The sequence below is a fragment of the Strix aluco genome, chromosome 1, assembly GCF_031877795.1.
Source record: "Strix aluco isolate bStrAlu1 chromosome 1, bStrAlu1.hap1, whole genome shotgun sequence".
Taxonomy (NCBI): Eukaryota; Metazoa; Chordata; class Aves; order Strigiformes; family Strigidae; genus Strix; species Strix aluco.
This window is the reverse complement of record NC_133931.1, coordinates 67,987,968-69,141,400: the sequence shown is the minus strand read 5'-3', so window position 1 is coordinate 69,141,400 and position 1,153,433 is coordinate 67,987,968. Positions and strand designations below refer to the sequence as shown.

Here is a 1,153,433-nt window from a genome sequence, read left to right as displayed (position 1 = left end):
GTCTTTCTTTAATAGTATCAACCTTATGGAGCACAACACACAAACTGTATATGTTTTTCAGATGCTAACACATGCTGGACAAAGTTCAACAGCTGCTTTCACAAGTGTGTGTTGAAAATGTGACTGAACCACTGGCATAGTGATTCAAGTGTCTTGAAAACAACTGCAGTATAGTTTTAACTGCCATCTTCTGCTTCCTCTCCATATTCTTCCTTCTGGCTCACAGAAGGTTGTCAGACACACAAAATTCTCTGGACTTTAACTAACAGAATAAAATATCTAATATAAATTACCTTTGACTGCTGAAAGACTTTATTTACAGCTGCTCAGAGCTGCATCTGGAGAGTTTAGGTAGAGGCTATGACTGCCAGATGGTAGCCAGACTGACCCAATTAGCAATCTCTCTCATCCTGTGCCTGGGTTTGCAGTGTTACTCCTCACATCACGGTTGTCTGACTCAAGACAGTACCTCTATGGTCTGAAATAATAAATACTAAAATAGTAGTAATGTTGTCAGGTGAGCCAACACAGAGCTCTGTAGGCTTGGCTCAGTCAGAAGATGCTCTTTGCTACAGTTTTTCTAGCTGTTGAAATCAATGGTGTAGCTCTTGATCAGTTGAATTGTTGACAGTTAAGGCCTAATTCTGGACTGCTTTTCAAGGCAGTGGTATGTTTAGAAGAGTAATGAGGGCTGGCCTGAGTGGACAGAAAAGTGACAATGCAGGGAGAATGGGGAAAAAAAGTTTAACTTTCTCAAGAATATATTTATGTTTCAAAAAAAAGAAGATCAACTGGTGAGGCTCATGATATCAGGAGATCAAAGCATACTCAAGTACAAAAGGGTTATCTGCTGAAATCTGTTATTTATCAAATGATCAAAAATTATCATTTATAGTTGTAGCTGTGCTAAAGAACATCATCTAGACTGATCTGTGCTACTTGTAGTATTGGTACTACTACTCCGAGACTATTCTGTGTTACCTGTAGTTGATCTATTGCTACTTGTAGTTAGAAAAACAAATAACAACCCCAGTCTTTTCCAGCGCACAGTTTAGGAAAGGCAGAGACATACAGACTGAGTAAAAGTACAGATCCTTATGGGACTTACGGAAAACATTCCCTGTCTCACCTGAAGAAAGGACTAGTGTCATCCAAAATGTCTAATTAAAATAGCCATGTTACTCTGGTTATGCTTCTCTGGGTGATTAGGAAGACAGGCTCTTGTATTACAGCATGAAGGTGGAAAGAGGCTGATGTTTGCATTTTGTTAGATAGAGTTTCTTTTGCCTTTCTGACCTGCCCTTGGCATAGACCAGTGGCTGGGGGAATGTTGGCTTTAAGCCACTTCGCTATACTCAGGTCTCTGAGGCCACCTGAGAATCACTAAAACCTTGTCTACATCACAATGCCAACTCCTCTCAGGTGGAGATAGGAGAGGATAGGGAAGGGCTGTTTGGGCTTTTTTGTAAATATATATATAACCTGGGAAAAGGCAAAGTGCAGAGCTTTGGTACAAGTACAGCAAATCCCATGAGAGATACCCAGCATGCTGTAGAAGTCAGGTTTCCAACAGTTTTGTGCGGCAAGAGTAATTAAAAAATGACTACTGATGAAGATTGAAGATATCTGACCTTCTCTGAAAAGCTTGTCACATACCAGCTTGTTATTATGCTCACATGAAAACCATATTCCTTCATCCACACCACCTTTATGGCTGCTTTGTTTACAGTTTTAGGGACACAGGTCCCATAAGTTTGCTCTGACCCTGGAGGACAAATAAATGCAAAATAAATCAATGTGAAATTCAGAGCATGCCAGCAAGTTCCATCACACCAATTTGGGAAACTCACCAAGTTTCAGCAGGTGTAATATATCAATATACAATTGTACTGGTTCTATTATAAACTTACAACTAGTCACAACGTTATCTTTGATTTCTGATACATTCGTATGTAAAGTATTTTAAGGATTTAATGAGAGAATTCAAATGGGTCAGCCAAAGAAACAGTGCAACTCTGACACAGCAGAAAGACTGAATGAGTGCTTCATTTAGTCCTTAGTTTTATTCTATTTCTAGCTGCTTTCCATCCTTTTCCTGGAGACTGGGTATTGCCATCCTCATTTCTTCTGCTCCTCTCTTACTTGTCATTTGTTAGACATTAGATTTATTATTTTTCTTCCTTTGTGTGTAGAACCACTTTAGTAGCAGTTATTGCTTTTTAACATAAATTATATTTTTAGAAATTGTGACCCAGAAAGACAAATTTAGAAGTGGAGGGATCGTTTCAGAAAACATAAACACCTATAATATTTGATCTGAACCTGATTCAAATATAAACATTTGGGGAGGTTTAAAAACTACTTCTGAGCCAAGGTTTTAATCTCTGTAACACATTTGGCTATAACAACATGAAATTTCTTGCTAAGAGTTGTTCACTGACATCATATTATTGATCTCTAATGCAGGGAAGTTAAACCCAAGGAAGAGGTGGGAATCTGATATACTTCTGAGGTCTAGCTCTTTTCCTGCTTCTGTTCTGTTTTGAAGAGTAACTTTTTGCTGTAGCCCAAATTTGCTGCTCCTGATAATGTCTTGGTGTGCATGTTATGTGTTGTCACTTGCCCAAATTGTTCTCTGCCTCTCATTTCTTATTGTTCTCCATTTCCCTGGCCTGTGGGTAAGGGAATTACAACTTACTCTTATGACCTGCAACCTGAGATTCAAGTATTATGGATGGTGATATAAAAGAGGGTCTCATTTGCTTTTATTCCTCCCAGCATATGACCCCAATTTCTATTCCTTAGATAGCTGATTATCCAGATCCTCTGACTCTCTTCTTATAATCCCTTCTTCATTACACTGAGACTGCTCGTGGAGTAAAACAGGATTTTCCTTAAGTGGGGTGGAATTATCTAGCTTTCTCAAATCACCAATCTGTATTTAGCAAGACACTGGGTTGATGAAAACATCACTGTTATAAGCTGTGCTAAGGGTTCTGAATCTAGAGGTTTATTTATCATATTGCATTCTTAATAAAACCTGTTTTTTTCTTTTTTTAGTTAGAGATATTTGAGGCTACTTACATACGGTCCTAAAAAGACACTGGAAAAATTAGCAAGGGACTTATTCTGAGTAAGTAGATCAAGGCCTGGATTTGTTCTTCATGGAGGAAAGAAATAACACAGCTTCAGGAAATTGATCAATGCCTTCAGAGCCATATTGTGAATTTCTCTGCTTTCATCTTTACACATGGAAATAAAAGGACCTATCTGTTTCAATTGGAGTTTTATAGGTATGTTTTACAGCACTGACTGAGTTATATGTCCCTTTGTTGGTAAGGTGCTTGATAATTTCCTATCTGAAGGTGTTTGTATTTTTGTGATCAGCTTTTTGGGGCAAACATCAGAAGTGACCACAATCTCAAAACACAAGGAAGAACATAAATTGGTAGAAAAACACAGCATAATAGACCTTCTTATATTGTGCTCAAGGGGACTCCAGGGACCAGCCAATCCATACAAGAAGAATAGTGTGAGCTAGATGGGACCCAGTATGATTAATCACCAGAGCAATGCAGATTTAGCGCATTAGGTGAAAAGATAAATGTGTAAAACGCTGTGTCAGAACCCATGGAGTGGCCCACACGGTAATTCAGGGTCAGTAATTGAACTTCACTCTAATTATCCTGGGGAGATAATATTAACTTATAGTTGAGTGTGAAAGAGAGAGTCCATAATTCATCACTCGATGGGGCTGCTCATTGCATTGTGTTATTGAAATATGATGGCTCCATTTTTATCCTGTCATAATGACAACTGATGTGCTTATTTTCTTTCTCTGTGCCTCCAGGGGATGATGAAATAGTAAGCAAACATTCTTTCTGGTGAAAGAACAGCACTTTATCACACTGGCTTCAGCTCTAAAAAAGCATTTGCAAACTCAGAAACAATTTCTAGAACCAAGGCCGGGCATTTCCCCTGCATTCTGGTTGTAGACAGCTAACCTAAATAAAAGCCACTGTTTTTTCCCTTTATGAGATGCAATTTTCCTTTCCCCAGCTATCAATTTTTTCAGTTTCTGAAATTCTTTGAGAAGTCCCCTTTCCCTACCTACTTTTTCTGGGATACGAACTTGCAGATGAAGTTATTTGTAGCAGAGAGGTCACTGCACAGCGATGATGGCTTCTAGAAACTGGAACATGTCCATTTTCCATTTCACACCTACATAGCTTTCATTCAGTTCCTTTCAAAAATGTTGAGTTTTCACTATCAACAATTTTAAAATCAACCCCTTTTTGAGTTTGGCTATATTCAGCATTTTAAAAGTATTCAAACTATATCAGTGTCAGGAACTTTCTAGTTTTTGCAAACTTCTCCAAGTAACCTATCAGACTACAAAATCTATCAGATTTTAGGTCAGAGAAGATTTCAACTACAGATTTACTTCAGTGGCATAGAGCATATTACAAAACAAATCACTGGATGTTTCTTTCATATCACTGTGTGGCTTCTCCTATCCTGTTTGAGCAGAAAAGTCAAGATTACTCCACAGGAACCAAATCTGTTTCATACCCCTGACTACACACTTATGCATGATTACATTAGATCCTGACTTAATAGTGTGATAAGACATTAAGAAGACACAAGCTGGACTGGACAAAGAGAAAGAAAATATTTAGGAACTCTAATAAAAATGCCAGAAAAAGAAAAAGGAGGTGATATTCTAGAAATATGGAATGACAAGTGCTGTGAACACTGCTCAGGTGACTTGCAGTGCACTGATGATGTTGACAAGAGATTGCATTTATTGGACTATATATAGACTTATGTCATACTTTCACTACAGTTACATTGTTTGTAATTGATGACAAATGGGAGATGCCTGACATAAACAAGGTTCAGATGGAATTCATAAGGCAAATTGCAGTTTAATACATAGATATAGAAACATCAGTAGATTTTAATGAAGTTGTCTTTTTTTTTTTTTTTCCTTGCCTCTCAATGAAATAATCTATGTCTTTGGTTCACACTACAGTTGTGAAGGTGACTATTTTTTCCTGACAAATTTTTAGTGCAGGTTTATACTCCCCATGGAAGGCACTGAAGTTCTTCATATTGCTTTGGCTGGCAAAAGTTACAAAGCCAATAAAAAAATCTCAAGAATTCTCAACAGCAGTGCTCTGACTTAGCATTTCTGGACAAAGACTGAAGTATGAGGAAAGATGGCTTGAGCAACTGATTGCCACTCACTCTCATAATAGGGTAGAAGGAGAAAACTGATTTTCCTTTGGTACCATGCAGCTGACCCCTGAAAAAACTGCACTGTGGCAAGAGTCACTTGAAATGTATGTTGGTGGAAATAAAGTTGACAATGTTGGGAGATGGTCAAATGTAGATAGAAAGTAGACAAACAAAGCTGAATAGTATAAGACTTTGGAAAAAAACTAACTTGCATTACTGGAAGATAAAAAAGTAAAAGGAAGAAAGGGGTAATGTATCTATACATTGGCAGCTGCATTCACATTAATAAATCAAACTGGGCAAAGGTATGGGCTTGAACATTATCTTGAAGCAGTCTAAGTATTTGATTGTCAGCATGTTTCTTGCTATGGTTTTGACACAGGTCAGATAGATTTCTCTCAGAAAATGCTCAGGTACCCTTCCAGGATGAGCCAGGGTTGGTAGTGCCTCCACAGTTAGCATGGACAACTCAAAGATTTTATTGGGGGTAGCAGAGTGGGTGTGAGGCAATAAGGGACTTCAGCTTCATGGATGTGAGCTGCAGAGAATTTCTGAATATTTTTTGCTACTTTGGAGTACAGTCTTTAACAAAAATGAAAAGGAAATGAGTAAAAGTTCTTTTCAAATTAAAAAAATAAAAAAACCCTGACATTTGTCATTCCCACTCCAGATGCCTTAGTAGTGCCAATTTCAAATGTGTAAAGTAGAGGATGAGACAGGATGAAATTTAACTCTGGCTTTTGTTGCTGTGGATGAATAAATGGTTCTAGAGTTCAGGGTTTGGGATTCATTCCAGTCATTTGGTTTCTGTCTGACTGTGGCAAATCGACAACACGGTGTTTGCTGTGCAATCTTCAGTAACCAACTGAAATTTTAACACACAAAATGCACAGCAGTTTTCACTTCAGAAATGTGACAAAAGGATATTAGGATGAATAACATTATTTAGGACGTTGTCTTTTATACCAGGTACTAATTTATTTCACATGTAACCCTTTTATTGTTGGTATTGTATTGTCTTATATTAATTGTCACCTGTTCTTTAACTTTAGTTTATTGCCTTAAATAGGCCTTGAGCAGTTGTTCCTTTAATGACACCTTTCAATATAAACACTGATCTATGATCATAAAATGAATACTACACAAACACAGTAGAAAGGACAGTCACTGTGAAACACATGAAGACAGAACTGGCCCATACTTATCAAAAATGTTAGTGCTGTGTCCTAGTGGCAGAAAACATAACTGTTACAGTAAAGGTGAAGATTTAGAAAATGACTTTTCAATATTTAATACACGACGTGAACTCAGATTGCACTTAATATTTGTTATGCATAAAACCAGAGAAAAAATAATGAATTTGGTGACCAAGGAAATTATTTTCTCTAGATCAGATTTTATTCTGAAATGCACGCATTTTTCTTGTAATATTCAAAAATAAATATATCATACCTGATTATCCAAGTGTGACTTTTTTGCACTTTTGTTGTATTTCTTATAGTTGTTTTTAAACAGAAAAGTATCTTGTACATAAACCATGCCTTTTTCATTGCTCAGATATTTCAATATCAAATTATTTTGAAAAAAGCTTTCTGACACTTTTCTGATATGTAATGTTTTACTATGCACATAGAATTCAGTATTTTATAGGTGTGCAAAATTTAAACCTGTACAGTGAGGACGTAAAAAGCTACAAGTATATGTAAAAGAACATCTTAGCTCCCATAACCCATCCTTTCCTACTGTTGGACTATCTGATTTTATATGAGATGCTTTAAAGAAAAAACACTAAATTTCCTTAAAGCTTTCCTAAGAATCATACTAAGTTACATATCCAGATATAATGGAACATTTCTGAAGCATGAAATAATTGCATGTAGCCTTATGTCAAATAAAAATGGTTAGAGTATTGAGTTAATTAAGCCACTGATCTGTACCAGCGGCTATGTTCATCATCTTAGGTTCCTGCTGTCTTTCAGAATAAGTGGGTTTCTGTGTATATCATCCATCTCTTGTATTTCAGAAGTCCTACAGTCAACATAAAAAAGTGAAAATAACACATATAGCAGTATTTTCCACTAGTCTCACAACCTAATCTGTTTTATCTTTTTTAAAAAAATGGCTACATTTACATTTACTGACCCTTGTGTACAAGTCATAATGTCAAGAAATCCATTTGCTCTTTAATAAAACTTATCATAATGTCTGAAGGCTTGATTTATGGACAGGTCTGTTGTCACCTTGACTGCCTGAACCCTTTCATTTACTGCAACAGTTCCAAGACAGGTCATGATATTTACACTAGGTCAGAATAATAATGTCACCAGGATCATGGTCCCTGACAATAGCCTATTTGTCTCATTTAAATAATGAACATCACTGGTGAAAATTGCAGACTGAAACCATAACACACAAAGGACAGTAGAACATGACTGTGCAGGATATGAAGAATGAATATTGACCCAAATCATGACCTATTTGCTCTGACTTGCTATCCAACTATTTTTTGTCTTTCTTTTCAAAACAGTCTCCAAGAGTATCCAGCTGATCCTGAGAAATAAAATAAAAATATTTTTCTTGTACCAATTCTGACAAATGAATATTACTTCCAATAAGTATGAAGGAGTATGTGGTGCTGCTTTTCTCATGCCATGGTAAATATGTACATGTTATACTTTTCAGATATATCAGAAATCATTTATAAGAACTAGTTTTCTCCTTGCTGTCTAAAAAACCAAAAAAGTATTTTCAATTCCTTAAGAAGTACTTCCTGAACTACTTCAGGTATTCAGATCCAAGGTATTTCAGATCACTGTGAAATTTAAAAGTGTGTAAATATAACCAGATAACCTTGTGTACAATTTAAGGATTGGAATATAAGGTCACCATGCCAAAACTCATTTTGGGCAAAGGACACAAAGGACATCTACCTGTTCAATGTCCAATAATGAAATTCAACAACCCAAGCTAGAAGCCTGTTTTCCATCTACAATAAATGAGAAGACGTGAGCACCTAGGACTAAAGTTTCTAATGTTGCATGGTAAGTAGACAGGAGATAAAGCCAGCTAATAAGAAGCACAGACTTGATGCATCCAACATACTGAGGTCAAAAGTCTTATTTTTGACACTTGCCTTGTGTACATCCATGTGTAGTTGCCTCCGTGCCCCTACCACTCACACAGTAGTGATCTGCTGACCAGCTGCTGTGAGCCTAGGGCTCCTGCAGCAGGGTTTAGAGTTGCAGCCCTTTCACAGTATGTCATTGAACTGATGCATTCTGCCCAAGATCACTAGTGGTCCTCCATTAAGCATTGTGCAGCACCTCTGGAAAGCCTGTGATACAGTGCTGTGCATACACACAGTGCTGCATGACCAGAAATACTTGTGGTGTGACCTTTCCACATGTGGTCATCTCTTCATTTCCCCCACAACATGCTACGTGTGTCTCAAGCCTTAAGATGCCACATAACAAGGTGATCTGGAAACAATGATGAGAGGAATGCTGCCCAGAGCTAGGCAATTACACATGGTCCTGAGCTGCATGCCTCTAGAAATGGATTTATAGCTCAGAGTCTCTGCTTGACATAAGCATCTACATCTTTCCTTGAGTGCAGATAATTGTGTCCGTATTTTCTTACTGAACATAAGAGGATGAGCAACTGGTGATAGTTTGAGAGGGCTCAAACTCTCATTTCTCAAAACGGAGTGTTTTAACCTATCATGGTTAAGGAGTGAACTTTTCCAAAGCAGAATTGGGGTAAAAAGTGTCCTTTCAGAAGCAGTAAACATTACTAAATGCTCTAAATATCCCATTTAAGCTGGGCATCAGGAACACAGCGAGCATGATACCAGCAATAATATGTCACATTATGCCTATAATACGAAGCATTATAATATTTTCCAGTAAACAACTTAAACTGATGAAGAATAAGAATAGTAACATGGAGGCAACAAGTCGTCTGATAATTAATGTAATATTTCAATATTGTAATAAGATTATAGTTCCTATTACAGATATGACACTACCTGTTAAGGCAGCCACTTTTCCATTCAGCATTTACATGTTGCATCATGGAATAAATAGGTAATCTGAGATTTTGGATAGAAGGTCATACTACCACATAAAATGAGACATAAGGTAAGAAGACTAACATCAACTTCAAAGTAATAAATTTGTCTGCAGATTTTCTCCAGAGATGTATGCCTTCCCAGAGAAAAAAAGGACCTTCCCCAACCCACACACCTAAAGATGTACATCAAGCAAATTGCACATTTACTATCTAGAGGGCAAGTTTTATCCTTATTCTTACCTCACTCTCTGACTGAATTTGCACTATAGAGACTGAAAGATAAAGTTTTTGCCAAATCTACTTTTCTTAAAATACTCTGTTTAATCAATACTTTTTTGCATTAATACATTCCAGTGGGGTGGTTTCTGTCTTCCAGAGCTGTCTGGTGATAGCAAAGGAAGGAGAGAAATCTAAGCCAAGAAATACTGTTGGTTTTGCTCCTAAGACCACTGTTTTATCACAGTTCTGTCTTGGGAGAGCATGGGGTAGTTTGCTCCAATATGGACAAAACATAAATTTTGAAGCCTCAGATAGAGCTGTAAAATAGAAGTCTGTGCATGGACAGTTCCAAGAGTAAGCAATCACAAAAAGGTATGTGGTTCATGGGGAACCTTGCATCCACCTTACATCTGTGTAGCTCAAGATAACACATGCATGACATGATACTTCTCATTTTCCTTGCTTTTTTTTTGAATAAAAGAGTAATTTTCACAACATTTATTGAAACAGTGGATGTTTCAAACCTGCATTTCATTTTTAAACAGTTATAAGGAGGTTGCTTTAGATAATAAGTCAATAATTCCTTCAGAAATCAGTGGAAAATGCTCAGAGCTATTATTATCTTGACAGTATATTGCAAGATTAGTAGAACAATTTCATTATGTTTATAACTACCTCATGCTGGCATTTGATTCCCATTTGTCCTTAAAATGAAAACAAAGAAAAGTAGTTGCTCAATCACTCTTAATTTCTGTCTCTCAAGCACAAATCATTCTATCAACTACGCTGTTATTTTCTTCAAAGTAATAAAAAAGTTCCTATTAAAGAAATTTAAAAGTTCCAATGGATTTTAGGCAAATGGTGTGAAAAAAAAATATGTGAAAAAGTGATTCAGTTAACACCAGACTTACAAAAAAGCACATGTGGATTAACTATATACACCTGTGTTGTAATCCATTTTTAATGGCTAAATTCCTAACCATCATATACCTAATTTTGGGTGAAATTACACATTTATTTGGGATAATTAATTTTAGTTATAGATCTCATTAGAAATGTGGGGACATGGAAACACTGACAGGGGGCCTAAATCATCTAATGTGATTTTCCATTATTATTGCAAATCTTTTGATATATAAGGAAACAAGTGAGTGTGGATTTCTCTTTGCATTAGAGAAACACAATAAAGAGTCCTTGAAGGCACCTCAGGAAGTCATCATATCCATTCACCTTGTCAAAGACAGGTTTAGCTACTCTTATATCACTCTTAAGAAATATTTGTCAAACTTCTTAATAAAATTTCCTCTACTGATGGATTGTTCAGAGGGGCCCAAACTTTGCAGATGCTTCACTTGATGCTTCACAAGATGCTCACTTGTCACAGTGAGCTTTCTTATCCCTGAATCTTGTCGCTGCAACTTAAGCTCATTCTCTCCACACTAACCATCTTGCACAAAGTTAACAGTTCTTTGCATCAGCTTTTCGAAAGGATGCAGACTGCTTTCATGCCATCCCTTCAATATTGTCTATTTTATAACTCTCTCTTCAGTTTACTTTTTTCATATTTCTGATTAGTCCTGTCCCTCTCCTTTAGAATCCCCCTAATTTATGCACAATTTTTTGAAAGTGGGATGCTTAAATTGAAAACTACTCAGGATGAGGCTTCACTATTAGCAAGTACACCAGAATTCAGTGGTGTCAATTCTTTGGCTAGCTGCATTCCTATTAATGAATCCCAAAAGGGATTTGCCTTTTTTTTGCACCATCATAATATCATTGATTCATTTCCAGCATGTGACCACTATAATACCTAGATTTTTTCTGTGAAACTTATCCCACACCACCATGCTGTATTTAAATAATTGCACTTCATCTTAAAGCTCAGTTCTTTGAAGAAATCTTTATTGCTTTCTATTATTTCAAGAATTTTTCTCTAATTTATCAAGAGTATTTTGAATTCTAATTCTGTTCTTCAAAATACTTTGTCCCTCCAGGTGGTATTAACTGTAAGTATAGTTAAGTATACAGTATTCCACCATACAGGTCATTAATAAAAATACTGAATTGTACTGAATTCAGAACAGATACCTGCAGAACTTCCCTGCAGATGATGAAACATAGAATCTCTCTGAGTACAATTTCCAACTGATTTGCAATTATGCTATAGTAGTTTTCATTAAGTCCCATTTCTCCTAGTTCAGTTTATGACTATGTCAGAAAATACAGTGCAAAAATCCTCCAAAAGGCCAAAAAACACACTGAATTCCTGACCTACAAGTCTGTCATCCTTTCATTAAAAATACATACATACATATATATATTTTATATATATACATATATATAAGGTTAGAAAGCTTTCTTTTTACAAGTCCATGTTGGCTGCTATTTATCTTCTTACTGTCTTTCAGATGATTACAGATAGTTTGATTATTTGTTTATGTGCTTTTTTTGCCACAAGAATTAGATGTAGGTAACTAATGTGTACCTCCTGCTCTCTGTTTCTTCTTTTTAAAATAAATGAATCTTTCCTGCATTTTCCAGTCTCAAAAATATCTGCTTATTTTTTTGTGATTTCATTTAAAGATTATCAGACCCTAATGAGTTGAAAACATCTGTCTTAGATAAGTACTCTCATTTATTCTTCCTTTGTTCTGGATTGACTACTTCTTTTTCTTTTTTTCACAACAATTTTGTTAATAGCAAATGGTGGCTTATTATTTTAATGCCTTATGAAGACCCATTAAAATATTTGGCCTTCTAAGCATCATTTGTCAATACCTTTCCCTCTCCATGAAGAAGCTGACCAATGACATTCTTAGTTTTCCTTTTACTATAAATATACTTTTTCCTCATTACTAATGCCATTTCTTGTAAGTTGCACCTCATTTTGTCTTGACATTTGGGATTTTGTCCCTGTGTGTTTTATGTGTGCTTTAAAAATTATTCTTAGTAAGCTAACCTAGTTTTTGCTTCCTGTGCACTTTCTCCATACATCTGAAATCAATGAAAAATTCACAATTTAGAGAAGTTTCCTATCCATTTGTCTTTCCTTTGGTTAGTTTGTGTTTGTACTCATAAGAAAAGGCCAGCTATACTTTATATATTCTTTTCTTACACTCACCTCCAATAGTTGCCAACCCTCTGAGTAGATATGTCTTCCTGACAGCCTGATTTTTAAAAATGTATTGATTTTTCCATACCATTTTACCTCTTTCTCCTATCAGGTCTTGAATACTGTTGGTTTATGGTTATTCACATTAAGACGGCCTTTCACTTTTACGTTCTTATCCAATGTCTCCATGTTGACTGAAATTAGTTCTAACATGGTGTATCATTTCTTCAGTTCTACAATTCATTTGAAAGCAAATTCTGTGCTCTGAATATTTTGCCATCTCTTCACAAAAAGCCTTATCCACCTGGACTTCTTTACATTTTGGACTGTTGTAGATCCTAATCAGATAGCTCCATTATTCTCTTCCCCATTCATCTCTACTCAGAGATTTCCGGCAAGGTTCTCCTTTTATTTTCTGTCTTGGCAAGCACATGGACTCTTGATCTTCAAAGCAATACTACTCCTTCTTTTCATTACCTGCCTTTCTTGTACAAGCTATTCCTCTTTTATATTAACATTCCAGTCATAGAAATTATCCTACCATGTCTTTATTATACCAGTTAAGTCATAAACTTGACCATCTAGTAAGAATCTCAGCCCTTCTTTCTTCCCCATATTTCTTGCATTAATATACCTATAGCAGGATGTTTTTCAGACTGCCATACTACTTCTGATGTCCTTATATTATCATAATAAGAAGAGTTCTATTCTCTTTCCCCAGTTATACGGTTTTGTCTGCATTACTGTTTCTTATTGTCACTTGACTAGTGCCCTTCTAGCTCTGTTAATCCTCATTTAAAGCCCTTTTCATGACATGGTTTCAAAGCTAGGTTTGGAAGACAATAGGGTTTTATGGAAAACAAATTATCAAAGTAATCCATTATTCCAGATATCATAACTGGATTGGGGGTGGGGGTGGTGGTTATATATTTATTGTGCTTTGAGGTGAATACTCCCAAAGTTCTCTCATCCTGCTTTGTACCAGTTTTTAGAAGGAAATTTTACACTTTTTCTAAGTGTTCAACACTTCAATTTCATACTGAAGTGCCTCCAGACTGCTTGGACTTTCACTCTGTAGTTACCCCTCACTTCTTGCTTTTTAATTACTGAGTTAAGAGCCTCTTTTGACTCCCAACTCTCCACAAGTACCTCAGCATTATTATTAAAGAAGACTGTGTCGAAGTGAGAAACTTCTCTTTTCAAAGCTATACAATGGAAACCAAGTTCTTGGTGAAACAGCTGCATATGCATATTTAAAGAGAGAATTCTTATGGATGTGTTATACCAACTAGATTTCAATTATTTTATATTCATTAAATTATTTATCTAATGCATAATGTCATGTCCATAAAAATATACATCGAGATAGGCTGTTTTATCATACATTTATGCTATAAATCAGTATTGCAGCTAACAAGTATTTTTAAAATTCTGTTTTCACTGTTGTTCCTTTGATACCACATTTCCTTCACATAACCATATAAACAGAAAATTGTCAATTATTTTGCAAAATAAATAATAATTTACTTGTAAAAATGTCTCTCTACTGTATTAACTTGTCACTTACCTAAAATAATGTATCAGCAATAGTGTATCAATAAACAGCTAACTAAAAATGCTGTGAAAGATAATTTTAAAAGTAAAATGGATCACCTTGTTTTAGATTTCTAATAAACTTATCTTTGTTTCCAGACATAAATTTAAAACAGCTTTCTAAGTAGAGGTCTTTGCAGAGATCAACAATGATAAAAGATTCTTTATACAGGCACTAGCCATACAATCATCAGTTGAAAAAATGGAAGAGGAAAACACAGAGTGCAAATAGCAGTGTGTAACTGTGAAACACCTGTTTTGGTTTTGTTTATTCTTTTTGCCTTTGAGTCCAATCAAATAGCTTCTTTTGGGGTTTTTTGTGTTTAAGATATTAAAGAACTAAATTAAACTTATGGGAAGCTATCATAAACCTTCATGATGAAATACACTGCAGCTACATAATGCTGTATGTTTCATAGGACTTATAAAATTAGTGACCTTTTTGGTAAAGTTAGTGAGAGACACAGCTTGAAAACCAAAATTCTGCAGGAAAAACAGAAGTGACATTACAAAGGGCTGACATAATGGCCAAGATAATGTCTTTATTGTATTTGATTTCTGTCCAGACATGTTTGACATGTCTGTTTTCACATCTTTTCTCCTCTAATAGCAGCTGTGCTCTGATGAGATATAACACCTTCAATTTCTGGTCTTTTTTTATTCTTCTTCTCACCAAAGTGAAAAAAATTCTAACAATATAAAAGTAGCCATCCCATCCGCTTGAACTAAGAGTGCAAATTTCAGAGTTTTGATGGAAAATTCTGACAAAGTAATTAATGCTAAAGTAAACAGTTATCAAGAATGTCTGTCTGTATTAGGAATGCTCCCGATTGAGGCTCTTATTTACTTTACACTCTTATCTACTTAACCTTCTTTAACCTACCCATCTATCAAGAAACTATACAGCTATGCATACTGACTAGGATTTCATCTAATAGAAATTGTGAACCTCAGGAAAAATGAGATTTATGTAACTTGCATTATGTCCTCATAAAGTTTATAACTCCGTGAATGATGACACAGGTTTAACTGATGAACTAATTTAAGAATCTGTTGTCACTTAGGAGTGTTAGTGCTTAAGTAAAATATCCAGTAATATTGTCAGAACTTTTTAAATTGCTTACTTGAACCAGTTTAATCTTTTTGTACATAACCCTGCTATGCAAACTTCTTTGTATACAGAAATTAAAATGGACTTCCTAGTGTTATACAGGAAAAAAGGCCACAGTAAAGGGAAGAATTTAACAAAATTTAATGAAGTCTTGAAAGTCTTGGGTATTTTCCTTCAAGCTGTATGATATTTAGGAAAGTTTTGGTTGGCTGGTTGGTTGGTGTGAGAGACTGCCCGCTAAGGATTAAACACTGTCAAAATGCAAAATAAAGCCAGTTTACTTCATTTTGCATGGAGCTTTTAAAGCTGTGGTCTAGGGAATGTGTTTTATTAGCTTATAACCACCTGTCACTTCAAACTATATAAACCATTTGCTAGAGAGAGCAATTAAACTGAAAATTCTCAGAGGATCATTTGAAGAAATGAATTATAAACAACAAGGGAAAGGAAGTTGATATAGACAAATATGATTTATATTGCAAATTACACCCACCTTATTTACAACTCTTAACACTGAAATTCTCTCAAATTTTACAGTTGTGGTCAGGTGCAGACATTATTTTGATTCTGAAATTATTTTACTCAGTGCATAAGTTCATTTATGGACATGCATTTGTGACTTGAAAGAAAATGGTTATATATATCCAGTTGTTTTTCTTATCCATTTCTGTTGGCTTTTTACTTTGAAACAAGACAGGTCAAACAGGAAAATGAGGAATAATTCAAAACACTGAAATCAGAAGACAGTGAAAAGCCTAGAAAGGTCTGTTCAGACAATTCAGGTTATTAGCTGTATCCTCTCATTTGGTAATTTGCATTTTTTTTTCCCTGGGAAGAGGCAGGAGCTTATGTCCCTTCCCATTCTAGGATGACAGTTACAGAAGTGTGACTTGAAAAAAAAATACCGCGAAGATATTTATGCTGAAGTTTTCCTATCGAGATTAACAGACAAAGACAAAGAACATTCTACATTAATACAGTAATGTGGTGACATTTCTTCTAATATCTAACAAAATTGTTTTACATTGTTGTTTTGAGTTTACAAAAATAATTTTATTGTTAGATGATTTTGTTAGTGGGTTTGCTGATATGCTTAGGTCTTACAGCAAAACAACTATTTCTAAGTAAATTTAAGACAACACCTTAATAATTTTATTTAAGTAGAAGACTTCCTTAGCTTCTTAGAATGTCATACAGGTTTGTTGAATAGACATATGAAAAGAAGTAAATCAGTTATCAATAAAACAGTCTTCTCAGGACCATCATGGATATACACATTTAAGCTGACTGCTTAATGTTGTCTACATGTTTAGTTCCTTACATTTATAAAGGTGAGGCAGGCTTCACATTACACTTAAATGCTCTCCTACTCTTCAGATCCAAAGTCAGATTTGGTTTGTTCCCTTCAACTGTGAAAATGTCTAATAAAATCGTCATCTTCATTATTTTCAAGCTACATCATTTCAGTTAATACTTTTTTTCAGTGAACATAGCGGTGATAGGTCATGCCATAGTTTAAACAAATTTCTTCCCTTATTTAGGATTTGCAGTCTAGCCTTAGCTGTTAGGTATACATGTGGCACTTGTAAACAGAGTCAGAGCCACTCAGTGAATATCAATCGGTCTTGCCAGCTTGGATTTCCTCTCTCCAATCTGTAAGTTTAGTCCTTCAGGCACAACAAGTCACATCAAGGGATTTTGTGTAGTGCTTAAGCTCTTTGGGTCATTTAGATGTTCTTTCTACTACATTATCTTTTGACATGCACCTAGGCATAGATTCTTTCCCTCACATCCCTATATTCAAGTGAATATGGCTCACATTCAACTTCTCCGCATACTGTTGTTAGAGGGATACTGGGTTGCATGTTGGTAGAGGCCCAATTTCTAACATGTCTCTAAAAATGTTGGAGATGACAGACAAATACCTCTTTATGGCCCCTGTGGCAAACTGGTCAACCTTTTATTGACAAAATATGCTGGACTTCTATAATTACAGAATTCTTTGCCTCATTAAAAACCATGTCACCGTTAGCTCAGTAAGATAAGATGTACAAGATAAGCAGACATCCCAGGCTGAAAGTTTGAAAAACGCCCATCTAAGCACTTGAGGATGAGGCAAAATGAGCAAAGGTGAGAAATTGTTACATTGCAGGACAGAACACAAGGGATGGAAGTAGATGTCACAGAAATTGCAATTCCAAAATGAAGATGAAAACATTACTCTATCCATGGTTCCACCCATGATTCTATCCAATTTTTTTTTACTGAAATGGTGGGTTTTATCAAATTGCATTGTATGTAAGTCAACAGTCATTTTATCACACAGCATGCCTGAACAAAATGAAACAGTGGTGTATCAGTGAAACTCCAATCTTTCTCCTGTGCTCCATGAAGTTCTGTAAACCCTCCATGGCCAAACTCTTAATGTTCACCGTGCTTCTGTGGATAGGAAATTTGGAGGAGTGTAACAAGAAAAACTGCAAAGCTATCATCTATGTGCTTTCAGCTTCCCCAAAAATAGAGTATATATGTTTAGCAATCTGTAGCCAAAAAAAAAAAAAAAAAAAAAAAAGAAAAAAGAGTAACTATGAAGGATCACAAAAAACTTGATCTAATGTTTATCATTGTATTAAACTTGTAACTTCTTACTATCCAAGCACTATGTTGTGGTAACAAAACAGATGTTATAATCCTTGTTTAATCATTTGATATTAGATACTCATTAATCTAGTCAATAATAATAATAAAAATTAAGTGTTCAGAGTTCACTGACAATAAAGTTTTGTTTCTGACTGAATAAGAAAGTAAGATGTTAAATGTAGAACTTCCAGTAGTACCACATTCCCTTCAAGGCAAAAGATAAATTAGAAAAAAAAATATAATGTCAACTGCATGACATTTTTATAGATTTATAATTTTAAAAGACCTCTTATGGAGTCAAGTAGACAGAAGAATCATAAGGTTTCCAAAGCTGCATGATAACTTCACTTCTTAGCAATATCCCGCTTTGGCTGCATACTGGATGGTGGACAGCATGAAAAATATAGACAAGTATCCTTTAATCTATTGTCAGTATTAATAATCTCTGGGAATAAGATGATTCAAAATACATGGGACTGAGCAATGACCATTAGACCAGCAGCAGTATTGTAAGACATTCTCTATGGAAGGGCAAGGTAACTTGTGCGAACTGCCTGGCAATGTAACTTTAACTATAATTTCAATAATTTCCATGTTACAATTACTCTGTGTGCATATAAGTGTAGCCAGTTATGTCTGACAGTAAAAACAGAAATTAAGCTCTTTAGGTTCTATCTAGTCTATGTATAGGACACTGTCAGAAATTTTGCAAATAGAATTTTTGTGAAGTATTTTGCAAACAGAATTTTCTAATCTGAGTAATGTTATAGCACATACCTTGATCCCTTGCTGTAATGGTAGAGACAAAAAAAAAAAAAAAAAGAAAAAAGAAAAACCATCAGCATATCATTTTGCCATAGTTTTCTGACTAAAAAAATGCATATTTTTATATTCTCTTAACCAACCAAAATAATTTAAAGTGGGTTTATTTAATGATGATTAGATCCTTAGAATGCACATGTGTAGATAGGTGTCCTTCTGCATCTACATGCATATGTACATATATGTATGTGTGTGTGTGAATATATTTGCAAAAGAGGAAAACTTTTTCTAATATAATAGGTTTTCTTAATTACCATTTAGAACAGAAGTGAAGGCATATGACAGGATTTTTGATCTGTACTGGATTAATCTGGAAGTCAAATTCTTATCAGTATCTGTGTACAGGAAACTCTGCTTTTGCACTGTGAGCTAAAAAAAAAAAAAATAAAAAAATAAAAAGACAACTGCTAGCTCTGATCAGCACTGCCATATTTTCCGAAAGCCCATGAACCAGAACAGTGGGTTAAAAGGAAGTTGACCTGACACATGCAGGTAGACTGATAAACTGAGCTGAAAACATTTCATCTTGCAGCTGATGCTAGGTGAAGCATATATGACAAATTGTAATGGCTGCAGGGTAATGGATCACCTGTAAGGGCTCAGCATTCACTCTCTAACTTGCTCGCGCTCTCTCTCCTGCTCTCTCCCACACACAGCAGGTAACTTTCCCTTCACGAGTCTTAGGGCTGCTGGGGAAAATCATGACTTTGGCAGCACCCTCTACAAAGTAAGAGCACTATGTCTTTGTGCATATGCCTTTACAGCAGGACGGGATGTGCACTCAGAGACACAGCTGGTCTCCCATAAATTCTCACTTTGGGACAATGCATGTCTGGCTGGCACTGCTCACCACGCCTCTAAAGAAAGCAGTACTTGCAGAATTGTTGGGACCAAGAAACCATTTCTATTGGTACACCATCATCAGCTTTCACTAGTTATCACAGAAGAAGATGCATTCCCTAGAAATGAGGGAGTCCTAAAAAAACTACGTATTCCTAAAATGGTTTGATTACCCTTTGCTACCAGAGCTATACTCAGCTAGGGTTCCAGATCAAGGCTGAGCAACTTATACACTTTAACATATAAACAGATAAGCCAGACAGCAATATAAATAACACACTAGCTTGTCTCTGGCTCACTATCTCTCAAACTGTCTGCCTCGCAACCAGCTCCCTTCTGCGAGAGGAATGTCTGACACAGGGCACCAGGCACAGAAAAGAAGAACATCATATATATGCAACCCAGAAATACTGGATAGGGTTTGCTTAGAGTCCCTGGAACTCTCTGTCATACCCACTTTAAGTTTAGTGCTAGCCTCCATCTCATATTATATCTAAGAAGATAAGTGCTGCAGTTTGCTGCATTTTCCTGTAATGGAAAGTGCAGGTTTTCTGGACCCAAACTTATAAAATGTAACTCTCAGTTTATAGCAACTTAGTTAAACTGGGGTACCTTAATATGTAGACATGCTAAAAAAACTTATCTGGCTTGTCCTACACAAACAATTTCATATGGTACTATTTTGCAATAATGGATGCATGTGAAATCAAGGCAAGCTAATTTTAAGCTCAGTAACAGTAACCACACACAAAAGTTTCCCCAGTTTTTCTGTGTTAAGAAAGTAAAAATATGTAGGAAAAAATTCAGTTTTAACAGATTCACATGGGTTCTTCTAAATGAGCGATCTTCAACATTATAAATGTTTTCTGGTTTCCATTCATGAAAGGCAGGTCCTGCTTGACAAACCTGATCTCCTTCTACGACAGGGCGACCCGCTTATTGGATGAGGGAAAGGCTGTGGATGTTGTTTACCTTGACTTCAGTAAGGCCTTTGACACCATTTCTCACAGCATTCTCCTGGTGAAACTGGCTGCTCGTGGCTTGGATGAGCACATGTTTTGCTGGGTAAAAAACTGGCTGGATGGCCGGGCCCAAAGAGTTATGGTGAACGGAGTTAAATCCGGTTGACAGCCAGTCACGAGTGGTGTCCCCATCCCTGGAGGGGTTTAAGAGTAGGGTCAACATAGCGCTGAGGGATATGGTGTAGTTGAACTGTCAATGTTAGGTTAAGGGTTGGACTAGGTGATCTTCAAGGTCTTTTCCAACCTAGATGATTCTGTGATTCTTTTAACAACCTGGCTCCAGACTTGTATGGAAGTTGTCCATGGAAACATTTCTTGGACAAAATGAGTTACAAACTAAGCATTTTCTTTCATCTATAACAGTGGTTCCCTAACATATAATCAAAAGATCTGTGAGTATCTCACATAGATGTGCAAACACATTCCAGGAATTGTCTCCATTTTTCCTCTTCTTCACTTATTCTCTAGATCTTGATTCTAAATGGCTATTGTGTGGATTATATTTTATCTTTTATTTCATCTAAGCAAGGGTCCAACAAATATATTTTCTATCCACAAAACATCACAGCCTAAATTTATTTTTTTGTAAATTGTAAATGAGGCTGTTGATATGGAGTTGATAAGTTGAATGTAATGTTAGTCACCATGAAACTAAATGACATGGGAGACATCCTCTGTTGACTTTCCCTACCTTGAAGCTTTTAATTTGACACAGCACATGCCTTGCCTCTCATGTCCACCAATCCAGAAAATCCATCAAAATTAGTGGCATTAATTCGTTATAAAAGTGGTTTCAGTGAAACAAAATTATTTCCAGAATTTACATTGAATGGTATGAAGAAAATTATTTTTCCAACAAAATTATTTTGTAACAGCTGAAAATGAATGCACAAGTAACAACTGGAGATTCAGAAGAGAAGAAATAAAATTTCAGGTTATCACTCATTGCTACTATCCTCTTTATCATCTCATATAGCCAAGTTGGAAAAATATCTACTTTTCCACTTTTGATGGAATACTTTCGGTATTTTCACATTATATATTGCAGATTTCCACATTATTTACATCTGTAAAGAAAGCAAGCAGCAAAACCCATCCAAGACAGAGTCAGTGACAAGACTTATTTTCAATATTTAGATTTATCTCACTTTGGACAATAATTGGACTTCAACTGATAATGAACCTTTAGCCTAGGTAGTGAAATCTGGCATAAGTAAGACACAAAATAGGAGAAAAAGACATTGATATTGGGATAATTAGAACGAGCATAGCTGAAAGAAGCCAAAAGAAATAGGTCAAGTTTTGGTAACCAGAAGACTAACAAGAAAATCAACAATTATTGTCTGTGGTTTAAGATTAAGTTTATGTTGATTCACTAGGGCTGGCACTAGAACAACTATTTTACTTTATATTGGTTCTTAGTAGCATATAGACAGTTCATATCAACTTCTGCAGGATCTGAAATGACAGCGAAGAGATGAAAATACTTATCTTGGCTAAATGCTAACCACTGACAGTGTCATCACTATCATCTATGTGTACCAATCTGACTCAAAGTGTTGCATTGTGTTCCGTGTTTTCCCATCCCTTGATTTTGAGAAAGAGAATAGCCACCCTTATTTATACATTATGCTGTTCTCTGAGTGCGTAAGGTATTTATACTCCTGCCAGACAATAGGCAGGAGAACAGAAAGGGAGAAGGCAACAGTAGGCTTGTGACATTCTGTAGGGTAGTACTCCAGACTCCAGGAAGACTGGCAGTGCAGCTTCGTTTTGCGATAAGAAAGCTATCGCTGTGAAAAACAGTATAAGGATGTGCTAATCAATTCCTATGTCAAATTATTAGTGCTTGGTGGAAACACAAGGTTGTAGCTGAAATATTTTGTCAAAATGCTTATATGTTTTGACTCTATACAGAACTTCTGATGTCTGACATAGGTGTTTGCTTCTTATTCTGTCTTCTTTATATCCTTTCTTTCTTGTCCTAACTTATTTTTCTTCTCAAGTCATCTTCTCCATCATTTTTCACTGAATCAGTTTCTCCTTCCTATTAACTGGTCAATAATTTTTTTTTAGATGGTGATCAAAGGTAGAGTAATGTAATTTCTATAATTCCAGTTTGCTGGTGGGTTGACCTTGGCTGGCTGCCAGGTGCCCATCAAGCAGCTCCCTCACTCCCTCTCCTCATCAGGACAGGAGGATAAAATATGATGAAAAACTCATGCGTTGAGATAAGGACAGGGATATCACTCACCAGTTCCTATCATGAGCAAAACAGACTCAAATTGGGGAAGAATAATTTCATTTATTGTCAATTAATAAAGAGCAGGATAGTGAGAAATAAGAACAAAACTAAAAACCCCTTTACCACATTCCTAACTGTTCTGCTTCCCTCCATCCCTGCCCCAGGCAGTGCAAAGTGGATGCGGAACTGGGGTTGTGGTCAGTTCATAACACTTCATCTCTACTGCTCCTTCCTCCTCCTGCTGTTCCCCTGCTCCAGCGTCGAGTATCTCCCACGGGATACAGTCCTTCACAGACTGTGGGTCTTTCCCACAGGCTGAAGTTCTTCAAGGGTCATTTCCATGGGTTATAGTCCTTCAGGAACAGACTGCTTCTGTGTGGGCTCCTCTCCATAGGCTGCATCTCCTGCCAGGAGCCTGCTCCTACATGGGCTTTCCACAGGCTGCAGCTTTCTTCAGGGCTTATTGACCTGCTCTGGTATGGGGTCCTCCATGGGTAGCAGTGTTGATAACTGCTCTGGCATGGTCCTTTCCATAGGTGGCAGGGTGGCAACCTCTCTGGCTTTAGACCTGTTTGGCTTTAGAGTTACCCTATTCTATCCAACTTTTTTGTACCCTAAAGAACCTAGCTTTGGATATTGTGAGTTTTTGGTGCTTTTGGTTCACTTACTTTTAGGAAAGTTGTGGGTTCCATAAGGAAGATTAAGGTAGACTGAGGTCACGGAATAACATGCTGCAATGCTGCAAAAACAGTCTTCATTTTATATTCGATTGCATTTTACTGAATCTCTTAGGATGTATTTACAGCAGGATAAAAATAGATTCCTTAAACTAAGAAACATAACAGTAGACTTTAAAGTGAGTTTCCCAATTTTCTGTTGTCAAACTATGAGAAATCCCAGGCCATATGATCACTCAGATTTAGTAGTTGAAATAATTGACTATAGAGTAAAATGTAAGTGTTGTCAGGGGATTTTAAACATTACTTTATTAAAGAGAACATTACAGCTGATGTAATGATAAAAGTAAACAAAACAACCCTTTGATAATTCTTACGTTTCATGTGGGGTAGAACTATTATCCATATAATGCTTTATTCCTCAGAAAGGTAAAACAGTACTGAAGGCAAACGATATTGAACACTTTTTCATTATGCTACCTACTGACCATCTCCTTAGCATGTTTCTTGCTCTCTCTTTTAGGAATTTATGCACTTGAGTGTTCCAGCCAAGACACCTAAATTCTTTGAAACATGTATCTGTCACAATGATTTTGAGTCTGTGCTCTGGCTGAGTAATGAGGTGCTCAGAATCATTCAAGCAGACTTCGGTCATGTCCACACTATATTAACACATCCCACAGAGCATCCCAGAGACCTTCAGTACAGCTTACAAGTGGATATCCTGAACTTCAGAAAGCAAAACATGTTCCTGAGTATAAAACTCTTCTAGAATAACATAAGTTCTAGATGTGATCTCAGAAAAAATATCTACATATATCTGCAAGTGAAACCAAATAATAACAAGGACAATTGTTCATCTAGCTTGGACATGTTACCAAGGTTACGTTGGTCTACACCTTGCATCAAAACTGCTTCCATAAAGAAAAGATGAGTCATTGTCATAGGAGACTCTCTCCTGAGGGAAAGAGAAGCCCCAGTATGCAGACAGGACCCACTTAGCAAAATCTGCTGCCTTCCTGACACCCAGGTTAAAGATGTGAAGAGAAAGCTTCCTACACTGGTATGGCCCTCAGATTACTATCCATTCTTGATTTTTCAGGTAGGGAGTGATGAAGTTGCAACTAGAAGTCCGAGGGCAATCAAGAGAGACTTCAGGGCCTTGGGACCACTGATTAAGGGATCAGGAGCAGGGAATGATGAGGGAAGAAACAGGAACAGCCATCAGATCAATACCTGGCTCCGAGCCTGGTGTCACCAGCAGAATTTTGGGTTTTTTGATCATGGGTTGGTTTACATGACACCAAGTCTTCTTGTGACGGTACACCTGTCTCGAAAGAGGAAGAGTATCTTTGCACAGGAGTTAGCAGGGCTCATTGAAAGAGCTTTAAATTAGATTTGAAGAGGGGAAAGGATAAAACCAGGCTCGTTAGAGATAAGCCTGGGGGCAGCACACCAATGTTTGAGGGACAGTATGCTAGTGAGGTACTTTGGTCTGCCATCTCAGTGGAGGCAGGGGATTGAGAGCTGTGTGAAAGCAAAGACACAATGGCTATTGATGTGTTAGAAACCATGGAAGTACCTGAGACTGGTCATGTAGGAATTAGGGCTTCTCTCTCCAGAAAGGTGGCGGGATCAATAGCCCAACTGAAGTGCACCTACACCAATGCATGCAGCATAGACAATGAACAGGAGGAGCTGGATGACATTGTGCAGTGGGAAAACTATGACATAGCTGCCATCATGAAAATGTGGTAGGATGACTCGCACAACGAGTGCTGAAATGGATGGTTATAAACTCTTCAGAATGGATAGGTGAAGAAGTAGAGGTGGTGAGGTAGCCCTGTATGTTTGGGAGTGTTTCAGCTGTCTAGAACTTGATGATGCTAATGATAGGGTTGTGTGTTTATGGGTAAGAATCAGGGGGAAGGCCAAGGCAGATATCATGAGTCTGTATAGACCACCCAACCAGGATGAAGAAGCAGAAAAAAATATTCCATAAGCAGCTGGAAGAAGTCTCACAATTGCTAGCCCTTATTCTCATGGGGGACTTCAACTTATCAGATGTCTGCTGGAAATACAATACAGCAGAGAGGAAACAGCCCAGGAGGTTCCTGGAGTGTGTGGAAGATTAATTCCTGACACATCTGGTGTGTGAGCCAAAGAGGAAAGGTGCCCTGCTGGACCTCTTGTTTGTGAAGAGAGAGGGACTTGTGGTTGATGTGACAGTTGGAGGCTGTCTTGGGCACAGCTATCATGAAATGATAGTGTTCAGTTCTCAGAGAAGTAAGGAGGGGGCTCAGCAGAACTGCCACTTTGGACTTCCAGAGGACAGACTTTTGCCTATTTGGGAGACTGGTTGACAGTCCCTTGTGAGGCCATCCTGAAGGGCAAAGGAGTCCAGAAAGTCTGGACATTCTTCAAGAAGGAAGTCTTAAAGGCGCAGGAGCAGGCTGTCCCCATACGAGCCAGCAGGGAAGACAGGCCTGTTGAACAGAGAGCATTGTCCAGACCTCAGAAAAAAAACCCGAGAGTTTATGAGCTTTGGAAAAAGGGGCAGACAACTCAGGAGGACTACAAGGATGTCATTATGTTATCCAGGAAGGAAATTAAAAGGACCAAAGCCCAGCTAAAACTTAATCTGGCTGCTGCCGTAAAAGACAAGAAAAAATGTTTCTATAAATACATTAGCAACAAAAGGAGGGCTAAGGAGAATCTCCACCCTTTATTGGATGTAGGGGGAAACATAGTGACAAAGGATGAGGAAAAAGCTGAGGTACTTAATGCCTTGTTTGCCTCAGTCTTTAACAGTAAAACCAGTTGCTGTCCAGGTACCCAGCCTCCTGAGCTGGAAGACGGGGACGGGGAGCAGAATGAAGGCCCAATAATCCAAGAGGAAATGGATAGCAACATGCTACGGCACTTAGACACACATAAGTCTATGGGGCTGGATGGGATCCACCCAACGGTGCTGAGGGAACTGGCAGAAGTGCTCATAAAGCCACTTTCCATCATTTATCAGCTGTCCTGGTTAACCAGGGAGGTCCCAGTTGACTGGAGGTTAACAAATGTGACACCCATCTACAAGAAGGGCTGGAAGGAGGATTCAGGGAACTACAGGCCTATCAGTCTGACCTTGGGGCCGGGGAAGGTTATGAACAGATCATCTTGTGTGCCATCATGCGGCACGTACAGCGGAACCAGATGATCAGGACTAGCCAGCATGGATGTATGAAAGGCAGGTCCTGCTTGACTAACCTGATCTCCTTCTATGACAAGGTGACCCACTCAGTGGATGAGGGAAAAGCTGTGGATGTTGTCTACCTAGACTTTAGTAAAGCCTTTGCCACCGTTACCTACAGCATTCTCCTGGAGAAACTGACTGCTCATGACTTAGGTGTACTCTTCACTGGGTAAAAAAAATGGCTGAATGGTCAAGCCCAAAGAGTGGTGGTGAATGGAGTTAAATCCAGTTGGTGGCCAGTCACAAGTGGTGTTCCCCAGGGCTCAGTATTAGGGCCAGTGTGTTTAACATCTTTATCAATGATCGGGACAAAGGGATAGAGTGCACCCTTAGTAAACTTGCAGATGACACCAAATTGGGCTGAAGTGTTAATCTGCTTGAGAGCAGGAAGGCTCTACAGAGGGATCTGGACAAGCTGGATCAATGGGATGAGGCCAACTGTGTGAGATTCAACAAGGCTAAGTGCTGGGTCCTGCACTTGGGGCACAACAACCCCATGCAATGCTACAGGCCTGGGGAAGAGTGGCTGAAAAGCTGTCTGGTGGAAAAGGACCTGGGGGTGTTGGTCGACAGTCAGCTGAATATAAGCTGTCAGTGTGTCCAGGTGGCCAAGGAGACCAACATCATCCTGGCTTGTGTCAGAAGTAGAGTGGCCAGCAGGACTAGGGAAGTGGTCATCCCACTGTACATAGCACTGGTGAGGCTGCACCTCGAATACTCTGTTCAGTTTTGGGCCCCTCACTACAAAAAGGACATTGAATTACTCGAGCGTGTCCAGAGAAGGGCAACGAAGCTGGTGAAGGCTCTAGAGAACAAGTCCTGTGAGGAGCAGCTGAGGGAACTGGGGTTGTTTAGCCTGGAGAAAACAAGGCTGAAAGACGTGTAGATGTGGCACTTTCTTAGGGACATGGTATAGTGGTGGACTTGGCAGTGTTAGGTTAATGGCTGGCCTTGATGACCTTAAAGGTCCCTTTCAGCTGAAATGATTCTATGATTCTAGATAATTGAGATTTATATGAGTAGGGTTGAAGATCAAAGTTCATCAGCTTTAGTTAGAAAAAGACAGAAGATGTAAAAGATGAATTATTGCAAATAAAAATCTGCTTCTGTTACACATATAAACTATGTTTAGTATCAAAATCATGGTATTCACTATTTTACAAAGAAGTTAAAAAGAAGGCATAAATAGTAATAACCTCTGAAATTTATCTCAGCATGACAAGGATTTCTATAAATGAAACTAATAGCATTGCCCATTAAAAATATGTTTGCAATCACTATATGTGTTAAAATCAAATGCAAATAGAAGGCAGTGGCAGAACTCAAAAGTCACTTAATGACAAGCCTTAGCTTACTGTGTTAAATGAGCTGACTAAACACAGTACTTGTTTGTTTCAATGAAATAGCAAAACATAGTGACCCTGTGAGAACGCCAAAGGAATTTACTTGTTTTGCAACAGTACAGGTAGTAGTTTTGCCTAAGTGGACAAGTTGGTCTGAAGACACAGAATGGTTTTCCAGAAAGAAGCACAATTTTGTAAGGAAGACCATGCAATGAAATGAAACATTTCCTCCTTGTCTTCACTAAGAGTTCTGTGCTGATGTTTCCAACAGAAATGCAATTGTATCAATGTCAACCACAATAGAAAACATAGTGATAGTTAATTTTATGGAACTGCTTGGCATTTCAGCACCTTTGGCAACTAGAACTGCTAAGAGTTAGTCACATTGGTAACATGACTAGAAAGAAGAAAGATTAAACAATATCCTTAAGTAGAAAAGAGGCAGATAAGCTGAAAATTTGGACCTCAGAGCCTAAACTTTTTCACACTGAAGGTATCATTAAAAATTCTTTGTCTTTCACAGTAGCTAAGTGAGGCTTACATTTTCTGGCCAATCAAAGGACTTGTTCATCCAAGAAAGTGCTAAAGAAGTGGCAAAGTACTAATTTCTCATTGAAATACTACTGGGAAGAAGTTTCAAGGACGAGGGGTGAAATGAACAGTATTTATTGCAAAAGTTGTCCCAGTTGACTAGGGCCATTCTTACTGCATTTTTCAAGTAAATAATTTAGAGAGAATCTAAAGTGAAAATGTGGTTTATTACACATAATTTCTAGAAAGAAATATTAAAGCAGGAGCAAGAAATGGGCAGGTAAGTTGTAGTGGGTATGGTGAAAGCAGGAGCAATCAGCACACTACTATCAGAGGGTTATTTGAAATCAGGATTAACACTCTACATATCACAGTCACACCACATGGACATGACATTTAATATGTACTGTTGGCAGTTAGATAACCTCACAAGTGGTGGTTGAAGAGTCCATCTATGTTTAGGCTTTCTCTCATAGTATGTATTTAAATCAAGATTCCTGCAATATGTGATTACTCAGTCTCTCACTTTCTCAGAGAAAAACTGGACAGCCAATGTTTCAGAATATGACTATTCTGTCAGATACACTTCATATACTTTCATTTGCCCCCAAAATGAAAACTAAAAATCATCAATTATGTCTTCAGCACTAGTAGGCAGCTGATTCAATAGTCCCGAAGTCCAACTAAACACGTGTCCCTCATTAATGGAATAAATCTATGGAGGCCTATAAAAATGGTGTTGAAGACCTAGCTCTTCTCACACATCCAACATATGCTTCCTGTAGAAAGGTCAGCTGACTAAAGATGGAAATTCTTGTTTGTGTCATAGCATTTTCCATGGCACTCATCCTAGAAAATGGCATTTTATTCAGGTTGATATTTTTTTCTTAAACATAGGAAAAGTATATTCTGTAGCAGCTCTACAGTCTAGTCATTATTTAAAAAACCTTGAAGTGTTTTCAAAAGCATGATCATCAGACACCAGTAGCTCAGCAATATTCTTCCCAAAATTTTAAAAATCTTTTTGTTCCTGTAGTTCATAGAGAGTGACCCATCCAGAAATGTTGATTATAAGCATCTTTGATTGTGGCAAAAAAATTAACTAGAAACAAATCTGCAGGACAGAATTATTCTTGTTTCACAGCCTAACATAATGAGAGTTGTTTCATGTTGCTTTGTGTGGCTTTGTGGGCGTTTTTTTTTTTTTCTTTTTAATTCATGGCCTTTGATTTTTTTTCTTTTTTTTCAAATGCCTCTTTCCTTTTTTCTGGACATGAAGGAGGAAATAGCAAAATACCAGGAAAAACATCTCATGTCATTGTTAGGCCAAAAATGCTGGGAGGTCTGTGCATGGGTCTGTGTGAGAAAAGTAAATTGGATACTAAGTAGTAACTAATGTTGTGCCATAGCTAAAAATATTTTTCATTTAATTTTAAAAAAAAAATCACCATGACAAAAATATTACTATAGTTATGGACACGGGTAAAAAGTGTGGTGACCATACTGCCAGTCTGACCACAGAGAACTGAAAAAAAAACCCCAAACCAGAAGTATTTGAAATTGGTCTCTAGATCATGGATAACTTAATTAACATTTTCTGTTGTTTTAGATTGGTTAAATCTTTGAGTTCTGTCTTAATTTCAGCATGAGATTGCTACCAATTTCCTAACAGTGAACTTAAAACACATACATATGTTTGTGTATATATATATATATACGTATACTTTCAGCTTTTATTTATCAGGGAACACCTTAGTTGTTTTATTTACTGGTTAAACCATGTCATTAATTGTTTTACTAAAACCTTAACCTAATGTTTGAATTTTCTCCTGATTTCTTGTTGTAGAATGATGACAAACATTCCTGATGCCATTTGTCTAAAGCATCACTTTAGATTATAAACAGTAATATATTTTGCTATACTGATCATATAATGATTTGTTCCTGTGAACAAAGCACTACTGTTCAAGATTCACAGAACTGTAGATGCAATTTTCCTTAACTGGCCAAGAAAATCCCCCTGGTTGCCTGAATGAGTCTTTTCCAGCATAATGTGGAGTAAATTACCAACCACACCTGGGCAAATGGATAGTCAAGTCAGGCTGTCCATGTAAAATGGTATGGGTATGCAATATTAAAGGAGCTAGGTATGCCATAGGTCAGGTTCTTCTACCCAACTAAATGCTGTCAACCAAATAATAAATTTCAGTAACAGAATTTCTATTTTTTCCACATACAATGAGTTCTAAGTGATTTCTAAGGCTGTAGAGAAAATTAAAAAAAAAAAAAAGAAGAAAAAAAAAGAAGAAAAAGAAAAAGATCTCTTTTTACTGGAAGAGCAACAAAAAATAATGATAGAGGAATAGCAGCGTGGATTTAAATTTATTACTTGGAGTATTAATCCTCACTACTTAATTACTGCTGGAAAAAAATTGTCTATGGGGTGATGGAAAATGAACCCTACTGCTGTCAGAATGACTTCTTTCAATGCATATGTACTGTGTATCTTCTAGTGGAATTGTTTAGAAGGCATAAATGTGACAAGAAGTTTGGATGAAATGCACATACATGTATATGAACACAAGAGATAATATAAATGGTTTTCGAATATTAAAAATCTGAAATTTGAACAATACTGCAATTACGGTAAATGGAATAGAACTCCATGTGCCTATTTATTTATGCACAAGCCTATTTGCAGATATTTGGCCTTACTCTGAGAAGTAATATAACATGTTCTCATTTTCTCTATTATTTACCCTATTAAGTAGGAAATTGCATACATATATGCTAAGATGTAATATATATATTGGTAATTTTTTTAAAATTAAATTGTAATTGTTCAACAAGCTTAAATCATTGTGCAAATTTTGATATACTGTTGTGGTTTAACCCTGGCCAGCAACTAAGCACCATACAGCCGTTCACTCACTCCCCTCACAGTGGGATGGGAAGAGAATCAGAAGGGTAAAGCAAAAGCCACGCATGCAAGCTAAGCAAAACAAAGGATTCATTCACCACTTCCCATTGGCAGACAGATGCTCAGCCATCTCCAGGACAGCAGGGCTCCGTCACACATAACGGTGATTTGAGAAGACAAACACCATAACTCTGAACATCCCCCCTTTCCTTCTTCTTCCCCCAGCTTTATATGCTGATCATGACATCATATGGTCTGGGATAACCCTTTGGTCAGTTGGGGTCAGCTGTCCCAGTTGTGTCCCCTCCCAACTTGTTGTGTACCCCCAGCCTGCTCGCTGGTGGGGTGGGGTAAGAAGCAGAAAAGGCCTTGATGCTGTGTAAGCTCTGCTCAGCAGTAACTAAAACATCCCTGTGTTATCAACACCATTTTCAGCACAAATCCAAAACAAGCCCCATACTAGCTACTACGAAGAAAATTAACTCTACCCCAGCCAAAACCAGCACATAGACATAGAAGAAAGATTCTTAAATCTAAGAAATTTACACAGTCTGTTTATTTTATTCCTCATTAACCGTGTGTTAGAAGAAAACGGTTGCAGCATTGGCATGGAAAAGAACTGTATGTTTAAAAATATGAAAAATATCTCTTTCAGTTTTATTTCTACTCTCTGAGTAATTTGATGTTAAATGTTTTGAAATGCTAAAACAAATGTCCATTTGCAGACTTTCTGATCTGAAATACAGTACTTTTTATACTTCTTTGGGCAGAAGTATTGAAAGTGATAAGTACAGAGTAATAATACAAGAGTAAGGAGGGGAAAAAAAAGCAAGCTATAAACAGCCCCAGAGGGAAATATGAGCAAAAACTGTTGGACATTCTTGAGGGCTTTCCAAATACATGGTACAAGTTATATTTTGTGGGTTTTTTCAAAATTCTCTTATAATTGTAGTCACCTTTCTTATTTCCTTCTTACCTAAAGAGAGATTTTATAAACTAGATTATTGTTATTTCAGTTTGTGCTTGGTTTTTAAATGTACAGCATTTTCAGGTCTACAGAGGAGGCATTCGAACTATGGAAAGAGTACATGTTTTCTGTATGCTATGTCAGAAATATCCACATACAGTGCAATCTTGGGATTATTAAAGTTAGTTGAAATTTTATTTTGTTTTAGATGACAGCAACACTCATTCTTGTGTATAAAATTAAAAAAAAGACAAATTAAGACACTTCAAGGTTATTGGGCCATTCAGAAACATATAGGGAGGTGCAATGAATTCCTTTTATGCTTTCTGCGTAAACATGCACTCCAGAGTCATTAACAATGTGAGTGATAGGCTGAAGATTGCCACAGTCACTGTGCAGCCAGCATCTTCATTTACAAAAAGAATTTGCTTCCCATGAGTTATTTCAGTGTGGTTGAGTGCATCTGGATGTAAACTGAGTACATTTTAATTAATGCATCTACACGATAGCAAGCAAATCTCAAAAGATGTGAATCAGAGATCCAATTTGAATAAGTGTCTGGTTTCTCGTAGTGTTGAAATAATCAGTGTGCAAAAGAACAGCAGAAGCAAAAGGAAGTTACAAGGATTAACAAGGAAGTTACATACTTGACCTTCATTTAAATAGCTGAACTTGGTATACCCATGTAAGCATCCCTGGCCAGGTTACCAGCTGGCGTAAATCAAATTGACTCCATTGATTTCAAATGTGGTACATCTGTTTACATTATCTGTCAACCTCATTGACATAATCCAAAATTGCAGAGTGAGTAAATCTGACACAAAATGTAGTATCAGAAATCAGAGGCTTAGCATGATGCTATGTTGCCTTTAAAATCTGTGGCCAAACTCCCATTGAAATTAGTAAGTATAGGCTTTCAATCTCAATCTTTAATTGAATCGCTATCATGAGAACTGTCAAGGCCAAACCTGTAGACTGTTTCTATAGTGTTACAATTTAGACTTTCCAACATATCATTAGACCTGCTTATACAGACACAGACACCCACATAAAAGTTTCAGATGCCCAAATAGAGGTGTACTGAGTAATTTTTCCCTTGTTAAAAAAAAAAAAAAAAAAAAAAAGCCTTGGTAAAAAAACAAAGTGGCTTTGTTTTGCTGACAAAATGAAAATCAGTATTTTCTGCTTTTTTTCCTGTTCTCCCGTGTAAGCCTGGTTTTGCAGATGAGCCTTATCCTCCCATCAGTTGCTTTTCTTGCTATTTCTTTCATTCTCTGAATCAGAGTGACTTAGATTCATGTTAAAATGGCTTGAAACCTTTCCTATATTCAAATAAAACTAGGCACACTAAAAACTGGATTTTAAGAAATTAATTAATTAATTCAGCATGAACTGGACTCCATTCATCTTAATCTGACTCTGCATTAAGTTAGGCTAAAGTGTCATGAAATGGGTCTGCCATATAGACAAATTGGCATCACACCATTTTAACTGAAGTCTGTTTTAAAACTCACTGGAACTGATGCAACTCTGAAAAGTCTGAATTGATCAGTCCCAAAGAATTGCATAAAGGCACCTATGTCGGCTAAGCACTGTAAAATCACCATGAGTGAGATGTATCTGTTAACTTTAGATGACTACTGTATAGACTTTCACATCTCAGCTAGTTATCTAGACTCTCTTTGTAGTCAGTAAAGAGAGAGGCCCATTGAGGCCATGACTCATTTGGCTTATTTTAGATGCCTGCCATAGGAGAGGAACTGTGCCCTAGAAGCCTTTCTTTCCTGCCGTGGGTTTCAAAGACAATCCATGTAAATAGCTCAAATACAGATGCATGCTTAGTAGGTATCTAAATGTGAGGAGATGAAGATCACCCTCTGAGTATAAATTAGGGTGTGATTTTTCTGTCTTTATTATTTTGATCTGTGCTTTACAGTATTTATTGCAGACATTTCTTTCTAGGTAATACTTAGTTTGACTGAGATTAACAAAACTAGGCCATATAAATTCAGGTGGATATATCCAATGCTATCTCAAGATAGACTCTGTTTAGGTGTACCTAAGTAATTTAGAGAACAGAAAGCATGTATTTATGCAAATGCAGCTGGATAAAAGATGCTGTTTTCTTTGGTTTCTGACATATTTAAATTGAACTTTCTCCTTTATATGTATATATAAATACTTGTATAAATATTTTATTGCAATATCCACATAACTGTGATTGACAACCACCTTAAAAGTTATTATAGGGGATGAACAGAAGTGCAAAGTATTTTAGAACAATTACTAAATTGTACTCTGGTCTTATATCTTACCCCTGCAAAATGAAACAGGTAAAATAATCTCTAATACACAGTCAACTGAAAAAAATAATAATTGTGTGTAACCTTTGTTGTCCTTTATCTTTAGTGATTCACATCACAAAACTGCTGCTATCAGGCTTCTGAGTGAAAAAAAAATCTTCAGAGTTATTTCTACAAATTTTAACCATTAATGTAAAGACAATAAAAGCAATTCAGAGCCTGGAAATGCCATGCTTTATCCTGTAGTACCCCAGCAGCTCAATTAAGACTATATCAGATCAGTTGCTTGCCTACTACTCTACTCAGGTTTATGATCATCTAAGTGTCTGATCTTAATCAAACTGGCAATATTTAAGGGTAGAAATGAAACAGTCTTTTTTTGTTTGTTTGTTTTAGTTTTTGGTGTGTATCACACTTTTTGTCATCTGATTCAAATACCATTTGGAAAACTTTTTATCTGTTGCTGAAAAGCTCATAAGTGAGATCAAGAAAGAACAAACTCAAGCAATTGTGAGCATGAATATGGAATTGAGAAGACCATGGTACTAGATTCACTGTGACCCTGGATAATTATAGAAGAGATGGAAACATTAACCTATATTCCTCTGAAGAGGTAGTTTTCTCCTGGTTTTGAGGCTAAAACTTACTCCTGTATTTAAAATCAGATTACATGTTCTGTGTCAAATTCTACATCATGTAGGCAGGCTTATTTGTGGTATGTTAGATAACAGTGAAGAATTTCTCTTGAGAATGTAGACATTCTTGAAGAGGAACGTCACCATAGAGGCACTGGAGACAGTGCTGGATGGCTTGAATTTGGTTCAAATTGTATAATTAAGCCTGAAGCTCCAAGTGATTTTGTGTCTCTTTTACTCTTCACCTCAACAAAATACAAATAGTTTGGTTTTATTTTAATCTTTCAACAAAGACTTTGAAAATGTGCAAGGCTAATATTAATGCCATTCATACTTCTGTAAATGAGATTATCTACACATTTGCATGATATAAACATTAAATGAAAGGTATTTTATCTGTTCTTAACTTTTCAAATGCTTTGCTTTCAATTTTCAATGTCAACAACAGTTAAGTGATGGTGTAGGCCCTCTGGAACTGCCAGATATTAAAGTATAAGTTATATTTATTTATTATTTTTTGTGAATTTCTTCAGATCATGTGCAATACATAAAAGTGAACCAACAGTCACTCCTTGGTAAAGAATGACACAAATTATGGAAGATTTTCTATAGAAAATAACAACAACAACAAAATCAGCAAATGATAGATTTAGCTCAATGACTTTACCTGCCTCATTCTAGAAAGATATGTGTACAATACTCCACTATTCACACTAGAAGAAAAGGCAAGAAGCATTCTCTTTGTAAATATTACATTGAGAAGGCACATTTAGTTTTAATTTTGAATGACAAGTCAAGAATGTTGTTTAATGCAAATCCTTTCCAAAAGAGAACATACAACAAGACACCATTTATTATTCATCATTCACTTTCTGTACTTCATTATATATATCTGCTATAGGGATTTTACACCATTGTTCGGTCTAAAAAAATGAGAAATATAAATGTACTTTCAGGGATGAACCCAATCTGTATTAACGCAATGTTATTAATTTGGTTATAGTGTTTTATATTTCTAAAGTCACTCTTCATTCTATAACCATAGAAACCTTCTATTTTACTATACCAGAATGCTTAAAATATTTTACACAGAATTTATGAAAGCACAGATTGAAACCAGTAACTTAACACCAGTAAGATACTGAAAGAGCAAAAATTGGTTTTCCTCCTGTTTTGTGGGAATTTCTTTGTTTTATGTTCAATGTTTGGGCAGCTCTTAGCATGAAGTGGTCCTGACTTAGGATTAGCACCCTAGAATTTTCCAGTAATACAAATAAATTGTCGTTGCATCATCACTTGTTAGGAAATTATTTTTACTTCTCAGTAAAGTAGTAAAGCTTGCTACCTAGTAGCAAAAGAGAAAGAAGGATGTCATTCTCAGCATTGCTTTGTGTCGGAGTCACCATTAGCCGGGGTCCTTATTTCTCCGTGCGGGAACAGAAATGACGCAACACCAATGTGATGATCAGGTCGTCCATCTTTTTTATTATATATATTATTTTCTATTCCTTTTCTGGTTACATTTATACTCTACTAAGTTCCGTACACGCACTCATCTATCTTCTAATAGGCTACAGGTCATCTACACGCGCTGTTCATGCGCCTCTACAAGCATTTGCATTGGTTAATTGCAATTAGCACGTAAAGCCCAAAACTTGCCAAAACTCCCTTATCTCATACCCTGTTTTGCTCAGACTTGTGTGCTTTTGCTGACCACAGGTGTTTCTCACTTATCTGCTATCTTGTGTGTTTTTGCCAGCCTTATTTTGCTGGCCTTGTCTTCGTCCTTGCATTCTTCTGTCTGCACTAACTTTCTCCCAGCGCGGCCCAGACTCCTACAGCTTTGTGCCCTCAGAATTTCTGGTATCAAGGCTCATCATGCATATGAGATCACAGCAATAGCTCGCACAGGATAAATTCTGCTTAAAAAAAAAAAAGCCATCTAGAGGTAATTCTAATTATAGCATTCTGTATTGGAAATGCCAATGTTACTACAATTCCCAGAATTCTTCAGAGGCTGAAATGTGTCTGTGTTTGTTCAATAAACAGAAAACATTAGATTTTTATGGGCAAATACTAAGGCTACTGTTTTTACATAAAACATATTTGTGGTGCCATATACCATACTCCATTTGACAGATATCAAAGGAAAAGCAAAATATTATGAATACACACAACAAAATAAAAGAAGACAGAGAACAGTCAAAACAGTCCCCTATTCTACCTGTATCAGAAATTAGTACAGGAAAACGTGATTATGATAAATGAATCAGTTTTAATTCATCACTCTTTAGTTATATGGGTAGTCTGAAAAATTGAATTAGTATTTCATGTTATCCTTTGAAACATTTTTGCATCAGTAAGGTAATAGAAATGCAGTTCTGAAACAGAGTGCATTTATGTGCACCTAATTTTATTTTTGTTAGATAAACATTTGAATATTAATTTTAATATATGTGCAGTCTAAGTGGCTGCAGCTCTTTGATAAAGAACTTTTTCCTTTCCTATGCAAGTCTCTTCTTTTTTGTTATCTAGTTATTATTACATCAAAATTTAGAAGGGACTACAAAGCTCACTTCTGTATGACAACATTGCTTCTACCAACAATGACTGAAGATTGGAGCAAAATTTTAGTCTATGAAAGGCAGAAATGTGACTCTCCAAAGAAAGAATCTTCTTTTTCCATCAAAATCCACTCATTAATAAAATGGAGGGTTGAACAAGGGTTTTTTAATTAGTATTATTTATCATCTTTTTTGTCAAGAGATGATGATGTATTCTTTACTGAGGAATTTTGTCAGTACCAAACAAAATACTAGTTTATATAAAAATCCTTCATAAGTTTTTCTGAAACTACACAAATATTTATTTTCTTACTTTATACAGCAGAAAAATGAAAGCAGTAAAACTTTCTGTTTTGCTTTTTTATCAAGTGCTTGTATCTGAAGCCAAAATTAGTTAGTAGCTCCAACTGAATTTTTTTAGTAATTTTGTATTTCATCCATTTAATCTAATATGAGTAAATGTGGCAGAATCTTGTATGAATGATTTACTCTTTCCATTTTGACACTTTCCATAACTACTAGAAAACATTAAAGATTAACTAGGAGTTAATAACAAGACCAACAAACCATTTTGAAAATACGACTAGAAGTTCATTAAGAAAAATGTCTATGGGCTATCAAATATGATGGGCCAAACATTTAGCAATGCTGCAGAGTATGACAGAAGCACATCCTTACTTTCCTGGAAAAATTTTGGGCTTCAGCTTCTCAGAGTATTTTGGACCAGTGCACTTGTTTTTTACCTCACAAGTTCTACCATGGGACAAATTATCCTTAAAAAACCACTCACCTGAGTGCCAGAGAGATCTTCAGTCTTGAATCCAGCTCACCTTTCTGTAATATAAAAAATGAAATTTAACTTCACACAGTTATAATTTAATGTTCCAATTAATTATTTAACTAAGCTGGAAAAAAAAAATGGAAATAAAGAAGGTATCAGCAAATTCAAGGTTTGTATGTTACACTGAATTTCAAGACTCACCAGATTTTTGTGGTAGCAGGTGGTTTAGTTATAAGGCTATTGATATTTTAAAAGTTCATTTTATAGATTATTTATGTGTATTTTCTGCTTTTAAAATAAAACATATTTTATTTGTGTTGTAGGGTTGGTCAGCTTTGAGTTCCCATTTTTTCCACACACTGATTTATATTTGCCATTTAGTTTTGTGTGTTTATACTAGGTACACTGAAATTCCATTTTTATACAAATTTTGTTTAAATTGTTCTATGTCTTCACCTATTGGATTGAAAAGCTTTCATAGAAATGACAAAATCTCCTTTCACTATCATACTAGGCAAATGTGTTTTTTAAAGAAATCTTTCTTCAACAGGTCTTGCTACCTGTTTTCTTTTAACTAGACAGAATACTAGTAATAAAAAATGATCTCTTTTTCCTTAAAAATTCTCAAAATCTAAAATTTTGACTTAATGACAAAATCACTGATGGAATGCTAAAGTAATTGTGGTCACAAACACATCCTTTATCAGAATTCACTCTACTTAGGGGAGGTTTAGATTGGATATTAGAAAAAATTTCTTCACCGAGAGGGTTGTCAAACACTGGAACAGGCTGCCCAGGGAAGTGGTTGAGTCACCATCCCTGGAGGCATTTAAAAGATATGTGGACATGGTGCTTAGGGACATGGTTTAGTGGTGGACTTGGCAGTGTGAGGTTTACGGTTGAACTCAATGATCTTAAGGGTCTTTTCCAACCTAAATGATTCTATGATTCATCACAGTGCATGTTGACTAAAGCCATGTATTTCTATAATGATGTAACCTACAAGCCCAATGTCAGAATGGATTTGGATGCAATATAAAATGGCTTATGCTATGAAGTTTCTTGTGATACACAGGAAGGACAGTGCAACAGTGATTGATGATTGACCTTCCGTGCTGGACTGCTTTATATGTTTATGACGTAACACTTTTGAAGGCCAGCATTTCATTCCTGAAATTCTGGCCTTTCAAATGTCTCATGGGGAAGCAGGGAAGCTATATTGTGCCTTACTAACCAGGTATATTCAGCAGTCTACAGCAACAAAGACATTTACACTGTATTAATTCATGCAATATAAAATCATAAAGTAAAATCTGTACTTAAACCACATGCCTTATTAATTAGTTTCTACTTTACTGTTTAATCAGTCACAAAGACTTTAGCCCACTAAGATACAGTCCTGGTTCTGGGGGAAATGCAGTGCTTTCAGAGAGCATAGCAAAGAATTCTGCCCACAGCTTCCCTTTCTTTCCCTCTTTTCTTGTCCTTCCTTTGTATTACTGTAAAATGTTAATGTGATAATTTCACCAGCACCATTTCCTAATCAGTAAAGAGTATCCTGAGACAGAGCTGCAGAATTTGTCTGGTCTAAACAGTTTGCATAGCCTGAACTCTGCAGTCACACTGGGACTTTGCAATGTTGAGTTTGTTGGTTTATTTTGGCTCTGAGTTGATCATCACTGAATTCTGCCTTCTTATATTTTACAGTGGTGGGTTTCTGAATAGGACTCACTGTGACCCCACTGGAATTTTATATCCTTGCAGTCAAAGAAAAACCTCTGGCTTAAATAGACGAGCTGTGACTGGTAGAGGGATGAAGATAGAGTTTTAGATCCCTCAGGTCCTTCAGGTCCTACAAATAGGAGCTTTTTTATTAATCCTCTTTCCTGAGTAAGAGACCATGTCATGCTGCCTGTTTTGTTTCAGGAATAGATGGGACGCTCAGGCCCTTCTGTATGAATGGGGAATATGAGAAGAGGAAAAAAGTGCCTGGATTAGATTTGGGCTGAGTAAATGTTGATCTTTCCTCACCTGCTCTGCACAAGTCTTCACCTCACTGAAACATTTTTATTAAATTTTAATCAAAAGCACAGAAAAGATTATTGATTGTAGAAATGTCTAACCCTGCTCTAAGCTTCCCTGTTAGGCCAGTTTATAGATGTTAACAGTGGCACACTGACATTGAGTTTAATATTGTTTTATAGGCTAGGTGTCCTACGAATTGTCACAGAATCCAAAAGGATCAAAAAATTCTATGACTACATAAGTGTGACAGAGCAAAGAGACCAAGCTTTACGAGATGCTAAAGATTAACTTGTGTTCAGAAGGTTCTCTCTGCATTTGTTGTTCCTGATGCCAGTCTCCTGTGAGATCACAATTTGGTTATGGGAGGAGGGGGGAACTTGTGCTGAGACCCCAATTTAAGAGTCTGTCAAGTATATATTTGGGGAAGTGTAAGCTTGCATCTCATTCATGAGATCTTTGATCACAAATAGATGGCCTGCCTCTTTTTTGGAAGTCATACACGATCAAAGACATCCTTTATTTAGAGATGCAAATGCTGCTGTCAAGCCCATAAAATACATACAAATGACAATTTTTTACAGATCTGCATTGTACTTCAAAAGAACGCTTTTTACTTAAAAGGTCATGACCATTTTGATATCAGATACTGTTATTTGTGAGCGGAAGGTTCAGCAATCTTTTCGTCTTCTGACTTAAACATCATATGAATATGTGTATTAAAGCAAAGCTGAATCTCTCAGAATGAGGAAATGAATTTTTTAACAGATGTTAAAAGGCTAATAAGTTCACAACTCTTAGCACCCAGTCAGAATACCAGATTTTTATACTACAATAAAAATTTACCAGATTTCTGAAGGTATGTGATCTCTTGAAAAGAAAAATCATAAGAAACTTGGATCAGATGTCTATTATTTGAAAAACTTTACAGTCCACTAAAGAGTGCTTTTGGCAGGGAAGTAGGAAATGAGTTGGAAAGCATTAATAAACTTTCAGGATACTTGAAAACACCAGCTTATGGTACTTGATCTTTAAGTGAACTCTAGATTACTTCCATTTTTTTGAAACCATAAGTAGCACTTAGAAAGAAAGATAGTTTATCTAAGTAAAAAAACAGAAGGAGAGGAAAGAAAGTTTAGCTTGGACAAAACCTAGAAAAGACAGAAAAAGCAGTACTTGGAAATTATTATTTTTTGGCATTGAGTTTGATTAATACTTTAAGTGTTCCACAGAAAGAAACATAAAATTTCACTAGGATTTCATTTTAATTTCACTTACATGTTACTGAAGTCCATTTTACAATGAGTTCTTAACAAAACGTCATTAGTCTGGCACAGCAGCACAAGAAAGGTATGTCAACTAGTTGATAACAAGAAAAAGAGGGTACATAAACTTTGGGGATCAAAGAATTTATTCCAGAACAGCAGTTTGTTCCACTGGCTTGACAGGCACTGATTTGTTCAGGTATTAAGCCAGATCTACTTTGCTCCATAAAAATGTTAAGTGGTTCAAATTCAGTACAAGGCTATGTATAGCCAGGAAACCCGGTGAAAATACTAGCATCTGAAAAGGGCAGTTTCTGAAAACGGTAGCAAATTTTGGAGATCAGACAGAGACTTAGAAATTGGGCATTTCCAGAGTTCTTGCTTCTTTTTGCAAAAGGCCTGAAAGCTGTTTATATACATACTTTTTTTTTCTTTTTTCCCCCAAAAAATGACCCAAACAAAAACGAACTCCTAAGAGTCTCTCTCCTTTTATTTAACATAAATTTGTCAAGACTCGACTGGTTTTCCTAAAAGCTTTTTCTGAGGATTGGAAAGCATGCTTTATGTGAACTCAAGCACCTTAATTGAAAGGTGTCTATGAGTGTAGTGAAGTCTTAATAATGCTGCATTTTATCCGGAATGTTAATTAGGTGTTGTGCTAGATGGGTATTAATGAGAAATAAAAGCAAAGCAGTTTTAAAGTGTATGTTTATAAATCCCTTACCTTTCAACTTTCCTTCCTATGATCTTTTTATCAGTTCTTCAGTCACATTAGAATTTTATAGGATTGAGACATCATTAAAAACAAAACAAAAATCATTTTCTGGAGAAAAATATTTCTGGTTGACTGTGTATGTCAATAATAAGCAAGAATGAGATCAGGACAGCAGCTTTATTTCCTTTTGCTAAGTGTCCTTAACATAATGCAAATAAGACCATTCTTTGTGACTATATCAAAGCGGCAGCCAAAGCAGATTTGAATAGATAAACTCTGCAGTAGAAGTACTTAGGTATAAATCTTTAAAAGGCTAAAATAAACCACTTTTGTGTGTATGCTGATGCAATAGATATCAGCCTGCCTAGATAATTAGATGCATATGACTGTTTTCTGCACAGGGTAGAAGTTGCTTTAGGTGAACTCAGAAACAACATTTCTAAAGGATTTAAAAAACTTTCAGACAATACGGTATCGGGGCTTCTCTGTTTTAAATGAGATGGGTATCCATTCTACTAGAAGGAATTATATGCTGAACTAGTAATTTGCAATATTTGCAACATAGGAAGAGAAAGAAAATCTGATTTTAAAAGCCTTTAAGAAACAACATAAAATGAAGAGATGGAGGTGATCACCATTCAATGACCACCTAGAGACCATTGTTTCTCACTGTGAGGCTAAGGGGAATCAGAGCAAATACTGAACATTTTTTTCTACTACTCTTCAGATTTGTCCTGATAAGAAGTTTACAGTCACCAGCGAGATATTTTGGTTAGCATGTTTCTTTTAAATTTCAAGTTGCTTACTATGGCTTTGAAATTTTGGTTTTAAACTGATATAAGGAAAAGAGGAGAGTTTTAACCCAAAAGCAAATTTGTTATGATATATCTGAAAACACAACTGTAGAGTGCAGAGCATGCAGTTCTGTGTATGTTCTGTGTGATTATTTATACTGTTATGGCAAACCACTATCACAAAATTCTCAAGAGCTAGCAGTAGTGCGGGATTATGAACCTAATCATGACTGCCTCGTTTCTGCCAGAGCAAGGCCCTGCATGTTTAGTACCACTGAAGTCAATGGAGAAGCAGACTCCTAATGGACAAGTTGACAGTCACATATATCATTAGATGAAATGGTGTAGAAAATCTTTGGGACAGACAGGGCAGTCAGACAGACAATAGGGAGGGAGAGAGAGACTGATTTGAGAGCCACTGTTATTGGTAAAAATACCAGTGGTTTAATTTGGATAATAATTATACCTAACATCTCTGCTTGCCATCTTAATAGCATTAGTGTAACTTTTCCTGTGCCACTTTGTGAAAACCTGACTTTCCAAGGCCATGCATTCCTTGGGCATCACTTAGCAGAACGCCAAAAATGTATGATTTTTTTTAAAAAGCCTCCATTTTTTCTTCAGAATGATAACTGAGCCCAGAGGTGACCCTTATACACAATTGCAGTTATTCAGGTCTAAAAAGCCAGCAAATTCACATGTAACTATATCTTCCAGCTTCAACAGTAGGGCAGACTGTCAGCTCCCTCATCTGTCAGCACTTGTTCAGGCTAGTAAATGAAGACTGGTGCATACTAGCAATATCTATTTGCTACAGGATATGCACTCAAGAAAGTCACGAAAAGGAGTTTCAAGCAAGGGCCAAAACCAATCACTCATTTTCTCCTGTCAGTGATAAGAAAAGCCACATAGAGAGAGGTGCTTGTCCCAGAGGTGGTATCAGTAGCAAACTGTCACCAAATAAAAATAGTTAAAGTCCTAATGGCTGTACTAATTCAATACAAATAAGCCAGGTTCTAGTTAGCATTTCCTCTTGCTAGGCCTCAGGAAGGAAAAACAGATGTCTTATTGTTCAGAGGACACATTATGTGCAACTTGCTTCGGATCACAAAAGAAATGCCCAAATGGTGGGACACTCAGAGCCATCTTATCTCCTTGGAGCTTGAGTCCTTGAGAAGCATGCTGTATCTCATTGAATTAGTAGAAATCTTCCTGCCTTTTTCTCCCCCATGTTGTGAAAGACTCAGTCACACTACAGTCCTCCCCAAGATCAGTGTATATTTAATTTTTCACCAGTTTACCTTGAGGCAATGGAGAGCTATGACATCACCCAGGGAGACTGGAGGACAGCAAAGTAGAAAGGGTGCAATGCAGAAGAGCTCTGTTCAGTATACAGTCTCTTCCAGCAGTGAAACTGGCTGCTCATTGAAAGCACGCCTTTCTATTCCCCAGCACCAGAAGTTGAATCCCTTCATAGGGAATTAAAAAGTAACAGTAAAAACCTACTACTCTGACCTGATATGATTTTATAACAGACTTTATGATTCAAAAAGACCACAGAAGGTCCAAGACAGTTGAAAATGAGGTTAAAATTCTTCAAATCAGGAGTGGATTTGTAGGGAATGACTAACTAATGCTCCATTGATGCTGCCCCACCTGACATGCATGATCCAAATCACATTATGTGGTGCTGTTTATCTCTTCACATCTAGACTGAAGCTGTACCTGGTTCTGTAAATTGACTGTGCTTTTCTAGTACCACATACAATGCTTGACTCAACTTAATTACACATCTGAAAAGGAAAGATGCTTTGATAGTTCCTTCCAAGCCTTTATACATACAGTGTTATCTTCTAATATTTTAGAAATATTTCACATACATAAAATATAAAAAGGAGGGTATTGTTTCTATGAGTTTTATTTACATATTTGCAACCTAAATATTAAATCAACCCACATTATTTGTGGTGATGTTTCCATCCGGTGATATCACATGGAAGATGTCAAAACAACTATACATGAACTACCAAGGTAATGAAAAAGTGTAGAGCTAGATTAGTGCAGCTCACTGCTCATTTAAATATATCTCGCATATCTCTTGGACAAGTTGCCTAAGGAACAGCACTGTGATACCATGACCCCAGAGCTCTTGCCATGGGGGTAGGTCACACTGTCTTTTAGTTGAGCGCATTCAGAGCTCTTCCCACAAGACTTACTCATCAGCAGAAGATTAAAAATGAAACTTCTGTCTTTCTACATACAAATATCCATAACCATTTTTTAAAAAGTGTAGAAAATATACCACCCAGAAATTGAAACAATTTTAAATATTTGAGTATTCCCCCCCAGTTCCAAAATAATTATAGCTTTCTATGATAATTTTTAATTAGAAATCAGTGAGTGTTCTCATATGTCTATTATGTTAGACATATCATAAAGGTGTTGTCTGCATTGGTAATCTGTATCTGGAAACATGGTTTGATAAAATATATATGGGGAAAGGGTTCTGTAGCTGACATTAAAACAAAAGATAAAAATGCTTCCTATATATTCAAACTCCCCTTCTCATCCTTTTTGTTACACTGTCTTTGGAACATTGAAAAAAAAAAAAAAAAAGCACCACCAAAAACATTCAAGTGATTCTTTTAGTAGTGGGTGCTCTATTGAACTTCCATTCCTCTTTCATTTTTCCCTGTCAGCTTCTTGCACTGATGTCAGCAATTTACCTTAGATTTGACTAGCTTCTCACCCCGTCTTTCTGAACCTGTATACAAAAGATGTTCAGAAAGAGACTGTGGTATAGTGATTTCATTCAACCTAAATGTTTGATTTCCACAGCTCCTTCGGATCCAGCTTCTAAAACTTCCCCTCTTCAGACAGCTCAGCGAAAGGATGCTTTTACTTTACAGCCTGCTGCCACTGCCATCCTGAATATAGATGCTTCCTGTTGTTTCCCTTTCAACCTACAGCATTCAGATGGCTCATAATCTATAGGCCTTTTTGTTTCCCCCAGGCTTTTCCTTCTCAGGCAACTTTGTGGTTGACTTGTTGCCCTGCTCTGAGATGCTGACCACCTGAGTATGGTAAGTAGTCCTAAAGAGGGGACAAAGGTTGCTGTATAACTGTATTTCTCAGAACATAGATCCCCTGGTGACAGAAAAAAGCATCATCGTGAACATGATGTGCCACAGGTATTATGCCTCCACGTTCTTCTGTGGTATCACTTCTTTCAAGATAAGCTATAATATATCTGGGGCACTCCAGGTATAGTCTAGAAGAACCACATCAGCAAACAAGACCTGAGGTAGAGTTTTTAAGGACCTTTTCCCCCCCTCATTTTCTTTCTGCGAGACAGAAACGGATGGGCAGCCATTTATCACACTGTCAAACCAGCAGATGTCTTCAAGATCTGCACTGCTCTCTGGTGAAGCCATGGCAGATAAACACTTTCAAGGTGTTAAATTCTTCAAGGTATTAGAGATTTACCAATCACTTCACAGAGTAGGCAATTGCCCTTTTAGGGGTTTGTGAGCAAGTGAAGTGAAAATCCAGACATTGTGATCGATTAGTCTTATAATTTGCATAGTACAGCCAGACAACTACCTTGAATGAATTTTTGAAGAACTTTAGAAAAACATCCCCTTGAATCTACTACAAAACTGAGAAGTTACTCCAGTAGTAACAGTTCCTACCTAATTTCAAGTCTGATTCTGTCTTCTTTTACTACCAAGAAATAGATCTTATTCTTTCTGTGCTGGAATGAAGATCAATCTACTATGTGTTTATACATCTCATGTGGATGAGTTCAGGCTTAGCTCAGGTTATCTCTTAAATTTTGTCTTTGATAAGCTAAACAGACTGCTGGAGTCTTTCAGTAGGAAGAATATTTTCCAGTCTTTAAATTATTTTCATGGCATGACTCAACTGTCTCTGAAGGTTCTCCAGTTTATCAATATCCTTCTTCTGTTGTGGATGTAAGCAGCAGGTACAGGGTTGCAGTAGTCAAACTATCAAAATGAAATACTGAGGTAAACTCACCTGACCACAATTGTTTTAAATTCACTGTTTACACATCAAAGAATCACGTGGATGTGTTTTAGCCACTATGACATGTAAATGATCAGCCTATTATTATCCACCATGACACCTAATTTCTTTTTTGAGATGTTACTCCTGGAACAGACATTGCCATCCAGTATGATTTCTTCCTAGATATTTGAGTATGTATTTCACCACACCAGAACATACTACAGAAGTTGTGCTCAAGTTACCAGCAGGTCAGAGCACTCTGCCTAAGTAACCTATCCTCTTCATTATTATCAAAACCTCAGTTTTTATATTTGCATTCAATACCAGCCATAACACTTCCTCTTCTATGCATTTAATGTAACTCCTAAATGGGATAGCACAAGCACTAGTCCCTGTAGTACTCCTCCAAAGACACACACAGTTATTGATGAAAGCTGGCCAAAAGTTTCTTAATGAAAATGCCCTGCATTACCAGGTAAGTGCAAAGACCACATACACATAACAGATTGTATTATCTTTATAAATTTAAAAAAGTATGTACTACCAAGACATTATGAACAACTCTGAAAAAAAGGTAGTGTGTCCCTGAAAGAAAATCATACAGAGAGGAGAATCCACCAAAACCAACAACAATAGCAAATTGTTTCATAATTTGAGTGGTTCTGTTAATAATGCATAAAATGTTCTTGACCAGTACATGTCTAGAGATGTACTGGGGGTTATAAAGACCAAGGTAGAATATTAAGAAAAGATGTACCATCTGCAGTGGGGCCAAAAGCATGAAAAAAGAGTGTTCAGTCACCTATGAACCAACCAAGGATAGCTCATAGACCTTTACTCATCAGTGTCCATATCAGCACTCAGTATGTTGATTTTTTTCATATCAAGTTTATAAATATCTCAGGGTAAAAAAAGATTAATTTTATAAACATATTTGTGCCTTTTTTTTCCCAATTAATTTTTTTACTGATAAAGTTGATTTAATTAATATTAATTGCTCTCATTTATTTGTTTCTTTTCATAACTTGTTCATTGTTTGCCACATTTTTATAGCTGCCACATTCATTGTTTCATAACTTATTCATTGTTTGCCACATTTTTATAGCTGCTTTCACTTACTCTCTAAGCTAGCTTGCTGTTTGCTTTGAGTTTTGACCACGTTGAATTTTTGCTGATAGCATTTTAGCCATCTAGTTAAAAATTATTAAATAGTTTGCAATAATCATTTAGACTTTTCCAATTGAGTTCTGGCTCCCAGTTGATTTGTCTCATAATTGTTTTCAGCTTTGTTAAACTGAGCCTTTCAAGCACCAAGTGTATATCTCATTGGTATGTCTTTTATTCTGTTTGCATACAGTAGTGAAATCAAGTCGTAATCATTTTCACTTAAGAAACCACTAATTTTTAATTCTGTGATCAGGTCCTCTTTATCTGTCAAGATGAGGTATGAGACAGAATTCCTCTGTGTAGGATGAAAAACTCTCTAAATAAGAAATAATCTATAATTTTTAGAAATCCCTATGACATTTCAGCACTAGCAGCCTGAGAAACCCCAGCATGTCTAGCAAATTGAACTTGTCCCTACTCTCTTTCCCTTTCTCTGATAAAACAGTTTTAATTCCTACACATTATAGCAAGGTGCTTGAGGGCAACCCATAGCATGGAAGAGAAAGAATGTAAGGGGAAAAGAGGAAAGTAGATAGGTAGATTAATTATCCTGATAAATACTGAATCAGGGAAAGGGATGCTAGAGATGGTGATCATCTCTGGTCCTAGATTTTTTGTCTTGGTGATCTTCCTTTGGTTCCTACTGAACATCCATGGAATTAGAGCACCCCCATTTCAGCAGATGTAGTGCACACATTTTTTATTTTTTACCTCACAAAGGTGGGAGGCACAACAGACAGTGTACCAACACAGAAGCTATTCCAAATCATCAAAGTATCTGTTTCTAAAAAGCACATAAATAATATGTTCTGAACGTATTTATGTGATACTTTATTATATTGTCACAATGATTCATGATTCAAAATTATTTGCCTTAAGATGATATAATTTAAATTGGAGCTGGATGTTTTTCCTTCCCAACAGTGAAATTATCAGTAATGAGATGAAGATGAAGTTTAACTGAATTTTGGAAACTTGGGGCTGAGATCTCTTTCCAAACATGTCCTTTTTTTTATTCACAACATCCTTCCATTTCACTCTCTTTGTTGTCTGTATCATTACTTTTACCTTTCTCTCCGATATCACTCTACCTTCAAAACTGGATTTCTGAGTATACTAACAACTTAGAGTTCTGGGGGTTTTGGTATAGGGTTTGTTTGTTTGTTTGTTTTGTTCACTTGGCTAAAGAAGTATAAAAATAAAATAGGAAAGACTAGTCCAAAATAAAGAGAATAAAGGTATTAAACACCTAAGGAATTTAAGTTGTCTGGGCCTGATAAACTACATCTGTGCCTATTTAAAGATGTATAGGTGAAGCAGTGGTAATTACATTAATGAGATCCTGAAAATTTCTGAAGGATTAAAGTGATGAAGTATTGAAAGACTGGAAAACTGAAAATAAGTCTTGACATTGAATAAGTAGATGAAGAAAATTAAGCAGTGACAATTCCATTCATGGAAATGGGATTCATGGGATATCTGCCAGCTTGCTAGCACCTAGGAAAGGAATCAGCTAACATGGAGCTGTCAGGAGCAAATTCATTCAAGCCAACTTAATCTCCTTCTGCAAAAGCAGAACAGACCTCTCAGTCAGAAGAGAGAGTGGACAGCTCATATTTGAGCTTCAATGAGGTTCTTACATTATGTCTCGTGTTGTTCTCATAAATGACCTTGAAAAATGTGGTAACAGTATAGCTTCAACTTTACTAGGATAAGTAGATTGATGGCTGGAAAAGCCAGCTCAGCATTGTTATTGATAGTTCACTATCAAAGTAAATGGTAGTAGGCCTATATAGTGGGTTATCTTGTGCCTGCTAACAGTGAATCCTTTCTTTAGCAATGCTGATGATGGAATAGACATCATCTTCTGATAATATCAAACTCAGAGGGACTAGGAATATGTTGGACAAAGAAGTTTGTAAGGAAATAAAAAATAACGTATATTTCAGTAAGACAAAGCTGTATACCACTGAAACCAAAAACCACTAACTGATCTCTGGGTGACAGCACACATCTGCATTGCACACAGTGACTGAAACAGTCCTTTCTTACCTCTGCTTGCTACTTTTTTGTGACTTAGTCTCATGGCATGATACTGACCTGTGTAGAGGATTAACAAGGAATTTGTTTCTTCATGTTTCCTCCTAACTCGTTTATAATTCTATTTGTGTCATTGGGATCCATTTTGGTGATTTATATTCATCTCTAGAAGTCGGAGTGATTGTTGTCACAATTCTGTGTCCATTTAGTGATTTAGGAACACTAAAATAAAATAAAAAATACAATCACAAATACAAAACTATATTGGTCAAGTTTGCACAAAAAGCTTTATTTTGAAGTAAGCCATTTCCTTCTAAATGTTCAATGAGTGTGGCTGCAAGATGATGCCTATTTGGAGGTACATACAGAATATACCAAATATATATTATGAGAGTAATATAGCTGTAGATAGTTTATCAAACCCATTAATTAGAAGTAGAAACAGAGAAACTGGGAGATAGGATTTTTCCTAATAATGAGAATCAACATTTGGGATTTATGAATGAATTGTAAGAGTAAAATGATGAAAATGATAGCTGTATTTAAAAATTAAACAGTTCTACAATAATATCTACATAATTTTTTAAATATCAGGAAACCTGTGCCCTGTTGACATATTCCAAGAAAAAACAATATTAATTTCCCTTGGTTTTTATTAAATTTTTAGTTCTTGAACTGCGGACACATATCATTTTACTGTTTATCAAAGGTCACATGATATTGTATATGAAACTAAATGCATTGTACTGGCTTTAACTTTGCAATTAGAATGGTATGTTTAAATTGAAAAATAATATCTGAGGCATAAGATTAAGTGGAGAAATGATAAACAGGTGAAAACTTGCTAAGAAACTTATTAAATTAGTATCAAATTGTATACTCCTTGACTATTGCAAAGGACTGTAAGTAAAGTAATTGGTAGGGTTTGAATAAGTCCTCCCTTATGTATATCAATTTGGCATATAGGGAGGGAAATTTTTAAGAAATGAGAAAAATACAAAGAAAGCAGAAATGAAAAAATTCCATAAAAACTAAGATTGTGCAAATTTTACTCCAAGTGAAAGTGTGAGAAGGTATTTAAATAAGTAATTAAAAAATAATAAATTTTCATGACTACTATCTTACTGCTTCATCAATGTGTAGAAAAGGCCACGAAAGTACTGTAGTTCTGGAAATATAATTCTGAATAGAGAAAATCCTCTAAGACTTCAATCACAAATATATTGCACGAGTCTCTGAGACTTGAGACATAACCTGCACAGGATGCTTACTGTTATATCTGAGAGATACATCCTGACCACCAAGCCCTTTTTTTGAGGAACTCCATGACAACTCTGACAGCAGACCTGTGTTCCACTCAAAAGCAGGAAGTCTCACTAGGAAGGTTTATTGGAAGCAGACTTGACTACAAACACAACAAATAATGTTACTGTTCAACATTTTGATTTCAGCTCATCCAAAACAGTTGAGTGTCTCCCACTGTTAGTGGTATTTGGAGTAATAAGCATTGCTGAAGAAGGAATGATGCATAAACTTACAAAGAAAACTGGTATCAGAGCTTTGTAGTATTATCAGTCTCCCACAGTAGCACTTCACGGTAGTTTTATTCCATATCTGCAGTAGCCTAACCTCTACATCATAACTGATTTTAGTAGCCTTATGATTCAAATGAAAAATTAAAAAAAGGGAAGAGTTTTGTGCTGTGATTGACAATGAAGACACTGTGGAAAAGAAAGAGCTGGATCTTACTTGTTCTACTATTGCTATTTGCCTCAAATCCCTCAGATTTCAGTGTTACCAATTTGTTTCTTCTCTAAACTGTGAGAGATCACTATAACAGCAGTGTGCATTTTCTAGAGAACTCTTTCTTTCAAGACCTTTTCAGACTGCCCATCTTTCTCTTACACCTTTCCCTTGCATGTTCAATTCCAAATATTTTTCTTAACCTTTTGACCTGCAGCTTCTTGCCACAAACTTTGCAGAGAAAACCTAGAGCTCTGGCTCCTGTTAACCATAGACATGATGTAACCCTGCCTACATTACCCCACTATTTTTTGCAGTATATGCATGTATATACATATTCTGCTTAACTAGTCATCTGGGGAAGGATGTGAGATCATTTTGTAAGATTGGACCAGAACGGAATTTAAGGGTCATTTTTATAAGGGAATGGGCGGCTGCAGTTAACTCTGTATGAGGAAGCAGTCCCCACACATTTGTCTGAATTTCAAATCCTTGGGGTAGAGTTTTAAATATCGATGCATATGTATATTTATAATATTTAAAAGGATAAAACAACAAAATTAAGTGAAAACTAAGATGGTACAGAAGTACCCAGTGACTGCAAACACTTTTGGGATTCTAAATACATCCATCAAGCCCATGGGCACTACACATCTGCAGGGGACAGAATTTTTGGATATTATTAACATAATCATTCATTCCAGAAACTAGTCTTGGCTGTTATAAAATCAAGCAACAGGGTTAAACTTTCAGAAGTCTTTTAAATTTGTGAATTTCAAAGAGAAATCCTGGAGTTTTAAATGACATTCATTTTAATGTTCCAAACAGGTGATAAGCCATAGTAGCAGCTTAATTAGCCAGTTTTTATAGCTATGCTCTTTATTGCACTTTTGTTACTCACACAGTTGCAGTACATGAAGAAGGCAATAGGTTTCATCTTATTTCTCAAGTGATGGAAAGGAATGTTGAGAAGCCATCATGCAATACAGTTAATATGGCCCTTCTCTGCTTCTAATCCCAATGATGCATGTGCTGAGAGCATTCATTTGGATAAGCAGTTTAGGCATTTGTCTAATGCCTGGACAAGTAATATTGTAAGGATCCAAGTAATGTGCATGTGATATATCTGATAGATATTCGTTGGTTGCCAAGACATTGATCTCATACCTTTACATTTAGTCAAGACTCATCCAGACAAAAATAATATAATTTCATTAAACACATAGACATTTCTTCTGGTTTTTGTGTATCCAGTTGGATTTTTGTTAGTGATAGTAATACAGCAGTTTCTTTCTCCTTCTTCAGTACCTCCTTTGCAGTCCAAGGTTCTATCAGGAAGACAATGTTCCCTTCGGAGACTTTTTGCCCTCTAGCAAGCCTTTCTGATATTTGTAGTGGAGCTATGAGATGCTTTAAATAAGGAGCTCTATAAGCTTATTATAAAACAATTTTGACTTAAACAAAAACTACTTATGAGGAAATAAATACATTTTTAACCCCTACACATATATTTATATATTATGACTGTTGTTGAAATTTCCAGTTGTTGCCAGTAAAAATATCTACACTTGAGTATGGAATTCACTTTTTTTCAAACCTTCATATTAATTATAAACTCTGTATAGGAAGTCCTAGGAGCCCTCATTCTTTTATTTAAATTTTCTCACAGACATATTTTCTTTATGATAATTCTCAAGAATTTTAGTGAGGATATTACATTTTACAAAAGCTATTTTAACATAAGCCTAGGCAGAAATGATACACTTTATTCAAGCAAATTAAAAGAAGAAAGCAGAAATTTGCAAGTAGTGTTAATTTCACTGCACTTTTAAGTATGAACCTCAGGAGTAAACAAGTTTTTTCAGTAGAGCTGGCCTAAATTGAAAAGGCTCCATATGCTAATTTTAGAGGTGCTCAAAGTAACCAGACATAATTTCAACAAGTCTATCATTAGCCCTGATTTGTTTCTCTTGGTTTCAACTACTGCTATTAATTTCTCAGCCTGTCAACTTTTATATAAAACAAGTTTTGTCATAACAAAATATATTTTCACCCTCCTTTTTCTCCACATACATGGGGTTGTGGCTGTAAGGAGATTTTTTTTTTCCTTAAGTCTTCTGAATTCTGTTCTAGCATTCATTCAGGGAAATGCCAGCTTCTCTTCTGGAGGCACATGATAGTTACAGAGTTGGAGCATATTATTTTTAGTATAAACACCTTGGTTCTATATCTCTTAGTCAACAGTGTTTTAAAAGAAAATGTACAGAGAAATGTGTACAGCAATCCTGTCCCCATGTCCTTTCTCATAAGACTGAAATAAACCTTTTATACTTTTTTCCGATCCACTCCACTTTCTCTATTTCCTCAGCTTTCCCTCATTTGTACATATTCTTCATACACATATGGACATATGTATAAATTATTAATATGCTTCTCTCTCAGCAAGGGTCAAGGAGCTCGAATTCTTTTTTATTGTTTAACCTACGTTCCTCATACTATGTTCTCTCCGTTCTAATTGTAATTCGCCTATATATTGAATAGATAACATGCAACATTACTCCTGAGATTCCTGACAAGGATAAAAACCTTGTGCAAACCCCTCCCCCCCCCCCCCCCGCCCCCCAAACTCCAGGAAGTAACACATCCCTGGAAGCTTGCAAAGAATGGACTGTGCTTTGAGAGCACAATTCAGGTAAGTTCTTTTGCTGCTGCTCTTTTGAGCTTTTTAGCTTCCTGCGTTGTTTCATGAGATCATCTGTGAAGACACTGGTGTGCTGTACTTTACTTCTGTTTAAACATGTACAAATCATTTTTTCATATTTACTTTAAATTCTGTAAAATTCATCTTAACCTATCAGAAAAAAAGAGCTATAAGGGAAGATGAGAAATTCCGAACCACATGCTTAAAAGGAAAAACAAAAATACAAGGTAAGATTGTTAAATGTGTTCACCTGTTGTCTGAGAAAGCCTGTTCATCCAATGGAAAAAATATGGCAAGAAGTATAATATTATCCAAAGAAATCTGTGATTACAAAATTTAAATAATCAGCATAGCATATTCACTTTACAACCTCTTCCATCTGTACCACCAATATATAAACTCAAGATTAGACTCCTTTGTAATACCTCCGTTCACTAAAAGATAAGCACTTCTTAATATCAAAAGTAAATCTATGTATGCATTTTAACATATTTGGATGTAACACAAAATAATATTCAAGCAACTGCAGTTATAAGTATCATATAAAACTATATAAACAACAGTTGATGTAAATTGTATATTTGACATTTAAACTCTTTAAAAAGAGGAATTTTGAAAGACAAAGTCTAATGATGAATTCATGAAATTAAATAATCCCATCTTTAAAATATGTCAGTTATTGATCTCAAAATATTCACATCATCTTTATTTCTATACAATAATCTTAAGAAAAAAATAAGTCAAAGAAATAACTTCTGTATCTTTAGTCTCCATATGGAATCAATGTTTAGCTCTCATATTTAAAATTTGATTTGAAATCTTTTTTTAATTGAGGATTTCTTTGGCTCCTAGAAAGAGAAAGGCAAGGGATTAAAATTTGGTGGATCCCATGTGTGTAATTTGTAATTTGTAAGCCTTAAACCAATGCATAAAACATTCAAAAAAGTTTTGTAGATAGCTTGACCTTCACTATATTGATTTCTATCATAGCATTCTAAAACTTTTAAAGTATGACCTTTTCTTATTCAAAGATAGAAATATTTTCAAAACTGTCAATGTTAGACATTGCAAAATAACATTAGACATTGGAAAATAAGGTACTTATAATAAAAGTGGTACTGGAGAAGTGTGTGAGGATGATGTTAATTTAATGTTATGTAAAGCATATGCTGGGAATGTGGAAGAAGCATACATTTCTCATTGTTAGTTCCTGAAACATGGAAATAGTATATCTGCATACAAGTTAAAATAATGATTTTCTGGCTTGTGCCCTGTTGGGAAAATGGTTAGAGACATTCTTGAATGTTACTTGATGATCTAATCAAAGTGTAAATCTGTTCCTTTTAGAGTCTGAATTTTCTTTGACTTTCCTGACTACCTATCCACACGTTTTCAAACGACAAAGGCATTCATAAATAAGGTTATTTTTCTTCCATGAGGTTTACAAGTGACTGAAGTATTACATATGAAGATAAACTTTCACAATTTAACCCAGGATCTTCCAAATATCCACGTGCCTTCTCACATAGACATTACCTCCACTTCATGATCTCTATTTGTGGGTGTTTTTTTAAAAATCAGAGCAATAATGTAATCTTAATAACTATAATTTGCAGGGTATCTGTGGGCTAGAACTACAGGTTCAGCCCTTTAAGCTTGCTAAGAGAAACTATTTTTTCTGAGGCTTCCTAGTGCAACGTGATTTCTCTGCGCTGGAGACTTCTGTTACTGCGTGGTCCTAGAGTAGCACTTCTCAGAGGTTACATTGTGTAGTTCTCCCATCATGGAAGGACTCAAAGAAGTGAGATATTAGAAAAAGAAGTTAGCAGCAGCTCATTTTTTCCATGACATGGTGTTTTGCTATAGCAGGGTGCAATCAAATGTCTTTGATTGTTTTAATGGCTGGAAGCAGCTTCCAGTTCATCCATGAGCAAAGAACAAATATTTACATTTATATTTGTGATTAACAACTAGACTCTTCTCACTTTTACTCATTTGACACTGATTAAGAACATGTGAGTACAGGGGATCTAAAAGTTCATCTCAAAGAGGTTGGGTACGACTGTCGTAAAACACAAGGCTCTTTCCTTCCTACAGTTCTTTCTGCCTGTGATTGGACAGGCAAAGACAACCGTGAAGAAATCTTGGAACAGTGAAATGAGTAACCATAACTGCACCTATCATTTAATGGGAGGGAAGTATATAATATGTATAAAAAGATTGAGAAGTACAGGTGAAACTGTCAAGGTGTGAATGTGTGCACAGGTGCTAAAGAAGTTGAATTTGTTTTCTGAAGCTTTGTAACACTCTAAAGATTACCTTTTCATCAAGAGACCTTTACACTTGGGGTTGAGGAAAGTAATGCTCAGACCAGCTGTTAGGAAGCCCATGTTACAAGGCTCTAGTATTTCACACTGCCTATGCAAATACTTGTAAAATTATGAATGCATTTAAAAGATTTAATCTCTAGATAAAAACAGAGGACTATGAAATAAAGCTTACACAGACAACCTGAATGTTTACACAGACACTCTGAATATTCAGATTCAGGCCCATAGCCTTTGATTTTGATCTCAGGTAAATGCTTCCAAGATGGTGTGAAAGAGGAGCTTTACCCAGCACCATAAGTAAAATAGCTTAATGTCCTATTGTACTAGTTTGGAGTGGGCAGTATGCACCCTGGAGAAGACAGAATGTCTTGGAGAGAGATTGGGCATGTATGCATCTGAGTAGAGAGAGCAATGGAGATAAAGAAGAAACAGACTTTCTCTGACGTGAGAAAACAATAAAAGTTTTAAACTCTAAGGTTCAGGCTGACAAAATACTAAAAGGATCAGTTTGCCTTAGAATGAAAGGCAGTATTCCAAAGCTACTCTAAAAGGCAGTACTTCAAAGCAACAGTAGCAGAGGACAGCCAATCATGAGAATGGAGAAGGTATCCTTCCAAATAAGATCCATTGGTCGGACCCAATAGGTCATTTCTTATGTACTTTGGTCTTTAAGAACAGACAAAAATGATAGAAGGAAATGCCCATCTTGTAATTCTGATTGTAGTTGCTAAGGAACTGGGTAGTAATCTTCCCTGAGGACTGAAGAACCAGACATTTTCTTTCTGTTTTTTGTGAGGAACAGCTTGAAAAAGCTTCCTTGGTCATTACCTGGTCTTATATATGATACTCATTAGAGAAGAGGTAAAAGGGCAATGCACATGAAAGAGTAACAGAGCTGAAGTGAGATCACAAAAATTAAATGGGAGGCTAACTTGAAGAACTGACTAATTGATGATATATGTGTCTTTAAGGGTCATAATGGCCACAGTGGGGATTAAAGTCTATGTTGTTAAAACCAAACCATATACTGCGCAACTCCAGCTCCAAAAACATCAACACTAAGCAAGGACTAAAAGATACTAAATGGCATGAGATACCAACCTGTACTGAACCTGTAAGGAGCAGCAGGTTGCAGGAATTGAGTTTGGAAAAGGAATCAGTCTGTCTCCATATGCATGGCTGGAAGGCAAAATACAGTTGCTCTACTTCTGTAAACAATTAATTTAACAAAGAGATGGGTTAGTTTTATGAACCATGGAATCCTCTCACCACTCATTCATTAACCAGTGTGTATTAAAAACCAGTTTCCACAAAACAGAACTTTGCCTACATTTTGAAAGTCAAAACAATATTTCATTCCTAAGATTGGAATAATTTGATTTGTAGTGACAAAGATTTTATGTCACTTTAGATTTGTAAGTGAAACCAGCTGAATTAAATGAAATAAATTTGCAAGCAGAGCAACTCGAAGTAATTACTTCAGTGTGACTCGGCATGGCCGCAGTAGTTCTGTGTGTTGAGTCTTATCAGATCCATGGGGATGGACCCCTGAACAAAGACCTTTCAAAGTCAAAGGGGCTCTAGAGTCCACCCAAGCTGCTGATTTCTGGCCTAAAAGCCAAATCTTACACATAACAAAAATGAGCTAAATGTGAGAAAATATATCTGCGTGTGCCTTAAAAGACAAAGGAGAGGGTATTTACATTAGGAAACTGGTAACAAGGGCTGATGAGCACAAATCAGTAGAGCAGATAGATAAACAGCACTTACAAATCTCAATAAATTATGGAAGAGGCAAAGAAGTTTTTGGACAATTCAGATAAGGCATTCAAGCTCTAGATGGCTATAAATAAGAGCAAACTACAGTTATGATCAATATGGTTTCTCTAAGAAGTTTCAAATGGCAGTTTGACAGTCTGTTTATCAAAAAAAGGGATTGATTACCACTATCCCATAAATCATTTATATTATGCATCTTTTTGCTATTACAGTATTGTTTACATTTAGTAATACATTGAAATTTAGGTTTAGTTTAGATATTTAAAGGACAAATCACATGTTAAGTTTAATATTAACAAATATTTCACAAATGGGATGTTGTATATACAAATCTATTTTAGTCATTTCATGCAACTCTTAGCCTCTCTTAAAAATATATGTCCTATTACTGAAAAAACACAAAATTTAGAAAATCAGGTTTCTAAAGCATATTTAGTTACATCAGTTGGAAACATCAAATATAGGTTTTAAAAGACATGCTGAAAAACCACTACCATAAAGATTTGAGTCTGTCTAACTGGTAGGTCTAGACTCATTAAATGTCAAAATACTAACTGTCTCTTATTTTCAGAACACAGAAATGTATATTTTTCATGTCACAGATGCCAGAGGTGAAAAGCAATTCAATTCCAAGCTGGCATGATATTAAAAGAACTGCTGCAGAAATTTCAGGAACAACAAACCCGCTTCAGGCCTAAGGGAAAGCCTGCAGAGAAGTGTCCTTACTAAATTTAAAAAGAGAAGCTTTGAACTACAACATGGAAACAAATGCGTGCATTTTCTGTGAGCTCAAAAAAAAGAAAAGAAAGAGAATAGATTATTCCAAAACGGAAATAAGGTCCTGGCACCTCAGCAATAAAAAGCTCACAGGACCAAATATGTTTAGTCTCTTCCCTTCATGTTTAGCTTCAGTTTTGCCTAAGAAAATGTTATCCTTTCAGATCAATAAATCTTGGTAATGGCCTCTGCAGAAGTCAATTTCCACTTTATTCTATACAGTAGGGAACACAGTATGAGAAACTCAAAGATTTATAAAGCATATTGTGGGGTTGGGAAGAACCGCAGGTTAAGCGCAGATCTTGTCTCCTGAAACTTCAAAAAGCAGTGAAAGAGAAATGAGGGAAAATGAGGGCCAAAAGGAGATGCTGATCGAAAAGAGTAATTTCGGGTCTTCCTTCATAAACTGAAGGTCAAAACAGTCTAACAGTGGTTCATTAGGAAAAGAGCCCTGAAGTGGGTTTGAAGATGTAATAATAATCTTCTATTTTATTTTTTTATTTTTATTTTTTAATAGGAGTCTTTAAACACTGGGCAGTACTCCCGAGGCTCAGCAGTTACAAATAGGTTGAAGACCAACAACCAGCTATCTAATGACTTACCAACATGAAATAAGGGCTTCACAACCTGGTTTAAACTTAAAAGGCACATGCCTACCCCCTGTGGTTTATCAAGGAGTATCTAAGTAAATGAACAGCCTTGCTAACATCAGCAGAGAAATTCACAATACTGCCAATATAACTGCCAAAATACAATTTAAAACCAACCATCAGATTCAACCAACAGCACAGGACTAGCTGGGTGATATGAGTTCTGACATATAAATCAAGCTCTAATATTATCCACCTCACCCTATATGATGTTTTCATGCAAGATGGAAAATGACACCACAGAACCACAGGGAAGTGTAGTCTTGGGGCCCCCTACATATGGGGAGAATGGTCTTGTTGAGAGAGGATTAGCTGAAAATAAAATGCTTTGTGGTTACACTTGGATGAGCAAGCGTCCATACAATTTCATTGCAGCCTGCCTGACACAGTTCTGGCACAGTTGCACAGTCTGCAAATGGCACCCTCTTAGACATATTTGGAGCCTACTTCTGCGGCAGACCAGGGACAGTAAGGCAGACCTTACTGTCCCTGCCTTACTGACCTTATATATGAGGTCACATGATTTGGAATCAGAAGAGAGTTTAACCGTGTGTCCTGGTGTCAGCTGGGATAGAGTTAATTTTCTTCCTAGTAGCTGGTATAGTGCTGTGTTTTGGATTTAGGATGAGGATAATTGATGTGTCAGTTGTTGCTGAGCAGCGTTTACACTAAGTTTCTCACCCCACCCCACCAGCAAGTTGGCTGGGGCACACAAGAAGCTGGGAGGGAACACAGTCAGGACAGTTGACCCAAACTGGCCAAAGGGGTATTCTATGCTATATGACGTTATGCTCAGTATATAAACTAGGGGGAAATCTGGCCAGGGACTGCTGCTTGGGAACTGGCTGAGCACAGGTTGGCGGATGGTGAGCAACTGCAATGTGCATCACCTGTTTTGTATATTCTAATTCTTTTATCATTTTTCCAACCTTCCTTTTCTGTTCTATTAAACTGTCTTTATCTCAAACCATGAATTTTACTTTTTTTTTTTTTTCCAATTCTCTCCCTCATCCCACTGAGTAGGGGAGAGTAAGTAAGCACTGTGTGGTGTTTAGCTGCCTGCCGGGTTAAACCATGACACCGTGTAAATGGACGGTGTGCCACCCACAATCTTGGTCAGAGAAAAGGCACTGAACATCTTATTTGCAAATATAGGTGAGCTGTATGGCCAAAGGAGTGAGGATGACATCAGATGGGTCAGCCAGAGTAGAGGCCTGCAGGCTTTAAACTGTATGTATTCTGAAGGAGACCACCTCTCTCCAGAAGACTGCACGGAGAGTACCCTACTAAAATTGGCACCTTGGGTATCTGAAGGTAGTTTTGTGGAGGTTTACTGAAAAGGCAGTAAGTCAGAAGTACACAGCTGAAGGCAGAGGCTTAGGTTTGTAGCTGGGCTGTTACAGATTAAAACTAAAATGACATTAGATAAAATAAATGCTACCTAGGCCCACCTGAATGTTAGCTCCTGTACTACGTCTGAGGGTTAGTAAGGAGGAGTAGTGGCAGGCTCTTTATTTATGTTTCTGTTGACCATAATTTCCCACAAGCAGCAACAGAGCTTCTGAAAGGATAGTGATCTTCACAGCCTGCTGGGGTCCTACATCTCCTCCCTCCCAGCAGAACCTCACATGAACCAGCTCAGAGCTAACAATGCAGGTAGCCTACAGGGTAGTAGAAGGCCAAATAGGAAAGGACAGGGAAGGTTTTGTTGCTTTTCCAGATAGTACCTGCTCTTGATTGTTCTGACATGCTGAAGAGAAATCATTAATTTATTTCATTAAATGTGCTCTAAGACTTTAGGACTCACTGTGCAGTCTTGTTCATGTGAAGGAACAGTTGCGCACATGAATAGTCCTGTTAAATTACCAGTGAGTATGTTCGCATCTGTGCAAGCTTTATTCATATTATCAGGCTCTTTTAAGCTATATTTGCATAGAGTATTATGAAGAATGTCTTTGCCATTCCCTAAAGGGAATACACTCACTTTCATTTCTGGTTTGCAGACACAAAAAAGGGAGTGAAAGAAACAGTTTGCTGTGGGAGAAATTATTATTTTATTTTATTTTTAATCTAAGAGCACTTATCTTATTACTTCTTGCTAATCCTAAATGCTTATTTCCAAGAAAAATTTTAATTGACATCAGAATATATCATTGTAATAAAATATGTATTACCGTAAAGGCACCATGAACCAATATTCCACAGAGCTGTTAACAAGGCTTCCTGATGGCTCTCCAGAATAGTTTTGTGGACTATGTTTTATGCAAGCAGATTTTTAAGGAAAAACTCCAAGTATCCTGATGAGCTATGCAAGGCAGAGGACAGCAAAGAACTTAGGAAAGAGAAAATGTTGTCTTACTGTTAAGAAAGTAAACAGACACTCAGGTCTGGTTTAATTTCTCTCTGTTACATGTAACTTAATAACCATGATCAACTGACTAAATACCACTGGCAAATTACAGCAATTATTTTAATAATTCACAGAGTGTTTGTGATAGGATTGTGTAAAAGATGTTAACTAGAATGTGGAGAGAAGAAGGTGTTTTAGAAACAATACCTCAAGGATTGCCCAACCAATTTTACTCAAAAAGCAAAAGTTTTTCCAACGTTTTTACTAGAAGAGAAGCTTGGAAGACTGCTAGTACCTTTCAGAAAGTTATGAGCATTTGGAAATAAGAAGACAAAATTTAAAAAAAAAATGTCTAGAGTGTAGTATGAATTCAACTCTTAAATGAAAAAGGTAGTTATAATAACAATTTTCACCACTCATAAGATATAACAACTTGCTTAACACTGAGCAGTGGTAGGATATAAGGAAAAACAGTCAGTTAGTTTTGGAAATACTGTCTTACTGTTATTGATGTGCCACCATTATAGAGAGTAGACAAAGCAAGAGAAAGTATTCAGTATAGAAGGAAATATAGAAGGAAAAGAATAGAGAAAACAAAAGCTGTAGAAACCAATAAAATAGTTGAGAGAGATATATGGACACTAAGTGATGAAAACTAATTAATCTTGTATTAGCTTACACATTTAGAAAAATAATAAAATTTTCTAAATATGTAGATCATGTATGCTCACTTTTACATTCACAGTCGGAAGTGGGACTGCATGTCAATTTAATTGATGTTGTTATGAAAGGAATATGTACGTTTATAATTATGTTTGGAACCATACTGAAGTACACATTTATTTCTATACTGCATATAAACCAACAAGAGCTGAGACCCCTTCTGTGGTATGAACTGAACTGTGCATTACAGTCAGAGCTGAAGGCAGTCTCTTTTTTTGAAAGCTTGCAAGCTATACAAAGACAGATGAAGAATGATAAAGCATACAAAGTAGAATGATCAATATGATGGTGACTCATGTCAGCTAGCTAGCATATTTTTGGTGGAAGGAAGAGGTATAATGAAAAGAGAACTAGTTAAATGAAACGGATTTAGACAGAAGTGAGAAATGTAAAGAGGAAGATATGGAGGTGACGTGAGGAAATTGTCAGACACTGTCTGAATAAGGAAGAAGGCAAACAAACAGTGCAAGAGAAGTTCTAGTCCAAACTGTGGTACACAATTGGAGTACTTAGGAAATCGATAAAATTCTTAGAGTTTCTGGTTGGCTTTTCCTTGACTTTTTTGCCCCTGAACATTACAGGGGTGGGGAAGATATGTCATATGGATCCAATCACCTCCAGTGATATCTTCCCTGTGCAGTGTAACATAGGAGAAAGCATAAGGAACAAGTCTCAGCTGGTCCTGTTTTATCCTCTGTGTTCAGTGCCATACTGATAATTTTTAGGCCTTTTCACATTCTATATAGAAGTAAGAGGATTAAGGAGTCTGCTTTTCCCTTTCGTAGAACCATTTCTAGGAAGAATGCAGGGATGATGATGTGGTCCCCTGCAGAGCATTAGATCAAAAACTCATAAAGGGCATTGTTAGAAAAATACCTTGTAACAGGGAAAGAACAGAGTTGGGGTAAGGAGGAGAAGTAGGTTTCTGGCTTTTGTCTACTTAATACCACAAAGAGTAAGCAGGAGTATGCTTCACCTTTAAAAGAACTATAGCAAATTATACTCCCCACTCTACGTGAAGGGTTTCCCCAAGAAGGCATCGTATTTGGTTGTGATTCCCCAAACGGAGTAACACAGGACCCCGTGTGCCTTCTCCATTATGAGGTTGGCCACAGCTGCACCAGCTTAATTTATATTTTTCTGTTCTGTTATATTGCTCCATTATGTGAACTGTCTAACCTCATCTGTGCTCCATCCCAATTTTGTACTACAAAAGAGCACTAAAAATATAAATTAATTGTTCTGTAAATTGTATTTCTAAAGAGTCTGAATTTTACTGAATGCAGAGATATTTAAACCATGCAGTACTTTATCTACCCTTTTCACTCACTTCTACTCCTCCAGAAAATGACAGAAGCAAGCAGTAGTTTTATTTGACTTTAAAAAGCACTTAGTTTCTAGAAAGTCAAAACAACGGAAACAAAGTCCGCAAGTAATGAAAAGTATACATAAAATGTGTTTCAAAAAGTATCTACTGCTCACTATTGTGCTTCCAGAAATAACACAGAAGCCTGAACTGTCCCATTTCCCCACAGTTTTAACTCATTAATCATGTCATTTCCCTTCAACTTTGAAAATTATTTCCTTTCCCACTGTATTATGATGTCATACCGCGAACTAGCTATGACAGAACATCAAAGAAATGAACAGATCACCTAATTCTGGGATCTTGACAGCAGTGTGAAGAATATTTTCATGAATCCTCTTTCTACTTAATATGCAAAAGGGATTGTCCGACATTTTGTAAATTCTATCATCTTGGTTTCCAGAATTCTGTTCAGTGGTAGTAAATCTGTCTCCAAACAATCAACAACACAGCTTTTTTTCCATTTGAATGCATATTTAAATGAACATGTTTGATCTAGATGGTTTTGTAATCACTTTGCAGGGGAGGGAGGGAGTTGTTGGTCTGGTTTTGCTTTTTTTTCCCCAAAGATGCATGGCCAGAGAAAATGAGGCAAGTAACTTAAATCTTTTGACAGTGTTTGTGCAAAGCAACTGTTTTTCTTTTGTTGGGCTATTTGAACACTGTCTGACACACTGATCATCACATGCTCATTCTTCCTTGCTCTAACTTTGCAAACCACAGTCTGCTTGAAACAGAAAAGAATTATTAAGGACCCCCATATTTAGTCTTGTAATATGGTATATCAGCAGGAGCAGTTCCAATCACTCAGCTGGAACTCTGCCATTTCCTCAGTTGACATTAGCTAGAGAATATCTTTTCTTGAGAGGTGTTGAATCTGAAAATGACTCTTTAAATATGACCCTGATGTCATAAGACTTCACTGAGGTGAAGTCACCATTGGTTAATTATAAAACATGGACTGAAAAACAAATTGACTTTAGAGATCACACACAGAAATATCCTCCAAGTTTGGAGCATATGTTTCCTCATCTCCAAAGAGTTTCAACAAAACTTTCATTTTATTTCTATTTTCAGCTTACTTAAAAAATGATAAAGCCACACACATATTTTCTTTCTTCTCTGGAAAAATTATTCCACTTCCAGAAGCAGGATTTGTAATATCTACTCTCCCAGGAAAATCATGTTTAGGAAAGTATGATTTCGCTTGGTTTCACAGTCTATTGTTGATTGCCAGCACCTGCAATAAACACTGGACAATACGCTTATCTGCTCAATTTGATGAAACCAAATCAATAGAAAATCCAAATTTAGGTGCCATAGTGTCTTAAGTAGAAGTATGCTGCTACCCACATGTGGCTCCCCATTCTGACTGATGCTTTGGGAATGTGAAGCAGGCAAGCTCACAGGTCGATGCTGAAAGGTATGACCCTGCTGGCCCCATATTTTGAAACATGCCAGAAGCCTGTGTACAAATAGCGCTCTTTTTCTCACTTCACAAATTTCAGCAGTTTAACAAGTCCCTGAAGTAAGGCAGAATGCAAAGCCTCATCCAAAGCATCACAACAAGAAGCTGGAAGCCCTCTGGAGATCTGCAGTCCGCCAGTGCCTCCACTCTGCTGATCTTGTCTAAGCTGCGCTGAATGAAGGTCAATCTTTCAATTAATGCCTATTCCATGGTAGAAAATTGAGGTTTTTTCCTCAGTTGATATGATATAGGAGATTTTTTTTTATTATTAATAATGTAAAGGTTCCATCTTTATTCCCGTATCCAATGGCCTGCTTTAAAGCATTAGTGGAGAATACTAATAGGGCTACTTTCGCATGGGAGAGACTGGTGTAAGAAAGAGAACCTATAATAAGGTTCAGCATGAGGCATAGGTAATCCCTAGGTACTTTGTGATATTTGATTTGATTTGTGGTCCTTTGCAAAAGAGGCAAAACATGCTTGAACCTGATAAATGTCCTGTAAGAGAAACAAAAATGTCTATTGGCTGGAGAACAAAATTACTCCCAAAGGGATATGTTGCTTTAAGAAGGAATATTTTCCATATCCAACTTATTTCTAATAATAGGACGAGCTAGAGGAAGAGACAGAGAAAGGTCAGATTTAGATGACTCTTCAAGCTTCTTCTATTTAGTCTCTAATAATGCACTAATAAAGTCTTATAAAGAACAATATCCCCACAGTAAGTATCTCATTAACTATCGGCAGGTTTGGAGTGGTTTAGTTAAGACACTGCTACCTTTATGTTTATCAAACATTCCAATAGACTTCAGAACTTTTTTAAAATTTCTTTTTTCATTATAAATTTTTCTGGGGAGAGTCTATATTTTCATTTAAATGTTGATAGCACCTAAAATTTTGGAATCCTGAACTTGCTTGTCTACAGTTAAATTATTGCTATGAACAGTACTGCAGCTAATGCAGCATGTCTTATGATTGTATTCTTCAAGGCTTGCACTAATATTGGCAGGGGATATCTTTAATAAAGACAGGAGGTAAAGTTTTCCATTTCTATTTGTCAAACAAAATGGATACTTCTCATCAGCACAAACTTCAGTTAGTATCCAAATTCTTGCAATGTGCTGATCTTATGAAAGAAAAAAGGGGGCCAACAACTTGAAAATTCTTAGCATTGCTCCATGGGACCTTTTTGTTCTCCATCCTTTCCCATTTGGCTTCAAGTACGTTGTAGTTGTGGATATTAAAACACTACATTTCTGGAGAATAAATACTGATACATCTAATAGTGTAAAAATTTTTTTCTTTCTAAGACAAGCCTTCTTGTCCACAAGCACAAAAAATTCTGATTTTTTAATGTCTTTGCTGATACGGTCTTCAGTGCACTCATAAAATAAGGATTCTAAGTTCTGCCTAAATCAGTTTCTCAATTATTCAGACTTCCATTATGAAAGCCATTGGCTGTATTCTTCACACGTAAAGGACCTCCGCACTATTTGCAGAAGTTTAAATTCATTGAACAAAGATGGAACTAGCTGAGTATCAGTGAAACTGATACAGTACAACAGAGACATCTCACATAGCATGTGAAGAGGATCCTGAAAGTAAGAAAACCTTCTGGAGATGACAAATGAAGGAAAAGTCTTGAAAGGCATCTTTATGATTTGCATAACTGGGCTATTTCAGCTACCCATTATTCGAAGTTTAAAGTGGGGAAACATCTAGATGTTTTAAGTGCATGCATGTCATAAAACAACTGGTGATGAGACAGCATATGCTAAAAGAATATAGGACTGAAGAAGCCATGTACCTCAGAAGTAAGATGTCTAGTGTCCAGTAGAATGCCAGTCTCACCACCCCTAGGGTAAACCAGTATATTTTCACCTTTTCATAGGCTAAATCAGTAACAATATATACCATTAATTATTTTAACTAATTAATGTGTGTCTGTAGGAAAAGGGTAAAAAAAGGGAAGAAGTGCTTGACAAATGACAACATAAAGACATCTTTCATATCTTGGTGTTATGGCTTGAAGTCTTAAATCACGATGGGAAATGAAATGACACGGCTTGTCCTATCTTCCTGGTGAAAGTGGCTGACAGAAGGACTTCATCACACACATACACCACACACACACTTATATAAATGCACAGAGAATACTTGCACTAATCTTTCTTGTTATCGCCAGCACTGAAAACACTACTCTTCCTTTTATTCTCTTCAATATATACTGCAAGCAGCTCCGAGCTTTTCTCATTAACCTCTCTTTTCTATACTTATCAGCATCTTTTCCACATTGTTGGGGCCATTTTCCAAACAATTGTTTGAGGGGAGGGGAAAAGCCAAAGCAATAATGGGCTCAGGGTCACAATTGAAACTGCTCCATATAATAAGCAAACCTGAAACAGTAAACTGAGAAAGAGAGAGGGAAGGAGAAGGAGAGAAAAGAAAATGCTGACTTGGGTCAGGGGTCAGCTCTCTGATCTCATTGTCAGCGCCTCTGCCTTTTGCGTTATGGAATTTGTCTTTCATTACCCTGTCTGCCACTCCTGTCAATACACTCTGAAAAGACTCCTCAATAGGAAATTGTAAAGTTCTGGTTGAGGTAACAGGGGGAACTGCTGGCTTGCGACTCACCGCCGTTTCCTGGGCCTCCGGTCTGGTGCCGATCTTTCCTCAGGATTGCCCAACAGAGGATCGACAGCGACTGTGAGGGAAGAGGGGTTATGCAGCCCCCCCTGGCAAAACAACACAGGCAGGGCATCCCTGCTGCTTGAGGTAATGTGTAACTTTAATATGTGAGCCCCTCGGGTGCTACAAAGGTAAACAACGCGGGAATGCCTATTAATAAATTTGAATATAAAAAATTCATTTGTTTCACCAAGAGAAGGAACATAATACTCCTCTGAACTGGAGAATAGGGTAAAATGAAAGCTCTGAGTGTGTTAATGGGAACTTTTTGCGTCATATACCATGAAGGTATCTAATACTGGTTTATTCCCTCTAACTTCCTTCCTTTAACTAACTGGGGATTTCCACCACAGCTAAGAGAGTTATAATCTCCCTGACATTTGTACTATATCAACCTATACTGAAGGTCCAATTGAGTAGTCAATTATCATTAGCACTGCTGAATATCCTAAGGAGGATTTTTGTTGGATACAAATCCATGAATACTTCCAGTGTCCAAACCAAAATATTTGGCCATTACTACCCCATTTGAAATGTCAGATTGTTTTCAGTTTATCCGTCAATTTTAGCTACACTGTACTTAAATACCTTTGTTAAAAAAAAATAAAATTGAGGTCTTTTCTTCCAAACTGGTGTAATCTACTCAAATTTGTCATGCAAAACCTAGAATTAGTTATATGACTGGTGAAATTATAATATCCTTCACTAGAAACATTCTTTTGAAAAAAGGATCACACATCCACTCTGTTTCTGAAGTTCTGGCAAACTGTAATTAAAGTGGTTTTTTTTAAAAAAAAAAAAATATTCAGAGACAATCTTTAGACAACACAGAATTTCAAGATTTCAGTGTCCATGCAGGCAAATACAGATCTCTGAAGCCAAGCTTTGGTCTGTTCATAGTTCTACTCATAAATGTACTAGGATATGTCTCCTAGCTGCAAAATTTAGAAGCAACTGTTGTCTGAGTTTACCAAAAAAAAGCTGCGGTGTGGCTCATTGAATCCAACCTAATGCAACTTCCTATAGAAGTGAAAGCTTACTAAGGAGGATACTATCACTCCCATAACTCTTTCTGCAAAAATCCAAAAGTCCAAAGCAGTCTGAATATTGTTTTCTTAAATGATTTAGTCTTATCAGCTTCAGAAAGTATTCTGATATCATCCTCTGTAGGATAATTAATTTCTCTACAGTTCCTGAATCTAGAGGAGGAAAAGACAGCATTAATAGATTGGTCTACATAAAAATTTGACATCACTGTGGGCAGGAGTTGGAATGGGGAAGGGAAGGGAAGGGAAGGGAAGGGAAGGGAAGGGAAGGGAAGGGAAGGGAAGGGAAGGGAAGGGAAGGGAAGGGAAGGGAAGGGAAGGGAAGGGAAGGGAAGGGAAGGGAAGGGAAGGGAAGGGAAGGGAAGGGAAGGGAAGGGAAGGGAAGGGAAGGGAAGGGAAGGGAAGGGAAGGGAAGGGAAGGGAAGGGAAGGGAAGGGAAGGGAAGGGAAGGCTCTCAATTCTTATTTGGATCCATGAAGTTCTTCTCATTGCTCCCCATCACAGATCCATCCAATATGGACAACCAATTGTATTTCAGAAATTAAGCTTCATAAAATAGTCATCAACTACTATCTACTGTACTTACTAAAGTGCAGTTACAGGAGACTGCGCATCAGTAGGATAGACTGTCCCACTTTCATAGTCAGGTGTATTTGGTGAAGATCAGTATCTGAGGAGACTTACAGAATAAAGCCCTTCAGGGGCACTGATGTAGAAAAATGCCACTGAATTTCTGAGTTCATTTGGAGAAAAAGTAAGTGGTACAATGAACACACAAGTCTGCCCCAGACCAAAGCAAACTAGATTATCTATTACAAAGTAGTAGTAAACTCTGATACAAAGGTGAGCTTTGGAATGTGGAGAGTTGGCTTTTTCTTTTCCTGAGATCCTCTTACATGCTCATATTGATGTAGGAAAGTGTAGTATTGTATCTTACAAAAAAGCACTTGAGCCATTTATTTGTATCCTACTGGTAGGTAAAAAGTCTAACTCAACTCAACAGCCTAACTGTGTCATTTCAGTATACAAAAGTGAATTTCACCCGCAGCAATCCCACTAGCCAATTTACCAACAGATGTTGTTTTACAGGGAGATCTATTAAATGAATTTGTCCTTCATTAAGAGACACTATGTTATAAAGTTTCCCCCAATAGCTTTCCAAAGCACACTTGCTCCCAATTTGGTTGAAGTCCAGTCTTTGCTATAAAGTGCAAAATACTTGGCTGCTAACTAAAAATATATAGCAAGCAAGAAACACTTTTTAATTAATATAAAAGAAGTAGTTGTATTATTAACAGTGGTACTGGGAAAAAGTCAGTTTTATTTTTCCTCCTAAATTATTATTATATGTCTCCCACTGCTGGCATTTTCTTTGAAATAATCGTCCTTTTTCCAAAAGGTAATGGATACTTTTACCTTCCATACTTTCCCTTTATGAGCATTTATAAGCCTCACTGCACATACTTTATCCAACAGGTAAGGCTCTACCTTATAAAAAAGCAATTTAGCTTTATAGATTTGGCAATACTGAACACTTGGTTAAATGAAGGGTGCCTCATTTAAGAAATGGCATATCTGAAAGGGCCTGTTATCACAGTTTTAAGTCAGTGTAAAAACACCATCCAGTACACTGCTTTGATATGGATGGAAACTATTGCTTCTGGCATAGTCTCACATTGGTGGGTGCCTGGAAATCTTTGAGTATATGCTTCAATTTAGCTGGAGAAAAGTTGGTGTATATCTTCAGGATGAATTTTTTTATTTGAAAATGTGTTCTTTTGTATAGGAAAACATTTGTACAGAAATTTGATACATTATTTGCTCAAGTTTTTAAGATACATTGCTTTCCAAAACAAGGGACTTCAAAGGAAGCATTTCTAAAACAATATTGAATTATAATGAAATTTTACCATATTAAATGTTACGCTTTCTGTATTCCAATTTTAATAAATTTAAAATTCAGACATCCCAAATTTTTTTTCATCTGAAAGAAAAACAAGACAGAAATGGCAGAAAGTGGTAATTAGATATTATGTTTTATAATGTTAATGAAATTAACATTTTATAATAACCCTAGGTTATTTTATATTATTTTTAAGTTGGCAGAAAATAAAACATGCAAATTTGAGGGCATTTGAGGGTCACTTTGTCAGCTATGTCTATGGTCTTTTTTTATTAGACTGTTAACTGATTGACTTTAAAAGATAGTCTGTTAAACAGAATAAGAGTACTTTTGCACAATTTTAACCTGGATATAAGACTCCTTTATTTTCATTCAGCACACAGTAGTTTGAGGTATCTTGTAAAACTCTGCAATTTTCTTATTTTTTGGCAGGGGGTAATTTAAAATTAATATCACTTTATTTTATTTCTGAGGTTGGGTTTTTTTTTCAGAATTAGGGGATGGTTTTCTGGTGTGTTTGTTGCTTTGGGCTGGGACTTCTTTGTCTCTTAGTGATAACTGAATTTGAAAAGGAACAGATGATCTTAGATCTTAGTCTTCAAGGTTACAATCCTCCCTACTTCTGAAATGTTCCCCAGGATATCCAAATACCTTTCAGCTTATTCATCCTGGTGATTCTTTAGCAGTAACAAAGTTGGGGAAGTTTCTTACAACTGTCTATTATTGTATTTTGTAAACAATTTATCTACCATTTCTTTAGAGCTGTTGTCACCCACAATCCTCTCTTGTGTACCATTGATAAAGTGACCTTCATACTCACTGGCTCATCCATCATACAATGAACTTTTCACTCTACACCATGCTCATCCCTTCCTAGTAAGGAAAAGCTTTGTCCATATCCCACTTTGCCATTCACTAGAGATTCTGTACTTGTGTAAATGTGTATCAGAAATGAAAAAGGAGGAAGTGGAAAAAGATCACTAGTTCAGCACCTTTGAAAGTTAGTACACATGGTTACCTTTAAGGCACATCTATCATTCACATTTGCAATGCTTTAGTCAATAAGCTGCCCTCATTTGTGGCCCCCATTTGACAGAAGCTACCTAGTGAATCAGTAACAGTGAAAAACTAATTGCCACTTGAGAAATGCACTTCCCCTCTATTGCAGGTTGCTCTGCAAGTTTGCCTCATATGCCTAAATTTAAGTATCTCAATGAAAAGAGTTTCCTTTTTAAATCATAAATGAACTCTTTAACCTATTAAAGAATGCAGATAAAAATTATACTTCCTATCTTTTGTAATTGGCAAAGTTTGTTTTCAAAGTTACTGCACAAAACATTATTAAGGACAGGGTCTTGTGTACTCTGGCTCTAAATTCTATTTGCATTTAATTCTTATTTTTCTCTGCTTTTATTGATATGACACTTGACTAAAACCTAATCTTGGGTTTTTAAAATCACCTCTTCAACTGCTTATTCTATATGGATATAGAACCAACACCATTTTGAGAGTATCAATGACTACGTGGTGCCCCTGGAAAAAAAACACTAAGAAGAGTTTGCTCTTAATTTGGCACAATGACATAGAATAGGGAGTGGGTTATTGGATTCTTATCACTTGTTATTGTTTTACCATTAGGGTTTTTTATTTTATTTTTCCAGAGATTTTCAGAAAAGGTTTAAAATAACATATGCTTATTCATTTTTTTTTAAATTATATATGAGAGAATAAACTATGAAAAGACCTCAAGCTTAGAAAAGGGGAAGAGAATTATTGAGCTGTATTTAACTGTAGGAAGATATACAGTAAGATGTATGGACGATGTGGTAAACTAAGGATTGGCAGTGGTGTGTCTTTGACATTGACAGATAATGAATGTAAGTAGACTTTGTTATGGTTAAAGTTTTGTTTCATTTGTTTCATGAAGATAGAGTCAGACTTCAAACATTTTCTATTTGTCTTTATCACAAGTATATGCCAACAAGTTTGCACTAAAAGTCTTGTTTATAAAATGCTACAAATTAGCTACTTACTAAGAATTTACCTGCTTTTATAAAACAAAACAACAAAATTTTTAGACTAAAATCCATTATTGGAAATATAATTAGGTTATAAACGGCCTTTGAATATGTCTCTTTTTTCATTGCAGTTGAAAGACTTTTTCTATTTTATATTGTAGAATTTTGTTGTTTTGCTAATCCCAGAATCATGGACTTGAACTCTCTCTCAGAGATGTTGACATAACTCAAAAATACAGACTGGTGCAATTTGAGTAATCTGCACCAGAGAAAGTGAGTCATAACAACACAGGAGAAAGAAGTATCTAACTCAAAAATAATTCACTTGCCAAGGTTTGGTCAAACCTTACACTCATTCTCTGGTATTTTTTCCAGATTTGCCCCACAGGTGCTAATCTGTGAAACTTCCAAACTTTTATTTCTTGGTTGCATAAATTTCATCACCAGAAAGATTTTTAATTTAAAATTTGTGTCTTTTAGGTGTGTCTAAGTAGAAGAAAAATATAAGGAAGTAAAATATTTTTAATGTAAACCCTAAGTAGCAAGAGTAGTACTAATAAAAATAAGTTGAATTTGAGTGTGCATGTCTGTCAGAGGCTGGCTTTTTATATATATTTTTTTAAAATGACACTCCTTCCTCTTTGGTTGATATAGGCTTGGGGACAGCTCCTCATCCCTCCTTTTACAGGTAAATTATATAACTAGTTTTGCTACATGTTCATAATAAACAATGGCAGAGATTTGCAGAGTGATGTCCACTCGGTTAAGGAAAATTACTTCAGGTAAAAACTACAAATGCCTTTGAATCATCTTTAGATTGTAGTTTTTTAGGACTAACTTCCACTTCTGTGGGATAAAGCCTTTGCTCTCCACAGAACAGAAGTACCTCTTAGTTACAGTGGACCTCAATGCAGAAGATATTACTCATTTCTACTTATTAGCAAAACCAGGTGCTGTCAAAGTGGGCATGATCTGCCAGGCATCAGGCAACTAAGAGGAGGTACACATTACCTGTAAAGGGAGTAGACTTGTTGCTTCTCTTCAAGATGACAACCACTTGTACTCTGTTCACTTAAACTTTTGGGACCCTCCTGCCCGGCTCAAGAAATCAATTTGCGCCTCATCAATGTAGCTGTGAGGCTAAAGGCCAGGATTTCCTTCCTAGTATGTTAATGCCACAATAAGAAATTACATAAGTATTCTGTATCACCTAAAGACAAAATCTCCTCTACAATGTCAACAAAACCATCAGCTACTGAGAATTTTAGCTTAACTGTTGAAATTAATTTCTTTATAACTAATAGAATTCAGAGAGGACTTTATCATTGGATTTCCATTCACTTATACTACCTGCATGCAGGGTGAAAAACAGACAAAAATAAAATATTGTAACAATATCTAAAGGGAATGACTGCAACAGGAGACCAGATTTAAGCATGAAGGAAAACCTTTTGCAAGTAGAAAGCACAGTACCAAACAGATTGAGTTAATACTGGTTTTGCTGTTTTTCTGCGTTGTCTCTCAATCTTAAATCAGCTGAGCAGCAGCTTTCTTAGTGGGAAAAAACAGGAGGAGGTCAGGCGGAATGACCTCCCTATTTTGTCTCCCAGTGGCCTGCCTCCCATTTACTACACCTTTTGACATCCTTAAGTAGATATCTCTTTAAGTGTTCAGTCAGTAAAACAAACTGAAATGCAGGCAAAGGAAAGGGGGATGGGGAAAGAAGTATACACTGTAGGGCTCAGATTGAACACAAGACACACACAATCCATAAACGCTGTATCTTCTTCAGCCACAGATCAAAAATAGTCTATTATCCCATATATTCAAAAAATACTAATTTACAGTTTACTACTAAACTCTAGCAGTTTTCAGACTGTGTCATTGTCACTCGGGAGAAATAGGCCATATTTTAAAATAAACTCTGGAGTTACATTTCACAGAATCTATTCAGATTTGCTAATTCAGCAGCAGTATTTTGGAAGTTATTAAAATTAACTTGACTAATGAACGAAGAGTGAGGAATGGTGGTGTGTACTGCACTTAATGAATCCATGCAATGCATATATGAGAAATCGATTCATTGAGTAGTTGTGGTGGAACATATGTGTGATGTGTGATAATGGGATCTATGGCTTGGAGAATATTATTTCAACACTGTGGTGAAAAAGTTCCAGATGTTCTGCAAAACTTTTAAGAGCCTTTTTCAATTTGTAAATTACACATTTGTCATCTCTTGCCATTATCCATTAATTAACCAGTTTAAATATTATGATATGAAAAGAAATTCTTAAATAAATATCAGATACAACCCATGCACTTTAAATAATCAGAACCATAAATTTCAACATCCTTTACTGGTTGGATGTACCTGATCTCATCTGAAATCCCTAAAAAAGAAAGCTGAAAGATGTGGTAGGGATTTAAGATGCATTCGTTGGTAAAGCACTTTACAAGAAAATGGATTTAAAGGATTCAAATAGGACGATGAGTCATACTCAACATATCAAAAAGCTGGTGAGTTTTTAGTTTTTCAGAATTCTTAATAATTTCTTCTCTGATTGTCACAGTGTTAAAGCTGATCTAAAATTCTTATGCTAACCGGTTCATTTCAACATCCATAAAAACTCTAAGTTTCAAGTACACAGAATTTTTCATGAAAGTAAGAATTTTAGGAAGATCAGACTCATATAGCTGTAATTGGGTACACATCTTTCTTTCAAGTTTAATTCATTTGACTGTAATTTCTTTTTTAAAATTTGAAAAATGAAATTGTCTTTTGCTATCTTTTTCTGAATCTCACTGTGCAGCTCCCCACCCTGCATATTGTAAAGCAACTTTCCAAGTAGAAAAACTAATTTTTTCCAGTAATTTGTTTTGCACTTTAATAGAAATCAATCCCTACTCAGAAAATATCTCTTGGTAAACAAACTATTAAGCTATTGTTTTATCAGTGAAATGTGTTATTTTCTATTGCTGCACATACCACCTGGTTTGCGAAAGTTGAACTAAGTATCAGTTCTGGGTCAGATGAAAGAGAAAGGAAAGTATGAAGAAATCAATTTTTGTCAGTAAGGTGAGCAAATATGTATGAAATACAGAGATATCTGGCTTCAGATGTGCTAACAGAAAGAGAATTCAGAAAAACTCAACAACATCAGTGATATATTTAAAGAAGTAACTAATTCACATCCCAGAGATCTGCTAAAACATGTGTTAGCACATGGCACTGGCACTGGGAGAAGGCAAAGCATATTGTAGACCTGAAGACTCTGTTTCCTTTAAAATTAAATCTCTGGATAACAATAAAGGGGACAAAAGATCCTACCTGGATCTGGTCAAAACATTTTAACAAACTTTTTTTTTTTTTTTCAGAAATATGCTGCTTTGGCAAAGTCAAGCATTTCTACAATGACACATTTATTTATAAAGATTTGATAGGAGGATTGCTGAGTTTCATGGCTCTGTAGGTAATCTGGATGTTCTAAAATGGTCTTTAGGGAAAATACAGGGTTTTTGTTTGCTCCATAAAACCAAATGACTGCATCAGTGTAACGCTGATTGCCTCTTAAGCCCTTCCAAAGGGAAAGGTATTTTAGCTCGGAATCGACACTGTAATGACATGGCTTCCAAAGTGCAGTTATTCAGGATCCCGCATGCAGGCAGAGGTAGCCCACTACAGCCCCTCAATATGCAAACATTCCTCTAGAAGCAAAGACATTGCATTCTCGTGGTTAGGCAGCCTGACAGCAGACTCTGTCTATACTTTATTCACCAGAAGATTTTTTCTCTTTGATATATCCTTTCTGGAGAAAGGCAGAAGAATGGAGGAATCAGCCCCTGTATCCCTAAAAACTGTGTATGACATTCTGAAATTCTAGAGCACACTATTGAAAATATGATGACAGTACATATAGTCTAGACACTGCAGATAAAACCATCCACAAAGTATTTAGGTCTTTCACTGCAGTTGTGTTAAAAGAGTGGATTTACGTTTTGTTCACTTTTTAAACTTTTGATGATGATCTGATCATAAAAATTTTTATTTTCTTTGTCCACATTTGACAAATGAAATTTCTTTGCATATTTAGACAATTCTGTGGCACAGTTTAAAAAATGTTCAATTTTCTTTTATGATTATTTAAGATCGGTTTGCGTAAAGGAGGTGCTAGTAACATATTTTTCTCTTCAGTACTTAACACATTTCTTAAACTGGCCTTCTGAACGTGGCATTTTCTCTTCAAAGTGTCCCATTAATTCCTATTAGGGAGCTACTAGTAAAGAAAATTGCATGTTAACTTTTATCAATCTGTATGAATAAATGTTAACCATTCTCAGTTAAAAGCTCTCCTTTTAGCTCCACTCAAGTGAAAACACCTAAAGCAGCGCACACATTGGCGAATCATTCAGAAGATTAATGCACTTAGGCCTGTACAAAGAGTCAGAGATGTGTATTAGCATTATAGATTTTAATTTGAAATGATGTCAGTCTTTTCTCAGCTGCATTGTAGTGCAAGGACTGCCATCTGCTTATAATAATGAATCTGACAATCCACGTAAATGTGATTTGCTGCTCCTTTTGCAAACATAATGGCCTGGATATTGATCCTAATGGTGGAGCAGTTGCTGCCATTTCATTCAATAGAAGTGGGAGGACAGGGTGCAAGAGTGAAATTTCCACGACTACTGCTGGAATGACAGCTAAGAACAGAGCTGTGGGTTTTTCACTATGTGAGGGGATGTGGTTATTCCTCATTCTCCTGGAACGAACCATAGAAGTCATGACTCCAAAAATGAAACAAACAAAAGTAAAAGTGAATATCTGTAAGGAAAAGTAGCTTATAAAAAGAAAGAGATAAAATAAAAAATTCCTACCACCACCACCCCAAAGAGCTGTTCTTTTTTGCTCCTGTTGTTGATGACATTCGAGATGGTAATGTGGGAAGGGGAAAGTGTTGTAATAGTCTCCTTTTTGTAAGGTAAGTTTGGAGCCTGGCAGTGACTTTTCTTTGCACTGTGAAAAATGAGATGTCTGAGGTGCAGTGTTTTCTATCTGTTTAATTTCTTCATGAGCACTTACACCCTTGAAGAAAGACATTCGAAGGCAAAAGCTAAGTGCCATTCAGAAGTCACAGGTCTCTGAGGGAAACTTCTCTCCAGCTAATAGTAAATGCAAGGATTTCATGCCTGCTGTTTTTATCACTGCAGTGCAGAATTGTTGGTGTCCCTCAGGATAGCTTTCCTCCAGGAAATGGAACCCGGTTTCCCGGGAAGTGCTCAGACTCGGAGCTGTCTAGAAGAGAGAAGAGGGGCTATTTCCCTAAGCTACAACAATTACTATGTCTAAGTTGATTCTAACTCCTCTGTTAATGTGATTTGTGCGGGGCCCAACAGTATTACAGTACCTTTATAACAGGGTGCACGGCTGTTTCCATGACAGCCAGAAGAGGTAGGGATGGAAAATGCCATTTGAGATAGCTCAGAAGTATTTGATTGGTACAAGACATAAGGTCAGCAGCTTTAAGGAGTAAACTCCTGTAACACTCAGGCCAATTTTCTTTAAAAAGTGGAGTTCACAATTATTGGCATGTTAATTGTTAATAGATGTTAACCAAAACAGTTAAAAGATAAAGATGCTGTTAATTTTATCTCAACCAGTTCCTGGACCAGTTCTCAGTGACTGAAATACTAATCCCCATGGCTATCTGAAGTGGTTGCTCACACATACACTCAAATTTTACAGCATACCAAAGAGTGATATATGAAGCAGCTTATATATAAATCCATACCATAACTGTTCCTTTACTTCAAACAGATTTAACTACTGATTTTTCAACTTTCATTTCTAACCTTGTAGATTGTTATATTTATAAATGGAACAGACACTGCTCATTTCAAGATATCCCCAACAATCCATCATCTTCTTGTCATTTGATCTCCAAGGACTGGAATTTTGAAAAAGTGTTCTCGAAGTGTAAAACTACGAAGTAAGAGCTGCAGCGTACATGTAAAATTTCTGTATTATCCTATCAACACTAACCACACAGCCTCTTGATTTAATACAGTACATCCTATAATACCTTGCATCCTCTGCCTTGCTTGAAGGAATAGGTGTTTATTGTTTATTTCCCACAGATCAGTGCAGCAGTGAGCAAAAGCCCAGTAAGAGGCAGAGAACCTATACAAAAAGGGAGGGTATGAAAGAAATGGTATGAAAGAGGTATGAAAAATAAAAAATGTATGAAAGAAATAGAATAAAAGAAAAAAAAATCCCAAACCCATATCCAACAAGCTTACATAAACAGCATAAAAATTTACAAATCAGCACAAAAGTTATTCTCCTATCTTTTATCTGATGATTGGTGATAATGAAAAACACCAGTGATACTCAGTTGACAGTCAGAAAAACCTAACTGCCCTGAGGCAAGTTGGCAAACAGAATTTGGTTTAACCATAGAAAGACATTATTTTCAGATCCGTATATAAAACTGAGGTGACTTAGTATTAATGACAGGCTCTTGTGTGACTGACACCGTACATCTCAAACTGAAAAACATCTAGGAATGGGGAGAAAACTGTTCTCTCATCTTCCCCCTTATTATTCCGCTCCAACGTTTATGCTCAGGTAGCAGCAGAAAATCACCTTTAACACAGGCCGTTAGGTCTGACGCCCAGTCACCTCACATAGCAAACCTTCATTTTTCTGTGCTGAAGACCTGCTTTCCCATAGCTGTTCCCCAGTGGTATCTTCTTAGAGCTGCATTTCCACTAGTTTTCTTTTTCTTAGAGGAAAGGTCAGGTTTTAAAAAAAAAGTTAAAATTAATAGCACTCCAGAATTTCCATGTGTGGAAATCATCAGGTAAAACCTGTTTGAAATCAGAGTAGATGCCTTCAGTGGATGTAGATTGGATCTGGATGCCTTCTACCCTCTTTTATTAGTATCTGTTAGCCATATTTCACTACTGTTTAAGCTACCATCAGCTGTCCAGTCCAGCTATCCAGATGCATATCTTTTGTTTTGATTCATCCTTCTAACTCGTTTGTCATAGGAAGAAGAGCAACCGTTTTGGTTAGGTACAAAACAGTAAGAAGAAAACATGTATTCCAGTCCTGGTTTATGAGGCTGTAGGTGTGTATGCTGCAGAACCTCATTACTAGCTTGTTTGTATCTCAGTAAAACTTCTTTAGTAGATACACTTTTCTGGGAAAGAGGAAGAACATTAAAACTGAAATAAATATCTTTACATCTGATGAAATACATATATTACTTCGGATATCTATATCAGTCTTTCAGATTACCCCAATAATGTTTGCACATGCATGTATATAAATAAATAAATACTCAATATACATAGCTTACCCATATAGGAGATTTATAGCTTGTGTTTATACCTCAAACTAGATAATCCACCTCCAGGAAAGAGCACTGTGAAAACTGTTAGCATGGTGACAAACACACAATACTTCTTCCCATATTGCCAAATCTTCATTTCAGTCCAAAAGGAAATATTATTAGAGAAAGAATGAATGTTCAGCTGGGATTGGAACAAGTACATCTGTGCAAATAGAAGTGATGTGCAACTCTTAATATGAAGGTACCCTACCAAATCTCTCCCAGGTGACCAGTGAATGTAGATCCACAGCAGCACATTGCTCACACTGAGGCAATACCCATAAGCATCCACATATCTCAAACTTACTGTTTTGGGCAGCATCAGCATCATGCCCTTTTGAATTTTTTTCTGAGAAGTGGAAGAACACCAAAAGACCTAAAATATTATCCTGCAAGTTAAAGCAGAAACACAGATTTTCTACCTTACATGGAGCAGAAGGGGGTCTGGACTTGTATCAGCTCTGAACTCTGCCAGCAGTCCCCTGAGGAGCCACAACTGAATAGACTTAATTTGTCTGTCAAGAAAGGACTTCGTTTTGGAAAGACCTTTCAAGGTTTATGTCCAGGAGAGTTGTGGAAAAAAATTAGTATATTTTTCAATTGTAATTGGCATTTTTTGTGATACATCAGTAAATATGTGGTATATGTTTATACCTCCCAGAGTATCCTGTCCAAACCTTGCCTCTCTTCTTCAATTTAACAATACCTCCTTTCTAGTAATCACAGTTAAAAACACTGAGTGGGAAGAACCCATTTTTGAGTTTACAAGTATAAGCAGCCAAGAAAGTCCTTCTGCAGAAAAAAGAAAATGTTTGTCAGTGTTTCTTAATCAGCAGAAAGGGAGCAGCTGTCAGCCTGCCGGAATTTAGAATTTAGATGAGCTGTGAGGCCACACTTCTGCTACCCCGCATCTGGTTTGGAAACAAAGAACAACCTGTCTTTGGTTGCTCTCATCTTGTAAGTACAACTACCGCATAGGTAATTAACACTCCATGATAAGGGTTTAGTTTTGCATATCTTCATTTCTACTGACTCTTCCACAGTGTAAGTTTTCTTCCCACTTGCAATTAAAACAAAAGCTATGCAGAGAAGAGGAAACCTGAAGTTTTCTGATGTTGAGGTGAAGTAAGGTAAATTTATTTTTCAGTTCATTTCCTGGAGAACACACCATGGTATATAATACTTTAAATGTATATTTTAATTTTATCCTTAAAAGATCAATAGTGTTCATTCCTTTCCTCTCTAAAATGTTTAGAGATTAACTTTGTTGGTGAAGTACATGATAACTAATAGCAGCATTTTTAAGGCATCCTTCAAAAACAAGAGGTCTTGGAATGTATTGGTGCTGTATAGTGAGAGCAGTGTTATTCGTTTGATGTTGTATAAGAGTTCAGTTGTGCTGTCTATAAACTGATGAATAAAGATTCACCTTCAAAGGGGAATGAGCCTTCTCTTGCTCTCTGCTCCCCATTCCATCTACAACAAAGTCCACATATGGAAGTCTTTCAGCACCACTGTCTACAGGCCCTGAGGTGAATCCTGGTCTTCATGGGTGGCAAACAGATGGAGGGGACAGACTCTCATCATCCTCCTTAGCTTGAATAACACATAGGGTCAAGACAACCCGATCCTCTATGATTTCAGCCCATGAACTTGTTCTGTGGACCATGGATTTCTGAAAGCTTGTGAAATCCAAAATTGCAGGAGGAAGGATGTATTAAGGTAACACTGTCCATAAGATAAAGAAAAAAAAAAAAATCTTCAAACTGGGATTGTTCTTTGTTTTAACATTCCTGATTGATTAATTTTTTTCCTCTGTGATTTTGGGAACTGAACCCAAGTACACAAACATCTTACAAACTTGTAAAGTGCTTCTTAACTCCTAGTAAGGAGACTTTGTTTATACATTTTCCCATAAAAATGCTTAGAAAAAGGAAAAAAAATTCCTAGTGAGTCAGCTAACCAAAGTCTCCCAATTGTGTCTTTGTTTTATTTCAGTTTTAGTTTTTCACAGTTCTTTTCTGCTTAACTGTCAAGTGAAAGATAAGGCTGTCATACAGTCTGAATAACAAAAGAAATACAATTTTCCTATACTAAAGTGTACTGGCCTTGTGCCACTGTTAAAATTAAATTTGTCCAATACCAGTTAGCTGCAGCAAACATTTTTATGGTGATAGTTGGCAAAGAGAAGAGAGCTTTCTGGGTTTTTCTGTTGCTCCATTTCTCTGAAACAATGGCAAGAATTGACATTGACTATTCAGTGCAGAAGATAGGCTGTCAAGTAAAGCAAGACAAATGTGATGTCCTGACTGATTATTTCCTTAGATACTAAATCAATGAGCTTATTATCACAGCAATTACATTACTAATGTAAACAGATGCTATGTGTAGACAACTGGTTAACAATAAGGTAGGCAGAGTGTACTATTTTTTTCTCTTACACAAAAAATTATTTGGAGCATGTTATATTATGAATAACATTTGATCTTCAGTTCATATGTATCACTTAACTGAATATATGCTGTATCATGATTTTACATGTAGGAGAGATGTACTGTAAAGGAGTCATCATTTTTCACATAATTAAAGTTGAAAATATGTAATCTTTATTATTCCCAGCATTAATGTTCTTATCTTTATCAATCTGTAATAAAATTCAGGGATTCTGAACTAAAAAAGCAACACTACAGTTCTGCCCACAAATTGACTCTTTCAATTTAGTCTCAACGCAACTTGTTATGTAGTTTATAATGAAATCAAAGAAAAAAAGCAACATCCCGTACAATGGCTGAAATTATTTTCACATAGCCCAACTTGAACTTCCAGTCTATTCTTCTATTTCATAGTTATCTCTAAATTTCTAAACCCTTCTCAGTTCTAGTAATTTTATATGTGTTTTAGAGAAATCTGGAACGCATAAAATAAATCATTATAAATATAGCAACATTTATCATGCTATGCCTTTATAGTAGAAGGTAGTTTCTTCCTATAAAACAATTCAATCATCTCTTAAGCTTCCCGAATACAGCTGCATATTCAGGATATGTACACTATTCAGCCAAAAAAGTAATGGGGATTCAGAGTAAATTGGTATGTGAGTTCTGTACGAAAGGACCGTTAACCAGTATTTGACCTGATGGCAGAATACTTCTAAACTATACTGTGGTCTTTTAATTCAAAGGAGTTTAGCAAGTACTAATAATGAAGAAAGGGAGCTAGTCTAGATATAACAGAGATCATGTCAGAAAACAATTTGTCAGAAAACACTGTTTCACCAAGTGAAAAACTTTTCATGGGAACACTGATCACAGAGTCCTCATCACAGAGAGTTTTGACTCCACTGAATTCAGACGGTGAGAAACTTCAGAAATATTTGTTTCCCCCAATTGGATTAAAAACAAATGGCAGATAAAAAAGTCCTGCAATTTCTCTTTGCATTACTGTTATTAAATGTATAACAGTGAAAGAAGCAGTCATATTTCTCTCTACTCTCCTATAGAAAGAATTTACATGGAAAGGTTCCTGGTCATCATCATGTTAAATTAAAAAACTCAGTTATTTTCTAAGGCATTTTTGAAGCAGCAAGATCTTTTCTGAGCCATTTGGGAAGGCTCTTCAGGAAAACTGCACTATTTTTATGTTCTCTGTGTTCTATAAAAATCTGAGTACTAATTGAAAATAACCAAAAAATAAACATTTCCTCAAAGGTCTAGGTTAAGTAAACTATGAGTCTGAGCAGCAAAGAATGAGCCAAAAGCTCCTACTCCCAGTTTTAGTCACAGGACATTTTTCTCTGTGAGCATTGCAAGAGTTTATTTTCTTGAGATCTTATAAAGTTCTAATATGTTTGGAAGTAGACCACTTAAGGTATTTGCATTCTACAAATCCATTATATATATGCACATGTGTATTAACAACCTCAGAGTGCATTTTGCTGGTCTGGAACCTGATTCTGTACCACTGGAGAGAGAAGTACTGTCACTACTTCATCACTGAAAAGATTGGGTGCAGGATTAACCTCTTAGCAACAACATGCAAAAAAACCATTCACAAGCAGCATATGATTTTTAGTCTTGTCACCAAATTGTCAAAACATATTTTCACTGGAAAACAATCAAACCCATTTTTTCTTTTTGGAGCTTGATTTCCATGACAGATATCAGTCCTAGCTGTTTATAGCCATATGTATATTTTGTTCTAAGTGTATCATCTGGCATTATTCATTCAGAAATAGACTATCTATTAAAGTTTAAAAAAACTTTCTGTAATAAAACATAGAGATCAGGTGGAAAAAGTTGATGTATGAAAGAAAGCGAGGGTAATTCACAGTCCTATGGAATATCCAATACGAAAAAAGGCTTACCTTGAGAAATGTAAGTATGTTTAAAAATAAGTATTTTTAGTAGTAAAAAATCCCAACATCTTGGTATGCCTTTGAAAACATCAGGGAAGTTTCAGGTAAAACACTATCAAATCTTGCTCAGAGACCACACACAATTAAAGGAAAAATAATTTGCAGAACTTCAGAATTCATGAAGACTTCTCTATGCAATAAATAATTCTTCTACAATATAATTTGCATTTATTACATGTGGCAGATACATTGCAGTTATATCTATTTTAATATCTGTTAGCTTTGGGACAAAGTATTCGTCTCTGTCTTCAGAGAATTTCCCTCTCTCCTGCAAAATTTAATTCTGTTGTTTTTGAAATACTAGAACAAAACATCTCCTTTTTAAAGATAATTTTTGATGAAAAATAATACATCTTTGTTTAAAAACCACAAGCTAGGCATATTGTTAGTTATGGTTTCTGCTCTTTTTGACTGAATACCTCATTGACTTTCCATATACTGGTTTCTACTGCTGGGATGCACTGCTGATCCAAAACACATATGAGGAAGATGAGAAAGATAGAGATTTCAGTTCCCCAGTTTACTCAGAAAAGAATTATAAGTTTGTCTCAGATTACCAAGGAAATATTGTTGCAATATTTAGCTGTCACCTTGTTTTCAAGTTAAGTATAATTTGAAAAGAAAATCTTGGTGATGTGTGTCAAACTCATGTTCTCTCTTTTCTTGTTTTTGAAGTCTTTAGAAAAATGTTCTGGACATGAGTCTTCCATTTAAGGTAAAGAACCATGGTTTTCAAGAAGAAATGTTTATAACCACTGGTAGTCATTATTCCAGTTTTTCTCATGCATATTTCAGGGTCCATTAATTTCTGATATTATTATATAGGATACTATATGCTGTAGCTTCATAACTTCAATATTATTACAAGAGGGATAAATTATTCTCTAAGAACAAACTGAGGCCAAAGAGTTCTGACATATTCTAGCACATGTGGAATCTCTGTTGCTATGTTTTCTTAATATATATTAATTTTGCTAATTGTACACAGTAGCATCTTTATAGTAAAAATATTAAAACAAAAAGAATCCAAATAATTTTAAAAACTCATCACTTTTATACCTCTCAAGAAAAGATATCACATTTTAAAGGCACATCTGACTGATATTTTTAAAGAAATGGCAGTATTTATTTATTACTTCTATCAGTGGTTAATAAATAAGATAAAGGTTTTTAGTTTTGTGGGTTTAATTTCTTTTAAAATCTTGTATTATTACATTGGATGTAATAAATCAAATGGTTTGATATCTCATCCACTATCCAAGCAGTTCTATTGATCAGTGATGAATGAGTCCCCAAATTGCCTACTGTGTGCTCTATTCATGCACACTGGAATGCTTGTTTTAGCTACGCTTGTTGTGAGACTGGCAAAAAAAAAGACAGGAAAGCTGCAGGTGTGGGAAAATTAAAAAGCTTTGCCAAGGAAGGTCAGAACCTTGGATGTGCTGAACAGCTCTAAAATACTCTCAGAGATTGACTTAAGGTGTGAGACATCTGCCTTTCATTTTCTTACTGTATCTTAACTCAGACAATTGCGAATCAAAAACTAAAGGTCTTTTTAAAGTTGGATCACATACTGAAGAACAAAAGGAAATCTTATAGTTGGCTCTAAACATATAGAAAGGGGATATTCTTTCCTTTCTCTCCTTTCATTATATATGTATTTATAAAAATAAGTAGAAGTCCATTTCCTCATGGCTGGTTTTCTACTTAGTTCTTTCACACTCTTCCAAAGGCTTTTAGCTCACCACAGCCCATGGCATTGTAACATCAGTGCAGAACTGAACACTCTTTGTGCTCAGAGATGCCACACCAGGTCCTATAAATGACGGAGAGTGGAGTAGTGTTTAAATCACATTTCCTTAAGTGTGTGCAAGAGTAGACAAATGGCAGAGAAGCTGATTTTGAAGCATGGCTTCAAGAGAGCTAAAATATGTCTCACTTTACCCTAAAGTTCATTTCAACTTTTTAAAAGGATAGTGTTCAGAAAATAAAAACGATCAAATAATATTCTACCTTTCTTTTTCTGTGGTCTGCAAAAACAGGCTTCTCCTTTATGCTCACAGACAGGAAAAACAACAGTTGTTTCCATCAATACATATACAGGCAGAATAAAATAAAATAAAATAAAAAAAAAAAAGGTAGTGTGTGCTGTCTTTTTTCTAGGATGTATTTCTTACAGTTGTTGGAAAAGACAGGTATTCAGAGCCAAATGCTTGAATTTTAGAGCCTGACTGTAGGAATCCTTGTTGAAAAATATTGATTCTAAAATAAATTTCAAAATGCTAGTGTTTAGAAACTACATTCAGTGATCTATGTGTAACACGAATCAGTTTTCACATCACATATACAGTAACAAAAGAATAATTCTAATATCAAGCATCATGTTTAACAAAATACAGAATGGAATTCAGAACGCCCTGAATTTTACATTTGCCACTGCAGTTCTAGCTTTTACATTTGAACATCTCACCCACTGTCCTTGACAGCTTCAGGAGATTTGACTCCTATGCCTGCCCTCCATCTTTGCTCTGGCAAATGACAAACACAGACAAATAATCAGTAGGTGCTCATGGAGCCACAGTCACAATGAAAGCCCCTTAAAAAGACAGTATTTCCTACTGTATTTCAGAACCCAGGTAACACATAACTCCTAGCTCAGGAAATAGTGTTGCCTGACTTTCAAAGTCCAAACTTTGATTTGTCCAAGACTAGATTACTAGCAAAGCCTCCATGCACTTCCTACAGGAATCAAAAGACATTCACAGTCAATCTACTGACCCTCTGATGACTATTAGTCCTAAAGGCAGGACTGACAACATGGAATTTTTTACCAGGTTGGACAGTATTATGATCCTTTCTTTACACAACCTGCTTGACTCACTGGTTTGACAAGGTGAAATAGTTTTTGTATTACAGAATCATCAAGGTTGGAAAAGACCTTGAAGATCATCCAGTCCAACCATCAACCCAACATTAACAGTTCCAAACTACACCATATCCCTAAGTGCTATGTCGACCCTACTCTTAAACACCTCCAGGGATGGGGACTCCACCACCTCCCTGGGCAGCCCATTCCAATGCCTAACAACCCGTTCTGTAAAGAAATACTTCCTAATATCCAGCCTAAACCTTCCCTGGTGCAACTTGAGGCCATTACCTCTTGTCCTATCGCTTATTACTTGGTTAAAGAGACTCATCCCCAGTTCTCTGCAATCTCCTTTCAGGTAGCTGTAGAGGTTGATGAGGTCTCCCCTCAGCCTCCTCTTCTCCAGACTAAACAACCCCAGTTCCCTCAGCCGCTCCTCGTACAACATGTGCTCCAGACCCTTCACCAGCTTCGTTGCCCTTCTCTGGACATGCTCGAGTAATTCAATGTCCTTTTTGTAGTGAGGGGCCCAAAACTGAACACAGTAATCGAGGTGCGGCCTCACCAGTGCTGAGTACAGGGGTAAGATCACTTTCCTGTCCCTGCTGGCCACGCTATTTCTGATGCAAGCCAGGATACCATTATCTAAGATTCTTAAAAACATAGGTCTGACTTTCTACAGATCAGGTATTTTGGACAACTGCTTTGTGAAGGAGACATTGAATCAGAATCAGCTAAAATTCTTATATTTTTATGTTATTGAAAAAGTAATTCCACTATGTAACCTTTAACAGTTAAGTATAACCATGCACAGATGCAGCTGCTACTAAAACAAGGAGCAGAATTAATTCCAGATAATCATTATGCTAGATCTTTGAAGGCTATGGAGGAAATGAGCGTAGAGCTTCTAATAAAGCGTTTACAAGCCAATTATGAATTTTGTGCATTTCTAGACTGGAAAGACTGGCTACTATACTAAGACATTCAAAATAACTAAACATTATTATGCGTACATAAAAGTAACATGAAATTGCAGTTTTCACCACAATACCATACATTAGTATTTGATATTTAACATGGTAAAGTTGTACATGAAAAGGCATATTCTGCTGTATTTACCAGGAAGGAATTCTTTTGCCACTCAGAGATGCATTATTTATTTATTGATCAGAAGAGATACCTGAAACTGTGACTTTCTCAAATTATCCATCTTTTTTACCACTGAGTAAGCACAGGACAAATGATACTGGTCTCTCTGAAATCAGCACATAGGATAATTTACTGATAATTCTAAGAGATCTGTGGAAATGATCTTAAATTAACATCTTTGCTCAATGCTCAGAGCTCTGCAGAGGATTAACTGAAACCTGAAGCAGTGACTGTCAGTCGCAATATCACGTGCATTCTGTGTATTCATTTCTGTCCCAGACTGCTGAAACACAGAATATTAAGGGCAACAAAAAAAGTCATTACCAAAATGATTTTAGATTTCCATAGCCTTTGTCTCCAGTCAGAACCAGTGAACCTTTGAGCAGGTAATAGCAACACCGGTAAGTAGTCTTGCCTATAATAACAATGAATTTGCTTTACAGTTTGAGACATCCACATTTTGATTCATATTCACACCATTTCACACTTTTTATGAAGGCAATGGAACAAAGGGTCCTAACCTGAGACACAATTTTTTGCCACTTTGCCAGCCTGGCCAAGAAACTTGTTCTGTGTTAATTAATCTTATATCTAGAGTTGAAAGGAATAAATGGATACAAGGAGTTCTTTTTTTCCATATGATGTTCTTCAGGTATGCTTAAACAAGACACAATAGATCGCACATTTCAATTACTAAAAAATGCACAAGGATGGAGTCACATGCTTTATAACCCTGATAAACCCATAAACAACACATAAGTATTAAACAATTTCCTTGGCCTGAAACCCTTTGTTGCCTTGATTCTTCTTCCTCTATTTTTTAAAGCCAAAATCAAAATGTTTTGTTGTGTTGATCTTACTTTCATTGTAATTTATTTTCAAGCTGATTTTGAAAGCTGTTTTAAAGTTCTAACTTTAGTGAAAAAACAGCTACCACACAATAAAATCCTTGGGAAGAAATGTGATTTATGCAGATGAGTTTGTTAACAAAATTTACACATAAATGAGAACATTTTTTTCCATTCCGGTTGCTATTACAAAGAAACACTGGGAAGTAAATTATCTGTAGAAGAGTACAAGATAAAAAATGTATTAAAAGCTGTAAGAACGAAATTGAAATGTCAAACATAGTTACTTATAAAAAACAGGTGATAGGCTTCTCGTAAGCTACCTATTAAAAAGAGTAATCAAAGTGAACTAAAATTACTTTAGTTCTCCCACCAAACTTGTGGCTAAAATTCTCGCAGGTTTATTGCCTGTCTGCAGAGTTTCATTCACTACTAGGCAGTGCGGGCTTTCAGAAGTTAAGGCTATATATGATAAGACTCTTTATAACCCACATACATAACACTTGAATTCTGCTACAGGTTTTTGGAAAATCCACATAAAAGCTTCCCAGCACTAAGATTTTATGCATGCCATAACCACGATGTCCTGTAGCCTGCAGAAGAGAGAGATGTGGTGCAAATACAGGTTTTAAAGCCACAAAAGGCCAGGAAGCCAAAACTGGGATAGGAGGTCGTTGTGACCAAGGTTGCTCCTGGCTGCAGGATGCTTTTTCCTCAGGACCCCCCCTCCCACACCCCCAGCCCATTTCCAACCCCCGGTCCCACCACCCCTGGTCGCCTTCTAGTAGGGTGGTGACGCCTCCCACCCGGGACCTGCAGCCCCAGGACAATAGGGCCGGGAGCATAAAGCATAGCGCTGTGACCAAAGCCTCCTCACCGGCAGGCCTTTTCAAGCCGATGGGAAGTAGGGCCACTTGAGCTGGACATGGCTGGCTTGTCAGTTCCTGACAACAAACTGTGTTTGGTACGCGGTGCATTCATGGGCAGTGTCATGCTTTTGTCCAGAGCCATGCTGTCTTTCCCCAGGCCAGCTTCTGGCTTTTGCGGCTGGGCAACTGTGTTGGGAAATCCACCCAAGCAGAAAGGGTCCCCCTGGCTGGTGATTTCTCACATTTAATTACTCGATTTTCCTTTCCTGCAGTCAGGAAGAAAATGGAATTACATCACGCGCCATGTAGCCTTGGAAAAGGACCAATTGTTTCTAATAGAGCCGCTGGCGACAGGCACAATACATGCGCTCCTTGTTTCACATCGAATATTAGATCCTCCAAACAAGTCTGAGTGCTCCTGCTCGGAGGATTCTCAATAGGGAACAAAGGGGACCAGGCTTCTCCTGTGTCACTCCCAGCACCCCACAAAAAAGAAATCTTCATTTAGGCACACTTCACCCTTTTTCATTCTTTCCAAGCATCTTCTGAGACTCAGCAAATGGTTCTGAGAGTACCGGTTTGCTATATGGAATTTGTGAGCTGTTATTTTAATCTGCCCATCAATGATTAGTTAAATGCATACCTCTACCACTTCACTTAATTGCAGACATGTCTGCTTGTAAATTTACGGTCACTAAGAAGGATGCGATGGGCCTGTGATACTTGGGTCTCAGACTGTACTGCAATGACAGTTTATTAAATTTGGTACATTTCCCACAGGCAGACAGATTATGTTATAGATCTCGTGCAGATGTTCCAGCACTGTTAATATTTAAAAAAACCATACGAATCAAACAAAAAACCCACAAGAATTACCATAATTGATCAGACCAGTGATGCATCTCACTCAGTACCAAGTCTCTAATGGCAGAGTATGGAGGAATATCAGTACATAGAGTAATACCTCTCCACAATGCATCATACATGTCAAAAAATGCATAGTAGTATTTCCCTGGAATAACCTCCCCACTTGCAGTGATTTCTGGCTTAATGATTTTGTGACCCAGAGTATTTAAAGGTTTGAATGGACCTCTCTCCTACCAATCTTGGCATTACTGGCACACTCAGGACTTTTTGCACTAAACATCTAAAAACACTTTCCCCACACACCTCCTAGTCTCAGGCAAGATGCGTGCCTGAGGATCACCTGGGTACACCTTTTTTCCCAGGACATGTTCATTCTCATCACTGTCTGAAGTTCAGTGTTTGTGCTTCCAAACAGGTTTTCAAGGTCTGAGAAGAGGTTATTTCTTCCAGATGTTAAACGAACATACAGTAGTACTAAAACAAGGCTTTCCTCAGCAATCAGTTTTAAACTAATCCACCTATGGGAAAAAAGTAGGCAAAGCCCATTTCTGTTAACTGATGGAGAAGGTCACTATTTTGAGTACCCATGTTAAAACATCTCTTCTATCAATATCAATGTCTGTGTATGAATTCCATGAGATAAGAGTTGTCATTTCATGCCATATGTGGACAGGAGGCCACAACGTCACCCTACATCAAAAAGCAAGACCAGAATTCAGTCACATCCGACAGCAGGGTATGGAGGAACACTTGTGGCAAGCAGACTTCAGACAGGGAGCATCATCATAATAAGGTACAAGGAAGAGTAGATGGTATCAGCTGATAATACAGCTGAAATAAAAATTACTGGACCACCGCTGCTTCCCAGATGATCCTGTAGATGAATTTATAAGAGAACTTCTTATTACTGCTAATGACATTAATGCATAAATGTCATATTTTCCCAGTTATTTATTCCAAAAAACAGGCCTCTAGGACTGACAACGTCTGATCTAGATACTCTGTGTCCCTGTACCAAAAGAGGCAGAAGTCTCTAAGCTTTCACTGAGAACTTTTGGATTCAGTATTAATGAACAACACATTATGAGTCCATATGGCTGGTGAAGCCTGAGATGGAATTCATAGGACATCAGCTAGTGTACAGCAGGAATCAGGTCTTATATATATTTTAAAATAGACTTTGTTTTAATGGTATATTAGGCACTAATGTCAATAATGAAGCAGAAGGGACAGATGTGCCTGAGAAGATCTACTAAGCTTTTTAATGTTTTTAAATTATTTGTTCTGTTGTAGACCTACATCACCTAACAAAAGAAAAATAGATTTGACTGGTATACATTCTAATTACTTTTATCTCTTTCCTACCACCTAAAAAGTACTAAAAGTCAAAATTAGGAGTTCCTCTTTCATACATGTCTTTTGATATGTTTTTTTAATGTTTTCATTCTGAACTGGAATGAAACAAGTAATTTTGACATTTCCAAACCAGTGGCTGCCTTCATCACAATAAAATATCCAATTTACAAATGAGATTTCAAATTTTCAAAATAATAATTCTCTAGAAGAACAGAAAGCAGTAGAAAAGGCACATTAAAAGAGGTTTTATAGGAATTTATGATAAAGTAGGCTTAACACAAAAAGTACATTTGCCAAAACCATCTGTTTTGCCTAAAAAAAAAAAAAAAAGAAAACAAAAAATTTATTTCCTGGTCGGCTTGTCAGTCAGGAAAAGAAATGCCAATATGTGAAACATACAGGGTTGAACACAGAAGATAGAAATCACTGCACTTCAGATTGGGCCTCCACTCTGGGCTACCCAAAATGCAGTCTTTTTTTAGATCCATCCATCAAAAATGTACAAAAAACCTGATCAGTGACTGATTAATGGAGTTGGATGATTGCAGTGTTAATACACAGTCACTCTTGGCAGCTGAGGCAAAGTTGGCCTGTAGGTATCTGTGTTACAAAACTGCGCCACATGCTCTGTCTAAAATGACGACACAGATAAGGAACCTGGATTAATATAATGCACAAGTTGTAAGTCTAAATCACATGTTTAAACTATGAGTGGGCAACAGCCTCTCCTGGTGCAAATGAACATTCAGTGGAATGTGTAATGACTTGATAACCCAACAGTTTAGAAGATGGCACTTCACCATATCTTAAAGAAGGGAAAGTCTGGGGAAATCCTGTAAAAAGGAATAATGACTGCCCAGCAAAAGTGATTAAACCACACTAACTGCCTAGGGGAAAGGCTGAAGGTGGATAACTCCTTCACAGTGTGGCAGAGCAAAGACTGAAGATCATGTTCTCCCAGAAAGGAGACAATCGGTGCTGGATGAGCTGAAGAGTTCCTTGATGTATGAACTCATTAAAACTTGCCATAGCTGCTCTCTCTACAAGCCCATGAAACTCTAGTTACAACTAAGATACAATTGTATTTAACTTGTGGATGGGCTGTCTGTATCAAGTCATAATCAGTTACTGGTATCTCCTGAAAATCCATGATTTTGACAACTCCTTCAGCTCAAACACTCCCAAACAACCTTCCAGTCATCATATCAAACGCAAGACTAAGTTCATTCCTTAATTACATTTACTCTGTTTAATTTAAATTGATTTTTGCAACAGTAGTACGTAATGTGTTGAAATACTCATTAATATCCAAAAGTTGTACTCAATTCAGTGTTGAGATTGTAACAGACCTGGCAGGATCACCTGAGCCTCAGAAATACAAAACCAGTTGGCTTTACATGTGAAAATCTCCCACTATGACCTTAAACACCCCTGAATTATTTTAACAACCATATTGCTAAGTCATGGTTTATACAACTTTCTCTGCCCCCCTCAAGTAAGTGTTATTTTCACCATAATGCATGACTTTGAAACAACATCAAAGGGCACAGTATTTTCCTGGCATTTACTGTAAAGGTGAAATTGATATGTTTGAAATGCCACAAGTAAACACAGATACTGGGCTCAACACCTAATGAAGCCCACACATCCCAAACTAACAAAGGTAGCATCGCCTTGGTGTTTGAGCTAAATAGAAACTCAAACTATGTTTCCTGACTGCTTGCTTTAGGCAACCCTGCTTTCCCATGATCACAGAAGAACTCTGACTGTATTCACATGTAAAGAACATTTGTTATTTGCCCATTTTAACACACAGTGAAATGTGTGAGCTCAGCCTAACTGAAGACTTAAAGCTGGTTTGACACGTATCAAGTGGGTGCATTGAAAAGGCAACTTCAAAATTGAGGGATTGTTTTAAGTGGTTTAAACCTATCCTCTAAGCCAACTTTGTCACTAAAAAGATACAGAGGTTTAAAATAAAAATAACACATTCTTAGCCAGTTTGCATTTCCTATTCAAAGAGCTTGTTCATCTTTAATCTTAACGCTTTATCTCCAGAACCTTGAATGGGGGGAAAGGACAGAGACTATACCAGAATCCTTTGCTCTATCAACAGATACACGGGAATTAGAAAATAACCCTCTGCTCATTTGCCAACAGCCTTTGCAAGTCACCTAATTAGATGATTAAGTCATTAAAGGGATATGCGCATCTGAAAAGCCTCTAGTCAGCCTCTGAAATCAGAGGAGATAAAGACAAGACTCTTATTTCTTTTTTCTCTTACACTGAAAAGGTAATTAATCCATTTAACTCTGCCTAGCAGTGCTTTTCTATAGTAAAAAGGAGAGACTGAAGCAGGATAGCTTTTCAGAAACACTCTTTGAAACACCAGAATGACAAATGCCTCTTTCTTTTGCATGCCACATGAAGAGGTTAAGCTTAGCCCCCAGTGGTCAAAATTATTTAGACAAGAGATCAGCAGCAGTGTGTGTAATGCTGACTTTGGTATTTGGGATGTTACCACTACCTGCTAATTTGACTTTTTTGTAGCTCAGTACAAAGTATCTCCAGAACACCATCTAAGGCTGGTAAATAAAATTCTGGAGAGACAATTATTTAGCATCATTCTCCTCCTGCTATACAGGCTTCACAGATTCAGTCTTGGCTACATGTCACCTGCAGGACGGGACAATTTCCAAACAGTAACGATGTGCTGTGACTTCCAGGCCTCTACTGTAAAACTGGAAGTAGTGTGTTGGAAATGATAGACACAAACATGTGTGTTGCCCTAGGAACTAAAGAAAGCTAAACATTTCAAGCTACCAACTACACTGTGGATAAACCAGTGCTCCCATGCTCAGAATTGGTAAATTCTCCATCTGTGTAAGGTTTGAGGCTTAATTTCTGTTAATACATTTTGATATTTGCAATATAACACAACCATAAGAAAGTAAGTCAAAATGACACTGCTAGGTCAGCAGCAAGAAACAGAGTTCAAAAATAACCTTAATCCACAACGCTGTTGTAGGGTCTTGTCAGATCAGAGAGCACAACCTATCTTGCCATAGCTCAGTATCATCACTACAACGGCGTGAGAGGAACTGAACACAAGTGACAGTGGACAGACGTCTTATGCTCTGCTTTGCAATTCACCTCTCTAGAACTGAAATTGGTGAATGAGGTAAAGAAAGAAAGAATATTCCTATGACCTTAAAGTAAGACACTTTGTCTCTCTACTTCACTACTCTAGAATTTTTCCTGGGTCTGGCTACAGAAATCGCAGCAACACTATACAGGAAAAGGCAATGTCAAACATGGAAAGAATATTGTCATAAATAATTGCCATTATCATTCTAAAATCTGACATCTCTATGTCAAGACAATTTCTGATTTTAAGCCACATTTGGAGTAAAATCTTATGGTCTCACACAGTTTTGTACTTACAGTGCTGTAAGTTAAATTAGAATTGGAATTCACTGCATGAATTCCACAATAATTTTTTGAGAGAGATCAGCATTGATCTATTCCCTGTTATTCTACTCTGTGTAACCCTGGTAGTGAATGAGTACAGTATCAAGTGCAAGGAAACACAGAGAAATCATTCCGAAAGGTTTAGTAAACATTTTAGCTTACATTTTAGTAGTACATTTTGATTGAAATTTTCAATGATGTGCAAGAGAGACAAATCTCCTGATGTATGGACAGACAAGACTTTCCGGGTTTGGTGACCAGACTATTGTATGCATATATGCATACTTTCTTGGGAGGGAGGGTGCAAAAAATGAATAAAAATCTTCATGAAATACTATAGATCCTTAAAAATCCATGAATTGTCAAAGAAGCCCAAATATTTCATTAAAGAGTCAATTGGCACCTTGATATCAAATAGATATACTGACAGGATGTGTTCCTTTAGGCAAAATGATTATCAATCATCCTTAGTTGACAGCAATTTAATAATAATACCATCATGAATTATTAATTTCTAACAATACTACAAATACATTGAAAATTTCTTGTCATCCCTTGCCTAGAAGGCAATAAATGAAACTTCCCCAGATAAACTGAAATATAGGTCTTAAGCCATTACTTTTCTCTGAAAAATGCAAATGGATGAAACACCATTCACTTAGCCAATATTCTTTATTTTATTCATTTTTCAGTAGTTTGTACTCACAATCTTATAGTAGCGTTGTTTTTTCCTTGTTTTTTATAGTCTCCGTATCTGGTATGCACAAAAGAAAATACCTACTTCTCACCTCTTATTATTAGACGAGAGTTTTTTCTGTCCTACACTAATTAATGGGAATCACTGTATTTTAAAAGAATTTTAATTTCAAATATAAAAAAGGAAGTGGTCAAATGGCAAGGAAATATGTGTCTCGAGAATGCCCTGGCCTAATAATTTTCCAGTTTCTTATAAACCTAACTTGTACAGAAATGGCCAGATCATGAATAGATCAAAAGGCATTTCATGTTATTTTAATGGTAAGGCCCTTAACAGACAAACATTAATCTGTATGCAAGTTCACAACAGTATGAGAAACCTGAAAAAATAGCAACAGAATCAGTTTTTTAACTATCTAAGCTATTCTTCTGAATTCTGATCTATCAAAATTATTTTCCCTCAATATAGAAAAAGAAAACATATTGTTTCAGATCTCAGTGTACCTTAGATTTGCAAGGAAGGGGAGCAATGCTGAAAAACCTAAGGCTACAATCTCAGCCTTAAGCAAAAAATCTCTGCCAGTGTCTTGCTTGAGTGGCCCTTGAGAAATCTGTGAGTAAACATTTTTTGCTCTTATTATACACAATATTTTCTTTCTTCCCTATCGCAATTTGCATTACATACTTTTGACTGAAGGCAATAGCAGGAAAATACCAGGAAAAGAAACATGTTTCAAAGGACATCTAGATAGTAACCTCTCAGTGGTTGAAATCCTTTTAAAAAGTGTAGATTGCAAACATAACTAGTACCATACCGTAAGGTAAAGTAACTCAAGCTATCAGTTGAAGCAAAGATATCTGGTATCTTGCTGAAAATTTCTAGTGGTTAGCATTCCATCTGTACTGAAGAATTATTTTTTCAGGATACCACAGCATATTTAGTTATTCTACTGCTGAATCTTTCCTAGTTGCAAACATTTAATGAAATAGTGTTAGGTGCTAAATATGTACTTTTTCCATAAAGTAAATTAGTCATTAATTGCTAAACAAGATGTAAGAATACGTGATAGAATGAAAGAAAGGAAGGTAATGTAAATACAGGAAAAGTTGTAACAACAGTTGTTGTAAAACAGTTACATAGGAAAGAGAAGATACACTTTCAGTAATTAACTAGTAGGAATTAGGTCAAGATTAGAAAAACAAGATGACCAGCAGGGCAGGAGAATTCTGGGTGGAAGATAATTCACCAATGATGACTTCAGGAAGTAACTAACATATCTGTATAAAAGAGACAATTAAAATCCTCTTTTAGGGCTCAGGTAAAGACTTAATAAACTATAGTGCATGTATACATTCAGTGTAAGGAATAAGGATTACAGAGTTAGCATTGAAAATCTCTGTCATCATAAATTCCCGTCTTCCTTTTATATCTTAGGTCAGCCTACTGTTTCCAAAAGCTTCTTAAAGCAATAGCAAGTTTCTATTTCCTTTTTTTCCCACTTATTTTCTTTCTTTTTTTGCCAGCTGCTTCATTCATACTTCCTATACACTAAGGGCTCCCTCTGTATACAAATTCCCATAATGCAGTCCGGTAAAGAAAAGCATGAGCTGAAAGAGGATTTTTTCAGTCAGCCTTATGTTGGGTCTTTAATGTTTGTTGTCTAAAGTTCTTTTGCCAGTGCAAAAACATCAAAATAGTGTCAAAACTATAATCTTCCTGGTTGGCATAGGTCACGAGAGCAAGTTTGATGGAAGTAAGCTTTAAGCATCACAGTCAGAGCTAAACAGCAAAGCTTAACAGCACTTTCCAATCCAAAAATTATTTATTGCATTTTGTTCCCACATGACCTTTTCCAGACTCAATACTAGACAAGCTCCAGGTCATGCTGTGCAGAAGCTTAAGATGTTAGTACCCCACCAGTCTGTCCTTCCCCAACAACAAAGTCAGCAAAAGGGCAAGGCTGACCAAGTAAGAAGTTTGGCTGCTTAGCATCAGCCCACCGCCACTGGTGATGTAAGCCCTGAGATTTCCTGCTGATGCAGCTGAGGTGCAGACATGTTCCCATTTTGTAGCAGGAGCAGTAATGCCTCAGTTGGAGAAGTCAGCTAGGGGCTCAAAATTGCTGCCTACAAATTGTTTACAGGTCTACTTCCAATGCCATAACAGAAATCCTCAAGTTAACAAAACAGTCTTGCAAAGAAATTTTCAGACTGCATAGCATCCTACTAAAAAGCATATCCTTTGACTTTCAGTATTATATCATCACTTTGAAGTCAGTTGGATGATTCTCCCAATAGGCCAAATGCACAAATGTGAGACTTGCCAGGATTTATTTTAGGTATTTATGCGCTGTGAAACACAATTACCAATACCTGCTTTCCAAGACATCATTTTTCTCTTTGAATTGCACAGGATATAATAGTGATAATGAATGGAAAAATACAGGTTGTTTCTATCCCAGGGTTTATCCCTGCTCAGTTCAACCTTGTTTTGCTCTTCAGACAAAGTGATAACTTGAAGAGAAATGACCAGAGCTTTTTGGAGCACAGTAATGCCACCTCAAACAATCCTCTATCAGACCTTGGCATGCCCCCTCTCCCGTATTCTCTCCTGAATTCAGCAGGAGGCTTCCAATATGACAACTGATCTACTAGACTTCCTACTGAACAAGCCAGAGCTTTATATTGGATAAGCCACTTTAAAGGTAGCTGTGAGGAGCCTGCCAGCCATGAGCTGCATGCAGATGAAAGTGAATAATGCAACATGCAGCATGCAGCAATATTCTGCCAGTACTGATTCCATCTACACAACAAATACTCATCATGTGCACATAGATGGCAACTGAATCAATTATAATCTTTCAAGAAGGATAAAAACAAAGACCTACGTTTTCAAAGCAAATGTCACCAAAGCAGCTAAAAAAGACAAAAGCCAGATAAAAATATGAATAGAAAAGATCTCTTGATTACTTTTCTTATTGTAAACTGCATGGTGAGGTTTTTTTCCTTCCTGTTTGAAGGGTCACAAAAAAAAGTCTCAAGTAAAAACTGTGTTTAAGTTTTCATCTTTGAAAGGATCTACTCTTGGTAAGAAAAGAGCTGATAATATTTTAACACATGGGGATCAAACTAGCAGTGCCACTCACTATCAGAGAGTAAAATACATTTGAAGCATGCTATTTTCAAACTTTCTTGCCCTAAAGAATAACGAGCTTTCTAGTGAAGCTAGGGAAAGTAAATACTTACTAATAAAACCACAGAAATGTCAGATGACTCCTTCCTGGTGGAGAAAAATAATGCACTAGCCCACATTTACTGCTTTTCCCTTATTTCTGAAAGACAAGTTCCTTTGACATATAGTGGCAGTACAGCTTCTGCCACTTAAATACATTTGATAATTGAGACACAGAATACACATACAAAGTATATGTTTAATCTACATTCTCAGGGGAAGAAAGCATAGATAGAGAATGCACAATAAAACATCTAAGACCTGCCAAATTAAAACAATGCGATACATGTTGAGTCTCGCAATCTTTATGTAGTATACTAAGCGGTGCTACAAACTGCTTATGCTGAAGAAAAAAATCTACGTTTTATCTTCAAGCTTCCATTCTCACTTACTTACATAGATTAAAACAAGCAAGCAGACATATATACCATAACAGAATTAAATAATTAACGCAGTTCACACCTTCTACTAATTCCCTGATCCCAAAGCAGTTTCTGTGGCAGCCGATAGCACCGCCTTGGGCTCGTGGAATGAATTAAGAAGGTGTTCCTTCAGGGGGAACCAAGACAACATCCAGGTTAGTGGCTATTTGAAGGTCTTGTGCCCCACAGTGGTCATGTCCATCTTAGACCAAAAGTTTGTCTTAGCTTTCAGGAAAATATATTGTACTCATGTTTAAATACTGTTACTTGCTAATTTTATTCAGTGTGGAACTGAAGTAGTCAAGTTGATGCTTGAATGTACTATTTATAGGCTGTCAATCAACCTTTCTGCAAGCCTAATCTAAATAAAATACACTAAAAATATATGTAATGTTTAGTTATTAACATAATCATTATGCATCAAGTTTATTAATGAGACAGGGAAAGTAAGAATGTCCTTTTCACAGTTTAAGACAAAGCTGTACAAATTCAATTTTTAACAATACACTTAGTTATTGATGAAATATTGCATTGCTGTGAGAGAAAAACAGAAGTCAGGCAAGTTTGAACTATTTTCCACCAAACACCACCTCCCTTTGCAAAGACAATTTTAATATGTCCAGATACGTCTGAAAAATCATCAATTGAAATAGTTTTCTCAGTTTCAGTGAGATTTCTGGAGCCCATCAGGCAGGATATGGCTGTGAATCATAGTCTTACAACATAAAAAATAACAAGTAAGTCACAAAGAAGACTAGAGCAGACATGCATTTTGAAAAATGCCTTTCATTATGCCATTTTCCTCTGATCTTTATTATATTTGCCTACACCTTAACAAAAACCACAGAAATATGTGAAGTAATATGAATTCATGATGAAGGAAGTGGAGATGAGTGAATTTAGCTGTTGCTGTTCACAACTGCAAAGAACAGCAGTCTTTCCTCCCTATTCAGTGCCTCTCTGGAATGGAAAAATCTGTCTCTAATTTTCCATTTACCTTCAGTGGTAGATTAGAACACATTCCCAAGTGGAATTGTAAATCTTTGACCGCACTCCTTTAGAAAGCTAAGATTTTTGGTTTCTTTAAAAAATTAGTTACCCAAGTTTATAGTGCAGAGAATTGATTTTGTCATATTCTAGTATGTGCCTAATTTGAGGTATTTACAGATTGTGTAACAGGAATTAGCAAATTTCAAAATAATGATGAGCATGAGTTCCTAAATGAATCAAATGCTGAGCTTTGTGAAATTAATTTGTAGGCTAGAGCTTGCTAGCACTGCCAAAGGCTGCTTCTTTTCTCAAAGGCATCACACACTCTCACACACTCCCTTTCCAGCAGAAAATTATAAGATTTGCTTGCACATAAGGAAGGGTCACTGTGCAATTTCCTTTTACTATAATTTGGAATCCCGCAAATATAATTTCTCATCATACTCTAGGGAACATAACAGTTCTGGCAAAGTCCAAAGAAAAGGTAGAGAGGAAAAAAAAAAAAAAGCCCTTAATTTCTGCAAAGCGGTTTTCTGTGTTTTCTCCTAAAAAGGCAGTAACTACCACCAGGTTAGTTTGAGATGTTTGTTTTTTAATGAAAGAAACAAACTTGTACAAATAAATACCCTAAGAATATTTTGGGTCAGAGTGGTGGTTTGACATTCTTCCCAAACCCACATATTTAATTTTGGAATCACATCTCCTATACATTAAATTTTCTCTGCTTGTGTACTGAAGCATAAGAATTACATAGTCATTCTAAAGCTCAAGTCATCACTATGCATAAGAAGCTTTAGCTTACATTTGTAAACTTACAAGGAAGCCTGTTATCTATTTTTGAATGTCTGTCCTGAAGGACCTTAATACTGTATTTCAACAACACTTTACAAACAATCAGAAGTTGTTCATTCTAAATGAATTCCAAATAATTACTCAACAGCCAGCTAGTTATTCTAGGATAGGATGCTGTAACTCACTATTTTTAGTGAATATATCACTGTAGTGACTATAATAGAACTCTCCTGGGCAAGAGGATTAAGTTGGTTTGGTTATCTAACAGAAACTGCATTTTCAGAAGGTTAAAACTGAGAGAGAAGGTACAACACAGCAAATATGGCCAAGTATCAAACTGGAGGACAGGGTGTCCTGTTCAGATTTCTTGTTCTTAAAGAAATGAGGGAGATCACGTAACAAAGTCAAAAGATATTTGTGGATATATACATGGTGGGCATCTGATGTCTTTTGAACACATAGGAACATACATGCTTTGGAAAATGCTGGTGCAGCTCATCCTGTTTAAGGCACGTGTATGCTGTTGTCTGTTATTTTGGCATCCAAAGGCTCTGAATGACTTTTCTCAGAAGCCATGTTTATTGGAATAACTTGTCCAACAATCATGCTGTTGGGCAGGAGGTATTTTCCATGTGTTTACTGTTTCTGGAAAAATCATCTTGCATTTTTCCCTGATGTATACTACATACAACACAGAAAAACGTCCAGTCAGTGGCGGGGGCGGGGGTGGGGGTGGGGGGGTGGGGTTGCGGGGGGTCTGTGATATTGCCTCCCGTCCTGGCCTCTTCAGCAGTTAAAGTGGGAACACACTGCAACTCCATTCCTACTTGTGTGTGTGTTTCCTCCTAAAAGAATTGGAACATCCAAGAGGATTTCTGTATGGTTAGGTTTCAATCCAAAGAAATGCACCAAGATAAAACCAAAAGCATGTCACAGAACAGACTGCTCTAAGATGATAATCATGAGTACCAGGTGAGCACCTGGTGAGCTTGCTCACTTTAGGATCCTCTGAATCCATGCTTATTTTGCACGCAAAATGGGAATAAAGTGGGAATGATGTTGGTTATATGTATCTTTTTGCTTTGTAATGGTGCTGGAGTCATGTGCAATAATTAAATTGTCGTTTATATCTGCCGACAGCTGCTTAAAATAGGAGATGAAGTAGACTTCTGGAACGTAGGCTAAGTAATAATGTTGCCTGTACATTTGTGAGACCTTTCAGGCAGCACAAGTTTTTCTGCAGGTGCTTTGCATCATTGATTCTTATATGTAGTATGCAAGAAAATCAGCTAGATTTCCAACTATTCCATCCAGAATGCTCTCCAGAAACCTCTATCTTTGAAGGAAGACTTTAACTCATGCTTCCTCTAACTCTTCCGATTTGCTTTGTTGCATTTCCTGCAAGGAATACTAGTTCAGATGACCTCAAGGTTCTCCTTGCTCAATAATTTGTATAGCAGTTTGAGCTGTTTTGTAGACCTTTAAACCTTGTTTACAATATTCAAGTAGAACCGAAAACTTTGTAAAAACATGCTTCAGAGCTGTAGCTTAGGAGAACATAAAACTACCATAAGCCCGTATGTGAGAACTGAGAGTGAAGCCAACAATAATGACAAACAGCTTCACAGTAGTATGATGCCAATATTTTTCTTGATGCAAGCACACATAACCTCTGGATCCCAGAATTATGTTCCATTTCCGTTACTCCTGCTTTATGTCTTTGTATGGGACAGTTAGTCAATGGTCTATAAACCATTAAAATGAGGGATAGTCAAACATTCGGGAAATGGATGGCATCTCATGCTACAGTGAAGACAACTGATCTTTCTGCAGGGTTTCAGGAGTTTCCAAGTCTTTTTGGACCTAATTTGGACTCTTTCATTGGTGGAGGTACGTTATTAAAATTTTAAACATCTGCTTCCTTTGTGCACCCCTTCTTGTTTCAGATGAATGTGGGGCAGGAGGAGCATTGCCTACAATATTGAAGATGTATTTTCCCCCCACCTCAATCAACAGTCCTCTGCTTTGTTCTCTTTCTTTCCTAAAAATTCCTGAGATTCTGTGTGCTTTTTTTGGCTGTGGCTGAGCTCTGAACAGATCTTTTTGCACAAAATATTTTGTCCTGTTGTGATTCAGAGCCCATTTCTCTCTGCCCACGAGTGCATTGTACAGAGCACTGCAAAACAGGAGAGTGGGGAAGGGCAATATATACCTCAGGATGGGCAGCTGTTTCATCTCCATGAAGAAGAAGAATAATCAGTGTTTCAAAAACCTTCCCTGAAGGGAGAAACCCTGTCTTTGTTCTCCTGGCTATAGGGAAGAAAACTGCTAGTGTACAAGCCATGCCTCACTTGGAGGCCATTCTTCCCTCCAAAGACTCCCTCTGCAATGTGATGTTTCTGACCACAGTCAAAATCTCTCCTCACCCACTCCAGTGAAAATGTGGACCCACTCCACTGTTTACTTATGGGATGTTGTGGTGTTACATGACACAGTCGGTTTTAGAAATACAGGATAAAATACTCAGAGCTTCCTTTTCATGTCTCCTTCTTTTGCAACATGTTTCCTTTAGGAGCAAGCAGGGTACAGAAGGATAGCAGATCAGATACAAGAGCCAGGTGATCCCCTGGCTGATAAGGGGGTTTGCGTTGTCATTGCAGGCACTGGTGAGTGACTGAATGCCTGGCATTTCAGAAAGAAGCCTGACTCTTCTTTTCTTTCTTTGCATTTGAAGGAACTTCACAGTATTTGACAGCTCTTAAAATTGTGCATATCTGCTGCCATGTAAGAAGCTTGCCTCTAATTTAGATAGATATAGTAGATAAATATTCCCTCAGTAGGGTTTACTAAAAGTCTTTCTTAAATCAACAACTATGCAGTGTAGTTAGAACTATATGCATGCAGAGCAATTTTAGGCTTTTTGACATCTTCACAAAGCCAGTGGTGGATACCCATTTTCAGACTCTGAGAATGATTACATGATATCTTGGCAGGCCAAGATGACAGTATGCAGCTGGTAAGCTGTTTCTAGCTGTCATAATAGGTAGTGTTTGAAAAGGGAAAAACAAAAGCTTGCTTTAATGAGGCCTACAGCAGCAGCAAACTGAAGTTACAAACACATTTGCTGCTATTTTGAAATTTTCAGTGAACTTTTTTCTTACTTCACATTCCTTTTTTAAGCACATTTTGCTGTCTGCCTTTATAACTTCAGCCACTGCTTTGTGCTGTCTTGTGTAAAACTTGCTGGGAGAGATTTAAGGGTTATTTTTTGTTTGTTTGTTTTTGGGGTGTTCTTTTTTATCTTTATCCCATGTCTCCTTTGAATTTTTCCTTGAAGAAAGAAACTGTTTCCTCTAAATACAACCATTTGGTTGAGTGTAAAAGTGTTAATTGGGGCATTTATTTACTCTGCCGAATTAAATTCCACAGTGATTCTACACAGAGCTTCAGCAAATCCAGTATTTTTTCTTCTGAAAGCCTATGCAGGTGGCGTCAGTACTGGATATTCTGTTTACAAATCATTAATGAAGTGATTGTGGCTTTTTTCATTTGCTCACACTTTTGAACTGCTCAGAGCGACACATTCCTAAATAGGGAACACAAGAGTAGAGAGAAGCACACAATAGCCTTATTATGGGGGCCACACAAACACTGGTAGTGCTGAGGGTTTATATTAACCCAATCAATTAAAGATGTACGGAAAGAGTTCAGCTAGTAGGGGACTGGGAAAAAATGGTACACAGCAATGAGTTGCTAGGCATGCTAATCTGGACTCTGAAATTTTCGCTTAGTGCTATATCTGAGCTTTCTTCCTGCACAATAAAAGGTCCCTTTCAAAGCTGAGAGTCCTTAGCAGTGCAACCATTGGAAGTCACTGCATTCTCTGAATGAAATAAATGCCTTGCTTTAATTTCTATAAGGCTTGTGTAAATTTCCTTCAGTACTAAACCATTAGAATTCTGAAGGAAAAATGCATATATTAGGCTATACTGTATCCCTATTGTGCACTAAACATCAACTCATGCTACTGATATGGAGTTTAAAAGCTTAAATAAAGTGCGGCGCTCCTGCTGGGCAAACAAGCTGAACTGGCCCAATGAAGTAACCTTTTTGTTAAGAATTCTCATTTGAATAAACAGCATGGTAGAACTGCTGAATGCAGATGGCTTAAGTGTTCGGGTTCTTCTGGAAGAAAAAATAAGTCTTAGTAGTTTTACTCTTTCAGGAACTAAATCATATTTTACAAAGGACAAGTTCCCCAATTTCTCACAGATTGTATGGCAGACATGAAAAGAGTTAGGAGCTAACTGGTTCATTTTGAAGGCTGAATCGAGGCAAAACAAATACACAGATTTTACTCTGTAATTCTCCTGTTGTATGCTTGTCTATGCAAACACACATACACACATGCACACAGAAAGGCATGGCTCTAAAAGCTATGTAAGGTCTCCAAGGAGTAAATGAAAGCTCTTTGCTTAGGTTTTGCATTATTTTTGTGTTCTGCACTCTTCTGTGATACATTTTGAATGGAATGCAATATCACAAGCCTATCAAGAGCTATGGAAGACTTAGCACAGCACATAGGCTGTCTTATAATAGATGCTTTGCTTCAACATTTATTGTATTCCCTATCATTTGCTAGATAGATATTTTCCCTCCTGTAAGCAGAATGCTGGTCCTGTTTGCCTCCTTCATCTCTGAAAGTGAGCAGGTGGTGGGAAACTCTACTGATCATGCAAAGAGCTCATAGTGCCATCTAAGATGGAATATAACAACTGAGAGATACAAACATTAATTTGGGATACCATTTAATGGGATGCCATTGTGCAAATGAAATTGAGAGTTGACTGTGCTCAGCTGTCCAATAGATACCCCATTCTCTGCACCTTTTATAGGAAGTGAAAAAGATGTTAACTGTTGTGTGAAGCATCAATCAGCTATTTCTACAGGCTTTTTCCCCCTATACTGTAAGAACAGCATTGGTTTTAATTGTTACTGTTGGATATCTATTTTTCTTGAAGAGCTATTTCTCTGATCTGAGGTAATCTGAACAGAAGTTCATGCAAGAAAGCGTTAAAGATGTTGAGATGATTTTTTAGCTCCACAAAATGACTAATGGGCAAATACAAAAGATAGGGGATGGGGGAAACAATAAAAAGATCCATCAAAAACCTATCTTTGAAAGGATCTGTCTTGTACTGAAAAAAAAAAAAAAAAAAAAAAAGATGGGGAATTGTCAAAAGTTGTGGAGAAGAAAGAGAAAACTATAAAGAGTCAATCAGGTAATCTGATTACATTTATATCCAGAAAGACTTTCTAATAATCAACATCTGTAAAACCAGTCATTTGTATGTTGGACAAGAACGGGCACTGTGCACCAAAACTCTTAAGACAGAACTCTTCTCTAGCTGTTTTGTTGCTGTTTGGTCCCATAAAGGTGAGTTAAATTTCTACCATGTTGGAAATAGCACTAGTCTTTATTTATTTGTTATTTTTCTGCTGATCTCATAGCACTTTAAATAGTTCTGTAGTAATAAAAGTTCTATGTATTTGAACTATATACAAAGTATTTTTTCCTCTGACCTTTCTACAGAAAAAAAAGATACATAAGCAATAATTGCAATTGTTGGACTGCATATACAGAGAAGTGGACTTATGTCCCTAAGCACATGGAATAGTCTTCAAGCAGGGAAACACCTCTGAGGCCAGAAAAACTTCTGATGAAAAATCTGCCTTGATTTTTCTCATGAGAGTGTCTGATTTCCTTCCCAAATCTTTTTTATGGTGAATTCTTGGTGATATTTTTCAGTTGAGGCTACTATTGAAATCCACTGTGCTCAGAGAGCAGAACGATGAATTCCTAACAGTCATCATTAAAAGTATATTTTCAAAGCCAAATGTCATGATATAAATATTCACATACTATTTATTTTTAAGAAAAGATATTATTCATTTCTATTGTAAACTTGGAAGAATAAGCGCATTCAATACGCAATTTTGTTGGACCTTGTTCTACTTAGAAATAGCAAACCTAACAGGTTATTTATGGAGTTTTATTTGTATTGAGATGTTAATATATCTTGCTATGTAGCTTGTCGCAAGTTCCTAATGTAAAAATCATCCAAAAACTAAAAAATAAGAAAAAAAAAATGAAAGAAGGCTGAATAGTTTAATCTAGTAAGATAGCTAGCGTTAATTAGTTGGAACTCTTCTGCAACATGTCTAAGTGGAAACTTGCTGATTATCAAAGGTAGAACTGTTATAGTTCAAATAAATACAAGTTTACCATCATTAAGCAGTAAAGTAGCTATTCAAGATATCAAAATGGATCGTATTACTGCATTCTATTTACATTTTTTCTAAGAAAACTACATGGGCATGGAGTATTTGAAAAAGTGAGTTTCAGGAAAAACTCTTGGCTTTTTCTTTTAGTTTTCCTTTTTTCATCTCAGGGTTATGGTTTCTTGACTTTTAAAAAATATTGTTCTAGTATGAAAAATGAAAAAGCAAAAACCCCAAATTAATGGTCCAAACACTTTTCTAAGCTAAGAAATACTTCAAGTTCTGAGTGTGTCATATATGGTACTTTAAACTCTATTACAGTCAGAGTTGCTCTGATTTACACCTAAATTTATCCCAGTTTTTTGTACAGGGAAAAACACCAAACCACAATTTGAAGAAACCTTACAGTGATCACAGAATGAATCATAGAATATCAAGTTGGAAGGGACCTCAAAGATCATCTGGTCCAACCCTTCTTGGCAAAAGCACAGTCTAGACAACATGGCCTAGCATCCTGTCCAGCTTAAATCTTAAAAGTGTCTGATGTTGGGGAATGCACCATTTCCCTGGGGAGATTATTCCAATGGATGGTTGTTCTCACTGTGAAAAATATTCCTCCTGTCCAATTGGAATTACATTTGTCTTTGTTGAACTTCATAAGGTTCTTGTTAGCTCACTGTTACAGCCTATCCAGGTCTTCCTTCAGGGTGGCTCTCCCTTCCAAAGTATCCAATTCCTCACTCAGTTTGGTATCATCAACAAACTTTGTCAGGGTACGCTAGATCCCATAATCTAGATCACTTATGAAGATAATAAACAGCATTAGGCCCAATATCAATCCCTGGAGGGACTCCACTTATGACAGGTTGCCAGTTTGAAAAAGATCTATTTACCACCACCCTCTGGGTGCAAGCCTGTCAGCCAGTTCCCACCCATGCACAGACCACTTGTCTAGACCGTGACACATCAGTTTCTCTGGGAGGAGGCTGTGGGGAACTGTCTCGAAAACCTTGGAGAAATCCAGGTAGACAATGTCCACCACTTGCCCCACATCAACTGAGCAGGTTACTTTGTTGTAGAAGGTGATCAGGTTTGTCAAGCACAATTTGCCCTTGGTGAATCTGTGTTGGCTTTTCCCAGTCATGTGCTTCACTTGACTTCTGATAGCCCCTAGGAGGATTCCTTCCATAACTTTCCCAGGGACTGAAGTAAGACTGATGGGCCTATAATTTTCTGGATCTTCCTTTAAGCCCTTTTTGTAGATGGGGGTGACATTAGCCTTCTTCCAGTCTTCTGGGATGTCCCCACAACTTCTCAAAGATTATTGAGAGTGGCCTTGCAACGATGTCAGCCAGCTCTCTTAACACCTTCGGGAGAATGTTATCAGGGCCCATTGATTTGTAGGGGTCAAGCTCCTGTAACAGTTCACATAACAACTCTTCCTCCATTGACAGTGGGTCTGTGTTTGCATCAACCTGGATCTTTGTTCCCAAGGCCTGGGGCCCAACAGTGCTGGTAAAGACAGAGGTGAAGAAAGTGTTGAGAACTTCTGCCTTTTCAGCATTCACCTCTCCTGTTCAACAGTGGGACAATATTTTCCTTCTGTTTCTGCTTGTTGTTTACATACCTGAAGAACCCTTTCTTTTAGTTTTTGACATCTCTGGCCAATTTCAATTTGAACTGAACTTTTGCTTTTCTAACTGCATCTCTGCATGCCCTGGCAATGCCCTTGTAGTCCTCAACAGCTATTTGTCTGCTTTTCCATCTCTGGTATGCTTCTCTTGGTTTTGAGAAAACTCAGAAGCTCACAGATAAGCCAGGGAGTGTCTGTTGCTTCACCTACTTCCCGTACCTTTAGAGGGAATCAACTGGTTTTTTGTTTCTAGGAGACCATTCTTGAAAAACTCCCAGCACTCGCTAGCTCCTTTATCCTCCATGGAAGCTTCTCATGGAATCCCTCCCAGCTGAGCTCTGAGAGCGCTGAAGTTTGCTCTTCTAAAATCTAAAACCTTTGTCTTAGTACCAGCCTTCAGCATGCTCAGCAGGATCCCAATCTCCACAATATTGTGATCGCTGCAGCCAAGGCTGTCACTAATCAAAATCCTACAAAGCAGGTTTTCTTGCTTGGCGAGTAGCAAGTCCAACAGTACCTTATTCCTGGTTGGCACATCTAACATTTGTATGAGGAAGCAGTCCTCTATGCATTCCAGGAACTTGAAAGATGACATGTGAGCTGCTGTATTGTTCTTCCAACAAATGTCTGGGTGGTTGAAGTCACCCATAAGAACCAGGTTCTGTTGACTTGAAGCTTCCTTAAGTGATCCAAATATTGCTTCATTGTCCTTATCGTCTTGGTTTGGAGGTCAGTAGCAGATACCTATGTTAAGATCCCTCTTAGAGATGACCCCTCTGATCTTGGCCCAGAGGCATTCAGTAGGGCTTCCACAATTGCCACAGTTGAATTCTATACAGTCAAGGTTGTCCTTAACATAGAGCACAATTCCTCCTTCTCTTCTTCCCTGCCTGTCTTTACAAAACAGCCTATAGTTATACATCACGATCCTCCAGTCATATGAGTTGTCCCACCATGTTTGTTATTCCTATATCATAACTTTCTGAATGAGCATGGAGCTTCAGTTCCTCCTGTTTTTCCCAGGCTGTGTGCCTAGGTATACATACACTTCTCATCTTGGGAGGCAGCTAGGAACATTTGTTGCTGCTCTGGTTGGCCTGGTTCATTCCCCAGTTGGTTGCAATGGCATGAGCATTGACACTTTGGACCCCGCTCCCCAAGTCCTTCAGTTTAAAGCCCACCTCACCAAGTTGGCTGGCCTGCTGCGAAAGATTCCCTTGCCTTTGGCTACTCAGTTTACTGCAAAAGTCCTTCTAGATGTTGTCCTGCCTGTGTTCTCTCCTGAACTGAAGGCAGCTCCAAGCTCCTTCAAGTCCCAACCTACCTTCATACTGGTATGGCACACTGTAATTTTACTGGCATACTTCATCCAAAAATCTTTGCTCCCTACCCCTTAGTATGATTATACTTTCCAGTTAAACAGCACAAACAGGTCTTAGACCTCCCGTGTTTTCACCTGTGCCTAGTAGGGGAGCAGAGGTTTACAATTGTTTTCTTCCTCCAAGTTCAGAACATACATTTTTTGAAATTTTGGCTCAGTTTACATTTGCTTTAAAAGCCAGCAGTGACAAAGGTCTACAAAAGGACTGAGGTATTCAGACATTTAAGTGTTGTAGGGCAGAACATAGACTTTTGAGAGTCAGCTTCCTGCTAGCTCTGGAAGCATGTATACCTGAAACATTTGAATTATGGGAACATGTACTGGAGGAGGGTTCGAAGCTCAAGTCTTTACCCTCTCAGGTGAAAGTCCTAATCAGTTGGCAGCAGCCTTTCTCACGAATGTTCCCTTACCTGGTGGCCAAGGCACTTGCTTTGGAAGATGCAAACTGAAATTCTTGCAGACAAAACCTAGATCTCCCAAATAGAAAATACTCTAATCCTCAAGTTACTGTATGTAGGTTGGTATATGTCTACTTCCATTATAAGACTAAGAGCATTAGATTTAAGATACAATGCATCCTCTTTGACATTTTCCTGGGAACATGTTGGTGACTCTGCTAATGAGGCTTAATGTCTGAATACCATATTTAGATATTTCATTGGCCTAACACTGATGTCAAATTCAGAGCCTAATAAAAGCAAGGCACCATGATACCTAATAAGATTTTTTGGATCTATTTTCCCCACCTCAAGTCTGAATCTGTTTAAACTAAGAAGCATAATGACTTAGCTCTAATAACATCTTAAGACATTTCAAGTCATTCAAAGAAATCTGAGAAATGGCTTAACTAAGGTGAAAGTTTCTGATACTAAGACTAATTGGGGGGGGAAGAGCAGCTATTCAGTACATCACTCATTTTCATAGTCTTTGGTTAAAAAAAAACTAGTGAGAAGGAAGCAGAGTTTGATTTTGAGGCTCAAGATAGGGGTGCTGGCATATTTCTTGTCCTAAGAGATGCTTTGATTAGACTGAGCCCTCCAGAAGGTCCTGCATGGCATGTCCTGGAGCTTTAAAATGCTAGACATCTCCTTTCATGTGAAAATTATGATTCTGCTGTCATCTTTTCCCTTATATCTTTTTCCTACTTTTCTTCCTAACCTCTACTTTTTCTTTCTGCTCTTTAAATATATCCGCCTCTTGTGATACTACCATGACCAAAAGGACACTGAAGTAAGTAGTCTGGCCATGCAAACAGAGAAGGAGGCTTTCAGATGTCGGTGTCTCAAGAAATGAGATACAAAATGCCACTTGGGAGACAGAAGTAATCTTTTGAAAGATTTCCCATACTGATATATACAGCCAGAGAACTGTGTGACAGCAGGATTCTTAGGCAGGGCAAGCATTTCTTCTCTCTGGTAAGAATTATTCACTGTTTGCTGCATGTGTCTACAGGGATATTAATTCCTTGTTGTTGTATTTCTAACCACTCATCAACACCTCATGTTTCTAATTCTTTCCCTGTTGCTCTCTCAAACATGGCTGGTAACCCTTTCCAACAGGCTGATACATACTGATAGAACATTTGATCTAACAGGAACGGTACTCAAAGCAGAATAAATTTAGACAACTCCTTCAGTAATAACAGATTTTACATAGCCCCTTGGTATAAAAGTAAACTGTATTAATGTGCTACAGAACTTGGGAAAAGTCAAGTATTATTACAACTTTATTATTATTGAAGAGAAAGAAAAAAATTAATCTTAAATATATTAACATGCATAAAATGGAAAACTTTCTGAAAATGCTTTATCAGTTATTAATTACTACATATCAAACCATTCTGCAGTAAAGGTTCACTCACAGACTTCCATGACAGCTTAACCTGGAATAAATTTTTGAAAGTGACACCAAAATAATTGTTAATCAAAGTCATCTGACAAGTGGCCAGGACTGTTATGAGCAGGGTCAGATATCAAAGCAAAAAATGAAACACTTCACAAATCCGGTACTTTTGCAATTACATCTACAAGAAGACTCTCCAGAATAACTGCCCTCTTTCAATCCAGAAGGAGTTTTAACAGAAGAAGGAATGGAGTATCTGATCTTTCCACAGTCATTACTGAGAAGCCATTTTGCCGTATGATTTGCATTGAGAGGCAGGTAGGGCTCACTACAAATATTTAAACAAAGCAAGACGTGGGTTCTATTATAGATTGAATACTCTGAACTTGCTCTTAAGACTGTGGACAATTTGGGGAGATCCATATAATAAAGAAAGAGGATATCATCCTTTAACCTATGAATGAAATGAAACACCTCCTTCAGTACCAATGTCAGTCTGTCATCAGGATAACAGAGAATTTGTTGACAAATTAAAGGCTGTTTGGAGATAAGCATGAAAATGTGCAGAGACAAAAAAGACTTACACCTAATAAAAGTTTTGGTATCGTGGAAATTCAGGTCAAAATGGTAAGTTAAGACTTCCTTGTTTAGATTTCACATTGACAAAGAAATATTCAAATCAGTGCAGCAGAGAAATTATGTCTGGGAAACTTCAAAAGTAACTTTCCTTTCTCTGTTTGGTTTCATGATGTGAGGCAGGAGGCTCACTGAACTTTCCCTTGGGAGGAAGAGACCAAAAAAGTTAACAGGTACAGATGGAAAGAAGACATTTAGGAATGCGATAGTGATATGGAAAATGACAATTTATCTGGACACACATTTTTTTTCCTGAATCCTGGAAAAAATATGCATTAATAACGAAATACCAAAGGACTCTAAGGGAGGATTAAGCCAATTAGGTAAATAACACAGACCAAATCCTAAATTATTTTTCATAAGAAACTATGTTTTCCTCTAACAGTCATGTTAATTCATGTGCTGTGAAGAAGAGGAAACTCAAGAGGCCTTTGGAATTATTCATCTGACAAGAAAACAGAAAAAGAGACATGAAGTTGGATGAGAAGCAGTTCACTAAGTATTAAAACCTAAGCCAGTCTCCCAACCAACTTGACAGAAGCCCCATTACTTGACATACGTACAGCTCAGTTTCACCAAGTTCTCAGACCTGAGAAGAAATGCTATCAGACTTTCTGATGTATCTCCCTGCCAGCACAGGGGTTTACCTTTAGAAGTTACTTTATACATTTGGCCTTGAAACTTGTCAGCCAAAAATGAGGTGACCTTTAATCTGTAACTTGCTCTTGCTGACATGTGTTGCCTGGCATGAAATTAAGGAGTTCACTTTCCACCACCTCTTTTCTATTTCTGAAAACTCTATCACTTGTTACCAAGCATCCCATAACTGTGTTTCTAACAAAGATTACACTGATATTTCTGTCCAGCTACATGTCCTGCAGGGCTGTTCTGCGGTCTTCCGATCAGTAAAAATGTAATAACATTTTCACATAGTCAATATTTAATTCTGTAAATGCAACTGGTAGTTGTAATCTAGGTTATTAACCACACAGTGATTTATGATGGAGGGCAGACAGTGGAGGGGTGCAGAGCACTAGGAAGGTCCTCTGGTGACAATAAAAAAGTTATAAATTTCATAGCTCTGCCTGAGAAATGTATTTATATCCTATATTAAGAATAGCTTTTTATAAATTTTAATGATCCATGTTATTAATGGTGCTGTCATCATTACTGCCTGTGCAAGACTGCAGTCTTTTTTTCCCTCTTATACTTTTCCATCAGATGAAGGTCTTATATTTTTTAAAAAGCTCTTATTAGCAGTTTGCCAAAAAATCTTTAAGAGTTATAAGTCTATCTTTGTTTCATTGGACTGCAAAGACTGCAAGGAATATTTTGCATAAAGTTTTATGGCCAATGCAAAGGTTGGGCTAATTGGACAGAAAACAATTGGTTCTCTATCATGTTTATAAAGCCTAAGTCAATACATGGGAATAAAAGTAGCACCATATCAAAAAGAGGAATTTATACATGAAAATTGTTTTTAAATAGTGTAGTATACAGTGTTGAGTAACTAGAAGATAGACAGTTATATATCAGAGTTCCAAGATATATGTATGTTACCACAGACTCCATGTACAGTGACAGAGGCAGCAGTGGTATTTACAAAAACCCACATTTTTACTTGTTTTACATTATTTTAGAATGCTCTGTCACACTTGGCCAAGTTTGCCATGGGAAGGTAGTCTATGGCACTGCCTGATATTTAAACAACTTTCCCATTTATGTGATCTTCATACAAGAATATTAGAAATACAAAAAGACAAAAGGAAAAATAAAATAGAGCAGAAGTAGCACCATATCAGCTCTGAGCATTTCTTATTAGTCATCTCTAAAAGCAGAAGCAGACTCCTACAGCAGCCACCTGCTTTACCTCTCTCAGGGATGGAGGCAGGTTTTCTAATACTGTCAGAAGTCAGACGGTAGCCAGCATACCTCCCACCATAGCAAGCCAACCAAATAAAAATGGTACACAAACATCTGATCTGTGGACAATGAAAGAAGGGATGGAGTTCTGGCACATGCATTCAGTAAGGAAGAAACACAGTCATATATGATTGTGTATGTAAGCCACATAGTCCTCTGACTTACAAGCATAGGTATTTTTAATCATAAAATTGTAAAAATAAACCATAGTCTTATGGGCTATCAGGCACTCTGATGCTTTGGTGATAGCAGCTGTATAGTTCAGGTAGACATATTAAAGAAGATATGTAAATTGGAGCAAGGTCCTCTGGTATCATATGTTTAGTTTTAAAATATTAACCAAAAAAGGAACAATGAACACTATCATTGTAATCTCCAGGCAAATGTAAGTACCTGTTATTTTACAGGTATTAGTATCAATTGTGATTTTTTTCAAGCATGAAAACAAATTTGCAACACTGAGCCACTATTTTCCACAATTATTGTTCTTTGAAAAGAGCTTATTTATCAGTTTTTGTCTGCTTTAATTTGATACCAACTCTGTTTCAAGTTGATACAGTAAGTTATTTTTCCCCCTTTCTTTGAGCTACTTATCTTATTTCTGGGATAGGAAACAGGAATATTGCTAGTTAGTAAAGCCAGCATTCCACTGCAAATGCTGCATTTCACATTTCCAACTCAACCTGAATTGTTTTCTCACCTCAGTACCTATGTGTTATAGCCTAAATACTATTCTCTTCCTATTGTATTTCTGTCTCACATTGGCTTCAAGTGTTAGACGCTCAGCCTAATTCAAGATAAGCCCTGAGCAGAAAATGTAAATGCCAATCAATCCAAATTCAGAGAATGTGTAAGGAGTAAGACACTAGACAAAGTGATTTCAATGAAGATAGAAAAGAAACTTTAAAGACCACAATGGTAAAGCATCAGTTCATGGATCTAAATGTGAAACAAAGTTCCATTATCCAGAATCCTAGGAGAGTATTAGAGGCTTACTCTAAATTAGCTTTCATTAGAGAGGAATTTCCATGCCATTCCTAATATGAGAAAATACATCCTCTCTAGTGCTAAAAGACAATTCAGTCTTCCTTCAGCCTAGTTCTCTTCCTTTCTTAAGCAAACTCTGCTAACTATATCATACTATAGTCCTGTAAACTCATAAGGAAATTATTTGAAATACAAATCAATTTTCATTTGCTAGAAACTTCACTTAATGAAATCAGCTATTAAGCCAAAAGAACAAAAACTGTGATTCATTTTTAACACAAATTTTTATAGGATTATTTTTTTGACAAATTGGACCTGCACAATACTTAATATGTGTTAATGCTTATCTCAATTTCTGATGATTATTCATAGTAATGTAATAGGGATGTTGAGTACTATTTTTGGGAGATTGAATAACACTGATAGTTAATGACTGCTATGTCACATGCAGGATGTTTCAGCTCATAGATTCTGTCTCATCAAGATTAAGTAGGAGAAAGACTATGAATTACTAGGGAATAAATCTGTTGGAATGCTTTTTTGAATTAAACTTTTTACAAAAATGTTTGCCTAAAACTCCAGTAGGAAATTCATTGGTTCTTAGGCAATGCTAACAGAATTTGGCATCAGTCTGGCTTAGAAAAAACCCTATTTTGTTCTTCACGATAAGTTGCTTTCAGAACATAACACTATGCAGTGTAAGAATGCTAAATAGTGCTTTTCTGATTCATGAATGAAAAAAGCTTTTATTCAAGGTGATTACAGAGTACTCTATTGATTTAAGTAGTGGGTATTTACTCTAACTTTCCCTTAAATGACTACAAAACAGGAGGTTTTCCCTCCAGCTAACAGCACGATCTCAAAATGTAAATGTACAGTTCCAGGACATCTGCACTTACTCATAGAGGCTACTATCTTATTTTATGGAGTAAGCAGGAAAAAGAAGCAATATCATAGATGAAAAGGTAATGTGCTACTGTCACTGATTCTGAAGTCAGATAAAGCAAAGCAAGGCAGGAGTAATGATTCAGCAAAGGAAACAGGAATGCATCTTGGGAACAGTTTGTTGCATGTGAGTTTTGTGTTTTAGTTAAAATATAACAGAAAATGTGATACTGACTGATACACATTTGAAAGCAAAGGGGGAAAGAAGCAAAGTGCTTTCTCAGTTGTAACATCATATGAAAATATTCTAGAAAGAAAGCACCAAACTGTGAAAAAAACCTTGAAATGTCAGGGAACCTCATTGCAATTCTAGAAGGTCTCTTTGAAAGCTTCCAGTAGCATTTTTAGAAGTAAGCCTAGACATACTCACCATCTCAAGCAGAGGCAGGAGGCCTCCTATTCAGCAGACAAAGTGAAGAAGCAAAAAATGTGATCAGCAAAAGCTGGCTTGCTTACTGGGAAGCTGCTAAAAGTGCACAGTGGGAAGCATCAAGGAGAATGTGACTTGAGCCCATTTAAGGAGTTTTCTGGGAAACAGGTGAATCTCTGATACAAAGCCAGAACCTTTTTTCCAGCCAGACATTTCTCACAAAGCATAGGTGTCAAAGGAGGTTGGCAACCCGTTCTTTCATCACTGCATCTTGGTTACAACACTGGTTCCTAAACACACTGCTCTGCTGTAAACGATGTTTCTTGCTGATCATTGCATTCCTTATCAAACTTGAGTTTCAAACACTTCTACAGCCCTGATGCAGAGCCATACTATGGCCTTCTAGTTGGCCAGTAACCAAAGGAACACATCTGGAGGGGCCTCTGGCATAGGATCCACCCAGACTTTAAAAGACTTCCACTACATAAGAGAATTGGAATCTGCATCTTCCCTCTCCCTAGGCATTATTATAACCACCAGGTTATATATACATACTGTGTTCCTGGACAGGGATGCTCTGTGTTCCAGCTCACACTGATTCTCCTTTTTCCAAAGAACATAAGATTTCCCGTCTCTTCTACTGTTTCCTCAAAACTACTTTTCATTTGCTTATTCATTTACTTTTCCCTTCTACTAACAAAGTCTGAAACAGTGGGGAATGTGACTACTTGTTCTCTACCCTTGCAGAGGAATGCTGTCTAGCAGATGTTTTAGGAGGATTACAGCAAAACAATCTATTCAAATAGGGCTCTGGAGGTCTCACTGAAATCTTGCCTTAGCTCTCAGCCTTGCAGCCTTCCATGTCCTAATCTGTCCTGCCCTCCTGTATCTTTTAAACTCACTTCCCTTCAGTCTCATTTTCTTTTTTTTTCTTCTTTTATTCTTCCTACTGTTTCACTATACACCGTAACTATCCTAACAGAAATGGAAACAACAAGGCTCTTCACGTTTGTCAAATGACTTGTCTGCTGTGATCTTCTGTATAATTCTCTTCCATTTTATCTGCTTTGTCATTCCAGATAACAACCATTTGTCTGCAAGGAATATGTCTATATTTGTTAAGAAAGCAGTTACACTATTTTGGGTACTGCCACAACCTAAATCTTTATCATCAACATATACATATATTTTCAAGCCCCAAAGGCCCTTCCTTTATTTATGAGAATGAAAATCTGGGGTGATTTCCAGCAGCTACACAAGAAATAGATGAAGAGTGCCAGATCCCACATTGGCAAGTGAAAAAGGACAACCACAAATCCTCATCCTCCCATTAGAATGATGGAGGAATTTCAAGACAAAGAAAGAACAACTGGACTGGACTAACTCATACACGCTGAGGGGTGGGGTGAATGAGTACTTTTTATTGTTAATGTAATGGTTTGGAGATTTTGTTTTCTTTTAAATATGTAACTGGAAAGAACAGTGAAAATGACAAATACGAGAAAGAACTGACTGTATTAATGAAAGAAGAAAGATCTGGAAAAGAAAAAGTCAGTCTGACCACAAAAACCTTGTGATGGTCCAGAAAGACCTAGTAAAATCTGTGATGAATCTCCCTTTGACTTCAGTGGGACACTCACAATATACCAAGCAACAAGAAATGCAAAAGCTTTAAAAACAACCAGTGGACAAACACACACATCAGCTGTGTGCTCTGCCTACCATCATCTATTTCTTTCTCTGCACTTCTTGACAAAATACATTTAAGTCCCAATTTGCAACTACGTGGTTAACATTATGCAGCTACTGAGATCTACTGGAGTCTGAAATGCTGTATTTTCAGATAAACTAAATTACTCATACTAAAAGCAAGATCAGGACCTGCAGCTCTAAGCTCTTTACAGCAGAAATCTTAAATAGCACCCAGCCTTTAAAAATCTGTATTTGAGAGTGGGACTAGGACAACTCATTCAAATTTCATTCCTAGCATTTGTAAGTCCTACTTCATCCTAAGATGCATTTTATAAACAAAATAACAATGATAAAAAATGGCTTTTGTGAGGTGTTTAGCATCTCTTCTGTAATACCACTCTGACTAGCTTCCAAGTGAAGACTTACTGAGAATTTATCTACTGCTTTCACTTTGATGGTAATATACGTGTGACAGCCTACTTACCATCCAAGAAGTAGAGTTTGAGAAGTAGAGTCACAGACTCAGAAAAATAAGAAAGTAATAGAGCTCACTGATTAGTGTCATTTCATTCATCTTCAATATTCTGTCAGTATTAACCAGTTGCTGTATAGATCTGTGTAGGAATTGATCAACACATTGGCAGTCCTGCAGTCTATCATCCAATTGAAAATGTTATCGTTCAAGTGAAAGGTGTTCCAGGAATTCCTGAGTTTAAATTTAATGGGAGAACAGGAAAAGGTAAAATGCACCATTAAAAGTAAAAATTTCTGTGAAATTTTAGTTTCTCAGATGTAAAGTATTTTACAAATGAGAAATACAAGGGAATGTTATTTTCTTGTATTTCAAAATTTTTCATTCCACAAGGTGTTTTTTTCTTATTATTTTACTTACAGAATATAGAGATTTACAATATGGTTGTGTATCAAATTATATTTAAAAAAATTGAAACTAGTCAATCCATCAATCCCAAACATGGCAGTGACCTCATTCTAATCACATCAGACACTGAGAATACACCTGAATTCCAGGACAGATACGTCTGAATTATCTACTGCTTCTTCATGTCTTTTTCTACTGAAGAGACCTCATTTTGACTTATTTCAAATAAGAATGAACACTTAGCTTTGTTATAATCATAAAACAAGAACCTTTCATCTTTACATAATCTGAATGTTCCAGGAAACATAACAGATGTGCAAAAAGAGATCTTAAAAATTGAGTTGTTTTTGTCTTGACTAATTTTTCTCTCTTTATGATATAAATATACTCTCTTATCATTGAAAAGACATATGCTGACTTTTTAAAGTCTAATTAACTTTTTTTTTAATTAATTAGACAACCTAAAGCCCCACAGAATATGCTTGTTCTTTGGATGTTTCAGTAGGAAAAGAACTGGAGCTTGATTCTGCAAATTTGTATCCAATGTTACTAGGGCAAGAGCATTCCACAGTTCTGCAACCCTAATCATCCAAAGTGAAGAAGCCACATTGGTTCAGCAAGGTAATGGTGGCTACCTGCTTCTCAGCTGACATGCATTCAGACCTAGCCACATTTCAAGCCATGGACAATGACAGTGAGAAAACACTGAGATAAGAAACAATTCTAAACTAGCTATTACTAGCAATCAGTTTAGACTCAAGTCAACCTTGCACCTATCTTAAAGAAATGTTGCAGTAAATAAATGTGGAATCTGATTCAGCTGTCACAGCAGAGTAAAGTAGGATATAATCTCTCAAATCAAGGGATTTATATAAGTGAAATGAAGTGTAAAGGCAAAAAAAATCAGTCATGCAGTGTCTAAAAATATATAAATTTTTGAGAAATTTTTGAGATGGGCTCAAAAGATACATTCTTTTGGCTACACTAAGTACATTAAAAGAATAAGCATATACACATACTGTAACATCATTCATTAAAACTTGACACCCTTAGAGTTTGTAGCAAAGCCTGGCATTTGGTGGTACTATTGCAGGTTTACTTTTTGCTCTACCTAGAAATGTCCACCCAAACATGATCTCCGGAAACTTCAGTTTGCGTAGATGTAAAAATGCTCATGCCCTGAGCAGCCTATTTCCTCTGAGCATCCTTCAGCTCCTCACAATGTCTACATTGGAAGAAGCCTGAACACATATTGTGCTTACAGAGCAATTATCCACATTTCATTTCAGACTGTGGGAGCAGAGTTTAGGAGGCATGCCCATCTGGAGAAAGTGGCCCATCTGGAGAAAGGGACTATCAGAACCCTGGCATGTGAAAAGAGCAAAAGAAAAGGGAGAGGCATTGGTTTGGGACTCTTGGCCTGCAGTTTCTTCACTGGGTAAGGGCTCAGATCTCAGGACAAGGTCAGGCTGTAAACTAGTATTTATCAGCAGCCAGTGCCAAAAAAAACCTGCTTTTTGAAAAAAAAAAAAAAAAAATTCTTTGCTTTCACCTTTTTGTTGCCATTGTTATTGAAAACAGGTTTTTTTAATCCTCATCTGTGGGCAAACCACCCCTAGTTATGTAATTCATATTTACTGCAAAATGAGTCAAACATGGACACATTACTTTTTCCCACATGCTTTAGCTTCTGCAGATTTTCAGATCTCAGAGGCAGGTCTACAGTCCCTCCAATGCCAACAGAGAAGTTATGTTAAAAGTAGAATCCATTTCTCTAGCTTGGCGTCTCAGTTTTTTTCCTGCAATGGGACTTCTCCTGTAGAGTAACTCTTATTACCATGGGAACATAACAACTTCAGAAAGCCTTGTGCTGGATCAGCTACAACAGGGAAGCTACTGACTGCAAAAGCAGCTCTACTTCAGAGTAGAATAATCTGAATAAAATGTAACTGTGATTTTTTTTCTTTGCACAGACTCTTTTAGACTGCTTGTTTCTGCAACAGTTCTATTACAGCAATTGCAGAAGTGCCTGAATGACAACTAGAGTATGAGCAGCAGGACAACCCATTATAACTGGCCAAAGTAGAGCCCCTGGGTGACTATCTGAATGCTTTATAATATCCACAAAACAAATGAGGCATTATTACTATTATTTGCACCTATAATCAAACCAACAGCAAATATGACCAGATCAAATCTACATAATGGGTCCTGCCTACTAATCATGAGATAATTAGAATACTAAATATATGTGTGAGAACATCTTGTCTCGATAATTATGAAACTTGCTCCCTGGTATTAGATAATATAAAGAAACAAAAATATTTGGGAACCACTGCCTTCCATGTGCTCTGTAGGTGTGTATAATGCTGAGAAAATAATTTAACAGATCTCCAGTATTGCAGGTACAATTCTTTACCTGCCTTTCCAGTACCATAACAATGATGTAGTTCATCAAAATATATGAGTAAACAAAGGAGCTCTTACAACACCATTGGTAGGCTACATGTCAGAAATCATCTTTATTGATCAGAAACACTGGGATAACAGAGAAATTCAGAAAGAGGTGTAATTTTAAAGATATGTTTAAGCCTTGTAAATATCTCTCAAGAACACCAGTGATTGATTCTGATACTCATACCACGTTCTTATTCCTATGTGAAGTGTCTGGCAATTCTCATAAGAATTTAACAAAAGAATATAAAAACTGGTGTACTGGGTCAGACCAGAGACTCAAATTATATCTCATCTCATGTGGGAATGAGAAATGGATGCCTAAACACAACACAATAGTGATTGCACAGTGGTACTTCCCACAAATTCCATTCCAGCTTTGAACAATTTGCAACATGAGCCTTCTGAGCCAAAGGTACTTAACTATCTTTTTCATTTTCATTCTCCTTTTCACTCTTTTTTGTTCACTCAACTGTTCACCTCTTGATTTCTTGTAAATATTTTAGCACTAATCGCATCCTCAGGTTGAAGTTCCTCAGACTAGATATATGTTGTGGCAATAACATGGACATTTGCACCATTGTTTTGAAGAAGCCCCAGCCTGTTTCACACTGAAAGCCCCTAGATCTTGTATTGGAAGAATAAGAAAATAACCAAACCTTCTCCAGCGTTTCACAGACGTCCATTGTACCTTCTTTCAAAGCTCCTCCTTTTCTCTGAGCTGAAGAGTCCCACCCAGTTAAGTAGCTCCTTATGTATTTAATCTTTTTTGAAATAAGGAGGGGTGACAGAAAGAATCTGACTGTTCACAATGTTCAGGATGTAGGGCATCAACATGTGTATTTACACAATGGTGCAATGTTTTGTGCTTTACCTTCTGTTCTCTTTCTGATAAACCCTAACATTTGATTAGGATTCACTGCACTACTGAGCACTAAACAGACTTTTCACAGAACTAGTTCTTAAATTCAAAATCTCCTTCTAGATTGGTAATGGTCATCCCAGAGCCGAGTACCTCAGTGCATGTAACACTGTGACTTTTCACACTAAATTTTCCATGAGAAATGAGAAAGAGCAAAAACATTATTGCAAGCTATTCTTTCTATATCACTTGGATTATTCTGATGGCTTCTGGAGGCTATCCACATTTTTAATTCATTCATATTATAAGGCATAACTCATCTTCAGAAATCTGCACCTGTTATCCTTAATGCATTTTGGAACAGGTTTTGGTTTGTAGGGGTGGTGAGGTGGATAGCACATTAATTTAGTATTCCAGTCAAGGGGAAAAAAAGTGAATATAGGAGGATGAGACATAAGTCTCATTCAGAAGAGAGAAGAGTGTGGTAGCATGTGTCATGAGAAGTCAGAGTGTCTTTTTCTGAGTATTCACTCAGTTGCTACCATCAGTTATGGAGCATTTAGGAACAAGATCTGCTTTTCACATAAATAGAGAAGAACACATGAAAAAAGCATTATGGGCAAATACAGACTGTATGTTGAATCTTAGCCTGAGTTTTTTTCTACTAAAAATTAATAAGTCCAAACAAACCCTACACCACTTGGAAATAACTTCTCTGCATTAGCCACTTTTAAGAAGAGTAATACTTGCAGGAGAACATCCAACTGGTAAATAAATCACATTAGTTCTCTGCCAACGTTATTGTTTAAAAATTCTGGATTTGACAAAAATACTTTGAAATTTTATAATCCTTATGTGCCTCACACACATGAGGTGACATGTATGTGCTGTCTTGTTAAAACACAGGGCAGAAACTATTTGCCTGTGTTAAAAGTATCATTTAACTTTACCAACCTGCACAAGGTAAGATAAAATGGCAAGATCTACTCCTTGGTCAGCAATGGGTTAATATACCATTTTGCACAGGAGGAGAAGAACTTCTGAACAGTTCATTGTAAACACTCAAAAACATTTCCAAAACAACATCACTGTAATACATAGGGCAGAGTACACAATTGTGTCCAGCTTCATTCACTGCTCAAGAACGAGAGAGGAATGCACTACAGATATGACTGCATTTTTCCTGGTCCTATAATAATTATTATAGCTGATAATAACTCTTTATTGTAATTGCACCTGAGAAATTATTGAGGTCACAGACACATTGAGCGAGGCATTGTATGAACACAGAAAAGCTGCCCCTGTTTTAAACAGCTTACAACTAAATTAAACAAGATATATGAAAATGACAGGAGGAATAAAATCCGCAAACTGAACAGCATGATCACAGCAAATGTCAACCCATGACTGCTTTTCTTGGGGGGAATGGGAAGCTATTAAGCACATGCATAGTGTATGGAAAGAAAAGAACTGAAGCAGCAGAAAAGGTAGGACCAATAGTGACTGAACGAAGCTGAGATAAAGGACATCATATAGTTAGAAATAAATTCAGCAAAGGACAGGGACACCCAAATGAGAACTGTAAAAGGTTTGCTGTGGCTATGTCCACACACATATGTTAGGACACCATAAAGCTGTCCCCCTGTGAAAATGTCCCAAGACAAACTGTTCTCATATTTTCACATCACGGCTGTTTGGGCATGCCCAGCCTGGCACAGGCACACTGCCCTACACTCAGATGGCATCTACAGGCTCCTTGGGCTACTCCATATATGAAAGTCAGTCATGCCTTCTAGCAGAAACAGAAAGGAAGGGGAAACACGAGCAAGGAACTGGGATCCATGGGTAGCCTGTATCCCTACCCTCTGAGCCTGCCATATCCTGCACTCACTAGACTGCACGCTGCCTGCTCCCACTCCCATACCCATCTCCTTTCTCAAAGGCCAGGCATGCCCCAAAGGAACAAACAGTGTCAGTGAGCAAAGAAGAGGCTGGGGCAAGTGCTCCATGAGTATTTTTTTCAGTTATGTCCATTCAAGGTCAGAAAGGTACTAAGCAACCTGAGACACACTGTTTCAGTAATGCCACCCTGTCAAGGCTGTCCTTGAGAAAGTCAGCAAAAAGGGCCCAGCTGGCCCCATCTCCAGCATGCAGTGATGTTTATGGCACGGACAGAGACATTTTTAGTGAGAGCCAAATGCCAAGTCTGCTTCTGTGTCTTGGCCAGCTTCCTGAAAGACAATTTCTCAGACCAAACTTCTGACCTTGAAAAGCCAAGCCCATAGCAAAAGCACCAGCTTGAACCTAATCCTTCCACAGCTGTAGACTTTGCAATGTCTGAGACATACAGCCTTCACATTGCAGGAGTTTGAATCTTGTATATTGCAAGGATAGATGTGGAACCTAAAAAGTCCCACTGCTGTTTAGTTTCTATCTGGTTTGTGACTGTTCTTACGCAGACTGGATGCTGAGATACACAGATCCTGTCAGGCCAGCATCTATTGACAGTGAAACAGGAGAACTGTACATCTAAGCAGGCACCTGAAAACACCCTGTAGTGTAACTAGCAGCAGGTATGACAGGTTCATGTAAGCATGCACCAGAAATGTGGATTGGGCCCCAAGCAAGTGAACATTACCTACCTTCACAGACTAAGCAAATTTTAATTGCCTGGCAACATTAGTCACAATGATCAGCTGTTGGTATTGGAGCAGGAAATTCAGCGGTGCAATTACTTTGCATACGAAATGCAATGAGCTTAGGTTGGGAGGAAGCAGACAGTGATGTAGAAGGACCGTTCCTTCCAGCAGCGTTTCATTTCTCATGATATGTGGCTGCAGTCCACTTCTGCTTCAACCAGGTGCATACATCTTTCCAAGAAAGATTGTCCTGGGTCCTTCTTGTGATATATCTACTTTGCTGCAGTTGAACCCATCAAGTGATGTCCAAGAAAACACTCTTCTGGATCTGGGGGAGTGCCGTGAAAAACATAACCCCAGATGAATCCAATGTAACTATTTGTCCTGGTTTAGCCAGGATAGGGTTAAGTTTCCCCAGCAGTGGGGGGGAACCTCTAGCCGGGTTATTCATATATCATGCTGACCTCACATCTTGGCTCGAGTGCGGGAAGAATCAGTGATCGCGTGGGTTGGCGCAGCTGGTTCTCTCACTGCTGTATCGGTATATACTTTGTTCATTGTTATCACTGTTATTCTTATTGTTATTGTTTGTTGTGTTGCTGTTGCACTGTTGTATTAAACCTCTCCTTATCTCAGTCTCGGGGCTTTGTATTTCACTCCCTTTGTGGGGGAGGGGCAGCGGCCGCGTGGTCTCAGACCCCGGCAGGGGTCACACTATTTCTAAGTCTCTCAGAAGGCCTCCTTCAGAATGGGTAATAAAGGACACAAAATTATTCTGATCATGTTTCTGCTCCATGAAAAAACACATATTGCCTGCAGGAATTTAAATAAGATGAGCTTCACACACAAGGGGTAAAACCACAGCCTCCTGAAAATCTACAGTTGTTTTAACAAGCAATCCAAAATTTAATTTTATATCTCTGTAGTGTTCTGTCAAGTGGAAAACAAACTCCACTGAAATTCAGGCTTTAGAAAAGAATGTGGAGGTAACAGTAGATGAGAGGATAGCACAGTGTTCTTCATTAGCAAAGGGAAGCTTCTTAACCATTTATGCACTACTCCAGCCAATGTTTGGATCTTCTTGAGGGAAAGAAATGAACTTGAGTGAGAATTAAATATCTCTTGAACGCATTTAGTCTGATAGAAGCTTGTACATCAGACTTTCTCAAGCTGTACACCACGGAGCAGAAAACCATTCACCATTCAGCAGGAAACATCTCATGGTGGATGGAGAGGTAGTTCACCACCGACTGCTGCCTCTGTTTTATAACTGCTAAGGTGGACTGGGAAGAAGCTGAGAATTAATGGAAAGTTTGTCTTAATATAAGAAAGAACTGTGAAAGAAATCCCTGAAAATGCTACAGAGAAGTCTATAAGACTAATGCTTGAGCAGCTGAAGTGCTCTACGAAAAGACATAAGAATTCTTGTAGGAAAAAGATTTTCAAAATGTAATACCTCTAAATGGCTTATTTAATTACAATAATGTCAAGGAGTCTTTTACATATCTTGATTACCACACAGTTAAGCCTTAAGAAAAATAAAACCATAGGTTGTGCTACAATGTATGTTGGGGCTTTTTTTATTTACTTCACAAATTAAAACACATTTTGGGCTTTTTGTCCCATTAAATAAACAATGTATTTTTTTCTCCAGACAAAAAACATTGCTCTGAATTGTAAAAATTGGTTTTGTTCAATAATAAAGATTGAAATTACATTATTTTGCCATATCCCTTAATAGAATATAAATGCCAAACAATAACAATAATATTAATATTATCACTGTCTTCAGATGTCTTCTTAGTTTTAAAAAAATTCCATTATTCAGTCAAGATGGAGAATATGGTTTCTTTGGGTTTGGGGATTTTTTTTTCTTTTTTCTTTGATGTGTTTAGTCTTAAGTAGCACTGAATTTAGCATTACATATTCAACAAACATTTATTTTCGTGAAAACTGCAATTCTTGGCATATTTTCTTCAATTATATCAACCATAAACACATGTTATGTGGGTGTGCAGTTATTTGGTTCATTTGTAAACATGGGTAATAAAATATCTGTATTGCAATACCTCTTTGTGTGCAGAGTATTCATGTTATTTCTTCCACTGGAGTTTGCTCGTTAATCATGGTGACAGCTGATACTTTTTGCACTGACATGAGATATACAGTTGTTAAAAAATTTGTTATAGAGCTTAATATTGTCATTTATGATATGCGCAAAAAAGAACCTTTATGGAAAAACTAATACGACAAGTATTGAAACCAATGGTAGATATTTTTTCTCTCACAAGTGGAGACCTCTTTGAAAGGCACTAAGGTGTTAAATGCAAAGACCACAGGCTTTTTTAAATGCATAATGCACATGTACTCAAGAAATTCTTCTCATGTAAACTGAAAATCATTTAAATTACATTACATATCTTAAAGGGTGTGAAAAAGCAAAATTTCTATTCTAAATAGGATAATATATGCATACAGAAGTGGAATAATTAATTGAATCAAATATGCTATGCCTTAGAAAAAAATAATTGCAATCAAAGTACCACCTGACATCTGAAGAAAGGGGTGAGGCTGTAAACTGTGAACTGGTAAGGACATGCCATCCTTGTGGAACAGGAGTAAAAGCCAATAGATAAACAGATCTGAATCTGATAACAGATAAACTTCAGAGCTCCCTAACTGGACAGAAAGAAACAACCATAAAGGATAAACCCTAAGATTAACCCAGTTTAGATTTCACTAATTTAGATTTTCCATATTTTAGATTTTCCATATTAAATGTATTATATAATAGTGTTACAAGAAGAATGATAAAACATTTGGAGGCAGTCACCTCCTCCAGGGACCTGAAGTGGATGAAAAACAAGAAAAGTTTAAGAAAAAAGCTCAATTAGTTTAAAAGAGCGAAAGTAAACTGTCAAAGGAAGCCTCAGGGTCAAATTGGGAAAAACCTTAGCTTCTGTATGAGAAAGGGAGAAAGCAAAACAAAAGTAGCCTCTTTTCTATTTGAGTCAAGCTCTTGTCACAGATATACTTGGCCACCACAGAAAGAATTCAGCCTTCCCAGGCTCCTTCTGTGCTAGTGCAACAATGCATCTTGGGTCAGAATCAATTTCCTTGGACACTCATAACTGAATTCAACTCTCCAGTTTGTATGTTCTTTATTTTTACACACATCTTGGGGTGTTTCTCTATGAGAACTATTAGGGATGCCTAGGAAATTTAGTACCAGTTTATTCTGTACATTCTGTCTTTGAAAGTGTCACTGGAAAGTTTCACCTGTTGGAGAAAAGACTATTTTAATGCATCATGACCAAAGGAGGAGAGAAAGTGTCTGTTAAAGGAGCCAAGAACTCCACAATATGCAGAAAGCCTCAGAGAAATTATGTGAATGTGAGCTTTAGTGGTCTGGCAGGTGAATTGTTTAATCATTATCAATTCCCTGTAGTTAAGACAATAGAAAGTTATTTGACCTTTGTGGATACCACCTTCTTTTTTTGGTGAAGGAGATTCATAAGTATAAAGAGTTTTGACATGAGGCTCAGGAGAGACACATATCTCCTGTATGTAAAATATATGTTACTGAAGTTGCTAAAAGACTCAGAGTATAATTTTGTCGTTGAATATATATGTCACTGCTGTTTACTTTAATGGGAGGTATGTCCCATATTCCAGTGATCAACCCTGGCGTTTTCAGAGAACTCCAGCTAGAAAACCAAATGCTTATTTCATAGATATGATGCAGTTATTATTGTTGGAGGGATGTAGACAACAGCAGACCATAGACATTCTTTCCATTTTGTTTATTTTTAGAAGCATAACTGGTCTATGACATGCTTGAAGAACCCCTCTTCATTCTTCCTAGCCCATCTCCTGTATTAAACTCTCATAGCACCAACTCTTCCACCAAACCCTCTGTGAACATCCCATCATCTTTTTTTCTTCTGGGATGATACAGTGGCTTTCAGAACACACTCTTAAATTTCTAGGACAAAATTCAGAAGCACCTTGTTCCTCAAACATGAAAAAACAGGGAGAAGAATCAAATGTAAGGTTTTTGAAAGTCTCTGAATTTTAGTTCTGGATTAATCTTGGATTTTTTTTGTGAAAGTCCAAGGTATTTTTCTATTACTCTAGCCTATTTATTTTGCCATAAAAATTTCTGACTGCATTTGTCTCTCTTTATTTCATATTGGTTTAAAACACCTAAAATCAAAGGGGTTTTTTGTTTTTATCAAATTCCACGGTCCATCGAGTTAATATATTAATTTGTCATAGGACACAGAATATGAACAGTCACGTGGGAAGAGACTGGAGACTAGGTACAAGAAATTCATTTTTGAAGGAGAAATGTTTAATTCCCTGGAGATAGCATAGCAGGTATTTTGCAAGTGGAGGCATACTATCACTTAAATCCTCAAATACTTTTGTCTATTGTCTTCAAAAGTAGAACATGCATTAGCCCATATTAATTCAACCTCGCTGTGACCCACAGCGACATATCACTGTCCTTAATCTTTATAAATGGCTTTTGCACTCTGCACCATCAAAAACTTTCTTTTTGCTGATCAATACAAAGTGTATTTGAAAAGAGCATTATCTGCCTTTGAAAGGGCCTTCTGGACAATCAATGGTCTTCAGAAGCAGATGCTGATCAAGCAAGCAGAGGCAACATTGTAGAAAGCTAGTAAATATTGATCTCAATTCAGAAAAGGAAATTGCCTTGTAGTTGCAGTGTCTGACTTCATTTAGCCTATAAGTTTACCAAACATCTGATTGGCTGATCTGGTAAACATTATGGTGCATCATCACTGATTAGTGAGCTTGTATGAACAACATGCCTTAAAAGTTTTATGTGGTCACAGCATGAGATTAGTTTTAAACTAGAGTTAAAACAAACTTGAAAAATGTTGATTTCTGTTGTAAAAAAATACAAGTAATACTCCACATAATTTCACAGTGGATTGAAACAAGCAAAAACAAAAGCTCTGGCACGGGCATGTTTTATAAATGTGTACTACTTAATTTAAAAAATAATAATATCCAAAATAATCTGTTTAATCATTTTTATATATCAGGGAACCTCCTGAACTCAGTTGGTTTGACAGAGTTACAGACTCAACTAATTTCTTTGTTTCCTAGGATTTTATTGGTAGAATTCAGCATTTCTGACAGCAGAAACATTTTACGGTAGGCCTAGATCCAGCCAGTACAACTCCACTAGTGCGGAGAAAAGGAAAAATGCAAAGGAACCTCAGCAGATGATCTAAACTTCCATGTAATGCATTACAATAAAACTTGAATTATTCTAGATTTATGATGTTGTTTATGACAGAAATCTTGTTTAGTACTTCCAAATTGTGAGAGTCACATAATTAGCTGTCAGAAAACTGCACTGATCGTCATTCTGTAAAAGATATTTTAGCTTACAGCACCATATAAATCACAGAAGGTGTATGGTCATATCCTGTGTCACTGAAGTCAATAGGACTTGATATTCAGTGGTTTATCCGATCATTCCTTCAGATTATTGTAGGAAAGGTTGTTCCTCACAAATGTAGGGCAAAAATACACTAATTTCAGGTCTAAAATTCACTGGCAGAAGTGCCACAGATATGTGATCAGCTCTCCTCACCTGTTCAGTCAGCCTGTTCGCTCTGGAATAAGAACTAATCCCACAATCTCAGCAGTGACAGGATGGACCACTTATCTTTAAGCCCGCCACTGTGCTAGGCAATAAGTAACAGGACAATACCATGACACCATAAGCGTTTTGTGCCAAAGAGCTATTCTTCATCATGGCTTCTTGCTTGAAGAACAGCATTGGACTGAGGGAGTCTATGAACAACACAAATACACTTACTCAGAAATTTACTCAGCAAAGTAGTGATGCAAAAGACAATGGCCATTCCTCTAGCCCAGCCTGAGGCTAGGGGAATTCACTGGCCTTCAGTTCTCTGCAAATCATCTTTATCAAAAAGGCCCAAATGGACTTTTCACAGAACACGTGTCTTCTATTTAACAGGAAAAATAAATTTGAAATGCAAAGACTACTTCCTGTAGCACCAAAGTTTATGATAAAATATTTTACTCTTTTAATTACTTTTTAACAGATTTACAGAGATTAGTTTCTAAATAACTGCAAACGACCTTCATTTGGACTTCCAAATGAATAAAGATGTATGTCACTACATGGATGAAACTAACTTTAAGACTTTAAATATTTTCTTAGAACATGAGAAAGTTTAAGTAAAATTCATTACATCAAAAATGACTTTGACCCCAGAGTTTAGACCTATCTGAGTTGAAAAATAATAATAATAAAAAAGGCAAACCCATACTCTTCAAACCAAGTTCTGAAACAACTGAGCCAAATTTTCTAGACTGAGCCTCTAATTTTGCACACACAAATACAGTAATTAGGCATGAAACTGACCATGTATCATAAAGTTCTTATAGTGTGGTATTTGGTCTATATCAGGAGGTAAATCAGGGAGCTGTTGTGTGCTTTTACAGTCACTATTTACTTTGGAAATTGGGAAGAGTGGCTTGAGCTGTCCAGATTGTAGCTGAACAATGGATTTGAAATAGGGTTGTTTCTAGAATGTATGTAGAGAATAAAATATGACAGAACAATATTTCTCACTGTCAGTTTGTGGGCAGTTAAGAAGAGTGCTTGGTTTGGGTTGACAAGCCGTATGTGATAAATGATGCATAGTTTTGTAGGACTGTATTTTCTCAGCAAGAGGTGAAGACTTTGTCTTATTTTGGAAATGGAGTGGAATGACTTTGTTTTTGCAGAATGGTGGTCGGATGCCAAGGACTATGGGAAGAGTTGTTTGTGAAACTTCACATACACATCGCCACCATAATAATGTCAACCACTTTCTAGCATTATTAGCATTATTTTGCAATAATACTCAGAACCCCCATTGGAATGTAGACCACACTGCGGTCTACATTTGTTCCTGTACTGAGCAAACACATAATGAAATTGGGTTCTTTACCTAGTGGGAAAGGCTATTGTTGTATCTTTGCTGCTGACTCAATATATTAAAAATATATTACCAGAGAAAGGGCCATATAACTGCATTTGCCAACTACATGCTAACATACATGGCTTAATTTATGTCTCCTTTGGCGCCGATACTCATGACTTGCACAATACATGTGAAAGAGGCCCATCAGAGGGCTTCTAAACTATTTTAGAATACTAATCAGTCCCTACACACTACAGCTTTTATGCTGTTTACAGTAGGTTACGAAGGCAGAAGCAAGCTGCAAGTGCAAACCTCAGCCAGGGCAGCAGCCCTTAGTGCTGTACTGTTACCGGCACCCAGCAAACACAATTCTAAGGGAATTATGTGCTTGCTAATCATCAACTATATGACTACACAAATCCTTAAAATAATAGCTGTTAATCAAAAATAGAATAATCCTATTGCACGTCAACTACTGCTTCTCCTTAAGAGACTCAATCTTTCTAACTAAACAGCACTATTCAGAAAACCTTTAGTGACCTCAGCATATTCAGAAGACCTTGCGCTGCACAGGTCAGAGAGAACCTCCACCACATCCCAGGCCCAGGCTGTGCTGGGGTGGGGGCACAGGGCCAGGATGGTAACCCCTCAGTCCTCTGAAACTAAAAGGAACATGTAACAGCAAAGCACACTGCTGTATAAGAACAACTGAGAGAAAGACTGCATCAAATCCATGCATTGGGGTGGCGTTTAAATGATCAATCCCCAACAACGTACTCCAAATAATGAGTAGCAAGACAGAGCAATGAAAAACTGCCGGACAAAAAAAGCCATTTACAAAGAAAGGCCATTTTTGTTTTATGCAATGTAATATGCCCATTTTAAGGGTAATCTCATGTCTGCGAGCTCCTAATAAAGAGTCCTATTTCTTTGGACCTAGACAAAGTAAAAAGTGAAGTTCAGCACATTAACTTTTTGCTTTAAACTGAGCAATGCGAGCTTGATCCCCTGACATAACCGACAAAATCCTCTAGGCTTTTGCAGCTTGGTGGAAACAGCCAAATCTGCATTCAACTTGTTTTTCACATTTCCATCATTGTGCAGAATGAAGCCTTGCAGAGCCCAAGGGACATGTGTTTAGCTGCTATTCTGCAGCGCTTGTAGCATTTTAACTTCAAGCCTCTGGGAAAAAGCCACATACCTATTACTATGGCTTTGGAGTTTAAATTGTTAGTTGATGTGTCCTGTTTATCAAATCCAAAAAGCAGTTTGTGCCTGAAAAATAGACCTGGCCCTGCAAGCAGAGAGGGGTTTTGGCTGGTGGTTTGTTTTTTAAATAAAAGCCTAAAGAAGTGGCAGTCACCAGTAAGTAATCAAGTATTTGTCCCTCTTGTGTGCCCCTGAGTTATTTTACACTTAAATTGACTCATTGCTGACACTGTAAATTTTGCAAGGTACAGTGCTCACCTATCTGACCTTCTGTATGAAAAATGCTTATGAGAGTAAAAAGGAGACGGGCTGACCCATTCTTCATTCAGTGGGGTTTTTGTTTGCATGTTTGGTTAATGTAAAAAAAACCCCAAACCAAACCAACAAAAACCCAATCCCAGAACCCCTTTCCACACTCTCATATAAATCTTATTATACATAATCAAACAGAAGCAGCGTTTTGCAAGTAGGAAATCATTTCACTCTCCTCAACAGCTGTTAACAAGGAAATATATATAAATTTTATATACAAAAATGTATTTAATTTGATATATTTTTGCAGGCAAGTGGGTTTCTGTAGGTTAGGACAGGTGTGTTGCTGATTTTCATTAATATATATAATCTGCCATCCATTTATTGCATATAATGTTAAAGAAATAGTACCTGACTTACAGTGCAAAGACAGTCAATATTACTTTTCAAATCTAAAGGCAGGCTTTCATAACTGAAAGGATTAACTTTTTTCAGTTTGTTTAAAACACCTCTTCTTAAAAAGAAGTCTATTGTTATGAACGAGTTTATGTTGGCCAGCTAGACTATTATCCAGGGAACAAATGCTTCCTTGTGAGCATGAGACAACTTGCAACTTTTATTATGGCATTTCAAATAATGGAAAGTAATAGTAAAATTGCTGCAATAAACTCAAAGAAAATCTTGATAGGCAAGTCTGTTATGCAATATGTATTCTCCTCACTGTTCCTTCACTGGTGCCAAAAGCATGTCACTCAGGTAATTTGTTTTAGACCCTTAACAAGACTTAGAAGCAATTATTATGAAACACTGACACAACAGATCTCACCAACAATTGAAGTTTGACAGCTTGTGAGAAAAGTCTCATGTTTATGTCATTGGAGAGGTGATCCTTGTATGACCTCCTTTTTCACTGCTGTGAATGATAAACTATCGTTTTCCAGTGGTAGTTCACTATAGCTGAAGGCCCAAATGTACTGTACTTGTAAAGGAAATATTCAGCTGGCCCTCTGAATCAAATAAAGCTGGAAACTCCTTTGGTTCCTCCGACTGATCTAGTTTAGGCTTTATGATATGCTCTAACTGGGTAGGGAGCTAAAAGCCTGACAGATAACCACACTGCACTTTGTAAAGGACTGTAGAACAAACATAAATAGAGATATAGGTGCAGACTTAATGCACATATACTTTCTGATTTAAAACAGCTTCACTTTAGCTTTTCTAAGCAAACTGAAATAACTTGCATGTGAGAGAGGGAGAGAAAACATATTAATATCTATTGCAATATATTTATTTGACTTGTTTCAGAGTAGAGCTTGGAGGGATAACTTACTGCTTTACGATCATTCCAGCACCCAAATCAAATACTCTTAACCCACATTTCAGAGACAAGTGGAAGATGATGTGGTAGGTATCTCATGAGTTCTGCAAGAGTTCCTCAAAACCAGCCTGAATCAGTCAGAACTGCCATGGAGCAGTGGAAAAGAGATAATCTTCAGGCACTGTATTTAAAGCTCCCTGCACTCCTGCACTTAGTTTGAACAGCACCAAAGATTGCACTTCTTTCGTTGCTGTTAGGTAGCTTTCTTGCTGAAGATTTTTTTTTTTTAAAAAACTACACCAAAACTGCAAATCACACACACACCCCACACCCCCCACCCCCGAAAAAACCCAAACCACCCACAAACTTTCTGACAGTTTTATTTATCTGTGTTCACATCCTTGTTTCCTGATGAAGATGGAAGCCGCACAGAAGCTGTATCCGTTACCTGGTGTACAGCTTGGCTCCATGTTATACTTCATGCTGTGCCCAACGTAAGTGTTATAAGAAATTCTCTTCTACCTACTACTAGGTTACACATTGGCCAACCAAGTTTTCCCAGAAGAATACTTTATCTTAAGGTTTTGATCACTTCTATTTGCATATGTGTCCTGGTTTCAGCTGGGATAGAGTTAATTTTTCTTCTTAGTAGCTAGAATAGTGCTGTGCTTTGCATTCAGTATGGGATTTGAGATTAGAAGAATACTGATGATACACTGATGTTTTCAGTTGTTTCTAAGAGATCAAGGACTCCAACTCCCCACATCCTGTCAGTGTGCAGGCGTACAAGAAGCTGGGAGGGGGCACAGCCGGAGCACCAGAGCCAAACTGGCCAATGAAATATTCCATATCATGTAACATCATGCTCAGTATATGAAGGAGAGGTGGCTGGGAAGGAGTGGGGAGGTTCTCTGTCTCTTCCAGGACTGTGGTTTTGGGATTTTGGCTCTTCCAGGATCACTAGTTGGGAACAGGCTGGGTATAGGTCCATGGGTGGTGAGCGATTGCATTGTATATTACCTGTCTGTACTTTCAATTATTGTTATTATTGTTTTATTTTATTTCAATTATTAAACTGTTTTTATCTCAATTTATAAGTCTCCCTACTTCACCCCTCCAATTCTCTCCCCCATCCTGCGAACAGGGGAGGGTAAACCAGCAGCTGCGTGGTGTTTGGCTGCCAGCCACGTTTAAACCACAACAATACGCTTAAGATACCAAGTGTACTTTTTTGCTTAATGATTCTAAAAAGAGTAAGACGAGCTACACATTTGCTGCAGGTTACAAACTGACTTACAGGACTTCAGACTAAAATATCTTTCTTTTTATTTGTGTATTCTGACCCTCCATTTGCATTGCTTGCACAATAGCAGGAAAGCACTAGCCTAAAAAAACGTTCTGCTTCTATTAGTATATTATGCAGCTGATAATTTATCATGGGTGTTACTTCACTGGTGCTTTCACAACAATATCAATCTAACCCATGTTCAGCAGTTTTAATAATGGCTTCTAATCTCAAACAAAAGGATTTTTGTTTACATCCAGATTTTTCTCCGTATTACTGAAAAAAGAACATGGCAGAAACTTTTTTCTTCCTTTCTATTTCCAGAAAGGAGCAAAATTGAGGTCATCATTAAGAGGAGATTACATCTAAGATGCTCCAAGCAGCACTTTGGTCTCTCATTCCTGCATGCCCTTGTAGTGAACAATGACAATCACATTTAACTACTACCATAGGAAATCAAAATATGACCAGGGCCAGTTGGCAGCAGGGCACCAGTTATAACATGATAAAACCCTTTTTTATCTAATATTTAAACTTTTTTTAGTCTTCCTCTTGTCTAGGATTGCAGATTAGCAGAGAGTTTAATTGCAATCTACAGAGAAACCAGCTGTGGTCACATGTAGGACTTTTCAGCAGTACTGTAAAAGCATAAATAAATAATGAATTACCATATTTTTGTTCTAAATATTTGCTGCAGCTAGTTGCAGAAGGCAGAACCTTAACTTGGACATACAGAATCAGAACATATTATTATATACTAATTGTATAAAAGTTGCATCTGTTAAATAAGTTTAAGAATCCTGTGATTTCAGCATGCATTGACTGCATTTCACCACATCCTTAAAACGTGCTTAGCATGAGTAAGATTGCATGTCAGCTGAGAGGCAACCTAACCCATACACCACACTCAGGTCCTTCTCTGCTGGACCTGTAGGAAAGCCTGACTTGCAGGTCAGCCAACTCCAGCCTGAATGGATTCTAGGAGGTGGGATGGAGGAGGGAAGTGAAGGACTTCACGCATGTTCCAGAAATGTGTTGGCATCCTCTGGTCTTGCTGTGACACCTGGACATTCCGTCATGGAGCTGGCTTTATATCAAATTGTAATTCTGTGATTCTCATCTCTTGGAACAATATGGTTACAGCGAGCTTAATGTAACCATTCTTGTTCACCCTGGAAAACTAAACACGCATGATATCTATACACCCTGCACTCCAACACAAGTCTCACTAGACTTTGGGCCATCTGCTAACCAGAGAGGCCTGAACTTTTGGAGTTGTTTTCTGTTTTTCCTTTTATTTCTATTTATATGTATGCAAAGCACTGCTAATCGTATCAGAAAAGAATGGATAAAAGCAACAAACTCAGCTTGAATTAAGGTTATCTAATAATCTGGGAAGTAAGGGTATGTGCCTGTTGCATCATGAATCTTCCAAGACAGAGTTGAAAAAATACGTTTGACAGAACAGCAAATTGCTGCAAAATACTGTAAAGTAATTTTCACACAAATACATACTGTGGTACTTTAGTGACAGCCTGGCACACTTCAGTGGCATGTTGAAAAAATAAAACCAGTGTCAGGAATCTGAATACATGGTCCTGCGATTATTTTAGACATTTAAGTTATTAACACAATTTGACCAGTGAATTTCTTGTTGAGTACGTAGCCTTCTGCTAACTTGGGGTCTTGGGTCTCTTGCTATTATAGTTTATCATCTCAAAGATCTTTAACAGAGGTCCTTCTTCAGTCTCTGAAAAAAGGTACAAAGTTTCAAAGACAGCTGTTGGGATGCCCCTGACAATAATGGAATACAGATCCATAACTGTGTTGTTAAATATGACTGAACATAACAATTCTTTTGGTGCAATTAAGATGCAACACACCAGTAACTAGGAAGTTAAAGCTCTACAAGTTCATACAGGCATGATCCTTCTACATTACTGCTTACGCTCCATGACGAATCTTTGATCAGTGCCCCTCCATACATCTGCCTCCCCCCACCCATTATGATTTATCTTTATTTATTGCCGTTGAAACAGACTGGATATCTCAAGGACAGGAGGAGTTTAATGTCTTGCTCATTACTGCAACACAAATGCACGTTTGTGTGAATCACTGTCATTAACAGAAATGAGAGCACTCCTAATTGCAATCGATTACTCAACAAGTGTTGCTCTTCCCTAAGAAACCTATGAAGTGCTCACAGTGGGGCACTGGGCAGCCCTCCCAGACCTCAGTTTGCCATGCTAATGGGGACTTTGCCATGGGATTTGGTGACTTTTATCCAGTTGTTTTAGATGGGTTAGTACATACTCATCCAAGTCCCTAGTAAGAATGCCCACAAACGGCACAACCTGTCAGACTTACGAGCATTCTTATCACACTGATTGCAGGGTCCAAGTGTTTTGTTTTTTAAAAAACTTAACAGAAAACCAAATTGCCTTCTGGATCCAAAGATCTCTCTCCAGAAGCAATACATATTGATACATCTTAGCCATGCTGCCCTATGGACAAAGAGAACATCTTGGTCTTTCAGGCACATTAGCAGTCACATCTTCTTATCACTAATTGAACTTTAATCAGTTTAGGTTTCTGAGCCACTTGCAATTGCCTCCTTGATCCAAGGTACTTCTTCACAGCTGAAAAACTGCATCACAGTATCATACCTGAAAAACAGAAAGTTGTGTTTTCTATTTTCCTTCCCCCTAAGGATACAAGTCATAACTGCAGACTCTCAACCTCAAGGTTAGAGCAAGAGTTTATTCTTTTTGTGCACCACCTAAATCAGGTGTTGGACACAGCAAAACTTCTGACATTTAGGAGTTAATATAGCTAGTGTGTGTGCATGTGCGTGTACATGCACTAATTATGGATCACAGCATGCACTAGGATGCTAAGGAAGTTCAAAGAGAATATTAGATCCCTGACTCCAGCAGATGCACAGCTCTGGGGTATAAGAAAAAAATGTGTGAGCAAATCACACAAGCTTCCTGAGCAGCTAGAAACAAACCTGGAACCCTGCAGGCTATTGTTGGATTTGTAAAACTGACAATAGCCTCTGCAAGTTGTAATTTAGTCTTGTTTTTCCTCACTATTAAGATTATTGTTTCAGTTTACTGAGCTCATGAAAATGTAAGTAGAGGAGAATGTGGGGATTCTCTGCCAGTATTTTATGCTCCAAAATATTAACCTGTTGACACCTTGCATTAAAATGGATTCATTTTTAGATAGAGCATAATAGTTCTATCCTCTTTATGTAAGCGTTATACACTACTCTAATTAAAGTGCCTTGAAAATGCTCCTTCAGTTCTGTGTATCTAAACTCAATTATACAATATTTAGAATACGTTTAACACACACAACCCTTGCTGCTTTAAGACAACCAGATCGGGCCACAGAGCTGGTGGCTGTGATGTTGCCTTACAGCTGTTTGGGCAGAGCAGGGCAGGATAGTTAAGATTAGAAATACATGGTAAAGAGCTCTTTCACTCCTCTAATGCAAACCATAGATTTTAAGGCCAAAAGCAATTATTTTGGTGTACCATCCAGTTTATCTTAAAAGAACTTCACATAGTCAGTAACAGGGCAAAGAGCTTCATTCCCCAGTTGCAGTAGCATAGAGCCCATTTTTAGGGCATCCATTATCAGTCGAGCAAAACTGACCTCTTGACTAATAATAAGCCTGCCTTTCATCTTGTTTTCACTGTATGCAGCACAATAGCTTGAAGTTACACGTCTTCCAGAAAGACATCCAGTGCTGTGCTGAAGACACCATGAGAAGGAAAAGCCACCACTTTAACCCAGTAATCTGTTTCAAGGGCTTCTCAGACCTACTGTAAAATTGTACACTTGATTTCTCAGATGACCCTGCCTTGCCTCAGCCTCCAGCCATTGGTTCTAATTATGTCTCCCTCTGCTAGATTAAGGAGCCTTTAGTATCCTGCACTATCTTTCCTGACATTACTTTTACAGTGAGATCAAATCACCTTTGACATTCTTAATGCAATAAGCAGAATCATCTTTATGTTTCTTGCAGTAAAATGCCTCCTCTTGGGCCTGAAATAGTCACTGTGGGTCTTCTCTCCAATTTTGGGCTTCCTTTAAAATGTGGACATTAAAATTGAGTGCATGGATACACCTATGTATTTGTTCATTACTTCCCTGTTATCATATTCAAGGAGCATATTCTCCTCTTTGCCTCAACTTTGCCATTCAAACACTCCACTGTCAGGATCAGTTGCTTCTCAGGATGCAACTCTCCATACTGTAGCTATACACAGTGCTCCCTGACATGTAATTTTGTATGTCCCTCCACCCCTCCCACCCCCCATGCATCCATCTTTTTCACTAATGCATCAAGACTTGACCACCTAGCCCCAGCACTGTTAATCTCTGTTAATCCCCACAGATTTTTTCAACTGCAGTTCTGTATATACTTCCAGATCAAAATCTGAAATATTACTAGACCTGGATTCTTGTCTAGATACAGCCCACTCAACAACAACCATCCTCTGACATTCTGGCATTTTGAAATCTGTGTAAACTATACGCATATAACACAAACCAGGGAGGAGCAACTGCCAACACACGACATGTTGATACAGTACAGTGCAGCACCAAGCAGAAACCTGGTTACTGTAGATGTCCTTCTGTGGCTCCCGGTCACCACTGCCATGTACAATACTCTAGTGAATAGCACACACACCCTCTTAGTTAGTCCACACAGCACTTCACTGATGCTACCTCTCAAGTGGGTGTTGCTGGCTATTCTCACAGAATCACAGAACCATTTAGACTGGAAAGGACCTCTGGAGATCATCTAGTTCAACCCACTGCTCAAAGCAGAGTCAACTACAACAGGCTGCTCAGGATACTGTCCAGCTACATTTTTTAGTATCTCCAAGGATGGAGACTCCAAGGCCTCTCTGGGCAACCAGTGAACAATCACCCTTACAGCATTTTTTTTTCTTATGTTTAAATAGAATTTCCTGTGTTTCAGACTGTGTCCATTGCCTCTCAAACTTTTAGTGGTTATCACTGAAAAGAGTCTGGCTCCATTTTCTTTATTCCTATCTATCACACATTGGTACAATTTTCCCCTAAGCCTTCTCTTCTCTAGCCTAAGTGATCCCAGCTCTCTCAGCCTCTCGTATGTCAGTTACAATCCCTTCAGCATCTCTGCAGCCCTTCACTGGCCTTGCACCTCTATTTCCAAGTCTCTCTTGCACTAAGCAGCCCAGACCCAGACACACCACTCCAGATGCGCTCTCAGAATGGCTGAGGAGAATTACCACCCTCAACCTGCTGCTGAAGCTCTCTCTAATGCAACATGGCTGCTGCTGGCTGCCTTTGCCGCAAGGGCACTTTGCTGCCTCACATTCCACTTGGTGTCCACCAGGAGCCCTGGGGCCTTTTCTGCAAAGCTACTTTCCAGTCAGTCATCCTGTAGCCTGTTTGGGTGGGTACCTGGGGTTTCTTCTCCCCAGGGCTCGGCATTTCCCTTTGTTCAAATCTGGAGATTCCCACTGGCCCACTTCAACAACCCCTCAAAATCCCACTTAATGGCAGTGCAGCCACCTGATGTATCAGCCACTCCTCATCTGCAAATCTGCTGAGGGCGCACTCTGTCCCATTATCCTTGTCATTAATGAAGATGTTGAACAGTACCGGCCCTAGTATCAACCCCTGGATTACAGAACAAGTGATGAGACTCCAGCTGGACTTCACCCCTGTGACCCCAACCCTTCAAGCACATCAGTTCAGACTCTTTTTGACCCACTTCGTTGTCCTTTTATCTAACTGTGATTCATCATTTTGTCAATGAGGAAGTCACAGGTGAGAGCATTGAGACTTACTAAAAATCAAGATAACAGTCACTGCTGTCTGCTCACCCACCAAGTCAGTCATCTAATCATAGAAGACTATCAGGTTGGTCAAGTATGCTTTTCCCTTCCTAAAGCCATCCTGACTACTCCCAATCACCTCTTGTCCCCTGTACGTCTAGAAATACATTCCAGTATTATTTCTGCATCATGCTGCACTCAATCAGTGACGCTGAATGGTCTTTAATTCTCTGGATCCTCTTTCTTGCCATTCTTGAAGATAGGGATGGCATTTGCTATCTTCCAGTTGCCAGGAAACTCCCCCAATCACTATGACCTTTCAAATATAATCAAGAGCAGCCTCACGATGACATCAGACAGCTCTCTCAGCATTTGTGGGTGCATCGTATTGGGTCCCATAGACTTGTATATGTCCAGTTTATTTAGTGTACACTAAGCTGATCCTCCACCAAGAGTGTCCAGACTTTCCCCAATGGCCTCAGGAACCTGGGATTCCTGAAGGTTAATTTCACCAGCCAAGGAGTGAGGCAAAAAAGGTACTGAGTACCTCAATCTTCTCCATGTCCTTTATTACAAAGATCACTGGAAGGTACAGTATTCAAGCATCACAACGGGAAAAAGTTTGTTGTCTCCTCTTCCTCCTTGATTCGCCAATCAACCAAACAGAAGGCTTGACTTTAGTAAGCCAGATTGTCTAACATGCTAGAAATTATGGTGTAATGAAGAAAAGAAATTGTAATTTAAAATGCTAAGTATTAATTCTGCCGATAGTCTGGAATGTTCTTAAAATGTAAGGAAAATGAAAATGGGGAATAACAGAAGAAAAAAATAGAGTGGCATTAGGTAAATGAATTACAGTATTTGGGATGCAATGTTCTGCATTAGAAAACATCACAAAGCTGTGAGGATCAGAGGTGGAGTAGCAGGATGGTTATGAGAACATAAACAATTAAATATATGAAGATAAAATAGTGTTGTGTATTCCTTATCTTGAACTATTAACACAAGTAGACCTTCACAAGAAAGCATGATGGATTTGAGTCTTAGAAATGGAAACACTTTTGAGTAACCTGTACTGAAACTGCTGAAATCACAATAGGAATGTCAGAACCACCATATTGATCAGCCAGTTGGTAGAGAATTTTGTCTCCAACCAAGAGCAGTAGTGGGCGCATGGTAGAGAATTAAGAAAGGCATGAAAGGCTGGACAGTTTCTAGCATGACTGGACTAATCTTCCTTGAATGCATTCACTCCTTAAGTTCTCTTGCTTGAGTCTGTACCATCCTTTTTTGTGCATATGGTTTAAATCTGCTTTCTGATTTGCCCTGCAAACCTTGTACTGAAATACTGAAAGTTGCTTGCTATTCAACCTTCCCCAAATTACTCACATTTTTATCTATACCTACCATATTCCCTTTTAGTTGCTTCTTTCTGAAGCTGAAGGGAATAGTGCCTTTAATCACACGGAAGTTGCTCCATTCCTCTGACCACCCTTATTCCCCTTCTCTGCTACAGAGACCAAGAATACAGCAAAATTTAAAAGGAAGGAAGAAATACACATGGACAAGAAGCACATCCTGATTTGTATTATGTAATCTAAACAGAATGAAGCAAAACATCACATTTTTAGCATGGGTTCAGGTGTATTCCACTTTTTCCATTTTGCCTTCTGTCTTTTTGTATTTATGAATTTTTCAAATAAATGGGTCCATTTGACTGCACTCCCCAATATCCTGGCATGCGCATATAGTTGCTGGGAGAAGGGCATTGTTTTCTAAGTCCACCTAAAAGTGTAGCGTCTGGCTCTAATTCACTATTCTCCCATGAAGGCCATAGGGAGGATTACATTTCTTTCTTCCCTATTCCCTCTTTCCTAGCTAATGCCTGCTGCTGTCACACACTGCTGATAGCAGCAGAGCGAGATGGGTAAACCAGATCAAAGAGAAATGTCAGCTCCAATTTTTGTCCATAGCATTGTAAAGTAACAAGGAGTTAAACAGAGTCATGCCATTTTTCATCATTTACATTTCATAGCTGGTACTTCTTTGCCATACACCTTGCATTAAACAGCTTCATAGAAAGTAAAAACCAAATTCCTTACCCTCTATAGCCTCATCGAGTTCAAAAAGGTCTGAAAGGAGGTAGCACAAGGCTGAATTTGGCTCTTCTGCTTCAGAACTGCCATCCTGGTGAAGCAGCCTGCAGCAGCAGCAGCATACATAGGAAGAGTTTCCTTTCCGCTGTGGATTGCTCTTGCATTTCTTGACTCAGCCTTTGCGCAGATTTACTCTGGAAAACAAATGGGAATTTATTGCACAGAACAAATGCAGAATATGCAGCAGCAATTTTCAGGTTAGATAACTGAATATAATCAGAGTAGGGAGTTTTGCCTTTCCCTGCAGCCAAATCAGCATTCAGCGACAGAAAGGCTGTCCTAGTTGCAAAATACTCTGTTAAAAGCAGAATCTATCACCACAGCATTAAAAATGTTACTTGATATTCACACAGTAAATAACTTCAAAAGGAACAGTAAAGGAAAACGAAAACAACCTCAGCACCTACAGCATTTAATGGCAGTGGTACTCAACCTATGGAATTCATTGTTCAGAGGCCTGTATAGAGCTTTTATCATGGGTCTGAGTGAGAAATCGTGTGACATGCTGGCTCAGTTCTGTTTCTTTTCAGCTATTCTGAAAACTTGTTGGATGATATCTTTCACCATTTCCTTCCATTTACGTATGTAAAGTTTCTTTTTTCCTTCTTGTAAAAACATACAATCTACCCAATCAATTACTTAGCCCTAAGACACAAATTGCAGAGCGCCTTTGGATTTTCTTAACTGTTTTTGATGAATGCATTCATTCATAATTTTTTAATAAAATTGTCACATGCATTTTTGCATTTTTGACTTGTGTGCCTCTTTGTGATTTTAAATGGCTCTTCAGTTCTTAAAGGTCGAGTGCCATTGCTCTAAGGGGCGTATTTTCATTTCGGTGCACGAAGAGTTATGCACGTCAATCTTTAATCAAGATGAAAAGTCCTCCTAATGCTTTCTGCTCACAACCTCAATGCCTAGCAAAAGAAACATAAAAGCTGCGAGTTTTAAAAAAAACCTATTTTGATATGTTTTCATCCACCAATCATTAGTAACTTCATGATTCATTCTGAATGATTTTATTGTCTGAAACCAACTTCATTGTTAACATGAGTAGTTCCTATAGAAAAGCCTGTGTTGCCTTGTCAAAAAATAGTTTTATCATAAGAGGCAACTGTTTTTAATAAATAAGATTAGAATGTACTTTATGGCAGCTTCTGATGAAAAATTACAAATTAAATTATGCACATGGGAAACAATTCTAACTTCCAGGAAAAAAATAACAACAGATGAAATTCTGGGATGTAATAGAAAAAAACACATTTGAAAGCAGCATTTCTCCCATGCAAAAACAATAAGGAAACAGTATCTTGATCAAACTGAGACTATAGCTATACGTGCTAATGCAGAACGCCCCATACAACTGTCATAGGTAACATATACATATAAAAGTCACTGTAGCAGTCCTGTTGATTTAAATAGACCTGAAAACTCCATTCTTTTTTTCATGTTTTGCCTTATGCTCACATCTATAAATGGATGCAACTTCTTATTACCTAGGAATGAAAAATATTTTCTGTAATGGATTCATAATCAAGAAAACAAAACAAACCATTTGAAATTCCAGTGGTGTTGCTTAGTTTTGAAAATCCAAGGAAATGCAGTATGTAACGATATCTTCTTGCTTCTTACTTGACTGATTCGATATCTGTTCTTTATACAAATGACCACAGAAAACACATTTAAAATTTGCTTTCTAGTGTACAAAAGTATGCTAGATTAAAATGCATGGGGTTTTTGCAAGTATAAGAAGAGAACATAGGAAGTTTCTGAAAAAGAAAAATAAGAGAAAAATTGTGTTGAAGTACAGGGGAATATTTATTTGGACTATTCACCTAGGTTTTGGTCAAATCAGTTTTGTGCAATTCCACTTTCGGTGACAAAAATAACAGAACAATTAATGCAAACGTTTCTCAGACCTCTTATAATGTTACAGCAAGATCCCCCTTGTTTTGATAGCAAAATCTGTTTTATTCTTTGGAAATCATTTTTCAGTTTCTAGGTATCTTGGGAAAACTGAAGGCAGCACAGATTTACGGAGATGACTCTTCCAGCACTGTCTACCTACAGAAAACTAACTTCTAGCAGGTTTTCTGAATTTATAATTTTGTTCTGGAATAAAGTTACTAGTAACAGTGAGGAGAAATTGACTGAGGTTTTTTCTACCCAGGTAGAGTGGATTGATACACATTACGAAATTCACTTACTTCAGAGAAGAAATTACACTTTATAGCATCGCAAATATTAAAGCTAGTACAGTGCAAACAATCTTTCTTAGACTGAAAAATATTTAAGAAAATTACTATATATTCCCTCATAAGAGTATCAGTTTTGTTAAATATGTTTAATTGGTGACATCTTCCTTATATGTTTCTTAACATTCTACCTAAATATTTGCTATCATATCATCAAATGCAAGTACTGAATTAATTTTCTTCCCTGATGTTTTTGCACTTCTGTGGGAACAAAATGATTTTTTCAAGTGCCTCACACAGCTTCCGTTGGCTTTAGTTCCCTCTAACTGCTGCCAACTCAGGCTGCACAGATTTGGATCCTTCCTTTTGTACCTGTTATTTTCAGGCTTAACTCTAATTTCAGTGTTACAAAATTCAGAGCTATAAATAATCAGTTCATACTTTAACTGCAGAGGAGCTCTGTTAATCCTTCGAGAGCCACATCTTTACATGCCTGAACATTTCTTCAATACCTTATTTCCTGTTGTCAAGCTGTGATGCCCAACACACAAAACATGCATGCAAGAACAAGCAATAAATACCAGTTTGCTAAAACTCTCCCTCTCTCTCTGGTGGGAAATGCATGCGTCCGGACTGGATGTACATGTGTTTTCCCATGTGAGACTCCCCTCTCTAACAACAAACAATGCGTGTTTGTCACTGCCATTGAACTGCCTAATCCGGGCAGTATAGAAGCCGACTTATATATCACAAAACAATAGGGCTAATTTGAGTGACAATCACTTAAGCGGAGCAGTCTCTTAAGTGGCATATGGAAACACTGAGTTCAGAAGTGAAATGTACTACTGCTTAAAAATAAATGAATAGTAATGATAATACATGCCACACACACACACCAAAAAAAAAAAAAAAAAAAGTCATTCGTAGGATCCCCCAGATAAAATACTAGCCAGAATTATAATTACAAAGCAAATCCTCATCAACAGGGCTTTCTTATTCTAATTTTTTTTTTTTTTTTCTTTTTCGTGTACGGCTAACACACTGCGTTAGTGCCTTGATTATGTATTCTTGGGGATAGAAAGCAGTTTTGCACTCCTGTCCAGGGCAGATACCCCTTTCCCGCAATCGACCAAAGCAACCCTCCCGTACTCCTGGGCAGAGACATACACACACACACGACTCGCAGGATGACTACAAGCTTGCTCCCTGTTGTGAGATCTCCCTCGCACCGCAGCTCCCACTGCCGCAACCCGCGCTGGTTTGATCCCCGCGGGCAGGGCCGGATTCGGGGGGACGCTGGGCCCCGCGGTGCCGACAGAGGCCTGTGCAACGCGGGGTCTGACCTGCGGAGCCAGACGGGCCTCGGCCGTCAGTGGAGCTCTTGCACCCCCTACAGCCCAACTGCGCGCAGTTCACTGGGGAAGGGGGGGAGTAACATCCCAACACAGTACAAAAGAGGGAAGGAAAGAAAAAAACCGCAACAACCACCCACCCTTTAATGGCATTTCCTCAGATGATTCCTTGTCATCCGGATCGAGTATTATGAGCTTATACTCTTGTTCTAAATAAACTGCCCAGTAGAGGAGTATTCTTGATGAAGAGGAGATCGGGGGAGGAAAAAAACTTCTCCCGCGCTTTTCCCCGAGGGCCGCCACCCGCCGGGGCCGCGCTCCCCCGCCGCGGGGCTGAGGAGGCGGCGGCGCTGCGGCCTGGGCCCGCCGTCCCGCTCCCGCCCGCCGCCTCGCCGGGCAGCGCCCGCCGCCAGGACGCTGTCCCGGGCAGCCTTCGCCGGGAGGCTCGCCGCTAACCTCGTGCTGACCGGAGCCAGGCAATAAATAGGAGAAGGCCGATAGGAGATCAGTTAATTAATAAATTAACAAAAATGTCTAGCTTCTAAGCCGATGTAAGAAACCCAACCCCCCCCTCCCCAAGAAAAAAACAAAAACAAAAAAACAACAAAACACCAACCAAACCACAAACTTGTCAGCCTAATGCAGGGCCTGTGTGGAAAAAATAATGGCTGGGAGAGACCTGATCTTTAAATGGGTGTTTTAGTGCAGCACTGGTGACACAAAGGACAGAGAAGCTGGTAAAAGCAACTCCCCTCCTGGTGAATCTAAAATAAGGGCATGGGGTATCTTGTCTACAGACGTGGCACATTTTCAAAGAAACTGTGAGACCTGTCTCAGGCTAAACTTTATGTAAACTGACAGCCTGTGAGGTATCTCCTTCACAAACACACACGGAGCTCTATGGCCATTCACCTCTGCTGGGTAACGATGGGGTTTGCAATAAGCACTAATGCTAACTGGGGAGCAGGATGCACTCACTGGTTCTAACTCCAATTTAGCAGCCTCTTTTCAGGCATCTTAAAGCCTGTACTTGTATATAAAAACTCTTTTTGAACCTTTTTGTAGTCTCAGTTGCACCACATAAATCCCGTTTAACTCAATTAGCTGCAGTCAAGTTACTGGAGACTGACACGGATTAAAGTGGAGAGTATTGTACAGAGATAACAGTAAAGTGAAGGAGGCAAAGGGAAGGCCTCTGAATGGAAAGTTCAGTGTGAGGGCCAGCTGCCATTTTTTAGGCAACTTAAATCATAGGTGTTTAGTATGGTCTTCCTGTTTGCTCTGGTCACTTCCCATCCCTCACCTGAACAGTATAGTCTTTCTACTATTTTCATTATATGTATATCCATTTATATATGGGGATACAATTCTGACCAGAATCCTAATTTTATACAGTCAATCAACAAAATTAGTATCTCTTTTGCAAGCTCAGAACATATGATTACTCCTGTCTTCTCAAATCCGTGGGTTTCCCAACTGCCTAGGAAAAGTCAGGTTTTACAGAACATGAAAGGAAACAGAGAAATTGTCTCCCTCATACTTACATGGCTTCTCCAATGGAGTAGCTTTTTGCTTCATGATGATGTTGGGAGACTGAAAACTACCAGAACACATTTCCTGGTGAGACAGCTGTAGGTGAGATCCACCACGCTCACAAATTGGGTTTGAGTGCTATTGACAAACGCAAACCAAACAGTGAGCAGAAACCATCAGAGTACTCTACCTTCTCCTTACAGGCACAAAGGCTGAACTTCACATAATAATAGGTGAGTTTTTTCTGCAGCTAAATGACTCTGTATACTAGGGCCTTAGTTAAAAAAATAAATTAATCTTCTCATTTAAAAAATCTAGAAGTGAAAACATTGCCATCTCTTATCCTTGGCTTACTGGTATACAAAAATGTATGAAAGATTCTCTCCCTCAAGCAAGCCTCCTCAAGATAAAATTTCTTAATTAACACCTTAATTAGCACTGAGAGGGTATGGCCTGTAGTTTATTGGATCTATTTAGCTCTCCAAGCAGCTGCATTGCTTTTAATCAGCAGCAATGTTTCTCAGAAAGCAGAAACAACACTCCTGTTCTGAATATGCTGCAATATGTTTAATCATTTATCTCCCCGTCCAGCAAGGGGAATCCTGTGTAAAGGCCTGCTTTATACCTAGGCTTTTTCTATTCTGTGAATACCTGGAGCTCATGGTTTTCATGACTGACAGTAAGAAATTAATCTCAACAGTGAAGGCCTGGGAAAGTGAACAGTCTTGCCTCAGTTTCCGTGCCTATCCAAGGGTTATAAGGACTTCAAGTAATGCTGACATAGTGATGGGTTCTTTACATGCCCTGATGGAGACAAGGTCTTTTCAATAACCTGATTAAAAAATTATTGAAATGGCACATAAATTAATAGCACAACACAGCTTGTGTTTTAACTTATCTCCAAATTAAATAAAGATGCAGCAATAATGTTTTGTTGTTGCCTATAAGGAGCAATTTTGTGTTACAATTTGGGCTGACCACCACAGAGAGCAGAGGGCTGCTACTCTCAGGTAAGTGACTTTTGCTCTACCTTTGCAAAAGCAGGATTTACCTCCTTGCTGCTAGCTTTGAAAGGCTATGCTAGTTCTTAAATTACAAGTGAAGTAGGATGCTCTTGGTGGGGTGGCCATTTTCAGCAGGACAAATTACAATCTAAGTCTGAAACAGCTCTTCTGAAATCAACCAATTTCAATGGGAACAGAACTGAACTGTATTCCTGCTGATAATTCAATGTAATGATAGTCCCTAATTTTCCCAACCACTAGAGCAGTAAGCATGTGCCCTAGTAATTGTCTACTTTTGCAGTGAAAAAATCCCACAAAGTCAGCACAAGATGTGCATATACAGTATGCAAGACAGTAGCAAACAGAGGAATGTGAGAAGTGCTGAAAAGAAGAGGCTAAAAACACTAAATGAATTTTAAAAATGCTCAACATATTATCCTTTCTCAGACAAAGTGGCTACTACCTCACCGGAGATAGAGCTCTGACAAGCATTAAAATCTATCCAGTCATTTATGAAAAAGGTTTGATTTATATTTTTGTGTTATGTTTGAGTATCATTCTTCTTTCACTTTGGCTTATGCCACTTTCATTCAGTTAGCAACTGTCCTGACCAAATCAGGGTAAATGACAGAAACCAGGTAACGATTTATAAGGTTGGGTTACTAATCCCATAGGAGTCTTACTTCAGCTGCCGTGCTGAGAAATTACCTCTCAATAGACCCACATCAGAAATACTGAAAATGTGACAGAAAACACCAAGTAAGAGGGCAGAAAAGAACATTTGAAAGGAACGTGTACTGCTAGGATTTCTGGAACTTTAATAGCTTTCCACCTCAATTTTGGCCATCGTGAACTCAAGCTAAGAGAAAAAAATATATCTTTTTAATGAGTTTTACAACATGCAAGTTGCTTTATAACATATTACATAATGATGTAAGTGCCATAAAGAAGGTTGTGTGCTGCTCTGTAAAACGTATTAGATCATCAATATTTCTGGTTTCGTACTGAGGAATTAGAAATAATGATGAAGATTAGGGTTACAAGAATTAAAAAAATCCTTTGAATTGAACCATTCAGCCATCCCCAGGGAAATACTAAGGAATTTGTAGGCTGAGAAAATAGGTAAGTTTATAGGTTCTCCTTAGGTGAAAGAAGTCATGTTAACATCATAAGTTTTATACAAACTTTCCATATGCTGTAGTACCCTCTCTGCTTACCCCCAGCTTTCTTTCCCTCGCACCCTTATTGTGTAGCCCAGTTGGAAACAGATTTATTAAAAATGATCCATCAACTTTTACACAGAAGGAGGTCAAACATCTTTCAATAGCATGATTCAAAACAGGAATATCCATTTAATCCTCTTGCAAATGACAGGCCGGGAGAGTTTGCATCAGTAAGCATAGAGGTTTGCAGAAGAGCAATCCTTTTGCTTAATGCTATGTTTCCTCAGAGTCACCCACGCTCTGTCCTACAGCCCGCTTCTGCAAATGTTCTGTATTCCTGGAGAGGAATTCAGACACCTTGGGACTCCTTGCTTCCAAAACTACTTTTTTTTTTTTTTTTTTTCCTTGTACAGACATGTACTTTCAACTTTTGAAGTAACTGTGGGACTGCTATGTACATTAGGCAATCAAAAAGCCATAGAAGAATCTCTACTGAATGGGTCTAGGAAAGAGTCTTGTAGAGGTTTTTGTCTGATTAGAGGAGTTAAGTATTTAGCTGCTTCTGAAAGGCCAACTCAGCACCTAACTGCCCAAATGCAGCTTCAAATCTGGCACTAAGGAAGTTAAATCATGCTGGCTGTCAATAAGACATAGATTTCTATGTTATTTTTTTAAAAGGGACTTAGGTTTTAATGATACTGTGCCAGAATAAGCCTGAGGAATTCTAATATTATTAGAATTGAGAAGAGGGATGAAGTAACTGGCTAAATGTAAAGATTTTCATCATCTAAAACTCAGTGTGTACTGACCACCAATTACCATTGTACGTGCACAAAAGAAATGCTGTCTCTATCTATGGTCCAAAGTCAGGAACCATTGCAAAGCTATATTAGAAACTATGTTTACCTTTATAGTTAGAAAGCAGACTATACTGCAAAGATATATGTTCATTATGATACAATGAAAGCAGTTTATGAAAGCATGTGAGGTATAACAGCCTGATGAAACTATGTTTCAGTCTCCATTGTTTTAATTTAAAATAACTATGATTTCCAAATTCCTAAACTTTGTTTTGTGTGAGAAAGTAAATCAACATTAATTTTTTTGTAATTGCTGATTCATGTGGAAACATTGGGAAAAGAGGTCTAAAGCTCTCAGTGTCTATCAATGAACAAGTGACTTGATTAGGTCTGGTAAGTCTTCCTGTTCTGATAACGGGCAAAAGAGGCTTTTTGCCATATTTGAAGCACTTTATATTGTGAGTCTCTAATTTTTTGTGATGAAAGATGCAAAGAAACTGCAGTAGGTAGAGCAGTCTGACTGGTGTGGCAGAAGCCTAGGTATCTAAAATCATCAAGTTAAAGAAGACCTAAGAGGTACAGAGAAGAAATAAACATTAGGTTAGGAATCACAGAAATAAATCTCTTTGCTTTCAGCAGGGAGTGCAGTCTCCAGGCTGGTATTAGGCTCAGGAAGATAAGGCTGCTATGGATATATTCCTCATACATAAAAATTAAAGGAAGTAGGAGAGTATTGAAATGGCTCTTTAATGTGTAGTGTGATTATAAACTTTGCACCTGGCCTCACAAATTTTCCTTCCATAAGTATTTTGCCTAAATTAAATTCAATATAAAAGCTAGATACTATACAAGGTTTAAGTGTCTCATTTGGAAAGAGTGAAAAATGATTGTTATTTGGAGTTTATTAAGAAGAGTGAAAACCAACTGGGTCATTAGACACCTTGAGTGATTCTCCAAACAGTAGCTGTTCCATACCTGTCTTGCTGTTCGTTCAAGTCTCAACAAAGTGAAAATATGAATAGGTTCTTAGATCTGGAATGATGCTGACATTCAGGTACTAAGCTTGATGCTGACTTCATTTAACATTATCTTAGACTTGTTCATTTTGTTTTCTAATGAAATCAAGATCCTGTAACACACTAATATTTTTGTCTTGCTACCAAGTAACTGATAAGCAATGTAGGTCAAGAGCAATGCATTATTAAAGTTGGCTGACATGTCATTTCTCACCTCGTGGTTATAACCACTTTTATGGATGTACTCTCAACCACTGAAATCCCAAGGGTATTTATTGATGGTGGTGTGTTTACCATAGAGCTACACTGAAACTTTTGTCAAATTGAGCAAGAGGTTGAGCCAGTTTGTAAGTGAGCTGTCAAGCTCTTGCTCATGTGAGCGTATCGATAAGATAGTATTAAAACAGTTCCAAGTCTTCCCTGTCATTTTTCAGTGAGTTTCAGAAATGCCTCATTGTCTTCAAATATCTCAAGATTTAATTTTTTAATATACTCCACTAACTATGCAGTACTAGGAAGAGACAAGGATTCTTTAGGGTGAGATGAATTGCTTTCTTGGGCTCCATTGGCTGTGCTGACTAGACATGGATTCACTAGGATAGGAGGTTCAGACACCTGAAGCTTCTTGTGGATTTAGGAATCTTAACCCAGAGCCAAGTCTCACTAGCAGAGTCCCAGATTAAACTCAACATCTCAAGTTATACACTCATCTTCTCAGTACGGAAATGACAGAAAAGCCTCTGAGAACCCAGTCTGACAAATGATATTCATATAGTTCAGACATGATTCATGAAATGGTCCTCATTAGGGATTCTTTCCTTAAAAGACTGCAGCGTGCATGGGACATGTTACACGAAAATAGATTTGGCTCTGTCTTGGGAGAGCCAAGAGATGAAATGTGACTCTGAGATTAACAAATCCTGTAGGTTAGACGGTCACTGTTCTAGACAAGACACCTCCCAGTTTGCCAGATCCTAATGGTACTAAAGTAAGTGCTGAAAGAGGAGAACATTTTCATCAGAAAATATATCCTGTTACTAAAGGAGAAAGGAAATGCAAAACAGAAAATTCTGACAGCAACAAATTTCCAGCAATAGCTTTAATAGCTAATCAATTAAGTAGTACATGAAAAAGGTTTTCTTTTTTAGAAAATTGCTTCACTGTCTGTGACGAGATATCATGCTGCAGAGTTTGGATGGTTTCCATCTCAGTAGAAGGGGAACCAATGTTCTTGGAGACAGACTGACTGGACTAGTCAGGAGGGCATCCAAAATGCAATCTACGTACTGGATGCTTTTAAAGGACCATTTCACAAAGCTGAAAATAATTGCAAGACATACCAGGCCAGAGGAAGAAATCAGAGAATAACGTAAATGGCAGTTTGGAACTGTTTAAGAATGTTTTACTAGATGTCCAAAAAGCCATGATTCCATATGTGACAGAAAAGGCTATGTGGATTTAAAAAACAGCCTGGTTTAGTGGGGAAGTGAAGGCAGCTATAAAGAAAGGGAATAAAAAAATTATATAGAAGCAAGATGAAAGTAAAGAGGAGGAGAAGTAGAGACCGATGAATATAAACTAGGAACTGTACAAAGCTGAGAGAGAAGCAAAGAATAAAGGAAAAAAAAAAAATCAGTGACCAAAAGATCTAAGGACAAGACAGAAGAGCTTGTTTGAAAGTAGTTTAGGAATAAAAGGAATCCTGGTAATGGAACAGAGCCATTATCAGATGGTAACGGGAGGTGTGTAAATATTAATACAGCGATGGTCTGTATTGTGAGGAGAAGCAGAATTCATGAGATTAATCATCTCATGATCATGACATATTTTCCATCCCCATATTAATACAAGAGAATACTAAAAGGCCCCTAAAGTTGGCTGTTTTGAGATCAGTAGCTCTAAATAATTTGCTTCCAGTAATTTGAAAGCATTAACTTCCTGGATTATTGTTGTTGCTTTTCAGTAATTCTTAAAACACTGAGGTTTTCCTGAAGGCTAGAAGAAAGCCAGTGAGGTACTGATATTTGAAAAAAAGGGAAAATGGGGTGATGTCAGTAACTGGAGGCCTGCTGTCATAATAACACTGGAAAAAGATGATGGGATGGCTGATAGGAGACTTCATGTATAAAGAATCAAAAGAGAGTAAAAAAACCTACTCTCAGTCAATATGGGTATACCAGAAATAGATCTTATCAAGCTAACTTAATATATTTTTAATAAGATTACAGATTTGGTTGCTAAAGATAATCAAGTTGATATAGAGTACTGAGATTTCAGTGAGGCTTTCCACTTATTACCACACGACACTTTGATTAAGAAATGAGAGCAATACAAAATCAACATGTAATATATTAAATGGATTAAAAACTGGCTAACCAATAAGTCTCAAAAAGTACTTCTAAGCAGAAATCATCATCAAATGCCTGTGCTTCTAAATGGGGCCTGAAAAATATACTCTTACACTTTATTCTAGTTATATTTTTATCAAGAAAACAACTTCAAATAGTAACTGATAAAGTTTGCAAATGGGACAGAAGCAGCAGGTACAGGAGATAATAAAGAAGTTACTGCCACAGAACTATCTGGATTGCTTGGCAATATGGGGTCATTTTAATGTAGCCAGTTGTAAAAACCTACATGTGCTCACAAAGAGTGAAGGACAAATTTATGGGATGGGGGACTGTACTGTGTAAAGTAGTGATGATGAAAAGGACTCCTGGAGCGAAAGCAAGGTCAATGGGAGATAATCAGCTGAACAAGAGTTCCCAGTATGATGCTGTACCAAGGCGAACAGAAATTTGATAACAGAGCGCCCTTTGATCTACCAGACAAACATATAGTAAGATCAAATGTCTACAAGCTAAACTTTCGTAAAATCAGAGTGAAAAATAAAACACATTTTCAGTAGTGAAAGTATATATATCTATTGGAACAACTTGCTGACTGATTCTCTAACATATGAGGTTTTAAATTTTGTTTGGTGACTTGCTTTTTATTTTATTAGAATTTTTTTTTTTTCCCCAAAAAAGAGAAGAGTCAAATAGGGGTGATTCAGGGGTGGCTTATGTTGGACAAAAGACCATACAAAATCATCTCACTCTGTTAGTAGTATTTCTGAATTCTACATGCACTTGGCTAATGCCTTCATTCACACTTTTAGCAATGGTGAAGCTAGTATCATGCAAGTTTAATTTACCTGTATGAGAAGGCTTTTGTTCTTGTCGGGTAACTGCAATTAATGCAGCTCTGAATAACCACCATTGTTAATCACAAATATTTTCAAACCTAGGTGGGGATTTGAAGTGTTGTAAGCAGTGCTTCAGGTGGCATTGTTCTAGCAATTCATTGCAGTATAATTTGAAAATGGACAAATACTGTAGTTCATCAAAAACCTTATGGCCTCTTCTATTTTAAAAGCTTAGCACTAGGACTGGGGTGCTTAGTTCGCTTCTTTGGTCTGTTTCTTGGGTTTAGGTCTCTCCCCAAGTTTTTGAAAAAATGTGTAGGTCCTAAGCACATGGCTCACTGCAGACTTTGTCTGTTTAAAGTGCTTTGCTCAGCTTGCAATTCACAAGCTTGTGCTATTTGACAGCAGGAGACAACTCACTATCTTCCCCTCCAGCCAGGAGATCCTGGAGAGGTTTGGCCATGAACAGTTTTTCCCAGAAAGGGTAGGATCTTTCCATGCTCTCTCCAAGAGTAACCGAGTCCCCGCTCCTCCTTAGTTCCTGGGAAATACAGTGCCAGCCCTATGTAAAAGGCAGCAGCTCAAAATCTTTTAGCAAGGCTTCATCTAAGAATCTGAATCAAGATCCAAATTAAGTTTTTTAAATAAAGTTTTAATCAGCTACAAATACTTTAAGTGTTATTAAAAATCATGACCTATTTCCCTTATTAAAAACAAGAGGCTGAAAGCATTTCAAAGTCATATTTAAGCCTCCTGCTGACATTGCTATACTGAAATATGATGGGGGCTTTATTATGTTACTTGGCTGTGTGTTAAGGGACATTACTGACGTTCTTCATAGTATATAAAATTGAGGAAACAACTAAAAAAATGTTTTGGTTACCTCTCAGACTTGCAAAGAGAAAGTATTAAAAGTGAACAATTTAAAAAGTATTTTCTTATTAGAAACAAAATTAAAGTTGTGTTCAATCAGCTATTTCGGCCTGCTATCTCAATATAGGGTGAGGGGGAAATTAATTCTGTTTCTGATATCTGGAATCAATTTAAGTAGAAAAAAAATCTAGAAGGAGTGAAGATAAACAATCCTGAAATGTCAGTTAGCAATCAGATGTGATGTAAACGCCAAACAAGATTCTGGGGGTCTAGCCATACAGTGCCTTCCTCTGATACAAATGAAAGGTAATCCACAATTATGGGCTCTAATTATTTAATAAAATGTTTATTTGTATTTCTAACTCTCTGGGTGAAATTCAATCCCCTGCACTTGCATGAAGCCAGAGTAATTGGGGGTCTATGCAATGGCTGTGTAAAGGGACTGGTGAGGTGAAATTCATCCTTTCCAATCTGAGGCTCATGACTACTCCGCGCTGCTCCAGTTCCCCAGCCAGCTGCTCTCATCTGTGCCTTCGCAATGCTTGGTTGGGAATGGCAGTTGCAATCTCTCCATGCAGTTTATAAGGCTTTGGAGCTGGCGTTGGTGTCCTGTGAGTGCTATTTGTAACTTCTCTTGCACTTCCTTGACTGAATATCCATCCAGAGGAAAAGGTGCTCCATACTGCACAAGGGAGTTAAAAAATAGTGAAAAGGGAGGACATTTTCCCATTTTCCTGATTGCACCACGGTAGATGACACTGGTGTGGTAATGGCTTGGAACATCTCTGATTTTCAGGTGTCAGACATAAGAGCAGAGACTTTTTTCATTCACTCACAAATGGAAAGGAAGAAAGACATCTAAACAAAAAGCGCCAGTGATATTTTTAATGTGAATTCCTTCTCTATATATGTGAAGGACAGAGAATCTTTATTTTAGTATATGTATGTGTAAGTCAGCATTTGTTTTTTATAAATATTTGTGAGAGAGGAGAAAGAGAGAACAAATTATATGGACCTCTGGTTTTGTGTGCATGTGTGTGTATTAAAATTGCCAAAGCAAAGAACAACTGTGGAGGTGGCCTGAATGATGAAGCTGACAATTTCCATTCAAACTCTCATATAAGAGGAGATTTGAATGGAAATCACACCTTTTTACAAGTAAGGTTTTGGTCCATTTTGCTGTAAAATGTGAAAGCATTAATGCAAGATTTTGGAGGCTTTGATGAAAGTACTGGCCTAAGAAGTGAATCATGTGTTATCAAGTCTACAACTTATAGGGCATTCTTGTTATCTTGCAAGAGTGAGACTTCCAGGCCAGATATTATTTCCAGAGTCACTGAGCATTTCCTCCCTGACTTCAAAAACCTGTACAACAGCACGTGAACAATGCTATAGGACTGAACAATACTTTGTTTCAGCCCATGTGGAAGAGTTCTAAATACACGCTATCAGTGCTCTTGCAAATCTCTGACAATGATCTATACATATATATTCTGCAACAAATAAAACACTTCTGTCAGCCCATCAGAAGAAAACATTCAATTAGACCATTTCTTTTAAAGGAGACTTAAATTTAAAGCTCTTAACACGGATTCCCAAATCTTAAAAAAATCCTTCTCCTTTCTCTATTAGAAAGAGTGAGAGGAAAAAAAAAGTAACTGAGTACTTTGAATGAAGACTTTGAGCAGGCCCTTCTTAGGGAAAGTTGTTTCTTACTGAAAGCCTTGGTGAGTGTCTAATTACTTCCTTTAGAGCCACTTTGAATTGAACCATAAGATTCCAATGTGTATTGAATTTAAATTCTACTTATGGGCTCTGCTTCCTTTGATTCTACATTTCTAGCAAGGGGAGCTCCTTACACCACATTAATCATAATATATGGAAGGGCTTCTGTGTTTGCTTCTTCAGTGCACTAAGTTGTCCCTGAAGATAAAAAAAATCCCCCTTGGAAGAAAAATCTCATTCTAAATGAAGATTTAAATTGAAATTATTGGAGAAGTTAAGAGGAAAAGATATGCCCAGTAAAATTAGAACAAGCATTTAAATGGAAGAGGGTATCTTTAATTATTTTCTTCCTTGGCATAGCAGAAAATCCCATGATATGATAACTAAGGATACTTTGGGGGGTTAAGAGCCCAACAGCAGAAAAGCTAATGGGATTTTTTTTTTCAGATAGAGGTTAAAGTGATGGTACTGTAAGTAGGCTGTCAAACTATCTCAGCTCACCATCTGCTACATATTAATTTACAATAGAGAGATAGGTGAAGTGGGTGTTACTCTTCAGGAGCTATATAAATGTGTAACTTTCTCAATTAGTATTCACTTCAAATGAAGAATAAAATCCCAGGAATCTCAGACCACAAGCCAGGCAGTATTATGTTTAAATGGTAATAGTATATCTATAATATGCAGCTAGAGCTGCAGTGTATTGCCAAGAACAGAGTCCAAAAGGCTAGGCTAAGCCGTTTATGATTAACCTCCTGAGATCTCTTTGTTTTGGATAGGTATGCAAAATGGAATAGAAAGATGTGTGTTTCCAAAAGGATTTTTCTTTCTTCTTTTTTGTTCTTTTTTTTCCTTTTTTTTTTTTTTTTAATGGAAATAAATGTTGCATTTTTAGTTTGTGGGAAACTATATTTTCTTTAAAATCATTAATTCCCAGTTTCACCAAAATCAGATCAAGAAAAGGAAACAGCTACTTAAGAAAAACAATCTCTACATTCTCCCATTCCTGTGAGAATCACATACTAGTTGAAGAAAAATAGAGGAGAACTCTTAATTTTTGTGCACAGGGAGTCAGTAGCCTCTGCTAAAGGTGGGAACAGTGTTATCTTTCTCACTGTAATGGCAACATGGAGCCCTATCCCATCTCCTGGATATGTGTGGGACTTGCTTCCTTCAGACTAATTCCCTGCCTCTGAATGAGACTGAAAATCCTCTTCTTGATCTCAAAGGAAACTTCAAATGCTGATACAGGTACACTGAGTGTGGAAATGTGGGCTGTGTATGGTTTATAACTCTGTTGGAGATACCTGTTCAAATGTGGTGAGGTTCATCTTTGGTAATTAAAAAGTTTGGCTGTATTATGACGTAAAAAATAATGTCTCCCTTTAAATTCATAGATATTATTTTCCCTGGTCTCTTCAGCATTTACAGTAGCATGAAATATTGGTTAACAATTAGCAGTGCTTTAGTGAAAATGCTAATTAGACTTAGGCTAATCATAGCAGACCTGCCCTTGTTTTATGTAGAAAAATCTCTTAAATCTGAAAGAACACTTTATCCCAAGTTAGAAGCATATTTATTTTCCTCATTCGTTCATTGCCCAAAGAATATGAGATATCCCACCATACCAGTCTTTTTTGTCCCACAGCCAGAAGTTTCCCCAGACTTCCTTCTCCCCCCTCCCTCCTTGAAGGAAAAATACTAAATTCAGGGAAAAGTAGAGCTGTGCTCTACCTTCCACTATGCTATATCTCCTGTGAAAATCCAAGGTGGTAGCAGCGTGTGAGCACCAGAAGGCATGGGACACAGCTGCGACACTGTCTGAAGCGGGGAATGTGGGGGTACAGCTCTTCTGGAGGCAGCAGCTGTAATGGTTCGGTCCACCTCGGAGGCAAGTTTCTTTATAACATACAGCCATCTCCTGCTAAACGTCCAGAGCAAAGGTGGTATGCTCAGCCATAATTTAAAGGACCATGACATGAAGAAAGGGTTATGATGTTTAACTTATAGGCCATCCAAATGTTATAGGCCCAAGCAAGTTCCTATTAGCAATAACTCAAGTCCACCGAGGAGATTTGACATTCAAAACTGATGAGCACTAATCCCTCGAGCCCACTCCGACCCAGCCACGCTCAGGCCACTTGGTAACCCGAGTGACCCGGGAGTCAAACCATGATAACCCTCTTCAATTTAAAGAGCGGCTTCTCCCCATCTGTCTGAGTTCTGACTCTGCACAATAAATTTCCCAAAGAGCATAAAGAGCCATCTAGTGTATATCAAATCAATATCATTGTGGCTTGCAGCGATATCTGAGGCTACAGTTCACAAAATAAACTAGGCCAGGGGCTGGATTTCTGCCCTTGGCAATCAATCAGACTCACTGGGTCATAGATTTTAGTGTAAATTAACACAGCAGAAACAATCACGCTCCCCAGATGATGATATAATACAGTATTTGCTTTTCTTTTTCCCCCCATTTCATTGCTCATGCTCGGCGGCTAAGCTGTACTGAACAAGAATAATAAAAAGCAATGATTAGAAAGGTGGTGGTAATCATAAAGCAGAACATTAATATTCTCCTGACAAATGTATATAAAATGCACATAAAATATATACACAATATTAAAGTGAAAAAGGCGAGGGGAAATGGTATTAAGTCACTGATGTTTCAGATACATTATTTTTGCTTAAGAATTTTCGAAGTGATCTTGTAAATCATTGCAAGTGGTTATGATTTTCTTTCATTACTGGATTTGAATCCAAAGATGCTAAATGCTCTGTTATTGTCTTTATATACCACCGCCCATACACCGTGTGGAGCAGACAGCTCCTTTCTCCACTTGTGAGACGGGCTTTCCCGATGTTTACCTGAGCATTGCCAATACTTTTCCCCAGAGGAGCTTTAATTTTTTCTCTTTAGTATGTCATTGTTATAGGAGAAGAGGCACCTAGTATTTCATGACCCCCACCTTTACGCAAATCTCATCTTTTGAAATTTTCTCAGAATGTGCCACATATGAAAGCTTTGCAGGAATTACTATAATCTCTAATTATTCAATTGATGTAAGACAGTGTATGGTATTTTCTGTCAGAACCTCAGGAAGAAATGTCAATATTTTCAGCATTGGCAGGAAATTTTTTGAATTATAAACACCCATCTTGTAATGTTATTTTATCTCATGCATCTTTTCAAAATATTTTACAGAAAGGAAATGCAATATACCTAAAGGAGACTAAGCAGAGGTTTTAATTTTTGCAAAGCCAGCTGGATGTTTAATTAATGCAACAGAAATTTCTGGTAAGCAATGATTTTATTCTTTAAGCATTCAAACCTTTACATTACTGTTCAGATAGTGTAACTCCGGTCAAAATGTATTTATTTGCAAAATATCTAATTAGATTATACAAACAATATTTAGCTTAAATATAATAAAATACTAATCTGTGTACAAAAGCTACATGGTATGGATTAGAACTGTGTGAGAATAATAACTGCCATGCAGGAGTGGTTTCTGTTGAATAGTCAGAATAATAAGATTTCTCAAATAACAGTTATAAGCAGGAATTCATTTATTAGATTAAATTTATCCACTATTTTCTGCCAGAGGCATAAAGAAACAGAAGCTTCAAAGGTAACTCTCTTCTGAGATGATTGAAGGCAAACCATACCTCCTTTAGTGACAAATCTACTCTTCTGTTCTCTGACTAAAGGAAGAAGCTGGATTAAGAGGCTGTGGAAGGGGAGCATCCCTTGTGTGCTCTGGTGTGTCCAACTCAGGCAAGCTCCTAAGTAGTTGCTACAAAGCCAAGATACAGTGTAGAACTGGGGGATCTGCCACCACAACGATGTGACAGATATTCCCTTTCCTGTGCAGTGGGGATGCCAGCTGGACTAGCAAAATGTAGTCATTGCAGGGCTGCACAGTGACTCTCCATGATAACTGTGAAGAAACCCCCTTTCTCACTGTCTCAGTTCTCATTTTATTTGGTGGGTACTTCCTATGTGGCTGAGGACTTGTCCATGGAGAGAATAAAGTCTCTGAGAAAGAATTAGTGGCATTTACAGTATTACTGACAGGCAGCTGAATAGTTTGTGTAAGGTAAAGCAACCTCCTCCCCCCCAAAAAACCTCAAAAGCGAAAAAAAATCCTAACCCAGCCTATAGGCTGAAGAAGTAGATTTCCCATGTTAATGATAGTCCACCCATGAACAGCTGAATTACAAACTCTTGCAAGTTATTATTTTGGTTTTTAAGTTTAAATTCCTCAGGAAAATTCTGGTTGTGTGCCACTATATCAGCTGGTGTGTTCTGACAGCTACTAAATTGCCCATTTTTCTAAAAGCTGGTGTAGGCAGGATTACCTTGAGACAGCAACAACCTTCTGTGTTTGTTCACAGTAATTCTATGTTTAGCTTTAAGTAGTTAAAAATATCTATTAACAATTAATAAAAATATATTTTTATATCTAAAATGTAGCAATTCTGTTGGTGCTACATGGAAGTTACATATAAACTGCTGATTTTTACCTCTCTTTAAAAAACTTAAGTACTCATACGTAGCGAAATTTAGCTTAAAAGATTCATAGGGCTCCACATGCCATCTCAGAAGAACATAGAAAATGTCTCAGCAAATTTTATTTGACCATTTGTGAATCTGTATTACTGCTGCAGACCTTAATTATGTAGTGACAGGGTATTTTCTCATCAGACTGCTTCACTCAGAGCACAGGCTGGATGCGCACAGAAGCAGAATTAAGATCTCACAGGGTACCATAAATCTGACCTCGCCCAACTTGCTCTTTCTGAAGTTTGCGACCTAATTTCAAGCACTTTAAAATAATAATTTTCTTGCCTCCATATCCTTTCCTGCATTTTGTCAACATAAAGCGGGTCTTCATTTAATGATGTCTACATGAAACAGCTCTGCATCTTCGGAGTGCTGCAATGATAGTAATCCCTAAAGAGGAAGCAAATGCTATCTGTCAATATGCTGTGCTGTGCAACACAGTAGGCCATACAAGAGGTCTGCATTACATCATTCATGGACTTTCCAGGCTTGTAATGTCCTTTCAGTGAACCTGAACTGAGTGTTGAGCTTATAACGAAAACTGAAACCCAGGGAGTTACTTGTGGTTTAGGATTTTTGCACAGCTTCAATATACACATACTGGGAGTCGTTGCAATAGGCCAGAGATGTGTTTCAGCCACTTGTGAGGTAGCAATGGTAATAGGTAAAAAATTTGCTTCCTAACGTAAAAATTCTTCATTCCTCCATTTCAGAGTTTTTGTGGGTGTTTTTTTTTCTTTAAATGAACACAGTACGCTTGTGCCAGGCATCTGTAATATTTTTTGCAGTTTTCCAGTTGTAGAAAGCAGGCATGTATTGCTATGACTATAATTATAACTATTATTCCATAGATGTGTGAATGTATGATTTCTGTGTGTTTGTCTGTATGCCTGTGTATAAAAATAATGAACTATTCACTGGACTAGAAGAAAGAGGGGAAAATGACAAACAAATCCGACAGTCCAATGGTCAAGGTACTCCCCTAGGATGTGGGAGAATCCAGACGCAGTCCCTGCTGAGATGAATGTTAATTACATACTGGAAGTAGAGCACTTCCAGAGGGAGAGATTAAGAGGTACCTATTCACTAGCTCATGGATTAGGTCACCTTTGTGGGAGATTTGTGTTCAGAGACAATGGGATTTGATCCTAATTCACTCAAAAGGTGAGCATTCCTAGGCAGTAAAGAGCTCATCTCTACGATGTGAGAGAGAAACTACTCCTGGCCACTAGATAAGTGTTGACCTTGCAAGTGAGATGGGCAGAAGCTTTTTAAGCTTGTGAGGTCTTTAGCATGAGACTAGCATTACAGCTCAGTTCTAGCAAGACAGTGACAGGCCTTTCTATGAAATTCTGGGGTCTTGGGAGTTTCTTGGTGGGATAGCATGGAGGAAGGAAGAAAGAGAATGGGAATCTGAACATTATATTTGAGTCTCCTAAAGAAGTAGATGTTTTGTTCTGTATTTCCCCATGAATTTATGGCAACAGAGTGTTATTTTCTCCCTTTCATTTCCAGTATATACTTCTGGCCCTGTCTTCTCCGTTTTCCTTGCCACAAGCATTCCATGCCTGACCTTGGAAGTCAGTTACTTTAAGGGACATTTTCATGGGACTCCCTTTGTGATAATGCTGCCTCAAAAGTTGTCTTGGTATAAGGCTATTCTTAGGTTTCAGTAGGCCTAAGATTTTGCCTTTGCTTTCCCCCTCATGAGGGGTCCCAACATCATGAGTCAAATGACAAGTTGGGGGAAAGAGTGTGCCAGGAAGCAATTATTCTTTCTCCTGCATGGATGAACGGCAGCTGCCATGTGTCAAGGTTTCTTTTTACACTCAGAAAACATTCTCTGTTCTAAACTGCTTCTGTACTTTGTGCTCCGCAAGCAATTGTTGAGATCTCTCTCCAAGCCCTTCCTACCTGACTTCCAAATACAGCTGTAGAGAAGCTATAATTACATCTAATGAAACACCTTGATAAATATGTACAAATGGCAATCTTTAAAAACAAAAAGGGCATTCATCTTTTTTCTTAGATTTGGCATGCAGGGGAAAATCTCATAAACCCAGACTGAAGACCAGAATGGGAAACACGATGGAAGTCCTCATATTTCTACCAAACTACTCAGATATCTTTATTCTGTGTAACTGCACTTTTGCATTTAAAATACTCAACTGATCAATGGGAAATAGTTTATCCAAATTATATCTTTTTTTTCCTTCTAATCAGGAAAAGTACTACTTAAATTACAAGAGAAAACAGTTGCCACACTTATTAAAGCCTGGTAGATCTTTAAATCTTGAGAGAAAACTTGGTGCTATCAGGTTTTAATCTTATTTTCCAAAATTTATTTATATTCAGATAACTCGGATAATCCTTAGGAAGAAAAACAAATGCTATGTTTCTTACAAGACCCAAACTTCCAATAAATCATTTGGGACTGAGGCAGTGAAAGCAGTGCCAAACTGTGTTAATTTGGGGGTTGGCCCCCATGGCTAATTTGACAAACAGCACTGAAATTTAACTTGTTTTTTTTTTTTCTATGCATGCCATTTTTGTTTGGTGGCTGTAAGGATTATTAGCATGGCTTGTTTCCTTCATGTTACTGCTTTTCATAAAGTTAACTAGTAGAAATGGTGCCAAGAAAGAAGAAAAATCCCAACAATTGGTTCATGATTTAAAGTAATAAAATGATACAGTATTAAAATGGCAACAATCCTGGCCTTACAAAATTGGATGGTGCAAAACTAGACTAGTTGGTTACAAACTGTATGCAAAACACAAAGCAATAAAGAGAAAGGCATATTTGCCCGTTGTTTTACTGAATATCATAAACAACGACAACTAAAATTCTGGAAAGTAAGGCTCTGCTTATTTTTCTAAGTAACATTAAAAAGCAACTTAAATGGTATACCATGAAAAAATAATTTCTAATTATTTTAAGTAATATTTAGATCAATTCATAGTAATCTTATTATCTTTCATGTTTATGTCAGTATTAGATTACTTTCATGTTTGTTTAAGCTCTCTTGCTTTTTAGAATGTCGGTTTCAAAGGCAAATTGAGCATAGTTAAAATAATCAATGTCCTTTGTGGTTTCAGCATATGCAAATAACAACAACAGTTGAAAGGAATCTAGTGCTTTCTTATACAAACTAATAAGCTTTTACTGAAGAAAAACAGAATTATCTAGCTAATTATACCATTCATTATTGCTACCTGCATATAGTCAGTAACTTAGTCTATTAAAGAAAACTATAGTGAAAGAGATACACTGTGAGAAAGAATAACAGCTGGGCAGACTCAATCCCTGTACAGCATTGCTCAAAAAATGTTCTTTCTTTACTCATGTGAATGACTAGGAGTAAACAACAGTCTGGTGCTGAAGTGAGTGGATTTCAGCTGGGAAGATCTGCATTCACTGTTCTTGCTCTGCCACAGACTTTCTATATGACCTTCGGCTGATTATTTCATTTTCTCTGAGCTCTGGCCCGGAGCTAAACAGAGCTGAGGTGCTTCCTTCCTCTTCTTATTTGCCTGCAGCTAGACTGTAAGAAACTTGTGGGGGTTATTCTGGTGTGGTGAGATGTTCTGGTGTAGTGTGTAGCCTGGTAGGGCACCCGTCTAGGCTGCAGCCGCTCTCTCAGCTTGTACAGTGAGTAATGATACTAATCCAACAGGCCGTCTGTACATGAAAGCACTCATTAGCTTCTCTAAGATTTCCACCGGAGCCATAATTGCAGTGGTGAATTGCTGACAATTTCTCAGCATGGGTCACCTTCCAAAATGTTTAATGGGAGTGAAAAATACCTGAACTAATTGCTAGTGTCTTATTCTTTGTTGTTTTCACTTCCTCCTCTTGAGCTTTGTGCCTGACTGTCATGAAAGGAAAATAAGCATTTTGTTAGGACTCTAGGGGCTTCATTGCAACAGAAGTAGCAATGGGTGTACAGGGGTGACAGCAATCAACAGGGCACTCTCTGCTCCCAGTCTTCTCTTTACTCAGAGAGGAGCATGGGCTATGCTACGGTTCCTGCCAGTTTATGAATCTAGGATTTTTACTGGCAAAAGAAACCAAAGCATGGCAGGAGAGTGATGAAATGCATGTCCAAGGCACAGCTGAGCTTTTCCCAGATCCAGGAATACAAAACCACTATTGGGACTAATCTAAAATTTTTTAAAAGTCAACCTACAGGTTTTTGCTGCTTCTCCATCTCAAATGTAAGTAATGTATGTCCATTACAAGATACTATACTGTCATAACGTCACATTGCTGTGCACAGAGAGCAGCCATGAGATGTTTGATAAAAAAAACCCCAACTGATCAGATTGATTTTAAAATTATTTTAATTGTTTTTTGAAGGAAGAAGACACTTCAAATTACAGTCTCCAAAACAGTAGTAGATTGTGTTTTGTTTCCATAGTAGCCATATTTTTAAACTGCCTTAAAGTTTCAGCTGCCTTTTCGTAAATCAGTCAGAAAATTTTTCTACTCTGATAAAAGCATAGAGCCACCTTCTCAAGATCTGCCAAAAAAAGCAGATACCAGTTCATATTATTGGAATACAAACATAATGTTGGTAATATGGCAAATTTTATTGGTTACGTTCAGTGGTAATACTGATGTAGCATTGTGTTAGCAGACTAATGCATCTTTATTTTAGCAAGTTTCTCTCTTGCAGTTTTAAATAACAGGCAGTAGCTCAGACCTCCAAACCATTTGGTAGCTGAAGGTAAACACAAGGAGAATATTAATCTCAGTGGTTTCAGTATGTTTCAAAGAAGAAGATAACTTTTGGGTTTGTATTGCATGTACATCATTTTGATGAGCCCAGCTGTAAATTGATTTATAGCGTTCAATATTTTCAGAAGTACACTACATGTTGAAAGCTACCAATACAAGTAGGAGTCATTTAACAAATCTTTATAGCCTTCTGTTTCTGCTTCTTTCTCTGCTCAAGGGGACTTCTGATTCTTTAGCTCCAGGCTGGCCAGGTGAATGTGACACTTCCCATCACTATGTAAGAACACAAAGGGTGTTCATGTGTGTAAGAAAAATGTTTGGTAACTGTACTTGTGTTTAGCCAAAATGTCCAGGTGTACATCAATATCAGGCTCTTTCAATATTCATGTCTATTCAGATCTAAGGTTTCAGGTCACATACCACTGAAAAAAAAAAAAGAAGGTTCCTACATGTGCAGAAGATCCCTCCTTCTGAGAAGGGCTGTGCAGTAACAGTACAGAAACTAGAATATGACTATTCCAGATGAAGCTCCAGAAGGATTTCCTTCTCACAAAATTGGAAATGAGTGAATCTGTTCCTTTAATTTCTCACCCACATCAATATCCCACCCAGTTTGCAGCAGCAATGTCTGTGGGACTTCAAATTCACAGGCCTCCAAAAATTCTCTTTGCTGGATAACAATGGGATAAAGAGGCCCAAAGAAAAACATGATGATGTAGGCAAATATCAAAACAAATGAAAATTTGAAACACTTTAGCAGAAATAAATTCCATGTAGGAATCAACAGGTCCACTTAACTATGAAAATGCAGACTAGAATATCAAAAAGGAGATATTTAGAAATTTTAAGTTCATCTGTAATGCTGTAATGAATTGCAGGAAAATAATAGATACCATGAAATATTCTTGAAAGATCATGAGGTGAAACAGAGGTGAAGAAAGTATGTGAAACAACCTGAAGAGGAGATTTTTCAATAGTCAGGCTAGAAACAGGTGGTTGTTACTACAGGATTCAAGATATGTAAGTCAAAACTTTTTATTGTAAAATATTTGAAATATGCCAGCAAAGCAATCTGAAAATCAGAAAATAATTATTATTTTGTAATATCCTTAATGCAATTTGAACTTCTTTAGGAAAAAAAATGCAGTCATACTTAACCTGATATAGATGTTCTAAGAAAAAGAAAACCTAGAGGGGAAAATATATATGTACAGGAGTCAAAAGGGAAACTATTCTTATAACAAATATCATTTAACTGCAGACTTCAAGGCATACCAGAAGGCAATTATGAAGCAGGAATCAAAGAAAATAAATATTCTGCAATCTGATTGTTCTATATGATACAAAGAGTTGTTCTTAAGAGGTGCAATGTTAGCAAGCCCAAATACTCAGAAAACTTGAATTTCTCTTTAAAACTACAGACTGCAACAATGCGTTTGAGTGATTGAGCTTCAGTGGGACCGAGAATTTATTTCATATCCTAAGGAACACCAACCAGCAGTGAGATTTCTTAAAGAAAATTATCAGCAGAAGAACAAAAGTTTTGAGTGTTGCAAATTCTCATTATTTTGTTGCAAGTATTGAAGTATTTGTTGTCCCTTTCAAAGTTTATATTCCTGGAGTCATACTTTTTCCTCAGAATCATATCTGACAATTAAAAAAAACCAAAAAAAAACCTAAAAACCAAACCAATTACACCTCGAAAATATTTTTCATTCTTTAGAATTTTTTTTTTTACTTCAGTCTCTTGAATTTTGAATGCTTGCATTTGGCAATGAGGGATGACTAAGAATTCTATAAAAGATTGTTTGAAAAGCAAGACTAAGAAGCTGGTTAATGGTTAGCATATAATTTAATAATCAGCCTTCATTCCAGACAAGACTAACTAAATGTTATATAATAAAAGAATAAGGAAACACTTGATTTCTTTGAAACACAAATTTAAAACAAGTACAAGGAAATAATTTTAAAATTAAATTGTGGGATTCACTGTTGCAGTATATTTTGTCCTAAATAAATACCATATATATGTGTATAATTATTATGTATAATAATACATAAACAGCCATAAAATCATAATTTTATTAAGAATACTTTCTGGTATTGCATTAACTAAGGTAAAACTAGGAGTGTTAGTCATATTAGGAAATCAAATACCTCATCAGTCTCAGAAAGAGTGAATTATTCTATTGTGATAGAATTTGGGAATTATTGGTATTTGTTTATGCATTAAATGCTAAGCATTTATCCCAGCTAACTTCAAGTGACCAGCTGTGTTATTGCTGTCTTCCTTCAATAGTAAAAGAAAAAAAAAAAAAAAGATTGGCAGTGTTTCAGATCATAGCATGTGTTGACTTGCACTGTGAAGGTGGTTGTTCCTCTCCACTGCAGTGGGTCTATGTTGCTAGCTTAGAAGGTTTGACTAGAGGACCTCCTGAGGTCCCTTCTAACCTAACTTGACCTATGAATTATTCTATGTTCCTTAGTCATCTTAGCTAAGAACCTGAATGCTTCATCCACATTAATGGTTTAGTTCAGCTCCTGAAATTTATCTCCCAGTTTGCTCCCCATTCCTGTGCTTTAGTTCACGCTGGGACAGATGACCTGGATGAAACAAAACTGGAAGATGCACCCTGGGAGTGCACTTAGTGTTATAGTTGCAACAGGGCATTCAGTCCATGGGACCACACTGGAGTGAGTCCAAATTAAAACACACTGGCAATACATACAATGAGGATGTTGGTCCTCCACACTAACTGCTGTGCTCTGCAGATTCACTCCTATGGGCCTGTGTTACTTGTTAATGCAGACATAGCTAGGGCTGGCAGTAATGAACCCGAGCCTTCAGGCTCGGTGTATGAAAGAATCCACAAAATACAGACCAAATATTTTTACAGTATCATCTGAAAGTGAAGTGGATTTACTTCACTAATTTTTAGAAGAACTTCTGTTTGCACACAAAACAGTACAAGCACCAAAATACTCGGTCATTTAATAGAGGCTGTACAGGACCACAGAAAAAATTTGGAACAATTTTGCTATAGAGTTGTACAGTTTTCAACAGATTAATTTTCCTTTTTTATTTCTTTCTCTTGGAAATGTTACACAGACTCTGTACAACTGTATAAATAGTATAAGTATCAAATATAAATTTGCTTAATCTTCTAAAACAGACGTTATTTATGTGGAGCATAGCTACAATTATTGTGAAAAAAACAAATATTGACAGCATTTGAAATAAAAATGCCTCATATTACCAGCAAGACTAATTGCTATTTCTGATGAATCTCGTATTTGTAAAATGGCCTAATCCACGGAAACAGATTACTAGAAATCATACATAATGCTGGTAAACATTTGAGATCGCATGCATTCAAGCTTCATCTGAAAAAGTCCATGCTTAGTGTTGCTTTTCAAAAAGAAGCAGTAGTGCTGAACATCTTACTATTTCACCTCTAAAGTTACTGGACTGTGTCACAGTAAGAGCAATCAATATTGGTTAATAGGCCAGATCTGTGTTATTAGTATTCTTTACAACCTTGACATACTTCATTTTATGTACAGATTGCCTATGAAAACTTGGGCTTATATCTTGTCTAGACAATGCCTTACATGGCCATTCAAATTAATAATGTGCCAGAATTATCCTATGCTTAATGCAGCTGTGCTCTGTATTGACTCTGAAAATTAAATTTACTTCATGGTGCCTATTGACAGCTGGGTCTCAAGCATATTTAATGGATTTGAATGGAGTTTGGGCTATGGCTTATGCCTTCAAGCAAAATGTTGATAGCTAATAATTTTCATTAAAAGTGAGAGTGTTTATCTATAAACGTTGCATTTCTCAGTATATGAAGTCAGCATAAAAAGAAGTTTAAGATCACCTTTCAGTTCACTCAAAGCACCCAGAAGGAATCAAGAGAAAGGAGAAATAACCTGTTTGCTGTCTTTAAATGCAATTCGTTGGCTTATTAACAATGTATTTGCAAATATGTGGTAAGGGAATCCTATTCTAGTTGAGAAAAATAGCTTTAGTTCCAAGAAGGCAGAGACAATACCTCAAGTTGCATCTGAACATAATGAAAAACCTCATACATAATATATTTATTGACAGCCCTGGAAATTGAACTTCTTTATTTATTGACAGTCTACATACAGCATAGGCAGTACAAGTTTCTTTCACTGCTGAGCCAACATACTTTTTACCTGGACAGAAGAAACTACTTTTTCTGAAGGAAATAGAATTTATTCACCATATCCAGTTGGTTTTTTTGGATTATCTGTGAAATGTCCAAAAAAGATGTAAGCCAGTACCAATTTTTCTGGCCACTTTTTTACTCCAGAATACGTTCTCAAGTGACACCTAGCAGAAATAAATTTTACTCACTACTAATATGAGACTGACTTCTGCCACTAAATCTACAGGTAGACAGTTACACATCTAATTACTGGGAGGGCTAAAAGTCTCTTAGGTAAATAACCAAACAACTTCTTTTTTATAATGAATAACAAAATTGATTCTTTTGGTTCTAGCAGCCATCAGGTAAGCAGGTAAAACTGACATTATTTTGCCCCCATCCCCAAGAGAATTTCTTGCCACATGTCCTTGGTGGAGTTGCAGTGCAAATTGCAGTATTTGCTTGAGATAAGGCATAAAGACTGCATTGTGACATTTTTTTTTTTTTTTTATTCCTGGTCTCCAGTCCTCCTTAAATCTGAAATTATCACTTTAAAAAAAAAGTTTGAACATTTCTGCCATTTTTAAGCACAAGAAGAATAAAATCATGCTTTCTGACTTTCAAGTGATAATAAACTTTCTTGGATGATATAACAAAGAAACAATATTAAAGCTGGGAAATTGAAAAATGAGAGGATAGACCTCCATAATGTCAGGCTGCAGGTCTGCAATACATTTTGCACAAGACTTTTTCCTAAACTTAAAAACCAGACAGCTTAGGAAGGACTGCACTGGGCTTCAGCAGAAATCAAAGCAAGCCTGAAGTTCAGATACACGTGCCCCATGCTCTAGCAGGCTTTGTGAAGTCCATTAGCAGACACCCTGGCAGTTTACCTTACATGCAGAAAAAACATTTCTATTTAGGACCGTCCAAAATGTGTTGTGTGCAGTACAAACCACTGAACAAAAAATTATTTCTTTTTTTGCCCATTTCCTCTCTTTTTGCTACAGACTCTAACACATTCTATACATATGCCTGTGCTAAAATTAAGAAGAAAGAAGAAAGTGTGCATATTATAGATGTAATATCTATACAGATATATAACAGAGATGTTATATGTACACACACATACATATACATACATAGAGATACACATGCACATAAACATACAGAATAATACATAACCCAGAGAAATAAACAGAGAAATGCATTGCAAATAGAAAACAAATATGACACCTGGCTCAGCTTCCTAGGAACTGTCAGAAACAACTGCAGCCTCTGACTCACATCATAAGCAGCAAAGATTAAAAAAAAAATCAAGGAGTAGTAGTTTGATGTGGCAGAATGTTTAAAAGATTAATCAAAGTTGCAGGGTATAATGTATATAAAGACTAAGGATGGGCAGTGACATACAGGCTAGCACGCTGCTGAATTGCAATTAAAAAGAAAGCAAGAAAGCATGACGTTACCAGCTGACACATCCTCCATAGGAGGGAACATTGTGTGATATTCCATGGTCTGAGAAGATGCGTGTGCTGTGAAGCAAATATATAACGGTTTCAAATATAACCTTAATTTTCACATTTTCTTCTTTGCATGTTTCATCTTACAATTTAAGAATTTTAGGGATCAATAATATCTTTAATTGGAAATGGTTTTTTGAAGATAAATTCCTAGAAGATTGTTTCTCTCAGGCTTTCCATTGAATTCACTCCTGAAGAGAAGAGGGTTACCTCCTTACAGAAGGAACTCAGGTTGTACACCATGAATCTTTCATATACCTCAAGATTTAAGAGACCTGATTGAATTTAAGAGCTTTTTAATCCAGAATCCCATGACTGCAGACCCACTTTCTGATGACACAAGCTGACGACCATTGTCTTTCCTTCTACAGCATTTTTTCTGCAAGAAACTGTAAGAATAGTGTGTTTCTCTGACAACAGTGCTTGGATATGTCTTTTATCCTCTCTGAGTTATTTTGATTGCTGGCAGTCCTGCCATGCATTCTGCCTTCCAACAATCTGCACAGACCCCAGCTTTCTGCAGAAGTCCAAGGAGCACAATCTCATACCTCTGTACTGAGAAGCATTATTTGTAACCTGAAATATATGCTTTTTCTTACATTAAACAAATCAAGAAGCTATTGAGGTTGATCTTAACTTTTAACCCATGAAGACAAAAATGAATGTCTTTGAATACACAAAATGAAATACTGGTTGGACAATATATTCTCACTTTGATAAAATGTTGATACTACTAATGGTACTTCTTGATGCCAAAAGTTTCTCTTCCTGTGATGAAGGAAACAACAAAGATTTTTTCAGTAACACTGTCAGAACTGTGCAAATTGTTCAGTTATGGTTTTCATTCTTAAGGTAAAACCCAGGAAACTCAGCTAGACTTCACAAACACAAAAGAAAGTCACCATTTTTTCCTTTTAATGCACTTATCGTTAAAAACGTATCAAACCTGTCAATATTGTCTGCCTTAAATTTTTGCCACTGCTAATGATGGATGAAGTACATCATATTAAAGTGACATGCTTTATCTCTAAATTGCAGACACATGGATTTGACAGATGAAACACTTGGTGGATAAAGAATTAACTTGATGGTCGCACTCAAAAGAGTTGTGGTCAACGGTTCAATGTCCAAGTGGAGACCAGTGACAAGTGGCGTTCCTCGGGGGTCAGTATTGAGACCAGTGCTATTTAACATCTTTATTGGTGACATGAGCAGTGGGATTGAGTGCACCCTCAGAAGTTTGCCAGTGACACCAAGATGTGTGGTGTAGTTGACGCACTGGAGGGAAGAGAGATGCCATCCAGAGGGATCTGGACAGGCTTGAGAGGTGGGCCCGTGCAAACCTCATGAAGTTCAACAAGGCCAAGCACAAGGTGCTGCACATGGGTCGAGGCAATCCCATGCACAAATACAGGCTGTGTGGGGAGTGGATTGAGAGCAGCCCTGCAGAGAAGGGCTTGGGCGTATTAATGGATGGAAAACTGAATATGACCTGGTAATGTGTGCTCCCAGCCCAGAAAGCCAACTGTATCATGGGCTGCATCAAGGGAAGTGTGGCCAGCAGGTCAAGAGAGGTGATTCTCACCCTCTACTCCACAATCTGGAATACTGTGTCCAGCTCTGGGGCCCCCAATATAAGAAGGACATAGACCTACTTGAGCAGGTCCAGAGGAGGCCACAAAGATGGTCAGGGGGCTGGAGCAGCTCTCCTATGATGGCAGGATGAGTCAGTTGGGGTTGTTCAGCCTGGAGAAGGAAGGCTCCAGGGACATCTTTTAGCAGCCTTCCTAAAGGAGGCCTACAGGAAAGATGAGAAGGGAACTCTTTAACAGGGAGTGTAGTGATAGGATGAGGGGTAATAGTTTTAAGCTGAAAGAGGGTGGAGTTAGGTTAGACGTAAGGAAGAAATTCTTTCCTGTGAGGGTAGTGAGACACTGGAACAGGTTGCCCAGAGAGGTTGTGGATGCCCTCTCCTTGGAAGTGTTCAAAGCCAGGTTGGATGGGGCTTTGATCAACCTGGTCTAGTGGAAGGTGTACCTGCCCATTACAGGGGTATTGGAACTAGATGATCTTTAGGGTCCCTTCCAACCAAAACCATTCTTTGATTCTATGAAAATGTGTCCCAAAAGAGTACTTTAATAGCAGATTCCCTCCCTGCAAATGTCAGCAGTTTTTTTCCTCCTTTCTTTTTTTTCCCCCTTTCCCTCTCTCTCCCTTCTTTTCTTTCTACACGGCAAAAAAGCCCTTTTGAGACTTTCCTTGTGATGGAGTGATAATGCAGCACTAGATTCCATAGATTCCAAACATTTTAAATTACAGGAATTGGGAGTCATATTTTCGGCTCGTGGAAGTAAGCCCAGTTTCTAAATTTTACACAACAGCCATAGGGTGACACTCTGTGACTTGAAATTTCCATGGCACATATACTTTTAAAGTATAAAAGTATAAAAACATTCCTTTTATGCTATTTTGCTCTTCCATAGCTACAGAAAACAATAGCTACGAACTTTTAATTAATTTCTATAATACAAATCCTGATAACATCCACTCATGGGCCATTTTTAATTTTGAAATAAAAGAAACTAAATAAAATAATTTCCTAATAGCTATAATAGATTCCAGTTTGCTAGAATACATAATCTAATGAACTACTGACAGCACTGAAAATTTTACTAATTCTGAGCAGGTTTTTCTTCCCACTCTCTACTCCCAGCACACCAGCTTCTGGACAAACCAGGGTCCCCACCATACAGGAGATGACAGAACTGACGCAGGCTATGAAGCATAAAATGGGTGATAGAAAATGTGTCCTTAACTCCTCTTTGGATGTTGCAATCAGTTCTTATTTATCACCAGATCCCCACTGCACAGCTCCATTTTCTGTTTGAATCTTGCCTGTAAAATACAAGCCAGTCACTAAACTGTGAAAATAGTAAAAACATAAATTATATGCATATTTGATATGGGACAGATTTCAATAGTTTGGGGAGGACCTTAAAGGAAGCTGATGCTGTATGTAGCTGCACTCCTGAAAAACAGTGACTAGGACATGTGTTGGTAGCTTGGATTTTCTAATGAAGTGTGCTTTTATATCCCTTTAAATCCTCCTAAAAATTAAGTATATTGTTTATAATTTCACCTGCATTACTTCCAATCTCCAGATGGATTTTATTTGCATAAGAGTTCCCAGGAGGGCTTTGCTATAAAGAAGCCTTGCTGAACAAATTACAGAACTAATCATTTCTTTAAACAGACATTTGTAAATAAAATAAAAGATCTATACAATATGTCAAATGTGAAAGGTTAGCCACTGTGCACAATAACAAAATAATTTAATTTTAAATAAATGACTTTGCCTTAATTAATTAGGAGGTGAACTGAGCCTCAACTCCCAACATAGTTAAGGGAGAATACTCACGCTTATGCCAAAAAGCAGATTGTAAAAAAATGTGAGGCTGAAAACCACTTTCCCTTCTCTAACTAGTTCAAGCTTAAAGTTTCTGTGAGCAGGGGAAGCTCTTCGAGTCAGCTCTTGAGGCAGCTTTGTATCACTACATGACAGGAAAGTGGCTATAAAGACTACAGAATGGACACTTATGTGCTTTATTCGAACTTCAGATATGGTTCCCCATCAGGAAGGAGACCCTTCAAAGGTAGCTAGGTGACAGAATCAACAGAATTAAATCTCTAAAAGCATCTAGAGCAAGGTTCACATTTGAGATCTTTTTTTTTTTTTCAATAGTATCTGTAGCATCCAGTGCAAGTATCAGATTTGAATCCTAACATTTAAATTGCTAAATATAGGAAAAAAATAATTGACAAAAATCCCCGTGAGATATCTATGTTGATTATTTTCCACCCTGAAACTTTTTTGGGAATCATTATCATGACTCTCATGAACTACAGTCACAGTCCTGCAGATTCACATGTGACTGGTGATACCTCTAGGGACTTTCAGTAAATCCTATAAACTCTTCAGAGAGGCAGAATTACTCATGTGCATAATTATCTGAGGGACAGATAATTATCTAATAGTAGTTTCTTTTAGTCTGAAGTTTTAAAGCATTGATTTATAATAGTAACAGTGTATGCCTTTTAGTGGAATACTATTGCAATTGGCCTAATACGTGGTTTTTATCTTTTATCTCCCAAGGCCTGAGGGACGGAGGGAGGGATGAAGGAGAGGGCAGAAAAACAGTAAACCGGTGACTGCTCTTATCTTTGACATGCTGTGAATAGACAGGATATTAGACTAATACCCACAAAATCACAGATAAATGATTATCTTGTCTTGATTACTACTGCCCTTTAACAGGCTCCTCTTTTTAGCCAAAGACATTAGTTCTAATTTATTTGACACAAATTTCAAGGCCTTCTGCCAAGAGGAGAGCAAAAGCTTCATGAAAATGTTCTTAGCATAAATTTGGGACATCACTTGTAAAATGAGTCGATAAAAAGAAAGAAAGGTCTTTCTACTGAAACCAGAAGATCTCCCAACTTAAAGCAGTTCTGGTTTCTATATTTTACCACGTATTTATAATAAAGACTTAACTCACCTTTGATGTGAACTTCCTAGCAAAAGCTGAGGCTTAGAGATTGTCTATATTATAAGCACTTAATCATAAAGTACAGGAGAGCACACTTCATACCTTTATATGATTTATTTCCTTACAGAATAACCTTTAGGAACAAGAAGCCTTTCATTTTTTCTGTTGTGTTTCTGTGCTAATTAATTTCAAGAAGAGTCAACACTTTATTTCAACTGCCAGGGAAATTATTTGCCTTGCCGTAGGAAAATGCACCACTGTGTTATGAACCTCACTCGCTATTGGCGATGTTCCTAACGGTCCAGGATGTCGGTGAATAATGTCAGAGTTACTTTGTTGTGTGTATTTTAAGAAGCATTTTTTTAACGTTTTGAATCCATTTCTGCTGAATGATATGCACTATCACTTTTACAGCTGCACAGGTTTAACTTGGAGCAGTTAACGTCTCTTCATATTTTTTTTTTTGGGTGGTTTTACCTTTTTGGTACTTCAAATGTTGAGTACATAAGAACCAAATGCATTAAAAAGTATATTCTGCCCTTATTACCGAGGGTCCTTGGGTGAGGAAGAAGGTACGTGCATGGGGATTCTTCAGTCCAGCGGTGGATTTGCAGTTACTGCAGTTATCATTTTCATCTTTGTTTTGGCTGGTTTCTGTTTTATGTCATTCTGAAGCGGCTTTGTGTGTAATGAGGCTATTGTTCAATAACAGAAAGCCACATTTTCTCTCCTTCTACCGTAGCTTGTTTGGGCCCTGGTACCTGTAGTCCTTCTCATATTCAATCCACAATTTAGTCTTAGAATTATGGAATAATTTGTGTTGGGGGAGATCTCAGCTAGTCCAGCCTCCTGCTCCAAGCAGGGCTAACTTGAAGGCTAGATCATGTTGATTGGGGTCTTGTCCAGCTGAATTTAACCATCTCCAGTCTCTAGATTTAGAAAAACAAAAGTGGGAATTCTTCCAAAAACACAGATTAAAGAGACATAGTGGCTACTTCAAGCCAACTAATTCATTACAGTATGACTTCTTCATACATAAGAGTTCTGAGTAGGACCAAATCAATAACAAGAAGCACTTTAATTAATATTACCTGAGCATTTCACAAATATTTGAAATTTACTAAGGGTCTAGAAGGAAAATATTGAACATTATTAGTTGAATAAGAAGTTATGAGTAGACTACTTCTCATTTTTTTCAGGTGTTCGTTCAGAAGAAGCACTCGAATATTCCCATCAAAGCAGTCTTTTCTCCAGAAATGATAAAATATTTTTCCACTCTAGCCTTGATTCTAAAAAGACTCAGTTGTTTGATTTGATTACATTCAGGGATTGGGAGTAGTTCCACTGAAATAATCCAGCTACTAAAAGTCCCTATGAAATTAAATCAAGGAAATAGTTTTGAAACCCTTAAATATAGTTTCTACTTTTATTTGTGGAAGGTAAGAATGATCCAATTAGAAAATAACAGAACAGAAAAATAAAGAGAGGTATTAATTCTTACTTTCTAAATCGTGCAATTTTCTTTACATAGACTGACATTTTCATCAGGCTTCTGATACAAAGAGCATATTTAGGTACCCATAAACTTGGTATCATTTTTGCATGGACCAAAATCCTCACTTGCTTGTCTATTGAAATTTCCATACACCTAATTGGAACCCCTCTGTGCTTAAGGAGTAAAAACTAAGTGAACAGTTATTTTCAGAAAAAAAATCTGTTTAATATTTAACTCAAGTATTTATGAGTAAGAAAGGCAATTTGCTACAAATGCTAACAATATGTTAACATTGAGACTTGTCATAGTTAACGATGAGTTTTCGAAGACAATTGTTTAACAGCCTTGTGCAATAGGAAGCAAGAGGCTTTGGAATAATATTATTTATTTGGATTAAATACCACGTAAGTGAAATTTGCCTGAAGTAAAATTACACTGAATAGAAAACAGAAGCTGAACTGATTGACTTTAATAAATCTAAAGGTTGAACAATCAAACCTTAACTGAAGAATACAGAGGAAACATTCATCCGGTTCTTTGTTAGAAATTCTTTTTAGAAATTTGCCAGAATAGTCATAATAAGAGGTGTAATTAAGCAATCAGCCTTTTCAGAGATACATCTGTAATAACTGCCAACAATGAAGTGTCTTATTGTGGATTATGCTTCATGTAATTTAAGAAAAACAACTGTAATTGTAAGTAAAGCTTATGGCATCATACCTCATGTTTACACAGGTGTGATGTTATAACTTATCAGACTGAAAGCTTTCTTTAACACAAGAACAGTATAAAAATGCCTTATAACATTGCCAGAAGTAATTGGATGGTTAACAAACAAGTGTATTCACCTGTTCAGAAACAGCTCTGCATGCTCTGCATGCAATGTCTGTGCTCCATCGCTTAAATCAAAGTGCTTTGAGCATGGAGGTAAAGTTAAGCCTTTTTGGACTCTTCTGGCTGGTCAGTTTTGTATTATTGACAAATCTGCTGCCGTTGTTTCCCAGATACGTGCCTGGCCCATGCAGCCTATCGTGGGAGCAGCCAGCTCACACTGTCTCCTTTTCTGTCAGTGTTTCTGGACAGGGAGGAGTGTTCCTGTTGAAGGAGCTGATGCTGATCACACGCAGGGACCCAGCTAGCAGCTGAGAGCAGCAGCAGCCACTGGCATTGCCAGATACACTGAGAGGCCACCGCCAATATCCATTGTCTGGGAACTGCCTGGCTGGGCCAGGCAGAGGAAGGTGGCAGCAGTTCAGGAGGGGTTTCCAAACACTTATAACTCTTCTCTGTGCTTGTCAGTGTGGGCTGGAACTGGTAAGAAGCTGTTTTAGGGAGTGCTTGGCTATCATGCAACCACTCAATCGTATCCCATTTCCCACCCGCAGACAGCACCCGCGTAGTCCGTAGTATTCCCTCCTTCCACACTCAGCTTTGCTGGTTCATGGTACACCTGCCATAAAGAACACCTCACTGGCATCCTTCCATCTTGCTTGCAATTGTGTATACCACTTCCTCTCCATTTGTCATCTCGAAAAATCCCTGGACAGCAACAACTTTGGTGGGAAAGCATGTCTATTTTTTGCTGCCTCTGGGCCATGCTACAGAGCAGTTTTGAGCTTCCGTTCTCATCTACAGTGGAAGAGCCTGGAGACATAAAAGGACATCTAGAAATATGATCTTTACATATATATATTAGCAGCAAGGGAGCAGCAGACTATACTTTTGGAATCAATATTTAAGAGAATCTCATTCAATGGCCAGTGCTGAAGCAACATGGCTTGTTTTTTAGTCTATTGACACAACATCCTTTATAAAGGTAAAGAACAGATACAGTGGCAATTACAATAACTGTTCTTGCATTGGAAAATTTTAATTTTTGCAGGACCCTGTCCTTGAGATTGTTGTCAATCAGTCATCTGTCCCACAAAGGTGAAATATGCTAAGACAAGATATGCTCCTCATTTCCAGAAAAAAAGTATTATAAAATACTAAATTAAGCATGCTAACATTATACATTCTTGACTTCCAATGATTAAAAGGTTGTCTCTACCTATCTATGGCACTAAATCCAAATGTGTAAATCCATGAAGTAAACATAAAGATTCTTCTGTTACCTTTATTTTATGTGCAAACTCTAGGCCAGATTCTCAGCTACTGTGCTTTTTAGCTCCTCCTCCCTCAATACAGATTTACTCTTGATACCACTTTAGGACTGTGTCCTTATTTAAAAATGTGTTTTCAGGGTCTTTTTGTCACTTTATTTTTTTATAAGTGCAGGAAAGAAGGGAGCAGATTTATGGGGAGAAAGAATTGAAGACCATTCTGATATTTTGTTACTTGTGTCTGAAGCTCTTTTCTTCCATCTCTAATTTTTTTTTTTTTAAATTTTGTAAATTTCATATCTTGATATCTTTCATATCTTTCATATCTTTCATATCTTCATATCTTTGTCATTAGACAAAGATTTAGCAAGGTAAATAACTCCTGTGTACTAATACACACACACACACACACACACACAGAGACATAAGTATTTGCAGTCTTCCAGGCTATTACCTCTTTGCTCGCTGACCACCACTACACCCATCTTACATTAATTCCAAGAAGAGGTGCAAGTATAACAGGAAACAATGATACATCTGATAGCAGTAGGGTTGTGTATTTAAGGGAATCCTTTTGTTTGTGGTACTGCACAACTGAACTGGTCAGGGAAAATTGTGAATGACTGGATAGATTATTTAACACTTCTCATTTTAAATTAGTTCTCTTGATATTTTATCTGGGAGTCCAAATCACAGATTAAAAACCAAATGATCTACAAACACAAAACAAAGCTGCTATTTTTGCCACAAAAGGTTTACAAGACAAATTTAGGTACATTCCTCTTACCAATGCTGAACTGACAGTTAAAACCTCAGTATTAAAGACCAGTTCTATTTTGATCTTCCTAGAACTGTCTTTGTAAACAACATGTGGTACATGGTTAGAGCAGACCAAAAAAAAAAAATACATTAAATACATGGCATTGCATCCCTTTTAATATGTTGATTGTTCACTTGCATCTAGTTGGGCAATTAAACCTGATAATAATCCCTCACCCCCTCCTGAAAACTCCTGGAGCACCAGCCTGTTTTCATGGATGATCTGAATCTGTCATGTTGTAAGAGTGGCATCAACTCCTAACGTTAGAGTGAGACAAGAAAGAGATCTAAGATTTCATTAGTTCAACCTGTTTTTTCCATGTTCTCAACATAGCTTAAAGGAATTCAAGGAAACTTAGTGGGCCCCTGAATCTAACATGCAGTCTGTGTTCCTAAACTTAGAGAGTCTCTCTTGGTGGGAAAAGGAGGTGAGAAACTGGAAACTACCTACAAAAATGTTAATAAAATTGTGGAAAGAAATAATTTGTTGTGCATATGTTGTTGTATGTTCTTTTAAAATATTTTAATAACAACTAATTGGCCAGTTAAATTAATATGGGTATACTGAGCCAAAAAATTCCAGGCATGTGAAAATAAGCAGTTTAACTACATCATGCTGAAGTGAAGAAAGAGCAACTTGCTGCACACCACGAACTATGCAAATGCCAACAGTAACAGAGAGTGTGCATAAATGGAACATGAATAAAGGATCATAAACGGTAATTTAAACAAATGTATAGTCTACAGTGCTCTGTTTCAAGATTAGGTTAATTGAATGTGAAATGTTAGTTTCAGGGAAAAAAAGTGATAGATTAAGATTCACAAATCCTGAAGTGAGTTAAGGAATACTACCATAACTGTAAAATAAATTTGACCCGAGAGCATACAGATAATCATAAGCTCCTTTATCTTCTGGACCTTTGGGTTTAGGGCTTTATTTTTTATTTTACTATTTGAAAAATAGATTTTAAAGATTTACATACTTGCCACAGAATGATATCTTAAACATGTCTGGATAAAATTATGACTTAGAGGAATTCAGCCATGATAGGCCTTGTATTGAAAAACCTGCCATAACAAATTTTAATTCATAATTGTTATTGAATAGCAAAGACAGATTTAATTATCTCCATTATTGACCTGTTCTAAGCAAGTACTTTATGTTATAAATCCACACATTATTGCCAAAGAGCAGACTGAATGCATAAATTCTCTGCCAGTTCTCTCAGCAGGTTCTTTATGCCACAGGAAAACTTCTAAAGGAATAAAATATGTCCAGCTTCCTCTGGCTCACCTAGCTATAGCTCAGACACAGATTTGTCAAGGTTGCAGGCCCACAACAAAATAAAATTATTTGGGGATTCATGAGAGTTAAATAAGTCAAAAACTGAAATATTGTATAAGCCCGATTAAAAATTCAATGGTGAAAGAGTGGTTTTGATTGGTTGTGGCACTGGACATCAATTACACAGAAATCCTTCAGCAGCTCTGCCATTCAAACCCATCTGTTCCACAGTCATCTAAAGGAGTGATGACACTTTGTGAAAACAGGTAAAATGTGGGATTCTTTTTCTTCGCTGGAGAAAAGAAAAGGGGGATATAATAGCAACAATGACCTTGGTACAGGACATTTCCCGGGGAATTGATGACCGCCGTGGACCATCAACTCTCCCAGCTAGTCATTAATCCCCAGGAAATGCCCTGTGTCTGCCTTGTTATTGCTTAATTCAATTATTTGTGGTTGTGGCATTTATTCTGTGAATATTTTATTGCTCAATCTGCTCTCTGTCTTACCTCTGCTCCTCTTAAAGTCCATCTCACTGGTGCAGACTGGCTCAGCTCAAGAGCACCTCACATTTACCAGAACAGACTATGGTTTACACATTTCTGTGTGCCTGCTATTTCATTAAGATATGATAGCTAGAATGGAGTAATAAAAAGTGTACTTTTCTATCTATCTTAGGAATTTCATAAATTGTAATTACCAAACAATGTAGCTGGAATATATACAAGCACCATAACAAAAACAATTGATCCTGCTACTTGAAATGTCATCATTATACTGAGAGATTTTTAGGTATGCCAGAATGGTAGGATGCTACAATAAAGGTAGGAAATAGGATGGTGTGATTACTTTTTGTTAGTTTGTTTTTTTCTCCTGCTTTGTATCACTCTTGTTCTTATTTCTTGTTCTGAGGATGCAGCATGACAAGAGTTGCACCATCAGCTTTGTTTCCTCCTCAATACCGCACCTGATTTCGGAGGGAATTCCTCCCCTTATTTCTAGCAGTGGGAATGTTCTGTGGGGAACTGGAAAGAAAGATAAGGGAGATGGATTTTAAAAACCTATAGAAAAAACAAGGCTAGTTTTAACCCCTGCAATCCATTTCACCAAACAGCCACACAAACAGTTGTACCAGCACAATGGAGGGACTTGTCTGGAGCCAGGAAGGAGGGGTGAGGAGTAAGGACGGCTTAGCCAGCCTGCCATGGAAAGAAACGCTCCTCTAATTACAGTCTGAGAGTTGTATTCTCTTCTACACTAAAGGCCTTCACAGTGCTTTGACTGTTTGAAGGAGCCATTAAACAAGTCTAAATATAATCTATGTTTATATTAGTACTAATGTGGAAGAAAGAAGACATTTCTGAAGCAGTTGAAAAACATAGGTATACAAATGGAAATTACTAGACAACATCTGATCATTCAATCACAACATATGCACAGAAGTCCATGGGATCAGATGGGATGTATGCGAGAGTGTTGAAGGAGTCAGCCAATGTCATTGTGAGAACACTGTGCCATCTTTTAAAGCTCATGGCAATCGAACAAGGTTAATAAGAACTGGAATAAAGTTAATGGGAACTGGAAGAAAGCTGACAAGAACTCCATGAATTTTGAGAAGAGTGAATGCAAAGCCTTGAGTTGGCTACAGAGTAACTGCCCACACCAATACAGGCTGGGGACCAACTGGCTGTAAACAGCTCTGCAGAAAAGGATCTGCAGGTCATAGCAGACAGCAAGTTGAACATGAGGTAGCAGTGCAGCAGCAAGGAAGAAGCAAAGATCAACTACATCCTGGGCTGTATTACAAAGACTGCAGCCAGCAGATCTAGAGAATTTATCTTTCCCCACTATTTGATGTTGTGGAGACTGCATCTGAAGTGCTTTTTCCAGTTCTGGTCTCCCCAATACAATAAAAACTTGGATTTATTTGAGCCAGTCTAGTGGACACACCAAAGCTGTTTAGAGCTGGAGCATGTGACATAATGAGGAGAGGCTGAGAGAACTGGATTTATTGTCTGGAGAAGAGAAAGCTAAAGGGAGACCCTATTGCAGTTTGCAACTGCACTGATCAGAGCATGCACATAAAACAGCCAGAAGCTTCTCAGAGGTGCACCATGACAGTCCAGAGGCCATAGATACAAGCTAAAACATGGGAAATTCTGATTAGATATACATATTGTGTGGATGGTCAAATACTGGACCATTCTGCCCAGAGAGGCTGTGGAGTCTCCATACTTGTAGGTGTTCAACAGTATAAGACTCTGAGCAACCTTTATTAAATATGACCTGCTCTGAGCAGGGGGTTGGACTGTATGACCTCAAGTGGTTCCTCTTAACTTCAATTATTCTATGAGTCTATGATTCCAAAGCCATATTTCAAGTAACATGAGGACAACATTTCAAGCACAGGTGCCTAAATGGTATGGATATAACTATCTAATATCACTGGGATTTAGTCTATCTCTTTGTTCACTAAAAGACCATCCCCAGGGAGCAAATCTTGAGTTATAACTTTTCCATTAAGTTCTGCATTATCAACAGTTAAAGGTTCATTTTAACAGTTTAATAGCTTAAAGACAGCTACCCCTGTATAGCTAGTAATTAAACATATTGCCTATAGTGGATTGACATGTTGGCGTGCCACGTACTATAAGATGGAAAAAGTAGTAATGTTTTATATTTGCATTTCTGCTATACTATTAGCCTTCAGAATCATAAAATTCAAAACGATATTTTTGGAAATATGACAGGAATTGTTTTTGCTTTCTCCTTGATATTGTCACACACAAGAAAATGCAGGAGTTATTTGCTAAGAAGTACCATTGCTTAGCATCAAAACTGAATAGTGTTAGAGCACCTAATTTCCTTGAGATCCTTTGAAATAGTGCCTAGCCTACATTTTTTCCATATTCTATTGTTTTCTTGTTATAAGCAACTCAAGTGATGGTCTCTACCCCTTTCATGTAACCTTTTATGTTCAGAGTCAGTGAACTAGCTGCAAGTCCCATCAGAAATTCTGTAAACCCTATGCAGGTTTATAGATACAACCCTTACCTTACTCATAACTTGATGAGTAAGAGGTCCAAGGATGATTGACTGGCCCATTCCATCTGATGCAACTAGACAGACACCACAGGGATGTGTGATTGAGCTCATTCCCCAAAAATCTCAGTTCTGCCCATTCAATGTTTATAATGTCCATTCTGCTCATTTCATTTTAGTTTTTCATTAATGTCACTAAAGAGGCCATGAATCTGAAGTATAGAATTGGAACTCAGAAGATTTATACTCTGGGCCCAACTCTGTAACTGGTTTGTGTGTGACCTCCTGCAACTCACTATGCATTACTCAGTTCCCTAACTTGAAAAAATAGAAAAAAAAACCCACATTGCTCAGCCACTATTAAGCTGTACATGCTCTACTGGCAATTTTTTTTCCGGTTTTTGAAATGTTTTTATTGTTTACAGACAACAAGCAGGAAGGATACACATGTGAAGATCCTATTGTTGGAACCAGTTTGTGACTTTTCTTCTCAAAGTGTTCAAAAACAAAGGTAAAAGGCGTGTATAAGTCAAGATGAAGTTTTAGACAGACAGACATGATTGCTTATACACACACAAACGAAATAGTTCCTAAATTCTTAAATGCTGCACTCCTTTGATAGCATAACCATAGTTAATGTTGTGTCAGGGTTTCCACTATAAACCCTCTCTTTTATAACTAGGCAATAAAATTTTACCCCAGGCATGAAGTACCAGGTCTCAGCACAGGGGCTGACATTTTTATATATACACGTTTTCACACACATAAAAAAAAAAAAAAAATCAGTTTAGCTACTTTAATACATGCAAGTATAACTAATATAAAAAAGTTTAAGATACCTTTCAGTTGAACATATATAATGCACATACACACACGCACATATACACATATACACACGTATAACTCCAAACAGCATCTCCTTGTTACTGAAAGCATACTGGAGAAAGATAATAAAGACTCCTCAACTAGAAAACACACATTCATTACTTATATCTAAAGAAATAATGTATATGACCAGATATTTGATTGAAAGTTACTTTGTTCAAGGAAATACGAGCCCTCCCACGTGGCTCTACCTCCCATGCCACCAGCAGTCCCCTCACCCCCAACATGATACACTTCATTAAACACAGAAGTGCTTTGTTGCATTAGGGGGTTTAAAGAAGTGGAAAGGTAGGCTCCTTGCACTTCCTATGAGAAATGAACATCGACTTCCTCTGAAGAAAATGTAAATGGATTTGCTTAATTGGACTTGGGGCACTGGAGCAATTAATAATAGATTGTGTCATAGTAAGGGCTTTGTTTATATTTAAAGCAATAAATTACAAGTATTAAGTTTATATTTATTCCAAGTTAAACTCATTTGTAATTGACATGTTACTTAGCCCAAGGCTTTTAAGATCTTTTAGTATAATTAAATTAATAGAGAGTTATAGATCACTGCATGATAAACAAACAGCATGGACTTTAATATGACAGATATACAGAGAACAGGCCATGTAAGTAGATCATTATTATCGGTTTTACCTTCAGCAAAAATACAACTGAAATAGCAGCAAAAGATTCAGTGCAAACAATAGTAAGTTCAAGGATGGTTTGTAATAAATTTTCTTTTCCTTTCCTAACTTGATGGTTAAAAAACATATTTAGCAGTGTGAGGGAATATTAGTCAGTATAGTAAGCTTTCCTATCCCACCATTCCACCATCATTTTTTTCTTCCAATCTCACACCAAATACTTTGGATTACATTTTTGAAGAGGTCACACCATGCAAGGAGTCACTAAAACTTTGGACACTTTTGATTTCCAAGGGATTCTTCTAGTACTTTGGCCCTCCACATAAGGTTAAGTACACCATTCCCAACAGACCCTTGTTGAAACAAGTGTCTAATAGCTGTCGTGGACAGCAGTGACAGAGATCCCACACATGTCTTGGCAACTTATTTTGACATCTAATAATCCTGGCTTTTGATATATGACCAAAAATACTTGGTAAATAGAGCCTGTTTCTTCCTGTTTACTGTGGCCATGGAGAAAAGACAATTCTGTTTCTCTTCCAGCAGCCTTTTAAGGCCAGTATGAGTCAAACACTCTCCCTGTTCTTTTTTCTGTGCATTACACACCTTAAAAAGCAGATTGCTCAGCCTGTCTGCTCAGGAGCTGCTGTTCAGATGTCTGACCATTCTCTTTTCTCTCCTGCAGTCTCCCACACCTCTGTTGAAATGCCCCACGCAGTACTCTTCCCAAACTCAGAGATGCTGAGCAGAGCAGAAAGATATACTGTATGTTTATGCGCTTTGCTCCTTTTAATCTTCCCAGGATAGCGCTTATCTTTTTCTCAACAGCATGATATTATTGACTTGTGTTCCACTTGTGATCTACTAATACCTTTAAATCCCTGTCTACTGGCCTGTTGCTCAGCCAGTTTTTCTAGATCCTGAATTTGTGTGGCTGATTAGGCCTGTCTGTCTGCACAGTTTCACTTGTCCCTCTTGAACTGCATTTTGGTTTTCTTCAGACCATGCTTTCAATCTGTCAAGATCCGTTTGAACTGAAATCCCATCCATCAGTATAATGCAGGGCCTTCCATCTCAGCGCCACCTACAGATTTAATTACCACTCCCTTCCCATCGTTCAGGTCATTAACGAAAACATGGACTAGTGCCAGATCCCTGGCAGTCATACGCAGAATTAGACTCAGTGCTTCTTTTCATTTTAGGAGTAGTCCAATAAATAAATATCTATTGATAAATACTATTTAGCAATGATTTTGCTATTGGTTTTACGTTATCCTAAAGCACACTTAATAAGACACTGTTTCCTTATAAGAATAGCATGAGATATTCTGATACAGTATCAGAGTCAAGATTTTAGTAAGTCTAAAGTCAAGATATATATCACATTTTTTTCTTCTTGTCTGTCCATAATGTGTCTTTATCATATAATAAAATTACATGGTATTGACATGATTTGTACTTAAGTAACCCATGTTGACTGCTACTAATATCCTTGCTTTTTTGCAGCTAAACAGTTTCATTAGTTTTTCCAGGAGGTTTTTTTAAGTTGAACTGTCTAGGGTTTTTTCCCCACTATTTTAAAACGTATGTACCATGTCTTTTCTTTTTCCTATTTTTCATAACCACATCTGGCCTTCTAAGTTCTCAAAAGTAAATGCAACAACCCCAAAAGGAGTATTTTGAGTTCTTTAAATATCCTGGGATGAGACATTTCAGAACCAGTACATTTAACAGTGATACTCTGACCTATTCCTTCTGTATGCCCTGGCCTTCTGCATTAGTCAGATGACTCCTTTCAGTCCCTTAGCTGACCTCTTTCCTCTCTGCTGCCATGGACATTGCAGTATTCTCTCAACTTCCCCTTCAAACCCATTAGAAGACCAGAAACTAATGGTCTTCAAAACCTTTCTGCTGTAAGTGGAGCTTATGCTGACAGTTTATAGTGTTAGAATAAATCTGTCCTTTTGGGATACTTTACCTTTGAAACTGTTTGTCACCACCTTCTGTAGATCAAATGGAGACAAAGGAGTAATTTGCTAATTTATAAGGTCAGTGTTTGCATTAAACTTTCCCTCTGCTCCATGGTAAAGCAAAGAATTAATGAATTTTCCTGGTGATGGCTTCCTTCTGTTTTCTCCTCTTGTTCCTCATGGGACTTTCTCCTTTCCATCTTGTCTTACTTTTTGCAAATGAAAGCTACCTATTCCACATTGAGCTAAAATTCATTTCTTGTTTACCGATTCTATTCTTACATACAAACGTGTGTATGTGTAATGATATAAATATGGAGATATATATGTGTATATTTATAAATTAGTTTTACTTATATACACACATATATTTACTTGCATATATATTTATATAAATTCTGTTGTCTTGTTTTTTCATTTCTAAAGTCTCCTTTGTACCACTTGTCCCATATTAATTGTTGGATATTTCCACTCTGGATGTCAGTTTGATTCTGCTGCAGTTTGACCGATTCACTGTGTGATGCGAGTACATCATCAGTTTCTGAACTAATACCAGATTTGAGAAAGTCCTTCTCTTTTCTGGTACTTGCTGTCCCAAGGAATGATTGTTCAAGAAACAGAAAATGACCTCTCTGTGTTGTTGCTCCTTCTGATCAGCTAATTGATTCCAAATAACAGAAATCATATAATATTAGTTTTTCGTTAGCCTCATTTGTCTGAATCTGTGGACTATGCCTTTTGTATGTTTGGGGGTTTTTTATTCAATAGGTGGCTAATGGTACATTTGTACTCATACAAATCTTTTGTGTGGTCTTCTCTGGTCATAATTTTTAACTCAGACCCACTGAAATGTTATCACTATTATTTATTTTATATATATATAATGTTATATATTATATTGTAGAGATCTGTGACTTAAAATGTTATTCCTATTTGATTTAGAACTAGGTATTATAGTACCTTATTGATTTTTGTCATTGACATTTGTCATTGACTATGGTATATTAAGGTCTTCCATTCTCAGGTGTTATGGCACCCTGAATTTGAAATTTTCTGTATTAGAAAACTGACCTTTTATCTGAGGATGTTTGATCAAGAATTTATAGTGAAAGGCTATGAATGTGGAGACTACTTTCAATACATACTCACTTTTTGTTCAAACTTTATTGGGGAGCAGAAAAAGAAGTAGAATATCAGAGTGACAATCTTAATTTGCTGTGAGAAGATTCTAAGCAAGCAGTAAAATCCCTACACTCTACTACTAGAAATTAATAGAACAGATTTTTTTTTATTTAAAATGTTGTTGCAATCATAAAATTCTCTTATGAGATTAACAGTACTGAAACTGAACATGCGAATATTCATTTTCTTTGGTTATGAAGCTTTAGTGGCAAAGGTGAGAAAAAAAGACTTGGAAGTAAAGACAGTTATCCTGGTAGATTTATCAGCTCCACTCATCATGTTGAACATCCATGTGCACTTTTAATTTTCTTATGCATGGTAGCTTTCCTGCACATCAGGGCCTCTAAATATTGCCAGCCCAGAGAATAAGCACCCCCTTCTGGGATACACTTATGACATTCCAGCATAGATTGTTGTCACATGAAATAATTTCATATAATGAAATTCACAATGAAATCACAGATAAAATTAATTACTTCATGTGTGCCATAGACACCAGTATAAATTAAATAACTTCTGAACAAAAAGAAATCTAGCTTTTTAAAAAAGAAAATCCAATAATAGCAAGTTGCCTTTGTCATGTGCTCAGAAACAAAGGATGTTTTTTTCCCTTGCTCAGTCCCAAAGTTTTTTAATTGCTTTACCTGCCATGCTTAAGTCACTCACCTTTACTGAAAGTCAATCCTACAGGCAATGCTTTGCTTTCAGATCAAGAAAGTTGATAAGTGATATGAATGTTAGTCCAGAGGTTTTTTTCACATCATCACCTCTTTAAAAGACAGTTATTACTGCAAGTACTAATTCCCTAGTATTTAATTTTCCAAACATCTATACTATATGTTTGTTGTTTGACTAGCTAACCAATCCCATCTCTTTTGGGCAGATAAATCATTAGCTTCTACTGGTATCTTTCACTGATACAGGCTTAAAACAACCTATGGCTAATTTGGTACCTAAATATGAATTTAGTGCTCCATTTCGGTCTCTCAAGTTTAAAAACTGTAATCTAAATGACTTTGCCAACCTCATCTTATGATAACTGTTATCTTTCAGGCTTACTAGAATTAGACTAGGAAGGAAAAAACCTGTCTCAAATTGCTATGTGATAAGTACTGACCTATCTTAAGTGACTGGTAACTATGCGTAAATCAGTGTCATAACTGAAACTAGTTATAACTAGTGTCATAACTGAAACAGGGAAAATCCTGATCCCTTGAAAGATAATGAGAGTTTTGCCCTTTTTATTTCTTGTGGATAACAACAGCTCATTCTGACTTTCTAAAATGGAGATAGTTGCTTTCTTCAAAAAATCACCAAGACTGTGTCTTCATTCTTGTGGTGATCTTGTGTGAAGCCAGGTTCTGACATTATATGATAACATGCAGAGCACGGACTAAATTTTTCAAAATGTCATTAACAGCATCAGGAATATCTTCTCTTTACTATGCTGGACTAACCAGAGAAATGCCAGATAACTTGCTTTAGGGACCTGTGACTCAAAGAGCTGATCATCATCCTCAGCTCAGCTTGATTCTCACTAGATTATCTATAAAATTTTGATATAAACAAAGATGGGGAAAATGTTTTGGCTGTGATGTTATACATCACTGTGTCCAAACGATGTCCAAATGATTTGCATTCATGAAAAATGCCACATAAAACATTACAGGATTACAGTAGACCACAAAAGTCAAGTAATAAGCTCTCATTCTTACACTGAAATTGCTATGTGCAATTTTCTATTAATATTTTCTCACTAATGTTTTTAATGAAAAGATATTTTTAAAAGCAAGCAGAGAACAAACAAGATGATTTTTCAAAATGTTGCCAGTATGCTTCTGACTCCATCTTGCAGTAATTTAGTTTTCTAAATAATTCCAGTTGATGTACTCTTTGGAGCAAATCCCTGCAGAGAACAATGGGGTTGATTGTTTTGTTGACTGCAATTGTTTTATGTGTGGGTTGTTGCTCAAACCTCAGTGTTGGGCAGGGAAAGGAGTGGTTCAGAGAAGCCCCTCTAATGAATGGGTTACAGATGACTGTAAACCACAGGTATTGGACCTTTTCAGCATGGAGCTTTAGTGACTCAAAATGTTAAAAAAGAGACAGAAAAAAACCTGTGAACTAAAAGCTCAAGGAATTCATTGTCTCAAATTAGGTAATTTGTGGCCAACCTCCATTTGGATTTTTAACATTTTTGGAAATGTGGTTGATTTTGCAATGCACAAATAACTGTACATTTTAATATCAAATGTACCTTGACATTTTGCAGAAGATAAAACTGGCTGTGGGACTTATCAATAGCACAGAGTCTCAGGATATACGATGATGGTTGCATTTGCATGTTTTTAACCATCATTCCAAGTAACAAAAATTACTTGATAAAATGAAATCTATTAAAATAAGGAGGAATACATTCCAATAAAAGGGTTGCCTCAAATACATTCACTCCTATTCACAGCTGTGCTCAACCTACCCCTTTTGCTTGATTTTCATGCAGCATCTCCTGACTGCTGTAACAATTCCTCACATGCTAAAGTATTTCTTGAAATTCATGTAGTTCAGCATGATCACAGAAGAGCTAACCCCAATAGTTCTAAGACATAAGGTATCTTCTTTAGCCAAGTCTTCCCCACACAAAATAAAATATAAATCTTTATAGTCACTGCTACTGATTGACAATTTTAGGGGAAATAGAATTATATAGCAAAACATCCCTGGGATGCTACTCACATTTTGGTATTTTGTTCACAACTTTAAATTAGCTAGTTTCTACTGTGAAATATTATTTCTTTGGAAAGCACGTATATTTCATTCTGCTAGGGTCACAGGCAAATCTTAGATTAAACTATGTGGGATATTTGTCCCATTCTGTGCCTGGAAGTGGACGCAAGCTAACAGCTAGAAGATCCACACAGTACATTATGCTTTACCTGTCTTTCAGACCTTGAAAACCTCATGAGACCAGCAATCCATAAAAATGCTATATCTTATTAACACACCTGTATATGTAAAATCACTTATTTTCTTTTTTATGCATTAAATTCAGGCACTATTGAAATGAAGTGTCACTTCAAAAATCAAGGTAATTTATTTTGCAAATGTTGAAACAAAATCTGGGACTTTACATTCTTTTCTTTCTTCTAAAGCTGCAATTTTCATCAAATAAACAATGAACCCAAAGAAACCTTTCGTGGTATCTAACATCTAACATCTGTGTCAATCACAGAAAACCCTCTTATGTTTTTTTGCATGGAAGCAAGCATACCCTATCCCCCTCCTAGCTTCAGTGATTAATGAAGTGACTAAAACATTCAAACATCTTAAGGAATTTGGACACCTAATCTCCAGTTATTTTAAGTCAACTGATATGTCCATGAGGGAGCTTTCAGTTCCCTACATGGCCATAACTTACACATGATCCTTTCCATGTTTTTCTTGATTTCTTTTCCCTGTGAAAACAGAAAGACTAATACCTGGAGAAAACAGCAGGATTTATAGTGCTCTGTTTGAAAGGCTGCAGCACTACAAGTGTTTCTTCTCTGCTTTTCTCTTTTACTGGCTAATAATTGATCACTGGCAATTTCTGTCCCAGTTTCTATTCACCCAGCTGCTATTCTCCTGCCCACTTTCCCAGGACTCTGAAGTGCACTGTAAAATGTCTGCAGATGGGCTTCACTGTTCATCTAAAGAAGTACCCTAATTTTCTTTACTGCAGATAATAGAGTCATTTATTTCCACAGATCTGGGCTTTGTTTCTCATCTTCTGCATTTTCTTGTTGTTCCCAGTACATCAGTGGTGACTTCTGCACCAGGACTCGTGGTGTTATGATTGCCCTTCTCTCTAGTGGACCTGTTTCTCCCATTCCAGAAGGACTATATCACTGATCAGCTCCATTGATTAGGAGCCTACATGGACTCCTGAATTCGCTTCAGTAACACAGGCAGGTCTTCTCTGATGCACTTTTAAAATCTATGTATACAAATATACTGAGGCATCTCTTCACCTCTCTTGATGAATACCTGTCAAGATGACCAAGCAACACTGAGAGCTTTGTATACCATTTTGCCTTTATGACATATAGGACTTAAACATCAGCATTGTTCATACTGCTCTTGAGTGGTTGTTGAACAGATAATAATACTCTAATCAATGTTAGAATTCAAATTTCAAAGCAAATCAAAATGACCATCATTAGATGTTGATGTGTCATTATTTCACCAGAAATTAGAGAGATTCACAGTTTCCAGAATAAGCTTGGCTTGTGCAATCACAAGCAAAGTAATGTCATAGAAAATTCACACTATGCTGTGTATAGCCGTATTTTCTTTACTGCAGTTGCCGCCGTTCTCTTCACCAAGTACCAATTAGAAGTACAGTGCCCATGCCACCAGAGGTGGGTCCACACCAGCAGTTAGGGGAACAGAGCAGCACGAGGAGAAATTCTGCAGGTCTTTGATTGGCAGGAGGACATAGCAGTTGCCTCTTATTTCAGCCACTGTATCACCACTGCTCAGCTGGCCACCGCAGGGATAGAGCATTTGGATCCCTGTCTGTCATTGCTCCTTCTCAGTTGCCATATGCACTTATATATAGGGATAGCATCCTAATTCTTGGCCTCCTTCCTTTTTCTTCCACTTTCCCCTTCCTTCTCTTCCCCTGTACTTTACACGTCCACACAGATATACAGTCTTGCCTTACATTAATATTATATCATTACCTTAAAATTATTTCCCTTTCAAATTATTATGCCATTAATTCTTACATCCTCTAATTTACAATAAAATGATGTTCTAACTCCTGAATCTTTAAACAAAACGGATATCTAGTGCTTTGTGGAGAAGGGCTGTTGGAAGCAGAAACTCCCCATCCTAAATCTTAATTACAAATTTTATTTGTACAATGAAGAGTGAGATTTCAGTAGTCTTCTATTTGTTCAGAAACTCTTTATACAGGTTTTCACAGCAAATTAATTTGTCTAACACAGGAGGATTTTGCTACAGTTGTGACTAGACTAATGTAATTTTGGATAATCTTCATAATGTCTAAAACTTCAATATCTCCCTGAACAACAGAAGCAGCAGGAAAAAGAAAAACTTCCCTTCCCTGTGGCTTATGGAGTTATTTGCACTGGTCATATTAAGCACTGCAAATAATTTATTTGGTGAAATTAGCCCTTTCTGTTCAAGAGATCGGAAAACAAGATGCTCATGTCTATGGCCTTGTGTTTAGGACACTCTCCCAGAAGGGAAGAACAGGATAAAAAGGTGCAAAGAGAGGTAAAAATGAGAACTGCACCATTTGGCAGAGCATTTGACAAAGAATATACTGTAAACAGATGTTACAGTCTGGATCAGTTACATATCAAGTAGTTCATAGGGTGAGCATTTGTACTAAGAACTTATTTGATGGCTTAAGGCACACATTCTGTTCACTAATTAGATAATGTAACCTTTACCAATTAATTCCACTTTCAGCTGAATTAAATAATTGACAGCAAAAGGCACTTTACCAACATTTTAAAACCACTAGACTATATTGCGATTGGGTTCTGTAGGAAGGTTTCAGCTCTTTTTTATTTTATTAGTTGCAGATATCTAGTTGGAGGAACTATCAATTTCGTGGTCTATCCTGCTTTGAGCACAAGGTTGGATTAGCATCCTCCTAAGGTTCCTTCCAACCTGAATTATCCTATGAAACTATGAGCCTGTAATAAAATATTATTCTATTATTGTAGAGTATACTAATAATATATTTTTATATAAAGTTAAATATATATTATAACAGTTGCTATCCTATGTTCATGTTTTTCTGACTGCTGTTCATAGATTCTGCAGCATTCATGAAAAATAGCTAAGAAAAGTAAGCCTTTAATCAGCAGACTTATTTGCCTGTACAAGGATTCTTATCCATACTGAGAATATGTTAGGGGCCTGCAACAAAGTTTAAAAATAATGAACTATATCAATCCTGTGGCTTTTAAAAGTAATCTCTGCTAATTGCTTGAGGGTTTAAATAGCTTGTTAGGATATCAAGATTTTTAGAGACTGGAAATAACCCTCTGCACCCAAACACTGCAGTATCATTTGTTTTTAAATACCTATAATTGAGGTCCTCGAGAGAAACGCTCTGCCTACTGGGAACTTCTCAGTCCCTCTGAGATTGGTGGCTAAGCAAGACATTTACTGAAAATTAAGTCTAAATCATCAAGCCTTCTTTAGAAATTGTTTCAACATGGGTCTCTCATGCCTATCTATTACTGATTATTTGGTTTAAGCAATTTTTGTCTTTGAGAAGGAACTCTGATACTGTAATTTTAGTCAGAGATTTCCAAAGCACTGCGGTTCTTTTCAAGCCTACAAAGCTATCTTTTTTTTTCTTCCCAATCTAAAAAAGCTATTCATCTTTTCCTTTTCTCTTCTGGCCCATCTCTTCTGCGGTAGCTGCAGTGACTGGGCTGAAGTTAGAAGAATTTAGCTAACAGAGTTCAACAAGTTTATGGTGTTAACAACAGGAAACCACTGCACTAATCTGCAGATTGCCTGCCTTCACATACAGGGCTATTCATGAATTTGTGCTGCTGTTTTCCTGCATTTCAGAACTTCCATTGTTTTATATGGGAGCTTGGAGGCTGGTTTAATTAAAGTAATCTGAATAGAAGTACAGTATGCCAGATGTACATTATAAATATAGAGCAGGTTATGTAATGGTAAACCATCAGGAAATATATGGGAATGGTTTGTGATAACTCATTGTTAACTAAATATAAATCCTAATTTATTTCACTGTTTTAAACTTACTACTTTTTTTTTTTTTTAACTAGCACAAATGAACTTTCTTTGTATTTTTACTTTTTCCTTTTTTTACTACAGCTTTCCCATGGGGAAAGTCTGCTTCAAATTAGTTCATTCTGCTGAACAGGTACTATTCAATGTGAATAAGGACTGTAGCATTTGGGCTAGGTCCACAGTGGGACTAAGATGAGGTGTGCTGCTGTAGTTGCTTCTGCCCATAACAGAGGTATCTTAAAGCCATGATTCAGCTGCCATCTAATTGGCATAAAGACAGAAAGTATTTTGTTTCAAAATTTAAATTCCTAAGGTCTTCAAAGAATATAGGCTTGCTCCAAAATATCTACTTTTCATTATGTTGAGCTACTCAACTACACTGTCCCATGTTTCACCAGTTAAGTATTGCCTCTCCTAATTTACATATGTGGCCTGATCGATAAAGCATTTTCAACATCCCCTTGACAGAAAAGACAAGGGCAGTGAAGTTCTTATTCTTACCTCTTTTGATCTTTCTTTGCTGGAGCATCTTAAACACAACACTGTAGTTCCCTTTCCACTTCCCTTTACTGAAACTCATTGAAACGGCGTACATGGAAGTCCCCAGTTCCTGCATTCAGACTGAATGCAGAAGTCCGCCTCTTCATCTCACAGGCAAAAACCTCTTTGTGCCACCCTGGTTCAGGACCTACAGCACCAGCTTTTACTGGGTTAAAAGGTAGAATGAAGTGCATATTCTTCAACTACTTGTATACTACTGTATAATCAAACCTCAACCCAGAGGGTCACTTACCACATAAATTGTGGGTGCATATACATGTTTCACATATGATTTACTTTTCTCTTTGAAGGCCTATAACAACTCATTTAATAGTGAACTATTTTCAGATTTTGGACCATGCTAATTTCTAAATTATGATACTTTTTGCATTTCCTTTTAGACTATTTGTTTCACTTAACTAGAAAAGAGGCTTTAAATGCTGAAATAACTTCTTATAAGCCACATTTTGTATCAAAATTTAAATATTTCTGACAAGAAACATGTTCCTGCATATTCATTCAGTGCTTTACCTGTCTTTTGCCTAATTAACAGTTTCACCTGGTAGACATTCTCAAAGCTGACTGGCCAAGAGGTGTAGAGCAGACAAATCCCACTGCTTGCTAATTAATTTCTCTCTTCTTGAGACCACTAATGGAAAAATCAATGGTCATCTAACACATGTGTTCTCTATAACCTGCCAGTGGTTTAGCATAATTTGATGAAAGATTACCCAAACAGTATTCACAAAGAGGTAAAGGTATCAAAAGGTCATTAGAAGCAGAATAGCAAGGAATATTACAAATATTTCTCTAACCGTGGAATTTTCTTTCTGAAGAATTTACACTTCAGAGCAAATACACATCTCAGACTCCTGCAGAAAGCTTCCTAATTTTAACCTGCCTTTCAAGGAGTTTCTGCATCAGACAGAACATCTGACTAGCCTGGGAGAGTGGAAATGAGACAGAACTCCTCTAGCTTCATCACCACAACTTACCCTATGATTCCACTTGTTGTAGTGGGTGAAACTGGAATAAACTAGAGTAATAAATCAGCCTGTCACGTCTGAACTGTCTCTCTAAATCCACAACAGCACTGGATGTGACTCAAAGTATGAGCCAATGGGTATGTTCAGGCAGTGATTTTCAAGATTCAGCTGTCTGTCTACATCATCACCCAAACATCTGGTGCTGCTTACAGCAAGAGATTTTGATGAATGATTTTAAATAATTTTCATGAGCTTTGGAAAACCAACCAGGGCTTCTGAAATTAGGCATAAAAGTTTGCATTTCTTTATGTATGGTCTTCTAATGCTACATATATTCAAATTGCTTAGAAACCTCAAAATATGTTCTTTTTCTTTTCTCTGAATCATTTCAATTATAGGGAAGAGAATGTCCCCATCCTGCATTTCCACTCTCACAGGCTAGTCAGATGTTCTGTCTGATGCAGAAACTTCTTGAAAGGCAGGATCTATTATAACAAATACAATGTAAGTTATGTTAAAGCCTTCTATAACACATTGCTGTTCTTTTTGATTTCTCACAAGCACCCAGGAAAAATGGGGGCAAATGATAAATTTGGTATTCACAAAACTATAATCATGCTGTTTAGGATAAACACAGTTTTGATCATGACTCAAGGCAGCTGGGAGGTGGGTTGGAACAGCTCTGCCAAAAGAGACTGCCACCAGCAATAGCAGTCAAATTCTAAGGGTCTTGACAAATGGAGAACAATGGCTAAGCCAGTCAGAGGACAGGCTATTTCAGCTATAAAACCAGCTATAGCAGCCAAATTCTAAGCGTCTTGACAAACAGGGAGTGATGGCCAAGCCAGTCAGAGGACAGGCTATTTCAGCACATTTCCTCTGCAGCCTGAAGCCTCTGCCCATGCTGATATGAACCTTTCAATGGTGATCTGCACCAGTCTTTTCAGGTGGATCCCCCTTGGAAAATCTGCAGGTGACATGACCTGCTGCCCACACTCCTGACTTGATTTAGATACCTTGAACAGGGTTAAGTACAGCCACCTCCAGATGTTGCAGGGATGTACATGTTGCAGTCACCAGCTCTGGGCTTGCAGTGATGTTTCAGAGCTTTCTGGGAATTCATTGATGCATGCAAACCCTTTGGCAGTTGCATGGTTTAGCTTTGCTTGCTCTCGTAGCTTTTGGTGCCTAGCACTCAGTGCATATGCAGGAGGTTGCAGAGTAGGAACATGATCATGACAGGAAAAGATCATCTTGTGCCTAAATATATACTATTATTTTGAATATAGTATACATGTGTAGTAACATACTGAAAACAAATCAGAGACTATCACTGTTCCCTGCAACAGGACACATGGGTAACTCTCAGTATGTGGCTTTTATGTACTTTGTGGACGTACAGCTGCCCGGGCAGTGTGTGAAGACAGCAGCTGTCTCACACCTGCCAGACTCATTCAAATCTTGGCTTAAATATTCTGTCATTGCAGATTAATCCCTGATTTCCTTCTGGCTGGACAGAAAGGAAAAAAACCACAACCAATACCTGGAACCTGGGAGTCACCTTTTGGGTCCTGGAAGTAGCATGCAAGAGTGTTGTGATCATGTATGACCATGTAAGATTCTTGATTGAAAACCAGAAAAAAGGCAGCTACTTCCACAATGATTTTTTTCTTTAAAGTGGGAACTGTACTAAGCCCTCCTTCTGCAAACAGCAAGAGAAAGCACGGTCCCAGAACTGCTGAAAACCTGTGGTAAGAACAGTCAGCAGAGATGGTGGAGACCCTTACTCCAATGCACATTCTCTCCATTTTAGATGTGAATCTCCATCCTGGGGGAGTATTGTAGGCAGTATTCTCTGCCTCACTGGAAATCTGCCATGTTACATCAATATTTCAACATTAATTGAGACCAACAGGAAAGCTGTTGACTCTACAGCCTTGTAAGTTGGATCACTCAACTAGAATGAGAGAGACTTAGGCATTGAATCCTTGCTTTCCAGATACTCATTGCAGCAGTTCCTGTGGAAGACCCCAAATCTTGGTTACAGCATTCACCTGATAATACATAGTCAAGTCTTTGCTCTTATCACACCAGTTTAGTACTGGTGCAGGGGGCTGCTTTGGTACTTATATACAGTTAACTTAGAAAATGAAAAAGGGAGATACATAGCCAAAAGCATTATGTTTCTAGTACTGTTAGAGTACTTGTGATAGAACAAGAGGAAATAGCCTCAAGTTGTTCCAGGGGAGGTTTAGATTGGATATTAGGAAAATTTCTTCACCAAACAGATTGTCAAGCGTTGGAACAGTCTGCCTAGGGGAGGGGTTGAGTCACCATCCCTGGGGGTATTTAAAAGACATGTAGGGACATGATTTATTGGTGGACTTGGCAGTGTTAGGTTTATAGTTGGACTTGACTATCTTAACGGTCTTTTCCAACCTAAAGGATTCTATGATTCTGTTTTGTACTGATAGAGCTTGGTGTTCAAGATACCACAAGTTTTTGGAGAAATTTACACTTACATCATTGTTATTAACTGGAGCAAAAAATGAAGAAGAAGGAACTGGTCATACTCCCTGGGCACCGTCCACTATATCATATGATTATGTACTCATGTCTCACCTACAGCCCAAATATACATTCCTCACAGAGACAAGGCAGCCTATGAGAGGTACCTTGAGGGGATGATTAGTGTTAAAGTGTATATATCTAACATACACGTGCTTTGCGTTCCTAAGAAAACTCAGTAAGATCACAGTCTTATCGCACATGTCATCATTTGGAATTGACAGGCACACCACTCCTCCTATAATTAGAAGCTTTGAATGTTAATTTCCCAAATTCCCACATCATCAGGAGGATGAAATTTAATCTCCGCATATGTCACAGTGGACTGATCCAGGGATTTGATACATTAGGAGAATCCTGGACCTTGTGTATTTTTAGGTGGAAGGAAATGGCAACATTTCAGTCTAACACTGTGCTGTGCTTGCCCCTCAGGGGAGGGTTTATATAGAGTGTTTCAGTAGCGTAGGATCATTTTTGAAACTGACAGGGCATTGCTTTCTTTAAGGTCACAGCATCTAGGAAGACCCCATAGATAGCAGTGAGTCAGCCTCTAACACTCAGCAATAAAAGATTGCTAGAACAAGTCAAGTAAATGGTGGCTGGTGGATGTTGCAAAACCTGAGACAGGAAAACAATGAGCTAGTGGGATACCAAACTGGGTAAAAAGCTATTGCCTCAGAAACTATCAAACTCCTAGTTGTCTGTGTGAAACGGAGGACTGCAGATTTAAGTAGAAACAAAAACAAAGGAATGACTTTAAACGAATAGAAGACATTTTTTTGGTCCATAATAGGAAATGGCTGTGACATTGAAAAGAAAAAATCCTGAAAAATTAGAGCTCTTGTTAACAAGTTTTAACAATCTCTAATAATCATAGAATCATAGAATGGTTTGGATTGGAAGGGACCTTAAAGATCATCTAGTTCCAATACCCCTGTCATGGACCTTCCACTAGATCAAGTTGCTCAAAGCCCCGTCCAACCTGGCCTTGAACACTTCCAAGGAGAGGGCATCCACAGCCTCTCTGGGCAACCTGTTCCAGTGTCTCACCACCCTCACAGGAAAGAATTTCTTCTTTACATCTAATCTAACTCCACCCTCTTTCAGCTTAAAACTATTACCATTCATCCTATCACTACACTCCCTGTTAAAGAGTTCCCTTCTCATCTTTCCTGTAGGCCTCCTTTAGGAAGGCTGCTAAAAGATGTCCCTGGAGCCTTCCTTCTCCAGGCTGAACAACCCCAACTGACTCATCCTGCCATCATAGGAGAGCTGCTCCAGCCCCCTGACCATCTTTGTGGCCTCCTCTGGACCTGCTCAAGTAGGTCTATGTCCTTCTTATATTGGGGGCCCCAGAGCTGGACACAGTATTCCAGATTGTGGAGTAGAGGGTGAGAATCACCTCTCTTGACCTGCTGGCCACACTTCTCTTGATGCAGCCCACGATACAGTTGGCTTTCTGGGCTGGGAGCACACATTACCAGGTCATATTCAGTTTTCCATCCATTAATACGCCCAAGCCCTTCTCTGCAGGGCTGCTCTCAATCCACTCCCCACACAGCCTGTATTTGTGCATGGGATTGCCTCGACCCATGTGCAGCACCTTGTGCTTGGCCTTGCTGAACTTCATGAGGTTTGCACGGGCCCACCTCTCAAGCCTGTCCAGGTCCCTGTGGATGGCACCTCCCTTTCCTCCAGGGCATCAACCTCACCACACAGCTTGGTGTCATTGGCAAACTTGCTGAGGGTGCACTCAATCCCACTGCCCATGTCACCAATAAAGATGTTAAATAGCACTGGTCCCAATACTGACCCCTGAGGAACGCCACTTGTCACTGCTCTCCACTTGTACATCAAGCCATTGACTGCAACTCTGAATATGGCCATCGAGCCAATTTCTTATCCACCAAGTGGTCCAATTTTGAGCCAAAGGTGTCGTGCAGGACAGTGTCAGATGCTTTGCACAAGTCCAGGTAGATGAAGTCAGCTGCTCTTCCCTTATCCACCAACACTGTAACCTAATTGTAGAAGACCACCAAATTTGTCAGGCATGATTTGCCCTTAGTGAAGCCATGTTTGGATGTCACCAGTCACCTCTCTATTTTCCATGTGCTCTAGCATAGTTTTAAGGAGGATTCGCTCCATGATCTTGCCGGGCTGGGCACAGAGGTGAGACTGTCTGGCTTGTAGTTCCCCGGGTCTTCCTTTTTTCCTTTTTTAAAAATGGCGGTTGTGTTTCTCCTTTTCTAGTCAGTAGGGACTTCACTGGACTGCTAGTTCCCTCAGGACCCGCAGATACATGTCCTCAGGTCCCATGGAATTGTGTACCTTCAGGTTCTTTAGATGGTCACAAACCTGACCTTCTCCTACAGTGAGTGGTTCTTCATTCTCCCAGTCCCTGCCTTTGCCTTCTGCATCTTGGGTGGTGTGGCTGGAGCACTTGCAGGTGAATACTGAGGCAAATAAGCCATTGAGTACCTCAGCCTTCTCCATATCCCGGGAAACCAGGTCTCCTGTTTCCTTCTGGAGAGGGCCCACATTTTCCCTGGTCTTCCTTTTATCACAGACATACCTATAGAAGCTTTTCTTGTTGCCCTTGACATCCCTGGACAGATTAAATTCTATCAAGGCTTTAGCTTTGATAATAAGGTGAACTTTTTGTAATTTATCAGGGAAAAAAAAGGTAGTCATTTCCATGAACTTTCCAGGGGAAAGCCAGTATGGGTATTTAACCTGCGCCTTGTCAACTCTCCCTACAGAAATTATCTTTCTTCTTCGGGGAGTGAGCACTCCACAGTGGTAAATGACCATGCTATCTTTTCCACAGTCCCATATGTGAAATAGCTCCATTTTTGCCCATGATTAATGAGATAAGTTCAAATAAAGGTTATGTGTTTAACTAAACCTTAGCAGCAGAGTTATGAGACACACATTGAGTATTTTTTTTCATCAGAAGCTACATGCTGTTCTAATTTGCTGATTGCCAAATTATGTCATCCAGCTAAAGAGTTTTTTTGTTGATATTCAGGACTACAGAGATGTCTTATTTAAATAGCAAGATAAAAAAAAAAACAACTATTAATATGAAGGAAAAACAATGATCTAAACTACAAAATATGGTCATCAGACATTGTCAATAAATCCCTGTATTAAATGAATAAATATGATCTGAGCCTACCCATATCATTCTTATACGCAAGACCACAGTTAAATTAATAAATCTCCTACTGGTATAGATTTACTGCATAAACAGGCAGTAGGCTAGAGAGGTTATACAATCTTCACCTTTTTGCTTTATTTGGGAGAAAAGTGCATGGGAAGAAAGTGGTTTTACTTTTTCTTCTCATTTACTCTCCTTTTTTTCTCTCTCACACCAATAGATATAACCCCATCACTTCAATCTTTTGAAAGGCTTGTCAACTCATGTCATTTGTTTAGACATCTTGCTACCAACTGTAGAATGGATACAATTAAAATATGATGGAAGTGATAAAACTTTCCCTATAGAGACTAGAGTGCAGCAGAAAGGAATCAACTGAGGGTTTTATGATAATAATTTTGGCTTATGCCTGCACTGCAGTCTGCAAGGCTGTGGAGAGCTACTAGAGCAAGATTTATATGAAGCTATTGAGCCATAGCAGTACCAAGCCTGGTGGGGACAAGGTGATCACAGCTCACCCAGATGGATCCTTTCTCGTTCCACATGTTGTCTCTAACTGTTGGGATATTTCTGGGAGGACTTCAGTAGGTTTTTCAAGGTATTTCTTTGTACCAGAACACCAGAAAAAGTATATTTGGGGTACTGATTGTCCCATGCAATCCAGAGTCAGAGTTTGGGAATGGGGAAGAAGGGTCACTGAAGAGCATCCTGGTGTCACTCTTGACAAAATGTAATGAGAGCTGAACTAGCTCAGGAGGACAGAAATACTTGAAGCTAATATGAAGTTTTCAACCATGAGTCCTTTGGTTTTAACCAAAAAATTACTTCCTCTTTCAGGACTGATAAAAAGAGAGGTAAGCGTCCAAACACAACAATGATAGATTGTCCCGATCCAATGTCAGGGGAGGTTTCGATATGATCCCAAGAGCAAGATTAAGACACAAATGAGGTCAAATGCCATATATCTAAAACAGGTTTTTATTATTAAAAAAAAGTGAAGAGGGGTAGCGATAGGACAGAATGGAAGGAAAAGACAGAAATAAAGCAAGGATGCGGATAGGGCTGTAAGAATAGTCACCACCATGGATCCAGCGGCGTCCCGTTGGTCCTCAGTCTTCAGTTCTTCGGTGGTGGGTGCACATGGATCTGGCTTCAATGGTGGATGCACACCGAGCAAAATTTTCTGCTGCCTTTTTAAGTTCATTGTATCCACTGATTAGCATATCTGCTCACCTTTAGTTTGTTTTTTTTTTTCTCTGGTCCCACAGGTTTTGTTGCATCTGGCTTCAGGGCAGGAATGTTTGCCTCTTGTCAGTTCATTAGCAATGCATGTATGGGGTCTGGCCTACACAATAAAGCCACAAATGGCTACAGGATGGGGCCAGCTCAGTACAAGTCTGCCCCTTTGAGGCTTGTCTAAAGAGGCAATGCAACCGCAAAGAAGTGGGGGGGTGCATCCTTCAATACACTCCCGCTTCTCTGGGCAACATCCCCCAGACCAATTCACAGGCCACAGCAGCTTCTCTTGGAAGTTTGCACAGACACAAGCAAGCTTTGAGACAGTCATATGACATTTCAGTCTCTCACACAGATTCAATTTTTCACATTTTAGAAAGTCTTTGAATTGCTGTTATGATAAGGCCACGGTTTCTTTGCTCTAACTCAAAAGGAATAAGACAACCATGTGGGTCCAGAGGACGGCCACAAAAATGGTCAGAGGGCTGTAATGCCTCTTCTATGAAGAAAGGCTGAGTGAGTTGGGATTGTTCAACCTGAAGAAGAGAACGCTCCAGGGAGACCTTATTGCGACCTTTCAATATATAAAGGATGCTTATAAGAAAGACAGAGTGAGGGGCCTGTAGTGATAGGTAAAGGGGCAACAGTTTTCAACTGTAAGATTTAGATTGGACATAAAGAAGAAATTTTTTATGATGAGGGTGGTGAGACACTGGAACAGGTTGCCCAGAGAAGTTGCAGCTGCCCCCTCCCTGGAAGTGTTCAAGGCCAGGTTGGACGGGGCTTTGAGCAACCTGGTCTAGTGGAAGATGTCCCTTGTCCATGGCAGGGGGGGTGGAACTAGATGATTGAGGGAGGGGAATTTGCTTCTTAACAATTCTGACTATTCAGCATGATGCTCTAGCCATAAAAATCAGAAAGATAAGGTCTTTGAAATACTGTGTTTTATACCATCTTATAGCCTGCATATAATGTGCTAAGCAGGTCAATGTGCTGAACTTTTTAATTACTGCCTTTCTTAGGTGTGAAGTTAAGTTGCATTACAAAACATTTTTTCTTTGCAGATCAATGTATCTAAACCCAAATCTCAACTGCAATTGGGTGATTGAAACTATTTGCAATATTGTCATAGAAACTTCATGGCATAGCAACCTGAAAACAAAATGTAGCAGAACTTAAAATTATATCATCCAAGTAGCTTATCATTCCTCAGAATATTTTAAAAAGGGCATGCTTACTCCTTCGAACATACCAGGCAGCTTCATACAAAATATTCTGTAAACCTGTAGACATTATGTTGAGTTGATCGGTGTGAGAAATACCCAGCTCCACATCTTCACAAAAGCAGAAAAATTAACAACTTAGACAAAGGTGAAGAGTGAGATGTATGATTGTTAGCTCATATCTTGAATACAAAAACTTCATCAGGTAGAAACATTAAGAACACAATTCCATATATATGAAAATACTTAAATAGTTATTTCATTGTTTGTTAAACAGTGTTAATTATTAAATGCTTTGTCTAGCTTCCCTTGTCAGTCTCTAGTCACTACTCATTGAATATGAAATCAGAAGGAAAACAGCAAAAATAGGCAATACACAAGAGATTAACTTGACAACAGGATGATCCTTATGAATAAAACTATTATAACTTCTATAAAACACTAGAATTATTACACAAACACAGGATTATGGATTAATTCAGGGCATGTGTGAAAATAATCATGCACTTATCTGTAATTTTCAAAATAAGAGAAAGCTAAATTAGATTATTTTCTAGATAAAATCCTTTATACATTAAAAAGAAAAAGCAAGACTTGGAAGATGTCATATTATCTAATGGAATAATGAAATTCATTAAGTTTCAAACAACTCCCCCATAAATTTAGATAATCATTGTTCATACTGCTATCTATTTCAAGTGCATTTACACAGGAAGCATCATAAAGAACTAATCCTGTGTGATTATTGCAGTAAACATGGCTGAAGCTCACTGTGGGTGCAAATTTTTAATCTTATACAACAAAATGTTGAAATACTAAATTCTTCATGTGATGAATGAAGGAAGAAAACAGCAAAAAATCCTAGATTAATCTCACTTTACCAACTCATTTTAGCATAGGATTCTGTGCTTGGTGTTACAGAGCAGAAAGAACTTGCTATGACCCATACATTAATTTACCCTTTTAAACTTGTCTATATTTTTAATAAAAAGTAACAGATTTTTCTTGTTATACACAGACATATTTTAAGAGATAAATGTTCAAGAAATTTCACTTGAAACTTGATTGAGACATTTTGAAGGAAAGGAGAGAGGTTTAAACCACTAGGTTGGATTAATGTAAATTGATTTGTCCAAGGTTATTTGTTTAGATAATAGAGGTAATAGAAGGAAGGCCCTGGGTCTCACAGAAGTGATGCTCTGAGACGTCCCATCCTGTCATCATGCTCAAAGCAGGTTCACAACAGGGCATATTCCATTTAGACAGGGAAAATTCAATTAGGATCATTCTGTGGACTCAGGGATCCCAGTGGGCATCAGGATAGGCAATATTCAGATTTCATTGTCTCACAACAATATATGCCAATGAAAGATATTTTTTGCCCTGCCTTGTGCTCCCCCTTGTGTTTTCCCAAAGTCTGTTAATAGGGTTTTGATATCAGAAAAAATCAGATGGTATTTGTTTACGGTATATTTTATTAATTATACCTGAATTAATAAAAACTGACCATAATTAACTACTACCAACAGTAAAAAAAAATATTGCCAAGCCTATCCAAAATTATGATTTTGGCACTGCATTTAATTAAATAGTTTCTGAGATCAGATATAATTCTTCCTGCAGTGTACTGTCAACTAAGTATGTATGTCATCACAGGTCTGAAAGTCATAGCAAAAACCTAGGAATGCTGGGAAACACTTTAAGAAGACCATAATTTTAAACATGCAAATACCAGAGTTGCCAACCCTAAAATTTCAAAACCATGAGCGAGACATCTAAAGTCATAAGGTTGACTGAGGTATTGATTAAATGTGAGAGACTGTATTTGATCTGTCCTTTTGATTTTGAATGTCTTCTTACCCTCTGCACTATATATGTGTCACAGTTACAGAGGTGTCAAATGTCCAAAACATAAGTAAGCTGGTTCTTGTCCATACAACAAGAGTTTTTATAGCCCGATGATCAACTTCATCCAACTTTTCCCCAATATAAGAATGCTGATTAATCAGTCATTACTCCTCAGCCACACAAATACTAGTTTTTTACCCATAATTCTTTCCTACCACTGAAGTGCTAGTGGAGGAAAGTCTACACTTTTCTTGTAGCAGTTTTTGTTGGCTCCTTTTCCACAGGAGCCACAAAGATCTGTATTCAGACCATCCATCCTTGAGGTTAGAACTGAAATTCGTATGAATTCTATAAGCTGTATAGTACACTTCTGTGGAGACGTAAGACATCACACTGAACACCAGATGAAAATTGAAAACACAAAGGCAGAGAAGAAAGAGCATGAAGGACAATATCCAAAAGGCATAAAATTAATAAACTCTATTTTAAAGACATCAAGAGCAGGAAACTTGCCAAAGCACCTGTAGGGCCATTAAGTAACAAGGCATAGAAGGAACGTTCAGAGAAGATAAAATTTATAGTAGGAAAATTCAGCAAATGTTTTCCATCTGTTTTCCCTGTGGAGAAGCATAGGCATGATTCTCCAGAAGACCCCTCTCTACGTAGAACTTATCAGAGGGTCTTGCTCATGCTGAACTGCTGGAGGAATGTGGAACAAAAAGACCAAATGAAAAATTTCTCATCAAGATGATCTGATACATGCTGCAGAGTTCAAGGAACTCAGGTCTGAAGTCTTGCTTCACAGAGCTATTGGAGTCCTCTACAAGAAAAAGAATGATCGCATAAAGATAAGGAAATCTGGAGAATATGATCTATCCAGATTTCCAAATCCTCTAAAAGATGCCAAAGAAATGAAACTGCGATGGAGCAATGTGAAAATCCTAATCTGCATAAGTAATAGGTTAAATAATAAAATAGTAATAGGAACTAGGTAGTGTAAGAGAGATAACTCTGCACTTACATCATATGCACAGTTAGCAAGTTTATCATTCAGTTATAAATAAAACAATTATTAAGATTAATCTCTTAATATGCCCTGTCTGCCTCACCATTAACACATCCCATTGTTTTTCACAAAGTCATTGGACTTACCTTAGATTTGCTTAGCTCCATTGATTTACCCTTGGGGAGGACTTCCAAAACACAGCAACATACATTCTGCTCTGTAATTCAAATGCTGTCAAGCTTTGGGAAGCCACCTTAGCTTCACTGGTAGGAGTCTGCACTTGTGATAAAGATAGGAGCCTTTACTATGTAGGTTTCATTCCTGAATGTTGGGTCAATATCTAAAAAGAACAAAGATATCATAGACAAATATCATTTTGTTTCTGTCAGTCTATTGGACCAGCTGCCTGCTTAGCAGACTTCAGCAGATAAAGAAAACACTTCTTGTCTATTGCGTTTTAATTATCTGGGAACTGAGAACTGGTCAATATCTTCAGTCTGCAGCATTCCATCTCTCCATCCATACTTGCTCAATTCACAAGTTTCTTCTTACCTGTTTTGTTGTCTTCTGCTTTCATTCTGGAATTTCATTCTCATTTTTTTATACATATCTCTTGCTTTACCAGTGCCAGCATTTGCAATGATTGATAATTATATGGTAAGACCTTAATTTTGGTATTCAGTGCACAAATAACTGCAGATCTTTGTTTTCCTTTGAAATATGTAGTATTTGATTCTCAGGTCACTCAGACTATCAGAGCTGGAAGCAAAGATTATCATAAAATCCTAGGCTTATTCTTACACATTGAAGACATATGCAAAAATACAAAGAGAAATACAATTGCTTCCAACTGTTTGCAGGGAAATTTTTATGTATATATAGGTGCATGTACCTGTGCTTAACATGTACCTATGGTGGTATGTGCATAATAGCAATTCCATGTTCTATTTGGCATAGGTATTTGGAATAGGTTTTATTTGTCCTAGCAAAAATTGGTGGCTTTGAGAGTCCCACAGGTGTGAATATTGTGTGCATAGCAGTGCATCACCCTGATTGCATGGGCAAATGTTCACATCTGCTGAAAGGGAAGCGACAAGTGTATGACAGCACAATATGGAGCTCCAAGAGGGTGGATCTCTGGAAATAAGCAGTTACACAGAGAATCAATGTAAATCATTAGAAATATGGTCATTTCAGTAGGAAGTCAGTAGGAAGAGTGAATGAGATGACTTAAACTATTTAATTCACAGTGAAAATGAATAAAAAGGGACAAAATAATGAATAGTTTAAAAAAGACATACAGGGCACCTCTGTGCCTCCTTTTTCATAATACAATAGCAAGGAGATATTAAATTATCAGCTGAAGATAATTGTAAGTGTGACAAATTTGAAGATGAGAAATGGTATTATATTTTCATGCAACATCATTAGCTGATGAAATGCACCCATGTGTCAGAAGCTTCACAGGATACAGAAAACATTTATATGAATAAGAGAATAATGATAAAATGGTTTAAATCTCCATTCTCACAAAAAAAAAAATCCAGTTGCTAAGTCATTTTGCTTAGTGTGGGCATTTCTCTTTTGAACATTTTAATTTTTTCATGCATTGATAAACCAGTCCTGTGTTTTTGCATATTATTCTGAGAAAATTCTGGAGCTCATCACACTAGGTGGCATAACAAATTAAGTAGTCAGACCTGGGTTTGGATCTGTTGTGGCAGTTCCAGTGTTGCATTGTTTCAGAAATCAGGAAGATGGTCTTGAGAGTTATCTGCAGCATTTTTCAGTTTGTTCCATGATGTCTAGGAGGGACAGCACTTGTTCCTCCATCTTTGCCCTAAAAACACAATTATGTTTTTGAACCCACAGATGTTTTGTTCCCACACATTTATGGTTAAAGACTATCACTTGTTGAATTTGTAAGACCTGCTTCCAACGTATCCCTGTCAGAGATGTAGGACATAAAAGTGCCAAAGGAAAGAATGAAAACAACAGATGGGACACTATTGTCATCTGGTTAAAAGGAGGAAACAGACTGCCTACAGGTAGGATCACCTTGTTCAATGAGTACAACCTAAGATGGGGATATATTTATTGGTTTACCTCACTGTGGGAGCCAGTGGTGCTTTTTTCTCTCTCCCTGTGAATGGTTTTGATAAAGGACAAGGAAAAGAAAGTGTGGTGTTCACCCATTTCTGGATAATTAGAAATTAGCCAGGGCTGAGGATAAAGTAAAGCAGAGTGCACAGCTCTATCTACTTGTATGTGTCTCATACAGAAAGGACAATTTCTAGAAACTCTTTGGAAACAGATACCTAATTGCATGACTGCTTTTTACTGTACCGGACAAATCTGGTGACTTAAGTGAGTTCGATGTCCTAAGTGGTCCCTCTCAAGCCTGTGTGTTTCTGAACATGTTTGGTCCAAATTCAATAGCCATTTCAGATAGACTGGGAAAAAGTATTCTTCAAAATAGTATTTATTTCAGATGAAATATAAGAAACTCCTTGGTTCACTGAAGGAAGCTCTGTCTGACAGTACCATTACAACTGTATTACTACTAGTCTGATCTATCCATATAATGAAATCTGGGGAAAAATAATATCAACCTGGTAGTATGTTGTCCTGAGCATTTTCTGTGTTGTGAAATTTTTTCACAGCTACATTTACAGTAGCATAGCAAACAGAAAAGGCTCACAGTTGATAATACTAATAACAATTTTTTACTTTATCTCAGAAAAACTGAACATGTATGTCTCTTATTTGGAAAAAAAAAAGAAAAAAAGGAGGCAGAAAGACTAGACATGACACAAACCAACAACTTAATAACTGGTCAGTATTTTTCATGTTACATCTTAGAAAATGAGCCTGTATGACTGTCTTTACTGTTTGTACATCTGGCAAACAATTGTCCCTCCCTCTACAATAACTTTTGAACCAATTGGCCAATTTCAGTCAAATTCAGCTCAGAGGTTAAGGTCTCAAAGGCTAAATTCGTGAAAAGAAACAGCCAGATAAAGCAAAGACAAACATCTAAATTAGTGTTGCCACTAGAGGGAAAATTGCACTTTGAGCCGAAATGAGTTTTTGACACCACAGAATCTGTTTCAGATAGAAAAGGAGTATAAAAGCATTATTGTTCACCAAAAAAAAGTTTATCTTGAAAGTCAAGTTCTTGGGTTTGAATATAGTCAATTATATAAGATCCATGATGGTTTGCACCTAATTCAGATTTTCATTCTGGGTCATTTCTACAGTGAATATTATAATTTTGTTACATTTTTGCAATGAGCCATTTTTTCAATTCCTAGACAAACCAGTATTACTCATTTTCTTAATTAAAAAACCAGGATATGAAATAGAGTATTAAGACATGATGTAGGTAGCAGGAGCTCTGAGTTAATTTCTTTTGATGAATAATTGGTTATTTGAATAATAAATAATAATATTTTGTTACCAAAAACAAAACAAAACAAAACAAAACAACCTCTCTGACATTGTTTTCTTGTATATAACCTAGCAGCACTCTTTTGGGTTTGGGAAATATTTTTGCCTAATTTTTTCATCTGGAGAAAGTGAGGCACATGGAGATTTAGAAATATATTTTGTCTCCCTGTTAAGTCATAGTTTCTGTGCTGCAAGTTCCTGTGCTTTTTCAGACACTGTGAACAAAAGAGAGAGTGAAGGGAAGGACGCCTAAAATGTGAGCATTTGTTTTTTTCCGGAAGTGGATTCGTCCAGCCAGAGAAGAGATTAAGTGTGCAATTATTCCATTTTGTGATTGTCATTGAATCATGGCAGCAATTCTACAGATACAAATTTTACTTACAAAGAACATTCACACCCTTTGTACTTTTTTGGCCTGCGTTCCCTTCCCACAGTAATTGAGGCATATAGGGCACCGTGCAGAGGAACAGTGCAGCCCAGAGTATTTCCTCCAAGGTCCCACATGCAACAGTGAGAAAGCAACAGTAGTCAAGTTCCATAATTGTACTACAGTCTTGTCTTTTGTTTTTTGGTTTTTGTTTTTGTTTTTTTTTATTTTGTTCCTAGTCACTGAACCGCCTTGCTTTCTTTTTTTGTTTGTTTGTTTTAGCTCCTCATTTTCCTAGCATATTTTGAGTGAGACACCTCTGAAGAAGGATTAAAATATTTTCCAGCCCTTGTCATTTAGAGGATCAGCAGAATTTCAAATTATAGAAGATGCTGAAGGACTACAAAAGATGTCTAAATTAAGGATGTGATGTAAACATTTTAGGGTTTTTTCCTCACTTGAGAGAATCTCAGCAGAATCAAGAACAAACTGCCCAGCAGGCCTAATGCTCCCTTACTGCATGAAGTAAAACCATGGTGCTTTCTAAGCACTCAGTCACAAGCTAATTGCACCAGTTTACCTGTAAGGATACAAAGAGCATTTCCACCATATCATTCTAATGAAAGGTTTCCTAAATAGTTAGTTGGAGTTACATCTTCAAGGATAGAGTCTGGAGATGTATGCTTACATATCCACGTCTGGGATAGAGGGACTTCTCACGTCCCTCTAATGGAGTAAATGACAAACAGTCTTCATGATTTCTGCATTAAGCAGAATGTTAAATCTCAGATACCTCGTGAAACATGTCTAAAACATTATTTTCCATTTTCTTGTCAGAAACTTGTATCTTCTGTAAGAGGAGCTATTCTGCAGCTCACTGTACAGCTAATTGAAATAGAGAAAAATAAATGAGAATCTCATGTTCTGAAAGATTTGCTCAGGTCTGATAATGAACAGCACAAAAAGCTCAGCTTTCAAATAACTGAGGAGAAGCCAGAGAGTTAAAAAAAACCCCACCACCTATGTTAAAGTTGTTACTTGATTTCCAAACTTACTGGCTTAGGATAAGTAAAACAAAAAAAAACCCTCAAGAAGCATTTTGATTTGACACAAGTTCTCCTTGGGTTGATATTTGTAAAACTGAGTCATTCATGAAAATATTTTGATAACCCATCTTTTTGCCAGAAATGTTATTTTGAGAATTTTAGGAAATTAAAGACAAATATAGTAGCTCTTATTTGTAGAAGGAATCATTCTGATAGTGTCATCTAATAAACAGTACCATAAACAAAGCAATGTTTTCATGTCCTATTGCTGCTAAACTTCTCACATTATGAACACCTGAAGTTCATGAGATTTTCCATAAACAGAAGTCTGATAATGTCTTGCTGAAAAAGATAATTATAGCATACTACAAATAGCTTTATTAAAATGCATTAAAAAGCTTTTCTGAGCATATTTTTTCATTCTTCAACCTCACTGTGACCCCCAGCACCTTTACATAAATGTCCTACAATCCAGCTGTTGAATAAAACGGAAATTTTACTACAGACTTAAACATGATGAACACAACTTACATAGCATAAGCAACTTACATTTTTATTTGAATTTACTGTAAAAATTGGCACAAAAAACAGTAGTGGAACTTGGTATTAGAGAAAAGAAAATAATAAAGACTTGTAAAAGTATTACTATATTTCTAATATTATATGTGCACTTCAAGATGCAGCAATACCTGGACTAATTTTAAGCAAACTATTTCAACTATTGACTGAAATCAACCTCACTGTAACATGATGAATTTTCGGGAAGGCTAATATACTTTGCTTTACTTTTACTTGATATAGTGCAGGCATACTTTTACTTTTCTGAAGTTTTGGGTACAAGATTAAAAAGAACATTGTATGCATGTTATTTATGTATGCTGCTGTGTATAAATGTCAGAAAACATGCACAGAATTGGAATTTTGCATCAGAAAGCTTCCATCAAAAGTACGTTTCCATAAAGGAAAGTGTTTTACTGAAGGATTTTTTTGTTTTATGGTGAAGTTTTACAAGCTGCAACATTGAAAGCTCAGTATATGAGGAAATGCAAGAAAACTACTAAAACAGAAATGTGTTTATGTAGGCTATATTGTTGCTGCTACTATTTGCATTCTGTCCAATGAAAAGGTCGCTTCAGAATAGTGATGCCATACCATAATATTCTTTTAAGTGTAAATATATTCACGAAGGATGTGTCATAACTTGATATATTTATGGATATCTGAATGCTGGATTGTTTGCATAGCACACTTTAAACTTGGATTTTAGAATCATTATGGGCAATAACTAACTGAGATCAATGTTACTTTGTGTGTAATTCTCAGAAAAACTGCTGAATTTGATCATTAATTGAGCTAAGAAAATTGCTGCCTTGTTTTTTTTAATGTTTTCATAGGAGATATTCCAAAAGTGCTGCCTGTACAGGACTCAGTGACAATATTAATTACTTTCTTATTATTATGGAATTTAATTGTTATTATAAAGGATCTATAGATGGTAACTGTAGATAAGATATTGCTAGGTTGTTTTTTTCTTTTAAGAATATGGCTGATATACAATAAAAAAATGTGCTGCAAGTAGACCAGAGGAAAACGTATTTATACCATGCTGCTGTGTGGTTTGAATACTTTGCAAATCAGAGAAAAAAAAGGAGAAAACACTTTATCATTCCCAGTGATGTCAACTGAGAGGACTGAAGAGTATTTCATTTGGGAAAATTTATGAGGGACTGAGAAAAACTGGACCTACCAAAATCAAGAAACAATTTACCAGAAGAATGGGCTTGCCCAAACAAATAAAATTATGCTAAGTTATTATGATTTATGCTTTCTAATCCTAGTAATTGTTGGTATCTTTTAATACTATTTAAATAGAACAAATACTTTTTATAACTGTTCAAAGTGCTAATGCAGAGAAAATGCCAGCAGCAGGAACATCCTTCCTCCTGATCCGTCCCCTTTTTTTGCTTTCAAATGTGCCTACCAAGATTTTAAAGAGCTGAGACACTGCCAGCCATGTTTTTAGGAGTCAGAGACCACAGCACGGAACTGAGACACTAGCAAGTAAAAATAGGAAAAGAAATCATTATCATGTGATTATAGAGCAAAAGCTCACGTTACCGCCAGAAAAATTATGCCCACGTATTTGTTGTGCTTTCCTCCTGAGTTCATCAGAGCAACCACAATATAAGGAAAAAGTAAATCTAATTAATATAAGCAGCTCTTGTTCCTGATACTTTGTTTATCCTCCCATCTTTCATCCCTATTATGTGCTATGTCATTTTTCTACTTGGATTAGACACTCTGACAGAAGCAGTTTTTCCTTTAGGTTTGCACAATGTCCAGTAAAGGTTGGGGGAGAGGAGAGGTAAATTTTGATAGAATTCCTTAAACAAAAAGGATAACAAAGTTAACATCTTTGCTCACAAAAAGAGGACAAAATCTTCCAAATAAGTGTTCCTATTCTGCCATCTATTATTCCTAACCATACTAGTTTCCAAATACAAAACAAAGCCCATTTTCTGTTAACTCTCTACTTACTACTGCTTGAATTAATAGGGATAGTACTATAATATTGGTTACTCTGCAGCTGTGATATTGAGAAAGAAAACTGCAGAAAAGATGTGGATGTTGCAAAAAAAAAAAAAAAAAAAAAGATTATACTCTTTTTGTTTTCTTTTACTACAGCTAACCAGAGGACTGCTGGCTCCAAAATTGTTAGTGTCTGTGTCAACTTCACCATCTTCTCAGACAACAGAACAATTTTCTTTGGAACACTTTAGTAAACTTTAATGCCCTTTTCTGGGCCATTCCCTAAATTATTGATATCCTCCTTCATTGCCCCTGACTCTGAACAGAATACCTTTCTTTTCAGAACAGTAATCTTCCATTTTGCTAGAGAAAGTATCTTCCCTCGAAACCGAGTTACAGGATGGAACCATGCAAACCTCAGCCCAAAAGAATGCTTTGTCTCCCAGCAGAGGCACAAGCAGGGTCTATGCTAACTTAGATCCTCTCAAGGTCATTTATGGTCAGAGATATTATTATGTAACTATGACACATTTCCATCTGGTTTTAGCAGTTATCAACTATAGCTGAAGAAATGCTATTTCATATTCACGCATAGCCCGTCGATTCTTTTTTCCTTATTTAATTTTATTTATCAACTAACATTAGGAAAGAGTATTTAAGTTGCAATTTCTATTGAAGAATTTGATAAGTCAGAAGAGACACAGCTCGAAGTTTGACTTTTACATGTTTGCTTCAGTTTGTAAGCCTCCCGGTTTGAAACAATCCCATTTTCTTCCTAACAGACAAACTTGATATGACATTTACTGTAACATTAACTCTGATTAACTCTGGTGTCATTTTCACAAAGTCATTTTTAGAGTATATCCATAATTTTTTTAAAAAGAACTATAAGCAGGAGGATGGATACCACATAGTATCTTGAACAAATTAAAAGCATAGAAAGCATAGCGAAATATTCTGGGAAAATTTCCACAATCAAGAGGGAAATCTTGTATTAGAGGTTATGAGCTATGTCTATGTGTAAAGACAGAAGTTATGAAGGGGAAAAAAATGCTACACTTTTTCTTGCTTTATTTTTTACAGTTTTGAATTCTCTAGTTAATAATAATATCGGATTTTCTTTCTTCCTCCTCCCTCCCTCCACTCCCTCCTCCCTTTCATCCCCTTCAACTATATTCAGGCTGCCTGATCAAAACAAATTACAGGACAGCCTTATAAATTAGTTACAGTAGACTAATGTCTAATGGTGACATGTCTGTTTTGCCATGGTGATGCTCATCCTCCAGAGGTAATGTCACCTAGGTTGTCAGACAAGCAACAGCATTTTCATAAATAATCCATGTGATGCTAATACAGGATGATTTGTGATGCCTTATAAAAAGTTTGGTTGGGTTTGATTGAGTTTCCCTCAAGATACTGTATAGTTAACACTATGACCTGATCTGACTTGGCTGACTGATTTCTGAAAAGGCTACTCTAAAATACCGGTGTGCAACATGAAGGCACTATGTTACCCAGACACAGCTACACTGGTAATACACAGAAGACTGTAATATTCTGCATGTATCTATGGCTAGATCAAAAATTCACAAATGCATTAAAATACCTATAGAGCTAAAAAATGTGTCTGACATTTTTCAAGCGTGGATTTATTGGGTGAGGAGAGAAAACAAAGGGAGTTGAATCTCTTCCCCCCAATTACCATGGCCTAATACAGTTTGCATGCTTCAGTTCACATGACACTGACCTGTCATTCAACTGCACAGCCCTCTCTCACCCCTTCTGCCCACCCGATCATGGCCAATCTGGACCCAATTTTACCTTTCAAAAGTGCAAACAACCATGCTGGTACTAAACAACAGCTGAAACTACAGAGGGAAAATGCTTTGTGATTAATCTAATGAGGTTATATACCTTATTTGTAGAATATCACCTCCTTTTCAAGTAATAAGGGCAAAAGTACAAACACACAATTGTAATATAAATAAGTCCCTAACTCTGGTTTACAAATATGAGCCAGATGCTCATTGTAATACTTGAAAAATCTCAGGATATTCCCCTACCAGAAATGTTGAGCTAGAGACCACCACCAACCTACACGTGTCTCGATGCAACTGATTTTAGTTCTAGTGGTTGACTGGCTACTTCTGGTTAAGGACATCCTGGGCTTTCCATATGTGCTGCAGTTACTTCTCCCCTTTGTTCAACAGAACATGTTTTGCCAATGTCTTGACATACATCCCAGGAAATTACACTGGCTTCACTGTTGTCACGCAGAGCTGGCCAGTCCTGTGAAAACAATGTGGTTCTTATTCTGAAAAGAGTATAAAGTATAAATGTGGTGCTTACTATTTCTGCAGCAGTTTACAGGGTATGATTGAGATATGATATGGTTTAATACTTAAAGCTGTTTGATGGAAAGAAATTAGCTAGATCTTTAAAAGCCATGACATATTTTCTTGAGGGTCAGAGTGTGTATGTGTGTGGACGTGAGGAGATTCAGACAGTAACTGAGAGGAAAGAAAGGAAACATGCAGGAAGATAGAGGACAGAGGACAGAGTGCTCAGTTTAGGAGGAAGAATTTAGTACTGACCATCTTTACCAAATGATGAGAACCAGGAATGCCTTCTCAGATTTCCTATAGTCTCTGTGTTTTTTACAATGCAGCTTATGATGCGAACACTCTAATACTCATATATAGAAATCAAAGGGCTTATTGAAAAAAACCTGCAAAAGCTCCAGCAAATATGGCATCCCTCTCACACTCTGATCAAAGGCCACAATATAATGCCAAAATAAGACAACAATTCAATACTGAGATCAAGCTACAGAATAACATCCAAGGATGCAAGGATCAGCACAACTCTCTATTTAATAAGAACAGAAAGGGAGTTTTAATATTGCTGCAATTGGATCTCTTGGACATGCAGTTTTCTGAGTTGATGACATACCCATGTCCCAGGCCTTCAGTCATGTAATTGCAATTGTTCCCCTTAAACCCTTATGCTCCACAGTAAGCTGGTAGTTGTAGCATCTGACAGCATTCCTGGAGAAATGGAGACTCTCTTTGGTAAAGTGTTGGTGAAATTTGTTCTCTGAAAAAGTCAACGCTTTTTAGAGTCCACAATTTTTCTCCAAAATGTTCCCTTCAGGCTTTGTGGAGACAAATGAAGCTATCTTGGTAAACAAAGAGGACTCCCAATTTTTTTCAAAATCTGGACTCTATCATGCCTCCCCTCCAACATTATTAAGGTGCTCCAAGAGCACTTAGACCTTGTAAAGCAATTTGCAGGTGGAACTAAAACAGTTCTTCCTCGAACCTGAAGTGTCACTTCAATTAGACAATATCCAACAATCAAGACTGTTAGACTACTTCTGGTGAGTTATCCCAAAGGATGAATGTAGCTCTGTTAAGCAGCCTGTGCTTCCAGTCATCAGTGCATATCTTCAATTAGGACTTCTGTTTACAGCTATGGTGAGAGAGGTCCAAGATATACAGGTTGCTCAAGCCAGTTTTCCACATGACAAGCAGCTTCTCTTTCACAGCAGTACAGAAGGACTACAGAGGGGTTTCTCTAAAGTAACACTCCTTGGCTTAAGCAACATCTCATACTGCCCCTATTTATTCCTCTAAAGCCATTTATTCTTCTTGGAGGACACACTGACACACCAGAAAAACAGCTGCTGAAAATTTTTCTTTGCCCTCTGTGATCAACCAGTCATGCAGGCTCTAACTCTTTTAATTGCTGGCCTGTTTCACAGCTGTAGACCCCTTCTTCTCCAAGTGGTTTTGAGATATCAACTAGAAGGGACTGTGTTCGATTTTTCATTAACTGCACTTTCATAATAATGACCCCTCTCTTGAACTCACAATTTGGTACTGCCTGTAAGAGCTTTTCCAAACATCATTTCCAGCTGGATATTTGAGGTTTAAGACATTTCAACAAGCACATTGCCATAGCCTTTTATTCATAAGAGTTTTATTAATATGAAGACCTTGTGAAACCAAAATTCTAGTTTTAATTGCTTGAAGAGAAACTTTATGCACTAATTAAAGGCATCTTTAAAGTCAGATGTGCCTACCCTGTTCCACTACAGGTATCTAAATATTATAAAGGAAAACAGTAGTCCCATAAATGTCCCATCCTGTGATGTTTTCAGATTATATCCATATTTAAGACAGCAATCATGAAAATGTTGAGCAACCTGCAAAGATCTCATTTTGCACATACAGTGTCAGTGCCCTGAAGCACTACCAGCCCTGACTGTCTCTGACCACCCTTCCCAGGACTTTCCAACACCCTGCCCATGGCCTAGGACTCCATTTCAGCCCCCTCCCTGGGCTGCCAGTCCCTGCCTGAGCTGTGCTGGAGGTTTCCCAAAAACAAAACATCACTTAATTTCTAGAGAACTGGAGCTCTAGTTAGAAAGGATTTTGGGGATGATGGTTGAAATCTCTTAGGGTAGGCCTATGCTCAAGGTTTTCCTGGCAGTTATATACTGCTTAGAACAAGAGACTGGAAGATGAAAGCAAGCCATCACTGTTTATAAAGCAGAAAAAAATGTGTACCAACATCTGTAACTGAGCAACATAAGAAACAGAGCTTCGTACAGCAGCCATTAAGCTAAGGGGCAACATTAACTGCTGTTTCCTAGTCAATGATCATTGGCAATGGATTTTCTCCATTCTCCAAAGTTTATTTTTTTAAAAGAAAAGTCAGATATTAATCATGTTCCCAAAGTGTTCTCCTGCCCCTCATTAGCACCTGTTAATGAGATGCATATTCACATGTCCCAAAATTAGCTTTACCCTGCCAATTGCATCAGGGCTCTGTTCTTCCCTGACATAACTTGAATAGGTGCTAGATAAATACTAAAAGCCTACTAATTTCTTTGAAAATTAGCTTCAGGAAAGTCCTTTGTGCCAATTAATGAAATATGCTAGAAAGAATCAAAAATGTATTTTCTGCATGGCACTTGTATGGCATATTCACAGACTGTCTCAGATCTTCTCTTTTCTATACTTGGATATACTTCGGATGGGATATTGTTTTCAAAAAGCTACTTTTTTCAGGCCTTCTCAGACTGAGTTGAATACAAAGGCCCAAGGAACACAAATTATTGAAGCAGTTCATGTCTTTGGAGGAAACACAGGATGCAATTAGGGTATGGTTTACTCAGGAAGAGAATACTGGCCGTGTTTCACAGGAAATTCTGCTCCAGTAAATTTTATTTCAGTGTCCAAGTTTCATTCTATATGCAAAATGGCAGCTGATCTACAGGAAGGAATGGAAAGTAGAGGTGATCCAACAGAGTTGTTTATTAAAAAACTGCTTGGTTTTGGGAGGGATATAAAGAGCATCATATCAGCTCTTTAGCAGATCAATGCTTCAGGAAACACTGCAGCTAACATTTCTGAATATTCCCATTCAAATTCCATGATCAGAGACATCCATTCCTGAATGTTATTGATATTTTAGGTGTGAAGATGGATGACTGGGTGTCTTGCTACTCTGGAAGTGCAACCCCTACCAGAAGGCCGAGACTTTCATTACACTTTTCTGAGTGGTCCTAGAAATTGTCACATTATTTTCTTAATTCTTCTCACTATTCCTCTTTTAATCTTCTTCTTACATATCTGTTTCAAAGTCTGCAAGATGCTTTCAGTGAGAAAACTGTAGTGATCAAATGACTCTCAATATGAGTGTGGAATTGCCAGAATTATGTTCAGTGTGAGGGTAAGTAAGATCCCATATTGTACTACAAAATACATCAAGAATCGTTTGAATATAAAAAAATGCTCCTCTTTAGCAGTGATTAAGTGGCAATAAAAGCCAACATAAAAAAATCCTGGTATTTGCTAAAACAAGGTATTTTCCCAAAATAAAACATGTTTTCACATTAATATCCAGCAATGACATCTTTATGATATTTTTTAAAACAATCAAGCTATACTGCATTTTATTGTAAGAAATCAAAACTGGAGATCCATACTGTATTTATTATTTGTTTCCTGAGAGTTATAAAGCTCATGCAGATTTGAAAAGAGTTTGATAAACATAAGGAAAATAAATACTAGTTTTTCTTAAATGACTTTTTAACCAATCAGAATGCATCCCCTGAATATGGGATATGACTAGATAAAATTACTCCAGGCTTCACTATTATTGCCATTTGAGAAAGCAAACAATAGAAACCTATTTTCAGTCAGTTGTGAGCCAGCAGTTGTTTCAACGATGTAACCATACCTTCTATATTCATGAGTGAAGATAACTACAGAACATTCCTAATCCTTCAGTGAAAAATACAATATCGCAGTCTCCCTCCCTGTTTTTGTTCATCCCTGCACAAACACAGACAGCTACCCCTCAACTAAAAGAAGTACAGTCAATTGTCTTGTTATGTTCCTTTTGCATTACAGATGTATTAGAGCTCTGCTTAGGTTTCATAATTGAGTTATAGCAGTCATCCTCATATTAGATTCTAGGGTGAGTTTTGGCAAGACTAAATAATAGATTGAAAGACACAATTATTGCTTACCTACAGAATTCCTTTGCTTGGGAGGTAAAGCATATCTATCAGAAAAGTTGGGGTTTTTTTTCCTCAGGCCTATTCAATAAATGAACGTTACACCAGGATTCTTACACAGAGTATCTTTGAAATGGGTTTTGTATTGATTTTTGTAACTACCCTGTTAGATGACGTTATCCCTTAGTGTGTCATGTTTAGATGGGTCCGCCCGGAGCAGGTCACTGAGGTGATAACTGTCATTTGGAGGGACAGAAAAGCAATCATAGCTTTTTCATTACTTACTGTTTTCCCCCTGCAAGTGTGGGATCATTTGACATATTATGGCTTCTGTGATTTAAACTGCATTCTGAAATTAAGTGCTAGAATATCAAGCTGTGGGTTTAGAAAAATAAACTTCATGTCAAAGGAACCACATGCCCTGTAGGTCATAACTAAGATCCAGAAGAAGTAACAGTCTTCAGCATTTAAAAAACAAAACAAAACCCAAATACACACACCCCCAAAAAAATCTGCCAGAAAAGAAATATGTTGTTATAAGAGGCAGAAGGATCCAAAATTGTTAAAGTAATTGCAGACTGCACTTCCTATATAAATGAAAAACTGAAAAGCAATTTACAACCTGAAGCTCTTAATTTTCCATGCTAAAACAAAAACATTGTGAAAGTATCACCAAATTGTTAAAACATTCAGTAAGCCAATAACAGTTGAACATTAGGGTACAAAAAGAATCCAAAAAGTGTTTTTTACCAGCCTTCAGAAAAACTGCCACACTTGTCTGCAAAGCTTTTGTGAGTGTGACCAAGTTTCTAGAAAAGTCTAAGGCAAGTTTTAAATCAATCCAAACTCATTTTAAACCAAATCTGTATTAATGCATAGTTGCTGACGGAAAATACAGAATATGGTAGTTATTAAATTGTTTTGATATAGAACAAGGAAACTTGTTATAGTTAAGCTGAGCTTCTGCAATTTCTAAAAGTTTATCAAATACCAAGTTAAAAAACAGGTTAATTAGTTAATAAACTACTCTCCTATCCCAGATACACTTTTATATTCGAACTTTTTTTGGTGTATTTTTAAAAACAAGGCACAAATTCAAAATGTCTCTTCCCCAATAAATCTTGAACACTTACTATGCAAGAACAGTGTATTTTAGGGATGAGGCCATAAACTGTCAGAATCTTTTTTGACCAAAATCACATTTCATTCACAAGTTAGATCATATATGCTTTACATTAAACTTATTTTACAATTCTCAGTCTGTAATTCCCTGAAAACTCCTAGTACCATAAAATATCATTATAGCAATGTTCATCTATTATATGGTCATTGGGTAGAATGCAGAAACAATCCTGGAAACAAGGACTGGCAAGCAGTATTTCAAGATACCCTACATAAATGCCAAGTTACAGAACTTGCTCTGTCTGGTCTTCTTTCTTGCTCTTCAAACCCTGTGAAGTTGAAGGTTTTGCCATATAGAGGAACAGTTTCAGCCCAAGGCAATGATTGTAGTCTGGTGTTTCAGGTACCCTCTAAAGCGCAGAACATGTTGGTCTGAACAGCTTTAGGCTGAGGAATCCAGGCCACACACATGCTGTGCTAAGGTTTTAACCATGAGGTTATGTCCTTCTACTATATTTTCAAGGAGCAAGTCTAATCTATTTCTCCAGAAGAAAGCTTAAAATTCTCTTTATGATTCCAGAGTAGATGACGTTCCTAGACTCTGAAGAGAGACAGTCATATGCCTATGCTCAAGCACATCTGTCTGAGCTAGTCCTCAGTAGCTCCCTCCTTAGCAGTCAATTTGGATTTCATGCTGAAAAGCTTAAATCACCATACCATCTGTGGGCGGCACAAATCACTAACTAAAATATTAAATCCAAACAGGGATAAAATTTTCAACAGGTTAAGAGCAAGATTAGTAAAACAAACCACCATCCCCTTACACTTCCACTTTCCTCAAAGTAAGCTAAATAACTAACAAAACATTTTTTTTTTTTTTTTTTTTAAGTAGACATTGATCTGTACTGAAGTGGTTATGGATCTTTTCTTCCCAAACTCCTAACCCACAAAATTGATGAAAGTCTTAAAGTATTGTTAATCTTCATTTACCTTAAAATGTCCCACAATAGATTTGCAGTCTTGTAACTAAAATTAAATCCTCTAATAGATGTCATTTTACATTTTACATACAGGTCTTGTAAGTAATGCTTTTTTTAGGTTACTATCTCACATGCTTAAGAAAAAACTGACCATAAATAAAATCTATTTTTAGAATATGCTCAGAAGTACTCTACTTACTTGGTGATGATTAAATATAATTGGACAGTTGAAAATGGCCATAAAGATATAAGGTCATCAAGTTACCTTCTTCTCTTTTTGTTGGATATTTGAACTATTTCTGGATATTAGCACTATTTAAATAACTACAGTAAACTAAATCAAAACAATAGATGTTATTTGAATTGAAAAGTAACCATTTGACGCATCTCATAACCAAACACATTGAGAAAGAAATTGGTGGCATTATTTCTAGTGAATAGTACTGGTCAGTGTATTCAGTAGCTCTATCATTCATAAGAAATAACTGATCAACTTTATTGATGACACCAGGACTGGTTGACTAAAAATAATGATGAGAATAGGTTGCTTATTCAGAGATATCCAGATCACATGGCACCATGGGTGTATTCAAGTAACATGCATTTTAATATACATTTAATACATTCACTATTCAGCCAGAGGCATGTTTTGAGAGAGCTCAATACCAGGTTTCAGATGGAATGCTAGTCACAATCTTATTAATTATGAAAACCTTTTCTTTTTCATTCAGAGAACAGTTTTAACTATTTAAGATTTGAAAGAACTGTTGCATTTTTTCTTTTTCATATTTGCAGGAAAATATATCACTGGAAAGTATTCAAAACCAGTTGTTTTCATTTAGTGTTTTTTTCATTGGTTTTCATATGCAAAGTCTTCTGGTTTCTGGATGTCATAAAATTCAAATTGCAGGCACACATTTTTCCCTTGGAAACAAATGAAATCATTTTAACATTGATTACTGCAGTCATTCTCTGAGATTTTAGAGGAGTTCTGAGAATCTAAGCTTTTTCAAATGATGCAAATAAGCCTCACTGGAAATATCCGCTGTTAATTATAAGGAAGTAATAAAAGATCTACAGTATTCTCTTCAACCATTAATATATTTACTCCAAAGGGAAGCTAAGAGAGTATTGTGAAGGAAACTTTATTGTCCCTACAGAAAGCTGTAACTGTGGGTTAACTGTCAAGGAAGTGTGACAATACTATCCTTTTTTCATTGACAACATATTTTGAAAACACAGAATATTAAATCAGGATACTATCAGTTATTCTTCCTTACTTAGATTCAAGACACAAAAGGAAGTGCAAATTGAGTGAAATTGACATTTTTGAACTTCTCAAATCTCTTTCGTAATAAAAAATTAGTTGGGTTTTTTTTTTTATTAAGCATACTTTTTTTTTCTATCTTACTGGGTCATAGACTTGCCAAATGACTTTACATTGTATCATCTTAAATATGCATTATTGCCTATCATGTCAACTTTCAGAGATATAATTCAAAAAATATATTCGGGTTGTTTAAAATCCTTGCATATAATTCTGATAGAGAAACACTATAAGAATCTATTGTAAAAAAAAATCCATTCAACCACAATGTATTTATAACTTGTCACAGACTATTAATATGCATCATCCCAACAAAGACTCTCTTTGTTCCAAACCGAAAGTGGAAGAACTGAGTGAAGCTGGGAAGATTCTTGATCCACAGGCTTCTGCTGTTCATTCTTAAGCCAGCATGGCTTCTTTTTCATGGATATACTTATTTACTTTGTCTTCTTTCAGGAATGTAAAAGGAGTTTAAAGTAGCTTTAGCTGGGCTGCAAGATTGGGTTAATAAGATTATAACAAATCTTTTCAATTCTTCAGTCATCTTGCCTTGGGTTTGACTATGTGGTCTGAGGAAGCCTTTGAGCTTCAGCTGAAACAACTTTCACATTTCTCAAGATGCAAACTTCTTTATTAACTCCAAAATTAATTAATAGAAGCCAACTTCTAGAGAGCCATTATATATTCACCATAAAATTTTTGCAGCTACTTTGAAAGTCTGTCTTTATGACGTAACTGACCAGATGACCCCCATTATGACTAACTGGGTTCAAGAAAGAGGCCAGATAGATAGGAAGCATCAGCACAATGTACTCGCAGATTTCAAGATGTTCCATACACTGAGGTGGCACTACACTTCTGGGAGTCTTGGGCAATTTTTCTTCCTCAAGACACACAGTGTCTGGCTTACTACCTAATTTAACCTAGTGTCAGTCACATGCCATTCTTTTCCCATTCCCTGTCAGAAATTTCTCTATTTTTTTAACAAAGCATATACCCTTTTTTAATGTAAACAGAGCTTTTTAAAGAAATATTAAATATTTCAAGGAAATTACGTAGCTTTACATGATGTTCACTGGATACTACCCAAGAGACAAACTTAGCAAAAAACCTGAAAACAAAAAAAGAATATTATAGTCCTCTTTATTTTTCTAAAACTTCTCTATAATACAGTGATACACCATTTCTGTAAGAGCTTCTATTAAAACAGTATTTATTTTACTCTCTCTACTGTCTTATAGACAAGACTTTCCACAGAGGAATTTGGTTGACTGCATGATTTTTTGTAATTAAAATGTTACATTTTGGGAGAAGAAAAAAAATATTTTCAATAAATAAATGGGATTCAATGCATTTAATCACTTAATAGAAAGGGAAGAAATTAAATTGCTGGGAAGTCAGTATCAGTCATTCCAAATATCGATTTATACATCTGTTCTTAGCTTATGTAAATTTTGTCAATAGTTGTGATCCATAATACCAATTTCTAGAAAGTGTAACTGTTTGTAAACACGGGATGCCAAATTTTTAAAATGGCTCCAGTGGAGAGAAGTATCTGGGGAACTCCAGATCAAGTATGGAGCCAACCTGATTAAACCTATAGAAACTGTTGATAAAGTACAGAAACAGTGCACTCAAGGACACATGTTATTCAGTGGGGAAGAAATAACCTGGTATTCATAGAGAAGCATCGTGCTTACAGTTTATTTGTGATCTCTGTAGGACTGAAGGTGAGGGTGATCTGGTTGGCATGCTGTATTTAGATTTTTACAAAGTTATCTGCCACATCTCTCATGGTAGGCTCTAAAAAAACCTAAAATTCAAAGTGGTGACACAAATACCCATTTGTATATTATAGAACTTAAAGTAGGGTAAATGGTGATTCTGTAGAAGTAGGTCAGCAAAGGAGTCTGGTAGGAACCTGCGCTAGCATCTGAAATGTTCAAAATCAGCTCATATTACTAAGTTATTCAAGGTTCTCAAGTTAAAACAGATAAATGGAAATGCCTAGTACAAATGTTTACCATTATTAAGGGAAAAACAGAGAATCAAATCAGGTGCCATTCTGGTCCCACAAAGCATAAAATAACACTAAAAGAGGTAGAGAGGAGGATGTGTGGCACAGTTTCCATACAAAGAACAGTTAAAGAGATAACGCTACCATCTGGAAGAAAGATAACAGAGATCTATAAATAGATTTATAAGAAAGTGATACAAGATCAAGAGTGACCTGGGTGAATAAAAATCATGAAATAGCATGTTTAAAAAGGGCAATACCATCACATAAAGAACACAAAAAACAAAAGCAGAAAATTCTAGATATGTTCATGGAAGAAAAATCAGAAAGATACAGCCTCTGACTCACTGAGTCCACACATTGCTGGCAGCTAGGAGGGTACACAGAGGGAATTATCACTGTATGCTTCCCTAGGCATCTGCTGCTAGTCACCAATGAAGAAAGGAAACCGGGATAAGATGGACTCTTTCATCTGATCCAGCATGGCAGCACTAATGTTTTTATTCAGGAGCCCCTGGCATTACAGAGGCGAAACAATGTCAATTGGCTGATTAGCAGTATCTTGCAACAGGGAAAAGCAGATGCTCTTAAACTAAATTGCTTTATTTGGAATGCATACAGGACTGCAGCAGAAGTTCCCACAGAGATCCTGCAGACTGGCCAAATGCAGTCCTTTGCACCACAACTCCATGTCCATCTAGGGGGGGTAAGGAGGGGGAGGGAGGGTTATCACATATCTTTTTGATATACCCATCCAAGCTCACTGTAGGAGTACCTATTTTAGAAACAAACCAACCATACAAACCTCATATTACTTGCTTTTTCTTCTAAATTACTGACACCAAAACCACAAGCTTTTTGAGATCAAGGCTGTCTAATACTTTATACACATGAAACAGATGAAAGTCAATGTCCACCTCTATTACTTTAATGGGTTTAGTTGTGTCCTTCATTTACAGTCCTTGTAATTGTGAAAATACTTTGACCCAACAGAAAACAGCCTCTCTTAGAATCAGAGTCCATAGAGATCTCCCCTTAGTTACAAAGAGGAGATTATCCATCAGGAGGATCTAAAAGGAGACAGAAGGAATCTAATTACTTTAAAAAACTTTTAAATGTAATTTGGATCTCCAGGGGTAGTACTCTGTAATCATAAGGTTTTGGCCATTGCAAGGCATCATCAGAGATCAAAAGCAAAGTCTTTGGGATGGTTTGTACTCTAATACATTTGGATTTCTCTTGAGTGCAACTTAGCTCTGAATTTCTTTGATTTAAGGATAGCTACGTTATCACTATAATGTTTTATTACCATTAAATGTCACGTTCACTTTCAGCTGTAATTGAAGTTTTTCTTGTGTGGTAATACAGGGTCTGGTTATAGGACTTTAGCTAAGAGACATAGTTTGTAATTCATAGAGTACTTTGAGATTTGCAAAAGTCTCATAAATCAGTTTAAAGAATAATAATAGAAGGCAATGGAATTAAATTATTAACATTACATATACACTCAATTTCATTTCAACTGGCTTTTCATCATGATGACTTTTTCTTGACATATAAATATGAGGGTCTACAAAAGAGGGAGATTTTTTGTTGTTGCTGCGAGAGAATGAGGGTATAAAAAGAAAATTAGTCATTTATGTAAGAAAATTTCAGCAAGTAACTGAGTAGTACTACAGGCAAAACCAGATATTCCTCACAAGGACTGTCCAAAATAGTGAACTCCAATAATCTGCCTTTCTTGTTGCATTTAGGCATAATCACCTGGAAAGGGAGGTTGAACCCATGGGACTTACACAAACCACACTATATTGTGATTACCTCTCAAAGCTGAGCACAATGGTTGCTGAAGCTCATTATTTTCTTGTTATGTTTACCCAGTTTTGCAGTAGTCTCCACCAGCCCACACCACACACCAGGGATCACAAAATCATAACACAGAAAAACATCCATGTCCCAGAGACATTACCATCTGATGGCCAGGTCGAAATAGAACTTAAGATGAAGTGGAATATAGGTGGATTTAGCAGCCTATTTCCAAAATTACCATCCTGAAACATTGTTTTTAACTGCTACTAAACACTGGAATGCCAACTTCAGTCTGCCATCTTATCACTAGCAAGCTGAAATTAAAAGAGCTGGAAAGCTTGGATGAGAAAGAGGATGCTATCAATTTTTGAAACTGAAATCATGTTCTGAAAAGAGACATTAAGTGTTGCTCAGGATTTTGGAAGAAAGTGGGTAGGCAACTTGAGAAAAGGATATCAGGCTGTCCAAATGCATGACAATTTCTCCACAAAGTCCTGGATAAGTCTTGTCACAGAGCACAAAGTTCAGATATGGTTCCTGTTCTCCCTGTTTTCTATTGATTACCTTCACATGGCTGCAGACTGAGGAACAGTGTGCTGTCTGCTCGGGGTTCTGAAACACCCAACTCTCCACATAAACTGTAGGTCCCTAATCTAGTTTCATAGGACAATATTGCACTCTCTGGTTTAATGAAGAAGAGCTCAAATTTTCCTCATTGCAGCACATCACTTTTAAGCAGCTAAGACCCTGGAAACTTGTTCTAACTTTAAGATTAACTCTGCTTTGAGCACAGGGCTCGATTTCCAGAGATTCCCTTCCTACTTTAAAGACTTTAATGATTCAATGACCTCTGTTAGGTGTATCCCTAAATTATTAATCTAATAACCTCAGAAATTATTGTTTGTTTGTTCCTCCAGTATGGCAGCTTTGCACCGTAGGCTAAAAGGGAAATGGAGATTCAGGCCAGCCCCCGTCATGACCTTCTACTACATTGGCTCACAGCAGAAGGAGCTGTCCCTGTCTGCAGACAAAAGGGATCTCAGTTCTCCCTGGATGTCAGATGGGAGCAGGGGAATGAGAAGTTCGTTAAACATTCTTCTTTCTCTTGCACTTACATAAAATGGTGTTACAGATGTATAAAATGTATCCTACAATAGCTTAATTTTGAGATTCAAAATCTTCTAACAAAATAAACCAAAGCATTTTTAGGACTTTACAACAAGACATTGAGAGAATGGATAGTTCATTTTCAAAAGTTAAGAAACATGTAGCAAATCACGTTTCCATCAGTAACACGGGTAAAACTTGCTGCTTTCCCATCTGCATGACCCCAACTCTGAATTTTTAGGCCTGATGCTTTCCTGAACAATGATTGGTCATCAACATCTTCTTTACCAGAAGAGCAATATTTTCCGTTTATTACTCAGTTAGCTCTGTTCTTCTCTATAAATGAAAACAATACTATGCTTTGATATTCAGAAGAACACAGTACTGTACATAAAATATACAGTTCAGCATGTTTTGTTCAGAAATAGCCCTGAAATGTGTTAAGGTAAAATAGTTCTGGAAAATTAATGTATTTTAGATGTCAGATACAGATTGTGAATTCTTTGCAAGCCAAAATGGGCAAAATTTGACAACAGTTATTATTTGTGGTGAATAGTCCAACTCTTTGAACAACCACTATTACATTATTATAGTTTAGGATAAACTGTTGCCCTCTCTTAATAACAAATTTTTACTGATTACATACTTCTGTCTTATCAATTAAAAACTCTAGTATTTACTCCATTGAGACTGACTTTCCCTAAATTTACAAAAATATGGGCTACCTGGTTGTTGTACAACTTGCAGCTATGCACCTGCCTGTGTTTATTCCTAACTTTAGCATTGATTTTAATTTATCATTCACTTTTATGCACTACACAATAATTATACTTTCGCTTTATTCTATTCAGTGCATTCACCTTATTACAGGTTCCTATATTTCCATTTCTTTTCATCATATATTTGACTAGAAAAAACACTGTTTGTTTTATTCTTTGCCTAAAGTGGTTTTACAGAAATGCCACAAATTGACTGAAAGAATTTCTTCACTAAATGTAATAGGTTGCAGAGCGTTCCTACTAACCCACTTCAAGTATTGCTGCAAATGCAGAGGACAGCTGCCTTCCGAAGGAGAGCAAAGTAGCCATTCCAGAAGTGACAATTTGCTTGGTCTATGCTGAATTCATTTTGATTTTGCTTTACTTCCGATCATACTTCAAATGAAGAAAAGCCATAATCTCTTTGAAACTGACCCTATGCATAGAATGTTACATCAGAAATATTACAGGGAGATTCTTATTGATGATGTTTCACAATATGCCTTCAGCTGTTAGTAAAAAATATTAGTTTCAGGGGTTTTTTTCCGTATCAGGCAGCACCATTTCAGTAACACATTAGACTATGTATGCTAGAGATGACATTCAGTCACTTATAATCACTTTAGATGACAGCTACCAATTACCAGTCTTTGTGTTCATCATCATTGACCATATTCTCCAGCTGTCTGCTCACCTGTTTGCAGATTATATTTGACTCACCTAGGAGTCCTTCTCACTTCCCAAATAAATTCTTCTCCCAAGACATTCTGGGTACCAGAAATGCCATCACATTTATGCAAATGTGAATAGTGTAAAATATCAACTAGTTCAGCAAAGCATTCTATGAACAAAATTTTGTTTTATTTGTAGGGGATATTTATAGACAGAAATCCAGAAATAAGATGGAGACAAGCAAGATGTTAGTGACCCAACGACTCTGCCCTGCAGAAATTACATTTAGAACGGTTCAGAATATTTTTAACAGAAATTAATCTCAAAGTCACGGAGTCACAAATTCAGAGTCACCCTCCCCTTATTAGGGAGGGTCTAGCACCCTTTTAGCCCATGCTTGGGAGAGGCTTATGTAAGAGCCAGTCCCAGAGCTCCTCACGTGCACCCAACAGATGCAGCATTTTGCACAGTAGGGCACAAAGGAGAGGCCAGCAAACTTTCTCTGTCTAGCACACACATCCTTAGATATGGTGGTGATGTGCCACACAGCATGTTCACCAGGAGTCACTGGTGAAACTGTCCCTTCATTGTTGGGTGGAGCTTGGACCCAGATGGAACTTCAGAGAAGGATGCAGCTCTGCAAGTCTCAAGGTGCAGGGAGTGCCTGGGGCTTCTTGTTCAGTCTGGAACACATGGTGTACTAGCCTACAGGAGGTGTGCAGTTGTCAATGAGCTATATTGCCAAGTAAAAGAACTGCAGGGGAGGTCTTCAGACTGTGCATAGGTTGAGAAAGATCAACTGTGTCTTCTCTGAGACCAGACACCTTCAAAAGCCTGAACCTTCAACTGTAGTGGAGGGGCAGGGAGAGCCTGTGCCCATGAAGCTGAAAAGTGGGAACTGTCATCATGAGAAAAGCTAGAAGCTGGTGACTTCTCACACCAGGAAGAAGGTTCTTGCTGTACCTGAAGACTTGCAGTAACAGAATAGGTACAGTGTCCTCAAAGCAGATGGGGAGCTGGGAGTGCCATCAATGTAGCATATTTGGCAGCTGAGCCACTCAGGACCATTAGGAGGAAGTGGTGAGTGACAGTGGTAGGAGACTCCCTACTGTGAGGGACAGAGGACCCCACCTGCAGACCTGAGTTGTCATTCAGCAAGGTTTGCATTAATAGTGTTGTAGAGACACTGTGGAGTCTCATCTGGTCCTCTGACTAGTACCCATGTTGCTATTTCATATATACACTGCCAGGGGTGACCTGGGAAATCATATGTGACTACATAACTGTGGTGGCAATGGTCAAGAGCATGGAGGCCCAAGTGGTGTTCTGCTCAATCCTGCTGGTGAAGTAGAAGGGTCTGAGGACTGGATTGATCCTATGAGTCAACAATTGGTTGCACAGTTGGTGTTGGCAGCACAGTTTCTGTTTCTACAACCATGGGATGGATCAGGAGCCAGTCAAAAGCTTATGAGTCAAGATCAGCAGGCAGATCATACATGGGTGCTGTTGTAGTGAGTATCTGCTATAGACCTCCTGATCAGGAAGAAGTAGATGAAGCCTTCTTCACACAGCTGGAAGAAGCCTCACATTCATAGGCCCTGATCCTTGTAGGTTCAACCTCCCTGATATCTGCTGGAAGGACAACACAGCAAGACACAAGATCTAGATTTTTGGAGTGCACTGAAGACAACTTCCTGACATAGTAATTGAGGAGTCAACAAGAAAAGGCATCCTGCTGGACCTGATACTTGCAAACAAAGAACTGGTCAGAGAAGTGAAAACCTGAAAACCTGAAAACCAGAGGCAGCCTTACATGCAGTGAACATGAGATGTAGAATTTAGGATCCTGTGAGGAGAGAGCAGGGCAAAAAGCAGGACCATGACCCTGGATTTCAAGTGAGCAGACTTTTAACTTCTTTGGAGATCTGTTTTGGAGAATCCCATGGGATACACCCCTGGAGAGAAGAGGGGTCCACGAGAACTGGTTGATGTTCAAGGAGGCTCAAAGATCAGGAATGATTTATCCTGACAAGTAGGAAATGAACCAAAGGCAGCAGGAGACCTTCATGGATAAACAAGAAGGACCTGACTGAACTCAGGTATAAAAAGGAAGTGTACAAGAGGTGGAAGCAAGGACAGGTGACCTAGGGGGAGTATAGAGATGCTATCAGATCATACAAGGATAAGGTTAGGAAAACAGGAGTTGAATCTGTCAAGGGATGTGAAGGTCAACAAGAAAAGATTCTGCAAGTGCATGAACAGCAAAAGGAAGAGTAGGGAAAACATGGGCCTGCTGCTTAATGGGGCAGGAGAACAGGCAACAAATAACATGGAGAAGACTGAGGTATTTAATTTCTTCTTTGCCTCAGCCTTCACTGGTAAGATCAGACTTCAGGAATGTCAGGTCCCTGAGACCAGGGCAAAAGTCTGCAGCAAGGAAGACTTACCCTTAGTGGATGAAGATCAAGATAGGGACAACTTAAAAAAACTGGACGTGCACAAATATGGGCCCTGATGGAATGCACCCATGAGTGCTGAGGGAGCTGTCTGATGTCATTGCAAAGCCACACTCAATTATCTTTGAAAGGTCATGGAAATTGGAAGAGATTCCTGAAGACTGGAAGAGAGCAAATGTCACTCCTATCTTCAAGAGGGCAGGGGTACTACAGATCAGTTGGCCTCACCTTGGTCCCTGGGAAGAGGGAGGTGATCCTTGCCCTGGGAAGTTGAGGGAGGTGATCCTTGCCCTCTGCTCAGACCTCATGAGGCCACATCTGGAATACTGTGTCCAGTTCTGGGCTCCTCAGTACAACATATGGACTTAGTGGAGTGAGTCCAGTGAAGGACCATGAACATGGTTAAGGAACTAGAGCAATATTCATGAGGAGAGGCTGAAAGAGCTGGAACTATTCAGCCTGGAGAAGAAAAGGTTCAGGGGAGATCTCATCAAAGTGTGCAAATGCCTGACAGAAGGGTGCAAAGAAGACAGAGACTGGCTCTTTTCAGTGGTGCCCGGTGACATGACCAGAGGCTCAAACTGAAACACAGGAGGTGCCATCTGAACATCAGGAAACACTTTTTTATTGTGAGGGTGACCAAGCACTGGCACAGTATTTTGTCACTGTGTTTTCCAACATGAGTGCTTTGTAGTTTGAGGGCAAGGATATATTTACAACACATCTTTTGGATGCAAAACACTTTCCTTGTGTTTTTCACAGTAATGAGGCCTGTGAAGAGTGCCCAGAACCGTGCATGGAGGCACATACCACAGCCCCTCAGAAATATGTAGAAAAGCTTTTGGAACATTATCTAAAAATTGTGTCAGCACAATAAGCTTCCCATAAATTTTTTTCAGTTATTCTTGGAATGCTAAAATACTGCTGTCAAATTCCATTTTATTCGAAGTACAATGGCAGTTTCAAGAAATATACTAATTTTTACAAATAAATTAGATTACAACCATATTTAATGAAAAACTAAGTCTCTACTGATGTTCCTAAAGCTGACCTATTGTATAAAGTATCAGCAGTGGCTCACATTGTTATCCATAGCACAGTTTATGAACTGTAAGACACAAATAAGTTAATCATATCTCTGTTGCCTCAGTAATATGAATTAATCAGGTGTTGAATGGATTGTGAAAGTGAATTTATTCTACTGAAATCACATCATGTTTGTATGGAAAAGACTGAAAGTCTTCTTTTTAAGCCAAAAAGAAATTAAAGTTTTAATAATAAAATGCACTGTGGCCTCAATCCAACTTAGCACGTAAAATAAATAATCACAGCACACTTTCAAATATGACACCATTACTGTTGGAGTGTTGCAGTAGTTACCTCTGGACTAGCTGCTGATATTCTCTTTTCCCTGCATGCTAATTATCTAGATCTACACATGTGCATACATATATGTTTGAACTTGCACACTATACCCAGAGACGTGTATATATAAGCTAAAGTCAAATGATATAGACTGAACTAATTTTAAAAATGGACAGTATAAAAAAATATGAAGAATGTTTTGGAATCAGGACTGGTAAAATGTCATTAACAGAAATAGGAAAGTATAACAAGCCAGTAGATGCACAATGAACAGATTAAAGACCGGAAGATGTCAAATTATGTAATAGTCCACATTCCACACCTTGAGTACTGTGTCCAGTTTTGGGCACCTCAATACGAGAGAGATATCGAGGTGCTGGAGCGAGTGCAGAGGAGGGCAACGAAGCTGGTGAAGGGCCTGGAGAACAGATCCTATGAGGAGAGATTGAGGGAGCTGGGACTGTTTAGTTTGAGGAGGAGAAGGCTGAGGGGAGACTTCATCACTCTCTACAACTACCTGAAAGGACATTGTAGAGAGGTTGGTGCTGGTCTCTTCTCACAGGTGATTAGTGACAGAACGAGAGGGAATGGCTTTAAACTGCAACAGGGGAGGTTCAGACTGGACATTAGGAAAAAATTTTTCACAGAAAGAGTGGTCAGACAGTGGAATAGGCTGCCCAGGGAGGTGGTGGAGTCACCATCCCTGGATGTGTTTAAGGGTCATTTAGATGAGATGCTGGGGGATATGGTGTAGGGGAGAACTTTGTAGAGTAGGGCTGATGGTTGGACTCGATGATCCCAAGGGTCTTTTCCAACCTGAATGATTCTGTGATTCCTAAACAAGTCAGTTATTTCTATTATAATCTGCATAGTTTTCATTTTTTGCTTGTAGTGAGGTGTCTATACAGTGTAAATAGCTGCTTTTTTAAACCAAAATACCTGCTTCATAATACAGCAATGGCATTACACATTACTTTGGCAGTTCTAACCTAATTATTCATTTATCCATAATACCTTGTGGTCACTTTTAAACACTGGTATGTATCACCCATATTACCTTTGGTATTTCACTAGTGATGTTTGTAGCTACAAAACAAGTACATATGTACAGGATTTACATTTACAATAGGTTTCATTTTACTTAATAAAAAGAAATTAACCTATAGCATGTATTTGTTACAAATACAGAAATACATTGCTTTCACTTTTTATAGTTCGCTTTTTAAAAGAACAAAAAATAAACTTTGAATTGCTTTGTATAATATCGTAATACAAAATTACAATATATTGCATCATGATTTACATTTAAAGTGGAGTTTGCAGGGACTCCTGCAAGGAAGTCACACTCTGATGCTAACATGAGACTGACACACATGCCTACCTTCCCCTAACCTCTGTTTCTTTACTGAAAGACAGCTATACCCAGGCATCTGTAATACAGTGTCATTTTTGCTTTCTCTCACTTCAGAATACACTTATTAGAGAGGCCTAAGCCTATATTTTCAAATTAAGTCATATCAGCTGTATTTGTTAATTTGTATATAGTAATTCAATATTAAAATCATAAGAATTCTTTTATTTAGCTGTAGCCTTAACCTTCTACTTCTACTGAAGTCAATATAAAAATCACCTTTGACAATCATAGGACCTGGCAGATCAATAATATGATTCAGTTCCTTCAGAAATAGTAACTGTTGCTTATTATAATTAACAAATAATTGTTACAACCAAGATATAATTTCTGTAATCTTCTCCTCTAAAAGCAGTTACATTAACTGTAATAAAATAAAAAAAAATACAGAACAAATGCATATTTTAATTTCTAGGAATATATTGATTGCTCATCCATATGCAAACTAATTTGTATTAGGAGTGACCAAGAATCACATTTAGACTTTCCTATGTAACATTTATCTTAGATGATAATACTTCACCTTCCTAACTGAATAACTAAAAAATTATAGGCAATAATTAATATAGCCACAACAGCAATAATACATTAATCTATGCAAAGAACAGTTATTCTCTAAACACCAATATGAACTAAATATGATTTGCAGAAATGTCAGCATGATCTAACCGCTGTACAGTCTTGTGAAAAACAGCTGTTCAGCTAGGAGCGAGTAGTAGACTAGCCAGTACTCACCCCTTGCCTGAGAGCTGTGACATTTTCATCCACCTGTGAGAAGTTGTGAACACCAGTGAAGAACGAGCCACATGTGTATTAAGTATACATTACTTTACATCCACATATAAGATTAATTTAAAAATTGTTTTGAGCAGACAATGGAAGGGCATCATTTTTTATTCCCCCAGACTGATACCTCCTTGAACAAGATGTGTTGCATGTGGACTGTGTGGAATTGACCAAAAATCTTCCACCTCAAATGCTGTGTAGCTCAGCGATCTGGCCAAGTGCATATTCCTAGGCAAAAACATCTGCTGTACCCTGAGTAACTCTCCCATGGTCATCTTTGAAAAGAAACCCAGGGATGTGAATGAGAAAAGAGCCACTCCAGTAACCCCTCCAATCTAGACAGTCCACAGGCCAGAGATGTGCAGTTCATGGAGGAGTTATCAACTTCACAGTGTCAACACAGGCACAGAGACACAACTCTCATGACTAATGTTGATGACCAAATGGAAAAAAAGGGAGAATGAATTTCCAAAAGCAGTCACCATCTCACCCCGGACACATTACAAGGTGGTTAGACATAAACTGAAACCATAAGGATGCGTTCATGTATCTCTGTGCCCAAGTATATGCTTTCAGCAGACTGACTTAGCTCAGATATGGTGTTGTTGGAACACTAGAGACTACAGCTGGCTGGTGTTAACTAATATTATGGTTTATGTATTTATTTCATTATTATTAAACACTATGGCTTCCATTAACATTTAGCTCAAGATTACTTCTTAATCATTCTCTTTTTTCAAAAAGTCTCACATATGAGCAAGCAAGCTGATGTGAGATGTACAGCTTTAAACCAGCTGAGAATCTGGCCCAGAAAGAGTGTCTGAAACTAGAAGTGCCTCTTCTGATGCACCATTTACCATAGCTGTCTATAACACTTTATTTTCTACACTGTTATGCCATTATATATAGACACAGGCATAGGTGTACACACAGGAACAACTGTGTGGAAAGTTTCTGATGCGATATCACGTTCCTTCCCTTTTGGTCAAAAGCACTGCTAGACACAGTTGATTCTGAGATATGTGCTTTCAGGAAGTGTACCAGAATAACCTGAAGAACATTTCTTCTGTTTCTACTAATAAAGGAAAAGATTCAAGCCACATCTGTAATGCTGTATTTCTGAACAAGGTGTGCTTGTTCTACCAAGGATATGCCAATAATTCAAGGTAATCAGCAGGGTACATTACAGAGGAAACTCTGAACCAACAAGCTGTACAAACAAAATAGCAATCAGAAGATTTAATGCATTTCTGATGTACATTTAAGGCATTGACACTGGGCCACAGATGTACATGTGTTGTGTTTTATCTTGTTGAGATATGGCCTGTGAGAACCTATTATAGCACATCATCACCCACAACTACTGGGCCCAGCAAAGGAAAAATTCCATCACACATTACTCCTGCAGATATATTAGAGAAACAAATTGTACTTGGAATTGAAAAGTCACAGGCTTATTCTGTCTTAATAAATTCCTGCCAAAAGGCTAAGTGTAAAACTAGAAATACTTCCCAAATGTTGTTACTGTATTATCATCTCTGACATCTCAAGGGCTGCTCAGGGGATCATCTAGATATCATTTCAGAGTTCTCACAATAAATCTGCTTTTTTTAACCTATGCTTGGTTTTATGTAGCCATTTTGAGTTTGCTGTACTTGAAATTTAACATCCCCTTTACCAAAAGGCAAAGGCTGTTTTATAACAAGAGCTCTGACATTTTGGTGATCTGATGATGCTATACACTTTTCAAAATCATAGATACACCTTCAAATGTTACTTTAACTTTTCCAAAGATATTGTCTGAAATCCTGTGATGCATCTGCAGAATCTTAATAGATCTGATTCTGTCCCCACACTGTCATCTTTCTATTCTAGATCATGCATTATATTCTGATAATTTTTATTCTGTTATCAATACTTGCAAAGACTCTTGAGTGTCTTGTTTCACACACACCTTGTAACTCTTCCATGTGTCATTGTATATAGCAATATTGTAAAGTTCTCAGCTACATCTATTATTTCTGTTAACTTCGGTTTTTTATTCTCTACATCTCCTAATAAATACATGAGGAGTTTATAATATACTAGTATGAGAATGACAACACCGTAAATAAAATGCGTTAGGAAAGAGCACTTTTCTGAAGTTATTCCAAGTAAAGCAGTCTTCCAATGTCAACCAGCAAAACCATTTTGTCCCATTTTATTTCTGCTTCAACTAAACAGAGAAAAGAATATGAAAATGCCTATGAATTTGAATGTGCCTATGCTGTTAGCTTAATTACTCAGTTTTGCTCTGAACTTCTGCTTCTTTGACAGGCCACACTTCAGGACTGCCAGATATTTCCTGGGATGGAGTGACGAGGTTCTTACCCAGGAAGAACCCAGGCCTGGCTGAAAATTTAGGTAGTCAGGTACAGCAATGAGATGACTTGCTCCATTGCCCATATGAGTCTGCCAACACCTTACGTCCAAAACCACATTCATCCCACCCTCCTCTGCATGTGGTACATACTCTCAACATCATGCTATTAAAGCAGTAATATGGAGTGATGGAAAGCAGCCCTGTAACTATCTTTGTTCCAATATAAATTTATATTAATTCTGAAAAAAACTTAAGCAAATTCTGTAAGAGTCTCAGACCCAATCAGAAAAAAACACTCTAGACCTAGAAGAAGAACGAGCCTTGACAAGTGCTTCTAGCTATCCCAGATGCAGGACACAGGGTGCCATACTGAGGGTTATGAAAAGTACAGCTCCAAATTAAAAATAAAAAAATGGTCTCCATTAAGATGGGAACTGGTATGATCATGTAGCAAAACAGACACATGCTGCGACTGGCACGAGAGTCCTATAGGTATAGATGCAAAGGGCTATGAAACAGGTACCAAACAAGAGATCACTGAGAAGATATGCAATGCAGATCAGTCAAAACACTTCTGGAGGAGCTGACCGTGAGCAATATGGATGTCACCCACCCTCACTCTGTGTACCAGGGAAATGCAATGACTCTCTGGATCAAGCTGCAAAGCTAATATGGGCGTAGCCAAACAGTAGCAGTAACCTCTCATCTGCCTGTGCTAAATCTGACAAGGATCATGAAGCAAAAGCTGCAGTTGATCTGACAAGTTTATAAATTAAATAGATGTGGATTTACTTTAATATAAGAGTTCCTAAACTCTGTCAGTTCACAAGTGCAGCCACTCCTACTACATGGGAAGCAACCTATAGCAGGGGAAGGGGACTGAGCTAAAGGTGCCAACTCCTGTCTTTGTTTCAGCAAGAAAATTGTCATCTTCTTCAATCAGAGCCTTCCATCTCTCTGGGTGACATCTAGGAAGCAGTGTTGAGAACAGTATTGGGTATCTATAGATAAATAGGGACATGAGTATTTTTAAGGATGTGAGCCTTGATGTGTCCAGTCTATAAACATAAGCAAAGACGTTCCAGATCAGGTCAGTGTAACACTGAGTCACGTATCCCAGCAGTCATCAGTACAGCATGGTGTAATGGAAAGTGAACTCACCTAGTAAGAAAAAAGCTTTAATTAAATTTAATGCTTAAAGATTAAACAGGAGATGATATTTCCCTTGTAAGTAGTTTTCCCTTATGAAACTTAGTTGTGGACTCTACCTATGAATATGTTAACCTTTTTATGTTTAATACTCTTTCCTCAAATAATTCTGGGTTCTCAGTGGGATCTTAATGTAATTAATCGTTTGTTGTATAAAAAAATTTGTTGCCTTTTGGCCCAAGACGAACCACCATGTTGTTCTTACACTAGGAAAAAAGGTAAATATTAAAGTAGTAAAGGTAAATAGGTCATCCAGCTTTTTCTTCATCATGTATGTGTTATGATTCTTCTTCTGTACTTCCTTCCTAAAATGTCCCAGCATTTTTTTATATGAAAATGTGGACAGTTCTAGATTTACACAGTGTCAGTCCATCACAAGTGATGCTACATGACATAACTTTTCCACCAGTCATTCATCTTCATCCTTGTCCGTGTCCCTGTGTGTTCTTTTGGAGGTGAGGAATTAGTAGGCTACTGCTGTACTCTGGGTAACCAGGATGCCTTATCTAGTATCTTGTTTATTTGGGGGACGTCTTTCCTCCTTATCTTTCTCGTAAGTGTCATTTTTTCCAACAGTTAAAGTTGGTATGTCTACTGCTGAGCTTTGTGTGAGGCCAGATACACTGTTTCAAGAGAGCTTCATACTTCCTCCAATATATGTGCTTAACGTGTCAGCATGCAGTGATCAAAATTTTCTGTCTTTGTTTCAGTGTTTTGAAGAATAAGAACAGCAGATTGCTATTGGCCATGTACAGGCACCCCACACAATGCTTTTACATCAGCAATCAACAGGTAGGCTAGCTAACCACAGGTCTTGAAATAATCAAGTAGCAACTTCTCATTTCAGCTGTGATGAAAGTCAACAAATGCGGTGTGAGATATGAAAGTGCACTGCAAAGAGTGGTGATCTCCTTTTTCTGGCATCCGTGTAAGACAAAGAAGACAACTGGGTTTCACAGTGTTGCATCAGTGCCTCAGAGTTTAAAACTTGTTAATGCTACCAGGCTCTGGTAAATGAATGAAAAGAAAATTGATCATTAAATGGTGTGATAAAAAGTATGAACAAGACATCCAGATACCAGGAGCTTTCTACATACTGAATGCAGCAGCCTTATAAGCAACAAGCTTACAATGTACACCTGCAGACCCCACTAAATTGTTTGGATTGCACACTTTACTGTAGGTCAGGGCTGTTAATCACCAGAACGCCCCAGGGCAGCCACATACAGCCTTATTTATGGGCAAATCAAGAAACTGAAATACTGAACCGTGCCTGATTAGCTGCACTAATATGCTACTTGTGGCTAATTTCTGAGCTGCTTAATTCGCAGGTGTTTGCCCCAGCCAATAAATCATGCTTTCTACCTCCTCTTTGCACTCATGGACCTGCCATGCATATGTGGAGCCTGTTTAAGTGACAAGCAGGAAATAATTGATGGTGCATTAAATCACTCTAGTGTTTAGTGAACTGGCTCCCCTTTGAAACAAGCCTTGCTACGTTCCCACTCCCAGGGTCATTTCAGATGTTATTGTAACCCAAGTCTTCTGCGCCACTGCTTGCAATCTTTCAAAGGTACAATGTGTACATTTCCTCATTTTTATTTGTTTTACTTGTAGAGCACACTATTTGCATAAGACATCGCTATTAAATTTTCCACAACAGCTAGTCACCAATGCGATAAAGCAGAACAAAATTCTACTGACTGAGAAGTTGGAAGGGAACGTACCAGGGGCCTTAGCAGCTCCAGCCCTGCAGTTTCCCATTAAATATTCTTCAACAAAACTGTCAGTAAACAGGGATTCTTAGTCATATTTGTATTGATCATCATATACTTGCTCACTCTGATTTTTTTCCTTCAGATGAGAGGAGGGGATCTGAAAGCTGAACTCACAGAAACAATCAACTCCTAACTCACTCTAAGTCAAAACCAGGCAGATTCATGTTCTTTCCTGTATCTTGACACAGATCCACAGAGAAGCTGTACAATTTCCAAATTTAAATTGAAAATGCATTCAAGGATATACTGGGAGGCCTGAAACTAGGGAAGACCCTAATTTTCTCATCTATCTTTTGGTTCATCCCATATTAACATGTGATTACCTGAAGGAATTTTTATTTTGGGAGAATCTCTGGTCTTCAGCTTGCATTGTAGCTGAGATGATAGTTCCTCAGGGAATTCTGGACTAGTCATATAAATCTTTTTTATATGGCTTGTGGAGAATGCCCTTTGGAGCAAAGGATAAGAGGCAAGACCTGAACACTTCTTTCTACTTGAAGGAGTCTGTTACCATTGTCCATATTAAAATTCCTTTGCCATTATTCTCGGGTCTAAATTAAATAATCTCAAAGTAAAGGATTTCAGAAAATAAGTAAATATTCTGGGTTTTGAACATTTTTACTGGCCACTTAGGCCTTATGCTGAGACCAAACAGAAATTGAAACTGACAGGTAAGGAGGTAGTCTGCTTAATAGTGTAATACACAAAAAGCTTATTGGTGTCCTGCAAACAACGTTGCCACCAATTTTGTGGTAATAGCTAAAAGTGGGGATTTCTAGAGATATTTTTTCTGATGGTACTTAAAAGTGATTATATTAACTTAGAAGAGTGTTACATTGTTTGACATATATTTGCCTGAAACGTTTTCTCCTGCTGCATCTAAGGCCAGCAGAAAAAATTAATCTCTCCAAAAAGAAGGAGGCAGCTAGTTACACTTAAATGAAAACGAACAGCAAAAAGGATGAAATGTCTACAAGTGGTACGGCAAGTTTTTAAAGAGAATATATTAGACATTCACAATAACAATGAATCACCCCCACCATCAAAAAATAGTTCTTTCATGTTCCATAGGAAACCATATGGCTGAAAAGGTAAAGGAGGCAACTGAAAATCTGGGAAAAAAAAGGAAATTGTCTTCCTTAGTCATATCCACATTAAGAAGTTTTTAAAAAGCATAAAGAGACAAATCATGTACAAAATCACAATAAGGCACATAAAAAGAATTTTGGGAATAACTTTCTACAAGCATAAAAAAAAAGAAAAAAAAAGTAACAAAACAAGAATCTCTCGAGGGTTTTTTTCCCAAGCTTGATGAGTAATCTGTAAAGTGAACAGAAGGTCAAAGTTTATAAAGAGAATTTAAATGCCCTGTAGTAACCACTGGTGAAGATACAATACTGAGTTACATGAACATTTAGCCTGACCTAATATGGTAATTTTATGTTCTTATCTTCTGAGGTTATAAAATGAAAGTTCTGCTGTCAGGGTAGAGAGAACTCTTACTCTTACCTGGTTTCCTCGAATGCCAAGAGAGGATTTGTTAGCTTCTGGGGAAGCTGTAAAGTGATGTTTTGCCATAGACTTGCAAAGGAGTTTGGTTATGATCTGGATTATAAGATATTTTTAATACATTTGTAAATTTTAAGGCCAGAAAGAGCCATTATGTTTGCCCAAAGTAATTTCCTTTGTTATCTGGTTATAACATTTTTTCTGGAGTGTTTCTGAATTGGAAATTTTTCTTTTCCATTAAAAAGGAGTTTGTTTCTATTTTGAAACTAACAATTTATCTTGGAATAAATTTTTGTAATCTGACAGACTTTTGCAATTTTTTAGTGGTAATTCAATTATGAAAATAATAACTATATCTGGGATATTGTGTTTCAATTTATCTCAAGCACCTTGATTTAAAGGAGGCTATTAACACTGACATTAATCTGTCGAATAATGGTAAATCACAATGTCTGACCTGAAAACTTTAGGATAAGATTTTCAAAGCTCTTCTACATTAAATTATTGTAAACCAGATATCTAACTCCAGTATAAATAAACATAAATTTCATTATAAGGGCATGCAATTGTTCCACTATTTATTAACTGAATATTTTGTTTTGGTTTTGATGCCTAGTTTGCTAAGATGCCTACTAGAACAAAACATAATGCATGCATGTTAATTAATATCATTTCAATATAACAGACTACAGTGTTTTGACTCAACAGAGTCTTTTTCCCTAAAATGTCTTTTCTTGCAAGTGAATGTTTGGGGTCAGGTTTTTTTTGGTTAAAATAGATTTTTCATTTGCTTTCTGCATTACCTAAAAATTTTACAACCTTATTAAGTATTTTTAATGTTTCTTCTCAAGGATTAGAGAATGGTTATTGATGCTAATTATTTAATCAATAACATGGTTTTCTTTTTTTTTTAAAAAAAAGTAACAATTTCTATGACATATTCAGTAGATATTTCAGGTAAATAGCACTGTTGAATTACATTATTTGAATAAACAAGTGCAATAAATTTAAGCTTGATGATATGTTGCAAATAAATAATAATAAGATTGAAGTGGAGAGGCAAGGAGTGAACAAATTTGTACAGAGCTTCAGTTCTTCATTTATAACCTGTTGGAGGAGTTCGCAGGAATAAATTACTTTTTGGTCAGCTGACATCCGTGGGAAAACTCCAGCTGAATTCAGTGGGGACAGGGGAAAAAATACACATATATAGTCAGTATTTCTAATCTGGCTTGATATTTTGAATATTTTAGGTCTTTTTTGTGCCAGTCTAGAGAAATCATCAAGAAACTTAATGTTCATTGGCTCAGTTCTGTCTCCTTTTTAAAGTCCAGGATCTTTTAAACAGGAACACGAGAAGTGTTTTCTGAAAGGTAACCTTTAAAAATGTTTTGTTCTATGTTCCTTTAATTTTTATGATATTTTAAAGAAAATTACTGAAATGTTCATTAGGATTTTCCCACAATGCTCAGATCAGGATAATGAAATAATTTCAGTTATTTTCGTTTACATTTTTCTTTTCTTTCCTCACTCATCCTGTTTACCAAAATAGGTAAACCTATGCCTCACTCATGTTAATTTTATGTTTAACAGCCACACAACAAACTCTGACTCAGGGATCATCACTGGGGATTTTCAGACCAATTTGTCACACCTCTATAATAGTCTGGAAATCTAGTCTGAAGTTTATGCTCTTTCAGAATAAATATCATAAAATAAAGTGAAATGTACTTTGAAATTTCTTTAGACTCTCTTGATTTTTATGTTTGTTTTCTTTTTACAAACATATTTTTCCTAGTTCAAGCTTTAGTGAATTCATTAAAGAGATCCCTCTGAAGTTTCAAGGGTTGCAGAACAGTCCCAGGCTGTTATAGAAAATCTTACAAGTATAAGCTGAATCTACAACAAGCTCTTATTTTATGCAGTCAAGCTCCTATTTTATGCAGTCTTGGAGAGGTTTATTAAGATAAAGAGTAACATTGGCTTGTGATCACTGTTGGGGTGTACACTAGTAGCATTCTGATAGAGTTCTCTGAAGTTTAACTGCCTTTTTCAAAGTCATGTGGTAAGAAGAGACTTAAGATTGTTTGGGTTACCATAATTGCTCTTCTGCATATTCATGATGTTTTACCAAGTGAATGATGTTTTACCAAGTGAAACTACCCCATGTCATTTTTGTGCTTTAAATTATTTCTACTTTTGAGAATAACTCTGAGAATGCACTCTAAAGAGATCTGTGCTAAAAATAACCAAAAGATACTTGCAATTTAACCCCATATTAACAAAGATTCTTATTATTATTGAATTTGGTTTTTATTTGCTTCATTAGCCTTGAATTATTTTCAGAGTTGAAGATTAACTCTGATTTTCATCACGTTCGGGATCAACGCCAAAGGAATAATGTATGACAATTCAAAAAAGGCAAAAGGAAATGTATAATGCAACTTAGTAACACTATGTAATTGTCATATTGCTGAAATGTAAGCATTGGAGAGGAATATGGGAATGTCAAGAAGTGTGGTTTCTGTATTTAAGAATTAAAGCTGTGCCAGCCTTTACTGTCAGAATACACTTCAGGAGGCAGCAATGAAAGTTTATATTACAAAGGTCACTCACAGAAGAAGAATGTCACAAAGTTAAGTACACCCAGGGAAGATCAGATAATAGGGAATATCTTTTTCAAAGCTAAAATGATAGATTGCAAGAATGGTAAAATAGAGCACATGGCAGATAGAAAGGGAAATCAAGACAAGAAAAAAAATAAAATAGAAGGGTAATACAATATAAGTGAAGCTGTAGAAATCATAAAAGAAATGCTTGGAAACAAGAGTGAAACTTATTGAATAAAATAAAATTTATTCAGAGCATTCAGATGGCAAGATTCAGAAAAATAACCAGCAGAGTGGCATCTTAGCTGATTGCAAGATGCTTGACGAATACATTTTAAAAAATTGTCATGTGTTTTCATATAACACCATATGAATAATTTAACAGCAATGCCAAGATTTATGAAAAGAGTATTATCAGTGAAATGTTAATGCCTGAGACAAGAAATTGTGCAGGTTTAGGGTGACTGTACAGTTCTAATTTATAAAAACTTACAGCATTTAACATGGACTTGTAAAGTTGGGGCAAGATCTTTCTGGATTTCTACAGTATTAACAAAGATGAAAGTTTCATGATATTTGGGAATTCTGTGCTAGTTATCATTTAATACAATCTTTGGGAAACATAGTATATATAATACTGTCAAAGCAATATTTGCACAGAATAACAAGACTAATTATTTTTCATTTAATATTTTGCTTCTTTTGATGAGCTCATCATAAAGTGATCCTTTGTACTGTACAAGAAATTTTATTATGTCATTAAGATGTTACAGACACAATCATTATGTAACATTAGTCATCTTGCCCTTGGAAAACCTATAAGGAAGAGCATTTGCAGGCAGATTTATTTGATTGCTTGCGTGCCTGGCCACAACATGAAAGAGACACAGCATTTTGGTTTCCTGTGGACAGCATCTGTTGCACCTCAGCAAAGAAACCCACTTGTATTCACCATCTTTCCTATGACACATAAAAAAGTTGATGAACAAGCACAAAATCAAGAGATTCCATCACTTTACCTGCGTAACTCTCATCTTCAGAATTACAACAGTTTCTTGCAGTAATGGGAAACTGTTGGGGACATCTCCCGAGAGGACACAAGTGGGTGAGTCACAAAAATATGGGCAGTGTCTGTTTTAAATTTATGATACCATAACCATTTTCCAACTTTATCTGCCTTAGTGTCTCCTATAGGGAGGAGATACTAGGCTGAATTTCCATGGGTGCAATATGTGTACAACCAAGACAATCTGATCCTTGAGGACTGATGTTGAAATCAGGAACAGTGAGCATAATCATTCTCAAAAGAATACTTTCATATGGAACAATGTAATTTTATGTAAAATTATTTAGACAGTGCAAGTATAATTTGTGACCAGAAGAGCATAGATTATGGCTTCAAGCCTTTAGGGCGGATGAGGTTAAAGGCAACCTTTCTGCTAGACATCTGTTTAGCTATCTGTTCTTTGCAAACATACCAGAAGATGGATAGCATACTACTCTGATAATGTGTTGTTTTCCACTTCTTCTCTACAAATAAAAGTTTGCTCAAACCTAAAATCTTGCTAAAGTGCAAATAAGCTCTGGGTCAACAATTATCAATAAACAAACCCCATTTCCTCTTCCTCCCTTGGTGAGCTAAAGAAACGTGTAAATTCATTTTCAAACTACATGATACAGTGTGCTTCACAGAGTGACTTAGAGGGCATACTTCCTTCCCTACACATCATACAATGTGTTACCCACAAACATTTCCAAATCTTCCAGTACTTTATTTCAAGTAAATGCTACAACATCTTTTACCTTGGCTTATACTCACAGTTCTTAGCTATAGAAAGCACATACCTGATGAACATGGCCCTCTCTCAGAAAATATTCTAATTACTAAATTTGTGTCAGCAACGTAAAACTCACATGCACACTGAGACTGGTCATAAAGTCTGGCCATGGTCTGGACCATGGGTTACCTCCAGTTACAGAAATGCAAGCCTTTTACCAACCAAAAAATCACATCTTGCTGTGGACATGCTGACTCCCAAATGTCTGAAGATGCTGGGGTCAACCCATTACCCCTTAGAACTATAACAACTGCCAAAAAACCAGCTGGGAACAGGCTTTTCAGTTGGACCTCTCTGGAGGTCAGATTGACAGGAGAGCAAGTAAAAGCACAGAGAGAAAAAACATCCATGAATCCATGGTGTGACCTCCAGGAATCTTCAGCTAGAAGCAACACATATTTAAAATTCTGTGCCTTCTAGAATAGAACCCAAACTATGCTGTGTAGTCTGCAAAAGCAGCTGTGTAACAGCAGGGATTAGACATGAGTAGGACTTTAAGAGAGAGTTTCACGAAGGTCTGTCAGCTCTGAATAGGGTGAAATCCCAAGTGGTTAATATTGCTTGTCCACCTAAGATGTTTTTACGGGATCATTTTATCTGAAAATATGTCTTAAGCAAGCCCACTTAACCAAGAAAAGATGAGCTAGGCTTTAATGCTGAAATTTTGACTTTTGCAATGTATTCTTGTAGTGCATTTTAAAGAATGCTTTGCATATGCATGCAGACTATTACACAGGTACATTATGATTACAAACCAAAACAGATTCCTCACTTATTTTAATCTCTGCAGTGAAGAACATTGTAACATTCCTGCTTTTATGCTTTTCAGACTGCTCTGTATCAGGCATGACTACCAATAGCGGTTGTGACTATTTTTCTCTTTCTTTTCATTTTTTTCCAGCACATGGTGGCGATTTAGAAAAAACAGCTCCTATTTTGAAACTGCAAAGAGTTGAAAACTCTTAATTTAAAAAAATAGATGTTTTATTAAGATATTAGACTTACATATTGCAGTGCAGTGGCATATGATATTAAGGGTGGAACTCAGGCTGGTTATATAGTTTCTTTACATTCCTATGGTTTCTTTTCATTGGTGTGGTATAAAAGGTCTTACAAAAACCATAATTAGGCCTCAGGGCTTTTTTTCTCTCTGTCTATAAGTAGTTCTCTTATTTCAGCAATCATGATTTATTCTCATGATAAAATCTACTGATTCATGAACCACCAATTTACTTGGTCATCTGTTCCTACACAAGTCAAAGGAAATAGGAAAGGCAGAAACTACATGGTCATCTCATCCTTCCACTCACCCTTTCATCATTCATGATGGAAACTTGTCCCAACTCTTTGGAAACTCCTATGATGGAGATCCCACAACCTCTCTGGCAGAACCGTGCACTTGTTACTTTAAGAGAAGAGAATTTTTTCTTTTGTTGTTTTAATGCAGAACACACACATCTTTTGCTGAAGAGGAAAAAGTTTATTCCCATCGTACAAAAAAAATATAGTTATGTCTCTCTTTCTCTAAGCTAAACAATACCATTTCAATCAACCTTTTCCCATAGGTCACAGTTTCTATGTTTCTGATCTTTCTCATTCTTCTACTAATTTGATCTTCCTCTTTCTAAAAGCATGGTATTAACAAACTGAACATGGTACTTTAGCTGGGGCCATTCCAACACTGAGCAGGGTAAAAGCATTAGGTCACATGTTTTTCAGGGTATGTTTTTGAGAGCCCAAGGTGGTGGTTGTCTTTTTGCAACACCATTGGCATTGTTGACTCAGACTGGGGTCTGTTACAACCCTCCAGATCCTCTTCTTCAGTCCTCCTGCCTAGTCAACTTGTATTTGTTCTTGCAACTATTTATTCTTATCTAAGCACAGTGCTCTGCTGATTCAGTATCTTTATCTTCTCAATTTGTCAGGAATCTTTTTTTATTCTAATCACGTCCACCGATGCACTCCATGCCTCAGCCTATCTATAGATTCCTTAAGCATCCTCTCAAGTCCATTGCCCAATTCTCTAGTGACAATCTCAAACCAGGACAGATCTCTGTCAAGTCTCATTCACTGCAGTCTTCCATTTTGAGAATTCACCACTTATAGCTATAAACTGGGTATGGTTTCCCATCAGTTTCTGTGCTAGTGACAATTTAACATAAACCACATTTGCCAAACTTTCTTAAAAGACCACAGTGCAAAATGTCTTATCAAAAGACATATACTGTCAATTTCTTCTTTCACCTATCATACAATCGTTTTGATATGATTTGCCCCTCACAACTCCCCATTGGGTGTTTATTCCTCTCTGTTATCACTCAGGTGTTTACAAATTCTTTCATTATTAGGTGCATTTTTTTTTCTAGGAATGGAAGTTTCTGTAACTACTTTATATTTCCTACTTCTTCCTCCTTTTCTTGTTTATATCTAAAGACCTGCTTTGCCATTTTCTCATTTGTGGAACTTCCACAAAGTCTCAGAGAAAATGGCTTCTGGTCTGCAACTGCTTCAGCCAGATCTGTGAGCATCACAGAGTGAATTTAAACCTGGCTCAAATTATTTACAGCACCTACAGAACAGATTTCTCACCTGCTCTTTCCCTACTGTAGACTGATTTTTTTTTTCACTCTGACACTGGCCGGTGTTAACTGTGTGATCACAGTCAATCTTTTTAACAAAGGTTGTAACACATTGCCTTGTGGTATGTTGCCATACTTTCCAGTAGCCTTCCTGTTACAGCACATCTGTAAATAATGAAAACATAGAAGAAGAGCAGAAGAGTGAGCTGTTACCAAACTAGTGGAATATGTTTATCTTCTCTAATTGACAAGTATATTGTTTTACATTATTGTTTCCTAGCTTTGACCTGATATATTTCTTACAGATAAAAGAAAGCTCTTTCCTTCTCTATCTCTTTCCATATGTCTGCCTTCTTCCTTTATTTCTTGTTCTCTGTCTATTATTGGAAGTTACAAATCTTGCATGATCTAATGAGATGAATGTTATAAAGTGAGAATGGGAAGCTCTGTGCTTTCACTGAACTAATCTCTACTCTGGTCTAAGGGTCTTATTTGAGGCTGAAAGTCCTGGCAGTCTAGAAATAAATGCCTCATAAAGAATTACTTAATTTAGTTAATAATGTTTGAATCAAGTCATTCTTCATTTTCCATAAAACTAGAATAGGCTAGAAGTAATTCAATTATTTTTTACAAGTACTAATGAATAAAGTAAATGTGTAATTTCCAATAAATTACATAGTTACTTGTGGTGTGAAAAATTGTGCACTCAAAACAAGTAAAAAATGTGTCACTTTTATTTTTATAGTATGTCCTTTAGAAGAGATATTAAAGCACTGTTTACTTTATCCCATGGTACTCTATAGAAAACTGTAGATTAATTTTCCCTCAGAGAAGCCATATAGTATTTCAAACCTGAAAGAAAAAAGTGCCTTAGAGAGAATCATTCAGGTACCTTGTATAAATTCTTCAGTAATAAGAAATAGGTATTTATGCACTTCACACATAGCCTGTATCTGTTGAGGAAATATATTCTTGCCTTGTTAAAGGAAAGATTTGGGGTTTTTCTGCCTGAGTCTTTTTGCCCCTCTTTTAATTAAAATGCAAACTTAGGCACAATCCTGCCCTCTCAAACAGTGTTTTTCTGTTTGAAGCATGTGGTTAGACTTTATTTTCTCTGGGCAATGGGTAGGACAGAAAAGTCGTGAATGGAAAACAGGATGAAATACCCCTCATGCCATGCACTTCCTTTCCCTCCTGTTTTACTTCCAAGGCTCAAGAAAACTTCTGTGTGTTCATGGAAATGACAAAGGAATTTATTTCATATTTTCAAATATAAAAAGAAGCAACTTACAAGAGCACGGTATTTATAAAAATGTACTTACTGCAAGCTGGGATCCCTCTTGGCATACCTGCATGCAAGCACCGTCTATGAGTAATGCATCCACTGATTGTGCTGTGGGGGGAAGGGGAAAATAGAGAAATTCGCAAAATACATATCTCAGTAACCATAAATGAAGCAAATCCACTTTAGCTTTGCTGTGACCTCCAGGAAGCAGAGCATGAACTGCTTTGATTTATCACAAAATTGGGGCTTGCGTCTAGAAATGTAAGTGTGAGATCATTTACTTAAAAGCTGTAGTCATCACCATAATCTTTAAGGAGCCAGATCCTGAAGCAAATTGCTGATGTGCTGATGTGCTAAGGCCTAGAAAGCAAGTCAGACTTCTAGGATACTTTACGAATATGGCAATATTGACAGGCTGTAAATTGGTTTCTTTGTGCATGCTGCCTAGCCAAATAACCCTTAAGGAAAGCGTGATAATAGCATAAGTCACCAAATACATTTCACCAGGCCTCTGTGCAAATGTAACTCTTCATAATAAAATAAACCAGCTATGCTAGTTTTGAAGACAAGGTACTCTTACTTAGTTGTGAAATAAACCATCACCCAGCACAATACAATCTCCTCCTCTGCGGTAAGCTTTGTCTATAAGACATGAAACCAGTACCTTCACAGATGGCACTGGCTCCAGAACAGGAGCGGCACAGACATGGATTTAGTGAAGAAACTGGCCACTTAGACAATCCAGGTAAAGCAGTGCCATGCGTTCAGAAATGCATAGAGGAACAATGATTTGTGAGACCTCCATAATTTATACATTTCTGGGCCATGGAGGTGAACACAATCTTTGCCAGAATTTCTTTAGATGGTGATGTCCCTTTGGTTGGAGCATTTGCACTTCTGGTAGTCAGAAGTTAGGGAGTGACCCTTGTTTCAGCTCTGCTGACCAATGACCCATCACCTTATTCCAAGTACGTCTCATTATTATATTCTGTGCTTTACAGAAAATCTACCCAAATAGAGAACTGTTAGTAAAACATTAAATAAATGTTGAATAAGTGTTGACTTCTTACAATGACTCTCTAGTATTATCCTTTCAGTAATCTGAAGACCAACAAACAAAGCATGCAGTGAACCATCTTTTACAAAGGAAGCAGGATAACAGAATGATAAAATATATTTTTTAAAATGTTTAGGTATTTTTTTTTTCTCCAGTAAGCTGATTCAGAACAGAATCTTCAGAACTAAACAACATATGACCAGAATGTGCAGTTATGTACTAAGAGTCCATATAAGTGTTAGAAATGCCTGGAGTACTTTATCTTCTGTAATATGCTAATGACACATGCTGATTTCCAAAACAGTATCCAGTGTAGGCTAACTACTGGCAGATCTAAAACTATTTACATAGATGAACAAAACTGTGTGTGGTAATAGAGTTGCAAAATTATCTTACAGATGTTATTTCCAGACACGAAGACATGATAATAGTTTTCTACCTAGCTCTAATTAATCAGGATCCTAAAAAGCTATAACAAATTACCGTCAACATATTTGAAAGATATTCCTGTATTTTTCAGTCAATGTAGAAATGTGGTGATAATTCTACTATTCATACTCCTTCTGAGATTTGTTTCCACAACATAAACAAAGAAATTATTTTTTCTTCTTAGAAATAACAGTGCTTTCCAAGTTTCCAGTAAATATTTTCTTTATAATTTATTTTCCTATGGGGAGAGAAAGGGAACTTCACAGCCATTTTAAATTTATTTTTGCAAAAACATAGAACAGAGTAAATCAAAATTGAACCACCCCACTCCCCAGAATTAAGAGAGAGGATTGTATATCCTGTATATATGGCAAAATATTATAACAAATGCTTAAAAAGGAATTCACAAATTCCAGAAACTGAACAAGAAAGAATCTGAACTAGCCAGTAAGACATGGTGAGAACTGTGATGCACCCAGTCCTGGACAGAGGCAGATGAGCCCTGGGTACCCAACAAGAGGATCCCAGCAATTCCCCTCTGCCCATACAGCTCTCTGGTCCCACACTACCAAGTCGTACACCCTCTTGTGTTCACTTTCCCTGAACCCAAGGACTTTGCATTCATGACAGCTCTGTTACCCAGCTTCAACAAGAAAATGGACAATCAGTCTTTTCCAGCCAGTGTCATGAAGCCTGGTGGTTATGCTGTATCTCTATGTGACATGAAAGCTGTGAGCTTGAACCCATTCAGGCTGAGCCACTTTTTGATCCAACTCAGACACTTTTTGTTAAAGCTCAATCAAGACAATTAAAATGGCCCTGGTCAATGTAGAAGAAACTCAGGCACATAAATCAACACACTGAAATCTATTCCTGAGAGGTATTACTTAATTTCTAAGTGTTGTAGTGTTAAGTAATCCTTTTGGTATTTTTTTTTCTTAATGACTGTATCCATCCAAAACATCTGCTTCCAAGTGACTACATTTTCAGAAAATGTCCCATAAATGTTGTTTTCTCAGTTCCTCACATTATGTTCATAGAGCATAATATTTTTAGTATGTTATTATTTTTGTTGACTTTAAGTTACAAAGACATAAGTATCATTTACATTAAGTTTTGTGCAGATACAAAACTTGGTAGGAGAAAGCATGGCCAATATCAATGGAACAGTTTTAAACATTAGTCTGAATTCTTAACACACAGTTAAGCTTAATTTATGAGGGCTTATGAAATCTGACAGGTCTGAATTGGGAAACTGAGCAAAATTTCTTTTAGAATAGGGCCATTTTCTTGTGGAAATTGGATTTTTATATTCCTGAGTTATTTCTTTTTAACTTGGCTTTTTTTTCTTTATGTGAAAGGTTTTGGAAAAAGTCTTTTTTTTATTATTATGGAGTTGAAGGGACTTTTCAAATATTCCAATTTAAAAACTATAATGAATAATGCCAGGAAAAACGACATGACCACAATTTCAACACACTTCTTTCACCAAAAGAAGCACATATGACTTTGGCTACTCTACTTGGGAACATAGGCTGGGGATATTTTGTCCAATGCAGTGGTGCCATACTTTCTCAGAATATTTAGAAACAGCATTATGTGAAAAGTCAGAAAACTATGATGTCTTATTAGGAGCTAACTCAGGACTCCAGCCCATATATGTGCTGTATGGAAATGGTGTGTGGAAGCAGTTTTCATGTTGAAACCCTCTGTCTAGGATTCACCCTTCTACCATCCGTATGGGCTCTCAGCACCTCTGAATATGAGAAAGTTACATTTGTGGCCCTTGTAGTGCTCAGGGCCATTAGCTGCACAAGAGTAGGAAAAAAATGCCTCTGAATGCTTCACCTGAACAAGGAACAGTAGCTCACTTACACTGCTCAGTCCCCACCTCTGTCAATTTGGTGATGCAGATTGTCTGGTGATGGTGATCAAGGAGTGGTACCAGCACTTGTGAAGAAGCCACATCTGAAGTGGTGTGTCCAGGTCTGTCCCAAATACAAGAGATAGAGCTAATGGAGAGAGTCCAGCAAAGGTCCATGAAGATGATCAGGCCCAGTCAGCATGGGTTTATGAAAGGCAGGTCCTGCTTGACAAACCTGATCTCCTTCTACAACAGGGTGACCCGCTTATTCGATGAGGGAAAGGCTGTGGATGTAGTTTACCTCGACTTCAGTAAGGCCTTCGACACCGTTTCCCACAGCATTCTCCTGGAGAAAGTGGCTGCTCGCAGCTTAGATGGGCACACGCTTTGCTGGGTAAAAAACTGGCTGGAAGGCCGGGCCCAAAGAGTTGTGGTGAACAGAGTTAAATCCAGTTGGCAGCCGGTCATGAGTGGTGTCCCCCAGGGCTCGGTTTTGGGGCCACTCCTGTTTAACATCTTTATTGATGATCTGGACGAGGGGATCGAGTGCGCCCTCAGTAAGTTTGCAGATGACACCCAGTTGGGTGGGAGTGTTGATCTGCTCGAGGGTAGGGAGGCTCTGCAGAGAGATCTGGACAGGCTGGAGCGATGGGCTAAGGCCAACTGAAGGAGTTTCAATAAGGCCAAATGCCAGGTGCTGCACTTGGGTCACAACAACCCCCAGCAGCGCTACAGGCTTGGGGAGGAGTGGCTGGAGACCTGCCAGTCAGAGAGGGACCTGGGGGTGTTGATTGACAGCCGGCTGAACATGAGCCAGCAGTGTGCCCAGGTGGCCAAGAAGGCCAATGACACCCTAGCTTGCATCAGAAATAGCATGGCCAGCAGGGACAGGGAAGTGATCTTACCCCTGTACTCGGCACTGGTGAGGCCACACCTTGATTACTGTGTTCAGTTTTGGGCCCCTCACTACAAAAAGGACATTGAATTACTCGAGCGTGTCCAGAGAAGGGCAACGAAGCTGATGAAGGGTCTGGAGCACATGTCGTACGAGGAGCGGCTGAGGGAACTGGGGTTGTTTAGTCTGGAGAAGAGGAGGCTGAGGGGAGACCTCATCGCCCTCTACAGCTACCTGAAAGGAGGCTGCAGAGAGCTGGGGATGAGTCTCTTTAACCAAGTAATGAGTGATAAGACAAGAGGGAATAGCCTCAAGTTGCACCAGGGAAGGTTCAGACTGGATATTAGGAAGTATTTCTTTACAGAACGGGTTGTTAGGCATTGGAATGGGCTGCCCAGGGAGGTGGTGGACTCCCCATCCCTGGAGGTGTTTAAGAGGGTCGACATAGCGCTTAGGGATATGGTGTAGTTGGAAACTGCCAATGCTAGGTTAACGGTTGGACTAGATGATCTTCAAGGTCTTTTCCAACCTATATGATTCTGTGATTCTGTGAAGATGATGGGGTGACCTCCTGTAAGGAGGGGCTGAAAGAGCTGGAACTGTTCAGCTTGGAGAAGAGAAGCTCAGAGGGGATCTCACCAATGTATATAAATACCTGAGGGAAGTGTACAAAGAAGAGAGACCCAGTGGTGCTCAGTGACAGGACCAGAGGCAATGGATACAAACTGAAACACAGGAGGCTCTGTCTCTGAGGGCGACCAAGCACTGGTACAGGTTGCCAAGAGAGGTTAGAGTCTTCATCCTTGGAGATATTCAAAAGCTGTCTGGACATGTTTCTGGGAAACCTGGTCTAGGTGGCCCTACTTGAGCCGAGGGGTTGGACTGGATGACCTCCAGAGGTCCCATCCAACCTCAACTATTCTGTAATACTGTGAAATAAGTCCCAAGTCAGAAGTATGGATATGTAACAAAAACCAAACACTGTATGCACCTCTTCTGGACTCACCCAGACAGCCATCAAGGCCATCATGGGAGGCAGAGGCAGCATGTCCTTGCTTCCCCCTCCCCTGAAGACTTTTCCTCACAAGGTTATGTGCTCACTCAGTGTTCCATGAAGTTTATATTTTTAATATCCTTAAAAAAATGACTGTGCTCCCTGAAGATTTCCCTCCATTTCAGAAGGATGTTCCTTGTGAGTTCTCCATCTCATGAATGTCCCCTGTGAATAATTTCTCTTCCTGAAGTCAGCATTCCCCCTGAAGGCTGATTCATGGTGAGAGAGTCTTCCTCAAGTTCTGCTCTTCAGTGACTGAGGTCCCCTGTTTATGGAAAGAAAAAAAATCTTTTGAGAGTCTCAGGGCATTGATATCTTGCATCTCAGCAAATTGCCATGGGATAGAGCATTCTGGTGTTATCTGTTAATACCAGAAGGTGCAGTCTTATAGATTTTTATGTTAAGATGCAAAACAGTGGCACCTGGTGACTCCAGCTCCTTGAAGAGAAACAGTATTTTTGTATTGAGTCTGTTCCATTGCTGTATTCATCAAGTCACTTTGCTGAGCAAGAACAGATCAGTTAATTTTTTGGCCCAGCTTGCTGCATAGCCATATTAATTGGAATTTTCCATGAAGGATTTATAGGGCACAGTTAAAATGAAATATACTTGCTAACACCTCTGCAGAGGAGTTTATATTAGAAAATAGATGAAGACTAACTTGGTTCCCTTTAGAAAACAAATGTACATGTATACACTGCACATTGAAAACCAGATAACATACATTGTTCAGGGTATAAATTAGACACAGGGAAAAAAAATAAGGAGAAGAGAAGATCAAGAACTTAAATCTGAAAAGCTTCCAGAAAAATAATAATGCAAAATATTTTCTACTTGTTTTTTTTCCCCTCACAAACCAGCTACCTCTCAGCCACCGGGTGGTAAAGTTTCACTCTAAATAAAGCATTGATGGTATGAAAAAACAGCTGCAGAAAAACAAATGACAGTCAGTTCTGACTGTCAATCTACACATTTAATGAGAAACTCTGCTCAATTTAATGAATCCTGGTGCTTCAGTCTACCATCACTTTAAGTAGAACCTGCATACACAACTATGTAGTGTCAATTTGGGGCATACATTACGGCAGTACAGTACACCTCTGAAGGGAGAACTTCATTTTCTGAACTATTAGCCATGTAAGCAATTGTTACTAATTTACTGTGAGAAATGAGTGTGAAAATGTATGTGCACATGATTGGCTTGGTGAGACAGCTTGAAAATGTTTAATCAAGGCTGAATAATTCTGTGTCTACAGTGGCAGTTAGATTAAAAACAATCAAAAGAGAAAAATAATACTATCACTTCACCAGTGTGTCAGGGGTGAAAGTCTAATTAGTTTGTAGTTGAAGATAAACTAACTTCACTGTGAACTGACTAGTTGAAATTTAGGGGAGGATTAGCTATGTTGGGCTTGACCTTTGATTCCTGAGTCTGATAAAACCTGAAAAGGAGTACCCTTCTTCAGAAAGTGTATTTCATATACAGAAAAAAAAAAAAAAAAAAAAAAAAACAAAAGAAGAAAGAAAAAACTCCTTGAAAGCTGCTATTTGACATCAGAACCAGGTGGCTGATTACAATGCCTAGGTCAGGACCGTTCACTCGTTATAAGCATATGGATATAACGTTACCTCCGACAAATGCTTACATCTATGCTTGTGTTCATCAGCCAGAGTGCTAGCACAAACAAAGCACTTTGATTATATTAGGAATCCCTCTAAAAGACTGCCCTTGAAATTCTGCACAGAGTTACTGATTTTAACAACGAAACTTGAATGCTGGCTCTGAACATCAAACTCGCGCTCATTGCAGACACCCATGAACAAGCCCAAATCTCTTCCCCTCCACCCCATGCTCCCTCGCATAAACCCATCCTCGCACAGCTATAATGGACTGCAGCCCGGTTCCTCTCTGCGTGAGGCTGAGAACCGGCTCATGTAAATACAAGCTGGAGAATTTAGGTTGTGTCACGTAGCAAAAACAATGAGTGGAACAAATGAGTCGAGCAGCTCGGAGAGTTGGAAATCTCTAATTGCCAGACCCAGACACAGAAAAACACTGAAGGAGGGGCGGACTATTTGCACCTAGTGTCACTCAACCGGGGTGACAATAAATTCATGAAAGGTCAAAGAACTTTCCATATGCAAAACTTGCAGTGGGAACGAGGCGGGGCTGCCCCCAGCCAGGGCTGCCAGGCCTGGGGCGATGCTGCCACCTGCCGATGTCTCACCCTGCTCCGAGATTCATCGCCAGGCTGTGCTCCCCTTCTCCAGCCCCGCTGCTCCTGCGGATGACTTACGCTGGGTTTGTTCTCATCACCTGACAGAATTTCCAGCTCACTGAGATTAGGAACTCACTTGCTTAGGAGCTACTTGGGTCAATTTGGCGTTTTCTTCTCTGCTGGGAACCCACTATCTTGTGTGCAACTACAATATCACTTGCTAAAAAGGCAAACATAAATGTTAGACAGCTACTACTTGCTTTTGTTAAATACAGCCTCCTTTTCTAAACAGAGCGTTGACTCCTAACAGTTATATTGCTGTGGACTACACTATAGTCCTTGCCTGCATGCCCCTTATTGATTAGTTATCAGACTGTGAAAAACAGTTTTCTCATGAAAATGTGTCTCCGATAAACGTACAAAAACTTCCACATCAAGGTGTCTTAATGAAAACCCCTGTAATAGTAGTAAGTCTTATTTATAAAATTTACACAGATGTGTATAAATGCATATAAATGCACACATAAACATACACACAGAGGGAAATAGGATTAAAAAAAGAGAAATATAACCTAACCATATTCAAGAAATATTGTCTCTGTGAATTCCTCCTGCTGCTTTTTTTGAACAATTCATCTAGCCCAAGCTAAAAGGTGAGGGAAAAAACATTGCAACAGCATTCTCATTGCAGGCTATGGATTGTTCTATATGTTTGGGTATCAGACAGGACTTAAGCATCAAGAAGAGAAGAGCTGAATTACAGGATGAGCACTTTGGCAACTACTCCTGCTGCCCAACTGTACAGCGGTGCAAAAAGCACCCTGGCATCTGTTACAGCACCATCCACCTCTCAGATTCATTCAGGAGCGGTGCCTGTACAGCAAGAGGGGCTGCAAGAGCCATGCAATCAGCAAGAAGCAGGAGTACACCACAAGGACAGTCCTAGATGGTACAGAGGCAGGGGGACACTTCTCACTGTCTCTGGGGCTTTTGGGATGGTCTGTGCCCTGCCAAGCTCCCCCTGCACATGTTCCAAGGCTGCACATACCATCATCACATTTACTTGTGCTGCAATTACAACTAGGCCAACATTAAGCACCAGCAGGAGCCAACCCGTCTTCACATGACCAAGCTCCTTCTAGCTATGCAAACACTGGCATTGACCTAAAGTGACCACCGTGGTCAAACCCTAAAGGAAGCATGTGGTAGTGGCAACAGTACCTGTCCTCAGAGCAAAACCATCAGCTCTCCCACGCAGCCAGTCCAGCACAAGCGTAATTCTTGTTTCTGTGTGCCTGATTAAGGACTCTGCACCTGAATTTTAATCATGAGAAAATCGTGTCAAATACAGAGCAAGAGACAGAGAGAGGGTGCCCTTGGAGGACCTTCTGTAGCAATTATTTGGCCTAAACCCCTAAATTTCTTACATTATGTTTAATCATTATAAGACAGATAGACTAAGGGTAACAATTTCAGCAGTGCACGAGCCCTGATGGTTAGCTAAGGTACCTAAGGGCGTGCATTTTAAAAAACATTTGCCTAATGATGTGGCTGTTTAAAAATTACATAATAGTACAATTAAAATGCCAGAGAACGGCACAGTTAAGCTGGTGCTTAGGTTAGCTGATGTGATCCCGAATCTCTCTGCCAGCTGCTTTCTGCTCTAAAACTGCTTGCCCACTTCAAATGTAAAGACATGCTTTTCTAGTGGCTCTCACAGTTTTCTCTTAAAGTCTGGTGGGATGCATGGCACTTCCTCAAAGAAATATTTCATACCTTTAACATATAATAGCATTTTAATATTTGTTGCCAAAACAATACCAGCATTCAAAGGTCACCTTTATCTGCTGTTATGAAGTTGTGGACTAAATATTGTTTACAAATGTATATGACAATAATAAATGTATGTATAGAGCAGCTTTCTTTTTTTAAAAAAAGCAAAACACCAATACTCCCAACCCTCTGCTAAGCTTCCAATATATCCCAATAGCTTAATTGAACTATGGATCTGACTATTAAAAATCTGTTAACACTAATGTAGGTTTCTGCACTTCGACTTCAAGACCACTATATATATTTAAAATCTGCATTTAAATGCCATTTAACTTTGACATCCACAAGTGTTGAAGAGAGTGTTCATATTTTTTTCTTGCTGAGAAAATTCTTCTTGTCAAATGTAATCAAGCCACTAACAGCTGGCACGAGTCTTATCTGCTTCGACAATCGTGATACCAAATGGAAAGTCACGACTTTCCTTGCCTCTGATTTTCAAGATCACAAAGGACTCAGACCAGAAGTCCAGAACTGAATATTTTCTTGTTCAGATAAGACTGATTTGTGAGATCAACTCTGAGTTTAAGTTTTGTGTCTGGTTCTCATCCCAGTTCAAGACATGAAGTGGTGCTGGGAGGAACGTGGCAGGCCAAATTTTAATGCCATTTCCCATTTCTAAAAATGAAAACGTAAGACTGAAACTTGCAATTCTTAACTGCAAATGACTGCAAGGCACTTATTTTTGATCACTGATATTTGCTAGAAATAAAGTAAAAATTAGAGGAAGGTCAAATATAATCTCCTGTCTGTGCTTCAGAGAATTAAAAATAATGACCACTGAGAAGCCTGCCTAACTTTAAACACTAGGCTTCCTGCTGTCTATTAAAAGTTATGCTAGACCAATAACAAATGGTAGTGAACAATAGTCTTCCACAACATTGCCAACCAATGGAATTCTTTAACAAAAACCTGCAAAAACATAACCAATTTTTTGTAAATAAACAATTGTTTTCCGATGTGCTTGATTTCATCCCAATTTTGTTTTGCCAAGAAGAACTTTGCTACCATGAATTCTGAGCTGCTGTCAGGATTATTGTTATGTGAAAGTCCTCAGTTAATATTGAAATTCATGTTTTTTCTAGAGAAGTTGCAAATTGAATCGGAAACATCATTTTACTTCACCTATCAAACAAATGCCACTTCTATGATGTGCAAGAAACATCTTACAATAAGCACATGACTAACTGTCTCCAAGGGGACTTTCTTCAAGCTAAAAACATAAAGTGGTTTCCACTTGCCAAAAATGTATTGTTTTTTTAAAGAAGCAAATTAATTAAATATATATGTATAATTTACATTTATGAACCATTTAGGAAAGGGCAATTCTTCCTCAGTGATAAGACAATAAATTAAAAGTTCAAAAGCAACCTCACCACTCCAAAACAAACCCCAGTATGTGTTGACTGACATGCCTTTAGCTTATTACTGGTGTTACAATATTTATTTGCTACTTGCAAATATAACAAAGGGAAGAAGGTATGTGGAAGTAACCCTCTTTCACAGTACAATGGACTTGAACTGTCCAAAGAACATAATTTTCAGCAGAACAAATATGAAATAAATAGGCCCAAGGACTCCATTAGCAGGTATGTAGACATTTCACAAGGAATACATGGCTGCAGTTAGGGAGAAACACAGAAAAAAAAAGCATTTGCATTTTTTAAAATCCTGAAAAATAGAAATATTTTATAGCTATGTCATAACCACTGTAATACCACTTTCACACAATAGTTTATAAGAACACGCTGTTATTCAGTGAGCTGTGTATTTCTTTCACAAGGTCAATACGACTCTTTCTTGAAGAAACGTACACTGGTACATCCATCAGGAATGGTTGAGAACTTCAGAGTCAGGCAGAGTGCCTCTTCTTCAGAAAGAAAGTTACCCTGACTTACTTCTGAAGCCACACCTGCAGCAGAAGTCAGTGAGAGGTGTATCTTGACCAATTGTAGCATCTACTGTACATAAATGCCACATATTTGTCAGCTGTTTGAGGTTTGCAATTGCTTGGCTACTGCATTACATAGGTAAAGAGGAAGACCAGCTCAACAGTGGTTTTAACATATAAGCATTTCATACTACAGTTTAATTTGCTTGAGCTGAAAGCCAAGAGAATGGTCTCTTTTTCTTAAAAACAAATCAAAATTTCTTTAATTTTATCCCAAACATTAATACTTGAGACTGAAAGCCAAAGTAGCAGGACAGTTACAGGGAACGGCAGCATGGCATCATGCCATAGCTCTAGTGAAGATAAACACAATAAGAAAACTGGTTTGTTTTCTGGAAATTAGCCTTGCAGGCCATGGACATAAAATGCACAAGATATAGTCCTCTAACACACACGTATACTACACATACACAAGAAAAGGTTTGCATGCACATTTATCACTCTGAACAAGAGGAAACATTTTATGAAGTATGTTTGAATGCTATTTATTCAAACTGAACCATACCATTCCTATTCAGTAGACAGACTGGAGATACATCTATTAAAAAAACATATTTAAACCAGTTGAAAGTGCAGTGTTTAATTGCTCATCTCCAATACATGTAAGATAATACCTTATGGGTAATCTGTGTACTGATCAAAATGGGTTTTATATACTTATTACTGGAAATAAGATACAAATAAGTCAAGTAACTGGATTAATTACATTGTTTTGCAAGAACCGAATGAGGGGAGAATCAGCTATGATCAAAAATGTTCTTTTTCTGCAAAATACACTATGATTCTATACAGTGTTTTAAAATTTGTTCATTACTATGTAATATAATCAAATGTTATTTAGCTATACAGATCTTGCTTCTACTCGAGGTATTGTAAATCACTATTGATTTCAGTGGAGGCAGGATCAGGTTCTTAGTTAGCAATGATAAGCCAGTTCTAAATTCTCTTATACTTAACAAAGATAGTCATCATCTTTGACAGAGATGAAGAAATGGCAAGAAAATCTATTTGTGCACTTTGGACACTGGCTTTTAACAGGAGAAAAAAGATATCAAAGAGCACAGCTTTACAAGCATATGCAAGAGTGGCATTATGGATGACTTTCGGGAACAAAGGCTTGTGTGATCAGGCCAAATTGCTTGTAAGGCTTTCACCAAGCTTCCAAATTTTACGGCAAAAAAGGAAGGGAAATGGTGTTAAAAAAGTATCTTTAAACCTGTTGCAGTATACTGACTGGGTTTGAATAAAATTGCAGTTGTTCAATGTCCCTGAATTAGTACTTTTTATTAACAGACAAAGAACACTGCATTAAACTTCATTTTCAAATCAGACTACTTGTCATTAAACAATCAGAGCATGTTTTCTCTTTCTTTTGACCTTGGCAATTAACATATAAACTTTCAAAGCACTAGACTCAGACCTCTGAAAAGAAATATGATATAGAACACAATTAGTGACATAGAGATGAAGGAGACAAATAAAGGGTATCTAAATATAATGAAATTTCCTAAAAACTCTTCCTGAAAATGAGACACTGTTATTAGAGATTAGACAGTTTAAAGTGAAAAGACATCTGACATTTGCATTGATGCTGTAGTAGTGTAGCTCTGACTTACAGTAGGTGTAATTAGAGCATTCACTCTATGGAGGAAGAAAGACCTGTCACTCTGCAGCAAAGCCCCAAGCAAGGCAGAATAGCTAACAATGTCTTATCCTTAAATTACACTTCTGATTTGAAAAAATATTTTAAAAAAATAAGGTTTGAGGTGAATTGTGTAGTGTTAGTAACTGAACCTTTCCCCACTTCTCTGTTAATATTATTACAGCAAGTTATTACATTTTTTTTGAAGCCCAGAGGACAGCTCAAGATTCATCTGCTTGAGTAAATGCACTGATAGGATTATTTTGGAAAAGCATGATGTAAGCAGGCTCTTTCTAATAGAATGAAACCCCTCAAGATACTCATAATTAAATTGATTAATTTGGCTTGTGAAGGTGCACTGTGTCATCTGATTTTGGAGGTAGACAAATATCCAAGAGATAGAATATCAGTGTCTTCTTGTCCCTTCTTTATTTAAGGTTAACATACTATCAGCTAACATGGGAAGCATCTCAGGCAAAAGCTTCTTTTCAGCTGAGCTAACTGAACAGAGTTGAAAATTTCAATTTTCTCCAGTCCTGGACAAGAAAGAATTTCCATGCATTGGAAATAGCTTTGAATGTTCTGAAATACATGAAATGTAAACAGTTCAATCCCTGTTCAACCTTGAAGACATTCCCTGCAAACCCCACTGTTCTTAAAAAATCCCTTCTTCTACTAACAGGAGTTTAGACAAAATAGATGAGGTTCTCACTCCTACATGACCAGGGATAGAGTGGATGATACCTACAATGATGATTTCCTCTTTTCTTGCAACACTATTGATCTTTTTGTCACCTGCCCCCAGAGATCCACTGGCACATTTTTGTCATCACAGTGCTTGCCGTAAGACACAGAAGGGACAACTTAATGCTGCTTTCTGAAATACTGGTCGTTTTACAGACTTCAAAATGAAGATTGAGACCAAATGCTGGAGAGTTTTGTGAGGGCTAGCTGACTTCCACGTAATGGCCTCACACCAACTCCTAAAGCAAGCCATGAAGATTTTGTCTTGTAGGGATCCCTAAATCTACTCTGTTTAGAAGGAGCAATAGCTTTTCAGGGCAGTGGAAAACAGTACTAAAAATTCTTGACAGTTTCAATTTGTAAGGATCCCCTTGGCTACAGCCACAATGGAAGAGAAATATTTGGGCTTCCCTTGCCAAATTAATGAAAATCCGTAATTGAAACCTATGCCAGCAAACAAAATATAAGGCACATAAGCAAAAACAATGAGATATAATAGAAAATCAGAGCAACTTGGCCAGAAATCAGTTTAGGATTACCATGAAACAAGGCAAACGGGCTCCTCAAAGAAGGCTTTCTCTATAGCTCTCCTACTTCTGTTGAGTAGGCATTGCATTAAACTTGATCATAATTTGAACTACTTATGAATAATTGATTTAGGAATAATTTCACTGACAAAAATCTCAAAGTTCAATTTGCTACGGTTTGTGGAACATATTTATATCCATTTATAACAATGCTAATCGACAGCAATCCAGACTTTGGAACCCTTAAAAAAATTAATTGAACATAACAAACTCAAATACTGTCGATCAACATAATTTAATAGAGTGTCTTCCATAGATTACCTAACAAAGATCAATCATAATCACAGGACCCTCAACCATTTCTATTCTCCTGTGGTTATTAAAATAGATGGGATTTTCCAGTATGTCTAGAAGATTAATGAATCAGATTTCTAGTAGATCAGAGTAAATTAGGAAATAGTTCTCCAGAAGAACCCTCACCGGTAGCCTGTCCCCACATACAGTTTTTGTCAATGGACTTCCATTTGGAATATCTTTGTTGATCACAATAACAGAAGTCTGTCCCCAGGTTGCAGAATATTTAGCATTTCCAAGATTCCCAGAGGAGAACTGGAATAACAGGTGCACTACAAGATGAAAAAAATATCCAGTGACAATCCTGAGATGCTATATGTTGTCTTAATGAAATGTATTTTATTATTTTTCATTTTGTTGTTGGAATTGATGACTGAATGTAACACAGTGAGACTTTTAATGTGGTATCAGTTATGGACATGAAGATAGCTGAACAGAAAATGCATGTGCCCTGTAGTCCTAGACCAAACATCTACATATGTACACCAGGAGAGATGAATTACATTTAACTCACTACAATAGCAAGAGAATGATGAGCAATTATATCTCTGGGTTTCATACATCTCTGCATGAGAGCACACTAAAAGCAGAATACCTAAAAGATAACAGCTAATATTGTTTAACTTTTTGTTGGCTTGACATGTGTGTCTGTCCCAAAGAAATTACAGTGTTTTCATAACAAATACATTTTCTGTGTAAGAGTGCATATGCTTTGTTCTGTTGGACAGTAGCACACTGAAAATAACAGCTCAAATGCAAATCCAGAATAAAAAGACAAGTAGGAGAAGGGTCACAGTACAAGAACTGGTAACAGCACAGTACATTCTATACAGCCAAAAGACATAGCCTAGGGTACCTGAGGTGACTCAGTGTAGGGTACTGAGTCTTCTTTTACCTCCTGAGTACAAGAGATGTAATGTTCAGTGATAGCAATACACTTTTCCCTCATAGACCTTCACATGATGATGAAAGTGGCAGCTGGCACAGAGGACTTCTGTCACTGAGCATAAATTTTGGCTACAAAAATAAGACATTTTGCAAAATTTCTTCAATCAAAGAAGTAAATCCCCAAAGGGACCTTAATAGAAAAATCTATTTTGTTTCCACTTCTTTATTTCTAACCAGTTTGCCTTTCTAGTCAATTTTTCAGTTTTCCGGAAACATGGCTTTATCACAAAAACTGCAGTTACAAAGCATTAGAGAATCTGATCTGAGTACAAACCAGTTGCATTTATTACACGTGTTTATTCAGAAACAGGCCTGACACAGCCATATTGCCAAATATGTGGAAAATTGCAATGCTCCAAAAGCCCTTCTGCCCTTGTAGGACAAGGAAAATTAGATCCTTCTTGGAACAGTCCAATGAGTCCTAAAAGAAACAACAGAACCTTGCTCCTGCGTTCCCTCCACCAGCTCTCAGAAAAGCGGGCTACAGAGCATGAGGGAACAGCTGCAATGAGTATGTACATGTTTTGCTTTCCAGATTAGTTTGGTAACCCTTTCCCTGCCAGGGAGAGAATACCTTCATGTTTCAGGAGAGGGGTGCAGCAGCTAGCAAGAGAGATCTTGATGGGTCACCTTCTCCAAAGCCACACTACCACAGGTTCAGAGTGTCAAGGACACATGGGAGGTAGGGAGGAAACCTCTGCACAGAGTGTGACTGCATCTAGTGTCTCATCCTAGAAGCAGATTTTCCTATTCGATAGATGATTACCAGAAAAGAAGCAAATCCCAAGTGAGTCACATGGTGAGAATGTCGCCAGATTTCCTGGCTTCACTGTCTCTTAAAATGACGTGAAGAAAGGTGTCCTGTTATATAAGAAAATTAAAGCAAGTATTTAGAGATTATGCAGAAGACATAATCTCCAGAAGACTGGATGAGCACCTTGTAAACCACCTGAACAAAGGTCCATAACTCTTTGCCACCAATGCAAAGAGAGGACTCGAATGCAACACAGACCATTGTGCTTCACAACAGAATTGTAATGGTCACATTGAGTTGGCTGCTCTGCACCTAAGTGATGAGGAAAGTTAAGTGCTGGTGTGGTAGCAGCTTCTCCTCTGCAATGCCAAGTGCATCAGAGAAGTGTTCTGTTCTCCACTTCCTTATGTGAACATGCAGCAGTTGTCATCAGCTGGCAGAAGACAAGTAACCAGTCACACACTCCAAGGACTTCCAAGGTTAAACCACGTCAGAGCAGGGTGAGCATTAATTTGTGATACAAAGATACCAAAGAAAAATTGGAATTTTGTTCTTCAGGTCCCTTTTAAGATATTGCAAATCTTCTTGAATTGAGGCAATTAATGCTGTTTGGGCCTAGTACTGCAGCAGTCATAAGACTTAAGAGGATCATTTTGAAAATAATGGATTTATACTGATGGCACACACCCTTCCAGTAAGGAGCTTCACCATTCCCTTTGGTGATGCTCAAAATGAACCAGGATCTAGAACCACAACCTCCAGTAAAGAAGTGGCATGAAGCTATGCAAGTATTTATAGGATATTTTTGTCACATTTTCTACATACACAAAGAATGCACACCTTGGCACTTACATATTCCCTTTTCTACTGCATCTTATCTCCATTGTCATGGTCTGGCACAAGGGTCCAGCTGGGTAGCACACAGAGGAACGATGTCCCAGATGACCTTTCAGCTGTGCATAGGCGGTTATAGGGACAGCACAACAGTGGGGATCTTGAGACCCTCCAGAGAAGAATCCTGTTGTGAGAACGAAAATCACAGCAGGTGCGTTAATGTGGTCCAGATAGAGGGGAGGACAATCTCGCTGGCAGGCAACCATGTCCTTAAGCAGGCCTGCAGGTACCACACAGGGGACACAAGCTCAAATTTTGCAGCCCCTCTCAACAGGTCCATATGAGACTGAAGAAGCAAAACATAGTTGATACACACTGCGGATGACAGGAAATAAATTTTCTTCATCCATTTGCAGCTGTTCTTCAAAATACATAGAAGTACATTTTGTTTCACAGTCACTCAGAGTTTTAAAGCTATGACATGATGTGCAAACTGGTAGAAGTTTCATATTCTCTCTTGAGAAGGGGGGAAAAGTAGAAGTGAACAATTTAAGAAGTTACAAGACTTTTGTTCAGAGAGTAATATGCGCTGGCATGGAACACCAGGAGAAGACTCAGATTATAGGTTTATCTGTCCCTTTTTATGGGTGACCTTGAAAATGCTTAGAGAAAGCTAGAGAGAAAAGCAATTACATTTTTGAAATTACACACCACTGTTCTCATTCATCTTGATAAGCACTTTTAAGGAATCCAAAAAAGGCTAGAATATTGCTTTTATAAGAGTTATAGAGACCTTGGTTCTGCAGAGTCAGTTTTAAAATAAATTTAGATGTACAAAGATGAATTTTTATTTCCTTTGTGTTGCTAAATTGGCCACTTTTAAAAAAACCTGCAGTTCTGTACTGAGGCCTTTGGCAAAAAAAGTATACAGGATTTTTTTTTCCTTGTTCTGAAAAGATATACAGCAGCTCAGCTTATGTTGTGCAGTCATCCCTACTGTGTCACAAGCATCTGCATTCATCCTTTTCTGTGTGTTTATAAGTGTGATTGAAGTGTTGATAGGAAGCTACATTTATAAAAACAGGATGTTACGCAAACAATAGGCACTAGATCTTCGTTATTCTTATTCCTGCTGGTTAAGCTCCCCTGTGTTCATTTAAGCATGATCTGTCTTCGTGTCTCTTTTACTCTCATTATTATCTTGCCTTACCAATTAGGTAAGGCACTGAATGGCCTGTTATTCCAGCCTGGGAGGGCTGAGGGTCAGGAGTCATGCTTAATGTTAAGTAGCTGTGAAACGTTAAAGCCTGTAAATTCATCAGGACAGTTGGCCTAGCCCACTGCAGGGCAAGGGGTGTAAGTACTTTTCTGCTTGAATTACGCATGGAGCAGCACTAGCTTTGAAACGCCAGGATCCATGCTGAGCCCAGCGAATGCTCCCCAAGCGCGTAGCTCCAGCCTCAGCATTAATAGCAGGAGCAATAGGGGTTATTTTTGGAAGCTCTTGGCAGTCAGATAGAAAAAGAAACTTCAAAAATCATTCTGCCTCTTTACTGAGGACCCCCTTAGGAGTACTACTGGGAAGAAGTCTGTCGACCTGCCACAGTTAATAGTCACTCAGCAACCCGGCGTAACCACCGCTCCAGAATCAATGCATTGCAGCTATTCAGTAGTACCACATCTGATGCTTGAAAGGATGGAAAATACGATATATGACAGCTGCTTATGAGTGATAGTGATAGTGAACAAAAAGCCTAATGGGTACTGGAATCTCCCCACCCTGCTTACAGAAAAGATGAGGAAAGGAATGATGACTTTTCCTAGCACTGCTGCACTCTTCAGCAGGCACCGTCCTGTGTGCCAGATTGGCATCTCCAACAGCTGAACAGCAATTATTCACATGCCACCTCTGAAGCTGTAGTTTGTTACTCACATAATCTCTGCTATATCACATACCAGACTGCTGACTGCACATCAAGAGGTTTTTCCCTTGTTGGACAAGAGAATAAGAGACCAACAGACAGAAAACAGAAAAGGGTCAAATCTGTTAGTCTAGTTTGTACAAGGAAAGCAAGAGCATTTGTAACCAACATGTACAAGGTTAAAATCTAAGCAAGGCTAGTTTAGCTTTGGAAAGAAGGATTTTCTGATGCACCAAAAAGATGGCCAGGCTTTGTGGTATGCTGTTTTGCCACTGGCTTTGTTGGGAACTCGGTTGTATACCCTCTTGGCCGGCTTGAAACTTAGCACCCAACAGTATTTAAATAATTTCTAGAATTTTGGAATATTTCCTGAAATCCCATAGTCTCCCATTTTGATGTACAGTAAGACATTTCTTTGGCAAAGGCAACTTTACTTCTGTCTACTATACAGCTTAGTATCTCAAACTTTGACTCCAAATTTGAATACTTATACCTCACACCCATGAACTTCACTCTTCATGGTGTGAGCATAACTTTGATTCTTATTTAGACAAAAATATTCACTTGTTCTGAGAGGGAAGTACATCTGTTAATATGGCTGAAACTTTTTAAAATGTGTCTCAAAACAAATGTCATAAGCTATTCATTCTGGCAAGCTTCTATAGAAAAAATCTTCAGTATAAAACAATAATGTGTTCCCAGCATGCAGAATGACAGAACACCTGCCCAAAAGGAAAAAAGAAGACAAGAAGAAATTTCATCAGGAGAGAACCTAATTATTAAAGACATTGTAAAAGCAGAGGTGACTCTGAATTTGGGGTAGAAAGATGAGTTTGATCAAAGGGCTAGTTCAATAATTTGTCTATACAAGAAAGTGCTTCCTAGAGTTGTCAGTAGCTCTTCTCAACATATTAAAAGTCCTAAGTGAGTATTATTTTGTAGATCTCAACTGGAAAGGCTCCATTAATATTCCCATGTATGAGAATAATTAATTAATATATTTTTTACTAGTTATTTTTCACTCAAATATTTTCTGTTATTATGTTCAATTTTTTATACTATAAGACCTTTTTTTATCTTGATTTAAGATACATAAACATCCTTTCAAATGTTTATATACCAATATTTCAAGGCTACGTCTGTTTGTGATTTTATCTTCACGCTAAGGGACACAAAAGGTTAAGATTTTAATCCACTGCAAGGGATTTGCTGAATAAGTATGTAAGAGTTGGATTAAGACAACACACTAAAGCTACTCCATCTAACTACAACACAGTGAATCTTGTCAAGCAAATAAACTCTTCTGTTTATCCTTAGTTATGCACAGATCTATGAATAACTCTTGTAACCAGCTAGTGATCCTGCCTACATTATCTTGTATGTAAACACGTTCTGCATGCTGAAACAGCTGAAAGGAACATACAGGATTAGGAAAAATCACAGAAGCTGAAAACATGTTTTAACACAACTATGGGAGAAAAAAAGAATCCTCTGCTCCAGGTGAAAAGCTTTATAGTCTCTCTCATCTCCCCTTATCCTCCCACATTGCCCAGAACTGCCCACAGAGAAGCTGTGATGAAAAGCTCCTTAGAATGATCCAACTTGAAGGGATACCTCCCACTCTAATTTCCCTAAGAGCAGATAAACCTGTAAAGGTATTCTAGCACTGGTTAGAAAAAAAAATGTTACATCTGAGCAAATAAAACACAGACCCCAAACAGGTCCTGAATTTGTAAATGACTGCTTAAACTCTGAGTTTCAACATTTGCTTTGTAGGACAGGAGGTCCCAAGCATGTTACAAACTTTATCAGTTACCCTGTTCCCATTAATTCTACCAGGATTTTGGTTGCCATCATCAGTTGCAGAAGTAGTGGGCTGCTTGTTTAAGGTGACATACTCTCCCAATGACCTAAAATGGACTTAAGCTGGAATACTACATTTTCTGCAATCTGCAACATCTCAAAACTGCAATCAGCCATCAATTCTCCTCAAAAAGATTCCATATTGGGATTTGGGGAGACCCCATGTCACAGGACATGTCACTTCAATCCAACTTCACAAGCCCTACAGGCCTCTCTGTTTATCAGATAGAATGAGCATAAAGCCCTTGATACCTACTAGGATAGGATTTGATTTTCGAACATTAGCAACACTTCCGGTTTTGTAGCTGAGCTAGAAGACTGTAGCTGTGGCACAAAACAGTTACAACCTGGGTTTGTGGCTGAATGTGTCTGATAGAAGAAGGTAAATGCACTTTACTGAATATTCAGTGCAGTCTGCAGCACCTCAGTCTCACCCAAGGGATGAGAGAAGGTTTGGCGTAGTCATGTAACCTCACCTCAGTGACATGGTCTGCTGATGTGACATATTTAGAGGCTGCAAGCAAATAATAGTATAAAGATTCATTTATCCTACTTATGAGTACATCATAAAAATTTCTTGAAGACCTTTATCTTTCTGCAAACTAGCTGCCCACCCCCAACAGGCTGGGGAAGGAACAGAAAGAAGATGCTGACCTTCCTTTAGAGCTCTAACAGGGTGAAAGCAGCTAGGAAATTGCATTTCTAGGTGTTGCTGGCTGCTCTCGTTGAGCAGAGAAGCCTAATAACCTGTGCTGATGTTACAGATATACAGCAGGCTCCAGGGAAGCCTTTCCCTCAGCACTGGATGCCATGGCCTGCAACCCTACATTTCATATAAGAACTTACTGCCACATGCAAAGAAAGAGGTGCATCAGCTAAGGCTTAGATTCAGCAAAACCTTCTCATCAAAGATGGAGTGATTCTGTACTTTGCTATCTTGAGACTGTACTTTTGTCCCACTCAACATCCGCTGACAGAAGGGATTGTAAGATGATTCCCTGCCTCCTCAAGGGTAACAAGAACTTGCAAGCAAGATGAAAAATGCTTACTTGCAGCTCACCCAAAATTATCTGACTTGTTTGTCATTTGGTAGGGGAGGGGGGTGGTGCCAGAAAGGAAAAATTTGCTCAACAGCAGCATGTCCACGAGATGTAGGTCAGTTTCAATAAACCTCATGATCCCTATGGAAAGGTCTCTGATTTTCTGCCCGCTGGTTTCCAGGCTTCAAGCTCTTAGACAGCAGACTTTTAACTTTTAAACAGCACCTACTCTTGACCAGTTGGTCACCCCACCATGATATTACATAAATCCTAATTCACCATCCAGGGAAAAGAAGATGAGGTGTTCCCTTCATAGAAACTGGCATCAACTACAGCTCATAGGCAAGAGTGGCTATTTCCTTAGGTACAGCTCATAGGCAAGAGTGGCTATTTCCTTAGGTACATTTATGTTTCTATGAACAAAATATTTTGTTCTGGAGTACTCTAAATGCAAAAAGTCAGAAAACCAGATGCATTCAGCCTGAGGTCACATGTGGTTAGGTTGTTTAAGATCAGAAATATAGGCCAAGGTCTTTCACTCATATTTTGAATGCTGCTACTGGCATTTCTGATTAAAACAGTCAGCTCTACATCAAGGCTGTACCACGGGGAAGAAAGTCTGGCATAGTCTGTGCTTAAACACCAGTGCTACTATTTCCACTTTATGATGCAATGCAGTTAATGTAGCATGGGACATACCACAGATCAGACTCCTGTACATATGGGGTTTTTTTCCCTTTGGCAATTGACAAAATATTGATGTTGCTGTACCACTATGTCTTCCAAAATACTATTTTTACCAGAAAGGAATACAGTGATGAAATACATCAGATTAAAATCAATGTTTGAAACCTACGCAGAACTAACAGTGGAAAGAAATTTAATAATATCAGTACAAATTAATATCTTAACAGCACTGTTAAACTACAAGATTTAAAATCCAGTCTTCTTGCTTAACTTTCTACTATAGAAAAAGTGACAAAGGGGCAAAAAATGCCATGGCCTTGAATTTCTGAATACTAAGAAAATGATTCCTCTTTCCACCTTTATTGGAGAAACCTGTGTGTTCATGTATGCAACCTCAGAATCAGATGCATATGCAGTGTCAGTTTAAGAACTGTTACAGCTTTTGCCAACAGTTAAATGCTTTTCTAATTAGAGTATTTCCCATTTAACTTGTTTAGCTAAAGTTATCTCGCAGGAAATTCTCTCAGTTGTTGTCCTATTATTTCCTCCCCCAGTCTTCTGCTATACATCATTACATGCTGTGTGCATACACAAACACACGTTTATATATGCTTCATTTCAATAGTGGTTTTCGTCTCTAGTACTTGGCAGAATGTGGTCTGACTCTCCTCTTGTTATTTAGTTTTATAGTGGAGTAGTTTGACTGAAAATAAATTACATTTTTGTACAAACAAGTGAGATAAAATCATAATTTAACACCAACTGAATGACTAATACCTCTAATTCCAGAAATGGTCATGAGAAAGAAAATGTATTCCATACCCAAGGTGTGTGAAATACTAGATATAAACTGAATTTAACCACAGAATTTGGATAGCAAGTGTACTAGTCTGGACAAAGGGAGTATGAGCCCTCCTGTGATGGCTCACTAATTTTGACCTAGAGAGTAATTTTTAGGAAGAAAAGGAAAGCCTATTATGTACACTCACTCAGCCTGCAGTCTATCCTCTGAGCCTCTGAGATTCCATAGTAAGATCTAAAATATACATTTATTTTATGTTTCTCTCTTCCCTAAGAGGTGAACTGAGAATGTCTGATTAACAATAGAAGTGCTAAATCTCATCTTTCCTGAGATCATTTTCTAACACATATAAGATTAAATATTTACGTTCCTAAATAAAACTTTGATAGTGCACAGGAATGGTTTGCTGCTACAAATTGAACATTAATGAGACCCAGAAGAACAGTTACATGTAAAATGATTAAAAACAAGGACAGAAAGGCAAAGATCAATCACATGATCTTCAAAAACAGACAAAAGATTACGGGAGCTAAAGAGAGAGTTTAATGCTGCTATTACTCTTTGATAATTTGGTCAGTTTTGCTTCATATACAAAGCAATATTAGAGGACCAAGAAAGTCATCCGAAAACATCGTTTACACCCCCGCCTGCGACTTTACCACACTTCTTTTGACACAAAACCTCAGGCCATAGTTGAAGCACAAACTGACAGAAGTTTGGCTCTAATGAAAGAGAAAGGTTTGGAAACAGATACCTAACTGTTACACATCGCGCGTAAGCACTGCACAATGCCAGATGCACATGGTACGTTTTTTGCCTCAGGCAGACCACTGCATTTTACATATTGCCAAATTTTGAATATTTAATCACAAAATCAACTACGAAACAAGATCCACAGATGTTCATTTTTTTTCCCATTCAATGTCAGAAGCAATTCCAGTGGATATAATTTTGTAAAATTAAGCTATGTAAGATGCTGATTTGGAAATGATATAGGTTATAGAAGACATTCTTAATAGAAAAACGTGTAAGTTGCTGCCTGTAGAGCATGGACTTGAAAAATCTGAAAGATGAGTCTAAGGTTTTCTTCATGTTTTCTCTTCAAATTTAAAAAAAAAAAAACAAAAACTGAGAAGTCCATGGAATTACACCAGTGAGAAAATATTTCAGATGTGATTCTGCACACCTTAATAATATACATGGCCAGGAGGTTCATACCTTCCTAAATATGTAGAGAACTATTTTCTCTAATAGCTATAGAAATGAAAAAAGTTAACTCTAAATTTTTCTAATTTCACATTTGCACCTAAATTTTAAGTTTTTTCCTATGAAGGACAGAGATTGAAGCTCTCACCAGTTCTCTTCCATAACCATATTTTGCCATTAGATTTCTTAGAACCCCATTCAGAGAAAAAATGTTTTTACAATTTTTTTACAATTTTTAAGTAAAACAAAACAAAACCCCACAGTTCTTGTTGCTAATAAGGGCAGTAGCCTCACTCTGCCCTAGATGTTCCATAAGGCACTGCATGATACTAAAGTTTTTTTAAGGGTTGCTCTTGCAGATTTGTCTGGTAAACAAGCATATTTTATTATTTACTTTATTTCTATTATATAATGAAAAAGAATGTGTGACTGGCAGAACTAGCAAAAAGGACAATAAAATGATCATTTGGTGTACAAGTTGGGACATTCCAGTCAGTTAATTTACTTTCCTACAGGAAGTGTAGCTATCTGAATTTCCATAATGTAAAACCATTTACTCTTTCACTGAGTAGGAATTTCTGCACAAAATATCCCTGTGGCATGGTTTAAGGACAATTACTACAGTAAAACATTCATTTTCATGATATATATGAAATAAACATATAAATATAAACCACCACCATTTCTCTCATCAGCAGTAGTAAAAGCAGCAAATAGTGAGTTCAGCAAGTGGATCTCAAGGAAGTTTTTACAATTCTTCATCAGGATTTTTCATTGTCTGGTCAGAAACATCAGTCACTTCTCTAATTATTTAGGAGTAAAGATGTAAAGAAGTGAACACTGCTTAGTATTCACTGATGCTTCTATAAGTGAAATTATAGCATAGATTTATTCATAAAATAAAGAACACATTCACTCAGGATATGTGTTCATTTTATTCCCTCAAATAGTTTCACAGGATCAGCAGTCTCTTCTCATAAAAACCTTACCACTCTTAATAAAATGGGGAAAAAAATTATACTGTGATGAAACACACACAGAGTTCATAAGGATGAATCACTACGTATGCTGGTTAATAATGTCTCAATTTAAAACAATGTAATTCTGAAAGTTGTGTATCATAAATCATTTGTTTCATCTGAGCAGTATTTATATGGATTTGTCAGTAGTACCAGAAGAAAACAAACACATTTTAATATGGTGTCCTAAAACTTACTTTTAAGCATGCACTACCCAAAAACTAGACTTATAGCTAACAGCGATATAAATGTTAATTTATTTCTAATCCTGTAGAGGGCTATTTTCTCTAACAGTTCCAGAAATGGAAATGAAGTGATGTCTAAAATGAACATACTGTATTTTTCTTCTTCAAAGACCAAGAATTTCAACTGAATAGTTTTGGATAAGTTGTCCAACATATTTTGGGAAATATATATTTCGGACATAAAAAAAATAAGCATCTTAAACAGAATATAGTAATACATTGGAGAAGACCTTATAAATGAAAATATTGGAGAGTTTTTGAGAAGGAGTAGGATTCATTCCCTTGGACCATGAATTTGGGAATACATACGTTCTGAACTTTCATATGTGTATACATATGTGTTATTCTCTGGTATTCAGCATGTCTGCATTGGCAAGTAATCCATCTGGCATTGACGAAAGAGCTATGGAGAAGTCTTTCAGAGTTATATCCTGCAACCTCTGGCTTCAGGAAAAATAAGATTTTCCCTCATCTTTCCCATGTATTATGAAAATTATGTTTCTGTGGACAGAGATGCTACAAATGCAACTGTCGTGGTTTACACCCCTGCCTGCAACTAAGCACCACTCAGCCGCTTACTCCCTCCTCCCCCCACCACTCAGTGGGATGGGGGGAAAATTGGAAAAAAGTGAAACTCATGGGTTGAGATAAGAACAGTTTAATAATTGAAATGAAATAAAATATGATTATGATGATAATAATAATTTGTCATGAAAAGGAAGATAACAAAAAGAGATAGAGATAAACCCCAAGAAAAACAAGTTATATACAACACATTTGCTCACCACCTGCTGACTGATGTCCAGCCAGTCCCTGAGCACTGATCTGCCCCTCCTGGCCATCTTCCCCCAGTTTATATACTGAGCATGACATTCCATGGTATGAAATATCCCTTTGGCTCGTTGGGGTCAGCTGTCCTGGCCATTCTCCCTCCCAGCTTCTTGTGCACCTCCTGACTGGCAGAGCATGGGAAACTGAAAAATCCTTAACTTAGAATAAGCACTTAAGCCAGACCCAGTACAGCACTACTTAGCAACAACTAAAACATCAGTGTGTTATCAATATTATTCTCATACTAAATCAAAAATACAGCACTGTACCCACTACTAGGAAGAAAATTAACTCTGTCCCAGTCAAAGCCAAGACAACTTAATGTATTTCACATGTTAATATCTGTCTACATACGCCCATAACTTAAATTTGGGGATTTTTTTCCTTAAATGTATAACTCTTTCCTCCCTCCCAAAATTCTACTGCTGTTGTCTGCGTGAGTGCACCCAAGACATATTTGGTACCTAAATTGAGGAAGGTAAACTTCAATCTAAATGCTGGAGGAACAGGAATGAAATCATAGAATTAGAAACAAAACTGTTAAATGGATTATAAGAATAACTTTTTCTCCCTAAAGATTTATTGAAAAGATTGCTGAACGATTTATGCTCTTCCATAGGTATATATACATACTTTAAATGGTATACCTCATGACTATATTGAGTTATAAAATGTTCATTGTGCCAAAATTTCTAACTACCTGAAAAAAAACCCCAAACATTTTACTCTTGGAACATTTTTTCTGGTATCATTGATTAAAAATATTACACAAAGGGTATGTGACATTGTCAGACTACAGTAAAAAGTTTCATGTTACCATTGAGAGAAAATGGGATAAGAAACTTAGAGCAACACCTGGATGCCCAGTATAATTCTTTTGGATCCTTTCACCTCATCTATCTTTGATGTCCCCCAAGAAATGAAATGCATGTAACTGAACAGCCTCCTAATTCTTGGACCAGTCAGAGGAGTCACATAGTACCATCCTTTCCCTCTGTCCTCCTGACACTTGTTTCTAGTCTCTGTTGTTTGAAATAGTCCTGGACCAATCTTCCACAAAGTCTGAAGATGTAATCCAGCTCCAGAGAAGCCTGAAGACCTTCCCTAGAAGATCATTCTTATCATGAGGAAAGAGAGCCTTTGTCCAAAGGAAAGCTGTGGGTTGGAAAAAGAAGTCATGTATGAAATGAGGACTTAAAAAAAAATTTAAAATTTCATTTGTAAAGAGTTCTGTTATCTGAACAGGACTGCATTTTACCCATGACCTTCACTCAGAACATCTCCAGTGTACCTTCCATCTATGGCAGTGCTTCAGCAGAGTTTTGAGTTGTCCTAATCCAGCAACTTGCACTTTCCCAAGCCAGCAGTGCTGAATGGAGTCTAATATCTGTGTTCCATTTGTGTGCAAATACTTCAAAGACACAAATAAATTCCACTGCTTTTTTATGAAACACTTTGGAGCTGTGGCAATGGACAGGTATTAATGCACAACCAGCGACTTACTAGTTTGAACTGAAGTTCCAGTGCCAAATGTAAGCCACTATTTGTAGCAAAACTGAGTTGCTCACTGAAGGCAATGCCTTGAGAGCTGTCATCTCACTCTGAACTTTAAAACATACCACAACACTGTTGTTTCTGGCAGTCTGAAATGCGTCTCTTATGGTTGTTTTCCTGAGCTCTCCATCTGCTCTCTAGTGTTGGAAAGTGGTGGGATAGGGGGGAGAACCAAAAGTCAGGCAAGGGAGCTTTCTTAAAAGATGAGTATTCCCTACCTATTTCCATGCTGTTCTGTTTCAGATTTTGAAGGTATAACATGCTCCAGTAATCTGGGACAGTTGCCTGCCTCAAGCCCAACTAGTTGCTTCAAAATGTGAAAACCTTTTCTGAATTTTCTCACAACTTTCACCCTTGCCTAAAACCATTCTGTAACCCTCAATAACCTTCTGCTTTCTTTGTCAAGGCCACTGCTCCTGAAAGACAACCTGAACCACCTTACCAGTGGATGGAGGTATATTAGTACTTCCAGGCCAATTCAATCAATTAATTGGTAATAACTATTAGAATTAATCATCCTTGCCTATCTGGCTTCATTACTCAGGAAAAAAGCATTAACATCTCTTTCCTGCTGTCACTTCTATTCATTTTCCTATATATTTTGCTTAATCTCGGATGTCATTACATCTGATTTTATTTAAAAGTAAGGTCTCATACTACTTTTCAGTATCTGTGCTTTGCCCTATACCAGCACTGCATAAGGAAATAAGGTGCTTTGCTTGCTGGGCTGCATTTTTGTGAGTGGAAAGAGAAAGTGAGAGTGTGTATCAGGAACAGTGGAAAACTGCAGATTCAATGACTCTATGGCTTCTACCCTTGCATCTGCCAGTACACTGAAAGTGTGACCACGGATTCTTAACAGGTAGTTGAAGTAGGATTAAAATAAGATTGCAAAGGTCACGTTCCTTGCCAGCCATGCCATATTCACCACCGCAAATCCAAAGACTTTTTTGCATAGGTCATCAGCAGCAACAGTCATAGGCATGGTAATGTTAATATAAATGCTGAGGTGAAACCTGTGAAAGTTTAGGAGAAAATAAGATTTCTCTGCCTTATGAACAGAGACATCTGTCAGACAGTTGAAGGAGATACTGGGCCTGTATAGCTTCAACTTTCCTGTTGTTGTCTACTCCTGGCTGTTTATGTAGTTCCTGTGCTGCAAGTTTTATCCCAGAATGGAAATGCAAGTACACAAAAATGGACCAGTTGTTGCCATTTCAAAAATATTCTTATCCAAAAGTGTTCTCATATAAGTAAACTCTAGACACCTATACTGAACGTAAACCTAGTATGGTCAAACTCAACCATCCAATCCTGACCTTCTTCTTCATGAGTTTTAGTTATTCTTCTAGATATTACTATTTAAAGCCTTTCCATGATTTATAACATGTTACTCCACATTTTCTTTAGTTTCCAAAGTCAGGTCCTAAATAAAGACCAAAAAACACTTCAAACAATTTAATCCTTCCTAGAAAAGGCTGTTAGCATTCAAAGATGACATTACATCAAAAGCAAAGGTTAAACTCCAGAATGCATTCTTTGAATGAAGTAACAAAAGTTCCTTTGATCACTTGAGCTCACCTGTAGGAAATGTTACACCTTTTTATTAAACTGTTGAATTGTCTTTGCTGTACAAGCTGGAGACATTCTTGACAGGCTTAAAGTCGTTAACACCTCTGAGGAATGCTCAGCTGAGCCTGTAATACTCTCTCGTGTCTATGCATGTTAGCACAGCGACTCTATAGTTTCCTAACATCCTAGGCACTCTTTGCTCTTGATATTTGTATAACAAATTTATTGAAATGAATGAAATAATAGCATATTGGCAAAATTCTCCTTCACACAGATGTGCACAGTAAAATATTTGATGGTTACAAATAAAAACCCCTAGCAAAAATTTAGCTAATTTATTGAATTACCATGACACATTTGAAAAATAATTCACCAGTTAATTACTGTAAAAAGCCCCAAACAAACAACTTTACATTTTTTATCGGTGTCTGGCCAGTACATTTACCACTGCCCATTACCAACTACTGCATACACAGTCAATCTGTCTTCCATTCACATAACATACATTCATATTCTCACACAAATAGACACACACACACCCCATACACTTTCACTCTCTCTCTTGAAATATCTACTTATATATATATGCATGCAAGTATGGCCTATTAAAATAAGAATAAAGATCAACATTGTATCTTCGGTTTCTCTTTTTTTAAAGATTTTGTTATACATTTGTTTTGTTTTAGCAGTATAACCAACTATAAACATGCCTTCTCTTAAAAATAAATAAAGTTTATAAGGATTTTCTGGCAATCCAAACTGCTATTTAGTTCTAATATCTTCAGTAATGAACAGCTGAAAGCTATTTTCCCCCAGCCACTGTGGATCCTTTGTTTCCTTTTATTCCTTCAGCTCTTTTGCAGAGCTCATGTCTTCATGCTTAAACAATATTTTTATAAAGACTAGCACTCTTACATGGATGCGCTCTCTCAGATACACAGAGAACTAGGAGCTGATTCTCTTCTCAAGTTGTGCTCTATGTACATTATTTCTTACATCTCACAAAATTTTTGAATATTTCTAATCCACCTTACACTTCAGGTTCTGAGACATCTTCTGCTGCATAGACGCTCATATACACGAAAGCTTACTGCCAGACCGTCACTACATACTCAAAACATTTCTTACATAACAATGAATACTATGAGACAGCTAAGAAACACAGCACAAACAACTACCAAATATAAATGATAGTAGATTTTAAAAAGAACATGTACCCTTTAAGAAAATACACATGACCTTGTATTATAGCCAAAGCCCCACACAAGCTAATGCAATCACCAAAAACTAAGTTTACATCCTTCTTTCATACTTGACTTATGATTTTCTTTAGAGAACTTTTGACTTACTCATAGTTCTATTCTTGGCCTATTTAGAGATAACTATTCAGTGGAGGCTTACAGTGAGCTTCTGGATCTTAATCCTGTTGTCTCGATTAGTCTCTCTAATGATTACACAGTCTGATTGCCTCAGAGGGAGGTGGAGAAGAATGGAGTAGAGGGAAGGGAGCAGTTTGTATAGTCCCCATTAGCTTCTGATTACAGGAAAAACAAGATAGTGTCATGTTGGCTGAGTTCAGTGGGGAGGAAGGCAACATGCCTTAGAATAATTCTGTACAATCAAGAGATTAGAAGGATTAAATGTAACCAAACCTTTCCTAAAACAGAAGGATGAGCAATATGTTTTTAAATGGTAAACACTGGTTAATTTGTTAACTCATTTGTGAGATAGTCTACTAACACAGTGAGAACACTAGTGAGAATAAAGCAGCTGCCTATACCTGTTTCCCTGCTAAATCACGTGGAATGGATTTAAGATTGCTGTGCCTATCTGACTTTGTTCACTGAAGATTTATCTCCCTCTCCCACCCCCGACTCAATTGGGCAATAAAAACTGAGTAGTTTCTAAAACTATGAATTTTTCTGTACCTGTGGGTAACCAGAATGAATGAGTAAAAGCTACCTTACTTGGAAGAATTTTTCATTGGCAGTTTCTTCTTAGGTTTTGAGTGATTTAGAATTTGTATTTTTCATAAAATTTGAAAATGGTTTTCATAACAATTCATCCAGAAAAAAAAAAAAAACACAACATAAATTTATTTGCTAATTTCCTGTGAAAAATTATACAATGCAAAAATGAGCCTAATAGATTTTTCATTTTTCAATTTTTCATCCCTTCTTAAAGTAACAATTAATGTTTTCCTTATTTCATTTTATGAAAATAGCTCATTATTTGCAGTGTCACATGGAAATTCTTCTACTTCAAATGTCTTCAGTTGCTGGAGAATAATTTCATCTTTTCTGTAATCACACTGCTGTCTGATGAAGAAATCAAGCTTCACTCTGCCCAGAAAAGCCCTTTTCGGGCCCCACAAGGACTCTACTAATGGAAACAATATTCACCCCAGTGAAAAAACAAAAACATATCCAGTACTATCCTCCCCTAAAAGCTCATAGAAGGTGATGGCTTAAACTGAGAACAACAGCTCCTCTGACTGAAAAAAACCCATGTCCTTTCCTTATCAAGCACTTTAGTCTGTGCTGCTTAATCACTTTTTAAAGTCATTTATCCCCAGTAATGTCAGCCTGCCCTTCCATTCCAGTTGCAACCTTCAGAAGAGGGGGTTAACTGCAGTGAAGTATGCAAAAGGATATGGAAAGCAATAGTAATTACCTCCTATATGTGCAGTAACACCAGAAGAGTGGAGAAGACCTGTCAGTTGCTATTCTCAAAACACTAAAATAAAAATGTTAAATGAGAGTTTACAGAAGTAGTTTAAGACTATGTATCACGTCAACAGAAATCAGTAAGGCAATATCTGTAAGGAGAGAGAATATCTTTTATGAGGTCAGCCAGTGTAGCTAGAAAATACAAACAAATTTCTGAAGTCCTTCATCAGATTAAATACAGGATCCCTTAGTTTCCTAACATGTTTTAGCCCATATAACTCCATTTCCAACCAACTCAAGGATCTAAAAATGAAGGTAACAGCATACATAAACTGAAAATTTACAGCTTATGTAGACACATGCTTGCAACAAACTCAGACACAGCCTGGAAAAAAATTTTGAATTGCTCTTGGCTTCAGATACCTGGCCTTCAGGCATCAGGATGAGTCTCAGATTAGCATTCCCAGATTAGTTTACTTCATAAGCACTGTGCTTATAGAATCATGGAATAGTTTGGTTTAGAAAGGACCTTTAAAGGTCATCTAGTCCACCCCCCCACCCTCCCACCCCCCAGAATGAACAGGGACATCTTCAACTAGATGAGATTGCTCAAAGCCCCATCCAACCTTGAATGTTTCCAGGGATGGAGCATCTACCAATGCGCAACCTGTTCCAGTGTTTCACCACCCTCATCATAAAGAATTTCTTTGTTACATCCAACCTAAATTTATCCTCTCTCAGTTTAAAACCATTACTCCTTGTCCTATCGCAACTGACCCTTCTAAAAAGTCTGTCCCCATCTCTTTTTTAAGCTCCCTTTAGGTACTGAAAGGCTGCTATAAGGGCTCCTTGGAGCCTTCTCTTCTCCAAGCTGAACAACCCCAACTCTCTAAGCCTTTCCTTATGAAGTAAGCACAGCTTTTTACACAGGCTTTCCACCATTGCCTAAACTGGAGAGCAGTCAGTGTCACTCTTTTCCAATTAGGAGTCAGAATCCGAGGTTTACTCAACTTGTGGTAGAGCATAAAATTAGTAAGAAGAGAAACAGGGTTTGTTGACATTTATAGGACTGAGGTTTCCCTTCTTGCTGGGAGCTCAGCCTCATTTGGAAAAGCAGGTGCATAGGCAGTAGCTAAATTAAAGATCTGAATGACCAGGTTAACATGGATATTTTAACAAAAGAAAAATGGTGATTTCCAAATACTCACCCCAAAGTTGGATTGTTTTCCAGATCATTTGTTCAGCAACCTTAGTAATCAGTAAAGGAGTTTAGGGATTCTTCTGACACATTATTCATCACAAGCAGAAACTAGAAAGTCATAACACTGAAAAGTTTTTTGCCCTAGGCATGTTTTAGCTTACTGTCAGCTCAGTCTGTTCTAGTGTTTCACTTGTAATAGCTCCCTTGATGTATTTATGACTAATAACAATAAAATATTAACAAAATAGTTTTGCTTGGTGGCGACTCTAGAGATAGGGATGAAAACTGTTGTTCTGTCCTTTGTTTTGTTTCAAGTCTGACAACTACTTTTGCTCCCATTACCACTGTATCATTTCGGTGTTGAAAGGAGCAGTGACAGCAGTAGCACCATATTCCTCACTGGTGTAAGAATAAACAGGCCAGTATTCTCTCCTCATCTTAGAGGGGATTTGTTTTCCTTTATTGTCTCTTGCTCCTCAACTTGAACTCCTCAACACCCTCCAGCTTCCTCCAGCTTTTCCAGCTTCCTCCCTGATGTTGCTAGAAGACACAGTGATACTTTTCCTCCTTGAGCTGCCTTGTCACCTGTGTTGAGCTCCCTTTTATCTCTTCCAGCTCCTTCTGCACTTATTCTTCCTCCAGACACAGCCCTTATAGCTGCTACGATTCACAGAGCCTCCAGAGTGATGCTTTCTTCAAAAGCCAACTCTCTCCCCCTCTGTACTGCAGCAATGGATGTGAAAGGTTTGCCAGTTCTCAGAAGGCACTCCCGTAAAATCACCCCAAAATATCTGACAGATTACATTGGAACTTTTTAAAAATATGTTTTTATTTGATTGTAATTACTGCTTGCTTATAATCATGCCTACAGGTCTCATGTGATATTGGACACCTTCCCTACCCATAGTAATAAACAGCCCTCAGTGCAGAGTTTGCAGTATAGTCTTAATCAGACCAAAGATGAGGAAAGTAGATGCTATAATTCCTATTATCTCATTTCACTCCAAGGTACAGCTGAGTTTGTTCAAAATCTTTGACAACTGCAGCAAAAGCATTCAGGCAGTGCTATGAGCTTAATGCTGTGTATAGTGAAATGAGTTTGTATAAATTGCAGATTTTTTTGCAAAAGCTGCATGTGGTTCTAGTACTTATAGAGTTACAGTCTTTGTTTCAGCACTAGTGCCTTATGAACTAACAGGATCTGTGAAGAGGTTCTCAAGCATTTCATTCAAAATAAATTCTGTGGTAAAGTTAATTTCTTTAAATAAACTAAGCTCTATGTTTTTAATCCCTTGGGTGATGTCACATGGATGTACAATTTTATGGGCAAGTGAGGATGGATTCTTAGACTGAGAAGAAAATTAAAAAGAGAAAAAGAAAATAAAGTTTGAAAAAGTCAGGCACTAATGATTGGCTAATATTGAGGTTCACTTTCACATTTTCTGTGTAATTTGTAGCCTGTCATTCCAACTAAATGATGCCTTTAAAATCTGTTTTGCAAACAATGTGATGAAATTAGACAAGATTTGTGCTCATGCAGAGATCCCTGTTTGTCCTAATGCTGTGGCGTTCACCTCTTCAAGGTATTTCAGTTTCCATAGTTTGTCCTCTCAGACTTTTGTATTCTGGTGCTTTTTTAATGCTAACACCAGTTGACTCCAGGTTGCAATATCCCTTGGCATTATAGTGGTGATATGATTCACACTACCACTGGCAGGTTATCTCCTGATAATTGCATAATTAACTTACTGTGTAATTGCCATTGTTTCCAGCAACTTGTTATATGATTCCCACCTTGTTACCACAAAGTAGCACATGTTCATTTTGACACAGTCAAACTGTGTGGTGTTTGAAGGCTTATGAACTTTATGATATCTGGAGGGCTTGCAAGCCAATTTATCATAGCTGGGAGACTGAAGTGAGAACTGAGTCAGCTTGAGGGGGACCACCATACTTAAATGGATAATGGCAATCTCTCTAACCTCCCAAACAGAATATTTCTGTGAATAAATTATAAATTCCCAAAAATTAACAAATTCTAGATACATGGAAGCTCCTAATCAGTTAGGAAAATTTCAACACATCTAGGGATGCTCAGCACTCTGTATGTCACAGTATACTGTTCTTCAAACTTTTCTAGGTGTCTCTTTTTTATATACTACAGTCTCCATACTTTTTCACACTGTCTGTTCTTTCCTCCTGTTTTCAACTCACTAATTTTTTCTTAAGTCTTCTACACCATCTCTCTAGACATTTCATTACACACACTCATTGAGAAGAATTTTCAAACACAGGATTTCCAAGCCAATTCAAGAAGAGGCAAATGTGGTCTCATCTCACACTCTTCTACAAAAACCACGAGAAAAAAAAATGTCCCCAGTGCTTCACTGCAAACACAGTACCTTTTAAACATCAGTTGTTATCAGTGAGATCAATGTTTTCATTTTTCTTATGCACAGGTTGATCACTCAATTTTGTCCAGCTTTGTTCAGTTTTGCTAAATACTGAAAGGAAATAGGAATTCCTTTCAGTTCAAACTGACAAATTTTTCCAACATCCGTGAATCCTACAAGCATTCAATTGCCTATAACCAGACCAAATATTGACATAACTGCAGATTATGTCTGCAGATCAGTAGCAGAAGCAGAAGTAGGACAGCTCTACTGGGTGATCTGGGAGTTAATCAACTTTGGTTTTAATGCCGACATGTGACACATTCTTTGCTTCAGTTCCTTAGGCTGAAGACCAGGGATACCTGTTCTAAACCAGCCTTTTGAACTTCCCTGAGAATGCTGAGCAAATTACACTGGATATGACCACATTATTGTTACATATAAATAGTTAGAATTGAGTCTGGATTCAGATGAGACCAAAAACACTTTTTCTATTGAAGACTTCTCCAGTGAGACAGGCCAGAAGGGTGATGTTCGTTATTGTTTAAATATCTGCCAAACTGCAGCTTTAATATTAATGGCTTATTCAGGTCATGCCATTTCTTAACATTTTTTTGTATCATCCTCTATGATATTTATGCTAATGGCCAAATGCTTTCAGTGAACCTAATTTCCAGCTTCAGTGAAATAACTTCTACACATCTAATTTAAAAAGTAGAACACTTAATTTAAACAGAATATACATAAAAGGTTTTTTTCTCTTTTGCCTTATACTGTTATTGTTAAGCCTGAATCAGATATGAAATCTAAGCTTGTTACTGGGAAAAAAATCCATTCACATTCAAAGTTTAATGTTACTCAGCTTTCCATACAATCACTGCAATAGCACTTTATCTGCCTATTATGAGTGTCCTTGACAAAATGTTCGCGGAGCTAATCATTTACAGAAAAAATCAGAAATGTGGGTAAAGTGATATGTATATATTTTTTTATATATATATATATATACACACACGTGTGGGTGTGTGTATATCCAAGCATATATACACTTAGAGTTGATTTTTTTTTTCTGCTCTGGACATTTGGAACTTCTCACTGATGTCGTAAGAAGTTACTATAACCTAAGAAGGAAATCAGGGCTTCTGTATTCAGTTATGTTTTTAAATTCTTGCAATTACAGAAATTGTTTTGAAATTCTTAAAATAACAACCACTGTTACATACTGATTCGCTACCTGTACTAAAGAAAATATTGCTGTCAAATATAATCCTACTCAGTGTCTGTGGTGAAATCATATACCCAAGCAACAAAAACTTTCAGAAAGTTATGACCGCATTCAAGTATTTACAGCTGCTGGCCTAATATACATTCTGGTACAGCTTCTTTTTTAACCTCTTAATGAAACCTAATACTGTAGATCGGAGCCTAGCTCCTTAAAACTGCAGCTTACAGGATACCTTTGTGGTGCATTAATCTTTTAACCCCTTGAGGCATACTGAACATCAATTACACAGTGCTGTTGCCCAGAGGTGAGATATGTGAGCAGGAGCTGAAGACAGACTACAGCAGCGGCATCTCACACACAGATCATGAACAATCCATCTTCTTCAGGGTGCGGGGGCAGAACAACTTCAGAATGCCATCAGTGCGTAATACGGTATTTGAGTGCCTTTGCAGCTAAAACTAACTTGTCGCACAAGGAAGAGCTCGCAAATCATCCTGACCTTCCTGACCCCACGCAATATGCTGCTGAGGAGCACAGGCTATTGAAGAGCCTTGCAAGATCCACACAAAAGGAGCAAAAAGGGACTCTTATAACTGCCCTAGATTTCTCAGAGCATCCAGGTTAGCAGAAGGATGGAAGGTAAATAACACCACCAAAATTAAGAGTTATCTTTGGTATTGCTTAAAGACAAGACAAGTCCACTCTCAGAAAAAAAAAGGGGAAATCAGCTCAAAAAACATGGTATGAACTCCCCGATCTTGAGATTTCCCAGCAGTTACAAATATTTAAAAGTGAGCTTTTCCTACATAACAAGGCTCCTGTGAAAACTACAATAAGTGTATGCCTCCTCTATATGTTCTGCTAGATGCTGTTTGTTCTTAAGTTGTTTACAGATTAAGATAGTAAGAGTCTTATTGTTTTAGGAAGTAGAAATTTAAAACATACAGAAGGGTTCTTATGAACTTCAGATTGCTTAAGGATAGATAGAACTGGTACCATCACCTTTATGGTCATCCAGTATTTCCTGTTATAGGACTAGCTGCTTATGCATTAATATATGTATAGCTTTCACGAGCAGCTACCTGCAATTTCATCAAGGCTTGCCTTGATGCTATGACATACTATCTCTTCAAAAAATCACCACATCAGCCAGTTCAAGAAACCTCTAAAACACTGAATAAAGGATGCATTGACTGATTAAGGATAACAACATACCGAATAAGGGATATTTTAGAGTATGATAGATGCATTTCCCAAAGGTTTTCACTGAGGCATCCTGGGGCTGAAGAAAGGGAATGAGTAGCCAGGAACCAACATTGGTGTCAGGCTCCAGAACTAAGAGTTTATTATGTGCTTTATATAGGTCCTCTATTTCTATTAGACAGAATAACATGGAAGTAAAGGAAGTCTGCACCCATCTGTGTTCGATATTGTACGTATCTTGATACCTATTGAACAACTAATGCACTATCAAAGTCAGTGCACATTACTGCATGATTTCTTTCTTCAAAAAATACTGGGTACACCTTTTCTTGTTGTAATTTTTTGTTGAGGTTGGAATTTACTACCTGCTCAATTCCTTCTTGAACAGGCTTACTCTAAACTCCTTCTTAGTAATTCTTGTTTCATCTGACATTGCTATCTTCTGTGTTTCAAGAACGTTTCCCATTGTAGAGATATCTTTTGATATAGGTAATGCTCTATGCTGGCTGAATGTGTAAAGGCATAAATATTTCTCTAGTAATCAGATAGAAAAGAGACTACAGTAAAAGTCCATTATCTCCTTCTGTTTGCCCCAAGTCTGACTATTGTCTGTGACAGTCTTAAGTCAGACAAGGTGTCTGCTCCTGCTCAGTCATCAATACCCTTCACAGGAGGCAGAAGTTTTTAGAAAGCAAACCAAGGTCCATTGGTTTGTGGGTCTGCCCAAAGTTTCTCAGTAGCATAGGCAAAATTGAATTTGTCATCTTTAAGATAAGGAACAAGTAACTTACTTTGCTTCATGCACAGGGTGATAAAATTAATTTTTTATTGCAGCAAAGCAGGTGCCATCTTCTACTCATGTTCAGTCTCTGCTTAAAGCTGGCCACAGTTATGTCTATTTGCCTGCCATTTCTACTCTTCCCTTCATTTGCAAATGACCAGTATTTTAAGTACCTAAACAAAGGCATGAAAACAAAGGTATTTGCATGAACTGTATAACCAAAGAATTAAATGCAGTAAATAAGCACTCATTTTAGTAAAGCACAAACATTACATAGATTATAGGTCTTCCTAGATTCAGTATGCTGCAGCTGCAGAAGCTTGCTGTGTTTGTAAAATAATTTTACACAATCACAACCTTTATTCAAGGAGGAGAAAGGCTAGATTGAAGTTGAATATTTTGCACACATGTAAACAGACTTGAACCTGGAAGCAGCAGCGCTGGCCTTGCTGAAGTTTGTGGAGTCACTGATTTTAGTAGGGCCAGGGTCTCATTCCCTCTATTTTAGAAAATAATTGGAGGGGTTGGCAGCATCTTTCACTAATGGAGCAGTAAGGGAGATTCTTGGCTCCATTAGATCTTTAACTTCTAGATAGATAAAGTTAATCTAAAATAGGCTCCCTCTATAGTTAATGGATGCAGATAGACATCTCCAGAGGGTGTTTCATCCCACCTAGTTTTGATGTATACCAAGGAAGAACTGCCCTCAGGAGATGCATGTTTTCTGTGCTGATTGTAGAGAGAATACAAATGACTAGTGCTTTTAAATGTCTAGCTTTCAGATAACTAACTTTGTATTAAACAAATACCACTCTGAGTAGATATTTAGAGGTAGATATTTTATAAAGTCTTGTGATCTCACTCCCAAAATGAAAATAAAAATGCAGAATAAACAAGTTACGTATTAAAACTGGTGTATAGATGCATGTAAAGAAGGTAATAGGTCTCTCACAACACCATTGGTTTTCCTTAACATGCTAGATAACCTTTATTTCTTTGGTCAGTCTGAGAAAGAATTTCTATGTTATATTATCCATAAAGCCACATAGCTAGAGTGATATTCATTACCTTCATACACAGGCACTTACATAGTACCTTCTGTGTGTGGCCCTCAGAATGTCTTACAAACATTAATGAATTTAACTTCCCTATGAGCAAAATAGTATTATTGTATTTCCTATATAGCTGTTGAAATTACAGCAGCACACATAAGATAGATTCTAGTGCTTCAGAACTACAAAGTTTCATTTAATGTTCATCCTACAAATGTAAATATGAAACAAAGACTTTTGAAAGCTGCCTTCTGGAAGAAATGGCTCTTGGCAGTAGTGTCAAAATTACAACTGTGTCTCATTTTTGTGCAACTTATGAGTGACAATTATCATAGAACAGAAGATTAAAAATCAGACATGCTGAGATGCTCCAAAATCTGGCCAAATGAAGAAATATATTTCTAAGGCAGTTTGGAGGAAAGTTTGCAATTTAATACATTACATTGTCTTTTCCATCATAATACACTATATGTATTATGGTGAGTGTATATCATAAGACTAGTTGGGAAACAGGTATCACCACTATTTTTAAAATGTTTACTTTTTCAACACAGTATTTATTCTGAATTAGAATAAAAATAATTTTTGATTTTTTTTTAAAATATTGTACCTGTGCTCATGAAAAAATGTCATTTGATTTCAAGTGTCAAAAAAACCCTTATAGCCATATACTATTAGATAAGTATGTATTCTATACATTGTATAATGTGCATGTCTGCAAGCATATACATATATCCAGAGACGTTCAGAGGAAAAAGCCAGTAACATTGGAGGCTGTGTTACAATTTTCAGGAGATTGTCTTTTATTATTTTGATCATTTAAAATGTTTCTAATAACTTTCTACAGGCATATAACTCACTGGGGGAAGAACATTTCAAAGACCATTTCATAAACTTATGCCTTGAAGTATCACATGTGCTTTGTATTTTTGAAAATAAATTGATTCACAATAATATTGTCTAGCCTGGAATGCTAGATTTATTGGATGAAAACTTCAGATCGTTCAGTCACTTAGTTGTTCAATCCTTTAATATTTTTGATCATTAAAAGGATCATTCTCTAATTTATGAAAGTAGACAACTAGACTTTTTTCATGTGTATACACATACATGAACACAAAAATTACAGTGTCTCTGCAGTATCTTTTATTCTTCTAATCACTGGTAAAGAGTAGACAGTTAATATCTCCATCATTATCTACTCCAACTGTCAGAACATTCCCATCAAGAACACATTAACTATCCTCTCTCCATACAAAAGCATTACAGGATTTGCTTCTAAAGGACCCTTGTGGTCCAGACAGGAATACAGGGACCTCCAGAGATCACTGTCAACTGTTTGGAGCCATCCATTTCAGTAGTAAATTCCCTGGTAGGCCAGCTTCTACCAAAGTAATACTGTTGGGTCTGTTTGTAGCATAGTATACTCAGTCCCCATTTCTGAGATGAAATGTGAACTAGAAGTTATTTCTGGATAATTTTGTTCCATGTGTCTGCTTCCTCACCTTATTCTGACCAAAATACTTGTCTCAGGTTCTTCAAGTGGGGTTTCTTCCCTGCAAGAATCAGATAGTTCAGAGGAGGCTGCTCTTTCTCTGAATGCGACATTTCTTGCCTTTCAGCTTATGGGAGAATAGATAACACTGGCTGAAGACTCAAGACAAAGAACACTGAATGTCTGAAGCATGCAAGGAGTTACAATACAGGGCATTTCTCCCTCTCAGGTTAGCAGCCTGTTGCAGCCACAGGGCTTTTCTCATCAGATGAGCTTACCTGCATTAACACTACTTTTGGATCTCAGTGCCAGAAATACCTAGAAAAGCATCTACTAATTATCTGATAAATGTGTTTGTTCATGTCTGAAGTGCAGCTTATCTAATTGCCAGTGCCCTTCCTATTTTCCTCTAAGGGGTGGGTTTAGTTGAGAGTTCTCCCAAAGAGCTTGCTTTTCATGTGAGTAATTATGTGCTTTGATTGCTTCGAAGGGATATTAGCTCATCTGCCAATGGCAGCAAACAAGAAAAAATATTCTCAAGGAGATTCAGATCTAAAACAAAACAGCGCAAAGAATTTTGGATTTGTGGGTTCAGACTTTATTAAAATCAACATAAAGCTAACAGTGAGGCTTGTTAGAAAGTACTAGCAGATCCACGTTACTGGAAGTGCTGTCTTAAGGGCATAAACTTGTAAGGCCAAGTCACTAATCAGCTTTGTACTTGGGAGCCAGGAGACTGAAAAGTTAATAAAAACAATCAAACAAACAAGAAAAAATTAGGTGTTATTAAGAGGATAAACTCTTGCAAAATCTTGCAAACTTTGCAAATCCATTGACAACTGTTTCTACCTCTGAAATTCCCACTATTTGCTATGTCCTACCAACCCAACTTCGAGGCCCAGATGTCACTTTCTTTATGTTTTTCAAATCTTCAGGAGCTACTACGAATCTGTAGGAGGCAGAATATGGTTCAGCTTCTTTCGTGGTTTGAGCCCAGAGGGCAGTTGAGCACCACACAGCCATTCACTCCCCCCTTCCCCCCAGCACTGAGAAGGAGAAAATAAAGCAAAAGGCTCAGGAATCAAGATAAGGACAGGGAGGGGTGTCTCACCTATTACATTCATGGGCAAAAGACAGACTAGATTCGGGATGAAAAAAAAAAGAACATCACTTTAATTCAAACACTAACAAAACCAACACTTAACAGAGTGGGACAGTGAGAAGCATTACCACATCTTAAAAACACCTTCCCCCCACCCTTACTTTCCTCTCTGGTTCAGTTTTGTTCCTGATATCTCTGCCTCCTCTACCCAGTGACACAGGGGCAGGGAATGGGGTGGTGTAGTCACTCCCAATGCTTCTGCCTTCTCAGGGGAGATGGGGAGGGAGCGGGGGGGAGCACTCCTCCGACTTTCTCTGTGATAAATTCTTACCATGGGCTGCAGCTATTCAGGGGCTGCTCCGGCGTGGGTCACCCCTACATGTTGCAGTCCTCCCTACAACAGCAGGGGCTTCTTCTTCCCACAGAGTCATGGCCTTCTTTGGACACAGCCGCCTGCTCCAGTGTGGCATCCTCCACAGGCCACAGGCGAATCTCTTCTCCTTTGGTGACCTCCATGGGTGTCGGGGGGGCGGTCCTGCCTTCTCACCATGGGACACAGGGGAGGGTCTCTGCTGTGGTGCAGCTCCCCCCCTTCCTCTTCCTTCCTCCTACTGACTTTGGTGTCTGCATAGGTGTCCTTCTTGTAAGTCCTCCTCATAAGTCCCAAGCCCCTCTCAGGTTGCCCTTCTTAAATGTGTTATCACAGACGTGCAGCCACCATCGCTAATTGGCTCAACCTTGGCCACAGGTGGGTCCAACTTGCTGCTGGGGGAGATTTTGAGAAGCTTCTCACAGGGGACGACAGCTGTAGCCCACTCCCCTGCTACCAAAGCCTCACCACACAAACCCTGCACAGCTTCTTACTAGGTCTACTGGACTTTGAATGAGAGGAGAAGAACTCGAGCCTTTTCATAGGATATATAAGCATTAACTTAGGTAGAATATGGTTCAGCTTCATTCAGTAAAGTAGAAAGCATTAATCTGGATAATACTGAAAAATACAAGATAAATTGTAACACACATATATATATATTGCATACAAAATAAAATAATGTTTGCATTTATCAACAAGCATATGGATGAAGGAGAATGTTAACACAGACAGTTATATAGGTTCATTTGATGAATGAAGCCTTCACTAAAGGCTTTTAAAGAACCTAAAATTCAGTAGGACAATATGTTGCGCCAGGGAAGGTTTAGACTAGATATTAGGAAGCATTTCTTTACAGAACGGGTTGTTAGGTGTTGGAATGGGCTGCCCAGGGAGGTGGTGGAGTCCCCATCCCTGGAGGTGTTTAAGAGTACAGTTGACATAGCGCTGAGGGATATGGTGTAGTTGGGAACTGTTAAGGTTGGGTTGATGGTTGGACTGAATGATCTTCAAGGGCTTTTCCAACCTAGACAATTATGTGATTCTGTGATTCTGTATCTGCACACAGAACTAAGGAACCAATTAAGAGGCAGGAAACAATGAGCAGTTTTTACTTTCTCAAGTGGTTGTAACTAAAGTCTGACAAAGAGCTATGCCATGGACGGTGTTAAGCAATATAAACATTCTTGAAAGGGGATGAGCTGATAAAATTTTTTGTTGCTCATCAGGGCTGACTGCTAAGAACTACAGACTAACTCATTATACTTAGTGATAGAATGACTGATGAACTTTAAGATAGATTAACATTTAAAAAAGGGGGGGGGGAAGAACTTTCCTTATTCACGGATACAGGGATGGTCTCTTGACTTACTGTTACTCCAAGATAAAAAAAATCTTATGAATCTCTCAGCTTGAAAAAGCAATGACTGAAAGGGATATAACAGAGGTCTATAAAATCAAAAGTGACAGAAGACGATGAACTGAGAACTGTTGTTCATCATTTTTCATCAATACAAGAGCTAGGGGCAAGAACTGAGATTAGTAGATTGCATATTCAATACAGCAACAACAATAAAAGAGATTTCTTCATACAACCAATGTTGTGTGCCAGAAGATCGTGTGGCTGCTAAAATTCATATGGATGCAAGAAATGACCAAACCAATCCACTGAAGAAAAAGCCACCACACACCATTACAGAGCTCATCAGTGATGTAATTAGGAAGGCCCTGTGACATAATTTGTTGGATGGTGGAAGAATATACCTAATAAATATCACATGTTCTCTTCTTATACTGTTTCTTATGCTCCGTCTGTTGTGAGTTTACATTCTCAAGTTAGAACAAAATGATTAAAGCCATAGAGCTAAAGCAAAATACAGGACGAAGGAACCAGGTCTGGCTATCAAAGCTTATCAAATCTACTTAAATGATTTCATGCAGTTTCTTGCAAAAGCTGAACAAGTTCTACCTTGAAATGTGTCTGATGGCTAGTCTCCAATAACCCAAAAAAATCTTACTCATCCAAAGGTACCTCATTTTCAATCTTAAGTTGTTCCAAGCAAATTTATAAGCACTGTTTTTTCAGGGACCTTAAAAGCTCTTTGTTCCCTCAGTGTCGATTGTTGCTCCCTTGTCTTCCCTTCATCCCTAATGAGCAACAGAAGCAGATCAATTATACCTTCTTCCAAACTTCATTTTGCTGGGTTAAAGAAATGGAGATTTTTATGAAATTAAACCTTTGGACCTGATGAAATTGCTATTATTTTGAACACTTTTTTAAAGCAAGAAATATTTCATTTTGATGACAGCATCTTTTCTAACAATGAGGTGCTTCAGCCCTTAATGAACTCTGCAGTATGCAAGTATGCAGTCCGACTGAACTAACACTGCTCAGGAACCTCTAAATGTGGACCACCTACACTAAAATATCAGTAAAGCTGATTTCATCAGGGAAAAACAGAACATATTTTGCTTTTGTGTTTGTTTGCTTGTCTTGGGAGTTAATTTCTGGCACCCTAAATGGACACAAAAAAGAATTAAAGAGAAAATGGAAATATGACAATGAGAGAAATAAAATAATAAAAATAGTATCACAAAAACATTCCCTGAAGTTAAAATGGATTAGTAGCTAGTTAGATAACACAGTGATGAAAAGCAATTGTAAAGATAGATCTATATAAAATGGAATGTACAAGTAGTGTGAGAGGGTCATTGAAGACTAACATGTTCCTGCAGACTGAAGAACATAATGGGGACATATGCATAATGCAAAAGATATAAATTATGTTTCTGCATGCAATACTGGAGATAATTTAGCTTTTAATTTCTTTTTTTCAATGTCTTTATGTCCTATTCAGCATGTGTGCAATAACTTTTTCAATGCATGCAAAAATGTTTAGGTATTAGTAAGTATTGGTGGTAGGATCAATATTCTGCATATATCCATATGTTTATGGTTTAATACTATTTAGCAATGATAGTCTTCCATCTTGAATATTCTTTTGATCCAGCTAGATACTACCCCTTCTGTCAGTACACATGATAGAGCCTCATCGCAGCCAAACACATTATAATTCAGTATCATTTCACTGAAGAAAAAATCACAAGTTTTGTAAAATTCACAGAAGACAAGCAAAGATAGGAGATCATTGTGTCATTATTTTTTTTTTTATCATCTCACTAGACAAATCCTCACACATTCAGAAAGAAAAATGGATGAAATAGAAGTGAAACAGAAGTATGGCAGTGTCCAACACATCTTAATAACAAAGAAGTAAACCTTTGTTTCTCCGTGGACTAGACTTGTGCAAACTCTCAAATACCCTAATCTGACTATAAATTTACCCTTCCTTTACCTTATCACCCTCTATATTCTTTTTTTCTCTGAACAGACTACTGCTAACATTGTTGGCTGCAAACCCCACCAAAGTATGAAATTCAGTTAAATAAACGTCTATTGCTAAGAGTATTGCAAAGAGCTGCCATTCCTATAAGAATATATTTTCAGTAAGATAGTGGAATGTGATGTGTCTGTCTTATTTAGAAGATGTGCAATTTAACCGTGGAAGTAAAGGATTCCTGGATGATTGGAAATATCTACATCTATGTTATTTCAATACATTATCTGTAGCACAGCAGATGTCTCACAGCAGCTTTCCATGCAAGTGTTGTCTTGTGAGAAGGGAAGCCAATACTGAGACACAGAGAGGTGCCAGCTCACAAGGTTACAGACCTTCAGTGATAAACCTCCACACCATAGGAGTCCAGTCATGGTGGTAACTTAGCAGTGTCTTTAAGCTTTTGAAAAAAAAGGGGACAAAAGATACCCTAAGCAAAATAGACCACTGCACTGTTACTACTAACAACCTTTGTCTCAGTCACACACTCCTTTCCAAACTGATAGGGAGAAAGCCAAGTGGCTTCTGTCTGAAGCACTATAGAGAAAAGTATAAGCAATACTACAACCACTTCTTTGATGCTCAGGCAAACAGCTACAGGGAAGTATGAGAAGCCAATGGCAAGCTGAGGGAGAGAGATGTTCAAAGTTCCCTGATACTGTTATGAAACACGCACGCTCCTGCAAAGTACTTTTTGCTTCAGTGTCAAATCTGAAAGAAAACAAAGACTGCCAAGTAGCCTGAAGGAAACTGTGATGAAACATCCCTACCTTCTTCTCTTCCAACCTACTCCCCTCCCTGCCTCTTTTCTCACTCTGCTGCTTTCCCTTCAACTAATCATCCATGAAAATTAAACAAAAGAAAATAACGTTTTTTTTCTTATTGTGGAGCTGGAATGATCCTCAAATACCACCACAGAGTGGGTGCCCTATCCTTGCCATTATTTGTCTTATCTTCTATACTAAGATCATGCCTTCTTTAGGTAGGGAATGGTATTCATTCCATGGTGTCTAGAACAACCTCAGGTTTGGCTAGCTCCTCTTACCACATCAAACAACAAACTGACAACTAGAAATGACACCTAACTGTATTCTAAATAAAATTGTGAAGTCTCAAAAGTCTACAAGTGAGATGGGCATCTGAGCTTCTGTCAGTGGAGACATGTGTCTCAATTCAGTTATCTAAACATAGATATCTAGAGCTGTTTGGGTTATCTGAGATATTTATAAGGCAGATACAACACAGATCCTATGGAGCAGTTGAATCTTTCTGGGGTGGCAGCGAAAACCAGGTTGGGATACCATAGCTTGTCCACATTGACAACAGAGGCCTGGTTTTAAGCAACTGAATTAAACCCCAAATCAGTGCAATCAGTGCACTGAAGATCTCCTCAGTAGTCATCTACTTTTGGTCAACTTATTTGACTCCATTGATTGTATCAAGGACTCTCTTGTCCTCAGTCCACCCTTGGTGGTGAAGAACCTACCAAATCAGAGGGAATTTACAGCAAATTTATATCACTGATCCAGTACAAAACACTTAAAACAGAGACCCAGTGGGTGCAAAATACAAGATCCCAGTAGAGAATGTTCAGAACAATTCTCTCACTTTCTGAAATTGCTGTAATTTTGAGAACAAAGCAGGATGTCATATGATATTCAATTATAACAGAATTTGGAGTAATTCTTATAGCAACATTGTGCAGGCAGAAAAAGTATGAAAAATTTTCCTGCTTCTTTCTGAGAGGCTGGAACATAAATGTTTCATGTATTGACACTGGTGTCCAGTCAGACTGATGTTCTGACTGACTCTTATTCATATTTTCAAACTGCCACAACCAACCATCATGATGGAAAAGAGACTCATACTTTGGCTGACCAACAGTGGTCACCTAAGATGCAACTAAGATGCCCTAGTTGCAGATATTTAAAAAAAAAAAAAAATAAATTTAAAAGCCTTGTGCAGAGAAGCATCCAAAATCTATTGATTTCTAATAATATTTGGGTGTTTAAATATCTTAAGCTACTTTAAAACTCAATGTATAAGAACGTATCTCCCCTGCAGTTGCATTTACTGGAGAAACATGTAAGTAAATGTTGCACCAGCTAGAAGCAACACCAGAAGCAGCCTAGACACAGCATCCTGATGTTGTTTGCAACTGTTTTCCTGAGTTTCTCAGGCAGGTTTTGAGCCTTCAATGCTCAAGGCAACTGAAGTTATGTTACCTAGACTAATTTACTGAGTTGATGGCACACTTAGTTTAACTTATGTATAGTACACTCTTAAATTTCAGTAACAAGTTTCAACTCATAGACCTAAACATTTTTAAAACAGTAAGTACCAGAGTTGCAAGTACAGAGTCAGTTAACTTATTTCACCATAGCAATACAAAAAAGATACTTAGAGCATCCATGCTTAAAAGTAGTTTAAAGCCAGGAGCTTTTCCCACAGCAGTAATTTATTATGTCACATGAATCTGCCAGCTTCTCTAGATTTAAGTTTACATTTGTGAGTTTTAACCTAAGAATTCACTGATTTAACATATAGTTAGAGTTAACAACACCTAGCATGCTTTGTATGTATCCTCAGAGATGTAAGCTATTACTTTTGTGCTGATTTTAAACTGCTTAATTTCTCAGAGTTATAAACTGCTTTGAACATTAAAGGTACATAAGTTTCTTCTCACTGAATTCAATAAAAACCTTGTTATCAACATGAAGGAAACCAGAATCAGGCTCTCAGTGAATATTTAATGGATATTTTAAGGCCAAGTTGGATGGGGCTTTGAGTGGTCTAGTGGAAGGTGTCCCTGCCCAGTGGGGTTAGAAGTAGATGATCTTTAAGGTCCTTTTCAACCCAAACCATTCTATGATTCTATGATGGCATTAATAGGGTTAGCTGTGAACAAACACTACCTGGGAAAACAGTTTTCAACTAAATTGAATAAGTTTCAGTTAAATGAGTATTCAGTTAAATCATAGTTTCAAACTTGTAAATTACTTATGTTGATTACTTTCATTCAGCCAGTAGCAGATACAGTTTCCATTAGACCTTCCAGTTTGACTGGCAAACTAATAAAGAGATCAATAAAGCAACCATGGTTCATTTTGATATGGATTTTAATATATTTGCCTTTTTAAAATAGTTTTGACTCTATTACTTTATTATTTCTTGTTACAACCTGTCTTGAAATCATTCATTTAGTCATTGTAAACATTAGTATTTAACCACTTTATAGTATTTTCTTTCTGGTTAACAATCATCAAGCCCATATTTCATTGCAAACAATCTGCATTTGTGAGAAACATGCTAAAGGACAAACAATCCTTAACTGTAGTTATTTTACTAACACATGTCTTACCATAATTACTTTGTTGTTTTCAATGCAAGAAAGAAAATTAGGTTACCACTTCATAATTATCATCTCTATTTTCAGAGCAGAGTTTGAAGTCTGGTCCCAATATATTGTACTACACATGGACTGATTTTCAAACACTTTGATAAACTTACCAAGTATACTTATGTGCTGAAACACAAGTTCAGCTCCTTTGAAAGGCTGGACCTAAGGGCTTGATCCTGTAAAATGCTGGACTATACATGCAATATTTCCATGATCTTTTTCTTTCTGCTGCCTTCAGAGTAAATCTTCCCTACCACTACAAAATACACTTCCACATTCACACACATGGACAAACACACACACAGAGACATGTATAGTTACCCCTTCTCTTTTTTCTGTACTTTCTCTTTCCTTGAACACCTCTATGTACACTCCTTCCCATCCCTTTAACTTTCTTCTGGTGCTCCCTTCTAAGAAAAAGTTCAAAGACTGAGAGGTTTAGCACTATTTGGATAAGCATGAAATTCTAGTTGCTTATCCCAATTACACAAAACCTCTAAGTCTTTTGAACTTTCCCTTAGAAGGGAGATCGCAAAATTTTATGCTTATCCAGGACACCTGGATTTTCAAACCTGAGCTGGAATTTTATGAGGGCTGCCTCTCTTTCATGGGGTAGTGTACTAGGGTGAACACAGAAATAAGAAAAGAAAAGCACTGATTTATAATCCTGGATTTACTACCGTTTTTTGAAAGCTTTGGTGGCCATCCTCCTGTCTCATCTGCTCTTTGTGTAAGATGAAACAAATGAAATTACCTACCCATCACAAGAAAGCTGTCAGGGTTTTAATTCATAACCCATTGCACACGCATTCTCTACAGAACGAACATGATAATGCTGTTACCTCTTAATGCGCTTCAGCACCAGAAGTTCCAGACTGGTCAGTGCAGAAAAAGAAAAACAATGTAAGAAGCCAAATAAATTTTGTTTGCTTATGATAACAGTAGAAAAAACTGTATTTAAGCTTGTCAGTATTTAGGTTTGCATGTATTTCATATATTCCATTTGGCTCATGATTTAAGATCTGGCATCATAAAATGACATTCAGATTTCCCTTTATGACTTTGCAGGTTGAACAAAATCCTTGAGATTATGATTTTGCCTTTAAGTCTTGAAGCTGTCCTCCTATTCCTCAGCAATATCATCTATAGACTGGCTGAGAACTTCAGTTTAAGCTTTTTCTTCTGTAGTTATCGCTGTTGGCAAAAGTATGATTCTGAGAATGGCACTAGAGAATATTATTGCAATGCAAGGACAAATGGTCTGAGTATTGTTCCCCAAGCATGGAGGACAGAGATAGCAAGACATCTGCCCTTCTTGTGGTACCTGTAACAGCTGAGTTTCTTTCAGTGTGCCTGGTTATGACAGTACCATCAGAAACATTTATGTTTCATACCTGTGGTTCTTATAAGAGTGCAGCAGACACACAGTAAAATAATGAAAGTGGCATTATTAGCATTAAATGTCATAACACTTGACAGCTTCATGTAAATGAGGACCTTACTAGGCAAAAACTGAAAAGAATGCTGCTTTTTCTTTAAAGTGAATTGAGGACTAAAATAACAACTGATCCAGGCTGGAACCTAGGAATGCAGTGCTGTGACACACACAGGCACAAATTAGCTTCTCTTACTCTCACTGCTCTTTCGGTCAGGAAAGGGTAATTTGCCTATTTTGAAATGAGTTGCATAATTCTCAGCAAAGCCCTCTGATATTTCACCCTTTCTTCAGCTGCTAGGAAGGGAGGGGGAATTGAGAGACTAGGAGGAGGGGAAGGAGGGAGAGCAGTGCAGGCTGGACCGAGTGGCAGCACAGAACAGGACCAGCATTTTGAGTCCCCCCCCGCTCTCCCTCTCTGTCAGAAACAGCCCAGGTGCTTTCAGACCTAAATGGATCAAGTTAGAGCATTCCTCCCTTGTTGTCACAACAGACGTAGCAGGTCCTCCTGATGTGGCTTCCAGCTTTCTCATCTTCTTGTCTTGTCAGAAAGTTGCCATCGTTTAGAAAGGTACACAGTGTTTTGAAAGGATTAGGGTATAAAACACAACTCAGTCCTTTACCAAAGAGAGAGACAGAGAAGGGGAAGGGGAAAAGCAAAGTGTCAGGTGCTACAGAGCAGCTGGACAAGAACAACCTGCACAAATAAAAATAGCAAATTGATTGAACTCCCGTTGCTGTGAAACAGGGGCAGAAAGAAATGATACATGACAAATACTGCTTGAGCAAAGCAGGAGGTGCAAAATGTAGATTATTACAAGATATAAAGGCAAAGGATTAAGTGACACCAGCAAGGGAGAAGTCACTCCCCCAAAAAAACACTAGTTCTACAATTCTTTAATACTGACATGGGAAACTTCTGCTTTATTATTAACTGTATCTTAACTACAGAAATTTACATTAATGGCAATAAATGCTGATTATTATTGTACTAGCAAAGCCTGACAAATTTCTTTTTCCCTTTCTTGGGCTTTTCTCTTAAACTGCATCTCAGGAATTCCCCTTAAATATTCAGGTTGTCCACACTTCTTTCCTCCAAAAAAATGCCCTTGTGTGTGGGGTTTGCAGACTTTCTTCTACTCTATTTCACAAATTGTTAGCTTGCTCATGAGCTTGACACATTCAAAATATTTGTGGTGAGGAATGAATGAATATTCACTCCCATTAATAGGTCAAACATCTATTATTTCACTGGGTATTTTGAAAATACTAACAGCATGGTGTATGATACATAGTCTCTTATGCAAGTCAGAAGTTGGTTCTGATTTGGCACTAATAGTTTCTAACATTAAACACTGAAACACACCATTCATTTAGAGAAAGTGAGATAAACACATTTTTCATCACTTTAGTATATTTTAATGATTTTCCTCTCAAATTCTGCAGAAAATAAAAAAGTGAGAGACAAAGATTTGTAATACTCTTTTTACCAAAGACAACATTTTACTTGTTTCCCCTTAAATGAATATAAGGACGGTTCATGGCAGCTTTTACAGTCACAAAAAAACCATGATTAATCACAGGTAACCAATTCACAGGAGCTTTCATTTGCAGGAAGCTGATATAAAAAGATTTCATTAGTATCTTCTGCCAAGATGTAGCTAATTTACTTCTAATTTATGTTTTCCCCATTTTCTTCTTTTCTTTCTATGTTACTGTACTTTTGTTTAGATGTCAGTGGTTACCTAAGTAAGCCACTATGCCAGTAATCACTTGCATACACAGATTCTGGAGTGTGATACACAATAAAACTTTTTCAACTGTAATACTGCCAAACAGCCTTTACTAAAACATGCATGCTGACCAGCCAACTTATTGACTGACTATTCGTGGGAATGTAAGGTGTCTGCAAGTGTGGGTTCCATGTGGGTTTCAGGAAGAAGTTCAAGTTTTTTGAATTGCCTAGGTCACCTTAAGCACTTCAGAGACTGAGAACTCCTCCATTACTTTATCCAGTTATATTTCTTAAGAAAAAAAAAATAGAAAGGTAATTTCCATGGAACTAATAGAATTCGTAATAAAAAGGCCGAAAGCAAAGAAACAACTTTGCATTCACATATTCTGAATTTTTAGTGCATCTGTAAAGAGCCTACTGTCCTTCAGCTCTTAAAAAGATTTCTCAATTTTAAAACTTATTAACACGCTTATTACAATAACAAATTATTAGTATACTTATACCTCATAGCTATTTTACAAGGTATTTTAATGCTTTTTTTACTAGAATTGATAATATTCAGAATCTTACTAAAATTGTTTGTGTTGTACTGGATGTCAGTGCCACGAGTTTAACCCTTTTATCACATAAAACCTCTTGCATGCTGCAAGAGATGCTATACTCTTAAATTTTTCCTCTAGTTATTAAAATGTCTGGTAATGTCACTAACATGACACGTCTCTAGATTGTCTTTCAACTTTCTTGCTGATCTGAACAAGGAGCAAATACAAGTAGGTAAGCTCATTCATGCCCTGGTTTAGCTAATCACTAAGTAAATGTCTCTGTTCGTTCCCTGACACTACTAGCTTTCTCCTATCCATTTGTTGAGAGGACAAAGCAGACTCACACCTAATCTGTAAAATAAATTATTCCTGAAAGAGAAGCAGCAACTATGCAAAACAAACCTGTAAAGAAAAGAGATAGCAATGTAGGCCTCATTCTGACTCTTGTTGGCATAAAGATTTCTTTCAGGCACGGAATTATTAAACTTGCAGAAAAATGGCATATATGTAAAAGAGAAGCATTGTTCTTGTCCATTAGGATGTGCAATAAGGAAGAGATTAGTTATGGTGGGGGGTTTTTTGGGTGGAGTTTAGTGGTTACATTACTCCAGCTTATGTCTAACCATATATTTAACAAAATTGGCAAACCAGGTCAGCAACTAGATGGCTAAACAAAATAGGTGCATCAGTCTGGCTGTGCAGTAGAGTTTATAAGAGAAGCGTCATTTATGACCTGTTGAGTAGCCTGACCTGCAGTGGGAAGATCCTGCAAGAAAATAGCTTTGCAAGTGCCAGTATGCAAAAACAGTAAGAATGCCCAAGGGCATTTCTGACTGATAGAGTACCCACTTAGATTATTATGGCATTGGGTGCCCACACCTCATTCTTATTTGTAAGTAAATCCTGACTACACATTTGGTCTGCTGTCTGGTCTCTCCTGAAGATGAGAGATTCATTCCTAAACTCCTAGCTGAGGTTAACTGTCTTATACCACTTCCTTTTATTTTCCCTGTTGCAAACTATATGCCAAGGGAATTATTCAGTGAATGCTAACGAGTCGTAGGAAATACTTTGGTGTGGGATGCAGCTTGAAGAAGCAGCTTCTACTAAGGGAAAGATGAGGCAATAAGATCCTGAAGCACAACCCCCAGAGATACCAGGAAGGCACAGGAGAGCACAAATTCCAGTTAAGGTGCCAAACAAAACAAATCCATTAGTTTGAAGAATACCAGTATCTTTCATTTCAGATGCCACACTGGACAGTCTCCCCATAGTCACGGGGCTTCAATTTAAAAAATATTTTAATAAAAATTAATATTCCAAGGCAGGTAATACAGTCAGATAGGTCTTATCTTTATCTTTACTTTTTATGGGGATTTTTTGGTTTTGCTTTTTTAAACCTCTTCATTTTTGTTTAATCACTCATATAATTCACAAAACAAAGATAAAGTAATTTTTCTTAACACTTTCTAATTTTTGCTCCTCTACCCATAGCTGAAGAATCCCAGCTGACAGCAAACACCACTGTAATCCCTAAAAAGAGGACTGTAAAGTCAGGGATGAACTCTACTGAAACCAGTCAATTTGTTAATTGCTGAGAGAAACTTGACTTAATGTGAAAATAGCTACCCTGAATCAAGAGATTCAAAAGAGTTTGTGTCCCCAAATGGCTGTTTTGGAAAGGATATTACCTGATTCAGAAATTACAGCTGGATGTTGGCAAGCTTTTAGTTCTCTGGGCAGGACTTCAGCAGTCCAGCTAGAATCTTTTCTACTCTCTCAGCATCTACTTGGACACAATACAATCCCATTTATCCTGAAACATCAGAACCAACCCAAGTCAGGACCAGTCCTGACAAAATGGCAGAAAATAGTGAGCTAACTACCCAAAGTGCATGTATCTCCTTAAATTGCTGTAGTCTATTCAGAACATAATTTGAATTAAATATGTGAAGCATATGGACAGAATGTTCACAGTAAACTGCAACTGTACAACACACCACAGATCTGAGAATTAAAGGGGAAAGTCCTAGTATATGCATGCAAAATATATTCATGACTATTTAACTGTTTTACTCTATTTTCAGCCTAAAGCTGAAATAACTTGTACGTTTAAAAGATGCTATCAGATCACTGTATTAATTACAAAAAATACATGTTACAATATAAACAGTTTAAAATGAAAAATACATGATATAATGACAAAAAAGTTAGTGGGAGAACATGAATGCAACCCAGCATATATGGACATCTAATCAAATTTATTTAAAGACTGGGCAGTAACGTATACAAATAAACCCCTAATTTTGACCTTCCCTGATCTCTAGGTTGGTCATCACACTCCTTTATCAGCTTCAGAATGTGCATTTTTTTCATTATATTAATAAGGCTAGCTGACTTTCAAAATAGAAGTTTTAATAACAAAAATTATTCAAATAACAATTGTACATTATCTGTATTAGTAATTTTTTTATCCAACTTAAGTATGCCCCATGTTTCTTTTTCGCAGTTTTGCAGTAAGAGGTTTGAACACCAACTGACTTTGGGGGATTGGTTGCGCTTACTTTCTGATGGCTTTTCAGTCTTATCCATGATGGAAAGGCCATTGATATACAAACAGGCACTACAGAAATGGACCATTCTCTGTTCAGTAGCTGCAGAAATTTTTAGAAATAATTTTTTGCCATAAGCTACTTACATAGAAACTCCAAGCTAATGGAGAAATTAACCCTTACAGTTTGGATCATTTTATAACACATTTTTCATCATTACTGATGTGCCACCTCTTACCACTCCCTACCAAAACCATTATGGTGTACTTTAAACAAACTCAGCTCCTTCAAGCTGAGACTGACAGCCAGTCAGTGCATAGTACATTTCATGATAAGACAAGAAAACTTGGTCAAAGACACCCAGATTCTACTTTTTACAAAATGAGGTTTATAATGAGGTTGTAATCTTCTGGCAGAGCTGTGCAGGATCTCAGTCTATGAGGCTTTATCCTAAAACTCGTACTGAGCATTTCAAAACAAATTTGAAAAGTCTGCAGAATTAAAGGCCTATAAACTGACACACAATGGATAGTGCTTAGCATACATCAAATGTATATCAGCAATAAGGACTGCCACTCAGGAGAGAAATTTTGCTGGACGTTGCAGGTTGTCATCTTTAAGACTGCAGTTCTGATGCAGACAGCTCATCTATTATGCTCCACAAGTCTTCAGTTTGGGGATATCTTAGTACAGAACTATCCAATTAATTGCTTAAAGCTGTAGTAATGTTATGCATGACAAGCAGGAAAATTGCTCTGATTAGGCAAAAGTGCAGAGTCAGACCTCAGAACAATGCAGTTGTGTTTCCTTGTGAATACACAGGATAGGAAAACCAAGACAGCTCTTCTCTTTGAGTGGATGTGAAATATGTACTTGATGCTTTCATTAAAAATCAAGTAAATGGCATTTTTATATCATCACTGTCACAGAGGGCCGCCAGACCCCTTTTACTGAAAGAGAAACATCTGTCTTTGAATGGCATGCTTGGAACAACATCTCTTACTCTTTCCACTGGAACGTAAACAAAAATTCTCCTTACCAGAAATACATGAACAGTAGCAAGCATAAGTCAGCTAGGATCACTGCAAATATATTGCCATTTCTTTCTCTTCTACCACTGAGAATGCTTTTCCTTTTCCTAGGAATCCTTCTGGATATGCTGGTCGTGGGGACACAGCACTGTGCACTCTGACCACTTCAGGAGAGCACAAATTCCAGTCCAGCTGCAAAAGGGGCATTAAAACTGAAACAAGTGAATAATTAAATATGATAGACAGATAAAAATGAAATTAAATCAGAAAAGTGTCCTACATTAAGACAAAAACTCAGAGGAAGATCAGATGTTCCATAAGTCAAAAATAACAGACACAGATAAGATGGCTTCTGCTCTAGTTTCACAAGTGACAGGTATATGTTCCAGCATCAAGGCAGAGGTCAACCTGGAACTGAAAGAAAAGTTAAAATAAGAAATTATTAACAGAATATAAGAGAAATATCATTAATAACTGATGAACTTTAGAAAGCATCAGGAAAAAATAACATGTAAGTAATGAGATGCAGTTCCCTGCTTTCTGGAAATCCTTTTAGGTGAAGGTCATTGACCTTAGCCATTAAGGTAATGAAATTAGAAAGGAAATTACCCAAATAAGCTGAAAGGTCTTAGGTAAAGCAGTAACATCCAAGATTATTGTAATCATTTTTCACAGTCCTAGTAAACCATTTCTTTATATTATACTTTATAGTTTTATAAGGATACACCACAGTTTGAAAGGTGTGTCAATGTATGAATGTACACTAAAAGTGTAAAGTGACATTCTTACATTTTTCTGGACCAAGGACCTATGTAATAAACCTTATACATGTAAAACAATGTACACATAAACAGTATATAAACAAGAAGTGTGAAGAACAAGAGAAAAAGTGATGTGACCTAACTCTGAGGTTAGATCTGCTCTGAACAGGAGGTTAGACCAGACAATTTCCAAAGTTCCCTTCCAACCTCAACTATTCTCTGATTCTACAGCAGGTTCTTTTTCTATAAACTACAAGCAAACATCTCACCTTGTGAACCTCCTTGCGGCAGACCACTGGAGAGTAGCTTTGGGAACCAGTAGCAGAACGAAGTTGGTGTAACAAGGTCCCACATGATCTTACAGTTGTAGAGATACTGGAAGTAATGATATTCCCAACACCCAGCAAGTGAAGCTTGAATACATACGGTCTTCTGCCCTACCACAAATTTCTTAGATACAATGTTTTACATAATTGTTAGCTCTTGCAATTACTATGGAACCAAAACAGTCAGAACGGATAAAAGAAGGGTGGAACTATAAATTGCAAACATGATGTTAAGCTCTTGAGAAATATAATACAAATGAGACAGATACATAAAAGTTTGTGTGTGCAGTATTGGGGCTACAAAACAGTTTACAGACACTCTGAAACAAGTCTTTTTGAAGAAAGTTTTTTTCTGACAAGTCTTGAAAAAAGCAGGAGAAATCAGAGTACAGGTAGAAATGATAATGGCCATAGTACTTGGACAGAGTTACAAAAATTAAGAAAGAACTGAAAACAGATATCCAAAAAATGCCCTTTAGTGTATTTATGTTTGGGTATCAAATCATATTTGTTCAGTTAATGGTTTATAACAGAGATAAAGTGCTCAAAATTACAGAGGCTGTACACTAGAGTTTTCACAGAAGAAGTAAAGAGAACTAAATAACATGTTGATCCCCATCTGTGCCATAAACATAGCCACGCGTCTCCATTTGTACCAAGAGATACTCCAAGTGAAGTGCTAGGCTCACATCACATGTTTGGCCCATAACTATATCTGAACCCTGTATTGATCACTTTCCTCTTTCCCTGTGCTAAGCAACCACTCACCCTCCAGGTGGACACAGAAGAGCTGTCAGAAATGGCATGTAGAGATTAGTGGAAATTAGGCACAACTCTCTCTGGAGCCCTGTGTTAGGACCAAAAGCAGCTCAGAAACTCAGAAGAGAGTAGAGAGCGGACCCAGAATAATCCTGACCGTCTGCTGAAGTCACATTAACTACTTTTGGGTTTGCAAGACAGAGGATGCGATAGCACCAAGACAGCTAGCCTGGGGACAGGCTTCAGGTTATTAAGACAGCTACGGGGTTAGCCAGGAGGGATACAAACTTCGGTGTATTTTCCTGAGGGGAAGGGGGAAAATGGGAGTTAAGACCGACCAAGTAGCCTGCCTGGTAGCAACAGTTAGACAATGGCAGCCTTCAGCTAGCCAGAGGCGTCCATGAAAACTGCACAGAATCAGTTCTGAAATCCAAGTGTAATGTCCATTTGTTGTAGAAATTAATTCCCCAAAGAAGAGAGCAAAGGAAAAAAATCAAACATAGCAAATTTTTCTGACATTACAAAATGAAGTGCAAATCTATACCCTTCTCAATATACTATCTCTGTTAAAATAAGTACTTGCTTGGCAGTTCATTTCTGATGACAGCCAATTCCCCAAATATTAGTACCATGAAGCATTATTAGATATTGAACCACTGAAGAAATACAGTAGCAGAATAAATAGCAATTCTGTTCTATTTTTTTGAACTAGATTTTTGAAACAAAGTGTGGGTCTGCTAGCTACACAGGTGTGACAGAGAAGCAGTATGACTGAATAATGAAATAAAATGTTTCTCTATTAAAAACATTAAACCAGTTAATGCAGATGAATAGGTACTGCTCACTTGCTTTCCACTAGCATTGGCTTGCAAATTATTTGCAAGCGGATGCTAAATTCTGTCTTTGGTATGAATCCAGCAAAATTACTGCCAGATCACACCTCCTGGGAAATGTGGGACTTGGCATGCAATTTGGCACAAGACTTTACAAATGTCAGCTTTCCTGTAGAAACATCAGGTCTGTTGTCATGAAAACATCAGTTATGAGTAATTTCTTTTCTTAATATTACTAGCCAATACAAATAGAGAGGGGATGAGATGTCAGTCATGTGCAGCCATGCACTCAGGACTGGATTTTTGTAACACAATTGCCCAGAATAGAAATATGAACTTTGGATTTTGAAATGGATGTCCACACTTTGGATCAGTACATGTTGTTTTTAAAAGTATATCTGCCTTGTACTTCAGAATACCTGTCATTATGAAATAACTGACAATTAGGAGGAAAACAGCAAACACTATGAGCTAGGTACTCATGTTCAATCCAGAGTTGCTGGGGTATCACCCTATTTCATTTTCTTTACAGATATTTGTCTCTGGAGAGTATGGATTTTTTTTTTTTTTTTTAATGAATATTCCATAAGAATATAAAGCACTAGAGAAAAAGGATTTGAACAAGATAGTCATGGCAATAAATTCAGCAGTCTGTGATATTATTTTTACTAGTCTGGCAAGCAATGAGCTGCATGAGTGCTTTACTGAATCGGTACACATAAACTCAGCTCCTGGCAGATCCAAGCCTTTAAGTGGTTAATTAGTACCTCAATTCTAATATAGTGCCTAATCTGTGGGAAAGCAGAGAATACCTGCTCCAAGCAAATGGAAGTAAGTCATCTTTTGGAAGACGGCTATTAAGTTTGAGAAGCCAAAGAAAACTTTTTGTCTCAATGGACATCTTACTCTGCACAGCGATTCAATAGATCTTAGTCACTTCTGTATGCATCAACCTGCCAACACAAAAACATTCAGCCCTCTGAGTCACACGTTGTATTTGCACTGGGATCTCCTCACAAATCTCATATTGATAGCAGCAGCAGTTACATCTGAACCTTAAGAAAAACCACTGTTGCAGACCCCAAAATTAAACTTTGCCCATAACACCATCTTTTCTCAAATTCCCCTTTTAATACAAAATTAATTTGAATGCATATTTTTATGTCTAGCCCTTGTGTAGAACAGTTATCCAGGAAGTACACAGAAAAAATCTCACAAGTAAAAGCTTCAGTATGGGACCAGTGTCAAAGTAGGTCAATTTTTAGGACTAACAGCCTTGACAGTGTCCCTTTAATATGTTGATCTGTTTCTGTAAAGCACATTAAGAAAAGTTTAGCGTGAAAGAGGCTACAAATGTGTTTGATATGATATGGCAATAAGTGTACATTTTGAGCATACTAAAGCTGCCAAAGTACATTTTAAACTGCTTTTCTTTAGTAGCTAAGGGCCCCGTTCAATGAAAAAAATTCAGACTTCTGTACACTAGAAGCTGCAAAAAAATCTGGTCTTCTGTGCCATTTGTAACCCAATGTGTATATTTTCAAGGTGGAATCTACATCTTTCTTTGAGAAATAATGATATTTGTCTGTTCAGACCCCTGAGAAACCTAAGTTGAGATCAGGGCTGGATGTTGTCCATATAGAGATGGGCAAAATCACTGCATTTAAAAGTCCTGAATAATTTGTTTTCAAGAATACTGCTGAATCACCTTGCCTCCTGCATTGTATTACTACTTATTTGCTTCACATGTCCATTATACACATGCAAATCTTTTTGATGACAGGTTGATGCTGCAAGAGATATGCAGTCTGCATCAAATTTACAGGTATTGCTAAAGAAAGCACACTTGCCAAAGAAAGTTTTTTTCAGTGAGATCTCATATCCAAAGAGATCTTACTAGTTTCTCTTGTTTTCGTCTTTGATTAAAACAGATGTTAATTCAATGGTTAATGCATAGAGAAAGTGTCTAAATAGTACAGCTAGATAGTTCAGGATGTGGTTCTCTGTTTTAATCTCTTTTATGACACTAACTGATGCGATTGAAAAAGCAAACAGGTTTTCAAACGCACAAGTCCTTCTTCAGGTCTGAAATGGAAACAGTCAAACTTTAAGCACACGAGTTATACACACATACTAGCTTGTTAAGTGAACACAATGAAATAAATTTATTTGGATAGCCCTGCATTCAAACCATTTCCTAGGAGCATTTCTGGAGTTGCTTCCAAAATATTTTTAGAAGTGTAAACATTTAAGGAAAACCAATTAAATATATGTCAAAGTAATCTATCAGGAGATGCTTTAAAAAATAAAATCCCATCACAAAGCAACCACTAAGGCTTAATAAAATGAAGACTGACATTCTAAAAATCAAAGAATTAAAAGACATAAATTATACACTAACACAAATAGAATCTTTTCAAGGAATATAAGCAAAACTGTTAATTAATTGGAAATAAGGATGAAATAATTTTTTTTGTGCAGAGCCACAATTACCAAAGTGTAAAACATGACTCATTGTGCAATATAAATATAAAACCAATCAGATCAACAGTAGGTACTTGGTATCACCAAGCGAACAACTCCCAAGACCTCATCTTCAACCAAAATATCCTTATACCAGCTTTGATTTATGGCAAAGTAGTGTTTCTTTTGAAAAGGTGTAGGGGGAAATGTTTCACAGTTTCTTAGTTTTACAACAGAGCTTCATCTCCTTGTATTCACTCTCAGCGTAACTGGCTAGAAAGCAGACAACAGTATTTAGCTGTCAACATTTAGTGTTTTAAGGTAATTTTTTCCTCCTAAAATTATAAGAAATGTATCCCTGCACTGTTTATTCTTCCCAGAAACATGCCTCCTACATTTGATACAACTTTTACATTGCTGCCATGATGGAATCTGAAAAAATAATTTTTTGCAAGAAAAAATGGAAGAGGGCTGCTTCGTATACTAGCTTCCAAATCTAACTACACATTGAACAATCCACACATTCCTTCTGAAATTCTTGTTATCTGTAGAAACTATGGTGGCAGGGCTAGTTGTTACAAATTGTCATTTTACGATGCCTCTCTTCTCTTTAGGATTCTGTTCTCCTGTAAAAGTAAGCATTACCCAGCCTATTTTTCTTTACATACTTTTCTATTTTTTTCCACATTTGTTCGTTTTAGCTGACACTCCCTCTATTTAATTGCTCCTTTGTGTAGGTACAACATTTATAAAGAAACTTTTGGTTTAGAATGATCAAATTAGGAATATAGTTTATTAAAAAGAGTTATTTCTATAATTTGTTCAACAACATCTTAATTGGCAAGAGGGGCATAAAACTGGTAAGGCAAGATTTGTGTGTTGCAGGGCATATCAAAACAGCTGCCCTATTGCCTGATATTTCTTTCATATAAGAAAAACACTGCACAAAAACGTTAGCAGAACAGAACTCTGCACTAGTCTGATTTAATGCAGGGCAGCAGAAAAATGGCTGCCTCATCTTTGCAACAAAAATCCTTCTGCAATGGACATCTTTGATAAGAAATATTCATAAGCAACAAGTCCTTAGATAGTAATTTTATTTTAAGTCTTGCCTAGATGCATCTCACTGGCTTTTCTACAGAACAAAAAGCTCTAAATCAAAATTAAGAAGCTGTGCTCAGCCACTGCTGGCATGTAAGAGTCAGTTCTGAAGCTGAGCTTGCAGTGAAAGAAACTACAAGGCTACAGCAACAGTCTGCCGTACACACCTCTTCCCTACAGCTTTGCTAATGTGCAGCCAAGCCAAAATCATAAATCAGCCCTACCTACCCGGAGAGCCTAGCTTTGATATGGCTGTGTCCAAGGACTGGCAAGGTGCAATCACAACAGACTCGGAGGAGCAGGAGAAACATTTTGAATGGATGCTACATCCCAACACCACACCTGTCAAAGCAGAAACATAGCTGCTGTTCCTACAACACTGACAGGCAGCCTTGGATAGAGCAGGGAGGAGGAAGTCATAGCCAAATGTTGTTTAATTAATAACGCCAATGAGATATCTGAGGTGTCTCTACTTTCCTTTTCTAACAGTCACATATTGGCAGAGCTAAAGTTTTGAGAAGACATTAATTAATGAAGTACAGAGAGGCTGACTGCTGAGGGCTCTCGGTTCAGTATCAGGGCAGCCTTCCTCTAGGGACCACACACCTTGTCCTCCTACACAGGACATTCTGCTTTCACAGTCTGAAGATAGGAAGGTCACATTTAGTGCAAGGCCTGAATGCAACAGGTCTTGTTGAAGAAAACCTTCCGTGCTGAAACCAACTAGGTACATTTGGTAGCCAGGAGCCATAGGTGAGAATCACTAAGTGCATCTAACCAAATACAGCCGATTAAGTGACAATTACCAGATTATTAACAGAATTTTTTTTCTGTTTCTAAGAATCATCTTTTGAGTATTGTGTTAACTTCACCATTCATTTAGTACAAAGATAACCCATTCATATAATTTACAGTAAACGGGGAATAAGCTTCTTACAAAGCAGATTGGAGAGATTATGTACACATTTGTTATCTGCTACTCCAATCCCATATAAGATATGAGAAATAAATGTGCTTCTTATATAATATTGCACCTTCTCAGCAAAAAGCATATCACTGAGCCTGAGCAGACAGGGAAACAATCCCTCCTTCAGGGCGCCGCATTGCAGAATTTCGAGCACAGAAGAAATCGCATAATGTGAAAAGCAAGTTCCTAAGAGGTAGCACTATCTCAGAACCCAATACTGAATATTTGTGCACACAGAAGTACAAATAGGAAAAAAGAATCCATGACAGGATGGTCATGAAATAGCCTTCGACGAAATTAAAAAAAATCACAGTGAATGACAGCAGCAGGAAAGGAGTGGGATATTCAAGACTCAGGCACTGAACAAAATCCTTCCAGTTTATAGCTAAAGTTATATGAAGACCAAATATTTAGGATTAGAGAAGATAAAAGATCAAAAGGCTGAAATTATGTTTGTTTAACTGGGTTTATGAAAGGGTATATATATTAAGAGGTGAGCTGCACAAACAAATTAATTTTATGTAGTTTTGACATATCCAACAAAGGATAATGAAAACCACAACTACCACTGGGAAACAACAGCGGGTAACCAGTTCCTACAAGGGAGTGGTTCAGAAGATGAGAAAATTATAAAGATCACTTGATAAAAAGATATTGGGAAGAGCAAAGCCCTAATGTGTTGCATCTTCTGATACTTCAATTTCAGCCTTGTCATGGTTTAATATAGTCAAAACGCAGGTAACAACATGACACAGAAATGGAAAGCCAGCCTGAGGTTATTTTCACTTGAGACACAGGAGTTGCCATGTAAATTGCTGAGAACTATTTGGCCTCCAGAATTTATCTGGCCTCTTTTCACTCCAGGAGCTAACAAGACAAATATAATAACTCAGGCTCCAGCCAGGTGTCTGGAAGTACCTGCTGGAGTCAAGTCTGCAAATACTTGGTGACTTCTTGTTTTCGCATCACTGCAATTACTTGAACTCCTCTCCCATCCCATCCTGGTGTTCGCACACACACTATCCAAGTGATACCTCACTTGTCTGAAAAAAATAGAAATGTTTTCTAAGATAAAGCCCTTTCAGCCCATCTCCCTCGTTACTGGTCAAGAGTATTGCTGAAGAGATCCCAGTATGTCCTAAATTCTACACGTAACCCCACCATTTCATACGCTATAGGTTTAAGAATACCACTGCACTGCCCAGTAAGAGTACAAAACATTATTGATAAAAGCTCACACACATTTCCAACTGCAGATTGATTCAGTTGTGCTGGAAATTCCTAGCATTTTTAGTGATCTCAGACTAGATCAATCTACCTTTTAAGTGATGTTTTTGCATGGCTTTGCAGTAAACTCTTCCAATTTATTGTTATGCCCATATTTAGGTCCATTCATTTAGCTGCTCTGAGATCCAAAATGCTAATTTTGCATTTCATTCACTCATTCTGTCATTTCTAAACTTTAACTGCTTAGCTTCCAGACAAAACGATATGGAAAATTATTTTTAATTTAATATATACCATTCAGTTGAAATAATACAATTTCATGAACAAAAGAAATACTAAATTTATTGAAAAATAGGTAACAAATATTGCTGCCACTTATACAGCTGATTTGGTACAAAACATTTTTAAATAATTTCATATCTTTAAAAGCATGCACTGCAATTTTCTTCCATTTTGAATATTCTCTAACTACAATCAAGGCTTAACAAAGTTATCACTGTAGAAAAAATGATGTATGTCCCTACACCATTTTTACAGACTAACAGTAATTTAAGGACTTGTAATTAGCTAAATTCATGGTCTTGCTTTAATTTATGCTTTTTAATGCAATCAGTACAATCTTGGTCTGAGGTGTAAGACCTAAAGTAAGACTTTGGAAAAGCTGCAGATGGTAAGTACAGAAAAGAAAATAATTAAACCAAAGATTTTCCTTGTTCTTTTCACCAAAATCTTATTTTGGAAATGGTCTGGGATTTTATCTGATCCATATCCATTCTCCAGATGTGAATTCCTCTATTTCAAAAGATATTTTTCCAATTTGTGTCATAACAAAACAAAAGCAGTTGAGTTTTGTCCTTTCTGGTGTTTTTGGCATTTTCATTTCAAGGAAATGCTGCAGGTGGTTTCACATGGCACCTCTACCTAAGTCAGGATTCTCCATCCCCAAAAAAACCCCATGTTTTCTAGTGTGAATTTTGCTAATAAGAGACACAAAAGGCCCAGTTTGGTCTATAAAAATTAGAAGCACAAAGCACAAATAAAAACTAAAAAAAAGTATGGCTACAAAGCTATCATATAACATGTATGAGGGATAGCATTTGTAACCTACTAGTGCTTATGATATTTTGAGTACAGTATAGCATCTCTTGCTTTTTCTACTCTTGAACACAATGACATATAAATGGCAGGAATTATGACTGGGCCATGTTTATGCTGCCTTTAAATTTTTCATTCATCTTTCTGTTTCTACATTTGGTATGTAATAAAAATTTCTACAATCATCCCAAGAGTTCAACATAACAATGCTTCAGTATTGCTACAGAAAACACTTCTATAAGCAGAGATCATGGAGATGTCTGCAACACTACAGTCTGTGTTATCATACAGCCATTAATTATTAAAAATGCCCTGAACACTGGAGCCCTACTTAGAGCTTCTGGATATTTCATTAATATTTTCAGTGACAATAAGAGCAATTATCTTTATTACTTTCATATCAGCATTTGTGACTGATATTTTCCAATAAAGGATGCATCCTTTAGGTTTGGAGAAAGGAGGCTAGAGAAAGTGGGGGGAAAGAAGACACAATTATATCTATTTATTGCATTCACTACAGAAGACAAGACAGCAAATTTCTGATAGGAAAAGCAGCACTTCATGTGAAAATAAAAGAAAAACAAAAAAATAAAATCTGAGAATCAGGAAAAGTGTTTCTTTCTGCTTCAAATACAATACAGGAGTTAGGTGCCAGCAGTACGAAATATCTCATGTTTTAAGATCTCTGTTTCATATGTACATTGCACAGTATTATGAGATTTTAACTTTTCCCTTGGAAATAACTTACTCCTTTAAAAACGAAATACAAGTAAAAATCATTTTGTATCACAATAGCTTCTGAGGGCTAAAATTAATCCTGGAATTCCAGTAGAAGATGGAAACAGCCATGGAAGAACTATTAATTGTTGGTGGTATAGCTTTCCTGCTCAGGAGAACCACAATAAATCATACTAGGAGTTCTAGAGGAGAGTTGTAGGATTTTTTTTCCCTGGTTTTGTTTGACTCTTAAACAATTAGTTTGATTATTTTTTCCTTATCAGATTTCCTATAGTTAGAAGAAGATCATTAAATAGTAAATTATATTTTCATCAGCCCTATGGTGACCTCAGAGATTTAGGAATCTAGTTTAGTCCCCATCTGTGCCAGTAAGAGTTTACTGGCAATGTCAAGAACTCCATGCTGTACACAAGTGGACATGTAGCAGAGGAAATCTAAATCTGAGGTGACATGGTGCCACAGACAGTTTGCGTATAGATCCAATCTTGGATACTCAAATTCTGCCCTGGGTCATACACATAAAGTCTGACATATTACAGAAAAAAGGAAATTCATAATTTGGTTGATGAAAGGTATGGAGGGACCTTCTAATTCATATTAGTATTTACACCAATGTAAAATGGTCAGCAGAAAAAGATTGCCTTTTGGGTAGCTGTGGTTCCATGTCTTGGTATAAAGAAGTTAATTATATAGCACTATCTGCTGAAGAGGAGAATTGACTCTCTAATAGACTTTGAGGTGGCAAAGTTGAAATCAGAACCCACTAATTTGCAGTATTTTGAGACTCTAATCATGAAAACTCTTTTCTAAAATCAGGGCCCAGCTGTATTGCAGGTAAGTTTCTAAATGAAGCCAAAAGGTTAGGTCACTACCTGAAGTCACAAAACTATAAATTAACTCTGAAAGGTTGGATTTCTGTCTGAACCTGGTAGTGAAGGAAGTGGTGAGGAGTAATCTTTGGAAATAAAGCTCATTGGCTCCTTCATTCTACCTGAAAGGTAGATTTTATATAAACCTGTTCCATCTGGAAAATTCTCCACTTGTTCATGCTTTTCATTACAAGCTAGAAGAGAAACAGGTTTTATGCTGCTCATGAATGCTCTCACTGATTCTGGGCTGGGCTGAAAATGAGAAGTAAAACACAAGAAGCTTTTGCCCTACTGGGTCAATAGGAAAAGAGGCTTTAGTTTATTCAAAGTACTTCATAAATGTGCAAAAAGATCTCTTCCTCTCTCTAAAAAAAAAAAAAAGCAAAAACTTAAAATGTCTTAGTTTCTCCTGTTTTTTTCCCACTGAAACATTGGGAAATGTGTATTTAAAAAAAATTAAATGACAAATTTAGGAAAGAACTGGTCAAATTACAAGTACAGAATTTTACGTAATAATCAACTTCTCTCTTTATATAGCATTCTTAAGTTTACACTCACTAACATTCCATAATGAAATGTGTCAGGCAAGATAGTAAGAGCAAGATTTTTTAAGAAGTGGCTGTAATTTCCAAGTGTACATTTTAGAGCACTGAATATGAGAGAGACCTTTTTAATTTTATTTTTTTTTTTAAGAGAACACATGCTCTCAATGTCCATGCAATGTTTATCAAATGGGTGACCAAATTTAGGGAGTAGTCACTATATTCATATCACTGGTATAGTCACTAGTAGTATAGCAATAACAACAGTATAGTCACTACTAGTAGTACAAAGTTACTAATATTCCACACTAAAGAACAGACTTGAATGTTTTCCACTTCCCTGCAGGACATACATTGGTTGAAACAAATTGTGACCCTACCAAAACCAGCTGGGTTCATGTGATATAAATTTGTACAAAACTTAACAATAGCATAGTATAGATTTAGTGAGAACTAGTTGTTTAGAATCAGGAGATTTTTTTTCGTCTCTCTTACAAAAAGATTTTAAGGGTCAAAGGAAATATAAAGAAGTGTCATGCTGACTTTTCAATCATAATGGCTCAGTTACAACCTATGGTCCTCGCTGGAGCAAAGGGGACAGTACTCTAGGCCAAGCCCCCTTCTCTAATTCCCTTTAAAGACTTCATACAGCAATGGAGCACAACTAGAATCACTGCTGTCCCTAAAGCACAAGGGCTGTACGTGTCATGCAAAAGGATTAAGAGTGGGTAGACCCAGTGCATATGTTTAGATACAACAATTTTCTACCATTCTATGACCACATGCAAACGGAAAATATGCTGCAGTGCTACACTCACAGAAGAGAACTGCTGAGACAGACTATGCATTTAAAGATTATTTCAGGAGGTTTATCATGGTCTCCTGCAACGTGAAGCTGTAAGGTTTTGAGTTTTAGACGTGGCTGACCACAGATTGACTTTTACATGATCTACTTGTCATCACATATCACACTTAAGGAAAAAAAAATAAAGTCAGAACTAGGCTTCTATCTCCTTTTCAAATTTTTAAAAACAAAAATATATATTCATGCTATGTGCATGCTGACAGCTGAAACATCAACAGTGAAGAAACAGTAAACTAAGAAAAAGCAGAATATCTGCAGATAAGTTTGGACCAGCTCTAGAGCTGATGTAATTTAAATGTACTGTCAAAATGGGTAGGGGAGCCCTGCTTCAAAAAGCAAACAAACAAACAAAAAAGCAACCTCAAATTGACAAGGACATTGGTAAAACTCATGGTGCATTTTAAATGAAGGTTCAGAAGTGCTCCACTGAACTGGGCTGATCTGGGAGCTGACTTTATTGCTCATGTAGATGAACCTTTGCCCTGGTGAAAGGCTCTTACAATTACATATTGTTAATTCAGTTAGCCAGACACAGTGCTTCAGGATAAACAGTGATAAAGCTACGCCTCAAGTTGGGAAGACCAACCTACAAAACTTGCACCTTTTTCCATTCATGAAAGGAGCATCCCTGAAGAGGGAGAAGCCCCTTGTCTCCATCTCCTTTGGGAACTACAATAAGGACATCATCAGACTTTCTGACATCATAACAACCCTAGAAAATGTTTTAACAGTGCAGCTTAGAACAGTCTGTTGCTTGCCCTTTCCCAACCTTTCTGTGATTGCATCTCCCATGCCCCTCACATAAATCTCTAGTCTAACCCATAGGAGCCCAACAGATTATTGTGATTCCATGATCGCAAACTATCTCACATAATCTGTTCAGGACTTTCTTGTTACAGATTAGTACCAACCGTTTACGTTGAAAATCAATATGTGCAAGAGAACTTGTGTGACCTAACATCCATCTGAATGTTTTGCATCTAGACTGAGACAGTGGTCCACACTCCCTCACTAGGCAATGGTAGATTTATCTCAGGTATTTTTGACCCTTTCCTGAAACGAATCACGCTCTATCTCCTGATTACAGAAGGATCTTAATGAACTTAAATATTCCACAGGACTTTAAAATATGTTAGATAAGTCCCACCCATGAACAGTAGTTTTCTTACTCACATTCTGGATCTTGTTTGGTTTCCCAAAGCTGTCGTACAGTAGAGTTGGTATCCCGAGCATGGTGCTCCAGGGCTTCTATGTCAAACACTTTGAGAAGAGAAGAAAGAGGAACAGAAGTACTTCTTTCATTCACACCATATGTACAGATAAAGACAAGTGGAGGTGATCTTATAATTTTAACAAGTGAAAACAAACCTCAACTATGTAAAGCAACTGAAAAAAACCAATCTTTCCCCTTAATACAGCAATATGCTTTAGGCCAGCTTTTGAGGGCAAGTTGAAACTTTTGAGGGTGTTTCTCACTGATGAAGTTTTTCAGCATCTTGGGCTCCATTGAGCTAGGTGATGGACAGACACCGCCTACCCCAGATCTCAGAAAAGGGAACGTAGAGGCTAACCTGAAACAAGATGCAGTTGTGTTACAATTGTGTTTTGCCGGCTTTCACCAACCAGAATAAACCCCAAAACTTTTTTTTTGGTGTTCTTTTTGGATGCTCTAGTTGTTACCTCTCTTGTCATAGTTCTCTTTCATGTTAAAGAGTATGTGTACTGTAAATTTATTTAGTATGTAAGTACACTGTAAATTCACTATTTACTAATTTAAATTTACTATTCAATTACAATTAAAGAGAAATCAAAAAAAAGATGTCAAACTTAGGGCAAAAGACATTTTAATGAGCTTTTAGCAATTAATCATGAATTGGTATTCGTCCCTGAATTGAAAGGAGGAAGACAGGTAGATGGAACTATGTCACCCATGGATCCAACAGCAATTGTCACACTGTTTTCCTTTCCTCTTTATTTACCTATCAAAGTTACACTAGAAAGAAAAAAAAATAGTATTTGTAGTAAGCAGACCATAAAATTTACCCTCTTTTAATGAGCATCAAAACTGCACAATGAAAAGCAATCACATACAAATATATTTTGCCACTAAATGCTGTATTTCAGTACACTAGCTGGTAACAAATACAACGTTTCAATAAGGGTGTGTTTTTGTTTTTACAAAAATTGCCAAGAACTTTCAAGCCTTATATCCACAGTCCTGAGATCTGAGGAGAAAATAAACTAATCTCAATTTCTATTGCTTTAATGTATCACTTTCTACTAATTGAATTAACAACAGTAAGTTTATCTTCTCAGCTTTGTTTCCCTTTAAAGTGATAAGGTCTAAGTCCCCCATAGTTTTGAAAAATTCATTACCTTATACCCTCAGACATCCAGAAAGTCTTGCACAATTCACCAGAGGTCCAGCGTTAAAAAGCCTTAAAAACCTTGGCCTTCTTGAGTGAGATATTCCCAAGCAAGGCTGAGAAATGACAAGCCTGGAAGTTATATATGAAGGCAGATTCTTCAAGCAATGGTCACCCAAGGGTTGGATAGCTGAGTGTTGGACCTGCATTCCTCTTTATTCAGAAAAATAAAGGAAGAAATACAATTTCATAAACAAAGAAGCTGGTCATCACACTACTTTGGCAGGGATATCTGGAAAAGCAATACCCCTCTTCTATGGGACTTCACTCTGGCTTAGACATTTCATTATGAATTCTTACTGAATACAAGTGTGAATTTCTACCAGGAAAGCAGAGTACCCATCCAGAGCACCTCAGGATGCATGCCAAAACAAATGCATAAGAAAACACAACTGACAGGGCGCAGGCTTTTGCACATCACTGTAGGTTTTATTTCATCACTGATGCTCCACCTAATTCACCTTTGGCTGGGTTACTATGGGGCAGGGTGGGAGTGGGGAGAAAAATAATCTATCTGTCATTGTTACAGGGCTAGCTGCATCCCTCTTCCCTTCCTTATTTCTCTGAATACACCTTGCCCTCATCAAGGATATAATTCACTAATGTATCCACTTTGGATTGACCACTGCACAGCATGTACTTGCCTCCCTCCTCTGCCTGTGCTCTGAGCTGGTTGGACACAAACAAGTCAGATCCAGAAGCTGCAAAGCCATTCACAGAGCACTAAGCCTCAGTTGGTAAGCCCCACTGAGAGACTAATGGCTGCTGACTCATGTCTACACAGGCTCTGCCTCAGCCTACCATATCCTGTGCATCAGCTGCTCTTGTACAGCCTCTTAAGCTGATATTGGCACCTATGACATTTATGATCAGAACTCCATGATCAGCAGTAAATACATCAAATAAACCACCATATTATTTAACAATGCCTTGACATAAAAAGACTAACATTTATAGAAAAGATTTGAAAGCAAGAGCTTACATCCATCCAACTCTACTGTCATTCAAGCCTTTCTATTGTCACAGTGACCAGTAGAGCAAGCTACTCCAGGTGCCTTGGATCTGGTTCCTTCACAAAACTTCCCCCATCATAAATTACTGCAGCCTCACTGGTCATCTGATCTCAAAGTCTAAGATCTACCCTCAGAAATAAGTCTCTGCCTGGGCTAGAGTAGAGCTAGCAGTTCAGTCAAATCTTTAGCATTGTTGAAGAATAGTCCAGTTTGAACAAAGCAAACCAATTCCCTCAGCTGGCGTCTTTGGTAATGCCAGTGGACAGAGGCAAGGTAAAGATTAAAATGCCTTCTTGAGCTGTCAGTGAACAATCTGACTGACAGGAGATATGACTATGCTGCCTTCCCTTTCATTTTGGTCTTCCTGACAAACTTTCCCACTGAAAGGAAACCAGCATTTGTACACACTGACTGAACCACAGTTTCAGCTCTGTCCCAGCACCACTTGGAGCTAAAAGCTGGGACTGCCTCGTTTCTCAGCAGCAGTTCCTTCCTTCCCCATCCCTCACACAACTAGGGTTTAGGCCAGCTGATACCTAAAACATGGCTCTGAGAGTCCACTTTTCAACAGTATGATTGATGCTAGCAATAGGAATGGATTTTGGTAAGACAATTGTCCTGCTATATGTTATAACTAATTTCATATATAAATTCCATTTATGAGTCTGAGCTCTTAACTGATCAATTATGTTCAAATATTTCAGTGCTCCTGAGGAGTCAGATCAGGTGGCTTCAGCCACCATTCAAACCGACAGAAAGGTGTTGTAGAACAAGAAGAAAGTCAGAACAAGCTCACCAAGGTAACGCTGTAAGCACTTCAGCTAACCATCAAAGAGACCATCTCATATCTTAAATTAACACCGGAAGTTCTATATCTGTCAAATTTCACCAGGTGCTGCTTCATGAAAGAGATTTTACTTTGGGTGGGGGGGTGGGGGGGAAATGCCTACAACTTGCCAAGTCTTCTAATGGTCTGAAAAGCCTAAAGAAAAAGGTGAGACATATTAAAAAACAACAGAAAAGGTATGCTAGTGCATTATCGCCTATGATCAGACCACTGTGTATTGCTGATCCAGCTCAATGTTTGAAGCCAACAGCAATGTGCTTTGCCCATTACTGAGGCTCTGGACAGGATGACTTGGTAGGGGTGGGGTTATCACAGAATAATCACACCCTTGGGTATTGGGTACACAACCACATCTCAAATCTTGTAACACCCCAGAGGTGTGATTATCTGCTGTCATGCTTTAATTCTTAATTAAAACAAGAGCTGCAGCTCAGATAAGATCTGTGAGAGGATTATGGTCATTCTTGGTTAGACAAGGGGGAACGTGTATCTTTGGAATTAAAATTCAGGTGCTTGGGTGAACTCTGCAATGCTGAGCTGTGCTTGAATCCAGCTCATCTTAGTCTTCCCTTTGATATGATTTAACCAGGAGGTAGCACACACAAAAAGCTGCAAACCCCAGGAACTAAACACTGAATAACCCAATAAACTGCACAGGGCTGTCATCATTCAAACATTTTTGCACCTTAATATCTTCTCAGCATTTTGACTCAAATAAAACTGTAAACCTTAAATGTGCTTCTAATGATGCTAAAAGACTGATTCTTGTTACTAAACATTAATACAAGTCACAGCAGCCATAAAAACACTGAAGGAATGTCTTGATGAAATGTGTACGAAACTACTCAACTTGCAAATATAAAGATGGATATATGGCCCGAGGAAAAATGAACATAAAGCACTTCTGTGATTTTTTTAAAAACTTAATCTTATTTTTAACAAATATTAACCCAACTTAAGGTCTTCTTTAAAGGTTACATTTGCATTTACAAAGAACTTTCAAGCAATTTAACTACAATGAATTTTAACAAGGCAGCTTCCTGTCCTCACTGCTTACCTATTTTTAAATTTTATGAGACTCTTCTGGCAGAGTTTTGTAGCTGTTAAGATGAAAGCCTGGATGCATGCATACTTTAAAAGTGGAGGAGGAGGAAAAAGAATAAAAAGAAGAAAGGAAAATAATCAATTTGGTATCAAATTTATTCCAAAGCCGAAAAGTGCATTTTTTTCTGATTGTGAAAGAAGACATGCAGGGAGGTCAAAGGTCAAGCAAAGAGGAGACAGTATTGTGTAGGAACTGTCACGCATCACCACCTATTTTGACATGCACAGGGCCGTTTGTTGTCTGTCGAACATGCAAATTAAGTGCCTGCTGTCATAGCTAGCCGATATCTGAAAGTGGAAAATGAGACCACCTGTAACCAGTGAATGGAGTGATGGACAAGCATTCAGAGCTCGTCATTTCCAACGCCATTCACACCACCTCCGAATTGCATATGACATGTAAAAATCTTTTCTTAATATTCACAACCGGGAAGTTTGGGGAATTATGGAGGCTTCAACTGCTGCATCTAATGGGTTCTCCAAGCAGACAGCTGTGACTGTGAGCTGGCTTGATAATTAGGTGTCCAGGAAGATTTTATGCTATGAATCAGTTAAAAGGGAGAAAAGAAAAAGAAAATAATGGCAAGCAAAACTCGCTGGAATGGAAATCATATTAACCCTTGCATGTCTTCCTCAGCACTTGGCTTTTACAATTCCTGTGAAGCAAGATTTGCAGAAATCAGACACATAATAATTTGTCTTCTGTCTCTAGCAGCACTGTCTTCCTACTCAGAAAATTGCACTCCAACCCTGTTTGATGCTTTGTTTTCCTGAAGAGAACTTAGAAGCATTAAATCTAAAGACACCAATCCCTCTTCTATTTGAAAGAAAAGGCAAGGCTTTATTTGAATTTCTAGTTAATATGGTACATAGGATTTTAAGGAACAGGTTCATTGTACTAAAGTCATGTCCTGTCATGTGCCTGTATGTAGGAAAATCAAATAGTTTAGCTAACTCTTTCAATAATCCTTTGCATGTTATCCCTACTTTTGTATGCGTATCTGTCTTTGTGCATGGGATGCCATAAATACTGCAGGCAGTATAATGCCAAGAAAAAATGTTTCTGATTTTCACTTCTGCTTGATAAATAAAGCTGCTCTAAAACACTTAGGATAGTTTAGATAGTTTAGATAGGAGAGTTTAGCCATGCCCAGCTGCACAATAAACTCACAAAACCTGTATTTTATTCAGGGCCTAACTAATTAATGTCAGTGTTCATTCTTAAATAAAAATTTAAGCTCTTCAGTTCGCAACTTCTGTGCTGTGTTCTGAAAGCCATTCTGGCTGGGTTTCCTTTCAGACATAAAGAAGACATGCATATGTACAGCAGACAGTCAGCATTCAAGAAGGTTATTCAGCCCACTGAGGAGGAATCACAATTCAGCTGTGGAATATTGTCCACCAGTAATTCCAAGCATAACTAGAGAGTTTGGGGAGCCTGTCTGAAGTCCTGCTACGTAAAGATTTCAGCCCTGCTCCATACTCATGAGGACTGAAGCCAGGCACTCAGGACCAGAAGCAGGCGAGTCACTAGTACGATAAGTTCTCTGAGTCATGCAATAAAAAAATCTGTATTTAAATCGGTTTTAATTTTTTAAAAGCATAACACTTTTTTATTTTCGCTGTGTCAAGCTGTAAAACATGGTAGCTCTTCCACTGTTGCCCACAACCTGCATTCACTGCTGCTCTGATTTAGGTCTCCAGTGATTCTGTCTTCCCTCCTGTGGCAGGGAGAGTTTAGAGAAGCTGAAACAGGACTCCCTGACCCCTCTGACTGGAGCTGGGAGTGAAAATCAGAAAACAGAGGAATGAAAAGAATGAGTGAATAGATACCTTAGGGAAAAGGAGCAGAAGAGACACTGGAGAAAGAAAGATCCTACCTGCTCACGTTCAAAAGCCATCCCTATCTTTTCTTGAATAACATGGCTACCCTGTCTCTTCCTTTGAGTTCTTGTCCCACTTATTTTAGACCTGCAAGTTTTCTTGGAAGCACTGCTTCTCTTAAGTTTCCATATGCTCTACAGAGAAAAACAGAGATAAGCATCTCAAGGAGTACTGTTTCCCAGCCACAAGCCAGCAAACCCCATTTGATGATCTACATCTCTAAGACTGCTGGGAAACAAAGTAGGAGAGCCTGAATCAGATACCACTCAGCCAGTAACACACTGCCAGGCGCAGTTGAAAAGTGTGCAAAGGCATACCTAAACACAGCCCTGAAATACTATCACGGTTTCCTTGTTTCTCCAAACACATTAGTTTGCTGCTGGGCAGGAAGAAATGGAAAAGGCAAAAAAACTGGCAAGCTCTCTGTTTCATCCCTTCACACCCGCTCCACAGAATAAGCTTCTTACTCTGTGCCTGAAACCAAGATCCACCCAGGACTTGAAGACAGGCAGCACAAGGGTAGCGTTTTACTAATCATATTCTAATCTACACACAATAGAAAATCTAAAACGCCGACACTTAAAACCATCCAGTGTCTGCATTTTCACAGAACAAAGCACTTGCCAACAAAGTCAGATTAAAGATTTCTTCTTCAAAACGCCTTCTAATTACTATCCACGTGCAACACACTTACATGCCCCAGCAGTGCCTTTGCAACCGCCAGACCGTCAGTGTGACCAGGGTTGAAAATATCCCTCGTCTTTGAGCATATTCCAGGCTTTTATCTTCTTTAACTCCCTATAAAATGGGAGAAGAATAAGCATAAGCCTCGCTGACTGGCTTCTGATATGTCCCTGAGCCAGCTCACTGCCTGCAACATCTGTGCTGGCACAAGCAGGAAGGCAGCACACTGCCATGCAAAAACAAAGACCTGCAGCTTCAAGTGGGAATTAAACTGCCATTGTGGCTGAAGGACTACATAGCATGGATCTACAACCAGGGCCACACTGTTCATCTGCCTATTAGAAAGCTAGGTGGGAGTCCGAGAAGGTGGGCTCCACTTCTCAGTGTGGCCCTAGGCAGTCAGTTCACCTCCAGCAGCATGGGTACCCCGGGGCCCTGGTGTCATGACTGCTCTTAAGGGATACCAGGATGGTCATTAACAACAATAATTCTCTTTATATCTATTTTATTTTGTTTCTATTATACAAATTAAAGCAAGCTTTCTTTTCTACATATGAGCTATTAAAATACAACTCTACAACCTTTAACATCTGGCCATGTACTTCTCAATATGTCTTGCTCCAAGTTTCAAATAAGAGCTAATCATTTTCAAACATCAAAAATAGTCCATCAGGTAACACAAGGTTGTTATCTCCATTACACAAGAAGTTAGACAGAGATCAAGGTCTGTCAGAAAGCTCTTATAAGGGTGAAAGGGGAGAAGTGGCCATCATGTGCCTTCAGGTCAAACCAAGGAGGGACTTGCGCATCACAGTTGAGCAACATTGTTGTGAGACTACCAAATCTCATTCAGGTCAGACTTTTTAGCCAACCAACACATTTCCTAAATTTTAATTTCACTGGAAATGTTTCAAACAGGTCACAAGCTGGCACTAAATGCTTTCCCAGCACAGGTCTGAGTAGCAGGGATGGGGGAGTATTTTAAAGATAATTCTCTTTGCTGACATATTGCAATACCAAGAACCCAAAGCAATCATATTTGAAATGCTTGCCTGCAGTACTTCAGGCCATGCATTGCCACTCTTTCCTTGCAGTAAGAAACATGCCAAGCAGAACACCTGAATTGCCTGTGAACTCGGAACAATGGCAGAGTATTTGTGGAAGAAAGATCTCATGAACACAATTATGTAAGTCCTACTCACTGTGGAAGTCACACTCCTTGGAGCAGATCCAGGAAAACAGTCCATGGGGTAAAGTGTTATATTGCCAGCTTGTCAGACATGCCCAGGTCAATATAAATTACCAAATCCTCATCACTTCTGAAAATTTATCTACTGCTTGCATTCCTTCAGTAAGTATTTTGCCACCTAATCTGAGACTTGTGTTTCTGCAGATACTTCTTGTGGAGGTTTTATTTGGTTTTCTTAATTTATTTCATGTGTCTAACTTGAACACTCATCCTGTTGGCAGGAACACAATACAAGGACCAAGAAATTCTCTTTATTCTGAAGAGACTTACGATATAGGTTGGGTAGACAAATAAGGCCTTTCTCTTTTGTATGTTTTTATAGAAATCTGCTTATTCTGTCAAAAGAATCTGTCACTGAAAAGCAGCATGACTGAAAAAGACACATTAGATGACAAACTGAACCTTTTATTGTGCTAGATTCAACCTTAAATAAAGCAAGCCAATGGTTCTTTCTATATGAATGAGATTTTCCCAAAGACAAGACCTGTTTACCATTCAAACACAAGTCCATTTAACCTTAACACTAGAAGTTAAGTGTGGCTTAAAAGTAGTGTAAACACACTGAATTTTCCTCTTCACAAGGCAAATTTTCACCCTAATTAAGCAAATAAAATAATAAAAATTCTCAAGAGACGTCTAGTGACATTTCCAGGTTACATTACCTATATATATTATATTATCATTAATATGTATTTAACCACTAGCTGTATTATGAAAAATTACCTGCACAGGAAAAATACTTCTCTTGCTTTGGTATACACAATAATTAAAATATTCAGTTAGGCTTAATATTTAAAAGCAGAAAATTTTATCCCTGTATTAATATGCACACAGTACTACTTCTGATTATATTCTTCAGTTTCCAAGTTAATATACTGAAGCTTTCTACCAAAAGAATTTCCAGGAATACATTATGGCAGTAATAAGGAAAAAGTACAAACATGTTTTTCCACTCACTTTCTAGAGTGAGCTTAATTTCCCATATCATTTTTTAATTGATGGTTCTATAAGTATTTTTCCATGTGACTTTATGTAGCTACTTTAGAAATACTCTCTTACCATACTATACAGATTTCTGAAATATATACAAAAGCAAGTGAGAAGAAAACACAGCGTGACTATAAAATCCACTATTGGAGGAAGTAAACAGCAACAAACTAAACAGCATACAACCAAAAAAGTGAGCACTGCGTCTTGTGATGAAGTCCTCAAACTGGAGTTTTATGATGGCAGCTTAAAGTTTCTTACATGCCCTTGTGTTGCAGCACCGAATGAGCCAGGGACAGCTGCACCAATTCTACACAATTAGTCAAGGTCAGACAGTGGAAAGGGAGGACACTCACTATTTGTCAAGAGAACAATGGCAGGAGGCTCAGCCTTTCTCTGCCAGGAATGACTGTTCCCTACATTGCATTCAAACAGTGGTGAAATTATGCCGGGCCCCTTTTTGTGTAGTAGAGAAGGGCAACCTTTCCAGACAATTGAAGTGTAAGAACTAACAAGGCAGAGCAACAGCACAAAAACAAGCTTGTTTTAAGTACTGAAAGCATATGTTCTTGACACAAATTAATGTTTTGACACTTGTGAAAAAGAAGGTGATAATATCTACAAGCTTAAACCCACTTATAACTTTCCTTCATTACCGATTATTGAGGTTGCAGATTTAAAAAAAAAAAAATCCTGACAAGTTACTGGCAATTATTTTGCTTACTCTGAGGGGTTTTGGTGTTTTGGGGTGGGGGGGTTAAACATGTATTTTTCATAAACCTAGAAACATATTCAGAAAGAGAAGAGTTAAATTTTGGGCAAAGGCACTTCCCTCAACATAGGTAGGCAAACAGAGATGGAAAACAAAAAAAAACCAAGCCAAAGCATCTGTCATTAGCAGGAGGGGAAAAGAAAAACAAAACATTTTTAACAATGAGATTTTATTTCAGTGTTTAATGATGTGCACTTGGAGCTGTATTTTGGGTTTCTTTATGACACAGCACAAATACAGAACAAGCAAAATAGTCGTTATAAAAATTGATATGAAGCAGTAGTTTTGATACAGAACTCTCACTGTACTGCACTGGAATAAATGGGTTTAATTGCATAAATTCTGTCACTTGTATGAACAAGTGTGGGGATGCAGAATGTGCTTAAACTATTATGTGGAGACTATATTGAGACCACCTTTTTAAAAAGCACACTATAAATTTAGATGTATTAAAAATGATTCATATTCACTGCAAACAGCATTTCAGCAAGTTTATGGCCGTTCTGAATGCTAACATACTTTTAAGTGTTTTATCATATTTGCATTCATCAAAGGCAAACAATTTTTAGATACTTAAGGTGGGAATTCTTACAATTAAGGAGTTTGAAAGCATTACTCTAAGTGCAGGTAATTAAAAACATCAAAGGGCAAATATTCTTTTTCTGGATGCCACCTGAAAACTAGATCATATTAGCTTTGGAAGAAAGGAATTTCTCCTTCAGGTAAATTTTGCAGCTACTAAGGCTGCACAAGCCACACCTGTAGGTGCACACTACCATAAAAGAGGGAAGGACAGAAATCCATCAGCCATTGTACCAACTCCTTCCTCCCCAGTAAGAGGAGTAAAGCCAGCCCCAGCCATACCTACCTCTTTTTCTGTTGCTGTCCTGCAAACATATCAGGATTTTTGAAAACTTTTTTTTAAATGCTCACCATCTGTTTGGGTCTTTTCTCCTCCAGAAATCTTTCCCCCTGTGCCATGAAGTTGCATCAATCCTGCAGTTAAGGAGCCATCTGCCCAAGCACAAAAACTGATTCTGGAAAGCTTCAATAAGGGGAGGACATGGGAGAGATTTTACCTTGATTTAACTTCACACCCAAAATATCCTACATTCATGATACATCTCTACTGGATTATATCTGAAAAACAGGTATTTAATATATTAACTTTAGAACATCCCTTTTCACCTGGAGCAATTCAGAGAAATCCTTTAAACTAGAACAAACTCAGTTCTTCATATATCTAATAAAGACTGAGATTTGACTGCATGAACTGTGCCTGTTAATTAAGACGAGAAACTAGTGCACTACCTTCTAATTCTAAATCCTTAATGGCACTTTGCTACTGCACTGTTTACAAAGCAAGGCATCCTTGACCGGTTTCTGTATCATATTTCCGATGTCAACTGAATAAATTAGAACAGGAAAACGTCAGAGTACAATGTACCTTTTCAAGCCATTTGGCTTAGTGAAGCAGGATAGATTCAGGCAAAATTACCTCTTTTCCAGTCTGGTGGCTTTGCAGGAAGTTAGTGCCTTTTTCTTCATGTTTAGCAGTCCCTTCCCATCCTCTCTCTAGAAAGAAGCCCTGCAAGGTAAATGAAATTTGCAAATGGAAGTTACCACTGAGGTGACTTTCAAGCTCCTTGCCATACACCTTCTATATTGATAGGTACAGTTAGTTTCCTGTGATAAGAATTTAAATTTAAATTTGTCCATTCTAATCTTCCTCTCCCCCAATCCAAAGCAGAATCTTTGCACCACCCTCCCCTCACTGCTTCTTATCTATTTGCTAGAAGGTGAAGACAGTCCCCATGTTTGAAAACAGTGCTGATCAACCAAAAATAGTCAATCTCATTTAACACTGAACAAGGAAATTTATTAGAAAAAGAAAGACAGTATTTCTTAAGCTATTCCAGTCTTTTCACTAAATCTATCATAAATCAAACAGACCAAAAACCCCGCTTGAGAATTACTGGATCTGAAAAAGAACTTATTCAAATGAATTCATCTAGCTAAGGGCAACTGGTATTTAACTGCATATTTTGAATTTTTCAGTATGAAAAACTAGATATTTCTATTCCATACTGACTTTTTATATATTTGGAAGACTGAATTTTGAAACCTCAGAGCACATTAGGAAATAGTATTTTGTGGCATTATTGAGAGGGTTTTTTCCCAAATGTGTCTACTGCCATATCTAGTGTCAGTACCTGACTGGTTTGCAAATCTTCACACACAGCCCAAAAATGGAGAAGTATTGCTTGAAACTTTTATCAAGTATACACTGTGCAAGGGATAGCATTTTACATAAGAGTTTTACCCACAGGGAAAAAAAGAGTAATAAAACCTATATTAACGCTGAATATCTAGTAACTTACAAGTTATTTTTACAACATTCTTTTAAAGTCACTATGTCACCTTTTCTCCAAACACCATTAAAATCCAACTAGAAATGCTTCAAATTGGAGCAAAATCCAGCACTGTGGGCTGCAGAATGTTCCAAATATATCTATTCAAATATACATGTTCCTCATAATGAGTAGATAAATGTTTTTACATGATTGCAGAACATGTCTAAAATGCTTTATTCTGTTAGCATAATTTTATGATAGATACGTATTCTGCTTAAAACTAGGTCTGTTTGATGGATGTACAGTTTACCCATATAGTAAATAAGAATATGCAGCAGCTTCAGGTACTTTATAAAACAGAAGTCACCAATGGGGAATAAAACACTATAAACAACATTCAGTACAGTATCCAACCTGTCATTTTGATAGTACATTTATGCATTTGACAGGGAGTGTCTTCTCTTAAAGAGGTTAATAGAGTCACAACTTATGTATCACCAAAGTTGAACTGATCTATACAGACTCTCAAGAGAAGGGTAGATGGGTAAGTAAATCAGAAAATACTGAAATAACTTTCTCAATTCTGTAACAAGGAGGAAAAAGAGGAAGAACTAGGACTCTGATAATCATTCATTCCTTTCTGATATTGTTCATAGTGTACTGACTTAGGCCCCTATCAACCCTGAGAGCCTGAAATACAGGAAAGTCAACCATAAAGACCTGCATATAGAGCAAATTATAAACTGATGCACAGCTATACTCCAAACACACTGTTAACTCTTAATGCACATTATATCACTGATTGATGAATTCGTTCATTCTAAATGCTATGCTGTACTGAAAGCCTCTAAAATAAAATTTTTTGAAAGAGGACAAATAGATCCAATACCAAGGCATTACAGACAGATCAAATAAACCACCTCCATTTAAACCTAATAAATCTACTTCTAGTTTAATGATATTCATAACTAAGAGAAAGCACTTGTGCAGGCAAAATGCAGTTCACACAAAAATTACATCATGAAACAAATTATCACTGGAAGAGTTTGTGTTCTTTAAGGAGGAAAACTACAGCTGAACTAAAATTGAAATTAAATCCTTTTTCTGGCTTTCTAAAATTAAAGGAATCATGATGACAAGTATGCGCCTGTAGAATCCAGAAATTAAATTCTAAATATTCTCTAAAATTTGATATGAATCAAGATCAGAAGTTCTACTGTAAACCATCCCAAATAAAGATAGATAGAATTATACTGTAAAGATGAAAATAAACTCTTACTTTCTTAGTGCAATTCACGAGCATGTATTACTGGACATTAGCAGCAATTTCTGCTACTATAAATCCTACATTTTTCAGAAACACACTTTAAATAATTTCACTCTTATCTGTTGGTTGTCTGGAATACTTGCAGGAAAAGAAGAACATAAAAGTAGGAGAATCCATCAAAGCATCTGATTTAAAATTCAATAGTTAAAAAAATCATTTTGGATCTGCATTTACTGGTTATTACCTCCAACATCTGCTAAAACCAATGACTAAGATAAAAACTCAAGTTCTGGGTATTTGATAAAGGGCCTTGACTTTCAGAGGAGAAGTGCTCACCACTTTCTGAATCATTAAGTAGAAAATTAAGGGCTGTGTTCTTCCATCCTGGCAGAAGCATACCATATGATTTAGGTGATGAGTCACTGAGCTGGAATTTCAATGATCAAATATTCACAATGAGATCCTTGAAAATGAGCTACAGACCAAGACCAAGAATTATTCACAGAAGTTATCGGGTGAATAGCTTTGAATAATGAGCACATATGAGAGTCTTTGCTTATAAAATCTGTGAAGAAAAAAATATTAATTGTGGAATAAATTATTAATTTTAAGTTATGTATCTGGCTCCAAAACATATATACTACATTATAGTGAACTGTAAGCCTGTCTGTAAACTGACTGCTCTTTGTATTTCCAGAGTCCAAAGTTTTCACAATAGCCAAGCACTGCAAGAATAATTGTCTGAATTGACGTGATGGTGTGAGTTCATTGTGGAACACAAAATGTGTTGCTTCTTTGATCAAAGGTCAAACCTAGAATACTAATATAAACACACAATGGCTGGGCATAGGTGAGAAGCCTTTCATAAATCCAGCAGAAGTGAAAGCTGTCACTAATTTCTTTTTATGAGCTTGTTTGATGACAGTGGCCTGAGGTACCAATTAAAGGGAGTTACTTTATGACATTATTAGTGCAAAGTGTGTTCAAAGGTGAGCCTATTTGTCATGCATGATTAGCACCAAGTATGGGAAAATAATAAAATGGTAACAAACCAAGCAAAATCTGTTTTTAAAAAGATCCAGTCAAATTGATTTGACTTTCATTTGCTCAACTACAAATTTTAGTTCCTTACAACTTTATTTTGGTTTTGTGGATTTTTTTAATTAATGATTCAGAATAGAATTTCTTACCATCCCACTGATACCATGACAGCTATTAATACTATAGTGCAGATAATTTTACTGAGTATTTGGGTGGGAGGCTTTGGTTTACTGGACTCTCTAATCATGATGTTATTTAACCCTTTTCTTCTCTCATTCTAAGCCATTTGACTGATTATCCTACCAGCTCGTGACTCAAAAAAAAGAGCATGTAAACCAAACTCTTCAGCCATTGTACTGGATGACAACTAGGCTTGCTAAGCACATTTTCAACAAAATCTCAAAATTCCCTAAAAAAACTCCAAGACTCTTGTAAACTATTCTGGAGAGTCTACAACAACATTTTTCATCCCAAAGTCAGGAAACTAGATGAAACTTTGACACTAGGTATCCTGTAAGGGTAACCTTTTCCTAGAGTGTAATAGCCAGTGGGGCTTTCCTGTTTTCCCACTTCCTTAACTAATGAAAGGAGGTTTTGTTAACAACTCCCAAAACTTACTGATTTCAAAATCTGAGATTGATCAAAATTCAGTGATTTCAATAGTCTTCCATTTTATTAACAATCAATCCATAAAGCTTTCTTCTCATCCTAGTGTGGAATCAAAGCAAAAAGTTACAACTAAATTCAATCATATTTCAGAAATCTCAAGGGGACAGGATGCATCTGTTGATTTCAATACTAACCCTCAATTTTTTATTTTTAAGTACAACCTAGGAAAGTTTGTACTAAAACATCACCATTTACCTAAAAGATCTCTTACAACGTTATCTAGAATTTAAACTATGAAACTAACTCCTCGTACACTCTGTCCTAAATAGGACTCAACACAAGACAAAAAAACCCTGCATCAAACCTGCATAGCTATGTCCCTCTCCCCACAATATTAAAACCAAACTTTTCATTTCATTATGAATCCTAAATATGATTCTACATTACAGAATTATGTAAGGTGAATGGCATTTCTTAGACAGTAATATTTTACCTGAAAAAATGTACTTGAACCTAGTCCAACATTAAAACAGTGGTTGCATCTAGTTCATCTTAAGGAGGATGTAGATACAATATACACATAGCATGTACCAAGAATCTAGTCTCAATGGGTATGCAATGTAGAGTCCCCCACAGCTGCACAGATCAAGCACACAATGCATGTGGTTCTCAGCTCACTGGCTGAGACCCCCTTTACAGAGGGAACTCAACTCAACACACTGAGATATGATTGACAACATTATGCAACTGCCCATTGCATAGCATTGAAAAGTTTGTTTACAATTTTTACACCCTTCTAAAAATGCAGAAGATGTTACTGCTTTCATTAAAACTACTACAAACCCAAACTTCTGCCACTGAATTGCATATGCAGCTCATGTCTTTTCAGAGATTCTATGGGAAGAAATTATTACGTGATCCAAATCAGATACTCAGCCCAGGTTTTTTTCCTTAAAACCTTCTGGAAGTTAGATGTCCATATAAATATGTATTCAGTTTGGCTGCCCAAAACTTGAAGTGTTTTAATAAGTTAGGATTCCAGTGTAAGACAAGAGAATTCCATTAAAATCCATTAAAAAAAGACAGAAGTTAAATAAACAAAAAAACAGTCATCAAAAAGAAATGTTTCTCCTTTGAGAGAGAAGCAATAAGCAATGTTTATTTTAGATTTAACGAGTCTAACCACATTTTTTCATTGTATGCCTATGCATCTTCATGGGAACTTTTCCTAGGTTTCTAATGGTCATTAGATGAGTAAACCTGCAACAATTTCTTTCACTCTTTCCTTACCCTCTCCTTGTCATGAACATGCTGACCTGATACTTTAAAAAGCAGTCTTACTTATGCTCAATCCCTCATTTCTGATCTTTGTCCCTTGTTTATGTCTCTTCTTTACATTATTTATCATTTGTTCAGTACTATCCATGTGTCTTTCAAATTTCCAATATAGAATTTAACAAAAATCTCCCTTTATATTAAAAACATGAAAGTCAAAGAAGTGCTGAGAAAAAACAGTTTTCAGTTTCACCACATTAATTACAAATTACTTTTGGCTCCAATGTGGGCGTGAGTCTTGGAACAATTATTAGAATGAAAAAATCAAATACTGAGAAAAACTTGGGGGCCAGGTGGAGGCAATGTACAGACAAGAAAAAATTAGTAAGAAATTGTGGGAGACCTATGAAATACCAAGCAAGTGTGGTGGAACTTCACCACTTAATTAGGTCAGGACATGAATGCAAGATTAAGAAAAACAGGTAATTAAAACATCTTGTAGAAAGCTATCCCTTCTAATAGAAAGGCCAACCAAAAAGGCAATAAAGTAGCAGGAGGGAATCACACCTAAGCACTCTTATGAATGAATATCAGTGGTGAAAAATTCATTCTTTCCTAAAAAGATTGGGTCAAATTGAGTCACAACAGTCAAAAGATTCACAGATCCTGAGAAGAAGAGGTGACAGCAGCAGCAAAGTAATTTTTCATCTTTCCTCAAAGTCTTCCTCTTATTATTATTTATGGGAGATTGACTATTAACCAGCTACTTCAGGAAAAATTAAAGTGAGATGAATTTTTCACTCTGGCCTAAAACTGTGGAGTCTGTTGCCATTCTTGCAGGAAGAAGCCAAGATAGGATTGGCCTCTGCCTCTCACCAGCTCTGCCCTTAATGCTTGATACTTCTGCTATCCCATTACAGTGTTTTACTCCATCACCAACTCACCAGTGCTCTGACATCAGCATTGTTCTCCACTGACTCAAAAATAGTAGTTTTAGTAAAATAAGACTAAAATAGTCTTTAGAAATCTTGTTTTACATTTGTGTGGTAAAAATATTCTCCATTGGAAATGTTTAAGATGTAAAATAAAATCCAAAGACTGTGAAAAGCAGATTGAGACTGCAGTTCTTCTCCTAGAAATGCTGGAAGAACTCATTCAAAAAAAGTCTTCAGAGTTTCAAGGGGATAAAAGACATCCAAAGGGGCTGGGCTATATTCAGTGTCCAAATAATGTTCGAAAGAGTCTGTTAGAGACTGGGCAATAGTTGGGCCTTTCTGCCTAACCTAAATATATGGTCTTGTATTATTTCTCTATCCAGAAGATGCTCTGAACATTTGTTGTTCTATGCTACATTAAAGCATGAAAATAAGCCTCTTGTTCCAGGATCAACTGCCTGTAGAGCTGGAAAGGATTTTTCATCTCCTTCATTGTCTATATTGAGGCCAGGACAGGTTAGAAGCATCAGAGCCCGCCTACTGACCAAGGCAGAGTATTGAGTAGCATGAAAGAGCATGAACTGTGGCAAATGCTGAGCATCATTCCCCACATTGGTGTGATATTTCTTGATTCAATAGCAAGCATCACACTGAGCATCAAAGGTGTGCTGAGAAGGAATTATCACCATTATTGTCTGACTTACAGGACTACCCAATACAGAATAATACTGGGACCATTTGGACATATCTTGCCTCATCACTTCCCTAATATCGCTGAGGCATTTGGAACTGATGGTGTCCCGATCACTCCTGTTACCTGCTCAACATGTGCAAGAAGGCACCGGAGAAACTGATATTACAGTAATGTTCCCACTGTGTGGTGGACTGGATACCCAGGGAAAGATAGTTGCAGAATGCTGAGTGCATCACTTGCACATTGCCCAGCACACAAACAAACTTGATTTCAAGCTCAGTAATCTTTCGTGTGTCTCAAGACCTATGCACATTGCCACGCACATGCAAAGGATTAATGCAGACTGCATACCTTAATAAAAAAATGTTCTGCTGAAGTGTTACATACAGACATACTGAAGCAATAAGAATTATTATTCCCCTTCTTACACACTCTGTTTAAACACATAAAGGGACAATCAAATATACCAACCTTATTTAACTATGTAACATTTCTCTGCCCTAGAAAGTCTGTCTACTCAAAAGTAATTCTCAGATAGCTAGGTCTCCATCCATGATCCCTTCATTTGTGCTTCAGCACTTCAAAAAGCCAAAAATGCTCTGATGATGATTTATCTTAACATGCTAAATTCAGGCAGCTGGGAAATAGCCTAAGATAAAACTCCATGCTCCTATCTTGAAATTTAAAAAAAAATGCTACCACCCAAAATTTACCCCAGCAATGTCTGCTGGCATTACAACACAGAAAAGAACAGACAGTTAATTCTGGGCTTTCTGCTGTTATACTAATTTCTTTCAGGTGTTTGCAGTTCTACAGGACCTACCTCTGCCTTATCAGTTGCAAAAATATCTCCAAAATTCTGTTGGTTAATGTCTGTTAATATCTACTTTGAAATCTTCTAGCACTCCTTTTTGCATCAGACTTTCCATTTACCAAGTTTAGATTTACCAGTCTCAAAGACTGAGAGCACATCTTCATGGAGAAATCAAGACATATAAAACATAAAGGAAGCGTAAAATATTCTGTAGTACTTTCACTAGTTTGTGGTTTGTGGGGTTTTTTTGTTTAAATCTAATAGGAAGGCTTCTGAATCTATTCTGATCTTACAGGATTATCCAGCACATATCAGTTTGAATGGAAGCCCTTAATGTCCTTTCTGCAATGTTGATAGTCAAGGTGACAGAAGTCTCGCTTACTTTATTGTGCAGCAGTTGACACTAGTCAATGTATTTATGACTTCTGTTGAACTGTAAATCAAATGTGTTTCCATTATATTGTAAACTCTGTTTAACATACTAAATGGTACAGGACTATAACTCTCAGATAAAGTGAGGTATTTAGAAAAAGAAGTAGTCTCATTGTTAAGAACATGTGATATGCTCTTAAAACTAGTTAAATAAGTTAGAAACAATTTCCAGATCTTCAAATATATAATTGACAATCTCATCTCACCTCACATAGTATGGTGAAAGCCCAGAATCATTAGGAGAAACAAAGAACTATTTTACAATAAAATATTAGATTGCCTTCTGTCCTTTACAGCATAGGTTTCTAGAGGAAAATACAGAAGTATCCCAACTTTTCATTGCTGCATATACCACTTTGCTGTTTAAAAGCTGGAATACTGAGTAATATTTTAAAAAACAAAATACTTAAGTATTTTCAAGTATTTTCAGAAAATAACTCATTGTTTGATCAAAGACATTTTTTACGCTGCCACAAAATGGAAGTTATCTGTATGTATGTAAATAAAAACAATAGTGAATGCAGCACAATGGAAGAGCCATTTAACCTGTGAATCGCAAGGTTATTTTTGTAGCTGTGTCCTGTCTAACCAGTGCAGCAGATGATTTATGGTCTCCAGCAGAGCTTCATCATCATTGTTCTCACCTTTATTTCCATCATAGTTAATTAAAGGGAAGGTCATTGTCACCTTATGTTTTAAACCTTCTTAACATAATATATCACCCTGGGTATGCTTTAATAAGGGGACCCGTGAAGGAATGCTGTTATAGGAAAAAAAAAAGCTTTACAGCATAATCCATCCTGTTAACAATTACACCTTAGATTTACACATAATGAAAGTTAATAAGCAGACAGAATGAAGGCTACATCTTGATACTCATTCAAATCTTGATTAATTGGCTGTGTGATCTAATGGAATAAACAGTAGTATGCTTTTCTTGACTTTAGGCGTATGTATGAAGAGTGAGTTTCTAAAGGGAAGATCTTCCCTTGAAATAATTTTAGCATACAAAACACTGTGCCAGTGGGAAAGGAAAAAAACAAAACAAAACAAAACAAAAAACCCCAAAAAACTCAAAAAGCAAAGCACATATTTTAAATATTACCAAAGAAACCTCTTTTGATGTTAGATGTACAAAATAAACCACCTTTAAGTTGAAGATTGGCTCAGACAGATTACAAAATATTCAGACAATGAAGACAATGGTTCTTAATACAGTTTCAGTAGGTGTTAGCATTTTTAAACCCCTGAGGGAAAAATTCAAACTGACTTATAATTATCTACTAAAGAGAACCAACTCTAAAACACACACAGATCTAGGGGGGAAAAATCATTTAAATATATATTTAAATATTTACTCCAGAAGATCTCCAAATATCTTCCATGCTTAATCTATATTAAACATTTTCTTTAACTATTATGCTGTTTATTCAATCAGCCAAAATATAGTTCCACAGCACTACTGTACTAGTTAGCCACAGGCAGTTATAGAAAACCTGAATGCTGAGCATTTTCAGGCTTCCCAAGCTTATCTCCATACTAGAAGACAAAAGTGATTTTTATTATAGTATTAGTGGACTGTAGTATAAGCCCTAGAAGAAACAATATACAAAAGTATGGTCCTTGTCATCTGCATGTATAGTGCCTCCTGTCCTCATGTTGTAAATACAGCAGCCTTCAACTTGCCTAGCTGGGGGCAAGTTTTTACCTTGGCCAACTGGCCTGTGCAGATAAATTATAGATCACAAAACCAATCTGTCTTCTGATAACTAAAAAATGGGATATGGGGATGAAAGTCCTGTCCATCAGCTCAGCTGGAATCACTGATTTTACTTTCCTTGCTATACACACCAAAACTTCTCTATCAGTGGAGAAAACAATTGGTCTATATGGGACCAAAACCATACTGATTCAGGACATCCTTATCCTGGTTGCAGTGCTTACAGCGCTGGAGTATGCATCTCTGACACAGTACGTTTTCAGACGGTGGGTCTAAGATATGTCTTGTTCCTCAGTGGTGTGAGGAGTCAGGAAGCAATTTCATGGTTGTCCTGAAAGAGAAATTTTTATCAATCCCTTCCAATAATTTAGCAGGAGACAGGGGGAGAAGAATGACTAATAAATTGCCACTTGGACAACTTGCTCTGGACACCAGCAATACCTGTGAATGTGTACCTCTCCAGATCACAGAAATACGGTATTAATACTCTCTGGAGACAATATAAGTACATTATCTCCTTATGTGTCTTGACTTGTCTTCTGGCAGCATTAATAAAAGCCCTAGAGGCTTTAGATCCAGACCTGTGAGAACTTCCATGGCAAAGTCACAGACCAGGTAAGTTCAGCATGAAAAAAGGATGCCATACACTCAGCACCATGCTGAAAAAATTGGGGCGTCTCAAGACAAACATGCTATCATACTTATGAAACAACAAAACTCATTCATGCACGTGCAGTATGTTGCTGTGTAATTGTGTGGAATTGTAGATTAAGTAACTCCATACACTGTATTCAGTCACCACAGAAGTAGCTTTCATTCTTAATACAGGGATGTAAAATTTTTCTTAAGCACCAACAATTAATTTTGACTAATAGCATAAATAACATACTGCAACAATGTTGGTCTTTTCAACACATCCTGTGCTTATATCTAGCCAGCACTTCAGGAATTCCACACTCAGTATTCTGTTACAGAGAAGCCAAAACCAGGGAAGTGGACAAGGTTGAATACAGGTCTTACACTTCCTAATAACCCAGCTGTTCAGCTTATTCTGCTATGAAGTTCTCAATTGTATTCGTTAGAGCAGTTCATTTTGCTTCAGGACAAGTATTTCACAGAGCAAAGCCTAAAACCAGTGTTATTATTTTAAATATCCAACTAGAGAAATGCAGCAAAGGAGACCTCTCTTCATACACATTCATAAAAGGAAGAACCATGGCCGCAAATCATAATCTACACCAGTCTGAACAGCTGGAAACCTGAAAGAACCACCAGATCTTTTAGTTCATGTCCCAGGCCTTCCAACTGTATTCAGTTCTCCTCTGTTATTGTACAAAATGAGATGTTTAGCTAAAGAATATCCTTTGCATAACCAGTGTATTGCTTTAGCTCCTCCTGAGATGTGAGGAGACCTCTTAAATTTTGAGGCCTTAACATTTCTCACTGCTACTATTAACAGTCTCAAACATTCAGATATCATGAGTCAAACAAAAGAAAAAATCATGATATCTGTGCCAAGATCCCACTGTATTTCTATTACACATTTGGCAAGTCTTCTGACCTCCCATTAAGGAAGGCATGTGCAGAGTTACTGTGCCAACTCTGCCTGTCATAAAAAGATAAACCTGGCCCCTGCTTTAGAAGCTCCTACTGATTAACAGGTAGTAAGAACTTACAATTTCTTATCAAATCTCAACTACTAATTTACTAATTACTAACTGCATGAAGCTTCTCTGCTCTTCATACACCCATCAAAGATCCATAATTAATACAACCTTCACAGTTCCTACATGGCTTTGCACCCCTCCCTGAGAGCAATGTAGTTGCTACTCCTGTGCTTTCAGGGATTCTCCATTATCCTCTTCTCCTCCCAGGCTTGGTTTAGCATTAAAGGGAAGGAGAGAAAGGATGAGCTATACTTGCTTTTTACAATGACCTTCACTACCTGTCCTTTCCACTAAAATTGTGGAACTAGAAGTGTTAAGCAATCAGATGAAGGGTCTTTATGGACATGGAGGCTGGCACTTCTCTCCTCTGATGTTGCCTGCAACAGGGGCCAAAATCAAAGTTATGCAACATACCAGCTCTGACAGACTTCTTGTGAGGCAAGAGAGCAAGCAGCTGTGGGACAAACAACAAGAGGTTTTCTTAGGCCCTTTTCCAAATACCAGGGTATCATCTAAGCCTCCTTTTTCTCCTCCACAAATTAGACAACAACTAAATATTAGGTACCTCAAGGAAGAACTTCTGTTCGGGTGGTCATCATCAGCAAGAATGGGATAAAAAACTGTAAGAGAAGGTATGTCCCAATGTTCCCTAATTTATAGTGGAAGAAAGCATGATCTTTTTGGCCTGAGGGACTTGGAGTCTTTACTTGACACTGGTATTTAAAGTGACAGATGGAAATAACCCAGTAATGGAAATAATATGACGTTAAAATATTCCCCAAGATATACAGCATTTGGTACCCTAGCTCAAGAAACCTAATCTAAAATAATAATAATAATAATAATAATAATAATAATGGTAATTCAGACTGGCTTGGGAGGCAGCACAGGCAGCCTGGTTAAAGAATGGTTAAAAAAGAGCAGGAAAAAAAGCTAGTGAAATGACTCTATGTCTATGTCTAAGACGAAGGTCTGATCTTAATGCCTAACAAAGCCATATAAAGGTTGGGTAGAAATAAGTAATGGGACTCACATGGGAACCACAGCGAATGAACTTGACATGCCTATCTATCCCTGATATGAAAGATCTCATGATCAATATCATATCAGTAGGTGTATATCAGTCTACAGAGACTAGTATTATCTATACCAGTACATTCTCAATTAATATCCAGAAAAGCACACTTACAACTCACTGATGACATTCATAGGTTGTAAACAAAGTTTTACATCCCTTAAAATTATGGCAGTTTTCTTCCTCTAACCCCTACCCACCAAAACACACTACTTCCTCTCAAGACTTAGGAAATTCACACTGTTCAAAAATACAGTCAGAGAGTTGTTCAACACAGACAAAATATCACCTGTCAGAAAGCCCCTACACTTTCTAGATTTTTATGGTTTAAAATATGACAACAATGCCACCTACAAGTACTCTGAGGCTGTATTTACATGACTTTTTAAATTTCGCTGATTGTTAGGTTTCAGAAATCTAGCAGGTCTCACAGTTGCCTGCCAGTTCAGTATGCCTCTCTCCAATGTGAATGATTTGCTGGAGAAAAAAGTTTTCAGCATTACACAATGGGGTTAGAGAATAGCTAGCAATAAAATATATATATATTTCAAGCACTGTTTACTATTTATATCTTTATAAATCATGTATAGCATCCTGCTGTATTCATATTTTTACAGCATAAATTACGTAGGTGACAAGTTGTGACAGTCATACAAAATCTGATTTTATGACATTTTTCCACTTGCTGCCTTTGGTATAAAAAAATCAGGTTAACGTCATTCTGCTTCGTATTTATAGTTCCTATAGAATGACACAGAGAAATTTCAGAGTAGGTTAGTCACATTGATATGCATTTGTTTTCCTACATAAATGAGACTGCTTATATATAAAATCAGTAAATTTACTGTAATCCACATCTCAGCAAGCCAGCACTGTTTATACTAATTCATATAAAAATCCTGTATACTAAGAAATGGCTATAAATATTCTCTTTGGGATTTCTAAATTCACCTGCCTCTTTCAAAACTACTCCCAATTCTCTAGTGACTCTGAAGAGAAAACACACCAAAAATATAATGGACTATTTCTACTCCCCTCAAAGCGATCAGCATTGTGGCTTAATTTAGTGAGTGTAGGACTAGGTAAAACCTTCCTAACTGAATGTAATTTACAAATCAAGATTAATCAGTTAACACTTTCCTCTGACTTCCCCTACAAAATGTGGAAAAAAAAAAAAAAAGTGCCTGGATGACAGAACTCCAAACATAAGTCAGATTTTCCTTTTTCTTAAATCAGGGAAACACCAAAAAACACCATTAGTTGCTTCATATACTAGAAAACATACAATATTTCTTATGCTGCCAATACCTCTTGTATATGTAATAGCAAATACAGACACACACTAAAGAAACCACTAGATTTTATTACTTACATTATGGCAAGCAACACACCCTGTAGACTTCTTCAAATTATGGCAGGAAGTTATAGAGAAAGTGATGATGTAGTTGTCTGGCAAACCTGAACAGCTTTCTTGTTCTCAGCACAAAACTGGAAAACGAACTATTTCAAGGTCTGTAAGAGTTAGCAAAACAAAACACAGAACTAAAAAAAAAAAAAAAAAATACCATTAGATTTATTTTTCACACTACACTTGTTTAGCAGAGATGGTGATTGACCAAAATGTCAGTTATGACAAAACTTCCCTGAACATCCTATAAAGGAAACATGCCAAGCACTTTTGTTGAGTTTTTTTTCCTTGGTTTTTTGTTTATTATTTTTTATTTGGCTGATTTGAGGCTTGTTTTGTCCTGGCTTAGTTTTAGGAGGATTTATGAATATTAGGGGGTTTTGTTTGTTTGCTTTTCCAGTTTTGAATATTACCCTTCCATAATGCATATTACCCTGCATAATACTCCCTGTCTGGAATGCAATTTCTGTTCTTTTTGCCCTGTGAGAAGAAATAAGGGTTCAGGATTCTGTGCTAACAGGGTTTTAGGACCGATTGCCCAAAGTAGGGTAGAAGAGAGGAACCCAGGACATAGACCTGCACAGGATCTGTAGCATGAGGCAAAAAAAGAAACAAAAAAAATCCTCTCACTAGCAGGAGGTTATACAATCATTTACTCCATTTCAGTCAAATGAGCATTTCAGTTTTAAAATACTGGCCAGATTTCATGTTAACAACGATTCTTTTAATAGCTAGCTCACTAAATATAATACACATTTTTTCAGCTATATATTTGAATCTCTTGGACAATTTATTTTTTTTAAAAGCTTAAGTAGTTCCTATAGGATAACTTAGTATTTTGATATACCTGGAATACTGCCCAGCACTGCAGTAGCATTTTTATCTTTATAGTAATACTTCGTTTAAACTAATTTACATGCATCTTTTCCATTTCTATTTTGTCATAAAGCTATCAGGATGCTTTTCAGGCCAGTGCAATATTTCTTAAATGGCTGTATGAAAAGTAAGTTTTGAATATGGAGCAGAGCTATACTAAACCTTGCTGATATTCAAATTATGAGTAACCTGTCTTGTGCAAGTTCAATTAATTGGCAAATGTTGTCCTAGACTCCAGAAGGCAAAACTCACTGCTTGACAAACTCTACCAACCATTTACTAAACAAAACAGTTATTTTGTTGCAAAATTTGCGATGTGTTTTTTGCATCCCTCATTTTCTTCTGCCAAAGACCACTCTAATAGTGTGCTGTAATGAAGCTTGCAAAGGCACAGGCAAACGTAAAATCTACTCCAAGGATGGGAGGCCAAAAGACAAGAGCTCTATTCTGCTTTACTGTAGCTTTTTAATATGCCTTTACAAAGAACTCTACAGACTTTAAAATCTTTCAACAGGTTATTTCTGCACTTTCATAACAGGCAATGGCATTTCAGCCCTTCCAGTGTGTTTTTCAGAGAATATGCTGGAACATATCTTACATCACACATCACTTGGTCACAGTGTTCATTAGAAGACAATCCCTATTGAGAAAGTACCTTGGAAGAAATGCATTAAGTAAATGCAAACGAAACTAGTAATGACTATGCAACATGTGAATCTGAAAGAACTACTATCAATATCTCATGTTAATTCTGTCTCAAAGGAGCACCTTCTTGTTTGAATACCATATGCTTTTATCCTTTAAAAATGTCGGCCCTCTCTAGTGCCTATTAGAAGGATTTCTCCCAGGCATTGTGATCATGTTTCAAACCACTTATACTCTTGGACAGCCAAGGGACTGCATTTGCTCTATCAGAAACCTAATGCTGAACACTCAATACTTCAATGTGTCAAATTTATGTACCAGCATGAATTATAAAGCACCAGGCAGTGAACTAGCAAAACTTCAAGGAAAACACACAGTACAATCCTGATCTAATAAGTGTATCTCTGTCAAGTTAGTTTAACAGAACATTACATGTCACAAAATCCAAAACATACTACATTGGCTGACAAATATTTTTAACTTCACGATGTTTAAATAAGACTTAGGTAAAAATTTATATTTCAATTATGTCAGCTTAGAATATAGAATTTGAAAAATACTTTTTCTTCAACTTGAAATCTGTTAGAAATTTATTTTCTAATTCCAGGAGGAAGATAAGCCAAAACAAAACAATGAAATCTCCACAATGGTAAGTGTCATAGATACTCTGAGACACAAAACCTAGCCTAAGTATTACGTAAGTACGTAGAAGCCAGTTACTGTCCCCAAATTCTTGCTGGTTTGCACAAACATCTCATGATTACAAGTTACACTTTCCATACACAGTATTTCCTATAGTTTTCCTTTCTCTTTCATTGAGCACTGTGTAACTACCCAACACAGCCCGACTCCAAGCACAAAAGGGAAGGCTCATAGAAAGTTTTCTTCTCCTCTTTACTGTGCAATTGCTTAGCTCATGTCCCCATTCATCTTGGTCAGAGACTCCGACCTTTCAGGCCTGGGGTGTAACTTCAGGACTACACACGGCAGAAATAGCCTCTTCCCCACTCCACATGGAGGGCATGAAATCTGGGCAGTCAGCAAGAGTTTTGTCTGCAAAGCCAGGATTTCACACGGCGTGTCCATAGTTGAATGACAGACACAAAAGAACTTGAAAAGTGCTACACTCTTAAGATAGATGTCACAGCTGACAGTTATGGTATGGAGCTGTCAGCTGGGAGCGACAATATATTCACTGCCTAAATATTCTTCTCTCTCTCCACCCCAGGGCTGGTACCGCCCAGCTCTTGAATAACTGCAGGCCAAGATTTGGCACTTAAGGAACAATTCATGAAAACCCATGTCTTCAGATAATTCATTCCTTTCCGTAGATCACCTCTTCAAGTTTTGTGAGCTCTAGGCTAAAATTATAAGTTTGGAGCATGCTTTGTCAAGCTCGTGCTGATCAAGGAAACTGACAACATAATTGCTTTATCAAGATGAGTATCTATTTGATGTTCTTTTAAGATTCTGCCCAGCTGGACTGCTAAGCAGAAATTTATGAGGTTTTAGAACAGATGTAACCAGGTTTAGAGCTATGGGGATCCTTTTCTTCCTCCAGATGTACATGTACTCATGTACAAGAGTTTCATATTTAGTTTCAGCTCTCTCTTTCTTCCCCCCCCGCCCCGTTTCTTTAGCTGATAATGCCATGGACATTTTAATTAATCCACAAAATGCCTAAAATAATATTCTATGTTTGCAGCAGTGGGAGAATTAAGAAAATTAATAGTGCTTTAAAAAACTTTCAGCCTTATTATATATTGTTTCAGACCATAGCTATCCCCTAAAGCTGCTAGCAAGTTGCCTAACCTTTATATCTGTCAGTATGCAGAATGTGTGGAAGGAAAGCAGCAGTATATGTTCCAAAGACTAAATACAGAGTATTTAAACAAGTACCTATTGATTTGAAAGGTAAAGTATATTTCACTGTATGGCAATATTATGAAGTTTAGAAAAGCAATAAAGCAAAAAAGTGTGCATCCAAATACTATACGTTTAATAAAGATATTTGAAAAATTTTCTCTATGTAATGATTGCAGTCAGCCCAGATTCAGAGGAAGTTGAGCTCACATTGTCATTAATTTTTTATATATGAATTTAAAATACTTTACCAAGAGAATCCCTGGGAGGGACATTTAAAATAATTGCAATCTTATCTTACATTAGTTAGTAGCAATTCAGAATGATCATTCTCCAGTACAAGCTCTGAAAGAACTTTTATGAAGTTAGGATGAAAGCTTTAAACCCATCACATGCACAACATTCGCTGAAGTTTAATGCAATGAAAGGAAATATTTAAAGTTATGTAAATAATCCAGTATTAGATATATTTCTCTTCTGTAAGATTCTCTTGTGGACAAACTGAAGAAAGTTGATCATGATTGGAAGATCTTTAGGAGGATAGGTTTGAAGATTGAGCTTTGGTTATGTCTTGTGTTTGAGATATAAAGGATTAGTCCTTTACTGACTAGTTTACCATCCAGCAACCACGCGGTGATAACTACATAAAGAAATAACCCAGCGCAAGATTCAGAGAGACTCTGTACAAAACTCTAGCTTATCAAGGTAGACTTCCAGAAACTAAATACAAATTTATTCTGTGAAAATACGAACTACTAAAAATACCAAATGCTAAAAAAAAAAATTATATTTTACACCATTACTTCATCATTTAAAATAATTTACTTGAAGTATTTTCATTCAAATATGAACACTTCAATTCTTCAAATTCTTACATTTCTTTCCCATGATTTTTTCCAAAAATAAGAGGTAGCTGACTCTCGACACTGAAGGGTATTTGTTGAAGTATTTTATATCTGGTGGGCTAAATTTTAGGCAATTTAGTTCTAGAGTTCTTTCTAAAGATTTTACCACTATAAATGTATCAGTGAGTTCAAATGTTACTAAGTTCTGAGCAGCAACAAGCTGAGTAAGAATCATTTCAAAGAAAGCAGGATTATTCTAGGCCTGAGGCCAAATCCTGACCAGAGTTTTAATTCTGATATAACAGTACTCTACACCTTGAAAGATATTCACAAGAGATTTTGGCCACATCCAAACTGAAACCAGGAAAGGAGCTCTTCCAATTTAGGAGGCAATGGTAAGCAAAGAAGCAGGGGTAGATTCAGATGAAGCAATTCAAATCACAAAGTAATCACCAAACTCTGTCTCCACACAATTCAAAGGAGACTTGTTCACTTTGTTTAATGTCATTTTTAATTGTTGGTTTCTTTTTTCTTTTTTACTTTTTTAAAGAGCAACAACAACTAATTTACCTTGTTATCTCTCTTCTCTGCTGCAGTTTTTCTTTACCTCGAATAAAGTAAACTCCTCCTTCTCTTCTGTCTTACACTTTTCTCACACAAGATTCTGCCACTGCAGGTGCCTCGGTCTTCCAGAGATACCTCTTCTCAATACTGACAAATCTTTTTAGGTGACAAAAGAGGATTTTACAGCCCAAAAATACTACATATGAGAACCAGAACCCTATACCCCCTGAGCTCACATAAAAAAAACCAAACAGATCTTCATCCATGTGCTGAAGGTCAAACACAACTGTAATGCAAAAATTTACAATGTGAATAATTACTCCCCCATCTCTTACCAACAAAAGATTTTGCTCCAATTTTGAAAAGAAGGCAAATAGGCAAATAATAATTTAATAAAATCCTGGACTTATATGTGGAGGTTTCTCATTCAAACACCTTTCTTTTTTAATATTCTATTAAATAATATGTCAAGTCATTATATTATCTGAAACAAAAAAAATATTTCAACTCTGCCTAATTTTCAAGCACACTATTGCAGTGAATTTAGTAGAAATGCATGATGTTTAAGCCTGGGCAGAATATGGTCCATTGTAAATCCCTCCTGTTCTATCATGGTAATTCAATTCCAATAAAACACAAAAATGTTGTATGCATTTATATTCAAACACAAGATAAAATGTATATTTGGATATTCAGCTTTGTTCTTTGACTGCTGTGCCAAGCTCTTATTTATTTTTGGTGTGTAAACCTTTATGCATGTAAGGAATATATTGATTAATTTGTCTGAGAGTTTAACTCTGATTTCAGAATTAGCCTGAATCAAATATTCTCATTTTACATAGCATTTAAATTTCCATCAATATACATTTTAGAAGAAAAGTGAATATAGAGATCTTACTCACACACATTGTTTTCTCTCCTGCACTAGTATAAATCAAAACAAAAAAAAATTAGATGGCAATACCAAAAAAGTAGGATTTCTATAAGACCCCATCTTGCAGCTATAAATGGAAAAACATATGAATGTGTTCAATGGAGCTGAAGTTTAATATTACTATCCAAATTCCATTTTATCCCACTGTCACCACCACCAAAGGAGGGGTTTTATGTTGGAGATAATATGATACCGCAGTATAAGCCCTCCTCAGATTTCAAACAGGTCAACTTGTCAAAGCTTTTTAAGGGAGCCAATTACATTAATTTTCCACAGCAGAGAAATACATATTTCATTTCCATCTCCCACTAGAGATGGGGCCCAGGGATTCTGTTTCGAAAGGCTCTTATCACTAAGTAACATTCGTACCCCCAAAGGAACCTTTGGCAGTCACTGGTCCATTGATATAATTGAGCAAGGTATGAGCTGTCTGACACTGCCATGGCATTGCTCAATAGCGCTATGCACTAAGCACTCGGAACAATGAAGCTTCAGCAGACGGCCACATTGTCAATAAATTTCAATTACACTAATTGCCAAGAGTTCAATGAGTGCACTTTCAAAGGGGAGGGGGAAGGACGGATAGAAGATTAAAAAAAGCCTGTGCCTACTAGGGCTAAAGAATAGGATGCAATAAATAAACTGCAGCTTCTAATGGGGGCATTAATGTATTTTTTTTAACATGGCTTAACAAGATTTTACAAGCTGTACCAGTTTCAGGGATCCTGTTTTACATTTCTTTGTTACTGTCTCCAAACAACCTATACAGAGACTCAATTATGTGGCATTATCTTTTGGGGAAGAATCATTTTCTTAGGTTTTTATGTTGTTCGTGTTCTGTTCAGGATGGATAATGCATTTGAAAGCAGAATGCTATAATGTCAATTCCATGAGCAAATGAGGCTGCTCACTGAACAGGCATATAGCGACCAAATGCATCACCTTACCGGAGTGACAGAATCACATATTCCAAATTAATTAGAGCCATGCAGGAAACTTACATATACACATGTGTATTCACTCCAATCACTATTAATATTAGGCACACAGCAATGTGCACAGTATAGATATAAGTGATTGATATACTTACCTCTTACCCACAGATTATTTACTGCAATGTCTGAACTTGCATAAAAGTATTGGTGACTATGCTGAGCTAAATCTGGGAACATTCAGTATGTCTTATATGGGCCAAGACCCCATACAAAGTATTTTATCTTATGTTTAGTTCTGTTTTGGTTTTTAATATAGTCTTCTGGGCAAAAGGAGACTCAGAGAAAAGGCACGTTGCTTAGTATATTTTCAAAACTTTATAGAAATTCTGAGCAAGCAGTTAAATGTTTAAATTAACAACTATATGATGAAACAGCATGAGAACTTACAGGACTGTTAAGAGTTCCCACTTCTGTAGGAACTGTACATATGAATGAACTGGGTAACAGTTTATGTCAGAAGGGGCCTAAGGAGGTCTCTATCTCAACCTTGTGCTCATAACAGGGTCATCTCTGATGTCAGAACAGGTTACCCAGGACGTTATCCAGTTGGGTTTTGAAAATGCCAAGGAAGGAGTTTGCCCAACCTCTCTAAGCAACTTGTTCTAACGCTTGACTGTCCTCATGGTAAAAAAGATTTTCCTTACATCTGCTTGGACTCTCTCATGTTTCAACTTGGACTTTTTGTCTCTTGTTTTCCCACCATGCCTCCAGTTCATCTTCCAGTGAAAGTCCTTATTCTAAACACTGTTCGATTGCATAGACAGAGTGCAACAGTTCTAACAAACATACAGCATGAAAAGGTACACATGGAAGTATGACAATATCAAGAAAAGGATTTGAAAGTGAGCCTCCCCCAGTCCAAATCTACTGGCTCTACTGGTATTCAAAAAAAAAAAAAAAAAAAAAAAAAAAGTCTCAGCTTTAAAGCCATACATAAAACTTCAGAAGGTTTTACTGCAGATCAAAATAGAAATCTCAAAGAACTCTGCAGGAGAGAATGACAGCTTCAAAATCAGTCCAGGAAACAAAACACACTTGTAGTTTGATTATTTTTCAAGATTTGTTTCTTTAATAAGAAACTAGAGAACATAATAAAATCACTTCTGTTTGATAGAATTAGGTCTTCAACATCTCAGTGTACCACTGAGAGTAGTGACAATAATGACTAAAGCTGTAAAGGGCTCCATAAGACACCAGAAGAATTTACAGTACACTAGCTCAAGGCACAAAAATTAGAAATAGTCACTTAACTACACAGGAGATTTTTAACAATTTAGTTGAGAAACATGAGCAGATGACCTGAGCTTTCTGGGTAAAAAGAACAAATACTTTCTAGCAAAAGAGAGGACGAAATAGTGGAACAAGTGGAAGACTCCATTTCCTGTTCTGCTTGATTATGTTTCTGAGTTGATAGACATCTAAAGTTTAACCCCTTTTTTACACCTCAGAGAGACCAGATCAAGATTTGCCTGTGGTCATATAGGAAAACTAAGGAAGGGCTGAGAGCAGGACTTAAACCTCCTGGAGGCAATATTACTCAATCACCGTATGCAGAGATTTCTGCGGCTGGCATGCTAAGTAGCATAGGATCAAGAAACACCACAGCATCACAGCATAGGAAGAAGGCTCATCACTAATATCACAGTTAATAACACTACATATGCAGACTAGAGGTGAAAGAGATATGGCTAAGGAAGAAGGCTAGAGGTGATGTACTTCTCAAAGAGCATGATGTTGTGCAGAATCTCCTGGACAGCTCTAGAGTGGAAGAAATAATTGGTATTTCCACCTCGAAGAGCAAAGCAAACCTTACACAGCAGAAGTAATAAAAGGCATTTAAGAGCCATTTCCAGCAATTTGTGAAGATTCTGAAACACCCAAAGAATTGCTCCAGATATCACAGTATGTCTAACAAAAAGCTGTGCTTTTTGGTGTGTTGGAGGTTTTTTTCAAAAATTACTACAAAAATAAAAGCACAATTTGATGCATCAGGCTTCTTTAACCCAAAGAAACCAAATTTATGTGTACTCACTGTCAGATTCCTCTTTCCCACCCATCTTCCCCCTTTACATTTCCAACAGCTAATCTGGAAGTGGAATTCAGTGTGAAGAATGTGACAATTCAGAGGAGTCTTATGAAAAATCGGTGCTTGTAAAGAGAAATAAGGACTGCTTTTCCATCCAGAAGAGGTGAGTAGTGCTGTGTGCTAGCCACCCTGCACACCTGTGGATCAGTCATTGTAGTTTGCATTGCTGCTTATTTAAGGCAGAGTACTGTAGCCAAAGGACACAAAGTTTGTTTCTCATACAGCTCACAAAACAGCTTGTTTAGGGTAAGAATTCTCTGCCAGGAGTTTTTGTTAACTCCAGCATTTCCTTAGCAAATTCAAAACTCTAAAACAAAGTAACTATTTCAAGAGTTTTGAAGTGAAACACAGCAGACTGTTTAGCTTCAGCTGCATTAGATGGACTGATCCCAGGTTATTTTTGTTTACTGATGACACAATATTAATTCTAACAAAAACTAAAAAAACCCCACATTTAGACTTTAACAAAAAATTACTGCCAGCTGATAAACAGGTTTTCTGATTTATTTTTTTACTCAAAAATTTTAGATGCCAAAATTAACCAATCAGCCAAAGTGTGTCACTATTTATCATGCAGCTCTCCCAGAAAACACCACAAAAAAACTAGGAAGGCAAACTATTGATCCATCTGTGCATTTATATTCTGCTAATCAAAGCAAAGGAATTATTCAGAGATTTAAGATCAGGAGTCCTCATGATCCTGCATTTCAACTTCCTGCATAAGACAGGCAGTACAATGTCACAGAATAATTTCTGCATCAACAAAAGCTGTTTTTAATAACATATCTGACCTTAATTTAAAAACCTAGTGACAAAAATTCCACCACATTTAATGGTATTTGCTAGTGTTTAATTTTTCTTAAAACTGTGTACTTAGTTTCTAGTGTTGCCCCTACACATATGCACTGGACTTTCTACCTTTTGGAATTTGTTAGGATTGTGTCTATCAATTTTAAAAGACCGGTAGGTATATATTTATGCAAATCAAAACAAGAGAACATCAGAGGTGCTCTGTGCACCTTTGAAATGAAAATCTGCCCTGAAACAAAATCTTAACATTAATGTGATCACTAATTTTAATACCAAGTTCTTTACGCATTTCCTGTTTTCCATAGAATATTTTGTTTATGGGTTACAGGAACCTAATAGAACATTCCATATGAAATAGCTAAATCACATATGACTTAATACATATATTACATAATTAATTTTATATTTATTATAATAATTCTGGAAAGCTATCCATCTGCTGGAAATTGTTTTTCTAAGATCAAATTTTTTGTACACTGTGAGATACTCCACTGGTAAAAACAAATTTTCTCTATTCAATACCACATTTATGAATGAGACCTGTGAGACATTACAAGTCAGGAAAAATCTCTCCATTTCACTTCAGAAATGAAGATGTTCCCTAGTGTAAAAGAAGAAAAAAAATATTTGCTTGTGAAGTGTAACAAATATTGTTGATTTCATTTTTATCATTCTGGAATATGCTTTCATATGTGTCAAAAAATAAGTAATGGTTAATGGTATTTAGACTATCATTCAAGATATTTATTCAGGAAAAAGAAAATTATTCTTTTTTGTAGGAAGGCATGCTTGATGCTATTTCATCGTAACAGCAGTATGGTTTATATCAGAAAATTGTGGTTGTGTGCTTTCTGAGCTTATAAACTCATTGAAACAAAATAATTTTAAGCTTAAACCATAATAACTTTAGAATACTAACTTTCCAACTTGAATTTGTATATTAACATCAGTTTTAATAAAAGTTTTTTAATCTACAGTGCTTTATTCATCAAATTACAAAAAATGAAGAATGCATTTTCCTGGTTCAATCCCACTTTTGTAAGAGAGACCCCTGAGACTTAATGAGGTTGTCAAATGATTCCTGATGTCTGTGAGTAACTTTTTTTGCTTCTGTCTACTTACACAGTATAGTACTAATTCCAGGGTAACAGGACACACCTATATGCAACTTCCTGCATGACCCTGCAGCATTTTAAGGGGCTTTTGTTTTCCACAGACAGAAATTAATTTTATAGTATTTACTGTGTATCCAGATTGGAATGAAAGTTCTCTTTTAAACTCCTAAATATTTAGTTTCTCTCAGAGCTTGTGTCTTAAAAAAAATGTCGTGTTGTTGAAAACTCTGGGAATCTATGAGAACAGTATCCTGTCCAAGTGTACTAGAGAAGTATGATATATTAAACCTGACAGGATGATGTTCATTAATCTTTGAAATGTAGTCGGGACGCTGGTAATTCCAAGAGGCATTACATTAAAATGAAAAGCCCCCTTATGGCAAATGAAGGTGGTTTTTTGTTTCCTGTCATCATCCATTTGTAACTGCCAATAGCCGCTAGTTAAATCAATGCACCTGATAAATATTGCTTGACTGAGGAAATCTAGAGAATCATCATTTCTTAGCACTGGGTATTTATCTTATTTTCTTATTGCATTTATTTTTCAGCAGTACTGTACTCTGAAAATCTGCTCATACCATTTGGCTTTTCAGCAATTAACATTGGCCTAAGGGCAAATTGAGAGAGAGATGGTTTCAGACCAAAGCATATATTACAGATGTTGCTTTACCACTTTTCCTTGCAGAGGAAGAGATTTCTGGGCAGAATTTCACAATTCCTGATGTTTTTATTCAGCGTCTACCTCTCTGAGTGGTATGGTAACATTTGGAAGACTTTGGAACAGAAAAGCTTTATTTCCCGTTCAACTCAGGAAAAAAAAAATGAAATATTGTATCTATAGCACAACTGTAGAAATGAACTTATATCCCAGAAGCAGGTGAAAACTGGATCTGGTCAATGATTTACTCCTCCCTCATCTTTAAACCATTACAAAATTCAAGAGAAAAAGAGGAAAATGTTTCACTGTTTACTGTTTAACCTTTTAGCTACAAATCATGTAGTTATTATTCGTAAAGGAAATGCACAAAATTAGTGGGGGAAAAGATGTGTATACTTTATGTCTTTAAAAATCTTATTTGTTTGTTGGTTTTGCCTATAGTATACAAAATATGAAGTACAAATTTGAGGCTTATCCATATTTCTTTATGTTAAATACCTCTATCTCTTGCTTATAAAAAGGCAGTATTTTTCAGAAGTGCCCACTTACTTTGATTACTCCGTCATTTTACAAGTCTAGCCTGTGATCCATACATTTGGGCAATGCAAGATTAGTGATCACTAGATTTTAAAAGTACTGTTATGTATTTGTGTATTTTTCTTTAGTGGTAAGATTCCCAAACTATTAAAATATTTCCTTCAGTGACATGCAGGAACTCTTACAAGATGCTAACTTTTCATCAGGACCAGTGACAAGCCATTTAGTTTAACAAAGAGAAGCTCTTTCTAGTGATTTATTGATGACATTTATTTACCACATAGGCAAAGAAGCAGAGAAAGTAGTACTTTGAATGCTATTCTGAAGCATAGGGTCAGTGGTCTTCTCTGCCAGAAATTTCGTATTTGATCTTGAGCAAGCTAATCTGAACACTACCTCTCCATCTTTAAAATGGGCCAACAGTTCCACCCTATGATGCAGTAGTGTGTAGATCTAGATATTACGGAACATGAGGCACACAGCTAGCAGCTTTGAGAACACTGAGGATACCAACAATACAGCACCTAAAACAGATAATATCTCAAGGGGAAGTTATTTCACAAGTATGGTATTTGGCAAACGAACAAGTAAAATACACTTGACAAATTTGTTAACAGTTTTGGTCTATAGTTGTCTATAGCTGGTTAGACCCAATGCCAAATCATTCTTCTTTCCCAAGACAGAAAATACATTAAGATTTAATTTTGCTTCATTATCACCAGTAGATTTTGATCCATGACCTCCACACCAACTTAGATGAACATGATTTTGTTTTGAGCTACACTTTTACCTGAGTTTTTACAGGCAAATTCCATTCAGAATTTGTACACACACCCGTAATAAAGGTTTGATACAGTAAAATGCCTAACTCATGCATAACTTGAAACATGAAAATAATGTCACTGAACTCAGTCCAGCTGGTTATGTATTTAAGGTTACACTTATGTGTATGCCCTTTGACCAAAGTCACAAGTTTGGAAGGTTGCCCTGTGCTTTAATCCAGTTGCACCACATCATGAAGAAGGCTACTATTTTGACTGAAGAACCAAGAACAAATCTTTCAGCACACACAGTATGGTTTTCCTGAGGACAAATGGCAGGGGAAAGGAGAGCACAGAGACTATACTGCTGCCTGGCACCACACAAGTATGAAGAGAAAAGCTGCTGCAGGACTGCTCATGCTGTATGTCCCATCCTGTATGTCACAAACATAATATTAATGCACACAACATCACGCACAGTGGCCATGAAAAGAGCTATTGAAAAAAGTCTTACCACACTTAGAAAGAAGAGAAAGGAAGCACTGATGTATTTTGTCAGAAGTAACAAATATCAATAGCACATATGTACATAAATGCTCCTATTTCATTTTTGCACCATCTTTTAATATCATCTGATTAAGTCTTACACTTTTCTCATCACTGCCATTCAGTGGGCTTTATCATAACAGTCATCACCAGGAATGCTATTATTATCTCTGCCATAAATATAAATCTATAATCTCTGCAGTAAGCTTTAAGATCTGGCTTCAATACAAACAATACAAGCTTCCTCGATTCCACTGATCTACCTCGACCTGCCAGAACAGAAGGCCAATTCAGTGTCTCAACAGCCAGTTTTAGTGGAGGTGCCTTTAGAAAGCTAGCCCTGCCTGACTGGCATTCACTATCTTTCTCACATCCTCATTTTCAGTCAGGAATAGCTTGCTCCTATGTTTGACAATATATATTTCACATTTGGTAATTATTCTTCATCACATTACCATAATGTACTGTGTCCTAAGGGCAACAGCCCTTTGAGATTCAGTTCTCTTGGCCTCTCCCATTAATACAGGCCTACTGGCTGTTTTACATGATTGAGGTTTGACTCACAGAAATACAAATAACATAAATTTAGGCCACTGGCTTTTTAATCTCCCCTTGGCTCCCTGGCAAGGCAAATGACAGTATTCTAATCTGTTTTCCATTATAATTAAGGCTCTCATTTAGTTTATGGTTTTATAATTGGAGAACCACACCTCAAGAAAAATCACAGGTCCTTTCCACTTCACAGGCAAATCAGGGAAATTCTGCACATAACAGGAAGAGGCCATAGGCAGTAACAGAAGAGATATTTATATAGAAGGAGAAGAGACATGGTTCAGAAAGGTTCACATTTCCAAGGTGATGAAAAGCACGTCCACACAGCACAATTGGGCACAGGTTAGAGAGCACTGAGCAAGCTCCAAAATTGTTTGTATCTAGTGCAATAAAAGAAAGCACTGCCCCATAAGCATAGCAGAAGAATTAGCATGCCTCACTGTGCAAGCTCTTTAGTCCTACTGACAGGGTCTGGTCTGCAGCCAAGTCATTTGATACCAGCAATGGGTAACCCATGCCATCCCCCGTGACATGATTTAAACATGCTCATCGCAGTAAAAACAGTTCAGGATTTACAACAGAGCTTCCCTTAGACTAGATCTTTCTAAGAAGGTTAAGTCTTCCTGTTGACTTTGGAGAGCTGTTTAAATTTGTTGGCTTTGACTAAGGGGACGAAGACAGCTGAAAAGGTGATTCTCCTTAAAGCAAGGAACGATGAAAAAGGGCTCTCAGCTGAGAAAGATGAGAAGTACAGATAGGCCAAAGGCTGGACTACTAATCCCATACATAACAACCTTGGTTTTGTTCTCATTAAGGTAGTTTAGTTGTTAACAACACCAGAAGTCTGAAGTGTGTGTTTGTTCTTTTGCCTGTGAGTCATCAATGCTATTCCACAACAGGAAAGCTCCAGTTAGACCATTATCAATCTAAACACACAGTGTTGATTAAAAAGAACACACATAGAAAATGTTTTACTTTTAATCAGTCACAGACAGGACAACACAGCATCCCAGGGAAGAAGAGAGTGATAATACGGGATTTTTTTTTCCCAAAGTCTAGAAGAATAAGGGGAAATGTATGGCAGAAACAGCAAAGTGACACACAGATAATCTGGCATTTACTTCAGGAGCAATGAGGACAGGACTGAACTGTGCAACAGCAGTTAGGATTACTGTATGTGCCAAAAATCATCATCCGTCAGCATGGGAAGGCCAGGCTTGATAACAGCAGTGTGCACAACGAAGTAAGGTTAAAGGACTTCCAGTTCTTCCAGGATGCCCAGAGCTTCCGGACTCCACAAGGGCCAGGATCCCAGAGCTGGTGGAAGGTGCTATTCAAAACAAGCCTCTGCCAAGAGAAGTGCTGTTGTATTTATTGGCATCTCTGGGGGCATTTCTGACCTGCATTTTCGCAAGTAGTGGTGCTTTTTCCAAGCTGCTGGTGTATACTCAAAGCTGGTGTTTAGTGAAGCAGATGCTATTGTAACCGACAGATGAGCTGGCCTCTGAGGGAACACAGAGGCGCACGTCTTTATTAATATAAACCAGCCCCTGTTATCACGAGATTACTCCACGAGTCAGAACATGGTCCCAGCAAGGACAATGATGACAGGGTTTGTACTGTAGGTCTCTTCAAACATCAACTTTATAAACCAGGTTATGCACTGCACGAAAGAGTAGCTAATCGCTGTTTACTATCAGACACACACTTTACCATCTAACATCCACACACCATATGCCACTTTCTACACCCCCTCCTATATATTTTAAGTGTAAAAAAGCTATCATTCCCTATCTAACCTTTGGTTTTGTGGAAGTGGTTCCGTATTGTTTTCCCTTTGGTTCTAGGTGATATCAGTTTAGGTATTACTTACATGATCTATAAAAATAATTAAGAAAAGCTGTTGTAAAAAGTTATTTTAATTTGCTTCCAGAGAAGGGGTTAAAATCAATTTCACTTCAACTACAACACTGTTGACTAGCAGTCAAAGAACTACACTACAAGACGATTATGACTTCACTGCTAGGGGAGCATATTTTCACAAGAATTACATGGGAAATATACTATCTGCCATACAGATGATATAAGAGAGACTGCACATAGCACTGAGAGTGTTCAAGGGGGATAGGGGATACCTGTACCTACTGCACAATACCTGTCCTTGAAAGAAGCCCATTGTTGAGATGGCTTCAACACTTCTCGACAGAGACGGTCCTTAATTTTATAATTCTTATCTTGCCAGAACAATAAATGTCTCAGCTTCTGAAATGGTAAATTAAACTACCTACTAACAAAGGTTCAAACTGAAATTATGTCACAGACAGGAGAAAAAAAAAAGTTTGGCATTCCTCTACCCATTTTTTTTCCCTATTCAAAATAAAATAAAAAATGAGAAATAGGTATTTTTAGTCATTTTTTTAAACATTATTCTGCAACCTCCTAAAACTGCAAGAGGCTCTGAAATTGCAAAGCAGTGAAAGGAAAAAAAAGGAAGGGACTAAATCACAGATATTATCAATTTCATTGCAAGAAGAAAGATAAGGATGAGAAAAGAACATGTTAGGTCTGCATAATTTTGATGTTGCCATTTCATCAGTCTACAGTGTTTTCCACAAATGGAAAAAAAAAAAAAAATCAGATAAAAGGTGCTCTATTTTATATCATGTTAAAGGTAAAAATTTTTGAAGTTGCTTCTATTTTGGTAAAATTGTTCTGCCATTTTTCATCACAATCTACTGACATGTTTCTGGCTTCATCAAACACATGAAAGACCTAGGAAGAGAAGAGAGGTTTGAACAGGTTTTCTCAAAAGCAGTCAAGTATTTCCCAGGGCTATTTGTATCAATAATATAAGTAATAATCTACTGTTTTATCCATAACAGAAGTGGCTGCAAATCAGTCTTCACAACCGTAAAATCTTACCACCAACTACTGACTGAGTTGAACGGTGTTCAGCTCAATATTCTTAGAGGTCATACACCCCAGTGAAAAGACAGCAATTTTTGCCAGGCAGACTGCAATACCTGAATTTACCACTGAGCCAAAATGGATTTAAAAGTGAAACAAATTCCAATTTTACTAATTTTGCTACTGTAAAACAGTTTCATAAATGCTGAACTTCCTTCATTCTTTGTAGAAGTTTTACAAAATGATTTGCCAAACTTCACTACTGCTTCCCAGACAAGGCAGTTAAATGTATAAATTAATTCACAAAAAGAATCTGCAAACATGCTTATGCAAATTGATAAAATTATGATATGCACATTAATCTGTTTGATTTAAATGAAAAGAAGACAGCATGTTTATGTTTAAGCTAGAAACAACGGTAGCTTTGGGAAGAAAAAAAATAAACATAAAATCTAACTCAACAATGGTTAATACTGATTATCTGAGCCATAAAATCTTAAAGCAGATAGGACAAAAAAGCACACTGAAGACCTAGAAAGGTTAGAAGTAAACACATGCTTCAGAGTTCACAGTATTCCAGAGTCTCTGTTGATCTTATGTCATAGGGATGAGATGTTATCTGTCATTCATGAAAAGACTAATTAGCACAGTTACCTTGTGCATTAGGTGTGATACGTTTATAATTAATTCACATCACACAGTGAATGTAAACACTCCAAAGCCTCATGAAATCTAGGAAATAGAAAACTTACCTGGTCAATACTGACTTACTTTGTTATACATTTGCATAAAAATGGATGCAATAAATGGTTTCACCATTGTTTAGCTCTTAGAATTTCAACATAGAATTTCAAAAATTTCTTACAATTGTGCAGCCAAATCATGCTCAGGTCTTACTGACTCATGGGCCAAATGAAGCCCTTGAAATACAGGAGTCCAAACTGTTAAGTCAAAGACATTAACTTAAAGATCAATTTAAAAAAATCGGGAATAATGGCAAAATACTCTTAAAAAAAAAAAAAAAAAGGAAGATAGAAAAGAAAAGCATCACTGGCAAATGAAGTAGCAATAAAAATTAAATTCATTTTATGATAGAAACATGGGCATAGCCACAGAATTCTGACAGATAAAGTTTGCAGTCAGAAAAAACCAATCAATCAAATATAAAGATAGATTTTCCATGGGCAAATTTTTAGAACATTCTTTTGTTACTGGGTTTTGAAGTTGTACTTGTCTTCTTTTAAGACACACAGAAGAAATGGCAAAACTGGAAGAGAATAAAAGCTAAACTGTTCTAAAATGCCCTGGCAGGACACAGCCACCACATGTATAACTAGAAATATTCACCCTTACCATTTATATTCCTAAACTGATAGAAGCAGCACACATTTCACTCCGTTGTTTTTTAAAGTATTTTGCTCAGTACATCCAAAAAGTGAATACAATCAAAACACAGTCCCAGGAAAGAAGTCGGGACATAATGGAACTGACTACACCACTTCATGATACCTTTCAAAGAATAACTGACAATTAATTCCCCTCAATAAGTCCTCTCAAGAAGTAAATATTGCTGTTTTCCATTTTACAGCCGGAGAAATAGGGAAAAAGACCGAGGAACTCCCCTCTGGCTGCATATCACGGTAATGATTTCTCTAGTGGTGCCCACTAGCTTGCATAGCTTCTTCATTGCAATGATTTCAAACGTACATTGTACCATCAGAAACATGAGCCTGGCAAAATCATGATGCAAATAAACAGAAGACAAAGCCCACTGAAGTGGAAATAAGACACAAACACAGACGATGCATGCTAAGTGTTTTTCAGATATGATCACGGGATTTGCCATTCTGGCTCAAACTTGTCACCCACCAGGCCTAAGACACTGTCTCCAGCAGTAGCCAGCACCAGATGTTTTGGTGAAAGATACAAGAAACTCCCACAGATGCGGGATAATCTGTCTTGAAGGTCTCATCCTAATCCCTTTAGTTATAGATTCCCTTAAATCCTGATGCCTGAGGGGTTTTATCCCTTCAAATACTCTTTTTTAGCATTACTATCATAACTCTGGATATTCTTGTTATCCATATAAATGCCCTTTCCCTCTTTGAAGCTTGCAAAATTCTTGATTTCATCTTCATCCAGAGTCAATGAGTTCCACAGTTTATATAGGCACCTTTTGCTAAGCGCTTCTTTATTCTTAAGAGACAGGGAAAACTGTAGTCTCCTGATCTTTGTTCTCTGCTGCATTACTTTTTTTTTTCTTTTTTTTTTAAACCACATACTTTAGCACTCCCACTCTCATCTCACTCCTCAGGTAAACAATCACTTCAGATACTTTTATGTCACTAGCCTTTCTCTCTACTTTTATCTGGGCCTGTCCAATTCTGCAATATTTTTTTCCAAGATGGACTTCCCACTAATGCCCAATAAATTTTATATAACGCCACACTGCTGGCTGATACAATGACTGTGTATACTTTACATTTTTCCTATATTTCTTCAAAAAGAATGTAACTCACAGTTACCAAGTCTGACTGAGTCCATGTGAAATTCCTTAAGGCTTCTCTGGACTTGATTAACAAGTAACCTACAAAGAGGTTATCTACCAATAACGTGGTGTTGCTGCCTCATTTCTCCTTCCTCTTTCCACATAACTAATAAATACATTGCACAACAACAGACCTAGTACAGAAACTTGTGGCTATTAACCTTTTGCCATGATGAAAATGGACCATTTGTTCGTGCTTTGTCTCCTGCCTCTCAGCTACTTTTTGATCCATGATATTACATTGCCTCACGGCTACTTGGTTTCTTTTAGGATAGATATTATCAATCCACAACCTTCAAAAAACCATGCATGACTAGCCCCAGAATCATGTGATAGCTTACAAATCATGACACATTAAGACATAATAACAATTCTGTTTCTCCTGGTGTCCAATTTCTGAGCTAGACTGATTCATGATCATGAGCTTTAATTCCTGAGCTTCTAGGTTGGATTTTTTTTAGAATTTTTTCTTTTGTACAGAAATTTATAATTCCATTTCCTGACTTCCATAATGAAGAACTTAAAAGAAATAAAATCAGGTAATATGGGGCTTAAGAGAAAACCCCAAGACCTAGCAATGCTGAGCAGCGTCTCACCTATGACCCTGTCAGAAGTCTTTTGAAAGATATACTTAACATACCCTCTATTCCTTTGCTGACACATTTGAAGAATTTTATTACATTACCTGGCCAAAGTTTGCTTTTCAGAACTACAGGATTAGCTATAGATTATTATCTTCCAACTCCTTTTTCTATTTTAGTGTTACTCCAGCTAAGTACCCAGTGAGGTTTATCAGCAAGTAGTCCCACAAGGCTCCTCTAGAATCTTTTTAAAAGATATGGCCAGCATTCTACTCTCTTATCATCTGGCCAGTTAGCCCATTTTTAAGTCAGCTGTAGGTTTTGTTAGACATTCATCCGAGTCATACTTAAAACACCTTCAAAGCACTTGGATATATTCCATTTAGGCATGGTGACACACTTCTTTTGAAATCAACGCTGGTTTACTACACCTTTCAAAAGTATAGGTTGAAAAACCAGCCTGCACTTTTACAGATCAGTGAACCACTGAGAGAAAGTAAGTGCAAATAATCAAATCTTCTATGTTGAAGGATACATGTATTGTATAGAAAACTTTTTTGAATTAGCTCAGTGGTGAACTTCAAGCACAAAGGGAAAAAAAAACAGACAGAAGTAGAGAAAAAAGACAAGGTATGCAGGGCAAATATCATACCAAGGATTACTTTAGTAACTGCAGAAGCCATACTTATGGCTACTTACTTTTTTTAAGTGGTTCCCAGATTTCATTTCATTTCCTCTAGCTATTATATCTATCCTTTTGGAGAAAAAGAAAGGTTTCATACTGGGGTAATATCTTGCTATCAGACCTACATGAAACAGGCAGTTTTATTAGAAAGCTTACAAAAAGTATGCACTCTTTGGAAAGACCCATGTGCATTTCCATTTTAAAATGTAAACTGCAAGGGCTTCACTTCCGCTCAGTTGCCATTGTCCTACTCCTTTGAGTCCTGTGCAGTGTGGATCTACGAGAGAAGCTTGGAAAACATGAAAGTCCCTCTAAGAAATTGGCACACTTAAGGTTTGAAAGAGGGTACAAAGGACATAATTTGAGACAGTCTGCATAACTCTGTTACCTGCAGCACCTAAAAGCAGACCAGCAAAAAAGTTCTGCACAGACCATTGTTAGTTGCTAGCAACCAGAAAGACAAACAGATGAAGAAAGTAGGCCAGGATTTAAAGGAGGAAAAAAAGAAAATAAAGATAAATAAACAAACCCTCTCATAAAGGGTATATGATGTGGGGAAGGAAACATGGTTCCTTCCCAAATCACTAATACAAATACTGGCAAGAAGTTGGGAAATGTATCTTTCTTGTTTCACTTGACAGATGAAAACCTTTTGTGTGACTAAGTAGAAAGCTAAAGGGTTACTGTACTTGTTCTACCATATATTTGACACGTGGGTTCCAGAAACTCAAAGTTTCAGCTCACAGTATTTGAAAAGTGAGATTTTAAAAACAAGAAAAGCAATTCTATTCTCTTGTGAACTTTTACATGGCAGACTGCATAAGTTGTACTCACCAAAGGTCACAAATCAAGAGGAAATTCTGCCGCTTCCGACTTCCATGCCAATCAAGAACTTCCCCGGAACCAGTAATTCCAAACGCTAAAATTGTGAAGCATAAGATGGGACACAAGCCAAGTCCAGCCATCTTTGTAAATCTCCTGAATTTGTACTGTATGTTTTTATATTATTATTATGGCCTAACAAGGTCACCATACAATGCCATACATGATGCTGCTGCACCATTTTGGGAATGAATTGCTTAGTTCTCCTGCATCTGGAAAGCACACCACATGGGAAATACTGGTTTACATATAATTTTAAAGCAAAAGCTGATTTCCAATAAAGCCTGTAATTGCAAGAAGATATGAATTTACTCACAAATGCCAGACAGCACTTAGAATTTTCCAAGATATTTTTTGGCACAATAGTTATATTACAGTGCCATCCACTGACTCTCTCCTGCAAGTACGTGCACTGACACAGCTGCTGTTTTACATTGTGTTGGCTTAATTCCCACTGAAGGGCCAACCATCCCCAGACAGATATATTCCCAATTCATTTCCTCCTGCAATGATAACTGTGAAATTTACCCAGCTCACAGAGGAAGAGAAATAATTTCTCTAATAGCCTTAATGGGTTTTTAGAGACCTTGGCTAGCGGCCAAGAGAGACTTAGACATGGCTTTGCAGGCAGCATGAATACAGAGCTTACTTTCATATGTGTGTGTGTGCACGTGCGTTGTGTGCATGGTTTTGTTGTGAGATACGTTTCAGAAAAAAAAATGTATTAATTGAACCCCATCAGCACTGATGCGCCCACCAATAGTTTTCCCTCACTGACATCAAGGGATATGAATGAAAACTAATTGTGCTTCAAAGAAAAGGCAAATCACAAGTCTGTTGTAGGATTAGGTTTTTCTTTAATTAAGATTGTTGAAATAAACAGCAAGAGAGCTGTTATGGACTTTTTCATGTATACTTTAGTTCCAGTTTCTCTATTGAAATGTAAGACTATCATGTTATTACAAAAGAAGATCAAAGAAAAGAACACACTAGAAAAGCCTGGAAAGCTTTCAGAAAAAAAAAAAAAAAAAAGCCATAAAAAAAAGCCAAAACATTAAGCTTTACTTAAGTAAAATTCCCTGAAATAGTCCACCAAAGAAATGTTTTTAATATTTCAGTTGCAAAGAGTTCAATAATAAACTCTTACAATTAGAATTTCATAATAAGTGCCTTACTCATACTCTCCTTCAAACAGACGTAGAGCATGTAAAAACAGATTTTAGAAGAAATAACTTTGACAACTCAGGGGCTGCTATAATTACCACAGTAAAATACATTTGCTTACTTTTTGTTATCATACATATGTTCATGCCAGCACTGGAGGATGTGTCCACACACCAGCATAAACACACTGCAGAGACTCTGCAGGGCTTTAAAAATCTCGAAGAGGAGGATCCATTTTTGTGACAACTCCCATATTAGAAAAGGGTGACTGAGCTTCAAATTAAGAGCGGGTTAGGAAGAAAGGAGCCAGAGGAGTACACGAGTAGCCCAGCTGGTTAGACTATTTAGTGACAGTTCTGCACCACACATGCATACATGTTGTTACAGACAGTAAAGGGGGGCATCACAAAGTTATGTATTCTACCACGCCTGTAATGCATATGGCATGAACAGAGCTTTAAAACATCCTCCTCTATGGCAATTGTCACTGCCTGAAGATGGGTTGAAAGCATGTTTAGCTTCAATAGAGTTTTTAAAAGTTGATGCATACAAGACAGGCAGAAGAAACAGGCCAAACTTAATGCATATACCCAAATTATCTGCCATAAATACCTGCCCTGGCCATACACAGGTCAGGGAGGAAATTCCTTTGGAACATTGTGATTTGGAGCAAGTACACTTCAGCAAGTACATGTCCTGCATGACTTGCCAGTCTCTCAGTCCCCTCCATCTCTTAATCTTTAGCCCCTTTCCCATTCTGCTGTTGACAATCACTCTTTTCAAACACTCATTGCCTACACTGGTATTGGAGCAACAGTTGTGTTGCCGCCGTACTGTGAGCTGGCTGCTTTTTCACATGAGAATTTTTAGCAGCCAGGTCACAATGAGACAGGAGTCATCAGTCAGACAAGAGCTGTAGACCTTCACAAGCACCAACCACCATAGCGCAGCTATTGCTGTTCAGTAATTGTCAACTGCTTCCCTCTATGGTAATATCTACTATTGCTTCACACTGTTAGCAATTAAAGAACATACCCAAGTAGATCGTCAGCCACAAAGTACTACAGATTTCTACAAACTGTGATCTTTGTCTTTGGGTACAACTGGGGAAATCTACATATCTATTACTGTTATATCAAAGGGTTTTAGCACACTGATACTGATGCACATACGTTTTCATAATGCCTACATGGCGGAGTTTTAATAAAGGCTATACTCTCTTATTTTATGAAAGCTGAAAAAATTGCTCTGAAAAAAAAAAAAGTTGCAACTGGGAAGTTCTCCCTTGGAAGATGGGTAACAGTAAAATGCCACCTATTTGAGTTTCAGGTTAGTTCAATGATACCTGACTGCAGGGTCCCACTATACTGCAAGTCACCTACATAAACACAAGAAAGTGGTAAAGCACAAAGCTATAATATTTGGAAGAAGAAGGGAAAATGAAATCTTTTTTAACAGAGACAAGGGCCATGAAGACTCTATTTGTGCTCCTGAATCCCAGGACACTCCCTTTCAAACTGTTCCTTTTAGCATTACCAGTATAGACTGGTTTTATTTCAACTCAACTTTGTACCTGCAATCATCTTGATTTTTTTTGGTCTCAAAGTATGTGAGTTAATTTTCACAATGGCATTAGAAGCATGGACTAATTTAGTCCTTACAGAAAAGAAACAGAAGTCCAAATTCACCAATTTTGCTTTAAACAAAAATTCTTTCTCAGACCTCTAGACACAGCATAGCAGAGATTAAATGATGGTTTAAGCTCAACTCTCTTGAGGCAGGTACTTAAAGATGTTTGAACATTTCTGCTTTATCCCTTTTCTAAGAGCTACAGTGCTAAAAAGAATTCTCTTCCTCAAAGACCACTGAAGTCTGACGGAGATAGTATCAAAAATTTGCTGGATTTTAGCACTCAAGAAAGTTGGAGACTAAGCATATGCCCTAGAAGCATGCCATATATATGCATCTCCAGACGCAAAATTGCCACGTGTCCATAGTAATAATTTTTTTGTATTTATATTGTTTCCAGCACCTGGAATCCCATCTTCTGTTTTCCATGCTTTTTCCAATATCCGTTAACGTCTTTTGCTACAGCTTCTGCAGCACATGTATATCAACTGGCCAACACATTATTGTCATCTTTCAGGGGCCAGGAAACTCAAAATAACTTTAGAATAGCCACTAAGTGCAGTAGACATCTTACAGTGCCTAACCCAACAAAACTATAAAATGAATGGCTCTGACTGGAACATAATATACTGCATTTTAGGTCCATAACCTTCAATATCACATACCCAATGCTGCTCACTGTTCAGAACTACTACAGAGATTGCAGGTCCACCCTGCCAGATAAAAATCTGGTGCCCTCAAGTATATCCAGACTGTCATTTGAAAGGAGCTCTCCACTCAGTTCCAGAATCACCATCTAACTAGGTAGCAACCCCAGACACAAAGCCCTAGGCAAAGCAGAAGGTCATCTTCTAAAACATGAAGAAACCTATTTCCCTGAGGATTCCCAAAAGCTTTGAATGGTTAATATGCTGCCAGGCATACCCAGTCAAGGTTTTCCTCAGCTGCTTGCAATGCCCAGGAGGTGGACAGAGTACAGAACACATCATGTCACAATCACTTTTGTGGCCACTTATCAGAAAAGCAGTATAGATTTAACCAACAAAAATTACCTTAACTTTAACCACACAAAATCCCATTCAAACTTCTAATGTTGCTTTTTTTTTTTCCTTATTTCCTTTTCGCTTTTGGGATGGTGGGCGGCGTATGGTCAGTACACAGCAGTTCCTTTCTGCTGCTCCTTCCCCCTCACACTTTTCCACTACTCTATCATGGGTTCTCCTCATGGGCTGCAGTCATTCAGGAGAAAAAAACTGCTCTGGCATGGGATCTCTGTGGGCCGCAGTCCTGTCAGGAAGTATCCACTGCTCTGGCATGGGGTTCTCCACAGGCTGTAGTGGATATCTGCTCTAGTGCCATAGAGCACCTCATCCTCCTCCGACCTCAGTGTTCCCTCTGCTGTTTCTCACTCCTCTTTTTCCGCTTCCTCCTCTGCCTGTGTGGTGTTATACACGTTTTCTTACACGTTAACCCCAAGTCACCACCACCTTGGCTGTGGGGCTCAGCTGTGCCCTGCAGTGGGTGCGTTGGAGCCGGCTAGAACCAGCTGGAACCGGCTGGAACTGGCTGTGTCTGGCACAGGGCAGCCCCAGCCTCTCCTCACCGGTGCTCCCCCTGCAGGCCCTGCTGCCAGCACCTGGGCACTTGTACTCGGTACAGTCAAAAAGATGAGAATTCACACATATTAAGGCCAGAAGGAACCGGCAGAAGGCTTTACTCAGCTATGCCCTGCACTGACTGCATCACTCATCCAGCTTAGCTTGTTTCACCATTTAAGATGTGTGCCTTATTTTTCAGCTGAGCTTGCCCATTTTCCATTGAGTCACTCATTCCCATTAACAAGAAGACAGTATATAGCACTCCCGGCATCTCCATCTCGCCAGTGCTACAAATACACTGCTTTTGTCGTCCTGAAGTTCTTATAACATTCAGTCCCCAATTTATCAGTATTACTTATTAGTTATACTTTACCAAATTTATGACAGAGTAATGTTGGTCACCATTTTCTCATCTGTCACCAATTTTATTGTTTTTTCACTAGATTTGAACAGCTGAAATAAAGCTTTCTAAGTGAAGGGCTGTCACCTATGTGTTTCTAATCTCTCACTTTGCAGGCAGCATTTGACTCGGTTCAGCAGCCATCTCCTTTTGGGCCTTTGGCTGTAGGACCTCATTCTTTTTTCTCCCACAGAGGTTATCAGGCCATGCACTGTAAGAAGTATCATTCTCTGCATACTCATTTATTTAATTTTTAAAATTCCTTACCAATGACTTCTCTGATGGGCACTAAGAAATTGAAAATCAAAAGAAATATCAAATCAAAATCCTTCTCTATAATACTGGTACCTATGGAGCTGGGGAGAAGAAACCCATCAGAGTGTTTACACAGTAATATCCACCGATTATTTTGTTTCTTTCAGCAAATATAAAACAAACAGGAATAGATATGGTAAAGGAATCAATAACAGCTTCATTTAAGACAAACAAAAAGAAGACCTAGAAGCTTAGCCTTAAAATAAGCAAGTTGTCCCCTACTAACAAAGTGCCACAACGTCACATAATCTGGCTCCAAAGCAACCCCAAGAACTGCATGCAGAATTAGACCCACCTGCAGCAGCACCCAATCCAGCACTCAGAATAGAAACCTCCGCACAGCAAGGATGCCAGGAAGCTCACACACACTAAACATAGGCTTGATATAGCACAAGCTCTAAGGTAAGAGTCAGGACTTCTGAGTAAAGCAGCTTGAAACTAGAGGTTTGGAAACCTTTACCTACTCTTCCTTGCAGGGATGCCCTTCCCTTTAGCCCTGATTTTCAAGCTAATAACAAACTCCTAACATGCACAAACCTCACAGTACCCTCTGGAGCTCTACAGCAGCCTCTCTCATCCCCATCACCTGAAGGCTCAGCTGCATGTCTACCCTCCTTTCATGTGAAGCCCATTTTACTAAAATCCACCTCACCTCCAGGCATCCCGAGCTGCACCACCCCACAGCCTGGGTGCCTCTCCCAGCTGTACAAGATTACTCTCAAGGAAATGCATGATCTCCCCTCCATCTATGGAGTTCTCCTGGTGCTGAACACAACGTGCTGCGCAGCCACAGGCTTGTTGACTAAACAGAGTACACAGTGTGTGTTCAGTGAGTAAAATAAATAGTTCAACCATTCATCACACTGTTCTTCACAGAATTTTAAAATAATAATAGTGAGAAAGTGTGATGCCAGACTGTGGTGTATGTACAAATGAACAAGCTATATGTGCTGAACATTAGGAAACTGTATGTTATACTTTAGAGACCATTACGTCACCACAGAAGGCAGGACAGACAACACCTAATATAAAGTGTACTTAAATAAATTTTACACGGGGCTTTGGGAAATATCCACTGATGGAATAGCACCAGTCCAATGTTCAGTGCTTGCATTTTTTTATTTATGTGTAATCACTTTTTTTTCCTCTCTTCTCTTTGAACTGTGATTGCCTTTGTTCATTCTATAATTATTTGGTGGTGGTTTTGGTTTTTGGGTGGGGTGGGGGGTTTTTTTGTGCTTTCACTATAGTATTTTGCTGGTTCTCAGGTCTTATGTGCTCCAGCACAGAAGTGGTGTCACCCACTCCTGGTGAGCATTACTGTGTATGCCCTCTTGAACTCACTCCCTGGATAGAGGAAAGGAAACAACTTCATATTAGAGGAGGATGTACTCAGCAGGTTTCCTATTTTACAATACAGAGGCCAATAACTAAGATGATTTACTAGAAAGTTTTAGTTCCTCTACATAGGTAGTCCATAGTGGTATGTCAACGCACTGTAAAATTCAGAACTGAATGTCATCACCAGGAAACAGAGACACAGAAGGTTTAAATGACTCACTCCAACTTACACAGAAGAATGGTCACAAAACCAGTTAAATAATGGTTTTCGATGGCTTTTAGACCAGACTGAGTCCTGGTTAGTGGGTTCATACATTGCAGTATGGCCATTGTGTTGCATAGCACACAGCCAAAACAGAGACAAGTAGATTTGAGATGAAGAGGTTGGCTTTTAGTGTTCCTCACCTCAAATTCTGTCTAAAATGTTAGGCATACAGCTTTATGTTTCTGCTGTAGTTCATATAGTAGTTAACTGTGATGTTGAGCTCTTTATTGTATTACTAAATCACAGTACCTCAATTATGTTCTGTTATTATACTGAAATATTATAGTATTCTTAAGTCCCAAGTGCCTACAAGAGACACAAAAATATGCTGCATTGTACATAGCATGAAAATTAATTGGCCTCCAGATACAGAACTGTATCTGGAGAAAAGTGGAAATGTACTGTAGATAATTAGGTCAGACTTGAAGGCCTCTTAAGCCTGCTTTTGACCCATAATATTTCTAACTCATGGATGCAGTTACAGTAAACTGTTATACTCCAGAGGCAGTGCAGCTTTAAAGGTCTTTGCTTGTCATACCATTTGGGATTTCCTCATAGATAGTAAAAAAAAAAGACACCAAAACTTGTAGGAACAAGGATTTAAATTTTTTATTTTGGCATTGTAACTGATCCTAATAACATTGTTTTGCAGCTTGGAAGAGATACTAATATTAATACACTTTAATGGTTAACGGTATATGCAATGCTGTGGGACTCTGACAAACACACATTTGTAATTCCATATTTAATTAATTCATGGAATAAATATATTTCTCAATTCCTAAACACCTCACTTCACCTCTCTGCTCAACCCACTCACCAGTGCAAGCTCAAAGAAATCTGAAGGGTAGAATTGAGGAAGCTGCAGCTGCTTTTCTCTCTGCTTTTTTTTAATGAGAAAGTATAATAAAACTCTATTTTGGTTCCATGATTATCTAAAATCTAACATACAGCCAGCCTGCTTCCATGAGCAATAAGGAGTGTGTCTATGTTAGTGTTTTGTTCAACTGAGGAATGCACTTTTGAAGCAAATCTCTCAATCCACCCAAGTTACCATGTTTTCATTTGTATTGTGTAGCAGTTTGAGAGAGTCTATTTCAATGAAATTAAACTGGAAGATGCTCGCTCACCAGCAGCACACCTAACGCACATCAGATGAAATCAGGCAGTCAGACCATGGGATCAGACTAGAACTAGCCAAAAGTGAATGCCATGAAAATGTGTTTTTACTTTAGCCCTAGAAGGCTGTTCCTATTACACTAGACTAAATTAATGGTTAATATCGACACAGCCTGTGAAGGTGTGTCTATAAGCCCAACTTCTAAAGACAGTTCACCTTGACATGCTTAAGCTTTAACTACATAGATTCGTAAGGCTACAGCAGTAGTGTTCTTTATAACAGGACAGCCTGGGCAGCTGGAGTCCAGCAAGGTATGATCCATGTTTAAGTACCCTGCTTTCCAGATGGGTTTTATTATACCTATTTTATATTATATTTTAAATCCAGTTTCCGCAGTTATGTCCACAAGCTCTGACAGTAGTTCAAACGGACTGTGCAGTATCACTCAAACGCACCGAGTGCAATCAGACCCTCTCTAAAGATTGGGCAGGACAAATCTTCTGCAGAGTAGGAATTGGAACATGAGGAGTCCTGGTCTTCTAAATTAAATAAAAGCACAATGTCAAATACCCAGGCAACCACAGTCTGAACTGGCTTGGATTAATTAACCCTGCTGTTGCATTGAATGTTGCAGTTTACCTAATGTCCGTAAGTATTGTAGTGAATGAAGCTCAAAGCTTTGCACTCCAGGGCTAAATCATGTAAATCCTATTTTACACCCACCCACCCACACGCCCCCACACCACCTCTGCTTCATTTTCTCAGACCAGATTCATTTACCTGTCAACAAGGACAGTACTGAACCTGATAGTTCACACTGTTTCAATCCCCCTAAATCTCATGATCAGTAGACTGGAGGGATTGTGTCTCTCTTTGAAGCCTGCTTCTCACTGTTTCTGAATTTAGCAGGTCAGTGCAGCATGTCCTACCTCTTCCACATCTCTAACGATTTTTTTTTAAGAGCCTGAAGTCAGTCCCATGATAAGTCTGGATTTAAACAACTAGAGATGCCCTTGTTTTTCAGAAGTCATTAAATTCAGTAGCTTCCACTGTCTTCTTGGAGCTGCTCGATAGATGGCAGAAGTCCTGAATCTCCTGGAAGATGCAGCCAGGTTACCAAGAAAAAGATGGGAGAACAAAAGTCTACTAAACATTACATTAAATAGCCAAAACAATCAGACGGTTTATCTGTGGAGTCAGCAGTCCTACAAACTTAATTTTCAGAAGATATTAATGGTATGTGAACTACTGCAAAATATTCACCATTCCCTACTTCACTCTATCAGCAAGAACTACTCAAATAACTGGGTTTCACATACGTCTTGTGTACATAGTTTCTGTGGCTGCTCAGCTATAAGACTTCAAAATCTCTAACCTGATAAAAATAGAACTGGTCAGGCAGTCTTTGTCAAATGTATTATTCAAAGAATGCTGCTGTTACTCATCAAAATCGTTCCTCAGCAAATAGCTTTTAGCAGCATTTGACCAATTCTGTAGCTGGCTGAATATTATTCACTGAATAAATTAATTCATGTATAATAGCAAAATTTGTTGAATAATTTATTTGAAGAATATTTTTTTCAAGTATTTGACAAGCTCCATTAAATTCCAGTAAAATCTAAGACATCGCCTAATTAAAAATAATTAAAAGTCTGTTTACAAAAATTGGCCTTACTCTTTGGTAAGTTGTACTTACTTTATGGCATTTGACTAACTCTCCAGTTCCCAGATAAAGTTTGGATAACCCAGACAGGAAAACAGACTCAGACTGCTCAGAGCTTTAAACTCATATTTTCACTGCTATTTACACACATCAAGACACATAAAATTTGTGCTGAAAGAAGCTGTGTACATATCTATACCTGTGTATCTTGCAGACCATGGTTAAGATTTCTATCCAACTGTGCAATTTACATTTCAGACCATCAATATAATACACAAATTGTTAGCAAAATTAATTTCTATGAATTATCAAGAGGAATCACATTTTGATGTAACACATAAGATATTTTTTTTATTGTGACAATCTCTGTGATTTTTTTCTATGGAAAGCTTTTTAACATTGTAGCAAATGTTATGATTTAAACATACTTTGTGCAGTATGTACACATGCAGATTCAAGTACAAATTCATACTCTTATACACACTCATTGAAAGATTACATTTAGATTTACATGTAGTTAATTTTCAGTGAAATTATTATAATAATAGCTATCTCTATATTCCACAGCTAATAGATAGGTTTTAAAAAACTATGTAATAATATTTTTCAGATGCTTGTGACTCCTTTTTTCACCAGTCTGAATATGAATCTAGTTTTCCATGTTGCAGTTCTTTCATATATGTCAGTGGTGACCAAAACATCAGCCTGGTTCCTTATTGCCTGGTAAAAAAATCAGACTTGATGCAAAGCATGAGGCTAGTACTTCAGAACCCGTCTTAAGGGAAAGCTACATATAGGTGAGATCCATTTATTTAATAGATCAAAATGATTCACCCTGGAAGAATGGTGAGAAGGCAGCAGAGGGAAGCTGTTCACAAGATTATCCTGTTGGAAGGATTTTCAGTACATGGGATTATCTGTAATGAGATTAACCACTGGGAGATCAAATTCTGAATGGATGCTTCAGGGAGACAAAATGCCCACTAAAACAAAAGAGAAGTGGGAGGTAAAAGCTACAGGATTTAAGATAAAGTCTGGTCCTGAAAAGTCCTGTTGTTCAGGCAGAAATAACAGGAAGAAGACTAGTTGGCAGACATTCAAGAGACACATCAGTAAAGGTCTAAAGACTGTTAGGAAAAGGGTTTCTAATGAACAGAGCAATGTGGAAATGTGATAAAAGGTGGCCACTGATTCTTCTACATCAATGGGTTGCTGAGAATTCTTATGTGAGCAGCAAGATGATGCTACAAAAAATCACAATGCGTGTTATGTTTCGTGTATGATTACAGAGATCAGTTTAGATAGGATTTTAAATAAGAGCCTATAATGGAGGACAAAGCTACAAGACGTACCGAGCAAATTTCAGAGACACATTTGACAAACTGTTAGTGTTTCTCGTAACCAGTCAGTAAACAAATTTCTGAACTTCTTTTCACTGGTGCAACATTTAGACAAAACAGAATGTGGTTTGGTAGAGGAGGTATTGGTACATTATAAAACCATATGGAAAGGAATTGCCACTAAATCTAAACTTAGGTCAAAATCAAGATCTAAATTTTCCAGAAATTTCAGTCCAATCCAGTATTTTGGCACTTCTAATTAACATCACATGATGCTAGTGGGTAAGGTTGTATTTTTGAGGCATAGCCCAAAGTAGAGGTAGAGATTGTACATCCGTCCAGAAATGCAACTGTATCTTTGACTTTCAAACCTTGGGCATTCTGCACATCTTTTCCTGTTCTTGGGGCAGAAACTCATATGGGGCGTACTTTCTCTGCAGTGACTTTGGCATATCCAGTAGACATATGAAGGCTAGTTTTAAAAAAGCTATGAAAGACATTACTCAGAAAAAACACTCTATCTATACAAGAATGGTATTGTCTTCACAGACATATTTACAGTTCCACAAGTTGTAAGATATGGGATTTCTGTTTTAAGTAAAAATAATTATTAGGAACAACTGGATAGGAAGCCAGGTCTGGCCTGGACCCCTCACCCTGTCCTGTCTCCGTTATCTCTCTCTCACTCTAGTAAGACATGTCAACACACAGGTGCAGTTTGTGGTGTGGTCCTCTGCTGAAATGTCCTTAGCTATTCTGTATGCCACATGTAGGAGGAGATAGGATGTACTGGGTTTGTGTGGAAAGGTTTTGGTAACAGGGGGTGCTACAGGGGTGGCTTGTGTAAGAAGCTGCTAGAAACTTCCTCTACATCCAATAGACCCAGTGCCAGCCAGCTCCAGGACAGACCCACTCTTGGCCAAGGCCGAGCCCATCAGTGAGGGTGGTAGCACCTCTGTGATAACATATTTAAGAAGGGGGAACAAACTGGCATGAACCTGCAGCTGGAGAGAGGCGTGAGAATATGTGAGAGGAATAACTCTGCAGGAAACAAGGTCAGTGAAGATGGAGGGGGAGAAGGTACTCCAGGCACCAGAGCAAAGATTCCCCTGCAGTCCCTGGTGCAGACCCTGGTGAGGCAGGTTGTGCCCCTGCAGCCCATGGAGGTTAACGGTGGAGCAGAATCCACCTGCAGCCCATGGAGGACCCCACACTAGAGCAGGTGGATGTGCCTGAAGGAGGCTGTGACCCCGTGGGAAGCCCATGCTGGAGCAGGTTTGCTGGCAGGACTTGTGACCCATGGAGGACCCATGCTGGAGCAGAGGAAAAGTGTGAGGAATCCTCTCCCTGAGGAGGAAGGAGCGGCAGATACAACATGTGATGAAATGACCACAACCCCCATTCCCTGTCCCTCTGCACTGCTCAGGGGGAGGTGGTAGAGAATTCAGGAGTGAAGCTCGGGACAAAGAGAAGGCTGGGGGGAATGTGTTTTAAGATTTAGTTTTATTTCTCATTATCCTACTCTCAGTTGATTGGTAATAAGTTAAATTACTTTTCCCCAAGTTAAGTCTGTTTTGCCTGTGACGGTAATCGGTGAATTATCTCCTTGTCCTTATCTCAACCCACAAGCCTTTCGTTATAGTTTCTCTCCCCTGTCCAGCTGAGGAGGGGAGTGATAGAGCAGCTTTGGTGGGCACCTGGTGTCCATCCAGGGTCAACCCACCACATAGGACAACACTGGTTACCTGAGGAAGCCTCAGACTTGCAGCTAGCCATGAAGATGCAGTACTTCATTGTAGGAGCATGTTTCAAGAGAGAAGTAAGCATACAGCAAGCACAGGGTTGTGCTGAGTGGAACACCAGACCTGGGAAAACAAGGGTCGTATGTTAAGCTCTAAGTCACCAAGGGTATTTGAAAGGCTTCCTCAGGCCTTGCAGAAGTCAGACTTCACCTGGCAATTGCAGCACACACCCAAGAAGCAGTAGAATGGCCTCTGAGATCTCTGCAACTTAAAGGGATTAAAACACCTGCTTTCCATGCCCCAAAAATGTGTCTGATCAAGAGACTCCAAAGAGGAAAATAACTTTTCCTTGACAAGTTTGTTCCAAGGAATATTCTAGGGAACGTCATTTAGTTTATCATATTTCTCATATAGATGTGTGTGTGTCTGAGAGCACACATTTATTTTCTTTCACTTCAGATGTACAATTCAGTATTGTAAGTTTAAATTTTAAATCCTATCTGCTTAATACAGTTCCATGCAAATAGGTGCTGTAAATCAATTCGTAAAACTTTTGTCATGTATAAGTGAAATAAAATTTAAATTTAAACAGTCTCTACAGAATCCATGTTTATCAGATTTCTGTATTCTTAGCAAGCTTGTTTACTCAAGGAAATATTATTCTTACTGTTGTATTAGAGTGAACATAAATTCCACAGGTTTTTAGTAATGAAGATACTCAGGATTTGAAGATTGAAATGTTGTTTCCTAACACAACACTTCTGAAGCTGTATGCATGCTCTACTAAGCATCTCACTACAATATTCCTGACAAACACTCTATACCCCATCTTTTTCATTACTGAGCCTTCAAGAATGCTTGATGCTTTTTTTCAAAAGGTGACTGGATCAGGTAAGGGTAGTTTTGTTTGCCAAATCAAAAAGTGAAGTCAGATATTTGAGAGCAATTGTATATCATTAAATGGAGACACTTTACATTTTTCCTGACTTATCTTTTAACATACTCTGAAAAATAAATAATTAGCATGCAGAAACTGGATGTGAATCCATCATTCCCATTCCTTCATCCTCAGAGAACTGAACATCCCATCTGACATTTGATATCTAACTTTTAATACCTGGGAAATAATCAAGAATCTGTCAACCTCATAAAGATAATATTAGGGCGATATAGCCCAACACTTCCATATATTTGAAGTTAGGAAAATCAAATATTTCCAGCAACTAGAAAACTCATTGCTATACAATGTAATTAAAAACTTCTGTTGTGTTTTCTACATGATCAAATGATGACTAATCTATCATATACTTTGTTGCATTATGCGACATATAAATAATTAGCTAGAAGCAAATATTTTTCATTACTTATCATGAACTGTTTTCCTCCCCAAATTAACAGTAGCATGGTAGGCACTAAATAATGAAAAACTGCCAAAACCTCTAATTCACTTAAACTTACTACATTATCAGATACGTCTAATGCAATTTGATTGCTGTCTACAAAAACCAGTGGATTATTCTTATGTATTGTTGGAAACATTACATGTTTCAATTGTTTTGAAGTATTACTAGCAGTAGAGAAACGTTCACATTTCAACCAAGTTAATTATTATTTCCTTTTTTTCTCCTGAAACATAGCTTTATAGCACTCACTAAACTGTACTCATACATAGATCCTCTGTAGGAGTGGCTCTGGTAGCGTCTTATGATTTTCTTAGGAGCAACACTGTTTCAATAATTGTGTTCTTAACTATATAAAAATTACTTTTATGATTTATATTTGTATTATTTTGCATCTGACTGTCTTTCATGAAGAATTAAGCAACTATTTCTCAGTCATTATAAACTTTGTAATGAAAAATACTTTGTTCAGCTTTCTGGAAAATGCAACATTTCTCCTCAAAAATAATCAAGAAAAAAATAGTTTATATTTTCTGACTATTGAACTCGTACAGAGCAATTATCAGAAATATTTGATGTTTCTATATATTGAAGTATCTGTAGCCCTCAAGATTTCTTTGTTCAAAGAAGCCTTCTTTTGTTTTTGAAGGACTGATACAGTGTTACTTTTACATTTACTGTCAAAGTTATGATACATTCACATTGTCTTTACCAATCAAAACACCTAAATAATAATTAGACTCAGCTTCATATTTTCACACAATGTGTGGTGTGCTGAACTAATCATTCGAAGTTTTGTGTCCCATAAAACCAATATGGCAAATATAAATAAGATAGACCGTGATAAATAAATATAATACAATCCTCTTTAGATACTCAACACCTTGAGTATGCAACAACTGCTCTACGTATACATTTCAAATGTATCTTTCTGAATTTCAATGGTAGTAGTGTTCATAGCTTCACGTGGTTTTTTTTAACTTAAGATCCTTTTTGTAAAAGAGTCAGTGCAAGTATAAAGTATGTTAAGTCTATGAGTATAAGGTACTCCCATTTGGGAAGCCTTGATCTTAGATCAGGTGGGCTGAGAATATAAAGCAGCCTTCAGAGCAGCAGTTCAGTTTGAGTCATTCTGATATCCCTCTGATGGAGTGAATACTAATAATACATCCTGTCTGTTGTGCTGAGGGGGTTTTTCCTCACTCAGACAAATGAGGGAAAGATTTATGCTTCTCTCTTCATATTGCCTCAATAAATGAGTCCAGCTTGAAGGAAGTTTCCACCACAGCTCTCTGAAAACTTCAGCTGGGCCTTACTGTAAGCTCAGAAAAAGACAATTTGTTTTCCCAGTTCCACATCACAGCTCAGAAACTCCTTTCTACAACCCCTTTGGCAGCAGCACAGTAGAGTGAAGCTCCAAAAAGGCTGGAGATTTCCTTCAATATACAGGCTGGAAAAGTCAAATAAGAATTCAGAAAACTATAGTAAGGTCCTTGACCATTAAAGTTGCAATCAGAGGAGCTGGCTTTTCCTCTACTCATAGAACTCACACAATCTTTGCAATAAAACACAGAGGGCACACAAACAACAAACATTCTCATTTCACATGGCCATTAGTCACAAAGGCTTCTTCCTTTGCACAGTTCTACCCTACTATGATTCAAGAGAGAGGAAAAAAGATCTAACAAGTCCAATCTCATGAATCAGCTCCATGATTTGTATTCCAGGTAGTTCAGTGTGCTGTTAGATTAGTACAAAGAAGCTTTTATTTTTCTATTTTTTTTCTATTATTTTTGTGGTTAGCATAAAGATCCTGTATGCTGTTTAAGGTTTCTTTACACTTACTGCTGAAGACATCTTTAATCAACTCCTACATTGTTCTGCAAAGGTTTGATTGATCTTTTCAGCCTTCCTCTTATTCACATAATAGACAAACAGAAGAAAAGCCTTAAAAGTAAGGCTGACACAGACAAGAAATTAAAGGAACAAGGGACAGAAAGTAACTGTATCCACTTCCTATTCTTTTTACAGAAGCTGTGCCATTGTACAGATTGGAACAAATGATTCATGCTCTAGTTCATGCCCAACCCTGTGAGTGTGTATAGGTGAGTTTATAGCATGCGTACTGGTAAAGATGGAACAGGGGATTTAAGGGCTGCTCATAGTTTCCTGCCCCATCAGAGGAAGATATCTACATGTGCAGGTGAGAGCAAGTACAAAAGTGCAAGGACAAAAGAAGAGCAGAAACTTGAGGAGTTGTCAAGTCAAACTGGAAATCATCTCCAGTATTAGACAGCTGCCAAGAGAGCCTTTTTCAGACCACAGTTTTGCACCAAGGTGTCCAAGTTTTTTTTCTGATATTTGCCTAAATACAGGAATTTCAGCTACTTCAGGGCAGGTGTTTTGCAAAAATAGTCCTACCTTCTGCAGCCCTGATATTACACTTTAACAGAGAAGAATTGCATCTTTGTGGTTAATGGACCAGTGACTGAATAAATAGCCACTAACACTTGCTTATTTTATCACTAACTAATATCATTAATTCTCTGTCCTTTCCGAAAGGAGGTGTTAGCCTACTGTCATTCCTCCCTGGGAAGTCATTCACGGTTAAGCTCCTGGTGATTCTGTGTGTCATGTCAGCTCTTCAAAACAGTGTAAGGAAGATAGGTGGTATAACTGAAAAGCTACCTCGCTTTAACATTTTGTAGCATTGTTCATTAACTTAGTACTAATAAACATCTGCAATCTGCTTCATTATTTGCTCTTCAAAAGGGCATGTGACTAGAATCCATCTCTAATCCAAACTGAATATCATGCTGCTTTCAGCAACAAGATGCTAGGCTGACTTAATTTTGTATGATTCCTGCTTAAGAAAATATGCACTATCACAGCATTTGCCAAAAAGGAACAAGGATATATGCAGGGATATATAATTAATTTAATAACTAATAGCCACCACAAATAATCATATTACCAAATTACATAACCTATTAGCTCCTAAAGAATAGTTTTGATGAACAGAGAATGAATTACAATAAAAGGTTAAGCAGAAGTAAAAGTAGCTATACATCTTCTATTATTTGTGCTTCTTTTAAAATATCTATTTTTCATTTTGGATTTTCTTGTTCCCTTAGGTACAGCATGAACTTAAAAGCAACCTAGATTCTTCACAGGATTTTTAGAGTATATGATGGATCAATAATTTGTTGGTTTGTTTATGAAATATGCCAACTTACTGGGACAGAGTCATTTTTAAGAGGAAAGAAAGATCAATATATATGTGCATAGATTTATGGGTGTTTTTGTTACAATCAAAATAAGTCTTTCTGTTTAAAGAACTCTAAAAGGCAAACTTGGCTTTTCTTTTTCATTGATGCATTGGCTTGAACAGGTCACTTTAATTTTAAATGCTAAGAAATGATACATTTGAATCTTTCATTCTGTTAAAATCCTACTGGAATTAAATCTAGGTAGAGTAAATTCTAAAAACAGAAGTCTACTAAGATTTTTAAAACATTATGACAACTACAATTTATCCATTTCTTTAAATATGTGAAATGTTTGCCTAGAACTATGAATCTTATCCACTCTTGCCCTTTTTCTTCCATTAGGTTATATGGATAGAAGTTTCTCTATCCATATAGAGAAAAAACAGCACTAAATGGGAGGAGCAGAGGGTTTAGACACCCCTCCATTCCTAGTTGCATCCACACACAGGGCCACAGCTTTTTCCTGGCTCTTGCAGCAGCAATACAAATGTGACAGGGAGAAAGATTGAGCCTGATGAGGAGATTAAAGACTGACCCCGTGGCTGCAGGCTACAGTACCTAGTGCATGCAGTACTGTCTGTATGGGAGTAGGGAACTTCAGTCTTGCGTTAGTCCACATCAGTCTTGTGCTAGCTTTCAGTACTCTCAGTGCCATGGTACACCCTAAAATTTAAGTATTAAATTTACCCGTCCCCTTCCCTTTTTGTTACCAAACCTGATGCTATTGCTGTTCTCTAATTTTTGCTACCAGCCATGAACATAGCTACCTATCTCCTTATGGCACACAGCACTCTTGCAACCGTTCTTTACATGTCAGCCTGTATTTCAAACTAGGTGCATCTCTGCCTATCTCACACGTAGGGTTCATTCATTATTTTTGTATTGTCAGACTCCATACAAACCATAATGGTTAGACAGTGATAGTGCTGTAGATACAATATCTAACTTTTACCTAGCAGATACAACATTTGCCTGACATAGAGGTAGGGATAGTCAGTCTTTCCTCTTCCTGGGCAGGCCAAGTCACAAGAGAATTCTGAAAAATAATCCTAAGAGGAAGGATAACATCTCCTCTTAAAAATGCTGAGCAAATCTCTTATATATGCAGCCTAAGGACTAGAACCTGTATCTCCTAGGTAGTCTACTGTAAGGTGATCCTATAAGTGATGTGAATTGTGACATCTGCCTGCCATGAAAATATCCAGAATCCTTCAAACCCACACTGGTCACTTAGTAGCTGTTATCTCACATTCACAAATAGGCCTGATGCATGCCCAAACTGAGTGAGGCATGTTTAAGCTTCCTATATGTTGCTTCTAGAGTGGTTGGATTTGAAATATAAAAATACAGCACTTGATGGCAATCTCACTGATGTCAGTTGTTCACTGAATCCTAGTCATTGGATTGTGTCTCGCTGAACACAGCAGATCTGAGGTCCAGACTTTTCATGTGACCATGTGTTCTTCTTTGTTGCTGCTGGTACAGATGCGTTCAAAATAAACTGGCCACTGCCCCCTTAGCATATCTGTTTTGCTCATGCCAGGAAAAGACATAATTATTTTTTCTCCTTTTACACAAAAAAGATGAAGATGAATACATATTATTACATACACATTATATAATAATAGAAATAAAATATAAATCAGAAGAAACTATTTTATTTACTGCATAGATAACTGTATTAAGTGATAACTTTTCTGTTTGTTTGAAAATGTCATTAGAGAATGGAATTTAGTACTGATTGTTAAAGAAAATTATACAATTGCATATATTCAGTCCTTCATGGAGGTTAAATTTTTGCATACTTTGTTCATAATTACAGTGTAATTCCACAAACTTTGCTTAGAAAACAATACACCACAAAATTGATTTTTGCTGCATGAGCAACTGAGCTTTCAATTGATCTTTCAATTCTTCGTCATTTCAGATATCTTCCTTAAAATACACTAGAACTGTCCAGGGTTGTGTGTGGGAAGAGGATAACATGATGCAAACCAACTACTAAACACAGTTAATTCAACTGTTTGCCAAATGCTGTTTTCTTCCTCAATGAATACATTCACTTCCACATTTTCTCTCTTTCTCACTTTCCCTCTCCCTGTTATAGCATCCAGAGATATCAAAGGCATCATTAAAGAAACAATGAAGAGAAATCAAGGAAAAAAGCAAGATCTCCATCTTAAATTCAAATGAGCTACTAAACCAAGAAGAAATAGCAAATAAAATACTAAAAATATTTTTTTTAAATATGCTTTCGTCATTATAATAAAAATATTTTTTAAAATATGTTATCATCATTATTTTGATTGTGATGTGTCTCAGAGTCAGTTAGAGTAGAACTGCCCCAGTTCTTCAGTAATATGCCAAAGGTTTTCAAACTTAGCAATTTAAACAAGGTAAGTTATTAGCTTCAATATCTCATTACTCTCAGAATTAAAACAAATGTGCAAATTATCTAGGAAACTTATTTTTCATTGTTCTAATCTATAATTTATTACATTATCAACAAAACAGTTGGAAAATCATAAAATAAATAAAGTTTTAAAGGATTTGCAGAGTTGCCTGTAGCTTTATAAAAGTAACCAGAGGAAATTTACCTTTCTCATCTTGTTCTGACTCTTTGGCTGCCATGGGTAAAATTCTTAGTTGCTGTCCTACCGATTAAAAAAAAAAAGCCATCAAACCACAACATTCACTTCTGTCAAGGCTGTCAAAAAGGTGGAGAAAATTACCCAAGAGTTCTGGCTGTTCTTTGAATAAAATGAAAAAAAAAAAAAAAACCACGTTTATTTCCTTCATTTATATTTTTATTTCTTTCAATGTACTTGTCTAAATCCAATCATAATTCCTTCTTGGGCTTTTTCTACTACTGTTGGCTTCATTGCCTAATTTTTAAATTAATTCAGTGCCACTTAAGGAGATTACATGCCACAGATAAGTAATGTGGATGTGAGTGACTACACAAGCAATTGCCAACGTCAAAAGATAATTTACATATACTTATTGTGCTCTACAAAAACATACCACACTGTTAAATGTTAATAATTACTATTTCTATTATGAATTATGTCTCTATTAACTGTCATAACTACAGTGAGCCTAACAAATTGTGAAACTGTATAACAGACTTTTTATAAATGATCTGAAATTATATTCTATTAATACATAATAATTAATATTCCTCTCTTTTGTCCTTTACAGTTTAATTCACAAACTCACTCAGAGGTAATAAAAAAAGGCTATATCACCCCAGAAAGTATATATCCAAGATACTGTGCTAAATTTTGTATTTATTTAACCCATAAATCTTTAAATTAATCCTGTTTGTTGAATTTGAGCTGATTAAGAAGACACAAAGATAAATATGTTAGACGTCAACAATGTCCACTTAATTGATGAGCCTACTTAAAATTACTAAACTGTTTACATTAGCCTGTATTAGAGATATTATTTTCACATTTATGCATGACTGTCTAATAATCAAATGCATCTATTCTATCAGTCTTTGAACTATTCATCTTTTTTTCTCAGTCCCTGTTATTTATAGACAAAAATACTTATTTCAAGAAGTTCATGTGTTCTCTACTATAACAATACTCTGCTTTTCCAAGTTTGTACAGATAAACAAATAATTCCTGGAAATAATATGAATAAACTAATCTGATCTGAAGTCATAATGCAGGTGCTGTTTTAGAAATTTTGCTGTAATATAAAATGCCCAAAGTAATGATGAGGTGTGAACTGTCTTTGAACTTTCAACATGAAAACTAGAAACTACTTCTTGAAGATGCTCATTTACAGATTTCATTAGGCTTTGTTGAACTGAGTAGGAAACTCTTGTTTTTGTTATTTTTCAATTTGCTGGAAAAGATGTTCCATGACTGAGTAGTTGTTGACTGTGCTTAATGTTAGAATTCCTGAAACAATGACTAGTTCTGTTAAAACCCTTGGAGATCAGATTACATCTCACCTTCAAAGTCCCAAAGGAATGAAATTCATTACAATTGTGTTCCCATTCTTTGTGCATGTTGACAATGTCTTGAGAAAAAAACCCACAGTGATTGAAAAGACCACACAAAACAATTTCAAAATGCTTTAGGCACAAACTATGTGAGTGACAACTACAAATTTAAGTGCTGTAATTCTTTGATTAATATAAAGAAAGTGATTTAGATTATTTTGATAACAGCCTTTAGGGAAAAAATGACACTTAAAGGAATATAAAAATTTGAGGTTTGAATTACTCACCTAAGATGTGTTTTTATAAATAACCTGTCACCTATATTTTGGAGGGAGAAGAAAAAAGCTGAGTTATTGGCTTTTTACAAAGTAAACTACCTACTGTATACTCCAGAAGTGACACTTACATTTTTTCTTACTATATCCAAAACCTCAAGAACTCGAAACATATAATAACCTATTACAAAGCCAGAGTATGAACATGATAAGAAAGCAAATTCAGCATTTACTTCTAGTTCACTGAAAAGAGCAAAACAATGCTGTCTTCAAAAAATGCTTCCATATGAAGACTTCTCTCTTTTAATAGCAGCTTTGAAGACTTGCTGCACAGATCAATAATGTATAATTATTTAGTTCCTAGTACACTAACATGAAATAAAATTACCTGTTTTAAGAACTGTATTTGAAGTCCAATTCTGCTCAAAGGTTCTAGTTGTGTGCCATGAAAGAAAACAATTTCGCTCACTTAGGTGGTCAAATAAAGAATTAGACACCTAGCTTTGAAACTTCCTGTTTTACCTTTATCAGTTTTTCACAAAGAAAAATCTGGTACTTACCAGTGCTTTTAAACAACAGATTTTGCATGGCTCAGTATCTCCTTGGGAAGAGAAGCCTGGGAACTCTGTAGACCTGCAAAGAAACCCAACATGCCATTCCTCTCTACTCATAAACCTCTGAAACAAATTTGTATCCCACACGCTGCCCTTCTTTCATTTAGACTTGGCCCTAGAATTACTTTGCCACTCACTCTGCTATATCTACAGCCTGATTTTGCATTAAAAGCTAAAAGGGAAAGGAAAAAAGTACATTCCTCATGTATCACTTGCTTCCCTCTCTGATAACCCAAAAGTTCCATGCTTAGACTGAGTTTCAGCTGTTAGACCAATCAGTGCTGACACCAGGTAATGCACACCTTAACAGGAAGCAAGAGACAGAATTTGCTGAAGTTGTCATTCTCTCATTTTTGTAGCTACTTTCACATCTGTTTGATCCTTCAGCTCATTATTCAAGAAAATAATTTGATCTTACCCAAACAAGATATTTTTTTAGTGCATCTTCAGAAAATTCTTTACTGAGAACTGCAAAATACATAATACTTGTATATTACATGATTTTTAAAGAAACACAAAACTACTTTTTTTCAGCTTTCTTGCTACAAATACATACCAATAAATTAGGGAATTTGCAGTGGGCCTAACAATGAGTTCAGTCAAAAGTTGTATCTATTTTGTACCTCATAATTATTTTGCTTATAGAAACTACAAAGTCAGATAAAAATTTATAGTATGACTCATTGCTGAGGGGCATGAGAGACAAAGTTCACCTGAGCAACCGAAACTGCAGATGTCGGAGGCCCTTCTGAATGTGAAAATTACTGAGTCAAAAAAGAGGAAGAAGAGTAAATTTATCTGTGTCAAGATATTAAAAAAACATTTTTTTCTCTCTTCATCATCTGAAGAAGTAACACACATAGCAAGAACATTCACATAGAGCACATATAAAAAACACAAGACACAAATTCAGTGAAGGTCAAAGGAATCAACCTATTGGTAAGCTCAGGTCATCATTAATATCCTTGATGAAATTTTAGGTGAAAGTGTCACATAAACTCCTACTCACAAGGATTTTGCATACTTGGTATTGTCCACTGTGAAAAAGATTCTTAGGATAGGAGCACAGGTTCTTTGGATAACTCAGGTTAGAAGAGACTTCAAGAGGTCTCAGGTTCAACCTTCTGCACTCTCTGTTAGAATAGAATAGAATAGAATAGAATAGAATAGAATAGAATAGAATAGAATAGAATAGAATAGAATAGTTCAGTTGGAAGGGACCTACAGGAATCACCTAGTCCAACTGCAACTTGCTCCAGTTTATCAATGCCTTTCTCTAGATGGGGTGTATGAGTGCTGAACAGGTGGGAATAATGATTTTCCTCCAGCTACCAGCTATGTTCCTGTTAATATAGTCCAGGACTTTCTTTTCTGCCAGGACACACTGCTGGCTCCTGTCCAGCTTCTGCAGAACTGTTCCCCTGCCACTCTGTCCCTAGCAGAGGGTTTTCTTGCAGAGGGTTTTCCCTTCCCATACACAGGGCATTGCTGAATTTCAAAAGGTTCCCATTGATCCATTCTTTCAGCCTGTCCAGGTGACTCTGAATGGTAGCCCTGGCCCTGATCAGAGTTGACCACCATCACCCAGTTCAGTGCCACCTGCAAGCTTGAGACGCAAGGACTTCATTGCTTTCTCTGGGTCATTGATAAATGTGCTTAAAAGGACAGGTTCCAGAATAAACCACTGCAGCTCTTGTCATTCAGCTCCAGGTAGATTATGACCAACTAACCACTGCTCTTGGAGACACTAAAGATACTCCCTGATCTACATGTCTTTTCAAAGAAGTCATAGAATCACAGAATGGTTAAGGTTGGAAGGGACGTCCAGAGGTCATCTGGTGCAACTGCCCTGCTCAAGCACATAGAGCTGGTTGCCCAGGAGCATGTCCAGATGGCTTTTGAATATCTCCAAGGTGGGAGACTCCACAACCTCTCTGGGCAACCTCTGCCAGTCCTTAGTCATCCTCAAAGTAACAAAGTGTTTCTTTCAGATGAAGCCTCCTGTGTTTCAGTTTATGCCCATTGCCTCCGGTCCTGTCACTAGGCACCACTGAAAAGAGCCTGGCTCCGTCTTTGTTGCACCCTCCCTTGAAGTATTTATATATATTGATAAGATCTCCACCAAGCCTTCTCTTCTCCAGTCTAAACAGTCACAGATCTCTAAGCCTCTCCTTATATGACAGATGCTCCTGTCCCTTAATCATTTTAGTGGCTTTTTGCTGGACTCTCTCCAGTGTGTCCATGTCTCTCTTGTACTGGGGGGCCCAGAACTGGACCCAGCACTCCAGGTGTGGCCTCACCAGTGCTGAATAGAGGGGAAGAATCACCTCCCTCTACCTGCTGGCAACACTCCTCATGCAGCCCGGAATACCATTAGTCTTCTGTCCTGGTTTAACCAGGATAGGGTTAAGTTTTCCCAGCAGTGGGGGAGGGAGCTCTAGCCGGGTTATTCAGATACCATGCGGACGTCACATCCTGGCGCGGGAGCGCGGGGCACGTGGTTTTATACATCTGCTCCTCTCACTCCTGTATTGGTAGATATACTTTGCTCTGTTCATTGTTATCACTGTTATTCTTATTATTGCTGTTTGTTGTGTTGCTGTTGCTCTGTTGTATTAAACCTCTCCTTATCTCAGTTTCGGGGCTTTGTATTTCACTCCCTTTGTGGGGGAGGGGCAGCGACCGCGTGGTCTCAGACCCCGGCAGGGGCTAAACCATTACATCTTCTTTTCCCCAAGGACACATGACTGGCTCATGTTCAATATAGTGTCCACCAGGACCTCCAGGTCCTTTTCTGCAAAGCTGCTTTCCAGCCAGTCGGTCCCCAGCATATCATGGTGCATGGGGTTGTATCTCCCCAGGTGCAGGGCTTTGCAGTTTCCCTTGCTGAACTTGGTAAGCCCATTTCTTCAGCCTGTCAAGGTCCCTCTGGATGACGACACAACCCTCTGGCATATCAGCCACTCCTTCCAGCTTTGTGTCCTCAGCAAACTTGCTGAGGGTACAGTCCACTGCATCATCCAAATCATTAATGATGTTGAACAGGACTGGACTCAGTATTGACTCCTGGTGTACATCGCTAGTTACTGGCCTCCAACTAGAGTTCATGCCACTGATCACTGCCCTCTGGGCCTGGCCACTCACACAATTTTCAGTCCACCTCACTGTCTGCTCATCCAGCCCACACTTCATCAGGTTCTTTATGAGGAACTTGTGGGAGACAGTGTCAAAAGCCTTCTGAAGATAGAAAGCAGCCACACAAGACCACTTGCCAGTTCTCTCAACAACCTTGGATACAGACCATGGACTTGTATGGATCAAGTTTTCTCAAGTTACCTCTGCCTCAATCTACCTGCACTGCTGGTAGTTCTCCTTTAACCCTTTCACTAAGCACAGAGGCCAGGGACATCTTGTTGGTAAAGACTGAAGCAAACAAGGCACTGGGTGCCTCAGCCTTACTGATGTATGCTGTTACTAAACCCTGCATTCCGTTCAGCAATGTGTCCACACTTTCCTTGTTCAGCCTTTTATTACTGATGTCACAATAGAAGTTCTTGTTGCCCTTGATATCTGGCACAGGTGTCAACTCCAGTTGAGGTTTGGCCTCCTAACACCTTCCATGAATCTTTGGGCATTATTCTTAAACTCCTTCTTCACAGCCTGTCCCTGCTTACACCATCTGTGTACACTGCCTGTCTGCAGTGGATGTCCACTATAAGTTTTCTGCTTAGCTCTGTCAGTCTCTTCACAGTGGTGTTTCTAGGCTGAGGCTCCAAATGGGTGCAGGAGTTATACTGATGTGTTTATAATACAATGGCAACCTAGAAAATTCTGTATGTATCAGTAAATATATTGGATGAACATAGATAAGAAAAAGATGATGTACTGACCCCTTAAAAAAACACTCAGCAGGTCCACACAATCTTAATGAAACCAGAGGTGAGGGAAATGTACTTTAACAAAACATCTAATGAGGTAAACATTTAAGATTTAGCCTGCTGAGGAAAATTCTAAGGTCTGCCATTTTTAAAGGCATCTGAGGAACTTGAGCAGCCAGTCCCACAGCAGTGCCAATGGAGCTGGATACACATGTTCCTTACACACCTCTGCAAATCCTAGCTCATACCTATACAGGTTTGTGAAAACATTGTAGATAAATGATAATAGAAAGGTTACACCCTCACATGCTTTGTAAGTCAATGATAACATTTTAAAAATTAATACGCAGCCTGACAGGAAGCCAATCCAGAGGACAGAGAATAGTAGTGGTAATGTCATAATCACTAGAAACAGATACACATGGTTGCTGCAGCATTTAAACATGTTGGAGGAAGAACCAATTTATCTGACAGTGTAACTGATAAAGAAGTACAGTACTGTTACCTCAAGTTGATCAAGCATACACCAAACTCCAGCATCATTCAAATTTCATACAGCTCCATCAAGGAGTGGCCACTCAACAGAAGATGCGCTTATTGTGCACCTAATCTATAAACAATTAACATCACTGAATAGGAAACAGGCATTTAGGTTATTGTCAACACAGCACCAGAACTTAGAATGAAAGACCACTGACGTTGGCCAGTTTCATTGACTTCAGTGGAATTTGGATGTATCATACTGCTTAAATATTACATATTCTGGGAGAAAACCAAGCACTCTTCTCAAGGAAATTACTGTTTTAAGTAAACTGAACATGGCACACTAGAAAGAAGATGAGATGTACGTGGGGATACATATGTAATATGCATTATATACCTGCATATACATATATACATATCATTGTTTTTATCTGATCAATATTCATAGTTTTTATTCCCTTTTGTTTGAATAAGAATACTAAAACTGTAATGCTGTGTACAGCTTACATTTCCTTATGGTTAATAATAAGACTGAAAAAAACAGCTATCAGATTGCATACATAAAACATATTCTCAAGTATTTTATAATTACACTAGAAAGCCAGGTTTGAAAGGCACAAACAGATTAATATTGAGAAGAGTTTTGATTAAATGATCAAATTTTGCTGCACTGTGAATGAATCTGAAGCTAATTCAGTTAAAAACAAAAGTTCTTCCAATTTATTTTAGGAGAGGAAAGAATTAAGACAAGGTTTTTTACAAATATATATTCATTGTTAGATGATCTGTTGGCTTTGTGCCAAAAGACTACTTGTTGGTAGCTAGAAGTTTAAAATGCTAAAAGCCAAAAAATCTTTTCCTGAAACTCTGAAAGGGGCATATAGAAGTAGCTAGTAAAGGTCCAGTGAAGCAGATCATATAAACTTCAGGTCTGTTGAGAACTTTAATCTACCAAAGTCCTTAAATAAAACATCATCTATAATGAAGAATTGTGCACCAACTGTTTTAAACTCCATGGACAAGAAAAGGTAAATCCACAAAAGAAACTTAAATCAGAAAAGCTTCTGACATTAGTGACAAGCTTTTTGGAGCAGTCACAATTGCTTCAAAAGCAGCTTCGGAAGATGGTATCACTTGGACGCAACTCAGGCCTCATCTTTTCCATCCCTCCCCAAATACTTAAAAGATGATCAAATTAAAATTTTTTCCCAGAGATTTTACTGATGTACTGACAGAGTAATTTGGGTCATCACAGAGTAATTTAGGTATGAAGGGGCCATGGGAGGTCACCCAGTTAAACAGATGGCTCAAGGCATGCTTAACATCAAAGCTAGATCAGATTGCCTAGGGCCTTGTCCAATCATATTTTGAAGCTCTCTGAGGATGGGTATTTCACAACCTGTCCAAGCAAACTGTTCCAGTGCATTAATGCAGTAACGGTACTAGAAAAACAGTGCAAGCAATGGGAGGTGTCTGACAGTCACTGGGACATTGAGGACTTCGTCTCCTTCCAGCAGTAAGTGATGCAGGGCTCCATGTCATGCAGGACTGCTTAGACAGAGGGTTCACAAGAAGTGAGCTACATACAGGAGCAGTGGCATTTCCAAAAAGACTGAAGAGTACAAGGCCCTTCAACCACATGCAATTCCTGGCCACACCAGAACCTAAGAAGACTTTGTAGAGGTAGCCTAGCACACCCTAAGCTGAAGGGGTAGAATAGTGTCAGTGATACAAAAGAACTCATCTGGAAAATTGGAAACTGGCTTATGTTGATATTGCAGGGAACAAGAACAGGATGGAGAGGAGCTGAAAAGCTGTGATCAGCCCCAGATGCCCTTCAACTGTTCTGGATGTTACCACACGATGTTGTAAAAATGGGTGAAATCAAGTTGCTTGCATGCTGACAGAAAAAAAAAGTATGTTCCTCTCAATAAATGTATGCCTGAATGAGGTTCTGAACACAGATTTAATGAGACTGAGATTTTCTGTTTTGGAGGAGAGAGATGACACCATAGTAGCTGATTGTCTTAAAAACAACACCATTCTTACTTTGTAAGCAGCTCTATGACTCCAACACATACTTAGCTTTTTCCACATTCTTCCTTCTATTGCTCTTCAATCACTCCCTAACCAAATTCCTTTTGCTTCTCTTTTCGAATCATTCATCTCCTACTAAAATTAATTGTGGAACTGACAAGATGGGTTCTGCTAAGACCACTTTACTCCAGTTATGCTCCACATTATTTACAATTTGTCTATTTAGATTGGCAACTCTGTGTTCATACAGGGTTTAGCAAAATGGTGATCAATACTTAGTTGACCCTTGACCACTGCAATAATAAATATGATTAATAACAATGTCAGGATTTTTTTTTTCAGTCAAAGAACACTAACAGAAACAAATTAATTGAGGAAAGATGAAAACCACAGTTGTTCCCACTGCTCTATTCTCTCCATTCCACCTGCTGTTTAAATCCAGCTTTACAAAACCAAATAAACAGCCATTCTGCCTCAAAATTTGCTCACTTTTTTCACTGTATAAAAGATAAGCTGCTGCTGCTATACAGAGAGCAATAGTTCATTCAGCCTCCAATATCTGATATCCTTTACTTCCCAAAGTTACTTTTAGATCATTAAAGAATTTTATCAGCTAGACCTTTTGCACTCTGATACCCATCAAGAGGAGAAGGGAGCCTCCAGTGTCTGCACGCTGATAAGAAAGTCCTGCTCAGAAAAAATAAAGGACCATCTTCTGTCTTATTTAACACTTACTCATTTTTTTTGAACTACAGTCTGTCTCAGAGTATGATCAACTAAGATTATTGCTTTTCATGCAAAACAAGATCATTACGCTGTCCTACCAGCTTCCCATCCTGTATTTAGCTGGTTATAATCTATTGTGCTTGTCATAAAATTACCTTATAAGCATTTATAGTCAAGAGTATTTATATTACATGTTATACAGAACCTAGCACTTCTTAACAAGGGCACTTTTATTATAAGTACTACCAACAATTTAAAAGTGGGGAAAAGAAAATTCCTATTTTTATATTTAAACAATTGTAATTTTTCTATTTGAAAAGGTGCAGAGTGTTCAGGGACAAGGATAAAGTTTCCTTTGAGGTAAAAAGAAATCAAAATCTGATAATCCCCTCCACTTCTAAGAGCAGAGACGACCCAAATGAACAGCTTTTGACTGAGAATGGACCTATGGATATCTCCTGTCTCCAATTAGGCAGAATCACTGCCACAGCAGGCACTTACTATCACCAGACGCAATTTCTTGTGCAAATGTTCATATTAAAATCAGAAGTGTAAGCAATAGCCTCTCTATCCAAGACTGAATATATGTGGTAAAAGCAGTTTCTTAAGAATAACTGTGTTAGCTCCTTATAATAATTTTGCCAGAAAGGTTTTTGCATAGGGAAGGGAAAAATGTATCATTGACATCTGCTTTTTGCCCTCCATAGCTAAATGCATTTTCACCTCTCTTCTCTACACCCTGATATGCTTATGATGTATTCCTAAAAAGTCCAACAGCTCACAAATTGATGGATAGCAATTTTTGCCATGAAAATTACTGTGACAGAGGAGTGATGCAGGCAGGGACTTAAGAAATACATACATTCTAAATACCTAGGGAGAGTGTGCATGGAGTGGGGGATGGAGAGGCAAGAATCAGATCATCCTTATCATCAACTGGAGGAGATGCTGGATTTTAGTGGCTAGTTTTACAGCATCTGAGATCTTTTGAAATCATCCTTCACCAATCAATTCATACTGAGCTCTGCTAACTCTTGTCACTGTGCTGTTTTTCTGTCCTTCCCTCTGGATGGTCTTGTTGACCTTGATTCAGCACAGTAAGATGATGAGAATGAAAACATAAGCATTCAGACAGAGAGCAAAAGCACTCACACTAAAAGATTTACGCTGGATATTCAGGCCCACAGACGAGGTGGCTGAATCTGACAGATAGCGCATCACATTCAGAAAGGTCTCAGGCACTGAAAAGCCAGCAGCTTCTCCAGCAGGTGATCCTGATGATCTTGCTGTATGTTTAGAATAGGGAAATCAGGGCCTAAGCAGCATGATGCCTGGGAGAACAAATGGTTACAAGACTGCTAAAGTTAAGGAACCAGAAGTTGAGTGTCTGAGAGAGAAATGAACTTTCAGCCAAACTGTTTAAATTTTGATTTTATTTCTGCAAGAATTATTACCTGTAGCAATATGAACTTAACTCAAAAAAGACGATGTTAAACTTTCAATTGTCACACCGTTTAGTACAAGAATACTTACACTAAATAAGGTTAATATTTTCTATTTTTGATCACTCTGTATTAAAAAGTTAAAAAATTCTTTAAATACAACAATCTTTCAGAATGCTTATGTCAACAACAAACAGAAAGATAAAATAAGCCCATTTTTAAGTGTTGTGTAAGACTGCAAAAAAACCAAATACATCACCTGTCTATAGTCAGATAGGCAATTAAAAAAAAAACAAAATACAAAAACCCAAACCACCCCCCAAAAAATCCGAAACTTGATAATACAGATGACTTATTCTAATGTGCAACATTGTATGTGCAACATATTTAAGCAGATTCTTAAAACATAAAGTAGTCATGCCAGTTTTGTTTGTTTTATTCATGCAGTCAATATTGTGACACTAAGTATTGTTGTATAAAATGAACTGTACTTACAAAGATGTACCACACTGCTATTGTGACCATGAGAAGCAGCAAGACCTGCTCTGGATGTTCTGACCAGGACTGGTGACATGCTTGCTGCAGGATATCTTCTCACACAGCTTTGCGCAGTTAATCATTTCTACTGGTTGCCATAAAGGAAGGGATGCAGAATCCTCACCTTGGCTTCACATAATTTTCTCTGCTTTATTGGAAAACTGGCTAATACAGGGTTAGAGAGAGGAATATTCCAACTGAATGCAAGGACTGTTTTTCTACTTTGCCTTTACAATTGTGGCTTAGTGGAAGACACACCTTAGCCTCCAGCCTTGCCTCCAGAATTCTAAGGTTCTGGGAATATTCTGGCCTCCAGAAAGTTTGCAAGCTAGAAAGCAGTACCCAAGTCTGATGCTTCAATGCCTTATGCTATCAATATTCTTTTTTTAAGCGTAAGGTAGAAGATTCCTCACAACACAGTTCCAGAGGAGTCAGTCAGTCCAGAGATGGTAAAATATGACCATTGTATCCTTAACATGAATTCCCTAGGTATCCCCAGGACTGTGAGTCAAACTGTGCTGCACTTTGGTAAGGGCCAACTCTGCCCAGCTCTGCCAAGCAGAAAAGGCAAAGTGTAAAATGACATTGGCTAGACAGAGCAGGTATCATTGCCTGGGAGGGCTTCTCTTTCTCATGTTGTCAACATAATCTCTAAATTCAGTGATAAATAAAGTGTGAAGGAGAGAGCTGGATATCAAGCCTGAGGAAAGGCAAGTTATAATGATTCCATATTAGTTGTTAAAAAACCTCATTCAAAACACAAGATACAGGATTTTGCAGCAGTGCAGAGTGTTTCAGGCTTCATAAAGACACATATTCAAGGTTTTAATTAGCAGTGTGACAGTTTCGAAACTGCTGTCAATCAATCTTTGGGAAAAAAAAAAAAAAAAAAAACCAAAACTTGTCAAGTTTGCATGCCCAGGGAGAGTTAAATTGAAATTAAAGTGAATTTTAAAAGATGGGAAATAATTAGGGCAGCAGGAAAAAGAATCCAGAGAAAAAGAAATCTGTGAGAGGAAAAGTATGTTACTAATTATGCTTATTACTTTTTCTAATTAAACCTCATTCCAGTCCCAGCCCACCTTTAATAAAATTAATGAATGATTATACAGGGAGTGTTATACTGTTCAATATTTGCTTATGCAGATTTGCTATATCATGTGCACACATAAAAGCATGCCCAAATGACCAAGCATGTGCCCATCAGAAATGCAGCAGAACAGTCTACACTATATGAATGAGATTCCCAAACTCATATGTACAGTTTATTAGCATATTCACGCAGCCCAGTTTCAAGTGCAAAAGCAAAGTTGTGTATTCCCTAAAGCCTGCTCGAGAAGATTACAGAGGATGTTCACATAGAACAAAAGGGTATCAGCATCAAACACTTCCATTCTCCAGTCAGTGCAGCTCCCATGCAAAAGCTGAAATCGGGGAGGACTGCAAACACTAGTTTGTAAAAGACAATTGTGGGAAAGACATAAAACTACTGTGAGACAGGCACCCAAAACAGTATGCTAACAGAAACTGCACAAAGCAAAAGCAACAAGGGAGTGAAACATGGAGGAAAACCTGACATTGTGTTCTGAACAGACAGCTGGGTGAAGGGAATACACGAGAAACCCTCACTGGAGAAGACAAGCAAAACTTTATTTCACTGAAGGAGAAATGATAATCATTGTCATAGCTCCTGAAGCCACCACATTCATATAAACACATACATGGGAGTGAAGGGATGTGCACATGTGCAGTTTATAGATAGAAACATATACAAGACATACAAAATGTCCTACATAAGTATACACAAAAAACCCTTTATCTACAAGGTCAGTAAACAGATGCGGCATCATTTATACTTTTTCAAGCAACCAGCTGTTCTTGGCGCATACCTGAAATGTCTGTATTGCTTTAAGGCAAAGATCCTGATGCTATTGTCTTTGCAGAGAGGTCTAAGAAATAAAATGAAATTACATATCCAGTGAATAGGAATGATATCTGTAACTGCCGTGGCTGTCTTAAAACGTGGTTCATACCCTGTGTCTGACTCACTGAGCAAAAGCGGCATCCTTCTGCAACGTTTTGGGAACCTGACAATTAAGTGGCAAGTAAGACAGAAGGGAAGCTCAGCTCCCCACTAGCAAAGGGGTTCAGTTCCCACCCACTGTCCTATTTCCTTTATCATTAAAGGAATACCCAAGGTCGATCCAAAGTGATAGTTCATAATCCTAATGTCAAAACACAAAAGCTATGGTAAGGGCAAGCTTTAGCTTAAGAGATTTTATACTGTAGACTCAGAGGAGCTGCTCTTGCATCACTGCTCCATGCATCCATGGGGTTCTACTTCTGGGAAAAAAGGTAATGTACAGTATTTTGGAGAAGTCTGTGTGCACTCTGTTTTCTCATGGCCGAGCCCTCTGCTGGGAAGTTAACATCCTTCCCAACTCTTTCCCTTTCTTCTCCAAGAAAGCAGCCAGAGTTCAGGCTTGCTTAAATGTGAACCTAAATGCTAAATGATGTTGATATAAATAAGCCGGAGACACATTCTCTTTCACTCCCTTCATATTTAAAAAATTACTGAGTACATGAAAATAAATCCAAGACCTCTCAATAGCTCACTAATGCCTCTTAATAATTCTGCACTCACCTGTAAGATGAATGGTCAAGTTGAATTGGCTCCTGCATATCCACTCTTTTTTCTAAGCCAGTTTTCTTATCCTTCTTTTTTTATTTCCCAAGGTAGAGATGCTGGACCTTCAAACACAAGACACAACTGAACGGTTTCCTGCAATGCTCCCACTGAAGCTGTAACTGTATTTTATCTCACCTTTTAAAAAAGAAGGGTATAGTTGCTTTTAACAAGCATGTAAGATATAAAGAGCCAACGTCTGCAATCTTTTTTCTTGAGGACCACATTGAAACAAAGTAGCTGCACTAAAATTGTATTTTATGAAAAAGCTGGTTTATTTCAAAAAAAGGCAAATTTTATTGGGATGTTTCTCAGCAGAGAAGTTCCACCTGCTTCAGAATGACTGCTGTTAAACATGTCTGCAAGAATATGGTTAGATGCATCAAAACAACTATGTTCAGTTTCACCAAATGCTAATACTTTAAATTGCCAACATAAAGAGCTTTCCATGACTCCTACCTGCCTTTATGCATGTACAGTTTTTCTGCTGGCAAATATATAGTATCCGAAAATGTATTGCAAACTGAAATGGTTTCAAGTGTTTAACTTAGCCATGTGCATTAAGGTCATATTTGCTGCTACTTCTAATATACGCCCTGTGAGAAGTATGTTTTTAAAATATATCCTTCAGTGTCTACAGTTTTAACAGACATGTCACTGCAAACAAGTACAGACAAATATTGTGACACTTGAGTTCTTCATCAGAACAAATACTGACCTATACAGTCTTTCTTTTGTGTATAGAGAGTAAAGCATCAGATAGTTTCAGAAAGTCAATTAAAAAGAGAGACACTGCATCTTAATCACAGGGCTTTTCCTATCTATTTTTTCCAGTAGTTACTTAAAACCCCTAACTTGAAATCAGTCACACGCTGTCTTCAGAAGTTCACTCAATCAAAGGGCCAAGCTCTGAGTAATCAAAGATCTTAAATCACTGGAGCTCCCAACATCAGCCACGGGAGGATTAAAAATCCAGTAGCCAGAACTCAATTCTTCGATCTAGCGAGCACCAGCGTATTATGAGAAGTCCCTAAAGCCCTAGATCACAGCCCAGCCTTTGCCTACTGTGGAGCTAAGTGGAAACCGTCTTTAATTCCTTAGGAGATCCTATCTTGCCAGATGAAAATAGATATTGGCCTCTGTGTGTAGGATGATTAGAAGAATGGAAGAGGATTAAACAAGATGCAAGGGGAAAGGCTCAGAGTGGCTCATTTACATGGTATTACTGCTGACAGATAGGTGTTAACAGAACAGAGCAACCTACAGGCAAAACTGTATCTGAATTAAAGCTGTATTTATTTACTCAAGTTATAAAGGGATTAAGTCCTGTTTATTTTACCACATCCAGCACTGTTTTATCTATTAAGCGCTTTGATGCTTACTCAATTGTTCTGTGTCATGCATTGCACAGATTTTTGGAGATGTGTTTATCTTCATTTAAAACAGAAGCTTTTAAATGTTTCAAACATAAAATATAGATGCTAATGGAAAGTTAAACATTCACGGCTGTCTTCTTGTCTCCCAAAATGGAGACTTTTTAAAACAGACAATGGGAAAAGTAAAAAGCACATTTATAAGTACTTTGTAGATTGCTACAGGAAGAACCAGATATGGGAGAATACGTGTCACACATACACACGTGTGAACACAAAGGCAGTGTCAATGACACAAAAGCATTGCATTTCTATTAATGTCTAATTATTCAAAAAGCTTTAATTAGGCAGGAAAATAATTTAGCAAAAATTCCATCCAACCCAAGCCCTCAGTCTTTTTGGGAATCAGTGAGTTTCCTCAAAAGCCAGTTTAACCTCTCATGAAGAAGCTACCATTTTACTCTGAGTGAAGCCCTGTAACAGCTGCTCCCAGGTGACCCAGTTCTCATGGGACTCCCTTCTCTGCCAGCAACACCAGAAAATCAGTTATTTGTAAGACCCATTCTCAGTACTGCTTGACTGCTCTTATACCCTTAGCTGCCTCATTTACCATCCCAAGTTTGCACATGATCCTTACCATCTTCTGGGAACTGAAAAGCTAACTGTACCACTTAGCTCGACCTTCCCTGCTTGTGCTTCAGTGGACCTACCTTCCTTCTCCTCTCTTCTCTTCCCGTTCATTGCAATAGTGCCACTTTGCAAATGTTTGTGTCAAAGCTCAAACCTAGTCAACTCATTTTGTATGACGTGTGGTAAGAGTGGTGAGAAGAGAGGAAGGGATGAAGACAGACAGAGGCATAGAGAATCGGTCAGAGTTTCATTTTTCAGTCCCATACAGAACTACTACTGCTCAGTGCTGTTATGGGTTTGCCTATGTTCATATTCTCCACAAGGAAATATTTACAAAGTCCTCGGGACTCACTTGAGTGCAATCACACTCATTAATCCTGTCAGTAATATCAAGAGTTTTGTCTTCTGCTGCTACATTTTCTGGTTCCAGCTGGGACAGAACTGCTGTGCTAAGAGCCTGTGGGAATGGGCTTCTCCATGTTTCTTTTCAGCAGAGAAAAAAAGAGCAGGTAAAAGAAAATGGAAAATAACTTCTGTCCCAAATTGTACAAGAAAATAGTAACATTTATACAACCTAAACACTCAGCTCCCTGAAAAATCACATCTAGTAAGACTTGCCATTGTACCCAAGACCCATTATAAGAGGCCTGTCCAGATGAAATAGAGGCAAAGCTAAGTACTTGGTAGGAAAAACTTCCATGTATTGCTGGGAAAGGCTGTGCTTCTTTTGTTATTAAGGCATCTCACCCTTCTTTGTGGAAGGGCTATTATTACTCATAGGAAGCTATCTGTGCCATGATGGCCACTAAAATCTGTGCAAACACTTATGAAGCCAAGACCCATTCCCCATAGAGGTTATCATCAAATGAGCAAGAAAAACAAGCAGGCAAGCAAGCAAATGAACAACTCCCTCCCAAAACAAAACCAACAAACAAACAGAAAAATGGATTGAAGACATAAGTAATAGATTCAGTCCTGCTTTGAGAAAGCACCCAGGAGCCTTCATGGCATGTAGGGCAAGTAAAAAGTATAAAGGTCTAGCAGCAGGTCTGTAGCTGGATTTGCATCTCCATGTTCATCACAATTAGGCCCTCCTTCCAGTCACCTGAGCTGTCCCTGCCTCTCTCAACATGGTCCACAACCATCCCAAGCACTTTTTGCAGTAATGTTCTCAACCCTGCCTGCAGTTGAAGCATGACCTACTTACAGTTGATTTTGAAAGATAGTATGACCCTGACATTGTTGAAGATTTTTTTCCTGGTAGTGCAGTTCCTTGTATTCTCCTACAAGATCAGACTCTGCCATTAATACTTTAGATGTGAATACTGGCCCTGTTACATCAGGTACACTATTATGCACAAAGGAAACAAGATTGAGGTAAACAAGATTTCCAGGCATTAAATAATAATAAAAGAGCCTAGAGACTTTAACTAGCCTTTTTATAGAGCTTCAATGCCTCTTAAAATAAATAGGTCAGTGTTGATATAAAGACTGGGCTCTGATTTTACTCTTCTATATTTTCAGGATGGTTTCCAGCAACCAAGCACAATATGAAGAAAAACCACAGGCCTATCTGTTCATGCTTCTCTAGTCTTAGTATTGATATTAATGCCAACAAAATTAGTAATTTGACAATTAGTTTTCCACTTACCTGAAAAGACATGAAAGGCAGAAAGAAAGTAGTTTAACTAGATTATAATGTGGCTGTGACAAGTCAGGTTCCTGTCATGTTACAGCCTTCCAACTTTAACATTTTCATGTCTTCTTGGCAGGTTATTAAAATAAATGAGGGTGTGTTGGACTGCTGTTGCACTTTTCTCTAATGGGAGTTCAGGAATTTGCAAGCCACTACCGTAAATTGACCGATCGTGAAGTCTGAAAGAAGTTGGCTAAAGTGGACAATTAGGAGCATTTCTCCACAGCTGAGTGAAATATTCCTTGTTATTTTAATAATTCAGGCACAGGCTAATTTTCGGAGGCTGAGTTTGTCAAGATAATGTGCCTTGTGCTTGTCTGCTTGTCATTTTTAACTCAATCCCACATGTTACAGACGCAGTCTAGCTTACAAAACAGGCAAATCACTCACAGTGGAATTTGCATATGGAATATAGATATATTGTACTAAGGAAAAACAGTCCAAGAAGTCAACAGATAGCTGTGATAAGAATGCACATGATGGTAAAAACTTTTGATGTTTGATAGCTGTTGTATCCCTCTTTATGCTTATATAATTAAAGGTGTTATTTGGCACTATGCATACACAAATATGTATAATGTAAAGCATCATGTAGATTTCTTCGTAAAGTGAGATTGTAAGGCCACAGGAATCCCATGTGGCATGCAGATGCTCTGTGTAGGTTCAGTTACCTTTTTCAACTTAAAACATCTCAATGTCAAAAAATGTGGAGCATGCAGGGAATAGTTACTTCCTTCAACTGAGAGGGTGAAGTCTCCTTTATAAAAGATGAAGCAGCTTCTATAGACATTATTATACCTAGCTTCTGAAGGCAAAGACTACACTAGTGAGCCAGAATTTTCAAACCTCGATTCTCTTTTCAATGTCACTTATCAGAGGCTTCTTCTCTAAGAGGCAGTGAGAATTGCATTCTCACCATGCATTTTTCTCTCATTTTCTCAAGCTGGATTTCTGGCCTAACCTGAACACATACACAAGTACAAACTGGTTGAGAAATTCTTTAACTTTCTATAAGCTTCCCCTGCAGATTTAAGACTTAGTGATGAGCCAGGAGAATTCATGCCAAGACAAAACAATTGCAAACTTGCAGTGGATTGAAGCATTTCTAGGACAGCTTCTTGAAGGTCAGCTCAGACCTCTAAAATACCAGCCTATGGTGAAGACACCTGAGGAACACCTTCACACTGCAGCAGCCTTGGGGATGGACACCCAGGGAAGAAACACTACTTATGAGAGTGCAGTTAGATATTTGCACAGAGGGTAAAGAATTCCAAATTACTTGTGAAGGCTGGGAAATAGCTGCCTCTTAGTCCTCTTCACCATGAGATACACACACACACACACAAATGTATGTATGTGTATGTGCATCTGTTTATATGTGTATGTATAGATATATATTTGTATATATGCATTTATTTATTTTAAGGAGTAGACAAATTCAATTCATTGCTGCTATTTTATCAACCAGATTTCTTCCTTGAGGTCATGCAAAAGAGCTCTTTGTTAGAAGACAACGCAACATACCACTTTGAGCCCACCAGGCCAAAGAGTCATGATGCCCCCTGATCTCTGCTGTTGCCATTGCCCCTGTATATTCAAGTAGCGATGGAGTAATACCACCATCTCCTACTATGAAACAAAACTGAAGGTAATTTTATTAAATGGGTTGAAAGATGGAGGATATAGATCCCCAGTGGCAACAAAGAAGAGCCCATTAAAACTTGCAGGACCATGAAAGGTCTGGTGGAGAGAGAGCACGCTTACACTTAACAGTGATGTGGCATGAATGCTTAAAATAATGTACCATGAGAATTCCTGTTCTCAGGCCATTCCTAGGGATATTCTAAAACACCAAGAACAATCTGAATTCTAATATTTGCATGCAAACCAGGCTATCTATGTGTGAACATGAGCATTTATCATATATTATTCATTTCTGATTGCATTTTGAAAGTTTCAGTCATTCAGTCAGGAAGCAAACTCAGACCTAGGCAGCTGAGGTGGCCACTCACTCAGCATGAGGAATGAACAGCACAGAGTGAACAGCTGAAGCAAATAGTTCCAACAACTCACTCTCAAAGACTATTCATAGAAAACTGTCCATATATCAAAGCATATCCATAAACAAGCAATTTTCACACAACAATTTGCAAACAGAATTAATAGAATGTATTATATGTTAGAAATTAGTCTGAAGAGTTCTGATCTTCACACATGAAGTCTTTATATCAGACCTAAGACATTGCTAAATAATGAAATAGTGAAGACGAGGATTAGAAGTCTATGCACACTACCACTTTCCAGGAATTTAACTTTAGAAGCTTCAGAAAGGGGACTGTGTCTGCTGCATCTGGATTTGAGGGAGGAAATGGTCAACATATGAGCATAAGACTATTCTCAAGGAATTTACTATCTCTGCAAGGAAACAATGAGCAATAAGGGTAGCCATCAAAACTCATCTCTGGTCAAGTAGAGCATGAAGCACCCAAAGATCAACACTGGATCAGAATCAACATAAATGTCAGACCTTCCGCTCAAGAGGTGCCTTCAACAGGGAAAAAAGCAAATATAACAAATCACAGTATTACTGAGATGGCAAAAGAAATGTCTACAGTCTCATCCCTGCAACTATCATCCTAGAGCACCTCAAGTTAAAAAATTTACATCTTTCCCAGGAAAGGCAAGAAAATGAGTGGAAGAAACATCTAAGCTGGTGACTTCTCTCCTCCTGCAAGAGAACAGTGTCTCAACATGTTACTGATGCCTATTTACTCATTTATTTCCCCTTCTCTTCAGCTGATTTTAGCAGAAAGCTTCTCTCCACTGTGTTTCCCCAGCCTCCTGGTCCTCTCAGAGGAGAAAAGGGAAGAAGGAGACTGCATTCCTGTTCATGTGTCAAGCTTATACTGATGTAAGTATGATAGAGTTGTGTTGCTTTATATTAGGTTGCAGGATCAAGAGGCATAACATCACTTCGGGATTCCATGCCCTATCGGGACTAGACAACTATAGCAAGTTACCTCTGAAAATGATTGGAGGATCTTGTCTGCTTGTGGTTCAAAAACCACAGAAATTAATTTTTTTTAATAAGTTATTTTTGTTAAAGACAGGCACTTGAACCCAAAGTGTGTCAACAATACAGATTAAGTACACTGAAAATGGAATTTAAAATTACACCTGACATTTTAAAGTTGTAACAACAGAAAATATGGTGTATGTTTGGTCCTCAAAATACATTTTAGTGGCCAAGGGGAAGAAGGGAATTGCCATTATCAGCAACAAATTGAGACCGAAAACTAACCATAAACAATTCCGCAGATTTAGAGGTTAAGGAACATATTCACAAATGCTAGTGTTTGCCTAATTGTTTGTGCGTCTACCATTGAGCAAATCTGAGTTCAAACACACTTTGTCTCTTTAACACTAGAAGGAATATTTTAACACTTAGAGATTTGCAGCTGTTACTTTATAGAATGAGAGCACACTAGTGTGTATGAATGCAGATATTCCCCCCACATACATGCAGATGTAATATTTTAATGCAGATGCAGTGAACCTTAATCTTAAAATTAGCTTAAAGTAAACAATCTTAAAAATACTTACATTGAAATATTTGCATGTAGAACAGATTTTGAAGCAGTATATGTACATTCTTTTGTGCTGTACCCTCAGTCTGTTTAGTATCTGCAGTTCTCTTTCGCAGAAGCATACAATTGTTAATGCCTGTATTTTATTACAAAGATGTAGATTCAGAATCCTGAATTTCCCAATAGAACAGAGAACAACACTTCTATTATCTTGCTTTGCTCCTTTTTTATTCAGCATAATTACTACACAATCCTATTGTCTGAATCATTTTTGCAGCTTCACCTGATATTTAATAAACAGAGACTGAAACTGGCTGAAACTCTCTCCTAAACAAAAGAAGATATGACACCTCTTTTTAAAAGGAAAACTATAGTTCCTTCAAGGATTCATTTATGAGTCTACATAGAGACAAACGTAAGTCCAAGTCTATTTAATTCTGCATTGTTACACATAATGAAGCCTGAAATATTTCAGAGAGAATAAGCATTTGACATTTATAGACACATTTTAATATAAACCACATAGTATGACTCACCTTGTATGTTTCTAATAGAAATGTTAAGGATAATTATCAGACAGGTTAAAGAAGCCTTGATATTTCTAAATCTCATATAAAACTCCAACCTGCCAAGATACAAATGTGGACAAAAATCATAACAAAAGCTTAATGAGTTTTGTAAGTCATTATTTATTATAAAAAATAATAATATCTGACATTATCAGTGTATGTTCATCAAATACATATGGCACTTGAAGCAACTTCTTAATAAAAAGGTTACATTCCTCAACATTTGAGATTTTATCTAACTCAGTCCATTGTAAAAAATGGTTGTTTATTACCTAATAAGTGAGCCAATGGAAAACGTGGAAACATGTTGAAATATATTTTCATATATTTCCACAAAAACTTCAAGGTGACTGCAACTTGTTTTGGAATTGTCATTTCACTGTTTGAACATAGCAGATAACACTGATTATGTCATGGTATATTATACATGATATATGTGGATAATAGTATGCAATCATATATTATATAATTATATAACTATACAAAATATACATAATATTGCATATCAACATTAAAAAGAACCTTCCTACAAATAACTCTTCTCTTATTGTCTTTTCCCCTTCAGGAAGCTCTTACAGAGAAACCTGCCCTTTACAGAAAAATTATAGTGATTAGTTCCAATAACTTGGACAGCTAAATAAATATTTACAGTATCAGAACATACAGTAAAAACTCATTTGCATGGACCTAGGTGACCTCATATGGATTATCAATTTTTGCAATTAGTGTGTAAATAAACAAACAGGATTTAAAAAGTCAAGGATACTGCATCACAGAGTGTACTTTGTTCATTTATTTTGACAAGCACAGTTTTGTTTTAATTGTGAATAATAATGCTACCAATCATTTTATAGTTAAACTATTATGGGATGTTTGATGAAAAGAATGTACTTTGAAAATATATCCGCAAGGATACAACAGGGAGATAAGTTCAAAAGCAAATTTGATCTAATGATATTTGTCCTTTCAAGGGAGTTTTAGATTTTTTTTCCTTTCATTTCATCACAAAATGTCATTATATGTTTTAGTTTCAATAAACCACAAAATGTTTTTCCAGTTATCAGTTGCAGAGGCAAATTTTTTTTTTTTTTTAATTTCACGCTTCCACATACTTTTTCCTTACTTTACTCTTTTTCTGGTGTTTTCAAGGGTATCAACTTAGTTGTGTAATGTCGGGCAAAGCAGATTCTCCATGCTTTGGCTTACCCACCTACAAAAACTGTGTAACGTGCTGATGGTGCAGAATTAGTATGATGTTTAATCAATCTTCATAGAAGCATTCTGCTTCAGAATCCTTGTAGCACGTATTTAGGAAGTACCAACACATTTGATTTCCTATGTTTGTAGCATCAACAGAGTGGTAAAAAAGGAGTGTAGTTTCACTTTTTAAATGTTAAAACTATTCATGAGTCATGCCTTTCGCATTTTAGAGACAGAATATGCTAGTATTTCTTCAGGTCAGAACTGCCATTTTGCTAATGCAGCACTGAGTATATTGGAAGTGTATTAAGGTATAAATGCAGCTCTATAGTAGTACCCCTGAGACAGAAGGACTGTCAGAGCTTTTTCAGTATGTTCCATTTTATTTTTCTCCTGTGTGTAAAAATGTTAATGCTTAAGAACAGAGCTTGCAATATGTCATCAAGCTGTCTTTTTAATGTCTCCCTGTTCTGAGCTATGTTCCCTACGACCAATTTTGTTATCAGATTGCTAACACAGCAGCTGCTTAAATAACTGTTAAAGATTAATTATTACCATTATTTCACAGGAGTTCCCAAAACATATCAAATGCTAGATAAACTTTATAGTAAGATAGGAACTGTCCCCATGCTCAACTCCCACCCTCCCCATCCATGGTGACAGGAAAAAGTGTTCAGAAATGTTCCTAGTTCATCGCCTGTGAAAGTCAACGGACAATCGATCAGGCTATACTCTTGCAACTAGAGGTCACGATTGTAAAGTCTGTAACACTGTACTGCTTCACAGATATGATAGCAATTGTAGTCCAGATGCTTAGTAAGTAAAACAGCATGTTTTTCTCATTATTAATGTTGTTTCTACCTGCTAAAATATATCTCTTTAAATAGATTTGTTGGTTAATAATATTTTAAAGTATCATCTTGTGTTGATCATTAAAGAACAGATTGGAAACTGAAGTAGCTGTGCCTAATTGAGTAACTATTACTACCCCAGTAATGGGACATGTGAAGCATTTTATCTGCTTTCTTTGCAGATTGTTAATTTAAATGGATGGCATAGTGATAAACCAGTTGGAATTAATCAGCTGAACAAAACTGTAGAAAGACAATATAAGGATCATTTAAACGCTAACTCGGAAAACTACAGCTGTTGTAAAATATAATAATTAATAATTAATAGATTTGATGAGAAACTAATTTCTGAAAAACTGGACATCATTCTAAAGCTACTCATGGGTAAAAGTCCCTGTATTTCTTCAACATAACAGCCTGAAAAGGTCTCATAATCTAATGAGAAAGACGTAACAAAGGAAGCTGGTATTTCTCAGCCTCCGTACCTGCAGTGAAAGCAACTGCAAGGGCCATGTACAAGGCAGCAGCCCCAAAGGGCTATACTTTGAATAGTAAAAACACAGAAATGTGCTTTCAAAATTAATTAAAAATCTCATTACCACCTACTCAAGGTTTCAGTTGCCCATGGACCCTAAATAAAAAATGGTTTTCAAATTATCACTGCTAAATAGGGGGTTTTTTACATGTTTTCTCAAACATTAACAGAAATTTTGGTGTTTGGAACTCTTTTTTTTTTTTTTTTCCCCCAGCAATATGAAATTAATTGTATACAGCTTAAAGGACTAGAACCCTGACCCTATTGTATTTATTAATATAAACCTACCTGTACCATGATACCATTTCTATCAAGGTTTAAAAGACTCTGGATGTCCTACTTCTGTTTGGAATTGGAAGGGCAGTGGAGGGAAGACTCTCTTGTCTCAATTTTAACGTCTGATTTTGTGAACTTGGAAGATGTCACTAAACATTCAGGGTGTTGGATGTTCATTGTGATCCATTCTTTGGGAAATTTTGCCTATGCATCCATCACAAATTATAAGTCCAAGGACCCTACAGCTATTAGAGATGTTCCCAAAAAGCACTTCTACATCAGAATGTATGGGAAACTGTCCTGGTTTCAGCCAGGATAGAGTTAACTTTCCTTGGGCTGAGAGGGAGCAGAGCTAGAGGGCCGGGGCCGGATGGATCATTGGAGTATTCCATATCATGTGATGTCATGCTCAGTATATAAGGGGATGCATGCTTTTTCAGTTTCCATTTCGGTTTCCTGGTTGATCAGCGGCAGGATTTCCAGCGTGGTCAGGATCACTGCTGGGGGCAGGCTGCATACCAGTCGCTGGTCGGTGAGCAACTACTGTACCCGTTTGGTCTTACTATTGTTACTGTTGTTTTGTTACTATTACTAAATTATTTTTTTTAATCAACCTACGAATTTCTTTTTTTTTTGTCCCTCCCCTATTTCACCGGGGAAGTGAGGGAAGTAAATGACTGGCCACGTGGTGATTAGCTACCAGCTGAGTTCAAACCACAACAGAAACAAATGGAAAAATATCTATTTTTAACAGATAACCTCTTCAGGCTGCACAATTCTTCTCGCGGTCTATTCACCTTCCGACCACCATAGCAATGTCTTGTCTATAACAACTGTTCAAAAAGTCAGTGGAAAAATATTAACAAGAAATTTGGTCCGAAATTCTTGCCTCAAATTTTTTCAGTTTTAAACAGCAAGTCCCTTTAAAATTGGTGTATTGTAATCTGATTACTCAGGCCTGTAGAGCACAAAGGATTACAATCTGTAAACATGGTTTCTAGGTTAACATATGGGGATCTCAAAGGGGGCAAATCATTACACAAGTACACTGAAATCAGTAGGACTGACAGGAAGTCTGCTGAATCTTAATCAAGTTTAATAATGGTCTGGATTTTAGGTTAAATAACATCACTATGTCTGAACAGCTTTTACCCTGAACTCCATGGACATGTGTTTCAGTTCCTATGCAGAGCCACCCACTTCAAATCATGGACAAACCTGGGACTGATAGTTAACACTGCCACAGAATAAAATTTATAATGCTAAGGATAATTTATACAAAACAGATCATGACTCACATATTAGCAGTTTTAATGTTCCACAGATCTATACTAGAGAAGATGATGAAAATATCTTTAATGAAATTATGAACATGACAAATATTGCACCTCTTCAGAATCTGTAGGTAACAATAGCAGGGGGGTTAGTATTGTATGTTTTATAAAACTCTTCTGCTTACAGGAACAGAAAAAGGAAGAAAGCTGGCTTATGTTTTTGCATAAATTTGCAAAGTGGAAGAAGCAGCACCTATATTAAGGTACAGACATGAAAGATATATATACACACAGGTTTTTAAAGGATGACATATCAAAGACATTTGCAGGAATATGCACTGGGTCACTCAACCTGATAGAATGAGGACTGCAACATTTAAAATCCCTTCTCTTGAGTCTTCTCAAGGTCAGAGAAATGTTTAAAATAAACTACAAGGTGAGGAAAAATAGAAGAGCAGTTAAGCCAAATGTTGTACTTATCTGCCTTGTCAGCCTCCTTTGAACCAGCAGGCAGAACAGCCATGAACCAGCACAACTTCAGAATGCCACAGAGATGCAGATGTCTTTGAAATGTCTTCTTCTTAAACATCTGTCTGGGCAAATGCATCAGGAGGGTTTCTCGTCTCACCAGCCCTTTGCTAGTCTGACACTGATGTAAAAATTGCCATTTCCATGAAAATGCCAGCCCTTATTCAGGAATTTATCCAACGTCCCTGTGAGCACACTGAGCTCTGTATTCATTATATGCATATTGCTTCTATCACAGAACCGGATTATTTTTTGGTTTTAAGTTGATATGCTTCTTTGCTGACGTACTGTAAACGTACAAATGTATTATTCCTCTTTCTCAGTTGGAAACTACTTTTTATTGGGAGTATTTTTTATGATTATCAGCAAGAAAGGCAAATACTGGGTGAATTATGACTAAACACAGTAGGTATGACTTTTCCTATGAGTCCTATGGCAACTTTGTTTACATGCAGGGATCACTCAGATATCTTCATTTAAGATTTTAGAATCATCGTCTTTGACTTCTTTAAAAAAAAATACATCAAACCAACAAACTTTTCCTTTTATTCTTCTAATCCTTATAATTTCACTGCAACACTGATCCATAACACTCCTTCCTTGCAGGGGAAGCCAGCTGTCACAGCACTCCTGATGCCAAACAGAGATCAGTAAATGATGGCACACTCCCTCAACCTCCAACTTACTGTATGGGGATACAGACAGGCAGAATCACTCTGCAAGTCTCCACTGTAACAACACTTCAGAAAGCTGCAAAGGGAACTGGGTCTGTGGTCACATTCCCATTCCTCCACTGTGGTGGTGGACAAGGCTAGCTGATGAACAAACCACTAGAATCTGCTAAGGCCATCTGGGGAGTTATAAAGAAATGGTGGATTTACTCCCATCCTGGAGAAAGAAGGAAAAGAGTCTGCTGTCACTTCCCTCTTTGGTGAAGTGAATTTAAGAGAACTTGGCTCTTCTAGCCATAACAGCACTCTAAGATAATGTATCTTTCAATTTAATATGTTGACATTCTTGTCAAAAACTCCACAACTGCACCAAGAATCATCCTGTCCTCAGATATGAAATAAAAATTTCTTATTTTCCTGCTTACACTGTGGCATGTGGTCAGTCTAGCTACTTGCATGCATGAGGATATATAGCCACCTTAGCAATAAACGAAGTCTCTAGATCAAAAGATCCTTACCTTAAAGAAGTAATCTATAATAACCAACAGCTGAATAGCCAAAGATTCATAACGAATCATGCCTAACACTACATGGTACAGGTCACTCCAAATAAAAGGAAAGTTTAATTTATAAATTTAAAACTCCTCTGGTCCTGTGCTGATGTCCCTTTTCTGCTATTTCACAAGTTGCAGAATGAAAACAAGAACATGATCTTTTGACCCACTGGGTCCTATTCAAGCCGGTACAGAAATGTAGCTGTTCTTGATGTTGAAATATTTTCTGGCATCAGTGCCTTCTCACAGCTAAGCACCAAATGTTGCCATAATACCTCCCTCTCTCCCCCATGCAGTATTTGACAACACAAAATGCTGCTCATCCAGACATGAAAACCATATACGGATGCAGCCTTCAAACAAGTGCTGAACACTCCAAATCTTCTTTCAGATCCAGCCGCTATACACATCTGTCTGTAAGTACCAAGCTAAAGCTTATTTGTGCTTTGTCAGCAAGCAGACTTTCTGTTCCAGGCTTCCTCAATACCCATATTATTAGTCCACTGAATGCTGAATTATCAGAGGATAAGCAGGAAGCAAAGCTGCTCTGGTTGCTTACTGCAGGGGAGAGGTGGAGAAATAACAAGAAATCAGAACATTCAACAACTGCACACATAGGTGGCTTCTCCTCTGAAAAGCATCAAAACAAAAGGAGGGAGGGAAGATTAATTCCCTCTCCAGGGATCTTCTCTTGAGTTCCCCTAAACGGAGCATGGTCTACCTCTTCATAATAACATCAGTCATTCCCAAAACTGAAATACAATTAATTCTTATCAAAGACAGAATACCAGACCCAAACAAAAGTGAAAAAAAAAAAAAGTGAGAAGAATAAATTACATGTATTCATATCTACAGAGCCTGGCAGAAATCATTTGAGAAGAGATTGCCAATCAAGCCATATTTGAGAAATTTAGCACCATTCTGGACTTCTGCAGGGAGAGCACCTCACCTCTCCTTCCTTGCTATCTCAGTCTCAGCATGGCTGTTGTGCTTCCTCTACCACAAGAATGTGTCTGGCAACGATTTCTTAGCTCTGAATCAGCACCTTATCCCTGTCGCCTTATCACTCACTGCCTGGTGAGGAACTGGCTTCCCTGGCAAGGAATCAGTGCCCTGCAACGTTTAGGAGCCAGTGTGATCTCTAAACCACTCATTTTTGAGAACTTGAAGAGATTGGTAGAGTAGCAAAAGTGAAACAGAGTACCTAAAAGGAAGAAAAAGGAAGATGGAGGGAACTACAAAACAGCCCTATTTCAAACCCCTAGAACTACATATTAAAGCAACCAGCATTTAAGCACATAGAAAACAAAGAATTTGCCAACACATCAAGAACCTGTAGCGTCAGTTCAAGCTACTTATCTTCCTTGATAGCATAACTCGCATAATGGAAAGAGAGAAGCAGCAGATGTGGTATACTCATTTTTCTAAAACTTGATATTTTCCCTCATGCTAGTCTTGTAAGTGAACCAGCAAAGGCAGTGGAGATTAAGTTACAATAGAGTGACCACTCACTTGGTAGAAAACATGCACGTTAGGAATATCAGTGTCAGACTGGAAATACATTTCAATTGGAGTAGAATACGAATTTGTCTTTGGCCAAACTCTATTCAACGCATTAATTTAAAACTTGAATGGCAAAGAAAAAAAAAATACCAGTTTGCAGATGTCACTGGTCTGGAAGGTCTCACACCAGATAAAGAAGTGGTATTAAAATTAACCTAGTAAGTCAGGAAGACATTCAGTAGGCAAATTCAAAGAACTGTGCCTGAATAAATGAAGTGCATAATATTATATAAAGAATAACTGCACAACTAGAGCAGTGAGGAGTTATTATGGTCCATAAATCAACAGATTCAACATTGTGATATTGCTGCTGTGAAAGGAAAATCTTTTTTAGCATATACTGGTAGGACTGCCATATACATGACCAAAGTGATAAAGATTGTTCTACTCTGTGTTCAGTCAGCCTTGGCTAGAACACAGCGGCCAGTTCCCAGCACCATACTTCAAGAAAGCAGAGAAATGAGAGAAGTGCTCAGAAGAACAGTGACAGGTTGAGGCAATATGGCCTGTGAAGACAGGTGGAAGAAATTCTATTTGTCTAGCCTTGGAAAAAAGTACTGAGGAGAATCTCTAAAAATATTATAAGAGTTGTAGTAAAACATAAAATTATCCATACTCTTTCATATTCAGTGAGAGGGAAACAGAAAGTAATCAGCTTCAATGGCAGTAAAAGACACTCAGGTTAGCTCTCAGGTGAAATTTTAAGAACCGTTCCTCTCTGGACAAAATTGCCCAAGAAGCTGCAGAATCTGTCGTTAAAGCTTTTGAAGAAAATGTTACATGGGTATCTGTAAGGGATGGGTTAGGTATATTTATCTATGAATGTAAAGGCACTAGCTGGCCTTTTTGAAGTCATTCCCAAACTTACATTGTTATGAAAGTTATTATCATCTGCTTTGTTAAGGATTTAGGAATGCTGTCAGGACCCTGAGTGCAGACTGCAAGGTGAGGGAAAGGTTTTGCTGCACAGCCCAAAGGCCAGGCTCCACAGTGTTTGGCTCAGGGCTCAAGAAGGTCCGAGGCAACCAACAGGGAGCAGCAAGGGCTGGCTGCTCTGTAAGGGAAGGGGAGCCAGGCAGACAGAGGCTTCATCAGCAAAGGCACAGACCTGCGGTACCTAAAAAGGAATTGCAAAGCAGGTCTAGTGGCAGCAATCAGAAGAGTCCAGACTACTGGATGACTCTGTAATGCTGAGGCAGGTCCACAGCTAAACCAGGCAGTTAGGTCCACAAGTCAGTGTCCATCTCAGTGGAATATGTGGTCAAGCACAGGCACAGCTACAGTAAAGGTCAGGGAGCAGCAACAAGCAAGGGTGTGAGCTTAATTACAGCACTCAAGCAAAACAGGAACAAACCCCAACAAGACTTCTCACTGCTCTTTCTCACACAACTTCTTTCACAGCAGTTAGATCCAAGGCCACACAGCTGTGCCATATCAGCACTGACTTTGAGTCAGTGGATGCACTCACGAGACTCGACAAATACTTAGAAAATGACATGGAAACCACTGCTGCATTCATTTACCTTTCTTCAGTAGGTACCTCCTAATATCTTCGTGTTTTTTATAAACATTATCTGCAAATTCCTACTCTGGCATAAATTAACATTTTTAGTTGCTTCTTCAGGGGTGCTAGTACAGTTCCAAGGTGAAACAACTGAACCAGCATAATAATATAAAATCCTGGCACATGCATGGATAATATAATATATGAAAAATATTGCCTTATTGGAACAAATACACATATAAACAAGTAGAAAATTACAGCAAATTAATATTAATGTTTAGATTGCTGTTAGTAATTGCAATGTTTTTAAATGTTAATATTGTTTTAGTAAGCTAAATTTTGTTAAATAGGTCAATTGTGAATGCGTTCTCTAATTGCAGTATCATTATTAAAATTAAGAGAGATGAGGTTTGCATGTATTCTTATTGATAGAATAAATGGAAGTACTTGAGAGTATGCCATCTGTTGAGTAAAAATCATAATGTAAATGTGATTAAAACTGTATTACTAATTAGTAGCAATGCACCAAATATTTCCTATTAAAAATGCTTCATATATTTCAAAGCAACACCGTTACAGGAGTGGCATACCTGGATTCCATCCGGGGATCAACTACATTCTTTTATAGTAGATATTTCACCTGACCTTCTAATCTAAAGCTTATGCTTGCTACTTTACAGTCAGCTTTTCTTCAAGCCAACTTGTCAAACACATGGGTCACATTTTCCAAATGCCAGCGATAATCTGAAGTATGATCACCCAGAATGCCTTATCTTCAGGAAAGCAGGAGGTGGGGTCATTCTATTCTGTTAAGAAAACAGAAATAAGTGTTCAACATGACAAGTCTCAGATCTCTGAGACTCAGCTAACCATGCAAAGCTTCACTTATCAGAACCCACAATTCCCCATCAGTTTGGATTCCTCTACTTTTGAAGAAAAAATCTACCTGCCAGCTTGAACTACCACACAGGGCCTGGGCTTTCCCACAAACCTCCTCTAGAAAAAGGCATTCTTCCCTAGGCCTGCCATGCTCCTACAGCAAAGTAATTTGCTCAAGTCTCAACAGAATGGTCAGCAGTGATCTGATGATAGACTGGTGATTAAAACAAATAACAACTGCAGTACCAATAACTGTAAGTGCTGCTGAAATCAATGGCCAAAGATACAGAACAGAATTTTAGTTTTAAGATGGCCTAATCTTTTATCTTTACAATAAATCTGAGAAGTTCTCCACTGTTTTTAGTTCAAGTGTTGCAAATTTAATGTTATCTGTTGGATAAAAACTGTGATTTTCAGAGCTAATCTAGGTAGGCGATGGAGACAATGCTGCTTCTGTATTTACATTCTATCTGTCCAACAGTCTTCATGTAAACCAGCACATACCTGAATTCTGCCACCTGTGGTAACTGCTATCAAATCATTCAATGTATACAATATATGCAATTGAAATCTTTTAATATTCTACCATAGAGTGTATAATTTGATGGATTAAATTAGTTTATTTGATGTTTAAAATGATGGAACTTGCCAAATTATACTGACTTGAGATCTAAGAATGTGTCAAAAATTAAACCTAGAGTTTGGTTATAAATCAGACAGATTATGAGGTGTTGCGTTAATAAATCACTTTAAGATTCCTCCACCTCCTTGTTTGCCAGAGCTCAGAGTAGTTTTGGATACTTTGGCATATTTCTATAAAAAGGCCTTTGCATTATTAACCACATCGCAAGACCAACGAGTGACTGAAAAAAAGGCTCAGAGTTTTGAAATCACAGTCTATGGGGCAACAATATCTGGAGACAAAACCATGAACTGACCAAATATACTGAAGAAAAAAGGACAAATGAGGACTTTTCCCTTTGGATATGAAATATGATAGCATTTGATATATTAAATAATTCTCATCCTACTGTCAATCAAATGCTTTCCAAAAAAAAACCAGTGTCGTGGTTTTTCATGTTGAAGTTATTCCTGCTAGATCCTGGACTCCAGTTCTTCCCCTCTTCTTCGCTATGGACCTTCATTTTCTTAAAACTTACTGAAATGTTTCCTCTGGTTCTTTTTGTTTAAGAAGACATGCAAGATACTTTTATTTCACGAAAGTTACAAGCAGGTAAGAATTTAACAATTAATAGTATGTTTTTCATACTAGTTTTGCCAATTATATGCTGTTTAAGCTTATCATCTAATTGCATGCTAGTGCTGGCTTCAGAGATGGCATGACATTAAGTCAGGCTTGTGCTGCATTCCCCAGCAGTGGAATATTCAATTATTTGTTCTGACTCATGTAATTCCCTGTATTCCAAGCTTGTTAATGTCATTACAGGGCTGAAATAAAGTGATTACTCTAAATGAGTATTTATCCGATAGGCAATGCAATTCCTGCCCCCTCCAGCTGACAACAGATGATTGCAAGTGTTCTTCTCTACTCCCTCACCTGTACCCCCCGCTCCTTCCCCTGTCAAGGAGGAAACCATAACATTGTGGTGCTCTGTGAAATACTGTCAGATGGTGTAAAATACATATAATAAAATAAAAAGAAGCGCAACCTTCCCCGGCAGAGTTAAAGCTAATGACCACTGCTTCCACTCCCAGTCAGTGATGACAGGTTGAACTAACTGATAATGGCATGCCTGCTGTTGAGCTGGCCACTTATGTTATTTCTCTTGACATGGTTCTGGGGAAGGCCTAATTTTTTTGACATTTGACCATGCAAATTTGAGTCCTGATACATTATTCTGCATTTACATCCTCCCAGTGTTGCTGTTTAAAATGTGCTACAAGCTCCTTGAGCTCAGCTAATAAAGGCCACAGAATGAAAGAAAGTTAAATATGAATGTAAGAGGAGACCTAAATGAAGGGCTAGCTTGTACATCTCAGAGATGACCTTCTGGAAATGAGCAAGTGGAAAATCCTTTTAAAAGCAAATGGTAAGAAATGTAACATTGATTTTTTTTTTTCTTTAAAATTTTTTTAAAGATCCTAAAATATTCACAAAAAGGAAAACATTAAGTTTTACATAGACATTTCTTCAGTCAGCAATTCAGCTGAGTGTATTTTAAGCCTAGGTTCCATTAATGACTCTTAGTAATACACCTTTCCCAAAGAGACAGAAATTCATAGTGCTTCATTAAATATAAGGAAAAAATATGGCTTGCTCACTCTCTCTCTTTCTTTTCACTTGCTCTTAAATTTTTCACATTGTTGAAGTCCAAATGTATTACCTGTGAGCAAACTCAACTTTTTTCCATCTCTTAAAATTAATTTGTATAAATTTACTGCTTATGAACAGCAATAGCTTGACAGCTCTGAGAAAAACACATCTCTTTTTAGCTACAGAGTGGGTGCAGGCTGGAGCTATGGCTCCTCAGCTAAGGCTTTTACATCAAACCTGAATGGATCATATGGAGGGAGAGGTCAGCATTGCATGGGCCTTCTACAAATCTGGAGTCAGGGAAGTTTTGGTAAAACTTTCATTCCCAGGTTTTTATCTGTTGTCTTTGCTCTTATTGACACTGTTTTTTACAACAAACCTCTTGGTGCATAAGCCAATATCCACTGAGGTCAATAGAAATTTTTCTGGCTTACATGCTCTGCTTCACTCTCACATAAATACTCCAGTAATGAGATGGCTGCAAGAGGGTTATGCTGCATCCAGTCTTCAATGTCTGGCATGTAGTTAGCACCCAGAATGTATCAGACTTACCCCAGTCAATCACCCTGTAAAATAATATGTTTTATAAAGAGCATAAACCAGCACCTCTAAGCACAAATAAAACAGCAATTTACCATGAACAAGAAAATTTTGACCACTGTGCAATCTGGGCCTCCAAGTAACCCATCCGCTCTAAAGCAATTGTAGCTTGTTCTTTAACAATTTATTCTCTCCTTATTTTCCTTGAAAGTTCCACTGATTTCACATGTATTTGCCAACAACTAAACACTCCAGAACACAACATGAAAGACAGTCTGTGTGATATTTGTATGTTTTAGCTAGAAAACTTGAAGATGTTAATATTGCACTGTATCTTGTTGCAATTATGTTACATTACATCATATTGTTACCAGCTTAGAATATTATGTTATAAAGCAAGCGAGGGAATACCAAAGGGCCGATTCCATTTTCTTTTTATTTCTAATATCTGCTGGTATCAAGACCCAGTTTTCAAATTCCTTTTTGATGCATATATTAAATGTGTAACTTAAAGCTAGCTCAGACTGACCAACACTGGGAACAAACATCAATGATCCTATTATCAGTCGCTAGCCATGTAAATGTGAAGGTACTTCCTCCAGTTTTCAAACAAGTGCTTCTTTTGCAAGATCAACACCAGTGACAACTTGATCAGTCATCTTGTAGTCATGCTGAGGTCAAAGAACATGAATGATTTCCTTACTCACTCTAAATGGATGGTCCCTCCAGAAGACTCTGTCAATTTGCAGACATACCTGGTTGTTAATCCTTAGTATCTCTCTTCCTCACTTGATCAGCAATGAATAGCTCCATGAGAAGGAAGCCATATGCCCTATCTGTTCCCCATAACTAAGGTAGAGACACTCACCATCCTCTTCTCCTCTCTCTGTGGCTTACACGTGCAACAGAGACATGCCCTCCCTCGCCTTGTGGAGAAGCAGGTGACTAGCAGGCAAGGACCCAAACCCACACCAAAATAAAGGAATACAGCAGTCCAAATAACTGTCTGCATATGCTCATTTTTAACAGAGTATCCCTGCTTCTCCTGTGATACCTGCTGTCTTTAAAATGTTTCTTCAAGCCACCCAGAATAACCCTGTTTCTCCTTTCCTCCATTTTTAAAGAAACCTAATTAAAAATAAATGGTAGCTTCATAGCACTGTACTGACCAGAATTTGCATATCATTTAATAGAAACAAGTCAAAGCAGAAACAAACTGCAGTATGCATTCACTGGGCTAGATAGTGTTCTGAGTGAAAATCAAGGGAGGATGCTAATGACATTTGAACAGCCAATAAACTAACTCAGAAATCAATTCGATTACTACCAGAAAGCCGCCACTCAAGCAAATATCAATAACTCCAGCTGGTCAGAAAGTGACCATAACAGCACCAACAGCTTAAAAACTCCTGTAGATTTTTCTTTTTGTACAGCTGTCTAAAATATGTTCTCATCCTGCTAAAGCATGACTCATCTTGAAAATCCCCCCACCTCAAGTGCTGTTTCATCCCGCAGCAGCTGAGGCTGCAGGGGAAGCCATGGGAAACAGCTGGCTATGCAATATCCTCTCACCAGTTACCTCACTTAAACTATAGAGGATACAATCTAAGGCACATACTCCAAATCAAATAGCATTACCCTCTGCAATACTTTAATTCCACAAGGATTGATATCTGAGATACAATCTGAACATCCATGCTGGATACCCATGCTACAATTTTTAAAATGACAGTGTAGGCATGAGAAATCCCAAATTCGCTTTGTAATTTCCCTTTGAAAAACTCAAGACACCTGCAAGATTTGCTTCGCTGAAAGGAAATCGCATTTTACCACTGTATTTCTCTGAAGGGAGAACTCATGAACACCAGTATTCATCACCAGTCTGTTTTTGTAATCCAGTAACACAATAACCATGAATCCAGTAATACAGGAAATAAAAGATCTGAGGCAAACAGCCACCGGTTTTTCAAATAACTGTAGTGCAGACAGTTTTTAAACACTGCAGAGTGTCTGGGGTGAAAAAGATCCAAAGGCACAGTGGCATGAGTGGAAACTGGAAAAGGGAAAAAATACATTGGCCAAATCTATAAACACCTTGAAGATCATGATTCCTTCCCTTTTACTATTGGAAAAAATTCCACTGAACGCAAATGCTGCTCAGTAGTCATTTAGTTAGAAAGGTTGATGTCCAGCAATGTAAGCTCAAGGGTTTCTAGAACTACCCAGGCTGCCTCCATTTCACTACCAACATTTCTCACCTAAGCACTTCCCAGGCAAATGAAGAACTAACATAAATGCCAGGAGATGACAACAGAATGGGATCCTATTAACCCCTTAGTAGACAGTAAAAACATAAGAGTTGCTGTTCTGTTTCAAATATATGAGGCCCCTTCTCAAGGTCAGTTTATTACACCTCTCTTATACCACAAAAGAAACTTTAGAACTTGCAAATACCTTACAGTTCCAATCTAATTTGTATAACATATAACAGAACTGCATAATTGCACGGACTCGCTGTTTTCTCACAGATTCAATTTAGCCTATTTCTGCACCAAATTACTTTAAATATTAGCATTTTCTTGTTTATATCTCAGCAAAACCAGATTTTGTAGCCATATTGAATAACAGCTACTTACTACATGATTTATCACCTTTTTTCAAGTGAAAGTGACTTTATAATGAGTAATACTAATGTTCTTCATATTTATGCATTAGATACATGTATGTATACTACTGCCCTCTGCGGAATGGAATTATACCACCTGCAATGCTCTCTTCCAAGCCAGGGTGTTTTTAAAATATACACAATAGATTTAGAAGTATTCTACTGCTCTCTATGTACTCACATAACTTGAAGCATACATTTCATCCTTTCCTGAGTTAGGACTATGTTTTATGAAATCGCATTATACACATTCAGATTTTCACATTGTAACTGAAAGTATTTAGCCAACAGCTGCACCTTTAAAAACACATCCTGAATTACTGACCAGTTATTAAAACATCAGTAAAACTCTCAAACTGGGATGATCAGTAGAATTTAAGGGCTGTTACAAGGATTTCAGCTAAACTCATAAAACTCACAGATAAGTGAGTAGTAAAGCTCAGCTCTCTACTTAGCCAGGTTATCAGTAACAAAATCAGAATAACAAGTTCAGTTAATGCCTAAAAAGAGAAAACTGGTCTATGCAGAGGAAGCAGGTAGATCCCTTCCAAAGACCTCGATTTCTCAAAATCCCATCTCTTTACAAGATTAATACAGGATTAATATCAGTGCAGCTGTATTTTTGTCACTTTAGCTAACCACAAATATTCTGCTTCTACATGACATTACCTTAATGCTAGCTAAGTATAACTCGCTACGCTCTGGGGTTATTTGCTGTTGCAATTTTAGCTTGCGTTCATACTTTGTCCCAAGCAATAAATAAAAAAAACCCTACCTGACTAAAATAACTTTTGCCAGAGCCATTTTGATCTTGCCTGTCCCTACTTGCAATTTCTGCTACCTTTGCAGTTTCTGTTATTAATATATATAACCTCGATTAAGCAATAGAGTTAGGCCACAGGCTTTCTGCTCTATTAGGCCTTGTGCTCTGTTAGACTACAGTCTTTATGCTCAGGTTACAGAGGTGACCTGGGTTTTCCATTTTTCAGAGAATCTATAAAGTAACAGTTAGTTAATTTGGAGAGAAGAAGGAACAACATACAATGCTTGTAACTAGAAGGCATAAAAGATTGTTTAGAGCCCAGCCTGAACCAACAGAGAACAAATTAACAGCGAGAAACTGGGCAGCAAAGACCAGACAAATGACCTGAAAAAGCGAGAATGCATTCCTGACAGGGAGGCTACAGTGACATAAACTGGAAAGGATGTGGCAGTACAGAAAAATTAATAAACTCTCAAAGACTCCTGTTCAAAATACACTCACTGTTGCTCCTAGAAAGAAAAGTCTACATCAAAAGTAAGAGAAAGACAACAGGCTGCGAGTGCCCTGAAACACAGCTCAGCACTGCAGCGGGAAATAACCTCCTGCACTCTCCATCAAAATTTCTGTCCAGTTCTGCCTGCCCTTGTCCTGGGAAGCATGGGAAAGTTTGGCCCTGGCAAGTCCCACACTGCTTGCTACTTGAATCAATACTCATTTACTGCTGTTCGTTTACTCTCACTACCAGCAATAAACAAGCAGGAAGCATTATGTATCAAAAGCAACATGAAAGGAAGAGGGAGGCAGACCTGACTGAGAAGTGGGGAAGGTTAAACAGTGAAGCATGTGCTCCAATAACTTCAGACAGCTCAACAGTAGCTGCAATAAAGCATCACCAACACTTCAGATAATCCTGAAGTAGCTCTGCTGTAAAATGACATCCTGATACAGAAGCCATGACTAACTCTTAGCAAACCTAAAAAGCTAATGATGCCATTTCTGTGTAGGACTTGAATGACTGGACCCCCTAGGAGATGAAGCATGGGAGCTGGCAATGTAATACAGAATGTGCCCCAGCCAGAGAATTTTCAGAGCATTGTCAAGAAGCAACTGTGTCAAACACAGTCTGATCTCAGTACAATGTGTTATCAACAGCTGTGTCTATCTTTCTTGAAGAGAGGCTCTCAGTCATTCTTCCTGTGTGGGGATCTGCTTACCTCCCATGTGGCTGCTGTGTGCCTGATCTTCCTCAGATAGGATGCCTTATTCTAATGGGAGCACTTTCCACTCTTCCCACAGGAAACAGGGAATTTGGACATTTGTCCTGGACTACAGGTCAGAGCAGAGGCAGTAGCTTGGACTACTTGCAGATGCCCAGAACTCAGTCACAAATGACTACTGTGTGCATGCATGGCACATTTTGGATTTACTACTCGGGTGCAGAGGAGTCACTCTGGGCATGTGGTGCAAGCTCAGTGAATCCTCAATGTGTTAGATTTGCTGCACACACAGAGCTTGCATGCATGGTGAGCTTGGCATGACTGGTATGTTGGAGTTGTTGCAAGTACACAGCACTGTGAGTGTGCAGGCATGTAGCTGGGTGCTAAGCTGCTGGGCAGCTGAAGTCCCAGCTGCACTACAGCCAGGCTGTGAGGCCATTTGCAGGCACACACTGTCTACACTGTCTGTACATACAACTGACTTGAGGGTAGCAGTAGGACAGCCCTTTGGAAACAGTGCAAACCTACCTGTGAATTTCACATTCCTGACCCAACAGCTCTGCACCAAAACGGTCATGGAGGTGTAGAGAGTAGCAGCTGCCATTGCAGGAAACAAACCAAAGTGACTTCCCTGTAAAGAAAAATAGGGATAGAGTATCTGTGAAAGGAAATATCAAACTGCTATCCTCTTTCCCTCAGTTTCATGAAACTGCTTGAATACATGATGGCTAAATCTCCTTAGTTTTGCCAAGGATTCAAGTCTACAGAAATGCTATGTCACTCTTGACCTTGCAGTTGGAAATGACAAAGCAGCAAGCACGATGGAGCATAGTTTAGTCATAAATAAGCTGGCCCAAATGAGTTGGTCTATCTATACAAACCAGTGCTATGAAGAGTGTGTCCTGAAAAAAAGCGTACTTTCATTAATGCAGCATAGCCCTCTGCCTAGGCCAATTGCCTCTTTACGGAGCTAATTAGAGCAGAGCAGATTAATCCAGACACTCTGCTTATCTTGCCAGCTGCTCCACTGAGATGCAGAACACCGTTGTGTCCTCTCAGCCAGCCACAAGACATACACATGGATGTCTGCTGTGGAAAATTCCTTGTTGATACCCATTCCATAGCTGGCAAGCTCTCATTTGTTACCAGTCTCATGGAGTGACTTCAAAAGATGATGAAAAGGTCCTTACAAAACTAAGAATCTGGCTGCACATTTAAATATGATAAACACAAAGGTGGATGTCTTAACAAGATGTTTTCATGGAGACAAAAGCAGAACAAGCATCAGGGAAATGAAGCTGGCATTCAGTCTACCCCACTGATAGCAGTGATGCTAAGCGAGTCTGGATACTCTACCAGGGCATTCACATGAACCAGGAAACCACATGTTAGTGAACACGAAGTTCTCGCATATGAGTTACAGTCTCTTCACTAGAGCTTCTGGAGTGCCAAAGTGCACCGTCCTGTTTGGGGGAAAACATCATCAACTCCTTTTTCATAAAACAGCTGATAGAATTTGCTCGGAACTGGCCTCCATATTTGGTTACAATTTTGAAAAATGATTATATTTTTAAATAGTGAAAGAGGTATAACTCACTTTGGTTTCCATTTAACTCCCAACTTCCATTTGAAAGTTGTCCTTCTGTTAACGTCAGTATTGTTTTGCATTGTTTCAGAAGTCAGACTGACCATTTCATGACTTTCCTATAGCGGTCATACTTTAAAACTTCTACTTTAGAAGTGGGGAAAACTGGTTATTCTAAGTAATAAAACTTTACAGCACAGCAGCATTTTAAGATGTTGAATACTACACTTAAATTTTGGTTTTGTACCTTTTAAAATCTTTGGATGGCATGTAAAATTTGAAAGCATTATTTTTTTTAATTCTCTCCTTGCAGTGCTAGTTTTCTGATAGTTTTATGACAATTAGGCTGAATCAAATTTAAGGCTTTTTTTTTTTTTTCCAAAAAGAGCTGGAATCTGGTCTGCAGCCTCATTTTCGGTAATCTGGAGCTGCTATCAGGCCTTTGATCATACCAAGCCTTACAGACAGAAAAGTTCTACCTTAAAATTCCCCATGTTTGGAGATGTCAGTAAACTTCTTTTAAAGTGTCAGAAGTGATTGCTTGGTTTGTAGTTTTGCTAATACCAATTACAATGGTATTGTCGCCAGTCAGAAGACGATATAAAGAAACAACTAAATGAACCCTTCTTAATCTCCTACCCACTCCAGACAGTAAATTACACACAAACACCTAGGCACATAAACGGATGCACACATGCACACGCATGCCACCCTGCTTCTTTGGAAGGAATACATTAAAGTATTTGCACTTTGGGATAATGAAGGAAACATGTAAATACAGCACTCTATTCTTTCAAGAAAAGCTTTCAAAATGCACATACTCCACTCCCCTAAATTATGGTAGAAGATGGGTCATAATAGCTGATGTAATAGGCAAGAAGGGAGAATGAAGCACAATTCCCTAAACTTGATAAAATAAGCAATTACTCTTGTTATCTGAATGGCTCTGTCAGTGGAGAAGTTGTCTGTGTCATAACAGAATCTAACAAAGCCTGTTGCCTTTAAGCATCAAAGGCTTTGGCCTTATTATCTTTCTAAGATGTGCATGTATAATAAGTTTTCCCAACAAATGGCGAGGAAGCGTCTCTGGCAAAATATAAAATGGTGATAAACTATGTCCAAATGATTAATTCACAGAAATTCTCCATCACACTGCAGCTACATGTGCCCGTCTCTTCTGTTATGCCCTTGGAGATTTTCATACTAAACGTATGTGCATATTTTTCATGGCCACTGATATTTGAATTGCAGCCTGCTCCCATGCAGAACATAAAACACTTCAAACTGCATAATGCTGACTAAATTATAAGTTCTCCAGTGGCCCGAGGTAGCAAGGGCCATAATAATGAGTGTGCTTAAGTGGTTTGTGTAGATTTTTTTCCCCTTTAATTTTAATGCCCTGACTTGCTGCTGCCTTTTCTAAAGCTAGGGATTGTCTCATACAATCATAACAACAGGGAAATAGAAACTGCATTATGCTTTGAAAAAATGTAGGATGCAAAGCAGAAGCTTCAGTCATCAGGCACAGTGATAGCCAATTCAGCCCTGTCGGTCACATGGAATAGAAAATGCTTTGGTGACTTTGTCCATACTTGTAATCATATTTGGGCTGTTCTGTGTATAAAGACAACTCAGACCACATTTACTGGATACACCAAAAAGCTGCAGTCCTTCCAATCACATTCATATTGTGCATGCAAAAAAAAAAAATAAAGAAAGAAAATAAAAAAAATACACAGCTGAAATCTCATTTGATTAAAATGATAATGAAACCAGGTAAATGAAGCTTGTGAAAATGCTGAAAACTTTACTCATGGCATTACAATAGGTCAAAGTGGACATCTGTATGAGCTGTAATGAACACTTACTGATTTTGCAATGTTTTCAGGTTCTGGTATTGGTTATTTTTCTTGGTTTTACTCAAAAGACAAATGGATGAAAATGCTTACACTGCAGCAATGCTCACTTCCATGGTAATTGGAAAAATATACACAAACTGTGCTAATATTCACGGATGTTTATAGTGAGGCGGATAAAAGGAGTCTGGGCACATGTTAACTGTTTCCATCAACTTCCCTCACCTCACATAGAGACCATTTTGGCCAGAACATTGAGAAGCAAGGAGCTATTGACTTCACAAATCAGTGCAAAGGAAGATAGGCTCCTCGCAAAATCCTTTGCATGTGCCCCTCTTTTGTGCCACAATGGGAAGCTCATGTCTACATTCCCTGCTCTACACGATTGAGGCAGATCGTTTAAACTCACTTCTCACAGGATTCAGACTGACCCCCACCTGCACCTAACCACTCCATTTGGCCTACAGTCCAAGGCCCTCTTTGCAGAGGACTGTGAACCGATGTAGCTTGAGTGCTACTATATCAGTATGGCTACACAAATCTTCCTCTGACACCAGTTTTCAGACCCCTTCCTCACTGTGAAAACACAGACTAAAAGTCTTTGTAAGCAGTATCAAGACTTAAATGGAAGGAGAGAACACACGGACTTCTGTCCTACCTCCATGTTGCTCCAGAACCCTGGTGTGGAGCTCCTGGCTCAGTCAGCAGTAAGGGCAGCTCTGTTGGCACAGCAGGAAGAGATCTGCAGTGGCTCTGCCGACTGCCTACAACAGGTAAGAACTGATGCAACACCAAGACTTCCCAGGAAGCACCGTCTTTTCCCTCAGGCCTCTCTTACATATCTGGTTTATTCTCTTTCCATAACTGAGAGTAATGAATACATCTCTCATTTGGGTGTTTAATCCCCATTGTTTTGGATACTGTTTACCCATTTTACTCCATTAAAGAAGATAATAAAACTACTGGTTAGTTTTTAGAGAGCACAACCCTACTTGCTGCAGTGTCTTGAGTCTCTGCAGCTCTTTTCCTCACTTTAATTTTACACTTTGTGATTCAGGTATTGGGTTGTAAATGCAGATTAGATTTATTTAATCTGTCTTCATACCTGAAATAAAAGTATGGCACAATTCACAGAATCAGAGCATGGCTGAGGTTGGAAGGACCTCTGGAGGTCATTCTGTCAAACCCCCCCACTCAAACAGGGCCACATAAAGTGGCTGCCCATGACTATGTTAAGATGACTGTTGAATATCTACAAGGATGGAGACTCCACAACCACCTGGCTGTGTCTTCTTTGCACCCTCCTTTCAGATATTTGTATAGGCTGATGAGATCCCCTTAGTGGTCCTTTGCTGGACTCTCTCCAGTTTTTGGTCCACCTCACTTTCTGCTCAGCCAACCCATACTTCATCAGCTTCTCCATGAGAATTTTATGGGAGACAGTGTCAAAAGCCTTATGGAAGCCAAGGTAGACAGTATCCATTGCTCTACCTTCATCTACCAAGCCAGACATTTCACAGTCATTTCATAGGGGGTCAAGCAGGACTTCCCCTGGGTGAATCCATGCTGACTATTCCTGATGACTTTCTTGTCCTTCATATGCCTGGAAATTTTTTCCAGGATTAGGTGCTCCATCACCTTCAAAGAGATTGAGATGAGACTGACCAGCCTGTAGTTCCATGGGTCCTCCTTCTTGCCCTTCCTGGAGACAGGAATGACATTAGCTTTCCTCCAGTCCTCAGTCCATAGTCATCATGATCATTCAAAGATTATTGAGAGTGGCCTCACAAAGACATCAGGCAGCTCCCTCAGTGCTCATGAGTGCATCCCATCACAGCCCATGGACTTATGTATGTCCACTTTGATTAACTATTTTCTAACCTGATCCTCTTCCAGCAAGGGTAAGTTTTCCTTGCACCAGACTTTCCCCTTGGTCTCTGGGCCCTCAGATTTTTGAGGGTGGGCCTTACTAGTAAAGACTGAGGTGAAGAGTGCATTCAGTACATCAGCCTCTTCCACGACGTGTGTCTCCAGGGCCCTTGCCCCATTCAGCAGCAGGCACACATTTTCCCTGGTCTTCCTTTTGCTATTTATGCACTTTGAGAAGTCTTTCTTATTACCTTTAACATCCCTCACTAGATTCAGTTACAGATGGGTTTTGGCTTTCCTAACAGCATTTCTGCATGCTCAAACAGTGTCTCTCCTTCTTATGTTTGAGTTTTGCCAGGAACTTCTTGTTAATCCATGCAACCTCTCCTGGCATTTTTGCCTGACTTCCTGCTCATTGCAATGGACTGCTCTTGAGCTTGGAAGAGGTGATCCAAACAGCTTTCTTGGGCCCCTCTTCCATCCAGGGTCTTATCCCATGGGAGTCTACCAACGGATCCCTGAAGAGGCCAAAGTCTGCTCTCCTGAAGTCCAGGGTTGTGATCTTGCTTTTTGCCTTGCTGCTTCTTCTCAGGATTCTGAACTCCACCATGGTCACTTCAGCCAAGGCTGCCTTCAACCTTCACATCCTCAACCAGCCCTTCCTTGTTTGTAATTACAAGGTCCAGCAGTGCACCTGTGCTCACTGGCTCCTTTAACATTTGGGTCAGGAATTTGTCCCTAATGTTCTCTAGGAACCTCCAGGATTGCATATGCCCATCTGTGTTGTTCCTCCAACAGGTATCAAGGTGGTTGAAGTTCCCCATGAGGACCATGGCCTGTGACATGAGGCTGGTTCTGTCCACAGAAGGTCTCATCCATTCATTCATCCTGCTCATGCCACCTATAGCATACACCTACTGCAGTGTCACCCGTATTGCTGTGTTCAAGTGATTGATACCCATAATCTCTCAGCTGGCTCATCATCCATCCCCTAGGCAGAGCTCTACATACTCCAGCTGTTCTCTCACATAAAGGGCAACTCCACCATCTTGTCTTCCCAGCCTGTATCCCTCCATTGCAGTCCTGCAGTCCAGTGAGCAATCCCACCTTGCCTCTGTGATACCAACATCACAGCCCTTCAACTGCATACAGATCTCTACTTCCTCATGTTTATTCCCCATGCTGCATTCGTTAGTGTACGCGCACTTCAGAGAGACACCCCAGGACACTGACTTCCTGGTAAAGGTCTGGGAGTTTTCCATAATGATGCCTTGTAAGCACTTCCTTGCTTATGTGCAACTGCTTGAGGTGACCCTGCATAAGCCCCGTTTTGTTGACTTTGTTTACTATCATTCTTACTACTGTTAATATTAAACAAGCTCCTGAAAGCCCAGTAAACAGGAAGGTGTTCAGTGTCTGAGCAATTATTTTGGGCATGAGTATACATGGTGATCCATAAGTAATAACATATATATTTATTTAAGATTGTTGTACAGGGTATACCACCAAAAATAGGCAAGACTGACTCAGCATACCTGATTTGATTTCAAGGGCCATCAGGCATATTTCATGATCTCCTGAAACATCTATCTGCATATTTTGGTACCTTAAGCTGTCCGAATGAATGAATTTCCAATCCTTGCAGGCATAGTTAGATCATCTATTTGGTCTAGGCACCTTTTTCAGTGTATAATCTGTTCAATACATTGCCTTTACTGGCAAAATTAAGTTGGGCATGTATTTTAACACATGAAAAGTCAAACAGGTGTGTTGGTTCAGCCACCTGAATTCATGTGACAGATTCTTAAAATGCAAAAACCCTACAATTATTCTATTCAGATATGTAAAGACCCTTGCTTGCCAGAAAAATAAATGCAGGGTCATCTGGCTTCAATCTGTTTCATTGTCTCTTCCTCTAGGATAATTTGTCCCATATTTTAAAGAGCTGAAACACCTACTGTTTGGTATAGTGGAAGTCTCCTGCTCTGAAGTTCTTGAGAGCACTCCAGGCCTGCAAACCCCTGCAGCACAGCAGTCTTCCTGAAGTCAAAGGTGCTTCACTCAGTCCAAGTGGACAGCTAACCTTCAAAGTGACTTTCTGAGGAAAGTGCCAATTTTGATTTGTATCCTTATTCAGAGAGCAGTAGGCTGAGAACTCATCTGTGGCTTTAGGCAGATTTTAATTTAAAACTAAAAATACTACTACTAAAAGAGAATAGTCAACTTCACTGATGGTGTGGCATGTAGCCATCCTACATAACACTCTTCTGAGGCAGGCATTCCAGCTCTTAAAGCTGAATAAAATGTTTTCTTTGTCGTGCTAAACTTTGCTTATCCCCAGAGGTTTTTCAGAGAAGGTTTGAAAATAAAGGTGTGCTTTTAGGAAATCTCATTTACAAACCAGTATGTAAAATAGTCAGGTTTCATTATGTTTTAATGAGCAGGTAAGCTTTGTTTAGACCTAGCTTCAGAAGTGGAATATTTATACCACCTTCCACAGTAAAACAATGCATCACTTATCTCTTGGGCATTCACGTGTGAATCTTGTCAAGATCTATTGCGGAGTTTTCAAGTGTCATTTTTAGGATGAAAGATTTTTAGAGAAGTATCTCACAAACAAACTCTCAAGAGTTGATTGATGTTTGAGGCATCTTGCTGTGAGTAAGACACTGTAGTTTGTTCAAATTAGTTTACAAGATTTCTCATTTCAGCTCATTAAAAGCACAAATGCTAGATGCTAACGACTTATGGAAGTAAAGTAATTTTTATGTATCCCTTTGGTACACACCCTGTGTGCCCTCTTAGGATTTAATATGTAATGAAAGGTTCAATTTGGAAAAGAGAAGGCTAAATTAACAATAAAAAGGGCTTCCACCCAGTACTTCAAAAGGACATTTATGACATGCCTCTAAAGTTCTACCTACACTTTATGTTTTAATTAATTTCTGAGTGAAATATGTGCACATTTTTCAATCCCATTGAACTACAGAACTTTCGAGCACCTATCTCCCACCAGGCCCTCTGGTAAACTAGATTTCTAAATCTAACCTAGTGCTCATAATTATGCTTCCGGTAACAGTCATAAAAAACAGAAACATATTTTTCAAGCAAAGTGCTGTACAAAATGGTCACTCAAATTAAAAAGCTTATCTAACAAGGCCTTATTTGTGCAGCTTGGACTCCTTGTTAAAAGATTTCCTTTCCCCATAAGAAACAAATTCAGCTTTCTTACCAAAAACAGCCCTAATGAAACACTTATCAAGAGGAGCAAACGAGCTGATAACTTGGTAATGTGGCCACCTGTCAGTTAGGCACTGGTCCAATGTTACTGACTGATTTCATGGGGGCAGCAGAAAAAGCATTAGCTTGTAGTAACTTTCAGGTGTAACTGATGTGGGATGGATAGATCTGATGTCCCAGGGGGAGTAGGTTGCTTATGCTGCAAAATTTTAGTCTCCCCATGTTGTAACATCATCTCTTTGCAAGCTGAAATAAACTGTGGACAGGTTCCCTTTCCTTAAATTCCTCTTGCTTTGATGTCATTCATGGCATGACTTTAAGACTGCATAAACAAAATACATGCCTGTATGTTAACCAAGCACTGGGCAGAAATATGGTGTAAACCGGTTCCACTCATGGCTCTAAGTAAAAGTAAGCACTGTCAGACCTACTTTCTAGCTTCTGTGTACCACCCAGTAAAACCCTTGGCCTTGGTCTGTGAGGAATTATCCACAGCCAAAAGGAAGACACAAAAGCTGAGTACTGAAATTAGCCCCTTGCACATGCCTGAGTAGTTAGGCACCTCATTCTGCTTGAATTTACAGTAATGCCTCCCACACCTTACAATTACGTAATAGCTCTCCAATTTTTATCTGAAAGCTGAACAAATGTACTAGCTACAGTTTTTGTGGTTCAAGACACCCCATTGTCACTATAAAATTTTTCTATTAGCATAACTGAACAATTTCCAGAGCAGTTTGGCCCACCCTAAGGAGACATTGCTGAAAGACATGAAAAGGAATAATTGCTGATTACACAAATATTCTATTGTCAGAATTATATACAGCATTTGCTCTTTATGTTGTTTAATTCAGTTTGGAGACTGCATCCTTCTGACGATGAAGCCAGGTCATAGAGCTTTAGTGATGAAAATGAGCACCTTCAATCCCCTTAATTTATAAAGTATTTAAATCGTTGTACTTCTGAGAGGGCTGTCACTTGCATTATTTGTCCTTCTCTTTTTAATGGATAGTTGTAGTTCTCCTACGTTGATCTGAAATCTGACACATTCTTTTCTAATTAAGGACATCTAATGGGAAAGTTACACTTTCCCATGATGCCTGCTACAGTAAATCCTTCTAATTATTAATGTATCCAGGCAAGTGACATCTCATTATTTTGGGTGACTTCACAAAACCATTTGACAGGAAATAATGATGACTCAACCCCAAACCTAAATTTGGAAGAATTTAAGCAGATCAGAGATTTTTCACTACCATAAAAATTTTTGATTCATATGGCTTAAACTAACAGATAATTCAGTCTGGAGGGTTCATATGAGTTGAACTTCTTCCCACTGAATGGGGATGATGACTGCAGTGGAGAACAATGCTGGTGTGTTTTGAGGCCTACGTGAGAACATACTGGTCCCATCATGTTTCCCTTCCTTGACATTTCTAGACCCTATTTCTACAGTAAATATATATCGTAATGACTGGAGCAGAGAATGCACCAGGGCAATTTTAGATAGTACTTAAAATTTGCTTTGCCACTCCTCACTCACCAGTATGACTCTGTGGGTTCTCCTTTCCTGTATGTAAACAGGGGGAAGGTTAGATCCCTGTGTCTGAGAGCGTTCGGTGAGTTCACCCAGCTTCCCACGGAGCTGTCAGCCCATCAGTTCACATGCAGCAATTGCGTTAAATGGGAGAGCAACTGCCAGAAATGTTCAGACGGTGGCATTAAGCAGTTCTGTCAGTGCAGGTTAGCTCTTCAGTTGCCCTCTCCCAGTAAACTTGGGGACTCTGTTCAGGGTACAGCAAAATAAGACATTGCAAATGCTGTATGAGACTCTCTCACCACCCGAAGCTACTGCTGCCACTGACAGGGCAGCCGGTGCCGGGTGAGCATGGCCTCCTCCCCACAGCGGGACTCGCGGGCCTTGGCAGCTGTGACACTTCCCCAGCCTCCTCCCCGGTCCTCGGGGCACAACCCAGGGCTGAGGGTCACGTCAGCTTCCCGCACTGTATTTCGGAGACTCAGTGTGTTTAAACCACCCACCGCGCTGGAGGGGAGGGCTTCACCCCTGTTGGGAAACGCTGGGGCTCCCCAGGGTACATGGCCAGGCGAGGAGGGGGAGCCCCTTAGCTCCACAGCAACTTGCTGAGGAAAGGGCCACTCCAGCGGTCAGCTACCTCCCCAGCTCACACCAGCAACCCCCCCTAACTCGCACCAGCTACCCCTCATCTCGCACCTGCTGTCCCTCCCAGCTCACACCCACTGTCCCCCCCTCACACTTGCTGAAGCCCCCTGCTCACACCTGCTGTCAACCCCCCAGCTCACACCCACTGTCTCCAATCCACACACCCGCTGTCCCCCCCCGCCAGCTCACACCCGCTGTCCCCCTCACCTCACACCCGCTGTGTCCCACCAGCTCACACTCCCTGTCCCCCCCACCTCACACCTGCTGTCCCCCTCAGCTCACATCTGCTGTCTCCCCCCCCACCTCACACCCTCTGTCCCCTCGCCCCTCACACCCACTGTCTCCCCCTCAGCTCACACCCGCTGTGTCCCCCCAGCTCACACCCCCTGTCCGTCCCCCCTCCCCCCCGCGCTGTCCCCAGTCTCGGCTGGTCTCTGCTGGCGACTGCTGCGACGCCAATGCCGGGTCGGCAGCGCCCCCTGGCGGGCGTCCGCCGTCACCGCGCTCCTCCCGGCTCGGCCAGGCCCGGGCTGGGGCCGGGGCCTGGGGCCGGGGCCGGGGCCGGGGCCTGGGGCCGGGGCCGGGGCCTGGGGCCGGCGGGGGGAGCGCTGAGGGCCGGCCCTGGCGCTGAGGGCGCCGCCGGTAATCTCACTTAATCTTTGATCATTATTATCACGGTGCTGCAGTGCGCTTTCTTGGAGCTTTTGCTGAGGGAACGTTAATTTCTGTGATTGTCAATAACCATGAATAATTCAAGGCGTTGTCGAGGAGGCTGAGGTGCCCGTGATAAGGGTATCGAGAGATCAGAGGAGACTCCAACTTTTCGAAAGTAAAGGGGAAACTGTTAAACCACGTCTCTGACATGTGGTCTGCCTGTATCAGCTGGGCCTCGCGTAGTAGTTTTCATCCAGAAAAGTCCTGAAACGCTTAACACACCGTCTCCTGTCCTGAAATGCAGCTGGAGGACGCAGGGAGCTGGCAGCAGTGTGCACTGGATGGAGCAGTGGGGTCTCCTCCCTGTTGCACCCCACCTGCGTGAAGCTGCTGGAGAGCTGCACGGCAGGGTTTTTCCACGTATCAAGCTTTCCTTTCATGGAGCAGACACGAGGCAGGAGGGAGTGGGCAGCACACCGTTTGGTAGAGGCTTTTCATTACAGATCCATGGTATGAAGGGACCTCGGGAGGTCTAGTGCTCTAGTCCAGCTCCCTGCTCAAGGCAGGGTCAGTTAAGAGGTAAGAGCAGTCTGTCCAGGGCTTCATCCTCTCAGGTCTCGAAGTCCTTCAAGACTGGAGAATGCACAGCCCTATGGGCAACATGCTGCGCTGCCTGGCCATATTCATGGTCAAAAAGCATCGCTGATACGCAGTCTTGTTTCAGCCTATGGCATCTGCCTCCTGTCCTCACACCCTGAACCACTGAGCAGAGCCTGACTCCCATCTCCTCAATCACCTCCTTGTACAAATCAGAAACCTGCTGCCTTCACTAGCTGCATAGCTGTTAGAAGGTCCCATGAAGCCCCCTTTTCTCCATGATGAAGAAGCCCCATTCCCTCAGCCTCTCCTAACAAGGCAAGAGCTCCAGTCCCCAACCATTGGAAATTGGCCAGTGTGATGCCCATCTATAAGAAGGGTCGGAAGGATGATCCGGGAAATTACAGGCCTGTCAGCTTGACTTCGGTGCCTGGGAAGCTGATAGAGCAGATCATCCTGAGTACCATCACACAACACATGCGGGACAACCAGATGATCAGGCCCAGTCAGCACGGGTTTATGAAAGGCAGGTCCTGCTTGACAAACCTGATCTCCTTCTACGACAGGGTGACCCCCTTATTGGATGAAGGAAAGGCTGTGGATGTTGTTTACCTTGACTTCAATAAGGCCTTTGACACCGTTTCCCACAGCATTCTCCTGGAGAAAGTGGCTGCTCGCGGCTTAGATGGGCACACGCTTTGCTGGGTAAAAAACTGGCTGGATGGCCGGGCCCAAAGAGTTGTGGTGAACGGACTTAAATCCAGTTGGCAGCCGGTCACGAGTGGTGTCCCCCAGGGCTTGGTTTTGGGGCCACTCCTGTTTAACATCTTTATTGATGATCTAGACGAGGGGATCAAGTGCACCCTCAGTAAGTTTGCAGATGACACCCAGTTGGGTGGGAGTGTTGATCTGCTCGAGGGTAGGGAGGCTCTGCAGAGAGATCTGGACAGGCTGGAGCGATGGGCTAAGGCCAACTGTAGGAGTCTCAATAAGGCCAAATGCCGGGTGCTGCACTTGGGCCACAACAACCCCCAGCAGCGCTACAGGCTTGGGGAGGAGTGGCTGGAGAGCTGCCAGTCAGAGAGGGACCTGGGGGTGTTGATTGACAGCTGGCTGAACAGGAGCCAGCAGTGTGCCCAGGTGGCCAAGAAGGCCAATGACACCCTAGCTTGCATCAGAAATAGCATGGCCAGCAGGGACAGGGAAGTGATCTTACCCCTGTACTCGTCACTGGTGAGGCCACACCTCGATTACTGTGTTCAGTTTTGGGCCCCTCACTACAAAAAGGACATTGAATGACTCGAGCGTGTCCAGAGAAGGGCAACGAAGCTGGTGAAGGGTCTGGAGCACATGTCGTACGAGGAGTGGCTGAGGGAACTGGGGTTGTTTAGTCTGGAGAAGAGGAGGCTGAGGGGAGACCTCATCGCCCTCTACAGCTACCTGAAAGGAGGTTGCAGAGAGCTGGGGATGAGTCTCTTTAACCAAGTAACAAGCGATAGGACAAGAAGGAATGGCCTCATGTTGCTCCAGGGAAGGTTTAGACTAGATATTGGGAAGTATTTCTTTACAGAACGGGTTCTTAGGTGTTGGAATGGGCTGCCCAGGGACGTGGTGGAGTCCCCATGCCTGGAGTTGTTTAAGAGTAGGGTCGACATAGCGCTTAGGGACATGGTGTAGTTGGGAACTGTCAGTGTTAGGTTAGTGGTTGGACTAGATGATCTTCAAGGTCTTTTCCAACCTAGACGATTCTGTGATTCTGTGATTTTCATGCCTTTTGCTGAACTCACTCCAGTTTATCCATGCCTTTCCTACACTTTGGGTCCCAAAACTGGATGCAGTTAGGGTCTAACAAATGCTGAGTAGAGGGGGATTGTCACTCAGCCTGCTGCTACTACAGCCTAGGATGTTGTTGTCCTTCTTTGCAGACACTCCATGCTGCTGTCTTATGTCCACCAGGCCCCTCAAGTCCTTTTCCACAGAGCTGCTCCCCCACCATTCTGCCTGTATTGTTGCACAGGGTTCTTCCTTCCCAGGTGCAGGACTTGGCATTTGTCCCTGTTGAATTTTATAAGGTTTCTCCACCCTGTGCAGATTTAACTGCATGACAGCTCTGCCCTTGAGCATATCGACAGTTTGGGGTCATCTGAAAACCTGAGGAGCTAGCAATGCATCACCTCCTGAAGGTCATTGATAAAGATATTAAACAGGACAAGTCCCAGGATAGACCACTGAGGCACTCCACTTACTACTGGCTGCCAGGTAAAGCATGAACCATTAACTACTACTATCTGAGCTTGATCATCCAACTGATTTTTTACCTGTCTAATTGTCCACTCATCCAAACTGTGGTATCTTACCTTGGATATAAGAATATTGTGAGACACAGTGTTAAAAGCCTTGCTAAAGTCAAGCTGCTTCCCTTGCATCTAGGACATTTTATCATAGAAGGCAATCAGGTTGATCAGGCAGTTGGTAAACTCAAGCTGACTCTTCCCAATCACTTTCCTCTCCCAGCTTTCATCATGAATCTTGGGAAGGAGCATGATCCAAAGCCTGGGGGATGGTGGTGTTCCTGTCTGGGCACCAACACACTTGCAAATGTTTTTACTTTCTCATTTCAACACCCAGAAAATATTGAGCAGGTCAAAGAGCAGTTTACCACTAATGCCAATGTTAATTCTTCCTGGAGCTTTTTGCTGTCAGTGTTGGTCACTGCATAACCAGCTGAGGATGAAATATTACTAGCTGTCTATTGCTGAAGGGAAACTCTGGCAGAAAATTGATTTACTCAACATCACACAATGTGTCTGTTGACAAGGCAGGAGCAGAACTCAGGATGTACTCCCTCCTGGTCACATACGCATCCCCAAATTCATCACATGACAACTATTGCCAAGAACTTACTCTTCCACTCAAACCCGTGAGACAAATAAATACTTTGTCCATGCAGTGACCTCAGCCTGAGGTTTCATTGCATTATAAATATACATGTCTAATTTACAAACAAAAAAACCAGCACAACTGTGAAGTAAATTATCTGGATCGTAATATGCACTTTGTTCTGATAATAAGCAATTATAGGGAGCACAAGCTTATTGGGGAATGTTAAAAAACTAGGATGACAGGCAGAAAAAAAGCAGGTACATGAACTGAAAACAGCAAAGGTGGCAAAAATATTTTTGTTGGAAACGGAAAGTAAAAATTTCTTACTTGCTGTTCTTTGGGAAATTAAATGTGGGTGGTTTTGTTTTGATTTTAAAAAATACTACTTTTCAACAGAAATGTAGTTATACAGCTCTCATTCATGTTTTAAAACTTTCTATGCAATTATTAATTTGAAAATGCAAAAAGCACAGGAGAGCGTCTTTCTCCTTTCGTTCCTGAATCATCCTTGCTTCATCTAAGAAATCACTGGTGTGTCTTTGCCAGAAGTCTTCTTAAAGACATGAAATGGAGAATCTAGGTTTTTGTGTGTCTGTGTGGAAGTACACTAGAATCCAGCATAACATGGGGAACCATACATAGAAGGTGAAAATGGCGTAATGTGGGTTTCTATCCTATCATCAGCTCTGGCTTCTGTATTTGCTTTTTCTTTGGCTTTTCCTGCCTGTGAGGAAGAAGCAAGTTGCAGCAGAAAGCCAAGGATGCTTTTGTCAAATGGCTGTGCGACACTTCCTATATTGCACGTCGTCTCCAGGAGAGAAAGAAGGTGTTAGTCATGCTGTGCTTATGCACAGTTCTCCCAGATTAATTTGAAATACACACATGTACATAATGGCTAATATATGACAAGGCTATTGCTAATTTCTACATAGTAAATGAGGCTAAATCAGTTTGGTTAGTTTTGTTCCTATATCCAGCTAAGTGAGGGGTTTTCTGGTGGGGTTATTTTCATTTTTGTTTTGTCCTCTTTGTCCTCCCATCTCTATATATGAATTGCTCTTTTTGTTGCTTTGATCCAACAGAAAAGAAAGGCAATTTAAAACAAGTTCATTATTAACATTTGTAGTACTTATCAAATTACTACTTATCAGATTAGAGAGTGGCAGGGCCAACAGTGAATGCCAACAGGGAGGTGAGCTCCAACAAATTAAAGCGGTATCTAAAGCCACATGATAGACACATTCTTCAGCTACTTGTCTAAGAACATACCTGCAGTCTCCTTGTGCACACATCGTGCTTACACAGAAATTATGCAGTCCCACATGCTGGGTGGGGTGCTCCATTTCTAGATTATCTCAACCCAGATTCTGTCACAGTTCCCCACACTTAAATCCAGAGTATTTGGATTTGGTGGAGTTAACACCAGTACAAATCAGGACAGTATTTGGCTCTTTAGTTCATTGCTTATTTACTGGAAGGTACAAAGGGACTTTTCTTTTTTGTTAGAACTTCTCAGCAAACATATTTGATGCAAGGAGAAAACCATTATCACATATATGCAGTGTTCTCACAAACCCCACCATATTTAGGAGTTGTCACAGGGCACTGCTGAATCTGAGAACACCACTGTCCTATAACTGAGCAACAAATTGACAATATTAATGTTATAAGTCAATATCTTTGTCTGATTATCAAGGTTAACATTTCAGGAAGGTGCATCTCTCCTCAGGCAGAGGAAATAAGGAAGAGCTTGACTGCGAGTAATTATTGCTGTGTGGAAAACAGCACCTGTAGCCACTGGCTTCCCTAAGAGTTGGACCCAGGTCTGCTGGCTGGCTGGCTGAATCATACTACTAGTTGGTATGACTTGACAGTCTGTTATCTGGACAAAACACAGGAAAACACCTGTGGCTGCACTAATAAGAGGCATTCTATTATTGCAGGATTTACTGTTTCTAAATCTAATAGCTTGTTTCCTAAATGCATTTATTTGTATGAATTTATTTTTTTGTACTTGTCAATGTGGTGAGTGCCAAGACTGATGTTAGGTCGGTCTAGGAAATATAGGGTATTGCAGTCTTCAGTATGTACTAGGGTTTTTTCTCAGAATATTCAGAGCCCACCAAAGTCTCAGTATTTTAAAATACACCCTCACCCACTTCATGATGATGCTGGGCTTGCTTGAATGCTGATAACACAAAAAAGTGTTGGCAAATTTTATCTGGAACATGTTTGCTCACTTTGTCCAAGGAAGTGGAAGGATGACCCCAAAGTTGATGGATCACTGTGTAAGTTGCTTCTTAGCAACAGGATGCCCGAAGAATGGGAACCATGAATACTATTGCTGTACAACTGAAATAATGGGATGCTTGGAATACAGCTGACAAACTACTATGAAGTTCTTTGTAAGACGATGTTTATAAACCATCAAAGGACTAGCAGAGGTGTATGCAGAACACCCATGGTATTGTCTGAGGGGGGACATGTAGATGACAAAATATCCTTGCATGGATTCCAAGAGATTTTGTATGATATACACAAGTCCATGGGACTTGGTGGGATGCACCCACAAGTACTGAGGGAACTGTCTGGTGTCATTGCAAGGCCACTCTCAATTATCTTTGAAGGCTCGTGGTGACTGGGCAAGGTTCCTGAGGACTGGAAGAAAGCATATGTCATCCCTATCTTCAAGAACAGTAAGAAAGAGAATCCAGGGAAGTAGAACCAATCAGCCTCACCTTGATTGTGGGGAATGTGATGGAGAAAATAATCTTGGTAATAACTTCCAAATATTTTAAGGTGGTGCTTGGGAGTAGTCAGCATGGATTTACAAAGAGGAAATCATGTCTGACCAACCCGATAGCTTTCTACGATGACTGTCTCAGTGGATGAGAGGAGAGCAATGGACATGGTCCCAGAAAACCAGCTCATGTTGCTCCAGGGAAGGTTTAGACTAGATATTGGGAAGTATTTCTTTACAGAACGGGTTCTTAGGTGTTGGAATGGGCTGCCCAGGGACGTGGTGGAGTCCCCATGCCTGGAGTTGTTTAAGAGTAGAGTCGACATAGCGCTTAGGGACATGGTGTAGTTGGGAACTGTCAGTGTTAGGTTAGTGGTTGGACTAGATGATCTTCAAGGTCTTTTCCAACCTAGACGGTTCTGTGATTCTGTGTGATTTCTGTGAAATGAATCTGTGGCATTGTTAAGGACTACAGCTTTTCTGTGTGCTTGATACATACACCAAATAAGCCATTAAAATGCATGATAGGAGATAAACGATACCATGTATTAGGAGCATCTATAAATTTGAGGTGTATGGTTGTCCCAGATCGCTGGAAGGGTGGACCTCCACATATACCATTTAATCACCAGCACAGAGAATGATGCTTTGTGTTTGTTCTCTGTCCAAGTAAAGGAATGTGAGCAATGGATTTTGAACCAAGGCTGCGATAAAAAGTGTGTGCTTTGGAGTCCTGAGCAGCTGAAGAAAGTGAGTCCCAGGGCATTCAATATTAATTCTGACTATTCAAGAAACAGTCTAAAGGAGAAGCAGAGCCTGGAAAGAAAACCAGTAATCCCAATCTAGTAAAATACTATCTGTGCTTCTACCCCTAACTTTTTTCAATTTGTTTTCTTTTTATTCCATCTTCCCCTTTTTAGGACAAACTTGCAGCAGAGAGTGACTTGGAAAAAACCTCTATGAAGAAATCTGTTGAGAACAGTTGAAATCAGGCCCACGGTGATCAAATCCATTGCACTTTGCTGGCTGCTCTCTGTGCAAAGTGATTTTTTTACACAGCTCAGCAAAATGGAAATCTCTGCTCCAGCTAATTGCAGGCCACCGATTCTGTGGTGTACAAATCATTTACTAAAAACAAGAACTCACAGCCACATATCAAGTATATGCATGAACACAGAGTATTTTTAGACCATTTATAAGAAGGTGTCTTGAATGGGCCTGTTTCTCTGCATTATTTACCCATTTATCACCTTCAAGAACCGTGCTCCAGCATGGCAGTAGCCACTCTGCTAACAGCCATGATATAGCACTCGTCTTAAGGCCAGACAGACTTGCTCCGAAAGTGTTGTACATACCTGCTGATGAGAACTGAGAGAAAAAAGAAGCCAATTAAAATGCAATGGATGAAATGTTGGGAATACAGCAATCATACTTCAAAAATCTATTTACTTTTGTTTGTATGACTGTGTGTTAACTCCATCAGGTTTTAATGCACACTAGAATGCTGTGAATGACAAGTGGCAAAAATTGCTTTGAAACAATTCTTTGCTGTGACACTTTAGGGAGGACATTGCATTAACAGTTTATTTCAATAATACAAACTTCTGAGAGACTGAAAATTAAGTATTCCAAATGAGCTTTAAATACAGCATAAGAGCATAAGAAGTTTCGGGATTAATGGACAAAGCCTGTTCCCACTAAATGTACCCTTGTACTGCCAAGAGAGCTTTGAAATAAAATAAAATCTAGTGAAGTGGCAAGTTAGAGGCTATTAGTGTCAAGAGTCAGACCAGCCAGGCAATTCTAAACTAATGTGATTTTGGTATTAAAGAAATGTTTGCATGAACTTTTATGTTCCACTTCACTTTAGAAACCAGTTGTTCCCTTGAGAAGCTACCTGGCTTCTGAGTCATTTGCTGAAGCACAAGAAATACTACAGATGACTGCTTGAATTATTTCCAAATAACGAAGCATTTTTATTTAAAGTCTGATCTTGATTAATGCTTGAAGTGTGGAAAAAAAATGAAATTCAAAGAACCTCATAAAAGCTTCTTGTAAAATAACAGTACTCCTCAGCAAAATAAGACATCTTAGGTTTAACAACGACAGATTAGTCAAGTCTGTAATTCTAGACTGAATCAGAACAAGAACTGTTTCTGCAGTGTACACTTCTTTGGCAAAACTCAGAAGGTATCACTTTTCATTATGAGGTAAGCCAACTTTGCTAACAGAGATTTTCATTTAAACTAAAAAGGAGGATGCAGAAAATTAACAGCAAATGGGAAACAGCTTTTCATCTTTGAATGTCTGTGACAAATCAGGACACGTCAATGAAATAATGGTCTCTATCTCTGAATGGTCTCTTTGTCCAAGTGACTGCAACAAACAAACTGATCATAACCTTCACTTAGTGTCATGTCTGGCACCACTCATGGGTGCTTTGGATGCCTTAGGCCATGCAAGTGCCAGTGGATGTCTGGACAACTGAATCAAGCTCTGGTCTAGGCTGGTCAGATACTGGCTTTTGAGGCCCCAGTTGACTGTACTGACCAGGCCTCCACTGCCTATGGCTACCCATGTCAGCCCTTACACACAGACACATAAAAGTAGGAGTCGGTCTCAAACTTTCTTCCTCTCAGGGCCATACAAAACAGCCATGGTAAACAACCCGTTTTGTTTCTCCACTTAAAATGGCAGCTAAATCAGGCAGAAGGAACAGACTACCTTTAAGAAGTAAGTGCAGCAGAAGATACGAAAGGTTCCCAAACTCTAAAACCATGTTCCTTTGCTAATAAAGTCAACCCTTTAGATAGTAAGACTTGTTGGGGGGACAGTCTGAGGAAGCCTTTCTGTTCTGTAAGCACTTGTGCACTGGTCTGTCTCCTTTGACAGTGCTGTATTCCATTTTAAATCTCTTTGCTGCTTGTTCTTTGTTGCACTTTGGCTAACATTCCCAAATTTACAGCACTATTCATTCTCAGTCACTATGTAGCTTAGGATTTGGTAAACAAATATATCAACTAGAGGAACTGAAGACTAACTCTTCCCCATCCTAGACCAATGTATTATGGGGCCACACTCTGTGAATCTTGAATTATTTTCTGCACAGTGAGACAGATTCAGCCAGAGGAATGAAGCACGCCCCTACCTTACCTTATAGCTTGAGGGTCCTGCAGTCTACTGGGCAGTGCTATGTATGAATTTGAACCCCCTTAGATTGTAGAAAGAATGCATCTCTCAACCTTGCAAAGTTTTTTTTCACACTGAACTATTGTTCAATGTCTTATTGGAAAGGATCTGAAAAAAAAAAAAGAACAGTCTTAACAGGAATGCCTGAAGCCTTCTCAGCTTGTTGAGGTTTCCCTATTAGCAGGCTTGAGGTGGCTCTCTGCAAAGTGTACCGGATGTTTGGATTGCCACCTGTTGCATTAAAAGCACAAAACTGTATGGGGAAACTGTGCTGCCATAGGGCCCGGAGGCAATAGATCGTAGGCGAGATGTTTTGGCTCATTACAGATCACTTATTCCCAGTTACACTGACAGGGGCTCCAAGGTGCCACTGCACTCTTTGGCTCAGAAGCAGCAACTGTTTCCTAGTCTTAATAGGAAGCTGCAATTATGCTTCTGCTGCATTTTGAAGTGTTTTAACCAAAACTGTCCACATGTTTCTTCAGGAAAGGACATGGCCATTAGCTCAGTACTATATGGTTCACACCCAACATTTCTGTAGATCTGTCCTGCCATGCCACCTTTAGTAGGAGCTCTTGAAGACTGCAAAAGCAGAAATTTATTTCTACCCTAAAGCTGAAATTAATCCTGAAGCACAATTCTGCATAAGGAGTGATTTTCTTGGGCATTAGACATGTCCGAAACATAAAATACCATGCTAAATGATGATAGTGTTCCAAGTTTGTTGACAGATGTGCACTGAAAAAGAAAAATGGAACAAAAATTATTTTGCGCATGGCTATACTATGAACACCTGAAATGTTAACAACATGACCGCCAGGGACCTCAGGGTACTCACAGGCTCTGATTGCCTTAATCAGCTCGTAACCATCTTTTTTTCCTGCAATACCCTCCTATAACCTCTTTTCCTCTTAGGGGTTTAGCTACCTGTGTTCAAGGTCAGCTCTGATATGGCACAGCTGCACAACCTGGTGCAGCTCAGCTGCTCTGCTCTTTGCTGTCAGCACCTTGGAGTGGTACCTCAGATGGCCAAACCAAGGAAGCCGTCACAGACCCAGCTGACACACCCAGAAGCAGCTGGGGGACAGCAGGGGCATCACTGCTTTCACTGCTGCTGTTAGCCCTGGCTATCACTACAGCCACAGCCACTTCAATCCCTGTTTTTGCTAAATTCCACTAAAACCAGTACAGGTGGACAAATGTAGAATCTTTAGTTCTGTACATGAGTAATTACTTGAGATCACTTCTCTGCCTTGCAGCTCCAAGATCTTCTTGACTTTACCTGCATTAGTACTCCCGGACTCACACTGAATTCAGCCAGTGGTAAAGTCATGTATTTGTGAGTCTTCAGAAAGATAAATATAGTGTCAGAGGCTTCTGCTGGCTTCTGGTTTAACTGCTCAACAAAAATTTGTATTTACTAAGCAGAAAATTATTTCCACTCATAATTAGTATAACTAGTCCTTTCAAAATTATTACAAAAATCAAGTTATAAAAATGTATTTTAAGGATCTGCTAGTGCTACTGTTCAAAAAACCCAGCCAATATTAGTTAAATGCTTTTATTCTCAAAACAACTGATCAGCAATATAAAATATTTTAACACTATTTCTGTTTAAATATCAGTGACAGATTATGAATTTCCTTAAATAAAGTGCTGTTTTTACAAATAGGTATTTCATATTTACTGCTGTTCTAACTTCTTAATATTGAATAGATAAAGTGTATTTTAGTTAATAAAGAACGCAGCATTACTTTTCCTTTATATTCCTTCTCATGAAACCACTACATTTTTAATTTGGACTCCTTTATCTGTATCCAGTCAAGAGAGGCATATTCAGTTTATGTATTTCTCCATGTAGAAGCTCTCATAATTCATGGTGGTTTTCATGCCTTCTTCCATGCTTTTGTTGTTCTTGACTATGCCTCCTACGGATTCTTCATCTATGGGCAAGAGTAGAATGAAAACATGAATCTTCTTACATCGTCATTCATTCTTCCTGCTCTTCTGAATTTGTTCTTCTCAAATCCAGACCACTGACACTTGAACAATTCAACACTTAAGCTGAGCTACAAAAGCAAGCCCTTTATTATTTTCTTTGATACTTTGTGGGATTTGAATTTTAACTACATTACTGCAGAAACTCCTATCCAGGTGTAGTTAGGACTAACTTTTCAAATTTTCATTTGTACACTTGGATTTACTCAGCCAGATGCCAAACTTCACCATAAGAAAAAAAAAATCTTTTCTTCCAGTAGCTACCTTTTAGGAGAAACAGCTTCTTGTGGTTTTATAGAGCAGCCAGGTGCTGTAAAAGAAAAAAAAAAAAATCTGGAAAACTGCAACCAGCGAGACTTACAGCTTTAAAGAAGACAAAGTAATTGCACAACTACCAGAAACAGGCCCGCATTTCCCAGTATCACTGTTATACCAGACTCCAACAATTTGACCCTGTAATTCATTTTACTCATCTTAAGCCCTCTCCTGTACAGAGAGGTATGAAAAGTCAGTCACTTGTGAAAAGGTCATCTACTGCCAAAAACCCTTCCAGTACCTCTCTCTTCTCAGTGTGCACCTTTCCAGCAAGTGACTACCTGAATCCTGTATGATTTTTACTTGCAAGTCTATATTGGGTTTGCTCCTATTTTTACTTTACAATCTCTGTAACTCCCTCCTCTGGATAATTTCCATTTGGTATTTTTCACTCTGAATCCAAAAGTGGAAAGTAAATATACAAACAACTCCCCACTCTCTTCCACTTTATTCTGTCGTATCTTTTAAAATACCTACATACGTATCTGCATATAGGTATGTGTAAGTATGTATCAATATGCAACATACTATATGTAGCTAGAAAGTACAAGACCATAATTTCTGCAAAGAATTATGGATTGAATGGCATCACATTCTTTTTTGCACTGCAGGCATAGTTACTCTTCATTTAATTTGTATCTGGAGAATATTCAGTTTATTCTTTTGATATCTATATCTTCCCTTTGTTCAGTGCTCCTGCTAGATGTTGGGGTGTTCTCTTTTCTTCCCACCTGTTGTAAGAGAAGTGTTATGTTTAGGTGGGGGAGAGCAGCTGGATGTCTATACCGAGTCCATCACTCAGTATCATCTTTTTCATTTGAGCATTTCAATAAACTTGATATTAGAAGATAAACTAATCTAACTGGCAGTTACTTTTATGTCCAACAAATCTTTGTTATTTTTTTTTCATAACGAGGTTAAGAAATGCCCTAGGAGAGAAAAAGAAGATTGTGTCCTTTAGAGTATAAACCTTGGATACTCTCTTGCTTTTTTCATGTAATTTTTGTAGAAATGGCAAATTCTGTTACAAGCCCCAGACTTGGGCAAGGGAACTCCATGAACTGTTTCCATTTTTTATCAAAGATCTAAAATGTAATACTTCCTTACATATGTATTATAACTAGCAGATGGGATTTTATTTCTACGCTTCTGGAATAAATAATTTCAGTTGGTTTGCTCCTTTTTTTTTCCATAATCCACATGAATTTTTTTCAGCTTTTTGTTTTGGATTTGGCAAGTCTGTGTTGACATGCAGCTCTCCTTCCTTTGGCATAATTTCTTATTTTAACTTGCAGACAACTTCCAAATCTGTTCAACCTCTTAATTATCCACTTAATGACTGCATGAATCTTGACACCCACCCCTCTCCCTCAAAAAAACCCCTAACAATTAGTCCTGGCAATTAGGCATTCAAAAAGTCTGATTTTCTTTTCTACCAGAATCATGTAAACAAAAAAGTCACCTCAAACTACAAATAAACATTTCCAGGGGTAATATAATTTTTTTAATTCACTTTCCTCAGAAATCTGGACTTCGTGCTGCCACTTGCTGTTTTCACTGAAGTTGGAGTCCAGACAAAGGAGGAGCATTTTGTTCCTCGGAGCAGTCACCTTGCCTCATGCCTCCATGGGCTGGTCATCTGCTCTCAATTTAAATGGTGAAGCAGCAAGCTAATTCTGTGTTTGTTTGACACAGTTCACTGGGTTATAAAGAAGCAGTATCTTCCTAGTAGTTTCTCTTATCAAGGACAGGGTGATTAGCATGCATTGGCAATTTTCCAAGTCATAATTTTTTCCCTTGAAAACTACCAAAGTGTCAAAAAGCTCCGTAACATTCACTCTTGGAATTAATTAATTTCAGCAGAATTTTCTGAAGGTCACCAATTCATTTCCATTAAAAAAAAAGAGATGGACGCAACACTCTCCATGCAAGTACTGTTTGCCTATTCAGAATAGGGACAAGAACGATGGTGCCCCCGAACCTAATGGCTTATGGGTCCAGTAACCACTGAATTATTTATACTGCAGTTAGGGCAGTCATCTGCCTTATGCAGTTCAGGCAGGGACTGGAATATGGAGCTCCCACAGCCTAACCTAGTGTCAGTAGCATGGGGTGGGGAAGAAGCGGTTTTAGTATCCTTCTGACAGAAAGTAAATGTATGTCAAAGCCTGTTGTTTTCTGTAAAGCAGAATCATCTCACTTCCAGTCCCAGGGATGACACAGCAACTGACGTACAAAGGAACCTTTCTCCCAACAGTGAGCTTTATTATAATTGAAATAGCTCATCTGCCAAAACCCAACGCTCAACAACTTTTCTACAAGTTCTCGTAGTGAGTATCACAGCGAGTTCAGAAGCAATGACCTCAGCAGGAGGTGCTCAAACAGAAGTTAGCTGAGGATACAGCCAGCAAGTGATTTGGAACTGCCAAAAAACCATCCAGAAGAAACTGTAGTATCTTCCCGAAACAAGCCTGTTGTGTGAAATTAGTTATACCATCAATCCTCTACTTCTCATGGTCTTGCTTTCACTTTTTCTGCCTCTTGTTGTTTTCCTTCTACTGCATTCCTTGGAAGTATAAATGTAGGTAACACTGCAGTTCTCTTTTCTGTTCTAGAAACACTCATCTAGATGCTTTTCTGTTGCTGTTGCCCATCACCTCATACCAGGTTTGATGAGCAGCAACAGCTCCTGACCCAGCTCCTGGCAGCAGGGGAGGGACTGAGCCTGGGCAGTGCAGATTGGGGCATTTTGGGGGAACTGAAGCTAAGTGGGCATTGGAGCTATGGATGGGGAAGGGTGTAGAAGCTGCAGACATTCGCAGGCTTGGTGATGGCAGTCAGCCCACAGACCTCCCACAGTTATAAGCTACATTTCCAGAAAGTGAGGATTTCGTTTTTTCTCCCTGCTTTTTCATTTCTGAGTCTTATGAATATATTTGGATTGTACTTCATTATCTTCTACACCTCTACAGGCTGGAAACTTCATAAAAGCAGAGCTACACCGGCAGCCACTCCATTTGAGGTACTGAGCTTTTGAAATGACTCAAAATACTGAGGAAATCACAGCGATCGGTGTGAAAACAGTGATACTGACACAGCTGGAAGAGCAGGATGTTTTACTATCCTGCGAGCTACATCTACCTTTCTAAAAAGGCAAATCATGAAGTGGCTTTCTTGCTAATGGCGTCCAGACAAGCTCCTAGGAATAGCTGCAGAGAAACCAGTGGTTGTGGACCATGCAAAAAGCATAAAAATTTCACGTATTATTTCTCAAACACATCACAGGAGGCAGCCAGTTACAGATGCCATGATGCCAATCAATGACTAGACTGTAACGAGATAGAGAAGGAAGTTCACATCAGAAAAACTAAATGTATTCACCATGGAAAAGCTTGGGAAGGTTCCCATTTCAGAAGCCTTCTTTATGTGGGAGTCCAAGGTATCTTAACCTGAAGTATTGGTAAAAAAGGTTATGAAACAAATACACAAAGCAAATAGTAACAAATTGCTAAGTCAGATTTCTAGAGGAACACAAGGATTAAGCAGTTGAACTGCTGAATACAGAGCACAGGTTCTTGTTTAAATTGCCACAGAACTGAGAAGTAATTAAAATGATAAATTTTTTTAATAGTTCAAGAGGAGATCCAGGGAAACACAGACCATCAAGATGGCCAGTAGTACCAGGCAGATTAGCATAAACTATAAAATAGAATAGGAAATGTTATGGAAAACAATCAAAAAGGGATTTGAAAAGTCTTGCCTCACTGACCTATTTGAAGGTGCCAACAGTCTTGTAGAAAAAGGAGGTCCACTTGATGCCTGAATTTTTACAAGGCATTTCACAAGGTCCAAGGCTGGGTCTTAAGACAGTAAGGAACCCACAGGGTAAAAAGAGTTTCTTGTGTGGATAAATAATCAGTTAGGAAGGCAGAGGACAGAAGGTGGGAGTAAACAGCGATTTTTTTCCATAGTAAAGAGATTCACACCACTAGCATTTCATAGGGATCTGCATGAGGACTCAAGATATTCAATATATGATTTTGAAAGTGAGTGAAGTGACAAACTTTCCTAAGTTATCCATGTAAATTAAAGGAAAGGCAAACAGAAGACTGTCAATAGGATTTCAGGAGACATCAGTGCCCAAAAAATAAGAAGTCAGACCAAATTTGATGAAGATAAATATGAAGTAAGGCATATAGAAAAAATGATGTATGAGTGGTTATATAAAATGATAGGCTCTGAGCTTGAATTCATTCAGCAGATGAGCTGGGTAGTAGATGAGAGGTCGTTCCAATTAATAAAAAGCAGAGTACTAGAAATAACTAGGAAAGGGCAAGAGAACTGAAAATAGAGAACCCAACTGAAAAACAAACTGTCGTGTAAATCCACAGTATGCCTACATCTTGAATATTGTATGCTAGGCTGGTATCTCTAAGTCTGAAAGGATACAGCAGGAATGGAAAAGATGTCAGAAAAACTATGGTATAGAGAATGATTAAGCAGCCTGTAAGTCTTCTGCCTGGAAAAAGCATGACTGAGGAAGAATATCACAGATATCTGTAAAATTATCAGTGGCATGGAGGCACTGAAGAGGGACCAACTGTCCACTGTATCTTCTGATCCAGTAGGATGAAGCAAAAGAAGTCAGGACATGGTAAGTTCACAGCAAATGAAAGTAAGCAGCTCTTCACCAGCTGAAAAAGCTGAAAACAACTGTATGGACCTTGAATCTGACTTGATACAGCTGCTCTTAGGCTCTAAAATATTACACATTCCTGGAAAAGTTACTTCAAGTTCCAGAGACTCCATAAGGGTCTCACTGCTACTTTTTACAATAAAAAGCAGCTTACCTGGTGCAGAAACTTCTTTTACCTACATGTTCTCTTCCTCTTCCTTCTCCGTTAGTGCTTCTGTTGCTGTTTCACAGCCAAATCTATTTCATAGAGCTCTCACACACAAAACCCCAAAAAGCTAAATCTCTGATGGCAGCCTCCTCGCAGGTCAACAACTGGTCAGCAGGAGCAACTGTTGCCTCATTCTTACAAAGGGATGTTCTCCCCAGCTCTGTACCACCATTACTGTCTTTTGCTGTCTTCAAGATGCTTTTAAGGTCAGTGATTAGGCTCATCAAGTTGCTTGGAGACACGTTACATCTATATGCTTCTGCAGTTCTTCAGTAATTCCAGGTCACTACACCACGTTATCAAATCCCAAAGAGCAGCTTCTGCTCACCTAGTAGTACCTACAGAAGAGGCTCTTCAAGTCTGGGATGTTATGAAGAGACATCCTTAAGTTCCCACACATGCTGACTACTCTGAGAATGGGAAGTAAGCTGCACAGTCCATACAGTGACACCTCACAGTGGCTTTCAGCCAAGCAGACTATACAGAATACAGAAAGTAGCCCACATCGCCTAACTACCCCAGCAATGCCCAGTTTTCCCCAAGACAGCAGTGGGACTACAGTTAGCATCTGCTTTCACATATCTAGCGATTTTCAGCTGACTGTTTAACACAGCCACTAAACAAATGAAATTATTTTGTGAGTGGGTGCAAGCAGCAAAATAAGCAACTGAAGAAGAGTAAGAGGCACGTCAACATGGTGAATTTTTTGAAGCCATTCAGTGGCTTTCATGTCCCTCCTAAAACATGGATCCAGAAATACATGTATAAATAGGCTTTGCCCCACTCCTTAACCTTGAGTAACAGATACATCTCTGCCTTTGGTTCAGGTGGCTAGCAGGACAGAGATTTGCAACTTTTATATCTAGGGTTCATTGTAGTAAATGTATCATTTGTTACATGCCAGCAACACCTTTCTGTACATTTTGATTATAGACAGTACGTTTTCAAAGGCTGTTTCTCCAGCAATGGCTAGCAGTTAACACCGGTGGCTGGAACAGATGTGTTCCAAAGAAACCAGCTACAGACAATCATACAAAAATATTACCTATACAAAATATATAAATACATACATACATAAATACATAACTAACATAGCTATCTAAGCCAGTATACTAAATGGTAAACCTTGAATATCTTTAATCTACTTGATCCCACTAAAGAAAATTGTCTCCTACAAAAAGTATGCAGAAGTAAATTATGTACCATACAGAAACGCACCTCCCACTGCTACTATACATATATATACACACACACTATATACAGTATACTGTGTACTATAGTTTGCTATACTTGCATCTGTTCTCTGTGTTTAGTAATGTGTAACAAAAATCTTATGCTTATTTCAGATAGTACTGAACTTCATATAAAAATCTTACAGGTATCTCTACCTTTTTACTTTGAAATCTTCTCTACAGTCTCAGCAAAAGACACAAATACACATCAGTCATTAACCCAGAAAGAAGTAACTGTTCGTCACATTCTGTCTTCTAACCAGTATTAATTAAAAGTATCCATACATTTTTCAATTAATTTCAGGTGCTACTTACACTGGGAATGACCTGGAGGTCGTGTGTTACTAACACTACTCTCAAAGGAAGAGTGGAAGTTGTGTATAGTTTCTTGTAAAATCTGTCTCTCTCGTCCCTGTAAAAGCACAACAAATTAAAATAAGGTATTCATAAATTTCTGTTTAAAAAATGAATTTATTGAGAGTTCACAAAAAAAATGTGTAAGCATATGTGTCTATGTCCAGAGAGTCACAGTGTACTATTAGGAATAGTAACAAATCCTTACCTCCCAGATATGTAGAAAACCTTGTAGTAATCTTTTCCTGAAACTACCAGACAGCAATAGAAACATTTTCACTATTTTCTTCATAGCTTTATAGCATGGAGCATCATCCACTTCCCCTAACTTTTAGCCTCATCACCTGCTGCTGTTGATCTTAACTTGGGAAAACTGTGGTTTGCTTATCCAAGCTTCCAGTATCAGAGAGAAAATGTCCTCAAAACTGAAAAAGCAGCTGAGAAGTGTCAGCATGCCTAATTAAAGAGATGCTCCAGTCCATAATCCTTCTGACAAGAACATTGCTTACTGTATGCCATTCTTAGCAAATTTGTTTATGTCAATATAAAAATAAAAGGCAATGAAAGCATAAGGAATGAGAGAAGTGCTATTTACCTAATGACAGAGAAATAAAAAACTGTTAGGTAAAAGAAAGGAGATCTTTCCTTTTACATTATATTCTCTAGCTGGACTAGAGCCGTCAGATGATTCTTTTTAGCATCACTGAAATCAATATTCAGTAACTGCAATATTGCCAATGTTTATGTTACCAGCAGCTTCTGATGTAATTTCCAATACTCTTCAAAGAACTGTACAGTCACTGAACTAGGAAAGAGTTAACAAGAGAACAGGACTTACCACAAAGGAAGATATTTTTCACTAATCAAATACATTAAGTATTTTGTTTGGAAAACATTCATTTGGCTTTTCTAACCAACATCTACAACTGAATTTTGAAATGTATGTTGAATCAACAATATAAGCAAACCCCGAATTTACTAAGTACAGTACTTCAAAATGTACCTTTCCTGCATTCAGTTCAGAAATAGCTGCCAAAATTTGCTGCCTTGATCCATCGGTTTTAATACCCAGCTCTTTCAGATCACCATCAGTAAGTGTAAGGAAGGCTTCCATATCCACCTACATTCAAAAAAAGAAAAAAAGACAAGACAAATATACCTAGGCAAAGATTCAGGTTAAAAGTGTTTGTTGGTTTGGTTTTTTTTAGTTGTATATACTTACTGTAAATGTTGTGCACACAGAAGTTTTTAGTGAATTACCAGCACCAAATGGTACCCACTTTACTGCTCTGTTGTCAGGTTTTAAATCTGCTGTTAATAATTCAATTAATTATGATAGTATATTTAAAATATTAGTGGATTTTTTTTTAAACAATATCAATATAAAATATGTACTCTCCACAAAAATTCCTCTACTTAGAGTAGCAACTACTTGAGTTAGACTAAGATTTCTCTCTATTCTTTTCTTTTGTCCCCCCCCCCAGTATTTTTGGAATTTCAGAATATTGTACTTTTCCAGTGCCTCCTGAGAAAAACCTGGGGTTTGTTCATATATCAGTTTTTATTATATCAATACATCCATAAGGCTGTGATAAGAACAAACATCTAAAACTTTGCATATTGATACAACCTTCAGCAGAGCATGTTCATTTCTACAAATTGTCCCTTCCCTATCATGTAGGGGAACAATAATAAGCGCAGTGTATTGTGATGCAGCAAAATAATCTGTGTTTGTGGTACTGAATCCTGAACTCTGCAGCAATGTGAATTTACTGTATGTCCATTCACTACCCTCTGCCTTTGGCCAAACAAACACACAATTATTGCTCACATCTGACAGTGTCTTAAACATTGTAATTAATGAATTTTACTCATTCTCCCTTTCATTGCATCCTTCAGGCAAGTCACTGTCACAGGCCTCATCTACAATGATGCTCAGATTCCCCAATTTAATTCTCCTGTTGCTTATTCATAACGGATAAAGAAGAGAAAGCAGCCATCTCAGTGACTCACACCCTGCTGTTCTCCATCTACAAATGAGGTTCAAGCTGTGCTTCCAGGGATGATACAGCATGTCCTATAAACTGTTTAGCCACACTGGATGTAGACATATATAGAAAAAGCGGAGCGTAAAAACAGAGAGGGGGAAAAAAGTCTGAAGCACCTATCTGTGTCAAAATTGTAGATTCAGTGTAAAAAGCACTGATATTTGCAGTGTCCTGGAGGATGCCATGAATACCACTTGGTCCATGTTTCAAGGTCCTCTCTGCAATCAGAAACGGTTGTAAAACTTTAAATTTGAGATTCTGGATCACAATTCTGATGCAATGTGTGTTGCACCCTACTTTTCCTAAAAGAGTAAAAAATAATTTTTTTAAAAAAGGCATACCTCTTGTTCTTCAAAAATAGGTTGATATTTCTCAAGTGACAATTTTTTAAGGATGCCAGTCAGCTCATCTGTAATAATAGAAAATAAAAAGAAAACAGAAACACCCCCATAGATCAAAGATTTTAGTGATCTCAGCATTGTTAACTGCTGAAAATATATATTAAAACATATATTCTACACAGTGATATATGATAACAAAAACCCAATCACATTTATTCTGCATCAGAAATTAAAATATTGGCTTATTGTGTTCTCACCTACTTCCATATACTGTAATTCCATCTAATCTTACTTGCTAGGATAAAACCTTTCTGTTGTACTGCCCTTTTTTCCTCATTAAAAGGATTTAAAAAAACCAAACCACTAGAGGACAACTTAGACACTTCAATGCCTAAAATACAGGTGCTTGGCCCCAGAAGGTTGACCCAGATCATGCAAGTTAGACCACAAAACTCCTCAAGCAGGCAATGAACTGAATGGCGTATTTTCATGTCATGATCCAGGAAAGCAAAAGTAGAGCAACAACCACTCAGTTGCTCATTCAAAACACTGATACAACAGGGTATATATCCAAACCTCTTCTCCTTAAGTGCCTGACATCCAGGCATCTTGACCAGATGAAGTACAGCTAACATGAAACCTGGGCAGAATTTAAGTTTCATAAGCTTACCTTCCAAGACTAACAGCACTGGATATTGGGTTTCCTCTCAAAGTCTAAGGAAATTAAAAGTTGGATGACCTGATAATGACTCTTCCCACACACTTAAAATGTGATTAGCCACTTAAAAAGCGTAAATGCAGATTTAGAATAACCTGCAACTACGCCTCTTAATTACATGCTACCTCTCTCAACTAAGGATTCTGTTTATTTTTATCGCTTTGCTGTTACAAGTGACTGGTTTAAATTTTACCCCTAGAAGTACCGAAATGGTCAGTTAAACTAAGGAGTCAAAGTCAGAATGAAGAACATGAATTATTACACTACACAACCAAACTCTTATTTGGTATTCCCCATATAAACTCACTTTCATTGTAAAGACATTACTATTCCATTCCCAAATATACTTTGCTTTTATTTATTTCACTTCCTTGTCTTTTGACTGTCTTTCATCATTAATAGAAACATGAAACAGAATCTCACTCTCCAAGCTTCTCAAAAGACATCAAGTATCTTGAGATGGACACACTTGTTTATGCACCATTCTGGAAGCCTCCTTCTTTACATAGAAGAGACCACAGAAAACTGAAGTGAAAAATTCTAGAGTTTTGTTTTTTACCTCAAGGCCAATTAATTTGTTATGCTTAACATGATCTGTAAAGGTTGGCACACTTTCAGGCTAAAAGTTTTAGTACCCTAACTGACACTAATCCATGGGAAAAGGCAACCAGCTTTAGAAACACAGCACGAGAACTTCTCCCTCAGTTTGATGGAAAATATCGTCTTACAGAAAGAAAATAAAAGCTTCATTAGAAGCCCTTAGATATATTATTAACCTTTTTTTCTTTTAGGTTGTCCTGGTTTAACCAGGATAGGGTTAAGTTTCCCCAGCAGTGGGGGGGGAGCTCTAGCCGGTACCATGCAGACGTCCTGGCGCGTCACATTTCCTGGCGCAGGAGCGCGGTGCACACGTGGTTTTGTACATCTGCTCCTCTCACTGTTGTATTTGGTAGCTATTTTGCTCTGTTCATTGCTATCACTATTACTGTTATTGTTATTGTTGTTGCTTGTTGTGTTGCTATTGCACTGTTGTATTAAACCTTTCCTTATTTCAGTCTTGGGGCTTTGTATTTCACTCCCTTTGTGGGGGAGGGGTAGCAGCCGCGTGGTCTCAGACCCCGGCAGGGGCTAAACCACCACAACTTTGGCGCTCCAACGTGGGGCTGGAGAAGACTGAAATAAGGACAAAAGGAGAAGTGTGTTAGAGCAATCTGTTAGGTGTAATTTTTTCTGTTTTTTTTGATAAGAAATTGTTTGATAAGATTGTTTGATAAGAAATGTTTGCAATGCTGGGCAATTTGCTTGCGTGGTGGGGCTGGATTAATCCTCATATCCACTCTGTGCTCCTAGTGCTGGTGTTTGTTCTCGGTGGAAAATGTATCAAGGGTCTTGTTCTGCTCTACTGGTTACTGACTGCTTATAATGGGCTCGTTTCGCTGCTTGTGGGGGTGAACCGGTACCTGTTTGCTGCCTGGTCTTTTGTTTGGGGTCTCACGCCCCTGTGGGTGAGCCAGGGGAAGAGATTCTCTCGCTTTTTGAGAGTTTCAGCTATCCCTGGAGCACCCAGGCCACTGTGCTTGCGGCTCTGTGCTTTCTAAATGTCTGCCAGATCTTGGTTTGGGCCATGCGGTACTTCTCCAACAATAGCACCACCCGGAAACCTGCCCCGGGGGCAGATAGTTATAAATGGCAAGGTGTGTGGGAGAAGATGGGCAAGTACCTGAGTGAGTGGTCACCCCCAACGTTCTGGGATTTTACTCCCGAACAAGTGCAGAGTCCTGATAAACTGGTAGAGTGTTTGGAAAAGGTGTGCTGTCAATCAGACAAACCCCGGGAGATGCAGCTCGCTGCGATGTGCTGGGGGCTTGCCCATGCTTACCGCATCGCCCTTAACACTGATCACTGCCCTCAAGGGGGCGAAAGAGCTGCAGGGTCTGAAAGTGAGCCTGCTGGTACAGCAGCTGGGCCAGAGGGACAGGCAGTACCAGTATCAGTTCCCGATACGGAAAACCAAATATACCCAAAAATCCCCTCGCAGTGCACAGGGTGATAATGAACCAGGCCCATGACGAGAGCAGGAGGAAGAGCCGGAGGTAACCATCCGATCTCTATCCCTCAGTGAGTTGCGAGATATGCGGAAGGATTACAGCTGCATTGCAGGCGAGCAAATTTGCACCTGGTTGCTCCGGTGTTGGGATAGTGGAGCTGCTGGTTTGGAATTGGAGGGGAGAGAGGCCAAGCAGGTGGGACCTTTAGCCAAGCAGGCTGGTATTGACAAGGCAATAGGGAAACAGGCTCAAACCCTCAGCCTTTGGAAGCGACTCCTGCTCGCTGTAAGGGAGAGGTACCCCTACAAGGATGATGCTCTATGTCAGTTAGGCAAGTGGAGCGACATGGAGAAAGGCATCCAAAATCTCAGGGAAATGGCTGTGTTTGACGTGATCTATGGTGATCTGAATGATGAGCAGTTACCAATGGATCCAGATCAGGTCCCTTGTACACAGCTGATGTGGCAGAAGTTCCTGCAAAGTGGACCAAAGGGACATTCCAAAGCATTAGCAGCAGCATCGTGGTGGCGAGACACTCAGACAGTGGATGAAGTGACTATGCAGCTCCGGCAATATGAGGGAATCCCGACATGCTTTGGTTTCAGCCATAGAGGAACTGTCTCAGAGGCTCCAGAAAATGGAACAGGACATATCCTATGTTCCACCTGCACAGGCCGATGTTTCAGCTATTAGAAGCAGGCGTTTCCCCACCCAAGAGAAGGGCGGTAGAAGGTACACACCACGGGGTACCCTGTGGTTCTTCCTCCGCGACAATGGGGAAAACATGAGAAGGTGGCATGGGCAGCCCACTTCTGCCCTAGCTGCACGAGTACAGCAACTGAAAGGGAAGACCACCATGAAAGGGGAGTCTTCCAAGAGAGATGCAGCTCCAGTGTCTAGTCAGAAATCCCCCAGACAGAATAGAATGGCCAACAGTATGCTTGACCCTCTTGAGGGGACCAGGAAGTCATTCCTGCAGGAGTCACTCTTAGATCAAGTGAGTGATGGTGAGCAGGATTAGAGGGGCCCTGCCTCCAGCCAGGTGGAGGAAAGGGATAATCGGATTTACTGGAAGGTGTGGATCCGATGGCCTGGCACATCAGAACCACAAGAATATAAGACCTTGGTAGACACTGGCGCACAGTGCACCTTGATGCCATCAAGCCACAGTGGGGTTGAATCCATCTGCATCTCCGGAGTGACAGGGGGGTCCCAAGAGCTGACCCTATTAGAAGTTGAAGTAAGCTTAACTGGGAAGGACTGGCATAAGCACCCCATTGTGACTGGCCCAGATGCCCCGTGCATCCTAGGTATAGACTACCTCAGGAGAGGGTACTTTAAAGACCCAAAAGGGTACCGGTGGGCCTCTGGTATAGCTGCCCTGGAGGAGGTTGAGCAATTGTCCACCTTACCCGGCCTCTCAGAGGACCCCTCGGTGGTGGGGTCGCTTAAGGTTGAAGAGCAGTGAGTGCCAATTGCTACCAAGACGGTGCACCGGCGACAGTACCGTACTAACGGAGATTCCCTGGTCCCCATCCATCAGCTGATCTGTCGACTAGAAAGCCAGAAGGTGATCAGCAAGACTCACTCACCTTTCAACAGCCCTATATGGCCAGTGAGAAAACCTAATGGCGAATGGAGACTGACCATGAACTACCGTGGCCTGAATGAAGTTACGCCAGCGATGAGTGCTGCAGTGCTGGACATGCTAGAGCTCCAGTATGAGCTGGAGTTGAAGGCAGCCAAGTGGTACGCCATGATTGACATCACTAATGCGTTTTTCTCCATTCCAATAGCACCAGAGTGCAGGCCACAGTTTGCGTTCACTTGGAGGGGTATCCAGTACACCTGGAATCGATTGCCCCAGGGGTGGAAACACAGCTCCACCATTTGCCATAGACTGGTCCATACTGCACTGGAGAAAGGTGGGGCTCCAGAACACCTGCAGTTCATTGATGATATCACTGTATGGGGGGACACAGCTGAGGAAGTCTTTGAGAAAGGAAAGAAGGTAATTGAAATCCTTCTGAAGGCTGGTTTTGCCATCAAGCGACAGAAGGTTAAGGGGCCTGGAAGGGAGATTCAGTTCCTAGGAATAAAATGGCAAGATGGGCGTCGCCACATCCCAATGGAGGCGATAAACAAGATAACAGCCATGGCCCCACCAACCACCAAAAAGGAGACTCAATCTTTCCTGGGCACTGTGGGGTTCTGGAGGATGCACATCCCAAACTACAGCCTGATTGTGAGCCCTCTCTACCATGTAACCCGTAAGAAGAACGATTTTAAATGGGGCCCAGAGCAACAACAAGCCTTTGAACAAATTAAGCAGGAGATTACCCAGGCAGTGGCCCTCGGGCCAGTCCGGACAGGGCAGGAGATTAAGAACGTGCTCTACACCGCAGCTGGGGAGAATGGCCCTTCCTGGAGCCTTTGGCAGAGAGCAGATGGGGAATCCCGAGGCCAACCTCTAGGCTTTTGGAGCCGGGGATACAAAGGCTCTGAAGCTAACTATACCCTGACTGAGAAGGAGATACTGGCAGCGTATGAAGGAATTCGAGCTGCCTCAGAAGTGGTCGGCACTGAGACACAGCTCCTCCTGGCACCTCGACTGCCGGTGCTGGGATGGATGTTCAAAGGAAGCTCCCTCCACACATCATGCAACAGATGCCATGTGGAGTAAATGGGTTGCGTTGATAACACAACAGGCTCGAATAGGGAACCGCGACCCCCCAGGATTAGTGGAAATGATCATGAACTGGCCAGAGAGCAAAGATGCTGGGATGTCACCAGAACAAGAGGTGAAACGTGCTGAGGAGGCCCCACCATATAACGAGCTGCCAGAGGAAGAAAAACAATATGCCCTGTTTACTGATGGGTCTTGCCGCATTGTGGGAAAACATCGACGATGGAAGGCTGCAGTGTGGCATCCCACACGAGAAACCACTGAAGCTGTTGAGGGACAAGGTGAATCGAGCCAGTTCGCAGAGGTGAAAGCCATCCAATTGGCTTTGGAGATTGCCGAGCGAGAAAAGTGGCCGAGGCTCTATATCTACACTGACTCGTGGGTGATGGCAAGTGCCCTGTGGATGTGGTTGCAGCAATGGAAACAGAACAACTGGCAACGCAAGGGCAGACCCATCTGGGCCGCTGAAGTATGGCAGGACATTGCAGCCTGGGTGGAGAACCTCGTTGTGAAGGTGCGCCATGTGGACGCCCATATACCCAAGAGTCGAGCCACTGATGAACATCAACATAACCAGCAGGCGGACCAAGCTGCTAAGATCGAGGTGGCTCAGGTGGACTTGGACTGGCAGCGTAAAGGTGAACTGTTCATAGACCGGTGGGCCCATGAGACCTCGGGCCACCAAGGCAGAGATGCAACATATAGGTGGGCTTGAGATCGAGGGGTGGACCTCACCATTGACACCATCGCAGAGATCATCCATGGATGTGAGACGTGTGCTGCAATCAAACAAGCCAAACAGGTGAAGCCCCAGCGGAATGAAGATCGATGGATGAAATATAAATATGGAGAGGCCTGGCAGATCGACTACATCACACTGCCACAGACCCGCCGAGGCAAGCGCCACGTGCTCACAATGGTGGAAGCAACCACTGGGTGGCTCGAAACTTATCCAGTGTCCCACGCCACCGCCCGAAATACCATCCTGGGCCTTGAAGAGCGAGTTCTGTGGCAACACGGCACCCCAGAGAGGATTGAGTCGGACAACAGGACTCATTTCCGAAATAACCTCATAGATGCCTGGGCAGAAGAACACGGCATCGAGTGGGTCTACCACATCCCCTACCATGCACCAGCCTCCGGGAAGATCGAGCGCTACAATGGACTGTTAAAAACTACACTGAGAGCAATGGGGGGTGGAACCTTCAAACACTGGGACACACATCTGACAAAGGCCACTTGGTTAGTCAACACAAGAGGATCTGCCAATCGAGCTGGCCCGGCTCAGTCAAAACTTCCACGTGTTGTGGACGGGGATAGAGTCCCTGTGGTGCGCATGAGGGACCTGCTGGGAAAAATGGTCTGGGTTAGTCCTGCGCCGGGCAAAGGCAAACCCATCCACGGGATTGTTTTTGCTCAAGGACCTGGGTGCACCTGGTGGGTGATGCAGAAGGATGGAGAGGTCCGATGCGTACCACAAGGGGACTTGATTGTGGGTGAAAACACACCGTGAGTTATACTGTGCTTTTGTTAATTTTTCTTTGTCAATGCTAATTGCTAAGTGGCAGCTGGATGTGACGCACATCGTATAGAATAAAGGGGTGGATTATGTCCTGGTTTAACCAGGATAGGGTTAAGTTTCCCCAGCAGTGGTGGGGGGAGCTCTAGCCGGGTTATGCAGATACCATGCGGACGTCACATCCTGGCGCGTCACATTTCCTGGCACGGGAGCGCAGTGCACTCGTGGTTTTGTACATCTGCTCCTCTCACTGTTGTATTTGGTAGCTATTTTGCTCTGTTCATTGCTATCACTATTACTGTTATTGTTATTGTTGTTGCTTGTTGTGTTGCTATTGCATTGTTGTATTAAACCTTTCCTTATTTCAGTCTTGGGGCTTTGTATTTCACTGCCTTTGTGGGGGAGGGGCAGCGACCACGTGGTCTCAGACCCCGGCAGGGGCTAAACCACCACAGGTTGTTAGTTAGCCTTCTCATTTTTTCATCACACTGGTGTGCTTGAATTACAGGTTGTGATATGGGAAGAAACTTCCAGGGTCTCTAAGCCCAGAGCCTTGCTGTCATAAACAACATCTAACACTTTTCACACAGAGACAATACTTTCAGCTGTAGGCCTTTCAAGTTTTCTTTTCCTCTTTCCCTCTTCCAGTTCCTGTATTACACATTAAGTTTGAACAAAATCTGAATCCTCTCAGTTTTACAACTCTTGCATAACATATTGTTTCTCCTTTGTTTTTTCACTAAGTCTTTTCTTTGCTCTACTCACATCTTGTCTCCTTACCTACATCCCTGGAGAAAACAAAGGTTCTCAGAGCTCTTACTACTTCTGCCACATTACTCCTATTTAGCATCTCCTTTGTACTACTCTGTAGTAGTAGGGTAAGATTACCTTTCTCCAAGTTTTCAGAGCCTCCTTTTACTCTCACATGGTTTCGTCTTTCATGATTCTCTACATCACTGGTTCTCAGAATAGGGACAAGCTGTTGATGGTCCACCAAGTGGTTGCCTAAAAAGAAATCATGCATACCTCTGAACCTTGCTGCCTACTGTTCCTTCACATTTCAATGCAAATCAATCTTCTAATTCATTTAAGTTTACTTGAAAGAAAAGTTAACATTGGAGGTCTTCTGTACTCATTCTGATTACTGCTGGGCCCATGAGCATTTTTATTGCTGCTGCTAATTCAAAAGTAAGAGAAGCCCTTGAATTAAAGGACCACTAAACTATGAAAGCTTACAAGCACAATGAACTCAGAACTACTTAGGCTTCTGACAACCTATCCCTCTGCTACAGAGGAAACTTGCTGTACCGTGGCACTAGTGGTGCAGTCACAAAGCCCAGCTTTACCAGGTGAGATGAGAACAGCTGATAGCTTGGGAAATTCCCCTTGTTATCCGATGGGAAGTTCTCTTCCCTTTATATATTTCTAAACTGACAACTCTTACGTTACCAAGCCATCACTGTAAAATGGCGCTCAGTAAAATATGAAAGGATTTTCTCCAACAGTGAGTACAGCTATGTAACAGCTAAGACATGGTAAGAGGACAGAAAGTGGGTCGAATATCACCTCTCTTTAGTGTCAAATGGAAGTACAGTGTCAATGGACAAAGTTAGCATAAATGAAAATAAAACAAAATCAATACGGACGCTAAAAAAACCCAAAAATAGTATAAAGTGCCTCTTGCAGAAACCAGATAAAAGATGTCTCCATGTCTTATTTAAAAGATTGAGTCATGGGTTTTTTTTTTTTTTAAGAGATGTTTACAGAAGAAAAGTAATTGATATCCTGTCTCTAATGCAGTAACATGACTTTTTAAAATCAAAGTGCTGTAATTTAGACCTAAAGGTTCAACTTAAAAGACAGTAATCTTATTGGAAAAGTGGTAACATTATCATCCTTTTTTGACCTGAAGTTGAAAATAAGGTCAAAATAAGGCAATTTTTGCAATTAAAAAAAAAAAAAAAATGCAATACAACTCTTAAAAATCAATTGCATGTAGCTATGACTTGCTATGAATCAAAATTGTGTTTCTGTAGTGATGTGCTTCACTGCATTTATTAAAAAAAAAATTCTTTTTGAAAGTGGAGAAACTGTGTTTTGTAGCCTCAGCAAAGGCTGAAAAACAGGATTTAAGCCAGAAAGGGGGCAAGGAAGGATGCCACGTAAGAGCAGCCTACCTACATGCTCTATGCTAGCTTTGACCCTCTAAATGGAAGGGATCACAGCTTCTGGGAGAGAAATAGTCAGTTACTGCAGGAATGCCAATCTCACAGTGAGAAACACAACAGTATTTTTTCTAGAAAGAAAAAAGTTCTCATTCTCATGCAGATACAAACTAGTCCAGAACAGTTATAGCCTTAAACACTTTGTGCTCTTGATGAATGAATCTCCCATAATTACGGTGACCTACTCACCATCTTCTGTAATAGTACCACTGCTGGAACCATTGCTCTTGGCCTGTCTGTGAGAAGAAGAGAGAGAGGACTCTGGGTTGTGAACCTTAGGAGACGGGGAGGGTGACGGGGAAGGTGTGAGAGTTGGTGATGTGCTTTTAGACGTAGATGAAGTCCCAGATGGAGGTCTTTTGTTCATCTCTGGTTTTTGCTGTAGTTAATGATACAATCATTTCAGTTTATAAAAAAAGTGTTTACCTATATACAATGCTTCAATATTATTTAAGTTGCATATCATTTCTGCAGAGCATACAGTCACAACTAGAAGCTTCTGTGTAATTCATACTGAAATAATTGAAGCAATAGTGATTTATCCCAGGTGAGAGTCTGTCCCCTCAAATTCATCAAGAAAAATATATTTATTCAGGCTGTAATTTTGAAGTAAGAAAATTGTTTCTATAATACTATATACAAGCACTACAATTATTTTTTTTATAAAAGCTGAAATTACTTTGACTCTGAAAACAGGTCTTTTTATTCAGATATTTAATTAAATAAATAAAACCTCAATTAAAGCTTTTTGAAGTATATCAGATGCTTATTTAAAGTAGCACTTCATGCTGGATTAACCAGAAATATGTAGCAAACATAAACGAAGTTTCGGATGCATTTAAATCCCTTGCTGCACCAGAATGAAAGTTTCCAGTCAACCCTTAAACTTGTTATTACCTAACATGAGTCAAATGATTCAAATTTATTAAATAGTTTGCAAATATTTAATCCATTTAGAGGGATGGAAAACAAAAAAATACACAAATTAAAATGAAGAATAAGAATATATATGTATGTCTATCAGTCTTTTCCAAAACAAGTTAATGTACCTCATCTCCTAAATTCCTCAAACTATGTATCACTTCACATACTTCAATGTTTGCATTATATGACCTAAAAAGAAGCCTTAGGTGATTTTCTCCTGGATTCCTGAATTCAGAGTTTAACTTAAAATACCTTTTGTCAGTCACGCTGCTACAAGAAAAACATAAGAAAAAATTTGAGCCAAGAAGGGAGAATGACAGTGGCTCCTGTCTCTCTACAACTTTGCTTCTGTGCTATGGCATAAATGGAACTTTTCTAGTTAATGAAAGAGATGCAGATTAAAAAGACAGAACTGATTTGAGTGGTAGCATTCTTCCATTACTCTGTCTTATGCCAGAATGTACTACCTCCTTAGCCCTGCATCGAATTGATTAGAAGTAATGTAGCATGACACAAGTTTGAGAGGTCTCTGAAGAGCACTGTAAACTCATTTTTTTTGTCCCAAATTTCCCTGTATTGTTATTGGCCAGTTGTTTTTCAGAATGGTGTTCCCTCTCTAGTGCATTGTCTGCATTTATTTAAACTACATCACCCTGTAAATTGTTACTTAGTTTTAATTTTCCTTTCTTTAAAGCTTGTACAATCCCATCCCTCATGGATAACTTTCGCAAAATTGATGAGTGTAACATCTCTGCATTTTTACGTCAGCTATTTCCATGTTTAGACAGCACAACCCTAATGGGAGGGCACAAGCATTTCCACAATGGATACGGACATTACATTTTCAGCATTTATGTTGTTGATTACAACAACAAAACAGGCTGGTTCAAGCTTTTGCAGCCAGTGTGGATCCATATCTGATTCTGTATTATCAACAGACACTGATGTCCCAAAAATTGCCTCAGACGCGTGATACATGAACATCTATAGCGAGATCCACACTGATTACATGTTTTGTTATTTGTAGATAGACCGAAATTCATCTCAACATCTAAGCAAAGAGCACTGAAAGAGCTGTTGCCGTTCCAACATACTGGCATCATTTTTATTTAAAAATCTTTTCAACAGTATGATGAACTGCATTCCTAGAAATGACCTGTAGGGCACTGCACTTCACTACTTCTTTATCCCCTAATGTCTTCCACTGTGAGTGGGAATAATAGTTAAACTTCTCAGTGGCAGCACTGTTGTAACAACAGGCCCCAAGATCTGCAGGCCAAAGCTCACAGGCACAGGTATTATCTCTTAATAGGCTAACTAATATAAGTGGAGAAAAATAAGATTTTTCTGAGCACAGAAGCAGCTCTTTTGAAATTATTTCCAAGATAAAAACAAGATGAGAGGCACTGCTGAGAGTTTAATTGGAAATATATTGGTCAGACCACCTCTAAAAGAAAAAGTATTTGGTAGCTGTTCAGTAGAGGGGACTTCAATGAGGGAAGAGAATAATAAAGTGGCTTTGTCTACAGGAAAGAAAAAGACAGATCAATTATAACCCAGGGAGCAGTTACATGGGATAGAAAGGGAGAAAAGTTTATCATGTACCAAAGAATCAGTATGAGTCAGTCCATAGCTTTTGGGGGTCCAGCAGTTAAAAATTTTAGCTCCCAATCTCATCTTTGAAAACCAACCAGTAGTCGCTTCTGAATCAGGACTGACAGATCAGAAACAAAGTGATTATTCAAGGAAACTGTTTTGGCATTGGTAGTTGCACACTTTTTTTGATTTTTGTCCTCCAGAAATTTCAATTAAATCACTGAACAACTTTGTAACTTCATTTATCATTGATATTTACTGATTAAATATATATATTGCTTACTGTTGCCATATAAGACGTCACAGAACGAGACAGCAAATGTAGTAATTTTATATTCTGGCCATTTTTGTTTCTTTGGGCAAAACTTCAAGAAGAATCTCATGAAAAGATGCAAGGAAAACAAAACAAAGCAAAACGAGCTGTTCAGAGATTACACAAGCAAAAAGTTGAGAAATTTTGCTCTTGGTCATGTATTCTAACATTTTCAGAATACCAGACCTTAGAACTAAAACCCCAAATTATGTGCTTTCTTTCTCTTGCTCTCTGAAATGTAATATTTTTTTGTGTGAATAACCCCACACATTTCACAATAGTGTATCACATCATCTGTTATGATGCTGCTTTCCAACTTGTGTCTGTGTAGATTTTGAAGATTTAAAATCTTAATCCTCAAAAATTTTGTACAAAGCAGTTGTTGACTTCAAAGTACATGCACAAAAATGGTCAGGTCATAAGGGTAAAGCTATTCCAGGAAATTGATAGGTAAGTCAGCGCAGATTGTATGGCCTGCACTCGAGAGCAAAACCTGACGTTGGGGATGACAACTTAATGTTCATACTGTTTAAAAATAACACCTTGTGAAGCAGACTGGATCCACACATATTGTTGTGGTTGGCAGATTCTGGTACAAATTATCTCATGTTCTGCACTCAGGTTATGCTTTCAGGGGGAATCTACCTAAACCACTTCAGAGTAAAGCCCAGGTGTCCCTGCCCATGCAGGGCAGTTGAAACTAGATGATCTTTAAGGTCTCTTCCAACCCAAACCATTCTATGATTCTATGAATAACTAACTTAAAAGACTGGACTCAATCAGAATACTCAATATGTAGAAAGAAATAACGAGAAACCAAAGTAACGGTGCAGACCTACCCTAAGATCAAGTATTACATTTACTGTTTTTAAAACAGAGTGAAATTAATAATAAAGCAAAATCATGTTTTATTATTAGGTCTGACCTTTTGTAGACTTGTAATTAAAAGGAAGGTTTGTGGAGCTGAAAAGTTTCCACTACTGTAACAGGTGTCTCTTCATTTCAGGCTGTGCAATGTCATGCAGTTATATTTATCAACCATCCATGACTGAGAGACAACCTATTAAAATTAGCCAATTTGGAAGTACAAAAATTTACATTTCTCTTTACCTTTACAACATGTCCATTGCCTACAATTTGAGCACACTGCAAATCAGACAGAGTGGATGAAGGAGTTGACTGGACTGGACTATGCTGTTGGCTGGGTTTCTGTTCAGGTAAGCCTGCTGCTTTTCTTCTTTGGGCTGCAATCTGAGACAAAACATTATCTGCACTGCCACCTAAAAAAAAAAAAAAAATAGAGTCAAGGAAACCATAATTTTAAAATATTTGTTAATTCTCAATTCACCTCTCTCCACCACTCACTTTCTTTTAAAAACTGACTGGATGAATTGTAAGCTTCAGACCGTTCAGCAACCTTCAGGAAAAGGTAACAAAAATCAAGCACAGGAGAAGAGCTATGTCAGCCTTCTATACACACACCAAACTGGCTTTCATACTCTTGGATACAGGTTTCATGAGCTGCTTCACCATATTGTCTTTACAGCTGCCAGATACAATGCTTGCAGCTTTGTTTTTAACTGAAAACCGATTTTTATTTTAAACAAAAAGCAAGCAACATGGGTAAGAGACAGCTCTATGCAATATATGTTGCCATGAACAAGCATCCACCTGATCTATCGTGGATGGACGCAATAAAATCAACATGTTTTTTCTGTTTGAGACTTCTGTAACAGATATGAGGCTTTTGTTCCCTTATGGAGGTGTCCAAAGTCCAATCCTGTTACAACAGAATTTACAGAAGTTTTGCTTATACAACAGTAGAAGCCCTCAGAAAAGGTTTAATATCTTCTACAACCATCACAAACACTTTTTTTCCCTGAACTAGATACAAATGAGTTTCTTATTAAAAATAAAAGCAGCACAGTACCTGATCTGTTATGCAGTTCACCTCCATGCCTGTTAATTCCTGCAATGTTATTGGATCCACCAGAAGAATGGGGAGAATGGTTGAAGTTGTTGGAATTTGAAGGAGATGCAGGTCTTCTTGCAAATGTTGGTAATTTGACTGGTCTAGTACCTTTGCTAACAGATGTCTGGAAAGTAAAAAGAAAAATAATTTTCATCTTTCTTGTTTGAGCAAAACAAAGATCAAACTTCAACTATTTATTTACCATAGTTCTGAAACTTCCACTGAAGAACAAAAGCAATATCAGAAATAAGATTATTTTACATATACAAATATATTGAATATATATTTATATAAATATATATATTCCACAAAAGAAATGCCACCATAATGAAGGCATTAATTTTCCTTGACCCCTGGCCAACACAAAATGAGCACATGTGATGCACCTGAGATATGCTACACACATATTACGAGCAGTGGGGGGAAAAAAAAAAATAATCACATGTGAAACTTCCTTCCTGCAGAATCCTGGTTTTGTCTCTCCCATCTTACAAAACGGCTACCACCTACTTCTCATCCATCATATCCCCGTTTCTTACTAGTTAAGCTGCAACAAGTGACGTGAACTTTCTTTCCTTCACTTGCATCTTCATATCCCCTTCAATCTAAACATCTACCTGCATCATTTTATTGACTACTGTTAACTGATGATCTAGCTATACACTAGCCAAACCCTCAGCCACATCCACATCCTCCTTCAGTTCTTTTGCTTTTACATCACTGGCCACTGCCAACCATCTGACAAACAGCTCTTGCAGCTCAGCTTTTTCATGTTTCTAGTCCTGTTGCTCAAATCACTTCTTCCAAAGCTGATTTACTAGGTTTCTCTCCTTCTGTTTATTCCCTTAACAAAACCCTTCTTTCCCCACAGAAGGATCGACAGCTAGTTCTCCCCTACTTGCCCTGCTCCTCGCTTTATATATGGGTGCCAATTATCCACTTATGTTATTACAATCATCTTTTTTAGGATGATGAACATTGACCTTCCTGTGATCTATCACTTCCCTTCTAATACTCCACCTTATTCCACCTAGATCACCTCTACTGGTATTAAGCTAACTTTCACTTAAAAAAGGAAGACAGAAAAATATTCCTCCTAAATTGTCTTCATTGTCCCATTCCTAGAACCGACATGAAATACAGTTCTGGACTAGTAAAGTAAACCCTTCTCTACGGTTGGCTGTTAGAATTTAAGGTCAGGGGAGTAAGCACTCCTCCTTTTTCTCCTACTAACTAGGAAAGCAAAGGTTGTCAAGGTTGTTTTGCTTCCTGTCTCAAGACAAATCAGCTATTTTCCTTTTGTTTTGCATTTTCACTGAAAACATTGTAGAATCAGGCAAGCTTCTTCTCTAAAAAATAGAATTTATTCAGTTTTCCCTTTTTACTTGCACTTTAAGGCTTCATGCCTTCAAGCCTATTTGATCACTAGCTGATACAATTTATCTATTACTAATCTTTCAGAATATTATGTCTCTATATTTATGTCTCACTTTCTTCCCTCCCCCACCAGTTCCTAAAAATTGAGAAACTTTCACCCTTTTCTTCTGCCCCTAGTCTTCTTCCAAATCAGAGCAGTTTCCACCACACTCCAATGACTCTACCTATTTTGGCAACTAAAATATATAGGTGAAACCAGCAGCCACCTTAGCAGTTTGCAAAAAATTCATTAGGGCTTGACTTTATCCTGGTTAACAACAATCAAGTAATTTCATTTCATACAAAACTTTTGTTCCATTTATGTTCCTTCCACAGAGCTGGGTATTATTCCTAAACAGTGAGCTTAAAAGGACAAGCCACTACCGAGACACCAGGTTTAAAGTAATTTCTAATCAGAAACACAGTGTGGCTCACTAGTCAGCATGGCCTGGACATAACGCAGTATTTCTGTACACATTTTGTTCACCTACTATATCAGAGTTCCCACTGTTGTTAAAATCATGCTTGATTGCTCTCTGCGGCCAGGCAGTTCTCATCTGTTCAGCTTTGCCATCTTTCCTGAGTCGCGTTCGGTCGGAATTCCAAAGCTCAAAACTGGAGGGCGGTAAGAAAGGCGGTATCACTGCTTTCAGTTTATCGCTGGGCAGCCTGGTAAATGGAGCACTGCTTCTCAGCTGAGAGGGGAAAACAAAGAAGAGGAAAAAGAAAAGAGCCTCTTCTTAAGAAATATTACTGGGAGCTGATGATGTAGTTTCAAAATTGTAAGTTAAATAAAAAGATGGAGACAAAGGCATTTTTAAACAAAATAAAATGTAAACAAGACACAAAAGCAGTATTCGTGAAGATGCACTACACATAATAACAGAGAGAATGCAATGGACATTCTGGCACCCATCAGTACGTTCATTCATTTTGCACAATGAATATAGTTTATTAAGTGGCAGAAACTGTCTCTTCCTTCGTTGGGCTGAATCTTGCATCAAAGTGATTTTCACAGGAATGTTAATTAATTTCCAAAGAAATAACAAGGTAGTCCTCTCTGTTCCCAGATAGGACACCTGGAAACAGTGAACAACTGTCTGCTCCTGGTGTATGTGTTTTCCAGAAAGGGAAAAAACCAAAACAACTGATTTGGCTCCCTGGAGTTCTGTCAGCCACATCAAAAGTTACCCAATCTTCTTAAAAAAGAACATAAAGGATAACCAGCCAAATTTAATGACACCTCCAGGGAGTCAGCTGTAGGGGAATTTAAAGCTACAACATAACAAAAGAAATAGAATACAAACAAACATTCTAAAATAAATATTTCCTGGTTGCCTCTACTGGTAATATCTCACTTTCACACTGTCAGTTCCTGTCTAGTGACTATAAACAACTGATAGGTCTCTTTTGAATGGTGACTTGGATAGGAGATAAAAAAAATAAAAGTGATGGGAGCTGCATAACCTTCTGAATTGGGCTGAACACACCAAGAACACTGTGACATACCATGGTTGTCAATAATTCATCATCCTTTCCTCCTTTTGCAGTGTTTACACCTGAAAAATATATAAATGATATTTTATTGTTTACATGCTCCTACTTTTATTCTCATTGTTTTTATTCTCATTTTCTTCTCAAAAATAATGTCTCATTGTTTTTATTCTCATTGCTCCTACTTTTATCGCTTATTGTTTTCAAACATTCAACAGATTTACCCTCAGTAAGCACACAGAACCAAGATTTTCAGTGACACTGTCATGTACCTAACTTAAAGTTAGGCCAACAGTCTTATTTCACACCACAAACTGTGGGGGGTTTGCATGGAGAACTGTATAATTTCAGTAGATGTGATTTATGATTTGGGATATTCCAATCTCTCTTTCTTCTCAGAATTATTTATTATTTGTTTAAATAAATTGGGTTTCATTACATAAATTAGTTTATGAAAGATACTAACAACTTTTGAGTGGCCTGTCTCTACTGTCCAATTTAATGGTGCTTGCAACAGAACATTAACATCAGCGTTTTCCTGCTTAAATGATGCTGCACTGAGTGTACAGCATGATCAACAGTCAGGAGTACCAACATCTCTCTTTCTATATACTACAAATACATTATGGATCTTTTCAGTTGTATTAAGCTAAATAAAATCTAAATCAATAAATTAGAAATAGTATCATCTTGACTATCCCTCAAGAGCTCACTTCCCACAAGACAACTCTGGCTTTACCACTAGCTTTGTTATTTGTGATCCGAGCTGTAGCAGCATCCAGGTTTCCAGAGGTGTCCGTATCACTCTGTGAAACTGCTTTTATGGTAGAATTTAATGATGGTTCAGGCTCATCAGGAAAAGGCACAAACTGATCGGAAGGAAATCCATGGCGCAATGTCTGAGTCAACTTCAGTTTGCGGAATCGATTGGACATCCTGCTCCACCAGGACTAGATTGATAAGAAGACACAACAATTTAGTTCCAACTACCAAAAAAAAAAAAAAAGAGGCAAAGAAATGTGCAATTAAGTAATCCTTAGAGCAGCAATAAATCTGTCAAGGAGTTTTTGAGATAAACTACAAAAGCAATGTTGAAGCGGTTTGCAATTATCAACAGAATCCTTCACCATAATTTGTATGCATAAGATTAATCTCTTTCCTTATTTTTCATCTGTCAAATGCCTTACAATATTTTTCCACACTATCTAGAAAGACAAGGTAGATAAAAGTATTAGGGCAATTTGAATAGGAAATTTTTACAGCTACATCGCAAATAGTTAATCTGCCCATTAACTTCCAATTTCACCATGTGAAAATTTATATTTTCTGCTTCTTAGAGGTGTGCATAGAAGTTTATCCAATCTGTATGAAACCTTCTCCTTAAGATTTTCAAAATCAGTGTCAAACTGGAAGAGTTCTGACAGTATTCCTGTCAGACTAAAGATCCACAATCCATACAGTGTTGCCATACAGATAACTTAAACCCTGCCAGACTGGAAAGACTATAAACTGAAAAAGAGCAAGGCAAGGAAGTATCAGCTGTGAAAACAACACCAACTGTAGGACTACTGCATCTACAACCTCCATCCTATACACATATCACATATGTCGAAACTGTTACATGAAAGGACCATCTTTGCTCAAAATATAATTTACCCAAGTATTTACAGACTTACACATTTTCACAGGCAGACAGTGCAAGATGCTTCAAGTATTTAGCAGGACATTTCTCTAGACTACACAAGACCTACAGGCTATATTAGGAAGACCTAAGCAATCTGTGTTAAAGATTATGTAGCCTGTAGGTAAGTAAATCAGATTATAACTATCTTCTGATTATTTCTTAGTAAAGCTTCTTCTTCCCTTTCTGAAACACTTTCAAAAAAAAAAAAAAAATAGTCATGTGAAAGTGATGATACTTCATCAAGTCAGCTTTATGTGATAACAATCCAGGTAACACACTCTCCTAGTTTACTCTTTATTCTTAGCCATTCCTTCTCATCATACATATTCCTCTCGCTCCTTGGCATTTAACATTTTTCAAGTGCTTACTGATATATGCCTTCCCAACTGTCATACAGTAGAAGTAATATAAACTGTAAACTTATTCCCTGTAAATCAATCCTTCCAGCAGATGATCATTAAAAAGATTTTAAATCTGCACAGAGCAATAGTAATGGATAGAGTTCTCAGACCTTTATATCTCTTTGGACCCATAACTAATAAAGATTTACATTACTTTCAGCAACAAATGATGAAAAAAGGCAAGAGAGACAAATAGTTCTGAGAAAGCAATGAAAACCACACAGTTCAGTGTTTATTCACCTTTCAAAAGGAACTGAAAGGGAAGAAAAAAATCCATCTAGTTTTAACACGGAGTACAATGAGCTTACAAGAGAGACTGCTTGCACAATGCGGTTTGGTTTTGTTCACTGAAGCTAGCTTGCTCCTGTAACAAAGATCACTTCTAAGTTCCTATCATCTTTGTTACTCTTCTTCACAGTGCTTCTGCCTTGGCTAACATATGCTGACACCACAAACTAACCCAAAATGGAGTAAGTACAGCCACTGTGTTACCATATAACGACCTACTGCTCTCAACAAGAAAAGAATAATAGTGGAGAGGTTTCATCTTGTCCTCTGGCATGCAGAGTATGTTGGTCTGAGCTCTGAAGTTTCCAGTCTGCTGCTGCAGAAGGCTGTGGTCTTTCCATATACCCTACCACATCACACATACACAGAAGTTGCAGTAAAGGGCTTTAAACTAGACCAAAGCAGACAAGTAACAAAAATGCATTTGTGGTTAAAAATAGTGTCTGTCAGAAGGCTGAAATCTAGTAGCAGCGGGAGAAGGCAACAGTATCAAAGAACAGAAAAATGGTGTTGCCACTTGAGAAATACCTTAGACATCTGAAACAATATTAGGAATGAAAGAATAAGGAGAAGAACTGGGAATCTCTGCTCTCAAACAACTTTAATCTAAAAAAGAAATTGAATGTGACAATTCACAGTGCTCTAATACTGACATTGAGAGTATAACTTGCTAAAGAAGCACAGGCAGGAAGAAAAGAGAGGAAATAAAATTTTTGCGTATGGAAAAGACACAACTTTGCTTTAAAGTCCACAAAATGGTGAGAAGCAAAGCAGTTAACACTTTCTGTGTGAAAGGCGTAAACAATGAGATCATGGTTATCCACTACCTAATCAGTAGGTAAAGGTACAAGGGCCTGTATTACACATAAATTACAAATAAAAGAAACACACAAAATAAAAAATTTACTTGTTAATGACAAAAGTGATCAAATAGGAGACACAGAAAAGGGTTTGTTTTTTTCAAACTTCAAAATCAGCCTACTGTGATCAGATATTTTAGTATGAATACCATTAACAGGAGGAAGGTATGAATGAATGTGCATTTGCTTAAGAGAGTAAGAATATTTAAATGAGCTTACACAAATTAAAACCAGACAAGACTGATTAATATTACCCTAGAGTAATTATAGGCAACATGACCTCTGAACAAATAATGATTATCTTCAAGATAAGTTAAGAGGATGGAAGAAGTTACAGAAATCAATCAAAAGACAAATACGTCATCACCCTTACCCCAAAGAGGAAAATCTGAAAATTTAATGATCAAAAAGCTTAACTTGAAAGGACATAATGGAAAAAACTTTGCATATCACCACAGCTCATAGCAGACAGCTGGCATGGGTTTGTTGGGAATAAATCCCACGAAATCAATCTCTCCCTGTGACAGAATACTGGTCAAGTGGGCAGAAGGGAGAAAAGCTGTAACATAGCTTGACTGTAATAAAGCTTTTATCACTATTCCATATAACATTCATCGAACAACTGAGGAAAATATGGTTTAAATAAAATTAGTATAGGAAAAGCAGCATAGCCAAAAAACATATTAAGAGACAAATTACCAACAATTTGATCTCAAATTGGGAGGTCATACTTCGTGGAGTGAAACAGGAGTTTGGAAATGTTCATTAACAACAGCAACAATGAAACATATTTTGCAGAGTCTATGGAAGACATCTATCTGGACAGTTTCATTAGCACCTTAAGATGCTCTAAATTTTAACACTGAAAAATTGACATTATTCAGTAGGGGTCAAGCTGACATGTAAGAAGAAGAAATCAAGTGTCCAAATTCAGAAAAGGAAGTAAATAGCAAAGCAGTTGTACTAAAAAAAAAAAAAAGAACATCTGAGTCATAACATACTACAAACTAAGTATAGATGCACGATGTCTTACTGCTGCAAAATAGGTGAATTTCACTGATAACAGCATGAAACACACAACTGCACAAGTAGTTTTTGTACACCACTATGTGATACTGAGACATTAGCTGCAATCTCATGACTTGTTTTGAATCCCTCACCTTGACAGATACAAATTTGAAATAGTAAGAAGTTTAGGAAACATAACCTGCAAACAAGGAAATTTGAATTAATTACTTTTGTTCAGTCTAGAAGAAAAAAAAAGATTGAAAAGAATATGATAGTCCTTGAAGTATTTATATAGTTCTTATAAAAATGAAGGTGGCCACTGAACAAGAATCAACCAACTTAATATGCAGCAAGAGATACAGATTAGATCGGGGAAAAAAATTCTAACAGCAAGAAGCGACAAGCAGTGGAACTGGGTGCTGATGTAGATCATGGGACCAAAGGATCTTCTTCACCACAGTGAAGGAAGAGAGAACAGAAACTTCCATCAAGGATGTTCTTGGCATGTTCGTTCTGTCTCCTTACGTAAAGGCAGGTAAGCCTGTCAAGTTCCCTCTCATTTTTACATTTCCATGATTCTGTAGACCCTCACATTCTGTCATTTGCACTGATCTAGACAGAAAATTTATGTACTGGCTGAGTCACCATAAATATCTTTGGTTTACAATTCTGGCTCAGCACAGAGCAGTTGCCCACATGCAAGCACTGTTGCTACAAAACCCAGGAGAGGTCCCTCACTTCAGCACTCTCTTCACATGCTGGTCCAAAGAGAGATGAGTCTGATGACACACTTCCCCCCAGGCAATCTGTAATTGTCATTTATAGCCTCTCTGAACATTTATAAGGAGAGTAAGATATGTAACATACTTGTGGTCAGACAGAATGGTTAATAAAGCATTAAGCAGTGATGGAAGAGGGGGCTACATTGTCTTTCAGGTTACGTGTGTATATATATATCAGAGAACTATACAGAATACAGTTTCTGCTGAAAAAGTGTTTGATTAAGACTTAACTTGTAAACACTGTAATATTTTGTAGTTTTGAGACCAAATACTTAAACATTCCACACATCAAAATACTAAGTTAGCGTCAGTACTCACATGTACATTTTTATCATTGACAGGTCTTGTAATTTTTTCTTAATTTCACTTCATAATCTTTTATGACCCTAACTCAAGCCTTTGCATCATAACACTGCAAGAGCTGCCATGTGACCTGTTGTTGATCTGTATTCCGTAAAGCCAAAAGCTGTTGTGACAATCACCTATATAAGTAACTGCATTCTTAAATAGGTCCATCTGAATTCATACTGAAGTTGTATCGTATCAAATAATAGAATAATCATATGAAAATAACCACTTGTTGTTTCATAGTTAAAACTGCAAAACAGATTTGAGCTAAAGTAGAAAGGTCTTTAAAATCCATGTCAACAATAGCCTGGAAATTACCATGTGTGTTTCCAAGGCCCTGATAATATTTACACTAAAAATGTGAGATCAGGGACCCGAGAAAATTCTGAGGTATACCATAATCAAAAATTATTCACCTAAATAAACAACAACAACAACAAAATAAGCTAATACTTTTCCCTTCTTTTTTTTGCAAACATAAACAAAGATACTGTGTCTTACGTTGTAAGTGGCATGCACTTTTTCTGACTCTCTGGTTTCCTACTGGACTACCGCCAATTTCAAGTTAAGATACAGCATGCCAGAGGACATATAAACCTGAACTGCACACTCTTCCACTCGTCATATTAAAATCTCTGCTATGATCTTCTTAATTTTCAATGCCAAAAGCCTGTTTCCGTTTATGGTTGAAATTAAGTCTACCCTCTGTCCTAGAAGTAGACAAGAGATACAGCCTCTAAAGTCTCTTGGGCTGTTCCACACAGAGTCCCAGGAGTATTTGCAAGTACATTACCAGAACTTCAGTTTCCTTCCAAAATCATCCTTCCTTCTTCTAGAGTCTACTAAATACCATAAAAGTAAAATAAAAGAACTACTGCTGCAATTTCTACATAGAACAACATATAAATAGGCAGTTTCTCACTATGTTAGGAGACACTAGCCAAATTCCCTTAACACATCCACTCCAATTTCAAAAAAACTTTTTTGCTAATTTTTTTTTTAACTTAGCAATGAGTATAAAACCAGCCTACTAAAGATGGAGTACATTTGGATTTTAAAGGCAAATTTAAAATTAAGATCATAATGGAAATTCAGTTCCAAACTTATGAACATGGTATCTTCCACTACTTAATTATGGGATCTATTTCTAGGCACTCAAATGCTTCGATGCAAACTCTTCCTTAAGTCTTCCCTTTGCCTTGCCATCTGACAAAAAAAAAGCTGAACACATATTTCATAAAACCAGGAAGTGCTGTCAATGAGGAATTCAGACCACACACCCCCAAAAAAACCTGTTACGTATTAGATCCAAAGTACTTCTTAGCAATTACTTTCTCTGCTTCATACATTACAGGAAACAATCACTGGTTATTTATTAAGAGTGAATGTATTTACCTTTAGACCTCCTTTGTCATCTGGCAACATTGGGACATTTAAGGATTGCCTACTTCTAGAACAAGGCAAAGATGATCTGTTGTTCAGTTTATTCTTGTCTTTGTCTACTTGCATGCATGCTGATGCCAGTAACCGTACAAGCTCTGTGTCTAAAAGAAAACAAATTAAGGTAGTGTTTATTCTGTTTTGCTTTCCCAAATTACGACTGATATGCTGACACTCTCCCTATAAATCCCACATAAGCTGTAATTGATCTACCTCTCAAACACAAAGCAGATGAACCCCCAAAACCTCCTCTCTTGACCTAGGTTTCCCATGCCTTCTCTCCACACAGTGGGCTGCAGTCTTACCATCACTCTCTAAACGTATTTATCAAAATAAATAAGCATGCTATTCAGTTGGAATCAGTCATGTGTGACCAAGTGAACTGCCTCCTCTCGCACTTTGCTGAAGAACAATATTGTGATGCTCCCTTTTCTCACCTGACACAGAAGAGAGTAGAGAAAAATGAATATTCTTTCTTCAAGCGTAGGTTGCAGAAAAGAAGCTTGAAATTAAATCCCAAAGAGAAAGGAGATGTTCAGCCTGGACAATGAAGGGGCTGAAAAGACATGGGAAGAAAAAAAGGTGGACAAAAAAAGTAAGGAAAAAAGAAAGGAAGAGGAAGAAAAAAGAATGAGCATGAGATGAGGACAGGAAAGCAAAAAAAAAGAAAAATATTCTGTAAATCTGTATTTTGTACAGAAGTCAGGAAACACTTTCAGAAGGGCAGACAGAACTGACCTATATATATACTGACAGGTAACAAGATAAACTACTCTGTCGTACAAGAAATTAGTTATGAAATAATTCACTGCATTTATTTTTAAAATTTCATACTATTAGTGATCTACTTTTGACAAAGTAAAGGTATCTGCTAGTGACCAAAACCATCACAGTAAGTAAATACAGAGAAAACAAACATTAATTCCATCAGCAGTTGTATTTTTTGGCTTCAGATAAAGCAATTCAGGTACCAGGCAAGGTTAGCAATAACAAATTATATAGGCTAAACAAACTACAACAAAAACTAAATGTGTTTCATTGAAGTCTCCCCAAAATGTGCTGCCTTTTTCTAAAGTACTCCCACAAAAGCAACCTGAACCCTGAAGTGTGATTTATTCTCAGCCTTTAAAGACCTAGTGGGAGGTTCAGCCAGGAGTCACTAATTTTGTTCTGATTGCACTCTCTTTGTCCTGTCCCTTTACTGCTGTTTACTGAGCAGAAATTTCTAGCTCCAGTTCACAGCTCTGTGCTAATGACACTACAGAATACCTGGGCTACCACAGTCAAATGCCACTGAACTGGCTCTGGTGACACAAACACCACATTTTGGAGCATCTTCAAAAACAAAGGCCAGAGGAATGCACAAAATCCATTATCCCATAAATGTATATACTCATCTAACCAATTAACTCACACCCCACCATTTTCAGGCAGTATCCTTTCTTGGTCCAGTGCAGCCTGGACCTCAAAGGATGGACCTCAGAGGATAATTCCTAGGAACTTTAATGTATTTTCTAGATTGGAAGGGATGTTTATCTGTTTATGTTGTACATTTCCTCTGTGCTCTTTGAAATAACATACCTGGATCATTTAGTAGCATTATCAGGTCAAAAGCTGTGTATCCGTTTTTTGCACGAAGATTGACATCAGCTCCTTGATTTAACAAATACTTTACAACATCTTTGTTTCTTTAAGGGAAGAAAAAAATGCATTGCTCATGTTAAAACCTTCTTTTTAGAAAAAGAAACCCCTAATACTCCATTTTCATCCTTTTATACCACTGCTCCTCAATTAGAGATCAGAGTTTTACCTTTTCTATAGCTAACCAAGCCTAAAATTTGTTCACAAGCTATTCAGAAGCTCTCATGATTCCTTTGTCAATCACTGTTTACTCGCTATGAATTACACTAATCAACATGCAAAAAGTCAGCCTAAAAAACCTAATCTGAACAGTCAGTTTCTTAAACTGACCTTTTTCAATTGACTCTGGATTTGTTGCCAAACACCTTTCCAGTGACAAGCCATTAATGCCTAGGGCAAAAATGCAGGTGGAAAGACAAAGGTCAGTCCAGTAGTCATCATGTGCCATCACTAATACTTCAACACAACTTCATATTCAGAACAGGTAAGAAACTACGTACAGAAAAGCCGAACTGACTGAAGATAATTTATAAACTCCAAACAGTACTTTACTTTAATTAGAGATATAAATTATACAATTAAGAACGCACGTTATCACTTCTTTGAGGTGTTTAAAATGCAAAGCCAATCAGCATTAAAAGATGACCAACACAAATACCTTCCAACAAAAGCTCATAAAAGCTACTTGCGTAAATGGAACTCATCATCCCATTCCCATTAGCCCCTTTCCCTTCTCATACACCTGAATAAATAAGCAGGCCTTGCCTCATGAGTTAAAAACAATACTGTAATTCAGTCTGCAAAATAGGCAAACAGGCAAAAAAGCCAGGGAAAATGTATTTAATACAAAACTCCTCTTGAGCAGAGACTGACCTTGTATAAAAACAGACATGCATAAGCAACATGAGCAAAAATTTTCCTAAGTAGCAATAGGTGACTGCAAACTCTAATACTAAAGCTGACAAACAGATCTCAACCCCTCCAGAGCATTACTTCTTACTGTACAGACCAAGTTTTCACTTCTGAACTCACTCCAGATAAAATAAACGTAAAATGGAGGAAGAATGTTCCTTCTCTGTTCTAACAAAATTTCTGCTTATCCTCACAGCTGTTCTGCATACTTCCCACTACTTTTCCTCTCTTCCTTAAAACTGTGTCATCCCCCCATCCTGCTTTCCAGTCCTGCACCATGAAGGCACACAGAGACACAATCCTTTAGTGCCCCTGGCTCACACAGACCTTGCCTGCTCCCTCCTTCAAACTAGAGACCCTCCATACCACTGTTCTTTCAGAGAAAGGTAAAGCTGAGGCTCTGCAGAGATTTCCAGTTACAAAAATTCACAACTGGCCCATGCTGACCAAGGAGAAAGGCTAGAATATAAAGTATAGAGTTACAAGGGTAAATATTTATTCATGCACATGAGGTGTCACAGCCAAATTGGGGCATCCCTAATGTGGTTTTACACAGGGTTCTTGTACCCTTTGAGCATTTTGGTACAACACAATTTGACTAGAGTAGCTAATGTAACACCCATCTACAAGAGAGGCAGAAAGGAGGATCCAGGAAACTATAGACCTGTCAGCCTGACCTGAGTACCAGGGAAGGTCATGGAGCAGGTCACCTCAAGTGCCATTAAAAGTCATGTAATGGACAAACAGTGGATCAGGCCTAGTCAGCATGGGTTTATGAAAGGCAGGTCCTGACTGACAAACCTGACCTCCTTCTATGACAAGATGACCCGACTATTGGACGAGGGAAAAGCTGTGGATATTGTCTACCTGGATTTTCAAAAAGCATTCAACACAGTGCCCTATAGAATTCTCATAGAAAAACTGGCTGCTCATGGCCTGGATGAGTGAACGGTCTGCTGGGTCAAGCACTGGCTGGATGGACGGTCCCAGAGAGTGATGGTCAATGGAGCTAAATCCAGCTGGCGGCCGATCACAAGTGGTGTTCCTCAGGGCTTGGTGTTGGGACCATTTCTGTTCAACATCTTTACTGATGATCTTGATAAGGACATAGAGTGCATTATCAGTAAGTTCGTAGATGACACCAAGTTAAGCGGGAATGTCAATCTGCATGAAGATAGGGAGGCACTACAGAGAGACTTGGATAGATTGGATCGGTGGGGCAACATTAACGGGATGAGCTTCAACAAGGACAAGTGACAGGTCCTGCACTTGGGCCACAACAACCCCATGCATCGCCACAGGCTTGGGGAGGTGTGGCTGGAGAGATGTCTGGAAGAGAAGGATCTGGGGGTTCTAATTGACAAACAGCTGAACATGAGCCGGCAGTGTGCCCAGGTGGCCAAGAAAGCCAACGGCATCCTGGCTTGTATTAGAAATAGTGTGACCAACAGAAGTAGGGAGGTGATAGTCCCCCTGTACTCTGCACTGTTGAGGCCACACCTGGAGTATTGTGTCCAGTTTTGGGCACCTCAATACGAGAGAGATATCAAGGTGCTGGAGCGAGTGCAGAGGAGGGCAACGAAGCTGGTGAAGGGCCTGGAGAACAGATCCTATGAGGAGAGATTGAGGGAGCTGGGACTGTTTAGTTTGAGGAGGAGAAGGCTAAAGGGAGACCTCATCACACTCTATAACCACCTGAAAGGACATTGTAGAGAGGTTGGTGCTGGTCTCTTCTCACAGGTGATTAGCGATAGAACAGGAGGGAATGGCTTTAAACTGCAACAGGGGAGGTTTAGACTGGACATTAGGAAAAAATTTTCACAGAAAGAGTGGTCAGACAGTGGAATAGGCTGCCCAGGGAGGTGGTGGAGTCACCATCCCTGGATGTGTTTAAGGGTCGTTTAGATGAGATGCTGGGGGATATGGTGTAGGGGAGAACTTTGCAGAGTAGGGCTGATGGTTGGACTCGATGATCCCAAGGGTCTTTTCCAACCTGAATGATTCTGTGACTAATCGCTAACACCCACACTACCAATTACTAATCATAGTAAAACTTTGCAAAGCAAATGTATTCCTGCAGCATTCTTGCTGCTCATCTATTGATCCTGGAGTCAGGCTTGCTAACGTTATTTATCTATGATGCCAGACAACATTGGGAGAGTTTCAATGATGCATTAGAGGGGCTATGATGCCGGTGTTATCCTGGTTGACTAAGGGTATCTTTTATCCTTTATGGACAGCTCTACATTTCCAATAAGTCAAGTCCTTATTTCCAGGGCTGGAATATTCTTCTGGTTCTTCCACTGAGCTGGTGTCCTTTACTTTGTTTTACTTAAGCATGAACAATACGAAAGTCTCCAGTAAAATTCCACTACCTCAAATGTTAAGTGTCTTAACAAGTTAATACAATTTCATACTATAAAGTATGACTGATTGATATAATAGGGAAGGGGATCTTCATAACACAGTCCTCCAGGAAACTGCAAGGGCAGTATCTGAACACATACAGTACTCTGCTGTGCTCTGTACTCCCACAAACAAGGAGTGCTTGAGTACTGGCAAGAGGACATGCCAGCAGCCCTGCACATCACCTTCTGCTGGCTGCTTCTACTCCAGCTGTGTGCTGCGGTGGCTGCTGCTAGTCGAAATGGCCGCACCAGAAAAACTTATCTTCAGGCACTTCTGTGAAATGCCTATTGTTGCTATCAGTACTGCACTGGTGAGGAAGCAGAGAATCTCATCTTCTGTAGGTCCCAGGAACTACTTCAGAAAATTTTCACAAAGCAATGACAAATTGACCTCCTATTTTTCCCCTTTGTTGCACTTTCACAGTACAGTGAGATATGCTGACTAAAAACAGAAGCTGGAGCAGGATATCTGCATTTGTACAATTAATGTGAGCATTATCAGGCAGTGAAGTGAGTCTTAACCTTGCTGAGGGCCTTGTCTACAACAGAGAAAAGTTCATCTTCCTAAATGGAATATCCTGTATTCAGACAATGCCAAGTATATGGCACAGATCACATGTGAAGTAACAAGCCAATTTCTGGGGTCTGACTCTTTAAGTGCCTACCTGCATTTATAAAGTAGCTTTAGAGAAAATGACAACCAGTTCTCCAGTGGGTGCATTTCAGAAAACTCCATGAAAACTAAAGGCTGAATAAGGGAACATAAGAATAGTTTTAAAACTAGAAAATATGGCACATAGAAGGGTGATTTGCCTTGAAGTTTCACAACTTGATCTAGGCCTACAACCCTGACAGGAGGTGATACTATCTTACAAAACACTAAAAAACATCAAAGAATGAAAGTTGAAATCTGCACCAAAGTTCCTAGTGCCTGCCTGAAGCATTATGTTCCCAGCACTTACTGAGCAAGATTCAAGTTTCCAAACGTGCCATTCCTTCTGAAAACCAAATGGCATTCAGGTCTGCTCTGAAAAGCTGAGGGCAGCGCAAGAGTCTTGGAAAACTGAGATCACAGGTCTCCCAATTTCTTGTAAGACCCCTTTGCTTCCACAGTCAGTATCAAAAAGATTTCTTCTATTGGGATGTAAGAAGAAACTTCTTTACTGCTAAACCCAAAGAGAACATGTATCTTACCCGTGGTATGTGGCCTGCATTAGTGCTGTCCAGCCATGAACATTATCCTGTTTGTCAATATCAGCATTTTTCTCAACAAGGAGCTGAACAAGGGGCAGCTGTCCAGTTACAGCCGCAATCATTAAGGGAGACGCACCGTCAACATTGGTAATATTGACCTGACTTGGGTCTTCATCAACAATCTCTTTAACCAGCTGAAAGTTTCCTGCAAAACAGTGATAAAACATAATCTACATGAGCAACAGAGAACTGCTTAGCCACTGAATTAATCTGTATTTTGATTTGCTGACATTGGTCTACATTTCGTGGAAATAAAAAAGAAAAATAAAGTACAAGAGCAACTGCAACACTAAAGCTAAATATTTGTACTGATTTGTCTTTTACTTAATCAGTACATCTTCCCAGGCTACATAAAATTGTGGTATACACGAGACACTGTTGTGCCTCATTTTCCCTACCTGTACGCTTACAATACAATCGCATTACAAGAATCATTTTCTGAAATGAACAACTAAGCTATAAAGGCTGTATAAACTGCAGTGCATCCCACATGTGAAGACACAAGTAGGGTATATTTCTATTAAATTGTCATAAGATCATGTCATGCAAGGAAAACTGATGATGCTGAGACACCATGATTTGTCCTTCAGCAGGATGAAGATCCCTGTTCCATTTCCACAGGCTGAAAACACAGAAAGCAGCAATTTTAGAATCAAAGAGAGTGGGTACAAAGGCACTCTGAAAGGTGGTGGACAGGCCATCCCTTGCCTTAAGCAGGTAGAACAATGACCTATGTCACACTAGCCCGTAAGTTCCTCTTACAAAGGTGGTTCACTGATTCTAAAAACCTCTATCGATACAATTCCACAACCTCCCAAGAAACCAATATATTCCAGTCCTCAATTTTCTTAAATTCAGACAGTTTGGAATTTTTTAACTCTGCCTCCAATACTTAAACTAAATCGCCAATACAAAACTTCCCTATTTCTTGCTCAAGACTACTGCATTATTCCTGTCATCTTTCTAGTTCTTTAAAAGTGAACCTAATGTTCACAGAAAGAGGCAGGTAGTCATTGAGTTCTTGTCTAGATTACAAAAAACAGTACAAAACACGCTACTGAACATATTTTAAACAGGGTGGTTTTATTTCTAAATCTTAACAAAAGTAGGAACAAGCACTATGTATGAAGTAGTCAGGGTTATCTTGAGTGCTTAAGCTCACCCATCTCACTTTTTTGATGGCATATGGCAGGCAAAAGTAGGGAAGTTAAGAGGAAAAAGAGATCTCTGTGACTGAGTATTTACCACCATAGTAACAGAGGCAAGAAAAAGCAAATCATCCACTGCCATGCAAATGGAAAAATTCTCACCTTTAAAAAAAACTTCAGATGGTAAACTGCTTCATGACATGGGCTGCCTTCAACTCAATCATAGGCATGAACATTTTCCTTGGAAAAACAGTCAGAATCCCAGAATCCCTGCAGGCACTTGAATGCACTCACTGAAACGAACACCCACCCATGCCACTCAACTAATTTACTGAAACAACAAAGATACAAAAGCACAGAACTACTTTTCTTATGTCTCAATTTAGTAAAAGACAGCAGGTAGCTTTTTTAACACAGAGCCGCATCACAGACTTTGTTAAATAGAAACTGTGGAACCTACAGAGACTCCAGAATTGACTTTGAACTCTGGCCTGGACACTTCTTAACCTAGTAAGCTGTTCTTTTCACAGTGCTGCCATCCATAGCCAAGTGTTTCAGAAAAAAACTAAAGGAGTGTGCTGACAAGTATTCATTTGGCTCTCCCCCTAAGCCTCCTTCCAGCCTAGCGCTAACGTTTATAAATCTCAAACTAAAAGTCACAGGGGTACAAGAAGAGCAGCTGAACTCTCTAAAATCTAACAGACGTGAGGCTTTCCTAGGAACAGGTTTTCGTGGCTTAAGTGTGAAGAGTTAACATTTAAGAGAGTGCTCCTGATACTGCTACCTATAACCTCTTTCTTCTCCATTATTACGTCTGCCCATTTCTAGTTCTGGTAGTCTGAAAAGCCATAAAGTTCCTGAGAAAGTGACTTACAATGGGTAACTGAAAAGCAACTGTGAAATTGTTGTACCAAACCCAGGATGAGATCTGAACACTAAGGCCAGGCTTGCCCACTTAGAACACACCTCTAACTTTTCAATAGGAATGCAGCCACAATAAAACTTGGAAGATAACTGTTGATTTAAAGATGCACTGCTGAAATCCTTTTGGACAGATGTTCAGAAAAAAATGGCATTTTCCTTCACAAAAATCACTCATTTACAAATAATAATAGTAATAATAAAAAAGATCTAAAAATCCAACAGAAACTCTGACAGTTACTAACTCAGAGCTCTCTTCAGGTTGCAGCTCCCTGTTGAAAGCAAGGTGAACCATAACCATATTAAAGGCTTCATGATTATGTTACAGTCAGGAGTGGGTACACGGACAAAAAAGTTGGAATGTGAGGCAGCTGTGCTCAACTCTAAAGCTTACTTATTCTGTATGCATGTATCACAGTCAGGAGGGGGAGAGTCAACTTTCAGTGCACTATGATCAGATTTTCTGTGCCACGGACATAGAAAGCACAGCACCAGTAAGCATTATTAGGCTCACTGCATGTGCAAGGATGTACTACCAATGTTTCCTCACTGTCTGGAGCATCTCAGTCCCAAGTAAGGGCAGACTCACTGGATAAGAGACCCCCCCCTTAGGTCTCATGGGGCACATCTCATGGCTTCACTGGACATAAGATTTAATCTCACATGGGAATGACATCTTCCAATATTTGGAAAAAAAAAATATCCATCAGGAACTTTACTACCGAGTGACTATTTTTTTTTCTGACTGCTTATATAATAATACTGCTGGCAATAGGCTAAACGTGCTATCATGCTATCAAATAGCTGAAAACATTTAAATGGCAAAATGCCAACTGTAAGAGCAAGAATCAGATAAGATTCAAATACTGAATCTCTCTAGCCTGTCAAAGAGATTGCAAACAGTGCAGAGTTTTCTGACCTGCAACAGTACCCGGAATCTCAGCGGGAAGTGAATAGTCTTGTTTCCCATGCCAAAGCCATCAGATAGGAAGCCTCAGGCCAAACCCTTCCCTTCAGCACTTTTTTCTATGCTGGAAGATCCAGGAAAAGAGGTAACCAGAAAGCAGCTTGCCATCCACTGGGGTGCAACCCATCAGAACCCAAACCAAATTTAAGTCAACAGGATGGCACTGGCTCTTTCCGTTTGCCACAGAACGGTTTCACCAGTTGTGTGCTCATGAAAGCCACTCTTGCTCATGAGAGAACAGGCAAAATCTGAAACACTCTTTCCTTGAAAGAACTTTAAAGAGCAAATACAATGCTCATATTTTTTGCACCAATTAGCAATTTTGTTTTCACACTTCAAGTTTATGAGGAAGGACAAAAACATCGTATTAAAGGTAGCATGGTCTTAGAATAACTGGAACTACTGTAACACACCATTTTGGCATGAAGAGCACAACCAGGAGTTCATAAAGATTTTCTCATATTGGAACGTGAAGAAATAAACACATTTTTTAAATTAAAAGAAAAATAAGAAAATACCCAAAGCCACATGTAAAAACAGAACATGTCTTGGTTTCCCATGCTAGCAAACAAACATGCTCTGAAATTACAAGAACCAGAAGTGGTGAAAAAATCCTGTAAGTACTTACCTAATTTCAAAGCATGAAAGACATCAGGTTGCCTCTTTTCTGTATCTGGAAGAAATATAAATATTTCTACTAGCAATCATTAAAAAAATCAAAAATTTCTAGTAAAATTTTTATAGCAAAAACTATTTTAAAATTTACATAAAGATACCATAAAACATATGTTTAGACATACATTTAATAAGAACAAAGAAAACACTGATAACTTTTTTATTTTCTTTGGGAAGAATGACTCACCTGTATGGTTCTCTGTGCAGAGCTAATGCTACAAACTATAATAAAGCACCAGTACAGGCTTTTGCCTTTCAACTTCCATTCTCTATCAGGAAATTTTCCAGTATTTGGAAACTTCTGTGTTTCCTTCCTGGAAGACTAAAATATCAATTAAAGAAACACAGTATGGTTCTGTGGTCTGGTGTAATCCTCCACACAACAGCCAACAGTCAAATAGCACAGGATTATTTTGAAAAGTGACTCAAAAGGAGTTTTACAAACTGTGCCATTTTTATTTCCTCTTGAATATTGCCAGGTTAATTTGTGAAGGTCACAAAATAATAGTGATGATTTAACTACACAGCTTGCTATTTGTGCATTAATCCTTCAGCTCCCAGATCACCATCCCCATAATAAAAACTGTAATTATTAGAAATTTTAATATTTTCAGTGAAGGATCATTCCTTTGACATGCCTTCAAAGAACTTTGAAACTGCTGACACTAGGTAAGATGAGGAAAAAATAGTGACATATTTTGCACCTTCCACTCAAGCCTGAAAAATATATCCTCGTCCATCTTCCAAAGCATTACTGACACTACAGAATCAATCAGGTAAAAAGATTTTAAGGAAGGCAAGGAGGTGTTGAGATTTCCTGAGCCAAATTCTGCTGGTTTTATAATACAGAAAAATTAATGTTCATAGCTGGACTCCAAAGGAAGCAATTTGAAAATGCTGAACAAAAGCAACTGATGGAAAGTCCAAAAAGCCATGAGAAACTCTTATTTTAACAGCAGGAAGGAGAGCGGTGGGTCCTACATTTTCTCCTGGTTCAGAAACTGCTCTTATAGAAGGAACTGTGCATTAGCTCACCACTGGAAAACAGATTTCAGAAGATTAGTTTAGGAAAGGACCAGATGCCATACTTGGCATGTGAAAAGCCTGGAAGAGAGACAGCCTCAGGGAGCAGGAGACCACAGGGAGATGCCAGAAGGAAGGACTGCTGTCCAGGTAAGCCGAAGTAAAGACACGGACAGAACACCAGCAACACCCAGGCCATTTCGGGTAGTTCTGAATTTGCTACTGAAAACAGCCCTGAGAAGAGAGTTGTCTTCTTTTGGGAGGCAATTCACCCTATCTATGGCAACCAATCAGAAGACAAGTTCCTTTTCTGCTGCCTTCCGTATCAGAGAAAGGATCTTTTTTCTTCCCAGGATATACAAGACTCCAAGAGGAGTTTTAAGCCATTGTCAAAAACCAACGCAGAAATTTGTGTGGAACGTTAACATTTTTATGCCCCTCTCTGCCCCACTTAGTTAGTACCCTTCTGCTGATGGAAACTCCTGCTCAGCAGAGGTGACAGGAATACTCATCTGCTTTAAAGCAAGTCCACTCTCCCAACTTAAACAGACTTCTCCAATACTCTCAGTCGTACGACTACAGAAGACTTCCAAGACTCATCAGGCCAACTTTGCCTGCACATACGTTCTGTATGTGCAAACGCACAGGCAAGGTATAAAGCGCTGCACTAGTGAATCCCACAGATGTCTGATTCACGATGGCTATTCCTCAGAGAGTGGTCATGAGCAAACGTGTACAGTCAGCCGGTTCGGTCTGATAGCATGGCTTAACCTATGAGTCAACATCTGACTAAGTTAACACCTTCTCTGAAGCAGAAACAAACATCAGATTTTTGTCCTTGCTTCTTAAAGTACAAGGGAAGCTTGACCTGCAGGAATGACACCAAATACAAATAAAAATTAACAATTTTGGGGATTGCAGACATGTCTACACGGCAGTGTAATACAGACATAATTAGGTAAGATTTAAATAAGCCTATTTGCGTATCACAAGTGGCAGAGAGCTTAGAGTGGACTATTGTCCATTCAAACGTCCAACACAATGACCAAACCAAACTGTCTGATTTCATGAACAGATTTAATGCATTTCTGTTAGCATAAACAAACTTCCAAAGAAGAAAGAGAAGCAAATCCACAATACTTTAACAGAACTAACATAAGACATTAATAACAATATTTTATAGAACCAGCTAGAAAGGAAAGCTAATTTGGAAAGGTATCTGGGAGAGATATCCACAGTACACAAAAGATTTTTTAAAACTAAATTCATTAACATTTCAAACTGACAGGTGACAGCAAATAGGTTTACCCTTTATCTTCAATAAAACCAAAAATCCTGGGAAAGTACATACAAAAAACTGTCAACAGAATACAAATTTGCTTAGTAATTAAAAGAACTTGGAAAATTACTGGTAAAGACATACAATATACTATTCTGTCCTTTTGGTTGTGTGTATGATACTGGACATACTGGTTAAGACTGAAGGAAAAATGTTGTCTTCTAAGTTTGCTCACACCTTGCTAAGCTTTCAGATCTCCTAGAATAAGACATTACCTCTCTGTACAAAATCTTCAATTTCTTATATCCTTCCACCCTCATGGCTAAAGCTACATGACCACCACACATTCTTTAAGTACAGGGTCACTAAATGTTTCTTTATCAATTCTCTTGTCCCATTCAGTGCACATAACGAATGCATTACAGAGCAAAAGTAAAAACCATAAAAGCAGCATTTAACTTCATTTTGAGAATTGCATTGAAATAATGTTAATTTAATGTAGTTTTGTACATACACGAGCAGTCTGCGTGCCTATTTGTGCGTGTGCACAAAGAAACAGGCATATTCCCATTTGAAGGGAGGAGGTTGCTTATAAATTTTATGGAGTCCTGAAGTTAACTAAGTATTCCCCTCTCCTGCAAGGAAGAGAAAAGTAGGGGACATGCTGACTTGTTATTCATCCACATTAATACCTGGTTTTCTTAGAATATAGTCCATTACCAAAGGACTTTGAGGAGGTTTCATATATTCAGAGAGTGGTAGAAGAAACTGTTAGGTTAACCTCATTTGGTTTTCTGCATGTCACAGGCCTTGTATGTGATACCCAGTGGAGACAATCCAACGATGGGTTTTAGAAAGGCATTTAACCTTGAATGCAACTATGAGACTGCACACCTCTACTAAGTCACTCCAAGTCTAAGCTTCACCACAAAACATAGTGTCTTACTATCCATTCAAATTCTTCTAACTTCAAACTCACGGGTCTTTTTCTTTGGCTGCCATATAAAAAGGTCCTCCAATATTGGACGTCCTGTCCTTAATGTGGACACTTCAGTAATCATGCCTCTTAACCACCTCCTCATGAAACTAGACAGATTGAACTTCTTCAGTCTCCCCTTACAATACAGGTTTTCTAGATTTTCTATCTTTTAGGTTTTCTTTGAGTCTGTGATAGTCTTTCTTTGATATCCTACTCTGTTTTTTATGTCCCTTTTTTAGTGCCATTTCAAGTAGGCCTTTGTAATTTTCTTCCCTAAATGACCACCTGGATCATGTGTTTTAAAAGTAAAAAACATTGAAAACATTTTAAAATGTTTCACATTATTTTTACTGCAGGACAGGAATCTCGTCATGCTAACGTGGAGGTAATCTGCTGAAGTTGGGCATTCCTCCCTCACCCGAGGTAGGTGTACCTACTCCAACATTTTCAAAAGAGTCTAGTTGCATATCATAAAGAACATCATGTACACATAAAATAACCCCTTCAATTTCTAAATATACAAACAAAACTTCATGAAAGCGAAACAAAAAACGCTCCTTACCTGCCTGGGGTCTGATTGTTGTGAGGGATTCCAGGTAGTCCTTCATGTCTTTGTGTTTGAAGCCAACAGAGATTTCAAAAGGTGTTTTATGTAGTACATTCAGGTGATCAGGATTGGCACCCTTCTCCATGAGCTGCTGTGCCAAGCTCACCTTTCCACTAACAGCTGCCAGCATTAAAGGACTCCAGCCCATAGTCTTCACAGTGTAATTACAATCAGCTCCCCAGTCTAATAGCAGATGTACCACTGCCTCATGTCCATGCTGAGCAGCTGCCATTAGCGGAGTGATATCGGGAAGGTCATCTCTGCTGCTGTTAAGTACACTTGTGCTAAAATGGTCATAATTGTCTACAAAAGCTCCAGATTCCAGCAACAATTTCACCATGCTGACGTGGCCACCTCTGGAGGCCATTGTGAGGACACTGGCTCCTAACTTATTCTGTGCGTTGAGATCAGCACCATTCTCCAGCAAGATGTGAGCCACGCTTAGATGTCCAAATCTTAAGAGAAAGAGATAAGGAGGAGAATTAACACCTTGGATGGCAGAGGCTTCTCAAAGAAAAGCGACATACTCTGAACACAGAAAACTTTGTTACCAAATTGGCTTATTGACTAATATACTATGTGGGATCATGCATGCACTGAAAAAGTAGAATAAAAACTTCAAAGAGTCAAAGCTAAAGAAAAAAAAAAAAAAAGACCGTTCTATAAACTTGATAGCCAGGCTTTTGTATTTGCATCATCCCTTGCTTTCCAGTTGTGAACCATCAACGAACCCCCACAATGGAAGAAGGCTCAGAGAAGACAGGCATGTGCCCATGAAGCTCAAAGAACACAGCCAGTGGCCACAGCTGTTGTAAAGCTGAACTTCTTTCAACACAAAGGGGTCCAGAGGGTGGCCTTTGTTTTAAAGAAACAGCTCTATCAGCAGAGTGGGACAACTGGCTGTGTGAAAGGCCTTTCCTAAAACAATCACAGAAAGTATTACCCTCCTGAGTCAGCCAGACTGTGTTAAGCCCAACACAGAGCACCAAAACTGAGCAACCAATGAAACCAATTTTGAAAAGAGGAAGGGGCTTGAGCTGGCTTCCAGCCACATATTCCTTCCTGACAACTGGGGACACCCAGCATCATGATGGTGAGCGTACAGGGACTGGTAATGGGCATGCCATTTGTCCTGTGGTTCAACTCTGTGTTGCAGTTGCTACGTGAGGCTTGTGTTATGACTTCAGGATATAGCTGGATCACTAGGCTAAATGAAAATCCTGTGTAACATCAGATATCTTCCAATAAGGAAACTTAGTATTAAAGCATTAAACCCTTGACACCAGTTTTACCAGTGACCCAGCTTTGATACCACTTGACTACCAGAAGTTTGTCAGTGAGTAAAAGACAATCATGCAAGCCATAAACCCAACCATCTAGCTAACCGTGAAATAATGGAAACCCTTTACTGCTCCTCAGCTGAGGAATCCCATATCTTAATAAACATAATACACTGACAAGATGTGTACTTTGTGCTCTTGTTGCAGATATCATGCATTACTACATGTTTGTGCAGTGTTTAACACAATCAAACTTTGATCCTCAAAGCAGCCTTTGTATACTGCAGCAAAGCAAATGTTAGTTGAGGAAATCCGAAAGAATGCTACTAACTGCTAACAGGAGACCAGAACTCCCTAGTTTCATTTCAGAAAGTACATAGCTGCAGAAGTAAGCCTGAGGGGCCTGTCTAATCCCTAGGTCTATCCTGGTAGCCTTCACTGCATCACCTCAGTAGAGCCTGCAACCCTGTACATGTGATTAATTTAATGCATATATGCTATCTCCTGTCCAATTTCAACAGGGCTAACCACAGCCAGAAAATTAAACATGTACATAGTTCAAAACCTACGTTTGTACAAACACTACGTTTCCTTTTTGGTTATCCATTAAAAAGAAGAAAGAAACACGCTCTCCCACTTTATGCCTTCTCCACAGGTTTCAATGATACCTACTTTTCAAATGGCAGCAAGTCATTTCTTTAAAACAGTGAAATGGTTATTCTGATTTGAGTTTATTGTTCTTAGAGAATAAGAGTACGGTTTTCATTAAGGGGAAAAAAAAAAATCCAGGAATGTTCCTGCAACTTTTTTCCTTTTCTTTTTTTTTAACCTTCATAAAATAACAAAATTGTTGAACCTTGTCTTCCTCGTTCTTACTGGGAAACCAGCTGTGTGACTCATTCTTTAGGAACTTTCTATGGGCTTTAACTGAAAAGAGAAATGAAACAGACTCTTTTCTTCCAAGTACTTTAATGTTATGAAAAAAAAAAAAAACCACCAAAAAACATTTCTCCTCTCAATTAAGCAATCCATTATTATAGAAAGCACTACCCTCCAACCTTGCAAAACACATCTGTAAACCCAAAGGGTACTTGTATATATAAACACAAACACCAGCATTAGCAATACAGGGACCTCCCACAACCCAGCGGTGGGTTACATGAGGCATGGCGTCACTGATGCGGAAAACAATCCAGTTTTGTCATTAAAACCCTCAGCAATGATTTTCCATAATTCTCCAGTGAGCTGCTTAGGAAAATATGGAAAAGCCAAGTGAAATTAATTATTTCTGTTTGCTTCAGTATGTTTTATGTCAGAGGTGAGTTCTCAACAGGTAGGTAAGACACACACATACCAAAAAAAAAACCAACAACCCAAACCCATGAAGTAAGGGTGTATACATATCTTATTTCCACAGATGGAAAGATGGGCGCAGCATTTTCACATTCAGGTCACCTCTGACTGCGATTCTGCCCTGGCTTTACCCAAAAACCCAGCACGCACAGCTTCAATCACCACATCCTTCCCACTGAAAGGGAAAACCTAACACCCCAGCGTAACGCTTACCCAAATTTAAAACCCAACAACCCCTCCTCACCCACCCCCGGGGAAGGCAACAGGTGACCCCTCGGATCCCCACCCCGCTCTACCAGCGACGAGCAACCGCGGCCTACAACATGGCACCTTCCCCGCCCGCCCTCACGCACGCTAACCCGCCTTGAGCCCCCGCGGCGCTCCCAGGCGCCCTCCCCCGGCCTGGGGAGCGGGATTTTGAGGGCGAAGGGGCCGAGCGCCGGCGGCAGCGGCGGGGCGGAGAAGGGAGGGCCGCCGAGGCCCTCCCTTCCCCGCCCCGCCGCTGCCGCCGGCGCGGTAACCGCCCTGCCGTTGACTAGGCCGGTGCCCCGCGGCGAGGCGAGATGGCGTCCGGAGACGCCCCCCTTCTCCCTGATCCCTCCCCTACCTGGCCGCCTGCATGAGGGGGCTCCATCCGTAGTGATTCCTGCTCTGTACCGAGGCCCCCTTCCGCAGCAGGAACCGGACCAGCTGCTCGTGGCCCCCCGCCGCGGCGAACTGTAGCCCGGTGTTGCCGGCCTCGTCGGTGCAGTCCACGGGCACGGCGGGAGCCGGCGAGGCGGACGCTTCGCCGCCCCGGGGCTCCGTCGCCGCTGCCTCTTCGGTCCCGCAGGAGGAGGGGGCCGCCGGGTCGCCACCGCCGGGCAGCCCCAAGAGGCGCCGGGCCGTCTCGCAGTCGCCCTGCTCGCAGGCGCGGAGGAAGAGCTGGACCTGGGGGGGCACCCCGCACTCCCCCATGGGCAGCGCCGGCGAGCCCCGAGCAGCTCGGCCGCCCGCGACCGCCCCCCCGCCGCCGGCGGCTCGGCGGCCGCTGGGAAGGCAGCGGGGAGGAGGGGACTCCGCCGGCGGGAGGAGGCCGGCCGAGGGCGGCCGCAGCGCCCCGGCCGCTCTCGCCAGGCGGGGAGGGGCAGCCGGGAGCGCTCCTCCGAGACGGGAACGGGCTTCCCCGCCCGGCCCGGGGGCCTCGGCGCCTCTCCCCGCCAGGTCGCCCTGCCCTGGCCCTGCCCCGGCGGTGTCACCCCTCCTGGCCCCAGCCAGCGCCTGGGTCACCGCGGCTCCTGCCCCTTCCCCAGGTGTTTCCTGGCATCCACTCGCATCTGGGCTGCAGCCGTTTTCCACGCCGTGTGCCTGCTACCGTTACTGGATCCCATACAAAGAAGCGTCTCTGCATTAGGTGCTTTTCTGCGTGGGGTCACGGCAGCAAGCCTTCGCTCCGGGGCTTACTCGCGCTCACCCGACAATCCCTTTATCCTGCTTTCTAATATGACTTCTACAGCCTGGTGTGGTCTCTCTCTGCCAGCCCCACTCCGCTTAGTTCAGCCTTCACTTGCACCTTCCTACTTTGTTTTCCCTTTTTAGCTCAAAACCAGTCCCTTCACTGAAATTCAAGATTCACAGTTATTAGTCAAAAAACAAATTTCCCAACCCCTGATAACCAATCAGTTAGGCTTATGGTTTAAAGAGTTTGGGCATAAAATTGTGATTTCTTGTGGCATTTCTAAGTATCTTCTCTCTAGCTTGAGCCTCCCTTGTAACCTGAAATCTTTTCCAGGTTAGACTGATTTACGAAGAAAAAAAATAAATAAAGCACTGATGAAATAACTCTGGGGCTCCAGTTGACCAGTCACTGAAGGATAGTATCATGTCCTAGAGGTTTGGGCAGTTCATTCTTTATTACAATCAGTGACTTCAATATCAGAACATGGCACTTACTACAGTGGTGGAGGGTTTGGGGATGAGAGGACTAGAAGAGGTTTATGGGGAGTGTAGTGAAACCACCAAATGACACTAAAATGAAGCCATCCCCTGGTTTTAGGCAGTGGCATCCTTATCTCCCAAGTTACATGGCTTTTTGCTTCTGATCCAATTGCAAATCCAGATTGCCAGACCATTGCAGCAAAGGGCCATAGAAATTACACTTGGAGAGAGACTCCAGCAAATGAGTACTGGCTGTGTTAATGGCCACTTAAACCAATCCTCTGGGAAAGTACCGTTTACAGCAAAGAAAAAAAAATTACCTTTGCAGATTTATCATTACAGTAAAACTGGACAGTACAATTCACTCTATGTATAGATTTCAGAGCTTGGAAAAAGGGAATGGCAGGAGTGATTAATGCAATACATTATTCATGATTGAAGAAAACTGGGTCATACTTACCATATCAAAGTGCATGTTCGTATATAGTCAAATTAGTGACAGGATCACTCCAGTTTATCTTGGATATAAGCTATTGAACATGTCGATCATACAAATCTATGTTATGTAGCTGATGATTATGCCATCAAATTCTACTAACTAGTATTTTGAAATTCCGGACAAAGATATCATGAATGTGATTAGGAACCTAACAGCAAAAGATGCAACTCTTATTTTAAGAAACTCACAGGTAAGCAATAGGAAATATTTGTTGGGGTTTGCAAAATGAGAGAGGAAATTATTTGTGCTAAATTCTGCTGCTGTCATCGGATGGTCATTACTATCTTCAGTTAGCATCCTAGGCATTTATACAGATATGATCACTCAGTGATTTCTGTCACTGATTGAGAATCAAAATACCATGAGGCAAGGGAAAAATAATCAGGTCTCTTCTGAAGTGAACAAAGTGCTATAGAATATTCTCATGGTGATGCAGTACTAAGCTCTCTGGAAAATATAGGACTCGATTTCTTCACCAATGAAAGAACAACCTAAGCCTTTCAAACTGTTCATTAAGGTAAGATAATGGAGAAGACTTAGGTTGGAAGATAATACAGGAGAAAACAATACCAATATTCTCAAGTGTAGATTGTGCATTAATCCTTTGGGAGGTTTGTCCAAACCTCATCTGGGAAAAATGCATTGCTTTTGACGAAGAAATTCCTTCATGTCATCAGTGCGCTAATTTGTATAGGTCAGTGTTGGATTGCTCTAAGGTTAAAATAATTTAAAATGACAGAGAAAAAACTGATGAATGAGAAAATTACTTTAGACTAAAGGAGATGAGAAAAGCGCAAGGAACAGAACAGGCCCACCACAAAAAGCAGAAAAGGCAAGAGCAAACATGTGAGGTCAACATTTGTGAAAGTTTTCTAACAGAAGCCTCCATTGTAGATGGTAACAAAACACCAGCCGGGAGATAAATGGGCCAATGTAAGCTTTATTAAAGCTAGTCATAATACAAGGTGACACGAGGTGAGATAAAATCAGAATCATCGTTCTGCAAGACACAGAACTCATCATTTGTGAAACAAAGCCTAGGAAACCATTAGGGCATGTAATGTACCTGTGAAGTAAGTATAATATGGCAAATATGCAGTGATGTAGAACTACAAATTGGCCAGGTAACGTGACAAAAAATTCTGTTGCTCTTAGGGTAGTAATAGGATGTAACACATTTGGACGTACCGTTATACCATGACACATGAGCAAATTTCTACCTCATATATAATTCAGGATCACATAATATGGAAGATTATAAAATTACCATCATAATCGAAAGCATCTCAGAAAGGGAAAAATGCAAGTAGTCAAGCAATCTGTTTCAAAGAAATCCAGGAAACTAGAGATAGCTGACTCAGTCATAATCTTCATTATGAGTATCTGGGTATGACGGCATCTCAAATCCCCAAATATGATGGCATTATTTTCATGCCAATTCAAGGAGTAAAGAGCTTATTTTCTACTGTAAACCCTTACTGATCTGAATCTCAAGGAAGTCATACTTATGAGTTAAAAAAACCTGAAAATTTTAGTATGTGTTTTGTGTGAAGACTCTCATCTCTCTGCCCTAATGAAAAGACAGACACATATATTAGAAATACCATCACAGAAAAGCAGATGCTTCGCCAAGTATCATTAGACTAATATATGTTAACTTTGGTCCCTTCAGGCACAGAAACAGAAATAAACTTGAAAAAAGTACTAAAAAAAAAATGGTGGTAAGTGCCTACAGTATAGGATGACTAAGATTAATTCCACCACGTAATATACCCTTGAGTTCTTGGTTCAGAATTTTAATCATGGTGTATATAGCAACTCTCCACTTTGTCTACTCTAACCAGCTGCTATAGCTTTGTGAGGAATTTACTTCATTTATGTGTTGCAGAATATGCCATAGCTTTAACCAAACTTTCAAAAATTATTTGCCACTCAGTATTTTAATTCACTGTTCCCGCACAAGAATTTATAAAAATCAGTCAGGTTTCCAATATAACAGACATTCAGTAACAGGTCACGTCATACTGTATTTTGTGCACAGAACTGCAGTTTTGTTCCAATATTTTTTGACAGCTAAGCTTGCTAGCCACAGCTTCCTTTATGTACAACATCTCTTCTACTGCCTGCAGTTCATGCTTGGTATTTAGCTAAGAGTACATTCATATATCAAGAAAACATACCTATAGCAAGCAAATATACCAATCAATGCCCTTGCCATGCATATCCTTCCTACTTTTAAGCTATCCTGGCTTGCATATGACCTTTTGAACAAGGTATTTTTTATGTTTGTGTGTGTGTGTATGTGTATATATGCAGACATACATATGTACATATGCACATATACGTACTACCAAGATCTGCAAACTAGTACAGGTTAGGTCTTGCCTTAGTAATCCACTGAATGCCACCTGTTTTTATTGGCGTATCAGTATAAGAATTATGCAGCATTCATCAGTCTGATAGAAGATCCCTGAAATAACTGACAGTTTCTATCTCACTCATCAAGTCTGTGGTTTTAATCTATTTTATTTTTAGGCCTCTGTATCCACCGTTCTTTCTCTCATCTAAATTCCAGTTACGCTCTGCCTCTGCGCTATGCACCCAGCTTAACTCTTGACCCAAAGCCTACCCTGTAAGACAGGGTCCGCGCAGAAGCACCAAGGACCTCAACACCCACCCTTCTGTGCAGACCTGCAGCTGGGAAAGCGGGGTGCAGCCCATTTCATGTTTTGCTTGTGCTACACAGCTGTCTCAAATACAGACACTTTCAACACAAACACATTAATAAAAAAATCCTTGGCACGGGTAGGACAATGGGGCGAATAATAACATTTAAAAAATACAGGTACACTTGTGCTGACAGAAGAGAGAAAGAACAGCCAAGGTGGGAGTTGGAGGGGGCTGTTTCTTTGCAGGACAATGCTATTTTACACCCACTTAAAGCGATGGTGAACAATGATCCATAGATCCAAAGCTATTGCCAGTGGGTATGCTTTATAACTTGGCTGAATTTTCTTGACAAAATTTCCTATCTATCTGCAATGTATCATGTTCTTTTGATAATTTTTTCCCTTTTCTTTAGAACTCGTAAGTGTTGGCTGTTGCTAAAACTAGGAACACTATTCTGGAACACGTTATTTGGTACTTTCTTTTCCCCTGAAAGTATGAATTCAGGAAGTTTTTTTAAAATGCAGTATGCTGATACTTCTCCACACCCCATTTCCATTTTAGAATTTTGCTTCATTTTGACTGAAAATACAGATCTAACCAAAAAAAATTAAAATAAAACATCGTATGAGGAAGATTTTAAAGCTTTTGCAAAATTTAATACCTCTATTTTTTTCTGCAATGTATATGTCATCACTACAAAATAAGAATAACTTTCAAGAATATTAGATGTGTAAAATAGTTCATCTTAACTTACTGCTTTAAGTTTTCTTTGTCTGTGAACCAATTCCTTCAATAAGCTCATATATTTTAGGTAAACTAAATATTGCCTGCAATTTAAATGGATATTTCAGTAAGCAACAGATACATTCTTAATTTCAGCTATTACATTTGCTATAATGTAAGTTCCTGTGGACAATTACATATTGTCCATAAGAATTGTGTTTAGTATTCTTCTCTTAGTACTTTTTGAAAGGTTTAGTTAATATTTTGTTTCTTCATTTGTGAAAAAATACGATTTCACTTTTTTAAAAATAAACTCTTCAAATGTATTCATTATTCCACCGATCTTCTGTTTTAATTTTGACAGCTGAAGTCAGAATAGATCTTCCTAGATAAGTAATGATAGGTTTTATATGACTTGTCATTTATTTATTTCTAACTGAAACTCTTGAAGCAACTGAACTTATAGCTCACTAAACATTATTAATCTTTAAAAAAACTCTCAAAACCAATTGTTTTAACTTCCCTTGTTATTAAGCCTGAACAAAACGAATTGCTTAAAAGGAACTTTTCCATTAAAACATTGCTACAAGCTTTATGGCTAGCAGGGAACTCATTTGCCTTATTAATTGTAGATTTTTTTTCTCCAGGGCTTATTTTTACATTCAGAGCAAAAATCTTCATAATTTAAGTAATTCAGCTCAGAAATTTCAGTCTTCTCATCTTAATTAAAGCCCACAGACTTTTAAAAAGGTTTAAGAAAAAGGTCTTCCACTTCACATTCTTTACATCTTGTCCAAAGTTATTTGTGAATGCAACTGATTTATTCTTAATGATTTTTGCATTAACACCATTATTGTACTTTCCCTTTCTGAATTTCCTCAGATTTATGTGCTTGGACATCATCCCCGGGGAACTACCATTTACTAGTATTGCTTTCAATCCTCACTGTGATGATGATCCCAGCAAGCCTTCCCAGCTACTTTGCTCTAAGGTCTTTATTAGTACTGAGAGCCACCTCCCTTACTTTCCCACCAGCTGCAACCTTTCTTGCTTCTGTGGAAAAAAAACTTCAGTCATGTTATCATATTGCGTTTCTTCCATATTGTTCAAATACTTAAAATACTTAAATAAAATACTTATTCTAATACTCAAGAATGCCTGCAGCAGAACTGTCCTGTTCTCTTTCTCACTGTTCTTAATGAACACTCAGTCCTACATTTTGCTCTTTACATCTTCCCAATCTCCTCCAATAATTTATTTCGGGAGTCCAGGAGGATCTCCTTCTCCTTTGACCCATTTCAGGAAGTCCTTGTTGGGCTCCTCATGCTTAATATTTGTTTCCCAATTCTAAGTAGTTTGCAACCTCACACAAAGGGAAAAACCCAAGAATATTTGTTCCAGACAACCAGATCTAAACCAGAAGCATGTTCCAGAAATGCTGGCTGTATCTTTTTTTTAGTGCCTATCCCTCCACCAGCCAAAAACTAGGGAGCCTGCTAGAAACTCAATACCACTGATGCCAGCTGGGCTTCCTTTATTCAGGAAGGACGGAGAGCAAGGAGACAATGCAATCACTGGACATGCAATTACTAGTGCCACTTAACTCTTCAGACCCAAAACTTGCTAGACACAGCTTCCTTTATGTAAATATATATTCTCATGTCCAGCATATTGGTATTTAGTAGTTGTCTACAATGCATATTTGCACACACATACTTTGCTAGTATTATGCTTAAGTTATTCTAGCTGGTACGTGTGCTTTGAAAGTAGATTTTATGCATATATAATTATCTGTGATAGGTGTGTAGCTGAATAAGAAATAATGAAATATCTATACACACACACTCATCTGCAAATCCACCTAAACTACTTGATTTATGCTAGTTTGCCAGCGTCAGGATGACTTATTATTATGCAGCACCCTTCTGTCCAGAGCAAGGCCTCCACAGTAGTTGACAGTCTCTGTGTTTGTTGTCATATACGATAGTTATTATCATGTAAAACCTGAAACAGTTCATAGCTGTATGCTGTGACCCTGTCTGGTAGTGACGAGGTTTTTCCCCTTCCTTATGTCAGATGTGTTTTCATCTACCTGCTCAGCAAAGCTGCTGAGCACTGCCCAGTACTGCATACCAGGCTGAAGTCCTTCTCTGGGACGACAGGAGTCCTCTGCAGAGGATAGTGGAGTAAAGAGTCTCTTTGAAAAATGCATACAGCAAACGACACCCCAAAACCAGAGGTTCAGCTCCCTGCTGAAGGTGAGAGAAACTCTTAGCAGTTATGTTATACTTAAGGTTTTTCAAAAGCAAAATCACAAATTCTCATGTAATCTCATAGCCTCAGGATTGCAAGTTTGGACAGAGCTGCATCCTCTTTGGGGGTGAAGTGAAAAAGCAGTATGGATGTGTTGTTGAGTACGAAGCAAATTAGAAAGTTTCAACTAAATGCCACAGTTGCTTTTTTTCCCATAATTCAGTCAAGCCATGAAATGGACTGCCCATTATCTGGAGAATAAATTTGGGTTTCTCACTTGTCTTCTGGATTTCTGAGCTGTGAGGCCACACAGGTTGACTTTTTTCAACCAAGAGCACTGCTTTCGCCAGTGGAAGAGTTTGTCATTAACTCCCATGGCTTCATGGCCCACGTTCTGTTTACTTCTAGAGGCAGCAGAATGGATGAAGCCTGCTTTCCTACTGACTTGTTTCTTTCAGTTCCAAAGCTTTTCTTGGTCCCTTCGTGACGAATAACCTCCCATGCCATCCTCCGGCAGCCCTGGCTACCTCTGTCGGGAGACAGCAAGCCTTGGGGCCGTCCCCGTCATCTCCAATGACCAAAGCAGCTAGCCGTGGCCGTGCCAGCCCTGTGTCAGCCGAACCCTCCCTCGCCTGGGGGTACCCCTGCGTGTCGGCCACACAGCTACCAGCGCTCACGAAGCTCCCTCGAGCTTCAGGCTGACCAGATCACCTCCTCCTCCTCGAAGGGTAAGAGCAACTGTACGACGGGGACGTGCCTCCCCCCCACATCACAGTAGTGCATGGCCCAGAGGCACCGGGCTGGCCCTTCTCCGCTCCCTCCCAGCCCCGGGACCGGAGGGGCAAGGTCCCGGGGCTGGGTCAGGACCATGACCGGCTCCACCAGTTGCGTCCCCACTGAGAGCCCGCAGCGAGCGGGAGCCGGGTGCCTCCCCCGGGGCTGCTGGGGCCCCCGGGGCCGAGCAGCCCGCCGAGCACCGCGAAACCCCAGAGCACCGCTCCCGGGGAGCCGGCCGGGGCGCGGTCCCCCCTCGCTGGCAGGCGGGACGCTCCCCCCTGCCCGGGGGCGCCGGCGGGAGCCGCTCCCCGCCCCGCGCAGCCCCCCCGCCCGCCGCTCTTCCGCGCCGCGCCCCTCGGGGCTGGCCGGCGGCGGGGCGGGGAGGGCGGAGGGCGGAGCCGCCGGCGGAGGAGCCGGGCGGGTTTCCTGGCGGGGGCAGCGCGGCGTGGGCAGGTCCGTGAGAACTTCGCCGAGTCCGCCCGGGGCGGAGGCGTGCCTGTACCCGTGTCCGTGTCCGGGAGAGGCGCCCCCATCTCCGCGGCCCCGCCGCCTGCTCGGTATGGCCGGCCGCCTCGGCCGCGGGATGTGCTGGGGCAAGCGGGGCCGGGGCTGCCGGGGCGGGGGCGCGCTGCTGGCCCTGGGGCTGCTGGCCGCCGTCGGCTTCCTCGCCTGGCGGCACGGCCCGCCGCCCCGCCACGCCGCCCGCCGCGCCCCGCCGCCGCCGCCCGCCGCCGCCGAGCTGCTGCGGAAGCCGGTGTACACGAAGCCGGCCCTGGACCCGGGGGCGCTGGGCGAGCTGGGCCGGGCGGTGCGGCTGGAGCTGAGCCCGGCCGAGAAGCGGCTCCAGGAGGAGAGCGTCCGCCGGCACCAGATCAACACCTACTTGAGCGACCGCATCTCCCTGCACCGCCGCCTGCCCGAGCGCTGGCACCCGCTGTGAGTACCCGCCGCCCCGCTCCGTCCCGCCCCGCCGGGCTCCGCCGCCCGGTGACCCGGGGGCAGGTGGGGGCGGCGGCGGAGGGGCCGCGCCCGCCCCGGTGCGGCTCCACCGGAGCAGCTCTGCCAGGCAGAGGAGCGTTTGGTGGCAGCGGTCAGCGCGGGGTCACCGTGTCTCGGCTGCATCTCGCTCCGAAACGCGGGGGCTTTTAAAACGTTCTCCTTTCTTCACCCCCTCTGCAACCGCTTTCGAGTCACAGCGTTTGCCCACTAAGTTAAACCAGTCGCGGATTTTGCCTGGCTCCCGCCCTTCTGCCAAGGTAGAGGCAGTTGCGTGTTGGTGGTGCCTGTGCAGCTCAAGAGAGAGTGTTTTCCCCTGGTAGCCCCAGCAGTGGGGTTGGAGCCCTTGGGCAGGGGACGCTGCCGTGCTTCTCCTGTGCTTCTCCTGTCTGCTGGGTAGGTCACCGTAGGCAGCAGTATACTCTTCCAGTTGCTCCCAGGTTTACAAATGTTAACGCTTCCCAGCCTTGTGTAGTATTCAAATGTCTTACACCACACAGTATAAAGCAGATTATTTCATCATCAGATTTACCAGGAGCTTTGTAGAGATGCTCACAGAGGTGCATAATGTTCTTCTAAACTGGGACTTTGCTTGATCCTGGATACTTGGTTGCAGGGACAATTTACATTTACAAATCACATTTACATTTATAACACTAATGCCGGATGATGACATAAGCAGTTGTAAACTAAGGGTTAGATCCTGTTTGATGAGATGATTGCACTTTACAGGCAACAGTTCGGCACAGTTGTGAAGTCAGTGCTGCGCAGCGGATCGGGCTGTATGGTCAGTTCTGGCCTAATGCAAATACTCAGTTTAGCGGAGGGGTTCACCTCCGCACGGGCTGTCCTGTAAGTGAGCAGCCGGCTGGTGAGAGGAATGGGTATGTGCCTTCGGCCAGAGGGGTCGGGGCAGAGCCATGGCTGCTACTGGCCGAGTCCTCTCCTCTGTTTCACTTGAGCTTGGCTTCAGCCAGTTTATTTCGTCGCAACAGGTTTGTGTGGTATGGTAGCAAAGAGCTGTGGAAAAAACAGGGCTCTGTCTCTGACATGTGTTCACATCAGTGTGTCCTGTCCCATGGTTCACCCAACTCTGCTTATAAATGCTGTATCTAAAACATGAATCCTATGATAGCTCCTAAAAAATTGCAATGCAAGCTCATGATCTTTTTACTGTAAATTTAAGCATGACAGTAGGCTTGTTTTTCTTGGTTACCTTTTATTCCCCTCTTAGAAACAGGCTATAGACCATAGGTTAAAAAGGACCTTTTTAGTTGCATTTCTACAGAAAGAATTTAAATCATTTCAATTAATTATTCTGGACTCCTGCCATTTCTTTCAGACAGGATGTTGGAGGAAATGGAAGATCACAGTTGTTGAGCAGAGGACGTTATAGATGGGAGAAAGATTCTTGAAATGAAAATAAGTGGGCAGATGGATTTTGCTACAATGGTACATCCTTTTTCATTTGAATAGTTGTATGTTTGAAATGACAAAATGTATCCAGACCAAAAGGATTGCAAGGCATCAATGACATAATCTCAGAGATAATTGCTTTCTGAGGATGAGGCTGTGTTGTACCGTTGTAGAATCTGCTGGCAGATCCTTCATGTCTTTTCACACAGCTAAATCTCAATTATGGCAGAAATATCACAGAACATCTGTCCAGCTCACGCAACAAATTAAAAAAAAACCAAAACAATGTAGGGCCTATATAGGTTGAAAAGTCAAGTCTAGGAAAAATATGGTTTAGTTTCTTTATTTTAAGGTTGGTAATGCTTGACCATTCATGATCTTTGGGTGAGGCTACAGTGGTAGGAAATAAGTAGTAATGGTACACTTTAACTAAACTTCAGCTGTCCACAAAGATGATGCAAAGGCTGAATTTTTACATGTGATCAATGAAACAGTTTTGGTACCTGAGGACCAGAAGGTGACAAAGAGACCATTTTTTTTTTTTTAGTGGAGTCTCAGAGGAGAACCAGGGAACTGTGTGCTGGCAAGCCTTGGATCTCTTCCAGGCATATTATTTACAAACTGTGGTAAGGGAAAGAATTAGTAGCAAATAGGTAGGTATGATCTGTTGAGAAAGAGTCAACTTGGCCTTTGTCAAGTATGACGTGTCTCACAAACCTATTGGAGTTCTTTGAAGGTTATAATTATACGGATAAGCAGGTGTGGTGTTATTTCCAGAGGCTTTTGCTGAGTTCCATAAACAGCTGTGAAATAAGGTGGAAATTTCTTGCATTTATCAATAACTGAATAAAAACTGGGAAGCACTTGTTTTCTCTCTCTTTTTTTTTTTTTTTTTTTTAAAGTAGTGGAGGGTCACTGGTAGTTCCACAGAAATCTGTTGGACCCAATGCTGTTCAACTTGCAGCATGGATTCCATACAGAAGTGACTAATTAATTTACAGCTCTTCAGCCTGAAAGACAGACAGTCTACTGAGAGGGTGTCTCTTGCTGAGCCGCTGCAATACTAGGCCAACACATGAAGTGAATAGCAAAAATTCTGCCGCTTCCTGGTTCCAAAAATCCATTTACTGTAAAGTATAAGGAATTTCATCTACTGGAAAACTGACATCAAGTGTTCATGAGATACTAACAGATACTATGCTTGGAGACTTTATTCTGGGCTATGAGCTTTTGGTCTGTTTCAGCATATTCTTATGTGTGCGGAGGTGAGACTGGAAATTTTAGATCCTAGGAAAACAGGAGGAGGAAAGAAAGGGCAATAAAGGTAGACAACATCCCCACCACCTGGATGCCCCACTGCTTCTTTTAACCTTCATGCCCTCCCACATTCATCAGTGAACTCACTCTGGGTGTGAATTGTGAAAATCACAAACATGAATCTAGTGAAAACTAGAATTTTGCTAGTAAGATTGAGAATATCCAAACCAGTAAGCCTTTAAACCTGGTCTGCAAAATTATGTATACAAGGTGTTGCTTTATCAGAAACTGATGACAAAAAATTTTTCTCAGTGCTATGTTTTGTACATCCTGTACCTGCTATCAGACCAGAAATGTGACAGTAGTTATTTGCTAATACCTGTGTCTGGTAAATACTGTGCAGGAAGAGAAGAAGAATAATAGTTTGATTGAGAATGCTCCCCATATAATGTATTGGTTGATGATATTTGATTATGAATCCTATACAGATGTTATTTACTTTATTATAAAGTTTCTTCAACTTTAGGTGTTTCTCCTACTAATATATTCCTGCTAATGTAAACATTCAGAAGACCTTTATTCCTCCTTGTTCTCAGAGACCACTGTAAGGTGTTTTTCTCAGAACTGATACCATTTCTACTGAAACACAGACCTGGAGAACTTCACAATTTGTATGATTTCCTTTAGACAGTTTCTGCTTCCTTTAACTGTCTGCGCTTGAGGTCAGCAGCTGATAATAACGTGTTTCATCACACAGAAACTTTTTAGTTTTATTGATGGCTAGAATTGTCTCTGTGTGTGTATGCATATAATTGTACCTATATGTGTACATATATATATTTAAACATATAAACAAACATATATACATAAACTATTAAGAATGTTCTTTTTATAAAATATTATGCATAAAAATGAAATTACTAAATGGTGATACAGTTTGTACAAAGCTCGAAGTGAAACATGCCATAGGGTCAGAGAAGATGAAGGTTGGAAGGAACCTCTGGGGTGTCTAGTCCAATCTCTTGCTTGAAGCAGGGCAACTTCAGTGTTAGAGCGTGTTGCTGAAGGCCATCCTTGTCTAGTCAAATTTGGAAAGTGTCCAAGGATGGAGATTCAACAGCCTCTCTGGCTACCACTTTCAAGGCTACATCATTGCCACAGAGAATTTTTTTTCCCCCAATCATAAAGTTGTCTAGATGGCCCAGGTTGTCTTCCCAGTGTTTATCCTTTATTTCTTGAGTTTATACACATATGGGAAGCAACCATTATAGCAGGTTTAAAAGAAGCAAGCATCCTCTGTCAGATATTGACCTACTGAGAGCTGTGTTGGGGCTGATGGCCTGGGCTGTGCATTTTGGCTGCTGCTGCTCTGCCTTCGTGCTGTGCAGCAGCAGGGCCACATCCTGTCCTGTGGGGCTTCTCATCATGTACTCATTTTACAGGACTGCGGGATTAGGCAGACAATGGATAGGGTCTTTTAGACAGCTTTTACAGACTATTATGGTGTGTAAGAAATGCATTTCCAGTTTTTCTGCATGGATTCTTTTAGATTGAGGACTGTTCTCAAAAATTTTTCCTGATTTTAGACATTCTACCTTCTTTTATTTTCTTTCTATGTTTCTCACAGTAGGGGCGCATTGCACATTTATTTCGGGGATGGTTTCTGTAAAATCACACCAGCTTTCTTTTGGCTGACTCTTGTTACAAAAGGAGCAAGGCAGGGATGGGCACTTTTGTGCCGACTCAGCGTTTTGTGTTGTCTCTTTCATGGTAGAAGCCTGAATCAGCCCTTGGGCCTCATTTCACTTGTGCTTGCAAGCAAATGGGTTTGTCTTTCCTGTCATTCCTTACCTGGCAAATGCTTTTGAGTAGCCACAAAAGCCCCCCAAATATTGAATATGGTCTGCATAATAATTAGCAGCTATAAAAATAGTCTTAGAGGTTTGTTCTTTAATTCTAGATAATTTTCTATGTTTTGGAGAGAGCGCTTTTTTATATATGTATGTTTTTATATGTATGTATATTAGTATCTATGTATAGATAGATATACACAAACACTGAAATTCCTCTGTCACCATCATTTATGCCTATAATATTATTTATTTTTTTGGGATACTGTCTTTGAGTTTAGCATAGCAATCTTGTGCTAAGATTTTTTCCAACTTTCAAAACTGCTTTTCCTGTCTGTTCCCAGATTTGAAGGTGATTGTCTTACAGTCTTACTTGTTACCATGGTTTGTTTTGTTTACTAGGTTTTAAATACCAAATTATGTAGACTGCTCATCTGATAGTATCTTGCCAGCAAATTCACAGAATAATCCTCAAGACTAGGTTTTGGTCCCTCTTCTACTCCAAAAAAAGTCGCAGCATCTGATTTTGATGGGTGTTCTGCTCCTGCCAGGAGTTTTAACCTGATGCCCTTCCAGGAAATGGCACGGCAGCCGGGTGTTTCCTCCTCAGCCCACCACAACCGCCTGACTATGCCCTGGAGTTTCTCCTTCATCTGTTATCTCAAGGTGAAGTAACTGCAGTGACTTTTTTTGCAGCGCCTATAGGGAAACTGAACTCTTTGGAGAGCTTATTTGCAATGGCTTGACCTTGTGGGTGCATCCCTTCACTCTGAGCATGCAGCTGATGGCACGCTCCATGCCCAGGCCTTGCTTTGGTGTCGGTATTCCCGTGCTTTACGTTCAGAGTCCACAAGACACAACACTCTTCTTCCTATGAGCAGATGTTTTGCTTAAAACACTCTTAGGTGTATTTGATTTAGTAGTTTTGTGACATTATGGTCACTGGTTTGAGGTTGGGTTTGTTGTTTGTTTTCTGAGCTTTTCTGGAATGGATAATTGGTTACTAATAACTACATTAATCATAATACCTTTTAGTCATTACTGTATTGTTAGTTGATGGGATTCCTTGCATTTATAAACAGGCTTTAGACCTGCAGAGCAGTGTGTCTCTGGGACATCTCATTCCTACTTCGTACAGTTAAGTGGGGGAGTAATAAATCTGCATCATTTTTGCTTGTTTTATTTGTTTTAAATAAGCAGGCTTGCAGTTTATGGCAGTACAAAATACAGCAATGCTTCCACAAGCGCTTTGATATTTAGGATATTTTACTATTTTTGCTTCCTATCTTCTGAAAAAATCTGTCAGTTTTCTTTGTCATTATGCTTGCATGTAATAGTCACCTGCAAATGTTTCCCAGAAGAGCCCACATGATTATTTTTGGACCATTTTTCTTTGCACCTTCTGATAGAGATCCTCAGCTTACTCTGATGTCTAGATGAGTGTTTGGTTTTGGTTGATTTGATTTTTAACCTGAGAAAGTTCCCAGATCAGTGATAGTAACCACAAATTATGATTATTTTTTTTCTTCATTCAAACAGTGCTTTTACAATTGTAAGGATCAGGTGCATCCACACCCTGCTATTAGTGATGGTTACAATAACTTCTTTCAGTTATTGTATTACTTTGCAAAATATTTTTCTTGTCCTGAATCAAATTACTCGCATCAAAGTAAGTTTCTGAATGTAGGTGTAGGAGATCATATGGCTCTGTGCAGGTGTTAAGTGTATCTCACTACATTGGAAGAAAATTCCAAACACAGGTAGCCATTTGAGGAAAATGAAACCACTGTTTCAAATCGGCAAAATAAAATAAAAATGCATTGTTTTTTCCCCATGGACACATGCAGAAATGCTTTCTCATCTGCACATCTGGAATCTGGGCTAGGTAGGAGCTTCTATTGCCTTTTCTAACAATTTGGAATTAGGACAATCTATGGATTTCTTGAATTTTTGAATTTTAGGATATAGGTTTAGTCCACCCTCATAGGTGGGCTTTCTAGACATTTTTTTCTTAATGTATTTTTAATCTGTCTTGAACAGATTTGCTTTTCTTTCTTTTCCCCAAACTTCTTGGCAAGTATTCTTTTCTATTTCAGACTTCTCAGCTTTCTTCCTTGCTTCTCACAATGTTTATACTAGCCAGCACAGTTCTTTATTATCTGAAATCTTAAAATGATGTTTGGCAGTCTATCTTGTCATGACCTTATTGTCACTGGCAGAATTGGTTTTTAAAACATCAAATAATCTGGAAAACTATTTCACAATCTAGCTAGCCTCTGTTTCAGAGACTTGATCATATCACAGTGTCGTAGACTGTACTGGGGGGGCTCTCTCCTAATGTGGTTTGTTTCAGCAGATGCAATTTAGGGAGCATTTACCCAGGCTGCTGGGCTGGGACTGGGTGGTGGGGAAGTGTGGGCCAGCATCACTTTAACTCATGCTGCTTACGTGTTTCAGCCTTGCCCCAGATAATTCGGCCATTCTGGCAGTTATCAGCACCTTGTTGCTATCTGCTTTGGTAATCGGACCAAGACACACCTTCCGTAAACGTCAGCACCTTTTTCTGTAATATCCGAACACACATGGGGTATGTCGGTGTGCAAAACCAGGTGCAGCCTTTCCATGCTCCGATAAGACTTTTTTTTTTTAACGGAACTGACGGTTCAAGGTAGTTCTATGTGAGAAAATAAATTAGTATTGAAAGTTGGGTTGCATTTGGAGGAGGTAAGAATAACCTGATTTATCATATCCTTTAATTCCACTGCAAACGTCGCAACTCTGTATCCCGGGTTTTGAGGTAATAGGGCTGCGTTGCTTTTGGCTCACATGCTGGATTTCATCTATAGGTTGCCCTCCCCCAAGGAGGGGTGAGGAGCAGCTGTTCAAACACACGTTCAGTCTGGAGTAGGTAACGTGGCCTTGGTAACTCTGCAGGGTGGCTCAGAAACCAGCCCTGTGACCTGTGTCGTGCTGCTGAGCTTGGGGTGCTCATGGGTGGACCTGCTGAACCCTGAGCTGCTGCTGGGAGCCAGAGGAAAGGGAGAAGTAGAAAAGGGGGGAGAAGAGAACCCCAGCACATCTGTGTCCTGTGCTTTGGGAGGGTGGGAGAAGGAGGTGTTTTCTCTTGGGTGAAGGTACCTGGCAGACTCCTGAGTCCACATTGCTGCCTCTGCCATTTATGGGGTGGGAGTGGAGAAGGTAAAACTAGATTGAGACACCCATGGCTGCTGCCATTCATCCAGATCGGCCGTATTTACTTATAGCCTACAAAACGCCGCATTTGATCACATTCCGTACTAAAAGGGTGTCTGCTGTTTAATTCAATGTCTTAACTCAGTTCAAATTAGGAAGAGAAAAGGAGGTTGTGTTGTGAGTCAGTGTGTCCACAGCCCACCGTAACCAACCCAGCAAGCCTGGTTCTTAACCCACTGTGTGAAACCCAGCCTGAAGTAGGACCCTAACAGTGTTTGCTAGGTGACAGTATGATGGTGCATATATGGCAATGTCACGTACCGTAGTCACATAAATCATATTAAATCAGATACAGCAGTGACATGTGCTGTTTTGAACTTCTTGAGAGAAGCTATGCAATCTTGAACTTGCCTGTATTCTTGGGCATTCACATTGGAACTTCAAAAGCAAAACTTACGTAGTATACCTTTAGAAAGCATTAAATAACTTACGGACAGATTGTATTCTTAACAAATCTTTGAAAACTCACAGAACATTTCATATTTTTTCTGAAAATATGATATGCATACAGAACATTGAATTTGGAGATTAAAAATGTATTTTCCCTTGCCGTATCATTGTTGCAGTTGTGGTAAAAGTCTTACATAAAAGTATGTCAGCAACCATTGCTAATTAACTCATGGCAGCATGCCCAGTGTGCACACATTCATGCTCTCTCTCCCTGTGTATAGATAGGCATCTCTAAGAGAAACAGCTCCTTACAATGAAATAAATTGAGTGATTACATTAATTGACACAAATGTTCTCCAAATAGACCATTTAATTTTGTTTAGGCATTTCCTGACTGATGTCTCCTTAGTTTCGAATAAATAACCTATTGTAAAGCTTGTTAAGAGAAGACTTTGTAGTTTAGCAGATTTCAGTATTAAATTATTAAACTGGTCAGCTGTATAGTCTTGGTTAGACTGTGACTTGCAAATGTCACGTAAAAAGGTGAAATGAAAAACCCACAGGAATGTGGATGTGTGATGATACACTTTTACATGCTTTGCTTCAGTTTCCATTCTGTGGAGTTAAATGTTTGAGTAGATGCTGTAGTGAAAGATCCAGAAAAGATGGTGTGTAGTGAACGTGGATTTAAGTCTGTGTTCAGGTACCTACCAGCATTATTCTCTCTCTTCTCCCGTCTAGAAAGGGGAAAGATGGGGAAAGGACTCTTCACCAGGGAGTGTAGTGATAGGACAAGGGGTAACGTTTTTAAACTGAAAGAGGGTAGATTTAGATTAGATAGAAGGAGGAAATTCTTTCCTGTGAGGGTGGTGAGACAGTGGAACAGGTTGCCCAGAGAGGCTGTGGCTGCCCCCTCCCTGGAAATGTTCAAGGCCAGGTTGGACGGGGCTATGAGCAACCTGATCTAGTGGAAGGTGTCCCTGCTCATGGCAGGAGGGTTGGAACTAGATGATCTTTAAGGTCGCTTCCAACCCAAACCGTTCTATGGTTCTGTGATATGACTTGAAATGACAGTGCTTCTGCATTTATTGTCCATGCTTGGAAATGTCACATTTACAGGCAACTCATTTTCTTGTGTCTGTGTTATGTTTTTACAAACTGTTTGGTAGTTATGATGACTAGGTTCAAGGTGATGTATCAGGCAGTCAATAGTAGGGACTGTAGGTAGTTTTCTGTTGTTTAACTTCAGCCGCAGAAAAGTTAAGTGTCTGCTCTATGGACAAGGGGGAGATGGGGGCCCACTGTTTATCTGTGCTAGATAAATGGCTTAAGGAGGGTGAGGTAAATTGCCTTCTGGATCTGTCTTTACGGACATGTAGAGTCCAGACAGTTAGCTCAAAGATAGCACCTATCTTTTAGATGGCTAATGTGAGATGCAATTAATCCTGTCTTAACGTGATCCCCTATATTGGGAAAGGACAGTGTTACGCATTTGAGGGTGGCATTAAAGAGTGCTTTAGTCAGAAGCCAAAAGCAGCTTGCAGTATAGGCAGTATAAATATACATTTCCAGTATCTGCAAAAACATATTTTGGGACTGCTGTCACTAGTTTGTACCCTCCCTGTCATTTTAATGACATATTGTAACTGATACGCATTTGTTTTTCTGAATAACCCAAAGTAGGAGTGAAATGATTCACTTGGAAAGTAGGAGCTTGGATACTTGGCTGACACATGGAGAATAAAAATACATCCTGAAGTTTGCAAAGGTGAATACAGAAGATGCACTGCTAAAGTGATTCTGTTGCAAATAGAAGTTGGGAAATGGAAAAACTGAGTTATGACCACTAGTCTTTAAGTCAGGTTTCATAATTGTAGTGGTTTTTTGAAGCTTGTATAACTTGTGAAGTGGTAATGTTAAGCATTCATATGCATGCCACTTAATTGTTATTCAACAACACTTCTAAGCATTTCCATTTCAGGGATTCATTCTTTTGAAAAAGATGTTCTTACACTATTATTTTTCCAGCATTTAAATGTTTTGGGTTTGTTAACTCCCCAATGGGATTATTTTTTAAGACTTAGCAAAACTCTTTGAAATTTCTTTCAGTACAGAAAGATAAGGGGCAGCTGCCCTGCCGCCATGGTGAGTCACTTCTATGCACTTGCATGCTGCCTTCCACCACAGAGCTAGTAAATAAAACACCCTTTTTAGTTTTGGCCTTTTTCTTGACTTCAGAAACCTAAGAAACGTGTACTGTGGTATGTCCCGTAGGAGGCTGACCTTTTTCCACAGAGTAGAGTATGCTCAATGAAGAAGGCGGCAATGCACAGTGAATCACAAACAGTCTGGGGATTGCCTTGCTCTGTGCCAAATTATGTTTTCAGTCTCCAGCATGTAATTTTCAGGCAAATCCATTGAAGTCTTTAATCTATAATTAGGCTTATAAGCTTCTTTAGACCTTTTGGATTTTCTTTTTAAAATAATGGAACATAACATTATTATTCTGTGAATCGTTCTGACATATTTTCCAGAGAAAACTTTCCTGGAGGTTTTCTATTTGTTTCTTTTTTCAGTTTTCTGAAGTGGGTAGGTAAAGATCCCATTTCCATCAAGAAATGAACTGAAATTACCTGGTACAAGTGACTGTGATATATAAGAAGAATCTTTTCCTAGCAGTACTGAGCATAAATGTTTTTCAACAGGCTAAAGTAAATATGTATTTCTAAAATTGGATTCATACAGTAAGTTCTTCTGTGTTTTTTTTTAAGAAAAAAGTTAATTAAAATGTCACTCCTTTTTCATGTGTTAATGCATGAACATTTGGCAAAACAAATCACTTCTGTCACCAGCCACTGGTGTGAGGCAGTTCTCTGTGTGAATGCGTTTGCCTCAGGACAAGCTACAGCCTGGAGGGACGGGCATTTTTGTGTTTCACTGTGTAAGTGTATGTACCTGTCTGTGTATATCTGCATGTGTGTATGCATGCATATGCATCATATACAATGAGTGTTGTTGCACAGCATTCGTTTCATGTTTGAGAAGCAGCCTTCTGTGTGCAGCCTCTGCCCAAGTGTCATTCCCCCTCATTGCTTCCTCATTTTCAGGTATTTATTATGAAAGTACTCTACAGACTTTTTTTTTTTTTCCCATAAGAATTTTAATTTTAGAAATATTCAGATTCAGACTTTTTTTTCCCTTTCTGTACCACAGATCTTAATAGATATTGCCTGCTCTTTAAAGAAGCCTAGAAGTCTTCTTTTATTGCAAACACAGCAGCATTAAATAGTAAATATATTCTCCATGTGCTATAGATAAGCAGTTTTCTTTTAATGTCATTTTCTGGGTGTTTTGGGGAATTTTGGTTCCCCTAAATTGACCTAAGGGATTTTGCTGCCACGTTTTCTGCTGATCAGTTCTGGTTTCCCTCTTCAGCTCCCTTGTAGCATAGGTTTTGGATGACTCACTGCTGTTCTGTTTTGGTAGGAGGGATGTCCTACCTGTTTCGATATCTATTGTGACCTAGCAGTCTACAGAAGCTGAAGTATGTCCTTCTGCCCCTTACAAGCTCCGTGTGACTCCAGGCGGTAAGCTGGAGGCATAAAAAAATTCAAACATCTCTAAACCATTTCTGTTGGTTTTTAACAAAACTGCTCATACAGAATGCTCTAAGAAGAGGGGAGAAATGGTAATAAATACCATCATTATTTTTAAATTCTTTCAGACCAGGGGAATCTAACAATTTACACATTTGGCTCAGCTGTAAGTTTCTTGGCATCCTTATGTTCATTTAGGGAAGTTCATGTATATATTTATAGGAAATACATTCTGGAGCTTAATCCGAAGGTTTGCAAACTTCCTGGCTCTCCATAGAGCCAGAACATGCATTTCTATGTCTGTCTGTGTTTTTTGCGGATTTCACTATTATATCTTGGCAGTTCTGTAGTCTAACCAAATTCTACTTCAGTACACTTACGTCTCAGTTCTGTTGCTGGTATTTTTTTCTCTTTATATGTTGCTGTTCCTTCACAGTTATATTTTTACTGTCTAACACTTGTTTTATTTTCCAAAACACAAGTTATCAGTAATTTATGCTACTGTTTTTATGGCACTTAGGGTTTGTTTGTTTTTTTTCTTTTGGTAATCTGAGTCACGTTTCGACCATTGCTCGTTCTTGTACTTAAGGTGATACTGTGCAAAGACAGCTACTGCACAGGTACCAGCCCAGAATACCTCCTGTTATTTTTGGTTTTAGACATTTTGGGGGGTTACAGAATTTTGGTCAAAATGCTGCTGTAGAAATGGGACTTCTAGAAGACCAACTTCCTGAAAGTGTTTGCATGACTTTTCCATGTACATAGAGTTCTTTTAAGATCCTTTATATGTTCTTGCTTACAGTTAGTAAAGAGCATACAAAATCTTCATTCGAGACTAGTTTTCTGAAAGTTAACAAATGCTTTTGCACTTGTACTAAATGTAATCCATTCCCTTACAGGTGCAGAGAGAAGAAGTATGATTATTACAGCCTGCCGAAAACCTCTGTTGTGATAGCTTTTTATAATGAGGCTTGGTCAACACTTCTGCGAACTGTTCATAGTGTTCTTGAGACATCCCCAGATATACTTTTGGAAGAAATTATCCTTGTGGATGATTACAGTGACAAAGGTAGGAAGAAGAAGTCTAAATAATGTTGATTGATGGGCTTTTATGGTCAGCCAGTCCACGGGAGGAAAAGATATGCTGTTTGGGTAACATACCATAAATTTGTACAACATAGGTATCTAATTGGAAAATACTTTTTCTTGTAGTGTGCCAGTGAAAAATTTGTCCTGTGCACCAAATTTGGTTTAGAATGGGGAAGCACGTTTGTTGTGTTGTAACATGAGTGCTTGCATGTAAGGATAACCCACAGTCTGGTACAGAGCATTTCAGGTTTCCTAATTTGAGCGAGCAAGTTCCAATTGCTCCAGGGTTGTCCTGGTGTTTAGTATAGCGAGAGCTACCTGGTTATCTGTTTTCACTTAAATTATGTGACAGAAAGTCAACACTGGTGTTTTCCACCACACATGAATTGTGTTAAGAATAAAACTTTTACATGGAACAGGTTTTACGTAGCATGTGAGAGGCACTTAACAGTTTGGAGACTAATTGCAGAGGCAAATATGAAGCATTCAGTTTCTTGAAAGTAACTGTGATTTGTGTCCATCCAAGTTCTGTGCTTTTTCCTTGTTCTTTCTTAACAGAGGCAGTATAGCAGAATCAGAGTTCCAAATTCAGGTGTCTTTAAGGCACTGCTATAAGTAATATGCTACTGAAAAAAGAGCTTTCTGTAGCATGGCATAAACCAATTGTTCCAGAACTATATTCTTTCTTCATTTCTTTGTTACAGAACATTTGAAGGAGTCTTTGGAAAACTATGTGGCTGGCTTACGCAAGGTGCGTCTTATCCGTGCAAATAAGCGAGAGGGGCTGGTTCGAGCCCGGCTGTTGGGGGCGTCCGTGGCGAAAGGAGACATCCTGACGTTCCTGGACTGCCACTGTGAATGCCATGAGGGCTGGCTGGAGCCGCTGCTGGCAAGGTGATGTTGTGCTCTGGGCTGGTTTTCTTTCCCGTTGCAGAAGAAGAGACACTTCTGCAGTGGAAAAATGACTCTTTGCAGATATTTACCGAAGGTTACTGCAGTCTGGTGCCTGGGGCACTGTGAGCGTTTGTCTCCTGGCAGTGGGGTAGTGAATAGAAGTGTGGAAGATGAGGAGGTAGATTTGTGTTTTCTCCTGAGGACCAGGCTGCTCTTTTTCTTCAGAGAACAGAAAGTTTTGTTTTCAGGAGGAGAAATCCTCCCCTAGCTTTCAGACTACCTTGGGAAAGGTGTCTGCTTCTATCAGCCTGGGTGGTGGATGAGAAGAAGGTCTGGAAAGATGCGTGCCCTGAGACATATCCCCTGTTGCAGGGCAACATGCATATAAGCAGATTGGAATAGAAGTCAATAAACTCTCTTCCTAGGCCTGAGTGAATCCATCTTTCCAAACTGGTTCTGATATAAAGCATCACAGGGTAGGATAGGAAGGAGTTAATGTTATGTCAACACTTTTACTTGGACACCATCTGTCTTGGGACACTGTACTTTACAGCTATGTAGTTTTTTGTCTATACTGCAGATTTGCTGGGCAGTTCAGAAATCTTACATTAATTAAAAAAAACCCAAAACCAAAATCAAAACAAAGAAACTCCAAAAAGCCCCAACAAAAAGCCTTAAAAGACAGAATTCTAGCTCTCTGTTACAACTTAGAATATTTATGATATTCTTGAAGCCTCACCCACATGTAGTCAGCAGCTACACATGCACTTTTCTGGTTTTGGTTTAGCCACTGGTACACCTCACCGCAGCACCCTACTGCCCCTGCATCACATGCACGAGGCTGTATTGCTTTTGCCCCTCTTGCTGACAGGTTACATCTTTACCCCCTTGGATGGCATTAGCAGATACTGGTATCAGTATTCAGTACCTGAATCAGACCTTCTAGATATTGTATATAGAAAACCAGCTCTCTTTAAAACATAATTTAAAAAAAAAAAAATCTTTTCTTCAAGGTCAGTGGTTTGATTTGCATCCTATAAAGATTCCCACCAGGTACTGTAGACTTCAGAGAAGGACTGGAAAAAAACAGCCCTATGCAAACTGGAGAGAGATTTCCAAAAGCACATGCTGTCTTAAGGTGTGCAAGTCTTCCTGATTCCTACTGGAACTTGCATTCTCAAACTCCCTATGTCCATTTGAAATTGCATCTGGAATAATATTTTTTTTTCTCAAAATTGTCATATTTAACTTGTTTATAAATGTCACACTGAGTGTATTCCAGATAGCTGTGGGTTAACTATGAACAGTATAGATAGCATGAAGAAAGGAAAAGGGATAAAAAACAAAGAGTAAGCCTGGTTTTAACGACTGTCCTCTGAAGAACAGTACATAACTGTGGAGACGAGTCTGTAATTTCTTCACTACTTTAGCAAACCACTAGATGGCAATCTTGAGGAAGGATTAGGATAATTTAAATCACCACCTGTAAAAAGTTAGCCCTAGATGTGTCTTGGAATTTTCGCTCTTGCTGCAGATGCAGACGTATATCTCTGAGGGGATGTTTGCATGGCATATTTGACTCGGATGTATGGGAGCAATACAACAGTGTTAGCGTTTTGTAGTGCAAACATAGTTGTATTTGTAAGCTGCCTGAGGATTGTACCGTCCAGTTAATTCTTAATTTAAAGGTGATGGCTTTTCACTTACCTGATTCTTTTCATAACTGAAATTGTGACAGCTACCTAGTTTTTACTCCTTTTCCTTTTACAGGAGCAACAAAGCATTTTTATGTTTTACTGGGATTATTTCCTCTGTGTACATGCCATTTTCATTGCTTTGTACATAAGCGTTATGCAAGTGAGACAAGAGATAGGAATATTTTTATAAGTCCTTTCGTGCACTGTACCAAACAGTATTTCAATGGGAGATCATAAAGAAGGAAACAGCTGTGTCACATCTTCCCTCCAGCAGCAAGAGACCATTTCATACTTAAGGCAGTCTTTTTCAGCTCAGACAATACTTCTTTGCAACTGCTGCTGTTCTCTGCTGCATTTAACCACCCCAAGCTGCTCTAATTTTAGAGTCAGAGCCCCTTGGTCAGCCTGGAGGTTTTAAGCTTAATAATCCCATGAGGAACTAGCTCCCCTTGAATGACAGATACGTCACAAGTCTTTCTTGTTTGGCAATGTAACACATTCAGTTTTCCTTCTCCTCTGGAATATGTAAATCAGAAGATGCAGAGCTAAAACAAGTACCAGCATCTTAATCAAGTCACTTTGTTTCACTGAACTAACAGGAGATGTCTAAGACTAGTATAGAGAAGATTGCTAAAAAGTGGTTTAGCAGAAAGACCTTAGTTTGAGCTTGCATGTTGGAAGCTGATCTCTCCTAGTACTGAGACCTTTCCAGAAGTTGAGGTGAAGACAGAGGATCCCACTGTCTTTTTGTAAGGGCAAATGCTTTTGGAAAGGAATCCAGAAAACCCTGCATAGTGTTGAGAAATGGGAGGAAAGAGTTTATCTCTTTGCAGAAGTAGACATGCAAGAAATGTCATCAGCACTGATGTATTCTAAAGATAGCTAAGATCTTTATCATACTAAGATCAGCCTTGCTGATAGGTTTGTCATTCTGCAGTACTACCTTGCTTCTCCTTTTTATCTCCTATATTGTCAGAGTCTCTGGGGACTTCCTTCATGTATGTTTCATTCTTGGAGGTCTAATTCCCATGCCGCATGTTTTTTTTAAGTTCATGGCTTCTTTTTGAGTTAGTTGTAGTGCTCAGTATAACTTTGCAGGTGATCACAGTTGCAAGAACAATCATGACTCTAAGGGCCAAGAGGCTAGCTAGTTTATTATTCATTTGTGCAGAACTATACAATCATGCTGCTTCCTTGATATCTTGAATGCAGCTACCTGTACAAAACAAAATAGACATTTTTCTTGAGAATGTGATGCTGGCTATGGCAGCCAAGCCAGATGCTGAAGCTGTTGTCTCAAGCCATCTGACATGCCTTACTTCACTGTCCAGGAAGACTGATGCTTGCCAGGTGCCTACAGTGGAGTCCATCCTGATGCATCCTCCCGATGCATCCTTAGGAGGAAATTAGTGGTTATTCTTGTAGCTGTTATCTCCTTGTATTGCAGCATGAATTGAAAAGGAGCAAAGCTTCATGTTTGGTATCTGTTAGGCGTTCTCTGTTCTTGACAGTTCTAGTTTTTGAGAGAAGTTTCTAATGGAAGTCACTCTCTTCTTTTAAAAACATACTAGGATTGCAGAAGAAGAATCAGCTGTTGTCTGCCCTGTTATTGATGTTATTGACTGGAATACATTTGAGTACTTGGGAAATGCTGGTGAGCCACAGATTGGCGGATTTGACTGGAGGCTGGTCTTCACTTGGCATAGTACCCCTGAAAGAGAACAAAAACGGAGGAAGTCCAAGACCGATGTGATCAGGTTAATTTTTATGCATCTTATGAAACTGTGAATGTTACAAGTGGTTTTGATTTAACTTGGAAGTGCCAGGTGCTGAAAAATATTTGAGAAATGAGCATATTACTAAAAATTACATGTTTTGTTTAGTTCCCCTTTTTTCCAAAATAGCTCCTGTTCACTATGCTCCTGGAAAAATATTGCTCTAGAAGCTGAAATTTCTGTGTAATCTTCCATATGGAATCCTTATTGCACAAGTAGTCTCTTGACTCCTACAGGCAGACTCCCACAGACGCTTATCAGCACACAGAAAGGTTGTAACTGATTAACTAATACTGAAGGATGTCCTCTGTGCAAAGCAAAGAGGTCCACTTTGTAAAAAATGTATCATGGTCAATGATGAAAAAAGGAGAGAAAAAAAAAAAATTATCAACCAGTAAGAAAGCAAAAGTAGTTTCAAAGACTTTATCTGTGCTGTAGTGATAGTGGTGGTTTCTCGCACTGTTTTCAAAGGTGAACCAGTTTGCTAGTTCTTTATTGGGATGAAATAATACAGCTCTATCCACCATAGTTTCTATGAAGGGCTAACTCACAGGAGCTCATGTGGATGTCTTCCTTGTGGGTTTTATTTTCGTTTTATTTCAAGACAAGTTGCAGTCAGTCGGTATTATTTGTCACTACATGCTGTATTTTTAGGAGAGGGAAGGTAAGAGTACAAACAATGCATCTGGAAGATGGACACTAGACAAACTTCTGACAGTTGAAGGTCTGTTATGTTCAACGTGGAAGTTGCTGTATTTCAGCAGTGTGTTGTAAGAAATGAAGCAGCTGTTTGGCATTTTTAACATCATGATTTTGTTAGTCCTTGCTTTTATTTATAATCTGTTACCTTATGGACTGCAACAGATACAGGATGATTAATTTTTCTCAGTCTTTTCTAGGTCGCTTATCAGGATAATAATACCCAGTATTTCACAATTATTAATGATCTTATCCTCAACTGAAAGAATATTTTTTTTTTAAATGGGAAAAGCGAGACAGTAATTTAGCCCTTCTCAGCATATATTAGTCCACATTCTCATTTTAAAAAGTTTCAAAATAGAGTAAATGTTTTTAAAGCCTTTAGTTTAAATATGATGCTTTTCCTCTTCACAACAAAAATAATAGTCTTTGGCGTGCCAAGGGGAAAACGATGAGGGATAAAGCTTCACAGTAGCCTGAGGACTGTGAGCTCAGCAAGTGTCTGGAGAAAGCAGCAGTGCCAAGAGCGGTGTCACTGGCAGCTGTCTTTGGAAAGATGAGACCTGGAGTGAGACAGAAGAGTTTGACTGGTTATGGAGTTTGGTTTTTTTCCTTCTGTCTCACCTCATCTCATTCCATTCTTTGAAACAATATATGACAGTGTAAGACAGTGTTGCTTCAAAAAGATGGCTGGTAAAATTAGTTTTGACAGATTAAGAGTAACTGGTCACTGCACCTAGCATTTGTTAATATTTACCTCAACAGCAATTTAACAAAATTCATAAAGTGTTAGCTGAATTTAGTTCCAACCAGTATTATATGCTTGGCACTTTAAAGAGAATAATTTTCTAAGACTGTAAACAATTTGGAACAACATTGAATAAATACAAGTTTATTTATGTGTACATACATTACCCTACTGAAAGTACATCCCTTAAGTCTGCTGTTGCTCTGGGTCTTGTGGTCTTTGATGACGATCTGGTCTTGACCCCTGATTTAATTTTTTCCCAAACTTAGTTATTAGTTACTAAAGCACAAATATTTGTTTACTTATTACTTAAGTGAAATATATAAGGATACTGCACTTCGAATTTCAGAGCTGACTAATGTAATTCTGTCACAAAAAAGTTATGTTCTACTATGTGAAGGTAAGAGACTAGTCATTTATTGTCACAAAGACACTGTGATTTCAAAAATTAACACAGTGTTTATCTTCTCTGATTTCATTGTTATTTTTATTTTAATACATTCTGGAGCTTGTTTCTGATACAATTTTTTACTACAAGGTTAAATTCAAATGGCCTGATGATAACAGATCAATGGCTGACTGTTACTTTGTATCCAGAAAAGACTGAGAAAATGGAAAATAAAAATATATTGTATTTTTTAGCTGTTGCATTGGTTTGTTAATTTTTTTTTCTTTTTATTCAATTCAGAGTTACTGTTGTCTTTTATAGGTCTCCAACCATGGCAGGTGGATTGTTTTCTGTGAGCAAGAAATATTTTGATTATCTTGGTTCATATGACACAGGAATGGAAGTCTGGGGAGGAGAAAACCTTGAATTCTCATTTAGGGTAAGTGTCTCAATTGAAAGGTTTTTTTCCTGAGAATAAAAACAAGTTTCTTATTTCTTTCTTCACACCCTTTTCCTTAATGAGAATATTTTGGGAGATGTTTATAGGAATCTCTTTTCCTTGTTCTCACACTTCGTTGTAACTTTATTTTCCTTCCAAATAGCCATTTAAAAATAATTTTTAAGAATGTGTCTTGGTTTTGAATGCCAGTATAAAATGTCAGTAGTGGTTGATATTATCAGATGAAGTTTACTTTCTGTGGCTTGAAGAGGATCGTTGGAAAGAAACATTTATAATTCTCTAATGTGACTTGGAGCTCTCATTGTCGCTGATGGACTGAGCAGGAGGTAGATGGCGGCAGTTACCAGTGGGGCAGGACAAGCCAGCCCCTGAACTTCTGTAAGGGTTTATTCTGTTTCACTTCAGGAAAAGTTTGTATAAAGGTTATAAAAAGTGGTGGGAAAAATCTCCAGGAACTGTAGAGGTGTATCCCACTGGAGGGTGGACCAGTGCTCAGGTGTGAGGCAGATAGCTGGAATGAAAAGGATTTATGGTAGGGGAAGAGATAGGAGATACAAGACAGTCCAGACTGATAAGCAAAAAAGTCTTGTCCTCCAACTCTGCTGTTGCCTGTGCTGCTGCTGATTCCCACTGAGTGCTGGCTGCCTGTGGTTTGCCCGGTGTCACACTTACCTTGCTTGAAGCAGTCTAGTAGTGGCGTAAGAGGTACACTGCAGGGCCGTTTTTGGCTTGCAGGGAGTAACTTAGTATCCTGTATTTTCCTTGTTATCAGGTATGTTTTATGGTCATATTTGCATGTCTGTGTGTCACTGGATTGTGGGACAGGAGGGTTGAAATTTTTGTTTTGTTTATTACCAGGTGACAGCAGATTTCAGGGATAAATAGCATTTTAGTGTTATAAACCCACTTTCTTGAGAAAGGAGGCATCAGCAGACTGTCTCATTTGATGTCTGCCTGTTAACCAGAGAGGCATGGAGTCTTCCTAGCTGTTGTTCCTGTCTCCTGCTGCCTGTAGTACAGAAATCCTAGCAAAGGTGGCACAAAAATAAGGAAAGAAAAGGGTAAGGGAGGATAATAAGCACAGACCTAGAGTTGACATGGTTTTTCTCTGGAGGGGGATTTCTCAGCTAGAATCACTGTTTGATCTAATTCATGACCACCTGCTTTCTCACATAGAGAAAAGTTTCTGGTGCATAAGTTTAAACACACAGCCTATTTGTCTTGGGACAGTAAATTCAGCAGGCCTTTGCCTGAAGCTCAGAGCATCTTACCCACCCCCAGGAGCTCCAGGAGCTGCTGAAGCAGGAGTCTCCCAGCTGTCTCCAGTTGTGGTGTAGTCTGCCTTGATGTGTATGTTCCAGTGGGTCCACTCTTTCCACTGGAAGGGATTTTCTTTTCATGGGATAATTGTTTAGTCACAGGGTCAGGAGCTATGAAATAGCTCTTGATGAAATTATTTTTATGCCTCCTTTTGAGAGGCTGCTCAGGGAGCCAGAGGTAGCAATAGATTGGGTTTGTACTTGGGGGCACAAAGAAATGATCATGCTTGTCATCAGTCACAACCCAAGGTAGATTAAGCAGGAAAGCAGCCTGGTGGTGAACACCATCCCCAGCTAACTCTGGCAAGGGAAAATTTTTTTTCTTGCTTCCCAAGGGATTGGAAGGGGTGGTGACAGTGAGGGAGTCATGCAGCTTTGGGTACAGATGCTTGCTGACCTTGGGCTTGCTGTGTCTCTTACTTTCTCAGCTATGACACTACTGCAGCAGACAAATAAGCAGAGACAGGAGACTGTCAGTTTAGCAGCAAGCTACATCAGAGCATGACGCTGTCTCCCACAAATGTAGCCTAACAGTAGCCAGCATGTTGGATATGTTCGTCTCTGGAGCAAGACTGGCTCTTGCAGGCACTTGTTTGTGTCTGCTAGTGCGTGTGCAACCAGACTGAGCACCCGTGAGGTTGAGAGAATGCTGCTTTTGAAAGCAGTACTATATGCTCTGCCTCTTAGCAGAAATTTGCATCTCTCCCAAAGCAGCAAACTTGGAAACAGACACAGTTGACAGAACTGGACATTACAGGATCTGCTTCACGTTGCTGAAGTGTTTGCAGTCTTCTGTGACCCTGGCTGCCACAGATTTGGTGGCACCAAAATGGTTTTCCCCTAACCAGCAGAAGTTAGGGGTAGCACCACCCCAGATGACAGTGGTTTTATCCTCTGCAGTGGACTGTGGGGGCTTTCTACAAGGAGCTGTAGAAGCCTTGAAGACAGCCCTCTCGGCATGCAGTTCTTAGCTTTCTGTCTTTCATGTCTTGCTTTTTGGGAGACCAAGGCTTGCAGACAGGACAAGCCTGACCCCTGCCCTGTATGTCATGGAGTGCCCCTGCACTGGCTGCTGCTTTAGGCCCAAGCTATCTATTGATCTCTACCAGGCTCTGGCACCAAGTCTCATTTTTGATGTGGTTCCCCTGAACCAGGTGTTTGACACCATGGGGCACAGCAGCATGTATGAGCAGTGACTTTGCTCCTTCATCATGGAGAACAGTGGTCTCCGCACAGTCCAGAGAAAGCATCAGAGGCTGCCTAGCATGCAGGAGAGTCACAAAGGAGCAGCAGCAGCGTCCGCAGGAGCCAGTGCGCTGGGGGTTGTGTGCAGACACGCTGCCATGGCCCGCTGGGGCTGAGCAGGCACATGGGTGCACCAGCCTGGGGGCTTGGGGTGATCCTCCAGCAGTCACAGGCGTGCAGCGTGTCATGCACCGGTCCAAGAGCAGGGATGTGGTTCATGGTGGGTAAGAGAGGCGCTTAAATGAGAAAGCAGAGTGGGAGCTTTGGTGCGAGGTGCCTGCAGGCAGATTGAGAGGCTCTCTTCTGGGCGGCCTACAGTTTTGCAGAACGGACTGTGCAATGGCCAGTGGATATGCCTGAATGTGTTAATTTTACTAGTGCAGATTGCCAGTAGGATCTGGGCATTTGGATCCAAATTGTGGACAACATGCTTTCCTCTATTTGATTTCAAGACCGTGTACTCGTGCTTCCTGCGGTGAGGGTTTCTGTGGGAGAGAGCAGAGTGCTATGATGTTGCTTAACTGTGTTCTTCTGGCTGCCCATGGTGCTGAAGAAGGTCAAGAGGAATAGATCAGTGTTAATTCTGTTGTCTCCGTGGTTTCTAGACTTGCCAGATCTGAAAATTAGGAGCAGGGATACTGAAAAACATTGTAAATTAATTCACTGTTCTTCTCATCTCTGAAAACACCACCATGATGACATGAAAGGACTTGTCCTTAAGCCTCCTCTTTCTCATACTTCAGTTATAATAAACTGAAAAAATTCTCTGTGGTTTTGAGAGGAGCAACAAGGACAAAACTTCGGCTAAAAGCATGATGACTAAGAGAGATGGAGGCTGTGTGCTGAATGCAGGATCGAGTCAATGTGCCTTGATTTCAAATTGCTTAATGCTATTTGGCTGGATAAAATTTCACCTCGTGGGCATAATGGGCATTGAAACTCCTCTTTCTGAGGGATGCAGAATGTGCCCTTTCATCTTTCTCCTCCTGTACATGGAGCGAGGGCAACGTGGTTCTAGTTTTTTCCAACGCTGCTCTTGGTCCTGCTAGTGGCACTGCAATGTAAGTTTATTTCTGGGGACCACTGCTCCTTACACCTGTGGTCTGTCCTTCAACCCACCATCACAGCATGAGAGGAAACCACGCATGTGCAAAAAGACAAAATTATTTACTGGTAAGTCCTTTCTTCTGTTGGAAATTTCATTGCTGATGAGCCTGGATGATATGCCTCCGATTGCCTCTCTTTTCTGATCTTTTTGTATTGTTTCTTTCTGTCCGGATCTGGAAATATGTCTTGCGTCGGGAGCAGCCAGGATGGGTTCATGCAGCTGAGGAGGCTCCTCTGTCTACCCAGCTCCCAGCAGATTGTGCATGAGCACCACACTGGGCGGTTCAGCCGCAAGCCAGCAAGCAAAATTGCAGCAGAGGGCGGGGCAGGAACAGAGTCTTTTCTGCAGTTTGGCTTTGTTTTGCAGGTAGCATACTTTTTTTGGGTTTTTATTTCTTCCAGAGAGTTCTAAAATGTTAGAATGGAGGTGGTAGAGCTTATAGAGCTTTTCTTACTTCATTGACCCAGCATTAGGTCAGTTGTCCAGAGACCTTGGCAGGGATAGGGATCCCAAGGCAAGATCTGAACATTTACTGTAGCTTTTCATAATGCCACCATCTGTCTCTGAAAGGAAAAGAAAAAATATTGATAGTCTGCATGCATCAAGAGGAAAGTGAAAGTAAAAAGGAATGTCACCTTGTTTCCTTTTTGCGGTGAAGAAAAAAGTATGCTTTTATAATGAGAGCTGCGAGGTAGCCAGACCTAGTAAAGAAACGTATTTTCATGCACATGAACATGCAAAATATAAGTGAAATCTAATGTGCTTCTCTGTTACAGAAGATTGAAGTAGTTTTGGGGGAGAATCTTCTCCAGAGTCACTTATTTAGCATTTGGTATCTCTATTGAATTCCTTGCTTCATTTTACGGATGTTCATTTGTATCTGATTTTGTATAGAGGTCAAAATGTTTTCCATTAAAATAAAAACAAATAAACCTTTTGAGGAATTGTTTAGCTGAAATATATTTAATTTTTGTTTGTAATAGGAAGATAAGTTCTAAACTTTTAATGAAAGAAGCAGTGAGCATTTAGTGAGCATTGCTTAGCAACTTACAGTTTTTTTAGAGAAATTCAGATTTTAATTATTGAAAAATCAGCTGTTCTGGCATTCTCTTTTTGGCGGCAGTTTAACAGAGATATGGTCAGTCTGTTACTCCATTTAAATCAGACTTTATAATGACAGTAGAAGAATGTGCTTCCTTCTTAACTGTACATTTTTATGTCAGTAGTCTTTATGGTCTGTTCCTCATCTCTTGTTTAAAAACAGATCAAGACAGTAATGATCAATTAAAAAAATGCTTACATGGAATATAACAAATATGGAAGTTGTTAAACTTGAATTTCAGTGGTGCTTAATATTTGCTGACAAACATCTTGTGTGATAATTTACACTTTAAAAAAGTAATCTTGGATATAGAAATAATGTAAGAAAGCTATTGTTTTGAAACAAATCTGAAAAAGGGAGATCTTAAAGTGAAAGTGGATAACTGGTTTCATAGCAGCTTTCAAAATGGCAGTAGCCTAACTTACATGCAAAAATATGCAAATTGTTTAAAAGATCAGTACAGAATTCTAGAGTTCTTGTATAATTCCTTTAATCATCTTTCTGTTCAAATGACAAATACACTGCTTCATCAAAAAGCAACAAAAAAGAAGAGAGAAACCTCTCATGAAAAGCAAGAAATGAAATTTAAAATCCAGGAAGTTTATCCAGTGCTCCCTATAGTTTAATAATGAATTACCTATACCTTTAAGGCAACTGTTTGTTTTAAAAGTAAACATATGTATTAGAGTGCTTACAATTTTGTTATAAACACAGTATTGTGCCACATGTAAAGGTCTGACATTATTACCCAAAACCAAATCAAATGAGACAATTCATTACTTTCTAAATTAAGAAATTTGGCAGAAATCCTAAATAACTTAAAAAAACCTCCTGAATCAACCCAACCCAAACCACCAAACCCCCCCAAAAAACAAAAAAACCCAGCCTGAAGAAAACATCCATCTTGTGTATTCTGAAAGCCTTCATATGTAGTGACTTTCTGGATCCCTTAAAGTCCCGGGAAGAGAGATAGAAGTCTCGCCTGATCTGTTGTCATTAAGTACAGAAGTTTTATTTGCTACTTCATAGCTTTCACTCCTGCTGTGTTCATTTGAATAACATGTAATTAAAAATGTAGTTGTTATACAAGAAGGTTGTTGGGGAGTAAACCTCTCTACCCCTTAAACGTATCTCAGCTAATTTCCTTTGTCCTCCATTTATGAAGGAAAGGTGAGCTGCCACCTATGCATGGTTGAATACACAAGGGGCATTAGCTCACTGGAGTGCCAGTTCTCAAAAAAAAATTGTGCGGGAAGTCTGTCAGAGCTATTGGTGAGAGCCTCAAGCCTGTTCAAGTGCAGCAATGTGTCCTGCTTTTCCTCCCATCTGACAATTTCAGAAACCTTGTTTCAGGCACCGGAAACAGGTTTCAGCCAAAACAGGTTGTCTACCACATTGTGCATAGTATTAAATGGAAAATGTCTAGCCATGCTTTCCTTTCATTACATCAACCTTGAGTCAGTGGCTGTGTGGGTGAGCTGCCAAAAGTCCACAGTTTTCAAAGGAGATGAGAATAATTACAGAAATTTTTACAGAGTTCTGAGACTAGTGTCCCTGCTTGGTGGTCATTTATGGGCTTTATCTCCAGGGCCATGTATTTCCTGACTTGGAGAGCCAGAGGCATGAGGATGAGGGCAGAATGAGTTCTGCCGATTCCACATTCAGGTTCCAGTACTTTTCTTGACAGCAAGTAGGAATATTGGTTTAGATAGAAGAGGTTGTTTCACTGATCTTGACTGGACCACCATGGGTCAGTTACAGATTTACTTTGCTTTTTCCTTTCGTGCATTGGGTCTTGGGGTCTTTTCCCAGCTTTCCAATGAAAAAGATTAGTTATATTTTATGACCAGGCACCCATACCTCTCTTCTGACATGGTGAACATAGAAATGGAAACATAACTTGCCATTCTCCAATAATATGATGAGCTTACATGGTTCATCAAGTAAGCTTTCCTGCAGAATACGAGAGTAAGTCTCTGTTAAGAAATCAGTCGCCAGTTTCTTTGATGAGGCTATTCGTATGGCTAATTTGGACTAGAAAAATGGCTCTTTTGTTGATAATGCCCATATAACTTGAATTGTAGACCACAGTTTGACCTGCAGAAATATTGTGGACCATTTCTTATCATGCCTTCAGAGAAAGTAAAGCTAAGAAAGGGATAATTGCACACCACATAAAACCAGAGGTGGGGTTATCTCCTTGTTACTCCCAGTGATTTGCTCTGAGTTCACAAGTGTGTCTTATTTGATGAGATTAAATGACAATCAATTATTGTATGTGTTGCTTATAGTACGCTGTGATGTTCTTGAGAAGGTATTATCCTTCCAAAGATTTATTGTTACTGCATCCTTCAGCTTGCAAAGATTCAAATTAATGATGCACAATGTCAATTCTTTGTTCAGATATGGCAGTGTGGAGGAAGTCTTGAGATCCACCCTTGCTCACACGTAGGTCACGTTTTCCCCAAACAAGCTCCCTACTCACGGTCAAAAGCTTTGGCAAATAGTGTGCGTGCAGCTGAAGTGTGGATGGATGAATATAAAGAAATTTACTACCATCGAAACCCACACGCTCGCCTGGTGAGTTCAAGTTCTTGGAATTTCAGTAGAGTTCGTTTTCAGTGTAATAACTATTAATTTAGCTCATATTTAACATGAAGTGCTTTCTATGTTTATTTCTTCTGAAACTTTTTCCCAAACATAGAATAAGTGTATATATAGTTAATTTTTAATTCCTTTGAAAAAGTGAGAAATTCTGTAAGACTAGAAGAAGGCCACATTTGTGTCAATATTAAATGAATGAAAGAATAAAGTTAAGCAAGGTGACCCAAGTCAGGAGGAGCTGTTTAACCTAAAATGTGCACTGCTTTGAAACAGCTGATACAGGATTCTATCAATAAAGAATCAATAAAGAAGAGACACACAGTTAACAAATGCTAATCAACAAGGTTCAATGGACAGTAGATCTTTAAGTGGACAGCATGGTAATAATCTTTAGCAAAATTACCTATCTTGTGATAATCGTAAAACTTTGGCCTGATGTAAGACAAAATGGATTTTTCTGTTTGATTTACTGCTGCACAACATTTGATTAAAAAAAACAAAACAAAAAACAAACACCAAAATCAATATTACAAAGATTAATTAAAATCAGTCCTGGTAACTCAGGTGAGAATGTTCCTAATGAAATGTTTGAAGTATCAGCTCTGTTTTTTAAAAAAAAAAAAAAAATGTTTTTGTTTTCTGTGAGGTAAAAAACTACAAGATCACTTGTTTGCAAAATTTTTCAGGAGATAAATACTGTGAACATTGAGTGGGTCAGAACAATAAAGCTGTGTGCAAATTCATAGCTTGGATATATTTATTGTGAGGGGCCTGTAGGCTGGAAGACAGTAACGCTGAAATATCTTCCCAATGTCTAGAAATAAATGAACCTCTGCCACAAAGTCCAAAATTCAGGCCGAAAAGAAATCACTCTCTGCTGTTGCTTGTTTCTGGAGGTGCTTAATCTTCCGGGGCGTTTCTCTTTGCACGGAAGGTTTTCTGAGTGCCAGCTTTCTGGTTCTGTGCATGGGGAGAGCTGCCCTGTGGTGGGCTGCTGGGCACCCACCTCTAGCTACACTGGACCAGAACTTAGGGACCAGGCAGGAGGACAGGGAGCTCCCCACATGTTTGAGTGGCCTATCCCAACAGACATGCCAGGGGAAAAGATGCTCTTGAAACCATTAGGCTTTTAAAAGAGATGCTGGAGGACACTGAGGAAGCTGAATTTGGTTAGCTTCCATCTCGTGTTCCTTTAGATTAAAGTGGATAATTAGATTATTATGGTCCTCGCATTTGTAATAATTGTTTAACATCGTAAGAGCCATCTAGGTTTTATTATTAGAGTCTGTCTTTGAGAGAAATACACATTTTGTGTATCTGAAGATGGGAGCTCACAGGCAACCCCAAGCTGATTCTGCTTGTCGTATGCAAAGAGAAAACAACAATAAGTGCTGACAATTTTTCTTCTGAAGTTCTGGGCAGCTGATGTCTATGATGACAGAAATTTAAAGGGTAGTTGCATGTTAGTATTGGGAGTTTTGCATATTGGCTTGTTGTAACGCAGTGCGTATAAGCATGTAAGTGCATGCAGGGTTTTTTTGCGTGTGTCAAAGCTGCCACCAATGCACTCTGGTTTCCATAATACTCTATGAACCACTTGTTGCAGCAGTAAAATTCAGACCCTTCTACTTCATCTAATCCAAATACTCAATTCTATAGCATAATGGAAAAATGATTGATGCTATGGCTGCAGCATTTGATTCTATAAAGTTTTGCTTCAAGATTAATGTTCAGACCTCAGAGCTAATATGTTACGCTGTTTGTTTATTCAAGCAGGCATCTCTGCCTCTATTTTATATCTGCTTTGTGTTTTCAGTGATACTTCCACAGCTTGGAGAAATGCAAATATATTTGTAGTTTTATGAAAGAGTGTGTCAAGTGACCTGTAAAAATCTGGGGGCTGCAAACAAAGCTCGTGCCTGACTATCTGAAGTCCCTAGTCAATATAAAGATAGATTTTTTGAAGACAGGTGTGAAAAGATGTGAACTCTGCTCCAGTCTATAGACAGGGAAAAGTCTGCAATGAAAGCTTTTCTCTGGAGTTTTAAGATTTCATACTCTCCACCCCATAAAACTATGAAGTTCAAAGGAAACGTTAGCAGATTTTACTAATTTCATCCGTTAAGTATAAAACTGTACAGGTAATTTGTAAATGGATGGTGGAATAATTTAAAATTCTCAAGATTCGTTCACTGCCTTTGAGATTTTCAATTATCCAGCTAAAGGAAGTTTTATTTTTAAAAACACCTTCTAGGTTCCCAGCAATCTGTATGCAAGGACTTCCCTACTTGCAGGTTTGGGGAGTCTTCTCAGACAACTGTCTTCTAGAATATTTTAAAGTTTTACGTGCATCATTCCAGTTCTTTTTAGTCAACATTTAACCAATGTAAGGATAATGAAATCAAATTCAGCACCCAAACATGGGGATTTTTCCTGGCTAAAAGTCCTACTCATTGCTCTAGCATACGGTTCCTAATAATGTATACAGATAATTTAAAAGAGAGCATCTGTTCTGGTTGGGTTTCTTAAAATTCTTTTTTTCTTTTTTTTTTTTTTTTGTTTTGTGTCTTTCAGGAGCCATATGGAGATGTGACAGAAAGGAGACTCCTTCGAGAGAAACTGAAATGTAAGGACTTCAAATGGTTCTTGGAGAATGTGTACCCAGAGCTTCACGTACCCGAGGACAGACCGGGCTTCTTTGGAATGGTATGTGGCTGCAGAGAAGGGGCCTGCTTGTGGTTCTCTGAGCTCTCTCCTATTAACTCAGTCTGAAGGTATTTTTATGCTGAAAACAGTTTGGGATTTTGATAGAATTCAGTTAGAATTGGCAGGCTTTAAAATGTGGTTTCTATCAGAATCTCTATTGTAGGGGATGCTGTTTCTAAAGGAGTTGTGTGAAAGGGTAGGAGAACAGGTAGTGTTGACATGAATTACACCTTCCAAGTGACATCTTGGGAGTGTTGAAGGCAGCAAAGGATGACTTTTTAATTTGTCAAAATGTTGCATGGCAAAAAAAGAGAGCACCACAATGTTCTGGGTTTTAGTTGTCAACTAGAAAATAGAGTGTGCTTTAAAATATGTGTTTGCACACTTTATCTGATGAAAACTATGATGTTCTGATGACAAGAGAGAGAGCTGGTGCTCCTAGATCGTATAGGATTCTGCATGTCAAAACTAGCATGTTGATTTTTAATCTGGAGGTCACTTTAGACCAGCACAGGATCACGAGCCATTTTCATTGATTCAATATCAAATCTTTTTTAAGAGTTGACGACTTTCCATGCTATTTGTAGTTTACAAATAAATATAAACTATAGCTCCATGTATATCACATTACTATAATCTCATTTGGAAGGGATGAAGGCAGAGATGATGCAGCAAATACCTGCTTCCTCTGAAAAATGAGCAGATACCTGCTGCATGTCTTATTAGGAAGACAAGACTGCACCTTTCTGCCAGGCAAAGATGTATAAACCTTCCTGATTACCAGATGTATAATCTTCCTGATCACCAATGCCACATTGACTTAGAAGTATTTTTGCTGGTAAATCGATCACTCGGCAGATCTAGCTAAGCTGCATTCCCACACTGCTGCATCGCATCCAGCCCATATCACAACAGTCTTGTCTTGCTGCCATTTGCACTTCAGTTACTCAGTCTCTGCTGGATCTCCTTCAATGGAGGGAAAAACCTGATCACTGTAGGCATACAAAACATACAGGAACCATGTGTCCCCTCAGTCTTCCCTAATAGCTTTGTTACCTGTTGAATGAAAAAGATCCTAATGTGGCAAAGCTGCAGTTTCCCACAGGGAGCTGTATTTCCCAGGGGTAGCTGTAGGAGTTCCCATAGGAGTGCATCAGTTGGCAGCAAAGCCCTTCAGAGCCTCTGAGAGAGTAGCCACCCTCCTCCATTTGTCTTGGAGCTTGCACTTGAGTTGGTATCACTGTGGGATCATTGGCATGAAAGGTACTATTCGCCATTATCCAGACCCCGGTACAACATTGGTTCGCTTTTTGTTGTTTCGTGACAGGTCGCTAACTGACAAGGTCGGAGACAGTTGAAGCAATAAGGTATTATAAGACGTACCTTCCAGGAGCATTTCAGTAACCTTATCGTCCCCTCCACCTCCATCCTTCACCCTCCAAAAGAAAGCCTAGACTGGTGGCAATAATAGTGCTTCAGCCTCCTGGGAGGGGGGAGGGACTTGCAGTTTCTTTCATGATTTAACTGCACGTGTCATCCTCAGGAAAGGTGTTGACAATACCTAGAAATAATAATTCATGTTCAGAGCTGCTTGAGGTATCTACAGTGTAATTTAAGTGTGCTCTATATATTTCTCTAAAAACAATTCTTAAATGCTGTCATGTAGTTGTGAGTATAATAAGAATACACCAATTTTTTTTGGCACAAAGAATTTAAAATGTGATTAAAGTAGAGTTATACTTCAAGAAAGTGACAGTGCAAAAATGACACCTACTGATTTGTGGATATTGAGTCCCATCTGCTAACTTCAATGAATCATTGATCATGTTCTTTACTTCTGCCTTAGCTGTGTAGTGCTTTTTTGGTTCACAAAAATACTCTGTTTAAAAGTGTCGCCTTTGTTAACAGCTCAGTTTAGTGTGAGCTTATTTAATTGTTCAAAGAGATTGCAAGGGATATGGGGGTTTCTCCCTCCCTTGAAAATCTTTACACTGAAGTTGAAAAGTCTAAGATTACCTGTAGGTCAGCCATATGTTACTGAAATAAATGCGAGAATTACTGAGCAGCACTCAGTGCCATGCACTGGCAATTAGACACTTGTGCTAAAATTTTTCTCCTGATACATAAAGTTTTACTGTCTGTACTGAACTTGGTTGTCTAAAAGGTTAGCTGCCTAAAACTTGATTTAAACATACAGAATTCTGAATATTTTTGCCTGAGCTATGTTTGCATTCTTATAAACTGCCTGAGGCCTGGAAATGGGGGAAATGCATCTCCTTACTAGTAAAATTAGTACCCTTTATACTAAAATCATATAGCATCAATAAATCTGGAATGCCACAATACTGATTTCACTCAGTATTCTGAACAAAATCATACTTTAAGAAGTGGTACTATCAGTGTCATGAGTGTTCTCGTTCATAATTTTTTTTTTTAACTTAAGTCAGATTTTGTCCATAAAAGTACTGGTACTGGAACAGTTCAAAACATAAAATTTCAAACGCTAAGGCTACAGAGGCCATTATGAGACAAAATTTTGGAAAACACTCAAATTGCTCTATGAGATAGCAGCATTAGATAAAAGGATAACTGCATGGACAACTTAAATTGCCACAACTTCAAGGGCTATTCCCTTTCTTGCATAGCATTTTTGTAGGAGTACATTGTAAGTCCCTATTCACTATTTTAATGAAGGAGCAAAGAAAATTTGGAGAGGTTAATCTGACTTCCCATCTGAGCTCCTAGTACCATTTTGTGCAGTGGCATATTAAAACAAGGTGAGCTAGAAGCTCCGAGAGCTCTGAATGAGAGTGCATTAAATTTCTTCTCAGGACACCTCAGCTGCCATGGTAGGGGCCATAGGCATGGTCTATCTTACATCTATATATATAGATATAAGGAAGAAATTTTTTACAATGAGGATGGTAGGGCATTAGAACAGGTGCTCAAGGTCAGGTTGGACAGGACTTTGAGGAACCTGATCAAATGGAAGATGTCCCTGCCCATGGCCGGGGGGTTGGACTAGATGGTCTTTAAAGGTCCCTTCCAGCCCAAACCATTCTGTGGTTGTATGATTCTGTCTCCTTCCTTGGCTCAAGCAGGTGCCATATTTAAGCCATACAGTGCCTTGGACAGCTGTACAAGCAGCGTGTTTCTGGTCCTTGGGCTGCACGTAGCTTTGGAACTTTGTGTGGGACATGAACTAAACATTTTGACTTCGATTTTTTTTTTTTTAATGGTAGGAGAGGAGCTGGTAGGCATATAGTGGGTTAAAATAATAAGATATCAGTGTTTCTGGAAAGGCTAATAATCCCTTTTAGGGTCTTGTGTAGAGCACTGATGCCCTTCTTTTTCTGGTATAGCATCTGATTTGGCCATCCTTGAATATGCGCTTTACCAGCATGCTGTACTTGTGCTTCAGCGGGTGTGAAATCTTAAAAAGACCTGAACCCCAGCTCCGCACTGTGCAGACTGCCTGCCTAGATAGCCCAGACTAGCCCTGCTTACAGATTTTGGCTGCCCTGGGGAGGGATGATATGGGCACCACTAGGGACTTTGAGCCATCTTGTGTTTAATATTGGTACTGTGACGTTGTTGCATTGTGCAGCTAGGTGAAGGTACAGGAACTGGGCAGCACTGTGATCTCTTTGTGTTACTGGTGGCTGTGGAAATGCATGGCTGCAAAGCAGCATAATAGTCAGAGTTCCTCTCCCCTCTAAGGTGTACTAAGTATAGCTGGCACTCAAGGTGCATATCTGAAGATAAAGATCCTGGTCAGTCAGTGAATTTGGCTTTGAACTTGGCATCCAGATTGCTTTTAGAAGACAGTGTTGTCACAGCAATTGGGATTTCATCTTTCCTTTTTATGTAAGTTTGATCACTTGGCAGTGGCACCATATTATGTTCTGATACAAGAAGTTTTTCTTTGTTCTTCTCAGTTTCTAGCTGATCTTCCAGCTGAATGTGAAGCAGCTAAGCTGATAGATGTCTGTTTTGTCTATCTAGCTGATGGCTCTTTTCACCACCTATCCTTAAAGGCATCTGCAACTAACTGAATCGGTTGGGAGATCAAAAACTTGAATTTTTCTATTGTCAGCTTCCTTCCACATTTTCCCCCAAGAATTTCTCAATGCTTAGTTATAATTTTCTTTTAATTTAGACCAGATATAATCTTAAAAAAAAAATCAGAAAGAAAGATTTTAAGCCTTTAAAACTATGAAGAATTTTGTTTTGCTGTGATATGAAAGAGACCATTCTGTAAATTATCTAAGTAACAGATGATATATGGACAGGCTTACAGAAGAAGACATCTTAGCTATGTGGCTTATGTAATCAAAAAGACTATTTCATGTCTTGTCTTACAAGTTCTCACAGGTATCAGGCTCCAAAACAGACTCGTGTAGGGTATACCTCTAAAACTGCATTATAATACAATCTGTAGAGCTGCCACTTGAGATTGAATTGGTACCTAAGGTTATGGCTGACTAGACCTGGAGATCTTGTGCCCATCACAGGAAAAGGTGCACCACTCCGCTGGCTGTACAGCCTCTGAAAGCTTGAGACAGACATTTTTAAAGAAAGTGGGAGAAATTCAAGTGTTTGATATTAATCTCAAGTGAACACACCATCACTTGAGACATGTGCTTGTATGTTCTTGAGCCTCCCAGAGAGATCTGGACTTCCTGGGGTGAGCAACTAAATTCCAACAGCAGTGTCTTATCATCAGTTCCTTCAAAGGATCTTAGTCATCAGTGTTCCATACCCATTTCAGCATTGCACTTAAAAAGTTAACAGAAATCTGAGGATATTCACAATCTTTTTTTGAAAAAGGGTGGTATGAAATGGCAGATGCTCAGTAAAATCATTCCCTGTGACTGCTTGGATTACCTTTGAGGTAAAAGCTTACACCTGGTCAGTGCCATGAAGCCACTGGTTTGCTACAAATTCACATCTTACTGTGTCCTACAGTATCATCTGCCCATATACTAATGCATCAGCACCAATGCCACTGTAGCAGAATAAAGAGGATTCTGATCTATTTTGTGGATGAAGAGAAAGGGTTGGCTGTGCTCCACTGGCTGTATTTATCAACTAATGTAATGAAGTTTTAATGTCAAAAATCTGTTGTTGATGCTTTGCATACAGTTACATGAAATGGATTTTATCTTAAAAAAAACCCCAAAACGAAGAATTATTTACAGAATGCCATCTGTATTATGTCCAGATGTTAGGAAACAACAGATTTAAATTTCTCCAAGCAGTAAGGGATAAAGGTCTGAGGCAAATATCTCTGTAGTTGCTGTTTGTTACTTGTCACAGCCTCCAAACAGAGTGTTAACTAAGTGGCATTGTAGAGTACACCTGAAGTGTTTCAATAGGAGGCAAATGTTGTAGAAAGACACAGCCAATAATCCTGGCAGAACTTTTTAGAACTGAACTATGAGTTTTAATGGCAAGGTGATCAACATTTTCTCTTGCTTCTGTTTCTCTAATGCAGCATTCTGCAAAAGAATTAAGGTAAGTCACGGAGAAAATTTTGTTCTTATTGCATGACTTGTTTATGGTGGATATGGGAACAAAGGTAGCTTCAGAAATGAATGGATGATTACTGTTTTGATAGAGCTGTTGCACATAAAAGGAACTTAAACAGTGTATTCTCATTCAACAAATGAAAAATATTACTGTCACAAATTCTCTCATACTTTTTTCTGCTTTGGAACAGAGGATAGATTTTACTATTTTTTTGCATAAATGGTGCTCTGGTCAGATTTTCAAATCTGATTATTTTCAAATCTTTGTCATTTCAAATCGGGTTATTTAACAGCTTAGTATGCACTATTCCCACAAACTTGGTCTTCAATATTTATTAGGCTTCCTGATGAAGTGTTGGGTGTAAAACAAACTAGAAGAACCAGTTTGAAATATGGACTGTGTACGTTTAGGAATATGTCTGCACGTATCACAAGCATTTATGCGTGAAAGAGAAAAATGAGAGAACATACGTGGTAGCATCCTGGGAGTACAGGCTCAGTGTTGAACTATCTGGAATGAAGCTTAAGTTAGTAATCTTTTACACAGCTTTCGTTTTGTTGTCTGTATTTGGCCATTGCATAACATGCGTAGGAGTTACCGTAGTTCTGGAGGTGCACGGCATTTTAAAATAGATTATTTAAAATTCCAGGCCACAAAAGGGAGCACATGCTTGAGCATGTGCTGGGGGCTGACAGCAAAGAGCACGCGCTTGGAGTGGTGGCAGAGGCGTTGGGTTGTCTGAAAGGGCACCACGGATAAGGGCTTTGCTGCGTTTATCTTCCCTTGGAGCCATCAGACAGTCAGGCAAAGTCATACGTTATTAAACATACTAATGAGAGACCCTCTGATCCTGAGGACAGCTGCTGACAACAACCAAAACCAATTTACGTTTTTAGAGATACAATTACCATTTTTAAGTGGTTATGACTTTAAGTTGACATTTCTTGATGTAGAATGTAGAAATATGAGAAGCTTATTGTTTGGTTTATGTAGTTCCTTGGTACTGTTAAAAATAATTTGTAAAAGATACTTTTCCTTCCTGTTTTTATAAGTGTATTTCTTGCCTAGTGCTATGAAGGTAAACAAAATGTTTTCTTCTGACAGCTCGAGGAGGGGTACAGTGATCTAGTGAGTTCCCATCAAGCCAAGCAGCACTTACAGAGAGGGTGTCCAGGGGTTTCTTTCGCTTCTGGTAAACTTGGGCACTAAAACTAAAGATGAATTTTATCATACACTAAATTCAGATGCTAGTTTATCCAGTACTGAAAAATTACACCAAATGCATAGTGGAAACATGTTCAGAGAGGAATTAAGAGGCAAAGCCGGTAAGGGTAGAGTTTCAGTCCTACACTTATACATTTGGCTCCGACAGGAGAGCCTCACAGCTCCAGGAGCCCTGCAAGGGGCCCCAAGCTGTGGCGGCTCGGTGGTCCTCCCCAGCCCCCCAGTGTATTGCTGTTGCCTTGGGCTGGCAGCCCAGGCGTGCAGAGCACTGAGATTTTGGCTGTCTTTCAGCAGGAGTGGGCACAAAGCAGTGGAAAGAAGACGTCAGCTAGCAATAAAAGTAGAAGTTGGGAAAGCAAAATATATGTAGAACACAAGTATTTAATTTTCCAGCTTGTGTGGTTTGCTCTGTGGTGGGTCCTGTGAGGTTTGTCTTGTTTGTTTGGTTTTAGCCTTCTGCAATCCCTTCATGTCCGTTCATTCTCCACATTAAGAACTGGGGATACAATTATCGTGACTAGGGAAGAGCGGTGAAATTACACCTTGCTGAGTAACTCTTCTGAGATTTACTCTGTTTATTCTTTTTGTCTGTGATATAATTACACTCCCTAATGGGGACATTCAGCTTGAACCTATGTTTACAGAACCTGTTTGGCTCTGTGTAATTTTAAATTTGGTTAAGTGGCTAATACTAGGAGTCAGTAATTGTTATGGCGTTGCTTAACTTACTTTCAGTTACTTTTGCCTCCTGGATACTTAAATGCAAATCCTTGTTAATTAGCCTGATGTTTTTAAAACCAGCTAACAATATTTTAAAATTTAATCTAAAAGTTATGCACCTATTCTGTCAGAGATAAGTAACTCTAGTAAAGAATGTTTAATATCACACCTAGTATCTCATTCCAAAGATACATCTTGCCCACTTTCATGATTTCTGGTCTTAAAATCTGTCTGCTTTTCAACCTCAAGAGGGTACTGGAGTCCTTTCAAAAACTAATCCTTCTTATATCTCCCATTTGATGAAGTGAGAAAAGTATGTAGTCTTCTTTTCATAAGAAAATTGAACAAGTAGATCCTGGGCTGGGGGAAAGACATGGCAGACACTCTTGTTCTGCATGAATTGCTCGCTCTTTGGGTTTCAGCATAGCTTTTCATAGTTCCTGTCTACTTCATCTGCAAATACACTGGAACATGGTGTCACTTCTAAGGGAAGCCATTGTGTCTGGCTGCTTTAATGCCCAGGGTCAGGATGGTTCCAACAGTTTTACTTCACATTAGTCAGAGAGATGTTGCCATTGGATCCATTTGATCTATTCCCATTAATTTGCACCAGCTCTGAGATACAAACCTCACAGCCCAGCAGGATGGGTGTAAAGTGACTACAGTATACCTTCCTTACTTTGGATTAATACTTTAAAATATTATTTTGTTTTGATTAGCTGAAGAATAGAGGAATGGCAAACTTCTGTTTTGATTATAACCCTGCAAATGAACATCAAGTAACTGGACACAGGATCATACTATACCCGTGTCATGGCATGGGACAAAATCAGGTAAGATTCATTTTTTATTTTCATTTTGACTAACACTGTGGTTGTAATGTAAAAAAGTATGGTAAAGGCATTGCAGTAGGGCTGAGAGAATATGTTGTCACAGCAAGGTGATCTTAGATCTACTTTTGGTTCTTGCACTGAATGCTTTTAACTTTGATATATCTTCAGGTTAGATTTTCTTCATTCTAAAGATGTGTCTACCCAGACCAGGGAACTCATGCATACCTTAATTATACCTTTCCGCAGAGCTCATTAGCAGGGGTTAATAGCACAGCAGTGCAGCTGTAGTGCTTATAGGCCAGTGTTCACTCACCTCCAGCTGGTCTTGGGCAGACCAGCACATCTCTGGGCTTTTGTCTGTCCACATCTCCAAAGCCCTTAATAAGATTGCAAACATCACCTAGCCTGTCTCTGTCATCGTGCCTCTTCCTCTTGGTGCTTGTCTAACTGTGCAAGAGGTTTTTGGATGTCATTTTCCCCTGTACTCCACTCTACAGAAATGTCCTCCTGGGCTTGGGATCCACAATCCTGGAGAGCAGGGATCCCCTCTAATACTTTCATTCTTGTTCTCTTGGTTTTGACTTCTGAAGTTGAAAATGCTTGCTGCTATCTTTCTCCATGCTGATTGAAACTGTGTGCAGCAGTGTTTAGTTATGATAGCCATAAAGCTGTCTGCGTAACGCTGTGGTAAAAGTGTTTGGGGCACCATGTGCCAATCTATAATGGCTGTTCTGCATGGTTTTGAGTGGCCACCTTCTAGAATTGAGGTTTGGTGTTTGATGTGTGACATGTAACATGTACTTGTCTAGCTTGATTTTTGGCTTCTAAAACAGATTAGACTATATGGCATGCCCCTAGTTGTAGGGGTGAAGAAATATGCAGGGTCTTGTTGAGAGTAAGTGCATAACTGTGTGACAGTTTGGGTGGCTTGACTAGGTTTTTTTTAAGGAAATTAATCCAAACATTCAATTAGGAAAGGAAAAACAAGTTTGGAAATGAACCAGAGATGTGGCATATAAGCAGTGTATCTGTTCTTTTTCTGAATCCTGCTTTAAAAAAAATATAAAAGCTTCAGGACTGAAAACCAAATCTGTATTGAGGAGAAAGCTTCTAATATGAATTGCATTTTACATGAGAAAAGGAAAACAACAGCCTGAGCACTGTGCTTTGGATCTTAAAAGAAACTAGATTTGTTTCTGATAGCAAGTTTATTGTCTTAAGTATTAGAACTGTTAGTTAGTATTATTTATTAGTTTATGTCTTAACTTTCCTAATGTTTCTGTCCTGAAGGGCAGGAGGAGAATCTTGTGTCATAAAAGCCAAAGTTCTTGGTATTGACAGATGTATGTCAAGAATGCTAAGCCGTACCACGCCAACCCATTTTACCCCCTCAGTTCAGCTCCATGCCCAAGTAAAGCATACTTCTATACACCTATATAGATGATAAGTTCATAATCAGATAACCTAGTTAAGCCACTTTCTTATGAGGAAGAGTTGATTGGTTTTGTAGATTAAGAAGTATTTCATGTATGGGATTACATGCTCACATGCAAAAGGTATTTATAGATTTTTTTTTTTTTCTTGCATTACAGATTAGAGAGAGGAGAGGGGTTGAATCTTTTTGTATTGCTCTGAGCAAAAAAGTTTATTTAAATTTTATCCCTTCCACCAAGAAAAAATAATGACATAGAATAAAAGGTGAAAACGAAAGAGGAGTACAATTCAGAGATGAATTCTCATGAGATGACATTTTTACAGTTATCCTTTGTTTAGGTAGCACTAAAAGATTAACTGAATTTACTGCAAAGATACCACATCACTGGATATTAATACTGTTATGTCTCTGCATACCTGCAATAGCAGGCACTCAACTGAGAGCTGTGATGCTCTTGGAGCTGTGCAATTAGTGCTCCCTCTGCTGACATCCAGGCAGCAGGAGGAAGGAGAAATGGAGAAACTACCAGACTGCAATATAAACCGATAAAAGAAAATATGAGATGACACAAGAGAATTACAGAGCCTGAGGAGGGAAGGCCAAACACAGGAAGTGGGCAAAACAATATTAGTGATATGGGCACAAGGCATGGGATGGCTGACATGGGAGCAAGTGAAAGGGGGCCAAGGTGACAGAGGGCAGAAGTAGTTTGGGACAGAGGTAGGGCAACAGACAAGGAGCAGGGAATGTGTGACAGAGGAAGGAGCAGTTAGAAGCTACAGGAAGGGAGTGTGAAACAAGCAGAATCACTGGAGACCCCTTTAGTGGAAAGGGGCAGGGGGACTGAATGTGGGGGCAGAGATACCAGTTGGCAAATGGGGGCAGGGATACTAGTTGGCAAATGGGGGCATGAGTAGGGGTGACAGGTAGTAGTTGCAAGAACAGTGGACAGCAGGAAGAGCTGTGGGTGAGGGAACAGAGGGAAGCTAAAATAAGACAAGACATAGAAGCACAAGTGAGATGGGAAATGGAAGTCAGGATTGCTGAATTTGCACCTCCTTCTTCTGGCTCACAAATAGCTGTGAAACCTACCAGCAAGATATTTGTCTCCATTTCCTTCCCATCTCCTGTCCCTTTTGACAGTCGTTCTTAAAAGGTAACAGGCTGGTGGTGTGAATTCCTTAGCTCAGTTGGCAGGTGACAGTGGCAGGACTGAAACAGTCCAATCTCCCACATGTACATCCCCCACTGTCAGCTGATGGAACTGATGGTGACAAGGCTGGTCATCCTCTAGTTATATCAACGCTAAGGAGAGCAAGGCACTTCACCACACAGTTTCACAGATGTTTGCTGACAACAGGCAGCCTTTAACTTCTGTTTTGCCCTTGGGAAGGAATCTGCCATCCTAATCCCAAGCTCTACAGCTTTAGCAGCAAACCCTCATTACAAAGCTTCACTCCCGTTCCTGTCCTACACCACATGTCACAGAGAGCTCCAGTTTCTCTACTCCATGCTATTTAACACTTTATTTTCCATGCTGGCTGGCTCCCAGTCTTTCTGTAATTCCCTTGCTCTGTCTCTCCCCTCACCAGTAACTACCTACACTAGGTTATGTTTTGCACCTTTTCATGTGCCTTTCTTCTTTCCTGGCTAGCTCCCGTTTTTAATCCTCTAGTTGTCTCATCCCTTCCTCCTGTTGCAAGTTTTGTTCCAGCATTCATCACTTTCTTCCTCAAATAGTACTCCCTGCTGCACATTCACACTGTCTCATGGTATCAAGGAATAAAGTTTATCCTCAAGAGTACAGCTCAGTAAAGTTATTCTCCAAAAACATCTTGATAGGATTTAACGTTAATGAAGGTTAACTTGGTCAGCCACTGGTCTTACACTCCAGTACATCCATCCTCTGGCATGGTATGCTAGTGGCAGGTGGCTGTTTATGTAGAGGACAACTGCAAAAGCTCTTTTCACTGGAAGCAGTTCTCCACTGAGAGTGACCTCTGTGTTCACTGTGTCGAGAGGAGAGAGCTCTGTGCTCTCGATTATCTATAAAGGCCAGCACCTGCTCCCATTTTATGTCTCAGTAAGTAAAACCACTCTCAGAAAACTAAGGTCCCTGATAATTTGCTGCTATTTTTCCTTGAATCCATGGCCAAAGTGAGAGGGTACCCTTTAGTCCTTTTGAGTTGCTTTTGTGTCAGCCGTAAGAAAACTAACTGTGGGTTGTTTAAAATTAGTATGTTCCATTATAGCAAGAAGGTGAGGATATGACTGTAATACGGGCTGAGTGTGTATGGAAGAGAGGCAGAAAATATGCAAAATATTGGCTAGTTGGTGCTTGTACCTCAGGCTGCTGATGTTTTGTGGAAGTGTCTGCCCCAGTAGATGAGAATGAAAGGCTTTGAAATTCAACACCCATAAAGTCCATTGACCTTCTTGTTATGGCTGGGAAGTGGTACAGAGGGCACCAATGTGTGATGGCAGGAAGCCAACCTGGTATGGTAAGAGGATGGGAAAGGCACTAAGCAGCCTGCTTTGTCTGACAGTACCCCCCAATATTCCCATTTGCAACTGATAGATTTGAGGCAAATAGGGAGAGACAAAAGCTTAGCAAAGCCATTGGGTTTTCTGCGAAAGGGGTATCAGACTTAGTATAGCCTCTCTGCTGGTTCTACCCATCAAGTGCAAACTTCTTCCTGCAGGCAGAAGAGCAGTAACCAGGCACAGAGAGGGATGACGGTGTTTTTTAGGGTCTGGTGAGGTATCCAAAATCTGCCTCCATCTCTCATACCACAGAGCACTGATGCAGCTGGGATTGCTCAGATTCCCATAGATTGCTCAGAAATGGTAGGCACCGGATAAAAGGCCTTATCAAGTTTCTCAGTAGCACTTAAGGGAATCTACTGGTTCTCTGAAGGACAGAAATGCAGTAAGGCTACTAGTTACTGGGCCATGAATCAGTTTGAAAATGCTTCCTTTCTGTCCACATAAGCCACTGGGCAAGGAAAGAACACTATTCACTTTTTCAGGAGGAAGAGATTTATATCATGTATTACCGGAGCTTGAAAAAGCCCAAAGCCTGAAGTATTTATTCCATTTAAAGCAGTATAGGGTAAAGAACTGTATAATGTTCATTGGGCAAGGAGGCAGGAGGGCTTGGTTGCTAATACTGTAACCGTAATCCTTAATGTTATCTGGAAATTAACCATTTTACTTGCTCTTCTCTTCCAAAATCTGTTGCAAGTCTTTGAGAGGCCATTCCGGAAGGACATCAGTAGTAAGGAGCGCTCTGACCTAGTAGCTGCTCCATCTACCCTTGATGCATCTCATACAGTCAGCAGCTTGCAGGCTTTCACTGATGCCGAATATGAATTGCTGAAAAGAGTTATTATATCTAATAAATCCACTAATGAGTAAGGCTCTAAACGTGGACTTGTAAAAGTGGCAGCTGTAAAAAACTATCCATCCAGACACAAACGAGCAGGAGTGAAGCATTTTCGTTATTCATGAGTTGTAGGCTTAAAATGAGTGCCCTTGTAGCTCACTGTGGTGCCCAAAGTAGCAGGCTTTCCACATGCCAATCAGATACTGAACCTGGGAACTAAAGCCTGAAGACCCAGGGAATAGCCCCTGCCTATTAGGGTAAAAAATAATAGTAATTTAAAAAAAAAAATTGGGCCAGTATTATCACAATTGACTTCTGTTGATTATGAGACATTTCTGGCATAAAGCAAATGTCGTAAAGGTAGTGCAGCCTACCTCATAGGAACAGGTCCTAGCACTAGGTTTCAAGGGGAAATCGGGGTCTCCTGGGTATTAGGTTGGCAGGTAGACTTGAAGTAGCTTTCTTGAAGTACTCACTTCCCTTTGCAGCTTACCACAAATGAATGGCGTCAAACAGGTTAATTCTGGGGGGGTCAGTCACTTGCACCACTGACAGGAGGAAAAAAAAAAAAAAAGGCCATGAAGCTCTACAGGCTGATGCAGTGGACAGCACTGGTCTGTGTTTGGCTGCGACAGCCACCTCAGCAGAGAAATTCCTGATTGTGATAAAAGCAGGGACAGATTTCATGAAACAACTACCATCAGCGTAATCTAGATCAGAGCTCTTACACCTGGAAATGGATGACTGCAGACTTTGTAATCACATGGTCTTGTTTACATTAAAACCCCATTTGCAGTTTCTCTTTCAAGGATAATTAGCCTTGGTGATTGTTAAGGATGGTTTTGTGGTAAGTTCAAGTATATACAATATTTCTGAATTGGTACAGCCCGCTTCACATGGCCTTACAGTCTCTTTCTCCAGGGGTGAAACAAAATAAAAGAGGATTCCTTCTCTCACTCATCCTTTGATTGGTTTCCGCTAATGCAGCTATAGTATTGGTAACAAGCAATTTTTTGACGTGTATAAAGTTCTCCTCTACTGAGTAGAACCTAAATCAGATCTAAACACACATCCATGCACTGTAGTCATCTAAATTATTTACAAGTGTGCTAAACACAAACAGCTCTCAAACTCTGCTACTCTTTAATGAAGTCCAAAATCTGGCAAATGTCCATGATAAATACAAAAACGTTAAGGAAGTCTTCAACCATAATTGCTATGGAAGCCAAGACATTTTAGAGCATGTTCAGAACACCTCTGTAGAGTATTATACAAAAAGCAAAGCCAGTAAATTGTCTTTAATAAAGTTCTGTTCATGATTAAAAGCAGCTGTAGCTGATCTGCTTCAAATAGTATCTTAAAATGTTATATAATAAAATGCTAATCACCATGCATCCTGAGTATTTTGTAACTGGAAATGAACCTTGACCAAATTGCATTTGAACTATGCAGTGAGCAACTCCTTAATTAAAAGTAACATTGTTTTGTGACAACTGAATTAAGAAGGCATAATGTCAGGCTATAAACTGTTTTCCATCCTATTTTTAAGGATGATCTAGAATGTGAAAGTAGAATATTACAGTCGAATTTTGTAAGTTATTTAATGCTGGAATGTCTGTTTTCCAGGACATTTATTCAACATTTCATACATTTTTAAGTGCTACCAGAGTAAAGCAGTGTTGTGGAGAGATTGATTTTTGTAAAATAGTAAGCAAACAGCAGAAATTAAGGCTCCTTGAATATTTTTGGCAGAATTTCTCTCCACGACAGTAACTTTAATATGTGAACTTAATTATAGTATCTTAGTATATCCTCCTTTATAAATACTTTGTGTACATATGAAATGACTGTTGTTCTTTGTTTCTTCTCTTGGGTTTGCAGTTTTTTGAGTACACATCCCATAATGAAATACGTTACAACACCCGACAGCCAGAAGTCTGTGCAGCAGTCGATTCAGGGACCGACTACCTGACAATGTACTTGTGTCAAGAAAATGTCCACAGTGTTCCTGAAAACCAGAGGTTTGTTTTTAGAGAGGTACGTGTGTCTGCTTGGTTTTGGTTTGGTTATTTGTGAGAGTGGGTGGAAGAATTGTTGAGGTTTTTTTCTTCTTACTGCCTACACATCATGCAGGCACCTGCATAGATCTCTGGGAGAAATATCTTGGTTTTTAATATCTGAACATAGAACCAGGTAGAAGCAGTGCATACATGAAGAGTATGTCAGTCATAAAGAATAGGAAGATGAGATGAAGGGAAGTGCCCTTCTTAACCTCAGAGGGGTTGGGAAGGTTGGCAGAGGTCTCTCTTTGCCCTGTCCGCATCTAGCACTTTTTGCGAGCTGCTTAGTTCTCTCTCACATCTCACCCCTACTGTCTTCTCCTGAGAACTGAGGTGCGTCCATATAGCCCTTCCCAAGCCAGTCTCATGGCTGGCCTACTTCTGCTCTCCTTTCATTGACTTCTTTTATTTCCCGGTATTCATACCACCATTACTTTACACTCTTCCCTGCTTTTGAGCAGCTGCTTCTGCTCTGCAAACCATCTCTCATGACCCTCCCCGTGAGCACCAGAACTGCTCCCTGAGCTTTTCTGCAATGTAATGTGCAGTTGTGTAATTTGATGCACCATCAAAAAATACCTTCCACCCTACTCCTGCCCCTACACAGGACACATCTTACTGGCTGTGGGGTCTCAGCCGATCTGTGCCTCTCTTCTTCAGCCTTAATGCCTACACCCCAAAGGGTGAGAAGTATGGAGTATATTTAATAAACATAACATGTGATCTTAGAAAACCTTGTGTTCAGTAGTTTTTGATCTCTGAAGGAGTTCCTGGGATGCCTGAGAGAAAATAAATTGGATGAAAAATGATGGCCTTGGTCAGGTTCTGGAGTGTTATTATTTGGTTAAAGGAAAAGGTCACATAATATATCAAAATGGTATATTTACATAATGTGTCTGCATAATGCATCTAAACTTTTAGAGGCTCCATGGTTGACAAATTTCATGCTTAGATACTACCACCAGTGATAGATGGCAGAGTAAATTCTACAGAAGAATGTGAGAACTATTGTCCGTTCACTAAATCTAGTCCAGACTGAAGTTCACAGTGATATTACTGAGTAAAACAAAATATTTAAAAGGCTGACTTTATAAATGACATTTCATTTTTAATGCTGACATTTAACAAAATTTTTCAAGGCCGTATGCATTAATCCCTAAGATGACATATATTGAGTGACCCTCAGTCACTTCAGGAAATAATTGAGAAAACACAGTTTTGTAACATGTGTTTCCACTGCATTCCTAACCATTAATTTTTAAAATAATTCCCAAAGTTTCAGATAATACATCCTCTTTCTTTCTCATGATGAATTTGTGTCTCTGTGATTTGAATGTACTGCTCTGCTCTGATTCCTCCTCTTCTTTTTGCATTAAATCAGAATCACCAGTCCCCACCTTTCAAGGCAAGTGATGGGTGAGATGTCAGTACCGTATTTCTCTTGCTTTGTGTGGAGAAGTGTCAGACACTGGAAAAGCTGTCCTTATGGATGTAGCATAATCAAAGATTTGAATAGCCTTCCCAGCAGCTTGGCAAGAATTAAGTTCTTACGGGCACTGAGTGAAAAACGAGTGAGGCAGATACGATACTGATTAGTCCACTCAAAAATTTGAGTTATCGTGACAGAAATGGGAAAGTCATTCAGCAGCTAAGTCTGTCAGCAAACCCGTGAGCAAGCACACACTGCTGGACATCAGGGGCTGCGGCTCAAGGCACAATTAGTGCGACACTCCTGACGACGGAAGGAGCAGACTTTCAAAGGAGTCAGGGTTATGCTCAGAAACAGGGCATTTTTCTTTGGAAGCTGCCAGAGGCTTTGGAAATGGTTACATGTGGGAGTGTCACCCGGGCCAAAGGAACGGTCTCAGAGCAGGGCAGTTCTCCACAGCTGGCTATGCTGCCTTCTTGCAGCTTGCTATCCTAGTTGTCAGTGCTCCTGGATTGGAGCAAGTGTCGTGAACTGGATATGAAATGTTCTTGGAGACTCCCATAATAGGAGGGCCTGAGGCCTCAAAATGTATTCTTTAGGGAGTCTGAATGTGGGGGCCTGTCAGACCTTACACCTCTCAGGCAGCTGTGCTGTCTTCCGGCAAGGCAAGCTAACTCCTCACATATCTGCAGGCAAGGGGCATGCTTAAATACTTTTGCCTTTTCCACTAAAACTAAACCCTGTGAAGAAAGGGGATTTTTTTTTTTTTTTTGCTAAAAATATATCCCACATCTACACTTGCCTAACAATAGTTACATTTTACTTGCAGGATGTGTAATAAGTTGATGAATTTGGGTAATGCCTGTACTTGGCTTTGATCTTCTCTGACTATATTCTGGTGCAGTAACAAAAGGCAATGAAAGTGAATAAAGTTAGCACATCCTTTACGGGCTTAGACGTTAAGACACTGATCACTCTAAAGCAATGCTAATGTAAGTTTAAAAGTAGGGTCTTCTGATAAAGTTTCAGAGATCCTCAAATTAGGCATTTTGGCTTCACTGCATGGCCTCATGAAAAGGATATGTGTGGTATTTATTTGTTATTAATGTTTTCTGTTACTTTTAAAACACAGTGATATGCCTGTAATTTTTAGGACCTGAAAAGCAAAAATTATTTATGTCTTTTGTAGGATGGTACCTTGTTTCATCTACAAACCCAGAAGTGCATACAAGCAGAGTCAAATGCTTACAATGGTAACCCAGCACCATTGTTACGACCGTGTACCAACTCGGACTACCAAAAATGGTTCTTCAAAGAAAGAAGTTGATTGAGATGTCATCTAGGATATAGCTGAATATGAAAATGAGCTCTTTCTAGTCAGCAGTTAGCCTTTTGAAAATCACATAAGTGATATATTTTTGTATGGAAAGAACTGTAATTAGTTTACAAGCCTTGGATTTCATTTTCTGGAGCATTAAAAGGCACTAAGCATTGAGAGCTACGTAAAGTAGGTCCAGTGGTTATATCATGCTACAGAATCTGCTCCTTTTCTCTCTTTGGCAGCTACATAACTGCTTCTGAAGTGTCTTAGTTTCTTTACACAAGTGACTATATTTTTGAATCTACTGTGTGAAAGTAAGGCAGTCAAAATAATTGCACTAATGTTATCTGCCAATAACTTAAAATGTTTATTTTTCTACTAAAACATTCTGCAGTTGGGCCTTTTAACAGATACTAGTTAGTAATTCTTCTTGTCTTTTAAATACCAAGAAAGTAAGCGTAGGCCAGATTCTGCCCTAAGTGACTACCACAAAACCCTCACTGTGTGGATTTGCACATGAAGGCAGAGTAGGTCTGCATGTTTTTGCACAAATAACAATCTAGATGCATACAGATTGCACATGCTTGACAATACTATACATTAAATGTTGTGACAATTTTAGATGCTCATGGCACTTGACGAGTTTCTAATCATGCTTAAGTCTGGTTTTGGAGTAAAATGGGGATTTTCTCATCTTAAATAAGACAACGATATTTAAAGGTGATGCTCTGGGGAAAGTTATTTAGGTTCACATGGATCTAGCTATGTGACTGTGTCCCAGACTGCACAACTTACTTTAACGTGATGTGGATTTTCAACATTCGTAAACTTGCAAGATCAGACCCAGCAATAATTCTTTCGACAAATTTCAAAATTACAGTTAGAGAAAATGAATCTAAGAAACTGTATCTTTCTTTAAATTGTAAAAGTTTAAATGGTTCATGTAAAAATGATTATATGAACAAAAATGTTTTTGCAACTCATTGATATGATAGGCAACTGATATTATTACAAAAAGGGTTGTCTTTCAGGTATAACTTGCATTTTGGGACTCCTTTTCTGATAAGTTGGCCATGTCAACACTTACATCCCTATTGAAAACATGGGGTTCAATCTGCACCCGTACAAGATGTTTTCTGCCATGGTGTGGGACCTGCCTTACCCAGTCAGACAAGTAGTGTGTACAGCAATCTATTTTGTCATTGACCATCATCATTACAATGTTGATTAAAAGGGTTTCAGCTCATAAGGAAAGTTTCTTTCTGTATCAGCTAGAGGTATGCTTATGTTTAGAAAATTTCAACCTTTTCCCCCTCAGAAGTCTTGGCATCTGTTTCGATTACTTTTGGATGTGTTTTGTTATTTGCCTTTGTTCATGTTTTCTATTAAAAATGTACAGCCTTTTCTTTGAATTCTCATAAGCTCATGCCATTTTAGCATACCTATTTATATGATTAGGGTGTGGGACTGGGTTTCTGCCTGTAGGAGATGCGTATGTAGGTTCTTCAGAGGTCTTTCTAAACTCATGTGTAGATAGAATGTTTTTGTGAGCACCTTTACAGTTTTGTCTCTGTGGGATGGACTGATGAAATTGATGTTAGAATTAATAAAATATTTTGTGATTCGGTAGAGTGGGAACTGTGTTTACAACTATTTTTTTTCTTGCGGTCAGTGGTTTTAATCATTGTTCTGATCTCTTAGGCTCTGATCCCTGCAGCACCTGGGAGAAGACAGCTTTATTTTACGGTCTCTCAACTTTCCTTTCCTGAACTCAGTAATGCTTCTGTACACCTGTTAGCAGCAGTGGTGTGCACTTTGTGGAGTCACAAATCAAAACTGGGTGGCTGCTGTGATAGCTCCAGCAACACAGCAAGGATTTTCTATTAATTTCTGATTTGCCTTTTTGACTCTTGATTGAATTACATTAGTAAGTTAATGAGAGCCCAGCTATTACAGTTGTAGACAAAACTCTCATTGACCTCCATGGTCAATGAGTTTAGTTTTTTAGTTTCAGGATTCCATCATCAGGTGGTGGTATGCAAGTGAAACTTAGTAATTGGAAATTATTTTCCATACGTCTTCCCACTCTGCATTTGTTTTAGAGGGCTGTATTGATGTTTTGGTCTTCTGGTGACATGCAGCTGAGCTGTTTTCTCATATACCTGCGAACCTGCTAGCTTGGGTTGCATATTTGCTAGGCAAACACACTTATGTTGAGTTCAAAAACAGACACTGAGCGTAGCAACATCACCAGCTTGCTCCCCTTATGTTGGTCTTTTAGTCTATCTACTTACCCTTTTTCCTCCTTGATATCATTTCTCAACTCACTGGAATTGTATAATGTTTGGCTTCAGGTTTTGAGGCTGAAGGACTCCATCAAGCGTCTGAGTCACAATGCACAGCTTCAGACTTCCTTTGCGGGAGGTCAGGGCTACCTGCTGAGGAATGGATGGTGGACTTTGGGCTTCTCCTGAGCAGAGAAGGGGCTGGATCCCTCACAGAAATGGAAAAATTGGAGGACTTCAGTCACAAATCAATACTTCATCTGGTTCTGGCCTCCTAGGGCTCTCTTTGAAAAAGAGAGAGGAACACTTTCCACATGGTCCAAATCAAGAGCCAGTAGGTCACCCCTTTCTTAGTATTCATTTTCCTTTTTATACTTAGAGCCATGTGTTTCTTTTCCCCTTTGCAACTAACCATGTGAAGCACCCATAAAGCCAAAACTTGCAACTCAAGCTTCTTGATAACCTTAGATTGAAATAATGGGATACTGGCAGCACAAACTGGGAAATGTCAAGGGTCCTTCTTCCATTTTGTACCATCACTCTGTTCAAAAAAAGAAAGGACATTTTTTAAATACAGAGAGATCAACTGAACAAATTTTCCTATGAAGGTATCGTCCCAGTGCACAGTACGTCACATAAAATTCTAGGATAGAGATGAGGAAATCTGTCTTTCAAATGGATTTTATTTCTTCCTGATAGCCTATCTAAAAATACAACCCATCCTGTGTTTACTAGCCTTTTTTAGGCGTTATACTGGATCAGCATGATTTTGTATTCTCCCAGGTTCCTTCCCTTCCCCTTGTCTGATGTTCCTTGGATGTCCCTAGATATGGGGCATACTTGGCACAGAAGATTAAGCCAGGAGAAGTATTTCACAAAACTAAACTGTGCAAAATGTTTTCCCAATTTTCCATCTCCTGTGCTGAATACACCTTGTGAGGGGAGTAGTAATATGCAAGGAGTCTTTAATAAATTACCTGATGGTATTATCCCCAAAATGAGAATTTGGGGTTGTAAGCACTGATTGAACTTGCTGATTTTTTGGAATTAATAAAAGAATTCATTTTAAAAATGCTTATTTCTTAGTCTTTGTATTCCTTTATGAAAAAAATAATAAATTGCAATCCAGATTGCAGTCTGGTGCCTAGTTCTTTACCACATTTCTTTGAACTCATCAGGTAATTTTTTTTCTTTTATTCTTCTACCATTCTCCTTTCATTTAAACGTTGTGGGTCTTTGATGTGAACTAGAACTTACTGGCTTTTCACTTCAGCAGAAGACAGTATATGAACCTTCCTTCTAAGAAATAAACCACGAAAATCTCTGTATGTGCAGTCTTGACCAAACCTTTATAATGGAGGATTGTTAGAGCTTGCACAAACACCAGGAACAACAGTTATTACTGTATTCGCATCGGTCAACATGAATTGGAAGCAGCATTTCTTGCTAGCTCTGCTGAAACAAAGACTCAAAACTGTGTTCAATTTTTGTTATAGGAAGTGATAAGATTTACTGGAAGGGGAAATTCACATTGGTTGGTTGTGCTCCTATTCCCTATGTATGAAAACACAGGCAGTTACACAGTGATACTGCTGGGTTGGTAATGCAAAAGCTGATGGTCTTTTCATTTCATTTGGCTCTCTTAAAGCCTTTAGATATGGAGATTAATTTGAAGTTGAGCTTTGTGCTGATACCCTGATGTAAAGACATAGCAATCAAGATATCTAGAGAGACTATAGAGTTAGGATCATGCAGTTGTATATATACACTTGAAACTGTGGGGGGTTTTGGCAGTGTTTCAGGATGCTGTAGAGGCTCATAACAAAGACGGTTTGACTATGCTAGCAAGTTAGCTGAGGTAGGTGGGACAGTCCTTGGGAGGGAGGGAAGAGAGGGATAGCAGAGCTCTGTTGGGGTGCTAGCAGCTGACTGCAACAGTAATAGCTGGGTTTGAATTAGAGCATCGCAGTATTCTTTCACTTCCCATTTACCAAGGAAAACAGTTATGTATGTATATGCAATACTAAAATTACTATGCCCAAATCAACAGTTTTCAGTCTTTTTTTCCATCCGTTACTGACGTTTATATGAATAGACAAAGCCTGTTTAGACCAGTCCTAGTCAGCACTGACAGGAATGATGTGGCTGTAGATGACAGACTTTCAGAGGCTTCCAGGATTTCCAAAGGGGGTTGAAGACAAAAACAGGGCAGGACCTTCTCTGTGACTTCTCCTAACTCCAAAAGCAAGAGGAAAGAAGATGGAAGATGCAGGAAGTGAGTCACTGGCTTGATGGGCAGCATTACATGTTTCATGTAGCATCAGAGCATCTCCCACAGTGGGAGAGGACTTGTAGCAGATGCAATTTCTTTCTTGGTCATAAGGAAAAAATCAGTTTTCTGAGTTTCTTGAACTTGTCCATGCTCTGAAGATATTTAACTTGCAGGTGAAGAAAAAGTGGTCAAGGGAGTCATACCAGTACAGATACCTGAAATTAATGAATTAGTACTCTCCGATGAGCAAATATAAAGAATCTATAAAGAACAAAAATGTTAACTGTGCATACACTGTGAGAAGACCTAGTAATAACAGAGAGAAATTGGAAATTGTTATTAGTGGGATGATACTTGACATAACTGTTTTTACTGAAATATAGTTGAAGGATACATGTGATTGAAATGCTGAAGTGACTGGGTAACATGCTGGGAAGAAAGTGACATTTGATTTTCAATCAAAGAACAGGATTTACAATTCTTGTGAACTGGTGGAATAAACAGATACAGAGGGTATCTGGTGTAGATCACCAAATAAGAATATAAAGCCTTTTTGCATAACAGGTAAAGGATATGTGCTACTTTAGAGGATTTCATCCTAGGGGATGCACTTCAACAATTTCATGGTAGCAAAATATTCTGGGGATTTCTAAGGAAAAAAAAAATGCAGCTGGGTAAGCAGCTGTATCTGACATGATCTTTAATAAGCAGCTTGATGCAATTTTCCTTTAGGTCTCCTTTTATTTAAAATGAGCTGTTACCTGGGCATCTGTTATGCATAAACAAAGGATAGTACCTATGAAAGAAGAAATTTCTCAGTGATGAGGATTGGAAAGAAGCAGGGTTTACAAAATATGACTCTATGTATATATCATGTTGGAAACTTACATGTGTACAACATGAATGTTTTTTTATAGGATTGCAAATGAAATATTTGTCAGAAATAAAGTTCTTTGTTAAATCTAAATTGAGCCTCAGTGTATCTGAACAGAACAGAACAGAATCATCTAGGTTGGAAAGGACCTTGAAGATCATCTAGTCCAACCATTAACCTAGCACTGGCAGATCCCAACTACACCATATCCCTCAGCGCTATGTCGACTCGACTCTTAAACACCTCCAGGGATGGGGACTCCACCACCTCCCTGGGCAGCCCATTCCAACGCCTAACAACCCGTTCTGTAAAGAAATACTTCCTAATACACAGTCTAAACCTTCCCTGGCGCAATTCGAGGCCATTCCCTCTTGTCCTATCACTTATTACTTGGTTGAAGAGACTCATCCCCAGCTCTCTGCAACCTCCTTTCAGGTAGTTGTAGAGGGTGATGAGGTCTCCCCTCAGCCTCCTCTTCTCCAGACTAAACAACCCCAGTTCCCTCAGCCGCTCCTCGTACGATATGTGCTCCAGACCCTTCACCAGCTTCGTTGCCCTTCTCTGGACACGCTCGAGTAATTCAATGTCCTTTTTGTAGTGAGGGGCTGAAGTGCTAAGGCGCTTGGACAATAGGCCCAAGCCAGAGTTGACCTATAGATGAATACTGTATATTTTATAACTGATAACCATTGTGCTAACAGGTATTATACTAAGTTATAACAAACCACCTAGTCCAATGTAAAAGGTGGAAGTGTTGAAGCCTGAGCAACAGGCCCTGAACTGAAACTGTTAACTCAGTATGTAACCCCTAATGAAATATGCATGGAGGATGTAGCTATCTTGAATGTGTCTTTCCCTTCCTTTGTATGTGAATAGAACAACAGAGTCATGTCATGCAGGTGTCTGTCTCCAAGACCTGATGTGATGAATGTATCTTTCCCTTCCTTTGTATATTAATAGAATAACAGAGTCATGGAGACAGGTGCCTGTCCTCGAGGCCTGGTGTGAGACCTTGCGCATAATCCAATCAGATAAGCAGAGAAATTCCCTTAGTTTCTTCCTTGAACCCTGGCCAGGCTCTGGGGGGAACCTAATGTGAAATTTAAACCAGGTATTTCCGCTTAAAACAAAGGTGCCAGCTATTCTGGCTTGCTGATTTTTAGCATATAAGGCTGGACCCACTCACAGCAACTTTGGAAACCTCACCTATGGGTGGACGCACCACGTAGGATTTCCCACTTGCCAGGACAGGCTCTACAAATCCTCACTGTAACCGGGGCTCCCCATCGACTGCGGATCTGGATGATGGTAACGTATGCAAGTGGTGATGTATCTTTCTTAATCACTATTCTCTCTCTCAGGTAGTAATGATGTGATGCATTACCCTGTATTTTCCTATTTGTTTAAGTGCACTATTCTGTCTTTTCTTACTGTATGCTTTCTGTATTATTCTGTTATATTATTTAGTTATTTCTAGTAAAATACGCCTGCTCTTTTCACTGTGGTGTCTGAGTTTAATTGATATCCCTAATCAGCAAAACAGGGGCCCAAAACTGAACACAGTAATCGAGGTGCGGCCTCACCAGTGCCGAGTACAGGGGTAAGATCACTTTCCTGTCCCTGCTGGCCACACTATTTCTGACACAAGCCAGGATGCCATTGGCCTTCTTGGCCACCTGGGCACACTTCTGGCTCATGTTCAGCCAGCTGTCAATCAACACCCCCAGGTCCCTCTCTGACTGGCAGCTCTCCAGCCACTCCTCCCCAAGCCTGTAGTGCTGCTGGGGGTTGTTGTGGCCCAAGTGCAGCACCCGGCATTTGGCCTTATTGAAACTCCTCCAGTTGGCCTTAGCCCATCGCTCCAGCCTGTCCAGATCTCTCTGCAGAGCCTCCCTACCCTCGAGCAGATCAACACTCCCACCCAACTTGATGTCATCTGCAAACTTACTGAGGGTGCACTCGATCCCCTCGTCTAGATCATCAATAAAGATGTTAAACAGGAGTGGCCCCAAAACCGAGCCCTGGAGGACACCACTCGTGACCGGCTGCCAACTGGATTTAACTCCATTCACCACAACTCTTTGGGCCCGGCCATCCAGCCAGTTTTTTACCCAGCAAAGCGTGTGCCCATCTAAGCCGCGAGGAGCCACTTTCTCCAGGAGAATGCTGTGGGAAACGGTGTCAAAGGCCTTACTGAAGTCAAGGTAAACAACATCCACAGCCTTTCCCTCATCCAATAAGCAGGTCGCCCTGTCGTAGAAGGAGATCAGGTTTGTCAAGCAGGACCTGCCTTTCATAAACCCGTGCTGACTGGGCCTGATCATCATTTTTCATGCCTCACTGAGTATACGGGAAAGATTTTGAGAGGCTTATTTTGCCTAATCCTCATTGTTCAATACATGGCCTTATTTACTTCCCCATAGTAAATCCCTAGCCTAAAAAATAAAGGATATTTTCTTACTTTTTTTAATGGAACTTGAATGTTACAGTGTCTTAGTGGTTCCCAAATATTTATTAAGCTTCACAGTATGACCATGAAGGAAGAGCACCGACAGGGTTCCTTTTACCGACAGGGGAGGCAGTGACAAAAAGATTGTCAGAAGTACCACGTTATTACATACCGTAATGTGAAGTGTAGCCTTGCTTGGTTTAAATGATATCCAGCAATACTCCAGACTTCTCCAGTTCAGATACAGGAGCTGGAATACATTTGACCAAAGGTGGTCACCTTCAAATCAGAAATGCGCATACAGATGAACTATCACCCCAGGCTTGCGTTACAGGTAGAATGATGCACAGCTGACACACAGAAAGGATCTCCTGCCAAGGGCCCCCAAAATGAGGAAGGTGTCATCAGAGACTACCTCTGAAAAGTCTGCTTTAGGTTTCTGGACAAATAGGGGTAAATGTTGTCTTCCTGGGTCTGCTTTTGGAACTGGTTTTGTACTCCATGGTCAGCATAAGCTCCGTGACATAGCAGTTGCTAGGCGTGTTTCGCTGACCTACCTCCCCAGCATCTGACTCGGTGTTGCACTGCGTGGGCACCACCAGTGCCCAGGCGCTGCCTCCCGTGCCAGGGCAAGCCTCGAGCTTTACGCTGAATGGAACTATGCAACAACTCTTGCCGACCCATGTTTGGAAAGAAGCAAGGAGGTGTATTTGATTCTTAAAATAACAAAGGGATGTTTGTTTGCTGGTGCATCAGTAACAAAGAAGGATGTCAGGCATTGCTAATAGTATCCAAGGTATTAATTCTGTTGTACCACATAACTTGGACTCAAGCTTTTGTTCAGCAAGACTGAATTCTCAAAAACTGGGAAATTATTTTTTTTTTTTTAAAAAAAAACTTGGAAAGCCGATGATGTTCCAGAGTCAGTGTGAGTGTGTGTGCTAATATACTGCCAATATCGTAAAATAACCTCAGTGATCCAAGTAGCTGGATCCTGGTAGCCAACTGCTGGAGACAATCACTGAATGATACAAGATACAAGCAGTGAAGAATGATTTTCTGCAAAACAGATTTTGACAAACAAACTTGGTATCTATTGCAGATCAAGTTGAGAATGGTGAAACATAATTTAGCACAGGAAATTCTGATTAAAAATAACATACAAAATCAATATGGCACCTATTCCTGTCAGCATCCTAGGAAGATCTGTTCTTGGTGTCATGATAATTAATTTTCCGGAGTGAAATAAGTTACTGATAAGTTTACAGGTGACAAAGAAACTGCCGGACAGGTCACTTCTACAAATAAAGTACATATACTTTGATTTATCCTAATGCAACATCAGGGGCACAGAAGCAAAGAAGTAGGTCATGCTTTGAGACAGTATGGATTCAAAACACGGTGTAGATTATTCCACGAAGACGCAGCCCCACAAGGCCAACAAAATGGCTGGTTTGCCTGTAGGGATTAGCTCTCCTGACCTGCCCAGCCCTCCGAGGCAGCTGGTGCCGAGGGAGGTGCTGAGGTTGCTGCTGGTGGCCCGGTGCTGGCAGGTTACTGAGTCAGAAGGGCCAATTCCACATAAAGCGGGAAAAGGAGAGGTGTCTTGGAAACACCTCCAAGAATGATTCCTGGGGGTAGGGAAAGTCGGTCTAACTATTTTACAAAAGCAAAACGCAGTGATTGATCTTAGCCCATGTGCATGGGGGAAGACCACTGACACTACGTCCCCTTAAGCTGGTAAAGGCAGGATGGGAACCACTGGCTGGAAGCTGGAATAAGACAAATTGTTATGGAATGTGAGATACACTTCTTAGCAAACTCATTAATGATTGAAATGATTAATCAAGAGATGTGGTGGACCCTTCACTACTAACGCCTTTAAGTCAACACTGCTGGGTGTCACTCCGAGGGAAAAGGCTGTAAAGCAATGAATGTCACAAGACTACTGACTGAGGCCTTTTTGCCCCAAGTCACATCATGATGGTCTTCGAATTTATTAATCCATGAAGATTCTTTCCCATTCATTGCACAGATGCCACCGTCGCATATCTGATACAAATTACATGTATTAGATTGATCTTCAGGGGTTTGCTGTGAGTGACTTCAGGAGAATTACGTATCAAAAGCGAGGTGTGTAGGGCAGGGTTAGGCAAAGCTTTGCATTTCGCCTCCTGCCTGGGACCCACCTGCCTTGGAACACACCGCGACCTGCTTCGCCTCCCGGGTCTTCTCAGTAGGCTGCAAATGAGCGCAGCGCGGCGCGGGGGGACTTCGCAAACCACGGTCGCGGGTGGGAGGTGTGAACGTGTTCCCCGGGGCGGGGGGACACGCCGGGAGCGGGGCAGAAAGCCTCGGCGGGTGGGCGGGGTGCGGGGGTAACTGGTTGGGAGAACTGGCGTGGAAAGGGCTCGCCTGCCCCAGGCGCCCGGCAGAGCTGCGCCGACCCCGCGGGGAAGCCGGAGTCCCGCCGCAGCCGCGGTTTCGTGCAGCCACGAGTGGCGCCGGGCTGCGGGACGCGGCCGGTTCTGCGTACGGGGGAAAAGGAGGCGCTTCCCAACTCCCGAGCCCTGCTCCTGCGGAACGCCCGCGCTGCCGCCTGCCGCAGCGCTGCCACGGCGCGGGCCGGCCGCGCGCCTCTGCGCGCGCGCGGGGGACGGGGGGGAGGACGGCTGGCGGAGGCGCCGCGCCGGGGTGGGCGCGCGTTTGCGTGCCCGCGCGCGGGCGGGGGAGGCCGCGCCGGGGACGGGGAGCGCGCGCGCGGAGCCCGCTGCGTGCCCGCGCCTGGGAGCGCGCCCGCGCGCGCGCGGCGGCTGCGCCTCCGCGCGCGGAGAGCGCGGGCCGGGGCGGGCGGGCCCGCGGGCAACCGCGGCAGTCGCCGGCCTCCCCCTGCCCGCCGGTGGACAGCGGCCACAGAAACACCCCCCCCCTCACCTCCTCCCCCCTGCGAGCAGGCGGCCACCTGCGCTCGCGTGGAGCCCGGCACCTGGGTGAGGTGCCCGACCCACGGGCACTGCTCGCTGATGCCGTGAGGGAAGCTTGGCCCGGCCCGGCCCGGCCCGGCCCCGCCGCCGCACACTGCGCTCTGCCCCCGGCCTCGGGCTGCGCATCCTGCGCGGCGGCTCTGCCCGACCCGAAGGACGCGGGCGGCGGCACCTCCCCCCCGCGGCGGCGGCTGCCCGGCCCGCGGGGCGCCCGCTGCGCTGCCCCGGCTCCCGCGGAATGCGGCACTAGCACCCCCGCCCCGGCTCGGCACCGCTCCCCTCCTCCGCCTCCCCGGCTCTTAGGGGGGGTTGTTCCTCTTCAGCGTTTTCTGCCGGAGCATCCTTTTTTTTTTCTTTTTTTTTTTTTTTTTTTTTCTTTTGGAGGAGGAGGAGGGGGGAAGGAGGGAGGTGTTCAATGAGGGCTGCTCGGGCCCCCCCTCCGCGCCTGAGAGGTGCTGTCCCTCCCTGAGCGGAGAGGGGGGAGAGCAGCCGGGGAGGCAGAGGCAGGTCCCGCTCCCTTGCTCTGCCGCCGGGGAGAGCGGAGGAGGGTGGTGGGCAGCGTGTCTGTGTGTGCGTGGTGGTGTCGGGGGGGTTATTTATTTATTTATTGCTCCTGGTGGTTGCAGCTGGCAGACCTGGGAAGGAGTAGGCGCCATTGCCAGAAGGATTATTGCCAGGGGAGGGGAGGGGGGGAAGAGAGAGGAGACCCCGAGGCTCCCGGGGAAGCTGAGAGAGGCGGCTCTTTTCCTGCCGCCTTGGCTTCTACCGCCGGGGGATGCGCCCGGACTGAGAGGGGCTCGGCTCCCTTCCGCCGCTCTGTCCGCCCCCCCCCCCCCCCCCCCCCCAAGTCCTCCTCCTCCTCCTCCTCCCCCCCATCCAGCAGCATGCATCCCTCTCCGCGGAGACCGGCCGCTGCCACCTCCAACACTGCCATGCTACTGCTGCTCCTGTGCCTGGGCTGGGCGCCGCCGGGCTGGGGCTGGCCGCGGGGCAGCTCCCGGGGGGCGGCCGGGCTGCCCCCCAACGCCACCACGCCGATCTCCATCATGGGCTTGATGCCGCTCAGCCAGTCCGAGGAGGACCAGAAGAGCAAGATCGGCCGGGGGGTGCTGCCCGCCGTGCAGCTGGCCATGGATCAGATCCGCAACGAGTCCCTGCTCAACCCCTATTTCCTGGACCTGCGGCTCTACGACACGGAGGTAGGGACCGGCGCGGGGGGAGGCGCCGCCGCCCAGTCCCGGGGCGCTGCGGGTGCCGGGGCGCAAGGGCAGCGCGGACGCCCGGGCTGGGGCTGCGGCTGCCGGCGGGGCCGTGCGCGGCGCCTCCCCGCCCGCCCTGCCCGCCCGGCCCCGCCAACCGCCGGCAGATGCGGAGGGACCGGGGGAAGCGGAGCTGGCGGGGCCGTACCCTGCTCGCCCCGCATATCCGGAGCGGCTCCCCCCTGGCAGCCGGGGCTCGCCTGGCCGCTCGCCCCCGGGGGGCCGCGGCTGCCCGGCGCGGCGGGGGCCGCTTGCGGCGCGGGGGTGGGCCCGGGCGGGTGCCCGGGTGGCGGGGGTGCCCTTGGCACGCACGTACACGGGTGGGAGGAAGGCTGCCTCTCGCTGGCGCTCCGAACCGGCGGCCGCATCCCTCTCCCAGCCACTACCCGTTCAGCAACAGATGCACGCCGGTCACTTTACTCCCCCTCTCCGCCAACGGGCGCACGCTGCCGTCCCGATTTATCCCATGCGGCGCTGGGACGCGAAGGGCAGCGGTCGCACCCGCAGCTTGAGGAGGAGGCGCGGAGGCTCTCGCAGGGTTTCTCCGGGTCTCCCTCCTTTCTCTCCTCCGGCTGGCGCGGCGGGAGCACCTGGGCGCCCGCCCCGGGGGTGCGCGGCGGGCGGGCGGCGGGGCGCGGAGACGCTCCCCGGAAAGAGTTAAATTTGCAGCCCCGGGGGCAGTGGCCGGCAGCGCGGCGGGGTCCCTGCCAGGTGCCCCGCTCCGGACCGCTGCCCGGGGCCGGCCGGAGGGCGCTGCGCTGGGCTGGGGGGGCCCTGCGCGGAGCTGCGCTGGGAAACAGCTTTCCTTTACCTGGCAGAGCGAGGGAGAGGCAGGGAGCGAGGCGAGGGCTTTGTTAAGTTGGTTCCCACCACCAGCCACCCACAACTGCATTTGCTTTTGGTCACAACTTCAGTAACCGGTGTGTTTGCGGAGGGCACGCGCTGAGCCAGTATCGAGGCTTTCCTGAAGATGGCAGTCGTTTCTTGGGTAATGCTGGCGTCGGGGGCTCCTTGCCAAGACAACCCCCGGTAAAGCGAGCGACTACTGAAAATCTTCCTGGCTGTAATTTAAGGGAGCCCCTGTCTTCTCCCCTTCGACTCTCAGGATCCTGAGAGGATCTCAGCTTGCTACGGGGAAAGCTCTACTGCTTCGTGATAGTGTCTCCATCCCCAAAATTCCTACAGAAGCCTCTCCTAGTGTGGCTGCTTTTTATTGACATACATTTGTCATAGTATTTTTTCAGATATCTCTGGGCAGAAATGCATGGAGGGCAATATTGCTGAAGACGTCATTTAGGAGAGAGCGTGCTGCCACTGTGTTGTGTTGAGTGAACAAGACTGAGATATTGAAAAGGAATACGGGCAAGATCATCCTAGAGTAGCTGTTTGTTTCCTTAAAAAAGAATGCATCTCAGGGAACTCTGCAATCGTAATGAAAAGAATTATGGGGGATTTTCTGAATGGCATTACCTGTTTCATAAAGTGAAGTACGTGTTAGAAAAAATCACAGTTCTCCTGTTTTCATTACATTGTTCTATTTAAATCCTTCCCTTGGATAGAACTGTTACACAAAAATAACACATGCATAGGAAGTAAAGCCTGGGCAAGATCTTCCTTCTTCATACAGTAATATCATAATCAATAAGGTGCTGTGCTTGATTGCAGTCAAAATATTTTGAAGTTCTTAATACAGATTTTGGGTTCTGGAGTAGGTAGTTAGCATTAAAATATTCAAGAAAAAAACTGCCCTGTTTGTTCTGGAACGGGTATCAGTTTCTTAAAAATTGCATTCTTACTGTTTTGTACTCTAGGGACATAAAGAATCGGGGTCATGTTGCCAGCTTGCTGTGTAGCTTTGAATGCTTTTAAGCAATTAATAAATGGATGATTATGGAATGCTAAGTCAGGCGAATGTATGTATTTGGACTATGGTTGGATCATTATTGCATGCTTAATAGTGACAAGTAAATAACTTAGTGTTCATGAAGAGCGCTAGATTGACCGCACCAAGACGGAGTAGACTAATGGCTGGAATAGCCATTAAATACATAATGGCAGTGCACACTTTTTTCACTCGGTTCAGACATTACCTTATTCCTTCAGTGCACTTACGGTAAGCAGGAGGGTAGATGGCTCGTCATGCCCACTTGGTCCTCAGCCTGTTTTCTGAGGTCGCCAATAAATAGATATGCCTGAAGGGCCTGCATCCTTATCATTACATAATCACAGACCAGGGAGTAGTTCTCCCTCTCCGGGCTTCGCAGGTGGTGCTTGTGACATTGTCGGCTCTTGAAAAGAGAATGCGGAGCCTTGAACACGTGGGATTTTTTAATAGCTTGAGAAATAAGTGTAGTATATTTATAATGCTTAGGAAATGTATGGCAGTGATTCAGAAACTCGTATGTTCTCCCTCGTGTCTTTCCAAAATCTCCCATTGTTGCAATCTGATGTTTGTATTGCAATTTTGCGTAATACTTTAACAAAAAGCTCGTGAAAAATAATAATGAAAATAAACAAATTGGATTTTTTTATTTATTATGCATTCAGGTAGTTTTCTGTCAGGATTGATCTGAATATTTTGTTTGTTTGGTATTTCTGCTTTGTATAGCAAAGTATTATAATGCCTTTACTTTCTGACCAACCATCTGAAGAACTGCAGTGTGCCTTCTAAGTTCAACTGTTGTTTGTCAGCACTTGAACTCACTAACCTTTGAGCACATGAGCAGCAGCCCTGGTGTTTTTCAAAGCATTTAAACTGAATTAAGCACTTAAGTACAATTCTTAGTCTACATCTCAACCAGTTGTGATTGTGTGAATTACATCTTTGTTACAAAATATGACCACAGGTTACAGCAAGTACATAAAAATGCAGAGGCTTCTGTCTCTATTTTTGATTGTTAAATGTATTTGGAGTGCGATCCTGATCCACTTCGGTGAACTCTGTTTTGCTACCCCATGGCCATGTCTTTATCTGTTTGGACATTCCTGTGGAGGCTCAGTTAATAAAGCTCAGGTGTAGGCATTTGCAGAACTCTGATCTAAGTTAGTGACTTTAATTTGTGCTGTTCATTTCAATGAGAGCAGGAGCAAAGTCTAGATGAGACTCTTAGGCAAAATTTTGTAATTACGTTATTTTAGAAACGAGAGAATTTATAAAGTGATCATCTGTAAAGAGTCTCATCCAAAACCCATTGAAATTAATGGCAGTAATTCACTGATTCCAACAGCCCTTGGACCAGGTCCTAGAAGTTAAGGGTGCTTGATAGTTTATGGCTTTGGATCAATAACCGTGATATAATATTTCTTCTTTTTCCCGTCCCCGTGATTGTGCTTTAGTTGGTAAAAAATGCAAAGAAATATTTTGCAAAATAATGAAATAGAAAAACTCTACATACACTAGAAGTAGTTCACAACTTCATGTAAGTCAGGAAAGGTGATTTCTGCTTAAGCACCCTGACACACATCTGTTACAGGAAAAAAAAGCAGAATAACCCTAAAATAAACGAATTAAACATTTTAGTAGACAATATTATCAGTTTCAATAGTGTTTAATTTGCATCAGGCAAAAACTGACCATGCTCAAGATAGAGGAAGAGGCATAGTGGAAGAAGACAAGGGCTTTAATGGAAGTTGGATATCTGCCCTTCTGCATCTGGACATCTTTCCTCAAACACGGAATATATTTTGTGATTTCTTGTTGGAGCAGTGCTGCAAGTGGTGCACAGACAGGCTGAATTTGTTTTGAATCTAAACACGTATAGTCAAGAGGGCTGTGTATGCAAGTTAGAATTCTGTCACTTGTTTCTGAAGATCAAAGTGAGTCTTGGCAAGCTGAAAAAATATCTTCCAGACGTAAGTGGGGTATATTATCACAAAGAGGGAAGAATATTCGTACTATGGGGATGAGATTATTTCATTTTTTCTAAGTACTACAAATAATTTGTGGTAATCCTGATATAATCTCATCTTTGTGTAATAATACACTCTAATACCTTTAAATAGCAGGTTGGCATAGAAGGGTGAGTCTGGAAAATGCACAGGGTTCCACCAAATCTGAAGGAAAATGTGAACTTACTGACATTTAACACATATTTGCCTTCTCCTATTCTGTAATTAAGCGGAAAGTGCCTTGCCTAATTTATCTGACAAAAAGTTATAGTCTAGGTATATTATAAGTAGATCTTCTCTTTATTTTCTTCTTTTACTAAAAAATTATCTGTACTTTCAGTAAAACCCTCCTCCCTCAAAGTTTAAGAAAGCTGCACAGGTCGTGCACCAGTCTGGGCCAGCTATTCTAAGTTAAAAGAGCGCTCTGACCAGCTATTCTAAGTTAAAAAAGACCCTTAGCCTCCAAATAAAGATGCCTTTTCCGTAAAGTCCAGTCATGAATGGTGTCGACAAAGTCGACTCATATCTTGTTCCTGCAAGTGGGAGTGAAGAGTCATATTTACTTTTACTAAGGATGGGGAACATATTCTGGAAACAGGAGAGCAGATTTGTGTCAGTGCTGCAAAGTAAGTTGTTTATCCAGGAGTGTAGAGCTCAGTGCTCAGTAGCACCTGATGGTCCTTAGAGAGGGACAAACAGCTACCAGGTGCCATCTCACAAACTCTGCCCTAACAGAATTGAGCAAGGGCACCCCCCCAGAAAGAAGCCCACACAATGTGTTGGTTAGGCCCTTTGTCTTAGGAGGCATAGATTCAAGTCACTCGGACAGCAGCAGCTGGATTTGTGTGGGGAAGTACGGTGTACCAAAGCCAAGTCGGGACTCTGGGGGTGAGCCCTGACGTGCCTGTGAGTCCTCTGAGTAGTAAATTGTCAGCAGCCTTATTTTCATTTTTAAAGTAGTGCTCAAAATGGGACAGCTAAGGTGTTGTCATGGTCATGTAAGAGTAGCAGTCAGCTGAATACACAGGAGATGTCAGGGTCTAAAAGAGGGTCCAGTTTACAGCAGACTGAACTGTCAGACATTTGGTCTTGTATCGTCAGATGAGCTTCTGTCTGGCATATGTTGAAGTATTTGAGTAATTTCTTACCTTTAAATATTACCAAGTACTTGTGCTGTCTGATATATGCAAAGAGTGTTGCATTAAAATGTAGTACACTGCGTGTGTGCATGACGATCACTGTCTACTCTGCTGGTGACGTTCTGCTTGGAAGGGACATATTTCTTTAAATAGTCAGTGTCCCCTTTGACTTTCGCGTAATACAGCTCCATTTGCGACATAACCTCTTTTTGCTTTAGAGTTTTGTAAACTTGGAGGGAATAATCTAAAAGTTAAGTGTTTATGTTAATTCTATGCTGACTTCTCCACTGATGCTAAGATGTGGGTGGGGAGAGGAGAGAAATCATGTATTCACGGCACCCACTCCTCTGGGTGCGGATCCCAGACCTGCAGAATGTATATCCTCTAAATATCTCTGCAAAGAGATTAAAGCCAATGTATCATTTTCTGGCATATGTCTTGCAATTTCATGTATAACTTATCCTATGCATACTGCAAAACACACTGTTATGGAATCTTTTGATTCAAATGCCAAACACGCTCTGTCAGCAGGGATAAATTATTTTTTGAATAAATCCAGGAAGGAGTTTCCATTTACATTAGAAGAAAGAGGGGGAAGGCCCTATCTTCTGGTATGGTTATCAACCAGAGTGAATTACTCAAGTTTGTGGAAAAGATGGGGTGTATATCCTGGTGATAACTGTGAAGAAAATGTTTGTGATAGGAGAAGGGAGAGGAAGGAGCTAGAAGAGAGAGATTTAATAACGGCATTCACACAAAAAGTTGTCAATGTAATATTTATATTGTTTTAATTAAATGCACATAACTATTTGGGGTGACAACATAAATAGCATTGCATGTCAAGGCTACAAAACACCATCTGACACTTGTGATCTGAGCATGATGATGCATGTGTGTCTCAAGCTTTGTTCTCTGCTTTCAATTTCACTGTTTTATGGACGTTTTCATGCCATATGGTGGAAGAACAATACATTTGAGCAAACTGCGGAAGCTGTGAACCAAACATTTCTTTCATGAAACTCAAGTGGAGGAGGCCATAGCTATTGCAGGAAAGGAGATACTTTTCCGTAGGAAGGGCTGAACCATTGCATACAGAGGTCTGGCTCAGGGAATCAAGTGGTGGAAGTTAACAGAGGAAAATCTTTCGTGATCCATTTTAGCTCAGATAATTTTTGGAGCAGCTGGAACTAGCAGAGAGGTACATTGAGGCCTGGCAGCATGGGTGTGACTCAGTCCTGTGGAGATGTGTGTTGATACGCAGCAGCCCCATATATCCCAGGGGCTCTGTTTCAGACTGTGGGATTCCAGACTGAGAGGGTACAGTGCACATACATCACATTTTTTTGAATTTATTTTTGTACTAGGAATCCTGGAACTAAATCAGTGACAGAGCCTGAAGCTTTTCAGGAGCCAGATGCTCTGTTCTCTGATTTGTGGGTCTAGCTAAGCTAGAAGTGAGATTTGCAGTACTTTCGTGGTCCCCAGGCTCCAGCATTAACGGACCAGTAGCCTGACTTCTGAAGCAAACTGGTTCAGCCACAGCATTGCTCTGACTTAAAGAAGGTAGTGCCCCTAAGAATAGCTGGAATATATTTCAGTCATGCTGGGTCTCCCCTCGCTGTGCTACTGATACTTGTGGGTTGTCTTTGCTAGACAGGGATTCCTCTGTTTGCAGAGGATTTTGCTGTGGGTAAGTTCTGCTGGATATGGGGGCCACTTGATACTGCCTACTGAGTGGAAATGGGACATACTGACTGGGAAACACTTTTTTTTTTTTTTTTTCTTTTTCATTGTGATAGCATAACCATGTAATCTCATTGCCAAGTCAGTGATTGATGTCCAATTTCTGTGCCATTAGCTTTTCATTATCATCGGCCTTTAGTTCTGACGATTTTATCCATAGTATTTTCCAAATAAGTATTCTCAAATGTGAAAATGAAAGCTAGCAAATTAAAGGCAAATATCCACCTTCTCTGAAAATAATAGTCACAAAGAACAAAGAATATAAGGGCTAATTCAGCAGGGCTGTCCAAATTGTTACTGAGGCTCCTGAGAGATAAAGGCCCAGATAATGGACTAATTGCTTTAAAGTGAACATCACAAGTTTGAGGGATGGGACTTAGGTTTCCTACTATGGCCATGGCACTTCTCTTAAATAATTAACAAGTTCTAAGATCAGAGGACCATCAGGATTATCTAGCTCTTACAGCATATAGGATATATTTCACTTGGGGATTTCTGCCTGCTCCACTGTGAACTAGAATATGTACTTTAGAAAGCCCTCCGATCTTGTCTTCAGGATCCCGCAAAATCCTTCTCCCTGGAAAACTTTTCTTTCTGATTTTCTTGAAAAGTCCATTGCTATTTCCAGCTTAAACTCTGCTGACCCTGTAACTGCTGATGCTACTCTCCCTGCAATCCCTTCCCGGCTACAGAGCTGGGCAATCACCCTCAAGGTGGGCTGTGCAGGGTGACCACGGCTTTCTGACTTTTTTATGGCTATCCAGGGGATCCAGCCTTGTATGAAGAGCTCTGACGGATTAGATCCTGCTGGAATCGGAAGTCTTCTTCTTTTCAGATTGTGACAGACCATACGTGAAAACTTTGTTAGCTGGCTTCTTGGCAAGCTGGGTATGTCAGATTCATGTGCTCCTTCACTGGGTAGCTGGTTCTGCAGAACATCTTTTGAATTCTTGGCTGAACCCCATTTTCTTTTCTACATCCACCTTTTTTGTAAGATCATTTTGCCACAATCCCCGTTAGAGGAACGCACCCTGTCTGCCCGATTAAGTTATTTCTAGAATCTCATTTTTTTTTATTAAAGAATCACTACCATATATCTTTAAAAGAATATATTTGTTCAATCTTTAGTTTCGTTAGAGTAGTTCTGTATATTAATTTACCATTTACCTATGGTAGACCTCAGCTTCTGCTGCAGCTGCACTGAACTACAGAATTATGTGAAGATTCATACACACAATGGGTGTCTAAGTAACCATTTTATGTCCAAAATGTCCAGGGAGAAGTAGTAAGAGGCCTCTTTTGGGATGTTAATTAACTTCCTTTCTACTGTTTACTACTCCTGCTTTCACAGGGAATTTAATGTTTTTCTAGCAAAGAACACGTATCTTTCTTTACAATTTTTGCTCTATATGAAGTGACAGTTTTTGGCAGATTAACATGGGGTACAAAATACAACACGTAACGTTTTTCAAGCATTTTGATTATCAGACATACACTCTTGTGTATCTTAGCAGCATCATATAGAGATATTTTAGTATACACATATAGTATAAAAATATTAAACTCTGCATTTCTGTGGAGTCTTTCGTATAATTTTAAAGTTCTGTAAAAGCATCTTGGGTTTTGCTTTCCTCTCTCCCCTGTGAATTTGGAGAGCTCTAAGTATTAATAATTTACAGGAGGTTGACTGAGATAGAGAGCCAACTTTCTCTTTTTTTCCCTTCCATTTTCTCCCTTTCTAAAAATGATAAGCAGGACCAAATTCCATGTTGATGGTGAGAATCTAATCTGGAGGGATGTGCTAGTGGCAGGAAGACTTTATGCAATGTAGTAAAAGAAATTAAATAGCAGTAGCTACCACTATGTAGAGAAAGTGATAGAAAAAGTTTTGTATTCGACATCTCCAGTCCATTCCTCATTTCTTGCTGTGAAGAATGCTAATGGTATCAGCTCCAGATCGCTTTTTTTTTTTTTTTTAAAAAAACCAAAGAGTTTCAAGTTAGGCCCCTGAACTGAAGATTTACTTTCCAAAAGCACCAAGTGATTTGCATTTTCTGTCAACATCATTGGGAATTGCTGGATGCTCAGCACTTCAGAAAGCCAGCCCACCTATGAAAATGCAACGTGCTTCTGTGAGGAGGAGACCTAGAATTGCCACTTTTAATTAAGAACAAAGGCATTCATAGTTACTTGCTTTAAAGTTTCAAATTGCCTGGTGGAATAAAATGCTGGTTTTGTTCAGCCTTTGGGATACAGTTCCTTTCAGGATCTCTGTCAGTATTATCAGGATTAAATATCATTTAGAATTATTTTATTGCTTTTTAAAGATGTTGTGGTTGAGAAATATGCAAGGTACAGGTATTTTAAAAGCCAGTCATTTAAAAAGAGTAATTTTTGTGATTAATACATATTTGGAAGTAGTATGTTTGACCTTGGCAAAAATAACAGCTTGTATGATGTAAACAGAAGGAGTGACATGGTGGGAGTACTATGTCCCTAGGGCCTTGTTACTCAAGGCAGGTCTATACTACTGGCACAATTATGTCACTGGTGGGTATCAGGAGGTGTTATCTCAGCGTTAACAGAAGACCTTAGTGCAGTTACAGCAGCAAACAGCTCTTTCTAACTGATCTAATAAAGGTTATTTCATTTAAAGGGAATAGTTTACTGAAGGGTAGAAAGTGTGTTTTCCTTGACCAATGAGTTCAAAAGTTTGCTATTATTAGAAATAATTTTTTCATCCATTATAGAGCAAGTTACAGATTAAGCCGCCTCGGAACATTAAACTAGATAGACTGAGGGTTTTGGTTTTTTTTTCCCCCCAAGCTTTTTATGCATTCCTGTGGCTTTCTTTGGAATCTTTTACAGTTTGTCATCTTCACTCTCAAAGTGCTGCCACTAAAATTTGATCTATTACTTCAGGAATAATCTCAGTGATGCTGTATATACTAGTAATTTTATCTCTTTTCTCCAAGCCTTCTGTTCAGAATGGAGGAAATGAATTTGATCTTTGTGCTGCAATGCCAGGGAAGAGGGAAAGGAAGCAGAGATGAGATTTTCAGGCTACATATGAGGAGTGAGACACTAGGATTTGTGGCAAAAATAAATTTTCATTTGCCTTCTCTGGGTGCATCTCGCTAGCTACAAGCAAATATGGTCAGTCTTGATAGGGCAGTTGGAAGTAGATAACCTGGTCATTTGGGTGATGCTGTGGGAAGTAAATAATTTTAGCTGAACAGCCGGCTACTTAAAAAGCTGGGACACGTTAAAGCAGTTAATAGTGTCTCAATATTGAAGCTGCTCTTGGCGTAGGTAGAGGCTTGGTCTTGATGTAAGAACAGGAGTTGCCATCCAAAATAAATCATAATGGTTTTCAACGCATTACCAAGGTTTCTTAGGATGTGTGAGTGCTCTGTACTCTAATTACACCGAGCGATTAAGCAGCAAGAACAGAGACACATGGGACAAGAATGGTGAATGATAACCTACTTTGAAAAAACTAACATTTGAGGCTGGGATTAGAACATTTTATAAATGTTAATGGGTGTTACTCAAGGGGGAGGAGGTTTTGTGTGGGTGGCGTGAGGTGACATATAGTTTAAATATATAGCCAGCCTATAACACGGTTAATACAGTCTATAGTCAACCTTTTACATGAACTAATAACTCTTTAAGTGATTTATGGTTCAGAAATACTGATCAGGGGATTGAGAACTCAATTTAAAATGCTATAAAGGCAGAGGATAATGTGGTAAGGAGAACAACGCAGAAAAGATTTCTCCTGTTGCCTTTGGGAAGTATTTGCTATAGGCAGTACATTTATGCCAGGTGTTTGGGTTTTTTTCTTTTTTAAGTTCTTAGGGACTGTGCTCCTATGAGGGAGCACAATTTCCTCCTGCAGTTTCCCTCTCTGAAAATTACTATGGTCACCATTACTTATCTGGTCACCAGCTCTGTCCTAAGGTTTTCAGCTAGCTCTTGCAAAAGCTATAGTGATCCTTACTGTGCTAAAGAACAATTATTTACCTTTGGTAAAGCCTCCCAAAATAGTGGGGAAGGCAGGGTTTAAAATGAAATGGCCTTCATTTTCTGACACAGAAATCAAGTCTCAAAATTAGTACTATTTCAAATAATTGTGGAAATTCAGCTTCATGTTTGAGAAATGAATGTAAGATGCAGTGAGTTGATTTATCAGATCAGGATTTCACAATTGTTATGTTTTGGTAATAAATTCTGAGGGTGTTGAGTAAAGTCAGTTGAAAGACTCTATCTTCACATGTGTGACAGGGGCAGAACAATGTGCTTTTGTAGGTATTAAGCCTTGGGGGATGTTATTCTAAACGTCAAAATTATACCTGTATGATCAATCATGTGCATGGCAAACATGTCTAGGTTTTTCATCAAAATTAAAACATATGGGCATGTTTTGACACAATTATTACAGGATTAATTAGGAATAAAAATACTATGTAACAAACAATTATCTGGTTAGATAGTTAAATTTTTCTGTTGGGAAGCATATTTTAAGGAAGCCAGTAACATGAGGCTGCACTAGTACATGATCTTGTTTGTTCTTTTGTCATTACTGTTAAATGCAGTAATGCTGAGGAGACCTAAAAGTAGCACAAGGAGAAAAAAAGACTGGTCTAGGTTGAAGCTAGGCATGTATCTATAGAATGAGGTGATGCTCCCTAAAATGTCTGCTCTTAAAATGTATGTCCATCTATATAGTGCTGAAAATTATTTCATAGCCTCTGATACACCATTGCTCTCTCATGAATTTAAAGCCATTGGTTGGTCAGTGGGGTTTGAATGAGGTGTGATGGCATATTTGTTTTTTGAACACAGAAGAGGATACTGGATATTTGAACCACATTCTTTTGTTACCTAAATATGAGCCAAAGCTATGACTCATGGAGCCCCATGTTCCCACTTAGTTGGTGAAGAGATTTAGGCATGGGAAGAAGAGCAGTTCAGAGCACCTTAGCTGCTGAGGTTTGACAGCATGAATGCCTCCCACTTTCCTCCCCTCTTCTCCCTTGGTGTAGTCAGTGCTGAAATAAAGCTGGTAAAGAAGGCTGGTCCAAGGACTATTCACCAACAAAATCCCGTTTAAGCCTCTAAGAAAGGTATTAAATGGGATTTCAGCAACTTCTTGGCCTATACTGGCCCTCTGCTCAGAGAATAATTTTATCCTGAGTTTAAAAAATGTTTAAAAAATATGTTTTCTGTAATCACATTATAGAATCATAAGACTAAGCAGCAGAAAGTACCTATTAAGACATTGTGTTAAACTGTTGCTGTTCTGGACTCTGCTACCAGAGTGTGCTTCCTACTTAGTGTTGTGCCCGGCTAATGTGCTAAATTTCTCACTCCAGGGAAATCCCATAATAAATTTTGACCCTGCTGCATGTGATTTGGGCATAGCCTTGTACAGGAAGAAAAACAGTATCTCCTTCCCCGCAGAAAGGGCTCCCTACAGCCTTGCTGCTTTCTGACTATAGGCAATGGTGATGAAGAAAAGCAAGGGTTGTGCACCAGGTATTTTTATTTCACCTCATGTTTGTGTCCAAGAATGCATGGAGAGGAATAATAATTGATTGGGCTCTTTTCTTGCCCACCCAGTTGCACAAGTGAGTTGGCATAAGAGTCACTGTGGACGGTTATTAATAAATTGAGCGTATCTCCTTCTTGGGGCTATTTGCTGGGCTCAAGGCAGACAGTTATTGCTTCTTTATTCAATATTATGTTGATCTTTTTACTTTTATTTATCTATTTACTTCCATGCCCTCATATCATGCAATATATAAATTGTAATTAGAACATTTATAATTAGACTTTATTTGGAGATTTTCTGTAGAAGCTTTTTAGTTGCATGTCAGTTTCAGAATAATTTATTGACCTGTAACATTGTGTTTTGAAAATTAAAATTAAAAAAACACCCTTACTTTCTGCAGCAATCTAATACTTTGTTTTGAAATGTCAACTATTCACAAAATAAATTGCCAAGCTCTGAACATATAATTTCAAATTTGATTTATACCAAATTAAACTTCTGCCTATGAGCCCTTCCATTTGTTTTCTTTTCGGATTATTGAGTCATGAAAACCTTTGAGGTTTTGGGTTTCCATCCCAGCTTGGCCCAGGGCATTTCTTTTGAAATCTTGAATTTCCACAAGATGGCAAAACAATTTGCTGTTTAGCTGCATGTATAATGACACTGCACTGAAAATTGGAGCTTTTTTTTTCTTGGACAAACAAGCATTTCCCAGGCCAGATGTTCTTCCTCTACTTGTCTCTGGGCTTAGCTCTTGCATTTCCCTCCCTTGCCTATGACAGCATCCCAGTAGGTGTTGGGGGCTTTCTGTCATGGGGATAGCTGACTGCTTGAATGGGGGGAAGGGATCACCCAGGTGACTGTGAAAGAAGCAATTTCAATACGCCACAGGTGGCTGCTTACACGAGAGCAGAGTGACATTGCTGCTGTGAGGGGGTCAGGGAGGATGGTGCTTGCCTGAGGGGTGAGGTTGGCTGGGGAACAGAGGTGCAGGTTCTTCTCTAGTGTGGTGGTCCTGTATATATTCCCTGCTCACCCTGGTGAGTTTTGATTATCCTGCAGCAAAGAAGATTTTCTCCAGCATCACTATTTTCTCTGCATTTCTGCATGCACAGCATTCGTTCCATTCTGTAGCCTGGCATATTACTTGGAAAACTGCAAATAGTGTGATGAAATTACTTAGCTAGCTACAACAATATGTGAAATGCCTGTCAAAAGCTATGTGACTGTACATGGGAGGAATAGGCCTGAATTCTGTATATGCTCACAGCTAGCATTGATTTTAAGGGAAGCATGGGGTTTCTGAGAAGAGCAGAATCAGGCAGAGGATATACAGTTTCGAGCTGATGCAGCTTTTGCATTGGAATTATATAAAATATTATCAATACTCAAGACTGCATATTCCTTGTTTGGTCTGTATGAAGCCAATTGAAAATCTGATATGTGCAAGATAAAACAAACTGAAGCAATCTTCTGACCCAATGGTCTACAGATTGCTGCAAATATGAGTTCAGTATGCAACCACTTCAATCAATCCCTAGAATATCTATTTTCAAAGGAATCATACTAGTTTGTTTATTGATTTGTCACCTATGGATGAATATTTCTGCTACAGAAATGTTTAAAATGACACGTTTAAAATTAGACTTGGCAGAGCAATTTGCCGAGAGATTATTCTTGTGAAGTATTGATTCACAGCACTGCTGTGAGCTGGATTACTGTCCAAATTGGAAAAGCCAGCCGTAGAGAGGTCTTTATCCTTTAATAACAATTAGCTCCTTTCTTAGAGGGACACAGCTGACTGAAGCAAAGGAAAGCTGCAAAATGTCGGGCAACCAGGGAATCTAAGGCCTGCTCTTCAGGGATGTGGGCTGCAGGGGAAGGGAAGGAAAAAAGAGAAAAGCACCAAGAAAGATGGTTTTCTGGAACTGGAAATTAGACACGCTGGTGCTGTTTGTGTTACTAATAATCAGGTTCTCTGAGGAACTGGATCGCACTCGCCTCTCTCTCCTCGGGCTTTCACCTGCCAGCTGCCTGATTGATCGGAGAAACCTAACGGCAGGCGTGTTGCCCGCTGTCCATTTAGCCTTGAAACATTTATACAAGCATTCGTGGATGTTGAAGAACTATGAACTCCAGGTATCATTCCACGACACGCAGGTAAATGGACGTAGGTGTAGGGTTGTGTAACATTTGAGCCTCTTCTGTGAGCATGCTTTTGAACGCTTGTGACTGAATCCCTTCCTGGCAAATCCTGCTCTGCTGAAATACAGCAAATGTGGCTATCCGGAAAAGTTTGGGCTGTGAGGTGGATGCCTGACTGCGATGGGGACCTTGCAGTGCTGGTGCTAGAAGCAGGAACAAAGAGAGTGTGAATTAGGAGGGATTGCAAACACCTATGGCTTTTCAGGTGTTTCTGAGGTACTGGGAAAGCATTCCCCAAATTCATGGTTTGCTGAGCTGCTCTGTTCTTCTACATTGTCTTATGCGTCTTGCTCTTCCTCCTTTCTCCGATGACAGCTCTATAGATCGCTGCCTTCTATTTCTGCTTCTGTGTGAGCAGGACAGAGGTCTGTGCTGCGCCATCAGGGCAGGGTGTTTGCCTGTGTAAAGCAGGGGAAATTTTGGGGAAAAATTACAGGCTGATACAAGAGCTGAGGGTTCTGAGGAGCTAGATATAAAGAGTATTGAGATGAGATCTGTCATCGTAACACTTTCAAATTTGATAAAAGCTGTGTTTTTTTACTTTTTCTTCTAGGACTGAGATATCTTTTAATCTTCTGTGCAGAAATTAATTCAAGACAATTTATTTCTAAGGACTGTCTTTTAGGCTGGCCAAAACAACTGCGACAAAATTAAGAGGAGGGACTCACGTACCAGGGTGATCTGGGACTCTAAACCTGTTCTTAAGGGGATTTTCACTGATTTTTTTTTTTTGAACTTCTGTCTCCTGCATCAGAGGCGGGTTGTGGAGCAGATGGCCTCAGACTCATGCACATTTACATGCATGTGTGCATACAGGCTCCATGTACAGCAGTAAACTGCTTAATATTTTGAAGTTGTAAAGTAGTGCATCTAAACATATTTGGTTATCTATAAACCTTTAAACATGGACTATACTGTTATGATTAAGTTATTAAAATTTGACATTATTATACCAATAACAGTTGCACTGCATTATATAATGGGAAGAAGGTATTATATGTCTTCTTTTGAAGCTCTAGAAAATTATGCAAGGGAGAAATTCTAATGCAATTTTAATTGTGAATTTGGTTCATAAGCACTTATGTGTAATTTTGGAAGTGCTTAACATATAACAAACATGATCCTATATGCTATAAAGTTACTTGAGGATAGCTTCCATGTTTAATAATGTAACACAAATGTATCAACTGCATATACTCATTAAGAAAATGTCTTGTAAATTACTTTTAATACAATTCATTGGTTTATTTATTAATTTATAAGCTCCTACTAGAAATGTAATTATAGATATGCAGTCCTGAAAAATGCATATGTCAGTTTCTTATGTTAAAAAGATGAAGATGTAACAATTCAGCCTAAATAACTGGGAAGTGTACACATAAGTTTAAGTGGGCAGCAATTAAAACCTACTGGTATTTGCTCAGATTCAGTGCTTTTAATCTTGTTTTATTTGAGCTGGAAGGTGTAGGTGGATGTTTATTTGTTATTTGTGTTTTCATAATTTCCAGTTCTAGGAGCAACTCCAAAATATTTTTCCCCACATAAACGTTCAATAGATTCAAATTGCAGAACTTCAGCTCTGTTGCACTGACCCCTACAATTTGAATTGAAATATTGAAGTAATCTATAATTATCTTTTTGAAACAACCCATGAAAAAAGACGTGTAAGAGATTAACAAAATGGGGGGCATTAAGATTTCTGATTTTTCTTCTTGGTTCTGAGAGTAGATCGCACAGTCTCAAATTTTAAGTACTGATTACAGACAAGGTACAGAGGTCCTTGGATTTAATCGTTTCTCAGGGACAGTATGGATGCAAGAGAGCTGATTCTGTTTATTAATGTTGTGAGCCCAGATCTGCCATATGTGACCTTATACAACCTTTCAGTTAACTTTCTTTTAAGTAGAAAATACAGATGCTTGGCTCCTTGGATGTGAGATCTTTTGGGACTGGGACAGATAATTGACTTTTTGGCATAGTTAACTAGGAAGAGAGAAAAGAAAAGTTACATCCAAAAATATTTGTGTTGCATTTGCTGAAATAAGAAATGGAAAGAACTCACATCACCCACTATATGATGTTGCACAGGACTTGAGCACAGGGGATCAGGGTTGCACTTTGTTCTGTGTCCCTGTGGTTTTGAATCCACATCCTCTGCCTCCCATGACAGAGCACTGCCTTAGTGCATGGTAGGGTGTTTTGGGAAGGGTTCTCAGTCTTTTTCTTTACTACTGTTTTATTTCAAGTAATTAAGCTGCCACTACTCCAGAATACGCATGGTAACTATGAGGCAAAGGGAGCACTCTTGCAAGAACTGCCTGAGTTCTTTGTATTAAATGAGGCTGTTTCAGTGGGAGCTTTTGGGAAAACTTTCTTCATCAGAGTACTCTATAACCTGGTGGCTTTGGCACTGAGCTGAGAACTGAATGCTTTCTTTGACTGATTTTTTTCAGGTCTCCTATGATTTAACATGCATTTCCTAATTACCGTGTTTTCAATTCCTTGGAAGTTGGAATCCCTTGAATACTCATGATGTAGCACCTCCATGTAAAAAAATGCTTAAATATTCACTGAGAATGAAGAGCAAGCAAGTGAAAATGATCTAGTTTGGTAGATGGCTGCTTATCCCTCAAATGGTACATCGATGTCTGCAATGTTTATTTATTTATACCAGGACAGTGTTAACAGGACTGATATGTCCCTCTTTTCCAGCCACCCCAAGTAGGGGCATCTTGGAGAGGGATGTGATGTGTTTCCCCCCTCTAACTGAAGCAGGGCTGAACTTGAGTTGTGTGGAGAGCCCTAATCCTTGAAGTGTTGGACAAAGGGTGTGGGAAGGCAGAAAAACTGCTTCTACAGATTTGTGAATGCAACCATAGAGCAGCTTTTTAGTGTAGTAGGGGAAATTATGGTCTTGAGATTTTTACCCATGGGGGTGAGCAGTCAAGTATAATTGAGCTGTCTGCATATCACTTTATTTCTGTCTTTCACCGTATGGCTGACATCTGGAGGCTCTCCTTCCATGCCATCCTCAGGGTGACCAGGCTGGTGGATTCTTACAGGCTTAGGCAAACCTAAAAATAGTTTTACTGGTGGATAAAGAACAATATTTTGGTCCTTCAAAGTTATTCTTCTGTTCTTACCTAGTTTTCTCTGAGTTAGCCAATACAAGGACTGTGAAGCCAGTGCTGTGATTAGCGATGATGTTAACAGGAAATGTTCACGTGCTGTAACTGGGACATGGCTTGAGCATACAAATAGACTTAACTCTACCACTGGGATTTTCTGAGTAGTGCTGATTTGCACTCAGATTGCTTGTTGACACTTGGCTGAGTCTATCCTAATGTGTATCATCTCTGACAGGAATGATACAACATGTCCCAGTCTGACTTAAAGGCTGGTTGTCTTTTCTTTGATAATAAACTGGTTCCTTGCTAATGGAATGACACAATAACATTATAGCTGTGTGTCAGCTTACTTAAGGCATACCTTTATGTGCTTATTAAAAGAAAAAAACCCAGCAATGGAACAGTCACTGAAAGTGACATTGATAAGCAAATTATTTCTACAGTGAAAATTTCAAGGCATGTTTTTCATGTCGTACCTAAATAAGAAAAGAATTTCTGCTTCAGGCTCAAGATGCAGTAAACCGAAGCATTGCACTAAGTTTTTTGGATTGTACGTGTACAGGAATTTCTGCTTAAAAGCAAGTAGAAAAATAGACATTTTGCAATGGCATTAACATGCACCACATTATTATTATTATTATTATTATTATTATTATTATTATTATTATTATTGTTGTTGTTGTTGGTGGTGGTATTATTATTTCATAAACATTAAAAATAGCTACTGGTTTTCATGTGTGCAACTCATTGCATATGATCTGTAACTTAATCTTGTATGTTCATGTCTTCTGAGATGCTCTATGAAACCATCTGCCAGGGCAGGCATAGGAAACAAAAGCATCATATCATTCATGTTTGGTAAAGACTTGACGTTTTGGAAACTTTTGTAAATTGGTGTCCTAGGAAGTTGTTAGAAGACCACACGTTTGCTAAGCTGGTTCTTGACATCTAATACTCACATGAGAAAGGTATTGTATTTTGCCTCTTAGAGAATACTGTTTCTCAATACAGTATTGTAGGCATGAAAATTGTGAACCATAAAATACTTGTCAAAGCTAATTTTAGCTTTCCTAAACTGCCGTATCACTATCCCTATTATTAGAACTGTCTAACTGAAAACAAGAAGAAAAGGTGTTCTGTTATCTATACTTTTTTCCCCAAAAAAGTCTTTATTATGATTCCTGGCAACAGCTCTTTGTTTTCTAAATCATATATTTAAGAAAAAGAGTAAGTAGATGAGCCTGGCTAAATTCCTTATAAGCTATTCTTGTGAACTGCCATGAAAGGTATCCAGTTTAAGATGTATTTTATTGTTTCACTGTTCAGTGCAGCAGAGGTTCAGAGATGTACAAAGGTACACAACAGTTACCTTATGTTAACCCTTTCTAAATGTTATCTGGGCTAAGTCTCATATAGCAAAAAGAAGTGTAGTCTTTCTTATCTTTTGGCCCCAAAGGACTCAGTCTTTATTCATTGATATAATTCTTTTTACTGTATCTTCTTAGTGTCACCCTTCATTTATTTCAGGCCTTTGAAGTTGCTTGGTGGAATGCACCTTATATATATGGATGATGTATATGCAGACATCTGATGTGAGAAAAATGATTTGGGCTTGGCATTTTTTGTTTTCATGTTACTGCTTCAGAGCCATAAGGATTTTTGAGCAGAGGAGTTGGTTGGTAGATCTAGTGAGGGCTGACAACCCAGGAGAGGGATTTGGCACTGTGAAGCTGGGGGTGTTTCCAGGCATGTCCAGGGCAGGAGGGCTCTTCTAGGACTGAGTTTCACCTGACCTGTCTTTGGAGGCCTAGGCTGTAGATATCTCCCTTCAGCTAGTGTGGCGGGTTTCCTGTGCTGGCAAGGAGTAGACACTTCTGTGTGGAAAAATTCATCTGACCTATTTTAGATGACTATTTTAAGATAAAAAGAATTGTATCCTAGAGAAAGCTTATTTCTCTCCGTGAAGTATAAAGGGAGCCTCAGCTGGCTAGTATAGATGTAGATGTCTCCTATGTGGAGATCTGTATTGCGTCAGCTAGAGCTTACCCTAGATAGTCTGTGGGAATTTTAATGTAAAAAGCTGTAGTAACAATGTGTTTCCATCACCTCCGGCTTTCAGTGGGATTTCAGCAGACGGTCCAGAGAACTCACTTCCCACCACCCCCACTTCATCTTTACCAGTTACAAAAAATCCTTCTTTGGTCTCTCATGTCTAGCCAGAAAACCTGGAAACCAGGTCAGCAAAGCCATATCGTGTGCTGGGAACTGGGGTGGTGGCAGTGCTGCGGCCAGGAGTGAAGACTGGGAAGTTCCTCCCTGCCGCCACCGTGGGCACCCAGGCCACCCCTCACCTGAGCTGATGAAGGGCTTGTTGCTGCCACATGGCGCATGGCTGTGGCATGGGTATGCCACCCCATTTATAGCTTTTTCATAGATGGAATTTTGTGACTCTGGGGAAACATCCTGCTCTCTGGTTTTGCTTTTAATTCTTGTATCAAGAGAAAATTGTGAGGAGAACTATTCATGCAGAGCGCAATTTCTTTCAAAATTGCAAGGACTGTGAAATCACATTAGTGTCACCAAGCCTTAATTTCAAAAGCCCAAGGAAGGATAGTTTAGGTAGTCTTGATGTAATTTTTGAAATTACATGCACTTATATTTTCCTTTCAAAATTAATTAAGATGGTAGAGAATTTTGAACTATATTGCATATTAAAATTCAAAATATAAAAAAGTCAACATTTAAATTACTGTTTTTTGAAGATTCAACATGGCAGTCAACACAAAATGGATTATTTCCAGCATTCTCTTTCATGGACAAATTCAGTGTTTGGGATTTTCTGTTCCTAATAACGTGAAAACCCCTTGCAAAATTATTCATAAAATCACTTGCTCCTGTTCTACACCTCCCTGCTTATGTCTCCTTATGGATGTTTTGCTTGTGTGAACTTCTACTTAGACATATATATTTTGTAATCTTTATTGTAAAAGTTTCATAAAATGCCTCTTTTCAGATTCTAAAATGAGATCTCTCAGAATAATCAGATTCTGGAAAAATTAGTGCATTTGAGTACACTTTGTTTAGAGCAACTTCAGCGCAAGTTTTTATGCTGTTGTGTTGTGTTTGAATGAATCCAAGTGTCTGATGAATACTATTGCTCTTGGAGCAATTTGTGTGATTTTGATTCGTGATTTGTGCAGTCAGCCTCTAAAGAAACACCACCATTCTGCTGTCATTCTCAGACACATTTTGCAATTTTCCTAGCTTTCAAGGTAAAGCAATGATAAAACAATCAGGGACCTGTTTTGCTTCTGAAGGAAAGGAATAAAAAAAAAAATAAATTGCTAAGTTCTGGGTCATTTGTGGCTAGGCTAAAGTGTGTCAGCCTCACAAACTACTCCAAGAATGGTGTACTGCTGGACAACTAATACAATGTCAGGAGAAGTAAACCAGGGTTTCTTTCAAAGTAAGAGGTATCAGACCACTTGACTGATTTGAGTAGTTCCACTGAAAGATTAAACATTTTGGTTTTGCATCACAATTAAAGTTTGTTAATTTTTTTTGCATAGGTAATCATTTAAAATAAAAATGTCTTCCACTTTCAGGTATCATCTATCCATTTCAGATACCAACTGATACCATATCATTAGAAGCATTTCCTTGTTTGACACAGAGGTACAGTAAATATTTTAAACATACAGAAGAAATCTGGAATAAAAAAAAGAATGAAGCACTGTTCTCTGAGGCTGTTCATACCCAGTTCTTCTGGTTATTCTCCAAATCTTCTATGTCTATCATAGTCAAAGTACTCAGTCCTGCTGTCCATTTCTTCTGTCTGTGGCTCTTATTTCTCGCTGCAGGGGTCTTCTTGCTCGCAGTTAGCATAAGCATTATCTGGGCTCACATCATTACTGCTCCAGAGCTCCTTTCTCCTGCCCGTGACCACTGACTCTTGAGTGCTCTGTGATTTCTCATCTGCCCACAGCAAGCAGGAGAGGCAGGGATCCAAGAGAGGAGTCATCAACAGGAGGCTGATGAAATGTGAAGAGGAAGTAGGCGTTTCACAGGGTTTTAAAAAGAGAAGGAACAGGAAAAAGTGTTGCCCCAATATCTTATGAGCAATTTCCAAGCACAGGAATCCTTTTGGAGTACATGGCTTGGTACCATCTAAACCACAAGAAATTCAAAAACCCAAATGTTGTGAACAGAGTGCTATATTTGAAGAAGTGGGGTTTGAAGCTGTAGTGAGGGATGTGAACTCCAGAGGTATTTAGCAACAGGAGGAAGAGAGAAATGCATTTTTATTCACATTTTTATCTGGAATTGGCTTCTTGTTGCTGAGTGGATCCAGTATTGCTACAGTACTTTACCAAGGGTATTTCATAGATTGCAGGCTGGAATGGAAAGTTTTCTGAAAATGATGTTAAATGCATCATTTAAGGGAAAACATGAGGTTTTTCTGATTTTTCTCCGTTTTGTGATTAAATGGTCTCCAATTAAATATTTGTTCATTTTTACTATGAAGGCAGGGACGCTGAATTGCATTCATCATTTTGTTCCAACAATGTTCCAATTCCAAACCAACACTAATAGAAATAAGAATTCCTCAATATGTAAGAAAACTCACATGAAGATCTGACAGGTAGCTGGAATTGGTTTATAATATTTATATGATACCTATTAAATTATTAATTACTGATTATATAATTAAATACTGATACAAGCAATCATGTAGGTACTTGTATTACAATGGGAAAAATACTCCTAATTCAATTTTCAATTACACAAAGGACTGTTCTACTGAATCCTGACAAGGTAAAGGTGCCTTAAAAAGGTCTGATCTTTAAGTCTACATAGACAGAAACCACAGCCAGAGGAATGAAATTCAATGTAAACTTCCCTCCACAAAGCTTGAAAAACAGTGTTAATAAAGATATTTAACCTGTGGAATGGGTAGAAATGCAATGATAAGATATAAAAGTCAGAGGGTTGTTTGTCTTAAGTTTGGTGTGCTGGTAGCTGCAATGTGGTGCTGTAATACAGGCATGCTTTTAAGCCAAGTGAAGTGCCAAGCCTTTATGCTTGGGACTAAGATCTATTTATTAAGAGGTCATATGGAGAACTTTCTATATGGGAAAACATGGGAGGAACTGGCAGGAATATCGGAAAGCCTCTCCTTTGTAACATAACCTACATACCAAACAGCAGAGAAAACCAGATGACTGAAAAGCAAAACAAGACATTGAGGCCTTGAAAGGGATACTTGCATGTAGATACTGGTATGTCAGTTATTTTAATACAATAATCTTGGCAATGATGGGCATGGTGATAGAAGTGTTAGTAGTCTGAGTGGGGTGTGCTTGTAACAAGAACTGCGGGTTCTTGGTTTCTAATTTTTGTTGTTACTGCTGTCTGCCCTAACTTGGTCAAAACTACCAGTGGATTAATTTGTGAAATATGATAATTTTGGCTTCATTATCCTGAACTTCCGTGGACCACTTACTCTATCCATCAGATGACTCCTACCTCAGGTTCACCAGTCTCCCTCAGAACTGTAATTTATCTTTTTGAAAGATGTGCAGTTTTTATTCAGTGTCTTCCAAGGGTGAAGAATTCACTACATCTTCTGCAAAGTTGTACCAACAGGCAATTTCACATGTTATTTCTGGTAAAACTTTGCTGATTTCATATTTCAGTTGTAATACATAAGGCTGTCTCTGTTAGATCTAAGATCATACTGTCATCTCTGTATACTGATTGTGGATCATGTTCATTTCACCACTTTCTACTGGCCGTGATAAACAGATGAAGTGCTTATATTTTCTTGCTGCAAGGCAAAATTTCCAGGAGTTATATCATTCACTGAATTAGCTTTCTGGAGAGAGAACAGAAGAGTATCACCATTCTCTGTTCCCCTACTTGACTCCTACTTCATCCTTACACTGTAGAAGCATGGTTCCCATAGCAATTGGCTCTGCTGTTCCTACTGACGTGCTGAGGTCCAAAGAACAATATCTGATATAGGAAAGGAGCCCTATTTATTTTAAAATTGTATATGAAAGTAAAAGTGTCTCTAGAAACTTTGACATGTCCTTGAGTTGTCAGCACATAGAGAGCACTTACTCTTCCTTCTTGGAGTAACACTAAGATACAAGCTGTCTTCATAAAGTATAAGGAGTTTAAACTGTAATTGTTTCAGTGTGAATTTTCTTGATAGACAGAGCCACAGTATGACCTTTTTTGCTTGAGAGAAATTTGAAACCCATCTCCCTGATGACAAAAAAACCTCATTAGCATGAGAAACTGAGGATATTTTAAAATTTTAGTGTTTCACATATCAGTAAAAGATTGTTAATCTTTATTTACAGACATTGCATATATAAATATGCAGTTCTCTGAGTAGAAATGACACTCCAGACATACTGCATACTTTGACTTTAAGCTTACCAAAAAAGCCTGTATGTGTAAATATGTGTACCTATGTAGTACGTTTGGAAAAGGTGTGGGATTGTGGCTAATTCTGAGTACAAAATCCAAATGACTGTTTTCTTGCTTCAAGTTTTGTTTCTCCAGTATGAGAGCTCTTATGCTTTATAGACATTTCTTTAAACCTCTGGAAAAGAACTACTAATAAAATCAGCTAATTTGAAGTTATGGTATTTCTAAAGCTCCCATTACTTTTTATTTAAACAACTACCTTCTAATATACACTTAACATGTAGGGCTTTCTGCCTTGATTGTTATCAAGAATACTTTCATTCTTACTTTTATCTAAGTACTGCTAGTTTAGCCTTATAAAGTTCCTAAATATTTCCTCCTCCTTCTTAAGACCTGATCCATAACCAGGTTCCATATGTATGGATAGGACCCATCAAAGCTGAACTGAACTGATGATGATGGATAGAAAGATGATGTCTGATTCATCACACATATTTTTAGATATGTGTGTCTGAGCTGGTCAGCCTTTATAATCAAGACATTTAGATGTCTGCTTTAGGATGAGACGAATCCTGTCCTAGAAGAGTCTGTTTCTTTTCACTGTCTATAAAACTAATTTAGAATATTTAGCATAACTGTCTAAGTTTGGTCAAACGAATCACAGTATGTATCTGGGCATATGGATAGGGAATTGCTGTTTGTACTGTTCAGATACATGAAGATCATTAGCTTGTTGACCAGCTGCTTTGCAAAGTTGTGCATTTATAGTTTTCTTACTCTTTCCTATTCATTAACTGATTTTGTTTTAATCCAGGAAATACTTCAAGCCTGTATGTGTAGTAATAGAGTGCCTGGATACCACCTAGGTTTTTACATGAGACACCAGCCATTTAGTGTCTGAGAATTAAACCCACTAATGAAAATACATCTTTGCACCCGAGGGACTGCTACCTTCCAGCATCTGCCTATACTTAACACATGTTCTTTTTACCTCCACTGTAGATTTCATGTTTCTCTCATTTTTTGCTTCTAGTGCTTCTTCCAGCACTGTGTTCAGATTTGGTTTTGTTACTGACTGTCTTAATTTTGCAGGATGCTTTTGCTAATTAATGATTTTACAGCTTTGAAAATTTAATCTCTTCTGTTATTTTCTAAACATATTTCTAAACTAAGTTCCTTGCTATTATTTCCTTGTCTTTGTTAGTATTCTCAGTAGCCCCCAGTTTAATAGCATCAGCAAATTTTCAGTGAATTAACCAGTTGTTTATTCCTTCCTTACAAAAATTAAAATGTTAAACAGGACTGTTCTAACACTGATCCTTTGCCATTATAATCATAATCACCTTTCCCAAACTTAGAAATTTGTTGTTTATCGTCATTGTAGTACTTCAGCCACAGTTCAGGCTGTCCTGTCACACATGTGTAACTGTATGTAATTGATTTGGTGAGATAATATAAAATGATACGCTAAATTGCAAATATTCTAAGTGAGTTCAAGTTTAGTTTTCAATTAAAATTCCCACTCAGTGGGCAGATGCATCAGGAAAGCAAATACACTAAAATCAAAGTGCAATGCATAACAAATGAAGTGGAAAATAGTAGATACAATATTATAAACAGACATTAGATAAATCAGTGATACATCTATATATGAGTTGTACTTCATTATAACTATGAATACAGTAGTAATAGAAGGGGTTCAGAGATGGGCGATGAGGCTGGTCAGAGGCCTGCAGATGCTTCAGTCAGAAAAGACACTTGCACAGCTGGGATCTGACCAAATCCCCATGCTGCCTGATTTGAAAAAGTAGGTGAATCCCAAGTATCACGTTCCAGGAGACTTCAACTGAGTTCCCCTAAAAAAACCCCTTCAAGCTTTCTTTTTTTTTTTTTTTTTACTGTTGCATTTTACTTGGGTTAATTAAATATTCATTGGCTCAGACATCACAAGTAGAACCCCGTGCCTGTGGTTTCTGGCTTCACTGGAATACCTGTATAGATTCTCGGTATTGCCTGTCTTCTTTGAGTGTTAGTCAGTCCACTTCTTGTATTACCTAATGCATAATGCACAGGTGAGTCACACCCAGACAATTCTGTCCTGTACCAGTTCCTCTGATTTGTTTGAACTGATATATAAAATTGGTGCTTCCATTATTATTTCATGTAAAAGTTGCCTCAGATCATCCTTTCCTTCTTTTGACTCAGGATTGCCCAAACATGGCTTTTTTAGAGCATAAGGAAATGTGGGAAAACTTTGGGTCCTCAAAATAAAGCTGTTGTCTTGGAGATTTTCCATGGCATGCAAGAAAAAAACAAGTAGGAGAGAGCTCTGAAGTGAGTGCTGGAAGTGGTGAGGAAGGTGGTGTGATGAATGGTCAGGAAGCCACTTTAATGCTTTCATTTAAAAATAGACTTGTAGTCTCTTGTGTGGTTGCAGAGTAAAACTTGAAAAGGTAATAGGCATGCATTCAGAAATCAAAAGGCAAGTAAGCAATAAAAATTTATTATGATTAAGTTTAGTTTCATGATATCTTGGAGCCTGACTCATGACTTTTGAATATCTGTAATGGATGATACTAGAAAAATATGAAAGAGATTCATAGTGTAGCAGTCAAGTAAGAAGCATAATACCCTGTCAGCCCTTTTGCGGTGAAACTTAAATTCATGCCTTTTTTTCCTGTGTAGAGTAGACGTTTTCTTTATATTGTTCCATTTGACTTTGAAGAAATACACCTTTTTAACAACTTCAGACTTACCTTAATGAATGTAGTTTTTTTATATGAAACTTTATTTTGGGTTTCATCTTTATAATGGTAAGAGATTGAGCATGTTTCCTAAGAGGCTTTTAAATTTACCTCTGGTAACAGTGTGCAATTCATATAGGTCTGATTGTGCTAAAGCAGAAATATGAGTTGAAATTGTGTGCATAACAGAGCAAGTAATTCATAAACAAAGAATGAAGTTGGTCAGAAAAGAGTCCTCAAAATCTCTGAAAATAGAAATGTAGTGTAATAATACTTTATAAACTTTGCTACAGTGAATGGATTTTATGGGTCAGAAAAAATACAGAGACAGCTCCTTAAATAGAAAAACAGAATCACAGAATCATCAAGGTTGGAAAAGACCTTGAAGATCATCTAGTCCAACAATTAACCTAGCACTGACAGTTCCCAACTACACCATATCCCTCAGCGCTATGTCGACCCTACTCTTAAACACCTCCAGGGATGGGGACTCCACCACCTCCCTGAGCAGCCCATTCCAACGCCTAACTACCCGTTCTGTAAAGAAATGCATCCTAATATCCAGTCTAAACCTTCCCTGGCACAACTTGAGGCCATTACCTCTTGTCCTATTGATTGTTACTTCATTAAAGAGACTCATCCCCAGCTCTCTGTAGCTTCCTTTGAGGTCTCCCCTCAGCCTCCTCTTCTCCAGACTAAACAACCCCAGTTCCCTCAGCTGCTCCTCATAAGACATGTGCTCCAAACAAATTATAAATACTCTTTTTCAGTTCTAAAACATATCACTTAGTTAGAACTTGCCCCTCTAACTAAATATATTCCTTCTATAGACTGAGAGGACTGGACAGTTAGCAATGGTGTCCTTCAGAGTTTGACCGACACTGGAGCTGAATTTGTGTAGTGCCTATATTATTCACCTGGAGGATGGGATGGAGTGCACCCTTAGCAAGTTTGTCGATGACACCAGATTGGAAGAATGGTTGATGACTGGAGTCAGGGCTCTATAAATTAAAAGGGAACTCAACAAGATTTGGTTGAAAGGAACCAATCTGGGGCTCTTGGGTATAAGACATTGACATAATGGTGTGAGTCCAGCAGAGGATTACCAAGATAGTTAAGCGGTTTGGAGCACATGACATACAAAATTTAGTTTAAAATTTAGTTTTGAAATACCATATGTAAGGCAAGGCAAAACAGATGATATCTGGTAGATCACTAGTATGAAGGTAAAGTGCAACTACCATATTGAACTATCTTGCTGTACCCTCAGCAGGTTTGCAGATGATACAAAACTGGGAGAAATGGCCTATATACCAGGTGGGTGTGCTAGAGGGGTCTTGACAGGCTGCAGAAATGGGCAGACAGGAACCTTACGAAGTTCAGCAAAGGGAAGTGCAAAGTCTTACCCCCGGGTAGCAATAAACCAGGCACCGGTACACACCGGAGCTGACCAGCTGGAAAGCTTCTTTCCAGAAAAGGCCTTAGGGGTCCTGGTGGGCAACAAGCTGACCATGAGCTAGCAATACGCCCTTGTGACAAAGAAAGCCAACGGCCTCCTGGGCTGGCTGCATTAGGAAGAGTGTTGCCAACAGGTTGAGGGAGGTGATCCTTCTTTTCTACTCAGCACTGGTGAGGCCACATCTGGAGTGCCAGTTCCAGGCACCCCGGTACAACAGAGATAGGGACTTACAAGAGCAAGTCCAGCCAAGGGCTGCAAGGATGATGAGCACCTCTCGTGTGTGGAGAGTCTGAGGGAGCTGGGATTATTTAGCCTGGAGAAGAGAAGGGTCAAGGGAAAACCTATCAATGTTTATAAATGTCTCATGGGAGGGTGTAAAAAAGAAACAGCTAGACTCTTCTCATTCATGCCCATTGAGAAGACAAGAGGCAATGGGCATAAATTGAAACACAGAAAATTCTATCTGAATGTAAGAGATTTTTGTTTTTGCTGTGAGATTGGTTGAACATTGGATGAAGAGATGTTGTATAGTCTCCATCCTTGGACATACTCAAAACATAACTGGACACAGTCCTGGACAACTTTGTTTTTCTGACCCTGCTTTGAGCAGGGGGGTTGGACTAGATGATCCCCATAGGTCCCTTTCTATCTCATCCATTCTATGCTTCTGTGATTGTCTGACAAGATGAGCTAAGTTGACCCTGAGTGAGAAGCATTGAAAAAATTTCAGGAATATCTGAAGTATTGGCAGACTGATAATTTCCTGCTTTGTTCATGGTGAAAACCACTGTATAAGAACTAAGTATGAGGTTACCTAGATTTACTATTTAATAGGAAACCTGAAAGATAATTGGAATTTCTAAGGATTTAACTTAACGATGTTAAAAAGTCAAAGTTATGCACGTTACCCCACTGCCTCTTCAGCTAAAAATTTGCAAAGTGTTAGTAACGTGAAATAGTAGAGCTTAAAAAATCCCAACACCTAAACAAATGGCAAGACAAGGGAGAGAAGTGCATAGTGAAATGAATACAAGGAAGGACATTACAGTCTTATAATCCATATATAACTTGAATTCTGTAAGAACAGTAGAAATGAAAAAGGAATTATGTTAATCAGTTATGAGCAAACCTGCATTTTGCCAGTATTTATACAAATCTGCATTTTACCATAAATATTTTTGCAAAATCACAGTGAAGTAAATGAGTGAATTGTTCACTGCTCCTGCACTGTCGCAACAGTCATCTGACAGATGAACAAGTTCTCTTAATAACAGGCGGATGAAAAGATAACCCCAACAAAGCAAACAACCTGAGAAGAGTTCTGTGTTTCAGTATGCTGTTAATTCCTCAGCCTGCCAGAGAAGTAATTTTTTTACAACTTTTACAAGTCACTGAACATCTTAACATAACTGGAACCACTCAGCAGTCGGGTTCATCTGTTATATTAAACCTGACTCAAATGTCAATCTGTATGTAAAATTAACAGTGGTAGAATCACAATTACTCATCATGAGACTCCAAATGTATTTAGGTTGGAATTTTTAAGATACATCAGGAAAAAAAAAAAGTGGAATCTTTATTATTTGAAAGCAAGATAATTTATAGGAAAAAAAAAGAAAATAACTTTTCTGGTAGTTATAGAAGAGTCTCCAGTCTGGAAGTCAGTGTTGTTCTAAATCGGAAAGAATGGCATTTCAATATAAAGGAAGATCATTATTATGTATTTATTGTTTCTGACAGTAATAGCAGTAGTAGGTGTAGTAGGAGTAGGAGGAGTAGGAGGAGGAGTAGTAGTTGTAGTAGTAGCAGTAGTATATTCTCACACAACATGTAGTCCTGGGGAGAAGCAGCTGTCAAATTCCCATCATCCTGAATCATCAGACGAGTACTGTTCAGTTCCTCTGTACAGGGGAGCCCACACCACCGGCATGTGTTAGTTTGCAAGCAGTGGCTTAGGTGAATACTCTCGTGGGCTTTCTCATAGGCCACAGAAGTCTACAGAGTTATACAGTGCTTCTTATATGGCACTGGTGGTGCCATCATCTGGTATAATCCAAGGTGGGATCTAACACTCTTCTTATGTGGGGCACTGCAGGATGAGAATTTAATAATGGTTTACACAAGTCTGGTAGGAGCCTGCATGGACAGTGTTTGGAGAGTGAAACAGGGGTGTATCAATGAGACAAAAAACAAACACAAAATTGTGTGAAGGAAATTCTGCCTGAAAACCTATAGATGTATCCTGTCTGGTGAAGGCCTGGTCGAAAACAAAGAGTCTGTGGAAACAGGGGCTGCTTCATTTGTTTCTTGAAGACTCTGTACGTAACAGGTCTGGTAACTGACTTCTGGTGGTATCCTGTAGCTTCAAATGGCTTTTGTGGTAGGACTTCCATAGCTGTTGAAGTGAATTAAGTATTTTAGAGTAATATATTTTAAGTCCTTCTGAAAGTCAGAAACAAGCAAACTTGGGGCCATAATCTTTGAATATTTCTGTTGGAATCTAAGAATAGAAATGCAACATATTCTTCCTGACATCTGCACAGAAATTCAGGACACAATCTGTAAATTTACGTTGATGTTTTTTCCTTGGTGTTAGCTGAGGGATGGAATTAAAATTTAATATGATCTTCATGAATTCAAGAAACAGTCTGGAAAAAATAGGTACAATTCAATAGAGACGTGCAGAGTTCCAGCTTTAGCAATAGACAAAGTTAATAAATACTTTCCTTACTTGTCTTTAAGTCTTTGATGCATGTGACTTAATTTGGCAGTTTTCCTCAGTTTTAGGTAAAGGGTTAACTATATCTTTGTTCATTACTGACAATGGTACATATATTTTAACAAAAATGTGATTAGAGAGGGTTTGGGACCATCAATTCTTTCTGTGTCAATTGTCACATATTTATGTTGGCTATAACACATCAGCTACCCAGAGAATCACTAAATCTTAATCATTATGTATTTTTATTTATTTTATATATAGAGAGAGTCAAGATCTCTTACCTTAAATGCATAAGGTACTTCTTATAAGAAGTTGTCATCTGGTGAAAACAAAGACCTATTAACTTTCACTTATATCTAAAGTATGATTGAGAAATGGTCAGTGAAGAACCTACTATGTTTTTCTTCGCTTATGTCTTTTATGACTAATTTCTGCCACTTCTTCTCAGTTCTTCAATGTTGTACACCTCATTCACTGGAGATCTGCATTTCTTCCTGTCTTACCATGCATGAATTCACATATTCACATCTGGCAAATTCAGCCAGATGTCACTGAAATTGTTCTTAGCTTCAGTGCTGGAGGTACTATCTCAGCTTCAGATACACAGGAGGTTTGTGATTGCTGTGATGTTCTGTCCTGCTGCTTCTATATTCTCCATGCACAGGGCGTTCTGTGGGGGAGCTGCCAAAGCAAGGGAAATGCCAGGGGTATAAATGTACTTGCTGCATCATACGGAACAAACAACCCCGTGTTCCCTCTCCTTTTTTGTTGTGAAACAGCTAGGAAGATTAAAAACTACAGAACAGACCTTTCAACCTGTGGAACTTAAATTTTTAAATATAGTGGGGTTTTATTGTGCCAGGAGTAGTGAAACGTGGAAACCTCTCGAATCAGTTCATTTCTAGATCATTAAAAAAAAAAATCCACAGCAGGGGGCTACACGTTTACCTGTTTAGAGGGCAGTCATCTTTTCTGCACCTCCTCTGGTTCTTTGCACCTCTGACACCAACCCCCTGCCTTACTTTTCACTGTATCTGCTTAATTGTTCTGTCTAATTTTTGCTTTCCTTCACTACACCTTTCTTTCACACACAGTGCTGTTTCACATTTCCCTTGTAATTAGCCAAATGGTTATCTATAAGGTTTTATATTCTGTGCATAAAAAAAATATCAGGAAATTAGCTTTTTACATAAACAGCCACACTGCCCTGCAACAGCCTGCTGAATTAGTCACTTGAAATATTACTGGAAACATTGATTGCTGCACTATTCCTAAATGAAATACAAATTTACGTACTTTATCTTCTCATGACAATGGTAGTCTTAAATTATACTTTTGAGCATACTTTATTTTACTGTAGTTTATTTTGGGTAAATGGCTTTCACACATACATCACATCATTGTTCCTCCAGCTAGCCTCGCTTGCAGACATAGACTGGATATTGTAAAATAGGCTTGTAAATATTAGAAGATACGGTGTCACTGAAATTAGAGGTGGAAGAAAACTGTTTTGCTGCAGTAGTGGTCAGGTAGTGATCTCCTAGTTGAGGATATTCTGACAATACACTTTCATGCTTACCACTCAGGAATATCATTATTCAGATCCTTACACTAAACCATCTGATATGAGTTACATTCAGAAGTAGCCTATTCCATGTGTAACAGAATGCAAAATGTTACCTCTTTGCTGCTGATAGATGATCCAGAGTTAACATTTGGCATAAAAATGCCAAAGGAAGTGACTGATCTTTCAATCAAAGGACACAGATAATTTTTGGCAGCAGGAGGCTGATTCTGGATGATCGTGTGTTAGAGTTATACCAGCGACTTACTTAAAAATTACCAGTGAGCCAAATAAGAAAATAAATAAAAGAGATGTCATTATGAAATCACCTTCAGGTGCTTGACTGGCTTAGATTTTGTAAAATGTGAGGTGGAGAAAAAAAAGCAAAGTCATTGTGAAAGACTTGTGCCTTGGTGAAGAGAGGAAGATTGAGAAGGAGCGTTTCTACCAACAGAAAGTAAACATACAGAGTTAATCTTAGGAGCTACTGCACACATTTTACACAGCAGCAGTTCTGCAGGGATTCAAGCAAACATAAGTGGCATCACTGCTTTTGTGGTAAGTTTTCATGTCCCATGGATTTTTCTCAAGAAATTGAAGTAGCATCATTGTTGTTTAGAAAGCTGTGTGATCTTTGACTGGTATTTTAATAAAACGTGTAGTCAAGCCTCTCTGCAGATCTGATAAGAAAAAAAAGAAAAAGAGAGAATGGATACCTTGATGTATGCAGCATGGTGTCAGAAAAGTCATAAAATATATACAGCCTTACTTTGCAACCTCTATTTCAGTTTTGGCAGATTTGAAAGGTAGACAGTATGCTTGTCCCTGCTTATATTTTTTTCAAGTTCCCTAATTTGTGTATGTTTAATAGAACACTACTATCAGAAGGTTATCAAACCTGATGTTGTACTTATTTTTTATTGCCTTTCGAGTGATAAATTGGGGATGGAGGAATGGGAAAGGAAATGAATTGGTCTTTCTGCAATCTGAAAGAATGCTGCCTACTATCCATTTGTACCCCACGAGGTGAAAACGTTCCCGCACCAGACAGAGTCTGATCTCCATGGTCAATTGAGCAGATAGATCCATCAAACAAATTTTCTTTGTTTCCTGGGAAAGATGCTAAATATTTCTGATTTAAATCTGTACTCTATATGCTGATTCTGATATGCCTAGAATAGGTGTTGTCCATGCAATACATTAGCACAAAGAAGACAACATAGCTTGTCAATCACACTGATATGCATGTTAATCACTACTTTCCTAGATTCCTTGTCATCCACAAGAAATGCCTTGATGGCATTGGGACCAGCGGCATCAACACCAGTACAACATCCAACTCAACATGCTGTCAAAAACCCTTCTCATCTTCCTGCAGCTCTTGCTCCAAACACTCCTTCCCCTTCCCCCCACACAAGATCCTGATGTGAGATCACAGGACAAGACCAGGCATCTGCGCATCAGGTCAAGAGGAGATGTAGGAGAGGCATCAGGTATGAACAACCCTCCTGCGATAAATCCCCCTTTTTATAACTGACATTTTTATGTGCCACGTTCATCATAGACGGATTAGCTGCTGCGACTGAACAGACTCAAAAGTATTTCTGAACTGTGCCTGAGAGCTGGTTGGCTCCACCAGGAAAGCGACTCCAGGCTACAGACCTTGCACTTCATTACTCTGAGCGGAGGCCATATGCAGTAGTTAATGCGATGGTACAGAGGGGGTGTTCCTGTCCCACTGGCATGGAGATGAACGGAGACCGTATTTCTACCAGAGACTGGTGTGTCACAGTGGGGCACAAGGCGCAGTTGCCTTCTGCTCTGCCTCACAATTGCTTTAAATGCCCTCATAATCATCCGCTCTGCAGGACTCTTTCACTTCGGTTGACTGCTACATTTCCTCGCCTTCTTTCTTTCTCCAGAATAAGCCTTCAAGCCCATCTGTAGGCTGGTGAAAGAACATCAGTTTCATCCTCTGGAATAAAAAAAATCCAGGAGGTGTCACTTGAATATTTTTCCTTATTTAATCAGATACAGTAATGCAACAGCATTAACTCAGTGAAGCATAATTTAATAATAACTTACATTCTGTAGTGGTTTTGATCCAGCTGTCTGAAAACACTTTAAAACATTAATACATTAAATTTAACACTGTCCCTCTTGTGAAGTAGGTAGGCATTATAGCCTTAATTTTACAGATGAGAAGACACAGGCACAGAGAATTTAAATGCCTTGCCCAAGGTCAAATGAGAGATTCCTGCTAGAACTAAGAAACTGGGAAGAGGAAGGAACAGTGTTCTTCCATTAGCGCTGCAGCAATCTATCCAGCTGCTGGCTTTTTATGGAACAAAATGTGTGCATCAGTGAAATCTATATACATTAACAAATATATTTGTTTATCTTCATAGGTGTAACAAGGCACTAGTATAAATGACTTGGTAATCAACAACATACTTTTAAACTGAGAGAGTGCATCAGAGTGAGGAGTAGACCAAACATAACATTTTGACCAGCGAGTTTGTTGGTTTTTTTTTTTTTAGTGTTATCCTGAAACTAGATCTATAGTTTTATTATTTTTTTCTTTTTTCTTTCATACAATTGTTGGTTTTGAGAAATAAATGCACTAAATAAATAAGCGTGTAACCCTTGCAGTGGCTGACACAGGTTAATATGCGTCTGGACTGCTGCCTCTGGAGATGAACACAAAACCAGTTCTTGGGCAGTTCTGCAGTGGTGTTAAAACAAACCATAGGGAGGTACAAAATTGAGACAAAAGTTTGATTACAGAAGGCTGTCATGATGCTGGGGGTTTGTCCTAAGAAAGAATAAGATCTGGAATGCTGTTAGGGGCTGGTTTGCAAGAACAGGGACCTCTGAGACATGCTTGGGTAGATCTGGAAATGTTAGCCAGAATAGAGGATGTGTAAATCATTTTATTCTTCAGAACTTTCCAGGGTAAGTTTCTGATTAAGCATGCCAGTCAAGGAAGAGCCATGCCATGGGTCTTATGATTTGAAAGAGCCTAAAGAAGGGTTGCACCACCGCATTTAGAAGTAGTGCTGATGGGTCTGTGTAGAGATGTTATTCCTAGGTTTCTGAATAAGGTTGATAACATCAGAGGGTGTGGGCTGAGAAGTGATCTGCCCAAGTAGCCAAGTCACAGCAGAGGCAGATTGTCACACAGCAAGAAGGCAGGACATGGACAGAAAAATGATGATGCCAGTCTCAGGATAGTAGGTAATAAATGATCCTTGTCTCTATGTTGCCTATTTCTAATCTTAACAATATCCCTTAGCTCTGCCTCTTGCAGCGTGTTGGGATGGCACCTTTCTGACTATGGGCACTTGGGCAGATACAAGAATGGGTTTCAAGCCACTTTACTCTGTAAGCTTAAGCACTTTTCTTCAGAAGAGTAGGTCAAGTCTCCATGCAAAGCATGTCTTAAATAAAGTTTATTTAACAGTAATGAGGACTGAAAACAAAAATTTTGATTTTAGTGTATTTCAGGTTTATGTGTGAGAAAGTTACAGTAAAAAAATAGCTTATATGATCCACAGAGCTGAAGTCAGTTTTCCATTTCTTTAGTGCTATTTATCTATTTCTATATATCCATTTCTTTAGTGCTATCCCCATTGCATAGGATAGAGCATGCATGTGTAATCTAACTTCTGTTCTCCCTGGGGCCAATCAAGTGATGTTTTCCTAAAGAGATTTTCTGTGTGGCTCTGACAAATCACTTTCTTCTCTTCAGCTATTCCGTCTTGTTACATGGACACATACATCCTAGAAGCACTTGCAAATTTCTGTTTTTCCTCCCCTCCTTTTCCTGTAATCAGTCGTCACCAGCCACTTCCATAAGTGTATACTGGCTTGTTGTCAATATGCCCAACTTAATCTATGTAAATACATATAAATGCTTTTATCTCTACTCTCTTTCCCTTCCCACTTAATTTCTTCTGAGATTCTTTGTGCCTACTCTGATTTGTGTTGCATGCAGCTCTGTTCCAAAGTTTTTAATAGGTACATTCACTTATCCTGTACATCTTCGCTGCTGCCTGATACCTGCAAATTCCATGTCTTTCAAGCAGTGCCTGTTGCATTCATTTGCCTCTGTAGAGAGGTTTTAGATCTTTTTAGGAATCATGAACAAAACCATTTGTCAAGCAAAAAAGTCCTGCTAGATTGATCTTCCCTTGTTCTCTGTGGAGAAGAGGACCAAAACAACATAATACTCAAATAGAAAATACAGTCTGACTGCATACGCAGCAATTACAGTTCTTGCTTCCCAATTGCGAGTAGCAAACTCCCAGCTCCTCAAGCCAAAAGACAAAGGCTCTGTTTCTGTCCATTAAAGTCCAAGCTGTGGGCTAGCAGAGGTGGGGGAGCTAGAGAGGAGTGATGATCCCAAGTTAGGACCTAGGGTAAGTTTATAGTTATCATTTACTCTTCTTCTGTGTATTTTTTCATACCTGTTCCCATTTGTTAATCTATCATATGATGCTCTGCAAAAGTCATTTGTCCACAACCCATCTCACTGTTCCTAGTCGTGTAAAAACACCTCAGGCCAGGGCTTCCTTCCCTGAACCTTTCTTCCTTAGCCCTAAATCCCTGGCAGAACGGGACAAACAGGAGACCTTCGTTCTCTGTCCATGTAGCTAATGAATACTATGTCCCAAACAAACCGTATTCAAGGGCTTACTTTTTGTTGCTGCTCCTGAACAGTACTTCATAGTGTCTTGGACTTAGGGCAACATGTGTTGTCATTGAGGAATGAACAGTAAGAAACACTGGTTAAAACGTTAAAACTGGTTAAAACACAAAAACCTCCTGAAACCAGCAAGGAAGAAAAAAGAAGTCACCTGTGCCTTGCCTCTTGTCTCATTGAAAGAGGCAACTGTTCGCTTCCTGCTGAAGGTTCATGTTTTATGTAGACTAATGAATTACATGAGTGTGATTCATATACTGTGCTAGTTGATGATGGAGGAACTGAAGCCCCAAGCGCAAGGCGGGGTTTTTTTTCTGTGTGAAACAGCAAATTATTTTTTATAATCTGATCTGCATAATTGTCTTAATCTGTATTGATTTTTATATAAAGTTCTATACCACAAAAGACACTTCTCTTCCTCAGGGACTAACTACACCACCTTTTAAAGTTCTACATCTCCATAGAAATGGCTTTTATCATGGAAAGTCATGTGTTTACTGTTAAGTCAAGTTTAATGTTATCTAAATGAAAAATACAGAAGGTTACCAGATAGCTGCGTAGAAGGTCCAAGTGTTTCTTTACCCATAAGACAAAAGTAATGGGCAGAGAGTAGATATGGCAGCCAGAGGTTTATGCAGAGGCATTTGCTACACTGCTCTCATGAACTTTTTTTTTCATTTATAATGCACTTAATGGTGTATTGTCTTCTCACTAATATATTGATATGTCAGAAAATATAATAACAGTATGATATATACACGATATATAGTGTATAAATATATTGTAGCATTTATTATAAAATAAAAATAAAAATAAAAAAAATAATAAAATAAAATAAAATAAAATAAAATAAAATAAAATAAAATAAAATAAAATAATGTCAGAGTTGGCTTCAGACTTTCAAACACCTTTAAGGAACTTGTTTAGAATATTTTTTCTTTCTGGACGTATATGTGAGCTAATACAGAAAGATGGTTCAAAGTTGGTTACAACTCTGTTTTTGACCAGAACTTGGTTTCCTTTTGTATGCAGTTAGAATGCTGTATTTTGAAGCAGCTTTGGTGTCCAGAATGTTGTAATTTTAAAGACAGGTATTAGAGGACCAAACTGGAGTTTATTTGCCACTAAAGGGAATCTCCTAATTTCTGTCACTCAGAGGTGAGCTGATGATGGAAGGAGAATGGCAAGGACATACATAATCCATTGGTTATCAGAAAGGATGTATTGTGCAGACCAAAAACTCAGGAGAACAGAGGGCAAGTCTGACAGTACCAGCAACATCCAAAAGTGTCTGCATCATTGTGCCCCCTTACAAGTTAAAATCTTTCCAGGAACACTTTATGCCTGCCCCTGCCCTTGGGGGCAGTAGGCTTCTGCTTTGCAGTTTCCTTGTGAAGCTTCCTTCAGGTCTGGTTTTGGAGGCTGAACCTGGATCTTTTGGCATCAGAAGTACAAGCTCACTGAGCTGCTAGAAGAGCAATTACATCAGCAGGTTGCAGTGCTGGGCTCTTGCACCAATTCACCTGCCAGCAACAGAAAACTTGTCTTTCTATTTTGGGAAGGTCCAGGATATCTTTTTTGAGAATGCAGGTTTTGCTTTTGATCTGAGAATATTTTCTGGGAATTTCAGTGTGGTTTTAAAATGGAAGTGGTTTTAGTCAGGTTCTTTGCCAAAGGGAAATCTTTTCCCCAGTTGTTCTCTGCTGTTCTGGGAGCAATTTCAGTGCAAGCAAGGTGTACTGTGGGCAGAAGTTGTCCTTTCCAGAAGCTGCTGTTCAGTAGTTTGCTGGCTGCTGGCTGGATTGCAGAGATCTAAGTCCAGATGCACAGATGACGTGGAACCAGAGCTGGTTTCAACATTTTTCTCATCCTGCTATTTTGGTTTAATGCAACCTTAATTTTAATAAATGTATAAGAAAGATAAATTCTTTTATAAAGTGGAAATTATAGTAAAACTTAGATCAAAGGTTTTGGTAGAAGACGGAATACTGGTTTTGGCAGATGTAGCATAATGAGACCTCACGAATTCATTATATCCTATGCTCTGTTCTCAAGGCATAAGTTATTTAGCAACAATAACAATTTTTGTGCTGATTTTAAAAATTGACCCATTAATAATAATTTCATTATATGTTACCAGATTCTGGCATAATTTTGTATTTGCATAGTCTGTTAAAGTCCATGTATGCTTTTGCTTTCAAGATGAATGATTTAAAATACAAAGTTTAACGTGTTTGCTCAGACAATAAGAAATGCAAAATGACATGTAATGTTTGACAATTAAGAGAATACTGTCACAAAATGAAACAATAATGATTTTGAATGCAATAGGAAATGCGATCCAAAGCATTATCCTCTTCTTGCAGAAAGACCGATGATTCTGAGTAGGAACCATGTAAAAAGAATCTTTGTATGAAGGAATTTGTTCCGCATAACCATATTTAACTTTTCCCCTGACAAGTTCTTTGAAGATGCCTATTTTAATGGCTGTTGAAAATCTATTGAAGATCTGGAAGATAATCAGCATTAACAAACTTGCCTCCTCTTCCTTTTGTAGGATTGTCAAATACAATCTTAATTTGCCACAGGCATTGTATGTTTATTAAAAGTGACATTTTTCCCATTTTCCTCCAAGCAGATGGCTCATATGTGCAAAGAAAACCAAGTTAGAGGACGAAGACTGTATGTAATACCTTAATGCTCCTCAGTTGCAATATTTCTGAATTTTCTTAAAGTGAAGACCTGAAACAGACTCTTCCAATTGCTACCTGTGTGGCAAAAGTTTTTAATTAAAGCAACATGAACTGCCTGCATAATTCTTGGGTGACTAATTTTCAGATTGAGCACTTCATCTGTGTGTGTGTGTGTAGGCATATATGTATACGTACACATATACATGATTACAAACTTTCCACGTGATTGACAACATTTTTTTCCCCAAAAGCCATATTTACTAACCATAGAATAGGTTAAGTTTATGTTATAGCCTATTTCTGTCTTTTGTTATTAAGACCAGATGTAATGTATATTAAGCTTGATCATTATATCCTGGACATTTGCGTTACAAATTTAATTTAGTACAGATAGGCTTTTTTGAGCTACACTAAGTGAAGTCTTATGCATGCACAAGAGGAATTAGTGAGATTAGCGTCTGTGAGCACTCTGCAAGGGATTCAACATACAGCAATAATTTGGGTCACAATGCCTTATGAAGTCAATGATAGTAAGAATTTTTAGCATAAATTTAAGCTGATGCATCATTCCAACAAGCAAAACTTTTTGGACTTTTGACCCAGTAAGTATTGCCAGCAGATCACAAATGTTTGGTTCACACCTCCTTCTGGAAAATCTATTAATCGGTCTGGGAAGAGTTTGCCAAAAGTGCATGTAGCCAGATTAGCTTCTTACATGGATGGCTAAGTGTAAACAAGGGACTTAACGCTAGCGTGTAGGTCATGTATCAGAGCTAAGAGGTTCCAATACAAGACCTTAATTTCTTTGCCTCTTTCTTAACTAATCTCATGTTGTATGCACATCAGGTGCATGTGTCTAAGGAATATTAGGAGTATCAATAATTAGTTTTTTCTTTGGATATCTTTAAGTGAATAACAGCAAAATTGATCAGAAACTTTAATTTGGTAAAAATGTGAGTAGTGCGTAAGGTCTTTGCAGAATTAAGAACTCACTCTTTTGGTTTTCATACATTCTTTTCAAATGCTTTATTTGCTTCAAAAGGATTAATCTTAATAGCTTTAAAAATGAAAGCCTAAAACTAGCAGGAATTGTTGGCTTAGGACCTACAACAGGGAATTAGTGGCTTCCCACTCACCACTAATGAGTGGATTTTTTTTAAGCTCTGTTTATTTATGAGCACTGTTGAATATGAATTCATTTTAAACAAGTTATTTTAGGGAACCTGCTCTGCTTGACTTCAAAAAATACTCAACAACCATATTAACAAATGCCATTTGCCCAAATGGCAGCATAACTTCACATCACATTAAAAAGATGCAGCATGCTTAAAGAAGAAAATATCCAGATTATTAGTAGCTACAGACTTCTGAAAAGTTACCTCCAGAAATGAATCTTTTTCTTAGCATCAGGTACTTTTTGGGCAACCTAAGATATGAGTACATACTCTTCATGCATTGTCATTCTGTATTCAATATACTACATAAACATTCCAGAAAATTCATATTTAAGGTGGTCAGTAAAGTGATCTGCTGATACTGAAAACCACATGCCTTAAGAATATCGAGGGAAAAATAGATTCAGTTATTTGGGATAGCGTAAGTGTTCCTCTGTAGAAGCTTCCTTTAATACCCCAGGGTTATTCCTTTTTCATGCTGGCAAAAAGAAATTTGAACAGAATAAAACCAGACTAATAGTGGAGTGAATCAGATCCTGTATTTTAATATATGAGGACAGAAGTAAAAAAAATTTTTGGTTCTTGGCTTTTGGAAATTGACCAGTAACACTCTTACTGTAGGGTTTTCTTCCAGATTTCCTATTTTGAATCCACAATGTGTAAGAGAAAACTATTTAGCTAAGCTTAAGAGATTTTTTTCGTTCTTCCACAACCTTGGGTTTTGTTTTAAAATTTTATTTTTTGTCACTGTTACAAAATGAAGTTTTCTTTTTCCTGTAATGTTTTCATCTTCTTGACTTCATGGTTTTTCCCTCTTCATGTTTGTCTGCTTTTGTATTTTCTATCAAATGCTCTTTTCCACAGTTCTCATTCTTGTGCTGTCACACTGGCATGTGCTGTTTCTGGCATGCAGCATGCTATGATGAGCATTTCTGGGTAGCTCTGGTCAACGTAGACACTCCAGGCTAATGTAGGAGTCCAAGCCGCCGCATGAGCCACAGGTGAACTTGATTAAGCCGATCCCCAAGCAGCCAGCTACTTCGTTTGCCCCTTTTGTGGACATGCTTTATTGCTGGGCTGGGATTCTTAAATAAGGGCTTGCCTGCATCTTCTTTCTTCACATACCTAACAATCCTGAAAAACAAATTACTTTTCACTGGGAAGCAGAACCGCACAGCTCTGGCCATCTGCTGCTGCTTAGCAGGGGAGCGATTCTGGTCCTAGAACAGCGTACCAGAAAGGTCAACTAGTTTCAGATGCTCAAATTACTCCATTGACAGGTTGACCTGTAATTGTCTTCTTTTGCTGTAACAAATTAAAACTCAGTTACAATGGGTAATAATTTGCTCCATTATCTGTAAGGTGGAGGTGGGATAATTTACTGCATTCCTGTTCTGTACTAGAATTGCCCATCAGATTAATTTGGGGAAAAAAATGACACTGCTAAAATGTATCATTAAGTGGATTATACTCCAGCTCCTGCATCATCCAAGTGGATATCTTAATTTGCATTTCTGAAGTGATGTATACAATAAAAAAGTGTTCCTGTTGGTGTTTTTGCTAAAATATGTAAACATAAGCACACACAGAAGAGCTGATTGTTGTTTGGCACTGGCAAAGATGTACCTTGGGGACATAAGGCTCCAGGTCATTAAAGAAGATGTATAGAATACTTATATATATATTAGTTATGTATTATATATTTCCTATATAAACTTTTTTTAAAAAGTTTTAATTAGTGCATGCTACCAGAAAGTATCGAAAGGTGTTGCTGCCTGACAAGGAAGAGAATGTCAAGCTTATAATTGAAACAATTTAGGTTAATATTGCAATATTTGAAAATAAATATATAGAAAATGAACCATTTACATGCAACATGCAATTGTGTGAGTATCTGCAAATGCAGCACTGATTTTTTTCCTTGTTTGTCCCTTGGCAGTTTCCAGCTGAACTGCTATGCATCAGACTCCATCATTATGTCTGGCAGCTGCAGTGCAACATGGTTTTAGAACTTTATGTGATTTCAGCAGTGAAGCACAGCAAGCACTTTACTGGCCAAAAAAAAAAAAAGCCAAAAAACTTGGATTGAGATATTTTCTGTATCCATGGTAGTGATGCTCGGTAAGGCAGGAAGCTTCCATTACATTGTCGTTACTGACAGCTCGCAACAACTTACCCAGTTCTGAGTTGCCTGATACAGGATCAGCTCCCTCTCCTAGCACCGCTTTTTGTCCAGTTTTACCCGTGCTTCTGGTACAACAGTCAGCTCCCTAAAGATTTCTTTTCTGAATCTCAAGTGCCATGGTACTGGAAAGAAAAAAAAAAGTACAGAAGCTATATAAAAGTGTCCATCAGGTGTGGATATGGTTTCCTTCAGATTCCTTGAAACGGTGACCTTGATGGATGTCCCAAGATGAGCAGATTCTTTCCTTCTTCCCCTCAAAAGAGTATTTGAATGTGTATTATCAACACTCCTTTAGATGTAGTATGACATGAAAACCCCTGGATAGCCTGGACCCTCAAATAATTCATAGAGAGGCTATGTGATCTGGAAAAGAAGCAGCAAGTTCAGGAGGAGTTGGGGAGATGACAGATATTAGCCAGAGAGGGTTCTGAGATAGAGAGAGTATTCTTCAACCTTTAGTACTGCTGGCATGAAGGTTTTTGTTGTGTACTTATGCTTTGTTTTGTTTCAGGGGGTAGCATGTAGGTAATATATGTGAAAATGATAATATTTTCCTTGCTTCTCCAGGGACAGTGCACACGCTTCTTATTTTTTCTAGCCTTTTTCATTAATAGCAAATGTATACTGTTTGGATTTATGCTAGTGGGTTGTTCTGGTATTTTAAAATCTGAATAGCATATAGATGGCAAAGCCACAATGTGACTGGAATGAAATGTAATTTGTGTCTCTTCGCCCCCCCCTTTAAAAAGAAGAATGAAAATTAAAGCAGTGAAGGGTAGAAAACACAAATGAGAACTGGCTTTAAGCATGTGAGTAGACCCGCTTATGTAAATCTCTGAATCAGTCTTCAGAGAAAGTACTACCATTCAAAGCTATAAATACGTTTTAGCTCTTTCTCAGTGAGGATCAATATGAGGAGGTGTATAACTCCAGTTTCAGTTCAGAACAATTTTATTCCATTTTAATTTTAAACGGAGTTCTTAAAGTTAGATAGTGCCCACATTTCAAAGTGTATCTTTAGGGTTAGTCAAAAGTAAGGTATGTTTATATTTCAGGTGTAACTACTAGTCAAGCTGTATAGCACCTTTTATGGATTTAAATATTCTCTTAGGTCCCTTCCTACCTTGTGCTGTTGGATGAAAAATTCAAACAAAAGCTGAACTGACTACAGCAAAACTGTTAAACTGGCAGATATGTACAGAAAATACTAAAAAATTTTTAAAGCAAAAATACTTCAGGAGACATTTGCATCAGCTTTTTGAACATATTTGCAAGTAGGTGTTTGTAGTATACTTAACTTTTAGGCAGGAGTCTCTTTTAAAATATGATAGTATGAGCTCTGTCCAGTTAGGCCTACACTTTATTAGAATAGTAGACATGTTGGTTTGAAGGCACCTCTGGAGGTCATTGAGTTTAACTTCCTGCTCCAAGTAGCACTCTTGCCCACACTGCAGCGGGTCAGCCACAGCTCCATTAGCCAAATCTCAAAAGTCTTCATGGTGGAGACTCCGTAGCCTCGCTGGGCCACCTGCCCCAGTGCTGCTCTAGGAAAACATTATTCCTGATGTCCAGCTGAATCTCCCAGGCTGCAGTCTGCAGCTATTGCCCACTGTTAGACCATCTGCCAGGACTGTCATCTGTGTGGCTCCTTGTCAAGTACTATTGGGTTGCCACTCAGCCTGCTCTCCTGCAAACTAAACAAGCCCAGCACCCTCAGTGCCTCCATGCTGGGTGGACTGTGTGCTCCAGGCTGCTGACCAACCTGGTAACTGGACTTTTGCTGGAGACCCAAAGCTAGATAGAGTATTCCAGATACAGTGCCAAACAGAAGAGAATAATATAGAGTCATAGAATAGAGTCATAGAATCATTCAGGTTGGAAAAGACCCTTGGGATCATCGAGTCCAACCATCAGCCCTACTCTACAAAGTTCTCCCCTACACCATATCCCCCAACATCACATCTAAACGACCCTTAAACACATCCAGGGATGGTGACTCCACCACCTCCCTGGGCAGCCTATTCCACTGTCTGACCACTCTTTCTGTGAAAAATTTTTTCCTAATGTCCAGTCTAAACCTCCCTCTTATAGTCTAATTGCATCTAATTATGTTACAGGCTAATTGCATCATGTCAGAGTGTTTGAGAAAAGTTTGAGAAATATGGTAAGATATTTTCTAAAATAATGCTGTTCTTACAAGTTCCACAAAAAATGGGGTATTCTTTCTTGAAGCCTTGCCAGCATAAACAGTACTATGTAGATGTGAGAAGTCAATGCATGAGTCTTCTTTATTGTAATTGTAAAAAATGACTAAGATGCAAGGCCTTTCTTCCTCAGACTTGTGTTGAAGTTCACATGATTAAGTTGCAGAAGGAAGGCAACACGGAAGTTGATTGCAGGCTAGTTTCATTTTTGCTTTCTGGCTGTGGACTCATGAGTATTTGCAACATACACATCTCTTGCATTGCTGTTTGCAGGGAGAACAGCACAGGGGAGATTTGTGGTATCTCTGTGCGTGCAGATTGCCTTCCACCTCTTCCAAAAGAGATGTTCCTAGTCCTCACACAGGTATTGAAGATGATTTGAGGGATTTCCTTCACTACTACTTTTGACACCCATTTTTAGTTGTCTAATTAAATGGTGATATTATTAAAAACTTGTATTTTTAAAGCTGAGATGTTTTATTACTCAAAAAATAGTAACTGTGGAAACCATCTTAATTCTGTACAGTACACATTATAATATTAAGAAAACAGTAGATGCACCCTATCACAAACTTTGTCTGTAAGTCATGTAAACTTCTGTATAAATTGTATTTGAGCAGAATCTCTTCTATAACTGCTTCTAACCTCTTGACTTTCTTTGTAGTCCTTTGTCCAGTTTGACATTTACAACAGCTCTCATTTTAATAAAAAAGTGGAAATATATTTCCTGTTTTGCTTGCTTTTTCTTTCAATTCAACTTCAAAGGATATTGGTTTCCTTTAGAAATATATTCGTTGTGAGCAACCACATCAGAACTGGGGTTTAAATGAAATATGACTTGCATAAAGAAGAAGGGTCAAATCTGCTTGTAATTACAAAACAGTTTAGGACTTGGTGTCGAAAGTGCTTATTTTTTTTCATCTTATAACCAGAAAGGTCCTGAAAAGAGTGCTTTTTCATATGATGTAACTTTAGTAGCCAAAAGGATGTTCCTATCCCAGAAATCTTGTTCTCTTGGTACAAGATGTATGATAATGGTGGCATGCAGCCAATGGGTAGAAAAGCACAAGCAATTAGTGGAAGAAAAAAAGTTAAACAGATTAACAGATGTGTAAGGATTTGTAAGTGTCCTGTTGGGACAGATTTAAAGGAAGTATTTGAAAGAGTGTATTCTTGTGCATAGACATTTTTCTGTAATGTAATGAATGGAAGTATGAAGATTTTTGTAGGGAAGATGACAATTGGGCATAAAAGGTTGCTGTTCTTAGCAGGGAGGAGACAAAGACTTGATACATTAACTGTTTATTGAATTATTTGATGAGTTATAAACTGTAACAGCACTAAATGAGAACCCCCCAGCCCCATATTTTATACAGTGAATAAGGTAACATGAGTAAGAGTGAGAATAGGAGCTAGCCATAATAATAAAAAAATAATTAAACAAAAATATTCTTGATGAGAGGAGGGTGGAAGGAGAAATTGTACTTCAGACATATTTCCCCCAACTCTGGATTCAGAGCAAAAAGTAAAAATTTCAATTTTTACAGGGAAAAATCTCCCCCCTATACACATAGAAAACATAATTTTCTGGAAGACAAAAAATTTTTTTTACAGTATTGAAATTTTATTTATCCAACTATGTGACAGAACACTCCAATCAATCTCACATCCTGCAAAATTCAACGTGACACAAAATCTTACATACAGAAGTGACTGAATGGCCAAGCAGAATCAAGAGTAAGAAGAAGACTGAGTTTAGAGTCATATTGAGCTGAATAAGCTGTAGGGTAAGGAAGGACTAGAAAGATGAAGAGCTAAGAGTTAGAGAAGGATAGAGGAAGGGATAAGTTAAGGTTGAATTTCTGGATCAAGTGGAGGGATCGATAAAGAAAACCAACTACCTATCTCAGTTGCACTGACTGAAAAAGTAGTAGATGAGAAGGGGATGGAATAAAACCTCACTGGGAGGCATGATTGATGGCATATTTTGTGCTGGGTTGTTGTTTTGGTTGTTTTGTTTAATTTTTTCTCTCTTGCCTTCAATTGGAAGGACTTGTTTGGGCAGGACCTCGGTGGACATGGGAGGCGGCTCCTGTTGGTGTAGGTGAACAGAGGTCTGCCTGGAGCAGGGTGGCAGCAAGAGGCAGGGAACCTGTGGAGCAGCGAGAGCATCCAGGAGGCTGTGGGGAGGAGCAGGGACCAAAGCGCCAGTGACAGAAATGACAGAAAAAATTTCCTAGAGACAGAGGAGGCTGGGCACAGTTTGCTGCAACTCAGAGTCACTGAGTTGGCCAAGACTGGTCTGTGAAGACTACATTTGCTGTTGTGATAACAATAAAATTGAAGCAGGCCCAGAGTTGTCTCTCTCAGCTATCTTGATGATTTCCGACAATTGGGGTCATCTGTGTCAGGCTATTATTTCTTTCCAGAGCGTAACTTTACAATCAATATGTTGTATTAACACTTCCAGTGCTAGTTATGAAAATAAAATCATTTAAATATGTAGTTAGAAAATTGTGTCTATCATCCCTTTCTCTGCTGTATACACTAAAATATATTTTGAATGCTTGATACAGATTCTACCTGGGATGTAGCAGTCTCTGTAGCTTTCAGGCTAACCTTCCCCCTTCCCCAGCTCCAAAAGACAGAAAATGCATCCCAGTTAGATGAATTTGAATACACCAGCCAAACAATTAATATAGAAGAAAAATCTTCAGTACTGATGCTTCCAATGCAATAGTAACTACTGATATTTTAAAAAGTTTTCTTTGTGTGTTTGGTTTTGGGTTTTTTTTAAATATTGCTTTCTCATTTGTTGAAATCTCCGCTTGACAAAAGCTTTATGTTTTTTGGTTGACTGCTTTCAGTGGCCACTAAAGTGCTGATTTCTAATTCTAGCTGCTGGTGAAAATAAGTGACTGAACAAAAAGATGACTGAAAACAGTCTTCAGATAACTTTTCCAGATTACATTTTTTTGGAAGAAGCAGAATCTTCATAGGAAGCCTGAGATGGGAAGTTCTTTTAAATTAATGACCATGGTACCGGTTTCATGGCTCTTTTTGAGACAAGGGACAATACCAGTGCTTTCTCCACTTCCTCAAACATCCCAGTAGAGTCTGTAGTGCTGTAAGTGAGGGTAACACAGCTTTTTGATTTAAGAGGCTACTTACATCTTTTAGCAAAGACTCTTGTTACAGTAATGCACTCCCAGGCTGTGTGTTTGCTTTGAGTTCTGCAGCACTGGCACTGCAGTTGCACAGATGGGGTAGCCTGGTAAAATACATGGAGCCCTTTGCTCAGCTCTCCCTCCACCAGAAACCAGAGCACAAGAGGACTGAGGGGACCGCACATCCTGGGCCCCATCCCACCCTAAAATGACATGGGTTGGATGGCGATGGATGCATCTTACAAACTCATTTACTGCTCTTTCAGTGCTTCTTCACAGAAAAATGTTTTAACACACGTATTCAATCAAACTAACTTTGGCCATCTAAAATTTTTCTGTTAATGAGATTGAAAGGGGAAAAGAGGAAAGATTATGCCTAAAAAGTTTTAACTGCAGTTTAATAAGATTTTAATGGGTTTTGGAACTCAGTATATTGTCACCTTCCAGTTGGAAATATACCAAAGCCAATCTCAAGCTACATTTGCCTTCTAAAGTATCCTGGACACTGCCTAATAAAAGTTAGTGGCCTGAGCAGATCTTTGGGCTGACCCAGTGGCTCAGTTCTTATCGAGCTGCTGCAGTGAGGGACAGGTGAACCTAGTTTACCAAGGCAGATGTGGTTTGGGTTTTGTTGTTGTTGTTTTGGTTTGGGCTTTTTGTGGTTCTTTTTTTTTTTTCCCCTCCCAAATCAGAGCAAGTGTTTATTTGTAAATGTTTTAGGATAATGTGATGTTTATCTTCTAGGAGTACAAAACACTGCTACGCTGCCTGTTGTTTTCCTCCTTATCATTTCAACATCTTTTTGAAAGTATATGAATATACATATCGTGCAAATTAGGGTTTATAAATCAGTAAATAACAGTATTTACATTACTGCAGATGCAGAGTTTGAGGTCAAGTTACAACTATTTAAAATAGTTTTATAAGCATCTCTCTTTACCTTGATAAAATAACATTTCTGGAAGCAATGACTGTCATGCAATGTAGATAACTTGTTTTGCTTTGTGGTACTATTTGCTATATCCAATGTGGCTAATCTGTGCAAATGCAACAGGAAAACAATTTGCTTGCTGGTAATCCTATTGTTCGGAAGGGCAGTCCTTGTATGACATCTTTGTAACTCTGCTTGTACAGTGGCTGGATTAAACAGCGACTCCCTTATTAGCAGAAGCAAACATGAAGTGTATGTTACATGGGAAATGAATTCAACTCCCACGAGCTTCTTACTCCTTGGGGTGGAGCTGTGAAACAAAGAAGAAAAAGTAATTTTACAAATAAAGATCTGGACATAATTTCAGAGTTAAGAAATTAAAATCTGCCAGGATGCATGGAGGGAGAAGAATGAGTGGGGTAATAGTCTGATACCAGTACTAGACAGATATTCAGGCCTATGACTTTAATAATCATGAATGTCTGCTGTATATAGAAACATTTATGACCTCATGCTGTAATGTAGGTTGTCCTTTATAAAAACCTGGATACATTAGGCAAAGGCTTGAAGTGATTTGCCTGAAAATAGCATTTGGAGATCACCCCTGCAGAAATATTACAACAGCAGTGTCTTTGGAAGAAGAAATCAAACCAAATTGATAGCCTGGGGGAAACAGAAGCTTTAAAATAAGATCGTATGATCTTCAGATGGAATCAACAGTGTAATAACTTTTACAGAAACACAGGTAAATTCACAGCTAGTGATTCACTGATTTTCCACTTCATATTAAATTATTCCTAACTGAAAATTGTTAAAAAGCTAGCAGTCACACAGGCAAGAGACTCCGTGTTAGATGCTTCCCTTTAGAATACTTTCAAGCAACAGTTTACAAAGAAAACAATTACTTTTTGACCTTCTGGATGCCTTTTGGCTGATGCACCTATCTTTGAAGGACATTTTGCTTTTTTTCTTAGTGCCATAGTAGTGCCAATGACATTAGCTTAGTTGTACAAGGCCTCAGGGGGGTTAGATACGTAGACAGATGACACTGTAACGTTTGGCTGAGGAAATTTTTGATTGTAACCTGATAGCATAATGAACAACAGAAGGTGTCGAGTGTTATTACAGTTAATGGGCCTCAGTTTTCTTGTCACGAGCTTGAACATATCTAATCTTTGCAGCACAGCTTCCACCATGACAAGGCAGAAAAAATTGTCACGACAGCTAAAAGCTTTGGGTTTGTTTGGTTTTTTTTCTTGGTTCCCCCCCACCTCCTCCAGATGAGGAGGGATAGGTAAGCGGGAGCATATCAGAATAACAAAGCGTGTAGAAAGAGTTAGTAGACTAGAGAAAAACACCAGCAGAAGGCAAAGACAGCCTTCTAGTACAGCTCATGTCACACCATATACGGACAACCTTGTTTCTAGCAAATGAAGCTTTGAAGTCAGCAGCAGCTGAAAATGTGATTGCAAGCATCAAGCCAGTGGTAGCAAATCAAATATTACTATGCAGTGATAGCCAGACTCCTGGGACTTCAAATATTCTTGCTAACCAGGAACACAACTAGCATCTAAAACCAGAGGTAAGGTCCGAAGGGCACAAGAAGACACACATGGAAGACTGGTTTCTAGCACAAAGAACAAGTGACAGATTCAAGTGTACACGTGACTGGTTCAGCAGGTACCTAGCAATATGGGTTGAGACAAGGTGACCAAGTTAAGGCAATAAAAATCATTCCAGACAACTTACCAAGAGAGATGCAGCCTGACAACTATTAAAAAAGTAACAAAACAAAGTCCTATAAAGAGCTGAATAAAGCTAACTGTAAACCTTTTATTTATAACTGAAAAAAATGTCATTGTATTTCAGTAAAAACAATCTGAGAAATAATAAAAATGTCCTTTATAAAAGCTATTAATGTAAAGGACAGAAGCCTACTAGCATAAAATAATGCTTTGCTGTTCATTAGTCTGAATGTTTTATGCAAGTGGTATTTACAAAATTTTGTTATATCTATGAATAAAAAGGAAATGAATAAAAAGATTGGAAATAGAAGGGGCTAAGATAATGCAGCATCATGTGGTTTTATAAACTTCAAATGACTACTTGATCCAAAAATAATTCCTCTGAAAATTTTACTTCCAGCATGTTGCCAGAAGTAAGCCCAATTTTACTACTGTAATTCCTTGTGTGTGGCCAGAGGCACTGGCCAGCGCTAAGTAACAGAGACAAGAGATTTATAGCTGAGATGTAAATACTGTGAGTGGCAGCAAGGTTATATACAATGGAAGTGCAAGTCATGTACCTCTACAACCATAATTCTGAAAGAATAAACACTGAGCTGTCGTCCTTAGGGAGTCATTTGAATTATTCCTATGACCTGGTTATGAGGATAGTTTATTTACTAGAAGACTTGAGCCTTGGCAAAAATGATGCAAGAAAAATAAAATTCAAAGCATAGAAGTATCTTGAAGGCAATCATGAAATGAAAAATATCACCTGAATAAAATCATGGGTGAATTGTAAAGTGGTCTAAAAACCTCTACAGACTTTACATCCAACTAACGTAACTTTTTTCTTTCTCCTTTTAGGGAGAGAATCAGCAGAGGAGCTCCCCCAGAGGGCAGCTACCTGGGAAAGACTAGTTTATCACTGCTGTATCTTGAACACGAGCTTTTGTGGCTCTTGAATTCTTGAAGCTCACAACTTTCAGGTGGCCCAAGTGCAATTTTTGTGTTGAAGCAAAGCCATGCACCTGCAAGCTGGCACAGCTCCTGCTGGGTATGGTGCATACTAGGTGCTGCAGGCAAGGGGCCAACAGGGCTATACAAGCTCCTGCTCCGTGGCTTACCTCAGTTCAGACCACTGCTACTTTGCAGTGGAATGGGAAGTTGTTCCCAGGTAGGAAATATTAATTACTTCCAAGAGCTGAAACTAACTCTTTGCAACGTGCTTTCTCATTGAAAGAAAGGGCAGATGGCAGGTGATTGCTTCTCACAGAAAGAGAGCCAGCCAAACTCTCTGTGATGCTGATGGCCATGCAGCAGCAGGGCTGGCTGCTCCAGGTACTTCTCCACCCCTCAGCCAGGGCTGCTTCAGAGGGAAGAGGTCTGTAGAGCTTTCCCACTTGTCAAGCTCCATATTAACTGAATTCAACCTGAGTTTGTAAATAGTTTACTATTTTCTTTAAAAATAAAATAAAAAAAACTCCACAAAACAAACAGCTATCTTGCCTAGTCTTAGTCACAGCTGAACAGCTGTGAAGAAGCATTTCTGCTAATGCAGTGCTAGTCACGGCAGAGAAACACAGCATTTCACAGGTGGCTCTCATTTTCTGGGTTGCTGACTTGAGACCTCAGTGTTTGATTTGCAGAAGCACTGAGTACTTGCAGCTGCAGCTGAAGTTAATAGTAGCTGGGCTTTGAACATGGAAGAGTACCATGAAACAAGTCTTCTGAAAAAGCAGTTTTCAGCACTTTCAAACTGAGCACCCAAAATTAGTAGTAAGTGTGTGTAGTTTTTTTTTTTTTTAACCTCTCTGGGCCTTATTTTAATGTTAAAGATGATATAATTTGTTCTTGCTGTAGGTATGTCATGAAAACAAATTTATTAAAGTATATGAAGCCTGTAGATGTAATAATGAACTTACAGAGAAATCACAGAAGAAATTAATTGCTTTCAGTATGAACTTGTGTTGAGCTTATAGAAAGAGAATGGAAGTAGAATATAGTAGAGCTGTGTGCTGAATCAAGTATGACAGGACAAAGAGTAGCTATCATTTTCTTTTCCTTCTGTCTTGTTCTCAGAATTGCATGAAATGGTTTAAATGTATGCTGGGATCTGTTAGGTCAGGTACGGTCCTCTCTACTTTGTGTAATTCACTTCACTTGAATTACTACTACCTTATCATGATGTAAATGAGGAAGAAAAGATCTTGAAGGAATGAAGTCCTTCACCCCAGGGCAAAGAGAGGTCCTGTACTGTTGTGGGCTATCATGTGGGCTGTAACCAGACACAGAATATTATAAGCAATTAGTTCTCATGCAAGGGGCCTGCAGTAGTGCCAGGTGAGCATCACAGTCAAAGCCTTAACTTCAGAAATTAGTGGTAGCTTATAAAAAATGTTACTGTAAGTATATGAAACATGGCATAGTGGTTATCCATAGCTTCTGTGGCTACTGATGCTTTTGCTTTATTATCAGGACAGTGTAGGGTCAGAGATGCATCAAAGAGTCATTGATGTGGCAGTCTAATAAGGTCACCTCCTGTGATAGGAGGAGAAACCAACTGTGTGCCTGAACTGCTGGGTTTCTTTTATTTGTTAAAATGTTAGAGGGGAAAGAGTGACCTGGCAAAGGATAAGGACTCCTTAAAGTTTTGCACTTTCTTTCTTCTCCATAACTGTGGCTGATGTAAGAAATGCTGTAGCTGATTCTGATTAGTATCCATGTATCTAATTGCAGTCAGTCTGTTTATGATTGTTTGTGCTTAGGATTTTATGGCAGTTTTGCATTGCAATTAGTTTAGAAGTTGGAAGGTGAGTTTTGATGAATCTGCTTGTACTGAGTTAAGATTTCCCCTGGATGTTGGAAATTACCATCTTCATTATAGTCAGAAGAATGAGGCAAGTATTTGTGGTTCAGCCTCTCCGTTTCTTAACCCATATTAGACTGAAGTGCTGATGAGAGTCGGTTTCTGGTAAGAAGACAGGCTGTCAATAGGAAGGGCTGAAGTGCAAGCTCACATTTTTGCTAAAGGCCAAGTTAGGGGCAGAACAATCGTGTTTGGTGCTCATACTAGTACCCAAGTGCTAACTTTTAAAGATCTTGCCAACCCTCCTTTCCCTGCGTCTAAAGTTTTATTACTGCTGTGATATCAGCCTGCAGATTGATGCAGTGATTATTTTTTTTTGATCTCCATACATTATCAATACAGAAGTCATTGTGGGTTTAGTGCTCCTAACTGAACCTGATGCCTGATAAAGTATGATATCTAAAGAATGCTTTCTAAAGCTGAACAATTTTTCATGCCACTGACTAAACAATTGAAATATTGAACATCAGCAGGATTTTGCAATCTAAGAAGTCAAGATCAATGTTATCTAGTACATAATAGATAAAATAAAAAAGTATGAAAGCATGCATAGATACCTTTAAACCTGTGAAGAAAACTATTTCTGACATTGGTAGTGTCCCTGAAAAGATAATTGGCTTCTTTAATTAGCAGCAAACTGAGTATATTTTAGCAGTTTTCTGCAGAGGCCACTGTAAACCCTGGATAACAGTTCTGAGTCCTCCTACCAGTCAGTGTTTCAAAAACACTGAGTTTTTGTTTCCCTGGATTTCAGCTCTGAAATGATTCCAAGCGTTGCCCCATGCAGCAGGATGACAATACCTGAAAACTGGGACAGCATAGTCACAAGAAAGATTGCATGCTTTCAGTAAAGTGCAAGTGAAAGAGACTTTCGAACTCCTAGTAATAATACTACTTCAGATGGGAGAATAAATTCTGCCAGCTTTTCTTATTACTTTGCTAAGCTATATTCTCTGAAATGAGTCACCATCAATTCATCTGGTTTGACCCAATTCAAATTAAAGTAGAGGGTCATCTGCCCTGATCTGATCATAAGCTGCACGGCTATCTGGCAGCTATAATGGTTGTGGAAAGGAAACTACATACAATGATTGACAAATATATTGTATTCCACCTACTGCCTTGCTCAGAAACGTGTATAACGTTATGTCAGCATATGGGTTTTTTACATGCTGGCTTTTTTTAGTATAAAGAATCTTTGTTGCACCTCTTCTTGTAAAATTTGTTCAAATCCTGGCTGCTCTCATTCCTGTTGTTTCTGCTTTTGGTTGATGTTTGTCCCTGAGAGGCTTTCGTACTGTCCAAATCTGTCAAGGTTTGAAGGTCAGTTGCTGGTAAATTGAACCTCACAGTTCTCACTGTTTTCCAGTCCTGGCCTGTGCTCAAAGCACTTACTGGGGTCCTGTAGTGTTGCATCAGTGTTTCTCTACATCTGCTGTTGGCAGGCAGCTGGGATTCAGTGATGAAGGGAGCTTTTTAATACCCTGTCACATCTTTGCAGATCTTAAATGTTTTCCTTCACCTTTTTGTTACTGTTGGGTTCATAAGCTAATTTGCTGTGGGCTGTAAACTGTGGATGGTGAAACAAGGTGCAGTGCAATACTGCTGCCTGCTCCTTTGGTTGGTGAATCTTAGTTCTGCTATTCGTTGTCTATTATCCTAATTTGCCTGGGTAATAATTTCTTGAAAGCTGTGTATGTTTTGCCATTAAACTGTCTGTGGTGTGGGAAGAATGTGAGATGTTCAAGTTATGGTGGTGATGTAAACTCTGCAAATCCTTGAGAGGCAGACTGGAGAGAAGAGAGCTGGAAGGTACTTGCCCCCTCCCTGAAAGTGTTTAAGGCCAGGTTGGACGGGGCTTCAAGCAATCTCATCTAGTGGAAGGTGCCCCTGCCCATGGCAAGGGGGTTGGAACTCGATGGTCCCTTCCAACCCAAACTGTTCTATGATTCTATGACTTTGAGAGGCTGTGTTTTCCATATATCTGTCCAAATATAAATGGATAGATTGTAACTGTCATTTCTCATGTTTGTCTAACCTATTCTTAAAAACCTCCTATGATGGAGATTCAGATCCTCTTCTAGTCATATATTCTAGCTTTCAGTGTTGGGCACAGGAAACTTTTTCTACCTTAAATCTGTGATGCAAGCCCATACTTTACTGCCAGCAGACGTGGAGGAGAAAATGATAGCCAAGCTCCTTTAATTTACCACTCACTTACTTGAAGACTCTCATGAATGATTACCAATTTTCACTTTCCAGGGCAAGCTGTCACAAATCCTTTAACCTTTCCTTACAAGCTATATTTTTTTAGTCTTCTGCTTGGTTCCATTACTTGCCCAGCAGCCAACTGTGGAGAGTCTGGGTATTTTTTTAGTTTTAGCAGCCACAGCTGGACGTGCTGGGAAAGACCTTGCCAAGTGCCACACAGAGCAAAAGGACTGCTCTGGTTTTCTTACGGGCAATACTCTTGTTTGTGTATTATGGTATGGTGCTTACTTTTTTAATGAAGTATACAATGCATCATAATCTGAAAAGAGATCAGGACCTGCCCCTGGCCCCCCCCTTCCCCCCCCCCCCCCCCCAGCATAGTAATTCATCCTATATCTATAGATCTGAAAATGTAAAGTTTCCATTTGTTCTTTCTGAATTAAAATAGAGGCTGATGATTTTAATGGGAGATCCTAAAAAGTTAGCCAAACCAAGCTATTCAGTGAGGAGGACTACTTTTTTCTTGCATAAAACAAAAAAAAGTGCTAATTTTCAATCAGTTGGATGTTGGTTGTGTTAAGCTTATAAATTATTTCTAACCTATTAAAGATGAGGTGTTAGAAGATCAACTCAAAAATGTATTTGAGTGGAGTCTATAGTTCAGGTGAGGACTTAGAAAGGTTCTGCTGTCAGATGGTTTCACAGTGAAACAAATGGCATTCATAGGCCCATATCTGTACAAGTGCGTGTGGATTTTTGATGTATTTATGGTAGTAAGTCAGGGAATAGACTACTTGGTTCTTCCTAGCTCTTCCTGAAACCCAGTCATGTCCTACATAGTGAAAAGACATACCTGTTCTGCTATTCAAAGCAGTGCATGTATGTTGGCTGTATTACTTTACACAGGAATTGTTTCTGTTATACCCTTGCAGACTAAATCTTCTGTGGCTTTATTTAATTTTGAAACTTTATAGCAAAGCTGTACCTCTGAGTCCATGTGTACTGTCAGTTTCCCAGCTGAGTGACATTTGGGATATGGTACTCGAAGTTGTCTGCGAATTCTGACTTGAGGCTGTCAGCACTGAGATCTTAGCAACAAGTATCTTTAGTTCAGACTAGCAATTTATGGAATACTTCAGAAAACAGTTTGATAAGCCGTCTTTCAAAATAATGTATCTTTTACTTCATTTTTTTAATAGATCTTTTTCTTTTGCAGAATGCGGCTCCATGTGTGTGGGATGGCACTGTCAAAAATAACATTACAAATTTCTCACCATTTTGAATTGGTTTTGTCTAGAAGATGAAGTAAGATCAGCTATTTGTTGGTGTGAACAACATCTATAATCCCATTGCGTTACTAACTACATAAGCAAGGAAAGCCAGAAAACGCAAAAGTCCTTGAAGTTTTTTGTGTCTATGACTAGTGATTTTCCTGGTGATGATTCTGATTGTGCTATGTGAGCTTCTTAGATCACTCACAGTGAAGACGCGAAAACCCCTGGTATTCCCAGTAAACTTATTACTTCTTATGCAGACAAACAATTGTTCTCTACATTTGTGTTTATATTTACACTAACAATTTTTTGTTAGCTTCTTAGCATTGATAAAGCAATTTATTAGCTACTTATGGGAAGAAATCTCTGTGCAATATCTCCTTCCTTCCTTCCATATTTCCCTATCTTCTAGAAAATAATTCATGCATTTAACTGATCATATTGAAACAGTGAAACACTTTTCCTTATCACCTGTGGAAGTTTATCCATTAAGCAAAAGGTGCTTGATATACCTAGCACATGAGAGGTTATCTGAACTCCTGAGCAAGGGCAGAGGATGCTAAAAAATAATATAGAAAGCACTTAACTGGGAATGAGGGGAGCATGGAAATGGCTCAGAGTTCTCACCTAATCTGCTCTACTAAACTCTACATTCAAATTTTGAGTAAAAAAATACATACGAATCTGAAAAGTTTTTAAAACTCAGAGTTATCAGCTATGTATCTTATAGTCTTAAGGAGAGGGTCCAACCTTGCTAATAACAGGATTTAAGGTGGGGAAGCAGAAGTACTGGCAACTGAGCAACTTGTGTAAAATAGTCCAGTAACTCATGAGTAGAGCTAAGATTTGAAATCTTGGTGTTGAGTATGACAATTTAGCTCTTAAATCATTCTGTGGTACAATGATACACTTGGAAAACAAGCTAGCACTGATTCTAAAACAATACCAGCTAATAAATGCGATGGAAAAATGTTTGCATAGCTAGTGAGTGTATTGCCCAGAATGAACTATATGTGGAAAGCTGCAAAGACAAAAAAAAGTGTTTAGGGCATCTTGCAGATGGTAATTTATGTAAAGTTAATTTAAGCCTATGCAGTAAACTATGGGTAGAATGGAGCTTTATACTTCTCCAAAAGATTGATAAGAATTCATGATTTACCCTCATTTCCAGTGGTGACTTCCCAGTTTCTGATGTCCCTGTTGCAGAGACAAGTTACTGCCCCTCCAGTCCTCTAGTCTGGGTGTGACTTGCCACCTGATACGTTAGCAAGCAGAAGCCCTGCTCTCTCCCTGCTGTTGCCATGTGCTAGGCACACTGGTGTCTCGCTCTGCTCCTTTGTAGAAACTGAGGTATATGCTGTAGTGAAACCTTGCTCCTTGGTACACATTCACGATGGGCACGATCCAGCCTATACAGTCCAGGTAAAAGAGTTTGTTACCACCGTATGAAGTCTAGCAGCTGACTTGATAACCCATAAACGTAAGAGATGCATCTTCCTCCTGAGAAAGTGGAGTAGCTTTTGGAATGAAATATGAAAATCAGGAATAATGCGTGCCTGTTTGTTCTAAAAAGCAGAAATCTAACCTTGGTTAGACCTAACATGACGTGCAATTGGTGCTATTTATAGATAGAAATGTGATACAAATGGAAATTTAGACAGGAAACATAGTGCTGAACAGTCTTTTTTTCCTGCCATCCTAATCCCCTAACCTTTTAATTTAACATTTGTTTAATAATTGGATTAAACAGAATAAAGAAAATTTTTGCTTAATGGAAATAAGTGGAAGCAATGAAGTGAAACATTTGAAAATGGCTCAGACAAAAAGCTTTAAATTACATTGTGGAGAATGGTGGAAAAAAAGACAAAACTAACATAGACTTGTCTCATGCTTGTTCATGTATATATGAAATGGGGCTCCTTTTATTCCTCTGTAAGATCTCTGTAGTTGTGCAAGAATATAGATCAAGATGAGAATATACACTGACTGGGGATTAAGTAGATAATCTCATGAGGTCCTTTAGTCCTGCAATTCTAAACTAGGTTAGGTATGTCCTAGAGTATTATTTCTCTCTGTTAAAGTTTTAAATGTATCTATTTAAACATTTCTATTGATTATAAAATCAACTGAATTTATTAAAATTCAGTATTGTTTCATAAACTAGAATTTACGAATTGTGGGGATTGGATGAAATTGGTGGGGGTTTGTTTTGGTTTGTTCCAATAGCAATGGTGATTACCTAATTATCTCTGTGGATTTCCTGTGAGAGAGAAAAAGCAAATGTCTTTTCAGCACATGTGTCTTTTACATAGCATTAAGATATGATTTCCTTCTAGTAGCTGGTCTGTAGACCTAGTAAATCTTTGATCCAGTGAGGGTAAGCTGCAAAAGTGAATAGATATAAGCTTTATGGCATATAGAGATGTAGTCTGGATGCCAGCTTGATAAGATCTAACCAGATTCTTAGACTAGTTAGAAATGTGTGGGAGAAACGACCTGTTATATATACTTTTTCTTTTTACTTTCGTATATGAAAGAACAGCTTTCCCTTGAAACACAGAAAGAAAAACGCAATATGTAGGGGAACTGATAAATAACTACCTTCTTCTCAGCCTTGTTTTTATGTGGATTGTAGTCAAGCGGTAAGATTTAGGTAGTTCCTGTCCTCTGTAGACAGGTCTACAATTGCCTCAATGCTGCTGGCACCCCAGAGTTGCTGATTATAGTCACGTCTGGTCTCAGTCAAGAGCCAGTGATAAACTACATACAATTAGTCTGCTAAAATATTTGTATTGCATGTTTTTTTTTTTAAATTTACAGTGATATAAACTGTAAGGTTCAGTGAAAGATGCATTTCTTGCTGCTGCATAAAGCCAAATAGCCGCCAAAAGGGAAGGCAAGGATTTAGGCTTTCATTGCAGCAAAGAGTTGCTTAGTAACTGGTCCAGTGCAGGGGATAACATTTAGTGTAGTAAAGAAATACTTGTATGTCTATTGGAATCTCTAAGAGGCCCGCTAGACTGTCTTCTATGTCGGGCAGGAACAGGAGTGTTGAAGTGAAGATGAAAAATCCTATATAAACAGATGAAAAAGAGCACTCAAATATAACTTGATTTTTTTTTTTTTTTTCCCCCAGAGCTGCTTAGCATATGTACTTAAGTGCCAAAGTAGTATTAGTGTTTATAGATCTCTTACTAGTTCCTAATGTTGAATGTGATATTACTGAAACATTCTTTCTCATCCTCATCCTTTGCTTTCCTGGAATTAGTTGTGGTGTTGAGGGATGTCTTTTGTATCCAAAAGCATCTTTCTTTAGTTACAAAATGAGGCAGAGTTCTGTTAAAGAAAAGTATTCATCCAGCCATTTCATTGGCAACAGCTTTTCTCAAGCATCCTGCTGCAAGGCCCTCCAGTGCAGTACATCTCACTTTCTGTAAACATCGCCTTACCTGGGCTTGTTCTCTTACAGTGTCCTTGACTTTTACAGTTGCCTGGTTTACCTCTCCTTTCTTAAAGACAGTTCCTCAGATATTCCTTCCTCCTACTGGTCTGTTGTCACCTCCTTTCCCTGACCTCTGTACTCGTCCCATCCTGTTCTGCTCACTGGTGCTCTGCACCTCACCAAACTTCCAAAATGTGGCATCAGTCCTCACACGCATTGCTTCTCCACAGGCATCCTTCCAGATATAGCTTTGACTTACAGTAAAACAAATTTGGAGAGAAAGCATTTAGCTGCCTTGATTTAGTCTATATCCCAAAGAATATTTGTAAATCAAATCGTTCTTCCTCTCTACAGTGGTATAGAAGTTTTATTGAAGAGTGAGAAATTATTATACTTCAAATGATGGGTAGAATTTCAAATTCCAAACTGAATCTCATCATACATGCTTCAATTTCAAATCTTCATATCACTTCTGCTGCACTGAGGGAGTCGTAAGCTTGTGTGTTGTCTGCTACAGCTTGATACAGTACATAAGGGAGCACTGAAAAGCTCCGTATTATATTTTTATACAACATGCAGCCATTAGATTTCGTTTAACTCTGGCTGGTGGATTGGTCATTAAAAATTATTCCATGCTTCCCTATGGACACTTACAAATTGTGACAAAATGCCTCTTGATTTCACCTTTGATAAGATAAATGGAAGATCTTTAAACTTATTATGCATGACCACTTACTGTGGCCTGTATAGGCTACATTCACTTAGTAAGTTCATAGGCTGTATTAGTGAGGATGGTCATAATTGTAGTATCTTGTCCACGGAAAGGATGATAAATGTCCCTGCCTCCAGCTACTACGCTGGAAAAAGGGAAAAACCAGTCAAAAATGTTGGATAGATAACGCTGCAGGAGGACTGATCTTCTTAAGGACAGCTTTTGTTTTAGAAGTCCTTCTGGAGCAAAAACTATAACATCTCATGAAGACTCTCATTTTCTTCTTTCTGATCTCTGCCTTCTTGAGAAAGACACACTCTTTCAGGAGCCTACAGAGATTTAAGTCTCGGACTGACCAAAATCTGCTAATGTCTTGCAGCTATTTTCCTGCCACTGTCTCTTTTTGAGTCCTGCATTCTTATGAGGCTGGGAAGGAAACACAAAATATCCAGTGTTCTGCATCTGCCACTGATGGATTCTTTATCTGAATGAAAATGCCACTCCATTGTACTAGAGCTTTAATTTTTCATTTGTTTGCCTCCATTTATTTAAACAAAAGTATACAGAAGCAGCAAATCTTGGCAGAAAGGTTGCAAATCATATATTTTAATATTATTTCTTTCAATCTCAGTTATCTTTTCTCTATAGCTTATATTGACTTTTCTTGAAGCTAGATAGTTCTGGCTGTCAATTGATTTCAGGCTGTCTCACTGATTTGAAAGTCTAATAAATTTTAAACTTAAAAATCAGTTATGTTTTGAAGTTGGGATCTAAAATCAACTAACAGCAATGTACTTATGTTCTTAATTCAGAGTGTTGAGCTACCACAGCTAATTGTATTCATGCTTTGTGTACAATATCAGTGTTGGGTATAAAAATTGGGTATAATGATGGATATAGCAACTTGAAGAAGGATTTGGGGAGCACTTGATGCCTGAACGAATATCTGTGATTCTTGAGTGTATTCCAATATCAAGCAGTAATAGGAACATTTTATAGCTTTTCTTAATTGAACATTAAGACCTTTACTCCAAGAGTGTACTCAGTTCTGGTTTATCCATTCAGCAAAGAAGCTGGAAATAATTCAGAATAAAAAAAAAAAATAAAATCAATAAGAATGATCTGGCATTTGAAAAAATAACCTTAACATGAGAGGGGGGGAAAAAAAAAAGTCTGTTTTATTAAAGAGCTGTTTAAGAAGTGACCTGATCACAGCCTGGGGCAGGATTCTGTTGGAGACTCTTCTGCAGGGTAGAATTGACTGTAAACAAGCAGAGAATAAACTCCTGCTGTCTAAAACACCAGCTGCCCCCTCTGTGCCTGTCTTTAATTTACAGTCAGGTCTTGATTTGGTAGGAAACTCCCAACTTTAAATAAGAAAACTATTTTATACTGTTGTTTTGATAGGAGTCAGAGGATTTATAGGCTACAGACAGCATAAGCAGGTAACAGGCATGTAACATTAAACAGTCTGTTTCTACCCACTGAAAGATAACAGAATTACAAATGATTACTGAAATTAAGAAGCATCCTCTGAGATGTCTGTCATCTTAATTGAAGTGCCATTGTGAAGAAATTGGCTTTTTACAATAATTTTTTTAATACATGGAAAGGGTATGTTCATGTAACAATGTCACAAATTCAGCTTAACGATTAGGAAAACAGAAAGTTCTTAAAGTTCTAGTTCTGGTAAGGAACAAAAACCAAAAAAACCCCTTGCAAGAACAGCAACCCAAAAGTCAACCTCGAGCAAATAAATTATGCGTAATAGAACATCCAGTTGTTGTCTAGAAAACACTGCAGAAATTTAATTTGATGCTTAATTAATAGATCTTTCCGGTCGTACTCAGTCATTTCAGCCTACTGCAGAGAAAAAAAGTGGTTTTATTTGTTAGCCACAGAGAAACGGCACAGCTTCAAGAGTTCTTACTGAATTTCCACCTCACGTATTGTGAAAAGAGTTACTTATAAATTTCTGTTTGACTATACCTGAATAAACACAGAGATGACATAAATAATGCCAAACACCATGGACAAGACCTTTCATGGTGATTGCTGATTCCTAAATCAGAGAAAAAAAAAAATTGAAATTATTATTCCACTCCTGAGTTTTCAAGGCTGGGCACCAGCCTTGAAATGCTGTATTAGTAACAATGGCACAGATACATTGTTGCCAAAATTATATCAGGGTAGAAGTCCAGAGTTCCCTATGTGGGCAAATTTTTTCTTTGTGGTATCTATTAAAATTATTTGATTGAAGTAGGGTGTGTTTGCGTAAGATTTGTCCCTAATGTGTAGAAGATGGTGTCTTTGGGAGAGTAGAGCACACTTGTGACAGAAGATCTCGGAAATAAAACTTAGAAACTTGTGGAGCCAGGAAGGGCTACATTTGGAATGGATGTGTTGGAATGGAAATGAATCCATTTGGGAGAAAAAAGTTCTTTTTAAATAACCCAGAACCATAGTTAAAGAATCAAAATCTGAGCTGAAATATATTCTGTATAAACCTACACAAATGCTCTCCAACCCTTTTTCTGTGTGTTCAGGCGAACTATGTACTCTTTCCCTGTTGGAATGAGGTCAGAAAATTTTCAGAAAAATGTCTTCCAAGTAGACTCTTATGGGGCGGGGGAGGAAGGAGGACAGGCTGCTGCTGCAATTGCATTTTGTTATTACCTGTAGGTGGTTTGCCCTGTTCCCCATGGGCAGGCGCGGGGATGTGGCGGGGGCCAGGCTTTCGGAGCAGTACATGCTTCCTGGCTGCTATGCAGCACCACAGCTGCTACGGTTTGGCTGGGGAGTCTGCGCTGGTGGTGTGAGAAACAGAAATGAAAAAATAATGCAGATGGCTTTTATCTACAGCAATGAAAACATCTTAAGTTTGTCCACTGTTTCCATGGTGACCATGCCATCATATAGTCTCCCTGGGTAACAGGCAGGAGGAGGAGAGTGCTCAGAGTCTTGAAATATATAAACCAGCATGTTCTTATGAGAAATTGTTTTGCTCAAAAAGCAAATGGATAAGGGTGTTTTTTTTGAGAGCTGCATCTGTGCTTGCACTTCTACAATCTCACAATGACAGCAGCTCTATTGATGGGACTGTCAGCTATTCAGAAAGCCATGTATGAGAAGTAAGTCCCTGTTGCATCAGGTGGAATTATTCAGAGGCTTGTGACACCTGGATAAAAGGCTAATCTGCACATTACATCCTTTCTGGTTTTGGGTGTCCGTGCATATTTTGAAACTGGGTGACTGTGTACCACCTGCATTAGAGACTTCTTTGCATTTTTTGTTGGTGTATACTCAAAAGATACCTCTTTCTCATGCTCATAAATTATTCTGTAATACCGTTCAGTTTCAGTTCTGTGTTTTAAAGGAAGGAAGAAAAAAAAAAAAAAGTATTTTCTACTGGACCTGGGTGACAGGGGAGGGCTGCCTGGGTGCCAGCTGCTGCACTCCAAGGCAGGGAGAAGATCCTTCTGCTGGAAGGACAGGCTGCACACTATGCTGCTCTCAGGGGAAGGGTGCAACTGGGGAGACGCCAGGGGTGCCTGGGAGGGTGCCATGGAGAAGTAGTCATTCATGGAGAGCAGGGAGCTTTGCTCATAGGGGCAGATCAGCACATGCTGGACTCAGGGTTTTCCATCTTGGGACCCCAAATTGGCTTCGGTCATATCATCCTTCTCCCTGTTGCCTCAATTGTCAGTCCTGTCTCTTTGTCCCTTTCTTCTTACAGTTAGATGTGGGAGGGGTGGTGGGTATGACCGAACCTTATTCCATCAGATTTTCAATTTGTTCTTTTTCTTTTTTGGCTTTGATTACCCTCTGCCCTGGCTTGCCCTTGCAGGTGGCAGCTCAGGTGGCCCGGTTCCTGGGCACAAGGCATTCCTATTCAGCTGGCAGCCCAGAAGGACACTTCATGAATATGTGAAAGGCTGGTCTTCATTTACATGAAATTATATATACATAAATATGTGGTGCATATTTATCATTTGCATCTGCAAGATGCATGTACTGTATCTAACAGATCCTTTACAGGACTGGTAAATTTTTGTCTTTAAAAGACAAACTCCCATGAAACGCTCCACTTATGCTTCCAACAAAGCTAAGGCATGCAAAGGTGGATGTGGGGAATCCACAACTCCAGCAACTCAAAGGAGTACTGTGGACTCAGTGGCCACTGTTGATTTGGGCTCAAATGATTTGACCTTCCATTATTCTGAAAATCTTGTTTATGGACAAAGATGCAAATAAGCATATACTTTTATATAAGTAAAGCCAAGCATTTATTCTTGATATAATTGAAATATTATGAGTCTGATTATTATTAATTGTAGAAAAAGCAAGACTAACAATGCTGTTAAAATTGTTACACACAAACCTCTTGGGATTTGGCCCATTCCTGGTGTTATGCTCACCCATCTACTCTTCCTCTGGGTCCTGAGGTAGGGCAATCAGGTCGGTCCATCAGGATCTACTCTTGGTAAACCCATGCTGACTCTTCCCAGTCACCTACTCTTTCATGTGCCCATAAATGTGTTCCAAGAGGACTCATTCCATTATTTTTCCAGGCGTGGGGTCTGTACTTTTCATTCCACTTAAGATCTTTAACCCTGTTTCAGGGTCATGACAGCCAATGCTAACACGGATTATCACGTGCCCACCCAGTTCTTCCCTTGTTAGTAAACAGCAGATCCAGCTGTGCATCATATCTGCTTGGCCCATCCTGTACCTATATCAAGAAGTTATCTCTAATCCTTCAAAAATCTTCTCTATTACTTGTGTCTTGCCAAGCTGCCCTTCGTGCAGATGTCAGGGGAGTTACAGTCCCCTATGAGAATGAAGGCCTAATCCAGAGGGTTCCTCAAGTTGTTTAAAGGTGGCTTCATCAACTTCCTCACTTTGATCATGTGATGTGGTACATACAGCCTGTAAACTGCAAACACCCCCAGCATCCAGCAGCTTGAGTGGCATCCCAGGGTCCCCACACACACCTTTACTCTGGCAGCAGGCTTTGGGATGTGGCTTTTTCCTCTTTGCTCCAGAGCAGGCATCTCCTCACGAGTCTGAGTGCTCCTGCCTGCTGCTCATTTTGCTTATGTGCTGCCCTGGTGGGAAATGGCAGCAAAGTATTGTCTGCTGTGTGGTGAAGCTTCCCTCAGCAGGTCCTGTCTTCTGCAGCAATTGGTCCCACTCATCTGGAAACTCCCTGCAGTCCCAAAGCTTGATCCTGAGTTAACACCTCTCAAGTGCAATCCTTCCTCTTGAGTATGGGATATGTTCCTGATTGTGTGGCAAATAAGCTGGTCTAGCAGTACTGAAACTCAGGTTTTTCAGCCCATCTCTATGCTCCAGAAAGCTGTGTAGAGCTGTTATCATTGACACTTCACCTGTTTTTTAATCTTTCTTTCCTGTCAGCTGCAGACTTTATCAACAGAGATTTTTGTATTTTGCTTTCAGGCATGGGTCTGCCTTATTGGTGACCTTAATCAAAGTAGAGAGGTTTGAGATTTGGCAGACTGTTTGTGTCAAAGCATAACTTGATTGATGGTGTAGCCAAGTCATGCTCATTACTCAGAACTGGAGGGCTGGATCTGCTTGTCTGTGTGCCAGGTACTTCCTGAGCACAGAAGTTGGTAGCTGGGAGTTTCCAAGAAGATGTTCGTGTCTGTCTGTCTGTCTATCTATCTATCCTTTCGCCTCCTTAGCCCAACCGACAGAAAATCTGAAAATGCAGAATTAAGGAACCATTTCATAGCACATCATGAATGCAGCAAGCAACATAGACTATGGCATACCTAAGGATGTGGGGCAAAAGTGGAATAGTAGAAGAGGTATGAATAGTTTTCATAGGTTGAAGGGAAGATAGATGGTTGGTCCCCAGGTATTCTTTTGTGGTGTTTCTATTACTACCTGTCCTGTATTAGAGAATTATGGAAAGAAGAAAAGCTCCTTGCTGTGAGTCCACAGCAGCCGAGTGTCTTATTGCTGAAAGTCTTCCAGTTGTGATGACTGTCTTTGCTTCCGATCTCTCTTGGTGCAGGTCCTGTTACTATCACTCCTTTTTGTCTTCTCTTCCTTATTTTAAGTCATCAACACTTCACAAGATTCCTATCTGCATGAAAAAGAATAATTAGGATATACGAAAGGTGCTGATTCCAGCCTTCATATGGTCACCACTACAGAGTTTATGAGAAAAGAATATAGATGTTGTGCTCTGGAGTAAGTATACTGCTTGGTATTTGCAATCAGTAAATCTCTGGCAGAGCTCAGTCTGTGTTTAGCTTGCGTATTTTTATTGTGGTGATCAGCAGTTATCTGGACCACTGAATATCAGGACGACTGAATGGTCCTGATTCCTTGTTGCTCAATCTCAGTTGATATGCGTGTGTTCAAGGAGATCTGGATTTTGGAGGACTTTAGAGCATTTTGGGAACTAAAACTGTAAGTGTAGCAGGAAGATGGGAAAGAAATACTTTGTGACCTCCCGTCCAACACTCTTTACAAATACATTAAACTGGCATGCCACTTCTAAATAACTATGACTTTCTCAAGGGAATGATAGCGTTTAAGATGAAGTTTTCATCATCCTTGAACTTTGCTTCTGTAAGTAGGCTTGACAATAGAGCTAAGCTAAGAAACTGCTGCCTTTCAATCTTATTTTCCAGAAAATCATGAATTAAATGTGAAGATGTGGTGAAAAACTGAGTTTACTCAATGTTGTGGTTTAACTGATGCAGAATGGCCAGGCTGCTTTGGGGATAGTGTAAAGGGTTGTTTACTATCTGTAAAGTTAGAAGAGGAAGGTCTAGTAATGCAACTGGAAGGGATTTCATACTAGATCACAATGATCACCATTTTTTTAGATGGGACATTGGCTTTGTAGATTCTTACACTGTGCTGATTCACAGCAAGGAAACTTTTTGAAAAGTTTCATGGAAACTTCTCAGCCTCCCACCACGATTATTTTCTTCTCTGTTTCTGTTTTGAGATTCCACAGAATCAATTAAGAGAGAAGTTGATTTCACCTTCCACACTGGCAGGTGTGTCTGCTTGGAAGTGCAAAGCTGTGACTTTACTATTTTATTGTTTTATAAATGCAGATAGCACAGTCCAGGATTTTGATGGTAGTAAGGTAGTTGTAGTGCAGATAATGGGAAAAGCTCAGCAAGTACTCAAAGATATCTTAAATTTCACTGGATTTCTTTTTCCTGGGGTGGGGGGGGGAAGACCCTGGTATTCAGTAACTGATCGTATAATTGTGGAGGAAAGGAGTAACCACAGTGTGCTTCTCATTAAATGTGTAGAATCCAATTAGAAATGTGTTGTTCTGTGAAAAAAAATATTTAATAAAGCCTGGTGTCCTGGAGACTTGAGTCGTGTCTCTCTCTCTTTGCCTGATCTCTGCGTGCACTGGGATAAATATAATTTCAAGCTTTCTTTGTGTCCACTGTGATTTTTGTCCCTGTTCAGCCTTTATAGCACTGCCAGCTACCTCGTGTGCCCTAACGCCTTGGGAAGAGGCAGCTGTGGCTAATGTGGAGTTTCTGTGTGGCCAGACAGCACCCATGTGCTAAACGCTTGGCAGATGACTGAGCTTGTGGTACTGTCTTGCCATACAAGTTAGAGCGCTTCAGTTTGCATCATCCTGTTACTTGGTCATTAGTTTTCATTCAACTTAAAAATAATCCTTTGGGACTTCAAAAAGGTGAAGGGTTATGAAAGGAAGAATGACGGATAGGAGGAGAGAATGAATTCCTGGAGGTGTGGACTAAAACCAGGCTAAAAACAATTCATGCGTTTAGGAAATCACTCAAGAAGTGAAAAAGAGAAGAGCAAGATGTGATGTTTCTTTCATCTTTATAATTCAGTGCCTGGGGATTAAAATGAAGCTTTTCCTCATTGTGATTGTTTGCTATAGGTAAGACAAACCCTCCTCGTGTAATGCATTTAGTCTAGGGAAGAATCTGTGCTAACACCTCTGTTAGGAATTGACAGATTGATCCTCAGAGCAGGTTTCAGACCTTGCTGGTTTTGGGAACAGGATGATCCTTTCTGGATTTCAGTTGCAGTCAGCACAAAACCAGAATTTGTAAACAATAACAGAAGCAATGAACAGTATGGAGGAGGGAGAATTAGCACTTAAAGGAAAATCCATCACATTGAAATAGTGGTAAATTTTAAATTCATCTTAAAGTGAAAGGAAGTGTTGCAACCAACAGCTCAGGATAATTCTTGAACAGAAGCAACCCCTTGAAAACTGTTGATAGGGCAGAATTTAGGAAAAAAAAATAATATGGAAACAGGTGTATTTGTACCGTACAGAGCCCAAAGTGTTAATAGAATTGGTATAAATGTGTTTCTAAAAATACACATTTATTAAGAATGTCAGTGGAGCTGCATGAGTTTTCACCAGGGATGACTTCCTTTCATATTTATAAATCCTGCCTGCTTGCGTGGTCTCTAAAGTAATTTGAAATTCCTTATTTGCATATTTATTTCTTAACCTTAACGTACCAATAAAATGTATAACTATCTCCATTTTATTATGTATTTCATGCTTGATTTTAAATTAAAGGAAAAGAACCAATTCATTAAACTGTAAGCTATGACAACTGCAGGGATTTTTTTAATGAATTTTCCAGTGAGTGAAACTGTGATTTTAACTGCAGTTGTATTTTGATATGATCATGAAACATTAAGGTTTTCTTGCTGTATGTGTAAAGGACCAGTATCAGATGTACACTGGGTAATTCTGCATTTAAAACAGACCATGAGTTTGCTTCTGCAAGAATTACCACGTCAGTACTTTGTTAATAAATACTTGTATGAAACGGCTTTGTGATAAAGAACTTGAATATATCATTTCCCAGGATGAAGGGTTAGGGAAAGACCCCCTCCATCTTTCTGAAATCACTCCTAAGTATTAGCTTGCTTTACAGGAGGAATGTGTGCTGTATAATGATGGCATGTCTAGTCAGCCAACCAATCCTGTGATTATAACTGGCATTATAAATGAGATGTTTCTAGAAGTAGATTATTACTGGAAGACAAGAGAAATATTTCTTCTCTTAATGAAATTTCAGTGTCCGTAAGAACACATCTCATGGAAACATTTATATGACAACTATACTAAGTATAAAAAGAAATAAATGCTAATATTGTACATATGTAATTCATCTATATGATCTCTCTATGGAAAACATCCGCTAAAAATTCTCCATTAATAACACTGACATTTTGTACAGAAGGGAAGGCTGAATGATTTGAATGGTTTTCTTGATTGCAGTATATTGCACTTATTCTCTTTGGGAAGAAAGAGAATTGTGCTTAAATCTTCATATATTTGAATTGTACAAATCACTTAAGTATACCTGCTTTTCCAGATAACGGACATGGTGTTCTAATAAGTGATGCTTTAAAATTAAATGAATCCATTTAAACTTTAGCATTTATATAGGATTTTAGTGCTGTAAATATATATAAAAAAAAAAATTACCAATGTTGTCTTCTCAGTCTCCAGTTCTTCCATTTCATACACTCTTCTTGTGTCAGGCATATTAGTCTCCCTGCATGTCTTTGACTTTAGGTTTCAGCTTGACGTGATTCAGAATTATTATTGTTATCACATGTGAAAGTGTGATGCTCTTCACATACTGGGCCGGTTGTGATCTGCTTGATGTGTCTATATACTCTGAAAGATATTTCGGAATGGTTACTTAAAAAGGAAAGTAATTTCCCATCTTCAGGGTTGCAATGAAAATCCTTAGCTGTGATCTAAACATGTTCTGTTCAAAGGTGGAATATTTAAAATATTCAAGATGCTTAAAACAGAATGTGGAAGTAAAAATTATCAGGAGTTTAAGTTCTTAATCTTACTTAATTCCATCTTGATAGAGTTGGCAAACAAACAGGACTACTCTCTGCACCTTTTATTTTGTGGGATAAATAAGTCAAGCTCATTTAGCCTTCCCCTAAGATAGGCTTTCCATTCTCATTATTATTTCAGAAACCTTTGTCTGCATTATTCTCGAGTGTTATGATTTGAGATGCATGTGCTAGTCCTTCTTGGGTTACCATCTATGTCTGGAAACACTTTGGTAGATAATTTTTTAAATTACATTTGATGTTTTCACACCTAAATCTGATCAGTTGTTAAACTCAAATATTTTTCCCTGTTTCCAATCAATGAGCTCCACACTTAAAGTGTGTAATTCTGTTTTAGCCATGTATAAGTGTACGTCCAAACTCTGCTGAATTTTAGTGTTTCATTATGTTATATCTTAAAGTTGTAGTATTTTAGTGAATATCTAGACCATTGAAATAGGTGAAATAAGGCTGTTCAATTTGTTAAGGAAACATGCATACTTTATATTACATGATGTGGTAGAAAATCAGTTAAGAGCTTCTGCTCCACTGTTTTGCCTAGCGCAGGCCCAGTGTTGGTCTGCATGGTGGAGCCCAGGCAGGAACCTCACTGGTGTTGGCTGAAAGATTAAAGGGTAAAACTCAAAACTGACAAAACAAAACCCCAACACACCTTCACTCTCTTTCGTTGTGGTCCTTCATGTTTAGGGAAACCCTAAGCTGGAGGATGTGGCTGAATATGTGCTGATGAAGGCAAAAAATTACTGTGATTACTGAAAGAACCTAGTATTTCCATCTGCAAAGTGGACCTTTTTTAACAGTATTGTAACTCAAGGAGGAAAGTGTAACCAATATATAAAACTGCTATCCCACCTTTAGAAACCACTTTTAAAAAAAGAAAGTAATGTCCACCTATCTGCATGACACAAAGCTCACTGGGTAGTGAGTCTCAAGGCACAAGGGGAGATTCTGAAGTCACCTAGAAAGAAAAGCTTTTTTGGTGTGCCTAAATACAGAGAGTATCCCATGTCTAGAGTGCTGTGTTTCTCTATAGATTCTCTAGACTAAATAAATTACTGTTCACCTACATGTACAGGTATGTTATATAGTCCAGTTGTTAGCTCTGGACTAGAACAATGTTGTTATCGTGCCTGCTGTAGTCAGAAGTGTGTCTGCATCCCACTAAGCCCAGTTGGAGCAGGATATATAGTTAGCCTGGGTGCAAGCCAGTGATGCTCTGGGGCAAAAAGCACGAGCTACTGAGCCGGTATACTAGTCTCAGCACAAAGGCAAGGCTGCACAAGTGGACTGTTGTTATGCAAACTAAATTGATAAAGGCTAGATTGCCCATATGGAGTGCAGCCCTTTGCTGCAGGGCATATGTTTGCCTTCAAAGTAGGAGAATCCTAACCATCAATCCCATAGGAGTTACTTGCCTGGGTGGTCTGCCCCTGTGGTGCATTTCCTCCTGCAAAACAATGGGAGAATCAAATTGCTGTCTTTGATTTTTCTTGTGCAGTGTTAGCTTTCTTGCATTCATCTTCTTGCATTCATTTAGGAGGTAAAGGGGAGGAGGAGAAGAAAATATCAGATTTCTTATAGTTGTACAAGAAGTACAGTAGAGTCCTGTGCTTAATTTTGCTTCATCAACAGGAAGAATTAGTTGCAAGAGACAAAATCCTAAGGTCAAATTTAAACTCTGCAGCATAACTTAATATATAACAGGGACAAATTCACATCTGTCAGTGCAGCTCTAACCAGAAGACTGTCTAGTCCTAAATCTTAATCTTTATATGTGTCCAGTATCTGGTATCTAATATGTTTAGTGCTCTTGGTGTCTACCTCAAACAGTACCTCTGCTCTAAGGATATTTGCTCATGCTAGCATGTCTTCAAGAAACTAGAATTCCCATTATTTGGAACAGAAACATGATAGAGGAACAAGAAAACCAGAACAAGGGGCAGATGGAGATAGATATAAAGAGCAGTATTGAGTGTGTTATGTGTGGCACCAGAGACTTGCTGATTTCAAATGCTAAGCATAGGAACTGGGAAAGGAGTGTGACTTAGAAATGCAAACCTTACATTTCTAAAAATGATTGTTTGGTTTGGTTTCTGAGGTTTTGGAAATTTTCATGGATTGTGGGGCATATTTTTGATAACATGTAGAGCCCTAGTCTACCAATGGTCAGGGCCGCCTTATATATGTCAATTTGGAGATGCAGAGGTAACAAAGATCTCTAATACTTCTGAGAATCTGGATTTAAGACTTTAAAAAATGTCTAGCTGCAAATTCCTCATTTCCACTATGTGGAAGCCCTTAAGTTGGTTCCTCACTTCAGTTATTTTTAAGATAGCAACAACTTCTTTGTTATGAATGTGTAGTCTCACTTATTAACTGACAGTGACTGACCTGAGTCTTTTACATCTATGGTGTTTCCAGTTGTTATAAATGACACTAGTCGGGAATGCTACATCAGATCTCTAACTTACTGCAGGAACAAAATGACTCTTAATAGTGTGCCAGCATGAGGAAGAAGGTTGTAATTTAGAGACCAAAAAGAGAACTAATAGGTGTTAATTATCTCATCCCTTTGTACATGTGTCAGTTTTTAACTGGCCACTATAGTTTTAATGTACAAAAGAACTCTGTCCCTTTTCCATTTCGTTACCTAATGCCAATTCATTGGTATGGCTGTGGTCTTTTGTCATAGTATAACCTCAGAACTGCTTTCTGTCAGCAAACTGAAGACCATTTTTTCAGTTCTGTAAATCAAGATGTTTTAATCCAAATGAGTAATGAGATGATCTTAATCTTATTGAGAAGACATGTTAAAAAAAAATTACATCCTCAAGCTGTTTAATTGTGTTATCTTGTATAATAACACAGTACAAGGAGAAAATTTAATTTTTCTTAAAAAATATAATTGTTACTATTTTAAGTGAAAAGTATTCTTTTTGTGACAAGTGACAACTGTGGGAGACTTCTTTGCCCTTCTATTTCTCAAGGAACTGTGTGATTTGGTTTCAGTAAATTTATTTCTTTTAACTAGATATATCCTTTAATCTGCTGTTGTAGTACCTAGGTTCTCTGGCTGTTCTTAGTTTCATGGTGGGAAAATCTAGAGTTACAGGACAGATTTATGCTGTTAGATGAATAGCATCAGAAGTGTATGCTTAAATTTTTTTAAAGTGTAAACTTCATGCAAAAATCAAAAGTAAGCTTCTGCCTCAACACTTTCAAAACGAACCTGGAATGTCCTTTAGTCCATACATCAAAGAAAATTGATACTCTTGTGAGGAGATTGAAGGAGAAGTTTGGGGCATTTTTAAGAAATAACTAACAATGCATTAGTATGCATTACTAATAAGCTCGTGATTGCTTCTGTTGGGGGAATGAGAAAAGGAATGAATGTATGGTAGTGGAGAAGTGGGAACTGGGGATTGCAATAAACACGAGAAGTAGCAGACATGAACATGTTTTTCAGCTAAATGGTGCTGTGTTTAACTGTAGATCAAGAATACAAGTAGTGTTTTTGTTCTATTTGAACGTTTGACATCCAGTTTCCTTGCTGCCTGGGTTCCCTGTTTGACCTTTTACTGGTAGTACTAGATCTATGCCAACTTCCAACCTCTAGTTTAGCATTATGTACTTACTATGAACTTATATACCTTAATATAATTTGGACTTGAACCAATAAGCTAGAACAGTGAAAAATTATTTCTGTTATAACAAAGTCTTACAAGGGTGTTGAAAGCTGAAGCATTTCAAAACTTGTTCACCTCCTGTTCTTTGTTGGCTACTGTCCTGCACTCAGGTGTGGATGGATCTAAGCACTACTACTAAGGAGATGAGACACAATTACAGCAAACCTCTAAACAGAGCATGACATGTTGTTCATTTCCTACCCCGTTTTCCTAACCTTTGCAGTGGTCTACCTCCACCTGTCTCTGGGGAACGGAGTTTCACATTGCTAATTACAGATAGAAATAAATTGTTTGAGTAAATGGAGATAATAGCAATGTAGTTAAGATTCTCATAAAGGCATCAATTTCAGCAGATAAGTATCTTTTCCCTTTTATTAGAAAAAGGGTTATCACTTGTGCACAAAGAGACTAGAGCCTTCATTCATTGATATAGTCATGTGGTTGCCTTCAGGTCAGCTGAACGGGCAACACAGAGATCAGTGAATCTATTCAGTACTTAAGATCACAGCAATGCTGTTAAGAACAACAGTGGAGTTCATTAATTCTGCTCACTTAAATCAATTTGAGATTGTAATTTGACTTCTGCAGTCTTCTAGCATTAACCTACTTTAGCTTTGTTGTGTGTGCCTGGCAGCTCCAGAGCCAAGTGCCTGAGCCATATGTTCGAGAGCCACGTGGCAATGCTGAGGCATTATCCGGGTGGGAGAGGGAGTGGTTGGGTAGGGAGGCCAACATAGCCTTAGGGAAAGGGGCGATGAGGCATCTGGAAGAAGGAAAACATTATCTTACCCTCTATTTTACTTAGTAGAGCCAAAATCCAACTGCCACACGTGTGTTTGAGACAGCCCTTGTAACAGGTAATTCTGGGTCTGAGCCTGGGAGTTTTTGACTGACAATGTTCTGTATTTCTGAACACAACTCAAAGGACTTGTCTGGAAAGGACTCTGCTGTTGGCACTGAGGCATGCAGTCTTAAACACTGCATTGTTTCTGTCCTTAATTTTAAGGATTAAGGGATAGATGTCTAGGCCTGCTCAAAAGATTAATGTAGAATTAATGTATCACATATGTATGACACATTAATCAGTGCAACTTTAGGTTTAATTTTGTAAAATACTGACCATCAACTTCAGCGTGTTGTAGTACTGCATCCTCATTTTGTACAGCATCCATCATAAGCTAACTGGTTTAGTGCACTGCATTTATAAGATTAAATGACAAGTAGTGTGATTATTTTTTTTTCCTAGGGTGGTTTTTTTTTTTTTTTTGATGGCAGTAAAGGACCAAATTTTCTTTGAAGAAATTTCTTGAATGGGTAGCATGGAGTGCAAATGGCCATGCTCGTAAAAACTTGCCACATTAATATGGCTAAAAAGGCACAGATTTATTGTGGAAGGTTTGGGAGGGGTAGTTCTTTGCTTCCTTGTTTTATTAGCAACAGCCAGTATGGTACGCAGTCCTGTGCCACGAGGCAGTTAATTTCTGCCACTGCACAATTCTCTTGCCTTCTAGAGAGACAAAGTCTTGATCTACTGCGGTAGCAATGTGTGTACGATACTGCCATGGAAGCAGTCTGTTTCATTTTTGAGACACGCAAGCTTAAACGCTTTTTAATGGGTACCACTCTATCCCATATATACTTCAGTTTTAATGCAGAATATTGCATAGTCTCATTATTTTAACCTGAAGTTATAAATGTAATTGGAGAGGGGGGAGGTTTAAAGCTTAAATTCTAAAGACAAGTTAATGGCCAAGAAAAATAATCTCCTGAGCTACTCAAGAAGTAGAGATTCTTCTAACTAGATCAAGAGAAGTAAATGATACTTTTTTTTTTTTTTTTAATATACCAGGCTACAGTATTTAAGATGTAATTAAAAAGTGGCTGTGATCTAACTACAAAATAGGCTGAGAAATATTAACTTCAAGGAAGATGGCAAAGAGCAAGGTGTTAGTGCCAGTTACGAAGCATGATCTTTCACTGAGCGGTGTTTAGGATGCCTAGAGGGTAGACCAAACTATTGGTGTGAGCTTACTTTGCCAGGACATAAAAGAATTGATAGTTGTGGAAGATTGGTCCCTACAGGCCTAATTCTGGTGAATTCCTTTTATGCTGATGCTTTATGTGCTTTGAGTAAGCAGCAGCACCTGTGTTTTGGAACATATGCCACCCATGGGTTTTGTATGGAATAGTGCTGTGATTTCAATTTGTATCTCTTCTCCAGCTGAAGGAAACTAGGGAGCAAGGAAAGATGTAAGAAAAACAAAAATAATGCCTCAATTGAAATGCCTAATCAAAAGACAGATGAAATAATTTAATATTCTGCTAATGTAAAAATAATCCTTTTTGCTGATTGCCCCATGGGTGTTATGCAATAGCAGATGAGAAACCAAGCGATTGCTTGATTCTCTATGGGAGTAAAATTGACTTATATAGTGACAGAAGTGAGAGACAGAGTGCTCTTGAAGAAATTATTTGTTAAGATATCATCCATGTTTAATATTAGGCTAAAGGAGTGTAAAAACGAATGTACTTTGTTGGGAAAGAATCAGGAGACGTGTTTTTGCTAGGGTTTGAGCAAGTTTGAAATTGTGAATTTGGAGCTTCTCTCAGAGGTGGTGATTTTTTTCTGCATTACTGAGATTTGTTAGATGTGATTTGATACACGTGGAAATCATCATAGTGAAATCTCTGGAGGTGTCTAAATGTTGTACAGAGGGAAGAGTAATTAGAATGCATAAGAATTTCTAAATGTCAAGATATACGAGTAAATGTAACCTCATCATTTGTAGAGTTTGCAATTATTTATGTGTATTTATATACTCAGAAAATATTGTATGTGATAGCCATTGAAACTATGTAACTGCTAGGAAATCAAACAAGTTGAAATATGGCCAATTTTACACTGTAAAGAGGAAGAGATCTACCTTGTACCAAATCTTAATGATACAATGATGGAATACACAGAAAGGTATAGATCAAATGCATGCAATACTACACACATTTTATTATAAATGTTTTAATGTACAATTTGGAGATACTTCCCCCCCAAAACAAAGCATGTCCCCAGGCAATAGAAACACTTAATAAGGGGAAAAAGTACGGTCACAGCCTCCATCAGCTTGTCTCTTCCCTCTTTCAAATAAGTTAGCCTTTAAAATATAAACCAACTGTAGGTTATTATAAGGTGTATCTCAGAGTTTGATGAGAAAACAATTTTGAACTTTGGCCTAATTTATTTCAGTGCTATTCAGATGGCAGTTTTCGTAAACACCCTTTAAATGGTCTCATTGCTCAATGAGCATGTAAATTTTCCAGATACTCCAGGGTTGTGAGCATGAGAAAATCCGGGTATTTGGGGTTGCACAGAATTAAATTTCTGACCTATGCTATAAGCTAAACCTGGATAGGACTATTATTCTAGAGATTAAAGCTCTTGGGTTTTACAAACACAGCGTCGAAATAAGCACTGTTATTTTACTAAGACTGTTAAAGCCATAAGAATGCTTATTTTCATTACTCAGCACTGCGTTTTCTAATTCAGCTTGATATATGTGCACCAAAGTGAGAATCCCCATGGCTGTTCTAACTCTATTTCATTCTGCTTGAAAGATGTTTTGCACCTCTTTTTACTATGGCTTCTTCCTGCTAGCAAAAAGCTGTAGATCTGTCTAGGTTTTGGATTCTGTAGCAGTTTCTCAAGGTGATGACTGGTTTTTGTTTGGTTCTTAGTTTGAGCATTTTGTTTTGGGTTTTTTTGTTTCTTTTTTTTCCCCGTTTCTGTCACAGCACCATGACCTCTTTTCTAAGGTAAAATTTTATAGGACTGTCTACTGCCTGGACCTTGAGTTTGAAAAGACAGTTTTCTCCTAGATCATTTCCCACTGCTCATTTAGGTGTAGCAAAGGATCCTAGTGATAAGATACTAGGTTCTTTCCATGATTAAAATAGCTGATCTGTAAATCATAGCATCAAGGTATTAAGGAATTTAAGTACCTATTTCTTGCTCCTCTAATTTGATGTGTAATGAACTTTTCAGGATTTCTGCACTGCACAGCGCTCAACTTCGCGCATACCTTGGAGATAAATCTTAGATTCAGAGAGGAGAAGAATTCATGGTAGATTGCTTTAATTCCTTTTTTGTAACAGATGTGGGGATCACAACAGAAACTGGACTGTTAGGCTAAGCAGTGTGGAGGTGTATTTCTGGATTGAGTACAAGAGATGTGGTCAGAGAGCCTTCTTAAATGCTTTTATTTTATGGCACACTATGCAATTTCATGGATATTACTGTTGCACATTTTGAAATCCATTTATTTGTATTTCCTAACTGTGTTCTTGGGAGATGGTGAGGTAACACAGCAGCTATGTAGTTTGGATCTGTAGGTATAAAATAACATTTTAATAAGGCCAGGAATTGAGTATTTGTGTGGAATTTTTATAATTACAGCAATGTGGTCTAATAATGTGAAACTTCTTTTTAAGTGGCTGGCTTAGTTTTTTTAACTTATTTTTATTGCTGGCTGAGGAAAGCAAATGTGATAAACTCTGTAAGAAGACTTCAACAATTCCTGATGCACTCCAGCAGAACAATTTTCATCAGAACAAAAAAAAAAAAAAGTGCCCTGGTGTCTATGGGCTGCTTTTCTGCCAAATGAAAACATCCATTTATAGAAAATGGAGCTATTAGGGCTCTTTCCAAATTGAAAAATACAAGGGGGGGGGGGGGGGAGGGGGAGTATTATCAGAAAGCTTCAGGCATTGTTGTTGTTTTTCCAGTGATATGCAGGGAAAAAGATTTCAAAAATGGAGTATTATAGCAGGGCACAGTCATTCATGGTGGCCTGGTATAAGTGAATAGAGCTTTGCATGTTCTCAAGGCCTGTTAGGGATGGTCAGATTGCTGCGGGTGCCAAGGTCTGGTGCCTACTGCTGGGTTTAATAATTTTGCCTCATTTTACAACTAAGTGATGTTAAACATTATCTCCCAGGCACAGAGATACTTCTTAACTGTATGAGCAGTGTTTGACCACTTCGCTTGCTTGAGAGTTGAACAGCTTTGTATGACACATGTATCATTTTCAGGGAAAGCTATGGTTTTATTGACATAAAAATCATAGCTATTTTGGGCTAATTTTAACTCTGGCACATGGAGATGTGCTGGCCAGTGACTACAGTGGGTTCGCATCTGCTTTTTTTCAGACCTGAAGTTATCACATTAACCTTGCTTCCCTTAACATTCACCTTGTTTCATTTCTTATGAGTTGTAATGAAACAGATTGCTTTCCCCAAATCATTAATTCAGGATGAAACTTCAGCTGAACTCCAAAGTCTTAGGAAATTTAGGCAGATGAATAAATGTATGAAAGCTCCAAAGACAGAATTGCTTGTCTGCCAAGTCACTTCCTTGAGATTAAAAGATTCTGTCATTTAATTGAAATAAATTATTGCTTAAAAATCACCAACCAAAGACTCAATAAAGTGACTTCTAGGATTAGCAATCTTTTGAAGATGACAATACACCCCTGAATAAAATCCATATTTATTTTAAATGTCAAATTAAATGAGACTATTGAAGAGTTTTTGCACTTCGCCCATACTTCATTTTGTTTCCATGCCCTACTTTTGAACTTACTTAAATTAATGTAGTTAGAACCAAGTCCTCTGAAGATAGTGAAATTACTGTAGCAAATAACGCTGTAAGGAAGAGGAGGATCAGGCATGTATGTGTAATATCAAAAGAATTCTTCATGAAACTGCTTTTACAAGGAACTATGGAAAACCATAAATTAAAAATTAGGCCACAAGACAAGACTTTCAGAAATGCTGCCAGAAAAAGAAATCACTGTTACTGTTGGTAGTGTTAATGGCTACCACCCACTGCCCATTTGATGTGTACACAGTCATGGGTCTGGTTAAAGTTACTGACTTAATCATCTTTTAATCAAGCTATATGTAAGTGGCATTAAATGTCCTTCTTCACAGTGATACCTAGACATGGTAGGAAGCTAGCTGGATGCCTAGTAAAGCCAGATTATTATATTATTATTATTTTTGATTACAGTTGTAAGCTAAAAGCATACATTGAAAGTATGCACGTGTGAGTGCCCAAACCAAAAAGCTAGGACAGTAAGAATGGAAAATCAGCAAACGAACAAGAGAAGAGGTGTGAGTACGGCCTCAGCAGATGCAAAGAACAAGCCCTTTGTTATAAAACATGCTGGGGAGGCAGCTTTGCACTTGTCATCAAGAGCACACTCGCAGTGAAGCTAGCCCATCTACAGGCTTGCTGCTGCAGAAGGGGAGACTTCTTGTGCCTTCCCTGCGTGAACCTTCCCCTACCTGCTTGTCCTTGATTTCAGGGTAAGCTGATTTAGCTCACTGGCTGGGGGGGGAAATCACCTGTGTACTTGTGTACTTTTCTGCTCTTTTATAGTTTCAGTCTATTCACTGTGGGATCAGATGACTGTGAAAATAGGATTTACCGGGAGGGTGGCAGGAGCAGAAGGTCAGGGCCTCCTGCTCTGATCAGCAGCAAGATGTTAGTTCAGCTTCAGTCATTGCGATAAGCTGTACCCTCAGCTGTGTTAAGGGCATGGGTGGAGAAAGTGCATTGTGGATTGTTATAACAACTTAGCTTTTAGGCTTTTTCTGCTTGTTCTAAGTTCATATTTTTCAGTAAGTGCCAAGACTTCTAAATAAGGACTCAAAGAAGCAGCAAAAGCTCTACCTTCATACAAGAACTTTCACCCTAAAAAAGAATGTTTCTCCCCACAGATAAGTATAGGTATTTAGCCTGTCCTCAGAGGAGATCTTAGTGACCTGAAAAACATCTTCTAGTTTGCCGTTTTGAGGACAGGCTCATGGTAGTCTTATTAAAGGTCTTATGCTTGTGGGGAGAATATTTCTGGCCATGCGACGCTGAAGTAGCAGAAGGTAACAAACCTGGGAGAGCAGGAACATAGATGCTGCTTCCCAGGTGTTCATAATCTAACAGAAGGCAGAGAAGGTGTCCGTATCGTGTGTTTCCCATGGTGGTGCTATCTGGTTCTTGCCCAGCCTGGTCAGGCTGTCCCAGCCCCAGCTCACTCCTTGTGCACCTTCAGTGTGTACAGAGGCAGCAGGGTGGTAGCTCTTCGGTGAGATTCAGTCTTCTGACTCTGTCAGGCTCCTTAGGTTGCTGTCCTCACGGCATCTTCCTTAAAGACGGCTAAATGGAGTGATGAGTGACAGTAGTTCATCCTTCTCGTTCTCTGTTCATCACTTACACAAAAACTGATGCTTGACGTTTAATTTCCCCTTGCATTCCTCTTTTTGTTTTACCAGCAATGATTTTAGCATAGACTTTGAATAGTAGCAGTAGATTTATCGGTCTGGATGTGTCTAATCTTCTACAGTGTTTGTTGAGTGTTTGTGAACAATATTGTGCAGTAAGTTGAAATGGGTTTTTTGATACCTTGAACAATTCAGAGTGCAGGCTCTTGATGAGACAGCATCATGTTTAGGAAGAAAAAGCTTAAAATATACAGTACAAATCTTTACCTCCTGAACTAAGGATAACTGGTAACAGAAGTAAATTATTTTCTTGTGTGTGTGAACAGAATTAACTTTGCGAGTGATTAATCACTACTGTTAACTGAAAATGTTAGGAATTGTAGAAACTCATCTTCTACTCTGGACCCAGAAGAATATTTGTTCTAGTGTTTGCCGATGACACTGTTGGGTCTAGCAATGAATTAGGGTCCTATACATAACTTTGTGGAACTTGAATCCGCTGTATTAGCAACTAAGGGCTGTATTTTAGCCAATTCAGAGCCTGTATAGAAATAAAATGCATGGCCTGATGACAAACTACAGGTCAATATGAGAATCAGGAATGCAACAATATCGCCTCTTCTCTTGCAGAGAATAATTCATGCAAAGGAATGCATACACTGCGGTTTAGCAGGTTGAGTTTTAATGCTGGGCTTGCTCCACTCTTCTGCTGCCCATCTGCTGACTGGCTGTACTCCTTACTTGTGCTTTTAATTAAAAATTTTAAAGGTCTTCGGTTTTTAACTTGTGCTACCTGTATGAGGTGGGTGATAGGAAGCTGATTATTCCTGATATACAAGAAACTGCTAGTTATTCTCTCTCTGGTCCTATAGTGTTTGCTGAACACTGTGGGGGATGGGGAAGAACTGTACAGAAGCTATTACAGCTGCTGCATGCTGCTGTTCTCTGCTGAGGTAATTGTCTGGTGACAGTCCTAAAGGTCCTTGTATCACAGTGGCTTTGTACTAGTCTGCTGATGCAAGGTCTTGTATCTCCCTCTCTTCATGGGCAGTGATCTAGGACAAAGATGAGGAAGCAAGAAGAGGAGGCATCTAGTGTGAGGTACTTCTTCGCTTGAAGCTCCTAAATTATCTTCCGTGGGTAATTTATTGGTCAAATCAACACAGGTACGTTACACTCAAGAGAGTATATTAATGTTAATGTGGTGAATATTTGGGACTGACATCTCATTCATGTTTATTGGAAAACAAAAAAAAAGGAAAATACAATGTCAATAGTACTATATAAAGCATAGGGATAGCATATCTTGTTTTTCATCTCCTTATACTAAAAAAATTTCTAATGCAAATTTGCTTAAAAATCCATTTTCCATACAGATACTGCAATGTGTTGGACCACTTCCTTTCTGTTTGAATGCCAACATTTGAGAATACTAGATCTGAAAAGCCTTGTGTAAACTACACTGAATAACAGAGCATACAATAATGAGGCAACATACATGATGTTCTCCCAAGTGAAAATGATACTGAATGCTCAGTAAAAAATGTTGGATGTCTGTTAGAGATCCAAATTAGCAGTGTGGTAAGGCTATCTTATAAAAGTATTTAATCAGTTCTCGAAGGTCTATGAGAGAACAGGTTTCTCTGAGGATATTTGCTCTAGGTACATCTGCTGCAGTAGCATGCCCAGCCTCTTGTATGTACTTAGATGTCTCGGGATGTATCCTTTGAAGAGGGATGCCAGTAGTCAGTGGGAACGTAGGACGGAAGCGTTGATAAGTTACCAAGAGTGTTGGGTTAGACACAGTTCTGAGCTCAGGATCAAGTATTAGTGTAGCTGGGATATAGAGGAGATTGTAGGATACACAGGGAAGCATATAGAGGCTGTATAGACAGACACTTATTTCTGTGACTCTAGCAGAAAAGATTATGCTTATCTTTAATTGGGCTCTGTAAGTAAGCCTAGCTCTGGAGTTAGAGTATGCAGAAGGCATGAATGGGGAAAGACTTTCAACAGGGTGTGAAGGAGAAGGATTGGAATAAAAATAGTTGTGATGTCTCGGGGTAGAAGTGGTGGTAGGGTTATGGAGTACTCGGGGAAGAGATGGGAACTCTATATGGTACTACATCCTTGCACATACAACTAGCATCTATTTCCCTCCCTATTTTAATCAGATGGTAGGAAATCAGAAGAATTTTTTATTTAATTACCTAAAGTAATTCAAATGAGATCTGTCCTTAAAGGACAAGGGCTCACAATCACAATTTAGATGAAGAATGTTTTAGCGCATATTTCACTCAGTGCCATTTTTGCCTGTCAGGATTGTTTCAGGTCCCCTTACCTCTTCTAATTTTACCATCTCTCTGTTTTCATTCATTTTGCTACCCCAAACTAATCTTCCCAATATTGTTTTTCTGTCTCCTAGATCCACAGAGTATAGTACTTGCCTGATGCTGGAACACATGAATTACATTTAAGTGTTGTTCTCTTGTAGCCACAGGCTTCTGTATGTCTCCTGAGCAGTAGTAAGTCCAGTGTGAAACACTGTGCACCCTATAGCTGGGGAGAGAAGTGAAGGGGGGAGCAAGGGTGTAGCATATGTTGGCAACTTCTGGGGCTGGTCCCAGTTCAAAGAATAGTCCTGAGAAAAGCAGTGAATGGATATGAAGAATGTTTATTCTAAATCAGATCCTGGTTTTCCCCTCTGTTTACCAAGATTAGCAGATGCCTTCTTTCTAGGAATATAGCCTAGACAATCTGGTGTTTTCTGCGGAAGTTGTAATAACATTAAGCTATAAATACCTTAAATGATTATAGTATTTCAGTATTTCATTTAAACAATTACAACAAAAAATACTGTCATTGCTTTTGCAAACTCTGAGTTGCAAGGAAATATTCTGGGACCTTAGCAAAAGGTGACACAACTTGTGTTTGTGGACTAAATATTATCGTATTGTATTTCTCCTCACCTGTTTGAAGTTGCTGGGTGAACATAAGTCCATAAAAAATGAAAAAACATAAATATCGCTTGCTTGACTAAATGATATTTAAAAAAAAAAAGTTTTTTACTAAACAAATAGAAATTCATCTAGTTAGAAAAATTGCAGCAAAACAGTCTGATGTTAGTACAAAGAAAACAGCAGATGATACCAATTGTCCAACTATCCATAGCAATTTGTAAATAATGCTCTTTATGCTAGCAGAGAACGAATCATGATGGAAATGTAATTTTAAAAAGCAAAACAAAAAACAAGATTTCAAATAAAATCTCACATGAGAGCCAGAGATCATGCTGCTGTTCTGTGAAAATTAACAGTGTCATTCCTTCTCAAGCACATTATATATGTTCTTAGTGCTGTCTTAAATGCTAGCCTAAGTCATCTTCAGCTTTCCCAATGCGAAGTGATTCTTACAGGTGGTGGAAAGATGTGATGTGATACAAGCCTTAGCCTAGAAACCTCGCAGTCTTTAACTGCACAATTTCATTCCAAAAATGGGGTGAAGACCCTATTTTTTTTCAGAGTTTGAGTGCTGCTCAAAATTTTTCAGACCTCGTTGCATCAATGCTGGAATTGCTGCTGGATTAGCTAGAATTAGTGCTGCATTGAAGGCTGCTGTGACTGGATGTGGTGTTGTGAGGCTGATTTTTGCCTTTCTTTCTTTGCTCCAGCTCTTGTGGCTACTTGCTATTGAAATATCACAAATTAATTTAGATTGAAAAGGACCTTTGGGGGTCATCTAGTCCAACATCCTGCTCAAAGTAGGGCTGATCTTCAAGATATATCAGCTTTCTCAGGACCTTGTCCTGTTAGTGTTGGAAATTTCCAAGGATGGAGATTTCCCAGGTTCTCTAGTTAACTCCTTCCAGTGCTTGATCACTTGGTGTCTTGCTGTAATTTGGGACTGTGACCTCTTGTTCTTTCATTAGGCATCTGAGAAGCTCCATCTATATTTCCCCTGTTAGGGCCTAGAAGACTGCAATTAGAGATCCTGGTAGCTGCCTCCTTAAAGCTGAAGGAGCCCAGCTTCCTCAGCTGTTCCTCATGCATTATGTGCTCTTTCACCATTTTGATGGCTCTCCTGTTTAACGATATTTCTTTTGTATCTCAAGGCTCAAAAACGAGCACACAACTATGAAATGCAGCTTCAACAATGATGACTAGAAGGGAATAGTCACTCCCATCAAACCAGTGGCTATGCTTTTGCTAATGCAGACCAGTCTGCAGTTAGCACTCACTACTGCATAGGCACACTACTGACTTGTGTTCAACTTCTTGTTCACCAGACTCCCACTTTCCTTTCTCAGTGCTACTTAGTCTGCCAGTCCCCAGCCTGAACTGTTTCATATTTCATATGCTGTTTCCATGCAAGACTTCGGATTTACCTTGATGAAATTCATGAGGGTGTTGTCAACCCATACCTTTGCCTCGTCAAGGCCCCACTGAAGGGCAGCCCAGCCCACCAGTGACAAACATAACAATTCCACTTGGCTGAGCTTAGGTAAACGAGTTATGAGCAATGTACTTCAGTTTGCTGCTCCAGCAACTTCCTGAAGGACAAAGCTGTGTCTTTCAGAGATCTGGCAAGGTGAAATCTTGGCTTCTGGCCTTTTCCACTTGGCTCCACAGTTTGTGGGGTTGCCTTGATGTTCCCTGTAGCTCATTCAGCTTTTGCCTTTTTGTACTTTTTGAGGAATTCCTCAATCATTACTGTAACTGAATTCCAAGCTAATATTATCTGCGTTGCTAGCCTCTTATAGAATTAATCAATGACATCAAAAGAAGGTTTTACATTTGTATATCACCAAATTCTTTCTTCAGAGATCAATGGCATCAAGGAGTTACTGCATTTAGATTTGAGTCTCAAAAGGATTAGTCTGACAAGCACTTGCTGGCAGGGGTTGGACTTCGCATAAAAGGAGGGTTAGCTGACTTTGACCTTTGTGTTTAGAGCATTAGCTGATATTTAGAGCTTCATGTTTGTGTCTCTTCTCAGCTTGAGGTAGTTCAGTCCTGCCACTCAGAAGAGTTTTTTAACTGCCAGGACCAAGATGGTCTGGACAAGGTACACTTCTACTTTTCTGCTAAAGGTGTCCTGAAATTATTTGAGTTAAATTAAAAGCAGATGTTCAGATGGAAAAAAAGGTATTTTCCTCTCAGGTCCTTGATGCCTGTTTTTGTGGTTTATATTAAAAGGAAACAAAATCATCCCACACAAAATAAACATTTTTCATTAAGCAGAAGAAATATCTTTTAGAAGACATTACTCAATCATAAATATTTTCTTGAAGGCTAAAGTCCCAGAGTGACTAATGTTAATAGGAGTACTTTCAGAAACTCTGTGAGGTTTTAAAATGGGGCTTATTTGCAAATGGCAGGGAATTAAATTATTTATAACAGATTAGAGCTGTGCCAATATCCTGTCTGTTTTATTATTTCTAAATAAAAAGCAGTGCTGTTGTGTTCTTTTGCACAATCTGTGTGTCGCTTATAACACAGATATCTTATAAAAATGTGATTTATTGGAAGAAAAGGATTGTCTCTATGCTGAACTAATACTTCATATCAGATTAATTTCCACAGGTGTCTCATAAGATAGTCATATTGTTTTACATGCTTTTGGTTAAATGGCCTTAGGAATCACAGCATCCTATTTGCTGGACCCTAAGAATTTGTAATTAAGAACTTCAATATTTACTGAAGATGAGAAAGTACAGGAACTAATGCTGCAAAATGTTTTGTTTTGTTTTTTTGAAAAGGCCAAACTAGACTGTTAAATGACATTTCAAGGTGTGTGTGCAAATTCACTGACAGTGATAAACCAAGAATTGCATTAGAAGGCAAATTATTTCTACTCGGTGAGGAATGTGGGGGCTACTAGCATAAAGTTGCTCATAATATACCTGATGGAGTTAATGCACAAACAAGTTGAAAAACCACCAAAACAAGACTCTTTAGAGTCTCTTAAATTGTCAGGAGCTAGTGAAAAGAACTACTAGTACTTTGTTAGCTGTGAGCAAATCTGTTTTCCATATGTTGTGATATAGAGCAGAAGTACATGGCACTCAGAAGTTGATTATCAATAGTCTATGTATCAAGTCTTAAGTACTAAAAAAGCCTTTTGTGTTTTAACATTCAAATCAACATACAAACTTGAGAACTAATTTCTCTGAGTAACACTGCAAATAACTCATGTAGTATAATTTTTCTAAATTTGTTTTCTATTATGATCTCAATTCATTAATTATGTTCTTATTTGTTTCCAATGTTTATGGTTGAATGCACACTGTTCATAGTTTATGAATGAAGTAAATTCACAGAAGTGGTTACAACAAAACGAAGAAAGTGGACAAATTTTCTGTTTTCCTTCCCTCAATAGAGTTTTGTTATCATAGTGAATTTAAAGCATGAGGAGTTCTGAAATCTGGAGGTGTAGATGTTTTGTCATATCTGCTTCTAACTGTTATCTGTTGAAAAATTCTGGTAAGCTGAGCTTAAAGTGAATACGCTTTTGTGGTTAGGGGAGTCATATGATGATTTCCCCCCACCCCCCCCAACTCAGGCACATGCTTGCATGCTAACACACCGTATGCCACCCAAATCCATGTTAATATTGTGCATTTTATGATTAATACCCATCTTTGCCTGTCTCTCTTCTTCTTTGGTGTGGGTGTGAGTCTCCTATCTTCCAACACAAGTAGTAACTTACACTACATTTTGAGCATGCTGGAAGCTGGTACTCGCTCAGTCTCACATCAGTTTGCATCTAGCAGTGTTAAGTAGAAGGCAGTGGGAGAATCTATCCCAGTTTGTTTCACTGGTTTTCCTGTTGCTAGGAAATACAGTCTCCACTGTGCCTGAGGAAGAGACTGTTCTGTGGTCTCGTGAACTGCCACCTGAGATGTTATCACCATGTGCTTCTTAGCTCGGCAAGTTGTATTGTGCTTCCAGCAATATTTGCTGAAGAGATCAGTGGGGTGGTGGGTGTTTTTGTCTACTTGTGGGTTTCTTTTTTATGATTAGTATATAGAAGTCTGCCGGTAAACTGTCATATTCTTGAAGCTGAGATCTGGGGTGTCAAATAGTGCTGCAAGAAGATCCGTGGCAACCAGCAATACAGTTGTCCTCCTCCCTCTGTCCCTGCCTGTGCATGCACACACTGACACACACACACACACATACATACATCCTGATTTGCCAAAGTGGAAACGACAGCGTGAACTCTTTTCATCCACTTCAGTGTGAGGTCAACAGACTTCTATTTGAATGACTATAAATATTGGCTGTAGTTTGTCAACTTGCTTTACATGAAGTGGGAACCACTCACATAAACTCTTCTCCCTGGGCTGTGGAAAGGTAGCAGCCAGGTGATGGTTTCTGACCACAGCCTAAGTAGAAAACGTTTTTCCTGGCACTACTGTTCCATCTGGTCTACAGTACCGGAGTGTGTCTGCTCTCGTATTTTCTCAAAACCTTGAAATCCTAATAGAGGCTTGCTAGTATGCTCTCTCACTACTGGTTTTAAAATGGATGTTGTGCCTCCCTCCTGCACCAAATCTTTCCCCAACTGTCAATTTTTATGCAGTTTCAGGTAGCCAACAGAAAACCTATTTAGGTCTTTCCTACTGCACCACTACTTTGGACCAGAAGACTTGATGACAGTAACATCTTTTCTCCCCTTGAGGCATTCTGAGTGTTGTATTTAAGAAAGACATTTGAAATCTATTAAGGTATTCAGACCACTGGCTCATTTTGAGAATGGTTTACGTGGGCAGAGTCACTGTCAATTTAGTATTTCACCTGGTCAGGACTTGCACATTTTCCTTCAGTTTGTTGCCTAAAAAAAACCAAGAAAATTTTTACTCATTCACATCATTTCTTTTAACTTTATGATGCCACAGTAAGAAATAAAATCGTTCCACAGCTGTACAAATTACTTTTTGTCACTTGAGAAGGTAGTGTCAGCCATGCTTGACAAAATGATTAAAATCATCCTATTAGTGTTTTATACCATTTCAACCTGTTAGAATTCTGGGTGACAGTCAGTACTTATTTGGCAAAGGGCTGTCAAAAATCTGCTCAGTTCCCTGTGCAATCTTAAAACAATTTAGCTCTGTTGGAGTACATAGTGTAACAGAAAGCAGGCTGTCTCAAGGAGCTTGATATTTGTATGATTTAGAAAAAAAATTTTTTTAAATCTCTGGGCAAGTTACGACTGAGTGAGTCTGGCAAAATCAGGGAGATTTTTAAGGCAGGGAGGTCTTTGTAGATGGAAAAACTGATCTGTTTGTCTATCCAGGTACTAACTATTCAGTAGGGTTTAGTCCTTTAGAGTTTAGTTCAGCCATTTTTAGTAGAGCTTGGACAAGTCAAAAAAGCCAGTTTACACAGCTGTGAATTCTACTTACACATATGAGCTTTGCCTACAAGTTAGCGGTGCCTAGCAGAGCATTATGTGCCAAACTAGTAGCAGCAATCAGTGAGGTGCCAAATATAACCACAGTGTGAAGGTAACTGGACAAATGACAGAGGATTCAGTGGTCTGGAACTTCATGGTGCATCAGTGAGATCTCTGTGGACTTGGGTTATACACACCAGCAGGAATTACTAGTTCAGCAAGACATGTCTGAGGGAGTTCATGTTGGGATTTTATTATGAAGGTGAGTAGCACTCAGAGATACTACTTTGGGTTACTACCCTTATAGTTCACACTGGGTGGCAAACAGGCAAATGGGTTTGTTGTCTGTCACAAGCATATACCACATTTAACAAACTAAATTAGATAACTAAGGAAGAGAATTAGGATGACCTAACTAGGCCAAGATGGGCAAGGTAGCAGGTCTTAGCTTCTAGCATGGATTGTTTGCAGTTTCCAGGCTTGCACTGGATGTATTTGCTTTTAAACATGTGGGAGGTTGATCTGGGGTTGACTGTAGATTTGATCTATGCACTCTGTGGGCACTTCACCTGCATACAGCCCAGCTCTATTTCACTGTTGTTCTTCATGTTCTGTTTTTTATGGAACATGAGGAGGGAACGCCCAAGGGCTGATGCATCAAGGTGAGTAATACTTCGCTCTTGGCAAGCTTAATTAAGATTCTCTGTAGCTTCTCCAGGGGGGAAGAGTATTGGTCATTCTGCTTACAGAAATCCCATACTATGCTGTTGAATGCAGGCATTGAGGATTTCTCTGGCAGTCTGCTAGCCTGTCATATCTTGGAAAGGAACATTGTTAACTAGGTTGCAATTTGCAGCATGGAAGCAATGTCTTGCTTGCATAGCTTTAAAGCCAGAGAAATTTAGTGTCCATGGGTGAATGTGACAGGACCGTTGCCATGAGTCAGATAAATCCACCATTCCATGGTTTTGAAGTGGTTCCTAATCTCTACTAATTAGCTCCCTGGAATATAAAACCCAACCAGATCACAGTGTGTTTGAACCAGGGTGTTCAGTCTCTTGGGTGGCACAGACCACTTTGCTGCATTTTTTTTTTTTTAATTATTTTAAAAGTCCCTCTTTTCCAAAACATTTACAGAAATCGTAAATTGTTTGGAGCATTGTACTTCTCATGTGAATAACAGTTTATTGTGACAATTTGCACTGCATGAAATATGGTGGCCAATGGGGTCAGGAGAAGGCTTGAGTGCTGCAGGCATTGCAGGCATATTCCACCTACTGGAGAAATCCACTCTCAGGCATAACTAAGGCAAGCCCAAGTCACCATTCAAAATTTGCTTTTCAGCCAGGGAAGGGGAGGAATATACTGGTATTTGGGGGAAAAAGAGCAAGGGTCATAACTGATACTTAGATTTTGAGGGGTTTTGGTACCTGTCAACTGGGAATGGCTGTGCCTACTCATGCACTGAATATCATACCATATGAGTAGTGGTTAAAATAAAATTGTAAACTGTTGTATTCTCTCCATACTGTTGCTTTTCCCAGGTATTAAGGGAAAAAAAAGGATGATGTTTACCTGTGCTGATATGCACTCTATCCATTTCCAGCCTGAGATTTCTATAAAATGGTGAATTACTGTAGTCTGGTCCTATGTTAATTTAAGCCAAATTAGAACATACCGTGACTTTAATTTGGCTTTTATGGGCTAACTTAAATAGTAGCTTATCCAAATGATTATGGGATGAGCTTCAACAAGGCCAAGTGCCAGGTCCTGCACTTGGGCCACAACAACCCCATGCATCGCTACAGGCTTGGGGAGGTGTGGCTGGAGACCTGTCTGGAAGAGAAGGATCTGGGGGTTCTAATTGACAAACAGCTGAACATGAGCCGGCAGTGTGCCCAGGTGGCCAAGAAAGCCAACGGCATCCTGGCTTGTATTAGAAATAGTGTGACCAACAGAAGCAGGGAGGTGATAGTCCCCCTGTACTCTGCACTGATGAGGCCACACCTTGAGTACTGTGTCCAGTTTTGGGCACCTCAATACGAGAGAGATATCGAGGTGCTGGAGCGAGTGCAGAGGAGGGCAATGAAGCTGGTGAAGGGCCTGGAGAACAGATCCTATGAGGAGAGATTGAGGGAGCTGGGACTCTTCAGTTTGAGGAAGAGAAGGCTGAGGGGAGACCTCATCACTCTCTACAACTACCTGAAAGGACATTATAGAGAGGTTGGTGCTGGTCTCTTCTCACAGGTGATTAGTGACAGAACAAGGGGGAACGGCTTTAAACTGCAACAGGGGAGGTTTAGGCTGGACATTAGGAAAAAAATTTTCACAGAAAGAGTGGTCAGACAGTGGAACAGGCTGCCCAGGGAGGTGGTGGAGTCACCATCCCTGGATGTGTTTAAGGGTCATTTAGATGAGATGCTGGGGGGATATGGTGTAGGGGAGAACTTTGTAGAGTAGGGCTGATGGTTGGACTCGATGATCCCAAGGGTCTTTTCCAACTTGAATGATTCTATGATTCTATATTATTCCTCCTTAAATTAGTTTAGTAGAGTGTTGTTCACTACAGGCAAAATTCAACTGTTTTACATAACAAAAATATTTTAATTAAAAATCATAGATGTGTGATGAAGACTATTACACCAGATTTTCTTGACCTTTGGGTCAAGAAATTTATTTTTGCTACTCTTAATTCATTAAGCCCTTTTTAAACTCTTGTTTTGTCAGTTGTATTGTTCTTCTGACCTGTGTCTGCATTTGCAAAATTCTTGTTGGCAAATTAAAATTTAAAAAAAAAAAGGAATTTCAAACAATATTGCTTCAGGAAAAGCCATGCAGGGAGCTAAGCTACTTGTACCACTTAGCACTCTTCATGAAGAACACCATCCTCTAAAGGAAAAGAGTAAAAGAGTTTATCTTATTTTCCAAAAATACCAGATGCTTTCTGACCTTTTAATAAAACTCAGATATATTCTCAAGAATGCCACTGACATCGTTGTGATATCTTAAGAGATCGTCTCATGTCTTCCAGTTAAGTGACTTTCATAAGCTATAAGAACAATTCTGAAGGGCCTCGGAGTCATCTGTGACTCTTGACATCTCCAGTGAATGCTTATTTAGAAACTTCTGTGGTTGTGCACAGTGAGAGACAGGCCTTGTTGCTGTATGATGGAGGCACATACAACAGACTTTATTTCAACATGACACTTAACCATAAAGATACCGAGGAGCTCTTTTTCCATATCTTTTCACACTCAGAACAACGTCTTATTTTAATTTCACATCAGAAAAGTATCAAGAAAGATTTATCTTCCCCCTCCCTTATGAAAATAAAGTCTTTTTCAGGAGTGAGTAGGTCATGGGAAAGCATTCGTATAGCAGACTTCCCCCACAACTGATTCAAAATACCATTGCACTCCTATCTGGGTTTCAGCTTATTACTCAAGAGTGGGATGGCAGGCGTACTATGATGTACATTGCTGTTATTTCAAATGTTTTGTGCTAGTACACTTCTGTTTTCTTCTATCTGCTCAAACTTCCTGGTTGTTATTTATAAACTTGGATTTTCTCCTTGTATGTTCTCTTCTCTTATTTCAGTCCCTTCTTTTATTTGCTGCAAGGGGCACAGCTGCAGTCAAAAGGAGTTTCACATTTTCAGTACACAACAATTTTCAGTGTACGGGAAAGAAGCAAGTCAACAGTTGAGATGGTGACCCTTCCCTGCATTAGGTGATCTTTTCTTCTCCCAAAGTGACCCGAGCAAAAACCAATCCTCCTATTGAAACCAAGTGCATAGTCAGTAGTAGACATAAGAAAAGGAGTACACTGGTAAAACTCGACTCTTTAAAGGCAGTTTCAGAAAATTTATTTTACTAAACATAGAATGAAAAACTTCTGTATTAAGTTTTGATGTATTATTTTCAATTGTTCATGCTGAAAGTCATATCCTTTGCAGTGTTCATACTCTAGATCTGGAAAAGAAAACCAATTCTCATATTTAAATGACACATCTTTTCACTTTTGTGACTTCTTCCCTATATCTAAAAAGCACAGGGAATGGAATGAAAGGAAATCTAACCAAAATAGTCCAACAGAGTGTGACTATGAAAACATAGGCTATTTATGGTAGTGTAATAATAAATGGTAATGAATGAAGGGAAGAAAAAGAAAGATGAAGCAAGTACAAAATTGAACAATTGACATTAGTGACTCTGTGCTGAGCGTGCCAAATTTATCTCCCTTAGCTCTTCATTTTGTACTTGAGCTGCAACTGGCAAATGCCTTGTAAATCTACTACAGCACATGTCTTTCTCTCAAAATGAGAAGCAACAAAATAGTAAGTAGTTTGCAACAATAAATTTAAGTGATAATGATCTTGGGGCTGAAGCATATGAAACAATTAGCACCTTTTGAGGTTACTTAAATGCAAAACCACAACTGATTTCCTGGGGGAATTTTTAAAAGTATTTTGATGCAAATAAAGAACAGAGATATTTTCCTCATTTGTTGACTAATTAAAATTAATTCTTTGCTTTGTTAGAAATCATTGTGATGTTGAACTTATTTTGGTAAAAATTGGAAGAGCTAGAGAAAATTGAGCCATCCTATTCTCAACAACAGGACATGTTATTTGTTTTCTAAATATATTTGAATATATTATTTTTCCTACACTATTCCTCTGGATTTTTATGTTTTTCCATAAATCCACCTATTTCCATAAAACATAATAGCAATGGAGCAGTAGAGATTACGCAGGGAGAAAGAAGCAGAAGTGAGAAAGGCATTGGGTTCCCTGTTGATACTGAATGTACCAAAATATCTAATAAGTGTTTGAGCACTGAGATGTTGGAGAAAACAGTACAGTACTAAAACTTAGTTTTGATTTTTATATAGTTATGCTATAAAACTGTGAATGTCCATGTGCAACTTTAAGGATACTTGGAAAAATTTCTAATTCAAAATGACATTGTGTGTGTGAACACCCATTTTAATCAACACTGCTCATTAGAAAACACTGTAAAACTGTCTTGTGTAATATTATTGGACTGATGCGGAAGTGAATGAGTTAAATAAAATGGACTGTATGTTGTAGGTGAGCAAATACAGTGTGGATGTTATAAAATCCTCTCTGGCCCAGGAGTATTTGAATCGACACCAATTTGATTCTGGTTAGATAATGGGTCCAGCTGCAGAATAATCCAGCAGAACTCAATAACTTATACTGTGGGACCTGACTAATTGCTCATATTGCACAATAGGATCTCTCGAAGGCCCAAATGTTAGCTTTCCATTAGTGATTCAGAATGAGATGTTGATGTTTTGAATTCATGTTCACCATCTTACAGATATCCTGGCCAGTGTTACCTGAATTATGAATTTCATTGCTATGCAGCCCTAGAACGACTCCTCCATTTGATCAGTGGTACAGCCAGAAAAAAGGATACAGTGGACCCTATCTAAAATTACTCAGGTGTGGGGTCCTCCACAGCCTACAGGGTGGGTATCTGCTCCACTGTTGTCTTCCATGAGCTGCATGGGGACAACCTGTGTCACCATGGTCCAGAGCGCTGGAGCACATCCTCCTCCTTCACTGACCTTGGTGTCTGTAGGGCTGTTTCACTTGTTCCACTTTTTTTTTTTTCCATTCCTCTTTGACAGCTGCTTTGCAGTAGGTTTTTTACCCTTTCTTAAATGTGTTATCACAGAGGTTCCACCAGCATCACTGATGGGCTCAGCTTTGGGCAGTGGTGGGTCTGTTTTGGAGCTGGCCAGAACTGGCTCTGTTGGATGTGGGGGCAGCTCCTGGTGTTTTGTCACTGGAGCCACCTCTGCAGTTCCCCTGCTACCAAAACCTTGTCGTGTAAACCCAATGCAGTTTCATTATTGAAAAGGAATGATTTTCATACCACAAATACACAAAATGTTCCTTGATGATCATCTGAACTTCTGTCTGTGTAACAGGTACAGATCAAGGAAAGGCTTCAACTTTCTTTGAAGAAAGACTTCAGCTTCCAGTCTGAATGCAGGTTTACTGTGAAAAGAGGAAATCAGTTTGATCTCTGCTATTATTGCATATTTAATCATGGTGGAAACTTAGGCAGAGTCAGTTTTCATTACACAGGATTTATCTATTTGTTACACTCCACCTCCATCTCATATTTGAGTTCTTAAATTGGAATCATCCAGTGTAAATGTTATATACTTGAAGAAATAGTGATGAGACAGAAAATATAAGTCATATAAATGAACACACACCCCCCCCCCCCCCCCCAAAGAAAAACCAGATTAAAAAAATGGAGAGTATATATACTCCTCTTATAAGGAGAAACAGGAAACTTAAACTTTTGTTTATCTTGCCGGGGTGGACTTGGTTCCCAGATAGTGAACCAAGAAAAAGAGAATTATGTTGAGCAAGAAGCTGAGTCTTCACAACGTGTTTAGACAGCCTCTTAGGAAATGAGTCAATAGAAGAGTGATTACCCATGCTATGGAGTCAGTTACTTAAAAGGCAGGTGGCACCTGAGGCAGAATATAAACTATTAAGTGGGATGCCATGTATCAGTACTTTAGTGGTAGCACCTGGTGAACTATTCCCTGCACAGGAGACGTCAGATAAAGGAGTTGCTAGGTAAAGTCTCAAAGTGTGTCAAGAGATGTCAAGGTGAGGGGGTTAATTTACTTGGAAATATTTCACTGAATAAAGTCAGCCTCTGCTGTGTCCACTCCTTCTAAACCAAAACAAAATCTGATTGCTAGTAGTTAGAAGATGATAGAGAAATCCTATACAGAAGAGCCCACAGTTTGGGATGAGTTAACCTCAGTTTTAAGACACAAAACTTTGGTGTAGTTGTTGGAGGGGGTTGCTTTTGGTTTTGTTTTTCAAATGCAGAACACAGGGATCGCTACAGTGGTTCAGACCAGACTTGGTGAAAATACTCAGCATTGTCCTGGAGCAGCTGATTGGCAGGACAGGGCCAGATTTTAATCCTGCTTCCCCAGAACACTGTCCTAGCCACCAATGATCTGTGATTCAGGAGTTTCGTGAGAAAATCACTGTCTCTCTCAAGAAGTTTTGAATTGTTTTTTGATCTATGAACTAGTCCAATTTCTTTCAATGTATTTGGGAACTTTTAACATTCATAATCCCCTGGCAAGATGTTTCACACCTACTTCGCATGGTGTGAGGAAGTTTAGAATAAATGAAGGGAAGTGCTTTTTGTTTCAATGGATAATTACATTGTCACCAGATGTGGTTGTCAAAGTGGTGATTCCAAGAGCAGTTGTCAAACTCATGGAAAGAAAATCCAGTTACAACAATTAAATGCAAAAATATAAATGATTGCTTTGAAAGTACCTAAGTTGCAGATACTTGAAAACAGAGAAGCATGCCCTGCCCATAAACCCAGGCAGAGGATGTTAACCTGATTGACCTTTGTTGTAGTTCAGAGCAGTTGTCCATATGTTCTTCACTGAATTGTCTGTATTGCTTGATAACTTTTAAAGAAGTGAATGAAAATTGAATGAAAATTAAATGAAAATAATTTTTGGTGTTCCTCATCTCTTAGCTCCTTTCAAGCTGATAGTCTAATGTAGAGTTAGTTCCTGAGCAAGATTTTGCAGAGGATAGGAATAAGGCTTTGTACTTCTCTCTGTTCAGGGAAGTCTCATCATATATTTATGAGCACTTTCTTCTCTTTCCAATGATATTCTGTGCAGAGTGCTGCTGGAAGCACTCGTATCTCTTGAAAAAGTTTGGTATTTTATGATGCAGATGACAGCTGTTGGTTATTCTCTCTCATCATAACAGATCTCTAACCTCAGTAGTCAATAGCTCAATAGATACCAAAATTGTTCCTCAGGTTTACTTTTACTTAGACAAGTAAAGTTGTGCCAGAATATAGCTAACTGAGAAACAGCTAGGCATAGCTATCTAACAGCTAGAAATCTAAATATAATCATGCATCTGACCAGTGCATCAGTTCCCAATAGCTATCGCTACGTGAATCTAATGAGATTAGTTAAATTACAAATATCTGCTCTTCTGCTAGTCCCATAATAATTAAAACCCATCAATGTTATAGGAGTCAGCAAGCTTTATGTATCAGACCCATAACAATTTCCATTCTGTGCACTAAGTATTTGCACTGTGTTATGCTTACAGCCCTGAGGGTTTGAGTACACACCTCAGTATCTCTCTCACTACCTGCCAGACAGCCTTCCTGGCAGCCAGCAACCCTCATGTGTCAGTTCTGCTGTTTCTCCTGATTTCCATGATGTGTGCCCTTCCAATGGGACATCCTTTCTTGCAGCTGCAGAGGGCCTTTGGATACAGCAGAGAGGGTCTCGGTCGTGTATTTGGCTGCTGTGCTGTTCTCCCCAGGAAGGTTTGTTGTCCTTGTGCACCCCTTACGCTTCAGGCAGTGCTTCCTCTCAGTGCATTCAGATCCTTGGTGGAGGATGATAGTTTTTATTTGACAGTTTTTTATTTGACATAGTTTTTTATTTTGACAGCCTTCAGAAGAGGCTTCAGGAAGGTTAACACTTTAATCCCCAAACTCATTCAACCTCTCTCCTATGCAGCAGTTCATCTGGCTATTTTAATTAAAATAAGTGGTTCTGTTCCCTTGGAAATGGAAAGGTTTGTCAGGTACCACTTGTGATATTAATCTGTCTTTGTCATACTGAGAGGTAGGACCCTTCACAGACTTTTGCTTGGTGATTTGCTGGTATTTCTCCATGTGAATTGTCCGTATAATCTGTACTGAGTCAGTATGTTAAGAGATACATTTAATGTAATTATTTCATTAATAAACATGTTTGCTATTTATATGTGGCTTATTACTGGCTTTTGACTGAGACTAAGCAGAGCAATTAATGTGTTTGGGGTGAGTAGCTCTCAGCCCCTTCCTCTGAAGAAAATTGTAGCATGTACCAAATCACATCTATTTTGAAATTCTGGTTATGGTAAAACTACATTTCTCCAATGAAGGTATTGCAACCATCCTTAGTGTTTCAATGTGCAGTCAAAATCAGCAGCACAGCACAGCTGTCTGTTTTTATATATGAGTTGAAAATGAGCTGGCTGCAGTTCAGCTCAGCAAAATAGAGATGTTGATGACAATTTAGGTGAAAGAGCAAAACTAGCTAGCAAAAGCAGTGTTGGCTCCTTGAAGTGATATTTTTCATCATTTAAATTTGTGACTTTTTATGAGGGATTCTTTCTCCTTCATTGCTGTTGGTCATGCTCCAATTAATAAGCCAGTCAGCTTGTCATCCACATGTGGCCAGGACTTTCTAGACTCTACTTTTAATGTGGATTTTTGTTCTTACTCAGTCTTTTGTACTGGAATTAGATTGCTGCATAGCATTGCTCCTGGACCTAGTTCTAGTTACTTGGTGACAACAGTTCAAGATCTCATTTGGTGGTTATATGGTTGGGATTTCAGTGGTGTCTGCACTTGTCTTTCAACAGTGTTGTCCAGTTTTAAGGTTATATATGTAGGATATGTCTATAGATGATCATGAGCAGCAATGGTGGCCTTCTAGGATCTCTGAAAAAGTAAAGTTGTTAAAAGGGCTTCAGGAGCTCACTAAGGATATGCTCCTCAGACTAGAGGCAGGAAGAAACCTTTTCTAACTGCTTGTCTGTCTGGCTTGGTAGGGCTATTCTTTTTATCTGAATGTTTATTTTTGAATGCTTGTGACAGACTGTTCTGTTGCTTGCAGGGAAGAATGTTATACTCAGTGTATGTTGTGAAATGTGACATTAAACAAATGTGAAAGTCTGCTTTCTCCCTTCTTCCTCATTTTTCCATTTGTTTCTGTCCAGTTGTGGCCAGCCACAATATCAAGTAGTTCGTTGGTTTGGTTTTTTTTTTTTAATGTCCAAGACATACTTTGGACTATTTTGGAAGTTTTGCTCAAGGAGCAAATCTGTGGTGGCCTAAAAGAGCGAGCTGAGACTAGTTAGGAAGAAAGTATGAAGTTGAAAACATGGTGGGCTTTTAACTGAATCACACTGAAGAGAAGCCTGCATGTTATTGTATGTACTTTAGACTGATCAGTAATATATCTTGGCAGTGTAAATCTTTCACCTTTGGGGAGATAAATGAAGCTTTCAGCATACCTTCCCAAGAGAATCTCTGTGTGATTGAGAAAGGGTTGTTGTCATGCAGGTATCTTCATAAACATGAAAAGATCAAATAAATAAGAAAGAAAAAATCTTATCATAATAGCAATTCTGAACCTTCCAGTGAATCGACCTACTGGGATCCATAACCGCATAAGGTTACTTTACTGTAGTGAGAAACAATTTCTGGGCAAATAATAGTTAAAAATGCATCAGTGTTTTGTGATGTAAGGGTGAATTTCAGTATGAATTTAAATTCAGATAAGAGACTGTAGGTCTTTATTGTTTAGAATGCAGATTTTATGTCTCTGTAAGTTTTTGTGTATGTAGCCCTTCATGGGCTACAGCTTCTGACTGTTATTTTACTATCAACATCCTCCTTATTTATATATGACTTGTATTCTTCTTAAACTATTACTCAGTGATACAATTAAAACATGCAACAATGCAAAAAAAAAAATTATTATCTGGTTTTAAGTTGGTATGAGAACTAATTCAACAATCTCTGTTGCTGCAGCTTCAGATGGTGAGGTGGATGAGAGCAAAGACCTGCCTAAATGTCAGTTACGTTCAGGTACTTAAAGCTCTAGTGTCTTTGCCAGCTTATAAAAGTAAAGAAATAGCTGAGTGTTCTAATTGTGCTTGGAATAAACTGGTCTTGAGGGAGTGGAGGAGTAAGAATGGAGGACACTGCTTGTGCCAGTAATCATAACCCTCATTCCTTCACTATGTGAGCTAGCCACCAATCCATCAAATTGACAAGGGAGCCTCTACTATACTGAATGTTTGGGGTTTTTCTTCTGTAATAAGAAGGAAAATGTTGTGCTGTATTATGCAATTTTAAAAAGTCTATGCAGTAAAAATCTGTATCCATTTGAATAAGTGGGAGAAGTAATTCTATTCTTGCGGATAGAATGCAAATAGAATAATTTTTCTTTTAGCATATTAATTCAGTAAGGAGATTAATATAAGCTTGCAAACTTCTTAGTCAAAATCTTTATTCTCTCCACAGAATGCAATACAATTACTACTTGGATGCTGATAGTAAATGAACTGTTTTATTGAATTTTAATAATGAAATATTGGAGGCTGGTGTATGATAGTTCTTATAAAGAATGTATTTGAGGAAGACTTTGTAGAGGAGGCAAAAGAGGGCAGAAAATTTTGTTTCAAAAAGAGAGATAAAGAAGTGGTTGCCTAGTGGAGCAGTGGCAGCTACCATTATAGCCTGTTGGCACTCCTGACTTCCAATATGGTTTGGAATCAAATTCTTAACTTCAGATACATAATATATTAATACTCTGCTGCAAGCTCAGGAATTAAGCCATGACTACATAAGTTATTATCAATGATTAATACTACTCTATTCAAGGATTGATATATCTTTTGCAGTACTGACTAGCATCACCCTTTGTTTCTTAATTTTCAGTCCTGGTCTCAGTTTATGGTAAAATCCTGTACACCTGAAATAATGATCAAACTAATTATCAGAGAAGCCCAGAAGTAGTCAGCTTAGAAGAGACCTCAGTAGGTCATTTAGTCCAGTCTTCTGCTCAAAGTAGGGTGAGCTATGAGAGCAGAACAATTCATTCTTAGCACTTTAAAAGAATATTCTTTTGAGATTTTGTGTTGTCCTTCTAAATAACAGGCTCTCTACTGTATATTTTTGCACAGAATACTGAGGTTGGACCTTAAGGAGAGATTACTTAGGAGTCTTCATTAGAAACAGAACTTTCTTTACAGAGACCAATGAGTAGTGTCAATCTTTCCACCAGCTATGGAAGTCCTGCTGACATTGTGAATTTTGCTTTGGAAAATAATAGCTCTGAGTGTAGAAAAGGTTTCACTTGACAATTTTTTGTTGGTTTGGGTTTTCTATTCTTTGTCAAATGGTGGTATCAAAACTCAGATGTTGCAGCTTTGGCTTGGAAGGAAGACATAAGGGATTTTGAATGATGTAAGGATGGATTTTCCTGTTCTTTTACACCTTAGGGTTCACTAATATGTGAACGTATCCTGTTCTTTTTGCACATTAAGAGTCCAGGACAGAGTGCTTAAATTTTTTATGTTTGGGTCTTAAGATGTTTTACAATTTTTACATCAGTGCAACCCATGAATCTTTTTCCTGCCCAGTAGTTTATTTCATAGTGATATTATTTGTGATGTTGAATATTGCCTCTTTTTTTTTTTTTTCTTTTTTCCCAGTGTGACAATGCAAAAGGACTCAAAGCCTTCTACGATGCAATAAAATATGGACCTAATCATCTGATGGTTTTTGGTGGCGTATGTGCAACAGTTACTTCCATCATTGCTGAATCTCTAAAGGGATGGAATTTGGTTCAGGTAAGGCATGGAGTGGAATATATTCAAATGCTGACTATCTTGTATCTCTATATCTTTTTTTTTTTTTTTTTTTTAAATTTAGAAACTTAGTATTTGATGCTTTTCAAGCTTAACATTTTGTGACTTAGTATATTCATTTTTGAAGGTCAGTGAAGTTATGTGTAAAGAAGAACAGATACTTCTCTATAGTGCTAGATTTTAATGCTTGGCATTGTGCTCAAAACACTTGTGAGTATGGGGCAGCAGTTGTGTGTCTCAGTAGATTAATTAATTAAAATTTATTTAATGTACCTCAAAAAGCAACCTAAATGAAATGAAGTTCAGTCATGGTGAGCAAATCGAGGACTCATCCAAAGTTAGAGGAAACAACTTCTCAGGCCTTAAATTATGGTACACTGGGGTCTTCACTCTGTCTCTACTCAGTCATAATGCAATAATTCCTATTGACTTTAAAAGTGTTGGAAGTGCATAAATTGTAAGTAGTAACTGGCTACGTATCTCAGTATTTGACTCACAAAGCACTTTTATTCCCAGCTGTTCTTTCTGACTTTCTCAAAGGTCAAGTTTGTGGAAAGGTTCCCTCTGCTGAGGAATCAGGATTTATTAATACTAATCTTTAAAATGCAGATGATAACAGCATAATTTTCTTAATTTCTTCAATCATCTGTCCAGTGATGATCTTTGGATTGATGGCTGTTTGTGCAAGGTAGCCAGCCAGTTTTGTTTTTCAGAGTGGAAATCCTCTGGCTTCCTACTCAATATTCATATTGGCCAATGATAAGTTTGTATCATTTTAATTAAACAAAACATTCTTTAGCAAAATAATAAAATAATAATATATATAATAATAATAACATATGAAACTTGAATTTTCAGTTACAAACAGACTCCCCTTTTCCACCTGGAATACTCACTGAGATGAGTGCAGAATGAACAAATGAGGCATAATTAAGTTTGTGAAGATGATGATCAGAGTACAAATGAGAAAATCTTAGGAGGATAATTAAAGTAGCTTGTTAACTCTGTTTGCAATGCTTGTCATATCAGATCTTTTTTTTCTTATGCTTCAGGATTTTTTCTGATGTGAAAAACATCAGTTCTACTATGGAAACAAAATAATAGTGTATCTCTGGGGAGAATGGAGAAAGCAACAGCAAGCTTGAAACTGTCATTTTAACACTCTCTTAAAAATGGCCTAGACCATGGCCTATAATATGGTGTAGTTGGGAACTGTCAGTGCTAGGTTAACAGTTGGACTAGATGATCTACAACGTCCTTTCCAACCTAGATGATTCTGTGATTCTGTAGTGAAGTATGTGGCTGGAGCTCTGTTTTTTTGGAATTTGTCAGCTGGAACTTCCAGGTGATGTAGGGTGTTTCAAGGAGTTGGATTTCATTGTGCTAAATCCTTTTCATTTGTAGTCAAGTTCTGCCTGCTAAAGTCTGAAAATCAATTTGTTAATGAAGTTGCTCAGTCAATAAGGAAGGGCAATTAGAAAGATTGTTTGCTTTTAAATGTCTGAATTTGTCAATATATGTGTTAACTTACATAATGATAAGAAGCATTGCTACCAGACAGCATCTATTTCTTTGTATTTAGCTACTACACCTATGACTAAGTCTTAAACCGTTATTAATGATATCAGTAAATCAAGGGATTCTCTGCTGCTTGGGTTTAGTATCCTGCAGGCACTAGATAAATCCTCACATGGCATAACTCCACTTCATGTCAGGTTTTTATATATTGATTGACTGAATGATGAAAGAACACAAATGACAGCATGGCTGGGGGAAGTGTGGCAAGGCTTAGTGGATGGTATAGCAGCAACAGAAACAGTCTAAATACAATTTGTGAAATTGTTATGTCATACGGTGACAGCAATATGTGTATCTGCAAATCAACAGATGTAATATGTGTAAGATAGTGGGGAAACGGAGTATAAATCCTTTCAGTCCTCAGGATCTACTGTCATAAGCAGCTTTGATTAAAAGCATAACTTGAATAGAGGGAATAGATAGAAATCTGTAGTTCTCGGAAATGGAGCAGTAATATTCAGCCTGATAAAATACAAGACTGTCCTCCCTCAAAACTTGAAACTTCAGCTCAAGGAATCACAGCAAACTCACATAAATAGTTATATGAATTCGTGATCATGGTGAAGTCATTTTATGTTGCAGTCAAGAAGAGGGAAAAGAACATATAGACAAAACCTAACCTGACATTGTATTATTGAATAGAGGATTTGCATTTGGATGCCTGACTCAATCACTTTGTCCCTGTGCAGACAGTCACGGAAAGAGAGCTCTTAACCCTAGCAGGAACACTTGATTTGATTTACACAGGTGTCATGTGGTTGAGCAAAGTGATGACTATCTTCCATGCAAGAGAAATGCAGGATGGTACTGATATTACTGCGAGGAATAGGGGAAAAAAAAAAAGAAGAATAACAGAATATAACAACTGAAAAATTACTTTCCTTGGCAAATATAGTATGAGTCTGGCTGCCTGCAAAACTAATCCGAAAGCCTTTTAGCCCTGAATTCTATATTTCTGGGTGACTGCTTTTCCTCTGTTTGGGGGAATTTTTCTTTTCTGCCTCTTCTCCATTCTCCAAAAACAAACAGAAACAAAATGTGCTGGAAATTATTATGTTGCACTTGCTGCTCAGGCAACATTATAGTAGTGATGTGAGGGGAAAAAGCAACTCTTGCAAGGCAGCTTCAGTCGCTACTCTCCCAGCTGTATGCTGTTGATAATGATACTGTCTTTTTGACATAACTGGTTAATTCAGGACACTGGTGGCCTGCAACAATGTGAAATAAGGAAGACTATCAGAAGTTGAGAAGAGTCTCAGTTTGAAGGTGACTTGCCTTATTTCTGTACCATATCTAAACAGAGGGTACTTTTCCTCTCCCATCTTGACAAATTTTGATTTACTTATGATCAGTAACAGAAAGGGACATCCTGTTCTCAACTGGCTGCCTCCAGCTGCTGGCTGATTTAATTATCTCTTACTGTAACAAAATTAATGATTTTTTTTAATAGAGTGTTTTGTATCTGTGGAAATAGCAAGTTGTTTTAGTCTGCAAACACTTATGACTTCCTTAAGGACTTTCACTGAGGTATGCTGAAACCTGCAAACTGTTTTCTGAACACACGTTCTTAGGACAGACGCAGATTCACATTCCTTAGCTTCGCAAATGAAAAGCTTCCCTGTGAGTAACCTCTGTGTGCCAGCAGTCCTTATGTTGAGTGACAGTCTGACCATGGACTGGAGGCTGCACGTGCCCATTTATCTCCAGTCTGTGGTGTGGAATCCATTTGAACCTTTGGTATTTTGGTTAAAAAGTGCCAGTAATATTCTGTGCATCTGACAGTGGGTCACAAAGGCATGAAGGTATAAAACTGAGCAGTTGCTGTCCTGTAGGGGGAATATTTCTATGTCAGATTCTTCCAGATTCATCTTATCCACATTCCCTTTCAACGTGTATTCCAGGCAATTGAACAGAGTGAAGAAGAACCATTAATAGTATCTACAATATACAGCAAAAGACCAGTTATATATTTTTATTTCGTACACTGAAACATACCTGATAGTGTCCAGGTAGTGCAAAACAGAGGAGGTGGTTTGAAATTCAGTCCTTCTCTTCTATTTCAGGATATCCATCAACTGTTTATATCTCCATGTGAATTTTTTAGTGTCAGAAGCGGCTAATTTGTATAGATTGATGTTTCTCCTGTTTTCCATTGTTATCTCTCAATTCTTCTGATTGCCATATTAACATAAACGTTTAACCAGGATGAGGATTTTGACCAAACTGGTCATCTTAATTTATGGAACTCTTTCTTCATTTTGGAGATTTGTCTTTTTCTTTCATTGTGCTGTTTACATTCCCTCACAGCCTAATTAATTTATAATTTCCTTTAACTCTGAAAGTAAGCCTCTGCCAGAAACAAAGTATAAATGTTAGTGCTTCCTCTGTTTCTACATAGTTAATATAATCTAATCATAACTGCTGTTTTCTAGGCAAGTAGCTGCTACAGGTGATCCAGTGATTAGATCATAATGAAACTCAAAACAGAGAAACCTTGTTTTGGATTTAGCATCTCATGTTGGAAGATTTTCTAAGAAAATTATAGTTACCCTAATTACGATGTATTACTCACTTTGTGGGCATATCAATATAGGGCAAGTTCACATGTTAAAAAGGGATGTTAAAAAGGGAAAATGTTAGTTCTCTAGCTCGTGTAGTTGAGTATTAAAGAGCCTACTCTCAGATTTGGTTTATTATCTCAGAGATCCATAGGTATTCAAGATCCCATCTCTGAATTGCCAGAAAGACTGCTGGTGTTTGAGAAAATCAGTGGTGTTTCTAGCCTTTGGTTTCCTTCTGAAACAAGGCTGATGTTGATTGCATTGTCAGTTCCTCCTAATAATTTCTGACCACTGGCCAATTGCAACCAAATTTTAACAAAGAATTTCCCAAACATTATTAGTTTCTATACATTTCTGTGAAAATGAGCTTCTGAGGAGAGGAATCCAGATGAACGAAGGAGCGGCTGAGCACAGAGAACTTCGAGCCAACCATGACATGTGGTGCTCCTCGTCCAGCTGCTGTTTACGGGAAGGGGACTGACTGCATTGAGAACAGTTAAAAAAGCAACAGAAAGTAAGTTGTGAAAATGCAGATGAGGGGTAAAGCCCAGAAAGATATAAAGTAGGATCTGGGGCGGGGTGTGTAAGCCTAGGACACGTCTATCTATAGGACGCCTAAACAGGCTTTATTAGCTGGCTCTGTTACTCATCAAAATTCTTCTTAATACAGAATTTCACAACTATATGCAGGTTATAACTGGTGTTTTTAACACTTAAGTAATGCAAGTCATCACGGAGATCTCTATACTGGCCACTGAATCAAATTTCTTCTTGTTAATATCTGAATTTTCTAAATCTTCATGCTTGTTACCTGGAGCTCTGGCATGGGCACGTAAACATTTGGAAAAAATATGTGTGGTTTTGGGGTTTTTTTTTACATTCCTTGTCACATTTGTTCCAGTATGGTGAGTTTGTGGTACTTTTGCCTTCACTGCACAATTTCTGTGTATTATTATTTGAGCAATGAAAGGGGCATTTAAACTAGTCTATGACTAAGAAGATTAGCTACTTCTATCTATGAGATGCAGGTGGTCCCACTTGAACAGGCCTTTCTCTTACTGAAATATGACCCAATGCACCACAAAACTAGAGTCTTTTGCTTCTTGGCCCACAATTCACCATTGTAATCTTTTTTTTTTTTTTTTTTTGCTTTGCTTTGCTTTCCTATTTTATCTCCTGGGATTGGAGGGATTTTATAGACTTTCTGTACTGGTGGTGCATTTTTAATATGCAAAGTGTGTGAGGGGAAACACTTCTTGACGTCTTATATAAGGTGCAAACCTGATGATATTCTGGTCTTGCTTTCGGGAGTTAGCTGAGCACATAAGGAAGTTTTGCTCACTTCACCGTAGGAATGCCTGGGAGCTCCTGAACAGGAAGAAAACACAGCAGGACTGACCTTCAGGCAGAATTTCATGTGAAGTTTCTCCTCATTTGAGAGAAGCTCTGGTGAATTTGGAGTGAGACAGACCTTTTAGTTCTGCAAATCCTCCCCTTGTTACAAGCTGTCAGCAGGAGCTCTGCTGGTGTTGATATGGCCCTCCTGAAGGTCTGTGGTTGCTGCTGGGGAGGAAAATGCATGGGGAGTTGAAACAGATCAGCAGTATCATACCTCCTAATTAGACTGTGTCTCTCTGTGTGCGGACGGATGCATACATGCACAAGGTAGAGCAGATTTAGACTTGGAAAGTAGTTGTATATTCACCCTTAGAGAAATGAATGTTGTGGTGCAGCAGGGGAGACTAGTCTAGGGCAGAAGAATTAATTTAGTGACAAAAGTTCTTTCAAAGCAATAAAAACACTGACCCTGATTCCCAGTGCACTATTTCAGTTGTGTCCCAGGGGAGACATTAACATTACATTGCTGTTAATAGCAGAAATTTGGTCCACAAAGTTTAAATTGAAAATCTCAGAAAACTTCCAGGCTGAGGTATGGTAAGAAATGCACACCCTATATTCCAAATGCACTCCCTTCTTTCCATTTTCTGCTTAAATGTATGAAATTGATTTATATGGCTTAGCCTGGCTTTCCATCAGTTTGAAATTGGCTTCTACCCAGTATTCACTTTATTTAAATATGATTAGCTGTTCTTTTTTCATCTTGTTTGTCTTGTATTTCTACTGTTGGAGAAGACTGTATGCTGTAGTTCTGCTGTTTAGTTTTTTCCTTTGATCTAGCAGCATCAAGTTCAGTTCATTACATAAAGCATGAATAAAGGTATGTTAATATGGCTCTAAAGTTAGCTCAAAGCTGTTGAAGACTGAACCTGTATATTTATTCTAACTATGATCTGCATGTTCGGGCAGAAGAAATATTTTTCAATTATTTTTGTTCTTCTTAGCTCTTTTTCCATAATTATTCATTCACTTCCATTTAGTGTTGGATCAGAAATATGGAATGAATAAGTGATGGCCTAGGGAACAGACCCAGACTAGAAAGGCAAGGGTGTCACTTTTCTGTGCAGTATACTTTGGGTTTGGGAAAACACATTTAATTCTGAAAAAAATCAGATATTCCCTCTTCTCCATATATTCCTACCTTGAATCTGAACAGTGTCTTGAAGAAAAATAAGTTTTAAAAAAAATCCCTAAAACCCACAGCATAACATACAAGCATTGACGTTTTTCCAAACACAAAGCCTTGTGTTTTAATGCTAGCTCAATTTATTGGTAACGTAAGGTGTTTAAAATATCCAGCTTAATTTATTATCAGAATAAACAATGGCTGTGTGTTTGGGTTTTGGGAAGATTTTTTTGCCTGTGTAACTTTTATCAAAGTATTCTGTCCTGTCTCACTGATTGTATTTTTTCTTTTTTTTCTTCTTGCCCCCTGCCCTGTTTGATAATTTCTATAGCAGTGTTAAGTCTTTTCTTGTGTGGCTTTTGCAGCCCCTCAGCTAGGATAGACCTGCCAGGTAGAATCTTGCTCAGTTACCAAAATGTTTCAGTGTTGCACCTTGCAGCTGTTGCTGCAGGTTCCTTCCCTGCTACAAATGGTATTCTTTCATGTCCTCTCAGGCTGGTCTATTACTGTTTTCTGCTGTGTTTTCTGAAGGTCATTTTGAGAAGTAGATGGGTAGCTTTGGTTGCCATCTCTTCCTTCTCTCCTCCTCCCTGTCCCGATATGACAGGCAGACTTAAGGTTTGCTTCTTTGTGAAACCATTTGTGGTTTGGCATCTTTGCTATGATGAATGAGGAGGACTGTGATATACACAGATTTCTCTTTCAGATTTGAGATTTGATTTTTTTTTTATTATGGCACATTTTCTAATACCTTGCTAATGTCTGTTTTCTGTATGGTCCAACCCACTGCTGCTAAATTTCCTTCTAGCCCGTAGCTGGTCAGCTTGTCTCCTCTTGACTTCCTCTGGGAAATGTCATACATTTTGTGGGGTTATACCTGTGTGACACTAACGCCCCATTAATGATAATCTTTGATCCTATTCACAGTTCTGCTAGCCCAAAGCATCACCATTGCTTTCATTACTCTGTGACCCACAAACCTGAAGTCTCCCATTGTTAAGTGGGGGCATTATTATAGTTTCTTGGCAATTGCAGCACTAAATTTTGAGCTCCCTGTTGCATTTCTCCCTGTGTCTGACTTTACACAAATCTTGTTTTTATGTTTCTCATTTGAAAGCTAGTTCAGGGAAATCAGATGCTAATTGGTTATCCATCTGTATATGATTTTTCTGCTTTAAAGGTTATATTGATTGAAAACTATCTTATTTCACTGAAAATATAACTTTGTCACTTTTTGGTTGATTCTTGGCAATCATTATTAATTTACTCCAAAATGATCAGATTATAGTATTGTATTTCTCTGACTACTGCAACACTTAAAATATTCTAGAAAGTTGGTTCAAGCTTCTTTCACCACCAATTCCCCAAATGTGGTCCTTCTGATTATTTTCACCTTACCTATAATTTCTGTGAAGCTGGAGCTGTTTATTTTGGTATGCTGTTTGCCAGTGACTGCTTTAATTTGTTTCTGAAAGGTAGTGTTGAGTGTGTTCTACAAGACCAGCTTGCTGGCCTGTTGTTTCTCAACAGCCACCTTGGAAAGCCCTGGGATTTCCTTCTCTCCAGTCCCTTTGACCAGCCTTGCCATAGCCAGTAGAACCATCTGCCATAGCTGTTGGCGTCCCTGGAACATACAAACCTGGCCACATTAAGAAGGTAAATACCACTAAGTCAAGGCAAAATTGGTATGATAAAATTTGTTGCTTCATAGTATTAATCCCACAGTCTGAAATCCACTTCTTCATTTCATTCTCTTACTTAAACGTTTTTCTTCATGCTACTGTCCTATTATAGGACAAGGAAAGCTTTCTCATGTGGTAAATTAACCTGCTTTCCCTTGAATGCTGCTTTGGCAGCAGTTACTTAATTACTTATTTCGAGGGATAGCATAATTCATACAAATTCAGCAACAGCAGCTCCTGGGCATAGATTGAACAAACTCATAAATCAAGCAGTTGCAAAAAGAAAGCACCTTTACATAATTTTGAAATTGAAATAAAATATTTATTGGCCTTTAAAACCAGAAAAACCTTAATTATGCTCTGTTGAAGAAGTAATACATTGCTGATATGTTTATAGAAAAGTAAGTGCTAAAGTACAAATCTGCATATAATAGAAGCTGTTCTAAGGGCCTCATTCTCAAGTGCACTGTAGTGTTCTTGATATACGATTCACCTAGTGTTATGACCAGTACGGCACCCGTCTTAATTCTTGGTATTCTCAGTACTCCATACCTCTAGGGCAGTTCCTGGGGGCTTGCAGATCTTGCTGCATGCTTTCTCCTGGCATCAGTGAAGTTTTAAAACAACTGGAGAAAAATAAGGCCTGTAAAACAAGGGATAGTTATGTTTTAATTGAACTTAAAGTGATTTGGAAACACATTTATTTCCTTTAGCCTTAGTTATCACAGATAGCAAAACCAGAATCTCACTGTCAGGGAAAACAGATATGATCGCTGTAGCTTAAGAGCCTCCAGGCTCTCCTGGAAAAGCACTAATAAATGCATACAAAATTGCTGCTGAAACAATCTGTAGTTGGAGTAAGAAGGTTTGGTCCTAGGATTACAGTGAGAACAAGAACATATTGCACAGCTCTTAATACAGACTTGTAGTAAGGCACTTCCTTTTTCTTCTTGTCACATTCAAGACTTATAGCTATAGAAGACTTAAGTAACTGAGTCTAAACTTATTTTTTTACCAAAAAATTGTTCCACAATTGCACTTTTCCAGTCTTTAAGATTCTTTTCTTGGCTCTCTGTGTTGTAATTCCTAACTGCAGTTGCAACTCCAGACTTAGTTTCATTTCTTGTCTTGTCTTGGTTTCATTCATTTTTTAGGAGATGAGTAGCTTGAGATGTCTGAACTCTGTGTTAAGCTATGCACATTCTGCTCCCGATGCTCAGAGTAAAAGAAAGCGTTTCCCCAGTGAACTGTAGTCCTCATCTTCCCTTACTTTGCACAAGTCCATTAGTTATCCAATAGACAGCCTGTCACAAGCTGATTAATAAGCTACAACAGGATTGACAATATAACCACTATGAGCTTTGTTTGTATTATGCTGTAACACTAAGCTAGGAAACTTCTATGATTATTTATAATTAAGCTACTGTGAGGACACAATATGTATCAGGATGTGGATTCATTATGTCTGTTTCCTTCCTGAAAGTAAAAAGATTAGTGGCACAGCTTCTGAAAGGTTTGTTCAAATCCTTCAATATTCAGATGAGGGAAAAAGAATATATGTGATTGGGGAGTGAAAGATCTCCAGTTCAGCAGTCTGAAGTATTGCATAAAGTGCTTGGGAGCTATGACTTTGTGTTCCTTATTAAACATTGCCATCTTGACATAAAGATTTAATTTGTTCGCAAGAAAGTTCTTCATCATAACACTCAATTTGAAATAGTCTACAGTTATAAATAAAAAGCTAGATCCACTATTCTGTTTAAGAATATCTGTAGCTGCAAGGAAAAGATCCATTCTGGGAAAGTGGGATAGACTTGCATCATTGATAATAATGGGGTTTTTTGCTATAAACTCATGTGAAAGACAGTATTTTCCTAATGTCTCTTGTTTAATTAAACAAATCTCTGGATTTATTGTTTAAGGTAAGCAGTTTTTTACTGATTCTCTTTTGAAGGCTCTGAATGCTAATGAGAAGAACAGAGTGACTGAGCGAGCAGTAGAGAAAAGCAGTGTTATGTTTAGCTCTTATAAACAAAATGAAAATCAAATAAAGAAAGGTATGAAGACTAAGGTGCTGATTCTCTCTGGTGTGTACCTACCTATATATGTATACACACAAGCACATACATATAGTTATCTAAAACTGTTTTCAGTCCTTTTTATATCTCAGTCTATTGCTGATAGGGCACTGTTGTGTTTCAGATAAATGTAATTGCATTCTCTTACATCAAATCAGGATTAATTCTCATTAAGAAATGTGGTTGACATGCATAGGTGGGTGCTACATAAGCAACCTGCTTTTAAATGTTTTTCCTGTGACTTTTTGCTCCCCTCTTGTTTTTGCCCTTCACCTGTTTTGCATTATTCTGCTTGCTTACGATAAGTTAAAAAAATTATCTGATTTGCAAATCTGAAAGAGAAGGAAGGATGAGAACCAATAGGTTACTGTTATATAAAGATCCTGTATGTTATCTATTGATACAGGAGGTCAGAATTACAGATTACAGACTGTAATGAGACCAGTCTGGAAGAAATTTGGCTATAGAGACAGAAGTTTAAGAAACAATTTTTACCTAGCAAATTTCATGCAATCTTTTCAAATCTTGTATCTTAGCTATTAAAATTCAGTAATGTTACAGTTGCCAAATCTGATAATGCTTACTGACATTAACATTAAGGTTAATAATGAGTTCTTTGAGTTGTCAGTGTGAAAACTCTTGTGACCAATGTGGTATTGTCCTTGCTTTTGGAAGTCTTTCTGACGATGTGATAAACTGTCTTTATGCTGGTTCTGGCTTGGGAAGAAGAGAGAAAATGCAGAAAATAGCTTTTCTTTTTTTCCTTTTTTGAGCAAAGGGCAGAAAGGTGCAACTATGAGGCCCAGAGTTTCACTGCTTGACGCATCCACCTTTTATTAAGACCTAAAGTTACTGGTTTTGCAACTGTAATTATCATAGAGTCACCTTATAAACTGTACTTAAGGTTGCATGAAGCATGTCCTCAATTATAACACAAATCTTCCCTCATAACAAATGTGCTTGCGCTGGCTTGACATGTCTCCTATTCACTGTCTAATGGTTAGACCACAATAAGAGATGGATGATTCTGCTACTTACACTGCCTTAAAAGAAGACGGTGGGTTTTTTGTGTTTTTTTCAGTTAAATCATTAAAACAAAAGACAACAAAGCTGAGTAGTAAACTTTGTACAAATAATTCTGTGGTTTGTTCTTTCTGTTAGCCTCATTCCTAACTTTTTAGTTTCCCACTGCCAGGAGCAGTGCTAGAAGGACTTAAAGGCAACATGTTGCCAATTAGTCATGGCTTGCAGACTGCTTATTTGAACAGTAGGCATTTATGTTTATGTCCAGAAGTCCACATTTATTACTGCAGATCAACCAACAGGGTGTAATTTCATAGTTAGTTCAATGGTCTAACTGGCTATGTGAACCAGGAAAATGAAATTTTAAATGTGGTTGTCCACTATTCCACTGTTTTACAGACAGATTATTATAGTATTATAATTGCCTTAGAAAGACAGCTTGTGTCTCTAGTCACAAATGAATTCACACAGAATGTGACATTCTTAGTGTAGTTGTAAAGGGGAGAGGGCAATGTGTAGTAAGTCTAATGATTCTTGTTTACGGAGAATAAGTGGATTGAGAGTGCTACTTTGGAAGTCTTAGCTGCCTGTCCAGAGACTATATAAATCATATAAAGACCATATAAAAATGAATGTGTTCCCAAAAGCTGAATGTGTAAGATGTATGGTCCCAGAAAGAAACCTTACCCTCAAGTGTAACATTATTGCCTCAGCTCCCTAGGTGAATGATGAAATGTGGATCACATGAATTCTACAGAGTTTCAGACTTGTCCATGTATGAAATGAATTCTGGTAACCCCACTGTATGAGGACACCTCGAGGTCCAGTCCCAGCATTCATTTCATAAACTTGTTGTTGGAGTTTACTCTTGATCCTGCACTGATTCAGAGTGTCTCGTATTCTGTATGTCTTCTCAGTAGTCAACCACAAGGACTTTGGGTGCTCTAACCAATATTTATATGGAATAATAAGCATACCCACCTTTCAAGAATGAAGTGTATGCATTTTCAGAGCATGCTTTGAAATTACAAAGTCTGCTGCCTAAATCCTGCAGAGGCTGGGATTTCTGGTGTACTTGTCTCCTTGGAATGGCTCATTGCTCTAGCTCTAACTACCTCCATGCTCAGCATGCCTGATATATTTGAGTCCCATCCTGAGGCACTTAACTCTACCTGTGTGTTGTACAGCAAGCTTAAGAGCCTAACTTCATATTCCATTACTCTGAGCAAGCATCGGTGTTCTCAGAGCATGTGTGTGTTTGCCAGGTATTTCTGAAATCATGTCTGTCCTTCATCATACTGCAACTGCTTGCTATGTTTAATCACCATATATAAAGTTGCAGTTCTAATTTTAACATCACAATTGGCCACTATGGAAGTGGCTGTAATGAACAAAATGAAAAGTTATTAGCCAAATCCTTTTTCCTGATCTGCAGTCTAATAGTCATCTGGAGAAATCTCTTCAAAGTTTTTATAACAACTTTATGCGCTCAGTACAGAGCAAGTTGTATGCCTCCACTGAGGTTTTCAGCCAGTATTATACGTTGAAGACCAACACACTGAAAAAAAATCCCCTTCATGGAGATTCTGCCTGATTTTAGGAATGCCTAAATGCACAAGGCAGCTCCCTTTTTATCTCACGTGGCTGGGTATGTATGAATTTGCTTTTGTGCATTGTATCTAGACCTGCTCTAGTTGATGCAGGTTGCTGTCACGTAGCAGCAGAAATAGGCCTGTAAACAAAATACGCTGTTTTTCTTTAAGGTGTTGACAGTGGATAAGATAGTAAAGGAGATGCTGGTGCTTATGACTGTTAAAATATTACAATTCGAACACTTGCCCAGAAATATGAAGGTTTACAGTTCTCCCATAAGACAGTCAAAATCACATCTGAGTGCCATAACCAGTAGGTTATGGAGTCACTGTCCCTCACATGCTCTGTTTTTCTGGTTGCATGAACCTTTTAATTACTTTGCTGTGCAATAGGGCACCACTGACATGAGGCAGGAGAAGACTGCACAGAGTAGCTGGCACTCTGAATTTAGGTTGATGGTAGAGACAGCTCCAGTGCATCAAACTGAGGTGGTGCCCCATCTGGACTTCCTTTCTCCTGGACAAGACTTACACCATTGTACTGCTTCTGAACCATGAGTGCTCCTATGTTCTGGCAGTGAATGTGTAGATAAAAATAATGAACTGTAGCCAGCTGCTTTGGCAGAACAGGTATCGGTGCTTCCCTTCAGCCTGTGACCTGCATGCATGGATGTAGGGATCTGCTGCCTTGAGTGACCTGGTCTTTGCAGAGAAAGGGATTTGGCACTCACCATTGCCCTCAGCAATCCCGTCAGCTAAATATGCCCTTTTTAGTATATGGCTTTTTGCCGGCTGTGTTTTTATACCACCATAATTTCCAGTTCATGTAAGGAAGCTTAATGTGCACAGAGTCCAGGGTCCTCTTCTGGGACCCAGCTCCCATGAGTTGTGTTCTGCAGTATTTAACTTGTAGGTACTGGGATACTTAATTTAATCTATAAATGAATTTGTATTCACTATGCTACCTGAAGTTACTTGTACAAAATAAACAAATGGTAAGGATAGAACCAGAAAATAGCTGTTTTATTGATTATGCTTAGGGTTCATTTTCAAAGATTCTAGATATGTATAGAGGAGCAATCAGTCTCCAGTTGTCCCAAAGATATAACTTGAAGAGTATCTGATCTTGTCAGCTTCAATTGTTATTAAATGTAGGATGTGACATTTGCTATGTCTGAACTTATGTCAGTGTAGAATGTTGTCAATTCTTTGGAGTCAATTCAGGATAGGGCACTCAAATTTTCTGTCTTACAAGAACAAGTGACTGGAAATATTTTTTATAAACTGAAACCTTCAGTTTATCTATAATCTAGTGGATAACTTTCAAAAAGCACTCAAAGGGGAGAAATGTATAATTTAGGTATTGATTAGACTCAATTTTTGGAACTTCAGAGCAAGTGTTTTCTAGAATCACTATAGTGACTCTTTACCACCTTAACACATAGATCACAACATTCCTTATTTTACTAAATACTGCAGCTAAGGGAGTTATGACATCATATATGAAAGTACTCTACATGTACCAAAAATTGTAATCATCTAGCTCTTTGGTTCTATACGCAGTCTAGAAATCTAATATTTCAAAACCTAAATATTAATAAAAATTAATTTTAATGTTATCTAAGCTTTCTTCAAGGAAATTCAGACTAAGTATCTACATATTTTGAAGATACTTATCTCTTTGTGCTGATTCCTAGATCCTATGCGCTACTTTAATTATGTATAAATAAATATTTATGAACTTCCAGAATTTTTTCCATGGCAGTATCTCTATTTTTATTTTGATCATAAAAAGTGTAAAATCCTGCACTGTAAAAATATGATAGAACATGCAGATCAGAGCTAAAAATATGGAAGTATTTATTAAAATAGGTATAATTTGATGAAATGGAACAAAATTAAAACCTGATATCTGGCAGTATTTCTAATTCTGTGCCCTTATTAGTCTATTTAGCTTCCTCTTGGATGAAGATGTAAATTCTTAATAATTTTCTGCTTAAAACAGTTTTGAAAAGGTGGTTCTTTCAGGGAGAAATACCTTAGTATTGTGGTTGAAGGTTACAAACATTATACAGTGATGTCTTATGTCTTTTTGACCCTAAGTTTAATTTTTCTCTAGAAATATACTTGTAATATATGGAGCCACAAAAAGGGGAGCTATATTTGCAGTGCACAAATCGGATCCTGTTTTAAATGTGTTCTCTAGTTTTAGCATAAATGTATTTACTTGTCTGGATACAAAGGAACTACTGAGTAGATAGGCAAGAAAATTTTCTTTTTCTTGAAGTGGTGGTCAAACATTGGAACAGTTTTTCTAGGGGTGGTGTGGAGTCTCCATCCTTGAAGGTATTTGGTATCCTGGGCTTGACTACATTGGGCAGACTGTAACCAGCAGGTTGAGGAAGGTGATCCTTCCCCTTTTCTCAGCCCTGGTGAGAGCTCATCTGGAGTGATGTGTTGGTGTATCCAGATCTGAGCTCCCTGGTACAAGAGAGACATGGGCATGTTGGTATGAGTCTAATGGAGGCCCACAAAGGCAATGAATGGATTGGGGCATCTAACATATGAAGAGAGGCTGAGAGAGCTGGGATTGTTTAGCCTAGAGAAGAGAAGGCTTTGGGGGGATTGTGTCAACGTGTACAAATACCTGATGGGGATGAGTGAAGAAGGCAGAGCTGGACTCTTCTCAGTGGTGCCCAGTGAAAGGACGGGAGGAAGGATACAAACTGAAATGTAGGAAACTCCATGTCATTGTAGCGGTGACCAAACCTAGAGAAACTGTGAAAAGTCCATCCCTGGAGATATTCACAAATGTGACTGGACAGGGCCTTGAGCAACCTGCTCAAGTGGACCTTGATTTGAGCAGGAAGGCTGGACTAGACAATGTGCTGAGGTGCCTTCCTACCTCCGCTGTTCTGTGATTCTGTGAATGTAGCCCTCAGCCATCATTTTGATTTTTGTATGGTAAACTAAAATAAAATTGAAGTAATAACAGTGAAATTACACTGATAGGCTGAAATCACTACAGATTCCCTTATCAACTAAAAATGATGAGCAGATTTTATTTTAATCCTGTTTAATTCAGTATGCATTTATTGTTACTGTTTTTTTCCAAATCCTCCTTCAGGCTTTAAAAGCAATAACAATGAAATGGAGAGCTATAACCTCCGAGTTGAATTGAATATGACTCCATGTGCAAATAAGTATTTCTGAAAAACAGAGATCTTGATAATACAAATAACATTGGTTTGACTCTCCTTTGAGCAGGAGGTCGGACTATCTGATCTCCTGAGCTCCTGTTGTTCTGTGATGCTGTGATTCTGAAATTGCTGATCCATGGTGGTTCCTGTTATGTTTAGAACACTAAGGATGGTTTATCTTTCATACGTTATAGTTCTGAAAGTGTTGGCATTATTGTTAATTGCCAGAGCATTGAAACTTTTAATTTTAGGTTTAAGTGTTTCTAGATGATAGTAGAGTCTTTGCAAGGTGATCTGTTTGTTTGTTTTTCACATACAAATAACTGATTTATTTTGTTATAGTGCTACAATTTTATTTTTTTTTTTTCTGTAGAGGGGATAATGATTTTTGTAGTGATTGTGCTGGGGAGAGGGGAATAACCTCCAAACTAGGGATGTCAGTCTTTATACAGATCTTTTGTGTAGTAATGAATTTTGTTTTCTGTGGTAGACCATGCATCACTTTTTCTTTGAGCTGCCATCAGATCCATGAAACCTTTAATCTAGGGCCATTTTCTAGGTTACTCCTTGTGGTGGTTTAGCCCCTGCCGGGGTCTGAGACCACGCGGCCACTGCCCCTCCCCCACAAAGGGAGTGAAATACAAAGCCCCAAGACTGAAATAAGGAAAGGTTTAATACAACAATGCAATAGCAACACAACAAACAACAACAATAACAATAATAGTGATAGCAATGAACAGAGCAAAATAGCTACCAAATACAGCAGTGAGAAGCACAATGTACAAAACCACGAGTGCACCGCGCTCCTGCGCCAGGAAAAATGTGACCTGCCAGGATGTGACGTCGGCATGGTATCTGAATAACCCGGCTAGAGCTCCCCCTCCACTGCTGGGGAAACTTAACCCTATCCTGGTTAAACCAGGACACTCCTGAAGCAGTTCCAGCAGAGAACTCCTGCAACAGCAATGGCTTTCAAGAAAGCAAAGTATCTGTTGTGAAGTCACTTTTAATACTTTTCTTGAATTGTGGAAATGATAGTGCTTTACCAGCAGTTAACTACAACTCCTATCAAGTATCCAAACTAGTGATTTACACTACAAAGAAGTGTGAAATTAAAATAGGCATTTAGAATTGCTCATTTTACGATCCGCTTTTAGTGCATATGGAAAATACTTGTTTGTCTCAGTTGTGTATGATCATTTCTGGATACAAATGTGGCTTTCTGTGCCTAGATTTGGAGGGTATAGCTTCTTGCTGAGTACACTGACAAGAGGATTGAAAAGTTGTCAAAGTAAATGGATTTCAGAAAACTCCATGTGGCAGGTAGACATTAATGTTAACAGGTGTGCAGTGTGTGATGTGAGCTTATGTAGGCTTAAAATTTTTCTCAAACAAGGAAAAATTGCTTTCCAGAAACTGCATGGTACTGAAAACTTACTGCTTCCCAGCTGATAATAAGCACTTTTCCAAAAAGCACAATAATAGTGTTTATGTGCAGATAAACAGAATTTACAACATTTCTTGCCATAATGACATTTGGTGGTCACTAAAGTGTTAAAGCTATTGTTCTAAAAGCAAAGTTCTTGGGCCTCCTTTTTAGTTACCAAACGACCCTAACAATTGAAAAATATGACAGCCAGTAACATTTAAAAAATCTTTCAAAAAGTATTTTCAAGCCTAAAAGCTAAAGAAGAGAGCAGACAGAAATGTACAGAAATAGCGTAAGGAAGCAGTGGCTGCCTTCTGTCCTGAGCAGAGACTGAATAAATTGTATGGCTCCCTCTTCACTAAAACAAGGATGGAAACTTGAGGGGGAGGAGACAGGCTGACTTAAATGGTCACAAGATCACTGCACTGAAAGTAAGAAAAGAGCACAGGGAAGAGAGAAAATATACCTATTTTAATACAAAATGTAAAAATACCAATGGTCAAGGCATTCTTTACTTGGTGGTACTTGAGTTTCAAATGAGAAGAGCTATAATTGCTCATCTATAAACATAAATTCAACCTTATGTATTACTGAATCCTGGTGGAAAGATTGACATGGTTGGAGTGTTAAATTCAACAGTCACAGCCTCTTTAAGGAAAATCAAGTGGGCAGAAGTCAAGAGGGAGCACTCAAAAATAGCATTTCTTGTTGCTGTGTCAGTGACCTCTCGAAAGAAAATTAATATTTAAGAGATTACTGTCAGATTAGAGAAATGTGAAGCAAGTAATCACTATAAAGTTATTTCCTGATGTTTGCAGAAGACCATCAGATCACACTAGAAAACAAGATGAACTCAGAATGAAGTTATGATATATACAGGGAAAAATGAAGATATATGGTAGAGGACTTCAGTCTGGATGAAGTATGTTAGAAATGTCAACTTCTTGAACAACAACAATAAAAAAGAGTATTGAACACAGAGGTTTATGTTTAAATTAACATAGTTTATAATTGTGAATTGTTTAATAATACTACTCCATATCCAGACATCTACAGGTTGCCCTGATTATAAAAAACAAACCAATGAAAAACAAACTGGCTTACTGTCTGACACCATGAAAACAAAATTAAAAAGGAGGAAGTGATAACAACTAATGGAAATCAGAAAGTGGGACCATTTGGAACATAACAAGGTGTCGGAGTCACCATTAGCCGGGGTCCTTATTTCTCCGTGCGGGAACAGAAACGACGCAACACCAATGTGATGATCAGGTCGTCCATCTTTTTTATTATATATTATTGTCCACTTCTGTTCCTTTTCTGGTTACATTTATACTCTACTAAGTTCCGTACACGCACTCATCTATCTTCTAATAGGCTACAGGTCATCTACACGCGCTGTTCACGCGCCTCTACAAGCATTTGCATTGGTTAATTGCAATTAGCACGTAAAGCCCAAAACTTGCCAAAACTCCCTTATCTCATACCCTGTTTTGCTCAGACTTGTGTGCTTTTGCTGACCACAGGTGTTTCTCACTTATCTGCCGTCTTGTGTGTTTTTGCCAGCCTTATTTTGCTGGCCTTGTCTTCGTCCTTGCATTCTTCTGTCTGCACTAACTTTCTCCCAGCGCAGCCCAGACTCCTACAACAAGGTCCTGAGCAATCTGATGCGATTAGCACTGCTCTGGGCAGAGATTTGTTCTAGGTGACCTCTGGAGGTCCCTCCCCACCTAAATTATTCTTCAATTCTAGGATGGTAAGAGAAAGGAGAACAGCAGTAAGACATGTTTAAGTATATTGGGAACCAAAGGAAATCTAACAATGATACTAGTTCACTGTTAGGAGGAAATAGTATTGTCAGTAACAATGTATAAACAGTAGAAGTGTTGATTTAATATTCTTGTATTTTCTGTGTGTGTTTTGGGAGAATGGATTTAAAAACAAATACTGTAAGCTTTTCTGCAGTAACCTGTGAGGATGATGGTTAGATATTTTCAAACAAGTTCTAAATAATTTTGTATTTAAATTTTCTGAAAATTGGTCAAAGAACATGAATTTTAATGTCTTGGACCACTGAAGAACTTCAAATGAACTGGAAGGAAGCTAACACTGCACTAGTAAGTTAAAAGACTGTAAAGGGTAGTTTGAGTTGATATAGGCTGAAGTTAGTCCTACAAAATGAAACATGTGATATAGGTTTTGACTAGTATCAAACAGACAAAAGGAAGATCAAAATGACCATATGGATTTATGAAAAATTACTTTCTGCCAAACTCGTCTTGCTTTGAAATTACAATTTCTGTTGAGGGGAAAAAAAAAAATTATAAATTGAGTTAGTTTCTAAGTAATCTCTCAGAAGTCGTTTGCCTTGCAAAGGTTAGGGAATTATAAGTAACAAAAAGTCACCAGCACAGAGTGATCCTGATTAGTGAGAGAACAGCATGTCTTAATACATTTCATACTTCTCTCTTCTGGATCATACTCATCTCTTGTGAAAAGCAGTGTTCCTGAAAAGGGCATGCTGCTCTCAACAGACAGGACTCTTGGATGGATAGACAAATAAATAGGGGAATTTCTATAAGAAATTCTGTGTCTAGTTCTTGTGCCCGTATCAGAAGATATCCATAAATTCTGAAGTTTTCAGAGAGCATCTGTGTAAATTGCTAAAATGCAGTAAAAAGATCTCCTTATAAAGAGAGATTCCAAGAATTCTGTTCAGACCCCCAGACAGATTGTCATGTGAACTATATAAAAACTTTTGATAATCACTTCAGACTACAAAGAAAAATATCAAGAATCATTCATAGTGGGAGCTAGACAAAATAAGGCTAGAAATAAGGTATACATTTTTAATAGCCGAGATATTTAATAGAACAATTTACAAAAGCTTTCATTCAATTCTACCTTACTAGTAAATCAAGAGCAAATGTTTTTCTAAAGCTATACTGTAGGTTAAAGGAAATGTAATTTGGGGCGGTCCTGTGGCATGTCATGCATATGAGGTCACCCTAGATCCTCAAAATTTTGTGGTCCAGCCTTACCTGCAAGTCACCTGAACACACATGTTTTTACAGGAAAATTGAAGTGTTATAATTTATAGTATGAAGGCATGGAAAATGACCTTTAAAAAAAAATAAATCAGAAAACGTTCCTTAGATAATGAAGAAAGCTACTTATTATGTTAAATTGAGGAAAAAGTATTAGAAGGAAGTTACTCATCTGGAAATTGCATGAAGTGAAATTATAGTGGATATTAACAGTTCACTGTACACAAGATAAAGTAATTGCAGAAGGGAAAAAAAAAAGAATAAGCATGACTGACTAAGTTCTTTGCTCAGGTCTTTTAATACTTTGGTAGAATTTTTTTGGTGAGAAAGCCACAATGAAAAAATTGAATGACTCTGTCCTGATTTTTGAGGACAGTCTAGAGGCAGGCAAGTGTCTTTCAGTAGAGGAAGTACTTGTCCTTTTCAGGAAACAGAATATTTTTCATTTTTAACTGGAGAACATGTTCATATAAATCTGTTTTCTGGGGGAAGATAGAAAGGAAATGGTGTCCAAATCACATTAGTTTGCCGGGAGAGGAAGGAATTAATATACATTTATTTTTTTACTTTGCTCTTAAACTAAAACAAAAATAATCTTATTACATGTTTGAACACCAGTTTCTTAAATCATGTAAAAAAGGTAAACTCAGTTTTCATCATTAGTAATTTTCTAGCTTTTGTATTGTGAAGAAAAGTTTGTCTCTATGCCCCAAGATATCGGAGACGTAACAGATTCTTTTGCAGTTATGAAGACAGGAATGTACCTTCTCAGGAAAATTGTCTGTGTGCTTTTCAACTGCATCTGGGCCCAGTTGGCTAGGACTCTGAGGCAATACCTACAGTAGCATTTTAGTTCAGATCTGGAGTGTGGTTTTGACATAAATCCCACTATTGTCCCCACTTACCATGCTTTGATTCTTACCAAGGGGAGCTGTTGGAGTGCATGACCTAGCTTCCACAAGGAAAACTGAGAGCCATGTATGCTTCAGGAACACAACTAAATCTTCTTCCTCTAGTATTTGGTGCTCTCACAGTACCAGTTTAGAGCTAATCTGTACAATGTGGTGGACACTGGGTCCTCAGCACCAACTATTTTGCTAGGCAGATCAGCTTTTTTTTTTTGCATTGCTTGCCGATATTCACACAGCCTGACAGAGCTGCAAGCATGCAGCAGATCCTTGTTCCCTTTCTGTGGCAGGAGCAGCATAAACTACTGTGGAGGAAAGGATGATGCCTGGTAAATATTGGTCCTGAACAGCTGTTAGGATTCTCTGTTTTTTGCTGTTGCATCTTTAGAAGCCCAAAGAGTCATCTTGCAACTAGAATCACGAATATTCACAGTGCTGGGACATTGAGACCATTATCACACAGAGCTTATCCCATTGTGTATCTGAGGCCTTACACTCCTACTCTGGGCCTTACAAACTTTTATTGAAACTTCTGTTTTGTAGAAATTGAAAATAATTTATTTGCAGAGTCCAAAAATCTTCAGGTCAGAAGATGCAACTATGACATTTAGTTTGACATCCAATTAAAACTCAGACCAAAACTTTTCATCTACTGTACATCTTTGTACACCCTAGTAATTTATGGCTAAGCTAGACCATATCTTTATAAAAGACATCCATTCTTGATTTAAAATATTCTACAGAGAATCCAGGATACCTTTAAGTGAGGTGTTCCATTGATTAATTGCACTCACTCTTAAAATATTTCCAGTCAGACTTTGCTTAGCTTCAGTCTCCAGTCATTTGTCTTTGTGCCTTTCTCTGTCAAGGAGCTGCTGCTTCTCAGTGAAAAGTCTTTTAATACATAGGTACTTAAAACTGAGACTTTGCTGCCCTTGGGAAAATAGTTCAGTAAAAGTGACGTGCATTTTCAAAACCCTTTAAAAGAAAAGAAACCAGAATTTAAAACATGACTTTGTTTTCAATTCTTTCCAATTTCAGGGGAATAACAAGGAAAGGAGAGGTTCTTTGTTCTTTCTATATAGTATAGTAATACTGAGCTTGCAAGAGCTGGAGAGAGCTTTTTTTACCATACCATGGCCACGACTTGAAACGAAGAAAGCCCGGAATAGCATTCCTTTTTGTTACACCATTTTCAGAGAGGTACCATATGGGATTTAAAAAAATGTTTTAAATCAGTTGTGTCTCAAAGTCATTCCTATTGCAGCTGCTACTAAAGCTCTTTTTCCCCCCTGAGTGATAAAATTATAAAAATCTAATGGGAAGTGTAAAGAAAGTGGAGCCAGGCTCTCCGGCCTAAGGTGTACAATGGTAGGACAAGAGGTGATGGACGTAAGTTGCAACGTGGTTAGATATAAAGAAATTTTTTCCATGGGAGTGGTCAGAGGCTTGGAACAGGTTCCTTAGAGAGGTTTTTGAATCTTTTTTCATGGCAATGCTCAAAACATGACTGAGTTTGAGCTCTTAAATGGCCCTGAGCTACCATATCTAGAAGGCCCAGCTTAAAGCAGGGAGTTGGCCTGTATGATCTGCAGGGGTCGCTTCCACCCTGAATTCTTCTTTGATTCTATGAAGTAACACCAAAGTGGGGTTACATGAGTGTTTCAGCCTTTCTGTCATTGAGGGAAGCTGACAAAGGCTCCCTCCTCTCCTCCACATGGTTGAGGACTTGTGTGAAGCTTGCTGAAAACTGGTGCCTTTGCAGTTTGGAGAACAACCCCACAAACAAATGGCCGGACCAACTAGCTTCACTTTCTTAGTCAAGGAGGCCCAAAACAGACAGCATGTCTCCATTTAACCATATTGCCTAAGCACATGCTGCATGTGAAACTGCTTTATTGAACTGGTAATCAAAGTTGTTAGCTTTGTTGATATCCAACAATAAACTACCCATGTTTTGTATTGCTGTTACTAAATCTCAATTTCACAACTTGATCCTTTGACAGACAGTCACATTTGGGTAGATGGTGATGCCTAAAACTAATTCCACTGGGGTTTTTTTTGTAATGAGTATATTGAGGCATGGCGTTTGCATTTATTGAAAATTACACAGGAAGACACTAACAATCAGGAAACAGAACTCATTTTTATTCACTTACAGTTTGTCTCCTAGTTCTCTAACCATTACAAAATATTGCCTCTATCAGACAAGGTAATGTACAAGCAATGCAAATTAGTAGCTAAGAGAAAAATGAATCTCTCATTCTAGCACCATGTATTGTGTCACAAAATTTAAACAAGTATTATTCCATTACCTAATTTATTCCTTTTAATCAAACAAAGGATATGCCTGTCTTTGTAATTTTTCTATAAATAAACCATGAAGTCTGGAAATTTTTAAGTCAGGGAAGCCAGGCTGTCAGCATTCAAATTCAAAATTGTCTCTAAGATTATACTCTTTGATATGCATCTGATAAAAATAAACTTGTTACATAAGGTCCTGATTCAGCAAAGAAATTAACTACATGCTTAACTTTTAGGCATATAAGTGAACCCAGTAGTATTCAGTAAGTACACACATGTCTTCATTCAAAATGATTGAATGTCAAGAGTCATTGTTAGGAGCATAACTGCATTTCAGCTCTACTGATCATTAACAATATGTCTGGTGGATTGGTTGGTTGGTTTGATTGCTTGTTTTAGCAAGGTCAAATATTTCAGTTGTTATGGACTTAAACTTATTTTAAACAAAATTTTCAACTCCTTAGGTTACAACAGTGGTCATACAATCAAGGTGTTTGATCAAATATGGTCACTAAAAAAACCAACACAATTCAACTCTCTTTAATTCCATGACCTCTTTTGTGCTCTGTGTCCATATACAATTATGAATCATGTTTCAATTGTTGCTAAACTCCTCTTTTTTTCTTCCTCTGTTTTTCCCATAATCATCTTAAGATCACTGTGGCTAAAGCTAAGCCACTGTTTTCATCTAAATTATCATATTTGTGCCTTTTACATTATTATTACCATTATTAACATCCTTGTACACAGTATTTGCTTATTTGTATGTGGGAACAAAGCAGTGGTGATTTTTTCTGAAAGAGATGTTTCTGTTTTCTTGTAGTAGTCCCAATTGAAAAAAATCTCAAAAAATCACAATACTTATCAATTTCTGATGTGTTTTCTATATGATGGAAGGGTGTGGTTCTGTTTTCTATTTTTGTGGTTTGATTTTTGTCTGAATCTGCTTGGAGAATCATAAAAAGAGAAGCTGAAGACTATTTGTATGCTGGTTATGCATGTATGTGTGGGTAGCTTTGTTTTCTCTTTATACTGAATGATCTTCCAGCTTTTTGACTAGGAAATATTTTGATTTGAATGATGATGTCTTCTCATAAATAAACTGGTCAGAGCATGGTAATGCATATGTGTGGTTTGAAAGTTTTGCAAGCAATTTATGAATTGAAATTTTTCATAGAGATAGTTTGAAATGTAGCTGAAGTAATTTGTATTCTGCTGCACCATGACATCAAATTCTCTGATAGCAACTTCTGTATTTTGCAGTAGCAGCCGTTAAATTCCTTGGCAATATCAATTTATTTTATTGCTAAGTAATATACTTCTTCTTCCTCAGTTCTGCCTCTTGCAAAGGCACAAAATGTGACTTGTAGCTGAAAATAATTAACAAATTTTATGTTGGAATAATATTTTCAACAATTACTTTCACATGCTCTCCAAGCACTATGGCCACATATCTAAGGCGCTTTGATCACTAAGATCGCACACAAACCCTGTCTGAATGAACCTGCTTTTTCCCCATGTGCCAGCTTGGAGTCTCTTAGAGAAGCTTTTCTTCATAATTTCCACAAGTCTCTACTACTGCTATGTTCATTAGGTTGTTTTGGGTTTTTGATGCAATGTAAGAATCCCTGTGGAATAGAGAGTTTACATTGTGTGGTTGAAGCTATTGCCAATATTTCCAGCTCTTCCCATTCCCTCTGCAAACTGAACACTAGTGTTTGCTTCCTGTCTTTTTAAACCATTCATTGTAATCTAGTTAGAAGTGCTCAATGGGCAAACCTTCAAGAGTCAGCTGCAAACAAGAATGGCTGATTGCTTCCTCTACATGAACTGGGAAGATGAAACATTACCTTTTAGCTTATGCAACTTTTTGGCATATTTATGTTGAAAATGAAAAGGTTTGTCATCAGCAGAGTAGTGATGCTCTGGACCTATCAATAAGAGCAGTCAGGCCTGTTATAGCAAGGGACTAGATTCTGACTCAAGAGGTCCTGTCCAGTCTACGTTCTGGTGAAACAGTGAAATCAGAAATTACCAAGTCAACATAATAAAAATGGAAAAAGGCACGAAGAGAAAAGGCACCTCTCAGAGCTGTCATTTTGGCAAGTGTATGCAGAGCACACACCAATTTGTGCTACAAATTTAGTTTCTTCACTGCTATTTAGCTTCCTTGTTGCCTCTTGATTTTAGAGTGTGATTACAAGAAGGAGAGGAATTAGGTACCTGCTGAGCTATAGTCCAGTGTTATGGGACTTAATTTTTGATGAAAGAAGAAATTCTGGTGTATCGTTCTGTGACAGAAGATGAATTGTGAAAGGAAATGCTTGTAATCTTTAAAACAAGAATACCCCTTTTTCATCCTGAAGCCCATGCTAAAAGTACATTCTTGAACATTTTATGCTTTTGGTCGACTTATTAATGTTCATTTTTGTCTTTTCAAATCTTTTCAAGCCTTTCTATAGCTCTCAATGTCACTGCCTTTTCCATTCTGTATTATGGTAGGTTTTTCAAGTCTGATTTCCCTTGACCTTCACCCATGTGTATGGAGTCTAGAATTACATGGTCTAGAATTTCTTCTTTAATGTAAAAGAAAGGGAGTTTTACTGACATGTAATACAGTAGTGTAGCAAGCTTGCTTCTTTGGAATAAATGTGACAAAATAGATCCTAACTTTGTATACGTTTTGTGTATCAAGCATAAAGACTTGTAAGGACTCAACATTAGTGACTTTGAAGTCATTTGAGTAGTCTTGGTAAATGAACTGAACACATGGTTCCATGGTTTTAATAAAGCAAATGCAAGAAAACACAGAAGAAAGTAGGTGGGTTTACTTCTAACTCCAGCACAGGTGGAACTACTGAATTATCTGTTGTTCCTATGTTGCAGAAACTGTAGGAAGAATAGTTTGAGGACCCAAATATTACATGTATTGGAAGACCTTAAAATTTAAATTTATGAAAATGTGCTGTAACTGTCTGGGAACGTTTTGGCAATCTTTTTCATGTTCTTTCTTCACTCTAGTTTCTCTGAGAGCGAATAAAGATTTAGAGAACTTGATTCGTATGCAGGGCATTGATTTATAACGTTCCTGACCTTCTCTGACTTAGCAGACAAAACATAATGTGATCCCTTGCTCAGCTACAAAAATTCAAATGTGTGTATGGGGAGACATCTTCTTTCTATGCAACGGCTAGCTGCAGTTTCCTAAGAGTTGTGGGAGCTTTGCTGTTACTGGAAGTAATTCTAGGTGAAGCACAGGTGGTTGGAGGTTGGTGTGGGAGGTGTTGAATGACCTTCTCCTGCCTACTGTACGTGAGAAGCGGATATGGGGACCTTTGGTGCCTCTCTGGTCTTCACACCCTACATGTCCCCCATGTTAACCCTGTAGGGACTATTTGCTACCATGCCACCGATGGACAGAGATGAAAGTTTGAATTAGAAAGGGGTGTTTCTGTCTGTTCCCAATACCTTTCTTTTACAACTGTTGTGACAGCAGAGAAGGTACATTGCTCCTTGTGCTACCTGTTGACAGCATTAGGGCTTTTTAAATCCAAGTTACAGTGGTTATTCTCTGTATTACTTTCTAATGGTTACACATGAAGAAGAAAACTGTCTAGACTCTTAACTATCTTATAGATGAGGACTTCACAAACAGTGAGTTATGTACTCTATAAGGGGAAGATTTAAAAATGTCTCATTTCCTCTGTCGCTTTTCAGCATCTGCCATTAAAACAGCAGCGTGGTAACTATTGCAGGGGGGTTAGGCAGGTATCGCTGCCCTTCTTACAGTGAAAACAGTACAAAAAGAGCTTTGTTAACAAGCAAAAAGACTAAAAAATGAAAAGTAACTTGCTAGAAAAACACTAGAAAATACTTTTGAGTGCTTTTCAGTATGCTGTCTTATGATGTATACCTTTACTACACATAACATCAAGTCAGAAAAGTACTATTAGCTTCCTACTGACTGCTTAGGTACCCAAGCTGTTTTACTGATATCCATCTTTTTTACCTTTTATTTGCTTCAGTGGTAATATGTTTAGGATGGCCAGAATAGTTCTAAGGCTGGTGGAAAATCTCCTGAAAGTGATACAATTTCTTTCCACTAAGTTTCTAATTTTTGCTTAATCAAAGGAAGTTAGAAGACATGTTTTCCCTAGTGAAGAATCTACTGCCCTTGTCAATAATAAATACATGCTTAAAAACACATGCTCTAGACTAAATCTATTTTATAGAATGAATTTCTGGTAAACAAGCTTTGTCAGTTTCTTACTTATTTAGAGCAGGTGACTTTATCCTGTTTGCATTGCTTTTGCTTTTTCATGTTAGTTTCAGTTGCTTAGATTTCTTTATTTCTCTTGAGAACAAAGCATCATATTTTTAAATAAGGTACTTTCATTTTTTGCTTTGTTGATTTTTTTTTTTTTTTTTTTTTTTTTTTTTGCAGAGCAGGCTAAAGAATGCATGTAGGCTATTAATAAGTATCTTCTGACCAGAGAAATACTTTGTCTGTTGTGACATTTGAATCTTCTATAAGTGACTGAAAAGAGTGCATATGAATTTTTTTTTCCTTCCTGCTTTCAGTATTAGTTTATGGGAAGCTAATTTAATTTTGGTTATTTTACCAGAAATATTCTCACTCTTGAAATTAAAGGGCCAAATTACAATAAGATCCTAGTAAAGAAGGAAATCTTTATTGATGTGTATGCTTGAGAGTGTTTGAGTATTTAATTTTCACTCTTCTGGTTCAAGAAAGCAAAATACAATACATGTACTACAGTTCTACTGTAAGGATATTTAAGAAGTTCTTGTGAAAAATTAGATCTCTCTGTACACCCACAAAGTTTAATATATGTTCACTTTTTTAAAAAGTTGTGAAAATATTTGGATTTAAATAATTAGATATGAATCAGTGTAAACAATAATATGTTTTATAATCTGCTAATTCTGCTGGCCTTTGTCTAACCCAAAGAATTTAGAAAGATTTTAATCAGAGCTGTTTTCTAAAAAGAGCCATTTAAATACTGAATTTAGGTAAACAAAGTCTATAGACTGAGATGCTTATAACTTAAACATCTTCCATGTATGCAAATGTTAATATTGGTCATGATTTTTCTCTTTTTCTAACAGTAATCCAATTTTCACCTTGATAAAGTACATTTTGTCTTTTTTACTCAGATGTGTTTTCAAGTGATAGGTTATGTCACCCTGATTTAAACACCTTATTTGTTTTCAGTGCCATAACTTAGTACTTGTGGTGGAAGGTTTCCATTTCTGATACCAAAGGTACCAAAAGATATCCCTTAACAATCATCATTTTCTTTCTTCACAAACAAGATGAACCCTGGTTTTGCTGTCATTCCTTTTAATAACTATCAAAACTTTGAAGTAAAAAATATTTTTAATTGAATGTCAAGAGAGGAATGTTTCATTTATCCTTTTCTCTGCAATACTTGGTTAAGGTTTACTTGCTGGAATGCCTTGAATTTCACAGTCATAAAAATTTTCAGTACTTCAGTATGTTAGAACCAAAATGTGCCTGTAACCCCACAGCTTTCCTCATGGTAACATAATACATCTGAAAGATGCTTGCTACTCATTTATGTTACAATATTTAGCTCAGGTTCTTCTTATTGCTTAATGAACAGCTGTCTGTGTTATTAGGCAGTGTTGATTATTCTCTGACTGGTTCTGTCAGCAGTGTCAAAAAAAATTTGCTAACAAATATTATAAAATCCTCTTACTATTGTACTAATAACATGGCCTAGTGTGCAGGATTTTGCAACAGGTGCCGCAAACCCACACCTCCCCTTTTTTATTTTTCGTTGTGAGTAATCAAGTTTTCTACTTTCTCCTGCATGTCATCTCATCACAGATAACTGTACAGTTATTATGCAGTTATCTTAACTTGCCCCTAAAAGCTAAGAGCTTATTATGCTATCTCTGCTCTTGCAAGTTCCAGACAAGAAGGTATTTTTGTTTAGAAAAGCACATATTGCTTGACTTGATACCCAGTGCATTGTAAAAATTTGTAATTTTTTTTGCACTTAAAAATTAAAATGGCCTTCTGCATTAGAAATGGCATCTGAACACACCCTCATGGGAAGGCCACCTTTCACCTTTGTAGACAGCCTGTGAACTGTCCACGTCCCCTTACCTACAGCAGATTTCCCAGGAAAGTGAGTAGAAAGTTCTAAAGATGATGAAATAAATAATAATATCTAGATGTGCTGCTGGTACACAGAGTAAATGTCTCAGTGAGACTGAATGTCACAAAGAGCTGGAAAGCCGATTTTAGAGCTGCTGTTTATTGTCTTTCTTTCCTGGCATTCTTAGCATTTTCTTTCCAGTTCATCCTCTGTTTCTCATTTGCTTTTTCCTTCTGTGTTTTATTGCTTTTGAGAACTCCCAGCTGATCCTCCTGTGCTTCAGTTCCACATCCTCTCACAACAGCTTTCCAAAAAAGGATCATTGAACAGTTAATGCTGGCACTTAAAATGAGTGAACAACCCAATTAGATTAACCGAGGGTAGGGAAATTCACATCTCCGACTTTTATTTTCTGCCAACTCAGGAAGACAAAAGAATATCAAACAACTCCCAGGTTCTGCCAAGCATAGCAGTGCAACGTATAATTGGGACCATAATGTCCATGCTGGTGATGATGTCACCGTTTTCTGCCTGTAGAGGATAAAGACATTTGCTGTTTGCCGGGGTAGAAGAAATAAGAGGATTTCACAGGTTCAGTTGTTTAGATTTTGGGTGTGAACAAAAAAAGATAACTATTTAAGCCTTTCTGAGAGTAAAAGACAGTAACCAGTCCTGATCTGCTCTGTAGATGTTCACCAATTCATCCATATGTATGGCTAGCTTCCTGCGGATCAAGAATTCACATCTTTGCTCCTGAAGAACACAGGACATTGGAGATAGAGAACATGGTGCTTGGTCTCAGAAGTTAATAAAACATCACTAAAATGACTTTTCTATTATTTAGTCAATGTGGCTGATACAGAAGAAAGGTGACTTTTCCAGCCAAGAAGTGTGTGTTTTCCTTTTTTTTCCTAGCCCTCCTGATCAAGCTTCCTATATTTCTAAAGGGTTTTGCAGCTGTACTTCTCATGCTTAAAGTTTTTTCTTTAAAGCTCTAAGACAAAGTTGTTATTGAAGTGTTGGTAAAATACATTTATATACATATTTACTTATATATATAAAAAAATAAAATGCACATGCACGCATACCCCTCCTCAGAAAAAATGCTGTCAGGACCAGGTTTTAAAAAGTGTGTGTTTGAGATGAGTGTCACTGCCACAGAAGAGGTCAACACCGTTACCTTTACTGGCTGGCATTGTTGATAACGGATTCAGTTAGACTCCTTCCCCTGCCAAGTGACGATAATATTCAGTGCTAGCCAGCACACAGGCATAGACTAGTCTTCTAGAGGTTTTGCACTGAATGTGACTTGCTCTTCCCATTGCTTCTCATTGGCAGAATAGAAATAAGTTTCCCCGTTGAATTTCTGAGATGAATTCTTACATTTGACTATTTACTGTTCTCTGTATCTTATTCTTGCCTTTCACCACCTTCCTTTAGTCTCTCCCTCAGAGAAGGAGATGGCACAAGTTATTTTTGCCTACAACAGTCCCCCAAAAATGCAAAGTCAGTTTATTGCTTGTTTTTTATTTAGACGTCCTTTATTTGTGCAGCAAGTCAGAAGTTCAGAGATAGTGAGGATATACAACCTTAGAGCAGGCAGCTATTTTGGCAGGTTGCCAAACACGAGTATCCAACATTGTCTCTCATTTGCTCAGACCAGTTTGTAATTAATCTCCTCTAGGTTTAACTCTGGTTTTGAGTCAAGCTAGTTACATTTTGACTTAAATGTATTCTCTTTCCCTGTTATCTGTATGAAGTTCAGAATCAGTGGTCCTGAAAAAGTGTTTCCCATTGGAATTTTTCAGAGTGTTTATATATATATATATTTTTTTTTTTACAAGATAGGATGGTATGTGGGTCATTTAGAATTTCCCTTCCTACACCTTAATTTCATTTTCAGAAGGTGCCATTGAAATTTGTCTGCAATAATAATTTCTTACTGGCACAGTATTTAATTTTTAGGAGTACTTCTTCAAGTTTGCATCACTTTATAAAGCTTAAACAGACCTTAATGGACCTTTGCACTAGAATTCCTATACAGCCATTTCTAATGGTTAGTTTGTTTTGCCTTCAATAAATTTCAAATGACAAATATTTGTCAAACATAAAGACAAATTTCTAGTATTAGTTTCTCAGTAAGAATATAGTTTCACTTTGCTTTAGTCACTGTTTAACAAAACATGTCACTGGTTAATCATCGAGAAAGAAGCCTTCTAACCTGATGATGTTGCATTAACAGATATCCTGGGTTCCTTGTTAAACTCAAAACATTTCAGTACAGCTTTATACCTGCGAAAATATTTAATTCCTCAAAGTAATTGCTCTTGCCAATCTTTCCATGCACCAGTTTAGTGTGGAATGGGGTTATTAACGAAGGAATGCTGCTAATTTCTAATCCTTCTGATTTCTTTCTGTAGTCAGTGCAGAGAGAGCAAGAGACTGCCCTCTAGAGAACAAGATCAACTCCCAAGTTAGGCGTTGCCTTCAAGAAAAGTCTTTCTCCATCGACTGCAGAAGAAGGCTAGAGAAACAAAAATAGCTTGTGTGACTAGCTGGGATTTCTAACTCATTAGGAAGACTTAATTATATCAACATGCTGGAGATTTTTCTGTGATACAAATTCACCTTCCATCTGCACAACCTTTTCATCCTTATTTTTTAGTTCTTAGCTTCTAGTCAAAATATCTTCTCCATGAGTGTCTCAATTAATATAGGAATGTCACTGAAAACTGTTTCTGAATTTTTTTTTTGAGAAAAATGTAGAGATCATTTGCATGGGAGGCAGTAAAACACTACATAGCCTCTTACTGCATGTTGTTCATTTTAAAAGGAATTTTCAAGCAGCTTGGCACTCTTTCTGGCTTGCATACACAGTTGATAGTATTTAGTTTAAAACAGCCCATGGAAGTACCACTTAAAATGAAAGCTGTTTGTCACACATTCAGAGCACCTACCTCTTTTACCCATTCTCAGTGTTATTTGATAAAGATCAGGCATCACTTGCACATGAAACCTGCATTTTCTGCAATAAGCTAGGTACAATGTATTCTTAATACAACTAACTAGATTTCACTTACTTGCTTTCACTTGTTCTGGAGAAATATGTATCTGTATTTGTTTACATTAGAAGCTTTATCTTTCGATCATGGAATTTTTTTGTTCTCCTGATTCCCTTAAAATTCTGTGTTTTTAAAATGCAGGCTACAGAGTTTTATTCTTTGTACCACGAAGTTTTATTGAAAGTTTTTCCCTTACCAAAATGAGTGTGCTACAATATGTATTTTGAATTGCTGCTCTGTTTATTTCCCATATCAGAACCTACTCTTTAAAACATATTAATTTTATATTTTTTTAATTGAAGAACCCAAGGAAATATGTCTCTGTACTTTCAGCATAAGATTCTTTTTTTGTCATCTTTGTGCTGACTCTTTAGTAGCTGTTTCTAGTTTGTAGTTGAAAAAGGCTGGAATTTCTGGTTGAAAGTCTGTTTTTGCAGAACTGCCATTTGTTTTTTATCTGCAATTGGTAGTTTTTGCTTGCTAATGATTGTACTTTTTTTTTTTTTTTTTTTAATTCTCTGGCATGTTGTACTTCTACCTATGGATGTTTTATTCTTCTCTTACATTTAACAGTTTTATTTTCATGTACCTTTTAAGCCCATGCTTTTCCTGCCAAGTCAAGTTTATTTCCGAAAGTAACCTCGCTATATTCAGATTCAATTTTGTCATAAATAAACTTCATTTCCAGTTAATCCACACTGATGTGATTTAGCTGCATTACTTAGTTGCTTACCATAACTCAGGGCCTTATGGTGCAGCTGATTTCACAAAAATAAAAATGGGTTGTTTCCTGACAATGAACTTCCAAATATCATTGAGTCACTTGGAGATTTCAAACAGGCAATCACTTTTTGGAGAGCAGACTAAAGAAACTTACATTGTTGGAGCAAGCAGTTGTGCTAAAAAATAAATGGTTTATGAAACTGAAGGAACATTACAGGAATTTGTGTGAGGTTTTTCTGATATGGGGTATTTTTTTAAGAAAAAAACTGGCAATATAGTTTCAGGGAGATCAGAATGGATGGACCAAAATTAGTAATTTATACATTTTATAAATAAGAAAGTTTACTGTCCTCTTGAAACTATTTTTGCTTTCATTCTTTTGTGGTATAGCAATAAAATATAAAAAAGTGGAAATTAAAATAAGACTTTTCAGCTAGCCCAAAATAAGATTTTGTACAGATTTACAAATTTTGTTACTTTGCAGTTATCCAGAATAAGCTTATCTTTTATAATTCGTCCTCCAAATTCTCTCTCCACATAGTTGTTGTTTTCTGCCAATTTACTGCTCCCACTGGTATTAAATGGAGACTTGTCATGTTTCTTGGAAGGGATAAGAGGATGTTACCTCAGCTATCCTGGAAAAGAACCGGAAGGTAGGAAAATAGTGCCTTGCGGGTTGAAGGATGCAAATGGAAGCATAATATTTTGAAGTGCTCTATTTCTGTCACCATGTAATTAGCATGCAACACAAATGAATATGGTTAAAAAATGGACTCCGTGTCTTGGTGCTAATCACAGTGCAGTCGGACTGACAAGTACCATCACTTTGGTCACCTGCTGGGCAGTTATTCACTGACCTTAATGACTGCAATGAGCAAAACTGATTCTATTTTAAAATCTACACTGTAGCTTATGGAAGTGAAATAATTTTATCTTCAAACTGCTGGCTCAGTAGAGCATATTGAGTTTTAGGTATTCTCTTTGGAGGTTTCTTTCATTTTAGGAGATAACTCAGAATTGGGAACTGTCCTGGTTAGATGGAACTGATGTACTTGATGAATCTAGAGAAAAGTCTTGTGATATTCAAGTAATTCATGAAACTCACTGAATCTGAAGATTATTGCCCAGTGTTACATTGCAGGAGTTGAGACAAGATTTGATATTTCATTTAGATAGATCTGAAAGTGGCTGCATATTTCTTCAGTTTACTGTTTAGTAAAGTATCTACAGAATGCTGTGCTGCGTGTTTTAAGCTGCTTAGGTGTGTTTCCTTACAAACTCTCTTAAAGTCTTTTAATTTTAATCTCTAAAGTCTTGATGTGGATCACAGTACTGGGAAAATCTACTTCCATTCCTAAGTTTCATAGTGGTGGTATAATGGAATGCTTTTCTCTGCTTTTAGCTTGTCCCTAAAGAAAATGGAGAGATGCTTCATTGTTTTTTATTATCCATTTTTAGAATCTATTTTCTTATGAATCAATGGCTCCAGTTCCTCACGTTATCCATCGTACAGCATGCCACTTTCTTTTCTTAGCAATTTGTTGAAATTCCCCTTGCTCCCTCAAGAATTTCCAGATGTCTGTCTTTCCCCTTCTCTGGGCATGGAATTTACTTTTTCCTAGTATCATTTGCTACTACACTTTGACCTGCTTTTGCTTGGATGGCTATGCTGACCTTTTTCCATTTGCAAATCTTTCTGAAGCAGATTTTGTTGGGGTTTTGCATATTTTCAGTTCGAAGTTAGTTTGCTACATCTGGATCAGTTCAGCTTTTTTTGAGAATGCACCTCAGTGGAACATAAATTAAGCACAATGTGATAAGAATAATTTTGGTCAGTATGTACTGTGTCACGCATACTACTTGCATCAACAGTTTAATTTTGATATTTTATAACTGCCGAGTAATTAATCTTACAATCTCTCTTAGAATATAAGATGTCATTCTAATTTCCATTTTTGAATGAAATGCAAACAGAACAAAAAATCACCAAACACCCACTAACCTTCTAAGATAACTACTTTGGGTTATCTGGGCTGGGTTAGAGTCTCTCGAACCAGATTTTAGAAATCCGTCATTAAAATGATGGAGCTATGAAAAACGCTACTAAATTGTAACCTTCTGTATGGTCCAGGTACTTCTATTGAAATATGTGGTGGGGAGACCTGGTCAGACTTCTACAGAAGAGGAGTCTAATACATTTTTTTGTGCTTAATTTTTCAATGATTTAATTTTATAGTGAATAGGGATGGGGAGGTAGAGGATGTTTAGACTATGTATTTGGTCAGATAAAGATTATTCCTTTCATTTTAGAGGTATCTTTTTATGTCTCACGTGATAAGATACAGCAAACAGAAGAAAATATATTATGAGATGTAAGAACAACATACCAGACATTTGCGTTATCTATAGATAATGAATAAAAAATGTTGATGGCACTTCCATTTTCTATTTCAGCTGTTTTTAAGGGTTCATTTATAAGGAGCTTTCTGTCCCATTTGGCTGACAAATACTGACGTCTGAATCTAGATGCAATCGGCATCTTCTCCTCTTACTAAATCATTCATGAATGTTGCACTACTTTTAGTCTCTTTATTCTGTCAATGACTTTGTGGTAAAAATAGAAATAGAGCTTTTTGATTTCAGTCATTTGATGCATTTGTAGTTGATGCAGATCATTAGCTTTTTTAAATGCATAAGTCATAGACCCTAATTTTACAGCTTTCAGGCTTTTAATCTTTTCTTAGTTAGTGTTTGTGCTCTTATTTTGAAGGAATAACATTTTAATTACTTCTTTGTACTGAATGAAATCAATATTTCCACAATAGTAGATACATACCTAGAAGACAGGAGTAGTTAAATTGGAGAGTATCTTCAAGAAGAAAGATTATTAGCCAAAAACATAAGCAATTAAAAGAACTAGTGTTATTCAACTTACAGGGGGAAAAAAGATAATATATGATAATGTTAAACACTATAGGGTACTAAGGAAAACATGAACTGTCTTCCAACGCCTTATGTGACCTTCAACTAAGAGAAAATGAATTTGTGTTTATAACTAACAGTAAGAACTTAATGCTTCAAATGCTTCAAGATGTGTGCTGTGTAAGAGCTACAGAGCTAAAAGTTCAGAAAAATGTCAACCAGAAGAAAACTTATTGCTGCAAGTAAGCCTGTTGCAGTGCACAAATGTTTCTGCAGATCTAGAAAAGGCAGAAAAACACAGGGAATATAGTAGTACATACATCTTTATTTAAAAAGAAATAACAAGGTGGTTGAAAAGAAAAAGAGTTTGTAGTAGGAACAATTAATCTCTGATCCTTCCTGACTTGAATCAGGCTGAGCAGTCGTAGAAAAAAAGACCTCATTTATATCAAGCATTTCTGACATTCAAGAAACCCTTTTGGGCCCTGAAAAGCTCCATGACAAATATGACACATCTTTTTCCTTGTTTTTTTAGAGAGGTTTGCACTTTTCTGCATTACAGGAGCTTTAGAAATAAAGCAAACTGCACTACTGGGGCTTTGTGTTGAATCTGTGTGAGAATTGCACTACTTGTAAAAGTCTGCTCTAGGATGTCTTAGCAGGGATTGTCTTAAAGTTACTTGATAAAAATAAGTAGATAAAACCAACAACACATGTCTGCCAAATCATGTCAGAGTATGGTAATATGTAAAGTTAAGTTTGAGGTCAGTTAGCTTTTAGGTTTCAAAAGTATTTTGTCCTTTTCCATTGTTAAGCCACTTACCATGATTGTTTGTGTGGAAAATTGAACATGTTTGGTTTCTTTTTTAAATGTATGTTTACTGCTAAATGAGTTTAAAATGCAAGTCAAGAAATGAAAATGCTTATATAGCAAGAAAAACAGAATTTAGATTAGGTTGCAGGTTTTTGCTCTTGAAGAACAGGCAGCTGCTCCTTAGTGATTTTTCTTTTTATAGAATTGAAAGAGAAAAGATGAGCAAACTCCAATGGAAAAACCTTAATTTGAATGGTATGAGAGTGCCTTTCACAGCAGAGGAAGCAAATTGTTATGTGAACTGCATTTATTTTACTCAACATTTTTTTGATGAGAACTTGCCCTTCATCTGAAATTCTGTAAAACATTAATGCAACAACTGATCTCCTACAGAAGAGGCTATAAGAAGTGACGATAGTCACTAATTTCTGGGTTCAAAGGACCTGATCTACTTAGGGCAATGGAAAGGCTCCACCTGGATTTGGATTAGGCCTTTGCACAGGAACTGGGAGTGAGAGGCCCATGTTATAGACTGCTTCTGGAATGAACTTGGAAAACCACAAGGATATGGCTGAAAGATAAGAGTACTGTTGTCTTATGGAAACTTCTCCTGTTTTCTTTGCTGTATGTTGAGGGGTTGTAGCTCACAGCTATAGTGATATTTTATGCTATAAGATTATGTACTGGAAAAAACAACAAAAGTGCAGTGGAATGCCACAGCATCTGCTAAGATTTTACTTCAACTGTTTGATGGTGGACTGTATGATTTATTTTGTCTTTTTTTTTTTTTTTTTTTTTTTTCCTGTGGAAGTGTAAAAGCATGGGAGAAGGGGCATACAAGCAGTGGTCATCTTTTTGTTTGGCTTGTTTGGTTTTTTTAACTTGCACACTTGAAAGACCATGTATCTAAATATATCCTGGAAGGGTTCATCTGGAGAATCTAGAGAAATACCGTCCTTTTCTCACTTTACATGGTTTTGGTTTTTTTTCCACTTTCTTTCTTGCCATCTTCTCCACTATCATTTACGTTTTCATAACTCCTTTGCAAACTCATTTGTGTCTCTCATTGGTTTCTATAGTGTCACATTGTGGGATTCATTCCATGATTTTGATCATTTTTGGCACACTTCTGTTGTACCTACTTTGTTTCTCTCCTCTCATTTTTGAAGCAGATTATGCAAAAGAGAACCGGAGACAGTATTCTAGGCAAGGTGACATCATGGACGTAAATAGAGTCATAAGGATGTCCTCTGTTTTGTGCTGTGAACTTTTTCTAGAAATTCTTAATATTCTGTTGAAATGTTTGGCTACCATTGAACATTAATGTGATGTCTGCAGAAGCCTATCTGTCATAACCACATGATGATTAGTGTTTTAGAGCACAACTTGTATACACCTAGTTAGAGCTGCAGGTTTTGTTTGGTTTTACTATGGCATGGATATGGCTTCCCATGCACAAATACTATCAATGTACGGATTTACTGCACTTAATATGTCCACCTTAAGCTTGCTCATCTGCCTGTAGAACATAAAAATATTTATGGCACAATTTGATGTCTTATGTGGACAGATAAATCTGCAGGGAGTATTTATCATTTTCATAAATTTTTGAGAGAACTGAAAACACTGCCATGAAAGCATTTTCAATGTAGTTTATGATGTTCCATGAAGTGCTGCATTTTTGTTAGGAAATAAAGTAGCAAAAAACCCAAGACTGATATAGAAGATCTCACAGCTAAAAGGCAGTTACTAGTGCGGATTTTCTCGCCTGTTGCAGTCTTAACTTTGAAGTTGACAGCTGAAAACTATGTGTAACTTTGAATACAAGTGTTAATAACAACTGAGATAGTAAACTGTAATTATTGCATGTTATTATAATATCACCTGTGCAGCTGCGAGGCGTAGACTGAATATTTTGCCACATGCAATTAGAAGATAAAAGTAGCACTGCAGAACCAAGTCAGTTAAATGAGAATTTGAATCACTGCAACTGAAGTAACAATTGTAAAGTCATCCCACATCCTAGCTAACAAGACATTTTTCAAGACTAGCAAAACATGATTTTTCTGGATTTAAGTCACCAAAGCTGGTAGTTTGGATGATATTTTAAGAGAGTATTTGGCCTGTCAGTCATGTGGATGATTCCTTAATGCTCCTTGAGAAGTGAAATGTATTGACGTGGCAAACGGAGCAGAAGAAAACTATTTTCCCACCATGTCACCAACACTGACCCTTTGCATTCATCTTGGTGCCTGCCATACTCTTCACTTTCTTATCCAGTCTGTAACCAGTACACCAACCAGCATGGAAAAGTGTATCTACCTACTTGGTTTGATACATTTTTTTTATTGCAAATGATTCCTGCGGGGCTTCAGCACCTTCTGTTTTAAGATATAAGCCACAGAGGAGTGACATTGTCAGTTGACTTCTGTTCTAGAAAAGAAATCAGTTACAGTGATGGTTGATCACCCTTTTTTGGTAAGAATTTCTTTTATATCAACGTTAAGACTTTTACCTTTATATAAATGTATGCGCTAGTCCTATATTTATTGTTTCTGTGATCAAGCAACCACTGGAGTCACAGGAGATTATGAGGTTTAAAAGCTCAAAAGTGAGAATTTAAAAGTTGCATAGAACTCCAAAATTTTAGCCACATGTCAGATGTAACATTCCATATTACCTATCTTTTGACTAAATTGATTTCTGATAAAGGTTCAGTTGGAGTAAATTAACTTAAAACACCACCTAGAAGGTCTTTATGGGCAAAGAAATCCATGCATTTCTACTATCATCACTTAGGCTTGCCTCCTGTGTAAACACAAGCTGTTTAATTCAATAATCCTCATAACCCATCTATAGCTTCTGTTTTAAGAATGTACATACTTCCCACCTACTGATTTATAAATTGAGACCAATTAAGAGGCCTTATCTTTGGTATGAGCTGGTGAGTTTCTGACATGTTGTAGGGTTAGTATCCGACAGCTCCAGTCATTTCTGTGGGATTCACAGACTAGTTCAGACTGGAGGGCACCTCTCTAGATTGTCTAGTCCAACCCATCTGCTCAAGCAGGGCCACAGAGAACTGGCTGCCTAGGTCCATGTCCAGATGGCTTTTGAATATCTCCAAGGATGGAGACTCTACAGCCTCTCTGGGTAGCCTGTGCCAGTGCTTGATCACCTTCATAGTAAAAAAAGTGTTTCCTGATGTTCAGACAGAACCTCCTGTGTTTCTGATTGTTTGGATTGTCCTGTCACTGGGCATCACTGAGAACAGTCTGGCTCCCTCTTCTTTTTCCTTTCCATCAGGTATTTATACACATTGATAAGTTTCCCCCGAACCTTCTCTTCTCCATGTTGAACAGTCACAGCTCTCTCAGCCTTTCCTCATAGGAGAGATGTTCCAGTCCCCTAATTGCCTTTGTTGTCATTGCTAGACTCATTCCCCAAAGTCCGTATCTTTCTTTCAGGACAGTTTCTTCAGAAATGCTAATTTATTTTTACTCTCTTATTTGACATTTAAGTGGCATATTCTAATGAGTCCTCTTTCAGATTGCCATTTCCTTATTGCAAACGCAATTCTAGAATCTGTATGCATCAGTCAGTAGCAAAGTAAAACTAGTAAAGTTGGAATCTCCTTTCTACAATTCTGCAAATGCACATCAAGTAAAATGGGAAAGTACTGGTCTTAAAATTGGGGCTTTGTGTCAACCAAGCCACAGCAATCCAGACCTGAAACTCAAAGTGTCTTTTATTTGCTGTAAACAAAGAAATTGGACAAGTCCACCCAATTAATGTCAACTGAAAGAAAACAACACTGTCCTGTATAAGACTAGGCAGCAGTACTTTATTTTATCAGAGAATACCAGCTTCCTTCACCTTTCTGAATTCTTTCTGAATCCCTCCCACTCTTTAAACTGTGACCTAGAAAACAGCACCCATACCCCCCACCAACAGTACCCACAATCCCCCCTGCTGCTTCTGATTCCGACCGTTTGTGCTTATTTATGTTACATAGCTAGGTATTGCTGCCTGGGTCCAATGTACCCTCTTTCAGCTTTAAGTCTTTCTTTTGTGTTTAGCACTCAATAAAATGTATTGATTAAAAATATAAATAAAAGCAATCACTTAATTTTTTTTCCAGTATTGTTTATTTAAATTACAATTTTACATGCTTCAGAAGAATAAAAGTAAACCCTAAATATAAGTGATGCAAACCCCTAAATTTCAAGACATAATATGTCACTAGCTGGGGTAAATAAAAAACCCCATAAACTTCACATATAGCCTGGTTTTCAGTTTCTTTCATTGTCTTCTGATGATCCAATATTGGCCTTTTTCAGGCAGCAGACTAGATCTAATTTCTTGGATTTTTTTAATCTATTTTGCCTTGTTTTAATTTCCTTCTCTTAATACTGTTCTAATTAATGAACATAATGCTGAAAGGAAAATCATATTTAAGAAATCTATGTCTTGTTCTCAGGTGGAATATTGAATAAAACCTCACACATTGAATATAGAAATATTATTAATTGGGGGGTATTTTTTGAACACAGAGTAGTGATAGAGACTTAAAATGCACCAATATTTATTCTGTGCCATATCCTTACTTTAGAAATGAAATAAAATCTTAATTTTGTCCTTCAGGACAGAATACTCCAGCTGTAGCTGATGGAACTTTGAAGTACAGTTCACAGTGAATTTCCTCTTATCAATATGGAAAAAATTGAAAGATGCTGTCTTTATACAGTAGTTTGCTATTTTCACTGTCCAAAACTTCCTTCTTTCTGTTAATAGAATTAGGATGCCACTTTATTAATAATGTCTAATGTTTGCTTTATATTTACAACCTTGGTGACAATGTCCTAGAGTGATATATTCTGATCAGCTGTCAACAGGATGGTAAGGTAAGTAGTGATGTAAGATAAAGTAAAACCAGGTTTCAGACAGATGCTGTGTTAGCTTAAAAAATAAGTGCAGAGTATCCTCTTCTGTTTTTACAAAGTAATGACTAGTCTTGTAACTGCTGCAAGTCTTACCATCATCCAGCCCAACTTATTCACCCTGGTCCTTCCAGAACAATGGAAACTGCTCAGATGTCTTGGACTCAGAAATGTACATGACTGAAAAGTGAGTCTACAACAAAATTATTTTCCCAGAAAACTTCCCATAACTGTTCTGAGCGTCCCTGCAACCTACATGGTATGTCTGGAATAGCTGTCAGGTGGAAAGGTCTTGAACTACTTGGAAAAAAAAAAAAAATCTGATTTTACATAAATGAAGTATTAAAGATGGAAGTAAAATCAATGAATAAAAAAATGACATAATAGTAAATTCACCAGTAGGGTTGTTTTTGTCCCCTGAGATATGAGAGACAATCCATCTAGAAGACTGTAACTCCATGTTGCACAAAGGTCCCTGTACCCCTAGAGACATGCCTGCCACTTTTTCTTCCAATGCTGTCCTCTCTTCACACTAGCTGTGTCCTGACAGTTTATCTTTCTGGTCAACAAGATTTCCTCAGTTATGGATTCCAATGAGCCACAGTCTCTGCTGTCTTTCTGTTTTTTCTATGTCTTGTAAGCTTGGCTCGCCTTCTGTTCCTCCTTCTTGGTGCATGATAAAACCGAGGATACAAAACGTAATGACTTCCCTCTGCATCTTTCTTAATCCCTTCACCCTTTTCTTTAAGACTGCGACCTCACTATGTCAGAGGTCCAAAAGTCCTAGGAATACTGTGACTAAGCTAATTCTGAAGCAGAGAATGGCAGAGCTACTCAGTGGCTGTGTTTTAGCATGCAGCTTTCCCCAGAAATTATTTCCTATTGAGAGGAAGGCTAAATTAGCTCGGTGTCGCACCGAGATGTGTGCTGGGGACCTGAGCTAGAACTGCTGCCTGGCACTGCACTTTGCTTGCTCAAAATGAGTTCACAGTTCTTAGTTCTATGCTCTTGTGCATGTTGCCCACGCTTAGGGTAATGAGATGTATCAATTAGGTTATACCTCCTGGTTTTGTGCATCTGAGAGTAGCTGTTTTCCACACAAGCATGCACATGATCAGATTTAAATCTGTGTTAACCACAGTTTTCAGCAGTCTTGTGGCATACAGCATAAATCTGAGTCCTTGCTCAGGTCCCTTTTTTTTTTTTTTTCCTTTTCATCCAATCCCATTATATTCCACTATAGCTTTTCACAGTTCATGTTTTTTCTAGCATCACAGCAATTCCATAGTGGTGTATTTCTTAAAACTGAAATATACATGGGTTTTTTGAAAGTCACTAAAATAATACTACAGTGCAAAAATGAAAGTTTCTATATATTTTATAGTCTTATGTACTAGCATCTCTTAATTGCTCTAACAGCAAGGAGGGAATTTCATGAAAACTGTAGATTTTTCAATATAAACTTAAAAATAGTCTGTTTAGACAGAAAAGAGGTTTGGCAAGCTTTGCAATATATCAATTTTAGGAGACTTTTGAGCATCTGTAATGCAACATGGAATAAGGCACTTCTGCCTTTTATTAGCATTTGTATCTTTATATCTGATAATCCTACCGTGCTGTATATAACTGCAAAATAAATGCTGAGCAAATATGACTCCCTTCAGCTGCATAAAGGTAACTAATGCGAGGCATCTCCATATGGGCCAGAATATAATTGTTGTCCCCCACCTCATCCCCTAGATATTCCAATAATGAATCTGACTAGCTTCTCAGAGCAGTTGCTTCTTATAAATAACATTTCATTGCACTGAAGGAAAAGCAAGTAGCAGTTTTGTCTTGGCTAGTCTTGCCTTGAAACTCAAAGACTCTCTTTATCACATGCTATTTGATTTGAAGAAAGTACAAGGTATGCTTTAGGGAAAGTATGTTCTTTGAAGCTCCCAATTTTCTGAGGTGGTTTTCAGAAATTTTCCTGAGTGGTTTTTAGAAATCTCTTATCATTGCACCCAGTAGTAACAAGATATTTGAGTTCTTGTGATTCGAAAACAGAGTTTCGTCACATCCTACAGAACCTCAGAACCTCCAGAGTTCACCAGAACTGTTCTTTTTGTAGCACATGTACAGTATTTTTTTCCCCTAAAAAATCCAAAATAACTTGAAGTCAGAATCAGGATGGGAGATATTTAAGTGTCTATTCCTAGTATTCTTGTCTAAATTTATTAGCTGATTTTATTCTTGAGTATACACTTTACAATGATATGCAATTTTCCAGAAAAAGAGAATGTGAGATTAGAAGTTTCCTTTCATACTGAAGTATTTTTAAGAATTGCAATTCTTTAAGCTGGTTCAGAAAACAATTCAACTGAAACTGAAAATAACTTGATTTCTGAAGCTGAACACTTCTGCTGATCCTCTACTCAGTGTCATAATGACCAAGAATGTCATATCTTCTCTGAATCAGTTTAAAAATCCTTGTGTTTTTTGTGTGATCTTAGGTACGAGTACAGTAGTGTAAAGTACAATATAATATTTGCTTTACTGAAGTTGTGGATGCCCCCTCCCTGGAAGTGTTCAAGACCAGGTTGGATGAGGCTTTGAGCAACCTGTTCTAGTGGAAGGTGTCCCTGCCCATGCAGGGGGTCGGAATTAGATGATCTTTAAGGTCCCTCCTGACCCAAACCATTCTATGATAATGTGCCTATTAAGAGATGACTCATCCGTGGCCTTATAAGTGCATACAAAGAAAGATGTTAAGTAAGGCCATTTAAACTATCATGAAAAATATAAGTACCCAGTGTCTAGAAATAAAATTAGCAAATTAAAAATTAGATACAACTGCTTAACAGAAACCATAATTATCTAATGGAACAGAGTGGTGGTTTAAACTCAGCATCACTTGGATTATTTAATCAAGACTCTTCCAGCTCCACTAGAAATTGGGTGGTCTGATGTTATACAGGTATTCTGACAAATTCATGTTGTTGTTTTAGTTTAAAATTCCAGTAGCCCATCAGCCAATTTAAAATGTGATGCACATTGTTCTATGTTACAAAAAAAATGTAGTCACGCAATTATGCAGAAATCAAAGACAGTCTTCTACATGGTCCTCTTTTGCTGTCATCTCTTATTTTGCTTGGAAAGCTTGATAACAGTGAAAAACTGACAAATACATTAGGCGGTGGAGGAAAGTTGTTCAAAAAATCTGAAAGTAAACAAGATACAGTAAAGTTGTAACAGTCTGTTCAAATGCTAATATGAATTAACTGTGCTTCTTTTTGACACAACAGAGCATAAAGTAAACTTGAAGTTTGAGATAGTTAACAAAAAAGTTGTTCTTCTTGGAAGTGTATGAGTCTTAAATGAACGTTACCTGGAAAGAGAGTCCAATTTTTTTACAATAGATCTCATGATATATACTTCAACATTATTAAAATACATAACCAGTAGAAAACATATGTAAGAGTCATAGAATGGTTGAGGTTGGAAGGGACCTCTGGAGATAATTTGGTCCAAACTCCCTACTCAAAGCAGGGATACCTAGAGCCAGTTGCCCAGGACCATGTCCAGATGGCTTCTGAACAGCTCCAAGGATGGAGACTCCACAACCTCTCTGGGTAGCCCGTGTCAGTGCTCAGTCATCCTCAAAGTAGAAAATATTTCCTGATGTTCAGATAGAAGCTCCCTTATTTTGTGCCCATTGCCTCTGGTCCTGTCACTGGGCACCACTGAAAAGAGCCTGGCTCACCACTGAAAACAACCTGGCTCCATCTTCTTTGCCCCCTTGCTTCAGGTATTTTATATACATCAATGAGATTCCCCCTGAGCCTTCTCTTCTCCAGGCTGAACAGCTCTCTCAGACTTTCCTCATGTGTGAGATGCTCCAGTCCCTTAATCATCTTCATGGCCCTTCATTCAACTCTCTTCAGTATGTCTATGTCTCTTGTACTGGGGAGCCTAGAACTGGACCCAGTACTCCAGGTGTGGGCTCACCAGTGCTGAGCAGAGGGGAAGGATCATCTCCCTTGACTCGCTGGCAGTGCTCCTCACACAGCCCAGGATACCATCAGCCTTCTTTGCCACAAGGCAGCATTGCTGGTTCATGTTATGTTTGTCTTCAATAAACAGGGAACTACTGCATAGCTGGTTTGAAATCTTTAGTTATTGACTCCTAAAAATCTAGATATTTTCTGCTGAGACTGAAGTATAGATGCCACCAAGATGGAAAGGCTGCAAGTTGCACCAATTTATAGTGTAAATTTATAGGAAAGTTGCACCAATTTTTAGAGTAAAATTTATAGGAAATATTTAAAATTATGTAATTGTAAAATACTGTTTGAGCATGCAGCCATTTGGCAGGGTCTGCTGAAATATAATATCTGCACAGAAGGAAATTCAGGTAAGTGAATATGTGTAATCTTTATTTTGTTTTCTAGCTATACAGCCTTGGTTGCATTGAAATAAAGATTCTGAATTAAGCAGTAAGATCAGCTTCATAACAGTGATTTTTAAAGTCCTTATCATAAGTTTGGGCATTTCAAAACTAACACTTGTATATCAACAGTGCACAGCAATGCCCTCATCGTTTTTCCGTTGACATACCAAAATCTGTTGCAGTGAGCAAAACCTGATCATGCATGGCCTTGGAAAACAAGTAGGGGGCATTGTAAAGAAGCAGCTTGGGTGGGGGAAGGAAAAGGAGAAAATAAACTCTTTCAAACCAGCTTTTTACCACAAGTGACAAACAGGTTGTCATTAAATGACAAGCACAAGGACCTCTTTCAACTTTTATTTATTAGCTTCCAGACATTTTTCAACCTATCAGGTACTGTTACAAATTAAAGACATAATTAATTCTACTGCTCTGTTAAAACCTAGTGCCCAGAAAAGAGATCTCAATAACTTTTTTGTGGGTGTAAAACAACACTCTTGTGATGCATGTTGCAAAAGTGGGCTCTGAGTTAAAGCTGTCCTGTAAGAATGAGAGATATCCTTTGCTGAGAGCAAAGTTTATGATTAAAAAGGAGTTAAAAATCATTGTTGCATAATGAATCAGTATTCAAATGTCTTCTAGGAAAGAAGAAAATGTACATATTGAGGTAGGATAATCTTGGGAAAAAAGTTATTCAGAAAAGGAATAAATAAATCCCCATAAGCTCTTTTTTGCGTTTTTGGTTTTTTTCAACGAGTCTAAATTTCACAGTTCATAATGACATTTTAAAGTATAGTTTGAATTTACTGCACCACAGGTGACTAGCAACTGGCTGTGCCATAATGTGCGTTAAAAGGGATGAGGTGTGCACCAGCAGCCTGCCTGATGTAACTGTTAGTTACTTTTACAGGTTCTTACTTTCCACGTAGCACCCAACACTGCTTAGCATGTCTGCTCCTCTCTTCTGCATAAAAAGAAAAGAGTTGGTTCATAATTTTCCCCTTATCCGACATTAACAATACAGAGAGCATCCACACTAGTACATCATTTCACATGCACAAGTAACTATAATCTGGCTGGTTCAGTATGTTAATAAAACACATTGCAGCCCCGTGCATTAACCTTTTCAGAGACATATAAATCCTACGTTAAAAGAGATATGATGCAAAAAACCGAAACCTTTTAATATAGCACTTTTATTAAACACTCAAAAATAGTTTGAATATTTAAGTGTAGATAAAATCATTGTATTTTGAAAAGGTTGACTGGCATGCATTCTCACAGAAAATAGGGAAAACAGTAGCCACAACCATAGTTTTGTTAAGGTAAAGATGTTGAGACAACAACGATGATTACACCAAGCATTTTGCTATTTCACGCTGTTTGAAATATATTAGTTTAAGTTTACATTCAGATGCCTCTAAAATTACAGTCCAACACCCAGTTAATAAGATAATAATTAAACACTGAACAGAATATTACTTGAGGGCCTGAGTTGTTGCAGTAACAGCTCACCTTTTTCCTGCACCTTCCCAACCTCTGAGGAGGATCGCATGTAGTTTTTGTTGTTCCTTCTTTCAAGTTCTTATTAAAAGCATTTATTCTAAGAGGAGACAATGCAGATCTGCCCAGCAGTGTGTTCGAGGCAACGCTGTATGCCCTATGCTCTTAACACTGTGGGAGGAGGACTACCTCCTGCTTGGACTACCTGGGGGTAGAGCTGTTTTCCAGATACCACATCCAGCAACTCCTTTCTTGGCTGGGGAAGAGGAGCAGTGTTCTGGCTGGCTCAAATGAATTAATTGTTTCTTTCTATATCAAAGGTGGCAATGTATACAGGTACAGGGGTGCATTTCTCAGGGAAATCACATCTTAATAGTGTTCTAATCTGTTTTGTTCTTACCATGCAAGCAGAAGGGAGTAGAAGAAACCACTCTGTTAGTTGCGATTTACCATTAATCTTCAGTCAAGTGTCTCAGTCTTTCTGAAATTGTCTTGAAATCTATTGCAGTAAAAAGGCAAGACTCCTGGAGACAGATACTCTGCCTAAGTCCATACATTGCATATTTAAATTTTGCAGTCTTGTGTGAAGTTGTCTGCCATGATTGCTTAATTGTAAATGTAATTTCAGTAGAAATCCATTAGTACTTTAATCCTGTAGACATAAGTGAATATTTCATTATTTTATTATGAAATCAAGTTTACAAAATCACATTTTGTCCGCTTTGTTCTTTAAGTCACCTGTAACACTCTTGCTTACATCATGAAGGTTGCACAATATGACTAGAGATTTACAGGAAAACAAGCATACACTAATTTTTTTCTGCAGCCTTTCCAGGGATGGGTGTCACAGGCAGCATAGACTCCATCAGCACACTGAGTGTTTAGTCATGATGTAGCTCAAAAGGCAGGCATATGGTGACCTTCAGTGCTTAGTTATTGCACTTTAATGATCAAGGATTGGTGTTTACAGAGTGTTTGCAGCGTTGGACTCTGTGTGTATGTTATGTGTATATATCTATACATAATTTCTGCAGACATTTATTTTGCTTCACCAGTAGCTAATGACAACACACAGAAGGAACTGTCTTTGACAAATATCAAAAGCAATATGTGCCCCATATGCATCAAACTTGCAGGCTAAAGCAAAGCCTTTAGCGTGACTTTGGCAGTCATTTTTGGCACAAAAATTTCCCAAATTGTAAGATGCCTGCAAGTTAAATATACTGATCCTGTTAGAGAGTTTTATGCCAAAGAATATGAGGTCTTGGGAAATGCAGCATATTGTGAAGTAACATATATTTTGCTGTTACTTGTTGAAAATATCAACTGCATTGCAGGCATTAAGGAAATAAAATCACAAAAGTCTTCCCCCTAAGGGGACTAAGTGGAGCTTGGAGTTATGGACAGTGTACTTCCTCAGCCTTAATTGACAGACAATATTACTTTTGTCCACTAGTTTTAGTGAGAATTTATTTAAAAAGCAAACATGAACAAAAAGGTGAATAGGGAAAATAAAAAGACCTGTGCTACCCACACAGAAACACCGAGAAAGCCCTGACTATACTTCAGTGGATTATTTCTTTGTATATGTGTTTAGTCATTTTGTATACATTTATACAAGTATCATCTTTAGTTTTGCGATTTTTAATTAAAAATCTGGTTGCATTTACTATTGGCCTGACGTGACATAACATCCTATGCAGTCCTGATGGCAACTCAGTAGGCTACCACAGACTCTGCAGTAGAGCAAATGCCAACTCACGCCTGCAGGCAGATGGGAAAGTAAAACATGCATGTTATTTCCAAACCACTTTAAAAAATAACTGCTCTTACACCATCAGATAAAAACATATTAAAGAAAATCTGTCTTTTTACACATTGAGATAAATATGTTCTGTAAGAGAATCTGTCTTTTTACACATTTAGATAAATCTATTCCGTAAGACCAATTACATTGGGTAATGTATTTGAACAAATATGCAGCAATTAGGATATTTTGTTGAGTGTATCTGCTGTGACTACCAACCATATTAAAGCCATGTTGGTAGCAATCTTCTTTATTCTTTTCCTGGCTTAAAAATAAATTCGGATGTGAAAAAGTGGAAGATGAAGCAAATATTTGCCACAGTCTTTCTTTTTTTTTTAAACATTATATATATTCAGTTAAAGGCTAACCAGTTATTGCTCACTAGGTACTTTAAAACTGATGGCAGTTAGCATCTGCTCTTAGTATTGTCCTTGTGTCATGTTTCAGTTGGGATAGACTGACTTTTTCATTATCATAAGAACAAAGCAAACAAGCAAAAAAGAAAACCCCAAACCTGCTGTTCTGCTTCTGACCAAGGGGAATGTGCCTTTGCTTTACTAAGATGAAGAAGTACCTTCTATATAATCAGATAACTTGTCTGCCATTCCCGTTATTTTGGGACTTGTACATTAAAACAATTTTTCAGACTTTTGTGTTATTATTCATCATAAACATGCTGCTTTTGTATATTTTCTGAGTATGGGTAAACATTCAGTTCTTGTACAGATAGTTTGACTTATCCAGTGACGCAGAAAGAAAACCTAGATAATGGAAAATTTGTTGAATGCTGCCAAAAGTTGAAGAAAGGTGTAGATAATTAAAACTGCTGCCCAAAGATTGTAAACTGTGTATTCAGTATGGGATTCTACTGTTGGGGAAAACAAAATACAATTTTTTATAGAAAGTAATGAGGCTTATAAATCTTGCTTCACATACTGTCAAAATGATTGTGCTTAGAAATAAAGTAATAAAAATATAATTCTTCGTACATCTGTCATTTAAATTTTAAGATATAATATTTGATTGGCTCTCTGCATATAATTTATATAACAAGAGAAATTGCAAAAATGTAGGTTAAACAATATATGAAAGTGGAAAAGTAGGAGATTGAGGGCATTTCTTTGGTATTCTTTCTACATTACATCAGGTGTAGAGTGGAATCAGTTGAAATGATTTCTTATTCAACTTTCCATTCATATTTAGTATGTTTGTTTCTATTAGTTTAACAGTTTTTAATTTTAATTTTTTTAATTTCTAAAGATAACACAAAGTTTGCTTCCTAGCTCAAAGAATGAGCTTATGGGAGTCTGTACGGGGCATTAATTAGGGCATAGGGCTAAAATAAAATTTTCAGACTGGGTTAGTGATCACTCTGAACTTACAGGCATAGGTCTGAAAGATAGAGGTGGTCGCAGCATTCACTTGGTCGTAAAAACCGAAGATTTTTCTTGTGTTTGGGCACTTCAGTTTCTGATTCATTTTGCAAGTCACTGGGACTATATATACAGTGAAATATTTGATCTTTAATAAAATTTAATTTTATTTCTATATTTAACCTAATAATCACAATAGAGAAAAAAAAAACAGAAGTCATTATCTTGTCACCATGGCAATTCTAGTTGGAAATGACTTTGAGTAAAAGAAATTATATCTGTATCATTACTGGTAAATTTCTTTTATTAGTCTGGTTTTAAAGCTTTTCAAAATGGTGATTGTGCAACCTGCATTCTCCAGTGCTTGTCTAGCAGATTTTTTTTCATCAGATCTAACCGTAATCTTTCTTGCTGTAATCTAAACTCATAATTTCTTTCTTTTTGAAAAAGAATAAAGATTATTCTCACTGTCTTTATGAAAGAAGCAGTTTATGTTTTAAACACTCCTATCAGATCCACTGTCTCTTTCCAGCAAGGTTAAACCACAATTTTTCCCTAAAGCTGTTTGACCTCTGGTCATTCCTTATGCTCATCTCTGGGCAACCTCTCTTTGGTTCACAGCCTACTTGAAGTGTTTGCTAAACTGAACCAATTTTCTTTTCTGAAAAAACACTCATTTCTCATCTTGTGTTTGTGCAGGTGATTATTTCTGCTTGAAAATGTGATAGGTTGTCCATGTTTCTATTGAATTCTTAATTTATTTTCAATCTATTTCTTCAAATTGTTGAAATTTTGTTTATTAGTTCTAATTTTGACCTTTAATTTGCTCACAGCCCATCTTTACCTAGTGCTATCTGATGATTTAATAAGTGTGCTGTGTTGGAAGGCCATTGGAATAGTTAAAGCAATAATCTCAAACTCAAAGATAGCAGTGGAGTAGCAGTGGCATAAAAAGAAATCTCCATAAGAATTTCCTTCTCCTGATATTTTATGGCTGCGTTCAGAAATACAGTGTAGCCTCATTGTCCCTCTGAGTTAGCTTTGCTTACTGGTGAGTGGCCACTAGGAAGTTTTCTCTGGTTTGCCTATTTCTCTGACAGGAAAGGCAATTTTGGAATTTGAAGCATTTAAAAATGGGGACAAAAATGCCAACTAACAGTAAGAAACACACTGGCTTTTGAAGAAATGTGGAAGAATGTCCTTGAGGAGTCCAAAAACTAACAAGTTCATGAGCTGTTTCAGCTCTGTTGTTCTGTGTTCAGTGAGTTAGTACAGCTTGAACAACCAAGGGCTGTCTGAATTTTGACCCTGTCGTTACCTTCCTAAAGGAAACAACATAATAAAACCCAAAGAATTAGCTCAGCTCTCTGACCCATGGGAGAAGTGCTAGGGGAAATGTGATAATGGGATAAACCCTCAACCCCAGTAAAGTCTGTGTCCATGCCTGAGCATGACATTTGAAGGTTATGTGCTCAGAGGTAAGCAATGGGAATGATAATTAGTCCAGAAAACTTGACCTGCAAAGGAAGGCCATAAGAACTGAAGGTAGTCAAGGAGGGGTGCGAAGGAAGAACAGAGAGAAGCTTTAAGCATGAAGGAGGTCACTGGCAGGAGGAAGAGAGGAGACAGGATCTTTCTTCCACTGCAGTGAGAAAGACTTGGCTCAGGCTTCAGCAACAACTTTCCAACTTTATTAAGTGTTTGTCAGATTATCTAAGGAAATGGAGCAGTCTGTCTGCCAGAAGACCTTAGGTCCCTCCAGCCCCCTGTAGGATTCTCTGACTTGGCTCCTGTTACACTATCCTCCGTACCTGACTTCATTCCCTGTCTTGTTCCCACTGTTGCATGTTTAAAGGCATTTCCTCAGCTACTTTTTTTAATGTGGATGTATATGCATAATGATTTTATTTTTTTTTCATCATGGAAAAATAATTTTTAAACCTCTAACTTCATTTAACAGGAAGTCTGCAATCACTGACTAATGGTCTTCAGAAATTAATTTTTCTGATTTTTCTCCCAAGAAATTTCTGCTTTGTGTGTTGTACCAAGTTCCCATTCACACCAAGGAAACACAAACAAATTCCTCTTGGCAAAACAATGGGTTCTTTACTCCATCTTTACCTTTTTACAGCATTTATAAAACCAGCTAGTATTTTCCTTATCCTGGTTCTTGGGTTATCATTTAATTTCTTCCTCCTGTGTCTCATTTAGTGGGTATAGTCCTTTTCCTCCAATGGGTGGAAATTTTCTGTTTCCTCCCAGACATATTTCCCAGGTGATGTTATCTGTAGCTTTTATACTGATAGTCAGCACACGTGCATTTCTATATAGATCTGTTTAAGTCTATTAAGTCAGAATTTCTATGGGTCTTTCTAGTAGTACCTGAGACATAAAATGGACAAAAATAAGCTTAAACTTCATTTTAGTGATACAAGAAATGTCGGCTAACTTTTTTTTTTTTTTTTTTTTTTTTTTCCCAAGCAAGTGTTGTATTCTGTGTTCCTCTCAAACCTCTCTTAGGCACAAAAGAGCATTGCAGTGGCAAAGACTGAAATCCTCCAGTGGAAGATGTATTAGTGTATGTTCTGCTGAGTATTTATAAAGTTACCATTTTCCTCAGTCTGCTTAATCACCACATGAACTCATGGTTCTAGCTTTAAGATCACAACCAGCTGCTGTGGAAATGCCTGTCACAAACCAAATGGAGAGTTAGTGGCTAAATCTCTCTCTCTGTCTTCGACATAACTAGTTAACTGAAACCAAGGCAACAGAAACCCACTTATGGTATGAAACAACTTGTTACAACAATTTTGTGGGATAATTCAAATATGGGCTGGTGCGTGCACTTAACGTTGAACGTAAGAAGGCTTTGAGCACCTGAAACAAAAGCTGTAGAAGCTGAACTTTCATGGGGTCTCTACATACAGTGGGTTGTCATGTCCCTACTTAACTTAAAGTTCTGCTAGCACTGACGCTTCTGCTTGTACACATGCCTGAACTGCTGTAATCTGAGTGGTGTCACACCTGACTCCTGCTTAAACCTGTTTTTTTGCATAAATCTCTGGACAACAGTGACCAGGAATCATGCTGTGAAAGTGTCTGTGCCATATCAGTGTGGTCAGGCCTATTAGGAAATCAAGTGGCTTCCACACTTTCTTCCAAGATGTAACAAGAGAAGGAGATTGGGCCAAGAAAGGGAGGTAATGAATGCCTTGCATGGTTTGTGATGACCTCTTGATGTATGGTGCAAGTAGTGTGCCCTTCCTTGGTGTAGCTGTGGTCTTGTGATTATGGTGATGTCCTGGATGATGGGAGAGGAAGACGTGTATACCTGAAATTAGAGAGAGGCATACATCCTGGGAATCCTGGCCACAAGGCTTTTACACAGAAGATAGACATAATCTTGGCAGAAAGGCAGAGTTTCATACCTGCTTTCCGGCTTGCCATTTCCCTCTGACTACTGAGAGTTACACAAATGAATGCTCTGAGGTGTCCGACTCTTCTCATGTGCTGTCTGCCAAAGGCCATATACGTGTTCCGCCCTATATACCTACCTGCACGACAGGATTATGAACTGCTAGTCGAAAGGCATCCGTGTCTGTTATTCATGGGTCTCCCAACTCATGGTAACACTTGTGAGACGCTGAAAAGGAGCAGCTGTGAATTGTTCCTGACTGAGGGTCTTCCACTTTGCTGTGATTTCCAGCTACCCCAGCAGTGTCTTGAGAACTGTTAGAATTACTCTGAAATTACAATTATTTGTGATTGAATCTGAAAGAGCCACTGATGGATGCAGGATTTGGGGGAGGTGTGAAGAAAGCAGACTTTCATCTGCCAACCCTGCAGGATTCAACCTTTTGGTTTGATGAACTCACAAATAGGATAACCATCCACGGAGGGATGTTCTTTTAATTTAATTAAGATACCTTTTTGAAATCTAGGTAAATGATTTAGGAAGATAAGGGTTAAATTGCAGTGGAATTTTATTATTTATCCATGGGGTGGGGGCAGGGCACCCATGCTTTTTTAAAGATAGTTGATTTATTCAAATCGACATCAGGTTTGTAATTTGGTGACTGCTGGAAAGCCATAAATCCACTTTCACACTAACTTGTTAATTAGGGCCTTATTCTTAGTAAGTGATTAACAAACTTAGTTGAGTCATCACCCACAAGCTAGTCGGTGGGTACACATCATCAGATCCTCATTCGTACACAAACTCCCTCATTTTCAGCCCCAGCTTGTCAGCTGCCACTGGCCCTGGAGGCATGGACTGAACAGAGCTGTCAGCCCTCAGGATTCAATTGCAACACTTGTGATATTTGGCGTTTTACTTAATGCCTTGGTTCCTGCATTGTTGTTGTTATGCAAGAACCTTCATTCTCCCTGCAAAAATAAATTCTTGTTTTCTTTTCTCCACCTAAACAAGTAGGTCAGGCTTGAACTATGAGCTTTATGGAACAGAGAGGGGAAAAAAGGGAATGCCACTGTAGTTTCTTTTTAATCTTGTTTTAACTGAGGAAGGGAACAAGTGGAGTTTTTTGATGTTTGATGTTGGTAGTACTGTAAAAATTACTGAGGGTTGTTTTCTCGATCTGTTTATCTCCATCAGCAGTGGTAGACAAATTGTAATAGGTTAACCTCCAAAATGGCTTCTTTTAGATAATACTTCTGTTAATGATAAATACCTGGGTTTTTTTCAGTGTCAGTCAAGATTCATCCCAGGTAAACTACTCAGAAGAAGCATTTTGCTGTAGTCATGGGGAGACTGTGATCTGTCTTCAGTAGACAGTTTCTCTTTGTTTCTGAATTGCAGTTGGAAACGCTTCAGTGGCATTATGCTACGTCAGTGCCGTGCCCCATCCATCCGTTCAGGGGTGGGATTAGCTCTGTGATAAAGTTCATCGGTCACTTTCATTGTAGCTTGGTATTTCAGGACTACCTGTATACAAGTGGTTTGCCAGATGCTGGTGTACCTTACGGTGATTTCTCTCCTGTTATGAGTAATGAGAAAAGATATGTTGTCTCTTCTGAGGCTACCTGGCTCTTGAAGGAGTACTTTTTAGAATTTTCTGTCACTGTAATAGGGCATAAAATAAAAGTCCCAATGGATGCTTTTTGTTTAGAAGGGCCACTGTCAGTGTGGTCAGTTGTTTCTCCAACTAATGGGACTTCAGGAAAGTATTGACAGCCTTCAAGTTATGTGAACTCACAGGACAATAGCCCTCTGGTTCTTGAATAGTTTTTCACATTAAATATTATTTGTGGGATGCTTCTACTAACCTTTAAACATTATAAGCTATTCAGCCATTGTATTTTTATAATGTGTAGGTCTAGGGTGGTTGTCATTATCTTGAAATGTACCACAAGCCAGTTCTTTCACTGTACTATTTGTATTTCCATTCTGGTGTGTCTGAATGTCTGCATCATTGTACTACGCGAGTGCATTTTTCATACTTAAAAATAGACTCAATAAGCATCTTCCTTCTCTGCCTTTCATTTTACAACTGCAGTAGCAGCTACATTTCCTGTCTCAATAGCACTTATGAAGCAATTAGGCAAATTTGGGACAGATCTTGCCACTGAATGCTAGACAGATTTCTCTTTATCCTCGGCCTCGCTAGGACTTTTGCGTGTGAAAGCTAACAGATTATACCCTAATGGCCCTGTTCTTTTCCTTCCCCTGCAAGAAGCACTCTTCTTGTTTTACACATGGGCCATTTGATTTGGTGCCACAAAATGAAATTAATGGATCCTCTAATTGGTCATTTGTAATTAATTAGTATCAAAAATTATTCATCTTTGTCTCTGTTGTACCTTCTGTTCTCTTCATTGACTACTGCTCATGATTATACTGCTTAGGGAAATTTTTAGCACGCAAATTAAAAAGACTTATAAAAAATAAAATAAAAAGACTTAAAAGCCAAAATATCTTCAACAGTAAAAAATTCAAGTATTTCTGTAAAATCTCGTGGTTTCCACTAAATTGAGGGAGATAATAACTGGTTTTTTATCAAGTAAAAATGAATCTTACCTAGCACCACAATTAAGTGCATATTAACAAAGCTAAATATTCTGTAAATTTCCTTAGAAAAGATAAATACAAGATAAAAGGGCACACCAATCACACCAGTCCATTGCTGTATTTATGCCTTGTAGTAAATAACAAAACCGGGTAAATCAGAATATTCCCCAAAATAGAACATTACTTAGACCATCCCAATAAATTACATTTCCTCCACAAGAGCAATGAATATCAATAAGTTTGTGTAACATACCTCAGCATTTCCTGTTATTCCTCCTCTCCTCTGCCCATACACAGACACACTCCTGCTTTAAAACTGTTGGGAATCATAAGCATGCTATATGCAGACTTACTGCCCTTCTTCTTCTAAAGGATTTCAAACCCACATCTATCATCTTCTCACAAAGACCCCCTAAACCATCAGTGTGTTGGCTGTTCAAGTTGCATATCCTCTTGTCAAAGCTGTCACATTTTGTATTACTGAAGAGAACTTTCTTGCTGAATTCCAGAGGAAAGACATGTACTTTTGAAAGGAGCAATGGAAATTATAAGAAGGGATTCATTGTGCAAAATCATACATTTCGAAACTAATAGGAAAAATTTCTGCTACAGACATGTGGCTTGAGCCACCTGTGTCTGTAAAACAGTGTGTGATGTGTTTGCAAAAGGTAATTCAGTTTTTTCATGGCAAGGAGTTCTTGATAGAAACAGAAAACAATTAGTACCATAGTACAAGACATTGGTAATACCTCATTAAATCATTGAATATTGTGCAAAAATCTGGCTAAAATGTTCACAGAATTTAAACTGGAACAGCCCAAAAGGTGAAGAAGAGAATAGAAGATGTATCTTGGGGGAAGAGATTAAAAATATCATGATTTGTTTACTGAAATGATGATGAGAGAGTACATGAATATTTTCCAGCTAGTTTTGAGGCAAGTTATCAAGGAGGAAGAATAATTCTTTCTGTTGAAAGAGCAAATGCATGTACAGTGGTCATAAAGTATTTAAATTAGCAGCTTTTAAAAAAGTTTCTAAAGATCTAAAGAGTGAAACTCTGGGACAGCCTACATCAAATGAGGTGGTGGAGGCAGAGGGGGGAATATTTAATGGCTGTGTGTAGACTATGTTACAGAGTTTACATAGGGAAAGTGTGAGAAACTGTAGAGAGTTTGTGGTGAAACAGCTAGGCTTAGGATAAGTCATTGAATGTTTGACTGATTGGTAAACCCTGGAAGGGTTAAGAGGTTTTGAGCTCTGTTGGTTGGGGTGATTTTGACCATTATTATATGGATATCACATAAATAATCATATTACTTAATGTTCTCTGCTAGGTGCCCCGAAGGACCAGGAAGGATTTCAACCTCTAAGATTAATAACTTGGTTTGCTTCTGGTTGTTCATTTATTTGTTTGTTGCCTTACTTTTAAGCATTGGAAGCTGGCTACAGAAAGAGACAGAGAGCAGGGCAAGGCATGATGGTTTTCCTATTCGTAGGCAGTTCTTTCACTTGGTGTGTCCTGCTCATAAGTGTGGGTGGCTGCCTTGGTTGGGATCAGGATCATGAGTCTGCCACCTCAGGCTAGTGGCAATTCTCCTTCCACTTCTCCTCTGCTATGTGAGATATCACCCATTTCTTCAGGTTTTTACAGTATGAGATAAAAGGTTTGTCTCCATCAGCACAAAGGAGCAGAGGGGCAATGGCAGTTGGAGGAACCCCAGAAGCTTATCAGGGACACAGAGCACGCTGACCCAGCTACTTACAGGTCTGCTGCAAGGGAGTGAGGAGCTCAGGTTGTCCAGGTGTCAGACCTAGACTTGGGACCACCTTTGAAAACAGGGAGGTTATTGCCTATAGGGTGTGGGAATCATTATGGGACACAGGGAAAGAGTGTCTCAGGATTGTGTGAGACTTATTACGGAAAGTTTAGAGGAGGAACCACAAGCAGGAAAAAAAGAGAGGGATCAAGGTGATTTGGGAAGGAACGAGCATGGGAAATAGTGGGGAAAGGGGTTAAAAGAGGCTGGTTGTGTGTAAACAGGTTGCTGATCAGTACACTTTTCTGGCTATGCCCTGTGCCTGACCAGCACCATTTGTCCTGTCTTCTCATTAAACTCCATTTCTAACTAGTTTTCTGGCTGAGGGCTCTCTATTCTGTGCACATGTGTGCGTAGGGAGCTGGGGTGGGGACCATGACTCACAGGGCCCCTGTGTCTGCAGTGCCAGGAAGTGGAGCAAGTGTGGTATGTATGCAGTGATGTATGCTAGCAAACAGTGCAGACTAGCTGTTGAGCAGGGTAAGAGTCCTGGGAGCCAGGTATTGAAGCAGCCAGAAGTCTGGGCCAGAAAGCGGAGAGACCAGAGAATCTCAGATCTGGCTGCTGGAGGGACCAGGAAGCCAAAACCAGCTATGAAAGAGACTGTGGGGCCTTTGCATGTGTGTGTTTGTGACTGAGGCAACTGAAGACCAGGGTACCCAAGGGAAAGCTACTGGGTAGGCTGAGGGTCTAAGGCCAGTGACTGGAGAGACCCGTAGTGTGTCACTGTGTGTCTGAGCACCAGCAAATGGAGTGGGGCTGTGGGTCTCAGGGGCTTGGTATGTCCAGGTGCCAGGAGCTGGGGAGTTTCACAGAATAAATTCCCCGTTTCTATGTAGGTTAAGGACATTGGCAGTGTTTCTCATCTTTCTATGCTCTCGTTTTGTGGCATATCATTGCTGTCTTGATGGGGGTTTTACTACAAGTTTTCAGTTTAATAAAGTGTGTAGGGAATATTTTGTGGGTTTGGGTTATTGGAGCACATATTCTCTAGATTCTTCATATTACGTGGTATCCTGCAATTGCTGAAATGGGATTTAATGATCAAGGTCTAGTTTTATATTGTAGTAGGCAAATTATACTGAGTATATGCCACCAACTGAAAATGGTTGCTTTTTAAATAGTCGTATCACTTGGAGCTTCTGGGTTGATCTTGTGCATAACCTCTGGAAAGAAGCACAAAAGAAATGGTTGACCTCTCCTCCTTCTGGTACTCGTAACAACAATATGTTCTTATACTCAGCTGCTGTATTGACATATATCAGCAGTAGATTATAAACTCCACTCCCGCTGGAGTACAGATAACACTCCTGTTCGTACACAACAGCATGCCCTTTTTCCTGCAGAATGCCATTGTCGATTCACATTCAACCTTGTGAACTATTACATGCTTAGATCTTTTCTCCCCTGTGCAAGACTAACAAGTTGGTTTTTAGCCTTTTTTTTTTTAATGTGGTGGGTTTCATTGTTCCTAAATGTATAAAGGTTTTTCATTTCTTCTTACTGAATTCCATCCTATTTTTTCCAGAGTGTTTCTCTCATTTACCATTGTTCTGAATTCTACTGCTTGCATTTCTGTATCTTGGATTCCCTCTGAACTGTTATCTAACATAGTAGCTTATGTGTTATTTCATCATTTAGTCCCATAAGATAGTAGAACTGGAATAGATCGTATAAAACTGGAGTACACCATATGACAGCCCATGAAATTTTCATAGCTAATTTTCTTTTGTAGTTTTCTAGCTAGTTTTATACCAACTAAACAGTAGTTCAGACTGCTTAGGATAGTTGTTAGCCTGCTTAGAAAATATCATATGGCAGTGTCAAAAGCCTTGTCAAAAACAAGATGTGTGGGTTCCCTTGTTTCTCCTTCAGGTACAAAGTTCATTCTCTATCAAAAAAGGTGATCAGACTGGTTTAACATGATTTGCCCTTCATGTTTATGAAGGATTCAGCAGTGAAAAAGAAACTAACTTAAAAACAGAGTCAGTTATGCAGTAAAATTGGGTACTTTAACATCTGTCCAAAATTTTAAAAATCAAAATTACCTTTAGACATGTTTTTCATAAGATGCCTTAATGCATCTCAAAGCATTAATGTTAATATCAGATATATAGATGTACAGTATATAAAATGCAAATCAAGCTAACTAAAGAATTGTAGAAGAAAATATTTAAACATTTTCAAAATGAAATGAGAAAATTAAAGGTAATACACTTTTTCTATTAAGAAGAGTTGAAACAAATAATTTCACAGGTAATTAATTCTGATAGAAGTTTGTCTTCAGCCAATAAAAACATAAAAAATTTTCAAAAACCCTCCTGTGGAATTTGCAGATATGGTGAAACTTAAAGTTAAGGAAGGATTTGATAGGTTTTTGCTTGCTTTGTAGTAGAATAATGTTAAAATGCACTTTTGTATTAGAGCATTCACGAGTTGAATTACCATATATCTTTCATAATATGTTGATTTTGAGAATTATTTCACTCTACTTCCTTGAACATCTCTTTATTAAGACATAATGGAGTAAATCCACAACTTGTTTATACAGCATTGTGCATTTTCCTTTTCATTTTTAATTCAGTTTTTTAAAAAAGTAAATCTACAGACATCTTCATGAATAACGACAGTGATGTCTGAATTAAAATTTTCTACTCAGACTCTCCACTGTGTTAAACGCTTTTTTTCAATATTCAGAAGGAGAGCCTCTTTCTGTGTTCTCGGCATCCTGCGTTCTCGGTGGTATAGCTTGCAATATTTTCACGTTGCTCAAAATCTGTGTGACTTTATTAGCACAGTGCTGAGCCTGAGCTAATATACCCTGCTGAGGGACTTAGCTGCGGCACAGAGCTCTGGCAGAATATTTCCTGATATTGTAAGAATTACTTGTTAAACTCTATACATGTTGTTGACATAGCAGCAGTGTTTTGAAGCACTGACTAATGCTTCCATAGCTGTAGGTAGTATCAGGCACTTGGTTTTTATCAGGAAAGTTGCCAACATATTAGCAATGTTTGTATGCACAGTTACTATAGCTAAAGGTACTCTTTGTTGTTAGGCACCACTGTTAGAAATGTTCGTAAAATGTCTTAAATCTCCCATTACTATGGCCCCAGCTGACTGTGGAAGCTAATAGCGTTGGCAAAAAGCTCCTCAGAAATTATAAGCAACACCCATATGCTAGCATTTGTTGCTAAGTGAAATAAATTGTTACTAGCACCACCAAGTTGCTGGAACTGCTTGTAATAGCTGTGAACCCCAAAGTAGGTGATTAATGTCAGCTCTAAACGTTGCTGGCTGCCTGGTGGAGCTTGTAACACCCAGGAACTCTGAACTGCAGGACTCCTGGTGGCTGCAAGTGTTGCTGACTTCCTAGCTATATATGTGACAGCCGCAAACCCTGAAATTCAGGATTCACAGCATCTTCTCTTTTGTCCATTTTTGCTTGGCTGTGGTGAAATCCAATTACTAAGATAAAACCGGAGGAATTTTAGAATGTCTGTGTGGTTATTTTTGCTGGTAAATCAGCTGATAAGCTTTATATGTGAAAATATTAAATTTGGTTTTTGTAATTTACAGCTGTCCTTGCCTTTTCAAGAAAGAAGGGGGCTGAATTCTCTGTGTGGCTGTACTCTCTATTTATTGCCAGGGGGTGGGGTTGGGCTTTTATGGAACCACTTACAAAATTCTTATCCTGGGAGCAGTTCCATGCTATTTCCTATCTTGGTATAATTGAAAGCAGCCTGAGGATTAGAGATTTAGCTTCCAACTAAGAATTGCCAGAGTTGCAGCACTGTGCCAGCAGCTTCCACCCTCTGCTTGTTTGTGTGGGAAGCTGCAGTGAGTATAGGAAGACTTAGTTATAAAACATAAACTTTTAAAGACGTCCATCTATATGCATATAAAAGGTCAGTGCATAGACCAGTTGTCCTACAGAATTTAATATGTCATGTTGTTATATAGGAGTTCTAAGGCATGCAGATAATGATAACATCTCTAACATTACCAATGGGATACACAAACATACTGATTAATCTAGGATCGTAACAGGCCAAAAACCAGTGTTTACCCATGTACAACATCTACTTTTTTGTTAGTAGAAGGAATATTTCCACTGTCTCTGCCAAAATTGTGTTTACTAGTCCTTGGACTGCTAAGCAACTGTACTCAGATCTTGAAATCCTGACTTTCTCATTAAATACAAATATTGTTTATATCATAATGAGCACACTGTATTACTCAGGTAATTAAAAGTGTTGGTCATGAGTTCTTGTGAAATTTTACCAAGCCAGTAGCTTATTCACTGTCTTTTCTAAGCAAGAACTATGCAGTACAAAACAAAACATGAAAGAAACATGTTCAGAACAAAGTAGAAAAGATGGTTCCTCAAGTAAAGTACAGTTAAGCTGTGGAACTCTTTGCTGTGGATTATTATGCGGGCCAAGAATTACAACTTCAAAAAGTAGCTGAATTAGATAAATTCATGGAAGGAAAAAAAGCATGAGGAATATTAAATGCAAAGACAACAAAAAGATCCAAAGAAATCTGTGAGCCACAAATTTCTAGTTTGGGAGTTTCTTTTGGGAATGTCTCTAAAGTGGCTGAGAGCAGATGTCTAGGAAAGAGCAGGCGCAGAGGTGAAGGAAACAGCAGTGTATATCTTAGCTTTGACCTGGTGTGGCCATTGCTCTGAAACATTCTTAAGCTTTTCTGGATTGGAGTGTGTAGCTCAGGCACAGTGGATCTCAGCATAGGTATTTGCCTTCCTTTGTGAACAACCTGATTGAATAAATTTGAATTAATAAATTTGAATGTTGTGTGGATTTTTCCCATTCATATCCTCAGACCGTCAGCTCTCAGGCTTCATGAAGGGGAGTGAAGTGATAAAAAATTTATGGCTGATTATCTTAGGTGAAATCTAAAGCTAGTCTCTTATCTGCAGTTCTTAGATGGATGGCAGTTTCTGAGTGCAGAAGCAATGAGATAACTACATTTGTGGGATTTGTGAATTTGCATTTGTGAAATCGTGTATTGGAATTATGTGACTCAAATAACACTGTTTTTTCAATGACAGTCACCTAAATAATGAGACAGTAAGCTGGTTACCTGAGCCTGAAATACTGCACAGTAACTGCATATACAGAAACAATACAAAGGATTGAGGTTGAACACTGTTAGTTCGGATTTAGTGAAGGTATTTTCTGTATAACTGTGTATGAATAATAGGGCTAGGGGGCATCATTCATATGGAATAATGTGTTTGCTCTACTATCAATTTGTTGGCAATGAGGAAAATAGAGGGATATACCATACATATTATTCTGCTTTAGAGCTTTAACTCACAACTGCACCTTAGTGGTTTTTAAAAGTCATCTTTCGACTTTTTATTTCACAGGTTTTATTTTTCTGTTTTAATTTCTTTTTATCAGGAATATTTTGAGATGACAAGCATGGAATTCAAGTATGCATGTAAGCATTTAAAAATATATTATTCAGTATTTAGGCTACAGGGATTGATACTGGGTCCAATACTGCTTAACATATTCAGTAATGACTTGGATGATGGTGTGGGGCCCACCGTCATCAGATTTGCAGGTGTAAAAAAAATAGGACAATTGATTCGTACACCAGATGGTTGTGCTGTCATTCAGTGGCATGTCAAGAGGCTGGAGGTCTTGGCCAGCAAGAATCTCCTGAAGCAGAGCAAAGGGAAATGCCAAGTCCTACCCTTGGGGAGGAAGAAACCCCAGGTACTCACCCATACAGGCTGGGTGGTGCTTGGCTGGAAAGCAGCTTTGCAGTAAAGGCCCTGGGGCTGCTGGTGGATATCAAGTGAAACATGAGCCAGCAAGTGCCCTTGCAGCAAAGGCAGCCAGCAGCACCTGGATTGCACTAGGGAGAGCATTACCGCTAGGTCAGGGGAGGTGGGTGAGTCTTCTCCTCTGCTGAGCCCTGACTAGAGCACATCTGGAGTGGCATGTCCAGGTCTGGGCTCTCCAGAACACAAGAGACATGGACATACTGAAGCAAGTCTAACAAAGGGCAACTTCAAGGATGAAGGGATTTGGACATCTATCATATGAGGAGAGCCTGAGAGAGTTGGGATCATTTAGCCTGGAGAAGGGAAGGCTTAGGGGAGATCTTATACGTGTAGAATTTTTTTTTTTAATACTTGGATTTTGTAAGAATGAAGACAGTGTTTGGCATTACGAAAAACTTCTTCATTTCCAAGAATCAACAATAAGCATGGCTCACACACTTGCAAGAGGCTGTAGTTATGAATCCGAGTCGTGCCCAACAGCAGCAGCTGGCATGTGCCGCCAGTGCTGGGTTTGGATGAAAGCCGCGACAGGCAGAGGTGCTGTGGGGGTGGCCTGCCTTGCCTCTGTGCCAGGACATGGGGGCTGGTGGCCCACTGCTATCTGCTTCTTCCCTTTGGCAGCTGTGGGACAGGGGCTAGGGAGAGGGATCACTGCGGAGGGAAGTGAAGGGCAGATCAGACAGAGCAGGCACCACTTTCTCCAGCCCTTTCAGTTGTTGGGCTGCTTGTTCTACCCTCACCCTTCTACCCCACCTTCTCTGGGAACAGCTTCTGATTCTTGCCTCTTCCGAGCAGCTCAAGAGGTGACGAGTTGAGGTCACGCCAGGGATAGAAGGATGTCTGTTTTGTGCCTTTGTATTGTGGGCCTCAAGGAGGAGGCAAATGTCGTGTATTGGAGGACAAAGGGGAGAGGTAGGAAGACGTATGGGGGAGGTGGGGGGGGCACATGTCTGTTTCCAACCTCACCCCTCCAAAATTGGGCTCTCACTCTTTGAAAGCTGTTGTGAAACAGCACTGTACCTTCATGAAACAATCACCCAGAAACCCAGAATTACCCAGAAGCTGTAATATTCCTTTTGGAGTCTTTGCCCTCCCCTGCCGCCTCCCAACCAGCTCCCTTCCAGCCACTACACTGAATTGAGTCCTGCAGGCTCAGAACTTGAATAAATGCATGGTTTTACTGGCAGTGAGAGATAGAGGGTGTCAACATAGGAAAATTATGTGTATTGATCTTTATGTGTAGCCTGTGAGTTCTCAATAACATCAATAATTAATAGCATCAACATTTCTGAATTATTACGTACTCTATGTGAATACAGAAAAAAAATCCTTTCCATCAGCAGTGAGGCCATTCCATTTTCATTTGATCAATAACTTGAAAGTAGATATCACTTTAACACAAAAGGACTTGAAACAACGATTTGAATGACATCCTGACACCATCAACAAATTTTATAGCCAGCATAGGGAAGGAGAGTATACTTCATATATTTGTCTTTTTTCTGGATCCACTAATTCAGAACACTTCCAGACCATATGTTTTTGAGGCTTTACTCTGTTTTTGGTTGTAGCTCCTACTATCTCCAGGGAAACTTCATATCCATGGTGCACCATTTTGTGCAAAGGACAGTGAGAAAGCCTTCTACCCATCTGCTTCTCTTCCATATTTAGCTGGCTGTCATAGGGGGATAATTGTGCCTGAATCCCCAAACCAAAAATGGATTGGGTTTGGCTGCAGTATCCTCTTACCCTCAGTTTTGCTACACTGCTTCTGCAAAGCCATGCAGTTCAGTGTAGAAAAGGGTGGGTTAAAGTTGTAGTCCCTTCTTTTTGATTTAGTCATTTAAAGTACATTTCCTCTTATATTTCAGCTGTGTTGCACTTGTCTTTTGGTGAAGCAGAGCACGCAGAAAACTGACAACAGAGAGTGAGTGTTTAGCTCCATCACTGTTTGTAAGAGCTCAATTGTCCTGCAGCAGTTGGGGTGTAGCAGGGGCATGTAGCATTGGCCTGATTTAACAACAGGTCATATCAGTGGAAGCTCAGCAGCAGATTTTGGTTGGGCTTGTATGTACCACAGGTCTGCCTGCAGCCTTAGCCATGTGGATATACGTACACAAGCTTAAAAGCAGAAGATGCAAGTATATGGGCATTGTTTTGTTCAGCTATTGCTTGAGGTTTAAGGTAAATGAGCTTGCTGGTCATAGAGGCATGTTTTATGGGCATGATATATAGTGATACTACATGCTTAATGATAATATATGCTTAATGATGCTACAAAAAAATCACTGGCTTAAATGGCAACTCTTACTCAACAAAGTAAACAGCTGCCCCATAAGTTGCTTTGGACTGTTTATGTAGAAGTGGAAGTATTACACTATGGTGAAAGGTGTCTGATCCTGCTCAGACAAGCGAGACAAGTGACTTACATTTGTAAATCACCAAAGGAGTGGACAACGGTGAGACAGGTCTCAAAGTACAGACATTTATTAACTTCCCACAATGTACTAATTGGATACCCGATAATTGGCTAAGTACGTAACAAGTTATGGCAAGCGATATAGTATGCCTTGCATTACTTAATGGTAGTGAGGGAAAAGGGAAAAAAGAAAAGGAGGGAGATAGAGAAAACAGAGAAAAGATCACCAGTGCAGGTTCCTGTGTTGGTCCCATCCGAGTTTGTCAGGGATGCATCTGTCGTCTTCATTTCTTCATGTCTTCTTTTTCTTTCTCTTTTTGCTCCCCCACCCCACCCACCCTCACCCCCCAATTTATACACACTTTCTTGGGTCTGTCCCCTAGGTCGACCCACATACTTATGTATCCCATGTATGGGGAGGGGTAGGGTGCTTCATGGGATGATGTAATTATTGTTAGTCTTTATTAACATATTCAGGGGTGTCAACTTTAATATGCATTTCACAGATAATGAGGCAAAGGTCATTCACTGGACAGATGGCCCTTGAAACTTTACAAGATGCACCAGAGCAGAACCATCCTGCTTTCACAGTGCTCCCTCTTCCAGCTGCATCCTGTGCTATCCTGGCAGCCTTATCAGCTCCAAACTCCACACTATCCACCCCGTGACTATAGTTTCGCTACTTGCAAGTGTTTGAGACTTTCCTTGGCTCGGAGGGCCTCTGCTCCCTCCCATCCCTTGTCTCTCACAGGCTGTTTTATCTCGCAGGCCTGCTTCTCTCAGGCCCTGTTTTGGGGAGTTATAATTCTTCTCTCACATAAGGACAAGTTTAAGACTGTTTTGACACACCTGACCTGAATCTCCAAGTATTTTTAAGATAGAGAGAAATTCAGTTACCTTAAACTTTAGCACTATGGTAAGAAATTTTCCAGACAGTAAAGATATGGATCCACTTGAACATTTTGTGACATCTATATTTGCCTTTTAATATGATTTTTGAAGAATTAAGGCACCATCAGTTTTACTAACCATTTAGTTTAAATTCTTATGGAGATCAAATACTTAAAAATCTTCAGGGGTTAAGAGGGTGAAGTGTCTTCTAGGGGCCTCACTGCTTCTTCACATGGTTAAGTATCTATATAGATCTGATAATTTTTATAGGATTCATTTGACCAAGTGCAGTGTAGGTGGCTACATCTGATACAGTCACTGTAGTCTCCCATTAGTGCCTACAGTAGTGAGAAGCAGATGCTTCTAGGGAGTGATTCATCTCACCTTAAGGTTTATCCCAGGCAAGTCAATACAAGTTATGATGTACCAATATAAATCACATCAAACTTGAAGCTTTACACTGCTGCAAATATACTGGGAGGTAAACCCCTCACCTAGACTTAAGAAAAGTCTTAGAAAGCATAGGTTATCCTCTACTTACTGTTTTCTGAGGTCCAAGTGACCCAGGTTTTTCAGTGGCTGTAGACCTCTGAAGTTCCTTCATTGAACATGTGGACATGTAATTGTGCAGCTGGTTAGATGCCCGTGTTTGCATATATCAGCCCAAGTACTCACAAAGCCAGGCTTTCAGCAGATTATAAATAATGCCAAGATTCCTCCTGTTCACTGCATCTGTCCATGGTGTCTGTCCATGTTTTGTTTTGGTCTGTTCGTCCGTTTCTTTTCTTACAATGTGTCTTTCTTTTTCTGTGCTCTGAACAGCATCGATTCTGTTCTCTCTTGTCATTTGTCCATGTATCTCATGGTCTCTTATCCAGTTCTCGTGCTGTTGCTTATTTCCTGCCAGGGTTTCCTCCCTGCTTTTTATCTTCAGAGCCTTGTTTTGGAATGGGTCAAGAGGTTGTATTCAAGCTGGCCGCCTTCTGGTCACTCCTTATCTGTACTCTGGGAGGTGCTTTTCTGCTCAGAATAATCTGAATCTCTCCGCAAGGGGAAAATCAGGAGTCTGGGAAGCTGGAGAATAAATAAACTATTAGCAATTTCAGCAATCTAGGGCTAGTAAACTGGATGAATCTGATAACCAAATTAAGAAAAGAAAAAATAAGAATACCTTATTAATTTCTAGGACATTCTGTGAACTTGCTGTAAAGATACCATACACACATTAGGAAAAGTACCTTCATTTTACTACTGCTTAGTCAGAGAGGTGGTCTGTCACTTGTGGTTTACCTTCTGTTTTATTACTGGATAAGTGATCAAATATACCAGGAGTCTCAATTCTCAAAGACATAGATAGTTCTCTCCAGTAGGTAAGTCTAAAAGGGGGAAAAAATGCTGTTCATTTAGCAAACTTAACTGTTCAACTTCAGAGAAATTCTGTATAACCTGCTTGTAAAAAAGACAGTGAATATAATTAATCTTATTTTGTCTTTCACCCAGATACACAGTACATTGATACATGTTGTTAGTCCATCTCTTGATGTGTATTCTTGATAAAGCTGACATCATTTTAACCGTGGGACATACTTCAGAATTCACAGTGAAAGTATGTTAGCACGGAGTAAAGTATAATTCCTCAGGAAAAGCCATCCAGATCACCAATTTAATTTCTGAAATCTTCAGCTGAGTATTAACAGTTTATATTTTCTGATCTGGAATCATGCTGGTCACCTTTATCAAAGATGCTTTCCATTTGCCCTGCTGTTCGTCCCATCTAGAGTTGGTCCCATGTAGTGGCAGTAAAAATAGTAGACATGTTCACATTTGGCAGGAATATGTCCAAGAGTGGTATTTGGAAAAGACCAAAAGAACTCAGCAGGACCCAAAATAACAGAAGCCCAAGTCAGTAAACTGTTACAACCAAGCAGACAAAGCCGTAAGATATATGGTTAAAAAAAAAAAAAAAAAAAAAAGGCAAAAAGCACAAATATGACAACAATTTGGTCAGAAATGTTGTATAAGAATTAATGGCAACTCAAAAAAAATACTGATTTGCAAATGAGAGGGTTGAGAAGAGGCAAGTGACTTTAAAAATTACAACTTAATTACTGCACATAAGAAGTGAGTAATAAATAATGAATTACATGAGATTGAATTATGGAAGATGATATTTAAACCAGCCTTCCAAAACTAATAAGCACTATCAAACTCTAATGCATGTACTGAGTTTTCATATATGAGTTCCTTCTCTCAAATCAATATAACTCTTGAAATATTTAAAATTAAACTATATTCTAAAGCACTTTCCTGGCTCCATGACAAAGATCAAGCACAAAGATATTACTTGCATGTGAAAAATTAAGGCTACACTGGGTTTAGTACTACATATGGATGTGATTTAGTTCAGCTTTTCTCTCACCTGAATGGATGTAAGTTATGGAAAATATTGTAAGAGCAGATTGATAAGGACTATTTTCAGGAATAGATGGGATTGTAGTGAACAGTTCTATAGAGTAAGTGACAAAAAAGATAACAAGGTCTAGAGAAAATATTCAGCTTTCAGCCTGCAGGAACTAGGATGATGGCAGCAACTAAGTTAAAAATGGTTGAGAGATCTAATTGAAGTATGCGTAATCTTAAATGGTGTAGATAACGTTAATGCTTTCTACCCAGCATGCATTCTAAGACCAGGGGCAAGTACTGTACTTAAAATCAAATGCAGACATAAAGAAACACTTATTAAATTAATCGTAACTGCTGAAGTGACCTGCAAGGCATAGGTATTGAGAAAAACACATTGAGGGTTACTCAGGCAACAATTAGCTGATGTCCCGGAGGCACCGGCTTTCTTCCACTTCCTCAGTGACATTTGAGAGGGGATTTTTTGTTCTGTAACTATACTTGGACCAAGACTGTTTGTCATTTTTTATTTTACAAATTATAATGCCTTGTAAGATTATTTTCAACCACTTATAGATTTGAAAGCACAGAATACAGCTTTAAGTTGACAAATAGTTTTGTGATTTAGGTTGTCTATATATATATATCTGCATGAACATTTCCTAGTTGCATACGTTACTGAAAGGTTTTGCTCTATCTAGAGCATCTTGTTAAAATCTGTATTGACTGCAGATAAAGAAAAAAATAAAGTATGTGAGATCTTGGTTATTTCTTAGAGGAAGATCAATGACATGTTTGACATTTTAATGCCAAATATATTACAATCATAATTGTGATTGGCATTTCCGCTGAAGGTTTTTAGTGACAATGTAACCCAAGTTGCCCTTGCTGATGGGCAAGCAGTACTTGTTTTGCTGGCAATGTATGTTGGCAAAGAAAGTTCCCTGATTTTTTTATCAGTTTTTATTTCATCATCTTGCCTCCAGCAAGTCCTTGATTTCTGTAGCATAACCTCTCTTTATCCATTTTTAGAGAAGGTACAGTTTCAAGTGACTGATGTTGGACTACTCTCTAAACACTTCTGGTGGGGTGTGACTGCAGCATGCAGCGCTGAGATATCAGAAAAGTTACAGAGCTGAAAGAAGAGACATATTAGCCCAGTCAGAGTGCAGAATTAGTGCTGGGGTATTGCTCCCAGGACCTGATAAGGCATCTCTGAGCTGTGCTTCTCCATGTATCACTACATTGCATAGTGAGGATGTCACCTGTTTTGGCTTGAAAAATCTGGGAATTTCTTGCTTAGGTTTGAACCAGAGAATGAAGAAATAAACAAACCACTAAATCATGACTTAGGGCTGTGCAAAAAGTATTTTTGTAAGGATTTTAGTAAATCATGAGTTAACATGGTGTGCTTTATTTCTTCAGTAAAAGAAATAAAAGGTGGAAATGATGAAATTGGGACTGTATTAGGGTGTCTATTTCACAGAAGAACTGGGGAATTCTCATTTTGAATCTTGCCAATGGTCCTTCTCCCCATTTCTGATAGAGTGTAGGGTTCATTCACTCACAGGAACAAGACACCTCCATATTGCACAATTAAGGTATCTTCGTACTGGGGAAGTTTTTCCTTCCTTTTTATCATTTAGAGGGAGACAAATAATAAAACAGATATCTTATTTAAAATCCAAATGTAGACAGAACAGCTGTAGTTTTAACATGTGTTATCTGGATGAAGTCTGACAAACAAACAATACTAATAGAATGATAATAGTTTGGGCAGCCAGCCAGGAACACGCTGTTGTGAATAGGTCTGGAAATAATACTTTTTTTTAAATGGGTTATGGCAATATAGCCTGTTCTATCAAAGGCGAAATATTGTACAGAGTTGTTGGTTTTCACTAAATTTTGAGGATAATCTGTTATAGACAAGAGACAAGCAACTGGGTAGTGAAACTATGAGTGTATTAGACTCTTCTTGATTTGGGATAAACAATAATGCTGTGACTGAAGCATAGCAGGGATTTGAAGCTGAATTCTTGTATAATCCAGACCAGTAGCCAAATGCTAAGCAACTGAGTGTGACAGACAAAGATATACAACCCTCTTTCTCATTGCAGCTCCATTTATGAAAATGCTCAAAAGATTTTGTCTTTCATTCTGTTTGGAAATGAAGACAAATTTTGCAGCAACTTCTGTAGATCTGCAAATCAATTTCAATGCTCTGGTCAACCTCTAGCAGTAAGCAAAGCACCTGTGTTAGGTGTAAATGATTTGTGCCTAATGTCGATCTGAAAATACTTTCTGGAGAGTAGAAAAGCAATTAATGTTTGCCAGATTTATTCATTTTTTTTTTTTATTTATTTTTTTGAGATCTGCTGCAAACTGTGATAGACCTTTTCAAATGAATGGTTCGAAGAAATATACAATGAACAGGGGATAGCAGTTGTTTATTTTCCATTAACAGTGAAAGAATCAAGTTAAGCCTGATGCTGAATTTTGACTTTTGGATGGGGTAATCTGTTTGAGGTGATGCTGCCTCATGTTCAGCTGGCTGCCTGCTGAAACTATAAATCGTAAAGTCTCTATTAACTTTACTGGTTGCACTGTTAACCATTGAATTGAAGGACACTCTCCATAACTCCATGGCATGTCTCAGAAGTAACATGAATGCATTAAGTTTTTTAGGCACGATTTATTAGAATTTACAGTGAATCCCATCACTTGGACTCAGATTTGATCTGTAACTATTTCTGCTCTGAACACTATGCTATTTTCTGTTCACCTGAAATGTTGTTCTAGGCATTCCCTTAATTTACTTTTTTTCTACAAAGTTGTTAAATGTAGGCTCTGGCTGGTGTGAACAGATGGGTGGAAGTTTTAATCTTTCAGCCCAAGAGGCAGGTGAAGCGGTAATGATAATGTCTAGATCTTTTTCTTCATTTGTTTCAGCAGATCTGATACAATTTTCAACTAGTGTTTATCCTCTCCATTACTTGAAGACAAAAAACCCCCTCAGCTGAGGATCAGTGCAATCACTTTTCTTCAACATAGCCCACAGACTTTATGGGAGTAGAAAGTTCTGACACCAAAAGACCAAACTTTACCATCTGGTCTGACTTCTTGCATTCAGACATCTGCACTTCCTACTGAGTCGTGTTGGGAGTAGGTCAGGCTGCCCAGTGGGAAGCAAACAGGACTGAATCCTCCTTTCCCGTTACCGTATAGGCACACATCTTTCAGCTGAAGTACTTCTCATATGGATTTTATTTTATCCAAACTAGTTTCTATCCTCAAAATATTGATTCATTCAGTAGCCAGAATTGCTTCCTGAAATGCCTCCAGAGCAGCATGCAGCTGAATATCAGTCTTATTGTGATTGGATTAATTCACTGGAATGCCATCAGCATGGAGGCGGGTGCCTTCCAACCTTGAGACCAGCTGGAAGTGCTTTTTCTGGAAACTCCCAGGTGCCAAAAGGCAGTCAGTGGAAGCAATTTCAGACACAGAATTAATGAAGGTAACAGCAGATGATATTGGGCAGGAGTATTTGGCAAAACATCTGATTTTAAAAGGAACAGTAGCTCTAATCAGATGGGTAATGTGTTATGGATGATGAAAAGGATGTTCATCCATGAGATCCATTCTTGTCCAGTGTGTTTAATACAATGTGTATTTTTATGTTCCCATTTGGATGAGGCATCCTGCCCATGTACCAGCTAGTGAGCCATCATAGATGTTCTCCCAGACTTTTATTTTGCTCTTGCAACTGTCATAATGAAAGCCCTTACAGAGTTAACAGAACATTTTTTAATGATTGTTAGTTTTATTTGTTATAGCATTGAAGTTTGTCCAATCCCATAAAATCTTCTGAATGTAAGTATGATGGAGTCTCCAGAGCTTTCATTAAAGTAAATATTTAAGAGTGTTTATGACAGGTAAAAATGTAGCTGATTTATCACTGCTGGAAAAACATAATTTCTTGTTAATATTTTTTTCTTTAGTCCCCCTTCTTTCTTCTTTCCACTTATGTTAGTGCATCACCTGTGCTATTTGGGGATCAGGATTAGAGTATAGCTAGTAAGGAAGATTGCCACTTTGATTCCTAGGTCCGGTTCAGAAACAGCTCCTTTACTGTCTATATAGAGACACTCTTATCACCAGCAGCTGTGCAGGCAAATTGTCAAGAAACATTATTTTTGTTTCTTGGTCTTTATTACTGTGTGTTGCTTTCACCTGCTTTGAAGACCTATGCAATGCCTCCATCAGTGAAATTGCTGCACTTAGCTTCTTATGTTGAAATATTTTCCAAACATAGAGGTGTTTGCAAACATCTTTGCAATGTTATTTCCACATACCTTTTCTCTAAATCATCCATCAAAGTTGATTAGATGACACATTTTATGCATTGGGGTGGGAAGGAGCAGTCTAATATATATATTTTTTTTACTTTACATGCTATCTTGTATTTCTTAAGGTTCTCTTTAATATTCTTCTTGATTATATGTCACTATTTTCTTATTTCAAGTACTGTTATTGTATTAAAGTTTGTTCATAACTTGACTAGTGGTAAGATCAAGTTCAGTGGTAGTTTGACTGCACATCTGGGCAAGGTGGCTTGTATAGGAAGGTTACTGTGAATCTTTAAATAGTGAGTTAACATTTAACCTAAATCATTATTTGTGCCTTTTAATATTTATTACAAAGCATCAATTACCATTCAATTAAAAATACAATTTAATTGTTACGCTTCAATCTATGTCTCTGGGTTAAGAGTATATTGTTTCACTTGTTATGTGACATCATCTAATGCTGTCTCAAGGATTGCAGCAGGCAAATCTTTTAACTCTTCAATATTCATTAGTTTCCATTCTCGTCCTTCAAGCTCCTGGGACCATCAAGTCATCACATGCCCACACTCAAGTATTATTATTGTTGGCATAGCCTTGTCAAAGCATTAGAACTCCTGGCAAAGCACACAAAGGAATGGTGTGTGGTGTCACAAGTACACATTGCTGCAAATTATCATCTTCCTGAGTTTCATCCTTGTTATTTTCCTATGACAAGATTCTATATGTGCAATCGTGTGCCATTGTAAGCATGTTTTCTATGGAGCTTTCTGACATTCTGCCTTCCTTTTGGAAAAAAATTATTTGCATTTTCCTTTTTTTCAGAAATATTGCTTTTTATCTAAGCATACATGACATGCAATCTTTAGTTATTATGTTAATAAATTATATCAACAATCTAACGAATCAGCAGTTTATGTCCTGTTTAGCAGTGTTGATTTATCAGCATAATTGAGCTTGCTAGAAAAGGTACAGGATATATGCCATATATAAAAAAATCTCCATCGAGACTAGTTTTGCAGCAACAGGAACAGATTTAAATTTCTAGGGATTGTTAACAAAATGCTTGTACAAGCCACAGTACAGAAGCCTAGGAAAATTAAGCTAATCTCTGTGGTGCTCAGTAAGCTAATTTTCCCCATTTGAAAACATGAATCAGTTGTTTTAGCAGATGACATTTTATTAAAGGGAGATTACCCTGTTACCTAAGGCGCTTTTTTTTTTTCTTCTTTTCCTCCAGTGTATAATATTCTTTGCACACAGTGTGCAGCTTTGTTTCACAGCTTTCTCCTTTGGAGAGGCAAGTGGCAAGAGTGACACCTCATTCTCAATTTGGGATTGACAAATCTGGATGCTCTGGCACCTCCTGCCAGATGTCAGGGGCCTCCTTCGAGCTTCTAGGGAGGTTGTGGTGGGGGATGCTTCCGATCCTCTAGCCACTCTGCTCCACAAGCCACTCTCCACTTTCTGAGGGGAGTGTGGTTTCCTGTCCTACTGGTTTTATGGACCTACAGTAACTTTGCTAAGGGTTTCTGTTATTGATTTACTTTAGCTAATACAATCCTCTTAAATAAATGTGACTTCTAAACAAACCTGTTGCCTTAGATGAGGGTGACTGTTTACACGCTTTAGATTGATAGTTTTAGTTTAATCTAACACACCTCATTTCAGCTTAATGTAGGGTTATAGAGGTAGATTTTACTCCCTTTCTGCAGAATTCTACCCTTCCATGAAACTGTATGGATTTTCAACACAATTAATGTTTTCCTGTTTAAAAACAAAAAATCATCTTTCTGGAGAAAATTTAATTTATCAAAATGTATACCTGACCCCAAAACCTCCTTAATAAAATCCTCTGTATAGTTTTCAGTTTTTCAGTGAAGTCCACCAGTTCAAATGCCTTAACCTGGCCATCTCTCATATTAGGCTGAAGCATTTCTCATAACAGTTGTATAACATTGTCTCCTCTCCTGTCTGCTCCATTATCAAACATTCAGTGTGAAGACAAAGAAATTTCTTTGATTTCTGTAGAATAATGTTTGCTTGGGAATTTTTTAATCTGAAAGTAAAATCTGTCTCACTGACTTTTTCAATTTTAGATAATTTCCAAGCTTTTTTTTTTTTTTTCTTTTTTTTTTTAAGTACAAAAATGCTCTACACTTTATGGGCAAAAAACTCTTTACCATAAGACACTCTTTTACACACATAGTGCTATTGGGTCCTTTCTCCATCATCTTTAATGTTTTGTTGTTTTACTGTTTCACACCATTTCCTGAATTACTTTGCTTTGGACCCATTCCAGAACAGTTACGTGTTGCTTCCTTTCTATTCACAGAGTAAGATAAAGCCATTAGCTGTGTTTCTGCTCTGCTTCTCCATTGCTAGCAATGAAGCAGAACTGCTCAACTCACTCTTGAGCCAGCCCTGTATTTATCTTTCAAACAGAAGAATATGCATGACTACGGATCTGAGTCTAGGCACACTGCAAAATATCAGGATGACCTACAAAGCTACAGTTATACCAGTTTAGCTAAATCTCACTGATTAGATCTGATTTCCAGGTGCTCAGATTCCAGGCTTGAAATCTGGGCTCTAAGGAAGTTGGTGAAAGTTTTGGCACTGACTTCAGTGGGATTGGGACTTCATCTGAAATACTGGCTTGCAGCCATCCTACGTGGACCTCTCTAGTTAGCTGTGCTTTTGCTCCCACATGGTCTGTGTGGTATATTACAGGGGGAATACCACAGTAACCTAAACATTGCATGTGTAAATGAACTTCAGGTGATGGTCTTGAAAGTCCTTTTGCACTGATTCCTTTCATACTGATTCTATGTATTAACATTATTGTTTTTCTTTAACATGTGCAGACAAAATACATTCTGATAAAACTCTGCTAACTATAATTTATCTAAATAGTGGGCATACAAGCAATAGGAATAATATAAAAAGTCAGAAACAGTGCATTTTAGCTGTTAAATTCTTTCATTTTGGAATCTGAGCGGACTTCATTGTGGTATTAAGGCAGCATAACTTTTATTAAATTATGGCTTTTATGAAGAAATAAATACTTTTTATTTCAATACTTTATTTGTTTCTTATTTTGTACTATAGTTAATATTCTTACTTGAACAGTAAATGTTATCTTATTTTGCATTTAAAAGTTTTAAACTTTCATCTCTGAACTCTCCCTCTGAGTCATAATTTATGTATGTTTCCCTACATACAGTCATTTTAAGTTCAGAAGCAGTTTCTCACAAATAGTATCAAATTGTAAGCAGATATTCCAAAGAAAGATTTCTCAGGGATAACCTGAGAAGTAGCTTCATTTTTTTCTGACAGTGTTCAAACTGATATATATTATTTATATATGAATGATTTTTTTTCTCTAGATCTGCATACACATACACACAGATCCTGTTTGCATATGCACACACACAAACGCCACACACACAATTATGATCTATCACCTGGTATATGTCTACTCTGTCCTCCATTTTATAGCCATTTGAAAAAAACCTTTTCCTGTCTTTCATCCCTTCTTGAAGTCTGGCTTTTGGCCATCACCTTTAGCAGTTATGTGAAATAATTCTCTGTGAAAGAATGACATTATACACCCCACAGGCATTTATTGCTGAATTATAATCCCGCTTATACCTTTTTTATCTTTACTCTTCCTGTATGCAGAGAGGCAGCTATGTAACACCTGTAACATTTGGTTTTTTTAGCAATGGATGAATATGTATGCTCTGAAAATACAGTACTGTGAAAAATAGTACTTTTTTGGTTTGCAAGGAGTTATATGAGCAGTAAGATTGCTGTTCATACAGATTTTTGACTAAATAACTAAAAGTTATAAAAAGAAGTTCTGTAACAAAAAGAAGAATCATATCTCTATGGCTTTCAGTCCTGTAGAATGAAATGAGGAAACTGTGAAAACTTTGCCTTAGGTTCAAGTTTCAAATCAGCCATGAATAAAGAACTTTAGCCCTAAAATACAGAGAATTTATGTTCAGTTAACAAGGACTGTACCATCTCAATGCATACGTGGGTGGACTGTGTTGTGATTTTATTTGGTTTATCACATAAAGTTTTTGTGATGAATATTTTACCAATATTTCCATATAGCCGTGTTATATCACATACTTGTCCAGTAAGCCTACATTGTGTCAATTTATTTTATTAACACAATCTTTTCATTACCACTTTTTAAAACCTTATGAGTTTTTTCTTCTTCCTTTTCCCTCCTTGTCCCTCTCAAGCAGTATATTGAGTGCTGGTGATTGCTGGGTTAAGTTCATAGCCTGTCCCCAAAATCTCATACGGACTATTTTGTGAAAAGTTAAATATTTTCAATGACTTAACTTTTGTGAGAAAGAAAGAAGAAAAAAAAAAAAAAGAACATAACTATTTCAGGTTATTTGTCCATCTCTCATGAGTGTCTTATTAAAATGGCAGAGCGATGCAGAATGAGACCAACTATGGTATCAACTATGGTATATGTGATGCTTGAAAGAAAAGCCTCTGAACATCCTACATTCCAAGAATTGTTTGAGCATGAAATTTTCTCATTTTATATTTTAATAAAACCTTTCTTCAAAAAGAAAATGAAGAGGAATGTTATTTTGTAATTCAGGTGTCATTAGTATTATACATAAACCTGGATTCATCTCATCTCACTTTACATGGCTGAGAAATCTAAGTTATGTGTCTTCTTCATCTTTCTTTAGTCAATGAAGAGAGGTAAGGTTTTGCTTCATGGTTTCCCAAGGAAATTTGGGCAATTAGATACTAATTTAGGCACTTTAAGTCACTAAAATGTCAAAGAATGGATCTGAATTGCCTTGCTTATATCATAGATCTTCATCCTAAAGCCAGCTCACAGCTATAGAGATACTCCTCATTACTAAGGCTTTTTTTAGTTCCGATCAGAAAAATTTACTGTTCAATCTGTGAACCTGAGCTAGGCAAACCTTGCTGACGTTGCTTGTCACTACTATTACTTCAGCATTGCTCTTTACGTCTTTTTCTTAAGGATCAATCAAATTACATTCGATCCCAAACCATAATAACTTGAAAAGCAAGTCCTTTGCAGTCACCAGGCTGCAAGAAGCCAGGCTGCTGAAAAGCATTCCTCTTCATGCTGGATTTCTAAAGTCAAATTTTCTCTCTTTTTCAGTCAGAGATACAGGTCCTTATTTCCACTTTCATTGACAAGTGGATGGATGATGTTCAGTGTTACAAGGCTAGACAGAAAGGCTGGCTAGGTCTGCCTGGCAGACCTTCATTCTTTCTCCCTTGAAATCAGCTCTTTGCAAACTCATTGCTGATTACTAAATGTTATGAAGTTCTAGGTGAGTCAACCAATATGGTTTTGGAAAATCAAGATGACAATATCACAGCACCTCATAGTATACTCTTTTTCATAAAATCTAATAAAAAAGTAGTTGCTATATTAAAAATGTTTTACCTTAGAATTACACGGCAGTAGAAGGTCTTAAAAATATTCTCTAGCTGCTGACTGGTGAAGAGAAAGAATCTTCTCTTTTTGAATGGTATGGTGTAAACTGTCTAGTTATGCACACTTTAAATTGTTTGGATTTCAGGGGTTTCAGTTAGGAAAAAAACCTTATATTCAGGCAGTTATAACAATGCAATGTGTTCTTTGTGAGTCTAAAATCATGTAGAGAATGAGTCCTGTCTCTGCCAGGTGAAATCTAGATTTTACAAACATGAAGAAAAGGTTAGAACTGTTATTTCAGATTAAACTTGTCTATTCTGAATTTCAAAAAAGGATATCTAGCCCAAATATACTGAATGCTTGATTGAAGAAAGTGTAAACTTAATACTATGGTTGTATGTACTTATATAGGCTTGAATTCACCTATGTTTTCTGAATTTATTGAGTTTGAAAGACTTAATATAACTGTATTAGGGAGCTTATTTTTTGACAGTCAAACCAATTAAATCAGTACTTTGAAAAAACCCTCAACTGCTATGCATGGCTGGGAAAAAAAAAAAAAAAAAAGCTTGAGAAACAGATTCCTAGCAACCTAAAAAACTACAGGAAGAAATGACCACAAGTGTCTTTGGAATATGAGCATTTTCAAAAAGTGAATATGCAGGCATTTACTTCATAACACTGCTTGAAAATCATTCACAAAAATATGCTGCCTTTAACTTGGGCAGAAGAATTCAGTCAAGTTTTCTGTTTAGGGGTTTGGGGGGTGTGTGTGTGTGGGGGGGGGGTGTGTTAAAAGATTTTCTCTTTTCTTTCATTATAAGAATTCTCAAACCATGTACAAATTCTGGTGTTTTCAGATGTGTATAATTAGCCACTGAGTCCCCTTTGATAATGCAGATCACAGGGGACTGCTTCAGTGGAGGAAACTGGGAGCTAGGTAAACTTCTGAGCTGTAGCCTTGGCTGCCATAATTATTTTGTCTTTTTCTGCTACATAGACCTGTTTTATTACCTGAAGGTAGGAAGAAGTGCTGCTAGAGGTTCACCCTCTAATTTAAAGATATATAAGAGTTTGAGAATATCCCCTTGGAGCTATTCTCAACTTTTATGAAGAGAACGTAGAAGGAAGTTGATGGGGAATACAGATTTGCTCCCTTAGAACTTCTTGCTGTGCACAACGTGTAAGATGCATGATCTCAGAGGATTTTACATCACTGACTTTGAAGATTACCTAGTTTAATTTTGTAGCAGGTGGTTTATAAAGCCAAGGTATTTCAAAAATCCCTTTAAAAGTAAATGAATAAATGGTGCTGGAAGGACTTCCAAACTGTATGATGATGAAAATTCCCTACATGACTGCAATGTGTGGATTGTGTCTTGTTCCACTGAGATGAACAAAGGTTTTCTTCTGGCTGCTAGATGACTTATGGTGACTTTCATTTTTTTGTTGTTTGATTTTTTTTCAGCTTTCATTTGCAGCAACAACCCCAGAGCTGGCTGATAAGAAAAAATATCCTTATTTCTTCCGGACAGTGCCATCTGATAATGCAGTGAATCCAGCAATTTTGAAGTTACTCAAATATTATCAGTGGAAGAGAGTAGGAACTTTAACTCAGGATGTACAAAGGTTCTCTGAGGTAAGATTTGCATAATTTCCAGTACACAAATAGAGCTACTAATATCAGACTTCCAAGGAGCTAGTTCCTCCGTTAATAGCAATTAACTTAAAAGAAACAGACCCACTGTTACAGCCTTGTTTGTCTTTGTCTTACTAGGTCACATTTGCTGTACTGAATAAACTTAATTCCCTTCTGGGGTTTATTTGACTGTCTACAGTAAAAACTACCCATGTTTTCCTTTGTCTGATTTTTATACCCAAGATCATTGCACTGAAGTGCAAAAAAATCACATTTTTTTTGTAGCAAAGGTTCCTTTATACTCTTTGATTTGCCAAAGTGTACAGTTTTGAAGGAGGCTTGCATCCTGACATTGGTTCACTTAAAGGAGAGAATAAATCTAATTCCATCATGTTTCATTTGTGCTCTGATTTATTATAAGCATTGATCTGGACAGTCTGAACATTGAGGGATAAAATCTGGTAAGTCTATGGCTGAAAATATTGGAGGAGCTTACTGAGACAGAAATGACTGAAGCCCCCAGAACTGATAAGATCACATACTATTCACCCTCCAAATCTTCTGAATTTCACCCTGAACAATGTTTTGGTCATAGAAATTGCAATAAAGTATGGGACAAGTGCCTTAAGCATGGTTTTAACAATAAAGTAGGTAGAAGAAAACATCCTATAGGTAGTTAATCAGAACAAGACAAGGGAAAGAGTTGACCCATTAATTGACAGAGAGGCAAAACTAGAAAAGGCATGCCAGTTTTGTGTTGTTTGTTGTTTTTTTTTTTTCTTTCTCATCATTTATTAGAAAAAAGGCTGACTGTTCTGAAGACTAGCATAATTAAAACTAGTGAAGAGGTATAAGAACAGGTTAGAGTCTGCTTAGATGAGTCAGATCTTTTCAAATTGTCTGGCACAATTAATTCACTATGAAGTACTTAAGAAATCTTAGTCTTCCCTTATGAGCTTTGAGAATTAAAGGATAAAAAGTAAGTGAATTGTAGGGGAAGAAAGAAACCTTTATGTCTGTCTTTCCAAAAACCACATAAAGACCCAAGGAATTATAGACCAGTCAGGATAAATTTAATTCCTGGAAAGACACTCAAGCAGATAATCTGTTTGGATTCACGCAGAAGATAAAAAGATGCTAAACAGTGGCCAAAATTGATTTGTCAAGAATAAATCATGTAAAGCAATCTAATTTCCCTCTATGACAGGATAACAGGTCTTGATGAGATGGGGTAGGTGGTAAGCTCCTGGACAAACTCAAACACAGAAAGGAAGCCTACAGAGGATGGAAGCAAGGACAGATAGCCTGGGATGAATACAGAGAAATTGTCTGAGCAGCCAGGAATCAGGTTAGGAAGGCCAAAGCCCTGAATTAAATCTGGCGAGGGATATCAAGGGCCACAAGAAAAGCTTCTACAGGTATGTCGGTGATAAAAGAAGGACTAGGGAAGATGTGGGCCCTCTCCAGAAGGAAATGGGAGACCTGGTTACCTGGGGTATGGAGAAGGCTGAAATGCTCAATGACTTTTTTTGCCTCAGTCTTCACCGGCAAGTGCTCCAGCCACACCGCCCAAGTTGCAGAAGGGAAGGGCAGGAACTAGGAGAATGAAGAACCACCCACTGTAGGAGATCAGGTTCGAGTCCACCTAAGGAACCTGAATGTGCACAAGTCCGTGGGACCCGATGAGATGCTACCACAGGTCCTGAGGGAACTGGCAGATGAAGTGGCTAAACTACTATCCGTCATATTTGAGAATTGGCAGACTGCTGAAGTTTTCACTGACTGGAAAAGGGGAAACATAACCCTAATTTTTAAAAAAATAAAAAAGGAAGACTCGGGGAACTACAGGCCAGTCAATGTCACCTCTGTGCCCAGCAAGATCATGGAGCGAATCCTCCTGGAAACTATGCTAGGGGACATGGAAGATAAGGAGGTGATTGGTGACAACCAACAGGGCTTCACTAAGAGCAAATTGTGCCTGACAAATTTGGTGGCCTTCTACAATGGGATTACAGTCTTTGTGGATAAGGGGAGAACAGCTGACATCATCTACCTGGACTTGTGCAAAGCATTTGACTGTCCCACATGATATCCTTGTCTCTAAATTGGAGAGACATGGATTTGATGGATGGACCACTCAGTGGATAAGGAATTGGCTGGATGGTCACACTTAAAGAGTTGCTGTCAACAGCTCGATGTCGAGGTGGAGAGCAGCGACGAGTGGTGTTCCTCAGGGGTCGGAATTGGGACCAGTGCTGTTTAACATCTTTGTTGGTAACATGGACAGTGGGATTGAGGGCACCCTCAGCAAGTTTGCCAATGACACCAAGTTGTGTGGTGCAGTCAACATGCTGGAGGGAAGGGATGCCATCCACAGGGACCTTGACAGGCTTGAGAGGTGGGCCCATGTGAAGCTCATGAAGTTCAACGAGGCCAAGTGCAAGGTCCTGCACATGGGTTGGGGCAATCCCATGCACAAGTACAGACTGGGTGATAAGTGGAATGAGAGCAGCCCTGCAGAGACGGACTTGGGGTTATTGGTGGATGCAAAACTGTGTGCTCGTGACCCAGAAAGCAAATTGCATCCTGGGCTGCATAGAAAGAAGCGTGGCCAGCAGGTCAAAAGAGGTGATTTTCCCCCTCTACTCCACTCTCGTGGGACCTCACCTGGAGTGTTGTGCCCAGCTCTGGGGCCCCTAACATAAGAAGGACATAGACCTGCTCAAGCAGGTCCAAAGGAAGACCACAAAGATGATCAGGGGGCTGGAGCACCTGTGTTATGAGGGCAGGATGAGAGAATTGGGGTTGTTCAGCCCAGGGATGGGAAGGCTCTGGGGAGACCTTATAGTGGCCTTCCAGTACTTAAAGGCGGCCTACAGGAAAGATGGGGAGGGACTCTTTGTCAGAGAGTGTAGTGACAGGACGGGGGTAACGGTTTTAAACTGAAAGAGGGTAGATTTAGATTAGATCTAAGGAAGAAATTCTTTACTGTGAGGGTGGTGAGGCACTGGAACAGGTTGCCTCCCTGGAAGTGTTCAAGGACATGTTGGACAGGGCTTTGAGCAACCTGGTTTAGTGGAAGGTGTCCCTGCACATGGCAGGGGCGTTGGAACTAGATGATCTTTAAGGTCCCATCCAAGCCAAACCATTCTATGATTCTATGTGAAGTGTGATGTTTTATGACTTATAAAAATGTTAAACATGTTCCTAAAGAAAAGTAGGGAAACTTGGTCTTGAGGAAGATACTGTAAGAGCAGTCTTTAACCAATATTCCTGCCACCAAGGTTAATTGACATCAGATGGCTGAATGTTTGTTTTAAAAACAAATGCTGAAGCAAAGTTATCAAAAAGTACGATATGCTTTATTCTTCTCTGGCTTGAAATTTTAATTTCAAAGAATAGTTATCAGTGGTTCACTGTCAAACAAGAAGGATGAGATTCTGTCAAGTGGTTTTCTCTAGAAAGGGATAAGGTTTTCTCCAGATAGCGGGATAGAGAAAATGTATTAAATCTGCAGTTGATACCTACTTCAGAAAAGCTGCAAGCACTTTTCAGAGGACAGGATTAAGTTTCAGAATGATCTTGACAAGTAGAGAACATTTTTAATATAAATAATATGTATGTTAAAAAAGTGCAAAATGGTTATCTAGGCAGCAGATCACCAGAGAAAGATATGGAAAGCACTACAGTGAAGCACAAACAGGGTAAGGGTCAAGAGGTCAAATTGCTTGACCTACTGTAAAAAGTAGAAAGGAAGCAAACAGCTCTCAGTTCACCACCCCCGATATAATGCAATATTGACACTTAAGACACACAGAATAAACATCAACACTACTTAGTGCTCATTAGATGTAAGTTGGAACATCAGGTCTAGTATCGTCTTCAAGAAGGAAGTAAATCAGAGATGTCTATGAAAAAGTTCAGTAATCTAGAAATATGTTTTATGAGAAAGATTAAACATGGAAAACAATGGAATAGACTCGGTAGGTTGTTGAACATTCATCATGTAGGGTTTATTAAGATAAGACTAAGCAAACAAACATAGGGATTCTTGGTCTTCCTTTGGGACAGAGGAGTGGACTTCATGTCTGTTAGAGTCTTAAGAAACATTAAAGCTGCAGCTTTCAAGGTTTTACTAGAGTGCTGCACTTGAGTTCATCTTTCCGTTCCTCTTGAAAGGTAAACAACAACCTTCTGTGTCAGACTGCAAACTCAGTTTAGTGTGATTCATTAAAGCCTTCAAGTAATGCAAGATCCAGTTAAAACTTCCTTGAATTCAGGTCATTTTTGCAGAGCATGTTGAGTCCTGAATCTCTGAAATTATCAGAGCTCCATCCTTCCTTTTTCAGTTCCGTGCAGTTTCTCTCTTCCCTATGCAGACAGTGAAAGCACAGGAAAAACTGGAGGAAATAACTAATTGGCTGTCTAGGAGCAGTGAGGGATGGGAGCCACCAGCAGCAGAGGAGGGAACTTGCGACGGCCAGGCAGAGCCCAGCTCCACTGCAAGGGAGGAGGGGAGGCCCGGAGGTCAAGGCCAGGCTCAGCCAAGGGTGCAGACCATCCGGCCAGTAAGTCCATGGCAATGAGGCAAGTCCATGGCCATGCTGGGATGTCAATCCGTGGGTCAGGATCAGGTCTAGTAATTTGCTGGGCAGGTCCATGGGAGAGACTGAAGACACAGGACTAAAGGTGTGGATGGAGGTCTCAGAGGAGGGACCACTAGGGCCTGTTAGTGACCTCCAGGTGATGGTATAAGTCTATGCATCCACTGAAACCATAATTTTCCCTCTAAAGGAACATCAAGCAAAACTATCCTTCTAAGATTTTTTGAAAGTGACAAAATTGTTGAATAGCATCTAAAACTTATCTCTTTGTTGTAAAATGCCACTGAGTTTAGGACGTGATTCATTTTTCTTTACTGAAAATGCATTAAAAGACACTAGACTAGATGTAACTGAATGTCATCTCTGTTTACTCGCATATAAAATAAGCAGAAATAAATTAATGGGGTCTTTAGAGAAGTCTGTGTAGTAACTCCAGTGGTTTTACTTTTAACAGCAAGACAGAGCAATTCTCTCTCTCATTTTTCTATCTCACAGGAAGACTGTATCAGTTTGACAGATCTCTTTTTTTTTAATCTAGAACAATTTGCATATCTATCTTAATTTCCTCCAGTTGTCCTTCTGCCTAAACGCACGTGGGGATAGATATTGCCTTCTTATTCATGTTACATACAGGAGACTTCATACCCATATAGTTTAGTCATCAGGAATTCTAATTACATCTCTTCAGCTTCCATCTAACTTCTGTTTTTTTGGGATGATCACTTTTTTTTCTTTGGCTGGATCACTGTCTCTTTGCAATTTGTACTATGATCTTGTATCCTGATAATTAAAGATCACCTAACTTGTCCACAAGTTAGCTGCCCCTGAAAGTCATAAAGCTATTTTGTAAGTTTACCTTGCTTTGTAATGAGGCAGTTGTCTTAGTTGCTTAGATTATCAGTCTTGCTCCAATTTATCTCTGGAGGCCAAAATTACAGAGGATCTCTTACTTCTATTTCAGCCATTTCCCTTGGGAACCCTTCTTGCAGAAACTTTGCATTATCACCCATTTCCTTTTATATGGTGGAAAACCTCTTTCTTATAAACAGTTGTTATATCTTCCTTATTCTCCAGGTCACATAAAGAGACAAAAGGCAGGTAGAGAGAATGGAGAAGCACATGGGTGATATCGATATATCTTATACTGCTAGCATGGCTTGAGGCTGCCTTTCTTGGCATTGCTTGGATCCCAAGGATTATGACTTTTCAATTCACCTGAATTCTATGGTTGCCAATAGCACAGCTCACTGTTAGCATCCTTTGCAAATTATTCACGTCTGTTTGTACAACCAGAAATATCTCTTCCATTGGATTACTGTTTAAATTGTGTAAGTCATCTTGGTATAAGGATAATATACAAACTTCATCAGTTCTGTTACTTAACTAGGACAAGTTCATACCTGTTGTGCTTCTGTGTCCTAGATTTTGTGGATTGCTGCCCTGTTCTCATCCTCTGGGAGAAGATTCTGTTTCAGAAGTTAATAATTCTGTGGCAAAGGTTTATAAATGAGGTTACAAAATATTTTCAGGTTTTTCAGCTTTAGGTGTTTGCTATGGTATATAATCATAAAATAATTTAAGTTGGAAGAGACCTCAGGAGGTTGTCTGGTCCAACCTGCTGCTCAAAGCAAGGCTAGCTTTAATGTTTATTATCCCTGAAGAATTATAGCTGTTGCACACAGAGTTCTCAGAAAAATCCTGACCATGTCCGGTTTCCAATTCCCAGTTGAGCTTTTAGCTGATTGAAGATTATGCAGCAATTGATGCCTCCAATTTTGCTGCTGTCTAGCACTACCTGTTTGGGATTGTATTTTGAATTAGGCAAACCGAGCAATATTTCTGTGGTCTGTGTTTCATGTTTCAGTGGGAAGAGTCATGAGAATGAAGTCATACTTAACTATCAATAACTCAAAAGTGTTGGGAGCCCACCAGTATTGTAGAAGATGTAAAGGCTTCAGAATATGACTGTGAAACAGAAAAATGTGTAATCATGTACTGGTTTTCAGGTAATACTGTATTTGCTGATCAGTAATTCTAGTTTACCTTATTTCAGTATTTTACAGTTCTTTCCTGTATATTGCACATTTTATTTGTACACACTTTTTGGTTCATAGTATGTTTCAAACTGAAAGTTGACACTTGATGTCACTGGTACACTAAGAGGGATTCTGGCTTCCTTTTTTTTTTTGTGATAGGACTTTCCTCTAGACTGGCTTCAGTTGTTTCTTTTTGCTCCCCTGTCATGTTAAAATTCAGTGAAGCTGCATTATAACTTCACATTTGGTGTCATATTCATGATATTTCTAGATTTTTAAAAATATATATTCCCTCCCACTGAGTATCTTGTCTGGGATTGTTTTTAAAACAAGTTAAATTCTGATCATCTCAAGTGACTCTTTGTTTTTCTCTACTTTATAGTCATCTCTTTATGTGATTTTTCTGCTTCTTTCTGGAAATATTGAGAACTAATGTAATTTTATCAGTGTAGGTGGCATTTCAAAAAGACAGAAGAAATGAGAAGTTTGCAGTAAGCTAATGAAATAGATTAACAGTATGAAAAATAAAAGATGAAATATTCTCTCTTGTGAATCTGTCATGATCTTCATTGAATTAAATAACCTAAAAATACCTTGGTAGCAAAACCTAAGGAGAAATAACCCTTGTAAGTGGACAAAACAGCACTTTTTCTGGCTGACATGATTAACACTCTTAGGATTTCTTAAGGTTGTGCTGCATTTTGTACACTGACATCTACTTCAAAAAATCAGCAGGTCATCAGGGTACATTTTACCTAAGTTGAAAGCATTTAGCATCTATAAATTCCAATTCTCATCCCAGAAAATGTAATACTGGAAAAAAGAAAATTGTTCCAAAGAAAAGCAGCTAGTAAACAAGCCTTCTCAACATAGTAGATGTCTATTCCTGTGGAGAAAGCAGTGTAGAAGTCTTATTAATCTAGAAGTTTATTTATTGTAGCCTTGCTCTCTCACTGTGGAGTCTGTAAACTAGGATCTGAGTTAGTGGCCAGTTCTGGTAAGAATTCACTGGATAAGCAGATGCAATGAGAGAGTTGCTGAGGGGCTGAGAGGGATTAGGCAGGAAAAAGAAATGAGATATCTGGTGACCTTTCAGATTTCAGCCAGAAAACAAGCTTGAGACACCAGTTTTTGATGGTTGTAGGTATACATTATGCAGACTTCAAGGTGTGATTACACTCTGACTTCTCAAGCTTTGCTTCTGAGGAAAGAAAGAACAGAGACTTCCACTCTCCAATCATAGCTGTCAAGAGATTTTAGGGCAGTAAGAAAAACATCAGTTTTTCTCAAAGAATGAGCTTCGAAGCATCAAATTTACCAGATAACAGCAATATTTAAGTTGGAAGCTCTGAATAGTTAGTGTACCCAGTGATTTAATCCTAGAAGGAGCCCTGTACCTTCAACTTTGAGAGCAGGAAAGTAGAAAAAAGGGGCAGAAGATAAGAGATGTGAGACACAGGAGGCAGTAAAAGAAAATATGGAAAAAGACATGGAGAGATAAGAATGAGGGCAGGAAAACTGAGACATTTTAAATGTCATTGTTTAACTGTAGAACTTTTTCATAGAATCATAGAATCACAGAATCATTCAAGTTGGAAAAGACCCTTGGGATCATCGAGTCCAACCATCAGCCCTACTCTACAAAGTTCTCTACACCATATCCCCCAGCATCTCATCTAAACGACCCTTAAACACATCCAGGGATGGTGACTCCACCACCTCCCTGGGCAGCCTATTCCACTGTCTGACCACTCTTTCTGTGAAATTTTTTTTCCTAATGTCCAGTCTAAACCTCCCCTGTTGCAGTTTAAAGCTGTTCCCCCTTGTTCTGTCACTAATCACCTGTGAGAAGAGACCAGCACCAACCTCTCTACAATGTCCTTTCAGGTAGTTGTAGAGAGTGATGAGGTCTCCCTTTAGCCTTCTCCTCCTCAAACTAAACAGTCCCAGCTCCCTCAATCTCTCCTCATAGGATCTGTTCTCCAGGCCCTTCACCAGCTTCGTTGCCCTCCTCTGCACTCGCTCCAGCACCTCGATATCCCTCTCGTATTGAGGTGCCCAAAACTGGACACAATACTCCAGGTGTGGCCTCACCAGTGCAGAGTACAGGGGGACTATCACCTCCCTACTTCTGCTGGTCATCATTTCAAACTATCTCTTCCTAATGTTTCTTATTTTTTCAAGCTGTCGTGTCTTCATCCTGTATTCTGTCCATCTTTTTCTTTGGTTTTTGTGTCATTTCATTCTTTTCACAAAGCCTTTCAGATTCCTTTTACTGGTTCATATTTTTGTCTCTAAAGGAAATGAAAAGATCTCCATCTACCACGGCTTTCCACCCAGAAATTTCTCCCATCTCCATGTGCTCAGCTGCTTTTGGGGAAGGAGCAATCATCTAACATGGGTTGCTATAGTCAGGACAAAATAAACAGACAACTTCTGTCCAGTATTCAGTAATATTTATAAAGCTGACTGGAAGTAAAATAAGTTGTTAGATAGGAAGTTTTTGATGCAAAAGTGTTTATTTTTTTTATTGTTACTGAACAGTTATTGACATAGTCTATTCTTTCTGTGTTTGGAGGATGCTTGAGATGCCTTGATATGGTGTTGAAATATATACGGTATCAAACAAAGAGGTTTTTCATTTTTCTTTCACTGGTTTAAAAGAAAAACAAAAGCAAATTTTCACCAAGCTTAGATGTATACCTTGAAAGCTGTGAACTACTGATGTAAAAATGCTAGCAAAACAAAGTCTGTATTTAATCCAACTTCATACATTATGAAGAAATTAGTTTTTGCTTTTTTGCTTGGGTTTTTTTCCTGTTCTCAAGAATGTTTTTTCACCAAAGATAGTTCCAGTGAGTTTGATAAACAGAAATATAGAGATTCTGTCCTCCTTGTGGTTTCTAAGTTGTCCTCCTGCAAAGCAGAAGGACAGTGCCTGAGATCTTCCTTCATATTGCCCCCGTTCTTGCCTGATTTCTACAGCAAAAATCTTAGGAACAACTTACTTCAAGTTCCCTTGAGCTTGTGAAGAAGAATGAATTCCCCTGTTCTGTCTTATAATTATGCTCTCCTATAATTCAAGTTGATATGTTAAGTTTTACACAGAAAGGCAGTCTCTGAAAATGACTTCTACTAATATCACAGGATACTGTTAATATAAATGGGAAACTGTATCTTTGCTGGTGTTTATAAGTGGTTTAAGGGGGAATAATCACTGCAGTAATTTAAAATGGAAGAGACTGAGACATTTTTTTCAGTAAGAAATTTTGGAGTCTGAAAGGAAGATATTTAGGCATATAAAATATATATGGTCACTTGCTGGAATTTTCTGAAGGGCATACAAAAGTGTCTTTTTGGCCTGTCGTGCATCATCCATACTAGGAAACTTTTTTTTTTCTTATGACAGTAGTATTTTTTCCAATATTTTTCACCTTTTCTTCTGTTTCCTAATACATTTAAATCATTTTAGCTTCCAAAAACAAAAAAAGAAAATAGATTAGAACATCACCTAGCAGAGAATTAGAGGTATGCAGTGGTATTATATGGTTGTGTCATCTTGCACTGAAGGTTCACACTCCACTGTCACCCTAAGAGGCTCCAGGGATCCCATGAACTGAATAAGTCCTTGTCACACTTCAGGTGTCTTGAACAAAACCGAATCAAATTTAAGAATATTTTAGAGAACTCCTCACCATTCCTTCATGTTTAAACCTTATACTGTGCACGTATGATAGGATGAAATTTGCAACATGAGAAAAAGGAGTGGAATGTTCAGTACCTTCTAGACCTCTAATACCTCGGGGATGAGAAACTCCATGTAGTTGTTTCCTAACGGATCTGATATAAAAATCATAACTATTTACAACCAAGACTTACACAGACTCAAAGAAAAAATTTCCCATTTAGATTATATTGAAAAAATGTTCCGAGGCAATGCTTGTTGTAACAGATGTTAGCATTGCACATTGAAATTTTATTGCTTATACCACAGCGTTGTCCTAGTTCTGTTTTGGATTTTGCTATGCTTTGGTGCATTTTTTTAGAAAATGGTAATACAAGGATGAAATATGATTCTAAATAGTGATTTAACTTGCAAGCATTCCCCCACACAATAGTTTTGTTTGGGTATCTAATTATCTTCCATTCATCAGGCACTTGCAGGCTATTTTCAAATTAAAATTGATAGTGTAGTAATAAAATTTAGAAGTGGGCATAGTTGTGCACATGATGTAGATGAGTAGCAGGAAAGTGTGATATTGTCCAAATCAGAAGAGAATAAGCTCACTTCACTGAAATAACCATTTCTGAAACAATTTATGAAAATTTAGGGTCTTGATTGCTAAGAGGTTAAAATAAAATCCTGGAAAAGTCATGGAATGTCTTTTGGAATGATGAACCTTCCCAGAAGAGTACGCAAATTTAACAGAATCTGTTCCCTGTGAAGGGTAATTTGCAAGCACTGGAGTCAAGAAGATAAAGCTGCTGTTAAACTGCTCAAAGTTAGCATGTGCAGGACTATGGCCATTACTTAAGTTCAGTTTCAAAGATATGTCTGTCTCCTATCACTTTCATTGTAAATGATTAAAGCTAGAATTAGCTCAGGATATGAGAGTAATTTTTAAGTGTTCTTGTGTGTTTTGTTCAGGGCTATTGTCTGATCATGGTTACATTTATTTACTGGGAACTTTTTTTAAGAAAACCTAATATTTTCCTAAGAACTGTGATTATTTCTCTATTATTCTGTTTGTGTCCAGAATAATAGGACACAACTTTGTCCTTGTAGGCATGTCCTTGCTTACATGCAGATGCTGGAGGTGATCCTGCTTAAGCCTTGTTTTGTTGATTTTGTGATCCCTTTTGGTAACATCACTCCAGGCCCTTCGCTCATCAAGCCTCCCTGTCCATCACTCCCTCACAGGGCTGCTAGTAACACTCTCTCCTCTGTCATTCCTAGTTTAAAGGAGGTCAGCCATTCTGTTGGCAAAGATACCTTTGTCCCACTTAGTGAGAAGGATCCCATCTCTCTCAAGCAAACACTGATCTGCAGACAGGGTCCCATAGTTGTAGAAACCAAAACCCTGTTGCCAAGACCAGCTCTACAACCAGTTATAGACATGCATTATCAGCCTCTTCCTCCTCCTCACAGCCTTTTCCCTCACTGGCAGGAGAAAGGAGAACACCACCTGAGCCCCCATGCCCCTGACTATTGGTCGCAGAGGTCTGATGTCACTTTTGATACTCTCCAGGCAGCATCATGGGTGCACACATGGAAGGACAGCAGGGGGTAATAGTCAGAGGGTTCAACAAGCTTTGGCAGTGTCTCCACAATGTCCTGGATTCCAGGTCCCCAGCAAGCAGCGAACCTCTCTAGATGATAGGTCAGGTCTACAGATGGGTGCCTCTGTTCTTTGCAGCAAGGAGCCATGCATTACTATTTCTTGCCACTTCTTCCTGGTAGTCTTCTATGGTTTAGGGTCAGTTGACCTAGATATTTGCTTGAAAGCACATCTGGCTTATCGTCAACTCTGAGGGTGGTGAATCTCTTTTGTAATTGTAAGCCTTTAGGTGGAGCAGGAGACTTCCTCTTGATGCCAGAGGTCATCAACTTGGGATGGGCACTGCCTGCATCTCCACTGCAGCTTGGGATCCAGGGCTATTCAAACTGTAGTGTCTCCAAGAAGACCCTCTCTCTCTCTCTCTTTCATCTTATCTGATCTTATGCAGCCTGATGATTTTCTCCTGTAAAAATTCTGCTTGGTGACACAGCTCTTCAAAGACAGTACAATTCCTGCAGGACAGAGGTCCATCTCTCCTGGCATCAGAGAGAGGCACCAGTCACTCTGTATAGGCTGGAACTTGGAGGGCTGCATCCACCATCCAAAGCAACATGTGGGTTGAAGCTCCTACCCTTGTGGGGTCACCTGCTCCAAAACCTGGTAGCAAACTACTCTGTAGTGTGTTACTACTATACCTGAGACTGTTTATGCTGGTTTGAAGACAGTTGTGTGCCTCTTCCACCGCCCTTTCTTTTTCTTTGCACCCTTCTGTACAAGCTGCTGTACTGTTGGCTGCCTCTGGGAGTGGTGCTCTTATATAGGCCTCTCCTGAGCACCACCTGAAAAGGTTCTTGGCCCTCTGTAATTAGAAGGCAGCTGAAACAAAGGCTCCAGGCACCTTGGGTCAAGGGCATCTGATCATGCTCATTAGAAGTTACTGGAGCTTCCTTGGGCCCACACCATCATGACTCCCCTTATCTCATCTTTTCTTGACAGCAGCAGGCACCCTCAAGTTTCTCAGAGGGTTACCAGGAGTTCCCTGGTGGTCCTGGACCTTGTTGCCAGAGGATCCCCAAGCAAAACCCATAGGCTGCTGCACAGACTGCTGTGTCTGCATGAGTCACAAGAATAGCAAACTCTTGAAGGAAAGAATAAACAGGGAGGCAGAGGGCAGGAAAGATAAATCATAACATAGTTTTATCAAAGAAAGATTATGTCAGAGATGGCAAGATAATTGATTTCTTAGAACTACTAAAGTGGATTTTAATGCTTAGCTGAAATCTAAGTTGGTTGGTGCAATGCCCTGCAGGAGCTGGGTGGAACAGAGATGGTAGGATGGATGTGGGGAGTTCTAAGGCAGTTCAGAAGCACAGTCAGAGGGAAGACTGCAGCAAATAGTATTATAAAGATACTTCTCAGGATAGAGAAGTTGACAGTGACTTTTTTTTTTAAAAAAGAATAGCCCTGGGATCAATTGTTTTCAGTGTATTAATTCATTACTTTGGGGAGAAGACTGTATAAACTTGTGAAAGTTGTACATGACACAGGGAATAAAGAACTTCTCATAACAAGAAGAAACATAAAGGATGATCTGTATGATTTTGTTAACAGGAATCAGAAAATGAAGTGTAGAACTTCACATGTGGTAGGCTTTACATGTGGTAAGATTCCTAGAATTTCCAGAATCCCAGCTGTTGCAGGACCCTAAGACATTGGTGATGCTTTCAAATTCTCTCCCTTTTAAACTTTCCTGTGCAACATTATATGTGTAACCTTTAATATTTTATTACAGATTTAAGTTTTGGTTCTGGAAAGTGTTTTACAGCCTACAGCATATGAAGAGACTTCCCATGTGTGGATTTTTTTAATCTATGTATCTACTGTTTGGTTATCCCAGGCAGTCCCTTTCAGTGATAAGCTTTTGTGGATTTTAGACATGCTTCATTTTCAACAAGGATATCCCTTCCCTGTTCTTTCCTAGATCTAATCAAACAGAATTGTAACCATGAGCTCCTTCTTCAAGTGAAGATTTTCAGTTTGTTTAATCAGGGTTCCATCACTTTGTGGAGAACATATTTAATAAAAATATATTTTTCTTTTGTTAGAAAATACAGAATTAATCAAACTCTGATGCTTAATGAAAATGTTATGATAATAATCAAACTGTTATGATATTGAAGATACACTTGAAGATGTTGAGTTCATTATGAACAATTCTTGCCAAATACCTCTTTTTTAGTCCAGATCAGACAAGTTACTTGGACATTGTATTAGTATTCCCTGGCTGAATGAATGCATGAGTGCTTCCAGCACGCACATTTCTAAACTTTGATTGCAGTCAATACAGTTAGAGGGAACTTGATCCAACCCTTTCTGTAAATGTCAAAAGCTAAATTGTATACATGTTGAATAGGAGTTAAATTCACTAAATATGTTATTGCAGTGGCTGTCTTGGCTTCATCTCCAGAGCTCTTTGCAATTGCTTTGACACTAGAGGAAGCTTTAAGGAGGCTTATAAATCTAGGTCTGTAGAAGTGTTTAGGCTCCTTGTCCCTAGCTCCAAGACCCGTGGAGTTTAGTTGTTCTTCCTCCTTACACAATTGATGGAGCAGTGGATAAATTGTTTTTGGATACATTCCCAAAACCAGGGTCAGAGATGACAGCACACAGACCAAGGAACTAGTAAAGGTAGCCAAGAGTCAGCACTAGGATTTCCATGTGTTATAAATCCTGACATTTTCCAGGGAGTTAAAGCCTTCCTCTGGGGCTACAGAGATGTGCTTCTGTACATGCAGGTTTCACATCCCTGAATCATTTTCTGGACCCCAGGGTGCTACCGTCTGTACTTGAAAGCCTGAATGAAGGTCAGTCCTTTCTTTCAGGAAGCTACATCTGCAGATGATGATATTTTTACCTTAGTTTCTCTTTCAAGAACACACCAAGGAAGTGGAAATTCTCTTTTCTGTTCCCTTCGCTTTGAATCCTCTGAAAGGAATTCAAACTCACATCAGCCCACCGCCAGGACGGAGCCCTAATCAGCAGAGCGGCAGACATCTACATCTTTTTATGGCAGTAACTCCAAGTACTTTTGCTACTGTAATAAATGGGACTGCAGCCCATTCCAGAAGGGTACGGTGTAGGTGGAAAACAAGGAACGTGTCCAGATACTCTTAAACAGATGCATAACAAGAAATGCTTGTATTTGCTCTGCACTGCTCTGAGGGAGGAAGGTGGGTGGTGAATTCCTGTACTTCATTCTGCAAATTACACATGTACTAAAGGGAGGAGGACAGAACAGAATTAGATAGTGTTGTAGAGAATGTTTCACTTACAAAACTTTTTTTAAGGTTCAGCCTGTATATGGACACTGAGCTGGCAGTTGCTTGGATGATGACAAATGAGCAGATGTTGGTCTTTCTTCTGCAGAGGCTGTTCTAGTCATTCCTTAGATGCGTGCAGCTAGTAATGTGGCATGAGCAGGAGTGTCTTTGCAGCATAGAGACATAGTGGAGATTTGTTCTGACACGTTTGGCATCCCCAATCTAAACAGGAATTGCTAAGAGAAACTAAAACTGCGCCATGAGAGACAAAATGATATATGGGCATTAGCAGGTCCTAATGGGAGGTCAAAGCTTCCTTAATAATACTCTGTGATCAAGTGAAACTTGCCAAACAGAACAAATGGGTATCAAGGACTGGGGGAAGCTGTTAAAACATCTCATTTTCATACCCTGGGATGCAGTTGCCTTTCCTAATAAGTAAACAGGATTATTTGGAAAAATGCATTACTCAAAGTGTATGTGTGGGAAACAGGAGACTATGGCTATGGCTTTGCAGTTATCAGGAGTGGTGCTTTGCATGGTGCTTTGCATGGTGATTGCTACAGAAGCAAGAATCCATCCATAAAACAAACATCCTATTCAATATAGAACCATACTCCCCCACAGTTTCTCTTGCCTTCAGACACAGGACACAACAAACTGCTTGTCTGCAGTCACTAAGAAGGAAGCAGGAGTGTTCTCCCCAGACCTTACTTGGCCCACTTTCCCCCCCCTGCTTTGTGCTGAACTCCTCTGAATCTTGTCATGCCTCCAGCTTGAAAACTTCCCTTCTGTGATACTTCTGCCTGTTGAGATTGAGTGTAGTAGAGGTATGGTCTACTCTATCCTTCATCTATCTTAATTGATTCTGTATATGAGATACTAATTTCAAATGGAATGGGATTGCAGAATCCAGCTGCAGCAACTTCATCAATGAAAAGTGTATCCTTTCATTTCCTCCAAGTAATTTTCATCATTGCCCAGCTTCATCAAAAAGATGCCCACATATCTTTCAAGAAGTCTTCTCTCTTTAAGACTAAACCAGCAATTTCGATCAGCATTAAAAACACTAGTTGGAAGGTATAAGGGAGGAAAATCTGTTTCAAAATGCTTAGAACAAATTATATAAATCTGTATTTTTACTGTAAGGTTTTGTAGCTAGTCCTGACAATCACAGTAAAAATAAATAAGAATTCAGAGACCCCTAGGTTAGCACTGATCCGAATTGCCATGCTCATGCAGTGTGTAGCTTGTGAAGTTCCCAGCTCTGATATATTTCTTTGGCGATACTGAAAAATTATACTTCTCACGGTACTGAAGATTTTAGGGCTGTCTGCATCACACTGAAATGGTACGCCCTGAAGGAGAGGATGGAAATATATGAATTATCTTTTGATTATGATATGCTGCAGTGTAGCCTTCAGCTCTTATTTTACTTTCCAGTCGTTTTCCTCACTTTAGCTTTATTTGTTTAATTTCAGCCTGTATGATGTTCTGATGTACTAGCAAACTAATTTGCCTACAGCCTAGTAAAAATCTCATTTTTTGCCCCTGTCAGGTCTAATGATTGCCAAAGTGTTTGCTTTTGCACTGGTGGAACAGACAAGTGCTCTATGTTACCCTTGTCAACCTTCTGCAATCGGTCCTGAGGTCTGCCCTCGGACCAGCTTTGCTTCATTTGTCCAGCTTGCTGAAATGAAAAACCATGGTATTTGCTATGAATGTTTCTGTGATGGATTCCATCACCCATGGTTTCATGGATGCTTTTGTTTATATAAATATATTAGACACTTTAGGACAAATGCTTGTCAAAGGCAAAAGGCAAGAACTTGTCAACACTGGAAACTAGTTGGTTTTAGCTTTTCCCTTCCCTTGGAATAGCTTTTCCTTTGTGCAGCTCTACAAATACAAAACTAAAGAAATCCCCTCACCTTAACTGCCTTGTTCAGCTTAAACTTTGTGTCCTTAAAATGCTTTGCATAACTTGTTGTTTAGTTTTTTCCATATAAAATACTTGCCATCAGTTTCTTAAATTTACCTATGATTGAGCCTTTCTTTCTAAGGGAGGACTCCAGTATATTTTTAACTACAAAACTAGGTAAAGATTGATTCTGAATAGGCTTGGTAAAAGAGACTTTTTTCCATCTTTCTTATAAAGAAGGCCAGATTCAGATTTGGTCCTGTTAAACGTTCACTGGACTGAAGGTGTGTGACCCATGTAAAGCTTCAGCTTTAATGATGAGCTGAGAACATGCCAGCATAACTGATGACTCAGGGCTGGAATGAACCCGTTGCTCACAGGAATTGTCATTGTTTAGGATTCATTTTGTATAATGTTAGCCCCCTAAATAGTGGTGTCTAGCCTAAGCTAATCATCTAAGTTACCTTTACAGCCCATGGGCATCTTCACTCTAAGCTGAGGTATCTCAATAGAAAAAAAATCACTGATACTGTTCAGATTCCTACTGCCTTCCATTGGCTAAGTTAAACTAGGAACCACAGGGGAGGGAGATTATGACCCATGGTTGAGTGACAAGCAGGGTCAAAAGCAGAGAGTGCAGAGTGATGGAAACAAGAGAGACTTCAGGAGCAATAAAGCAGGGTGAAGGGACACCTGCCTCAAACGTACACAAATGCATGCAGCCTGGGAAACAAGCAGGAGGAACTTGAGCTGCACATGCAGTCACCACACTCCATCACTGGAATAACTGAGAGACGGTGCGAGAATTTACATGGCTGGTCTGCTGCAGTGGATGGATGCAAGCTCAACAGAAAATATAGGTCATGAATGAGGAGAATAGGGCTGGCCTCTATTGTGAAGGAGCAGCTTGGACACATAGATGTCTTCTACAGGAGGGAGGAGAGTCTGGCTGAGAGTTTGGCAGAATCTGAGGAGAAGCCAGTAGGGGTGATGCTGCGGTGCAAGTTTGTCACCACCCAGTCAGGTTTACGAAGTGGACAAAGCCATCTCTAAGCAACTCAAGGAAAATATTTTCCACAAATACATTGTTATTTCTTGCAGGAAGAGCAATATTTAATTCTTCTGATTTCATTCCAAGTAAGTACTGAGGAGTGCATGGAGAAACCACCATAAAGCATTCTGGCTGCAAGCACTCAGAACCTGTAGGATCCATGTTATAACATGCTTAGGAGTAAGGGGCAAAGATAAACACCCCATTCTCCTTCAGGAATGGGCAAATAACTCATCAATTCCATAAATTCTGAGCACAACAGGACACGAGTATCAACATTTAACCTATCTTTTCCAGATGATAGCCTCTTAGCACCTCCTCTAACCTCCCTTGTCTATAGCCCCTTACCAAAAAATATGGTAGAGAGTTGCTATGTTGTGACAGCTATTATTAATCAGAGTTTAGTGACAGTAATCAAAGTCAACAAATCAGGCAGTTCTGCCTGCAATATGGAACATACTGGGATTTGAATACTGGCTTAACATATTTACATAAGAAGAAAGTGGTTAAATGCAATTAAATGGATTGATTTTTATTTTTCTTGTGGAAATATCACTTCTGCTGAATTAATGTTTAACAGTCTTCGGTAATTCACAATGAAGAGATTTACATTTACTAGAAATCCAAGTAACCTTAAACAGGGCTCCCAGATCCTTTGATACCATGGTAGAAATTCTTTGTCAATTTAAAATAAAACTGTAGACTAGAATTGAATGCGCATTCATTTTCAATTAACAGTATGAAAGACCTCTTTAATATAAGAATGAAAGACAGCAACGAAAAACAATGCAAGTATTTTCAGATGTACATAGCATGGATGTTTACATTTCAGTCAGCAATACAAGGAAGGAAAACATTCTCAGCTATTGTTAGGCCTATCTGCAAACTGTCTGTGAAAAAAAGAAAGCTAAATACAATTATTTGATTAGCAAATGCTAAACTCTGTGGGACCTGAGATTCCAAGTGTGACCCTAAGAATGTGTCTGCAATAAAATAAAAGTTCTCACCTGTCTCCAAGGCAGAGAGGACTTTCAAAACTGATTTTGTTTATTAGGGCTGAGATTCTGTCAATCTCTGTTACATGGGTTTGATGCAGTACTTGACTAAAGCGTTATGCCCTCTATTTTGCAGGAGTTCAGACTAAGTGATCGATACATTTCCTTCTGGCATTAAAATCTTGGTATTTTTCTTTAAAAAGATTTACATAGCAGTAGATCTTAATACAGTGTAGTATAATGTAAAAATCTTTCCCTGAGCTTTTATTGCTGACCATGATATCATATGGTTGGGAATATTCCTTCAGTCAGTTTGGGTCAGCTGCCCTATCTGTGTCCCCTCCCAGCCTCTTACCTGTTCCTAGTTTACTGACTTTTGGGGGCAGGGGGCAGAGAGAAAGCCTTGACACTGTGCAAGCACTGTTTAGCAATAGCCAAAACACTGCTGTGTTGTCATCACTTTTTTAGCCAGAAATGCAAAGCACAGCACTATATTGGCTGCTGTGAAGATCTTAAGTTGACTTCGTAACTTCATTCCAGACAGACCCAGTACATCACATTGCTGCTTTGTGCTCAGGTTGCTGCCAGTGAAATGGAAGTCATCAGTGTTTTTCATCAGTAGATCTTAAATAGTTAAAAAGAACTTGATATTTTTATTATCTGTGGGTATTTATTCTCATTTTGTTAATGTAGACACTGAGGTGCAAATAAGTGAAGGGTGTATTTTTGGAGTGGGGCTTAGAGTGGATGCCAGTAAGAACTTTGAAATATGAAAGCTTGGTTATATCTCTGCCATGAAATCATTGTTTCATAGTCAAAACCCAGATATTTTCTTGGTTTGCTGAAGGAAAATGCTACAGAATCTGATTCATATATCTATAATCCTGTTTCCCATGTATTCATGCTCAAGAATACCTGAAGACTGGGAAATTTACTATATTCTTTGTCACTGTCCTAATGGCTAGCCATACACATTAAAAATGTGTCCTATTTCATCTTTAACTTCCAGTCACTATATTTTATGTATTTTTGTCTGCTAGATTAAAGAGATTGGAGTTAGAAAATCTCCTTAAGTAGGTAATTTATCATGTACAGACTGTATCATCATGATTCAGTTCTGTCTTAATCCATCTTAGTACTCATTTAGTCTCTTACTGTACAGTCTATTTCCAAATTGCAAATCAATCTTATGGTTTTCCTCTAAATTTTGAGTTTTTTCTTGGCATTGCTTTTAGTGGAAAAACTGTATAGAATTGGCTGTCTTCAGTCTTGGGAGAGGAGTGTATAGGGACTCTAGGTACTTTAAGCATATGTCTTTTATATAGGCATATGTCTTGAAGTGTATGTCTTTTTGCAGGTGGGCACAGATTGCCTTCAATCCATGCTGCAATCCATGTAGGTGCTGGCAAACTCTGAACTGTGCCCAGCTACAGAGTAAGTAGGGCTAAGGATGCCCAGAGCAGTGGTCTCCAAACAGAGGTGTGTGCGGGGGTGAAGGAAGAAAATAGTTGAACTTCAATTTATATTTATTTTTATCTAAAAAAAAAAAAGGAAGAAATTAAGCTTTACACCATAGGTCAGATGATCATATAGGGTTCCTGTGGTGCCCTAAGGGAAGAGTGGGTACTTCACAGCATGGAGGGGTTGGCAGTGGCATCCTCACTCATTCGTTCACCTTCAGCGTATTGTGATGTATTACAGTTTACATGTGCCCAGTTAAGTGGATTTATGGATTATATTATCTAGTTTTTACTAAACTACAAAATGGACGAGTGGCTTAAAAAGGTTCCTGCAGACAAACCACAGATTGAAGATAATACTGATAATGCCAGTACAAGTGAACAAGAAGAAAATGGCAGCACTGACGCTTCTCCTACTGCTAGTGCAAGCTTTTCGTCAGCCACATTATGGATAAAAACAGCAACAAGGTAACCAGATCTGACAAGAAGTTGGCCAAAAAACAAAAGCAAAATTTTCAAGAAGACTATTTGAAATATGGATTTATAGCTACTGTTGCTAATGATGAACCTCGCCCTAAGAATATATTGTGCCTTGAGACATTAGCTATTGATAGTATATGAAGCCATTATGATTAGAATGACATTAAAAGTTAAGCATCCAGAACATGAAGACAAACCTCTACGATTTTTTCAGCGATGTTTAAAGTCATGTGATACTCAGTCTAGTACTTTAAATAACTAGACATAATCATAAATGTTTAAAAACAATTCTGGGGTTTCTTACTTAATAGCAAAAGACAAAAAGCCCCATACTATTGGGCCAACACCTGTTCTTCTTGCTGCAGTAAAAATGGCTGAAAAAATGCATTGAAAACAATATGGCAACAAACTGAAGCCTTTGTCAGCAAATACTGTTGGAAGATGCACGGAAGAGTTGAAGAGTTGCTGAAGTGTTGAAGAAACAGATATTAGAACAAATCATGCCATGTAGGAGGTTTGGTGCAGCTGGGTGAAAATACAGATGTTTCATGTCTCAGCTTATGGTATTTGCTGGCTTCTGCTTCAATAATGAAACAGATTTAGTATCTTTTTGTGAGCCACTAAAGGAAAAATGTACTGCCGAAGATACATTCTTGACAGTATTACTTCTTTAATAAGAGTAATGTTTTATGAAGAAACTGTGTAAGTGTAACCACTGATGGAGCAGCTGGAATAAAAAAAATTATTCCAGGGTAAGGTTACTGAGCTAGCATCACATGTGAAATTCCTTCACTGTGTCAGTCATAGGCAAGTTCTTGCAGCAAGAAGCTGGAGCCCAAAGTGCATGAAGTGCTGCAGGGTGCTATCAAGGTGGTTAATTTTATTTAAAAAAAATTCTTTAAATAGTAGAATATTTACAATACTCTGTAATGAGATGGGGAGTGACCAGAAAAATATTTTGTACCCCACGGAGGTTCACTGGTTTTCTTATGGTGAAGTGCTTAAAAAAGTTGTTGAACTTGAAGATGTTATGCATTTTTCTTTTACAAAAAGACAGATGTTCCAAACTTGCTGACTGTTTCCGTGATGACAAGAAGCTGTCCATAGTAGATATTTTTAGAAAAATAAACACACTTAATGTGTCCCTTAACCGTGAAAGTGACGCTTTAACAATGAGTGAGGAAGTCACTGCTTTTCAGAGGAAACTTGCGCTATGGAGAGAGCATTTTGGAAACAGATGTTGGGAAATGTTTTGATTGTTACATGATTTTGTTGCCAAAAATTATGCAAGCCAGTCACCTAATAAAAACTCTCATATGTATACACTTAAAACCCATGGAAACTGAATTTTCTAGACAGTTTAAAAATCTTCCCAACAAGAATTTGTGGGGTTTGAACCCAGTTATTAAATATATAAAAATGCAACTCCTTCTGATTAGTTTGCAAGAACAACTGATTCAGGAAAGATGGAAACTTACTAGCCAAAATTCAACAAAAACCTTTGTATAATTGGTGGATGGGACTTAAAACTTCATATCATGGTTTAGTAAGTGTAGCTAGCAATGTATGTCCTCCATTTGGATCTACGTATCTTTTTGAAGTGCCATTTTCAGATAGCAGTCATTAAAACCAAGTATTGAAATAAACTGAACTTAGAACCGGGCCTTCAAATTGCTGTATCGCTAAACCAAGAGTTTAAAAAAATAATGAAGGATATTCAATCACATTGTTTTAGAGCAAGAAGGGGTTTTTTATATCTCTAATAAATAAAATAATTTTTAAAATAGTATTTAATCTTTATCTCATAATTTTAAATTTCTATTTTGTTTGTTTTATAATAAACATAATATATTAGTACAGTAGCAAGAACATGCATATAATTTATAAATAAATATACATACATTGGGGATGCATCTCAACAGTTTTTTGCTGGTAAGGGTGCATGATCAAAAAAGTTTGACTTGCATGTCACTTCCCCTTGTAAAGCTGAAAATTAATCTCTTAAACTCTATTATATAACAGTTTGGAGAAATTATTAGAAACTAAGAGACACACTGCTTTATAAGATATTCTCACTTTCTTTGTTTCTCTTCTCCTTTAGGAGATACTTAAAAGTATCACATCATCTGGTGACCTGGGGAATAGGGAGGGGAGAGGAGGGAGAGGAAGAGGGACGATTCCCCTCCTCCTTTCTGTTATACCTTTTTAGATCCAAATGTCAGTAGCAACTTTTGGGTTCCCCTTAATTTTATGTGTTTATATAAGGTGGAGGAGAATCTGGTTCCATGTCAATGGATTGATATTTAAAACATTTATTCACACAGATTAGTGATGAATGGTTGGTAGAAATGGTGAAATGTGTCCTGTAGAGATATCATGGTGGTTTCTTAAAAGCTCTCATACTACATACACTTCTGGCATTTTGGAGTGCCCCTGGTTTTTCAGAAACAAGCTTCTCCAGATATTATCCACCAAAGTCTCTGAGCACTAAAATTAATAAATAAAATTAGTAAATAGATGAAACTTTAAAGAATTATTCAGATTGGATGATCAACAATTCTGAACTTAAATACGCCTTCAGAGCTCTAGCAGAAATGTTCTGTAAAAATCCCCACATTACCTAAACAAAATGAATGTCTTTCTCCTGACTCCCAGTCCAGTACAGCTTCTTCTTGCCGGAACAGTTTGCTTGTACGGGCTACTGGGATTATTCCCTGTGCTTCTAGGTCTCTTTCTTGTTTAAAGGAGGGAGATTAATATTACAGGGTATTAATGTTACAGTTTAAAAAAAAAAATGCTAAATGGGTATTATCATTCCGACCAATTAAAAACATGTAACAAATGCACGGAATTTGTTTAAAACTCAGAAATAGATAGAAGTTATTTTTAAGGAGATTGTTCAATTCCGGTGAAGTCAAATGCCTAACCCTTAATGACACTATGTGTATTCTCACCTCCCTAAGAGAGCTAAAAGAAAGCATTATATGTGCTTATGAAGGTACAGAACATTTTTTCATGCCAGATTGTTGTTAGTTCTTGTGGGGATACAGAAGGGTAAAGTCTGATTCCAGGTGTTCTGTGTATTCCAGGCACAATCCGTAATGTCAAAATGAAAAGGGCTGTGACAGTAAAAAGTATTAGAACTCATGGTCAAGGAGGTGATCACCAGTCCATAACAAACAGACATAATTTTCACCAATTGAAGTTGCCAACAAGTTACCTAAAGACACAGAATGGAACTGCTTGCTTAATTTATAGCATAAAACACTTCAAGTAATTCTCAGATAACCTAGAAGATTTTGTCTTCTGGTTTCCATACTGAATTAGGGACTTCATCTCAGACAGTACTGATAAACTGCTTATATTTTTGTATCCTTTTTCAGTCATGGATAAAATTGGCTTTACTTTCTTAAACCAAATAGCTTGTATTAACGTGACCCTGGAAGATCCCTCTGCAGGAAAAGGGAATGTGAAGCCAATCAAATTAAAAGATGCCATCACAGTATTTTTAACTACATTGCTGTTAAGAATGAGTGCAACCACAGTAAGGCTACTTAAGACAATATGCCAAGATGCAGCATAATGCCTGTTCAAAATCCCATTCAGAATAATATAAAAGAATGTGCAGAATTTATTTGTAAAGGACTTGATATAAGATATGCCAAGAATTATTGTGATTTAAGAAGCTTCAGGAAAAGATATTAGATGGAAGAAATTTCAGAACATAGAAGTCTGCCAAAGAAGAGAAAGAGCAAGAGCAATTAACAAAGGCATTAAAGGGTTCCAAAAGATATGTACAAGAGCCAGGGGAAGATTTATTTTCTAGAAGGACTTTTCACAGGTAACAGGAGTACGGCTTCAGCTGACAATTGAAATCTCAGTGGAGGAAGTATGTGAATCAAACTGAGACGCTCAAGTACAGTAAATTATCACCACCATATGGTATCCTTCGGAGGATTCTGAAATAAATAAAGTGTGAAATAACAGTCATACGCCATTGCTGGAAATATTGCTGCAAGGTTTTCTTCAATATTCAAAAAAATGTTAATATAGCTTCTGTGTTTTCTTTAAACTTGAAGGACCAAGGGATAATCCCCAAGCTCTGAAATAATGTTTAATCATCTAGTAGTCCTAGAAAATAGGATGAAAATGCTCTAATAGAGCCACTACTTTATCTTGCTTTACCTTACTTTAATTTAGATTAAAAAGTGAAGGTAATTTAAAGTTAGCATAGCATATATTAATTGGATTAATTTAACTAACATGGGTTAACTGAGCTATTAACTAGCTTACTTAAGTTCCTGTTTTCCAAAAAAATGTGATTATGGCTCCTACGCATTTTGAAGTTGCTTGGGTTTTTTTAATAGAAGTGGTTACTCTCCAAAGACTTCAGCAGAGAACAGTCACGTCTCTCATGATGAATTTGGGAGAATCAGCAATATCTAGATGATAGTGCCATTATCAGTTCCTAGGGGGAAGGAGGGGGAGAGAGAAAGAGAGGTTAGAAGCAAAAATAGTAGTTTAGCCTGTGACTTGCTTCTCCCCATGTGACAGCAACGACTGTAGCTCACCTTATGCCAGAGTGTGCCATTTAAACGTCAACTATTTTTAATGTTGCAGACTTTTAACAACTTTCTCATTCCATTAAGCAGCCTTGAACTTCAACTTGCTACTACATATAAGGGACAGGGGCATAACTTCATGGGCTTCCCAGAAAAGCAGAGTTTAATTTTGTATCAAGTGCATGGCACCTTTCCAAAATACATTTAAGTTGTTGAAATCATATGTCTGGGTGTCTTTTAAGAGTCCTGAGTTTTCATTTTTTTCATTTTATCCTTTTTCCTGAGGCAATGGATGTCATTATCATACTAACTAAATGTTAGATATCATTAATTTTGCACGTGATCCACTTCCACTTCATGTGCCTTTCTGACATCTTCTAGGATCACGTGACTCTCCTCTTTTTGGTTTGGAAACAGAACCGTAAAATCAAGACAATTCTTCAGGAAGCATTCACTGATAGGTAGACTCAAGTGGGGCTTCCTATAATGATTAATAGTTGGCGGATTAATAGTAGGGTAGAATTTGGCCACTGCTGTCCTTAAGTTGTAGCAGCAGTAGTCAAAGGTGGGTGCATAGCCACCATACAGCTCTGACATGGCTGCTGCTTTGTTCTACCGGGATAACTTCCACAGAAATCAGTGCTTCAGGGTTCCTAAAGTTAATGTCTCTTTCTCAAAGGGGTGATTAACAACTCTTTATTGAACAAGTCAACAAACTCTTGATTTTAATTTGCCAGTGAGATGGAGGAAAAATTGTGTTGAAGGTACACCCCTAATTTAAAACTTTAATTGGTATTGTTGGGTGCACTGATGACCCAAAAAAGAAAAGGGAAGGACATGGATTGTACTAGTTACTTTTACTTTAGCAAGATCATCATGGTATCTGGATCTTCAGCTCCTGCTTAGGGTAAATCTTCTGTTGCAGTATGTTTTAAGCCTACATGAAGGGCAGAGACTCTAATACTTTTGTTTTCTGGACATTTTATTTTCCTGGCCTGCTTGCTCTGGCAGAGAAGATCTTACATATAAATATACTGCTTTAAGAAACAGAAGAGTTTTCAGCTGTTGAAAGTGGTTGAATATCTGTTGTCCTATTCTGTTTCTTTATTAAAAATAATTGTTGATTGTGTATATTCTTGTGCTGTCCTGAAAAGGAGCTTCACATTTAGCCAGTAGAATCTGTCTGGTAACTATTAAAATACCAAGGGTGACCTGGTAAGCAGCTCCAATTTCTTAACAAGTTTTTACCTAAGACCCATCTTTAAGGACGTGTGGTAGTTCCCAGTGGGACAGCATACTCCATCATGTGTATGCTTGTTTGGTAGAGTCAAGTCATCAAGGACTCATTCTTAAAGCAGTGTTCTGCCTCAAAATTGTCTCTTCTGCAACTGATGAAAATACTTTTCAGGGGTTTTATTTTTCATACAGTTAAAGGCTGGACCAACTGCATCCTACAAAAGTTTTAATTATAGCATTAAGTTCTCATTAGATGATGTCTTCAAAAGATTAGGGAAAAGTTTTACTTGAATGAATACCATAGAAGGCTCTATGAACATTCACAATGGTATACACAGAAGTGACAGAATAATGAATTTCCCCAATAGAAAATATGTTAGTTGTGTTTGGCCATTTGAACCTTCTTGCAGCATCAAATGACAATAAAATTTAACTTATCAAGTATTCTTATCAGAAATTTTATAGCTCATTGTACAAAGTAATGTAAAATATATAGGTCAGAATGTAGTAACAGCTAAGTTAACAGCCTTGGGCACCAGTTGGGATTTACAGATGGAATTTACAGAAGTCCTTTCTGTAAATGAAACCATGGTTGGACATCTGGGGAAGATCTTTTTCCGCACATATCCTAGGTTATGTAGCCTTTCAGCTAGCCTGTAAGATAGTATGTATGTTATTTGAAATACAGCATATTGTGAGGAGATCCAAAGAGAAGGATGTGGTTCCCATTGTGATGACTGCCACTACTAAAACTGTGGATTTCAACCTTCTTCTGGATTGTAGGCTTGAAAGTGATAAGGAAAGAGATTTTTCTGTAACACTGACAGTATCTCAGTTCTTCGTGGTTTCATAACTCCTCAGTTCATCTGGTACAGATGAGTGCAAATTCTTGATGCCAACAGTTATAGCCAGATTCCCACTCCTGCTTTGGAAGGTCTGAGCTGCTGATGATTTACTGGGTCCCACAAACAAAGAGGATGCAAAAGAAAATTGTACTTCAGAAATATTTGTGAAATTATTTTGTTTTCCTGCATTATAAAAATGAATAAAGCAAAGATGGGGTCTGTCACAGAGAGCTGATGCTGAAGCATTTTGACAGAATGATCAGATCAACAGCACTTGCATGTGCAGAAGGTGGGCATTTGGGTTTGTAAATCAATTGTTTCCTCAGATAATAATCCCAGTGATCACAGGAATGGTATTAATGAGCATGTGAGTATACAAGACAGAAGAAAGTTAATTAGTATGTTATGCTTCTTCCTTTAAAGACTCCAAAAGGTTTTTTGATTATTTCTGAAAATAAAACATTAGTATGAAATTTCAATACATAATACTGTAAGAAACACATTACTACTTTAGTATCATGTATCTTCAGTTTAGTTTCTTCTAACTTTAGTTTCCAAATGGATTAAAGTTACAGTCCTCAGTAATATGTGCTACAAAATTTCAGTCTTAAGAAAACAGAAAAGGATAGCACAATTTAATAGACAATTGCAAGCGAAAAAAGTTCTTTGAATGTAAATGATACACAATGGAGAAAAAGAAGAAAACCAGTTTTTTAAATCTCCTGATTACTTGTCTTTGCTCAGTAATATCACTCCAGTTAGCATCTAATTTAGTTCCCTAGTGTAGTGACCTATTTGGGTCAGAAGAGATAGAAAGGTAACTTCTATGTTTTTCCAGAAGGAAGGAACATGCGGCTGAAGCATGGTTCATATGGTAAATTTTTTATGTCTATTTATATTAGCATTACCATTTGGTGCAACATTATCATGTGATGATCTTATATCCCCGAAGTGGTGTCTGTTTTCCCATTTTCACCTGGACGAAACCACAGGGGTTTTTTTGCAAAGTTGATCTAAACAAAACTATTTGGAACAGTGCATTGCCAAGTGTAAAGTAAGTTAATGAAAGGCTTTATTAAGCTGTTTTCAAATTATAAGCAAACCTATCCCTCTACTCCTAAAATGCCTAAAGCCCAATACCCCAGTATATTGCAATGAGGACAACTATTCCCATAGTTCAGGCATAGAATAGAATTAAATCTTAGCTTGATATTGCAGACCTTTCCACATTTAGGAACTCTGAAGAATGTGGATTGCTCTTTTGGAAGATTGTTGAAAAAGTAATAATTTCATACCATCTGTATTCTCACAGGTATGTTTTCTATAATCTCCCCTTCATCAAAATGTCATCCAATTTTTTATATTAGGTAAACATTTCTTTCTTTTTAGTTTCCCCCTGAGGATTGTATTCATAGTTTTCAGTTGATAACAACACTTACTCCTGAATACAGAGGTTTTCATAAATGTTGACATAGTCCCCTGTGTCTGATGCAATTAAACTGTTAGTAAATAACTATAGCTCCAGTACAGTAACTGAGTGCACAGCAAAACTTCAAACCTGGCCTAGGTTTTCTGAAAGAAAAAATCCTGGATAGATAAGACTTTGAAGCTTTTCAGAAACCCCATGGTTTGTACAAACCTCCTCTACCAGCCAAGTAGTAGAAGAAGAACCTGCGTGTTCTCCCTTGGAGGTTGGGTGGTCAGATTGAGAAAGGATGCAGGGAAGTAGCCCACTCCTCTGACCTTGTCCTGAGAACGTTTTATGAAGGTAAGGGATCTTTGGAGTTTCTGAGTTTCAGTAGATGCTACCAGTATTGGAACACCATTTTGAGACAGGGTTATATTTTGAGACCTGAGATTCAGCTACAGTTCAGCTGTCTGTAACTGTCTGTATCGAAGAGTCATCTAAGCTTCATTTATAGTTAATGGAGAAAAAGAGAGAGGCACTTCCAGGGTGCAATTCATCTCACCTGTTTTAGACATCTATTTATGGATGAGATGGCTCATTGCTTAGAAATGCCCATTTATCTTAACTTTGGCAATATCTGTGTAACACCTTTCTGAGTAAGTGCTGGAATAAAAAAATATTTCATCCATCATGGATGGAGAGACTGTAAATGTGTAAATGTTACTGTTGCTTTCATTCTGCTTAATCAAGGAGGATTTTACATAAAGATGCTTTCTTTTGTACTTGTAAGTCATAGCTCTTTTGGCACTGATAACATTTTCTTAAACAATATTTAAATATCATTCATATTGCTTTGTTTGAATTAACCCTCTCAATGAGTTCTGCTCAGAATTGTTTTAGTAAATGGGTTCTGAGTAATAAATGTGTTTGAAATGTGTGCGTATGTAATTACTAATGAGTTCTATATGCTGTCCACCTGTAATACTGTAATCAGATGTTGAGTCACTCATTTTTGGTTCAGTAATCAAACAGTCTATTTGCTACATGAAAACTACTACAGAATTGGTTTTGAGGGTGATATAATTGTGCTTCAAAAGAAATTCATGATAGCTTTCTAAGCTGCGATTTATTCTTTTTTCTGTGATAGCATGAGACTTTCCATCTTGTTGTGTTCTTATTTCCTAATCTAGACCAAATTCACCAATGTAAAGCAGATTTACTATGTATTCTAAGTAGTTTCTAAAAGATTTTTTATTTAAGTATTTTTTTGTCTAAACACATACTCCAAACCTTTTGAAATTTTGTCAGAAAAAGATCCAGATATATTCTATTTTTTGCATTTTACACTCCACACATCATAATATAGAGCACCTTTACTTGTCTGCCTCTATGTTCCCTCTAAGATAAAATGTTTAGTATTTCAGCACTCCTAGTTACTTGAATGCTTGCACCAACTTTCAATAGTCCTATTGCATTCACTTGCTTTAATAAAGCAGCATTTCTAAATTCTTGCTTAATTACTTCTGCTTCTGGCATCAGTTTACAAATTATGAAATAATCTATTGTCAATGTGGCTCCTATTTACTTTCATAATATCTGGCATAAAAATTACTTTTGTGTAATATTACAACCTCCAGACCCTTTGCTTTTATTCTGCTATCTTTAAGGGTCAGGCTGATAAACTTTGTAGAAGAATGGTTGTCCTATTTATCTGGAAGCCATCAGAACCACATTACCTTCAGTTTTGTAGATGGTATCTCACACTGAAGGAACCAGAAGTATATTCTGTATATATTTTCTTCAGTTTTGATCATTGGTGCACCTGAAATCTTCATGTGAACTGATGTTATTTCTTACAACATATATCATTAACTTTCAATCCTTGCCTACTGTCTTTGGGATCCTTTCTGGCTTTGCAATGCATTATGCATTTTTTCCTATAAGGAATGTACCATGCCTTTTCCTTCTCTGCTATACTACTGAGTTGTGTGTTTACATGTCTTAGAAACAACTCTTATTGAAGAGAGTTTGTTTCTTTGGGCTGCTCAAAGTCCTGCTGAACCTATTGTGCAGATCCTTAACATGCAAGTTCCTTAGCAGTGGAACTTAATCTGTACATACTTTGTCATAGTGCTGGCCCCTGTTTCTTTTTGCTAACTAAATTTTTATTTCACTGTAATATACTGGCATCTTCGAATACCACTTCTTGATAAGATGGATTGATTTTATCTTCTTGTTGCAGAGAAATCACTTTCTAACTCAAACTGTTTGTAAGTCACCTTAAAAAGCCCTGATAAACATCAGCCCTACCACAAGAACCCTAAATTCCTATTAATTCTTTTACCCACAACTATTAGGTTTAACAACAGAGTTCATAATTATATTTAGCTTCTCTGACCAAAAAACATGAGAAGGAATTTTTCTACTTTAGAGAACTGGGGGAAGCAGAGAAGAGAATTAGAGCATTTTGTATGTGACTTTATAAAGGTTTATATTTGAATAGGTATGATATGTGTGGTAGTCACGCATATGTAGGTTTTATGTGAAGTCATATTTACCACATTGAAATTCCAGACAGAAAGGAGGAAAATTAGCATTTTTTAACTGGAAGATGTAGTTATATATATAAAAAAGTAAAACTATACAATATCCTATTTTTGTTCTGTTATTATTAGTATAATTACTATTACTTTAGTCCAAAACACTCAGTCTGAAACACTCGGGTACATCTTGCGGCAAGAGTTATTCTGATTGCATTTGTTTCCAGGTTAGATCCATGTGCTAGAGTCCTACTTCAATGAAAAAAGTAATATTTTTCTTGAAAGTCCATACTGACAGTTTTCTCAAGTGAAAACCCAAGATCCCAGGGTTCCTTCTTCCCTTCCTCTCACCCTGAAATCCACACACAATATGTGATTTTTTTAAAGTATCTGATTTCCTTTGAACAAAAAAGGAAATCCAACACTCTGATTTTATTTCTCCTTAGCACAATAAGATATATTTAGTTTTTTAATTTTCCTGTAAATGGGACTGTTTCCTAATACCTTAAATAATATTTTACTGTTTCCTTTTTGTTTATCTACGCTTTATCTTTTGTTTTGTGTTATTTCTCTGCTCAAAATAAGGTTCTGCTTCCTCTTTCATTTTTGTAATCCCAAATGATGTGTATATCAATGAAAGTATACCTCAATTTTCATCTGTATCTAAGGGCAATGACAAGTATCAGTATTTAGTATTGCACAATTTATCTTCTCCAGATACAGTATTTCTTGAAAGTAAGTTTCACTCGGTGCTTCTAAGCCTCTAAATGTGAGTAATGTGCTTGTTTCATTGGAATGAAAATAGGGATAATTATGTTTGCTTGTAATGCATTGTATATGGTGAGATCTCTCCATCTCCACTAATCTCAGAAATTGTAATGTCCTTTGCAATTACTCATAATTTACGTTTTGTCCATGTAATGAGGAAATATTTTTTCTTATAATTCATGCATTTGTTTTGTAAACATATATTTATATCTCTGTACTGCAACTCCTACAGTACAACATTTTAAAGTACATGGTATAAATCTCAGCAGCAGGAAATCTTAGTAAAATATCTGATCGTATAATCCATCTGGTCTGACCAGTTCTCATTCATTAGGAGTCTCTTGTGATCAACATCTGGTAGGATTAGACTTCCCTGAACAACAAGGATTTAGCTTGCAGTACTTACATGCAGCTTTAGTGAACCAAAAGGTCATCGGAAATATCTGTTGAAAGCAAAGTAGTATGATTAATCTAAAAGTTATTAAATTTATTTTGTAACTGGCAGAGTTAGGATTAAATGAGCGAACTGTGCCTTTAAACATATAATCCGAAACCTAGTTTGAACCGTTGATCAGTGGAGACCCCTGAATCCAAACTATCATCATTAGATTGACAATTCATCAGGAATATTGCCTTTATTTATTATTTTCCTGGGAAACATGGATAAAATTGGCTTGATAAAAATGAAATATTGTGTTTAAATGGATTCTAGCTATTTACTACTGGTGAGCAGGTGCCTGCATTAATAATCCCACTAAAGTGAGCAATATCTGTTCACCTAAAACAAAATCAATATGTGTGCAACTTTTGTATCCCTGCGAGGTAGGGGATCATTTATACATTGTACTCAGAGAATCATAATATAGAGATCATATAGGAAGTAAAAAAACATGCCAACAACCAAAATTCAGTGTCAGGGCTCTGAGAGCACCCCAGAGCCCTTTTCGCCCCTGACTGACCCGCCAACGCAGCCCCCCCACCTGTGACCCAGGACCCCATTTCAGCTCAGCCCAGCACCCTGCCCCAGTGATGCTGTGGGAATGCTGGTCTCTCTCTCTCCATCACAGCTGTGCTTGTCATGGACCCTGTTGGTTTGGACCTGTTTCCTGGCTTGTCCTCAGACCTGTCTTGTTGGTACAGACCTGCTCAGCAATCATGGGACTGTGTCTGACTGTGGTTATTCTCACCAGACCTGAATCTGTCCCACACTCATGGATGGACTTCTCAGCTTTACCCTGGAGCTGCCTTATTGCTGTGAACTTGCCTGGAGGTGTAGCCTCATAGCTGAAGCTGGCTGTTTTCCCCAAGCCTGTTCTGCTCCTCTTGCAGAGGTGCTGGCTGGTGAAGTCCCTGGTCCAGGGGCTGTGTTTCTGCACTCGCATCCCTCTTAGGGAACAGCCGATCCATCCCACTCTCCAACATTCCCTTCCTTTCCTTAAACACACACCCATCTTTCCTGATACAGACCTCAATAGTGTTGCAATTTGGTCTCGTCTAGACTCGCTGTTGTTTTTTTTTATACAGCCCATTTTGTCATTCTGTCTACTCTCTTGATTTGCTAGAGGTGAAAGAAATTAATTTCTTCCTTGGCAATGCAAGTTCTTGGCACCTCAAAACCCCTGTATTTCTTCCTTCACAGGTGCAGGGTCAGGGACTTTGTTGTTTGCCTCTCAAGCTGAATTTGATACAACAGCTATGAGGTAGGCAAGTATTGCTGCCATCCACTTCACAGAAAAATAGATACAGCCAGACTTGGTAGCAAACTTTAAAATCTTATTTTGGTCATATGAGCTGTATCACAGAGCAGCTCTGGAAGAATAAGGGGTAAAAGCCACTTGTCTTGCATCCCATCTTCTCTTGTGCCTCAAGCACAAGGGCCGCCCTTTTCTTACTGCAACTGCATCCCTTAGACATGATACAAACCCTTCATTTCTTGTAGCTTGCTCCTGAGTAAACATATTTATACTCCAGTAATTTTTGAAGTTGACAATACATAGATCTGTTAAATATGTAGTATTGTGAAATACTGATTTCATCTAGCTTTGTATGCAAACAGCGTAAAAGTGCTCTTTTTTGCTGTGACTAAAGGACTAGGGTCACTAAGCAGTGGACTGTGAAATCTTCCAGGTTTATTGATGGTCAGGTCTTGTAATTCCTGTTTTGGGAAAATGAAATGTTAGTGTTGGAAGTGTGCAAAAAGCGAAACAGCGAAAAAAACTGCAAAACACACATTCCCTTAACACATGGTGCCCAGAACATAGGATGGGATGGAGATCCAGTGATTTGTGTTGCTGTGGCACCAAGGAGGAATGAGAAGTGAGGTGGAGGCCGCACGGTCCCGTTCTTCCACTTTTCTCAAGGCATATTTGACATGACTATGCAGATTTATCTCCTGCTCTTTCTCTTCTTTCAAGGATTGTTTTTCAGAACTCTGTGGACCGTATCTCTCATTCTTCCTCTTTTCCCACAAAAACAGTGCACACCTTGCACCAAGGAATGTGCTGTGTCATTACTCAAGAAACAATGGCTTGACCACAGTCCCACCCACTCACACATACATACTTAGATAAATACTACCCCAAGTTTGTATCTAACTCGGAGGGACGATAATCCGATACCAAATCAGAGGGACAGATTGATGGGTTTGTGCTCCTCGCCGCCTCCCCCGCCACCCGCCCAAAGGGATGCCTTTTGGTAAGATTTAGGCCCTCAGCTACACCAAGTGATTACCTGGGAAATAAGTGTGTGTGATTGCAATCTTTTTTGTGTGTAGTGCTATATAACCTACCCGCAGTTTGTGCATTTATCGTAGGCAATCTCAAAGAATCTGTAGATGTTGCATAAGAATAAACCGTACTATTTGTGAACCTGACTGCTTCTCTTGAACACAACTGGACCTACAGCATAGGGGCTGTTTGTGCATCGGGTGTCAGGCCTATAGTTACGGCCATAATTGGCATACCTATTAAGAGATAAGTCCAGCCGTCCCTAGCCCCTCTAATCTCTGAGGACCGGCTAGAATGCAAGGGGATTAATCTCTTACCAAATTAATTCATTACCTTAAATTTAAATACCTTAAAGTGTGTAAAACTTATATAAACAGACATAATGTTACAACTTTCATTAAATTGTTAACAAGGGACTAAAACCACATGGAATTAAACTACTTCTGTATTATAAATCAGTGAAAGACTTAGGAACTGCAGATCCCCACCAGAGCTTAATGCAGTTTTGTTACAACTTTCTACAGCAGTTTCCTCCAGTTGAAATGATTCTATTCAATAAAGAAGCAGAAGTGTAGTAGTTTACAATTTTCTTTACTCAGAGATGGTGGAATGAAACAATTACCGCTGAGCTCTAAAACTGCTTGTACCACTGGTGATACACTTCCCAGGACTCCAAGCATCTGCTAAAACAAAACATGCTGCATTTTGTATTCTGAGTTTCACAAATTTAATCCAAAATTGCAACATTTGCTACAGGAATTGGCAGCTCTAGAACTGGAGGTGAGGCTTTGCAAATTCTGATGTTGGACCCAAATCAGAAAATTCTGTAGTTAAATTTATTTGAAAGAAATGAAGAACTTCTGTAGGAAGAAAACCAGAAGTTTCAATTCTGTGAGATATTTAGAATATTTTGAAAGAAAGAAAAGAACATGACATAGCATTGAAAGGGGAAAAAAACCCATTGTCTTCTAGAAGAACAATGTAAACTTTAAATTTTAAATTCTTATAAAGCTCCTAATATCTTGTTGTGATAATGGGAAAGAAACACCTTTTTTTTTGGTAAAATCTCCACAGCAGCTGCATCTGAAAAGCATCCAATATCTGGTTGTGGCAGTGAAGGGAAAAGGCTTCCAACTTCTCTGTCACCAAATCTAATAAGGTGTGTCTTTTGGGAGGTTAATCAGTAGTTCAATGAAAAGTCTAAGAGCTCTGAATGCTGCAGAGTATTGGACTTCTAGCAGATAGGGTGTGAAGGGGTGTCAAAGAAATTTCTCAGTGGCTGATTTCAGGTAAGTGTTGCTAAGAAAAAAGAGTCATATCGTTGCAAGAAACTTGGCAAAACCAACTTAAAAGGAACAATAAAAAGGTGGAATGCTGTTTGAGCATTAATGCAATTACCACATTGCAGAAACCAGATTATGCTTCTTTGTCCTTAAGAAATTTGCAAAAGTACAAAGATAGTTTTAATGTTCTTCTTTTTTACCAAAAACTGTGTTGCTATCTAAAACAGTTAAGCAGCATATACAAAAAAAATATTTAGTGGCATGGTAAACAAACGCATGAAATGCACTCAACAGAACCACTAACATGCATAGATTGGGAGGATACTCACAAACATATATTAAAGAAAGGCTGAAGGATTACTGAAGAGATGAGTTTGTCTTGAAAATAAAGCTACTAGCAGAAAGCAGAAGTCTCACCTGTGACCTTTCATATCTCATTGCATCCCCTTGCTTTTGCTGTATACTTAAGCATGAGTGTGATAGACTTTCAGCAGAGGAAATCTAGCAATAGCTGAGTCTTATTTTTGCATGGATAAAATGCCTTATTATATAAACTGCGTGGTTATTTCAATTCAAAGGAAGAAGTTCCTACTCCTGAAGGACAGATACCACTTCCTCTTCTTTACTTGTCCATGTCACTGTGTATCAAATATTTTCAAATTGTTTTGAAAGCACTGTACTTCTCTCAAAGGAGGTCAAAGAAAAGGAGAATTAGGAGGGAAGATTTAAAATGTGTAATTCCAATAACCCATACAGAGGGTCATTGGAAAGTATCTGCATATGATTTATGGACCTCTAAATTTCCCTGTTTACTATCACATATATTTCTCTTCCATGTATTGTATTTTCTGTGTTTGCATTGGAGATATCTGCTTTACACTGTGATTTGCTTCTCTTATTTCTCGTATAACAAACAAATCAAAAATACAACGAATGCAATGAATGTGATCATAATTTTATTAAATTAAAATCAGAGTGCCGCTCTCTTCATTTCAGTCTGAAACCACTTTATATCCAGCTAAAATTATTTTTGCTCATCTATTAGGAATAGTAACGTGAAACTGCTTTCACAGTCATGTGGCTGGAGGAAAATCAGCAGTGATTAAGACAGAAAACCTTGAAGTAGTTATATGGGAAAAAAACCCTAAATCTGTAAACCAGATTGCTTTGTAAGCATCTGGCTTCTTTGCACTATTAGGCAGCTCAAAGAGGACAGAATCTTGCCTCTATAAAAAAACAGGTGTGGAAACCTGTTGGTACATAGTTGCATGTGTCACCTTTAAGCAAACCGTACCACTCACTGCCCCATGGTAAGATGGATACTTTAAGAAAGGGGGAGGGCATAGAGGAGTTCATTAAGCTTTACCAATCCCTAACTGATGTAAGCTAAACTCTGCTGACTCATGGTAGGACCAGCTGACAGTGGTTTCAAATCAGTACTCAGCACTGAGAATATGTAAGTTTCCTTGGTGAGTCTTTTCCCTTTATACAGTCTCAACCATCGCTCTGTCTACAAGAAAGCTTTTGGTCTTAACAGCGCTAGAAATACACAAGAATTGTCATCCCCATGATGCAAAGTGGGAGCCCACTGTGAACTTTTTGTCACATATACTAAATCTCTTTATGTAGTACACTCATTGATAGTAGATTATTGTCTTAAAAGAATAGTGCCTTGACGAGATTTTAGGTGAAATGGAAAAAAAATGTGCAGTGCTAAATATAGTCCATCTGCTTCTTCCTCACTGAGCCTCAGTTCACTAGTTTGCCTTTTTCTCAATTTCTGACAGGTGAGGAATGATCTGACTGGCGTCCTGTATGGTGAAGACATTGAGATTTCAGATACTGAGAGTTTCTCCAATGATCCTTGCACAAGTGTAAAGAAGCTTAAGGTATGTGCTGCTGTTTGAGGAATAAAGAGAAAATGGTATTATATCACGCCGTTGTATTTAATTTTATTTTTTCCTATGAAGAAGGTTAATAAAACAAAATTTGCATAAGAAGTATATACTACTACAATCCATTGCATAATAAGGTCAAAAACTTACGTTTTGAGGGTCTAGTCCTGCTTAAGTCAATGAATGTCTATGCATATAATAAATATTTTTATAGTTCCTGATAGGGACACTAAGTAAAGTTGTTGCTGGCTTAATGTTTGTACGTAAAGCATATATCTTAGTGATATGAGTGTGAAGGCTCCTGAGGTTTGGAACCAGAACCCTTCAAGGTAAATTATCATGTAGCAAAAGCATTGAGTATCTTTCCATTAGCTTCATTACACATTTTAGATTGAATTCTTTGCTTATTTCATCTGCATTATTTCATATAAATCATAGGAAAAAAAAGGAAAAACAAATTTGATAGCAGAATAATTTACCATCCTTCTCTTATTGTAATGATTTATTAGGTTCCTGGCATCTCATAAAATTAAAACTATATTTTAGCATTACCGTGCAGTGCAACCAGCAATAAACTAGACATAGGACATATAAATCTTAAACTGCATATGAACATGAAAAATGATTGAACAGAAAGAACTTTTAAATGGTTGCTGGCACCAAATACATATGACTCACAATCAAAGCCACAATCCTGCAAATGCTTAAATACGTGTAAACAGGTTAACCACCCCCCACCCCCACCCCCCCCCCCACCCCCAATAAACTGAATGGTATTAAAAAATCAAAATTAAAGCAAGGATATCAACCTCTATAGGCTAGACCACTACTGAAGCTAACTGGAAAAGGTCTGAAGCATGCTAAACTAAACGTGTTTTATTATTTCCAGTTTAGAGATGCAAGCCAGAAAGTTTAAAGTATAAATAAGTACAGATTATGCTTATAGGAAGCCATTTGTCCAGTCTAAGCCGGTTTGCATTTCCCATCTGGGGTTGAAAAGACTCCAGTATGTGTTATCAGTAAAGTCAACATTTTTGACAAGGTCTTTAACCCCTGGCATCAGAAATCTGACAATTCTGATGGCAGAGCTATTTAAACAAATGGGTGATGTAATAACAAGAAAAAATGCATATAAGCATGTATATTTAGACTGAAGGGTAGAAGAAGCAATGAGATTCTAGCCTTCATGTACGTCAAAAACACGTTGTTTGTTTTATTGGGAAGACCAGAAGACTCTAACAAACAATATATTAAAGTTATCTCTTTATTTCTTCTTCAAAACAAATTAATACAACAATAAATAAGCAATTATCTAGACAATTGCTTTTTCTTGATGGGAATATAAGGTTACTTTTCCTTAGGTACATATGTCAGGTGCAATTTAGCTATCCAATTCTTAAAATATTCATTCCTTTCTTCAAGATGTAAACCTAATATAGGTAAACTGGTACCTGCTTACTATACTTGTGATTCAAATAGCCATAAAATAGGTTTTCTTTTCATAAACACAGTTTAAATTAATGAAATTAAAGATTATGCAATACAAAATAGAAATATCTGATATGATTTGTAGGAATATATGATCTATATTTTTCCCAGCAACACCTTAATTTTTCCTGCATTGAATCCAGGCTCTGAATCACAGTTGGAAAGTAAATTTAGGCTTAAGGATATCTTTAAAGCTCATTTTTGTGTTCAGAGAAAGGGATGTTGGAGGATATGCATTTGTACATCAACTTAAATGTTTAAAAATTCTAAGCATGCACAGGCAATAGCACTTCTGCTTCCAACTTTCTTGTATCTTGCACGTAGGACAAAAAATGTGCAATATATGAATTCCAATTCAATGAAACCATTTCCATCTGATTTCCGAAATACAATAGGTGTTTTGGATACTGACTGAACATGATCTCTCGTTCTAACAGGCAAGTTAATTAAATTTTAAAATTTTGGGCCATGAGCAGGTTTGGATGTGGCCTCAATCTAAGTGAGTGACATGCACACTAACACAGACATCATCCAGTTTTGCCAGCATGTTATGATGGTGGGAGCTGACATCCTCTAGTTCACCTTCACCATCAGTGATTCCATAGCTAAGGTCAGAGGCTCATCTATAGTTCTTCCAAGTGGACATCCAGGTATTTAGAAGGCAGAACATGTGGATACCTCTATTGACAAAGTTACCCAGCTTTGAGTAGGTTTATTGATAACATCTTGACTGTCAGATACATGGTGGAGAATAAGACAGAGTATCTGAGCTGTTCAATTTAGATATTTCATAAAGAGCCTGCCAAGACATTGACTTTTCCTGGCAGATGAGATATTGTAGCAATCCTTCTCTGGAAAGCTGTGTAATACAACATTGTGATGTTATTCATTAGAAATGCGATAGATTAAAATCTGATCACAGAAGGGAAGCTCTGCAGGCCAAAAAAAAAAAAAAAAAAAAAAAAAGCTGCCTATTCCAGTATAATGTGCATCACTCAAAAACTCTGAAAAGGCTAAAGAGTGCCTCATATCTGAAGCTGTTAGAAGTGGTGGAGGAGTTCTTCATCCCTCAGTTGAGCATCTTAGATGTCTTGATCCTCACTGTCTTCAGGGTTTATACTACTCAGCTGCCAGTAGTACTAACAACACTTTATATTTAGTGGATGAATGATATCCTCACCTATATGAAAGAAACAAGGGAGCAAGAGAGTCATTCATTTTTGAGGTTGTGCTATAGTCTTCATTTATAAAACATGTTTTTATGGAGAGTCTGCCACAACTGTGGGTAAATGAAACGTAACTGTTCTTCATTTTCTTGTTTGAACTTTAGTCCATATGGGAACATATGTATTGCTTACTGAGGGGCAAAGCTTAAATGCTGATATTGCTACTCTAATCTCTGAGAAGAGTAAATATGACAGCTCACCATCTGGCAAATGGTCTAAACATTGGTCTTTTTATATAAGTGCAGTTTTGGGAGTTGCCTTCCCCCTGGGATGTTTTTAATCATCTCATAGATCACCTGCCTAGTTCCATGAATTAAAAACTCTTCTGTCAAATACACTTTAGCTCCATGCAAGCAATTTACAACTCTGTGAGAAAGACAGAGTACTTGACACTTGCTGGGATACAGTGGGTGACTTCTTTGATTCCTACAACAGAGTTACGCTGTGTTAACTTGCATCAGTCCCATGAGGGTTGATGTAAAGGAATAGTATATCCTTGCCAGGAAATCATACTGGTTGATAGTCAGTTAACACTGTGACTGAAGGTGGAAAAAAAATTATGTCCCAGTAAGTGTCTGATGTATTTTTTTGCATGAGACTATAATGTGGACATATACCCTGACTGGTGAGCCCTGATGTGAACCCAGCTCCAATAAACTTCATTATCCATCCGGATAAAATCTCCGCAAGTGATTTGAACTATGTCCAGTTGCATGAATTTGAAGCTTCAGTGTCTCTTATGCAGGACAGAGCCAGCAAACCCAAGCCTGACATCAAATGGTAAATAGGCTTATTTACCATCCTGCATGCAATTCTTCAGGAACAAATTTGGAAAAAATGTGAAGGGGACACAAAAAGGAGAGCTGGAGAGAAAGAGGCTTACTGAGGAGTGCATCACTGGACAGAGGAAAAATGTTATTCGTGGAAGAGGAAAAGCTACTGTACAGATTTTCCTAAATTAATTCCTTCTACATGTGTTCTAATGTACAATTCTTTGGTTACATGATTGTGTACTAAATTTTCTACTCTTTTTAACTGCAAGCCGTAAAACCCCAGGCACTGCATCTCACAGCATTGGTGAGATGCAGTGGTTATAAACAGGAGGAATCTTTTATGATTTCCCATACATGACTAACCAACTAGAACTATATATTATATTCTTCGTGATGCAACTTTACGAAGCTGGACAAAGAAAAATATATTCAGCCATATATTCACTGTCAGCCTGACCCTACGATCCCGTACTCTCCACTTAACCCAGCAGCATCCCCATCTCATTGTGGATCTTCATCCCAGTCTGAAGTTCCTTGATTATGCAATGTTATGTTCTGCTTCTCTGCAGAGATTGCATTTGTCCTAACAGTAATTATTTGTCAAGCTTCCTATTTGCCATACTCTTGAAAAGTCCTAATTCTCCCTTTCAAGCTCCTTATTCGATAATGGTCTCAAGCCTACTGCTACCGCCCCAGATGTTTGCTCCATCTTTGCCTAAAAAGTGCAAGTACTCATTGCCCAAATTCCTTATTGGGTCTGTCTCTCCTTTCCATGTGCCTTTTTTTTCTCTCACTGGATCCTACCTCCAGTCACTTTATTTACTGACTCTTAGATCTTCTTGGATCCATTCCTGGCCAGTACTGAGCATATGTGGATTGTGATTTTCCCCACCCCTCAAAGGGTTAATACCTGGACAAATGTGGGGGAGAACTGAGGTTTCATATTTCTGTCAGAACAACCTTCTTTTTCTTAGCATTTTGCACATAAAAAAACATGGAAAAGAACATTATTAAGGTTAAAACTTTTAAGTCTTTGGAAAAAAATCAGAATTCAACTTTCTTTTGCTGTAGTCTTTAATGGCATAATACTTGAAATGGAGGACTCATTACTTATTCTTTAATAGGTGGTAATAGAACATTTCTTTTGATCTTCTTCAGTCAGTTTGTGGTGGAATACCATCCAAATCTTTTAGTAAACACAGAAATATTAATGTCCTCCTTACTGCACTGAGTGCTTCAAAAGCAGTAATTTATGTGTTAACATGGAAACTCATTAATTTAGGCAAAAGAAGATTTGGGTGTTGCATCTTGGTTTGATCATACATCCCAAAGATGACAGAACATCAGGGATTGTCAAGTTCTAGAAGCCGTAGCTGATCTTTGAACTTGGGTCATGAAGATTTTTAGTTGAGCACTAGGGATTCTTGAGAACTTAGTTAGGATGTGGTTCTTTCTCACTTTGCAGATTTCCTGCTCTAGCACTGGAAGCTCAGCTCATGCTGGAAGTGGAGATTCCTGCCTGACAGAAAATCCAGCTTCCCTGAAATCCTTAGTCAAATATCGAGATGGTCAAATATTCAGAACTGGCATCTTCTGACAGCTGGACAAATCAGCAGATACACCCATTTGCTTGGGTGCCTGAACAAGAGCAGAGCAAGTTTGAAAACAGATTGACTGCCAGTATTAGAATGGGTGCTTTGCTATGCCTTGTGTAAAAAACATTTTCAAGATTAATTTCTTGTGTGCCTGTTTGCTTGCGTGCCTATAGACTGAAGGAATTTGTGGTGGTTTAGTCCCTGTCGGGGTCTGAGACCACACGGCTCCTGCCCCTCCCCCACAAAGGGAGTGAAATACAAAGCCCCGGGGCTGAGATAAGGAGAGATTTAATACAACAGTGCAACAGCAACACAACAAACAACAACAATAACAATAAGAATAACAGTATGAACAAAGCAAGGTATGTACCGATACAGCAGTGAGAGGACCGACTGCACAAACCCACACGCTCACCGATTCTTCCCGCGCTATAGCGCCAGGATGTGACGTCAGCATGGCATATGAATAACCTGGCTAGAGCTTCCTCCCACTGCTGGGGAAACAACCCTATCCTAGCTAAACCAGGACAGAATTGTAGAGCCACATGCTTATGTGACCGAATGTGCAAGATTTGGGTCTGAGTGCCGTTGCCAGACTAATTGCACCATGACATTAGTATAAGATAATCCTTGCAGACAGTAAGGTTATTGAAATGGGATGGGTTATTTCTGAGAAAAAAAAAAAAGGATGGACTATACAGTTCTTGTAGTGCTTTACAGTAAAGGAATAGTCACTGTGGGAAATGTACTCTGGTTTATGTGATAATCAGGTGAAAGCAATGTTTTAAGGCATGAAACCACACATGGAACAATGCATGGAACCACAGACACTATGCCTTCAGTCTGAAGGTTGTTGTACAGCCAGCAGGCAGTGTTGATGCCCATGCACTATAGGGTTATTCTCTACACCCTGCCTACAATCTCTGGTGCTCATAAACTATGAGGCTGCACATTTTCTGTTTTTTTAAAATTGGTTCTCATCATGTTATAAAATAAAAAGGAATTTATTCAATTTTAAATTTAATAATTAGGTGCTGTGTCATTTTTTAATCCAACTTTGCTACTCTTTTTTCAAATATTGAATCTGCATTTTTATGTTCAGAGAGGTCAAGCGATTCAGAGTCAGATTTCCAAGAGTGACCAAAATTATTTTTAAAATGTGAAAAATAGAAAGAATGGATGAGAGGGGTTTTTTGCTGCATAATTCCTAAATCTATTTATTGTCCTTTAAAAAACTGTAATACTATTGCTGTAATTTGTGTAATTTGTTTGTTTAGTTTCAGGTGACCTTGTTAGATTTGTTGAAAAAGAATCTAATTCGCTTTGATAAGATTTACATTACTTTATCAATCTGTGGCTAAATATAAGAATAAAGAGAAGCAGGTTTACTGAAAATGCACAGGTTCAGAATGAGCAAAGCATATTATGTTCTTTCTGACTTTAACCATGCTAAGAGTGATACTAATTTCATGCATTTAACTGAAGAAGCATTCTAGTATCTTTTTGCACTGTCCATCATAATATTTTCTGCCGAACAGGAAATAAACATTGAAATTATCTAAATGGAAAATCTTTGATAAATTGATTTAATTAAAACCAAAATGTTTTCACTACTGAAATTTGCATTAAATCATCTGTTTCTTTTTTCCTTGGAGAGGGAAAGAGCTATTAGTAATTCTACCCAAGTGTTTTATAAAAAAAATGAAAAATTAGATTTGCTCAAGCTTTTGCTGAGAACTCAGCTTTTGTGTGAAAGAAAAGGTAATAGTAAGTCATAAAAGGTATCTGTTCTGTGTTTTGTAATGTTAGCAGCAATTTTCACATGAGAAAAAAGCTAGCCCTGTTCCTGAAGAAATATTTTCCTGCATATGCTTCTGAATTTAGGAATATTTTCTTAATATGTTTCTAAGTATGAAAGTAAAATTATCTCTTTGACTTCAGTCATAGATTCTTCAAGTGTTGATTTTTTTTTTTAATGTGTGGAGGTGGCAGGGAGGAGGAAAGGAGGGATTGACAATGTGTTATAGTGACTGTAGAGAAGATGTTGTATGAGCGAAACCTTTAAAAACTACTAAATCAGGCGTAATATCAAGGCTTTTTATCTTACAAATCTCAGTCTCTCCACTTTACAGCATTAGTTCATGTAAGCAGTGAAAAGCATATATTTTCAACTGGTTTTAATATGCAAAATTTTAAAAGAAATCTTGCAAAGGGTCAAAAGAATATTTGACATTGTAGTGTTATTGAATAGTAATATTTGACAAGATAAACATTACAGTTTTCTTCTCGTTAGTGCTATTGTTTAATCATTTTCTTCAAACACCTCAGCTGCTCTCTCTTGCAGTATTTCAAGTTCTTGAACTTATAGAAAATTAAATAGTTCTAACTTAATTTTGCTGTCTGCAGCTGTAATCCGTGCTAACTCTACACGATTTGAATGGCCAACTGAAGTGGTTTCTGGAAAGGCTGTGACTGTATTTAACTGCCACGTATTTTATTCAATCTGCAGGGTAATGATGTTCGGATTATCCTTGGCCAGTTTGATGAGGAAATGGCTGTGAAAGTTTTCTGCTGTGTAAGTAAATTTATTTAATTGCATATCAGAATAAAGAATGTGTTACATTTGAATAAAGAATGTGTTACATTTGAATAAAAAATAATTTGAACATAAACATTTCTTCATGGGGTTCAGCTCTGCCACGGTTTATATCCTAAAGAGAGGTTACACATGCTTAGCTCCAGTTCTCTTTCAATAGAACACTTTGTACTTGACTTCAGTGGAATTTAGTCATGGACTGCATGGTTAGCTGCTTCTTATTGCTTTCCTGTATTGGAATTAAATGCCAAATGCTTGAGCATTTCTCTTCATGTCAGATCCAGGGAAACACTTGTGTATGTAGCAGCAGATACAGAGAACGGCAAGATTTGAATCTTGTCCAAGAGTTGTGTTCTGGTGGTAATGTCTGTGTGTATGTCATTTTGCATGTTTTTCTTTGAAAGAATAAGAAATTCAAGCAGTTCCTATACATGCCAACTAAGCAACCCTAATAATTTTTGCTGCTCAAAATGTTGCTAATTGTACAGTTGTCATTCACTTCTGACTGCTGTACGTTTTACATGTTTTATATGAAAGCAATTATTAGTTTGTAAAAAATAAAGTTTTTTGAATTAAAAGAAATGTACTAAGACCAGCATAAATAAAATTCCCTATCCTCACTACTTGTTTGTGTGTGTGAATGTGCTGCAAACATGCACAGTGTGATTGCCACTGAAAGTAGCAGGATTAAAATGTGGATCTTTATTTGTACCTGCTCAAAAAAAAAAAAAAAAATCCCAAACAGGCAGATTTTAGTGGCCTAAATTTTGCACTGGTATGGAATTCTTAGTCTAAATAACCAGATTAATTCTGTATGAGCCAAGAATACAATTAACATAACGGAAAAGCATTTTTAGTGTTCACCTAGAGAGAAAGTTACCTATTCAAGCAAATAAAGGAAGGGCAGAAGTTCAAAATCTGAGTGCTACATGTGCCTCCGACACATGTTGGCTCATACTCAGCAGCTGTCCTAGTTGCTGGTAAAATTTGGAAAATGGATTGTAGAGTACATTTGGAAGGAACAAAATCTATTTGCATCCAAAAGGAAATGGAAAGTGTTATTTTCTTTTTCATTCTTCTCATCTCTGATAGGTCTTTGTATGTAGATGTTTTTGTTCTGGCATTTAAATTGGATTCACAGAGATAACCTCCCATTTTTCTATTCCTGGAAGAAAGAATGGTCCTTCTGCAGCCCAGTTCCTCTTCTGATCTCTTGTGTTTGGGCTGCAATTCCCCAGCTGAGAGGTCCTGGTCAGTGTCTTCCAACCCAATGCTAGACAAGAGATTGGCCTCGCTTATGCCACTGCTCTTAGTATCTAGGTGCCTTCCTCGGCAGTTCTTTTCCACGTCCGTGGGCATGTCAGGCCACTGAAGAAATCCTAGAAGTCCTCAGAGGGGGGCAGGGTGTCCTCTTGTCCACACTTCTCTAGTCTGAAGGATTTCAGGTGGGGGATGTCTCTTTTACATGAATACCCACTGCAGCTTTCTGCAGCAATGGTTTGGTACTACCACGGGAAGGGTGTAACTTAGAGTGGTTTGAAGAGTGATGGCTGCTTCTAAAGTACATTAGTGTAAAAAAATAATAAGGTGGATTTTTCTGGAGCCTGGAGAAATCTGAGAGGTCATGTATTTAAGCTTATATAAATCTATTTATATGAGAGTTTCAGCAGGAGACTGAATGAAGGAGAGGGCAGTTCAAAGTAGGTCATTTATATATTAATGCACTACAATATGTCAGCAAGCTTGTTAGTAGTCATAAAATATATTGTGGACTCATGGACTCCTACAGCTATGTGTCTAAGAACACAATAATTTAGATATGTCAAGTTTTTTAACCCACTTCCTCAGGTGTATCTTCAGACAGGTTTCACTTGTGATTCCCTGATGTCAGCCAAAGGTTTTGAGTTTATTAAAGGAAGGTGCTATTGTACTAGCGTGAGATTATTTTTTTTTTCTGATTGTGGTTATAACCGGAATATTATTTGCAAATGATTTATGTAGGTGGGAAAATCTTTAAAGTCTGCCTCAGTTTTCTGTCTGGATTCAACAATCATATGCTATGAGGTTTCCTCAGGACATCCATTGTTGTTTATGTAGAATCATAGAATCATTTCAGTTGGAAAAGACCTTTAAGATCATTGAGTCTAACTGTAAACCTAACACTGCCAAGTCCCACTGAACCATGTCCCTAAAGTGCCACATCTACACATCTGTTAAATACCTCCAGGGGTGGTGACTCAACCACTTCCCTGGGCAGCCTGTTCCAGTGCTTGACAACCCTTTTGGTGAAGAAATTTTTCCTAATATCCAATCTAAACCTCCCCTGGTGCAGCTTGAGGCCATTTCCTCTCGTCCTATCACTTGTTACTTGGGAAAAGAGACTGACACCCATCTCACTACAACCTTCTTTCAGGTAATTGTAGAGAGCGATAAGGTCTCCCCTCAGCCTCCTTTTCTCCAGACTAAACAACGCCAGTTCCCTCAGCCACTCCTCATAAGACTTGTTCTCTAGACTTCACCAACTTCATTGCTCTTCCTTGGACACAATATGCTCATTTTCATTTTGCTTGACTATCTCCTGCACTTTCCTCCTGAACACACACACAAAAACGATGCAGAGAACATAACACAAAGATAAATGGACTAAAAGAAAGTCTAATTCAGTGGCAAACTTTAAAAACATGACAGGACTAATTCAAGCCAAAGTGAATGTTAGCAGGTGTTTCCTATGATGTTTTAAATAAGCGTAGCTATTCATTTAACACTGGTGTCAACAACAGTTAGCAATTTTAATTCCATGGGAAATCATAGCTTTCTAATGTTGTTTTCACCTTGGTGCAATGAATGTGATATTTTTCATGGAATGGAAATCAGGGTATTTTTCTCAAAACTTAACACTTCAACAATCAAAATGGTCAACCGTGTTGGATAGACATAATATTTTTTTCACTTGAAATTGGTTTAACATGAAATTGCATCTTCCCAACAAAAACTTCAGTTCATCAGAAAATTTTAATTTAAGAAAAATTGTTAGTGGGAATTTTTCCAACATATTATCTTTAAACCGTAGAAAGAATGCAGTATAGCCATGCACACCTCCAGACTGACACCTAGCTGATACAATTATCTGTCTGAAGACAATTAAAGAAGATGACTATTACACATAGGTCACTGCATGAGCTTTAGGTGACTCTTTTAGTAAACATTTAATAATAACTAAAGCCAGGCTTAATCAGCATGGTTGCTACAAAAGAACTGGACTCTCTTCTTCTTGAGCTGATAAGAGTTTTACTGCTGAGTCTCTGTTTTGGAATTAAAGGCACTATTGATTTTTAATGAGAAACAGATGGAGGTTCCTTACAATTCAGAAGTCTGCAGGCATTCTTGTAAGGGTGGGGTATAGGATCTGTCCATGCTGACATGATGGAAAGATGATGAAAAGTCAATGGGGGTAAGGTTTTGCAGGCCCATTTACACAAGCTGCCAGTAACTGTTTGCTACACATAAAAAGATCTCTTACAGAAATTTTTTTTTGTTGTAAATAAGCATCTCTTTATGGATTCAAACAAGAATGAAAAGTTAAAAACAAAAAAAATTCAGTCTCACAAGGGCAAAAAATGTCCATGACAGTTTCCTGGCTGCTTGACAGCAACTCAGGGCTTTGCAACTTAGATAGGGCATGCAGGAAAGATTAGGGAAGACATATGACTACTTTATGCTGTTCTGATGGTACAAAGCACTTGTAAACTTTCTTTGACTTGCTCTTGTGCACCATTAAATCTTCCCCTTAGAAACCAAAACCTGTAAGTGATCTGTATGCATTCAAACAGTTCAAGAAAGATCCATGTATTTCAAGGAAATGTTTCTTTTAAGCATCAAAATAACCTCCATTTAGCAGAAACAACAGGGAAGAAATGGTGACAAAAAGCATTTTTTTGAAATAAGTCTTCTGGAACCCAAACACTGAAATGCCTGAACATTAAAAACTTGTGCTGTCACTAGAAAAATTACTGCATAGTCATGGTGCTCAGATTTGGAGGAACTGATTTTGTTCCTTCTTTTGCCTTCACCAGACTAACCTTCAAGCGCTACCATTCCACTAAGTCTCAAATGAAGAGCTACCAGCTCTTAAAGTGTTTGTTGGTTGGGGTTTTTTTAACCAAATTCTTGCAGGAATGTGAAAGTTTTAGTGCAACCTTGTTGGGAATGATCCCTTGTTTCCAGGATGGAATTTCTGGCTATTTTAAAACTTTTGATTTTCAGCTCATATCCCAGGACATTTACAGATTATGCAGGAAACAGGCTCACATGCTTATGTAAACAGAAAATTTCCAACAGCTCCAATTTCAGAATAGTTCACAGCCAATACTTTCTTGCAACACACAATTTGATACTTTAATCTGTATAGAGCAGGAGAAGCTACAGAAGATTGTCCTTCTCTAAAAGCACTGTTCGGTGTCACTTTGTGTCCTCAATGATTTGAAAACTGTCAAATAAAAGACACTATATCACTGAAAGATCTTGAATGACCTAACTGTGCAATGGAAAATCTTTTAGACATCATGAAGTATTGCAGGAGGGGATTGCTGTTTTCCTCGCAGGTGGACCTGGGATGTAGTGTTTCCACAGCTTTAGTAGCAGTGGAGATGGGCAGGAGGGCAAAAGCAGATGCATTCCTGGAAGGGTAGAATTAATGAGCAAGGGAAGGACAACAAAATTTATGTGGATTGTGGAATAAGTCAGATATAAGGTGCAAGACAGTGGGTTTCAGACAGGAGCACTTTCAAGCAGTTTTATATACAAATGCATGAAATTTGATTTTGGCTGAACAAAAGCTCCTGTAACCAGGGGGCAAACAAAGCTGGTTTGTGCACAATACATGTATGAACTGAGTTGGCACCATTATAATAGCCTTCACAGATTTTAATTTGGGTATTAACATATTTAAGAGGCTGTCCTATTTCGTAGTTTTTGCTATTCATCTTTTTTATCTGATAGGCTTTTGGTATGATCTTTGGGATGCTTTTCAAAACAGTTATGTTCTGAATGACTAACATGTCCTGTTTGCATTCTCATAATTTCCTCCTCCTGTAACATTTTCTGTGAAGATGTAGCAGTTTTCCAGTTAAGAGCTCTAAGGTTGCACTGTGTATGTCTAAAAACTGGAACTTTTATCTTAATGTCTTGTATCTCCAGTATTGCTTATATTAGGAGCCAAAGAAGCATGAAACCTGCTGTTTTGAAATGGAGTCTGACTGAAATGTCAAAGGAAAATATCTAGTTACAAAACAGTGAGAGAAACATGTGAGATAAAATTTGCTAATTTTATCCTAGAACACTCTTCACAATGGAATAGAATATCTTTTGTGAATAGATCAGCACAACAGTATATGTGCCTGACTAATAAAGTATTTCTGTTTCCTGTTATATATATCTGCTATGTATTGAAAGGAGATAACCATCATCTCAGTGTCTTGGAGTACAGTGGGCTGTATTTAGTATTCAAACAATATAGACTTTCACCTGAAGAAATTTCTTGCTGAAAAAAATCACTGAGATTTGCATGTTTTATCAATTTACTATTGCTTGATGCTCCTCAGAAGAAACTGCTTAAAGTCCCTGTGGTCTCCATTTTAGCACAGTCACGTGATTCATATTTGCAACGTTGTGATTTGATGGTGCCTAGGATCCAACTTTTCTTGTTTAACCTTATCCTGGTTTATGTGGTCTTTAGGATATTAGGATGATACTAACTTAGTTTAAAGGTGGTAGCATGGTGGTCCTACCACTCATGTATTATGGAGAATTTTCTATGCACATTCTGTGCCTTCTGCCAGTGTTCCTCTTCATCTCCCCTGGTTTTAGAATCCAGTATTTTATTTTTCTGGTTTTGAATAAATGGTCTATTGAAAGCAAAATAGGTTTTAGTAAATTCTCTTCTTGTGATCTGAATTTTAAAGACAGGAATCTTCAAGAAAGGAGTCTTCATTATTAGCAAATAATTATTGTAAATGGTTCAAAATACTCGTATATCCTTTAAATACACCATAATTTCATTAATAATGGAAAAAAACATGAATAGAAAACAATTACTTTTATGTTCAATATGTCTATTACAATGTCTATTAGCTTTTCTATTGTTCTTTCTTTGTAGGCTTATGATGAAGAAATGTATGGCAGCAAATATCAGTGGATTATTCCAGGGTGGTATGAGAATCTTTGGTGGGAATCCTGGATTAATTCCTCACAATGTCTCAGCAAAAATCTTCTTGCAGCCATGGAAGGTTACATTGGAGTGGATTTTGAACCTCTCAGCTCAAAAATGATAAAGACCATATCAGGAAGGGTTAGTATTTTTCCTCCAACTATTTTATACCATCAGTTGTCTCATTAGTGTCTTGACACAGCAAAGCACTGAGAAAGGAGGTGAAGCTAAAGGGTTTTTCTACAAAGAGAGTTGGCAGTCATCATGTTAGTCTCATCTTCCCACTGTTTTGCAATTTTAAAATATTTAGAATTCAATTCCAATTCTCTACGGGGTAAGGAAGCAGTAGAGTCCCTTACCTCAAATATGTCCTCTTCCCCCTGTATGAACATTGCAGTTAAATGTACAGTAAAGCTTGAATTGTAGTCTGCAGTATCATGTGCTGTGTCATGGCAAGTTACATAGCTGAGCACAGAAACAGAAAACTTTTATGTTTAAACCTAATCCCGCTACCAGCTAATTTCACTGGTGAGTTGTGCTTCTCAGAACTAGTGGGTGGGGGTAGGGCTTGTTTTAAATATGTAAATGTGTGGTATTTCCATAAAGTGCATAACATTTTATCACAGAACAAATTCATGCAAGCTCTGGCCAATGAATAAACAAGCCTGATTTTGCTGCTTTTCATCTTTTTTTCATCTGTCTTTCATGCCTTGCTGAGCAAGCACAAAAGACAACAAAAAGACAACTCATCATAAGATAGCACACCATAAAGAACATAGTAAACTTGTAAAACATAGACAAATTGCCACTGAGATGATTTGATATTAAGCAAGTAGTTGCTCAAGTAAGGGTTATTTGATTTGCATTATCCTATAAAGTGAAATCAGACCACTAATTTACAAGGATACAGACTTATTCTCTGTTCCAGTATTATGGCTCACCAATATGCTGGTAACTTTGGTTGAACTGAAGCCTTTTGTGCAAAAGTAAAATAAAGCAAGTTGTCCTTCATACAAAGAAGCAGAACAACTGCTTTTCAGTCTCTCTGTCTCCTAGATCTCTCTTCCAGTCTCACCATCAGTCTTGTAAGTCAGGCAGCACATATTGTTGGAATTTTAGTCTCTTTCTTAGTTTTTGTTTTGGTGGCCTTTTCTATATTAGTCACACATGTCTCTAAACTGGCGGGTGCAGTTTGAGGTTAGGTTTGGATGCAACTTTAAAATGTGAAGTATCGAAGTAAAACTCAAGTTTTTCTCCACTGCAGACTCCACAGCAGTATGAAAAGGAATACAATGCTAAGCGTGGTGATGGGCAATCCAGCAAATTTCATGGTTATGCCTATGATGGAATATGGGTGATTGCTAAGACCCTGCAGCGGGCAATGAAGTATCTGAATGCCACCAACAAGCACCAAAAGATTGAAGATTTTAACTACACAAATCACAAACTTGGCAAAATATTTCTGGATGCTATGAATGAAACCAACTTCTTTGGAGTAACGGTAAGTCCTAAACAGATACTTGTGGGGTGGAGGAGGCTTGTGATTTTATGTCAGTAGCTGAAGCAAGAATTACATTTTAAATATTCTTGAAAAAGAAACACAGTTGTGTATTTCTTATACCTTCAGAGCTTCCACAGTTCTACTTTACCTTAAAAATTAACATTGTTGCCTTGAGACTCTTGCACATTATCTGTCTTCTGATGCTAAGTGATGACATTGTATAGTTCCTATTCTTAAGCATAGATGTCATCTTAATTAACAACTCAGAGTGGTCTCAAGGGAACCACAAGTGTTGCAAGCTGCAGTGACCTTTTAAGTGACTGTTTTAGCAGTTGAGGAGTAGATGGAATGTGATCTGAAAATACCTCCTATTCCCCTCCATCATTTATTTTTCGTAATAGTTATGGTACAGTAATGTCTACAACTCCTGTGCCATGCATCCTAGATATTCTTACAACATACTTCAGCTGCCATTTAAGCTTACTTATCATTTGTATTTTTTCACAGTCAAGTTCAAAACACGTTGACTATGACTTAAGAAGAACTGGTCACATATACTAATTACCTCATTCTGTTTTCAATCGTACCATTGCAAATTCATAGTAAATTTTTTCTTATTGACATTGCTTCTAGTTTTTAGCAGAGTAAAATGGGCAATAAAAGTGTGGCCCTAAAACTTGTCAATATTTGAGGCAATGTAAGTCAGAAGTTAATGGCACATATGTATTCAGGAGTCTGCAGAGCTGTACTCCTTCACCAAGAGAGATGAACAGACTCCATTTCAGGGAGAATGGTCTTCACAGTTTCCAATAGCAGCAAACAAGGAACCTACTGGAACATGCTTCATTGAGCAGTGTACTTGGGCTGCAACATAGCTAGATAAGGAAATCAGAGTTTTGAAGAAATTTATGTTTCGACAGTGCACAAAGAGTGCTTTTAGGCACCTCCTTGCAGCGAGAGCATGAAGAAGGTTGGCATCATTTCTGCCACTGTGCAGTGGCTTGTCAGATTCCTTCCTCATGTTAATTTAAATTGGCTTGGGTATCAGTTAACCTCAAAACATGTTGAAGTAGCAAACTAAGGTTGTCATGCATGCCACCAATTTGTTCAAGGAGGAAATGCATATGTATAGACATCATCAATGAGTGCAGGCTCAAATTTTTGGTGTCCTTGATAATTACTGAAGAAGCCCATGTTTTGTATCACAGTACAATTGAAACTAATTTAAGATTTGTAAGTAAAAGCATTCATATGGCAAGAAAATACTAGAATCTAGTTGCCATTAGAATATAATTTTTGCTTTCTGTTTTACACTGATTTTGACTGAAGGTTTCAGTAAAAGTATTGGGTACCCCATTGCATCCGCATCAGGACTGGATCTCTAATAAAACTTTCAGTCAGTAGCAGCTGTGAACCAGACTCCACAGGGACTCAGACATCTCTGTTCTGAGTTATTCCAAGTACAGTATCTCTCAATGCGGTTGAAATTGTATATTGCTATGTAGTTCCTTTCTTTTTCTTTCCCTGTCTTAGACTTTTTGCCTGCTGTCTAGTCTTGACAAATGCTTATGGTAAAATTGATAGATTTCATTAGCACTGCTTAATTTCCTTTCACTGCTCCCCCCCCCCCCCCCCCAAAAAAAAAAAACCCAAACAAACCCAAAACCTCTAAGACAAAGAAGGCTCTTTTTTATTAGTTTCAGAGACACCAGCAAAACCTCACATATGAACTGCATCCTTATAGGTAGGGAATGAATCAAAGTTTCACCAAGCATATTCAGCTATGTTTACTTACTTTATTCCCTCAGGTATAATGGTTTTTAAAGAAATTAATGCACAATTATTCACTCCATTTAGTGCTTGTCTGAGGCACTTTGTAAAATGTTTCTCTTTAAGATTGGTCTACCAAGTCATGGTGACAATGCACAGCCCAAATCTGATGTTTGCTAGGATCATACTTCCTGTTCCTATAATACATTCACAAAAACATTTCGATCAGAAAGATATGGAGAGAAGAAAATCTATAGCAGCTACACTTTCTTAGGATATAATTGGAGCAAACAATACTCGTTTTTCCAGATAGTGTGAAGGAGAAGAGTTTTATAGCAGATATTAAAAGTTTTGCATTAAAATGTTCTGAAAGTTGAAGGAATAGATTCATTCTTACCAGAAATACTTTTAAAAATTTTATTTTTCAGTCTAATAAATTGCTGTCATTTGTGAACTAATTTAAAACTTTCACTGGCACCTAAGTTTTGGGTCTTGGAGTGCCAAATTTAATTTTAATATTTTTTCCAGAAAAAGTATTTTACTATAAAATTTTTACAGTTTATTTTTAAAAACTTATTCTAAACATGAAAAGGACATTCATTTATTCTAGAGTACCTATGCCAAATATAAAATGAATTTCTGAAAAAAGACTAAGTAAAAGAAAGGACTAAATCTTTTCAATATTCAAAAACTCATCCAATGATACAGTAAAATATGTTGTTTATTAGCTAAGAGGAGAAGATAGACAAGCTGTAGACAAGAATTTTAAAATGCAACATCTATTAAGAAGAGGCGTCTTCATGCTTTCTGTGAATATGATATCAGAAATACTGTCATATCATAAAAAATGAATCCCTTTACCCAATTTTAATTTTCTTTGAAATTATTTATAGTAAACCACAAAAAATATAGTCACTGTTGAGTGGTGGTTTTTGTAGAATTTTTTAAACAATTTTGAAAAGTCTTGCTGGGAGTCAAGTGTGCTAGTTCCTGATTACGCAGAATGTCATTCTTTCAGTTTTCTGTTCTTTTTTCTGATGTTTTTTTTTCTTAGGAGACAACATTTAGAAAACAGTTTAGGCTATTGTCCAAAGACTTGACAGGGCTAATCCTCTTTTTGTGCATCAGAAACTCAGGACATAGATGTTACTTATTCTAATTATACTGTCAGAAATCTATTAGGAGGAAAATTGTAGCTATTCCTTAAACATTCCTGAAGTTTCTGCTCATTTTCTAGATTTTTTTTTCTCTTACCAAAGTGATTTCTTCTGTTATTTTTCCTTCATGCTTACCTGATTTACAGTCATGTTGATTACCATATAATTTTCATGTATATTTTGAATATAGAGCAAGGAAGCATATACTTAATATTTTATCAGAAAACAGTAATATAGTTATCTGCTACACTTTTACAAAGGTAAAATGGATACTGTTTTACAGGTACAAAAGGACTTTGTGATGAGAAATGCAATATGAACAAACAAAAGACCTGCAGGGATGTTCCTACAGTTTTGTTAATCTCAACGTCCTAATTCTGCAGCCAGATGCCCTGAATCTGGCTGTTTTCAAATCAAGCAGGGCATTGTGTGGTTAAAATGGTCCATCTGCAATGACAAGCTTTCAGGACAGGAGTCCTTTTGATTTGGGACTAGCTTGGCTTTCATGGCATACATTTTTCTAATTCTTTGCTTATCAGAGCACTTATTTATTTTTTAATGGGAAAGTTATTGAAACAAAAAAATCTCTTAAAGGACTTCGGACAACTTTTTCAACTTTTCTTAATCCAGATAAAGCCAGTTTTATAAAGTGAATGCAACCCTGACACCCTAATGGTTTCTAAACTGCCAGATGTCTGTTTCCTTGCTAAATAGATCCCTCTCCTCAAATAGTGCACATTCTTTCTGATAACCTAAGTGTCAGAAAATGAAAGATAAGAAAAGAAGTACTCACATAATTTATTTTGACAGAGTTTAGATCTCTCTGGAGTCCCCTTATGGAGTTCGTAGAGCCACTGGAGGTAACTTAGAGTTGGAGAATCTACTGAGGTCTCTGTTGAAGTGTTACTACGTTGAATCAGTACAGAGTGATAAAGTGATGGGAAACAAAATATGTATCTGGGATATCTATATATCTGCATTTCAGTCATACAGCAGTTTATAGTACTACCTGTAACATGCCCATCATGTATGTGCGAAACTTGAAGAGAATTTTCCACTGTGCTAGAATAATTCTCCTAAAGCAAGATTGTTTGTCTAAAGGATAAAAAAAAAAATGAAGAAGAAAGGTCCAACTTTATTTTGTGTAATACTACCATAGTATAACTTGTAGGCTTGATAATTAGTGAAGAATTAGTGCTGTCTTCTCAGGACACTGAGTCATATTTAGTACATACCGAATCAAAATCTATTGAGAGAATAGAAGGATTTTGTTTTAGTAATTTTTTTCGTTTTGTTTTCTCTTTGTAAAGGCTATGGATGGTTACATCATACCTTACAACTACAGCAATGTTTATATTTGTTAGTGAAAAAATGTTGGTTATACCTGGAAAGATATTAAATACCACATTTGTTCTTGGTATGATAAAAGTTTGCATTGATTCTATGGGGTAGCCAAGTGGTGGAAAAAATGCAATGACTGTTGAGATAATTTTAAATTTATTTTTTATGCAAAACATTACATTATTTTTAAAAATGCTTTCCTCTGATTTTCTGATCACTTCACCTTTGTCACTGATGTGATGTCATGAATGTTACCATTCTCCCTGGTTTATGCCTGAAGTCCTGTAGCTGTTGCAGTAGGGTATTCTGCTGCTTGAGTTTATTGCTATTATCTGTGATTATAAATCAGGCTTCAGAATTGTTAATTTATTTCTCATCCTTATGGCCTTCTATTATTTGTGTGTAATGGAAAAAGAATTACAGTGGAGGAGAGAGAAAATGAAATACAGTGTTGTTTTTCCTTTTATCAGCCAGAGACTCTAGCACAGTAGGATAAAATTCCATCACAGTAGCTGCTGCACAATTGAAACCACAGCCATGAAATAGCTTTCATGTCTGTCCCTGGCATCCTGCATTTGAATAGATCCAGTCATGTTTCATAACTGGAAAAATGCTTACTGATATGGAGTTCATTTTGTATTTTGATGCTGATTATTTCTGAAGATTGATTTTAGCAGCTTGACTCCGCTTTCCCCAGGCTTCAGTAGCCACTGTGCTGCACAGAAAACTCAGAAATATAGGTGTTAGCATCAGAATAGGAGCAGGGAGAAAGTATTTATTTCTTGTCATCCTGAAAAAATAACATACCCTAAGACTGTTAAATTAAAGAGTATGTCAGTCTTTGGCAGAGAATCAGCTGGAATTAGGGTGGACTTCAACAGAGTGAACTTATGCTTCATATAGGGGTCTAACAAACATTTCTACAGTGGCATTGATCAGTGCAGTTAATTTTGCATGAACAGTTCTGAATTAAGCCTCCAGAGCTATTTATACCTGGAGTCAATTTTCTTTGTTGCCATGGCTGAAGTAGGGCAGATAGTAAAAGTATTGGGGGAAGGGCAGAAATTTTAATCAAGTAACTTCTTGTTAATCTAGAATAGTGCTTTAAAAGTACATTTAATTTTATAAAGGTGGTGGATGGGTAGAACTTCAGTGTGTAGTGGAATACCTAACACTGTAAAGATATCTGTTCCTGGGAAATGCTTTTGAATGTTCCATCGAATTTGACTTGGTCTTAATGTTGAGCATTTGAAAACTTGCATTTGGCCGTTATCCATAATTGAGTGATTTGAGGGGTTCAATAAGCTAGCAAAATGCATAGTCAGGAAACTGTATATATGTACATATGTATGCACACAAATGCATGTGCTCACAACCCCACTCGACTGTTGGTGGATCTGTTTTTTCCACACCTGACCCCATGGGTTATGAATGTGAACTAATCTGAACTTAATGCCTTGTGTTTCCTTTGATTTTTCAGAACTTGTTTCCTGTTACAGGGTTTCTCATGTATCACAAGAAAGAAAAATATTTGGGGTCTGGCTGTGTGCAAGACCTCCTACATCTCTTTTTGGTTTTCCTGAACCTTGAATCTGAGCTTCCCCCAGTGGAGATAAACACAGTGAATCTCTTACTTCCTCACACCCTCCTGACTACCAGTGCATTATCCAACTCAAATGAGCAACTGAGAACAGTACAGTGGATTGGTGAAATAATATGCTCTCTATATGAGCAGTTTGTTTAGGAGACTCCTCAAAACAGAGAGCTGCAAGTTTGCATAGGGTCATAGACAACGTTTGCTCATTAGGAAAATTCACTGCAAATATTTTCATCTGCCAACCATGTAAAACTGCATACAGAAAGAAATTCTAACTTTTTAAAGTGAGAACTGAGATTAACCATGACATTTCAAGATTAGCCCTCAAGCTAATCAGCAGTGGACGATTTAATAGATGTAGTAGGTGGCAAATAAAAAAGGCTTTAGTCTGAAGTTGTAGAACACTTATTACTGCATCTGTCATTCTAATATGTGGATATCTGTTGAAAATAAACAAGCAACATTTTCAGAAAAGCTAGTGAAACATTTTCTAAGATCTGGCTAAAATCTCTTAGCTTCCTCTGCTCTATATTTAGTTTTGTCCATTATCTAGACAGTGTTTAACATAATACATAATATGCCCTAGAAGCTGCTTCATTGCTACTTTGGGTACAGAGAGTGAAAGTCCCTACAAATAAAGAAACAAAGCTCTAGTGAAGGTGATTGCATTGTCTAAGTAGTGGTGCAGGTTTGTGCTTCACAGGGTAGTTCTCTTTCAAGCTTCTGAAGAAACAAAGCACATTTCACTGGTTCCACCATGCTACATGTTTTTTTCTGAAGTGTGATTTGTTTGGTAGCTGCATGCTTCCAATCTACCTATGTTTTATATTTTTTGATTTTGTTTTCTCTTGTTCTGTTTTTCTTTTCTATATTCTTTGAATTTGAGTGATGAAAGACTAAAGAAAAAATGAAATTTGGAAGCTCTGTCCTGCTCCAGATCAGCAGTTAAGTTGGGAGAGGGTATCAGTTGTTTCAAAGAGAGTTTTCAAGACAGTTTCTTCCTCTGCCAATTGGTTTTGTCTGAGCTTGGTATAGAGGGCCATTTGAAAAAAAAACCTACCGAAAGAGGGGACAGTCTATACATGCTGGACAAGCAGCATAGAAACTACAGGTTGAAGTATCTCTTGCGTAAGTAGGAGATTGTTTTTCATGATGGTTAGATGGCCTTTTGTGTTCTATTTAGACAGAAGTACTACATAGGTAAGGTGTTCCTTTGCTACCTCTCCAGCGTGTAGTAGAAGAAGGAAAAGTATTATGTACCTTCTTTCACTGCAGTAAAGCCCTGTGCCTTACTTCACCAAGTCCTTTTGACAAGAGATAGGAAATGTTGTTCATGTGCCTATTGAAAAAAGTTCGCAGGATAAAATTTTACAGACGCTTACGGAGAAGTGACCCTCTTGCAGTAAGTGTACCAATGAAATATCATCTCTGAAATATAATAGAAAGCCTGGAGTAGCTCCATCCAATTATACCATGGCTTCCAACCACAACAGTATTTTATGATCAAAGGTAGATGACGCATCAGCATGGATCTCTGGTGATGATCCCATATCAGAAAGAGAATATGCACAACATGTCTCTGTTGTCCATATACAAGCCTGTGGAAAAGAGTTAGGGATTTGCAGTAGATGCTCTGAGAACTGTTTGGACAGAGTCTCTCCCACAATTATAATCCAAAATGGAAAATGTAGTGCAAGGTGTGTGGTGTTGATAATGTTGCAAATCTGTAAATTGCTGTTTGTGAAATTTAGCTGTTTCTGTCACTGAAACTACAGCTGTAACCTCCAAGCAGGGACTAGAACATTGCTGTTAACAGAAGTGCAGAAGGAAAGTGAAGCGTGATGGAGAAGGGAAAGCCTCGGGTGCTTTAATTCCCCTAGGACCTGCTGCAGTTCTTCGTAGCTGTGGTACCACATAATGTGTCAATTAGTACAGTAGCCTAGCAAACAACTTTCTTGAGTGCTATGATTACATAGCACAGGTTAAAATTATTTCAAGCCCCTTTCAAGGACTGTTGCCTGTAAAGGAAGACTGCTCCTTCCCCAAGAGAAATGTCTTGAGTGCAGAGGGGACAGACAAAGAGTCAGCAGGGTCTGGGTTCTGGATGGGGAGGCCCTGGGAGAGGACTTAAATCCATAGCTATGTCCCTACTCCCCCTGGCCCCCCCCCCCCCCCCCCCCCCACTTTTTTTAAGAACAATGAGTCTGGAAAGGAAGACTGCAGGAAAAGGTGTATTTAGGAGAATGTAATGGGAAAGGAAAAGATTTCCTGGAAGGCTTTCATATAATCTGCATCAGTGAGCAGTTCTGAGTTTCCAGTCTCCAGTGCCTCTTGTTCTGATTTGTTTAATAGTGCATAGAGTTTAATGAACATCATCTCACCTGACTGTGATATTCTTGAAACTGGTTTTACTGTCCTTGTTGAAGAACAAATCACTAACAGATTTTATTCATTCCATAGAAATATGTCCAGATATAGACATACATGCATGGGCCATATATTTACTAGATGGGCCGTGTAAGTGTTTACTAGATGGAGCATGATGGTCCTGAAGGCTAGGCTCTTTTATGGTTACCTGGCAGATGGTGTGTGAATGAAACAAGTATAAGGTGGTACAGCTACAGATGAACCATGCTCCCAGGTGAGTTTTTGTGGATGATGCAATGATGTATAGGCAAAAATCTATGAATTACAGACATTTTAGAGTAACAGTGTTTTTCAGTGGTATAGATATTTCCACTTTTGGTGTCACTAAGAGAAGAAAAAAAGACGTATGGCAAATTTAGGGATGCTACTGCTTCTATCTGCCACACCTCCAACTGAAATGACAAGCAAAGACACCTTCCATGGTTACTTCTAATCCCTCAGCTGCCCAGTGGCTTGGGGATGCAATTCACTAAACATGGTACAGCCTTCAGTTGCAGCATATTCTCTCAGTATGCACAGTGGTCACAGCAGCAAAATTAGTTATCCTGCATCAGCCTCAGTCTGTAAACTCTTTCTTCAGACCTACCTCTGATTTATCTCCTTTCCCTCCTAGAAAAGAGTGCTGCAGAAGTACTTGAGTTAGCTTACAGTTTGAGATGTGAATGCCTTTCAGTCATGACTCTAGAGTTAAAAACCACTATGAATTTGGAGATAATGTATTTGAGAAATGGTATAAAACTGAATTCCTGAGTGCTTGAGGGTATTACAGTTCTTGTTTTATTTTCCACGGGAACAGATGTTAGCCATGCTGCCTTGGGATCGTTCCAGCTCTGGTAATTCCATTCTGTGTACCTAAAACTCTCACTGAGATTTCAGACAGATAAGGAAGTTATTATTTATTAGCTTTACACTGGGACTCTTCTGGGACAATAAATGCCATAAAGATGCAAAATTTTACTATTATTGTTCTTGCTTCTTTTATTAGACATTGCATTTTATTATTATTTCACTGTACAGACAAAGTATAGTAAGATTTTACTGGTTTGATCCTGTTCCTGTTTCAGTCAGTGGTGAATCTCTTTTCAATTCATTGTGAGCAGGAGGATGTCCTTACCTAGCAAACTGCTTTAATAAATAATTTGTGGATATAACTCAAAATGTTATTCTAAAATACTTTTTGCTCACAGAAAATTTAGATGAAACTTCTTCTGAAATGCTTTCTAGAATTAATTAATATATTTTTAAAGTGCTGATCAGTTGTAGTGCTCTAAGTTAGTAATGAACGATCAGACACAAAAGCATGTTCAAGCACATTTGGAGAATGCCTCTAGATAGTGTACTATATGGAATTACATGACTTGGATGTCACATAACTGTGAGCAATTAAAATAATGTGGTGGAGTATAGCAGTTTAAAATGTAACATCTAGTAATGCCTATAAAAGGCTGCAACTTCTAATGCAGATCATGTAAATCAAAGAAATGCTGTATATTTTAGCGATCTGTTGTGCTCATTATTCTTTTGGCACAACTGTGTAATTCTTAACTGGGTATCAGATTTTTGGGAATATGAAATACGGAAGAAAGATAAAGGAGGAATCTCAGAGAGTGTACAGATAATATGAAGGTTGAAGCAATAGGAAAACTATTCATAAACCAGTTTGTGAAAATCTTATGAATGTGTTTTCTACTGTTCTTTAAAGAGCTGTTATCATACTACTCTAAAATTTTCTCAACATCTGTTTTGCTTTATATTAAGTATTGACAATTTCAAGACTCATTAAAGCACATAAATGATAAATATATTCCTAAATATGCCAAAATCCTAAAGCAGGTTCATTTAGGAAATATATTGTGAAGTATAAAATTAGTTCTAACCTGCTTATTTTTATCCTTTACATCACTGATTTGGATACTCTAAGAAAAGAAATAAAAGAAATCCATTTTTACGATAACTTTTGTACTACATTTACAAAGATCTGTTAATTTAGGTTAATTGGACTACTTCTCTCAATTGCTGAAGAAGTTGCATGACAAACTTTAATTTATATTCTGTTTTCATCTAGGTTACCCCATCAGTGGGCAATTTTATAAAGCTTTTAAAAGGAGTCTTTTTTGTCTTCAGTGAAAATGACCCACATTGATGTTACAAGAATTAGAATTCAGCCTGATGGGAATTTTTGTGTGTACCTAATAACAAAATTTTCCCTTGGGGAATGTTTTGCAATGTGACATTTTTACTTTCTGGCCAGCAAAAAAAAGTAAACTTTTAAAACTGTATTTTAATTCTCTGTTCACACTGCAGTACTTCTGAGATTTCGACTTCACCAATTAACATACTCTCCTCTGTTGTTAATCTTTATGACAGCTCAAGGCAAAAATATTCCTTAACTTGAATATAGCATTTTGCTGAGTGTGAATTAACCTGTACTGTTAAAAATGTTGTTATTAGCTGACTTAGCCTGGAAATGCTCTGAGGTTGTCAGGTCTGATGTTCAATGGATTATATTTTCATACATCACTGCTCCTCTTTTCTCGCAGTCATGATTTCTATGATGAACTAGTTTTCTTCCTTGGAGAGGTGCTCCAGTTGCAAATAGGATTCTTGGAGCCTGTGAGCACTAAAAGTGAAACACAGGAAAATTAAAGTATTATAATGGCATTTACTGTAGACAAATGCACAGTACATTTTCAAATAGTTTTCTAGTATTTTTGGAATTGGCTTTTAGGACTTCTGTATTTGTTAGCTTCTGCTCTTCTCCCCACCATCTACTCATAGCAGGTTGTTGCCTCAGCTGTTGCTGGTGATGATCATTCTTGAATTATCTAGCCTCTGCCAGACCAATGTTAAGATAGTGTTCTTTTTTAAGATTTCATAACACAAAGATCTTTCACTCCAGTAGAGGGTATGGTAGGACTCCCCCCTTGGAGTTCTTCACATGAAGAAACTCGTGGAAGGTGAGGAGGCAGAAAGTGCAGCTTACTGAAGCCCCTTCAGTCTAGGACAGCATGCTCTGCTCATGCTGAGTCCCAACTTCAGAGCTGCTGCAAAATAGGCAGCGGCCAAAGGCAGCACTTTGCAAACTAAAGTAGGCTGCCTTTTTTTCCCCTGACCACCTCATTTGAACAATTTGTGAGTATTTTTGTTCTATAAGTTTTAGAAAAATAATCCCAGGATTCTGCCTTCTGCATTATCACCCACTTTATATCTGGTCCACGTCAGCATATGAACCCAAGCCACTGGACAGGAAGCAGGCTGTTCTCTCATTTTGTTGCAAACAGTTTTAATCAAATCTAGGACCCATCATGCTTCACTTGTTGAATCCTTCTGTGTGACAGTAATTTTCTCTGTTTTGTGATTTAGAATGACCTCAATGCATCAAAATTATAACCATGCCTACTAAGCACTGTCAAGAATCAGATTATGCTTTTAGAGCATGGTCTAAAAAGAAGTTCACACATCTCTGTGTTGTTGATACTTTTAACAGTATCTATATTTCTACATATCCAGCCTCCAACATCTAGCCAAAGCTTCATGAAACATTATTGTCTCTCCTAACAAGTCTTTCTGCCTCTCATCCAAGAACTTGTTGGACTGCTTTGACAACGTTAATTCTTGTGTATGTGACCAAGATAAGCAAAGCTGTACCTAGCTCTCTCACTTACTTGTGACCCTTCACCCTGAGCTTAACCTGCACAGTTTCTGTGTCATGCCACTCATGTAGTATCAGTAGGTATAATAAGAGGTAATTTAGATAAAAACAACCCAGCTCTAACCAAAGCAACATAAGTTAAATCCAAAGAGTGAATTTACAGTTAAACAATATCACAGATCATGTAAATAAAGCTGTCCAGGGCTGATGTTTCCTCATCACTACAGAGGACACTCTACATGCTGAATGCTGACATATAATGTTCTGAATGTCACCATAATACTGACAGACTGAAGATTTTTCCAGAGTACATCAACACAAATCAAGGGATTATAGAGAATGATTTGAGGGAAGAGTTCTCGATATGCTGTATTTCAAAATCAGCAAAAACTACAGTGTTTTTACATCTATGATGGATTGACATGTTTTTTTGTCAAACCTATTATCAGTAGGCATAAATTAGCTATATAGGAGCCAACCCTTTAATTGGAAAACTTTGAAAAATACAGTTATGAATTATTTTATACGTTGTAAATTCTACATCTTTTCCACCTTGTAAATTGTGCTCCAAAACCTTCTAGTGAAATTCTTCTGCCTGTGCAATTTCAATTCTGCCTCATTCATTCTAGCTGCTGAATTAGACAGCGGTTCAGTTGTGTTTGATCATGTAATTAGAATGATGTTGTGCATAAGCAGTCATCATTATGAGTGCTGCAAAATGTACAGAGCTAAAAAGCACAGCTAGAGACTGCAAAGGCTATTGTCCCAGGAGTGAGAGACAGCAGCAGAAAGACTGGCAATTTTCCCTCCCTCCCTCAACCACCCTCAGTGAAGGACAGGGTCCTACAGTGGAGGAAATAGCTTGTGGAATCATTTGTGGAGTCTGAGGAACTTGCCTCACCTGGCTTTCTAGTCCTGTGTGCCACTGCTTGGCTTGCTTTCTGATGCACTCTCATGATGGTGCTGCATCTACCTGGTGACTGTGGGGCTGCAGCCTCAGCATGTTCACGTTGAGCTGCTTTGGTTCAAATGTTCTTTGGGAGTTAAAACATTCTTCAGGAGTTACAAAGGGGAGAAGAAGTTACAGTGATCAGAAGTGCTGAGCTGAATGTGAATTCTGTGAGACAGGTGAACTTCTGTAGCCTGGAGGTTCTTCTGCTCAACTCAGATGTTTGCTGCAGACCAGAGAAGCATGTGAGCATCTCCAAAAGAGGCTGCAATGATATTTTCTAATTGGAAGTGTTAGACTTTCTTAACATTGAGTTTTCTAACATCACAGTCACATCTCAGAAATTTTATTATTAGTGCTTTTGTTATGTTTGAATGACCCCGAAGCTTGGCATTTCAGACCCAAAATATCTATCTTGTCAGATAATTTCTTTTTTTTTTTTTTTTTTTAATGAAAACCTTTTCCTGGTGTCTGGCTACACAATTTATTTTCCATTGTGACAGTTTCATTGATATGGAAACAAGGCAAAAGTTTAAAAAAGCAATTATGACACCACAAAATTTGATAGGGGATTAAAAATATAAGTTGCCTCAGGTAAGAACACATAGATCAGTTAAATTGCATCTAGAATTAAATCAGCCAAACTACATGTACTGCTGAGGAATAATTGTTTGCTGGTCCCTTTGAATGAGTGCAAAACAAACCAACACAGCTTTAAATACTGGGTAACATACTGATCATTGTGAGTTGTGTGTAGACCTCAGCAGAGTCACACAGCCATTGTAAGCACCTTTACATTGTAAACTCTGAAGTTTTTTAGTGATTTGTGAATTTCTGTGTGATTTTAAAGCTACTAATTTTAATGGGATTTATCCTATGGCCTTTTCTTTGAATGCAATGACTGTGGTGCTGTGGAAATTTGGATCTCTTTGTATCTAGATAATGTTTTCTGTTAGTTTCCATGTTGAAGATGCAGGTTATTTTATAGAGGTCAAAGGGCCACAATTAGTATTCTAGAAAAGATTCAATGCTCAGTTTTCAGCCTAATGTTTCAGATCTGTGTGTTAGTGTCAAGTTTTCCCTCCTGCAGAAAGTAAAGTGAAAGTTTATGAGAGGGTATTTCCTGACAGTGCTGTAGAGCAAATTAAGCTTTTTCTCTGCTTTAGGTCTATTTTCCATAGCACAGCCGTTATGTCCCAAGGGACACAGCAGGGGTCATTTCCCTAGTTTGAGGCAACCCCTAACCTGCGAGGGAGGGAACCTGGTCCAAAGCACTTCTAACATGCATCCCAGCTGCTCCTGAGCTACAGGAAAAGCTGTGGCAGAGGGAACGGAAATCCCTATAGATGTGGTTCAGAAAACATTTGGATAAGTAAGTGTTATGGATCATGAATATTAAGCATACTTTCCCTTAAAACCGAAGTAGTGGCATCTGAGTCATTGGGCTCATAAATTTCTGTAGTTATTACTGCAAACAGAATATACATGGAAGCAAGAAAGGAAGGAAAATATTGTAACTACCTTGTCAATTATTTCTTTTCAGATCTGGTTTTTATATTTGGGCATTTGGGGATTTTTAAGATCTGGGCATTTTAGATTTCTATATTTGTATGGTGCATCAGTGAGTAAATGTCAGCTGTTAAAAATGTTCAGGCAAGTAAAGATGCAGCTAAGCATCTAGAATATTGATTTTCTTTGCAACTTATTATTTAGTAGGTATTTAAACATAAGTATACTGCATTGTATTTCTGATTGAAATAAATCTATAGAGTATTTCCACAGGAAAGTGGATGATGCGCTTTATGTATATCCTGATGATCATCTACCTTATACATTCAGGGTATTTTAGATAAGCATTTTGATGAATTGGTAAATTGGTCAAAGGCTCACCCAATGATGAGTGATAAAAAAGAGTGGTATTAGAAAGAAGTCCATAAAAAATTATAAAATAAACATGGAAGATCCTAACTAACTATTGCCTGTTTACAAATGTCAAACTGCATATTTCTCCACTGTAAATGAAGGGAACATGTAATGTGTAACCACATGTTTAAAAACTGTAGAGTGTTCTTTCTCTACTTTTTAATACAGATACTTAAAAACATCAGGGACAGAATATCTGAATTTCCTATTTCATTTCTGAAAAATATTTTCCCTGAGGCTTTCAAACTGTTTATACTGGTCTTTCTCTTAGGCTCTGATTAAGTGAAGTGCTTAAGAGCACACTGACTATTAAGCATGTGTATTGCAAATAGATTGGTGAAGGGCTGTATAGAATCAAGCCTTAAAAGAGTATGTTCCTTGTTTTGCAAGCGAGGTTGTATCAAACTAAAAGAAACATTTCCCATATAGAGTTAACGTTTAGTAGCCTCTCTTTGTGGAACTGTTTTACAATATCCCAAATGCTAAGAGTAAGAGAGAATAAACTCGTTACACAAAATGTGCATATTATACAATTCTTACTGTGCATCTCAGTGAAATTAAAGGCATGTCAGACTTAGGTTTTACAATAAAGCCATGCCACAGCCCAGGGGCTTGTCATGGCTGAAAATCTAGTTTGTGATATGCATTTCACTTCTCTGAGCGACATGCAAGACAGTGCTACAACCCAAACTACAATGCTAGCAGAGATATAATGAGTTAGGCTTTTGTGGACTGCATGTATTTTATGATCTTAAGCTATAAATAGGAGTATCAAATGGAGATAATAAAATTACAATAATAACTTCAGTGTTAGGTTGGCTTTATTCCTTAAGGTTTGCAAATGCTTTTTAAAATACATAAACCACAGACTCCTCTCAGTAACAAAACGCAGCTGTATGTGATGCAATCCTAATACAACACAGTAACCTTATTTTCTCTTGTGTCTTTCATACCAACTACATCTCAGACTGCTTTCCACAATGCTCAGTAATGCCTGGCAGTACATAGGAGAGAGTAGCCAGGAAGGAACCTGCTCCAAACTCCCCGTGAGTCACTAGTATAATCTCATTCAGCAGTGGATCTCATACAGGAAGGGGAACAAGTGAAGAATTCTGGAACGCCGCAATTCCCTCATGCTTTAATGAGATTTTAGGAAGGGAAAAGAGGCTATCTTTCTCTGCCAAAGTAAAATTATTTTCTCCATTTTTGTAAAAAGAATTAACTCATCGTGGTAAAATATTTAAGCTCTATTACATTTACATGATTCTGTTATTGTTGTTTCAACTGTCTTTCAGTTATAACAATGAGAAAAGTTACTCGTAATAACTGCAACCTTTTAGGTAAATACAACTTTAAGTTCATGTCCCTTTAACCTTGTTAATTGGCAGTCAAAATAGGGCACAGTTTACATTCATAATTCAGACTATGTTTGACTTAAACACTGACTGTAATTTATCAAATGTGCATGGTTTGCTTTGCAGAGCAACAATGAAGATGCTGTGGTGCACAGCATGCGATTTGCTCTTTACCACCATCTCTCTTCCACTCCAAGATGGCACCGTCCTTTGCTTTTATTCTATATTTGCAGCAGAAAACTACTGGTCATGACCAAAGCTTGAAGTCTTTATTAAAGTCTCCTGGCCTTCTTTGTGCTGTAGATCTAATCTGCTTCTCCTGCTATAGTTCTTCTTTAATTACCTTTGCAGTACCTAAATGAAAATGCTTTTTACTTTGCTGATTGCCTCCTTCAAATATTTGTGGCAATATCTGTTTTCACTTGTTATTCAACCATTCTGTATAGATGGAAAGATCTTAATCCTTCTCAGGAAATTAATCCCTATGTACTTAATTTGATTTAAATTCCTCTACCAATGCATATGTTAAGAATTTATGTGGCAGTGAGAAGGCCATTGGTTTAAATGCTGTGATCTGAGAGGGTAAATAGTATTTGACATGCATGATGTTGGCAAAAGCTGCTTTTTGTGTTGTGGCTTTCTTTTTCCCTTCATTAATTCACATCTCTCTGCAGTGGCAGTGTTTGTAAGTCATAGGAGTTTTCTCAGTATAAGTCATTCCAAAGCTTACTCCAGAGAGACAGAGGCATTTTTGCTTCTCCTTCTCACATTTCTTGTTGTTACCTCTAGTCACATTAGTTTGTTTACATCTACCTTATTTTATTGTAAACACTGACTATTTTGCTGTCCAGATTCCTGAAGCCTTCATGTTTTGTTAGCTTAGTCTTGTAATTAACTGCAGGAGGGTAGTACTGATGTAGGTGGGAATAGCTGGCACCCTCCCCAGACTTCTTCCACTGTGCAGTCTCTTTGCAGACAGGGTAACACGGATGCCGTTACTGACAGAGTGTGTCCAGTTTGTCTCTCTCTAATGTTAATAAAGGCAAAGCAAGTCCTTTGAATGGACTTCTAAAATATGCAGTAATTAGCATGCATTTGTACTCACTGATTGCAGACATTTAACATTAAAAATAATAAATATTTCTCCAAAACTTGGAAGTGTCAAAATTCTCCCCAGAACTACTGACAATGCAATTGTTGACATTTTTATGTTCTATTGTGTCAGCAAAAAGAAATTGTAACGTATTTTTATTTGAAGTCTGGGTGAAGCGGAAACCACTTTTAAAAACCCTCCAAGCCTCAAAATAGGTTATCAAAAGTTATCATAAAGTAAACAGGAGAAACATGGAAGCTTGTTCCTACTAGTTATGTAGGAAAGCTATATATTAAATGCTGCTTCTTGGAAGTTGTTGACAAATACATGTTTTACAATCTATTGGAGAAATAAAACCTGACCTGACCTGACCTGATTTCACTGTGGAGCAAAGATTAATTATAAGTTTAAAGATGATGTAACTCACAAACCATCAGTTTTTCAAAGGCCATATGCCCCCATACTGCTAAAAAAGGTGAAAAATAAGAAAAAATAAAACCTCCTTAGAAACCAGATGGTACTGTTTGCTTCAGCAGAAGGGGTCATAATTCTCTTCAGATTAGCCATCCAGGATATGAAAGAAGGAAAGATGATTCATCTTTAAAACCAGTGTCTCATGCTCTTGTTTCAGGCCTGCTCTTCAGTTTTCCCCCCATTTTTTTTCTTCCTGTTTCCTTTTCACTTTTGTGCTATCTGCAAACTCACTGTGCTGGACAATAAACTGAGCACCGATGGGAACTGGGAGTCTGAAAATAACTGCTCCCTTGCTGCTCACAAGGTTGTTTCTCAGTGTAGAAGTAGAGTAACCCAGCAGCAGTAGTCTTGGGCTAGCGTATGTGAATCCTGATGCTGCACCCTGCAGAGGCAGCACTCGAGTCAAACCTGCTGTGGATTAGGCACCATTTCCAACTTTACCTGAAGAGATATTCTGTGATAGACTCTGACAATTTACTTGTTGCGTGGTGAGATGACTTGGTTTTGAAGGTCAGACACAAGAATCAGCTCTAAGTGTTGTGGATTGTGTTAGAAGTGTAAGCAGCAGCCAGTTTGAATGCATATTCTTATAACATCTGCATGATCTTTCTTTTTAATGAATGGTGTTTCATGCAGTGCGTCTGCATGAAAAACTTTTCTTGCATTTGTTGTACATTTAAATGAACAGCCAGATTTGACAAAAGTTGAAAGTTTTGGCTGGCTCTGATGCTTGTTGAAGTTCTGCAGTGGTTGTGGGTGAAAATGGGAAAAGCAGGAAACAGAGAACTAACCCAAGACTTTACCTCTGTTGAATGTACCTTGTTTTCAGGAAATCTGCTGTTTATTTCAAACGTTGAGCTACAGCATTTTTGTTCAGTTGATTTTCTGTTTACATCATCAGGTAAAAGAGATAAGTAATAGGAAAGAAGCAAAATGCCTAAAGAGTTGTGAAGGGCTTACTACGACACCACCCTTAATTCATTACAGGGTGGGCTAAAGTTGTGGAATGATATCATGTCTCCCTGATTAGCCCCATTCTGAGGTACACCAAATTTGTTTGACTGGATACAGTGACCAAACAATCTTGATTTGACTTAAGACACATAGAAACAAAAAGTATAATTTTATTATAACTAATATCTATTGGGAGAAAGAGAATCAGGAGCAAGAGGTTTCTAGGATTTGATGCACAGAAAATTTTTAAATAAAACTCCAGTAGGAGGTTGTGCATTTGAAGAGTACTTGCTTTTCCTACTGTGGATTCCTTAGATAAATTTGTAACTAAAGATGGTTCATCTCAAGCTATAACTGGGGATATTCTTTTAGGAAACTGTTTCTGATAAAAAGAAAATTTTAGAGAAAAACTCTATAGTATCATAATAGTTGCAAGATCATTTCTTATGTGCTGTACTGCTAGACTATCATAATATGGAATTTACAATTATTTCATTAAACAGTCAAAATGGAGAATACTTTGTCTGCCATTTTCCTCTTCCTCACCTGTAAGTAATATTCAGTATATTCAGTATATTTGTGATGTGTGACATACTGATTTTTATATACACTTTATCTTACACATTTTAAAAATGGGAATATTTTATATCCACCTGACCATCTTTTTCACTCAGGACCAAATAAAGAGTTGTCATAGTGCTCTGTTGCATGTGTAAATTGTATAAATTAAGCACTGTTGAATAAAGACAAGCAGCTGGCTTCTGCTTTAACTTCAGTGGGAATATGTGGCCCCATGTAAAATGCATTTCCTTTGGACAAAAAGGTTACAGTGGCATATGGTAGTCCACATACAAAATAGAAAGTCTCATCCTTCTCACTGAGAGCAGTTAATAAGAAAGTTTCTTTTGCTTAGATGTGATCTAGAATATTTAGTCCTTTATTTGCCATGGGGATACTTCCATGAATAAAATCTTGGTGGAGTGAATACTGGCTCGACTTCTAGGACTAAATCTTAAAGAGGTTCAAAGGCTTTATGGTCTTTATTAATAAGTAGTGCATGTTATGGGTAAAAATAGTCATCAATTGGACACATTCTGACAAAAAAGGAAAGATGAATGCTGTCTTGAGACAAAAATTTGTATTAATTAGCCTTCACTGATGTTAGTAGAAGACTTCAGATATTTTCTGTGATACTGTTGATCAAATACGGATTAGAATGACGAGACATGAGTTTGCTCCCCAGACACCTCTAAATAGGATATGGATAGTCTCTTAGGGGTTAGATATAAAAAGGTTTGCAACTAGGAGCAATTTTATCAGGATCCACTACTCCCTATGTGCACGCCACTGTATAGGGAACAAAATAAAGTTCAGTCTTTAAAATGTAAGAGTATGAACATTGTGTCTCTCTTCAAGAATATGAACATACCCTGACAAGAGTATGAACATTGTGTCTTCATCTGTAGGACAGACTGTGTCCACCCTGGGAGATAAATCAGAGAGCACTGGAAATTGTTCCTGGCTTTAAGCCACAAAAATTATTGTCAGAGTTTAGTAAGTAAAATTCCTTCTCCTGAATACATTGAGTCAAAAAAGTCATATCTTCATCAGCATATGTCTCACCTCTTCTATTCCTGTTAGTCCCTTTGCCACATTGCAGAGGGAAGATTTCTGATGAGAAAAAAAGGAAGAGCCTGATAGATAAAGCCCTCTCTTGTCTCCAGGGGTTACCAATGCATGTTATCTGATGGCTAGTAATAGAAGAGAGAGAAATAGGATTGAAAAACAGTGCTGCATAAATTCTTTATCTAACTTGGACAGTAATGTAGCCCAACAGTACCACCTGGTATCTAGATCTGCATTGAAACTTCCTAAGCATTTCCTCGGAGTTCCTGTCGGGAGGATAAAGTTTCTTCTGTTACCATGAGACACAGCAATATGGCCCTTCGAGGAAAGTTGACTTGGTTTAATGGCTTCAGAAAAACAGTCTGATATAAGCGGTATCTTCCTTATATGGGCATTCTAAGCTTTTGAAAACAAGATAATTTATATGCTAATAAGATTGCCATTATTGCAACGATTGCTTTCTTGTCCATTAATTACGTACACTTTGATCAGTCAGCATTAGTACTGTGCATAAAATAGCTTTACAAATATTTAGTAAATGGGTTCACATTATTAGTGTTTTAAAGATAGTTGTTGCTACAAATTAAGAGACTCCTTTTCCTGCTTAGAATATAAAGATAAAATATGATCTAATTTGAGAAGCAATTGTTTGTGTTAGCTGTTTTGCAATTATTAATTCCTTTTATGAGTGATAGAAAGAGACTAGAATCTCCTTTTAAGTGCTGTATCCTCATTCTAGCTGGAATTCAGCATTGTCGTATCACTGCAATGTAGTGAAAAACATCATAAATATTCATTGAATGCCAGTGGCAGAGAAGGAAATACTTTTTTATTCTAATACCATTTTCATTTGAGACAGATGAAATAAAAGGCTTCTCATTAGTTATTTTGGGACATTTAATACACTATAGGAATGCCATACACTTGGCCAATTAGCATAGATGATTGATGACAAGTATTCAAAAAATAGAAGTAACTGATTTTTAAGGGCAGCTGTGAACACAGGGTTTGCTGCTATTGTACAGACCAGTGCAGTTTGTCAAAGTATTAAAAAGAAATGTAGTCCCATTCAATTCGGGGTGTGTGTGTTGACCGAGATAAGGAAAAGGTTATGATACTGGAGATAGCCAGAGAAAATAATGGAATCTGTCATTTGTCTTCCTTCAGGCTGTTTAGATATTATTGCTGTCTTTCTTCATGTTCTCCTCTCCAAGAAGCCAAGAGCCTGATGCCGGAATACTTTAATTACAGAGGTGTTAGCGTGAGCTTCAACTCATTGTGCTTATTTAGAACTTGTCGTGTTGGATCTTTTGTAGGAAAATGAAGAATACTGCATCCTTAAACAATGGTTTCTTTGTTTGCCAGTGCAGTCTCTTCTAAGTATAATGCTTCCTAGACCTTGAAGGTCTGATCTCTCAAACAGGGACGAAGAAAGCAGCCAAACTGATAATGGTTTCTATACTGACATTGACCCAGGAGGCTTTTGAGTATGAGGCAACCTTCTCTTTCTCTGGAAACAGAAAAATGGGCAAAGCAAGGGCTGGGCTGCTGGACTTGCTTTCAAAGATCTTACCCTAAAATCAGTTCAGCATCCTCCACAGAACAGAGTTTCAGGACTTCCTTCAGCACCAGCAGTGGTCCCAGTGGATTTTCACTGGCATCAGCTTGCTTGGTTGCTAGAGCACACTGCTGGGGCTCTAGCAGCAATTCAGCCCAGCTCAGCATGATTCAGGGGCATGAGGCTGGGGTACTGCTATTAAGACATTCATCTGGGGAAAAGGAAACCTCACCTTGTATTCAAATGAGTGTAGTCCTTTATGAATAAATGTTAGGGAAATTTGCGTACATTTGTATATATTATTCTCTAAAGAGTGCAATTATGAGTCAATCACAAATTATCTGGATTTTTGAGTCATATTCTGCCACCATCAGCCTTCTGATACACACACAGTTGTTTTTTTTTTTTTAAATTAAAATATCTTAATATTTTCAATATTTTAAAAAATGTAGACAATTGTGTTTACATTTTCAAAAGAAAACGTTTAACATTTTCCTTTCAAATAAAATATTTTTAAAATATGAAATTTGATTTTAAGTCCATTTTCCATGTAAGAAAATTCTGTGGGTTTTTTTCCTGCTTTCCAGCATTATTTATACTTCCTTCAAAATCTACTTTTGCCTTTTTTTTTTTTTTTGCAACCAAGTAAAAGTAAGGGGTATACCAATTTCAAAGTCTCTTACATATTAAATAACTGAATTGTGTTATTCTGCCAAAATATCAGAGGACAGCCTTAGCCACTCAATGAGCGAGTGACAAGATGCAAACTTCCACTACACAACTCAGCCCACGTGTAGACATCATTTAAACTAAATGTTAGTAAAATGTACTAGATCAAGCCCGAGTCTAGAAGTTCAGAGTCTCTGTTCTTTGGACTATGCCTAGTACACAGTCAGCTCTACCTCATGGCAAGCCTGTCTGAGTGCACAGGAAATTCAGCAGAGTGTGTCTGTCTGGGTTTCACATAATCATTTGGTGCAGGGTCACAAGAAAAATGAGAAAAAAGGCAGCTAGAATATAGCTGTAGGAGAGTTGACCCCAGGCTGGACTGAAAGGGCTCGACAGGGGACAGTTCTAGCAGAATTTCTCCAAAACGCCAATATCAGCTCTTGAACTCAATAATATTGAGTATGTGCATTAATGCATCACACTAAAAGTAGGAGAGTTAATCATGCAATTTGTTGATAACATGATTTAAAAGGCACTCTTAAGATAGAGAACAATTACAATATTAGTAGGAAGAGCTAAAGAATTGTGCAGATTCCAGTAAAAGACACTGGAGGAAATAAAAGTAAAAAATGCAAGTGTATGCACTGAGGCAACTGTCTGCTATAGACATACCAGAGGCATTTAAAGAGACTGTAGGTGTCCAAGGTTCAGACAACAGCAGCCCAGAATGGATGCTGAAATTCAATCCTTGTCTCCATTCTGGAACATGAAGTTCCCTATACGCTTTGAGCATGAAAGACGCATTTCAGACTGGGCAGGTAAAAACCTACCTCCTATATAACACTAGTTTTTTGGTGGAAAGATAACTCAGCTGTTTTTTTGCCTCTCCCTGTGGTGGCTCATGAATACCTAATATGCTCAGAGGAGAACTGCTTGTTGTCTGCATAAATATCAGCCAAAAAACACAGGGGGAAAACCTGTTTAGTCCAAATCATATTGTGAGCTTAAAAGTAAGTATATGGGCAAAAAGGAGGAACCTGAAAGCTACAGGAAAACTTAAAATGATCAGAAGATTCAGGTTCAGAAGTAGTCTTCTGATGGGTATGATGGAAGTGAAAAGCTCCCCATGCTGAGTTTTGTAACTCCAAGAAAGGGCTTAGATATGAATACAGCCCCTTGCAAATGCATTGATGGCCCTTCCAGTTCCAAATTTACTGACTCTGATTCTGCCTGTGCTCCTCTTGAAGCTAGAACTCAGAGCAGTACCTTACAGATACAGGCAAATCTTTTCTTTTTTTTTTTTTTTTTCCTTTTTTTCATCTAGAAGCAGTTTAATTATGTCTGAGCTAAGAAAGGGGATTCACTAGACAAAGCTTGGTAGCCTGGGAATCTGATTGTACATCCAGATTCAAACTGATTGTGCTTTCCTATGTAGATTTACCAGTTCACTCGCCTGAGTGCATCTGAATTAGTCTGCATGACTTGATATAGATACCATGTTGGGTATGAGAATGTTGGGGGGAAAAAAAAGAGAGAGATGTCTAGCCCTTCAGTATTTCATTGGACTTTGCACACTGCCTTGAGTTAGAAGAAAAGCAAAAAGAGGACTCACTTTACTAATAACTTGCATTTCTGCAAATTAGCTAGTGTGATGTAAGGGGTGACAATGAAATGTTATCTGTTGCCTTGTTTTCATCTCCATCATGATGTCCGCAAGGAATCTTGAAAAGTTTACAAATAATATCTTTCTTTAAAAGAACCACTTTCTCTAGGTATGTCTCAAGTTTTAGTATGACATTGATTTTAAATTAATTTTAGGCAGAGAGTGTATTTAAAACAACAAAGTATTTCCCAAATGTTTTTAAAAGCATCCATCACAGTGGGAAGATGTTTAAATATCAGTAAGCCTTGACTTTAGTGTTCTGAAAATGTAGAAAAAGTGACCCCAAAGTAACATCATTACTCTAAGCATTGCTTTAAGGAACCTGAAGAGCGCTACTCCTTTGAGAGCTCTGATATAGGCCAGCTGGAAAGCTGTTACACTGTGTAGGATCTAATGGTATACGACACTGATCACTCACAACTCAGAAACCAAACTGAGCCTCTTCCAATGTCTTTGGATCTGACTGTTTTCTGAAGAACATGGAGACTGCTGTCTTTCCTTTATCGTATCTCACTGATTCTCTGCAGGCTATTGACAGAGGTTAGAATGCCTGAAAGATTAAAATGGACAATGAAAAGGGCTGAATTTGATTTTATGAACAATATATTGGTTAGACCTCCTTCCTGCCACTGCCAAGCCTGTTCAAATCTCCGTGCCCAGCAACACTAATGCTGTTCTCTGCAGCTTTTGGTCAGAATTTGATGCTGTTGAAAGCATCACCTGGAGGGATGCAGTGCTAAAGTGGAAGAGGATGAAACATCTACTTCATTATCATCAGACATAGCTGTCTTCAAGAGTGCTTTCTGATATGGAAAGTAATATAGATAAAATCTGAAATTTTTAAGAAAAGTAATTCTAAGAGTCCTAGGATTAGAAGTAGTTTAGCTTAGGCTTTTTAGCTTTACAGAAATAGCCATCTTAAACATCACAGTAATTCTGACAGTTGTCAAGTAAAGCCAAACTACAACTGGGCTGAAATAAAAGGCTGTTAGAAGCTTGCTGTAAATTTAGATGAACAAAGATTATTGTTGTTCCATTTGGAAATAGAAAACCGGCCCATTTCAGTGACTGTCACTGGGAAATATATATTAGAAAGTTAATGCCCTGGACAGTTCCTGAATGCCTTGAGCTGCCTTAATTGATTTGCCAAAGAAAGGTTCAAAATCCTTTAGTTTCTAGAAACATTTCATGAATATTGAACAAAAGGGTTTAGGGCTTGTACTGAGTAAAGAGAGAAAATCAGTGTTTGTGTTCTAGGCATGGATGTCTGTTCACTAAAAAACCCAGCCTGATTCCAAATACTCTTTCCTGGTCGGCATCAGCTCACACTTCTGCTTGCAGGGGAGTTTTTGCATGTAGAGTAGCCATATAACACTGGGAATGAGTGTTTACTAATAACTTGCATATCATAGCCTTTTCTCTAGCCAGTAGCAAGAATCATCCATGACTGACAGGTATTCATACTGAAAACGAAACTAGTAAAGCTGTCTGGTCTCTGTGCCTTTTTTCTTTTCCTTTCTCATTAAGGCAGTTTTGAATTAAAGTTGCTCACTTAGAAAGATAATAGTCTGAAGATACTGTGCTCAGCACTGGCACGTGAATAATGCCAGTGTGCTCTACTTTGGTTGCAAAGACCTTGCTAATAACATGCTCATTAGAAAGTCCATAGTAAACGGAGTAATCTCCTGCGTCCAGCCAATGTGACAGAGCCTGGGCAGGAAGAAGTGCTCGGAGAGGAGGTAGTGGCTCTTGCAGTCTTTCAGGTCACCATCAGAACAAATGAAATACAGCCTGTGTGGTTGTACTCTCTGCTGGGATTAATGTAGTTTAAAGAAAATGGAAGAAATTACTTCAGAACATCATCTGAAATTGCACTGTTGAAGAGATAGCACTGCTGCTTAATACGGTGTCCTTAAAAGGCTTTATGCCATCTCTTCTGATTCATTCTTACAAAAGCAGTGAAAAAAACCCTGTGGTGGTGGAATATAACGTGCTGTTATGCTGCTTCTGCAGACACACACAGCTAGAAACTGAAATCATCAGGCACTCAACCTCAAAAGGACAGTTCTGAACATTGCTTCAGCAGTTCATATTTACTTTTTAATACATACTGAAAAGGGCTTGAGTTCCTAGTCCTAGTGCTTCAGACTGTTTCCTCTTCTCTTGCCACCCTGAAAGACAGGTTGTTTACAGCAGTGTTTCTGCACACGTCTGAAAGAGTTTGAGTCAAGAGTAAAGAAATTATTTTGCTCATACTTCAGAGGCCAACCATAGATCAGGAAACTGGCTAAATGTTAGTAGTCAGCACTCAGTTACATATGTCACCAGACTTGAAAGCATTTGTTGCAAACAATTCCAGTGCCTGTCATTTTGTTTCCAAAGTATTCAGAAGCACTTGCAAAAAAAGTTTTTCAAGTATATATTTTAATATTTTTCCTGTCATACTTTTAAACCTAAGACCACTAATGATGACCATATTTTAGGCATCCAATAAAGAGCTTACATAGGCACTGGAAGAGATGGCTCACATAGCAGAACTCTATCACTGGATAAAAATAATATGGCAAGCAAGAATGGTAAAAAAGAACATCTAACTGCTGTGCATGGTGCTAACCATAAGACTAGCTGAATGTCTAAAGCACATTAATGAGTGACAAAGCATAAAGGTTTCTTCTTTCTTCACCTGCAATGGCCAACAAGTGCAATACCGTTTGATGCATGATTTCCCAGCTAGTATCCTTTTTCCCCCACCTTCGCCTGCTTATGAATTGCTGGTACCTTGTCAGGAACATTACTCCCTTTGACTTGCTTCTGTGTGTAAACCAGAGTGCTCAGCTGTTCACAAATCACAATTGTTCACAGCTTGCTGTGCTGAAAAAAAATGCTATGATTGTGCTGTCTTATTTCAGCGTAGCTGTGTAAAATTGTGTATATGCATCTAAATACTAATCTAATGGAACAAGTTAGTCTGGACTTATGTAATTGTGCTGGCATCAGCACACTTTTGTGCAAAGACAACTGATGACAGAGGACGTTGCTGAGATGGAGGGAAGAAATTTCATCCAAATAAATTCTGTTCATTCCCCATCTGATTCCTGCACTTCCCTGAAAAAGAGATGAAGTTCTGCCCAAAATACGGTAAAGTTCAGATAGCAAAATATTAGTTAGAGGCACCCTTCTACACAGCAAGAGCATCTGTGTTTCAGTTATGTATAGCTTTCCTCAGGAAATACATAAGGAAATTGAAAAAGGGGATTAGAGAGGGGAGATAGGCAAAAAAAATTTCCCTCTCCTATGAAGATGAGACTGAATAGACTGAAACTCTTTATTTAGAAGGGAGTTAAGTACCAGCAAGATGAAATCATGGTGGTAAGGCTTACAGTACTTTGTATTTTCAAATAATCCTAGATTCAGGATGTATGTGAATGATAGGCACATAAAGATGTTGTTATACTTGATCACCTTTTCACAAAATTTGAAACTTAAGGTGCTGGCCTTCACTTGCAATTTCTTCTAGCCCAACTGTGAAATACATCTCTATCATTCCTATCATGAGATGAGGAGATGCAAGGTGTAGTCATTTTTTGAGGAAACTTGGTTTTGAGAAATGCCTGTAATTCAAGATGGTTCATACTAAAGGAACCAGGGAATTTTTATTTTTATTTTTTTTAATTTCTAGAAACTCTATTACTTATTCTATAGGCCTTTAAGGGAGATGTGTGCCAAAGCAAACTCTGGCCAATGCCACAGACTACTTGTATCCGCTGTTGTTAACAGAGATCTTCTCTTGGCAAATATGAGGCACCAAGCCCATCTTTATTGTTAAAATTGCTGGATAATTTTGCCCAGAACAGTTTTTGCCCTGAAAATAAAAAAAGAAGGAAAGAAAAAAAGCTTTTATATGTCTCTTTCCTGTGTTGTTTATTTCCAAATGGCCTCTGATGTGAACATGTACATCTGCTTATCCCATACTTCGCTCATGTTGAAGCAGTTTCTGTAACTTATTTAAAAAATCATGAATGTTTCCTGAACTCTGAGATAAAGCTTATTTTCCGTTTACCTTTCTGTCTACCAAGAGTTCACAGAACAAGCTATGTAAGGGTATATGAAGTGTCCCATGAGGTCAGTAGACTGGTTCGCCTCCCAGTCCTCTGCTTTTAAACAAACCAAATAAATAAGCAATCCCCACTCAATGCAAATTTCAGAAGTTCACTACCTGCTGTGCAAAGAAACAACATGACAACATCACTGATTCTTCTGTTATACTGATGTTCTAATAGTTTCCATGAGTGCCTCCTAGTTCCAATAATATGGGATTTGATGAATGCTGGTTCTTCTTTTCCATCACTGTCATGATTACCAGAAAAAAAAAAAAAATTCTGGGCACTTCTGTTCCATCAATTTATCTTCCTTCTTTGCCAGTTTCCTTCTCTGTTTTTGTGTTTAGAAAACTTACTCATTTGCAAGTATATTTTTCAAGTATTATTCCTGTGGTGCAGACAGATATTTAATGCTGTTTTATGCCTGCTCTGTCATAGCTAGAACACAAGTATCTGTTTAGATGAGAATGGTGGTATTGCTTCATTTAGCCAATGTTAGCCAAGACCAGATTTTTTAGCTGTGCTTCAATCCTGCTCTTTGAGCTGCTCTGCTTCTGCTGCTCTCCAGACACCAGTTTTCAGTTACCCAGATCTTTCAGAAAATGTCATAAGAGAGAAAAACAGGCAGGGAAAAGAAATCCCATTGGATCATAAAATATTTCAAATTTAAATCTTCAATCTTGAAAATTTTGACAGAAAAACCTTCTCTGAAAATAGTCTCAAGGTTTGAAAAGCAGCAGTCGCTGGGTCTGCTTTGATCAAATATTCTAGAAACATTTTATCCACAGCAGTCGAAGGATATAAAATCATGGATTCAGGAGCATTGTTGATTTTATGGAGCATTTTAATTTTCATCACCCTCTGCCTTCTGCTCTCCTCTCACTGTTCCAAAGGTGACAATTACCTCTTTATCCCACAGGGGTGACAACTTTATTGCTGTCTCCCTAGTATCCTCTCTTGCACCGTGCTTATATCTCCTGTGCTTAGCTATTTGTCTCCAGCTAATTGAGTGATGCAACTAGGCTGAAACCAGAAGAGTTGTGCACAAGCTGCCCTCAGCTGGAAGTTTGCTGTTTTGTTTCAGAAGCGAGGTTAGACTTTCAGACCTAAAAGCATGTTGGGTTATTCTATATAATTTGATAGACTAAACGATATTCCCTTTCTCTTTCTCTATAACACTGCTGTCTTAGACATGGTGTTTGGAGTCTGGAAGAGGTTATGTAGCTCTTCACCACATAGAAGTTGCAGAGCCAAGACTCACAGAATGCCAGCTTGCTGGTTTGTGCGTATCAGGGAAGGCATGTCTGTAGCTAGAAGTCCTGTATGAGTAATTTGAGTGTGTGTAACACATGAGTAGCAGCCTGTGTGGATTGCATGGTAACACAGAAAGGCTTCTGAAAGGAGCTGAGACCAATGGAGGGTGTCTCCCTCCCTCCCTCCCTCCTAGCTCTTTCTGCTAGCACCTGCGTCCTTCCAGGGCTCCTTTGTGCTGGCTGTGGTTCTGGCACTGGAAAGCAATTCAGAGACAACATCTTCCCCACTTGCCAAAATGATACAAAATAAAACCAAAAAAAAATCACAGAATAGATTTTGCTGGTTTAATAGGTCTCTACAGCTCACATAGGGGCCTGATGAATGCTGAGCTACCACCAGGTAGGTGTAGAACTGTGCAGGTAGGAGCAATGTGGGAGGGCAATACCTGCCCTTTGGGTGTTAGGAAACTCTTATGTTAGCAAACTCACCTTCCTTGGCTCCTACTTTTATTTGACTTAGTCCAATAATGACACTAGAGGATCAGAAGTACACCTTGATTTCAGCAGATGTCACAGAACTTAAAGGGACAATTTTAACTGTATACTCATTATTCTTTGATAATAATGCACTGTGTTTTAAATTAAAAATATAACTTCAGTTGCCTTAGTTATCCCACTGCTTTTCAGGTATTTCTGCATGCATTTATTTACATGGATTACTTTATATTAAATATCTAACTCAAGAACCCCAAAAGTGACTGAGTTAATTTATTTTTGGAAAAAAGTAGTGGTGGTCACTTTTGGAACAGGTTTGACTGTGTAGGCTCAGGCATTTCAGGGAAAGCCACTGGAGATAAACACTGTTACATGGGGAGATGACTTGCCTGTAGGACAGAGTAGCCCACATTCCTGGACAGTAAAGTGGAACTGAGGCAGAGCCCTGAAATGTATTGGCCCATTGGAAAATGCTCAGGGGACACAAATCCTGTGGCATTTAACTGTCTTGCATCCAACTGCGATGTATGTGTCAACATACTCGTGATCTCTCCTCTGATGAAGGGGTATTTGTGTTATTAATTTAGCTTGAATATATAATTATGGCATTTAAAATCAACAATAAGTTATCAAGTATAAACTGAGTATATAATGCAAATTTGAATAAATATAAAATTGGTGCCATATGGGGGAAGACTGTTGGAGAAGGAAGCAAGCATGGTCTAAAGCAGACCTTTTTTGTAGGTATAGTACTGAAAATCATGGAAATAAATGCTATTAATTTATTTTTCTGTTTACTATATTTGAGACACTTCTCAGAAGAAAATACACAGTAAAATAAATGGTAGTCAAAGTGCAAACCTCGCCCTGGCTGAGAGAACAGTTTAGAATCTTCTGAACTCTGGCTTTATTGACTGATGAAGAAAGTTTAAGACATGAATTAAAAAATGTGTTGGCTGTGGATTTCAGTGTATGAGGAATGAAAGAATTCGAACAGGCATGGGCCTGTGTCCAGAGCTGAATAATAATACTGTCAGTGATAATGCAAAGAAACTTCTAATAAATACTAGTGCTCCATAGCTCCAAAAAAGCATAATGACATGTTCATAATATAACAAAGATAACTACTTTTTATCTACCAGGAAAATAAAGTATAATAAAAACAGCTACTTCCAAGGGTAGACAATGACTAACTGCTATAAAGACAGGGGAAGTCCCATGCATCTAAAATAAAGCAAATGTTGGCTAATATTTTGTGAGTGTGAATGGATGATTGTTGTGGACTTCTTATTCTGACTAGAAATAAAGGACTCATGGCTTAAGGAACATCAAATCAAGAAAAAAGGTGAAGTCTCTAAATACAGGAAGGGTAGAGACTGTCTTTTTAGTAATGAGATGAAATGCCATTATGCTGTATAACAAAGTACATGTGAGTAGGACAAAAATCAATGTTAGACTTGTAAAACAAAGCACATGGAAGAAGACAGTACGGAGAAGAAACAAGAAGGTGATGTCCTTGTATGTGGCAATTGTGAGACCAATACTGTTGAAATGTTTGGTCCAGTTCTAGTTTTCATCATTTATAAAGAATATTAAAGCACTGTAGCTTTCGGAGGAAAAAAAAAAAAAAAGCCAAACAATTACAAGAAGAGCAGCTGGGCTCAGAGATGTATCTCAAAAAAAAAAAAAACCACCAAACCCCATCCAAACAGAAACCTTAAAAATCCACAACATAAGCTTCTATATTTCTATTGTCCAAGCCACCTAACTTGCAATGTGCAACTAGTAGTTTTTCCCTTAGGGGATGGTTGTCCATTTAGAAACATTGAGTAAAGTACACTTGCATTATGAGTTATGCAGCTGCAATGGATGGCAAATATAGGTTATTGGGATGCTGTGTGCAGCAGTGGCTGTACATACCAGCAGCAACATCTGGGGTACCATGCTGCGCCAGACTGAGCTCATTCAGCTTCTCTTTCATCCTCTGTTCACACTGCTGTCTATTGGACTCCAAGCCACATACTTTCTATTTCCTTCTCATAAAATTTTCAAGGATAATTGCTTATGTGAAGATGCCTGTCCACAGCTCAAAGTTGGGCAGATCAGTTATAGAATTCGTATATACTAAAGAAAGAAAGAAAAAATCTGTAGATGGTAGATTGAAGAAAATAAAACAGGCACTAAGATATAAGCATGGTTTCTATTGGTCTCCATTGAGATGATCTGTGTGTAATTAAGAGGAAAGCTTTGTCAATTAACTATTTTAATATATAGTAAAATATGTGGTTTGATCTAAGTGCAAGTAATTCACTTGTGCAGTTGATTTAAATGTTTATTAAGGAGATCATATTTTACATCTCTTGAAGTAGAATAATTACTTGACTGAGAAATATTGTTTGAATCTGACAATCATGTTCTGAATAAGTTAGTATTAGCATTACTTCTATTATTTTCATTAAAACAGTATTTCTCATCTATACAATCACTGATCCTTTTGCTAATAAGTATCTATGCCTATGCAGTGTCACCAAAACACAGTGGAAGGTAAAAGAGGATTTTGTCTGTTATATTCCTCATGATTTCATAAGATCTAGGTTTTATGGTGGATCACACCATAAGTTTCAGTCTGTACTGGCACATGTGCTGGAGTATGTGGTGAGGTAAAAATAAAAGATGAAATAGTAGTAAGATTGGCTTTTGTAATGTCAGAACTTAATGTGTGTATTACAGAATCACAGAATCATCTAGGTTGGAAAAGACCTTGAAGATCATCTAGTCCAACCATTAACCTAACATTGAGAGTGCCCAAATTAGTAATATCTATTATTCAACATCCGCTATTTTAAATAAAGAAAAAACACTCTTAGTAATTTATGAATCTCAAGTCTAAAGAAGATAACTCTCTAGTTGAATCACATGGTTTGTTACCGCAGTGGCAGAGAAATGACTTGATGTGAGCCATAGAACATCATCAGATTATAGCTTACTTCTCATGCCAAAAATCAGCACGTCATTTCTACAAAACACATTTCTGAAACACTGGTTGGCTTATTTCTTACTAGCGTTGCTGTAAATTTATTAAATTAAATACAACATTTTATTATATATTTATATCACATTTTTTACCCCAAATGTAATTGTCTTATTTTTCATAAAATAGCTGTGAAAGCATAGAGCAATGGGTGACTCTCATTAGTTTCCTTCCTATTCCTGTTTTAAGAAATGAAGCTATCACAATTTATACAATTTCTCAGTGTTCATGAGGAGCACTCCTTTCTGCCACATTGGCAGAACCAAATACTGCAGTAAACAACACTATGTCCATGTCTGCTGGGGCTACCTAAAGCCCCAGAAAAAAATCTAGGAATGCTTCCTCACCCAGCACACGGGAATTTTAGAGTCTCAAGGCATTTAAGGTACTTGAGACGCTGTAGCTACTTGTCACATATTATTATGAAGCAGCATGTTCCCAAGGAGCAAAGAACCAAGCGGTAACTGCAGCTGCAGTTGCAGTTTGATGCCTGAGTAATAAATATGTGCTGTCATCATCATGGATTGTGCTAGAGATTCCTGCTTTGAGACCTCTTGCTGATATGTTTTTTGTTGATTTTACCTTTGAAAACAGATTTATTAATAGGATTATATGTAGAATAAATAGCCAATTTCAATTTCTCAAAATTGTTTTTTTTCTATTAGTATCTGCATGTGTAACATACAAACGCTGTAGTTTGTGAACAATACCCAGGACAATGTCAAACCTCATAAAATAGTATTTAGAAATTGTTATTCCTTATAATAACCCATTTGACTTTTTATCATTTTCCAGTAATCTTTAATGACAGTAAAATACTGTGATTGAATAATTTTGCAGATAATAAAGACATTTTCACATGAGTTGTTCCATAACTCTTTCAGCACCATCATCCGTATCTTTATTTATCTACTGCTTAGATCAGTATAAGACACAAATCTTAGCAAAGGGAAGTTGATTAAAAAAATACTTCTAAATCTATAACTATATTTTTTTAAATCAAAATTTTTACATTTATTCAAAGCATTCAGACTTGATTTATGTTTTGTTGATAGCTTCAGAACATGTCAATGAGGACGTACGTATTTAGTCAGTAGCTGCATATGGTGTATGTCTGTCCTACTGAACGATGAAAATGTGGATGATTTTGCAAGAAGCAATGATAATATTGCAAAACAGTTGCACTTGGAATCTAGAAAATTTTCTGAACTGGTATACTACCAATAATAGATGACAGTCATATGTTATCATAGATGATAGAAGTGATGCTTGCTGTATGTTTATCTATAAATAGCACTTTAGTAGACTACAATTTACAGGCCTATTAACTTGTAATAAAAGAGTAAGAGGAGACAGAGTTAAAATAAAAGGTAATAAATTTAAAACCAAATTAAAAAGTAATTTTTCCACACAGTGAAAAATTTAACTACACAAAATTTAAGTACTTGGTTCTGTGACCAACACAGGTCACAGAACCGAGAATTTAGCAAGGTTAAGATTGGATTGACTACAGATACATGTCTGAAATGAAGTGACACTTGCATAGCATCATTACAAGTCTTTAATATTTTTTACTATATTTTACTTAAACCAAGTAGCCACTTAAACTAAGTAGACAAATGCATTATGATCATGTTCAAACAAATGAAGGGATATTAAAAACTACCCCAAACTAAAGGACATCTGCATGAAGGCTGCTAAGGTGCACACATAAATCTGCCTGCTAATGTTTTACATTCTCTCTTGGAGCTGTGCTAACAGCCACTGGATGAGATTTAGCTCAATTGGATTTCAGTGGGAGCAGCTCCTGTGTCCTTCTGTGACTGTCCCCAGAATCACTCCCATTACCAGTGTTCTTTTGCTCTTTTTGTCATAGATTGGGGCTTTGGGCTTTTAAGGCTTAGCACAAGGTAGTTTACACTTGTTGAAGGGTGTCATTTACTATTTATCAAAGGGAAATCATGTTTTGTGGCTTGCAGGAAAAGTGGGGTGAGTGTGCTGTACTACACATCTGTTGTACGGTTCCTGCAGGGAGCTGATTTCAGTAACTCAGATGCTTCAGTGCATCCCTTTAGTGACCAGAAAGGGTTATCCTAAAAAAGGGTGGCTTGCACAGAGAAATATATTGTAGTGTTACAAGCTTATCGTTTGGTTTCTCTTACCCTGTTTGCTAAAACAAAGATTAACAGAGACAATAATAGTAAACCAAACTGGGGATGCAGTAAAACAGCAATCTATATTGACAGGACTCAGCACTCCACTGCAGGTTCAAAATATTAAAAATACTTCTTTGCATAAGTGAATGAAAACCTCTTCTTTCATACTCAGTTATGAAATAGCTGAAGTAAGGAAGAAATTTAACAAGATCTTTTCTTAATTTAAGTCGGAAAGATGGGATGAAAGATAGGAGTAATTTGCTAGGGATATGTATGGAGGTTTCAGTGTTACGTGACCATTATTTTGAGGAGTAACAATATGTAGCACAAAGGATAGTACTGACTTAAAGGCATTACATTTAAGAATACTAGGACATGCATGTTTGTGTAGTACAAAACCAAGCCACAAGAGCTACTGGTATCCATAATCAAGTCGGATAAGTACATAAGTAGGTTATAGAGCCATTTGGAGAACCATATGATGAATGAGATAGAGAATGATTTTCTTGTGTGATCTTTGATAGCTCTTACATATCCTTGATAAAAACAGTCACATAGTGAAAATCAATTGTTTGCATATCTCTTGTACTCTGAGATTCAGTAAGTTACTGGCTTTATTGTACCTCCATTTTCATCCATGAAAAGTGCATGATAGTACAGGTCAACTTTCCAAGGACATTTGAAATCTGTGAAAGAAACCTTTAAGGAGGTGTTATTGAGTTATTTTAACCTTGGTTGAATCTGCTGTCTTCAAGGTTTAAGCCTTGTTTGGTTAATTTTAATAGTGAATGGAAAATAATTGCAGTGTTAATGAAACTGTGTTATGAGAGATTTATAAAACTTTTAAGGTATTTATTTATTTTATTTAGGGTCAAGTTGTTTTCAGAAATGGAGAGAGGATGGGAACCATCAAATTTACACAATTCCAAGGTAGGTTGCAAAAAATTCAATTTTCATTATAATTATGTATGCAATTTCAAACTTGTGTGTCAGTTGCATTTGTTTCAGGATGTTTTAAATATGTACAATTATTTTGAAAAGGAACTACTTGGAAGATGCAACAAGGTATTTAGAAAGTTTTGTTACCTGTTTAAAATACTGTGTTTTGAACCCTGAGTGGTCTGAGGTATTCCCAGATACTTCCAAGAATTTTTCTAGAAGAAAATCCACATACTTATAGAAACTACTGATCTATAACAGCGAACAGCTGTTGGAAAAGCTCTACTTGTCAGCTAAGCATCCACTTCTTAATAGAGTTGTTTTTGAAAACTGAATCTGAAGAGGAATTTAGAGAGGATTTTTGCTGTTAAGCTCTTTCAAGTTAGTGTTTGTGTTCTCTGAAGACTCACTTTTGACATTCTGCAACTGCTTGCTAAAAGTTGCTTCAGGAGTCAGTCCCTCAGTGTGCAGAGGACACAAACTGCTGACCTCATCCCTTGGAGGCAACACACTCCACAGTGCCAAGCCTTCTGCATCCTCTCAGCCTGAGCTGATCCTCCAGGGAATGGTCTCAGCAGCAGAGACCACAAGTGTAGCCGCGGGGATTTGTCAAGGGTCATTTGCAGCTGGGACGAGGTGCTTCCTGGGGAGAGTTTTCTGCAGAAATGGTGATTCATAGAAGGCATGTTATAGTTGTTTCTACAGCTTATAGAATGCAATTCATGGTTTTGTTCCTAGGCTAAGGCTGAGACAAAACTGGACATGATTGCATTTGGATGGTCTCATGAGAGTAGTAGTGAGAAAGCTGGAAAGTCCTTTTCAGACAACGCATGAGAAAGAAGCATGCACTCCCTTTGTCTTCAGGAGATCACTTTAAACATAATCCTGCTGACCAAGTTACAAAGGCTTATCCTTTAAACAGAAATTGTCTGCTGTATGGGCATTATTATTAATGAACAGCAATGCACTTGAGGGGATCTGTTACTCATTCTAATTTACTGAAGCAATCTTTGGGATTGCTCTTGCCTTCACAACTATAACTGATGCTATTAACTCATGTTCCCTGAAGCATTTCTACCCACTAAAACTTTGCAGACGTCATCTCATGATAATATAATTTAGAAATTCTTGCTCAACACTAATGATAAATATTTATTGTTTCATCTTCTTCCTTCACCCCTCTCCCCATTTTTTCATAGTAGCAGTGTTTACAGCCACATGAAAGAATCATGAGAAAATATTGTGCAAAATATTGGCACATTCCCTCTGCGCATTAAGGATGTGACTAGGGATCATGGGGAGATGCAACATGTATCTTCTGAACTAGTCTGGAGGAGCAATAGAAATCCAGGATAGCTGATTTTATGTAGATTTTTGTTTCCAACCATTCAAATTGAGTTTCTTTATAATGTTTTCGTTTTCACATCAGATGGTATTTAACACCAATGGTTTTACCATCAGTTGAAGTACTGTTTGGTCAATACAAACATAGGAGACAGACGCCCATTTTATAATTCCTTGCAATTACAAAATTACTATTTTAGAACTGATTCAGGCACATACTTAGGATTTTGATCATCAACTGAAGGTTCTAATTAACCTACAGGAAAAAATAACCCAAGCATTCTATGGAGAAATGCAGGACAAGGGCTGGATTATCTCTCATGCAAGCAATCATCTGTCAACACATCTGAAGCCTGGTTTTAAGTTTTGTTTAGATTTGTATTAATTTTTGAAATTAAAAGAATGTACAAAAATGTATGAGAAATTGAAATAAGGAACAGTATAACAACATAGGTGAAAGTAATCTGAACAGTATAACAACACAGGTGAAAGTAATCTCTTTTTTTAACTACAAATAATATTCTAACTATTAAAATTTTTTTAATCTGTTCTTTTCATTGGTATTGTTTTTATACAAGGCTTTTATATTCAACACGTGGTATAATTGTAGAAATTATTAATTTGTTCAAAAGACTTCTTTATTGGTTAGGAAGCTTTCTGAAACATTCACATTAACTTTTAATAAATCTTGGACTATTGGGGAAATTTCTAATCATGGAAAGAAGTTAATTAAGTCCAGTACTAAAAATTGTAAATGGGCTTTTCCTTTGTAGTTATAGCTGTTAGGTGCTATCAAACTCGAGACAGATACAACTCATTCATTAAATCTTTTTTTTAGAATATAATACAAATCATGATGATTTTTAGGAAAAAAAAAAAAGACCACATCAAACATGTCTTGTAAATGCTTTTATGAGATTAATTGTAGTTATGAGTGCAGCATATATTAAATGTATCAGTAGCTTATTATCCAAAAATAATAATTGCAAATCATCAGTCTTAGTATTCTATACCTCAAGAGTAATTTCTTCATCTACACTGGTTTATAGCTTTGTTAACAATTTGAATGAAAATGCACAGTTATAATTTAATGCAGAAAAATAAAACAGGTAAATAGGTAATCATATATCAGAAGTAGGATTCCTTGGCCAAAAATGCTGTTCCTCGTTTGCCAGGGTAGAAAATCAGCTGGGTAGACTCAGCAGCTTCATTTTCTGTTCTTTGCTGTAAACTTTTGTGTTAATGAGACTATCTGCAAACATTTGGCTGTGGAAAAAGCAGACAGCCATGTCTGCCAGAGGCAAGGGAAAACCAGCCTGTGAGGGTTCAGAGGGTAACTGCAGTATGCCTGACACGCTGTGATGAAGTTCTGAATAGCTGGTTTAATTTTGAATCTGGATATAGTTTTTCCCAAACTCACGCTAGTCATGTCTCTTTTTCAGCTTCTGTGCAGCCTGTTAGTTTTGCAAGTGGTCAAACAGATGGTGCCAGAGATAGCTGTGACCGAACTGCTTACTGCTTTATAGATCATGAATACCACCCAGGAATGATTTAGTATGCAGCAGAGGATACAAAGCACATGTAATAGCATTTTCTTTCCCTACCTTACTGGCAAATAAAGAGCAGTCTGTCACTCTAGCTCAAATATCCAAGTGATGTTTGAAACTGGCATCCTTCCGAATGAATGGCAATTTTTCCATGGGTGCAATTAAGGACTATTGTCATTGTCAAACATAGTTGAAGTAGATGGCCAAAATCTTTTGGCTAGTGAGAGCTGAAAGAGGGTCCTGGCAACTGTTGTGTGCATATCAAGGAGCAGTAAGGGCAGCAACAAAACTGAGATTGTAGAATACTGTGATACAGGAGGCTGCAAGAACAGAGATATATCTGTCCTTCAAAGTGTTTCCCTTTGACAGATCTTTTCTGATTAATCTGACTGGAGCCTAAGAGGCACCTTGCTTTCAGTCATATTCCTATTTCTGTCAGGCATTAGAGAAATCTTAAGAGACTTCTGTGCTGGAATAGGTTAAAAAGGAAAATTAAAGCTGAATTGTAAGCAAATACCATTGAAATGTGCACAAATCATGCTTCTTGTAGATAGGAACAAAAGTCGGTGCATCTTGAGAAAACTTGAAGAAAGTGGGTGGTCATTTGCTATATCATTCTGGGGAGAATTTGAGAGTTTCAACTTATTTAGGGTAATATGACATTTGGTAGTGTTGAAGGCTGATCTAGGTATCAAGCAAGAGTGAGAGTGTGGCTTGTCAAGTGTGACACCATTGGTCTTCTTAGAAAAGGCCTTACTGAATTTCTGGAGTAAAAGTTGGGTGGGAGTGTTAATCTGCTCGAGGGTAGGGAGGCTCTGCAGAGAGATCTGGACAGGCTGGAGTGATGGGCTAAGGCCAACTGTAGGAGTTTCAATAAGGCCAAATGCCGGGTGCTGCACTTGGGCCACAACAACCCCCAGCAGCGCTACAGGCTTGGGGAGGAGTGGCTGGAGAGCTGCCAGTCAGAGAGGGACCTGGGGGTGTTGATTGACAGCCGGCTGAACATGAGCCAGCAGTGTGCCCAGGTGGCCAAGAAGGCCAATGGCATCCTGGCTTGTGTGAGAAATAGCGTGGCCAGCAGGGACAGGGAAGTGATCTTACCTCTGTACTCGGCACTGGTGAGGCCGCACCTCGATTACTGTGTTCAGTTTTGGGCCCCTCACTACAAAAAGGACATTGAATTACTCGAGCGTGTCCAGAGAAGGGCAACGAAGCTGGTGAAGGGTCTGGAGCACAGGTCGTACGAGGAGCAGCTGAGGGAACTGGGGTTGTTTAGTCTGGAGAAGAGGAGGCTGAGGGGAGACCTCATCGCCCTCTACAGCTACCTGAAAGGAGGTTGCAGAGAGCTGGGGATGAGTCTCTTTAACTAAGTAACAAGCGATAGGACAAGAGGGAATGGCCTCAAGTTGCTCCAGGGAAGGTTTAGACTAGATATTAGGAAGCATTTTTTTACAGAACAGGTTGTTGGGTGTTGGAATGGGCTGCCCAGGGAGGTGGTGGAGTCCCCATCCCTGGAGGTGTTTAAGAGTAGGGTTGACATAGCGCTTAGGAATATGGTGTAGATGGGAACTGTTAATGTTGGGTTGATGGTTGGACTGGATGATCTTCAAGGTCTTTTCCAACCTAGACAATTCTGTGATTCTGTGATTCTATGAACAGAAACAGACAAACAAATGTCTACTCTACAGTCAAGAGCAAGGTACACGAGAATCCAGGATTGCTTTCTTGGAGCCTCAGTTCATCTACCTAGTTCTGACTTGTTTGCTGTCCACAACTGCTTCAGTGAAGGAGACATTGGCAGTTCTCCAGAATCACCTGCAGATACAACAGCTTGTTCTCCAGGGGCATCAATCTAACCCTGAAAGAGTTTCCTTCTATTATTCTAAATACAATCCATCAGACTCTTAAGTACTTCTGGTTCTTACTTCCATAAGGGTTCATATAAATAATAAGACTAATTGCTTTTTAATATGTTTTTATATTTAACACCTGTCCAGTATATAAACAACAAAATCAGTTCATGGCTTTTCTTTCCGTGATCATGTTGAAGGAATATAATCCAAGAAACAGAAAATATGTAGTAACAACTCTGAAAACTCAAATTTGAAATATCTCATATCGTATATCTGTAATCTGTGGTGTCAAATATCCAGAATCAGTGGATTTAAATTCCTCTGCTTCTGCAGCATATTTACAAAGTGAGAATAAAATCTCTTTATAAATACTAATTTTTTTCAAAGATTAAGGAGTACCTTTGAATAGCTGGATATGAATTTATGGGAAAAGTGAATGAAGTACAGAATTCTGTTGGCTGAACTGAATTTGAATAACAAGCAATAAATAATCGCTAGTGTCATGTAATGAACAATAAAGATGTAAAACAAACTGCATGCAGTTTATCCTGGGCAGCTGGATTCTTCTGGAAAAGATTACTCTGTCATTAAAGACATGCAAAAAAAGGAATTAATTAAGGAGTCAGAAAACTTACTTCTGACGCATCCTAACTGGAGCGCTTAACTGTGGTCACAAAAACGTGTGTTTGGTAGACTTCCTGGTGTACCATATCCACTTCATTTTATCTGCATATGGGTAGTGTAGTTAGAATGTATCCATCCATCCATATCTTAGTGACCACTGTTTTTTTCTTAGCTTAGTGATTAATTTATCCTGTCAAATTAAGTCTCTTAAGCAATACCCATAGTGGTTTGTAGCAGCTTTCCAGCACACCACACAAATGAATCCCCACACCCGCCCTGCCCCAAACCTGCTTTTTCAGCTCCAGGGCAGTCAGTGGCAACTACATGGAGCCTTTAATAGGTCCCTCACAATTGAAATCTCCCCAAATAATAGTTTTCTACATGCTATCAGATGTTTCAATACCAGTTCATCCTGATAGTCTGAATTGTGGTATACAAAAACCCATTGGTGCTATCTTGTCTTATAACTTGTCATTTAGAATGCTGGTTCAACAAATATTTTAGGCATTGCATTTCAGTCACACTACCTCTGCAGAGTACCACTTCCCTCTTCTGTTGGCAGTGATGTTTTGTTAACCAATTTGGGATAGTATCATCTATATGAAACTACAAGGTATCCACAAAACTGATGTAGAGTCCCATTTCAATGAAAAGAATAGCTTCCTAATATGGAGAGATATACCAAGTAGAGTCCTGAAAGGGTGTGCCTTAAATCTGGAGTCACTGAATGTTGTCGTTGCTGATTAAGAAGATGATCTAGAATGTGTAATTATGAAATGTACAATGGTCTCTGAGGAAGCCAGCAAGCACAAGGGGACTAGACAAGGATTCAACAATATCTTAACAAATTGAAGAAGTAATCAGGAAAAAACAGAATGCATTTTATTTAGGTCAAATGCCTGGTGCTACATTGGGAATAAACTGCTGCAAATACAAATTGGGGAACAATTCACCAGGCCATAGTTATACATAAGAGGAACTAGGAGTTAGAATGGGTCACATGAATAAGCCAAAACATGAAGAGGTAAAAAAAGAAAAATTTTATACTGAGATGTATAAATAATAGTATCCTTTCAATCTACCCAGTACCAAAAGGCTACAACTAACCAGTCCAGTGCTGATTTAAGGAAAATGTGTAAAGATGACAGAAGATTAAAAACATATTTCATTATGAAAAGTAAAGGATCTAGGCTGCTTAGAGAAGAGAAGATGGTTGAAATATGTGACAAGTGCTGCTGAAACATTTTCTTGTCCTGCCCACATCGGCTGGCTGAGAACTACGGGATTTAAGTAGTAGCAGAGGAGATTTGAGCCAAATATTAGGAAAACGTTTCTAACGAGAAGGGTTTTGAAACTCTGGAAGGTGCATAAAATTGCTACCTCTGAAAGTTTTGATGAACAAGTTAAACAGACCTCTAAAGTGGTGTAGATGTATTCATTGTGCCTTGAGACAAACAGATAACTTTTATTACATCTTGAGGTTTCTGCTAGGCCAGCTGTATTTAATCTTAAGCTTTTGCTCTTCTGCAGTGTCTGTTAAATGATTCTGATGCTCTATTTACAAGTACTTGTCCACTGCATGCTGCTAATACCATTTGTTGTATTTCTTTGAATTGTTTCTAGTAGGAAGCGTAGGATAAGCATGAAATCCTAGACTGTTGATTAGGTTGTTTGTAAGGAGGAAACATAGATTTAGTTGCTCTTCCATCGGTTCTATGTTTTGTTTTTTTCATTTAAATCCAATGTATTATTTGAATGTAAAATGCTTAATTAATCATTAGGGCTTGGATCCCTCATCCGAGTGAGGATCATAACTACTAATAGGTTATAGTGTCAGGCCCTCTCACCCTTTGCCTTCTGGTCTTGGGTTTTTTCCTATGTTGTACAAGATTTTAGCAGGACAAATAGTGAAAGTCATTATCCAGACATATGTATAGCCTGGTCATAAACAGAAAGAGGTGAAAATTACAGTTCTCCTCAGGCAGAAAGTGAATTAAAGCTGGGATTTCCCAAGTATATGATGAGTCTTCTAACTGTTTATATCTAAATAGGTACTATATGAAAGGGAAGTGCTGTACCTTCCCTTCTGCTGATGCATTTGAAAGAAGGGACTCCTGGTCAGTTCTTGACAGAAAGGGGTGTTTCTTCCCCCACCAACACACAAACATACACATGCACATTAAAAAAAAGCATGATAATTAATAAATCTATCAAGAGATACCATTTACCTCCTGACAACCCCAAATAGAAAACTGAAACTTATCCCTTGTCTGTATACCAAGTGGTAGGATATGGAGTGCAGAGATTTTAGTGTTTTGATGGCTGATGATGGGACACCTGATAACCTGTTTGAATCTGACCATAATTATTTGTATGTCTAGTGCATGAAGAATTGCAGTGTTCGGTCAGATAACAAGCTCTGTCCAGCTCAGTATGTGCTTGGTAGTGGACACTGAGGAAAGGATATGGCATATGCCAGTTATGGATATCTGTATCAGAACAGGTGTATATAGAATTCTTTCTTCTCTGTTTCACACTCTGAGTTCCAAAAGGCAAGTGTTTTTATGACTTTTTGAGCTGGAGGGTGTCTTTGGACCATCAGGTTTAACAGTTGCATGTGGATTTATCCTCTACCAATTTGTCATATCTTTCATGAATCCATTTATACTTTTGGCCTTCAACACATCCAGTGGCAATGAGTTTCACTAAATAATTATGCATGTAATGATTAAAGTCCTTCCATCTGTTTGTTTGTTTGTTTTAAACCCGCTATCTCACAATTTCATTGGGCATACCCTCCTTCTTGTAGTGTGAGAAGCAATGAATAATTGTGTCTTATTCACTTTCTTCATATCATTCATGTTTTACAGATCTCTCTTATCAATGACTCTCTTTTAGAAATGCGAGTCATTGTCATCTGTTTAGTTTTTTCATCATGTAAAAGCTGCTCTAATAATCTATAGATTCTAATAATGTCCTGCCTCTCCTGATGCTCTTATTCCCTTTTTGTGAGAGCTTAATGAGAGCCACACATAGCATTGAAACATCCACCTCCATACCTCACACTGCTCAATGACCTTTTCGTGTTATTTTAATTGCTTTCCCACATTCATCCCTTCTTTGCCTCTTTGGCCAGCAGTGAGCACAGCACTGATGTTTTCAAAGAACCAACCACAGTAAATCCAAGGTAAATCCTGGATGCTATTAATTAATTAGCACCAACCACTATGTATGTATACTTGATATTACTTTTCTCTTGTATGTTACTCTGTAGTTTACTAACACTGAACATTACCTGTCATTTTATTATCTGTATCTCAGGCACTTTTATACAGTCTTCTGTCAGATGAAAACATAAAGGGGATTATATTTTTGTATATGTTTATAGCTGTTTTCCCCTTTCATTGTCAGATTGTTTTGGACACATTTCCTGTTCAATTTCTCTTTTTGTTCCACACCTACAAGCAGCAGTGTTTTCCCCTAAATCAGTTATTCTTCTTGTAATCTATTCTATTGGTATTATTTACTAGTTGTTGGGGCTGTTTGTTTTGTTTTTATAAACAAACATGGAATAACATACTGAGATTCAGGTACCTAAACTGTGCACATATACTGTCAAACTGGAGAAAGGACAGATAAGAGCTACAGAAATTGTTTTGGGGTCTTAGGACATTATTTATAAAGAAATATTAGTGGGATTAAGTGTTTGGAGTTGCTAGAGTCGCCTCATTTAGATCAAGCTGTATTGTGTAGATATAAATTGCAAGGCCAGAGAGGACATGCTGAAAGGGTATGCTGATACTGCAGCTGCTGGTTGTCACAGCAGCTTATCTTGTTTTACCTGAGCTAGCTTTAAACTGGTCAACTGGGCTGCTGCTAGTAGTGTAGCAACAATAACATGGAGCAAACCGTAAACTGGAAATCTTCCCAGGAACAAAATAAGCATTTTGGTAGGTAGCCTTTCCTTTGGGAGCACAGCTCTGGGAGACCACAGCTTTGCAGCTATCAGCATTCAAGCTAGCTAGTTTAAGGCTAGCTGGGTACTTCTGTGCCACCCAAATTTGCAGTAGGCATGAAAGAGTTGTTGGGAAAAGTTGGATTCATTTTTTTCCCCCTCAGGCATCAGAGGCAGGCATGTGTGAGGAGCAGGGGAGACCTATTTATCATTGTGTCTCTGTGCCTGTGTTTTATAGAGCAGTTCATCCCTTGGGAGGTGGTTTGGACTGTGCATATAATTTTTACTGGGACAAGCACACACATTATAGAAATAGCTGTAGTTTTTATAGGATTCCAGTTCATCTGGCATACTTTGAGGCACAAAGTGTTTCATAGGAACTGATAAGTCTCTGTCACTATTTTGTGCAAAAATGTCTTAGGAGCTGTCTTAAATACCAAGAAAAAGGACTGACGTTCAAAAGTAACAGCAAGGAAAAAAAAGTTGGAAAGCAATGGAAAATAATTTTACAATAATTAATCTCTACAAAAGTTTGAATTACCCAGGTCCACAAAGTTAACAGAAATTAGTACCCCACTAAAGAAATGGTGTCTGAGAAAGACCCGAAAGAATTGTCAGCTGTGTCCTTCAGAGCTCTCCTACTTTTACTGCAATTTAAAAAATACTTTTTTTTTTTTCCAATCAATATTCAGAATCCTACCTCTACTAGAGTTAACTTGTTCAGATATTTCATTTCAAGTGATGTACAATGCTGTCCCATCTTTTCACCACCCAGTCGTCTCTGTCTTTTGAAGAGAGGCAGAGTCTCTCTTGAGGTCTGCGGAGCTGCCCCGACCTTCTGCTCTCTGCAGAGCTGTGTGCTGGCAAGTGTCTCCCCTCAGCATCTCGGAGAGATGCTTTTTTTTCTGGAAGAAGTTGTAATACAGTTTCTGCAGGGGGATAAAAAGAGCCAGATGACTTACGAGAAATCCATCAGATGCTGGTGTATATTGCAGGAAAATATTTCATTTCATGTAATTAATAGAGAATGCTGTCTATTGCAATGACATTGTCCCTAACCTGTAGTTTAAATATTTCCCCAAGAGATACAAACCCATGAAATAGAACAACTTTAATTCTTAATGAATGGAAAAGAAGAAAATGAAGTTTACCTACGTCACTAAAAGGACATAGATTTATTACTTGACATTACAGCATTTGAACAGACAAAAACGGAATATTGTTTAGTAGTACACCATGCCAGCATGTAAAGGTTTGTGTAGTTGTAGGCTAGAGATACCAAGATAAGGTTATAATGCCTGACAGATCTCTCAGTTGATGGATTTTTATAGCAAAGAATATTTGACAAAAATTTCCTTTAGACAACTACTTCTGGGATGGTAGGCAATATCATAGTGTTAGGAGAAAACAAAAATGACAGGCAGGCCTATCATAGATAAGGGAGATGAACAAGGAACACTTTTTAAAAAACAGTGAAGATGGATTTGTTCACTGTGTAGGTGACCAAAGGCAGTTGTGAATCATATGCTGCAGAATTCATGCAGGTGTTGGTACTAAACCTTTGAGAGCACAGGAACAGTGTTAATCGAGATATTAGCTAGTTATTAAGGGTACAAAAAGACTAAATTGCTTCCAAATTTACTAGTCCCCCTTTTTGCATCCTAATCATAATTTAGTTTTGTTCTGTCATTAGAAGTGCTAATTTAATTTCAAATCATAGCTGATCATGCAGTCATTGTATTGGCACCTTGTTCTCTAAGCTGACATTTTAGTTTCTGTGAAAACAATCTGTTTCAGTACATCATCATTGGAATCTTGTTCAGAAATTAAAGAATTCTGATTCTGTAAACATGGTAATAGAAAATGAACACATGTAATTAATAGAATTAGGAGGAGAAAAACTTTTGAATTTTGTTTCTAGATGTCTGACCTTAAGTAACACTCTACAACAGCACAGGTGTCATTTTCCAGCTTGAATCACATTATTTAAAATAACTATATTAAATTTGTTATACTTCTGTGATAAGTATCTCTCTGTTTATTTTCAGTGAATCTTGCTGAGATGCTTGAACAGCAATTTATCACTCTTCCTTTCAAAAGAAACTAAGTGGGGTTGACAGTTCAGGAAATAGTACCTTTCCATTTCTTTATTCCCAGTGTCAGTATAGACACTCTGTAGTCACATAAGCTGACTGAGAGCAAGCTCATTTTTCAGAGTTCCCTCTTGCAGACTCTGGGAGTCAAAAAACCCCCAGATTTTTAGGACTTAAGCAAAACATCTTTAAAAAACTTACTATGGACTCTAATGTCCCCTTGCTCCTGGAAAAAAAGGACTGAGTCATACTTTTCTTACTCTTGAGTTATTGGTTCAAAAACTAGAACCAAAGGAAGAACATGAGTGTGGACTGTTGAGAAAAATGTCTGCTTACAATTCCATCCATCTTGGTATTTGTTATCTTCAACTGGAAAGCATGCATAATTTTTTCCTTAAATGGTTATAGAGGACAAGGGGTGAATTCTTCATAAGTAAGTTATTTCATTAGATTGATCTAGTACATCTACCTGTAAAGAAGTGATTTCACCACAGATGATTTAGCAGTGATTTAGTTCAAACTACTGCCAGAATGAAAAATGCATTGAATTAATACTGTGCATGTAAGAAACAGGGTCAGACAGAGGAATAGGGAACTGTCCTTTGCACATAAAATTAAGTGCTGTTTTATATGATCCCTAACTACTGACACAAATCAGTTTGAAACCTGCTGTGTTTTCACTGTATTCCTCCCTGCTTTTTTTAACCTCTACACCATGGACGCATTTTTCCTCCTTGAACTGCTTTCTGCATATCCAAATCAGAACTATGCAGGCCATGCTTGACCTTGACAGACTAGGTGCAGTCTTTGCAGGTTAATCACTTGTGTAGGAGCATTTATGTATAATAATCAATTTCCTTTTTTTTTTACCAGATTTGGGACTTGCCTGGTCTCACCAGGTGGGCTAAGAAGCCCTGCTTGACATGGGAAACACTGGCACAGCCTCTCTGTCAGTGGCTGGGTCACTGCAAATCATCCTGGGGCTACTGATAAGGGCTAGTTTGAAGGAGAAGAGCAATACCTCACTGAAAGGATATCTCCTGAAGTCCACCTGCATAGCTACACACCAGCTTTTGCACTGAGCAAGCTGGATAGCTTTTTGCTGTGAAACATATATTCCCATCTATCATAAAGCCATGGTGGATCCTTGCCTCAATTAAAAGTATGCTATAGGTCCCAAATTAGTAATACAGGTTCCCTGTTGTGGCCATTTTAAAAGGTCAGGTTATTTATAAGCCTGGTGAGCCAAATAGCTCCACATTCTGCCCTGAATAGTGTTATAATGGAAAGCTGAGTACGAAGCAGATTCCTGTGCTCCTCGACCAGCATACTGGAAAGAACAAGGTGTCTAACATATACAGATACCCAAATCCTTGAGCAATCAGTTTTACTCTTTCACAAGACTGCTTGTACCACATAGGTTATAGGATGGAGTCACAAGAGAATTTGGTGGATTTCAGGGATATGGCACGTTCAGAAAAGCTGGCAACTCCATCAGGCTCTTGAATATGAAGCGTGTGCTTCCTGCATTTAGGAGAGAAAATGAGAGGCTCCCTGTGCAGAGCAAAGGGAACTAAGCCTTCCTCCCATTCTGGCCCTTCAAAAGGTCAGTGCAGAAAGTGTTATAACACAAAGTGATTTTAACCTGACTTTTCTAATCTGACATTTGGAGCATGGTTGTGGCAGTCTGATGTGACAGCAGGCAAATGTTGTGTTGTGTTAGTAAATGGCAGAGGGCCTGATGAAAAGGAGGAAGTTGTTCACATATTTAGTCTGTGCTTACCCCCTCAAGAGGGAAAGACTACAAAAAACCCCTGAAGTGTGAACCATAAAGATCAGCAAATACATGAAAGTCTTCTTGAATTCAGAGGAGAGAGCAAAATTTTTGAAAAATCATTCATGAGTTTTCACGCCCAGAAAATGTTAAGTTAGATTTAAGGCTGCAGTTGTATACGGAAGCTGTAGATCATCAAAAGCTTTTTAACTGCTCATATCCAGGTTTGATAAATTCAGCTGGCCATCTAAGTGATAACCTGCAGCCAAATGCTAGATTATTGTCTGTGTGTTACAGTTTCATTTTTCAGCACTGTAGGCCTATTTTAATCACTGAAAGCCTCCCAAGACTCAGGCAGCTTTAGGCCAGCTGATGATGTACTGTGATAGATAAAATCAGTGTTGCACATAACTTAAACTGTGGGCTGGCTCTCGAATTAGTGGGGTTTACAGAAGCATGAGTTCTGGGAAGGACTCTGGGCTTGCAGGTCATAAATGTGCCCTATGGATATAGAATGCCCTACTGATGCCATGGGCCAGCGGGTAAGTACAATATTCCATCCCTCCTCTGGGCTTGAGTTGGAATTATAGTTCTGTTTCCCTTATTGATTAATATTTCAGTAATTTTTTTTTAACCACAGTTGAATTTTATTTGTTTTAGCTCTCTTGATCTCTCTACATGTATGGAAGAGGCTGACTAAATGTAAGAAATAAAAACGATAAAATGTTAGGGGGAAAGACAACTGAGTCATAAGACTCATATTTCTAAATCACTCAGGCATTTTGAAAATGCTACCCAAAATGGATTCTCCCCAAATTGAGCAAATCTGAAACCTGTTTTGTAAGATATAGTCAGATAAATGCATCTCCTTTGGCTTCATAACTGAAGACTTGAGCATATAAGCAGTTTTCCAAGCTTTTCTTACCTTAGACATTTGTTGTGATTGACAAAGGAGACCTTGCCAGAGTAATGATAATGTTTTCTTGCTCTTTTACTGAATTAAAAAAGAAAAATGGTCTAGGTAGGAGCATTGCAAAGTCTCTCAGCTCTGCCTTATGGAATTTTGCACTGAGACTTTCTTAACATGAGATCCTAAAGGGAATAAAAGTTTATCTTAAATGATCTGTCAGGTTCAATTTATTTGCAGTAATTGGCCTGGGGCTCTCCCATTTAGCAAAACCTTGGCTGCTGTTGCATGGTCAGAAAAGTTGGAAGAAAAGGCTCTTCTTTCTGCCTACAGATGCACCCATACAAAGCAATTCAGCTAGCATCCCTGGCAGGCTTTTGTATCCTGTAGGGCATCGACAGATGTACTAGAAGAATAACTTTGAGCCTTCACAATCTGCATATGTACCTCCTTGTGCTGGGCAGCAGAGACTAGCAGAAATGTGCACTGCCCCTTTCATGACAGATTTGAGGAATTAATTACATGTGGCCTTCTCCCCTCAAATAGTGCTGCCATAGCTAGGCATGGGCACCAGGGGGAAGGTGCACTCATCCTAGGGGCTGCTGCCAACTATGGACTCTTGGTATGCAATGAAATTATGCTTGTTTGAACTCCAGATTTTGCAGTGCTTCTCCTGAACTCCAGATAAATACAAGCTGCGGATACAAAGGATGGTGAGAGAAAAGGTGATTTCTAGGCCCTAGCAGTATCTGTTGTTTTGTGCTTTCACCAGCTCACTAATATATAGACTAAAAGAACAGGCATAAAAGTAGCTCAGCAGTATCCTTCATTACAATATAATTGATTTCATGACTGTCTGTAATTTACACTCATTCAAGCAGTATTCATTCCAGGTAGCATTTATATTCTCATCATTTTGGATAAATTTAGGGTGAAATATTATGAAATGCTTTATTTAAGACTAGGTATATTCCATTTTCTTGCTTTCCTTTCATCTTCTCGGCTTCACAACGATTATTAAAAACAAGCAAAAAAGGGGGACACAGGAGTAAGGGAGTGAAATGTGACATTTGCATGTCATAAACCAAGCACTCAAAAGTCAGCAATTACAGGATCAAAGGTAAAAGCTCACAAGTATTTTTTTCCCTTCTATTCTTAAGTATAAAATAACTAATGCTGAAAATCTCTAGCAATTGAAAAGTTACAAGCAGCTGAGGTAAGCTCATTCAAGGTCCAGATAAAGAAACGGGAATACTCTATGCTGACAGACCCAATTTTAACTAGGTGAAAGATTAGGTCATAAAGTGGCTTTTAGTCACTTTGCATCAAGAAAGCGAAATTCTGTCCCTGTGCTCATGATGGAGATGGAAACACAGAGTTGAAATGTTTCATAATGTTACTCTAATTTAGTCAAATGGTTTGCCACTTAGCATTTACATATAGTTTCTTGACTAATATAGAAACAGGAAGGCTGCACAAGATGGGCAGAAAGAAAATACAAACTACAGGAATTTCCCCTCTGTCAATCCTTTTATATTCATATTTGTTGGTATTCTCCCAGAGCAGAGGACTACTAGAAAACTAGACCTTGAACACTAGGTTCCATTCTTCCTTTGGGAAAAATGCTCATAACTTTACAATTGGTTAAATTTTGTATAAAAAATAGTGATCGACATATACTGTTGTCTCAGATCCAGCATAAACATACAGTATGCCCTCTGTCACCATTATGTGTGTATTTTCCAGTCTTTGTAGAGGGTCAGTAGCAATCAGTCCCTGAAATATTGATAAACTCCTTTGTGCTTTGACTAGAATATTCTCCTGTGTATTCCGTTTTCTCAGATGATATGAGTTTGCTGGGAATTGTCCTCATCTGAGTTTTGTGAACTGCTGTTCAAGAAATTGCCACTGATTACCTCATAAAGGTCTAAAACAGGAGGAAAGCTTCCTGGCTTGTACACATGGTAGGTTTCCCTTCCTATACTACAATTTAGCTGCCATTGTCAAAGAAAGGATTTTTGCCTCTAGTCCATAATTATGAGGCTAGATAAAGATGTAGGAGAATACTTAGATTAAATGTCAGCCAAATTGTTGGATAGCTACGTAATAGTCAAGCAGTGGAACAAGTTCCCAGGAAGGTTGTGCCATCCACATTTTATTTTTCAGAACAGGCTAGCCTTTTTTTCTACTGAAGATGATGTTAGATAATTAATCCTGATGGAGTGGCCAAGGACAAACAAAACTGAACAATAGATGTCTCTCCTTTTCATCTGGAATGATTCTATAAATTGTGCTGTTCTGTAGAAATCAATAGTTGATCTGTTGGATAAAACCCAATCAACAGATAAAATATAAATGGAGCTGCATCACACTGAATTGGGTCAAATTGCATTGGAAGTGGGTCAAGCCTTTAGGAATCCTTCCTTACTGTTGATTATAATGAGTGCACAAGGTTTTAAAACCAGCTTACTGGTTTTAATCAGCAGTAGCTTATGGTATGATGAATTACTGCTGTGTATATAAATACTTTAATTAAGCAGTGCTTTATGAAGACAGTGTAGTTGTACTGTTGTAAACTCTGTTCCTGATCCAACAAAGTTCTGAGTAGATCCTGAAAGTTAAATTGACCAGGCATTCAGGACTTCCAGCATCTCGCGCAATCAAACCTACAATCTGACAAACAATGCAAGAGACCTTAAGTGAGGTTAACAAATTCCTCTTTCTTGTCAAAAAAAAAAAGTATTGGGTAGGTTCTAGGATATATTTGTTAATTATGCCCATATCTGTGTTTGACCTCCATGCCTAGGTTTATGATAAGCCCCGTCATTGAATCTCCTGGCCAACACAACTGGAAACAGAAGTGGAAATTCCTTAACTTGTATTTCAGAAGTCATAGACCTCTGAAGTTTTTCATTACCAGGAAAAGCTAAACAATTAGCTTAAACTAGTTAAAACAGTGGGAAATTTCAAGACATAGCCTAAGCCCAAACATATCAGTGCAACAGCAGTCATCTTTGGCTGAACTCACTTGTTTGTGTGCTCAGCTCTATTTGTATAGATTTAACTGACAGCAGGATTTTTTTTTTTTTTGTGAGCAGGTATTGTCTAGTGGCCTTTTTACAAACATTTCTTCCAAACATTTGTTCTTTAACTCTTTTCAAAGCTATGCTACTATGCACAATAAATCTGTGTGTAAGAAGGTAATAATTTATTAGATCTATGTTTGTTTTCATTCATCTTTCTTTTGTAAGATGGTCATTTCGGAAGATTAAATCTGTCTCATCTATGATATCCATGAAAAGTCAAAAAACTTACCCAGATATTTGCACCTGGGTAAGTTGTCTTGGTCTACCTTAAAGAAAGATACAGGCCATTCCAGAATGAAACTCAATCTTATCCTTAGGTATGTGTCCCCAGTAGACCAAGCAAATCATGCTCTATAAAAAGTGCCTGTTTTCTTCAACATCTTGACAGGGAGCCTGGAAAAGATAATTGAGATATTGAAGTCTACACCATACTCATTGAAGTTTGGACAGATGAAACGCACCAGATCTTCTTCTAATTAATAAACAGTGTATGAAAGGGAGGAATTAACTACAGTAGTAATAATGAGCTAAATCAAGCACTGTTCAATTGCCTGTTCTGTAGGTTTGAAATCTGCAGTCAATTCTCATATAATAAAGATTAAATAACCAAGTTCAGACACTTACTATTTACTGGCTTTAGATCTCACAAAAATACTTGGGTGCTGCTGAAGAGTAAATCAAACAAAATTAAATCTGTAAATTTGAGAACTCAGCATCCTTGCTGAGAAAGCCCAAACTATATTTTTTAGTAATGCCAATTAAGATTAAATTAAGATTGAAATAATTTTAGATTCCTTCCCAGCACAGTAATTTGGAGAATGGAGCAAATCTGAAAACTAGTTCCTCATAGCAGTCCTGATAGGGATATTAACCTGAATGACTTGTGCTAGCAGGACAAGTGAAAAAAAGAAGCTTTATCATCCTATCTTATACTGTTTGGGCACATGAAGTTTTCTTGTACAGGCAAATCATGGTAAACTCCAAACCGTTACACCATCCATAAACCAGGAGGCTTTCAGCAAGATTGATAATGCCAGGCTCTTTTGCACTTCTTACCCTTTCCATGGTGAACTCTGAATGGTGAGATCCATCCACAGGTGAAAAGGACTTTTGTTACAGTCGGGCTTCAGCCTTTAGACTGACTTTAAAGGTGGTTGGGAATAAGAATTAATTTTGAAAAATTGAGCACATTAATTTTGTAAAAGATAATGGTATGAGAAATTATTTTGAATGTGTATTTATGATGCCAAAGCTCAGTTGTACCTGAACAGTGTAGTTGGTTTAGGGACTCAACAGACTGTGAAATGGTGAGACTTTGTTGTGTGTGGTAGTTTATGTGTTGTCAGCAGAAGACTGTCTTGTCTGAGCAGTCTTGTGGGATGTATCACCTCAGGCTGAGTTCAGTGCCGAAATGAACTCTAAGAGCACAGAAATTGTTAGTGTCATACCTGGGTTTTGAAGACTTTGTGGGCTTTTTTGGGGGCTTCCTGAAGTACCTCTCTGATTGCTTGTTGTCATAGACTTGGTGGACAGCTGTGGCTGACTTTGTCCCCTTGTGGTGCCTGCTGTTCAGTGCAGTAAGCCAGTTTGGTATCTAGTGGCCTGAATACAGACGGAGCTATTCCTGTGTCTCTCTCTTATCAAATTTGTTATCAATGCAGAATATTTTGATGATCACAGCTCTGAAAAAAAAAAAAAAAAGAGTGTTTGGCTATAACTGTACCATTTTATATCTTTCTTTTCTGCATTATTTTTCCTTTTTTTAATATTTGTTAAAATTTACTAAATTTTACTAAATGTAGCAATCCTGTTTAATACCTGGGAAAGAGATCTAAATACTTAAAAAGTTATATTTTGCACTTTTTGGTTTTGCTGGTCAATCAAATAAAGTTGCAAGATTAATTTATTTTTAGTAAGAGAAGAAAAAAATTATAATTTATACAGTAATAAGAACTGTAAGTTGGTTTCATTAATTCACAATTTATTTCCACCAAAAATGAAATACTGAGAAAAATTGTAACTTGATTTGGAGATAGTCCTTTTAAAACTGCCTTTAAAACTCTTTCTTTTATTTGTGATTGCTATAAAAGCTATAGTAATATAATTTTAGAAAAATATCATCTGAGTTGGCATGCTCTCAGCAAAAATTAGTTGTGATAATTCTGTACAACTTTATCTTCAAGAGGCTTGTTTTCTTTCCGATATAGAACTAAATTAGTCATACAGAGATTCTAAGAAAATGACTCTAGAAAATGTTTCATGCAAGAAGCAAAGAAATTCGAGATTCTTCAAATGGATTTTTCACCAAATTATGTGTATAGTGTTCTCTTGATTATTAAATTACACTCTGTGCTAGGTCAAGGTATAGAATAAATGATTATCATTTGTTTTAAGTGAAGGGGATTTAGATAATTAAGAAGCATATTATTGGTTTCAGATAGCAGGTAATTTTGTGTTTAAGCTCAATGAAAGGTTTGGATGGGGTGTAAAGAAGGAGGCTTTTATTAAGAAAACAGGAGCCGGAAATTGGACCACTTCAAAAACAGACTTACTCAATTTCTCTTACTAAAATCAGTGGGCAGGTTTTCACAAAAACAATATTAACTATTGAAGGTAACAGACAACGTACAAGTGAGATCATAAGATGGATTTAAATTTTGCTTTCAGTTGAATGAAGCTTTTCTTTCAGCCGTATAGGTTTTACAGCATTTCCCCTAAAAACCTTCTAAGATATTGTTTTGCTGATCAGGGATATCAATTAAACTCAGACACCAGAGTGAAAAGAGCAGGTGTATTTACTAGAAATAACTAAATAATATAACAGAATAATATAGAAAACATACAGTAAGAAAAGACAAAGTAGCGCGCTTAAACAAATAGGAAAATACAGGGTAATGCATCAAATCATTACTGCCTGAGAGAGAGAATAGTGATTAAGAAAGATACATCACCACTTGCATACGTTACCATCATCCAGATCCGCAGTCGCTGGGGAGCCCCGGTCACAGCGAGGATTTGGAGAGCCTTTCCCTGCAAGTGGGAAATCCTACGCGGTGCGTCCACCCGTAGGTGAGGCTTCCAAAGTCGCTGTGAGTGGGCCCAGCCTTATATACCTAAAAATCAGTAAGCCAGAATAGCTGACACCTTTGTTTTAAGCGGAAATATCTGGTTTTCATCTCAGTTAGGTTCCCCCCAGAGCCTGGCCAGGGCTTAAGGGAGAAGCTAAGGGAGTTTCCCTGCTTATCTAGTTAATTTATGAGCAAGGTCACAAGGCCAGACAGCTGTTTCCGTGGCCTTGTTATCTTGCTTACACATAAAGAAATATAAGGATACATTCAGGATAGACATGTTTTATGCTGTTTAAACTACATCTTCTATGCATATTTCACTAATGACTACATACAGAGTTAGCAGTTTCAGTTCAGGGCCTGTTGCTCAGGCTTCAGTATTCCCACCTTTTACATCAGAACAGTTGGTTTGCTATAACTTAGTATAATACCTAATAGCACAATGGTTATCAGTTATAAAATGTACAGGATTCATCTATAGGTCAACTCTGGCTTGGGCTTATTGTCCAAGCCTTAGCACTTCAGATATGGAAGGTCTGACTGAAGGAAATACAAACAGTACATCTCAGAACATCATGCCCTGAGTTTAAAAAATCATAATGATTTTATACATTATCAAAATGCAGTATGAGTTTATGTTTTCTGTCTGTTTGTTCATTACTTTGTTTTTATAAGCAAAATCAGGAAACTCAATAGGACAGATTTATAAACAAAAATCACGAACTGAGTAGGTACACTGTTTTGGTTGGTGAATTGCTTCTTTTGAACTGGACCTGGTTGAATGACACCTGTAACTCTTTGGACTCTTTTCTGGAAAACTTCAAAATGGTAGTGATATGCCCAAAAGAGTTGATTAGTTTTGAAGAACTTAGACTCTCCAGATATGAGAAGATTAAGGACTTAATGATAGGTAAAAAGGCCTGTAAATAATATTTATTTTGAGGGTATACAAGGATTATGGATCTACATGGCTGTTTCTCTGGGCTCTGGTCTCTCCAAGATTAGCTACTATAACTTTTTGTAATGAAGCATGGCAAGGCAGTGTCCTTGTCCTCCCACCATCTCTCTGCACCTCCCGCCACTTGTGCCTTTTTGTCACTGGGCTCAGCATGGTTGCCCTACCTGACAGTTGAGCTGTGTGTGTCCCGCAGCTGTACCTGTGTTAGCCTGCTCTCTGGTCTCTCTATGGTCTCTTTGTCTGTCCTTCTAGTCTTGCAAAATATTTTTCAGCCCTATAACCCTACTGAAATTTAAAAACAAACCATGAAAAAGGAAACTTTGGCACAGGTTAAGTTTTTTGTTGGCTTTATTAGGGACAGTTGAGGTATATTGCCATATAAAAATTATATTTTTGATATACTGGGGGGGAGGGTGGTGTCAAAGCTGTGAAGGGATTCAGTATTTTGAGAGTAGGAGCATGAACTGGAAAGGGCTGTGTTGTTAATGGCTAGTCCAGAAGAGTCCATAAAATTTTCATGGTAGCTCCACCATCCCTCCCATATATGTGCAGAAGAAATACCAGAAAACCCACAACGTGCTGTCTTTGAATAAAACAGCAGCTTTAAAATGTGCCAGAATGACAGGGGACACACTACACAGGAAAGAAATAACTCAGGTGATGCAGCAGGTTGACAAGGTCTCAATACCAGTTGCAGAAGTGAGAATCGCTTTCACCCTGGTTACATGAATTGCAACACTTATCCTCTACAGCTCAGGTACGAAAAGCGTCTGCAGAAACAGTCTATCTCCCGGAATAGGATATAGAAGTTATAGAATATTCTCCATTGAAGAAAGAAACTTCCATTTCTAGGAATATATCCGCTGCTGTGTGCCAGAAGTTATTCAGCAGAGGCAAAGCAAGCTACAGTTCAATGTTGGTGCCGTACATGGGAAACGGGGGCGCTGCCAAACAACAGTGCTCTCTCGTGAATGGTGCGATTGAAGAGGAGCCAGCGACTCCTCTTGCAGCAAGGCCAGAGCAGAGGAGGATGCCACACAAGCACTGTTCTGTTCAGCAGCTGTGTTTTCCCCCGTGTTTACACATGCTACTGGTGCAGTAAGGAGTAACATGGTCTAGTTGAGTGAAAAAGTGATTTAAGCAGGGTGGGCTTTTGGCACAGGCAAATCCTGTCTTAGCACGTGTTGTGGCATGCAACATGTGCCATAAATCCTGGCCACTTTGTTGTCCCTTCTCTTTTCTAGTCCTGGTCCTTCCAGGACCAAGATGAGCACATCTCCCTTCCTCTCAGAAAGTCAGGAGGTGCTAGATGCTGAGACAGTAACAGGGTTGAGGTGGGGAGGGCATCAGGTATAAGGAAAGGACTGTAGCTGGAATTTGGGGGCCCCGGGTTTCTAAATATGGAAGCGAGGATCCAGGCACTGGTATCACACAAGAAGTGCTTCTCTAGGTTATGTTTCATGTTTCTAGCTGCTGCATGCTCATGAGTTTTGACCTTTATTGTCTTACATCCCATTGCTCTTGCTTAAATCAAAATTATTTAAATGTAGAAACAAGAGATTTGTGCTAGATTTTTTCTGTACCTACCCAAAACACAGGAAAGCAAGACAACATTTTCACATACTGAAAAGCAGTTAGTAAGAGCATTTGACTTGCATTGCTAGCTCCCACTAATCTGTAAAGGCTATTCCAGAATCAATTGTGTACAAGGTGGTGAAGAGACAAAAACTGTACCTAAGTTTAACTAGTCTTTCTCTAATACCATTTTGTACTGAGGTTATGAAAATGTGGAGAGTTGAAGATTTATGGTCAAATATGTAAAGTTCTTGCTTTTCATAGTTCTGCTAACTATATAAAACACCTGACATAGATTATGATTCTGTTGTATTCATTTTTTTTTCCTTCCAAAAACATTCTATAATTTAAATTTCCATTGCATGCTGTAAGTAGCGAGGGATTGGTAGCAATTTCTTACATGCATATGCACTGAGATACATACTCACTTCAAGTAAGATTTAAATACCCTTCTCACAGTTTAATCACCGTGGTTTTGACTTTTGAACTTGTCACAATTAAAGTTCATGGGACAATTGACTTTTGTATATGGTTTATAGTAATATTTTGCTGACAGTTTCAGGGGAAAGCTTTTTGAAATATTTATTTCTTGCAACTGTTTTTGTCATTTCCTGCTTCCAGAATTCCCCTTGCTTTCATAATCCATACAAACCTCAGCTTTCTTTACTCATCATGCATGTACAATTTTAACATTATCTCAGACAAAAGGTAAAACATTATACTAGAACAGGGAGACAAATGTCCCTCACATTTGAAACAATAGAATTTTTCAAGTTTTGATTCCAGTTGTAATGAAAAACGGATGACATTAGTTTTGTACATTCGTTTTCCAGAGTTTTGTGCGTCTACACGTGTTATTTAATCCATTTTTTTATGCCCAGTCAATTGTTAAGTCTCTACTGTTCTTCACTGTCATACTGCAGTACAGTGATACATGAGAAAAAATGCATACTTCTGCTTTTCTAGTTTTAATCAGCTTCTCAAGGACTTTTGCCTTATGTTATATTTCATTCCTACAGGCATAAATCCTGTCCTCTTGTAACAAGTTAATGTTAAAACTAAAATCATCATTGCTGTATGCTATCAATTTTCTGGGCAGAATAGATTCTTTCAAACTATGAGTGTTTTTTCAAACTGTTTTCTCTCAGTACCTAGAATAACAGTTTTGATTCTAGAAACTCTTAGATGAGTGTATTTAATGTTATACACAAAAACAAAGCTATGTTTATGCATAAATGCTTGTGTGCTCTGGCTGTGTTTTGCCAGACAACTTTATTCCAGAGATGTCTGTCAGGTATATTACATAACTGCTCTATATTAATTATTAAACCTTTATTATTTAGAGTAATTATAATTTAATGGCTGTAGCTTTCCATAGGAGGGTTTTTTCTCTTAATGCAGGCCTATTTTCTATACCTATTCAAACTCCAGATGAAGAAATAAAAGGAAAAATAAATCAGAACTTAAAATTAACCAGCACAACACTGAAGTATACCATATTTTAGGAAAATTTTGAAGCAATCATTAAAGAAAAAATCAGGGATTATTACTTCAAAACTCTTCTTTGTATCTTAATCAGTCTTCTACACTACTTTCTTTGCTTGTAGTAGAATACGTGTTGTTCCTAATTAGTACTAAAAGGAGATTACTGTTGGTTCTTTTTCCTCTTTTCTATTTTTTCCAGTGGATTAGTAGTACAAAGAGATTACTCAAAACAGGTTAAAGCAAGTGGAGGTTCACTGAAGTAGCAGGAAAATTAAGTTATTTCTCTGGAACTTTGACTTTTAACAGGTTCCAGCTGGACTGTGTTTCTTTCCTCAAATACAAGATCAGTTTACAGGTTCTTACTGGCTAGCCGGCTCAGAGGAGGGTGGCAAGCCGGTGGGCGGGCAGCTGAGGCGGCGTGAGCTGAGGGCGGAGCCAAGTGCCGGTGGGGCCTGTTCTGTACGAGGTGTAACCACACCAACGGTCACTCGCCAAGGAGACCAGCTCACCCCCCTCCCCTCGCTAACGAGCTGGGTGGGCTCTGCCGGGTTACCGTGGGTGGAACCAGCACCACACACGGTTGACTAGGTGATAAGAACCCTGTGGGAGGGCAGCGACTGCCCACCGAGCTCAGGGTGATCAGACAGTACTTGACTGTGAGTGCACTGAGGCAGCTTGTAGAGCAGGGCTGAGCCTCTGCCACTGGACAAGGTACTTTCAAGCAATTGACCCATGCCGGAGAGAGGAGAGGGAAGGAACAGCACTGCAGGGACGTGAGAGCACAGTGTGTGGGAAACAGCACCCAGGGATTGGTTCCCTCCTGGCCAGAGAGAAGACCATGGTCACAACACGGCCAAGAGGCAGAGTGATGAGGAATGTGGGAACCCAGACAGAGATCTCTGCCTGCCGAGAGTGCCTGAGCCTGACACTTGAATCGGAGGGAGTCAGAGACACCGTTTGTGTACGGTGTGATCAAGTAAAGGATCTGCTCAGGCAGGTGGTTGAACTGAGGGAGGAGGTAGAAAGGTTGAGAACAATCAAAGAGTGTGAAAACGAGATTGACAAAGGCAGCAGGTAGAGGGTCTACCAGAAATACATGACTCCCTCCCCTCCTCTCACCAGGCAGAAGGAGGGCATGTGGGGGACGTGGAGAATGGAGTCAGGTCCTTCCTCGGAAAGGCAAGCGAAAAACTTCTCGGCCCCCCTCACCTTCCCAGTTGTCATTATACAATAGGTATGAGGCTTTGGAACTAGACGGCCAGCCAAATGAAGATGGAAACGAGGACCCATCTAGTGAGGCATCCACAGCTTGTCCCTGAGCCCCAAGATTTGCAACTTCTTCAAGTAAGAAGAAAAGGAGAGTAATTGTAGGGGGTGACTCTGTTCTGAGGGGTACGGAGGGGCCCATATGTCCACCAGACCCATACCATAGAGAGGTCTGCTGCCTCCCTGGGGCTCAGGCCAGAGATATTAAAAGGAAGGTCACTGCTCTGGTGCGGCCCTCTGATTATCCAGGTTGGTTATCCAGGCAGGTAACGATGAGGTGGTAGAGAGAAGTCTTAAGTCACTCAAAAGGGATTTCAAGGCACTGGGGTGGCTAATTGAAGGCTCGGGAGCTCAGGTCATGTTTTCATCAATCCCTCAAGTGGAAGGGAAAACCACTGATAGAGGGTGGAAAACATATCTGATTAACACGTGGCTCAGAGACTGGTGCCACCGTCAGAATTTTGGGTTTTTTGACCATGGCGAGGTTTATAAGGTACCTGGTCTGCTGGTGACAAATGAGGCAGGTGGAATGCAGCTGTCCCAGAGGGGGAAAAGGATTCTGGGGCAGGAGTTAGCAGGGCTTATTGACAAGGCTTTAAACTAGATATGAGGGGGGACGGAGAGATAACTGGGCCTGTTAGGCACAAGCTCAAGGGAAGCGTGCCAAAGCTTGAACGATGGTGGACTGGTGAGGGCTCTCCCTCTGCCACTTCATTTGAGAGAAGGTAAAGATGTTTAGGAACCGTGGAAGCACCTGAGAAGGGTCTGGTAGGGTATGGGGCCCACACTCACAAAAAGGTGTTGGATTCACTAGCTCATCTCAAGTGCATCTATACCAATGCACACAGTATGAGCAACAAACAGGGGGAGCTTGAGGCCATGATGCAGCACGAGAACTATGACATAGTAGCTATAACAGAAACGTGGTGGGATGCCTCACACGACTGGAGTGCTGCAATCGATGGCTACAAGCTCTTGAGGAGGGATAGACAGGGAAGGAGAGGTGGTGGAGTGGCCCTATATGTAAGAGAATGCTATGACAGCTCAGAAATCAAGTATAGTGATAACGGGGTTGAGAGTGTTTGGATTAGGTTAAGGGCCAATAAAGCAGATCTTGCTGTGGGAGTCTGCTATAGACCCCCCAACCAAAGCGGTGAGGTGGATGAAGCTTTCTATAAACAGTTGGGAGAAATCTTGCGGTCACTTGCTGTTGTTCTTGTGGGGGACTTTAACCTCCCAGATATCTGCTGGGATCACAGCACAGCAGAGAGGGAACAATCCAGGGGGTTCCTGGAATGTGTGGAGGATAACTTCCTCACACAGCTGGTGAGTGAGCCGACCAGGGAAGGTGCCCTCCTGGACCTGATTCTTGTGAACAGGGAAGAGCTTGTGGGGGAAGTAAAGGTTGGAGGCCACCTAGGGTGCAGTGATCATGAGATGATTGAGTTTTCAATCCTTGGAGAAACAAAGAGAGGGATTAGTAAAACTGCCACCTTAGACTTCTGGAGGGCTAACTTTGACCTGTTCAAAAGACTTGTCCTGGTTTAACCAGGATAGGGTTAAATTTCCCCAGCAGTGGGGGGGGTAGCTCTAGCCGGGTTATTCAGATACCATGTGGATGTCACATCCTGACGCGGGAGCGCGGGGCGCGTGATTTTATACATCTGTTCCTCTCACTCCTGTATTGGTAAATATACTTTGCTCTGTTCATTGTTCATACTGTTATTCTTATTGTTACTGTTGTTGTTTGTTGTGTTGCTATTGCACTGCTGTATTAAACCTGTCCTTATCTCAGATCGGGGCTTTGTATTTCACTCCCTTTGTGGGGGAGGGGCAGCGGCCGTGTGGTCTCAGACCCTGGCAGGGGCTAAACCATTACAAGACTGATGAACAAAATCCCTTGGGAGGCTGCCTTGAAGGATATGGGAGTCCAGGAAGGCTGGACACACTTCAAGAGCAAAGTCTTAAAGGCACAGGATCAGGCTGTTCCCGTGTGCTGAAAAATAAGCAGGCGGGGAAGGAGACCGGCCTGGCTAAACAGGGACCTCTAGCTGGATCTCAAGAACAAAAGGAGAATCTATTGCCTTTGGAAGAGGGGCCAGGCCACTCATGAAGACTATAAAGATGTAGTGAAGTTATGCAGGGAGAGGATTAGGAGAGCCAAAGCACAGCTAGAGCTCAACTTGGCCACAGCTGTTAAGGATAATAAAAAATGTTTCTATAAATTTGTTAACAGCAAAAGGAGGATTAGGGAAAATCTCCCTCCTTTACTGGATGCAGAGGGAAACATGGTAACTAAGGATGAGGAAAAGGCTGAGGTGCTCAACGCTTACTTTGCCTCAGTCTTTAGCAGTGGAACTGGCTGCTCCCTGGACACCCAGCCTCATGAGCTGGGAGATGGGGAGGGGAAGCAGATTGAGGCCAGCACAGTTGAAGAGGAGGTGGTCAGAGACCTGCTACACCACTTGGATGCACACAAGTCTGTGGGACCGGATGGGTTACACCCAAGGGTGCTGAAAGAGTTGGCAGATGTGCTCGCCAAGCTTCTTTCCATCATTTACCTGAAATCATGGCTAAATGGGGAGGTCCCATTGGACTGGAGGGTGGCAAATGTGACACCCATCTACAAGAAAGGCAGGAAGGAGGATCCAGGAAACTATAGACCTGTCAGTCTGACCTCAGTGCCAGGGAAGGTCATGGAGCAGGTCATCTCGGGTGCCATTAAAAGTCAAATAATGGACAACCAGGGGATCAGGCCTAGTCAGCATGGGTTTATGAAAGGCAGGTCCTACCTGACAAACCTGATCTCCTTCTACGACAGGGTGACCTGTTTATTGGATGAGGGAAGGGCTGTGGATGTTGTTTACCTTGACTTCAGTAAGGCCTTTGACACCCACAGCGTTCTTCTGGCGAAACTGACTGCTTGCGGCTTGGATGGGCACACGCTTTGCTGGGTAAAAAACTGGCTGGATGGCCAGGCCCAAAGAGTTGTGGTGAATGGAGTTAAATGCAGTTGGTGACCGGTCACGAGTGGTGTCCCCCAGGGCTCAGTTTTGGGGCCACTCCTGTTTAACATCGTTATTGATGATCTAGACGAGGGGATCGAGTGCACCCTCAGTAAGTTTGCAGATGACACCAAGTTGGGTGGGAGTGTTGATCTGCTCGAGGGTAGGGAGGCTCTGCAGAGAGATCTGGACAGGCTGGAGCGATGGGCTAAGGTCAACTGTATGAGCTTCAATAAGGCCAAATGCCGGGTGCTGCACTTGGGCCACAACAACCCCCAGCAGCGCTACAGGCTTGGGGAGGAGTGGCTGGAGAGCTGCCAGTCAGAGAGGGACCTGGGGGTGTTGATTGACAGCCGGCTGAACATGAGCCAGCAGTGTGCCCAGGTGGCCAAGAAGGCCAATGGCATCCTGGCTTGTGTGAGAAATAGCGTGGCCAGCAGGGACAGGGAAGTGATCTTACCCCTGTACTCGGCACTGGTGAGGCCGCACCTCGATTACTGTGTTCAGTTTTGGGCCCCTCACTACAAAAAGGACATTGAATTACTCGAGCGTGTCCAGAGAAGGGCAACGAAGCTGGTGAAGGGTCTGGAGCACATGTTGTACGAGGAGTGGCTGAGGGAACTGGGGTTGTTTAGTCTGGAGAAGAGGAGGCTGAGGGGAGACCTCATCGCCCTCTACAGCTACCTGAAAGGAGGTTGCAGAGAGCTGGGGATGAGTCTCTTTAACCAAGTAACAAGTGACAGGACAAGAGGGAATGGCCTCAAGTTGCTCCAGGGAAGGTTTAGACTAGATATTAGGAAGCATTTCTTTACAGAACGAGTTGTTAGGCGTTGGAATGGGCTGCCCAGGGAGGTGGTGGAGTCCCCATCCCTGGAGGTGTTTAAGAGTAGGGTTGACATAGCGCTTAGGGACATGGTGTAGTTGGGATCTGTCAATGTTAGGTTAATGGTTGGACTGGATGATCTTCAAGGTCTTTTCCAACCTAGACAATTCTGTGATTCTGTGGGGAAAAAAAAAATCTAACTCAACCAAAATCATCTCCTGAATGAACTTTTCTTTTGCAAATATTATTGGGTTTTTTCCTCTAAGTTTTGAGACCATTAAAATTTAAAAGAAAAAACAGAGAAATAGTAGTGGTGATAAATTTTGAATTTGAAGACTAGAATGCATCTTACTAAAATGTTCTGGTGGTAAAGGAAGCCAAACAGTTCTACCAACATGAAAAATGTGTATCAGGGTGGGTTAAAGTCTGATTTGACTGTTACTATCATCTTACATTTCAAAACTGTTTTTGGCCTTATCCTGACATACAATTCACATACATTTACATCCAAAAAAAAAGGGTGTCAAATAAAAATTCATGAAGTGAGAAATATCACTAGGGGCCTAGTGGTCTGGGCTGGTACACAGGACCTATCAAATGCTGGTTTTTGGAAACCCACCACTTCAGTTGTAGATCAGCAGTCTCCTGTGAGTGGATCCATCTGCTGGACCTGTTTCTTAAAGCCTTTAAGAACTGAGCAGGGCATGGGCATTTTTTCTAGCTGCCAGTATTTCACACAGAGATTTCATGTCTTCCAGTGCCTTAGGGCATAGTGCTGCACAGCCTCACCACCTGCACCCTTCGGCCAATCCCCAGGCTTTAGGTTCCTCACATGTGTGCTTATGGTTTCACAGCACCCCTCCTCCTGGTGGGTACCCCAAACTTTCCAAACTTCTCAGGTAGCCTCTTGGGGATCAAAAAGACAGTCAAGAAACAGACTTTGAAGAGGAATTTCCCAGCAGCCACTTCTGCTTGTAAAAACACTGAAAGTAGCACTTCCGAACACACTTTTCTCACCCTATGAATCATGCGATACTTGGCTTAGATGGGCATCCTGGGGTTGTGTAACATTTCTTGTTTTCTCACTCCCTGGTGTGAGGTCCCTAAATGTAACAGCAGCAAGCCTGTCCCTGATGGGGATTGTACCTCCCTGAGGACAGGGAAATCTGTGTTCCCACGTGCCTCTAAGCCCTGAGACAGGCTTCTGCATGGGGAGCTGGTTGTCAAGGGAGGGTTACAGCTTGAAAGGCTCAATGTCTGTGGCTTTCAATGGCTCTTTAAGTGACAGCGCTCTTCACTTCAGCAGTGGAAGCTGGAGGATCTAGGGGAGTATCACTACTTGGGAGCCTTTATAGTCTCCCCTATATCTCAGCAAGGGGTTGCTTGTAGATGCAGGTTGTTAACACAAGTGAGGTCTTTGTTGCTCTAAATTTTTTGGGGGGCATGCTTCCCGTACTCTTCCTGAATAAAATACCTGAAATAAACCAGCCTGGGTGAGTCAAAACTGGATTTCTTGTACAGGAAAAAGCCCTGGTAGTTACCATACAAATTGCAAGACAGAAAAGAGCATAGAGTTTGCAACTTTGGATAAATGTGTTCAACGCTGACTCAGCTACCTTATTTTGTATTTTAGGGTGAGGGCAGTTGGGAATTCTGACTTTGAGTTTGACCCTGAATCATGAAGAAGATATTCAAAACTCTTTATGTGCTACAGTGTTTTCACAGGCCACCTGGTGTAATGGCAAGAGTGGATATTCAAGGACATAGTGAGTAATTCAGATCCAACACTCGTAACACACACAACAGCTGCTGCTCCGTCCTCCCATCTCAGGCAGGGTAATTGTGCAACTCCAGCCTCTAAATAATGCACTCTTAACTCTGAAAAAGTTTAAGGATGCAGTATGTAAGGAAGAAGCCAGAGCATCTCGTTTTGTGACCACTCAGCGGGAGCAGACCAGGCACAGCCTGCTGCAAGGCTGCTCAGCATGTGCTGAGCCCTCCCCTCCCAGGGGAGGGGAAGCACAGCCCTGACAGATGGCGAGGGAAGGCCCTAAACATATAATCGTAGGTATGCATCCAAATGTGCGCTAACTGAGGCTTTGTTTTATCCCTGCGTTCTGTGAGATTACCAGAAAGCAGGCATGCCTTGCTAAGTGGAGGGAAAACAACCTTGTGAGGCACTCAGACACTTCGTCACGTCTATGCAATAGCTGGCATGCTGCTCTGATCCTGTCTTCTGGCCAAGCATGTGTCTTTAGTGGTGGGGGATGTTTTTATTTCTGTCATGTTATGCATTTAAGTTTGGTTATTGTAAAATTACGAAGGGCCACCCAACCCTCAAAAGGAGGACTGCATCATGCAGCTTGTTCTGTATGTCTGAGCAGTCACTGAAAACACAGTGGCAGACACTTGGCAGCACTGTTCAGGTCAACTGAAGCTGTCCACAGACCAGGGCTACTGTCAATGGTTGTGCTGTGCATCACCACACTGACAGAAAAGACTCTCTGGGAAAAGAAGTACCCATCCAAGATTTTTTAAGTAACTGATTTGGGGTTTTTTTATTTCTCAACTGCAAAAAATAAGTGACACTCCATGTTGAATTGAATTTAAAATTTTGGTTAGATGAGTAATGTTTAGGTAAGTGTAGTGAAAGATTTCTTTTGGGCATCAGATCAAATGAAGTACTAGAATATTAAATATACCGGAGGATGTAAAGGTCACCCTGATCTGTCTGATTCAACCAGAGTGTGAAGCTGGGCTAGAGTCAGGGTCATCCAGGTCCCCAGGGCTGTCCTTCCTGTCAGGAGATCCCCTGGTGGTGGCCAGTCACATCTTCGGTCAGGTTTGAATGGAAAGCTTAAATGCTAAGACAGCAGATGGAAGTCAGGATTAGGCTACTGTCTTGGGTGTCTTGCATTTTTCAGCTACAGATGAACTTTAACCTGGTGAGTCCAAAAAGACTGACAGCAGTGCTACTCCTAGTCATTTCTTCGCTAAATGACATTGCTTGATGAATTTGACTTAAGGTCATGAGTAACTTTTGGGTTAACTAAAAAAAACATTCTCTGGTATTTTGATAATGATTCAAATCTTTCTTTTGCCAGACTCTTCTAGTAGTGCACACTGTACCTACTCAGACTCAGTTTCCAGAGCAGCAGAGAGATAATAATTGCATTTATTACCCTTGTATAAGAGATCTGGAAACACTACTGCTCTGTCGTCTTGGGTTTCTCTGGAAGTCTCATAGATTGTCAAAATGGATACTCTGCCATCCTATGGTCTGCTGTCCCTTATCTTTGAATTAGTGCGATATCATGGTATGTCTTGAGTTGTGTCTCACAGACTCTGACATCTCAGCACTCTGAAATTAATCTCAAGAGGCAACAAAAGGTGGCCACAGCCTTTCTCACTGGCACCTCCACCTCCTGCATAGTCCTGGTTTCAGTTGTCCCTCTCTTGGAGAGACTCTGACAGACAGAGCTGCTGCTGGGCCCTGGGCTGCTGCCAGGGGGACTACTCTGCAGTGGCATCCATGTCCAAACATGTCACTGCCTGAATGGCCCTTCAAACCTGGGAAGCTCCTCGGAGGTCTCCTGGGAAGCCAGCCCAAGCCTGTGTGTCTGCACAGGTTGATCTCCTAGCACACCCACTGCAGAAAATGGACTAGTGTATGAGGGTAAAGGTACTTAAAGGCACACAACAATTAATAAAGTCATGTTATTATTTAATAATTGAGAAATAGAAAATTCCTTCTCATGTTGGCTGCTTGTAATTTTACACATGCACTGCTATTTCTCACTCTAAATTCTGAATCAAGAAAAGCACACTGGCTTTGGACTTTGCTAGGAAGAGGTGATTCCAAGTGATAAGTGAAATAAATATCAGGTTTTGTTTGTAGTCCATGTTATATTTAGATAAATACTAATATTATAAAACACATGTATACTTACACTGAGGTACTGTATGACTTCAAAGAATAATTTACTTTGGCAAATAAACTCTCAGAATGATGAGGATTTTCATTCTTTGAAAAGGCAATCAAATCATAAAAGAGGATGAACAATAGAATAGGAAAAACCTTAACGGGATTAAGATGTTGCAGTTATTGCACATGCATGTATCCTAAATTATAATCATACCTTACCTATTTGAATATTTGTTTGTATCTGTTAAATTCCTTAATGAAGTTAAAAGTAATTCAAATTACTGACATACGTTTCAATGGTTCCACAGTTTGATTATGATTCTCAGTTAAGATTTTATACTAGAAATATTAAAACCAAAAAAAAAGTGTGATCTCTTATACAACCTTATTTCAAACTATCAAGGAATTTATTAAGCATCCTAAGAAACAGGAACTTCTTTTTAGAAGAATTAATGTAAATCTGTACACTTGCTTCATCACACCCGTCATTATACTTCATGGATAATCTGCCTTCATTATTGTATATTTGTTCATACCTTTCTCAGTTTCCTGAGTGAAAGGTATAATGATGGTGTTACCAATTCAGATTTTAAGAAGTAATTGTTTTAAACTCAAAGTCATAATTTTTTTATTTCATTGTATACCTCTTTGATACTGTACTTTGATAATGAATAAATACCTAAATATTTAGGTATTAAACCACATGAACTATATTACTAAACTTCTATGCAGAGCTAGAAGCCAGTCTAACAAGCAAAATAGGAGACAGATGTGAAATCAGGAAGGTAAAAACATAAGCTTTTAAAAATACAGATGCTTGAAGTTTTTATGGAAAAATCTTCTTGGGCTATAAAACAACTAGATTTTTTACGAGTTCAGGGTACTTAATGAAATTTTATGTGCTGCTTGCTGGCTTGCTATGTCCTGTTGGCTAAATACCATTACTAACATAGTGAAATAAGCTCAGGGTTAAGACTTCTTAGCTTTTATCCTGACTCTAAGGCTGACATACACAGTTTGGCCTTTGTCTGGTTTAACCTTTCTGTCTGTTTTGCTTTATGGATGAATGAAAGATAAGCATTTGAGAACTGTCCATGAACAGTAATTATCACTTGCTATATATAGTGCTTTCATAATTCAGGATTTCCTGTATGTTGTGTGCACTGGAATCCGGGATTTCAGAAATAAAACACTAGACAAGAACTTCAAATGAAGGAAATAGTTATGCAGGAGGTAAAGATGAAGGTAATATTTGTTTGGGCAAAACAGAATTTTAACTCTAATTACAAGGATAAAAACTGTTGGTAATTCAAATCCTTGCAAAGGTAACATATTTTTCTTCCTTGTTTCTTTCTTTTCTAGCAGCTTCTGCTGAAGAATAATATTCTATCTGACCAGACGTTTTCTTAATTATTTGAACTGTGATTCTTAATCTCAGCATTTCTGTCTTTAAACAAAGAAATGGTTGCCTACAAGTGGATAGAAATTAATGAAAAAGACTTTGCTCATTCATTATTTATAAGCTTCTCTTGTGATTTATTTTTTTAATTGGAAGCTTTCAACGTGTATTGGTTATTGCTGATATGTGATAAGGATAACTGAAAAGCTTCCCGGTCCTGTTTGACAAGGATATATTATGAAAGTTAAGATTACATTAATTTGCTAAGAGTTTCTACAGGATCCACAACATGAAATGTTTCTGTATTTATTCTGAAGGAAATTAGCTTTCATGACACTTGCTTTAAATCAGTAATGTAAAGGCATTTAAAACAGCATTTCCACCTTTTGTGATAGATCATTATTTTGTGAAACGGATTTCAAAATGAGTGAGACGAATAAAACAGGTTAGAAGAGACTTTGAAGGCAATTTGCACAGGACTTACTGAAATATCGGAAGTGTTCTTGGACTTGCCATCAGTTTTCAGTCTCCAGTTAAGGTTTTTCACAGCTTGTGTTCAACCCATCTTCTTAATACCTTTAGTCGCAGGATTGCTGTCGCTCAGTGTGACACATTAGCTCATCAGGAGCCTTCGTTGTAACCAATAGAGGGAATAAGAAAGAAGAGCTAAGACCTGTCAGTGACAAATGATTGCTAGGTGACTGACAGTTTAAAATGCTAAAGAAAAACATTCACTCTTTAGAAGGGAATGTGGCCAGGAGCCAAACTGGAGAAAGGCAAGACACCATAATGTAATGTGTCTGTGCACCCATTCTCCTGTCTCTGGACTGAACCTGTCAGTGAGTTGCCAATAGCTTGAATGGTGAAGTTTCAGATAGGTGAGATGTGTCTTTGAAAGTGTGAGTACTTGTGCAGTGGCATCATTTTTGATTCATATCTAGGATATTGATTTGAGATTTGAAATTAAAATATTTCCAAATTTAAGTGTCAGTCTCTTCCTAAGGATCTTTAAACATTTCAGGTGTGTATGGTCCATGCCCATTTTCACCTGTTGGCAGCCACTTGGGCATTTTCCAGAATTCTTCTGAGATCTGATGAGTAAATATTCCCCATAGCTGCCAGCTGTCCTGTGGGCTGTGAGGCATGGCTGAACAATGTGTGAGAGCTAAGTGTTTCTGTTGTAGGACAAGGTTTAATAATATTGGATCCTGAGATAGGCTGCTAAGTGCTGCATATCGCAGGAAGATTTTCTAATGTGCTAAGCATCTAACCACTCCCACGGAATTACAGTGGTTAAGCAAGAGGGGCAGGTGACAAAGAGTGGCAAACTCATGTTAGAGGAAGGTCGTCAGGGAGCACAGTGATAATTTCCTGAATGGAGAAGCAGGAGAGGCTATATAAAAAAAATCTGAAAAACTTTTCAAGGAGAAGGAGACATGGAGTTAGAACCTTATGCAGGGATGTTTTGTCAGGACAAACTAAGACCTAGATGTTGTGTATGCTTTCAGCTATAGGTTATGTCTTTCTTCTGTTGCTTCTAAGTTGAGAATAGCTTAAGTGTCCTTTAGATGAGAAACCTCAGTGACCCTTAGTTTATCTGGAGAATAGTCCATAGTAAGTTTATTAAATTTACTTTAAAACTTACTTTATATTTGTTGGAAAGTGAATACTCACCACTTGCACATGTCTACCTTTGTAGTTTGCATGGAATTCTAAATTTCTAAAGGGCTACAGTGACATAACAAAGTATTAGTAGTGTTAAGCTACAGTAAACTAGAGCCTTGAGGTCCTTAATTTTCATTTACAGACATGTGGTTTGGGCACCACTGTAAAGTTAGGGCAGATCTGTTAATTTGTCTTTGTTCTGGTGGCCTAGACATAGTTTTTTACATTGATATAACCAACTAGACATGTAGGAGTTCATGAATGCATCCACATATCAATCTACAGCTTTTCGTAACTTTGTAGGATACTGCGTTATTTCAGAATGCCTTTACTATTATAAACATAAATTATACTGGTGTAAACATTTTTATATTGGCTTAACTGAATCATCACTAGTGTTATTTGTACCATTTCAGTCAGACTGACATACTTGAAGGTGCTACAAGCTTTAAATATAGACAAAGTCTTAGCATCCTTAGGAGCTAGCCAGCATTGTCTACATAGAGGAAAACAAAGGAAATCCATCTGTCCCATCTCTTATACCTTGCAAGTGCTTTTGCTCATCCTTAAATATCTCTCAGTAGAAACTATCTTCATGAGGTGTGTATAAGTACACTTATAAAATTGTGGAAATGGAAATCATGACACATAATGCAATAAACTGAAACTAAGCATAGTCTCATCTGGAAATTCTCAGTGTAAGTGGGTAACTGTCATACTGGCAAACATAATACTGTTGTGCATTTTGGTAAGCTTGTTTTACTCAGCTGATGTCAGTTGCAGGATTATTTTTGCTTTTATCTAACAAGAACATGTACTAAACTACCTGATATGCAGTTAAAAAATCTGTTTTATTAGCTTTGTGAAATGTGACCCAATTAATTAAGTGGTAGTGCATCAATTTGTCTGGAGTTACTTAAAGTGGGCTATAAAATTCTGTAATAAAACATGTAGAAGGAAACGTTTTAATTCACCTTTAAGAGTAGTTCAGTTCTTTGTTGGCAGAAGGCTTTCATCTTGGCCATATAAGTAATCTATTCTGTCACAATAAATTAATGATAAGGATTAGTTGTTTATAATTGTTAGGTATAATTTTCACTCACATATTTCTGGGCCAGTTTTCTCTGGTTTGGTTAGTTTTCATACTTTTCTGTTCCTGTGTGAAAGAACTGCCGCAGATTCAAGTTCTAAAATCCCACAGCTCCTGTCATGGTATTGACAAACATTATCTCATGAAACAAGTATATTTTCCCTCATATTTTTCTTCTGCATTTTAACCTGAGCAGGGTGGTTTCAATACAATTGTTCTATCATGAGAATGGAAAGATCAAGTTAAAAATAATGAAAGCACTACAGAAAGAAGCTGACATCATATTCTGAATACTGTGCTTTGTTGGTGTGCTTATTTGGAGGAGTTCCGCTTCCTCCTGTCATTTTGTTGAACGCAAAGGGATTTTGATAGATATGAGCTACGTTATACAAACAGTATACTTACTTGAATAATTCAGAATTTCCAAAGGGAATTTGAGGAAATGTCATATAGAAACATAGAGCCTGCAGTCGCATTCTTAGCAATGTTGGCCTATGCAAGAGAGCAGAGAGCCACAGTGCTGCCTCCTTGCTTCCTTTAATTAATATTTGGAGGTGACTTTGTCACTGATCAGCACTTGTGCTTGGGGAACTGAAAAACCAACAGCTGCAGTTGTACTCTTTGCTGGGAGTACAAAAGAGCACAAAGACTGTGTCTCTCCCTCAGCAGCCCTGTAATGATACTGTGAAATGGATAGTATATACTTCCTATCAATAAAAATATGGTTTATTTCCCTCATAGACTACTTTCCACAACTGTAACTACTTTAAGATATCAAATAACTTTATGGCTTTTCTTGACTTCAATAAACCTTGGCATGTGCTCTATGAACTGTCCTTTCCCATTTGTAGAGGAGAAGGCATTGATAATGTGGTTGCTATGTACTAAATGCTTTTTTTCCAACACTCCTGGGTTTCAAAGTCAAAAAAAGTCTCTCTCTTCAGCTCAGTCTGCCATGAAAGTTTGTTTCTCTGAATAGCTCTAGCAAGCTCCATTCCTACAAGGGCTAGCTCCTGGTACCCAAGCTAGCTAGTTGTAGGCTACCTCATCTACATTGCACTACATTCCAGTTACCATCATAGGCACATTCTCGGTGTTACTTCATCTGTAAAGCAGGCCGTGTAAGAATTTATAAATGTTGAAAAGGAATGACATTGTATGTCACATGAAGCAATCACAGAAAAAGTTTCTCAATAGCAGTACCATAATCAGTTAGACCACAGATTTATGCTCTCTTTTGTGTATGCTTCCCCACCTATTATGTGCTGCTCACATCTAATCTAGTCCCAGTAAGTGCTCCACACAAAAATGTTTGTGGAGCAATTAATCTTTTATTTTTGTTGTTCATCAGAGATATCAGGTTTTAGCCTGTTGCTGTAAAGTTGTGGCTAGACCAACACCAAGGTGCATGTCCTCCCTATTTGGTATAAACAGATGCTGTGGACTATCTGGCATCTAATGTGCAAATTGTATGTTGGTATGTATTCTGGTGTTTGTCTCTCTTATCTCTAGGTTGTGTTTTGGTGTTTTAGATCTACAGGTAATAGCTGTCATGCTACAAATACAGATGGAAGTGAATTGGTTCAGTTTTTAGCAGTAAGCATTTTAGCTTTTAGAAGACTACTGGGAAGATTTTATTGTTTCAGACTGTCTATTTCACAGAGAATTTTCAACTGGTGACAGAAAGTATAAACTTATATTTACTCTTAAGAATATGTAATGCTGTGTGGATGGGCTTTGTGAAACTGCTGCTGGATACCAGGGGATTGCACTTTTATTCCAAACTAGTCTTAAGGCCCCACAAGTGGATCGTGATCATGTGAAAGGCAAATGAATTTTCAGAACTGCAGACTCCAGCTTTTGATGGGGGTATAGTATCTCTGCCAGATTTGCAGCCCAGTCTACTATTTTGCATAAACAATTTTAACAATAAGAAGCGTAGTTTATGTAAGGAAAACTTTTGCCTCCTGTGAGCTCTCAGATTAGTATTAATCAGCCTGGAGATTTTACAAAAATGGAGCTAGCTGCTCCTTTCAGCAGAGCTGAACAGGCACGATCACTTTGAGTGAGAAAGGAGAAAAGGTTAATGTGGAGCTGTTGGGTGAAATACAGTCTTTTCAAATTTGCCATCGAGTTCAAGATCATCAGCTTCCAAAATCAGTGTCACAAATAGGGTCATGAGCTCAGAATTTAAATGTAAATTGGGTTGTGCATGCCCGGATGTAGAGGCCTGAAAGGAAATTTTTGGCTCTGCTGAGCCAGCTCATCAAAGAAAACTTTTGCCAATGTGACTGTGGTTTATAAGTCTCTGATCAAAATGTAAAAGTTTTAGTGTAAAAGTGATAATTTACGAAGTTCCTGCATTTTTAAGCCATACCAAAACCCCAACAGAAGTAGCAGAAATTAATTTATGCCAGATGTTACCAGAAAGCTGGGACAAATGTGTTTCAGCTGCAGTGGCCAAGGCAGCCGAACAAATTAAGTTTCTATATCTGTGTTACTCTACTCAATTAGGTACAAGAAGGCCATATATGTGACGATAGTCCCAAAATAGGAGATGAGAGTAACAGTAAAATTTTAGCTCGAGTGCACATTGGCTTTAATTTTATAACATAGTATGTTTTGCAGTCAGGGTACTAATGAGTTGTTAATTCCCAGTCAGAACAAGAGATTAGATTCCCAGCATATCTATTAACTAGCCAGTCTACTCCATACTGGCCGGATCCTGCCACTACAACTCCTCTGGGAAATATTTCACTAAGCAAGATGTCCTAGTTGTTTAAATGAGAGTGGAATGTGTGATTTAGCCATGTCTGTTCTCCTAGCAAAATGTCCTGTGTGGTGTGAACCAGTAAGCAAGTGTGTGATCTTTCAGCTGGAGATGTCTGTGCCCAGCAACAGCAATTTCCTGATTATGTAAATGAGTTCTTAAAAATGCTTCATGTTTCTTTAAAGAATAAGAAATATTTCTTTTAATGATGTTAGCTGTCTGGCATTCTGCTTTAATAATTCACGCATTTCAGGCACATTTCCTTTTGACGTACTGTCAAAAAAGAAGGCAAAATCAGTTAAATAATTGAGAGCATGTGAACTGCCATAAACAATCACTCTTGTTTGTTTCTCTGCAGAAAGAAAGGAAGTCAAGGTGGGAGAGTACAATGCTGTGGCTGACACACTGGAAATAAGCAACAACAGCATCAGGTTCCAAGGTAGGAGAGAAAACTGGAAAGAGGTACAGGAATGACATGGATAGCTGTATGTAGTTTGTAAGATTGCATACTGTTAGAGCACTGTTTCAGGATTTTTAATATCAAAAAGCTATGACACTGTATAAAGAGAAAGGGAAGGAACTGAGCTGTGTTTAAAAAGAAAAAAGGAGAGTTCTGAACAGAAAATCACAATGTTTTGATATTGTATACTTGTTTTTCATTCCAATGACCAGGACAAATTCAAATTTATTTGTGTAGACAAATATTCTTTGAAATTTCAACAAGCTGCAGATATGTCACTGATCAATAATGTTCTAATTCTATCCCCATTTCCCACTCCCCCAGTTCATCTCACTTGAGGAATGCTCTTGTGTGCTGTGTTTGCACACACAAGGCGGCAGTGGTTGTTTTTCCTTGTGAGATGTCTGTTAGGCAGTTAAAAAATAGTATTTCAAAATACTAAGACTAGCTTTAAGGTGAACCAGGGCCAGAGAGGATGTTCAGCCCAGCAGCACTGTCGAGGTCCACAGCAGGCATATAGCCTGTGTTGCTGTATCTTCTTGCCATTTTTTGTCCCGTACTGCTTCAAAGTTAACATGGGGACTTCCTCTGCCTTCACAGTACTTGGAGTGCAGTCATACCCATGGCTTTCTGAGATGTCAGCTGAAATTAGTTTTAAGGGTCTCTCCTGTTGAATATAGGCATATACCTTATTTTTAAAGCTAATAAAGATTTAATCTTAAACTCTGCTATGGTGCAATTCAGTAACAGAATGTAAAGTCAGCTTTGTGAGATCTGTGTGGTGGATGAGTATCAAGTTGCTGTATCCCATGCTCTACTACACCTGCCTCTAGTGTCCCAACACCCAAGGTTTGCATGAGCATGACTGGAGTTTAAGTGCAGTTATCTAACCCATGACTACTTGTGCATCTGCTGGAGCTTTCCATCTTTCCTTTTGGTATCCCTTTCTGCACTTAAAAGAGCCATCTACATGCACTTCTCACATCTGTCTGGAGATGAAGCTTTGGAAATGAAGAGTGCAGAATCTGTCTGGGTTGTCAAAGTTGGGTTGCCAAAGTTGCCAAAGTCTGGGACCCATCAGATTATTTTTGCTGCAAGGAGGAACTGATGATGTGGTTGAATACTGATTCAATACCGTTAATTTCCAGACAATATATACAGGATGAAACAACTAACAGGAGACAGGTTTTGTTCATAGCTCCATGACTTTATGGACAGTAGATTATGGGGAAAATTCTCTGTTCAGACTTTTTTTCAGGATCAGACTTCTAGTTCTTGTTCTGACCACATCTGGTATTCCTTCCACAGATAGCCTGTCTTATATTTGTTTTAAGATGCATTATGTGACTCACAGTGAACCTTCCCCATTAGCCACCTTAACTTTCATTGAGGCAGTCATGTATTTGATGTGGAGGACGCTGTTGTTACGTCTTCCAGGCAGTATAAAAAACTTAGTAACTTTAAGTATTGAAATGAAGAGTAGTAAATATAGCCCTGTTTAAGCCATTGCATAAAATTGCACTCAAGAGAACCACAATTCATGATATTAGAAGCAATTGAATTGAATGGCCAGTGTACAAATAAGAAAATACATCTTATTGAATCACTGGTTGTTTATATTTAATAAATATATCATAATAAATCAATAATCATTAATATACTTTGTATATTTTAGATACAGCAGGGTGAGGTTTTTTTCTTTGGTATTAGGTCTTTTAATTCAGACAGTTATTTATTGTATTTTTGGCTTGTTACTTGTTGCCTAATTCTGTGAAGTGTACTGTAAACGCATGCTCTGAGATGGGAAAGAGAAACGGGGAAAATCTTGAGTACTTTTCTCCAATATCAAATCAGCAAATGGTCCCTTGACTGCCCCTTTATTGTGATCACCTAAAAGGAAATTTTTTTGCAGAAATGTTGGGCATAAAGACCAAAGGATAGCAAGTTTCCATGGTCTGAATTGTTTAGCCTAGCTGATATGGATAAAGCTATTTTACTGTACAAATCCTTGAATATTCTTCTAGGTGCAAAACAGAAGAGTGGACATGAAATTTAGCTATGGCAGCTGCTAGTTAGTTACTTACAGCTCTGTGATCAGCGGATCCACAGAGATCTGCCTGTGCAGCCATTTTGTGAAATGAAGCTGCTCAGCCTGGTGTGGTTGTCTTTGCTGCCCCACAGAGCTGATGTGAAAGGACAGGCTCAGGCACTGCAGGGCACACAAATCCCTTTCTGAAGGAAGACAGTGATGCAAAAGGCCTTTTGCCAATCTTCTGCATGAAGAAAAAATCTAGTAAGCAGGTAAAATGCAGTGTGGGAAGTAGGGGATGCAGAGCTTTATTCCAGTTGTCAGAAAGTAATTCTTCTCATTAAACCGAGAAGCCTTTAATTAGTGGGAGCTGACTGTCAATCAAGTAAATGGCTTTAAACATAGTTTTTAAGTTCAGACATTCAAGTCCACATCTGCAGGGATTTGCAAAGTGGGTCTGTCCCTATAAAACCTTTGCTATCTATTTTTCCATATTGTTCCATCCTGTAGAGTCCTGAGAGCACCAACAGCCCTGCCTTCCCTGCCCATTCAGGGCTTCCCCCACCCTGCACACAGCCCAGGATTCCATTTCAGCCCTCCAGGGCCATCAGCCCTGCCCCAGTGGTGCCACACCAAGGCTGGTCTCCAGCTGTGGTAGGTATCCACACAGGCCATTTGAATTTGCCCTGGTCATAATGACAGTATGCAGAGAAACAATGCTGTTTTCTACTCATTGCTTTGTCACTTGTTTCAGGAAAGCATAACCTCATGGTAAAATTTAGTCATAGTACGCATTTTAGTGTTTGTTTACACTTTAAAATGAGGATAGTTAGCATATATTTTATGGGGTTCTGCATTAGAGTTTACTTGTGTTTTTTCTTCCAAAGAAGATGTTTACCTGCTCCAGAAATACAAACTTTCTTGTCAATCAATGTGACTAACATATGTCTGTCAAAGTCAATGATTTCATCAGCTACTGATTTGGTTCACAGTTGCTAAATATGCTAAATCAAGGTATAGTACTAAGGACAGGCAAACTTTCTTACAGAAATTTTACATCTGACTGAGATTTAGCCTTTTTTTCTTCTTGTAATTCTAGGACTTGAGCCTCCAAAGGACAAAACAATTATACAAGAGGAGCTACGCAAGATCTCCCTGCCTCTCTACAGTATCCTCTCTGCCCTCACCATCCTAGGAATGATAATGGCCAGTGCTTTCTTGTTCTTCAACATCAAAAACAGAAATCAGAAGTAAGACACTCATGTTACTTCTATCACTACTTCTTTCATACTTAAATTCCATGTTTGTAGAGTCTATCATATATATATATGGAAAATGTTAAAAATATGGAAATACGATATTTTAGAACTATTTAATTGAAATCACTGTGTAATATATTTACATTGAAACAGATTGTCTATCTGTTAAGACAGGTTCTTTTATACTGTCTGGAAAGTGTAACTTTTTAATTTATGTTTGACTGTCTGCTATTAACATTAACCCTAACTAATTAATCCATCAGTAAAATAGGAGACCTTTTTACTAAACATTCAAAAACCTGAAACAATGCTAGACTTTATAAAACAGCAAATAGTGTGCATGCCTATAGATTTAATGGAGTTCTACAAGAATGGTTATCTCTTTGCCTGGTTACAAAAAGCTCTTCTTTATTGCTCTAATAGCTTAGCAGTTATCTTTTCCTCTTTAATGCACTATCACCTTTTGTCCATAGACTAATAAAGATGTCCAGTCCCTACATGAACAACCTTATTATCCTTGGAGGAATGCTTTCTTATGCATCTATTTTTCTTTTTGGTCTTGATGGATCCTTTGTCTCCGAAAAGACATTTGAGACACTCTGCACAGTAAGTAATTCTATATATTCTAGTTGAAGATAGTCTTTGAGGAAGCTCTACAAGAAATGCAAACAGAAGAGTTCAGTAGTTCGATGTCTCTTTGCATTTTATCACTGATTCTCTTAGTTCTTTCCTGGGATAGATTCTGAGACCAAATTCTGAAACATGCACAAAGCTTTATTATTATTATTATTATTATTAGTAGTAGTAGTAGTAGTAGTAGTAGTAGTAGTAGTGAAAGCTTCAGATGCATTGGAATTTGGCCCTCAGACTAAAAGTGTAGATGTACTTTCTTGTTTTGCAGTTATATATATGAAGATGATTTATTAAAGGTTGTGTTCATAGCATGACAGCTAATAATATCTGTGAAGCTGCTGTGTTTTCTTTATAGATTCCATATTATTTTAGACTTCATGACTGCTGTTTGTCCAGGTCTTTTATTCAGTCTTCTTGATTGAATCTCCAAAGACTTCTACTACTTCCAGGCTACACTATAAACTCACACAAGCCTAGATCCACGTAGAATTTATTCTAGTTAAATCAAAACAAGCAACTCTGAAACCAAATTAAATATGTCCACCTAGAAGCTTGTAATGTCTTAATTCCTCACTGTAATATGCAATCTGACTTACAGAGACCCTTTCAAAGAAAGGGAAAGAACTTCACAAGGGTATTCCTTCCAAAACCAATAAAAACCAGCATTTTAATTTATCAAATATTTTGTCCTCAAAAAATCCTAATACAATGCTTGGCCCATTGTCTAAGAATATCAGACTTACTCAGGAGTTATCCTCCCTATGTTTTTGATCCTTCTTCAAGTCTCTAGAAAGTTGCAGTTCATAGCACCTTTTTTTAGCAGTCTGAATTTCTGATATCATCATTGGAGAGAGAAAAACTCTACTTCCAGATAATAATTGAAAGCATGAAAGTTGGATGCCTAAACCTAGTTAGTGCAGATACATCCCAATATTTCAACTGAAATCCTCCATAATGACTAGAACCATTATAGAAGTGAAATATCATGTGACTTGTTCAGTTATACCATTTCAAAACACTGGAGACTCTTTAGTACATGCCAAGATGCACTAGAAAATATAGGTGAACTTACAGGATTTTCTGTGCAAAGTCTTAGCTTCCTTAGTTGGACCTGGACACAGCTGTATTTTAGACACCTAAATTTTAGCAGCAAAAGAAAGGAGAAGAAGAGAATATTCAGTCTTCCTACAGTTAGAATGCAAAATCTCTATACAGTTAGTAGAAAGATGTGCCTCAAAAACTTCAAAAGGATGATTCTGTCCACCTCTACCAAACTAGTATATAACTCCCTGAATACATAGGGGCCAATAGGAAGTGGAAGATACCAGCATCCATTTTTTATCCAGCAATTATGCCTTTTTTTGTGAAACAGCTTCTAATGGAGCAGAAGTGTCATTAGGAAGCCAGTTGTTGATGTCAATCCCCATTCTTTTCTCACCCTCCATTGCAGAAGAATCTAGTTGCAGGAGGTTCAAATTTTAGGTCCTGATGTCTGCTCAGCCTTGAGGCATTTGTATTCAGAGCTCCTGACTTCACTGCCAGACCGTAGGCTGTTGTATGACTAGGCTACAACCCTCCTCTTGAAGCAGCAGAGCACTGCTGAACAGAAGGAAAGAAAGTGGGAACCAGAGGTACTTACCAGCATGGAGCTGTTCTAGGGAACAGGTTTCTATCCAGATTTAGCTATATAAAGCTAAATTTAAGTCCTCCTTTAAATGTGAAACAACTCAGTCTTAACTCTGAAAAATGAACCAATATCCAAAATACCGTGCCTCTGAGCTAGAATATTTCTGCTATCTGATTTTTTCTCTAATTTGCTTCTCAAAATGTAATCAGTACTCTCATATTCCAAATGCAACAAAATTTAAGTGAGGGCTGCTTTGTTCTGTCTTACCTTACATATCTCTTATTTTTATTTCTATTTATACCTGTGACATTCAGTTAAGTCTGTTTGTCTGCCACAGAGGGAAAGATCTGGACAGGCACTTGAGTAAGATAACCACTTGGCTTAATGGACCAATAAAAGAAAGGGGTGAGGGAGAATACCGTGTTCTTAAAGCCAAACTTTGATTAAGAAGTGTTGCCACATGCCTTAAATGGAGATTTTTTTTTTTTTTTAACATAGTTAAATGATATATCAACAGAGCAGAATCTCTGAGATTTCTCCCCAGTTTTGGCTTTCCAGGGTTTCAGTCCAGTACAGAAGCATTGCTGATTGTGCTTTCCTATGCATGCCTACTGATTTACCTTATGAATCCCAGCTCTGACAGCAATTAGTATTATACTCATAGATGCACGAAACCCTTCAGAAGCAGACTATGAGTTTTTTTTTCTAAACCCCTGCTCATTAAAACAATTCTCATAAAATTTCCTCCTCCAATTATAATTTTTTCAATGGTACAGCTTATGCTTCTCTTAGAATTACATGGCCACAGTGACTGTGGCAATGAACTTTCCTTGTATCTAGAAAACTCTGAATTAATGCTGGGGTATTCATAAATATGGGAGACAAATCTACTTTTGTGTTCAGTAACTCTTCTGTCTCTCCTCCTTTCTCCTCAAAACATCCACTAAGTGCTGGGTACAGCATGTGCATTTGGCTCCATGTCATGAACATCCATATTTCTGTGTAGGCAATCTACTTAATGGTTTTATTGAGGGCTACTTACAGATACTGGTTCTTATAGGATCAGACCAGTACAAATTTCTCTTGATGGTCCATTTCCCTGAAAATGCATGAGTTTGATTACCCATTCTAGCCATATTAGAGATTAGTTTAAAATTCCCATTTTGTTCAAGACTGTGGCTTAGTCTTTAAAAGAAACAGCTACAATGGAAAGTGATGAAAAGTCATTGAGCCAAAAACATGTGGGTATAACAACTACATCTCAGGCACAGACAAGAGCCATGTCAATGAAGGGAAATAAAAAATTTTTATTCAGCTTTCTTAAGGACATGCAAAACTAAAAAGCTGTGGTTAGTGTTATCCCTTCTCTAAGCCAAGTAATCACCCTCTTTGTATTTGACATTTCAAAAGTGATTAGATCTGACCAGAGTAGCAGTATATACACAACAGCAAGTTTATTTAATTAGGTATGTTATATATGGTCTCTGTTTAATTTTCTAATAATTTTTTAACAACACTTATAGGATGTCCTTAAATACTCCTGAGGCTACCCACAAAATTCAGGAAAAATATTTTCCAAATTGTAGGTATTACATTCCAAATCTATTGTGTGGTCTTCCTCTATGGCACAATGTTTGTAGCATTGTTTGGAGGGTGAAGTGCTTTGCAATCTCCGGTCTTTTTGACTTCTCTACAACCTACATCTGCATACGGCATATGTTTTATGCTGTAATATTCCAAGGACACTGAAACATGATCCAAAATTACACCAGTAACTCCTTAAAATTTGAAAGGATTTCTTTGATAAGTTGTACTACCATTTTCCACTCTGTGAGGCACTGGTTGTAGGAGGATGTGGTATATAAATCAATATGCTGAAACACAGAAGCAAGTGTTAAATGTATTCTAGAGTCAGCAAAGCACTTTAAACATATGGTCAAATAATTTGCTGAATAGGGGTATTATGTAAGTCTTTGAAATTATATAGTGTTGACTCTGTGCTAGAGTGGGTAATTGGTTCCCAAACTAACTAGTTTTTTACCTTGGTATGCCCATTTTCTATGGAAAAGTAATCAAGTATATTTAAATGCATAATAGTTGTCTTCTTATGGTAAGAATTCATAACACCAAATTTAGTATTATTTAGTTCCATGTCAGACCTGGAGATTAGGTGTCATACTGTAAAACTCCAACTACCTGGAATTAAAGCTATCCAAAGCAGTGACTCTGAGAAGGTGGTCAGTGTATTATACAACCATTAGATCATGTCTTACTTAATAGCAACGTTATTGGTTGTGCAGATAAAGGAAAAGCAATACAATATTTCATTAAATGCATATGTATGCCAAAGTAGAAAGTGCTTCAGATATGTGGGAGAAAGAGAATGAGAATGATCTATCTTTGTTTTTAATCTCAGAATTACCATGGTATCACAGCAAAAAAAGAAGTTAGAAGTAAGGGTGTGAAACGAGATGTGATGCCAACTGGAAAAATGCAAGCAAGTGGAAAAATAATTGAAAGCATTCATTACATGGAAGAGAGAGACTCGAAATTAGCAATGCCAGTGACATATCCTATGAATAGAGTTTAAGCTGACATACTAAATAGAGATACTTAAAATAGAGAGAATATTAGATATGATCATAACGTTTAGACTTCTGTAATACGTTCTACTGAGAATTTCATGCTTTACGTTTAAGAGGAGTAATGCCTTTGCAAGTTGGAACTGCTATGGGATGAAAGGCTACTATGGCCCTAAGGAGGAGCATAGTCTCCTCTTCTCTGTTACGCATCTCCCTCAAGTAGGTAAATAAAATGATGTTCTCTGTATTCTCTATATCCAGTATTCTCTGGATATAACTGATTAGGCTGAGGCTGAAAAGAAGATTGTTTTAAGTACTCCAGGTTGCAGTACAATGCCCATAGTCTCCACCCAGAAAGATCTGGTATATTAGGTAGTAGCAGACTGCACAGCTCTGCTTCTCCTCAGTCCTGGTAGTCCTGATGTGTAGCAGCACTTTCTCCTAGAGAGTGTGCTGCACTGAGTGATTGGAGTGATAGGGAAGGGGCAAGTGATCTGTTTGGAATAGTTCAAGATAGGATGCATATTGTTCTGGAACACTATCTGTTCTGGAGATAGCAATTGTCTTCTAGTCTCCTTTACAATCCAGAGTTCTGCAAAGGTGTTACATCAAAGATAAGAGGATCTAAGTCTTGTGATTTACTCAGTCACTAAAATTAAGCATGTTTTATCTTGTTTGTATCATTAATTAGCATAATTTATATGAATTGCCAAAACCAGGCAGATATTCTGTGATTCCTGGTGATCTCAGTGAGCCCTGTCAGTGTTTTGCCTTCAATAAAGTAAACAGAGCACATGAAGGTTTTTGCACACCTGTGGTGTTCAATAGTGTCTTCATCCATCCCAGGTTGTACTCAGGCTTTCAGATTTCAGTCAGTTGTTCTCAACCATGATGCAGGCACCTGGAAACAGGCTTTGTACAGAAAGAAGGAACCAAACAGTGGGGTGGGGTGGAGAGACAGAAAGAGAGAAGGAAAGAGTAAAGATACCACTCATAAAGTCCAGCTACCTACTGTAGTGTGTGTGACTATCCGGACTTTGTGTTTTTCTCAATCAGACATCCTGAGAACATGTACATTCGTGGCAACAGTAGATGTTATAGACCTTATCTTCTCAAAGGTGTACCTTAAAATGTGACCTTTAAATGTATCCAGATCTTCAGAAGCACTTGGGGTTTTTCAGCTAATATTATTCTTAATTACGGATCATGAACACTTCTGACTCTGTGTCTTGTAGCAATGTGTAATGCAGGTTTTATTCCTTTTTACTGATTTTTTTATAATCTTATGTCTGCCCCACTGAGAGAACAGCTAGGCAAGGTGGAACTTCATGGTCCACATTGCACCTTTTCTTGGTAAATTCTGAAGCTGCACAAAGTGAGGATTGCAGGGTGGTATAAGAGCAGAGAGGCATCCTGAAAACCACATCAAACATAGACCAAGAGACTGCGGTGAGGAGCAGGGAGGAAAAGCCAGATGTGAGAGGTTATGGAACAGGTTCCTAGGGGTGGGTGCAGGCTGGGGGGTGAGGGAGATGCTGGGCAATTTGCTAAAACTCTGAAAGTCATGGAGCTGGCTGAGAGCAGCTCTGGAAACAGGGACTTGCCTTTAATGGTAAAGCAGGGAGAGGGAGAAGATGTATGAACCTTCTGTCTATTTATTTATACTTTTTCTTCCCTTATCACTTCAAGTTTTCTCTGTTTAACCATTTTTGGGGGAACTGACTAAAAGGAAATCATCTGGGCAGTGCCACCTCAAAGCTGTGACTGTCTTGGTGTACTGTGGGCAAGAGCCACTTGGACTAGACCCTGTGCTACCAAATAGCATTTAGCCTTGATATTTGGTTAGTAGTTGATGATGTGCTCCTTATTCCTACCCTTTATGCTCTTCAGTCATTGCCATAGGTTTTGGGGCTTTTTTTCTCCCTTTGGACTTTATATTTGCCTAATTATTTTCCTCAAATTTTAAAATTTTGGCCAGGAATGAAAAAAGCAACAGATAGACACTCAGCTCCTACTAAACTGCAAGAGGATTTGGACCTCTAATCCATTTCTTTGTCTCTGGAAACCATAGCTTTTGTTTGTATTTTTAGTCTGGCCTTTTTCATTTTGCATGTATTCTTTAGTTTATTTCCCACTTAATTGTTTAGCTGTTAATTTTAATCTCCCTTTTCTGTATAATCACTTCCATAATTGTCCTCACTGTCTTTCAGTCTGAGACTGATCTCACTGCTATTTAATTCAAGGCAATTCTGTTACTGAGTTTAACATAAGCCTGATCAGCTTCTATTTTAGTAAATGACATTTTCTTGGGGGGGGGAAAGTAGAGACAAAAGTTACAAGGCTGAATAGATCCTTGAAACAAAATTATTTAATATGCTGAAGCAAATACACCACAACCTTGCCAAAGATTTATTAAGGTAATATTTTTAGAACATTTTGCCTCTCCTTCAGTAGGACAACAGCCAGATTTTAAAGCCCCCTAATAGAATGAGGACCAATTGTAATATCTTTTACACTACCCATGGATTAATTCTGAAAAATGGTCTGAAATGTATTAAGAAATCACTCCAGGAGATCTCACAGCATGTGAAGAACGACTGTACTTAATTTATGTGAAAACAGCAGGATTCAATTCTCTAATGTTATTGCCACTTAGGTTTTACAAGAACTGTGCCGGTGCCCTACAAATTCTAAAGAATGAGTTAAAAGTTGTAAACACATGTCAAAAAAATGTTTGATATAAATGAGAAAAGTGTAATTCAAATGGATGAACTCATTCTTTGGGGCCTGCCTGTGCTCACACGGGGGATTTTGCCATGGTTAATAGAAGCAGGATCAAGTCCCAGTGTAAACTGGTTGAGATGACACATTTTTGTTCATCGTAATTATTCTTTATGTCCCCAGTTTGCCAGGAAAAGTAGAAGGTGCCTAATTTTCAACTCATGAGTAGTCCATAGAACTCAACAGAATTGTCTACTTAAAGATAATTGTGCTCTCCAGGGCCAAACCCACAGCATGGTTTATTCTCACATTTGTCACTTTTAAGTGCCTAAGCCTAATACTAAGATGCCACCAAGCTGCTCGGCAGTAATGTTCAGCCTCAGTCTAACCCTCTGGGCACTGCAGCTTCCACCCTGGTACGTGTGCAAAACCGGCTAATTATTGATATTCCCAAAATGAATCAATCTGAGTCTCAGAAACTAAACTGAAGTGTCTGGAGTGTCAAGTCCTATGAAAGAAAGAATTGAAAGTTTTTATTTAAAAGAAACCGTTAAAACTAAGGTCTTGAGATGATAAAAATGATGCTTTTAAGAATCTTAAATCTGATTCCTCTGCAGGAACATAATCTAAATGTTTTGTGAACTGCAGAGGAAATTGTTAAAGAACTAAGCTGTTTCACTATCCCATTCAAATAACTTATTTGTTATTTTAAAAAAATAAGTGACCTGGAGAGGTGATAAGAAGTTTGTAGCTTTTTATGCAACGCATGGAAGTTCTTTGTGTTGATGTTTTATTTATTCTTAATTCTGAATCTTTAATCCCACCTTCCTGTTGTTTGCTTGATATTGGCAAACTGGATTAGTATAGCAAATTTAAAGCTGCAGCACAAAAAAAAAAAAAAAAAGAGAGAGAATGTGTAGTACATTCAGTTCAAAAGGTTGGTTTTTTTGTTTTCTTTCAACTTAACAGAGGAATAAAACACATCACTTTCTTTATCAACTGCATTTGAAACTTTTATTATTGCTTTCATGAGCTCAATACCTTCCCAGGCATTCCTTGTCAGTTCATGACAGTCTTCTGAATGCATAGGCAGTGGTAGTCAAATGGGAAAATGGAACTTCTTTAAAAGTGGAACTTTTTTACCTTTCATCAATTCAGTCCATTTTCCAAGATTATTTTATAATTTTATATATAATTGTAATGATATTAAAATAATTTAAAATAAATGCAAATAATATTTTTGTTTATCTGAAAGAGTACCTAAAATAGTGGGTTTGTTTATAAGCTTCATTCTTAGAGTGTATAAACAAGCAGAGACTTTTACTTCTTTGCTCAGGATGTTTCTGATGCTTTCACCACTTACTAATTTCCCCTCACTAACTCATTGTTTACAATTAGATAGCTGCTTCTATTAATAATGAGTTGTACTATCAAGTAGCTTTGTAGGTCTATTACATAGATATATAAATAGTAACCGCTTCACCATTCTCATAACAAGATATCGGGAAAGGTGCAGATAGATTTGTGTGAAGATATCAAATAGCAACATTCAGAACATAGGCTAGCCAGCTAAAGCTCAAGGTTGAGAGGAAATATGATTCAAATGGAAGTAACTTTATATAAGGCTGTTAAGCTATCAGTGCTTATTATATGATGGAAAAATAGCCTTGCTTAAAAAAATAAAAGATCTTTAGCACCTTATGGATAAGTTTAAAATAGAGGCTTTTTGTTGCAAAGGGAAGTGGAAAAGAAATGCTTGTACAAGATGTAAGAAGCATCATGTTCATAAATGCAGTAACTCTTTAGCTGAACCTTACAACATGTGTTTAAACATCTTACAACATTTGTTTAAACATTAATGTTTCACAAAGGTGGATCTTTGTTTGTGTTAAATAAACATCATACCTGTTTCAAGTATGGAATAAGGCCCAGAATGGTCTGTTTCTTTGTGGAGACACTTTCAGTGTTGGTGGTTGTGAAGTGTGTTGTCCACTAAATAAATGACTTCTAGCTTTTTCAGTTATCACAAGTAATGCAGCTGTAAGATATCAAGCAATTTATGAAAAGCACAAATTCCAGTCATGGGTGCATACACAGTATTTTCAAAAATAGACCCTAAACCAAAATAGTGTAGGAAGTATAAAGAAAAAAGAACTAAGAAACTGCATTTTGGCATCTGCACAGACATACTTCATTGTTGTATACCAAACAGTATTATCTCCTTTGACACTTGCAAGTTATCTTTGAATGATAGAAAACAAAAAATTTGTAGGAGATATTCAATTAGTCAAAAAAGAAGTAACCAGGAAATATAAGCAGATAATTGAAGGTGTATCCTAAAATTCAGTGAAGGCATGAGGAATTTTGTAATGACCTAACCTTTTAAGAAAAAGTTAAACAGTGGCTATTTTTATAAATTATCCTTCTACAGGAACATAGGAATGTTTTCAGGTTTTGTGTCTAGTTTGAAGTAGGGATTTGAATGCAAGTTTCCCATCTTCGAAGGAGGGGCTTTTCCTGCTCAGTTGGTGGGTACTGGGGGGAGGTTGATCTTCCTCAGCTTCTTTTGTCAAAATGCATCATTAAAAACTCGATTGTATAAAATCATGGTCATGCTCTCCAATTATTGGTGTTATTTTTATCATGTTCTTTCAAATGAGTGGGATTTGGAGGTAAAATACATTGAAGAATATAAATGGGCAGATATATGAATTTTAGAGGCTTTTGCTGTTTTCTAAATTTTTCATTTTGCTGGCTTCATTAATGAATTATAGTAGACAGATTCGAGGTCATTCTCTTCAAAATTAAAAATTTATTTTCATCCGAAACTTACCACCTCGTTCTTAGCAGCAGAGATCTCATTTTGACAAAATCTCCTGGTATGTTTAAGCTAGAATGTTTCCAATATAGCCAATAGTTATATTATCCTAATTTGCACAATCCAGATCAGGAATACATAAAACTTTTTGAACCAAGCATGCTAGAAATAACATTTTTCTGAATATCGGGTTAGAAACATATTATGAGCATAATTGAATTTATTACTATTCCCAAGAGGCAATTACTGTTTCAGTGAGAACAAAACAGTCTTATTAGAGACATGAAAATACCATGTATCTGTTTGCCAAATATATCACTAAACTGTACACAAAGGAGCTGAATACTTATTAATAGCAGCAAAAAGATTGAATGCTCAGTATGGTTATCACAGCTCAATTGACGTGAAGTCAAAAAAAGATGTAACTGGCTAATATGAACATATTGATATGAAACGTATTTTTTAAATCACTCAGAATTGACCTAACTGTGGTTTTACTGAAGTTATTAGCATAATGTATGATAATGGTTAACAAGCAAAGACTTAAAAAAATATTTAAGTTAAAAATAATACTTTACTGACCTAAATATCTATTCCTATTTTTTTTGGTTACAGGTTTTTTTTTCAATGCTGTATTCAAGAATGTCACAAAGTGGCAAAGCTCATGTGGTTTGAATCTATTCGCAGCTGGTTTACTGGTTTTATTAATAGCAAGTTTAACCAGCAAGTATCAGCAATGCAACAGATAAATCACAACATTAGACACTAATATAATGTTAATATATACATATGAATATCTAAATGGTCTTCTATACATAATTGCAACATTTTCTAATAAACACACACACTGAGTTACATGCAGCCACCTCCTGCTCACAGGACGCATGGGTTACCAGCACACCCTTTCTTCCGGGGGCGCAGGTTCCCCTATACACAGCTGTCCTGTAGATGTGTACCTTTGTGTGTACTTCTGCAACCTGGTAACGCCTACGCCCATAAGACAGCACCCCCCAAGTTCACACTTGCACACTCAAGGTGTGTGTCCCTGCATAGTGCACAGTGTTATCACTTTGGGGCATATGCCCCCTCAGACAGTTTTGGGTGTTCATTTGTATACACTCTTCATTGCCAAGATGCAAGGCACCTGTTCTGTGTGTATTTTTCTCTCATTATTGATCATGTGTATCTTATTTATTTATTTTAAGGAACTGTAGTCATTTCATGTCCTATTGCTTTAGCAATATTTTTTGAATGAGTCATCTCTTTTTTTTTTTTTTTCTTTTCTGCCTTGATACCCAGTCATTAGTGCTTACTAAAAATCAGGATTTCTATTTCAGAAAATCTGGGGGGAAAAATCATTTTTTGAATACAAAAATGAAAATTCTGAAGACATTTGGAAAGGAAAAAACTAGATAACGTGCATTTAGGAGGGAAACATTTGATTATTCCTAATATTTATTTTAGATCCCAAGTTTTGCATCTTACTGCAACACCTAGCTTCTCATCAATATGCATGTGATAAAGATATAAATTAGAAATGCCAAACTCTCCAGAAGTCAGATGTGAAATGAGGATGGTTTCCAATGAAAAACATTGCCTTTAGGTCATCTGAAGATTTTTTTCAAAATCCTTTCTCAGAATGTCCAGGTTTCCATAAATCAGATTGGTTTTATATCAAGAAACAGCGCTACTGGCCAAAGATGCATGGTCAACATGGCCGAAAGAAGGCTGCCTTTCCCTTTTTCTAGCTTTGCCTTCCCTGTCTTTAGCCATTGTCTCTCCCTCAGTTTTTACATCTGCAATGTGCAGTGCATTTTATTTTTATTTCTTTTTTCATTTTTGTGCGGTCTCCCTTTTTGGCAGCCAGCCCATGTGAAGTCTCTAGAGGGAGGAAGAGATCGTTCCTCCTCCTTGTGATTTCTTAGGCTCTCAAATACACCTGTAGGCTTCCAGCTCCCTGCTGTGCCTCCCATGTGGTCTTCCACCCGCTATGCTGTGTAGTCTCTAGTCCATCTTTGAGGAAGAAAATAGTCTGTTCAGGGCAGAAAAGCTTTCAAACAGCCAAACCTCCAGGGTAACAAAAAGAGAAACTTCCAAGGAATTAGAGGGGGCTGTACAGAGCTTACTACAACTCTGAAAGTCACTGGCTTAGCTGAAACCAAGTCTGAAAGTGAGGACCTACCTACAAGGATGCTATGGGCAGGTGGGGAATTGCACAAAAAGCTTTTGTAACTTGTGTTTTGTCCTCTCTGGTCAATTTGAGAGGTTTTTCTATTAAAAAAAAAAAAAAAAAGTCATTATAGTTTGTAGTCTAAAGACGTTATATCTTTTTTAGTTTAAAAATCTTCTTTTCTCTGGGAAGCTCACTGTGAGGAAAATGTCTAGATAGGTCTATGTCAAAGCTGTGGCCAGTTTAGGGTCCCATTACTCCATCGTTTTCTGTAAGCTCACCATCTCCTTTTTCTTAGGCCCATATTGCAGGTATTATCTTTGATTCAGGTCTTGTCCCTGAGGCCTGCCCACCAAGGCTATGTTCCTCTCTTGCCATTTTTCCCTGTATGATAATTTAAGGTCAGTTTTTCTTACCTTTCCAGAATGCTCAAGGTCTTCATTAAGTGATGTATACCTCACATAGTACAATTTCCTCTTATTTAGTCTGAATAACATCTATACTTCTCTGCTCATTTCTGTTCAAAATGTTGCTGTTATTATTAGTTCCCTGGGTACTTTTCATAGTCTCAGTCTCTTGGTGTCCTCCACTACTTCCTTCCTCTGCCTGCACAGAACACAATAAAAATGAAAAAAATGCAGAATATTGTCACAGAGTTGTAGTTTTTTATATGGAAGAGATTGTTAATTCAGCATCCAGATTTGTTATACTTGGAGAGGGGATGGAGGGAGGAGGAAAAAAAGCAAGAAAGCAATGAATGAGACAATTTTGAAATGTCAATATTTTGGTGAAGTTCTTTGCGTATTTTTTTCTTGAGAAAAAAGTTGGCTGAAATGATGATATCCACATTGTCTACTGAAAATTAAATGACTTTGTCTTTTTTTATATATACATATTTTTAGGTCCGAACATGGATTCTTACAGTGGGATACACAACTGCATTTGGAGCAATGTTTGCAAAAACATGGAGAGTTCATGCAATTTTCAAAAATGTAAAAATGAAGAAAAAGGTGAGGGGAAGTAAACTTTTCTCATTGCCCTGTTAATATAATTTTCTATTTTGCTACCTTTCCTGGTTGGCCATACTTGTGCTGACTCTGTTGATGTGTCACATTCAAATATGCTGAGTGGTTTGATATTGAAGCTTTCTTGGTCTCCTTTTTAGTCTCTGAGAGCTGGAATCGAGTACCAGCCCTTCAGTCTTTGTAACGAGAGGTGGACAGTGAAGATGGATGTAAACTGTAAAAGTGAATTTGGAACCTCACTCTTATTTAGTATGTTGTTTCAACATCCAGAGGTCTCCTTCTGGTAGATTCACAGCTGTTATGAAATGTTTTCTCTATATGTCTGTTGGAAATACAGGTATTACACACAAGTTTCTCATGGATTAGTAGGAAGAAGCAACAGAAAGCTGTTTATACAGCTTCCTATTTCCAATTTTGACTGAAATTGCATAAGCTCACCCTAAGACTGATTGGAATTGAACCACAGCAGTCATCTCCATCATTTTTGGTACAGCACATTTTCTGTAAACAATTAGGCTCAGCTTAGGAGTAGTAGAACACTTCATGTATGTATTGTTCATTTGATATTTTTCCCATGGAGCTTCTTTTCACACATGAAGTGTTTTTAATCAGATCGTTTTATTTAAAAATGGGAAAACTGGTGAATAGAAATAATTTTGATGGAAAAAACATTAAGAGAAATGTGCATGAAACAGAAAAACAAAATTAATATTATTATAGAGTGAGAAGTATTGCCAAATGCAGTTCGTATACGCAGCTGAATGGATTTATTCTAACAAGTGATAAAGAGTCATTTACACCCCAAATAAGTAGAGCAGTATTCAAAAACCTCATCAGATTCCTCTCTTTGTTTCCCTCTGTGTGTGGTCATGGAAAAGCTGTATTTTTTTAATTTTCTTTTTGTTAGTACTACAGTTGCAACATGTAGGGAATTGCTGTCACCATGAGATACACCTTTCCCTAAGAAGGTTTGGACTTTAGATAGACAGAGAGAGAGCTAACTTGGTTTCTAAGAGGATTTACATCCCAGGTTATTAAGGAAATACATGCCGTGACTGGAACTGGACCTAGCACTCTGGCACGTTAACAACACAACACCCTAGTGCTTCCCTCTACTATACAGTCAAGTCAGGTTTGTTTAAATGTTTGTTAATTAAATCCCAAATATCATTCAGTGTAAAAAATAATGAATAGTAAATAACAAATATTCTAAAACTAAATAAAACGATAAGAAATTTCTGTACCAGTAACGGGATACTCTGGATGGAAGGAAGTAGAGACCACCTTTTCTGCACCTGTACAAAGAGGCCACTGTAACATCCTACCAGAGTCCCGTAGATATTTCTCACGGATCTTAAACTATCTGTCTTAAAAATTTTTTACCAAAGCTGAGCTAGTGTTTCACCTTCTTGAAAAATGAAATTTTATATTGCAAATATGGTTTTAGCTATATTGGTACAAATCTTTGTAAATTAGTGAAGTTACACAAGATACTACCAGTGTAACACATAAAAGCATTTACTTAACCTTTATTATCCTCAGAATTTTATCGTTTCTACAACACGTACTATTCCAAATAGGAATGAAGAGGTACTTCAGTGGACTGCCACTAAGTATTTCCTTTACTGTTTTTTAGAAAACATTTCATTTTAGAGCTTCAAGTTGCTACTCAATATTAAATTTCACTGTCTGTTAATTAAACATAATCCCCAAATTCTCTGTAATGCCTGTTCTTCAACAGGCCCATCAGCAACTTCAAATTGCTATTGTTTATTCACACTGGATGTTAAAAAATTATTTAAGATCAGTTAAAAAGACACTGACCAGTATAAGGGAGATAAACTTTCAGACCTCTGGATGCTGACCAATGAGATGCTTTGCTCTGAGTGATACTGGAAACATCAAGGCTATTAGGGCACCTTATTCAATATTCTGTAATTAAGTAAATAATGCATTTTGTTCTGTAAAATCTAAAGAATGGCTGTTCCACAGAATTATATTGGTTTGGTTTATTTGGATATCCCACTTCAGAACACAAGCATGAATCATAAAAAACTGTTTTCTTAATGCAAAACAAATTAGCTATTCATGATATTTACTAGGTAAACATTTTCTGTCTTTGATTTGCCAGGATAGATAAAACTTTTTAAGAGTTGATTGAAAAACATGGCATTCTCTACTTACAAGATGGACATTTTCTTTTTCAGCAGATATAGTTTACAGACAAAGTATTTTGAATCTGTGGAAGCACAGACAATAGAAATTTTCACAAACAATATCTAAACTGACAAATAAACAAAGGTAGTGCTGCATGAAAAAGCATATTAATCTTTTTTGAGTTAGTTGTGCCACGAGAGAACAGACTGGCTTTTCAGTATGAGGAGAACAAAGTTCCAAAATTATATAGGTACTGTGGATCCGATTAATTTGTGATCACTTCAGTTTCCACCTGTATATGACAGTAAAATCTGACATTTAGGTATGCCACTTTTGCCTGTCATCCTGAATATTTTCATCACGAAAATTTTACAGTGAAATTTCTTCACAGAGTGGAAGAATCTCTGTGCGGCTTTTCAAAAGATTGGTTCATTCATTTCATGGACATGGGTATTAAGTAAGGGAGAAAAGAATATGATGAGTGAATCTATTTATCTTCATCAGATAGCGCAAGCTTGCTTCCAAACTTTTACTGGACACTTATCTTAAGTGTACAACATGGCTTTGTGAAGAGATGAGTGGATTTCTGTCTCATCGTGAGAAAATATATAGAATTTAAAATAATAATACACTATATCTCCATTTTAGTGTGGTGGAGAGTGGAAAAAATCATTTAGAGTGCCTTGAATTAGTTGAAAATTTTTGTTAACTTCTGTTTATAAAGCTCTCAAAAATCTCTTTTATTTTAACCCATTTATACATCCACTGCTTTGTTACTGGAAAAAATAAACAATAAAATTCAGAATACAGTTCTTTTGCTATCAGGCTGCTCACTGACAAATTTTGCAATATTCCCAGAGCTCTGTTACCATCTTTGATCTTGCTAGGGCTCAAAGGAAGCAAATTAAAAATGTATTAATTTTAGCTGGATCTGAAACAGAGGGGTGCAAAGGAATCAATTTCTGTAAAATGGAAGTGACAAAATCAATAGGGGGAAATAAATTAATTTTGAGTTTTAAAGAGGTTAGTAGAGATAATGTAAAGTAGAATAGAATTAGTATTAAAAATAACTGTAACACTTATAATTGAGGTGCAATTCTGGTTTTGATACATCATCTTTCTGTTGGTTTGGGCAGCAGAATATCTTCTGCTCAGTGAGAGGTGAGGACTGCTTTTCTATTTCCCTCGCCAGCAGGAGGACCAGCAGTGGATAAGGGGAGAGAAAGGAGAATATCAGTGGCAGGAGAGCATGAGGTGTCGTGGGGAAGCTTTAGCTAGCTGAACCATTTGAAGAGGCCAGCCCTTCTGGTAAAATTTAGAAGGTTGGAAAGCTCTTTTTTGATGGAAACTGTGCTGTCTTAGGTTTTAGGGGGCATTAAAGCATTCCTGCATAGTGACTGCTCCTGCACAACTCCAGTATGCCAAATAAAGACTATTAACTTTTGACAAATACCAGAATAGTAACAAATTCAAAGCACTGGTATTTAAAGCTTCCATAAGCTTTATATACGGTGCTCCTACAAAGACAAGTGTTTGACCATTTGTAGGTGAGTACAATAAAGCATGATGATCTGGGTCACAATGTTGCTTGTTGCAGTTTGTATTTGAAAGTACAATACTTCTCAGTTGACATCACTATGATAAGCTTGTCTTATCCTTAACATAGTACATTCTACTTCTATTTGTACCTCATCCTTTTAACTGTGAGACCAGGGGAGGGATGTTTTATGTTTAATTTTCACTGAAAATATTGTCAATGTACTCAGTTATTACTACCACCGTAGATTTCTGGTGGCATATGTCTTTATGTTGACAATGTTGTTACAAGGTAAATACAGAAAATAGTTGCACAGGGGTTGTATAACAGCAACTTTCCTTAAGGCTTGTGCTGCTACGGTTTTGCCAACATTATTCTACTCATTGATGATATTTCATAAGGTTTTCTCTGTTCTTAAGTTTACTGTGTGACTGTAGAGTTCTCACAGATGAGAAAGGTTTAAAGAGCTAAAGTATTGAGAAAAGATATTGGTACTATCACAGGGTTAGAAACCTACAACCAACCACAACAGAGAAAAACGATTTACCAGTCCAACTTGACTTAGCTATGCCTGTCAGGCTGCAGTCTGGCAAACTTATTTTCTTACATTCAGCCTACAAAGTCCTTAAAAGAATTCTGAAGAGAGCTGTGGTCTTCATGCATTGCAAAGACAGATAGGAGATCGTACAGCCTACATTGTTGACACTAGCATGGGGAAGGGAGGCTGGCACTGCAAAAGAACCATGAGGTCAAGAGGTAGGGAACAGAGAAGAAACTGAGAATGAGAAATCAGGTTAGCTGCTAAGGGCTTCAGAGGGAATGGGAGCCTCTCCAGAGAAAAGTAATAGGGAAAAGTTTGGGATTATAGACTGGGAGAAGGAGTTGACGTGGGAGACTGAATTTGGATAAGAGTTCCCGGAGAGTTAAATAAGATTGACAGCCAACAAAGAGTTGAAGCAGGGAAGTCTGTAAGAAGTGGTCAGGAAAGCTGAGTATGGTGCAACATAGACCCCGAGTTTGAGAGTCAAGTGGCAAAATCCAGTTGAGGGACTACATCTGGATTAAAAATAGATTAAGATTGACATTTAGAAACAGGACGGCAGGCCTGAAAAGTAGGGACATAGACTGGGAAAAGAACATAAGAGTGGAAAAGGAATAAGAGGCAAGAAGTTGAAATTAGGACTGCCTGGAATGGTTGCACAGAAGTGTGGGCAGAGCATAAAATCTGAACACAGGATTTTAGGGTTTCACTGTTCTTTATTACTATGTGTCTGTAAAACCTACAGACAAAATATGTACCTTGTCTTCCTGTTATGCTGTTGTACAGCTCATGGTAGCTTCTAGTTACACTTTTAGCTCAAGCTGATGAGGTGTGCAAAGATCTAAAGGTCCCTTTTCCTGATACATGCAGCTCTCTGAATTCTCTTTCTTTTCATTTTCTTTAAAAAGAATGGGCTCATGAAAATGTTAAAAGGGTTATATTGTGGCTAAAAAGTCAATCACTGAAAAACTACAGCTTGCTAGAATCTCTACAATGTACATTTTTTTCCCCCATGTGTGTTATTAGGACACCAGTGCTGCCTTAGTTTTTTACACGATGCCAGTGTCATGGAGCAGACACAGTGAGTCTGCTCTGGGCATGCAATAGGACTCTATAATAAAAGAGGCTGTTTTCTGTTGCAGTCTTTTTCACTTAAACCAGAAAAATATACATAATGAAAAGGGCAGTAGGAGTTTTGAGAAAGGTGGTCTCATGTATAAAACAGTTAAGTGCCAACATGAAGAAAAAGAATTAATTTCCAGAATTATTTGTTATGCTTTAGAAATCTGTTTTAGCACAGTTTTCAGAAAAGGATAGCACTTGTTTTTGAGAGGTAGATTTATTACCTGAGTGCAGCAGGGCAGGAATTCTCAAAGATTTTAGCTTGTTGCCTTCCCATTCCATTTTTTAACACAAACTCAGCCACCCCACCTCCCTAATTCATATACTTAATGATCCGTAAACTGAGGTGCATGGAAGACTGGAAGTGGTAAGAGACTGTCTGTGCCCTTTCTGGGGAGCAGGGCATGTGGGTTGCTCTGAGCAGCCCCTGGTTCTGACCTTCCAATCAGGGTGGGCAGCAGCTGGCTGTGCGCTCTCACCCCCTGGTACCAGCTGCAGGAAAGCTGTCAGTATCTGCAATTGCACAGACTGTCCCTGAGGAAAAAAAAACAAAAAGCAGAGAGAAGAAAGCAGCTGGAGGCCACATGCTTCTGAGCTTACGTGCCGCTGCCTTCTCCTCACAACTTGCCTCTGCTTATTGCTGTCTCCATCCCTCATTTGAAAACCTCTGCAAAAAAGTTCATAGGATGAGTATAATCTCTAGTTATAAACTTTTCTATAGGTTTTTCAAGCCACCTATGGAATTTATAATTTATTACAATCTATAATCTTTCTCACAAAAGTTCTGAAGATGTTTCAAAAAAGATACTCATACCCTTAATCATTTAAAATAGACAAAGCAAAGTTTTTTAGATTATCTTCACAGAGGGTTTAGGTCAGAACCTCACAGGCCACATCTTATTTAATTGCTTAAATGCCTTTGTAGACATAATTCTGTATTAGAATACATGTAGATCATATTACCTAATTGATTCTTTCTGTAACCACTGCTATAGAATATTTTTCCACGTCAGTTTTCAGACTGTAATATTTGTACTTTTCCAGGACATTTTTTTCAATCTAGCTAGAGCTTTTTGTGTGTATAACAAAAAGCTATATGCTGGATTTCCCCTAGGATACACATATATTTCACTAAGTATGTATGAGAGATCATAAGTCTGAAAACGAGATATATCAGGATCCAAAAATTTGCTTTGGGTAACCATACCAACAGTACAACAATCTATTAGGGACCATCTGCTGAAAATGAACCAGCATATGGATACCTAAAGAAATGTACAGCATTATTGTTCAGTCTTTAAAAGTAAGAAAGAAGACAGAGGTTTGAAATTTGCTTATGTTTGGGATTTATTTTTTCTTTTCATTATGAATATTTATCATTGGATCAAGTAATCCACAATACTTACAGTGCAGTGTAAATTATTCAGGTATAGCTTCATGGGTTATTAATATCCAGATATAGTAATTCCTAAAGTGATATAAGCAGAAACCAAATTTTTTTTTCCCCCAAATAGCTATATCTATAAATTTTAAGTCCAAAGCTTTGAAAATAGTCAGTGTAATCCTAGAATCCATATTTAGATATAAAATAAGCATCCTGTTTTTCGTAAGAGCCGATCAGCCAAAATGCCAGCCAGGGAACAATAGGAAACACATTTCTAAAATTTACATTCATATAAATATGGATCGGGGAGCTAAATCTCAAGCTCCTGTCACAGAAAGAAGTTCAGCTAATGAACTGTACATCTAGGAGAAAAATCTGCTTTTGAAGTAATTTATGTATGTAAATTTCTGCATGGTACAGTTTGATAAGGCTAAACCTCAGTAGCAACGAAAACAATGAAAACTCTGTGTGAAATGTAACTGTTCATAAATGGTGCTACAACCATAATTTCTATGTATTATGAGACTAATGGCTGACAGAGAAATAAAGAACATGTCGCTATACAGTATGAGGCAATTTATTCCTGAATAGCTTGAAATTGGATTGTAAATGTAATCAAGTGCATTGATGTCCCCAGCTATTTGGTAATGATGTAGTATGCTTTCCCACAGAATTGTTCATTAAAGAAAATATTAAAGTCTAGGTATTTTAATGTTATCTCAAACAAAATCAGAACATTTCTTCTAGGCCATTCAAATCCTTTGTGCACTTTTTTCCTGAAGATTGGGATCGCTTTTAGCACTAAAGATGAGAATTCACAGCCCCAGTGGAAATTCCTCCACACTTACGGCCTGTGCAGTCTTGGGTTCAGCAGATGTATTTCTCTCAAAGGTGAATTTGACCTGCTGTGTTGATGGGACATGCAGTTCTCTCAAGGCAGCATATCTTGCTTTACTTATCATAGCAGAGAAGTTAATACTGTGTTGAGGTTTGTTTCTAAGGCTGTTCTCCAAAACACTGTCGCAAGAATGGTTGGTTCTAATGCTGTCAAGTCAGATTTCTTTAGTGCCATTTTGGTTTTTAAGACTACGGTGTTTTTTGGTTTTGTCCTTTCAAGAGAGTTTTGTGAAACTAACCATGTTATATCAGTCTGTGTGTTTGTTATGGTTGAATTAGCAATGTTAGTAAATCATCTCTCCAATTCTCTAATGCATTGTAGCCATAAATGAGGCTCAGGCTTCCAAAGACGAAGATTTTTATAATTTTTTTAAGCTGCCACAGTATCCCTGTCCTTCTCTAACCTTGTAAAGTTTCTATCTTCTGCTCCCCCTAGGGAGCATCCCCCTAGGATGTTTCCCCTTTTTTATATATGAGTTGGAAAAGGGGAAAGATGTCTTCTAATCAGATAGCTTCTCCTGGCAGCAAGGCGTAGAGTCAACACATTCACATTTGCAATGCAGTTATTGAGAGGGTGAGTCTGCCCAAAGATACTCCACAATTATCCTGAGTATGAGTCAGCAAATAAGGCACGTTCTAGAAATACATGCTTTATCCAGGCTAGTGACTCTAGCTATTTAATTCTCAAAACCAAGCTTTCTGATCGTATCCAATTGTCCATTATTATCAGTAGTATCATGCATTCCACTATCCTGGAAAGCAGTAAAAATCAAGTTCTCAGACTGCAGGGTTCACAGTAGATCCTCAGAGAAAGCAAATTTATTTTTTATTTTGTAAGTAGACATACAAATCTTTCATCAAATTAATCAAAATATCTGTAAGAGAGTAAAATGTCTTAAGATTAGCTTTTTACTACCAGTGGCTTACTGGTCAAAAAAGATTGCTGCTACAAAATATGCTTTTTAAAATGTTAGCATTCACTCATTAAAACTAATGTAATTGCAGTGCAAAAAGTGTTCCCAATACTAATCACAGAACCTATTATAGAAAATACTCATAATAACTGTTGAAAAAAACATTGTGGAGTTATTGGGAACAATGCATAATGTGTTTTCAATAGTCCTTTTTCCTCATTCCATTACACAATAGAAATTACAGAATATTTCTCTAAAATATTAATGACTTTAATAACTCAAAGATAGATATCTCCCTTAGCCCACGTATGGCAGAGTCCACCTATCTGCCACTGATTCTGCGTCACCAACCTCATGGCACCCTCCCACTTGTGCTGCCCCACTAAATGTAGGGGAGCAACCCTAAGGTGTCTATTAATCATACTGGGAGAAATGAAAGGGTCGTTTATGCAACAGAGAGAATATCCCAAAGGCAAGGGTAGGAGTGGTTATATGGTCCCTTTTTCCAGCCTTGTAGACTTTATAATTTTTTTCCACAAAATTGTTATTTTTTCTCTTTCCCCTCCAGTTCACAGGGATTACTCCTATCAGCATGATTTCTGTATGTACCAGGGAGAGGAACATTGGGTTTCAGATATCTGAGGGCTTCAATAATTGCTGTCAGTGTTATTCATTTAATGGAATAAGGTCTAGGAAGCTTCAGAGAGGGATGCTTTAAAGAGGGTTTCTCTCTACAGATTCCATCCCAGGAGTCTGAGGAAGAGACAACTGAAAAAAAGTTACTGAATAGCATTAAGCATCCAGCTAGTGCCAGAAGGCAAGGGACAGATCTGTCAGCTAGACTAGAAGGGGTCTACATAAGAAAAACCAGAATTGCCCTCTTAAACAGAAAACCCCCTAAATTTTCAAGGACAAAGAAAATATATTTTTATCTCAAAACCTATAAATAGATGCAGAAATACTCCTGGCCTTGCTATGCTTCTCTGAATTCAATTGAAAAACAACCAACCAAACCACCAAGATTTAGCTAATAGATCTTCCTTTAAATTTAGTTTATTCTGACAAAGGGAGGTGAAGTTCCTGGTAACAAAGAAACTAACTGGAAAAAAAGACAGGAGGAAATGAACTATTCTATCCATGCTAGAAAGCTATTTGTGGAACTCAGGGAGTCCAAAGCTGATGTTACATCCTGGAGAAGAGCGTAAGTCTTCATGTGTAAGACTTTGTTCTTGCTTTAGAATGGAATTCAGCTTTAAGGTCCATTTTGATATACATTTGCAGAGTTGGTTTCTAATAAGGTAAGAAATAAAAAGCTTTCCTTAGCCTTAACTACAAAAAGTAAGCCTAATGATTTATTGTTGTTTGCCAAACTGCCAGGTGATCCCATAAACCGGTTTAGGATAGGATCCTGCAGGGTACAATGGATGTGCTTTCAAAAGCAAATGAAAAAAAGACTCACAAAACGTCTGAGAAATGATAACCAAATAGACAGTTGAAGTCGCCATGGCAGGTAGTACAGCCTGTGATAGTTCTAGAAAATTCCCAAGAGTTTCATGAGCAGAAACTTCATCCCAAAGCTTTAGATAGATTTTATATCTCCTGTGATCAGACTGCAAGGCCCACAGAAGATAAGGACTTCGATCTTGAACTTGTCTTCATGGTCACAAGTTTTCAGAAAAAAAATTGATACAGCGATGCTGCTGAGAAGAAAATGGCCTACCAGTTTCTGTTCTGAGTGAATTTGTTTTGAGGACAGATAGCTTCACATCCAGATATATAGTCCAGACTGGTAGCAATGGCATTTATAACAGCGGGCAGATCTGCCAGGATGAGACAGATTCACCTATCCAATCACAGATGGTAGAAAATATTACTCACAGATGCTGCTGTATGAGAGCTTGGCTTCAGCGAGGAGTCAGGAGCACTCACAAAAATGGATTTTATTAGCTACCGTGCATTTCTCCCAAGGCTGATTTACTGTATGCTAGAAGGAAGATGAAAAGGAAAAAAATAAGAATCTTCCTCTGAAAGAAGAATAATATATTTGATTGTAAGGAGCCTCAGTTGCTCATGACTTTCTTTTGTCAGACAGAGAAATTGTTGGATTCACAAGATCTGAGTCAAGACTCCTTCAGTGCATCTGGTGTTTCCCAAGGAGTGAATGTACTGAACTTAAGGAGTGGTGGTGGGTGGGAGTGCTGGCTGGGGAGAGGGAAAGCTGGGCTTCCTGAGGGTGGAGGGGGGAGATCAGCAAGCATTTTAGAAATGCTGCTAGTGATATACCAACAGCATTTTTCAGAGCAAATTTATATTAGGACAAAACTGCTAATCATTGGCAGAAGTGAAAAATAATTGAATCAACGTCTCATTCTGAAAAGCTAGTGTTTTCATGAAGAGTTGTGCTTCAGAGCTGCATTACTGCAATGGTTTTGCCAAGGGCAGACCAGGGTTGTGATGGGTGCATGAGGCAGCTTCAGGAGCCCTGCTTTCAGCCCACCCACCCTGCATGCAGCACTGGTAGCACCGTGTTGTACAGAGCTCATTACAGCAGTGCAGATCGCTTGCTCAGATTATTTTATGGGCTTTCTTTTGCTTGCCTTCCTCCTGGCTGTCTGGCAGAAGTAAGGGATGAATAATACCTGCTGCCAGTGACAGCTGCTGTTATGCACCTCTCCCCTTCTGTCCAGGAAAGGGCCATTCACAACATAACACAGGGAAGAATGCTCCAAGAGGTATCCAAGGAAGAGCTGCACTGTTTTCTGGATTTCTGTTTTTATTTGTTTTAATAATTACCTGCAAAAAAAAAAAAAAGGTTACCAAACTTACATGTGAACTAGAATATGAATACTGACCTGCAGTAGTGCAAGATCAGATACAAATAAAAAATGCACAAGAGCAAGGGTGGGCGGTTAGCAACATGATCCTGAGTAGGAAGTGTTAATATGAGATTTCTTTTGACCCTGTTAGTGAGTGGATTATCAGAATTACTGTTTTTAACAGTATCCTTTTACTCTCTTGCTTCTGACATTGCTGTACCAGTTTGATTAATATTGCCAGGAGTTGGTAAATCTGTATCTGATGCAAACTTAGTTTCAGTATCAATATAGTCTGTATAAATTTGGAAGACAGTGGGCTAATTGCCTCATGTTTTACCTGTCCTGGGTAAAATGTTCACTATTTTCATTAGAAAGATAAGGTATCATTACCGATGTTTTGGAGTTTTTAATAAGGAATTTCTATGGTTCAGTGGAGCAGAGGGAAACATTTCTGTCAGATTCTTTTCACATATGTTTAAGTTTCTCAAATGATTATTTTTAGCTGAAGTTAATTGTCTTTACACCCTCATGGGGGGGAGGAAGGGAAGGACACATTTCAGAACACTAAATTCTCTAATCCTAAACTGTACCCAAGACCAGTGGGATGAAGCACCCTTTGAAGGTTTCTGCTCTGCCCACTGGCTACTGAGAGAGGCTAGACACATAATGGTTAAACAGCCAACTTTAGTAAAATAAACCCCATCAGTTAAAAAGAAAGACCAACTAAAATATGCCAATAAATTAAACTACCTAGCTATTTAAGAGGGAGAAAAAGAAATTTGGGTTGAGGTGTCTGCATTTCATCTAAATCCAAATTCTCTTTGGACTTGACTCCCCATGTTTTTTTCTCCTATGTCTCCACTAGTACTAGGAGCAGCAGTAGGTATGTTTCACCCAAGTCCTGTTTAGAGGCATTAGAAAAAAAAAAAAAAAAAGCATGGGCTTTTTTCTACAGATGATAACCTCAGTAATAAGGAGTCCCTTTTCAGCTTTGATTGCAATTTGGTAAACAACTAAAAGGTTAGAAATAGTTATGTTTTCCAGAAGAAGATGAGGGACCAAGCTGTGTTTGAGAATCTTTGCTTAATATCTGACTTCCTTTTAGTTTAATGAGGAAAGACATTGCAAGAGTCTTCCTCTCCCTGCACCTCCCACAAAGACACCTTTTCCTTGCAAAGTTTTCCTTGCCAAACCATCCAGCAGCAAGACATACCACCATGAAAGCTGCACCTTTCCCCTTCACCCGTCCTCTCCAGGCATGTTGGTGCTGTCTCTAATGAGATGGACATACTGCTTTATTATGGCTTCAAACGTGTGGAAAGCATCATTTTCTGGTCCTTTATAATGATGGTGGCTACACAGGTTTAAATCAAGAAATGAAAATAATGCATCATGTCCTTTAAATCATTCTGATTAATCACCTTTGTTTTACACTTAGTTGACTCCAAATTATTTATAAAATAAACTAGCAGATTAACAAAAACCAGTGCACAATATTGCAGAAACATCTTTCAAAATAAAAAATGTATCTCACTAAATAATATGAAAAACAAACTTTCTGAAGTTCCTCTTACATTATTTCAAATTATATTCATTTTTATAATTTCCTTAAGCTTGATAGGACTTCAATGCAAATACAATTTATTCTAGGCAGGAATACCAGCCTTGCCTGTGTTAAGATTAGATGACACTTCTGGCTTTGTAATGCGTTTTCAAAATCCTAATAAGTTTATCAAATTGAACTGAAATAATCATAAGTTTATTAAGCAGCTCAGGCTTAATACTTTTGAATATTTCATTTGGATTAAACCAACTGTTTCTGATACCCAAAACTAGGGAAAAATATGTGGGTTTGTCCATGTTAAAACAATTTGGCAGTATCTTTGAATACTGGCTGAGTATTCATTAGTAATAGAAGTACATATTAATTTAAAAAACATGAACATAGACACAAGAGGACTGACATAAAGTTAATTTTTGCCTGATATTTGAACATGCTTACAACCTTGCAACTGAAATAATGTACTTGCAGTGTATTTTTTCTGTGTTGCTATGTGTATAACAGTAGAAATAATACAGGGATTTCATGCAGCTATACAAGACTGTGATACATGGTTTGGCTTATTATTTTTATTAGCAACTCTTGTTTTCTTTTTTGAACCTAAAATCCATGCAAAATTAAAAACATGTTTTAAGTTGCACGTGCATAAAAGCCTCTAACCTTTGTAATATAGAAAAAATACATCAACCCTTTCTTCCGTGGGTAACAGAGGCAAATGTTAAACACACACACACACAAAACCTCAAAAATTAATTTCTCTTTTAATACCTTGCAAGTGTGTTTTCCACATCCGAGAAGGTTATGAAGAAGTGAACGCTGTAAATCTTAATGAAAACTATCTCAACTCCTGCTACTTTGAGAGATGTAATGGACACTTTTCCACATTTGCATACATAAAGACAGTAGTGGCTCTCTAGAATATTTTTTTTTTTTCATTTTCCAGGAGTTAATATTAAACCTGGACTTCAATATTAATATTTAAGAGTCTTCCCAATATCTTTTTAGAAATCAGAATGCACTTTAGATACTTCTAATAACCATGAAAGGGACTAAAATAATTTGTGTCTTCTTGCTTTCATCTTTTGATATTTCTGAAACTTTTCTTGTTTCATTAGCAACTTGTGTTTTTCTCCTTATATAGGAATAAAGCTGTACAGGGATCTATCTATGGCTCATGGGAATCTCCCCCCCTTTTTTTTTTCTTTTTTTTTTTTCTCTCCAGATCATTAAAGACCAGAAGCTACTGGTGATAGTTGGAGGGATGCTACTGATTGATCTTTGCATCCTGATTTGCTGGCAGGTTGTGGATCCTTTGAGAAGGACAGTGGAAAAGTATAACATGGAGGTATGTCCTCAAGCCCAAGTATTACTTACGGTTGCATATCAGTATCTACAGCTTTCTATAAGACCAAGCTAAAGATGCACTAGGTTATATGAAAGCAGGTCAAGCTGTGTATTTTGGGGGGAAGAAGGGTTCTGTTTTTTAAAAGCAAATAAAAATGAAATAACTGCAGCCAAAAGAAATTGTATCTGTAGTTGAAGGTGTCACGTGTCTGTCACTTGTGAGAGATTTTAGATGAAAGTGTTGTAAACACAGGAGAGTCTTCTACTAAGACTCTCTATTAGAGCCTGTTGTAATAAATAATAGATTATCAGAACCCATTAGTAGATTTCAGTAAGAGCTCATTCAAGATAAGTGCAGGAGAGGTCACTGCTTAGACGGCATTCTTTGTGGAGATGTTCAGGAATTATGTTACCTACTGCTATATTTATTTTCAGTAATAGCGTGTGCATACATACATACTGATTGTTCCTATCTTAATGTCATTCCCAGAAAGGTCATGCTAGAGATCTTGATAGGGAGGAGCTAATAGCTTAATGCCACCTGTACAAATTTTCCATCATTCTGGTAGGTTTCTAGAAGTAGAGCTTTCTGGACAAACTGACAGCAAGAAAAATGACAGCAACAGTGCAGAACTAGGAAAAAAAATTCTATCTTTATGCAGATTAACAGTGTTTGAGAGTTCATTACTTCCAACATGGAAACTGGTGATATCTGAAAACTAGATAATATGAGAACAATCTAGAAGTGTTAGTCTTTTTTTCCAGTACATGGTAATCAGTGAAAAAAGAATGGTAGTTTTCTCTTCTGATGTTAATGTTTGCAAGAAAAGATACATTTTATTCCATTGTTTTTACTTTGTTCTTACTTTGCAGTGTAGCTCTGGAATTTTATTAGAAGATTTTACTTTTTATTTGAATATAATTTGTAGAAGATATCTTGGAGCGATGCCTCCTACATTGCAAGGGATGCCTTTCAAGAAATCATTTTAGAGTCTGAAAAGATACCTCTAAGTCATTCCCTAGAGTTTGAACTTTTTTTTAAGAGACTCCCCAGTTATTACGGTTGTCAATAAAAAATGAAAAATGTAACTAAAATTTGTCTTGTGGAGATACTTCTGCTCCATGTTTGTAGAGCTTGAAACAATAGAGCTTGTCAATAACCTTGTTTACTTCATTTCGTTCTAACTGTATTGCAACTGATATTTAAATTGTCAGTGTTGTTAACAGTTTCACTGCTCATATAAAACCAAACATATGATGAGTAGTCACAAAATCCAATTGAAATAATGCTCATTTCAGTCCTGTGGGTGACTGAGTTAGAAGGACTTTTACTTTTTTCCCTGATCAGAGGGAAGTCATAACTAAAGATCCTGATATCTAGTCTTATCAGAATCACTTGAATGAAACTTCTGTAAACAGCAGCAGTAACCATGAAGTTATCAAACCATAAATACCATATATTTGAAAAATAATATTTATTGCAGTTTTAAATTATTGTTATTTCCATCTGAACTTATCAGTGTATATTCTTTGGTCATGTAATGTATACCACTAAAAACTTAGTGTGCGTGTTCCACATTAGGTGCTAACTAGACCACAGGGCTGCATACCAGTTGCCTGAACTTTGTATCAGAACTGAAATTCTCTGGGAATTGTGTAAGCCCATGCAAACTCACATTCACTGAATGCACAGAGGAGAATGTGCAATATTTTGAACGCTCATCATAGAGTTGACTTTTAGAGATCTTAGCTATTACTATAAGTTGTGCAGAATGCTTTCTTAAAATAATGGATTTGGGGAGGGAAGGAAATAAAAGTATTATGCAAACAAATTTGGTCATTAAAATACTGTACATATGTTTTTATCTTATTTAAGCAGTGAACTGTAACTTGCTTTCCTGAAACATACCTCTTCAGGTCTCAGAAACTCCTTGGTAAAAGCAAATGACAACTGTATTTCCTTTTATTATTATTATTATTGTTGTTGTTGTTTGCTTTTTTTTTATTTTAGGATTTTTAAGTGCATTCTGCAATGGTGAATTCTTTAGTTGAGTTTGCCTGAGCAGATATTATCTTTTGTGTGTTTGCAAAGTACTTACCGCATAGTAAACACTACTGGAGGCAAGTTTCTGTTTTATTTCAGGATTATTGTGTCATGTATATTCCTTGTCCCACTTGCTTCTATGAAATAATTTTAAAGGGATATTTGCTCTCAGTTAAAGGTGATCCAACTGATAGAAACTGAACTAAATGTAGGCTCTAAAGTTATGAATGCAATCAGTCATTCTAGCTAATGAACCATTTGAGTGCTGTTTTAACTACAAATACTCATTGGCTTCCTGTGTGAAAGTTCTGCATTTGACTACTGTCAAGTGGTCCTCTGTTAAGTGTGTCTTCATAAACACGTCAATCAAAGTAACCAAGATGAGGAGCCAAAAAACTCACAGTGTCCTTTGCTGTTTGGCATAATTCAAAAAATAGTGCATTTGAATAACAACACCACCAAATTATCAAGCACTTTTTAAAAATCCAGACTCCTTTTCCAGAGTTGTTTGTAAAGTCAAGGCATCCATACATTAAAAGCTGAGGATGTGTAGTCTACATCTAAAAATACAAAGGCAAGTGGAGGCGCTTGTGGTGACCCTCTGCCCCTGACAGAAGGAAGAAATCAGATGGGATGTTGGGTCTGTCAATTTTCAGACTGGTCTCTGGCATCCTGACCCTAGATGTCAGGTATCCTTATGAAAAACACATCTATGGCTGCCATAAGAGACTGTGTTAAAAGTTTTAATGACTGAGCCATAAAGTATACAGATCCTCTAACCATCAGTAGGGCAGTTATTTGCTATATGATATCTAGACAATAAAATGGTTGCATAAAAGCAAACAGGTTACAGGTAAAGGCAGGGACCACTTAAAAATTTCCATAGCTGTACGCTGATCTCCTGCAGAACTTTAAGGTTCTCTCTATGTACACTTCATATACAGTACTGTAGGCTTGATTCTCACGTAATGCAAAAACATTTTCTAATGCAAAATGCTTCTAAACTTCAAGCAGCAGTGTAAAAAATGGGAATTAATCCATAACATTACCTCTATTCATCTGTTTTGCTCATTGCACAGACTGTAACATTTCTCCTTTTACTAATGTTTCAGACCAGTGAAGAGATCAATCGCTTTTTTTCTCACTAGCTTCTTCCTAGGCTGAACTTGGAATTTGCTTTTTTCATCATAATTCACCTTTTTTGTCATAATCAAAATGCTCTTCAGATATGATCAGATCTTGACTAGATTCCTGCCAGACTAAGTTTATCCCAGTCCTGTAAACACACTGTCACCTTGGCTGGCTTCCTGGGCTCAACAGGCCATGAGGAATTATGGTGCTTCTGTGTATGTGACTGTGGAAGAGCTTTGCCCCGGTGGCAAGACTCTACTACCTTTTTCCAACCATCGGGATTTTGTCCTGGTTTCTTAAGAAGGCAATGCTTATGTGCAAGGGTGCTCTGTGTGGTTTTTCCTACTGCCTAACAAACTGTTTGCTGGTTTCAGTCAAACCTGACAGAATAGATACAGCTCTTAAGGACATAGCACTGCTATAGATTTGATGGAAACAGCCAACTCTGTGGAGGAGAGGTTCTAGTAGTGTGTCCTCGAAGAGAAGGGTCACAGAGTGAGTTTATCCCTCTGTCTAAAGACAGACATTATAAATGACCTGCTGCAGGGGAGCTTCACACTTTAGACACAGAGAATCCAGCCACAAGACAAAAAATACGTAGGAAACCAGCGTGCTCTAATTTCAGTTGCTCACTGATACACCTGCATTGGAATGAAACCAGAGTCTGAAATAGCAAAATCCTTTACAAAGTGGAATCTGTTCTCCCTGTGCAATAGCCACATCATAATTCAGTTAGGTACTTACTACAGTGCTGTAAGTCTGTGTGTAGACATACAGTCACACTCACCTCTCACTTGTAATACAATGGGGTTGTAATTCTTTTATTCTAGAGTTTAGCTTGAAAGCCTCTGACTGGCTTGTCTTCTCCCAACACAAATATCTATGACACAGATTGAATTACTGTGGCCTTGGAAGGTAACCAGTGATAATGTTTAATAAGTAATAACTTGTATGCTAGGGGAGATGGACTAGTTTTTATACTTCCTAAGGTAAAAAGATCTTGCATTAGTGTTAGAATCAATAAAGGTAATACTTTGCATACTGGATGCCAATATTTCTTGTAGAATTTCAAAGCCTGTTTATCCAGGGCAGTAACTTTTGCAATCCTTGATGTCTTAGTATCAGTTATCTAGTTATCTCTGTGATGTTTCCTCTTATGCAACCTTATGATAACATTAACAATATTTTAAAATAAACTTCATTCTGGTATCTGGAATATCAGTATTTGAAGTTTCACACTGAATTGTCCTGGGATGGTAATAAACATGAAATGGAGAAAAAAACAGAACAAAGTGCCATTTTAGAAGATACAGAAGAGGAAAACAGATCAATGAGACACATCCTATTTGGGCTTCTTGCATTGATGTAGAAATAAAATGTGGAAACTAAGAATGCCCAAATTTATATGAGGACATTGCTATAACAAAAATATCAATATGCAGGAAAGATTGAATAGGCCATGCCAGTGGCAGAGTAATGCAGTTTGTTAAAGAAAACTTGATGTCAATTCAGATTAACAAATTAATAATTTCAGTGAGTTAGGCAGAATTTCTATGCATTCCATATGTATAACTATGCTATTGGACACATATTACTAACCAACAAGCCAGAAGGTCAGCTTTGACTGATATTTTGAGGGAGTCATAAACATTGCAGAAGCAAAAAATGGCTATGTAAACTGGACAAATGTGCTGCTCAGACTAATTCAGGTGACTACTTTGTAATTCAACAGATTAGAAAATCCACAAAGAGAGAATTAACCCTTGATTTCATTCTGAATAGCATACAGAATCTGTTCCAAAGTGTTAATATCTAAAGGACTTCCCTGTAGCTGCAAATACATCATTCTTAGCTTTGATAGCTTTGAAGAAGCAACAACCAAAAAAGAGCAGTAGAGTGGTACTCGACTTCAGAAGGGGGAACAACATAAAACTGAGGAAGCCTCTTAAAGAGATGCTAAAGAGGACACTGTAGAGAGTTAAATCTTTGCAGGTGGCCTAGAGTGTTTTAAGAATATTGTATTGGAAACACAGAGTAAATACATGCTACACATCAAGTAAGACTTGAAAAAGAAGAGACTCAGCATGACAAAACAGCGGGAAGACATCCTTCAAAAAACCAAAGTTGTATCCAAATGAGGAAAATAAAAAGGATCATAAAGTCTGGTAAGTTAAATGCAGAACGCAATAAAGCAATCTAAAAAAAAATCTTGCAAAAGGTAAAAAAATTAATAATAAATCTTTCTCTAAATGTCGCTAGCAGGAAGTTTGCCAGGGAATCTTTGGGGACAATATTTGATCAGAATATAAGAGCCTTACTTGCAGAAAACAAGGCTGTGTAGAATGATTAAATGATTGCTTTGCTGCTTTGTTCAGCAAAATTCTTTGTGGAAAAGCTTGTGGAGATTGCTATGCTAGAACCCTTCTGATGAACTCACTGAGGAGTGACTAGAGTTGCTGGTAGGAATAGAGAAACTGATCAGAAATAAATCACTGGAAACAGATTCTATTCTCACAGGCTTTCTAAAGCAGTTCAAAGGAATAATAGTCAAACTACTGACAGCCATATGTAATCATTAGCTCAGAACTGCTTTGATAGCTGAGCGAAAAGTTGCAAATGTCTTGCCATGTTTTCAAGACAGGGTGGAAACCTCAAACTTGTAAGTTAATGTCTGTAGCAGGCCAACTTATTAAAATTATAATCAGGAGTGGAATTAGAAATAAATATCCTACATTGAGGAAGAGTTGATATGGCACTCATGAAGGAACAAATCATTCAAAAACTCAGTGAAGTCCTTTGAAGAAGCCAGCAGGCATGTGAACAGAAGCTGACACAGCCTGCCAGGTCTCCAAAAAGAACTCAGCAATTTCTTTCATCAAAGGCTCTCATGGAAATTAAATAGCCACCGAATAAGAGAGAAGCCCTCAAATGGATATAGAATTCTTTAGAACAAGGAAACAGAATTAAGGAATAAATAATAAATAAAAAAAGGAGGGATGTAGCCTGTAGAGTCCTTCAGGACAAGTCCCCGTCTCTGTGCTGGGACCTGTGTTGTTCGGTGTAAGAGGAAGTGAGTGATGAGATGACAAAATGACAAAATTTTAGTAGTTATAGTAAGTTATTCCAAAACATTAAAACGAGGGCTGATTGTGAAGAATTCTGGAGGGACATTGTGAAGCTCAACATAAAGTGAAATGATCTTTCCTGATTGCAGCTGCAGCAGCAAACCTAAAAATTGTTATCTCATTTGCTATGCAAAGTCTTACTGATAGAGGAAGACGGGATTTTAGATTTTGATTTTAAGTTCAGCTGGAGGAAACCCATATATAGACTAGGTAAATTCAATACATCTTACATCCCTTTGAATAAGACAGAATCAGCCTGACTTAAAACAATTACAACTGCCTAAGTTTTTCATTCAAATAAGTAACCCAGAACAAAATCACAGTGTTAACTGGCTTGACACAATGCTGTGAGCACCCAGAGATGTTGAGAATATTCTCAGTAGATGGATGCAAGTGCAACAAGACTAGAGGTATGAATGTTGTTACTCGGTATCTGATTGTCTTTTCTGTAAGACTGCTCCTAATGTAGTACCTGAAGAAATTAATATTCCAGAGATATTATTTGAACTGTATGTGAATTCAAATGAATATATAATTCTAGAAGTTACTCATGGTAGTTACTCACTGATAAGTGAGAGTTGTGTGAACATAACTGAGATATGATGTAAAGAAAACTCAGGAAGGAGTTCATATCTTAGGTGTGAAAGAAAAGGAAGGGTAAAAGATTGTCCAAGGTGGGCATGGTGCTGTACCCTAATAGTTAGACTAGTTAACTAAGAGAAGAGGCCACCAAATACAAAACTTTTCTTTAGGACAGCCTTTTGTCTTGTGAAATTGATTTGTCTCTACATTTTCAAACAAAAGATATGTGAAAATTTGGATTCAACTGAACAGATGTAGATCACGTATCATTTTCACAGAAAATTTTAAGTCATGGATTAGTTGCCTGAATGCTTTTCCAGTGTTCTTTCATATTCTTTAATATTCTTTTAAAGTTTTTTTTTTGCATTTTTTATAATTTTTTTCTTTAATATTCATCTTCAATCATGACACTGCTGCTGTAAGCACTGGAAAATACTCTGGCCCAAAATTATATACAGAAGAGGGCGTGCGTGTGTTTGTATACACACGAAAAAAATGTGGGAGTAACATAGGCCTGGAATTGATAAAGATGTCTGGTTCAAATTCACGTGCTCAAGTAGATTTATGCAGATTCACTATTTCAAAACAATCAGATCACGTTCTTTTCTCTTTCAGCATATGTATATATGCATAAACAGATGTGTTTAGGGGGTGTTGTTTACATTGTGCTGTTGGGCTCTTCAGTCAGCTAACAGCTGGATTAGTGAGAACTTTGTCTAACGTGCATTATAAAATGAAGAATATAATTGGCTGAAGTGGTTTCTGGGGGTGTTCAGCCTAATGCAGGTCAGAGCTTGTTAGTTAATTTATTCTCTAAATATCATTACGCCCATCTGTTTCCCCTACTATTTTTTAAATAAATTTAATTTCTTTCCTTCCAATTTGAAATATTACAGACTGTGGGAGCCAAATGTCTCCTGAAATCTGTAGCCTGCTTTCAAACCCTGCCATTGTAGCTCACAGCAGGCGGCCGGCCAGCAGTAGCTGAAACTGAGAACTCTTACTTGCATCTGCTGGGGCCCACCGGTGGCTGGCAGATGTTACAGAGAGGAGGAAAATGAGCGGCCATTAGAGTCAGCTGTAAACCTTCCGCCAGCCCAGAGTATCTAGAGCAGGTCCAAAGAAAGAGTAAATATTAAAGAGCAAAAGCTGGTTTACTTCTCTTTCTCGTTTGACATCAGTTTCCAAGGAAACTGAACAAAACGTGAGAACTGGGAGCCAGCAGCTGAGATTGACTCAGCTGGTGGCTAGTCCTGCTTTTGTTCCCATGGAAACACGTATCAAATTGGCAAAAATAAAGAAATAGGGCAGGGTCAGTTCCAAAATGGCAGAATGAATGGCTGCTGCTTCAGCTACTTAAGATGAGACTTGCTGGTATTTATTCCTCTTCAGTAAGCAATTCCAATTTTAGTTCTGGCTCCATTATTCACTTCCCAATAAACGGTACTTCCCAACCTCAGGAAGGTAGGAACCACTATCATCAACAAGACTTGTAACTTGTCTTGTTCAGCAGCTTGTTTGCAACAGTGACTGGCACAAATACTTTCAGAGGTAGATGCTAGAAATGTGTAGTGCACATCTGACAGTTCATCTGCCATGCTTAAATTTTCAGCCATCATTCATAATGAGTAGTGACTTCAAATGTACAGTTGTGTATATCTCATAACTGTTTTATACACTAACTATTTGAATACTTTTGTTATTCCCATAATTGTCAGTTGGTTTTGACTCTTGCTAACTTTTCACAGTTCAGTGTAACTGCTAATTAGGCACTATGTGAAGAACTTCCTTCTTCAGTTTTGTAAATGTTGCTTTTCAGTCCCATTGAATATACGTTATTTTTCATTTTGGGAAGAAAATAATTGAATCTTCTACAACTACTTTTGCAGTACCATTCATTACTATACATCTGTGTATTTATGCAACCTTATTTTCTTCTTCTCTCTTCGGTAGACAGTCCCAATCTTATTAAGCTGTTTTTCCTATGACATAGAACCTCTAAAGCATCATTTTAGTTAGGATGACTAATATTGCATATTTTAGAAGATCTGTGTAATGGTTTTATCTATTATTCATTTTCTTATATTTAGTGTATTCTTTTCCACTGTTGTACACCATTAAACAAAATTTTGGACTTTACTGTCAAAGTGATTCCCAGATCAGTTCCATGCACTAATTAAGACCCTAAGAAATGTGTAACTAGTTCCACTGTTTTTAGGTGAAAATGGATTTACAGTTACTGAAATTGAATTCCATTTGTCATCATATGGCCCACTCATCCTAGTTACTCTCCTCACAAATCTTTAGACTCAATTAACCTCAATTTTTTGTCTGCATATTTTCCTTCTTGTGCTGTTGAGCAACACTGGTTTTAGGGTGGAATTATGTTTCTTAGAGTGGAAGCATTACTCTGGTATATGGAAGCATAGTACTGGGGGTTTTTAATGTATAATTATTGTCACGTGTGCTGCTGTTATGTAATCACACTTCTGGCATGTCGCTGCTGTTTTGTGAACACTTTTCTGTAGTTCTTCTGGTTCTGAGGACTCAGCTTTCAGAGATACCCAACAGGACCCATCCTTTCCACCGTAGTTGGCAATTCAGACTATTGTTCTCTCTTTGGGATTTCAAGGTATAATCACCAGTCCTAAGAGAAATAGACTATTGGAGTAAAGGAAATCAGATGGCAGATATCTGACACCAGTAAAGTCATTACATACGCATGGATTAAAAGCAGCTATTTACCTCTTTTGGTAACAACACTACTGAGATTGCGGTGTATAGCATGAGACTACTAATATATGATTCACAACCTAATCACCATTAAAAGCAACAGACATATCATCTATCAGTGATACCTGGCTGGTTCACACAGAAGGCATGGTGACAGTTTTGTTCTTTCACTGAGGAGGCTCAGTATACGATAGACCCAGTGGCACTTCTTCACTTTAAACTTCAAATGCATAGGATGCATTCATTCAGATTTATTCCTCTGAAGGCTGAAGCCAGACCCAAAGTTAATACTGATTTTATGCTTCCTTATAAGGCTGTAAACAACTTCAGAGTTGGTAGAGGACAACACTGATGCTTTTTGGCAGTCAGGAACTGAGTAACAAAGAGCAGTGTACCTGGCTTTAGGATATTTCAGCATTCATTCAGCAGTGCCGCACTTGCCAGGGCTTAGAAGCTCATCTCCTCACATGCTTTCCTTGTTCATTCAAAGATAAATCTCTGAGGGATCTCTGGACACATTTTTACTTGAACTGCATATTAAGTGTCAAGATTTAGAGACATTATAATCCAGACAGGAACATTTTTCACTCTTCTGTCAGTGATTTGAGTTGTTCTTAATATCAGAAGCAAGAAAGGCAAGAATACTCTCCCTCCATCAAACACCAAAGCCTGATTAAGAAAAACTTCCAGAAAATAGACTCCAGGAACTGATTAATCTTCCCCATTGCGTTCTATCCTGGGCATTCAAAGTTCATCCCTTCTTAGCCCTGTAACATCTCCCTGTTGTTTTCTGGAAGCAAACACAACTCTATAGAGAAAGACAGACTTTAATGTTTATGTCAGGAAACAGATGCTGATGCAGATGAAATGAAGCATAATGAACTACTCCAAGAATATGCTGAGACTGCAATAGAGACAGATAAAATCCTTCTACCAGACTTCTCTGAAGATAGTGAACTCTGCATTAAAATAGCTATTCAGGATAACAAATTGTCTAATGTACTTAATGCTTCTTTGGGGGAAGAATATTCCCTTGTTCCTTCATATGTTTAATAGGCTGATACTGAAAAGACACACCCTGGCTATCCTGGTACTCCTTTAAAACCATACCTTCAGTCATGAGCAATCTTATGGAGAAGACAAGCTTCAGCTTATAATATAAGTTATTATAGTCAGTATCGTTCACCAGGAATGTCCTGAGTTCTGGACAGGACATTGTACTGAAACACATTAGTGGCAGTGATGGATTAGTCCTGCTGTCAATGGAGAGAAGCAAACCATCCTGTCTGCTGCCACAAGATCTTTATGCAGTGCTTGACCATGAAGTAATGCTCTCTCATCTAAAAGATGCACCTTGGCTTTGCACTAAAACGGCTTCAAAAGCAGCTTTGCTGCTCAAACTCTTAATAGGTACTGATGTACTTTTACTTAGAGGTGAAGTGCCATGTGGAACACTTCTGTTTCTAGCATACAAAGGAGACACTTGGTGAACCAATATTGTCATGGTTTAAACCCAGCCGGCAACTAAGCCCCACACAGCTGCTTGCTCGCTGCCCACCCAGTGGGATGGGGAAGAGAAGAAGAAGGGTAAATGTGAGAAAACTCATGTGTTGAGATAAAGACAGTTTAATAAGTAAAGCAGAAGCCACACGCATAAGCAAAGCAAAACAAGGGATTCATTCACCACTTCCCATTGGCAGACAGATGCTCAGCCATCTCCAGGACAGCAGGGCTCCGTCACACATAACGGTGATTTGAGAAGACAAACACCATAACTCTGAACATCCCCCCTTTCCTTCTTCTTCCCCCAGCTTTATATGCTGAGAATGATGCCATATGGTCTGGAATATCCCTTTGGTCAGTTGGGGTCAGCTGTCCCAGCTGTGTCCCCTCCCAACTTCTTGTGCACCCCAGCCTACTTGCTGGTGGGGTGGGGTGAGGAGCAGAAAAGGGGCCTTGATGCCCCCCTGTAAGCACTGCTCAGCAGTAACTAAATCATCCCTGAATTATCAGCACTGTTTTCAGCACAAATCCAAACCATAGCCCCATACTACCTGCGATGAAGAAAATTAACCCTAGACCAGCCAAAACCAGCACAACTAGCTTAGCTAGACAGCATGGGCAGATGCACAGGCAATAAGCAGATGGCAGATTGCTGGAAACTTAACCGATGTAAAACAGACTTTATGCTGGTGGGGAGAAGGCCTGAAAAAGAACTTCTATGTACAAAGCCATCCTCTTTATGTCTATGCACTACAAGTCATTTCACTTCTGTATTTAGTTCTGGATTCCTCACTGTTGCTAAGCACTCTTAAGCAGCATTCATAAGTAATACTATACCATATTTGTACCCAAACCTTGAAGACTCTGTCCCACCCTTGAAACCAATACAGTCTTAGTTGTTTATGCCATATCATCTGCAAAACACACATACAGTATATTTGGACATGAAAATATAGATATTTTGAAAACTATTTAAAAATCCTGCTAGTACCAGCAGAGGATATTTACTGCAAGTGCCTTAGACCATTCTCTGCTTGGGTTTCCCATACAGTAGTAAGCCAGACCTTTGGATGCCTATGTTTTATATATGTAAAGATTGCTTCATTTTAGAGGGTAAAGTTCTTCTAGATGGTAAACTTCTCTGATAAGCATACTTTAAAAATTCAAATGTATATTTCATATGTGAGAAAAAGCTTTTTTTGGGATCTGCCAAACACTAGAATGAACTTTTCTACAAAAATTGCAGGTTATCACAAAGCTTCACACTCCTACAAAAGCAAGGATTGTTTCTGAATTAGTTCTTTCCAGCATCAATATCCATCAGAATGTGTTTATGCATATGTATTTTTATTTTAAAACATCCCGCTCTCTCCCTGGAGAAAAGAGAAGAAACACATAACAGCTGTTAACCATATTGTTAGCGGGATCAATATGCATTACCAATGCTTCAGTGACATATATATTCTTAAAAGCTATAAAACTGGGGTCTTTGTGCTTTATAATGGCCTGACTCACCCTAAAGTCTACTTTCCAAACTGTCTTTGTTCTTATACCACCAGCAGCTGCATCTGTACTCTGGGAAGCGTATGCCTGCCTTCCATGCTTCTCCACCCCCCTGTAATACTTTCTCCTTTCTCCATGAATCCATGAACTCTCCTACTTACCAAAACTTACCTTATGCTCACTTTCACTGCCATAATCTGCAAGTCATTGATAAAACTGACTGTGTGAAAGGACAGCAAACTCAGGGCTTATGTCACCTCAGTTTTAGATTATTACCCACAGGTGAGTGGTTATTAAAGACTGGCAATGCAGCTGTTATTAAAGCCTGCAGGTGGCCATGGTTTAGGTACCATGAGGCTAGTGTTGATATGGTTGTGGAGAGTCAACTCAAGGCTTCCCAGTAAGACCTGGTTTAATGGTTTGTGGTAAGAATCTAATGTAAATGCTAACTTAATAATGTGGAAGTGGTGGAGTAAGTTCTTAGTGAATGAGGGTGGGATGAGGCCTAACTTGAAGGCCTTGCAGAATTTGAGAAGGTGATAGTGGCCAAAGGTAACTGAGAAGAGTCAGATTTGGAGGAGACATGAAAGAGCTGGGCTTGCTGCTGTCACTGATTGTGTGCCAGAAAGATGTGGAAACAGTGCCTCATAAAGGGAGAAAGACATTCCCTACAGCTGTAACTGCCTGGCAGCCCTCCTTGTCATTTTTTTTGGTGGTAGTCTATGTAGCATGCATTGTCTCCTCTTTGTATAGTCTAAGTAGACAGCAAGAGTATTGCACCTTACGGGAGCTGTTCTGTGACCTGTAGCAGCTGCCTACCTGTCCTGTACCACTGCTTATGAAGTCTAAGTCCATACCTGTGTAGGGCAGTCATCTCACAGCTTGTGTAAATGCTTCTATGTATTCCTAGACATTGTTCTTATACCATATCTCTTACAGCCTTTAAAATATAGGAGAAGCACTAACTGCCCTTCAGTCCTCTGGCTTAAAAGAAATTTGCATGAAAAGACTATACACTTTTGTCAAACTACATTTTTTGTTAGCTTCTTTTTGACAATTAAACAGCAGTATTGTCTCTGAGCATACTTTAGATAATGAATACTTAATGTATTGTTTTATTTAAAATCTTCTGAATCTTGGTGGAGTAATTAATTTCTCTTACCTGAAAAGAAACAGTCTCCTCAACAGAAAATGCTGAGACTTCATTCTTTTGTCATTTTTACTTCTTGCCTTAAATCCAGCAATGTCATGGATCAAATTTTTTGATTTTCAGGTACATTTAAAGAATCTCACTGTTGTCTTTTAGCTACTTGCTCTTGAGAACCTGCATTAGCCATCCTAATTTTTCTCAAATAATTTTTTCTCTAATATATATATTTTTTGTATCAACTTCCTTATTATGATTGTATTTTAAGGGACTCTGGTTATCTCAAATAATATTTTGGATTTAAGTGCCTTGGTGTACTGATTTCTTTGCTACTGCTATTTTATTTATTAAATATTTATTAATTCTGAGATATTTTTATTGCTTTTCAACAGCATCTGTGACCCAAGTAAGAATTTTAAAGATTGGAGAATCTTCTAAGCAGTTGATAGTTCCTTTATTACTATTACTACATCAGGTTAGGGTTTATGAGGCAAGAATCCTCATTTTATGGGAATACCCTGCTTACATTTTAAAATCATTATGCTGGCTTTTTTCATTAACAAATAAAATATTGTCTAACTCTTAGTAGTGTAGAAAAATATCTTCTGATGTGTGCTACGGAATTATATACTCCAAAAAGCATGTATTTGTGAAAAAATATTTCTCTAAATATTTAATTTCAGTATGTTGCATATTTACATATATATATGAAGGAGTGTGTGTGTTAATATGTACATATATACATATATATCTAATATCTTGACCATTGATGTTTCAGTTCTGGTATCTGGTCAGGGGCCACATGTCCAATTAAAGAATTCTTTCTTTTTCCTTTCTACTTTTTCTAAAACTTGATGTACATGTATTTTTCCAAAAGGCACAGAGCAGGGAGTCTTTCTTGCTTTCTGGCAGTCTTGAATGTGTGAGCTCCTACTTTATGTGAATTTCAAGAATCTCTTATGGAATGGTACAGGACCCAAACGTAATTGAAACAACCCATGGTTCTGATTATGGTAGGTGAAAAGTCAGTATCCCCCCTTTTATATATTTCTGTGTGCTGGTTACTTTTCTGCAGAAAAGGAATTTTGATCTAACTACTTTGATTAGTCCCCTCTCAGTTTGTGATACTGTTGCAAATAAAAGTGGAACAGAACACCTACATCATAAATTTATAGAACTAATGATAGAAAGGAATTTACTATGGAATTTTCTATTTTAAATAATACCATTGAGCTAGCATGTAACTTTGTGAGGCAGATGAAAGCAAAGTGAAAATTTCTTACTGCCAACATGGAGGTGTTCTTCAGCTTTGTTATATAGGTTGAAGGCACATATCTTCAATGTTTTCATTGGAGTCTAATCTTACAATAATGCTGTGATGACGGTTTTAAAGCAAAGGTTTTTTTCATAGTCTTCATTTGCATATACTAATATAGAAGAAAGAACAGCCAGTTAAAGCACTGTGGAGACACATTCAGGATGGAAATGTATGTGTGATGGCAGATTATCAAACAACATTATAAGAAATGGCATTACAAAGGAATTAGGCTGGAGCAAGATGGAAAAGATCACTGAGAGGGCAAGAGTGTGATAATTTGGGTATTTTTCCTATTTTGACACTGTTTAGTGTTTTTAAAATAAATTAATAAAATTTTAATTAATCTGAAATGAGTCATATCAGAAGTGATCAGAGTAATTATTTAAGCTGTTAAAATGATGAACTTTGACAAGTCATTTCCACAAGTCACTATGACACTGGTTTCATAAATTGAAATCCCAATAAAGATTTCTGTTTTCAGTGAAAATTAAATGATAGGTGAAACTGAATGTAAATAAATGTCAGGTGATGGTGAGATCTTGATACAATAGCACATAGTTATAAGAAAATGTCATCCCGATGCTCAGTAGGAGTCAAAAGGCAAACCAAGTGTAAGGAATTATAAGAAGAGAAGTAGGGAACAAAATGTAAAGCAATGTTAGGCCACTATATGAATTCAGAGTGGAGTTATACCTACACTGTGTACAGTTCCAACACACTTCCCTACCTTCAGGAGATGGAAAACATACAGACAGAGCTATGTAGAGGATTGAGAAGTGTGGAATAGCCTCCATCCAAGGAACAGGCTGGGATCACTTTTGTCTAGAAGAGAGATGATTGAGAACAGGGAAGTATAAAATCTTCAGTGGTTTAGAAAATGTGAACAGAAATGATCACACATAGTCTATTCCAATACAAGAGCTAAGGAGTATGAAGTGGAACTGGCAGGTTCAAAAAACATACAACACATAGTACAGATGGAGAACTTTTTTGCAGTGTGGTCCATCCTAAAAGTTTACATGGGATTAATGTGGCAGCTGGGCACACTCAAGGAAGAGGAATCTATCAAGAGGTGTTAAATACGAAGATGAGACCTCACACTCAAGAAATCTTTGAGTGGCAGACAGAATATTCTAGAGAGTTGTTTCTATATGAGTGGGCCTTTTCAGATTCTTCCCTAGAGAAACGATGTTATAGTAGGATTTGAGACATGTATTGGGCTAAATAGATCTCCGTGAGCAAGTACACCTGTTGTTATATGCATCAGCTATGCAGAGTAAAAAATTACTTCTGTATTTTTTTTCATTCTCTTTGGATTTAATTTTATTTCTATTCTTTATAACATTTTCATAGAATAAAGAGAGGTGTTCTGACAAACTGCAGGTAGCCCTTCTGAACGTTGATGGAAGAATATTTAGAAAGTAATTCTCAACACCAGATGTCCTGCATTCTTTTCCAAGTATGTCACAATATCATATTTTTGTAGCACTTGGTAGTTGTGCTACAATGAGAAAACATATTCATCTAATACGTAGTTGTGCTACAATGGGAAAACATATTCATCTAATACGTCATAAAGAGGAAGAGGTCTCCAGTGTTTACCCATTTTTGTTTAACTCATACAGAACGGTGACTCCTGAAAATGAAACTGAAGTTAAGAACTGAAATATAGAATTATAGAATAGCTGAGACTGGAGGAGACCACTGGATATTTTCTAGTCCCGTGCCCCTGCTCAAAGCAGAGTCACCTAGAGTAGGTTTTTCAAGACTATGTCCAGTCATGTTTTGAATATTTTCAAACATGGACTCTCTACAACCTCTCTGGGTAATGTGTTCCAGTGCTCAACTACCTTCATCAATAAAAAAAAAGCTTTTTTTCAGATGTTTAATGGCATTTCCTGCATTTCAGTTTCTGCCTTTTGTTCTTTCATTGAATATCACTGTCAAAAGTCTGGCTTCACCTTCTTTACTCCCTCCCATTCTGTTTTTATGCACATGGATAAGATTCTCCTGAGCCTTCTTGTCTTAAGGTAAACTCCCAGCTCTTAGCCTCTCCTCATATGAGATGCTCCAATATCTTGAGCATTTTAGCGGTCCCTTCCTGGACTCAGTTAAGTATGTCCATGTCACTCTTGCACTACAGATCCCAGGCTTGGACACAGTACTCCAAATATGATCTCACCAGGGCTGAGTAGAGGAGAAGAATCACTTTCTTCAACCTGCTGGTGACACTCTTCCTAATGCAAGGGCTCATGGCTGACTCATGTGCCACATGTCTCTGTCAGGACCCCTGGGGCCATTTCTGCAAAGCTGCCTTCCAGCCAAAAGGCACCCAGCCTTTATGCACGGGTGTCTGTGGTTCTTCCTTTCAGGGGCAGGACTTGGCATTTACCTTTGCTCAGCTCAGGAGATTCCTGTCGTCCCAGATCTCCAGCCTCTCGACATCCTGCTGAATAGCAGAGCAACCATCTGGTATATCAATAGCTCCTCCTACTTCTGTATCATCAGCAGACTTGCTGAGGAAGCACTCTGTCCTATCATCTGCATCATTAACATGTTAAACAGTATTGGCCACAGTGCTGATCCCTAGGATAAACCACTCATGACTGGACTCCAGTTGAACAACATGCTGCTGGATATCACAATCCTTTGAGTCTGGCAGTTTAGTCAGTTTTCAGTCTCTCTCATGGTCCACTTGTCTAGTCCATACTTCATCTGTTTGTCTATGAGAATGTTATGGAAGAGTATTGAAAGCCTTGCTCAAGTGAAGATAAACAGTGCCAACTGCTCTCCCCTCATCCACCAAGCTAGGGATTTTGTCATAGAGGTCTATCAGGTCGATCAAGCAGGATTTCCCCTTTATAAATCCTTGCTGACTACTGCCAGTTGCATTCTTGTCTTTAATGTGTTTGGAAATGGTTCCCAGTGGGATTTGCTCAATCACTATCACAGGGATTATGGTGAGGTTGACTGGCCTGTAGTTCCCTAGATCCTTCTGCTTGCCTATATCAATGGTAACAGTGATCTTTGGGTTTTCCAGTCCTCTGGAACCTCCCCCAGTCACCACGAGCTTCCAAAGATAATCAAGAGTGGTCTCACAATGACATCAACCAGATCCCTTTGCCCTCATGGATGCATTCAGTTGAGTCCCACAGATTTGTGTATGTCCACTTGTTTTAAATGTTCCTTAATGTGATATTCCTAACTGAGTATAAAACTTCATTGCCCCAGACCTTCCCACTGTTTTCAGGGGCTGCGATTCCTCAGAGCAAATTTTATCAGCAAAGTCTGAGGTGAAGAAGGCATTGGGTACCTCATCCTTGGTCACAGCAGCCAAGGTTGCCACCAACCTTCTCCTCCTCCTCCACCACTTCTGCCTTTTTTCTAGTTATCCTGTCCAGAAGAGTGCCTCCTCTCATCATATCATCCATCACCTGTGTCAGGAAGTTCTCATCAATGCAATCCACACATCCCCAGGATCTGTGGTCTTCTGTGTTGTCTTTCCAGCATATATCAAGGGCATTTAAGTCCCCCATGAGAACCAAAATCTGCAAACATGAAGCTTTTTCCTGTTGTCAGAATATGGCCTCATCAACTTTTTCCCGATCATACACCACTTTGTTCTGCCCTCTAATCTTAACTCATAAACTCTGGAGTGGCTCATCATCCATTGCAAGGCAGAGCCCAATGTATTGCTGCTGCTCTGTCATGTAATGGGCTACTTTCCCTTTTTCCTTTCCTAGCCAGTTCCTTCCTATTTATCTGTTGCAGCGCTCCAGTTATGGGAGCCTTCCCCCCACATCTCTGTGACCCCAATGAGGATGCAGACCTGCAATGGCACACATACCTCTAATTCCACCTGTTTGTTCTCCATGCTACATGCATGCATTGGTGTACAGGCACTTTGAAGAGATGAGCCATTATGCTGACTTCCTGGAAAAAGTGTGAATGCTTCCCTCACTGTTGTCTTCACCCCTGTCCTCCTGACATTTGCATGCATGCACTTCATGTGGGCTTCCTTACATCCTCTTTTGTTGTTTTAAAGCTCTTTCTTGTCTACCTCACCCTGCCTAATCCTTCGCTGCTGAAGAAAAAATCAGTGAGCTATGGCCTGTGTCTGGTGAGATTGTCAGATACCTGTATTTCTGAAAACTGTTCAGTGCTTCAGTGAACTTCACTGTGCTTCATTGACTTATAGAAACAGAAGTGCTGTGTGAAAGCAAAAGGCTTTCAGGGTTCAGTACAAATATGTACAATTGTTAGACAGAAAATCTAATTTCTACAAACTTTGTTAATAAATTCTGGATAATGGTATTTTATTTAAATCTGGTCACGTCTGATCAAAAAATGAACCCATAAAGGAAGAGGTGCATGCAAGAAATGTTGAGCTCATAAAAAAAATTGAAAACCTCTGTTATTAAAGAAGTCTAAAAAACTATGGCTTTGCTTGATTTTGTAGAATTGGTCCCAGGAGGATATATGATTACTATCTCTATATTTCATGGAATATTAAAGACCAAGAGGGGAGATGAACTGTATGTCAGTGCTGATACATGAGAAAAATAGTTAAAAATTGATCAGGAGTAAACAGAAGCTGGAAGTGAGATGTTTCTAAGGCACTAGATTAGTTGAAGATCTAGAATTATCTTCTTTTAGAGGGGTAATGATTTATCATTAAAAATTCAGAGTTTAATAAGTATATGAAGGAGATCATAGGATGTGGAAACTGGACCCATGTTTCTGTGCTTATGAACTGGGCCCCAAATTTTTACAAAGACCTTGTGAAAACTGCTTGCATTCCTGTTATTTTCCGGTTAAAGACTGGCTAGATTCATCTGGATTTTGTGATACTTTTTCAGCCACAAATGGCTAACACAAGAGAGAATACCACAGCTATCACTGCATCTCCTTTAAAATGGTTCATTTGCCTCAGGCTTTAGGATTTAGCTGTAATGAAGATGAAAGATTGATGCCTGACTGCTGACCTACTTTGAGGAAATGAAAGAGCAGGTGGCATGCTGCTGACTAGGAGAGTAAAAGGCTGTACTAAATGCAGAGAAATAAAAGCATGGCTAAATAAAGTCTCTTTTAGATCACAGCTACTTTTCAGGAGCCCAACATGGAATAATACACATCTGGGAACCTCAAAACCTCTTTTATATATATATACGTGTGTGTGTGTGTGTAAATATATTTAACCTATTTGAAATAGTTATTTTCATTTTATGGAAGAAGGCTCTGGGAGTTACTGTGAGGGCTTTTAATCTATCAAACTGTCAGAGTGTATTGTAAAAACTAACAGGAAAAGCTGGATGAGGCAAATTACAAAAAAAGTACACAGCTTAAAGCGTGAGAGACTTATGTCAATGCTTGCAACAAATTGTCCCCCAAGTTTTGTTTAATCTTTGGTGAAAGAGAGGCGTGTTCATCTAAACTCAGAGTTAAGGTGCTTCCAACTGTGTGACAGAAGTGTTTAATAGTTAGTGACAACCAGTCCTTCAGCAAACAGCTGCCACCTTTTAACTAGGAGCAGTGTACTCTAATTTGTGTCAGGAAATTCATACATGAATCATGAAAAGGGGCTAAAGGAAAACATTTTCAGTTTCTTGTTGGCAGTCTTGTGTTTGAAGCAAACCAATAAGTACATTGGTGAATGAACCTAATGTTGACCACCAAATATGGCTGTGACTTCTCACAACTGTCAAGTTCATAGAAAATGGCATCATTTTTAAGCTAATTGCTTTCATTACAAAGCAATTATCTTCCATGTTTTGGAGCAGGCAGAGAAGAAAAGAACCATATTGCGTACCTTGAAATCTAATGGGAAATGGTCTGAGCTGCAAGCTAAGAGACTTGAGTTGTAAGTGAACATCCTCTCCTTACATCATGCATTTCTGCACTTCCAACAGCCCTGTTAACTACAGTGCCATGCTGACATCCTGAAGTGAAAGGAAATTTTACAATTTAAGTAGGTCCTTCTGTATTCAGCTTCAGATGGCAACAGGACCCTAGTATGTTCTTTAAGACATCCAATTCTCATTCAATTAAAGAGTCAAAAGTGTGTGCCATTTTTAAATCGTCTGGCTCTGACTTTCCCTTCAGTAAATTATTATAAATATTCAAGAATGTGATAAAAGGCAAATTTGTAGATCTTTAGACTCTTGTTCTCTTACATGGAGAGCTGTTAGTTTAGTCTTTGGGTGCAATTCAGACATAGGGAATAGCAAGCTGTTGGGCTGTCCAGTCTGTAACTATTCCTAAGACCTTTCCTTTTCTAAGTCTGGGAATAAAATCTGATTTTAGCATCTGACATTCAGCCCATATTCTAAAATAGCTTAGTAACTCATTACTCATTTTTGTACTATCTTCCTTTATTTTTCTGTTTTGAAAGGGGAGACAGCTAGAGGAAGTAGCCACTTATTATTTTGGTGTTATTCAAAGCCTGACAGTAATTTAGAGGGATAAAGGGGAAAAACATGTATGTATGTATCAGGGAAAGTGCCAAGTGTAGGTGCTGAACTTTTTTTTTTTTTCACCCTGTCAAACATTCTAGTTAGAAGAAAATTTGCATTTGTTTTTTATATTTGTGGGGGTGCAGGAGAGTTGCAGGAAATTTTGTCTTTGTATCTGAATAGTACAAGGCGTTACATATATATATCCTGTAAAGGACAAAATTTAGTTTCATAATTTTTTCCTCAAAAAAAGTTTGTTTTCCAAGTTGTTGTATTAATAATTATGGGTGTGATTGCCTTAGGGTGTAGGAATTGTGCTATCAAGACTAGCTTTCCTCTGATTTTGATGTACCTCACCAAGTGTCTGGTAGCTATTCATACAAAGCAAACTTGTTTGGTTGCAGTCCTACATCCTGTCTCATAGATGCTCCATCATACATATGCACCATATTCAGCTCACTGAGAATGCAAACTTGTTGAAGTTCTGCATAAAAGCTCTAGAAAGGACAAAAAAATAGTTACTTTTAATGGTGGAGTTAACTCATAAAACAACTTATAAACTACATATTCTTATTTTTAAAATAATTTAATTTTAGGATGATGCAGAATCTTTTAAACTTTTCTGAATTATAAGGCTGCCTATATACACTAGTGATATGGAAAAACAAGAAGCCCTTTTCTGTTGATCTTACTTGACCAAACATGAGAAACAGGAGTGAAGGTGAGGGTAACCTAAGGAAAAAATATAAGAGGAGCAGAAAACTATTCTTCTTTTGGATCATAGTCCCAGAAGCCAGTAAAGAAAACAAGGCAAAAATATGTGGCTACCAGTGAAACTGACTGTGCCAGGACATACCTAAGACACATCTATAAAGAAAATACCAAGATAATTATTTTATTGTCTTAGACACGGACTGCAGATAGATTATTTTTAAAAGGTTAATGAAGTCTAGCCATTAAAATTATGGGGTTTGGGGTGTGTTTGGGCAGTTAGGACTATTTTAGTGCAGTTAGTAAACATTAATTAAAAAGAAGATTCTTGCCTGAAAAGATCTATTCAGAAAATTGCATAGTGAAGTGATGTCAATATTCTTCTGTGTTAGAAATACCTTGCACCTATGTAAAACGGAGTCTATTTTCCTTTTTTAAAAAATCAGAATCCATGGAAATTTACTTCTGTCGGTACTGAAAGATTTAAGATGTCTGTGTATCCCTCAATGTGATTTACATATGAAGTTGAGAGGGTTTAAATAAAAGTGTATTCTAAATTGGACATATTTTGTGACATCTCTAAATTGATTTTGACCTGGCTTATAGTCATTTATTTCACATCAGAACTCTTGCTGGTGTACAGTTATTAAGGTAAAACCTTTTTCTAATTCTGCAGTTTTTTTTACCAGTTTAACCAAAATATTTTTAACTTATTTAAATCAAGCCAGTGATGTTTATTATGTAGGGAAGCCATGAATTTCCAAGCTAGCAAGTTATCTGTCACAAAGGCATACTTACTCTAGGTGGAATAAGCTGAAGGACTGGAATCTTTGCTATTAGACATTTGAATACTTGGATTAGGGTCTATTACTGGTTTGTGTACAAAGGGATAAAAAGTATGATTTATGGAAATCAAATGAAAATTTAGTTTGCTTTGGGATTCATTTTTTTTCTTGATATTGTCAACTGAATTATTCATCATAAACAATTTGTGGGATTTAAGATAGGAGTGGTCTGTAAAAAAAACATTCAGTAGTGATTTAATTCCTTTTTTTCCCACATTTTCAGTCACTACCCTCCTTTTTCCATGTTTGCCTGAGTCTTTCAATGAACAGAACTGTAGCTTTTTCTCTTTGATGTATGTCCCTTTTGATTAGGAGATCATCAATTATTTAGATTGTTCCAAACCTTGCAGCCTAATACTTTGAACATAAGACTGTAAGTAGAGCATTTTGAAGATCAGTGTTTAAAAATAGGTCATGTTTTTCAAGAGATCAGCCAATTCAGTGCTTGAAAATCTGGAAAATCCTCCTGATTAACATTCAGTATTTGTTACCCTAATATGGACTTGTTTTTAAAACATTAGCTATATTATTTTCTCTATTTAGAAAAGTCACCTAGCTTATGCATAACGTTTAATGCCAGTTGTATTATTAACGGAATCTATTAAAAATCAAGAAGTGGTTTTGCTGAAGGAAAAGAAGGTATTTTCCTAACTTCCCTTTAACATCCATTTCATACGGTTTGGGAACCTTGTAAAATTATCAGTGTTGTTTTGCAATGATAATTATTTGGTGCATGTTCTTTATTATTATTATTAATAGTAATAATAATATTTTGCATTTCTGAAGCACTTTTCATCTGCCGACCTCAATTCTTTTTGCAAACAGCTAATTAGACTTCAAAACACAGTAAGTGGTGTTATACCCACTTTTCTGCAGGGCAGTACTGGAGGGCAAACCATGCTGCCTCTCAGTAGGCAGTCCAGGATGCTTGAGAGGATGAGTAGTAACCCCCATGAATATGCATTGTGAATTAATATGCCATGAGGGAAGTTTTCTTACTTATTCCAACTAATTAGCTTATGGCCTGATAAATGAAAAGGACAGGAATTTCAAACTGTTCCCTGCAACTGCATGCTTAAAAGTTTTCGTCTTATCTTGTCATATGGCAGTGACAGTCATGGCAACAGCAAAGCTTTTCACAGTGGCTTTATATGCCAGAGAGAAGTTCAAACAAAACTAACTACTTACAGATATTTTTTGATTAAATGGTATTTTCCATCCTAACCTATTTAAATGGTGACAGTTCCATTTCTTCCAGCTTTGCTTCTTTAGTTTTGTTTTTGTTTGCTGGCCGACTGCTTTTAACAATGTCTCTCCTGATACTGGGCTAGTTTCGGTGGTTGTCCAAACACTGTGGTGTTTTAAGGACTGCCTGTTACATACAGGTATATTGGCAATTATCACTCCACGCATACAGAGATATTTATCTCATCAAATCACACATTGAGTTTAACATCCTCCTTTTTAAATAAGGAGGATAAACTTCTATGATGAAATGACTGGCCTGGTAAATAAGGGGAGACCAGTGGGTATTGTCTACCTTGACACTATTTCCCTTAAGATCCTCACAGAGAAGATGTAGGGGCTGGATGAGTGAGGTAAATTGAAAACTGCCTGAATGGCTGGGCCCAGAGGGTGGTGATCAGTGACACAAAGTCCGGTTGGAGGCCAGTAGGTAGTGGTGTACCCCAGGGGCCAATACTGGGTCCAGTCCTGTTCAACATCTTCATTAATGATCTGGATGATGGGACAGAGCGTACTCTTAGCAAGGTTGCCAATAACAGAAAACTGGGAGGGGTGGCTGATATACCAGAGCATTGTGCTGCCATCCAGAGGGACCTTGGCAAGCTGGAGAAATGGGCTGACAGGAACCACATGCAGATCAACAAGAGGAAGTGCAAACTTCTGCACCTGGGGAGGAACAACCCCATGCAACAGTGCAAGCTGGGGGCTGACCAGCTGGAAAGCAGATTGGCAGAAAAGGACCTGGGGGTGCTGGTGGACACCAAGTTGAACATGAGCCAACAATGAGTACTTGCGGCAAAGGTGGCTAATGGTATTCTGGGCTGCATTAGGCAAAGCATTGCCAGCAGGTGAAGGGAGATGATCCTTCCCCTCTACTTAGCACTGGTGAGGCCTCACCTGGAGTGCTGTGTCCAGTTCTGGGCTCCCCAGTACGAGAGAGACATGGACACACTGGAGAAAGTCCAACGAAGCCACCAGGGTGAAGAAGGGACTGAAGCATCTCTCCTATGAGGAAAGGCTGAGAGAGCTGGGACTGAGGGGGATCTTATCTATGTGTATAAATACCTGAAGGGAGGAGGCAAAGAGGACAGAAGCCGGTATTTTTCAGTGGCGCCCAGTGATAGGACCAGAGGTAATGGGCACAAACCGAAACACAGGAGGTTCTGTCTGAACATCAGGAAACAATTTTTCACTGTGACTGAGCACTGGCACAGGTTGTCCAGGGAAGTGGAGGAGTCTCCATCCTCAGAGGTATTCTAAAGCTGCCTGAACATGGTCCTGGGAAACCTGCTCTAGGTGGCCCTTTGTTCCAGATCCTTTCCTACCTCAACATCTCTGTGATTCTTTGATTCTGTGAAGTAAGAAGGTGAATTTCCTAAGGTTCTAGCTCAGGGCTGCTTGGGATTTCCTCTCTTCTACTAATTTTACCTTGGTTGCCATGGAACCAAAGGCAGAGAAACAGAAGAAATCAAGTAATGAAACCTACAAGTAGTTTCTCAAGGGAATGAGGAACTGAATAAGGTAAATTGATAATAAATAAAACAAAAACTATTGCTCACTTCATTGAATGCTTGAAAAAGAAACAGAAGTATGTCTTTAAATGCAAAACTGTCTGGATTAGTATTTTGCTTTTTGTTTAATATGTCATTTCTCCATATTATCTTAGTTTATTACTAGTATCATCTTTACACAATAACACGGTTTGATGTTTTCTGCACAAACAATATTAATAAGACCACTGAAACTATCCACCAGGTCTTGTTTTAAGAGCAAATTGCGGCTTAGATGGCTGTCCTACACACAGGTGAATTTCACTGTAATTTTTTGCTTTTAAAAGAAAGTATTAACTGTTCACAAATATTTTTCCTGGAGACTGGGTAGAAGACCATTGTGAAATGAAGTACATCATTAACATGGCCAGCACAAAACGTGGTTTATTGTACCTAATGTTTAGCATTTGAAAAAGAAAAGAGTAGGGTAAAACTACTGGTAGAAATTCCTGTCCTTAACACCCAGACTACAGAATGGCATTTTGTCATCCATGTCTCATGAAGCAGCTCCTCATAACATATGTTGTAGATTTTTGGTCTCTGTCTTTTTTTCTTACAACTTATACTGCTGATTCAGGCCCTGACTCTGCAAGCTATTCTGCACATCCACCAGCGTGTGCTCAGTCACTGAACTGTGGCTTTTCTGAACACACGCAGTATTCCTTTTACCACCAGATTCTGCATTAAGATATTGAAGATTATTGAGAGAGGTGCTGGGTTTTTTCTTTTCCTTTTCCATCTCCTCCTCCTTTCTATTTTTTTTTTTTTTTTCATTATTTGTATTGTTTCTCTTCAAAGAAAATAAATATTCACTTGAGACAGTCCAGGTGAAAGAGTACTGCTTTAGGACTCTAAGGGTCAAATACAATTACAGAGGGCAAAAACATGAAGGTGGCATGTTGTAAGGTCAGTAACTACTGGGAAAACTGCAATGAGAGGCTGTTTATCAAAAACTGTGACGTGTTATAAGGAAAAGCATTAGGAAACTGGCAAGCAGTCTGAAGTATTTTGTATTATTCTTTTTTTCTAACTAATTTCTAATAAGCAGAAAATCTCAAGAACTCAGAAACCACTAAGAACCACACTAACTGGAAATTACATGGATCATCAAATACAGATTATAGACTCTGTGAAAACAAGTCTTCTGATGATTCCTTGTGGACCTACGAGAAATTTGGTGAAAGTAATTCACTTTGTAACACTAGAAAGAGTGGATTATCACAACAGAATATCTCCAAGGTCTTTGAGCTACAGAATAGCCCCTTATGTGACCTATTTTCTGTGTTTTGGCTGGTACAGCTGAACAGCAGCAGACCCTGTGATGGATCTCCTTCTCTGTTAGTTTTGCAGAGTAAAGCTGTTCAGTGTGTAGGAATCACCATTCATCAGGTTATCCCTAGGCTGCAGTATTTGCCCCAGGGGTAATTCTGATGGAATAAGGGCTACAGCAATAAGTGATATCACCTGCTGAAAGAATTAGCTGTGAGTAATAGAAATGATCAGAGTTTTGTTTAGGCATACTATAAATCTATCTTTTTCTTTACTTGCTTGTCATTTTAATTTAACAGATGTCTGTTATCAGGACTTCTTCCCAATATCTAGCAATATTCAAAACACAAAAATACACTTCTGTGTGTTTTGACTTTTTAAATTTTTGAAAAGCATTTGGCACATATTCATGTTTTGGCAAGAAAACGTATAATTTTTTTCCTTTTCATTTAGCATTATGGCAATACCTGTGGCTCTTCTGGCTGGGGCACTAAGATGATTAACACATAATCTTTTGCTAAATGAAAGTAGTTTTCATGTATTACCTAGACATAAAATATACTGGGTGTTTGGAGGCCGTGACTTAGGCTTCAAAATTCATCTGTTTGCAGATGTATCTGCTGAATTGCTTCCTTTAAAGTACAGCAAGTACAATGACACTCAGTGCAGGTGCTCAGCCTGGTCAATGCTCTTTCCAGAAGTCCCCAGGCTGTGTGCTGTAGCTCTTCTGAGACCAAAATAGATTGCTGCCCTGAGAAACCGTGTTTTGGAAGTGACTTGTAGAAAACTTTTATCTTCTTACACATGTTATTAATATACTACAGATTTCAATTTTCCACTGGATGTTTTTATTGTAAGAAGTCTAGCCTGCTTGTGCTCTTCCTACACTCTTTTTTGATTCACCAGTTCAGCAATTAATTATGCACCCTGGCAACTTCCACACCAGACATCTCCTGTGAAGTCTGCCTTCTCCCTTTCTTGTTTTCCTCCTACCCATCTTCTCCCCAGGCTTGTTGCAGAGATAGAAGGAGGACAGGAGGAAGGAGTAGAAAGGTGGGATCTGTTTTTCAAATAGGGGAATGTGGGGAGAAGCAGCCCTGCTGCCAGTTATGAAAGGCTTGACTCCGTCACTGTCGCTTATAAGTTACATCTGCTCCTGAGTTAGGTTCTCTGCAGCTGTGGGCTTTGGTGAGCCAACATAATGAGTCCTTTAAACTTCTCTGAAAAAGGAAATTGGCCCTTTGGGTTGATTATTTGATTTTACCTTGAAGGAAAGCAGAATCTGAAACTTTCTTGCCTGAGATTAGACGTCTTAAGATTTTGTTTGCTTCTGTGAATGGAAAAAACTTCAATAATACATGTCACTAAACTGAAGGAACTATGGATTTTGTGTACCTAAGCCATAAAAAGGAGTCCACTTCCAAGTCTTTCTTCATAACACTTATAGTGTGTATTTCCATTTCAGCCTACATCTGCTCCTTTTATGTGGCAACTATCTGACAAAATTGTACCAGAATTGTCTGTTATTTTGTGCTTCCCTTCCAGATACAACTTGTCCTAAATGGACTTCTATTCCAAAAGAACAAAACCACTAAAGGAGCAGTGAGGTGTGTATTCACCACATCTGCACAGTCTTTCCAAGTAAACCCATGTGAAACACACATAAAACTAGAATATGCTCTAAGCCATTTTATTGCTTATTTGGGCAGAATTATTTTCCCCCAAGCTTGTAAGATCAGCATTCCTGTTTATCTTGAAACAACCAGATCCTGCAAATTCTCGTCCTTTTGCTGTACACAGTGGCATGTCTAATTGAAATATAAACAGAAGTTATAACCCTGAGTCAATTCCTGTTGAAATCGATGAAAAAGTATTACAGAAATTAGTGGCTTTGGACTGATCCAGGTAATTATTTAAATGTTCTTCTTCCCTCGTTCCTCAGTTTCCTCTTTCTCTCTCTCTCCCTTTCTCTCAATTATAATTTGCATTTACTCTTTTCATTCTTTCAGCTGCCTCCTTTCTAGGTTACACCTTTCCTCTTTATTCATTCATTTTTAACCTACTACATCTCTTATCTCAGTTTTTGCCATTGAAAACTTGCATTTGCTCCTCTTTCAAGGAAAGATGTTTGTTTTTCTCTCCTCTCCTGAGGACACACCTGTGTTTGGTTAACTGGAGTACTCTCTTTTCTGCTATTTTACCTCTGTATCTGGTGAGATATGCACTAATTTTGCCCAGCTGAATGTTCCATAATGTGGTTTTACAACAAAAACTTTAGGGTCACTGCTACTGTTTGGTGGTGGTTTGGGGTTTTTTTTGGGTTTTTTTATTGCTGCAGTTTTGAAGTTTACCATATTGCTGCAAAACAAGCTGTAAAGCGCACCTCCTATTTTCTCCCTGAAACATCTACATCCAATGCAGATCAGATCTTTATCAACCTCTGAAACTATCTTTTTTTTTTTCTTGTTTTTTTTTTTTCCCCCAGGAGCCTGCCTTTTATGTATATTTAGATATAGTTGACAATGAGGTATATAGATATGCACCTACAACTGGGAAGAGACTGTCCTTCTCACAAAATTCCAGAATCTTAAGAAAATAGAAGTAAAATGATAAAAAAATGAATTAATCTTTAGATAGTTAACAATACACATTCTTAATCATAAATGTTCATACATACAAAAAATGCTTGTTTGGAGAGAATTGTAAAAGGACACGGTCAAAAGTGCACATATTGGTGTTGGAGCAGACAATGTATTTCTTTTTGCAGACTACTCTTTTCAGTACACCGGTTCATTCAGATCTGAACACTAGTATTACCCTTTTCTGATCACTTTGCTTGAAAGCTTTTCCAGCCATTGACAGTCGTCTGACCCAGTCTTCACTTCCACTTAAACTTTTATACAAGCTTAACACCTTCCCTGGGCCTTTGATTCATGTGTCAGCCTTCAAATATGCCTTCTTGTGCTGAAAAAAATATACAAAATACTTGATCTCCTTCAAACTGAGAACCCCAAAATAAACAGCAGAAAGAAATGTTTCATATGACAGCCTGTCTCTTACAGAAAACAGAACTGTGAAGTCCATAGACAGATGGCTGCTGCAGGCAAAGCATATTCTCAATGTGTGATAAATCAGATTTTTTTCATAAATATTCTTGTCATTTTTTTAAAAATTGCTGTTATATAAAGATTATTATTAACATTGAACAATGGTCTATCGATTTTAGCCTCACTGCTGAATGGAAGAACATCATAATTCACTTGAGACTCCTCACTGGAAAGGCTCTCCTGAGAGGCAAGCAAGACTGGTTTGTGCTCCAAGAAATATCCTAGTTCTGGAGGTGACACCCAGATTATAAATTGTAGATCCAACCACCATTGACAGTTTTAGCTGCATTCTTTCCATTAACCTATACATGCTTATTATTAGAGTCCAAGTATCTGACACTTAAAGAAAAGTCTATTTATCCTTCCCTGAAATACAGAATTTCCACTGCTCACTGTTATCAGCCCATCTGAACAATAGTGAGACTTCTGAACCAATGATATTTTAAGGTATGATATTTTATGGTGCTTATTTTTTTTCCCTTTACTCAGGTCTCCTCTCTCACTGCTGCATATTTTCCATGCACCAAACTTAACCACTGACAGTACCAAATTAGCATATACACTTTCTTTAGTGTGAAATTTTGCACAACTGCATCTAATAATTTAATAGTTGCGTTGAGAAACACAGAAAATTTGCTTAAATAAAATGTGTATTGTGAAAAGCTGAACTACCTGCATTACTATGCTCTAACTATGAATGCAAGAAAACTTACATTTTTATTTTCCTCTGGAGAGCTTGCTCTTCTGTTTGGTCTCTGACACTTAGGACATGAATTGTTTTATCCCATACTGCATGCTCAGAAAGTAGGACCCAGCGGACTGTTTTCCTTTCCTATTTTTCTGTTTTTACTAGTCCCCTTGGCACTGTAACACATTTTGAAAGAGCCATGTCTGCTTCTCTAGCCTGGGGGAACTGTCAGACCTGACAGACTGCTCAGCCTCTCCCCTTTAGCCATCCAGGCAAGGTCATAGATTGGGGAGAAAAAAAAAAAAAGAAAAAAAAAAGGGGAAAAATTGACACTGAGGCTTCATCCTGGCAAAGAGGAATCGTGAGCCAGGTCTGAGTGAGAAGCCAGGAAGAAACGGGTCAGAGAAAGTAGCGTAAAACAGAAGTAGTGTTAAATTCATGGTGGTGAACATAGTTAATGACCATGGTCAGGCAAGGTCAGTGTTTGTCAGTGCTGTTCAGTAGCCTGAGATGAAAAGCCTCTCACCAAAGACAGTAATCGTTGCTGACCTAGGAGTCTAAACTGAGGGAAAGGACCTGTCACCTACCGTTGCAAATGTAATTGGATCTGTTAATAGTGCTCTCCTGTATTCTTCTGGGGTATTCATTTTGTGTCTTCTGCCTGCATGTCATTGTTGCATGAACCAATTAATCATCAAGCATCCAACTGATTTCAGTAGTGGGGTTTTGAGCAGTACTTGAATTTAGGTTTTAAGTCATGACTTTTCAACTCGGAACAAGCTGTGCCACTCACAGGAAAGTTTGCTACAATATTCAAGCTACTGTAGGAATCCAAATCATACCTGTAATCTTTCACAAAGATAAAGGTCCTATCCTTTAAATGCTACTTTGCAACTTTATTGATCTTTTATAATGCAGGGAGTTTTTTGTACATAAAGTGTATGTAGCACCATTGTCTGTATGCACTAAAATAGAATCTGCCAAACATTACCTTTGTCATTCTGTCATTAAGATTAATCCCTTTCCGTAGCATTTTATTTCTATTTTATTGTTAAGATTCTGGATTGTGAGAAGGACAGTGTCTTCCCAGTTGTTGGTGCGCATCTATATGCCTCATTGGACAAGGACAAAAGCAGTCAGGAGCATGCAAGTGAGAATTAGGAAGGATACAGACAAAGAGCAGCAATGGTGCTGGTTGGTTATGGTAACTGGCAAAGGTAAATGAATGAGATCTACAACTCACAAATTCTTCTTACATTTAGTAAAATACATATGTATTTGTTTATGATTTAGGTTTTTTGATAGGCTTAACTCATAGAAAGCAAGAATAATATTCTGCCTGTGTGTGCAGCACTCTTCACAGTGGCATGTAATCCTGTATCAATTTCTGAAGTGCTCTCATAACCAAAACAGTGGTAATTTTTTTTGCGTTAATTTATCTTTGGGGTTTGCATTCACTTTTTTCTGTCATGTCTTACTCTAATGTTATATTATTTGCTTTGCAGCCTTTGAGAGCAGGCTTTGGTGGCCTGTATTTACTCAGTGCAGTTATTATATTTGTCTAAAATTCACACTTCATGTGTAAGTTACACCATACTTTGCACCTCTGCTATTTACAAAAAAACAAAACTACCTTTCATTATTTGTTTGGCATTTCCTTCAGTTCTGTTCTTTCCTGTTTCTCAATTTCATCTTCTGAGAAGACAAAAGGACTTGGACTCTTTCTGGGGAGCTTTAGCAGTATTTATACCTCACTTAGAAATCCCTGCCCCTTGGTCTCTCTCTCGCGCCTACAATTCTGCATCTGTGCGTACCCCATGTAAGTGGAAGTTCACCACCCGTGTTGTAACTCTACATATATCCCTTTAGGCATTCGGTCTACTGTGTGTTGTCAGAGCAAGTCTAATACATGCACGTAGAATAAGGCCGGCTGGAAACACAGCAGGATCAGATGCTTTGTTAAAAAAGTATGCAGACTGTTCTTGGTTCAGCCACCCTAACTGGGATGTTGCTTGTCAGCCTACCTTTTGTACTGTGCTACCTTTTTCTTTCTCTTTGTAGCCCAACATATCCAGGATGGTTTCTGTTAGTACCAACAACAGTTTCTGCAGATGGGATTGAAAGTGTGATGGTGGTCCAGCTTCTCAACATCTACAGTTACCTGTGTCCTCAATAAGACATGTATTATACAAGTGGGGACTACTACAGCTACATTGACTGGGTGTCCTAGTCCAAAAAGTTTGGAGTAGACTCTCCACAGATTTTGTCTGAAGCTAGGAAGATGGTTTACTGTACTGAAGAGACTCCAGTATGTGGCTCACTAGCACAGCTAATCCTCTTCTGGGAGTCCGAAGCTGAAGGAGGGTGGGATTTAAGGCACACCTCCCTTGTTAGCTTTTTCCTTGGAGTAGTGTTTATGGCTCACTGCTCAGTGTGCTACTGCTTTGAATGTCTTTCAGAAGAGCACTGCAGAGTGCAGGCAGCTAACGCGAAGCTGTGGATTGCACTTCAAGAAGCAGATGGCGACCACTTCAAAGTCAGGCACCACAATACCGGCTCTCACACTGTGCCTGCATCCTTTTGCATAACGCAACTTTACATTTTTAATCTGAGACACACAGAATCTAGACACTGAAGGACAACACTTGAGTCATCTCTTTCATCTGTTGTGCGTTGCAGGAATGCGCTTCACACTAAATGCCTTGGCTCTCCATTTCAGCGGGTAGCAGGTTGAGGCAGCCCCTTCCGGTCATGGGTTTGTTTGGTAACTGGGCAAACTGGCAGGAGGCAGGGCAGGGATTCTTTGGATGAGTGACTTGGATAAGCCAAGCCAGTGGGCTCTGAGCATGCCAAATTCCCTGACCGGACTGTCGTCTTTTCTTGTTGAGTCACGGGGACACCACATGTTGTTAATCATCACTTCCCACCTCCACTCCATCTCCGTGCCAGTTCGTTCTTTTGCATGCTGGTGCTTGGAAGTATCAAATACGACAGTGCTAGCCCCACACAGTTTAAAATATCCTCCCTCATTGTCATACTGCCGAGACCCTTCCACAGCTGGAGACACCTCACTTTTCGTAGTGTTGCCTTTTAGCAATCCTGAGTCTTCCCTTGCTTAGTTTACTTGTAAACACTTCTTAGATATACTATTAATATCAACATAAAGAAATACTTTTTTGAAGTTTATCCCTTTTAAATCCTTGTAGTAGGGTGTCTGGGACACATTTATTCATCATATAACTATGCTAATTACATTTATTTCTAAATTAACTACTAAAGGCCTATCAATCTTGTAATCTTTTCTCTTTTTATTATACTGCTTCTTCTATTTTGTCAACTGTTCCAGCTCCGTACACTCATGATCCTATCACGGCTCTTCTAGAAAGTGTGTTGTCCCCATTACAACCAAGCAAAAGGATGAAGATCTTGTTAATATTTCACTAAAAACTTTTATCCACTTGGTTCGCTCTCCACAGTTCTCTTAATATTATGAGTTTCTGACCTGCAGAATTTTTATTGGCATTAGTAATACAGGTATCCTGTGGACAGTTTTACCTTTTTATCCCCTTGTATTTCATGCCCCTAATCATCCTCTGAAAGTGTCTTGTCTGCTTTCTCTTTCCTTTTGTGGGTATAGTAACACTTCACAATCTTACATCACCTCCAGTTTTGGTGTACATAGAAATTTTCCTATAAGTACATTAAGAAATGCATTAGAAATATGAATAATTTTAATTTTCTGTGACAGGCAATACCACATGCTTCAGAAGATAGCGTGAAAGCTTCACACACACACACATGAATTGTGCTGTTATGTACCCATATAGAAAGTTTATAGTCTGTGGCTGACTTACGGCTGACTTATGTCCTGTCACCTGTCCTGTGTCCATTCCAGCTGAACTTGCAAAAGGGATACCTGAAAGTATTTTGTGCCCAGGTCTTAGTGAGGATCAGTGACAATTATGTTCCTGGTTCCTTTGAAGTCCCAGGATTTTGTCGTTTCAGTAACCTCTTTTGGTAGATTTTTCTTCCTACCCACCCCAATACTCCACACACCTGTTTGTGAAATTACACACATCATTATCTGGTTTCCATCCGCAGCTGCACATTTCTGCAAAGATTTTAATGTAATTTTGACAGTGTAATATCTGGGTTCTGAATGAGGATACAAATATTTTCTGGGAAACTTACTGAAGTTCTTATTCTCTGTCTGGAACCATACTCACCACACAGTCACAAAAGTTAAAGGGCACCTCTGAACCATTTCAGCTGTACTTCACCACATGAAAGTAAATAAAGATTATTTTAAAGGAGGTTAAATACCAACAGCTAATTTTTATTAGGAGTGAGAAGCCACAAAGATTAATAGTTTCTGATCTAAGGGAGTACTGACTGAAGAAAAAGCTTAAACATGAAACTGGCAATGTCAAAGGGACCATTTTTTTTCATCTGACCTACAAATCACACCAAGATTGCCTACACTAATAATAACAAATTTTCTCATCCAAATTCAGCAACTAAATTTTTTTAATGGAATGACAAGTATGTATTTTACTAAAAAAAGAACTGTTAGTTTTAGTATAGAGAAGATAAACAGGGTATTTTGAATATTAACTCTTTCCCATGAAAATAAAATGCAGTCTTTTTGTCATGCTTTGAACTATATTGTTTTTCAGACCAACACTTTCATTTTTAATTTCCATAAGTTTAAGATTTTAAATTCTTTTTAAAACAGTGAAAAAGGTGAGACAATTACAGATTTTAAAATCCTTACATTCTTTATAAACATTCTATTCATATGGGAAATACACTTCATATCTGTGATTGTATTTATTTTTATTAGTATTCTAAAAAAAAAAAAATTACAATTATGATTCCAGCTATTTTAAGGCTGAAAATGTGTTTCCAATGCTGACTTGTGTTTCTTAAAAAGACAGAAGTATGTACAGAGTGAAGCAGTAGACTATGAACCAAATCCAGCCATTGAAATATGTGTGCTAGGAAAATGTTATTCATTTTAACAGCTAAAGATGTTTCCTTACCAGAGACAGATCTAATAAGACCTTAAAGGATGTGAGGCTAAATTCAGATAATGTTTATGTACTGAGGGTGGGATGTCTTTGTGAGCAACAATCTCTGGCAATAACAACTATTTATTTGGATGGAAAATGACAAGACGGAGGATGCCTCATGGTGCAATGAAGGGAGGGTGCTTCAGTGCCTGGTGTTTCACGCAGACACTGCTGGGCTCACCACTTCCCACCCAGCTGATCTGTTGCCTTCTGTATGGATCACATCCCTTCTCACCAGCTAGAAATGCTGTAGGTGTAGACAGGCTTAGGCAGGGGCAGGTTATACACACATAGACAACAGTGACCTGTAACCAACCACCCTGAGCTGCATGATCAGAATTTTTTAGTAAGATGGTAGTACACAAAATGAGATTGATATACAATTAACAGAATCCTTTCACTTAACAAACCCAGCTTTCTTTAGTTTCATGTAGATTATGGTAGAGATGGCTGAATATATTTTCTAGCAGGTCTTTTTTAAAAAAACCCTAAGAAATCCTGTACATTTGAGACTCGTTACAAAAGTTATTGGCCACCATCACTGCAACACATCACTAGAACCTAACCTACATGTTTTATAGTTTTCTCACCAACTGTAACCTATTGTCTCAGTAACTCTTTTCTTAAATGATAAAAGGTAAATTAGCACCCAGTGTTCTTCACAGATGCATTTTATGAATGCTATCGAGTGAGTTCTGACAAAACCAATAAAGTAAGATAATTTATTATTTTCAGAAGGGTGTATTTCCAGACAGAGAAATTTAGTGATTTGTCTCAGACCTTAAAAATTGATCTCCAAAACCCTAGTTGCATAGCATAGGATGGGTTATTTTGCTTCAGAGTCCAGCTGCCTATTAGTTATACGCTATGTCTTTCACTATTGTTGTGTCCAAGTTGTGTTTGGGATCCTGAGTGCTGCCCACCTGAAAATGTCACTAATTGGCTAAGGAGGGTATGACTTTAGTGTTTACTTGGTCTACGCAGAATTGTATGGATACAGCACTTTTGCCCTGGGTTATCAACCTCTGAAAATGAAGGTCTAAAATATAACTGACGATGTAGCCTTAGCTACAGAAGAACTCAAAGTCATTTCTATTACAGCACAAAGTGGGGACATACTTTTTTAACTCTGCAGCATTGTGGGATGCTTGCACTGAGTCATTTCTTTGATGTGTAAATGCACCTTAAGAAGGACATTAAATATTTCAAGTAATTGGTATGAACATGAAATCCCTCATTAGTGTCTGCTAGACAGCTGCAAAGTGCAGATAAGAAAATGCATGTACTAGTACAAGAAATTATTCCAAAATTCTGAAGGGAAGCTTTCTGTCTAGAAATACCCCTCTTCTTTTTGCCTTTCCAGTCTATGTCTATGCAGCCTGTGCCTACTGCAAAAATTCTGGTTAAGTGGAAAAGTAAAGCACTGTGTATGTTAATCTCCTTGCCACAGAGGCTTTTCCTTACAGTGACATGACATCCGGGATCTAGGCTGCAGGCCAAAATTATTTTCCCACCTACTCACAGAATAGAATTTGAATGGTGCTTATTTGAAACACTTTAATTTGTCACATGTTTGATTTTGAAATGCGTTTTCAATAACATCCACTGAAGTCCATTCTGAAACTGATGTGACTGTCTTAAAATGAAATGACAACAGTAATTAACATTCCACTTCATGGTTAATTAAAATAGATTATATACTAAGAAAACAGAAACTTCATCTCTTAGAACTAGTTAATTAGTCTTCCCAAAGCTGCTTTTATGAGGTCTGTTGCTTTCACAAGTTTAAAATCTGTCTGTTAGTGTAATATGGATGTAAAGAAATCATCTGGACTGTTTCTAGGAAAGGAGAAAGTTTACTTCCCCACACGTACTTCTGAGACTGAACAAGTTGTCATTGGGAATTAAGTAAGAACCTTGGAAGAAAAAGGAATTTCATAACAGGCTGATTTTCAGTGTTCATTGCGGTTACTTACTGCACTGAGGAGAGCAGGGCAATAAGTGTATACTGCCAGTATAACCATATTGAATAATCTAGTTCAGTGGGGAGACCAGAGATGAAGGCTGGAAACAGAACTTGAGTCCTTCAGAGATCTGGATGTTTTCCAGATACATGACAGGGTAGAGTTCTCTAGTGAAATCTGATCTTTTTTTAGTGGTGCTCTGAAAGTGGGATAGTATGATGTCCTTTGTAGTGCAGAATCCCAAGGTAATGAGAGCAGCTCTTCCTATTACCTACAGTTGTGACCTGCATTATGCATTAACCATTAATTCTTTTAGAGATTTAAAAAAAATGCAGATTTCTCTGACAATTACCTTCTTTGACATAGATGTAGTACTGATGAAAAAGTAACAGTTGGTAGTTTTATTGAATGAGGCTTTATGTCTACAGATTGGGATTGAGGCAAATTTTTGCCTCAGTTGGTCTGGAAGCAAACTAAAGCCAGGAGGGAGAATGAACTTCTGTAGGTAACAGGCATTTCAATCACAATGATTTGTGCAGCTCTGGCCTTCCAGTAAGCATGCAGACCATGCTGATGGATAGAGAAGCTGAATCTGACAGCCAACAAGATCACCTCCTGAGTCCTTTAAGCAAGAACAGCTCTAGCACCCTACTAACTGGGCTGCAGTACAGTATATATAATACAGAGGAAATGTTCTGTTGCCAATGAGTCCAAAAGAGAAAATGCTAGTTTAGTGTTACTTATAAATAAAATAAATTTTAAAAGACCACATTAGATATCATCAGGTAATCAAAATCTAGAACAGCACTTGAGCTAAGGTATTCCTGAGGTCAATCTTCTTGTATTTATGAGTCTCATATCCTGGGCCATAAATAGTTTTTCCACTTTTGGATCTCTCTGATATTCAGAACAAATGTTTTCCTTTAGTACTATAAGAAGGACCATAGCATAGCACCCAGTAAGAAGTACAATCATAAATGATGCTGAGATTCTAAATTATATATTTGATGCCTGGCTTGTCTTCCTCACTCCAGGAACAAGCAAGCAATAAAAATACTTCTTTTAGCCATTAGAGCTAACTATCCATTTATCTCAAGTCTTAAGTACATAACAAAATTAAGTTTATTTTAGTTTAGTTTAGCTTAGATTTAGAACATTTTTTCTCTTCCTGCATTAGTTTGAAATTTTTTCTTCTTTTTCAGACCTGATGATGAGCTCATAAATCCATAGATTTATTTGATTTTTTTCCAGTCAGTCTAATAAAATATAACAGCTCCGCCTGCAAAACCTGCTTTTCTTATGTCATTAAAACACTAGACCTGGAACAACACTAATAGTGCATATATTTTAGGAAATTTGTTCTGTGGTGCAGTTTAGCAAGGGAAAATATTTCTAGCTGTTTCATTAAAAACCTGGGGTTTATACTCAGCTCCGCCTAAAATATCCTTATGTAACCTCATGAGTAAAATGCATGATACATACTTACTCCTAAACAATAGCACTAAGAGGCCTTGACTGATACTAAGGAGTTTGAATGTTCAGAAATATTACCATATGTAAGTGGGAGAGCTGGGACTGCACAGCACAGTGAATATTCCTCTGAGCTATAAATAGCTTTTGGAAAAGGTATCAAATGCAATTTTAAAATGCCAAAATACACATAATTCATAACCCTATTGTCTTGTGTTACTGAGTGGTTTTGAGCTTTTTAGAGACTGATCTAACTCTTGTGCCAGTTATTGAATCTTGGTTGCTTATTTTCAAATACAATATTAAGTTAAATTCAGAAATACCTATACACAGAGAAGACACAAGTTAGCTAGTCTTTTGATCTGGCAAACAAGAAGAGCGTGATTTACTGAGTGACAATCAAAATTATCAGTGCCCCCATTAAGAAGCAAAACAAAACATTTTAAATACACCACTAATCAGCCATTAGGCCATGCTGACCATATAGTAAATCCCCCTCTTTTTGCAACCCTCAGTTCAAAACTGTATAGCTTTCTCCAAAATGTACTCTAGGGCTGATCATTTTAATTTGCATAATAAAAGAGAAAATTCTTTCTGTGAAGGTATCACTGGATAAAAGATCTTGTCTCATTGATGCACAGTGCAGATTATTTAACTCTAACAGCCTTTTTTGGTCTGAAAATATATGGCTTCTGTGCTTTGAGCATCAAACCAGTAACAGTTTACATATATGAGAAATACTGATTAATACACAGAATTTGCCTGTTATGTTCATTACTTTGATGAGACAGTCAAGAGCTTATGTAACTAAAGTTGAAGATGAATGCCTACATTGGTATGATTTATAGAAAGATAGGAATCTGACAGTTTTCTTCATCAGACTAAATGTAAGATACTTAGCTTACACAAGCAAGTTTAAGTGTTTTACTCTGGTTTTCCTCATAGAACATAACTGATATTCCCATAATTGACCTAAATTCTATTGCCTGCTAATAAAATAATTTAGAATTTTATAATATCTTATATATAGAATTTTTCATATTTAATGATTTTGCAGACTATTTCATTGCTAATAAGAGTTCGCAGTAATGAATTCATTTCAATATGTCACCTTGATCTTAAAATAAATTGGGAAGGAAATCTACCTTTGCACCCTTGCAACTGTAATTCATTGTTGCTATGAGCTTGTACTCTGATTCAGTTATATTTTCCCTAAAGGACTTTTTCCCAAATGACCAGTGTGAAAGCATTGAAATTGTACTCCAAATATTATCTGACATGTCTTAATTTTTGCTTGTTCGCTTTTCAAACTTGATAGTATTAATTTAGCTGAAGGGATTGGCCTTGGGGTTGGGGAGTTTTGGTACTTATTAGAAATTAACCTTGAAGATACCATTATAACCTTGCATTTCCATGTTTACCTGCCAAAAATGTTCGCTATGCTGAGTCTTCAATCTCAGAGAATTATTTACTGACTATGGGCAAAAGGTAGGGAACTTGAAATTAAGGTGCTCTGTAGCATTCAAACCACAAAAGACATATTGATCCAATTTTGTATTACTGTGAATTAATCTCCTTCTAGTCATCCCAGAATATAGAAGTTTTCTTGCCATTTTGTAATCCCTTTCTTTTTGATCTTCCCAATTATGTTGATAATTATTTTATATTTTTCATTATCTTGAAACAATCTGTAAATCTTTCACATTGGGAACTTCACACCATTTCAGGTCTCTACAAGACGGATATATCTTGTTACTAACTTTAGTTCCAAACCAAGAAAGTATTTCAATATGTTGTACACCTTCAGCATATGGGTAGTCACGCTGAAGTCAACAGGTGACTCATACTTAACAAGAAGCATATGGTTAAGTGGTGGAGTTTTTTTCCAGATTTGGATCTAAAATCATGCTGGAAAATCTTGAATATAACAAAACTGCTGTTATTCCACTGTGTGGAAGAGCAGAACACCTGACATATTTCCACATTTTCTGTCTGTGTGCCATGAAGCTATATTTTGTGGGATTTCTTTCTATATATGTGTATGAGGTTAGAGGAAAATCTGATGTAGCATGATCCTATACAACCATAAGCAAATTCTGTATTCTTCACTATGTAACTGGAAGGCTGGATGAACAGTTCTACTAATGCTTTGCAGAGATAATCTATCTGAATTCTATGAAGACTGACAGAATAATATCAGGTTTTGGCACAATAACCAAGGTTTCGTTGCATAGATGCTAAACAAGATTGTGTCCTACCCTGTATTCCAGGTTTACTTCTTTGTACAGCTCTGCAAAGAGTTTCTATTCAGGTCACAAAATAGCACTAGGTTTTCAATGTTCATTTCGCTCATTAACTTTGAAGGGGCTAGATTCGAATGTTATCATTGCCACTTCTCTTTCATATGCATTCTTTATACAAAATTGTAGCAGATGAATGAGATTGTGTTAGGGTATTTAGCATAATCCATTCATGAAATCAGATCTTTTTGTATTTTATGTTGCCCATTTGTGTGATGGAAAGCAGAGCAACTTTTGGGAGCAGGGTCAAAATCCAGCTATGTTCTTTCCATCTTGGATTTTAGCTAACCTGTGGATTTTTACTCTCTTTGGCATTTGTGTGGAAACAGGTCCACGTCAACAAGAATATTAGGAATTCCTCTTTTTTGGTGAGTTTGCTGTTACTCAGTGCTGTTGCTTACTGTATATAGAGTCTTCCTCCCATTTGAAAGGAGAGGCAAATAGCTGCAGAGGAGGATTCTCAGTTCTGGATCTGAGCAGACTGAAGTGCCTACCATGCAACCTTAGTTCACGAGCTGAAGCATCTGGGAGTGGTCAGGCACAGCTTAGCACTCCTTCTAGGACAGCTTCCACTGTGGAAGAGCATTGGAATGTCTTTCAGAAGCACCTCAGTTGACATCAGCTATGCTCTAGCAGATGGTTTCTGGCCAGTTTACTGTCACCCAACATTCAAGCCTGATATCTACTAGGGCTCTCCAGATTGCTAACAAAAAAGACAGAATAACATTTTGGCTGCCACCGTGTGCCACCTAAGTTATTAACCTAAAAGAAAGTCAGCAGTGATTTTAAGTTAGTGTGTGAGCACTGAATTGCAGCAATTGCATCCATTCTGCCATGCCTGCTACAGTGGTAATAACCTGTGCCAGAGGTAAACAGCTCAGGTTGGTGACCTCTTCAATCTTTCTTGATTCCCAGAGACTGTGGAGAGACTGTAAATCTGTCATTGACTGCACTGGGAATTTAAATGTCTAACTTAGATACTTTGATACTTAGGTACTTTGAATCACTCTTTGAAATCACAACAGCAAAAAAACCTCACAAACACCCTACCACCACCACCACCCCACCCCATACTGGACTTTTAAAGAAGATGTTGGGAATCAGCCACTTGTGTCATGTGCATATTGGTATTATCTTTTGCAGTTCATTGATTTTGCATGTATTTTGCCCATCACTTCACAGCTTTGCAGTAACCTCTTCTGTAAAAACTTGGATTTTTAAATGAAATACATTAACCTTTTCTCCCATAGCCAGTATTTTATTTACAGTCAAAGAACAGTAAGAGATAATTCCTTTGCAGAATCCATGCCAATTAGATCATGCCAGCAAGCCTGGTCTCTCAGGTCTCTTTTCATTCTGCTTAATTTATCATTTCAACTCATTTGCCAAGTTTAGATGTGAGGTTTATTGGCATAGAATTGCCAAGATCAAGCCCTGGAGGTTTTAAAAATACAGGCATAACCACATGGTTGTGCTTAAATAGTACTTCATTTTTGTAACTACTTTTTAAGTATATCTGTTTCCAAAACAGACTCTTTTCTCCCCAGACTACAATATTTAAGGGATGTGGAGGAATATGCACTGAAGTCCCAGTTGGTAGCTAAGGGAATCAGGCACTTAAACCTCTCAGATTCTTTTGCAGTCTTACCTATACAGTGAAATTCCAGAAGGACAAAGGCTTCATATTAACGTACAAATTATTGTACTGAGGATGACTATTACATAAATGACAAATGTGGTCTGCCCTTTTAAAAGGTGTTTGCTGAAGAATGATTGATTGTAGAGGATGAATCCTGAGCTGAGCACCCAGGGTCCCTGCAGGAATATGCTGGTTTCACCTCCATACTCCAGCCTTCTGTGTCCTGTATTTAGGTTTTCACAGGTGCCGAAAGTTCTGCCATACCTGAGAGTTCATCTAAGCAGGGATGTGTCACTGTGGCTGACCCACGTGTAGGTCTCAGTTATCGCATTGAGAGTTTGCTTCATTTTGGTGTTCTACTGAACATAACAGAACCAGTAAATACACTTCCGAGTCCAACGGATGTTTGGTCACATATGAAAAATTTACTGTTAGAAATGAGTGTAAATCACATCTGGTGCCAAAGTATCACATCAAAATAAAAATCCTTTACAGTGGATCGTACAGTTCCATTAGTACCGTAAGGGATCCATGACTGGCTATCTAAATGCTGTCACTGTTGTAAAGTGAGTATGGAAAATATTTCATGTACATTGACTGACAAAATCTGATCCCAGAACTTTTGCTGCAAGAGTCGGCCTATCCAAGTTCATACAACAGTGGTTCAGAGCTGAGGATCCTCAGTGTTCATAGTTAAAGAACTCTTACCACTGTAATGAAGAAGTTTAAAACAAATTAGTGATGAAGTGTTGTAATTCGGACAGTATATGTTGTTTCATTCATCTTCACATCAGCTATGTAGTGGCTATTCAAACAAAACTGATTTTAAATACACCCTTTCCTTAACCTCGGGTGATGCGTAAGGGAGTTGGTTGGCTTCTGTAGGAAGTCTCTGATGGCCATGATGTAAACCTGTACAATATGATATTTGAAATAATTAAACCTAGCAGATTAAGTTAAGGGCTAAGAAAAACCCAGCACTCATTTGCATCCATTGTTTCCAGTGCAGTCATGTAGTCACGCCACATGAATTTAGCTAGATAACTAAATGAATTTAGATAGATAACTAAATTTAGACAGATAACCAGAACTGATACATCACTTTTGTAGCTTTTGAGCCTCATCTCTAACGTTAGCTCCCTAATATTTTAGTTCAGCTCATTCTGGGATGCCTTAGCCATTCTCATTATTAGTATAGTTTACTAACAGCGTGTCAGTGTTAAATCACTGAGGAGGACAAACAACTTTGGCACAAAAGAATAAAAAGGAATCTTTTGGTATGCTACTAAATGTTTCATGTGTGCAAACCACGAATGCTACAAATTACTGTCTGTAGTGTTCCTACATATAATACACTTCAGAACATTAAAATATTTTCTTTATATCTCTTAAATATGTAATAAAAGCTTGATCTCTATCACTGTTAGCAATAAGGCAAAATAGCAGTGAACCTTAGGACTATTTATCTCAATCTATTCTGATTAGAGAATATGAAAGAAATAAATTATTATGGAGGGATATCTTTTACTAGCCAATTTAGTGTTCATCCCTTTGTCTGAGATTGCTTGTGGACCAATATACCTAGTAATGTAATTGCTATTTACTTGGACAAATATCGGTCATATATTTTTCTTGACCTTTGAGTCTATTTAAAGCAAAACGGAAATAGATATTTATTGTTTGCCAGCCCTTTTTTCTGTTTCATTTCACTGCATATGTTCTGGAATCCAGTTTTCTAGGCAAGCTGACTGCATTCATTCCATTTGCCATTCTGCCATCTGTGAAGTAATTAACTTTTGACTTATGGAAAAAAAAATCAAAAAGAATCATAATCATTTTATTTGTTCCCCAGTACCCCTGAAAGATAAGCAGTAATATTGTTTCTATTTCAGCCAGGGTCATGCATGAACATCCAAAATCTGGAAGTTACTCACAGCTTTCTTTACAGTAGCCATTTTAATTTTATTGTAGCTAAAATTTTATTCTCGTTACTACGAAGATTGCTACAATGAGCTGTATTTCTGCATCTGGGTTGAGTGTGGCCCTGAAACTTAATGTGAGGACTGGATTAAATAGTTTGATACAGACTGACATCCTCCTCTGCCAAACCACAGCACTCAAAAAAAGAATTGCAAAACTATTTCATGATTTACAATGTTTTATGTGTTTTGGGGTAGGAGAGAAAAATATCATAGTTTTTGTTTGTAATTTACAAGCAGATTTCTATTCCTATCTATGTTAAAAGAAGATGCTGCTGAACATCCTTACATGGTACTAGTTTTCAGTTATAAAGAAAAACACCTTACAGGCCTGTTACAGTGCTGATCACATTAGATCACAAGCCATGTTCTGTTGTGCAAAAGAGCAGAGAGCTGGCAAAACATCTATTTACATGCTTTGCCTATACCAATTCACAGTCTGATGAACTAGCCTGAAGCATTCAAGTTCATGCTATAGCAAAACCATGTGTAGCTACTCATCCAGGTTGGTGCACTGATTACCTTTCTTCCCTGCTGTTTTAATCCACTTGAGTTGACACGGGGTGAATTAATAGATGCAGCAGAAGTGCATGTTGCCTTTACCAGTTTGCCCACCCCTAGCCCCAGGTGTTGCCCCTTCCAAAGCAGAGGTGGCTGGACCACACAAGAAGTTTGCAACCCAGAAGATGAAAGTCTATTTTCTGCAGCAGTTTAGGGACTGCTTCAGGTGTGGTTCAGCCATCCTTTGGCATGGGTATACAACAGCTTCAGGCATCCTACTGCAATCCTCACTGTGAGTCAACAATATCAGGATTACAGTCTTTCCTTTAGAGCTGCTAATGTTGTGGAAAACATTTCCTGAGATGGTCATTTCATGGCCTTTTCCCTGCAGTACTTTCTGTGGAAGAGTCTCTTGTCTCAGGAACAAGCCTTTCAAATAACTCTGTGTCATCTGACTGCCAGGGATATTTTGCTTATCTAGTGAGCGAGCTGAACAGACTGTATGGATGATAACTGAGGAAGCACAGTTTCAGGCCAGGGGTGACAACAATTTTACCCGAAATAAGGTAACAGCATATCAAACTATTCATAAGTCACCTCTCCTGGAGAACTGAAGGCCATCCTACCATCTAAAAAGATTAAAAGAGCTGAACAAAGATAGGGAAGGACTAAGTCAGAGAACAGATGTACTAATCCATGCTCGGGCTCCATCAGATGGGATTTGAAACTGCTGTGTCACAGGCCTGGAAAAAGAATGGCAGAGCCAGTCTCTGCCTTTTGGCATATTGCAGAAAAGAAAGGATTCATCCCAATTAACTGTTAAAGCACAGAAGCATCCCAGCTACTCAGCTCTGCAGCCCTTGCAAATCATGTAGGTAAATTGTTAAATAAAACAGGTTACATACACTTATTTTCTAACAGGTTCTCCAACCCAGATGCTCTGAAAATTGTCCAGATATGTTCAGCATTTTTTTCTGAGGGGATGGTAAGGATTTTAATAGAATATAAACAGTACACATTTTTTAGTTTGGCTTCAGAGTTTAAATGGCCGGTGAACTATGTATTGCCCACAACACTTCAGAGTTTTATTTCCCTTCTAATGGGCCACAGATTTGGGTCTCGTTAATAAAATTTAGAAATGCAGACTTGTTTATGTGCATTATCTTACATCTCGTAGTTTCAACCACACATTCAAAATTATAAATATATGGATATGGGTAGTGTTCTTGAGGAATATGGATGGGTGCCTGGAACTGCTGGAATCAAAAATCTGGCATAGTATTAGCTGGCATAATCTTTCGTCTTAGTTTTCCCACCTGTGTCATAAAAGTTATTTATTCATACTCTGGCACAGCCCAAACCGAAGTAAATTTTTCCAGGGATTCAGTTAATGTTGGCATAGTGCTTTCAGGAGGCGAAGAGCTCATTTCTGTAACATCTGGTATAAGACAGTCCAATCCCCCCAATTTGAGCAAATCCTTCTGCAGTTTAAGTCCTTTGTAGTGTTCTAATGCCTGAAACCATTTAGTACAATCAGCAAAGTTTAGTAATACATGGTCCCGTTCTCTCTTTATGTAAATATGTAAAATAAGTATTGCTTATATTAACTCTGAATGATATAACCTTTTGACTTTTCACCCTGCTGAATAGTGTGAAAATGGAAGTTTTCTGCTATTGTGTGCTGTAACCCAGTATAAAGCTAGACGCATTGTCATTCTACTGGTTTATTAGCTACGCTTCGGGCACCCAGGAATGGGATTGGCTTTTTGGGTAGAGACTACTGGGGGTTTCTGCAGAGGTGTTTCACACAAGAAAAGTACCCTAGGTACAGGCACACTTCAGGGAGGACAAAATGTGCCAAAGTTCATGCTTCTTCTTTTTTTGTTTTGTTTTACATGATAGGTCATATGTTAAATTTAATCATCTCAAATTGTATCTATCAGTCTCTTACTAAATTATCAACTAGATTCTCAGACAGTTTTCCTGGCTCTGATTTAAGTTGCTTCTTTGTACAGTTTGCAAGATTGTCTTTTTAGGAGCAGCTTTGCTGTCTTTAGAAACAGTTGCTGTTTTTAAGAATAACTTGCATAAACAGTAGGTTTAATTCCACTGGATCATGCACAGTGTTTTCTGGATATATGGTAGAGCTAGCTCAATATGCAGAAATGCCTAGAAAAAGAAAGGAAATGTCTTTTTCTAGCTGTTAAATATTAGGTGTTGATTTAATCTTCAATATTTAATTAGTTCTTACTGGACAGCATAGCATGGTTGAAATATATGCACATTCAGTGTAAAATCTTATGTATGCTGCCTATTGGAATAGTTGTTACCAGTCTTGAAGTTTTGAATGCCAGATATTGACATCAGTTTCATCTATTCTGTCTTTTATCCAATAAACTTTTCTGAGTCTTCAGTATTGAATACCAGAATATTGTGTCATATGTAGCTATCTGTACCTACTCGGGTCCACTTCATTATTGCCATCATAAGCCCAAGGCTGCTTAGTTCTTAACCATTGGTACAATGGCAATTAAAATATCTTCCCCCGTCAACTGTTCCTCTCAGATTATTGTGACAAATAAGGTATGACACATTAAGTACTCTTATACTGCTATAAATTAAAACATTTATAAATGTCTGTATTCATTAATGTATTTATTTTTATTTCCTTTATGTTCAGCTAAAGTTTTCTTCTCCACCATTGAATACAAGAGGCTGTTGCTAAATTTTGGGCAGCCAGAAAAACAAACGCACAAAATCCAGCCCAAGCTTCCAGACCATATGAGACAAAATTCTTTATGGTCAACAGCCACAAAACATTTAGCACTTAACAGAATCAAGGAGAGTTTCAGGAACAATTCACAGGGAAGAAGTGGTTTTAGCTCAGAAGAATCATACGACTTACTCTGGGATGGGGCAATATTCCTTTGGGTAATCCTGTAATCCTGTAGCATACCCTTGCCATGAGAGTTGCGTTGTACATTACACATCAGCCACAGTTTGGTGCTTTGCACTGGTACATCTCTTATTCGCCAGAGTTTTGTATTTACTTCATAGATACAACTAATCCATCTTGAACCACATGGCTTACCTATTTCATGAAGGAACAAATGCAATTATGTCTGCATTTTTACTAATTTTGCTGAGTGTCATGCTTTAAACCCAGTCGGCAACTAAGCCCCACACAGCTGCTTGCTCGCTGCCCACCCAGTGGGATGGGGAAGAGAAGAAGGGTAAATGTGAGAAAACTCATGTGTTGAGATAAAGACAGTTTAATAAGTAAAGCAGAAGCCACACGCATAAGCAAAGCAAAACAAGGGATTCATTCACCACTCCCCATTGGCAGGCAGGTGCTCAGCCATATCCAGGAGAGCAGGGCTCCATCATGTGTTACAGTGACTTGGGAAGAAAAAGGGCATAACTCTGAACATCCCCCCTTTCCTTCTTCTTCCCCCAGCTTTATATGCTGAGAATGATGCCATATGGTCTGGAATATCCCTTTGGTCAGTTGGGGTCAGCTGTCCCAGCTGTGTCCCCTCCCAACTTCTTGTGCACCCCCAGCCTACTTGCTGGTGGGGTGGGGTGAGGAGCAGAAAAGGGGCCTTGATGCCCCCCTGTAAGCACTGCTCAGCAGTAACTAAATCATCCCTGAATTATCAGCACTGTTTTCAGCACAAATCCAAACCATAGCCCCATACTACCTACGATGAAGAAAATTAACCCTAGACCAGCCAAAACCAGCACAGTGAGATTGTGTTAAAGTTGGTGAGTTTCATCTTGACCTCTTGAAACCTGTTTTCTCAGTAGAAATCACTTGATGTGAAAGTCAAATTTTCTTCAGTCCAAACGTGTTGACTTTCAGAATTACAGTGTAAGACTCATTCCTTTATTGAGGGAGCAGCAAGGACCCAGAGACCAGAGCTCGCTCTTGTGTCACCGTAGACTGTGGACAACTGTCAGTGACTATTCAGTAAGTTGTTCATTCTGCTGAGAGAGTGAAGCCTGCATCATTGGAAGCTGCAGAATAAATATCCTCTTCAGTACATTCTTTCACATTATTCCTTTCAATCCTTGAATGAAATACCATCTGGTTCTGATGACTTACTGTAATTGCATCTCTAATTGCTCTGTAACTTCCTCCTTAGAGAGTTCAATCTCTGTGAAAGACATATTCTGATTTACCATCAAAATTGCCTTCAGTATAGCAGTTCAGTTATCAGGACTCTCCTCTTTCTACATCTCACTGTATCCAAACAGTGTAGAAGGATAATGGCTACTACAAGGTAGGATTTTTCTGGCCTACAGAAATGCTGCTTTGGTTAGAGATGTTTTTCTTGGAAAATACATTCCAGATCAGACAAGTAAAGAAAGGAGATGGATTGTGAACTCCTTAGCATTGAAAAATCTGATCTTTATTATTAGTTCTGTTGCTTACATCTTTCTAGACTTAGGACTGACATTATCATTGTCAATCATATTGACATTATACCTTTACAATGGAAGGCTTTCCTGCATTCAGTGTCTCTGTCCCTGTTCCTTAGTGCTTTATTCTGATGTTGCTCAAAGTCACACTGACTTTTTGAAGTACTAAAAATAGTGAAAAAAGATGTACACACATTTTCTCATCAATGTGCATGCATCTTTCTGGCCCTGTAGTTATGGTGTAATGAATGCATCATGGCTCATAGATACAAGTTGTTGAAGCATTCCAGTTAATAGCAGATGTCACTGGAAGGTTGAAAGTTCATGAAAGCTAAACATCTATTCTTTGATAGATTTCAAGCCCACACTTCAATTAAAAGAACACATAAAGAAAACCTTTTTTGGCGCATGAACCAGTAACAGAGAGCCTAACAAAAGAGCATCCTGCAAACAGGGCAAGACACAAGACATCTTCAGCTAAGAAAATGCAGCATGTTTAGCCCTACCTCTTGCTTCCCGCATTTTGCAGTTGCTATTTCTTCCTCTCCAATATCTGAAATTGCAAATAGGTTTTGTAAATGAATGCCTCTTAAAGAAATGACATATCTTACTTCCATGTCAGAGCTACAGAAGAACTTTCTGTTGCTAGCTGTACCATCCAGGAGAAAATGGGAGGATATAACCAATACCACTCAGTCAGTTTCCCCATATGGATCTTCAGCTCTGGATGGTGACATGCTCGTGCTTGTTAGGATCTCAGGATTTTTTTTTTGCAGCTCTTGAGTTCAGCTCAGTTCTTGGTTCCATAGGAACAGCCCCAAGATCCTAGGCAGTTTCAGAAAGATCTCAGGTCAATATCAGCAATGTGGTCAGCATAAATCCTTGCATCGTAATGTGATTATAATCATTATCCCACATGGCTTCACTTGCAAGATTTCACCTGAGGCTACTTCAGAGCTGGCTGCCGGACTGAAGCAGCATAAGGGCATTAACAGTATCACTTCTCTAGTGCTGTCTTCACACAGGGGTGGTGAACATACACAGTCTCAGTGCCATATTTCCTTCCCTTCAAATATAGTCTTAGCACATTCCTCAACACATGCAAACAGAAGGCATATTGACCCTCAGTTGTCCACTCTTCCTGAAAATGTATTAAAACTCACACAATCCAGTTCACCTGCAACAGTTTCATTCTCCTAAAACAGAATTCACACTTCACATCCTGAGAGACTGCACTGTGCATGTTACATTGGCTGTATTCACTCTGTAAGGGAGGGAGCAGTTTTCAACCTTATGCATTCAGCATGAAATAACTTGTATGGCACAGCAGTTAACAGGTGTAAACAACCATCCACCAGACTATTTTAAACAGTCAACAATCCCCAGGCTGCCAGGTAATGTGAAAGGCCAATCCAGCCAGTACAAGAAGGAGAATGAGTAATGAGTTGAAAACATACCATTTTGTGCCATAAGAGGCCACACTCCAGGCCCTCTCTGAGATGCCCTTTGGCATCCTCATAAAAAAACATGTATTACTAGAGTCCAAACCTATTTGTTGTTAAGAAATTACAGTCGTTCAAAATTTTTTGTCTATGTGGCCCCTATTATCTATTTTTCTTTCTCTCTACACCATCACCTCGCCATGCTTCTAGGGTGACTGAAAGTGGTAGATGGAATACAAGTTTCTAATGTCTCTGAGATAAGACATTTGAAGTCCTTAGATGTATGCACCAGTCAAAGTGTATGAGAGATATGAGTGTATCCCTATATACAAGGAATACATAGAGACAAATATTTCAGAAAATTGTGATTATAGTAAATTCAGTGAACATATGAATGTTAACTGCTTTGGTTGGTGGGAGGAGGGGTTATGTAGAAACAACCTGGATTACTTGATTTCTTTTTGAAGTCCTGTCCCTCTTCTGGAGCCTGTGTGTGTGCAAATCTGAATGTTATCTTTGCAACTGTTGGTGTCTCTCCTGTTAAGCTATACCACCACTGCTACAAAGACTTTTATACTGTTGACATTATTATAATATGGATTAGCTATTGGTTAGAAAATCCTTCCCTAACTAGAAGAATATATTTCTATGATTTTTGAGGTCCTTACTTATTCTGGATTTAGGTTTAGAATACTTAGCAAAATCATTCTCAAATCTAAAAGCATTGTGAACTTTATGGCAAATTAACACCTATTAATAGAGCAAATCTGCTTTTCCAACGCAGTGATTGTCCACTATACATTCTCCTTTTTGTAAAGTATTAATCATCCATGCAGGAAATTCAAACAGTGCTCATGTGATAGGCAATAAATCAGAAAACACCATTTCCTTGTTGTTTTGATAAGCGGCATGCTATTTGTTTTCAGGTTATTTTTGGTGTGAGGAAAGGTGCTAGCATTTATCCGGATTTGTTCAGCAAATGTTGGAATGGAATATTTTACATTAAACTGCTCAACACTTTGACAGTTTAAAACGTATTACATGATAAATAATTCATATTTAATAAAGAGAAGAATACATGCTGGCAGAAATCTAAGAGTTATGGACCCTTTCTTTTAAGACACAGAGACAAAACACATGATTTGTCTTCAAGCAAGAGTAATTCAAATGTCACCCAAGATCCATGCACCTTGACCTCTTTTTGCTGAGTAACACACCAGTTGCATGACAGGTACATTTGAAATATTAAATTTTGATGGAACTTGGAAGTACAACTAGAGCTAGATATGTATGTCAGCAGAAATGAGAGACATGGCTAATATACCAGGAACACAAAACTATTCTACCCACTTCAGACAGAGCACCCGATCAGACACTATATCACTGGAATGGTGATAGAGTTCCAATCAATTTCTCTGATAGGATGATGAATTCTGTTGGATTTTTACAAGCAAATGACATGGACTCCCTGGACTGGGATTTGAGGAGAAAAGTGGATTTAATCCAGAAGTAACTGACAGCATGAGAGATTGAAAGGGTCAAAGGGGGGAAAGCGAAAGTGCTTTCTTAGAAAAGTAATTTTTTATTCAATATAACTAAACCAATCTAGATGAGCCTTCCAGAGAGTCAGACTAGATAAAATATTCAGACAGGCTATTTTAATCTGGTCTCTGTCTATTCTGTATAAATCTGTTTTTAATCTGTGTTCTCTTACCCAATATAAATAATATAAGAGTAAGATTGTATAGCTGAGATGAAAATACAAGGCCATAATAATTCCTTAATGGTCTGAAATCCAGCCTAAAAATTGAATGCCTGAATTCTGAGGCGACTTTCTAAAACTGTTGCACGTCTGCCATCCTACTGATAGCTCCTGTGGGGAAATGGAGGGGAGGTGTACCTTACTGTACAGAGAAAAGCATTTTTCTGACTTTTGAGGCAACAAGGGATTTTCCCAGAAACTCACAATGATATGTTCTGATATTCTCATTGTGTGGCTAGAGACATGGCTTTAACCACACTGTTAATAAAAAGAACAGTATGGGCCGTGATATGCAGTCAATCAGCCAGAGCAGCTCTGCAGAAGTGAATATAGTGGCAATTCTGGGCATGTTACCAGCTGACATGATGATATTTTGTTGCACACTAGCAGTATTGGCCTCTTCTGCATCACCTGAAGTCAGTCATCATAGCAAACCAAACTAAAAAGGGGTCTTTTTCTGAGAGATAACTTCCTTTCAACCCAAAAGGCACACCACTGTTCCAGCAGTACTTATCTGCAGAAGTTTATTGGTGTAGACATAGCCAGAGATCCTTTCAGGCACTACATTTGAAGAGATGTGAGCAGTGGCATTGGCCTTTCTGTGCTGTGATGGAATAAAGTAGGAGGAAACTGAAGCTGTGACTCCATCCCTCCACTTCATCAATCTTTAGGGCCAAAAAAGACCAGTTTCTCTCTTTTTCTGATATCTTCATCAGTCAGTGCTAAAGCCACTCTGTTTGATGCTTTCTAATTCCAGACATCTTGGATTCTTGTGCATAAACATCAGCCCATCCAACTTCACAGACTGAGTTATATTAGGGTTGAGTAAATTTTGTTTTAAGGCTTAAGGTTCTTTGAAGACAAATTTGTGCCTACCAAATAATATTACTGATTGCCTTATTTTGTTCTTAGTTTTGCAATGCTGAGCTGATATGCAATATGAATAAGAGAAGCTAGGTCAACAGACAAATTAAAAACTGAAATTAAAGAGAAAAAATTCAAGCACCTTAACTGGGACTTGAGCACAATTATGTAATAAAATCCAGAACTTCTGAAGACTACTGTGCAGCTGTCACCTAAACCAGTAACACTCCATTTGTTGCTTTAAAATCCTCCAGAATGATAACACACATGGTGAGTTGCCTCAGTCTTGGCAGAATGGAGCAAACTCTTACATTGTTTTACCCCAGTATTTGGGAGGGAAGCATCACTCCTCTTATTAAACTCAAGCAGCTTAATCCGGACATGATTAGGTTTAACTCACTCTGACCAACTTAGCCTTCAAAAAACTCACCTCTGTGACAGTTGGCCCTTCCTTGTAAAACATAGGCCTGTATATAGCACAAGATGATGGTGAGCTTGTTTGCCCAAGAACTGGGACACCAGTTTCAATTCCCTCCTTACCATTTAAGCTCCCAGTTCACTGATCAATGCCCTAATCACTAGGCATTGACTCTTTCTTTGTAGGAACATTTGTCTGTCTCCTGGAAAATTATTGTTACTTTGCATTATTGGATTGGAGACACAAACTGGCTTTTGTAGATTAGGTCCCTAATCATAAGGTTACTTTTTTTTTTTTTGCATTTTATTCAATGAACCAGGAAGCGATTCTCCTCTCTCTGATTAGTGTGCTAAGATACCAATTTTTGTGTGGAAATGGAAGACCACTTTGTTAGATTTGTTTTTAAATAAAATCTGAGGTATGTTTGATGAGTGGATTTCGTGCTGGAGAAAAAAAGAGGAATCTGGATGATGTGCCTAAGAGGCAAGATTTAATGATTCTGCTATCCTATTGCCTAAATCTAGGCAGCTTTCCTCTCAAGATACTAATTGTTCTGGTTCCCATTTGAGGATATCTATCTAAGTCCACATATCTAATCTAGCCACCAAACCTGTGAAGGCAGATGCCTGAAAGATAGCCATCTCTGTCCTTACTTTTGGGATCATCATTTATTGGATCCAGCCTTGAGAGCACATTGCTGTTGGGCAGCAGCAAATTAACTTTATGAAATGTAGTTTTTTTAATTCCTTCTTATCTATCTAATAAATTGCAACCTTAAAAAAGAGAGAGTCTGGCCTAGAGAGTTAAATTTATCATCACATTAATCTGACTATGTTTTTACTCTGCTTAAAGTTTAATTTCATTCTTTCTCTCTAATAAATCTCATTTTAATTAAGACAGCCCAAAATGAATTATAGGGACTGTTACTGGATGCTCATTGTTGAATATTTCAGAGATAAACGAAACTGACTCCTGCCCTCAAGTGAAGCACAAACAGCATGAGGGCATAAACACTGATGGGCATGAGACGGCAAATTGTAACATGAACTAGAACTATGAGGCTCCTACCAGTAGATCTTGGCTAATACACTGTATGGGCAGTGAAAAAGACTGTAATTTCTATAGGGAGTACATAAGACATACTGTCAATCCTGTTTAGTTGTTTGGGTTTTTTTCCAATGGCCATCCATGCAAGTACCACATGCCAGATGTACATAGCATAGCTGGAATAGTATGTACAAATTCATGTACAGATTTGACAGTATTGCATTACAGCTGAGCCAGTGAATTTCAATGTTTCGATCTATAATAACCTGGCTGTCCCAGGCAAGCACTTTTCCTCTCCTTAGAAGAAGACTATCAGTGATGCCAAATTATACAAACAGCACTTGGTTCTTCTTTCTAATTTGCATTGGCTTGAAATGGAGTTGTTCAGGTATACTTGAAGGCAGAATTGAGTCCATAAAGGCCCCATTCCTGCAGAGTGTGACGTGCATGCAGATAAGTCATCCTACAAAGATTCCCATTGACAGCATTAACTTTATGGCCAGATGTACGATTTTGTGAAATCAATTACCTTTGACAAGAGGGAAGTTTTTTGAACATGAGGCGCATGGCTTTTCACAGCCATTAGAAATGAGTATTCAGTAAAAGTTCTTGTATTTGAATTTCAGAAATTAGAAGAAGCAGTATTTCTTCTTCATAGAATATGACTAGATATATAGGTCTCCTGGTTTACTGGCAGATATTGCCAGATATCAAACAAGAGAATTCTTTGACAATACATGCTTTCATACTCTAAAACTATATTTTTATTTAAAAGTGTGTTGAGCATAAAAGGATCATGAGTCCCTAACGAGTTTATTAGACTCTATGAACTGTATAAATGAGAACAAAAGATTTCTACTCCAGTATTGTAGAGCTGGTGCTGTATATTGTAGTATAATTAAAATCATTTACTGAAATGGTGATAAGGTCACAGTTAGTATCTCTATTAAGATAATAAATTGTGTTAACTTTTTTCCCAAAGGGGTGGACTCACAGGATTGGGCTTTTAGATGAAGAGTGCACAGAGTGTATAAAGCAGTTGCAAATGGTAGAATAATTAGTAGAATTGTAAAAAGATAAAAGCAGGAGCAACTGATTATGTTATAGGTTGATGCCATCCAGTGGTTCATTAGAGCACTGAGGGGCAGGTTTTGAGTAGTATTTGGTACAAGGTACCATTTACAAATCAGGCTACAGAATTGCTCCTTTTTGATATTATCATTCTAATTGAACCTGATTGTGTTTAGTGGTTATCAGTTTACTTATGTTCTAACCTACAATTATGTAATACTCTTCATATATACCTTGGCCTATATACATATACACAGGCATATATTGTCTTGTATGTGTTGTGTGCACATACAGACAATAGTAATGCTATATAGTACAGTTGCCACATGAAAGGGCACACGTCAGATGTGGAAGGAACATTACTAAAAGAAGAAGCAGCTAATTTTTGCTGAGGTAAATCAGGTTAAAAATATGTGCTCCAGAAGTGGAGCAACTGTTTTATTTCAGAGCTCTACACAACAATAAACTTTCTATCTTATCAGATGTAAAGGGGAGATGTACTAAATGAGCTGCATGCAATTCTGAATGCTGTTAGAAGTAACCTACCTACACCATCGTAACAATACTGCATTTTATGTGGCATTTATTTAGAAAATAAGGAAATACCAAAGGACTTGGTGTAAACATGGGTTTCAGATTGATGCATTGCATTGCCAAGCTGCAGAAAAATTGCCTGTAGATGTTAATTTTACAGTGTTCAGTAAGCAGAACTCATATTCTGATTAGTTTCAAATTAGCAAATCAGTGTAAAATTTAGAAAAATTAACTGACAAGAAATCTGCTTTCTAGTTTTTTATCATGTACAATGTTAATATTTATCCTTCAAAATATGATTCTCTTTTAACAACTTGAGTTCTTCAGTTTTATGCTAACAGGATTATTGATTTTACAAAGGAATACAGTCTTCATTATAACAGAATACACCTCAGGAAAAGTACTGGTTGCATGAAAATACATTGTTAATCATCAAATGAGAAAGAACCATGGTACAAAGAGTAAGGTATCTGTGTCAAAGTCAGAAGACTGGATTGCATCCTGAGTTTGTGTTGATTCACAATGAACGTCATACCTGCAAGCATGAAAGAAGAATACAAACCATAATCTGAATTTCCACATTTGAAGAGTTCTTATGAAGCAGGAGTTTTTAAGGGAGCATTTGTGCTATCTTGGTTACTTTGTAAAGACTCCACTGACAATATCTGAACCCTGTGCTCCTACTTCAGGCATCTCAGTTGCCTTAATTAAGTGGAAATTCTTCATGACCAGAGTGCAGTCTGCAGACTAGCACTGTAATCCTGGGGAGATCACAGGCATTCAGAAACACTGACATTACTCTCACTGCCTTATGTACTCCAGCCCTCGCTTGTTCATCTGTAAGGACTAGAACAGGAGACCCTGTCCAGAGACAGTAGTGAAACATGGTAATGTTTTCTTCTACAAACATTCAGCAAACATTCAAAGAATAATTTTCAGCTCTCTCTTTCACCAATTTCATTGTCCAGGCCTCCTATTCTTCTTCTACTCCCTCCAGCCCCCATCTTCCTCCCTGCCATGGGACATTCAAAGTGTCTTCCTTCCTAAAAGAGCATTCAGCAATGTCTTTTTAAAGCACAGAGAGAAGTGGCAAAGGCATGTAGCATCCGACAGCATTGCAGGGGACTCTATTCCAAGCAGAAGAGGACCCATGTTGCTGTCAAAGTTAGCATATCAGGTGGAAACATTAAAAAAGAAAATCAATAACAAAAACATGGGGTAAAGGTCAGAAAGAAGTTAGAAATATCAGTACTAGTTATCTCAAGGCAACATATTAATTTTAAACTTCTCTAATTCCATCTGTCTCATTGTTGATATCCTCTCCTTGGCATCTTAGAGACAGAGAAACGGTGAGCTGGAGGAGAGGAGAGCATTTCTTCTAATACTGATCGGGTGTGTATTTTTCCAGGGTGTATTTGGATTCATAAAAGTAGTCTATTCATGTTAATATGGTCTGTGAAACACAGTATAGTTGTTCTGGATTACATGGTATGCAAAGATACATGAATTTGGCAAACCTGACTCAATCTTTGCAGACATTTGCCTTAAAATAAGCATGAAGAAATTGTGTGTCTTCTATTCATAAGTATGTTTATATGATGTAACAGTTTATTTAGGGGATTGATGGAAGTATCAAGACTTGTTTCTTCTTTTGAGAATGGAGGTCAGTGCTAAACAGCTCTGAGAAATCAGAAACAGCTCACACTACTTTTCCATGCAAAAACAACTTCAGGAGTGCTCTATATTGGAATGCCTGCAATTCCCTGTGGAGTGACAATTGATAGCATCAGCAAATGGTAAACACACTTTGAAATACATTAGAGGAATTACGAGATTATATTGTCCTCTGTGGAAATTGCATGAATTTCAAAATTGCAGATTTTGGTGAGAAGGAGTGTGCAGTTATGAAGGAGAAGAAATATTTTCTCTGTGCTCCCTTTTTTTCTTCTGTAAATAGCAAAATCAGAAACAGAAAAGAAAGGGCTAAGAAAATGCAAAATGACTGACAAATGGAGTTATCCCACTTCAGTTTTGACAGGAATATAAAGGGTGTTGAAAACAAGCCAGTTTCTTGGCAGTCTGTTTCATAGGAACTCCTGTCCACCAACAAGAATGATTAAAACAGCAATTGAAACTTTAAATTCAAATTACCAAAAAAGCCTTTTGAATACTTAATTGTTGCAGCTTTTCTGTCCCCTTGAGTGCCAAGCAGCACACGGTTAATGTCATGCGAGCCTTCCCGCAACTTGTGAAGTCCACAGTTTTTCAAATACAGACCTACGTTTTTTGTGTGTCTGTTAACAAGTGCCTTCTCTCATTTAGCAATTATTACTTTTTTTCCCTAATCTCAGCCACAGGCGGTTAAATTTTACTTTGATCAACTGTGTTGTCTTTATATCACTTGTCTGAGAGATCTGAAGAGAGAGAAACATGACTGAGGAAAAGCTTGTGAACTGGCGTTAATGTGATTTAAGTCGTTTCAATAAGTTTTGGATTAAATTTGGCACTTTTTTACCTGTAAGTTTAGATAGATAGTTTTCCTAGATGTTAGGATGGGAAAGCATGAACATCTGGATTCACTACAATAGTTATAGGTGCCCACATATATCTGTGCTCTGACTGTATAAGTTGTAATACATAATTCTGTCCTCTGTTGTATACTTACATCAATTATTCCCCACCTCCTCTAACTTTGATCTTGCCTTTTCCTCTGAAATACAAGAAGAAGAATAATGGTTGTTACAACATGCTAAAAGTTAAAAAATGACATGGGTGAGGAGAGTAAAACTGAAGATCTCTTAGGGCAAAATGCTAGCTGCCTGTCACATCTTCTGCAGAGACTCTCCTTCTCTGGTACTTTCAGAGGCTGCAGTATGAAATAATTGTTTCGGTACTGGATTTTGCCTTTATTATTTAGATCCTTGTCAAACTATTAAGGGCTTTATAGGCTTAAATTGTTCCTTTCACTTCCACCCAGGAGATCACTGGAGGCCAGTACAGTGGTGCTGAGGGTAGTAGTGTAATGGGCTGAACTCCTACTCATCCTTCCATGTATCCAGGTTTCCACATCTCAGGCATCACAGGCAAGCTCTTTCTGAAAAGTGTATTACAGTGACTTTACTTTGGCAAAACCTGAAGTGGAGAGAAAGCAGCATGGGGGAGTGGACTCAACTCTGCATTAGGGTGCAGGAGCAGCCTGGCCAACCAAAAGAAGGCCCTGTGTTACAAAAAGGAGTTCCTCTTGTTTAAAATAAATTGCTAATATAAATGGGGATGATGTTATCTCTGTCTTGGTTAACTGTGTAGCATCTGAGTGCTAAGTTCATCCAAGTATTGGATAATATGTTCTACTAGTCCAGCAGCTTCAAACAAGATGAAGCTGTAGGACTGTGTACCACAGGAAACTCTTTGTCTTCCTTACTCCATCCAGAGTAGTCCTGGGAGTCACACAGTGAGGGGACACTGTTCAAATACTGGTTAAGACCAGACAGTCCACAACATAATGGTCTAACCTCTTGTTCAAAGCATCCAGATTTTTTACAGCAACTTTAGTGTTTTGTTACTGAAGTTTTTTGTAAGAGTAACACTTGTAAGCAATATTGTCTCAAGGCTGAAGCACTTTCTAGTTTATTTTTTCTCACAATCCTTTGCTGCACTGCATTGTACTATGAGCTAATTAAAACTGTTGTCCCTCAGAAGTTACAGACTCCTTGCTCTATGTTTATTTAGTGAGGCTGAACACGAAGAAAAAGTTTGGGGGTAAAAGCGGATCTATAATTGATATTGATGTACATAGATCCCACTGGATTTCTTGTTTAGACCTGTCAGGCTGCACTGTCCAGTGAGCTGGTTTGAATTCTTGAACACTTGTGATGAGCAAAGACAATTGGCAAAGAAGGGATAAAACATGTAATCCATAGTTTTGTTTTGCTAATCATTGTTAAGAGTTAGCAGACAAGCCCATAGAGAACTACTTTTGTTTTGCTAACTCTGTGTAAGGATCATGAAGGAAGATCTTCCTGAGGACTTTGAAGGAGGGTGAGAAAAGGGATTTGTGGCCTACTTCAGAGAAGGAAATCAGAAATGTCTCTGTAGAGTCCTCACTACTTTTTCTTACAGAGCAAAGAAACAGCCTTGGAGCAGGCACAGTTGCAATAGTAGAAGAAACAAAAGGCAAAACACAAATACAAAAGCAGGGACAAAGATACACAAGTTATTGTTAGAATTTTTAATTTAGTTAAAACCATGTGTAATGTTTGCAATTACATCATAAATTGTTGACTTTGAACTTGAGCATTCAAGAATGTTTTGACTACATTCAAAATGATCATAGTTTTGTAAAATATTGCTGATAGAATATAAATTGTAGAACAGTCACCCTGCCTTCAATAGCCAAAAAGTTACCAAAACAAATTATAAATTTTATTTAATATTAATAAATATTAAATAATCAGTTTACAAGCACATAGATAATAAAATAACAAAGTGATATGAAACAGCCAACAGCAACTCATCAAGAACAAATCAAGTCAAATCAATCTGTTTTCCTTTTAGGCAGTATAACTGGCCTAGTAGATACAAAGGAAGAAGTGGATGTGATATATTTGGACTTTAATAAGGCTTTTGACACACTACCAGTTACATTCTCATAAGGAACTTAGGGAAATGTTCTGGATGAAATTGCCATCTGGTGGGTTCACCTACTTGTTGCAGAAATGTACTAAAAAATGGTTATGACAGTTCAATTTGGGAAGATGTTTTATATAACGTGCTTTACAGACTTTTCCTGTGTTTTGTTACAGTTTCATTAATGAGCAGAAAATGCTCATCAAAAAGTTGGGATTTTTTTTTTCCACTGGTAAGGAGGGAATATTTTGGAGGACAGAATTAAAATTCTGAAGTCATGGTAGTTTGAAGAAGTGGTCTGAAATCAATAAAATTACATTCAATAAACATGAAAGAAGTGCTACAGTTACTAAGGAAGAATAAAATGACCAAACAGAAAATCTGTAATAAATGTGATAATATCATACAAAGAGGCAGGGGTGGATCACAATCTAAATATGAAACTACAGTTTAATACTGCTGTAAAAAAGGAGCAGATGAATTGCAATGTTTGCATTAAAGCATGGGAGATAGGAAGTATTTTTTTTAGACATGACATTTTAACTAGAGCATTATGTCGGATGCTTGAATTTCAGGAAAAGGTGAACAAATTGCTAAGAGTCCAGAGGAAAGTCAGAAGAGGTATGAGAGGTTTAGAAAATGGCTTTTGAGGGAAGTTTGAGAATTTGCTGATCTGTTGTGCCTTCTTTGTTCTAAACTACACAAATATGAGAAAGCTTGTCATAAAGTGAAATATTAAGATTATTATAATGACAGGAAGTCTGAATTTCCTCCTATCAGCTGAGGATAGGACAAAGGTAGTTAGCTGAATTTACCCAAGAGAGAGTTAAGTTAGATACTAAGAAAAAGTAAGTGTAAGGACAGATTGTGCTGGAACATGCTAACTGTGCAGTCTCCTTCACTGGAGATTTCTGAGGACATGTTAGATGAATGTGTAATCAAGAGTGAGCTGGGTATACTTCATCCTGTCTCAGAGGTTTCTTTCAGCCTAGCTTTGTGTGATTTCTACTTAGTAATGCAAATGTCTGAAATTAGTACTTAGGTGAATTCTGGAAAATAGCTCTTAGGTGGATTCAGGCAAAAGCATCTCTGCCAACAGACTGGCAGCAAAGCCTGTTGAGGAGACCTTGAAGCTAGGAATGAGGGGATGAAGGGAGATGGTGACCCACAGTCCATTGAGGAAGAGGTGGGCTGCATTGACAGGAAAGTGCAAAGGGTATGATAGACAAGATAGAGCTTAAGAATGACAAAGCAGGGTGAAGGAGGCCCACTTCAAGCACATGCACACAAACAGGGAAGCGCCAAGAGGACAGCATCATGGGGGGAGCTTTCATACTTTCTGAGAAATCAACAGACTGGAACACCTCTCTGAAATGCCTTTACACTAATGCATGAATGTAACATGGGACAAAACAAGGTGGAATCAAAAGCACGTGTGCAGTTGCAGGACTACAATCTTGTATGGACGCAGCGGGAAGGCTCCCACAACCAGCATGCTGCAATGGACGGACACACACTCTTTAGCAAGGACAGGTGAGGAAGGTAGTGGGGGCATTCAGCTTTTTGTGAGAGACTATCAGGAATTCATGGAGCCTTGTCCTGGGACAAATGATAAACCAGTCAACAGTTTATGGGTTAGGATTACAGGGTAGATCATGTTGTGGCAGATGTCTGCTACAAACTGCCTGATCAGGAAGATGTGGGTGTCTTCAGACAAGGGGAAGAAGCCTCACTTTCAAAAGCCCTGGTTCTCATGGGAGACCTGATATGTGCTGGATGGCAACACAGCATTAAACAAGCAATCCTGGGGATACATGGAATGTATTGATGAGAACTTCCTAGCAGTGGTGACTGGTGATCCAACAATGGCTAACACTCCATTGGACTGGATGCTTGCAAACTAGGAAGGGTTTGGGATATGAAAGTTGGAGGCAGTCTTGGCTGCAGTGACCATGAGGTGGTGGAGACCCCAATCCTGAGAGAAGAAAAGGTGGCAAATAGGAGGAGCACAGCTCTGGATCACAGGATAGCAGACTTTGGCCTGTTGAAGGATCTACTTGGAAGGATCCCACAGGAGATGGTCATGGAGAGCTGGATGGTCATGGAGACCATGAGAGCTGGCTGATTTTCAGGTATCACGTCCTCCAAGCATAACAGTAAGCCATGCCAATGTGAAAGAAATCAAGTCAAAGCAGCAGGAGGCCTGAACTGATGAATCAGGAGCTTCTGACTCAACTCAGACCTAAAAAGGAATTGTACAAGAGGCAAAAGCTGGACAGGTGAAACCAGAGTAATATAGAGACACACTCTGAATGTGCAGGAATGGCATTAGGAAGGCAAAAGCCCATCTGCAGTTGAAACTTTAGAGAGACAGAAGGGGTAATATAAAGGACTTTTACAGGTCCATCAACAGCAAAAGGGAGATTAGGGAAAATGAGGGCCTGACACTGAATGGGGCAGGGGACCTGGTGACAAAGGACATGGAAAAGGTTGAGGTATCCAGTGCCTTCTTCACCTCAGACTTTACTGATAAAATTTGCCCTGAGGCACTGCAGGCTCCTGAGACCAGTGGGAAGGTCTGGAGCAATGAAGTTTTACCCTGTTAGGAGGATGATGTTAGGGAACATTAAACCAAGTGGCCATATACAAATACATGGGACCCAACTGAATGCATCCATGAGGACTAAGGGAGCTGGTTGATGTCATTGTGAGGCCACTCTTGATTATCTTTGGAAGATTGTGGTGACTGGGGGATGTTCCAGAGGATTGAAAAACCAAAGGTCACTGCTACCTCAAATAAGAGCAAGCAGAAAGATCCAGGGAACTACAGGCCAGTCAGCCACACCTTATTCCCTGTGGAGGTGATGGAGCAAATTCCCCTGGGAACCATTTCCAAACACATTGTGGTTTAGGCATTTTCCAATCCTTTGTAGAAAAATGCAAAATATTTTTTTATTTTTAGTATAATACAGAAAGTTTACATGTCAGCAACATTGAGGCTTTGTTCAGTTCAGTGATCTTGCTAGTCAAATGTCACTTACCCTTTTCCATCTCAACAATAAGCAGACTATAACTTTTAGCATCACATAAATGCTAGTGAAGCTCCACATAGTCAGACAATATCTTCAAACATCATACTCCTATTTTGTATTGGGGATCAGATTTCAAAAAAAAAAATGCCTGCTTATTCTGAACTCACCCATTTCTGCATGACTATCCTAATGCAATAGTTGAGCGTAATAAAGTGGAACCATCTGGGACTAGTAGATATTTGTGAGAGAGAGTGAAGATGAGATTATCTGGGTGCAGACTGATTGCAGTTGCAGAAGCAATAAATTCATTTTTAAAGGAACAATTTTCAGGAAGTTTAATTTGCAGACTGAGAAAATTAATTGAGAGCATGGGTAATTTTCATCTTTCCATCCAGCAAGGAGAGAAAACTAAAGGGAAACAGTGAATATAATCAGAATGACAGGGAAAAGAAACAGTCACTCATAATTGGTCTTGGTGACAGCATAATTTTTTCAAGAATACGATCAGAGGTGTCTGAAAATTACTTTCAATAGCACTAAAACTGTGAATGACATTCAGTCAACTATTTATTATGACCAAAACAGTTACATAATAAGTCAGACACTTGGAGGGGACAAATCCATATTCCTAAATTTAAATTATTTTAAAAATCAATAATTAAGATATAGATCACACACACACACAAGTTCTGTGTTTTTCTATAACCTCTGTGTTATACTTTTGATGCAAAACAAAAAAAATCACCTTTGTAATTCAAGAGGAAGCATTATACAGCTTTATTAAACAAGGCACTGCTGTGGATCTCTATTGAGGCTGTGGGGAAAAAATGTCTTGAAAAAATTAAGATATTTTAGTATTTGCATTTGTTCTGAATTAGCATTAAATTAAAATATCTGGTTTTTTAATAGAACAAAGTGATTTTTTGTAACAAGCTTGTTTTCACATTCGTGGTGATCATGGCTGAGACTGCCTGTTTCCTGATTCTGGGGATGGTTGTGCATGGGTTATGGAGTATGCAGAATTTAGCACTATTCTGAAGACTGCTAATTAACAACTGGCCTAAAGGAGTTGTCTGCCAAACTAAGAAGAGTACAAGAAAACTATAGCCCTTTCCAACACGTTTCCTTTGCTAGAAATGGTGGGGTACTACTGTATTTGTGATGATAATGAACTGTCTTGTACCAAAAGAATCCCTAGCTGGCAAAATTTGTCTCTCCTGCTACTGCTTGAATTGTGAAAAGTAAGTGAAGCAGATCTGATAATCCGGCCCATATGACTCCTTTACAAAGTAAACATTATCAATGAACACTTGATTTCCTGTATCCTCAAGGAAAATTGCTTTGGAAGAAAAGACTGCTCATGAGTGGCTTTTGATAGCCTCTTTTGAAATGCTTATCTTCCTGGATCAGCAGGCAAGTCTTGTCTGTTAGGAGGGCTCCACTCTATCTCCTTGTTTGGGATACCAAGGGTAATTCAGACACATCTGTATCTCGGTTTTCATCATGTTTTGTTCTGCTGTAAATATCAGGTTTATTGACAGATATCAGCCTCTCTGATACTCCTCTGTTGGCTGGAGATGTGAAATTCCCCAGCTCCATTTTTCATAAAAGCATCTACCAGAGCAGCAGGGATTGGAAAAAGCACTTGATAAGTGCTCAAAATCCAGCTTTTTTCATTCTTTGTGGTAATTTGCTCTAACGTTTGATGCCTAATATTGCTTATGCTACAAAACAGTGCTTCCTACATGATTAGCCTTTCCCACTGTTAAAATATTGCATTCTTTGTCTTTGACCTGATTGTAAGAACTTCCATATCAGGCTGCTGCTGGAATTGTTTTACATGAAAAACACTGGGACTGTGTTTCAGGCACTCTAGAATCTCTAAAAAAAAATAATTAAATAAGCTGTTGTTATCAAGGACAGAAGACAAGTGCAGTCATGAAAAAAATGCCATTTCTGCACATTCAGGGTATCTGTGTAATCTTTGCTACATAGCACAATTATTCTACAAATTTTAATGCCTTCATTGTTAGAAAAAATATGTCTTTAAGCACTAAAAATAGCTGTCTGTTTGAGTATAATGTTGTGTGCTTCTGCCCTATAGAATTAGCCTTGCAGAAAAATGCCTCAAGGTAAAAAAGAGACAAGTCTGAACTTGACCCACATCCAGAGTTTTTTGTGAACATGAACCCCATGGGCTGTTGAGTTGGTAACAATTAGAATTGCAGAAAGTTTTTTCTTATTCTGTTTTTCCTCATGGCAATGCAAAGCAACAAGAATGAATGCAAAAACTATGTTTGTAAATCCATATCACAAATTTAAAAACACTAAAAAAGCAGAAAGTGAATAATATTCTCTCTTCAGAAATAATACCAGGTAATATTAAAGATGGTTATATATGCATCTATAAGTCCAACTAGATTTTAATCATAGAAAATAAGAAAGATCAGCCTACTGCCTTGCAGTTTTCATGATGTTATCATAAGCTTCATGGTTTTGAGGGTTTTCTTAGCTTTCTTATCTCTTCTGAAAAATTTTGCCTTTATTCAAAATGGTTTCTTTGTCCTATTAATTTCAACAGGATACTTCTCATGATTAACATATCTGTCATGGCCATACTTCTTTGAAATTAGAAGTGAACTCATTCCTGACATTACAAAGTCTGTTCTTCATTGCATATTTTAAAAAATGTGGGACTGCTGCTTTGTTAATTGTCCCCTTAATTATCCTTAGGACATATATAGCCTTCTCATTAAAAAAAAAAAAAAAAAAAAAGGAAATATATTTAAACTGTTTAAGCTCCTTTCAAGTCAATACCATATATAATTTAAAAATACGTAAACTAAGATTAAAGTAGGGATATGCTAGGGACATAAATGAAGTTTTTAAGCACTACATTTTGCTTTGGGTCTTGCACATTAAGGTAGAACAGAGTATTGGGAGAGAATTCTTGTATTTCTTTAAAATCCTGTCAACTGTAATTCCATAGAGTGGGGTCGGGTGTATGTGTGGAAACACGCCTGCTGCTGGCAGAAAGCATCCTTGGGTCGCCCATGCTACCACCATCTGCAACATATGTGCTATTTGGCAGAGGGATTTCTTGCATTTCCTAGGAGGCAGGCCCCATCCATCCCTGTGCTGTTGCCATGGCCACATTCTCTCTCTTAGCATCCTTGAGTGGAGAAGAGTGCAATCGTGTTGCTTCCCCAGGAGATTGTCTATGTACTTTCCACTTCCTTGTGTGCAACATCAGCGCGCCAGAATGATGATTCTTGGTGATGCAACCAGTAAAATATAGGAAGTTAATGAGACTTTAACCACAGAAGTGGGCAAACCAGAACCTGGTCTTCAGCTGCAGGCAGTTTGTGCTGCTCATTTTAGCATTAAATTTAGGAATCTTCTTACTTTAAAAAAAATACAAAGATGTATTTGTAAATAAAAACTCTCTCTAAATACATAGTTATTATATAACACATTATACCTAGATGATAAATTTAGGTTTCCTTGGATTATGAAAATTGGGGTCGAATTTTGAGAAAAAAGAGCAGCACCTGTGAGCTGGTTCAGGGATTATCTCCTCACATACTCACCACTTTAGCTTATTTCACGGCAATCCTATAATATCAGTAAATATTCCTATTTTTGTAAGAATAGCTTTGCTTTCTCAGTAAATTAATCTCTTTTTGTTAGCTTGCTTTGGTGATAACATTTTACATTACAAGCAGCTTCTTTGTAAAGATTGAAGTGAGGACTATGCGATAACCCCACAAAGAAGCAATGCCAGGCTGCAAAGTGCTCTTTCTTTGTCTGGGTGCCAGCATTATGAAGAATCAATACAAAAAGAAAAATTAGGATGAGAAAGAAAACAAACATAACTGTGTCTCCACTGCTGTTGCTCTCAAACAAGGCTTGTTTCTCAATGTTAAAACCTTGTTATTAAACAGGAAGAGGGGAAAAGATGATGTAATGCTGTGAGGTATGAAAAAATGAAGTGCTCAGAGTTTAGGACTGTGTCTTCCTCTAAAATTTCAAAGAAGACCAAGGTCATTTAAAGTTAGTGAAACAGGAGTCATTCTGCTCTGCCCTTCAATTAAAGCAGGATTTGGGCCCACATAAAGATGATTTTCTCTGCTGCATCCTTTTCAGACTCTAACCCAGTAATGACATCTCAGTTTAGCATGATGACTTTGATGATCATTGTTATCTCAGGTATGCAGGGTGGGGAAGAAAGCAACATCTTATAAATGCCTGACACCGTAACAAAGTGACAATATATTCCATGATTAAGGAATGGGAGCTTTATTTCAGAAATGGTTTAAGCATGGATAGAGATAGAAAATATTTCAAGATAAATACAAGTTTCAGCCATCAAGCAAAAACACAATTTAAAGGTCAGATCGCATGATTTTTTTAATTAGGATACTAGTGGTGCACAAGACTTTAGCTGTATTATTTTTCAGAGTAGACAGGCATCCAGCAAACTCAGACATACATCCCGTTTGCATATACTGTGGGATATGGAGTTGAGTAAAGCAGGGGGTTACAATCCTACCAGATCCAGAGCAATAGTTCAAAAACAACAGTCTTAAAATAGACAGAAGAATTTAGCGTGAGGCTTTCGCACCGTCTCTTAGGCTGAGCATCTGTTCAGCAGCTGAGGTGGATATTTAGATTCCAATCAAATCTTAGTAATTTTGAATATGCACAAACCCCTTTCTCGTACAAAAAGGGATTTTTACAATCTGTGATGCTCCAGAGCGGAGAGCCACCTGGTGGGTGCGAGCAGCAGCGTATTGCTCTGTTCACGTACAGAACCCAAAATACTCTGTTTACAGTATTCCTTTGGTTATTATTCTTAGGATTTCTGTTTGCAAAATCTTCGTGGTCTCCTAATTTTTTATGCTGTTTTTTCTTCGTTTTGTTTTTGTGTTTAGTTTTTTAGGCATGCAATTGTAGTCATTCTTTGCCAAACAGTATTCACTAATGAAGCTTATTGTTAGAGCTGGACAAAATGTTGTAGCAAAAAAAGGAATCACTTTGAAGCGCAAATTCACTTGCTCTGAAATATCTTACAGATGTAGACCCAGTTCACCAAATAGTTTCATGTGAAAACAAAATGCTTCAGCCAGATGGATGCTTGAGCTAGAGAAGGGGAATTAGTGTGTCTCTGCCTGCTGGCTCTAGGGTTTGTGCACTGTGACAGACTGGAAGGGACTTGATTCAGTTCTGTTAAAATCCACCTTCTGCGAGACTGAAGGCTGGATGTAGGCTGAGGAGGAGGTACCGATAACCAGATTATATGATGTTCTAAACAAGGGCTTCCTCACTCTTCCCCATTGAGGTTGTTTCATTATTTATTAAATGCTGACATAATTACACAAAAAAATGAGAGCAGTCTGAGACTGATTCTCCAGCCATGTGGCTGGGGCATTTGCTGGTTAGGCAGTATATGCATCAGCATTCATATGAGTTACTATCTATTAATACACTTAGTATCTATTAATACAGTGAAAGAACATCAACAAGTGAAATGCAAAGCACACAGCCCATTATAGCAGCAGGGTAAATCACTTTCTGGGAAGGTAGGAGTCAGGAATTCAGATCCCCTCAAGCAAAGGAGACATCTGAACTTGGAGCTCCTGAGCTGTAAATCCCTGAATGGTTGAATGAACCCACCCTTTCTTCTTGGTTTTGTTGAGTCCAGGTTTTATTCAGCATTGTTCTTTTCACAAGCTTCTGAAACAGGGTTTTCTCTCAGGGCAAATGAAATGTGGTTTTTTTAACAGAAAATGCCTTTTTTTAGGCACCGTAAGAGAAAAAGTGGGAAAAATCTATATGATCCACATCAAATGTGGATGTTTAATTCAAATCTTGTTTGATTCAGCTAAGTTTAAAAAAATCTCACAGCCTTATTTCCAAGTGAGATACATTTTATTAAGTACTCATATTCCTACTGACATTTCAAAAAGAGCATTCAAAAAGTGCTCCACCTATATTTGGCATCAGAGTTTAAAGAGAGAGTTGGAAATTTAGGCATTGAATTTTCCAATTTCCAAGTCTTGAAGACAAACTGAAGCTTCTTTCAGAATTTTGAACATCCTTTAGCCTGAGAAATATCTAGGAAGTTTTATCTCTTTGCGGGAAAAACAATGGCAAGTATAGTTACTCTGTTTTCTATTGTTTTAAATTATTGCCTCTATGTAATTAATTAAATAAGCAATGCAGAACTGTTATGAGAGAGTTGAGTGTGCTAGATAATATAGCTCTTTTCTTGGAAGACAGGTTGGAAAACTACTTATTTATATCCTTCTGCAGGGCAATCCACCTTTCTCACAGTGTTGGGAGAGCTACTTACCACACACACCCTCTCCCCATCTCACCTCATCACCTTCTTTACAGCACGGTTGCATTTGTCTGAGCCTGCATAACATGCCCCCTGCTTTCCTGAAGAGCCAGGTGGACTGCATATCCTCAGATCAATCACATTGCACACGTCTGGCTGCTCTGACCTTGCTGCTCATTCATCATAAAGATCTAATGTATATTTTCTGCCTGCAGTCTGTTTCTTCGTTGGTCTCAGGAGCACAGAGGGGCAGCTGTGGGCTGAATGAGCGTCCTGGCAGGGTGCTCACAACTTCGGAAGCACAGGCTAAGCACCCAACTTGTAGAACAAAAGTCAGTCCAGAGTTAACATCCAGCCTCCTCAAATTTCTCCATTTTTAAAATACTGATCCTTCAACAAAATTCTTTTGTATTTTTGGTCTCATATTTCTTTCTTTAATTTTTAAAAATGCATTCTCAGATTGAAATATTTTCTGTCAGAGGCATCTGAATGTCAGAGTAACAGTAACGTTCCTCTGCTTAGTACACGAACTGCTGTTTTGTCTAGAAAATCTTTCAACAAGACATCCCACCATCTCAGAAAAAATTATCGATAGAGAATCCTTTTCATCATATTTCAAATTATTATATAACCTTGTTGCTAACTATTTTCACTGTAAACACTATCAAACAAAAAAATGTGTTTGCTGGCATTAAATAGATAATTTCTTATGTTGGACATTTTAAAATCCTTATCTCAGATAAAGTATAAACCATGGCAGATGCTTCAGAGTAAACGTTAACTGCTTTGTACTTTTCACCTGGTTTGTTATGTGCAGAAGCCTTTTGTTGCAGTTCTGTCTTACAGATTCAGCTACTCGCTGTGAGCATTCAAGTAGAGTTGCTGATTTTACAAACATGCACATCCACCTGTCAAAGCCATGTCACATTAAACAGAGATTGAAAAATTAACATTATTTTGTGAACTAGGTCACGTGTGATCTTAAGTCTGATAAAACAAGAAACTAGGTGTCCCGATCCAATGTCGGGGGAGGTTTCGATACGATCCCAAGAGCAAGATTAAGACACAAACGAGGTCAAATGCCGTATACCCAAAACGGGTTTTTATTATTAAAAGGGTGAAGAAGAGTAGCGATAGGACAGAATGGAAGGAAAAGACAGAAATAAAGCAAGGATGGGGGATAGGGCTGCAAGAATAGTCACCACCATGGATCCAGCGGCGTCCCGTTGGTCCTCAGTCTTCAGTTCTTCGGTGGTGGGTGCACATGGATCTGGCTTCGATGGTGGATGCACACCGAGCAAAATTTTCTGCTGCCTTTTTAAGTTCATCGTATCTGCTGATTAGCATATCTGCTCAACTTTAGGTTTTTTAATCTGGTCCAACAGGTTTTGTTGCATCTGGCTTCAGGGCAGGAACGTTTGCCTCTTGTCAGTTCATTAGCAATGCATGTATGGGGTCTGGCCTACACAAGGATGGGGCCAACTCAGCACACATCTGCCCCTTTGAGGCTTGTGTAAAGAGTCTGGACAATGCAACCGCAAAGAAGTGGGGGGGTGCATCCTTCAATACACTCCCGCTTCTCTGGGCGACATCCCCCAGACCAATTCACAGGCCACAGCAGCTTCTCTTGGAGGTTTGCACAGACACAAGCAAGCTTTGAGGCAGTCATAGGACATTTCAGTCTCTCACACTGGGACAGAGCCAGCTTGTGGTCCTAAAATTCCTGCTGTTAAAGTCTAAAATGCGTGTGATTACAATTTCAATTGGCATGCCTCCTATATCACTGGTGATTCAGAAAATTGCAATTTTATTTGGAATACCATTTGTTTGACTTGTAGAGAACTGTACTATTACAGGAATTGAAGCAAAGCACTACCACATTCTAAACATCCATAAGCTTGTTACTGAAGCAAGTTCAGCAGAGTGCCACCAACATGGTAGTGACTGGAGCACTTGACCTGAGAGGGGAGGCTGAAGGAATAGGTCTCGTTCAGCCTCAAGAAGAGGAAGCTTCAGGGTGGCTTAACATCAGCCTTCTAATACCTACGAGGATGTTACTGAGAAGATGGGGTGAGCTTCTTCTCGAAAGTGCGTAGCGGGAGGATGAGAAACAATGGGCACAAATTGAAACGACACAGAATCTTTTTCATGGTGAGCATAGTCCTGCATTAAAACAGGTTTCCCAGAGAGGCTGTACAGTCTCTGTCCATTTTAAGATCGAACTGGATGAGTAACCGGGTCTAATTTCATAGCTGACCCTACTTTGAGCAGTGGATTATACTAGAGACAGATCCCTGAAGTCCCTTTCCACTAGAATTCCTGTGAACCTATGATACATTATTTTAAAGGAAAACTGTCTAGCAATATGTGAGAAACATACTTAAATGCAATATTGACACAATAAGAGTTACATGAGGAAACCTCTAAGGTTTACCCATCTCAAGAGACCTCCAACAGTGTCACGCTAAACAGTATTTGTTCTGATAAAGGAGCTTTGCCATGATTATACCTAATGATCCCTAAAGCCACAGGAGAATATCTTTTCCTCTCCTTGTCACAGGTATGGAAATATCTACAGCAAGGTTGACATTGGGAAGGAATAATTACAGTCATGGGAAGTTCTGACAAGAGGAAGTCATGAGTGTCTCGTCCTCATGTAACGCTGGCTATGCACTAGAATGGGTTGCTTCTGCTTCTACCATTCTTTTTTAAAAATGTAGCATAAAAAAGCTAAATATTTTTAAGGCTCATATGTTTTTGTAAGATTTCTGGAGGTTTTTATGGAGTCATTTGAATATCATTTAGATGTAAGATTCATGTTAAGTGGAGCTGTTTCTGCTCAGTCTGAAAGGACTCTTCTAGACAATTTGCTGTGGCTGTCATAGTTTTTTCTTCCTCCCCAGCCAACAGGGTAAAATCCTACATGAGATGTGCTTACAGATTTCATGTACTGTTGAGTTACATATTTAAAATACAGGTTATTTGTGGTGACTGCAGAACAAACTCTAAACGTAACTTCTCTTTTCGGTATGCTTTAAATACTAGGTATGGGGAAGTTCATTTCAATATAGTGCTTCCTGAAGGTTTCTTCATGTTCTTGATGTTTTTGTGAATAAACAGAGATTTGCTTTAAGGTAGTAAATCTGTGCTTCAGTCAGGGATTAATTTGGTCCTGGATTTATCATGTCATTAATTTAGCACCTATGAACAAAAGTGATTAAAATCCAAATTGAAATATTCAGTGAAATATAACTAGCATAGACGCCAGCAAATTGTCAAATTATGGGTTTCTGCAAAGAATTCTTTTTAGGCATATAAGAAATATTTAGCTGACAACCTCTGTATATGAGCCTTTTCAGGAATAATTGCTTTGAAAATGAAGAGAACAGCCACAAAGTGTGAGTCACTATATGCAGTTGTGAAAAACAGAAACTAAATATATCCTACATGCTCTAATAGTCATATATGAAGAAGGTAGAAACTTTCAAACACTTTTGTAGGACAAACCTCCCACTTTCAAGTATGAAGCCTGGAGATAAATGTAATTCTAATAAATAAAATGTGTGGTAGTTAATGAGTATACCTTTGGAGTTCCACTTTTCAAGTACAGCAGAAAGTGAAATGGCCTGAACACCTTTTAGGTGTCTTGAAAGAATACGAGATTACCATTCCTTTCAGACATCACAAAAACAGCAAAGTGTTCCTGTCCTTTATATTTTCTTTAAAGCACTTTGTGAATACCTATATTATACCGAAATATTCTATTCTCAAGAATACCTGAGAAAAAGTACGAGGAGCAGCAAAATTTGAATGTATACAGACTTGAACAACTGCATACATTTTCAAAGGGTTTTCTTACAGTATCTATCTTGCCACAAGACATTTAAGTGGTAAGTATATCACAAGAAAAGAACTTATATGTATTATATAAACTGATGATCCAGGCAATCATTAGTCTGTTATCAAAAATGCATTGTGGTATTATTACGTTACATTTTAATAGTAAAAGTCAGAAGACGGTGGTTTAGTTCAGCTACTTTAGTTCAAAAAACAGGGAACAGTTCAGAAAAGGCTGACATTCATTGGTTAGAAATAAACAGAAAAATGTATAGATTTGGTCTAACAAAAAATGCCTCAAAATCAGTATGAAAATCACAGTTCTTTAACCAGTTCATATAAAAGTTGTCATGAATATTTAGGTAGCAAAATTTACAGCCGACCACAAGTTAATCAGTTCAGTTAAATTTAGGAGAGTTGTGAGACAATTTAAAAGGACTGAGGAAAGAGCAGCAAAGAGAAGCATAATGTAAGAATTTCAGTTTTGAAGAGCAATTTTATAGCTGATAACAGTGGTAGATGTCTGTGGCTCACAGTGATGAAAGTGGAAAATATAGGAAGGCAAGAACAGAGAGATGAGAGAAAAAATTTTAAATAACAGGACAACAAAAATCATAAAAGAGTAGTTCAGATGCTTCCTTAAAACTCAGAAAAGGCATAGGAGCTAATAGGACAGCAGTATATAAAATAATTAATGGTGAAAAAGGCCAAACTGTGAGTATTTACTCTTTCTAGTGTGACATAAGCAAACTGACAGCAGAAGCCTGAATTTTATCAACACATTTTTAAAAGATAAAAGGGTGTACTTTGCAGACTGTGCATAATTAATCTGTTGAACTCACTTTTGTAAAAAATGCAGAAGAAAAACGTGCAGGAGAAAAAAATAATAAAGAGTCTAACCTTTATACAAGTAATAAAGACTTTACCATTCCTTCGGAGAAAACCAAAATTCCAGCAGCTTGAGGGAAGGTGGTTTTTTTTTCCCAGAGAATATGGTTAGCTAGCAAGTTTTGTACACTTTGCAAAGCACCTCTGGAAGCAGCTAAGTGAGCTATCGGTCTTATCTACAGTGACAGTTCCTTTGTCTTTGCTGTAGGGCAGTGCAGATATATCAATTATCCCCAAAAATGCAAAAACATTGAGAAAAATTATGTCTTTAAGTGCAGATTCACACCTGTCTTTGTGAAAGATGAGCACTACTTCAAAATAGCAAAGACCTGACTTTTTCTGTAATGTTCTGTTTATAGTCCACTTAAATGAAATTAAATGCTCCTTATTAGCAGCAATAAATCAATTCTTTATGTAAATGAAGCAACTCTACTACCACAGCAGAAGTTTGTGTTGCTTATATGTTGTCATGACACTTCTGGGTAGGTCATTCATCCCTGTTCCCCCTCCCACTCCAGTTCTCAGAAGCACTTTAGATATCAAAGTGTAAGGTTGAAGCTTCATTTCCTACTGCGTTTGTCCTTGATAGTAATTCAATAATTGTCATTTACACCATGAAAAAGTGTTTTGCAGCAAGGTACAGGTAGGATCTTGCGATGCTCAGTACAAAATACAATCAAAGGTATTGATAACTAGGGTAGTAGATTGACATAATGGTTTGATAACTAACTCAGGATTCCAGTTAGGTCCACTGGAGTGTAGTTACTGCCTCTGTGACTTCAGACAATCCATTTAATCTTTCACTTTCACAGTTCCCCACTACTGAAATTGCAGAATCATTCTTTTCTTCAAGATATATTGGAGGTACTCTGCTGTTGGATTAGGAGTGGGAAAATTTCTGTAAAAGATATATTTATTTTTAAAACCATCAATTTTAGGGTACCATTTCTTCACTCTACAGGGGGGGTTTAAAACAGTATCATTTTTTATTACTTTATAATAAGATGAATGGTAAAATGTCTTTCTGATAATTCTTGTCATTCTCACAAAATTCCTTTGAAAAATACATGGTTTTCCTCCTCTTTTTTTGCCAGCCAACTGAATGATGACACAGATAATTGAGCAGTTTCATATTCTACCAAATGCAGCTTACCTCTAATCAAGTGTTGTCCATGTATGAGAAGGATTAGAATATTAAGGACTTAAAGTCAGGATTAGCTGTAGAAACTGTCTTCATCCTCAGGAAACAAATTAAAGGGACTGGCTGTTGATTGAACGAATGATTTTTAAAAGTCAATGTAGATAGTACATATGCATCTTCCCGTCACCATCTTTTCAAAAAGTGACTAGTATATGAACGTATGACAGCATTACTCCCATTTAGAATATATTATTTGTTTATTGTGCACAAGCAGGCACTGGAGATCATTTTATTTAAAAATATGAAGAGATCTGTTGATGGTAGTTCAGAGTGTTGATGACCATGCTGCCTCTTTATTTTATTACCTTCTTGGCTATTTGAGTCATACAGTGATTTATCAAGAAATATTTAATCTACCTTGACTTTTACCACATTTTGAACTTGGTTTTCTTCTTAAAGCCAGCAAAACAGCTGACAGGATTGATTTCTGTGCCACACGTAATGAAATGTTAGACCAAAAATAGAAGAGGATTAGTGACACTCAATGGCCAGTGATTTCTGTATTCCAGTACACCATCTCAAAATTTCTCAACCTCCTTCCTAATCTGCATACCCTGCTGTTGGCTAGCTGCCTGCCTTCCTCCCATTTCCTTCACTGCTGCTTAGCCAAATGGAGAACTGGGTCCATTTTCAAGTACTTGCACCAGTTAATAGAAGCCCAAATTAGGTTTTGAAGTGCCTTATTTCTGCATCTCCTATCCTCCAGTTGACAGCTATACATGAAGGTGCAGGGTATATGAAGAGGTGACTTTTCCTTTCATGTTCTCTCTTCCCACTTTGGGTTTTAAACACCACTGTACTCCAGCAGGTTAGGGTACTCAAGTGGAAGATGCTGGGTCAAGCTTGTTGAGGTGGAAGAGAGTTTGGAGCCCATCTCTCCTCCATCCTGATAGATGAGAGTTAGGATGGGGGAAGGGAAGAGGAAAAGGACACTTTCCCTTCCTTCCCACAAGCTGTGTTTTACACAGGGATAGGTACTGCCTAAGCAGCTTTACCAAATCAGGCCCCACAAGTCAGCCAATTGGGAAACATTTTGTAGTAAGGCTGGTCATAAGACAGGCTACGGGTAAACCAATGTCCTTAGGTGCTATGCATGCACCTAGCTGCAGAAACAGAGGTGCCTACTAGAAATGTTTGCAGAGGCATCAGAGGTTTCACAGGAATCAGGTGTTCACAGAGATGGCCTGCCCCACAGGTACTACTGACATCAAAATGAGAGACATGCATCCTTGAAACCCAGCACTCCTGTCCCCTTTGTAAATACAGCCTTGAGCGTCTTTGTGACAGTTCTCTCTGCCTTAATTGTTCTGTTTTGTTGTCTTTGGTCCTGGTGAGAATAGTCTCATAAAATGTCCTCCATCTAACACATTTAAAAGAATTGCCTGCTATTTATTCCTGTGTCTATATACCCCTTTGCTCTTCATGTTCTAATGGCTGTGTTTGAGAGGGGGTTGAATTTTCATGATAAATATAAATAGGTTTTTCATTGTATCCTTATCTATTCTCCTCCAAGGAAATTGCTTTTAATTATTATTTAAGGTTCAACTCTAGCTACTGCTAAAACAAACTTCTGCTTCTAGCTTTAGGACTGAGAACTGAGCTGCAAATAAACATGAACTGAAATAATGGAATCAATTACTACCTTCGGTTATTTTACTGTTAATCTGTGTAACCTTCATATTTTCAGAATAATAACATCCACATTCATTTTTAGCTGAAGTAATTTTTTTTTGGTTGAGATTCATGCCTTCTTCTCGATATTCAGAACTAGGTCTTGCTTGAGGCAGTAATTTAATTTGTAAATAAATTTCTTCTTTAAACTTTGTCCCAATGTGACTTTTGACCAGTTTGTGTGTGGATAGCTGAAATAATACAGTTTAATAGTTTCAGCTGATGTATATCTCCTTTGGTGTTATACATTGAATAGACTTCTTATGATTGGAGGCCATGATTATAACCTGTTAACTTTGTGTTTCAGATGGGCTGAATACACATGTAGTTTTGAAGTTAAACATAATAGCTTCTGTTTGGCTTGGGGAGCTCTGGATTCAGTGAGAAATTATTACCAGGTTTCTGTAGCCTTACTCTTACAGCCTCCTCTCAGACATCTATATCCCTTTCCCACATGCCACAAGTAAAGGATTGCCTGTCGCTCAGCCTCCCACGGGCTGAGCAGCCCTGGACCATACGGGCAATGTGGCTGCCTCCCTAGTGCTTCCCAGGTTTTCTCAGCCTCGTAGCAACCTGGCTGTTTCATTCTCACCTTCGCCACCAGAAAAGAAGGAAATCATAAACAGAGAACGTGCCCACAAATGCCAGGGATGCAAGGAATTAAATTCATTAGCTACCCGGAAAATGTTCAGAGATAAGGAGGGGATCTCCTTTGGACAGGAGAAGATGGACAGTGGCAAGGGAAGCAAAGGAGCTGGTGGCGACAGACACATGGATTCTGAGTTAGCACTAGTATTTGTTGCATGGTGGTGCATTGTTCATGGAAGGCCAGCAATAGCCAAAGCGCTGCAGGAGGTATGTGGGAATACAGAGCTGTGACCCCAAATTAATCTAAATTCTTAATTGCCTCATAGGCACCTAAGTGCAAATTAACCTTCTCACAACCTCAGTGTAGCTGCCACTTCTCCTTGCAGGCTTCTGAAATCCTAACTCTCACACTTTTGAGATGCCCAAGTGCCATTTCTAGGGGAGAACTGCCTAAGCCTTGTTTGCTGTTGAGCAGCTGAGTTCCTCCACCTCTGCCAGAATTCATGGGCTGAGCACTCCTCCATCTGATCTTCTGTTTGCACTCTTGGAGCACGTTGTTTGCATTAGAGGACTCAAAACAGAGATCACAGCAGTGGTAGTCTCTTTACTCTAATAACCTGTGGGAATACAGGATGCACATTTATAAATTTTTCTCCTGCCTTTTATCACGTTTCTTAGAAAAGTGCCTTGGCCTTTCTGTTTACATGATCAGGAGCTGAAACTATCACGTCCCTTTAACCAAGTGCTCAATTTTTATGAATCCCTGTCTGACATTGTTCCCCTTCATTTTTACAAAAAAAAATAAACATCAGATCTTTTGGTTGTAACATCTGATATCCTAGGTCCTTACTGTGAACCTCACCTCCTCCCAAGGACATTGCAATTTACAACAGATTGGGCATGGAAAACAGAGGAAATGGCTTTGATTTTGAATGTTATTGAAATTTCTATCCATAAGTTGAGCATAATTTCAATGCTACAGATACACTCTCACTGTAGGTCCCACAACAGTTTAAATGTAATTGTAATGGTAGGCTTTATTTTTGAAGATGTATTTTTTAATTGGAAATCAAATCCTTGCTGCCTGACTGTAAGCTGCTCTCATTTATGTAAGTGTAGAGCAGCTCCCGTCAAGCCACTGGAGTTGTACCAGGGCCACTGAGAATACTATCGTCTTTAGAACAGTATAAACTTATTAGGATAACTGTTTGATCTTATAAGTGAATTCAGCAAGCTAAAATCGCCCTTCATCTAAAGCAGATAATTACATTAGGGTTAAATTAATTGATTTATTTGATGGTTATATCCTGGAGCCTGCCAGGATCCTGAGAGTACCTCTCTCTTTACTGCCTCGCTTGCTTCCTACAATGAAAGTGATGGGACTGAAAGAAATGTGCAAGTTGCAAATGCAAATGTGCCACCACCCACTTCTCTGTTATTTATTGCTGTTTACATAGCAGCTCAGGTTTGTGTGACATATCAGGCAAGTAAAGCGTCAGGTTGCTGCCTGACAGGATAGGAAGCCTGATTGTTCACCACCTGGTTTAGGCATTACTGCTTGCACAAAATGAAGGTAATGTGTGCATAACCTGATGGCAAATTTAAATTCTTAATTCGCCTACTCTCCATTAGATTTGTGCTTTATGCTGACTGTTCATGGAAGTATACCAGTATAAAGGATGCATGCTCTACCAGCTGTGCTCCTGGAACAGGAATCAGACATGATGGAAGTTTGCTATTGTGACAATAAAGGAGCAGGAAGAATAGCTTGCAGTTGTGGAATGCTTTCCAGAAGTGACATTTAGAAAGGCAAAATGCAGATGAGAAAGAAGTGAAAATTTGCAAGGAAGATCTTCTTTCCCATACCTCCTCTGCTTTCCTTTCTTTGTATATGTTTCCTCTTTTGCCTGTATTGTATTTTTTATTCCAACTTGGATCTCTGATGTTTTTAAAAGTGGTTTAAGGTCACCCATACAGCAATATGGGTCATCAATTCATTACTGCTAGGTGCACCATACATCACCTCGAGTACCTTTAATTTTGTTCCAGACATCAGCATACAGACAGTCATATGTTTATTTTACCTATTTTCATGTTGTTATAAACACTGGTTGAATATCAGGCTTCTGGTAACCATGTTCATCCTTTAGACTCTTCTGACAGTAGAGTGCCTGTGTAGAAGACACAGAGGGAGAGGGAGAGAGAGAGAAAGAAAGGAGAAGACACATCTGGGATCTATTCCAAGAGTGAACACACATGTCAGTTGGGACTTGGACCTTATTAAACCCCTGCATCTATCAATCAAAAGCACTGATTCTGAGCAATCAGTCTTCATTAGCTCCATTTGATGCAGACCTACTTGTTTAAACACAGAGTGAAATGAAAGAAGTCATAAAAGTCAATCTGTTTGTTAAAACCCTTGCTTCTGGTAGATGATATGGTAATTTTCATTGAAAATTGAATTGTAGAAAGTCATATGAATGTGGCTAAACACAACCTGGGAGATTGTTCTAAGAAGAATATATTCTGTATCTTGGGAGAAAAGCAAAACATCCTAAAATCTAGCAGTTGCTATGGAAATGCTTAAATTAAATGTAAAGCATGCATAAATTTTCAATATACCCAGCACTTTGGGAATTGGGGACATATGTTAGGGGAAAAGCCATATACATAAAAACTAAGCAGAAGATATGGGATTTTTTTCTGCGGATCTGTGTATGGAATATTCCACTGGAATATCTATACTTCATTTTGAGTGCAGACCAATGCCCACACTTGGAGACCAAAGTATTTCTATGCAAACTTCAGGATAAGCCAGAAACTTGGACTTGAGCTAATTGTGCCACCAACTATTCTATCTTCACTTGCAGCACTACAGTTTGGCCAGCTTTGGGCAAACATGCTGAATATGGAGTCACTTCTAGAAAGGCTCTGTATACCACCACAGAAGATCACAGTATGTGATTGGCCCTAGCTGACCCTGTGTGGAACAGAGGGGACAAGATGACCTCCAGATGTGCCTTCTGACCTCAGCTATTCCATGGTTCCCTGAAGTTGGAATATGTGAATAGCCTGTGTTGCCCTTCCAACAGTGTCCACTGAGCTACAACAGTTCTTCAGAAGATGTAGATATAAAGTGAAAAAGACAGGAAAGGACACTGGGCTAAATTCCACTCACACCCATTCTCCGGTCACTGTGGATTTGACGTAGACTGAGGATTTGAAAGTATGCAATTTGCATGATACTCCAAAAATTCCTAGTTCCCTCACAAGACACTCTTTTGGCTGTAAGAAGGAATCCTTGGGGGCCATGCTTTTTGCCAGGTGCTCAAACTGTTGGCTGTGTAAGCTCTATGCACTAAGAAGAAGATGGCAGACTGTGGCTTCTCTCCTGATCATCTTCAGTAAGTCCTGGACTTGCTGCACATGCAGAGGCGTACCTGTACATGCTACAGTATCACACGTGACTGGCTGGATGCAACACCTCTAAGGAACTATCAAGAATGACTAGTGTTTTGTATTATGGTACATAGGAGCTGCCCACACAAATCAGGCTTACCGTACGAGATACTATGCTATCACTATTTGACATAAGTTAAAAAACGTAGATCTAGAGTGAGGGTATAGCTAAAAAAACCCTCCAGGTTTCTGTCTATGATGATGCTGTCATGATGAATGTCTAATCAGCCTGAAGACTACAATTTACAGAAGCATTCTGAATATCTACATTCTTGAAAGACAGCTTTTGTAAGATGGTTTGGTCTTCTGTTTTGATCTTCTTGTTATAGTTCAGCATTCTAATGCAAATTAAAAGAGAAAGTATGAATCTTCAACTTGCAGCTTCTTAAATGTCAGTTTCCTCTTTAAAAAAAAACCCAACCCTGTATCAGAGAAATGTCATATGAAACTAGACACACATAGACACATGTATGTTTGATAATATAAGTTACCCAGTTTAATCTAAGTCTTGACTTATGATATGAAGCGCCTTCCCTCCCAAGGAACTTTGTGTCTGTCTGCATCAGGGTTTTAATTTTGGAAAACGCTTCTGGAATGGTTCTCAGGGATGAAGACAAGAACTGGCATCCTTTTCAAGTGAAAGGAAATCAGAAGTGCACTTCAAAAGTGTGCCTAATGTGCTCCATCCATGGATGGGTATTCAGACTACAGGAATTTGTTAAATCGGTATGCCTAACCCCAGATGTGATACAGGTGGTGATTCAAAGTAGCTGCAGTTGTAGGAACCCCCTCAAACTTGAAAAATGCAAAAGATCACAGGCATAATCCTGACTCCACTAAAGTGAAAAATAAGATTCCCATTCACTTTGAGGAAGGCATATTATATCTAGAGTAGGCACTCTCCCCACTTTGGCAGCTGGGTGACAAGAATGAACAACTATAGCAATCAATTTTTAGATAATGGTTACTGGATCCAAAGTCATAATATACTCAGAATTGCACTTATCTGCAGAGCTAGAAAAATACATCCTTTTGCACCCTTTAGTAAAGACACATTAACCCTGCTGGGAAGTCACATTAATGGATAGCTTTAATAACATCATAGCTTGTTTGTTTGCCACTGTCCATACGCACAAAATAAATTCCTCTGCTAACAGAGCCTGCACCTGCCTGTCTTTTACAGCCATTTTAAACACTATTTTGTACAGATGTGAGCATTCTCCATTTGTTAATAAGTGACATGATGATGGGGAAAAAAGTGTATTCAGTCATGTCCTTCGTCTGTGTCTTTATTACTTCTATTTCTATTGCTTCACTTACATATTGATGGAATGCTAATGGTTGAAGATAGCCATTCACACATGCAAATAAGCCCACATCCTGTTCCAGGATACTGTATGTCCATATAGGCAGGTGTTTCATCAGGGAATTTCAGGTATATAGTTATATTAATTCTCCGCCAAATAAAATATTCTGGCAAAAAAATCCAGAAGCAGCAAATGGTACCTGGTGGATTTGATTTCAGTCTGTAAGCTACATGCTGTGTCTTTGTAACCCGTGGCATAGGCAAATTATTTTAACCGTAGAGTTAAATGTTACTGGATTTGTTTGAGACTATTTTGGCAAACATAGAGAATGTTAAAGAGAGAAGCAGAAGTCATATTTTTGAAAATATGTTGGGAATAGAAATTAAACTATAACACCTGCATTGTAAGAGTATACTTTTTGATTAAAAAATAACATGTTTACACAGCTAACTAGATCAGAGAGTATTGGAGGAAGCTGTTATTGCTTGTCACAAGAGACACTGGTCCTCAGGTTTGATTTGATCCACATGTGAACAGTGCATATCTCAATGTTTAGATTCATGTTCACTTGATTCAATCCAAATTGCATATTGTGACTATTTTATTTGGTACAGTACTTGAAATCAGTGTATTTAAATGTACTACATTGTAAATTAAAACCTTTTATTTAGTCATAATTAGCAGATATAGTAATTGAGATACCATACGCTTTATTTCTTTGGGGAAAAAAATATATTTAAAGAACAATAAGAAGTTAATATGCATCCATAAAAATTTAAATTCATAGGGCCAGATTGTGACAGTTTGCTCATACAGCACTAAGGTACCATTTAACATTCAAATTAGGTAATGTGGACTATCTGCTTTTGAAGGGCAAGATTCAGATATCTTTATTAATATTTGGTTATACTGAATTCCACTTGTTGCCCTAATTACTACAACGAGAATTATTTGTGGAATATGGTACTATTTAATGGAGGAAGGCTATCACAAACTGTCTGTAAGGAGTAGGTTCATGTAAGTTTTAACTCTGGTTAAAGTTAAAGGTTAAATTTAAAGTCAAAGTCCAGGCTTACCTTATAATATTTACCTGGTATAAATCCAGGTAAAAACATGAAAACTCTAATATTCTGAACTTTAAGGTAAGATTTTGCGGTTTTTTCCTGAAAATAATAGTACTAGTACTTTGAACCAACTTTACTTTGGTGGCAGTTTTAAAATTTTTCATGAACAACAGATGTTCTAATCCCTAAATTGTATGCAAATAAACCATGCCACTTATTCATTCTATGTAACATGTAACTCTTGGAGTTTTAACAGGTTAGGTAAATCATGGTCTACTCAAATTTTTACGTTTGTCCATCCTATTGATATCCTATTGATATCCTAGCACTGCTCAGTGGAAGATAAACAAGTGTGGGAGTAACTGTCATATGTCTTTCCCTGTCTGTTCTTACCTGGATGGGAACACTGGATGGATTTTTTTTTCAAGCTGGTACTCACTGTTTTTATTAAGTCAAAATCAAAGTGATGCACTTCTATTTTGCCTGGATAGGAGTACCTGTTCCTAAAATAATAATATAGTTTCTTATTACTATAAAGGTGAATTTTGTAGCCTTCAACCACCTTCTAAGAAAGTGGGGTTTGCATTTCTAACAAATCATTGTTGTTGTTTAATTTGTTGTATTGAATGCCTGATGTATTCATAAAGTAATGTCAAGGTGATTGTGGGAACATCAGGCCTTGTTGCCATGGAAATACAACTTTAATTACACAAACATGTTTCAAAAAGGAAAATCACTTTTATAAAAGTTCATCAAAAAATAAAATTGTTAATACAATTAGAATGAAATTCTGCTTTTTGGACAGAAAAATATTGACCAAGTCACAGAAAGAACTATTTTCTGGTTTTTGTTTATATATGTTAACTGGGGGATTGTGTATGGGATTGATGCTGAGTCAGTTTATATCTCACTAGCTGTCACAGACAATGACAGAAGGAGATGCTATTTAGGGGGAGCATTTGAACCTGGCCGCTTTCTGCTTTAACCCCTTCCTCCATTTCTGCTTAGTTTGGCAGGCAAAAGGGAATATTTTTCACCACCATTTCACATCTTCCCCACAGTCTTCTCAAACCAACATGGTCTGATGTTTCAGTCTTCTTAAGATTTCAATATTTTCCTTGTTCCGTCAGAACTCTGCATTTTTCCCAAGGTTTATTTATATCCTTGATGTATTTGTGAGGCTCTTATTTCACCTTCTGATCAATTTACCAAATGTCTACTCTGCTGTTTAGAGAATCAAGTGATCAAGGGTTGTCACCACTGACACTTTTTCAAGCCTCAGATGGGTTGTGAACACAAACTCCAGCTTCAGTTTCTCATTGGTAAGGAAAGCTTCTTCCAGCAGAGGAGCTAAGATGTCTAACCTGCCAAGTTGGATCATTTGGACATGATGTTGGGGGATATGGTGTAGGGGAGAACTTTGTAGAGTAGGGCTGATGGTTGGACTCAATGATCCCAAGGGTCTTTTCCAATCTGAATGATTCCGTGATTCTGTAATTTGGCTCTTGCGATAGCTGCTCCAGAGATCCTCAGTGTAGGTTTACTTTGGGGAAGATCAACTAAGAGCTCTGTAGCAGAACATTCTGCATTTTCCTTAGCTTGTCAAAGCACATCAGCAAACTTGAGATTTCCTGGGGCCACACCACTGCTGCTTAACCTTACACAGCTATTTAGGCTGGTGCTGCTCCAAGGAAATCCTCTAGCACTGCAGCATGCAGTCCAGTGCAAAGTGCCAGAAGGTCGCAACTCCTGCCTTTCCTCAAGCCTTGTCACACTGCTACCTTAAAGGGGATAAGGTGACAGTGTAATAATCACTCAGGTAGCTCAAACAGAAGAGGATTGTCCTGAAATGTGTGACAGGCCAGTGTCTGTGGGTGGATACCGCGAAGGAGGTGAATCCCACGTCAGACGAACCTAGCTGACACCAACCATCACTGCTCAGAAATATGCTGCTCTTCATGCCCTCGTGCTGATACTGCCTGTCTGCCTGTGCTTATCTCGTCCTCTGCCAGTCCTCCAGGGAGCAGTGAAAAATGGCATGGAAGAACAAAGGCACTGATCCATTTACAGTTTCTTTTCAATGCCTTGATCTCAGAAATGAAAACTTGGGTGTAAATGTAAGCTGTCAGAGGTTGTACTGAGAAAGAGTTTTTGAGGGCTTTCGTGTCCATTCTAGAAGTGCTCTAGAAGAATTACACATGCTCACATGCTAAAATAATGTAATAGGCATTCCTAAAAAAAAAAACCAAAAAACAGGAGGAATGATAAAATCCCTAAGTACACCCTATTAAAAAAAAGGATGGATAGATTCAGAGGACAGTGGAAGCACTTTACCTCAAAAATAACTGCCTCAATTAATTCTTCAAGGCCAGTGAAGATTACAAACTTTTCTGCCAATACTGGATGCTGAAACAATCCTTTTATACTGACACCTGACACATCCATACTGGGAAGATGCTTGTAGGTAAGATCATCTGTATCTACCAAGACAACTTACAGTTCATATGGCAAGAGAAAAAATGTACAGCTATAGACATACACTGTATATTTAGTTATAGAAAAAAATATGAAAATACGTCAGAGAACGGTTACAGATCAATGCTTCCTCTAATTCTTTAGGTTGAAAATAAGCATTTTGTCTCATCCAGACCTTTTAATACAAGAATTCACTGAAACATAATCTTATAAATAAAAAAAAATGTACTGCTGTCAAGAAGATGTAGGAATTACAATGTAGAGTAGGTTCAGAGTTATCTGCTTGTACATATATACCAATATATACATATATATCAAACATATGCTTCAAAAGCCAAAAAAAATCAACTATATGATATGGAGCTTAACAATGTAAAAAACAATTCTATGAAAATATAAAATGGATTTTATGGTTGCTAGGTTTTGTTTCATGTTGGCTTGCTTTCTTATCAACTGAAAATTCTTCTGTCGTATACCAGAGCAAAAGACCTGCAACATTTAAACTGTGTGGTAGACTTGTGTTAAATGAAATCTGGTCTGACAGATGCTGAAAGAAGATAAATTATTTAAGAAAAATGTTGCATAAAAGTTTTACTGAACTGAGAGAAAGAAAAATTCCCATGACTACCTGCTTTGCTCTGAATAACGTCAATAGAAGTGGCAACACTGAAATAGCTATTTGTAGAAGAAAGTTGTAATGGAAAAATCAAAGTTCTCTGTAACTGCTATTCTTTTTGTGTTTTGAGGGCATGTAACTTTCAAGGTAGCTTAGTGCAACTATTATTGGTTCTTACTCATGTCAACTATTCCTATGAAATCAGGAGAAATACTTGGTGAATAAGATTTCAAAATTATTTATTTTCTTTGCTATAGCTTTTAAACTATCTTAACATCTCTCTATTCATTTAGAATAGAGAAAAGAGAAATTGAGAGATTTTATGGGTATTATGGTAGAATTAATCCTGGATATGCCTCCAGGGCAACCATGACAAACATAGTGTGCTCTATTCCACTCTTCACAATTCAGGAAACATGCTGGTCCAGTGGTACAATGAAGAGCAATGAGACTTTTTAAAGAAAGATAAAACATGTCCATAGTGAAAATCACTGGGATTGGCTTATCAAGGACTACATTAAGAGATTAGTGGGCCAAAATCTATAAATACCAACATAGGAACAAGATTTTGTTACATAGTCTTTCAATTCCTTAGACAAAACATAGTAGAAACTAAGGGAACCTGACACTAAATACATTTTAGAAATGAGGAGCAAAATGAGGGCAAATTTTTTTTTGCAGTCAACAGAATTGACTCAGCAAGAGCTACATAGGTTCATCATCACTGAATGTTTTCTCTAAAAAAGATGTTTTATTTCAAACTGGAGTTGATGCAAGAGAAAGCTACATCCTGTGTTTTACAGAAGATGAGACAATTATAAAAGTGGTCTCATTTAACTGTAATGCAAACATAACTATGGAATTCTAAGCCTTATTTCAAAATCCTTCTTTAAGGCAGGAAAGCCATCAATGTAAGATTCCAAGAGTAAATTAATGTGCTGAGGGCTACATCTTTCACAGCTGAAGCAGGACTCTACCAAGGATGAAGGCATACTTTAGTCACCAATACTCACCTCCAGTCTGTAGGCTTTGTTGGCATAATTATGCCAGTAAAAGTTGTAAAGACGTGTGGTTCATTCATTGGTGTCATTCTGCTCTAAGATAGGATCAGTTATGTTATCACGTGTGAATCTTCAGAAGTAATCTGTCAAGATCATGGATTTACACTCTTATTGCTGATGATATTCGTTACTTTAGATATTGAGATATTGTTCTCATAAAACATTGAATAGTCATAAGATTCATATACTTGTAAGAAAAAGGCAGTCTCAGTGAGTTTCCCCATGGAGAAAAGTGCCAAAATGTTCTTGTTGACCTTTGTTAACTAAAGAAAATCTCTTTTTAATTCAAAATGACCTTTCTTTTCAAAATGGAGTTAGGTTGTATCAAATAACGTTAACAGTTTTAAAAGGTCAAAACCAAATTAAATCTTTTGAAGTAATAAAAGTATTTCTGTTGACCTGACCTTTATTTATTTATTGTTTATCCATTCAAATTTTTTATGATGGTATGCAAAAATGTTTATATCTGAGACATTACTAGTGTTGCAAGGTGGGAGAAAAAATTGAAATCTTCGAAATTCTTATGAAAGACAAATGTTTTTATGTACTTCCATATATTAAGATGCACCTTATATTTGACTGTCAACAAGAAATTAGGAGTTGATTTTAGACACTGCAGCTTTTGTGATAGGGGAGTTGAATCACGTAATTCTAGAAATACTTTGGAGGAGATGTAGATGCTTCTGCTACAACTATTGTGATGTAATTATTAAGCTAGTCTTAACATTTGAGAATGAAAGATTTGCTCAAAATTTTTGAAAACTAGGAAAAGACCTGCACTTAATACAACAGTTTCTGAATTATGTCTTAGTGTAGTCATAAAAATAGCAACAAAATCCTCCAGTAGTGGGTTGATGGACCATCATCTAACCATTTTGGAGAGTATAAAAGAATAGGTGAGGAAATTAATATGTCCTTCATGTTGAGAAGTCGTCCTTTTTATTTGCCACAGCCCAGAAACATAGGGGGACAGTGGTGTCCACTGATGTTTGCCTCTGGAAATGTCATACAACCCTACTTTATGCTTCTCTCTTCTCCCACACCACATATGTATGTTTTTAATCCTATTAGGGAAGGGATTTTTCACTTTCTGCGTGCATACAGTGTCCATTTGTCGTTGTCACTGCAATGCAAATAGGCATATTAATAAATATTGTCAGAATCCATAAATCAAAGGAATTATAGCACTAAACAGAAAATATAAGATGATTATAGAGGTGAGATTGTTGCCCTCCTTGGCCTGAATAGCTGGGCACAATTGAGGACCTGAGAGCTTTTCTTGTTGGGAGGAGCAACTGATGATAGATTCTGTTAGCTGTTGGATGCAAATGTGGCTTTTTTGCAGGAAAAGTGCTAAATCCTGTTTCTCTAAGTGCCACAGAAAGAACAATAAGTCATATGCTTGCTTACAACTCAAAGCCTACCTGCTAGAAAGAGCCTCTCTCTTGGATCCTGCAGGGGCCACCCTAACACCTATGCCTTCTATGGCTGTCCTGTGCATTTTGCTCTACTGTCTCCTTTATGCATTTGCTGTACTTCCACATTAACGCTGTTTCCATTACCATAAGCAAGGAGGTATTGAATTGCTCCGGCCACCAAGGAGAGTGGCTGGCATGGCCTCCAGCATAGCAGAAAATCTAGTTAGGATAGGAAAAAAAACTAGAAGAAACTGCAAGTCCAGGTTGTCAGCCACGAGTCAGGGCAGCTTCACAGGAAAGGAGGGAAAAATATTCTTCCTCAGTTTGTGAAGCTGATACCAAGAAGTGCACATTTCTGGAAGAATCTCTGTAGCACAGGAGGGTCTGGGTAGTAACAAAGGTGTTCATTCCTCTAACCTACTTTTCTTAAATATCTTGGCCTTTTGCCCTCCCTTCAAAGAAAAACACATGTTCTACTGCTGAGAATACTTTAGTAAGTCTTTGTAACACTTGTCCTGCTGCCTCCATGCACATACACAGAAACGTTTCATTATTCAGTCCCTAGATATGTAATTGGGGCAACATTCTCTGAGGAAATAATATGATGTAAAATTTCTACTGAAGAGATCTCTGAGTGCAGAGTGGGAAGGCTTAGTCACAGTTGTTTGAAACACTTCAAAATACAAGATGATTTTGCCTTTTCCCTTTCATTTCTAGTCTGCATTTGTTTGCAGGGATCACAGGGGTTTCTTTACTCAATTACTTTTTACTCTATTTTTTTGTGTTTTACATTAATGCAAATAAATGAAACTGCTTGGATTAGGGGATGATAGGAATAAAAATATCAAGAAATCTCTGGGAACCTTTTGGCTCTTAAAAAACAGTTTAATTTAAATAAAAATGAAGTACCATAACAGCAAAATAAAAATCATTAGGTAAAGTGATGTTATAAATAATGCTGCTAAGAGATTTTCTTTACAAGTAAATGTGTAGACACATTTACAATAAAAGAGCTTATAAATAACTCTTCTGACATTTTATCATCTTTCAATCACACTAACTTACAGTACGTATGCTTACTGCTTTATGGAATTATTTGTGCAAGAGACAGATGGGGAGTGAGAAAGTAGGTTTGTTTTAAAGATATTACAGTGTGACTGTCACTGTGACTGTATTACCAGACCTTATTGTTTTGGGGTAGTAGGAAATACAGTGGTTGTCTCTTAACACGTTTTCTTTTTTTTTCTGTCTTTCTTTCTTTGCTCTCATCCACTTGTAAAGTTAGACCTAGATTATGTATTTGTAGCAAGTTGAGTGATGTAAAATATCTACAATAATATCCTTGAAGCCCCAAAATGTGTTAGCAGTTTTTTCCTTGGCTTATGTGGTACATCTGTTTTATGTTTTAGAAAACCAAATTGAAAATAAAGTGACCAAATAAAAAATAGGGATATACATGTTGCTGTTCCAGAAAATGTAATTTCATTGTGTGATGATTTCTAGTTAGCCAAGCATTACAGAATTACTGTCCCATGTGTATGCTACGCTAAAATACCATTTGGAATGAAGATTTTTAGGAGTTACTATATAAACAGGATTTCTTCTGAACTGTCAGAAGTTTAATTTTTAAATTTTTTGTGAAGGCAGATAATGCTTAAGTCCAGTCCACTGACTGAGGTGGGGTCGGGAGATGAATTTCAGTATATCAAGAACATGAATGAAGCAGAAAATACCTTTAATCACCCTGGATAACCTAAAGATATCCTTTACTTTATGTCACATAGGCAGGGCTGTGTATTCAAATCTACGTGAGAAACCTTGCATCCTGAAACACTTCATACCACATCTCTGTGCAAATCCTTCTCTGGAGGACTCCACCGAGCCACTCCTGTTCTGGGTTTGGGACGAAAGGGCATACTGGGCCCAAGGCTGACTTCTGCCCCACACAGTTCCCACCTGAGCCTAAACAGTGGAGTTATAGTTTAAAATAATAATGCTATACTGCATTGCTGAAGTACTCATCACCACTGTGGAACCATTGGAAACTTAAAGTGCAATCCTTAGCCTCATTCATTAATGTATTTGAAGTGGCTGGAATCTTCTCTGTTGCAAACTAAGATAAACTTAAAGTTAAAAGTTTTACAAAACACAAAGCCAGTTTTTTTTCTTGTTTTGCATCAACTTGAAATGCCAGTAATTTATTTTTAATCTGTATAGTTAATATAAATAAATACTAATTTTAAAGTTAGTCACAATCTAAAAATCACACATTTTCATTTTAAATAACTTTACAGGGAACATTATAAAGAATTGAAAAACTGATTTTAAGTGTAACTTCAAGTCATTAAATTTATTGAAACTGATCTTTTCCAAACAAAAAAAGATTCAAATAGAGAAAGTTTTCTCCAACATTTTTTCCAGTAAATTTCTAATTAAAATATAGAACTAGAATTAGAGTTTTAGAAATTCCTAATTCAATTTCCTAATTAGAAATTTACTGTAGAAAACTGCTTCTATCTCTGAAGCAATAAAAACTGGAGTGAAAATTTTTATTTTGATCCTAGTTATCAGAAATAAAGATTTTTTTATAATTCAAAGAAGTAAAGCACAATAGACTGAATCCCTCTCCGATTTCCTAGGCAATTTGCTTAACCTTCATATGACAACTCCTCCTCATGTACAGAAATCAGGTAACAGCTCCCTTTCTGGTAGTGCCATGAGCATTAATCCATTGTTTCAGTATAAAGTAAGTAAATCCACAGATTAGGAGCTGAAGCAGTTGTAACTATTTCATTAAATAAAATTTTGTCTTCCACCTCAGATTATGGAAAAAAATCAAAAAAAGTAACTTTCATAAACTTTTGATCCTTATGAGAAGCTTTTCTATTCATATGGGAGCTGACATAGCATGCTATCTTGCTACAGTTGCACATTCCTAGTCATCAACTGTAAATGTTTTTACAAATATAAATTAGATTTTTAAACAATTTGAAAAAAACAAATCTAAATTCAAGTCTAAAATCTTTTTCTCCTTGGGGTCTGCATGAAAGAGCATCAACTATGCACACTGGATGCAATGGACATTGTGGTTGCTCAGAACCTCAGCCTTACCTTCTCCTGAGGTCAGATCTGTGTTTCTCATTTCTCTTGCAGGGGTCATGGAGTGGCCAGGTGTAAGGATAGTTATTTAGTTGAAACCCTGCTTTTATTAAAAGAATCTTGCATTCCTATACTGGAAAACAGCCCTTACTATATGAAATAGTACTGTGCTCACCTATTACAAGCTGATTTTCTGTTCCATGATCAAATTGTCCTATGACTCTGAATCAAAAATACATGAAGAAAAAGTCTTTAAATAAATCACTGTCCTGGATTATTAGACTGTTACAGAAATGACCGAACTTCTCAATTAATCTTGGAAGGGAAATGAAATTGGTGACTGGACTGCAAGAATCCAGTAACAATTTTGTACTCAGCTGAGCTACTATACAACATACAATGTGATTCTTAATGTATCTGAACCCAAGCTCAGATATGAACAAAGACAAACAAGCTTTTATTCTAGGTTGCCTATCAAATTTTTAATTGGAAGACATTCCAAGTGAGCTACCCCAGCTTAGTATTTCATTTGCTATTTTGCATTCATGGAAGGTATGACTACACAAAGTAAAAAATATATGAAACAAAAGGGATCCATTTCCTGGCAAATGTTGTTTTCATATCACAGTTGTTTTTCTCTAAAATACCCTCAAATTTTTAAGTAATTGAAAAGTAGACAGCCTCTGAACCTTCTCTTTCTCTTTTCATCAGTAATTGAGAGCCTGGCTACAACACACTGCATGTGAAAACTGTTTAAAACCTTTTGTAGAACACCTTTCCATACAGATATGCAGTTTAGCACAGAGAAGGTCCTGTTACAACATGCAAGTAAATTTAATTTCTTACAGAATTTATAGTATAAACTAACTATAGTTATCTTTGAAAAAAAAAAAAAAGTTAATTTAAAAAGAAGTAAGGATAATCTTCTAATGTAGCAAAGTCTGGGGTTTCAGAAAAAGAATCACATTTGAGCTCCATATGACTGTTAAATGTGCCAAATTAAAAATGCCAGGGATATCTAATTCATGCTGCATACTAGCAATAGTATACAGTCATTATGCCAGTTAGATGGAAGTCATTTAAAGGGAAAATAAAACAAAGAGTGGGATGGTATATGAAGACCATTTTAACAGTGTGACAGAAGAGTATGATCCTGTATTTTCCTATACTATGGGAACTGCACAGTTTATTTTAAACATAGAAGCTGCAACTATTTACCTTATGTTTCATATCCATCTTTGGAAAAGACTGAGGTCTAATGTTTTGATTTTCTCACTGATAAAAGTGTAGCTGAAGAAATGGCAAAATGTCACACTGGAAATCTGCTGCAAAGTTTCTTAGAAAGCTTGCTGAGATTGTCCACCTGTGAGCTGTGTTACACAGCAGCACCACAACTCTGTAAATAAGGATCATCTGCTGTACTGGCAATGGGACCTGAAAAGGTGACCACGTAGAAGTACCCTAGGACGGTCAAGGACTTTTGGATACTGTGCAGTGGCCCAGTCTGTTCTTCACAGATATTTGCTGGATAAAATGCCTCATAGAACATAGACCTTTCCTCCTTTTAAAATGTATGTGGAGCTATAGAGAAGGAATGTCAATAAAGACATAAAATAAGTAAGTTATACACTAATCGTCATGTAAATACCTCCCCACTGCACAGGGTCTTTTCCAAAGGGATTTTGGCTAGTATAATAGCCACTATGAAACTCTAGTTATAGATGAAAAAAAGGAGATAAGAGCTGTCTTTATATGGATCCAATAACATCATGACCAGAAGGCACAGGTGCCTCAGGGTGGTTTGCCCTATTTTTGCACACCTTAGTCTAAGACAAGGAAAGCTGTCCGTTACACTGCATACATTTGTTTACTCCAGTGGAGACAGATCCTTAAAGGAATTGGAGATAATTTGTCAAGTAAAACTGCACTTGCGCTTGGACCACCGCCTTTCTGCTTCCCTAACATGAGCCACTCTGGAAAACAACTTAAACCAAGCCTGTAGTTTTCTATTGCAACCCATAGATGTGAAGGAAACAAGAGTCTCGTTGCTGCTCAGTTAGTTTGAGGATGTGTAGGAAGACAGGAGGCACTCGGCAGTCTCTGCCATCGCCCCTGCCAGGGTCCCTCCTGCAAATTTTCCTGCTGGTTCCGGGTGGTTTTAAACTTCACTCCTCCCTCTGGCAGTACCCACCTAAGCCATCGCTCACCTATCACGATGAGAATCTGCTAGACCACCAGCAGACTGAAGAGCAAAGAAAATGAAAAGGCAGCAAAACTACAGAATTGACTAATAAAAATTTGAACACACACAGAGGGGTTATAAACATTCTATAGGTAATCTGTTTACTGGCTTGAGTTGCTTTCTAGACCTAGCAGATCTCATGTAAAACAAGCATTTTACTGGTGATGATACACAACTCTTGTATGAAGTGAACAGATTAAACTGTTTATGTTCAACTGCTGAAAACACTCCAGAAATTGATGTCAATGTCAGAAACCTTATTAGGTTTCATAAGAGGTAGGAAAGCTTCAGCCTAATCACAAGATAGGAGGTCTTCAGGCTTTTGAGAATGACATCTGAAGGGCATTTAGATTGTTTTCTATAAAAGGAAAGGGCAAATTTCCAATACATATATAATCACTGGTAGCATTTATGTTGTCATCCTCTCTAAAGCAGTAACAAAGTGCACAAATGGTGGATGATTAGAGAGGTCAGTGAAGTGCTCCGTTCAGCTGTAATTGTAGAGTTTTTAAAAATTCTTTTGACATCAGAAAATATCATATGTTTTTTTAACCCAGCTTTTTGCTATGATTAGTTAATTCATGCAAAATCAGGGAAGAAACAGAATGGAAAATTAAAAGCAGTAAAACAGGAATGTCATTTTGCAGTAGTGATAAGTAATCAGCAAAATCAGTTCACTGTAAAATTATTGCTACCTGCCAACACTTAACTCCACATGCACAAGACCTCAGCAAATTTTTGTTTAAAATACTACCAACTTGCAGATCTGGAAAGTGCTCTGAAAGAAGTGCTGCCCTATGTACACTTTTGCTGATGCTGCAATCGGTATTCTCTTTTCCTGCTCCCCCTAGAGCACTTCACAAGATTTTCTTATCTCACATAGAAAATCTGAATACACTGTTTTATTCAATTAACATAATTTTTAAACTATCATTACCTAATGAAATCTGACAATCTTCCTACTAAGGAAACGATGCAACTGTTTTCTCTCTAAGAGTATTTGAAAACAAGTTATGTTTCCATTGCATCGTTTTTCCACCCAGGTCTCAGTTTTGAGTAAGAAATGGATATATGCTTTCCAATTTTGAGCAAATTTGCATTAGATAACAACTACTTAGTGAAAATAAAAATATAATCTGCCGCTGGCCTAATAGGAGTTCTCATTTCAGTAATATTCTTTGAAATAAGGAATCATTCTGATTACTCATAGTTGGTTAAAAGTGGTGGAATCCTTCAGTCTAAGTGTGAGTGGAGGTTTCAATCCAGGGACAAGGGAAATGAATGCATGGCATTGACCATCACACCAAGTGGAAGTTTACATTATTTATAAACTTTTGTGTTTCACAAAAGTATGAAACTGAAATAGAAAGAATACATAGCAGAAAGCACGTAGACCTGGAGAAATGAAGAGACAATCCCGTGCTGACTTCCCAGTGTGAAGGGGGAAAAAAAAAAAAAGACATTCTGATGCCCACAAACTTGAATTTTATGTAACTTCTATAATTCCATGAGGGATGCAATTGTTGGCATACTGTAACTCAAAGATGGGGAAAAAAAGTTTTATAGCAGGCTTAGGTGTAATCTAGAATTTCAGGAAAATGTCTCTGTAGTACCGTCCTGTTCACACATCAGTTACACATTCAGAACTATATTTGAATGATTTGTCATGTGAACTTTATTTCATACTAGTCAAACATTATGTTGAACATAGCAGGTTGTAACTTTGACATGAAAGGGTGCTTTCCCTTCAGTGCACCTAAATTTTAGCATTGGGCTTTTGTCATTGATGAGGGAGAATGAGGTAGTTCAACTGATCCCCTGACAAACATTTGTAGCATCTTAAATGTTGTGATGTCACTTAATGTTTTCAGTCATTTCAGTTTTTCAGCTAACGGTTGTTTGCTTGCCATCAGCAACCATTAGGGTGGAGTCATAAGCTCTCCGGGAGAGTTAATATTGCCTTCTTGGTTTTTATCTTATTTTATTTTAGGACACCTTCTTTCAAAGATCTTTATTCTCCTGTTCAGGGTTTCTACAGAAGTCCAGGATAGGAGGTTTTAGATGTTAATGTCTTGCCTACTGCAGGATTTGCAAAGAAAACTGTGAATCCTTTGACTGTGCAGTGCATAGCACAAGGTTGTTTGGGTTCCCCCCCACCCCCCTATCTACCTCCTTATTTGTTACATTATTTTTTTACAGTGTATGAAGTCAGGGCAATGCTTCACATACAAAAAGACCGATGGAAGAGACTGAGCTGTGGATTAATGCTGTGACCACTGAAATCCACAGCAAAATTCATACCAGCATCAGAAGGAGCAAGAATAAGCTTTAGGAAATTATTCAGATCTCTCTGAAGTCCTTCCACATACAATTCTGTGTTTTCATTGGTGTAAACAAGATTGTTCCCTATCTCATATAATAATCATTATACTTCTGCATAAGACTTTTTACACGTTATTCATCAGAAAGGGAAACTGCAAAGCCCACTGGGACAACCAGGTATGGAAAGTTATGTCTGGGTTGATTTTAGTATAGCTGAAGTTCAGATCCAGTGTTTCGAAGTAGAAAGGAAAAATAGTTTTCAGTATTTTAGTGTTTTCTGTAAAGCAAAACACACTGTAGGTACGCACTGCTCAGAATAGGCAACAGGAATATTCTGCAGGGTTTAACTAAAACAAGATGTCTTAGAATCACCTTGTGTTGCTACACAATGTACACCATTAAAAAGGAGTTTTACCAGACCCTAATATATATTCTAATTTTAGACAGCATAGTCACTAGTAAGCATTTGCCTCAACTGTTTTTTGTCCTGTTTAAAAAAAAAAAAAAAAGGGTGAAGAAGTTGTTCTTGCAGGTTTCTCTGACTCTTTAGTTATAACTTCTTGCTCTACAAACCTGGAGTCCTGATAGTCTGAAAGTCCTCTTGATTCTGCACTTTTATACAATCTCATTTTCAAAACAAATGGAAAGCTACTAAGATTCCAGCAGTATTAAATTTTGCATAGATGTTTACTTGCTCTAAAGGATTGTTTTTTCCAGATTTTTGACGATTTATACTCTCTTCTAAGCTACTGCTGTAGTTTCCATAGTAAATGGTCTTTGATTTAGTTCATGGTTAGCAATGAAAAAACACCTGAAACACAGCAGTGTTTCATACATTATCAGCCATTTGCCAATGACACAAGAACCGCAGGTTAAAGGAAGGATGACTTTAAGTACATTTATTTTCATGCCTGTGCATTCAAGCTGTCTGCCTTGTAGAAAAATTAGATGTCCTAAAGCTGATAAATGTGACTGACACTGTTAAAGACAGAATGACTTCAGACATTTTCTTTCTAGTTTGCAGTAGAGGTGACCTCACCTGGTGGTAGCTTTCATGCAGTTGTTTCCTCAGATCTTTGCTTTTCACTGTATTCCTTTGCAGGTTCATGGGTCTGCAGTCATCACAAGTTAAAGTTGTCCACTCTTTTCTACACATCCTCAATCTACTAAGAATAGATTTAAGTACCTCTGAGGTGTGAATACAAATGAAATTTGAATCCAGATATTTCACCTTTCATTTTTGCAGCCGGACCCTGCGGGCAGAGATATTTCCATCCGACCAATCTTGGAGCACTGCGAAAACACTCACATGACAATTTGGCTTGGGATTGTCTACGCTTATAAAGGGCTGCTGATGGTAAGCATAGCTTGTTCTGCACAACACTGACTTCAAGCTGCTATTTACTGATAGGCATGAACTGAATTATATTTGCTTTCCTGATGGCTGGGAGTGAGTTAAAACTTCCTTGAATACATCTTTATAATTGGACCTGTTCTAAATTTCATTAGGTGGTAATATGTGGATATATGCATACATAAAATAAATAAGACATTAATAGCACTTAAGCTGAATACTATAGATATACCACAAACAAAGAAATACAATAGTGAGAAGATGGATCTATGAATGAGACAACTTTGTAAATAAAGAAGCCCGATCATCCGAATTCCTTTAGGTTCTCCAAAAAGGTGGGACTAGGTTATTCTAGATGTTTGCCTCTGAGTTGCAAATGTCCTTTAGAAACAGTCACAGGAGATGCAAGATTAATTTGGAGCCTGAATCAAAATAACTCTTTTGTCATTGAGGCCCATCTCCACAAAAATATTTAGTTACTAAAATGGACCTCAGGAACCAGGAATCCTGAACCTTGATAGTTTAAAAAAAAAAAAAAAAACAACAAACAACCACCAAACCTGCAAAGGTGACTATTAGTGATTAAAAGCCCCTAAGCCTGAAGGTTTTAAAAACATCTGATTCTGATAGCACTGACCAGCTGAACACCTATCTTGAGTTGAGCCCCATCTGGATTCTAAACCTAGATAGACATTAATTTACATTGCCCGAAGGGTTCCATCTGTTCTGTGTATTTGTAGCATGCCTGTTCGTTAGGACACCCGTGAAAGACTGGCTCAGCTGCTTCCACTTGGTGTGGCTGGTGCTGCTGCCTTGGGGGAAGCCGGGGAGAGGGAGCTGCCTGGAGTAGTCCTCTTCCCTCTCCACAACGAATGGCTGCTCTGCTGGGCTGCAGAGGCCTGCTGCTTTTCATGCTGCTTTTTTCATGCTGACAGATCTTTAAATATGCAATATGAAAATATGAAGATCAACAGGAAAGGATGAGAGTGTTTTTTTAAAAAAAAAAAAAATTCTACACAGTCAGTAGCTTTGTGGTCAGACTGGTCTGCTGGGGAGTGCCTTCAGGCAGAGAAGTCACTAGCCCCAAGTGTCTCCAGTTCCTGGGTGAGAGCTCTGATCCTGGAGCTACTCGCCAAAAGGATGCCTTCCCACATACCCATTTAAAAAAGAAAAAAAACAAACAACAACTTTAGGTGTAGATGCCTGCTTTTCAGAGAATGTCCAAGCAGGCTGTGAAATCAAGAGCTAGATCCTACCTGATCCCCCCAAAGGGATCAGGAATTAGGAGATATTCTGCTTCTCAGCATGCCTTACTGGGCAGCTCTGAGTGGCTCTGGGTTCACAGTAACCTCAGCATATATCACAGCATCGAGGGATTTGTGTTTTGAAGGCACAGTTAGGAGCTGTGACAGGGTTAGGAGCCGTGACATTGACCAGCACTGGGGCCATAGTTTGGCAGTAAGATATAACTGTCCTTTTGCATAAAACATCATGCTTTATGCAAAAAACACAGCACACCACACAAAATTGTACCAGTATATTGTATGTGGAGCTTCTTTCCACACCAGTGAACTAGTCCAGCTCAAAACAGATTGCTGCAAACAAAAGGGAGCAAGGGCTCCTTCAGGCTGTCAAAGCCCCTGTACCTGTCCGCAGAGCCCATTTGCAAGTCCCCATGTGGAGCTGGGAGCTTCTGAAATTCCTACTTGTATTTCTTTGTTTGATTCTTCCTAATCTGAATAGTGCCAATTTCTGATTTTGTCTCTTTTTAAAGCCAAATCTTCCAAAGAGATACAGCTAAACTGGAAAGTATAGCTTTAATACCCAGTTGCTGACAATGTATTTAACTTTATTGCAATATTCACATTCTATGAAGTGATGGTTTGTATCTGTTAGGTCATTTATTTACCTTCAGGGATTAAGTTCTTAACTTTTTGTCCCTTTTTGAGTATATTACCTTATTAGTGGTTTGACATATCTATCAATAAATTCCTGCTCTTCACGTGTGAGAGTATTTTTCACTTTGCATATTTAATTTTACATATTTAATTTTTCTCAGAAAATTTGTTAAAAGGAACAATATTTTCCATATTTTTGTTACTTTCCAGTCTTCTTGTATAGAAATTTTGAACAGTTCATTTTGTGTTCTTCCAGGTAGAATTTTCCAGTGTTCCTTCTACAAGTGCCTAAGAGATCTTTCTCTGTGGTTCTGTTTGAAAAGTAAACAAATAAATGTTTGGTTCACTTAGAGCAGTGTAAATGAACAAATCAAATTCCTTTAAAAATACTGAAGGATTCAAACAAATGGTTTTTTTCATTTTTTATTCAAAAAATAACTTCAATAATGTTTTCAATTAAAAATTAAAGAGCGAAAATAACATATATTTAAAAAATACATTCTCAGGTAATTTTCTTTGAAAAATGCTGGACAGTAATCAAACTGCATTGGTTCTCATTAATCCTTTGCCCTAGATTGGTTTGTTGGCGTGTTTGTTGAACTGTTTTCTGTAAGATATGTGACTCAGTTTGTTTCAGTTTGCAGATGACATTTGGCATTACTCCCCATACTTATTTCAGGCACAAGTGTTTCATAATCACCAGTGAAATATAGACTTTTTATTACTCTAGTGCCCTTTTATCACACAAATCACTACATATGGAAAATATACTCTTCTGAATCACTTAAATAATTGCTGTGGTGAGTTATATGAGGACAAGATTGATGCAGTTTATCTTATCACCAAAAATGTTTATCTACACCACACATACTTTGCCTTCAGAACAAAACCCAGAACCTCTCGTGTTACTGTATCATTTTATAAAGGTTTATCTAATATGAAATTCTGCAGTTTGTAATAATAAAATACTTATCTCCAATTTAACATACTTTATACTAAAGAGCTACTATTGCTAATTACAGTACAATGCTATATTTAAGGTGAAATGGCTTAATGATTTACTCAGGCTAAAATTATTTACAGTGACCTCTTGTTGTCTCAAAATGAGAATACAAAAAATTAGGTTAACCTAAAAAAGTCCTTTTCTTCTTTGGCTTGAAGATAAAGCAATACTATCCATTCTGATGACTTAAGTGTACTGATGCAGTGAATAAATCACTCAAGGTAGGGCAGAGCACAGAAGGGCAGGAAAGGGCAGGAAAGGCAAGGCAAAATAAGGGAAGGCATTACTTGCCAGGATGCAGAGGTTCCTTCTATATTAAGGTAAGCAAACATTAAAAGTCAGATTCACAATTCTTCAGTTGCCTTTGAAGGGTTGTGAGGAAGTGCTTATCAACTGCATGAAGGCTTCTCAGTTACTGGATTCAGATTCCTCAAGACTGCTGACCAGAGAATAATAGGAAGACAACCATCCTAAATTTTGCCTCTGTCATTGTATTAGTCTTCTTGGTGAGCCTGACCAAGTCCCACCATACACATAAGACTCAGTTTTTCTTACCATCTCAGGTTCAGCTCTTCAAAGGCTACATACAAGTTCAAGGTCTGTCTGTGTGTAGATGGTGACCATCCATTGCAGTATGTCTAGCTTTAGATTTCTAAATAGACATGGTTGAAAAGTACCTTTATTTTATATATTCCAAAGGATGACAGAAATCACACCATCTTAAACTTGCCAGTGATCCATTATTAGTGAGTGCAGTAACATTTTTCTGAGGGCTATGAAATATTTTTCTGATCTCAGCCAGAACAATACCAGACTAAGGATGGATTGGACTCTAGAGCACTTTGCTTATTAACCACACATACTAGACTTGTCTACAGTTTGATTCCCCTCTTCCTGATAATGCATTTAATTAACATTAGACTCAAGGTGTACATATGACAGAAGTTTCATTGTGTTGCTGACATATTATTACAGTTACCTATTGTTCAGCTACTGAGAAACAGGTTTTCAAGGCCAAGGTATATTTTCAGTTTGGCTGTTGCTCTGCATATCAAATCCTACTTTTACCCTGTAAGTGTTAACTGAGGGGTTTTTAAGCTATAAGTAATATTACTGACCACATCTGATACACGGTTTTTAACATATAGTCCTTAGCTAACCTTGCTACAGATGGAAACATCAGTATTTCATGGTGGAGACAGATAGGAAAAGCTGATGCATAGTCAAGGTCACTAAGAATAAGAAATTTAATTCCTTCCAATGATTCATATTCCAGCATTCTGTTTTAGTCACTATAGTTGACATAATGCACAACACAACTCAGTAATTGATATATGAAGGCAAATAAAGTGTTAAGTCAACTAAAATATATCTTTGGGATAATGTTCAGTCTTAATTTGAAATCTGAGGAATCCTCTGCTTCCTGAGGCTCTCTAATCACTAAGTTGAATTTCTCTAGCTCTGACTTTGAAACCTTGAACCTTGGTAGGTCTTGCATATATGTTGTCCCTGTTTCTCTAAAATGACCTGATGCCTTTATTTCTAGGCAAACTACACTGTTTGGCCAAATTTCCATGACTTTTCTAAAAATGTTACTGCTTTATGATAATGACATCTATTAATTGTTTACCATTCTTCACCTTTGCTTCCTTTGCATCATTTTCAGCCATGAATTTATAGCCTCCTTAACTCAATGTACAAATATGGGACAGAATTAGGTTAACGATCTTCGGTGACTTTCTTCACTAGTTTCTCATTAATAGCTACACATTGAAATCTATCACCTAGATTTCAATCAGTTTAAATTTGTTGTATTGATTTTGTAACATACTATTTTTAAATAACAATACCGTGCAGTATTAAGACAAACATTACCGAGAAATCCAAGTAAGCTGCATAAATGTGATTATCTTTATTCAGGCTTACACTTTCATTGAAAAAAATAATAGCATGTTGAATTATATCGCTATCTCTTTTTTTGTCATTTATTGCCTGAGTTCATGTATCAGCCATTTCATTAATTTGCTTAGGATAGAAATTACTGTAATAGCTCTGTAATCACTGACGATATTCCACTTTCTCTTTTCCCATATGGCCTCTTTACATCTTAAGTGGAGCTTTGCCAGAATTCCAATAAATATCAACAATTAAGTCCAGCAGTCCAGACAACTTCTAAATCAATTCCTAAAACTCCTGCATGAAAGTTACCAGGTCTCTCTGATTACAACAGTTTGTCTTAACAGGGGTTTCAAGAGCTCTCTTACTGCTGGAATAAACTGCATTTCACTGTTTTGGCAAGGCATGAATGCATTGTTCCTATATAAATATAGGACAAAATACTCATTAAGCATATCTTACCATGCATCATTACTGTTGAATTTGTCATCTTCCAAGGAATGAATCATTATTAGGATTCCTTTTTCTGCACACATGTTTTTAAAAATCCTTATGAATTCTGTTAATGCTGCTAGCCATTCATTTTCTACCATGTATTTTACTTCCCCTTCCACTATCTGTGTTTTAGAACTTTTTTTTCATAATCATTATTAGGAATTTCCTCTTTTTAACTGTTGTTACATTCTGTCTAGTTTTTGTCTAATTTCATTGCTTACTTGTTTTAAATTCCACAACAATGTAACATGTGCCCCTCATTTTTGCTGTATTTACTCAGTATAGACTGGATATAAAGAATTTTTGTTGTGCTCTGAGGAAAGTGAAGCAGTGGAGCAGATTGCCCAGAGTGGCTGATCACCCTTCATCCTTGAAAGGTTTCAAGACCAGACTAGATAAAGCTATGAGCAGCCTGGTCTGACCTCACAGCTAAACCTGCTTTTTGAGCAGGAGGTTGCACTAGATGATTTCCTCAAGTCCCTCCCAATTATCTTATGAGACTGTATCAACAATATGACTATTCTTTATTAATCTCTTTATCAAATTAATAGATTTTATGCGTAGAAAAATTGAATAGTCTCCAGACTATGTTAAAATTCCCAATTATTTTCTAAAAATGCCTTTGATTTTTAACACATTTACTTGCATTCTTTGCTAATTCCCTTCATGATCAAAAAGACTACTCAGAAGAAGGGATTGCTACCTCCTCAATTAATTTGAATGATTCCAACTCATATTTATGGTGGGTTTAGCACCAACCCATCTGTCCCATCTTACAATCATTAAAGAGGAAGATAGTTAACCTTTGTGGTGGGGGAAGGTAGTTTATAGTGGTACCAGATATTTGCTGTATCTTTAATAAAACATTGACAGTGTTTTAGCATCCAAAACATAAGTTACCATATGGTTTTGTAGGATAAATTTTTCCCTGCTATGACCATAAATAAACTTCATATATTTTCTTGAAATATTGCAGATATTGCAGTATTCCCTTACATGTCTCTTGGCACCGATTTTTATATAGCAGAAATAAATTGTAGCATACACTTGTTTTCATCAGAGATGTTCGATCATTTTACAGTGTTGTGATTGTCAGTGGTAATCTTATGACAGAGATGATATAAAGCTATTCCAAATGGATATTTGCTAATAACCAATTGTATATTTGTTTCAACTTAGTCACTATAATGTACTTCATGACTAAGCAGAATTGTCACAGAAGAAAGTCAAATACAGTCAGAATAGAAAGAAGGGAAAATATTTTATTAACCTGTTGATTTGGGAGGCTGGAGCATAAAGTGGAAAATTTTATCTGGATGCATGTTAATGTCCATAGCTTTGTGCAGCTGCTCTTCCATCTTGCCTTAGGCAGGACCATACCAATTGCCCTGAGACGTAAAGGACTTTTCCAAGATCTTTACAAACAAAGCCCTTCAGCTGAATAGCTGAATATCATATCTTGCAATTAAAAAAATATTTAGCTATTATCCTAATGCTCAGTAGAAATATCAAGCTTCCCTTTAGTACTGTCTATCCAGAGCAGCTCTGTGAAAATGAACTAAATACACAGCTGACTCATACCAGATCAGGGGAGCGAGTGATGGTTAAACATCAGATTGTACTGACTGTGAAGACAGGAGACCTATAAGGGTATAGTTTGTCTTTCAGTTAGCTACCTTTACTTGGTGTGCTGGCAATTAAAAAAAAAAAATCACTTTTCTATGCATCTTCCTGAAAAATGCTCAGTATTTTTTACTGCCCCATTCTCCAGTGAAAACCTAAAAATCAAAATGCTTTTTTCTTAGTTTTGAAAATTCTCATTGAAAAAAATCTGCAGCCATTTCACTGAAATATTGTCTGTGATGATCTGAATTTAATGAATGAACATGAGTCGGGAAACCCACAACTCCAGCTTCACAGTTACTTCAGACTGAGAGGTCCTTATAGGCCAGAGTCCAGAACTGGGGTTTTTTTTATGGGGTGGCAGGAGTGGAAGTATCACAGTAATCTAGGTAGGGAAAAAATAAATAAAACCACACACAACTCAAAAAGCCAAAACCAACAAAAAATCCCCAGATGTAAGATCTCTGAAGCAAAGGCTTCATTTTGGTCTTTCATACAGCACAGCAGGGCAATGTATGATCCACAAGTGAGCTCAGTAAGTGCTACTATAATATGGTAATTAGCTGCAAAGCTGCAGCCTGGTCCAATATATAATCTTTCCAAAACCATACCCTCTAGTTATTGGCAAGCATGACTTCTGACAAGATTGGAGACTTTTCCTCTGGTATTTCTCTGCTCTTGTCTGATATCCTCAGTATAATTTTCTTCCTTTATCTTTCTTTCCTAATACTGCTCATAACCCATGTTCAAAGTATAAGCAGACATGACTGAAATGAAACACATAAACAAAATGGTTTAAGGTCAGTACAGGGCAAGAAGGAATATAGGAGGATAAATAATTTCCTGCCTGTCATCTGCGTGTCTATAGCAAATTAGACACTTGATTGTATTAATATATGTTGTGGATCAGTAAGCAATCGTTATTGTGGTTAGCAGTAATTCCGGTGAACAAGATTTTAAATGAACTAGTAGCATTTTGAAAAACAGTGTTAAATGTTTTCCAATACTTCAGCTACAAACACTTTTATTATATTCCTAGCTATCACAACTTAGTCAGTACAAGATTTTTAAAAACTAAAGTTTGCCTGTAAACATAAACATTGTATTTTCCATCTAATTGTATCTAATTGTATTTTCCTTCTAAGAATTTAACACAGAATTCTCTTAGTGATTAGTAATCTATCTTTAGTCACAGTGGTATAATCTCATTGTCTTCAGATACTGTTTTTCTCACAGCCTTTTTAGGTGCACTGACAACACAGCCTAAACCCACTATATCAACTGCTACCAAGGTAATACTCTAAATCAGTGCAGTGTCAAATGGAAGCTGCCTACCCTCAAACACAAGATGAAACAAACCAATCTTGCCTGTACAGCCCATACCTTCAGAGAAAATCCAAACCAACATTTTATGACGCTTTCTACATCAACAAGATCAGTATTTAGTAGACCAAAACGGGAAAAGGCTTTAAGTTAATGAGTAATGATGTAGGAAGCCTTCCTAGTTACATTCTCAATGCATCTTTGGCTGACATTCCCAAAGGGACTTAAATTAGACCATTAGACTTGACAGTAGACTATTGTGCTCCTTAACTTTTAGATAAGTGTTTTCTATAGGAGAATGCATAGCCCTGAGTTATTCAACCTCCTTCTGTGATGCATAGGATCCATCAGGAGCCTCAGGATGGGAATTGTAACTGCCAGCAAGGAGCTGCGTAAGCGAGCTGGTATAAAACAGTGGGGACAGATGTGTCCTACCCCTCCCTGAATTTAGCACATTAGCACTGCTAAGAGCTGCCTGCCTCCATCCCAGTGTGTACATGCACGCCTTCTCTAAAGACTGTTTAATCAAAATTCTCAGCAGAGATCAGAACTAACATCCCACACAAGTGCCCAAGTAATTAAGACAGTCAGTCTCTCGTTACGTAAAATCTGACAGCTCTGAAAGAAGTTTGAGAGCTCCTTCTGAAGACAACCTCTACTCTGGGGCTAGGGAGCACATCTCCGGCAAAATGTGGAATTGTGCCATGTTATCCAAACACGAAACTATGCAGTGGTTATTACCAGCATCATTGTCTTGAATGAAGATGGCTGCCACTGTATTTTGTGTGAGGCCCAAGCCGAAGCCGGAGGACACACTCCGAGAAGCCTTTACCAGCTTGAGCCCTCCAGGAGCAATAGGAGGAGAGACAGCTGCATTGCATATCCCAGCAGGCAGCCTTAAATATCAAATGGTCCTTAAATTGCACATCAGTCTCAAGACTAATGAGAAGCATGATTTACATTGCTGGAGAAGATTAATGTTTAAAGTTTAAGTACCAGGAGTAAAGAGCAGCTGAACTGGGGGACTAAGAGTCTGTGTTTTTAACTGGAGCTCATAAATTTCATATTCAAAACTTGTCAAGGAATCACAGGAATCCGGACCTTTCATTGACAATGTCTACATCCCATTCCTCAACCAAGCCATTTTAGGGATTTTCAGGATTTTTGCAGTCATAGAAGTGAATTTTTCATTTGTGCAGATTGGCTGAGCCTCAGGAATGGGGACAATAAGGGCAGATGGAGAGAAAGCAAGGTGTCAGGTTAACTCAGGAAGACTCTATCTCACACGAGAAATCTTACCAACCCAGTGGAGCCCTGCAGGCACCTGTAGCAAGCAAACAAGGAGCACCTCTGCAATCACCACTGTCCTGGCAGCAGACTGCAGAAAACTCTCAGCTGTTATTCATGTTTGAGTCTTAAAGATGAGCTGTGACTTTTAGAAAAGGAGAACCCTCTTCCTGAGGCAAGCATTTTACCCAAAATGCCAATAAAAATTAAAATGCTCTCAAATTTATAGTGCACAATTCTGAGGAAATCCACTTGCTGCAAGAGCCTCTCCCTTTCTTTAGTTATCATATAAATAAATATCTTCCTTTCATCTGGAAGATACTTAACCATTTTCCATGCTGTTCTCAATTATAAATGAGAATGGGCCAAACCATAACCCCCACAACATTGTCCAAATGATCTTTTTCCATTATAATTGATATTTTAGATCGCTTTATAACTGCCTCAGCTATAAATTCATGCCCATTATTTGTAATAAGTGCTGGCCTCATTTAAGTGTGTTGGCTGTATTCCCAGAATAATGCTTTTGGAAGGGAATCTGTTCATACTGGGAGAAGTGGGGGAGAGTGAGGAATGACCTGCACAACCCTAAAAATCTCATTAATAATTAATTGTAGCAGGAGAAGATAGAAGTCTTCTCTATAGTTAATCAGGGTCTCATCCCTTTAAAAACATGAATAGACATACACACAAGGATTCCTTTTGCCCCTCAAAACAGCTCAGCCCAGACAAGCCTGTTTGCCAGTTCAGAGTCTGGCAAAGTGTAAATTTAAAGCGTAGCTGAGCTGTGCAGCACCGTGAGTGTAGGGAGTGCAGAAGAGGCAATCTCTGAGATGGTGGAGTGTCTGGGAGGAATAGGTTTGTATCCTGAAAAAAGGTATCACCAGTGTATGTCCCCAGTGCAGCCAGGTATGTACAGTGGACAACTTGCTTCTGCATAGCCTGTTAAGGAGTCAGTACATTCCCTGCTCCATCTGTGCACAGTGCCAGACCCAACAGCAGAGGAGCCCTGCCTGCATCCTTCCTTATTGTAAGTATCATCTTGGTTACCTGAGTAGCTCTGAAAACATATCAGGGGATGAGCTGCTTCTCTGACACAAAGCTACCCAACTCAATAAACGGCTTACTGACCTCAATTGCCCTACCTGAATAGCTCTGAGACCCATCTCTGCTCCAGGTATCTGCCTGCAGGAGATATAGACAGTGCAGACTATCAGTGTGATTAAGCAATGCCAATTTTAGTGTGGTGAAGCAAGCCTTTTATAATACAGGTGAGAATCACATGATATAATCACATGGTATAATTCTTTCTGATTGGACAGTTAGCTTTGCACATGCTCCTTAAGCTCTTTCTTCTGATTGGATAAAAACTGCCACATTGACATTGTACAAACTTCCTTCTTCACCCAAACCCACACCCTGAAGTTGTTTAACTTCCTGGGTTCTTCCTCATTCTTTCAGGGTCATTTCCTCATCATATCCTTGCCAAAGCTGGGGCTTTACCAGTCTTGCGCATATGCAGGATTGCTCACATGCCCATTTTCTTGCAGGGACTCCTTCCGAATCCCCATATCTGCCTACATACACCTTGACCCCTCAAGAGTAGCCCCCCTCCCATGCTCTGCCTGCAGCAGCTACTACTTTGCTTCCTGCACTTCTTAGGCTGCTGGGAAGGGTGGGGGAAGAGGCAAGGAGCAGGGGTGAGTTGTGGGTTCTAGTCCTACTAGAGGAGATCAGTAAAACAGAAGAGGACAAGGAGGCAAGGGAGTGCCCTGGATAGGATCATGTCCTGCAGGAGTGTGTGGAGGGGACAGGGTGGGAATGGTGCCAAGGAAGAATTGGGTAAGGATTGCAAGGGCAGCTGCTTCTGCTGTTGCTGGGAAGGGCCACCTCACTTACATATATTGATACGCATTGTGTCAGTGATGGCAGCATTGGAAAGTGGGTGAGCAAGAGGCTTGCCTGGACTAGGCAGCACCTCCAGCCTGCCGCACTCCATGGGCTGAGAGGATGTGCCTGATCCACCAAAGCCTTCCAGCTGGGTCTGCACATGAACATGTGGCAGGGTGGCATATGTGCTGTAGGCAAGAGAATGAAATAAGCTTGCAGACAAGCTCAGCAATGGGAGGGCAGGGCTGGCAGTTCAGCAGTAAATCCTGGTTTGAAGTGCCTGGGTGAGTAGGTAGGTGGCTGCAGCCTGCTAGTTTCTGTGGGAGTTCAAGCAGCTGAGTCACAAATGGTTGGGTTTGTTGCCATTGTTAGTTGAGGTAAAAACTAAGCCAATAGTCAAGGAATTTGCAGTTATTGATGTCCAGTTGTTGGACACATTACAGTTGAAAGCATGTAAGGGCAAAACTGAGTTTGACCAGCAAACATAAATCTGTCAGTTCCCAACTCTCTTCTGCTTGACTGGCAACCAGTGTTCTTCTAGTCCAAGCTATTTGCCTTTGGAATTTTTAATGTTTTTTCCCACAGGAAAAAAGCAAAAGGTAAATTTTTACTAGGCAACTGCAATTAATTCCCAAATGCCATGATCATAGACTTCTAATTTCCTGGATTACCACATGGGTTGCAGCTGTATAAAAGAGAAGATTATCTCCGTGACATGGTAGTGGATAAATGTGATGGTCTGGGAGGAGGGGTATCAGTGTCAATGGGAGTGCACCTTTTTTCTTTCTCTTTCTTGTCTGTCCCTGCAGTGTGATCAGAAAAAGCTAGAAAACATAGAAACCATGTCTTGGGTCTTAGCGATGATTCCTCCCTCTGTCCTTCCTATCCCTTCAGTACCATCTGCTATCTGTCATTCTTCACAGGACACCATACACTCTCACCGGGCTTTGCCTAGACTGTAGGCAGGATTACCTATTTACAACTTCTTGAGTTCATTTATGGTTTTATTGCATTGCCAGAATTTCTCTGAGGAACGCAAGAGAAAGAAAATAATCGTTTGCAGTGGTTCATGTTGTAGAAAAATCTAATTAAATTTCAAGGGATGAAGATGGATTCCTTACACTAAAGACTTTCTCCTGCTGAATTACAAAAGCATGTTGCAAATAACAAAGGGGCTAAAATTTAAAAATACACCAAAGAAAAAAGCAAACAAAAAATTGCCACAAGAATGTTTTATGCCAGAAATCATTAGACAACTGCAATTGAAAGGCCATTACCAACTCCCACTATAATAAAAGACATTATAATTGCAGTCTGAACAACTAGGGTGGCTCTTTCTACATTGTACATTTGTCTCCCATGGGACGCATCTTGGCACTGCTGTTTATTAATGTAGGTGATAATCATACAATGAATGATTGGATTGATAAGAGTATATTGAGAACAGCTGCTAAAAGTAGCTAAAAGAACAATGCACATTATATCTTTACTGTAATCCTTGAAAACAAACAGGAAGGACTGTCTCTAAAAATTGCTAAAAGTATAAAATAAAGATAGACATAGCATTTAGAGAAATTTGTTCCCATCACAACTAATTCCAAGTTTCACATTTTTCTTGTGAGAGCAGGAATTTGTTTTAGCAAGCAAAACAAATCACATAGGTAATTAGATATTGGGTAAAGGTAGGTGTATGTCTCTGTATTGTAATATCACCTGTATTTGTCAAGTTACAAAAACATACCAGTTTTGAATTAATGCTTTTTCTGGATGTCAGCCAATTCCTCTTGTAATTATAATATTTTTTCCTTCTTTTACCATTTCAGTTATTTGGGTGTTTCCTAGCCTGGGAGACACGAAATGTCAGCATTCCTGCTTTGAATGATAGCAAGTACATTGGAATGAGTGTATACAACGTGGGCATAATGTGTATTATTGGTGCTGCTGTTTCATTCCTTACTCGGGACCAACCCAATGTGCAGTTCTGCATCGTTGCTTTAGTCATAATATTCTGCAGCACCATTACTCTCTGCCTTGTGTTTGTACCTAAGGTAGGTGAATTTGTTTAGCATGGGTCTGGATTTTTTTCCTTCTGTTTTGTAGCTGTGATTAAATATGTAAAAGTTCATTGCCTTTTCAAGTACAGGGGACGTGTGTGAATTCTAAACAAAACCCATCTATAATCTCTTGTTTCTGAATCCTGGGAGGAAGAACAAACCTTCATGAGATTTTGGAGAAAGTGGAGTATGCAGTTACAGGAGTGTGAATACATGCATTTCTAATGCCTATATCTTTACTGAATCTGTGTCTGGGAAAACAGGTTGTTTTCTGTAATTTCAATGGAATAGTCTCCATTTCTGACTTTTAGGAACTTTTTGGAAATGGTGGTAAATGGGGATTCAGGAGGGACAGGTCCAGTTGCCTACTCTGCCATGTTTCTTATGTACCCTAAGCACGATAATCAGGATCTCTGCTTCTCTATCTACAAAACAGTAAGGCCTTTTCGGTTCACTAGCATGCTGTAAGGTCAGCTATGTTGAAACTTCTAAGGTATTCAAGTATGGTGGTGCAATAGGCTTTATCAGTACTTCAGAGGAAAATACTCTGCAGATGCCGACACTGAAGTTATATTTATGAACGGGTATATTAATGGGCTAAGTGAGGCACAGACTGGGGCGCATATGCTTTTTGTTCTTTTTGTTCTTTTGGATTCTGAGGATGTATTTGTTGTGCATTGTTGGAAGAACTGAGAAGACACTGACCCACAAAGGGCTGGAACTTGATCGTTTCACTTGTAGAGTTAAGCTTTAGACGTGAATATGACAGATCGTGAATGAAGGGAAAACTGTTTTCTATGTAAGCTTACTTTAAGCAAAGCCTCAAGTACTGGAGAATATATTTGATTTTTTGAAGTAAGACATATAATTACATTCATTTTAAGTGACTTGCATAAACCTAGCTTATCACCCCAAATCAGAGTCATGTGCAGTTGGATGTCTGAAACATTTGCAAGAAAAGAGTCAAGATGCAGGTCCTTTCACCTCTGGAATCTGTTTTTAGGTTTTCAGATGAGTACTGATACTCATTTGTGTATCACCCAGTTTGTGACTCTTTACTGGTCCATGCTCAATCAATGTATTGAGCAAATTATAGTGAATAGGTTCTGGTGCTAAGTGGCGTCCCTGGTGATGATTCTAACAGGGCTCCAAGAACTATATGTGTAAAAGGAACAAGCTAAAAAAATGTATCTCAAAGTGTTCCCTCCGAAAGAAATTAGAGGTACAGACTAGCAATAGCATCTGACTTCTGATCTGCAAAAAGGCAAAGTAATTTGTTCTTCAGGACAGACTAACCAGGATGTTTTTACAAGTTCTGCAATTCACTTCTCAAATATTAAAAAGCTGTACAGATATAAATAGTCATATTTTTATTCTGGATCTTAGAGAAGAATCACAACTTCATTCTAAATTAAGGGAACATTCATAAACACAGCAATGGAGAGTACTTCGAAATACTGCAAGATTTAAGTGTATAAGCTGTATGAAAATGCATATTAAAACTCTGATGCCAAAAATACCTCTACAGAATGTCAGAACTCTCTTCAAAGAGAAAATATTATTAATGCTGTGACATGCTCTTCTGCCCCTTTGCTTTCATGCTCCTTTGCGCATCCTTTTCTGCTGCCACAGGCTCTGAAATGACTTTTCTGTTTCCTTTTTTTAACCCCTTCATCTGCTCTTTTAAACCCCAATTACCCTGCTGTCCTTTCAGTTCTTTCTACTCAAAATACAAACATGAACTGTAGCCTTCTTTGTGAAGTACTTCATCTCATACTATGTATAGTCAGGTTTCCAAATACTTAGCTATTTTGCATTAAAAATGGTCATTGGATAAGATACAAAAAAAGAGGTTGAAAGAGGAGCTGGAATGCAGCACTTCCAATGCCCACGTGAGTGTTTTCACAGCTGGAGAGTTCTTCTTCTTGCACTCATATATTTTGCCCTACATTTCTTCTCGCCATGCTGTGCCACAGTTACAACAGGACAGTTGGCAAGCACTCTCTCCTGCAGTCTGCTCCAGCACAGGTTTCACAACAGTCTGTCTGGACCCCACAAAAGATTTGATCCAACACCACCCAGTTTGTACATCTAGGTAAGATGTCAGTGTGAGATAGGCACCAAATCTCCCCCCCCTTAACAAGTATGTAGTCAATTAGTACAATTTTGGGGACATAGGAAGACTGCTGGTGAGATACTGAAGCCTGTGGCTCATCAAGCACAGGAAATGATAATGAAGACTTGAAAGACTGCACTTTTTTATTTATTAAACTGTGGCCAGACAGATGCAAGCAGTAACATGGCTTTGGGCCGGGTGAGTACTTCTACTTCTCTGCTATACAGACTAAACCACATTTCTTTTAACTAACCTTCAGCAGTCTCCTGGGTCAACAGTGGTGAAATTCAGTTTTGCCCCACAGCCCTTTTATGAATCTGAATAGGCAACTATTCAATGATGTAGGCAAACTAGGGAATGAAACATGACATTTTCCCCTTCTTGTCAGCTCTAATCTTAATTACTTATAACATGGCAATTACTATACTTCTCCTGTTAAATGTCCATTTCATCCACTGACAGTGAGTTCAGCACCAAGCACGTTCAGAAAAACATGAGGAAAATGCCGTAGTAGAGTAAGATAGATCGGGGGAAAAAATGTTCATTACTCTCTCCATTAAAATGTATCCTCAAATACAAATGTTGATATCCATTATACTGCGTCCTACTTACAGTAACTGTAGGCATTCTTGTTATTCGATGAAAAAATGTCCAAAAATTTTTAAAACAATAGATTTCTGGGTTCAAGGATATCTTGTAGAAGTGATCTGCAGAATTCAAAATACATTGTGTATATTTTTCCTGTTAGAAGTTAACTGCTATTCTAATTATATTTTTAAGGGCCAATATGCCTATAGTATTTTTCAGCATATTCATCACTTCTTTAGAAGCAATCCTAATATGTATTCTCTCTTCATGAAACTTTTGCCATGTTTATCTATGTTTATCAGACTTCCATGTCATTATGTTTTTCTGCTCCATCCCTTTTGAGACAGAACACTGTGCTCACTTCTAGTCACCCACCGAGTGCGTACCATCGTTGACTGCAATGGCATTAACACATTAATTCTGATCCAGTTTCCTGTAGAGCAGCAAGGCAAAATCAGTACTGGGGGGCCAGGATTAAAACATTAGTTTTCTGTGTTGGTAGCATTTTTTGTCTATTTGGCATTGACTCTTTGTTGAAATTGAATCTGCACAGATGTGAGGCAGCAAGACACAAGTTCCACTGACTTTATGTCCAGCAAAAAAAAGAAAAAAGATCATCTAACCTCATCCCTTGTACAGTGTGAGCCAACATCTTCTATTCAGCTTGAACTTAAACCACATAAAATTGCAGAGCTTTTATCTTGTAACACTTTTGCGTGCTAATTTAAGAAGCCTTGTAATTACTGTTCTTCACCTTTAACTTCATTTTAATGCATTTTTTGGTCTGGGAGTTAGACACACCAGTCATTACAACCAGCCTAATTAGAATCAAAGAAATGGGGAAGAGGAGAGGCAGGGGGCTCTAGGAAGACAGCTACAGCAGGTTACTCAGGGCCTTGTGCAGTTGGGTCTTGATTATCTCCAGAGATAATACTCCCCAACTTCTCTGAGCATCTATACCAGTGTTTGATGATGCTCACAGTAGAAAAAGTTTTTTGTGGACGTTTAAATGAAATTCCCTGTTTTCCAGTTTGTGCCTCCCTTCCTTTCATTGGTCACCACTGAGAGGAGTCTGGCTCCATCCTCTTTACTCTCTCCCATCATGTATTTGTACACATTAGTAATGTTCCCCCCACTAATCTCTTCCATCTCAAGGCTAAACAATCATCAGCCTCTGCTTGTATCATAAAGGCTGCAATTCTTTTCAGCATCCTTGTGGCGCTTCACTGGGTATTCTTTAGTACGCTCATGTATCTCCTGTACTGAGGAGCCCAAACGTGGACACAACACTCCAAGTGTGCTCTCACCAGAGCTGAGTAGAAAGGGAAGGATCACCTCCACTGGCTCAGGGTACTGCTGGCTCATGTACCACCTGGTGTCCACCACAGTCCCCAGTGCCCTTTCCACCAGAAAAGCTGCTTTCCAAACAAACACTCTTCAGACTGTTTGGGTGGGTGCTTGGAGCTTCTTTCTTCACAAAGGCAGGACTTGGTATTTCCTTTTGCTCAGCTTCAGGAGATTCCTGTTGGCCTAGATCTCCAGTCTCTTGACATCCCACTGAACAGCAGTGCAATCATCTGGTGTATCTTTGAGGATCATCTGCAAACTTGCTGAGGGTGTGCTCTATCCCACCATCCAGGTCACTAATAAAGATGTTAAACAGTGTTGGTACTAGTGTGAACCCCTGAGGTACAGCACTAGTGGCTGGCTTCCACTGTCCTTTGAGCCTGACAGTTCAGCCAGTTTTCAGTCCACCTCACTGACAACTTACCTGGTCACTACTTCATCAGTTTGACTGTGAGGATGTTATGGGAGACAGTGTTGAAATCTTTACTTAAGTCAAGAAAAATAACTCTCTCCCATCATCTACCAGCCCAAGCATGTCACTGAAGAAAGCTATCAGGTTGTTCAGGTAGGATTTCCCTTTCATAAATCAATGATGACTGCTTCTAATCACCTTATTGATCTTAATATGTTTGGAAATGGTTCCCAGGAGGATTTGCTGCATCACCTTCCATGGACTGAGGTGAAGGTGACCAGGAAGTATTTTCCCAGATCCTCCTTCTCAACTATCTTGAACACATCTGTGACATTTCTTTTCTCCCAGTCCTCAGGAACCTCTCCCAGTAAACATCACCTTTCAAAGGTAATTGAGAGTGGTCTCGCAATTACATCAGCCAGCTCACTTAGTCCTCAGGGATACACCTCATCAGGTTTCGTGAACTTATTGTGTTCAATTGCTTTAGGGGTCTTAGGGGTCTGGGATTTCTGAAGGCAAGTTTTACCAGTGAAGACTTAAGGTGAAGGTGTCATTGAGTACCTCAACCTTCTCCATCTCCTTTATCACCTGAAAAAGGAAATTTATTGTCTTCAAGCGTCATCCTGATCTGCAAACTTGGTCTGTGAATACATGCCAGGAACCAAGTGCTTCAGTGTCTGCTCAGTCAGATCTCTATCAGAAGTTAGGTCCTTAATTCATGCCACCGCAGCTGCAGAAAACAGTTTGAGGCTCTGAAGAACAAGAAGAACCAATTCCAAAATGGGGCTGTACCACAAAACCTGGCTGTGCTGTGCTTACAAAATGATTGCTCCTTCTCTCTTTTCAGACAATTCAACACCTTTGGATTTATGATGCCATGACTATGCTCTCAGGGCAGGGAGCTCCTTCAGCTTTGTCTGGTTACAAATATATATGTATGCTGCTTGGCAAGTACTCATAAATTCTGTATTCTCTAGAGTAATCTGAGAAGCTCTCTCTCCCTTGCCAAACAGCTAGTAGCTTTCTCTCCTCATGTCGAGGTGATATTTTCACATTGTCACTTAGTGTTAAATCTTACTTATATTTGCTTAAATTAAATATGTTTAAGGTTAACCTTTTTTTAAGTGGCTTATTTAATTTATTTGAACAGATTCGGTCTATTTTGGGCCACTAAAACCTAATTAAGTTTCTGTTATCTCGAGTGCAATCTCCCATGAGTTCTTTCTGTTAATACTCCTGTTTCATGCCTCTCTCTGCTTGAGTGTTACTTGTAACAGTAGGAAAGGAGAAATTTCAGATGAAACTGTGGTTGGGAAGAAAAGGGCTTGGGTTGTTTTTTTTCTTAAAGAAGGAAGATATCTTTTGAAAGTGTAAAGATATCAATGAAAGAGAAAAATATGTTTCATGAAATATTAAAATATATTTTTAACATAATAAAAATCCCGTTAAATATATTTTAAATTAGATTTTCCTAATTTTTTGAACACCTCCCTTTGCAAAATCATTTTGGTTCAACCTACTCGGTAAAGTTATTCAGAAATCATCTCAAGTACTGCACATGGCAAGCAGAGCTCACTTTCCAGAATTTTGTACTTGAAAGTCAGAAAGGAACTCTTGGTTTGCCGTTAGATATTTTGAGATACAAAAGAAATAGCTACAAAAAATAAACCATGGACAGGATTTCTTAAGGCTTTTAAACATTTCAGCTCATCACACTGAGGACAAATCCAGATGCAGCCACACAGAACAGACGATTTCAGTTCACCCAAAATCAAAAGAAAGAAGATTCAAAAACATCAACATCAGTCACCAGCGTCAATCAGGCCAGCACATCTCGATTAGAAGGATTGCAGTCAGAGAACCACCGCTTGAGAATGAAAATTACAGAGGTATTATTTATTGTATATACTGCCTAAGAAATTTTTTTGTATTTGTTTTTGTTGCAATTCTGTAATCTGCTTAAATATTGACTACTTTTTAGAGGACAAAATTAGCTTTCCCCATAGAAAAATATTTAAAGAATAGGAAACAGATGATTGATATGAATAGCTAATTAATACAGCAAATACTTAGCAGGTGTGATAAAATGAAAATGTGGCTTAGCAAATTAAAATGAAACTTCCCCTATTTATTTGTAGCAGGCAAATTACCCACATGGCCCTGCTGAGCACCATAGAGCAATAGCTTTAAAAGTGCAACCTTTACATGCCAGTGTAACAGAGACCCGCAGCCCCAGGGGCATTTAAGAGCTATCTTTGTTCCTGTTCATGGCTGAGTTCAGAGACTGCTGTTGCTGTTATTTCCCATCCTCTCTGAGAGTTTGCTCAAAAACTTGCTAGACTGATTTTTACATCTGTCATGAAACAGAATCACGTATTTTCTTAAGGTAGAAAAGACCTTTATGATCATGTAAGCTGACCATTTTGGCACAAAGACTGTGTAGTTTCTTCAGTCTCTACTGAGTGAAAGGCTAAGTACATGGAGTGTATTAATCCCATTAGAGCTATAACAGGTATATTTTTAATTATGTCCATCCTTGCCCAGGAGATCTCAAACAATGACAAATCAGCCTCAAAGACTGCCCATTTTGTCAGACAAGATAACCCTAACTGATCTATATATTACAAAAAATTAACCTGTTCTTGTCTAGTCTGTGAAGCATTTTTATACCTTGAAGAAAAGGTATTTTATTGCTACCATTACTTCTTCATCCAGGTCTTAACTAACAACAATTGCCTAGGTAATCAAAAGGCATTTACTCAGGCTACCAAAGACTCCAAAAGCAAAAGTTATCTCTGCCTTTTTGAAGAAAATTAGTTCAGCTTTGCCAGGCCCCTTTCATGTGAGAGACTTACAATTTCTAATGAAGGCTCAGCTTGCTACTGGCTATTTCAGTTTCTCTGTCCTACTGTAGTTTTTTCTACTAAGCTTTTTCTACTCCCAAGATCTCAGTCTATGCCTTGCAAGTCTCATGATGGTGATCACAGGTAAGGCTGGTCAGGGCAATTGAGACATACTAGTGCACGCAGGGCCCTGCTGATCTTTTTAGGCTTTGCTTAAATAGATTAAATTAAATACCCAGAACCCATAGGTCCAAACAAGAGTTTCATTGTCAAGGGGATTTGGAGTATGCCCTGCCATGGCTAGCAGCTACATCTCTGGCTTGTCTACCTTGAGTTGCTCTGTTCCAGTTCTGTAAGGAAATGATGTAAATCTAAATTTAGCATTTTTAAAATTCAGTTAAGCCAGTAGTGAGTGGGACATACTCTGGACACCACATCCTGGCCAACTTTACAGAGAGCATCCCAGATCACCATTAGGATGCTCGTGTGTGGTTGTTTTCTACTGAGGCTGTAGCCAACTGAATACAAGTTAGCCTGTGGGGAGAGTACCCTGTGTTCAGCCCAGTGCTAAAAGGTAGGGGTGTACTAATCCAGCATTTGTGCTGCGGCTCTTCCAGTCAGAAAACATCTGTGCTTCTGTCCTTCTCCCTCTAGTCCTAAAGGGTCCTTTTGGGGGGAGAGAGGACTGGGATTTTTGTTTCTTCCCCCTCATTTCCATTTTTTTCCCTCTTGGAAAGTTATGCTTGCAACGGCATTTTAGTGCTAGCTAAAAGACACAAAAGATGGGGGTGTTTTCAAATCACAGAAGGATAGAGCGTTCTCAGCCCGAAAACTAAAAACTGTGAGTTGGATTTTCTTCGGAATTTCACACATGTGGGGACACAAACAAAAAGTCTAACAGGACACAAACAAAAAGTCCAACAGGAGTCTGTCTCTCTAAGAAAGGTAAAAGGAGTAAAAATAATCTTTAGGAAAACAGAACATTCCCAGTAGAGTTGACTGCAGTCACTTGCATGGCTGGACAATGACACTGATGCCATAGTTCACTTATATTCTCCTGTATTTTCGATAATTTGATTGACTCAACAAAGAGGTTATAGCTACGTATGCCACATTTGTATGCCTAAGTAATAATTAGTAGAGAGGTTTTCAGACTGGGCTTTCTAATTCCCATTTCTTTCTCATTCAGCAGTACACCTGAATTGCTTAAACTTTCAACTACTAAAGCTTATTCTTCTCATATGGCCTGTGTGCAATATCACAGATGAATGTGGTTTGTTACTTGTGGCATGATTTTTAGAGGTAGTGTTGTAAGAAAACTGTGTTTGGCACAGTGTGGCAATTGCATTACCACCTGCCTTCTAGTCTAATTATAGAAAGCTATGCAGTTACTGCAGATACCTGAAGCAATGATTCTTGAATTTTTAGGAATTCATACTCTTTCTGTTTTGCAGCTGGACAAAGACTTGGAAGAGGTTACAATGCAACTTCAGGACACTCCTGAGAAAACAACATACATTAAGCAGAACCACTATCAGGATCTTAACGACATTCTTAGTATACGGAACTTTACAGACAGCAAAGGTGAGAGTTAGTAAAATTTGTTAGTAGCTTAACCCACCACAGTTTTGAATAGCAATCTCATTGGATTGGTTCCAGAGCATTCGGACCTTGGTGAGAGAGAGCTTTATATATTTTGGTTGTGTTACAGAAAGCCCGCAGATTCACATAACGAGCTATGTGGTACCCACTGAGTAGTTATTTCTCTGTATGTGTGTCTTCTATTGTATGCTCTGTGTGTCTAATACACATGGCAAAGTGGGAAACTTTCCATAGTGTACTTGTATTCAGAAGTCAAGTTTTCTGTGCTGCATGGAGGAAGGAAAGTCACAGAATGTTTCAGATCTTATGAGAGTTAATCGAGCCAGCCTTCAGCAGTAGGAAGCCCAGTTGAATATGTGCTTGTCTGAGTAGGACGTCTGAGCTGCTGCTGTTGGACACTGCTATCAAGCACGTAGAAGAGAAGCATGTAAATATTTCAGTGCTGATTTGGACTCTAAATGTAGAACTGAAGGCGCTCATGTATGAAAATTCTTCCCTAGGAACTGTTAAAAAAGGATTTCATGACCACTGTAATATTCCTAAGTTGTTTCTACTGTGTCTCTTGCATTGCTCCCTGAAGACATACATGCGAAATAATTGCTTCCATTAAAGCTATTTTGCTTTGGGGAAGTAATAAGATCTGGTGCATAGTGCAATAAAGTGGAAGCCAGGACACACAGCTTCCATTTCTTACTCTAGAATGGATCTACTTTGTGAGTTTTGGCAAATGACTTTGTACAGCTGAATATTACTATAGTATGTGAAAAACTAGTTGCCCTGTGTTGGGAAGTCGTAGACTTGCATGTTTGTTGCAATGCTAGGCTCGGGCTTCCTATTGATGTGGCAGCATAATCTTGGTTAAGTGGAACAGAAGCTACTCCTGTAAATATAGTTGTTGAAGAATAATTTTAGAGCAACAGCAACAGTTCACATATGCTTTTGAAGTATATTGAAATTTTGGTTGGATGAGGTTACTTTTTCATGTGTCTTTTGTTTTAGCCTGGGTATACACTTGGTTGTGTAACTTGTGGGGAAAAAAAAAAAAAAAAAAAGAAAAAGAGGAAGAGCTCCATAGAGTTCCCAGTGTCCTTTTTAAAATTAAAAAACAGAAGGGGGGAAAGGAGGAAAAGCAAAACGTAAATAGCTGCTGGAGGCGTGTGATTATTGGGCTGAGATCAGCAGCAAGAACTAACATCAGTGAGTGGGATGAGGCAGTTTTACCAAGTGTTTGAAAGGAACACATAGAATGTTCCACTCATGTCAGATGCTCCAGGAAAAATGATAAATCATGAATAATATTTCAAGCAAAAAAGATACATTACATTGTGCCAAATGCCCATCTGAGTTTGGGTATGAGAAATAAAAATTATTCTCAAGAGATACGCTGGGTGTAAATTTAGGATGGGATGCTTCCCACAGCAGGTTGCACTCCATTAGCAGTAGGATGCTGGCAAAGAAATCAAAGAGAAAATATAACCTTTTTGCACTTACTTGTGGCTATATCTATAAAAGACATCAATGCCTAACTGCTGCTTTAAGCAGCAGCATCCAAGATTGTCTGTGTTCCTAATTTTTCCTCAGTACGGTTCCCCAACTTCTACATTTCTGCTGCAAGCTACATATTTAAGATCACCTCTAAGTACAGAGCCTTAATGTACAGAGTAGCTTGGAACTATGTATTATCAGGATTTACAGGGTAGATATTCTGCATACTGAAGTTGCTAGACACGGTTTTCTGAATGGACCTACCACATAAAGCTCTACACAAAAGAAGGGATGGGGGTAAGAAGGGTGTTTTCCCTTGGCCATCTTTATATTGAATAGGTTAGAGCAACCATTCACCTGTGAATGAGGAAGACCTGGATCCCAATTTGCAGCAGGTGTTTGAAGCTTGGTGGCAAATGCCCCAAGCCTTGTGGCAAATGCCCCAAGCATGAATATTATGGAGTATGCTAATCCTGACTCGAATGACAACAAATATTCATACTTTTGGGCTCTGAGCCACCCTTGCTAGCCTTTTTCTGTCCCTCCGTTTCTGTTTCTTCTGCCTCTTGTTTTCTCTTCTTCCCCAATTCCCTGTCCCTTAGCTACATGTCTGAATCTCCTCTCTATTTCTCTCACTGCATCCATTCCCAATAGTCAACCTATGTGCTTAATTTAAATTTGCCATTCCAATCAAAATAACAAGGCTTTGGAGAATTCATGCTGCTGAGTCACTGCTGCTTCTGTGCAGATGCAAACAGACATCAGTTAAATGGTACTTAAAAAAATTCTGGCCCTTACGGCTACAGGAAATCTAACTCTGACTGACATAACTATGCTTTCTGTAGCTATGTATTTCCTGTAACTTTCTGTAAATGAAAGTACAGAACCTTGAAATTATGTATCCCTAATGGTACTTGAGCTAATCTTCGGAATTGTAAATAATTTATCAGCATCACCTAGAACTGACCATGTCTCTCACCTCCACCATGCAACTGGGGAAGCCAGTCCAATGTTGTTTTTAAGGTGATGAAAAGGTTTGTGCCTACCTTAGACCTTTCAAAAAATGTGAGCTGAGAGAGAGGGAGTAGGACAGTGAAGAGAGATGCTAAAAATAGCAGCTGACTCAGAGCTAAAAATCATAGCAGATCATTTGCCACATTTGTATTGTGGACATGGCTGAATTGTATGTCAATCTTTATAAAATACTGTTCTGAAGGAGTTAACGTAGAGAATGCCATGTAGTGTGTCTCCATTGCTATTGCTATTGCCTACACAAATTCAGGGCACTGCACTTCAGATAGCAGATAATAACACATGACTTATGCAATGCATCTCGAACAAGTCCTAATAAAACTTTAATGTCATAGTACACTTCAGTAGGTTTCTGATCTGTAAAAATTGTCCTGAGTTAAAATTCCTAACTCCTTTAGCCAAGTGCCAAAGGAGGTTATTTGATTCTTCCCTTCCTTCCCCACCACCCTCATTTACATCAAATATGGATTTAGGGTACAAAAGTTAAATTACTTTAGCCAAAATAGGTAGACACAGCTGTGCACTCCTATAACTGCCTGACCTCAGGCAGTTTCATAACGTTGGGACTCCTGGTTAGTTATTAACAGCAACAGCTCCTGGTGTAGTCCAGGAGCTCTTTACTGGCATGGGGACTCCTTCTTTACAGCACATTTGAGTACATCTCATTTAAGGAGAGATATTATCCAAGACACTCATCTCTTGTTCACAAACGCGTAATGTCCCTGAGACATCTACAGCAATTGGCTATGTAAGAAAAGCAATTAGTAAAATGTGGTTTGTAGTTTATGGTTTGATTGTTGTTTTTTTTTTTAATGCAGGCTTTTGTCTGTGCAGCTAGATAGCATTGTGTGGTCAAGCAGTTCTCAACTTTCTCCATGGACTGTGGGTCTGGGATGTCAGATGGCTTCCCCAGTTTAATTTAAAAGGGCATCCCCTTAACTTCATTTGATACATTCCTCAGATGATTTTGAGTCACTGTGTCTGTAAGCGACCTGGGCTCTGTGCACAGCCCATCAGCTACTCCCCTAGCATTTTATGGACCTGGTCACCTTCCTGGAGCCGCATTGCAGCCTGGATTTGAGGCAGGGATCGGCTGTGGGTGAGACCCACACTTGGCTTGGGCAGTTCCTGTAACTGGCAGTGCTGTTTAGCCAGGAGAGCCAAGCTTGGAGGCACAGCTGAGTTTTCCAGGCTGACATTTGGAAAAAGGAGGACAAATGCTTGTAACTGTGATGCTGCGTAAAAAGGAAAGTTGTGCTGCACAGCTCCAGGGAAGAACTAACCTGGCACGAGCACAAACCAGAGCTTCCCAAAAGGGCTCCCTACACCCTTGCAGATTGTGTGCCAGAAACAGGAGAGAGTCTGTGAAGGTAGAAGTTACTTCTACCATGCAAGCTCCTGCAGAGATAACAGTTACTGAGGAAAAAAATACAGAGGGACGATACTATGTGGTTTGGGGGGTTGGCTAATTTTGCTACACTTGGAATCTTATAATCTTACTCTATTTGACTTCTATTTGACACTTTATTACATGAAATTATTTCTACATGAATGATTCATAGATTGCAAGAGTTTCATATAAAACCAAGCTCAGAAGAAATCCTGCACGAGAATCTCCATTTATTTCTACCTTTGCCAGTATTTTTCAGAGTAGCGTAATAGGAAAACTGATGAATGACAGCCATCCTATGGAAAGTACATAACAAGCAAGAGACAGCCTTGCAATAGTCCCCACTTATAAACAAACCCTTTTTGCAAGTTCTCTCTCTGCAGGCACCCTAGCTTGCTCAGAAAGCCTTTTCTGTTTTGAGCCAGAAAAGCCTTTACTCATTGCTGTAAATGGACTGGGAGCATTCATTTGCATGTCAGATATGCCTACATACTGTCAGTTGTCACCCCACTCCAATGTTTCCTAGTGTTAGTTTTTCCCCATGTAAAAGCAGCACAAAGAAAAACAGATTTCAAAGGCATATTGCTTCTAAATGCAAAGCAAAACAGAGTTCATCTGTGATAAAAGGGAGGAAATATTACTTCTATGAAATTAGCGTGAGTCGAGCATTAAGCCTGAGATTGAAACCACAGATTCAAAGGAAAGGCTTTCCGAAATAGGTGTACAAGACTTTAAAGGAATGCTGTTTTAAAGCAGGATATAGTTTATTATATCCTTTGTATACAGAGATACATAAAGATATGTATACTAGTTTCTATGAATCCCGGCAAATGGATTCCAGTCCTGAAACTGGAGCTTGTTTCCATTTCAACAGGGAGACTGAACTGCCAGAGGTTCAGTGCCTGTGCTTTCTTGCACGGAAATAAATCTGTAGTAAAAGGACTTTCTTCCGATTTTAAGCAGTATAAATCAGAGCAGAATCTTGCTGGCTTTTCTTTTAAAAAAGATCTTCCTTTCAAAACATAATTATCAGAAGTCATGTTCACATGCCTGGTGCTGTGAGCTTAGTTCAGGAGAACTCTTCTGATATACCCAGCAGATTATGTGATCAGTTTAATTTTTCCTTTTGTTTTACTTTCCTTTCATCCTGTTCACATAAAAACCAGAAACTGGATAGTCTTGTTTCATGGTCCAAACAGCAGAACTGTGAAAAATCACAGTAGATTTAAAAAATCTACCTTTAGCTTTAAAGTTTCCAGACTTCTTTAGTAAATCAGCAAGGTTATCTCTGCCAGCTCTTATAAGTCATTATTAAACCACACTTGCTTCTTTGTGGAGCATAAAATATGCTTTCTAGCAAAGAGAAAACAACTGTGGAATTGAAAGCTGCAGGGTGAACAGCAGTTCTGTCATCAAGTTGTAACCCATCGGAGGAATATTGCCACTAAAGCGTAATGATGAAGATGTTCAATAAAGCTGCAGTGTACAAAAGTGAACAAAACAAACTTCTAGTTAAAGAAATACAGTTTCTAAAATCTTGGAAGAAATAGCAGCAGTGGCAGTAACCTGGTGTTTTCTGCAGTTGTTAAAATGCATGATGCGTTTAAGCCAGCCTAGGTAATTTTGACAGCACCAGGTCGTGGAGTGATTATACGTATGGTGGGTCTGAAGCGAGCATCACCCCTGGCAGAGGGAGAGGCGAGCAGCTGGGAGCAGTGACCTCCTCGCTGAGCCTCTCCGCAGCCAGCATCAGATGTGCTCTTGCAGCTCAGAGCTTTGTAATTGGAAGTTGTTTCTCTGCTGCAGGTAGGCAAAGGTCCTGAGCTAAAGCTGCCTGGCTCTCACTGACAACTGGGCAGCGGGTTTTGTTTTCTAATGAACCCATCAGTGAGTGCCGTGCAAGGCCCTTGAGATCTATTTGTCTTTTTGCCCGGTGGTTTCATGAATGGAAAGTGCTCAGGCATCACTTATCCAGACTTCTGAGTTCCAGTTTGAGGTCTACAAAGGTGAAAATTACTTAGAAAGTGCTTCTGGCTAATGTAAATTCAATTCTGAAGGTAGTTAGATCATCCCAGTGCAACTTATTCCGTAGCATCTGCAGTGGCAGACAGTACCCTGAGAATGAAGGGCATCTTTCAAGTGGCGTACTTAATGGACAGAGGAAGAAAAGATGGGGAAACACTAAAAGAAGTGCTACACTTTCCAGGGGAAACTGGGAATTCAAATGTTTACCGTTACCCTCAATTTATTTTCTTTCAGTTGTTTACGTATATAAAATCAGTTTCCTCCATCCTTAAGTTTTTTAAGTGCATATGGTAATAGTGTTTTTCCTTTAAGCTCCTGCTCCTGGAAGCATATGACTAAGTGAGAATCTTGCTCTTCATTATTTAAATGAAAGGTAAATGGAAAAAAAAAAAAAAAAGAAAAAAGAAAGGTATTCTAGTTTCCATAGCTGCAGAATACAAATCTAACAACTCCTCTCCCAAAAAGCTTAACAAATAAGAATTACCCAACTTTTTTGTATTTTGAAAGAAGCAAAGGAAAAAGAAAAAAATCTCATCATTGTGAGAGTTTTATGTGGATTTTCTCTGTATTTTATACATATACATTAAAAGTTGTGTATGGTAACCTCGTATACAGACATCTATGCAGTGTATTAAGGGAGAGTCATCTGCAAGAGTGGTAGAAAAGGGTCTATTAAGAATAACACACAGTGATATATGGGCAGTTGGTGTTGAGGGGTGAGTAGGCAGAGAATATATGATTTCTGCTCTACTTTAAACTAAATCCCCCACCTTTTTGACAAGGACCACCTCCTTCTCTCTCTCTCTCACAGCACAACTGAAAGCACAAGAAACCCCTTTAGGGGTGTACATCACAGATTAATATATGAAATCACATATTCCCAAAGCCCAACAGTTGCATATTCCAGTCATTTGATGAAGAATTGTATTTTCAGTGGCTTTGTAAAAGGTTAAATTGCTTATCTTGGCCCTAAAACAGTTAAGTAATAGACCTTTTCCATTCCCTAATTACAAGGATTACTCAAATTTTAACTTTGGTCTATATCATAAAGTCAGCAGTTTTCGTTGTCAGCTTAGATCAGCTCAGGACTGAACGTTGTTTTTAATCATGGAAGTAAAATGTGTTCTTTTCTATGTGTATGTTTATAGACATCACAAGGCTTTTATGCAAATGTCAAGCTCAATATACATAGAAATGCAATAAATGGAAAATAAAAACTGAACTCTTGTGACAGCAAATGCCACACCAGCAAAATTCAGGCTGGCCTGAGATGATAGACTTCATTGCTTATCTTAGCCACTGTCAGATTTGACTTTTTGCTGTCCTCCCTTCACATCTAAACGATCACTGAATCCTGTCATATCTTCCTTTTAAGCACTCTTCTTGCTACAACTGAATTCTTTAGTGCTCTTTTACTGACATTTTGTTGCCCCAACAGAAGCAGCTTCATGTGTTCTGGTCGCCTCCTTTCTCACCCAGACGCTTTTCTTCCACGCAACATAAGTGAAAGATCTTCTCTCCTGCTCTTCTGAGTTGTAGCGAACCCTGTGTCTGCACATTTCTGCATCGTCCCCTGTTCACTTCTCTCCAAGATGCTTGTTAGATTTTCCACAGCAGAAAGTGAATGCTGCAAAATAATGCCAGGGATGACCGTGCTGGGAGGGCAATTATATATGTTGGAATTTGCCATCAAAACATTCCTGTTTCTGCTTCCAGCTTCTTTCCTCACTCTTTATTTCTGCTGCTCATCAAGAACGTATATATTCCTAGCATGCTGGGACCTAAGCATTATTTGGGGCTTCTGAGCTTTAGTAGAACAGAAAAGCAGATTAAGCCTTCAATACACAGTGGGTTTTTCATGCTATTTTCATTTTCTCTTCACTATTTTCCTGCTTTTCCCCCTCATACCCATTTTTACATTCAAATCCTCCACTGTCCTTTTGAAGAATTTGCCTTCGAGTGCTCTTCCATGCTGCCTTAATGCCTGCAGCAATCACTGTTTCTCTGTGTGTGTGTGGCAAACAACTGCCGGTGATAGATTTGGAGCTGTTCTGTAATTATTTATGAAAACTGTGCACTGTCCTCATTACTCAGATGTTTTCCATCTGACTTTATTTGGCTTAACACAGCAGGAGACTTTGGAAAAGCAGGCATGAATAGAAAAGATCCCCGGCAAAGACAGTCTTCTTAAAATGGCTGTGTTCGTCTGTGTTTCTCAGGGGGACTGATGCCATGGGCTTCAGCACAGCTAGCCAGGGACTCCCGGGATACCCAGCAGAATCAAGTGAAGCTACCTATGGGGAAAATGATGATCTTCTATGTTATCACTATTCAGAAAAGAGAATGGCAGGCAAAAGTGTAGTGAAATCATTAGCTATCCTTCCTGCAGACAGCCTATGGACCAGTGCAACTGATATGAATTGTATTTCTGTGCTAAATGATGGCAGATAGTTAAATGACAGCACTTAATTGCTTATGTGATTGCAAGGGTACCAAGGTTTTATACATCAATAAGATTATAGTTTTTCTAGGAAAAGACTTAAATAATAGCTTTTTTTCATATGAAAAGGTAACAATTCTTGAGTGTGAGATAATATGATGGTGCAGTTACATTAATCTTTTTACACAGCCTATGACTAGGGGAGAGAGCATGATAGGACTACATAGAGGTGGGCAACAAGGTTTGGTTTGTGGGGTTTTTTTAAAGGTGGGGGGGGAGCAAAGGAAGGACAAAAGAGGTTTTGTCCCTTTTCTGTTTCTTCATGGTAGTTCCTATGAAGGAGCTCATCACTGAAAGCATAAGAGAATAGCAAAGACTCACAGTTAAACCTGAGACTGTATTGGAATATAGTCAGAAAGGGTTTTCTTTGTGGCATTGTGAATATCTGAGAAATTTTAAAATTAAATAATTTTAAAATGGTCACGTGGTCATAGTAAAATAAAACTGAATGTGTTGTTCATCCAGATGGTGAGAAAGCCATTTTGAAAAATCATCTTGATCAAAATCCACCAGCACAATGGGGGTCATCAGACCCTTCCAGAACAAGCAAAGATCCTATAGAAGATATCAACTCTCCAGAACAGTAAGTATACACTATTATATACTGGTACAGAAAGAGGCACCCCTTGCTCTCTCAGGTATGCATGTGCTGGGCACGCAAACTTTCTACTGTTTTAGCCATAAATTCTATCCTGGACACCAGATGCCTTGCTGATAAGATGTTAATTTAAACTATTACATTTCATCCAACCGCGTATTTGTCTTTCATGCATTTTTATGGAAAGACCTTCACTGTAAACCCTTTCAGCCAGTCACAGCTACAGAGAGAGCCTGAATTATAAACAAAAGAAGATGTAAAGCACCAGTGGGCAGCAATGTTGTACTGTGATGCCTTCCTGCACCAGCTCACCATCCCCACCAAATTTAGAGGGTATCAGGGGCACTAGGTCCTAAGTGCCCCCAAAGGCAAACTAACATACTTTTTTCTCGTCAGAAACATCTATAATGTGATGTCTAAAGTTTCTGTAGAGAGTTACAGGACAAGCTGTGCCCAACCACCAATGTATATTAAGGAGAGAAGAGGATGCACATATGTGCACGCACATGTTATGACTATTACCAAAAGTCCAAATCCTTCCGCACACCAGCCAGAGGAGTTCATGGTGTACATATCCGTTTTGTTCTCTTTCGATCTTAGGCTAGCTGAGAAATAAAAACAGTCTGAAGGCTTTTCAACGTTGCCATAGCAGCTGGACCTCAGTTTTGGCATAGCAAACCCTTCACCAAGTAGTTTCCCTTAGAAACAATACTGTGGCTACAAGGAGAGGAATGGCACAAAGCACTTGCTAGATTCATGGAGGAGGAGTCTTATGGTATCAGCTTTCCTCTCCAGGAACCTATACAATAAACGTACTACCCGCTACCAGCTCCGCAGGGCCTGACATGGGCCAGAGCTCAGGAAGCGCCGTGCTCGTTTGTCCCTGGATCAGCCATTTTCCCAGCCTAGTTATGTGGGCACCACTTCATCAGGAGCTGAGCTAATAGCTGTCAGACTCCTGTTTTGTACATGGGCAACCTAAAAGCTTATATAAAAACAGAATAAATTAAACAAATTACTAGACTGAGTCACATGTTACATCAGTGACAGCAACCCTGATTTCAGATAGCAGTTACTGCCTTGTACTACCTGCTGAAGGAAAACCTGCATTTCTAACTCTGTCCTTGCACTCAAAAAAAGCCCCCACCCAAATCTGCACAGGAGCTAATACACACATGCACACGTATGCACCAAAAAAAAACCCCAGTAGCTGAAATATCTGGTTATTTCACAAAAGCAGCGCTCTTGCTGAGAAAGCTCTCGTGACTTTATGGGTCAGCAGAGTGCTTTAATGCATAGCTGTTAGAGGTTTGTTGTTTTCCAGCACCATTTGTCAGAAATAATATAGTGTGAATGCAGCCTTATCGGCACGTGGCCCCCTTACATTAAGAGGGATGCTAAGAAAAACACACTCAGACAATCCAGTTGTCCCAATACAGATTTAATACAGAAAAAAAAAAAAAGAAAAACATTTGGTGATGACAGAACTTCCTCTCAGCTAGTGGTAACTGGTGAGAAGACTGAGATTTCCTAAAGGTCTTAAAGAGCGGGTCAGTACAAATCTGAACAGTCACTGACATTTATGGAAAGCAATTAATAAAGTCCTGCTAAATCGAAACAGTGTCATTCAGCACTTCCATAGCTGTGACTGTGCCAGGTCCAAGGGTCAGTGTCTGCCCTGAGGATGCGTTGGCAGTTTGGGTACCAGAGCCACACCACCCAGGCACAGTGGACCTGCCAGAGAGGGGGAAGTGTAGCCATCTTCAGGACTAAGGTTTTTTGATTCCCTCTCTTTGGCAAGAGATTGCCTCTTTACAAACTTTGTACTCTTTAAGAATATCCTTCTGCACACATGGGCTTTTTTTCAACTGGTCTGGCAGCACTTCTGGCCTTCCATGGTTATTAAATATATCATTTTTGTAAAAAAAAAAAAAAAAAAAAAAAAGGAGTTAAAGACAAGCTGTAGTTTGTACCTTCACTTTCTCATTTCATACAATAGCGCATCTGATAGAGAGGTAGTCACACAGTCTGCCGAACCTATTTCTTATTCAAGAACACAAATCTCGAGGATGTTAGTCTAAAAAAGATTTCCTCTTTGCCACAAACCTATGAAAGGAGGATGTTAAGATAGTAGTTTGCCTGCAGAAATGTTAACTTTTTAATGCCCATAGCAAAAAGAAGGATCCCAGCTTCCTCTTATTGACAGCACTCAGGAGAGCTGACATCTTCCAGCATGAAAGTTCTTTCAGAGTACAAAAAAAGAGTTTGATTTGGAGGTTTTTCCATTTTTTCTTACCACCACTGCTGTATTTGACTAACTGAAAGTGTGATCCCTTATTCTACAGTTGTGTCCAAAGTGAAGACACAGCAACACACACACACTTCAGGCTCAGTAGTGCAGGAAGTTGTTTCATGTTTGTTGATGGTGTGATGTTTATATCATCTCAATCAGAATGTGAAAACATTTGTTTCATGTTTGGCTCAGATTTAGAACCTTGCACCTAAGGAAAATGCAGTCTGTATGACTGTGAAGCAACCTTAGAGCGTGAATATAGATGATTCATTATTCCCTTTGTCTCCTACTCTCTCTCCATACATTATCCACAGGGCCATGTAAAATTTGCCATACTCAGTCAGACCATCAGACACAAGGAGCAAAAAGTGGGTGCTGGCTGTTTTCTCTCCTGTTCACATGCTACACAGTATAAATTAACCCTTCCTATACTAGGCAAAGCAGTACTGACAGGCTCAAGTCCTGCTCTTTGATATCCCATGGTGCTTATTAGCGTACTCCCTAGCACAGTTGTATCAGCTGCTCTCCCAGGCAATGCTCAGGGCACAATCTGGTATTCTGTAACCCTCTTTGGGGGGAGCTTAGCTGCATGGATGGAAGCTGCACCATGCCAGTCCATCTCAGGTCCAGAGAGCAGCCTGAACCAGTTTAGAATAGATATAATAGTTCATTTCCCAGTAGACTGGGGCATCTCTCATGCAGTCAACTCTTTCCTGCTGGGCAGTCCTGCTTATTTAACTAAAGACCGCATCAGTCAGCTTATCTGCACGATGGCCACACAAATACATTCAATGGGATATCGTACGTGACCCTTAAAGACATTATTCTGTGCACTTCCATTCCTGCATGTTGTCCCATCTCATCAGTGACCTACATTCAGTGAATTAGATTTTGGCACTGTTGAAATTTATACTGTTCTCATTTTAACAGCAACAATATGTAACAGTCCTCCAGACCTCTGAGTAAAGGTGATGATAGATTTCTGCAGGACCCCACTAAAACATGACATTTTGATAGACTATTTCCTATATGTGGTCATTTTTGTAATCTTTAAAACAGCTAATCGCTGTGTAACCCTTATAATAGAAACCACCTTGCTTTTTTTTCTTGAGCTAAAGCTCTGCTTTTAGCAGCATTTAAAAGACAGTCAAATACCCTGCTGGAGCCACAAATTCTCATCAAAAAAAAAAGTATTATTGTATTACAGCCATATGCCTCAGCATGAACATGCCTCTGTTATTCAGTTTCTTCACTGACAGTGGTTCATATTAGGCTATGATCCTACTCAAATCTACCATTAAAATAAGGTAGATTTAGAATGGTTAGTTTTCTTGCTAGTACAACATTTTGCTTTATTGTAGTCTTTTAGAACTTCTCCAGCATCTCAGCAGTTACTAAAAATCAACATTAATGAGCTGAAGAATTGACTTAAATGATCCCTGAATGCTTAGTTTACACACTCCCACAGATCTTCAGATATCTGATTGTAGCAGTGGTTGTTTCAGTCCCCCCACTTACCAATGGATCTCATCAGTGGTTTTCTATAGCAGAACCAAGATATTTTTCAAATGCCTCTGCCCCCTTTGTAACACCGTGCATTCCCATGTTCATTGACGTTGGAAGTCAAGCTTTTATTTGATTTTATTTATCCCTAATAAATGGTATTTCTGTACAGAGCTGAGGATATATGCCATATTCTAACACAGTAACCTGATGAGTGACTGTTCTGTGTGTGGCACCACCTTTCCTTTCTATCTCCTTCAGCGGTTGTCTGATTATATGATTCTAAACCCACTAATAATAACCATTCCTTCCCTGACATGCTTGACCATATATATGCTTTTACATATCTATATTGTATGGACAACTTGAAACAAATTCATAGAATCATAGAATGGTTTGGGTTGGAAGGGACCTTTAAAGGTCATCCAGTCCAACCTCCTGCAGTGAGCAGGGACACCTTCAGCCAGGTCAGGTTTCTCAGAGCCCAGTCCAACTTGACCTTGAATGTTTCCAGTGATCTACCACCTCTATGGGCAACCCATTCTAGTTTTCACCACCCTCATCATAAATAATTTCTTCCTTATATCTAGCCTAAATCTACCCTCTTTTAGTTTAAAACTATTACCCCTTCTCCTATCACTACAGGCCCTACTTATAAGCACCCTTAAGTATTGAAAGGTCACAATAAGGTCTCCCTGGAGCCTTCTCTTCTCCAGGCTGAATCCCAACTCTCAGCCTTTCTTCATAGCAGAGATGTTCCATCCCTATGATTGTGTTTGTGGTCCTCCTCTGAACTTGCTCCAACAGGTCCATGTCTTTTCTGTGCTGAGGGCCCCAGAGCTGAACACAGCACTGCAGGTGGGGTCTCACCAGAGCAAAACAGAGGGGCAGAATCACCTCCCTTGACCTGCTGGCCATGCTTCTTTTGATGCAGCCCAGGATGTGGTTGGCCTTCTGGGCTGCAAGTGCACATTGCTGGCTCATGTCCAGCTTTTCATCCACCAGTACCCCCAAGCCCTTCTTGGCAGGGCTGCTCTCAATTGCTTCATCCCCCAGCCTGTGTTGATACCAGGGGTTGCCCCAAAAGTATTGGCAAATTGTGGCAGGGGTGTAGGAAGGGAAAAGCCACTGATCTTGGAGGGAAAAAAAAACCTACAAAGAGCGAGACAAAGTACAAGATTTACTTTTGCTTAAGAAGAAAATAGCAGTTTTGTTTGGATTTTGTTACTTGTTTTGTTTTGTTTTGTTTTTCCCCCTAAGAGTTTTGCCTAAAGTCTTAATTGTGTGCAGGTCTCCAGGCTACAGTCCTCTGCCCCAATTCCAGGAACCAAGTTTTCAAGTGAAAGTAATCTTTAAGTACAGCTAAAGCAAAATTTGCCACCCACTGCAGCCACTGTTGGCATAGCCAAATAAACATGCTTTGTCCATGGTATGGCTAACACTTAAATAGGTGAAAAAAAATCCCATTCACTTGATTATGCAACTGGATTCTCTTGGAATAGCTTTAAAAAGCTCTTTAATGAGAAGTCTGTAACAGGCGAACAAAGTAGGCATTTCCACCGGTGGGAAAATAAGCGCAGGCAATTCTGTTTTTGACCCTGCAACGAGAGAGAGAATGACAATCTGCAGTGTCAGGCTCATAAGGATTCAGCACATGGAAGCAGCAAGCCATGCCACCTCTGCACTCCTTGGGAACGAGGCATGATTTCATTGATAGCACCAGAAAGAGTTGGGCACAGTAGCAAAATAACAATGAATGGATTTTGTTTAGTCCCAGGAGTGCTCTGCCAGCACTACACTGATCAACACTGTGGATTAATACTGTATCAAACTTTGAAAGGGCGTTTGCGGGGGAAAAAATGAGAAAGAGTTTCCTGTCTAGGCAGACTACAACTATTTCCACTACATCTCTGTATAAACAAGCCTTAGTTTTTAGTGAAGAAACTAAAGAGGAGCAGCATTACATTTCTTTCTGTTTGAATTTGAAAGCTATACTGCTTGGTCCCCAAGCAGTGCAATGGATGTCTTGGTACTGCCTCTGCTTCCTAAAGCAAAGCAAAAAAGAAATGAAATGTTTGAATCAGAAAGGCTGTCCAAAGGCAAGCTTTCAAACATACACTTCTTATAAAGGCCTGTCTATACATAGTCATTATATCAGCTAACAGGGAAATATAAATTTAAACCTCTATTGTACTGATAACAATGCTTTGTATGGGCATTTTTCTTCTGCAATCAAAAAGTCAGTCTTCAGTTCAGCTCTGTCACTGTGACACCTGTCTTCTCTTTAAAAAGTCCCTCTGTGTTTCAGAAGTGAATGCCTCCAAATGCAGAAGCAATCCTGGTATGATAACATCTTAATCACTGAAAACCTCAACTGGATTTTGATTTTGTGTATGGTGCCAGTGTATCGACAGCATGAGGGTAGCAGAGCCCATGTCCCATGGCACCGTCCACTCCACAGAGAGGGGTTAGTTGGGCTATCTGTGAGCAGAGTTTAGTGTCCCTTTGAAAAAAACAAACACACAAACCAAAACAAAGCCTCACAAGTTATGATTTTGTCAGTCTGCTTGGAAAATTGGATACAGGAAGCTGGGTTCCTAAATACTGAATTTTGATGTAGGTGGTAGGTTAGACTGCTTTTAGTGTGTCAACTCTTCAGTCCCACAGCACTGACTGTGGGAACTCAACAGCATTCAGCACCTCAAAAGCACAGACCTAAACCGCAAGGAGGAACTACTTGGAAGAAGTGTCAGTCCAAATTCCCTCCCTCCCTCCACGAACCTGTGTTCACCTTAGCTGGAGTTGCAAAAATAACGTTCTTAATTCCAACAACCTTGTGCTAAGTGATGCATGGCTTAAAACTCAGGCTGTGACCTCGCGCATGTCTATGCATTTAGCTGGGGTTCTGCATGCAATAGATCACTTTGCAAGGGGCAGGGGGTTGCTAAGCCATATGCCCTCATTGCACACTTAACTTTTTTCCGATATCAGCAGTCTAACAATTACTCTGAAAGTGCCTGGGAGTTTCAGATGGTTGTGGGATGCTGAGAACACACCCTTAGATTCCTTTGTCATATCTAGCCTGTCAGAAAAATTCCCCAAGGGGAAATAACACCATAGTGGCATAACTCAACAGCAGCAAGTGTAATGCTCTTGGCATTAACCCTTTCTATCACAGTGGGAGGCACAGAAAATATCCTTGCAGCAACCTGCAAACATATCAAGCATATAAGGTATTACATTTTCCTCTTGGCTAATGCTCCTCTCTCTCTGTGTCTCTCACAGCATACAGCGTCGGCTGTCTTTGCAGCTGCCCATTCTTCACCATGCCTACTTGCCATCCATAGGAGGAGTTGACGCTAGCTGTGCCAGTCCGTGCGTAAGCCCTAGTGCCAGTCCTCGGCACAGACACGTGCCACCCTCCTTCCGAGTAATGGTTTCAGGGCTGTAGGAAAGGGAGGTCAGTGCTTCCTGAACTGCTTTTAAGTACTCAATGACTGGACTAAACATCTGACCTAGAACTCTGCTACAAGCATATAACATTGGCTCTTACCGCAGAGGAACTACCGCTGAGGCCATCATCACAGGAGTGCCCGTGTAACTCGTGTGGGAAGGCAAAGGAGAAGGACACAAGGAATTTGATCTGTAGCCTTATTCATGGAGTTTTTATTTCTTCACGTAGAAGTCACCGAAAAACGTTTCTTCCCAAATTTCAACTAGCAACAAGGAGGCTGGGAAATACGGATCTTGCAAAAAAGACACTCAGAAAAAAAAAACAAACAACCACTCAAATGTCACTGAGCTTTATGTGGCTGCTGAGAACATGCAATTCTATACTGTATCCATGTAAGGAAAATACAATGGTTGAGCTATACCATATTTATTGAAATAGATACACTCATTTTTACAAGAGTTGTGTTAAATTGCTGGAAACATTCTGCACTGGTTAGTCTTGCTTGTTTTCATTTCAGGAATGGTGTTCGACAGGAAAGGAGGGTTATGAGAAATGATTCCTCGGGTGTCATTGAGACTGCAGTGCTGTGAGCAGGGTCACCTCTGACTTGCAGCTGTACGTGAAACCCAAGCAGAGGCTGAAGCTCCAGCTCCGAGCTGTCACCAGCTGGAGAGCTGCTGGTTGAAGCGGAGCACTTCAACCCTTCTCCAGGGATGATGGTACTGACTGCTGACCATCTGCAGCTTCATTTTAGCAAAGTTTCTGCACCTATTTCAGAATAAACACCACCAACCATAATGTACTAAACAGTCTGGAAAAGTCCTAGGGCTGATAATTCAACAAGCTGAGGACAAATGGGTAGTAAAGTCTTAATGTCACGGGACGGATTGTTTTTCATAGTTTGTTTGAATTATGTCACACATAATTACAATAAAATTAATTTAGTGGACTTGGGGGGAGGGCTTAGGGCACAGCACTTTGCTGCTGCAGGCAAAGCCTGCAGAGCACATAGATGTGAATATACACTATGTTTGCTTTGTACCTGCGTGTGTGACAGTTGTAGCGGATAATAGAGAGGACAAATCAAATTTACCAATAGAATACTTTATCTGAATCCTAAAAGGACTGTGAAAAAAACAGCGGTTTTTATACTTTAGCTCCATTCCCTGAACTGAAGTAATTAGGGGGAACGATAGTGGCATACCATCTGGACCAGCTCTGGAGCCAAACTCTCAGGCACAGGTGAGACACACATGCAGCTTCTTTTTCCAAGGGACTGGAAATGTGGCATCTCACTGCCAGGGCTGTTTGCTAAGAGTAGGGGAAAAAAACCCACATGAAGCACCCACTGGGCTCTCAGTTTTCTTTGACCAACGCCTGTGCACCTCAGACCAAACCTTTGGAATGACGTTTCTACAAAGGTTTATAAATCAACAATGACTGAAGCACAGCTGAAGAGGTTCATTAGCTGAGGGACTTGACCACAGCTTTGATGAGCTAGCATAAATCTCCATTAAAAATAAAACACACCTCATAGTGGCCAAAACCAACATGAATATGTATCTGAATCTTACAATCAGGAGCATCACAAAATATTTCACTTGGCACATACAGTAAGAGAGGTTATGGAAATATCTGTAGCTTTTAGAACAAAAACATGTAAGTATAAACACAGATAAAATAGAATTCATTACTCTGTTTAAGCACTAAACACTGACGTTGTCACTCAATGTGTGTTGACAGTATTCTCTTGCTTTATTAATATCATCAGGGCCTGGTTTATTTTAAAAGGAATGTTAATTTTTAAAAAGAGAACATTACAATATTGTATATAATGTATACACAAAGATCTCTGTAGAAATATTATTCCAACTTAGCAGGAAAAAAAAAATCAGAAGTATCGGACCATTGGAGGTGAGTGTGTGTGTGTGTCTGTAACTTCGTGAATACTGACTGTGTGACGTTTATTAGGTTTAAACCATGCAGTACATTCTTTGTCTCAATGATACTGTAGTTTCTCCCATAACATTTTTTTTTACTTTACTGCAGATAACAAGACCAACCAAGTGAATATAGCTATTTAATGTTTCTGTTCTTTTATACTGCAGCAAAAATGTACTGTAAATTTATGAAGAGGCTGTGCCCCAATGGCATTTTCCAATGATGTTAGTGCACAAATGCTTTAAACTAGACTGGAACTGCCAGAATAAAATGTAAATGAAGAATTTCTTGTATAACCTTATACTGCATGAGATCAATTTTTAATAAATTGTTGCAAATCTGTTTTTATGAATAAAATATATAAAACCTAGCTTTTTGGACTCAGTGCCCTCTTCCCCCACAGCAAAAGCTTTTTTAATGTGTATGTACATGTGTATATATATATATAAACATACGTATATATAAAAGCCTCCCTGGAGAAGAAAGAATCCTATTAGACCACCACTTTGTAATAAAAAGTCAAAATACACATTCTAGTTAAAGGGTTCACATCTAGAGAAAATAGATGAGCTTCTGCCCTGAAATACAATTACTGCAGTATTCATGAGTGAAGTCTAAGCCCTTTTTCAAATGGGAAAATAATTAAACATATACTGAACATTTACATCCAAACCACACTTAATACATGCACTATTCTCTCTTGCACCACAATGAGTATAAATTCAAAAGAAAAAGAAAGATTTTACTATTTCACATTGATTATTGACGTTGAGCCAATCTTCTAGCTCTATAGTAAAATCCCTGGTTCAACAAATGAGAAGTTTCTGAGAATGATCACCAATTGTTTCGTGAAGGCAAACACTAAATCCCTCCATCCAGTTTCACGCATGTGGTGGGTTTTGTGTCCTAAACCAGTTTCTTCTGCACAGCAGAACAGGAGGAGGGTGGGAATGTAGTGCAACAAGACAGCTAGAGGAAAGAGCATTTTCAGTTGTTTGCTTTTCAATGGGAGCATCCTCACGCCAGCACAAAATGACAAAAAACCCAAAATGAGGGAATTCAGAGCCACCACAAATGTGTTTTCTGTAGATTTCTGATGCAGCTTAGGAGTCCCGCCGAACACATGCAAAAGAGAAAATACCAGCGAGGAGTGAACAGCATGGATCGTGGATCTCAATGCAGAATACCAGATGGTAGGAGAAACTCAAAACAGATACATCAAAGCTCATTCAAGAAAGGAAAAAAAAAAAAAAAAGTCTAGAACACTTTATTTTGAAATGTATATTCAACCAGAAATTGTGGGAGAATGCAAACAACTTAGAGTTGCTCAAGAGTAATAGGAAACCAGAACAAAGTAAAACAGTGCTTTAAGAGGTAAAGAGAAAAATAGGGGGATGTCAGGGGAGCAAGTTTACTTGAACTGTTGAGTTTCCACAGTCACAGCCAATACACTTCCTATAAAAAATCATAAAACTGCTACTGAATTCATGGAAGATTACTAATGTTGTAGCACTTCTTTCAAATAATTAATAAAATCAAGGATGGTAAGGGAAGAGCAAGAGATGCACTTTTACAGTTTTCCCTTTCTTTTAAAAGATATAACACCTTTTCTTAAAGGTTTATAATCAAATCTTTTATGGTCTTTTCAGAACTTGTTTGTTCATTACAAATCCCTGTACGGTGTGCCTGTTCTCCCCACAACTGGATTAGTGATTCTGTCCCTTTGTGCTCAGGCTTGCTTAGTTACTGGACACCAGCCCAGTAAGACCTGTCCCAGCACTTCCACAGCACCCTATGGATATCAGCAGGCCATTCAGCAAACTGACCCTCCCTGTTGCTGACTTGTTTAATAGGGATTTTCTTCTCACTGAGAAGACTGGCAGGTTTATTACAGTGGCTTAAACATCATGATTTGTATCTGAGTTCGGTCCTCAGTTACTGACAGCCTCTTCCATCTCTTGAGATGGTGAATAGTACTTACGGCCATTACTTTAATATGCATGAATACTATTCACAAGTGCACTTTCAAGAGCCCTCTGCCTCTTGAGCCGATCCGGATTCTGCCAGTGAACTACTGTGCTTATCACTACTAACTAAATGACATTGCAGAGGAGCAATAGAGGGTCTAGGGCTGCACTGGAAGAGGTGGGGAGGAGATGGCTGGAGCCTGGGTTGGGCTGCTGGCAAGGGCAACCCTGGGGAGCAGTACCATCCCGTCAGTGCTGCCACAGACCTCTCTCTTACCTGCAGATACTCTGAGCCACCAGCTTTGCAAACTGCAGCTGGTTTAAACCCCCTCCCCTGGTGATGACTTGCTGAAGTGGGCCAAATGAAAGGAAAGAGTGAAGGGCAGGAGGAGAAAGGAGGGAGAGGCATCTCCAATCATTGTGCATGTCCTTCACAACCCCCAAGAAAGTGACTGATGATGATGCCATCAGAGCCAAGCATTGCACAAGCATTTAAACAAATTACTGAACTTTAGAGGCTAAATTCAGTATAGGTCAAATAGATCTGAGGACAGGAGCAGGAGGTGGGAGTGCCAGCTGTAGGTACCAGCAGCAAGCAGCCTCTGGGCTGGCTCACTAGCAGAAGCATAGCAGAAAGGAGCTCAGATGACCTTGAGCTTCAGGAGAAAGGACAGACAATTTTATGAGTCGGTAAACACATGCTTTGACTAGAACCAAGGATTTTTATCTCCTGACAAGAGGTTATGCAGCAGGAGCCCTGTACCCACACACATTGGGTGCAACTTAAGCTGAGAAAAGTATCAACTACATTTACAACCTACAGCTGTAACCACTTCAGGGACCACATCACCCACCTACCTACTACTGCAGGCAGCAGTGTGGGATGCCTGCTTGAGCAGGGGAGCTGCCACTGGTAGCAAACCACCCCACAGACGTGAAGTCATCCATTCTGGCAAGTCAGTTTGACTGGACAATAGTGTGTGTGATGCAGAGAGCGCTGGCAGGACACTGAGCAAGCACAAGCAGCCCAGCATTAATGGTCTGGAAAACACCATGAGGGCCAAGGCAGAGACGTCCATGCTACCTTCTGCCTTGGGAATTTGTCAAGCGTCTGAAAGCAAAACCCATTCGAAGGACATACACACACAAGCCATCCCCAGCTCAGAATTAATTCTCCGTGGCCCTGGCCTACTCTGCCACACAGGGCAAAACCTTGAGCATGCACAGCTGAACATCCCCTGTTTGTCCAGGTCTAAGGAAAAAGCAAAATGAAGCAGAAATGAAAAACTGGAAAAGAGCCATCAGGAAATACATGCATAGCTTTGTACTCATAACTGCTCTGCTGCACTTTCACCCAAGTGGCTCTTACTCTGCCCCATCTAAGGGTAGTCCAGTATTTCCAAACACCAGGGACACCTCCCACCAAACAGAGGGACAGAGACATCTGCTCTACAGGAGGGAGGAACCTCACATCCTCACCAAATAAGCTAGCTGACATAATAATTTGTCCACATTATTAAGTACGCTATCAACTGGTAATACAAGCCAGCACAAGCCTTGTAAGAAGAAAGTGTGCCTCTCCAGCATATGAATATCTCTCTTTGGGAAACCTTGAGTTTCTATTACTTCCAACACATCTGTACAATACAGCACCAGCACAGCTTTTGCTATCCCAGAGAACAAAACTGTTCCTTTCACCTGAGAAACCCTTCACTTTAACCCCTACTAGAGGTGTGTCTGAAGAAGAGCGCCACAGACAAAACAGCAGAGATGAAAGTCATCTCTTGAGCAGCAGGAGATAACTCTGAGGGATGCAGCAGTGCTAAGACCATGTCTGAGGGTGCTCTGAGGGGCACCTGCAGATGTAGGTGCCACTAAAAGACCTGCTAAGAAAAACAAATTGTTGAGCATAGAACAGCTTCTCCTCAAGAAAGATAAAAGGAAACAAAGTCTTAGTTGCTCATCTTAAAGGCAGTCACATTTCCAAAAACATTGACTCTCCCCATGATGAATGGTGGGTGGAGGGACACTAACAATAGCAGGGGTGTCAAGGACAGTAACTTCACACTAGGACTGCAGAGGGAGGGTGGTGAGATAAAGGTTAAAGGCTTTAGGTTAACATTCCATAAGCTCCACAACTCATCCTGGCTCTCAACACTAGAACAAAATCCTCTTCGGTTTGCCTTGGCTCATACTTTGGTCACTGTAAGACACTATTTGAACCAAGTAACAGAGATAATGGGAGAAAAGGGGAAAAATATCAAAACAACCAACACACACATACAAGAAGATGGTTTGAGAGTCATAAAGATGCAAATGAACAAGGGACTCAGCTACAATCGCTCCTGAGGAAGACACATCAATGTCAGCATCAGATACAAAGCACCCCTAGCAAAAGATAGTCACTGTCATCCCACAAAGCTAGCTGTACAAATGAAGTTGTTAAAATTGTCAGAACTGAAGCCAACACTATCACTAACTGCCTCGGTGTTGCTAGTAACTAAAATGGGAGCAACTGTCCTCCAAATTTTGACCTCAGCTTCTACTAGGCTCAAAGTTTGAAATTCAATTCAATACTTCAATAACCTAGACTCTTTCCAGGCTTTTGTTATTCCTGGAGGGCTGCAGGACCGTGAAGTTTGCAAAATACTAACCCTTATGAAAATTTTACGGAAACTGGTTCTTACACACACAGAAGCATGTTTTTTAACTGGACTGCCTTAGTCAGGGTGTGGAGAGAGGGCATATTTCACTATTCATCCTATGTATACAAATTTTACTGTTTTCAGAGGCATCCACAGAATTTCCCTTTGAGATTATAGACTCTCCAACTTCAAGCTGAAAGTACAGCTGAAAATCTGTCATACGGCTGTTGTAATAAGGAATAGTTCTCTAATAAGCACCCCTGTTCTTTGAGGACCTTTCAGTCTTCACCCTTCCCACCAGCTAATATTCTGTATTTACTGCTTTGTTTTAGTTTTAAAACCCATGAATTTATTTACCTAAGAATTAACTGACATTTGAACTTAAATAAGCAATTTATGATGAGAGTGAAGCTCAGCAAAGTGGAAAAAACGCATGAGTTGTTCCAGCATAATCCATGCAAACAAATAAGAACAGTAATTGCTACAGTTCAAAACTTTCAGAGGTATTTCACTGGGACAAATGAAAATAATTTCAAAATAAAATCAAGTAAATGTATCCCACGTTTAATTGATCATTGAGTTAGATGACAAAATCAGCTCTCAGTTATCCTTGAGCAGCTGATTCAGGTTGCCAGAACCTGGACTCAAACCTGACTGCTCCACCCGCTGGGGTCTGTTTGTTCACTGCTTATTAAAACTGCCCTCATCTCTGCAAAAACTGGCTTGTAAGTTTTTGAAGGTGAATGAATTAACTGTGAAATTCAGAATAGCACATGCGAATTCTCCACAGACATTTTCTTGCTCTGTGTTAGCCTGCCACTCCTCCCATCCCATTATGCTCTTTACAATACTGCCATCTGATATAAAACTACTCCTATTAGGCACAAGCAACATTGTAATGAGGGTGGAAAGACATATAAAGACATTCATTTAATTGGTCTGTGGCACTGCATTTCAGTATTAGGAAGTATTCAGTATTAAGTGAACTGACGAATCCAAAGGCATCTCCCCCTATTGAACACTAGGTTATTTGCTTTATCACAGGATGGGAACAGTCGCATCAGACATCCATCAATTCCTCTCAACAGAAGTTTTCTTTGCGTTTTATTCTAATCTGATCCCAGGGCAGCAAGATTCACTACTCCTCTCTGCTTCCAGACTTTAACAAACTCTCCTGGCTGAGTCTTTTTAAATACACCAAGAAGATGAAACCTCTCCTTCATCCTCCTGCACCTGCTGGACTGCTACTGCACCCTGTGTGCTCGCAGGCAGGCAGAGCAACTGGAATGCTCAGCAGCTGGACGGACCCTCTCCAAACAACGTTTCCCTGCAATACAACATGCAGAAAAGCTGTACTGTTGCACGCCTCTCCTTTTCTTTTATTTTTTTTTTTTTTTTCCCTTTTCAGCTTCTCTACCAGCTTAAGTCCACGTGCCACTTCCATTGTTCTTTGTGTAGTTGTTACCAATGCTGGAACACCTGATAACTTCATATCCTTCTGAAAAGGCTGTCAGTCCTCACTTGAGAAATCATTAGTAGCAAACACTCACTTCAGGAGTCCCAAATGTGACAAAAATAGTTTCAAGAATTTAAAAGTGCCTATTTTAATATAGCCTCCTTTTAAATAAGCTATCTATTTTTTCCCAGTGTACGTCAGCAATCATCAACCACTCGTTGTCTTCTACAAAGTGTGCACCCAGCTCAGTTTCAGACCTCGCAGGCATGCTTGCATTATTTTTTCATGCCCCTTATTTCCTGCCTTTTTTTTTATGGCCATGTTGCTGATTTATTGTTTGTTTGTTTTCAAGCAAGACAGAAACAAAATGAACTTTCCCATATGGAGAACACCAACCACAGAGCACTCACGTCTGTGCTGTACAAATGCTCAAGTATAAACTGCTTCTCCTCATCCAGCATGCAGAGTGCGTATCCCAGGCTGCGCGGGTAGAAGCTCAGAGCTTCAGACAGATAAAAGATAATAAAATGAGCTTGGGCCTCATTAACTTACGCTGTTGATGTGAATATTAACATAGATTAAAATCCAAGCTCCAAAAAGAAAACGCATTCCCAGCCCTCGTCACAGGCAAACTGCAAGCAATAATAAATTCCTTGAATTAATTTAGTTCATCACATTCTAAAGCTACAGTAAGACACTCTACATAAAGGCCTTCTCCACATGGTTTTGAATGTTTTGTAGCCAAATGCAATTTCAAGAATTAAATCTCTGGTTATGCACTTTGCTTATGGCTTTGATGAATACCCTGCTGCTCTGGCTGCATATACAGAAAGAGTCTAGGAAGGCACTTTTCTTTCTTTCAGGACGTAGTTCAGCTTGGTATGCATAAAAACATTTATGAACATATCAGAATTTAGACAACCTTGCTCAAATTAATTTAATGGGGTATATTCAAAATGATGAAAAGATGTTTCTCATTAATTTCTCTCTCTTTCACAATAATGCTTTCGTTTTACTGATATTCAGTTCTTTTACTCTGTTCTAAATAGATGTTATATTACCTTCATTATAATTACATTACTAGCACTACACTAGTGATGCAAATAAGGACTCTTCAACTTATTTTTCTCCTTTTCTATTCCTATAGGGGAACAGTGTTTACAGTATACTGTTTGCACTTATGTAAGAAAAACTGAGGTGGAGTGAAGAAAGGAAGTTCTTTTTTTTTTTTTTACTTACACTACAAATTTCGTGTTTATCATGGAAGTTCAAAAATGTGTTTAACACCACAACAAAGGGAAAGATATTTATGGAGATCATTAGTTCCTTCAAAAGTCCATTCCAGTCTTGAACTGGCCCTTTGGAAAGCATCACCCTCTCCCTGAGGTAGGAAGTTCATTACATCAGCGATCCTCATCCCAAAGCTTTAGGCCATCTTTTAGCTTTGTTAATCCCAGTCACCAGCTTATTATTTAAAAAGTACTTTCCTCAGACTCCACTGTCTCACCTGACTCCCATCATGAGATTCCTCCACTACACCACATGGGACTGCTCTCTTCATTCTTGCCATAGCTGGCATGGTGAGATGTTGAAATTGGTTTTACCCTCAGACTCCCCATGCTGAATGGACAGACACTCTTGGCTAGGGGTATTCTATTCATTATGGAACGAAGCTGCACCATGTAAACTGTGGTGGTCTAAGACAGGTGTCTGTTGCTGCATCTGTGACAGGGAAATTTCCTATCGGTGGCTTGTATGTCCCAGTAAGATAGCATTATCCCACAAGAAGGGTAGAGTAACCTATCATATGCTTTTCAGGGATACGTTTACTTATTTGGCAAAGATTTATTTGGATGTTTGTGATACATCAATCAACACACTGCTTTGTGCACTGTAGTTTTCTTTACATTTAATACACAGATCACTGGCTTAGCATACAATGGATGCCTCTTTGCTGATGACAGTCCTCTATCATGTATACCTTCTTTCTGGCACTGTTCCCAATGCAATCGCTGTGGGCAGAGCTGTAGTTCCCCAAAGACAGACCTTTCTGCATAAAAACATCCCACAATCTGCTAACTTGCTTTTGCACCTGTCAGGCAGTCATTTAGCTACCCATAAATTACATTATTTCTTCTTGCCCTACCTAACATCCTCCTCGTTTTTTTCCAGTCCTGTTTGTGAGAGCTTTTGGCTTCAAACCCCAAGAAGTTTCCTTTGCATTTCTGACTATTCACTTTCATTTCTTTGGGTCTCTTTGGTGGCCAAAACTGCTCCTCACAACTGTCAAGCTTATCTGGCTGCCTAATAGTTTGCTAGAATACTGACCGAGCCCTTCTTTTACAGGTGAATTGGCATGAATCCCAAGAACAAAGCCTCTGTCAAAGATATAAACCAGATCGGTGTTGCTATTGCAGTGGTAGGCTAAGTTACTCGCATTTACTGTGTGATGACTGCTATCAGGACTTACTGAATTGCGTTTTGGGCAGCTCTGAGCTCAGTTTGGCTATGGCTGCAGAATCACTATAGGGTTAGGAACAACCACTTAACTTGTTCTTTTCTTTAGCCTGAAGCTGACTGCAATGGTGAAGTTTAACCGTATACAGTAAAGGTCTAAGAAAACACAGTGATCGTTTTGTAACTAGCTTGTCAACAAGAAACAGTGGCCAAACATACTGTTTAGGAAGATAGAAGGATAAACCCCTTAAGCCAACCCAGGATGGGAGGAAGGGACCCCACTTCCACCACTGAACTCCTCCTGGTGAAGAAGCTAGGTGACCAACAGCTCACCTTGAACCCCTTCTTCTAAAGGAAATCTGGCATTGTTGACCTTTAGAGCCCAGAAGGGCACAGGAAAGGTGTGCACAAAAGCCCACAAAAATTTCATGGGATCTAATGCAACAAAGAAAAAGCAAAATTTCTTTCATCTCACGTCATTCAAATGCCTGAAAAAAATATGTGCCTGCTGCTCTTCTCCCATCCCCCAGCATTAGCACCAGAGAGTGAGAGAGGAGGGACTTCACTAGCTCATGTGAGATGCAAGGTATTTTCTGTACAAACAAGTCTATATCCTCAGAGTTATATAAACTGAATGATTCAGTGCTCCCTGAAATTGTCATAAAAAAGGCTGACAACAACTAGAAGTACTTTCCCGTTTCTGCCTCAGCACTCACCATTATTTCTAGTATTTATGCTGCTGTAAATTCATTTTAGGTTTACTCTACTGAAACAAGTTCATCTTGTCTATGAGGGAGAGCAGACCATTGCCTTATTATGATAATTTTTTAATCAACACTCTAAACACGGGCAAGTATCCAGAAACCAAAATTAAAAGAAGATAACTAGGGAATAAATGAAGAAGTAAGAAGAATGCTTTCCCCTTCTTTCTCCTTGGGAGAAAATGTTTTTACACTATTTTTTTTATATCAACCTGAACAACATCTCAAAAACAGTAAAAAAAAAAAAAAACTACAAAAAAAGAAGGTAACAGTGAGTTTTCCACCACTTGCTTACCCCTCCTCCCCAAGTTGTTATGCTGGTCAAACCAGTGACTGGGCAGAAAACATAACTTGCAGAGGGAGAAGACGATTCAATATTGAACCATGGTTATTTCATATGGTTTCCCAGATGGAAAAACATAAAACAGGGTGAGGGTTTACTGCAAAACAAAACAGAGTCTGGAGAAGGGGGAAAACATATGTATGGATGCATATATTAAAAGCAGTTTTAGAAAATCAGTTAGTCTTCCAGAAAATGATAAGGAAATATAGAGTAAGTTTCCACATTTTTCCAACCAGAGCTTTACATCAGAAACAGTTGTCTGGACGTATTAACAAGTTGTGTATGTACAAGCACATTGATTTTGTATTTCAGAATTAAACCTCCTTGCTGCCAAGTTCAGAACATTGAAGTCCTATGTGCAGAGTTAATATAAGCCATATTAATTAGCTGATAAAAAATACTACATAAATATTATTTTGATTTATCATGTAAAGAATTTTTGACAGGATGTTCTGGGCTCATACATTTTTTATAAAATGTTGCTATTTTTGTAAAGCAAAAATGTGGGGTGAACAACACCAGCAAGTAGCTACAATTTCCTGTATTGCTACTATGCAGCATGCCAAGATTTATAGCTAACTTTGTCAATAGCTTTCATTGTCCTGCCTTTATACATTTTCCTTACTCTGTTGTTGTCAGTTTTTTAATCATTAACTTCAAATTGACATCCTTGGGCCAATTCATTTTTAATTTAGGAGTGTGAAACAAAAATAGCTTCATGAGTCAAGAATTAAACAAATGAGCAACGAGCATATAGCAAAACCCAAGCCCTTTTAGCTGCTCTTTGAATATACTATGATTTATAACAGTGAGGTTATGTGGTGAAGATTAGAGTACAAAGCTTACTAAATAATAAATACAGTGTTTCCATGTAATTTTGCTGGCAATAACCCTGAGTAATTTTAATTAGCTTCATCTCCTCTTAACTGCAAGGACAGCTGTGGATGTGCAGCTTTCCTACAAAAGTAGAGTTCTGCAAGTTCTCTTATCTAGATTTAAATTTTTGCTATCAAAACTCATCTTTGCAACTGATTTACCAGAACAGAGTCTGGATTTGAGTCATTTCTGTTAGATTATGAACTTAAAGAATCATCCCCACAATGACAGCCAAGGAAACCCCAATAACCCAGTGAGGGAAACAGAGCAACCTGACATCACCACTGCCCAGACACCACTGGAGAGCAGTCAGATCAGCAAAGGTCCATCTCCACCGACACAAAGAAGCAAAGAGGGGTAATGACAGGCAGCCAAACCCCAATATCCTAATCAGACAGAGAGGAGTGCCCTGACCTGGCTACTCCCAGGCCCATCACAGGAGGATGGATGCTCAGTCCACTGTCCTGGTGGGAAACCCATTATCAAGATGAGTTTTGATGGGAGAGGCTCTCTGGATCATCTTGGGGAGGTTTACTGCCTTGAGGCGTGGGGGATTTATTGTGAAATGCAAGGGAAAAGCACTTGGGGATTTTGCAAGACTTACTACAAGTTGTTTAGAGGAAGGACCAGAGGCAGGGACAGTGAAGGATCAAGGTGGTTTGGGATGAATAAGCATGGAAAAAAAAGACAAGAAAGGGGATAAAAATAACTGATTGTGTGTAAACAGGTTATCGGTTAGTATACTTCTCTGGCCATGCCCTGTGCCTGATCGCTGCAGCCTGTCCTATCTTCTCATTAAACTCCATTTCTAACTATTTTCCTGGGTGAGGGGCTCTCTGCTCTGTGCACAGAGGTCCAAGTGCCAGCAACCAGGGTGGGGGTCCATGAGTCACAGAGCTCATTTGTCTGTAATGACAGCAACTGGAAAAACTGGCATGCCTGCATGGGTGTATATATTGCTGTGTAATCACTAGCAAACATAGAATCATAGACTGGTCTGGGTTGGAAGTGACCTTAAAGATCATCTCATTCCAACCCCCCTGCCATGGGCAGGGACACCTTCCACTAGATCAGGTTGCTCAAAGCCTCACCCAGCCTGGCCTTGAACACTTCCAGGGAGGGGGCATCCACAGCCTCTCTGGCTGACCTGTTCCAGTGTTTCACCAGCCTCATCATAAAAAATGGAGCCAGACTAGCTGTTGAGTTGGGTAAGAGTCCTGGGAACCAGGTATTGCAGGAGCCAGAAATCTTGTACAGATAGCAGAGACAAAAGGGTCTGAATATTAGCTGCTGGAGCGACCAGGAACCCCAAACTAGCTATGGGAGAGACCCTGGCATCAGGAGGTCGACTGAGAGACCCCTTTGCATGTGTGTGACTGAGGCAATTGGAGACCAGAGGATCCAAGAGCCAGCTACTGGGCTGAGGGCCTAAAGCTGGAGAGACCTGTAGTGTGCCTTGGTGTGCCTGAACAGCAGCAACTGGAATGGGGCTGCGAGTCTCGGGGTCTTGTATGCAGGTGCCAGGAGCTGGGGAGACCAGGTGTCCAGGTCTGGACAGACTGAGTGTCTAAACCCAGCTACTGGAGGGGTCCGGGCTGTGTATATGTATATATATTTTCCACTAAAGCACTTTCAGCCCGACCAGCCAGAAAGGGAAACAGGATGAGGCCATTGGCACTATCTGTGTTTTTCTGAGCACTGTATTTTCTGTCCACGCTGATCTGTGCAGCCAGCCATGCATATGTCTGTCCTGTGTGCCCACGGGGTGTACCTGCTCAGCATCGCTGCTAGCTGCAGCAGCCTCGCCTCTGTCTGGCTGCCAGATTTGGCAGCTCCTAACAATTTCTTCCCCAGCTTGTAGCTGAAAGGTGCAAACAGCTTCCCACATCATTTTCTCAAGGAAGGGATAAGAGGACATCTTGCCACTACCACAAGGTCAGAATCCCCAGGCAACAGCAACTGCTAGTCCAGCAGGCAGGTCACTCTGCCTCTTGCCTGCCCTAGCAGAAGCAGTGAGACTTATGTCTGTTGTTACTAATCTACTTTCTGAAGCCTGGTGTTCACCTAGATCATTGGCCTCAGCTGCAGTCCCCAAAAGGCATGACTTAAGCAATCAGCCATGGTTTTGGTACTCTGTCCTTAATCGCTTAGCTGCTGCCACATGGAGAATTCACAGAATTTATGCTCTTCTGCCCCTTTTCTTCTCCTGCCCCACTAGCCAGCTTCCAGCTTGATTTGTTTTCCCTCCACGGCTGAAGCCTTCTGGCAAATCACTTCAATGATCTCGAGATTGCTGTAACACCCAGAGAGCAATGTGCCACTAGGAGCTGCTCACCCCTTTGCTGCCTCTGCCTGCCATGTTGATGGCTGGAGAGCAGACCTCCTAGGCCAGTGGTGAGGCACGTATCCCTGTCTGCTCCCCAGCACCAGGAAAATTGGGGGAGGCAGCAGTAAGCAGAGGTAACTTGCCTCAGGACCAGAGACCAGGTGATCAGATGGCAACTACAGCTAGATCTGCCCGATGAGTTTTAAACCTGTCCTTCCTTGAAGCTTTCCAGACCCAATACAGGATGAGAGTTTCTTTAGTGAGTATGGATAACCCAGCAAACAAACATGTCCCAAAATGCAAAATGGATGGTCTGTTCCCTGCCTGTTCCAATTTTCACTTACTTTAAAGGAAAGAAAAGCAAATAGGGGTTTTTTTTGTTATTTTTTAATAAAATCTAATGTGATGTCTGTATTATTACCAGAGGCATGTTATAAGGAACATAAATCTGACCTCATAGCTCTCATTATCTTCTGTTGTCTGGTAGCAATTTTTTTGTTTTTTTGCAATCACTAAGGGAATGAGAAAATTGGACCTATTCTGTTTCAGTATACCAATTTGATACAAAAAGTTGATATTCTTAGACAGCAGATGCTTGGAGTCTTGCCAAATGGGAGGAGAAAATTGACATAGGTTTTCTGTTGTTATTACAGAGTACTGTATATTTATAGGTCTATAACATATCCTCACCTCTGTAACAGTCTGTCAGACAGCTGGAAGGTTTCTAAATTACATGAAAATACCAGTTTTAGGTTCTGTCACTACAGATACTTAGAGCGGCCAAATCTAGAGAACAGAGCAGAAGTCTACACCAAAAGGATGAGCCAGATGGGAGGGCTCTACATGATGGCAGACCCACCAAACAGTCTGACTGCACAGTGAAAGCTGAATGAATTACTGAAGTAGTTTTTTCTTAGACATCCGTTCATGTTTGCTGTGGTATATGTGAGCCCAGATGTTTTCTCCTGTTGTATTTTAGAAGAACTCTAACCACAATAGATATAACAGTGTATATGTTTAATTCCTTCAACAGCTGCTGGTGAAGAGTGCAATGGTCCCAGCTACTTTGCTGGGGATGACAAACAGCCAGTGAAACTAACGAAAGAGAAACACCAAGTAGAAGAGGGACTTAGAGGTCAACTAGTGCCCTGTACCCTTTGTTTTCCAAAACATTTCCCCCCACAACTAAACCCACCTTCTAATAAACAAGCATTAGCTAGCAGGAGATGCTCAGGTGATGTCTTCACAGCCAATGCTTTCTCCATATAGTTACAACGCTGCTGGAGCATACATGCATGGGGCTGCTTTGGCAGCACTAGGCATCCTCAAAGCAAGAGGCTGCGTTAGCAGGAGGGCATGTAACCAGGCCAGTCTGTTTTATTTGACTGTGTCTCCACTGTTACTTCACTGGTGACAGTATAGCAGGTTGTTTGAGCTTTTAGAAAGGTAGCTTTCTGGAAGCAGCAAGCTAGATTTTGCAAATTTACAGGGGCCTTTTATATTTTGGGTACTTTTGACACTTGTGGCAAGAAGTGTACTATCCCTCAGTAAAACCGTACACAGAATTAGCAAAAAAGAACACATACCTAGAAAACTTGTACTTATTCAGTACAAGACAAAAGCTAACAGCTATGAGAAAACCAGTTGAAGGGGCTGACTGCCCAAAACATATTTAAGGGATTTCAGTGTTCAAAACCACTTGACCCTTAGAGTAGTCTGGAATCAGACATGCAAAACAGAGGTATCTAAAAATCACCAATCATTTCTGAAAACTTAAAGCAGGGGGTCTCCCTTTCAAGAAAAGGAGGATGCGCTGTCTCTAGATAGCTTTCTAATTTAGGAAAGTTCTCTTTATACAAAGATGTTGGCAGTCCTACCTAGCTCTTATCAACTCTGTTTAGGCTTTCTAACAAGACACCACATACTGTCTTTAACGACAGAGTTAAAGAAAGTTTCTAGCTAAATGGCTTACTGACAAGGTTGTCTGCTTTTCAACTACACATAAAATAGGTATTTAAAAAGTCATCCAAACCTCTGGGCTCAAAGGTGAAATATATTAAAAGAAGAAATAACCACACATATGTTAATGTCAGCCATCATCGACCATTCATGAACCCCACTAACTCCTGATCTATCCCACTCTTCTTACCCAGGAAATTTAGCAGCAAAACCTTCAGATGCACAAGTACGATCCCTGGAGGATGAGCATAAAAGCTATTTCCAAGGTTAAGGTCTCTTCTGTTGAAAATACCGTATGTCTGAGCTTCTTTCAGCTAAGCTGTGAGATGTCAGCTTTAACGCTTCAGACAATTGTAGTTATCACCAAATGACTCAAGAGAAAGTTGGCCTTTAAGATATTTGAGAACTTTAACCACTTTCCAGAGTACTTCAATTTGCAACAAGAAGTAGTGAATTCAAGGTCAATATGTAATGCCGAACATGGGGTTAATCACAATTTAACTGATGGGTTCATTCACACAAGGTAAAACCACATTTGGAAAAACAAGGTAACTAATGACTTTTAGAAAGACAAAAACTCTTGTATTGGGTACTGATTGGCAGAAATAGGTCCGGTTCAATTCTGAGAGGTCTTCACTAAATACTTACACCAAGAAAGCTGGAAGTTAAATTGTACTTTCTGGGGGCTCAAGAACAAGCTGAATGCAGAAGTGGTGTTATGTAAATGAGCTTTAAACAATCAGGGAGAACAGCATCGCTACAGGCTTGGGGAGGTGTGGCTGGAGAGATGTCTGGAAGAGAAGGATCTGGGGGTTCTAATTCACAAGCAGCTGAACATGAGCCAGCAGTGTGCCCAGGTGGCCAAGAAAGCCAACGGCATCCTGGCTTGTGTTAAAAATAGTGTGACCAGCAGAAGTAGGGAGGTGATAGTCCCCCTGTACTCTGCACTGATGAAGCCACACCTGGAGTGTTGTGTCCAGTTTTGGGCACCTCAATACGAGAGAGATATCAAGGTGCTGGAGCGAGTGCAGAGGAGGGCAACGAAGCTGGTGAAGGGCCTGGAGAATAAATCCTATGAGGAGCGATTGAAGGAGCTGGGACTGTTAAGTTTGAGGAGGAGAAGGCTAAGGGGAGATCTCATCACTCTCTACAGCTACCTGAAAGGACATTATAGAGAGGATGGTGCTGGTCTCTTCTCACAGGTGATTAGCGATAGAACAGGAGGGAATGGCTTTAAACTGCAACAGGGGAGGTTTAGACTGGACATTAGGAAAAAAATTTTCACAGAAAGAGAGGTCAGACAGTGGAATAGGCTGCCCAGGGAGGTGGTGGAGTCACCATCCCTGGATGTGTTTAAGGGTCGTTTAGATGTGATGTTGGGGGATATGGTGTAGGGGAGAACTTTGTGGAGTAGGGCTGATGGTTGGACTCGATGATCCCAAGGGTCTTTTCCAACCTGAATGATTCTGAGTTAACAGGGGAGACAACACGTCAGTACAGAAAACTGGAATAAATCCTAAAACCCAGAGTATTCACATCTTAGAGGACAGCAGTAAGAGCCTTGACTCTGTCCTCTTTCAGCCCTGCTCCTGGTTGTATCACACTCTCACTTTAATGCCTAAGTACGAAGTAATCCACAGAACGGACAAATCAACCTTTTGCACAAAGGAAATATTGCCTTTCCCAGCTAGGTAAGAAACCTGATCAGAGTTGGTGCTCCAGGCTGCTAATCTTGATGATCTGACTCATCTGTCCATCACTGGCTAGGATTACTTTGGCCACACTTGCTGCTATTATTATGAAGCACGTGTGCCACAAGTTTTGCACTCCAACTACTTCTGCTCTCTGTCTTGCTGGGCCATCAATGACTGCAATCCCAGATTGTTCCTTAGGTGAGTTGTACTATGCTCCTTGTGAAAGCCACATAGACTCTGAGTGCCAACTCTCTCTTCCTTTTAAAAAAGAAAAGATCCCTCTTGGAGCCTTCTTTTCCTGCAGGTTCTTCTCCCAGGCAAACAGGTTACTGTCACTGACTAAAACAGTACTGGACCCTAGCCCACCTCCAGGAACACTGGGTACAACCTGGCTTAAGTGACTTGAACAGGGGACACAGACCTCTGCGGTCTCTGGCTCAAACAGCTTGGGCCTCCTAGGAAAAGACCCCAGGACACAGGGAAGAGGCAATATCCAAAAAACATTTGGACTCTTCAAGGAGCAAAAAGGATGGGTTACTGCTCATGTATTTAGTTTTCCCCCAACGTCCACATAGCCCTCCCAGCTGTGGGAGGACAACCTACCCAGGTTCAGTTTCCCTTCCTCACCAAAGAGAGGCCTTGCTAAAGCAACTTCTCTCACGAGTGCGTCCCATGTGGAAACAGGCCACCTACCACTTAATAACACAGATACATTCTTCTAGCCATATATAAAGGAAAACTGCTAAGGTCAGCCCTATCAAGTTTCTGACCCACACCCTGCCCCTGCTGACACCTGGTGAAGCTGTACAGACTAGCCAGGTATGGTTTCCATCTTACCCATCCAGGACCTCTGCAGTCTCTCTCCATCTCTTCCTTCATCCTTCTCTGTTTAGACAGAGAGATATTTTTTTCTTCTGTCATTACCCCTTTTGCCTGATTGATGGATTAGACACCAGTTCCCAATCCAAGCCCAAACAAAGGGGACGGGTATATACTGGGTATCTGAATAAATGAAAACACTCACAAGAACATCAGGACTTTGAGATCTCCATCTCAGAAATAACAACTTAAAATGGTCTCAGGGTGCCAGCCTGCCACCTGCCTCCCCAGGACCTGGTCTCTCAGTGGTGCAGAGCCAGCACCTCACTCTGCTACTGTGGGTGGGGGCTGCCACTGCAGCCAACTCACTTGAGTCGCTGCAGGGGACTGTGTCCTCAGAGTGACACCTGCACATGGTCCCCAGCAGACTCTGTTGGCTGCCTCTGTCAGCGCCGTTCCTACCATCCCCCTGCATTTTCAGCTTCTCTTAATTAGAAAGAAAAAATCCAGTACACAGCTGCTTCCCCACATCTGTTTTTCCCTTCCTCCGTCTCTTTCTTTGTCCTGTTGCCTGGATTATTCCCACTCAGTGCCGGTCCCTGCTCTGCTACACCTTCCTCCCTGCACCCTACCACTTGCACCTTTCCATGGTCTCTTCTCCTTTACTAGCTGCACCCTCGCATCAGCTCCACCATCTCTTACCAACTGTTCAGGGCTACCAGAGGTGAAGTTATCCTTACTCTCAGGTAAACCAGGTCCTCACAAATCTTTAGAAAAACCAAGAGGATTATACTGAGCAGCCCAGACTTACCCACCTTCAGGGAACTCTGATACATTTATGAGACAGGACTTCAGCACAAAGTCACACTAACATTTCCATTTGTCATTTTTACTGCCTGTCCACTAATTCTTTTGCATTTATAGTTCCTATCAGTTTTCCCAGCACAAGTGTCAAATTTAACAGCCTACAGTTTCCCCTCTCTCCCTGGAAACTTTTTTAAAAACTGGCATCATGCTTGTAAGAGCCTTATAACAGCAAACTGGTTTTAGACAAGAGGTTGCACACTTCTGCCTGCAGATCAGTTCTTGCATCCTTGCATTCTCCTTTAGGAGACTTGGATGAATACCTTCCAGTCCTGCTGATCTGGTAATACTAATTTTGTCTATTTCTTCTCTTCTGCAGTTACTTAAGACTGGGCAACTCAATGTGGGACTTCTTTATAATGCGCTAATCAAAAATGAACTCTGCTGTTAGGATCCTTTCCCCTGAAACGTCCACCCTTTTCCAGATGGTGGGAATGGGGAGCAAACACTCCGCTCTCTCACACACCCACTCCCTGCCTCCTGAAAATGTATTTTTTTAATGCCCACACTCAGAAGGAAGAAATAGAAGTGCTGCAATTTCAGTATACTCGTTTTGTCGTGAATTTATACAACCTGCTTGCTTTCTGCTTCCCCCACCCCAAAGACTCAGAGAGCCAAGCAAGATGCTTTCGGCCGCTGCTGGCAGCTGATCCCGGCTACTGAGGCATGCCGGCGTCGGCTGCTGCATTTACCCGGTGCCACGCAGCCCGGATCAACCAGGCCCTGAGCTGGTCATACAGTGCAGTCAAGTCCTCTGTACCAAAGAATAAAACTTAGCTGTTATGTAAAATATTTGTGATTTCATCTTCTGCGCAGAAGATGCCTTTGTTTAGCTCTGATTCCTGCCCTGGAGGATCACACAAATGAGATGTAAATCCATTCTTGTTCCACCAGCAAAAGAGGTGGATCCTGCCTGCTCTTCTGTTTCAAAGGGATGACTCTCACATGCCTTTACACACTTGCATTTTAGGGGCGAGGGGGGCAGTTTCTGCCTCCCCCACATCACTGTATCTTACATCTCTCTTCTTCCTTAGAGGGCTGTTACAGTTTTGAAAAGGCCTAACTCCACTCCGTTGGCTTTGACAGGAGAAAAATTCTCCCTTCCTGAGCCTCATGCTTATAGGAAAGCCCATGCAGACTTTTTAAATATGTATCATCCCACTGCCTTTTATCGAGGAGGACTGCTGTGGATTTCCATTGCTTCATTATGCAAAAAAAATATAATCAAATATTCTGCCAACCAAACTGGCTGTGAAAATGAAATGTTACAAGTGACCCAAATAAAATTTAACCGCTATGTTTCTCATTCACTCAAAGCAAAGGTACAGCCATCGCCAGCTTGGATCCCTGACTACAGATTACAGAAGCAAGATTCCTGGTGTACTTTAGCAGCTTATATATTTTTAAAGCAAAACAAAACAATTAATTTGGTGTAGAGTGATTCAGATACAGGATTCTAAGCTGCATTTCTAGAGTCTTTCAGGGAAGCACCTGTTTCCACCTAAATGGACACAGGTTTGCTGCCTGGATGATAATCCTGATGCAATTTCACACTGATTATCAAGGACTTTTACTGTGGCATAGCTGATCATAGAGGAAGTAGGCTCATAGGTGATTCTGTAGCTGTCTAGGTGGTCTGTAAAAGCATCTTACTTTCTTCATTTTTAATACCAGCCAGAATTGCTATATATAATGCAGCAAAACAGAATAAAGAGCTAAGAATATTAAAAATCAGTTTATGCTGTGTGAGCAGCAAGGTGGTGATGAGACCCCAGAGGAGCCTGCTGATCGATTTTGTTGTAGGAGAGCAAGACAATTTCATTGCCAAGAAGCACCGCTGAAGAGGGGAGAATTACTAATAGCACAGCAGCTCCACATAGCATCCATACTTCTGCTTAACTGTGTGCTTGGGCAACAACATAGGCAGCAAAGCTTAGCAATGCTACCTGTGTCCCCAAGATCAGCTGGTGGTTAAACTCCACAGTGTCCATCAGTGACCACTCTCAGGTAAAGGATTTAAATTACATAGAACAAAATTTTGTCAGGAAAGCCTTGTTTTGAAAAGTAAGGGCTGCAGTTACCAGTACTAGACCTGATCCCTCACCACACTGCTTCTGCCCTCCTCACCTGGACAGGGAGCCTGTGCTTGGCTTCATGCCGACCTGCTGCAGATTCATGTTTTAAGGCCTCATTTTGATCTGATTTCGATCAGCTCCAGTCCCACCACAAGTGGAGGGTTTTTAGGGAAGATCACAGCCAGTTCCCCACCAGCTGTTAGCCTCTGCCTCCACCACACCTTCCCCCCTCACTCAGACGTGCCTGGTGCCAGGCCGCTCCTGTGGCTCCTCTCACTCGTCACCAGCTCTCCCATCATGAGGCAGGTTTCCTTCCCTTTCCTCACCCTTCTCTTCCAGGCTGGAATCCAGGACAGTTTCTCCTCTCTCTAACCAAAAGGGAAGAAGCAAAGAAGACCTCTCCTGAGCAGTGTGGAAATGCAGCCGATGCTTTTCACCCTTCAGACCGAGGACTTCAGCTTCATGTCTAACACTGTCTACCAGGAACTTGCAAGTGTACACCCAATACGTCTGTTTAAGTCAAATAAAAGCCAGGCACTTGTTTCATCCTCCAAATGGAAACATTTTTGTACTTTCCTCCAAGAACATTAATTGTTTCATAAACTCAATGTTCAGCTTCTTTCTTCAGTTAGTTAACAGTGTTTCCAGAAACACTCAATCATCTGCTGACTTTGAAGGACAGCTAAAACACTTACACAGCAGCAGCAATCAGGGTGCATCAACTTTTAGGCCAAAAATAGGACACTCTACTAGCAGTAAACTTTCTTTGTCACTTAATTTTGCAGTTATATTGATTTATTTTTTTTTAAACAGTTTGGGCCCCTGTTTGCATAAAAGATGCTTTAAAGAGGTACACTATATTGGTTTTCAAATTATTTGCTAATGCATTCCCATACCAATTTCTGTTACCTTTGCTGTCTGTCCCCCTATATTAGGAAGGGACTTTAAATGACTATCCTAATTCCAGAACAAACAAGATAGCAGTGCCAAGATGTATTCTTTCTGCCTACTCCTGCCATTCTCAAAATCACTGAATTGTCCAAACTCATTGCTGCAATGCTTTTCAAAATCCCATTTCAATGTTTCTACTGGGCTTCTTAGATGCACAAGTGACTTTCCAGAACGCCCTTCAGCAAGTACACCCTACACATTCTGTACTCCTAATAAGCACACAGCTTTTTACCTGCCCTCTGGAAACTTTACCCAGTGGATAAACAAGGCTTTTCCTCTTTCAAAGCTTGCAGCAGCCTCCAGAGCCTCCCCAGGAAAGCAACACCTCCACAACCACCCTGCAGCCAGGTAACCCAACTCTGCATAGAAATGCAGGATAATTACAGCTTAATTTCAGTAGCACTGAATCAGTGCCACTCATTAACCCACAGACGCTTGCCATCTCCTGGGGAGCAGAGGCAACTCGACTTCACCAGAGAGTGGGCCCTGTAGAGAAATACTGTGAAAAGCTGAGCCTGAGGAAGATGTTTAGGCCACGCATTTGGTTTTGTTGCAGCTACATCTGTGTTCTTTCCTCTGTGGTCTATCTCTCCTCATAGTCAGGGATCTTCAGCCCTGCTGATTTCAGCTTGGTACCTGAATCATCCTCAGGTTTTCTTCACCTACGTAGGTGGCAGGTGGGCAGGCATATTGCTGGCCAAACACAGGCAAGTGGCGGCTGGCATCCTCACAGCCAGACTCCCAAATACCCCAGCCACAGCTTCCCTTATGCACATTCTGCATTGCAGCTTTGTCCTTTTGCTGATCACCCTCATGATGCATTTAAATGTCTGATGCACTCCACGTACCACTCATCCATCAGGCATGTACACCTGGCCCTTTATGGAGTTATCCCACACATCAAGGACCCTTGTCAGCAAACTACAGTGTGTGTGTAGCAAGCTGTGCTGCCTGCCTGGGCCAGGTCCCTTTGTTTTCATTCATTTGCTGCCATCAGCGTTATTCTGCCCATGACAGGAATGTGACATGGTCGCCTATGTTTTTGTGATCAGTCTTAGATTTTAGTTACTAACAAAACCAAGCCAGGCTGGAAAATACACTTTTTCACATGGCTGGGAATTGAATGGAGACTAGCTGCTTAACCAGCAAGAAAGCAATTTTATTCTTTCAGGTGCTTTTACCTTAGCCTAATTGCTAAGGTCTGGTTTATACTTTAAATAATGTTACTTGGTTTGTTCAGGCAGTTTTAACTTGCTTGTTCATCCCTCTGCAAGTAGAAGGTGTCCTTTGTGAATACAATCAAGTCTGTAAGACCAACAGTAAGGAAGTTGTAAGTTTTAAATAAAGCATCTTGTAATAACTTAGAAAAGAAATGTCTATAGTGTTTTGAAATTGCAATCAGCTAGTCCCTCTACTGAAGCAGAAATCTGGTGGAGGAACAGCGACATTGTCTGAGGGAAACTGAGGAACAGAAGTTTAGTGACATGCTAAAAAATTCTGATGGAAAAAAAGACAAAGCAAAGTTGTGATCTGTAGTCAATTCAGCCTACTGAAGGTCTGCATGCATTATCCTCTACATCTCCTTCCCTTCTTAATTATCTCTCCAGCTTCAGTGACTCTCAATCTCAGGGTCACCAAAGCCACTTGCTAGTAACCTGATTGCCAATGACAACAAAAGACTCAGAATTGCCTATTTTGATTATTGTTTCATTTTCATTCAACTCACAGCCAGTCCATAGTGAGAAGGGCTTCTTAATGTCTGTCTGATGATCTGGAAATTCACACCAGTGAGTGACAATAGCTGCCCCTCAAAAGGAAATCATAGTCCAGAGCTACTGGTCGCTTGAGGACCCCCAAATGCCAGCAGGAGCTATTTCCTCCTAAGTGCCTACCCCAGATGTGTACTTATTCCCCCTTCTCCATCACCATTGGGTGATACTTCAGCTTCCTCTGGTGAAGCTGTCTGAAAAATATTTGCTGTGCAAAGATCAGAGTGAAACAGCAATTAAAACTGAGTGAGGGCATTGTTGAAGTTTAAAGGACAAATGCTGGAAGGCATTCAGAGAGAGAAATATAGAGATGATGGGCATGTAATTTTGCAACACCAGACCTCTTTCTGATGTGTGATTTCACACGGCCGTAACTGGCAGAAAATTTTCAGACCTTTTAAAAATGAAGTAAGTTTCGGAAATACTCCAAACTTCCTTAGGCACAGCTCAATCAGCCTTGAGTGGGGGGGTGAGAAGGTAAAGATAAAAAAAAAAATAATGGAACACAGGCCAGTACTCCTCCCTTTGTTTTCTAGCTTTTCACCACCCACTTGTCAGGTAATAGCAACGCTAAGACTGCTGTTATTGCAAGCAGGCAGTTTTCTTTGGGCCTCCAGATCCGGTTGGGATGACAGCCTTACGCAACAAAGCTGCAGGAGCCTGTGAAGAAAACACCGTCAGTGCTGAATTGGCAGCTCGGTGCAGGAGGCAGAGCTGGCAGTGATTTGATTTAATTTGTCTTCCTTACACAGGCGCTTCCTTGCTACAGCTACAACAGGTGCCTGAAAAAAAGGGGGGGGAGGGAGAGATGCATGGGAGAAAGAGGAAGGTTTTGCTAGCTGGCCAGTACCTAATGCTCCTGTTGAAATACTCAGGGAAAGAAAAAGGTATACTCTTTCAAGTGCCTCTTCTCTTTCACTCCCTGGATCTTGATCTCAGTGGTTTTCATGTGTGAGAACCACTAGCTACCTAGTAATGCCTTTAAGATATTTAAGGTCTCATCCTCATGACATAAACACAAGAAGGACATTGATAGTTTCAAGGTATTAGGGAGAATGAAGTGGTGGGATTGCTGTGCAGAAATGGTAATGATCTCATTCACAAGAACTGGTCAGGGCCAGAGAGATGTGTCTTTTAATGAAAAAATGTAATACCAACAAATATCTGTAACATGACTCCAAAGAGGCTCTCAGAGTGGCTTTTAAATAATTGAAGAGGGGGTTTAGATGCTGCTGAATGGTAATGCTCTGGCTTTCAGGCTAAGTTTTCTGAAGTTTACTACAGACTCCAAAGATGGAGTGCATTCTAGCTTGAAAACAGAGCTGAGTGAGCTTTGAGCTGCACTGGGATCAAAGTTTGTTAATATTTTAATGTTTCTAGCATGATGCCAAGTGCATGAAAAGTCTAAGCCTTGGGGACCATCTTGCTTAATTTATGTAGTGAGTCACTACCAAAACCCAAGGCTGTAGTTTTGCCTTCCTGATGGCAGATTAAATTCTGGCTATTCTCAATAGTCCAAAATTGATCACTAAAGCAACCTCTTCTTCCCTTTCTACATTTTTAACAAAGAAAATAGAAAATTAATCTGGTTCAAGACAATAATAGGCAATCAGGAAAATATGTTGGAGCTGACTGTCATTAGCTATACTGCTTTTCAGGCTAGTATAGAGATAAATCAGATCAGCATTTGGCAAACAAAACAGTCATGCTGGCACTGAAATAATTGCATGCACTGTCAGAAATGCAAGTAAAGGCCCTGTCCTGGTTTTGACTGCAATAGAGTTAATTTTTCTTCTTAGTAGCTAGAATAGTGCTGTGTTTCAGATTCAGTATGGGATTCGGTATGAGAAGAACGCTGATAATACACTGATGTTTTCAGTTGTTGCTAAGAGATCAAGTACTTTCCAAGTCCCCATGTCCTGCTTGTGCGCAGGCATACAAGAAGCTGGGAGGGAGCAGATCCAGAGCACTGGACCCAAACTGGCCAATGGAATATTCCATATCACATAACGTTGTTCTCAGTATATAAAGGAGGGTCGGCTGGAAAGGAGGGGGGTTCTCTCTCCCTTCCAGGATTGCGACTGTGGGATCTTGGTATTTTGGGATTGCTATCCAGGAATGGGCTGGGTGTCAGTCAGCAGGTGGTGAGCAATTGCATTGTGCATTTCCCATTTGTACTTTCTGTTATTTTTTTATTCTATTTCAATTATTAAACTGTTTTTACTCAACATATGAGTCTCCCTTTACCCCTCCAATTTCCTCTCCCCTGCCCCAGGGGGAGGGTGAATGAGCAGCTGCATGGTGTTTGGCTGCCGGCTGGGTTTAAACCATGACAGGCCCTTCAAACATTCTGTCTATTTAAACTTAACTCTGATCTATTTAAAATAAATGTCTATGGAGCAAACATGATCTAGTGAAAAGGAGCACTGTGAGGCATGAATGAGTAACAGTAATCACAAAAAAGCTGCTATTAGCAGTGCACTTGTGAAGGCCTTGACCATTGGACAAGCAGTAGCAAGCTGGCTGCCCAACAGCAGGACACGCAGGTGGATTAGGGAGAAGAGAGACCACTCAGGGCTCTTCTTTGCCCCTAACATTCCCACATAAAAAACAGGAAAAACACTGGTTCTCCAGCTCCATGGGCAGAGGTATTAAGACAGGAGTCTTCCCAGTGAGAGGGTAATGTAGCACAGATCTCTGCGTAGGAAAAATTTTTGTCAGCCTTAGCCTGCAAGCCTTACTTAGCTCTGCAGTGAGCAGAATGAACAAGAGCCCAAAGCTCCAGATAGCTTTGGACACTAAAAACCACTGTGCCATCCATGACACATTTTGGCTTCCCTGCTGTCTCCACTGCCTCTTGTAGTTCCATTTTGCTCAGAGCAAAATGCCAAGGTGAAACCCAGGACAACTCCTCTGTGGCCACTCAAATAGTAAGACAGTTGATGAGAAAGGCTGAACCTGTCCTCCTGACAACAAACTTGCTGAAAGTCAGAGATGCCTTGGGAGGCATCCCCCATCCAAGGAAGTCCATATGGACCACACTGCATTGCAATTGCTACTACTTTCAACCTCCCATTACACAATACTGGGCATTATGGGAAGATCTTCTGTGCAGTGGGCATTTTGATGCCGTTCTAGTTTCTGGTCTCCCAAAGCAATGAGCTGTCTCATCCTGCTATGGCTGCTGTCCTGCAATGTTTATAGTGGGTGAGATGGAAGTGGAAGTCCTGGGTGGGTTGGACCTTGTCACTTTTTGAAGTGACTTGAATGCAAGCAAAGACTGTGAGTGTGGCTTGATCACCAGCCCCAGAACCATCTTATTTGTACAGCTGCTTCTGGCCAAGCTATAAACTGAATTCAGCTATTTTAAGTGAGCTTTAAGCCTCAAAGAAATAAAAAGGAAACCAGGTTAATGTTTTCCTGTGTCTGATAAAGCAACAGACCTCAATATATCAGGCAGTCTTTTAACGTGGCAAATAAAGAAGCAAAAATTGTACAGTTCCATGTATACCAGTGTGAGTGGCTTTTACCTCATTCTAAAAGACTATATAAAGTGATACAAGTTTTTATCCTAGTTTGAAAAGACAAAAAGACTCTGATGATTTTGTTACAGCTTTGCTTATCCCATCACAACATGATTCCCCAGAAGGTTTCTTTAAGAATGATGCATTATTCTGTTTGTGTCATGAAAGACTATCACATCTCAGAGATGTTGCAACATGACATTGGTTTGGTGTTTGTAAAAGACTTCATAGCAGCTAGACAAGCCAAGGGCTTTAGGAAACAGAATGACACTGTGTAGAGGCCAGTTAATCCTGTGGCAACCTGGAGAGTGCTATTGCCTGAAGCTTTTAAAAAAGCACCAATCACTGATCTGGGCCCGCAGTGGATCTCCCAAAATAGCCTGGTACTGACTATCCTACTGGAAAAGAGAATAGCACAGCCAAAACCCTGCAAGCATCTGGCACCAACATGCCTCCACATGTCGTGAATGCCTGCTAGCAAAGCTTCATATGGCCATTATCCTATGAAAGGTTCATTTGCATATCTGTGCCACTTGGGAAGTGAATATTGTTTATATTAGCCAACAGCTGATGACAAAAAAGAGAACGTCTGCCTGGGACATGGTGTGCTTTCTGAAGCCGAGGTGAATTGGTCGTCTGCAGACACAATGCCATAAGACATGTCAAAGTGCTTTGAGATTTGAACATGGGAATGGCATCACAGTCCAAGTCATAATTCTGGCCAGTTTCAGATGTCACTCTGTTGACAAAATATTGTACATGCCTAAAAAAGGGTTTCCACCAGGCTGAGGTACAAGGTGGGAAGACATCTGGAAGAAAAAGACCCCAAAGAAGAACAACTCCAAGCCCTTGCAGCCCAGCTGTAGGAAGATCAGGCTTGTCACCATCACTAGCTGAGGGAACGGTGCTGAATATGAATCCCAGATCCAAAAGCACCTCAACCTCCACATTGACCTCTGAGCCTGCCACACCAGCAGCTCTGTCAAGAGCTACTCCTATCACAGAGTAAACTATGTCCCAGTAACTCAGCACATATGGCACTTTTAGAAGAAAACAGGGATACAAGAGCTTCTTCAAAAGCATATGTTCACCTTTCTCCCACACCTACACAGAAGCACAAGGTGCAGAACAGGCTCCACGCACACATCATAGTCATTGCTACAGGCAGGGGGTTTGCAACCACTGAACTCTTAGGCAAATCTCAAAACTCTGTGACGTTTTCGTCTGGTGTAGTTCTGCCACACTGAAGCTGTGCTTGGGCTGAAATCAGGTATTATTGCCTGGTTTGGACTGGCTCTTTGCCTGTGACCAGAATACCAGTTCTCAAATCAAACAGCCATCAGGGGAGGATGAGATAGGAACAACTCTGGGCAACTCTTTTCTAACATTTGTTTCCTCTTAGAGGCATATCAAAACAAAACGTTGATTTGCTTCCTCAAGACATTTGGAGACAAGTGGGTATTACCTTTTTACATGACTTTTCTTAATGGTTAGTAGACCACATTTTGGTGTGGTCAATCCTCCCAACACCATAATAGAACAAGTCTCTAAGACCAACAGCACAATCTTGCAAGCCCTTCCTTGCTTTTGGTGAACCTCTTTTAGCCACATTATAGTGAGTTGTGGAGGAGCAACGAGATGTTTCAAACTTCATTTGTTTTTTAAAAGATCTTCCTGGTAACAAAGTACTGCCACAGAAAAAAACCCACAAGTCACTGCACTGCTCAGTAACTCATCAGGGTACAAAAATTCCCTCCTATGTTAAGCAAAAGGACAAGCTGAAGAGCTGGAGCACTTTCCCCTAGACTTAAAAAAATCAATGATTTTTTTGTTTTTAAACCTGTAAAATCCTATGGAGAATTTTCCCTCTCTGCTAATTTTGTTGTCAAGGTCAACTGGAAAAGGTTTCTGGCATTTGCCATGTCTGTTGGGAGGCCTTCCACACAGTGTGAAAACCCATCTTCTGACGTGGCTGGAAAGGCTCTCACCGAATCATAGAAGTCACTCAGCAGCCTCCTCTATTTTTACTGAGTCAATAAAGGAAATTCTCACCACCGTGATTGACTGATTCTTTGACGGAGCTGCAAAGATGCAGGAGGCATAATATCAGCTGCTACACAGACATCCCAAACATATGCTGCCAGTACCTTCAGTCTTGGGTTGCAGCTACCCTGTTATTTTAGTATTAGGTTTATCCTTTAACAGCAAGTGCTAATCATTCCACATCACGCAGTGATTCTGAGGCCTCTGCAACTTGTCACTGCAGACCAGAATGATATTAGAAAAATCAATTTATGACTTAAATGAGGAAAGAACAAAACAGTTCAAGGACAAGAAGCTACACTCTGTCAAAAATACCCAAAAGACAGCATCACGTATCTTAAATGCTTCAAATAACAAAGTTTTGTCTTGTTTCAAAATCAAAAATAAGATTATTTGTGGGTACTTTAAATAAAGAGTTTGGTTGACTAAGCACTCCCAGACAAATATTAATAAATTAAAAGGTGCAAAAAGAGTAATAAATACCTCTTTATTGGTAGAAATATTGCAGTGCTGAGGAAGAGGCAGTAAGTTCGATGAAAGGAAGAGTACAGCCACCATAAAAGGGACACTTAATTACAGCAGGACTCTTCAGACTGGAAAAGAAATCCATGCGTGGGGTATATGCTAGAGGTCTATAAAATCAGGAATGACAAGGAGACAGTGAAAAACAACTAATCCTTTTCCTTACTAACACAATAACAAGGAGGCATTAAATGTTCAAAACAAAAGAGACGTGCATCTTACTAGCACAGACTTAACCTGGGGAATTCTTTCCCCCTAATCACTGGGGGAATTACAGGTTTGCATGGATTCAAAAGCAATTGGACAAACCCATGGAACGAAAAGGAAATTCACTGATAGCAAACAGGGACAAGGGCGCTTCCTCTGGTTTAAGATGTTCCTGAAACATAAGTCACTGGAGTCTGGGAGAGTTTCATCATATGATCCGATATCGTCACTCTTTGCTTACAAATCACAGCTGCCTTCAGGAGGTACACAGGACTTCATGAGCTTAAACCTTTCCTGGGGCATCCACACGGTTAGACCACCTTTCAGAATACAAAACACAGACAGCAAAACAGATGCAGGAAAGTCAGTTCCATTTTATACTTTAACAAGGTAAAGTAAGAAGATTACAATTTTTTATATCCTCTTCAGACTGAGATTTTGGGGTGAGGGAGAATGTATATGACAGACAATAAGACCCTGTGTGATTAGGAGGTGCTCATCATTTTCTGAAGTTGTACAGTTTCCTAACTGCAGGATGAAAAGAGAAGAAGGAATGCTTTCAAAATCAGCATTTCATGATGAGACATGCTTATCGCTGAAACACTGTATTTAAACAACTCAGACGAGACCAAATACCTGTCATTGAATATATTTGTAATTTATTTCAATTTTTTGGGTATACATGGCAGGTGCTGGAGACACGCACTTATCCTTTTTCTTATATTGCCACCTGGTGGTCGTAGGCATATGGAAGCAATAAACACAGATTTTTCAGTTAAATGGCCATAGTTAAGGCATTTAAAATAGCATCCATTCTTTTTCCTCTGAGATAGAAGATAAGTACATTTTTAATATAGGATTTGTAGGGTGAGGGGCCGTTTGGATTTACCACCAATATGATAGTTCCTGGGTGTAATGTAGTCATCTCTTGATTATCTAAATAAATGGATGAGCTGGCCACCCTAGGTCACAAGGAAACAGTTAATATGGATTGCAGCTCTGCTGTGGGCTCTGGACAGTCTTGGGCTGGATGCCATGCTTCCCCGGGCAGGTGCCCCACACTAGGATGGAGGCAGGAGATGAGCAGAGCTTCCAGCCAGAGCCAAACCATCATCTCTTTCTTCTGCCCGTACATGTGTCACATGGTCAGAGTGATGTCTGAGTTCACATCTTGCACAGATGTCAGTGTACGCTGCACAGTGGGTACAGGGAAGGCCCCAGCTCTATAGACACACGTGTTAAAATCTGCAGCTCTCAGTCTCAGGATTGCATTGCCACCACACACGGTCCAGCACGTGCAAAATAATATTGTAGGAAAGGGATGTGATAAGGCTAGTTTAAAGAAGAATGCATTATAAACGTGGACTTCATAGGGGATGAAACTGTACAAGACTTTAGACGGGTCTACTGTAATGAGTCTGTGTCTACTGGCCCAGTTTTGGGTCCTCCAATACAGGAAAGATGTTGTTAAACTGGAGCAAGTGCAGCAGGGGGCCACCAAGGTGGTGAGGGAGCTGGAGCAGTTCCCTATGAGGGAAGGCAGAGGGACAGGACTGGTTCAGCCTGGGGAAGAGTGGGCTTTGAGGCATCTGGTAGCAGCTTTCTGGTATCTAGGAGGAGGCTGTGAAGAAGATGGAGCCCAGCTCTTCTCAGTGGTGAGTTGCAGGAAGATGAAGGAGGTTCAGTCAGACAGGTTCAGTCCCCCCGTACTCTGCATTGGTGAGGCCACACCTGGAGTATTGTGTCCAGTTTTGGGCACCTCAATACGAGAGAGATATCGAGGTGCTGGAGCGAGTGCAGAGGAGGGCAACGAAGCTGGTGAAGGGCCTGGAGAACAGATCCTATGAGGAGAGACTAAAGGAGCTGGGACTGTTAAGTTTGAGGAGGAGAAGGCTGAGGGGAGACTTCATCACTCTCTACAACTACCTGAAAGGTAGTTGTAGAGAGGTTGTAGAGAGTTGTAGAGAGGTTGGTGCTGGTCTCTTCTCAGAGGTGATTAGTGACAGAACGAGAGGGAATGGCTTTAAACTGCAACAGGGGAGGTTTAGACTGGACATTAGGAAAAAATTTTTCACAGACAGAGTGGTCAGACAGTGGAATAGGCTGCCCAGGGAGGTGGTGGAGTCACCATCCCTGGATGTGTTTAAGGGTCGTTTAGATGAGATGCTGGGGGATATGGTGTAGGGGAGAACTTTGTAGAGTAGGGCTGATGGTTGGACTCGATGATCCCAAGGGTCTTTTCCAACCTGAATGATTCTGTGATTCTGTGATATAAGAAGAAACTTTTTCACCGTGAAGAGAGTCAGCAATGAAACATGTTGCTCGGAGAGGCTGCACAGTCTCCATCCTTTGAGATTTTCCAGACCAGACTGGATGAAGCTCTGAGCAGCCTGGTCTGATCTCATAGCTGACCCTGCCTAGAGCAGAAGTTTGGACTAGAGACTTCCTGACCTCCCTTTCAATTTTAATAATCCCATGACCCTATTGCTCTGTGAACCACAGTCTGGTTTTATTTCAGTTAACGAAATCTCTGTGCTAAATTTCAGTACCACTAACCTACAGAAATGGATTCCTGAGCAATTAATGGGAATTGCAGAATTTCACATCCCAGACATAAATCCTGTTTTGAGTTATGATAATACTTTTTACATGATAAAACATACCCAAATTAATTTTGATGGGTAGAAAAAGTTGAAGATGTCCTTAGCCTAGTAGTAGCTAACCAGAAACAGTATTTACACCTTTTTGTTTGCTTTACCAGGCTACATTTCATGTAGCTATAACTATAGGGGCAGTCTACCAGCCTGAATCAATGCTCACCAGCTACAGAGGGGCTCCCACCTCAACTAATACCAATGGGCTTAGTGAACTGGGACTGTTGCTGAAGGCACAGCAATGTTTGTGATACAGAAAGATCGTATGCATGCACCAAAGAAATGGAAGTTTGACCAAAGCACCCATGGTAGGATTCTACATTGCACCTTTAGTGCCAGTGTAGGTTGGACAGACTCACCCTGAAGACATACACAGAGCAAGCTACAGGCATCTTAGGCACTTCCCCAAGCTGCAGCTTCTTCAACCTCCCTGGCTGAACCTCTTCTGCAGAGAAAGAGAAACACAGGGTACAGCTCAGTGCTCTCTGCAGACAGTGATGAGAACTTGTAGCATGTAGAGAATCGATAGGCGACTGCCCCATATAGGACTGCCTACCATGTCAAAGCAAAGAGCTTAAAGAGCAGAAAGCTCCTATGCTCTAAAAAGTGTGTCTGTGGAGTACAGATATTCTCTCAGAGGCACATCTTTATATGAAAACTCCTAGGATGCAGACTCTCCAAGATTATGAAACAGAAAGGCAAACATAACGATTGCTTTATCTTGAAAAGCACTAGGAGAGATTCCCTTGGGGAGACTGCAGTAAATTCATTTTTGTAGAGGAGAAGAATTCCCCCAGTGGCAGGTAGACAACTTATGCTTTAGCAAGGGAGGGAGGGTGTGCTGCTCACACATATGCCGGCAATTTGCTGTCAGAGAAAAAGGAGGTAATGAGAATGGACAGCCTGTGTAAATACCAAAAGCCCAAAACCCAGCAAAGGAAGAATCAGACACAGAGACATAGAAGGCAGAAGAGAAAAAACCAAGAGGATGTTATACTAGATATGCATAAACTCTCTTAGGATCATGTATTAAAAAGCATAAGATTATCTAACAAGAACAATAGGAAGGGAGAAGAGGATGTTGAGAACATAAGGATTGCTTATATGAGGATTTAGGGACCTGCAAGAATGGAGAAGGGACGAAGAGCACAAAAAGCCTTCTTAGAAGAACAGTAGATGAGTAAAAAGGCTTAGGAAAAAAAACCCCACAAGATCAGGCATCCTTGTTTGCACAAGCTCTTGGTTCAAGGGGAAATAGCTCCTCCGCAGTAAAAAATCTGGTTGCTGCATCCCTTGTTATTTCAGTTGGGATCAGCTAGAGTTTATATAAGGGTGACACTACTGTAACATGGCAATTACCTCAAGCATAACACCTCCTCTCCTCTCGTCTGTACAGCAGTAATGTTGGCTGAATCATGCAAACACCAATTACATTGAGCAGCTCTCAGAGGACTTCAAGTCTAGGGCATGCCCAGTTGGTACAGGTACCCTGGGTACTGGAGCTAGCCCTGTTATTATTGTACAGCATCAGGCTTTGTCATATGGTCTACTCTAAACTCCTTTCAGAAAGAGCGAGAGATCATTTTTAGCTTTATGACTGCACTAAAACATAGATGAATTACTGCAGAAAATAAAACGATGATGCTAGCAAAGTTTAAAAATGCCATTGAACACAAGCTACTCAAATGCAGTCACCAGAGCTGGTCACACAAGGTAAGAGCAGGAGCTGTGCTTGAATATGAGTATCAGGGACTGGCAAAGGGAGCCTGTAGCCCTCCAGGCTTTCTATCAGAAAAAGCAGCAGGATAAGGGGAATCTGGTGGTTGGCACAGGCACAAAAGCAGCCTCTGGAGTGTCTGAAGGAAGGTCCCACAACGGTATGAGGATGTGCTGCTACACAGGGCAAAAGGGGGAATGGTTGGAGGGTCAAGAGCTGGGAAAGGTGTGGGGTAAACACACTGCCCTACCACCACGAAACTACCACTGCAGATCCTGATAAAGTACTGCTGGTGAAACGGCAGTAGTAGAGCATTGCTAAACTGTGCTCAGCAACTCCCACCTCCAACAGCTTCCTAATGCACTAAAGGCAAATTCTGATTTTTGTACTGTCAGAGATTTTGTCTCATCCTTTGTACAGCTCCAGATGCTCCTTAAAACAGAGCAAGCAATATTTTTGCTGCCCATTTCAGTTATTTTAAAGTTTCCTTATTTGCAACAGCCACTTCTTTAAAGTGAGATTCGAGTCTAAATGAGGACACAGCTGTTTCCTCCTCTTCCCTCATCTCCGCAATAGCTGCAATCGGCAGTGAGCCTCGGAGCATTCTTATTTCTTCCCGTAAAATATTTGGGAAAACAGAGATTACTCAGAGTTGTGAAAGTGATGTTTTCAATAGCTGAGAGCTCAATAATTGACTTCCTTGAAATTTTCACCAGCTTCTAGTTACTTCTGGAGTCCCAGCCCACAAGACAGATGACAGCAGAAGATTATACAGGGGTTTTTTAAGGCTTAGCATAACATGGAACCTGCTCCTTCTTTCCCATTTCATAACTGAAAAATGGGCACAATTGATAGCTCAGCGCAGGCAGAAGTGTTTAGCAAGCCTGCCACGTGGAGCCCAGGCAGGTGTTCCTAGGGCTGAATGTCAGCATCTCTCATCTTCCCAGTTACAGAAGCAGCTCGTTCTGTCCTCCAGATCCCAGTGGACTCCACAGCATCCTTACCTCTAAAGTCAGTGTTAGCATACTTTTTTGGTCCAACACAGACCTGAGGATGCCTACATCCTGGACTAACAGGTTTAAGATGGCTTTGGATAATCTCAATAATAATTTGATTTTGGTTATAGATCTCAGATTATAAACAACAATATCCAGCCGTTTCTTGCTTGCTTTTTCACAGATGCCTCTCTACTGTAAGACAAAACAATCCTACTCCTTTAAGTCTGACTACATAAAACAGTCTGTTCATATCATTGGCCATGAAGTCTCCTCAGAACAAGCATAAAGCCAGTAAAATACTTTTGATAGCGTGCATCTAAAATATCGATGGGATTGCTTTACCTCAAATATTATCAAAAGGTATTAGAACATTCTTTGCAAAATTGTAGTTTATCCCATCAATTTTTTCAACTCCATTCTCAATGGCACTGTACAATGAGCAGAGAATTTCAGAGTACCCACATACATTGCCAACAGCTCATTTCTTAAAGCATTATTTCAGACTAGCCCAAAAGACTACAGTTTATTACACTTTCTTCTAGTGCATAATGTTTTATAATCAATAAAAAAATAATTTTATTTACTTGACTAGTATCAAGTCTTGAGTTTTGATCTTCGAATAATTCTAGAGCTTTACTTTCAGTAGCAGATGATGTATAAGGGCTCTTATATGTTCACTGAAACAGAGGAAAAAGCCTCAAAGAAACTGTAAATTGTTTGCTTTTGTCTTTCCTGTATACCAGCTCTTTAATTTGTAAGTTTAAAGAAGTCTTTAAACATCTTTGCTCAGTGATAAATGGGCTTTTTTTTTGTCCACATAAAGATGCCAGAATTAAGATTTCCCCCTGCAGAACATGACACTCTCCTTCCTAATGGTGCATTTTCCAGGTGCTCTTTAATGGGACAGCTTGGAGAGGCTAATGGCACCAGCTTATTTACATTGCTTTGAATGAGGTAGGGGGAGATAAAACGTCAATATAAGCTTACAATGAAAATTTGAGTAGAAATAAAACACTATGGTGTGTAGTATTTGAAAGCAGATGCCACCAAGTTTCAGGCTGGGATGATTACAGGCTTTTGAAATATATTTATGGCTCTAGTTGATGCAGAAAGATGCAACAGCTGATAATTTAAAATGAAAAAAGAAATAATTTGGAAACTTACCCACCAATTGCAGTGTAGGAAGCAATTTGCTTCCTGGATTTGAGATTTTGGGGGTAAAACCCGATATCATTATTGTGATATTTTCCAATAGCAACCACATGGACAAAACAATAAAGGGGTTTTAAAAATAGATATTCTGTATTGTTTTTCTTTCAGTACCATGCAAGCTTTAAACCTATTGGTAGAGCCCACCATTAAAAGACAAAACATTAATTACATAAGGGCAAAATGAGCTGAGTGTTGATATTTTGTCAGAGCTTTAGTTACATATTTGTAAATTGGGTTTTTTACCCTGGTACTCTTAATTTAAGAGTACACCAATCTTGTCTCTCAGTTTACACACATGGGCCCACATCCTTACGCGTTATTTTAATCAACTGGATCATTTCAACCCAGGTCTGTCTGAAAGGTAGAATGTTCAAAGATAAAAATCCACAGATTTTATAGGCTTGAAATAGAAGGAAAAAAAAAAAAAAACATCAGACAAGAAGCTGCGCCTTGAGGTCACATGCTGGAGATGAAAATCCACACACAAAAGCTGTAAAAAGTAACTTATTCACAAGAAAACTGATGAAAACTCACAATCTGCAAAGAGCCCAAATCTGTGGGAAACAAGGCCTTGTCTGAGTCTGGGCTTATAGCAACATTTAATTAAACATATGCTATTATTTAGTGGTAAGGTACATGAACACCTATGTCAATCAGCCCATGGTACTTCAGAAAGTAGCATGTGAAGGCTGCAGAGGTGCTAAGCAGCTTAGCTCTCTAAACCTGCATAGACACAGCTCTGCACATTTTGGATGCAAAGGCTGGTTAATAAAACCCTGGACAATAAAGCGTAACTAGCACTATGGAGAGCCTCGGTTTATAGGGGATACTGCGTCAGGTTTGTGTCCTGCTAGATCACAGCGGTTTAATATAAACACACTGCCTTTGACCAAACAGGTAACAGAAATGAAGACAGAAACTCAGAAATATGTAATGCTATAGTTAGAAAATTCATGCAGAGTATTAGGTTGCTATAGACAGGTGCATTCTGATGAGTACCATCTGCCTCTGGGCTTTTATCACTTGAACACCACCCTTACACCTTACCTTAGGACTGGCAGGAAAGGGTAGTGCAAAGCTGGGACCACCCCAATTCCGGACAGCAAGTTTTCACCCTTGACCATCGGACATGATCTTGCATCACATTATTAAGAGAAAAAAAATGCAATATCAGAGGCTCTGTCGTGAAAAGTCAGAGCTTCCTAAGGTTAGAGTTGGCAGGACTATTTGATAGTCTTGAAGATAAATGGAATGAAATAGGATCACATTTACCTCAACTTTGGTTTTATTGTATGACGTTTTACTATCTGCTATAAAAAGAGTGATACAAGCAACTTGCAAAGTACAGAGGCCAACTCCATCTTCCAAAATACACCTGAGCACAATTAGAGTTTTCATTGAGGGGAGGCCATGAAGAATAACCACATTTTTAAGAAAGAAAAAAAAAAAAGGATGAGTAGGAATGAAAAGAGGCATGGCATTTCACAAGAGACAACAGCATTTCACAAGAGACAACAACAGGGCATAGAAGAAAATGTAGAATAAAAATGGATACGTAGAGCAGTTAGACATCTCGGTAGGTAAACAGGACTACAGTCAGGTCAGTCAGGTGAATATGACTGAAGCCATAATTTATTCTTTTTTTTATGTATGAAATACTACATGAATGCATGCATTATTTTTAATGAATTGAGTCTCTCCGAGTAGGTATATACAAAAGAAAAGCACATGGAAGAAAACAGAAGTGGTAGCCATTCAGTGAACAAAACCAACAGTAGATTCTTTCAAATAAAAACCTAATTAAGACAGTTTTGGGGAACAAAACAAAAAGGAAATATAGAAAGAAGGCACTTGATTCCAGAATTATTTATCAAACCAATATAACAAGAATAATGAAGTAGAATGAATATAGGAAATATCTGGCAAATGTTAGCTTTTCTTCATTTTTTAAAACAAACCGAACCCCAAATTTTCTAAGCACTCTTATAATAATCTTAAAGGGTACTATTTTGCTGTTTAAAGAACTCTATTCTTCATTAGGCAGCCAATGATATCCCCAGAATGATCACTATAATTACACTATTTTTCCTTGATATCACACTTACATCGATCCAAATAGTTTTCTGATACTAGTTCAGATAATGAAATCAGTATCTGACTTGCTACCCCGATGCTGATTTACATGCTGGTTTGAGAAGACTTTAGTGGATTTACTGAGAAGATAAAGGCGTATGTAAAAGTCACGCTCACTTTATAGCAAAGTGATATGTGAACAAAGATGATAATTTTTTTTTTTTTTTTAATGTACAGTGTTATGTGTCGAGGTGTCTCTTGACAAGCTCTAACTTAATTGAAAATAAAAAGCGTCTGTTACAAACATTTAGACTTTGCAGATCAACAGACTAGTCTGATGTAAAGTTGGAACAATGAGGTATATTCTTCAATGCGATTGAGTCACACAAGTCCCAGGGGTAATGGAATGGATTACTAAATCATACAACAGCTGATGCTTGTTTAATGAGAGCATTTCACAAAATAGGAGAGAGGGACAACTAGCATGATGTTTCACTTTTGCCTATATGCAAGAGTGGCCGCATGGCAAGACGTACTAGCATTGGAAAGTATTATCATCAAGTTGTAGGTAAGATACTAAATTACAATTGTGACGTAGAAAAAAGTTCCACTTTTGGCAGCTTTTTGAAACCTCATGAGCAATAAGTTATGACTTTCTTTTGCCAGGAAACAGTCTATGGTTGTTTAAAAATTCCTGGACAAGTAAAATACACTACTCAAATGCTTGAAGCACACATGTAAGGAAAGCACTGGGTACCACAACTTAAATGTAGCAAAGCATCTTTAATAAGAAGTCACGTTTTTATTCCTCTAAGTAATTTTAAAGAATTTTCTTTTTAATGCTGAAAAACAGAATTGAAAATAAAAAGTGAAAATATAAAAATCTTTAAAACATAATTATTCTGAAAAGAGTTTGGCCCACTGTAACAACTGTACTCTATCTAAAGATGCAACACAGTAAAAAGTTAAACACAATTTGAATTACTTCTGCACTACCAGTTCAGGTAGCAAGTGGTTCTAGAACAAAAATAATTTAATTCCCAAATTTTAACTGATTTCTAAATTAGACTTTGGAATCAGATAGAGACCTGCTGAGGTAAAGGTTTCTTTCTTAAGTACTCACCATCTATTACCATTCTATTTAAGTTACACTGACAACTAAGTTAACCTGTTTTCACCAGAATAGATAAGGAGTTCAAAAGTCAGGAAGAGTCCAAAGGCAGTGCAAGGAATGGCTGCCACCTTTTAGCTCCTGCTTACTGATATCTATAAGCTTTTCCAGCCAAACTGTAGAGGATAGCCCTCAAGCAGAGTAAGAGGTAGCTCTTCTATAGCACTCTGCTCAGAGCAGACTCACAGGGAAGACACCAGAAAATTTAAGTGGTCTCTGAGTTAGGCTTTAAGCCCCACATGACCAAGAAGCATGAGCTCAGCACTCTGCACAGCATAAGAAATTAATAAAAACAAACAAGCAGGCCTGTCCAAGCATGCAAACAGAAACTACTGCTTCTAAAGTAAGGTGGTCTAAGACTTGGACCAGGACTGTAATATACATTCAGAAGGCAACTGGAGAGAGCTGTATATTTTACTCTGATCTCTGGTTAACTGCACATGCTTAAACATGCAATATCAGCACTGGCAGGCCAACTGACAGTTAATTTTAACAGGAATAAGGAGTTAAAAATTCAGTACTCCACTCACAATCCCAAGCACAGAATCCCCCAAGTACCAGCAGCTTCCCACATACCCTTGGAGTCACAGTGAACAAAGCTGTCTCACTATTCTTCTCCCATGCCCTACCCCACCTCCCATCCCTCAGTTCCAGGATATTCGCCAGCCAAAACACACAAAATACTTCCTATTCCTGGAACTGCAGAATTAGAAAAATAGTTGACATTTCAAGCTACCACAAAAGCTGCTTTAATAAGTTACATGTCAGATGTTTCACTTTCCACAGCAGAAAACAGAAAATTCAACAATCAAACTGGCTAAAAGAGGAAATAAATCGTTGTGAATCTGTTTTGCACAAACAGGCCTGCTGTCTTTGCTAAAGAGCAAATCTGTTGACATTGAATATCTTAACACAATGATCAGCTCCACAACTTGCAAGCTGCAACCACTCGCTGCTGTTCAGGTCATTATGTCCAGCTCTGCCCGCATGATGTCTCCAACATAAACGTTTCACAGCAAGAGCATGACTTTGGCTGCAACAAAAAGAAATCCATACATAACTGCAAAATGTCAAACACCATTGGGCATGTGAATGTAAACATCAACATTTATATAATTAGTACTCTTCTGTTAACACTACCAACTGAGGAAAAACTGACTTGTGACAACCAGCAGGTATTAAGTTCTTAAAATAAGCAGGACCATTAACACTAATGACATTTTATCCTCTCACTCATCAATAATTTAAACAGCTATTGATTTCAAGTTTTACCACATTAAGCTGCAAGTCTAGCATCTCAATTACTGAGATATGACAGATTTCTGGCTTTTAGCCTGCGATTTCCTGTTATCTGGTGTCTCTTTCCAACTCACTTCAAACACACACAGGCCAAAGTCACCATCGAATTTCATTTCTGGTACTACCAATGCCAGTATATGAAAGAAAAATCTAGGAGAGTGCTTCAAGTGAAACATTCAAAGTCTCTCTACAGAGAGTTTCTCTAGCTGTCACCACAGCAGCACCACATATAGCTTGTTATGCCTTTGGATTCTGCTAGAAACTGCTCTTGAAAGCTTGCTATTGTCCACTACAAAATGTTTTGCTGACATATATAGACAATGATTCTTTTCCACCCCTCTGCAGTGTTTTTTATCTATTTTTATGGCTAAAGGTAATAAAGCTTTTTTTTTTTCCCCCAAAGTGAGGCCAACAAAGGGTAATATTTCTCAAAGCATTCATATGGCATGAAGTATTTTGGGGTTTAACCTCCCCCACCCTTGGTTTTCATTGGGGTTTGTTGGGTTTTTTTAATAAATCTAAATAACCCATATTTTTATTTCCAGGTTTTGCTTAAAGACATCTTTAGACTTTCAGGGACCAACCTTTTCCTAAAAGGATAACAATTTTTGATATACAAATAAACCCATTTCATATGACTTTATACTAGAATAAGAGAACTCCATCACTATTAGTCTCAAGAATAATATTTCCTTGCTCTTAACTTAATTCAAAAGACATACCTGTTATCCATCTCAACACACGTGGTCCAATCAGCTAGTGCCGGTTCTTGCCCACTCTGCTTCCATGTGTACAAAATAATCTTCCCATTCTCTAAGCCTACTGCAACAATATATCTGTCAAGAGAATAACAGCATTAGTTCTGAAAGAGATTACAGTAGGCAGCTCAGTGAAGCTGGCTCTAATGCAAGCTAGAAAGAACTAGCACTCAAACACCGTGTTGCACCTTGCCCTTCAAATCAATATTTACTTTTCCATGAAAATAACATTTAAAAAAAAAAGAAAATCACAATTTAAATCAAAGCTTCTTCATAAAAAAAATGAGTAAAGCAGAAACCTGCAAAATATATTTGGTTAGGAAAAAACTGAAGAGTTTATTACAACATCAATATTGTTGAAAGAATTAATGTATTTCAGGTGTGTTCATCCCCCCCACCCCTTTTTTTTTTTTTCTTGTTACACTGTTTGGAGAAGTCACCACCTGAAAAGAAGGGTAGGAAAGAAAAGAGTAGAGGTCATTCAGTCAAAGAATGGTCACAATATTTGACAGGTAGATTTTAGGAGCTGTTTAGCCACAGAAAACTGACTAAAGGGGAAAAATACTAATTTCAAATTAAACACAAAATGGTATTACAGAAAAACAGCAATACCTTCCATGGGGAGTAAGCACACGGCTGATACCAACAGCAGTAACAGAATCCCCGGCATCCAGTACTGTTGAACAGGGCTTGATTGAATCCAACATATTTCCTTCAGTAGTCACAGATAAATTGCACTGGCCCCAGATAATGACCTGAAAAAAAGAGAATCATCTAGGAATTTTCACTTTAATCTTTTTGTAAATGCATTTACAAAAACATAAGAAATAACTAACTTAAAATATTTCCAGGGCACAGAACAAAGTGGATGACACAAAAAATAGTCTACAATGTCTATCTACAAAGATTCAATTTTTTCAACAGTCTGTCTGATTTCATTAAAGATCCTGACAACAAAACCAGATTCTGTTATCAAAGTTAAAGAAAAATTTAGAGTTATGTGACGTATGTTTGTATTGCTGTATGAAAAACATGGAGAAAGTTCAACTGGCAGACCAGTCTTCTACATACATACTCAAGCACTTCAGCATATGAAAGTCTCACTGATTTCTGTGGAAATACACACAACAAACTTTTAGTGATATTTATAGAATATGGGCTCATTATAACACAGCATTTACTAATCTAAAATACATTTAAAATAATTCTGGGCTTTTAAAATTGCTTTTATATTAAGTACCTTTTTGTCCCGACTGCCAGTAATAAAATACTTGCTATCTGGTGTCCAATCACAAGACCAAATGATTCGACTGTGAACAGCTGTATTTTTGTCTGTGTATGCACAGCAACTGAAGACTGGTCCTGGAATAAAACATATAGAGCAAAACCCTTGCTTCAACTACTTCACATATTAAAAGTAATTGTTACTCTTACTTAACTCTATGCAAGAATTGCAGGAATACTCAGACATTACTCCACTCATCTTCAAAGCAACTGGGAATACTTAGCACCACATAAATATCTTTTTTCCAACACTATCACAATGATAATTAGCACCCATTCAAGACAGTATCAATCAGTCTTTAGAGCACTAAAACAGACGGAACAGTTTGATCTTTTACACAAATATCTCTTTCAAAAGAATTTAAGTCCCAGTATAAGACCTTCACATTCTTTCTATACAAGTTTTTCATAAGAACACTGACTTCCAAAGTTTTAGTATAGTGCAACATTTACCATGTGTACGTGTATCCTAAATAATTTCACTGCAGTTCCTATTTACCAGTAAAGCCCCAAAAGCTCAAATCCTAACGATCTAATTGTAAAGATTAATCTGTGTCCAAAGAGACAGGCTGCCATTTCAACATGCATTCAATCAGGCAATAAACCTGATCAGCAGGTCAGTAAATAGGAATGCTTTTCCTAAGTAGAAAAGTCTATTGTTTTAGAGTGTAGACTTTGAGTAACCACTTCTTGGGATGCCAATAACAGCAGTTTTGTTTTACACTGACAGTGATGTTCTTTGTAGACAGAAGAGTTATTGATGAACACATGAAAAGAGGATTTCCTCTACTTCCTATGAGAATTCATACTCCTTATCCTGAAACATCATGTAACTACTGTGGACAATATGCCAGGCTTTAGAATATAAGTCTGAATAGAACAGAAATCTAAAGCCAGGATGCAACTGGACATGTCTGAAGGGGCCAAATCTCACTGCCAAGTCTCTAGGAAAACTCTAGAGAGCCCAGTAGCGTTTATGTGCTATTTAAGCCAACAGTGCAATGATAATAATTTTCAGCACAAGCATCTGTTCTAGGAATCCATTAAAATGTTCAATAGCAATCTCCTCGTGATTTTGCAAGGCTCAAAGTCTTAATGAGAAAGTCAACTGAATCTTTACTATCAGCTTTTTCTCCAGACAGAGCCAGTTCCAGTCAAATTAATCAATTGTATAGGATTATCAGAAAGCCACACCAAAGATAGAGATTAATCCTGTCAAGAGTCTCAAAGTGTCATTCCCTGCAAACAGGGACAAGGCAGCAGTATGCAGGACATGGGTGTAGCAATGAACCTTCCAGCCTTGCCCTGTAAAGACACCAAGAGGAAGGTTTTCCTTAACAGAATACCAGTTTGAAACTCAAGCATTACACCCCAGCATACTATGTACTCGATTTCAGTAAATCTGAAACATACAATCACAAGCAGAAGGCAGGAGGACAAACAGCAGACTTCATTACATCCATCAATTAAACAGCATTTAAGGCCTGATTATATTCTTATCCACATTTTAATTCCCCTTCCAGCTTTCCTGTACTCCATTACACAGAATCACACAGAATCGTCTAGGTTGGAAAGGACCTTGAAGATCATCCAGTCCAACCATTAACTTAACATTGACAGATCCCAACTACACCATATCCCTAAATGATATGTCAACCCGACTCTTAAACACCTCCAGGGATGGGGACTCCACCACCTCCCTGGGCAGCCCATTCCCACGCCTAACAACCCGTTCTGTAAAGAAATACTTCCTAATATCTAGTCTAAACCTTCCCTGGTGCAACTCGAGGCTATTACTCTTGTCCTATCACTTGTTACTTGGTTGAAGAGACTCATCCCCAGCTCTCTGCAACCTCCTTTCAGGTAGCTGTAGAGGGCGATGAGGTCTCCCCTCAGCCTCCTCTTCTCCAGACTAAACAACCCCAGTTCCCTCAGCCGCTCCTCGTACGACATGTGCTCCAGACCCTTCACCAGCTTCGTTGCCCTTCTCTGGACACGCTCGAGTCATTCAATGTCCTTTTTGTAGTGAGGGGCCCAAAACTGAACACAGTAATCGAGGTGCGGCCTCACCAGTGCTGAGTACAGCAGTAAGATCACTTCCCTGTCCCTGCTGGCCACACTATTTCTGACACAAGCCAGGATGCCATTGGCCTTCTTGGTCACCTGGGCACACTGCTGGCTCATGTTCAGCCAGCTGTCAATCAACACCCCCAGGTCCCTCTCTGACTGGCAGCTCTCCAGCCACTCCTCCCCAAGCCTGTAGTGCTGCTGGGGGTTGTTGTGGCCCAAGTGCAGCACCCGGCATTTGGCCTTATTGAAACTCCTACAGTTGGCCTTAGCCCATCGCTCCAGCCTGTCCAGATCTCTCTGCAGAGCCTCCCTACCCTCGAGCAGATCAACACTCCCACCCAACTGGGTGTCATCTGCAAACTTACTGAGGGTGCACTCGATCCCCTCGTCTAGATCATCAATAAAGATGTTAAACAGGAGTGGCCCCAAAACCGAGTCCTGGGGGACACCACTCGTGACCGGCCGCCAACTGGATTTAACTCCATTCACCACAACTCTTTGGGCCCGGCCATCCAGCCAGTTTTTTACCCAGCAAGGCGTGTGCCCATCCAAGCCTCGAGCAGTCAGTTTTGCCAGGAGAATGCTGTGGGAAATGGTGTCAAAGGCCTTACTGAAGTCAAGGTAAACTACATCCACAGCCTTTCCCTCATCCAATAAGTGGGTCGCCCTGTCGTAGAAGGAGATCAGGTTTGTCAAGCAGGACCTGCCTTTCACAAACCCATGCTGATTGGGCCTGATCATCTGGTTGTCCCGCATGTGTTGTGTGATGGTACTCAGGATGAGCTGCTCCATCAGCTTCCCGGGTACCGAAGTCAAGCTGACAGGCCTGTAATTTCCTGGATCATCCTTCCGACCCTTCTTATAGATGGGCATCACACTGGCCAGTTTCCAAACTGTCAGGACCTCCCCAGTCAGCCAGGACTGCTGGTAAAGGATGGAAAGCGGCTTGGCGAGCACCCCAGCCAGCTCCTTCAGCACCCTCGGGTGTATCCTGTCTGGTCCCATGGACTTGTGTGTGTCTATGGATGCAGTAGGTCACTGACTGTCTCCTCCTGGAACGCGGTGGGGTCGTTCTCCCAGTCTCTGTCCTCTGGCTGAGGAGGCTGGATTCCCTCAATACAACTAGTCTTGTTATTAAAGACTGAGGCAAAGAAGGCATTAAGGACCTCAGCCTTCTCCTCATCACTTGTTACGATGTTTCCTCCTGCATCTAGCAGGGGATGGAGGCTCTCCCTGGTCATTCTTTTGCTACTGACATACTTATAGAAACATTTCTTGTTATCCTTGATTGCTGAAGCCAGAGTAACTTCCAGCTGGGCTTTAGACCTCCTGATTTCTGCCCTGGACACTGTGAGGCTATGCATTAACTGCACTTCTTAAAGCCACAGGAGGCTACAACACTATTAATTCTTAAAAGTTGCAAGGAAAACGTCCATTAAAATATTTTACCAATTCTCCTTCAAATATTTTGAAACCAAATACAGTGAACAAACCACAAAGTCTTCAAATGTGTATATCCACTTCACATATCTTACCTGACTCTGATGAGTCTTGTTTCCTCCACAGTGACCAATTCCTGTCTCTAGAAACCGCTAATAAAAATTTGTCATTAGGAGAAAATGCCAGCTGAGTAACAGTCAGATTGTGAAATGGCAAACTCTGCAGTTTCTTCCAAGAAGTAGTGCTCCACAAAATAATTGCTGCATGTTCTTTTTTGGAAGCCTGTATGATGGAAAAAATATCAGTGAGAATTAATGAAAGCAAATATAGACGTCCATGTTTCAAAATACTGAGATGTTAGGGGGCTTGTTTTAAGGCTTGCAATCAGGTTTTCCTCTGGGAAGTTCCCCCAGCTTTCCTCTGGGAATTTTCACTAATCCTGACAATATATCGGTATGAAAATGTTTTATAGCTATATTTGTTAGGATTTATCTTACTAATATCTTCAGATGAATCATACATAATTTATGACTAATAACTTATCTGCATTCACTCTCACCTTTTCAAGGCAACTGTCATCTATACAAAATCTTTCACATTTAAGTGAAAGAACAGAATTAAGACCAAACTGAATTCTGACCCCTGCTCTGTCAGCCCTAGAAATTTAGTGGCACTTTTCACTAGATGGTGCTAGAATCTTTTCTTACCTTACATGCTGAGGCAATTACAGTGTTTGAATTATTGCAAGCAACACAAAAAATTTCATATCCATGTCCATATCTGAAACAAATGTGAAAAGGTATTTAACACATCACAGTCATTTTTGCAGTATGCATCAAGGTTCTTATGTTAATTTAAATCCCTTTGATGATGAAAATGAAAGGCACCTGCCAGGAACTTCTCACCACAGTTTCAGTATTATGTACCAAATAATTCCTAACAATGTTCAGCATTGAATTTAAACTTCTGTATAAATTTTCACATTTAGGAACTGACTACTGAACAATCTCTCCAGCTCATTCCATAGTCCTGAAGCATCAGCATGGCAGAAGCTACACTAACGATTAACAAAGCAAACTAAAGCAATGTTTAATGTATTCTTACTTCCTTGGAAAGCAATTTTAACACTACAAATAAAAAACAGAAGCCACAGATTTGAAGATCACCAGAGAAATACACCACAAACACCCAGCCAAAGGATGCCTGTTCTGTGAAATACTGAAAGAAAGATTTCTGAACTAGAGGACAAGAATCATGTTGGAAAAGGAAAACAACACTAAAAAACCCAAAACTTCTAGTGTTCTCCAGAAATAGATTTTTAATCAGTCTTTGCATGAGTTCTGCTGGAATTCAAGCTCACATATCCAGACTGGGATTTAACTAATAAGCAGAAATGCCACACAGACTAACACAAATTAAAATCAGTCACAAAACAGACTGGAAATAAAGTAAAATTGGAAATGCAATCTATAAACAGTGGACAGCTATCAGTTAAATACCAGTTGTGGGGGGTGGTTTCCTTTGATTCCTAACTCTGAAGAGATGGGCAGTTCTCTTAATAAACTGTTTTGGTCAGTAGCGTTGCAAAGAAGTTCTTATATGGGATTATGTTCATGGGATTTCACTTGCTGCCAAAACAGCCATCTGTTTAAATGACAAATTACTGCCTGTATCTGTTGAATGGAGTCCAGAAGAGTCGCTGCTGGGCATATTCCATAGACAGACTGCCACACTCATGTCTGAAGACTGGGGATGCACTGGCTTTTCATGAAGAGTAACTGTGCCTGGGCCTTCAGGGGTGAGAGGGATTGGTAGCTGTGCTTAAGTGTAATGTTAATTTGCAAATTGCATTGTATCTTATAATGAGAAAGGTACTATTGCGTGTCTTTCTCAATCTGCCACCTGCAGGAGTTTTATCATAATGCTTACTTTTAAAGTGCATTCCTGGAGACTATTTCGTAGTGAAAACCATTGAAAGTCAATTTTCTAAAACTGAGAAGTATTTATTCCATGAAAAGTATAAAATTCCTGAAATTCGATGAAGGAAAAATAACCTGTGAAACAAGTTCTCAATTACATTGGTTTTATCTCCTAAATGTAGTACTGAAGAGCACTTGACAGAAACATTTTGAGCTTCTGCATGCAACTTTGTTCTTGCTAAATAGAAGCATTAAAATGTAATCTTTCTCTTTAAATGAAAATAAAACCTAAAATACCATCTTTTGCAAGGACTATCACAGGTCAGACCAACAGCCTATATAGCCCAGTGCTGTCTCCAGTAAAGAGAATAGTTAGTGGCGATAGGAGATGCTGTTTATAAGAGTGTATGAGCCTTGCAAGTATAGATGCTCCAGTACAACCCCTTCCCCTGCCCCCATACATGCAATCCAATCCCTTCATTATGAAGTCCAACACCAAAAAAAGGTTCACAATGGAGAGAAGCAACTGCATGAATGAATAACAAAGCGACATTTTCAACCACAAGCGATTTTGCCTCAGCAATGTGCAATTCACAGCAATTTTTTATGCAGAGATAAACTGACTAGACTTTTAGTGTCCAGACAAATGATTACAGTAATTTTCTAGAGTCAAAAAGGATCTCTCAAGACTTCCAAGTGTATTACATGAAATGCACATGCATATAAACATATATATTTATGTCAACACCTCGGCTTTAATCTCAGCCTGCTGCATATAAACTCTCTATGGTAATTTTCCAAGAGGATAAAGATTAGCATACTCTCACAGGATTTATCATATTTTTATTTTAAAGTTGTTAGATTATGTAAAAAATTCAGCAAGTTCTTCATACTAAAACCTACTCAAGCAAACACTTTTCAAAACCCAACACTAATCCTTCAAAATTCTGTGTCAAGTTAGTGCTGGGAATACACAAATGTCAATGACAAACAAGCTATTTTTAGCAAGTCAGTTCCTCACACTGTTTTTCTGCTGCTATGGCAACTTGAAATCTACATTATGCGATTTCATGTTACTTCTTTCAAGATTATCCTGAGCAAAAAAACCTGAAAGTCTATGAATGCTTTACATCTTGTTGCCCTTGCATAAAAGAACCCTTGTCATTCACAGTATCTCTAAAAACAGGAAAAATTGCTCAGGTAAGTCCCCTGACAACCATCATAAAATGCAGTTATTTTAATGAATGCAGGATATAAAAGCAGATAGGCAATACTTCTGTAGCAGAATATCAAAGATTAATGTCTGACTAGACTTTGAGAAATGTCAAAGGCAAATGAAGAAAAATTTTGGCCTTGGCGCCTTTTCACCACTTAAAAGATCCCTCATCAAACTACTTATGTGAGTGGGTGCATTAGCGGGCATAGCAAGCACAGGAGAAGCATTTAATGTAACAGCTGGAAATTACAAAATGTGCAGATATGGTCTAATACCTACCAGCTTCCCTCTTAGAAGCACTTTTGAGTACAAACACAGTAAGAGAGCTTAAAAGCATACAAAGAAGATTAATTGCCCAGTTAAAGGTAAAGATGAGCTCCTACAAAACCTCCTACTTGGACAAATGAATGCAACCTGCAAACTATTTTCCCAATGTTTTTTTTATTTCCTGTCCCCTCCAACTGAAGTCACAAAACTGGTAATGTATAAAAGTAACTGTTAATCACCAGCAAAGGCTCAACATTCTCCTTGTTCCTGCCTGAGATCATCTTTTGGGAGATTCAGATAATAAACCCATAAGAGCTTGAGATGATTTGTTTCTTTGTGCTATACTTTAATATCAAACCTTTTAAGCTTGTGGAAGTGTAGCCTAATGTTACTGGGATCCTTAGGGAACAAATGAGGTGACAACCTTCATCTGCGAGTTGTTGTGAATCTTGGAAAAGAAGGAACAAAACACAGCTGAAAAATTCTAAAACCCTGCAACCACAAAACAATTCTTGCCATGACCACGTAACCCTATTGTCTTTGTAATTCACCACCCCCGTCAGCATTCAATACCCAAACTGGGTTCCTAACTGTCTTACTCAACATTCATCACTTTGCTCTACTGCTAGACACATTCTGTTTTGGCTGCTGCTTCCATCTATTGCATCTTGATGACACCAAGTTAAGCGGGAGTGTTGATCTGCAAGAAGATAGGGAGGCACTACAGAGAGACTTGGATAGATTGGATCGGTGGGCCAACGTTAACGGGATGAGCTTCAACAAGGCCAAGTGCCAGGTCCTGCACTTGGGCCACAACAACCCCATGCATCGCTACAGGCTTGGGGAGGTGTGGCTGGAGAGCTGTCTGGAAGAGAAGGATCTGGGGGTTCTAATTGACAAACAGCTGAACATGAGCCAGCAGTGTGCCCAGGTGGCCAAGAAAGCCAACGGCATCCTGGCTTGTATCAGAAATAGTGTGACCAGCGGAAGTAGGGAGGTGATAGTCCCCCTTTACTCTGCACTGGTGAGGCCACACCTTGAGTACTGTGTCCAGTTTTGGGCACCTCAATACAAGAGGGATATCGAGGTGCTGAAGCGAGTGCAGAGGAGGGCAACGAAGCTGGTGAAGGGCCTGGAGAACAGATCCTATGAGGAGAAGGCTAAAGGGAGACCTCATCACTCTCTACAACTACCTGAAAGGACATTGTAGAGAGGTTGGTGCTGGTCTCTTCTCAGAGGTGATTAGTGACAGAACGAGAGGGAATGGCTTTAAACTGCAACAGGGGAGGTTTAGACTGGACATTAGGAAAAAATTTTTCACAGACAGAGTGGTCAGACAGTGGAATAGGCTGCCCAGGGAGGTGGTGGAGTCACCATCCCTGGATGTGTTTAAGGGTCGTTTAGATGAGATGCTGGGGGATATGGTGTAGGGGAGAACTTTGCAGAGTAGGGCTGATGGTTGGACTTGATGATCCCAAGGGTCTTTTCCAACCTGAATGATTCTGTGATCTTACAATTCTGTTAGGCTTTAGGGGAAAGCTTCTGATTTGATGCCTCAGCCTTTACTTCCATATCAGAAAGACAAACTTGATCTGCAAGTCTGTTTCACAAAGTGGAAAGAAGCAGAGAACTCCTTATGCAGACAGACAAGGGCGTTTTTTTAAGCAGATGTGCTGAGCAGACAGACATAAAGGCTGCAGCATGGAAAGATGCTGCATCACACTCCAGAGCACAGATAAGACCACGAAAACATGCCACAGTTCCTTAGAGAAGACCAGAAATGTTACTATTCTCTTGGAACAAGGAGGAAAAAAAAAAAACAGGAACCAGTGCCCTAAACAGACCTTCAAAAGACAAACATCCAAAGGGACAATTAAAGTCTGATCATTACAGACTCAAAAGAATAACTTTGTGTTAAAAAACATACATATTTCACTGGTACAGAAACAACTAATGAAATAAAATTTTGTGACATGACAGTCCTAATTGCTATTTTCTGCATTGTTCCCTAACTTTTATATACATATAATTTATTTATTTTACAAGGAATACACTGCATACAAAGTCAAATTGGGTAATAAAATAGGAAAAGTTACAAGACCAGACTACATTAATATGTAACAATAGCTTTCTGGAAATTTTGCAAATTAAGCAAAAGAAAGAAAAATAAAACTTACAACTTCTGAACTTCAGGCCACAAGGTGTTCTGCAGCAAGTGATCCTCTGGGGGAGGTTCTAAAAGACATTTGTACAACATACTCAAATATGGTACTAAATAATCTGAAAACAGCTAAATAATGTTTCAAGTTTATATCCAATGACCCTAATTCTCTATTTCACACAATAGAAATGAACTTCATACCTGTAAGGATCATGGGTTGAAAATAAATCTCAGGATACTGATTTGAAATGGTATTAAATGTTTCTTCATCCTCAGCTGGTTGAACAGCCATATCTCCTGTTCAAAGTAAGGACTTCATTAGCTAGAGAGAACATGCTTGACAGGAGGGAAAATATGAGAGTTTATTATACAAGTAAAAAACATCTATTGTTTTTACAATATAAGTAATTGAAATTAGGTTTCTCTGCTTCCAGAGTTACAATAATATGAATATTAGAATCTAGTTATTTTAATGCACATGGGAATGAATAGAAGAAAAAAAAAATTCCAATCTTTGGACTAATTCCATTCTGAGACATGACCTCTCTCCATCAGCACTGTCCTAGAGATTCTTAAAGATTTTGATTTATCTGAAAGAAGAGTCATCAGGAGTCTAACCTGTGCTTCCCCAACATTAAACCTTTCCTTAAACATTTGAAAATGTTTAAGGCAAAAATCTCAGATACAAATGATGAATTCCTAAATTTAATGTAGACCCCTAAATAAAAAGACATACTTGCAGAAGTGTATCTACAATTTGCAAACTTCAGCAAAACTGCCAAGGGCTCAGTCCTTAGCTTAGGAAAAAGTACCAGAAGTAACTGAAACTACTCCTGTTAATTTTAAGGTAAAATTCAACTCTGTCCTTCACTTTGAAGGTATTATTTAAGAAAAAAAATACAGAGTTTGGCAACAGTTGTTCTCAGACAGAATCTAACTTTATGCCAAATGCACAATTCAAATACAGCAGTTTAAAAAAGCAGGTACAGAAAAAGCAGAACAGAAAGATTATCTTCTCGTCTTCTCTCCCCTTGAAAATGAAATTAGCAACATCAATCTAATTTGAGACCACTATCTGATCATCGCTCACCATGAAGATTCCTCTGCAGAGTAAGCAAGAAAGGTCTTGGGGCTTTAACCTAAGCCACCAGTGCTGACAGCACTGGGTGGGCAATGGTGAACAATGCAGGAAAATTTAACAGCTTTTCTACTCATAGTGCTGCTTCTGGGTGTGCTGCATGAAATTAATGGAAATTAGTTATTCTGTGTGTAATGATACTCTAGAAGGATTTTTTTCCCCTCTCAGCAGAAGGACTCATGAGAAATCAGAAAAAAAAGAGTTTTAGCCAAAATACATTTTATGAGTTACTTCAAGTACAACTGAGCTACTTTTCTCTCACAGAAGATTTAGGAAAATTTAGCTGCATTGCCATTGAAGACCCTGGAGACAAAGCTTATTAAAATGCTTCCTTTTTTAATTCACACCTTCTGATAAAGCTTTAAGAGGAGAAAAAAACAGGTCTGACCTAATTTGTAGACTCCAGTGTAAGTGCATTTTTACCAGAGACTTTATTAAACACCAGATTACCAGTTCATCCCCCGTCTCAACTCAGTTGTTTTTATCGTTCTAGACAAACGTTTGTCCTTCCCTCCTTGTTCCCCCACAATGCAATCCCATAACTGATGGTTAACTAATTCTGCCTTCCCAAACACTTTCACAAAGCATCATTTATCTGGAGAAGGTTTATGGCTATTTTCACTGGAACACAAGATGTGACTTATCCCCCTCAAATCATTACTTTACAAGGGTGCTAACAGTTGAGGAGAGTGTGAAAAGGACTCCAGAGGTCACGGTATTTTACAGAGAAATCACAAGTAGGAACAGGTAGCTCTGCTTTAACAACTGTGAACCTAGATTTCACAGTACACTATTCAATACTAATTTTTTTGGCTAAAAGTCATCAGTCTTGGGGGGGCAGTGGGGAGGGGAGGCACGGGTAGTGAGCATGGAGAAAACAGAGGAACAATGGCAGTTGGGGGAATTCAAATAATATCCTGCCCTGGCTACTCCCAGACCCATCACAGGAGAGCAATGAGCCCCAGCATCCACATGAAACTCCTCAAGATCAGTCAACAGAAGAGGCTCTCAGGAGCACTGTGCAGAGTGGGGTTACTTCCTACAGGGGTGTGGGACACAGTATGAGAAGCAGGGAAAGAGCATTTTGGGTTTGCACAAGACATTAGGGGGTGTTTAGGGGAGAAACCAAAGACAGAGAAAGGGAGGAAAGATTCTCACTTGTGCTTTTTTTGATTTTTAAGCACCATATCTAAGTGCTACCAGAGAAATAAACACTTTGGGTTATTTTACTTTTAGGTGCTAAACTTGCAGTCAAGCTTACAATGACACACCTAACAAAAAGATGTACACTAGAACAATAATTTTTAAAAGAAGTTTCACATGAAGCACCATCATCATTATTTCTCATTAGTCGTACCTTCAAAAACAGCTTTGTTGGATAATCCCAAAGCTGGCACAGTTGCACCTTCTGGAAGATCAGATGATTGCTGATTTTTTTTTAAAAAAAAAAAAAAAGAAAAAAAAAGGTTACACATACACAGATTGTCAGGTAGGTTCATATTTCAAAGGCCACAGTTTAAGGAATCCCTGTGATAAAAAGTGACCTTTCTAGAGAAGTGAAGGGGGGCACTTTGAAAAACTCCCAACTCATCCAGAACACACCCTGGACAAAACAAAGACCAGTACTCTGCTAGGTAAAAAAAGCTTTTCCAAGACCTCAGCTCAAAGGTTTTGCTGTAAAGCATGCATCTTTAGCCCTAACTACAGGTTTTCTTCCATAACTATATTTATTCTAGGATATACACTTGGGGACCTTTGTGCAGAGATGGAAAATTATTAGATTTAATAGCAGTAAAACCCCTTCCTTACAGTGTCTGAAAAGTTCAAAGACTGTTTTACAGAATTGGATTAATAACTTAGGTGACAACTTAAAATACTATATTATTTATTTAAATGTTCATAATTTGCTAAGAAAATGGATGAGACACACACACACCCCCCTGTCTAAGGCCTCTAAACCAAAAACAGTTCTTCATTACAACCCAAAGTCTAATACAATCCCATGGATTTGAACTGAATCTGATCCTATTCAACCCTTTTTGAATATAAAGCTGGCTTTTTTGGTTTTAAGAATTTTTTTGGGAAAACTTTTGAGCAAAATTAAGGAAAAGCTTACCCACTTTAATGAAAAAAAGCATTCACAGAAAACAATTTCAATAAAGCTATTTAAGAGTAGCTGTATCATTAGAGCTCATAAAGCTTTCCTCTTTAAACAAAGCCTGTGTGAAACACTTTATATCATGGATCAAAGAATAGCACTCAGAGGAAAAGCTGATAAGTCTACATAAAAGTAAAATAATGACATCTACCAACATTATAAAAGCACAATGTTATTTGCACAATGTCATTAACGCAAATGCTTACAAAGTCTTACAGAATTAAAGCACTAAATAGCTACTTATGTAACTTCTTGCTATCAAAAATGAGTAATTTCTTTCCAAGATATTTCAATTGTTAAATGAAACGGAAAGGCTAATCTATCTCTGAGAAGCTGCAGAGAAAACACCAGTTTTGAGCCAGAAATGCAAAGAGCACGCAAGGCACTGTACAGAGGCAGCTATCCTGAATGAGGTCTGCTCTACAGAATGCAGAGAAAACCAGAATTAGATCTTACAGCAAATGGGGACCAAAGAAAAGATGGCAACTCTGCAGTCTTGTCTTTCCACAGAGTGGAAAAGTATACTTAACAACTAAGAACTGGAATGTAAAGGCCTCAGGAAAATTTCCAGTGCCAAGAGGAAATAAAGCATGAGCAAATACATATTTATAAATATTTATATGTAACAACTAACAATAGTGCTGAAAGCTTTACGCTATTTCCAAGCATACAATTAAAAAAACGCAACAACACATAACCACACAACAATAATTACATCTAGACAAGACTACTACACCCCTAAATTAAGGGGAATCACATTCCCAGACTTTATTGTTTGCTTGCAAATCGCCAAGTTTGTACAGCAGTCTACTTGGTCTGACTTATTTAAAATTTACCCATACGCTCTGCAATCTTTAGACACTAGGTCTTGTTTAGTTTCAAATATAACCTGTTTTATAAGACAACACCATAAAAATACATATGAAACCACACGCACGGAAGCAAATAGAAGGGAAAGGAAAAACAACATTAAGGTTTCAGAACTATTAAAAGAATTTTTATGGAGTTTAGTGCAATTTAACATTTTCTAAAGCATTAATTTTATTTACATGAAAAGAGGGCTGTCTTCATTTAGCATTGCTTTAGCACACTTACATGGGAGCACAGCTTCTCCACTGGAATACCAGTGATGTTACTGAAGTTTTCTATAAAATTCTTGGGAGCACGAAAAACTCGAAGCACTTTTTCATCTGCTCCCGACACAAACTGAAACCGGCCGATCATTGCCAGACAACGCATGTCATATCCATGTACTTGAGGCCTTGCAATTTCATGCCAGGTTACCTAAACGAACAGACACACAGTTAAAATACAGCTCTTAACTAGAAAAGCAGCAAGATTTTGAGTTCCAAAAAAGTACTAATACTTTACTTGCTGACTTTATTAACATAAAGTTAATAGCAACTTTCTACTGACATTCATAAATGCTCACATACATCAGTTAAATCCTATTTTTCTACCAAACAATTCCTGTCATTAGTAAACTGTGTTCCTGCACAGATATGTTTAAGGCATTTGCTTATCTTTGTTACTACAGGCACACTGCACTTACTATGACTTCTTCATGCTAGACAGTCAGGAATACGACATAATGTGCTTAAGCAGAAGGAGAATTGTATGCTACTTACTACTTTCAAAACTGTAGCTCTGAAAGATGTAAGAAAGGTAGGGATAACTACCTTGCTTCCTTCATCTGTTTTTCACAAAGCCCAGCAGCACTGCTGTCAGCAGACTACAGGTTCCTACTTCCCCCCTTTCCTTAAATACTTGATTTTAGTGAGACCATTTAATAGAAGCTTCGCAAAAAAATGACACAACCAAAATAGCTTCTTATGGAAAAACATCTGGAAAATCCTATGATTTTAGAAGTGTTTTCATTTGAAGTATTAATTTTTTTCTAGTTTCCTGAAATATTCATATCCACACTTCAAGTATTAATCCAAGAAAACCAGAATTAACAGCTGACCAGAAATTAGGTTGGCAAGTTAGTTTTACAGTCACACTAAGCAAACTATATTAGCAAAAAAAAATATTATTTATATTGCTTTTCTAAAAATCTAAATTATTCTACATATGAAAAAAATCAATCCTTAAAGAAACCCCTTTGTTTTCTAGCAAATACACTTTCATTAAAAGATTTTTAGTAAGTGTCATTTGCTACTACTCCTACACGATACTTCAGTTGGAAAAATACAGTGTGCACTTCTGAGTTGACAGCTAGCAGAATTTAAATTAATTCTAATTGATTAAATTAATTCTGACTACTTCAGTATTACAATTCCTGGAAAACTGCAGCCTAGACAAAATTTACATTGTACTAGACATCATACAAACATAAGTAAAGGCATTACATTGGCTGTAAACTGCATTTCAAATGTTGAAGCTTCTGATAAAATCTGAACGGGACATTTGAGACATCCTAAAATCTCAGGTTTTCACAAGATCTTGATTATTTTCTAATAAGGAAAAAACCCTCAATTCTTTAAAAACAAAAAACAAACAGTGCAATAAACCCTTTTTACCCTTCAGTTTAGTTGCATCTTTGCATTTTTTAGAACACAACATATAACAGGAATGAAAAAAACCCCACGGGAAAAAAAAAAAAAAAAAACAAAAAAACACAGACAAAGAGAAGGCTGTATAAGTCATACAAATAAGCTTCTTCCAGAAAAATCAGAGTGCAAATTTATATGACAAATTGAAGCTGATTGTTATCCCTTATTTCTGACATTTGAACCCAGTACAATATCATAATTGAGATTTTAATAAGGGATAATTAGTTGCATTTAACACTTAGTTCCCTTTTTATAGAGAAAATGTGAATGCTGAGCTGCAATAGTAACTTTTCATAGATATCTGAACCATCCGTTGTGTCTTGTTAAGACAAACATCAGATGTCACTTCTTGTAATTTTTCAGTTGCTAAATGCAGTATGGTAAAGAAAGTAAGGCATTGTAAAAGCCTGTGTTATCTAAGGTCATGAGCAGCAGAACAACCTGCCCGGTTTTCAGGATTCAGAAGTCCTGAACACATGCCTTCAAATGACCCATTTCTATCTCAACCCTCCACCTCACCCTACCAACAGGATACTATAGCTTTCTCCCACACCCCACTCTGCAAAAAGTGTTGATGCTACTTGGATTTACACCTGGTCAAACTAGCCAGGTGGCTGCTCTTTGTTAGGACAGGAAGAGAAAGTACAGTAATTCAGTTCACACCAAACTTAGATATGAAGACTGCAATCACTCTGCTAAATCAATTAATTCAAAAGTTTCAGGGACAGCAGGAAAAGCTGTACAGGAAAATCGGTTCTTTCAGAAAACAGGATAAAAACTTAGCAAGCAGCATACATAATGAAGAGTGGTGCTTCAGTACGTCACAGAGAACACGATATTCACAACTCTCTTGAATGCTGCCAACTTACATCATGTGCTAGTCCTGGATTTTGTTTCTGTATGTTAAATCCAACATACTACCTTTTTCACAGGGCTGTTGTACCCTCCAGATTGGAGATTAGGGGAAGAGGCAGGGAAAAGAAACTGGAGATGCCCTTCCTACAACACAAGGCAAAGCTTAGCACTTGAGCTGGGATTGCCACCACTTCTGTGTGGCCTGGAAGAAGGAAACCAAGGAACTGATGTCAAATTCACTCTCCCAAAAACATCAGACATCCTGTGCTGGTGTACACTATAGAAGCTTTGGTGAGACAGTTGTAATAGCTGCCCTTCGCCTCCACAACTAATAGCACAGCTTGCACAGCGTCTTACATGATTTCAGTCTAGTTTCTGCCAGTTTCCAGAACAGAACATTAGTACTGTTCTGCCAGAAAAAGCTGTATTTGTGGATGAGGAAAATGCGTGACCAACTAGAAACAGGAACTTCTGCATTCCTAGACAGGGTTTCCCACACCAAAATTTAGACTTATTTTGGAACACACAAAGTTATTCAGGAATAATTCTTCCTGAAAAGTCGCTTGCACAGGTACCAACTGCACTCATGCAGTTCAGATAATCATTCTGGTAAACAGTCACAGTCATAAACAAAATAGTATAAAAAAAATACAGTGAGAACTTTGCTTAGATTAAGCTTGTGTAAAAAACCACAACCCAAGTTGAGTTTCGTTATGACTACCTGCAGCTGTGCTTAGCCAAGTGTTAAACAAGGACAATAGATGGTTATTAGAACCAGCCATGCGTTCCTCCTGAATTACTGCACAGCCTGGTTTTTAAGATCCTGGAAGAACACTTACCAGAGGTGAACTCAGGATTAAACTGCAGTCATGCTATGTGATTGCTAAAACTCTTCCACTAGTATTTTTGAAGTGAAAACAGCACATACTGAATAACTAAACTCCATTTACACAAACAGTTTTGAACAGATCATGGCTTGGGGAAATTTAAGGTATGAGTTATATTCAGGTGACTCGTTCCAAACTCAGGACAGAAAAGCCCTCTTTACCAAGCTCACAAAATCTTTGAAGATCATACCTCTGTCTCTTGTTTTCTTTTCCATGGAGCAAAGAGTCTAGTAGTTTGATCAGAACCAACACTGATGAGAAACTCTCCTTCTGGGTCCCACTTTACATCTTCTACACTGTTAAAATGTCCTGAAATCACAACTTCTGGAGTCCATTCTTTCTATCAAAAAAGTCACAAAAGAAGCAAGAAGTTTTCAATTGACTGACAGGCATATTCTAACTGAAAGTATCAATGTCCTTATTAAGAAGGCAAAAAACAAACAAACAAAAAAAAAAAACAAAAAAACCCCAGCAAATTATTAGAACTCAGAGTGGCCAAATAGACACAAATACTGATTTAATGCTCCAATCTAAAAAGAAACTTGCATTATTGGTTCAGCTGCCACTTCTGAACAAAGCACAACCACAAAGGAGTTCTGTCTATTCCACTGACTTTATGGTTCTCCCAGGGAAGCAACAGGTTTTAGAGCCTCAGAGACTGCAACCTCCTTTCTGTGCAGGAGCGAGACTCCTACAGAATATTATCTGCAGAGAAGGACTATTTCAATCATTAATTTTAAACTGTACTGTTACGCTTTTCTACTAACAACAGAACTTACCTCAAGTGACAGATAGGTGTAATTCTTTTAAGTAATAATAATAACAAACCAACATACCTTATTAACTGTAGCCTGTTTCCAAAGGTGTAGTGCTCCATGAAAAGCATGAGCAATGATCATTGAACCATCCGGACTAAACTGGCAGTCAAAAAATCCAAGGGTATTGCCACCCACTTCACCTACCCGCACCTGAATTAATGATCAGAAGTGAAATATTCATGAAAATCGCCTTCCATTCGTATAAATTCATCCTAATCTCATGGGATGAAAATTTAGCTATAGGTAACAGTTCACGTTACACACAAAAATACATCTAAAGAATATTTTAATTGCAAAGATAAGCACTAAAATATCATGGGAATTAAAGTTGCATGCCACTTTAATGGAGCCTCCCTTCATAAACACCTCAGGATAGGATCTTGCTCAATCACCCAGGGGAAGAAAACACTACACTAGATGAGACAAGAACCCAATCTTTTTATGTTTCAGTCCAGTCTGTTGGATGCGAGTTTCTTGTCATCCGTTGCTTTCCTATTGCTCTGTTGTACAAAATGGAAAAAAAGGTCCAAAGGAGAAGTGGTTCCCAATTACTCTTTCTTTTTCTTCTTAATTTCCAAGATTTACTACCATATTTCCACCTCCCTCTTTCTCCATGAATCCCTGCAACTTGCTCCACATTCCTTCTTTGGCATATTTTGGCCTCTGTTTTGTGCTTCCCTTGTGACTTTGCATGTATGTATGCATGCAGACACACACACACACACCTGATAGTTACTCTAGTGCTCTTCCAAGTTTTTAATTACATTAAAAGATTATTACAGTTACATTTTCAAGTGTTATTCAAGAGATGAGAACACAATTCCTTTCAAGCTCAACTCTTAACAATTCCCCCATTATTACATAGCTGCCTTTAAAATCACAAAGAAATGTATCTATACCTCATTCTAAATGGCAGCATGTACTAAGTATGTCCATTTTATTAGCACTCATTCCAAAAAATACCACTCATGTGAAAGTGACTGATATGCCATGCTAGAGGCAGAATTCTAGTCTCACCTCTGAGCAGAGGAATGATTTTGTGAAGACTTCTTGTTCATCATACCAAAATGGGAGAGAAAATGGGACGTTCCCCTTGCACCCCTCCTCCCTGCAGGCTTCCAGCTCAGGTTTCCATCCCTCAATGCAAAAAGGACTGTTGCAGTTAAAATGTCTGATCCAAACTGCAAGCTTCACATCTGAGATCCAGCCAATGCAAATGGAATGTACGAAAAGAGTAACAACTTGGAACAAGTTTTACTGCACAAGCTGGTTTAGAAGTTTGTAAATTTAGCCACAATTAAGTGTTACAACTAGGGACAACAAATGGCATCTCTACGTGATCATCCTATTATGAACTAATTTCTATTTCAAGGCGAAAGGCACAAGAACTTTTCAATGCAACAGGGAAAAAATTAAATCCACCTACTATCATTCTCTTTTTTTCCTCTCCCAAGAGAGGATTAGAACTTTCTTTGTGACACAAAAGACCATAAACAATGGTTGGCATAACCCACCACAAACAATTTTGGCTGAATTATTGCAATTTGGAAAAGCAGGTCAACTGAAAACAAAGACATCTACCAAAGTACTAGATAAATCTGGTTGTACTACTTGTTTGTTTAGGATGACCCCCATTAGAACAGCATTTAAAATACTGTAGTGAAACATGAGTATCCAGCTCAAAGGGAAGAAAAACCCTAATTACAGCCCATGAACAAGTTATTGTGAGTAAAACCAGGCTTGTGAATTGCATGTCAGCTGCTCTGTAGTAACTGCTTGGGTGCACATTCCCACAAGGATTAACTACAAATAATTCAGGATGGTTTCTTCCTCTTCTTACCAGGAGTACACAAGGTGTGTTACTACGCAGCACCTGGCTTGCCATACTATGAATGCCAGGTGAGCACAAACTCCTTAGAAGCTCCCCAATATGGTAATAAGAAAGCAAACAAGCAATAAAACAAAAAAAACCATACTGCATCACATCATTTTTGAAAAATGTAGTTTTACTTGCAACACAGCATCACAATGAGTATTTTTGCAAGAAAATGCTTTTGCCTTTCTCACCCCGCGTTTTATAGTTTTTGTTTCCTCCAGTGCACACACGACGCTGAAACGCAACTTGAATACAGTACATATTGTAAGAAAGACTGACACTTGCCTGTTCTAGCCAGACTCCAGATTCCTTGTCAGGTTCCCAGATGATCACAGTTTTGTCCATTGATGCAGACAATATCCTCATTGGTTGTTGCATGCTGCCATCTACAGTACACAGAAAACAATTACCCTACAACCTATGAGAATACTTTCTAAGAGTCTGGTCATACCGAAATCCAAACACACTAAGAAAATCGTTCAGCATCAGAGATGTGCAAAGCAGTACTTAAATGCCAGACTTAACAGGCTCTACATTCTTACTAGGCATTCATTAGGAAGTATTGTTATTTTTCAGCCATAATCTCTCAAAGGAAATATAAAACACGTACATGAGAACAACCATATTCTACTGTTTATTTGCTCCATATTAACATTGAATCAAATGTAATTTGGAGGAAAAGATAGAGCTTCACAGAGAGACTGCATAGCAGTTCTCAGTTCTACTCCTCAAATTAGTTTTTACAGAGAGATTTCCAGTTTAAAACAAAATAATCTCTATCCCAGTATTTACTGTATTTTTTCCAAATTAAATGTTAGATTCACTACAGACTTCAATAGACTCTAGCATCTTACAGCAGTAAGGACTGCTCCCCAGAATGCAGTGAAACACTCCAGACAACTGCCCAACGCAGCCAGAACAGGGAAGAGGAAACTGGTTCACCTCCCAGTTGGGAAACCCCTAGAACTGCTGGGGAACCCTTCTTGAGAACAGAGACATTGGTGGGCATCTCTTGAGGCAGTATCTTATGTCACACCAAACCTTCTACCTTCTGCACTGAGAATGTCTCTCTCAGACCAGTCTGCTTCTACTGAAGAAGAAAATCTATTTTGGGGAACTCAAGATTGGGCAGGCCACAGAACACAAGCAGCTACCATGTATGCAGAAGCGTGATGTAAGACACCTGGAAAACTTCATGATCTAACAGTACAGTTTTTCAGATTGCAGTGTAAAACTTACATGACTATTTTGCCTAAACCTTGCCTTAACAGGCAAAATCTTTTATTGGTGCTTAGAAAAATAAATGAAAGAACAGATAACTAAGCCAATATTTCTAAAGCAAGTCCTGTGTCTTTCACTGAAGGTATTTTGACATTCTAATTGCACTCTACTGTTCAATTGTTGTATATACACTGAAAAAAAGCTGTGCTTTGTACTGATGAAGTCAGCTGCCATCAGTAACTCCAAAACACCTCAGAATAAAAGGCACTTTTGCCAATACAAATACACAAGGGCATTCTGAGGGTGCAAGCATGTCAAATCAAGAATCTCCTTCCCTTACACTCCAGGCAGACACATACCAGCAAATCAGCACCACAAACAAGGCTGTCAGAATTTAAGGATTGAAAAAGAAAGATAAAGACAAGGGCAAGATACAAAATTAAACGGTAAATAACATTTTTTTCAATGTCTGCATTAATGCCTTAAAGCTATATGCTAGCTAGAGAAAACCTATACTCAAGGAATCCCTGGCATGTTATATTAATGCACAAATGACTGAAGATTGATATTCTCAATGCTGCTATTTGTTCCTTTCTAGTCCAAGAAAAAGAAAGGAGTTCTCTTGAGTTAATGCTGACCTTTCAAAGAGCAGACATTTCAAATATATGTATTAAGGTAAAATATTAGAGCTATTAATTCATACTGATTAATTTTTATTCCACAAACAGCAAATCAATTATAATAAGGCCAGTACAGCTCAGTTATTTCATTCATTAAACAAAACATGAGCAAGAGAGAGCATCACGAAATACACAATGACAGACAGAGCCTGTGTCATAAGATATATTATTGTGGCACACTCAGTCAAAACATCCATTTACTTATGAAATAACATTTGCAGAATTTAAATATTTTCATAGTCCACACTGACAAGTGATCATGCAAACACAATACAAAGACATGTGACTGTACTCTGTGTATACAGCACTTAACATAACAGCTAAGTGTTTGGTATCGCTTTACCTCTGGAAAATGAAGGTTGCCAGTGAACTGCATACACCCAGTTTTCATGACCAGCCAACACAGATTCCAAAGTAACTGCGTATGTTGTATCAGTATCTACCACAAATCAGAGAAAAGCACATTTCTTTCTAAAAGCCAAGAAACAGCAGGTCATTTCTGATATCTTCAGGGAAAAAAAAAATCAGCTGCTTGAAGCATCTACCAATATCTCAGTAGACTATTGACACTGAACAGCTCTTTGAAAACCGACCTTGCCGCAATCCCCGAGTACCAGATTGACACTAAGAGGTCAGCCTATTGCCTCCGAGTGGTATCACAGAATTCCTGGAGAACTCTCAGCAATTTTGAAATAGACTCTCTGACATTGCCTCTACCCATACTCTTAACTTAAGCATATTTACATCTCCAAATGACTGTAAATACAAGCATTAAGATACTTCAGACAACTGAAGTTGGGATTTGCTGCAAGTAGCATGAGCACTTTTTACACATAACGTCATAAAAACTTCATTATATTACCTAAGCTGCCTAATTATTTACCCCACAATGTCAGCATTGCAAACCTCTGATGTTACAGTGCTCAAAGCGTATATTAACCAAAAAGCAGGCCTACACATACTTATCTGTTATCTCCAGTATTTTTCTAAGATTAAGTAATAGTAGCACCTCTTACTGCATTGAATTCAAAAGAAAATTAAAGATAAGTTATTAAACTGGAGAACTGCACAACATCTTACCCTCCCCACACTAATATATTTTCTATGTGCTGCATTTGGAATATGTGTAACAATGCATGTTGATATTAAGCTCTTTCACCACTTTACCACTTTTTTAACACATCATTAACTTTACATAGTCACAGCTTTAAAACAGTAACTCCGCTTTTTCTTAGAGCTGAATAAAAATAATGAAGTCAAACCGGTCTCAGATTCTTTTAATACAAGCAACAAAACAAATGATATGGTAATCACCTTACCACCTTGTTAGCCACCCTGAAATCACAAACAGATACACAAGTGAGAAGTTGTACAAGAGAACTTTACAGCTGTTACGTACCTTTGACAGTAAAAACATTCTCTTTCAGTCTTATGGAATCATCTTCAGTTTCTGGAAGTTGCTTTGATTTTGTACACACTTTCCAAATTCTTATTAAACAATCCTGAGCACAGCTTGCTAAGAAAAGCTCTTCACCTATGTGGTTTAAAAAAATTAAAGCCATATTTTCATTGCAATCACTGCCATGACTAATCCACAATCTTTCCAAACATACTACAGCATTATCCTAATTTTTCCTGTTATACTCAATACAATAAGCTGCTGGTTTATTTCAACAACTTATTCTCCCATTTCAAGCTCCCTGCTCGTTTAAAACACATTGACTATGGATATTTTTCTGCTTATAAGACATAAAAGACATGGTAAATACTGTACATATTGTACATATGCTTCTTTACTACCTATGGCCTTCACTTCTGACAGCCTCAATTCTCTTCAGTAACTCCTTTCCTCCTTCTCTTTCTTCAGGATTGTAGCATCCCCTAATTCCTTCTATTTTATTTTTGCCATTGCAAGAACTATCCGATTAGTTAACATCTGAATGTTGTCTTCTTAATCTCCTATTCTTAAATAAAAAAAAAAAGAGGGGGGGAGAATAAAAGAACTATTTCCTCCTTTCCCCCCTTTGAAAAAGCAGCCAACTTTTCTTCACTCAGATACAAACATTTGCATATTGAAAAGGACAAGTTGCTAAAACTCCTATTTGTTTGCATTTAGCTACCAGTCAGGTAAACATACTTAAAGCAAGCAAGACAAAATGAGGGATGCAAACAGAAGATATAAGTGTTCTGTATTAATCCTACTGTGGTCATAATTTTGATAACTAAAATATAACTGTACAACAATTCAACAATTCTTATGTTTCAACAGGACAAAAAGTTCTACCTTGATTTTTAATATTTGTACCACAATCTCAGAAAAAAAATTCACAACCGTAAGAGCTGAGGCGCTACGGTGCGTCAAAATCACCTGTTGGAGAGGTAAAACAGTAGTACTGTCGTTAAACCAGTATTCTACTTTATTCATCTTTCATACTGACCACAAACTGCCCATTCAATGCCTCTTATCCAGTCTTCATGGCCAGGGAGTATTAATGTTTTCTGAAACTGAATAAAAATTCCTGTTATATCATAGAAATGCACTTAATTACCACACACGTACAAACAATTACCTTTGGATTTTCAAGTCTTGTATGTTTACAGCTTCTATTGTTTGAAATTGGAAAAATAAGCTGTTACTAAGGATTGCAATTTATTAATAGATTCTACATAGGCCTTTTTGGTTTTGCCACCATTGGGTAAGTGTGTCACATCAGGGCACTTCCCATATATGAGCAGGCAAGAATAAATACTTAAGGTGCTTCAAGAGGTTGTAGTCTCTCTATGATATAGATGAAAAGTTTATCAGGCTTATAGTAGCACAAGAACAACAACATAATGCAGGTACGACATGGTAAATTTGTATTACACGTGTGACAGATGCAACCACAGATGATGTGGAAAATGAATGCAGGTAAAAATCATGTGTAAAAAGAAGGGTAGATGTTTTGGAATTATTTCAGTATTTAATTTGTAATATAATACTATTACTTATGGGGCCAGAAATATTCCTTATGTTTATTGACTATGTTTCTAGGGAAGGCATACATCAAGAACTGTATCCACTGATGAAAGCCTCTTCATGAACACAGACTCAAGAACACACGAATGCAAACACAGTCCAGATTTCCTAGTAAGAACTTTCATTAGTAGTATATTTTCATTCATGACATATAATATTACCATTTTGGTTTGATTCAGAAAAAGATTTTTTGATCCCAAGTTGACTTCAAATGTTTGAAATAGCCATTATAGTTAAAATGTTTGTGTAGTTTAGGACAATTTAATAACTATTACATTATTTCTTGTATTCTATTCTGCTAAATCCCTTACCCAGGCCTACTAAGAGTTAAGATTAAGTGACAATCTTAGCTCTCAGCACAAGACTGCAACTGAGTTCTCTTTCCCTATCTGTAATAAAAAATAAAATTATTTTTTACAAAATTTAAAAAAGAGCAACACAATAAGAAAGACTCAAAAATCTGTCTTCAGCTTCAGAAAAGAGAGTCAGCAACTGTAATTCATTCGAATGATTTTACAGCTAACTAAACATAGTCAGAAATCAGTGCCTCTTCCCTTTGGTCCACACTTTCCTGGGTATTCACAAAAATCACCTTTCCATCAAAAAACAGTACTCAGCTTCTCCTCATTCTACATTTGCATTGTTAATGTTACAGAATGATCTGTATATGAGATACGTGACCAGAACAGCTTAACAGAAACTTCCAAATGTTTTGGTCTTGATTAAGAATGTGTTCTCACAGCCACCTAAATCTCATCTGGCTTGTCACTTCTGCACTTGCTGGCACTTCTGGATGTGGAATTCCAGACAGATTTTTATGTTACCCAACTGGTTATGTGTAACTAAAGGCAGGAACAGCCCAGGAAGTGAGATCAGTGATCTAAAAATTCTTCCAAAGGCTATGTGTTTCTAGGAATACATAAAAAAAACCCCAAACAAACAACTTTTTAGCAATTCACATTTCAGATAATAGACAAAACACCTATTTATATGATCTTTGACATAATGCTCTGTATTTTACTTTCATCAAGGTTAGCTGGTAAAATTATTCCCAAGTGAAAGATCGGTTCAGGCTGAACTGTTGCTAACATTTTTGTGTTTTATGGTTCCTTTCATGTTGAACAGTGTGCATATCTCCTGAAACTTGACTTTAATGTTAATCTAAACACACATCTAATAATTTTTAATTTCAAGGTGTTGGGTGGGTTTTTTAAATTACCCTCATCTCACATCAAAGAGAACCATTAAGAAAAGCAGATTTTTTTTTTCCTCTTTCAAGAGAGTAAAACTAATTATTTTGAGGTTATTTGTACCACCTCAGGTTTCTAATTCACTTCCTAAATAGGGTTCTAGGCACTACTTAGCCTGAAGTCAAGCATGCAATTATTTTGTGCTATAGAAAAAGCACTCAAAGTTTTCAAGATATTGTTTCCCATAAAAATAAAAATTGTCCATTGAAACTGAGCAAGGAGTAGTGTTGCTGTTATGACCTCTGCCTGGGATTTTTTGTATTGGTTTTGCTGTTTTCTTTGAAGTCTACATCTCTTGGTATCACACATTCAGTTTCTTCAGATGTATTCTGTTCTAAAACTGCATTAATTTAAAGCTTCTTGCAGATGCACATAGTCATTTTAAATGATTTCATCAAAGTTTTTATTAGGTTATATTTGCAAGTATTTTGAGCTGTCATTCTTCTCATTTTTACAGACTTTGTTTCTACAGTCTCAACTTTCTCCTTCTCTATTTCAGTTTTTCCCTTGGTCCTTACTGGATACATAAGATTATTGGAAGTTACAATACCAACAGCTGAATCTAACAAAAACTCATGGTCTGAGTCACATACTTCACAGGCTTTCCCATGCCTCTTAACTAATCTCTGAACATTTTACATAGCAGCAATCTGGTCTCTTTTCTTTTAGGCAAAGAATAAAGCTGTTATGTAGGTAACTGAATTAATGAAGCCTGGTTGTCTGTGGACATGCTCAGCACACTCTGCACAACTAACTCTGCCCACATTGGGTATATGTCTTTTAGGACCAGGCTGGTGGTATTGTTTGGCAAATCTGGCAACTGCCACATAAGGTAACAGACGTCAAAATCTTCTCAGTTTTTCTCCACCAGACACTAGATATCCCTCCTCTATCCTGCTGTTAGTCTTGTAGAATTAGAAAGAGCCTGAATTATCCTTGAGTCTCTTATTCCACTTTTCAATTAGTCCAAATTGTTTGGGGGAAACATACTTGAACATGCACAGCAAAAATCTTCTCACAGAAACCAAGCTCAACATAGAAATGTTTTGTTTTAAAGCTCTATTTTGATCTTCTGATTTACTTACTTCCCCTCCGTAGGCCTGTAATACCTCAAGCAAGAAGACATATAATGATTTCTGAAAGATTTTTCCCTGGGTACTTTTATAAATCAATACCCTCTTTCAAGAACTCAGATAAGCAAAGAGCTCATTTTCTCTCTACTGCTTAACACAGTAAGGGATCTCTGGGTAGAGAGTCTTAAAGGATTTAAAGCCTGCCCACTCAATTTCAAACAGTTTTTATGAATAAATATATTTCAACTGTAGAATTCATGTCTTTATCAAAAGGCAGCCTTTACCAGCTAACTGAAGATGCCTCATCCTCCCTCAGAGCATAACAGTGCCCTCCAAGTTTGATTAGAATGTCCCGTTATCAATTTACATTCTACCCTGGGCTTCATACAATCTTTTTTAGGACATTAACTAAAAGAAGAGGTTTCCAAGAGTCACAATTAACAGGACAGAGCTACAGGTCCTCACCAGTTAGAGAAGGATGCAGAAGTTTAGATTCTAATCACTCTTCTATACTAAGTTCTTGTCAAAAATGACAGGATGACACTACATTTCCTTCAAATACCTCTAAAAGTAGAACTACAGAAGCCATGAAAACGTGTCAGCAGATCTGAGAGAAACAGACTAAAAAGGAGAACCTCCCTTTAGCAGCTAGGAAGGAATTTACGTCAGAAGGCTCACAAGATGTTTTTATTCTGTTAATAGCCGTAATACGCTACACAGGCACTTTTACTCCACGGGGAATCAAATTTGGACTCTTCTCTTTGAGGTCTGTACAGTCTACTTAGCTAAAAGAGATGTTCTGGAAAGACAGACAGAAGTCCCACCTCATTTAAATAAGAGAGACTCTGAACCCCAACTCTGCCAGGACAGCTGGTGAAAATACTTCCTAAAATTGAAGAAAAATGTGTGAAAAATAACACATGTAAATTAAGAGAAAACTCCTCATCCTTGTATGATTAAAGTTTCCTACTTCCAAAAAAAAGACAGCAGCACAAACTTCCTTATGAAACTGAAGATGGAGGGTTTTTTATTCCAATTACTTTCCTTTATCCTCCACAAATTGATCGTATTTAAGAATGGCTAACATTGCTGTTATACTTGAAAGTCTGGTCAACAACTGGCAAAATAAGTTATGGATCTCTGAACACTTTGGCAGTCAAACTGCGCAGTATTTGTTAATCTGAACCATACAAGAAAATAAGTTCCAGATTTTGAATGAGAAAGAATCAACTGACATAGAAGTCTTTCTTTAGCACGCAGAGAATCATGCACAGAGAACCATGAGTGGCATTCTGCCATTGCACATTTCCAGAGAATGTCATTAAGCTGGTTTAACTCATGAGCTACCTAATAAAAAAAGAAAAAAAAAAAAAGCTAAGGAAGCAACCTTTATTTCCTGCTTAGTGGTCAAGAAATTGCTGAACATAGCAGATAAAGGATGAAGTATTTACTTTATGGACAACAAAAAAAAATAAATATTATTGTATGCTGCAGCATGAACAGGCAAAATTATCCATAAAGTAGCTTTTCTCTCTTGCAAAAAGGAGGATCTATTCTTCAATCTAAGGGGACTGTGCCTGAACGAATCCAGAAAAGTCATTCCTACGTACGTTAGTTTCAATGGGGGGTTCTGAATGGTAGGTTCACTGGTGCATTGTTGGGCAGTGTTTGTGGCTTGAGGGTTTTTTTAAGGAAGTGACAGGAGAGATATTGATTTCTGTTTTGGAAGACAGTCATTCAACATATGCTTTAGACTCTAACGAAACTTCTGAACAGATGCAAGAGAGGACAAAATTTCTTTGTAGCACTCCAAAGGAACATTTAAGTATATGAAAAACTGAAGATAGCTACAGCTTCCAAATAATAGATGAAAAATGTGTGTGCTTTTAGAAGATAAGACACTCCTTCAAATATTTCTTTCCACATTCAGAAGCATTCAGCACAAAAGGCATACTTAGCAACAAATATACAATTCCACAGAACGAAGTCATAACAGTTTTATTATAAGACTTTATAGACTGAAAGTAACATCATTTCCATATGAACCATTCAATACATGGATACTCAGTAAAGAAGGACAGTTGTAGCTATTTTATATCAGTGAGAATAGAAACACAGGCTATCCTTCCATAGAGGGAAGAAAATAAGAAAAACCAACACTTTCATGCACCGAATGCAACTTCAACATTCTGTATGTACACTTCATCATTACCTAGAAAAATGGATGAACTATTTGAACAGAGATAGCTGTATAGATAGTAGTTACTGAAGAACCTAAAATCAGCAGGACATATGGAAAGAAAAGAAGCAGAAGTAGTGAGTAATGTTCTGAGCAAGAGACAAAAACTTCAATTACCTGGCCATTCTGCTGTATAAACAAATATATTTTGCAGTCGTCACCACCACAAGCCAATATTGGTACTGGAAAAAAAAAAAAAAGGTCTTCATTACTCAAGTTACAAAATCAAATATTCTAGGACATTAAAAATTATATAAATAACATAAAAATCAATATAGTATCAATAAATATCTTAATACAAACAGGCAAGCATGATACCACTTTATGTTTTCCAAATTAGACAACTAATACTGTTTGAAATAAACTAGTATTTCAAGAATGCAAAACTTACAAGTTATTTTGGCATGTAAATAATATCTACAAATAGTTAAGATGCTAGAGTAGTTTCCTTCAAGCTCACATATCTATAGGAAGTTCAAGTATTAGGGATTTTTAATTAATTATGTTTAATTTATTGGTATCAACAGGCATTTGTTCCAAATACAACAGGAGCAAAGCAGCAAAACAAAGTGATTCGGAACCAATACAGTTCAACCTAAATCAATAGGTATATAGATGGAGGTAGCATAATTATTACACAGCAAATAAAAGGACAAAAAAAGGAAGGCAGACCACTACTCATTGTACACAAGGATATGAAAGTAGTTAACATTTTTAGACACCTACTCAAGTCTTGAGTAGCAGTTTACTTCTACAAGCTATCTAGAAAGTATGCAAAAAACGTAAGTCTACTTAATCTAACAAGACAAGGATATGTCTAAAGGGGAAAACAAGAGAAGTTAGGCAGTGTATTAGTTCATGTCTCCCACAGAAGATGACGGGGAAAAACAGTTAACCCTTACTCCACTCTTTTTGGGTCATAAAGATGAAGTTGTACTGCTAGGGATTGAAATAGCAAAAAAAAAGGAATTAATTAGAAAATTATGAAGAAATAAGTTATCAGGACTAGACATTCACATTTCTCAAGTCTGGGTAGAAAACAAAATACTAAATTTCACTAAAATCAACTACTTCATTTAAAAAAAACACCTAAATGTCATCCCTTTAAAAGAGGGAAAATTATCTTTATTATGGATAGACCAAAAAAATCAATTTGAATATTTGCAATAAGTTTAAGTTCTATGCTAATTTCCTCTTTCTGCCTGTAGCAAATCTGTGCCTAGTTATCTGCAATTCCTCTCGCACGTCTAAGTCACATTTCACATTCTCACACCTCCACCTGCTTCTCTCCAGTGTCTAAGTCACACTTCACCTCCATCTTCTCCTTGCCTTACATGGGGCCAAAAAAGACTGCTTTGGACTGGAGGTAATGAGTTGTTTTGAAAGAAGACCTGATCTTTACGTCCACGGAAATTGGGCAAGAGTGAGGGTTTTTTCCACAAAATATGATACAACGTATGTTCTTGGACCCTGTATCACCCTTTCCTGAGAAATACATTTTAGGGGCCATTATAGTAATTACATACTTATTCAATTGAATAAAAGTTTGATTAACAAAAAAAAGATGAGAATATTGATCTAGTTGCTGTACCAGACAAATGCAAAAGCTTTCACTCAAAAAGTTCTGTCAAAAAATATGTAAGTGGCAAAACCAGACTAGCATATAGTTTTTCACATAAATGTTCTAGAGTATTAGAATTTGGCTCTGACTCAGATGAAGTCCTGCAAAGGAAATAGAAAAAATGAATTGTAAACTGTGGTCCAATTGCAATGGGGACAGTGTGATCGGCAAAACTTTTTCAAGTTTGCTCACTCTTTTTTTCACCTGTTGCAGTTCAGTTCTGAGGAGACAACTCTTATTTGTCAGAGGCCAAGCTATGGCACCACAATTATCCAGGTAGTAAGAAGAATCAGTGTATGACAAAAGGGCAGATCAAGGCTTGTAAATTCTATTCCCAGCATTTCAGAAGCAGAGTTTCTGCAGACACTGCAAGGCAAAAAGCAACCAGACAAACAAGATAGCACGAAGCTTTCCTTCAAAAGTCCGGAAACAGCTGTAAAAAAACTCCTTAACTAAGAGGTTGCTAGTAAAGTGCTTAAGCTATACTCCAACTGCAAATGATCAGGTTTTTGAGCAGTCTGTTGGCTTTCCCCATTTGACTTCTTCACAGAAATGGTTCTTAACTTTTTTTTTTTAAAATCATTTATTTTCAAGGACAATCAGTTAAAATACTAGGCATCATGAACTTCAATGTCTTTTGAAAGTGAAAGCATATATTACGTATGATTCAATTTTCAATGAGAGCTTTAAATGTCTTTGCTTGGTGAAATTGGAGGTTTACTGTAAAACCTTCTAGTTCAGGAGAGTAGTTTAGAACTCTTAGAAAAGTAATTCTGTATTTAATTTCTGACTTAAGAACTGCAGATTGTCCTCAAGAGAAAAGCTTCTTTAAATCTTAATACAGCTGCCAACATAGCCTTCATAAAGATTTCAGAGCAACTCCTAAAGTTATCATATATCATTTTCCCCTGAAGCTCATTAAAATTCCAAATTGCCACTACAGATTAATGTTTCTGACAGAACGATCAGCAGTGAAATTTTTAATAATATATTTTAACTACTTTATTTAGATTTCAGAATTAACATACTCCTCTGAATAAAAACAGTCCAATTGTATGGACTACTACGTCAGGTTTAGGGAAAACACACAGAACATGGCTATGCTGTATTAAAAGCCCCTTTATAGATTTCTAGGGTAAACATTTCTAACCATACATTTATGGTTCATAATCTAAACTGTTTCTTGACGATTTTAGCAGCACAGATCATTCATACTGGAACTGGCATTAAAAACATAAATGCATAGGATTTTTTTTTTTAATTTCTGTACAAGACCTACACAAATTATTTATCATTTAAAAATAATTTCAGTTCTTCAGAAAAGTAAAGTACTCTTTTTCAGGTTATGAGCACTGTGTTGTTTTGGATAACTAATTTGAATTGGGATGGGAAGAGGCCATAATAAAGGATTGTCCTGCTCTGAATGCAACTTTAAGCAACACTGGGTCTTGGGGACTCTGGGAGATTTTCACAGCAAAACAAAATGCTTGCTATTCCAACATTTAAAGAAGCTTCAAGCACTCCATGCAATTTTTGTTTCAGAAGCAATTAGTTTTAAGAACATGATAATCTTCATTTAACATTTTTCCAAAATGAAGTCACTTCTCTTATACACAACATGATTTCAACATTAAATAGGTGCCCTAGAGTGTTACAGTGAGAATTTCTTACCTGTATAGTATCATAAACAAAGAAATAATCTATTGCTTTGCAATATGAATTTTATACTCATTAAACTGGCACTACAGACACTCCTAACAAAAATTCACAATGGAGGTAGTGATTCTAATTTACCCTCAAGCCTTTTAACTTCATCTCAACAACCACCTAACAGAATATTCACAGGAAAAAGAGAGAGAGAGAAGTTTACAGTTCTTTAACAGTGCAGATGCTGCTTTTGATACCAGACACACTCTGGAAATGGACATTAGCATTTCCAAACGGGACAATGCATCTTTATAGAGTTTTTGTATCTCCCAGAATTATCACAAGCCAAAAAATAAAATAGGTTTTTGTATAACAGCTCTGGAGGTGTACAATCAAACAACACATCAGCGTGGAACACATGCAGCAAAGCTGAAAACTCTAGATACAGTAAGAAACTTTAGTACTTTTTCCCCTTGGTAGCCTGGCACTCCTCCATCCAGGTGAAAGGCTCTAATGATACTTAAACACAAACCTAATTCAACGTATGTATCGGGCTTGATCATACATTTAGGGGTTTTTTTTAAGAAAAAAAAGCTTCTACAAATTTGCAACAGAAGAATGTGTCTGTGGCAGGCTACAAAATCTGAACATTTATGTTAAGAGAAAACTACATAAAGCATGCTGAATAGTCAGGTTAAACTTGTTCAGTATCTCAATTTTTTCACATTTAAGACTGAACAGGTGATAAACATTGCTCATTAATCTGCAATTTTTGATGCAGGCCTGCAGATTGTTTTTATGGATCTTGCCCTTCAATCCAAACAACAAGAACAAATATACACAGCAGCACCACAAGGACTGGGTGAAACTAACAGCATCGTCCCATCCTGTTCACTTACAGCCCTGTTACTCCCTTCTTAAGCACTCTGTCTCAAGAGTTCAACTAAAGAATTCCATTTGGGCATCATTTTGAAGAAACTGTAATCATCCAGTATTTTTCTAATTGCCAAGTAGAGTTCAGTGAAAATCTTTAGAAACAAGCAACAGCTTAGGCTGATTCTGTAGAAAACAAAAAATATGGCACAAGGATCTGGAGTCGGTCAAATTAAAATCTATTTGGGGGATTTCTTAGATCTTACATTTCCTGCATTGATATTCAAGATGTGCAGCTGTACTTACCATTGCTGCCAGGCAAGAAGGATAAGCAGACATCCATAACAAATCCATTTCCAAACTGCAGAATTTCAATGCATTTAGCTGGAAAACAAGAGCAGACAGCACTGATCTCATTCATTGTTAAGTATTAGTTATATTGTCATTTCCTACTACACTATGTAGTTCAAATCTCCCATTCAAATTTATTTTAAAGAGCTGAAAAACTTCTACTTTTTTCATAAGCCTAAATAATGTTACCTTCTGTGGGGCCCCAGAAATTTATCCAGAGTTTGCAGAGTTAGAAGATAAAGTCACTATTCTCTACCAAGTATTTAAGTTGCACAGCTTCGCTGCAGTAACACATCAGAAGCAATAAATATTGCAAATTATATCCTGTGACAACAGCATTCACTACACAGGAAGCTAAAATTGAACCCATTTACTACAAGAGCAGATAGAGAAATGAGCAGAAACCTGCAACCACCCCTGAGATCCCAGAGCGGTTATACTAGTAAGCCATCAAGATCAGAGTAATCAACTGGATAGCAGAAAAACCTCTCTACAGAAGCAGAATTGGTCCTTCCATCACTGGAACTCACAACAGCAAGACAAAAAGTAAAGGACAGGACTTCATGGTATTCTTTGAGAGCATGAGAAATGCCTTCCAGAACATGGGACTGAAGATTGGCAACTCCCAACTATTTCTCTCATGTAGGCAGGGAAATCTGAAATCCTCAAGTTCACCAGGTAAGGAAGAAAGTAGCTTGAGAGATGCAGTCAGTAAAACTCAACTAGCAAATAACACTTTAAATCTAGATTATCCACCCTATCTATTTCTTACATATTTCAAAGAGCTGTTCTCCCATGCGTCCATGCAATGACCTCGTTCACCAGAAGGTCAAGATCCTGTTATCCCAAACTTCTTTGGGCTCAAGTCAATAGGAACAAACAAGTGGCTAGTTTAACCTCACCTTTCTAATGCCAGCATTAATAATTTTACTAATGAATTTTACTTCACACACACATACAGCTAGTCTGCCCCCATGTTACAGGGCAAAATAATGGTTCAGCTCATCAGATTCTGAACACATATTAAAAACAAGTAAATTCAGCCAACACAACACTGATGAAAAAGATAAATCATTATGCAGAACAAATCTGACCCAAAGCTGTTAAACTAGTATAACCCTCAGCTTTCAAAGAGCAATACAGTGGTTTGACGTACTAAAGTTTGAAGAGAAATCAATGTAGTTGCATTAAAAGATGTTAGTATTTAGCCAAGTACTTCAATGGATTAAAGCATTCATCATTTTTAAGCCAGTATGTTGTCTCTAAGGTAAAAAAAAAAAGTTACCTTCTGAACCATGCCGAGACCAGATTCTCACAGTAGAGTCAGAAGCGGCAGAAGCTATTAGCAGATTTAAATCAGGTTCATCCGACTGGTAGACAGCATCCACAGCACAAACAGCTTCAGCATGGCCTTTGAGAGGAATGCTTTTCACAAGCTGAACACATCAGAAAGTTTTACAGAGTTTTAAATTCCAATAACTTATCTGAGAGAATTTTTAAAGCTATTTTAAGAAATAAAATAATTTAATACTGAAAACAAATTGTACACTTGCAATGGCAGAGCATCTGCCAAGCTATGCTTAAGCTATAGCACATTCCAGAAAAACATAGAGAAGGGATACAGCAGTAATGAGTATTAACTTGGTAAGATTTTGTTCAAAGCTGAGCAGAATTAAATGTTCCTGTGTACACTATACAAACCTCACCATTCCACCATAGAAGTTAAGAAGAGCAGTTTTCCTTCCTTTTTCTCCTTCTCTTGTCCCTCACCCTAAGGAACATCTCATAAAAGTTTGGAGAACCTTAGTGAAGGAGACAGAGCAGAGAACACAATGGAATAAGTAGCAGCTACAGCAGCTCTATCAGCAATGTTTAGTGTGTTCTCGCAAATCAAAACACCTTTTTCCTCCCTCAAAATACCAACATGAAAACCAAAACCTCTAAATTTAGACTTAAGTACCTACTTTCTTAATTAATGAATAAATACAGGTGATTCAATTTGTGACCAGTTCTTCATAAACACAAAGAACAAAAGAAGCAGCTTTTAATTCTGTGACCAGAAGTTGTTCAGCCTAAATTTGGGCATAAAAACACTTGACGTCTCCTTCCAAAATATAGCCTGGCAGGCCCCAGTAAGGATTTTTGATCAGTCCAACATGGAACTTTGCCAGGTTTTAAGAATTCACACAAGTCTAGAACTGTCATTAAAATGTGCACATTTAGCCACATTCTTTTTCAAAGACTGCCATGAGCCCGTGCACCACATCAGCAGAAAAGATTAGTAAAGAAATCTGTAAGTTATTTTAAATAAATAACTAAACATTTACAATGGATCAGGATCAGAAATTATTTATTTCTGAGAACATTCCCCCATCAAACTAGGTGCATTTCCCCCTAGTATGCATTCTCATGCATTTTAAAATGGCAAGTCTAATCTAGTTTCAGATAGCCTATGAAATGGGTTACCTACACAGCCATTCACAAACCAATGCCTAATAAGTAAGATTTTAAAAGTTAGATAATAAATTTAAAAAGTATTTTATCTGAATTTCAGTTCATTCTGAAAGCTCTTTTACACTATACTCCATTCTTTGCCTTACATTTTATAGTATGAATAATAAATTAGCAAGTCTCCTTACTTTTCTCTGAAAAAACTCAGTTGTTGCACATTTTCATTTTTTTTTAAACACTTACCCCAACCTGCATATCATTCTTGCAAGACTACCTATATACAAACACTACACTGTTACACAGGTTGACCAGAAATCACTACAAAATGGATATAAAGAAACGAAGGAGAAAGGTACGGGAAATGTCAACTCAAACCTCATGGTCTGAAGATTTTAAGGCAGTTTAAAGGCAAGAACTACATGAGATCAGAAAGCTGGTGACTCACGAACAGAAAAACTGGATCTTTTAGACATGCTAGACAAATCCACTTGATGACTGGCTAGCTAATTTCTTAATAAAGGCTGATTTGAAAAAGATAAACTAGAGAAAACAAGAAACAACATTTAAAGTAAAACATAGCATGATAGTATACCAACAATTTGAAGGAGATATACACAACATTCAATACTCAGGGTAAAATGAAGAGCTATGAATAAGAAATACAGACAAAACATAATTTGTAGTATGTGAGAAACTAGGGTGGGGGGAGCTTTAAAAAGAGGTTATTTCTGCTCACCTGATTATTCCACGTTCCTGTTCCATTCCATGTCCAAAGAATGAGTTGTTTATCAGATCCACCAGAAACTAACTCTGTTTCAGAAGCTAAAAAACCACATTTTGGTAAGTTTTGTGAACACTTACTTTGTAACAACAGTCAACAGCATAAGCAGTTACACTGGTTACTACTCACAAAATATGTACCAACTGTAAGCAAAGTTTCCATCAAAATAAAGTACAGCTAATATGAGTCGTGCTGTGCAGGACAGCTTAAAAGGAAAGGTATTCTCTAAGACAACATAAAAAGAAAAGTCACAGGAATATTTAAAGTTTTGCATGAATGTGATAAATATATCTTTCCAAAAAGATTCTCAAATCCAACAGTGTAATTTAATATTTGCTTTTTTTGTTTGGAGGATAGGAAAATAAAACAAGATAAATCTAACCAAAGAGAATTCAAAGCTTCACATGAAAATGTAACTCTCAAGTTCCCTGAAAATAATTTCTTTTAATCAGTTTTAAGAAGAAAATGTTTTAGTTCAACCAGTTGAAAGGATGGCAGTTTATATCACTATTAAAATGAATGTTTTCACCTCAGTAATTCCTCCCCCAAAAAGCAACAGGCACATTACATTAACGGTCCAATCAACGGCCCCATTTCACTTTGTCAGTGAGTTTCTATAAAGGCATAAGGGCAAGAATACATGCCTTTGAAAAGCCTGCACTAAGCAACTTTAAATCCTGAAATTACTCTCAAGCAAAAGCCTCATAAGGATCTCAAACATTTTATCTTGAAAGAATACTTCTTCGTGGATATGACCTCTATGAAATTTACAGCTTTATAGTCAGAGATTTCTTAAAAGGCATTGTAAACCAGTTTACAAAGTCAAACGATGCAAAACTCCAAACCCTTACTAAAGAGGCCGGTGGCAGCACAAGCATCAGAGCCGCAACCTGTCAGAGCCACCGCAGCCCCAGGCAGGGCAGCCTCCCTGGCTGGCGTTGACTGTGGGGCCTGGAGAAGACACCCGGCCGGACCCCCTCGCTTTACCGGGCAGCTCACCCGGGTTTCCTGGGTGTGAGAGACGAGAAACCAGGCCTGCGAGAAACTAAGAAAAACAGCCTGAGAAAGCAAAAGTTGAGGCTGATTAAAGAAATGCCTCAAACACTCGCAAGACAAAACTGTGAGTCACAGGGTGGATGGTGTGGAGGTCGAAGCTGATAAGGCTGCCCGAATAACACAAGATGCAGCTGGAGGAGGGAGCCCTGTGGAGACAGGACGGCTCTGCTCTGGTGCACCTGGACAAATTTCAAGGGCCATCTGTCCGGTGAATGACCTTTGCTTCATTATCCACAAAATGCATATTAAAGTTAACACCCCTCAATATGCTAACGAGGGCTAACATGATCATGCTAATTACATCATCCCATGAAACACCTTACCCCTCCCCGTACATGGGATACGTAGGCATGTGGGTCGACCTAGGGGACGGACCCAAGGACAGTGTGTATAAATCAAGGGGGGGAAGAAAGGGGGCAGCCCGGGAGAGTGCAGTGAAGCGAAGAAGACGGATGCAAGTGAAAAAGACGGCTGCCTCCTGTGCCTCCTGGAACCCTCGCCAGCGGGATCAGCGCAGAAACCCGGACCGGTGATCTGTATTTCCCCATTCCCTCTATCTCCCTCTTTTCCCCTTCCCCTTAAGAAATGCAAGGCATATGGTATTGCTTGCCACAACTTGCTATATACTTAGCCAATTACCGTGTGTTCAATTAGTACATTGTGGGTAGTTAATAAATGCTTGGACTTGGTTGTCCACTCCATTGGGGATTTGCGAATCTGAGTCACTTGTCTCCCTTTATCTGAGCGGGACATGACATTAAAATTGGCGTAGTCAGAAGGATCCCCTTCGGTATTGGAAAGTCTTATGAGATACTGGTTCTCTATCCGACAAACTCGGACAGGGAGAACTGGGAATTGGCCCCTCAGCTATATGCTGGGAGAGGGTCGGAGGGATACCAATTCTCCATCCAATAAGGGCAGGGAGAATTGGGAAATGACCCCTCAGCTATAAGCCAGGAGAGGTTCGAGCAGTGGCAAGTCATGACTGGCCAGGAAATGTCGGTGCTTGACTGCTCCACTATTTTTGAGAAACTGAAGGAGTATAAGGCTTGTCCTCCTCCTTTAGTAAAGGTTTGGGCCCACGATAATTGGCATAATCCGGAAGCAGTGGCAAGCTATATCAGTGTGCTTGAGGGGGTGCAAGGGTCGCGACCAGGCAAAGGAAAAGCTATAGTGTGCTCTGTATTAGGGGCAGCACTGACTGCAGCCCAAAAAGATAAACATGTTAAGAAACAACTAGAAGGGGAAATGATCAAATCCTTACAAGATCTGGTAAAAGCTCTCCAGGATCAATTGCTCGAGGAACGTAAGGTTACCGAACAAAAAGCTAAACTCTGGCAAGAGCAAACTGAAGTTTTGAAAAGCCAATTAGCTGATGAGCGTAACACCACTCAGCGACTTCACACGGCTCTGTTATATGCCTTGGACCGAGAAAAAATCTCACGGTCCAAAAAAGAGGGGAATGAACAAGAAACCTGCAACCGGACAGATCTCTGCTCTGTTCCGGATAGTGAACAGGGAGTTACGAATCTGGCAAAAGCAGCAGCCAGACCCTTGTATCCAACAAAGGATTTAGAGATAAGCCAAGAAATTTTTTACCCCAAAAATGAAAAGGCAAATTTAAGACCATTTATTAAAACGGAGACCACCGAGGGTCAGGGTGGAAGAGCTCCGCAGGTCACCATTCGAACTACACCATATCCAGCGACTGAGCTTGCGAAAATTCAAGAGAAATATACCAGACGAGCTCAGGAAACTGAGACTGAATACGTGTGGAGGGTATCTTTGACTGGTGGCGACCGAATCTTGTTATCAGACGATGAGGCCCAGGGGTACTGGGGGCCAGGGGTTTTCTTAGTTACCGATGACCAGAGAGCACCGTGGTCGTTAAGTCAACGAGCTGCTTATTGGGCTGGGGGTCTGGACCCCTTGGAAAGGGGGGATCCAGTATGTATTGAGACCCCAACCATAAATCATTTGACCAAAAGTCTGCAGAAAGCTGCTTGTCTCCAATTAATGCATGACAGGCATTTGGTTCCGCAGCAGTCTTCCCCGATGCTGTTAATTGCTAACCCCAATCAAATGACTCCCCTAATTCGGGGCTTGCCAGACTCTTTGAAATCACATGCAGTACAATTACAAGATCGTTTGCGGAATGCATTAGCCCCACGAGGGGGGAGATGGGCAGGGGGAGAACCCATGACTTGGGGAGAGATAGCTCAGGACTTAATAAATTACAGCCAGAGAATGGGCCTTACTGGGGGAATGGGTAAACCTAAGCCCTCGGTACGCAGAGTGAAACAGCAGGAAAATCTGTCTCCTTCCCCTCCGCATGTTTTAAGAGCAAAGAGAAACCTCTTGTGGACTGAGGGAATTGGACAGGGGATTCCCCGAGAGTTAATGGACGGTATGCCTACTAAAGTTTTAGAAAAGCTCATTCGAGCCTGGAAAGGCAAAAGGAAGCTGCCCCCCCCAACCGAGCAGACCTTTCAGGCGAAGGGAGGGACAGAACTGAAAACTAACGAGATGGTGGTAATTGCTTCTCAAACACCAACTGCCCCTGAAGAGGACTTGATTGATTTAGGGTCGGGAAACTGGATGTGCCATCCCCAGTAAGTGAGCCAGGGGATGGCGGGTGGGTCCACTTAAGGAGGCTCACAGAGAATACTAAAGGAGTCTTGTTGATTACCTTTCCGCTCAGCCCCCTTAAAACTCCAGTTACATTTCTAGTAGATACAGGGGCTCGGATCTCAGCACTCCAAGCTGATGTTGCCAAGCGGAATGGCATAATTGCTGACAAAAAGCAGATCTGGGTTACAGATGTTTTCAGGGACTCTAAGCCACAGCCGACTGCTCGGGTGAAATGCTGGTTACCTGGGAATGAAACTGCAACAGAGGCTATTATGATCCTGGGAAATTTCCCCACAAATATCCTGGGACTTAACCTATTGAAGGGACAAGCCTGGGTGGATTCAAAAGGAAGGGAATGGAAATTTGGGTCCCCAACTGCCTCTATAAGACTTTTACAGCAAGCGCCTGTGCTTCCTCCTTCTAAAATTGTTAATGTGAAACCTTACACCTTACTGTTAGGTGCCAGAGAGGGGATCGCTCCGGTAATAGCAGAGCTGTGGGAACAAGGGATAATCACTCCAACTCACTCACCCTGTAATTCCGCAGTGTGGCCAGTCCATAAACCTAATGGAAAGTGGTGACTGACAATTGACTATCAGCGATTAAATTCCAATACAGGTCCTCTAACAGCTGCAGTACTTAATATAGCTGAACTGATTGCAACCATACAGGAGGCAGATCACTCTGCCTTTACATGGGAAGGTGTGCAATTTACCTTTACACGTCTGCCCCAGGGATATTGTCATTCGCCGACCATTACTCATTATGCACTAGCACAGGAGCTTACTCAAATCCCTCCTAGGGAAGGGGTCAGGATATATCAATATATTGATGATGTTCTGATTGGTGGCTCTGATGCTGCTGCAGTGGGACAGACCCAGTCAGGAAATTGCCCTGCCCACCTACTAAACAACCAGGTGGATTATATTGGTCCTTTCCGGCTCTCTGAGGGAAAATGCTATGTATTGGTGGGGGTGGAAATAGTGTCAGGCCTAACCCAAACAAAAGCTGTATCTCGAGCAACTGCAGAAAATATGGTGAAGGGGTTAAAACGCCGGTTTAGCTGCTTACCTAAACCCAAATCAATCCAATCAGACAACGGTAGTCACTTTACTGCCGGGGTGGTTCAGGAGTGGGCTCAAGATGAAGGAATTCAGTGGATTTTCCATACTCCATACTATCCCCAAGGAAATGGGATTGTGGAACGCACCAACAGACTTTTAAGGCAGGCCCTAAAACCCCTTGAACCAGGATGGCCACAATGGGTGCCAGATGCAGTAATGAAGATAAACAGCTGGTGGGGAATTAATGGGTGCCCACGACTTACCACGTTCTGTCCTAAGCCTCCGTCCATACTCGCCGGGAAAAAAGAGACTAAAGACCCTGCAAATCCGCTCCATTATCCTGGACAACCTGTTCTAGTAGACTTGCCCACCGTGGGGCAAGTACCCCTAACCCTAAAAACTCCCATCAATATTTGTTCATTGGTGGCTACTGATGCCCATGGGAAAGAATACCGTATCAATACCAGGTGGATTGTCCCTTCTTTCTAACCATTGTTGTTTTGTTATGCATATATTTGTTTTACAGGGCATTGATCCTGGACGACAGGAGACCTATGTTACTTTTAGCGCTTTCGATAGTTATAGGCATTATTGGCTAGTTATTATTTGTAATCTGCTTATATTATTATATAATTTGTGGAATCATACCTGCTGAGTGTGGAATAAATCATTGCCAATCAATTACAATCAACAATCCAGGAAATTTTACAGGTACATTTAATGAGTTCACTTATTGGAATGCTAACCTGGAGTTGTGCCTTAAGTTACCTTATTGGGAAATTAAGGAAGCCTGTGACTCACCTGTGACTGCACACTGGTGTTTGCAAATACCAAACAGATTACAGTGCTAGCTCATATAACTGGATGTGGTCCTGACAACACCACATCCACCAACAGCAACATGAAGTAATCAAAGACTAGCTGGAGGGGTCTGATCCCACAAATTAAGCATTAATGAATTGTACCTGAATATTAAATTGTATTCCCATTTAAATCCTTATAGACCTGCTAATGTGACTGTATAACCTCAAATAGTTTTAAAAAATTTAACTTAGCAATTATATGTACTAACAAGGTATACCTTTAGGGAATTAAAGGTGCAGACCCAACAAGCATCTAAGATGGTGTTGCAGAATCCAGCTAGCATTGCTGAAGGAACACGGACTGTGCGGTGTGCTGAATCTAACTGAGGGAGAATGCTGCATCACCATCCACAATGCCACCACCTCTACAGAGGAGACCCGTGCCACGATGAAGAAGATCGCCAACAGGAACAGAGAACTTTTTCGACCGATGGACTGGTTTGATGGATGGAACCCTGGGTCATGGGTCACATCACTGGGATCCTCAGGACTCATGGGGTGGGGAAGATGGCTTGTAAATATTAGTACTGTGATATTATGCAAATTTTTGCTTTTAATACTATGCCTTGCAGCAGCTAGCTATATGCTCTCTCACCTTCTGTCTTCTTTTTCCCCTATACCTTTTGAGATCACAACGGTCAAAGAAGAACTCGGAGTGTTTGAGTCACGGGGTGGGATGTGAGAGACAAGAAACCAGGCCTGCGAGAAACTAAGAAAAACAGCCTGAGAAAGCAAAAGTTGAGGCTGATTAAAGAAATGCCTCAAACACTCGCAAGACAAAACTGTGAGTCACAGGGTGGATGGTGTGGAGGTCGAAGCTGATAAGGCTGCCCGAATAACACAAGATGCAGCTGGAGGAGGGAGCCCTGTGGAGACAGGACGGCTCTGCTCTGGTGCACCTGGACAAATTTCAAGGGCCATCTGTCCGGTGAATGACCTTTGCTTCATTATCCACAAAATGCATATTAAAGTTAACACCCCTCAGTATGCTAACGAGGGCTAACATGATCATGCTAATTACATCATCCCATGAAACACCTTACCCCTCCCCGTACATAGGATACGTAGGCATGTGGGTCGACCTAGGGGATGGACCCAAGGACAGTGTGTATAAATCAAGGGGGGGAAGAAAGGGGGCAGCCCGGGAGAGTGCAGTGAAGCGAAGAAGACGGATGCAAGTGAAAAAGACGGCTGCCTCCTGTGCCTCCTGGAACCCTCGCCAGCGGGATCAGCGCAGAAACCCAGACCGGTGATCTGTATTTCCCCATTCCCTCTATCTCCCTCTTTTCCCTTTCCCATTAAGAAATGCAAGGCATATGGTATTGCTTGCCACAACTTGCTATATACTTAGCCAATTACCGTGTGTTCAATTAGTACATTGTGGGTAGTTAATAAATGCTTGGACTTGGAGACTTGTCCACTCCATTGGGGGTTTGCGAATCTGAGTCACTTGTCTTCCTTTGTCTAAGCAGGATGTGACACTGGGTCCAATTCCTGCGGAGCCACCTATTAAAATCCCTACAGGGAGGCTGGGCTGAAGGGGAGAGGATGCTCTGCAGATCCCTATTCCTTTAAGTATACACCGCAGCCCCTCTGTTGCCGATCCTCCTGCCTCACCGCCCTAGCCAGGGGCTGGGCAGCAGCGCCCGCGGCCCGGGCCCCTGCCGCGGTCGGCAGACACAGACACGCACATGCAGACACGCAGACATGCAGACACACAGACACACACACACACAGAGACACCCACCCCCCCACACACACACACCCACCCACAGACACACACACAGACACACCCACACACACCCACCTACACACAGACACGCCCCCCCCCACGCCCCCCCACACACACACGCCCCCCCCCCCCAGACACACGCGCACACACAGACACACGCGCACACCCGCGGCCGCCCGACCCGAGAGGACGGGGAGGCGGAGGAGAAAGGCCGCGCTACTCACCGCCGTCCCGCCGGCGGACCCAGCGCACGCAGTTCACCCTGCCGGCGTGGCCGCGGAGGGCGGCGGCCGCCCGCCTCACCTGCGGGAGAGAGAAAGCACCCAGCGTGAGGCCGCGCTGCTGGTCCCGGCTCCGGTTCCTGGCCCCGGCCCCGCCCCGGCCCGCAGCGCCTCAGCTCACCGTCGGCTGGTAGAGGACGACGTCGCGGCAGCTGCCGAAGGCGAGGAGCCCCCCCCGCCCCCAGGACACAACCCCGCCGCCCGCCCGGTTGGCGCAGCAGGCGACATGACAGACTTCCACGGGCGCCGCCATCTTCCTCCCCGCCGCGTGCGCGACCTCGCGCAGCTCCCGTAGCAACGACCCCTGCGCGGCGCCCGAGGGGGCGGGGTCTGAGGCGGGAGGGGCGGGGCTGCCCGCGGCCTGAGGGGCGAGGAGGGCGGGCTGGGGGCGGGGGGCGCGGCTCAGGCCCAGCCCGGGCGGCCCCGGCTGCGCGGCCGTGGGGTGAGGGAGAGTCAGCGTAAGTCGGGGTGGCTGTGGAGAGACCCTGGCTCTGGGCTTGGTGTGAGGGAGCCCCGCGGGCCAGGCCTCGCCGTCACAGCCGCTAAAAAACAGGGCGT

The 1,153,433-nt window shown here is 38.5% G+C and overlaps 4 protein-coding genes and 1 long non-coding RNA gene across 15 annotated transcripts; 3 read left to right on the top strand and 2 right to left on the bottom strand.

Annotated features, from left to right (window-relative positions):
* Window positions 1–458,456: 458,456 nt before the first annotated feature.
* Window positions 458,457–509,292, bottom strand: ANKS6 (ankyrin repeat and sterile alpha motif domain containing 6). Of its 8 annotated transcripts, XM_074824155.1 has the most exons (20): window positions 508,878–509,292; window positions 505,593–506,092; window positions 501,703–501,747; window positions 497,979–498,183; window positions 493,405–493,511; window positions 491,779–491,927; window positions 485,752–485,962; window positions 485,028–485,077; window positions 484,010–484,213; window positions 482,061–482,226; window positions 481,241–481,410; window positions 477,487–477,676; window positions 475,961–476,077; window positions 468,102–468,169; window positions 466,716–466,832; window positions 465,674–465,770; window positions 462,992–463,082; window positions 462,604–462,671; window positions 459,172–459,217; window positions 458,457–458,852 (listed from the first exon to the last, which is right to left on the bottom strand). In XM_074824155.1, exons 1-18 carry the CDS (start codon window positions 509,225–509,227, stop codon window positions 462,632–462,634), a joined length of 2,877 nt encoding a protein of 958 aa, XP_074680256.1. In that variant the 5' UTR covers window positions 509,228–509,292; the 3' UTR covers window positions 458,457–458,852; window positions 459,172–459,217; window positions 462,604–462,631. The 8 variants fall into 8 exon arrangements, with proteins under 8 accessions (XP_074680256.1, XP_074680248.1, XP_074680267.1 ...); XM_074824147.1 differs by having other exon boundaries at window positions 462,604–463,082; XM_074824192.1 differs by lacking the exon at window positions 462,992–463,082 and having other exon boundaries at window positions 458,837–458,852.
* An 8,376-nt stretch (window positions 509,293–517,668) lies between these two features.
* On the top strand, window positions 517,669–567,266 carry GALNT12 (polypeptide N-acetylgalactosaminyltransferase 12). Its single transcript, XM_074847913.1, has 10 exons — window positions 517,669–518,045; window positions 530,766–530,935; window positions 531,660–531,849; window positions 535,118–535,303; window positions 537,478–537,595; window positions 544,794–544,970; window positions 547,569–547,700; window positions 555,896–556,009; window positions 562,711–562,866; window positions 565,508–567,266. The coding sequence occupies exons 1-10, from the start codon at window positions 517,669–517,671 to the stop codon at window positions 565,643–565,645; spliced, it is 1,758 nt and encodes a 585-aa protein (XP_074704014.1). The 3' UTR covers window positions 565,646–567,266.
* A 10,121-nt stretch (window positions 567,267–577,387) lies between these two features.
* Window positions 577,388–1,066,628, top strand: GABBR2 (gamma-aminobutyric acid type B receptor subunit 2). 3 transcript variants are annotated; one of them, XM_074824235.1, is made up of 20 exons: window positions 577,593–577,702; window positions 611,617–611,842; window positions 681,219–681,356; window positions 763,665–763,835; window positions 802,137–802,238; window positions 809,836–809,901; window positions 816,077–816,268; window positions 817,392–817,628; window positions 853,741–853,801; window positions 894,381–894,461; window positions 897,611–897,761; window positions 898,244–898,376; window positions 911,224–911,331; window positions 925,498–925,620; window positions 1,025,553–1,025,663; window positions 1,038,899–1,039,123; window positions 1,045,299–1,045,481; window positions 1,047,890–1,048,019; window positions 1,056,935–1,057,052; window positions 1,064,149–1,066,628. In XM_074824235.1, exons 3-20 carry the CDS (start codon window positions 681,282–681,284, stop codon window positions 1,064,312–1,064,314), a joined length of 2,433 nt encoding a protein of 810 aa, XP_074680336.1. In that variant the 5' UTR covers window positions 577,593–577,702; window positions 611,617–611,842; window positions 681,219–681,281; the 3' UTR covers window positions 1,064,315–1,066,628. The 3 variants fall into 3 exon arrangements, with proteins under 3 accessions (XP_074680326.1, XP_074680336.1, XP_074680344.1); XM_074824243.1 differs by lacking the exon at window positions 577,593–577,702 and adding an exon at window positions 592,013–592,249; XM_074824225.1 differs by lacking the exon at window positions 611,617–611,842 and having other exon boundaries at window positions 577,388–577,702.
* Window positions 1,066,629–1,103,362: 36,734 nt separating this feature from the next.
* On the bottom strand, window positions 1,103,363–1,153,143 carry ELP2 (elongator acetyltransferase complex subunit 2). 2 transcript variants are annotated; one of them, XM_074824131.1, is made up of 22 exons: window positions 1,152,997–1,153,143; window positions 1,152,819–1,152,897; window positions 1,145,204–1,145,289; window positions 1,143,302–1,143,452; window positions 1,141,972–1,142,049; window positions 1,137,642–1,137,706; window positions 1,132,382–1,132,448; window positions 1,131,343–1,131,477; window positions 1,130,287–1,130,382; window positions 1,128,328–1,128,428; window positions 1,126,185–1,126,316; window positions 1,125,539–1,125,688; window positions 1,122,147–1,122,335; window positions 1,120,251–1,120,320; window positions 1,117,957–1,118,052; window positions 1,117,772–1,117,829; window positions 1,112,900–1,112,972; window positions 1,112,288–1,112,474; window positions 1,108,639–1,108,760; window positions 1,108,011–1,108,153; window positions 1,107,363–1,107,476; window positions 1,103,363–1,106,374 (listed from the first exon to the last, which is right to left on the bottom strand). In XM_074824131.1, exons 1-22 carry the CDS (start codon window positions 1,153,126–1,153,128, stop codon window positions 1,106,218–1,106,220), a joined length of 2,481 nt encoding a protein of 826 aa, XP_074680232.1. In that variant the 5' UTR covers window positions 1,153,129–1,153,143; the 3' UTR covers window positions 1,103,363–1,106,217. The 2 variants fall into 2 exon arrangements, with proteins under 2 accessions (XP_074680232.1, XP_074680223.1); XM_074824122.1 differs by lacking the exons at window positions 1,145,204–1,145,289; window positions 1,152,819–1,152,897; window positions 1,152,997–1,153,143 and adding an exon at window positions 1,143,723–1,143,815.
* On the top strand, window positions 1,146,265–1,152,302 carry LOC141923279 (uncharacterized). Its single transcript, XR_012623248.1, has 2 exons — window positions 1,146,265–1,146,833; window positions 1,151,087–1,152,302. It is a non-coding gene; the product is annotated as an uncharacterized LOC141923279 (long non-coding RNA).
* Window positions 1,153,144–1,153,433: the final 290 nt, after the last annotated feature.

Excerpts from the sequence above, each read along its gene's own strand:
- ELP2 (XM_074824131.1), bottom strand. The coding sequence starts at position 1,153,128 with ATGGCGGCGCCCGTGGAAGTCTGTCATGTCGCCTGCTGCGCCAACCGG. Across the intron at positions 1,122,336-1,125,538 it reads AAAGAAAACAAGAGACAGAG|GTAACCTGGCATGAAATTGC; the intron begins GTATGATCTTCA and ends CTGTTCGTTTAG. Across the intron at positions 1,106,375-1,107,362 it reads TGTGTTGAGATGGATAACAG|CCAAAGTCATGCTCTTGCTG; the intron begins GTATGTCTTTTG and ends TTTTTGTTGCAG.
- GABBR2 (XM_074824225.1), top strand. The coding sequence starts at position 577,388 with ATGCATCCCTCTCCGCGGAGACCGGCCGCTGCCACCTCCAACACTGCC. Across the intron at positions 577,703-681,218 it reads TGCGGCTCTACGACACGGAG|TGTGACAATGCAAAAGGACT; the intron begins GTAGGGACCGGC and ends CTTTTTTCCCAG. Across the intron at positions 911,332-925,497 it reads ATGTAAAAATGAAGAAAAAG|ATCATTAAAGACCAGAAGCT; the intron begins GTGAGGGGAAGT and ends TTTTCTCTCCAG.
- ANKS6 (XM_074824147.1), bottom strand. The coding sequence starts at position 509,227 with ATGGGGGAGTGCGGGGTGCCCCCCCAGGTCCAGCTCTTCCTCCGCGCC. Across the intron at positions 506,093-508,877 it reads CCCCTCATGCAGGCGGCCAG|ATTTGGACATCTAAGCGTGG; the intron begins GTAGGGGAGGGA and ends CTTTCTCTTAAG. Across the intron at positions 501,748-505,592 it reads AACAATCAGACCCCAGGCAG|ATACAGAAAAGAGGCAACCT; the intron begins GTAAGGAGCGTT and ends TATTTCTTCCAG.
- GALNT12 (XM_074847913.1), top strand. The coding sequence starts at position 517,669 with ATGGCCGGCCGCCTCGGCCGCGGGATGTGCTGGGGCAAGCGGGGCCGG. Across the intron at positions 518,046-530,765 it reads CCCGAGCGCTGGCACCCGCT|GTGCAGAGAGAAGAAGTATG; the intron begins GTGAGTACCCGC and ends ATTCCCTTACAG. Across the intron at positions 530,936-531,659 it reads GGATGATTACAGTGACAAAG|AACATTTGAAGGAGTCTTTG; the intron begins GTAGGAAGAAGA and ends TCTTTGTTACAG.